Source organism: Homo sapiens, chromosome 2 (genome assembly GCF_000001405.40).
Source record: "Homo sapiens chromosome 2, GRCh38.p14 Primary Assembly".
NCBI classification, from domain to species: Eukaryota; Metazoa; Chordata; class Mammalia; order Primates; family Hominidae; genus Homo; species Homo sapiens.
In genome coordinates this window covers 31,745,115-32,867,130 of record NC_000002.12, presented here as the reverse complement: position 1 = coordinate 32,867,130, position 1,122,016 = coordinate 31,745,115, and the positions used below count along the sequence as shown (strand labels likewise).

Sequence of the window (1,122,016 nt, the reverse complement as noted above, 5' to 3'; positions counted from 1 at the left end):
GGAAAAAAAAAAAAAAAAAAAAAAAGAAAAAAAAAAAAAGAAGAAAAAAAAAAGAAAAAAAAAAAAAAAAAAGAAAAAAGAAAAAAGAAAAAAAAAAGAGAGAAAAAGAAAGAAGAAAAAAAAAAAGAAAAAAAAAAAAAAAAAAAAAAAGAAGAGAAAAAAAAAAAAAAAAAAAAAGAAAAAAAAAAAAGAAAAAAAAAAAAAAAAAAAAAAAAAAAAGAAAAAAAAAAAAAAAAAAAAAGAAAAGAAAAAAAAAAAAAAAAAAAAAGAAGAAAAAAAAAAAAAGAAAAAAAAAAAAAAAAAAAAAGAAAAAGAAGAAAAAAAAAAAAAAAAAAAAAAAAAAAAGAAAAGAAAAAGAAAAAAAAAAAAAAAAAAAAAAAAAAAGAAAAAAAAAAAAAAAGAAAAAGAAAAAAAAAAGGGAGAGGGAGAGGGAGAGGGAGAGGGAGAGGGAGAGGGAGAATGGAATATTTAGACATTTGTTTGTGTCATCTCTGATTTCTTTCAGCAGTGTTTTGTAGTTCTCCTTGTAGAGATCTTTCATTTCCTTGGTTAGATGTATTTCTAGGTATTTTATCTTTTTTGTGGGACTGTGTTCTTGATTTGGCTCTCAGCTTGAACATTATTTGTGTATAGAAAGTGCAGCTGATTTTTGTACATCGTTGTATCCTGAAACGTTATTGAAATCATTTATCAGGTCTAGGAGCCTTTTGGTGGAGTCTTTAGGGTTTTCTAGATATAGGATCATATTGTCAGTGAAGAAAGATAATTTATCTTCTTCTTTTCCTATTTGGATGCCTTTTTTTCCTTTCTCTTGCCTGATTACTCTGGCTAGGACTTCCTGCTATTTTTTCTTTGAAAGTATTTTATCTTTGAAAATAGTTTTTGAATAGAACTATTTTATAGGTCCACTAATATAAACCAATTTACTGGTCAAGAAATAAATCTTTTAGAAAAGTTAACATTCTAATTTTTCTGCCCTCCTTAACTGTCAAAGTATCTTGATTTAGAAAACATATGGTTACCCTAATAATGATAATAATAGCCAACATTTATCAAGCATTTGTTGTGAGCCCAGCACTTTGCAGGTATTAGCTCATCTGACTCACAAAACAAGCCTATGAGGGCAGTAACGTTAGTATCAACCAACTTAACTGATGAGAAAAGTGTACCTTTAGGTGGTTTGGCCACTTATCTAAGGTCATGTGGCTTCACAAGCCTCTAAACTCAGGCCTTGTCTGACTCTCAGACCAGGACATTTTAACTGATCCAGTAGATAAGTTCACCATCGATTCTGATTTAAAAAGGAAAATTGCCCAGTGATGTTTCTAGGAATGAGCCCAGATCTCTGATGTAACCATCAGAAACCTGCTGCCTCCAAACATGACTAATTTGTGGTGCTCACCATGGCTGATGAGCAATCTTCGCATCCTGGCACTGCTAATAAGGGGTCACAGAAAAGTCTGTTCAGCCTCCAACAGTTATTAATCACCAACTCTATTTGTGCAAGTCCCTGTGGGGTTACAAAGGGACAACAGATCTTGCTCCTGCTCCCCAGACTTTTCCTTGAGTGAGGAAGTAAGTGGTGACATGTGCCACTTAAGTCCCCCCAGGGTAATGTCACCTTCCTCCATCTTGCAGGGGCTCTCCTCTGGCTGAGAAACAGAGAGAGAGGCAGACAGAGGGAGAGATGTAGACAGTGACCTGCAGCATGAGGTCTTATACCTTTGTCACAGATACGACACTATGTGCTAATGAAGACATCTACCCTATAATACCCAGCATGAATGTTAGAGAAAGACAAAAAGTGTTTATCAACCCTTCTGGCAGAAAAATGCACCCCCTCCCCTTTTCTTAGAAACAGGGTCTTGCTCTGTCACCTAGGCTACTGTGCAGTTGTATGATCATAGCTGAGTACAGCCTCAAACTCCTGGGCTCAAATGATCCTCCTGCCTCAGTCTCCCAAGTAGCTGGGACTGTAGGTGTGTGCCCCAATGCCCAGCTACTTTTTAAATTTTTTGTAGAGACGAGGTTTCGCTATGTTGCCCAGGCTGGTTTCAAACTCCTGGTCAAATGATCCTTCCGTTGCAGCCTCCCAAAGTGCTGGAATTACAGGCATGAGCCACTGTGGCCGGCTGAAAATTCTTGGATGTTATCATTTCACTATTAGTATGTGCTGTGGACTGTATCTTATAAACAAATAAAGGCACATAGTTGCTTGAATAACTGGCTAAAGGAATTTGCTCCAGAGAGACTAACAAATCAGGAAAACTCATGAAAACTTATTCCATTCCAAAACTCATGATGTTGCACAGAAGAGATGTGCTTTACTCTAGCATGTAAGATCTTTCCCTTAGAAAAGGGATCATGACATCATGATGTTTATAGATTACACCAAATCAAATTTAAATATGAACCATAAGGATCATAATCAGTCCATAGGTATGATACATCTACTAAGTACTCAATTTGGTGCTTTCAAAATTCCCTTATTTACTCTATCACAAATTGGCCATGTATTGAGAGAAGGCACAAAATGGAACCTTCTGGTTGGAGGATTAGCCTCTCTTCTTTGGTATCCCCCAGTGGCCTTAGCTCAGAGCCTTCTGGTAGACGTCCAACTATTACTAAATAAACACAATTACTGCATATTTCTGATACCAACTCGTCCTTGGCAGTCTGAGAAGGGATTTCTTGAAAAGTCATTAAAAGTCTGATTTCAGAACTCATTTCTAGGCAGTCCTTATATAGGGGAGGATTGCACACGATGGGGTTCTTTTATAGAGCTGGCAAAGAGAAATTTAGGAAATTCCCATCAGCAGCTATAAAGAAGAGTGAGACCCATTGCTTTTTTTTCCCCCTCCTCTAAAATAGCTCTTCCTAAAGATGTAAATAGATCCCTTCTAATGCCCTAAAACAGAAAAAGAAACAGCTTTTTGTGGAGTTATCAAGCCATTCAGTTGCCTGGGTTTAACATGGCTAACATGTGGGGAGGATGAAAAATCTATGATCAATTGTCTCCCCATTTGAGTCCTCCTTCCTCAAAGCCATCATGGTAATAATGACTGCAGTAGCAGCTGTGACTCGCTCCCAGATTCCTGTTCAGTACTAAGACGCCCAGCCTCCAGCTGCCGGGAGCATTAGATGCCGAAGGCTCACAGTTCTGTGTCTTCAGGTCTTGCGCTCAGCTGAAGGGAGCTGACCTGCTCAAGATTTCGTCCCTCCCCAAGAGCAGCCCACAATACAACAGCTGGTTGGTGCCGGGGTACAGAGGCCTGGACAATTTTGGAGGGCCATCCCAGCTCCCTGGAGCATCTTCAGAGGCCTTGTATGGCAACTGCATCATAGTTCAACTTCTCCCTCTGTCAAATCCTGTGTACCTCCCAGCTCACAGGTGTTGATCCTGCAAGCACTTTCCAAACAAATGACCTGCATACACTTCTCCATCTCAGAGTCGGCTTCCTGGGCAAACTGACTTAAGACATTGAACATGAACAGGAAACCTGGGACGTCCCAGGATCTTCATATGCTTCATATCTAATCTGCTCAGCATCTCTACAAAGTGGGAGTCATTAACTGTGTTTTACAGATAAAACTGAAGCTCAGAGAGGTTGCATTCCTTGCCTAAAATCACACAGCCCCTGGGCTGTCAAGTCAATATTTGCAGAAGGCCTCTCTAGTTCTTCAGCCTTAAATTCCACACAATTTGCTACATGCATGGCACTACACTAGACTCCATTGATTCTAATCACATATACTTTATATAAAGTATAACTTTCACTCAAATAAGGAAAAACAGTATTTTAAAGACTAATGGGCCGGGGGTGGTAGCTCACACCTGTAATCCCAGCACTTTGGGAGGCAGAGGCAGATGGATCACTTGAGGCCAGGAGTTCCAGACCAACCTGGCCAGCATGGTGAAACCTTGTCTCTACTAAAAATACAAAAATTAGCCGGGCGTGGTTTTGCATGCCTGTAATTCCAGCTACTTGGGAGGCTGAGGCAGGAGAATCGCTTGAACCTGGGAGGCAGAGGTTGCAGTGAGCTGAGATCGTGCCATGCACTCCAGCCTGGGTGACAGAGTGAGACTCTGTCACACACACACACACATACACACACACACACACACACACACACAAACACACAAAAGACTAATGGAACACATCTACAAAGGGGTAGCACAAGAGAGTTTCTTTGTGGCAATAGAACAAATAAGGTCTATAGTTTAGTTAATAGTATTGTACTAATGCCAGTTTCCTGGTTTGGATAATGTGCTATGATCATGTAAGACATTATCACTGGGGAAAGTTCGGTGACAAACATAAAGGAAATTACTCACTGTACTATTTTCACACCTTCTTTTGAGTGTCAGATTTCAAAATAATATGTTAAAAAGTTTAAAACAAAAAAGGAATAATACATCAGAGATCCTGATGTCTTAAGAAAAATAATCTTCAAAAGGGATTTTAAAAGGTATTTCACAATAATTGCCAAAGAATAATATTAGTTACCAATAAATACTTAATATCAAGGCTTTTCTATGATTACTGAAGGTTAAGAGAGTCTTTTTCCCTGTAGACTAAAGATGTGAGATTTTGGTGACTCTGAAGTTTCCTTCCTACTTGCAGTTTCAAATAAAGACATGCTGGACAATAACCCTGCCCATCTCCTAAAAAAGCGGAAGAGAATACACCAGTTACCCTCCCCCTTTCACAACTGCTTCCCAACATGGGCTTCTTTGTTTTGTTTTGATTTGATTTGTTTTGTGATGGAGTCTTGCTCTGTTGCCAGGCTGGAGTGCAATGGCGCGATCTCAGCTCACTGCAACCTCCACCTCCCTGGTTCAAGCAATTCTCCCTGCCTCAGCCTACTGAGTAGCTGGGACTACAGGTACACGCCACCGCGCCCGGCTAATTTTTGTATTTTTAGTAGAGACAAGGTTTCACCATGTTGGCCAGGATGGTCTTGATCTCCTGACCTCATGATCCGCCTGCCTCGGCCTCCCAAAGTGCTGGGATTACAGGCGCGAGCCACTGCACCCGGCCCCAACATGGACTTCTAGGCAGAAGCAAGGATGTGAGTACAAGGGCTTGTAACGGGAGCCTGTCCCCACCATTCTCTCCTGTCAGCCTCCAAGGCACTAGCCTCTTCCCATGGGCTGGCTTTAACCTCCCACTACTGGAATTAAAATCCCTCCTGGACCCCCAAGCAAAGGGGCTGACCAAACAGCAGGTGTCATCCTCCCAAGGCTAAGGTCCAGGGGCTGCTCCCCTGGAAGTCAGCCCAGCTCCTCCCCAGGTTAATTCTTCTGTCAATCACAGTGGCACAGTATGTCTGAGGGGTGAAGTGCAGAATAGTAACTAGAGGGGAGGAAGATCGTGGATGGTATGGCATTGGTATTAGGAGGAGGACTGCCACAACCTGGAGAGGGGAAGGTATGTACAAAGAGTGGAACAAAACTGGGTAATGATTTCTTGGATATGATAACAGAAGCAGAGGCAACAAAAGCAAAAATAGACAAACAGATATCAAACTAAAAAATCCTCTGCACAGTGAAGGAAACAATTAAGACTGAAGAGACAACCCATGGATTTGGAGAAAATATTTGCAACCATACATCTGATAAGAGGCTAATATCCAAAAAGGAACTCAGGGGTTAGGCGCAGTGGCTCACACCTGTAATCCTAGAACTTTGGGAGGCTGAGGCAGGAAGATTGCTTGAAGCCAAGAGTGCAAGACCAACCTGGGCAATATAGCAAGACTGTCTATACAAAAAGTTTTAAAAAAAATCAGCTGCATGTGGTGGCATGTGTCTGTGGTCCCAGCTATTAGGAAGGCTGATGTGAGACGATTGCTTGAGCCCAGGAGGTCAAGGCTGCAGTGAGCTATGACCACACCACTGCACTCCAGCCTGGGTGACAGAGACCTTGGCTCTAAGAAAAATAAAACAAAACAAAACCCCCACAAAATGTATAAGGAACTCAAACAAGTAAATAGTAAGAAAATTTAAAAACCAACTTTAAAATGGCAAAGGATCAGAACGACATTTCTCAAAACAAGATATACAAATGGCCAACAGATAAACAACAAGAAAAATGCTCAACATCTCTAATCATCAGGGAAATGCAAATTAAAATCACAATATTTCCTTACACCTGTTTAAATGGCTATTATCAAAAAGAAAAAAGTAAGTGTTGGCCGGGATGTAGAGAAAAGGGAACCCTGGTACACTGTTGGTAGGAATATAAATTAGTATGGCCATTTTGGTTATTTATTCATCTATCCATCTATTTCTAGAGATGGGGGGGTCTCACTATGTTGCCCAGGCTAGATTCGAACCCCTGGCCTCAAGCAATCCTCTCACCTCAGCCTCCTAAGTAGCTGGGGTTACAGGCATGAGCTACCACATCCAGCTGGTGTAGCCATTTTGGAAAACAGTATGGAGTTTCCTTAAGAAGCTAAAAATAGAACTACCATATGATCCAGCAATCTCACTCTGGGTATATACCCAAAGGAGTTGAAATCAGTATGTCAAAGAGATATATAGATCCTCATGCTCATTTCAGCATCATTCACAATAGCAAAGATATGAAAACAACCTGTCTATCAACAGATAAATGGATAAAGAAAATTTATATATACACATGATAGAATACTATCTGGCCTTAAAAAGGAGGAAATTCTGTCATTCATGGTAACATAGATAAACCTGGAGACCATTATGCTAAGCAAAATGAGCCAGGCACAAAAAGATAAATGCCAAATGATCTCACTTATCTGTGGAGTCTAAACAAGTTGTTAGAAACAGAATGGCAGCTACCAGAGGCAGTGAGGCTGGGCAGGGTTGAGGAAAGGGGAGATGTTAGTCAAAGGATACAAAGTTTCAGTTAGGAAGAATAAGATCTGATCTTGCACAGTGAGGTGACCATAATCCATAATAATATATTGTATATTTCAAAATTGTTAAAAGAGTAGATTTTAAACATTCTCACCACAAAAGAATAAGCAGGTGAGGTGATGGCTGTGTTAATTAGGTTAATTTAATCTTTCTGCAATGTAGAAATGTACATATCAAAACCACATTGTATCCCATAAATATATACAATTATTATTTGTCTCCTTAATTAATTATTTTAAAGAGTGCAAGGTAAGATTCTGGCTCGGTCCCATTCATGAATATCTCCATGTATCTCACCAGAAAAGTTTTTAAGTACAGGACACTTTTAAACTCATGGTGGCATTTATATATTTTCTAAAATTTTAATTGGTATTTGAAAGTTCTACTTTGATCTTTGGCACCAAGTACTGACAATTATTTTTCTTGATGTGACAGGCTCTCTTTATTCATTTTTGAGGAAATCTCTGCTAGATATCCAAGTCTGAATAACTATAGTCTGTCACTTCTTCCTTCAAGTAAAAATGGTGTCCCACAGAAAAGGCAGCTAATTCAGCTTGTAACTCATTCACACAGGTGTTTTTACCTGAGACATCCATCCTACTTCAGTATACGGAAATGTTTCATGCATAATTCCTATTCCATTACACAGAATATTTAAAAATACATGTACATGCACTCAAGGGTCAAAATTTAACAATTTTTACTGCCTCATCAAAGACATTCTTAAACGAAACTGGCTTTTCTTTTTCCTTTCTTTACAATGAGTACATGATGATGAAAGTCCAATGACTAGTAGTACAGTTTGGTGCCATTTGATTTTTTTTTTTTTTTTTTTTTTTTTTTTTGAGACAGAGTCTTAATGCTGTCACCCAGGCTGGAGTGCAATGGCACAATCTTGGCTCACTGCAACCTCTGCCTCCCGGGTTCATGCGATTCTCCTGCCTCAGCCTCCTAAGTAGCTGGGATTATGGATGCCTGCCACCTCGCCCGGCTAAGTTTTGTATTTTTAGTAGAGACAGGGTCTTGCCATGTTGGCCAGGCTGGTCTCAAAGTCCTAATGAGAGGTGAAGCCAGCTGGACTTCCTGGGTCGAGTGGAGACTTGGAGAACTTTTCTGTCTAGCTAAAGGATTGTAAAAGCACCAATCAGCACTCTGTAAAAACATACCAATCAGCGCTCTGTTTCTAGCTAAAGGATTGTAAACCCACTAATTAGCACTCTGTAAAAACCCACCAATCAGCACTCTGTGTCTAGCTAAAGGACTGTAAATACACTAATCAGCACTCTGTAAAATGGACCAATTAGCAGGACGTGGGTGGGGCCAAATAAGGGAAAAAAAGCTGGCCACCCAAGCCAGCAGCAGCAACCCTCTCGGGTCCCCTTCCATGCTGTGGAAGCTTTGTTCTTTCGCTATTCACAATAAATCTTGCTACTGCTCACTCTTTGGGTCCACACCACCTTTAAGAGCTGTAACGCTCACTGCGAGGGTCCGCGGCTTCATTCTTGAAGTCAGCAAGACCAAGAACCCGCCAGAAGGAATAAATTCCGGACATCCTAACTTCAGGCGATCCACCCACCTTGGCCTCCCAAAGTGCTGGGATTACAGGCGTGAGCCACCGCACCCGGCCAGGTGCCACTTGATTTATGCAAATGCCGTTACATTCATTCAGCAATGGTTTTGCATCATCAGTGCAAATGTCAACACAGTGAACAAGGCAAATCACCTCTTAGGGTTGTGCTCACCCTCCCAGGGGTGGTAGTGGTAATGTTCTGCTTTGTGATTGGTTGAATTCACTTTGCAACAATTCAAAAAGCCATACACTTGTTCACTTCTCTGCAGTATATTTTTTACTTTTATTAATTTTTAAATTTTTATTTAAAATTTTATTTTAAAAGGGGTTTGTAGATCATACTTTGAGAACTGCTGTGGCACAACAATGAAAGCAGGGATGGGGATAGCATTTGCTTGGGAGAATGTGGGAAGGATGCCTGCAGGACTGGTCCATCCCTTTGAGCTGAGACAGGAAAGAGGAATGGAAATTTTCTGTGGGAATAAAAGGGAAGCTGATAAGCTGGGCAGAGGGAAGAGCATGTGCAAAGGCTTAGAGGCATGACAGACAACAGGGTGCAGAGGGAACCTCAGGGAAATCAACGTTCTTACTGCAAGCAGCTCAGTGACCACCACAGCCCAGCCTCACACCTTCACAGTTCACCATCCAGGAATAAAAGTCCACTTATCAGCACTTAATTCGTGCCTGGCACAGTTCTACGCACTCATTTAATCTTTGAAATCACCCTATGGAGTAGATGCTGTTATTATCTCCTTTTACAGAAGAGGAAATTAACACAGGAAACAGAGAGGTGTAATAACTCATACCAGATCCCACTACCTAGTAAGTGACACAGCCAGGATTGGACACAGATGGCCTGACTCCAATCTGCTATGATATACCCTTTCTCATGAGGAGGAGAGATACCTATCCAATTTCCCTTCCAATTTGGGAAATCCCAGTGGGCCCACCTAGGCCACATGCCAATCCCTGGGACCGATCCTGTCAGGGGACACATGCGCACCTCCACTGGGTACATATCCAACCATGGAGGACCACACCATGGACACTATACAACAAGAATGAAGGGTCTATAACAACACCCAGCAACATGGATGATGTGTGTCCCTAACATCATACATCCTGTACAACACAGTACATCCTGTGAGATTCCATTTACAACATAAAGCTCAAAATCAAGCAAAGCGATTCTGTGCCATTCTAAGCCAGGACTGTGCTCACCCTCTGGGGGGGTGGCGGTGGTAATTCTGTTTTGTGATTGGTCAAATTCACGTTGCAACAATTCAAAAAGCCATATACTTGTGCATTCTCCTGCAAGTATATTTTTTCACTTTTATTGACTTTTTAAATTTTATTAAGCCTGTGGTATAAAAAAATTAAAAGAGTGAATAAAAGAGTTATGAAGGGGTTGTATTTAGCCAGGGTGGCAAATGGGCTTCTCAGGGTGAATAAAGGATGTATGCCCCACATCCTAAGGCATAAGTGGAAGAATAATGAAAACCCAAGGATGACTGGGCATCATGTTTCAAACGGTTTTTAAAGAACATTTTTTCAAGTTTCACTCATTTGCATTACAAAGCAAAAGGAAATGACCAGAACACAGAAGTGCCAGCTTTTTCCAATTAGGCAGCTTGCTGGACTGCGTGGGCTCCACCACCCCCTGCCACCCTGGGGATAGGTGGGCACTGGGCAGAGGGGGCAGAACGTGCTGAGCCCAATGCCTCCCTGTACCTATCACATTCCTGGGGGCTTTGCTGTGTTTTATAGGTTATAGATGATTTCTCAACCTTTTTAACCTATGTTCCCTTCTTTAGCAGCTGTAAATATCTCACACTTTAATGTTATGTGAAATTTCAAAATTAATTAAATATTATGACAAAAAGCAAAGCCGGGCCCCAGGACAAAGTGCCGCTTTGTTTTCGAGCTGCCTGTGAGGCCCCTACCAAGGCCCCAGAGTGTGTGCTTGCCCTCCCCTCTCCTCCCCTGGCCCCCATGAGAAGCCTTGATTTATAAATTACAAGCCTTTTCATTTCCTCCAGGTTTTTGATGAGAGATTTGGGGATGCGGCCACCAGGTGGACGCCATGCTAAGCATTTACGAGCTCGTGGTCTGGCTTCCCAGAGGGATGGGGACTAAGAAGCAGACGTACCTACTTTGTTTCTAATAAAACCCACAACTACAACTCCTTACTTATTAACTAAGTATCATTTCATGGTAATAGCTACTATTTATTGGGTGCTTCCCCTGCGCCACACACAGTTTGAGATGCTTCCCACCCATTCCATAACTCAATTCTTACCACAACCCTATGAGGGAGAGAGTGTCATCATCTCTGCTTTATGGCCGAGGAAACCTATGCTCAAGAGTGATCGTGTGACCTGCCCAAGGTCTCACAAGGAGAAGGCGAGGATTCAGAATAGAGATCCCGGTTAGGCTGGCCCCAAAGTGCAGGTCCTTGAGAAGCAGGCCATGTAACTATTTGGCAGAGCCAGGATTTGAACCCTTGCTGTTTAAGTCCAGAGCCCCCACATGTTACACCACACCTCTAATTATTAGAATAATTGATGATTGCTTGGGCATGGGTTCTGCACGGGAGCCTTGAGCCTCACTGTCCAGGGCAGTGCCTGGTCCTCCAGGCTTACTGGGTCGAGCTGGAAATCTGACCTCAGAAGTGAGGTTAGAAGGGGCCAGGGCCACATTATGCAAATAAGCAGCCTGGCATGGCCATCCCAGGAGAGGAAAATAGGATGACCCCAAAATGGTCCAAGTAGATCATTAAGAGAAATATGGCCTAAGATGATGAAGAGGAACAAACGGTTATCCTATAAGTAGACAACTCAAAATACATTCACGGGCATGCACACCCCTTATCCAGCTCCAAGAGAAGCTCAAAGCCAGCCCTCTTGACTCACACAAAGGCCAGGGGCCTCTGCTCCAGGAGGGCTGATGTGAAGATACAGCTGGTCTCCCAGAAATAAAGGGCCCCATAGAGTAACAGGGAACAAGCTGGCAGGACTTTTTGGAGCTGTGAAGAGCAGCTCTAGATGCCATCAGCCTGCAAGTGCCCGCCCCAAACGTGACATTCCTGCTTTCCTGCTGCCATTTTGGTCATCAGCCTCCCACCATAGACTATTACCTCGAGGTAATCCCCAGCCTCTTCCAGGCTGCAAACTGACTCCAAACACTGAGTCAGGATGGGCTCGAGGATCCATCACTTCTGGATGAGTATTCTTCCTTCCTTGACTTCTGCAGGGTCCCGAAGCTGCTCCTATAGGCCCCCTAATACAGAAGGGAGGCTTCTGGGACTCTTTCCCCTTTTTGGCATCCTCCCACTCCCCCATACATGGGGAAGCAGATTGTCCTGAGGGGTTGCTTACAACTTCTACACCCAGAAAGGCTGTCCACACACACCCTCCTGGGGAGAGGACCGCAGTTTCCATGAGTCAAATTAGAATCTAAGAAACAAATGCAAGTTTAATCATGTGCCAGCTTCCTGCTACATTTAGAGTGAGATTTAAAGAAATAAGAACACTTAGACGCAATTGGGTCACTGTCTCACAGATCTTCCAACTGTTATAAATCACTGCCTAAAATTAGCAAATGTGAGTAGTTCTAGCTCCTTGCTACTCAAAGGGTGGTCCCTGGACCGGCAGCATGAGCTTCACCTGGAAGTTGTTGAAAATGTGTACACTCTCTCAGGCCCCACCCAGACCTACAGATGCAGAATCCACATTTTTACAAAATCCTCAAGTGGTTTGTGCATACATTAAGGTTTGAGGGGCACTGCTCTCACTCACCCAGCATCCCTTGTTCCCGGCCAGAGTGTTTTGCCAGACTGACACCAAAGGCTTTGTGAGATGCCAGAAGCCTCTGTGGCCACAGGTTTCCATCAACAGTCCTCTTCCTCCTGCACAGGGGGCCTGACCATTTCCTGCACACTGTGGAAGGTCTCGTCTGCCTTCTCAGTCCCCTGCATTCCTCTTGTCCTCCCTGTATCTCCCGTCTCTCCCAATTCTACTCAAGACCTCCGTATTAGCGTCTCCGATCATGCCCCACCCCCGACTCCCAACCTTAATAACTTTCAGGTTTACCCTTCCCCCACTGCTTGCTAAATGATGTCCAGGTTCGCTAACCTGAGATGTATTGATCAATTTGTCACTCCCTCTTCATCTCACTGTACTGTCCTCCCACGACCTGGACTCTATTACCCTTCTTGGCAGATTTTTGCTCACACATTTTGTCTGCCTTCAACACCTGACCACACATCTCTGCTATTGCAAAGCTTTTGGGTCCTTCAACACTGGCTGAAATGCTTCCTCTAAGTGGCCTTTCCGGCAGAAGGTAATGTCCTTCTCGGCAGTGCCCGTGTTTTCTTCCTTGTAACACTTGTCCCTTTCCAACTCCTATTAGAACGGTTGGTATATACACCTCCTGTCCCCTGCTACAGTGAACACATTAGAAGCAGGAATTACGGCTTATCCATCTTTGCTCCTAACAAAGATACTAATATACAGCAAGTCAAATCGCAAATTTGGGGCACGTCATGCAACCTCTCCCCTTGTTTTCCTATTTTGTGTATTTATAAGAGTTATTCTTCCTGTAAAAAGTCAGATTTTGCAGACTACCTTAATCCTGCCTCTGTCTTCAGAGATATAAACACAGTCACATGTGTCTTCTTTCTGCAAGAAGTGGCTGTTGTTTCCAAACAAGGGGCAGCTTTAAAAACTAGAAATGAGCTATCCGTGAAAACACTTTGCAAAGTCCTGTTTCATATCACAGAATGGACCCTGTGTTTTTATTCACCAGGAACTCTTCTCCCCTAGAGAAGGTGTAAGGTTACATTTTTGGAAGGGCATTTCTTGTCTTAAGACTCAGTTTGGCTCTGTTTATGGATTCTGTCATTCAGTTGTGATAAGCATTTTCTCAGAATCGTGATGCTACACCTCAAGTATTAAGAACATATTTAATGTATAGTTAATAAATTGCTTTTATGTAAAATATCAAAATTTATTTTATTTTTTGGAGACAGTCTCACTCTGTCGCCCAGGCTAGAGTGCAGTGGCGCTATCTCAGCTGTGATAGCTGAGGTTGATTATCACTGCAACCTCTGCCTCCTGGGTCCAAACGATTCTTGTGCCTCAGCCTCCTGAGTAGCTGGGATTACAGGCATGCGCCACCATGCCCAGCTAATTTTTTGTGTTTTAGTAGAAACGGGGTTTCACCATGTTACCTAGGCTGGTCTGGAACTCCTGGCAATCTGCCCGCCTTTGCCTCCCAAACTGCTAGGATTACAGGCGTGAGCCACCACACCCAGCCTCAAAATTTCCTTAAACAGAGCTATCTTGGAAAATCTAGACTATCTAATGGCTGAACAGACATTCATAAATGGTTGCTGAATAATGAGTGAATGAGAACAAGTCATTTCCCCTCAGTGCCGTGATGTGTTAATCCTCAGGTCTCCACTGTATGTAAGCTAAACAATGAATTTTGAGATGAGACAAGCATGTAGTTTAAGACAAATGGCCTGATGAAAGCAGGAATTAAGAAGAGCGGTTGCTGGCCCAAGGAGACCACGTGACGTGACTCTGAAGTAATGAGGCTGGTTTCCCCATGTGGCTGGTGAATCCGTTTTGTTGCTGTGTAGTCACACACATTCCCATCAGGCCTCAGTGGCAAATGTGCTGACAGAGGACTCTGTTTCCCAGGCTGATTAAAGCCTGGCCAACATCTAAGCTGCCACTGAAAACTCAGGCAATTAGGAAGCAGTGGAGTGTGTCCTTGGCAGGGAAGGAGAAGCACCTACCAGACTCAGCTGCAAAGGGAGTGGCTGATGGTGCAGGTGGGAGAAATGCAATCAGATTTCTCTCATTTTGGCCAAATTTGCCAAACCAAATTTGCAGCTTAAAATTGACGGTCTGGGGCTGGGCACATTGGCTGTAATCCCAGCACTTTGGGAAGCCAAGGTGGGCAGGTCACTTGAGGTCAGGAGTTTGAGACCAACCTGGCCAACATGGTGAAACCCTGTCTCAACTAAAAATACAAAAATTAGCTGGGTGTGGTGGCGGGCACCTCTAATCCCAGCTACTCAGGAGGCTGAGGCAGGAGAATTGCTTGAACCCAGGAGGTGGAGGTTGCAGTGAGCCAAGATCTTGCCACTGTACTCCAACCTGGGAGACAGCACAAGACTCTGTCTTAAAAAAAAAAAAGTCTTTTTTACCATGACCCCACTGAGGAAGCTTTTGTTTTGGGGCTGTGTAGCATAGAATTACCTGTGCAAGAAGGAAAGACAGCTGCTAGAACTACCTGACGCAGGGATCATTGGTGCTTAGGTCTGTTCCTGCAGAACTGGGCTGAGCCCCCTTCCTGGCTTTGGAAGATGACTAAGTGAGCTGGACCATTCTCTGTGCCTTGTAAAGATCTCAGAACATGGGGGTGCCTCATCTGCTTGAACAGTCCTGTGGAAAACTTAGAAAAACCACAGTTAGTTCACAAGCATTAGCAGACAAAAATCAGATTTTCAAAATCACTAAAGTCTTAATAAAATAATGAAGTGGAAAGTATTTGCTTTATCTTTTTTAAAGAGAAGTTACAATGCTTACTTCTCTTTTTAAACAATGTTGTAAGCTTTAGATATTATCTTAGCAGCAGTTCTCCTGGGAAGAGCCAATAAACAAAACGCCTGTGATATTTTGTCATTGGAAATTCAGCTAGAAAAACAAAACTCAAGCAGTTTTAGTGTTTGGTCACCGAACAGACTCTGGTTTTAATTATAAACACCAGCATTTTCGAAGATCTGTCTCTAGATGCCAAATGTATCCAGAGCTGAGGGTGGGCACCCTTGCAGAATTTACCATAAGAAGCCTGGACAAGTGAAACACCCAGCATGTCCTACCTATAACTGACTACTGTACTACCAAATGGAAGTTCTGGCTAATTAGTTTGGAATTGTTTCCCTTAAAGCCTTAATAGAATGAAAATCAGCTAAATTAACAGCTAGAGAAACAGTCACAACTAAATTACTTCCCACTGTTCCCAATTAAGTTGGAAACTTTGGGTGCAGTAACCACCAACATCACAAATTACGAATCTTTGCCAGAGATGAAGGCCTTCAGTTTTTCTTAGACCCATCAATAGCCTTTGCTAACAGAATTAGGTAACTGAATGTATGCAGAAAAATGGAGTAAAGTGAGCCATTTAAAAGCATTAATTGATTCAATGACACATTTCAGGCCAAAGGCTAGGTGCAGGTAAGACTTGAAATATGCGGCTCACATGGCAGACCTCCACATAAGAAGAAAGCAATGACTTGTTTATAATTTCCATTCCAAGCACACTTGAGGAATCATTGCCTTCTGAAATCAAAGAGAAAAACGATCAGACTGGCCAATCACGCTGAACCCTTTGGCTCTTCTGCCATTGTTGGTAGCTTTGGGTTACTGAGGTCAAACTAACTATGATGTCAATATTTACAAACCAGTTTCCAAAAACTGATTTGTAAATTAGGATTGCTCTCCAATCCCTAAGAGAGGCATCATCTTAAGGGAAAAGGACAGAACCTTTGCTCTAGTAAGTATATCTTGATGTCCATTAAAAGGCTATCAACAGACTGCAGTTAGTTTGTGATTTTGGTGGCTCTAGGAAGGCTCTAATGCCCCCAACCCCATTCCTTCCCAATTTTGGTACCTGTCCAAAATTGTGCTATTGTAGCTGCATGGCTTTGGACTTGGGCTGACATTCCTATTAAAGATGCCCCGAAGGAGAGAAACTTGGCTATTACTACCTATGAAGGACCTAAGCAGGCCTAGCACTATGGAAACTATAAAAGTGAGTGAGGTCAGTTTCTGAATCTGATTTTGCCATCCAGCCTGCCCCACGCATCTTTCAGTAAAGCTCCTTTATTCCCATCTTGAGTCCCAGGGCTTTGATGTATATCCTTCCTTTATCACATCATTGAAGATCTTTGGTTTTACAAAGATATAAGTGACTGATACAAGTTTGGTGTGTTAGTCCTCCAAAGAACTTTTGTATTTACCAAGATCCAAAGCCTGAACATGGAAAACCAAAGGAGTTTCAGGGAGCAGCCAGCGACATGCCCAAAACTGTTTGCTTTTTGTCTGTAAGTAGATTTTGTCCAGGTAGCCTTTGGGAGCTGGTCCCTAATGATGAGCCCCAGTGAACACCTGGTATTCTCACTCTTGTGTAGTTCTGTGTAGTCCCACAGGGCTGCCCTGTGGAGAACGTACTTTGTTTGATTTCAGTTCTTTTACACTTATTGAGGGTTGTCTTACGATCTAGTGAATGATTTATCCTGAAGAATGTTCCATGTATACTTGAGAATAATATATTCTGCTGTTGTTAAGTGTTCTATAGATGTATGTTATATCTAACAGATGATAGTGTAGTTCAAGTCTGCTATTTCCTCATTGGTTTTCTGTGTAGTTGTTCTGGCCCATGATTTGATGTAATCAATAGAAGATGTGAAGACCTGACTAAAACAAAAAGGCCAAGTAAGAGGGAACTCCTTCTGCCTGAGTGTTCCAGCTGGGATATTGGTCTTTTCCTGCCGTTGAGCTTGAACTGAAACACTGGCTCTTGGGTCTCAAGCCTGCTGATGTTCAAATTGTAACTTACGTAATTTGACTCTCCTGGATCTCAGGCCTTTGGGCTCAAACTGGAACTACAGCATTGTCTCTCCTGGGTCTCCAGCTTGCTGACTGCAGATCTTGAAACTTTTCAGCTTGCCTAATCATGTGAGCCAATTCCTTGCAACACACACACACACACACACACACCCTATTGGTCCTGTTTCTCTTAAGAATCCTAATTCAGAAGGTGTTAGAGGGACATTCGGGGATTTTTCTTGAGAACCCAACCCTAATTCAGGAGGTGTTAGAGTGACATTCTGGGATTTTTGAACCAAACATTGAGATGGCATGGCACACAACAGGAAGCTGCATATCATAACACAGCAGTGACTATTGCACTTTTAGGAGTCCCGAGTGACCATACCAGAAGTCTAGCTAGCCTGCTGACAGAGCACAAGGGGAAGAAGAAGCGCTGCCATTGCATGGAGAAGGAAAAGACCCAGATATGCTGGTGTTCTAGTTGAGCCTCTAGATGACTGCCTATAGCTAATGTCCCCTGGATCCAGATGTGCATGAAAGTCTACCCCTGGACCCTATAGGTTCATGAATGGTCCCCACCAACCACATGTATAGGTAGATAAGCCTGTGTTTTCCTTAAACAAGTCTTACTTGGCTTTCTTGTAACTTACAAGCAAGAGTCTTGCTCCTAATAGGATAAGTAAAGAACTGAAGTTATTTTGGAATTATTCTGTTTGAATATACTGTATTTTAATTCTGGCTTAATTCTAGGACTGAACTATGTAGATCATGGCTTTTAAAGCATTACAATGAGCATTTGCTTAATACATACATTGACTTTAATCCTGGTAGAAAAAATCCTACAAGGTAAATGTAGAATTTACCTGTCTTAGATGCTGAGATGAACATTTGCATGTAGGAGGTTTATTGGGAATGCTCTCTAAAACAACACTGTAAAAAACAAAAACAAAAACAGGATGGGGCAGAGAGAGAGGCTGAACACCTGTGCAGTCACAACAAAGGTCACAGCAGGTCCCACAGAAGCTCTAGAGCTGGGATAACTTCAGAATTGCCCTGACCTGAGATGAGACTGTTGAGCCTTTGAGTCCTTGAATCAGCTCAGGCACTCTGGGGACGTGTGTAACCTTGGGTGAGGTAGGTCCCTCAGCCACGGCAGCACCCAGGAAAGGCCTCAGTTTTAAGCCATCACCAGTCAATACCCTCAACAGCTGGGGCAATGAATATCATGATCAAGAAGGGGCATCTGGGCAGTGTGCCCCATCCTCCATAACAGTCCTTATTCATTTTACAGCCTGGATCTAAATCCTAGTCTTTCTGGCTCCAAAGTCCTGATCATCTCCACTGCATGTCCTTGTTACCACCACTGTCAGGCTGGTGACCCATTCTGGGAAAGCTAAGATCCTGTTGTTCTGTCCACCTTCAACTGCAAGTATGCTTCTATATTAGTCTGTTCTCACACTGCTAATAAAGACACATCTAAGACTGGGTAATTTATTAAGGAAAGAGCTTTAATAGACTCACAGTTCCACACAGCTGGGGAGGCCTCATCATGGCAGAAGGAAAAAAGAAGCAAAGGCACGGCTTACATGGCAGCGGGCAAGAAAGAGCATGTGCAGGGGAACTGCCTTCATAAAACCATCAGATCTCATGAGACTTATTCACTACCATGAGAACAGCACAGGAAAGATCTGCCCCCGTGATTCAGTTACCTCCCACCAAGTCCCTCCCATGACAGATGGGAATTATGGGAGCTACAATTCAAGATGAGATTTGGGTGGGGACACCGCCAAACCATATCAGCTTCCATCAGACTCACAGCTAGAGTTCATAGCTGGAAGGCAGATTCCACCAAGTAGAAAGATGTAGCTACTACTGACCAGTACTAGTACATGTCACAGTTCCCAGGTAGCCTATTAAGAAATGGCTTATGTTGAGTAGAAATTTACAAACAAAATGATGAGGGGAAAAAAAAAAACTCCACAACTTCATAGGAATCTTTCCAGCAATACCAAGCACAAATAAACAGAAAATGTTATTTCACTTTGCCAACTAGCTCAGACAGAATTTAAGGAGGAAAAGTTATTAGTTAAGCTTGAGAGGAAACTGGCAAGAAATGTATATGGCCTGAGGCATCCTTGTTCAAGAGCAGAACTGAATGTCCTTTCAATTCACTTGCTTATGCTGCAGGATGACCCCTCTCCTGACCCTACTCCACCCCTACTCTCAAGATCTATTTCTCTTCTTTTTTTCTCCCCCAGCTCCATGACCCACCTCATACATAGAATTTGGCATCTTGTGCAGTGCCATGCTGGACATTGTGGCTGTGTCTGCTCAGTCCTTCTTGCTGGGATCTGCTTCTCTGTCCGCTCCAGCCACATGGTTCTAGTGAGGGCCCTGGCCACCTGCCCTCAGAGGTGCACACTTGACCCAGCTTGTGATGGTTAATACTGAGTGTCAACTTGATTGGACTGAGGGATACAAAATATTAATCCTGGGTGTGTCTATGTGGGTGTTGCCAAAGGAGATTAACATTTGAGTCAGTGGGCTGGGGAAGGCAGATCCACCCTCAATCTGGTGGGCACAATCTAACCAGCTTCCAGAGAATATAAAGCAGACAGAAAAACATGAAAAGGAGAGATGGGCTGAGCCTCCCAGCCTACATCTTTCTCCCGTCCTGGATGCTTCCTGCCCTTGAACATCGGACTCCAAGTTCTTCACTTTTGGGACTCGGACTGGCTCTCCTTGCTCCTCAGCTTGTAGCCTATCATGGGACCTTGTGATTGGGTAAGTTAATACTTAATAACCCCCCCTTTAATTTGCTTGCTTAAACTCATATATATATATATATATATATATATATATATATATATATATACACATACACACACATACATATATATATTTATACATATATATATATATTTCCTATTAGTTCTGTCCCTCTAAGAGAATCCTGACTAATACACAGCTGTTCTCTGGAATGTTTTGGCATGCAACTAAGGAAAGAGATGCAGCTCCTCTTTGATAGTAAAGATTGAGACATAAAGGCAGTGTGTGAAAAATAAAAACAAAAATCTGATGCCAACACATAGAGAAAGGGAGAGGTGAGACAGAGTGCTAGTGGCATGCCACTCCCTGGTTCTAGATGTCCCCAGATCAACCACATCCCTACCCCCTTGGAGACTGGTTATGTGAGCCTCAAATATCTGCCCCTTTGCCAAAGCTAATCAGAGTTGGATTTCTGTCCTCAGAGTTCTATTACACTGTAGACACCTAAAAATAAGTGGAGCCCTTCATCCCCAGGCAAGAGGATTCTTAAACAAGGAAAGTGGGTATCATCCTTAAGATCCCCCAAGAAAACCCTACTCTTTCTTTCATAGCCTTTATTCAATATTTAAGTGTATTAGTCCATTTTCACACTGCTGATAAAGACATACCCGAGACTGGGCAATTTACAAAAGAAAGAGGTTTAATGGACTTATACTTCCTCATGGCTAGGGAGGACTCACAATCATGGTGGAAGGCAAGGAGGAGCAAGTCACATCTTACATGGATGGTAGCAGGCAAAGACAGAGAGCTTGTGTAAGGGAACTCCTCTTTATAAAACCATCAGATGTCATGAGACTTGTTCACTATCACGAGAACAGCATGGTAAATACTTCCCCCCATGATTCAGTTACCTCCCACGGGGTTCCTCCCACAACCCGTGGGGATTCAAGATGAGATTTGGGTGGGGACACAGACAAACCATATCATTCTGCCCCTGGTGCATCCCAAATCTCATGTCCTCACATTTCAAAACCAATCATGCCTTCCTAACAGTCCCCCAAAGTCTTAACTCATTTTAGCATTAACTCAAAAGTCTACAAAGTCTCATCTGAGGGAAGGCAAGTCCCTTCCACCTATCAGTCTGTAAAATCAAAAATGAGTTAGTTACTTCCTAAATACAATGGGGATACAGGCATTGGGTAAATACACCCATTCCAAATGGGAGAGATTGGCCAAAACAAAGAGGCTACAGTACCCATGCAAGTCTGAAATCCAGCAGGGCAGTCAAATCTTAAAACTCCAAAATGATCTCCTTTGACTCCATGTCTCAAACCCAGGTCATGCCAATGCAAGAGGTGGGTTCCCATGGTCTTGGGCAGCTCCACCCCTGTGGCTTTGCAGGGTACAGCCTCCCTCCTGGCTGCTTTCATGGGCTGGCGTTGAGTGACTGCAGCTTTTCCAGGCAAATGGTGCAAGCTATTGGTGGATATACCATTCTGGGGTCTGGAGGACGGTAGCCCTCTTACAGCCCCAGTGGGGACTCTGTATGGGGGCTCTGACCCCACATCTCCCTTCTGCACTGCCCTACCAGAGATTCTCCATGGGGGTCCCACCCCTGCAGCAAACTTCTGCCTGAGCATCCAGGGATTTCCATACATCTTCTGAAATCTAGGTGGAGGTTCCCAAACCCCAATTCTTGACTTCTGTGCACTCACAGGCTCAACACCACATGGAAGCTGCCAAGGGCTGGGGATTGCACTCTGAAGCCATGGGCTGAGCTCTATGTTGGCCCCTTTCAGCCATAGCTGGAGCAGCTGGGACATAGGGCACCAAGTCCTTAGGCTGCACACAGCAGGAGACACTGGGCCCAGCCTACAAACCCACTTTTTCCTCCTAGGCCTCCGGGCCTGTGATGGGAGGTGCTGCTGTGAAGACCTCTGACATGCCCTGGAGACATTTCCCCATTGTCTTGGGGATTAACATTCAGCTTCTCATTACTTATGCAAATTTCTGCAGCCAGCATGAATTTCTCCTCGGAAAAATGGGATTTTCTTTTCTATCACATTGTCAGGTTGCAAATTTTCTGAACTTTTATGCTCTGATTCCCTTTTAAAACTCAATGCCTTTAACAGCACCCAAGTCACCTCTTGAATGCTTTGCTGCTTAGAAATTTCTTCCGCCTAAGGTTGCAGTGAGCCAAGATCACACCACTGCACTCCAGCCTGGCAACAGAGCAAGACTTGGTATCAAAAAAAAAAAAAAAGAAAAAGAAAGAAAGAAAGAAAGAAAAAAAATAAGAAATTTCTTCTGCCAGATACTCTCAAGTTCAAAGTTTCACAAATCTCTAGGGCAGGGGCAAAATGCTACCAGTCGCTTTGCTAAAACATAACAAGAGTCACCTTTGCTCCAGTTCCCAACAAGTCCCTCCTCTCCATCTGAGACCACCTCAGCCTGGATTTCATTGTCATATCGTTATCAGCATTTTGGTCAAAGCCATTCGATAAGCCTCTAGGAGGTTCCAAACTTTCCCACATTTTCCTGTCTTCTTCTGAGCCCTCCAAACTGTTCCAACCTCTCCCCATTGCCCAGTTCCAAAGTCCATTTCCACATTTTTGGGTATCTTTTCAGCAGTGCCCCACTCTACTGTCAAAAATTTACTGTATTAGTCTGTTTTCATGCTGCTGATAAAGACATACCCAAGAATGGACAATTTACAAAAGAAAGAGGTTTAATGGACTTACAGTGCCACATGGCTGGGGAGGACTCACAATAATGGCAGAAGGCCAGGAGGAGCACATCATTTCTTACACGGATGGCAGCAGACTAAGAGAGAAAGCTTGTGCAGAGAAACTCCTCTTTATGAAACCATCCGATCTCATGAGACCTATTCACTATCACAAGAACAGCACGGGAAATATTTGCCCCCATGATTCAATTACCTCCCACCGGGTCCCTCCCACAACACATGGGAATTCAAGATGAGATTAGAATGGGGACACAGCCAAATTATATTATTAAGTAACCTGGAGATGATGTATTTCCTTACTTTTCTCTTAGCCAACATGTCTTTCAAGCCTCCTCTCTAGAATGGAACCCTGATTCTCCACCATGTGTTGTCACTGGGTAGGCTTAAAAAGTACCACTAATACCTGAGAGGCCCTTGTTTGCATGAGCCATGGAGATAACTCTGTCCCTCGGCATCACTCCCCTGAATTGAACTCTGAGTTTTCCCATAGAAGATTCTCTGATTCAATGCCTACACTGCCCATGATAGAAACTCAGGAGAGAGTGGCAATAAAATCATGGAATTAGCTGATAATAGAAAACAGATCAGCACTCTTCAGATAACCAGTCTCCTTCTTTTACTTAAACACAGAGATTTTATCATCCTGTGGCTTTTTCTTCCCAAGCTTAGGAATCACAATGCATTTCAGCATTCTGCTTGGGTTTTATTTTTATTTTTTCCATGGGTCACAAGAACTTTGAATGCATAGGCTTAATCTTCATCCTTTCTTTATGTATCATAGCTTTCCATCTTCTTGGGAACTCTTTGGATCCTTCATTCTATCTCAAAACCTAGAGCCCAAACCTCAAACTGATACATGGGTGAGGACTTGAGCTGTGACAAGTGGAGTGGGGAGGTATTTCTCAGCTCTTATATGCCAGGCCATGAATACATCCAAGTATCAAGTTTGGGTTTAAAATAACATGGTGACCTTTCTGTCTACTCTTCTAGGACTTTCTGAGTCAAAACACATGCCCAGGGCTTCTTGGTAGTCTCTCCGGACATGAGAGCTACTTTCTCTGTTCATAAAATGAGGGGAGAGGGTGGTCAAGAGGGACTTGCTCATACCCAACATGGTGCCTGTGTCTCTGATGCTCTGACAAGGTTATCTGTCCAGGACCAAAACTCCTGCCTTGTTCTGGAGGCCTGTGTAAGCTCCAGGGTTTCTCTGGGAGCTCTTCGAAGATTTTTGAAGTGATAAATTGGGAGCGTCTGAGGGGGTCCCTCATTCTTTGGGGGCTCACCAGAGTTAGAATAGTTAGAATAGACCTGTTAGGGCCAGCTGTGATCCCAGTGACCACATTCACTCATAATCTCCATTTGGTTGGGCATTTCTGTTATGTCTTTCAGTACCCTTTCTGTGACAGAGCTAGGCCCTTCCTTGCTTCAAGGAAGAAAGGTTTGGGGAGCATGAAGAAGATGCAGGTTTCCACAACCCCCTGATCTTCTGCACCCCTACTGGTTTCCTCCACCCATAGAGGTGAGGAGAATCACAGCTGCCAAGAAGTTGAAGATGGTTCTCAGGGAAGGCTATGGGCGGTGGGGTGGGGCAGGTGGGTGGCGGGGCGGGGCAGGTGGGGCAGGGCTTTAGCTTTGGCAGCAACCTGACAATTATAGGACTCAATCTTGGCAAATGCAGTCAGCAGAGAATCAGGGCTGGTTTCAGTGTGTTGAGTCCAGTAGGCTTCCAGGAGGTTAAAAATGTCTGAGGCATGTGTTTGACAACCATTAACAAACCTAAAACAACAAAACCCTTTAGAGACACAAGAGAAAGGAACAATGTGACCAGTGACATTCTCAACTTCCCAAACACTCCTGGTTCAGAAGAGCTGGGAGACATGCAGTCTATTTTAGGGGTTTTATCAGTGACATTAAAAAACCAGTAACACATTTGATATTTCACTTCAATTATTTATCTAAGGAGCCCCTGGGTACGTACAGATACGGAACCATTGGTTGCACAGTAGCCCAGAAGACAGTGTGGGATGCGAGGCCCTAGGAGCTGGGAATTCCTTCTTCCTTGTTCTGACCCCTGCAACTGCTGCCAGAAAGGTTTATGAGCCCTCATCATTTATTATGTGACTTTTCTATATTTGGAAACACTTTGGGGGAAAATTTTCCACACTTAGAAAGTCATTACCCGAGTCTCCAGTACATACATTTTTCCACGCCCTTCTTTACACACGGAAAGGTTTATCATTAAGAATGTTCATTTTAAATGCAGTTGAAGCAGAGAGACACAGAGATGATCCCCGCTCCCCAGAGGTTCTGGTCCGTAGCAAGTGGCACACTCTGCCCCTCCTACGGGTCATTCGTGGTGGCTTTTGGAAGGCTGGATGGAGGTGGGGTGTGGGCAGCTTTTTCAGAGATGGAGTAAGTGTCCTCTGTGCTTCTGTGAGGAGGAACTTGGCTCAGGCTCTGAAAGGCTTCTATCCTTTCCTGCCTCATGCTGGAAATGAGCAAGTCACATAAGCAAGTCACATAAGCAAGTCAAGAAGGGTGTATTAGTCCCGTTTCACACTGCTATAAAGAATTTATAAATTTATAAATTTATAAAGGGAAGAGTTTTAATTGACTCACAGTTCAGCATGGCTGGGGAGGCCTCAGGAAAGTTACAATCACGGCAGAAGGTGAAGGGGAAGCAAGGCACCTTCTTCAGAAGGCGGCAGGAATGAGAAGGAATTCAGGAGGAACTACCAAACACGTATAAAATCATCAGATCTCGTGAGAACTCACTATCACAAGAACAGCATGGGGAACTACCCCCATGATTCAATTACCTCCACCTGGTCTCTCCCTTGACATGTGAAGCTTATGAGAATTACAGGGATTATAATTCAAGATGAGATTTGGGTGGGGACACAAGGCCTAACCATATCAAGGGGCTAACATGGTGAAACCCCGTCTCTACTAAAAAATACAAAAAATTAGCCAGGCGTGGTGGCGGGCGCCTGTAGTCCCAGCTACTCGGGAGGCTGAGGCAGGAGAATGGCGTGAACCCAGGAGGCGGAGGTTGCAGTGAGCCGAGATTGTGCCACTGCACCCCAGCCTGGGTGACAGATTGAGACTCCATCTCAAAAAAAAAAAAGTACAATTATTTCCTCTCTTCTTGTGACAAAAGTAGAACCTGTTGATTTCAGGAATATACAGGTAAGAAAAGGCAAAGGCACGTAAAGTTCCATCATCTTAGGGAAAATCACTATTACCACCCAACTTTCATCTACGCATGTATAATAATGAAAGTAGTAACTTACTGAGGGCCCAGCATGGGTCAGGAGCTGGGCTGTGTGGTTTATATCCACCATTCCACCTAACCCACACAACCGGTCTGCTGGTCACTCGACTGGGTCCCAGCATGGTGTGTGGATGGAGTGAGGGCTCCAGAGCCAGGCTACCCGGTTCCAAGCCCCACTCTGCCACTCATGAGTGTGTGATCTCCAGCAAGCTGGTTAGCATCTGTGCCTCAGGTCCTCACCTGTCAAATGGGGGTAATAACAACACAGGTGTCACACGGATTTTCAGGAGGATTAAATGAGTAAATAGGTGTAAAACACTTACTGCTTGGTACTCGCAAGTGCTCAACTCAGCAGAGTCACCTATTGTTTCCTTTGTAGAAATATGGAAGCATGCTCAGAGAAGTCAGTGACGTGGTTGAGATCCCACAAGCATTAACTGACAAAGCCAGATTTGAAACTTAAATCTCTTCTGAGTCCAGATCCTTTATGATAGAATATACAAGAGAGGCAGAGAAAAAAATCAGCATTCCCCCACTCCTTAACATTATTCTTTAAGTTGCATACATCTTCTGCTCACTGTATAATACTCCAGCCCTAGATGTGCCCTTGGCCGAGTCTTAGCCAGTGGGTAGAGACCTAGAGGAGTTAGCAAAGGCTCAGCTTTGTTTAGTGCAGTGCCGTCAAGCACAGGAACCCCTGGGCCTCTCACTGACAGGCAGATTCATTTCTAACAAGTCCCCAAGTGAGTTGATGCTGCTGGTCTGAGAACCACACTGCAGAGAGGCTTTGGGGAATTCTGGCCAGTGGATCTGCTTTCGCTGGGACCTTCCTGCTGCTGCCTCTTTGGTTTACACAGTTGCCTTCCATCTCCCCTTGTGTCCCGAGTCTGGAACTCAGAGTCCATCGGTACCACGCATCACAGCCTCCGAACTCCGGAGGCAGGTTCCTCTGCTGGAGCCCGGGTGGACTCACCTGGGGCCCACCCACCTGGGGGTGCCAGGTCACATGTCCCAGTCAGCAGTGTCAGCTCTGGGGGTTCTGCACAAACACTGCTAGGGTTGCTGCTGATCCCAACTGTCTGAAACACTTCAGGGGACATGTGTTTAGGATTCAAAAGAAAAGAAAGATTCACACTGGAGTCAAGCCAGTGCTGGGGGTGGTCGGGAGCATAGGAGGGTGTGAGGCCACAGCTTGGTAAGGGATCATCCACCTCCCACCAGCAAGCCCATGGCGTCAAGTCCTTCCGTTCTAAAACCTCTGGGGTCCTCAGCAATACACACCACTATTCCCATCTAGTGACCTCTGGGAGCCCATCCCTCAGACAGGACATCCTTCAGAATGTAAGGGAGGTCACCTTTGACACCCTCTGTGGAAACTCCAGGTAGTGGCGACTGAATATGAGACAAACTAAGAATTCTGAGTGCGGTAATCAGAGTGGGCATCATGTGAGTGGAATAGCCCCAGCTGTCCAAACCCCTAACATGAAGGAAAATTCTGTCTTAAAAAGGTCTTTCACTGATTTTTCCATGACGACTAGCTTTTCACTCAGTTGTCTGTCCCAACAGATACCAGTAGGTCCTGACAAAACCTAAATTATGGGGAGAGAGACCCTGGGAATTAGGAATTTCTTCTTGCCTTCTTCCTCAGGACACTCTGTTTCTACAGCAGGTGATATCTGTGAGGGCTGGTTCGGTTTGCTGCTATTTTCGACATTTTAGAATGAGTTTCCCTCACTTCTGGGGATTTTCCATGGGGACATAAATCTCTAAGCCTCATTCTAGCAAAGCGTCCTCATTGCTACCTCAATTGGGACAAGTGAAATATTTGGAAATTCCCATGGCCTTGGCCAAGACCTTGAAGGGGCAGGTTTTAAAAAGTTCTAGATTCCCTTCTTTCCATGGCAGCCAAGGGCACATTTCCCTAGCACAGCCAGTCCCCCTGGAAACAGCAAGCCCCTGAATTGGAGGCCCCTGGAAGCCTGCCTATGTAGGCCCAAACGTAGCATGAGAATCCTCAATGTACGCAAATAAGCAGAACAGGAAACTCATTTATTAAGCTAAGCCTCCCAGTGTTGGGGGGAAACTTCCTGTTATCAGACATCTGAGAACGGGGTCAGGCCTAGTCCCTCCAGCCCCTGTGACCAGGACCCTGGCTCAGAACCAGAAATCTGCCTGCTGGGCCTGCCATAGCAGGAACAAGGCTGATAGGAGGCAAGCTTGGCCTTTCATGTCAGGTCTGTCCCTTCCTGGCCGTGTGACCTCTTGGAGCCAATGTTTCTTTAAAATGGGGACAAGGATACCTCACGGGGCATTGCGAGAGTAGGGCAACGTATTTAAAAGTGATTTGAAAGCTGTCAAGTGTTAGTCCATGGATAATATCTGGGTTTATTATGAAGATTACACTAAATAAGAAACATACATATACACAGTGGTGTTCTGGTAAATGTTTAACAACTGGCTTTCTAGAGGGGAAAATGCCCCGGTGTTTAGCATTTGTCCATTTCCATGCTGTAATATTCCCACCAGGGCTCATTTCAAAGTACTAGTGTGATGTCACTGAATGTCAAGTTGAGAAGAAAGGTACAGAGTTGACCCCTCCGGGCTGGTGTGAGCCAGCGGAAGCACACCACTGTTCATATATTTCACTTCCTCTTATATAAAGCACTTAGCACAGTGCCTGGAAAACAGGGGTGTTGACCTCCTCGTCCTTCTCTTTCTATTTTCATTAGCTCGAGGTTCACCAGCAGATAGGGAAATGGCAGCCCCACCCTGTCCTGCTGAATCTGAATCTCCGGATGGTGTGTGTTTTAAAAGCTCCCCGGGGTGATTCTGCTACGCAGCCCTGAACAGGAACCGCAGCACCACGCGGCGGGCTCCCTGGGAGCAGTGACAAGGTCCTGCTTGTGTTTGCATCCCCAGTCCCAAAACAGGGCCCGTCCCATTTGGTGCTTTCCTAAATGAAGTGATGGAAACTCATTATCTGGAGCTAAAATGAAAGGGGTCAGACCTGCGGAGAAGAGTGAGGAGAGCAGGCCCCACCGATGGCCACGCACTTGCTGGTTTCTCTCCACTCTTCCGCAAGTCACCCCCATTGGCCTGGGCTGTCCCCATCACCACCAGCCAGGCTGGTTCTGCTGCTGCCCCCTCAGTCCTCTCTGCACAGTTCATCCTGTGGGGCCTGTGCCCACTCACTCCACCTCTCTGAGTTATCGCCTTCTGATCCTTGCAGCCCAGGGCCCTTTCCTGCCCCCTTTCTCTTATTACTGCATCTGTGGAGCTCTTCAAGAGCCACCCAGGACAGATGTGTCAGACTCAGACAAGGATGGGGGCTGTGAGCGCCTGTGTGCCTCTCCCCGCAATTTCCTCCTGCCCCTGCTGCCTTTTCCTGGGAGCTCTCCCCCTAGTACAGTGTGTGTCCCTAAGAGCCCTCAGTATATGTTCTTTGAATAAAGAAAAACAAGCTACTGGGAAGGGATAACAGGAAGGGAGGAGAGGAAGGCATTATAGGTGAATTAATTACTCCAGGAAAGACCTGAAGTAATTGGTGCTTCCTTGACCTGAGTATAATAGCAAAGGAAATTTGATTTTTAAGCCAAAAGTGTTCACGACTCCATCCATCACGGCATATATATGTCCCACCCATTTTTATGTTCTCTCTCAATCCTGCACGCCAATATAAACACCAGCTTCTTGTCCTTCTCAAGGTAACCCAGAGAAAATGAGAAGATAAATCCAAGGAGTAGAAAAAAATTCCTAAGTCATCTGTGTTAGGTACAAACACAATGACACAATTTTCCCAACTACTAGGTATAACAATTGTACTTCGGAGGAGAAAGGAGGAGCTTACGTGCAAATGGACTAGCGTAGAAAAATCCAGCTTTACGTGGTCCTGATGGCAGCATGCCTGAGCTGAAACATACCCTCAGACCAAGTGTGTCTTTTCTGATTTAAAGAAAAAGAGGAAGAGAATTACATCTAAAATAGCCTTTTGGACAGTGTGCTCAGCGCATAAGCACTAATCTGCACACACCCCTGTGAGTATCTTTTTACCCCATCTTGAAGATAAGGTAAACACACAGAGCCTTAGTTAACATGCCAGGCGCACACAATCAGTGAATAGCAGAGACAAAACTAACACAGGTCTCCTGACGGCAGAGCCTGTGGCTCTTTCAGCCATGGACATAGGTTCCAGACGTGGCTAACTGCCATCGCTTTACAGCAAGTCCTCCAAAACAGATCCTACCATTAGAGTTGCCAGGAGCACAGAGGGAGGGAAGCACTTTTCCTTTTCCTTTCTTCTAATGCCCTCCTTCATGGAAGTGAAGCACAAGAAGAGAGAGAAGGGAGGGACAGTGTTTTCAGCAGGGAAAAGGTGACCAGGAACCAGACAGAAATTCTTCAATTCACAGCTGCTGAGTCTACAGGCTCAAGACACCCAGAGGAATGATGCTAGCTCTTAAAAAATAATAAAGCTTAGAGGAAATAAATGATTATTTAAATTAAAATTAGAAGTATTACCTATACTTGGAATTCACCCCGTTGCCTCTGGATTCTGTCTCTGTTAATCCGTTCCGATGAGTCTTGCCCGACTTCTGCCCCAACCAACCTCAGCTAAAGTCCTGGAAGGGAGGGAGTGGGCCTTATTCAACTTAGAACCCTTAGGACCTTGCAGAGAGTTGCTGGCAGAGAGTATATTAAAAAAAAAAAAAAAGTTAAATTAGATTTTCTTTCTGCTACCTTTATTCTCAGGGTAACTTTTCTGCATCTTTCAACTAACTCTCATCCCAGGTTCCCCCTTTCCTCTCAGCTAAGCGCCTTCAACTGGTGCCTCCCCATCTCCTGCTTATGTGCAGGTGATAACAGAGTTTCAGCACTCGCAGAAGTATATTAAAATAATATGTTATGCTCTGAGTCAGAATAGACATTCTTTAGGGCAGGAACAGTTTATTATTACGTTTTGTACCCTAAGCATCTAGCATAGTGCCTGACACATGGGAAAGGCTTATTCAACATCCATTAAATAGAATTAAATCTGGCAAAGACTGGTGAAAAAGTGGGTGTCTAATATCTGAAATCTTTAGTCACTGCACTCTTGAGCAAAAAGTCCCTTGAGGACAGGAGTCACCATGTCAAACTAGTTATTAAATACGGTTCTAAATGCAATAGAAGTGGCTTAGTTTCTAACAGCGGGATTTGTGTATTTTTAGGAGTTGAGTATCCGTTCGAAGCATCATCAATTGAAATCGCCCTGGAATCACCTGTGACTAAACAAGGGAAATGAGTATAGACTACAAAGTGTGATAAACTCACAGCCTTATTGAGAGAAAAGAACAAAACAAAACATACAGCATCCGCTCTCAGGTGAGCTCTACATGGGCAGAGATCCCGTAGAGAGGTAAGTAGGCAGCTTCCACACCTTCTGCCCAAATCACAGCATTACAGAAAGCCAGAGTGGAATGTTGGGCTCTGCCTGTTTCTTTACTGCAGAGCTTCTTAGAGACTTTAGTCATCTAATGCCCAGGGCGGCTCTTCATGGAGGGTGTCTTAGTCCATTTTGTGTTGCTATAAAGAAATAGCTGAGGCTGGGTGATTTATAATGAAAAGGAGTTTATTTGCCTCTGCAGTTCTGCAGGCTGTACAGGAAGCACGGCACTGGCATATGCATCTGGTGAGGACTTCAGGCTGCTTCTACTCATGATGGAAAGCAAAGGGGGACAGGCACGGTGGCTCACTCCTGTAATCCCAGCACTTTGGGAGGCCAAGGTGGGTGAATTACTTGAGCCCAGGAATTTGAGACCAGCCTGGGCAACAAAGTGAAACCCCGTCTGTTTAAAAAGAAAAAAAGAAAGTGAAGGGGAGCCTGTGTGTGAAGAGAACACGTGGTGAGAGAGGAAGCAGAAGAGAGAGGGGAGGTGCCAGGCTCTTTCTAAACACCAGCTCTCTTGAGAACTAACAGAGTGAGAACTCACTCACCCCTGAGGGAGGCCATTAATCTATTCAGGAGGGATCCACTGCCATGACCCAAACACCTCCCATTAGGTTCCACCTCCAACATTTGGATCAAATTTCACAATGAGATTTGCTGGGGACAATTATCCAAACCATAGCAAAGGGACAGAGCGCACTTGGTTTCTCACACTACTTTGGCCATAGAATCTCTGTTAACACAGAAATTCTGTTAACACCATCTAGGTAATGCTGCACCACATCACAATCTGCCCTTCATGAAATTCAATTCTGCAAACACTGTGTGACCATCTCTTCACTATGCCCAAGGAGATGTTCTAGGTTGTAGGAAGGGCCACCAAGAATGAGGGACAGTTTCTGCCCTCATGTAGCTTTTGGTCTCACATGGGAAATCAGAAGAGGCTGAATCAGAGAAGAGTCAGAGAGCAAATCAGGATGAGGGGAAGAGCATGCAAATACCCTAAACAAGGCCAAAAGTGGTGTTGCAGTGTAAGGGGAAGAGGCAGAGTACCCGGCTTAGAGGTGGATGTGGGACCTGTAAGAAATCTCACGAAGGGGTGGTCTTGAGGAGACAGGCTTTCCACAGCAGACATGAGGTAGAGTAAAGCAGGGAGAGCACCAGAAGGGCAGCAGGAGAAAAGACAGATGGGGAGGGCAGGCTGCAGTGTGGAAAGGGTGGTCAGGAACCACCCCTTGGGCATAAGGTACCAACAAGGAGTGGTGTGATGGGGAAGAATCTTGGGAGGGTGGTTTGGAGTCACATTATGAATGTCACAGCAAAGAGTATGTATTTCATGCAGAACTCCAGAAGGTCTTTAATCAGAGGAGTCACATTTTAGACCACAGAGGCTTCTTAATGCCTGCCCTTATATAATCTGTTAGTTTACAAATAATTCTCTAAGGAGATGACTTATTTTGACACAATGTGACATAGAGTGAAAGCATATCCAGTTTAATTATTTTGTCCATCTATTATCTTTGAGATGATAAAATGTATCCAGAAATATATTTTGTAATAATTAGTGACTAAGTGAAATCTACTGTATTAATTACCTACTGCTTTATAATGCAGTGCTAAGATACAGTTAGCAACTTAAAAACCACACACATTTATTATCTCATGGTTTCTGAGGGAGAGAAATCCAGGCACAGATGAGCCAGGACTAACCTCAGGGTCTATCACAGAGCTGCAGTCAAGATGTCAGCCTGGGCTAGGGTCTCATCTGAAGGCCCATCTGGGTTTGCCCCCAAGCTCAGGTGTTTGTTGGCAGGATTTGGTTCCTTTAGGGTTGCTGGGCCACCTGACTTCCTCAGCTCCTTGCTTCCTTCAGGGCTATGGGGACAGTTGGCCCAAGGCCATCCCTAGTTCCTGACCACATGGTCCTCTCCCGAATGGTGGCTTGCTTTATCAAAGGCAGCCAGGAAGTGTTTCTGCTCGCAAGATAGAAGTCACTGTCTTATGTAACCTACTCATAGAAATGACATCCTTTCAATGTTGTCAATATTTTATATAGACACAAGGCACTCCAGGGATGGGGATTCCACAAGGCTGAGAATACCAGGAGCCAGAGATCACTGGGAACCGTCTTTCAGGCTGCCTGCCACATTGACACTTCACAAAATTCCCAGGTCAGAGTAAACTTATGAAACACTCATAACATTTCAAAATAATTATATCCCAACCGTACCTATAGAACTTGGGATCAACATGGTGAAACCCCGTCTCTACTAAAAATACAAAATTAGTTGGGCGTGGTGGTGCATGCCTGTAATCCCAGCTACTTGGGAGACCGAGGCAGGAGAATCGCTTGAACCCAGGAGGCGGAGTTTGCAGTGAGCAAGATCGCGCCATTGCACTCCAGCCTGGGCAACAAGAGCAAAACTCTGTCTCCAAAAAAAAAAAAAAAAAAAAAAAAAAAAGAACGTGGGATCAGTGTGGGGAAGCAGTCAAAGATAAATAACCCTGTCAGTCACTGCTCCCCTTAGCAAGACAGGACTCCATTATAAGAACAATCATGGAGGAAGGAAAGTCACCCCACAGACCCCAGAGAACCCCTCTTCCCTGCCAGCCTTGTATCCATCCTTAGGACTAAGCTCAGCCAGTCTGCTTTCATTCAAGTCCTTAGACTCTTGCAGGCATTGGGAAAGGAAAGACACTCTTTTGTTCTGTGCAGATGAAATAAGATACTCTTCATTCAGTCTGGTTCATACCCCTTCCTGGGATTGCCTCTTTCACATAAAGAATGTACCAGCAACATTCCTTAAGATGAGAAACCAAATGTTGTCAGGGTTGATTTGTGATTCTCGGAGGAAGAAAGTAAAGACAGACAGGGGAGGGTTTATCTGGATGCATGTAACAGTTAGGGAAGGACAGTTGGATTGGCTGGGTCAGGAGACGGCTAATAAAATACAGTGTCTTTGATCTGTAGGTCACCAGTCTATTTAGGGTTGCCCTGAGACATTCCCTTGAAATATGCATTTTTGGAATTCTTCCAGAAAAACTTCAAACCTTAGCTTTATCTTTTTCTTTTTTGTAGTGTGCTGGATTTTGATTTATCATTCCCTATGAAGTTGTGGGTGAGATTTCACCTTTGTTTGTCCAAAACCATCCAGGCACACAAAAGTGTTCTCCCTATAACCGGTGGTATGTGGATCCTGCCAGGATATGACTATCGGTATTTCTACTACAACTTGGTGAGAAATCACCCCCCTAACCGGAGCTGTGAAGTGGAGGGTCTCAAGGCTGTGCTATTCAACTTGGCCATCAGATGTTAACAGGGGCCTTTTCCATCAGTCTACAGAGCCCAAAGGGAATGCCATAGGATATTAAACATGTCAGCACCATGCTTTTCAAGAAGAAATGTGAGAAGCTGGCTTTGGTCACCAAGATGACCACACTCAATCACTGCCTATGCTGGCCTGGGTTGCCTTAGGTTAGTACCCCCCTATTTATCCAGACAGCACAGGATCTTAACTGTATTAGACAAAAGAAATAAAGAATTTAGAGTGCAATGTCAAATTATCCACATTTTTGCCTTAGGGTAAAAGCACCTTATAGTTGTAAAATGTTGTTATATTTTGTTTAAGGAGGTGTTTGGTAGTGGGGGTGGGTGGGGAGTTAAAGTTACATGGAGTTAAGTTTGGGTTTGTGTTGCCAAGTTTCACCTCAAAATGCAGTATGATTTTTCAAAAGTCAATTTTATGAGTTGTGAGAAAAATTACTTGAGGAAAGAGCTCAGGTCTCCTCAAAAAGAAGGAAAAGACAAAGAGGTAGAAAAGTGCAAAAACGTGGAGAGGAGAAGGCAGACATTCAGGTTCACATTAAGAGTTGACTGCACTCTTCCTAATATCTTAATGCTTTTTACTGTGAAACACAACACACATTTGGGAAGAATGCACAAAACAAAAATGTATAACTTGATGATTTGCCAGAAGAACCATGTTAGCCATGAGCCCAGTTAATAACTATGATACTGCCAGCTCCCCGGAAGTCCTTTAGTACCATTCATCCACCACCCATTTATACCCACAAGAGTAGTCATTAGCCTGTCTTTGGTGGTGATCACTTCATTGCTTTCCTTTATAGTTTTTATACTAAGCATGCATCACTAAATAACACAGTTTAATTTAATCTGCTTTTTGAACTTATTATATATGTGGAAATATGCAGCATGCACTTTTTAAATTTTTAATGTTTTTAACATCTGGCTTCCTTTGCTGAACATAGTGTTGGAGAGATTCACTCATGTTATTGCCGTGGTATGGCTAGAACATTCACTTTCACTGATGCAGACCACATCATTGCATGAATATCCCACCATTTATGCATCTATTTTACTGTTGGTAGATATTTAGATTTTCTCAATTTGGGGACTATTATAGATAACGCTGCTATAAGCATTTTTGTATGAGAGTTTTGGTGCCTGCATTTGTGCTTGGGTATGTGTGTGCACCCCAGGAGTAAAACTGTTCAGCCATAGGGTATGCATATCTTCGAAGTTTGCAGATATTGCCCAGCTGTTTTCCGGAGTGTTTCTATCAAGTGGTGCTCCCATTAGCATTGTTAAGAGTTACTCCTACTCCACATCCTAACACTTGGTATGCAGAGTCATTTTAACGTTAGCCATTCTTTTGAGTATGTGGTCCTATCTCTTTATTTTAATTTGCATTTCTCTGATGACTGAGTGTATTTTTGTATTTTTCTTTGGATATTATCCTCTTTTGCAAAATACTTGTTTTTTCCCACTTGATTTTTTTCTTATTGATATATAGTTTTTACATTTTTAAACTTTTCTTTTAGGTTCAGGGGTGTATGTGCAGGTTTGTTATATAAGTAAACTTGTGTCGTGGAGGGGGGGTTTGTTGTTCAGATTATTTCATCACCCAGGTACTAAGCCTAGTTCCCAGTAGTTATTTTTTCTGCTCCTCTCCCTCCTCCCAGTCTCTATCCTCAAGTAGGCCCCAGTGTATGTTGTTCCCTTCGTGTCTATGAGTTCTCATCATTTAGCTCCCACTTATAAGTGAGAACACGCAGTATTTGGTTTTCTGTTCCTGCGTTAGTTTGCTAAGGATAGTGACCTTCAGCTCCATCCATGTTCCCACAAAAGATATGATCTCATTTTTTCTTGTGGCTGCACAGTATTCCATGCTGTATATGTACCACATTTTCTTTATCCAATCTGCCGTTGATGGGCATTTAGGTTGATTCCATGTCTTTGATATTTGAATAGTGCTGCAATGAACATTCATGTGCATGTGTCTTTATGGTAGAATGATTTATATTCCCCTAGGTATATACCTAGTAATGAGATTGCTGGGTTGAATGGATTTTCTGTCTTTAGGAAAATTACCATACTGCTTTCCACAATGATTGAACGAATTTATACTGCCACCAGCAGTATATTAAGTGTTCCCTTTTCTCTGCAGTCTCACCAGTATCTTATTTTTTGACTCTGTAATAACAGCTATTCTGGGTTTGAGATGGCATCTCATTGTATTGATTTGCACTTCTCTAATGATCAGTGATATTGAGCTTCTTTCCATATGCTTGTTGGCTGCATGCATGTCTTCTTTAGAAGAGTGTCTGTTCATGTCCTTTGTTCACTTTTTAGTGTTTTTTTTTCTTGTAAATTTGTTTAAGTTCCTTATAGCTGCTGGATATTAGACCTTTGTCAGATGCATAGTTTGCAAAAATTTTCTCTCTATCTGTAGGTTTTCTCTTTACTCTGTTGATAGTTTCTTTTGCTGTGCAGATGCTCTTAATTAGGTCCCATTTGTCCATTTTTGCTTTTGTTGCAATTGCTTTTGGTGTCTTTGTCATGAAATCTTTGCCTGTTCTTATGTCCAGGATGGTATAGCCTAGGTTGTCTTCCAGGGTTTTTATAGTTTTGGGGTTTACATTTAAATCTTTAATCCAACTTGAGTTGATTTTTTTTTAATATGGTATAAGGAAGGGGTCCAGTTTCAATCTTCTGCATATGGCTAACCAGTTATCCCAGCACCATTCATTGAATAAGGATTCCTTTCCCCATTGCTTTTGTCAGCTTTGTTGAAGATCAGATGGTTGTAGGTGTGCAGCCTTATTTCTGGGCTCTCTATTCTGTTCCATTGGTTTATGTGTTGTTTTTATACAAATACCATGCTGTTTTTGCTCCTGTAGCCATGTAGTATAGTTTGAAGTTGGGTAACATGATGTCTCCAGCTTTGTTCTTTTTGCTTAGGATTGCCTTGGCTATTTGGGCTCCTTTTTGGTTCCATATGAATTTTAAAATAGTTTTTTCTAGTTTTTGAAGAATGTCATTGGTAGTTTGATACAAATAGCATTGAATCTATAAATTGTTTTGGGCAGTATCGCCATTTTAATGATATTGATTCTTCCTATCCATGAACATGGGATGTTTTCCATTTGCTCATGTTATCTTTGGTTTCTCTGAGCAGTGTTTTGTACTCTCATTGCAGAGATCTTTCACCTCCCTCGTTAGCTGTATTCCTTGGTATTTTATTCTTTTTGGGGCAATTGTGAATGGGATGGTGTTTCTGATTTGGTTCTCAGCTTGGCTGGTTGTTGGTACATAGGAATGTTACTGATTTTTGTATATTAATTTTGTATCCTGAAACTTTGCTGAAGTTGTTTATCAGCTGAAGGAAGGACTATAAGGTTTTCTAGATACAGAATTTGGGATGCTCAACCTGTATGTTTTAGAATCATATTTTTAATTTCCACAAAAAAGTAGACTGGAATTTTTATTAAGACTATTGAATATATAGATCAATTTGAGGAAAAACAACATCTTTACTATACTGAGTTTACCAATTCATCAACATGGTATTTCCCACCATTTTTAAATTTAGGACTTTTTAAGAGTTATTTTATTTTCTAATTGACATATAATAACATGCAGATATTTATGGGCTATAGTGATGTTTCAACACATATAATGTATAGTCTGCCTGAAAATGTTTTTTCCTGCTGATATATGTGCCTTTATCAATCTTTAAAAATATTTATTGCAAAGTATCTGAATTTTTCATGCCATTATAAATGGTATAATTTAAAACTTTTTCCTTTTAAAAATCCTGTAGGCTATGCGTATGTGTAAATTGAGAGGTGATTTTAAAGTCTATGTGGATATTCTGATTTTGAGAATAATTTTCATCAATTCTGAAGAACTGTCAGCCATTAACTCTTCAAATACTTCTTCCCAATTCTCTTTCATATCCTTCTGAAATTCTGATTAGATATATTCTTCTGGAAATCTATCCTCTGTGTCTCTTACCTACTTTTATTTCTCTCCCTGTCTGATGTAGAATGTGCTGAATTATCTCTAGAGCTATCCTTCCCTTCACTAATTCTCTCCTTATCTGTCTAATCTGTTGTTTAACCTACTGGTTCTCAAAAGAGGGTAATTTTGTCCCCCAGGAGACACTTGGGGTGTCGTGATCTGCTGAGATGGATCACGAGTTCAGGAGATTGAGACCATCCTGGCCAAAATGGTGAAACCCCATCTCTACTAAAAATACAAAAATTAGCTGGGCGTGGTGGCGCATGCCTGTAGTCCAAGCTACCTGGGAGGCTGAGGCAGGAGAATCGCTTGAACCCAGGAGGCGGAGGTTACGGTGAGTGGGGATTGCGCCACTGCACTCTAGCCTGGGTAACAGAACAAGACTCCGTCTCAAATAAATAAATAAATAAATAAATATAAATAAATAAAAAATAAAAATTCACAGGACAGCTCCCAACAACAAAGAATTATCCAGCCCAAATGCCAACAGTGTCATGGTTTTACCTATCTTGAGAGAGACACAGAAAGAGATACACACACACACACACACACACACACACACACACAGACACAAAGAGGGAGAGAGAGAGTTGGATTTGTCTGGTTCCTTAGTTCCTTAAGTTGCTCCTCCTCCCTTGGAATAAATATGGAGTAGAGAGAGGCTCCTTTTCTTTTGCTTCCTACCTTGTGGAACAGAAATTTTCTCACTTTCAAGGAATATTAAGGAAAGAGGAATAGGTGTTCTTCCCAACAACTCCTGTATCTGACACCATTTTCCCGTCAGTACCACCCTTAAACCAAGGCAAGAAATCCCTATGCTTTGGGACTTTCTGTTTCTGTCCCTCCTCCAGACACTTTTTGCTTATGCCTAGAGCCTGTATTAGCCCCATCTTCTAGACCACGCTCAGGTAACTGGGACCCCAGGAGTTCCCTGCCCACAGGCCCAAAGCCTGCATCCAGAAGCTGCATGTGCCTCTCTTCTGTGCCCATAATCCTGAGGGTGGAGTGGCGTCTGGTCTGTGCACTCCCAGGTCTGAGTGGTAGCCATGCAGAGCTGTTTGTGGGTGCTGAAGACATGCCTGACACCTGCAGCTGGAGTGTGCACATGTGTACTTGGGACCCTGAAAAGCAGGATAGGGGAAGGGAGCTGACTCTCTCTGCACCCCTTTTTGGTTGAATTCTGAGATGTTTGAGAACTCCAAATTAAAATATGTCCTTCCAAGTCATTATAAAGGAATATCTGTCAAGATCAAAGCATAAAACAAATTTTATTTAACCATTTCTTTGCTTGATTTTTAACTTTGAAATATTTAGATATATAGTAAGCAGGCCTCTATATGTACTCTGGCCTGGAGCTCCACAAATGTTAATGAAGGGCCTGCTTCCATGTGTTTTACTGAAAAGCTTAATTAAGTAAAAACAAACAAAAAGCCAATATCTCTCAGATATATGTGTATTTATTTATATAATAGTCTGGAAGGATATACAAAAAAGTTAACAGGGTTAACTTCTACAGGGGTGGGATTTTGGATGATTTTTTTTCTTCTTGCTTATTTGTATTTTCTAATTTTTTGGAGATAAACATGGGACACTTCTGCAATTTATTAAAGGAGGAGGGTGAACATTAATCAGAGCATACCTATCTGAAGAAATCACCCTATGTCCTACTGATAATGATCAGGGGAATCAACTTCATATGTAAAGCACATTCTAGTGCTGTTCGTGTGTGTGTGTGTGTGTGTGTGTGTGTGTGTGTGAGAGAGAGAGAGAGAGAGTGAGAGAAGGAGCTGGAGCTGTTATGGCATAAGCATGTCTTCTGACCAGACAGCTGTAAAAATCCCAAGACAGCTTTTATCAACCCTGGCACCAGATATCCTCTAGGCCAAATTGATTCAGTAAATAGAGTGATGAAGGACAAGACTGAAAGATATTCTGCAGCATTGTTTCTCAAACCCCAGGGTTCTGACCCCCATGGGATTACAGAAACTGGAGCCAAGTTGCTGCATACTCCTATCCAGGGACTCCACCAGCCCCTGGGAACCGATAGACCATCCACAATGCCCCTTTCTCTTGATCATAACAATAACTAATTGTACACAGTTGCTCACATAGTACTTCACATACATCATCTGATAAATTCAGTCTGGTCTGTAGGGTGGGTATTTGCATTTTTATAGCTGAGGAAATTGGGGCTGAGAGGTTCAGGAGCTCAGGTGTGGTCACAGCTAGGAGGCGGTAAAGCTGAGACTTCATCCAGGTCTTCTAATTCTCTGACTTCATCCTAGTCAGCCACTTCCCCATTTCATCAGTTTTTTGTTTTGCTTTTGCCTGTTACTCCCCATCCTCTTTTTCTTTCCTTTTCTTAGCACCAACCTGAGAAATCCTAATGATGGGAACTTGGTTCTTTCTCGTTTACTTCATAAAAATCCATCATGTTTTCTTCTTTATCCCTTCCCTTATCACCACTTGCCACCCAGAAATGGGGAAAAGGTTGCTATAGAATGAAAATGCTAATAAACATTTTGGTATCACAGCCCAGCAGCACTGAATGTCATCAGGCTTCTGAGTGGGGCACAGAAAAGGTTGTCAGTGTTAATAATCAAATGGTTTCGAAGACACTCTTGCTTGCATCATGTTTCTATATCATTTATTTTTAAAGCACTTTATATGCATCTTCTCAACTGGTATTGTATATAACACCCCTGTACAATATGGATCACTAACAGGCTACAGATAATGGAACTGAGGCTCAGACATTAAGAAACTTCTTCGAGTCTCACAGTAATAGAGTCTTCAAGAAGCACATCTGTCTGTGAACAGCGCTGTGCAATAATTTCTGTGTGCCTATAGATACTGATGTGCATCTGAGCCCTCGATCTGGAAAAAGTTAGCAATGCATGGGTTAGATCCTTAACAACATTAACATGATTTACCCCCCCCTCCCCCTTTCTGGCAATAACATCACAAAAGATTAGAAAATGGCTGATACTTACCGTTCAGAAGACCACTTTAATAATATCAGTTTTCTGCCTCGTAGCCCTTGGCAGGACTCTCTTTTCACAGAACACAATGTTGGCACAGGGCCAAGAGATGGCGAAGTTGACTCAGAGGTCACTGCAGTTTATAAGTCAGAATAATAAAAAGGAAGGCAGATTTGACACCACTGGCAAGGGAAAGATTTTGGTGTTGTGCTAAGCAAACGGATTACAGCTAGCTCTGAGTAACATAGGAGGAGTAAAGAGCTATTGAAGGGGAAAAAGTCCACGTAAAAAGGCAAACCACTATAGTGAGAGCTTGCAAATGCTCTCAAAACTGACCATTGTTATTTATCCTAACATCAAAGAACAAAACAGAATCTGCTCAAGCGAACACTTCTATGAACCAAGGTGAAAGAGACAAGTGCTTTATGATAAAGTATCGAGAAAACATACACACACACAAACTGATTTTTGAATTGGCTTTGCTGAAAGCTACATATCTAGAGTAAAAAGCACCTCTTTCTTCACTAAGCTCCTGCAATTTAAAAAAATAAGAATAGAAAAATTCCAAGATAAGCTCGGCTTTTAACCCATTTATGCTTAGTGTTCCATTATCGGAACGCTAAGCGTGTGAGAGTTATTTATATTCTACTGCTCAAGGTCATCACCAAGCTCTGATTGCAAAAATTTTAAAAATTGCAACCTCCGGCATAAATGGGTTAAGTTCACTTGGTGAAAACCAAATACAGCTACAATTATTATTAGGCCTTGGTGTGTGAAGGACTCCAAGAGTTAAAAGCAAACCAGCACCACCTTTAGCCCATAAGGGATTACTCTTTTATTAGTATAGTCTTGGGATTAGTGGAAATGTCTGTCTAATGAATGCAGCTACTATATTTGAGCACATGCCTGAATAAGCTACTTGTTGATTGAAACGTATCTATTTATAAGCACTTCTGCATGTTGTGAAAAATCCATCTGTATTACCACAGCATGGCACCCACCATTTGAATAAAGGCTCTTTGCCATTTCACTATAGGGCCTTTTGAATGAATAGGCAGAAAGGAAGTGTGTTGCATCCACTTAACAGATTTTATTCCTCACTCTTGGCCAGTAAAGTAGAGTTACCTTATCTAAACAGCAATTTAGATTGATGTGGATGTTACAAAAACAGCAATGGAAAAAAAGAAATACTTTTCATCAGACTCACCCAGGGTTTTTAGCTAGTAAACCTACTATAATTTGGACAAACGTTCACAAAGCCTAAACTAACCAGACCTCTGCTTAGGTCATAATCTTTGAACTAAGTCTGGAAAGTAGGTGGATTTACTACACATACTTCTTGTCATTTCTTTTTTACATTTCTGCTTATGAATACCACACTAATGGCATGCCCAAGAGAAACAAGTACAGCATAAGAACAGTCTTGATAACACAGTCAAATAAGTCGATGCTTTCAATGGCTGTGTCCTCATCTGTGCTAAGGCTCCATCCTAGGTGGGTCCAAGCCTTCCACCCCTAAATGGGGACTTCAACGTCCACTCTGGGAATCTGAGCTCTGAGTCCCACCTGCTCCCACCTCTCAACACACGGCCACTGCTCTGCCTTCCAGTCTCAATACCATCGCTGCAAGCTTCTTGAGTTTGCATTTAGGTATTCCACTGAAGCCTATCTTCTCTCTTTTGCAGTTAGGGGCCCCATTTACTATGCTTATTATGCTACCTCTGGGGAAAAGCTGGTGAGGAATTTATTAAAACTTTTTATTCAAAAAGAGTAAATTACATATATATATATATATATATATATTTTTTTTTTTTTTTTTTTTTGAAATGGAGTTTTGCTCTTGTTGCCCAGACTGGAGTGTAGTGGCGCAATCTCGGCTCACTGAAACCTCCGCCTCCCGGGTTCAAGCGATTGTCCTGCCTCAGCCTCCTGAGTAGCTGGGATTACAGGCACCCACCGCCATGCTCGGCTAATTTTTTTGTATTTTTATTAGAGACAGGGTTTCACCATGTTGGCCACACTGGTCTTGAACTCCTGACCTCAGGTGATTCACCCGCCTCGGCCTCCCAAAGTGCTGGGATTACAGGCGTGAGCCACCGTGCCCGGCCAAGAGTAAATAATCTTAACAAACCACAGGCTATTATTAACAGAGACCTCACAGAATTTCTCTTGGAGAACTTTATAAATGATGCTGGGCAAACTGTCCAGATCCCATTATTAGAAAGAGAAGATTGAAATCAGTGGTCAACTGGAAGCTTCAGCGAAAGCAGAAACAATGCAGGCTTTAGTAGTCTTCAAATCCTGGCTCTTTCTCTTTCTAGAGTTTGTGACCCTTAGTTTTCTAGTGATATCACGAACAGACCTAGCAGGGCTCTTTTGATGGTCAAAGATGATGCCAGGTGAAATGCCTGGTACATAGTGAGAACTCAATAACTTGTAGCTATTATAATTATTATTCACACTCTGGGAAGGCAGTAAGATTAAAGAATCACATCTTTTCTATTTTTCTAATTGGAAAAGCAAAAGAATAATTCTGAAAGCAAAAGTGTTAATAATTGGAAACCAAAGTGAAACTTATAAAACATAAGGCATTTGGAAACACAAGCATTTAACCATAATATATCAACACAAAGCACCAAAGATCGTATAATAAATAATACAGCATTGTTTTAAGGTTTTTTGCTTTTTGTTTTTTGAAACAGGGTCTTGCTCTGTCACCCAGGCTGGAGTGTATACAGATTCTGTATCACTAACTCTGAGGCTAGGTGAAAATGTTTTTTAAGAGATAGGAACAACTTGATGAAAAGTACTATTATCATCACACTCATTTGTCAGATGAAAAAACCAAGTAGCTAAATTAAATATTAAATGTTAGGTAGCAGAGATGAGGCTTTTAGAAAACCCCAAGCTTTCCCTACTTTACCTCCCCACACATTTTCTTCAATTATCTTAAACACTCACCTAAGTAAGATTAAAAAATAATAATAATAATAGGTCTATGCCTTTAAAGAAAACATCTAGTAGCTCTCACTTTTGTGAGATCACTCCAAGATAAAAGAGTAATATATATATTACTTTGATTTTGTCCAGCACAGCATTGGAGAACATGACTGCAAGGAGATAGCTCTTCTGTGACTTGGTTTGTGACTTCTCACAATCACTGATGCCTTTCTACCTTGAACCCAAGGAAAGCAAACTGAAGACCAAAAACTTCTACAACTTTGATGCTCTACTTCAGTCTTCTACTTGACTGCTGAAATGATTGTCCTTTTCAGTATTTATTTTCTGTCCACTTTCTATTAGGGTTCACAGCTTGATACTAATAAAAATTAATCTTAAAATCTTGTTCCATCCACCCATTCAAGCATCCACCCATCCATTCACCCATCTATTCCTCAATGACTTCTATAAAAGGTTTATGTAGACCCTTAATGTTAACTCATTTTATTGGTCTTTCTCACAGGTATTGTCTCTGCTATAAGAGAAACTGCTTTGGGGCATATGCCAACTTCTTTTTAAGGCAATATGCTAATAGAAAAGAAGCAGTGGTTAAGAAATGAGAGCATTTAGCACTGGTAAGCATTCATAATCAAAATTCACTAATAAAAGGGTTTTTTAAAGATGGTTTTTAAATGTTCAGGATACTTAATGGATTATGAATTTTTAAGTTTCCAAAGGCAATTGAAACTCACAAAGAGGCTACGAGTAGAAATTATTTACATCTTATATATAAGAACATGGAAAAAAAAAAAAGGGCCAAGTGATTTATACATGGGACCCAAAATGTAGCAACCCAAGCCAGGACTTAGAATTCCTCACTATGACTTTTGTACTAAGATTATTAAGCTCAGCTGCTGCCTTCAATATTTGGCTCCATAGACATTGAAAGCATTTTACTTTCGCATTTCTGTAATATGGCACCATTAATAGCTGTCTTCACCCATAATACCCTAATTAAACAACTATCTTTGGGGCCGGTTGTATACATAATGAAGGGGTAACAGCCTAGTTCCTAGTAACTAAGCAAAAATTTAGGTTATGCCATTTTTTTCTTGCATTTTCTTGATTTAGAAGTTAAACCATGCTCACATTTCCAATTTCGCCAAGTCTGTATCTTTCTGAAACAAGCACAAAATCTCAAGAAACATAAATGTTTCTAGCTCCAAGTCCACTCTTTTATCACTTTTGAACAATAAAGCAGTCAATCTAATGATTTCACAAACTTGTAGTACGTGATTTTCACCTGTTTAGACAAAAGGTTTTCCAAAGTATGATCCAATTAATGTTAGGTTGAAAGAGAATAAACACTATATTAAAAACAAAATTAATTTAATTGCTCTTTGTGCCAAAATACCTCAAGAATAAAAATACTGAACTCAACTATAATTAGACCTAACGAAATAGGGAGTTTTAAAAATTTAATATACTTCAGAAAGCATATAAAATTGAAAACATCACAAAACCAAGAATGTTAAGTCATAAAACAAATTTATTTTAAAAATCAATATCTTGCATTTCAGATATACAGATGTATCTTTTACCAGCAGGTGAAAGCACCTTTTCCAGAATCTGCTTCCAGCAGAATCAATACTGATTTCGAAACTGGTTGCTTAGGTCTTGGAGCTCTGTCACTAAGGTGTCCATAGCTGTTATGTCATCAGCTAATTCCCTGGACATTTCTCCAGTTGCCACATCTGTAAAAAGTTGCTGTAATATAAAAAACAAAGCAGAAGTATTAAAACAACACAAATTTCTTTAAAATAAAATAGATACAGAGTATAGAGTTAAAAAACCTTTTGCATAATAATACTATACAATTATAATAGCAATGGTAGCATTTTTTTCTGTTCACTAGCCAAGAAATGTACAAGCTAAAATAATTAAAGGGTGAATCAAAACAACATGCCTGAACTTATAAATTCAAATGAGCTCTGCTCTTCAACGCATTTGCCTAAATTCTCATTATTCATTTCAATGTTATAGGATGGTTTTTGAATGAACAGACATAATTCAACTAAACAAAATGACTTTATTTATTGTGTATGCAGGCAAAACAAATATATTCTATGTTCAAATTCATATAAATCATACCCTTTATGCTACTTACTTGAAAATTAATTTCGCTTAGGCCTCAGAGACCACAAAGATTATCCTAGCAAAAAAGTCCAGCAAAATAAAAATAACTGTGTCCTCTCCCTGAAAAAGGAATTGCCTTGGGAGGTTTATTGCAACATATTTCAATCATGCTACCACAGCTGAAAACATTTGGAAATGCCTCTCCAGGAACTGCCTGCTGAGCCAACATAGGCCCCCAAGAAAATCAACTTCAGGATTTTATGACCCCATGGTATGTGTATGTGTGCACACATGTGCACGTGTGTACATGCGACTGTGTATATGTTTTATTCAGAAATATCATTTATGTAGCTTGCCAAATATCTGTTTCACTGGATTTGACTACATGATTTGTACAGCATTTCATAACAAAATGAAGTAGGAACTGCTCCAATGTCATCAGCAGAGAAAACACCTTTTAGGAAAATAACCTAGCCTCACATAGTTTTTTTGGTTTTTGTGTGTGCGTTTTTAAACTAAGAATTACAGTGCTTGCAAATCATAATCAATCGGCATCACTTCCCTGTGGGGTAAGGAGGAAGCACGGAGAAACTGAGGCTTAGAAAAAAGTGAATAATTTGCTGAGAGTCCCAAAGACTGTAAGGGGTCAAATCTGTTCTGTGTCCAGGCTCTCCAGCACTCTCATGAACAGCCCCTTCATGCCACTCTTGGCAGCAAACCTGTACAAGGACAGGGTGCAAATGGGCAGGGGAGTCACTCTGTCCTGGGAGAGCATGGACTGGATGATTTGTTAGGTGAGTCTCTAGGTACTAGGAGCTTATTTCCATGAAGTCCCTGGCCTGGCAAGAAAAGACCTGAGATTCATTCAATTAAGCCTATTTAACATAGGCTGCAAGCAATTTAACATAGTTATCCTCATTCATTTTCAATCTTCATTTTCACTTTTTAAAGTATTCTAAAAAAGTGACTTTTTTGGAATGCAATTCAGTTTGACAAACCTAATTCATTAAATAGAAAAGGCATAAGATCTACGAAACCAGAGACTCCCAAATATATGTGAAATATGCTTCAGAGGAGGCACTGGGAGGTAATTTTTCCCATTTTTGGATAATCCAGTTGGCATCTAATGAGAATGAAAATCTAAACACAGATGATGTTCTGGGGCCGCATTTTCATTATGTGGGAATCTACCATAATATGGGAAGGTGTGCAGTACCTGCACAGACAATACTATTCAAGTCATGCAAGTATAGATTACATAAAGTAGTAATTTGTAAGAAAAAGCTTTGCACAGACAAAAGGAAGCCACAGTATACCCTGAAGAAGTAAACTACTGTGGTAGTAGTAGAAGTAAACTACTTTGATTAGATCACTGATCAAAAGTAGGAAACAAAGCTCCCACTTTGGGAAGGAAAGTCACAGGAAAAAACCCTGCTGCTCTGACTTTGAGGGGGCTCTTATAGATTTCCGAGAGACACAATTTTGAAGTTGTGCTGCCAAGCTAGGAGGAAATATAGTTCTCCTGGGTCATGCAGATAAATAGGAAAAGTGAAGTAAGTTAATTATTTAAAGAGGCAAAAATGATGCCTTGATCTGAAAAGATCAAACCATTAATAAGAACAAAAAAATACTCAGAAAGGCGGTTACAGAGTAAAAAGGTATTCAGAAATGGCCTCCCTGTGCCAGAGACTTACTCTCGGAAGTAAGTCAAAATTACTTTGCAACCCAAGATGCAATAGTGAAAGCAAGTAAAGGCTAGAAAAGTAAGTGCTAAATTGTGCTAGAAGTTATATTTGTCCAAATTTTGCTTCCAGAGGTATAATCCAAACCTGGCTGCAGAGTAAAATCACATAGGAAATTCAACAGATTTCCTGGGTCCATCCCAGACCTGAATCTACATCGGTCACAGATAGAGCCCAAGAATCAATCCAGTCTTCAATAAAGCTCCCTGAGTGATTCTTAGGCATCTCTGGCCCAGCACTGGTACACAAGTTAGTTTTTGTGAACTAATGGCGTATTTCAGTTGTCAAACCTCAATAGCCATCTACCTTAACAATTTTGCTCACATCCATATACGACCTACTTAATATTTTTATCTAAGTCAATTTTTTTACTTAAGAGTCTTTCTAAAAGGAAACATTACATTGCAACTTTAAATACAAAATAAGCAATAATATTCATGAAATTATAGGCTTGATGAGCTAGTCTGCTTTTTTTCTAATATGTACTGAAATGAATATATATTTAAACCAGAAGTTTACCAGTAGCATATATGCCACACTTTGGGGGAAAATGACAATAAATACAAGAGCATTGTTTTATTTTAATTTAAGGAAAGCATTAAGGGCTGAATTGTAAACATTAGTTTCAAAGACTTTTTTTTTTTTTGGGACATGGTATCTCACTCTGTCACCCAGGCTGAAGTGCAGTGGTGCAATTTCGGCTCACTGCAACCTCTGCCTCCCGGGTTCAAGAGATTCTCCTGCCTCAGCCTCCTGAGTGGCTGGGATTACAGACACCCGCAACCATGCCCAGCTAATTTCTGTATTTTTTAGTAGAGATGGGGTTTCACCATGTTGGCCAGGCTGGTCTCAAACTCCCAACCTCAAATGATCTGCCTGCCTTGGCCTCCCAAAGTGCTGGGATTACAGGCATGAGCCACTGCACCCAGACAATTTCAAAGACTCTTAAGTCATACACATTTAGAGTGGTCTATCCATTAGGCCAATAGTATCCTCACAACACAACCAACCATGAGGGGGCTGCTATATTAAATAAAACATGCGCCTAAAATTATCACTGATGTAAAAGAAGATTTAACAGCAATAAGCTGATACTAATGACCTTTTTCTATATGACAATTCCAATTAATTCACATGTCACTCTCACCTTTGCTTTAGATAACAAGCCCCGTAAATTGAGTCGAACAGAAGAAAGCATTTGTACAGCTTCTTGGGAACTGGATTTGTTTTTACTGCATTTTATGGCCACTGGAAGATAAGTATGGAGAGAAACATCCATTAAAAAGTGTTAATAATAATTCACAGGTACAAAAGCCAATTATTTAATTAGAATTTTTATAGTAACATACTTTAGAAACACTTCTACCTGGAAAGTTTTTATTGTTGAAAAAGAATAATAATTATGTACATAGCTTTTCCCTTTATCCTTCTTCTTCTTCTTCTTCTTTTTTTTTTTTAAGATACAGGGTCTCACCCTGTCGCTCAGTCTGGAGGTGTGGCATACAGCCTTGAACTACTGGCCTCAAGCTAGTCTCCTGCTGCAGCCTCCCAAAGCACTGAGATTACAGGTGTCAGCCATTGCACCTGGCCTTTCTCTATCCTTCTTTAAGAATGGTAATTTACTGCTCCAGGGAATTTTGGGAAAAACAGGTGATTTTTGGTGAGTTACGGATCACTGGGAAGAGACCCTAAACACATATACACGCATGCATTCGAGCACACACACGCACACATGTGCATAGACAAATAAAATTAGGCAAGGAGACAAAATATTATTGAAAACAAAGTACCCACACAGACAAAAACAGATGCAGCACATCTTTGTGTGGCTTTCCATGCTACCAAGTCCCCAATGGGGACTTCACAACTGCTGATGACACAAGCCCAAGGAAGTGACATGCCAGATCTGTACAGCTCAATTCTTACTGCATTTTCATAATCAGGGTTTGAAGCACCATTCAGGAAGCACTGACAGCAACCCATGTGTCTTCATGTAGAGAACGCGACCACAACCAGGTTCTTAAGTTCCTGAGCAAGGCTTGGCATCAGCAGGGAATGGGCAAGAGTGAATCACAACTCTGCTCCCAGCATTCTGGGGAACTCATTTTCCCAAAACCTGAAACTACGAAGAAGGCATCGTTCTTCCTGGTAGAAGGCCTGGCTATTAATGCTTTATGAGAACGAGTGAAGAGCTTTGTACAAACATAATGCCCAATATTTCCCCACTGGCTTGTTCTTGGTTTTGTTCCCTAAATTATGCTCACTAAATTCAAACAGACCAATAATCAGATACTCCTTTAAAATGACACTAAACAGCGCAAGGATTAAAGTCTACTTTATACTCTAGATTGTAGACCAAGGATAGAAAATCAATTTTTTTTTTTTTTTGAGACAAGGTCTCGCTCTGTCACCGAGGCTGGAGTGCAGTGACACAATCATGGCTCACTGCAGCCTCAACCTGCAGGATTCAAGTGATTCTCCTACCTCAGCCTCTCAAGTAGCTGGGACCACAGGTGCATGTCACCACAACCAGCTAATGTTTTAATTTTTTAATTTTTTGGTAGAGATGGGGTCTCACTATGTTGCTCAGGCTGATATTGAACTCCTGGGCTCAAGTGATCCACCCACCTCAGCCTCCCAATTACAGGCATGAGACACCATACCCAGCCCAATAGATTTCTTTTTGCACGCAAAGACTAATCAATCGGTAGAGGCTGCCTGTGCCTGGCAAAACAGAGTTCTGTCATTAATTAATATCTTCCAAGGCCAGCAAGAACTAGGTTTGACATTCCTATCTTAGAGTAATAATGAGGAATAATAATTAGACTTTGACATTTCTCATTAAAGGGTGAGAGGATGCATAATAATTAGCAATGTTAAGCCCATTTTCAAAAGGCAGAGTTAGCCCAGAGATAGCGGGGATTATTAATCTGTTTCTCTTAGTAGAGGAAAGTTGTAACCACCATGGCAGCGGTATTTGAGCTGTTTAGTACCCAGCAGTTTAGATCAGAAACTGCTGTATTTCTTTTTTAATCCCTTATTTTCATTCTGACAAAAACAAAAGTAAAGCAAAAAGACAGATATACTCTATTAGTTTTCCTACTCAATCCCATTTCCAAAAGGCATTATAGACTGAGATAGAGACAGACAGCTAGAGGGAGAGAAATAACTTGCTGTTTCAAATCATCAGAAAATCTGCCAGCACTTTGGGAGGCTGAGGCGGGCGGATCACAAGGTAAGGAGATTGAGACCATTCTGGCTAACACGGTGAAACCCTGTCTCTATTAAAAATACAAAAAATTAGCCGGGCGTGGTGGTGGGCGCCTGTAGTCCCAGCTGGCTTGGGAGGCTGAGGCAGGAGAATGGCGTGAACCTGGGAGGCGAAGCTTGCAGTGAGCCGAGATCGCGCCACTGCACTCCAGCCTGGGCGACAGAGCAAGACTCCGTCTCAAAAAAAAAAAAAAAAAAAAAAAAAAAAAAATCTGAAGCAGCAGTGCCTCCTCTATGTAAACTGCAGTTAAAATGCATTAACTCTTATTTTAAAAACTCCTGGATGGCAAAGAGCTGAAACACTTTAGCCCACCCTTTCCCAGAAAATCAAATAGCAGAAACTATAAATGTATACCTTCCAGACAATACAAATGAGCACACAATGATGACATTGTTATAGGGAGGCCTCAAATACTATGTCAAGGTCGCAATATCTTATCAAGCTTTCTGAAGTGCATGGCTACCTTAATGATAGCAACCCAAGGAGTAAACCATGTGGAGATTTTTAAAAATGTTATTCAGTCATGCATCACTTAATGATGGGGATACGGTGTAAGAAATGTGTGGTGAGGCAATTTTGTTGTTGTGAGAACATCATAGGGTGTACTTACACAAACCTAGATGGTATAGCCTACTATGCACCTAGCTACATGGTATATAGCCTACTACTCCTAGGCTACAACCCTGTACAGCATGTGACTGTACTGAACACTGCAGGCAATCAGAACACAATGGTAAGTATTTGTCTATCTAAACATTGGGAAGGTACAGTAAAAATATGGTTTTACAATATTATGGGGCCACTGTCATATATGTGGGTCCACTGGTGACCAAAATGTTGCTATGGGATGCTTGATTGTATTTCCTTTTTATAATTGGGTGGGGTGGAGGAACAATGTTTTGAAGAGACTCATACACAGAGAAATCCAGCTTATTCTTTCTGCACTAAGGTACAAAAGTAACAAGGAAATGATTAAGATTTATCTTTGTAAATCTAAAATATCATCAGAAACGAAAGCTGGGCATCCACTCAAATACGCTTAAAATGTTGTAGGAGCATGAACACATAATTCAATGATGTCAGAGGAGAACTTAAAAGAATGGACACTTGTTTTTCTCCAAGTATTGCCCTGATGAAGAAAATAATGCCAATAACAGTTTAAACCCAACTTTAAGATGCAAAATAAAGATTTTTCCTAGAGTATCTCTTTAACCTGCATATCTCTCTTTGACAGGTTTAATACCATTACTTGGTGAGTTCAGAAAATAGCGTGGCTTTGACTGTTACAGACGAGCAGTTCATAGAAATGCTTAGAGTTGGCAAGTTGAAGTAGATAAGATAAATTTTTCAAAGTAAATCCCATCCTGCTAATTATGTACCTAATACATCAGTGTGGGTTTCCCCAAATATCATACAATATCCACAAAGACCAAAAGCATAAGGACTGGATCCCAACTGAGCCCACCCATCATGAGGTCAGTAGAAGCCACATGAATTCTAACCACCCCCAAAACATCCTTCTACGGCTCTATTAGCAATTACCCCCAACTTTTCTACATTGACTTTCAGCTATATAGAGCTCAGCACTTCTACCTTCTCTGCCAAGTGCTTGGTGACCCAGGAAATTAGATATTTATATCCTTTAGGTCAAAGATATCAAAGGTCAAAAGTAGAATTATCAACTACCAAGCTAATTTCTAAATTTTCTGAATGTTCTGTGACTTCTTTATAAGCAAGCCAAACTTTATCCTTGTTCTTAATTTTTGTTTTTTTAGTTTTGAGTCCCTTATCATCTATAGCTCAAGTCCTCTACTTTGGAAGGAAGAGGGTGGTGGTGAGAGGGTAGGGTATTAATATCTAAACCATGTGTGAAATACTGCTAAGTGTTTGAATGTTTTCATTTATTCTTCATGGGTAGGTATTATCCCATTTTACTGATGAGGAAAGTAAGGCTCAGAGAAGTTAAATTATTTACCCAAGGTCAACTAGCAAGCATGTGATAGAGCTGGTCCTGGAGCTTAGGTCTCCCTGATCTTAAAGCTCTGCCCTTTGCATTCTTCCTTGTTTGCTCCCTATTTGTTGTAATTATTAGTGGCAGCAAGGAAGTTAGTTAGGCAGGGAAGTAGAAGGAGAACTTTAGGATTGGTGTAAGGTCTTTGTGATTCAGTTCTTAACATTGGGGGCATCATTATTTTATTGGAACTGCATCACACACCCATATTCAAATATAAATATAAAAATGCATTACCAAATTTAACTGGCATTTTTAAAAATTAATAACTAAAAGCAATGCTTATTTGGACTATATTTACCCAACAGGCATATAATTTTATATGTAAGGTTAAACCTTTCCTCAAACAATATCCTCTACCATTTCCCAAAGATAAGGCTTTTATTTTATATTTCTTTTGTATATGCTACAGCTCTGCATACTGCTATGTACCCCAGAGATCTATGTGTGAGTCAAGTTAAAATTAACAGATTTCCTTAATGCTATGTAATCAATACAGTGAAACTCAGTGTGGAATGAAGGTTATACAAAGTTGTAAAGATGTTTCACATCTCTAAAAAAGTTTCCAATTTCTGTTACTTACTCCAACAGAATATAAGCCTCTATCCTGTTTCTTCTTCTTATTTCAAAATGCCTATTACATAGTAGGTGGTCTATGAATGTTTGCTGAATTAAATACAACAATGTCAATATAATGAAATAATTTGATACTATTTATAATGGAACTTTACTTTTGACCAACACTCTTTTCTGTCAGTAGAAAATAAGTCAAAACATTCCATGGATATCAAATGTTACATCAAATACCATGTGCAAGTCCTAAGGCTCTTTGAACAACTTCCTTAAATGATGTAATATCTTTCTCCCAACAATTGGACTGGGTGTCACACTTGTATGCCTTTGAGAGGCACTGGAATGCCTGAGGAAGGAGAAAGAACAACATTCAGAATAACAAGTAGAATTCACATTTCAAACTCTGTTTCCTGGAAGTCATATGGAACTAATTCCAATGTGAAAAAGCAGCATCTGTGTTGTACAGCACAGCGTCTATTACTCTCACCAAAGAAGGGGTGGAAATGCACACCCAACGGCAACAAGCCGTGGCAAGAAATCAAATGGATGTACCTGGATTGAGACACTTCCCTGTAACCAGAAAGATATAAAGGCCAGGTTTGGAAATCTGTAAATATACAGATTTTCTCAGCATTTGTAGCCATCAGTTTAAAAAACCTGTTTAGAGAATGAGGCATGAACTTGGTTAAAACAATGAAACTGCTGGTAGATATATGTAATCTCACAGATGTTTAATGCACCCTCTTTCAAATCCTTGAGGGAGAAGTCACAGGTCAGAGAATTCTGGGTACTCTTAATTCCATATATGCAAGAAAGTCCATAATTCAAGGAGAAATGGAAGGACATGAAAGTAGGGTGTGCATGTGTGCAGGTGATACACGTTCTCTGGGCTGACAAGGCCACGGTGGAAGCCAGCTGTGTGGATTGAGGGAGGAGAGAATGGCTAAGAATCCCACAGATTAGCTGTGCCGTGGCTAATTCCAAACCCACGCAAGGAGTACATTTGATTTGTTGTGGGTGTTTTGAAAAGAAACATAAAACAATTATTCCAACTTTGGAAACTCTGCAGGCTCCTTTAAGTTCTAAGATAAGAGGCTAAAGGCATAACTTGAGTGGAACTGGTGTTCTATCGCACTTGTGAGAAAGGGCAGGGCAACCTTTGTAAAAGTATTATGTTTTGACTTAAAAGTTCTCTTCCAAGATCTTTATCTTGTTCATTTTTCTCTTTTCTTTTCCTAATCCCCATCTCAGATCTAAATACTCCTTCTCTCCTTGTACCCATCTACTGTAGTCTTTAGCAAGGTGCCTGCAGAAAGGGGTATGGAGTAAATAACAAAAGCCAACTCTGCTGCAGATTTAGTAGGGGTGGCCATTTCAAGAGGCCCTTTTGCAGGAAACAGGGAACAACTATGTAAGAAAACTTCATGGTAAATAAAAAGATGAATGTTACAAGTTTTAACCAGCCCACAATTCAAAGTACGTAGGTTAAAGACTGAATCAGAACTGAACTTAAGCATACTAATCTTATCTTTCAGATTGTTAAACTCTTCCTCCACCCATCAAAAAAGTAGATCTACTACAACATGTTCAAACGAAAGGCAAGGACTCAGGAGGAATGAAGGACTTGCCTTTTCATTTTCATCAGGCTTTTCACTCTGCCCATTTCCATATACGTGGGCATACAGCCTCCAGATTTCTCCATCATTTGTCACTCTTGAAGTCACTCTGCCAAATAACTCCTGCAGCTTTCCTTTGAGGCCAGTTGCAACATCTCCACTTCGATCAGTCATCCCATCAATCACTGCCCTGACTAGAATTTTAAGGACCTTAAAAATGCACAGAACAAACTGGTAAGTTAGAAACCAACAAACAATAACAAAAACAAAGAGCTATCTCACCATCATCAAAGACAATGACAATGAAAAACCTTATGAAACTTGTTAAGAGTATCACCTTTAAGCTTTTGAAAAGCAAAATAAAATTCAATCCTAAAGCACTCTCTAGGATCTCATGGTGACTACCTCTCTGATGTCCCTTCAAAAGCTTCCAGAGAGGGTTCTTCTTTCATTCAAAGGGCCCCATGTTTGGTGCTTGGCTCTTCTCACCTGGAACATTCTCTCTGAATGATTGGATCCACACCTATAGCTTCATATATATTGCTGAGTTGGCTTCACTAGTGTCTATGCAGCTCCAGCCAGATTCCCCTCTGGAGCTCCAGGACTGTGCACCTCAATACCTACCAGACAGGTTACACCAATATCCCTCTCCATCTATCCAAAGTGAAACATAGATCTCAAATTGATCTTCTTCCTGTAATCTCTAGGTGAGCCTATCCACACAGTTCCCAAAGCCAATAACCTGAGCATCAACCTAGATTATCTCCCACTTCTGCCACAACTACTAATTTGATTTTCAACATTCCTAATGTTGATTTGTTTGATTTTCAACCTTCCCAATGTTTTCAACATTCCTAATGTCCTATTTAGGACAACATTGAAAACAACGTTGTTGAAAACAATCCTAAATACAGCTTCTCCTACCTAAGTTCAGGCCTCATTAACTTCCATCTGGGCTGCTATAATAACCTTCTAACTCCGCTTAAAGAGGTCCTAGCCCCTCCTAATTACTAAATGATGAACCGTTAATGCATTTGCATTAGGCATGCGAAGTATCTAGCAAGTATCTCTTCTCTTTCCAACTACCTCAGGTTGGCTCACCATTTTTTTTTTTTTTTTGAGACAGAGTCTTACTCTGTTGCCCAGGCTGGAGTGCAGTGGTATGATCTCAGCACCACAACTTCCGCCTCCCGGGCTCAAGTGATTCTCCTGCCTCAGCCTCCCAAGTAGCTGGGACTACAGGTGAGCGCCACCATGCCTGGCTAATTTTTGTATTTTTAGTAGAGATGGGGTTTCACTATGTTGGCCAGGCTGGTCTTGAACTCCTGACCTCGTGACCCACCCGCCTTGGCCTCCCAAAGTGCTGGGATTACAGGCATGAGCCACTGCGCCCGGCCTAACTTCTTGGCTATCTTATTATCATCAGTCAGCCTTTACACATTCTATCCCAGATGCTTTGAATGCTGACAGATGGATTAAACTGCAGTCTGCACCAGGTTATATTATAAAAAGGCACATCTGTCATATCTACATTAGGCTGTGTATCTGAAGGCACAGAAAACACAACCGCAATCTTCCACTCCTTTGATGGTGGGACAGCAAAAGAACCAGCTTGAGGAAAGTACTGTAACACCATGCTAGTCAGTGCAGTCCATGGACCGACAGCACTGGCATCAGAGCTTGTTAGAAATGCAGAATCCTGGATAAAAATGCTGATCCATCTTGGACCAAGATTCTGCATTTCCAACAAGCTCCCAGGTGATGCTGATGTTGACGGTCTGCAGGGCACACTTCGAGAAGCAAGGCTCCAAGAGACAGCTGCCCACATCTTTAATTTTACCGTGAACTGCAGGGAGAGGATGGCATTTTATCATTCTGTATCACCAGTGTTTAATATAGTGCCTGGCATATTGCAATTGCACTGACTCAATAAATAATTGTGCCTGAAAGACTGAATGAATACAACTCTTTCAGAAAGCGTAGCTGAGAGAAATGCAACCAGTGTGAGATCTTGCTGTCTCCTCCTAGAACATTCTGATCCGTGCATGAGATGTGGCTGAGGAGTAGGGGCTCCTCTGGAACATGGATACTTTTAGGAATGTGAACTCAGATTCATGGTCTTAATTATATACAGTCATAAAAGAAGACAGAAAATTCAGTTGTGCTTTTTTCTTGTTTTGACAAGGTACATCATCTCTGTCTGTAAATTCACATTACAATCCCACATGTGTACCTTTGACTCTTAAAGTAATGAAATTCATATTACAATCCCACTGGTGTTTTAAATCTGAAAGTAACAATGCAGAAGAAACAGTCTGAATGTGTACTGCTTGTTTCAAGTGATCATTCTATAAGCATGTCAGGTATTAACATGTTTTGAAAAAGATGGTCTATTAAAATAGTTACTAACATGTACAAATGAAACACACTAATGAGTGATGCTTTGCTTCTTCTGGAATCCCACAGTTGGCTCAACATCCTATCCCTTCACTTTAGCCTACTGGGGAGACGATGTGGGGAGAGACAGCTTTTGGTGTTCTTGCCAATAAAAATGAAGAGCTGTAGTCCTGGCATTAAGGAGGGAAAAAGTTGGTAAAGTGCATTTGTGCCTCCTCTGTGTATGTGTGTGTGTTTGCAGGGGCATGAAGGGAACTGCAGAAGGGCAAGGAGGTGAAGCTTCTGTCTGTTGTGGGGGGTAGACAGGGGATAGAACTGTAGGTAGGGCAGATACTGAATGCCTCTGCCCAGTTCATATGCAGATACCACCAGAAGAGAGAGGAGGGAGGCAATAACCAATTTGTTTCACGCTCCCCATCTGCATGTTCAATGGCCAGTGAAATAGCTGGGCCTGGAGCTTAGAAAAGAGTTCCACATTGGAGGAATAGATAACGAGAGTCATTGAGGGTCATGGCAGATATTGCCTAAAGAGACTGTGTTGGGCAAGAATAAGGCTGAGGATAGAATCTTAAAGAACACAACATTTAAGAAGAGGGCAAGTAGGTTGGGCGTAGTGGCTCACGCCTGTAATCCCAGCACTCTGGGAGGCAGAGGTAGGCGGATCACATGAGGTCGGGAATTCAAGACCAGCCTGGCCAACATGGTGAAACCCTGTCTCTACTAAAAATACAAAAAAATTAGCAGGGTGTGGTGGTGGGTACCTGTAATCCCAGCTATTTGGGAGGCTGAGGCAGGAGAATCACTTGAACCCAGGAGGGGAGGTTGCAGTGAGCTGAGATTGCGCCACTGCATGCCATCCTGGATAACAAGAGCGAAACTCTGTCTCCAAAAAAAAAAAAAAAAAAAAAGAGGGCAAGTAGAGAACTCACTCATCGAACTGAAAAGGAGTGGCCAGAAAGGTAAGAAAGTGATGTCATGGAAACCAAGGAAGGAGAAAGTTACAAGGAAAGTCGATCTACAAAGGATCAGGAATGGAAGATTCACCTGGATTTGGCAATCATTAAGGGTGAGTGACCATAATCCAGAACCAAAGCCAGAACAAGGAAGGCAGGAGAGATCATGATTTCAGACAAGAGGCTTAAAAAGAAAGAAAAAACATAAAAACCAAGACGATTATTAACATCACAAAAAATGAAGAGAAACCCCCCATAATCATAGTATCCTATAATACTAATTTTCAATATCCTTTGCATAGGCATTTAGTGTATTTGTTTAACCAAAATTGTTAAAATAGATATATTAGGATGATGAGAAAGAGAAGTAGTGGAAGTGCCGGTATGACAGTTCTCATTTATTATAAAAAGATAAGAAGAAGTCAACAAATAATGCCTCATTTTGTTTAATTAAAAAATAACAGCAATATAGTAACTATTAATATGAAATATGGAAATGTGCAAGTAGCAGAAGAGACGCTAAAGGGTTTCTCCTTTTTTGGGAGAAGGATTTTGAAGAGTAAGGAGGGGTAAAGAAGGAAATTGGTATACTTTGTAATGAGCCTTTTACTATTATTTGGCTTGTAAAACTATATATCTGTTATTTTAATATACATTTAAAAACAGAGAAAAAGCAGACATAAATACATCTAAAGATTGGCAAAGAAGAAGAAAAAAATGATGACACACATGAATATTCATTTATTAGACTTGCCTTTAATGTCCCATAGTGGTGATTACCTTGAGGGTATTTGGGGGTAGTGGTGACTAAAAGAAGGAAGGGAGGGTTTGGGGAATATGGGGAGTGCTGGTAATGCTCTGACTCACCTGGTTACACAGGTGTTTTCACGAAGAAAAAATTCTTATGTTTACTTATGATTTGCATACTTTTCTGTATGTACACTACATTTCAATAAAAATTAATTTAAAATTATTCCCTGTACTTAAGAAAACCTCATAAAGTGAAGTAAAAATATGTAGTGTTATTTAAGTACATTAATAAATGAAGCTAATATTCAATCTTAAAAAGTGGTTCTAGAGTGATATCAACTTTTTTTTTTTCTTTGAGACAAAGTCTCGCTGTCGGTCAAGCTGGAGTGCAGTGGCGCGATCTTGGCTCACTGCAACCTCTGCCTCTTGGTTCAAGCGATTCTCCTGCCTCAGCCTCCCGAGTAGCTGGGACTACAGGCGCGTGCCACCATGCCCGGCTAATTTTTTCTGTATTTTTAGTAGAGATGGGGTTTCACCGTGTTAGCCAGGATGGTCTCGATCTCCTGACCTCGTGATCTGCCCGCCTCAGCCTCTGATAGCAATTATTTTTAAAAACCATTACAGTAATTGTATAACTTACTGGCTAATATTATCATTTTTATTCCCACTAAGTCAGAAAATTCAAATTCTGGTTATCCAGACTGACTGCAAAAGCAGTAACTTTTAATGTAACATATATATAACCTTTCTTTAGAAAATAGATATTTGAGATTAAAAGGAGTAAAGAGTGTTACGATAGTATTTCTTTGATTAAATGAATCACCCATGAGTACAATTTCCTCTTGGGTAGTCTACAAATTTACCAGCACTATACCCCTTTGCCTCATCAAAAGTGAAAAAAAATTTAAATAGGTGAATGTTTTTACCCACTGTTACATGTAAATTGTTATAAGTAATTAACCTATCAGCAACAAGTCAAAACTATAAATTACTACATATGTAATAAGTGGCTCAAGAGTAGAAAATTGAAGTTTAAGATTTTAGAGGTGGAATGACTCTTGGGGAAACAGGACCCAAGATATAGCCACAGGGATGGGTTGTCACTGAAATAAAGACTAAGGCCTCTGTTATGTCCAAAGTACTGGAGATATTATCTACCTAAACACCAAGTATCAAGATCAGCTAGATCTAGAATGGAGAGGAGGATACATAGTTGCTGAAGTAGGTCATGAACATGGGGAAGGGACTAGGAGCCTGGTAAATAGCAGTAATGAGCACAGGCTTTCTGTCCACTACATTACAGAACTGTTCCATCAAAGGGGCCAATATACAGGTAAGAGGTTTGAAAAGTGTGAAGCAATATAAACATATAAACTATTACAATTATCATTGATCCTCAACTACCTTACTCTGTTGGAAGTGGACAGTAACACCACATTGCTGGCTCACTCACTGTACTGCCCTGCCTGTTAGCTTACTTCCATGTTTCCTCATGGTTCAAAACAGAACTCAAACAGAATTCACCACCATGGTGTCAGCTCTTGATACCTCCCTACTACTTCTGCTGTGAGCACTCGCTTTGTGCCAAACCCTGTGCTAAGCACGTGACCTACCCGATTTCATTAAATTCTCACAATAACCCTAGGAAGCAGGTACTTTATTACCCCTACTTTACAAATAAAAAACCTGAGGCTTAAAGAGGTAAAACAAACTTTCTCATGGTTACACAGCAAGTGAGTCATGAAGCTGGATTCTGATCACCAGTGACCTGTGACTCCTGAGCTTAGATAAGGATGAGGAGATGAAAACAATGAGGCAGATAACACCTCTTACATATATAGCCCTTCCTATGTGCCACATGCTCTGTGAGCACATGTAACCCACCCAGCAACCCTATGAGGATGATGCTATTTTTATGTGCATTGTGCAGATGAACAAACTGGAGCACAGAGGAGCTGAAGAACCTCTCCCAGGTCATACCGAGGGAAAGCAGGCTTCAGGCTTGAATCTGAATTCAGTCTGAGTCCTGGATCCTGTTATCAAGCATTTGCTACATCAATTTACAAAGCACAGCTCCCCTCTCCTCTTTCTTCCTTTCTATTAAGTTCTTTTACATTGGAAAGGTTTCTCTTTTATGAAATATGTATGCTAGTAACTTTTATCATTTCTTTGCTAAATCTCGAATCAACCAGAACCAGAATGGGTTTTGTTTTTGTAATTTTTTTTTAAAATTAGAATTTCCCCCATGTCAGAGCTAATACAAAATTTAAAAAAGAAAATTCTTATTGGGTTCATCGGCCAATCACAAACACTACTAACATTAGAATAAATTTCTTTCTAATCTTTTTATTATATGTAAGTTTTATATTATAATACTATATAAACTGTTTTATCTCCTTTTTCACTGTAACATTATGCTTATTGGGTCCATCGGCCAATCACAAACATTACTAACAGAGTAAATTTCTTTCTAATCTTTTTATTATGTGTAAGTTTTATAATATAATATTATGTAAACTGTTTTATCTTCCTTTTTCACTGTAACATTAGGCTATAGAATTTTTTTCATGTTTTCCACATACCCTTTAAGTATAGTATTTTGATAGATTCAAGATATTCCACTGGACTGATAGACCATAATCTATTTAGCAATTCCCCTGCGCTTAGATCACTAGGCTGTTTCCATGTGCTGCCACCATTATCAGTAGTAGTATAAATAAAACACTTTAGTGCATATCTTTGTGCCTAAAGACTTTTTTATTACTGAACCTTTCCTTAGGTTAGAATTCCAGGAATGGAATTATGGAGTTAAGAGAATAAATATTTTAAGACTCGAGATAAATGAGGTATTCTCTAAAAGAGCTAAATCAAATTAGGTGCCAATGAATAGTACTGTGTATGAAAATGTCATTTAATTGCATATTACCAGCACTGAGTATATAAAATTTTTTAATCTTTGATATTTTATTCTACAAAAGGTATATACAGCTATTATTCTGAACTATGTTTCTTTCATTATTAGTTAAGTTAAACTTTTCCATTTCCTTAAACATTTCCAAATGTTTATTGACTAAATATATTTCCTTTCTAAGAAATTTGCATTTTTTTCTTTTTTTTTTTTTTAATTGAGATGGAGTCTCGCTCTGTCGCCCAGGCTGGAGTGCAGTGGCACAATCTCGGCTCACTGCAACCTCCAATGCCAGAGTTCAAGCGATTCTCATGCCTCAGCCTCCCGAGTAGCTGGGACTACAGATGCATGCCACCACACCTGGCTAATTCTTTGTATTTTTAGTAGAGATGGGTTTTCGCCATGTTGGCCAGGCTGGTCATTCCTGACCTCAGGTGATCCACCAATCTTAGCCTCCCAAAGTGCTGGGATTACAGGCATGAGCCACCGTGCCCGGCCTACATTTTTTTCTTATTTTGTACTGAGCTCATTTTTCCCCAACGTGAAGTTTTATTGTTAATCTTCATTATAAAGGAACACAAGTTGCCAACTCCTTCTGAATCCTAACCTTGCACAACATCAACCTTGCTTGAAAAAAGAGAAAGTTAATGATCTGAAAAAGTACAGTAAAACATGTGAGAAACCCTGGGGAGACAGAAGTGGGTTGGATCCTAATATGGTGGAGAACACAGCTCAGGTGGAAAAGTGCTAGGTGCTAAGGTTCACAGATGGGCTGAGAAAAGTGTTTATCTGTCCCTTTTTCTTCCACATCCTACTATCCATGACATTTACCATCAGCATGGAGAGACTGAAACAGCAGTGCCAGCCCAGTGCAAGGCAGGGACCATATGTGCACATCAAGGCAGAAGACCAGGCTAGGGTGGAGAGCAGACAGCAAGGGCTTGGGCAGCCTGGCCGGCGCCTAAGAGTGCCCTTCTACTTTGCCCTCCACTCACTGAGGTTAGATAACTACTCAGGAAGATGGGCATTGGAAAAGAGCAATGTCTAGTGAAGGTAAGGGAGGTTTCCTGAGGAACCAGGCCACTTGGTGATGGTGGGAGGTGGCAGTGGCAAAGTGTATCCAATGGGTGAGCTCCCCCTGTGGCCCAGCCTCACCAGGAAGGTCACACGTTAGGTCCTGGGCTTTAGCCCCTCCCATCAAGTACATATTACCAGTTGAACAGACAATACCCCAGGGAAATACGAGCCAACAGGAAAAAAATTAAGACATCCAAAAGTACAACCATGATAAAATAAACAAATTGAATAGACTATGTGAAAAAGAGTTAAAGGGTCATGTGCAGAAAATCTTGTAACTTGTTTTTATAATATGTATTCTCAGGAGGGTGAGAAGAAAACCAAGGGAATAGATGAGCCCCCTTGGGTAGCAATATATATGGGGAAGAAAAATAATTGAGGACTGAACTTGAGGTTGTTCTCACAGAGAAGGGAAGATGAGGATGAGTCTGCAAAGAAGATTAGGATGCAGCAGCTGGTGTGATAAGAAGTGTGGAATTCTGGAAGCCAACGGAGAAGAAAGGAGAAAGCAATGGTGTTTAATATTGCTGGAAACCTGAGGACCAGCAACTGTCCACTGGATGTGGCAAGTCGGAACTTGACAACAGCACTCTAAGTGGACTAGGGGAGATAAAACTGCAATGGTGTAAGTTCCAAAGAGGATGAGGAGAGGAAGCAGAAATAATGTGGAGAGACTCCTGTCTTGACGGATTGACTACAAAAAGAGCACCAGAGAAATGGGGGTGATAATAGGAGAAAAGGAAGTTTTAAAAATTATTTATACACAGTTTAAAACATTGGTAACTTTTAAAAACTAGGTAACTTAAAAACTTTTAAAAACTAGGTAACTTTTAAAAAGTTAAAAAAATTGGTAACTTTAAAAAACTAAATAAATGCATTTAGTGATATTTTCCCCTTTGTACTGTAACAAGTTATAAAGGTAAATTTTAATCCATGATGTTTATAAGCAAAGGCCCACTTGCCTTTTCATCTGGAAACTAAATCTAACAGTCTACTCCAAAGATAATTCTTTAATCTCTGTTTTTTTTTTCCTTGGGGTTCTGGACACCCTTGCGGATCTAATGAGAGTTTTCCATCCGCTTTCTAGAATATGCATATATCCATATACACAAATTCTTTCAGGGTATGTCAGGGAATGTCATAATCTGCTGAAGACTAATAACAGAAACTTCTCACAAATCCTAATTTGTCCCACATGACCTGGGATTCCAGTCTTATCTCCCAATATTGTATATGACTAAGTTTTTGTCTCTTTTGAAAAGTTTTATTAGTTTTCCATCAACTCCCTTCCTAGTCTCATCAGCTCTTTCGTCACTTCCAGATGTTCAAATCTCTGGTGGTGTTCACTAAAGGCAAGACTTTCATAGGAGTGGTTGAGGTCTTTCTGGTCTTCCCTTGGTGTAACTCTGTGCCTGTCACCTCTGCTACCACTAACAGCTCCCAGTGAGGTATTGGATCTACTCCCCTCTTCATGAACACCGCTGTTCTCAATGCTACTGCTACAACTGTTTTCTTCCTGAAACAGAGCACAAAAGCTGTGGTGCGCTGAATAACATTCCCCCAAAATTCACGTGCACCCAGAACCTCAGAATCTGACCTGAAATAGGGTCTTTGCAATGTAACTAGTTAAGATGAGGTGTCATTCTGGACTAGGGTTGGCCTAATTCCAATGACTTCTTCCTCAGAAGAAGGGAACACACAGAAGAGAGGAGATGAAAATGGAGGCAGTGATTGGAGTTAGGGTGCCACAGCCGAGGAACGCCAGGAGCCACAAGAAGCTGGAAAAGGTGCAGAAAGACTCTTCCCTAGCATCTGCAGAGGAACATGGCCAAGTCAACACCTTGATTTCGAACTTGACTTCTGGTCTCTAGAACTCAGTGGGGAGAACAAACTTCTTTTGCTTTAAGGCAGCAAGTTTGTGGTAATTTGTTATTGTAGCCCTAGAAAACTAACATTGCATTTTTAAGCAGAAAGACTAAGACAGTTAAAACACTGAGAAAAACTCTTCCGAGGGCACTCTCCTGGCTTCTGGAAATCATTTTCTGGTTTTAGTTCAGAAAGCAATAAACATATGAATGTCACTGTCACAGCCTACCCTTACTATGGCTAGTGACCTACAGTACCCCACTCACTGGCCAGAAGTCCTTATTTTTGCACGTGAGTAAGTTTTAAATATCAAATCTCTTGATCTTTTCCTTAGAAGTATGGCTTTTTGTCATGGTAAAAAATGTTTTTTTCATCACCAAGCGAATAAAAATATTTGCCATACTTTCTTTTAGTGTTTCTATGGTGTCACATTTTCAATGATGACAATGATGATGAGAGGAGCTACATTTAAACAGTACTTGTGACCAGGCACGGTGGCTCACGTCTGTAATCCCAGCACTTTGGGAGGCCGAGGCAGGTGGATCACTTGAGGTCAGGAGTTTGAGATCATCCTGGCCAACACGGTGAAACCCCATTTCTACTAAAAAAATACAAAAATTAGCTGGGCATAGTGGCGCATGCCTGTAATCCTGGCTACCTGGGAGGCTGAGGCAGGAGAATTGCTTGAACCCAGGTGGCGAAGGTTGCAGAGAGCCGAGATTGTGCCACTGCACTCCAGCCTGGGCGACAGAGCGAGACTCTGTCTCAAAAAAATAATGATAAAAATAAAATAAAAATAAAGGATCAGGTGCAGTGGCTCACGCCTGTAATCCCAGCACTTTGGGAGGCCAAGGCGGGCAGATCATGGGGTCAGGAGTTTGAGACCAGCCTGGCCAACATGGTGAAACCCCATCTCTACTAAAAATAGAAAAAATTAGCCAGGCATGGTGGCATGCCTGGCCAGCTACTCAAGAGGCTGAGGCAGGAGAATCACTTGAACCTGGGAGGCGGAGGTTGCAGTGAGCTGAGATCATGCCATTGCACTCCAGCCTGGGTGACAGGGCGAGACTCCGTCTCAAAAAACACAAAAACAAAAAACAGCACTTGTATGTATCTGCCAGGTACTGTTCCCCGCCCTTTACATATATTAACTCATTTACTCCTCTTAATAGTCTATTAACTTATTTAATCCTCACAAGAATCCTACTAGGCAGGTATCGCTATCATCCCTATTTCATGAAACTGAGGCACAAAGTGGTTAAGTAACCTGCCCAAGGCGACGCAGCCAGTGACTGGCAGAAATGGGCTGCCTAACTCCAGAGTACGTGCTCTTCCCTACAACACATCCTGCTTCTCAAGAAATTCCAATTTAAATATTTTATTTAACTGAATTTATTTTGGTTTCAAGCTTTTGGTCCTAAACATTTGGCTAGCTATTTCAATACATATTAAATATCCTATTTTTATCCCACAGATTTAAAATGCCATCATTATTACGTATTAAATTCTCATTCCTACTTGAATCTGTTTCTGAATTCTCTATTCTGTTCCATTTCATTCCTGCAGCAGATGTTAACTCTTTATATAATAAGGATATTATTAGCTTTTTATCTTTCTTATTTGTTACAAATATCTTGTCACATATTTTTAAATGTGATCATAAAAATTCATTCCAGCTCTCTTTTACTGCTTCAGAGTTCAAGCACTTTTATCAGTATCTACTTCCATTCCCTATTCCTAATTTTTCTATGAGATTAAAAATATTTAGCATAGATTTAGTCTATCTGGAGTTTGTTTGGTGTATCATAAACTAATCTGGTAAACTTTTTAGACCTGGATGCTTAGAGAGATTTTTTTCCTCTACTCTTTCTCATTTTAGTAAAATACACATAACATACAATTTAGAATCTTAACCATTTTTAAATGTACAATTCATCAGTATTAAATACATTCATAATGTTGTACAACCATCACCAGCATCCATCTCCAGAACTATTTTCACCTTGTAAAACTGAAACTCTACCCCATTAAACCATAACTCTTCATTCCTCCTCTCTTCAGCCCCAACGACCATTCTACTTTCTGTGTCTATGATTTTGACTACTCTAAGTACTTCATGTAAGTGGAATCATACAGTATTTGTTTTTTTGTGACTGGTTTACTTCACTTAACATAAACCTCCTCCAGGTTCATCCATTTTGTAGCATGTGTCACAATTTCCTTCCTTTTTAAGACTAATATTCCATTGTATGTACATACCACATTTTGTGTATCCATTCATCCATAGATGGAAATTTGGGTTGCTTCCAGGTTTTAGCTATGTGAATAATGCTGCTATGAATGTAAGTATACACATTTCTCTTTGAGATCCTGCTTTAAATTCTTTGGGGTATATACCCAGAAGTAAAAGTGCTGGACCATATGGTAATTCCATTTTCGATTTTTAAAGGAACTACCATACTGTTTTCCACAGCAGCTGTACTGTTTTACATTCCCACCAACAGCGCACAAGGATTCCAATTTCTCCATGTCCTTGTCAACACTTATTATTATTATTATTATTATTATTTTTTTTTTTGAGCTGGAGTCTCGCTCTGTTGCCCAGGCTGGAGTGCAGTGGTGCAATCTTGGCTCACGGTAAGCTCCACCTCCCGGGTTCATGCCATTCTCCTGCCTCAGCCTCCCGAGTAGCTAGGACCACAGGCGCCCACCACCACGCCTGGCTAATTTTTGTTGTATTTTTAGTAGAGACAGGGCTTCACCGTGTTAGCCAGGATGGTCTCGATCTCCTGACCTCGTGATCCGCCCGCCTCGGCCTCCCAAAGTTCTGGGATTACAGGCGTGAGCCACCGCGCCCAGCCATTTTCTTTCTTTCTTTTTTTTGAGATGGAGTCGCGCTCTGTCGCCCAGGCTGGAGTGCAGTGGCGCCATCTTGGCTCACTGCAAGCTCCACCTCCTGGGTCCACTCCATTCTCCTGCCTCAGTCTCCCAAATAGCTGGGACTACAGGCGCCCGCCACCATTCATTTTTTTGTATTTTTAGTAGAGATGGGGTTTTACTGTGTTAGCCAGGATGGTCTCAATCTCCTGACCTCATGATCTGCCCGCCTTGGCCTCCCAAAGTGCTGGGATTACAGGTGTGAGCCACCGCGCCTGGCCTATTTTCTATTTTTTTTTTTTTAATTTTTTTTCTAGTAGCCATCCTAGTGGGTGTAAGGTGGTATCTCATTTGATTTGCATTTCCTTAATGATTAGTGGTGCTGCACATCTTTTCATGTGCTTATTGTTCATTTGTTTATCTTCTCTGGAGAAATGTCTATTCAACTCCTTTGCACATTTTTTAATTGGGCTGTTTGGGGGGTTTTGTTGTCATTGAATTTTAGAAGTCCTCTATATATTCTGGATATTATTCCCTTATCAGATATATTACTTGCAAATATTTTCTTCCATTCTGTGAGTTGGCTTTTTACTCCGTTGATACTGTTTTTGGTGCACAAAATTTTTAAATTTTCACAAAGTCCAATTTGTCTGTTTTTTCTTTTTATTGCCTGTGCTTTTGGTGTCATATCCAAGAAATCATTGCCAAATCTACCGTTATAAAGTTCTTGCCCTATGTTTACTTTTAAGAGTTTTACAGTTGTAGCTATTAAATTTAAGTATTTGATTCATTTTGAGTTAGCATGTGTATACAGTGTTAGGTAAGGGTCCAACTTTATTCTTTTGCATGTGGATATGCAGTTTTCCCAGGACAATTTGTTGAAATTTCCCCATTGAATAGTCTTGGCACCCTTGTCAAAAATCATTTGAGTCAGGCACAGAAGCTCACGCTTGTAATTTCAGCACTTTGGGAAGCAGAGGCGGGCAGGCTGCTTGAGCCCAGGGGATGGAGATCAACCTTGGCAACATAGCAAAACGCTGTCTCCACAGGAAAAAAAAAATTGTTAGATGTGGTGGCATGCTCCTGTGGTCCTAGTTACTTAGGAAGCTGAGGCAGGAGGGCTGCTTGAGCCCCGGAGTTCAAAGCTGCAGTGGCAGTAAGCTATGATCATGCCACTGCACTCCAGCCTGTTCGACAGTGTGAGACACTGTCTCTTTTTTTTTTTTTTTTTTGAGACAGAGTTTCACTCTGTCTCCCAGGATGGAATGCAGTGGCACAATCTCGGCTCACTGCAACCTCTGCCTCCCAGGTTCAAGCGATTCTCCTGCCTCAGCCTCCTCAATAGCTGGGACTACAGGCGTGCACCACCATGCCCAGCTAATTTTTGTATTTTTTTGTAGAGATGGGGTTTCACCATGTTGGCCAGGCTGGTCTCGAAGTCCTGACCTCAGGTGATCTGCCCACCTCATCCTCCCAAAGTGCTGGGATTACAGGCATGAGCCACCGTGCCCAGCCGAGACACTGTCTCTTAAAAAAAGAAAAAAAAATCCTTTGACCATATACACAGATTTCTGAGCTTTTAGTTCAATTCTATTGGTCTGTATGTCTGTCTTTATGCCAGTTCCACACTGTTTTGACTACTACAGTTTTGTGGTAAGTTTTGAAATCAGGAAGCATGAGTCCCCTAGCTTTGTTGTTCTTTTTAAAAGTTGTTTGGGCCATCCAGGGTCTCTTGAGATTCCATTTGAATTTTAGGATAGGTTTTTCTATTTCTGAGAAAAACCAATCCATTCAGATTTCCTATTTCTTCATGATTTAGTCTTGGTAGGCTTTGAGTTTCTAGGAATTTGTCTGTTTCATCTAGGTTATCCACTTTGTTGGCATACACTTGTTCACAATATTCTCTTATAATCTTTTTATTTCTGTAGAATCAGTAGTAATGTCCCCATTTTCATTTCTGATTTCAGTAATTTGAGTATCCTCTTTATTTTTTCACTGCAGTCTCTGCGCTGAATTCCAGACATCACTTTGGGTAGTACTGACAACTTAACAATGTTAAGTTTTTCAATCCATGAACATGAGATGTGTTTCCATTTATTTGTATCTTCTTTAATCTCTTTCATCATGTTTTCTAGTTTTTGTGGTCCAAGATTTTTACTTCCTTAGTTAACTTAATTCCAAAGTATTTTTTATGCTATTGTAAATGGAATTGTTTTCATAACTTCCTTTTGGGATTGTTCACTGTTAGTGTACAGAAATGCAGCTGATTTTTGTGTGCTGACTTTGCATCCTGCTACTATGCTGAATTCATTTATTAGTTCTAACAGCTTTTTCGTGGACTCTTTAGCATTTTCTACATACAAGATCACATCATCTGCAAACAGATAATTTTATTTCTTACCAATTTGGATGTCTTTTACTTCTTTTTCTTGTATAATTGCTCTGCCTTGAACTTTCAGTGCTGTGATGAACAGAAGTGAAAGCAAGCATCCTTGAATTGTTTCTGATCTTAGAAAAGAAGCTTTCAGGCTGGGAGCAGTGGCTCACACCTATAATCCCAGCAGTTTGGAAGGTCAAGGTGGGTGGATCACCTAAGGTCAGAAGCTCAAGACCAGCCTGGCCAACACAGTGAAACCCCATCTCTACTAAAATAATAATAATAATAATAATAATAATAATACAAAAATTAGCCGGGCATGGTGACATGTGCCTGTAGTCCCAGCTACTTGGGAGGCTAACACAGGAGAATTACTTGAGCCTGGGAGGTGGAAGTTGCAGTGAGCAGAGATCATGCCACTGCACTCCAGCCTGGGCAACAGAGCAACACTTTGTCAATAAATAAATAAATAAATAAATAAATAAATAAATAAATAAGAAAAGAAGCTTTCAGTCTTTCACCATTAAGTATGATGTTTGCTGTGGGTTTTTCATACCTGGCTTTTATTATGTCGAGGCTGCTTCCTTCCATTCCTACTTTGTTCAGTGCTTTTTAAATCAGGAATGTGTGCTGAATTTTTTCAAATGCTTTTTCAACATTAATTGAGATAATCAGGTGAGATTTTTTTTTCCCCTCATTCTGTTAATGTAGTATATTATATTGATCTATTTCATATGTTAAACCATCCTCAAATTCCAGGAATAGAGCCCACTTGGTTATGGTGTATAATCCTTTTAATATGCTAGTGAATCAATTTGCTAGTATTTTGTTAAGGGTTTTTGCATCAATATTCATAAGAGATTTTGGTCTGTGTTTTGTTTGTTTTTTTTTTTTTTCTTGTAATGTCTTTGTCTGGCTTTGGTATCAGGGTAATGCTGGCCTCATAGCATGAGCCAAGAGGTGTTCCTTCCTCCTCAATTTTTTGGAAAAGTTTAAGAAAGATTGTTGTGACTTCTTTAAATGTTTGATACAATTTACCAGTGAATCCATCAGGTCCACGGCTTTTCTTTGTTGGGAGATTTTTGATTCCTGATTCTATCTACTTACTAGTTATACATCTATTCAGATTTCTTGTTTCTTTATGATTTAGTCTTGGTAGGTTTTGTGTTTCTAGGAATTTATCTATTTCATCTAGGTTATCTACTTTGTTGACATATACTTGTTCACAATATTCTCTTATAATCTTTTTATTTCTGTAGAATCAGTAGTAATGTCCCCCATTTTCATTTCTGATTTCAGTAATCTGAATCTTCTCTTTTTTTCCTTAGTCCATCTATCTAAAGGTTTGTCCATTTTATTAATCTTTTCAAAGACCTAATTTTTAGTTTCATTGATTTTTCTTTATTATTTTTCTACTTTCTATTTCATTTATCTCTATTCTAATCTTTATTCTTATTTTCTTCCTTCTGCTAGCCTTGGGTTTAGTTTGCTCTTTAAGTTGTAAAGTTAAGTTATTGACTTGAAATATTTCTTGTGTTTTAAAGTAAGCATTTAGAGTTATAAATTTCTTCCTTAGCAATGCTTTCGCTGTGTCCTACAAGTTTTGGTATGCTGTATTTTCATTTTCATTCATCTCTAAGTATTTTCTAATTTCTCTTGTGATTTCTTTTTTGATCCATTGATTAAGAGTGTGTTGTTTACTTTCCATAATTTTGTGAATTTTCTAGTTTTACATCTGTTATTGATTTGTAATTTCATCCTGGGGTAGTCAGAGAAGATACGTTCTATGACATCTATCTTTTTGAATCTACTGAGACTTAATTTGCGATCTATCATATTGTCTCTCCTAGATAATGTCCCATGTGCACTTGGGAAGAATACGTATGCTGTTGTTGGGTAGAATGTTTTATATATGTCTATTATAAAATTCATTAACATACAAAATCTCTGCTTGTCTAACAGAGCCATACTCACCCCTTTTGGTTGTTGATGTCACAAAATTACATCTTCATAAATGGTGTGCCCCAAAACATACACTAATATATTTAATGCATTAGTCTCTTAAATTACATAGAAAGCAAAATATGGAGCTACAAAACAAAGTTACAATACTACTAGCTTTTAGACTAATAACTGTTTTTTTAATGTATTAGTCTCTTAAATCATATGGAAAACAAAGAGTACAGTTAAAAAAAACATTGTAACAGGCCGGGTATGGTGGCTCACACCTGTAATCCCAGCACTTTGGGAGGCCGAGGTGGATGGCTCACCTGAGGTCAGGAGTTCAAGACCAGCCTGGCCAACATGGTGAAACCCCGTCTCTACTAAAAATACAAAAATTAGCCGGGCGTGGTGGCAGGCACCTATAATCCCAGTTACTCAGGAGGCTGAGGCAGGAGAATCACTTGAACCCAGGAAGGAGAGGTTGCAGTGAGCCGAGATGGCACCATTGTATTCCAGCCTGGGTGACAGAGCGAGACTCCATCTCAAACAACAACAACAACAAACATTGTTACAATAATATTAGCTTTTATAATTGTTCTTATATTTATCTTTATTGAGATTTTTATTTCTTTATCCAGCGTTGAGTTATTGTCTAGTGTCCTTTCTTTTCACCCTGCAGGACCCCCTTGAGCATTTCATGCAGGGCAGTTCTAGTGGTAATGAACTTCCTTAACTTTTGTTTATCTGGGAATGCCTTAATTTCTCTCTCACTTTTGAAAGGCAGTTTTGCCAGATAAAGGATTCTTGATTGACAGTTTTTTTCTTTTAGCACTTTGAATATATCAGTCCACTGCCTGCTGGCCTCCAAAGTTTATTATGAGAAATCTGCTGATAATCTTATTAAGGATTCTTTGTATGTGACAGATTTCATTTTAGTCAGTATAAACAGCTCTATAGCCCTCATATCCCACCCAAACCAATACTATCCCACTGAGTTCATATAATGGCCTTTAAATCCCTTACCCACATCTTGATTTCATTTAGGTAATAGTAGAACTTATGTTTCATTCTCTGTCCCAACCCTATTTCTCACCTCCATCAGGAACCACACTTAGGGAATGCAACAAGCAGAGAATGACTGGGAAACTAACACTGGCCTGTGAAGAGAGTTGAAGGCCTCTCACATAGAGGAGCGGCAATTCCAACATAAATGTAGAAGAATCTCCACAAAGAGAAATGTATTAACTATTCGTTTCCCAACACTAACCTTGACTTCCTTGGGCTAGTCTCATCAAAGTCTTGGCCTAAAGTGCAAGGCACTGGCCCTTTGAATCCTGGAGGTCCTCAAAGCAGGAAGGAATAGGACTGCCTTAACCCATTACAAAAACTACCAGGAGGGCTCCAGGCCAAGAATGAAGCAATTTCCCACCTCCCCTGCTTGGCTAGCTCCCTGCTCCACTTGGAGCTCTCTAAGTACTTGTTCTGTTTCCTGGTCTGATAACCCTGACCCTTGGCTTCCCCAAACCTCAGTTATCAGAGAGAGATAGGCAGTTTAGCATTGTCTTTTTCAGTCCTTCAAAAAAAAACCAAAAAACAAAACAAAAAACAGTTCTTAGACTGTGGAAAGGGCTTTAGGTTAAATACGCCAGATGTCAAGCCTTAGCTTTACTGCTCGCTAGCTATAAGAAATCAACCTTATTAATTCACTTTGCTGAGCCTCAGGTACCTCAACAGTTAAATGGAGAGAATACCTATTTTCCAAAGCTATAATTTTTATAACATATATCCATTCTCTCCTCTTCTCTTTACTTTCGGGTAATGCACAGCCAGCAAGTGTCCCAGAACTTCAATTTCATTGGCAACTTGCCCCACTGCACATCAACACCATCTTCTCCTGTCCCCAAAGAAAGCATCAAATAAAAATACACACAAAGGACAACCTCAATATGCAAGAATACATACTGTATGATTCTATCTATATGGTATTCAAGAAAAAGCAAAACTAAACTGTGGAGATGGAAATCAGAAAGTAGTTGCCTCATGGGGGAAAGAGGTGGTGTTTCAACTGACTGGAAATGCATGTAAGAGAACTTTCTGTAGTAATGAAAATGTTCCATAACTGTTTGGGGTGGTGATTACATAAGAATACATGTAGTTAAAATTATCTGCAAATTATTTTTTTATTTTGTTATTTTATTTCATATTTTTTTGAGATGGGGTTTTGCTCTGTTGCCCAGGCTGGAGTGTGGTGGCACGATCATAGCTCACTGAAACCTCAAACTCCTGGGCTTAAGCAATCCTCCTGCTGTAGCCTCACAAGTAGCTGGGGCTGTAGGCACATCCCACCATGCCTGGCTTATTATCTGCACATTATGTCTGAATTTTTAAAAACCTTTGTTAGGTATAGTTCACAAGCACATTAATATGATGGGAAAATGTGCTTTTGACATAAATCTTCCCCCACAGACTTCAAGGCGTGACAAAGAAAAAAATAAGACATGCCTACCTGTGATTTCTGTCTTTGGTTCCTACTAGCCAAATGACTGCTCAAGTTATATAAGCTCTCTGGGTTTCATATTAATCAACTATAAAATGAGGAGTATTTACTATCCACCTCACATACTGTATGCCCAATAAAAGATAACCTGTGTTAAGTGGCAGAAACATAGTAAGCACTCAATATATATTAATCCCCTTTCCTTCCTCTTCCACATATAAACAACAAATGAATGTCAATAATGCAATACTTAAATTATTTTCCCAAAATGTTGCCCAAGGTATCCAGAAAAACAAAAAAGGAAGAAAAGGAAAAATATCCCAACAAATCAACATCAGAATTTACCTTGGGGAAAGAAGTATGGCTATATATGAGGATTCGTCTGCAAGGATATTCATGACATTATTTATAATAGTCAAAAACTGGAAAACTGAACAGGAACTAATTATGTAGGAACATGAAAATCAGTTTTATGATAGATGAATAAAAATATGTATAATCTAGAAATAAATACAAATAAGTGCTATTATAGAAAAGCATTCCTGGGTTTTACCAAACTATACATTAGTCAAAATTAGGACAAAGGTGTTTTTCAACATAGTACTGGAAGTCCTAGACAGAGCAATTAGGCAAGAAAAAAGAAATAAGAGATATTCTAATAGGTAAGGACTGAGCAAAACTGTCTCTATTTGCTGACAATATGATCTTAGCGAAAACCATAAAGAGTCCATGTAAAAACTATTAGAACTGATGAAATAAATTCAGATACAAAATCAACATACAAACATCAGTAGCACATCTATAATACTAATAACAAACTATACAGAAAGGAATGATGGTCACTAGCGTCAGGGTGGGGTGGAGGTGGGGTGGGGAGGAAATGGGGAATTGTTGGGGAAAGGATACAAAGTTTCAGACAGAGGATTAAGTTTGAGATCTTCTGCACAGCATAGTGACTACAGTCAATGATAATGTATATTTCAAAATACCTCAGTAAAATGTCAAATATGTCACCATAAAAAGATAGGTAAACAAGGTGGTGGGTATGTTAATCAGCCTGATCTAATCATTCCACATTGTATACACATATGAAAACATCACATGGTACTCCATAGATGTATACAATTAGAGTTTGCCAATTAAAATATTATTAATAAAATTATAAAATGGATAAACAAGAAAGAAAATGATAAAGGTAGTATATCTACTCATTCTTCAATTACAAATAGTGAGGAAAAAACAGAAAAATTTGAGGCTAATTTACCCTATGTCTGTATTAAAATAAGCATGAATTTATACACACACACAAAAAAAAAATTTAATGGCAATAATCCACATCCATAAAATAGAAAAAAACAGGTACAGGATTAGAACATGTTACATTGGAATCAGAACACAATTTTGCTATATTGAAAATTCCCCATGATTACAGGAGTAAAAAGCTAAGACTATGACCACTAAAATATGTTTGAAAAAATCTACTTAAGATAAAAGTTAAATCACGTTATCTGAATTCATACTAGGAAAATATAGCTATTTTTTTTAGATTTTTTTTTTCTTTTCTGAAAAATGCTCAAATGCATCTCTATGCATTTTGGGTCCTTTTATTCTTTCTTAGGGAAGGCTCCTGAAAGACTTCTCTTTTTTTTTTTTTTTTTTTTTTTTTGGAGACAGGGTCTTGCTCTGTCATCCAGGCTGGGGTACAGTGGTGTGATCATGGCTCACTGCAGCTTCAACCTCTCCAGCCTCAGGGAACCCTCCCACCTCAGCCTCCCGAGTAGCCACAGGTACATATTACCAAGCCCAGCTGAATTTTTTTTGTATTTTTTTTGTAGAGAAAGGGTTTTGCAATGTTGTGCAGGCTGGTCTCAAACCCCTGGGCTCAAGTAATTTTCCCGCCTTGGCCTCCCAAAATGCTGGGATTACAGGTAGAAGCCACTGCACCCAGCCGGCTGAAAGATTTCTAAGCAAATGTTCTTAAAATTCCAATGATTTTGATTTGGCATCCAACAGGGCAAATCACAACTGAAAGTTTTATCAGAATCAACTATCTACATACTCAGGTTATTGTTACCAAAATTATATCCTTTGGTATCTATAATACCACTGTTACTACCAATAGATAATTCTAAATATCACCTCTCTCCCTACACATTTACAGATACTCAAATACAGAAGTATCATCTAAACATTAGCAAGAATGTTTTTTCATCCTGAGAGAGAATGAGACTCCTAATCTGGGGGTGGTAGGGGTGGTAAGAAAAGAGAAATTTAAGTAACATTCTTCAATACCTTTTCAGCTATTGTAACCACTTCTGCTTCACTTTTTCTTGCCTTTCTTTTAGAATACACGAGTTAGCAAGATTTGCCATACTTAATTCATCTAAGTTAACTAAAATCGGCATTATCTTGATGACTTTATAACTCTATGATGTACAAGTAACAGCTTTTCCAAACAATCTTTGAATAGTTATTTTGTCTGATATTTTTAATTTCCTTAAAACAAGCAGGTGGAGAGATCCATCCATCCATCCAGAGTTAGACATAGCTTATGACAGTATAATCCTATCCCCCACAGCTGAGGTGAGAATTAAATGAGCTAATACATGTGAAGTGCTTAGGATAGTTTCAGACACACGGCAAGCCCTCAGTAAATATTAATTATTGTTATTTTACCACATACCACTTTGACCTGCTCTATGTGCCTTGGGAAGCGAAGGAGAATAAGAGCAAATAGAAAAGCCACTTCCTTTCATGTGTACATGTAATAAGTCTGTCTCTTACTGGATGAGAGAGGCCTAGACCTATTTGGGTACCTTATATAAAACAACTTCTATTGGTGCCAAGCATGAAAGGATGACCAGGATTTTCTCAAGATCCAAAAAGCCAACCTGGTGAGCCAGTTGTTACTAATCCTTAGCAGATATGAAGGAGATTACTGGGGTTAAAGTATAGATTTAGAGGGGAAATCCCACTCACAACAGAAAGACAAGCAGATTAGTTAGAAAATGGAGGCACAGGACAGAAGATTAACAGGATCAGACTGACCAAGGAAGCCAATTCTAAGACAATTAAGAAAGAGATGACACAGCCAAGTTATCAGCAGTAATACCAAGAGGATAGAAAAGCAGACTGACAGCTTGAAGAAGTCCCCTGTCTAGCTTATCAGGAAGGAGGGGAGCTTCACACTCCTTTCTGACTTGGTGTGTAAACTAATTCAGCCTGGCCCTAGAGGACTTCTAAGGTCCCTTTTTGCTCTGACAGTGTGTGATTCTAAAGAATGCTGGAATTGAGCCAGCAGCGATGTCTAAATGAGGAGTGTTGGATTTGAATGTTTCATGTACATTTTTTTTAATATGAAAGAAAACAACAGAATTTCTTTCAACTGTAAGATGGAATATACTACAAATATAAATAATTTACATTCTCCTTGAGATTTTAGGAACAGGTTTCAGAAATCTTTCCTAGTAAAGAAAGATCTTAAAAATCACAATTGCAGTAAACAAGAGATATGCACTATTTTCAGCAGTCACAATATACTGAGATCTGTTCAGAGTCTCATCAGTGCCCTTTGCCAAGGTGCTAAGTGTAGAAAAGGAAGAACTATCTCAATGGAAAATTTCAGCAGTGTTAACAGGACAACTATTGACTGTCAGGGGACTGTGCAAACAGATTCACTAGAGCCCCTACCCTTTCTAGGGATGTAAAACTCTGCTATCTCTCCATTCACTTGGCTATCATTCCATTCAGTTTTGTTTATTTATTTATTTATTTATTTAGAGACAGAGTTTTGCTCTGTCACCCAGGCTGGAGTGCAGTGGCATGATCTCAGAGTATCACTTTACACTGAAGACAGCATATTGTCTTCAACTACAATTAAACCAAAATGGTCTTTTTTATTTAATATTTTGGATGACACAACAGCTTTGAATCTCCCATACTTTCTGGAGGGATAACTTTATTCCACCAAACACAGCACCATCTCATGAAACATTGCAAAGAAAATGTTAGCCATCCTCTATATATTGTTCATACCATCTGAAGGTATGCAGTAAATGCTTGTTAAATGAATGAACAAGTGAGTATAGGATTTATTCCAGCTACCAAAAGTCAGAGAACACACAGAGATACCCAAAGTACTAAGTAACACAGTGTTTTATTTAGTTTCTGCAAAGTGACTATATATGTAACCCACATATCAGATTTTCATAACTGAGTCAGAGTAATATTCAGTTTATGACTGTACAAACAAATTTGACATTAGAATAGCAGAATTCTATATATCATGAAGAATATTTGACTAGAAAAAAATACCCTTTTCATATGTTACATGTGTTTAACAAAATTTTCCTGTGCATATTCAAGGAAATAATTTATACCATATGATCAAGGATTAGTATCAAACACAAACTGAAATAACGGAATAGGAATATCCTACCTGAACATCTTTGTATTTGTCACGTAAGTCCAAGAGCCGGTGATAAGCTTTAATGGCTTCTGAAAATTCCCCAACGTCAGTGCTGGTGAGGATGTAGTTTTCCCAAATCTGCCAGTGTTCATAGTTACACTTGAGAGCTTCTTGTAAAGTTCTAAAAGCTTTTACTCTATTGAAGGTCAAATTTTAAAGAGAGCAATAATGAACTCTTTTTTTATTAGAATAAAGCATAGCTAAATGTATAAAATACTAATGTGGACTGTCCGTCCTTATTCGTTCATATAAACAAACAGAATTAGAGACCCAGACAACACAAAACCAACTCAAACTTCCCTACAAAATTCAGTGACAGACCCTATGGCATATGTAGCATACATACAGAGATATTCCTTTCCTAATCTATTTACTGGTAACAAGGACATTATTTTAAAACTAGGTATCAATCCCAGTATCACCTCAGGAGAAGGCACACTCAAGTTCCAAATCTGGAGTCAGAGTGGCCAAGCAAGCACAATTGCAAACCTGTAAGACAAAAGGTGCAGACAGTAGTGGAGGGACCAGAGGCAAGGAGGTCAAAACAAAACAACACACTCCTCATGAATCTGCAACCAAAATGCTGCAAACCAAAATTCTACACCCTGTGAGAAAAAAACCTTCAGTCAACAAAACTAGTCAACAGGACATAAATTTACTAACGACAAAATTTTAAGGTGGCCAGGCATGGTGGCTCACATCTATAATCCCAGCACTTTTTGAGTGGCTGAGGTGGGTGGATCACCTGAGGTCAGGAGTTCGAGACCAGCCTGGCCAACAGAGGCTAACCCCATCTCTAATAAAAAATACAAAAACAAACAAACAAAAAAAGCAGCTGGGCATGGTGGCATGTGCCTGTAATCCCAGCTACTCAGGAGGCTGAGACACAAGAATCACTTGAACCTGGGAAGCCGTGGGTGCAGTGAGCCAAGATCACACCCCTGCACTCCAGCCTGGGCAACAGAGCAAGACTCCATGTTAAAAAAAAAAAATTGATTTTAAGGGGGAGAGGGAGGAGTGACAAAAAGTTTTTCTTAATTGTTTAACAATTTGTCAAGCCTTTAAATAAACTTGTTTAGAATACTGAAAGAGACAAAGAAATAATTTACATTGAAAAGGAACAGAAAATTGTGAAACAAAAACAGGGAGAAATGAAATAAGAACAAGGAGATGTGAATAAAATAACTGGAAATTTCAGTATTGAAAGAGGCAATAAAACAACAACAGGCCAGGCACAGTGGCTCACAACTCTAATCCCAGCACTTTGGGAGGCTGAGGATGGTGGATCACAAGGTCAGAAGATCAAGGCCATCCTGACCAACATGATGAAACCCTGTCTCTACTAAAAATACAAAAATTAGCTGGACATAGTGGCACATGCCTGTAGTCCCAGCTACTTGGGAGGCTGAGGCAGGAGAGTCGCTTGAACCCGGGAGGTGGAGGTTGCAGTGCGCTGAGATCGCGCCACTGCACTCCAGCCTGGGCAACAGAGCGAGACTCTGTCTCAAAAAACAAAAAACAAAAACAAAACCCTCAATAGCTAACAAAAACTAGAATGCACATAGTCAAGGAGAAACTGATGCATTGGAAGATAATAGTAAGGAGTTCACACAGAATTCGAATTATAAAATAAAAGCTGGAAAGAGAGGAAAGAATGAGAGGTAAGACTCAAACATACATCTGATAGAGATTCTACAGTAAACAAATGCAGAGCATGGCAGGATTCTTTATATCCAAAGATAAAAGCAGAGAATTTTCCAGAAATGAACAAATTTCAAAAAAAATTTTGATCATAAATTCTATGATCAAAAGTATATTTCACATACTGAGCATTATAAGTAAAGATAAATGAACATCTAGAAATATTGTGTGAAATTTAGGAAAGATATTCCTAAAATCTACAAAGAAGTGAAGACAGATGTTTATTTCATCAGCAGTAAGATGACAGAAGACAACAGAATACTACTTTTAAAGTGCTGAGTGAAAATAACTGTCAGCCAAAATTTTATCATCAGCTAAACTTACCACTCAAGAGTAAATGCAAAATGAAACATTTTTAGATATACAAAGGTTAAGAGCATTTACCATCTATTGACTCTAAGAGAACTATCTCAGGGATTCCTTCTTGCAAAAATACAAGGGAACTCAAAAAGAAAGGAAACATGTCTTCAATTTCAGTCATAAATTGTTCCATGGAATATTTTTTTCTTTTTTTCCTTTCTCTACTCTACCACATCACCACCTCCATCTAATAACAACTGCCTCCAACAGTTTTGGACCAAGACTCCCCAGCTCTCCCATCCACAGGGGTTGGGGGTGAACTCAACAAGTAAAAATCCACACCATGAGGATTATCCTTTTTCCTATATGTCCTCCCTTATGATCCCCCTAATCATAATTTCCTAGCCTCAAAATTGTTCCATGAATCCTTTTTTCCTTTTTGGTAAATACAGCTTCTTTGTAAGGTGCTTCACTTCAGGATTCACTTATCAAAACCCCTCTATAGTAGAGATATTGCACCATTAAAATTACATCCGAATATAGACATTTTTACATGGGACTGATAGGAACATGATATCGAGGGGAATCAGTTGAAACAGCAAAGAGAGCACTTTAGTGAAGAATCTTGTGACCACAAAAGGATAAAAGAAAGTTTAATGGGCCGTTTTAAGGCATGAATAGGATCTTCTGAGAGAAGCATTAATAATTGCCTCAGAAGTAACAATCCCATTAGCTTTGTCTAGAACCTTAGCAAAGAAAGAAAAGAGTAAACAGGAAAGAATAAAGAAATGATTTATCTCAGACCTTACAACTCCACCTTTGCATGAAAACCTATTTGTGGAGCTGCAAGAGGTAAGAAAGTCGAGAAACAATATGCAAGAACCCCTAAGAGAGAAAGCAGAATTCCTAACATGATTGGGCTGGAAGACAAGGTATCAAGAGCTTCACTATGTACAAACTTATCCGGGTTGCCAGAAAAACTCACTGAGATCATTCTACAACTATGACAGGGACTTCCGAGCCTGTTGCTTTAAACCAAAAAGGTCTCCAGAGAGTTTTAGCACTATCAGTTGCAATCAAGAACATAATATGATCTTCTAAAGAGAATGGTAGAACAGATAGACTTTATTTATGTCATCCAAGAGCAGAGGCAGCATTTCATGATCTCTACGTAATATGGATTTAATGATGTCTTCAGAAATTATCTTGTGATTCCACCAAGAAAAATTAAATTAAGTTTGAAAGTAAGGCCAAATAAAAATGAAAATATATCCATCCTTTAATTTATTAGAGTTCTGGCAACAGCAGTCCTTGTCTCCTCCCTTTCCTTCGCTTTTCATAGCCAGTCAATAAGCCCGTTTAGTTGGTTTTCTCCTTTATAAAGAGTTTGGCATCTGCCCCTTCTTTTTCCACTCTAGTTATCTCATGCCTGAATTGTTACAACAGCTGTGTCCTAACTGGTTTCCCAGCCTGCAGTTTCCTCTAGTCTGCCTCATATACTGCCACCAGATAAATCTTCCCCAAAAGCTTCTTTCTTCATGAGATTACCACACTGAAATCTCTGGCTTCCTATTCTCAACAGGACAGTCTCAATCATTGGTCAAATAATCAGAAGATGCAGCAATTTTACTTCAACCTACCTTTCTAACCTTATCTCTCACCGTATATTTCACATCATAGCTGGACTATTTTGCTTCTTATCTCCTAAAATACTACATTCATTCCTGTCATTCTGCATTTGGTCACATCATTTCTCTTGCCTAAGAGGCTCCCCTCTGTCCCTTCTATCCATCCTTCAAATTTCTGCTTGAGTCCAACATTCTCTCAGAAGCATTTCTGATCCAGGATGACATGATTTCTCTCTTCTTTGATCCTCACAAGACTAAATGAGTGGCTGGCACATAATAAGTGTGCTACAAGTATCATGTATGATTATTTTAGCCCTCTTTATATTCTCATTTGGTATTTGCCACAGATAGCTTATATACTAATCAATTTTTTAAATAAGATGGCGTAGTATTTTATTTTTTAAACCTACATTCCCTGAAGACATTGGTTCATATTTATTTATATTTCTCAATAATGTCTAGTACAAAGCAAGCAATGAATAAAAATAACTGTCAACTGAGTTGACCAACTAAACATATGTTTGCTTTTATCATGTAATAAAATGTAGAATGTAAAACTTCAGTAATAAATAAAGATTTCAAGTAACATTTCTTATTTTATTACATATGAAATGTTTTTAAGAAATAAACTGTATATTTAGAATTCAAGTTAATTTAGTTTGAATTAAGTTTTTCTACTTAAGTTATTCTATTTCATATACATGGGCGAGAAAGGTAAAACAAGGAGAAACATTGAAACAATGTTCAGTTGTAGAAAATCTCATTCATTTATTTGGGAAGCAAATTTCTTCATATTTGTCTGATGTACTTACTTTTGTTTTAATCGGATATAGGAAGTTGACAAATTGTTCCAAGCTTCAGCATTCTGAAATGATAGAGAACACAGTTAATTAACTCTTCTCATTTAGGTAAAATTATTGCTTAAACCAAAAGTACAACACACTCTCCTAGTCCAATATATGCTCTTTAAAACCACAATTTTCAATAAGAGTGTGTTTAAAGGTATATGGCAAAATTAAATCAAACTGAACTTTTATAATTTAGAAAAAGGTTAAAACAATCAACTATGCAATGTAACTATTATTGTACCAATTAGCAATTCAGTTAAGATTTTATTTTCAAATTTAGACTTACAAAATAACTAATACAACATACTCTATATAGTACATAGATTTATTACAAAAAAGGCAATGCAGTATACTGTTTTTTCCTATCTTAAAAATTTTTGCCATTATACTGTCATCCTTCTTCACCGGATAGGGGGGTTAAGAAAAAATCTGTTCTCCAGTGTTACTACTAAGTATTTCATCCATCAAAGATATTTCTCTACCTATTCCTCTACCCAATGACAAAAATAAAGCAAAAATGAATGTTTTTTTAAATCAGCTTAATCAGGTTAAATTTATACAAATGTTGATTCAAACAAGAATGATATAAATTATCTATTTCTCTTTGTTCCACTTTTCATCTAATATAGTATATATCATTCTCAAGTCCCACACATATGACTCAAAAATTAAGTGGCAGTGGACTTCCACTTCCAGACTTGGCAAAATTAGTAACTTTTTGAAGTCTGGCAAAGAATAACTACCAGAAAGCTGTGAGCTGAATGGAGATTTTGGAGGTCACACTGTGCTAGAAGTTATTCAAATTCTAAACTAGCAAAACTGGAGAGTTCTTATTGATTGCCCATGGCATTAAATTCAATCCCAGAGAGGTTATACCTTAAGAAAAGGTTATTAGAGGGCTGGGTGCAGTGGTTCACATCTGTAATCCCAGCACTTTAGGAGGCCAAGATGGGAGGATCACTTGAGGCCAGGAGTTTGAGACTAGCCTGGTCAAGAGAGCAAGGCTCCATCTCCATTGATTTTTTTTTTTAAAGAGTTATGAGAAAATAAGGACAACTCCAGACCCACTTTAACAAGCTTAAAAACAAGCTGATTTAGGAATAATTTAACTGAATGCCAGAATAAAACTCAATCTTCCTTAAAAGAACAGAATAAAACCAAGAAGCACAACAGCACAGCATCCACGAGGTGTAGAATACAATTTTTTTAAAAAATGGCGGACATGGGAAGAAGCAGGAAAATTTCCTTCATAACCAAAGGGAAAAAATATCAGTTAATAAGAAACAGTACCAGAAATGAAAGAGACGTTGAAATAAGCACAGGATTTCAAAGCAGTTATTATAAACATGTTCAAAGATTTAAAGGAAAACATGAACATAATGAGAGAATGTTTGGGGGAATGTTAGTAGAGACATTAAAGCTGTTAAAATATCCAAATGAAAGCAGCCTGACTGCTGGAACTGCTTGTCGTAACCTGAAACCAGTTTTATCTGCAGCTTCTGAGATAATTTGCTGAAACTCTGGGACTAATTTTGCACTCTGCCATCCCTCATCAATGGAAGCTTGCCAGCTCCCCAAACCCTTACTGTAAGTGCCAATGAATTTCTCAAAGAGCAATATGTAACATTTCTCCTTTTAATAAAACTTCTAACCTTCTCCTTGTTCTTCAGACATTCAAAGACTACCTGGCATGCATATACGCCCCAAATTGCAATTCTTTCTTCTCAAATAAAACATTAAATTTAGATCTTTTATATAGAACATTTTAAGGAGTCCACAAAAAAAAAAAAAACACCTACTAGAAGTAATAAATGAGCTCAGCAAGGTTGCAAGATATAATTAATATATAAAAATCAACTGTGTTTCTATATGCTAACAATAGACAATCCAAAAATAAAATTTAGACCTGGCACAGTGGCTCACATCTGTAATCCCATCACTTTGGGAGGCTGAGGCAGGTAGATCACCTGAGGTCAGGAGTTTGAGACTAGTCTGGCCAACATGGAGAAACCTCATCTCTACTAAAAATACAAAAATTTGTCAGGCGTGGTGCTGCACACCTGTAATCCCAGCTAATCGGGAGGCTGAGGCAGAAGAATTGCTTGAACCTGGGAGGCGGAGGTTGCCGTAGGCCGAGATTGCACCACTGCACCTCAGCCTGAGCAACAGAGCAAGATTCTGTCTCAAAAAAATAAAAAATAAAATTAAGAAAATAATTCCATTTATAATAGTATGAAAAAGGATAAAACACTTTGGAATAACTTAACAAAAGAGGTGTAAAACTTACACTCTGAAAACTATAAGATATTAAAAGAAATGAAAGAAACCTAGAAAAATGTAAAGACATTCCATGTTCATGGATCAAAAGACTTAATATTATTAAGATGGCAGTACTCCCCTTATTCACCTGCAGATTCAATATAAGGTCTTTTGGGGAAATTTACAAAGCTAAAAATCCCATAGGAAAATTCAAGGAATGCTGAATAGCCAAAACTATCTTGTAAAGGAAGAACAAAGTTGGAGTACTCACAGCATTTTCAAAACTTACTACAAAGTTTCTGTAAACAAGACAGTGGAATATGCACAGACCTATAGTCAATGAAATGTGACATACAGTCAATGAAATGTGATTGATGGACCATAAATACATCCTTACATTACAGTCAATTAATTTTTGACCACTTACATTTACAGTAAACTGATTTTTGACCAGAGTGACAAGACTATTAATAGGAAAAGAATAGTCTTTTCAACAAAGTTTTGAGACAACTGGATATCTACATGTAAAAGAATGAAGTTGGACCCCTTCCTTATATCATAAATAAAATTAACTTAAAATGGTCCCTAGACCTTAATGAAAGAGTTAAAACTATAAAACTCCTAGCAGAAAAGATAGGAGTACATCTTTGTGACTTTGGATTTGGCAATGGATTCTTAGATATTGTACCAAAAGTATGAGCAACAAAAGAAAAAACAGGTAAGTTGGACCTCATCAAGATTAGGCTTTTGTGCTTTAAAGTGCACAATCAATAGAGAGAAAAAAAAAAAACTTAACAGAATGGGAGAAAATATTTGCAAATCATTTGTCTGACAAGGGACTTGTAGCTAGAATATAGAAAGAACTCTTACAACTCAATGATAAAAGGATACATGACCCAATTTTAAAAATGGGTAAGGATGTGAATAGACATTTCCAAAGAGGATATACGAATGGCCAAGAAGCATGTGAAAAGATGCTCAACATCATTAGCCATCCAAAACATGCAAATTGAACCACAATGAGATGCCACCCACTAGAACAGATATAATAAAAAAGACAGCTAGTAACAAGTGTTGTCAAGGATGTTGAGAAACTGGAACCCTCATACATTGCTAGTGGGACTAATGGTACTTTGTTTTTTATTTGTTTGTTTTTTTTTTGAGACAGAATCTTGCTCTGTCACCCAGGCTGGAGTAAGGTGGCGCAATCTCTGCTCACTGCGACCTCCGCCTCCCAGGTTCAAGTGATTCTCCCGCCTCAGCCTCCTGAGTAGCTGGGACCACGGCATGCGTCATCACGCCCAGCTAATTTTTATATTTTTAGGAGACATGGGGTTTTACCATGTTGGCCAGGCTGGTCTTGAACTCCTGGCCACAAGTGATCCACCGGCCTTGGCCTCCCAAAGTGTTGGGATTACAGGCGTGAGCCACCACACCCGGCCTAAAATGGTACTTTGGAAAACAGTCTGGCAGATCCTCAAAATTCTGAATATAGAGCTACCATACGATCCAGCAACTCTACTACTGGGTATATAACCAAGAGAAATGGAAACATATGTTGGTCTCAAGCTTATAAACAAATGTTTATAGTAGTGATATTTATAATAGCCAAAAAGTGGAAACAATCCAAATGTCTACCAACTCATGAATGGATAAATAACATGTGATATACCCACACAATGGAATATTATTTGGTCATAAAAAGGAACAAAGTACTGAAGCATGCTATAACCATGCATGAATCTTGAAAACATTAAGAAAGAAGCCAGTCACAAGAGCCCACAAAAAGTATGAATCCATTTATATGAAATGTTCATAATAGGTGAATCTATAGAGACAAAATGCACATTAGTGTTTGCCTAGGGCTGAAGGGGAGGATGTTTGGAGAGAAATAGGGAGTGACAACTAATGGGTACAGGGGTTTCTCTTTAGGGTAATAAAGATGATCTAAAGCTAATTGTAGTGGACGGTTGCACAATTCTAACTATACTAAAAATCATTGAATTGTATATATTAAATAGGTGAATTATATGGTATGTGAATTATTATCTCATAAAACTATCAAATATAAAAAGACTCCACCCTAAAATAACTTTCTAGTAATGCAATTAACATAGGCAGGACATACTAATGAATGACAAAATATATATGATACTTTGCTATACATTCAGTGAAGTATATTTTTAACAAGAAAATTGTTTTATCAAAATTATTTCCTAAATGAAACCATGAAATATTAACTTATTTCCAGATTTATAAATCCTATACCTTGAGGTACGACCTTCCCTCAAATGTACACTTTCCTCCAACACAAAAGGAATTGCTGTTCTGAACCATACAGTACAATTTCAACAACTTAGAGAGTAAAGAGCCACGTAAGGACAGAAGATCAAACAAACTTACATCGGGTTCTAGAGTCACACAGCGCTGAAATGCCTTTGCTGAACCTTGATAGTCTTCCAAGGCCAAATAGGCACAACCGAGAGAAAACCACACCCCGAGCTGCAAAGACCAAAAGTCAAAGTCATTCAAACACACAGAAACATTTACAGAATGTAATCTGAAAATTATTAAGATGCTATCAACAAACACACTCCTAGAAAGAATGCAGAGCTATATAATAAATATTTGCCTTACATTTAGTTTAAATGTAGAATATTTAGCAATGGAGGTAAATTTTTCCATATAATTTTCAATGTAAACACTGAAAAAGTGCAATATTATTGCATATGTTTCACGGAAAAAGTCCATACTTAGTGTAAACCAAACTCCTTACTGGGCATGTTGGCTGTGGGTTCAATCAGCTGCAGAGTGAAAATATTGGAGAAAAAAAAACTGGATGGTTGCATCTCTACTGAACATGTACAAACATTTTTTTCTTGTCATTATTCCCTAAACAATACAAATTATATAGCATTTGCACTGTGTTAGGTACCACAAGTAATCAAGAGATGATTGAAAGTATATAGGAGGATGTACATAAGTCATAAGAAAATACTACAGCATTTTATACAATGGACTTGAGCATCATGGATTTTGGTATTGGGGTTGGGGGCGGTGACGCCTGGAAGCAATCCCCCATGCATTCTGAGGGACCACCATATACAAAGTATCAGCAGATTCACAACTGATGAATGTATTACAAACTCAAAAAAAGAAATTTCTGTTTTCATCTTCAAACTAGACCACAAGAACTTCTGCAGCTTAACCAAGAGCCAAACTGCCCTAGCATATATCTGCTTTAGGCATGCCTGAAATTAATTTAGAAAAAGGAGGTTCAGAATCTGGATTACCAAATAGTTACTCAAAATGTAAAGTATGACCTAAGCCAATTAGATGTGTAAACACTGAGATTTAGAAAACAGATAAAATAGGAAGTAGCTATTCAGATTACAAAAAAAAATCTGTACATCATAATATTTCCTTAAAATTCAATAGCCTCTGTCAAAAGGGAGATAAAACTAACAAAAATTCGGCTGGGTGTGGTGGCTCACACCTGTAATCCCGGCACTTTGGGAGGCCGAGGTGGGCGGATCACTTGAGGTCAGGAGTTCAAAACCAGCCTGACCAACATGGTGAAGCCCCCGTCTCAACTAAAAATACAAAAATTAGCCGGACATGACGGTGTGCACCTGTAATCCCAGCTACTCGGGAAGCTGAGGCAGGAGAATCGCTTGAACCTAGGAGGTGGAGGCTGCAGTGACCTGAGATTGCACCACTGCACTCCAGCCTGGGCAACACAGTGAGACTCCATCTCAAACAAAACAAAACAAAAACAAAAACACAAAAAACTAACAAAAATTCAATGGAATTAGTCAGAAATGCAGCTATTATGAGTTGTTTTCCTTCCAACAGTCAGCAAAGGCAACTTTATAAGCAGATCGAAGTCTCCTTTCTTACTGACTTCCAGAAAGGCACTGAGCCAGCTGTCAGATTTACTTGGACAGTTTAGGTTAGGAAAGAAAATGAGGTACTCTGTTCTCTATCCACAGCCTTCCATAGAGGCAGAGTAGGAGGCTGCCTCTACATCACTCCTCCTTCAGCCATTCCCACAAAACTTGTTCCATGTGGCTAGCAGAGGCCTGAAAGTTCTTTAAGCAGATAAAGATTTTTAGCCAGTAATTAGAGATAAAGCTTAGAAAGCAAGCAGACTTGGGCCATTTAACGCTTTGCCATGAATTCACAGGAGGCTATAAATAACTGTTATCAGGAGCCTTTATGGAGAACAGATTTTGTTAGAGGGACAGGTAATGACTGAAAAGAGGATGGATATATGTCTACTGGGAGGGGGCAGAAGCAGAGGTACTAGGTTGAAACTAAAAGTTAGAAGTTCACTTTTTTGAATCATGGAACTTTCAACAACCTAAAAATGAGCTCACCACTTTGCTTTCATCTGTTTTTTAATAAAATTAAATGAAAAGAGCTTCAATGCACCAAACCACACTTGCTGAACATGATACATTCTGAGAGAACCTAAAGTCTGATGCTAACATGTAAAACAAGCTCTCTAAACTCCAACCAAGTAAAAAGTTTCAAAATCTGTGTATTATATTTCATCAATGTTAAAGTGTACTTTTTTCCCCACCATTTAACATTTCTGAAATAGAGATGCATCTGAAAAACCAATAGCTTATCAGTTTTATTGGCAACATTTTTTTTTCTATACAAAGTGGTACTTAAAGGTACTTCTTACAACCGATGGCATCTTAGATACAAAGAATTATGATACCAAGTTTACTTGGAATAAGGGATTCTTATTTTGAGACTAAATCAAGAACAATGAGAACTGACCTCAAGGTCCTCAAAATGCATGTGCTCTGCTTGTTTTCTGCATCAGCAAAGAACAGATACTATTTCCCATGTGTTGTTATAAGAACCACATGTGTGGCCGGGCAAAGTGGCTCACACCTGTAATCCCAGCACTTTGGGAGGCCGAGGCAGGTGGATCACGAGGTCAGGAGATCGAGACCATCCTGGCTAACACGGTGAAACCCCATCTCTACTAAAAATACAAAAAAATTAGCCGGGCGTGGTGGTGGGCGCCTGTAGTCCCAGGTACTCGGGAGGCTGAGGCAGGAGAATGGCGTGAACCCAGGAGGTGGAGCTTGCAGTGAGCTGAGATGGCGCCACTGCACTCCAGCCCGGGTGACAGAGCGAGACTCCGTCTCAAAAACAAACAAACAAACAAAAACACATGTAAATTCAAAATCTAAATAAAAACTTCATTTTTAAATCCATCTAAGAAGATTTACAAGGGTTGCAAATGTCCAAAATTAGCAATTACCTTCTAGCTCTAAAACAGACTGGTGATGAGGTTATCTTTTATTTTTAATTTTTAAAACTACTGAATGGTTTGTAACCAATGTCTTTAAAACCAAAACAAATTTAATGAAAATCAGACAGATGACTTAATTTAACATTAAGTATTATGGTTCTCTTTTCCTTTTACTCTTGGTTATTTTTGCAGTGTTTTAATACTTTGCATTGGAAGGAAAAATCCTAGGATCGTTAACTGCTAGGTTTTATCTACTGACAACAAGAAGGGAAATGAGCTTTGCACACAGTGGTGTTCTTTGAAATCATCCAATGGCTTTTCTTTTTTGAGGTCTTCAGAATTTGGGGGACTACAGACAATATTTGGTGCCTCTTTTACTTTTTTCTTTTTAAACTATTACTTAAACTGCTATTACCAATAGTGACTGGCATCTCAGTTCAGAATAGTCATACTCTTAAGAACAGAACATCATAAAAGAAAAACAAAATCAAAAGAAGCTTCAAAAAAAACCTCTCTCGATTCCTCAGAACATAGTTGTATATGTTTGGGTACAAAAATCTCTATCTTCTCGTCCAGTGCTATCACATAAAAGTATCATGCTAGTAGCCTCATTATATTTTCTACATTTCAAAAAGTCAAAGGAAGGTGGTCCATGCCTGTAATCCCTGCACTTTGGGAGGCTGAGGTGGGCAGATCACTTGAGGTCAGGAGTTCAAGACCAGCCTGGCCAAAATGGTAAAACCCTGTCTCTACTAAAGATACAAAAGAAATGAGCAGGCATGCGTCTGTAATCCCAGCTACTCGGGAGACTGAGGTGGGAGAATCACTTGAACCGGGAGGTGGAGGTTGCAGTGAGCCACAATCACGCCACTGCACTCTGGCCTGGGCTAAAAAATGAGACTCTGTCTCAAAAAAAAAAAAAAAAGTAAAAGGAAGGGTGAAATTTATTTTAATAACATTTTATTTAACTCTACATATCCAATATGCGATTCCTTCAATATATTATTACTATACAAAGTTATTGAGACATTTTATATCCACTTTTTCACACCAAGTCTTTGATGTGAATTCAAAGATGTGAATTCAACACAAATTTGTGAAATTTGATGTGAATTCAACACAGCATGGATCAATTTCAACTAGTCACATTTCAAGTGTCCATTGTCACACATGGCTAGTGGCTACCATTATTAACACAGTTACACTATTTCTCTAAAACACTGACATAGGCCCTGGAATACCTTGCATCCTTCCCTTCTTTCTCCAATAAAAAACTAGCTCCTTTGGCTGAGATCCTCCCTTGAGCTTCTTTCATATATTATAGTTACTCCTGTTCCTCTCTTTACAATAACAACCAAAATAATTAGCTCTTAATGAGCATCTGCTATGTGTGCCAAGCACTGACACCATGAGCTTTCCACACATTACTCATGCGTTCCTCACACCCACCCTGCAAGGTGGTCAATCTCACTCTCCTAAGAGAGGCGACAAAGAGTCAGAGTCAGTCACAGACAGAGGAGAGGTTCGACACAGTCAGTGTGACTCCAAAGACCACGTCCTCTCTGCCTCCGACAACACCATTCTGCCTATACACAAGCCATGATTTATGGCAATACCATCCTTGTCACCAATAAAGAGAGAGGGGGAAACAGGGCAGTTAACATGTGCTGGGAAAACCCAAAAGATAATTCTTTAAGAACCAGGAGCATATCTCTTCCCCCACAAACGCTCTCTTGATTGGGCTAGTCAGGTGGACAAAAGAAAACATAGAAAAATGGGTGGCCACAGGATGGGGCAAGAATGGAGGGAGATAATCACCTGATAGAGAGGCCCTGGTTGAGATTTCTGCAGAGCTTATTTCCAGGGCAAATCGTGAAGGCAAGCTGGCTGTATGCAGCCAATAACCTTTCAAAGCTGACTGTCTAGCGTTTCTGTCTCAGGGAGCCAATAGAGAAACACAAAAGCAGGCCAACTGTTTATTTTGAATGTGATAATACCTGTACTTAACCAATGGCTTTAAATTATTTTAAAAATAATTCACAAAGAACTCAAAAGGTTGAGAGCATGGTTTCTTTGAATTTCCCTCACAAAGTCCCCTAGAGTGTGATAGAGGAGAAAGACGACTGGGATTCAAGTGGCTCTGAGTAACTGTTACGACCCTGGCTATGTCACTTAACCTATGAGTCTCAGTTCCCCAAGTGTGAAATAAGCAGGGGTGGACTAGGCTAAAATTCCTGAGTTCTCCAGATGCCCCAGATTCTGAAAACCCAGAGGGGACTGGGTTCGAAGGTACACAATTGCCATCTAGTGGCAAAATAAGGACATTGACAATAGAATGGAATATAGAAGCACTTCAACTTATAGGGTTATGTTCTGATAAATCCATCATAAATTGAAAATATTGTTAAGTCAAAAATACATTAAATTCACTTGATCTGCTGAACCTAATAGCTTCACCTAGCATACCTTAAACATGCTCAGAACACTTACATTAGACTACAGATAGAGAAAATCATGTAGCACAAAGCCGATTTTATTTTTTAAAAAGTGTGGAGTGTCTCATGGAATTTATTGACTACTATACTGAAAGTTATCAACAGAATAGATGTATGGTTACTCTAAGCATAGTTTCTACTGAAAATGTATCATTTTTGCACCATCATAAAGTCAAAAAGTTATTAAGTGGAACTATTGTAAGTCAGGGATCGTCCGGTATTTAGAATTAGCAGGTTTGAAGAACTGGAAGGGAATCAATTCAATTAGAGACCTTAGAAATCAGTTCAAAAGAGATCTAGAGGAAAATGATGCTTACAAAGGAAATAACTGGCTTAAAGCCACACAATGGTTCCTCAACCCAAGTGTGAAATATGTGTGCTGAAGACAGTGACTGTAATACTTATTAAACCTTAATAATTAAAATAAAAATTAAAGTTTGCTACCCTGAGGGCTAGCAAAAACTAAGCACCACTAGACAACTGGCATAGATAACTTTTATAATTAAAAAGTTAATTTTTACAAGGGTATTTAAGACACATCTGCAATGGGTACCACTTATGAACCTACTACTCAAACTCCCTTCCTCTTGAAAGTTTCCACATCATTGATAATCAGTATTCAAACTTTTGGCTAATTTCCCTCATATGATCAACTGTTTTGAATTTTTCTGTCACATATAATAAAGGTTAATGTAGAATAATCTAATCCTAAAGCCATACCACACTCTCCACTCTTTCTGTACCCCTGCCTGATTTCTGTGACCCCAAACACAGATGAGTTGTTGAATGTGGTATCATTAAACAGGAAATGACCGAAGTGAAATCCAAGAGTGACATCAATGGTGTCTGATAGTAGCTTTTCCTAAAGTGATGCTTGATGCTCATTTTTTTCCTCATGTGCACTGCCAACTCCTTCATAGCCAAGTTTCTCATTTACTAAATTCTAAGTTCTCCTTCCATGAGGAAATATAAATCTTAACCTACCAGCTTCCTGATCTCTCCAAAGGAATAATTTCTTCTATTTCAGTGTCTTCCCTTAAACTAAAGGATCAACTAAATTTTATACATACTTTTTCTTTTACTAGAGGTTATTAATTACTGAATGCCCTTCTCTTAATTCTTGTGCTAGATTTGGTTACCACTGGTCTTTATATTTGCTGAGTCTTTTCAAATAATTCACAATGCAAAGTAACACAGGTGTTTATATGTCATCTGCATGTGAGATTCTCCTGTTAGATATATCTCCCTAATTTTAGGCTACAGATAATGGGGCAACAATGGTTTTTCTACAGTGCAACAGGCAGAAAAGAAAAGAACGACTACGTAACATCTATTATTGCGAACTTACTATGGGCCAGGAAATATGTTAGACACCTAACATATACTGGCTCTAATTTTCTCAGCAGCAAATCCAGGTAGAGATTATAAACTCCATTATTTAAAAGCTCAGAAAGATGAAGAGATTTGCCTTTGTTATCTTCCTCGGGATTACCAGAATTCAGAATCAGGTCTATGGTAGCAAAGCTTTCGGCCTCCCCACTATGCATCAGTCACACCTACAGCCCAGATGTTATCACAGTACTCACATTTCTTGGCAGTTATGCAAGTTACACCTTAAGACTTTCATTCTGTACTGCTTACCAATATTAGAAGGGAAAAATAAAAAGGAAAGAATGTCTTTTTTCCGTACATATTATTCACATATGTTCATCCTATCCTCCCTATTGGAATGTGAGTTCCAACATCCTCAAGTCTTCCCACCACAAATAACATAAGTTCAAAACAGAAACGATATAAATCCATTTCAAATAAAAATATTTTATCCTTTCAAAAGCTAAAATGAAAGAAAAAGTTAAATCAAGGAAGAGCAGCATGTACAAACCGCTAAGATGATTAAAATGTCAGAGTACTGTATCATAGAAGTCTGGTCTTATGTATAGCAATGGCCTTGGAAAGGTCGGCTCAGTTAAATCCCTGGTCTCAAAGAGAGTCACTCCCTAACATGTGCTGGATGGTTCCCAAACATCAATCTTACATTCTCACTTTGCTTCTGATGAAAGCCCCGATGGCTCTTCATTAAAGGATGAAAAAAGTTCAAACCTGACAGACTGGTATTCAGGGCTTTTTATAACTTGACCTCAACCAAATCTGCCATTACGTCCTAGCATACTATGATATCCTCGAGGGCAAAACTGTGAAGAGGTTAAGAGCAAGAGCTCTGGAATCAGAAAGCTCAGGTTGAAATCCCAGCCCCATCCCTCATAAACTGTAAAATCTAGTACAAATTACTTAACCCTCTATTTCTTCATTTATGAAAGTAGGGTAAAAACAATAAGTAACTCAGTGACTGCAGAGAATTAAAAATATATGGAAAATGCTTCTAGAACAGTACCTGGCACTGAGTAAATACTCAGCATTAGTTGCTATTCTCATTATTATAACTGAATAAAATATAAACCACCAAAACTGATAGTTACCAAGAAACTGCTCTCTGCAGGGTTGGTTTTTACATCCGCTAGTCTCCTTCCTTGAAACATATTTTCCCAATTTTTTCCACCTATCCAAATCCCAACCATTCCTGGTAGTTCACACCAATATTCACTTCCATCAGGCTTTTTCTGACCATTCACATCCTTATTTACAAGGCCACCCAAAAGCATTGCCAGGCACCCAAAGCATGTTGCCTATTCACTCAATTCCTTGGCTACACACAATGCTATTCATGCCTCCTCTCTCCATTTAACCTATATAAACCCCTGGAGGGCAGGAGTCTGTGTCTTAACACAATTCTCCTGTATCCCCCTCAATACCTCAATGGTTTACAAAGAGTTCATACTTACATAAGAGCTTAGAATATAGATGCTTAATGAATAGAAATAGCTATTATAATGTTAATGTTCTCATTTTCCAGTCTCATTTTTAATACTATTCCTTATTTCCAAAGCTAATATCTTCATCTCTTCTCCTCATTCCACTCTCCCCTAGAATGATATTCCCTATTTATCTCCCCTCTCTCCTTACAATATTCAATCTCTCCTTTATCCACAGGAGTCTTTCATTTCTGCCTTCCTCCATGTAAAGGTCTCCAGTATCTTGAAATGTTTTACCTGACTTTTCTGCCCCTCTGAGTACAACACTCTACATTTGTCTCTCATCTCTCTGACGTGCTCCTAAAAGGAACAGTCTATAGATTCTATCTCCATTTCTTCATCTATCACTCACCCTTTACTCTCCTGAATCTGTTTTTGAATGTCATCAGTGAGCTCCAAATCCAATGACCTCTTCATAGCCCTCTGCACTTTATCACTACATGTGACATAACTCGCTGACATTTGCTCTTGTTTTAGGTGCCATGAACCCCTTGCTGGGGTTTCCTTCTATCCCTCTGACCAAGACTCTGATGTACTTTGAGTCCTGTTTCACTGGTGCCATTTATCCTATCTTCTTCCAACTTCAGGAGATGCCCAAAGCTCAGGACATTGCCTGTTATTCTCTTCCAACACAGTTTTCTGTGAAGAACTCACTTTCATGGTTTCAAGTAACTTCCACAGAAAAGCCCCATCTGCATGCTCAGGCCTCACTGTTGGGCTTCACTAGGGCTTTTATCTCCAATGGACTAGCAACAATCTCTGCTACAATACAGCACCATCTCCTCATATTCAACATCCAAAACCACATCACCTTGCTGGCAAAAGATATTTTCCCTTCCTCCTAAATCCCTATGGCTATCAATAGAGACATTTTCCTTTTTAATCAGAAAATTGAGAAAACTGGCCTCCTCTCTGATTCCAACGTCTCCCTCAATACTGCCAGCCCAATGTGTAAGTCCCAGAAAATTTCCTCTGTAATGAGGCTTCAGTCATTCTATGTTTTCCATGCTTACCACTCAAGCCACTGATAACTCACCCATGATATTCATTCCTTATTTAAACTTCCCATAATACCACTTTTGTCATATCACTTTTTAATTCAAAACCACAATAGGCTCCCACATCTACAGGGTTAGGTAATCTTGATACAGGGCATTTAAGGCCCTTTGGAAACTAGTTCTGTCCATTATCATTTCCTGGCAGAAACTCTCTGTTCTCTGTTGATAGGTTGACATAGCACAATTCATAACCACATCCATATCTGATATACAAGTACTTGATAATGCTTAGTTAGGCAACCACATAATGTAATGTACAAACTGCAACACTTTTGAAAGTGAACCAGAGCACTAAAGAAAATAATTTAAATTACACGGTTTAAATAAACATATTTATCAACCAACAAACTGTTGATCAATAAATTGGTTTTACTCCATCTGGGGACTTATAAGATGATTCTATTCAAAAATTATTTTCAAAAACAAAATTATTGAAAAATAAAACTACATTAAAGTAAAAAAATTTTAATGCTGATTATGTGAACATTAAAAAATAATAAAGGAGAATTAATCAAGCTGTACAATTATAATTTTGTACATTTCCATAATCTATTACAGAATTAAAATTAATTATTCTGAGTAGACATTCATATGCTTTAATCAGTGTTTTAGTCATATTTTATGCTAATACCATGTCATTGATATTTTACTAATGAATATATTCTTTCAATATGATCTTAGTATTTTTTATTTTTTCCTAAGATTACCTGCTACTTCAAAGTTGTTCTTTATTGTTAATTGTCAGATTCATTGTTTACACATTTAAAATTGTTGACTCTTTTATTGACTCTTTTCTAGGGGACACAATAATTTTAATTGAAAATATTATTTTGAAGTATACTGATGTACCTGGTAAGCTCAGAGCAACTTCTGCTAAATAGAACATATTTTTAATTCTAGCTTTGTTAATATTAAAACTTATAATGGCCGGGCGCGGTGGCTCACGCCTGTAATCCCAGCACTTTGGGAGGCCGAGGCGGGTGGATCATGAGGTCAGGAGATCGAGACCATCCTGGCTAACAAGGTGAAACCCCGTCTCTACTAAAAATACAAAAAATTAGCCGGGCGCGGTGGCGGGCGCCTGTAGTCCCAGCTACTCGGGAGGCTGAGGCAGGAGAATGGCGTGAACCTGGGAAGCGGAGCTTGCAGTGAGCCGAGATTGCGCCACTGCAGTCCGCAGTCCTTGGCCTGGGAGACAGAGCGAGACTCTGTCTCAAAAAAAAAAAAAAAAACAAAAAAAAACTTATAAATATTCACTTAGTATCTTTTGGCTTCCATTTAGGGTACTTTTCTTCAACAAATATTTTTAACAAGACAAAATATATCAAATATGCTGTCTCTATTTATGATTTTTGTAATGTTTCACCAGATTTAGATGCTGCTAAATTACAGGCCTCTATTACAGTCTGCTCTAGTAAAGGATATAAATTTATTCAATTAAAATCAGAAACTCAATCAAAAGTTTCTTACAAATTATTACTGATGTTTTAAGTGCAATGGTATTACGGTTTTAAAAAATTCCCTATTTCTTAGACAAATATACTCAAAATGTTTTTAAGGAAATGATTTGATGTATGGGATTTGCTTTAAAATAGTATGAAGCCAGGCATGGTGGCTGACGCCTATAATCCCAACACTTTGGAAGGTCAAGCGGGGCAGATCGCTTGAGGCCAGGAGTTCAAAACAAGCCTGAGTAACATAATGAAACTTTGTCTCTACAAAAAATACAAAAATTAGCCGGTCGTGGTGGTGCATGCCTATAGTCCCAGCTTCTCAGGTGGCTGACGCAGCAGGATTGCTTGAACCCGGGAGATGAAGGTTCCAGTGAGCAGAGATCGCACCACTGCACTCCAGCCTGAGTGACAGAGTGAGACCCTGTTGCAAAAATAAATAAATAAATAATAAAGCAATATGAGGTGAAGTAGGGAAATACAAATAACACAAGATCAGCCATTTTTCCAACACTGTGTGCTTACTTCGTGTCTCTGTCACATTTTGGTAACTCTCACAATATTTCAAATCTTTTCATTATTATTACATTTGTTATGGTGATCTGCAAACAGTAATCTTTGATGCTACTATTGCAATTGTTTGGGGGCACCACAAACTGCACACATATAGGACAGTGAACTTAACTGATAAATGCTGTGTATGTTCTGACTGCTCCACTGACCAGCTACTCTCCTATCTTCTCCCTCTCCTCAGGCCTCCCGCTTCCCTAAGACACAACAATATTGAAATTAGACAATTAATAACCCTACAGTGCCTCTCAGCGTTCAAGTAAAAGGAAGAGTCACACATACCCTACTTTAAATCAAAAGCTAGAAATGATGAGGGACTGTGGATCACAGAAGAACTAGAAGCGAGGCCTCTGAATGTCCTTACCAAAAAGAAATGATAAATGTATCAGGTGATCATCATGCTAAATACCCTGATTTGATCATAATACAACATATACCTGTATTGAAACAGAAAATTGTACTCCATAAATATGTATAATTACAATGTATCAAATGAAAAGAAAGCTAGAAATGATTAAGTTTAGTGAGAAAGGCATGTCGAAAACTGAGACAGGCCGAAAGCTGGGCCTCCTGTACCAAACTGTTAACCAAGTTATGAATGCAAAGGAAAAGCTCTTGAAGGAAATTAAAAGTGCTCCTCCAGGGAATACACAAGTGATAAGAAAGCGAAATGGCCTTATTGCTGATACGGGGAAAGTCTGAGTGGTCTAGATAGATCAAACCAGCCATAACATTCTCTTCAGTCAAAGCCTAATTCAGAGCTAGGCCCTAACTCTCTTCAATTCTGTGAAGGCTGAGAAAGGTGGAGAAGCTGCAGAAGAAAGTTTGAATCTAGTAGAGATGGTTCATGAGGTTTAAGGAAAGAAGCCATCCCCATAACATAAAAGTGCACAATGAAACAGCAAGTAGTGATGGAGAAACTGCAGCAAGTTATCCAGAAGATCTGACTAAGACCATTGATGAAGGTGGCTGCACTAAACAGATTTTCTAGGAAGACAAAACAACCTTCTTTTAGAAGAAGATGTCATCTAGGACTTTCATAGCTAGAGAGAAGTCAATGCCTGACTTCAAAGGACAGGCTGACTCTCCTATTAGGGGCTAATACACCTGGTGACTTTAGGCTGAAGCCAATGCTCATTCACCACCCGAAAATCCCACAGCCCTAAAGAATTAGGCTAAACCTACTCTGCCTGAGGACTGTAAGTGGAACAATGAAGCCCAGAAGACAATACTTCTGTTTACAGCACGGTTTACTGAATATTTCAAGGCCATTGTGGAGACTTACTCCTTAAAAAAAAAAAAAAAAAGATTCCTTTCAAAATATTACTGATCATTGACATAGCACCTCGTCACACAAGAGCTCTGATGAAGATGTACAAGGAGATTAATGTTTTCATGCTTGCTAACACAACAACCACTCCGCAGCCATGGAACAAGGAGTAATCTAGACTTTCAAGTTTTATTATTTGAGAAATACATTTCACAAGGGTATATAGCCACCATACATAGTGATTCCTCTGATGGATCTGGGCAAAGCAAATTGAAAATCTTCTGGAAAGGATTCACCATTCTAATGTTCACCAATAAGAACATTCCTGATTCATGGGAGGAAGTCAAAACATCAACATTAATAGGAGTTTGGAAGAAGCTGATTCCAACTTTCATGGATGACTTTTAAGCGTTCGAGATTTCAGTGGAGGCAGTCACTACACGTGTGGCAGAAATACAGAACTATAATTAGAAGGGAGCCTGAAGATGTGGTTGAATTGCCATAATCTCATGATAAAACTTGAAGAAATGAGAAGTTGCCTCTTATGCATGAATAAAGAAAGTGGTTTCTTGAGATGGAATTTGTTCCTCGTGAAGATGTTGTAAACATTGTTGAAATGACAAGGATTTAGAATATTACATAAACTTGATTGATAAAGTAGCAGCAGGGTTAGAGAAGACTGACTCCAATTTTGAAAGAAGTTCTGCTGTGGCTAAAGAGCTATCAAACACCATTGTATGCTACAGAGAAATCTGGCATGAAAGGAAGAGTCCATCTATGCAGCAAACTTCACTGTTGCCTTATTTTAAGGAATTGCCACAGCTACTCCAGCCTTTAGTAACCATCACACTGATCAGTCAGCAACCATTAACACTGAGACAAGACCTTCCACCAGCAAAAAGATGATAACTCACTGAAGGCTCAGATAATCATTAGCATTTTTTTTTGGTAATAAAGTAGGTTTAAATTAAGGTATTTATGATTTTTGTTTGTTTTTTTTTAGACATAATAGTATTGCACACTTGATAGACTACAGCATAAACTCAACCTTTATGTGCCTGGGAAACCAAAAAATTCGCATGACTTGCTTTATTACAATATTTGCTTTACTGCGGTGGCCTGGAACTGAATCTACAGTATCTCTGTGGTATGCTTGTACATATACTGTTCACAGTATCATATAATCTCACAAAGGTGAGTGACTGGTTGACTGAGGAGGAGGTTAAGGAAAATAAATTTTTAAAAAGGTAGAAGAGACTGACAAAAGTAAAGGAAAACTGTATGTGTGTTAAGTGGGAGATGGAAAAACTGACAGGACATAATATTTCTCTTTTTCAGTGCTAAACGTACTGGCTTGATAGCTGAGTAATTTCTTTGGTTTTTACATTTTTGCATAAAAGTAGAGTGTTAACAGGAATAATAACTACCTAAGAATAGGAATAAGAATGTATATTTTAATTCTAGCCTCTGCCTGGGAAATTGTGCCTGGGAGATTTGGTCAGATTTCCCTCCCATTTTCTTCAGCTTTCACTATCCCGCAAACCTCAGAAATCTAAGGTTGAATTTAAGTAGTTTCAGAAGTCACTTGCAAAAATGAAACAAGTGGGTATAAGTGAACAATAGCTAGCAATCTCCAAAGCGTAAATATAAGTGGTACGTCTTTTGGTTCTCTAATGAATGCACCATAGACAATGTATTTAGTTTTGCATCTCATCCCTGTTATTAGACCAAACCCCTCTATTTCGTATAGGAGCTCTCATTTTTTAAACTTGAGCTCTCACTCAATTTATAGAAGTTCTTTGTTTTTATTTAAGCTCTCACTTTAAAATGCGCTTAAATCTAAAAGATGGACAATAGCCTTTTTCCCCCTAACCCTTTCCAGATACAACTGCTCTTATACCAATTTGACTTTAGAAAGTTATTAAGAGGTGCAGAAGCCATTCAAATACCACTTTGGTTTGCCTAAATTTTGTTATTTAACCTAATTCTTTGGATATGTCTAAAAAAGAGGATAGAATTTTTTTAAATTCCATGTTTCTATTTTCCCTTTATTGCAGGTCTTAAAGGAGACAACATAGCATATAGGCGTTCTCCCTCCAGACAGTTCAAACTTGGTTCACAGTTAAAATGAGTCTACAGTGTTCAAGTTTGCATCTTGTAGTAGTTCTGTACAATTACAGCATTCAATACCTGCATATTTTGGCATGGTTTACCGCCCGCCTGAATTGGATCCATATGAGAAGCTCCAAAATATTTTCACATAACATCTGTTTATACTGTGACTCTGCTTTGAGCAATTGTCATTTCTTTGTCTACGTAAATAATTAATTCTAAATTATATAATGAGACCAGCAAGCCCTGTCAAGTTCTCCCCTGTGACTTCCCTCACTTCATCCCTTCCTTCCTATTGCCCCTCCCACACTGAGAATTGCCATGGCTAAAAACTAGGCTATTGGGCTGAGCGCGGTGGCTCACGCCTGTAATCCCAGCACTTTGGGAGACCGAGGCGGGCGGATCACAAGGTCAGGAGTTCAAGACCAGCCTGACCAACATGGCGAAACCCCGTTTCTACTAAAAATACAAAAATTAGCTGGGCATGGTGGCATGTGCCTGTAATCCCAGCTACTTGGAAGGCTGAGGCAGGAGAATCGCCTGAACCTGGGAAGCAGAGATTGCAGTGAGCTGAGAAGCTGAGATCGCGCCACTGCACTCCAGCCTGGGTGACAGAGCGAGACTCCATCTCAAAAAACAAAACAAAAAAAAAAACCCAAAAAACTAAACTATTGCTACAGTCTCTTAACTCAGCCTCCATCTAGAATCTCCTACAGCCAGTGTTACCAAAACAATATTCCTGAATTACCTCTTTACACACCACATTCCTTCATTTAAAACAAAGCTCCAAAGAAATCAACCCTTTAATGGCTATCTGTCAAATAAAAACCCAACGGTTTAGCCTCACATTGAAGACGTTTCACAGCCTGGCTCCAGTCTAGGTTTCGCACTATAACTGCCCTACTTCCTTCTACCCTAAAAAACTAACCTCTTCACCAAACCTCTGTTCCCCCAACACACACACACACACACACACACACACACACACACACACACACACACACACTTCTCTCTGTGTTTCTAGAGCTTTGCTCATACTCTTCACCTGCCTAGAATGCCCCCACCACTGCACTTCCTTTGCCTATTCTAGTCCTACCTGTCTTTCAAAGCCGACTCCAACATCCTCTCTTCATTGTCTACCAAAAGTAGAAATGTTCTCTTTGGCCTCTATATAACTGGTGCTTTACATATAAATTGCTAGGTTTTTCTTTGTTGCATCATATTGTTAGCTAGTTCTGTCTGTGTTTGCTTCACTAGATTGCCATGGTGCAAATGGGACTATCTGCTGACCTGCTGCTATGTCTTCATTCTTTGGCTCAGTGCTACGTGCAGGGCAGACAATTAGTATATATTTGACTGAAAAAAAGTAGTTGAAGATACTATTTATTCACCCATTTGACAAATATTTATTGAATATCTGATAAGTACAAGGCACTTTAATAGGCCTTACATTCTAGTGAAGACAAAACAGAACTTTTTTAAAAAAGTAAGCTATACATAAGTGCTACGGAAAAAAATAAAGCAGGGAAGGAAAATTAGGAGTATAAGGTAGGGGTATGATTTTAAATAGAATGATCATGGAAGGCCCCTCTGAGAAAGTGACCTTCGAGCAGACTTGAATGAAATATCTGGAAGAAGGACATTCCAGGCAGAGAAAGAGCAAGAGGAAGACCCTGAGGCAGGAATGTGCCTGGCATATTCAGAGAACAAGGAGGGCAATGTGGGGTGAGAAAAGGGGAGAATTGGAGGAAGGAGGAAGAAGTGCCGGGAGCTAGATACTGGGGAAAGTCTTGAGAGCCATTAAGAGACTGGGTATTACCATAACTGACCTGAGTTTGAAAGATAAATGTGGATGTCCTTTGAGAATAGGCAGAGGGGCAAGGAGAAAGGCAGGAAGACCAATAAGGAGGTAACATAATTAATCAGGTGCAAGACAATGGGGATTTGGACCAGGATGACAGGAGGTGGTAAGAAGCAGTCTGATTCTGGACATATTTTGAAGGCAGATCTGCTAGGACTTGCTGATCGATTAGATGTGGGGTATACGGGTAAGAGGAATTAAGCATGACTCCAAGGTTGGATGGGGTTGCTATTTATAGGGATGAGGATAAGGATAAGCTTGGGAGGAAGAGGGATTAGGGATGGGGAGAACACTTCAGATACTGTAAATGTTAGGTTGGAGTGAGGAATGGGGAGATCGCGTAAGCAGTTAAGTACTGGCGTCGAGTTCAGGGGAGAAAACAGGAGTGAAAATAAAATCTGGGAAGTTGTCAGTGTATAGTTGGAACTTAAAGCTCCAGCACTAGATGAAATCAAGGAAGTAAGTGCAGACAAAGACAAGGTCCAAGGACTAAGCCTTTAAGGCACCCCTAGGAACCAGCAAGGGAGCCTGAGAAGGAGCTGCCAGCGAGGCAGAAGGAAAAGGATAATGCTGATGTGTTGAGAACAGACTGTGCGCTGCAGAGAACAATTCATGTCTGTGAGGCACCTGGCACTGATTTAACTGCGATTGTGGCAGGCTAAGCGAGGGAACTCACTTCCCCCACTCATAAGGCAACTGCAGCTAGGGTAAACTTTAGGCAGAAGCTTCCAAGATATGCAAGGATATGATACAGTTTTTCAGAAAAGTAAAATTTTAAAAACAATATTGAGTGAGTTCTCCCTTCTATCAAAAACCAAAAACCAACCCCTCCCCGCCGCCAAAAAAAATAGAGTGATAATCAAGTTAGAGGAGGGTTTCTCAACCATGGCACTAGTGGCATGACAGGCCAGATAATCTTTATTGTGGGGGCTGTGCTGTGTATTACGGGATGTTTAGCAGCATCCCTGGCCTCCACCCACTCGATGTCAGTAGCACATCCCCACACGTCCCCACTGTCAAAACCAAAAATGACTACGTGAGTTGCCAAACGTCCTCTGGGGGACAAAATCATCCCCAGTGACTTAGAGCAAACTGTCAACAAAAACCAATTCCTTAGTATACTCTAAGCATCCTTGCTGTCAAATACACCCATTAGTTTCTGCTGATATTCTGTACTTACACCTGTCCTACTCTCTTCTCCAGGCTTTTTACCTGATTTGGAAAGTTCTAATTATATTCACCATTCAGAGTTCGGAAAGTAAGCAATTAGCTCAATCCAGCATAAGAAAATGCACTTCTGATTTTTTTTCAATGTAAAACGCATTCCCTCAGTTATCCAGTTCAAAAATGACAATTTCTGCACACCCATGTTCACAGCAGCACTACTCACAATAGTCAAGAGGTGGAAGTAAGCCAAGTATCCATCAACAGATGAATGGGTAAACAAAAGGAAGTATGTACATAAAATGGAATATTATTCAGCCTTAAAAAGGCAGGAGGTTCTGACACATGCTACAACATGAAGGAACCTTCAGGACATTATGCTAAGTGAAATAAGTCAGTCACAAAAGGACAAATATTGTATGATTCCACTTTTACAAGTTACCTAGTAAAAATCATAAGACAGTTACCCAGTTAAAATCATAAGACAGAAAGTAAATGGTGGTTGCAGGTGCCAGGATGGGGAACGAAGGGGAAACAGGGAGTTGTTTAATGAGTATAGAGTTTTGGTTTTACAGGATGAAAAAGTTCTGGAGATTGGTTGCCCAACAATGGGAATGTACCTAACACTATTGAACTGTACTTTCATTTAATTTTATTTATTTATTTTTTTCAGAGATGAGGTCTCACTATGTTGCCCAGGCTGGTTTCAAACTCCTGAGCTCAATTAATCCCTTGGCCTCCCAAAGTGCTGGGATTATAGATGTAAGCCACCATGCCTGGCACTGAACTGTACTTTTAAAAATGGTTAAGATGGTAATTTTTCTATGTTTTTTACCACAATTAAAGAAAAAAAGACAGTGTAGGCTCTGGAATCAGACCATCTGGATTCGAATACTAGCAAAATGCTTAATGAATTACCTGGCTCATAGTAAGTGCTTGGTGAACATTAGTCACTAATTATAAGTTAGTATTTTAACTGGTGATTACAGCAAATCAGTGTGCATGTTTTTCAACAGCAATGATTGACAGTTATATGTGCCTTTGATTGGTGAAATGGGAAGGCAGTTATAAATAAAGTTTGGTAGAAAAAATGACCATTTCTAATAATAAAACATTCTGATAACTGAATATCATTAAGTACAAAATAAGGTTAATCTCTTTTCCCTCAAAATTAGGTCCACTCCTATGGATTTATCATGTCACTTAGTTTAAAGATCCAGACCCTTTCGCATTATTTTTTTCAAACCTTTAAAAACTTTTAAACATTTAAATGTATTTGTGTGTATATAAATACACGTTTTTCTTAAAATGATCAAGAATCCATTCTATATGCTATCCTATTTATATAAAGGTTTTTCTTTCATTACTGATTTCAGCAAATACTTGCAAAGTCCTATGCTGTCTGCAATTTTGGCTCTTGTTCATTTTCTTCCTAACATATCCGCTCAAAATTGGACCTAATTTTAATAGTTGTATGTCAGTTAAGGACAGATAAGGGAAAAAAATAACAAAATGAAACAGAAAGTTAAAGTAATAGAAAGTGAATTAAAAAAAACCTATCCACTTTTTGCAACAAGCAAGTTTGCAACAAGCAAAAAGTCTATTAGAGACTAAGTTCTTAGCTGTCAAAAACAAACTCACCAGTTATCAGGTTAGAAAATGGGTACTCATTCTGTAAGATCAAATCCAAAGAACAGCACAAGCGCTGAGAGCAGCAGGGGGTTATGAGTTGTCTAACCTGCATGGGATTAATCTTAACCGAGCGTTCGAAGCACTCTACACACTCTTGAAACTCCTTGTTCCGAAGATGAAGGAGGGCTTTGGAGCGCTGAGCACGAGCACTGCGGTACCGGGACAACTCCCAGGCCTTGTCATAGCAAGAATGGTCTCCGAGGACATCTCCAAGCAAGCAGTATAAACTAGGCGTTTCTTTTTTCTCCAGCTCTTGTCTAAGGATTTCTTCTGCCTAGAAACAACAGAAATAATGAAATTGCTTAAGAGTGATTAACTGCTATTTTTTTTTTTAGCACATATACATCTTTAATCTCACACAATCCAAATTTTTATTTTCAACGTTTGAGATTTCTTATTTGACCTATCAAGGACACAGGTTGAGTAAGAGGACCGATACAAAATAAATACAGGCATACCTCAGAGATATTGCGGGTTTGGTCCCAGACCACTGCAATAAAGTGAATACTGCAATAAAGCAAGTCACAAAGTTTTTGATTTCCAGCACACATAAAAGTTGTTTTTCGCCAGACGTGGTGGCTCACGCCTGGAATCCCAGCACTTTGGGAAGCTGAGGTGGGTGGATTGCCTGAGGTCAGGAGTTCAAGACCAGCCTGGCCAATATGGTGAAACCCTGTCTCTACTAAAAATACAAAAATTAGCCGGGCGTGGTGGCAGGTGCCTGCCTGTAATCCCAACTTCTTGGGTGGGAGGCTGAGGCAGGAGAAATCGCTTGAACCCAGGAGGTGGAGGTTGCAGTGAGCCAAGACTGAGTCATTGCACTCCAGCCTGGACAACAAGAGTGAAACTCTGACTCAAAAAAACAAAAAAAAAAGTTGTTTTTACACTATACTGTAGTCTATTAAGTATGCAATAGCATTTTGTCTAAAAAAAAATGTGCACAGCTTAATTGCTACAAAATGCTAACACAGAGATATGAAGTAAGCACATGTGGTTGGAAAAATGGTGCTGACGGACTTGTTTGACACAGGGTTGTCACAAACCTTCCATCTGTAAAAGGCGCCGTATCTGTGAGGTGCTATAAAGTGAAGTGTAATAAAAAGAGGTATGTCTCTAAGGTGCAAGTAAAAGAAAGGAACAAGGAATAAAAGGGGAACACTGCTTCACTGGCCCTCTGGGGTCCTCAAGGAAAGGCACCGAAGAGAGGTTTACTTAATGATATCAGGTGGCCTCACTACCTGCTCCAGGTGTCGCCACTGTGACCATTTTTTAGAGCAGTACCTTTCATTCACCTCTACCCAAAGGCAATGAAAAGCATGTTTTTCCTTTTTCAAAACGGTATGGTTGGGGAGCCTGGGATCACTGTGGAATTTATAAAGGAGGGGTTTTTAGCAATGTCTATTAAATTGTATCTAAATTTACATACAACTTAATAGGCACTGCTTAAAACCTACCTCTTTATCAAACTACATCCTACTTCACAGATAAAACTTGCTCATACTAGACCTACCTGATTCCAGACAGCCCATTCACTTTAGAAATTAAAAATCATCCTCAATACATTGCACAGACTTCGGCATTATTCTCATATGTCCACAGTTTGGAGCTACCTCATCACTCAGGCTAATTGTGTACTTGTTGCCACCACTCCTCAACTTCCTCCCACCACCATGTCCACCATCCCATTTCTGATAAACTTCAACATAGACCAAGAAGCACAGTAGTAGCTCTACTTTGCATCCTCACACACACGCCTTCACGTAAACAGCAGTGGTGCTGCCAAGGACGCTAGGATAGCCATTGCCAAAATGGATGTACATATCCAGGAAAGCCATCCTTTAGCAGCTAAAATGAGACTTTAAAGCCCCTAACATACATCAGTTGGCAATCCGAAAGTCTGTATATTTGATTTTCTTTAGGTTGGGCATATCTATACTCCTTAAGCAGTCTAATTTTTGTGAACTCTTTTAAAAGAAGACTATACTTCTAAAAGTGTCTTTGGATGTTGGCTCCTCTGCATTCTGATATAGTTCAGGTTGTGTATGCTTTTAGACCTAATCTGAAAGTGAAACTGGAATTTATAAAACAGTTTCTAAGAAAAAATACTTTTAAGTCCCAGTCAAAATAAACATAAAGTTTTAGAATATAATCCATGTAATTCCTCTCTTCAAACATCAATACAATAGCTATTAAAGTACCTAACTATAACTCTAGTCACCTATAAAGAGATGTATTCAACCACAAACTGTAGCCGCAGCAGAATTTTTGCTGAAATCATCTCACTGCGTGATTGAAGGCATTTCTCTTGACAGCCCGATACTGACGGTATGGTACCCACGTCACCCCAGAAATTCTGGAGGCCAATTCACCTAATAAATTCCTTTCTGCTTTAGCCAGTTACAGCGTACTGTAGTGGTCTGTAATTAAACAATGACCATTATAGTAATTGGGTATAGAAATGATTTCAGGCAATGTACTCCTGGGGCAAATGGAAATGTGTGATTGGTATCTGATCTGGTTGGGTTTGAAGACAGAAAGGCTGCAGTGATCATAAGAGGGTTAAACACTGGTAGTCCATGATATCCCATGATGAAAGAATTACTTAAGTTATCATGTGTAGTAACAGAACTAAGACAGTTACCTAATGCACGGCTTTGCATATTGAGTGATAGATTATGAGGGAATACAACAACTGTGAGGTAAGTTGGCTGTTTCCAAGTTCACTAGACAGCTCAAAGAAAGCAAACAACACTCAGTGTTTTAAATCCCCCAGGTCAGAGAACCAGGGAATTTCTATGATTATCTAAAAGAATTTATTTTTCCCTGTAGCTACCAACCAGGTAAAAGCCAAAATCAAAGGTAGGTAGATACTGCTCCTATAGGATAGCTGAATTAGAATGTAGAATGGCTCCGGCTCCCTCTCCCTCTCCCTCTCCGTCTCCCCACGGTCTCCCTCTCCCTCTCTTTCCACCGTCTCCCTCTCCCTCTCTTTCCAAGGTCTCCCTCTGATGCCGAGCCGAAGCTGGACTGTACTGCTGCCATCTCGGCTCACTGCAACCTCCCTGCCTGATTCTCCTGCCTCAGCCTGCCGAGTGTCTGCGATTGCAGGCACGCGCTGCCACGCCTGTCTGGTTTTCGTATTTTTTTGGTGGAGACGGGGTTTCGCTGTGTTGGCCGGGCTGGTCTCCAGCTCCTAACCGCGAGTGATCCGCCAGCCTTGGCCTCCCGAGGTGCCGGGATTGCAGAAGGAGTCTCATTCACTCAGTGCTCAATGGTGCCCAGGCTGGAGTGCAGTGGCGTGATCTTGGCTCGCTACAACCTCCACCTCCCAGCCGCCTGCCTTGGCCTCCCAAAGTGCCGAGATTGCAGCCTCTGCCCGGCCGCCACCCCGTCTGGGAAGTGAGGAGCGTCTCTGCCTGGCTGCCCAGTCTGGAAAGTGAGGAGCATCTCTGCCCGCCCGCCATCCCATCTAGGAAGTGAGGAGCGTCTCTGCCCGGCCGCCCCGTCTGAGAAGTGTGGAGACCCTCCACCCGGCAGCCGCCCCATCTGAGAAGTGAGGAGCCCCTCTGCCCGGCAGCCGCCCCGTCTGAGAAGTGAGGAGCCCCTCCACCCAGCAGCCGCCCCGTCTGGGAAGTGAGGAGCATCCCCGCCCGGCAGCCACCCCGTCCGGGAGGGAGGTGGGGGGGGTCAGCCCCCCCGCCTGGCCAGCCGCCCCGTCCGGGAGGGAGGTGGGGGGGGTCAGCCCCCCCGCCCAGCCAGCCGCCCCGTCCGGGAGGGAGGTGGGGGAGGTCAGCCCCCGCCCGGCCAGCCACCCCGTCCGGGAGGTGAGAGACGCCTCTGCCCGGCCGCCCCTACTGGGAAGTGAGGAGCCCCTCTGCCCGGCCACGACCCCGTCTGGGAGGTGTACCCAACAGCTCATTGAGAATGGGCCATGATGACAATGGCGGTTTTGTGGAATAGAAAAGGGGGAAAGGTGGGGAAAAGATTGAGAAATCGGATGGTTGCTGTGTCTGTGTGGAAAGAAGTAGACATGGGAGACTTTTCATTTTGTTCTGTACTAAGAAAAATTCTTCTGCCTTGGGATACTGTTGATCTATGACCTTACCCCCAACCCTGTGCTCTCTGAAACATGTGCTGTGTCCACTCAGGGTTAAATGGATTAAGGGCGGTGCAAGATGTGCTTTGTTAAACAGAAGCTTGAAGGCAGCATGCTCGTTAAGAGTCATCGCCACTCCCTAATCTCAAGTACCCAGGGACACAAACACTGCGGAAGGCCGAAGGGTCCTCTGCCTAAGAAAACCAGAGACCTTTGTTCACTTGTTTATCTGCTGACCTTCCCTCCGCTATTGTCCTATGACCCTGGCAAATCCCCCTCTGCGAGAAACACCCAAGAATGATCAATTAAAAAAAAAAAAAAAGAATGTAGAATGAATTGTTTTATTAGTTCTTTAATTTTTTATTTATTTTTATTTTTTATTTTATTTTTATTTTTGAGATGGAGTCTTGCTTCTGTCGCCCAGGCTGGAGTGCAGTGGCATGATCTGCTCACTGCAACCTCCACCTCCCAGGTTCAAGCGATTCTCCAGCCTCAGCCTCCCGAGTAGCTGGGATTACAGGCATGTACCACCATGCCCAGCTAATTTTTGTGTTTTTTAGTAGAGAGGGAGTTTCACCATGTTGGCCAGGCTGGTCTCGAACTCCTGACCACAAGTGATCTGCCCACCTCGGCCTCTCAGAGTGTCAGAGTGCTGGGATTACAGGTGTGAGCCACTGTGCCCGGCCCAGTTTCACTAGTTCTATGTGAATGTTAGGGCATTTGGGCTCCACACGGTGGCTCAAGCCTGTAATCCCAACACTTTGGGAGACCAGTGTGGGCGGATCACTTGAGGCCAGGAGTTTGAGACAAGCCTGGCCACCATAGTGAAACCCCATGTCTACTAAAGGTATAAAAATATGGGCGCGGTGGCACATGCCTGTAATCCCAGCTACTCAGGAGGCTGAGGCAGGAGAATCACTTGAGCCTGGGAGGCAGAGTGGGAGGCAGAGGTTGCAGTGACCTGTGATCAAGCCACTGCACTCCAGCCTGGGTGACAGAGAGAGACTCTGTCTCCAAAAAAAAAAAAAAAAAAAAAAAAAGGCATTTGATTGGATTAACCGAGTATGCTTTAGTCTCCCATTTATTTTCTCTATTGGCTTTCAGTTATATATCATTTTATATTCTTTAGCGATTGCTCTGGGTGGGCTTGGGACTATGGTAAAAGTGACACTATGCGACTTTCAAAGCTGGAGCATAACAGGCCAGTCAGCCTCTGTGTGGTTCTCTTGCAATCCTCGCTTGGAGTCCTGAGCTGCCAGGTAAGTAGTCCTACTCCCTGTAGTCATCATGCTGTGAAGAAGCCCAAGCTAATTCATGTGGAGAAATCCCACTGACAGGCCCTGAGATTAGATGAAGAGAGTTGCCTAGCCAGTCCCCAAGTGTCCGAGACCCAGCACCATCTGATTGCAACTACGTGAGTAATGCCAGACCACTGCTCAGTCAAACCCTTCCTAAATTCCTGTTCTACAGAAACCATGAGAGGGAAACAAATGATTGCTGTTGTTTTAAGCCACTAAGTTTTGAGTGGGTTTGTTACACAGCAATAGGAACTGCAACCATTGTTTAAAGAAAGAGGGTAAGTCTAGTAACAGTTACTTCATCCTGGCCAGGAGCAGAAGAGGGCACTGATTATGAAAGAGCAGGATCCAAGAATTTAAATGGAGACATTTGGGAGGATTTAAATAACAGAAGTTCTCCAAATCTACTAAGTTTCCTGTACCAGCAGAGTATATCTGATAAGACTAGCGCTACTTTGCTTAAAGACACCATAATGACTGTACCCTTCCATCCCTCACTGCCTTCAGACATAAAAATAAACCAACATGCAAAAAGAACGGCTGATTTTGTTAATTTACAGGGGAAAACCTTGGGACCACATGGTAAAAGAGATTCTAACCATGCTAGACCAGAGAGAAAAAGGATCATAATTTAAATCGGGCTGAATTAAGATATTCATCAGAAATTTTTGATTCGCAGTGCTAACTCAAGCAGCTGGGGATGGTTCTAAATTATTTGCTCAACTGCTTGACTAAAATCTGGACTCAAATGTGGCCAAAACTAAACAAAGTTAAAATGCCAGAAATTCCTTTGTGTAATGTACAGGAAGGCATCCAATAACTTAGAACAAAAAGGCTGTTGTTAATTTATCACTTGCAACCTGCTCATCTACCCCTAACTATGTCCCCAACAGGGCCCAGATGATATTCCTTTTACATTTTAAATGGGAGAACCAGCATTTTTGAAAAGTGCTATGGTAGATGTTCCGTGTAAGCTGGGGAAAAGCTTAGAGGTCCTTTTGTTGAAATGGGCTTCCTGATTTTAACGGGGGTGGTTAGAACCCAGGGTGGGAGAGACTTGCTGATAGCACTGAACCTGGAAGCATTATGAGCATAGTTATTTGCAATCAGCATGGCCACAGTGATAATCAGATATTTAGGTCAGACTAGCATGGATCTTAAGTAGTGACTGACTGATCCTGAAACTTCAGTTCCAAACTAGATGGGCAGCTGATGAAGTTCAAACTTGATATGTATAACATTAAAGAAAAAAATTTCTAGGTTTGGAGACCAGATGCCTGACCTGAGTCTCCATGATAAGACATTGTCTCTCACCCAGTTCCTATCTTTGAATCACTTCAAAGACTCACAGCCTTTTAGATAAAAATAAACAAGAAGCCAATACCATTCAGGAAGGACTCTGAAATAACATAACAAGGATATATCATAGCTCTTCCCTAGTATTTTCCAAAGAAGTAAACATAAATATTTGCCACATAATTGTATCCTGGGGAAATAGAAATACCCCATCTTCTTAGGGTTACCTCTTTAATGTTAACCCTTTGGGACTCAAAACATCATCACGATGAGTGGTTGGGTTAATGAAAGTCTGTCCATCCCATGGTAGGCCCAGTAATCTGGGCCTGAATCTATCTAGTGGTGATTTCTCTAGTTTCCTTCTCTTCCCTTCACTGTGAGTGTACAGTGAATTAGATATATTGAGCAACCAGCAGATCCTCTACTAAGTGCTACTACAGTAAAAAGGGCCAAGCAAAAGCCCCTGAAGCGTACATACTCTTCTCATTAAAAGAGTAAACTCAAAGCAACACTGCATATCTAGTAAACCAGAGGTTGGTGTCATTATCAAAAACTTGTGTATATGTGTGTGCATGTGTGTGTGTGTGTGTGTGTGTGTGTGTGTGTGTGTGTGTGTGGTTTAACCTACCCATTTAAACTGAGCAGAACAAAAATGGGTCCTGGAAAATGTCATGGATTATGATAAACTTAACATAGTGGTGGCTCTGATTACAGCTACTGTTCTGGACATGATCTCTTTGCTGGAATAAATCATTACATGGGAAGCAGGGTACTGATACAGCAAATGTGCTATTCTCTACACAATAACCAGACAACACCAGATATAGCAGCCTTTTACCAGCACAGAGAGAAGTATGCTTGTCCTATCTTGCCTCAGAACCACATGGACTTTATGATATAATTTAATCTGCAATGACTTTGATTGTCTCACCATCCCATGGCCTTGATGACATCATGCTAACAAAACACAAACTAAGATTTAAAAAACTTCTGTGCCAATGTCAACTGAAAACCAATTAAAAATTATCATATAGCTGGTATTAATACTTGTTATTAGGGAAATGTTGAATTTACAAAAATCCATTTGATGTATCACCCCTAAGGAATTCATCTATTAAACAAATCAAGGTTTGTTAAATTAAATATTTAACTTTATATGTTGTAAGAATGCTTCAATATCTAAACCCCCGTTTGAAGAAATTTTAAAGTTTCCCCATGTCAGAAACTCTTCTTTATGAAACACAATCTATGGAATAATCTGTACCTGCTAGTACGTTGCTACTTTCCAAATAAGTAAATTCCCAAGTTAAACAACTAAACCCTTGCATAGTCATATGTACTGGATTATGCTATGTCAACTTGCTTAAACTGGAAACTGTTTCCTAAAATCCCTTTTCCTTCTGATTTCATGTTAGAGTTCATCATAGGAGAACCTATCAAGGATTTCAAAGGCAGAAGTGAAGCAACAGCCTTTACTCTTGGAAAGTTGTCATGGTCTAATATGGTAACAAACAAGATGTGGAGATGCTCTGCAGATCCCAGAACCCATGCTCTGTGTGTATACCTTGTCCTTCCAACTGCTGGCTCTGCTGACCTATAGCATCCCCAGGCCCCTGAGACATTTGCTGTGTGGACTCACAGGGTTAATAGCTATATAGATATAATGGTTGTCCACAGATCCCTCCACAAGCCCCTGCTTCATGGTCCCATTTCAATGTCTGAAAGTATTTGGCTTCTTGGATTTACCTTAAGTTCTGACTTACCCACTTGTGCCAATGTTTCAAGTGGACTAGTCAATGATTCTTGCCTTGATCTTCTGATTCCCTCTTCCATACCTTCATTTCCCCAGCTCTTCTCACATTTGTGTTAAGATTCAACTCCTTTAGTAAACCACTTATTCTCTAAAATACTCAAAGTGGCTCTGCTTCCATAAAACAGGCCTAAGTGATAAAATCTTTTTTTTTTCCCATTTCTACCTTTTGAACTTATGTATCCTTCCATTTGGTAGTAACATATAGGTTAGCTTTTATCCAGTTGATTCTTAAATGCATGATCTCATGTAATCCCTACAATAATTCCAAGTAGTATATATTAACATGCCCATTTTTGAGAGAAAGAAATAAAAGCTTAGATTTCTTAGTCAATTGGCCACCCAAAACCCAAGAAACACTAAGTTAAAAAGCAGGAACTTGATTCTAGCTTCAACACTATTCCACAGGCAGACAGTAGCAAATGTAATGGTATAAGAACATCTGAAAATTCCCTCCACTACAAAATAACCAGAAAACTGGCCAAAAGTGTCAGAACCAACTTTTTCAGAACTCTGAAAATTAACCAAAGACTTGCAATAATACAGGAAGCATTTATTCAAGAGAAATGCTAAATCTTGGTAAGAAGAGCAAGCTTCATGGCATTTTAACTTGTACCATTCCAATCCCCTCTTCTCCAGTTCTGTAGTAGTCTTGAATACCAAGAGCCTGCAATCTTCGTGAAAACTAGTGGCCTGGCAGCCACTGGAGGGGGCAGAATGGGTTTGAAACACCTTTAAAGCTGCATTTCTGGAAAACTGTCATCATATGCCCAGTCTAGTGATTCCCTGGAAAAGCTCACTTGCAAGACTATCTTTATTTGACCTAATTCTAAGCTTGTTCAGTGAAAAGTCTTTCAAAAAACAACTAGAAATGACTGATTAATTTTGCAGCTGCCTGAGGTGGTAAATAACAGTTGGGGCAAACAAATGCAAAGAAACAAGAAAGTATGTTTATACAGGGAAAAGGCAATCAACAGAAACTATCCCTGAGGATGCCCAGATATTAGACTTACTAAACAAAGACTTAAAATCAACTATCTTAAGTAATCCCTGGTACAGGCATTAAGAATATAACTCAGGCCAGGCATGGTGGCTCACGCCTGTAATCCCAGCACTTTGGGAAGCTGAGGCGGGCAGATCTCCTGAGGTCAGGAGTTCGAGACCAGTCTGGCCAACATGGTGAAACCCCGTCTCTACTAAAAATACAAAAATTAGCCGGGCATGGTGGCGTAAACCTGTAATCCCAGCTACCCAGGATGCTGAGGCAGGAGAATCACTGAAACCTGGGAGGCAGAGGCTGCAGTGAGCCGAGATCACGCCACTGCACTCCAGCCTGGGCAACACGGCAAGACTCCATCTCAAAAAAAAAAAAAAAAGAATTGTTAGAACAAAGGCACATTTTTATGATAAAATGTTTACTCCATCAAGAAAGATATAACAATCACAAATATATGTGCAGCTAAAATAACTCCAAATTGCATGAAGCAAAAACTGAAAGAACTAAAGAGAAAAATAAACAACTGAACAATAATATTTGGAGATGTCAATACCTAACTTTTAAAAATGGACAGAATAACTACACAAAAGATGTAAGTAGACATGAATAATGCTATAAACCAACTAGACCTAACAGACATTTAAAGAACACTCCAGCCAACAGCAGAATACACATTCTTCTCAAGTGCACATAAACATTCTCCAGGATATACTATACGACAGGCCACAAAACAAGTCTCAACAAATGTGAAAGACTGAAGTCATAGAAAGTATGTTCTCCAACCACAATTGGGATAAAATTCAAAATCAATAACAAAAGGAATTTTGTGGAAATTAAACAATATACTCTTAAATAATCAATGAAATGAAGAAATTACAACAAAATTAAAAACACTTTGAGATTAACAAAACCAAAACCAAAATATGCTGAAACTTACGGGATGTAGCAAAAGCCTGATTCAATGGAAATTTATACCTATAAATGCCTATATTGAAAAAAAAGTTCTCAAATCAATAATCTAACCTTCCACCAAAAGTAACTAGAAAAAGAACAGCAAACTATACCCAAAGCAAGGAGAAGAAAGGAAATAAAAATTAGGGTATAAATTTAAAAAACAGAGGATCAAAAAATAATAGAGAAAATCAAAAAACCAAAAGTTAAATCTTTAAAATCAAATTACTAAAATTAGAAAGAAAAGGAGACATTACTACCAATCTTACAGAAATAAAAAGGATTACAGGGAAATACTATACTCCCCAGGTATCCTACGCTGAAAACAGGATCCAAGGCTCAGACATCAAATCATATTCTCAAAGAATCTGCTTGGTTAAAAACACCATTCTACAAATATTTATTCTACTTCAAACTATACTATAGTATAGATTGTGATGATTTACCAGAGTTTAATACCTAGTATTCTGCAACCATTGCAAAGAAGACAAAATAAATATAAACAGTTCCCAACTTAACGATGGTCTGACATACAATTTTTTAAATTTACAATGGTACCATAGCAATACACATTTGGTAGAAACTGTACATCAAGTACCCATATAATCATTCTGCTTTTCACTTTAAACTGTATAAGATACAGAACACTTTATTACAAAATAGGTTTTGTGTTACATTATTTTGCTCAACTTTAAGCTAATGTATTTTGAGCACATTTAAGGTAGAATAGGCTAAACTATGATGTTCAGTAAGTTAGGGGTATTAAATGCATTTTAGATTTACAATTATTTTCAACTTACGATGGGTTTGTTGGGAGGTAACCCCATTGTAAGTCAAGAAGCATCTGTATACAAATGAAAAATGAAATCATAATCAGGAAAATCTTCACATTTGGAAATGCTAGGGTACTCAGGATTTCATATATTTCCTCCACCAACTCCCACCCACCGCAACTCTTTTAAGAATGAGGAACATAATAGATGGTGTGTAACTTGTTGCTACCCAACATCAGTTCTGGATATTCTATTAACTGCAAGATGGGTCTGAAGGGCCAGAGTGTGTAACTTTCCAGAGAAGGTGAGAAACACTAGAGCAGTCACCCTGCTTGGTCTGAACTGACCTCTTCTTTCCTCAAATTCTATCCCACATTTTTGTGTTAGATAAGTTAATTCTTTCTCCCTGAGATCTTATACCTCTTCTTTCTGCCAACAAAATTATCTTTCCCAAGGGCAATGCTGGCAGTATTTCCTTTCTTCAGCTAGTCATATTGCATTCCTCAGTCTTCTTCACTCTTTCCAAAATGTTCTGTTTTCTCTGTCTTCCTCCACTTATCCACTCAATTTACATAATTTATTACCAAATAATGAGCTACAAAAGATGTGCCCAGTGAACATAAATAAAGTACCAGGGCCTACATAACATCACTTCTGCAATATCAAAATGTGAATGGCCATAAATCTTCACAGAATGCAAAAGCTTTAGAATTTCTGGCTATTGGTTACTATTTCCCCATGGGAATATACAGATGTGCATTCTTTTTTTTTTTTTTTTTTTGAGATGGAGTTTCACTCTTATTGCCAAGGCTGGAGTGCAATGGTACAATCTCAGCTCACTGCAACCTCTGCCTCCCAGGTTCAAGCAATTCTCCTGCCTCAGCCTCACAGGTAGCTGGGATTACAGGCATGTGCTGCCACGCCCGGCTAATTTTTTGTATTTTTAGTAGAGTTGGGGTTTCACCATGTTGGCCAGGCTGGTTTCAAACTCCTGACCTCAGGTAATCCACCCGTCTCGGCCTCTCAAAGTGTTGGGATTACCGGCGTGAGCCACTGTGCCTGGCCAGATGTGCATTCTTATAGGATGCAAGAAACTTTATATCTAAATGTCTATTAAAAATAATAAAAATACATTCCCCAAACAAAAAAAACATATTTAAATGGGCAACTGGTTGCAATGAACCTGCAGCGCTTGCAAGAATCTTTTCAGATGCAAACCCCAAAGATCATTACCCCCGCTCCACATACATACAAATCTAAGCTGTTTCAACAATCTATAGTAATTCCACACAACTAATTATTAATTTTAATACTTTTTTTTGGCAATGACTATCTCAGCACAAAACTAAGTTGGCCAAGACTCAAGCAGAACTTGTAATTATAACCGGAGTAACATGCTGTTTACTTGACCAGGGAAACCTGCACTATTTAGAGCAAAGGTCATACCCTAAATTGCCCAGAGATGCTTGCCAATTTTTGAGATGAATATAGTGGGCTGGTAGATGAGCATCCAAAGGAAAGAGCCACTGCTTAGCTCCAGCCAGTTAGGACACCAACATGAGACTCTGGCTGCTCAGTGTTTCCACATCTTTAAACTCTTTAAGAGAGGCCAAGAAGTCTAGATTTTTTAAGATGAAGTATCCTTAAAATATTTATTTATTATTATTTTTTTTTCAAAATACTGAGTTAGGCAAAAAAAAACTGTCTCTCTGGCCTATATTCACCCATAAGCTGCCAGTTTGCAACTTCAGATTTAGGTCATTAAACTCCCACCCCACAGTGGACATCACAGTTGCTTTTTTCCTGCTCAGCATCCCTTCCCTGATCTTCTGAAAATTAAACTCCTCTTCCCTGAGGAAAACCCACTTCATGTGTGGTCCAGGTAGTTCCTATCAGATGAGATGGCAGAAGGCACATGACTCAAGCCCTTCAGTCTTCCACTGAATCGTTCTTTAGAGATGTGGAATTGACTGTATTTTTCCACTGAGATTACTAAACTTGGGCTTCCTGTGGCCATCATGTCTGCCTCAGGGAGAGAGCTAAAAAGTCCTGATGATATCATCTGAGCCCCTGGAAGAGCTCTCATGCGAAGTCTACTAGAATTTTCAGTAGCAAGAACCAATAAAATATCCTTTTTTGCCTAAGCTAGTATGTGTTAATTATTTTACAACCAAAATAGTTTTAACATATTACTAAAAAATTGTGTTGCATAATCTAGTCTATAGACTTCCAACTACAAGAAGATCTGTGAGGATATATGTGCTTTTTTTTTTTTTTTTTTTTTTTTTTTGAGACAGAGTTCACTCTGTTGCCCAGGCTGGCAGGCTGGAGTGCAGTGGCGTGATCTTGGCCCACTGCAAACTCCACCTCCCGGGCTCAAAGGATTCTCCTGCCTCAGCCTCCTGAGTAGCTGGGATTACAGGTGCCCATCACCATGCCCAGCTAAGTTTTGTATTTTTAGTAGAGATGGGGTTTCACCAGGCTGGCGGGCTGGTCTCAAACTCCTGACGTTGTGATCCGCCTGTCTAGGTCTCCCAAAGTGCTGGGATTACAGGCGGGAGCCACCACGCCCGGCCATGGATGTATGTGCTTTTAATCAGATATTTCAAATGTCAAATCTACTTACTAAATGAATGACCATGAACAAGCTAAACTAACATTTTGAGAGTTTCTTCTTCATTTTTGGCTTACCTACCTCAGAGAGGTTGAAAGAAGCAGTAAGCCCTAAACTGTTTATCTTCTTCCTCAACTCCTTCCATTAGAAAACCAGACTGGAAAGCAAGACACTTGAGGTTGCCCTACCTCTAGGAAGAGGGGACTTGAAAGAGCTTCTAGGAACATTAATATTTTCCATAAATAATCACACTGGTCAACTGTGTAGTTTCTCCAAAAACAGAAAAATTGCTGTTGTCAACATTAAATAGATGATTACAGAACTTAGCCAAGAAGAATCAAGAAAGTGAGGTCAAAGAGAAAAAAATTACTAATAGTAGAAGATCAAAACTAAATTTTTCCACATAAGGCTAATTTCCACCAAACATTGGATTTTTTATTAAAAGTGTGGAAAATCACAGGAGTCCTAAAAATCTCAGAAAGGAATCTATGCAAGATACAAACCAAGGAGATCACTGCTTTAGAGCAGGACAGCAGAGAAAGAATTATGTAGCTGTAAATATGAGAGCCACATAGAATTTGGAATCTGTACATACTTTTATCTTAGCACTGTCATACTAAAATATTTGCTCATGTGTATCTATCATATCGGACTATAACTGTGTTTGTAGTAAGTTTGTCTATTAGTCATCTTTGGAATATTCTTACCCAGCAAACAGTAGGTAGTCTATAAACATTGGATGAACTCAACTGGAACTAATACTAAAGTCACAAAGGGCTAATGGTATTTTCTAAGGTCCTTCAGATACTAAACAGAAACATAAAAGATCCTTCACATTTGGGAACGACAGGAGAACTCCTTTAGGTGACACACTCTAGCTGAAATCAATACTGAGTATCACTACATGACTAAATTAGGAGAGATCTAACAAAAATTTACCCTAGTGAATAGAGAGGTCATATAGCAGAATCTGAATTTCACATGCCCTTCTAACCAAATGATGAGAACTAGGAAGCAACTCTTCTTAGGACTATAAACACAGAGAAGCAAAACTGATGGCCTGAAGGGGGATTTTGGGTATTTGAGGGGTTCCCCATCCTGATGGTGTATTTTGCGATAGAACAGTCCAGTGTTGAGAACTGAGAATTTCAGGTATGTGCAAGAAAAGGAACTAATATATTGAAAACCTGCTATATTGGGGCTCATTTATATTTATGATGATATGGTTTTTCTGCAAGTTGTTATATGGGAAATTTGAGATTTGTGGGAGAGAAGATCCTACCCTAAGCACCACTAGGATTCCAGGAAGCACTCTGTCAGGGATGAAGCCTTGGGTTTGGGGTAAAGAATATGGGTGAAAAATTAAGTTGAGCCTCCAGTGAAAAGGTAGACAAAATATTTCAGGAAAGTTATTCATACTTGAGTGAGAAGGAATGAAACTACCCTTTTTGGCTGTGATCTGTGCCTTAACTTTGTGAATTAGCGGAAATTTTGTGAATTAATGGAAAGAATTAAAATTCTAATGTGTGATAAGAGTGGTTCTTATCTGACCTTGCAACTGGTCAGTATATTAGGAAGGGAAATTGGCAGACCAACAACTATAGGAAGCCCTCCACGTAAAAAATGAAGGGGAAAAAAATAAGCTCTAGACCCAGAGATGGCACCAACTATGAAGAGTATCTTTGAGGACCACATGAAGAGCAAAATTAGACTTAATAAATACAGGTTTGCTCCAAGAGAATGGAGAAAAAGCAGGCTAAGAATTTAAGGTTCCCCAATTAGCCAGATTTGGCATCTTGACAATAGCTTTAGGATTAAAAAAAATTTTTAAAAAGTGTGTGCGCACACACACACAAGGGACTCACAAAACATTGGCCATAGTCTAATTCTAGCCTTCTACCTTGAAGCAGAGAGCAAAAAATGGATTCTGATTCTATTGTAGAGGCTGTTTCTCAATGACAGGGAGACTGACCACTGAAAGGTGCTCTACGTCCTCAATACAGTACATAAAGATGACAGGGGCACAGCTGACAGAACTCCAAAGCACGTTTCCCTCTCACCAAGAACAACCCTTTTAGCAGAATGGCAATTTACTCCTAGTCTAAATTCTTATTCTATGAGCAGCAGCTGAGAGGTGACAAGTGCAAAACACTTTGCCCCACCCATCAGACACTCCCAGCTACACTTCTGTGTAGTGGTGTCTACTCCTACTTACTCTCTCATGGAGCCAAATGTTCACTAATTGTTTTTCACAGTTATATGTGTGACAACACCATGCTCTGGCTTGATTTTTTTAAAGGTTACTTGCCAACATAAATACTCCAGGTCCAAGATGAAACAGAGTAATTAAAAACAGGCTTTATTATTCAATTAGTTGATCATCTCTTATTTGCATTACCAATTTATAGAGTATTTTCCATTATTTTGCCTATTTTTCTCAATCAAGTGAGCACAACAGGTTTTAACTTACAAAGCTAATATCCAATTTTTAAGGGATTAACAATAACCATGATGGGAGGCAGTTGTGGGGAAATGGGTGCTGGCTTTAAAGGAAATAAAGGTCTGAGCTCATATTCCAAAACTGCCACTTAGTAATGCTAATCAGTAAAGTGATGAAAACAATCCATATTTTGTGGGTTGTTATGAATAGCATATGACAATTATAAAATAATTATATAAAGAATGCAGTACATATAAGGCCCTCAAAAGATAGCATTACATAATAATATGCTCACAGTTTCCTTAGCATTTACTGAGCAAGAATCAAAATTCTTTAAGGTTTGTTCCTATTTCTACTCCTAAAGTTAGAAGGTTCAAATGGGAGTGGGGGAATCTCATAATTTGTTTTTGGAGAGAGAAGAGTAAGGCAGTGGTTGGAGGGGTATCTTCTGCCACATGCAGTCATCCATAAGGAGTGTCCTACATGGAGATTGCTTCAATGAGATAACTATTGAGTGATCACTTACTAGTTACTCATGCAGCAAATATGATTGACTTCTTGCTACATGCCAAAACTTTGCCAGGTTCTGGGGCAACAGCTGTTTTTTTGTTGTTGTTGTTGTTTTGTTTTTTGTTTTTTTTATTGGATTCTCGCTCTGTCACCCAGGCTGGAGGGCAGTGGTGTGATCTCAGCTCACTGCAACCACCACCTCCCAGGTTCAAGTGATTCTCCTGCCTCAGCCTCCCAAGTAGCTGGGACTACAGGCACATGCCACCACGTCCGGTTAATTTTTTTTTTTTTTTGTATTTTTAGTAGAGATGGGGTTTCACCATATTAGCCAGGATGGCCTCCATCTCTTGACCTCGTGATCTGCCCGCCTCAGCCTACCAATGTGCTGGGATTACAGGCGTGAGCCACCACACCTGGCCAACAGCTGTTGACACAGGTCTGGTTCTTAAGCAGCTTACATTTAGTAGATCAGATGAGCCAACAAATGGGGTACCAGAGTAGTTTGGGTGCCATAGGAGTACACAGGTGGATGGTACCACCAAATGTGGGAGGAAAGTATCTGGGAAGGCTCTCTGTAGAAAGCAATCTCCTAAAGAATAAGTAGCAGTTAGCTGAAAGAAGACAAACGTTCTAGACAGACAACAATTACAAAGGTCTGAAGTGAGACGGCGCTACAAAATCAAGAACTTACAAGTACTTTAATTCAAGCTATTAAAGTACTGCTGGAACTTCAGGTGCAACCTGGATGACAGAGTAGGTATGAAGGGGAGTAAAAGAAGGAGAAAATGCAGTTGGCAATGGAAACAGGAGACAGATCATAAAGTGAGGCTGGGTGCGGTGGCTCATGCCTGTAATCCCAGCACTTTGGGAGGCTGAGGCAGGCGGATCACCTGAGGTCAGGAATTCAAGACCAGCCTGGCCAATATGGTGAACCCTCATCTCTACTAAAAATACAAAAATCAGCCAGGCAAGGTGCTGCACGCCTGTAATCCCAGCTACTCGGGAGGCTGAGGCAAGAGAATCGCTTGAACCCAGGAGGTGGAGGTTGCAGTGAGCTAAGATCGTGCCACTGCACTCCAGCCTGGGCGACAAGAGCGAAACTCCATCTCTAAATAAGTAAGTAAGTAAATAAATAAATAAATAAAGTTGTCTGTAAGCCACTCATTCGAAACAGCTCAGACTTAACCCTGGAAACAGAGAGAAGTTACTTGGGGTGAGAATGGCAGATTTGTCTTTAGGAAGACTATTCTGGCTATAGTTTGAGGAAAGAACTTCTGGGAAAATCTTTTAAACTGTATAAAGAATCTCTATGATAGAAAAAAAAAAAGCCCCCAAAACAGGAAATCCAAACCAATTGCTAAAAAAGTCTTAGCTGTTTTAGAAATACAACATTAACTTACAATTTAAAGGAAAACTTTTTAAGAGTCCATGATTACAATGATCTGCAAATGTAGCATAATAAAAGATAGGACCATGTAATCTCAGGGAAGCCTTGCTTCCTTGAAACAAGAGAAAACAAGAGAGGTCCCAACCCTTATCTATCCCTAACCCCTCACCCTCAGTCTTTGTCTCTCATTTAGGAACCAAATTTGCTCAACAAAATAAGAATACATCTATCAGCTAGGGGAAATTGCTGTAAGTGGGTCGGATAACCTTTAAATACTAAATGCTAACAGATGAGAACCAGTTCTGATACCAAGGTCGAGCAAAATTAATCTTAGCTATTTTGCCTATGGTCATTAAATAACAAGAATGTATGCCGGTAGTTTCTAAGCTAGAATTTCTGAGACCCTACAACACCGGGATGTAAACATGAGCACCAGAACACAATAATTAGAATTAAACATTTCTCCAAATTTGCCTTTTAAAAATAAATTATGCCAATTAAGCATTAAATGCAAGGATTAAAATTTCACAGACTTCTAGTTAAATCAAAATGTGGTGACAGCTACTGGCACATGACCAAATACCAAAAGAGTATCAGCTGTTTTAGAAATAAAACATTTGCTTCTAAATTGCAGCAAAACTTTTTAGGGTCTATGGTTTAAAAAATCTGCAAATATAGCATAAGAAAAACAGGTAAAGGAGGTCTTTTATGGGTTAAATAAAATACTAAAATCAACTTTTAAGATCAAGATTTTGGGGGCTGTTTGGCTAAAACTCACAAAAAACTTAAGACAAAGTAAATGACTATACATTTCTAAAATTTTAAATATGCACATTTTCTAGAGGATTTAGAAACAGAAGCATTTGTCATTATTACACACAATTCTTACAAGGTCATGTGCACATTTAAAAAAATAATAATCATCACAACTACTTAGGGGGACAGTCAAATCCCTTCTCTGAAGGGGATGGATTCATTATGTTTTTTCTCCTGCAATTAAGGAAAGTCTCATCTTTCCATACTTTCTAAAAATAATTAAATTAATATTCTAAAATATGCTTTGAGCATTTGTGATTTACCAACTTGCTTATTTCAAATATTATTATTTCAAAAACTACCATATTTTTATATAAAGTTATTACTTATTTCTTGGCCAGTGTAAAAAGACTAGCACAGTAAAGAATGATGCAATGGGAACTACATCAGACTGGAAGTCAAGATATTCATTCATCCATTCATTCCTTTGTTAAACAAACATCTGAGTACTACTTTAGTGTCAGACAACGGGCACTAAAAAGATATTTAAGTCGCTGAAGAAATACATGACTATATTTCATCAAATTTGAGATGCTATCAGTTGTAAGACAAACTCTGTTAAAGAAAGAAAAAATGCTTTTAATTATAATCTAATGCCTCTTGTTTGCTTTGATTTTTTTCAGTCTATTCAGAAAAATTTGGCAGTTCTTCCTGCCTTCAATACGTTGCTTGACATTTTAAATGACAACCTTTCTTCATACATCTCAGTACAAAACAAAGCTTCATCTACTTTTGGGTATCCTTCTTTCTTGACTCTCATAAAGCACTTGGTTGCTGCTTTTAAAGAAAAGTAAATGGAATTGTGATGATTTATCTGATGGCAAATGTTTATTTCAGTAATACTAAATTTTCATTTCTCTAATTTGGTTCTGTCTTTTTCTCTGTATTCAATAACTTTTTGTTTCAGTGCCAAATCATAATGAAATCCTTTTGAAGATATTTTAAATGGCAATTAAACACAACATACGTAGTGCTGACACCTTGTCCACAACTCAACTGAAATGGTGGCCTAAATGTAGCTATCATTAGCTTTCACATGCACAGGTATGGACAACCTGACAGGACAGCCACCTGAATTAGAGCAAATGGAAGATGCCATCAATTGTTAAATACATTCCAATTTTAGAGATATTAAAATATGAAGAAAAAACATCTCGTAGAATCACAGCAAGTAATGGCAGCAAGCACTCATGTCACATTATGAGGTAAGCACTAGAGTACGTACTTTACATATATTATCTTACAAAAACCTATAAGGCAAATAGATTAAGTGCTTCCAGATGAGGGAACTAAGACAAGGAAGATTAAAGCAACTTGTCCAACATCACAAAGCTAGCATGAAGCAGGCTGGCATTTGACTACCGGCAGCCAGAGACCAGAGGCTATATGCTTTTAGCCACCATGCCATACTACCTCGCAAGTAAAGAGTCAATAACCAGCTTGTGATCTGAAGCAAATCATAAGGGAAACCTTTCCTCATTTACAAAAGGAGGGAGCTAGAATGGATGTTTATGGGGTTCTTTTCCAGGATAAAAATATTATAACTCTATCAATATTTTTTTGAGATAGGGTCTCACTGTGTCGTCTAGGCTGCAGTGCGGTGGCATGATCACAACTCACTGTAGCCTTAACCTCCCAGGCCCAAGTGATCATCCTCCCTCAGTCTCCCAAGTAACTAGAATTACAGGCATGCACCACTACACCCAGCTAATTTTTTATTTTTTAATTTTGTTTTTTTGTAGAGATGGGGTCTTACTTGGTTGCCCAGGCTGGTCTTGAACTCCTGGGCTCAAGCGATCTTCCCACCTCAGCTTCTCGAGGTGTTAGGATTACAAGTGTGAACCACCATGCCCAGTCGATAATCTTCCACAGTAAAACTTTGTTCTTATTCTGGTTTCTCCTTAAGTCAATACAATTCAAAGACCTTCACTGCCATTAACTGATTAGTGAAAGAAATGCAACTTTCACTATTAATCTAAAATAGACATACTTAGGAAGGTATTTAAGAAAAACACATGCTTGAACCACTATTGCTCTTTTTTAGGGTGATGGCAAAAGGTTGACTGTAGGTATAAATGATCCAATTTGTGGGCTTTACTCTGCTTGCTTATGTACTCAACTTAAGTCTTTTAAATTTTTAATCCAAAATTTAACATATGATTTCAATGTGTCAGTTTTTAAAGTGACTAACAATGCAGAGCCCCTTATTCTTCTTAAAATTCTGTTCATGTATGAGGGGAAAAAAACAACAGACAAATAACAGATGCAAATATTGCAACATTTTCCCTCCTGGCCCAATTTAAGGGTAGAATTAAATGTGCATTACACACTTGACAACTCTTCTGCCTCAAGAGGTGTCGTCACACCCTTTGGATTTTCTTTTAAAGACCAACCCAGCTGCTCTCACCCTCTCTCCTAGGGAACCTCCATTGAGGCCCACAGCATCTGATCATCAGGCAACCCAGTGATCATTAAAATGATTCCAAATATTTCGCTTTGAAGTCATCCTAAGGGAGAAGGTGAGTAAAGGAAAGAAATCAAAATCCCACGTCTTCAAAGCTCTTGTTAGTCTTTCTTAAAAATTTTGTAAAAATCTGCCCCAGTGGAAATCAGAGAAAACATTTAAAAGTTTTCTGGAAAAAAAGTGAAAAAAGGAATATAAGTGAATATTGGCAAAAGTGGGTTTGAAAAACAAAACAAGTGAGAAGATGCTCCCAGAGGGAAGGCTCTCACCAGTACATCAAATTGGACTATTACATACCTTTCCGTGCTGCCCGGCTCTTTCATAACAAATGACAACATCTTCCCACATTTCTAGCTTTTCAAATATCTGAAGGGCTGAACTGGTACATCCCAACTCAAAGAGCAAACTTGCAAGTTGGCGCTAGAAAAATCAAGTAAAAATAATTAATACTTCTTGGTGTAAAAAGAGATTCCTGTTTCACTTGCAGGTGTACCTAATCTGCCTTTTTAGGGGTCTGCTTATTGTAATAAATGTATAAATTCTACAATCTGTACTATTTAGAAGTTTGTAATAATTCAATACATACCTTTACTTTAGAAAACAAGCCTCTTTATAGGGTATAAGGAATTAAAGAACAATTTTTTTGTTGAAAATGCTAAATATATACAAATTTTCTCTAAGAACTTAAAAAGCAAAAATAAATATTTCTTTTTTACCTAGACACTCTGTATATAACAATCTCTAACTTATGAGGCTGAGATCCAATAAATTAATTTTTAAAACTCTGAGCAGTCAATAGAGATGACATAAAATCTATGCATTAGCCCTGCTGAATTTTATTCAGAAGGGCATATCTAGCTCTTTCTCACTCAAAGCTACTTAGATTTATTTCAAGCACATTCTAACAAACTTTGCTACCTAATTTCCCAGTCCCTGGCAGATAAAAAAAAGAGCAAACTGAGTTAAGGTCAGTGAAAGTTAAACATATTTAAAAATAAATATATTGTGGTTTATAAGTGTTAACACCTGCACAAAGGGAAAAAAAATTTAAAGATTTAAAAAAGTAGGTAAGGTCAGAATAAAGTGTAGTTTCATATTAGAGAGAGCTGTGTTGTTCTCTCTTAAGTATACTTTTACTACTCTGAAAATTCAACACATATTTAAGAGTTAAGTCCAGAAAAATCTAGGACTGATAATATCAGAAATATGCCTAAAAATTATAAGCTACAGATTATCAAAATAAATAATGAGAATGATCCAATACATCAGTAACCCATGGAATACAGGAGAATCTGGCTATTTTAGAGAATATAATTGGACATTTTCAAAAACTGCCCATGGCATGTGAGAGCTGGAATAAATCTTGGTGCTTATGCAGTGAGCAGTACAATATCTTCATTTAACAGATGAAGAAAGTTGATGACATCCAAGATGATATGGCTAGTTAGTAGCAAAGTAGAGACTAATTCTCTTTTTATAATAAACTGTTCTGTTATTTCTCAATCTTTAAAATAATACACAAAGATAGTCCCCATGATGCAAGAAAAAGTAATTAACGTCTTAATGAAAAATGATCCTTATCTAACTGCCTGAAGATCCTGAAATCTACAGCTTCCTAGGCAGATAAGCATTTGGCCTAAATTCAGTTTGAACAGTATTTGTTTCCTAATGTTTCTGTTCAGAAAAAGATAAAAAGCAACACCCTCAATAGACACATTTTGTCATAACAGCTCAGTCTGAAATGTTTATCCATCAAACCACATAATATAAAGCACCTAACCAATTTCACAGATCAGAGTCAAAAACACACTAAAAAATTCCAGCTGTTAACACATTCTTGATGAAGAAGCTATTCCTTTTGAGATATCATAAAGCTTTTTTACTTGCATATGTTTTATTGAGATTCCTTCAATATGTAAACTGAACTCCAATGCACAATAAACCTCCTAGTTCACCCTGTGTTTAAGAATATAACCTACTTTAAGAAGTCTTATAATGGGGATTTTAAACGATTGGATGGTGGGTTGGCATTTATGTTTCTAACTCACTACCTATGTGTATGATCCATGAAAGAGAGGACAGAAAACTGGTTAAAATAACAATAGTAGATAAATCATCTGTAATCCCCTGGCTGGCTCCATCTGACTCCACTTAACCTCTCTGTGACTTAGCTTCCTCACGTGTAAAACAGATATTTTTAAAAATTGTTGCAATAAAATAAGAGAATATGTGTGGAATGCAGAATAAAATATATGCATCATATTAAGTATGCAGTAAAAGTTGGTTGTTATTAGCTGGTATAATTTCAACCCAATGAAAAGCTAAGGAAAAGAGATAGATTAAAAGTGAGGAAACTAGAAACCTAGTTCATGTAGATTGGGTGATCAACACCAGAAAACTAATTGCACCGAGCCTCAATTTCTCCTCTGTAACATTAAGAAACTGGGTCAGGTGTCTTAAGTTATTTTCAGTGCTAAAATTTTACAAAATAGGGAACTACACCTATAATACAGGAGAACCATGTAGACAAGGGGCCAGAATCCCCACCCCACCATGTGCCATTAGGAGCTACAGTAGGTATTCTCATAGCCTCAGAAAGAGGAGAGTAGTCATGTGTATCTCACAACTTAAAGTATACCAAATAAATGCTTTCTTTTGCTTTTTGTAAACAACTTGTTTAAAAGGTTCCTTCTTTGGCAGAAAGTCCTTAAAATAATTTTAATATAAGAAATTATTTCAAAGCCAGGCATGGTAGTGCACATCTGTAGTCCCAGCTGCTCAGGAGGCTGGAGGCAAGAGTGATTGCTTAAGCCCAGGGGTTCAAGGCTGTAATGCACAATGATCACACCCGTGAATCGCCACAGCACTCCAACCTGTACAGTAAAGCAAGACCTCATCCCTTAAAAAAAAAGAAGTTACTTTCAAAATGCAAGCATTTATGATTCTATTATTTTATTTCTAGGATTCTATTTCATAAGATTTTAAATTATTTTAAAAATGTTTTATGAGTCTAATATCACTTTAATCAAAATAGCAATTTGAAGTAGTTAGCAATTCCCAGGCAGATACATTTATTATCTTTAGCAAAATATTTGAAAATTCAAACATAAATTAAAATCATCAATTTATAATGCATTTACCTTTCTAATGCCAAGTAATTTCCATACCCAATGACAAACAACAGAAATACCTGAATGGCCCAGTGAGGTGGTACTTGACAGCAATAGAAAATCTTCAGGCGTTCCAATACAGATGTAGTTTTATCTTCAAATTGGTCTGCAAGAGCCTTAAAGGACATATATCACAATCAGAATCTATATGTATAACTTATAATATAAATAAGTCCTTATTGTAATAGTTATACAAATGCACATATAAACAACAAAGAACTTAAGTCATTTTGATAAGGTGATAGGATGTGTGAATTTTTTCTCGAATTTCTTTAAATGTTCAAAAAACTTTAAACCTAATCCACATTTACATAAACATGTACATTAAAAACTTACCAGAAAAAGTTTTAATTTCCTATAATAGTTCTTTCAAAGAGCTAGCCTTATTGATAAGCCTTTTTACTTCTTCTATGAAGAACTGTTCTTTAGCTTATCTATTTCACAACATAATGCCACTTTGACCATGGCACTTTATAATATAAATCAGAGAAAAATTACATGAAGAACTCTATGTAGGATTATTTGCTCAGGAATAAAATGAAAGGAAAAAGTAGCCTATTTGATCACAGAGAGCAAGTTCTCTCACTCTTCAGCAACAGAGCAATAAGGCTGGACATTCACTCATGTGAGACCATCTATACAGTGCAGTGGGCAGCTGCAACCCACATACATGAAAGAATCCCTCTGATGTACTGAAATTTCTACAATGGTACTGAATAACTAAACTCTCAGAAGCTACATCAAGAAGCAGACCAACAAGACCAAAATAGCTGACTTTGAGACAAGGTACCAGGGCCAACTGCAAACTCAAAGCTGGAGCTATCCAGTGGTCAAATGATTCGTCATAGAAGAGCTCATGTATTCAGCATCAAAGCGAATGAAGACACATTGTGGGATTGCTAGAGAAGCATGTGGACAGCAGCCCCATTATCATGATCATTTTCTCCTGCCTCTTCATTTGCCATTCAGTTTACATTAAGTGTACATATTTTTCTGGTATTATACACTTATACCTACTCTCAACTGAGAATTATCATGATCTTTTTTCTACAATGCAGTACTCAAATTTTCTTTTTTTGCCAGTTGACTAGTTTTCACAGGCCTCTCTTATGAGGATTAGACGGTAGTGAAAAGTCAATGTTAATTTCCTGATGTTATTATGCATACTGGGTTATGTAGGAGAATGTCGTTCTCATATTTGAGGATGATGAAGCACCATGTTGGCAACTTACTCTCCAAAACTTCGGGATGCAAAAGACAGTTGCACTGTTCTTGCAACTTTTTGGTAACTTGGAAACTGTTTAAAATTTTTACAAAATTAATTTTTTAAATGGAAAATTTCAAAAAATAGTAAAAAAGGGAGCAAGTCCAAGCCTCAGGAGAAAAAAAAAGGACGGGAATCTACCATGTCCTGGTAAAAATCTAAGACAGGGAGACCAGTTTCTGAGCAGGGAGGCTTCTCCTAAATTGAAAGTTCTCTATTTTACACTGGCTGGGAGATACATTTATTAGCCTAAGAATATCTTGTGGTATGAGCTCAAGTGTGAGAAAACACACATTACACAACACTTCGTTGACAATCCAAGATGTTATTCAGTCAAGTCAGTCAGAGCAAACTGAGACATAACCAGACTCCTAAACCATCTTGGTCAAAATATGTTTAAAGCTTTCTGGCCTCACTTCATAGAAACTTAATAGCAAAAAGATTGCATGCTGCTGCCCAAAGCTGTTTAGTTGTGGGAGGGAGGGTAGAGAAGAATAACTTCTGGCTGCATACATATGGTTACAATACATAAATAAAGAGATCACTGAGTTACTTCATAAAAGGAGAACAAATTACTTCATAGAGAAGGGATACTTTTTTATCAATTCAGTTTTTTTTGGAAAGAAAAAATAACTAATGCTCTCCATTAATAATAAAAACAAAAGCAACATTGTAAAATTTACTATTACTAACACCTAATAACATGCAAAAAATTAATTTTCAAAAAACTCATGGTTGTTGGCTATAGTTACTAAAACTAGCTAAAGCATATTAGGTACTCAGTAAATATTTCCTCATTTACTAATAAACACATTTATTATGTATTTCAGATACTCTCAGATACTTTTGGAGTTTTTAAGTGTCTCTTACAACTCTCGGATACTCTCCAAAATGGCAAAGACCACTAAAGACAGTGCAGAGAACCAACACTCATTTGACCTGAATGCCATGAATAAGCCCCCATACAAAAACCTGATTAAGCCATATGCATGATAAAGATCAAAAACAGAACTCTAGGTTGGGTGCCACCCCAAGCACTTTGGGAGGCCAAAGTAGGAAGATCACTTGAGCCCTGGAGTTCAAGACCAGCCTGGGCAACATGGTAAGACCACATCTCCACAAAAAAATCGTTAAAAAATAGCCAGGGTTGGTGGCACGTGCCCATGGGCCCAGCTATTTACGAGGCTGAAGCAGGAGGATCACTTGAGCCCAAGGAGGTCAAGGCTGCAGTGAGCTAGGTTTGTGCCACTGCACTCCTGCCTGGGTGACAGAGCAAGCCCTGTCTCAGAAGGAAAAAAAGGGGCCAGGCACAGTGGCTCACGCCTGTAATCCCAGCATTTTGGGAGGCTGAGGCAGGCGGATCAGGAATTCAAAACCAGCCTGGCCAACATGGTGAAACCCCGTGTCTACTAAAAATACAAAAATTAGCCGGGCATGGTGGTGCATGCCTGTAATCCCAGCTGAGGCTGAGGCATGAGAATCACTTGAGCCCAGGAGGCGGAGGTTGCAGTGAGCCGTGATTGCACCAATGCACTGCAACCTAGGCAACAGAGTGAGACTCTGTCTCAAAAAACAAAGAAACAAAGGAACAAAAACACAAAAAAAACCCCACACATACACACGCAACGGAACTCTAGCCTATTTTCACTCCTGCACAGAAAATATTTCTTCCTGCCTTATGCATGACAACCATCTACATAAAATTTAACTATCAACGAAAACTAAGAACATTAAATTAATATACAAAAGTTAAGGCTTGGCCGGGTGCAATGGCTCATGCCTGTAATCCCAGCACTTTGGGAGGCCGAGGTGGGAGGATCACTTAAGGTGAGGAGCTCTAGAACAACCTGGCCAACATGGTGAAACCCCATCTCTACTAAAAATACAAAAATCAGCCGGGTGTGGTGGCGCAGGCCTGTAATCCCAGCTACTTGGGAGGCTGAGGCAGGAGAATTTCTTGAACCCAGGAGGCGGAGGTTGCAGTGAGTCAAGATCACGCCACTGCACTCCAGCCTGGGTGACAGAGTGAGACTGTCTCAAGAAAAAAAAAAAAAAAAATAAGAAAGTCTTGATAGGTGTACTGTTTATTTGCCTACTTCCTCTACTGGATCCAAAGTACTCTTTTTTTTTTTAATTTGCTAATTTACTAAAAAGACAGGGACATTGTTATAGTGCATGTCTAGGTTTTTCAGACCAGGATTATTTCTAGCAACGCAATCTGAAATAATTCCATCATATTCAACCAAACCTGAGTCCTTTACAGGCACAATAAATGGAAGAAAATCAGTGACGGCAAGTGAAGCCACTTGGATTATGTCCTTGTTCTATCCCCAGCAAGCAAGTAGTTTAACTACAATGGCATTTTTCTATGAGATGATTTTTTGAACAATACTTGTGTTTTCAATGGTCTAGGAGTATGGCTTTATCAAAAGAGTATTTTGTTTTACTTCAAGCATTTCAGAAGGTTTGTTGATTAATTTTAAGCCGAACACAAGTATTAGGTACATTCATTAGAAGCAAACCATGTGCCCAAATAGCCTGGAAGAAGACAATGGAAGAATGTCAGGTACTGTGAGAATGGGACTGAATGCACGTGAAGCCTCACTACTATTGAGGTATTTATGTGCATGAATGCGAATATAAACAATGTGCTCCATGAGATAGAAGTACCTCGCAAGCTTTCACACACGCCCAGAAATTTAGGTAAATGGTCTCCAAAGCAGTGTGTCCTACCCTTGCACTTACCCATTTTCTCTTTCCAGTTTCTAAATTTCATTAATTTTAGGGCTTAGTCATAAGTAAAAAGTGGTATGAGGAGGTGGTCTTTAAGGAAAGATGATAATGTCAAAAATGGAGACAGGGGGAGAAGAAGCAAATATACCCTAAACCAATCATTAAGGGCAGTTTGAAGCAAGACAGTCTACTCTAGGTGGATGACTGAAGAGATGTGAATAAACGTAAAAGGTAACAAGCAGAGAGAGAGGAGGCCCCTGGGGCGCGGTCCAGAAGTAGGGGCTGGATATACCAGAGGTGACTTCATGTTGCATGGACTACTGTGATATGAGACTGTTTTCAAGTTTTAAGACTCCCTTTTAATGCCATTTACTCCCTAACTCCGCCTAAAGACATTTATACTTTCAGTGTCCTTTGAGAATATGTATTTGTGCATAAAGACCCCCTAACCCCATGCAATAACAATTCCCAAATCTTCCAGGAGCCACAGTGTCACAGGTCAAGGGATATCTCTATGGAATGGGGAATAAAACCCAAGAAAGCAATGATGTCCCCTCTCCTTTCAATGCTCTGTTTTCAACAGAGAAGGAATTTCCCAGAAAAAAACTAGAGAAGATCAAAACTACATTTTAAAATTAGCACATGGAGAATGATTTAGTAAAAAAGGACAATTCTGAAAAATGTCTGGTATGATTTAGACTTATTTATATGTTCTCATCTAAAAGTATGGCACACGTTTTCAAAAGAATAGAGATAGTCCCAAAGGACCTACCCTTTTCCTGAAAGCTATCCATTCTCACTAGCATGACATCTACGTGTTCATTGGCTTTTTGAAGGGTCAGGTAGAAATTAGCTGATAATCTAAAAGTTATGACTGATCATATGCCATATCACTTTATGCTGGCTTTGCTGTGCAATCTTTGTACGTGTGTGTGTGTGTGTGTGTGTGTATAGGAAGATGGAATTTATTATAAAAATATGTATATAATCCAATAGTTGAGCCAAACAGCTTTCTCTAACAGGAGTCTGCAGTCAATTCAGCTGTAATTTACAAATAGACTAGTCAAGCTCATTGCCATCTCAAACCTCCAAGCCCAAGAAAATTGCCAATGGGAACAGGGAGAATAACAATTAAAACTGTTAACACACCTAGTAAGTATCAACACCATCATTAAACTTATTGTGAACCCAGTCTTTCCTCATACATAGAACACTGTTGCTGTGAGAGATAAAAATGACTTGCCCAAAGTCATAAGGCGATGAAATAGGTGAGCCTGTCAGACTCCAAAGACCACAGTTGGCAACTTTATTAAAACCTTCTGTAAAACTATGTGATCAATGTCAGATGTGTCAAAATTGAAAGCAGCTTCTCATTGGAAAAATACTGAGAACTCTATTTAACTGTCTTATTTACACATAAATCCAAAAATATGGGAGACAGGGTGTGGCCTGATCAAGGAGATGCTCAGTTATTGCTTCTGCCCCAGAAACGACAGACTTTAGGGTATGGGTTGGTAGGAACTGGGTCTACTAATGGGAGATGGGAGAACCTAGATCCTCTTTTTGTGATTACAGGCTGAAAAGATGAACTTTAAGAGGCAGTCCTGGCCGGGCGCGGTGGTTCACGCCTGTAATCCCAGCACTTTGGGAGGCCGAGGCCGGCGGATCACAAGATCAGGAGATCGAGACCATCCTGGCTAACAGGGTGAAGCCCTGTCTCTACTAAAAATACAAAAAAATTAGCCGGGCGTGGTGGTGGGCACCTGCAGTCCCAGGTACTCGGGAGGCTGAGGCAGGAGAATGGTGTGAACCCGGGAGGTGGAGCTTGCAGTGAGCAGAGATCACGCCACTGCACTCCAGCCTGGGCGACAGCGAGACTCTGTCTCCAAAAAAAAAAAAAAAAAAAAAAGAGGCAGTCCTCTCAGGAGGCCCAGATGGCTATCATGCAGCCGTCCCCTTAATCAGTCACACTTTGGGTGAGCAGTTCAACCTTCTGTTTCCAAGACCCCTTTAAACTCTTATAAATTATTAAGGGACTCGAAGCTTTTCTTTCTGTAAGTTATAATCCATCAATATTTATCATATTAGAAATAAAAACAGGAAAATTTAAATGTTCATTAATTCATTTAAAAAGAAAAATCTATGACATTAACAAAAATAGCATGCTTTATAAAAAACAACTACCTTTTCCAAAACAAAACAAAACAAAAAGTCTTGAAAAGAGTGGCATCATCTTAACAATTCTGCAAATCTCTTTAATGTATGGCATAATAGATGATAGCTAGATCCTCAGATCTGCTTCTGCAGTCAATCTGTTGCAATATAATATTTTGTTTGAAGTTTATGGAGGAAATCTGTCCTCACACAGATAGGTAATTGAACAGGGAAAGAGTATGTTAGTAGCTTTTTCAGTTAATTGTGGATATTATTATTTGATACTACACCAAAATTCAACAGATGCTGGTTTCTTAAAGGTTATTTGTAATGTGGAATTTGAAATCCTATCAATGAACCTTTCTTTGTTACATTAAATACTCTGTTATAATAAAATCCACTGGTCTAAAAACAAACAAGAAAGTACTCACTGGTCAGTCTCGACTTTGAATACTGATTGTGTAACATCATGCACTAGTTTTTTGGAAAATGAGCTGATCTTCCCAATGTGGACACATTTCACAAAAAAATTTAAAACTACATGCATTAATATCACCACAATCTCATCAGAAAAATCTTGTCTCAATATTTAAAATATTAGGAAGCTATGAAGTTCATAGTTGCAGATAGAGGTTTTCCGAAACTCTCATTTTTTTCTTGGAAGTTCAAAATTTTATCATTGGTAACTGATATGGTTTGGCTGCATCCCCACCCAAATCTCATCTTGAATTCCCACATGTTGTGGGAGGGACCCGGTGGGAGGTAATTGAATCACGGGGGCAAGTTTTTCCTGTGCTGTTCTCGTGACTGTGAATAAATCTCACAGGATCTTATGGTTTTATAAAGTGGAGTTCCCCTGCAAAAGCTCTCTTTCTTTGACTGCTGCCATCCATGTAAGATGTGACTTGCTGCTCCTTGCCTTCCACCATGATTGTGAGGCCTCCCCAGCCACGTGAAACTGTAAGTCCATTAAACCCCGTTTTCCTATGTAAATTACCCAGTCTTGGGCATGTCTTTATCAGCAGCATGAAAATGGACTAACACAGTAAATTGGTACCAGTAGAGTAGGTTGCTGCTGGAAAGATACACAAAAATGTGGAAGCAACTTTGGAACTGGGCAACAGGCAGAAGTTGGAACAGTTTGGAGGGCTTAGAAGAAGACAGGAAAATGTGGGAAAGTTTGGAACTCCTTACAGACTTGTTGAATGGCTTTGACCAAAATGCTGATAATGATATGGACAATGAAACTCAGGCTGAGGTGGTCTCAGATGGAGATGAGGAACTTGTTGGGAACTAGAGCAAAGGTGACTCTTGTTATGTTTTAGCACAGAGACTAGAGGCATTTTGCCCCTGCCCTAGAGATGTGTGGAACTTTGAACTTGAGAGAGATGATTTAGGGTATCTGGTGGAAGAAACTTCTAAGCAGCAAAGCATTCAAGAGGTGACTTGGATGCTGTTAAAGGCATTCCGTTTTATAAGGGAAGCAGAGCATAAAAGTTCGGAAAATTTGCAGCCTGCCAATGCGATAGAAAAGAAAATCCCATTTTCTGAGGAGAAATTCAAGCCAGCTGCAGAAATTTGCATAAGTAACCAGGAGCCGAATGTTAATCCCCAAGACAATGGGGAAAATGTCTCCAGGGCGAAAGGGGTCTTCACAGCAGCCCCTCCAATAACAGGTCCGGAGGCCCAGGAGGAAAGAGTGGTTTTGTGGGCCGGGCCCAGGGTCCCTGTTCTGTGTGCAGCCTAGGGACTTGGTGCCCTGTGTCCCAGCCATTCCAGCTGTGGCTGAAAGAGGCCAATGTAGAGCTTGAACCATGGCTTCAGAGGGTGCAAGCCTCAAGCCTCAAGCCTTGGCAGCTTCTGTTGGTGTTGAGCCTGTCAGGGCACAGAAGTCAAGAACTCAGGTTTGAGAACCTCTGCCTAGATTTCAGAGGATGTGTGGAAATGTCTATGTGTCCAGGCAGAAGTTTGCTGCAGGGGCAGGCTGTCATGAAGAACCTCAGCTAGGGCAGTGCAGAAGGGAAATGTGGGGTCGGAGCCACCACACAGAGTCCCTACTGAGGCACTGCCTAGTGGAGCTGTGAGAAGAGGGCCACCATCCTCCAGACCCCAGAATGGTAAATCCGCTGACATCTTGCACCGTGTGCCTGGAAAAGCTGTAGACTCTCAATGCCAGCCCATGAAAGCAGACAGGAGGGAAGCTGTACGCTGCAAAGCCACAGGGGTGGAGCTGTCCAAGACCATGGGAACCCACCTCTTCCATTAGGATGACCTGGATGTGTGACAAGGAGTCAAAGGAGATCATTTTGGAGCTTTCAGATTTGATTGCCCCGCTGGATTTCGGACTTGCATGGGGCCCATAGCCTCTTTGTTTTGGTCAATTTCTCCCATTTGGAATGGCTGTATTTACCCAATGCCTGCACCCCAATTGCATCTAGGATGTAACTAACTTGTTTTTGATTTTACAGGCTCATAGGCAGAAGGGACTTGCCTTGTCTTGGATGAGACTTCGGAATGTGGACTTTTGAGTTAATGCTGAAATGAGTTAAGACTTTGGGGGACTGTTGGGATGGCATGATTGATTTTGAAATGTGAGGACATGAGATTTGAAGGGGCCAGAGGTGAAATAATACGGTTTGTCTGTGTCCCCACTCAAATCTCATCCTGAATTCCCACATGTTGTGGGAGGGACCCAGTGGGAGGTAACTGAATCATGTGGGGCAACTCTTTCCCGTGCTGTTCTCGTGATAGTGAATAAGTTTCACAAGATCTGGTGGTTTTATAAAGAGAAGTTTCCCTGCGCAAGCTCTCTCTTTGTCTGCTGCCATCCACGTAAGATGTGACTTGCTCCTCCTTGCCTTCCACCATGATTGTGAGGCCTCCTTGGCCACATGGAACTCTAAGTCCATTATACCCTTTTTCCTGTATAAATTACCCAGTCTTGGCTATGTCTGTATCAGCAGCATGAAAATGGACTAATACAGTAACAAATATTGTCAATTATTTTCCTTGAAGTGATGCACTTACTTCATTTATTTTTTGGGGAATTTCCACCAAATACCCAAGTCTGAATAATCAGTTCATCTGTCAATAGTCCTTTCAAGCAAAAATAATGTTCCATGGGAAAAAGTTTCTTCCTGAGACAACCATTGTACTTTAGCAAGTGGCACAAGTTTTTTGTAAGTACTTTCCATTTTATCACATAGAATTTTAAAAAGGCATGTTCTTGAGGGTAAAGATGACAAAATAATATTTACTGCTTCATCAAAGACATTTCTAAACACAACTGTCTTAAAAAAAAAAACTGTGTGGTGGTGAGGCATTCAGTGACTACTAGCACAGTCTGGTAGCCATAGTCTGGTGCCCCACCTTGATTTTGACAAAGGGGCCAGGAGTTTGACTCCCCTGCCCTTCCACTGCTTCTGGACCAATATGCAAATATCAACACAGTGAAAAGGCAAACAATATCTCACTGCCCTTATTATGAAGATGGTTTTGACCTATGGACACTCTGAAATGGCCTAAGGACTCCCAGGGATCCACAAGCCCTACTTGATAACTGCTGCCTTAGGATTAGTAAAAGTACAAGCTCTTATGCCTTCCCTACAGCCCATCTACCTCCAATTTTCTCCCAAAACTTCTCCAGGGGACCCTGCTTAGTGTCTTAAGACATTAGTGTCTTAATGAAAGCACAAGTCACCCTGTTTACAATCTGCAAATTTTATGAGGGCAAAGAATAACAAATATTTATTGATTATTAAAACCTGAGTGAATGTTTTAAACTCTTAGTATTATCCTTTCTATAAAAAAAAAAAAAAAAAGCTTATGTATGCCAGCTGGTGGCTCATGCCTTTAATCGTAACACTTTGGGAGGCCAAGGCAGAAGGATCACTTGAGGCCAGGAGGTTGAGGATGCAGTGAGCTATGATTATGCCACTGCACTCCAGCCTGAGTGATAGAGCAAGACAAAGGAAGAAAGAAAGAGAGAAAGAGAGTAAGACAGAGGGAGGGAGAGAAGGAAGGAAGGAAGGAAGGAAGGAAGGAAGGAAGGAAGGAAGGAAGGAGGGAGGGAGGGAGGGAGGGAGGGAGGGAGGGAGGAAGGAGCTGAGTCTAACAATAATTAGCTACTACTTTCATGAGTAAGTGTCAGCCAAATGCAAGGCACCTATTCTAAGTGAGCTCAATTTCAATTGGCCCCAGAGAGTTGGCCCTCAATAACACCTTAAAGGTTCCTGCTAGCATTCATCCCGTTAAATCATAGCACTGTACCCCAGAGCTTGGTGTATACCCGTTTGGCCTCTGTTCTATGTGTACCTGGGGAGAGAGAAAAACATCTGGAGATGCTAAAGAACAACAGGCCACCTCTACTTAAGGCAGCCTTTCCCAAACATGCCCATAATCAACACTCTAACCCTGAATCTCTGCGGGCTAGGCTGAAGATCTATATTTTAACCACCCCCACCAAGAGCTGGTACATATGTTCAGCAAATTTGGAAAATGCTGCGTAAGGATGTTAAGATGTACGCAGTGTTATCTCAGGGAAAACTAAAGCATGAATTCAATCACCGTAATCTGACCTTGTCCAAAGAACTTAAGTTTGTTCCTCCTTGGGAATCTGACTAAAGTTATTATTTAGTGCCTTTGAAAGTGTGCTTTAAGCGAATATATTTTACTTCATCCCATTAATACATTCCTTTATTATTACCTACTTTTCACTTTTCTGTAACTTTCTAGGGCTTTTTTTAGTATCACTAGTAAAGGTTCCTTTATATTGTGTGTTACTTGTCCACTTACCTATAAGCTACTCGTTGCATATTTTTTACCCCTCTATTCTCAGGAAGCTCATATCCTGGATTCAGCCCATCAGTGTCGCTCTTGGCAGCCCCCTTTCTTGGCCTTATCAGAAGCCAATTTCATTCATCCATTTGCATGTTCTTTTCCCACACAGAACCATGTCCTGAGATTGTGTGCCCTCCATTTCCCTCCCCTTCAACCTGAATTGTAGGCCTTAAGACACTGAGTTCTGCAACCTAAACCTTTCTCACAAAAGTCTCGATTAACTTCTTCCTGCCTGTGGTCATTCCACTCCTTTCCTCCAGATGATGCCAGTCTTCTACTGATATCACGTTTCCTTTGTAAGCCAGTTCTCATAGCTTCCTTAGAAAGTAGGGCATGGTGGATAAAAGCATGGACTTCTAAATCAGGTGGACCTGGGGTGAACTCTAGTTCAGCTATGAGACCTTGGGTAAGTAATTTAAACTTTCTGTGCCTCAGTTTCTTCATCAGTAAAAATGTACATAATGACTCCTCCCTAGGATTAGTTACCACCTGGCATATGAGTGTTCAGTAAAGTAACAATACACAGTTAATTAAATGGCAGTAACTACACACAGCTCTGTATAAACAGTAGCAACTATAATTATTCCAACAAATAAAACCACAGCTACAATCACATGAGCAACTCCTAACACTACTTTTCAATAACTTTCAAATGCACACAGTTATTAATGCAGATGAAATACAGAGCTAGAATGAAAGACACATGTTCATATCTCAGATATGTGAAAATCTTGATGGCATGACCCAGCACACTATACATGTGCTGTACTATACATGAGGCACTGTAATTATCTCAATGTTGTTCAGGTTTCCCAGGTAGTAATGACTGCTTTTAATCAGTTATGAAGGAACGGCAGTTTTCTTATTCTTGTACCTAAACTTCCCCTCCTATAAAGTGAAGATGATAATAAGAGTCAACGTTTATTGAAGATTGACTATGTACCAAGCACTATTCCAGGCATTTCACAAGTATCACCATTGGTATGAGGTAGGCTTGACAGCCATCCCCACCCTACCAATAAGGAAAGTGAAGCACTGCTAGGCACGGTGACTTATACCTAGAATCCCAGTGCTTTGGGAAGTTGGGGCCAGGAGTTCAAAACCAACCTGGGCAATATAGCAACATCTCACCTCTAAAAAAATGAAAAAATTAGCCAGGCATGGTTGTGTGTGCCTATAGTCCCAACTACTTGGGAGGCAAAGGCAGGAGGATGGCTTGAGCCTCAGAGCTTAATCATTCCACTGTACTCCAGTGAGTTATAATCATTCCACTGTACTCCAGCCTGGGTGACACAGCAAGACTCTGCCTCTAAAAGAAAAAAAAAAAAAAAAAGAGAGAGAGAGAAAGAAAAGTGAAGCCCAGATAAGGTGAGGAAGCTTAACAATCTTGGCCATAGCAGCTTGTGATTTATCTTCCTCTTGGATTGTGAAGTCTATGGATAACGAAATCTGGTGCTACTGTGACAACAACCTTCCTGATACTGTAGAAGGTGGAGAAAAGCAAAGATATGAGAATGAGGATGGGAAAAGCAAGAAAAAGAAAGGCCTGATGATCTCTTTGAACCCCTGAATCCAGCTATCTCCGAGACTGGGATATCCCTAGAACTCTCAGTTATAATAGCCAATTTATTTCCTTTTCTATGGCCAGTTTGAATTGGGTTTCTGTCCCTTACAACTAAATGACTCCTCATTGCGACCTGTTCTTAAAAATTCTTAAATTTTACTGAGACAGAAGGTCAAGAGTCATGAAAAGCTCTAAATTCTATTTGTCCATTACAAGAACCTTACATTTAGGGGGATTTAAAATAAGCATGAAAATAAGCATAAAATCAAATGTAATTTTTCAAATTTTGAAGCCATACCCACTCATTAGGCAAACCAAATACAGCCATGGTCAGCTTAAATGACTAGATCATGTGCTACACTCCACTTCCCAGTCCTTCTTTAATGACTCCATAATGGCAGCTGGAGATTCTCTACTCACACAAATAGTTACACATCAAGGGCAATACCAAGTCTGCCAAGTATAATGCATGTGAACTTACTTCTGTGAAGAAGATATGCGAAAATACAATAGAGCACACGAATATTCTGAGACGCTAACACATGAGAGAGTAGTCTTTAATAGAGAATAAATGACCGGTTCATAATATAAAGGAAAGCTTTGTCTTCTGGTATGCTAAAAAATACAGAGTGAACATATTTCCGGTAAATTAAGGAGTTAATTTGAACTTCAGGCTCTTATTACTTCTTAGGAGCACATAGGGTACTGAATTATGCATTAATTCACTATTTTTTAGGAAACCCAATAAGAAAAACTGTCATGGCTTCATCTCTTTTCCCTTCCCTTAAAAAAATACAACCAACCAAACTGAATTACTACCCTATGTTGACCTCAGTGTAATCACAGTGACTATTCTGTTCCTGTTAGCTTTGGCATTGGGGCTTGTTACTACACTAAAAATTTGGACTGGAATGATATCAGAAAGGCTGGCCTCTACAGCTCTCAGATTATTGAAGTGCCAGATGAAAACACAGTCTTTAACTTAGCTAACTCTCAATTAGTCCTGCTAATAAGTAAGTAATTCAAAATTCTATTTTTCTAATTCATCATTTAGCAAACATCCATTGAGTGTTCATTTTGAGAATGTAAAAATAAGTAAAATATAGAAACTGACCCCTCAAGAAGCTCACATTCTAGCTGTTATGAAGGAAAGTTTTCCAAATAGAGCATAATAGAATTAATAAATGCTAAAACATAGCTATGATAACACAGAGTCCAAAAATAAACCATACACATACAGTCAGCTGATTTTTCAATGAAGGTGCCAATAAGAATGGGGAGAGGCCAGTCAGCAGTAAGGAGAGAAAGTAAGCAGTGTTGAAGCAGTCTACCTAAGAAGTGAAGATCCTGAAGTAACATAATTCACGTATTATGTTACTATTATTAGCTATAGGATAAAACTAGACTTCTGAAAGCCTTCTCTCATAAAATTTAGAATGGAGCTAAGACAGGTCAGAAGCCTGGGCTGCTGAGGGAGACTTACCCTCATGATCAATATTTGGCTGGGGGATGGGAGGTGGCAGGTGGGCATAAACCATCCTTTCCCCCTGTGAGAATACCAAGGGGAGCTTCCGGTACTGTGCCTCCACAGGAAGGCATCCTCTGTCCCTGGATGTCTTCATGGGAAACTCTGGGGTACTGGGAAACCCAGATCTGCATCTGAGATCATGCTGTATTGTCTCCAGCTTAGAGTAACTAAATATTACCTCCTGCAGCTGTGTCTGTTAGCTTCTTTCTTGCAATCATAATCTCACCCCTTTGAGAACCACACACTTCCTTAATTATTCTCAAGTTAAGATGATCTTCATAAGCTAGCTCTCTGCCCCAAACTACTGCATTCCTGCCCAATGTTCTTCTTTATGACCACATGCAGAAGGCAATTCTGATGAGCTGCTTTGACCTGAGATCTTGCTCTGGTCTAACGCCATAAAAGGAGGCCCTGTGTTAATATATTTGATGCAGAGCTAATATAAGTTTCCCATATAGTCAACCTCAATACCTGTTATCTGGGTTGTTGCATCTCTTTCTGACCCTGCTATTCCATCCTTTAAACATTTTGACCTTTTTTCTTGATGACTAGGTGCCTCTCCTAATCACTGCAAAGCCTTTTGTATCTTTTACAGCCTCCCTGAGTGCACCATCTAAGGATACCTCATACATTGTTTAGTTCACTGCTCTATGCACAGCTTCATCTGTTGGATGTCACTCTGGTGAGGGTGACCCTGTATTCCAGACTATGACTTCCATAGCTCAGAACCACTGGCCAATGCTTCAGACACCATACTGAGAGGAGGTTCTCCTCACTGGGTCTCTATCCTCTGTTTGTGGTTCTTCACTTGGGATCTTGATCCTGCTACCAGCTCCTCTGGATGCCTCCTCTGCCCCCTAGGCTTGGTCAAGCACACTGCCTTCTTGCACCACTTAGGAGATACTATCTCAGACCTCACATGTCTGTTCAGAAGGAAAGGAATGAAAGAATGAAGCAACAGGAGGTGTGAGGCTTATTTTAAAAGAGAAGCATCTTTGTTATAACAGCAAGAGTGCCCAGTTGCCTCAGATTCCCAGTTCAGAGCCTTAGGGGAAGATTTAGAGGGAAGACCCATGCCAACCCTACAGAAGCCTGCTAGTTAGCCACACTCTGGTCACAGTGCAGAGTCTGCAGTCAGCCCTGCCTTCAGTGGAAAAGCCTCTAAGACAATGAGACCCACACTGCTACAGAGGGGACTTGTGCTAACTATCAACACAATCAGCTTTGGCAATCATCAGCCATTTAAGAAAAAGCAGTACCCATGAAAAAGAAAGGCCAAGAGGAACATATAAGACAGGTCATACCTGAGGACAGATAATTCACAGGAATAATTTTTAAAATTCTAATTAATAATGCACAAATAAATTTAAATGAGATACTGTATCTATAAAACACAAAAGACTATTAAGAAAAAGGACAATCAGAAAAATACAGATTTACTGGAAATTAAAAATAATTGTCAAAATAAAAAATTTTATGAATGGACTAAATATTATTAATTGGTCAAAATGGTCAAAATTAGTAATACAGGAGAAAAGATGGAAGAAATCTCCTATAACATCAATCAAAAAGACAAACAGCTTAGAAGAGGCACAGAAGATAGATCTGGGAGGTCTCCACATAGTTCTACTAAAATTCCAAATTCAGAACTGAATTGGATAAAGAAGTCTTTTAAAGAATGAAGAAAAAAGTATAATTAATTAAAGTATAATTAAATTGTTTCATCTATAGAGTCATAATTGCTTATATTTAAATAACCCAATATATAATCCAGCAAGAGAAATAATAATTATGGCAACTAACATTTATTAAGCCCTTCCAGCCTGAGATGCTGATCTAAATATTAATTCATACAATGCTCATAAAAACTCTACTTATTCCATTATTTATGTGAGGCAACTGAGGCATAGAGAGGTTCAGTAGCTTGTCCAAGGTATAAGCAGGTATAATATATGGTAGCGCTGGGATCGGAAACCAGGCTGCATGACTCCAGAGCCCATGGTCAAATTTAGATACATCCAGAATTCCAAAAATAAAGAGAAAATTCTAAAAAATTTCAAAACAAGAAGAACAGAAAGAACTTAAAACAAGACAAAAATCAGACTGCCATACTTATTAGCAAACTTGGATGACAGACGATATTGAGGTAATGACTTCATTTAAAGTCCTGAAGAAAAATGATTTTGCAACTAGAATTCTATACACCCAAACTACTGAATTATGATGGAAAAATACTTTTCACAAAGACACAAATTTAACTACATTTGTTCTTCATGTGAAAAAGTTACACAATGAGGCAATACAAAAAAAAAGGAAACAAGAAAGATAATAACTAACAGGAAAGAAGCAGTGGTAGCTGACCATGACCTACAGCAAAGAGCAAAAAAGAAATCAGTGGAGAATCCCCTGGACCTTGATTCTTGTGACAGCTTCCTTCAAGTGGCAAACACTTAGACACGGAGCACTGCATTTCCTTCTCCATGGGTCCAATCACACCATTTGGTGTATAATCAATAATCAGTACACTCACAGCATCATCATTACAATGCTGTAAGATTGGGTTGAAGTTTTAAAAAAATCAACATATAGGCCAGACACAGTGGCTCATGCCTGTAATCCCAGCACTTTGGGAGGCTGAGGTGGGAGTATCACTTGAGGTCAGAAGTTTGAGATCAGACTGGGCAATGTAGTAGGACCCTGTCTCAAAAAAAATATTACAAATTAGTTGGGCGTGGGGGGCTGAAACAGGAGGATCACTTGAGCCCAAGAGTTCAAGATTGTAGTGAGCTGTGATCATGCCACTGCACTCCAGCCTGGGTGACAGAGTAAGACTGTCTCAAAAAAAAAAAAAAATTAAAAAAAAATCTGAGCCAGGTGTAGTGGCTCACACTTGTAATCCCAAAACTTTGGGAGGTTAAGGCTGGAGGACTGCTTGAGCCTAGAAGTCTGAGGCCAGCTTGGGCAACATGGCAAGACTCTGCCTCTACAAAAAACTTAAAAATTAGCCTGGCATGGTGATGGGTATCTATGGTCCTAGCTACTGAGGAGGCTGAGGTGGGAGGATCACTTGAGTCCAAGAGGTCAAGGCTGCACAGTGAGCCATGTTTGTACCACTGCACTCCAGCCTGGAAAACAGAGCAAGACCCTGTCTCTGAAAGAAAAAAAAAACATATAGAACAAACATACATGATAAAAATTACCCAATAGAATATAGAGTAACAATCCCCAACAATTGAAAAATAACATAAAAATGGAAGAGGAGATGAAAAGTGTGCTGATTTCTTCCTTAGTCATAGTGTGGAATCAACAGATTCTATCTAAAAAGTTGACAAATCAAGAGACAGAAGTATTAAAGAAATGTAATATTTAAAGTTATAATGGAAACCACTAGAATAACAACTAAAAAAGAAATAGCTAAAAATGAACTCAGAATTGGGGAAGAATTTATATCTTTCATTTAAAATCCTCCTGAGTGAACTAATTTTTTTATTATATGCAGTACTAAAATTTGTAATATGCAGTTTAAAAATAAAATATTAATTAAAGGACACTTTAAAAAATAAAGGATTGGTTAAATAAGTTGTAGCACTTCTATTTAAAAGAGTGACATATGGCTGCTGGAATGAATGAGCTAGATTCACAAGTACTGGCATGCAGAGCTGATCAAGCTGTTATGTTTAGAGGGAAAAAGGTTTAAAGCAATGAAGACTGGATGATCCCACTTATGTCAAAGTATATTTATGCTTACGCATAGAAAGAGGTTTAGAAGGTAAAAACTGTTGAGACTGAAAGGCAAGCAAGAGGAAAAGAAAGCTGTTGTTTTTTACTTTCCACTTCTATATTGCTTATATTTTTATAATGAGCAGTATCATTCATATAATTAAAACAATTAAGAACAGTGACACACTTCACTACTACTGACCGTGGACCTGGTCCAGGTGTTACATCTAATTCCTGCAGAGTGTGGTAATTCCATCAGTATTAAAAAAAAAAAACAAACATAAAGGACCTCTTTCTCAAATTATTCAAACACAAGTACGAGCCTCAGTGTAACAAATCCTGACAGTACATTACTGTGACTAATATTCCTCCAATCAAGGGTTTCATTATGACATGCCCTTAATCATTACTAGAATTAATGAGATAGGTCATGAGTGCCATATAAAGAAAGGACTACCAACTTTAAAGAGAAATGTTTCGGCCCACACAGGAGCAATAATCTCCACAACGGTAACAAACATGGTATTTTGGGTCTTCCTCCCTCCATAATTAACTATGATAAAAATCCCCACTCCTTCAAAGCATGCATGCAACTACACAGTATCGAGAACAGATGTTCTAATGCTGGAGGAATCACATTATCATACTTCAAACTGTACCACAAGGCCACAGAAACAAAAATAGCATGGTACTGGTACAAAAAACAGACACACAGACCAATGGAACAGAATAGAGAGCCCAGGAACAGAGCCACACACCTACAACATGTGATCTTTGAGAAAGTTGACAAAAACAAACAATGGGGAAAGGACTCCTTATTCAACAAATGGTGCTGGGATAACTGGCTAACCACATGCAGAAGACTGAAACTGGACCCCTTTCTTACCCCATATGCAAAAATCAACTCAAGATGGATTAAAGACTTAAATGTAAAACCAAAAACTATAAAATCCCTGGAAGATAACCTAGAAAGTACTATTCTGAATGTAGGGACTGGCAAAGATTCCATGATGAAGATGCCAAAAGCAATTTCAACAAAAACAAAAATTGACAAATGGAACCAAATTAAACAAAAGAGCTTTTGCACAACAAAACAATCAACAGAGTAAAGAGACAACCTACAAAATGAGAGAAAATATTTGCAAATGCATCCAACAAAGGTCTGATATCCATAATCTATAAGGAACTTAAACAAAAAACAAAAAACAACCCCATTAAAAAGTGGGCAAAGGACATGAACAGTCACTTTTCAAAAGAAGACATATGCACAGCCAACAAGCATATGAAAAAAATGCTTAACATCACTAATCACTGGAGAAATATAAATCAAAACTACAATGAGATACCATCTCACAATAGTCAGAATGGGTATTAAAAAGTCACAAAATAACATGCTAAAGAGGTTGTGGAAAAAAGGGAACACTTACATACCGTTGATGGGAATGTAAATTAGTTCAGCCATTGTGGAAAGCAGCTTGGCAATTTCTCAAAGAACTTAAAACAGAACTACCATCAGACTCAGCAATCTCATTACTGTTTATATACCCAAAGGATTATAAATCAGTCTACCATAAAGACACATGTGTGTGTATGTTCATTACAGCACTATTCACAATAGCAAAGGCATGGACTCAACCTAAATTCCCATCAACAGTAGACTAAATAAAGAAAATGGGGTAGGCCTGGCCAGGTGCAGTGGCTCACGCCTGTAATCCCAGCACTTTGGGAGGCCGAGGTAAGCAGATCACAAGGTCAGGAGATCGAGACCATCCTGGCTAACATGGTGAAACCCTGCCTCTACTAAAAATACAAAAAATTAGCCAGGCATGGTGGCAGGCTCCTGTAGTGCCAGATACTCGGGAGACTGAGGCAGGAGAATGGTGTGAACCCGGGAGGTGGAGCTTTCAGTGAGCCGAGATGGTACCACTGCACTCCAGCCTGGGCGACAGAGCGAGACTCCATCTCAAAAAAAAAAAAAGGCGGGGGGGCGGGGGTGCGCTGCATATACACCATGGAATACTACGCAACCCTAAAAAAGAACAAGATTATGTTCTTTGCAGCAACAAAGATGGAGCCAGAGGCCATTAACTTAAGCAAACTAATGCAAGGACAGAAAACCAAATAGTGCATACTCTCACTTATAATTGGGAGCTAAATGTTGGATACACATGGATACAAAGAAGGGAACAACAGACATTGAGGCCTACTTGAGGGTGGAGAGCGGAAGGAGCTAAGAATTGAAAAATTACTTATCAGGTACTATGCTTATTACCTGAGTGACGAAATAATCTGTACACCAAAACCCTGAGACACACAATTTACCTACTTAACAACTTGCACATGTACCCCTGAGCCTAAGTTAAAAGTCAAAAAAAAGAACAAATATTCTAGGAAAAAAGTCATTTAAAAATTGTGAAATCTGACTTAATTAACACAGTTAAGAAAGTCAAATTGCAGTATAAACAGACTTCAGGGACAGAAAACTGCAATAATCTCAAATTTCCAATTCAATGCAATGTCCTCCTGGAAATCCAAGGAAGAAGAAAAATATTCCTGTTGGACAAATATCTTCAGAGGCACAACGGCTTGGACAGGGACAGAACTTCACGACTTAAATTAACAGGTGTAAGAGGTAACCAAGTAATTAAAATTCATTATCAAGATTATTTCAGTAATAAACATAAAACAATCTAACATTGATCTCCAAAGACTGAACTAAGTTTATCTAACACCATGTGAAAGGAGTTTGATATGAAAGAAGACAATGACAAATTTGGTTTGCACAATTTTTTTTTCAAAAATGTTTTGTTTTGGACATAAATAAGGTGGTCCCTTTGAATATATGTAGTTTCCATTAATTTGCTTCACATTTGGATTATAAAATGTTTTAGCCCCTTTGTGTTGCTGTAATAGAATATTAGGATTGGGTCACCTATAACGAGCAGAGATTTTATTTCTTATAGTTCTGGAGACGGGGAAGTCTAAGATGGAAGGGCCAGCATCTGGAAAAGACCTCTTGCTGCATCATCCCATGGCAGAGGCACAAGAGGGAGAGTGAGAGCAAGAGAGAGAGAGGGAAGGAAGCCAAACTCATTCTTTTATCAGGAACCTAACCCCTGAAATACTGGCATTAATCCATTAATGACCTAATCACCTCTTAAAGGTGCCATCTCTCAATACTTTTGCATTGGGGATTAAGTTTCCACCACATCAACTTTGGGAGATGCACATAAACCACAGCATATAAAAGAAAAGGATGTGATCTTCTGATAAAATGTTGAATATAAGAATTTAAGGCTGGGTGCAGTGTCTCATGCCTGTAATCCCAACACTGTGGGAGGCGAAGGAAGGTGAATAGCTTAAGCCCAGGAGTTCAAGACCAGCCCGGGTAATGTGGTGAAACCTTGTCTCTATAAAAAATACAAAAATTGACAGACGTGGTGACGCACACCTGTAGTTGGGAGGCTAAGGCAGGAGAAACAGGTGAGCCCAGGAGGTGGAGATCGCAGTCCCGAGATCATGCCATTGCACTCCAGCCTGGGTGACAAAGTGAGACTCTGCCTCATTTAAAAAAAGAAAAAAAAGAAAAAAAAAGAATTTAGATCAGATGCGGAAGGAAAGGCAGAATGACGATAGAGAACACTATTTTATACTCCACTGGTAGAAAAGCAGGGTGTAAATGATTACTGAAGAATATAATCTTATTTTATTTCAAGCAGCTTCTGAATCATAGCCATTAAAATAGTTTCCATAAACATTATTTTCTTCATTGTCACTAACATCACCACTGCCTTGAACATGCAATAAAAAATTGCAGCCTGAAATAATTTCAGAAGACAGGGTGTTTTTAATAGATTGTCCTCGACTTGGAGTTTCTTCTTCTTCTGTGGATCTTATAATCATGATTTATTTACCTTTAGTTGTGATTAAACATTTTCTTTTCAAGTTTGGCACGTCTCACTTAGAGATCTCTTCCAAATCTGCCATTCCTTAGGACTTGCCGTTGAAGCCTTCAGTGTAACTGCCGGCAACCATGTAAGTCTGTGTAGTCCAGACTGTCACTAACTAGCCAGACAAACTGGGGCAAGGTTACCTGACTTCATCACACCTGCATTTCCTCAACACATAATAGAACAAGATTAAACTTTTTCCTAAGGGGGTCCTTTCTAGCTTATTTTCCTTAAGTCTTTTTTTTTTCTTTTTGAGACAGAGTCTCACTCTGTCACCAGGCTGGAGTGCAGTGGCACAATCTCGGCTCACTGCAAACTCCACATCATGGGTTCAAGCAATTCTCCTGCCTCAGCTTCCTGAGTAGCTGGGATTACAGGTGCCTGCCACCACGCCCAGTTAATTTTTGTATTTTTAGTAGAGACAAGGTTTCACCATTTTGGCCAGGCTAGTCTTGAACTCCTGACCTCAGGTGATCCACACACCTCAGCCTCCCAAAGTGCTGGGATTACAGGCATGAGCCACCGCCCCCAGCCTTTTCCTCAAGTTTTAAGTTTACCATTTTATCACTTTACACTGCTGTGGAAGGGAACAGATTTTCATAGAAACTAAAACAATTAAAAAAACACAACACTGTCTTAATATATACATGTAATTTTAAAATCATTTTCCTCTTATTCCTCAGGGATGCAGTAACTTCAACAAACAAAGTAATATCAAGTTCTGAATCAGGGGAATTGGCAGAAGTTCAGATTATGAGCTAAATGCCTCAACATTGACAGAAACTTAGACAAATTGTGCATTCATCCTGTCACATGATCTGACTAATTTCCAAGATTTCTGCGTTGGGGAAGTAAAGAGAATTTTCTACAGTACTACCCTGCGGAGGCAGAAGTAACTGTCTAATTCTGTTCTACAGGTAGTGGACTACGCAACTCTCTTGATAATGCAGCATTTGAATGGCAAAATGAACGAACCCCAAATATAGTAAGGCCAATGCAAAGGTAAAATGCCAGAGCACAGTGATTTGGCTCTTCTCTTCTTCTTCTTCTTCTTTTTTTTTTTTTTTTTTTTTTTGAGACAGAGTCTTGGTCTGTCACCCAGGCTGGAGTGCAGTGGCACAATCTCAGCTCACTGCAACCTCTGCCTCCTGGGTTCAAGCCATTCTTCTGCCTCAGCCTCTCGAGTAGCAGAGATTACAGGCACCCACCACCATGCCTAGCTAATTGTTTTGTATTTTTAGTAGAGATGGGGGTCTCACCATGTTGGCCAGGCTGGTTTCGAACTCCCAACCTCAAGTGATCCAAATGCCTTGGCCTCCCAAAGTGCTAGGATTACAGATGTGAGCAACTGCTCCCAGCCTTCTTTTAAATCTATGTTTCCCACTCAAAACACATTCTTGTTATTTGATATCTAAAAACATAATCTTCACAAATGCAGGTTTAGAACTGAAAAGGTATATACAGGCTGGGCGTGGTGGCTCACGTCTGTAATCCCAGCACTTTGGGAGGCTGAGGCAGGCAGATCACTTGAGGTCAGGAGTTCAACACCAGCCTGGCCAACATGGTGACACCCGTCTCTACTAAAAATACCAAAATTAGCCAGGTGTGGTGGCATATGCCTGTAATCCAAGCTACTCAGGAGGCTGAGGTAGGAGAATTGGTTGAACCTGGGAGGGCAGAGGTTGCAGCAAGCTGAGATCACGCCACTGCACTCTAGCCTGGGTAACAGAGCAAGACTCCATCTCAGAAAAAAAAAAAAAAAAAGCTATATACTTATAAACACCTAAAAGATTCACTTTTTTAGTTTAATTTGCTGCTATAAAAGAAAAATGAATGCTGACCTAGTTATTTTATTTGCCAAAGTTACTGAAAGAGATGGCTAAAAGGCAAATTATTTCTAGGTCAGTATGTCCTTCATCAATAAGTGATGTAGTCTAGCACTATTTCTATTAAGAAGGCCAAAACTAGCCTGACCAACATGGCGAAACCCCAACCCTACTAAAAATACAAAAAATTAAGTCGGTGGTGCATGCCTATAGTCCCAGCTACTCGGGAGGCTGAGATGGGAGAATCACTTGAACTCAAGACACAGAGGTTTCAGTGAGCCGAGATCATGCCACCGCACTCCAGAGTGGGTGAGAGAGCGAGACCTCCTATCTCAAATACAAACAAACAAAAAAAGAAGGCTGAAGCTTTAACAACAACAGACACTTAAACTTTTTCCATAATGTAAAAAAAGTATTATGTGTATTTCCTTAAATAAACTATATTTTAGCCATTTCAACATTTTACAGTTTTAGTGTAAACTGAATTTTTAATAAACTTTAAAACAATGGTATAATCCACCATAATTGAAGATGCTAATCAACTACATCTTCACCTTCCCTCTTTGCTCTACACGGTGGGGCCCAGCTGTGGGAGTGGGGACAACAGACTGCCTCGGACTATCAGCTTTTTCAGCATCACCTCAGCTACAGAGCACCTAGCCTGAGGTCATGCCCCTGAGGCCGCCCATATCCAGTGATAGGGAAGAGAAGGCAGAGGACAGGTCCAGCCATTTCAGCCCAAGGAGACAGCCAAGTGGGGAATACTGTAGGCTCTACTGAGCCAACACCTCGGATTGACATTTTCTTCTGCTTCTTTCTATTTCTTTTCAACAGGTGTTGTACCCTAGTAACATGAATTTTGTGTTTAGATTTGGGTCCCATCCCCAAAATATCTCATTACGTATATGCAAATATTTCAAAGTCTGAAAACAATCCAAAATCCAAAACATTTCTGGTCCCAAGCATTTCAGATAAGGGAGACTGAACCTGTATCAACAGTTTTATCACCAGTGATATTAACCATAATCACAAGGTTATGGTAGTGTTTGCTAGTTTTTTCCACTGTAAAACTGACATCTTTCCCTTTCCATACTCTGTATTTTGGAAGTGAGTCATTAAGTCCAGCTCACAGTTAAGGGGTATTAATCTCTACCTCTTGGAGGGGCATATATTTACATAAATTATTTAGAATTCTACTGTAAGGAAGATTTGTCCCCTCTCCTCCATTTATCCAAAATTTATCATTCATCAATGTTTATCATTCATTTATAACAATATGGACTCATGTATATTTATCTTATACTTTGAGTTACAATCAAATACAGTTGACTCTTGAACAATGTGGGGTTTGGGATGCCAACCCCCCTATGCAGTCACAAATCAGCATATGACTTTTGACTCCCTAAAAACTTAACTAATAGTCTACTCTTGACTGGAAGCATTACTGATAACATAAATAGCCAATTAACACATATTTTGTATGTTATATGTATTATATACCCAACAGGGGTATCCAAGGGAGCAGATAGAGTCATGGGTTCTTAGTTTCTATTTCTGGTTAAGCCAGGAGAAAGCCCCTTCCTCATCCCCCTTTTCCACTTATCATTAGAGACAGAAACTAAAAAAACATGGTTTCAGGCTGCTAAAAGCCTAAAACAACAAAACACAACAACAACAACAACAACAAAGTAAGGTGGGTTGGACAAGCTTAATATACTGCATTCTTACAATAAAGTAAGCTAGAAAAATAAAAAAAGAGGCCGGGCGCAGTGGCTCACACCTGTAATCCCAGCACTTTGGGAGGCTGAGGCAGGTGGATCATGAGGTCAGGAGTTCAAGACCAGCCTGACCAATATGGTAAATGTGTCTCTACTAAAAATACAAAAATTAGCTGGTTGTGGTGGCACACGCCTGTAGTCCCAGCTACTCAGAAGGTTGAGGCAAGAGAATCGCTTGAACCCAGGAGGCGGAGAATGTAGTGAGCCAAGATTGTGCCACTGTACTCCAGCCTGGGCAACAGAATGAGACTCCATCTCATTAAAAAAAAAAAAAAAAAAAAAACAAGGTAGAGAAAAGAAAACGCTATTAAGAAAAAAAAGAGAAAATATATTTACTATTCATTAACTGGAAGTAGATCACCATAAAGGTCTTCCTCCTTAATGTCTTAACATCGAGTAGGCTGAGGAGGAGAAGCAAAAGGAGGAATTGGTCTTGCTGTCTCATGGATGGCAGAGGCAAAAGAAAACCCATATATAAGCGAACCTGTATAGTTCAAAGCAGTGTTGTTCAAGGGTCAACTGTACTATTTAATTTGCTGCTCAAATTGTTCTAGCTTTGACCACTGGGTTCTCTTTAGATTAGCTACTGTGTCCTTTTGACATACCTCATTTCTTTTTTTTTTTGTTGTTAAGTACTACCTTACTTCCTGGCACTACAAGATGTTCCAGGCTCATCATTTTCCCTGCCCCAGCTGCCCCAATCCTAAAACCAGCCATCTATCCAAGGAGCTCTGCTACCCTTTGTTGAAGAATGATACTTAAAAAATAAAATCTGGCACTAGATGTGCTTGTTGCTACTGAGCTGTAAATGCTTCTAGGCCCTCTCAGTGGACAGAGCTATGGAATATATAAAACCTAAGGAATAATATTTGTATTTCTAAGAAACATCAATAGAGCGACCTAAACTTAGTGAGGTGGCCATCAGAAATATTTTTAGTTCTAGAAATTAATAAAATATACTTCATTAGTTTTTTTTTAAACTTTGGAATAAGGGAATATTAATTAGGATATAGACTAAACTGCTATAACAAAAAGATCAAAAAGTAGACTTGAGCAAGACAGAATTCTGTTTCTCGTTCATTTACAAATTCAACAGTGCTATAGTTTGAATGTGTCCTCTAAAAGCTCATGTGTTGGCAACTTGGTGCCCGATGCAACAGTGGTGGGAGGTGGGGGCTCTACCCTCATGAATGGATTAATGCTGTTACCATGGGAGTGGGTTAATTACCATGGAAGTGGCTTTGTTATAAAAGGGAGCTCTCTCTCTTACATATACTTCCTTTTGCCTTCTACCCTTCTGCCAGGGGATGACCCTCATCACATCCTGACACCATGCTCTTGGGCTTCCCAAGTCCCCAGAACTGTAAGAAACAAATTTCTTTTCTTTATAAATTACCCAGTCTGTGGTACCCTGTTATCACAGCAGAAAATAGACTAAAACAATGAATGGCTCAGAACTGCTAAAAGGGCTCAGCCACCTTCAAAACATTTCTGGTCTAAGCTGGCAGCCCAGTTCTCCTGATTTCCCAGCCAATGGGAAGGGACAAAGTGCCAGGACAGCACACATTCCCTTTTAAGGGTATGACCCAGAAGTGGTACATATCACTTCATCCACATCCTACTGTTCACAACTTAGTCACCTGGCCTCTCCAACCTGCAAAAGAGGACAGGAAGTCATGTGCCTGGATAAAATTCAGGAGGTTCTATTACTAAAATAAAGAAGGGGGCCAGGCGCAGTGGCTCACGCCTGTAATCCAACACTTTGAGAGGTCGAGGCAGGTGGATCACCTGAGGTCAGGAGTTCAAGACCAGCCTGGCCAACATGGTGAAACCCTGTCTCTACTAAAAATACAAAATTAGCTGGGCATGGTGGTGCGTGCCTGTAATTCCAGCTACTCAGGAGGCTGAGGCATGAGAATCGCTTGAACCTGGGAGGCAGAGGTTGCAGTGAGCCAAGATTGCACCACTGCACTCCAGCCTGGGCGACAAGAGTAACACTCTGTCTCAAAAACAAAAAGGCGAGGGAGCAGGGAGAATGGATATTGAGGTTCTAAAATTAGCATTCTCTGACAGAGAAAACCCACTTCTGTTTTTATCATAACATTCTGTCTGTGGATTTATTTTTAATACAGCAACAAATAATATGATTAATACTTATTCAAATGGGCTAAAATTTTGTCACAATAATAAATTAAGAATAAGATAGGCCAGGCGCAGTGACTCATGCCTGTAATCTCAACATTTTGGGAGGCTGAGGTGGGCAGATAACTTGAGGTCAGGAGTTCGAGACCAGCCTGGCCAACACGGTGAAACCCCGTCTCTACTAAAAATACAAAAATTAGCAAGGCATGGTGGCACATGCCTGTAATCCCAGCTACTCAGGAGGCTGAGGCAGGAGAATCGTTTGAACCCAGGGAGCAGAGGTTGCAGTGAGCCGAGATCATGTCATAGCACTCCAGTCTGGGTGACAAAGCAAGACTGTCTCAAAAAAAAAAAAAAAAAAAAAAAAAGAGTAAGGTAAATAAGGAATGATAATGTAAGATTACACCCCATAAAATAAAACAGGAATCCATAAGTCCATAATCAAGTAAATAAATACATGGAAAAATAAATGAGAAGAGAAAGCTCTTCCTTACAGTAGAATACCAATTTAAAAAATTATTAAATAATCATGGAATTAGAAAATTACCACTTGGCAATACATAATGCTAACTTATGCAGAGAAGATACATCAATAAATAGTAGGTGGCTCCCGCCTATAATCCAAGCACTTTGGGAGGCCAAGGCAGGAGGATTGCTGGAGGTCAGGAGTTCTAGACCAGCCTGGACAACATAGTGAGACCTCGTATGACAAATTAAAAAACTATCCAGGCACAGTTGCATGCACCTGTAGCCCTAACTAGTGGTAAGGCTGAGGGCTGAGACAGGAGGAATACTGGAGCACAGGAGGCAAAGGCTGCAGAGAGCAATGATCACACCACTGCACTCCAACCAAGGCAACAGAGCAAGACCCTGTCTCTAAGAAGAAATAAATGAATAAATACATACATTTTTTTAAAATGCTAAAACCTCCTCGTTAGTATAGTGGCAAGTAAAAAATAAATAAATAAAAATGTAAAAAGAAAAGAATAAATGCTAAAACCTATGGGTGAAAGTTAGATGACAAACCAGATGGTCTCAAAGTAACTCCCTGTGTTAATCTGTTTTGTGTTGCTGTAAAGGAATACCTGAGGCTTGGTAATTTATAAAGAAAAGATGTTTATTTGGCTCATGGTTCTGCAGGCTGTACAAGCATGTACCTCAGCTACTGATGAAGCCTCAGGAAGCTTATAGTCATGGCAGAAGGGAAGGGAAGCAAGTGGATCACATGGCAAGAAAGGAAACAAAAGAGAAGCCAGGCTCTCTCAGACAAGCTCTCACATGAACTAACAGAGGGACAAGTCACTTATTACTGTGGGGAGGGCACTAGGATATTCATGAGGGGTCTGCTCCCTCCCGTGACCCCAACACCCCCCACCAGGCCCCATCTCCAACAATGGGAATCACATTTCAACAAGAGATACGGAGGGAACAAATACTCAAACCATATCACTTCCTGAAAATGTTTATTAATTACAATGGGAAAAGAGTAGAGTAACTTTACTTGGGGAGAAATCTCACAAACACAAGCTTACTGAATGATCAAATAACATCCCCAGTGACAGGATAAGTGAACATCATGTGCCACCTGAGGGAAGAAGAGTACTACATCATTTCTACAATATGACAGCCAAAATTCTATGACCTGAATCAAATCATGAGGAAACATCAGACAAACTCAAACTGAAGGGCAGTCTCCAAAATAACTAGCCCATAATCTTCAAAAGCATCAAACCCATCAAGGTCAAAAAAGGACTAGGAATTGTTCTGGAATAAAGGAGCCTGAGAGGACATGACAGTGAAATGCCAGGCTTGGATCCCTGTGCTACAAAGGATGTTATGAGGACAAGTTGATAAAGCCTAAACGAGATCTCACGGTGAAGGCTATATGGGAATTCTTCGTACTGTTCTTATGACTTTTACATAGGTTTGAAATTTTTATAAAATAAAAATAAATTTTTGGCCGGGCACAGCAGCTCATGCCTGTAATCCTAGCACTTTGGGAGGCAGAGGCGGGCAGATCACTGGAGGCCAGGAGTTCAAGAGCAGCCTAACCAACATGGTGAAACCTCCATCTCTACTAAAAATACAAAAATTAGCCGGGCATGGTGGTGTATGCCTGTAATCCCAGCTACTCAGAAGGCTGAGGCATAAGAATTGCTTGAACCCCAGAGGTAGAGGTTGCAGCGAGCCCAGATTGTGCCACTGCACTCCAACCTGGGCAACAGAGTAAGACCCTGTGTCAAAAAAAAGTAAAAAAAAAAATCACTTTCATTAATTACTATAGTCCGAATGTGTCCTCCAAAATATATATGTTGAAACTTAATGGCCAATATGAAAGTATTAGGCAGTAGGATGTTTAGGAAATTATTAAGTCCTGAGGGCAGAGCCCTCATAAGCAGGACTTTGGCCCTTATAAAATGGTGTAAAAGGATGGGTTCACTCTCTTCCACTCTTCTGTCGTATGAGAACACCTAGACAGTGCCATCCATGAACAATGAGGCTTTACCAGACACCGAATCTGCCAGCACCTTGATCTTAGACTTTCCAGCCTTTACAACTATGAGAACATGAATTTCAGTACTTTATAAATTACCTAGTCTCAGGTATATTGTTGTAGCAGCACAAACAGACTAAGACATTGACGTTACGAAATCCTACATCTATTGTAAGATTTTCCATTTTTCTTGGTAATAAATTTGCATCATGGATAGTTTAAGAGAAAATGTGTAAAAGAGACTAAATGCTATTGACTCACTGGATAGGAATAAACATTAGCATTAAATGAAGAACGGTACCTGAATATGGATTAATCTTACATGTGGTTAGTTCATTAGTGAATATTTTTTGCATCAGGATGAATTTTACTTCTTTATACAACCCATACCTATGGGGCTGCATATCTTTATTTATTAATTCTTCTATTGTCTCTTTTAATGCTCACCATAAACCTGTAAGTGCCATTATTATTATTATTATTTGAGATGGAGTCTTGCTCTTGTCGCCCAGACTGGAGTGCAATGGCACGATCTCGGCTCACTGCGACCTTTGCCTCCAGGGTTCAAGCGATTCTCCTGCCTCAGCCTCCCGAGTGGCTGGGATTACAGGCACCCACCACCACGCCTGGCTAATTTTTGTATTTTCAGTAGAGACGGGGTTTCACCATGTTGGCCAGGCTGGTCTCAAACTCCTCACCTCATGATCCACCTGCCTTGGCCTCCCAAAGTGGTGGGATCACAGGCGTGAGCCACCGCGCCCAGCCTAAGTGCTGTTATTATTATTAACCTCTTTTACAGATGATGAAAATGAGGTTTGGAGAGGTTAAATACCGAGTTCACAGAGCTGCTAAGTCACAGAGCTGGGCTTTGGAACCAAGAAGTTAAATTATAGAACTTATTCTCTAAACAGTAACAAATTATTTGAGTGAAATGTAAGCCATTTCATTCCTTCATTCATAGCAAACATGTATGCTTACTGATAGCAATAGAGAGTTGGAAGAAGCACACAAATTGCCACATTAATTCTTACCTGTGTCTGCCTCATTGCCCGTTCCACTCGGCGAGTACTTCCTTTCTCAAGTTTTGTCCGGAGGATCAAGGCTGATGTCTGAATGGCCCAGAACTTTGGTTGTGAAAGCAAACACTGATAGAAGCGGGAAGAAAAAAATCATAGAAAAGAGATAAGCTAGGTGATCTCATTCTGAATAGGACAAAATTAATTCTTCCAAAATATCAGGGTACAGTTAAACACAGATTTGAAAATCTTCCCAGTTAACAAAAAGTTCTCTTTTTCTCAATTTGTATTACAGAAATCATTCTAAAACATATGAGAATGCTTTCTGGCATTTGTTAGGGTAGGGAGTTTCCAATTTTAATGAAAATGCATTCCTAGAAGGGGCATCTTAACAAAGACTGGCCTATATCAAAACTGAATATGCACACACTGAAACCTAACCCCAGAGAAAGCTGTGACCACCATTACCCAGAGAACATAGTAGAAATCATCCAATATGATCACAAGTGTAGTGGGAAGCAAAATGAAAGTACTGGATAAGTGAAAACAGGGACAAAATGTACTATGATAAACACTGACTCCTTAGTATAATGAGCACAATGTAAACTCTCTTTGATGACAACTTGGAATCTGATATTGTCTCGGTGATCATTTACAACAATTACTTTCAGTAAAGATTACCACAAATAAAGGAGAAAGACCTGTTTATTTATCTGAAAGTTGATGCCACCCTTGGTCCTTCTCTTGTTTCAAAAAGTCAGGTTTGGAAAACATCTTAGAGTACAATTAATCACTGAAAATCTAGCTACTCATTAGAAGTACCTGGGAAGCTTGGTATTCTAAAAGTATATCAGATCTCTGAGAGCAGGATGTGGGTGTCAGTTTTGGTAGCTGGTTTTTTTTGTTTTTGTTTTTTTTTTTTTTTGAGACAGGATCTCACTCTGTCACTGAGGCTGGAGTGCAGTGGCATGATCATGGCAAGCTACAGCTTCGGCTTCCTGAGCTCATGCAATCCTCCCACCTCAGCTACCCGAGTAGCTTGGACGGCAGGCCTGTACCACCATGCCCGGCTAATTTATTTTATTTTATTTTTTGTAGAGACAGGATCTCGCTATGTTGCCCAGGCTGGCATCAGTGTTTTTTAAAATACCCCCCAGGTAATTCTCAAGCGTAGCCAACTTTAAGAACTATTAGGCTAAGATAAAGTAAGTATTTGTCTTTTATCAAACTCATTCATAACTCCAAACTCTCATTAAAGGTTAGCAAGAAGTCCTTCAGCCTATGACTCCTTACAGTTCATTTCACTCATTTTTATTACCTGCCTGACTCCTATAGGCACTTGAATTTTTAACCTCTAATCTAGACCAACTAACTCTAATATAGACCAACCCCCTTACAATAAGAGGAAAATGAAGCACCAACAGGTTAAATTACCTGCTCAATCTCACACCTCTATTAATAGCAAAAGCTGGTACTAACACTTAGTATCCTAAGTCCCAGAACACCTTTATATTATTTTATAACATTTTCTCTAAATAAACTTGTGCTCATTTAAATAGCTAAATTAAGATATGACTACTTCCTGGACATGGATGATACTACCAAAGAAACATTAGAAAGTAGAGTAATGTAAAAAGAGGACTTGGAGATGGTGAAGGAAGAGGAGTACATCAAGAATACATGAATAAGAGAGAAGAATCAAAAGAACAGAACCTTAGTGAAATTTGTTCATTAACTCACTTGAGCACCTACTCCCTACATGGCAGTGTATACTGGGCCCTAAGGACAGAATAGCAAACAAAACAGACAGGATCCCTGCCCCCATAAAATATATATTCTAATCTTATTCTTCTATAATTAACTTTGCAAATTAAAATATTTTCATCCCCTTGAAATAGTTTACAAGATTTAATGCATAACCTTATCTCGTTGGCCTCCATTAACTTAAATCTACAAAAAGAATGAATTTACCAACATAATAGGTGCATATGGACCTATAAAAATATGAAAGAGAAGACATTAAAAAAACTAATTCTTTAAAATGTACAACACTACTTGTCAGATTTTATTATAAAATGTGATCTCAAGACTTTTCAGGCAGGGCGTGATGGCTCACGCCTGTAATCCCAGCACTTTGGGAGGCTGACGCGGGTGGATCACCTAAGGTCAGGAGTTCGAGACCAACCTGGCCAACGTGATGAAACCCAGTCTTTAATAAAAATACAAAAAAATTAGCCGGGCATGATGGCGAGTGCCTGTGATACCAGCTACTCAGGAGGCTGAGGCAGAAGAATCGCTTGAACCTGGGAGGTGGAGGTTGCAGTGAGCCGAGATTGCACCACTGCACTTCGATCTAGGCAACAAGCGCAAAACTATGTCAAAAAAAAAATTTTTTTTTCAAAGGAAAAGACTTTTCTCATTAGGTAAATCTGCAAAACTGATTCCACTACCCATAACGGGTCACATCACTGCCTTCATTTTCTTTTCATCTTATTAAAGGGATTATCATCTATAATCCCATGACAACAAAATGGAAGAGTACTGAGGAAAAGGCTCTGTAAAACAGTGGGAAAAGTCTGCAGAGTGAAAGATTGAGAGGCATCCCAGCCCCACCAAGTGACCTGGGGAAGTTACTTGACCTCCCTGGGTGTCTCACTTTCCTCCTCTCTAAAATTGGAGGAGCATTCCCATCTCTCACAGAGTTGGGAGCATTAAGTAAGTAAGAATAAGTAAAGCTTAATGGAGCCTATGAGAGTTCCCACTGAAAAGCACATCTGGCCCCTCCAGGAGCTCTCCTCCTCCAGCGTTTACACTCACCCTTAACAGAAAATCCCTCTCCGGAGTGGGCATGGGCAACGGTGCTCACCTTCCAACCACACTGATCATTCTGCTAGCAACAATGGTGCAGTGCACAGACCAGCTCAGCCCATGGGCTTGTCAGAGTTAAAACTCACCTTTAAAAAGGTTGTCCCAAACGCTTGCACAGCAAAGGGATGAAATATCTTCCTTAGATAACAAAGACACACTGTTTTCTACACTGGTATGAGAACAAGAGGCTTGCCTAAGATTTTTATTTGAAGGTCAACCAAAACATTCTCACTAAATACTGAAAATAAGATACAATCTGACAGACATTTGAAAAGCTTTAAAGAAGGAACTAACTGGATAATAGCATCACTGAAGAATGTGATGATGTCTATTTGGCTGGGAGATATAAAGACTTGAGAAAGTCTTTCTGAAAGGGAGCAATTGCACATAGGCTATATTCAATATATTTTATAAAACACTGCTGCCCATGATGAGGTAAGAATTGACCATAATATGGGACATTGGATAAGTAAGAAGAAAACTAAACAGGAAATATGTTGGTTTATGAAGCTCTATTGACTTATTAGAAAATGGCATTTTAAAAAAATTTCAGCAACCAAATGCAATGGAGAGAACACCAATCTAACCTACCTAAGCAGCAGGCCAACCCCAGCTGGTGAGAGCTCAAGCCATAATCTACATAAACACCTGGATAGAGTTAATTCAGAGTCTTCACCACGCCCCCCAGTAGGGGGTTACTGCTCTTAATTCCATTCCATTTAGAACTTGAGAAGTGATCACCCCAATGCCTACAAGGCTGGCTCTGTCTCATTTAGGTCTTGGCCTTAATGCCACTTTGTGAGGGAGCCTTCTCAACCACCTCATCTAAGTGACTCCATCTCTATCCAGTGATTCTTTATAACTGCATCTAGTTTGGTTCCTCCAGGGCAGAAGTCCCAGCTATTTGATTCCTAGTGCCTTACATACTGTTGGGTGCACTGCAAGAAAGGGATAAAAAGAGGGACAAAGAAAGAGACTTTTCTTCTGTCTTCTTTTACAAAGGGACAAGGGCATACAAAGGTGGTTCTTCGGAAACAGAAATGAAAACTAACAGTGACTGGTGCTCATGAAAATCCACCTAATAGATTCTTTTTTGGGGCATTCTCTAGATAGAATTGGGAACATATGCTCCCAAGGACATAATATTGTAAATAATAACTAGTTATCCTGACATAATACTTTTATTACTGTGACCTAGGCAATCTGGGGTTTATATAGGCTTTTGTAATGCAGCTCAGAAACTTAAACACTACTTAAAATATTTTTTCTTTAAGACAACACGTTCCTTGGCCGGGCGCAGTGGCTCACGCCTGTAATCCCAGCACTTTGGGAGGCCGAGGCGGGCGGATCATGAGGTCAGGAGATCGAGACCATCCTGGCTAACATGGTGAAACCCCATCTCTACTAAAAATACAAAAAAATTAGCCAGGCGTGGTGGGGGGCGCCTGTAGTCCCAGCTACTCAGGAGGCTGAGGCAGGAGAATGGCGTGAACCCGGGAGGCGGAGCTTGCAGTGAGCTGAGATCGCGCCACTGCACTCCAGGCTGCGTGACAGAGCGAGACTCCATCTCAAAAAAAAAAAAAAAGACAACATGTTCCAAATGCTAAAAAATAATAATAATAATAATAATAACTTTATGGCTGGGTGAGATGGCTTAACTGTAATCCCAGCACTTCGGGAGGCTGAAGTGGGAGAATCACTTGAGACCAGGAGTTTGAAATCAGTCTGGGCAGCATAGCAAGCCCCTGTCTCTACAAAAAAATTTATCAAATTTGCTGGGTGTGGTGGCATGTGCAGGTAGTTCCAACTACTCAGGAGGCTGAAGTGGAAGGATCACTTGAGTCTGGTCAAGGCTGCAGTGAGCCATGATCACACTACTGCACTCCAGTCTGGGCTGAACAGAGTGAGACCCTGTATCAAAAATAATAATCATAATATTCCATTTGCTTCATGGCAAGTAATAATATAATAAGGTACCAACATAATGTGCTACCATGCTTTGTAAAAATCTACAAATTAAGATTAATTATTACTGGCCAGGCACAGTGGCCACTTTTGGGGCTGAGGCAGGCAGATCACTTGAGGTCAGGAATTCAAGACCAGCCTGGCCAACACAGTGAAACCCCATCTCTATTAAAAATAACAAAAATTAACTGGGCGTGCTAGTGCACACCTACAATTCCAGCCACTCAGGAGGCTGAGGTATGAGAATCGTTTGAACCCAGGAGGGAGAGGTTGCAGTGTGCCAACATCATTCCACTGCACTCCAGCCTGAGTGACAGAGTGAAACTGTCTCCAAAAAAAAAAAAATTCTTTCTTTCCTAAACTAGCTTGAATTCCTCTACCGTCCCAGCCATTATCTATGTGCCCCTGAATAAGCAGGTTAAGCTCTGTGTGACTAAAGATGTCTTATCCATAAAGAGAAAAATGTAGACTAAAAGTTGACCAACCACCTCCAAAATTCTGCAGTAATGAAGGGAAAATAAGTTCATCTTTGTTGAATTTTGGTTATTTTCTATTTTAACATTAAGCTAAATGCAATTATTACAAACTTCACATTTACTGAAATATCTTATAAACACATTTCTTTACTGTTCAGTAAAAGTGTAAGAAAGAAGTACTTAAGAACAGCTAAACTGCTCAGATGCCAAAAATTGGTAAAGATAAAAGAAGATGTTGAAAACCCCAAATTGTGACTCATCAGATTTGGAATGGTGTCTTACATATTGAGAGGTTAAATAAGCACAGAGTTTCAGCCTTGATAATAAGAGGCAATGAGTAACTGAATACATGGACCTAAATATAAGCTGATATAATTTGCTATTACCATAGAATTCTAGCTACCCACTATTTCTTTTTGTTTGTTTTTTTTTTTTGAGACAGGGTCTCACTCTATTGCCCAAGCTAGAGTGCAGTGGTGCAGTCTCGGCTTACTGCAACCCTCACCTCCCAGGCTCAAGTGATTCTCCTGCCTCAGCCTCCTGGGTAACTGGGGCTACAGGCACTTGCCACCACACCTGGCTAATTATTTTAATTTTCTGTAGAGACAGGGTTTCACCCAGGCGGGTCTCGAACTCCTGGGCTCAAGCAATGAGCCCACCTTGGCCTCCCAAAGTGCTAGGATTACAGGTGTGAGCCACCACGCCCATCGGCTACTCACTAATTCTCTGAGTGGAAAACAAAATACATCAAGGAATAACAGGAACTGTAAAACTTTTAGTGACTGCTCTATATTCTGTAGAAGATACTTTATCCTATCTTTGTATGAAAAAAGTAAATCTAGGCATTAGAAAAAATTATCTCCAAATTAAATATAGTATTCCACATGATTTAGCAATTCCATTTCTGGGTCATGCCTGAAAGAATTGAAGTCAGATATTTGCATACCAATATTCATGGCAGCATTATACACATAGCCAAAAGGCAAAAACAACTCAAATGTTTGTGAAGGAATGGATCATAAAATGTGGTATAGGCTGGGCGTGGTGGCTCATGCCTGTAATCCTAGTACTTTCGGAGGCCGAGGCAGGTGGAACACTTAAGGTCAGTAGTTTGAAACCAGCCTGGGCAACATGGTAAAACCCAGTCTCTACTAAAAACACACAAAAAAATTAGCTGGGCGTGATGGTGGGCACCTGGAATCCCAGCTACCCGGGAGGCTGAGGTAGGAGAAGTGCTTGAACCCAGGAGGTGGAGGTTGCAGTGAGCCGAGATTGCACCACTGCACTCCAGTCTGGGCGACAGAGTGAGACTCTGTCTCAAAAAATAAAAAATAAATAAAATAAAATAAAATAAAATAAACAAAAATGTGGTATAGAAACAACAGAGTATCAATCCGCTTTAAAAAGGAATAGCATTCTGATATACACAACACAGATGAACTTTGAGGACACCATGCTGAGTGAAGTCAGTCACAAAAGAACAATTATTTTTTTTTTTTTTTTGAGGTAGAGTCTCGCTCTGTCACCCAGGCTGGAGTGCCAGTGGTGCAATCTTGGCTCACTGCAACCTCCACCTCCCAGGTTCAAGCAATGCTCCTGCCTCAGTCTCCCAAGTAGCTGGGATTACAGGTACATGCCACCACGACCGGCTAATTTTCGTATTTTTATTTGTTTATTTATTTTTACTTTCATAATATTTTATTTTATTTTATTTTATTTTTTGAGATGGAGTTTTACTCTTGTTGCCCAGGCTAGAGTGCGACGGCGCCATCTCGGTTCACTGCAACCTCCACCTCCTGGGTTCAAGGGTTCAAGCGATGGTCCTGCCTCAGCCTACAGAGTAGCTGGGACTACAGGCACCCGCCACCACACCCAGCTTTTTTTTTTTTTTTTTTTTTTTTTTTTTTTGAGATAGAGCCTTGCTCTGTCACCCAGGCTGGAGTGTGGTGGCGCGATCTCAGCTCACTGCAACCTCCGCCTCCAGGGTTTAAGTGATTCTTCTGTCTCAGCCTCCCGAGTAGCTGGGACTGCAGGCACGCACCACCACGCATGGCTACTTTTTGTATTTTTAGTAGAGATGGGGTTTCACCATATTGGCCAGGCTGGTCTTGAACTCCTGACCTCGTGATCTGCCCGCCTCGGTCTCCCAAAGCACTGAGATTACAGGCGTGAGCCACCGTGCCTGGCCTAATTTTTTATATTTTTAGTAGAGATGGCATTTCACCATGTTGGCCAGGCTGGTTTTGAACTCCTGACCTCAGGTGATCCACCCGCCTTGGCCTCCCAAAGTGTTGAGATTACAGGCATAAGTCACCACACCTGGCCTACAAAAGAAAAAATATTTTATGATTCCCCTTAAACAAGGTACCTAGAGTAGTCAAACTCATAGGGCTAGAAAGTAGAATGGTAGTTGCAAGGGCTAAAGGGAGGGGAGAAAGGGAGTTATTGTTTAATGGATACAGAGTTTGGAAAGCTGAAAAAGTTCTGCATATTGATAATACTGATGGTTGCACAACACTGTGAATGTACTTAATGCCACTGAACTGTACCCTTAAAAATGGTTAAGATGGTACATTTTGTGTTATGTATATAAAAAAATATGTATTTTACAAAACCACTACTGTCAAAATCCTTAAAAAGACAGAGCAGGCTGGCCGTAGTGGCTCACACCTGTAATCCCAGCACTTTGGGAGGCCAAGACAGGAGGATTGCTTGAGCCCAGGAGTTTGAGATCAGCCTAAGCAACACAGCAAGACCCTGTCTCTAGAAAAAATAAAAATAAAAAAAAAAACCTGGTGTGGCAGTGCACACCTCTGGTACCAGCTACGTGACAGGCTGAGGCAGGAAGATCGCTTGAGCCTGGGAGGTCCAGGCTGCAGTGAGCTGTGTTCATACCAGTGCACTTCAGCTTGGGCAACAGAGCAAAACCTTGTGGAAAAAAAAAAAAAAAAAGAAATAGGAATCTTACATTCAAATTTTGTGTTGCTAAAAACATAAACAGAACATATAAAGACAGAAATATAATTATGCCCAAAGTAATATTTCATTACTTTTTTAAAGTCACTAATAATTTCTTATTTTTTTTAATAGAGATGGATCTTACAATGTTACCCAGGTTGGTCTCAAACTGCTGGCCTCAAGTGATCCTCCTGTCTTGGCCTCCCAAAGTGCCGGGATTACAGGCATGAGCCACTAGGCCTGGCTACTAATAATATTTTGCATGAAGCATCCAGTATGCATATATACCACGCTCCCAAATTTCAGAATTTTTTTCCCAAAAGCTGGGTTATTTTAGCACATGAAAAGGCTCTGATATGTTTCTGTATAGTTAATTATAGTAAACACTTTAATTTCAATTATTTATTTCTCCCAAAGGACACATTTTTATGAAGATATAAAATACTACATGTTGTTAATTCTTATAATTCATATTTTTATTCCAATAATTCATACTCATTTCTTAGAAATGCTAAGAAAATTTCTGAACAGTTCACTCTAAAACTGGTCCTAAATAACAGAGATTACCAAAAGGCTGACGACTAGAGAGTTAGCCTCTTGTTCTGAGAAAAATGCAGTAACTACTCAACTGCAAAAGCCTCTACAACGGTGGTTCTAACCAGAATTTTATTTGTTCTCGATACAAGTTTGCTGTTTTTGCTGTTTTGTTGTTCATTTTATTTATTAGTTTTATTTAATAAACATTTATATAACACATTCTATGTGCTGTTCAGGCACTAGTCTAAGTGCTTTACAACAGTAATGGTATCTTTTCATAAAAAGAAGTGCTAACTATGGTCCAGCGTACCATTTTTTGTTTTGTTAGCGCTTTACTGTCCTGTGTGACTGTCCTAAGGTCTCAAAGATGTTCTCCTACATTCATCCTCTAAGAGCTTTATAGTTTTGCTTTTCACTTTTATATATTTGATCTATCTGGAATTATGTTTTATATACAGTATGATGTAGGGGTAAGATGCCCATTTTTCCTAGAGGTATATAAATTACCTAGTAATATTTATTGAAAAGTCTATCCTTTCTCACTGTTTTACAACTCCACCTTTGCCATAAATCACATGAACTGTATATGTATGGATCTGTTTCTAGACTACTGGTTGATTTATATTTCCTTGTGTCAAAATGTCTTAATTCTGTGTTTTTAAAGAGCATAAAAATAACTTCAAGAGCTTGTTAAAACACAGAGTTCTTGGCTCCAACCTCAAAGGTTCTGACTGAACAGGGTTTAGGGTGGAGCCGGAGAAATTCCATTTCTAACAAGCTCCCAGGTGACGCTGATGCTGCTGGTCCAGGGACCCCAATTTGATGAGCACTGTCTTAAAATAGGTCTTGCTATCTGACAACAGAAGTCCTCCCCTCCAGCTCTGTTCTTCAAGACTGCCTGAGCTATATCCTTAGTCCTCTGCATTTCCATATGAATTTCAAAGTCAGTTTTAGCTTCACGAAAAAACAACAGAAACAATAAAAACAACAAATTTAAAGTTCTGGGACTTTCTTAAGGATTGTATTAATTATGTAGGTTAATTTGGAAAGACTTGAAATTTTAAAACATGAAGTCACGAACAAGACGTATCACTCCGTTTATTTACATCTTCATTAATTTATCTTAATTATGTTTTATAGATTTTTTTTTTTTTTTGAGACAGAGTCTCACTCTGTTACCCAGGCTGGAGTACAGTAGTGCGATCTCAGCCCATTGCAACCTCCGCTTCCTGGGTTCACACGATTCTCCTGCCTCAGCCTCCCAAGTAGCTGGGATTACAGGCGTTCACCACGACGCCTGGCTAACTTTTTTTTGTATTTTTTGCAGAGACAAGATTTTACCATGTTGGCCAGGCTGGTCTTGAATTCCTGACCTCAAGTGATCTGCTCACCTTGGCCTCCCAAAGTGCTGGGATTACAGGTGTAAACCACCGTGCCCCACCAGATTTTTAGTATAGAGATCTCATAAATCTTTTGATAGGTTTATTCCTAGGAATTTGATGTTTCTTGACACTATTACAAATGCTTTTCTCTTTTTAATTTTTAAAAACTATGGTAAAATACATATAACATAAAATATACCATTTTAACAATTTTTAAACACACAGTTCAGTAATGTTAAGTACATTCACATTGTTGTACAACCAGTCTCCAGAACTACTTTCATCTTGCAGCTGAAACTCTATACCCATTAAACAACTCCCAATCCCCCTTCCCCCAGCCCCCGGCAACCCGTTCTGCTTTTTGGTTCTATGAATTTTGGCTACTCCAGGTACTTCATGTGGAATTACATAGTTGTAAATGCTGTCTTATTTTTAACCATGGATTCTATTAACTGTGGTAATTTGATGAAATATCAGCTCACTAAGTTATAAGTATTTGGTTAAAAATCAAAATGGGTTTGAAAAAGAGCCCTCAGAAAGTTGGTGGATTCAAAAATCCCCGCTTTCATGGCTGGGTGTGGTGGCTCACGCCTATAATCCCAGCACTTTGGGAGGCCGAGATGGGCAGAACACTTGAGCCCAGGAGTTCAAGACCAGCCTGAGCAATATGGGGAGACCTGTCTCTACAAAAAAAAAAAAAAAAAAAAAAAAAACCTAAAAAATTAAAAAAGAATATCCCCACATTCAGAATTAGCACACTGCTGAAAAACCTCATGCCATTTGCAACCATGTACTTATCCATGAGATGGAATTTCCACTTTTACACATCAAAACAAAGGCCAGAAACCACTTACAAATAACATTTGTGTGCCTGTCTTAAGAAAAGTTCTCTCATTTCTTACCTCTCATTGACCAAAATCTATAAAAGGTGACTCATTGAGCCAGTAAACTTTTACAAGTATGTAATCTTTCATGTACTTTTAATATTTTTATGACTGTTGTGAATGTGAAATAAACTCTAGTAATATTTATTTATAGTTATAATATTTTATAAATTAAAGAATCAATTCTCTTCAGCAATTGTTGATAAGGTGTATAAGAGGATATTTTGAGAACAAAAGAGAAGTATTCATCAAAGATTAAGAGATGCAGGCCAGGCGCGGTGGCTCATGCCTGTAATCCCCCCACTTTGGGAGGCTGAGGTGGACTGATCACCTGAGGTCAGGAGTTCAAGACCAGCCTGGGCAACATGATGAAACCCCGTCTCTACTAAAAATACAAAAATTAGCTGGGTGCAGTGGCGTGTGCCTGTAATCCCAGCTACTTGGAAGACTGAGGCAGGAGAATCACTTGAACCTGGGAGGTGGAGGTTGCAGTGAGCCGAGATTGCGCCATTGCACTCCAGCCTGGGCAGAGAAAGACTGTCTCAAAAAAAAAAAAAAAAGTAAATATTCATATGATGACAAGCTATATATGTACCTAAGAAGGACTTACTATTTTATTCAGCTAGCAATTTCCCACTGTATGGGCATTTCCCTCATGCCCCAGAAAAGTAGCAAAGAAAATTCTGTACCATCATCAAAGAGGATCTAGAGTGTCATTTCTATTAAAAACAAATTTCCTTCTCATTCTTGTCACTGCACGTTTCAAATAATCTTCTTCCAAAGGTCACTAGGATCCCTTTAAATGACACACAACCAGGCTACTCCTTTAAACACTGAAGGCGCTTTCAGATAGCTGCTTTTTCCATACATAAATCAAAGCCAGCTCAGAGCTCTCCTGTGCGTGATTGTTTGGCTACACTAAAGCCAAATCGAACGATGCCCACCCAGGTCACACTGATCTTCCAAAGCAAGGAACAAAGAAATACTACAAAAAGCAGAACTATCCCCGCTTTTTAATTATCTACTTAAAAGAGCATTCATTTTTGAAATCAGTACCAAATGACAGTAAGTTTAAAATTCCAAGTTTAATCTATAAATAATTCCCAGTAGAAGTGGAAGAGCAGTCCAAATCCCCTATCCTTGCTAGGTAGGTCATTTAAAAACTTTTTCAAATCTACTTTTCCCTAAGTCTCACTATTACCCTCAACAAAAGGACCCAAATACAACTTACATTCTCCCGTCTCCTTGCCTTTGCTTATGCTATATCACTCCATCTAAACCCTATCTGTTGTTCAAGTTCCAACTCAAGTCCTCCCTTAGTGAACAAAGCCTTCTTTGACTGCTCAGTCCTAAATATTGTCTTCCTTTCTTAGCAACTAGAGGATATCTTTATCTGTGCTATCCATTTGTAGTTTAAAGGGCCTAGTATTGCTAAGTACAGTTTCATAAATTTCTCTGACCTGGGCTAAATTAAAAATTCCATGAAGGCAAGTCCCATGCTTTATGCCTTTATTTTTTCCACAACATCTAGTAGCATGCTTGGCAAATTTTGAGACTCTGGATCTTCTGCCATTAAGCTTTTAAAACTTTCTCTGCTATGCAAATTTTCATATAGGCAGCAAAGACACCAGTGATCAATCTGTTGGTCACTTGGCTTCTTCAAAAAAGAAAAACCTCTGCATTCAGGAGATTTTAAGCAAAATGTTCTATAACAAAACCATGTTTTTTTCTTCATCATTGTTAAAGCAAGCAATGTTACTTGAGGACCTGTTGTACACTGTCTTGATTCAAGTCAGTTTCCAAAAACCTACTCATGATGACCTTAAGCAAGGGCTTACTGTATATCCTTCACCCAGTTCCCCAAATGTTAATATTTTGCCACATGACCAATAGTTTACCTTCCATACCAGATATAGATTCTACTTAAAATAGTATTTACAGACTTAAAATAAATTCTACTAATTACCTATTTTTATATTGATTAACACAAGTTGCTAGAAATCATATATTAATACTTCACTTTATTTCAATTACCTATGCTATTCTATATACAAGTCTCATGTGCTAAGAAATGTTAAGATTTTACATTCATCCTAGCTATCTTTCTATTTGTTATTTCTGTTGACTCTCAATCACAAAAGGGGAAAAATTTCAATTCAACAAATATTTTTTCAATATCAATAATCTGTGTTAAATGCAAAGGGTCAAAAGTACCCCCAACTTGAGCTCTAAACAGTATATTCCCCCCATTAACTTTGGGATTTCTTTTACATGCAGGTTTCCAAAAATATATGGGGAAAACTAGCTTGATTTTGCTTCAGAAAAGCAGTAAACTTCATAACGAATGTGAACACTAAGCAATTTCCTATTGGGAATTTGTTCTACATTTTTTCCACTTAATAATTAGGTAAATTGAATAGTTTGTGTTGTACTTCTGAAACTGGTGGCATAGAATAATCAATATTGAAACCCAAGTCTATATTGATAATCTTAAAATAGTATAGCTCTAAATAAATCTGGTCATGTGAATTCTTCCCTTTAGTGAAGTATATGACAGATGAATAAAACCCATATTCAGTATTGTGACCTGTTTTGACAAATGCATACACCTATATAACCACTATTAAATCAAATTATAGAAATTGTTCATCATCCTAAAATATTCCCTTGCAACATTTTGTAATCAATCTGTGATCTACTTTCTGTCATTACAATGTAGTTTTGCTGTTCTAGAATTTCCATTAAATGGAATCATACAGCCTGGCTTCTTTAACTCACAATAATGTGTCTGAGATTCATCCATGCTGTTGCATTTATCAGTGTTTCATAACTTTTTATTGTTGAGTATTATTTCATGAGAGGGATACATGGCAGTTTATCACTCATTTGTTTTGATGGACATTTGGGTTGTTTCCAGTTTTAAGCTATTATGCATAAAACAGCCACAAGTATTTGTGTACAACTCTTTGTGAGGACATATACTTTCATTTCTCATGGCTAAATACCTGGAGAAGCAATTGATGATTAATTTTATAAGAAAATGCCAACCTGTGTTCCAAAGCAGTTGTGACATTTTGCATTACCACCAGCATTGTATGAGAGTTCTAACTACCCCACAAAGTGTTATGTAAGTCTTTTCAGTAATGTACAGTGGTATCTTGTTGTGGTTTTAATTTGCATTTCTCTGATGACTAATGTTATTACACATCTTTCAAGCTCCTTTTGGCCATGCATATATCTTTGTTCAAGTGTCTGTTCAAATATTTTATCCATATTTAATTGGTTGGTTTCTACTATTGAGTTGAAAGGGGTCTTTATGCTAAGTAAAAGTCTTTTGTGAGATACATGCCGTGTAAATATTTTCTCCTAGTCTATGGCTGGTGTTTTCATTTTCTTAATGTTGTCTTCAAAAAGCAGAAGGTTTTAATGTTAATAAAGTCCAATTTATCACTCTTTTTCTTTTATGGTTCATGCGCTTAGTGTCCTAGCTAAAATTTCTTCACTACCCAATGTTATAACAATTTTACTTGAAGAAAACATAGGAGGAAAATTTTGTAACATTGAGATCAATGATTTAACTTCATGAATGACCTTCACATATAAATTTCTTCTCTGTTTTGTTCTGTGGTCCATGGATAAAATATGCAGTTTAATTGTTTGGTTTACAAACATCTGGAGTTTTTCTACATACGCAGTAGTTATTTATGTCATTTAATTCAATTACAGAAAAAGCTAAGTACTATATGTAATCTATGGAAAAAACTATGTACTATATGTAATCAATTTCTTAATTTATTCATTTATTCTTCATTTATGCAGATTTGTTTTATGTCCCAGTATATGGTCTTGCTGCACTTACCATAAGCATTTGAAAACACCATGTATTCCAAGTGTATTCCATAAACATCAATTCAGTCAAAATGGCTGATGTTGCCATTTATCTATGTATTTACTTGCTGTTTGCCAAGTTGTTCTAACAATTGCTGACAGAGGGGTGTTAAAATATTCAACTATGATTGTGACATTGTCTGTTTTTCAATTTAGTTCTATCCATTTTTGTTTCATGTACTGTGGAGCCATTATTAGATACATACACATTTATAATTACTATGTCTTCCTGATAAATATTCCCTTTATTATTATAAAGTTGTCCTCTCTGTCTCTGGAAATATTCTTTGTAATGAAGCCCATTTTACTTTATAATAATTTAGCAAATCTAGCCTTGTTATACTTACTGTTTTCATGGGATAATATTTTCCATTCATTTATTATCAACCCATCTGAGTCTTTACATTCAAAGTACATCTCTTCTAGGAAGCATATAGTTGTCTCTCGCTTTTTAATTCCATTATCAATCTTTGACTTTTATTTGGAGTATTTATCCATTAGCATTCAATATAATTATTCATAAGGCTTGGTTTAAATATACCATTTTACCCTTTTTTGTTGTTGTTCCATTATGCTGCTTTTCCTGCCTTCTTTTTAGATAATCTGAATATATTTTAGGTTGCCACCTTGACTTCTTACTGGATTTTTAGCCAGATGCCTTTGCATTTTTAAGTGGTTGCTCTAGAATAATAATATCTTTAATTTTTCACAACCTACAATAGTGGAAAATTAATAGAGTAATCCTTCACATAAAATGTAGAAACTTTGCAACCACATAGGATCACTTGTTCACCCTTGAATGCCTTCTAAATATGTTAGAAAATACCAAGAAATGGCCAGGTGCAGTGGCTCATGCCTGTAATCTCAGACTTTGGGAGGCTGAGGTAGGCGGATCACCTGAGGTCAGGAGTTCGAAACTAGCCTGGCCAACACAGTGAAACCCCATCTCTACTAAAAATACGAAAACTAGCTGGGTGTAGTGGTGCATGCCTGTAATCCCAGGTACTCGGGAGGCTGAGGCACAGGAATTGCTTGAACCCAGGAGGTAGAGGTTGCAGTGAGCCAAGATTGTGCCATTGCACTCCAGCCTGGGTGACAGAGTGAGACTCCATCTCACACACACACAAAAGAAACCTAAAAATAAAATCACCCAATGTATTCCCTTCTTCCAAGCAAAAAAGTCATCTCCAGAATCTTTCTGCCTTTGATCATTCCCCAGTATCACCAGGTAGTTGGATTTTTTGTTTTCGCACCTTGCCCACAGTTGATAATTTTTTTCTGCAGAAGGGTAGTTCCAATCAGAACCACTACAGAAGCAGCCGGGCGTGGTGGCTCATGCCTGTAACTCCAGCACTTTGGGAGGCTGAGGCGGGCGGATCACTTGAGCCTGGGAGTTCGAGACCACCCTGAGCAATATGGTAAAACTCTGTCTCTACCCAAACACAAAAAAATCAGCTAGGCGTGGTGGTTCACGCCTGTAGTCCCAGCTACTCAGAAGGCTGAGGCAGGACAAATGCTTGAGCCCAGGAGACAGACGTAAGCTAAGATCGTGCCTTTGCGCTCCAGCCTGGGTAACAGAGTAAGACTACGTCTCAGAAAAAAAGAAACCACTACAGAAGCAGAAGTCCTCCAAATGATTTTAGAATCAGCATGTCAATTTCTGCAAATAAAAAAAAAATGCCTATGGGGATTCTGATTGCTACGGATTTAATTTGAAGCTCAATTTTACAAGAATTGTGAATTCAACATACTGAGCCTTCCGATCCACAGATATGGTAAATCCATTTATTTAGATAATCTTTAATTTCTCTCAACAGTCTTCGTCATTTTCAGCATAGAGGTCTTGCATTTTAGTTGTAATTATTTGTAAATATTTGATTTATTTAAGGCTATTGCAAATGATTTTAAAATTCTTTTCCCAAGTATTGCTAGCAAATATAATTGACTTTTTTATATTGACCTTGTATTCTAAGAACTTGCTTGTTAGTTCTAGTAGCTTTCATGTTCATTCTTAAGAGTTTTTCTATGACATAAACATGTCACCTCTGCATAAAGGTAGTTTATATCCTAATTTCCAATCTATATACCTTTTATTTCTTCATATCTTCTTCTTATCTATTGCACTACTAGGATTCTAGTTCAACTAGAAGACAAGTGAAGAAAGCAGACAATCTTCCCTTTTTTCTGAGCTTAAGGGGGAAAGACTACTTTTCACCAATAATGATTTTAGCTAGATGCACTTAATCAGGTTGATATTCTCTTCTATTCCTAGTTTACTAAGAGTTTTTATAATGAAAGGTGTTGAATTTTGTCAAAGGCTTTTTTGTTTCTATTAAGATAATCATTTGGTTTTTCTCCTTTGCTCTATTAATAAGGTGAACTGCATTGTTTCATATTAAACCAATTTTGTATTCCTGGGATAAACACTATTTGGTCATGATATATTATCCTTTTTATACATTACTGTTTCATATATTTTATCCAATTTTATAGTTGTTGACAATGGAAATTAAAGTCCAGTAACAGTGGGCCAGAAGGGAAATTCTAATAAGCATTAACCTCAAGACATGGTTAACTGTAGAAGACAAAAAAAAAGCGGTCAGTCCCCAGGTCATTTCTAATTTGCAAGATAACTTAACGAACAGGCAGGCTGGGCGCAGTGGCTCATGCCTGCAATCCCAGCACTTCGGGAGGCCAAGAAGTGCAGATCACCTGAGGTCAGGAGTTCAAGAACAGCCTGGCCAACATGGTGAAACCCCATCTGTACTAAAAACACAAAAATTAGCTGGGCATGGTGGTGCGTGCCTGTAATCCCAGCTACTCAGGAGGCTGAGGCAGGAGAATCACTTGAACCGGGAGGCAGGGGTTGCAGCGAGCCAAGATTGCGCCATTGCACTCCACCCTGGGGGACAGAGCAAGACTCCATCTAATAATAAAATTAAAAAAAAAAAAAAAAAAAAAAGGAAAAGGCAAAGCAGAGCAATTAGTTTCAACGAGAAGGTGAAGGTATTTGCAGTTGTTGTTTCCTCTTATTTAATGTCTTTTTTTTTTTTTTGGTTGCTGTCAAGACATTCTGTTTATGTTTTCTTTTCACCAGGCTGACTATGACATGTGTAAGTACAGTTTTGTTCGTTTTATTTTGCTTAAGTCTCACTGTGCTTGTTCCTCTATACTGTGAGGTAATTCTGAAGTAATCAACTCTAGTAATAAAACTATCAAAAGTACAAGCACTAATAGTTATATTGCCTATCTTAATAAATTACAATTAAGAAATGAGTAATTCCCTAGAAGAAAAATGGGTAATCATTTTCATCTATAAAACGGATTAGCAAACTATGTTATGATCATAGATAAGTATTTATTAAATAGCTTTAAAGTCAATAGCAGAAAAAGAAAATACATAAAATATAATGTGTAACTTCCAAAGATCTTTTTCCTTCTTTCATTTACAGAGACCTAGGGGCTTCAGGCAGAGTCAAAAGGCAAGCTGCCAGTATCAATTCACACTCACTTAAACAAACTTTTTTTTTTTTGAAACTTGTTTTTTTAAATTTATTATTATTATACTTTAAGTTTTAGACACATGCACACGTATGTTTATTGCGGCATTATTCACAATAGCAAAGACTTGGAACCAACCCAAATGTCCAACAATGATAGACTGGATTAAGAAAATGTGGCACATATACACCATGGCATACTATGCAGCCATAAAAAATGATGAGTTCATGTCCTTTGTAGGGACATGGATGAAATTGGAAATCATCATTCTCAGTAAACTATCGCAAGAACAAAAAACCAAACAAACTTTTTTCCCCCCGAGTCAGAGTCTCACTCTGTCGTGCAGCCTGGGGTGCAGTGGCGTGACCTCAACTCACTGCAACTTCCGCCTCCCGGGTTCAAGCAATTATCCTGCATCAGCCTCCTGAGTAGCTGGGATTATAGGCGAGCACCACCACGCCCAGCTAATTTTTGTATTTTTTTTTAGCAGAGACAGGGTTTCACCATGTTGGCCAGGCGGGTCACAAACTACTGACCTTGTGATCTGCCCACCTTGGCCTCCCAAAGTGCTGGGATTACAGGCATGAGCTACCCCACCCAGCCTAAACAAACTTTTGCCAAGGAAAACTGAAAAACCTGTATGAATTAACTAAACTGTTCCCATTTTCAACAATAAAAGGAAATTAAAAACATTACTAAATGTCATGACGTGGCTCATCTGAAGGGAAATAATGTAGATAACACAGCTAATTTTAAGTTATCAAGCTGATACAACATAAATGGCTCTCTAAAACAATATGGGTTATTTTTACTCTGACTCAGCTTTCCTGCAACATGCAGATATAATATCTCAGAAATAGCATCACATAACAGCAACCTTAAACAAGTAAAGCTATTCCTCTTAGGACAAGTTTCTGACTTTGCTAAATTAAAACATTTTCCCAGCATATTTCATATATATTTCAACCTGCTGCACCAAAATGAAAACACTGGCAAAAATTTCTCCAAAAAAGAGATTTCACCATCATTCTAGTAAACTTTGGGACAGTTAATCAAAACGGAACAAAATTCAGGACCAAGAGCCATTCATTTATTTATTCAATAAATATTTACCAAACACCAAATAACCACTGTCCCTGTCTCTCCAAGTGCTTACAGACTTCTGGTAGGAGTATTAAGACTTCTATTGGCCGGGCGCGGTGGCTCACCCCTGTAAATCCAGCACTTTGGGAGGCTGGGTGGGTGCATCACCTGAGGTCAGGAGTTCGAGACTAGCCTGGCCAACATAGTGAAACCCCATCTCTACTAAAAATACAAAAATTGGCCTGGTGCAGTGGCTCATGCCTGTAATCCCAGCACTTTGGGAGGCCGAGGCAGGTAGATCACGAGGTCAGGAGATCGAGACCATCCTAGCTAACACAGTGAAACCCCATCTTTACTGAAAAACACAAAAAAATTAGCCAGGTGTGGTGGTGGGCACCTGTAGTCCCAGCTACTCAGGAGGCTGAGGCAGGAGAATGGCATGAACCCGGGAGGCGGAGCTTGCAGTGAGCCGAGATCGCGCCACTGCACTTCAGTCTGGGGTGACACAGCAAGACTCTGTCTCAAAAAAAAAAAAAAAAAAAAAAACAACAATAAAAATTATCCGGGTGTGGTGGCCCATGCCTGTAGTCCCAGCTACTCGGGAAGCTGAGGCAGGAGAATCGCTTGAACCCAGGAGGTGGAGGCTGCAATGAGTTGAGATCGCGCCATTGCATTCCAGCCTGGGCGACAAGAGCAAAACTCCATTTCAAAAAAAAAAAAAAAAAGACTTCTATTATATTTGCTCTTCTATCAACAGAGGAAGACATCTTGTAGCCTCAATAGTTCACAACCCTAGTCCCAGGCCACCAAGCTGCTGCTAGAGCAGGGAAATGGATGCGCAGCAAGAAAAACCCATGCTGTTTCTTTCCTCTCTGTTCCCTTCTCTTCCACATCTATGGCCAATTCCAAGCAGATCTTATCCATTTAGCCTGCTTGAAAATAAGAATGCTTTACTACAAACTAGCATCACTGAATGCTATGAGTGTACCAGCCTCCACCTACTCTGGAGTACTTTCATAGATGTTCTGCAATATGATCCTCAAGTAAAGTCTTCTGTGTTGGGATAGGGGCATTTTCTCTTTCCCCCATTTTACGGAAGAGAAAGATGAAACAGATGGTTATTCCTAGTATCATGCAGTACTACCTAAATTATGGAACCAAGTAAGTGACACAGCTCTTGAATAGACATCAACCCTATTCCAGGGTGTAGGATATATATTTCATTCATTTTCTTATTCTGCATGCATTTATTCACAACAACTATGAGTAAAGCATTGAAGCACTGTCACAACCCTTGTAGAGAGCCTAGAAAAGAACAGAGCCCAGTCTCTAAAACTGAGTTTATAGTCTTGTAAGGAAAAGACATACACACACACACACACACACACACACACACACACACACACACACACATATATATACATATATATAAATAATTATAATATAAGCCAAAATATGAACCTTGCAAAAAGAGAGGCACAAATAAAAGTTCAAGAGCTCAGAAGAAGTGGGGTAGCACCTAGAAGTAGTCCCTCTTGTCTCAGATACAAATGCTCCTCAACATATGATGGAGTTACATCCTGATAAATCCATCATGAGTTGTAAATGTCCTAAGTCAAAATGCATTTAATAACACCTGTCCTACCAAACATCATAGCTTAACTTAGCCTGCCTTAAATACGTTAGCCTACAGTTGGGAAACATCATCTAACACTGAGCCTATTTTATAAAAAAAAAAAAAAAAGCTGAATATCTCATATAATTTACTGAATACTGTACAGAAAGTGAAAAACAGAATGGTCGTATAGGTATTCAAAGTATGGTTTCTACTTGAATATCATTTGCACACCATTGCAAATTCAAAAAATCGCCAAACTTTCATAAGTTGGGGGCTGTTTGTACTCTTTTGGAGTTACATAGGATTTAAATAAAGTTTCTTTCTTCATTGAAACCAGGGACCACTTTTAATTCATCATCTTATCCACTTCGGTATCATGCACAAAGAAGGGACAGGAGGAAGAACTGATAGATGAAGAGCTGACAAGGGCTGACAAGTTTTTCTGGTTTATTTTGTATGTTTCATTTGAGATTAAAAAAATGTCGGGGAGACAGTGCAAAGCCCAAAGTATGTGTGGGGCTCTTAAAAGTCCTCCTCACATAGAAGTTTCTTGCCCTACTTCTCCAATTAAAGATTTACTCGGGATTAACTCATCTCTTTAGAAGAGTTAGGCCAAGCACTGTGAGTCATTGTAATCAAACAGCTTTCCTCCAAAAAGAGGTCGGTCTTCAGGATGGTTCTGATTGTAAGAGGGTGGGAGGAAAGCAGAAAAATCACACAGCATAAAGGCCTGAGCGGAGAAGCACAAAACCTGAATTTATGACCTTCACTGCAAGCTAGGAATGATGAGTTACCCACCATCAGAAGTTACTAATTACTTCACAGGTACCTCACAGTGCAAGGGAAGGAGAATAGGTTAAAGAAAGGAAAAGTTTTAAAGAAAGGGAACCCCCGCCACACACACAAGAAATGCTAAAAAATTAACTGTTTGAATGTAAAAAGAGTGTGCTAGTGTCTTCAGGATAACTGTGGTAATATATATGCTGCAATAAACTGCTTATGGACCAATCCCAAGAAACTGTTACTACTGGCCAGCAGAAACATTTCCTGTCATATGCCACATCGCTGTTTACTTCCATCATCAGAGAAAGCCAAGCATCCAGGTCACCATTCATCACCTAGACACTTGTCCCCATCCAGTCCCTACCCTGACTCAAGCTCACAGCCATTCCAGACCTTCCCTAGCCTTCCCCCATCCCTCATTTCACACAGATCTATGTTCAGTGTCACCCTCCCACTGAGACCTTCCCTGACCACCTTGTCTAAAACAGCTGCGCCCATCCCATTCTTAGTCTCTTAACCTGCTTTATATTTCTCCTCAGCACTTCTGTGAAATAGCTGGTTCTCTCTTTGTCTACTCTGTATTTGACATAAACTCCAGAACAAAAAAGGCTTTATTTACTGCTAAATCCCCAATGACTAGTACAATACCCGTATATATTATTTAGTAGATATATATTAGCTGAATGAATAAATGAAAAGTACATAATATGTTTTTTATATGCCCTTTAAAATTTGTTAACACTTCGTCAATTCCTTTATAGCACATATAATAAATAATGAGGAACATTTCCACAGTTACCTAAAACACACATAATATGATGATACACACCAAAGATTTCTGAGAATACTGAAGTGGGAAAATAAAACACACAACCAGAGGACTCAAACGACTTAACACCTAACCAGTTCAAACAGGGTATGTAGGAAATAGTAACGTGAAAAATTTATATTACAGTACAAAATAAGCTAGCTTTTTTTGTTTTGTTGTGTTTTGTTTTGTTTTGTGTTTGAGGCGGAGTCTTGCTCTCTGTCACCCAGGCTGAAGTGCAGTGTGGCTCACTGCAACCTCCGCCTTCCGGGTTGAGGTGGTTCTCCTTCTCAGCTTCTAGAGTAGCTGGGGTTACAGACATGTACCACCAAGCCCAGGTAATTTTTGTATTTTTGGTAGAGACAGGGTTTCATCATGTCGGCCAGGCTGGTCCGAACCCCTGATCTCAAGTGATCCACCTGCCTCGGCCTCTCAAAGTGCTGGGATTACAGGCATGAGCCACCTCGCCCAACCACAATCTAGCTTTTCTTTCTAGCCAGTAAAAGTATTTTATTTTGCCTTATCTGAAAAATAACAAAGGAAGAAAACAACAGAATTCTAAATGGATTCCCAACTAAGATAATGAAAATGCCTTTGAAAAAATGATATATCTTAAGCAACTTGTATTCATTAAAGAACATATGTATCTTCCTTTCTCCATAAAGCCAAAATATACTGACTGACCCCTTCGTCTGTGACTTTTCTCTTCTTAAAAGCCCTTCTTGATCTAAAATCCTCAAATATCTATTACTCCAGCTTTCCTTTTCACTGCTATTCTTCTCCAACTGTGATCTTTATCTATTAACTTTATTTCCTTACACCATATTCCCTCTGAATTCTCTGTAATGAGGGAACTGTCCAGAGAGTCCACTGAAACTGTCCTAGAAGTAACCAATGCACTCCTAATTGTCCAATCCAGTGGTCTCTTCTCTGTCCACATTTATCTCCGGACTGCTCTAGACTGTTGAACACTGATGAGCACACCATGCTCTTGACATCTTTTTAACCCATGGTCTCCTGGTCCTGCTCCTAGCTTTCTTTTTCACCATGACCATGTAGGCATAGCACTCAATTTAAGAGTTGCAGACTCTTAAATCAGCAGCAAGATACATGTGACTTAGAAACTACAGTGGTAAGATTTTTCTCCACCTTATTTCCTTAGGTGGCAGTGTTTCAACATAAACAATCCAAGGCAAGACCATACCAGAGGAAGTAATTTACCAGGAAAAAAATGAAATGGAAGAGAAAAAGACATTACTCACTGATGTAAATGCCAGAAGCTCCACTTCAGTTAATGTGTGCACTGGGTTATTCTTTTGAAAATTAGTGCTTTAAATTAAGAAAAAAAGGTAAATTAATTATAAGATGCATGTTGTAGCTAATGAAATATAATTTTTAAAAAGCAAAGTAAACTGCTATATTTTATATATTTGAAAGCAGATATTTAAATATTATGGGGGCCGGGCACAGTGGCTCACACCTGTGATCCCAACACTTTGGGAGGCCGAGGCGGGCAGATCACAAGGTCAGGAGATCAAGACCATCCTGGCTAACAAGGTGAAACCCTGTCTCTACTAAAAATACAAAAAATTAGCCTGCCGTGGTGGCAAGTACCTGTAGTCCCAGCTACTCGGGAGGCTGAGGCAGGAGAATGGCGTGAACCCGGGAGGCGGAGCTTGCAGTGAGCCGAGATCGCGACACTGCACTCCAGCCTGGGCAACAGAGCGAGACTCTGTTTCAAAAAAACAAAACAAAACAAAAAATTAAAAAATAAATAAATAAATAAATACTATGGCATTATATACAAATGTAGAGTTTGTCAAAGATATAAGGTATAAAGTATAAAGGTATAAAAATAAAATGCTGACAAATAAAATGCGATTGGTGTACTAAATGTCAACATAATTTATCTTTTTTTTTTTTTTTTTTTTGAGACAGGGCTCACTGTGTCACCCAGGCTGCAGTGCAGTGGCACACACTTGGCTCATTGCAACCTCCACCTCCTGAGTTCAAGGGATCCTCCCAGCTCAGCCTCCTGAGTAACTGGGACTACAGGCGTACGCCACCATTCCCAGCTAATTTTTCTATTTTTGTAGAAATGGAGTTTCACTGTGTTGTCCAGGCTGGTCTTGAACTCCTGGGCTCAAGTGATTGCCCACCGCAGATTCCCAATGTGTTTGGATTACAGGCATGGGCCACTGTGCAGCCAACATAATTTACCCTCCTAGGAAAAAAGAAATTCAATATGTGCCACTCAGCAAAGAAAATGAAAAGAATTATTATGACACCAAGTCTTATTTATTAAACTCATGCCAAAAAAATAAAAATGTTTTTATAACAGCTGTCAAGGAGGCAGAACAATGGGCATTCTTAGATCTTGCTGATCCAGGATCAATTACATTATTGGTAGGATCATTTTAGAAAACAATTTGGGCCGGGCACGGTGGCTCATGCCTGTAATCCCAGCACTTTGGGAGGCTGAGGCAGGCGAATGAATCATGAGGTCAAGAGATCGAGACCATCCTGGCCAACATGGTAAAACCACATCTCTACTAAAAATACAAAAAATTAACTGGGGGTGGTGGCGCACGCCTGTAGTCCCAGCTACTTGGGAGGCTGAGGCAGGAGGATTGCTTGAACTTGTGAGGCGGAGGTTGCAGTGAGCCAAGATTGCGCCATTGCACTCCAGCCTGAGTGACAGAGCAAGACTCCATCTCAAAAAAAAAGAAGAAAACAGTTTGGCACTATTCTTTGTGAACATTCACATATCCTCGACTCAGTACTTCCATCCTAGATAGAGAGACCAGAGGAATTCTTGAACAGATATATCAAGAATGAGATACATAAATATCCATAGCAATATTGTGTATAATAGGAAAAATCTGGAAACAATCCATGCCCAAAAGGAAAACGACAAATTGTTGTATATTCATCCAACAGAATGCTATACTGCAAAGTAAATTGCAGCTACATATAACAACATGCATCACAGGAATACAATAATGAGAGAAAACAAGCAAATCACAGAGGACTATATATTTATTATAAGATACCACTTTTATAAAGCTCAAAAACAAGCAAATTTAAGCAACTGACTTACAAGCATACAAAACATGAAATTAAAATTTTTTTTAAAAGGCAAGAAAATGACAAACATTAGATTCAGCATAACAGTTAACTTTTCACCAGAGTTCTTTTTATTATTAGACTATTCCAAATGGAATATTAAATATTCTTAATATATGAAACATTCCACATATAATAATAATATATATGGAATATATATAAGTGGATATATATATGGAATGTAATTCCAAATATTCCATATATTAATTTAACAAATTTTAAAGGGCATATAAATGTATATAAATATTTCATATATTAAGAATGAAAAGAGGCTAGGCGCAGTGGCTAATGCGTATAATGCCAGCACTTATGGAGGCCAAGGCAGGTGGATCACGAGGTTAGGAGTTCAAGACCAGCCTGGCCAAGATGGTGAAACCCCGTCTCTACTAAAACTACAAAAATTAGCTGGGCATGGTGCCAAGTGCCTATAATCCCAGCTACTCAGGAGACTGAGGCAGAGAACTGCTTGAACCCAGGACGCAGAGGTTGCAGTGAGCCAAGATCGTGCCACTGCACTCCAGCCTGGGCAACAGAGCAAGAATCCATCTCCAAAAAAAAAAAAAAACAGAATGAAAAGAAAACACTGTCTTATAAAATATAACATATCCCTATAATTTTCAATACTGTTTAAGGATTTTATAATGACCATAAATTGTTTATATAATAATTTTTAAATGAACCGATTTTTATTGTTGGAAAAGAAAAAAAATCAATGAAGGGAAGAGGAAAGAACTATGAAATGATTTTATTAAAAACACCTACAAGACAAACACACATGAATGCATACAAGCATTCATACCTCAGGTAGAATGAGGTATAAGAGAGGTGGGGCAAGTTCCAGCATTTGGTCGTCAGGTAAAAATCCAACTCAAGCAGGAGGCCAGTGAACAGCAAGAGTCTAGGGAAGGAGCCTGAAGCTATCCCCACTGTTGTACCAATCTACAATGTATAAGAATTCACCTTCTCAGGCTAGGCACAGTGGCTCACAGCTGTAATCCCAGCACTTTGGGAGGCTGAGGCGGGTAGATCACCTGAGATCAGGAGTTCGAGACCAGCTTGGCCAACATGGTGAAACCCTGTCTCTACTAAAAATACAAAAATTAGATGAGCATGGTGGTGGGCGCCTGTAATCCCAGCTACTCAGGAGGCTGAGGCAAGAAAATCGCTTGAACCTGGGAGTCGGAGGTTGCAGTGAGTCAAGATTGCACCATTGTACTCTAGCCTGGCCAACAAGAGTGAAACTCCGTCTCAAAAAAACAAAACAAAAAAAAAAGAATTCACCTTCTCTAAGTCTCCTTTCCAAACCAACCCAGCCTAACACAATGTCTAAGTCACCTCTTCATGGGGGTTAGCGACCACAGGGATCAGACAGAGATCAGCCAATATAAGAAAATCACTATTTAAAAACCCCACAGTAACTTAGTACATGCAAATCATAAATTCATTACTATTCTAACCACAGGTTTATAAACTGCATCAGATGCACTAAGATTCAGAAAATAAGCAAGTGGTTTCTACCAAACAATGAAGAGTTAAACTGCCGGTGAAATCAATTCTGTGCTTTTATCTGCTCTATATATTGAAATTCCACTGAGATCTTCCTTTGGGAAAAACAAGTATCCAGAAAAGATGAGCATTTTCTGGATTTTTAGTCCTCTCTTAAATGTAAAGTTTACCTCAATATAGCTATAGTTCAGCTGACATAATGCCTGGGAATACATTTATTTGGCATAGTTTAATTTCCTGATGAGATGACAATTATGAACTTGCCAAAATAACATTTTCTTAAGTAACATAAAGAAGAACTCAGAATTTGGGGTCAGTAAAACTTAGATTCACATCCTAATTGCCACTCTGTAATTCTGAAGAAGTCATTTAGCTATTTGAGCCTTGTTTTCCCACCTGAAGAATTGAGAAAAATAACAACGCTTGGTGTTGTTAGACTATTAATGAGGGTTAATGTGAAAGTACATGGTATAATGCCTACCACATACTATTGTTGATAAATGGTTGCTATTCATATTATTAACATACTAAATGTTGTTATGGATTGAACAAGTATTTTTTATGCAGTAAACATAAATTCTGTCACTGGAGGGCCAAGTGCGGTGGCTCACGCCTGTAATCCCAGCACTTTGGGAGGCCGAGGTGGGCGGATTACGAGGTCAGGAGATCAAGACCATCCTGGCTAACACAGTGAAACCCCATATCTACCAAATACATAAAACAAAATTAGCCAGCTGTGGTGGTGGGCGCCTGTAGTCCCAGCTACTCAGGAGGCTGACGCAGAAGAATGGCATGAACCCAGAAGGTGGAGCTTGCAGTGAGCCGAGATCGCGCCACTGCACTCCAGCCTGGGGTGACACAGCGAGACTCTGTCTCAAAAAAAAAAAAAAATTCTGTCACTGGAATAAATAATGTTACAGGAAAATTGCTTTGGCTTTAGAAACAGAACTCTGTATGTGTGATCCATTTTAAAATAAAAAGGAACTGTAGAACTGAATTCAACTTTTATATAAAAGAAAACTTACTATTGCATATATGAAGTAAAATGCTATAAGGTGAACACCAAAGGGTGAGTTCTACTGAATTAAAAGAATAAGATTTTGACTGGGCACGGTGGCTCACCCTCATAATCCCAGCACTTTGGGAGGCTGAGGCGGGCGGATCACCTGAGGTCAGGAGTTCAAGACCAGCCTGGTCAACATGGCAAAACCCCGTCTCTACTAAAAATACAAAAATTAGCCAGGTGTGGTGGCACATGCCTGTAATCCTAGCTACTTGGGAGGCTGAAGCAGGAGAATTGCTTGAACCTGGGAGGCGGAGGTTGCAGTGAGCCGAGATCGCGCCACTGCACTCCAGCCTGGGCGACAGTGCAAGACTCTGTCTCAAAAAAAAAAAAAAGAACAAGATTTTTTCAAATGTTCCCTTTCTTAAGTTGTCCATTACTAATTTAACTGGTATCAATATTATAGCTTTGTGAGGGATTCTATTTTGAATATTAATAAATCTCTTGATGACAAATGGGATATTCATTTAGTCTAAAATTACCTTTCAAAGAATTTGTATTTTTTTGAGACAGAGTTTCACTCTGTCACCCAGGTGGAGTGCAGTGGCGTGATCTCAGCTCACTGCAATCTCTCGGTTCAAGCGATTCTGTCTCAGGCTTCCAAGTAGCTGGGATTACAGGCGCCTGCCACCACACCCAGCTAATTTTTGTATTTTTAGTAGAGACAGGATTTCACCATGTTGGCCAGCCTGGTCTCAAACTCCTGACCTTGGGTGATCCATCCGCTTCGGCTTCCCAAAGTGCTGGCATTACAGGCATAAGACACCGCACCTGGTCAATAAAATGTTAATTACAAAATAAATGAATAACTTTGGAGAAGCCTAGCAAACACCACTTTAATCATGTGATTGAAGTTAACATCACCAGTAGTGGGGCAAACCCAAATCATATTCTACCTGCTAGGATGCAATGAGAATAACAAAACTTCATTTCTCTGACATCCCAGCTAAAAACGCATAAGGTGGCCGGGTGTGGTGGCTCATGCCTGTAATCCCAGCACTCTGGGAGGCCGAGGCGGGCGGATCAGCTGAGGTCAGGAGTTCGAGACCAGCCTGGAAAGCACGGCGAAACCCCATCTCTACTAAAAATACAAAAAAATTAGCCGGGCATGGTGGTGTGCGCCTGTAATCCCAGCTACTCAGGAGGCTGAGGCAAGAGAATCGCTTGAGCCCGTGGGGCGGAGGTTGCAATGAGCCAAGATTGTGCCATTGCACTCCAGCCTAGGCAACAATAGCAAAACTCCATCTTAGGAAAAAAAAAAAAATGCATAAGGTGAATCCAACTATTAAAAAAAAAAAATCAGACAAACTCAAATTGAAGGAAAGTCTAAAAGTAATGGACTTGTAAATTTCAAGTGTCAAGATCATGCAAGTCAAGCAAAAATGAGGAACTATTCCAGACTGACAAAGACTAAAGAGACAAGAAAACTAAATGTAATACATATATTCTAGACTGGATCTTTTCTAAAAGAGAGTATCTGAACAACTAGCAAAATTTGAATGGGGTCTGAGAATTAAATGATAGCAAAGTACCAACATTAATTTTCTGATTTTGATAGCTGTATTGTGACTATGTACAAAAATAACATTATTTGTTGGAAATATACACTAAATTATTCAGGAATGATACAGCATCATCTTGGAAACTTATTCTTAGAAGTTATATGTATTGTCCTGCCCTTAAACATTTTTCACAAATTTGAAATTATTTCTAATCAGAAAAAAAAGTTAAAACTATTTCCACCATAGATAAGGTTCCACAGTATTAAAAAATAATCCTATCCTTTGAAATGTAAATATCCTCAAATCTCAAAATAGTCATTCTCATTTGTCTTTAATATTTTATTAATAATCTATTCCTAGCTAAAGCTAACCAAAGAAATTGTGCTTATAAAGGAAACAGAAGAATAGATATATCAACTCATTGGAGATTTGTAATATCTAACCCTTTAATTGGTTCTCCAAGTATTTCCTCTGATCTTCATAAGCACTACAAAATTCCCTATTCATCCAGAACTCTTGGAACCTCCTTGAATAAAGATTCTCCACACATAAGAGAATCAATATGCAAAGTGTTCAAAGCAGCCAAGTCAGTCATTAACTCACCAGATTCCAAGAATAATAGCGATCTCTTCAGCACACAGATCCGGCATCTGGAACTGTTCACAATCTGCTAACTTTATGTCATTCAGAATGGTGTCATCATTGAGCTCAAGATTCTAGTAGAATACAAAAGAAAATACTTAGACCAAAAATTAAATTTTATTCATTCACCAGAATGGCATGTAATAGATTGCTAGAAAGGATAAAGTTAACTTACCTGTTTGACATATGGTCAATAGGCTATTTCTTGTGAAACACATATTTGGAAACAATTTACCTTCCAGAAATGAAAGATGTGCCATCTATACCTCAAGAATGCACTAACAATGACAATAATAGGGAATAACAGCTATCACTGATTGAGCCAAGTATGCAAAAGCCCCTCTGCAGATAATTTTATATACATTTTTCAAATTCTTCCTCACAACAATCATAGACAATAGGCATTTCTATCCTTATTTACTGATGAAAAAACAAAGAATCAGATACTTGAAGCTCATCCAAGATCACACTCAAAGTATGTGATAGCATCAGGATTCAAAACTGGATCTTTCTATTCTGCCTCTAAATTCTAATCAAAAACATCAACTTCCCAACTCTGTGTCTCAGCAATATAGTGTGATCAGTTGAGAAATTTCTCACAAATAGCTTGTTATCAATGATGGAAATGCCAAACTGTGACAAGCTCATTCTAAAATTTATATGGAAATGCAAATGATCGACAATAACCAAAACAATTTTTAAAAGAATAAAATATGAGGAAGTACTTGATTTCAAGAATTACTATAAAGCCCAGACAGTATAGTACTGGCATAAAGACAGACATATAAAGTGAATGGAATAGAATACAGTTCAAAATTTTAGACCCATGCATATATGATGGATTGATTTTCAATATAGCTACCTAGGTGTTTCAACAGGTAAAGCCTTTCAATAAATGAAATTAGAGAACTTTGGGAGGCCAAGGTGGGAGGAAGCTTGAGGCCAGGAGTTTGAGATCAGCCTGAGTAACACAGCAAGACCCTGTCTCTCCAAAAAATAAGTAAGTGAATGAATGATGTCAGAACAACTGGATATCCATTTGGAAAAAAAAATGACCCTTCACGTTTATCTCAATCATACACAAAAATTAAATCAAAATTAATCACAGACCTTAATATACAAGCTAAAGCTAAAAAAACTTCTAGAAGAAAACATTAAAAAAAACTTTGTAACCCTGAGATGGAAAGGCAGTCAGTCCTTAATTAGGATACAAAAAGTATGAATTATAAGAGAAAAACTTCATAAATTAGACTTCATCAAATTAAAAACTTCTGTTCTCTGAAAACATTGTTAAGACAAAAAGTCAAGCTCCAGATCCAAATATACTGACAAAACATATATCTGAAAAGGGACTTGCATCCAGAATATGGAGAACTCTTAGAACTCAATAAGAAGACAAACAACTCAAATTAAAAATGGGCAAGAGAGGCCAGGCATGGTGGCTCACGCCTGTAATACCAGCACTTTAGGAGGCCAAGGTGGGTGGATCACTTGAGGTCAGGAGTTCGAGACCAGCCTGGCAAACATGGCAAAAACCCCGTCTCTACCAAAAATACAAAAATTAGCCAGGCATGGTGGCGTATACCTGTACTCCCAGCTACTCGGGAGGCTGAGGCAGGAGAATCACTTGAACCCGGGAGGTGGAGGTTGCAGTAAGCTGAGATCATGCCACTGCACTCCAGCCTGGGCAATAGAGCGAGATTCCATTTCAAAAATAAAAAAAGAAGAGAAAAAAAAAAACTTACGTTCACACAAAGACTTACATACATATTTTCTAGGCAGGTTTATTAGTAATACCTGCTAGAAATAACTTAAATGTCCACCAACAGTTCATATTGGTATTTCAACATGGATGAATCTTGAAACCATTAAGCCAGACCAAAAGATTATACACTGTATGATTCCATTTATTGGAAATTCTAGAAAAGACAGATCTAATCTATGACAGCAACTGACTGACTGCAAAGAACTATGGCGGCACTCTTTGGAGAAACTTTTTTTCATTGTGGTGGTGGTGACACGCGTCTAATTGTTAAATCTCAACAAAGTGTAATTTAAAATCGGTATATTTTATATAAATTATTCCTCAATAATCTTGGGTTAAATTTTTTTCTAATTCAACAACAACAAAAAAAGAGGACTTTAGGAGCCAAATGAAGCTAGACAGAAGCCAGGTGCGGTGGCTCATGCCTGTAATCCCAGCACTTTGAGAGGCTGAGGCGGGCGGATCACCCGACGTCAGAAGTTCGAGACCAGCCTGGCCAGCATGGTGAAGCCTCGTCTCTACTAAAAATACAACAACTATCCGGGCGTGGTGGCATGTGGCTGTAGTCTCAGCTACTCGGAGGCTAAGGCAGGCTACAGAATGAGACACCATCTCAAAAAAAATAAAAAATAAAAAAATTAAAATACATATTTTCACATTGTAACATTTCTTTCTTTTCTTTTTTTTTTTTTTTTTTGAGAAAGTCTCACTTAGTCACCTAGGCTGGAGTGCAGTAGCATGATCTCGGCTCACTGCAACCTCCACCTCCTGGGTTCAGGCGATTCTCCTGCCTCAGCCTCCCAAGTAGCTGGAATTACAGGCACACACCACCACGCCCGGATAATCTTTTCTATTTTTAGCAGAGATGGGGTTTCGGCATGTTGGCCAGGTTGGTCTCGAACTCCTGACCTCAAGTGATCCTCCCACCTCGGCCTCCCAAAGTGCTGGGACTACAGGCGTGAGCCACCACACCGGGCCATGTTGTAACATTTCCAATCAGGATATGTTTTGTAATCACTATAAATGGTATAGTAGTGTTCCTTTCCTTTTCCTGAAAAATGGTTATTAAACAGATGGTGTATATTACAATCTAATAATGTGTTTAACACAAGGTAATATGATATATAACCAACTTAACAATTCTCTTCCACCCATTAGAATAAAGCTATGTTTCTATCTAATCCATACCTACAGCATACAACTTGTACTCTCCATCTTCAAGTAGTAATTAACAAAGACCATAAGATTATCTGAATGTATTTTATTTCACATACAAAAGATTAAATTCTGGCCGGTGCAGTGGCTCATGCCTATAATCCCAACAGTTTTGGGAGGCTGAGGAAAGTGGATGGCTTGAGCCCAGAAGTTCGAGACCAGCCTGGGCAACACGGTGAAACCCCATCTCTACCAAAAATACAAAAATTAGCCAGTCTCATAACCTGGTCTCTAAATAGATAAACAGGTAAAATTTATTTTTTATTTATTGATTTATTTTTTTTTTTGAGATGGAGTCTCACTCTGTCGCCCAGCCTGGAGTGCAGTGGCACGATCTCAGCTCACTGCAAGCTCCGCCTCCCGGGTTCACGCCATTCTCCTGCCACAGACTCCGGAGTAGCTGGGACTACAGGCGCCTGCCACCACTCCCAGCTAATTCTTTGTATTTTTAGTAGAGACGGGGTTTCACTGTGTTAGCCAGGATGGTCTCCATCTCCTGACCTCATGATCCGTCCACCTCGGCCTCCCAAAGTGCTGGGATTACAGGCGTGAGCCACCACGCCCAGCCAAAATTTTTAAAATAAAATAATTCTGAAAAAATTTCTGATAGCCACATGTAATATATTAAAAATGTTAACCACATTAACCCTGTAACATGTATTACATGGTGAATCCCAGCACTTTGGGAGGTTGAGGCAAGAAGATTGCTTGAGCCCAGGAGTTTGAAACAAACCTGGGCAATATAGTGAGAACTCATCTCCATTTAAAAATGGAAGGAAGGAAGGAAGGAAGGAAGGAAGGAAGGGAGGGAGGGAGGGAGGGAGGGAGGAAGGGAAGAAAGAAGAAAAGGAGAAAAGAAAAGAAAGAACAAGCAAAAAAACGATTAAAATTCTGTATTAAATGGTACATCATTTTCATACATTTCTCATAATACTCATCATATCCTATTTATCACCAGGAGATAATTTTCTTTTCTTTTTTTTTTTTTTCAAAGGGAGTTTTGCTCTTGTTGCCCAGGCTGGAGTTCAATGATGCAATTGCACTCATTGCTCATTGTAGCCTCCACCTCCTGGGTTCAAGCAATTCTCCTGCCTCAACCTCCCAAGTAGCTGGGATTACAGGCACACACCACCACAACTGGCTAATTTTGTTTTTTTGTTTATTTTCTTTTTTTTGAGACGGAGTCTTGCTCTGTCACCCAGGCTGGAGTGCAGTGGCATGATCTCGGCTCACTGCAAGCTCCGTCTCCCAGATTCACGCCATTCTCCTGCCTCAGCCTCCTGAGTAGCTGGGACTACAGGCACCCGCCACCACGCCCGGTTAATTTTTTTTTTTTGTATTTTTAATAGAGACGGGGTTTCACCATGTTAGCCAGGATGGTCTCAATCTCCTGACCTCGTGCACCCACCTTGGCCTCCCAAAGTGCTGGGATTACAGGCGTGAGCCACTGCACCTGGCCTAATTTTGTATTTTTAATAGAGACAGGGTTTCACCATTTTGGTCAGACTGGGCTCGAACTCCTGACCTCAAGTGATCCACCCACTTCAGCCTCCCAAAGTGCTGGGATTACAGGCATGAGCCACCATGCCAGGTCAATCACTGGGAGATACTTTTCTATAGAACAACTCCACATTAAAAAACAACAAACACAGCCAGGTGTGGTGGCTCACGCCTGTAATCCCAGCACTTTGGGAGGCCGAGACGGGTGGATCACCTGAGGTTGCGAGTTCGAGACCAGCCTGACCAACATGGAGAAACCCTGTCTCTACCAAAAATACAAAATTAGCCGGGCGTGGTGGTGCATGCCTGTAATCCCAGCTACTCGGGAGGCTGAGGCAGGAGAATCGCTTAAACCCAGGAGGCGGAGGATGCATTGAGCCGAGATTACGCCACTACACTCCAGCCTGGGCAATAGAGTGAGACTCCATCTCAAAAAAAAAAAAAAAAAAAAGTAGTTGGGGGTTTCTGGGATCAGAAAACACATGCATAAATACTAAACGGCTTCATGGAAGCAGCTGGAGTGGACTATAATTAGGTAAACTGACCAAGAGTCATAATTCAAACTAAAGAAGAGAATTCACTAGACATGTCAAATAAACATACTAAGGCAACCACCCCCCCAATAATGACAGAGAAACAAAAGGCCGATCACAAAACTAGTGAAAAGGAATTCTGATAATGTTTATATATTTAGAAAAAGCCTAAGAGATTCCAAGAGAAGACAAACATAAGGAAACAAATATGATAGCAGATAGAGAAACTGGTCTACACCCAGTCTGCCTTTCGTATTTCTTCAAGAGGGGTAATACATAACTAACTGCATCATTAATTCATAGTTATTGAATCCTAGAAGAAAAACAGTATTTATCTCTATATACAGGTTAGGAAAAAAAAAACACCAGTTTTTTCTATCACAGGTTAGGAAAAAAAAACACCAGTTAAACACCAGTTCTCCCTGACTCAGCAACCTTTAAAAGGCAAAAGAAAGAATAAAATGAAGTCTGTCCCCAACCCATTCAGTGTTTCTATGGTACTCAGCTATTGAAATTCTTAGACTCAGGTGTTAATTGAATTTAATAACTTAATGTCCTACTTGCCTTGGTTAAATGTTCCTGAGGAGTGGGTGCTGGAGTGAATTCACAATTTGAAAGGACATCCCCTTCCCTTCTTACATCTAGAATCAGTTGTGCCACATAATTTTCCTGGAACCGTGTTCTTTTTCCCAAAGCACCTGAAAAAACAATAAAATTATATCTACTGACTTACCCATGAGATCTACTGTACAGTCATGAAGAGTAATATTTTCAGAGTGCTTTAGAGTTTACAAGGTATTTTCTCCATTTCACATAAGAAAGTCCTGAGGCCCAGCCTCAGGTTTTAAATGACTTATAAAATTAGAAAGCCAACAAGCTCTGGTACCAGGACTCAAACCCAGGATTTCTGCCACTACAGTCCACATACTAATTTTTGCATCAAACTACCACCCTTTAAAAAAAAAAAAAAAAAGTAACACATTGAGTGTTGTAGGTAGAAGAACTATTATTATCTCTTTTTCACAGATGACAGAAACAAAAGTTCTAAAGAATACAGTCATTTGTTCATGATCACAGGGCTTCTCAGCATCAGAACCAGAGCTTAAAGCCAGGATCTTTTGGTTCTATATCAACAGTTTATTACACTATCTGACTTCATGTAAGACCAAAATTTTTTCATTATGTCTCTGAAATAACTTACTGCAGAATAGCTGTTTTCAAACCACTTTAAGAAAAGCAAAAGTTCCAACATCCACTCTCTGGACAAGGTCAGATTACAAAGATCCTTGATTACAAAGACCAGTCTAGAAAGTCTGGATTTTATCCTGTTATGAGTCTGGCTCTAAGTCATACATTAACCTTTTAAATATGTTATGCTGAAGATAGCCACTGAAATTGTTTGATACAGCTTACTTTTTTATTTTATTTTATTTTATTTTTTATGAGATGGAGTCCTGCTCTGTTGCCAGGCTATAGTGCAGTGGTGCGATCTCAGCTCACTGCAACCTCCGACTCCCTGGTTCAAGCAAATCTCCTGCCTCAGCCTCCAGAGTAGCTGGGATTACAGGCATGCACCACCACACCCAGCTAATTTTTGTATTTTTAGTGAGGCGGGTTTTGCCATGTTGGCCAGGATGGTCTCGATCTCCTGACCTCATGATCTGCCCGCCTCAGCCTCCCAAAGTGCTGGGATTACAGGCATGAGTCACAGCACCTGTCACAGTTTATTTTTTATAGGAAGGCTATAGATGAGTGGAAAAAAAGAATAACCTGATTCTCATATTTGTGAACATCACATTTGTATTTCTAAGTTCTTCAACTCTAACTTAGAAAACAAAATATGAAGAACTAGCTAGTAAATATACCAACAATTAAGTATTATGGCATCAATAGTCCCAAAAAAGCCTCCTAGAATCAAAATATTTAAAAACATAACTTCTGAAACTAACCTCACAAGATACATTACATACATTTTCATATACAGACAACTTACACATGGCCATTGTTCCAACTTATACTTGGCCAGTGTTCCAAGTTATAAGCTGGATATTAAACAATTTTGCCCACACACACAATGTAACAAAAGGTAGCTAAGATCCAAGACAAGCCCACAAAATCATATTTATTCATAATATATTGGAAGGATTTTACTGATAGAACTAGCTCTCTAAGAAGCACAGAATGTGGGCTGGGCGTGGTGGCTCACACCTGTAGTCCCAGCACTTCGGGAGGCCAAGGCGGGCGGATCACTTGAGGTCAGGAATTCAAAACCAGCCTGGCCAACATGGTGAAACCACATCCCTACTAAAAATACAAAAAAAAAATAAAAAAAATTAGCCAGGCGTGGTGGTGGGCACCCGTAATCCTAGCTACTAGGGAGGCTCAGGCAGGAGAATTGCTTGAACCCAGGAGGCCAAGGTTGCAGTGAGCCAAGATCACGCCACTGCACTCCAGCCTGGGCGACAGAGCGAGACTCGGTCTCAAAAAAAAAAAAAAAGCAAGATGGAAAGAATAGGTGGGTATTTACAAGAAAGGGCAATGCAGAGAGGCCAAACTTGGTCAGGAAACACCCCTATGGGCCCATCCCCCAAAGGCTCAAAAGTGTGTTTGTGTACTGCCTGGCTGCTATCTATTACTAACACGGCTAAACAGATCAGCGCAATAAATGGAAAACTCTAGAAATAAGGAAAATATATCATTTCAAATTTGTTATAAACTATAAATTTGTAAATAAAACCTTTAAAGTCTACTTTTGTAAAGCAAATAGGATATAGAAAATCTAATACCAACATACAATACAAACTGCCAATGTATATAGTTTTATCATAAAAATAAAATCAATTATCCACAAAAAATAAGTCTTACCTGTCAAATCAATTTGTAATTGGCTGATGTCCTTAGCAATATCCAACTGATCTTTTGCTTTTCTGTACTCATAATAATATAAAAACACATATGCACATTCCAGATGGAATTGAATAGCCAAATATCGACCTGAATCATCTACAAACAGATTCTGTAGTTTCATCACTGCAAGACAAAAGATAAAACATTAAAAGTTATGATGAGAAGAAAAATATATTAATGTGTAAAATAGAGTCTATAATACATAAAGTATATAGTACATAGTCTCTGTTGTTAAATAATTTTAAACATAAGACCTGAGGAATACAGTAACACTAATAGTTACCAGCCAGCATTATCTGAGCACTTATATGCTCCAGACATGAGCTAAGGACATTATGTACACTATCTCCTTTATTCCACACAATCCTGGGAGATATGATTCATAACCTTGCTCTTTCTCAGCGGGTTTGTCTTAACAATGCCAAAAAAAAAAAATAGTGGGGGGACGGGCGCAGTGGCTCACGCCTGTAATCCCTGTACCTTGCGAGGCCGAGGTGGGCGGATCACAAGGTCAGGAGTTCGAGACCAGCCTGACCAACATGGTGAAACCCCATCTCTACTAAAGATACAAAAATTAGCCGGGCATAGTGGCATGCGCCTGTAGTCCCAGCTACTCAGGAGGCTGAGGCAGGAGAATCGCTTCAACCCAAGAGGCAGAGATTGTAGTGAGCTGAGATCGCACCACTGCACTCCAGCCTGAGCGACAGAGCAAGAACCCGTCTCCAAATAAATAAATAAATAAATACATACATACATACATACATACATACATACATACATACATACATAAATAGGGGGTGGCTGTCAAGATGGCCAATAGGAACAGCTCCCGTCTCCAGCTCCCAGCGAAATCAAGGCAGAAGGCAGGTGATTTCTGCATTTCCAACTGAGGTACCAGGCTCATCTCACTGGGACTGGTTAGACAGTGGGTGCAGCCCATGGAGGGCGGGCCAAAGCAGGGCGAGGCGATCACCCGGGAAGCACAAGGGGTCGTGGAACTCTCTCTCCTAGCCAAGGGAAGTCCTGAGGGACTGTGCCATGAGAAATGGTGCATTCTGACCCAGATACTAAGCTTTTCCCGTCTTCTCAACCTGCAGGCCAGGAGATTCCCTCGGGTGCCTACACCACCAGGGCCCTGGGTTTCAAGCACAAAACTGGGCAGCCGTTTGGGCAGACACAAAGCTAGCTGCAGAAGTTTTTTCATACCCCAATGGCTCCTGGAATACCAGCAAGATAGAACCATTCACTCCCCTGGAAAGGGGCCTGAAGCCAGGGAACCAAGTGGTCTAGCTCAGCTGATCCCACCCCCATGAAGCCCAGCAAGCTATGATCCACTGGCTTGAAATTCTCACTGCCAGCACAGCAGTCTGGTCAACCTGGGACACTCGAGCTTGGTGGGGACAGGGGCGTCCACCATTAGTGAGGCTTCAGTAGGTGGTTTTCCCCACACAGTGTAAACAAAGAATCTCTGGACACAGCTAAAGCAGTGTTCAGAGAGAAATTTATAACACTAAATGCTCATAGGAGAAAGCAGGAAAGGTCTAAAATCGACACCCTAACATCACAATTGAAAGAACTAGAGAAGCAAGAGCAAACAAATTCAAAGGCTAGCAGAAGGCAAGAAATATCTAAAATCACAGCAGAACTGAAGGAGATAGAGACACAAAAAACCCTTCCAAAAAAAAATAAACAAATGAATCCAAGAGCTGGTTTTTTGAAAAGGTTAACAAAGTAGATAGACCGCTAGCCAGACTAATAAAGAAGAAAAGAGAGAAGAATCAAATAGGTGCACTAAAAAATGATAAAGGGGATATCACCACTGATCCCACAGAAATACAAACTACCATCAGAGAATACTATAAAAACCTCTATGCAAATAAACTAGAAAATCTAGAAGAAATGGATACATTCCTGGATGCATACACCCTCCCAAGACTAAACCAGGAAGAAGTCAAATCCCTGAATAGACCAATAGCAAGTTCTGAAATTGAGGCAGTAATTTATAGCCTACCAACCAAAAAAAGCCCAGGACCAGACAGATTCACAGCCGAATTCTACCAGAGGTACAAAGAGGAGCTGGTACCATTCCTTCTGAAACTATTCCAATCAATAGAAAAAGAGGGACTCCTCCCTAACTCATTTTATGAGGCCAGCATCATCCTGATACCAAAACCTGGCAGAGACACAACAAAAAAAAGAAAATTTCAGGCCAATATCCCTGATGAACATTGATGCAAAAATCCTCAATAAAATACTGGCAAACTGAATCCAGCAGCACATCAAAAAGCTTATCCACCACAATGAAGTTGGCTTCATCCCCAGGATGCAAGGCTGGTTCAACATATGCAAATTAATAAACATAATCCATCACATAAACAGAACCGTGACAAAAACCATAAGATTATCTCAATAGATGCAGAAAAGGCCTTCAGTAAACTTAAACAGCCCTTCATGCTAAAAACTCTCAATAAACTAGGTATTGATGGAACGGATCTCAAAATAGTAAGAGATATTTATGACAAACCCACAGCCAATATCATACTGAATGGGCAAAAGCTGGAAGCATTTCCTCTGAACACTGGCACAAGACAAGGATGCCCTCCCTCACCATTCCTATTCAACATAGTGTTGGAAGTACTGGCCAGGGCAATCAGTCAAGAGAAAGAAATAAAGGGTATTCAAATAGGAAGAGAGGAAGTCAAATTGTCTCTGTTTGCACATGACATTATCGTATATTTAGAAAACCCCATCGTCTCAGCCCAAAATCTCCTTAAGCTGATAAGCAACTTCAGCAAAGTCTCAGGATACAAAATCAATCTACAAAAATCACATATTCCTATACACCAATAACAGACAAATGGAGAGCCAAATCATGAGTGAACTCCCATTCAAAATTGCTACAAAGAGAATAAAATACCTAGGAACACAACCTACAAGGGATGTAAAGGACCTCTTCAAGGAGAACTACAAACCACTGCTCAAGGAAATAAGAGAGGGCACAAACAAATGGAAAAACATTCCATGCTCATGGATAGGAAGAATCAATATGGTGAAAATGGCCATATTGCCCAAAGTAATTTATAGATTCAATGCTATCCCCATCAAGCTACCATTGACTTTCTTCACAGAATTAGACAAAAACTACTTTAAACTTCATATGGAACCAAAAAGAGCCCGTATAGCCAAGACAATCCTAAGCAAAAAGAACAAAGCTGGAGGCATCACACTACCTGACTTCAAACTATACTGCAAGGCTACAGTAACCAAAACAGCATTGTACTGGTATCAAAACAGATATATAGACCAATGAAACAGAGTAGAGGCCTCAGAAATAACGCCAAACATCTACAATCATTTGATCTTTGACAAACATGACAAAAACAAGCAACAGGGAAAGGATTCCCTATTTAATAAATGGTGTTGGGAAAACTGGCTAGCCATATGCAGAAAACTGAAACTGGACCCCTTCCTTACACCTTATACAAAAATTAACTCAAGATGGATTAAAGACTTAAACGTAAGACCTAAAACCATAAAAATCCTAGAAGAAAACCTAGGCAATACCATTCAGGACATAGGCATGGGCAAAGACTTCATGTCTAAAACACCAAAAGCAATGGCAACGAAAGCCAAAATTGACAAATGAGATCTAATTAAACTAAAGAGCTTCTGTATAGCAAAAGAAACTATCATCAGAGTGAACAGGCAACCTACAGAATGGGAGAAAAGTTTTGCAATCTACCCATCTAACAAAGGGCTAATATCCAGAATCTACAAAGAACTTAAACAAATTTACAAGAAAAACACAACTCCATCAAAAAGTGTCCCCTAGTCCCCCACCCCCCATGATGTTCCCCTCCCTGTGTCCATGTGTTCTCATTGTTCAACTCCCACTTATGAGTGAGAACATGCAGTGTTCGGTTTTCTGTTCCTGTGTTAGTTTGCTGAGAATGATGGTTTCCAGCTTCATCCATGTCCCTGCAAAGGACATGAACTCATCCTTTTTTATAGCCGCATGGTATTCCATGGTGTATATGTGCCACATTTTCTTTATCCAGTCTATCATTGATGGGCATTTGGGTTGAAAGATATGAGCAGACATTTCTCAACAAAAGACATTTATGAAGCCAATAAACATATGAAAAAAAGCTCATCATCACTGGTCATTAGAGAAATGCAAATCCAAACCACAATGAGATACCATCTCATGCCAGTTAGAATGGCGATCATTAAAAAGTCAGGAAACAACAGATGCTGGAGAAGATGTGGAGAAGTAGGAACACTTTTACTCTGTCGGTGGGAATGTAAATTAGTTCAACCATTGTGGAACACAGTGTGGCGATTCTTCAAGGATCTAGAACCAGAATTACCATTTGACCCAGCAATCCCATTACTGGGTATACACCCAAAGGATTATAAATCATTCTGCTATAAAAACACATGCACACATATGTTTACTGCAGCACTGTTCACAATAGCAAAGACTTGGAGTCAACCCAAATGCCCATCAATGATAGACTGGATAAAGAAAATGTGGCACATATACACCATGGAATACCATACGGCTATAAAAAAGGATGAGTTCATGTCCTTTGCAGGGACATGGATGAAGCTGAAAACCATCATTCTCAGCAAACTAACACGGGAACAGAAAACCAAACACTGCATGTTGTCACTCATAAGTAGGAGCTGAACAATGAGAACACATGGACACAGGGAGGAGAACATCATGTGGGGTGGAGGACTAGGATAGCATTAGGAGATATACCTAATGTAGATGATAGGTTGATGGATGCAGCAAACCACCATGGCACGTGCATACCTACTTAACAAACCTGCACGTTCTGCACATGTATCCCAGAACTTAAAGTATAATAAAATAAAAATTAAAAACATGGCAACATAAGGTGTTGATACAAAGTACCATGAATCTGCAACAGTTAAACATATTTTTATGGCGTGAAAATGTACACATCAAAGAAACTGGTTAGAACCAAATATTAAATTGGTAAGATAAAGAAAAAATAGAGTTGTACTTCAATGAGATCCTTAAAAAAAAAAAAAAAAAAAGAGGTAACACCAAAAATCTGATGAAGACGATATCAGTTTACAAGTTTTCTTCAGAGAGAATGTAGAATTTCTCCCTTAAAAGAAAAGGAGGGGCTGGGCATCGTGGCTCACGCTATAATCCAAGTGCTTAGGAAGACCTAGGTGGAAAGATTGCTTGAAGCCAGGAGTTCAAGACAAGCCTGAGCAACATAGAGTGGACTCATCTCAACAAAAAAATAAAAATATTAGTCAGGCATGGTGGAGCATGCCTGTAATTCCAGGTACTCAGGAGGCTGAGACGGGAGGATCATTTGAACCCAAAAGTTCAAGGCTGCAGTGAGTTATGATCATGCCACTGCATTCCAGTCTAGGTGACAGACTGAGACCCTGTCTCTAAAAATAAAAGAAAAGGGGAAACAGATATACATCCATATATCTAATACAATATGAACATCAAATAAGGAATAAGTGAATATTGGCTTGGCAGTCAGATTCTAATTTATTTCACTAAATATCTAAGATGAAAAGAATGGAGGATAATAACCTAGTAAAACAGCATCTGAAATAAAATGACTGTCAAAATTAACTACATATAAAGACAGGCTAGTTGACATACAAGTAACAAGTAACAAGGGTGTCTAACAGGCACCCTTATCCAATTGATCCCCCAAACAGAATTCCCTTCTATAATATCACTGACAAACTATCTCTCACAAATGTTTCCAATATGTGTTAGCCAGCATTTCACAAAACAGCCTACCAGAATGAATACATAATGAATGAATGGAACACAAAGGCTGATGACAGTTTTCCCATCATTCAAGCTAAAAGAGAAGTTATTTTTACTGAATATCTAACTCTGCCTAGGAATGGGTATTTTACATGTTGCGTTATTTAATTCTCACAATGATGTATTGGAGGCTGACATTATCTCCACTTAATTCATTATAAAATTGAGCTCAGGCTGGGCACAGAGCCTCATACCTATAATTCCAGCACTTGGGGAGGCTGAGGTGAGATGATCACTTGAAGCCAGGAATTCAAGACCAGTCTGGGCAACATAGCAAGACCACATCTCCACAATAAATTAGCCAAGCATGGTAATACGCTCCTGTAGTCCCAGATACTGGAGAGGACGAAGTGGGAGGATCTCTTGAGCACAGGAGGTTGAGGTTGCAGTGAGATATTATTACACCACTGCACTCCAGCCTAAGCAACAGAGCAGTCTCTAAAAAAAAATTTTAAATAGGGCCGGGTGCAGTGGCTCATGTCTATAATCCCAGCACTTTGGGAGGCCAAGGTGGTGGATCACCTGAGGTCAGGAGATCGAGACCAGTCTGGCCAACATGGTGAAACCCTGTCTCTACCAAAAATACAAAATTAGCTGGGCGTGCTGGCACGCGCCTGTAATGCCAGCTTCTTGGGAGGCTGAGGCTGGAGAATCACTTGAACCCCGAAGGTGGAGGCTGCAGTGAGCTGAGATAGTGCCATTGCACTCCAGCCTGAGCAAAAAAAGAGTGAAACTCCATCTCAAAAAAAAATTTTTTTTTTAATTTACATTTTAAAAAGAAAAGAAAATTGAGCTCAGCTTACTGACTGGTCACCTCATTAAGTGGCAATGCCAGGATGTGAATCCAAGCTTGTAGGGGAAAGGGGTATGAAAAAGTTTTTAGGGGAAGGATAAAGGTGCAGAGCTGATGCTACAAAAGCCCAATCTACTGTATCACCTATAATCTGGCAGAAACACCTACAGCTAAGAAACAGATACCCCTTTGTCTTTACGTGAACTGAAATTTAAATGGGTCTGAAAAAGAAAGTGTTTCGGTGAAACTCCGTCTCTACTAAAAATACAAAAATTAGCCAGGCATGGTGGCAGGCGCCTGTAGTCCTAGCTGCTCGGGAGGCTGAGGCAGGAGAATGGCGTGAACCCAGGAGGCGGAGCTTGCAGTGAGCCAAGATCATGCCACTGCACTCCAGCTTGGGCGACAGAGAGAGACTCCGTCTCAAAAAAAAAAAAAAAAAAGAAAGACAGTGTTTTTCTACGGTCCATTTAAGAGATTCTCTGGACTCAAAGAGAGTAAGTCAAGATGTACATGTCTCACCTCAGAAGGCACATAGGCATCCTAACGTGAACTTCACTGAGGTGGGCAGACCACGAGGTCAGGAGATCGAGACCATCCTGGCTAACACAGTGAAACCCCGTCTCTACTGAAAATACAAAAAATTAGCCGGGCACGGTGGTGGGCACCTGTAGTCCCAGCTTCTCAGGAGGTTGAAGCAGGAGAATGGCATGAACCTGGGAGGCAGGGCTGGCAGTGAGCCGAAATCGTGCCACTGTACTCCAGCCTGGGCAACAGAGCAAGATTCCGTCTCAAAAAAAAAAAAAAAAAAGAATTGTGCTAGATCTTACTGCAAGGTTTAAGTCCTATTCTTCCCTAAAAATGGGGTAGGGTAGGAAGAGCTAGGTAGCTAAGAAGAGAAGACACACAATCATTATTGAATGATTCAATATGCAGTTAGTTTGATTATAAATTGTGTGCCATTGACCAAAAGTAGCAGAGGGGGAAACCCATAAAGACTGGATAATTGAACAAACCTTATCAGAAGGGTGGGGCCTTAAAAGATGGGTAGAATTTGGCTACAACCTCACACATCAAGTTTGTAAGGTTTACCAAGGAGGGGTCCATGTGTGTCTCATCCACTGGTATAGGCCCAGCACCTATCACAGCTCAAATAATATCCTCGGAGTGAGCAAATATTCTAAAAACCCTTTCGTGGTGATCACCAAGGAGATGAAAATCCAGCATCCTCGTGATCTAGCTCCTTCCCACCTGTAAACCTCATCAGCTGAGACACACACCCTTCACACTCTGCTCCAGGCATTCCAAACTACTGGAATTCCCAAATTCACAAAGATGTTCCAAGTCTCTGTGCCTCTCTTGCACATAGTACATGTCCTTTCCAAGTTCTCTACCTAAAAAATTCCCACCATTCTTTAAGATTCAGTGCAAGTATCAGCCACTTCGTGAAGGTTTCTCTGACCTCCCGGTTCAGAACAATCACATTCTCTCCCTCATTCCTTACTCTGCATTACCTGTTTGTCCTACCTGTATTTTAGTCCTTATCTCACTAAGTTCACTGATATCCACAGCACATAGCGCAGTGTCTGGAACACAGCAAGCACTCAAGAGTTTATTAAATTAAATATCAAACTCAGCAGGAGATAGAAGGCCAAAGATAAAACTGGGACTAATTAAAAATTTCCTCATTAAAAAAAAAAGACATTATGAAATTGGCATTTAGAAAACTCAAGCCAGTACTCAATAGCAGTGTTGTTCAATGCAACTTTCCCTGATGTTGTTGAGCAGTCTACAGCTGCTTGTCCAGATGGTAGCCGTTAGCTACATGTGGCTTCTGAGCACCTGAAATGTGGCTAGTGAAACTGAGGAACTGAATTTGCAATTTCATCTATTTTACTTTATTTGAATTTAAGTAGCCATACATGGCTAGTGGCTACCATATTGAATAGTACAGCTCTAGTTAGCAGAAATACTGCATGAAAGTGACAGAATATAAGATTTTGTAATTAATTTTAAAAGTACTGGGTGACAGATCGAGACTCTGTCTCTCAAAAAAAAAAAAAAGGACTTTGTAGCAATTATTAATCCTAACAATGAAATGAGCTCCTTCTCAAAGTAATCTCTGAAACTGTCCAACAAAAAAGGGGATAATTTTTTAGATGCAAACTTCCAAGAGTCCACCATTGGTATGAGTGAGAAGCTGGACTACAAAACGTCACATTATTTTATACCTGGAAAGAATTCAAAGAATATTTTATAAGGAAGTGAACCTTGGTTTGGAAGTCAAGTGAACTGCTTGAGTTCATACAGGGAATCAGGAACTAAAAGCTAGATTTTAAAATGCTATGTCAGGCTGGGCATGGTGGCTTATGCCTTTAATTCCGCACTTTGGGAGGCCGAGGTGAGAAGATCCCTTGATGCCAGGAGTTCAAGACCAGCCTAAGCAATATAATGAGACTTCTGAATTTTAAATTTCTCTACAGAAAAATTTAAAAAATAGCCAGGCGGGCCAGGCACAGTGGCTCACTCCTGTAATACCAGCACTTTGGGAGGCCAAGGCAAGCAGATCATGAGATCAGACTTCAAGACCAGCTTGGCCAACATGGTGAAACCTCATCTCTGCTAAAAATACAAAAAAAAATTGGCCAGACATGGTGGCGGGCACCCATAGTCCCAGCTGCTTGAGAGGCTGAGGTAGGAGAATCACTTGAACGCAGGAGGCAGAGGTTGAGTTGAGCCGAGGTCACGCCATTGCACTCCAGCCTGGGTGACAGAGTGAAACTCTGTCTCAAAAAAAAAAAGGCCAGACGCAGTGGCTCATGCCTGTAATCCAAGCACTTTGGGGGGCTGAGGAGGATGGATCATTTGAGGTCAGGAGTTGGACACCAGCCTAGCCAACATGGTGAAACCCCATCTCTACTAAAAATATAAAAATTAGCCAGGCATGGTGGTGGGCACCTGTGATCTCAGCTACTTGGGAGGCTGAGGAAGGAGAATCTCATGAACCCGGGAGACAGAGGTTGCAGTGAGCCAAGATCACGCCATTACACTCCAGCCTGGGCAACAGAGCGAGACTCCATCTCAAAAAAAAAAAAAAAATTAGCCATGTATGGTGGCAAGCGCCTATACTCCCACCCATTCAGAAGGCTAAGGTAGGAGGATCACTTGAGCCCAGGATTTCAAAGTTGCAGTGAGTCTAGATCGCATCACTGCACTCCAGCACGGATGACAGAGCAAGACCCTGCCTCAAAAAAATAATAACAACATGAAATGCTATACCCTGTTAATCATCTTAATTGTGATGATTTCACAGGTGTATGCATATACAAAATGTCACAAATTGTACACCTTAAATATGAGATCTTATTATAGGTTAATTAAACTTGAAAAAAAAGCTGTTTTTTAAAAGGCACACTATATCCACTACTATACCATCTTTGGCTCTACCTCATAGTTGTTAGGAATAAGCTAGTTAATATAATTAAAGACTTCAAAGACTGCTTGATGTGGTGTATACACTATAGAAATGTTAGCTGCATTATCATTAGTTACTAGAATTCTGCCTTACTGACCAGCTTGCAAAAAGCAAGGGAAAGTGTCAGCAGGACTTGGAGTCAGAAACGCCACATCATTGTGCTGGTTCTTGGGCAACTTCTGTAAGTCTCAATTCTTCGTAAAATGATTTAACTAGACAAGATTATCTCTAAAGGGCCTTTCCAAACTAAAGATTTCAGATTAGGATAAAAGCTGTAGATATGGAAAAGACAGATCAATATGGGACCCTTGGGGAAGAACTGGTAAGATTTAAGAACTGGCTAGAAACGCAGAATGGTGGAAAGCAATGAGTCAACAATGGAAGCAAAGTTTTGAGCTTTGAAGATAGATAACTCAAGGTTTACATTAGGCATATATTATTATTTTAATAAATCAGGAGGTTCTCCCTGGAAATGAATATTTGTGACCTTCTGGATCAAAATGTCACCCACACTTAAAATGTATGCTAAAACCAAAATCTCTTCTCACGAGATTATTTAAATGCTATGCTAAAATGAAATCCTTAATGGACAATTATAATTACAGACAATGACATTTAGTACATTCAATAACATTTATTCCAAAGTATCAAATTTATGAAAAGAAATCAACGTACGCACGTATGCATCAGTCACCAAAAGACTGTTTTTTTTTTGTTTTTTTTTTTTTGAGATGGAGTCTCACTCTGTCATCCAGGCTGTAGTGCAGTGGTGTAATCTCGGCTCACTGTAACCTCTACCTCCCAGGTTCAAGAGATTCTCCTACCTCAACCTCCTGAGTAGCTGGGATTACAGGCACACACCACAATGTCCGGCTAATTTTTATGTTTTTAGTAGAGACAGGGTTTCACCATGTTGGCCAGGCTGGTCTTGAACTCTTGACCTCAGGTGATCCACTGCGTCAGCCTCCCAAAGTGCTGGGATTACAGGCATGAGCCACCGTGGAGACTGTTTTTTTGAACACTCTTTCAACGTGGAAACAACCTAATCCCAGAGTCACAGAGCTGCCTGAAATGTCACAGCAGGACTTGATGACAAAGTATTTTAACCCAGTTTCTCTTAGCGACTTCATGAGGTCTTCTTCAAACAGCTAAAGTGCAATATTACATCTCATGCACTATACATAACATGTTTTCAGCACTGGATGCCATGATCAATTGTTGTATGCCCTGAATAGTCTTTAGAGAAGCATGCTTTCATTTAGTGTGACATCCAAAAGAATGCTTTAGATTGTACTGAGGAATAGATTCTGACCTACTCCTATTATAGATGTAATCAGCCCAGCAAAGTTATGTTGACATTTTGATAGACTCCATTCCACTGTATTATACTGGTGTAACACGCCTGGACAAAAACCTAAATATCATAGTTGTTCATAAAATCCTTTGCCTATGTTTCATAGAACGAAAAAAAAAATCCTGCCAACTTTCTGATGATCCTTCAAGGGCAACATTTCAAATATAATACCCTTCTCTGGACGCTGAATCGTATTTCAGTTATTACATTTGGATCAAATCCCAGAACAAAACATTTTAAAAATGAAATCATGCATGAAAAGTTATAATTCAGCACTATCTACGAATCTATTTAGACCTAGCCAAAATGGACCATTTTATGACTAGATAAACTGAAAAGTGCCGTTGATTAGCCTAGAACAGCAACATAAAAAATTCTTAGTTGCAAGGTAAAGCAAATGACATGCTGAAATATAATATAGAAAAGAACTGAGACCTCTTTGGGAATGAGTCACTTAGAGTCACATTTTCCAGCTATCTTAGTTTCTGGTTTGGAACTTAATTTTAACTCATAAAATAGAATCCTCTCCAAAATATACCATATGGTTCCTACCTTTTATTTTATTTTATTTTTATTTATTTATTTATATATTTTTTTGAGATGGAGTCTTGCCCTGTCGCCCAGGCCAGAGTGCAATGACGCGATCTCAGCTCACTGCAACCTCCGCCTCCTGGGTTCACACCATTCTCCTGCCTCAGCCTCCTGAGTAGCTGAGATTACAGGTGCCCACCACCATGCCCAGCTAATTTTTGTATTTTAGTACAGACAGGGTTTCACCATGTTGGCCAGACTGGTCTCGAACTCCTGACCTCGTGATCTACCTGCCTCGACCTCCCAAAGTGCTGGGATTACAGGCATGAGCCAACGCGCCTGGCCCGGCTCCTACCTTTTAAAAAGATACATAAGCATACAAGGATATTGGTATGAGAGGGTCAGGTTCCAGAACCAATCCCCCTTGGATACCAAGGGATGACTTACAATGTTTATGCTCACATCTAACAGGCCCCCTGCTAGACCCCCAGGCTTATGTTACCTAAAAATGTTGAAAGAATATAAACTAAGTCCTGGAACAAACAACATAAATGAATCAATTATTATACTGATTGAATAATACTTTCATTATTATCTCTATTTGAATTATGTATAGATGGTCATTTTATCTAAGATTAGCATATGTTTATGTATTTCTGTCCTAGAATAAAATAAAAACTGAGAAATTAGTTTCAACCACTCACCTGGCTTAGGAATATTTATGACTAAACAAGCTATAGTCCTCTCCACTGTATTCTGGCCTAGCTTGTTACTGTAAAAACTCTTGAAGGACGCCGGGCGCAGTGGCTCGAGCCTGTAATCCCAACACTCTGGGAGGCCAAGGCGGGCTGATACCTGAGGTCGGGAGTTCAAGACAAGCCTGACCAACATGGAGAAACCCCATGTCTACTAAAAATACAAAATTAGCCAGGCGTGGTGGCACATGCCTGTAATCCCAGCTACTCAGGAGGCTGAGGCAGGAGAATTGTTTGAACCCGGGAGGCGGAGGTTGCAGTGAGCCGAGATTGCGCCATTGCACTCCAGCCTGGATGACAGAGTGAAACTCTGTCTCAAAAATAACTCTTGAAGGAAACAGACCCCCAAAAGGTACAAGAGCCCCTTATATTATACATGCACACACATGAGAGTTATGTTATACCTTCATGAATGTGCTACCTCCATCAAGTACAGATCACTTTTCTCCACATAGAATGATGCTAACTACCACTCCTCATGTCCCTTGGACACACACATACATATTCATTCCATACTGTTGGATCTGAAAGGAGTCTGGGCTTTGGAACCAGACACAGCTAAAATCAAATCCCGTCTCTGTAACTCAAAAACTCATGGTCAAGTCCAAGTTCATTTACGTTCACATATTCCTTCACCACAAGAGAATCTGTTTTTGTTTTTGTTTTGTGTGGCAACTTTTGCCAAAAAAAAAATCCCCAAAACCAGGAAGACTGGAAACCAAGTATTAAGGCACCTAAGATTCTCCTCTTTTCCAAAGTCTTTCCCTAGGATACAGGAGGAATATCTGCAACAAAGGCAGCAGGAGGCACTTACATGGATGTTTGGCTTATAATTATTTGGCAAATTTTTCATTTAGGTTTTAGGTATTTTTCTGCATGTATATTATATGTTACAAAAAATACTAATAAAATGAAATGCAAAATAGCCTCCCTACCCATTGTTAACTTCAGTGAAACTTATTTTCTATCAACTGTTTTCTTACGCTTTTCTTGATGTACTCAATAGGATATAGGATAATTTCTTATTCTTTGTGTAATTTAACATAATTTACTCCAGCTCAAGTTAGTTAAGGACTTTTTTTAAAAAAAGAACTAAGGAGAGTACATCTGTTTCCAATGAGGCTTCTTAAAGAACAGAGAAAATATTAAAATATCTTTAAACAATTTGAGATAAAATCATGGTGACCTACATAGAGCAAATCACCCTAAGTAGGTTAAGTAAGTGAAAGTAGTTATCTTTTTTAAACTAAAAAGACTAAAAGGAACTCTATAATCTGACAACATAACAACTTGTGATATTCTACACCAAAAAAAAAAAAAAAAAAAAAGAAACAACTCAAAACGAAAAGGCACTACTACCGGACAAAAAATAAACTAAAAAGGAGTATCTCAGCCAAGTAATTAGAACTGAGCTACATGCCCATATCAAACAAAAATCTGCTACATACCTTGATCAATACAGTTTTCGGCAAGAGTAAAAAGCAGAGGTGAGCGTTCCTCAAGCAAATGCTGATGAATATTCACACATCTCAAAGTCCACCATGGCAAGCTCTAGGAAAAAACACCACGTAAGCTGAAATAAAAGGATACTTTAGAAAACTCTTTTTACATTAACTGAGATTTTTAGAATTTTTTTACATTCATAAAATTAAATTTATTCCTCAATAAGATTACCCATCCACTACTCTCTTCAGTAATAATACCAAAACCCACATCTGTGTCTTCCATAAGAATAACACCTCACCTCCATCCTCTCAAACCTGTATTTTTTTTTTAGCCACTTGGACTTCCTTATGCCATTTTGAACTTACCAACTCCTCCTTTAAAATATATGTTGTGGCCGGGTGCGATGGCTCACACCTGTAATCCCAACACTTTGGGAGGCCGAGGCGGGCAGATCACAAGGTCAGGAGTTCAAGACCAGCCTGGCCAACATGGTGAAACCCTGCCTCTATTAAAAATATAAAAATTAGCTGGGCGTGGTGGCAGGCGCCTGTAGTCCCAGCTACTCGGGAGACTTGAGGCAGGAGAATTGCTTAAACCTGGGAGGCAGAGGTTGCAGTGAGCCGAGGATGCACCATTGCACTCTAGCCTGGGCAACACAGCGAGACCCTGTCTCAAAAAAAAAAAAAAAAATGTTGTATTCATCCTGCTCTGTGGCACTCTATCACCACTTTAATCCGAGTACCAACTCCTTCAGAGGCCCCACAAGAACCCCCTGTGGGGGTGATTTTTCCATCACCTGAACTTCCAGCACATTATCTGTAATTCCCTTGCAAACACATTCCACTGTATTTTATGTATGTCATCTCAGGTTCCAATGTTGTTCACCGTCTACTACCCAACAAGGTAAGAAATCATGTCTTATTCATCTCTATATCCTCCTCAAAGCAATGTATTTTACATAATCTACACAGTAAGAAATACCTTGGATTCAGATGTTCCCCCAATCTGAGAAGATTGCTTCCACACCTGTATGAAACCTCTTCCTTACAGTCTTCTCCTGCTAGTGTGGCACATACTGATCTTTCACTTCTTTGAACTTCTACACTGTTCCTAGAAGTTGGCATCATATTGGACAGCACCTGTTTTTCAAGTTTATAACTCTATTTGAGCCATACATTTCTGAGGGCAGAAACTGCTTTTTTTTATTTTTTATTTTATTTTTTTGAGGCAAGGTCTGACTCTGTCGCCCAGGCTGGAGTGCAGTGGCATGATCACAGCTCACTGCAGCCTGGACCTCCTCAGGCTCACGTGATCCTCCCACTTCAGCTTCCTGAGTTGCTAGGACTACTGGCCATGTCACCATGCCCAGCTAATTTTTGTATTTTTTGGTAGAGATGGGGTTTTGCCATGTTGCCCAGGTTGGTCTCCAACTCCTGGGCTCAAGTGATCCACCCACCTTGGCCTCCCAAAGTGCTGGGATTACAGATGTGAGGCACTGCACCCAGTAGGAAACTGGATTTTAGACATTGTCTTGACTAATGCACAAGCTGAGCATATAGTAGCTTTTTCTTTTATTCGCTGATGCTTTTTCTTACTTGATCAACATATATTTACTTAAAAAAAATAAAAACAAGGAACAACAAGCCAATATAAAAGTATGGCCAGGTATGGTACCTCACACCTATAATCCCAGCTACTCAGGAGGCTGAAATGAGAAGATCACTCGAGGCTAGGAGTTTGAGACCAGGTGGGCAACACTGTAAGACTAAGTCTGTTTTAAAAAAAAAAAAAAAAAAAAAGGGGGGGTGCCAGGTGCAGTGGTTCACACCTGTAGTCCTAGCACTATGGGAGGCCGAGGTGGGGCTGATCACCTGAGGTCAGGAGTTCAAGAGCAGCCTGGCTAACATGATGAAACCCGGTTCCTACTAAAAATACGAAAAATTAGCCAGGTGTGGTGGCATGCGCCTGTAATCCCAGCTACTCGGGAGGTTGAAGCAGGAGAATCACTTGAACCCAGGAGGCGGAGGTTGCAGTGAGCCAAGATTGCACCACTGCACTCCAGCTTGGGCAACAAGAGTGAAACTCCGTCTCAAAAAAAAAAGTATATACGGTGAAGAGTGAAAATCTCTCTTCCACAGCCCCAATATCATCCTCCTCCAGCGGAAAAAATCAGTGACAAAGGTTTACATTCCTCCAGAGCTTCCTCTATGTATGTGCATGTGTGTATATGTACATGTGTACAAGTTATGATAAGTAATTTTGATAAGCTCATTATAAATTATTTGTAACTATATTACTTTACATTATATTACATGAAAGTCTAACAATTAGTTTTCCTTTTAGTTACCTGCAAATATGAGATGACAATTACCAAAAAGCTTTTTTTTGAGATGGGGTCTCAGTACACTGTCCAGGTTGGAGTGCAGTGGCTATTTACAGGAGTCATCATAGCACACTGCAGCTTTGAACTCCTGGACTCAAGCCATCCTCCTGCCTCAGATTTCTAAGTACCTGGGACGACAGGTATATGCCACAGCACCTGGCTCCAAAGAACTTTTTTGCTTGAACTTAATTTCTTCATTTGACTAAGACGTTCCCTTCTAAACTGCTACACACCATAGCCTGGTTCGCTTCTAAAGTGTTATACACCACAACTACTACAACCGTGATGCAACCACAAATGAATTTTGACTCCATGACAAAATCCTTTCAAATTAATACTGTTTCCTCAGTCCATGTAAGGAAATATAAAATTATCTAATAGCAAAGAAATTTCAGACAGTTTTTAACTGAATTCCCTGAGGTGTTGCGTCATTTTCATTCTTTTCCTATCACTATAGCATGAAGTCAGTTTACATCTCAATTATCTGTCCCTTATCTGCTGTCAGCAATAAGTGAGTCAGGTCTGGCAGCTTATTCTTTTACTTTTCTAGACATGGGAATTTAGATACATCCAGTCAAAAAGATTTCACTTTTAAGAAAACACATAATACAAGGCCAGGCACGGTGGCTCACACTTGCAATCCCAGCACTTTGGGTAGCAGGAAGCTCACTTGAGGCCATAAATTCAAGACCAGCCTGGGCAACACAGAGAGACCCCATTTCTACAAAAATTGTTTTTTAGGTAGCTGAGTGTGGTGGTGCGTATCTGTAAACCTAGCTACTCAGGAGTTTAAGGTTATAGTCAGCTGTGATCACACCACTGTACTCCAGGTTGGGCAACAGAGAAGAGACTCTGACTCTAAAAAAAAAAAAACAAAAAACAAACAAAAAAAAACATATAATATGCTGAACTCTCAAAAATCAGATCTATAAATTAACTCTCAAACCAAAAATCTTTATATGGGGGAGGGAAGAATAAAACAAATATAGAGGCCGGGCGCGGTGGCTCATGCCTGTAATCTCAGCACTTTGGGAGGCTGAGGCAGGCGGATCACAAGGTCAGGAGATCAAGACCTTCCTGGCCAACACAATGAAATCCCATCTCTACTAATAATACAAAAAATTAGCTGGGCGTACTGGTGGGAGCCTGTAGTCCCAGCTACTTGGGGGGCTGAGGCAGGAGAATGGCATGAACCCGGAAGGTGGAGCTTGCAGTGAGCAGAGATCGCGCCACTGCACTCCAGCCTGGGAGACAGACAGAGTGAGAGTCGGTCTCCAAAAAAAAAAAAAAAAAAACCAAATATAGAAAGCATAGCCTATTTTTCTACTAGTCAGTGTAACAGACCTTTTCAGTTTGTCAAGAATTGCTTAATATAAAAATAGAGGGCTGGCACAGTAGCTTATGCCTGTTAATCCCAGCACTTTGGGAAGCCAAGGTAGGAAGATCACTTGAAGCCACGAGTTTCAGACAAGCCTGGGCAATGCAGTGAGATCCCATCTCTACAAAAATAAAACTTAAAAAATTGAGCCAGGCATGGTGGCTCACACCTGTAATCCCAGCACTGTGGGAGGCCAAGGCAGGTGGATCACGAGGTCAGGAGATCGAGACCATCTGGGCTAACATGGTGAAACCCCGTCTCTACTAAAAATGCAAAAAATTAGCTGCACATGGTGGTGGGCGCCTGTAGTCCCAGCTCCTCGGGAGGCTGAGGCAGGAGAATCGCGTGAACCCAGGAGGCAGAGGTTGCAGGGAGCCAAGATTGCACCACTGCACTCCAGCCTGGGCGACAGAGCGAGACTCCATCTCAAAAAAAAAAATTAAAATTGAAAATTGAGGCCGGGCACTGTGGCTCACACCTGTAATCCCAGCACTTTGGGAGGCTGAGGCAAGCAGATCATTGAGGTCAGGAGTTCGAGACCAGCCTGACCAACATGGTGAAAATCCATCTCTCCGAAAAATACAAAAAAAATTAGCCGGGCCTGGTGGTGCATACCTGTAGTCCCAGCTACTTGGGAGGCTGAGGCAGGAGAATCACTTGAACCCGGGAGGCGGAGGTTGCACTGAGCTGAGATCACGCCACTGCACTCCAGCCTGGGCGACAGAGTAAAACTCTGTCTCAAAAAAATAAAAAAAGAAAGAAAAAATTGGGGGGAGGCGGGAGGGATAGCATTAGGAGATATATCTAATGCTAAATGACGAGTTAATGGGTACAGCACACCAACATGGCACATGTATACATATATAACAAACCTGCACATTGTGCACATGTACCCTAAAACTTAAAGCATAATAATAATACAATTTTAAAAAAAGAAACAAAGAAAGAAAAAATTGAGGCATTAATAAAAAAGTGAACTTGAGGTCTTGCTTTAGATAATTTCTAGATTTTATCTCCTGATTATAACACTTATTACAGAATGGTCTGACTGAGAAGTCACAATAGTTTAGAACCTCCCAGACAGCAGGGAGCAGTAGTATACTCACAAGACACCAAATAAATATTTGCCAGTTTATCCCATTTTATAAATGGAAACTGATATTCAGAGAAATTAACTAGCATAAGGTCACATAGCTGTTGATTTCAAAACCAAGACTCATTTTACTCAACCACTTACATAGTACCAATTCTAGTCTATATACTTCACAGATTAGGGGTTGTGGGAAAATCTGCTTCTTCTATAATTTCACAAAAATAATATCATCATAAATAACTTGATACATTTCTTGGAGTCAGGTTACTCAAAAATTAATTTAAAAGGTTAAAATTAACTTGGATAAGTATGTAATGTTTCTTTATTATTTTATCTTAATTCATCAAATCAGCCATTTTTAATAACACCATTAAGAGAAAGATATAAGCCAGGTGCCTATAGTCCTAGCTGCTCAGGAGGCTGGAGCAGGAGGATCACTTGAGCCCACAAGTTGAAGGCCATCCTGGACAACACAGCAAGACAACATCTCCAAAAAAAAAAAAAAAAAAGCAGAAAGGAAGGAAGAAAAGAAGAAAGGAAGGAACGAAGGAAAGGAGGGAGGGAGGGAGGGAGGGAAAAAAGAATGATATAGTAAAGACCCACAGGAAAAATCTATAATAGAAAGAATAATGCTTCAGTTGAATGGCAAGAGAAGCCAGGCAGGATGGTGTGCTCCTGAAGTTCCAGCTACTCAGGAGGCTGAGGTGGGAGGATCACTTGAGGCCAGGAGTTCAAGATCAGCCTGGGCAACACAGTGAGACCCTGTCTCCCATCTCAAAAAAAAGAAAAAGAAAAAGGCAAAATTTCAGCACAAAATGAGGTATACATAGTAATATACTACAGGAAAACAGGTTTTTAAGCAGAAGTCAAAAGTTGTTTACAGCTGCCAAGAAATTAAGGTAACTTGCCTCTGCAACCCTACAAGAATGACATCTACAACTAGTATTCCACATATTTATTAATTCTCCTAAGTTGTTGACAGTATATATATTATTTTTCAAATGATGCTTAACATACTTTTTTTTTTTTTGGAGACAGAGTCTCACTCTGTCGCCTCGGCTGGAGTGCGGTGCGCGATCTTGGCTCACTGCAACCTCCACCTTCCATGTTCAAGCAATATTCCTGCCTCAGCCTCTTGAGTAGCTAGGATTACAGGCATGCACCACCATGCCTGGCTAATTTTTTTTTTTTTTTTTTTTTTGAAACAGAGTCTCGCTGTGTTGCTCAGGCTGGTGTGCAGTGGAACGATCTCGATTCACTGCAAACTCTGCCTCCTGGGTTCAAGCAATTCTCCTGCCTCAGCCTTCCAAGTAGCTGAGATTACAGGCACCCGCCATTACACCCGGCTAACTTTTGTATTTTTAATAGAAACGGGGTTTCACTGTGTTGGCCAGTTTGGTCTCAAACTCCTGACCTCAGGTGATCCACCTGCCTCGACCTCCCAAAAGTGCTAGGATTACAGGCGTGAACCACCATGCCCAGAGATGCCTGGCTAATTTTTGTATTTTTACTAGAGACAGGGTGTCGCCATGTTGGCCAGACTGGTGTCGAACTCCTGACCTCAGGTGATCCGCCAGCCTTGGCCTCCCAAAGTGCTGGTATTACAGGCGAGAGCCACTGCGCCTGGACAATGCTTAATATTCTTGATGAAGAAAACTTTTGAGCAACTTAAAAACCGTCTCACTCATTCATTAGTGACCATAAGTTCTCACTAGAAAGAAAATAATGCCATTAGGCAGCCTCATGGCTTGGTGATACTTTACCTAGAGTAAAGTAGCTGGGCACAGTGGCTCACGCCTGTAATCCTAGCACTTTGGAAGGCCAAGGTGGGTGGATCACTTGAGGTCAGGAGTTTGAGACCAGTTGGCCAACATAGTAAAATCCCATTTCTACTAAAAGTACAAAAAAATTAGCAAGGCATGGTGGCACGTGCCTGTAATCCAAGCTACTAGGGAGGCTGAGGCAGGAGAATCACTTGAACCCAGGAGGCAGAGGTTGTAGTGAGCCGAGATCACACCACTGCACTTCAGCCTGGGCAACAGAGTGAGACTCTGTCTCAAAAAATAAATAAGTAAATAAATAAAACAATAGAGCAAAGTAATCGTCAGTCTTTAAGACCATTTAACTCAGATCAACTTACTTAGGGGAAAAATTTTTTACTCAAGCTACTGTCACTAAGAGCTCAAAAGACGAAGCCTCATATATGCTAAGACATGTTGAAATCCGTGTATTAAAAAACCTTCAATTAGCCAGGCATGGTGGTGCACACCTGTAGTCCCAGCTACTTGGGAGGCTGAGGTGGGAAAATCACTTGAACCTGGGAGGCGTAGATTGCAGTGAGCCAAGATCACACCACTGTACTCCAGCCTGGGCGACAGAGCAAGACGCTGTCTCAAAAACAAAAACCTTTCTAGGCTGGGAATGGTGGCTTATGCCTATAATCTCGGCACTTAGGGGAGATGGAGGCAGGTGAATCACTTGAGCCCACAAGTTCAAGACCAGCCTGAGCAACAAGGTGAAACCCTGTCTCTACAAAAAATGCAAAAATTAGCCGGGTGTGGTGGCGCATGCCTGTAGTACAAGTTACTTGGGAGGCTGAGGTGGGAGGATGGCTTCAGCCCAGGAGGTGGAGGTTGCAGTGAGCTGAGATCATGCCACTGCACTCCAGCCTGGGCAACGGGGCCAGAGCCTGTCTTAAAAAAAAAACAAAACAAACAAACAAACAAAAAACAACCTCTAGTACAATGGCTTCCAAATCCTCTGGCTCTCATGAGAGTTGCAAATAGAGGCACCACTTCCCTTCTAACCTCTTCTTTTAAAACAAATTTAGGCCAGGTGCGGTGGCTCATGCCTGTGATCCCAGCACTTTGGGAGGCCAAGGCAGGCAGGTTACCTGAGGCTAGGAGTTTGAAACCAACACGGCCAACATGGCGAAACCATGTCTCTACTAAAAATACAAAAAATTAGCCAAACGTGGTGGTGGGCGCCTGTAATCCCAGCTACTCAGGAGGCTGAGGCATGAGAATCGCTTGAACCTGTGAGGTGGAGGTTGCAATGAGCCGAGATCACACTACTATACTCCAGTCTGTGTGACAAAGTGAGACTCCATCTCAAAAAAAAAAAAAAAAAAAAAATTTAGTGTATAAACTTAAATGCTTAGGAAAGTAAGCCCTTACACAGCACAGACCAAGTCTACATTGACCTATAGAAATATTGTGATGCTTGGGCCGGGCACAGTGGCTCACACCTGTAATCCCAGCACTTTGGGAGGCTGAGGTAGGCAGATCACCTAAGGTCAGGAGTTCGAGACCAGCCTGACCAATGTGGAGAAATCCCATCTCTACTAAAAATACAAAAGATGAGCCATGCATCGTGGCAGCCGCCTGTAGTCCCAGCTACTTGGGAGGCTGAGGCAGGAGAATGGTGTGAACCCAGGAGGTGGAGCTTGCAGTGAGTCAAGATCACGCCACTGCACTCCAGCCTGGGCTACAGAGCGAGACTCTGTCTCAAAAAAATAAATAAATAAAAATACAAAATTAGCCAGACATGGTGACGCATGCCTGTAATCCCAGCTACTTGGGAGGCTGAGGCAGAAGAATTGCTTGAACCCAGGAGGTGGAGGTTGTGGTGAGCCGAGATCGCGCCATTGCACTCCAGCCTGGGCAACAAGAGTGAAACTCCATCTCGAAAAAAAAAAGAAAGAACTATTGCATTTCTTAAAAATTTTCAGCCAAAACTGGGAGATTTCACATAAAATTTAGATGTACTATTTCTGACACTATGGGGTCTGCAGCACACCAGGTTGCAACAATCAGATGGAGCAGGGGTCAGCCAGGCACAGCCTGTGCGCAAATCCAGCCCACTACTGGTTTCCGTATAGTCCAAGAACTGAAAATCGTTTTTACATTTTTATATCACTGGGAAAAATCAAGAATAATATTTTGTGAATGTGAGAAGTATAGAAAATGTAAGTTTCAGTGTCCACAAATAAAGCTTTATTGGAAGACAGTCATGTCCATTTAATGAAACATTGTCTACAGCTGCTCTAACACTACAATGCAGCAGAGTTGAATAGCGCAACACAGACTGCACACTGCGTGGCTGACAACCTCCACTAAACCTCCAAAGACTGTCTTTTCTTTCTGCATATTAGCATTCTGTGTGTATATTTGTCCTCACTAGTTTATATGAAGAAACCATATAATAGATATTTAACAAATGCTTTACTAAATCCAACCCAAATAATGACATAACATAGAATGTGAGCCAGAAAACAGAAATTAAGACCCATTAAATTTTGGTCACTGCTCATTATCCTACATGAAATTCATAAAAGACTGTGAGGTATATCTTTTTTTGTTTTGTTTTTGTTGTTGTTGTTGTTGTTTTGTTTTGTTTTTGAGACACAGTCTTGTTCTCTTGCCCAGGCTGGAGTGCAATGGCGCAATCACGGCTCACTGCAACCTCCACCTCCCAGGTTCAAGCAATTCTCCTGCCTCAGCCTCCCAAGTAGCTGGGATTACAGGTGCACGCCACTGCGCCCAGCTAATTTTGTATTTTTAGTAGAGATGGGGTTTCACCATGTTAGCCAGGCTGGTCTCGAACTCCTGACCTCAGGTGACCCGTCCACCTCAGCCTCTCAAAGTGCTGGGATTACAGACGTGAGCCACCATGCCCAGCCCAAGGTATATTTTTAAATCGATATTTAAGATTTCTGCAAATGAACATTTATATCTACACAGTACACACATAAATCCTATTAAGGAGGTGCAACATAATCTCATTCTAAACTAGATCAATCTCATGAGGGAAGAAAAGTTTTTGCTTATTTTCATCAGATTTTTAAATTACATACCTAGAAGACTTAGAAAACAAAATAGACCAAGACATTGTCAGCAACACATCTACAGCCTGGTGTTAATAAGCACAAAAGTCATACCAGGGTATGAATCTCATGGATCCTTTCCTTACCTGAATAGCTGTCAGTTTATGTCTTACATTCACTAGGATAATGCGTGCTAATAACAGTAGTATAGGCTTCGAGGTCAGGCTGTAGATTGATTCACCATCTAGAGTGAGCAGGCTCAGAACAAATGCATCCAGTCCTTTAACCTGAAAAAAGGATTATAAACTAAGATGATATAATTTAACAAAATATTAATCTTTATATGTCTTGTAATAATACAAAGATTTTCCAGTCAACTCAGCTTTGAAACAAAAGCATTAATATATTACACAGCAATTGGCACTGGACAGAATTATAACACTGCAAATGCCCTTAGACATCTATAAATCCAGCCTGCCCTGATGGATGGCCACCCATCTGATCAAACTTGATTTTTTGGGTTTTTGGTGTTTTGTTTTTGTTTTTGTTTTTGTTTTGAGATGGGAGTCTCACTCTGTTGCCCAGGCTGGAGTGCAGTGGCGTGATCTTGGCTCACTGCAACTTCCATCTCCCGGGCTCAAGTGATCCTCCTGCCTGGGCGAATAGCTGGGACTCCAGGCACGCACCACCACATCCAGCTAAGTTTTTGTATTTTAAGTAGAGATGGGGTTTCACCATGTTGGCCAGGTTGGTCTCGAATTCCTGACCTTAAGTGATCCCCTGCCTTGGTCTCCCAAAGTGCTGGGATTACAGGTGAAAGCTTCTGCGCCTGGCATGTTCAAACTTTAGAGAAACAAGGAACTCAAAAAAAATGCTAGCATTGAAGAGATATCATCACTTCATAAATTCACTTACAACAAAATATTATCTCAATGAAAAGCATCCCTATATTAAAGTATTTATAGTAAATAGTGTATTTGATATTTATATTAAACACCTACATTTCACTTAAGCTTCAATACCTGGAAAATGTCATTATGAAGTAAGTCTCTACTCCATAATTTCTATCAAGCCAAACAATCAACAAGGTCTCATGCATCAAATGCAGAATGGGCATATGACCACACACCAGAGTGAGCAGAAGGCTGAAAAAAAAAAGGATGCCTTTGAAAAATGCACTCTCCTGTTGTACAGAGATTTTTTTACAATGGACAAGGTTGTTAAAATTTGGATGGCAGAATTTTAACAGCTCCATACAATAGCGAGCAAGAATCTTCACCCATCAGGAACATGGGTTCCAATGTCACATGCACAGGACAGTGTCCTTTCTCTGCTTCTCATTAGTTTGTGAGCACATGTAAATTTTTCCCACAATTGTTTTCCTGATGAAGCCTCAGTTTCATCAATTATGAAATGAAATAACTGGGCCGGGCACGGTGGCTCACATCTGTAATCCCAGCACTTTGGGAGGCCAAGGCGGGCGGATCACGAGGTCAGGAGATCAAGACCATCCTGGCTAACACGGTGAAACCCTGTCTCTATTAAAACTACAAAAAATTAGCCGGGCGTGGTGGTGGGTGCCTGTAGTCCCAGCTACTTGGGAGGCTGAGGCAGGAGAATGTTGTGAACCCAGGAGGTGGAGCTTGCAGTGAGCCCAGATTGTGCCACTGCACTCCAGCCTGGGTGACAGAGCAAGACTCCGTATCAAAAAAAAAATGAAATAACTGAACCTATACCTCAGAGGGTTCTTGTAAGGATTAAACTAAACAATCCAAGTAATGCCACTCCCTGGCTCAATACTGAGTATTTTGAATACTAAATATTTGAATACTGAATATTTTGAATATTGTTTAAAGTATTCAATAGAAGAAAGAAGGAGGGCCGGGCACAGTGGCTCATGCCTGTAATCCCAGCACTCTGGAAGGCCACGCGGGTGGATCACCTGAGGTCAGGAGTTCGAGAACAGCCTGGCCAACATGGTGAAACCCCATCTCTACTAAAAATACAAAAATTAGCCGGGCATAGTGGCACATGCCTGTAATCCCAGCTACTCAGGAGGCTGAAGCAGGAGAATCGCTTGAACCTGGGAGGCGGAGGTTACAGTGAGCCGTGATCATGCTACTGCACTCCAGCCGGGGCGACAGAGCGAGACTGCCTTAGAAAAAAATAAAAAACAATAAATAAAAGAGAAAGAAGGAAATAACTGTGAGTTCATCCTCTGTCCTATTTTCATCATCATTCAAGAGTGTAATAGAGGAATAAAGATTTAATATGAATTACCTCCACAACCACAAAGCCTACTGTTATCTCTGCTAAGCATACAAGGAATTATTTAAAAAAAAAACTTCAATAATTAATGAAATATTATCAAGTTTTTACAACTGCCTCAATTTTAGAGGTGAGGAAACAGATCCATAAAAATTAAGTGAAGCCCATGTTTCCAATTCCCAAATCAATTCCCAAACCAGCCCACGCTGGTAGAAAGAACATTGGTTTGGGAACTGGAAACAGATCTCTCTACCTCTTCCTGCCCCTCAGGAAGGGCTAGGGCTATGCTAAGCATTTGGAGAGCCTCAAGGACATGGCCAGGATGACTTTTAGCCTTCTGACTGGCACTACACCATGGTGGCGTGTGTAACTGAAATACAGACACAAAAAGAGAAGACCTTCATCATGAGTTCAGTCTTGGACATGATGAGGAAATGAGGTATTCTGTGAGAACCCCAACTGGAGGTACTGAATGTACAGTGAATATACTGACTTGAGAACTCAGAAGAACCTGCCTAAAGTGCCCAAACTAGACCTGCAGCCTCATCGGATCATGTTGTAAATTCAAGTAGATATAACAAGCTGATTTCCTAAAGCCCAAGCCAAACTGGTAAAGCACAAGAAGATAATAAGGAATGTCTTTAAGAAAGAGAATCCTGGCCAGGCCCGGTGGCTCACACCTGGAATCTCAGCACTTTGGGAGGCTGAGGCAGGCAGATCATAAGGTCAAGAGCTTGAGAGCAGCCTGGCCAATAAGGTGAAACCCCGTCTCTATTAAAAAATACAAAAATTAGCCAGGCACGGTGGCGGGCGCCTGTAGTCCCAGCTACTCAGGAGGCTGAGGCAGGAGAATCACTTGAACCCGGGAGGCGGAGGTTGCAGTGAGCTGAGATTGCGCCACTGCACTCCAGCCTGGGCAACACAGTGAGACTCCGTCTGAAAAAAAAAAAGAAAGAAAAAGAAAAAGAATCCTTCTCCTAATCACTCTGAGACAAGAAATATGTCTGCCTGTTCTACCACAAATTTCAGGTCATTATCTTCTACATGAATCCCTAAATATAAAGAACAAACAAGTAATTTAACATAGCAACAAATAAAAATTATACAGGGAGACAGCACATGGTATACTATCTGGAGAGCATTACCTGTGACACTCAAGCTAGGTTGTGAGTACAAAGGAGATTTATTATTTAAATTGTATACATTTCATATGCTCTTTTAAGTGTTGGCAGTAGTTCCAATAAAAAAGTTAAAATCAAAGACTTAGTCAAAGTTTCCTACAACTCCAAATGACCTCCATCAAGTGATTTTTCACTGCTAAAAGAGGCAAGTTCAAAGCATCCTTTTCCCACAAACACTATGCTGTCCTCTCCTCTAAATTCCTGCTCATATGACTGCACCTAGAATGGATATTTTCCTCTTCTCTATCCATTTTCTAACCATCCTTCAGGTTCTAGCTCAAGGTCCACTTCCAACTAAAAGGTCTTCTTTGACAAAATCCAGCTTCCACAAATCTCTTTGTTAATGGCAATATTTCTTATGGTCTGAACTTCTCATGAAACTCATTTCCATATTGTTTTGATTTGCTACCTGAATTTACAGGTGCTTCTACACTAGTATAGAAGAGTACTGGATTTGGAACCAGAAAATGTGGATTCCAATGCCCCAGCTACAGATCTCTGACAAGATTCTTTTACCACTCTGAGCTTCAGTCTTTTCACCTATAGATTACCTCAAATCTGTAAGGACCAAATTGGCACAAGAAATGTGAATTAAGGCCAGGCGCAGTGGCTCACACCATAATCCTAACACTTTGGGAGGCCGAGGCGGGTGGATCACCTGAGGTCAGGAGTTTGAGACCACCCTGGCCAACATGGTGAAACCCCGTCTCTACTAAAAATACAAAAATTAGCCGGGCGTGGTGGTGAGCACCTGTAGTCCCAGCTGCTTGGGAGGCTGAGGTGGGAGAATCATTTGAACCCGGGAGGCAGAGACTGCAGTGAGCCGAGATCGCACCACTGCACTCCAGCCTGGGCGACAGAGTGAGACTCCGTCTCAAAACAAAAAAAAAGAAATGCGAATTAAGTACCATTCAAACCACACATCAGTGTTCAGGAGATATTTATGGCTTTGGCTGTTTGGTGGATTTCTAATCTATACTATAGGGCCATAGAAGCCAGAAACTGATTCATACATAATAAGAGAGGGAATGAGATGTTTCCTAAGTACATTTCTAGATAACTGAAGCTTATCTCTTTAACTGCTACAATCATTTAGGGTTTGGGGTTTTTTTACTCCCATTTTGGATGAAAACCTCTGTAGAATATAAATTATAAATTCCCTTCATAGACATAAGACACAAAACATCTTTTAACCTTTCAGTTATAATTAGGATCAGCATTATGGATTAAAATTACTCTAATGAAGTATATATAGTGACTCACTAAGCTGATATGCAAAGAGTTAATTATTGTGGTTTTCACTTTATGCTTGTTTTTGCACTTCTTCTCTTTCTACCCCCCCATCAAATTATTAACACATATCTCTAATAACTCTATTCCACATTTACTTGCTACACCCAATTCTTTTTCTTTTTTCTTTTTTTGAAATGGAGTCTCACTCTGTCACCCAGGCTGGAGTGCAGTGGCGTGATCTTGGCTCACTGCAACCTCCGCCTCCCGGGTTCAAGCAATTGTCCTGCCTCAGCCTCCTGAGTAGCTGGGATTACAAGCGTGCACCACCACACCCGGCTAATTTTTGTATTTTTAGTAAGACGGAGTTTCACCATGTTGATCAGGCTGGTCTTGAACTCCTGACCTCGTGAACCGCCCGCCTTGGCCTTCCAAAGTGCTGGGATTACAGGCATGAGCCACTGTGCCCGGCCTACTTGCTACACCTAATTCTGAGAAACCAGGTAACACTAGGTCTGTTTTGCTGCACGAGTTCTGGATACAATTTGGTGATTTTGAACATAGCTATCAATCACTCAGCTTTTTCCAGGCTGAGTGGTGGATAGCTACGTTCAAAATCACCAAAGTGGCTGGATAAATCAAAGTTCTTACTTTGATTTAAACCATACTTCTTTTGTAGATCATCTCATACTAGCCAGACCCTCTATATAGGAGCTCAAGATTCCTGAGGAACTCAAACTGCAAGCTCTATTGGCGACACACTGGCACAGATCGATAATATTATCTTCACAATGGATAATAATCACCATGAAGCAATGCTGTGCCAGAAACTTTAATAAAGTATTTGTAATTTAAAGCCACCCCTGGGAGCAAACCACTCCTGGGAGCCATTCTTAAGTACAGTATCAAAACTTACCTGCAAGCCGGGAATGGTGGCTCACGCCTGTAAACCCAGCACTTTGGGAGGCTGAGGTGGGAGGATCACTTAAGGTCAGGAGTTTGGGACCAGCCTGGCCAACATGGAGAAACCCCACATCTAGTAAAAATACAAAAATTAGCCAAGTGTGGTAGCACACGCCTGTAATCCCAGCTACTAGGGAGGCTGAAGCAGAAGAATTGCTTGAACCCATGGGGCAGAGGTTGCAGTGAGCTGAGATCGCGCCATTGTACTCCAGCCTGGGTGACAGAGCAAGACTCTGTCTCAAAAAAAATTAATTAATTAATTAGTTAAAAACTTACCTGAAATAAAATTAAACAGATTTCCAGATTTGCTGCTTTGCCATTAAAGATCTTTATGTACAGCGCTCACACCTATAATCCTAGCACTTTGGGAGGCTGAGGCAGGCAGACCACTTGAGCCCAGGAGTTTCAGACCAGCCTGGGCAACATGGCAAAACTCCATCTCTACAAAAAAATTAGCTGGACATGTTGGCATGCAACTGTAGTCCCAACTACTTGGGAGGCTGAGGTGGGAAGATCGCCTGAGCCTGAGTAGGTTGAGGGTGCAGTGAGCTGTAATCCAGCCACTGTACAACAGCCTGGATGACTGAGTGAGATACCATCTCAAAAAAAAAAAATCTTTATGTAACTGAGGTGATACAACCAACTAAACAACTGGTGCAGCTGTCTGTACTTTCATTAAAAAACACAGCTAACACAGCTCCATAAAATGGAGTGTGTATGAAGAGGAGTTTGACAAAGGAACTTCTGGAAATCTGTGAAAATCTGATCAATGAACAAGCATTCTTAGTACTTTTGTGCAAACCATAAAGTCATGTTTCTTTCCTACTATGAGTTCCAGTTTATAAAGACCTGCTTATAAAAAATAAATAACATAATAATAATTACATACAACATTTTCAAGAAGCATACCTCACTGAATTGCTGGAACAAAACAGATGACAAAAAGTCCTGAGGGTGTAAGTCAACAGGGGGCCCCGTCCAGTTGCTCTGAACAAAAAGTTGCAAACTGCTCACACCAAGTAGAAATATCAACTGTTGTCTGCATATAAGAATGGTTAAAGAAATAAATATGAACTACTATCACTGTATAATCTCAAACACACTATTCCATTTCAGTTTTATTAAGAAAATAATATCTATCAACATTTATTGAGACTATCCTAGAGTATTACCAAAAAAAAAAATTTCTAAAACTTAAAACAATTTAGGTTAGCTAGGCACAGTGGTTCATGCCTGTAATTCCAGCACTTTGGAAGGCCACGGTAGGAGGATCATTTGAACCCAGGAGTTCAAAACCAGCCTGAGAAACATAGTGAGACCCTGTCTCTACAAAAAAATTAAAAGTTAGCCGGCATGGTGGTACATCCCAGCTACTCAAGAGGCTGATGCATGAGGATTGCTTGCAGCCCAGGAGTTTGAGGCTGTAGTAAGCTTTGATCATAGCACTGTACTCCAGCCTAGATGATAAAGCGAGACCCTGTCTCTCTTAAAAAAAAAAGAAATTAGGTCTACAATATCCAATATTATAGCCACGAGCCAAACATGGTTTAAATTTGCATTAGTTAAAATTAATAAAATTTATAATTCAGTTCCTTAGTCATACTTTCCATATTTCAAGTGCTCAATAGTTAAGTGTGGCTAGTGGCTACCATGTGGGCAATGAAGATAGAGAGCACTTCTATCTCCACGGAAAATTATCTTGAACGGTGTTGATTTAGGTTCTGATCAGACATCTATAAGTTTTTCTTGCACTCCCTTTAACAGCTCTGATGTTGCAAGATGTATAGAAAACTGACTTTATACAAAAGAAAAGTGATGATATAAAGTTGTTGCTAATTGTTTACCAATCCCATACCACCAAATGCTAGAACAACAACAACAACAAAACATATAGATATTTTAGTGAAAACTCTATTTTTCAGTCTTGCTGTGATGTGAGACAGGGATAGGCAAACTTTTTCTAAATATGAAATATTTTAGGCTTTGCATATCATGTTTGTTTTTTTCCAACCCTTTAAAAATGTAAAACCCATTAATTCTTAGCCACTTAGTTAGCCTGCCAGCCATAATGTGCCAAACCCTAAATTAGGATCTAAATAGGTACAGATCCAACTCTAGCAAATAACAGCCAGGGAATCCTGGAGTTTCATTCTGAAGAGAAAGTATTAGTAATCACTTTTTTCCCCACAGCCCCTAGGCCCTTCCTTAAAAGGAAGAGTCTTTCAGAAAAAGAAAAAAAAAAATCAAACATACAAGCCTATGGTAGCAAAAATATAAAACTCTGGATGCAATGCAAATAAGCAGCATTAGAGAAAAAAGATAACAAAAGAGCTGGTATGCAATCAGAAGTTTGGAAATTTGGAGAAAACAGCCTTAATAAACTGTCCTAATCAAAAAACAAAATCCATAAGGTGAACTGAAAATACACTTTAACTTTCAAATGTCTGAAAATGAGTCAACTGAAATGTCTCTTTTTAGCTTTATGTGACAAGATAGAAATCTGGTATATCAGTGAATAATGCATTTGTGTGAATGTGTTGTTTTAATGGGTGCCACAAGGCTAGTTGCTATGAGAGTGCACACATATAAGAAAGCAATGAGAATCCAGCCGGGCGGAGTGACTCATGCCTATAATCCCCACACTTAGTGAGGCAGAGGTGAGGATTGCTTGAGCCCAGGAGTTCGAGACCAGCCTGAGCAACATATCAAGACACCATCTCTACAAAAAGGAACTAAAAAAAAAAAAAAAAAAGAATGATACCAAAGGAACATAACTACCAGTAAACTAAAAAAAATTAAATGGAGGCTGGGCGAAGTGGCTCACGTCTGTAATCCCAGCACTTTGGGAGGCCGAGGTGGGCAGATCACCTGAGGTCAGCAGTTCAAGACCAGCCTGGCCAACATGGTGAAACCCCATCTCTACTAAACATACAAAAAAAATGAGCCAGGTGTGGCACAGGCCTGTAATCCCAGCTACATGGGAACCTGAGGGAAGAGAATCACTTGAACTTGGGAGGCGGAGGTTGCAGTGAGCCGAGATCACGCCTCTGCACTCCAGCCTGGGCAACAGAGTGATACTCCATCAAAAAAAAAAAAGAAAAAAGAAAATGAATAATATTAATTTTCAAAATAAAATTAAAAGCCTGTAGTAGCATTCTTTTGCAAACTCCTTATGAATATGGGTTATGCTTTATTCATCCTCAGAACCTCCACATCTACTACAATAGTTTATTTGTTGAAGGACTAAATGAAGCTATTTCCTAGAAATAATGGTAAAATAAAATTGCATGCATTTATAAGATAATTAAAGCTTGACATGGTTGCCACAGATAGTAGACGAAAGATAGAGGTATCAAATTTATAACAATGAAATATAAGCCACTGAAAAGCTTAGGTTTCCCTGCTGTGTAACTATCTGCTATACTTAACCCTATAAAATTACACAAACTTTAATGGAAGAAGGTAAACCAAGGGCTTCCTTACAAAAACATTAAGTTCTCTGAGCTCTATAAAGATAATAATCTAAAACATAATAAATAGTTACAAATTAGCACTCAGCTATGCAGAAATAACAAGATTGAAAGTATGTTTTTTGTTTTTTGGTTTTTTTTTGAGACAGAGTCTCGCTCTGTCGCCCAGGCTAGAGTGCAATGGCGGGATATTGGCTCACTACAACCTCCACCTCCCAGGTTCAAGCGATTCTTCGGCCTCAGCCTCCCTAGCAGCTGGGATTACAGGCGCATGCCACCATGCCCAGCTAATTTTTGTATTTTTGTATAGACGGGGTTTCACCATGTTTGCCAGGCTGGTCTTAAACTCCTGACCTCATGTGATCCGCCCGCCTCGGCCTCCGAAAGCACTGGGACTACAGGCGTGAAGCACTGCACCCAGCCTGAAAGTATGTTTTTAAGTTAAAGGAAATAAGGTCTGAAGTTTTGCCGGTGGGTAAAGCCGACCAGACCTAAGCATTTGCAGTTAACACCAAAATATGTGCCAGTCTCATATATGAAACCATTTTATCCTGCACCACTTTACTTCTTCATTCTGGATGGACTTCTGGATGAGTTTTTACATAGATTACTTGGTACACCATGAGTCTTGAGTAAAATATAAGGCAAGGTTTCTCAACTGCTAAAATCAGGGCCTTACCCTGTCAAGGTGCTATTAAATGTATTTGCTCTGTTCCTCTATGAAAATTTCAAATAAAATTCTACCTTTCCGTTGTGTCCAAATCTGTTGAGTAATCCAGGAATGTTACTACCTGCTTCTCCAGGTAGCTATCAATCTTTTCTTCAGCGGTTGTTGTTGAATTAAAAATATTTTGAGTCATTGAATTTAAGAATATGGCTTCATAGTTCCCTTCCAGTAGCAATTGTAGGAAAGATCCACTCTCTGTAATATAAAAAATTAGTGCGGTAATCCAAAAAAAATTATTTTTCATACCGTAAAGGATAACACTATTAGGTAAATCTACCATTTTAGTGTGCAAAAACAATCTATAGACTTAGAATGATTACTGTATGTCAGTCACAAGGCACTCAGTAAATTTCCATCATTCTACAAACATTCTCTCTCCTAGAATTAGCAGCTCACTCATACTGACTATGAGCCCCAAAGTGGAAGTCAGCCCCAGAAATAATATTCCTCATTAATAGGTATTTAGTCTTTTGCTGGGAAATTCACAAAGATTCCTACTGACAATACAAAAGTTTCCTTAGTCAAGGTTCTAAAACTTTTCACAATCTGGTTCTTTCTACCTCCATTATTTTCTCTTCTTGAAAAGTCACTCCAAGAGCGCTGGTTTACTCATTGTTTCCCTAATGTCCCATGCGTATTCCTGCCTCCACACTTTGCACTTGTGATATCGCCTGTTGAACTCTTCTCCACTTGTTAGTCTTACCCTTTAATCCAAAATCAGCTCAAGTCTAACTTCTTCTAGGAAAGTTTTCCAGGCCACCAAAGTTCAAACTTCCTGTCACTGGAAGCACCTACTGTGTCACACAAGTGCCCACACACACACACATACACACAGAGTACTTACACACTACACTGTTCATTATTACTCTTTTGGGTCCAGCCTAAATCCCACAACCAGATGTGCCAGTGCATGTGCCTTTTAACTCTTTATCTCTCTGGTAAATATTCATTGCTCACAAGAATTAATCTTTGCCTCCTAGGCTGGGCGCGGTGGCTCATGCCTGTAATCCCAGCACTTTGGGAGGCCGAGGTGGGTGGATCACGACGTCAGGAGATCGAGACCATCCTGGCTAACACGGTGAAACCCCGTCTCTACTAAAAATACAAAAAAAAAAATTAGCTGGTCGTGGTGGCAGGCGCCTTTAGTCCCAGCTACTCGGGAGGCTGAGGCAGGAGAATGGCGTGAACCCGGGAGGTGGAGCTTGCAGTGAGCCGAGATCGCGCCACTGCACTCCAGCCTAGGCGACAGAGCGAGACTCTGTCTCAAAAAAATAAAAAAAATAAATCATTGCCGCCTAGGCCGTGCATGGTGGCTCATGGCTGTAATCCCAGCACTTTGGGAGGCCGAGGCGGGTGGATCACCTGAGGTCAGGAGTTCCAGACCAGCCTGACCAACATGATGAAAGCCGTCTCTACTAAAAACACAAAATTAGCCGGGCATGGTGGTGCATGCCTGTAGTCCCAGCTACTTTGGAGGCTGAAGCAGGAGAATCGCTTGAACCGGGGAAGCGGAGGTTGCAGTGAGCCGAGATGGCACCAGTGCACTCCAGCCAGAGCAACAAGAGGGAGACTCCATCCCCCCAAAAAAACAACTTTGCTGCCTCATTTTAGCTCCTCTGCTTACCAACAGTGTGACCTTAAATAAATTACTTAACCAGACCCGGGCGCGGTGGCTCAGGCCTGTAATCCCAGCACTTTGGGAGGCTGAGGCAGGCGAATCATCTGAGGTCAGGAGTTCCAGACCAGCTAGGCCAACATGGTGAAACCTCGACTCTACTAAAAATACAAAATTAGCCGGGCGTGGTGGCGCATGCCTGTAATCCCAGCTACCCTGGAGGCTGAGGCAGGAGAATCACTTGAACCCGGGAGGCGGAGGTTGCAGCGAGCCGAGATCGCGCCATTGCACTCCAGCCTGGGCAAAAAGCAAAACTCCGTCTCAATAAATAAATAAATAAATAAATAAATAAATAAATAAATAGATAAAATAAAATTACTTAACCCAACTGTATTTACAGATCTTCACCGCAAAATGGGATTAAAAATTGAATCTACCTTAAGTATCTACTATAAGCATTAAATGACTGAGTACATGTTAAGGGCTTAGAAAAATAACTGACATTGCCATTGTCATTATTACTGAACCTGGGCGGTAAGAAGTTTTGCGCAAAGAAAGTGAGGACCACGCCCACCATGTCAAAGACTAAACGACCCAAAGCCTCAAGGAATCAGCTAGACTGTGTTAGGGAAAAATGAAGGGAGGGATGAGAATCAGTCGCTGCCATCCCTTTTCCTCACAGTTCCCACGATAGCCTAAGGCCCGGTAGGTGCGCCTCTCACCTGAACCGACGACCCCCTCCTGTTTCCATTGCTGCCGCTCAGCCTCAGTGGGGAATCCCCTCAGAATTGCCAGCTCCGGGGTCCACATCACCCCAGACACCGCTGCAGCCAAAACAGGCTCCCACGAGGGCCACACGGGAGTCAACAAAAGAAAGTGAAAACAGGAGAGTCCAAAGGCGCTGAAATCTAGTGGCGACAGTTACCGTAAATACACCTGCGGCCCTAGAATTCCATGTGCGGATACTACCTCAAGGAGGCGGCCATAACAGCAGCGCGGGGCACCCTGGGAAAAACACGCACGCTCTCTGGTCTGGCTTCCGCCTAGGAGAAGAACCCGAGCTTGAGTAAGGAGCCTGTTGGGTGGTTATGCCCCACCCCGGGGCGGGCAATAGGGGGAGTTGAGGGCGCGGTCGCGCTCAGCCCCGCCCCCAGTGGGACCGCTTCCAAGAACTGTGAACGTGGAAGTGAGTGTGCCTCCCACCGAGGGCTAGGGTTCAAATGCAACTCAAAACGGACGTCTTGGCCAAAGCAGTTTGATTAGAAGGGCTAGAGTTGTGATTCTTAAAGCATTTTGGGTTAGAACGCTCTCGACAACCCGATGAAAACCACAGTCCTTCGCGCAGAGTGCAGGTGGGCCCTTGCTCTCAGCCTAAGGGTACCCTCTCAGGGAATCACAGACCCTCTGACGTGGAGTCGGTGAAGCCCAGGTTGGAACCCCGTCAGCATAGCATGGGTCTTTCGGCGAATGAGCGTGTAAGGAAAGGATCTGGTTTTGACACTGCTCTACATGAATCATGGCCGGGTGGGAAATCTGCCCCTGCCGCTGGTGCAGGGAAGTTTTTGGAACACTGTCGGAACGCTGTAGAAGAGTGATCCCAGGGGTGATCACAAAGAAATTGCAAGGAGACAAACCAGCCTCCGCTGGTACCTTATTTGCACTTCTTTGAATCTTCCTAGCAGCACTCCAAAGAAACAGTTAGAGGGCGGGCGCGGTAGCTCACGCCTGTAATCTCAGCACTTTGGGAGGATGAAGCGGATGGATCACCTGAGGTCAGGAGTTCGAGACCAGCCTGGCCAATATGGTGAAACCCGTCTCTACTAAAAATACAAAAATTAGCCGGACGTAGTGGGGCACCCCTGTAAACCCAGCTACTCGGGACGGTGAGGCGGGGGAATTGCTTGAACCCGGGAGGCGGAGGTTTCAGTGAGCTGAGATGGTGCCACTGCACTCCAGCCTGGGCAATAGGAAAGAGGGAGGGAGGGAGGGAAGAAGGAAGGAAGGGAGGGAGGGAGGGAAGGAGGGAAGGAAAACAGGACTATGGCTTTGTCCCATTGGCTTGACACCTGTACTGAGATATGTCATGTAAGAGCCAGGAGAAAACTGCAGGGTAACTCTGACCACAAGAGCAAAAGCTCTCTGAAAAGAGGCTGACCCGGTACCCAGCTCCAAGGAAGAAGCTAAATAAATGTTAATTCACTTTCTTACTCAGTAAAGAGCCACTCCAGAATGTGAAGGGAGAGGAACTCAGCTCAGCTCATTTCAGCCATTGCCATCAGATACCAAAGGAAGCCGGACCTGACTGTGATTGGAGAAGAGCGGATGCCCTAAAATGTCCTCCCACTGAGAAGTAATTAAAAACTGTTTTTCAGGCCGGGCGCAGTGGCTCACGCCTGTAATCTCAGCACTTTGGGAGGCCGAGGCGGGCGGATCATGAGGTCAGGAGATGGAGACCATCCTGCCTAACAAGGTGAAACCCCATCTCTACTAAAAATATTTTTTTAAAAAATTAGCCGGGCGTAGTGGCGGGCGCCTGTAGTCCCAGCTGCTCAGGAGGCTGCCGCAGGAGAATGGCCTGAACCCAGGAGGCGGAGGTCGCAGTGAGCCAAGATCGCGCCACTGCACTCCAGCCTGGGCAGCAGAGCGAGACTCCGTCTCAAAAAAATAAACAAACAAAAAAAACCCCACTATTTTTCTAGAAAATGATACTTGACCAGGTTGTCTGTTCATTTCCTTAAGTATAAAAGCCAGCACTGTCTAAACTAATTTGATAATTGTTAAAGATGAACGTCTGTAAAAACACACTGGCCGCTCTGCCAAAGTTCCTCACCTGTATGTAGCACCCCGTTAATCCACATAGTAAACTTGCAACTTTCAGTTAAATTCAAGGTTGGTTTGTTTTAAATGTGGTATGCTAGATGATGATGGTGACTGAAGTCTGCCTAATCTCCCTTCAAGCAAAGTGAATTCCAGTAATAAAGTAGGTGGGGAATATGGTCTCGATTAAAAATATGTACATAGTGAGTGGAAATTGAGCAGGCAATGAAATATCTACTGTAGGATTCAGTATAGAATGCCTTGGCTGACGAGTCTATTGGGATCCTGTATGTCACTATCTAAAAGTCTTTTTTTCTTGGGCTGGTCAGATTTCTCCAAAAGACTCTTTAAATCTCCTACCTGGAAGGTGAGGCTCTGGCTGCCACAGTTCCAGGGCCCAGTGGAGATAGAAAGCCAGAAGTCTCCATATTCAAGACTAAGAATGAGGTAAGTGAGAGATACTTTTAACAGAATTTAGGACTATCCTTGGCTTATTTTATGCCTCTAATCCATGTTGTTTCCTTTCTCGTCTCTTATGTCAAGTAGTTCCCAACCTATTACAAAATCTCATCTTCTCTAAACTAGTGATTCTAGCTAAATGTTTATAGTAATGTTTGGTCTACAGTAAAAAATAAATACAATTATAACACCTCTATTTTGAAATACTGTGTGACAAGGAAACAAGGTTTTGCATCGTTTCTTCCAAAAGGAGAAAAAATAGGAAGGAGGATGGCTGGAGATGTAAATTCAACAAGTATTACAAGAGGCTAGGAGATTGGAGAAAATAATGGTGCCATGGGAGCATCAGAGGGGTCAAGGAGGACCAGATCAGAGTTTGGTTGCACTGACTAGAAGGAAGCACAGGGCAAGGACTGGCTCACTCTCTGAAGGAAAGCGGTGGTTGCAGGGCCATTGTTCCGAGGCACACAGGGTTTGGAAAGAGCAGGGGACCAACGGTGTCAGAAGAAGGAAGAATTGTTATGTCAGGAGAAGCCTTCTGGAGAATATTGGTCTTGGGAGACCAGATTTTAAGCTTCATACAACAATTTTATAAAAAGCATTATTCAGGTATAATTGGCATAAAGTGCACATATTTTAACTGTACAATTTGTTAGGTTTTAATTTAGGTATGTACCCATGAACCATCACCACAATCAAGACGGTGAACACATCCATCACTCCTCAAAGTTTCCTTGTTCCTCTTTATAATCCGGCCCTCTTGCCATCCCCATCCTCTACACTCCAAGCAACCACTGATCTGCTGTCACTATTGATGAGTTTGCATTTTCTAGATTTATATAATGGAATCATACAGTATATACTTTTTTTCTGGCTTCTTTCACTTAGCATAATTATTTTGATATTCTTATATAGTACGTATCAATGTTCATTTAAAAAATATAACTGAAGAGTATGTATTGTATGAATACATCACAATGTTTATTTATTCATCTGTGGAGGGATGTTGAAGTTGTTTCCGGTTTTTGGCTACTTCAAATAAAGCTGCCACAAACATTTGCAAACACTGTTAAAAATTATTATTAAATGTGAGCTCTGTTAATGAATATGAAAGGAGATGGAAGGGTCATGAAATGCTATTCGCAATCCTGACTTCCTTATGCTTGAGCTAATGACAAATCCAGCCTCCCTTTCACCACTTAAAAAGATAGGAGACAGAATTAGTTCAAACACATGGCTGGGTGTGGTGGCTCACTTCTGTAATCCCAGCACTTTGTGAGGCCAAGGCGGGCGGATCACCTGAGGTCAGAAGTTTGAGACCAGCCTGGCCAAGATGGTGAAACGCCGTCTCTAATAAAAAAATTAGCTGCACGTGATGACACACGCCTGTAATCCCAGCTACTAGGGAGGCTGAGGTGGGAGGATTGCTTGAACCCGGGAGGTGGAGGTTGCAATGAGCCGAGATTGCACCACTGCACTCCAGCATGGGCGACAAAGCAAGACCCAGCTGGGTGTGGTGGTGCACACCTATAATCCCAGCTACTCGGGAGGGAGGCTCAGGCATGAGAATCGCTTGAAGCCGGGAGGCAGGGGTTGCAGTGAGCTGAAATCATGCCACTGCACTCCAGCCTGGGCGACAGAGCCGAGGCTCTGTCTCAGAAAAAAAAAAGTTTTACATCTTAAGTCTCATAGGTGCTAACAGATACTAACAGAAGAGGGGAACTATTGTTTGAGTATACTGAGGACTGGGCGCGGTGGCTCACACCTGTAATCCTAGCACTTCAGGTGGCCGGGACGGGCGGATCACGAGGTCAGGAGATGGAGACCATCCTGGTTAACATGGTGAAACCCCACCTCTATTAAAAATACAAAAAAGTAGCCAGGCGTGGTGGTGGGTGCCTGTAGTCCCAGCTACTTGGGAGGCTGAGGCAGAAGAATGGCGTGAACCCGGGAGGTGGAGCTTGCAGTGAGCCGAGATCCCACCACTGCACTCCAGCCTGGGCAACAGAGCAAGACTGTCAAAAAAAAAAAAAGAAAGAAAGAAAAGAAAAATAGAAGATGGGGTGAGGTGGGGGTCACCTGCTAGAAGCAAGGGCAGGCTGATTGAAGGGAGGGGTAGTTGGTATGCTTCCGTATCTCCATAGTGTGATGCTTTTTCCCTAGCAGTTGGCAAATTGAGACCAACTGATAGAGATTAAGTTATCAAGTACTAAACATAGGGTCTAGGACATAGATACCAAAAAATGTTAGCAATTCTTAGCTAAGTATTAGGGGTTCCTCGTTTGAGGCAGACGAGGGTATAGTTTTCTCATTGCGAAATCAGAAGCCAGATGATTGAAGAGTATAGGCTTTTCCTAGAGCTGCATGAAGTCTTCTCAGGGATCTGTCCTTCCTTGGCTCACAATCTAAGGTGATCGCTTCGGCTCAGAGACTGAAATTGGTGATAACTGGAAGACTCCCAAAATACAATTGAAATGATGAATATTATTTATTTATTTCATTAGACTGACAGCTTCCTGGGGGTAGGGTCAGACTCTTACATGACATTTTATCCCAAGAATCCAGCACATTGCAGAGCAGGTACAAGTGCTCAGAACAAGTTAAGGCACTATCTTTCCTTGGTAAAGAGGCATTTACAAATGACACCTAAGGGTAGGTGAGCTTCAGGCCTTTCTAAGCTCTCCCTTGCTAAACTCCTTTGGGAGATTAACTTTGCCCTTTGGGTCAAAGGAAGTATTTGCCTTGCTTCAGGAAGTAACTGCTACCTTTGGGGTATGGAGACAACCAGGGGGAAGATTTTTTTTTTTTTTAAACCAAAACTAACATATGAGTGATTTGGGCTTGAAAAAATATTTTTTCTCATTTGTGAATTTATATCAAAAAATTCTGACAAAGTCTTATAAAAAGAGAAGAAAAAAAAAAACCCAACAGGACAAATATTTGAAAATTGGCCAGGCTTGGGAAATCTCATACTTATCTGGCAAGAAGGGCAATAACAAAAATAGCAGCTCCCAGAAAGGCGGCACAGAGGAGCTCTAGCTGGTTCCTCTAAAGATGAGAAAAGCTCCAGAGCTGGAAGGCACTCTATGGCTGCATTTGCTGACTTTGCAGACAGCAAGGTGAAAAAGGGAAGGAATAAACCAAAGAACAAAACCTATAGAAAGGCTGGGGGAAAGCAACAGCAAGGAACAGAAGTGGTAGGAATAAGAACGAGGGAAATGCCTGTCTACCTTTTGACCCAGAGGAGTACAGGGAGGTGGGGAGGGGCAGTATCCTGGGGACCCCAGCAGGCAGAAGTGTCTAACCTGAGGCCGTAGGTCTCCCAGCGGCCCAGGGCAGCCTGCAGCTGACATAATTGGACTGGGTATTCCCTCCCTGGAGAAGTGAGACGTGAATAAAACTGAAAACAATTAAAATGGTGGTGGGCTGCAGTCTCTTCCTGCACAGGAAAACAGCTAGTGCAACCTGAAGAGGGACACACATGAAGGAAGCAATGGAAAGCAGACTTTTGGTGGAGCTCATGGGAGCACTACGAGATCACATCCAGGAACTAAGGGAGAAAGAAGGCCAGAGAATGCCTCTTCTATACAGGAAATGTATAGGCTCACAGGGTTCACGTCAGCCCCTTTAGAGCTTGAAGCATCAGGAGGCTAGAAGCTGAGAGAAAGGAGGCTTGGATGGCTGCTAGAAACTGGGCAGAGTTTGAAGAGGAAAGAGAAAGCAGGATGGAGCTTCCTTTCAACATGGCTTGTATCTTCCATCCACATGTGGACTCTGGCTTGTCACCACCATACCTGCCTCTGCAGGGTGCGAGATGGGAAGCAGCTCAAGCCTGTTGCAATTCAGTTGCAGCGAAGCCTGTAACAATACCAAAAATCAATCTCAGTTAGAAAATATATAGCCTTTTTTTTGCCTTTGCATAGGGAATAACTTCAAAGGAATAAAATGCAATTAAAATCAGAAAGGAACAGATCAATAGATGACTTCACGATTTAAATTTTTTTTTTTTGAGACGGAGTCTCGCTCTGTCACCAGGCTGGAGTGCAGTGGTGCGATCTGGGCTCACTGCAACCTCTGCCTCCTGGGTTCAAGCAAATCTCCTGCCTCAGCCTCCCAAGTAGCTGGGACTACAGGCGCCTGCCACCACGCCCAGCTAATTTTTGTGTTTTTAGTAGAGATGGGGTTTCACCATGTTGGCCAGGATGGTATCGATCTCTTGACCTCATGATCCACCCACCTCAGCCTCCCAAAGTGCTGGGATTACAGGAGTGAGCCATTGCACCCGGCCGGCCCCACAATTTAAAACTTCTATGAGAAAAATTAAACAAAAATTAAAAGGCCATCTGGACAAATACACAGAAGTTTGACAAAAACTAATATTCTACTATAAGTAGCTGATACATACTAAAAGACTCTAAGAAAATACACAAAATAGGGAAAAGGTATAAACTGGTAACTGACAAAAGTAGAAATTCAAATGGGTAATATAAACAATGTTCAATGCACATTAAAACATGTTTGATGATAATAAAATATCAGATCAAAAAATTATATAATCTCCAATGCTGGCCAACGCATGACAACACTAAAAGATTTTCCAAGTGTGAATCAGTACCTCTCAGGAAAGCGGTCATTATATATCAAAACCTTTGACCTAGGAATTCTACTTCTAGGATTTATCATAAGAAAATAAAGATAAGACCATGCTCATCACAGCATTAGTTATAATCAGAAAAGCAGAGACAAAAGCAATTCCAAACTGTCCAACAGTAAGAGATGGGTTAAAAACATCCATTAATTTTCTTTTTAAGACACGGTCTTGCTGTTGCCCACAGTGGAGTGCAGTCACGTGATCTAGGCTCACTACAGCCTCCATGTCCTGGGCTCAAGCAATCCTCCCACCTCAGCCTCCCGAGTAGCTGGGACCACAGGCATGTGCCACCATGCCCAGCTAATTTTGCTATTTTTTGTAGAGACGGGGTTTTGCCATGTTGCCCAGGCTGGTCTCAAACTCCTGAGTTCAAGCAATCATTCCGCCTCAGCCTCCCAAAGTGCTGGGATTACAGGTGTGGGCCATCATGCCCAGCCTACAGTACATTTTACATTTGTCTGACTTTGGAGATTTTTGTCTTAATGCTAGGAAAGTATTTAAGCAGTTTTACTTTTTGTTTTTTTACTGTTCATTAAGATAAAAACTTTATATAGTTAAAAGTTTCACAAATAGACCAATTCACTTTACTGATTTTCACATCTCTTCAAGTTCTCCGCATGTGCTCTTGGACCCAGGTCATTTATGTCTGTTAGGCTTTGCTCCATCCTTCCCCAAGGACTTCTCCCCTGGCTCCCTAGCCTGAAAACATGCTAAAGTTATTCTCCTAACAAATATATGTATTTCCCAAAGTCCTGTCAATTGTCTCTTAATCTCCACAGTTTATGTGCCCTAGTTTATGACCTATTGCTTGGATGTGAGCAGGCTTTTAACTGATCTCCTCGCTTCTCAACAGGTTGCAGAATGATCTTCCTGAAATAGACTAATCAGGTTACTTCCTTAGAGCTACTTGTGAGCTCTCCTTTACCTACAGGAAGTCAAAGTTCCTTAACAGGGCAAGCAAAGGCCTGGGATGAACTGACCCCTCCTCTCTTTCCAAAACCACTGCCTCCCATCCCTTTTGACTATCCTCACTTTGCCTGTTAAAAATCCAGTAACATCCAATATGGTGCCATCAACCTGAGCTCTCCTTTTGCTCTCCTGTGTCTGGATTATCTTGTTTCTGCCTGGCTAACTTCTTTATCCTCATCCTTCAAGAATTAGTCTGCACTTAGAAAGCTTTTCCAGACCATTATCACCTCAGTGCCCACCCAACGTTTTGCCTGAGATAAGGATTCTCCTCTGTGCTCCCAATATTACCCTGTAAATAACTCTACCAGAGACCTTACCAGATGGCACTGACATGTTTTCATGTCTGTCATTCACTCCTCAAGTGCAGGAACTTGGAACTAGTAAAAAATGAGTGCTCAAATGTTTGTTGACATAAAGTCTGGATCTCAAATGGAATGTTTTAATGTAATTGGTTCCAATTTAGGTGTTTAGACTTTGGTTTTTAAAAAATATGAACTGGACCTTATAGTACTGGTATTGTTACTTTCATTTTACATGGAAGACAAACAATACATTTGATACAGCTTTTATCATCCAGCACTCACAGTCCAAAAACAAACAAAAACAACAAAAAATAGCCTAAAGGATTAATGACTGTCCTTTATTATTGCTGATAATTTTATACTTAGATTTTAGCTGGCATGTCTGTGGGTGACATAATTTTTTTCTTCTTGTAAACTACCACTATTTTGTCATTTTCGGTGTAGCTCACTACCCACCAGACCTAACACTATGTGTTTTAGAATCTTTGATTTCCTGTCCAAATACTATTCGTTTCTCCTTTTTCCATGCTGAAGGAGCTTTATACTTTGTACATAAGAGAGTATCATTTCCCCAAGATCCCCTTTTTCATCAGAGAGCAACTCGCCTTTCAGAATACGGCTTCTCCTGGTCAGCTCCAGATTCAGGCGTCAGCTCCAGTTCCTGCCTCAGCCTCCTGAGTAGCTGGGATTACAGGCACCTACCACCATGCCTGGCTAATTTTTGTATTTTTATAGAGACATGATTTCATCGCATTGGCCAGGCTTGTCTCGAACTCCTGACATCAGGAGACCCGCCTGCCTTGGCCTCCCAAAGTGCTGGGATTACAGGCGTGAGCCACCGCGCACAGCCGCCACTTTTATTTTATAAAAATACTGTCAAAGAATCACCTTAGCCTTTCCCCTGCGGCAACTGGTCTTGGAAAAACATGCTTTGTTTTCCCATGCTTAAGTCTTGAAAGTGTTCAATTCTTTATAGAAATAGCATTTCACACCATGGCAAAGGGGTTTAGAAACAAGACATACTAATTCACCTAAGTCTTTATTTATTTGGCTCTAGGAAGAATTTGCATGAAAATGAGCCTGTATGGCAGGTACAGAATGTACTGTAACAGCACCAGAGAGGTACATCCTCTCTCCTCTACAGAGCCTCAATGTTTAATACATACATGTGACTTTAGTCATAAAACCACATAGTCCAGGAAAAAAGGAGCCCTTTAGAAAAAAAAAATCAGTTTAGAATGACTTTCAAATTGACCATTCCTTTTCAAATACTTAAATTCAAATAACAGATACATTCAGAGGCCCAAATGTTGGCATAGAATAAAATCATGTTCATTTATTTTTTTCTGCATCTTAGAATTAGAAGGCATAAAATTAAATATGTTGAATGTAATAAATTCATCCATACAAGTGCAAGTCTCCAGATATAATGCATTTTATGGCAGATTTATTATTTTAAAAATGTACCAGTAAATCAAAAAAGAGGGAGTATGTCCATTTAACTTTTATTGAAGTGTATGTAGGAGGTCTTCAGAAATCAAATGTGAGCATGAAGATATGGCCAAACATAAAATCTATCAAATTCAGTGAAAAGTTGCTGACTTTAAATAGTAGTTGTAAGAATGACCAATATATATTCTTTGTTAACAACCCCTCACTCTATAGTAAAAAAAAAATAAAATAAAATAAACATTCAGTAAACATTCTTTCCTAAGGTAGTTTCCCTTATATAGCAGTGATTTATCCATTTCTTTGTATACACAAATTTGTTGAACATACCAATCAGTGGTTCTCACAATTGAAAAATAAAAGCACAAAAAAGTTTACACTCCTGTACAGGTAAATAAAAGATCACCTTGAATTAAACTGGATCTCCTTAAGGGCATAGTATAGTTTCAGTTTCATTACCTATTACATAATTAGTTTCTTACATACAAATATTGACATATTTGGCTTGTGCTTCGAAGCCTTTGTGTCTATGAAGTCCACATCAATGCAGCTCATAACTGGAAGTCACTGGGGAGTTCTTTGCTGCTGCTGGGTTTAACCTGATCATGCATTAGAGTCTCCTCAGCACCTGTTGTGGCTCTGCACACCTCTGGGGCATCGTCAGTGTCAGGATCCAAGCCTTCAGGGCAGGGAAGTTTCAGCAACTCTTCGCGGAGCTGAGCAGTGTGACGCTATGCAGGAGAAAAGGACTAATGTTAGAACTGCAAACCCTCTAGCACAACATCATTTGAGGCAGGAACTGAATTTCAACAAAGCCCAAAGCATTAAGCCTACAAATATTTACTGAGCCCCTCCTTATGCAAGCTACTGTTACAGGCACTTGATATAGTAGGTAAGCAAAACTGACAAGAATCCTTAACCTCAAAGTAACCGATGTTGCTGAAAAGACCTCAGTAACCCACCAGTAGATCCTACCCATGCTGCCAAGCTGTCACAGAAACAGCATTACTGACAATTTAAAGGACATTATTAGATACATATACTCTTTTTTTTTTGAGACGGAGTCTCGCTCTGTTGCCCAGGCTGGAGTGCACTGGCGCGATCTCAGCTCATTGCAACCTCCGCCTCCCGGGTTCAAGTGATTCTTCTGCCTCAGCCTTCTGAGTAGCTGGGAGTACAGGTGGGCGCCACCACAACCAGCTAATTTTTTGTATTTTTAGTAGAGATGGGGTTTCACTATGTTGGCCAGGCTGGTCTTGATCTCTTGACTGTCATCCACCTGCCTCGGCCTCCCAAAGTGCTGGGATTACAGGCGTGAGCCAATGCACCCGGCCTACATACATATATTCTCTTATTTTGTTTTAAGATAGCTCTGCTTTGTCATCCAGGCTGGAGAGCAGCGGCACAATCACAGCTCATGCAGCCTCAACCTCCTGGGCTTAAGCAATCCTCCCACCTCAGCCTCCCAAGTAGTTGGGACTACAGGAATGAAGCACCATGCCTAGCTAATTTTTTACACAGATGGGGTTTCGCCATTTTGCCCAAGCTGGTCTCAAACTCCTGGTCCAAGCGATCCACCTGCCTTGGCCTCCCAAAGAGCTGGGATTGCAGGTGTGAGCCACTGTGCCCAGCCTATACACTCTTTCAAATTAAACACCGTAATCCCTTGATTTGTCATACATGCTGACTCTGGCTAAACGTTTTTGAGAGAAAGACAAATCCGTAAATTAAAATAAATCCACTGATACTTTAGCGAATGAAAAAAATATTTATCAGGTAGTAGGCCATATGTAAAATGTCTGCAAATGTTCACACTAATTTTCCCACTTAATGCTCAGAATAAACCTTAGAAATAATTGTATCATTAGAATTTTTTTTTTTTTTTTTTTTTTTTTGAGAACAAGGTCTCACTGTGTCACCCAGGCTAGAGTGCAGAGGCACAATCTCGGCTCACTGCAAACTCCACCTCCCAGACGCAAGCAATTCTCATGCCTCAGCCTCCCGAGCAACTGCTATTACAGGCATGCACCACCATGCCCAGTTAATTTTTTTGTGTTTTTGGTAGAGACGGGGTTTTGCCTTCTTGGCCAGGCTGGTCTCGAACTCCTAATCTCAAGCAATCCACCTGCCTTGGACTCCCAAAGTGCTGGGATTACAGGTGTGAATCTGTACCCAGATTCACCCAGCCTATAGAACTGCACCCAGCCTATCATTAGAACTTTTTAAAAAATTAAGTTAAAAAGAAGATCATAGAATTTTAAAAAATTAAGTTAAAAAGATCATAGAAGAACAAAGAACTGCACCCAGCCTATCATTAGAACTTTTTACAAAATTGAGTTAAAAAGAAGATCTATAGAGATTAAATAAACTTTGCTTTGCTCTATATTGCAGTTTACGTAAGGATATAGGCATGTTAATTGGGAGTGGCTGGTTGTCTAACACATGCAAAGATTTGGTTCATAATTTTCTGGTGAGAGAGAAATGACCTTAAATAATCACACCAAAGGCTTTTAAAATTGTGTCGGCCGGGTCTGATGCCTCACGCCTGTAATCCCAGCACTTTCGGAGGCCATGGCGGGCAGATCACGAGGTCAAAAGATCGAGACCATCCTGGCCAACATGGTGAAACCCCGTCTCTACAAAAAATACAAAAATTAGCTGGGTGTGGTGGTGTGTGCCTGTAGTCCCAGGTACTTGGGAGGCTGAGGCAGGAGCATCGCTTGAACCAGGGAGGCAGAGGTTCCAGTGAGCTGAGATCGCACAGCACTGCACTCCAGCCTGGCAGCAGAGCGAGACTCCATCTCAAAAATAAAATAAAATAAAATAAATAAAAACTAAATAGTGTCAACAGCTGACTTTGAAAATTAAACAACATTTATTTACAGAACAATTTTTATGTATGAGGCACTGTGTTAAATACCAACAACATAAAGGCAATGAGTAGAATGAGGATAAAATCTTTAAGCTTATGGAGTCTAAAATTCTGGCTGAAATTATAAGACACATAAATAGGAAAAAACAACTCTACCTTGCAGCTATTTGCAAAGTTTCAAAGCACATTTACATGCCGGTAAGTGAGAATTTCCCTAGCCTTGATTTTCCTTCCACTGTGGACAACAGGTGAAATCACTAACCAGGGAAGGAGAAAGAAAAATCTGGCAATCATGAGAACTGAGTTAAGGTTGGGGATTGATCTAGTTTGGATATTTGTCCCTGCCCAAATCTCATGTTGAAATGTAATCCCTGTGTTGGAGGTGAGAGAAATGGGGATCATGGGGACAGTTTCCTCATGGATTGGTGCTGTCCTGAGATAGTGAGTGAATTATCACGAGATCGGGTTGTTGTAAAGTGTGGCACCTCCCACACCCCTACGCCTTCGTGATTCCGCTTCATCTTCCACCATGAGTATAAGGTCCTTGAGGCCTCTACAGAAGCAGAGTAAATGCCAGTTCCATGCTTCCTGTACAGCCTACAGAACCATGGGCCCATTGAATGTCTTTTTGTTATAAATTACCCAGTCTCAAGGATTTCTTTATAGCAAAGAAAGAACAGCCTAATACAGGGATACTATGATTTTATTGTGGAGTCAAGCTAAACAACTACATACTTTTCATTTATTTTTTAAGACAGAATTTTACACTCGTTGCCCAGGCTGGAGAGCAATGGCGCAATCTCAGCTCACTGCAACCTCCACCTCCCGGGTTCAGGCGATTTTCCTGCCTCAGCCTCCCCAGCAGCTGGGACTACAGGCATGAGCCACCACACTTGACTAATTTTTGTATTTTCTTTTAATAGAGTTGGGGTTTCACCATGTTGGCCAGGCTGGTCTTGAACTCCTGACCACAAGTGATCTGCCCGCCTTGGCCTCCCAAAGTGTTGGGATTATAGGCGTGAGTCACTGCGCCTGGCCAATTGTGTATTTTTCTTGTGTAGCACTCAACAGCAAATGTACAGTTAAAATGATATAAATTTGGATTAATTCAGAGATGGAAAATTCCAGGTGACAGTGACACAGAAGAAATAAAGGAATGCGGATATAAGCAAGACACTGAATGAAAAGAAGCTGGACTTGAGCCAGTTTTGTGTAAGTGAAAAACATATCTAAATACATATTTGGGGAAGATCAGCCTGGTAATGCACTAAAGAAGGAACTGAAAGGGGGAGAACCTGGTACAAGGAAGCTGGACAAACAGACAAAGCTGTGGGAACTCAACAGAAATCATGGGTTGGGGAGAGGACAGTCCCCTCATGAAGTAATACTGACAGGACCTAGTACTGACCAGGGGTGCTGGATGAAGGATGAGATACATAATACTTGAAGATTCTAAGACAGAGAAAAATGGTTTAAAATCAAGTAAAATTAAGTAAATAGAAAGCTAGAAAACTTGATTTGAGGAAAATCTCCTTTAAGGAGATGATGACAGGGTATCTATGTAAAAAATGTCAGTAATACAACTCAAGAGAAAGCTAACAGCTGACAACAGTTTGAAGTGTCACTTTTAGAGAGTAAATGGCCAAAGTCAGGGTTACAGACACAATGAAGGAAAAACAGAAAGACAGAAAAAAAATAGTTCTGAAGGCCAAAAAGTAAGCCTTCAGGTAAACAATTGCTCAGGAAAAAAGAAAAAGGAAAACACACTGAAAGAATTAAGAAGAGTATAAGCAGAAAAGCCAAGATAGTCTACAGATGAAAAGTATAGTACAAAAGACAAACATTAGACAAATGTTATGAGTGTTTTAACAGGTAGACGCAGAGGGTTAGAAATGCTTATACTGAAATGATCTAATAGTCTATCAGTCAGGCGGGGCGCGGTGGCTCACTTGAGGTCAGGAGTTCAAGACCAGCCTGGAGTTCGAGACCAGCCTGGCCAACATGGTGAAACCCCGTCTCTACTAAAAATGCAAAAATTAGCTGGGCATGATGGCAGGTGACTGTAATCCCAGATACTCAGGAGGCTGAGGCAGGAGAATAGCTTGAACCCAGGAGGTTAAGGCTGCAGTGAGCTGAGATCAAGCCACTGCACTCCAGGCTGAGCAACAGAGCAAGATTACATCTAAAATAAATAAATAAATAAAATAAATAATGAAAATAAAAATACAAAAGTTAGCCAGGTCTGGTGGCAGATGCCTGTAATCCCAGCTACTCAGGAGGCTGAGGCAGATAAATCACTTGAACAAGGGAGGCGGAAGATGCAGTGAGCCAAGATCATGCCTGAGTGGCAGAGAGAGACAGTGTCTCAGAAACAAACAAACAAACAAACAAACAAACCAGTCAAGGCAGGGTTCCATGAAGTGAAATTTAAGCTGAAATATGAATGGAGGTGAGCAAGCAGAAGAGCTGAAAAGTAGAGGAAAATGGAAACCATGTGTAAAGGCCTGGAGGAGGGAGAGCAGATGAAGTGAATGGAGAAGTGAGCCAGGGTCACTGGCGTTGAGAACTGGAGAGATGGTAACTTTGGTAAAATAGAAGTCAAACTGCATAAGGTTGATTAGTGAGACAAAGGTTAAAAAATGGAGGCAAGAAGTGTCAACTGCTATAGTCTGACGGTGAAAGAAGACAATCTGTTTCATAATAATAGGGGCAAAATAGAACTAGCTTAGGGAAATTTTCTGCAAGTGTTTTTCTCTCTTTTTCAAAACATTTTTATAGTGAAAAAATTCAAACATATGCAGAAGTGGGCAGAAGAGTACAATGAAGTCCCATGAATCTATCACACAGCTTCAACCATTATCAACTCATGGCCCATCTTCTTTCATCTATATTCCCACACTTTCCCCTTGTCATTTTATTTTGAAGTAATTCCCAGACATCATACACTTTGTCATTCACAAATATTTCTGTACATGTCCTGAAAAGATAGGGATCTTTTTAAAAATCACACCTAAAAAACTAACAAATCCTTATCATCAACTAGTTGTTTGAAGTGAAGACAGCTTTAAAGTTAGAAGATAACAAGCCAGTAGAAATGGAAAAACCTGAAGATAGAAAAGGGAGGATATTGGTGGAGGATGAAATGAGTAAAGACATTCAGATGCAGGAAAAAAGGAAGGCTGTTACAAAGAAAGATCTCCGTGGGTAGACAGAAAATCTTCCAAACCAATCACATTTCACATTTCCATTCTATGAACGTCCAAACTGAAAACAACTGCTTTCTCCCCTAACACAGCCACTGCCACCATCAGCTGAGGGAGAATCTGCAACTCAAATCTCCCTCATCACTCCAAGTAATAAAATTCTGGAAGGCAGGAGGCCTAGGGAAAGACTAAGGGAATAAAAGAAGTCCTTCAAGTCTGGCACGGTTGCTCATGCCTATAATTCCAGTGATTTGGGTGGCTGAGGTGGGAGGATCACTTGAGCCTAGCCTAGGAAACAGGGTGAGACCCCATCTCTACAAAATTGAAAATAAAAAAATTTAACTGGGCACTGTGGCAGCTACCTGTAGTCCTAGCTACATGGGAAGCTGAGGTGGGAGGACTGCTTGAGCCCAGGAGTTCAAGGTTACAGAGAGTCATGATGCCACCACTGCACTCTAGGCTGGGACAACAGAATGAAATCCAGTCTCAAAAGAAAAAAAGAAAAAGGAAAAGGCATTCATGGAGCACATCTTGTCATCATTATCTTCAAGGAACTTTACAAAACTCTGTTGTCTCAGTCCTTGGACCCACTTTTTATTTTAGGAACTGTCAATCTACTACCAAAAAAAAATGTATCTTTTCTATAGACTTCTGAGTAACAATTTATTCCTCTGAACTGAAAATACATATTATGTTTCTTTAATTCCCTCCCTCCCATTATCTTCTGGTAGGCATGGTTCTGTCAATAATTACACAACTCTTAAAGCAACAAGGCTCCTGTTAGAGAGGCTTACTCACCTTGAGAGCTGCTGCATGGTGAGACATAGTCCTGCCTACCCGCTTATCACTGCTGTACTGCTGGATATCCGCAATCCACTCCTCACATTGGGCCATTATCTCAACTCTTTTCAAGTAAAAATGTTTGTGTATTACCTTGAGAAAAAGTAAACAGGAGAACAAGCAGTGTTTACAGTCAAATTTAAAAGACACAGTAAATGACATTACAAAGAAGTAAAATGTATTATAAATACATTTAAATAATTTATTCTATAAATACATTTAAATTAATATTTAGAATATTATTATAAATACATTTAATGAAATAAATATACAGACACTGCAATGTTTTTCTATCCATAAAACTCAATTTGGGAGGCTGAGGCAAGAGAATGGCGTGAACCCGGGAGGTGGAGCTTGCAGTGAGCCAAGGTCGCGCCACTGCACTCCAGCCTGGGCGACAGAGCAAGCCTCCATCTCAAACAAAAAAAAAAAGGCAATTTAATCAACTCTACAATATTAGCAGGGAAAAATCAAGCTCATGATTTGATATGACGTGTTGAAATATATGAAATTTATGGCCCGGTGTGGTGGCTCACGCCTGTAATCCCAGCATTCTGGGAGATCAAGGCAGGCGAATCACAAGGTCAGAACTAAAAATACAAAAATTAGCCAGGCATGGTGGCAGGCACCTGTAGTGCCAGCTACTTGGGAGGCTGAGGCAGGACAATTGCTTGAACCCAGGAGGCAGAGGTTGCAGTGAACTGAGATCCCGCCACTGCACTCCAGCCTGGGCGACAGAGCAAGACTCCATCAAAAAGAAAAGAAAAGAAGAGAGGAGGGGAGGAGAGAAAAGAGAAAACAAATTTATAGCAGAAAAGAGTGTACAATTGTGGTCAGACACTTGGAAAATTAATCCTGTCCAGAGACCACAAGACACATATGATACAATATACTCAGAAGGCAAATGCTAAATAAGTAACCAGGCGAAAAGATTTAAAAAGTATTGACAACAGAGAAATTTCTGCCTTTAAAAGATAACTCAAAGAACACCTAGATAAGTATATTCTAAATGCCAAAGGCATTCACACAGAAATCCCCAGAAATGGCACTATTCTTACTTGCTTAATTTTATCTTCTGTTTAATTTATAGATGGGATTTTATTTTAGGAAGTTAAATTTCCTTATTATTACTGTGATTTACATTTGCGATTTTTAAATTCTATCTTTCAATTCTATCTTTGAAAAACTGAGTAAAATTTCTACCAACATATAGTAGTAAGAGTCTATTTCTGACAAATTTAAATTAGAAAACAATTATCAATTTGGAAACATTGCTCTGTATTCTGGTTGAGCATTGCCCAGGGAGCATGTCTGCCCTAAAGAACAGACAATCAAACCTATAAAGGGAAAATCACTAGAAAGCTCTGGGAATGAATGTCAAACACCAATACGATCCCACCACATTTAATAGTTATTGGGTTTGAAGCCTCTGGGATACAGAAGTAAGTATGACACAGCTTTAAATGAAGAACAGTGGTAACAACAGAATCAGATGGGACGGGAGTGTACCAAAAAAATATATTTTAAAGAACAACAATAAACAAAAGCAAAAAGCCCAGGGCATTCAAAGAGTAGCGAGTGGCATTTGATTAGGAAAACTGGGAAAGCATACATGGCCAAGGAGTGGCCCCTTTAACGCAAGCTAGGTTCTAAAGAATGAGAAAGTTGATTGTCTCAAATTATACATATTTGCTTTTTGTAAAAGTCATCCCCTTCTCTGAGTTCCCTGTGTTTATCCTTCCTGAAAAAAATGATATGCATAAAACAAATTACTTTTTTTTTTTTTTTTTTGAGACAGAGTCTCACCGTGCTGCCCAGGCTGGAGTGCCGTGGCGCGATCTTTGCAAAAGTAAAGTATCCAACTTTGTCATTCAAAGGACACTGGAATATAAATTTACTCAGTAACAGCAAAAGCCAAAGAAAAAGAAATATTCATCAGTGCTATCTGATGAAGGAGGTGGCTTCATAGTATTCATGTAGAACATCTGCATAGTTATATTAAAGATCAATTTTATATCAGGTAAATATACCATTTTTTCCTCTAAAATGTTAACTTTCCAGCACAATTTAAGAAATTAATGATCAAGTGAAACAATTTTAAGAAAGAAAAATGTTTCTGGACACAATCACAGCAAGTTGTGATGCTAACGTCATTTGATATGGCAGGTGAAAAGTATAATTCTATTTAGGTATACTATGGAGAGACAACTAATCACAGGCAAAAAGCTACACACACACACACACACACACACACAGAGCCACACTTCAGGATGACGTGAAAAAAACCACTTCAGTGTATTAATACAGGTTTTGGAAACTCATATCATCCAATTTTTTTCCTAAAGAAAAGGAAACGTGGCCAGGCGCAGTGGCTCACGCCTGTAATTCCAACAGTCTGGAAGGCCGAGGCGGGCGGATCACCTGAGGTCAGGCATTCGAGACCAGCCTGGCCAACATGGTGAAAACTGGCCTCTACTAAAAAATACAAAAAAAATTAGCCAGTTGCGGTGGTATGCGCACACAGTCCCAGCTACTCGGGAGGCTGAGGCATGAGAATCACTTGAACCGGGGAGGCGGAGGGTGCAGTAAGCCGAGATTCCGCCACTGTATTCCAGCACAGGCAACAGAGCCAAGTCCTATCTCAAAAAAATAAAAAAAAGAAATGGCATTCTCCTTATATATACACATTAGAATAAGGGCAAAATTTCTATTTGCAAGACAACTTTAGAAACCATCTTCAATAAAAAACAGTTCAATGAGAAATATATCAGAAACATATTTAGAGAGTTTGCTAGTAGAAGGGTAACTAATAAAAATAAAGAATAGGCCGGGGCGGTGGCTCACGCTTGTAATCCCAGCACTTTGGGAGGCCAAGGCAGGTGGATCACCTGAGGTCAGGAGTTCAAGATCAGCCTGGCCAACATGGTGAAACCCCGTCTCTACTAAAAATACAAAAAAATTAGCCAGGCGTGGTGCCACATGCCCGTAATCCCAGCTACTTGGGAGGCTGAGGCAGGAGAATAGCTTGAACTTGGGAGGTGGAGGTTGCAGTGAGCCAAGATCATGCCATTGCACTCCAGCCTGGGCAACGAGAACGAAACGGGATGGGACAGGAGGAAAGGAAAGGAGAGCAGAGGGAGAGGAGAGGAAAAGGAAAGGAAAGGAAAAAAACTTCTCAAAAATTTAGTCAGATGTCTTTTAGAATATAGATAGTTTTATACTTCATCTGTACTATCTACTACCATTTTTTTTTTTTCTGAGACTCTGTCACCTAGGCTGGAGTGCAGTCATGTGAACACAGCTTACTGCAGCCTCAAACTCGTGGGCTCAGGCAAACCTCCTGCCTTAGCCCACTGAGTATCTAAGACTACAGGTGCCACCATGCCCAGCTAAATTTTTAAACTTTTTGCAGAGATGGGGTCTTGCTATATTGTCCAGACTTATTAATGATCTTTGGGATTAACTCTAAAACCTGCAGTTTCATATACTAGATACATATAAAGGCAAATAGAATACTAACAAACTATATTTTAAAATGTCTTTTTTTTTTTTTTTTTTTTTTTTTGGAGATGGAGTCTTGCTCTGCTGTCACCCAGGCTGGAGTGCAGTGGTGCAGTCTCAGCTCTCTGCAACTTCCGCCTCCCAGGTTCAACCTCACGTTCCAAGTAGCTGAGATTACAGGCGCCTGCCACCATGCCTGGCTAATTTATCTTTTTCTTTTTTTAAGTAGAAATGCGGTTTCGCCATATTGGCCAGGCTGGTCTCAGACTCCTGACCTGAAGTGATCCACCTGCCTTGACCTCCCAAAGTGCTGAGATTACAGGCATGAGCCACCATGCCCAGCCTATATTGTAAAATGTCTTTAACAAAGTATTTCACTAATTTTATTGAACATACCTCTTTAAAACATGGTGAAGGGTTTCTGATTTGTTCTAGCATTGCCCACTTAACTGTTGCTTGTCGAATGTTTCCATCATATTCTCGAGAACTCTGTGTGCCACTGGGAGTGCCTCTAGACCGTTCATATCCCGGTTCATTAAAATAAGGCTCAGCTACTAATATAAGGGACTGGACAGACACCAACACCTAAAGAATAAAGGAAAAGAACAGCTATGATGGGACATTTTTACTGTGGGTTAACTGATATCCTGCTTTATCCACAAAGACTCTTCTTTAATATGTGTTTCCACAAATTTCTATCACAATAAAATCAATGTTTATGATTATAACATTGAAATATTTCATTATAAAGGCAAAATAAAATTAGGCACAATAGAGCCATAAGTAATACTTACACATCTGTTTTTACTCTTGAATTCTTGAATAATAATAGATATGAAGATAGATGATAATAATAATAATAGATATGAAGAATCTATTTCCAAAAAATGCTAAAAAAATTTCGTTTTTTTAGTTTAGTTTATTTTTTTTTTAGTTGTTTTATGAGTTTAAACAACTCATAGCAACATTCTGCTCAAACTGTTCTTAAGGAGCATAAAACTAGCCATGTACTATTTTTTTTTTTTTTTTAATAAGACTGAGTTTCACTCTTGTCACCCAGGCTGGAGTGCAATGGCATGATCTTGGCTCCCTGCAACCTCCGCCTCCCAGATTCAAGCGATTCTCCTGTCTCAGCCTCCCGAGAATCTGGGATTACAGATGCCTGCCACCACGCCAGACTAATTTCTGTATTTTTTAGTAGAGATGGGGTTTCATCATGTTGGCCAGGCTGGTTTTGAACTCCTGACTTCAGGTGATCTGCCTGCCTCGGCCTCCCAAAGTGCTGGGATTACAGGCGTCAGCCACTGTGCCTGGCCTAGCCATGCACTCTTAACAATACTCACTTATAAAAAAACTATGCCTGAGACCATTTTAAATTTTTATTCCAAGGACAATTAACTGCTACAGTATCACAAAAACCTTATTAGAAATTCTTATTTATTTCTTTGAGATGGAGTCTTGCTCTGTTGCCCAGGCTGCAGTGCAATGGTACAATCTTGGTTCATTGCAACCTCCGTCTCCTGGGTCCAAGTGATTCTCCTTCCTCAGCCTCTCAAGTAGCTAGGACTATAGGCGTGCATCACCAAGCAGGGCTAATTTTTTTTTTTAATTTTTAGTAGAGACGGGGTTTTGCCATGTTGGCCAGGCTGGTCTCGAACTTCTGACCTCAGGTGATCTGCCCACCTTGGCCTCCCAAAGTGCTGAGATTACAGGTCTGAGCCATCATACCCGGCCAGAAATTCTGATTGACAAGATGGTCTTATGGTCTAAGACCACTTCCAAACCACCACTTATTTACTAGAAGGCTTGTCCCAGATGTAACATATATTAAGAGAGGTGATTTCTAGCGAATACAGTACTTCCAGTTAATGTATCTATAGAAGTCAATAAAGTAACATCTTTGAAGGCAGGAAAACATCAGATATTATCTACGCAATTCATAAATGAAAAAGAACAGCAATTACACTTTTGTTGGGCACAACGATTAAACAGTCCCATGGATATGCATCTTATAAGTCAAAGTTAAAGAGAACTTTAAAAATGAGTACTCGAAAGTAACGTATTTGACCCAAAATAGAAAGTGACCATACTGATGCCAAGCTCAACTATGGGAAAAACTTTAATTCATATTATTTCTGAGATAAAGATCTCATATTTTTAATTTTTATTTATTTATTTTTTTGAGACAGTGTCTTGCTCTGTTGCCCAGGCTGGAGTGCAGTGGTGCGATCTCAGCTCACTGCAACCTCTGCCTCCCGGGTTCAAGCAATTCTTCTGCCTCAGCCTCCCAAGTAGCTGGGGTTACAGGTGCCCGTGACCCCATCCCGCTAATTTTTGTATTTTTAGTAGAGATGGGGTATCTCCATATTGGCCAGTCTGTTCTTGAACTCCAGGCCTCAAGTGATCTGCCTGCCTCCCAAAGTGCTGAAATTACAGGCAAGAGTCACCTCGCCCGGCCAGACATCTCACATTTACTGACACTTCTGAGGTAAGTTTCAAAGGCATAGTTATTAGTTACTGTCCTCTTCCCTCTTAAATAATTGTCCTCTTCTGTTAATATAAGTAGGGTATAATTGCATTTTTGTACAAAAGCACAGAAAGAAATTAAATATTCATTACAAATTTATAAAAAAGGACTCTTTTATTTATTTAACCTCATCTCCTTTGAGACACAATATGGTTTTATAGATCTCAGTCAGTTATAACAATTTAAAAATTACTTTAGATTCACGGCGTATTTTGTTTAAAACAGCAAAGCAAAGCCCACTAAAGGAAGCATAAAATATTTTGCAGACGCTGGGGCCTATTTGATGGTGAAACGTGGGAGGAGGGAAAAGATCAGAAAAAAATAACTACTGGCTGGGCACGTTGGCTAACGCCTGTAATCCTAACACTTTGGGAGGCTGAGGCAGACAGATCACTTGAGATCAGGGGCTCGAGGCCATCCTGGTCAACATGGTGAAACCCTGTCTCTACTAAAAATACAAAAATTAGCCGGGTGTGGTGGTGCATGTCTGTGATCTCAGCTACTCAGGAGGCTAAGGTGGAAACACAGCTTGAACCCGAGACGCAGAGGTTGTAGTAAGCCAAGGTTGTGCCCAGCCTGGGCCACAGAGTGAGACCCTGTCTCAAAAAAAAAAAAAAGAAAAGAAAAGAAAAAGAAAAAAGAAAAAAGAAAAAAATAACTATTGCATACTACGCTTAGTACCAGAGTGACAAAATAATCTGTATAGCAAACCCTTGTGACGTGAGTTTACCTATATAACAAACCTGCAGTGGAACCCCTGAACCTAACATAAAAGTTAAACAAAAAAGAATGAGTGTTTTGTGTACCAGAAAAAAGGAACAAAAAATTACATCTGAGAAATAAATGTGGCTATAATTTATTGTCTGCTGAGAGAAAAATATAAAGTTTGTATTTGATAAGAATAACAACAAAAGATTATCAGAGATCAATACTTCCTGCAATTAAATTCAAAAAATACTTTATGACATGGGTTATCTTACCACTGGGTGGCCCAGCAGACATTACCTTTTTGGAAGAGTATAAATGCCACTTTATTTTTCAATAGTGAACTTAGCTATTTAATAGCTATAATACATATTTTAGGGAATTTCTGGACCACTGGATTGTCTGAACTGGACACAGTCATTTTAATGCACACTACATTTTACTGTAGGCCGGAAATAAGCAGAGAAACAGTAAACCCTTGGCATGAAGGATTTCCTCTTTTAAAAAAATCTGATTTTCAGTATTATAAAATAAAACTTTAGGCCTGAGAAACAGTGTACAATATTTGAAGTCATAGGGATCACAGTAAAGTTATCTGTACATTTAGAACCTATATTTTCATCATCTGTAAAAGGGGCATAAGATCTACTTGTGTTACAGGATGAATGAGAGAATTACATAACTTTATAATATAGAACAAAATCAATTCTACACTAAAAATAATTTCTATAAATATATTAGAGGCATGCAAAAAAGCAGCCAGCATGAACTGTCTGATCAACAGAACGTCACTTAAAAAGCTATTTGGATCAAACCAAAAAGTAGTATTTATTTTACTTATACCAAGCTAAAGTGTTTTCTTAGAATCTGAGTTAAAAATCAATTGGTAATTAACATAAAAACATACAGTATATATGATATATATATACATATATTTATATTGATGTAATAATAAATATTTATTTTTAATCCATAATGTAGGCTCATGATTTGAGTCAATTTGTTGATATTTTCAGAGTAAAGACTTTTATTCACAGGCCAAATTTACTGTCCCTTTCGTTTTTATTTATTGATTTTTATTTTTTAGATAGAGTCTCCCTCTGTCACCCAGGCTAGAGTGTAGTGCCGTGATCTCGGCTCACTGCAATCTCCTCCTCCGGGGTTCCAGCGATTCTCCTACCTCAGAGGCGCCTCCTAGTAGCTGGGATTATAGGCACGCACCACCTCGTCCGGCTAATTGTATTTTGTATTTTTAGTAGAGATGCGGGTCTTACCACGTTGGCCAAGCTGGTCTCGAACTCCTGACCTCAAATGATCCACCCATCTCAGCCTCCCAAAGTGCTGTGCCAACACACCTGTGCCCCCTCTCCTTTTCAGCTTCATGTTAGCATCTGCACAACTGTAAGAGGCTCTCATAATCTGTTCAGGAACAGAAATCAAGAAACACAGGTAACGGTGGGCACTGCGCCTGGCCTGGAATTTTTTTTGATGGGAGTTTTGGCTAAACTCAATTTTTGTTTTATGCCCCAACTTGAGATTTTAGATTACACATAAGATGAGACTCCATTATGCTAACTTCTCACCTATAAGCTATTTAATATGCATTTCCTAGTAATCTATCTTTTTTTAGGTTTACTATATTTATTCTTGGTCACTAAAAATTTTTTAAAATACTACACAGTTCTTTATTTCTTAAGTGAAAATGTCAGAGAAATTTTGTTTACTTGCAAAAAGCTTGAGGTCTGAGGATTCCACTTCTCTTCTGGTCTTCCATGCCACGTGTTTAAGATGCTTAAACAAACCTGACGAACGAAAAAAGCATAAACAGAATTGAAAAAAGAGTGCTTAAAAACAAACTGTCATAACGAGAAGTAAAAACAAAATGCTATCCTGTCAAAATATCTCAGTTTTATATGTCCCCTAGATAAAACCCTAAGGGTTGTCTGTTAAAACAAATTGGCATCTTCAGATGTGATTCAAATTTGTGAGGCATTATAACTTTTTCATAATGCAAAACAGACCAGCACCTATTATATGTCAACACAAATAACATTTTAATGAAAACTAAATTATTTAAAAAGCAAAACATTTTTAATTAGCACATAGTTGTACATATTTATGGGGTATAGTGTGGTATTTCAATATGTGTATACAATGTGTAATGATCAAAATAGGGTAATTATTGTATCCACCGCCTCAAACCTTTGAGTGTTGGTAACATTCAACATCCTCTCTTCTAGCTGTTTGACAAAATACAATTTTTATTTACTACAGTCACCCTACTGTGCTATACAACAACAGAACCTATTCCTCCTATCTAGTTGTAATTGTGTATCCATTAACCAACCTCTCCCTATTCCCTCCTCTCTACCTTTCCCTCCCAGCTTTAGTACCACTATTCTACTCTCTACGTTGATTGAGATCAATTTTTTTAGCTTCTACGTGAGTGAGAACATGCAATATTTATCTTCCAATGTTTGATGTATTTCACTTAACATAATGTCCCACCAGGCTCATCTATGTTGCTATGAAAGAAAGGATCTCATCCTTCTCATGGCTGAATAGTATTCCACTGTGTATAACCAAGTTTTCTTTATCCATTCACCTGTTGATGGCCGCTAAGTTGATTCTGTATCTTGGCTATTCTGTATGGTGCTGCAATAAACAGCAGTGCAAATATCTCTTCGAGATTCTGATTTATTTCCCTTGGATATATATTCAATAGTGGGACTGATAGATCATATGCTAGTTCTATTTTTACTAAAATAACTATTTTTAATAAAAGTGGTACTATTTTATATTTTTGTGTATTTCTTTCTAAATTCTGAAAATGCAAAATAGCTTAACAGAAGAGACCTTGATTTAATTATCTGCCTCTACATTCAACTAGTTGCAATATACTCCTTTGATTCAAGTATATGGATCAAATCTAGCCTCACGCAAACAGACCCCCTAAAAGAGTATTCAGGCTTCCCAGGGTTCCTCAAAATATACTTAAAGATAACATTAGATACTTACTCACTTAGCAGGAAGAGAACTGGGGACACTTAATCTGCACCTGTAACTACTCTTGTAATAAAAACAAAACTGGGCCAATCACATGTGTTCTTCTGGCATATATTCTATCAACATAAAATATACTCATCAGATTTTGTACACTTTTAATAATTTAATAATTTTATATAATGGCCAACAGATTTGGATAATAGGTGGTTCTTTTTTTTTTTAGACAGAATTTCGCTCCTGTAGCCCAGGCTGGAGTGCAATGGCACAATCTGGGCTCACCGCAACCTCCGCCTCCCGGGTTCAAGCACTTCTCCTGCCTCAGCCTCCCAAGTAGCTGGGATTACAGGCATGTGCCACCACGCCCAGCTAATTTTGTATTTTTAGTAGAGACGGGGTTTCTCCATGTTGGTCAGGCTGGTCTAAAACTCCCGACCTCAGGTGATCCACCCGCCTCAGCCTCCCAAAGTGCTGGGATTATAGGCATGAGCCACCACGCCCGGCGTAGGTGGTTCTCGTAAATGCAGAAAGGTCTGTCTCCTTACTACTCTTTCAATGCTCTGTGAAAGCAAGAACGCAAAATACGTTAATTCATTCAACAGGTAGTTGATTAATAATTTAATGAGTTGTATCTGTGAAGTCTTGTGTATTATTCAAAGTGCTGTCATACATATACCATTTGACCTTTAGTGCAAGCTTGTGCAACCCGCAGGCCACATGCGGCCCAGGATGGCTTTGAATGCAGCCCAAAACAAAATCGTAAAGTTTTTAAAAATATTATGAGATTTTTTTGCTATTTTTCTTTAAAGTTCATTAGCTATATTGTTTGTGTTAGCGAATTTTTGTGTGGCCCAAGACAATTATTCTTCTTCCAAAGTGGCCCAGGGAAGCCAAAACATTGGACAGCCCTGCTTTAGAGCATTCTTGGGACTAACAATGGCAGATATGTAGCCTCATACCTATCTGTAGATATAGGACCTAAGATTAAATGCTAACAGTGTGTAAACTTTAAAAATAAGTCCACAATTGTGTGTATCAAGGAACACATCGGTAAGTATGATGGTAAAAGACCATTAATTTAAGATTCCCAAGCCCTTACCCTCTTCTCTATGCAACGAAGCCTTGAGAATTATTTTCTTAAATACATCTTAATATTTTACACTTACACTCTATTCAAGTTCCAGTGTCTCAAGTAAAGTCAATGTTGCTATTTCCTCTTCCCTACTCAGCTACAGAAAACCTGTTCTTTGTTCTTCCAAAGAAAGTTCTGCCTCTGGTCAAATCTTTTGCAACAAACCCAAAAAACTAATTCTAGTTTTATGATTTGAGCTAATGATAATTTGCAACCACATATCTGCCACATATCTGAGGCAGGCTGTACCTTTTGAAATTCTTCTCTTCTAGATTTTAAAACATTGAATACTCAGCACAGAATTTACCATTGAAATTCTATCAAAGTATCCAAAATACCTCTGAAAAACAGATTACTCTTTTAAATCTAATTTTAAAAGGTTTATGGTCATATGAGATGATTTTTATTATGTCTTTTGGTCAGCTTTTTTGTAAATGGAAATGCATCTTCCTACTTTTAATATAAGAAAATGTAAAAACACTTGAATATAAGGTACACCTTAAAATAAGTTCCTAATAGCATGTATCATAGAACTTTACGTTAAGTCCCCGAGTAACTTCTTAAGACTGTAAGTGCTTCTTAATTAACACTTAACTGTTTCTGCTCTTTTCAGTTCCTTCTATTGCTTAAGCTAATCTGGACGTAGGGAAGAGAAGTACAAAGAAACCCATGCCCTCTTAGCAGATAACTAAAACAAAATTTTTCTTCAAATTACAAAGAACCTTTGTATACAATCATTGGCATTTGAAACAAAAAATTGCAATTAATTTACCTTGCCATCATTATAAAGGTTTGGATTGAATCGCACGCTATGACCACCAGTTGTCTCTAGATTCACAAGAGGGGGTGAACTGGGATAATCTTGAGGAAAATACACATCAAACTCAAAGCAGCCATTTGCATAAGGGGTGTCCGCTGGACCAGTTATTAGAACCTGGATATATATAAACATACAAAAGTCTATGTTAACATTCCTAAACACTGATATTTAGAAAAATACAATCCAACATGAAATAAGAACAACCTTCGTTTTTGGAGATGGAGTCCCACTCTGTCGCCCAGGCTGGAGTGCAGTGGCGCAATCTCGGCTCACTGCAACCTCCGCTTCCTGAGTTCAAGCAATTCTCCTGCCTCAGCCTCCTGAATAGCTGGGAACACACGTGCCTGCCAACATGCCCGGTTAATTTTTGTATTTTTAGTAGAGACCAGTTCCCCATGTTGTCCAGGCTGGTCTCAAACTCCTAGCCTCAAGTGATCCGCTTGCATAGGCCTCCCTAAGCACTGGGATTACGGGCTTGAGCCACTGTGCCTGGCCAAAATAAGAACAGCTTTTTTTTTTTTTTTTTAAGACAGTCTCACTTGGTGGCCCAGGCTGGAGTCCAATGGTGTGATCTCGGCTCATTGCAACCTCCACTTCCTGGGTTCAAGAAATTCTCCTGCCTCAGCCTCCCGAGTAGCTGAGATTACAGGCATGCACCACCATGCCTGGCTAATTTTTGTATTTTTAGTAGAGATGAGGTTTCACCACATCAGCCAGGCTGTTCTTGAACTCCTGATCTCAACTGATCTGCCTACCTTGGCCTCCCAAAATGCCAGGATTACAGGCATGAGCCAGCATACCAGGCCTTTTTTTTTTTTTTTTTTTTTTTTTGAGATGGAGTTTCACTCCACCGCCCAGGCTGCAGTGCAGTGGCGAGATCTCAGCTCACTGCAACCTCCACCTTCCAGGTTCAAGCAATTCCCCAGACACAGCCTGCCAAGTACTGGGATTATAGGTGCCTGCCACCACAGCCAGCCAATTTTTGTATTTTTAGTAGAGACGGGGTTTCACCATGTTGGCCAGGCTGGTCTGGAACTCTTGACCTCAAGTGATCTGCCTACCTCAGCCTCCCAAAGTGCTGGGATTACAGGCATGAGCCTATCCAAAAAATCAAAAGAAGCAAGCAAACAAATAAAACTTTCTACAAGTCAATGGGCCAATAGTTTTAGCTGCGTATCTATGGAAGACAGAATGTTTAACCCATGAATTAAATCATAAATATAAAGAAAGTTTTCTTTTTCGGGTTAAATGTTTAACATTTTCTTGATGCAGCAGACTCTTGGAATTTAAGGCCAGATTATCACGTGTTAAACATAAAAGTAGAGATTATATATTATTGTATTACCTATAATTCACAGATGTTAGGAATTTAAAAAAAACATAAATTTCCTAGAAAAGACAGAAAATGACTAAGTTTTGAAGAGTGACACTAAAAAACATGAGAGAAGTATCTTGGATGACAAAATGGAAATCCTGTAACATTTTTTAACTGATCAGCATTAAATCCTTTGATATTGTGACCAGCTTCACACAATCTTTGCTCAAGGATGATGGCTCTTTTGATATTTTCTAAATGTTTTTTTCAACAGCAGCGTGATCCACACACTCTGAACTAACATTAGAAAAGGGCTCTTTGTGGAGGCTGCAGTGAGCTGTGATCACATCACTGTACTCCAGCTTGGGCAAAAGTGAGATCCTGTCGCCAAAAAAAAAAGGGGGGGAGGGGTGGGGAGGCTCCTTTCACTGCCGTCTAAAAATGGTCACCAAAATTTCTAGTGTTTTGTATAATTTATTTGTATAGTATTTCCAGTTTTGTATAAAAATTTGAGTAATTAGATGAGCCAAGGAGATAAGGGAGAGTGCTTTATTATCATTATTTTTTACCTTCATGATATCAAGTCGCTCCTCATCACAGCGTACAAACACACTAGAGGATGAAGACAGAGGCAGTGAGGTTGAAAGCGTCACAGCTTCCTGGGCAAGGCGGCGAGCTCTGGCAGCACTGTTCGCATCATTAGCATTTTTCACCTGAGACATGTAGTGGTAATTTACTTTAAATCCCAATTTCCCATCTTCATCTTCAGAAACCATTTCAAACGTATCTAAAAGGAGAAGAAAAAATAAAACCCAGAACTGCAAAAAATTGTTATAATGACAAAAATCACAAACAATCACTAGTCCTTCTCCCACTCAACTGGAGAGAACTTCCAACCATGGAAGAATAGCAAAAGTGTAAATGTTTACATAACACCTATATATTAGCACTGCCAGATGGATTAGCACTGCCAGATGGATGGACTCTTGTCTTTCACATGCTATAGGGATACATTTTCTTTAACTTTTATAAAAAACAATCTAACAGATGCAAGAAATGGGCCCATTACTATGCCCAGTGGGAAAATTTTATATCATATAGAGGACAGGGTCTATTAACTCAAAGATTTCATTAAATAAATGATTCAATCAAAGACAATGGCTACTTGATAAAACATGCACAGCCTGTTTTAATCAATCATTTCTCTTCTGTTAATTCATCCTACAGAATTAATCCTGGATATGCACAAATATTTACAGGTAATGAAAGCCACTGAGATGTTGCATATGATATTTAAATACTGGAAACAAACTAAAGTTCCACTTACTGGTTAAACAAATGGCAGCCAATCATATTATGGAATTTTAGGCAGTTAGTAAGTATCAAGTTGTAAAAGAATGATACTAGAAAATGTTTGATACATATGGTTGAAAATGCAGTTTCTTATGAAAGCATCAACTGAAAACTTGCATGTTTTCAGACTTATTTTGAAAGCCAATGGGGAGCAAACTTGATTATGTTTAAAGTCACATACTTGGAGAGTTTATGATTTTATGTAGTATGAGAGAACTCTTCTAGCTAGCTAACATTAATGAAGGGGTCTGGACATATGATTCTAAATTTCTGACAGGTAGTAACTTTAAACCAGAATCTCTCACACATAAGGATCCATAAACACATTCATATACATGAAATGACTTTCTGGATTGAAAGAACTAGTTAAAGAATTTGTAGATATGAAATATGACTAAACGCCTTCAAGTACAAGAACACTGCCATGTATTTTTAAAAGCCATTAGCTGACATATTTTTGATGACCCAGGAAGCGGAACGAAATCTAAAGCCCAATAAAATATTTATGTCCAACAGAAACACACATACACAAACATATGTCTGGAAACTCTTTTCTGACACTCTTCCCCTCCCCTTGAGTGTTGGCTGGACTTAGTGAGTGATGCTGTACACTTTCTAAGACAAGGTCATAACAGGCACTATGGCTTTTTCTGAATTCCTGACCCATGTAAAGAGTGAGATAATAAAGGTCATGATTTTTTTTTTTTTTTTTTTTTGAGATGGAGACTTGCTCTGTCGCCCAGACTGGAGTGTCTCAGCTCACTGCAACCTCCACCTCCCGGGTTCAAATGATTCTCCTGCCTCAGCTTCCTGAGTAGCTGGGGTTACAGGCGCCTGCCACCATGCCCAGCTAATTTTTGTATTTTTAATAGAGATGGAGTTACACCATGTTGGCCATGCTGGTCTCAAACTCCCGACCTCGTGACCGCCCACCTCGGCCTCCTAAAGTGCTGGATTACAGGCGTGAGCCACCATGCCCGGCCAGGTCAGTTTTTTAAAGCAAATAAGTTACAGGGGTAATTTATGTGACAATATATAATATAGAACTATTTGATAAAATAAGCCATAAAAAACCTTGGTAATTGCTAATTAAATTCATATAAATGAAATAAAGTATTTGGTTTTAGTACTTTAATACACAAAGGAATTTTCAATAAAATAATAAATTCAATAAAATATTTATTATTTAAAAACCAAGTTAATATTATTACTTAGAGTGAAGTTAACAGACTAGATTGCCAAGCTGAGTCAGGCAAAAGGCTGTAATATCATTAGACACTGACCAAAACTCTTAACAAAAGTATAAATCACTTTCATATATATTATCTCTTGTGCTCTTTATGGCAAACCTGAAAGTAAGTAGAGCAAAAGCTAAATGATTTATAATGAGGTTTCAAAGACAATATGACAAAAATCTGTTTTCTGAATCCTACTTTAGCATTTAAAAAAATACAGTCCAAGATTTTTAGGTTGTTTCTCAAGGATGAAAAAGCAGCATAGACAATAATAGTTAATAATGGTCATCAAAATTTGGTATGTGTTTTCTCATAAATCAGAACCATATAAAGGGTACTGATATAATCTTTTTGCCAGTTCTTACTTGTCAAGAGTTTTGGAATGGGAAAAGCTAGAACTGAACTATGTATAACTACATTTTCTAAAGGTGAATTGCAAGGAAATCTAAAATGGCAAGAGTAACAGACTTAGTTCAAAGTTCTGGGTCTTGGCTTCCTTCAGGCCAGGATGTACAGAAATGAAGAGGTAAATAAGGAAAAACATTTTCTGCCTGTTTTGTAGACACTTGGCTTGGATTTATTTTTTCTAGGCTCTTACAGTCCTTCTATTGAAGTCACAGTTTATAACTAAAAATACAGACATAAATTCAAGAGGCAAAGATGATAAAAAATGTTGATATGTATGAAGTAAAATTCATGTTACAAGCAATTTTAAAAATCTTTAATTTGCTAAAACACATTTCAATAGCACTGTTAAAAAAAAATGGAAAGTGAGATCTTAAGCAAATCAAAAATTTCATCTTACCAAACTGTAATTTCTTCATAACAGCCACATATTTTTCTTCAAGTGACTTTAATACTGACAAAGGTTTGGGTTTCATAGCCGCCTTCTTGGAGTATTCACCCAGTTTTTTTTCTGTTATTTAATATTTCAAGATAAATAACATATACATTTTAAGTATATATTTTAAAAAATAAAACTAAAAAGAATTCACCTCTAGAGTTCAAATTGTGAATTCCAAAAAATTGTCAACTTCTTCACAATTATCTTATTACAACCGCTCTGAGAATAAAAAATTTCTATTTCATAAACATAACAATAACATAAACATAACAATAAAGCAAAAACATAATCATCTTTATGAAAAGAGGAAGTGAAACAATAGATAATTCAGATCACTTTCTTCAGCTAACATAGGAAAATATCTATCCATCCGTCCATCCATCCATCCATCCATCCATCCATCTATCTGGAAACAGAGTATTACTCTGTCTCCCAGGCTTGGAGTACAGTGGTGCAATTACAGCTAATTGCAACCTCAACTTCCCAGGCTCAGGTAATTCTCCCACTTCAGCCTTCCAGGTAGCCGGGACCACAGGCACACGCCATTATGCCCACCTAATGTTTCCTGTATTTCGTAGAGACGGGGTTTCACCATGTTGCCCAAGCTGATCTTGAACTCCTGAGCTCAAGTGATCTATCCATTTAGTCCTCCCAAAGTGCTGGGGGGGTTAAAGGCGTGAGTCACTGCGCCAGCCAGAGATATCAATTTAAACTAAATTCTCACCCATAGTCTTAATGTACTATTTTCTATCTAATATAAAGGCATTTTTTCAATTTCATGAATTTCAGGGGGAAGAAATATTTATAATGTATGTTCTCAGCCTACTAAATTTAGCAATCATATATAGTAGAAATGTTTAAAAATTAGACTATACATGATTGAAATCAGATAAAGAACAAAATCTAACAGAGAACAAAATTTTTAGGTAAATGAACTTGCTTTAAAATCATTAACATAAAGCAAAAACACAAAGGCAGGTTTCAGTAAGTAAATGAAACATCTTTACATCAAATGAAAAGTGGCATAATAGGAAAAGTTTTGTACCCTGATTTGCTTGCCGCAAACTGGTGGTGGCTGCATAAACTATCTCAGCAGTCTTTTGGATGTCTGGTACCAAAAGAGTAAGTCCTTCTGGTTCTTGATCAGACGCATCTGGTTTTACTCCTGTTTTAACATTTTCCCTTTTAGATCTGAATTTTTTTAATATGGAAAGAAAAGCAAGGAAAATTAAGATTTTAGGACTAAAACACCTCCATAAATCAATATACAAATGAGTGTGTGCATTTCATTTGTCACACACATGATCTATATTAACTTGCTTTTGAAGCCACTGGCTAGTAAAGTTATGGGTAGGTTTTCCCTTCTAATATAAAATCAGAGAAGAGACAGACATTATATAAATGTCATACTGTAAAAGATCCAGATACCTGATGTCCTCAGAGACACACTTTTAAAAACACACATAATTATAAATATTCAGAGACAGAAATCACTTCTACACCTAAAATATTTGAGAATTAAAGGACCACAAGCAGTTTTTAAATTTTAATACTATTTGTATTTCACTCAGAATTAAATTTCCAAGAAAAAAAAACATATTTTAGAGTAAAATGTAGGTTCATTACTGGGTGTCTTAATACAATGTGTTTCTATACATTGGATCTTTTAATGAGACACTAAGTTTTAGGGCATATTCATTTTAAAGATATTATTCTGTTATTTCCTATCAGGATCTAAAATGTACCCAATTTCATTTCACATTGTTATCACAATAGGATGTATTACAGCAAGGTTTAAGTATATAGGACATTACATTTTTATTTAAATTTTCTAGATAAATGTACTAGTAGTTTAATACAAGAGTCACTGAAAACACAACTAAACATTATTTCCTTTTCTCTATTCCAACTCTCAGCACATTATTGACATCACAAACATCTTTACACTACTGCTTAGAATTTCAAAAATCTACATCTTTATAATTCTTTAAATAGATCATTTGAAACAAACTAAAATCGTATATAAATAAAAGTGTTTAAAATATTTATGCTAAGGTATGATCTAAACTATACATCACTTATTTTTTTAGTTGTATACCTACCTAAAAAGGGACTTGGTCATTACATTAAAATACTATCTCGCAAAGTGGTCATGGAGCCTTAGAGAACTATAAAAAGAGTAACAGACAGTAGAAGAATCCTTAACAAATAGGCTGGGCATGGTGGCTCATGCCTGTAATCCCAGCACTTTGGGAGGCTGAGGCGGGTGGAACACCTGAGGTTGGGAGTTCGAGACCACCCTGAACAACATGGAGAAACCCCATCTCTACTAAAAATGCAAAATTAGCTGGACATGGTGGCGCATGCCTGTAATCCCAGCTACTGGGGAGGCTGAGGCAGGAGAATCACTTGAACCTGGGAGGCGGAGGTTGCAGTGAGCCGAGATCACGTCATTACACTCCAGCCTGGGCAACAAGAGTGAAACCCCATCTCCCAGAAAAAAAAAAAAAGAATCCTTAACAAATAATACTATGTCATCTACATACAAATGAACCTTTCCTTGTCACAAAAACAAAAATCTGCTCAGAAGCTATTCAATCCTTAACTCAAGGTAGATAAACAGTAAACTCAGAAGCCACTCAAGTGGGTAGGAAGAATAAATGAAAATAGTATCATGCATGTGTTTTGAATTTGGTTCCTACAATGTGTAAACAAAAACTAGTTTCTACAGATATCTTTAACTAGAAGGTAAAAACTTATGTCACCTGACTTAACTGAAGAGGTATAATATGTCACTGAATGGCTGCCTTTTTTCCTGTGCTCTCTTCTTATCTTCCCTGAGTTATAAGAAGTCAGAGAACACATGGCCACTTTCCTTTACCACTCAGGAAATGACTTGGCAGATGTTATACTGTACACCATTTCAGTCATCAACTGTCGTCTATGTACATGTATCTGAATATATGTTTTTGCATATATAAGGAGAGTATAGTGTACGTCTGAAGACTGAAATATCAGAGAATTTTACTGCTCGAGTCAACTACTATACTGTGTCTTTTACAGCTATGAAATTAAGGTGAGACTGTAGTTTAACAGTGAGTCACTTCTTAATAAAGACATGATTCTGGTAGAGTAACTCAAACAGATTACCAACTTCTGCATTTGTCAATAGCTAATAACAATCAGTGTCAAACACTGAGAATGAAGAGAAGTGCATAAGCTGCTTGACAGTACCCACTTTGAATTTACAAAGACTCTTACTCCCCAGTTGTAAATGATTCTCTATTACCAGGTCTTGACAAATTATTAAGTAACAGGGCCACTGAATAAGAAAACAACAGTAACTTGTTTCAGAAAGCAGTTATGATTACAGCCATAATAAAATATAGTTTCCTAAGCCTATAATCAATGAGTTAACCCACTGTACTCTCAATAAAGATTTCACTTAAAGAAACATATCTTGCAGAGAAGGAAGATATGAAAGTGAAGCTCTTTTTCCAGAAAGGTTATTTTCTCTTTGATGAAACAAGAATCTTTAGCATGGAGCATGAACTGCATCAATCCAGTTTAGGTCTTTATTGTATTTACCACCCCAGTGTGTAGATTACCCTTGGAACTACTGATTCTAAATCTCAAGCTCTATTCATGCCAATTTCCTAAATCCACTTTTAAAAAGAAGATTAGTAAGAGATTATTAAAATAGTACACAAGGTTAGGATGATAAATTTTATTTTTTTACCATAATTAAGAAAAAGTAAAAGAAAAATAATTGTGCAAGAATCCTCAGAAGTTTAAAAAAATTCTTTACATCAAATGTGTGAAAGAAATGATATATATTTCATATTGAAGACAATGGTTGAATCATAAAGCAGATATATATTAGACCTTTGACCAGGTTCTAATGAGAAATCTTTACTTGAATAGTCTGACAAAAACACACCGAAAAAAAGAAAATCTCTAAATGGTGAGAATACTTTGAATATATGAAGAACACACACTACCTGCCTATCAATGATTCTAACTAGTCATTGTCTGACATTAAACTATAGCCAGTAGTCTCTTTTCTATAAAAGTTGCAGGTTACTGTCAACCCATATGTAGGCCCAGCTCATGAAAAAAGGCCATACCTTAGCTCACATCCTGAAGTCTGTGTGAAAAGCTATTTGAGTTCAAGGCACCTAGCTGGAAGTAGGTCTTTGAGACTGACAATGGATCCAACATGGTAAAAGCAATCAGCGACGGCCGCTACCATGGTATCCGCTGCTTTGTGCATACGTTGAATCTGGTTGTGATCACTGCCCTGAAGAAATACGAGGAAGCAACTGAAGTTTCCACTATTGCACAGAATTATCTGCAAACATTTTCCACTATGCTGTGAATTCCAACTAAATAGCTAATTAGTTAAACAAATTTTGGCTCTGTGACACATATCTGAAGTAGGATGTGAGCAAAATGGGCAAATCTTTCTCCTGAAAACAAAACAAAAAAGCAAACCCATACCTCAACATTCAATTATATTGAACTGCCTCTACCAGTATCTACCGCCCAAATAAAGTTGAGTATTAGTAAGACTAAATACACCATGTCAGAATTATGGTATTTTATAATCCAAAAACTGAAAACAGCTTAATACAGCTATTTCCTTGATAAAACAAGACCCCTTTAACCCTTTGCACTCCTAAATCTAAGCTAAACATACTGCAAAGTTGCAATAAACATTTAAAAAAGGAGAGCCATTTGAAGAAGTTATCTGGAGACTACATGCTGAAATGTAGATTCACAACTATTAAGAATTAGCACTGCAGAAGAAGATTCTAAAACTATAAGAGAATGAAACTTCTACATTTACCAAAAAGCACTGATCACACTGTGCTCCTCAGTTCTAAAGCTCTTTGACAGTAATTATAGTTTAGATTAGAGGTAAACTGAAAGAGTAAATAAAAATATTACTGTGGGAAACTGCTTCTAGTATCTCCAGGATGCACAAAAATAATTCTTGAAATGCACCAGTAAACGGGCGAAGATCTCCGTACTATAAATGTTTTCTGTGATTAATTTAAAGCTTAGTTTTTAACTCTATGATCCCCTTTTGTTTTTACTTAATCTCTAAGTGGAAGTACCAGTTTAATTTTGAATGATTTAAATGAATGTTGAAAGAAAAATATTTTGGTAGCATAAGTGAGCATGAAAGAAGGGAATACTTAAAATAGTTATAAGAAGCCTTTAAAAATAAAACCTTGATTTCTATACTAGACACAAATATACTAATTTTTAGGCCAAATTAAACATCACCAGACATACGGAAGGTACTGCATGCTACTGTTAAATAGAGTTGCCACAAATAATATGTTTCAGCAGTTTACCAGGGGACAACCCAACTGAGCCAGTCAAAGAAGAGATGTTAAAATAAATATTTGCCTATCTGTGTGAAAAAAGACTGACAAACAACTGAACTTGTTTACCACCATCAAAAACAGGAATGTTTAAAGAAATATATGGGTATAACAAATGCTATCTGGCTAAGAAATCAGGACTTTTTCATTTTTAGGTATAAGAAGCAGAGGTAAAAGAGTGTTTTTCAACAGAAATCAAAGTAGGAGGGCTGGAACTGAAATTTTTTTTAACTAAAGTGCTAGAAGATCCAGCTTATGGGGGTTAAAATAAAAGAGTCTGGTAGAAAATATGCCTTGAAAGATGTAAATCAAGTGATCTCCCATTGCTTAGGTATATAAAAAGGAAGTGGGGTACTTGTACAAGTGACTTCAGTTATTTAAAACTATGATGAACAACTTTCCATTAGGAAGAAACTTTGAGATAGCTAGGAAAAACGGCAATAAAAGATGCTTGCTTCAATGCTGTTCAAAGAGAAGTTAAATATCCAGAACACTTTACACTGAACATAGAGTCATTTGTGTCATGCCCTGGCAGCAAATAAGATTTTTTTATTCACAATAAGTTTCTCTCTCAAATTTTTGGTGAAACCATCAAATACCAACTACACTAAATACGATTTTTGCTTATTGGAGTACAGCAGAAAAAGTCTGCACAAAAGATCAGATATAAAAAAAAGGCTTTGTTCCTGCTTGAAGGAAGCTATGAAATACCATATTTATTCAAAAGTAAAACTACTATGGCTATATTTTAATTTCATCTTAAGATAATACCAGCTGGAATGACCAGCAGGAGATAAATTTCACCAGAACTAACTTGTAAATGCTAAAGGGTCCCATCTTCACAGAGTGACTATTTTGTGGGTAACAGAATGAATTTTCACAATAGATAATAATATTTAAATTCAAGTAAAAACAATATGTATGTACAGATTTAAAGTATTATGTTATCCACGCCAGAAATCCCTTTATTAGTGGAGGTAACTGAGAGTTACTTTCAAGTTCTGTCTTTTCTAACAGTCTAAAATAAAATGTTGAACAATACTCATAAATGGGGAGTGTTTTTGCTTACTCTTTAAATATCAAGTACTGCTGCATAAATCCTTTAACCATCTCTTCTTGACAAAGGAGCTAAAGATATTAGAAATATAGGGTACATTAAACCACAATAAAATGCAGGAAATGGAAAATAATACTGTGTGTGTGGGAGCAGGGGGCTTCTTTTGGTAATGCCATTTTATCACCAAGACATTGCCCTAATCTACGAAAGTGGATACCAAATCATCTTGAAAAGACAGTAGAAAAGTACATCCATCAATAATTAAGAAAATTTCAGAAAAATCTTATTTATTTATTTATTGAGACGGAGTTTCACTCTTGTTGTCCAGGCTGGAGTGCAATGGCAGATCTTGGCTCACTGCAACCTCCGCCTTCCAGGTTCCAGCAATTCTCCCACCTCAAGCCTCCTGAGTAGCTGAGATTACAGGCACCTACCACCACGCCTGGCTAGATTTTTGTATCTTTAGTAGAGATGGGGTTTCACCATGTTGGCCAGGCTGGTCTTGAACTCCTGACCTCATGTGATCCACCTGCCTCCCAAAGTGCTGGGATTACAGGCGTGAGCCACCACACCCAGCCTTATTAATTCTTATTCAGTTAATACTGCAAGAAAAACATCGACAGCTAAAGCTGACCTACTCTTCATAAAAGTGATTATAAAGTTGCTACCTGCTCATACTAGAGAGATAACCAAACACAATGAGTCTCAGTTTAGTTTGGTAATCTAGTAATTAGACGTGACTAGAATACTATGGATATTTAGTGAAATATGCTGCCCTTTAATCTCCTATCATAGGATATTACAAATTCTTCAGGGGAGTGAAAACACATGAGTAAAAGGAAAACAGTAAGAAAATTCTGTAAAATGCACATTATTCTATGTATTTTTTAAATTATCAAAAACAGGTTATTTTCTTCTCTTTTTATTTTTCTGAGATAGATTCTCGCTCTGTCGCACAGGATGGAGTGCAGTGGCGTGATCTCGGCTCACTGCAACCTTCACCTCCCAGGTTCAAGCGATTCTCATGCCTCAGCCTCCTGAGTAGCTAGGATTACAGGTGCACACCACCACGCCTGGCTAATTTTTGTATTATTAGTAGAGACAGGGTTTTGCCTTGTTGCCCAGGCTAGTCTCAAGTGATCCACCTGCCTTGGCCTGCCAAAGCACTGGAATTACAGGCATGAACCGCCACACTTAGCCCAAAAGCAGATTTTTTTCAACTAAAAATATTTTACTTCATTGCCATCATTTAAAAATAATTTTTTTTTTGAGACGGAGTCTCGTTCTGTTGCCCAGGTTGGAGGGCAGTGGCGAAATCTCGGCTTACTGTAACCTCCACCTCCCGGGTTCAAATGATTCTCCTGCCTCAGCCTCCCGAGTAGCTGGGACTACAGGCGCGCACCATCATTCCCAGCTAATTTTTGTATTTTTAGTAAAGACAATGTTTCACCATGTTGGCTAGGCTGGTCTTGATCTCCTGACCTCATGATCTGTGTGCCACAGCCTCCCAAAGTGCTGGGATTACAGGCGTAAGCCACAATGTCCGGCCCCTTAAAAATAATTCTTAAATATCCTAAATATTAGAACCAGCTCAGAAGCTCCATGCTCTGATTTTTAATTAATCATTTACACACAAACCTAATTATTATTTGGGAGTGAAGTTTAATTTAGCAGATAAATGTTTTGAGACATTAGGAGGTATGAGTTCTTATCATAGCTATGTCACTAACCATCAGAGAACTGAGAACAAATAACAGTCTGTATGAACTTTGTTTTTCTCATTTATAAAAAGGTGGAATTTGAACTACCCGAATGCTAAAATCTATAGATAATATGAACAAGTTACTAAATGTAATGTGCCCAGAAAGACCTGCTACGAAGTAAATTTTACTTAGCAACAGACTTCAAATTCAGTAATTAAGACTGGTTGAGATTTTGGCCGGGTGTAGTGGCTCACATTTGTAATCCCAGGACTTCAGGAGGCTGAGGCAGGTGGATTGCTTGAGCTCAGGAGTTCAAGACCAGCCTGGGCAGCAAGGGGAAACCCCATCTCTACTATAAACACAAAAATTCGCCGGGAGTGGTGGTGTACGCCTGTAGTCCCAGCTACTTGGGTCAAGGTGGGAGGATCGCTCTGGGTGGTGGAGGTTGCAGTGAGCCGATATAGTGCCACATAGCCTGGGTGACAGAGTTTAACCCTGTCTCAAAAAAAAAAAAAAAAAAAAAAAAAAAGGACTGCTTGAGATTTTGTCTGAGATAATACAGTGAAAACTGTCGTGAAACATAAAGCTCATATAATGCCATTTGATAAAGAATAAAGTGATCATTTTATACTAATATGTTATGCTTCTGAGGCAGAAACACTAAGTCAATTTATAATTTTTTTTTAAGTTGTTTTTTTTTTTAAATCACTTAAGTAACAGAGTAAGTTGTATTTAGGCATTTAATCAGTGTTTTCCAACAACCAATTAAGGCTTAAATTTAGCCATTATACAAGCGTGAATCCTAATGATCAATGAACTATTTGGGTAGTGGGTAGTAGTGGTATATAAAAATAGAAGTAGCTAGACTATGGGTCAATCAAACTATCTTTCTTCATCAATACTGTTTTCCATGATGAACATCAACAGTATCAGAAGGCTTAGAAGCTAAATCTCAGCTTTATTACCTATTACTAAGTTTGTAATGTAACATTCTAAGCAACAGATTCATTTTCTATCAAATAAGAATAGTACATACTTTCTTGCCCACTACATAGAGCAGAAAAATCAATATATACCTAAGCAATTCAGAAACTATAAATCCTACATAAAAGTTAGGACTGTATTATTAACTCCTTATATTCTTATATAACTATACGCAACTATGTATTTATTACAATGCATGCTTGATTTAGGGCAGATTGGCTTATTTTCAAGAAACAAGAAGAGAAAAAAATGAAAGCACAGAGGCTGGAAAAGAAATACTGTACTAATCGGCTGGGCACGGTGGCTCACACCTGTAATCCCAGCACTTTGGGAGGCCAAGGTGGGTGGATCACCTGAGGTCAGGAGTTCACGAATAGCCTGGCCAACATGGCAAAATCCTGTCTCTACAAAATATACAAAAATTAGCCGGGTGTGGTGGCACGCGCCTGTAGTCCCAGCTACTCAGGAGGCTGAGGCAGAAGAATCACTTGAACCTGGGAGGCGGAGGTTGCAGTGAGCCAAGATCACGCCACAGCACTCTAGACTGGGTGACAGAGTGAGACTTTGTCTCAAAAAAAAAAAAACAAAAGAACCAAATATTGTACTAATCAAAATTTAATTGGTAGAACAAAAGGAATGCATGAAATAATTTTGTTTTGTATCTGCCTAAGTCGTCAATCAGAACATTTCTAAAATTGATTTTCACCAAATTTTGAGTCCTCACAATCGGTATGGAATGAGGCTTGGAGTCTGTGCATCAATAAACATCTTTTCACAGGTTGTCTTTGGCCCGTGTGCAACATTGCTTGCACCTGATATATACCCTTTGCTACTTTTCAAGTCTCTTTTTCTGTCTTGGTCCTTAGGAAACTATTTCCTCCCACTCTTTATAGGCCTAAACCCCAAAAATATTACATACAAAAATGACTAAATTATAAAACTAAAGAAGTAAGCCAGAATCTAAGGCTTTGGGGATAGAATTAATGATAATCTGGTATATTTTTTTCTGCCAGAAAGAAAGGGGTTTCAATCACAAAGCGATTGAATATTGCCAGCCTAAGGGCATCTAAAAAAATAAAACGTTTATGGTTACAGGAATTTTCAAACACTAGCCCAGGGAATGGATCTCACCTAGAGTGCAAGTCCTTGATGGGTGAATACTAAGTTTTTTTCTTCTGCCTAATATGATAGTAGGCAAGTAGAGGAAATAAGCCTCTTAAACAATTCCTCTGAAATAAAATAAAGAACTACTTAACATTATACAGGCAAATAAATTAAAAAGAACCAATATTTAGGGTTTAATCAACCATTTTCATTCAAACTATTATTAAAAATAATTTTAATTGAACAAGAAAAACATACAATGCCAGCATCCTGATATGCTCCACTTTTTATTGTTTAGGTTTTAAAAAACTTTTATTTATTTATTTATTTTTGAGACGGAGTATCATTCTGTAGCCCAGGCTGGAGTGCAATGGCACTATCTTGGCTCACTACAACCTCCGCCTCCCCGGTTGAAGCGATTCTCTTGCCTCAGCCTCCCAAGCAGCTGGGATTACACCCACTGTGCGCCACCACACGCAGCTAATTTTTGTATTTTCAGTAGAGATGGGGTTTCACCATGTTGGCCAGGCTGGTCTTGAACTAATGACCTCAGTTAATTTGTCTGCCTTGGCCTCCCGAAGGGCTGGGATTAAAGGTGAGAGCCACTGCACCCAGCCAAAAAAATTTTTTTAAATTTAAATATTATTTTAAAGAAGAGAGATGGGGGTCTCGTTATATTACCCAGGCTTGTCTTAAACTCCTGGGCTCAAGTAATCCTCTCACCTCAACCTCCCAACATGCTGGGATTACAGGTGTAAGCCACCGCACCCAGCCTATTCTTTAGGTTTTAAGTGACAGATGATATTAGAAGAATGGTCTAAGTGAAATTTACAGGCCGGGCAAGGTGGCTCATGCCTGTAATGCCAGCACTTTGGGAGGCCAAGATGGGCAGATCGCCTGAGGTCAGGAGTTCGTGAACAGCCTGGCCAACATGGCGAACCTCCGTCTCTACAAAAATACAAAAAAATTAGCCGGGCGTGGTGGCGGGAGCCTGTAGTTCCAGTTACTTGGGAGGCTGAGGTAGAAAAATCACTTGAACCCAGGAGGTGGAGGCTGCAGTGAGCCAAGATTATGTCACTGCACTCCAGCCTGGGCGACAGAGTGAGAGACTGTCTCAGGGGGAAAAAAAATTACAATACGTTTTAGCATTATAGGTATAGGTAAAGTACACATTCAAAATGCTATTAAACTAATGTACCAAATGTCACATATATTCCTTAAAAAAACACCTTTAATTTCTGAAGAAAATCCTGAGAATACTTAACTCTAACCTTGTCTTCTAGTTCAAAAAATGCAAAGTGTTGAATGTAAAATCTCTATTTTGACATAAAATACTGGCCTAATCTTTTGTTCCTCCAGAAGGAATGCTATCTCAGAAATGGCCTTAATTCAAATTCTGGTTATTAGTAAACCAGCCAACATCAATATTCATCAGTTTATCTGTGTTAACTTTTACACTTAACACCATGCAGTTATTACAAATCACGACTCTTGAAAGGGGGTATTAGGAAAGATAGTAAATTACAGAAACACAGAGCCCTGAACCAAAAAATATTAAAACATCATCTTTATGAAGCTCTTAAAACAATCTGTACAGTGAATACCCAACAACTGCCTAAAGAATTGTCAACTTTCAAAACACAGACTAAATCACCATTAAACACCCCTAGCTGCCACCTTACAGTGTCAATAGGTTACTCTAACAGGTAAGTCAGAAAAGATGAAATTAACTAAAAAGTACACTCATTCCTTGAGCAGTGCGCTAGTTTACACTAAATATCAATCCCATCAGAGTACTGTAATTATCATGCACCAAACTGTAAGAGATTAATCACTTAGTATTAAGGTGTAATTGAGGACAACTTAAAACACGGCTTAAAGTCTACTGTTTCAAAAATAAAAATTCAGAGGCTACTTTTCAGATATATGTATGTATGTATATTAGAGATATTATATATAATTATGTACCTGATACATTACTATATATAATAGTGAAAACTCTATAATAAGAGAACTACAAGACATAAAAGAAAATCCCACAGTGTTAATCCTGAGTTCCTTCTTTAAGCAGTCATTCTAGTTTTTTTGTTTGTTTGTTTGTTTGTTTTTGAGACAGAGTCTTGCTCTATCCCACAGGCTAGAGTGCACTAGTGGGATCTTGGCTCACCGCAACCTCTGCCTCCTGGGTTCAAGTGATTCTCCTGCCTCGGTAGCTGGGATTACGGGTGCGTGCCACCACACGCAGCTAATTGTTTTGTATTTTTAACAGAGACGGGTTTCGCCATGTTGACCAGGCTAGTCTTGAACTCTTGACCTCAGGTGATCCACCTGCCTCGGCCTCTCAAAGTGCTGGGATTAGAGGCGTGAGCCACCACGCCCAGCTAAGCAGTCATTCTTACCAAAACCTTTGGATGAACAGAAAGTTCAGTGATATGGCTGCAATATTGGTTCTACCTACTCTACTCCACAGCACACCACCTAAAAGGAGTACAGTGTACAAGGCAACTCAACTAATATATCAGGGTTTTACTTACCATGTTGCCCAGGCTGGTCTTGAACTCCTGGGCTCAAGCAATCATCCTCCCACCTTGGCCTCCCAAAGTGCTGGGATTATACACAAGAGCCACCATATCCAGCCCAGCTTCCTTTTAAAAATTCAATGATACATCCAAGAGCTGGCTGTTTTTACATCTAAATTATAGATCAGGCCGGGCGCGGTGGCTCACACCTGTAATCCCAACACTTTGGGAGGCGGAGGGGGGCAGATCACTTGAGGTCAGGAGTTCAAGACCAGCTTGGCCAACACGGTGAAACCCCCTCTCTACTAAAAATACAAAAATTAGCCAGGTGTGGTGGTAAGGGCCTCTAATCCCAGCTACTGGGGAGGCTGAGGAGAATTGCTTGAACCCAGGAGGCGGAACTTGCAGTGAGCCAAGATCGCACCACTGCTCTCCATCCTGGGTGACAGAGTAAGACTCCGTCTCAAAATAAATAAATACATAAAATAAAATATAGATCACTTTTCTTTTCCATTGTTGCACAATTTTACATGTATGAATATTCTGTAGTATAAACAATCCTCCTTTTGATGGACATGCATTTATTTTTCCAGTGTTTCATTTAACAAACAAAATCTGAATGATTATTCCCGATTGTACTGCTTTGCACACATGGTCTAATATATTTCAAGGATTAATAAGTAAACACTATTTTATTCACAGTAAATGGTTCACTCATGTTTACACTGTCTCCTATTTATGGCAAATGATAATGGTCCATCCGCTATGGGGGTAATTTGAAGTTTCCTCTTTAAAAGCCTAAGAAAAACTTGTTTAATTTTTTAAGTTGATCTGAAGAAAAATTCTAAGTAGAAAAAAAAGGCAAAGAAAAATTTAAGTAAACAGTAGCATAGGTGGTATAACATCTAAAAGTTCTTCCTCACAAATGCCAAGGTTCTGCATTCTAACAAAGAATTTCTACCAAGAAAATTTCCTTCAGTTTTCAATCAAGAAAACTGACTTATTTAATAAAATTAATAATATCTCACCATCATATGAGTTCTCTTTTAGATTTGGGTAGATAGGACACAAAATTTAATGTTGTATAAGTGTTCCATGTCTACAACTTTAGCTGGGTGACAGCTTTAAGCAAACAGTAGAGGAACAGGAAGACATGAACATGTATGGAGTCTCACCCTGCCATTCCAGGACCTTAATACAAAAGATTTAAGATGCTTTTTGACTTAACGACTTAGCTTCTATCAATCGACGGATCATAGCTTTCTGCCTGAGTCCGTCAAATAACCAAGTAATAGGATTAGTGTTGGAAAATTTCTGCCTAACATTGTAGACGTCGGATTCGTATATGAGAACAAAGGAAGCCATGTTCCCAGATCCATTTATGCTATGGCACTTGTACTCTATTGAAGGAGATCCCTAGAGATAAATCTGCAGTTGCCAATATGAACACAGATTGCTTTTTAAGACAAATATCTGGAGCATGGAATATATTTCTACCTGGAAACTAACTATCTATTAAGTCCATAATATGAGAGCAAGAGTGCTGATGAGTACCAAAATCTCAGTCCCCCAAAACAGTAGGACAGGGAGAAGACATATACAGCTCTATCTGCTGAGACAAAACAGATGAAAGTCTCTTCCATGGTAGTTTGGTCTTGTTCCAACTTCCCCTCCAACCATTCAACTACACCTGAAGACCATCTTTCTATAATGCAAACCTGATGAGAGCTGCTGAAAACCTTTCAGTGGCTCAACATTACTTTTAAGGTAAGTAACTCTGTGATATATTCCTGTTTATCTTCTAGCCCCTGATTTCCTCTCCAGGCTCATCTCCCACCACTACCTTCCAGCTACACTATGCTCAGGCACACCAAACTTTTCAAGGTCCCCTGAATATGTGATGCTTTCCTTCACTGCTAACATTGTTTTCATACCCTTGGGACACCAATCCCTTGCCCCTCTTCATTTGTACTCTATTCTTGGTTAATTCCTATGTATCCTTTAGGCCTCCAAATCTGGATTGATTTTCCTGTAGTGTCTTGAATTCTACTAATATGTCAGATACTATGTTGTTACAACTGCCAGGTTGGCCCAGCGCAGTGGCTCACACCTGTATGTACTCCCAGAACTTTGGGAGGCTGAGGCGGGCGGATTACCTGAGGTCAGGAGTTTGTGACCAGCCTGGCCAACATGGTGAAACCCCGTCTCTACTAAAAATACAAAAATTAGCTGGGCGTGGTGACACACGCCTGTAATCCCAGCTACTCGGGAGGCTGAAGCAAGAGAATTGCTTGAAACCAGGAGACGGAGGTTGCAGTGAGCCGAGATCAAGCCACTGCACTCCAGCCTGGCCGAGAGAGCGAGACTCTGTCCAAAAAAAAAAAAAAAAACCTGCCTGGTTATTATTTCCCCCATTTATATGTCAGCCCCTTAGAAAGAAGACCAATTTTCTAGTTATGTGCCCACAGACATTAAAAAAAAAATCTGTTAAGTGAATGCATCAGTAATGATTTTGTGACCAGGCCAGATCTCACCTATCAGTGTTAATCATGAATTTCTTATAATCATGAATATGTTACAAATTAGATAAATGTAAGGTAAATGATAAGCCTTTCCAGCTTTCTTTTTTATTTTCTTTATTTTTGTTCTTACACATGCAGAGTGGGTCTCACTCTGTCGCCCAGGATAGAATGCAGTGGTAAAATCATAGCTCACTGTAACCTCAAAATCCTAGTCTCAAGCGATCCTCCCACCTCAACCTCCTGAGCAGCTAGGACTACAGGTGCAGCCCACGATATTGACTAATTTATTTTTATGTTTTGTAGAGACAGGGTCTCCCTATGTTGCCAAGGCTGGTCTTGAACTCCCGGCTTCAAGTGATCGTCCCACCTAAGCCTCCCAAAGTGCTGGCACTGGGATCCAGATTCTTAATGATGTCTTTTTATCTCCTCTTGTAAGGGTTTTGGGCTTGGGGGCGCACAAACCTATGGAATCTCCTCCATTCTCTGAATTATCAGATCAAAATTAATTGGGTTTAGGCAGTGGCCTCAGGATAGATTTCAAGATAGACAGGATATTCTCAGCAGTCACAGTTAACATCCTCTTTACACTTGACCTTTTTCTTTAATTTCTCTCATCCCCAAAAGGAAGGTAAAAATTCTATTACAAATACAACATACACATCATTTCAATGAAAATCATTATATGCAACCACAATCACTACCTAGAGATCTGCAGAATACACAATGAATCTATTTTCTTTATCTAATATATATATATTAGGTATACATATATATATTAGGTATACATATATATATTAGGTATATATATATTAGGTATATATATATATTAAGTGTATATATATATTAGGTATATAAAAATAAGTAGTAAACTACGATTTCTCTTACTTAAAAAAAGAACCATACCAAATACATGTACTTTATTCACCCTTGGATTTCACAGTAATAGAGACAGAAATATTGTAAAATGTTTCTGAGTGTGTGATACATAGTATGTATGTATGTATGTATGTATGTATGTATTTTTTGAGACAGAGTTTCCCTCTGTTGCCCAGACTGGAGTGTAATGGAGTGTGATGGTGTGATCACTGCAACCCCCACCTCCCAGGCTCAAGTGATTCTCGTGCCTCAGCCTCCCAAGTTCCTGGGATTACAGGTATGTGCCACCACACCCAGCTGAATTTTTGTATTTTTAGTAGAGATGGGTTTTGCTATGTTGGACAGGCTGGTCTAGAACTCCTGGCCTCAAGTGATCAGCCCAAGTCAGCCTATCAAAGTGCTGGGATTACAGCCGTGAGCCACTGCACCCGGCCGTGATACACAGCATTTTTAAAGTTACAGCTCCAAACCCTCAAAAAACACTAAAATAGACCCTGAAAGTGATACATTAACAGAACACATTTTCCTGAATCATTCTCTTCTCAGAGTATTCTAGGATTTTTGTGAAATACAGTTGGGAATGAGGCAGACAGGTGGGGTGGGGAGCTTTGAGTCAGTGTTAAAATTAAACTAAGGCCACTTTCTGTGGGTATACACTGTAAGGGAAAAATGGATTATTTTGTGAACTCTGTTAGAAAAAAAAATACATCTTAAGTTGTGACAACTGGAAAAGAATAGATTTTACTCTCTCTGTGAAGCTGAAAATGAATTCTCTATATGGTAAACCTTGAAAGTAGAGATGTAGTAACATTATTAGTCTTTACCGGTGCCGTCTTATAACAGAGGCTGCACAGATTAGCAGAGACCATGAGGGTTTCAACGAAAAAGTATATTCAAGTCTTAATGCAAAATATAATAATGTTTATCAGTAAAAAGAATTACTAAAAATATGTACTGCACACGGTCACTGTAAAGATAAAATAATCTAATGAAATGAGCTTTACGAACACTCATTATATCTTCACATGCATATTTTGTTGGTACATAGTTTATAAGTCTGAAGAATGTTCTCTGGCTGAAGAATAAAAGAATTTAAATGGAATAATTTCATCCGGTTAATCAAATAGAAAAATAAAGAGCTCCAGTTAATTGAAACTCAGTTATCCTCTATCTGAAATTAAATTTTCATGGTGAATTAACTGGTGTATTTTTATAAAGAAGATTCCTTTCTCAAAAAATTATACAGTGTTATGTGAACAGGAAATAGATTAAGCTAAGAAAAGCAAATAGACCAAAGAGGCACTATAGGTGTCCAAATTTCCTGCAATAAGAATATTCTATAATTACCTTAGAATTCAATACTCTATAACTCCATTTTTGCAGGATCTAATAGAAATTATAGCATAAGGAAATACACAGTTTAAAGAAGGATATTATTATTTACTGGTTTTATTTTCACTTTGTAACACTATAAATGTGTGATACTGTTTTTAATCAAGGCTAAACCTAAAACAACATTCCAAATCATTATGCAATTTTTCATCTAAAAGACAAAATATACCTGGGTAAAAAACACTCAAGGTTTTATAAATTTTCAATTTTAGTTATAAGCTAACAGAGTCATCTCAAAACACAGAAATGTAAGGTACAGAAATACAGGGCAAGATTCCCCTAAAAAGACATGATGGCAGTTTCAAAGCTCAGTATATATTATACATATTGATATACTGAAAACTATGTTTATTCTACAAGAATAAGCAACACAGATGGCCAGGGAAGGGAATAAGATGTTTTAGTAGACACTTCTCAAGGAGGCATTAGCTCAATGAGACAATCAGATGTTCAGTTCAATTATGATACCACACTATTGTTATATTATTACACTAGCTTCCTTGGTTACCAGTGAGAAAGATTCTGGGGGGGGCCACAAGATAGGAGGGGACCAAATACAACACTATTCTCTTCTCTACAAAAGAAAAAATATCACACTATCAAAGAAAATATACCTTTACATTTTCCATTACTAGTAACAGAGTTGTATGAGTCTACAACTTTTTATCTCTACCAACTGGCTCTTCATTTCATCTTTTCTATAATTTATGATTCTGACTGCCTGGCAATGAGCCATCACCACCATATAATTCACCCATGTAATCAAAAACCATTTGTATGCCAAAAGCTATTAAAATAAATGAATAAAGTGATAATGACAACACATTAAGCCAACAAAGTCAGAATTCCTTCACAAGGTGATTTCTCCCTCATAGGCAAAGACTAACAAGAATTATTCTTCCAGTGACCAATTCTCTATGATCTTTTGATCTACACTATTTCTTAAGTCATAGGTTCTTAAAAAATAAGTGAGAAAAAGCAAAGTAAATACAGTAAATACGGTAAATGACATTAATTTACTCAAAAGGTAACTGAAAAAGGAGTAAACTTCCATTAACAGTATAAATGCTTCAAAATTCAGAATTAGGCCATCTTTGAGGAATAAACTGACAACCACTGAACAGATTCTGCCATGAGAAAGGAAAAGGTCACTGAACAGATCCTGCCAAGGGAAAGGAAAAGGTCTCCTAGGTTATTTAAAAAAGAGTTTTGACAGAACTCATCCTCTGAATCTACTAAGGTGTAAACAAACTAAAAATAACAATTCAGTTTTCCTTAAAGATAAGCATTAAGACTTATTTTAATTCCATCAAATACTGAATCCTTTGACTTCTAAAATAAAACAGAAGTAATCCATAAACCTAAGAATTATACTTCTAAGATTCTATCTGCAGAGATTTCTGCAAGCACCAAAAGATGTATGTATGAGGTTATTATGAACTGAAAATAACCTAAAATCTACTAATAAATAGTTAAATAAAATATAGCACCTAAATACAAAGGTGAATTTGAAGTATTTAGAACAATGTCAGTGGTATTTATTGACACTGAAAGATGTCTCTGACATCAACATTATGTGAGAAACTAGCATCTATTTGTCTAACAGGTACAATGGGACACCATTTGGGAAAAACTTCATACCTATAGCTATGAGATCACACAGGGAGATACTGAATAAGCAATTGTGAATAAATGTTTCTAAGTGTATAATTTGGGTGGATACTTTTTCTTTGTATGTTTATTTATTGCTTGTGTGTGAGGGTGTGCATGTTTCTTTCTTTTTTTTTTTTTGAGACGGAGTCTCGCTCTGTCACCCAGGCTGGAGTGCAGTGGCGTGATCTCGGCTCACTGCAACCTCTGCCTCCCGGGTTCACGCCATTCTCCTGCCTCAGCCTCCCGAGCAGCTGGGACTACAGGTGCCCGCCACCATGCCTGGCTAATTTTTTGGTATTTTTAGTAGAGACGGGGTTTCACCATGTTAGCCAGGATGGTCTTGATCTCCTGACCTCGTGATCCATCCACCTCGGCCTCCCACAGTGCTGGGATTACAGGTGTGAGCCACCGCACCCAGCCGAGGGTGTATATGCTTTTAAAAAGCACATATCACTGAAAAACAAAAACACCCATGGAGTTATTTTAAAAACATTGTTAGAGGCAAACTCAAGAGAAATGAACATTGTATATAGTACCTTAAACGGTTGGTATAGGTATCAACACAGGTCTTCATTTTGGCTAACAATGTACCAACAGAAGTTTGACATTCTGACTGTTCTTCTTCCTCTTCACCGTTCTCTGTAGAAAGGGGCAACAATAGGGGCACCATGGCAGCACAAGAAGCAATGGCCCGAAGCAATTCCAGCAGTGCCCGATAGAGTGGCACATGTCTTGCCATGTCCAGAACTATAAGGAGAAGAAGAAAAAGCACAAAATGAGCAAATGTACAATATAAAAGTAGGTCCACAGGAATGTAGCTTTTACCTGGATCTTACCAAGGTCCACAGCTGACCCGGCTGGGCACGCTGGTTCAGGCCTGTAATCTCAGTACTTTGTGAGGCCGAGGCAGGCAGATCACCCGAGGTCGGGAGTTCGAGACCAGCCTGACCAACATGTAGAAACCCTGTCTCTACTAAGAATACAAAAATTAGCCAGGTGGGATGGCGCATGCCTGTAATCTCAGCTACTCGGAGGCTGAGGCAGGAGAACTGTTTGAACCTGGGAGGCGGAGACTATAGTGAGCCAAGATCATGCCATTGCACTCCAGCCTGGGCCACAAGAGTGAAACTCCGTCTCAAAAAAATTACAGCTGACCCTTGAACAACACAGGTTTGAACTGCACTAGTCCACTTATATACAGATTTTCTGCCAGCCTGAGACAGCAAGACCAACCTCATCACTTCTTCCTCATTAGGCTACTCAACATGAAGACTCTGAGTATGAAGACTTTTATGATGATCCACTTCCATTTAATGAACAGTAAATATATTTTCTATGATTTTTTTCTTAATATTTTCTTTTCCTTACCTTACAGTATATAATACATACAACATCCAAAATGTGTTAATTGATTATCAGTAAGGCTTCCAGTCAACAGTAGGCTATTAGGAGCTAAGTTCTGGAAGAGTCAGGAGTTATACTTGGGGCCGGACACTGTGATTCGCGCCCATAATCCCAGACCTTTGGGAGGCCAAGGTGGGAGGATCACTTGAGCCTGGGAGTTTGAGACCGGCCTGGGCAACATGGTAAAACTTCCATCTCTACAAAAAGATAACAAAAAATTAGCTGGGCGTGGTGGCGCACACCTGTAGTCCCTGCAACTGGGGAGGACAAGATCATGCCACTGCACTCCAGCCTGGGTGATAGGGCAAAATCCCGCCTCAAAAAAAAAAAAAAAAAAAGAAAAAGTTATACTTGGATTCTCAAATATGTGGGGGTTGGTACCCTTAATACCTGCATTATTCAAGGGTCAACTTAATAGGTTAGCTGCTAAATGAAAGAATGCAGCAGATATTTAAGAAGCACCAATATACAAACTATAATAATAGGCACTTTTGGAAAACAAAAAAAAGTAAAGTATCAAGTTTAGGGGAGAACAAGAAATGTAACTAAATATCTAGTTATATTACATATAGAAATGATTAAATACACCAGATAATATATTATGGCTGGAAACATATTTATCAGTATGAAGTGGAAACTTTTTTAAACTAAATTGAATGATGAAGTTATTTTATCTTTTGTGAAAACGAATGACAGAATTGCAATTTATCCAGAGTCTATTTCAATAAATCAACTTTCTTTTTAGTAAAAAAGAAAATATTGCCTATGTTAACTTCCAATTACTAGCTATAAATCAAATGAATTTTGTATTAAAATTATTTGTATCTAAGAGTGAATTCCTTACTCGAGGAACACACGTTGCTTCTAAGGCTTTTATAAGTTGTTTTGTTGGGTTTTGTGTTGTATACCAACTGGAATTTACTTTTGTGAATAACGTGAGATAAGGATCTAACATCTCTCTTCCAATGACAGTTACTGAACAGCCATTCCATAAACATTTACTGGCAGGGCGCGGTGACTCACACCTGCAATTTCACCACTTTGAGAGGCTGAGGCTGATGGATCACCGGGGGTCAGGAGTTCGAGACCAGCCTGGCCAACATGGTGAAACCCCGTCTCTACTAAATACGAAAATTAGCTAGGCATGGCGGCACAGGTCTGTAATCCCAGCTACTCAGGAGACTGAGGCAGGAGAATCGCTTGAACTCAAGAGGCGGAGGCTGCAGTGAGCTGAGACCACATACTGCACTCCGGCCTGGGTGACAGAGCAAGACAGTCTCAAAAACAAACAAACAAAAAACATTTACTGAAAACCTGTTGCTGGACAGGCTGGGAATAAGCAGTAAAGAAAACAAACAAAAATCTCTACCATCAAGTATCTAACATTCTAGGCGAAGGACATGAGTTACATTCTTTTCAGAAGCTAGTAAGTATTCTGAATGCTATATAGAAAACTAAAGCAGGGGAGGAGAATTGTGGGAGTCCAACTAGAGGTAGGAATTGCCTCAGTGCCCACAGAGCTATATGGGGATTAAGTTGTAACAGGATGTGGCATCACCTAGCATCCTGTACTTTGTATGGTAACTGATGTGAAAGAGATCTCTACAACTGATGTAAAATAGAGACTATCAGAGCTTAATGACAGTGAGGCTACTTGGAGTGACGTTCAAAGTGATGGAAGAGAAGGTCATTTTACACCTTCCAGTGATGATGCAGAGGACAGGGTAGTATGACTGCCATTCTTTCCTTGTTTCCCCTTGTTTCCACATATACTTGAGTATGAAAGCCCATTTTCCAACCCATGAACAATGTCACAACATCCTACTTACTATAATTTTATAGTATTATAAGATACTATGTTATTCAGGAAAATCAAAATTATATCCAAAAGTTACTAACTGATAGGCATAAAACACAATGTCAGTACTTGTGAGGATGTGGAAAAGCTAGACTCACATATAGGTAAAAGCGCAAACAGGTATAGCCAACTGGCATTATCTATTAAAATTTTAAATGCCTATATTCTATGACTCAATAATAGCACTTGTTACTGTCTACCCTACAAAGAAATGTTCAATACAATACTGTTTTCAATAGGGAAAGCTGGAAATGATCTACCAGTAATACCATAATCAAACAATAACATTCACAGTAATACAATAATAGTGGGAGACTTCAACACCCAACTCACAGCACTAGAAAGATAATTGAGACAGAAAATTAACAAAGAAAACATTGGACTTAAATTGGACTTTGGACTAAATGGACTTAACAGACGTAGGACAGTCTACTCAACAATGACAGTATATACATTCCTTTCACCAACACATGAAACATTCTCCTAGACAGACCACGTTAGTCCATAAAAGGAGTCTTAACAAAATTTTTGAAAATCGAAATCATATCAAGTATCTTCTCAAGACCACAGTGGAATAAAGCTAGAAAACAATACCAACAGGAACATTGGAAGCAGTACAAATACATGGAAATTAAACAGCATGATACTGAATGATCACTGGGTCAACAAAGAAATTAAGGCAAATTTAAAAATTTTTTGAAATGAATGAAAATGAAACGCAACATCAGAAAAACTGTGGGATATAGCAAATGCAGTGCAAAGAGAGAGAAGTGTATAGCCTTAAAAGCCTGCATCAGAAAGTGGGTAACAAATCAACAATCTTACATGTACCTCAAGGAACTAGAAAAGTAAGAACAATCCACACCCAAAGTTAGAATAACACAGAACTAAATGAAATACAGCCCCCCACAACAAAAATATACAAAGCATCAGCAAACTGAAAAGCTGGTTTTCGAAAAGATAAACAAAACTGATAAACTATTAGCTAGACTAACCAAGAAGAGAGAAGATCCAAATAAACAGAATCAGAAATGAAAAAGGAATACAACTGATACTACAGAAATACAAAAGATCAGGGACTATTATGATCAACTCTACACTCAACCTAGAAAACCTAGAGGAAACAAGTAAATTCCTGGAAACATACAACCTCCTGAGATTGAACAAGAAACAAACTGAATTTCTAAACAAACTAATAACAAGCAGTGAGATTCAATCATAATAAAACATCTCCCAACAAAAAAAAAAAAAAAAAAAAAAAAGCCCAGGACCACATGAATTCACAGCCAAATTCTACCAAATATAAAAACAACATACTGATACAAGTCCTCCCAAAACTAAAAAAATTAAGGAGGAGTTTATTCTCTCTAACTCATTTTATGAGGCCGGTAATATGCTGATACCAAAACCAGGCAAAGATATAATAAAAGCAGAAAACTAAAGACCAATATCCCTAATAAAGTCAGACACAAAAATCCAAAACAAAAAACAAGTAAATCAAATCCAACAGCACATCAAAAAGATAATACAATAATGGCATGGTGGTTCACACCTGTAATCCCAACATTTTGGGAGGCTGAGGCAGGAGGATCACTTGAGACCAAGAGATCGAGACAAGCAAGGTCAAAAGAGCAAGAAAACCTGTCTCCACAAAAATAAAATAAAATAAAATAAAATAAGCCAGATGTGATGGCAAAAACCTGTATTCCCAGCTACTTGGGAGGCTAAGGTGGGAGGACTGCTTGAGACCAGGAGTTTGAGGCTAAAGTGGGCTACGATGACACCATTGCACCCTAGCCTGGGCAACAGAGCAAGACCTCAACCCTTAAAAATAAACAAATAGGCCGAGCGTGATGGCTCACACCTGTAACTCCAGCACTTTGGGAGGCCAAGGTGGGTGGAAAACCTGAGGTCAGGAGTTCGAGACCAGCCTGGCCAACATGGTGAAACCCATCTCTACTAAAAATACAAAAATTAGCCGGGTGTTGTGGTGCAAGTCTGTGGTCCCACCTACTTGGGGGTGCTGAGGCAGGAGAATCGCTTGAACCCAGAAAGTGGAGGTTGCAGTGAGCCAGGATAATACCATTGCACTCCAGCCTGGGTGACAGAGCGAGACTCCATCTCAAAACAAACAAACAAACAAACAAACAAATAAATGGCCACGCACTGTAGCTCACACCCGTAATCCCAGCACTTTGGGAGGCCAAGGTGAGTGAATTGCTTGAGGCAAGGAGTTCGAGACCAGCCTGACCAACATGGTGAAACCCTGTGTCTACCCAAAATAAAAAAATTAGCCAGTCTCACAAGCTGATCTCAAAATAAATAAATAAATAACTTTTAAAAAATAAACAACAAAAAAAAGATAATACATCATGATCAAGTATGATTTATCCCAGGGATACAAGGATGGTTCAACACACACAAATCCATAAATGTGACACATCATAACAACATAATAAAGGACAAAAACTCTATAGTCATTTCAATAAATGTTGAAAAAGCATGTGATAAAATTGATATAAATCCCCAATAAACTGGGCATAGAAGGAACACACAGCATAATAAAGGCCATATATGAAAAACCCACAGCTAACACTATACTTAATGGGAAAAAGCTGAAAGCATTCCCTCTAAGAACTGGAACAAGTCAAGAGTTCTCATTTTCACCACTCTTATTCAACATCGTACTGGACATCTTGCCAGAGTAATCAGGCAAGGGAAAAAAAAAAGGCATTCAAACTCAAAAAGCAGGAAGTCAACATTTTCCCTGTTTGCTGAGGATATGATCTAGAAAACCCTAAAGACTCCATGAGAAACTCTTGGATTTGATACATGAATTCAATAAAGATTCAGGATATAAGATTAATATATGAAAACCAGTAATGTTTCTATACACCAATAATCATCTAGCCAAGGATTAAATCAAGAAAGCAATCTCATTTACAATAGCTACAGAAAAAAAAAAAAATGAACAAGTGTGGTGGCTCATGCCTGAAATCACAGCACTTTGGGAGGTCCAGGCTGGAAGACAGCTCGGGTCCAAGGGCTTAAGACCAGCCTGAACAACATAGTAAGACCTTATCTCTACAAAAACCAAAAAGGAAATTAGTCAGGTGTGGTGGTTCATTCCTGTAGTCCCAGCTACTTGGGAAGCTGAGGCAGGAGAATCACTTGAGCCTACCAGGTCGAGGCTACAGTGAGCTCTGATAGCACTACTGTACTCTAGCCTGGGCGACGGAGCAAGACCCTGTCAAATAAAATTAAAAATAAGATAAAATAATAAAATCTAAAACAAAATACCTAGGAATATATTTAACCAAGGAAGTAAAAGGTCTCTATAAGAATAACTACAGGCCAAGTGCGGTGGCTCACGCCTATAATCTCGGCACTTTGGGAGGCTGAGGTGGGGAGATCACTAGGGGCCAGAAGTTCAAGGCCAGTCTGGTCAACACGGCGAAACCCCATCTCTACTAAAATACAAAAATTACCTGGGCCTCGTTGTGGGTGTCTGTAAACCCAGCTACTCGGGAGGCTGAGACACAAGAATCACTTGAACCTGGGAGGCAGAGGTTGCAGTGAGCCCAGATCGCACCACTGCACTTGCACTCCAGCCTGAGCAACGGAGGGAGACTCCATCTCAAAAAAAAAAAAAAAAAGAGAGAGACATGGGAGACTCCTCCAAAAAGTGGGGTTTGAAAAATATCTACTGGGTACAATGTTTACTCTTCCAGTGATGGGTACACTAAAACCCCAGACTTCACACTATGTGCAAGAAATGTGTGCTTTTTTTTTTTTTGAGACTGAGTTTCGCTCCTGTTGCCCAGACTGGAGTGCTATGACATAATCTCGGCTCACTGCAACCTCTGTCTCCAGGGTTCAAGCAATTCTCCTGCTTCAGCCTCCCAAGTGGCTGGGATTACAGGTGCATGCCACCATGCCGGACTAATTTTTGTATTTTTGGTCAAGATGGTGTTTCACCATGTTGGCTTGGCTGGTCTCGAACTACAGATCTCAAGTGACTGCCCGCCTCGAACTCTCGAAGTGCTGAAATTACAGGCGTGAGCCACTGCGCCCAGCCAAAAAAGGTGAACTTCTAAAAAATAACTTTACATTAATATTTATATTATTTTCCTTTTTTTTTTTTTTTTTGCGCCAAGGTCTCACTCTGTTGCCCAGGCTGGAGTGCAATGGTGTAACCATTGCACTTTGTAGCCTTGGCCTCCTGGGCTCAAGGATCCTCCTGCCTCACATTCCAGAGCAGCTGGGATTACAGGCACATGCCACCATGTCCAGTTAATTTTTTCTATTTTTTCGTAGAGTTGGGGTTTCACCATGTTGCCCAGGCTGGTCTCGAACTCCTAAGCTCAGGCAATCTACCTGCCTTGGCCTCCTAACGTGTTACGATTACAGTGATTAATATTTCAAATAGATTATCCTGAAAAAAAAAAAAAAAGATAAAACTTACCTTTTAAGGCTATAGTTTCTTTTGACTATTTCTCTCCTTCTCCATTCTTGTTTGTTTGTTTTTTGAGACGGAGTCTCGCTCTGTTGCCCAGTCTGGAGTGCAGTGGCACAATCTTGACTCACTGCAAGCTCCACCTCCCAGGTTCATGCCATTCTCCTGCCTCAGCCTCCCAAGTAGCTGGGAGTACAGGTGCCCGCCACCATGCCTGGCTAATTTTTTAATTATTATTTTTATTTTTAGTAGAGAAGGGTTTTCACTGTGTTAGCCAGGATGGTCTCGATTTCCTGACCTCGTGATCCACCCACCTCAACCTCCCAAAGTGTTGGGATTACAGGCGTGAGCCACCACACCCGGCCTCCTTCCCCACTCTTTTACCTGGTACATCATTTTGGTATACATCCATCTAATCCATTTTCTATATGATGATGTTTCTCTGTGTGTACTATTATGTGGATTAGGTATTATCATCCCCACTGTGTGTATGAGAAACTAATATTTACTAAGTTGCACAAGCAGCTAAATAGGAAGTAAGAAGACCAACAGTGAAAACTTGGTACATTTAGCTTTAGTGCTTTTCCCATTATCCCATGATACTTCCTGAACTGTCCAGTATGGCAGCTACTGGCCACACGCTATCTAAATTTTAACTAAAATGTAAGAAAACTAAGAATTCAGTTCTTCAGTTGCACTAACCACATTTCAAGTGTCCCATAGCCACACAAGTCCTTAATGAATGGCACAGATACAGAGTGTTTTCATCACAACAAAAAATTCTTTTGGAAAGTAGCATCTTCAAGAGACAAATTCCTGACATTCTGTTTTATAAATACAAGCCAGGAAAGGTATGTGGATATGGGGATTCCCCAAAAGAAAAACATTTTTTTAAAAAAGCATAAGAAGTGGGTAGACCAGGTGTGGTGGCTCACGCCTGTAATCCCAGCAGTGTGGGAGGCCGAGGCAGGTGGATCACCTGAGATCAGGAGTTCAAGACCAGCCTAGCCAACATGGCAAAACCCAGTCTCTACTAAAAATACAAAAACAGCCAGGTGTGGTGGTGTGCGCCTGTAATCCCAGCTAATCGGGAGGCTGAGGCAGGTGAATCGCTTGAACCCTGGAGGCAGAGGTTGCAGTGAGCCAAGATCATGCCACTGTACTCTAGCCTGGGTAACAGAGACTCTGTTTCAAAACAAACAAACAAAAAAAGAAGTGGGAAAAGAGTAATGTCTTCATTCTCAGAAAACTGATTCTCTATTTGGAAAATACGGTAAATCCACAGAAATACTATTAGAATACTAAAGTATGTGGATGCAAAATTCACATAAATGAATACTGTTAATTTTATATAACAATCAACTGTAAAATAGAGAAACTGCACAATAGGAAATACAACAAAAATACACAAAAAAACTTATGATGAAAATATCTATGCTGCAGGACAGAGATGATAGTCTCAATAAACAGGTATATCATATTTACAATGGGCATATACAACAGAATAAAAATGTCAATTAAAAAAATATGTGAGCTGGATGCAGTGGCTCATGCCTATAATCCCAGGATTTGGAAGGCTGGGGCAGAAGCATCGCTAGAGCCCAGGAGCTCAAGACCAGCCTAGGCAATACAGAAAGACCCAATCTCTACACAAAATTTTAAAAATTAGCCAGGTGTGGTAGTGCCCGCCAGTAGTCTCAGCTACTCATGAGGCTGAAGTGGCAGGATCACTTGAGTCCAGGAGGTCGAGGCTGCAGTGAGCCATAATCACACCACTGTACTCCAAGCCTGGGCAAGATCCTGTCTGTATAAAATTTAAAAAATTAGCCGGGCATGGGAAGCTGCAGTTAGTCATGATTACACCACTGCACTCTAGCCTGGGACATAGAGTGAGACCTTATCTCAAAAAAGAACCTATTTATGTTTATTAATATGCAACTGTTTTAATTACTAAATGCCCATTATGTAGCCATAAAAAATTAGAATATGCTTTATGCTGTACTGGAGCAAATTCGCAAGTACTATAATGTCATTTTGGGGTGGGGATAGGACAGTAAGGTATAAAAATGGGTTATATGGTAAACATAACCCATAAATGTTAATAAAAAATAAATGATTATTTGGGTAAACATAAAACAAAACACAAATAACAAAAACATAAAAAGAGGGAGACTATGTGATATGGTTTGGCTGTGTCTCCACCCAAAACTCATCATGCATTGTAGTTCTCATAACCCCCATGTGTCATGGGAGGAACCCAGTGGGAGGTAACTGAATCATGGGGGTGGTTACCTCCATGCTGTCCTCATAATAGTGAGTTCTCACGAGATATGATGGTTTTATAAGGGGCTCTCACTGCGTTGCTCTGCACTTTTCCTTGCTGCTGCCATGTGAAGAAGGACATGTTTGCTTCCCCTTCTGCCATGATTGTAAGTCTCCTGAGGCCTCCCCAGCCCTGCAGAACTATAAGTCAATTAAACCTCTTTCCTTTATAATTCACCCAGTCTCAGGCAGTTCTTTATAGCAGTGTGACAATGAACTAATATGTATTTATATTTACTTGTTATACATAGATTTCCTATAAAGAAATATAAGAAATTAGTAGCACTGGTTAGTACTATCTGTAACTATTAGTACTATTAGTTAGATTAGTACTATAGGGATAACTATAGTTTATCCCTAATGAGCTGTTATTGGTAGGACAGAGGCAGGAAAACAGCTATTTATTAGATACCACCTTAAAGCTTTTGAATTTTAAAATGTGGAGAACAGAATACTTAAGAAAAACCTGATGTAATTTAATTAATAAAATATGTCTTATAGGGGAGAAGTACATGATATTGTATATTTAGGTATGTGTTGAATTTTATAAAAACTAGATACTCCATAGTGTCTAACTTCCTCTTTCTACCCAATATCAAGATAGATGGTTTCTACTTTCAAGAACTTGATGGATACAAAATATTCCACTGTAAGGTTCTAAAACATTTAATTAGTAGGAAAGCTTGAATATTTTACTTGGTTTATGAGAACTCAATTTTTCTTGCTAGCATGAGAGGGAAGATCCCTGCAGATCAGATCCCCAGTGAAACTGGTACATACTCTTTAAAAGAACACAACTATCTAAAATCTCTGGAAGTGGTCCTAACAGTATGCAGCAAATGAAGAAACGTTTATTCAAGAAAATGTACTAAAACTCAGTAAGAAAAGCAAGAGTCTGTGGTATGTGAATCAAGATGCTGCTCCTTTCTTCCCCACCCTCAGCTCAATGAGAAAGAAAAACCACTCTAGCTGGCTACAGCCAAGAACACAGGCCTCCCTCTCCCAGAGGTCCAAGTTGGAAAGCTATGCCTTAGTACAGAGCTGAAAGCCTGCCTTCCTAGCGGGGTGAGGGGCAGGATGTCAGCATTTCCCATCCTACCACAGCAACCTCCTGCTGCTAAGTTAGAAGGTACACATGGCTAAGAAGTTGACATTCAATCCCCTCTTCTAGCCAGCCCCCACTCATGGGGCAGAGAATTTGAAAAGATATTTCTCTGGAAAGGATAGGTGAATAGTCAATGAACACATGAAAATATGCTTAACATACTTAGTCATCAAAGAAATGCAAATTAAAACCACAATGAGATACCATCTCACACCCAGTAAGATTATTGTAATTTTAAAAGTCAGGTAATCCATGTAACTCAACAATTCCATCCTAGGTATATTACCAAAGGAATTCAAAGCAGAAACACCAATAGATATTTGTATGCTAATGCTCACTGCAACATTTTTGCAACTGCCAAAATGCAAAAACAAATAGACATCAACTGATGGAAAAGCAAAATGTAGTACACAGCCATAAAATGGAATGTTGTTCAGCCCGAAGAAGTTATCAACTACTGATACATTCAACATCAATAAACCCTGAAAACATTTTGCTGCATGGAAAAAGCCAATTTAAAAAGACCACATATTATATGATCCAATTTACATAAAATATTCAGAAAAGGCAACTCTATATAAGGATAGAAAGTAGATTATCAGCCGCTTAGTGCTAGAGAAGATGAGGGGATGGAAGATGATAACTAAAGGGTACAGGGTTTGTTTGTTTTTTGTTTTTTGAGACAGAGTTTCACTCTTGTTGCCCAGGCTGGAGTGCAATGGCACAGTCTCAGCTCACTGCAACCTCCGCCTCCCGGGTTCAAGCGATTCTCCTGTCTTAGCCTCCCAAGTAGCTGGGATTACAGGCGCCCACCACCACACTCGGCTCATTTTTTTATTTTTAGTAGAGACAAGGTTCACCATGTTGGCCAGGCTGGTCTCGAACTCCTGACCTCAAGTGATCCGCCCACCTGGGCCTCCCAAAGTGCTGGGATTACAGGCATGAGCAAATGTGCCTGGCCAAGGGTACAGGGTTCTTTATGAGGTGAAAAAAAAAAATTATCAAATTCACTTTGGTAACAGTTGTACACATTTGTGACTATAATAAAAATCAATGAATTGTATACTTTAAATGGGTGAACTGAAGGGTACCGAATTATCAACCATTAAAGCTGTCACTAAAATTTTTTTCTCTTAAGTACTTATTCATATACATTTGCTCCTTTTTATACTGAAATATTTATTTTCTTCAATTGCTTTAAAACACTAATACGAGGAAAAGCACCCAGTAAACATTGCATATATTTTATAAATGTTTTTATTTTTCAAATATAGGAAAACATAAGACTTGAATGTACAATCATGTAGCCTCTTTTCAACTTGAGACTGGCACAATAATGAAGCCTTAGAAAAAACCTTCCCTATTCCACAGTTTTCTCCTGCCCCCCCATTTTAGCTACATCTGCTGGAATGGAATCCACAGTTTTGAATGATTTCCCTGTCTACATCGAAATATTTGAAAAATCAGAATTTATACTGATAAAAATATAGCCAGGTACCCAAAGATTACCATTTGCACTGCTTTATAAACTCATTTAGCAAAGTAGTGCACATAGTATTTCACCGTTCTCAACCCTCTTCATGTAACATACAAAGAGAAACAGAACAGAGGACACATTGTTCCAACCAAAACCCCAGCAAGTTATTTTGTGGCTATCAATCAAATGATTAAGTTTCTATGGAAAGGCAAAATACGTAGCATAGCCAGCACAACATTGAAGAACAAAGTCAGAGGACTGACACTATATGACTTGACCACCTGACTATAATGCTGCGACAATTAAGACAATGTGGTACTCACGAAAGAATAAACAAATAGATCAGTGAAACAAAACTGGGAATAAAAATCTGTATGTGAATGTTTATAGCAGATCTATTCATAAATGCCAAAAAAAGGAAGCAATCAAGATGTTCTTCAAAAGGTGAATGAATAAACACTTACATGTTCATACAATGGAATATTTTTCAGCGATAAAAAAGGAAGCAGCCACCAAGCCATGAAAACACATGGACAAAACTTAAATGTATATTATTAAATGAAAGAAGCCAATCTAAAAGGCTAGATCTTATGATTACAACTATATGACATTCTGAAAAAGGCACAACTATGGAGACAGTACAAAGAACAGTGGTTACCAGAGGTCTGGGGATTAGGAAGGGATGCAGGATTAATAGAATTTCTTAGGGCAGTAAACTCTTCTGTGTGATCCTGTCATGGTGGAATACATAAAATTGCGCATTTGTCAAAACCCACACAACTGTAGAACATAAAGAGCGAACTCGAATTTCAACTATAAATTTAGTTAAAAATAACATACCACTATTAGTTCATCAATTATATGTACTACACTAATGCAAAATATGAATAAGTAAACTGTGAGTAGGAACTGCATATATGGGAACTCTGTACTATCTGCTCAATTTTCTGTGAACCTAAAAATACTCAACAGCAATTTAGATAAAATTATAAAAGAATACAAGTAATACAAGATATGTTTATGTTTTAAAAATTAAATTATTATGAAGGTATTAAGAACAACCAAAACCACAAAATGAGAATCTTCTTCTCCATACATGAATAATGAAGACAGTCTAGCATGCTAAAGTTCAATAAGGAAGAGAAGGGGAAAAAGAGATCCCACAAATTTGCAAGCACAAATATAACTGATAATTCCAATTGTTAAAATCTAGAAATAATAATAATTTTATTTTTTTTTAAGTTGGAGTCTCACTCTGTCACTCAGGCTGGAGTGCAATGGCATGATCTCGGCTCACTGCAACCTTCACCTCCCGGGTTCAACCAATTCTCCTGCCTCAGCCTCCCGAGTAGCTGCGATTACAGGGGCCCACCACCACGCCTGGCTAGTTTTTGTATTTTTAGTAAAGACGGGGTTTCACCATGTTGGCCAGGCTGGTCTCGAACTCCTGACCTCGTGATCCGCCCGCCTCAGCCTCCCAAAGCGCTGGGATTATAGGCGTGAGCACTGCCCCCAGCAAAATCTAGAAATAAATAAATAAATATATATATATATATACATGATTAAAGCATTATTTCTTCATATAAACATAAAAGATAATCCCAGAAACTTTAAAAAAAACTTTAGGTTCAAAAAAAACCTTGAATATAATTTACAACTAAAAAAAAATCAAAATAAAATGAAATCGAACGATTTCAAATTTCATAATTAATGAATACTAATTAGAAAGTATATCACTCATGAGCGGGCACAGTGGCTCATGCCTGTAATCCCAGATATTTGGGAGGCCGAGGTGGGCAGATCATTTGAGGTCAGAAGTTGCAGACCTGCCTGGTTAACATGGTGAAACCCAGCCTCTACTAAAAATACAAAAATTAACCAGGCGTGCTGACACGCCTGTAGACCCAGCTACTCAGGTCGCTGAGGCAGGAGAATCACTTGAGCTTGGGAAGTGGAGGTTGCAGTGAGCCAAGATCGTGCCACTGTCCTCCAGCCTGGGCAACAGAGCTAGACTCCATCTCAAAAAAAGAAAAAAGAAAAAAAAAAAAAAGTATGTTACTTGGAGGTCAATTTTTTTTTTTTTGAGATGTAGTCTCACTCCGTCACCCAGGCTGCAGTGCAATGGCATGGTCTCGGCTCACTGCAACCTCTGTCTCCCGGGTACAAGTTACTCTCCAGCCTCAGCCTCCCAAGTAGCTGGGACTACAGGCACGTGCCACCACGCCCGGCTAATTTTTGTATTTTTAGTAGAGATGGGGTTTCACTATGTTGGCCAGGCTGGTCTCGACCTCCTGACCTCGTGATCCACCCGCCTCGGCCTCCCAAAGTGCTGGGATTACAGGTGTGAGCCACCGCCCCCGGCCTACTTGCAGGTCAATTTATAAAGCACGAGATGTTGCATAAAAAAAAAAAAGTCGGGCACAGTGGCTTATGTATGCAATCCCAGTGACTCAGGAGGCTGAGACAAGAGGATTGCTTAAGGCCAGGAGTTTTGAAACTAGCCTGGGCAACATAATGAGAACCTATTTCTACAAAAAATTTTAAAACTTAGCTGGGCATGGTGGCAGGTGCCTGTAGTCCCAGCTAATCAGGAGGATGTTTGAGCCTAAGAATTGAAGGCTGCAGTGCCCTATGAGCACACCACTGCACTCCAGCCCGGGTGGCAGAGAAGACTATGACTGAAGAAGAAAAAAGAAAAAATATATAGTTACATTATATTCACATGTAAACAAAAGGGCATAGAGAAAACAACACAGCTCCTCTGAAATAAATGAAACATGCTATTCCCTCTTATTTAACTGGTATATATTTTACTCTATTGAGTTAGCATTAGGAGAGGCCAACTGGGAATCTTACATTATGGAAATAGAAGAAGATATTCTCTTCATATCAAGGAGTATGAAGGCAAAAGCTAGCAAAACAAGGTAATAATAAGCACTGGCACACGAGACTGGGAATAGTCCAAAAAATGTGAGAGATAAAATTGTGTGTTTATTTTACAAAAATCTTTAAAATTTTAAAAAGAACTTTAAATTTCATTACTGTACTTTAAAAAATATCTCAAGATATCAAATTTCTTCATTTTAAACTAAAAATATCAAGTTTTTTGTATTTCTGTATTTTTCTTGACAACCATTAGTTACGTAAGTATGCTTTTCTTTAAGTCAAATTCTATATTAATGCATATGACAATCTATGCCTATGTCTGGAACCTGACATGTGTTATTTATATCGGATTTATTATTATTGTTGTCATTATTTTTTTGAGATGAAGTCTCACCCTGTTGCCCAGGCTGGAGTGCAGTGGCGTGATCTCGGCTCACTGCAACCTCCGCCTCCCGGGTTCAGGCAATTCTCCTGCCTCAGCCTTCCAAGCAGCTGGGATAACAGGCACCCGCCACTACACCTGGCTAATTTTTTTGTATTTTCAGTAGAGACAGGGTTTCACCATGTTGGCCAGGCAAACCCTTGAACTCAGGTGATCCACCGGCCTTGGCCTCCCAAAGTGCTGGGATTACAGGTGTGAGCCACTGTGCCGGCCTTATTTTTTTTTTTTTTTTAAAGATTTTGAAGACCCCCCCAACCAAGAGGAGAACTTGGAAAACTAATGTAGAGCTGATTTATGCTCTCCTTTTAAGACATGTGCTTTTATTGTAAATTAATGTGTACCGGTGGTCAGCAAGCAACAAGAATGGATAAAGATAATAAACCCTTAATAAAAACCTGCCTGTTAAAGCACAAAACAACATAAAAACTACTTCAATCTTGAATTCTTTCATTCTATTTTTGCCATGAAGAGCTTCATCAGAAAACCCTTAGATGTCTTCAAATTTAGCTCCTTTACACATACTTCATTGTTATTACAGGATTCAATGTGCGCCTGCCTGACAAAGAACAGAGGCACAACACGCTGTTATGCAACACCATGTCTCCAAGTGCAGCTTGCAGCTCCTTTACTCAGCAAGCACCAAATGCATGTTTAATCAGTGTTACAGCTTACAACCAGGCAAGTGAAGTCACTATCCTTCCAATCCTCAAAAGGGCCTGTTTGCTGATTTATGCATAGCTTGAAGACTATCTTGGAATTGTCATCAACAGCTACAGATGCGGGTGTGTGACATTACAAAACTTATGCCAATAAACAATTTTTTTCATTTTTATAGTAGTAACTGGTAGTAGGGAGAGGAATAAAATCACTTTCTGCATTTGGAACTAAAACATTTCAATGGGGAAAAGTATCTTCAAACAGCTGAAAAGAAAAAGAACAGTGTAAAGGTTCATCAGACAGAAAATTCAAAAGAAATAACCATAAACATTAGCATTTTGGAGGAAATATGTGATTCAGCATATAAAAAACCTAAAAAAACTAAAAAATAGAGCCTATTTACAGTGTGACTTACTTGCAGAGGCTAGCAATTTACATCAAATAGTTACAGTGAAATTTACCACAGATTACTAACAGCGAAGATACATCCCTTCAGGATATACTGAAAACATTTGCCATCTTTGATATGAAGCTTGTTCAGCTTTTGTTCACAAGCCCTCCGTGAAGAGAAAAGGTTCATTCATCACTATTGTGGACTAAAGCAACATATCTGATAACACTTTACTCCTGATGCAATGTAGGGTAAGCAGCACTTCTCTTTTAATTATTTTAAAACTCTGACATTTAGTAACTCCATTATTTTAAGCTTAAATATGTGATGTGTTTAATCTGTGGAAATAAATCTTTTATTAAGAGATAAACTCTGCTATTAATTGCTTTTTCAAAATATTAGTAAAATGGAATTAATTTCAATACTAGATTATAAAATTAATGACACAATGATCCTCTAATCTTCAAAGGAAAAAATTATTTAAATCCCTATTCTGCTCAACTGCTCCCCAAAAGAGTTGCTTTAAAAAGGAGTTGATGTTCTAAACTTACCGAATTGTATACACTAAGTATGTGTAGTTTTTTGTATATAAATTGCAGTTCACATTAAATACATCAGCCTAGTTAGATACGTAAAAATTTTTAAGTATCTAAGTAAATACAGAATACGTAAATGGCAGAATCTAACTTCTACATTTTCATTATATTTTCGGCTCTTCAGCCCAAATGTTAAAAACAACAGATTTTAAATTCTATTAAAATACACTCATTTACTATCATTTTCCAACACGTTAACAGACTAAAGTAGGACTGCACACTGAAAAACTACGCAAGAAATGCAACATGTATAATAAATACATTTACTAGCTCTCTGCTAGTAAATACATTTTCTAGTATTTACTAGCTAGTATTTCTTTTCTAGCAATTTTCTAGTATTTACTAGTATTTTCTAGCAATTTTCTAGTATGTACTAGTATTTGTAATAAATACATTTTCTAGCAATTTGCTTCACAATCATTCTCTTTTTCTCTAGATGAAGACATTTTCTGGGAAAACTGGTACTTCTGTCATCACTACAGCAGAAGATGTTAAGAAGCAAGAAGAGAAGAAAAAGAAGAATCTATCTTGACTATGTTAGGTATAGCTGGAACAGTACTTAACCTCTTAGTGATTGTTTTGGTCTACATCCATACCACACTCTGAAGGTCTCGTTCAAGGGACTGCATTCAGGGCAAAACCTGGCTCTAACAAGAAAGATTTAGAAACTATCCTTTAAAAGCACACCTCCAGAATATTAAGACATACATCCCAGGGTAACTCCCTTGCTCTAAGAGCAATTACTATATGATGCTTCCAGTTTGAGGAATAAAATTATAACAAAGCAAACAGGTAAATTTTAACTTTACACAGAGGAAAAAAACAGGACAAAGCAATGAATATGGACACTGAAGATGGACTACTCCAAAACATACAAGATTTAGTAACGTATACAAGACACAACAGCAAAAATGCTACAACCATTTTTCTAAGAGTACATATAAAATACACATTAATTAAAATAAAACTGCATTTAGGTTTGTGTTTTCCTTAAGCCTCTAGTAATCTACTGAATACAGGAAAGGGAAATTTAGTCAGTATAGGAAAGAAGACTATGAAAATGTTTAGAAAAATGAAGTTTTAGTTAGCATTAATGAACACTGAATATTTTAAAAACTGTCTTTGGAAATTATATTTTAGTAACTCCAAAGAAATGAGCCTTAGCGTGACTTTTGGTAGTTAAGCAGTTGTAAAGATAAGGCCACATAGAAAAATAAAGACTACATAGAAAAGAAACTTTCTTGTTTCAATAAAATATTGACATTATTTCTCTGATAAATGTGGGTAATACAAAATAAAACTACCATTGTTAACATTTTAATATATTCTCTAAGTAAACTGGAGTAACTCTTTCTTTCTTTTTGTTTTTTGAGATGGAGTCTTGCTCTGTCACTTAGGTTGGAATGCAGTGGCTCGTTCTTGACTCACTGCAACCTCTGCCTCCCGGCTTCAAGCAATTCTTGTGCCTCAACCTCCCAAGTAGCTGGGACTACAGGTGCCCGTCCACCACACCCGGCTAATTTTTGTATTTTTAGTTTTGCTATGTTGGCCAGGCCGGGCTCGAACTCCTGACCTCAGGTGATCCACCCACCTCGGCCTCTCAAAGAGCTGGGATTACAGGCTTGAGCCACCGAGCCTGGCCTGTAGGACTTTTTTAAAGCATTTCATGATTTACCATAAAAACATCTAGTTTGCAAAACAATTATATAGCGGAAATACAACTGGCATAAACAAATCTGGAAACAAACACAGCTCACTCTTAACTGGGATGTTTCATAGAAGAAATGGAGAGTTATGGCTAATCTGGTAGGTAGTTATGTGGAAATCTGATTAAGCTTTTCTTAATAGCTGGACTACAGTGTGAAAGGTGACAATATAAGGATTAGGTACGTGAGCAGCTCATAGGAGAGAAAGGACTACGCTGGGTAGTCAAGAATGGTATCCCTGAAGTGTCTGAGATGTGAACTAATACTTTAACTTTACAAATCTGTACAAATCAAAGCAATTCAAAACCCATCTAAATTTTAATTTAAGCAACCTGTCCTCCCCTTATAAAACTTACCAGTCATAATTATTTAACACAGAGTCATATATTCTATACCAAAGTCATTTCCACATTGGATGCCCTTGACAAAAATGAAAACTCTAAATAAAAGGAATTAACATTTGTTGATAAGCACTTACGTTATAGATACTCTGAGTCGCTATCAACATGCCTTGCTAGTGACCATATATAGAAATAAATACATTAAACATAGGCAAGTGTTTTAATTTTTATTGGTACTGCTCAGCTAACTGTCACAAAAACTAGAGCCATATTAAAATACTATTAAAATATACTTTGGGCTAAAAATAAAGTGGCAGGTTACTCTACCTTTTTTTTTTTTTTTTTTTGAGATAGGGTCTACTCTGACACCCAGGCTGGAGTGTAGTGGTATGATCACGGCTCACTGCAGCCTCGCCCTCCTGGGATCCCACTTCCCGAGTAGTTGGGACTACAGGCGAGTGTTGATTTTTTGTTCTTTTGTAGAGACAGGGTCTAAGTTGCCCAGGCTGGTGATCCTCACGCTTCAGCCTCCCAAAGTGCTGGGATTGCAGATGTGAGCCACCACACCTGGCCTGCTACTCTAATTAGTAGAATAATCTGATAGATTATTTTATTTTTATTTTTTTATTTTTTTGAGATGGAGTCTTGCTCTGTCGCCCAGGCTGGAGTGTTGTGGCTCACTGCAACCTCGGCCTCTGGGGTTTCAAGCGATTCTCCTGCCTCAGCCTCCTGAGTAGCTGGGATTACAGGCATGCGCCACCACACCCGGCTATTTTTGTATTTTTAGTAGAGACGGGGTTTCACCGTGTTGGTCAGGCTGGGCTCGATGTCCCGACCTCATGATCTGCCCGGGTCGGCCTCCCAAAGTGCTGGGATTATAGGCTTGAGCCACTTCACCCGGCCTATTTTAGTTTTTAATAGAGATGAAGTCTCACTGTGTTGCCAAGGCTGATCTCAAACTCGTGGGCATAAGCAATCCTCTCATCTTGGCCTCCCAAAGGGATTACAGGCATGAACCACCACCACAGCTCCCAGACTCTTTATTAAAACAGTACAAAGAAATGGCATAATTTGACAGTTTCATATGAACTATTACCATGAAAACTATAAATAAGGATATACAGTTAAGTATCATGTTACGACAGCTCGACAATTTTTCATTATTTGTTTCTCAGGCAGTGTATATCAACAAAATAAAGTATTTTTATAAATAATAAAAATTATGTATTTTCTATTGGTATCAAACCTTATCTTTTCCTGTAAGAGCACTAATACAATTTCTATGTCCTTTTTAATTTGGAGAGCCCTGAGACCTAGCAAGATGGCTAGGTTTCCAACTGCACATTTACTTTGATGTAACTACTAAGTAATTCAAATTTAATAAATATGGTCATATTTAAATTAAGATATTTGTCGTGACAACAGAATTAACCTTATTCTCAAACAGTATACTTATGAAATTAAATACCTACTCTTAAAGAAACATATCCAAAGGTAACATAAAGTAAAAAAAAAAGAGCTTTAAACATACAAAATACACTGTGAGAAAAATCAGATGGTATATCAAAATGCAGTAATGGGTTTTGACACATTATAGTTTGTTATAAAACTGTCAAACCAATATTAGGGAAATTAAAAATTTTAATCCTAGTATATAACATCATTTAACTAAGATAACCAGCCAATTCAGTAGATACTTTATAATTTTCCCAATGAAGTCCTGTGCCTGCTCTCTCATGTCTACCTTACTCTAACACATCACTTACTCATTTTTATTTTTCATAATGACAAAATCCATTTATATCTTGCTTTTCAACTTGAAAATAAGTGAGTTTAATAATCACCACGTTACTAACCAGTTAAACTTGAGCAACTGAATACATTTCTCTAGATTTCATTTGTTCTTTTCTAATCTGTGAATTGTCAGATTAACCCAGATAACAGCAATTTCCCTTGATAATCTGAAAGAATATTCATCCCCATATAATAAGACCACTATTAAAAAGGTAAAGATTTATTTCAATAAGAATTTGTAGCATACCCCACTAAGTTAATGGCAAATAATTTAATGTGTGCTGAGACTTAATATGCTCTCTTCTCAAAAAAGGAACATACTATTTTCTAAAATAGGTGAGGGTCTCTAAAGTAACATTCTGCCTGTTAACATTAACATGTGAATATTACCAAATACTTCTTAAAATGAAACAGGATCTCCATCTAGTGGCCAGAGGGGTAACTCCATACTATACAAGGGCTAGAGAAAAAATGATTGTGGCCTACAAAACGCAACTTTCAGAATACCATTTCTTATGAAAAGTGGAAGTGAAAATGTTGAGAAAGAAATTAAAATGAACAAATAATATATTTTCCTATCTAGAACACTAACAGATGTCTTTATTTTAGTAAGCAATAAGAAACAAATTATTAAAGCATCAAACTTACTATTTTGAGTAACTGGAACCATAATGTTAACCTTTGATAAATCTGATTAATTTAGCCTAAATATGAAGATTTATGTTTCTGCTGTAATGCCACCAAACGCTTTTTTTTAAAGTCTCCATTCATTTACAGGCTGGGTTGTGGCTCATGCCTGTCTGTAATCCCACCACTTTGGGAGGCCGAGGTGAGCGGATCACTTGAGGTCAGGAGTTCGAGACCGGCCTGGCCAACGTGGTGAAACCCTGTCTTTACTCAAAATACAAAAAAAATTAGCAGGGTGGGTGGCGGGTGCCTGCAGTCCCAGCTACTCGGGTGGCTGAGGCATGAGAACTGCTTGAACCCGAGAGGCGGAGGTTGCTGTGAGCCAAGATCATATCACTGCACTCCAGCCTGGGCGACAGAATGAGACTCTGTCTCAAAAATAAAATAAAAAAATAAGTCTCCATTCATTTACGTATCTAAATTTTCCTCTCCACCCATTTTAAGATCTACAAAAAGAGGTCAAAAGAGTAGGAAAACTACTGTTAGTCACAAAAATCTTTTGCTAGAAACAGTAAATTCAAAAAGATGAAATATCAGGAATTTATCTTTTTTTTTTTTTTTTTTTTTTTTTTTTTTTTTTTTTGAGACAGAGTTTCACTCTTGTCACCCAGGCTGGAGTGCAGTGGTGCCATCTCGGCTCACCGCAACCTCCCCCTCCTGGGTTCAAGCGATTCTCCTGCCTCAGCCTCCCAAGTAGCTGGGATTACAGGCATGTGCCACCACATCTGGCTAATTTTGTTTTTTGTTTGTTTTTTTTTTTTAGTAGAGATAAAATGATGTAACTTATAGTCAGTAGGTTAAACGGTAGCATGCCTCCTAAATGATATTAAATATGGATTGTTTTCAGGAAAACACAGCTTAATATAAGCATATAAGTACATATATAATTAAGTAAACATAAATATAAATATATAAATATATAATTAGTTATCAGTTTTGGTTAGAATAGTAATAATTTTTTAAGTGGCTACTATTTATTTATTTGAGACAGGGTTTCCCTCTGTCACCCATGCTGGAATGCAGTGGCACGATCTTGGCTTACTGCAACCTCCACCTCTCATGCAAGTAAAAAGTTCTTACGCAATTATTTAATGACTAAATACAATATACTTAATGATTAAATCACTAAACATAATCAGTGCCTACCTCTGGAGAATAGGATCGGTGTCTCAGTTACAGAATTGTGACAAGTTAGTAATGGAAAAAAGGTTGTCCTTTCCTCTAAGGAGCTTATATGCTCCCTCTATTCTGGTAATAATTTTACAACTAACAATATTCTCTTTTTACCTTTGATGCAAAGATGTTCAGAACTAAAACTGAAGATCAATTTTATGTGCAATTATTGTTGATCCTTATGGTCAGCTTAGTATTATCATTTAATATGTTCAGGCCAGTTTTTAAACTTCTATTGAAATAAAACAGACTTAGCTAACCAGCTACATAGTAAACTCATTAATATGAGAACTTGAAGGTTTTATTAAAATGAGGAGCAGACTCTGGTATTCATCTCAATCTTTAACAGTCATTAAACATTAAAGTTTAAAGATTACAAAGTATCTAACGTATACCTGTAGCCAAAAAATAAGGGCAAAAAGGGTGTGGGACAGTAATAAGAAACCACAATTGACATTTAAAATTAATGGCAGACCAATCTCTGCACTGAAAGGAAGGCATAAACTAGTGTGTTCCTATATTTTCTTGTCTTGCTCACCAATCATTTAAAAACATGTTATAGAAAGAAAATGTGCATTATTTTACTAAAGTTCTCAGAAAAGGCTATTATGTTAGGCCTGCGTTTTTTTATATCATCTGCTAGCAATATAAGCAAATCATCCCTTGAATACAATGTCTCAGGCAAAATTATGAGGACTACTCTCACACTTACAAACCAATCTGTAGAATATTCTATAAAATAAATGGTTACATTCTGTAAAAATATCAGTATTATGAAAGATAAAGATAGGCTAGGAACTCTTCCAGATTACAGAAGAAAAGGACATGACAACTAAATGTAGTAAAAAATGGTGGAGTGGATCCTATCACATTACCTCAACTCCCACATTGCCAAAAATAATACTATATACGCAAATGAAAAAATTGGAAAATAAACTTTAGACTAATTTTCCAAAATAGAAATTTTACTAAGTCTAAGGAAGACTCTGGCTAGATAATTTGTTCAGGTTTTTAAATGCCACTTAAGGCAGGGTGTGTTGGCTCAGGTCTCTAATTCCAGCACTTTTGGAGGCCAAGGTGGGCAGATCACATGGGGCCAGGATTTGAGACCAGCCTGGCTAACATGGTGAAACCCCATCTCTACCAAAAATACAAAAATTAGCCGGGCATGCTGCTGTATGTCTGTAATCCCACCTACTCAGGAGGCTGAGGCAGGAGAATTGCTTGAACCTGAGAGGTGGAGGTTGCAGTAAGCCAAGATCGTGCCACTGCATTCCAGCATGGGTGACAGAGGGAAACCCTGTCTCAAATAAATAAATAGTAGCCACTTAAAAAATTATTACTATTCTAACCAAAACTGATAACTAATTATATATTTATATATTTATATTTATGTTTACTTAATTATATATGTACTTATATACTTATATTAAGCTGTGTTTTCCTGAAAACAATCCATATTTAATATCATTTAGGAGGCATGCTACCGTTTAACCTACTGACTATAAGTTACATCATTTTATCTTAATATAAGGTATTATCTCAAAATAAGTATTTGTTACCACATCCAAATATATCAATTAGAATTAACCACTGGACAAGTTACCAAATTCAAGAACATCTAAAGCCTGATGAAAGAAATTTCTTTTTTCCAGGAAAATAATACATCATAAAAGAAAGGTCAAACTTCGATCTGTCACATTAAATTTCTAAAACAGTTCCAAGGTATAATATCTAAGTCTCTGCAATTCCATACATTTACCAAAAATCAGTTTAACATACACACCTTCCCAGGAAGTGCACTTACATGAACAACAATTACTGTAAATATTATGTAAATAATCCTGGATTTCCTTTTTGACAATGAACCATAAAGATAAAAGCTCAGTGTTATAAGAGAGTCAATTTCAGACCAAAACAGAAATTTAAAATTTTTGGTAGGTCATATCTTCACAGTATAAGGATTAAGAAAATAATAGTTTAATAATAGAGAAGTGAGATAAAAAGAAACCTATCGCACCCTATTCAATTGTTCTATATAATCTAAAATTAAAATGTATAGTCTCAAACATTTTAATAAAAAAAAATTATGCATTTGACATCTACTTTTTAAAAAAGACCAGTCTGATGTATCAAACAGGTCAATCTAAACAAACAAAAAAATCAATCTAATACTTCCATGAAGGAGTCTGAGACAGACTGGGAAATAGCGTATTTTTAAAGGACAACAATCTTCCTGATACTGGGGAATACGGGCAATAATCCCTTGAAATACTAATATTTTTACCAGACATCCAACTGTGTCACTTAGCTGCTACCAACCACAAAATAGACTACCAAGATTCATTTCCATTGTTTCCCTTATCTATTCTTCCTTAATAAATTAATGAAATATACATGTAAATTTTCATAAGAAGATAAAGACAGAGATAAGAATATGAGTAAAACAGAGTTGAAACAATAAATAATAAAGGTTTTGGCTGAAAGAAATAGATGTTAACTGCTTGTTTCTCTTGGAAATATCTATACATTTCTGAACATGTAACTTTCTATTCTTAGGAAAAGAACACATTTCTTAGATAATTCCATAACCAAGGAAATAATAAACTATATTATTCAATCAATAATCAGTTGTATACTGGCAAAACAAGTAGCTACAGTACTTTTATTATTGAATTTTAAGAAATTAATCATCATCTTATCAAGTACCTATGGACTTGATTCATGTATCTGCCTTTCTTCAAAAATAACTGTTGTCTGCGATAGTGTTTGACAAAAATATTTAAAATCCATAGAAATTTGACCATATTCAGATCAGAATGATGTCATGAAGTTGTTAGCCTTTGTCCTATCATTTTCAGTTACAGATGATTAAAAGGAAAAAAAGTTTACTTTCACCTTTCACAGATAAAGACAAAGGAATAATGAAACTTTTATTATTCTGTGTTCTATGGTAAGTGATGACAAAGTATCAAATTAAGGGCACCAAAAACCAACTAAATATTTCCAGAATACTTTTTAGGAAATAAATCCATCAACTATTTCAACTGAAACTTACTATTAGACAATGATAAAATAAGCAAACAAAATTATTCATCCACAGACACATTTACAGGGATTATTTACCTGAATCATTTCGTAGATAAGATGACATGGCTGGGATGAGGCAGGACTGACTGAGAAGCTCGAGAAGTACAGAAGGAAGGGCATTACTGTTCTGCCCTCTAGTCTCATGAGATGACTGAGCTTCTCCATTTACCGCACTACTGACGGGATTTATGTAACTGGCAAGAACCTAAAAATTGTTGAAATTAATTTGGATTTCAGTTTCACATACTTCAAAAGTTTTTATTGTAGGTTAGAAATTCAATCTGAATACTAAGAGTACATATTTTCTACTTAATCAGTATCTTATACTATGTTTTAAAATAATTATTTGTTTAAATTTTCAAAAGAGAAGGATCTGTTTTGTCTGAGAGTGTTGCTTACAAAGGATGGTACACTACATATGACTAGACATATAAAAGCAATACAACTACGAACATAAAAAATGTAGTAGCAACTCTGTATTATTTACATATTTTATTGAATAGACTCAATTCACAGTTTGAAGGTAACAAAATCTTAGAACTTTATACTAGAAGGAGCATTCTAGAGTTGCAGAAGACACATTCAAAGCACTGACGAACTTCAATTAGCTGATGCAGGAAGCAAAGCTAACCTTTTCATTATTTCCCCTATACATTTCTGTGGTATAAAGACTTTCTATTCTTGTCCAACTTGCCTGAATCTAGAAAAGTTATTTATTTATCTATTCATTTTTTTGAGACCGAGTTTCACTCTTATCGCCCAGGCTGGAGTGCAATGGTGCAATCTTGGCTCGCTGCGACCTCTGCCTCCCGGGTTTAAGTGATTCTCCTGCCTCAGCCTCCTGAGTAGCTGGGATTACAGGCATGTGCCACCAAGCCCAGCTAATCTTTCTATTTATTAGTAGAGGCAGGTTTCACCATGTTTGCCAGGCTGGTCTCAAACTCCTGACCTCAGGTGATCCACCCACCTCAGCCTCTCAAAGTGCTGGGATAACAGGCATGAGCCACCACGCCCGGCTGAAAAGTTATTTTAAAAAATGTAAGCAACCGTGAACCTGGGAGGTGAAGGTTGCAGTGAGCTGAGATCACGCCACTGCACTCCAGCCTGGGCCACAGAGTGAGCTCCGTCTCAAAAAAAAAAAAAAAAAAAAAAGTAAGCAACCAAAATGCATATAAATAAATAACACTTAAAAAAAAAAAAAAGGCCAGATACAACACATTAAACAAGAAAATGCCTGTAGGAAGATGCATCTTCCAGCTACTGGATAATTTCATCCCTGCCACTTTCCTCTCAGTGAAGAAGCTAGTTGAGAGGGAAGAAATACAGAGTCACAAGTAAGCAAGAACAATCTTTATCCAGTGGTATCTTAGAATGCACTGGGAAGAAGGACCACAAGTGGGCATAAACATAGCTGAGGAAAGTTGGATTAGTTATCAATATTTTAAAATAATAAATACAAAAAAAAAGCCATTATCATGAACAATATCAAGTTTACAAATATACCTGCAGAAGGCAGGTAACATGTTCCTCTTCCAGCCTTTGCTTAGTTAAGGCTTGTTCCACATCCCACCCAGAAGCTGTAGAGCCTGTTCCAAAGCCAGTCCCTTTGGCCCAATATAACTGTTGTTCTTCTGTTGATGTAGGGTTATGAGAGCTTGACACCTGTGGCTTAAAATAACAAAAAATGAAAATCCATTACAATTTGTTTTTGCTTATCTTCAAAAATATTTATCACTGGGAAAGTAAAATGATGAAGCTACTATGGAAAACAGTTTGGTGGCTGCTCAAAAAAATTGAACACAGATTTTCTGTATGACCCAGCAATTCTACTTCTAGTATTAAAACAGATAAAAACTGGTGCTGAAATAGACACACACGTTTACAGCAGCACCATTTAAAACAAAAGATGAAAATAGCCTAGATGCCAACCGATGAATGGATCAACAAACAGGATATTTATTGAGCCATAAGAAGAAATGAAGTACTGATATACGCTACACGAATAAACCTAGAAAACATTATACTAAATGAAAGAAGACAGACGCAAGGAACAACACATTACATGATTCAATTTATATGCAATATCCAAAATAGGTAAATGCATGGAGACAGAATGCAGACTGGTAATTGCCAGGGGCTGGGGGAAGGGGTAAATGGAGAGAAACTGCTTATATTTAAGAATGAATGAATCAATAAACACATAAATAAATACAAATTTTCAAATATTTATCAAGAAAAGAAGGGATAAACCACCTTAGAGCCTAAAAAGTCAATGACTCAAAATTGAATTGAGAAAACAGTGAAAAGAATACAGATATGAGCAGATCTTTTTAGGATAAATATAGCAAAAGGATATCTCAGCTATTCCTGACCCTTTGCATGTTTATATACATTTTATAATTGGCTTGTAAACTTCCTCCAAAATGAATCTGGAATTGTATCAAACTTAAGGATTGATCTGGGAAGAAATAATATTATTGCACTATCATATCTAACCCACTGAAGATATACATGAGCACAGACAGATTCACCTGCCTCAGCCTCCCAAGTAGCTAGGAATATAGGTGTGAGCCACCAGGCCCGGCTAATTTTTGTAATTTTAATAGAGATAGAGTTTCACTATGCTGGCCAGGGTGGTGTCGAAATTCTGACCTTAAGTGATCTGCCTGCCTCTATGTCCCAAAGTGCTGGGATTACAAACATGAGCTACCATGCCCAGTCAAAAATTTCATAAAGAGGTATTATACATATTTTTCAGATTTACTCTTAGATATTTTCTATTTTTGGTACTATTCTAAAATATATCTTTATAAAGCTCATTTTATGTCTGTTGCTAGTATGTAGAAATTAACTAATTTTTATAGACTGACCCCATGATGTATTATTAATAAACTCACTTATGCCATTAATTATTTTGGTATTTTTTTTTTTCTTTTTGAGACACAGTTTCACTCTTGTCGCCCAGTCTGGAGTGCAATGGCACAATCTTGGCTCACTGCAACTTCCGCCTCCTGGGTTCAAGTGATTCTCTTGCCTCAGCCTCCCGAGTAGCTGGGATTACAGGCACACGCCACCATGTCCGGCAAATTTTTGCATTTTTAGTAGAGACAGGGTTTCAGCATGTTAGCCAGGCTAGTCTCGAACTCCTGACCTCAGGCTATCCACCCACCTCAACCTCCCAAAGTGCTGGGATTACAGGCATGAGCCACCTCACCTAGCCTATTCTGGTATGTTCTACAATACAATTAAATCATATTGAAATAATGAGGAATTTTTTTCTTTCTTTCTTGAATTTCCTGTCTTATTGCACTGGCTAGATCCCCACCCACAACCCCCATTCTATAGTATTATTCTTAAAAGTTCAAAAAGGAAAGGAAGAAGGATCACAGTATAAATTCAGTGTATCTTGGTAAATGGGAAAGCTTATTAAGCGCTTAAATCTTTTCTGCTTTTCAAGTAGATAGGTTTCTTTTTGGTTTACTGAAGAAGACTAATAGAGAAAACAATTAATTTACAATTTCTGTTTTAAATATCCTTTTAGATGTGAAAATGGAACACCCAAGTCTCTGAAAGATTAATTCAGAAAAAAACTTTATTCTGTACTCCCTAATTAAATCTAGTTTTTTTAATAACTGAAATAATTAAAAGTGAACCTACCTCAGTTTGATTCACGCTAGAGTTTGGAACTCGTGGGGAATGGTGGCTCAAAGCAGAGAGACAGACAAGAATGAGGTGTAAGGCTCCAATTTCCAATGCCATCCGCCTTAGAAGTACACCATCATCAGTTGTCAAAGGTGTAGTGCTAAACAAGCTACGAAGGACGTGGAAAGGAAGGGTTGGAAGCACATTGGCTGATGGAGATTGAAGAATATGACCTAGATTGAAGAAAGAAGAGGACTCAAGATTAAAAACAGTTAAAAACACATAAGAAGTTACATACAGGGTCATAAATTAATAATGACACTGTAATACAAAAGTATACCACTAAATTATTTAGAAAACCAAATACCACAAATACAACAGTAATATCTTAAAATTTAATAACGAATAAGTATCAGGAAAAACTCTGTCAGACACGGTATACATAAACCTCAAAAAAATGGAAACATATGTATGATCATAGCTATAGATTATGTCAAAATTATTACGAACTAGAATTTAAACTAAAACCTGAACAATAGAAAAGAAGCATTAGTAGTATCTTACAACAGTAAGAAAGTAACTGCTTTTCTTGGGAGTAGCTTTAACCAAGAACAGATAATGAACAAGTAAAACTATTTTTTTCCCAACAGTGTTCTACTGTGTTCTAGCCAGGAAGGGGTATTAAATGCAAAGAAAGCAATGCTACATGGATGGTACACGAGACAATTATTAGAGAGAGAGATATCATAACTATCCTTTTTAATAAAAATTCATTGTATATGCACTAAAAATAGTGTGAAATTACAGAAAGCCATTTTTTTTTCCTTTTCTGTTTAGGGTTACACCTACTTTAACACTCTGTGGTAACAGTGTTGAAATACCATGGTTCTTATTACACATTCTATGTCTTTATCAAAATATCGTATGTATAACATAAATATGTACAACTACTATGTATCAATAAAAAATATGGTTCTTACCCCTCTATCTACTTAAAAAAAAATCAGATCAAGTAATTAGAAATTCCTGACCTACTAAAATAAATACAGTTGACACCTGAATAACACAGGTTTAAACTACATGGGCCCACTTATATGCCAACATTTATGAGGGATTTTTGTTGTTAGGAAAATATAAAGGAAAAAATATTTACTTTGAATATTTGATAGCTTCAGAGTTTTGAGATCTACACATAAATTCATATAGTTTTATTAGATTAAATATACTTTGTAGTACAGAACTTAACATTTTATTCTTTCTAAATGGCATGTGAAAGAAATCGACCCTAATCAAAACCATGTGATTTTAAAATAACATAAGGAATATTAATTTTCTAATAAATATTAATAGAATAAATAGTAAGTGAAAATGCAAAAAAAAAAAAGAAGAAGAAAGAAAAAAGAAAATGCAGACGTCACCCAAATGAAAATCTACTTGTGAGGCTATCCTGTAATTCTTCAGTTTTTCTATTAAATAACAATGCCAACCCAATGGAAACAATCATCACAGCTTTCTCTTATTATTCTATGTTATCATTAATACATATTATGGCATCATTTTCCTAATTCTGTTCTCTTTAATCTAAGTATTGCTACCAGATTCATTTTCTGAAAAAAACTATATTCAACACATCACTAATCTTAACACATTTTAATAAACCTTTATTGCTATTCAAAATAAAATCTAAAGTTTTTAGTACGTTTTTTCCATGATCTGTTACCAATATTAGCTTTTAAAATGCTCACAATGCTCCCTTTTGTGCAAATTTTCATCTGCTAACTTATCCCCTCTCATACATTTTAACCTCAAAACACTGCTCTTTCCATTTATTTTCTGAGATAACTCATCCCAACCTAAATCTAATCTGTCCTTCAAGGCCCCACTAAAAACTACCATGCCACTTCATTCACATTGCTGAGTAGTAAAGAAATAATCTCACATGTGTGTTTCTCCATAATACTGCACTCAAGAGTACTGAAGGGATTTTATAACTTGCTAAGTATACATGTTTATGTACATCCCTTGTTTCTATTACTGGAGAACATTAGCTACTTGGGGGTAGCTCTAAATAACTGCTTCATGTTTACATCCCCCCAGTGATGCCCAACAGTTTTGTCAGCACAAGGAAAATAATTTTTGAATGAACACAGAGATGAAAATGAAGATTCTTTAGGATTTATTATGTATAACTAATACTGGAAGTGAGCTACCACTTACAAATCATCTAACAGCTTAACTATGAAGGAAATAAATGATGAATAATAGGCAATGATCTGGATACCTTTACACAACCTATTCACATATGTGTTGATAAATTTAATACTAAACACTTACTTCCTTCTCCATCATCTGTCACTCCCAATACCAATCGAAGAAGGCACTGGGCATGTTTTCTCTCTTTCAGTAGCACTTCCGCATAGCCCGGAAGACGAAGAAATAATCCAAAAGCAGCCAAAGAATGGGCAGGTATGGGAGACATGGTCTGTACTGCTGACTTGATAGGTGGAGGTTCAGCCGCAACAGTTTCTGGTGCTTCATAAACTAACTCCCCTGACTGTTCAATGGTCACCCATTCAAACTGATCGCTATCCTTCGGCTTTTCCTGAGTGGTAGATGTTACAACTGGAGCACTCACCTAAAGAAAAAGAAAAGTGTTGGCTTGGCCATTCACATTTTCAACATCAGATTCAAAGTAAAGACTTAACTTTAAATGATCTCTTTAAAATATAGGATTATAAGGATTAATAAAGCTGCTTGCTTTAAAAAACAAGCTTCCAGCCGGGCGCAGTGGCTCACGCCTGTTATCCCAGCACTTTGGGAGGCTGAGGCAGGTGGATTACTTGAGGTCAGGAACTCGAGACCAGCCTGGCCAACACGGTGAAACACCGTCTCTACTAAAAATACAGAAATTAGCCAGGTGTGGTGGTGCACACCTGTAGTCCCAGCTACTCAGGAGGCTGAGGCAGGAGAAACACTTGAACCCAGGAGGTGGAAGGCACAGTGAGCCAAGATCACACCACCGCACTCCAGCCTGGGCAACAAAACTATCTCAAAAAAATAAATAAAAATAAAAACAAGCTTCCAAACATCAAGACGCACATGACAGCAGAAGTATGGCAGTGTCTGCCAAGTGTCTCTACATTAGTTATTAATTCCACCTTTATAATTAGTTAAGTATCTATATGCAGATTCTTGAGACTATTTAAACATCTTATTTCTCACCAAACTTTTGATCAGTCTTAGCATTTTTATAATTGTGCCTGAAACAATTATTACTAAAGTGGTTAAGAAAAGGAGAACTTTCTAATTCTGTCATTCTTTCTACATTTATTAGTTGGCACCAAGCTATAAGGAAAAATATTCTCTTCTTATCCATTAATTTTTATCAGTATAGATTCTAACTTTATTACACTGTTACTATCATTATTAATTTTGATGCCTGAGGGGAATAAGATTTTGTCTCTGAGACGCCATTAAAGCAGGATCCTACTTCCTTATAACTTGTCCCCCATCGTTCTTTGAGCACTTCCTTGCTTTCTAGCACAGCAAAACATTCTAGGCTCATGTTCTACCTACTCTTCCTCAGTACTAGAATTTCTCCAAGGAGCCCTGATTTCCTTTAGTAGAAAATTTTTAAAATGACAATATGGGAGATATATATGCATATATCACTAGGGGGAGTCTGCTTCTGGGTCCTATCAGCAAACATACCTAGAAAATACATGTATGTATACATGTGTAAATATATATATATATATAGACATAATTTCTAGCATGTATTCTTCAAAACTGTCAAGGCCATGAAGGCCATGAAAGATAAATAAAGATAGCAGAATTGTTACATATGCAAGACTACAAGACAACAAAATGCAATATATGATCCTGAACTACCAGTATCCTCAAACCACGCAAAAGAAAATTGATTTTTCTTTGGCCCTAAAGAACATTAGAAGGACAGGCAAAAGCTGAATAAGATTTGCAGTTTATAGTACAGAGTCAGTGTGAACTTCTGATTTGTATAACTGTATATGGTTATCCAAGAGAAGTTTTCTGAACTTAGGAATAAAGGAGCATCATGTCTATAATTTAATCTTAATAATTCAAAGAAAAACTCCAATTCTGAGCATGGTTGCCCTACAAACTTCTCATTGCATTTAGAAATACTCTACTTATCTTGCTTGACCATGAATAATGCACTTCACTAAATACTAATTTGAAGTTCCACACTCAAACATATAATTAAATGAATAGTGAGCTAATCACAGAGTTATCTCACTATTCACTTCAAACATCAGGATGATTCCTAAGCTTCCTGTATGACTTTAGTAGACTGATAGGTAACTCTGTGGGGTGATTTTTAAATGAATGGTGAGGTAACTCTGTGATTAGTTCACTATTTCTTCCTTCTTTTACATATATATGTAGAAGTCTTAAGCTGATCTACAGCTTAGATCAGTCTTAAGTTGATCTACGGCTACACTACATGCATCTGTACACTGAATAAAACAGGTGCAATTTTGATGCCAGCTTATTTTCACTACTGAAGCTTAGGCCAGAATGACAATATGAAATAGCCTAATTGTAAGAACATAGGAATTTGAGGCACTTTTCACTTCTAAACCATTTTGAAACCCTTTATAGGCAAATTTTTAAAGATCCTCTATATTTATTATTTTATGCTGCACAGAAGATAGTTTCATATAAAAGTACCTATATAATAGAACATTGTTACAGAAGCAGAACTTTACCTCATCATAATTGTTTTCTTAAAGGACTATTCTCATATGATGCCACAAAACAAAACAAATACAATGAAAGCAAAAAGACAGCAAAATCAAAGAGCTCTCAATTTATAGCATTCAAATTCTTTAACAAGTGAAAGACCCTCAACTTCACGAAAATCAGAAGAGCAAATTAAAACCACTATCATATATTTCCCATCACCCATTATACAGATACAAATTTTTAAGTCTTATATTAGATATGTATACAATTCTTCACAACTTTTTTCATTATAGCTAACAACTGGAAATAAAAATGCTAGTCAACATTAAGACTAATACACACAATAAGGTATAGTTAAATATACAGCAAGTATGCTAGAGCTATACAAATGAGACCACCACAGGCTTAGGCATCAACAAAGATTAATTTCAAAATACAGGTTCAGCAAAAGCACCAAACAGTAGAATATAAACTGATATTTACATAAATGTCACAAGTATAACGATTCAAACAGAACTGTTTTAGGGTATTAATATTAAGTGGATTTAATTTTTTAAAGTATTATATTCACTTGTATTATTTCACATTTTGAAAGTCAAAACTGAAAAGTATATGAAAACATGCTTTTTGCTCAATTAACAACAAAGAAATTTTATTTCTGATATACTAGGATAAAACAGCTCAATTTCCCAAAGAAAAGACTCTAATAAGGACGTGCTCACTTTGAATAATGTCTAAAACACAAATAAATTATTTTAAATTAGATGAACAGGATATGATTTATATCACAGGCTTTTAGGAATTACGATATTCCAACCATGTGATGTCTTTAATTCTGATACTCATTATATGTCACAGCAAACTGAGAAGACATGATACTTTCTAAAGTAGTCAAATGCTCCAATTTAAGAACAAAAAATGAGTTTCAGTTTAAATTGGAGAAACATGGGATTAATGTGATTTCAAAATCATAACCATGGTACTTAAAAATGAAAACAGACTAAAAATTCTGTATGTTTGATTACAATTCTGCATAAGTGTATACATACAAACGTATACATGCACTTCTTCTACTGATTCTGGTTGTGTTTTTCAAGGAATTTATCCATTATATCTAAGTATCAAATATGTTGGCATAAAGTTGGTTATAATAGTACCTTATTTTATTCTATAGAAATTATAATAATGTGCTTGCTATCATTTGTGGATGTCCAATTTGTGTGGTTTTCCCTTTTTCTTGAAAATTTTTCATAGTTTATCAATTTTACTAGAAGTCTCAAAAGACAAAATGTACGACTTTCTTGTTTCTCTTTGATTTTTTTGTTTTATATTTAATTGATTCTGGCTCTTACTGTAGTAATTCCTTGCTTCTGATTTTTGGTTAATTGTACTCCTGTTTTTCTAGTTTCTTGAGGTGGCAGTGTACACCACTGATAAATCTCCTCTTTTAATTATATGCATTTAAAGCTATAAAATCTCTCTATAGACTGCTGTAGCTATATCCCATGTCATGTTGGCATTATCGTTTTGAAATATCTTGTAGTATCTATTGTGATTTCTTCTTTCATCCATGTGTTACTAAAAACTATACTGCTTAGGTTACACATATTTGAGGTTTTCTAGATCTTACCGCTATTGGTTTCCAATTTAATTCTGATGTGGTCACAGAACATACTGGGTTTGATTTTAATGTTTTTAAATTTACTGAGACTTTTTGTATAGGCCAGCATACTGTCTATCTTTCTTTGGAAAGAAGTACATCCTGTAGTTGGTAAATGCTTTGTTCCATAAATATTGGTTACGTCCATCTAGAAGTTTTGGGCGTTTCCCCCAACAACTCCTACTTCCTCACTTTGTTTCATTTACTGAGAGATAAATGTTATAATCTATTACTGAAATGTAGATTTATCTAATTCTTCCTTCAGTTCTATAAATTTCTGATTCATGTACTTTGAAGCTATTAAATACACACAAATTTAGGATTGTTATGACTTATTCTGAATTAATACTTTCATAGTGATTTAATGATCCTCTTTATTTCTTATCAGGTGGTCTATAATTCAACTTTGTGATACATTAAAAAATAGGGGTAGCAGCTTTTTTCTTTCAAGCACATCTCTTTTAGGCAGCATATACTTGGGCTTTGCTTTTTCCTCTATTCTGACAAACGTTTGCTTTTCAAATGGGGTATTTAATACACTTTCATTCATTCATTCATTCATTCATTCATTTGTTCAATCATAGAGATGGAGTCTCACTCTGTCACCCAGGCTGCAGTGCAGGGGCACGATCTCAGGTTCAAGGGATTCTCCTGCCTCAGCCTCTCAAGTAGCTGGGATTTCAGAGGTGTGCTACCACTGCTGGCTAATTATCATATTTTTTAGTAGAGGCAGGGTTTCACCATGTTGGCCAGGCTGGTCTTGAACTCCTGAGCTCAGGTGATCTGCCTGCCTCGGCCTCCCAAAGTGCTGGGATTACTGGCATGAGCCACCATGCCCAGCCATACACTGTACATTGTTGATGAGATCTTCTATCAACTCTTGATTTGAAAATCTTCCTTGCAGTGTGTTTAGTTTTGTTTAGCAGATACGTAAATTATTGGGAGATCACCCTGAACTTAGAGGCTTTTGTAATTTATTAGAAGAGTCTATTTTGATTTTTCCCTTATTTCTCAAGTGAATCTTTATTAGGCTGTAGCCTTTATTCCTAATGTATGGGCCATTTGGAATTCCAATGGAAAAGCCAACATTTTTATCTCTGAGCAGGACTAAAACTGTAAATTGTATCCTCTCGGTGACAGACAGCAGCTGAAATCTCTGCACAGCTTTTTCAGCATTCTAGTTCATGCCTGCTCTCAAAATGCCTATGTTTAATAATTCTGGAGCAAGCTATGGATGTGCAGAATTTGGAGCTCCTCAGCTTCAGCTTCCTCCTTTCTGAATTCCTATTTTCCAGCCAGTAGGGAAGAATCAAACTCCAGCCAATATGACTGTGGCTTAAGTCTGAGTTCTACCTGTCCCACCCCACAAAGACTGAGGAATACCCCCAGAAAAAAGCAGTATAGACGCTAATATTACTGAATTGATTCTATTAATATTGTGTTAAAATCCTCTTTAATTTCTGCCTGCTTCTAGTTGCTCTTAAAGCCTTTAAATAATTGTTTTTTTTGTTTGCTTTTTTTTTTTTGAGACGGAGTCTCGCTGTCGCCCAGGCTGGAGTGCAGTGGTGCGATCTTGGCTCACTGCAGGCTCCGCCCTCTGGGGTTCAGGCCATTCTCCTGCCTCAGCCTCCAGAGTAGCTGGGACTACAGGCACCTGCCACCCCGCCCGGCTAATTTTTTGTATTTTTAGTAGAGACGGGATTTCACCACGTTAGCCAGGATGGTCTCGATCTCCTGACCTCGTGATCCGCCCGCCTCGGCCTCCCAAAGTGCTGGGATTGCAGGCTTGAGCCACTGCGCCCGGCCTAAATAATTGTTTTAAAATATATTTTGCCTAGAGCTTTTAACTATATAGAGACAACAGAGTTAATCCCATACTTTTTATTCTGCCATCACTGATTTTTGAGAGGCGATGGGCGAGGTGGGTGAAGAATTGTAGAAAATTTTCTCCAATGAGTATAAAATTCTAGGATGACAGATTTTTTTGCTTATTTTGTTGCTTGTTGTCTTCTAGCATTTTGAAATTGTAGTGAGTTTCTTAATCCTGAGTTCTAGTTTGATTGCACTGTGGTCTGAGAGACAGTTTGTTATTATTTCTCTTCTTTTACATTTGCTGAGGAGTGCTTTACTTCCAACTATGTGGTCAATTTTGGAATAGGTGTGGTGTGGTGTTGAAAAGAATGTATATTCTGTTGATGTCTATTAGGTCCACTTGGTGCAGAGCTGAGTTCAATTCCTGGATATCCTTGTTAACTTTCTGTCTCGTTGATCTGTCTAATGTTGACAATGGGGTGTTACAGATTGTATATCTAGAAAACCCCATCGTCTCAGCCCAAAATCTCCTTAAGCTGATAGGCAACTTCAGCAGTCTCAGGATACAAAATCAATGTGTAAAAATCACACGCATTCTTATACACCAGTAACAGACAAACAGAGAGCCAAATCATGAGTGAACTCCCATTCACAATTGCTTCAAAGAGAATAAAATACCTAGGAGTCCAACTTACAAGGGATGTGAAGGACCCCTTCAAGGAGAACTACAAATCACTGCTCGATGAAATAAAAGAGGATACAAACAAATGGAAGAACATTCCATGCTCATGGGTAGGAAGAATGAATATCATGAAAATGGCTATACTACCCAAGGTAATTTATAGATTCAATGTCATCCCCATCAAGCTCATATGGAACCAAAAAAGAGCCCGCATTGCCAAGTCAATCCTAAGTCAAAAGAACAAAGCTGGAGACATCACGCTACCTGACTTCAAACTATACTACAAGGCTACAGTAACCAAAACAGCATGGTACTGGTACCAAAACAGACATACAGACCAATGGAACAGAACAGAGCCCTCAGAAATAATGCCACATATCTACAACCATCTGATCTTTGACAAACCTGAGAAAAACAAGAAATGGGGAAAGGATTCCCTATTTAATAAATGGTGCTGGGAAACTGGCTAGCCATATGTAGAAAGCTGAAACTGGATGCCTTCTTTACACCTTATACAAAAATTAATTCAAGATGCATCAAAGACTTAAATGTTAGACCTAAAACCATAAAAACCCTAGAAGAAAACCTAGGCAATACCATTCAGGACATAGGCATGGGCAAGGACGTCATGTCTAAAACACCAAAAGCAATGGCAACAAAAGCCAAAATTGACAAATGGGATCTAATTAAGCTAAAGAGCTTCTGCACAGCAAAACAAACTACCATCAGAGTGAACAGGCAACATACAGAATAGGACAAAATTTTTGCAATCTACTCATCTGACAAAGGGCTAATATCCAGACTCTACAATGAACTCAAACAAATTTACAAGAAAAAAACAAACAACCCCATCAAAAAGTGGGCGAAGGATATGAACAAATGCTTCTCAAAAGAAGACATTTATGCAGCCAAAAGACACATGAAAAAATGCTCATCATCACTGGCCATCAGAGAAATGCAAATCAAAACCACAATGAGATACCATCTCACACCACTTAGAATGCCGAACATTAAAAAGTCAGGAAACAACAGGTGCTGGAGAGGATGTGGAGAAATAGGAACACTTTTACACCGTTGGTGGGACTGTAAACTAGTTCAACCATTGTGGAAGTCAGTGTAGCAATTCCTCAGGGATCTAGAACTAGAAATACCATTCGACCCAGCCATCCCATTACTGGGTATATACCCAAAGGATTATAAATCATGCTGCTATAAAGACACATGCACACGTATGTTTATTGCAGCACTATTCACAATAGCAAAGACTTGGAACCAAGCCAAATGTCCAACAGTGATAGACTGGATTAAGAAAATGTGGGACATATACACCATGGAATACTATGCAGCCATAAAAAATGATGAGTTCATGTCCTTTGTAGGGACATGGATGAAGCTGGAAACCATCTTTCTCAGCAAACTATCGCAAGGACGAAAAAACCAAACACTGCATGTTCTCACTCATAGGTGGGAATTGAACAATGAGAACACATGGACACAGGGAAGGGGAACATCACACACCGGGGCCTGTTGTGGGGTGGGAGGAGGGGAGACGGATAGCATTAGGAGACATACCTAATGTTAAATGATGAGTTAATGGGTGCAGCATACCAACATTGCACATGTATACATGTGTAACAAACCTGCACGTTGTGCACATGTACCCTAAAAGTATAATTTAAAAAATAAAATAAAATAAAGTTGTAATTCCCTGGCTCATATGGTTTCTGTTGAAAGGCCAGTTGTTAGTGTTATTGCTGCTGTTTTGAAAATATAGGTCATTTTCTTTATAGCTGGTTTTTATATTCTCTCATTGTCTTAGCTTTTTTTTTTTTTTTTTTTTTTTTTTGCTTTTTTGGGGGTATGAGGTCTTGTTATGTTGCCCAGGTGGTCTGGAACCCGTGGGCTCAAGTAATCCTCCCGCTTCAGTCTCCTGAGTAGCTGGGATTTCAGAGATGCACTGCAGTGGCCAGCTGTCTTTGTTTTTAACCACTTTTACCATGACAGTTCCAGGCATGCATATCCTGCATGAGTTAACAGTTTCTTACATGTTGAATTGAGATTTAAGTTTTACATCTATTTGGGAAATTTTTCTTCTTCTCAATACTGTTTCTGTCCATGTTTCAACTCACTCTTCTTCTCGGACTATAAATTCATGTAAGTTAGAATTTTTCACTTCAGTCCATACAGCTCTTATGTTCTTCTCATTCCTTACACTTTCTATGCTTCCATTTGAACCATTTTTTTTTTTTTTTTTTTTTTTTTTTTTGAGACAGAGTCTTGCTCTGTCACCCAGGCTGGAGTGCAGTGGTGCGATCTTGGTTAACTGCAGCCTCTGCCTCCTGGGTTCAAGCAATTCTCCTTCCTCAGCCTCCCGAGTAGCTGGGATTACAAGCGTCCACCACCACGCCCAGCTAATTTTTGTACTTTTAGTAGAGATGGGGTTTCACCATGTTGGCCAGGCTGATCTCAAACTCCTGACCTCAGGTGATCCGCCTGCCTCGGCCTCCCAAAGTGCTGGGATTACAGGCATTAGCTGCCGCGCCAAGCCGAATGATTTCTTTTGATACATCTTCCAGTTCACTACTGTTGCAATCTGCAGTGTCTCTTTTTTTTTTTTTTTTTGAGATGGAATTTCACTCTTGTCACCCAAGCTTGAGTGCAATGAAGCCATCTCGGCTCACTGCAACCTCCACCTCCCGGGTTCAAGCAATTCTCTTGCCTCAGCCTCCTGAACGGCTGGGATAACAGGCACCCACTACCACACCGGGCTAATTTTTGTATTTTTAGTAGAGACGGGGTTTCACCATGTTGGCCAGGCTGATCTCGAACTGCTGACCTCAGGTGACCCTCCTGCCTTGGCCTCCCAAAGTGCTGGGATTACAAGTGTGATTACAGGATTACAGGCTAGGATTACACCATGCCCAGACAGTGTCTCTTATTAAACACACCTAACAGTATCCTTAATTTGATATATTAGAAATTCTCAACCCATCCCATATAGCTAGTAGTATCCTGACACCAAAACCAGACAAAGGCATTACAACTACAGACCAAACTCTGTATTAGTTTTCTACTGCTGCTATAACACATTGCCACAAACTCAGTGGCTCAGAACAGCACAATTTATTATTTTAAAATTCCAGAGGTCAGAAATCCAAAACAGGTCTTATGGGACTAAAATCAAAGGATGCATTGCTTCTGGAGGCTCTTAGGAAATAACAGTTCCTCACCTTTTCCAGCTTCCAGAGGCTACTTACGTTCCATGGCTCTTGGATGCTTCCATCATCACATCATATCCTCTATTCCTCGCTTATGCTTAGACGGCTGAGGAGATCCATGAGTTACATGCCTAATCTCTTCAAAGAGCCCTCTATGTGACTGAATACTCTGACTTTTGATGTTTCTAAGGCACTAGCAAAAGGTTGTCCAGCCTCACTCTTGGCTTATACTTTGGAGCATGCTTTTCTGATAGCAAATATCTAAATTTTAGCACCTTCTGTGATCTGGATAGGTAATTTCACAAATTGACAAGCACTGATTGCTTGTTTTTCAACAGTTCTTCTCTCAATTTATATCTTTCCTCGCACATTTCACTATAAGCAGCAAGAAAAAGACAGGTTGTACTTTCACCACTTTGTGTGGAAATCTCAGCTAAACATCCAAGTTCATTACATGTTCATTACATGTAAGTTCATTACATCCAAGTTCATTACAGCAGAAGTGCTGCTTTCTATATTTAGGACACAAATGAGTTAATAGTTCTGCTTCTATATGACAAAGATCCCTTTTCCTTCAGGTTCCGGTAACATGTTCCTCATTTCCTTCTAAACCACCTTGTCAGCACTTTAAACACCTGTATGTCTACCAAGTCTGCTTATGACAATTCAGATATTCTCTAAGACACTGTAGGTTTTCTCCCCTATGATCCTTACTTCCTTCTGGGCCCTCACTGGCAGAAGCTTTATCATCCACATTTTATCTAACAATCTATTCAAGGTAATCTAGATTTTTTTTTTAAATCATGCTACTCAAAATTATTCCATACTCTGCCAAGTACCCAATTCTAAAGTCACTTTCACATTCTTAGGTATGTATTACCAGGACCCCATTTCCAGTTACTAATCAATATAGTGAACCACACTGAATACTAAATTAGAAAAAATCATTTATGTTGAGCAATAATAATGCTGAAAATGTTGGGGTCTTTTCTGCTTCAAACTTTTGAGTAATTATGTCATTGTCTAGTAAGAAAATTTTGCTCATTCTGTGTCAATCACCTTATAACATAGTTATATCATCTTATATTTTTGAATACTAGGGAAGCAATAACATGAATAAGTATTATTGTGTGTTGCATTTTGTCCTCCCAAGATATGTTCAAGTCCTAACCCCTAGCACCTATGAAGATGACCTTATTTGGAAATGGGGCCTTTGCAGATGTAATCAAGTTAAGATGAGGAGATAATGGTTTGCAGGACCCTACATTAAATGACTGGTGTCCTTATAAGGAGAAAGAGATACAAGGACACACAGGAAAGATGGCCATATGACGACGTAGGCAGAAATTAAAGTGATTCAGCTACAAACCAATGAACAGCAAGAACTACTGGCAACCAATAGAAGCCAGGAAGAAGCAAGGAAGGAGTCTTCCCTACAGCCTGAATTCAGAGGGAGCATGGCCCTGCTGATATCTTGATTTCAGACTTACAGCCTCCTCAACTATTGAGAATAAATTTCAGTTGTTTTAAGCCAGCCCGTTTGTGGTATTTTGGTACAGCAGCTCAGGAAACTATAATAGAGTCTAGAGCTACTATACCAAAATAACCACACACACACACACACACACACACACACACACACACGACATGAAATCAAAGAGAATAATTCCCCTACTTCATTCAACAAACACAAAGTTTTGTTTTTACAACTCTCCATGCACCATACTTCCTACTGATTGATACAAGAGCATGGAAAGCACAGACATTGACAGCTTCGTAAATGAACACGGGAATAGGTCATGTTTTTAAACCACCAAAAATGGAAATGGCACCTGAAACAGGAATAAAAGGTAAACAAAAAGACATATATTGGTGGCAGTATACACTGCTATTTTACTTCTCCTATTTCCAATAATATCTCTAATAAATATCACACTTAAAGCAGCATAGAAAAGAGAATGCTAGTGTTACAACCATGAAATCAAGATAAATGCAACAGTGTAGTAAGTCTGGCAAGTGTGCTTGATCTTCAACATTTCTTCCATACCTACTGAAGGTCATGAAGCTCTGTACAGACTGACCATTGAAAGAGTTATATAATGTTCAAAAAATATAAAGCAAAGGGTATTTCTACAAAGTTAATCCAAGTACATTAAAAAACAAACATTAAAAAGAATGAAGGGCTTAGCTATGGAATGATATACTCGATTAGGAAATCTTATCTTACCTGTTGAATTACTTCTGGATATAGCATGGGTAGTCTTTCAGCAATAAGAGCCAGTCCACCCATTCCTGCAAAAACTTGTAATGGTGACTGAATTGGACAGGTTTCAAGCAAAGATTCATCCAGTATCCCATCCATGCATTCATCACCTGGAGTGAGAGCCTCATCTTCTGGACAGCTAGCAAGTAAGTCTCCATGATCTAGACAATAAATTACAAATAACTGAATAGGTAAGAAAGGGTATATTTTTATAATATTCTTTCATTTACAAAAGCAGGTATTACTGCTTTCTTGCTACTCAAAAAAGAGCACAAAACATCATTTATTTAGATATAGCTGTATTATGGCTAGACGGTACAATGACCTTTAAATGACTTCTGATACTGCCTTCTTTAGTCTTGTTATTGGAAGAATGGTTCATGGACTAGTAGTATTGGCATCACCTGCAAGCTAGTTTGAAATGAAGAATCTCCATTTTAACAGTATGATGCTGGTCATTTGTAAGCATACTGAAGTTTGAGAAGCACTGTCCTTTAGGGCATACTTTAACGTATATCCTATGTTAAAATAAATAAGTTCTCAAAGTTCTCATAGCAAATAATATGCTCTAAAGTATCCTATTAAGAAAAATTAATGACAAAGACTTCCCTTACTTAAAACAAAAAATTATACCATATTAGTTTAACTCTGAATTACTCACCAAAGAAAACCAAAAGGTCACGTAACCAGACCCTTTAAACATTAAAACAAAAGAGAGAAATAATCGTGCTGAAAAACTGGGCAAAGACAATGTACCAAAATTTGCTGAAGAATACAAAAGACCAATAACTAAAGACTGAATTTTAGTCATGAGAAAGATGGAAAGTTTAAGTAAGTTCATATCATACTCACACTATGAAAACTACTTATATAGCATTTATAGGAGTAAAAATTGGAAACAACCACAATGTTTCGATGATTGGGGAACAAATAAATTTTCTTACATTTTTATGAAAAAATAGCCAATTCAAAAATGGATATTCAAAAATATTTAATGGAATATAAGGGCCGGGTGCGGTGGCTCATGCCTATATCCCAGCACTTTGTGAGGCCGAAGCGGGCAGATAAGTTGAGGTCAGGAGTTACAGAGTAGCTTGGCCAACATGGTGAAACCTTCTCTCTACAAAAAATACAAAAATTAGCCAGGCATGGTGGTGGGTGCCAGTAATCCCAGCTTCTCGGGAGGCTGAGGCAGGAAAATCACTTGAACTCGGGAGGCGGAGGTTGCAGTGAACTAAGATCGTGCCTCTGCACTCCGACCTGGGAGACAGAAAAAGACTCTGTCTCAAAAAAAATTAATGGAATATATAAGTAAAAAACAAAAATATGTGATCCCAATTATATGAGAAAACATGTTTATATGCAAGAAATGCCACTCAATATAAATTATAACAAAGTTGTAAGTTGAGTTTCTCACTTTTATTATAAAATGACAATTCACATAGCTCTCACAGAAATATCAGAAATTAAAGTACATGCGCTCATAAAACAAATGATGTTATAAGAAATAATGCAACTTAGTTTCCAAATGAAATAATGGCCATTTTTTATATTTACAAAAATTCAGTCATAAAAAAATTATATCTTATGTTGATATAATAAAAACACAAGTCAATTAAGTCATTAGCTATAGAAATCTCTGCCTCTTTGTATGACAGTCTGTAATTTTTAAAGTAGTATTATGCACATACCTTTTTCAGGGTGTAGTCTTTTATAAGAATCTGTTTTTGATAGACTGGGGTCTGTTATAACTCTTGATCCCAATTTAACAGTCAGATCTATTGAGCGGTAACCCTGAGGAAGTTTTCGGTCATATAGGAGAGTTAAAAGCTGGGCAAGTGTCATTTCAGCTGGCAATGGCTGGCCTAAAATGATATAACTAAGTTAAATCTGGAAACCGAGAAAGAAACATTTACTTGGTTTAATTATTATCTGCTTTTACTAAATTACAGGCAAGAGTTTGATTCTGAAACCAATTTCAAAACAATTAAAAAATTCAACAGCCATTGGAAAGTTTACAAAAAGTGAGTTTATTTCTGACATATAATAATGAACAATAATGTCTGTGAAAGTGTTAAAAAGTCATGGGCAAAACGTAAACAAAGGAACAGACATTTCCATAAATCTGATGTGGGACATTTTTTTCTATAAAAGGACAGCTAATAAATACTTTAACCTGGGGGGGCCATATAGTCTCTGTTACAACTGCTAATCTACATTGTAGCAGAGAAGCAGCTATGGACAATACACTAGTAAATGGGCATAGCTGCATTCCAACAAAACTTTATTGCAGGCAGAAGGCAAGACTCACATCACCTAGGTAATGGGCCATGAGATATGTCACAAGGACCTCTCTGGACCAAGGTATCCAACCCACCAGTCGATAGTTTGTTCGCCTCCACCATGAATCAACAATGTAAAGCTAAGAAGAAAAATTCCTTTGAACTGAGTTGGCAATTTCATTTTAATACAGCATGAAAATGGTGATAAAATAGAGGATGGGTATCCCTCATCCAAAATGCTTGAGACTAGAACTGTTTCAGATTTCTTTTTTTTTCTTTTTTTTGCATTTTCTAATATTTGCATGTACACAATGAGTTATCTTAGGGAGGGGATCCAAGTGGAAACACAAAATTTATTTTTGTGTGTATACACACATACACACATCCCTTATATACATAGCCTTAAGGTAATTTTATACCGTATTTTTGATAATTTTGTGCCTGTAATAAAGTTTGTGTACCCTGAACCATCAGAAAGCAAAGGTGTCACTATCTCAGCCACCCATGTCAACAAGAGTCATCATTCCTGACTCTTAATCTACATGCTAACAATAGGCAATTGTTTTCTTACATTTATTCATACATTAAGTACTTAACAGTAAAAATATGACATACCATTAACACTGAAAAAATAATGTGTCAGGACAACTAAGCAGCATAGTAGCATCACCAGGATACCTGTTTCAGCTATTAAACAAAACCAACCACAGAGCCGGGGGTAGTGGCTCATGCCTGCAATCCCAGCACTTTGGGAGGCCAAGGCAAGTGGATCACCTAAGGCCAGAAGATCAAGACCAGCCTGGTCAACATGGTGAAACCCCGTCTCTATCAAATATACAAAAATTAGCCAGGCGTGGTGGTGGTCGCCTGTAATCCCAGCTACTCGGGAGGCTGAGGCAGGAGAACTGCTTGAACCCAGGAGGCGGAGGTTGCAGTGAGCCGAGATCACGCCATTGCACTCCAGCCTGGGCAACAAGAGTGAAACTACGTCTCAAAAAAAAAAAAAGGAAAAAGCAGCTACAAACAACAGCAGGCTTTCAGTCTTCACCTATGATGCTGTGTTTTTATTCAAAGGTTACTATAAACTGTGTTTTTTAGTTAAGAAGAAACATCAGAAGCAGCTGAGGGACCAGGAAGTGGATCCTACGGGGGATGAAGAGACATTCTGCTGGAAGGCTTTTAAAAATGGTTCTTGTGGAGTCATCTGCCTCATTAACATGGTTTTTAGCTCAGAAGTCTCTCTTCAATTTTAAAAACTGACATGGTTTTTCATTCTGTTGTTAATGCACGCTGCCGTAATCCTTCAATATGCCCACCATACATTTTCACCATGTCTTCTTCTATAAGCACCTTTTCTGTGGTGTTATCTTGACCTTCTTCATCACTATCATAACCCTGATTCAAAACCATTTCGACTATTTTACCACCAGTCAATGAATGAATAACTGAAGCATTATTATCAAAGTTCAAAACTTCTTTGACATCTACTTCTTCCAGCTTACTGCTGAACTCTGAAGGTATATTTTTTACATATGTAAGGAGGTCAGACATCATTTTTTTTCACTTGACATACAGAATCCTTCAAAGTCACACACACACAGTTCATCATTATCACTAAACACAGTTGCAGGCCAGAGGTTGTGCCAGACATGCACAACTGTGTCTTTGTCACTGTGTTCCAAGTATTGGCAACAACATATATGGCATTCTTTATACTAAACTCCTTTTGAAAATTTTCTGCACCCATGCCTCTGTTCACTGCTGCCAGCATGCTGTTCAAGAAAGTGGATTTATATTTTCTGTTCATTGATCTAAAGATACCCTGGTCACATGGCTGAATTAATGAAGTCACATCTGAGGGAAAGTACATGGCATAAACATTAGTTTTGAGAATTTTAGCTGGAGGATGAATTGGGTGATATCAAGGAATAACAAACTCCTACATCATCCAGTCTAGCTTATGGGCAGTACATACAAGCCACTGGTACAAAGTGTTTATGAAACCAATCAGAAAAGATGTCTGTGGTGATCCATACTTTTGTGTCAGAGTAACCATGGACTGGTAAGAAATTCACTCCTTGAAAACAACAAGTGTGAAAGGTTTTGCCTATCAGAGCATGTTTGTACTTATGTATGCCAGTTGCATTAGCACATCCCAGGACAGTTATTCTGTCCTTGGTATCCTTAATTCCTGGAGGGGCTGTCCCATCAACTGTAGCCCAGTGTCTTTTTGAGACAATAACACCAGAACAGGGATATATTTCATCAGCATTATAAACTGTTCTGGCAGATTTTCATCAGCCATGACTTTGGCAAATTTATCAATGAACTTCTCCATTGCTTCCTGATCATCAGATGCTTTATCACCACAAATCTTTAAAAATGTAATGTCGTATCTTCTCTTAAACTTCTGCAACCAGTGTGTTGAATATTCACAGCTCCTTTCAACATTCAGTTCATCATGATAGATCGTTACTTGTTTCATGATCAGCATACCATTAAGAGGCACGTGTTCACTGCCAACACTGATGGATTCACTGTTTCAATACACAATCAATATCTTCATTTTTAGCTTCATGGAGTGCTTTTTCTATTTTTCATTAACCTCTATTCACCACTTGCAGCACAGAACATCAATGGTTTATCTTTCTGTTTGTTCAGGTCATGTATGGTGGTCACTCCAACACCATACTCTCTTGAAAGACATTTCACACTTACATTGCTGTCCAGTTTCTCCAACAGCTTGTTTTTCTGTGCTACAGATAAACATAAATACTTCCTCTTTTTATCATTGTTACCCATAAGGGTATCTGGGGCCTTTTTTAAATTTCCAACACCACAGAGCAAAAAAACACAGTAATGCACACACATCTTGGCATCATGTGGGGCATCGTGGGAAACCTGCTGTTGGCACGTCTGGCATGCACATTTGCAGTTTTGTTACCCACTGTGGATATGTAGGGAGGAATCGGGCATGCTCAAAAAATATCTGAAGGGGGCTGGAAGATCTTTTTCCTCTTGTGGACACTGAAAAAACTGTGTTGTGTGCCTGTGTTTAGACTGTAACCGTCATATGAGGTCGGATGTGGAATTTTCCACTTGTGTCATGCCAGCACTCAAAAAGTATCAGATACTGAATTTTTGGATTAGGGATGCTCAACCTGTTATCACCTTGAACAACAGACAGGATGGTGCTCAATAAATGTGTTTTATCTGGGAAGAACATATGGCTTAACTACCAGTGGTCTAAGAGTTCTACTGCTTGAACTAGTCCTACAAATTTGCCCCACGGTGTTTCCTAAATAACTTGTCATGAACTCTCTAAATGTCTATTTCATCAATCATTTCATGGCACACTGACAGAAAAACTTAGAAAACCAGTAAAGTAGAAATAAATAACTTGATAGTGTTAAAAAGGATACGTAATAGATTACTCCTCCTTTGCTCTCACTTCTCTTCGGAGGAACTGTATGGAAGAAGTCTCACTAACTCACTGATCTCATCAATGGCACCTGATTAAAATGATTTTGGTGACTGTGCCTCTGATTTACATAGTTTTAAGGCTACTAAAATTTCTTTGACGTTTATTCATTGAGGAATATTACCTGCCAAGAGTTTGTGAAACAGGTGAAACACTGGGACAGTAATTATTTTGTTGGCAGCCTCTGCTCCTGAAGTACTTCCTATTTTATCAGGTATTGTCCTCCCCCTCCTGGATGGTGGGCGAGGTGGTGTAGCTGACACAGCACGTTTAGATTGAGACTTCAGCCCTAAAAGAAAAGGATCAGTAAGATTCTACATAGTCAACACACTAATATGAAGGAAAACAGTGTTCCTAAAATATTTTAATAAGGCATGCATTCCTAGCTAATGTCAGAAAACAGAAATGTTCCTTCTAATCCAATATCTAATCTCCCAATTCTATTCGTCCTTCATGACAACAAATAAATAATTTTGGCATTGCATCTGTAACTATTTTCCTAAAAAGTAAAAACTGTAGCTAGCTGCTATAATCTCTGAAATACAGATGACAACCTATTTAGTGGAAAGTGAAAAAAAATAAAAATAAAAAGATAAAAATCTAGTATTAAAACATCATTACGAGTCAGCTTTTTATATTAGTACAATGTATTACATAAATTTCCTGTAACTAAAATTCTAATATTTTATAGAAACCCAAACAAAATCAAGATTATAAAAAATAGAAAGCATACCAGAGGCAACAACAACACTGTAATTGTCTTGAAATCCATTTTCCGCTTTAACTTTTTCTTTCTCTTCATGGTTTTTCTTTTCTTTGTCATCTTTTTGTTCACTAATTAATTTAGCTGTGATACTTGGAGTATCTGTAAGAAGATATTATCTAAAATACACTGCTTTTCCAAATCATTAAGAAGAGAAGTAATATATGTTTCAGAGGGAGATTATGCAAGATAATATTATCCTTAATACTAAGGCAATATAAAGGAATTTAGGAGAAATGGCATGAGGTAAAGGCCTGATACCCAATCTTTACTGACATTGATGAGGAAGACTCACCACTGTACTTAAGCCAGAATATTTAAGTTCTAATCTCTGTAAAGTATTATATACAGTATTTTAATGGTACCACCTCCAGAAACAATGAAAAACCAGTAGCATGAAAACTTGCTTTATTTTAGCCATAGTTCAATGTGCTTGGCAACTGCATCTAATTCAGTCCTCGCAACATAGAAATGAATGTTATTTTCAAAATGAAGAAACAGCCTTAGAAAGGCTACTGATATAATCTGTATATGGCAAATATGGGACTCAAGCTCAAGATTCAGTCTATAGCATTAAACTAGACTTCTGCTTATATTACAAATGAAAGTATAAAAGAACAAATTTCTGTAACAGATTTCCTGTTCTGTTAATTTTTATTTAGGACAAAAACAGGAATCTTAGACAACAAAGTAATATGTTTTAAAATTTAATGTGTTTTACTTTAAAAAATGAGTATTAAGGGCTCTCATAGATAGTTATTACTCTGAATATTCCTTTCATTACTGTGGCATACAGCACACCACTAAAAATTATAAAATAAATGGGTGATCATATAATGTGATTTAGTTATTAAGAAATTTAAAGGCTGAATGAATTGATTTGAAATTTTAATTTTTTTCACTATATAACTGTTATCAAGTCTCCAATTCTCTTTTTTTTTTTTTTAAGATAAGGTCTCGCTGTGTTGCCCAGGCTGGAGTGCAGTGGTGTAATCGCGGTTCACTGCAGCCTCAACATCCCAGGCTCAAGTGATCATCTCACCTCAGCCTCACAAGTAACTGAGACCACAGGCACATGCCATGAATTTCTGTATTTTTAGGAGAGACGAGGTTTCGCCATGTTGTGCAGACTGTTGTCAAAATCCTGGGCTCAAGCCATCTGCCTGCCTCAGCCTACTAAAGTGCTAGGATTCCAGGCATGAGCCACTGCATCTAGCTCAATTCTCTTTTTACTTCCCTAATTTAGCACAATTATGACCCGGTCTTTTATGTTAAAAAGGTTGAGACAATAAAACAATAAACAACATCTTTTGTAATAACTCTCATTTTACAGTTTTTAGTATATGAAAGTGATTTCAATTTATACAACTTCTTAATACTAATTGCTAATTGCCTATAGACAGTTTTGTGAAGTAAAAAATTTTATACACATAACAAATGCATGGTGCAACAATACATTTTACTTTCTAACAAAAACAACCAAGCAACTAAAAATGGCAAACATACTGACACAGGTCAGAGTGAAACATTTAAATAATAAGAAATTCACAAAATTAATTCATAGCATAATCAGGTAAGAAAAGCACACAAAGAATATTAGGTAATAATTTACTTAGTGCAATTAGAAGTTTAGCCAATTTTCATTTATTACCCTTATTTCAAAAGTAAATATAAAGAATAAATGCCATTCAAACACTAAAAAAAAATTTCTCAACTTCCTTTTAAAAATGCTCTGGTTTCTAATATTAATTTACTTTTTTATTTTTTAATACAAATTTCTGTTTTATTTTTTTCTCTGTACTTGAACGTATGCAAAAAGCTGCTCTGTTTTAGAATTCCACTTCTGGAATTATAAGGATCAGGTTCATCTCCCACGTGAAATAACCTTAACTAGAAATATATATTAACAATACTTTTCAGACACTGAGTATCAGGCAGGGCAGGGCAGTGATGCCTGGGTAAGTGGAAACCAATGAGGTGACCCCTAGGATTGTGTGAGCTGTCTGGAAAAGAATTCCTAGGCCACAGCTCAGCACAACCTAGTTGTCACCCTAGACTGAGGATGTAAGAGCCGGAAATCCAGGAAGAAAATATTTGCATCTATGCAGATTTGCATCTAGAGATCTGGAGATCCCTGGATCTCCAGAGATCTATACAGGGTCTTCAAGACTTCAACATGTACTGACGAACCTATGTGAGCAAACCACTGAAGGCCAGGAAAGGTACTATCGAAAAGTAGCAGGGCAAGCAACCCCAGGGTTTCAGGGAATAAAATGCTTTGTGCTCTTAGACATCTAGTGAATTCCTAACAGAGTACTCATAAGGACAGAGCCTTAATAGTGGGGTCAAATGGGATTTAGAACTGCATTTTCAAACCTGGTACCTTAATTCTATTCTAATGAGGTACATATTTAAAGGTAAAATTCATTAAAATTAAAAATTCAATCTAAAAATTTAGTTTCTTAGTCTCATTTCATGTGCTTAACAGTTACCAAACTAGACAACATTGGTTTATAAAAATTACCAATAATTACAGTAAGTCTTGCCTTAGATTAAAAGCTGCTCTGATCCTACTTACAAAGATTAAAAGCAAGTCTAAAAGCAACAAACTGTTTTCAAATAATATCATTATATTTCATGAAAAAATAAAATATATATATTAGAATACAAAATATTCAGCACCCCAAAAAGTAAAATTTACATTGTCTGGCATCCAAGAAAATTCTCCAGGCAAATAAAGAAGCGAGAACATACAATCCATAAGGAAGAGAAAAATAGTACAAACAGACTACTATGTTCAAGAAAGCTGAAGAAAACCTATACACTTTAAGTAAGGACAAGGAGATATAAAACGTCTAACAGATCAGACACAGGAAATTATCCAAAATTTAAAAATAGAGAAAAAAAATGATGGGGGGGAAAAGAGGAAACACAGATTTGGGGTGTCAAACAACTTCATACAGCCTAATAAGTAACTGTAATTATAAAAAAAGGGGAGGCAATTATTGAAGAAATAATTGCCAAAATATTTCGAAATTTAGTGAAATCTAAAACACACAGATTCAAGAAACTCGACAAACTCTAATCATAAGAAATGTGAAGAAAAAATTGTAAGGCACACAATCATCATACTGCTTAAAACCAGTGACAGAAATTTGTAAAAGCAAACAGACTGACACATAAAGGTTATTATTTGAAAGTAATATTGTCGGCCTGATGTGGTGGCTCATGCCTGTAATCTCAGCACTTTGGGAGGCCGAGGAAGGCAGATCACTTGAGGTCAGGAGTTCGACATCAGCATGGCCAATATGACAAAACCCCATCTCTACTAAAAAAAAAAAAAAAATACAAAAATTAGCCGAGTGTGGTGGCGCGTGCCTATAATCCCAGCTACTCTGCAGACTGAGGCAGGAGAATTGCTTGAACCTGGGAGGCAGAGGTTGCAGTGAGCCGAGATCGCGCCACTGCACAGCCTGGGGGACAGAGTGAGACTCCGTCTCAAAACAAAAAACAAAAAACAAAAAAAACAGAGAGAGAGAAAAAATAATAGGTCACTTCCTTTTTGGCCAGTTTTAATATTCTCTTGTTGTCTTTGCTTTTTTTTTTTTTTTTTTTTTTTTTTTTGAGATGAGGTCTTGCTATGTTGCCCAGGTGGTCTGGAACTCATGGGCTCAAGTAATGCAGAGAAAGACTCCATCTCAAACAAAAAAAAAGAAAGTATACTGTCAAAAGCTACAGATAGCAGGTAAATTTACTGAGGCAATACTTCTGAATTACTTATTCTTATACATGTTGATCTAATATAAACGTACAAGTAAATATATCAGAAAATATGGCTAAAGAGTATAAATCCACTTTAAAGAACCAAAAAAAATCGCTAAGTAGGTTACATTCAGCACATATAACTTTTGAGGTCGTGTACTTCCAAAGCGATTAGCTTTTATTTTTATGCAATACAGAAAACTATTTTGTAAAATATTTTGAATGCTAGAATGTTTTAGAATAGCATTCTTCCACAGTAAAGACTAATTAAAATGTTCAATTTTCAGTTATTTTGTATTAGAATGTCTACTTTTGCACTTCAAGTTAAACATATGAAATATCAATATCAATAACTGAGCTTCAGTGCTCCTCCCCACTTTCTTCATTTATTTAATTTTGTTTGTATGTGTTTTGAGAGAGTCTCGCTCTGTCGTCCAGGCTGGAGTGCAGTGGCGCAATCTCGGCTCACCGTAACCTCCACCTCTAGGGTTCAAGTGATTTTCCTACCTCAGTCCCCCAGATAGGTGGGACTACAGGTGCACGCTATCATACCCAACTAATTTTTGTATTTTTAGTAGACATGTGTTTCCCCATCTTGGCAGGGCTGGTCTGAAACTCCTGACCTGAGGTGATCCACCTGCCTTGGCCTCGCAAAGTGCTGGGATTACAGGTGTGAGCCAACAAGCCTGGCCCATTTATTTACTTTTTAATTTTCATTTTTCTTCATCATGTAGAATGGACAATTTCAGGAAACTGATAGAAAATACTGTCTAACATCAAATTTTCAAAAAAGTTTCTCTGTAACAGATAAGGCAGTCATTTTCAAATAAATTTTTTTTAATATTTATAACAGTATGCTAACAACCTATTGTATAAGTTGTAAAACGGTAGGAAAGAATTACGATTTTATGCACATGCATATTAGACACAGCGATTGTGAAGCAGAAAACAATCTTTCCTACCTATAATGATTATATCCATTCACATGGTTTCACTTACCATCTATGTGTGGTAACAACTCCCAAATCTCTTTAACTCTCTCTTTTACTCTGGGCTTTAGATTTGTATTTTTAACTGATAGACATTTCCAACTTTTTTCTTAGATACTCCTATTCTTGCTTCAGTTCACAGCTTCCATTAAAAACTTAGGTCCCTTCTTATGTATACAGATAGAAATATATCTACTTATATTCATGTTATAATGCAAACAGACATTTCTAGTTTATTTTAGAAGTTGACAACAGACATAAGATCACAACTATCTTGTGAGGTGGAATGTGTGTCTTGCTCATGTTTATAATCTTAGGACAAATTATAGTGATTGCACTTTGCAGATGCTCAGCAAGTTCACTCACTGATTAACCAGAATTTCACAGTGGCAATACACTCCAACTATCTAAAGTTGATATGGGCCAGGCGCGGTAGCTCACACCTGTAATCCCAGCAATTTGGGAGGCCGAGGTGGGCGGATCACTTGAGGTCAGGAGTTCGAGACCAGCCTGGCCAACATGGTGAAAATCAGTCTCTACTAAACAAATGAAAAAATTAGCTGGGCATGGTGGCACATGCCTGTAATGCCAGCTACTCAGGAGGCTGAGGCAGGAGAATTGCTTGAACATGGGAGGCACAGGTTGTGGTGAGCCAAGATCGTTCCACTGCACTTCAGCCTGGGTGACAGAGTGAGACCCCCCTCTCAAAATTAAATAAATAAATAAAATAAAAAGTTGATATGCCTTTGCCATCAAAAACTGCTTTTTAAAAAACTATCCCATATGTTGTTTAAAGGTATCATCCTATAAAATACAGGCAAGAACCTAGGGGAAAATGTTCTGTCTGCTTTCTTCACTGACTACGATAAACAATGAGGTGACCAGTCAATTCTACCTACTCCATTTATGTCTTGATCACTGATCACCACCTTCAATTTAGTAAATGTGTATTAATTAGAATCTTGCTATTCAACCAAATATCCTGCAATTAATCTAGTATAAAATGACCAGATGGTTTATTGTGAGAACATGCCATCAATTATTTGTCTGTATTTCTAGCTGCCCATTTCTCACTGTGACACAATAAACCAAAAAATTAGGGGTGCCTAAAAGTATTTTACATTTTGTCCACTTGACTGGCTTCTTATGCTTCAAACTATAAAGATGTCTTGAACTTTCCTAGTCATCAATGGTTGCAAAGTGGATGCAGAAAATAAAGTTATAAAAACAATAAACCTCCATATACATCAAACATAAAGTTAAACAAAAACTAATACTTAAATCTGACTTGCCTGACACTCTGTCAAGAACATCTGATAATGTTGTTGAGACTGGCAAATGAAGAGTACGGAATTTGTGGCCTGCTCCATACATTGGATGCTGGATGACGTGGCTAGTAGCATTAATTCTACCTTTGTACAGCTGAAAATCAAGAAATCAAAGAAATCAGGAAGTAACTTTTTGGAATACATATTGTTATAAAATAATCTCAAAAGCATCTAAGAATAAAATACTCAATAAATCCTACAAGATATAATTAATTTAGATATGGCATAGTTGCCATGATTTGTTGGTCAACTTTTGCATTATCACTCTGTACCTTTTTTCATTTTTTTCCACAAATCAAACTATACTTCTCAGGCTAAGGTAAAATTATGTTATTCCTAGGCATGAGGGAGAGCGCTATCCTGAAATTGTCAAGTTCTGTCATTAGGTATAAAGGCTGTGCTAGTTTCACTTTGCTATACTCGAAGTTAGAACATAGGAGGTAACTGCAGGCTCTGATACAAAATTGTAAAATACATGTATACACAGCCAATGATTAAGTGTTAAATACTCACTGGACATGGAGACTGAAGAAACATTGTCACTTTCTCATCTTCCAGCATCAACTGTAAAAATAATCTTCGTATAAACCCTGAAATGTTCCCAGATGTTGGAAGGTTCCCTCTTTGAGGAGATGTCTGAAATAGTTCACAAAGAACCTGGCAAGACAAAATATTTAAAAAGTTAAATGCAAGATTTATATGCAGCTTTTTATTTTGAAAGATAAAAAGGAAACAGAAAATATGAATAAGTTTATTTTAACATATCAAATCAGTAGCTAAAGAACAAATGTCTCTGGGGGTCTAGTAGTTAAGTTTTTTTTTTTTAAGGAGGAAAGAAATGATTTTATCTTAAAATATATGAATACCAAAGGAGATAAAAGTGTAAGAAACGTGTCCAGGGTTAGAAAAAATTAGTACTAAACGGTTTGCACATAATGAATACCTAGCATAACGAACTCCCGTTAACTTTAGTCAATATTGGTGTGGTTATCTTAAAATAAAAATTATGAGAAAAAGCATATTAAAAATATATAACAAGGCCAAGGTCATGCTGATAATCTCAGAACTTTGGGAAACTAAGAGAAGAGATCATTTGAGCCCAGGAATTCCAGACCAGCCTAGGCAACGTGGTGAAACCTGTCTCTACCCACTCCCCCAACCAAAAAAAAATAAGCTGGGCATGGTGGCATGTGCCAGTAGTCCCAGCTACTTGGGAGGCTGAGGCAGGACTTCTTGAGCCCGAAAGTTTCAGTGAGCCACGGCTCACTGATTGTGCAACTGCACTACAGGCCTGGGCAACAGAGAGAGATCCTGCCCCACCTCACCCCCAAAATGTATATAAAGCCTTACTAAGAAACCAAGAGAGAAATCAATGGGACACAAAGAGTTCATGCTACCCAGAAGCACAAACCAAATTTTCAAATACCTAGAATCATGCCCTCGGGTGAAGTTGGTAATTTAAGCATTTCCTTTTAATGCATATTTAGCAGAGATATTTTCCCAGTAATTAATTACTACAGGCAGTTAAATATCTTTCTCTTCTTCCTCTGTTTTGTTTAGGTTTTTGTTGAGACAGGGTCTCGCTCTGTCGCCCAGGATGGAGGGCAGTGGTGTGATCTCAGCTCACTACAGCCTCAACCTCCTAGGCTCAAGTGATCCTCCCACCTCAAGCCTCCTGAGTAGCTGAGACCAAAGGCACGTATCACCATGCCCGGCTAATTTTGGTTATGATTTCTTTTTTTGGTAGACAGGAGGTTTTGCCATGTTGTCAAAACTGGCCTCAAACTTCTAAGCTCAAGTGTTCCACCCGCCTTGGCTTCCCAAAGAGCTGGGATTATAGGTATAAGCCACAGCACCCGACCTGCCCTTCTTCTTAATAAAACTAACTCCTTCAATATTTTATAAAAATTATATTATCTATTTTTCTAGGTACTACTAAAGTTTGACTTGAATGAGCACTATTAAATAACAAGGAGAAAAGTTATTTACTAGTGTCTACCATATCTCATATAGGCTCTATGCTAGGTATGTTACACAAATTAAAATATTTAACTGTCTCAAAAAATCCTTGAGGCAGGTATTGCTAGCCCCATGTTATAAGATTAACCAATATGCCCAAGGTCACGTGAGGTAACCAAAAGCAAAATTTGGCAAAAAGCCAACTAGAATTACTCTTGAAATAATTCTACCTTTCAGGATTTAATTTATTATGATAAATAATAAATTATGATTATCATAATATATGACAATCCACCACACCCAGCTTATTATGATAATCATAATATATGATAAATTATCTTCCACTTTTTTTTTTTTTGAGATGGAGTCTCACTCTGTCACCCAGACTGGAGTGCAGTATGATAAATTATCTTCCACATTTTTTTTTTTTTTTTTTGAGACAGAGTCTCGCTTTGTCGCCCAGGCTGGAGTGCAGTAGTAAGATTTCAGCTCACTGCAACCTCCACCTCTCTGATTCAAGCAATTCCCCTGCCTCAGCCTCCCGAGTAGCTGGGATTCCAGGCACATGCCACCACACTCGGCTAATTTTTTTGTATTTTTAGGAGAGATGGGGTTTCACCATGTTGGCCAGACTGGTCTTGAACTCCTGACCTCAGGCAATCTGCCCGCCTCAGCCTCCCAAAGTGCTGGGATTACAGGCATGAGCCACCACAACCAGCCTATCTTCCACATTTTGTATGTGATTTATGTGGAGTCTCCTATCTGAAACCTAATCTAATGCCCATGTAAAGAGAAGCAAACTATCAGTATGGCAATCTCGTTACACAAAAACACAATGCCTCAAGGCACATACAGTACTCAGTGATCAGTGTCCATACTGTTCCAGCAGCTGAAATGTTTTTTTGGGCTTTTTCTTTTTGTTTGTAGAAATTTTTGAAAATAAGGGTTGTATGATCTAGCTAGCATCCCAATGCATCTGCTAGTCATCTCATCATAAAGAATAAGTGATTCCAGTGACAGCATATTTTGAGGGGGAGAAAGGAGATATCAGTACTTTATAGCTTAAATTCAGATCCTTAAAGGCACTCAACCCTCACTAAATTTATTATTACCTGGCCTTTATACATGGCCCTTTCTTATGTAATAAAACAACTAAAATGTAAGTTATTTTTTTGTCTTACCTGTGCCATCAGCTTTTGATTATTAGGATGGCATGAAATGCACTGTAGAAAGAACGCAACAGTTGCATTCTCAATTGCTGTGCGCTGTTGAGTAGTCAGTCCTGTTGTAGCAGCTGAAGAAAGAGAAGCTGATCTTGCACTGGTCTGTTGTGCACCTAAATTATGGCTTCCAGAAGTGGACCCAGAGTGACACAATAAAAACAGAAGTGCTGTCCATAGTGGATTGACTTCAGAACCACCAAGCCAATCTTTCATAATATGGCTATTGCCAACTTCTGTCAAAAACCTAAGAATAGGAGCAACTAGGTCGGCTGTGATAGGCATCTTATTACATTGTTGTGGGACATGATGGCGCCTGAGTTTGTCCTGGGAAATATCTATTGACTGGGCAATGCTTTCTGAGCTAGAAATGTGGCTAAAGCAGAAACTAGCCAGACTCCTCACAAGAAGAGAAGGCAAACCTGAGTCTAGTAATTGTTTAATAGCTTCAGGAGATTGAGAAGAGGAAGCAAGGGTAGCCAAATGTGATTCAGTTAATGCGAGAGGTGCTTGTGCATTTTTAGAGTCATCTGTTAAAGATGAACTAAGATCCTGCTTTTTGCTATCATCTGTCATGGACAGTCTATGATGACATTGCACTGGAGGAGGGGTAATTCCCATCCAGCCCATGAGCAAAGAAAAATAGTTTGGGTGTACGTGACACATTGAGCAAAGTAGACTGTCAACAGCTTTCTTCAAAACCATATTGCAGGGAAGAGACATGGACCAATTAAAAAGTAACCTAAAAAATAAAAGATATCATATTAATGATACAAGTATATTTTTAGAAGAAACTATTTCAAATATTTCTGTTATAGTTCAAAGTATACTCTGACATTATATACTTTATTTGACATTGAATAATAAAACATTGTAAGATTTAAGACTGCATATATATATATATAGACACACATATATATATTTAAAATTGAAGAATGTAGGTACAATGCAAGTTGAGTTAGACTTGTCAATGAGTACAGAAAATCAAGTAAATTATTTTAAAATGGTTCTATCATTCTGTGTGACCTGAAAAGGTCATGTAGAGAAACAAACAAACAAAAAAATCATGCCAAACAAATGTTTACGTTAAATTCCACATGACAAATGGCTTAAATTCATGTTTGCAAATAAAAAACTACCAGTGAGGCTCAGTAATTAAGTCATGGATTATGCCAATCGCTAAGGCCAAATATGATGACCTACCAGAGAACAATAGGCCTACTTTTTATGTGTTACAGGAACTCTTCAAAAATGTATTCTGCTGCAGACTTAATAGTTAGCTATCAGTAAGTTCAGCAAAGACTTAGCTAAATATGGTGAAGAAATGTGGGTAAATAAAAACTACTTGTCAAAAGGACAATCTAGAAAAGTCTCAAATTTTCTAGCTTTACATTTTTGTTCTTTTTTGAGATGACGTCTTGCTCTGTTGCCCTGGCTGCAGTGCCAGTGGTGCCATCATCATAGGTCAGTGTGGGCTCTAACTCCTGGGTTCAAGTGATCCTCCCACCTCAGCGTCCCAAGTAGTTAGGGATAGAGGAACATGCCACCATGCCTGGCTAATTTTTAATTTTTTTGTAGAGATTTGGTCTCTCTATTTTAGCCAGTCTGGCATTAAACGCCTCGTTTCAAGTGATCCTCCCATCTCAGCTCCCCAAAGTTATTTTTTTTGAGACAGAGTCTCGCTCTGTTGCCCAGGCTGGGGTACAGTGGCGTGAGGCAGCATGGCGAACTTCTGCAGACTCAAACAATTCTTGCGCCTCAGCCTCCCAAGTAGCTGGAACGACAGGTGCATACCACCGTGTCCGGCTGACTTTTTTTTTTTGAGACAGAGTCTTGCTCTTGTCGCCCAGGCTTGAGTTCAATGGTGCAATCTTAGCACACTGCAACCTCCACCTCCCAGGTTCAAGTGATCCTCCTGCCTCAGCCTCCCAAGTAACTGGGATTACAGACACGCGCCACCACGCCGGGCTAGTTTTTCTATTTTTAGTAGAGACGGGGTTTCACCATGTTGGCCAGGCTGGTCTCGAACTCCTGACCTCGTGATCTGCCCACCTCGGCCTCCCAAAGTGCTGGGATTACAGGCATGAGCCACTGTGCCCAGCTTTCTGACTTCTGCATTTTTGTACAGACAACGTTTTGCATGTTGCCCAAGCTGGTCTTGAACTCCTGACTCAAGCGATCTTCCCACCTCGGCCTCCAAAGTGCTGGGATTACAGGTGTGAGCCACCATGCCCACCCCCAAAGTTGTCTAGCTGTACTATCCTGCCAGAGTTGTACATTAAAGATAATCTGGTGGGAAAATTTGCAACTGAGAATAAACACTATGAACCACAGCAACATCTACATTAAGCATAATTTTAGGTTAAAAAAAAGAAGGCAGTACTGCTAACATATCTTCTTAAAACACAAAGATAAATTAATATTTGACAATTCATTTCAAAAGTATACTTGATTATATTTGCTACTTTCAAAATATTATGTTTCTCCTAATAAACATGTAAAATATTTTGTTTTATCAAGTGAACACTAACTGATCTAGTACTGGGGGATAAAAAAGATTTCACAAATCATACTTACTCAAAGAGCTCTTGGTCCAGGAGTGCTGGTAAGTCATATTCTACAAGCAGCTCATAACTATGCCACAGAATGGCTGCTACACAGTGCAAATGAGAAGGAGATGGCATCAGAAGACCATACTCTACTGTTGAGGAGTTAGGACACATGTAGTTCATCCTGCCACTTCTCTTCATAGCAGCCACTCTTGCAGAATCACTAACCCATTTTAACAAGGCCTGAATTCTTAAACGAAGAAAACGAATTCATATAACCAACTATATAGTGCAATTGGCATTTCATATAGATAAATACCATCTCTGCATGGTGAGTAGGGTATTTATGAGAATAATGCACTAATTGTTTTTGATTATTTTAATCTAAAATAGGAAAAAAAGGAAATCTCTCGGCAACAAAGACATACTAGTTCCAGTTCCAATTTTCCAATAACCTTACCAATTTCAACCATCAAAAGGTTTGAGATAACATACTAGAACAGTGATCTGGGACTAATTCTTCATTGTGCAAAGTCTCATGAAATACAGCACGTTTCACATCCCTGGACCCTAGCATTAAATACTAGTAATAGCCACCCACACTCATTCATTCTGACAACAGAATACACTCTCAACACTTACATATTTTTTTTAAGTATAATTTTTATAAGATGGAAATTAAGCTTAATTTATTTTCTCTGCATAGTACTTTTAAAAATACAGGTATCTGTCATTTAGAACTAACATTAATAACAAGATTATAGGTCAACTAACCCCACTAATCCCAATCTCCTGGAGTTGGGAACCAGTAAAACACACCCAATTTTGAACCACAACCTGGGAGCGAAAGACTTTTAGATTTCTCAAGTTCTTAAAACACTGTGTTTACATTTTGTTTATTTTCCTTCAATTTCTATTTCAGAATATAAGATTCTTGGCTTCACACTAAAAGAAACAGGGATAGGAAGGTATATAATACTAATTCTGAAAGATAAGACTTTCAATTTCACATGATGGGGAATAAAGAGAATTCAGAAGACAAGGAAGACATTTTTCTCAGTCTAACAACCTTGTCATTAATGTCAGTTTTATATAACAAACATTCATGTTTTAAAAAGTACTATGCAGAGAAAATGAATTAAGCTTAATTTTCTTCTTATTAAAAAGCCACAACAATATTTAAAAATTAAATAATCCTAACAGATTTCAAGCAACCTGTTCTGGAAAAATATTTAACACTGATATTTTAAATATATTTTAACCACTACTAACGATTATGATTCAAATTTGGCACAAATTGTTATTCACTTCATCAAAAACAATTGCAATCTATGTTTAAATGTAATCCATAATTTTAATAATTTATAAAGATATTAATAAAACATCAAATGACTTCATTTTAAACATAATTAATCAAAATATTAAAAAGTAACATAAATCAGGAAGAAATCTCTCTGTTTTTCTAATATGGATGCTACACATAAAAACAGAGAATGCCAAATATTTGCTCAAAAATTTATCAACAAAAATATGTTTCAAAACTACTTCAAGTTGGCCGGGTGCGGTGGCTCATGCCTGTAATCCCAGCACTTGGGAGGCCTGAGGTGGGCGGATCATGAGGTCAGGAGATTGAGACCATCCTGACTAACACGGTAAAGCCCCGTCTCTACTAAAAATACAAAAAAAAAAAAAAAAAAAAAAAAAAATTAGTCAGTTATAGTGGTGGTCGCCTGTAGACCCAGCTACTCAGGAGGCTGAGGCAGAAGAATGGCATGAACCCAGAAGGTGGAGCTTGCAGTGAGCCAAGATTGCACCACTGCGCTCCAGCCTGGGCAACAGAGCAAGACTCCATCTCAAAACAAAACAAACAAAAATTCAAGTTGGTATCAATTTGGAAGTAGAAGACATCAAGGTAGAATGACATTAGGACAACTCATTAAAATTACCTAAATGTAAAAAAAAAAAAAAAAAAAAAAAAAAAGAAAAGAAAAGAAAAAAATCACTAAATATTTAGCCAATGTGTTCAAATGTCATTTACATGTTATGATATTGTTTCATTCTGTAAACAGCAGGAAAGGGTGCAGAAAGTCATGAAAAGATTTCGATGAATACGATAATCAATAATAAATAAACAGAACCATTATAAAAACAGTTGAAGTACCAACTACAGACACAATATCCCTACATTCATATACACATATAAAGTACTACCTAAGACAGTATGACTCTGATACCATCACTTTACAAGGTTCCTTTCACACGTAGCCAACTTAAAAATATATGTTTTATTCCATTCCTCAAAAGCAGTATTAACAAAGAATTCTATTTAAGTTCAAATTTGCTTAAAGTATGTCCAAACACATACAAATGTATGTCTAATGTTCATGAATACTTGCAGAAGTTACATCGTGTGAGGCATATGGTAAACATACAATATATCACAGTATTGTCTTTTATGAGATCATCTAAGGAAAAACTGTCAGAAACATTTACTATAGCATGATTATGTGCATGTGTGTGCTTAATTAAATGAAAAATAAAATCGTACCTGTCTTTTGTACCAGGATCCTGAGTTGTTCCAAGCTGGTAAAGAATATCTATCGTAGAGTCAGAAGAGAGTCCATTTAGTCTTCCAAAAAGTAAAGGACTATTCAAATCTTGCAACAAAGAATCCAAAGAAAAAGTTTGCTAAATAAGCAAGTTAACCATGGGAAGATTTACTTAATTGAATTAAGTTATTCATTAAAAATGAGGCTTCCATAAATTCCAACAACACAGAACAAACTCTAAAAATAATGAAACTAGGCTGGGTGCAGTGGTTCACACGTGTAATCCCAGCACTCTGGGAGGCCAAGGTGGGTGGATCACCTGAGGTCAGGAGTTCAAAACCAGCCTGATCAATATGGAGAAACCCCATCTCTACTAAAAATACAAAAATTAGCCGGGTGTGGTGGCAGATGCCTGTAATCCCAGCTACTAGGGAGGTGGAGGTTGTAGTGAGCCAAGATTGCGCCACTGCACTCCAGCCTGGGCAACAGAGTGAGACTCCATCAGAGAAGAGAGGAGAGATAAACATAAACTAAAAGAAAAAATAATTCCCAAAACAGAGTTAAGCACGAAGATCGCACAGTTCAACTGCTGTTACTTTACAGATATGTAAACATTTAAATATCAAAGTTAATTATCACCTGTAGGATCACTGCCTGATGCTGCACAATTTCTCAGGAGAATGTCTATGAGCTTCAGGCCAATTCTAGTAGACTGCAGTCCTATCTTTACAAGCACAACCTCGATGTTGGGTGAATGCATTCCACAGTAAGGTGACATCAATAAGGCCGCACAAGTCTGCAGCAGATTAGCAGTAGGTGCAGCTGCACTTGCCATCATTCCTTCTAGATCACTTATGTGAGTAAGGCAATGATGTAATAACCGTAACCATCCAATACTGAAAATACAAAATGACTTGTATGATCAATATAAGTCGCTCAAATCACTTCGGGGTAGAACATAACTTTTTAAAGATCAGCATGTTGTGTTTCATAAACAGCATTAACCAATCTAAGACATGTTTTTTTAGAATGCTGCAAATTAAGTAAACAGACAGTAAGTTTCCCCTATAAGATAAATCATGGCCAGGCACGGTGGCTAACACCTGTAATCTCAGCACTTTGGGAGGCCGAGGCAGGTGGATGACAAGGTCAGGAGTTCGAGACCATCCTGGCCAACTTGGTGAAACCCCTTATCTACTAAAAATACAAAGATTAGTTGGGCATGGTGGTGGGCGCCTGTAATCCCAGCTACTTGGGAAGGTGGGGCAGGAGAATCATTTGAACTCGGGAGGCAGAAGTTGCAGTGAGTCTAGACTGCACCACTGCACTCCATCCTGGGCGACAGGGTGAGACTCTGTCTCAAAACAAACAGAAAGATAAATCACATACAAAAGTACTTGTATTCATAGCACTTAGACACCATGGGTTTGCTTTTTTAGGCAATCATCCAGAAACTTTCTTTTACATGCAATTATATATACTGATAAACTGATTACTATCATAGACTTCTAAAACTGTGTAGTCTTAGCACCTTGAAAATAGAAATCCTAAATTCTTTTTTTTTTTTAAAGACAGAGTTCACTCTCACCCAGGCTGGAGTGCAGTGGTGGAATCGTGGCTCACTGCAACCTCCACCTCCTGGGTCCAAGCGATTCTCCTGCCTCAGCCTCCCAAGCAGCACACCGCCATGCCCGGCTAATTTTTTGTATTTTTAGTAGTGATGGGGTTTCGCCCTGTTAGCTAGGATGGTTTCGATCTCCTGACCTCGTGATCCGCCCGCCTTGGCCTCCCCAAGTGCTGGGATTACAGGTGTGAGCCACTGAGCCAGGCCTTAAATTCATTTTTATCAGGCAGAACTTTCAATAAAATCCATCTATAAAACATCCAGCTGTCAAAATTTATCAGAAAAATGTTGATTAAAAAATATATTTGGGTCCTTGTTAGTTTGGTTCAGACATAATCCTTCTGTTAACTAACATTTAGGAATTACCATATAAGACTAGGTCGCTGTTTCTAAGGTCAGTTGGTATGGTTCAGATGTCATAGGCTGGTCATAGGCATTTGCAAATTCCCGAAACAGAGTATGATACAAAAAATTACAAGCCAGAAAATTACAATGTACACCTACATGTAGCATACAGATCATCTCAAAGACTAAACATATATACACCTTAATTTTAATCAGTGTCAGCATTCTGTTTCCACAAAACTGTCTCTATTACACCTAATAAAATTGTATTATACAGATACCTATGGAACAAAGACCTTCCTAAGACCTAAAAAAGAAAAAACCCACAAAATAATTAAGTCCCCTATCTCCCAACCATGCCAAAAAAAAAAAAAAAAAAAAAAAAAAAGGACAAACAAAACATACCTTGTTTTGGATACCTGATCTTCAGATGGAAGGAATGGATTATTAACTGTTGCAGAAGAGGTGGTACCAAAAGCAGTGAGCCCCAATAATTTAATTTGTGAAAGGCCTAATGTGCTGGCATCCCGTGGACGATGTAGTCTAAGGCAGACAGCAGAAGCTACTTCGGCTTTTACAAGCTGAATTTTTATGTAGGTGAGGCCACTTGTGACAACAGGAGTGGACAAAGGTAGCATATTTACCCCATCTGCACTTACTTCAACAGACACTGAGGAAGGGCAGGCTATAAAAAGAGAAAACTGAATCATCACAAAAGACAAAGTATACTAGATTGAACAGTTTATTAAAATCCCAGTAAAATAGCAGCTTTCACAGTTGTATTCATCATGAACTTGTAAAAGGAAAACTTATACAACAAAATATAGTTTGACAATGACTTTCACCATAATTAATGTTGGAGCTATTTTTCAACACAAAATATTTGATCTACAATAAAAATTATACTTAAACAGTCTAATATTCACCTAAAAAAAGAGGAACCAAAGATGTGTGATGCACATGTACCTGATGCTCCCTATGAATAAAACCAGCCAAATAGGTAATTATGTCATCATTTCTATTTTACTCAAAATTATCACAAATAATACAAAACTACCTTTGATTAATATGCTATGGTTTACTATTTTAAATAATTTGGGGAAAAATGTAATAAAACTTGTTTATCTACCAATTATTCTATTACTACTAGATTGTGATTTTTTTAAACATTGAGTTTAACCTCACAGCTGAGTTTAGAAATTTTTTTTTGTTTGTTTTGTTTTGTTTTCCTGAGATAGAGTCTTGCTCTGTTGCCCAGGCTGGAGTGAGTGCAGTGGCACGATCTTAGCTCACTGCAACCTCCAACTCCCAGGTTCAAGTGATTCTCCTGCCGTAGCCTCCAGAGTAGTTGGAACTACAGGTAGGTGCCACTACATCTAGGTAATTTTTGTACTTTTGGTAGAGACAGGGTTTTGCCATGTTAGCCAGGCTGGTCTTGAACTCCTGTCCTCAAGTGATTCACCTGCCGCAGCCTCCCAAAGTGCTGGGATTACAGGTGTGACCCACTGCGCCCAGCCTCCTTTTCAAATTAAACCAAATATCCACAGGATTTTTTTTAAAAAATCAATTCTTGCTGAAATTTAAGGAGTCCCCAATGAACTACCAGAAAATTATTTATTTCTAGCTTAACATGGAACCCCATCTAATAAATATGTCAACTAAAACTTTTGAAATTTGGTTTTATTTTTAATTTCAGTGGTAAAAAAAGAAGGAATTACATGCCAGCTTTACACTGATTACTAGACAGTCAAGTTAATTTTTAAATTTCTACTTCAAAACCTTTTGAGGAAAGTATTATCTACATTTTACACAAGCAGACATAGCAAAAAGAGATTAAGTAATCCACGCTCCCACAAGAAATGTCACACCTTAGATTCAAGTCCATGTTTGATTCTAAAGACTGTTATTTCCACTGTATCACAACATATTTTCAACTTCTGCTCTAATCCAATAATAAAACCAAATTTTGTAATCAAGTACACTTAAGTAGGGAACACCTAAACCAATTAATTTTTCACAGGGGTTCCCCCTTCATAATATGCTTCCTGTTTCAATTCCCATATGAAAAATCCAGCTGAACTTCAAAAGCCACCACTTATGACCAAACTCCTTTGCTTTCCAAATAAAAGCAATCTCTTTCCAATTTTAGAGGTAGCCTAAGTCTTACATTGACTTATATTTGCCTTTTAATATAGTTATTTTTGACCTCCTAAAACACCGTGTACTAGCATATTTTCCTTCTACCTTTATATTATCTGTTTTTTATCTAAGGAGTGTGGATGCCACAAGTAATTAAGCTATATCAGTCTAATCTTGCAAACACATAGAAAAAAATTGTTTTCTCCAAAGATGCCAGGAATCTACAACATTTCCCACAGCTCCTCATGCAATTATTGAGTGATATTTGATAGCAATGAGAATCAATCAATAAATGTAAGCATGTGTATTAATTTAAACAATTCTGGCAAAATTATAACTATATTGAAAGCATTTGTGAACCATATAAAACACAAAATGGGCTGGGTGCAGTAGTCACACCTGTAATCTCAGCACTTTAGGAGGCCAAGGCAGGTAGATCCCATGAGCCCAGGAGTTTGAAAGTAGCCTAGGCATCATAACAAAACCCCGTCTCTACAAAAAAATACAAAAATTTAGCCAGGCATGGTGGTACATGCCTGTGGTCCCAGCTATACATGAGGCTGAGATGAGAGGATCATTTGAGCCTCAGGGGTCAAGGCTACAGTGATATATCAAAACTGCACTCCAGCCTGGGCAACAGAGTGAGACCCTGCCTCAAAAAAAAAAGCAAATGAGTATTTCATATTCTTTATAAATACTTGAAAGAGTTCACGCTCTTAAGTGATAGTATTTTGTAAAAATTATTTTGAATTATTTGCCTTACAAAGTTCAATAAAATGTATTCAATGAACATGCAACAAACGAATGATACAATATTACAAGGATACTGACATATTACAATAAACACAGTATGAATCTTAAAATCACACTGAAGTAGTCAAAATATAATATTATTCAAAAAGGTAGTTATCTTGTAAAGAAGTTGGAGGGCAGGCACACAAATCTATGCTAATTTCACATTACAAGGCTAGGACTGAGGTCTGGGCTGAAAAAACTAACATGGTAAAAAATGGGTGTGTAGTGAACTCATTTCAGCTTAATACTGAAGCTTAGTAAATTTGAGAGAAAAGAGAAAGCGAAATAATATATAACTGGAACATATTTGTTTAGACTTCATTACATAATCTTTTTGTCTGAGGTTAACAGTCATTTCTCCTAAAATGACTTGGTAGTATTAATTATTTCAATAAAAACTGTTCAGAAGTTACACTCTCTGGTAATCACACCTAAGTGTATTTCCGCTTACTAAACATTTTTATTTTCAAATATTTCTAAATTAAAGCTTGTTCTCATGATGCTTCTTTATAAAATATTACTCACTTGCAAGAGATGCAAGATGAGGCTGGATATGTATCTCCTTAAGCAGCACTGCTGCAGGAAGGTGAATGGTAAGGTCACACCAAGCCTCCTCTGGAAGAAAGATGTAGGACCAAGCAGCAGAGCGAGCTCTTCTGTGAGGAGGTGTGGCCTGCAATAGCACTTCAGCTGGTTGGGCAGTAGGACTGCTAGATGTGATTGTACCTAGAGAAGATATTTTACATAAATTATAAGAACTTGCAAAAGAAACATAATAAAGCTTTAAAATCTATACAAATACAATTAAACTAGAAAAATTAATTGAAAACATGAACAATTGATGCTGGTAATGCACTTAGTATCCTAAGCATGACCGTAAAGGTATTCACAAAACATGAGGAAATCCTGTCAACTGGCAAGGTGACAAGTTCATTATTAACTGCTGTCTACTTTGTACTCATATGATACACGAAAACTAAAGACACAGCAATAAACGTAGCTCAATAATTTTCAAACTTTTTTTAAATTTTTTTTATTATTTATTTATTTATTTATTTATTTTTCAGATGGAGTCTCGCTCTGTCGCCCAGGCTGGAGTGCAGTGGTGAGATCTCAGCTCACTGCAAGCTCCGCCTCCCAGATTCAGGCCATTCTCCTGCCTCAGCCTCCCGAGTAGCTGGGACTACAGGCGCCTGCAACCACGCCCAGCTAATTTTTTGTATTTTTAGTAGAGACGGGGTTTCACCGTGTTAGCCGGGACAGTCTCGATCTCCTGACCTCATGATCCACCCGCCTCGGCCACCCAAAGTGCTGGGATTACAGGCATGAGCCACCGCGCCCAGCCTCAAACTCTTTAAGTAAAAAACAATGTCCAATATATCCTTCACCTTTAAAAAAATCATCTTTATTCTAAGATGTCAATGTCTATGATTTAGAAATATGAAAAGAAAAATTTAAAAGAAACTATGTAAACTAGATAAAAAAGTAAATACCTAAATTCAAAACTTTTAAAAAAGATAGTACTACTTTAAGGCCAGGCACAGTGGCTCATGCCTGTAATCCTAACACTTTGGGAGGCCAAGGTGGGGGATCACTTGGGGCCAGGAGTTCAAGACCAGCCTGGACAACATGGTGAAACCCCATCTCTACTAAACACACACACACACACACACACACACACACACACACACACACAAACACCCCCCCACCCCCCGCCCCAGTGTGGTGAAACACGCCTGCAATCCCAGCTACTCAGGAGGCTGAGGCATGAGAATTGCCTGAACCCGGGAGACACTGTGCCACTGCACTCCAGCCTAGGTGAGAGTGAGACTCTCTCAAAACAAAACACAGCACCACTTTAAGAAGGAAAATGAGATTTAAAATTGATTAACATTTAAAGAGAAAACTTACGGAAGAATCTCTGTTTAGTTTCTTAAATTGTGCTTCTATTTAGACTCACAAATAAAAACAAACTTTACTGCTAAAGAACTGTTAAAACATTCCCTCTCGGCCAGGCATGGTGGCTCATGCCTGTAATCCCAGCACTTTGGGAGGCCGAGGCAGGTGGATCACTGGAGGTCAGGCATTCAAGACCAGCCTGGCCAACATGGTGAAACCCTGTCTCCACTAAAAATACAAAAATTAGCCAGGCGTGGTGGCAGGTGCCTGTAATCCCAGCTACTCGGGAGGCTGAGGCAGGAATCGCTTGAACCCAGGAGGCAGAGGTTGCAGTGAGCTGAGATCACGCCATTGCACTCCTGCTTGGGCAATAAGAGCAAAACTCCGTCTCAAAACAAACAAACAAACAAACAAACAAACAAAGCATTCCCTCTCATAAGTAGAATGTCGAGATATCCACTACCTCTAAAATAAACTGTTTGTAATTAAAATAGTGATATATAACATCATCAACTGACTTCAACTAATTTTGTTTCATACCAGCTAATAAACTAGATAATTTCACATAAGTAAGATTTAGTAACACTTTTCTTACCGAGGGGTGCAAAGTTATGAATCCCTTCAGCATTGTCAGGCTCAGAAGCTAGTATTCTTGTTTTCAATGTGCTGTCAACAGCTTTATTTGGACCAGAGTCAAGAAATTTCATAATAGTTGATACCATACTTCTTGCAGTGTTCACAATAGCCCTTGTACTAGTAACCATATTATTGCATATGAGCTGAACACCACCTAAATTTATAAAGAATATGAAATGAAATCGATCTCAGGACAGATGGTTCAACATCAAAAGTAAACTTCCACAAAAGACTACAAAAATGAAAATGTAACATACTATCACATAACTACACTTAAATGATAGTTATTGAAATATTATCTTACCCATATCATGAAATGCTTTCAAGGCATCACTAGTATCCAATACTCTCAAAATGAACCACAATAATGGCTCAGATAACTGGCAAGTAGCAAGAGAGCCCTAAAAAATGAAATATGCATATTATGACTTTATATATTCCTGTGAATAAGAACTAAACTCAATGCATGTAATATTCCTTCCTAGTTAATTTTTGTAAACTGACAGCCTTAAATACGCTAAATACAAAATGTCTGCCAAAATACATAAGAAATCTTACCTGAATAAAAAAACCATCTCCCTGAACTCAGAGAATTTTTTAAAGCATGTGTCTTCATCCATTATTATCTTTTCTCTTAATATGCATTTAGACACCAATTTCATTTAAAATTTGAACCATTTAAAGTACCTTTGTATTTTCTAATAGAGAAATATACACATTCAACAAATGTTTACAAAAATGATAATTATACACTGCTATATAAAAGACATAAGAAACTGTTCTAATATCTGCATTTCAAAATGGGAAATGGACAAGAAAGTAAAATAATCTGGTTCCTACAATTTCATTTGTAAAAATGAAATACAAAAAGGAAAAATTTTGTAACCTATTTTCTTTAATTAGCCTAATCTCTTTTAATGGAAAAAAAAGAAGCTGAATACACAACATAAATTTCAAAAGATTTCACATTACTTCTTCTTACATAACATCTATGGAGAACACCTCAGTATTACACTATGCTACTTTTAGGAAAAAGAGAAGAACTTCTTGAGACTATATTAAAAAATCTAAAACTCAGGAACACATTAAATGTTTTACTCTTATATCACTGTGGTCATCTCTGAAAATACCACTTCAAAGAAACTTTATTCTCCAACTTTTATTAATAATCCACAGCCCTCTTGTACTGATGCTTTTCATTGTCCGATATATAATAAATATACTTATTTATCTTTGTCCTGTAATTTTCCACTTACATCGCAATAAATTTATTTGAATCACTGCAACTGTTGTTGGCTTGAACTTACTTGTCTGCCCATATATCCACAGGCCATGTATGTTAAAATTGGCTGCAGCATCATGTGGACTGTAGAAGCTTTTTTACTAAGGGTTGTCAGTATGGTAAATAATCCATCCCCAACTGATATGGCATCCAACCCACCATGAAAGTTTTCATGTTTAGTGAGATGTAATCCACTTGCTCCTAAGAAAAATAAAAGATACCACATTAAAAGTATATATATCCAGCCAGGCGCAGTGGCTCATGCCTGTAATCTCAACACTTTGGGAGGCCGAGGCAGGTGGATCACCTGACTTCAGGAGTTCAAAACCAGCCTGGCCAACATGGTGAAACAAATAATAATTAAAATATAGAAGCTGAAAAGTCACTTTTTCCAAAACTGCTGAAGAATGAATATATAATAGCTGTCTAAACCCTCTACACATAACCCGAATGGACTCTTAGAGATTAAAATATCAATGACAATATTCAGTAGAGCACGGTTTATGGCTATCTTCTTACATGACAATACCTCTATATCACCAACAATAAAAATAAGTTGTTCTGTTATATGACTGAGAACATCACTCTACATACATCAAGAAGAGAGGACATGAATAGAAAAATATGTGATACCAGCATGTAACTATTCTTTTTAATCTAATCAAACAGAAGATGTGGCTGTTTCTCACACACTGACAAAGAAAAAAATACCAACAGGCAAAAATATATTAGAAAAGGATTTTGCCACAGTATACAAATGTTCATTTATTTTAAAAATTTAATGTAATGTATTAACATTCCAAGAGGTAAAAGAGTTAAGCAACAGCATATAAATTTAACACTGGTTTGTGTCATAGAAAATGTTACAGTATGAGTAAAATTTTACATTTTATTTTTAAAGCAAATGTGAACAAATAATACTTGTCTTCAACACAAAATGATGTGAAATAAGAGTTCAAGACCAGCCTGGCTAACATGGTGAAATCCCGTCTGTACAAAAAAAAAAATTGGCAGGGCGCAGTGGCTCACACCTGTAATCCTAGCACTTTCGGAGGCTGAGGTGGGCAGATCACCTGAGGTCAGGAGTTCAAGACCAGCTTGCCCAACATGGCATAACCCCATCTCTACTAAATACAAAAAATCAGCCAGGCCTGGTGGCACATGCCTGTAATCCCAGCTACTTGGGAGGCTGAGGCATGAGAATTGCTTGAACCTAGGAGGCGGAGGTTGCAATGAACCGAGATCACACCATTGCACTTCAGCCTGGGCAACAGAGCAAGACTTCATCTCAAAAAAAAAAAAAAAAACAAAAACAAAAACAAAAAACTAGCAGGGGCATGGTGGCACACACGCCTGTAATCCCAGCTACTCGGTAGGCTGAGGCAGGAGTATCACTCGAATCTGGGAGGCGGGGGTTACAGTGAGCCGAGATCGCGCCATTGTACTCCAGCGTGGGAGCAAGACTCTGGCTCGGGGTAAAAAAAAAAAAAAAATTAGCTGGGTGTGGTGGCAGGCACCTATGGTCCCAGCTACTTGGGTGGCTGAGGCACGAGAATTGCTTGAACCTGGGAGGCATCTCAATAAAAAGAAAACAAACCAAACTGACATGACATTTGTCAATATTTCACTTTCATTCATTAATTGAAGCCCCTAAACAGAAGTCCTCACCAATAAAAATCAGTCATGAAAAGCTTAAAGCAGTTTTACACTATAAAGTAAAAAGAAAATGAATCCATATATTGCTTAAAAAAAAACCAGTTATAGTATCAGAGACAATGGTAAGATTAATATTCTCAATACATACCAATTATCATTGCCATGGCACTGCTATTACACAGGCCCAGAGCAGACAAAATCTGGCTCATAATTTGTTGGTTGGCTAAGACTAAGTCAGCAACATATGCAGGCGATCCTTGAACACTGGTACTGCTTCCATTGCCATCTTTGCCTCCTGAGACTTTTTCTTCATCTGAAACACTATCTGTTGTATTTGTGGTCACAGACACTCTTGCACTGTATTCCCTATTGCCTGAAAGAGGCAGCTGCACTAAAATGTTAACAAGTTTTAACAAATCAAACATGAGTTGATCTCTTGTCATTTCGCCACAAACTGCTTTTGCATCACCCGGACGAATAAGATTGGCAAAGAGTCCCCCAAAGCATGCTCGAGCACCCACGGAGCTATCTGATCCACTTCTTGACATTACTTTGTCTGAGCAAGTGATATAGTGGTGCACTAAAAATGTAACCGATTCTATCACGGCAGAAATAGTACTAACTGAAACGACTTCAAAATTCTGCTCCAGAGTGAATTCTAAGAGCTTCACTTGGGCATCGAGAGGTCCTTGGCCTGTCTGGAAAGCACCCCTGCAGAGAGAGAGAGAGAGAGACAGAAAAAGAGAGAGAGAGAGAGATACAACAAGAGAAAGGATTAAAAATTAAACGATTTTAAGTAGTTCTGAAAGTAGTAACTTATCACAATACAAGAAAGTTAAACAAATTCTTGATATTCACTATTTCATTAGGTAGCTAATAGTTTTCATCTCTTTTGGAATTCTTGTTCTTGCCTCCATTTTAGACAAACTCAAAAACAACCTCCCTTCCAAATACAAAACTAAGGGACAAGTATATCCGGAAGTGATTTTGAAGCTACAGACAAAAATACTTCAAAATCACAAGGCACTTCTTATAATGAAATGAGTTCTAATTTTTTCCATTCTCAAATAACGCTATTGTAAACATTTCCTACTGATAATGATACATAAAAATTAAGATTCAATCAAATCATTCTCAAGTATCAAAATTGAATGCTCTTCAAATTCTGTTTATGCCTAAGATATAGAATGCTGAAAAGTCTAACAGCAAGTCAGTCTAACAGCAAGAAAAAGGCAAATTAGGCCAGGTGCAGTGGCTCATGCCTGTAATCCCATCACTTTGGGAGCCCCAGGTGGGCAGATCACTTGTGGCGCCAGGAAGTTCAAGACCGGCCTGGCCAACATGGTGAAACCTCATTGTTACTAAAAATACAAAAATTAGCCAGGCATGATGGCATGTGACTGTTAATTCCAGCTACTCAGGAGACTAAGGCAAAAGAATACTTTTGAGTTTGAGACCAACCTGGCCAACATGGCGAAACCCCATCTCTACTGAAAATACAAAAATTAGCCAGGCATGGTGATGGGCCTGTAATCCCAGCTACTCAGGAGGCTGAAGCATGAGAATTGCATGAACCCAGGAGGAGGAGGTTGCAGTGAGTTGAGATCACACAACTGCACTCTAGCCTGGGTGACAGAGCGAAAGTCTATTTCAAAAAACAAACAAAGACTGTCTAAAGCAAAAAAATAAAAAATAAAAAAAAGGTTGCACAGTATTGTGTTTATAGCATATATAAACAGTAAAAACATGACAACTATGTCACAAAAGACGGAAGAAAGGAACTGAAACTACACTGTTAAGTTCTGACATTATACATGAACGGAATAATATTTTAAAGTGGAATGTGATTAAATAAAGGTATATCTTGTAAAACTAGGACAACTAATATTAAAAATTTTCGGTTATAGGCCGGGCACAGTGGCTCATGCCTGTAATGCCAGTGACACGGGTGGATTGCTTGAGCTCAGGAGTTCGAGACTACCCTGGCCAACCTGGTGAAACTACGCCTACAAAATATACAAAAATTAGCCGTGTGTAGTAGCATAGCAGAAGCCTGTAATCCCAGCTATTCGGCAAGTTAAGGCACGAAAATCACGTGAACCCAGAAGGCGGAGGTTGCAGAGAGCCAAGATCGCACCACTACGCTCCAACCTGTGCGACAGAGCAAACAAACACTGTCTCAAAAATAAATAAGAAATTCAGTTATAAATAAGGATGGAAATGAAATTATTTTAAAAGTTGCTTAATTCAAAAGTCAACAGAAAAAGATTTCTTAAAAGGAATCAAAAATAGATGAAATAAATAGAAAAATAGCAAAATGATCAATTTTAATCCAGCATGTCAATAATTACATTAAATGTATGTAGTCTATATAGTCTATATAGACCAATTCTGACTTTGTCAAATGCTTGTATTAGAAAAGAAAGGTCTAAAATCAATTATCTAAGCCATAAAGATCAAATTAAATTCAAAGAAAGTAGAAAAGAAGAAATAATCTATAAGCTGCCTTTTTTTGAAATAATATTGATGAACTTCTAGCCAGAATGACCCCAAAAAAAGATAAAAATTACCAACATCAGAAATGAAGGAAACTTATAGATCCTATAAACATTAATACATATACATATTTCCACTAACAAATACAACAATGTAAAGGAACAACTTCCTTCACAAAATTACCAAAGCTCAATCAAGAAGAGAAAACCTGAATAGTCCAAGACCTAGAAAATAAGTTGAAAATTTTTGGGGCAAAGAAAACTCTAGCCACAGGATGCTTCAATGGCAAATGCTACCAAATACTTAAGTAAGTGACAATACACATATTACACAACCTCTTTCAGAATAAATTCAGAGAATAAATTCAGCAAGTTATAAAATGGACTGATATGTTATGACCAAGGGTGTCTACCTTGAGAATGCACATTAACTGACACTTAGCAAAAAAAATCAAACTTGGTGTAGTGGCATATGCCGATTGGGCCAGCTAAGAACAGAATGAGACTGAAAGCCTGCTTGAACTCAGGAGTTCAAAGCCAGCCTGGGCAACATAGTGAGATCTCAACTCTTTAGAAAACACCAATATAATTCAACGTATGAACAGATGAAAGAAGAAACAATCTATGTTCATTTCAACAGATGCAGGGAAACATCTAACAAAATCCAGAGACATTCATAATTTTTTTAAGGTCTTAGCAAGTTAGAAACAAACTGGAACTTCCTCAACTTACTATCACATATCTAAAAAAGAGCTCCAGCTAGTAACATATCTAATTATGAAAGACAATGTTTCATAAGATCTTAAGATTGAGAAAAAGAAGGAAGAGTAACTTTTACCATATGTACTCAACAGCATACTTGAAGTCCGAACGAGTACAACTGGATGGGGGGAGGGGAACCCATGAGACATATGCATAAGAAAGGAGGAAATTAAACTAACCGTATTCTCTGACAATATGGCCAAACAAGCAATACATCTGCCCAAACTGATCTACAGAATGATGCAATCTCACTCAAAATGATTTTTTTCTGGAAAATCAATAAGCTGATTGTAAAATTTATAAGGAAAAAGGAATGGAATTAAAACAGCCAAAATAACTCTAAAAATAAAGAACAAAGGTGGAGAGCCTACACTACTAAATTTCAAAAAATACTGTAAGGGAACTAAGACAGTGAGGTAATGCATAAAAAACAGACAAAAACATAAATTCTATATAATACACTGTATGAACAAATGAGGCTGGGTGTGGTGGCTCACGCTTGTAAACCCAGCAATTTGGGAAATGGAGGCAGGTGGATCTCTTGAGGCCAGGAGTTTGAGACCAGCCTGGCCAACATGGCAAAACCCCATCTCTACTGAAAATACAAAAATTAGCCAGGCATGGTGATGGGCCTGTAATCCCAGCTACTCAGGAGGCTGAAGCATGAGAATTGCACGAACCCAGGAGGTGGAGGTTGCAGTGAGTCTGAATCACGCCACAGCACTCCATCCTGGGCGACAGAGCAAAGTTGTCTCAAAAAAAAAAAAGTGTATGAATTAGATCAAAACAAGTATCATTGATTGATATTTGAAAAACTACAAAGGGAATCCAATGAAAAAAGGAAAGTATTTTCAAAAAATGGTCTACGAAGGCGGGGTGCGGTGGCTCATGCCTGTAATCCCAGCACTTTGGCAGGCTGATCACGAGGTCAGGAGATCAAGACCATCCTGGCTAACACGGTGAAACCCCGTCTCTACTAAAACTACAAAAACAAAATTAGCAGGGCGTGATGGCAGGCACCTGTAGTCCCAGCTACTCAGGAGGCTGAGGCGGGAGAATGGCGTGAACCCAGGAGGCGGCGCTTGCAGTGAGCCGAGATCGTACCACTGCACTCCAGCCTGGGTGACAGAGAGAGACTCCGTCTCAAAAAAAGAAACAAAGATATAGGAACAGTTGGACATCCACAGGCAAAAAAAAAAAAAAAAAAAAACTTCATCCTGAAAGCAAAAAATAACAAGCCTAAATATAAAACATAAAATTGTAAAATTTCTAGAAGAAAACATAATATTCTGTGTGACTTTGTGTGAGGAGGGTATTTAAGACTTTGTGTGAGGAGGGTAACAACAACAAAAAATACATAAAAGTTGACAATTTAGATTACATCTAGAATTTTAAAACTTCTGCTTTTTGAAGGCTACTTAATAAAGTGAAAACAGAGTCCAAAGACCAATAGATAGTATTTGCAAAACACTCATCTGATAAAACTGAATGCCTTCTTTATACCGAGTATTTCTTTCAGTGTATATTATTATATCATTAATCTAACTAAAGAGCTGCTGGATCTTTCACAGAATACCAGAGCCTTTATTAAAAACAAACATAAACTAACATTCTTCTTGGGCCACAGCTTTGTGGACCCTCTTAAATAAACTAGGCCACAAAAATGTACAGGGTATATGTGTGGTGAAGTGAGGTGGAGAAAATTCCTAAACAGTTTCTGTGGCGTATAAACCTCAAAATATCTCTGCTTAAATATTAGATGTGACTAAACTACAAACAAGATTAATAATCCTTTAGAAAATGTTAGAGCAAATATATTAAAAGTTTAGTATGAAAATCTTCACTGTTGTGAACTCTGTGGATCGGATTATGCTAAAGCCTGCAGAGTTAAAATTAAAAAGCCTAGTTAAAAGAAAAATAAAACAAATGATGACTAATCTTTATTCCTCACGGGATTTTAATTATGTCATTCAAAATTTCACAAAATCCTCACAAAGTATGTATAAATACTGTTTATTTGAATAAAATTAGATAAAAAAGTGGCAATAGTCACTACTGACTTATTCCTGATCATTAATTTATTTGAGAAAGAGTGTTGTTCTGTCACCCAGGTTGTAGTGCAGTGGCACAATCAGGACTCACTGCAGCCTCCACCTCCTGGGCTCACTGGTTCAATCAATCTCCTGCATCAGGCTCCACAGTAGCTGGGATTACAGGTGTATACCCACACCCTAGCTAATTTCTTTTTCTTTTTCTTTTTTTTTAGAGAAGGGGTCCCGCCATGTGACCCAGGCTACTCTCAAACTCCTGGGCTTAAGCGATCTTCCCGCCTCAGCCTCCCAGGGTGCCGGGATTACAGGCGTGAGCCACTGAGCCCAGCCCTATTCCTTATATTAATGGGGATTTTTTTGAAATACTCAGTTTTATTGTAACTTCAAAAACAAAATAACACTTTATAATTCATTAAAACTTTTCGGCCAGGCACAGTGGCTCACACCTGTAATCCCAGCACTTTGGGAGGCTGAGGCGGGCGGATCACGAGGTCAGGAGATCGAGACCACCCTGGCCAACATAGTGAAACCCCGTCTCTACTAAAAATACAAAAATTAGCTGGGTGTGGTGGTGCGTGCCTGTAATCCCAGCTACTGGGGAGGCTGAGGCATGAGAATCGCTTCAACCCAGGAGGCGGAGGTTGCAGTGAGCCAAGACTGCACCAGTGCACTCCAGCCTGGCGACAGAGCGAGACTCTGTGTCAAAAAAAAAAAAAAGTTTTCATCAGAAAGTAATGTTGGATTTTAAGAAATATAGAATAAAAAAAGACATTAATAAGAGATATATGATATTGAAGCATTCATGCATTATAATAATCAACCCATTATGGTCAAAATTTATTCTTATAACATGGAGTCTGATTTTGTTAATAAATTTATTTAGAATTTCTACACAAGATTAGTATACAATTTTCTTTTATAAGCTCTATTTTTCAGGTTTTCTTACATACAAAATCACTGGTAGCTTTAGAGTTTAAACAGCTTCAAAATAAATTTCACCTTTTAAAAAGCTTATAATAACTAATCTATAAAACCATTAAAAGCAAGTCAACTGTATTCCTTTCATATTAAAGAGAGTAGAGGTATAAGGACTTGAGAAAACCATAATGAAATGAAATGGAAACAATCAGGAAACACACCAATATATCCTTCCCCCTTAATTACTACCGTCCTCCTGCTTATTTGTTCACAGATAAATTCCCAACAAATGTTAAAGAAAAGTATATTTGGAGAATTACATGTTACTTCTATATCAGGAACAAATTAGTACACAAAAATTTACCTTTCAGTTGAAAGTATATGAATTAGCTTGAGCAAAAATTCACTGAATATCTGAGGACATGTTGAAGAAAGATGCACTTGTAATCGAGTAAGAAATTCTTGCATAGCTTGTGTAGCTGTAGGACCAACCTAAAGAGAAATGTATATTCACTGAAAACTGCTTACTGGTAACATGTAAAAAATCATTCATTTAAAAATTATCAAGTAGAAAGTCAAAAGCTATACACTGTAACTTTTCGTACGAGGAAAACAAAAGTATTAACAATGATAGCAGGAAATGAATTTTTTAGGTCTTGATGTATTTATTTTGAATTGCAAATAAAAATACTGTTAATACTTTTTCATTATAGTTTATACACCACAACTATATTAGGTTTATTGAACTCAATACTAAAAAAAGTTCACCTGAATTACACAATAAATACTTTTATAATGCTTTTTAGAGTATAAATAACTTCAACATAGATTTTCACAAATAACCTTCTTAATTACCCCATTTCAAAATCAAATAACTCAGGAGCAGAGAGGTAAAATGATCCATAAAAGGTCATGTTTCTAACAACTAGCAAAGCAAGCATTAAGCTAAGTGAAAAACAAAACAAAAACTAAATAAAAATAAATTTATACCAAGTCAAAAAAAAAAAAAACTGCTTTCCCAAACTTCTAATTCATCAATGAAAGAAATGATAGTGAACACTACATTAAGTAACCTGAGGTAGAAGTGTGCTCTAACACTTCTACATATTATTTTATTTGATCCTAATTTGATTTGATGAACAACTCATAAAACCTTGGAGTAGTTCTGGAAAAATAAAATACAATATAATCCTCCAAACTATTTTAGAGTTAAATAAAGTTAATTTCTGATACTGAGCATACAAATTATAGCTTTCGTATCAGAACTTCCTATATAAAACCAAGGTATCAGTAGGAAAGCTTGATCTTCAGTAACTTAAAAAGTTTTAAAAAGTTATTTCCTCCTTTCTTTTATTCAAAAACAGAAAGAAAATATTATTTTTTGCAATGCCTTGTTCACTGATACCTAGCTATACAGATAACTAGTTATGTAATTTGGGGCAATATAGCTGATGCATGTTTTCTTACATGTAAAACAATTAAGTCAGAATTGGTGATCCCGAGGAGTCTTCCTGTTTGAAATTCAATCAATCTTTAAGTACAATAATCACTTGATAACATGTCTCTGCCCCTACCAAAACCCTGTCCCAATCTAACTGTAAGTTAGTTTCTTCTCTCTTACTTGTTCCTTGTCTCATTTATTTTATTAAGATCTGTAAAATTAAAATATATTAAGTATTAGAGTATTAACTAAAGCTCTATGAAGGCAGATATTTGATCTTGGTAAATACTGTATGTCTAGTACCTAGAACAAGCACACAGAAGCCTCCTAAACACTGAATAAGTGAATTAATAGAGAAACTGGGCTGTTGAGGACAACTAAATTAGAATTTATCTGACGGCAAATCCAAGAAGTTTAAAATGATAAACTTGCAAGATAATCTTGAATAATCTTGATTTTAAAAGATGTTATAAATGCTAAATATATTTTTACTTTAAAAGAAATATAATGAAGTACAAATATTTACACAGAAGCAGTACAACATAACAAGAAATTAAATTGATATAAAGGAAAATTTACAGTGAAACAGAAAATGTTTATAAGTCCTGAGCAATATTGTTATCTTTTGCTAAGCAAAATCATTAACATCATAAAATGATTAAGGTGAATTGATAATCTTGATAGTAGAAGTAATCAAATATGACATATTAAAATTTATTGATTCCAAAATTTTTGAAATGCTTCTCTACCTTTGCAGTATTTACTCAGAATGTTTCCAATTATCCAAAATTAATGCCAAAAATATGTATCTATATGAAAACCTAGTATCACTGTTCTAAGAGGTTAACTTACCACCTGCTATTATTTAGTGTCAGTATAGCTATTATTACAAATAACAAAACCTTTTTTATTATATTGATACATAAAAGGCTATTATTTAATACTTTAGCAATAAAAAAGTTACATAGCTTTACATTACGAATACTGTTTATTGAATAGTCTGGGCATATGCCAGGCTAAACATCATATTACCTGTGGACTGTGTTGATTTGTTCCATGTGGACTGGTGCCAGAAAGAAATTTCACTAATACATGAATTAGGTTTGGATCTGAAACCAACAAATGAGCAGTACTCTCCTGAGTTCCAATGGCACTGCTGGAACCAGCTATAAAACATTTTTTAAAAACCTCTTAAGAAATGGACCATGAAATAATGGAAATGCAGTATCTGAAAGCATCTTTTAGTTCCAAGGAAAATTCATACATTCCTAGTAATTACAGTTTATTAAAGGGGTTTCAGTTTCTACTATATTGACTAAGCAGGACTTCCCTCTCTATCTACCATCTATCTCTTCTGCCCCCTTCTGATTCTGAAAACACCTCGAGCTTAATGTACATCTTATTTAGTACAGTCAAACAGAAAAGATATAACTAGGTCCTGACTCTTATTTGGAAAGCCTATTCTAACTAACTCCCCCTTCCAGAAACAGTCAGAGATCTACTTTTCAGGTAAACTTTAATCAAGTTTTCTAAAATAAGTTGTAGCAAAATTATTCCTTTTTGCATGTTAGTTGTATACAGGTTAACTGTGAACTAACGTACAGGTAACACAACAGTTTTCTGAGATGAATAAAATATCCTTTGCATGAAATCCACCTTCAGTATCACAGTGATGCTTTTGATCTCATTTTTGGAAAATACATTCCAAATGAAAAAAGATAATAGCATTTTAAAGCTAAGCAATGATTTAAATTATTAAACAAAACCCAGGAATCTAGTTATGCATGTTTATGAATATAATAATGAATAAATCATTTTTAAGTACAAAGGTATCTTAAAAGAATAACATAAAAACTTAGATGAAATGTAAAAACCTGCCTTTGTACTCTAAAAGCAATCAATTTTCTTTTAATCAGTTTTTAAAAGGTAAAAAATATGATTTGAACATCCAACGAGACATATGAGACTATATTATCAAAGTAAACAAGCACAAAGGATATATAAGAACTAATTCAGAAGAGACATGTTAGAAGAAAAAACTCAGTCACTTTTATTGGAGACAGAGTCTCACTCTGTCACCTAGGCTGGTGTGCAGTGGCGTGATCTAAGCTCACTGCAAACTTCGCCTTCCAGGTTCAAGTGATTTTCGTGCGTCACCCTCCCAAGTAGCTGGGACTACAGGCGCCCACTAACTTTTGTATTTTTAGTAGAGATAAGGTTTCACCATGTTGGCCAGGCTGCTCTCGAGCTCCTGACCTCAAGTGATCCACCCGTGCTGGCCTCCCAAAGTGCTGGGTTTACAGGCGTGAGCCACCACATCTGGCCAACTCAACCACTTTGACAAGTATACCACTCCTTGGAAAACTCTGTTTTAAGAATCCAATAGTAGAACACTAAAGTATATGTCAGAGATTTAAATGAATAAATTTATGAACTTACAATTAAGCTGCATGTTTGTCATGAGTGTTAGGCTATGAAGCACAAGGCACCATGTCCGGAGCAAAGTATTGGGATACCAAGCTAACACTGTGAGAAAGCTAGTTATTGATGCTATGCAGAAAAGAGAAAGGGAAAATATTTTTCAGAAAAACAATGTTTATGAAGAACTAAGTCAAAAGAATAAATTTAAAAACAAGACACTATTTCTTTAAATCCGCTCCTTAACCAGTGTCTTCAAAACATGCAAATAAAAGGAATTCTCCATTAAATACAACTAACGCATTAAGAATCAGTAACATTTTAGGATAAGGTTTAAAGCTCAGCCCACAACACCTGAAATGACATGTTATCACTCTCAGTATGTTGTACTTTCCAAACCATAGGCATTTCTACTTCAATACAATTTACTAAAAATCCTCACACTCTACAAAACTGGCAACTGAAAACAGTAACAGATACTGGAAAAACTGGTATTATAGGCATGCGTCAACACAGCCGGCTAATTTTTGTATTTTTTTCACCATGTTGGCCAGGCTGGTCTAAAATTCCTGCCCTCAAGGGATCTGCCCACCTCGGCCTCTCAAAGTGCTGGTTTTACAGGTGTGAGCCACTGTGCCCAGCCAGGAATAACTATTTTTTACTCTTTTATTTTTTATATATATTTAATATTTCTCATAATAAAATTAAAAACAGATGAAAACAAATTTTATTATAATAATAATATAGTTGAAGAGATGGAAACCTATAAATTAAAGAAGGGCTGGCTGGTGCTGAGACAGTGCAGATGTAAGTAGAATCTGTGCGTGACTCAGTGGAGCTGGCACTCACATTGGAAAATACACCATGTAAGACCCAAGCAAGCTACAGGATGCCTCACTATAGAGAGAAAGCATCAGGAACAGATTCTCATTTTTATTTTTCTTTAAATATAACTAAAATAGATTCCTGTAGCTAGAGCTGAACGCTAATTCTTTTCCTGTTGTATTATTTTACTACCACCATTCCCATACTCATATTTTGCCAAGAAACACACACAACTTCCACAGGAAACTGACCACCTTCTCCAGCTGACTAACTCCTCCAGGGGCTAACTCATAGTTTTAAAAAATGAAAAAAAAAAATAATAAAAAACTGACCTGCTTTTACAGATCAGACAAAACTTCAAGAAAATATAAAGGAGTAACAGAACATTGTAAATTTTAGTTGCATACAGGCATACCACAGACCAGAGAGTAGGAGTCTTCTATTCTCAACAAGGTCTCCCTGTATCTTTCCTGCTAATCGGTAAGTTAGTGCATCTTTTTAAAAAGGTATTCTGTTTTTTCCCCACTAGAATGTTATAACCCCTAATGACAAAGATTAGGTATATTTTAACCTAATAATTACGTTTTAAGCTTGCTATTTAGACTATAATGTTTTTCTCCTAATAAATCTTACCTTGATTTAATGAAATAACAGGTATCCTATTAGCATTATATAAAAATATGTCTGCTCCATTTTCTTTGTTTCCAGTTGAACTAGAATTCAGGCTCAGTGTGAGCCACAATTGGAGAAGTGACTCCAACTGAAAAAGAATGAAAATCAACAGGAGAAAAATGTACCTATTATAATATGAAATACAATTTAAACAAAAATCTTATGTTTAAATTCTTGTCACGAGTAAATAACCTTTTCTATTAAACACTTCTTCACACTTAAAAGCATCTTCTAGTTAATTAAATTAGTTGATCAGCAAACACATCTTAAAATTCTTGAAGAAACAAAATTTACCTGAATTAAATGTTAGAAATTACCTCATAAAAAGATTCTTCTAAATTAAAACAGGTGATTCAAGTCATTTTTTTTTTTTTATTTGAGACAAGGTCTGCTATATCTTGAACTCCTGGGCTCAAGCCATCCTCCCGCCTCAGCCTCCCGAGTAGCTGGGACTGTAGGCATGTGCTACTGCACCTGGTTAATTTTTTTTACTTTATTAGAGACAGGATCTAGTGTTATGTTGCCCAAGCTGGTCTCGAACTCCTGGCCTTAAGCAATCTTCCTGCCTCAGCCTCCTGAGTAGCTAGGACTACAAACTCAAGCCACCATGCCCTGTGATTCAATCTCTAATCACAGCTGTGTGTATGTGTAGTAGGAATTAAAGTACTGAAGCTAAAAATCTTAAAAATTATCAATGTTCCATCATTGAGAAACTGTGATTACTTTGGTAATCAAAGTATTTCTAATATTTTTCCAACTGAATATAATAAAGAAATCATCCCTGACAGGATTAGAATGAACTTCCCAATTAGTTTCATCTTTTACCAGGCTAACAATAATATGTAAAAATACACCATTTCTCCTGAAGTCATACCTGAACATGATGGACTTGAAGCATGGAAAAAAGTTTGTTGAAACAAACATTTAACATTGGGACAGATGATAACTGTATAATAAGCTGGCTGGTTTGGTTTGCTGCTTGTAAACCCCCTAGAAGTGAATCATCTGTTCCAGTGGGAGACTGTGATACTGAAAATTAAACACAAGTATAATTTTATACATAAAGTATCAGGATATGTGTTAACTGGTTATTCATATGTATAAATAGGTTAAATTGTTTTTAAAAATTAAAACTGCATTCTTTAGAATGGTTCAAAACAATATTTAGTATTTGAAAAACGTGTTTTTATAACATTACTTGAAAGTAAAAAAGACAATGACCAAAGAGAGAAGTTCCCAAATTCATAGGACTCAAACCAACAAAAAAAGGCAAAGAACTTTTCTAGCAATTTTTATTTGCATTTTTTTCCAATTAATAAAGGAGGGAAAGTAAAGGGAAAGAAATAAGACTCCTGACTAATTATTGATAAGGTAGTTTTAGAATAATCTAGATTCTAGTTCATTCATCTTTAACCTTGACTATAGATTAGAATCATCTGGGGAGCTTTCAGAAGTTCTGATGCCCAGGTTACACACAAAACTAATTAAATGAGAATATATTCATGGGAACCAGAGAAATACAAGGATACTAAGAGCTTTATCATATATTTAGAGCCTTATTTTATTATTATACTAAAAAGAGAGACAGCTGTGTGCAGGATAATCAAAAGATAAAGAGGAGACACCAATTTCAAACAGATTTTCTTTTTTATTCTTTTTTTTTTCAAATATCCTTTCAGAATTACGAAAAGATATTCTAATAAGTGCTTTTAAATAAGAAATGTCTAACAAAGAAAAGGGTTACTTTGGGCAGTACCGAGTTATCTCTAATCATGCAGACACTGGACCCTACAAAAGGGATCCCCATATTGCCTGGGAGATAAGATACAAGAATATTTGTGTACCAATACTGAGATTATAGAACACTAGACCATTCCTTCTGTTTTTCTTTTTTCCCTTCTTTTGATACCCTCTAAAGCAAGAAACAAATGAAGATTGCAGACTGAAAGAATTCAATTTAACATAAGGAAGATGTAAAAACTCAAATTTCTCTATTGAAATGGGTTGTGAACTCTCCATAAGAGAAGCATCTGTAATTTTATTCGGTTCTACCTACTATCTCTACCCCTTCTTCACTCTGACCTAGAGAAGGTGAAGCAATATGCAGGCCTAAGAAAACAAAAACCAGCACCCTCTTCTAAGCACAGCTCCCCAATCTGTCCTTGAAAAACACCGTGCTATTTCAACTGTACTCCTCCGAGGTCTACCCAGTTCCAGACTTGTGTAGACCTCATCAAGGAAAACAAACCGTAATGTGATGGCCAGCTCTGGCAGGCTACCTGTTTCTTGTAACACAGCCATACCCATTCATTTACATATTGTCTATGGCTGTTTTCCTGCAACCAAGTCAGAGTTGAGTAGTTTCAATACACACCATATGGCAAGGAAAGCCTAAAATATTTACTATTAGTCCTTTACGAAAAAGTTGGCCTTTCTTTTCTGTAGGTTATTAGGTAGTAAATCCTCTCAATTCTGGCTTTCAACTAACAGGCCTATTTGGCTGTCATCCTACACTATATTCTCTATCCTAGTCTTTAAGGATGATAAAGATGTTACTACAAAAAATCTACTTCATCATAAATTTGGAATAGTGCAATGAACTCACAGGCAGGTATGAAGGCTTCTGTAGGAATTTTATTAACCTTACAACAATACAGTAAACAAAACACAATGGAGGTTTCTGCACTGAACTGACAGCACTACATGGAAGTATTTTGCATGATACTCTCTGCATTTGTTAATCCTTTGTCTTAGTTTTCAACTTGCTACTAACTCGGAGCCAGGAAAGTGCTACATACTAAGTCCCCTCAGACTCACATCATGGAATTTAAAAATCTGTCCTTGATGAATCCACCTGAAAATGATGAAGAGCTGAATCATTCACTGCAATACTCTAAAAATGGTCATTTTACTTACATGTAGGAGATGTATTTGTTAATGCCTGTAAAATGGAATCTGCCTCCAGAGTAGACATCATTTTCAACATCAGTTCTGCTTGCTGTTCAAGTCCAACTTCTAGGCGAGCATCCAGGGCTACAAAAAGCAATTGAAAGAAAAAGAAAACATTGACAATTATTACTCATGTCCTACCTCCTACAATAAAATGATGACATCTGAACCCAAGAGAGGATGAAGAGTGTGTTCTTACAGAACAGCCACCTAACATGCAGTATCGGAGCCACAGCAGGGGAAGAATATCTGTGGAAAGGAGGGTAGAGACAGGCGATTGGTTATATAGAGACAGAAATATTAAATAAGTGAAGTAACAATAATGGAAACAAAGACATTAAGGATAATGAGAACCAGGTTTCTCACTGTCAGAATAAAGTGCTATAAATACAGACAAGAAGAAAGCTAAAATGAACCCTATGGAGTTAGATTAAATCCAGATACACTGATGTGAATTCATCATATTCAGAATAGATAGACAGATACAGAAATATAGATGCCAAGTGTGTGTGTTCACACGCACACACAAACACATACTCCCTAGCTCTGTCCACCACGAGGAAATGAAAACAGTCCCAAAATAGCAACACATATATCCATGACGAAATCATGGTTTGTTAACCACATTTCTCCTTTAAAAGGTTTTGAAATACCATGCTCCTTTAAGAAGTGACTAATTCCCGGGGTGGGGCAGATTAAAGTAAAGGATGAGCCTGGGCTATCATGTTTTGCCAGAGAACAAGGAAGTGCTAAAATGATGAGAAAATCTCAAGGGGGATCCTATTGGTCAAATTTGAGACAATCTGAACATCAAAAAACAGATGACAACATTGTGAATATCTTCATTAACAGTGAACTATACACACACAAAAAATGGTCAAAATAATAAATTTGCCAGGTGTGGTACAGCATGCTGTAATCTCAGCTACTTGAAAGGCTGGGGTTGAAGGACTGGGCTCACCCAGGAGTTCAAGACCAGCCTGGGCAACATAGTGAGACCCTATCTCAACAAATAAAAAAGAAAAATTTTATGTTATTTACATTTTTCCACAATTTAAAAAAATGGTAAGGTATAATTCACTGAATAAAAAAAGGCAACCATGAGTCCGTTCAAAACTGAACGAATAAACTATTACAGTAATTTTTTCTTTCTTTCTTTCTTTTTTTTTTTTTTTTGAGTTGGAGTTTTGCTCTATCGTCCAGGCTGGACTGCAGCAGCACGATCTTGGCTCACTGCAACCTCTGCCCCAGGGTTATAGCAATTCTCCTACCTCAGCCTCAGTTCCCAAGGATTACAGGTACCCGCCACCATGTCTGGCTAATTTTTTTATATTTGTAGTAGAGATGGGGTTTCACCATGTTGGCCAGGCTGGTCTCGAACTCTTGACCTCAGGTGATCCACCTGCCTCGGCCTCCCAAGTGCTGGGATTACAGGCGTGACCACCGCACCTGGCCAGTAATTTTTTCAAAAAGAAACTTTGTGAGGAACAGGATAGTTATAGTTTCCGAGTACCATTCTGCTCCCCAGCCCCCAAAAAACTTTTTACAGCAGCCGGGCACAATGGCTCACACCTTTAATCCCAGCAATTTGGAAGGCTGAGGAGGGCGGACTGCTTGAGCTCAGGAGTTTGAGAACAGCCTGGTCAAAATGGTGAACTGCTTCTTGATTCTAGGAGGCAGTGACTGCAGGGAACTGAAAATCATGCCACTACACTCCAGCCTGAGTGACAGAGCAAGACCATGTGTGTACCCCCAAAAAACCCAATGAGAACAAAACATTTTTACAGAGGGGAAAAGAATAACTTTACAAGGGAGAAGCCCAGAAGACAACTCATTCATCAAGTGGTTAAACTTAACATCACCAATAATGAGAGAGATCAAAATCATGGGCCACCCTAATTGAATGAAATGTTGGGGGGGAGCATTATTTGTGGAATATTCCTTCGAAGATGCATTAACTCAATATTCTATTCACAAGGAAATAGCATACAAACACAAACTGAGGACCATTCTACAAAATAACTGGCCTGCCATCTTCAAAAGTATCAATGTCATGAAGGTCAACTATGAGGAACTACTGCAGACTGAATGAGACTAAAGAGACGTGACGATTAAATGCAATGCATTATTTTCCCTGGGCTCTTGTGCATAAGGAACATTATTTTGACAACCGCTATAATTTGAATGGGCTCTCAGTATTTGACAGCAGTAACGTTAATTTCCTGATTTTGAGGGAATATACTTCTTGATATGTATATATGGAAGAATGTCCTGATTTGTAAAACAAAACAAAACAAAAATGACATCAAATTACCAACGTACTCTCAAATGGTTCTAGAGAATAAACATTCTCCGCATTTAACTTGAAACATTCTGGTAAATGTGTGTTTCAAATTTTTAAAAAATATTTTATAACAGAAGGAGCAGCGTTGAAAAGGGAAAAAATGTATTTTATTAAAAAATTAAACACATCTCATATATTCTACATGACTAAAAAAGTGTAAAAATAAAGCCAGGCATGGTGGCTCACTCCTGTAATCCAAGCACTTTTGGAGGCCGAGGCAGGCAGATCATTTGAGGTCACAAGTTCGAGACCAGCCTGGCCAACATGGTGAAACCTGTCTCTACTAAAAATACAAAAAATAGCTGGGCTTGGTGGCATGCACCTATACTCCCAGCTACTCAAGAGGCTGAGGCAAGAGAAGCCCCTCGACCTGGGAGGCAGCGGTTGCGGTGAGATGGGATCACATCACTGCACCCCAGCCTGGGCAACAGAACAAGACTCCATCTCAAAAAAAAAAAAAAACTGCAAAAATAATACTTATTTAATGTAGTTTCATTCTCTTTATAAATAAAATACAAGTTTACTATTAAAGTCAACAATTAAAATACAGCACAGTTCATTAAAATCATTGCCAATCCCATACAACACTTGCTAGGTGTTATTCTGACAGAGAACCAAAAAGATAGAAGTTCCTCTAAAGTGACTACAAAGAAACAGCTCTGAATGGTACTCACGGCACAGCTGTGATACTAAACCCACTGGCATACACCCAGGCTCAACTTCTCAAGGGACAAAGTATACATAAATGACAGACTTGTTTTAAGAATAGCATATGTCTTAAAATATAAACATACACTTACCCTGAGAGACTGAAACGCTAACTGTCTGTGATCCGTTCTTCTCCGTGTTTGCTGGTGGCTTTGCTACAGGAATTCCCAGACCTCCAATGTAAGGGTTGTAATTGTAGGTCCCATAATCAGCACCCCAATAATCATACCATGTACTGCTTATTGGCTTAAAAGAATGGAAAAAAAACTGTGGTTTATTTTTGCCTCTTGGCTGAATGACACGTTATTTACATTATCTAAACCCAAACAGAACTACAAAATAAATATTCTATCCACCCTTTAAATTTCCCAAATCCCCTTATAATTTTAATGATTTATAAGAATGGTCCAGTAATTTTCTCCTCACTTTCTGCCAAAATCTAAAAATACCTTATATGTTTAGAAACTGAAAGTAGCATCCCTAATAAAATCTCTTATGGACCAAAGAACTGTACCACCATAAATTATTACAGGTGATTCTCCTTTAAAAAAAAGTAGGCTAACATACAAGTAGACTCTGCAATGAACACAGCTCGGATGAAGTTTAGATGGCTGTCTGAAATGTTGGTGATCTATAACTATACTTCTGTATACTTAAATGTAGTTCTCATTATTGTATGATAATTATGAGTAGCTACATTAATAAAAATGTAAGTTTTCTTTATACTATTCCATTGATTGTTTTTAAACTACAATAGTAGTACCTATAGCAATTTCATTTTGAAAATGCTGAATAATGAGTTGCATTAGTGGTAATGTATGTATATTTTCCTCTTTTAAGTAATTACTAAGCCAAAAGTATGAGACTGAAAACTTCCCTTTCAAAGAATTTTTTTTTTTCTTTTTTTTTGAGACAGAGTCTCGTTCTGTCACCCAGGCTGGAGTGCAGTGGCATGATCTTGGCTCACTCCAAGCTCCACCTCATGGGTTCATGCCATTCTCCTGCCTCAGCCTCCCAAGCAGCTGGGACTACAGGTGCCCGCCACCACGTCCAGCTAATTTTTTCTATTTTTAGTAGAGACGGGATTTCACTATGTTGGCCAGGATGGTCTTGATCTCTTGACCTTGTGATCTGCCCACCTTGGCCTCCCAAAGTGCTGGGATAACAGGCATGAGCCACTGCGCCCGGCCTCCTTTCAAAGACTATTCTCATGTATCATACCTTAAAAACCTTGGCTGCAAGAGGGTCCTTTTCCAAATCAATATCTAAAGGATCAATGTCAACTTCCATTAGATCCTGAAGTAACTCAAGGTCAATTTCTTTATCTTTTTCCAAAGAGGACAGAGGAGGTGCACCTTCAAATAATTAAAAGTGATCTTATTGGTGGAGTGTATCACATAAAATTTAGATGACATAATGCTTTTAGTTAAAAAAAGTTATTTTACTTGCATGTTACATATGCCTAAAAAAAAAAACTCTATGTATGCAAACATTTCGCTCCATAATACACGATAAAAACAAAGATTCATTGATATTTGCTTTCCTAGAGAAAAGACCACAGTATTAGCTCTTATTGAAGTAAGTTGCATAAACTTTGCTATTAAAAATAATTACCAACATTACTAAATAATATACATTCTATTACATCTAACATGTAATTCATTATTACAGGTAATGTTACCCAGTATTAAAGAGAAAAGCAAACAGGACTGAAGTTGTAAGAATGCCATTTACCGGCCAGGCATGGTGGCTCCCACCTGTAATCCCAGCACTTTGGGAGGCCGAGGCAGGTAGATCACAAGGTCAGGAGTTTGAGAACAGCCTGACCAACATGGCAGAACCCTGTCTCTACAAAAAATACAAAAATTAGCTGGGTGTGGTGGTGGCCGCCTGTAATCCCAGCTATTCCAGGGGCTGAAGCAGGAGAATCGCTTGAACCCAGGAGGCAGAGGGTGCAGTGAGCTGAGATCACGCCATTGTGCTCCAGCCTGGGTGACAAGAGCAAGACTCCGTCTCAAAAAAAAAAAAAAAAAAAAAAAAAAAAAAAAAAAAAGCCATTTACCTTATTTTTCTGTTATGAATTAGAAATTATTGTCTCTCAGATGTCTCCAAATTTTTAAGTAGCTTTCTTATAACCCTTATAAGTACCCCTCTATAACTCTTACTTTTCCATCATTCCTATCCTCTTATTCAACATAACTTTATAGAATGCCTAGTAAATGCCAGCCTGTATGAGGGTTTGAGTATAAGTACATGAAGATTAATAAAACTCTCCAATCCAATAAATTAAGAGAAATTCAGAGGTGGGGGTGCACTATAATTAAAACTGACTACAACATGATATGTGCTAGCAGAGATATTTGAGAGCGCAAGGGAAGTACAGATGGCAAAGTCCCTAACTCTGCTGGGAATGACAGAAAAAGCCTCTTAGAGAAAGGCACGCTTTATGTGAACCTTCGATAACGAAGTGTTCATCGTGCACACAGGAAATCTACTCCAGATAAAGAGAATATCAAGTAAAAAATAGAAAATCATGAGCAAACATAAGATTAAGGAATGACAAATGGTTGAAAATGACTGCAGCATCTGACATATACAGATTAGTACCCAAAACAGACTTTTGAAAAGTAAGGGGTATGGAGATGATAAAGGATTATACATGCTAATTTATAAAGATACTTTTTAAAAAGGAAAAAAAAAGAAAAAGTAAGAAAAAAATACACCAAAAAAATCACATGCTGGATCTTAAAGAATAAGAGCTTTTAAAACTGCTGTCTTCATCACTTTGTATTTTTACATGTTTTCTACATTGCATTTTCTTCATCGTTGCCAAATCACACTATATCAACATAATTAGGATATTATGAAATTATAGCATTTTGTTGTAATGAGAACCAAGATAAAATGTATTTACCAGGAAAATAATGGATCTAGTTTATAAGGCCAAAGAACTAATAGAAAAATATAAAAATCAACTTTATTTTTCTCTAACATTCTTTATTTTGAAACATGTTTCCATTTAATAGAATAAAGAAGAAACATAATGTAAAACTTTACCTGTTATGTCATGTGTCAAAGGTTCATCTATAGTTTCCAGCAACTGAACTGAGGACTGTTGAAGGGAGTCATCAGAGTCACCAGCTGTCGCACCTACATCATCACCCACTGTTCCTTCCTCCATGGCTTCTGCGGCTACTGGAGCCAGTAATTCTCCTGTATGTAAGGGGATAGTCCTGTTTTAATAATTTATACAGATTTCGAAAATGTATTACAGCACATTTTTTTCCTCCAGTTTAGTCACTGACAGAATAAATGCTCTACTAACTATAAAAGAATCTGAGGCAAATGAGTTCCCACCCCCGTAAGGAATGCTAGGACTCACTCCATTACTTTCAAATGCTAGAGACAAGTATCCAGTAAACACATAACATGTACAAAGAGTTATTTTAATTACTGTACATACATTAACACGCTTATTCATAAAAACAACCTTATACAAAGATTATCCTTATTATCCTTATGTTATATATGAAGAAAATGAGGCAAAGTGATTTCCCCACCCAGTAAGCAGCATACCACTGATGTTAATAATAAAGCAGGCTAGCTCCAATATTCATGCACTTTAACAACCCAAAGCCTTTCTAAAGCCTTGCATTTATCGCGACTATCAATATACTTAAATACAAAAGTAATTTTCAATGGTTGCTACTGCTATAACATCACACCGATTAAACAGACCTTTATGCTTTTAGGGGGTTAAAGATCCCTCTAGGGGTTAAAGATCCCTTTGAAGATTCTTAGTTGAGCAATGACAAGGTAATTTTGACATACTCTATGAAGAAAAATCCTAACACACCTGCTAAAATATCTTGTAGCATGCAAGTTAAGGAATACTGAGCCCAAGCACCACCCCAAGATATATCTCCTCTATTGAAGTCAGTTCCAACCAAAAGTAACAGCAGTCTTTCCAGCTGGGGTTCGTTCACAATCTCACACAGATGAATAGTTGGCCTCGTGGCATTTGCAATGCGTGCAAGAACCTGTAATACATTTTATAAAATCATACACTTAAATAGCAATTACATGTTTTTTCAAACACTAACAGAAGTCTACCAATACTTTAGCACTGAACAATAGGTTTCAACAATGATGTATGAGTCTGGTATCAAAAAAAATTGCTTGAGATGGAATGCAAAAAAGAATGTAATTTCATGAATCAAATATTAAAATCTGGTTTAAGATCTAATTGTATAGTTAAGAATTAAATTTCTACGAACAGTGAATATGCCACAGAAAAGCAATCATGACATTAAAAGTCCTTCTTCTTTTTTTATTTTTTTGAGACAGTCTCGGTCTGTCGCCAGGCTGGTGTGAAGTGGCGCGATTTCAGCTCACTGCAACCTCATCGCCCCCAGGTTCAAGCAATTCTCCTGCCTCAGCCTCCCGAGTAACTGGGACTACAGGTGCATGCCACCACACCCAGCTAATTTTTGTATTTTTAGTAAGGACGGGTTTTCACCATGTTGGCCATGATGGTCTCAATCTCTTCAACTTGTGATCCGCCCCTCCGCCTCCCGAAGTGTTGGGATTACAGGTGTGAAGCACCACACCCAGTCAAAAGTCCTTCTTTAATATAATTTGACACTTACTTGTGTATTTCCTATTTTAATTAATATAAGAAAGGCAGGTTGGAGATAAACATATCCACATTACTTACATTTCAAACCCTCAAGTTTTAAATAAATTAAAATATAAATCAGATTTCCTTAAGGAAAAATTTGAAAAGAATTTTTTTCATCTTTTAAGACACAATAAAAAAACTAACTGCAAAAAAGCAAAACCAAAAGAGGCATCATTTCTCTTAATGAAAATTGACTAAAAACATCATCCTTTGCTAGTTTTTAATTAACCTATAAGTCACTTTTTTTTTTTTTTTTTTGTAGAGACGGGGTTTTGCCACATTGCCCACACTAGTCTGGAACTCCTAGACTCAGATAATCCACCCACCTCAGTCTCCCAAAGTGCTGGGATTACAGGCATGAGCCACTGCGCCCGGCCAACCCTGTAAGTCTACACTTATAGTTTACATACCTTACAAACAAACAATAAGAGATCTGCATGACATGTAAAGTCCATGGAGAGAAGAAACAGAACAAGTTTCTGGACTACTGAGATACAACGCTCATGGGCCAGAGTAAATGGAAGTGGTTCTATCTCAGGACTTTCTTTTGCTGTTGTAACTTCTGTGTCTAAATTAGAACGGGACCATTCTGCTGTCCGACGTAAACGAATTAAATCCTTAAAGTGCTGCACACAAAAATGTATAGTGTTTAAATCAATGTTTACTTAATGAAAATTTTTTCAGTATAGATTTATGTAATGAAAATATCCACTCCATATTACAACTTCTAAAGAGCAAAATTTTTAGATACACTGTAAGTTTCAAAAGTAAGAATATTAAAAGCTAAACTGACCAATATACCTTACTTCCTATTTGGAGTAAAGTATCAGATATGTAACAGAGTTTCAGAAAAGTGAAATTCTACAGACATTCAATGTAGATAATATATTAAGTTATTAAGTCAAATCTAACAACATAAATATTACCGTAACATCCTAAACATAATTTGTAAAAGCTTGAAGGTAAAGAAAACTAATATAACATCAAGTACAAAATATTAATTCGAGTTACTTCAAAATCTGGCGGAATAATCATAATTTCATGTTATAGAAAGACTACAAACTTGTTTGATACATACACGGTATCCCTCAAAATTTTAAAAAGTAAACACCAAGGTTTTAAAACTTACAAATCAGTTGAACTTCACTTTCACTTACAAAAGACATACTACATTTGAGCCTTGTGAGCACCACTGGACCCAAAGAAGTTTCAATTCTAAACTCAGCCACCAAAATATTCCAATAACAATACTAAGGGTAAAGAGAATGCCACATTTTTCACTTTACATATACATTTTATTTGTGAGGCTGATACAATAATATTTGCAATCATCTTGTATAATTTTGTATTGTAAAATGGAAATAAACTGCTCTATCAATGCCACATTAGCAAAACTATACATTCCACTATCCTTTATCTTCAATTTACTGGAACTCAATCCACAATGAAGGTAATACATTACAATAATACTTAAATACCACATTTATCATACATTTCCTTCAGTTAAACTACCCCACCAAAAAAAAGTCCAGAGTAGGTTGGCTTCTCTGTTAAGCAGAGTAATGTATATTTAAGTTTCTCGATCGTAATTAAAGATCATAACTCCTTGACTTTTCTGAGATAACTATATTGAAAAGTATAGATCATACCTTTGAAGTGGCCTGCTTTAGTTTTGCTTGTTCTACCAGGAGTTTATATGATGATCCTTTGTTACTTTGTATTTTTTCTTTTTCCATCTGTTCTACCAATGCCTTCTGCTTTGCTTTTAGTAGGTTAAGTTGCTTTATAAAACAAATAAACAACTTAATCTTTAACAACGTTAAAAACAAAAAAATTATTATACTCCTCACAGAATTCATACATCAAACTAATGGAATGCACATTATCTTGAAAGATGTAGTATAATTTTAACTGTGATGATAATTTTTTAAAAAATCATTTCAAATCCTGACTTTGAGATCTCTCCCTGTTTTCATTAAAATCTCCCTTACCCATGGGAGTAAGAAATAACTGGAAGACTTTCTTATATAAGCCACTAACATAATCGAGCGATATATATTTTTTAATAGAGAGAAAAAAATTTACTTTTAATTAAATAAATGAGAAAAATATTTTATTGCTTAATATTTCTTAGCTTTGTTTTTATGGAAATCTCAAGAGTAGTACACATTTTGGTATGTCTATATTTTTTATTAAAATTTGGATTGAGATCATTGTAGTTTTTTGCTACAATGTAGCTTAAGAAATAATTAAGCTATATATAAATAAATTAAGAAATAATACAGAAATCTCTTGTACACTTTACCCAATTTTCTCTAATGATATTTTGCAAAAACTATAGGATAATATCACAAGGTATTGACATTGACAGAATTTGCCAACCTTATTTTTCCATTTTTAGTTGCACTCATTTGTGTTTGTCTGTGTACGTATTTAGTTGGATACACTTCTACATGTGTTAGTTCATGTATCCACAACAGTCAATACCAAAAAATGCCACCACAAGGTTCCCTCATATCCTTTTATAAGTATATCCACACTTCCCTCCTATCCTATCTCCCCCATCCCTAAACAACAGCAATCAGCAGTCGACAACAATGAACAAACAGACCAAAGAAGAGAAAAAACTCTCTGTTCATAAAGACCTTACAATCTGGTGACTGTGTTCTCCATACAGCATGTACACAGAAAGTTACTTTAAATATAAAGTACTAGAAAGGTATAGCCACAATTATAAATGAATAATAATTGAGTTAGCAGCTTATTAAGTCTTCCTTCTCAGAGAACACTTTCTAAATTACTACTATTGACACTTTTTTTTTTTTTTTTTTTTTAAGATAGTCTTGCTGTGTCACCCAGGCTGGACTAGTGGTGTGATATCAGCTCACTGCAACCTCTGCCTCCCAGATTTAAGGATTCTCCTGCCTCATCCTCCTGAGTAACTGGGACTACAGGCACACGCCACCACATTGGCCAGGCCGGTCTTGAACTCCTGGTGCCAACTGATCCACCCGCCTCAACCTCCCAAAGTGAGCCCTGCCTGACACCTGTTTTTGGTATCAGGAAAAAAAACATCACTAACGTTATTTTTAAAAATCCACTTGGCTGTTATCTCCATAGATGAAAAAAACTCTATCCTAAATTAAAACTAGCATGTACACATAATTTTTAAAACGTTAACTGAGAATTTCTACAAATCAGTATTTTCAGAAAATAATTTCCAAAGTTCTACCATTAACGTATGCAAGAAATATAATCAAGAAAAAAATCATTTTTAATTTTTTCTGAAACAGCCAGTTTTAATTATTGTACAAATACAACTAGTTTTCACTAAGCCATTTGGCAGTAAGTTAGTAACCTGATGACTAATCGCCCTGATTACTTTCGTTTATAATTCCTAGAAATAAAAACCTTCTACAAATCACAGTTACAACCATCAAAATGAGAGAAGTAATACTGACACCTGACCACCAATTATCCCTCAAGGCACCTTTTAAGTTTTGCCAACTGTCCCAATACTGTCATTCATAATGAAGAATCAAATAATGATATTTTACAGACAAATATTCACTCAGAGACACACTAGGTTTTGTTTTGTATCCTAATTAAATGCACTGAGTATAAACATTAAAAGATACAAATTACTACTACCTAAAATTGGTTAAAGGTCTCAAAAAGAAAAGGTAATTGAGGAAAATGCTTCTCATTTTTCCTGCAAAGGATTGAACTAGCTCATAGCTGAAAAACTTAGAAGTGAAAAATAAAAAACGTATTGCCAAGTCTACCTTTAAAAAAAAGCCCCATAAATCAAAAAATTTTTTAAATATAAAAAACAAAACAAAAAATTTGAAAAGCCCAAAGCTTTCACAACATGCCAGAGCTAAGGATTTTCATATAGAATCTTCTTACATCTTAAAGCAATAATAAAAATATTGTGTGGCCGGACACAGTGGCTCAGACCTATAATCCCAACACTTTGGGAGGCCAAAGTAGAAGAATCGCCAGAGCCAGGAGTTTGAGAGCAGCCTGGGCAACAAAGCGAGACCCCATCTCTACAAGAAACAATTTACAAATTAGCCTGGCACTGTGGCACACAGCTGTAATCCCAGCTACTCGGAAAGCTAAGGCGGGAGGACTGCTTGAGCCCAGGAATTTGGAGACTGCAGTGAACTATGATTGTTCCACTGCACTCCAACCTAGGTAATAGAATGAGACCCTGTCTCAAAAAAAAAAAAAAAAAAATACACACACACACACACACACACACACACACACACACACACACACGAAAAAGGAGAAAAAAGACATGGAAAAAGAAACCAAAATTAAAATCTGGAAGCTAGATAGAGGGGCAGAAGATGAATACCCTGAAGCCATGTTAAAGAGTTTGACCTTCATCCAAAGGTCAAACAAAAGCCACAGAGAATTACATGAAGGAAAATGGATTGAATTAAAGCAGAACAAAGGAAGAGAGGTTTTTGGACTAGGCAAAAGATAATGACAACCTCATTTAGAATAGTAGTAATAGAGATGTATAACAGTAAATGTTAAAGGAACATCAACAAAGTCTGTAAACTATACATTGTCGTCATTTTAACAATTAAGGAAATTGAAGTCTCCAAAGTGTTAGATGATTTTCCTAAGCTAAGAGCCCATTAAATGTTATACCTCACATCTGATGGCACATCTGTCTCATGCAAACTCCAAAACAATATTCTCAAACATTAAAAATTTTTAAATATATTGACAATTACCTGTTTATGATGAACAAGCTGCTTTCTGATTTTTCTGGAATATAATCTATCAAGGCTACTGCTGCCTTTAGAAGATCTATTTAAGCTCTGAGTGTGTAGATTATTGTTAATAAAACTCCACTGATTACCTACAGGCGAAGGAAAACTTGTATTAATAATTCTGTTAAATGTGATTTTAAAGTACCTTTCCTACCCAGAAAACAAAAAACACAGTTATACATGTGTCAATCATGAAAAGCAGTTTTAATAAGAAAAACATTGTAAAGAAATTGCTAGAAGATCTGATTCTATAAAGACTGGATAACTGTCAATTATCTAATGTAGACCCTAAATCATTTTAAAACCAGAGTTCCCTCTGTCTCCAATCTTTCATTTAGATAATAGCTATTTTCCTCCGCAATTAAGATTAATCTCTATACAACTTTGATGATGTCATTCAATTTCAACAACAAATACTACTATTGCCTATTTCAAACACAGACGCTTTTAATCAGGAACCAAAAAAGGATACTCAATAATTTAACTAATAACTACCAAAATAAGGTTAAATAGTTCAGAACGCATAACTGTCTAACTATACTTACTCTCCTTTTTTGGAATATTTCCAGACTATTCTGTTTCATTCAATTTGGGCCCAATAACACACTTTACACCCATTTCCAATCCCAAAACATCTTTTCCTAATCCTAAAAACATTTTTCTCTCTTTCCTACCTACTTATCAAATCTTAGTTCAAGTTCTTCAAACCCTAAAACTCTTCCACCAATGTTTCCATAGTAGCCACATGTATAAACACAATCCCAATACTGTTATATTCCAAGATTACATTACAGTTTATTTTATATTTTTCTTTTTTTCAAGACTGTTTCTCAGCCAGGTGCAGTAGCTCACATCTGTAATCCCAGCACTCTGGGAGGCCGAGGCGGGTGGGTCACTTGAGGTCAGGAGTTCAAGACCAGCCTGGCCAATATGGTGAAACCTCGTCCCTACTAAAAATACAAAACAATTAGCCGGGCGTGGTGGTACACGCCTATAATCCCAGCTACTTGGGAGGCTGAGACAGGAGAATCCTGTGAACCCAGGAGGTGGTGGTTGCAGTGAGCTGAGATCGTGCCACTGCACTTCAACCTGGGCCACAGAACGAGACAAGACTTTCTCAATATGAATGTAGTTTTATTTATGTTAATTGTATTTCTTACCTCTATATCCTACAACTGAGTAAACTAATCATAGATATACATTATTTTTTAAAAATCAATATAAAGCAAATTCCTTATACATATGAATTCCCCATCATCTTCCTAAACATAATATGCACTATAAACAACTGATTCCACTATAACATCTCAAGGGAACTCTTAAAAATACTGAGTTCCTGACAATGTACAGAATTCCAAATTTTATGGATTTCAATGGCTTACATACTACATGTAAGCCATATGTAAGCATATGTAGGCTTACATATCTCAATGGCTTACATACTGGATTTAGGTATCTCAAATCCTTTATTTAAAAACCCTTATTTTCAGAACAAGAATCTCTGAGGAAAAATAAAAATAAAGAAAAATAAAAAGCCTTGTTAACTGGGAAGAGGGTAATAAAATAATGTTGCAGGTTGATTTCCTTTAATTTTTAAATTTTTCTGTGCTTTGAACCTATAAAGAAAGCTTACAACTCAAAATCTGAGAATTTCTGTATTTAAAAATACAGGCCATTTGTAGTTAATTAGTAGATACCAATAATGCTAAATGAAATGACACATCATACTAAGAAAAAATAAAAACTCTGATTTCCCTTTCATAACTCACTTACATGCATGCTATTATAAAGTCTTTAAACAAGCCTGAGGGAAGACACCTTGCAAAAGTCATAGCTGCATTTAGAAACTAAAAGTCATGTCCAGACAAAGGAGCTTGTCTATAAAGTCCACCAAGTATAAATGTTATCTTTAAACAGAATTGTAGTGAAGTTCATTTGTATTTTCCTTAAATTACATACAGCTGGTAGCTCCAGGCCAATAGCCAGTTCTGGAACAACTGCGAAGTCACTCAAAATCCCCACCAACATATTATTATAAACTTCTGATACCTGTCAGAAACCTCTCCCTGTCTTTACCATTCAAAGGTTTCTTTGCAGCTGCTGCTTCATCTTCAACAGTTGCCACATAATCCAGCAACCTGGACACCAGCATAACAACCCAACTGATCATGGGAATATCTAGTACTCCTGGAGAGAGATGACAGCAAAGGAAAAACATCCAGATGACTTTAGGATTCCTAATTAGATCTGATAATATAAGTGAAACAAAACATTCTATAAATCCAAAACATATCTTATCATTACTAACACTAATATTTATATGTAATAAGTCTAAAAAATAGACACCAACAGCCAGAAACTGAGTAGAACATCAAATCTAATGAAAGACAAAGACTTCAAGGTATAAGAACAGATTAAGTGCAGGCTGAATCCAAAATGGACTATATAAACTAGAAAGCAAGGTATAAGATACTATTCTTAGATTCACAGGAACTGAAATAAAACATCTAACTCTCAACTTATAATTCATATAGCACTAAACTAGGTTCTAATGTTTTTATTCCTATAAAAAAGTGTGTTCAAACAAAACTCATTATTGTTGATGGGAACAACAACTGTGCCTTACAGCTCAAACTTATGTAAGGGAGTTTGACTTTAGTTATAATAGTACAGGAAAAACATACTATACTAAGTTCAAATAATGAAAAGGAATAAATTTTAAAAGTATTAACTATATGGCAGTCAATCACATGAGGGTTGCTCATTCTTAAAAGCTTACATCATAAAAATATTAAATGTGCTGCAAATAATTATTAAAGTATTTCAGAGAAGATATTTTATAAAAGAAATATTTGCAGGAATATTGTTTTTACTAAAGAACACTGCTTTCTCTTAATACCTTCTGTCCTCCTATGCATGGGTAACTGTGGCTGAAGAGGTGACAATAAATTATCCAAGAGATTAAGTAAGCTTTCTAATACTCCACTATTACTAAGTGATCTTTGACCAATGCAGGAAAGTAACATGAAGACCCTAAAAACAAAACAAACAAAAAAGAAAAGAATAAGAATCAATTCGATTGTTCAATTTTTAAAATAATTTACATAGAAATTTAACAGAGTAATGATAGAATATTTGCTTTCTTAAAACATACCATATTTCAGACTGGGAAAGCAAGATTTGTATCTGGAGGTATGAAGCTAAAATTAGTTTTTTTTCTAACTACTGGTTACATTTTCTAATGTTATTAACAAGAAATCAAGCACTTAGTGAATGAGAGAATTTTATTAGCCACAAACAAACACATTTAGCATATAAAGCAACATAATCTAATAGAAATACTTATAAACACAGATCTATGAAGTCCACAAGTTCAATTAGAAAACTAAAGAGTAGACTCTAATTATCACTTATTATCTTCTTCGATACACAGTGCTGGTGCCCTTCACTGGTCATTTCACAAACTCTGAGATCTGCTTCATATTCACAACTTAGTATCCACATTTCAAAGATTTCAAAAGCTAACCAGTAACTGTGAAAAGTACACATCATTAATAACAAATACCTCCAACATTTTCTGACCTACCTATCCTGTGGAAAGATGAGAAGCTGTTCCGAATTGTACAATTCCTGAAGGACATTAGAAAGAAATTGACCCCACCACCTTTCACCACCACACAGTTGAACAAGAAGAAGACCAGTATGTAACCGTATCTTTGGGGTTCCACTGATGCACAAGTGTTTAAAGAGCTCTTCACAGGCCTGGGCATGAAATGTGCTCTGCAAAACTGCAGGAACAGAGTGTCCTATTACAAGAAAGAAAACAGTAAACTTTCCTATTTAAATGTATTGTATAATATTAAAATACGCATGCCTAAATACACTTTCCTCTTTTCTAGTAATCAGTAGATAATTATATTCTATTTATTCTGCAATGTATTTACTCCTTGTATGTAGAAATCTGTTACATACTTGGAGACGAAAATATTTAGCACTTAAGTAAATTACATTTCTTGCCTATGGAGCTGGATGTGTCAGATGGCTGTGTCAGTGAATGTGTGAGCTCGTGTAATGATCAAAAATACCTCCTGGCTAGAAAATGATAGCTCTATATTAGGTTAGCAATTTATGAAAAGTTTCACTGTTCAACTTCAATGCAATACTTAATACTTTGCCAGTAGCACAATGATGTGCATGTCAATACCAGAAACCCAAAAAAAACACACACAACTTCATTTAAGAAATGTTTAAAATAACAGGGAGAAATAGATTAACCTAAAGAGACATTTCATAAATACTGACATTTTTTAAAATACCAAAATTTACAATAGAAAATATTGACACAGATCCTAAAACATGCAGCGAAATCACATCAAGTATATTCCCAGCCTTTAAAATATGTAAGCCAAATACAAACCATTAGAAGCATGAAGCAGGCTGAGCAAAGTGTCCAGTAAATATCTGATGATAGTACGTAACTGCTCTGTGGAAGATGTCTGAATTAAATCTTCTGGATTTGATGTTTCACTCAACATCTTCCGGCTTGCACCTAGCGCCACTTTGAGCCTCTGCACTGCATTATGAGCCAAATTTAGTTGAAGCTGTAGCTGAATACAATCTTGATAAGCAGAAAAAACCCTACTGTCTTCCTCAACTGCCTTATCTGGTTTTCGTAAAAAGTACTGTGCATTGTTAGCACTGTTTAGAGGAGGAAGATCAATACTTTGCAAAAGGGTTTCCAGACGATGACAAGCCAAGTTATACCTAAAGTAAAAAAAGATTGAACAAAATAATTCTTGTAATGTCCTCTTTATGTACATGTACAAATACTAAGAATTAAATCTCTTAAACCTGTTAACATACAACCATTAAAAAGAATTACCCACTTGATAGGTACTAATAAATGGAGCCCATTAATTAATCACAATATTTTCACGCATTAAGTGTTATTGTAACGTGCTAATCTCCTACTTCCTCTTGCTCTCTTATCTGTACACCTATGAAAAGACATTTCTTGACAGAATTATAAGCAAGACATTATATAAAATACAAAGTTTCAATAACATTAAAATTTGCACTCTGTACTAACCTGCACTGTATATCCTCCTGCAAAGCAACCATCATTGCTAAATGCTGGTCAATTTCTGGCTGGTTTGCAGATTCTCCCTCTCCCTTTAGAGGATCATGCATTAACTTCAGTTCACTTTCCCAAGGCAAGATGTAGGTATGACCATAGTAAAATCCTAATGGGATTTTGGCTCTGGCATTTGTACTCCCGTAACGTCCAATAACAGTGATCTGAAATGAAAAATTATAAATATACATATATACACATCTGCCACAATAAAAATCTGAGCAATGTATTTAAAAAGATAGTTATATTTTTTAATTATATATTCATTTTTCATAACTTGTCAGAAACATAGAAAGCGTATCAATTTACTTTCTTAAAGTTCTTTACCTTCATGAATCTGCACACGGGAGGTGGTATTAAGTCATGAAGAATTAGTGAATGAGTGCTTATATCAGTTGCCACTACCAACCGCCTTCCATCCACCTCTTCTCCTAATGTCCAAATGTCAATTGACAAAGAGGCCAAGTCTCCACAAGTGGGAATCAATACATCAGTCAACAATATAGGCCTCCCAAAATCCAAGGTCACAAATCTTCTTGCTCCTATGAGAGAAAGAAGAAACAGTTGACCAAAAATATATCAATTAACCAAATGATACACTCAAAAATAATTTGGAGCACTCATCTTAAAATATGAAAGCAACTCACTAAACTATAAATAAGAGGAAAAGTAAATATGTAAAAATGGCCTTGTCAATTGATTCAAAAATTTTCTGAAATCCCAGTCTGTGTTAGTTTTGAACCCCAAGACGTAAGTAGAAAATTAAGAGTAGCTGGGCACAGTGGCAAGTGCCTCTAGTCCCAGCTACTGGGGGACCTGAGACAGGAGAATTGCTTGAGCCGAGGAGCTCCAGGCTGCAATACACTAGACTGCTACTGCACCTGTGAATAGCCACTATACTCCACACTGGGCAATACAGCGAAACCCCTCTTTTTTTTTTTTTTTTTTGAGACGGAGTCTCGATCTGTCGCCCAGGCTGGAGTGCAGTGGCGCGATCTCTGCTCACTGCAAGCTCCGCCTCCTGGGTTCACGCCTTTCTCCTGCCTCAGCATCCCAAGTAGCTGGCACTACAGGCGCCCGCTGCCATGCCCGGCTAATTTTTTGTAGTTTTAGTAGAGACAGGGTTTCACCAAGCTAGCCAGGATGGTCTTAATCTCCTGACCTCGTGATCCACCCGCCTCGGCCTCCCAAAGCGCTGGGATTACAGGCATGAGCCACCGCACCTAGCCACCCGTCTCTTTAAAAAACAAAAACCAAAACCAAAACAAAACAAAAAAACAACAGTAAGACTGCTACTGTTACAGTTAAGGCAATCAACCACTATACAAACAAGCTTCTTTAAAACATCAGAGTTTTAAAAAATTAAATCAGCAAATGCAGTATATTAGTTAATTTTGTAAAGGATCAATCTGCTCTTCTTTCAGCCATTGGCAACTTTTTTTCTTAATTTCACAACTAGATGCATTTAAATACCAAATAGTATTATTTGATTTAGTTTCCTTAAGCCCTGCTTAACTTCCTGTGAAGTTGCATATTGCATTCATTGGGGTTTAGATCCAAAGTGAAAGCAGGACTACAATCATATATAATCAAAATACCACTGAAAAAGGCCTTGGGAAGGTCCTCTAATGGATCTCAAACAATGCTTTTTCCCAGTATAGACATATCCCAGTCTCTTCAGCTCAATGCCAGATGAGATAGGTAAAGAAAAAGCAGATTTACATCCCTCATTTCACCCACATTACAAGAATAAGTTCAATTAAAAAACAGAAGGCAGATCATTAATAATGTCATAATTCTTTTTCTTCCTTATTGTTTTGGGGTGGGTCAGCTAGTAATCTTACCAGCTACATTTTATAGTGAAGGAAAACAACTAAATTAAACTTCTAGGAATAGTGCTATTCTCGACAGAGCTAGTTTAAAAGAAAACAAGGCAGTTACTAATACTTCCCTAACAAGAAAAATTATTAAAAAAAAAGAAAGAACATAGTTATCCTCCTCAGGAGGCTTATGTACTACAGTCATTGCTATGTATAAAAAAACAAACTACAGTGTAAACAACTGCTCATCTCCCATAAGACTTCAGAATAACAAATTTCCACTCTAAATGTCATCAACACTAATGTTGTTACCAATGAATGATTAGTTGGGCAGAAAATACTGTAAGACTTTTATTTTAGCTTTCAAACTCCCTCTTACAAAGAGGAAACAACCACATTGCAAGAACGCAAATACTATTTAATTCTTCATATAATGATACATGCTACAGTGTATACTATAACCATGTTATTTCCCTGAGGATTTTGTTGAATTCTACTGCTGCTAAAGCACAAAAATGTTGGTGGTAGTTAAAACCAACTGTTTTAAGAGAAAAGTTGCCTAGAGTTTATTCACAAATATGTTGTGATTGAAAGCATCTATCCCAATGTCAGTTCTGTAGCATATAAGCAGAAGACAAACTCAGGTAACATTCAAACTATTCAGAGCCTAGGATATGTTATTATTCTTATCCAGTTATTACAGTAAGCAGTAGTTCTGTTTGCTCTTCTCAAGAAAGAGTTCTACTATAAGAAGGCTAGTTTTAGGAATATTTTGAGTGTAATTTCTAGTATAATGGTGATTTGACCAACTACAATAAATTATTTATGTCAATAATGTATCAGCAGGCAAGATTCATATATAGATCAAATCCATTACTCAACAGCACTCTTTATGCAATTTGGTGAGCACAAAGCTTGAACATGTAAGTGCTTATTCTTGATAAAATGTACTTAACCCAAGAGGAAACGCGATTTGCAAAAAAAAAAAAAAAAAAAATCGAACTGAAGAATAATGAGTCTTTAAAAGGCCGGCAGACTAAGCAAAAAAAAAAAAAAAAAAATTTAAGAAAGTAAAAGATTACCTGAATGCATTCGCTCTATAATAATGGACTGGTGAGGCGGAGGTTGAAGAAAATGTGAAGCATGAGAAATTGCAAGGGCTAGACCAGAACCAAGTGGATTCTAGAGCAGGGAAAAAAAAAAAATCTAACTTTATATTGATATTACTATAGTTCTATAAAAACTACTAACCATAATAGCAAATTAATAAGTTTCTTCTCTTAATGTATGTACTGTAATATTTTATAAAAGAAAATAACTTGATACATCTAGTTGGTATTAAAAATTTTGCCTTCTAAAGTTAGAGTATATTTCAAGATATTTTTAAATGTCTAAGCCAACACCTATTTAAAACATAATTTACCATTCTGGACTTGTTGGAATTTTTGTTATGTGCAGCAAGATTGACTGCTGGGGGATCAATGACTGAGCCTGGGAAAAGCTGTGCAAGTTCGGCATTAATCACAACGGAAACTGCTTCATTGGGTGGAGTGAGTGGTGGAGTCATAAAAAGAGGTGTTGTTTTTGGAGTGGGTGGAATAACATCAGATGGATGAATGAAGAATCCAGGGGCAGCCACTGGGTTGGAAGGCACAGAGTTGTGAACAGGACCTACTGCTGATGCTGCTGCAGCTGCTGCAGCTGTTGTCTGATGTAACTTGGCTTCCAGCTTTGCTTTCTGCAAAAGAAGTAAAAGCAACATATATAGACTAATCCTGCCTACCTAAATTGTGGCAGAATACCACATGGACATATATTATGAAGATAAACATGATTAAATTGATCATACTTAAAGATGAAATTAAATCAAAACTGGACTCGATATAAATGGATCATTGCTTTGCTATATACACTTTAAATGTTTAACACAAAATTTCCTGTGCATTTGGGAACTAGGACTCTTTCAAGGTAGTGGTGAAAAGGAAGCAGAACAATTAATGTAAATAAGGAATATCTGCTCAAAACAAAATATTATAAGGAGTTGAATTCTCATGTTGACTAATGTAATACAATTTGTCACCTGGAATTGCCAAAGATTTCATTTAAACCAGCGGTCCTCAACCTTTTTGACACCAGGGACCAGTTTCATGGAAGACACTTTTGCCACGGATGCGGGGAGATGTGGCAGAGGCGCAGGGGACTGGTTTCGGGATGAAACTGTTCCACCTCAGATCATCAGGCATTAGACTCTCATAAGGAACATGCAACCTAGATCCCTCACATGCACAGTTCACAATAATGTTCATGCTCCTATGAGAATCAAATGCCCCTGCTGATCTAAAAGGAGATGGAGCTCAGGTGGTGCTTGCTTGCCCACCGCTCACATCTTGCTGTGCAGCCCAGTTCCTGAAAGGCTATTTATTGGTACTGGTCCATGGCCCAGGGACTGGAGACCCCTAATTTAGGCCACAATAAAATTTATGAAGCATCTGTCATTATTAGTGAATTTTAAGTCACATTAAATTTAACTGTTCTATAAAATTTTGTTTTAGGAACTATACTCCATATAAATAGTAACTAGTAACTGTACATATTCTTTGATCGAGTGTGTAGAGAATGGATTTACTTCAAGATTGCACAAAAAATATCAATCATATTCCCTCAAATATGTATCAAATAAGATGTATTCATACAATTTTAACCAATTTAAATATCACAAAGACTTTACCTCAATTTTTGTTGAAACTGATTAGCTCAGATCAGTCAACCTACGTTTCTTTATGAAAATAATGGTCATTTTTAAAGTACTTTTTCAGCTTTTGAAGTTTAGAGACAGCATGAACAAAGAGCCAAATAGTCTCCAACCTGTTGCTGAAGCTTCAAAAGCTGCTGCTGTTTCTCTTGCAGCACCTGTAGCTGTTGCTCGGCTGAAGCCATTGCATGAGAGAGAGACTGCAAAGCTACCTGGGCTGCTGAACTCAGGGCTGTCGAGGCTTCCCCAACTGTCCCAGATGATAGTCCACCTACTGCAGGAGTAACCCCGAAGGAACTCACTGGCATAAGACAAGGGGTAAAAACAAAAACAAAAAACACCAGGATGAAGAAAAGGTTAAAGACAAAACATGTTCAAATATTTTGGCACTATTATGATGCTAAAACTATAGTTAATTTTCATTCTAAAAAAGAAATCTGGAAAGTATAAATAAGGAAACAATGGTAAAATAAAGTATATTGATAATACTATCATTCAAGATCTAGGAAATACAGGAATGACTTTTTTTTTTTTTTTTTTGAGACAGGGTCTCACTCCGTCACTCAGGCTGGAGTGCAGCGGCGTGATCTTGGTTCACTGCAACCTCCACGTCTGGGTTCAAGAGATTCTTGTGCCTCAGCCTCCTGAGTAGCTGGGATTAGAGGCATGCACCACCATGCCTGGCTAATTTTTGTATGTTTAGTAGAGATGCGGTCTCGCCATATTGGCCAGGCTGGTCTGGAACTCCTGGCCTCAAGTGATCCACTAGCCTTGGCCTCCCAAAGGCTGGGATTACAGGTGTGAGCCACCACGCCCAGCCCAGCAATGATGAGTTTGCAAATATCTTTGTTATAGTAAAGTGATCATTAAAAATGAAAGTAATCTTATTACACAATTTGAGGGTAAGAAATAAATTTGCTTTACTAAGTTTTCTTATTGCAACAACACACCCCACTTCACCTACCAAAAGGACCCCAGAACACCAAAATGGAGAGAGGCATATCCCACACACAGTAAAACTAGCACACACTTCTTACCCATGAACATTATCAGTAATAAAGGCTCTGTGAAACCCTACAACAGATTTCTTTGATTTTCCATTTCATTGTTATTCAAACAACATTATAAATAATTCTTTCTGCATTGTTTTCCAATATTTATGAGAAATATATTGGAAAAGCTGGGATAAAAACTTCATTTCACAACTTAATCCAATATGTCAGCACAAAACAAAAGGTAGTTGCCAAGTTTAATAACAGCATAAATATTTCTAACAGGCCTTTACTACAAAGTTACATTGAGGGAAAAGATAACTGCTATAAGAATAGCAAATATTTAGTATGCATTACCATGTGGCATTGTTTTAAAGAATAACTACAATTCACTTTATGGGCAACTTTATGGCCCAGGCATCATGATCCCCCCCACCTTTTTTTTTTTATTTTTATTTTTTTGCTGATTAAGTAAAGAAGGCTCAGAGAAATTAACCTGTAAACTCACAGTAGAACTAGGATCAGAACCAAAGCGTATGTGAAGCCAAAGCCAATGAAGGGCATAGTGTTAAGCATGGAAGCTACATCAGCTTATTTAATCTCGGCAAGAAAAAAGTATTAAGTACTAACTAGGCAAAGTTTTTGTTGCTACTATTATACGTATGAGGTACAAAAATAATCCCATTTTCTACAAAATGAAACTAAAGCTGAGGGAAGTAATTTGCTCATAGGTAGTGGATAAAGGGGAAAATCCAGGCAATCTAACAGCCCATCTTTTTAAAAGCAAACAAGGGCTATATTGTGCCAGAATTCTAATAAAATTAAAAAATAAGCTAAAATAAACAATATACCAATAACAAAAACTGCACATATCCTCTTATAATTAAATTTCCTTATGTTAAAAAAAAAAAAACACCACTCATTACAGTGCAGTCATACTGTGCCCTTCATTTAGTGGACACAAATTCAACATTGTAAGCTTGGTCAATGAGCAATTGGCTAGGCATGGTGGCTCACGCCTGTAATCCTAACACTTTGGGAGGCTGAGGTAGGTGGATCACTTGAGGTAAGTAGTTCAAGACCAGCTTGGTCAACATGGTGAGACCTTGTCTCTACTAAACACACACACACACACACACACACACACACACACACACACTAGCCAGGCATGGTGGCACAAGCCTCCAATCCCAGCTACTCAGGAGGCTGAGGCATGAGAAACACTTGAACTCAGGAGGTGTAGGTTGCAGTGAGCTGAGATACTGCCACTGCACTCCAGTCTGGGTGATGGAGTTAGAAAAAAGGGAAGGGGAGGGGAGAGGGGAGGGGAGAGGGGAGGGGAGAGGGGAGGGGAGGGGAGGGGAGGGGAGGGGAGGAGAGGAGAGGAGAGGAGAGGAGAGGAGAGGAGAGGAGAGGAGAGGAGAGGAGAGGAGAACAGAAGAGAAGAGAAGAGAAGAGAAGAGAAGAGAAGAGAAGAGAAGAGAAGAGAAGAGAAGAGAAGAGAGCAGAGCAGAGCAGAGCAATTGCATCTCATAAAACATGCGTAGTCCCAAAATAAAATCATCTGCTCCTTCAAGTGTTCCACAGCAAATCGACAGCTATTAATCCCAACAGTCAAGGGGAAACTGTTAGACTTGCTAAATCATTCATACCATGCTTGTATTTTGGGGTAATATATATGGTTTTTAATACTGTGAACATTTACATTTAATTGATTTTAAAATCTAACGCCCAAATAACACAGGGAAAACTAAGTGAATCACTACAAGCAAACAGAAGACGTAAACAATCCAAGGAAAAATAAGCCATCCTGATACTATAGAACTAATCAGAAATCTTTTGCACAATCCGAGTTTTCAATATCTTTTTCTATTTTTATACTACAAAGGGCCTCAAAAACTCTAGTTATAAAAAAATATAGGGCTGGGCCAGGCATGGTGCCTGATGCCTGCAATCCCAGCACTTTGGGAGACCAAGACAGGTGGATCACCTGAGGTCCGGAATTCGAGACCAGCCTGACCAACATGGCAAAACCCCGTCTCTACTAAAAATACAAAAATTAGCTGGGTGTGGTGGTGGGCACCTGTAATCCCAGGTACTGGGGAGGCTGAGGCAGAAGAATCACTTGAACCCGGGAGGCGGAGATTGCAGTGAGCCAAGATTGTGCCATCACTCCAGCCTGGCAACAGAGCGAGACTCCATGTCAAAAAAAAAAAAAAAAAAAAAAAAATATATATATATATATATATATATATATCATATACGAGATATATCATATGAGATATATATATATCATATATGATATATATCACATATGAGATATATATATCTATATCAGATATATCATATATATAATATAATACATATATGAACAAGACCAAGATGAGTACTACTATTACCATTTCTATTCAACAACATATAGGAAGACCTAGGAAGCACAAAATAACACAAGGAAAAAACGACGATAAAATGATGAGAAAGAAAAAAGTAAAACTATTAATAGACAACATGATTGCAACATATTAAAAATTCTCTAAGAAACTGCAAACTATAAACTACTTTTAAAATTAATAATATAGCACTGTCACCAGATGTGACAGTAATATATACAAATCAATTATAGTTTTATACACAAATACCAAATGAATGGAATGATTAAGAGGAAGATCGCTTATAACAACATAACAATTAAATATATAACTAAGAATCTAAAAAAAAAAATGTAAAACTATGTTGAAAACCACAAAGCATAACCAAGAGAAATCAAAGACCTAAATATATTATAGAATATATACCACCAGTGTGTATTCTGGATTTAAGGGGACAGAAAAACACACACACAAGTGTTAATGCATTTAAAAAGTCAATATTAGGATGCCAATTCTCCTAAACTGATTTACATAAAGGCCCTAAATTTTAAAAACAAGTATTTTGTGTAGAAATTGACAAATGAAATCTAAAATTCAAACAGAAATACAAAAGACCTAGAATAGCAACAACAATCTTTAATAAAAAGAATATTTGTAGGTTGTACTCATAGGTACATACCCAAGAGAACTGAAAACACACATTGACCAAAAAACAAAAACAAAAAACAAAACAAAACAAAACCTACACAAACATGTTCACAGCAGCATTAGACATAACAGCCAAAAAGAAGAAATCGCCTAAATCTTTACCCGTAGATGAATGCCTAAACAAAATGGAATATTCAGCCAGAAAAAGGAGTAATGTACTGATACAGGCTAAATGGATGAAACTCCAATCTACTGGTTGCCAAGTGACTGGAAGGGTTTGGGGGGAATGGGAGAAAACGCTAATGGATGAAGAGTTTCTTCCTGTAGTGATGGAAATGTTCTAGAATTAGATAGTGGTGATAACTGCATAACACTGTGAGTTTTATTTTAAAAAAAAATTAGAAAATCAATTTTTAAAACCTACCTAAAAAGAACGTTGGTAGATTTTTACTATCAGATATAAACACTAAGACTATTGTTACGCTAAGACAATAGAGGCTGGGCACGGTGGCTCACGCTTGTAATCCCAGCACTTTGGGAGGCCGAGGCAGGCAAATCACTTGAGATCAGGGATTCAAGACCAGCTGAGCCAACATGGCAAAACCTCATTTATGCTAAACATAAAAAAATTCACTGATGGTGGTGCATGTCTATAATCCCAACTATCAAGAGGTTGAGGTGGAAGAATCACTTGAGCCCAGGAGGTGAGGCTACAGTGAGCCAAGATTGAGCCACTGCACTTCAGCCTGGGATACAGAGTGTCTCACTCTGTATCAGAAAAAAAAAAAAAAAAAAAAAAAAAGGCAATAGAGTATTAACAAAAGGCCAAATAAATGACCAATGAAACAGAAACAGACCCATATATATATATGAGATACTTACTACAGAGGCAACACTGCAGTAAAGTGGGAGCAGAGTAGTTTTCCCATAAATGATTAGATAGCAGAAGATAGAACAAGTATAAAAAAAAGATGGATTAGAAGAAAATATCCATAATTAACTAAGGAGAGATAAAACAATTGAAAATTCTATCAGTTATGATGATGAGATACAACATATATAAAAATGGAGACTCAAAAAGACAGGAGACAAAATAGAGCAGAAGCAATATTTAAAGAGTTAACTGGCTATTTCCCTAAAGCTGTGAAAGGTATCAGCTAAAACTTCAGGAGGCTATCAACTAAAGATTCAAGAAGTCCTATCAATCTGAAGCAGAATAAACACAAATGAAACCACATGTAGAAACATCACAGAAAAATTCTGAAAGCAAAAAAAGGGCAGAAGGGCAATCTCAGAAAGTTTGAGAAATGACCTTTAAAAAGCAATAATAAGACTGACAGATGACTTCGAACAAATACAAACTAAGCTAAGAGACAAGGAAAGATTACCTTTAAATCACCAGTAAAAATAACTAGTAACTTAGAATCCCTATAGAATTCTATATTATATTGTTTAATCATGTATTGAAAATCAGATGACACTGCAAAACTGATTGTTTACAACAACACTGGTTTCATAATAAATTATAATTAATTTAGGTAATTATCAGATATTAGATCTGTTTTGAAGTATTTTGGCAAAGAAAAAAGAATAGACAAATGTGAAAAAATAACAATGATATTGGAATCTGGATAATGGCTATGCTGTTTGTTCATTTGATTATTCATAAAACTTTGAACTTTTTCCCAAAAAACCTAATTGAATGTGTCATCAGTAGATAAGTACAAAAAGAGATCTTAAGAGTATTTTTCAGACCTAAGAAACATCATACCAGATAAAAGCTCAAAGACAAAGGAATAAAAATCAATGAAAATGGAATTATGAGGTAAATCCAAGTGAATACTGAATATAAAAAATTATAATAATGTATCATGGGAATTCATATATACTTCTGGAATCTAGACTATATAATCTGGATTATGAGCATTAATAATGTATTATGGGAAAAAACATATACTTCTGGAATCAGAGTACATACTGTGATCTCAATGATACAATTACTAAAAGAACGGTTCAAGAAAAAAATGGAAAAATTGACCAGTAAAAAATATAATCAGCCCTAAAAACAGAAAAGGAGGAAAAAGAAGCATGTAACCAACCATCAGGACAATGAGAAATAGAATAGTACATATAAAAAATCATGGCAGACTTAAACAGGAATATATCACTAATCACATTAAATGTAACTGAATTAAATTCTCCCATTGAAAGACAAAAATGTCAGGCTGGATTTTTAATAAATGCAACTACATGCCACTTATAAAAAGTATATCTAAAACATAAGGAAACACTGAAAAGTTGAAAGTAAAAAGATGGAAAAATATATACCATACAAATAGCAGCCAAAGAAGGCTGGTGTTAGCTAAGTAAACATCAGACGAGGTAAATCCTCGGAGAAATAGCAAACTTAAAGATAAAAAGATAACTAATGCCAGGTGCAGTGGTGTGTGCCTGCAATCCCAGGTACTTGGGAGACAGGGGCAGGAGGGACATTCGAGCCCAAGACCAGCCTGGGCAACATAGCAAGACCCCATCTCAAAAAATAATAATAAAAGATAATTCATAATGATCGAAGAATTCCCAAGAAAGACACAACCATTCTAAATTTATATGATGGTCTCAAAGTGTATAAAACTTGATGACAAAAAATAAACAAATCTACCATTTTTTAACATACTGGCCTCATTAACTAAAAAACAAACAGGTAAAATAACCAATAAAGATAGAGAATTTGAAGAACACAACTAGCAAACTTGACCAAAAGGATATATAGAGTACACTTCACCAACAAGTGCAGAGTTAACATTATTAAGTATGGATGGAATATTTATAGAATTTGACCCTCTACAATTCTCAACAAATTTGCAAGATCAATACTCTGAGTATTTGACTCCACAGTATTTAAAGAGGAACCAGTAGCAAAAAGGTTACTTACTTACTGAAGCTGAATATATGAATACCCTATGAAGCAGTGAATCAACTTCCACATTCATATTCAAGACAAAAATATATCCATCAGTACTATTAGCTCCACAATGAAACAACTCAAATGTCTATCAGCAGTATACAAACCAATAGTGGATACATAAATTTTGTTGCATTCGGACAAAAGAATCCTAAACAGCAATGAAAAAGAACCAACTGTCTATATGCAATGATATAGATTAATGCCATAATCATAGGATTGAAAAGAAGGCAAACCAAATATACATACATGTGCAATTCTATGTTATACAGACCTTACTCAACCACTGTTCAAGAATGCATCATTAAGTGGTTATTCAAAGAAATAAACAAAAACCAAAAAGTAACTACTCCAAAAGGATGATGTTTAGCTTCTGGAGAAAATGAGGAAGAAATAAATGGAAGTGGTCACGAAGACACCTTTTGGGGTGCTGGAAATGTTCTTTCTTTACTTATTGGTCATCACACAGACAATGTGTATCATGATAAACTGCCGAGCTATGCAATTATTTTCTGCACTTTTCCGCATAGATATTATATTAATATTAACATGTTTCAAAAAAGTAAACAGGATTGAGAGACTACAATCATCTTTCAGCTCCTTATAATCACTAGTCAGCACTTTGCCTCAACATTTAATAAAAATCTCTCTTTAGGCAGTTTCATTTTGGGTGAAATAAAGAGGTGATGGCATATATATACACAGACTAGCCCTGTAAAGACAAGAAACTCGTTCCATTGCTTGCTTTGCAGGGGGAGAAATGGGTGGGGAGTGTGGAGAAAAACTTTTTCAAACCTAACCTTTTATCTTTTAAAAATTATGTGCCTTTTGCAAACACATGAATTTTTGTAAAATAAAATAAAAATCCAGGATACTTAATTTCTTTTTCTTTTTGAGACGGAGTCTCACTCTGTCACCCAGGCTAGAGTGCAGCGGCACAATCTCAGCTGACTGCAACCTCCACCTCCCAGGTTCAAGCAATTCTCGTACCTCAGCCTCCCAAGAAGCTGGGACTACAGGCAGGTGCCTGCCACCACACCCAGCAATACTTTTTGTATTTTTAGTAGAGACGAGGTTTCGCCATGTTGACCAGGCTTGTCTCAAACCAGGCTACTTAATTTTTTTTTTTTTTTTTTTTTTTGGAGACAGAGTCTTGCTGTTTGCCCAGGCTGGAATGCAGTAGCGCGATCTCAGCTCACTGCAAGCTCCACCTCTCACGTTCACGCCATTCTCCTGCCTCAGCCTCCTGAGTAGCTGGGACTACAGGCACCACCACCATGCCCAGCTAATTTTTTTTGTATTTTTTAGTAGAGACGGGGTTTCACTGTGTTAGCCAGGATGGTCTCGATCTCTTGACCTCATGATCCGCCCACCTTGGCCTCCCAAAGTGCTGGGATTACAGGCATGAGCCACCGCGCCAGGCCCAGGATAATTAATTTCAATACAGTTCCACGAAAGGTCCTGATTTATAATAAAATAATTTTCTGAAAGTTCAAATTTTTTGTCATGGCATGTTTCTATTCTAGTGTAAATGTAAAAGTTTCTACAAAATGACTATATAGTCCAAGAAAACAAATACAAATTAATTCTGACCTTTCTAGAATCACCATATAAAGGAAATATTAGGTTTTTAATCTAAAAAGCTCATATTCACTACATAAACTGTGAATTTCACTTAGTAGCTACCTCCACAATTGGATATATAAGGCAATTCCTAACAAAAAGACACTCAAATAAAGAACTGATAAATTCCTTTTAAAACCTCCTGCTATTCTGGAACCAGCTAAGATTATATTTTTCACGACTTCTCTAGCAAACCGTTTTTGCTTTTTGTTAAACTGTTGAGGAGACTAAGATGGTACCCAATGACACAAAACCATCAACAGAAGAATCACGTTAAGACAACAGTCAAACCCTTCAGTGACTAATACAGATATAAAATCATAAACCAATCTTAACTGAAAGACTTCTATTATTTATGCTGCAATAGAAGTAACTGTAAATAAATACCGATCTTCCTACGTGAGAAGGAAAAAAAAAATCACAGAAAACAAGAAAGAAAATAAACAAGTTTCCACTGATTGATGGTCAAAAACTTAATTTTTAAGTGAAGGTATTTAACACACCAAGAACATCACATATTCAACAAACCCAAATAGTTCCTCACATATTCAAGGTTGTTTTAAACTAGTTCGAGAAACAGTATTCCCTCTTTACTCATCTCAACCTTCTCAAAAACATCATTCAGTAGTAGAAACACGTAGTCTATTTTTACTCTTCCATTTCCAACATATTTGATATTTTTCAAATTAAAAAATTTCTGAAAGTGCATACACATAAAAACAGAATGATTTAAGACACTGTTCTAAGTGGGTACAGGGGGAAAAATAACCCTGTGAATTGACTTAGGAAAGAATATAAAACGATTTATATTTCCCCCAAATGCCCCTCCCACAAATAAATTTCCACTTAACAGCAATGAAAATTACATAATTAGAAATAATGTTTAAATATATAAATATCACTTTATTACTGCATAAAGTATATAATAAAAGAAGGTATATACCAGTAAACGTACTTGCATCATCCCTTTCTATTCTGGTTCCATCACTAGTTGACACACAAGTAAAGTGCAGAGGTTCAACTTCCAAAAGTCCAGTGAGAGATGTGAAACTACCCTCAGCAGCTGTGCAACTACTGACCTTTCCATTTCCTAATGGCAAAAGACAAGTTTTATAACACGTGAAGATAATTTTTAAAAAGCAATAGTCACAACAATAATTATAGCTGCAACTTCAATTTTAATTAGAACATATAAATACACAACTCTTACACAGTGCTTGAATCATGGGCATGGTATTAAGAAAACTGACAAAACAGCAGGCACGAGTTTCCCTGCTACAAAAGCAGATTTGGATAAAAGCAACTTAGTAGCTCCTCACATTAACAGAAACATGAGTGGTAGTTTCCTGTAACATGAAACTTACATTTAGTAACAAGTGATTTCAATCTCAAATGGGGTGAAAAATTTCAATCTCAAATGGGGTGAAAAAAGTAGTAAATCAGCTAGTCACATTAGCTATCACCTAATCTGTTGGCTATATGTAAAATCAGAATACATTCTAAGATGTCAACTGCATAAATATAAGACACAAAACAAAGGATGAACATTTCAAAATATTAACAAGGTTTATCTACACATTGTTTCTTGTATTTTGTTCATATTATCAGTTTTATAGAATGAGGCACACTACTTCATGGTCATAAAAATAGTTTAAGCTAGCATAAGTAGTTTTTAAAAGAAAAAACCATGTAGCCACAACTATATGACCAATAAAACCACAGCAAGAAGTCTAGAGGGAAGAACACAAATGAATTCACAGGGACTGCGTATGCAGCTTGGGAAGGCAAGGATTATATTCACTACTTTGCAATTTTTTTTTTTTTTTGGAATTAGCACTCATTTAAACAGAATTATTTAAATCACAAAGCAAAACAGAATTCACAGATGAAAAGAATGGGGAGGTATAAAAACTGTCATTAACAGCTGAAGGACTATCAAACACAAGAATAAACTGTCATAACCTTGTTTTCCAATGTCTTATTGGGGGTCAGCATAGGGCCTGACACATGCTCCAAAAAATGCTTATTGCACACTTACTCAATACAAGAATTGGGAGACAGAAGAATAAAAGGTAAGTCCCAGTCCTCACGAAGACTATATTCTATGTTAGTGGTTATTAGGAATTAACGCAACTTTTTTTTAAGCTGCAAGGTTTTACTTAAGAGAAATTTAAAGGACTAGTAAGTCAAGGGGCAATCAGTCCTAAGTTATGGGATAATAAAATGCTTCTCTAACAAAATGAGGGGATTCATAGGAAGAATAAGAGAGTTTCATACATTTGCTCCCTTGAAGTGGCAGAAAAGCCATGCAGAAAGAACATGAGTGAAATCCCCATAGCAAAGAAACATGGCACATTTAAGGAACTGAAAGAACAATATGCCTAGAGGAACAGTTCTCAATTCTAAGATCCCTCTACATATCTTTAAAATATTAAGCACCCTGAAGAGCTTTTGTTTCCTTGTTTTACTGGTATTTACCATAGTAGAAATTTCAAGGTGTGAAATTTAAATATTAATTCATTTAATAATAAACCCATTAAATGTTAAAATAGCATAATTTGATGAAAAATAACTGTTTTCTGAAGAAAAAAATAATTTAATGAAAAAAGTGACAATGTTTTACCTATTTAAAAATCTCTTTAAAATGTGAAGTATCAGAGGATACTTGGATTCTCCTACCTGCCTCCGTATTCGACGTGTTATAAAATGTTGTTTTAGCAGAAGTGGGTGAAAACATCTGACCCAACACAAATATGTAGTTGGAAAAAGAATATTTTAAAATGCTTGCATATTCAAAAACTTGACAAGTGGTAATTTCTTAAAGGTTACAATGTGGTATCTGAAATCTTACCAATGAACTTCTCAAACTCTGTTACATTAAGATCAACTGATATATTTTATACTTTTAAAGAACTTTACCCATGCATACTGGTGAAACATCATGCATTGATCATTTGGAAAATATTGGTTCACCACTGTATACAAATATTCCAAATGTTGACACATTTCATTATCCAGTATTGGAAAATTACACTCTCTAATATCAGACTCCATGAGAAAAGTCTACATACTGGGAAGCTATCAAGCTCACTATGGGAGATGTTTCTCATTCACTTTTCAAAAAACAACTGTCAAATAACGCAGTGCAAATGGGCGTAGTTTGTCTGTCAGTCATTACTGCAAATAAAAATGGTATTCCAAGAAACAAGCAAGTAGTTCAGCTTGTAACTGAACTTCACATCTCCCTGAAACAAGCATGGTACTTTGGCATGCCACAGAAGTACTCTATGCATATGTATCATTCATCTCAGAATAAAAGATGTGTATTCATGGGTTAAAATTTTAATAAAATTAATAATTTTTACTGCAACGTCAAGGGCATTTTAAAATGAAACCGACATTTTTATTACAAGTGCACAGTGAATAACACCATGCTTTTTCACAATCGATAAAAATGTCAACGAAATCAAAAAGACAAATAACATCATTCTACTATCATCAAAATAGTTATGACCATATAGATCCCCTTAATGATCTCAGGAACCCTTTGGGGGTCTATAGAACACACTTTGAGAATCACAGGGCCAAAAAAGACTAAACGGGGCAATGACACAAGATAAAGTGGCAAGGAAAAGAGAGCCAAATCATTTAGGATTTTATATGCTGTATTAGAAACTTTGAACTTCAGAAGATGGGAAGACCTGAAAAGTACTCTAAGGAGAAAGGTAAAGTAACTGAAAGATCATACTCAATGCAATGTGGAGAATGCACTAAAGTGAGGCAAGAACAGATGTAGGCAGACCAGTGTGAAAGCTATGATTGTAGTATGGGTTCAAGATGACTGTAACTTGTGATCATGGGAGGTAACAGAGTGAGCAAACTTGACATACACTCAGCTCTCTGTATCTGTGGGTTTGGCATCCATGGATTCAACCAACTACAGACAGAAAATATTCAGGGGAAAAAAATGAATGGCTGAGTCTGTTACAGCCTTTTTTTCTTGTCATTATTCCCTAAACAATACAGTATAAGAAGTACTCATGTAGCATTAACATCGTATTAGGTATTATAAGTGATGTAGAAATGATTTAAGGCACACAGCAGGATGTGTGTAAGTTATACACAAACTGCACTACATCATTTTTCATAAGGGACTTGAGTATCTACAGATTTTGTTGTCTGCGAGGAGTCCTGGAACCAATTCCCCACGGATAGAGAGGAACAACTGCATACACTGGTGGAAAAATAGGTGCCATATGGTGATATCCTCAATGTGGGTGATAAGAAAGATATAAGTATCATGAATGACATTTACATTTCTGTCTTGTGCCACTGATGCCATTAACAACAACAACAAAAAATGCTGTAGAGAGACTAATAATGAGGAACAACACAATGAGACATTAAAGTGGAGACATATCATGATTTTTTTTTTTGAGGCGGAGTCTCACTCTTTCGCCCGGGCTGGAGTGCAGTGACGCTATCTCAGCTCACTGCAAGCTCTGCCTCCCGGGTTCACGCCATTCTCCTGCCTCAGCCTACAGGTGCCCATCACCGCATTTGGCTAATTTTTTGGCATTTTTAGTAGAGACGGGGTTTCACCGTGTTAGCCAGGATGGTCTCGATCTCCTGACCTCGTGATCTGCCCACCTCAGCCTCCCAAAGTGCTGGGATTACAGGCGTGAGCCACCGTGCCCGGCCGACATATCATGATTTCTAAATTCCTTGTTCTGAGTCTTCTTTACTCATTTGCAAACTTGATGACCTCAGAGCTTGGAATGAACCTTACAGTCCTTCCCTTACGCTTTCACCCTAACAGATTTCACTGCTTCTTTTGGTATACTGAAGGCATTGGTATCTCCAGTTCTAGTCTCTCCTACTAGTTCCAATCATAAATTACAATGGTCTAATTGATGCATCACTTGGATAGAGAAGACAGAAAATGGTGAGATGCGTGTAAGGCAATCAAGAGCCTAAGTCATCAAATAGTAATAACACATATATTCAAGGCAGCATAAGCAATTAAAAAGCAAGTGACAGACCAGTATGTGTAGTATGCTCTTTCATTAGAAACTATATTAACGAATACAGGTTGCAAACAAGTTTAAATAGCTAAACATCCAGTTAACAATAGTAACCTAAGAGGGTGGAAAGGTTGGGGTTGAGGCATTTTACATTTCATTTATATTTTTGTATTTGATCTTTTTAATTTTGCTTTTATTACACCTCATAAGTTACTTTTCAACAAAATTGAACTTCTCTCTCAAAATTTACTTATATCTGGTTATTACCTTAATCTGTTTGCAAATTTTCTAACATTTTTGTATCCTAACAACATCTGCAATAAGTACAATTAGACGGAAGAAAAAAATGAAATGGTCACTCTTTTATCTAACAAAAATAAACAGCAAATTTTAGCACTTAAAAAGATTATAAAAATAGTGTCATGCATACATCCGAAAAACACATTCTTTAGAAAGTATAAAAGGATATACGTAATGTATACAAAGCTTACCTCAAGAAAGTGACAGATGCAGAAAATTATCTTTTGTTTGTGCATCCTTATTACAGTAAGTATATATTACTAATTTTGTATTTTTGAAATAGGAAATCTTTTTTAACTTTATAGAGGCAGCAAAGATACATCAAATAAAACTGAAAAGGCTACAACAAATACATTTTAAATAGTCTCATAAGCATTAAAATCACACTGAAATGAAATGCATAACAAAAACAAAAAATTAAAGTCACAACCCTTTCAAATATGACTTTAATATACTGGGATTTTCTTCAGAGGGAAAGAGGAAGTTAAGAACTTCTAGGAAACATTTTAATAATTCATATGATAAGTTCTAAGGAATTTTAGTTTTCTAAAGACAAAACATCATGACTATAATCTATTAAGTCAAATGGCAACTTAAATCCAAGATACAACATTCAGAATTTCCTTTAATAAAAGAAATCACTACCTGAAAGGACATCTGATAAATCAATTTCATCTGACTGGACACCAATGCTGCTGTTATAAACATTTTTACAAGAAGAGCCACTCATCTCCAAATCAAAGAGGACTGGATCAAATGGTGAGCTATATAATCCATATCTGAAAAATAAAATAATGCACTAACAATTTTCCTTTCAGCCATCTAATTAACAAATTACCTTTACTTAGTTTTAAAAGCAGTCTGACTAACAGCGCAGAGGGCTCTCCCTCTCCCCTCTCCCCTCTCCCCTCTCCCCTCTCCACGGTCCCCTTCCACGGTCTCCCTCTGATGCCGAGCCGAAGCTGGACTGTACTGCTGCGATCTCGGCTCACTGCAACCTCCCTGCCTGATTCTCCTGCCTCAGCCTGCCGAGTGCCTGCCATTGCAGGCGCGCGTCGCCACGCCTGACTGGTTTTCGGTTTTTTTTGGTGGAGACGGGGTTTTGCTGTGTTGGCCGGGCTGGTCTCCAGCTCCTAACCGCGAGTGATCCGCCAGCCTCGGCCTCCCGAGGTGCCGGGATTGCAGACGGAGTCTCGTTCACTCAGTGCTCAATGGTGCCAAGGCTGGAGTGCAGTGGCGTGATCTCGGCTCGCTACAACCACCTCCCAGCCGCCTGCCTTGGCCTCCCAAAGAGCCGAGATTGCAGCCTCTGCCCGGCCGCCACCCCGTCTGGGAAGTGAGGAGCGTCTCTGCCTGGCCGCCCATCGTCTGGGATATGAGGAGCCCCTCTGCCTGGCTGCCCAGTCTGGAAAGTGAGGAGCGTTTTTGCCCGGCCGCCATCCCATCTAGGAAGCGAGGAGCGCCTATTCCCCGCCGCCATCCCATTTAGGAAGTGAGGAGCGTCTTTGCCCGGCCGCCCATCGTCTGAGAGGTGGGGAGCACCTCTGCCCCGCCGCCCTGTCTGGGATGTGAGGAGCGCCTCTGCCCGGCCGCCCCGTCTGAGAAGTGAGGAAACCCTCTGCCTGGCAACCGCCCCGTCTGAGAAGTGAGGAGCCCCTCCGTCCAGCAGCCACCCCGTCTGGGAAGTGAGGAGCGTCTCCGCCCGGCAGCGACCCCGTCCGGGAGGGAGGTGGGGGGATAGGGGGGCCCGCCCGGCGAGCGGCCCCGTCCGGGAGGTGAGGGGCTCCTATGCCCGGCCGCCCCTACTGGGAAGTGAAGAGCCCCTCTGCCCGGCCAGTCGCCCCGACCAGGAGGGAGGTGGGGGGGGTCAGCCCCCCGCCCGGCCAGCCGCCCAGTCCGGGAGGGGGGAGGGGGGGTCAGCCCCCTGCCCGGCCAGCCGCGCCGTCCGGGAGGGAGGTGGGGGGATCAGCCCCCCGCCTGGCCAGCCGCCCCGTCCGGGAGGTGAGGGGCGCCTCTGCCCGGCCGCCCCTACTGGGAAGTGAGGACCCCTCTGCCCGGCCAGCCGCCCCGTCCGGGAGGGAGGTGGGGGGATCAGCCCCCCGCCCGGCCAGCCGCCCAGTCCGGGAGGGAGGTGGGGGGTCAGCCCCCCGCCCGGCCAGCCGCCCCGTCCGGGAGGGAGGTGGGGGGATCAGCCCCCCGCCCGGCCAGCCGCCCCATCCGGGAGGTGAGGGGCGCTTCTGCCCGGCCGCCCCTACTGGGAAGTGAGGAGCCCCTCTGCCCGGCCACGACCCCGTCTGGGAGGTGTGCCCAGCGGCTCATTGGGGATGGGCCATGATGACAATGGCGGTTTTGTGGAATAGAAAGGCGGGAAGGGTGGGGAAAAAATTGAGAAATCGGATGGTTGCCGGGTCTGTGTGGATAGAGGTAGACATGGGAGACTTTTCATTTTGTTCTGTACTAAGAAAAATTCTCCTGCCTTGGGATCCTGTTGATCTGTGACCTTATCCCCAACCCTGTGCTCTCTGAAACATGTGCTGTGTCCACTCAGGGTTAAATGGATTAAGGGCGGTGCAAGATGTGCTTTGTTAAACAGATGCTTGAAGGCAGCATGCTCGTTAAGAGTCATCACCACTCCCTAATCTTAAGTACCCAGGGACACAAACACTGCGGAAGGCCGCAGGGTCCTCTGCCTAGGAAAACCAGAGACCTTTGTTCACTTGTTTATCTGCTGACCTTCCCTCCACTATTGTCCTATGACCCTGCCAAATCCCCTTCTGCGAGAAACACCCAAGAATGATCAATAAAAAAAAAAAAAAAAAAAAAAAAAAAAAAAAACAGCGCAGAGGGAGATGCTGACTAGATTTGACCCATCAAATTCAGTGAATCTCAACTATGTTCCCTGCAATCTATACTCTAAAAGACACTGTCCAGAGACTCAACAAATGTGATTCCAATAAGCTGGCAACTAAGGTACTAAGACTGCCACCTGCAGATTGAAGCGAGGGGTATCAGGCACCATTCTCTCCCGTGAATCATTACGACATAGCCTCAAGTACAAAGGCTTTGAGTAAAATGTCATCAAAATCAGAACATCTAACCTAGGAAATTATAAAATCACTGCTCTAAATAAAGGAACGCCTTACTTCAAACGTAGACAATCAGGCAAGAACTTAAATCTAACCTTTTGCTATTGCTTAATTCATCACGTTAGAAGTTTTGAAATACAAGTAGCAGGTAGAAGAATACTAGTTATGGGACAATAAGTGACTCACATAATTCCACCTATAAAGTGCACAGAGAAACAGACACATTACATTCTTCTTCCATTAGCAGGGCATACCACTTTTCATTATTAAATAAAATTAGCCCTCTGAATAACCATCATAAGGATTTATCAAACTGTTAAAGAGTAATTTCTGGCCGGGCACGGTGGCTCATGCCTGTAATCCCAGCACTTTGGGAGGCTGAGGCGGGCGGATCAACTGAGGTTGGGAGTTTGCGAACAGCCTGACCAACATGAAGAAACCCCGTCTCTACTAAACATACAAAATTAGCCAGGCCTGTGGTGCATGCCTGTAATCCCAGCTACTCGGGAGGCTGAGGCAGGAGAATCGCTTGAACCCGGGAGATGGAGGTTGTGGTGAGCTGAGATCACACCATTGCACTCCAGCCTGGGCAACAAGAACAAAACTCCATCTCGATAAAAAAAAAAAAGAGTAATTTCTGACAAAACAGAAGAAAGTAAAACCTCAGGCTATTATCGTATGGAAAAAGTAAGGTATAAACTAAACATTTTTGTAAGAAAAAGACTGTTATCAGCATATATATATTAAATAACAGTTCTCTGCAAAAGCGTGATCATACTCAGAGACGCCTATTATTAGTCATTAGATATACTAAAATACCTTGTCTGAAGTAAAGCCTCCATTGGTGTTAGCCTGTCCTGTAACTGTCTGGACACTGCAGTAAGCAAAGATGCACAAGCTGTACTGCATCCAGCCAGATCTTCATCTTTCACATAATTCAGTAAGACAAAATACCAATAGACAGAACCTGGAAACAATAAAAACAAAATAAATGTTTCTTTTTCCTCCTTTTCCTCTAACAATGAGAATTTAAGATTACCTATTTATCAGAATACTTCCTTTTGCTAGAAAGATACTCCCTTTTCTGGAAAGACAATCTTATAGGCAATTTACAAAGATAACTCCTTGGAGGGATCAAAGAGGACACTTAAAATATAAACAACACACTGAGGCACAGTCTTACACTAAGAATTTCAAATATTTCTGGAGAGTTTTATAAAGTCATTTAGGTGTATAATAATGTGTATTTATTTAGGTGTATAATAATGTGAGATGCCTCTGAGGGACACTTCGAAATAGCTGAAAAAGTGAGGAGACTGAAGGTCCTTCAAATCATCCTTACCAACATACTGTTTCTCTGTACTAAACTTTAAAAAATAGTGGATGGCAGTGAGCTTCAAACAGCCCATTTTAGTGAATGAATGGGGAATAAAATTATTCTATAATGCGTTAGGTACAGATCGACATTGCTTAAAAGATTATCATGACAGTGTATTTTTACTTTTATTAACTGCTACATACATGCCAAAACTTAAGCGTCCCAACTTTAAAACTATCCTTAAGAAGCTTTTAAACATTAGAGACTATCGTAATGAGCAACTGAGTCAAAATGTTCTATTCCATAGAGTTAATGGTTGTAGCCAAAATATGTTCAATGTAAATATAAACACGCTTTACCTAAATTAAGAAAATGATATAACTTTTCAACAACTCTAAACAAGCATTTTTTTTGTTTAACACAAAGATGAAATCTTTATGAAATATATAACTCACTGAGGTAACTTGTTGAATGGGTTGTTTTTTTAAACTCCTGGCCTCAAGCAATCCTCCCTCCATGGCCTCCCGAAGTGCTGGGATTACAAGTGTGAGCCACTGTGCCCAGCCTGAATGGTTTGTTTTTTAATAAAACAGATTGTGAAAAATGTCTATCAATAAATAAAATTTGGCTTAAAAGGCCAAGTTAGTAGCCCTTCATAGTAACACCATGTACTAGCAAAAACAGTAAGAATCTTTAAAAATCTTCATTACCTTATATATGTGCTATTTTAGAGAACTGCTTTATGAATTCCTACTTGATAACTACCTTCATTCTTTTTTGATACATAATAATTGCACATATATAGGGGGTATATGTGATGTTTTGAAATATGGATGCAATGCACAATGATCAAACCAGGGTATTTAGGATATCCATCACCTCTCTGCATTGGGAACACTTTAAATCTTTTAACTATTCTGAAATATACCACAAATTACAGTCACCCTACTGTGCTATCAAACACTAGAACTTATTTCTTCTAACCATATGTTCATACTAATTTATCAACCTCTCTTCAAATCCCACTCACCCTCCCAGACTCTGGTATCCATCATTCTACTCTCTACCTCCAATTACATTCATTCTTGAAAGGCATTTCCACAGAGTCCTCAGGTGCTTTAAAAAAAAAAAAAAAAAACCACTGGTCCCTTTTAGGAAATTCCAGTTTGCCATAGTCCCTACCAATCACACAAAACATATGCATGTGCAATGACACCTGGACCGTTTTACTTATTTATGTCACCTCCCTGGCACATGCTGGAATTCTGGTTTCTGGCATCTGATCTGTTACAGTCAGTAAACAACCAAACAACTCAATGATTGTAATGAAGTACAGAAAAATAGTTATGAATTGAGATGACTTGATATTAACGTAACTGCTCCATGAACCTTTTCCTTGGAGTACTATTGACGGAGTATATGACCACCCAGCTACAATCTATCGATCCCTTCAAAAAATACAGATAAGCCACAGAAAAGTGAACTTTAATAGAGAAAAAGTAGTTATGAAATAATCCTAAGTATACATATGAGATGTTCCATATGACTATAACTATTTGTGATTAAATTAATTTTACATACCACCAGTTGTTGCTGCAGGTAAAAATGACATATTATCAAGTAAAGCCTTCAACAGAACAGGTCCAAATGCTGGTTGACATGGGTCACATTTGCCATTACTGAAAAATTTTTAAAAAGAAAAATTGTAAAGACATTACTCAAGGTCTAAATTCAACCCTAAACCTGGTGTGGTACCTAAAAATCTTTAAAATGTATTCTATACCGATTAAAAGAAAAACCTGCCTTAAAGCTATATAAAATACCAAAAGATAGCGGGAACTGATTATACTAAGGAGGGTTGTAAATATTTTCTTATGCATTAAACCCTTATCTTTACAACAGTCAATACTGACCATTAGCTCTTAGACACTTCCTAGATACAGTAGCAAGTAGGAACCTTTAAACATTAAGAACCCGTATATGCAGTTTCAATTTCTAAAGTTTCAGTTACACATGGTCAAGTGCAGTCTAAACACAGGTGAGTACAGTACAATAAGACATGTTGAGAGACCACATTCATGTAACTTTTATCATAGTATATTATTATAACTGTTCTATTTTATTAGTAGTTATTGTTAATCTCTTACTATGCCTAGTTTATAAATTAAACTTTATTGCAGGTATGTATATATAGGAAAAAACAATACTATATATATGGCTCAGTACTAGCTACAGTTTCAGGTCTCCACTGGGGAGGGGAGGGGTCTTGGGACACATGCCCTGGGGATCAGGGCAGACTGTTCTAATTTGTTTCAGGGTTTAGAAAAAAAGGGTCTGCACAATGCTACAAAAAAAAGTCGGTAAGATTGTTACATAACAGAGAAAACACTTTAGGGCAAGAAAAGACAACCAAGGAAAGTAGGAGTGAAAAGGGTTTAAGAGTTCCCTTGCCAAATTCTCCAAACTGCTACTAACAGGCAGAGAAGCTCAGCAGACTTCTTTTCTTAAAAGTTAAATAGACTTATTTAACATGACACTTTCCCCTAAGAACCCAAAATTCTTGCTAAGATTATCAACAATCTTCATCAACTTTTGAAATTCTCTTAAATTATACATACATTAAACAAGGATCAAATCACACTATAAACAAGGTATCACCCACTAAATTGCAGGTGTACCTAGAAAGTATGCTTTCAACTTAAAAACATACCAACCTAATGCACAAGGCTAGAAATCGGGCACACTTATGGGCTATACTTCGTCCTGCCTCAAAGAAGCAAACACGTACGATGTCTGACAGAAATTTTCGTGTTTTTGAAAGTAGGTTCTCATTTCCTTCCTTTGAGCTGCAAAACAATAGCAGACATTTAGACTCATCCTGAACTTTCAATCATAACATCTAAAAGGCAATCAACAGTGGTAAGCAAAATTTTAATTATTAACCTTCCGGGTCCATTTGAATGAACTCCAGCTAACCAACAGAGAGTATCCAACACAAGGCTCTGGGCATGTTCTGTGATCTGGCCATCATCTGTTTTTCTGCAAAGAGTATTAAGAAGCTTCTCATGAAATTCTGAAAACTGTAACATGGCACATCGTTGCACTCTACAAAAAAAGAAAATATAAACACATTACCAAACAAAACAGAACAACTAAAGCTATCACAACCTGGCTGGAAAGGCAATGTTTAATTTTAATTCATGAACATCTCAAGTACATTTAAAAACAATCAATAGCTATATGTCAAGTATTTCATTTGTAGAAAATTTTTTAATAACATTTACAATAATGTGTTGTAATGTAACATGGAATGTGTATAATTTCTTTTTGTTTTGTTTTTTTTCTCCAGAGATTGGGTGTCCCTCTGTTGTCCAGGCTGGACTCAAACTCCTGGGTTCAAGTGATCCTCCTACCCCCACGTCTTGAGTAGCTAGGACTATAGATACATGCTCCCTTGCCTGACGAGTACGTGTCAAATTAATAACTATCATCCATTCCTGCTATACAACAAGCACTGTGCGGACACTAGAGATAAACCAATGAAGTATAAAGACAACTCATATTCTCATCAAAATTATAATTATTTAAGAAAAATGGACAAAAAAAATTTTCAGGTAAAAGATTTTTTATTTGTGTGTGTATGTGTGTGGTGTTATGCTCTGCACTTTCATTACTGTAAGAATAACAAGATAATGCAATGAAATTACCTTTCCTTAGAAATTGAGGTTTTCTTAAATCTTCGAATGGTGACTGAGACCTCTTGAAGTAAATCACAGCCCCGGAGGTTTTCAGATTTACGGGTGCCACTTGTATTTTCATTCTTAACATTAGATGATTTTTCCTAAACATTACAAATAATAATGAATTTTAAAAAATAAACTAAACTAAAAATCATTTACCATTGAAGTTATAAAATAAAGGAAAATAACTGAATTGTGGCCATCAAAATATAAATCTCAAGTTAAAATGATAGCTTGTACCCTCATATTCAGTAAATGACTAATTTTCTCCAGAATTATAATAGGGGAAAAAAAGACAGACACAGCCACTATTTTAAAGGCAATAACCCAATGATTACAGATGATAAAACCAAAGTCCTGGGTCTAATTCCGCTGGGTGCAGTGGCTCAGGCCTGTAATCCCAGAGCTTTGGGAGGCCGAGGCAGACAGATCACAGAACTCAGGAGTTCGAGAACAGCCTGACCAACACAGTGAAACCCTATCTCTACCAAAAAATACAAAAGTTAGCCAAGCATGGGTAAGTGCCTTTAATCCCACTACTTGGGAGGCTAAGTCAAGAGATTCACTTGAACTCAGTGGGTGGAGGCTGCAGTGAGCTGAGATCACATCACTGCACTCCAGCCTGGGCAACAGAGCAAGACTCTGACTCAATAATAATAATAATAATAATAATAATAAATAAATAAACACAATAAAATAAAATAACTACGTGAGATATGTCAGGCTCCCCAATCGCTAAGGTTCACTCACTTTCAGTATTTAAAAAAGGGAGGTAACAGAACCTGCTATGCCTACTTCAGAGTTATAATGAAGATTACATCAGATAAAGTACACAGAAGTCCTTGAAAAACTGGAAGACCTATATATATGTAAAATGCCTGGTATTACTGATCAGTATCAGTATGATTCCTTATAAATAATGATGATAAACAAAACCTCCTTCCTGACTTCCAGGAAATCCAAGATAAGTCAATTGTAAGGAGCTGCATGGTTCACAGCTACTTTCAGAAAATCAACCATGAGGATTAGAACCTGTCTTAAAATTACGCCCCAACTTCTCTTTCTGTATACTCCCAAATAGTCACCAAAAACAAGATTGTGAGTTGCCAACAGAGGGCATATGAAGAAACTCTCATACCAAAAGAAATAAATATTATGGTCTAAAATAATTATAAAGGGAAATATCTGCTAACAATTACTCCCTATTCAGTATACATTACAAAAGCTAGGTAATTTGCCTAAAGTTAATTCAGGCTGGGTGCAGTGGCTCACGCCTGTAACCCCAGCACTTTGAGAGGCCAAGGTGGGCAGATCACCTGAGGTTAGGAGTTGAGACCAGCCTGGCCAATATGGTGAAACCCCGTCTCTACTACAAAGACAAAAATTAGCTGGGCATGGTGGCACACGCCTGTGATCCCAGCTACTAGGGAAGTTGAGGTGGGAGGATGGCTTGAATCTGGGAGGCAGAGGTTGCAGTGAGCCGAGTTTGCGCCACTGCATTCCAGCCTGGGGGAAAGAGTGAGACCCCGTCTCAAAACTCTAAAATAAATAAAATGAAATAATAAAGTTAACTCAAACATTCTTCTTCCCAAATATATTTAAGTCACTCCAAAGACAAAATACAAACAAACCAAGCGTATAGTAAAACATCACTGAAAGGTCATACTACTTCTAATAGTGTGTTAAATCTGATCCACAATGTTTAAAACTGTATTGTTATTGTTCAAAATGACAGTTTCATACCTTGCCTGCTGCAACTTTAGCCAAAAGTGAAGCAAGTGAATAACCCTTGTTACTCTGGTGTTTTAGGGATGGAAGCCTTACTACAGGACGCATACCACCATTACAAATCTCTTCTGTTCCTCTTTCATTCACTGCCTTGACATGGATTAAAAACGAACGATATTTTCCTCCTGCCATACCTAGAGAAGTGGAGTAGAATGGGGAAAATAACTGAATCACCAATAAATTCCACTGTTTTTCATCTTCATAGAACAAGATCAACAACTAACTCCACAAAAAGTACAGTAGGCCAGAACTTTCAAATTATACTGTTTGAGCAGAAGAAAGTTGAACCACCTTCACACGCTGTCAGCAAAAAACAACCAACAAAGGAATGATATGAATAGCATAAAACCATTATCTTTGACTAATTGAGATAAACATTTGGCATGTTTTTTCCCCAATATTATTCATTTTAATGGTAAAAATGTCATCAACTACACACACACATACACACGCACACACACACACAAAACTGTCATTAAGCTATCATCTAGATAATAACAGAACGTATATCCATCCAGTCTTCTTATGCATACATGTACACACATCCATATATATGTGCACATATACACATAGCATTATAGTACTGACGGTTAAAAATGTGCATGCAGGCTTTGGAGTCACTACCTGGGTTTGAAAAATGGCTCTGCCATTTATTAGGCACATGACAAATTATCCTCTCTGTGGCTCAGTTTCTTCTAATGTAAAATAAGAGTAATATTTCCTACCTCAGAGTCAACTAAACCACTGTTAACTGTGCTTGGCACAAAGAAAGCACTCAAATAGGCCGGGCGCAGTGGCTCACGCCTGTAATCCCAGCACTTTGGGAGGGTGAGGCAGGCAGATCACAAGGTCAGGAGATCGAGACCATCCTGGCTAACACAGTGAAACCCCGTCTACTACAAATACAAAAAAAAATTAGTGGGGCGTGGTGGCGGGCGCCTGTAGTCCCAACTACTCAGGAGGCTGAGGCAGGAGAATGGCGTGAACCCAGGAGGCGGAGCTTGCCGTGAGCCAAGATGGCACCACTGCACTCCAGCCTGGGCGACAGAGCAAGACTCCGTCTCAAAAAAAAAAAAAAAAAAAGAACACTCAAATAATTATTATCACTAGTATGTGATATTAACCAAATTGGGATCATACTATACAATCTATATATAAAATACATTTCTTAATTATCATTAAATTACTACATCTGCCAGCAAACTATCAGTCTATTGTTGCATTACCAGGTATTAAATCTTTCATGATTATAAATGCTATCACTCTACTTAGCTACCTGCCTGCTGTGCTAGCACTACACTGTTACATTTTTCTTAACACTACTGTACTATTCTCTGTGTTGTGGTATCTGACATTCTGTTTCAAAATTTCTTTGGCCAATGTTACCCCTTTACTCGTCCAAAAAAACTTAGCACTTATCTTATTCAGTTTCAAAGATGCTGGGGAGAATTTTATGGAAAAAAATATCTTAGTATATTCTAAGAAAATTAATACTTTCCAAACACATGCCATGTAATTCTACACTCCATTTTGTCAAAATCAGTATTTTTGACCAGACGTGGTGGCTCACACCTGTAATCCTAGCACTTTGGGAGGCCAAGGTAGGAGGATCCCTTGAGCCCAGGAGTTGGAGACCAGCCTGGGCAACACAGGGAGACTGTGTCTCTAAAAAATAAAAAATTTTTAAAAACACCAATATTTCTATTTCCACCTAAAAATTTAAGATGCACACTCTCATTGAACAAAACCTATAATCTAAACAATTTGAGATTAGTTTTTGTTCACTACTGTATCCCAGCATGAAACCTAACACATAACATCTCGAAAACCTAATGACAATAAGAAAGCACAAAACTTGCATATATACAGGCTGAGTATCCCTAATCTGAAAATCCAAAATGCTCTAAAATGCAAAACTCTTTGAGAGCCGATATGATGCTAAAAGGAAATGCTCATTGGAACATTTCATATTTTGGATTTTTGGATTAGGAATACTGAACTAGTTAAGTATATCACAAATATTCCAAAACCAGAAAAGAATCTGAAATCTGAAACACTTCTGGTCCCAAGCATTTCAGATAAGGGATACTTGACCTGTACTATGTCTGCAATTAAATGGTTATGTGTGAATGTGGACAAACATTAGGAAGCAAATGTACACAAATGTAAATAGCTGATATATAGTTGGTCAGTTATTTTCTTGGGTTGGAGAAGGATCTCTACATCCCACCCCACCCCAAATTTCTTTAACAATTGAACTAGTCATTTTGTGTTGGTTTTTTTTATTTACCCCCAGAATACAAAAGCTGAAAACGTCCTACCACTGATATTTCTAAATTATCAACATGATAGCCCATTATCTCAAAACATTCATTATAATCTGCATTTGTTTATGACACTCAAATCATTGTATATGATACTGGCGAAGCTCTTCTAATAAAAATCCTCTTTTGGCCTGGAGCGGTGGCTTACGTCTGCAATCCTAACACTTTGGGGGACCGAGGCAGGCAGAGTGGCTGGGCTCAAGAGTTCCACATCACCCTGGGCGACATGATGAAACCCCGCCTCCACTAATACAATAAAAAATTAGCCAGGCATTGTGGCACACGCCTGTAGTCCCAGCTACTCAGAAGGCTAAGGCACGAGAACTGCTTGAGCCTGGGAGGCGGGTGTTGCAGCAAGCTGAGATAACAGAACTGCACTCCAACCTGGGTAACAGAGCAAAACTCTGTCTCAAAAAAAAAAAAAAAAAAAAGAAAAAACAAAAAAAACCTCTCTTGGCCAGGTGCGGTGCTGACGCCTGTAATCCCAACACTTTGGGAGGCCAAGGTGGGCAGATGATTTGAGGTCAGGAGTTCCAGACCAGCTTGGCCAACATGGTGAAACCCCATCTCTACTAAAACTACAAAAATTATCTGGGCGTAATCCCTGCTACTTGGGAGGCTGAGGCAAGAGAATCACTTGAACCTAGGAGGCGGAGGTTTCAGTGAGCAAAGATAGCGCCACTACACTCCAGCCTGGGTGACAGAATGAGACTGTCTCAAAAAAACAAAAACAAACAAACAAAATACCTCTTTTAAGGGAAGATACTGTAATAATATATAATAAAACTCTGAAGAGACGGGACTCTGATGTGATGGGAAGGGTAAAAATGGCAGAACATTATGTCTGCTTACTCAAAAGAGCTCTGTTATGTCACACTAAGTCATCCTGTAGTCATTTCTTCAACGTTTTTTCAAAAAGCACTGAGACCTCTTAAGACACAAAAAGTAGGATCAGATAACCATACAGTTAGTTACTTTATGACAGGAAATGACCTCAGCTACCAGAAAACTGATGAAATTTCGAACGAAAGTCCCAAAGAAAACAATCTTATTTTTTTTGAGATCAGTTTTTTTTCGTCTTTTTTACAACTGTGGTATTATTAATTCTGCTTTTGTAAAATGTATTACTTCACCTTTAACAAGTTTGGGGCTTGTTAACGTCAACATTCCAGCATGCCCTGATAGATCAAGGCCACTAGCAAGCCATACTGGCCCACATAGAATGTCTTCTTTATGATCCTCCAAAAATGGACATAATCTAAGACCTAAAAAGAAAAATACATATTTTTCTTTTAAATTCATTCATTTAAAATGTAATATTTAATAAGCAAATATCATCCCATTTACATATAATACCACCACACAAAATATCATACTTAGAATGTGTTAAAATAAGAATTGTCATGCTAAGGAACTATAATCAATTATTTGTTATGTTGCTTTCCATTCCCATATTATTTTACAGTTCACCTTTATTTTCAAAAAAATTATAAACCACGACTTGATTTCAAATCCCAAGGTATTAAAAACCAAGAATGCATTAGCGCAGCTGTGGTCACAAAAGATGAGCTGAAAGTTAAAGCATATTGCCAAAGCAGAATTATAGGTTATTTTTTAATTGTGTTCTTGAAACCAAGTTTTTGCAAGCCATAAGGAAATCTTGCCCGACATGTTGCATTCAGATCACTACTCCTTTTACTGTCATGGACAACAGCTCTATAATTTAACTCACACTGTGATTCCTCTACATCCATGTGCTGCATTTCTTCATTCAAATCAACCAGGGACGGTTTCCCATTTTGTTCCACTTCAATGTTAAGAGCTGGAGACAAAGGAAAGGTGATCTGCCTATCTACTGCTGTTTCTAGAGGATAAAAATATTAGTAAACTTAATTTTCTTTAATATCAATGATTTATGTGCCTGAAAAATCTAAAATTTCCTGTTAACTTGGGAACTTCTGTGATTTTCATCACAGATGCTATAAAATGATTGGAGGAAAATTTTGATTCAATTGTTTTATACATTCTTCTCTCTTTTAACGGTAATAAAATATTTGCCTAAAGAAACAATCTGCTGGCAACTAAACTAAAAGTTCTTACCCTAGGCTGCCTGGTACAAGCACTTGCAGAGCTTTGAAACTACCAAATCCTGAGTCCTCCACCCAATTAATTCAAAATCTGTCAAAAGACTGCACACATATGAACATATCCATATACACACAGACTCACATAAATATACAGACACACATATAGTCATCCATCCCTCAGTATCTGTGGGGGATTAGTTCCAGGACCCCCACAGATGTCAAAATCCACAGATGTTCCAGTCCCTTATATAAAATGGCATAATATTTGTATATAACCTTATTCATATCCTCCCGTATACTTTTAATCATCTTTAGTTTACTAATAAAACCTAATACAATGTGAATGCCATGCAAATACTATTTATTTATTTCAGACAGAGTCTCACTCTGTCACCTAGGCTGGAGTGCAGTGGTGCAGTCATAGCTCACTGTAACCTCCAAATCCTGGGCTCAAGTGATCCTCCTGCCTCAGCCTCATGAGTACTGCCACCTGAGTAGCACCACAGGTGTGCACCACTACACCCAGCTAATTTTTTTAAAAAAATTTTGTAGACATGTGCTTGCTATACTTCCCAGGCTGGTCTCAAATTCCTGGGCTAAAGTGATCCTCCTGCCTTGGCCTCTCAAAATGCTGGGATTATAGGCATGAGCCACCACATGTGGTCTAATACTATTTTTTATTTGTATATTTTCTTACTGTCGTAATTTTTTTTATTTTTTCCCCCCCAAAGTATTTTCAATCCACGATTGGTTGTTTCTGAGGTTGGTTGACTCCTGGGATGTGAAACCCACAGATAGAGAGTGCCAGGCGTATATGTAATTTTTCAAAAAGGAAAATTTTCAAGTTTCAATGTTTGAAACTGGGGTTAAGTTGCCATTTTACCGTGAAATTATCCCCAGCCTCTTAAACTAACTTATTAAGGAGAAAACACTCAGTAGTAACATCTAGTTTCTAACCATGCTAAATGTGTATAATCTACTTTAATAACTCAATGCAACAAATTCTGAACTTGTAAGAAAGATAAAAATGAGTGTATTTTTAGCATTACATGAAAGGCTGGCTTCACTAATAACCTTAAAAGTAACTTCCATAACAGTTCTATTCACAATTAAGTCTTCTCCTAGGAAAAGAAATACATAAAGCTAGTAATGCTAAAAGTCAAACTAATTTACAAAGGAACTAATCTCACTTCCAAAAAAGTATAATTATATGATTCAAGTTTATGCAATTCTGAACATTACTGGGTTACTGAAAAGTTCTGAAATGTTCTCTGAATTACTTTTTTAAATAAAATCACAAAAAGTAAAGCAGGCAAATGGCAACAAGGGACAGAAAGGGACACGAAACTTAGCCAAGGTGAAAATTAGTTTTCAGAAATCAACCACAAAATAAAATCTTCAAAGATAAATTTTGATACATTCTTACCATTGACTTTCCCTAATCCTGGAGCTTTATTTTTCAGCAGTGTCACTTGTATCTGTGGAATATTGGTGATGTTTGAGTTCAAAACGAATTTGAAGTCCACATGTCCAACCATACAAGCTTTAGGTAGTACTAATTCAAATACATGTTCATCCCAGCTGTTGCTGTCAAATAAGGGGAAAAATGCTAAATAAAGCAAAAATCTTTCTTCAGCCACAACCATATTATCATTAAGGTCACCTTTCCTACTTTTTGCTTTGCAGCTTCCAACAAAATCTAGTGTTTCTCAATGGGATCAAGAGAGAAAATAGCTCCCAATGGAGAAGGTTAAACAAAGGGCAATGAATAATCTTACTTTAGAAATCTACACCTGCCTTGAGACTTGCATATACCAATACATTCTTATTCCTCAAAGTGTGAACAATTTAATGTGAATTACGTGCAAATTCCTGGTACCCACCCTAGATCTATGAGTAGGGTCCCAGAATCTTCATTTCAAAACAACAATTTATTGTATTTCTTATATATATTCATTCTTGGGTTTTAAATGCTATATATATGCTGGAAAATGAAAATCTCCAAACTCCTCCACTAAATTTAAGGCTCATATCCAAATGTCTACTAGACATCTCAAACTCATTATGAAAAAACCCACTTCCAAATCTCAGTAAACAGAAACTTCATTTTTCAGTGAACTCAGGCCAAAACCTGAAAGCTATCCTTTATTCTCCCCTGTCACACAATATGTTCAATACATCAGCAAATTCTATTCCTTGTACCTCCAAATTATATCCAGAATCTAACGACTCTTTTCACTACCTCCATCACTATCACAATGGTCCAAGCTACCATCAGCATTCCTGAATCAGCACAACAGCAACCAAACTAAAACCAATCTATCACTGCCCTCCCCACCACAACCATCATTCTAAATACAGAAGTCAAAGTAATCTTTGTAAAATATAAATTATACCACATCACTCCTGTATTCAAACCTGCTAACACTTTCCCATCTCACGTAGCATGAAAGTTTTTTTTTTTTTTTTCCGAAATGGGGTCTCACTCTGTCACCCAGGCCAGAGTACAGTGGCACAATCACGGCTCACTACAGCCTCAACCGCCTGGGCTCAAGTGATTCTCCCACCTCAGTTTCCCAAGTATCTGGGACCACAGGCACATACCACCATGTCCAGCTAAATTTTTTTTTATTATTTATAGAGACGAGGTCTCCCTATATTGCCCAGGTGGGTCTTGAACACCTGGGCTCAAGTGATCCTCCTGCGTCAGTCTCCCAAAATGCTAGGATTACAGATGTGAGCCACCATGCCTGACCTTTTATAAAGGCATTCATGATCCAGCTCCCAGGTACCTCTACCTCTGTTTTTCTTCTTGAGATGGAGTCTCACTCTGTAGCCCAGGCTGGAGTGCAGTGGGGCGTAATCTTGGCTTACTGCAGCCTCCGCCTCCCAGGATCAAGCAATTCTCTGCCTCAGCCTCCTGAGTAGCTGGGATTACAGGTGTGCACCACCACACCCAGCTACTTTTTGTATTTTTAGTAGAGACAGCGTTTCACCATATTGGCCAGGCTGGTCTTAAACTCCTGGCCTCAACTGATTTACCTGCCTTGGCTTCCCAAAGTGCTGGGATTACAGGTTTGAGCGACCATGCCTGGCACCCAGCTACCTCTTTGGATCTCCCTCCCTACCACTCTCCCTTATATTCACAGCACTCCAACAACAATGGTCATATTTCTTTTCCTAGAACTCACAAAATATAGTCCTCAGGGTTCTGTATTGCTATTATCATGGAAGCCTTTCTTAGGTCCCTTATATTGAAAATACCATACACATTGTCTCTCTTTTTCTCTCACTCTCTCACTCTTACATGCAATTTCCTATCCAACTACTACTCTATTGCCATACTCTGTTTTAACATTCTTCATAGCTTTTATGCCCATATGGCATGGTATATGTATCTGTTTACTTTCTATTGCCATTAGGAGGCAAATTCCATGAGACCCACATTACTAGTGACTATAAGAGTGCCTGCTTTTATTAAATACAAAACAAGCATTTGAGTATTTGTTAAATAAATCTGTGGACTAAGTGACCAAACTAATTGCAGTAGTAAATTACTCTCATTATTTTATCCTAAAATTAAGAATAAGAATATAACAATTTCCAAAAGCAATATGACAAATAGAAGGAACAAAGTCATCAACATGCAAAAATTAGCTTATATATTTGTTAGAGACAACACAGAATTCCTAAGTATATTACTGTATATCTTTTAGACAGTTTAAAACACAAACAGGCCAGGCATGGTGGCTCATGCCCATAATCCCAGCACTTCGGGAGGCCGAGGTAGGTGGATCACCTGAGATCAGGAGTTCGGGACCAGCATGGCCAACAGAGTGAAACCCCATCTCTACCTAAAATACAAAAATTAGCCGGACGTGGTGATGCGCACCTGTAGTCCCAGCTACTTGAGAGGCTGAGGCAGGAGAATCACTTGAACCCAGGAGGCAGTGGTTGCAGTGAGCCGAGATTGCGCCACTGCACTCCAGCCTGGGTGACAGAGTGAGACTCTGTCTCAAAAAAAAAAAAAAAAAAAAAAAAAAAAAAAAGATAAACAGTAATATACCTAGGAATTCTACGTTGTCTCTGACAAATACACAAGATGGACTTAAAATTAATTATCTTGGGAATATCTTTTACCTGTCGGTCTGTAGTTTCCAAGTTCGAGTATGCTGAGCAGCATCACCATGGTGTTGCTGATGCAAATGTTGAGGATGCCTCCTTTGCTGCTGTTCTTGTTGAACTTCTACCCAGCATGGAGGAACAGTCGCTGAAAACCTTGGAGTCAAAGTCTCAAAGCGGGTTAGCTCCACTAGGGATGTCAAGATTTCAAGGGTGAATGGCTGGTCCACCAATAAATCAACTCCTTAACATTAGTGAGAGCAGTATTTGAAATAGGTGTGGAAAAAAAAAAAAAAAAAAAAAGAAGACAATGAAGTGAAGTTTTAATTCATGGGTAGGTTTTCTATTGCAACACTTGCCAAATATTCTGAAAGTTAATAAAGTGGGCTCAGGTATCTATATATAACTAAGATAACTAACTCTGGCTAAAAAATAGCAAAGAAGAAAATTCTAACTTAAATATTTAAAATTAGAGACAATACTCGCTATTGAAGAAACCCAAACCCAACCTGTTAGAAAAGGGCTTACTGAACTTTAGCCCTAATAAGGATGGCAAGAAAAGCAGTGGTACTAAAGTGCAAGCCAATGTACATCAGACCAATAATTAACTTTTAGACCCTATTTTTTAAAAAATAAAATGCTAGACATCAAGCAAGTACATAACATATGAATAAAACACTAAAACAGTCAAAAGCTATGTGGTAAAGAAATACTTACAAACTGAAAAATTAAATTGTTTTTTCTATTTCTGTGGCAGTTAAGAAAATCTTGCATACATGCTAGTATTATAAGAGTAATAACGTGCTTCATACTAATTAGGCTTCTTTACAAATGCTATACATGTATTCACATCAGTGAAATGTATAACATTAAAAAATGCTAAGCCATTGTTCCCATTTTAAAAAATTAATAAAATACTAAAATATAAAATCTGGTAGGTTTAGAGTATTTTCACAATAAAAAAATGACAGCAAGTTCTATAAAATTATTACAAGTTTAATTCAAATTACATCTTTTTCTCAAAGTCTAGACCCTTTTAAATCTGCTTAGTTTGTAAATATTAACAGCATGTCAATCTTCTTTCTTTCCATTATTTATTTCTTCATTACAAAATTCATCTTTCCTCTACTAAAAAGCATTTTTCTGTACTTTATAAAAAATCTTCTCCATTCAACCAATAACCTATAAAATATGAGAATATTCAGTATTTTAGCTTTTTATACCAAGTTGTATACTTAACCAAGACACCTTGGTTAACTCAAGTAACTGGAGATTGAGAAGCAGGCTACTATGATTTCATAAAAGTCTACAAGGCAAATAATGATTTTTTGGCAGGGAGTAGCATGCTAGCAAAACTTCTTTTGAAAAATTAGCTCTGGAGGGCAATGTGGGTCAAGGATGGGAGAAAAAAGGCAAAAACAACAAACAAATATAAACAAACCTATCGAGAGATTCAGGATGGGGCAACGTATGTGTGAATATACCACCTAAATATATCCTCAGTGACAGTATTTTTTTTTCACCTTTTCAATTCCAGTAGTAATATTAATAATATGAGCCAGTCTACTAATTTTATTCTTACTTAATGAATTCTCTTTTATATGATTTTTCCCTCCTCTAATTAGACTAAAAGCTCATTAATGGCTGAAATGTTTGTTTTAACCTCTTAGATGACTTCACAAATATTGAGTAACATACCATACAGGTTGAGAATCACTTCTTACTTTAATATGTTTACATCTTCCAACAACTAGAAAAATGATAAATACTACCTATTCTTTTTTTAAAATCATTTAAAAATTTAATATCATACCTGAAATGCCAGGACTTGAAGGATTTGATAAAGGTTTGGAACCTTCTGAAGATGGTTCTATTCCTTTAGAAAGAGATCCATCCACTAGTATATCAGCTTCATCAATATCATCACAGGTTCCTCCAATTTGGAGAAAATGAAGCTCACCACCTACAGTGTAGTAAATTTCATAGATACATGAAAAATAGGTAAACATTCAAATATTCAAATGTAATACTACTTAGGAAACAACTGAATGTCACTTCATAGGCAGATAAGGAAAGCTACCAATGTGATGTATTTCCAAGAGTTTAGAAATTTAATTGCCAAGGAATTACAAATTGAAACCAAATTTTTATGAAGAAAATGATAAATACATAAACATACATGAAAACAGGTATTTATCTAGTATTTACTTTTATGAGACAGTATTTTAAGTGCTTTAATTAATTCATTTACTTTTTACCAAAAACCCTTGTGGTAGAACTATTACTGTGGCCATTTTACAGATGAGGCACTAGCTATACTGGAATCCACAGCCAGATCTCTTAATCTCAACAATAACAAAACTTAACAAATACTCTTATTTTTTAAAGCATTCACAATGAAATGAAGGCAACTCAAATTTCTAGTTTAAAATCTCTGTCACAGGAAAAAAACTGACAGCAAATTTAGCTTTAATTAAGACAAAAAAATTAATGGGTAATAGTATATTCTAACATTCTAATTTGGAGATTCACTTCCAGCATAGCAGAAGAAGGAAGATGATAAATCCCCTTCCTGAAAGGCAACTATAAAGCTAGACAAAACTGTAATTTAACGAGGGTGAGGTAAGCAGTGAAAACCAGCACATTCACTGCTATCTCCAGATGGGACTTGATTGATGGAGAGCGTCCAGTTTAAACAGGTGATTTCAATGGGAAACAAACAAGGAGATCTGCTACTTGAGGTCACAATTCTGTGTGGGGCAAGCAAAGCACTGGAAACACCAGGGATTTAACACAGAATTACATGTAGTGAGAGAAGCACAGGGGGCCTGGTAAACTCTCCACAAATCCCACCTTGATCAGAGGCTGTGCACGTGTCCAGCAAAGACCAGAGGGAGCCGAAGCCATTATTACATCCTCAGTCAACTAAGCCTCTATGCCTATGCAAAAGAGACCTGAGAAAGCACAACAGAAAATAAAAGCCAGGGCACACTTGAGCACAGCCTTACTGGCTAAAGGTATTTGGACACCAAACCTATCAATCTTTGGCTGAATACTAAGCTCTGCTGCCCCAAAAGAAACAAAATAAGAAACAAGTCTTAAAAATTAAAACTAGGCAGAATAAATGACAGAAATCAGCAGCTGCACAATACAGAAGAGATTTTACAGATTCAGATTTCACAGATTCAACAGTTTGTTTGTTTTCACAAAACAAACAAAGCAACAACCACCTGGCAAAAGGTAGGGAGATACGAATCCAGATTGCTATAGTGTTGTTTTAAATGTCCAGTAAATAAATAAAACATTACAAGACATGCAAAGAAAGAGGGACCCACATTCAAGATGTAAAACACACACACACACACACACCTGAAAATGTCTTCTCGGACTTCAGATTTAGCAAAGAATTCAAGGATCTATTGTAAATATTTTTATAGAATAAGAGGAAACCAGGGGTATAGAGATTACAGGAAATAATGGTATAAACGACTCAACAAACAAAAATATTTTTAAAAAAATTAAAGGCCAGGAGCAGTGGCTCACGCCTGTTATCCCAGCACCTTGGGAGACGGAGGCGGGCGGATCACCTGAGGTCAGGAGTTCGATACCAGCCTGGCCAACATGGTGAAACCCCATCTCTACTAAAAATACAAAAATTAGACAGGCGTGGTGGCAGGCGCCTGTAATCCCCTGAGCTACTCAGGAGGCTGAGGAAGGAGAATCGCTTGAACCCGGGAGGCAGAGGTTGCAGTGAGCTGAGATAGCGCCACTGCACTCCAGCCTGGGCGACAAGAGCAAGACTTTGTCTCAAAAAAAAAATAAAATAAAATAAAAATTAAAAGAAGCTTGGAGACCTACAGGACAGATAAAATATTAAGAACATACATGTAATGGGAATTCCATGAAGAAGAGAATTCCACCTGAAAAAATAATGGGCAAAAACTTACCAAATCTGATAGAAAACCACAAATTCACTCAAGTTCAATGACCCTCAAATAGGATAAACACAAAGAAATAACACATATATATATAAGCTCTTGAGAGTCAAAGGCAAAGGGAACATCATGAAGACAGCAAGATAAAAATTATTCATCAGACATGAAAACAACAGCACAAATTAACAGATCACTATGAGAAACAATGGAGACCAGAGGCAATGGAATGACATTTAAAGTACAGAAAGAAACTGTCAACAGATTCTCTATGTAGCATTAATCCTCAAAAATGAATGTGAGATGAACACATTTCCAGAAAAACAAAGACTGAGAGAACTTTATGCTAGCAACCTGCCTTATGATAAGTAACAAAGAAAGCCCCAAAGAAAGCCCCTTTAAGAGGAAGGAAAGCAACATCAAATTCACTGAAAAAATAAAGAACAGAAATGGTAAGTAGGTGAATATAATAAATAAATGTTTTTCTCATTTCTTTGCCAACTTTTTAAAAAGATAATGGTTGTATAAAATAATTGTAACATGTTTTGTTGGGTTTTGTTTGTTTTTTGTTTTGAGACGGAGTCTCGCTCTGTTGCCCAGGCTGGAGTACAATGGTGTGATCTCAGCTCACTGCAACCTCCGCCTCCTGGGTTCAAGTGATTCTCCCTGCCTCAGCCTCCTGAGTAGTTGGGATTACAGGTGCCCACCACCACACCCGGCTAATTTTTGTATTTTTAGTAGAGACAGGGTTTTGCCATGTTGGCCAGGCTGGTCTTGAACTCCTGACCTTAGGTGATCTGCCCGCCTTGACCTCCCAAAGTGCTGGGATTACAGGCGTAAGCCACCACACCCGGCCATTCTGTTGGGTTTATAACATACTTAAATGTAATGTATGGGGTGGGGAGAGACAAGAGCAAAGTTCCTACATATTTTACTAGAATAAAGTATTATTCTGAAGTAGATTGTATTATTAATTAAACCACCAAAATATAACTCAAAAAAAAGTAGTATCAGAAAAAGAAACCAGAATCAACACGGGGACCAGTGATTTCATGCCAAATGGCAGAGTAGGAAGCTCTAGGGATCAGTCCCTCCACCAAAGCAACCACTCAACTAGAAAGTATGATTGGAATCAACTATTTCAGAACTATGGGACCTAACAGGATATCTACAATAAACAGAGGAGACTGATTTCTGGTAAGAGGGTGGCCTAAATGAACCAGCTACCCCTCCATACTCAGCCCTGACACAGCTGTGGGGGAAAGTGGCACATGTGCTGGAAGCAGCTGGCTGGTGCCAGGGCGGACAGGAGGGACCTTCTCTTCCCAATATATAGGGTTGTGCATTTTGGTTGGTCTAGCAGTTCCCTAAGGGACCAGAATAGACTCTTGCCTGGGTTTCACCCTTCTGAGACTGCAGCTGCTACTCCAAGCAGCAGCCACCAGAAGATTTAAGGGGACAAAGCCGAAACAGGATCTACAGGAAGATTTAAAGAGATAGAACTCTTTTTTGGAAGGATAAGAGTGGGGAGAGGGTTCTCTAGCCTTTGTACAAATAGTTTGAAAATGTCACAAATGGATGGCTGCAGCTGGAAACAAGCAAAATCTCCCAGAGTGAGAGAATAAGATTTCTAGAGGTACCACATTACAATACTCAGAAAGTTCTGACTACAACAAAAAATTACAAAGCACTCAAAGAAACAGCAAAGTATGGCCCATTTACAGGAGAAAAAAAAAAAAAAAGAATTACCAGAAAGCATACCTGAGAAAGCCCAGATATTGGAATTATTAGTCAAAAACGTTAAATGAATTCTCTTTATATAGCCAATTAGCTAAAGGGAACAATGGACAAAAACTAAAGAAAAACAGGAAAATGATGTATGAATGTAAGATTATCAACAAAAAGATAAACTGGACTTTTTCAAAATGCCAATGTTTTGTGCATCAAAGGACACTACCAAGAAAGTAAAAAGACAACCCACAGAATATGAGAAAGTAAGTATTTGCAAATCATATCTATTAAGATATGAATCCTGAATTTCTAAAAATGTTCCTACAACTCAATCAAAAAAAAAAAAATTCAAAAGTGGACAAGGACATGAATAGATATTTCTACGTCTATTATAGAAATACAAATCACCAATAAACACATGAAGAAATGCTCAACATCACTAATCATTAGGAAAGTGCAAACCAAAACCACAACAGATACCACTTCACAACCACTAGTTGTCAAAAAGACCAAAAATAACAAATGTTGGCCAGGATGTAGAAAAACTGGGACCCTTCCAAACTGCTTGTGGAAATGCAAAATGGTGCAGACTCTGTGGAAAATAACTTGGTGATTCTCAAAAGGTTAAACATAGGCCAGACGCGGTGGCTCACACCTGTAATCCCAGCACGTTGGGTGGGCGAGGTGGGAGGATCACCTGAGGTCAGGAGTTGGAGACCAGCATGGTCAACATGGCGAAATAGTGTCTCTACTAAAAATACAAAAAATAGCTGGGCGTGGTGGTGCGTGCCTAATCCCAGCTACTTGGGAGGCTGAGGCAGGAGACTCACTAGAGCCGGGGAGGCAAAGGTTGCAGTGAGCCGAGATCGCGTCAGTGCACTCCAGCCTGGGCAACAAGCGTGAAACTCCATCTCAAAAAAAAAAAAAGGGTTGAACATAGAATTACCATGTGACCCAACAATTCCACTCCTAGGTATATACCCAAAACAACTGAAAACGGGTACTCAAATATTTGTACACCAATGTTTATAGGGACATTATTCACAATAGCCAAAATGTGGAAACAACCCAAATGCTGAGTTACAATAGTCACCCCTTACAGTAGTCACAGTTCCAAGACCTCGCAGTGATGACTGAAACTGTGGATAGTATCAAACCCAATATGTATATATATTGTTTTTTCATATATATATATTCATATATATACACACACACATATGATAAATTTAATTTATAAATTAGGCACAGGAAGAGATGAACAACAACAAAATAGCACAATGATAGCAATATACTGTTCACAATTTCACAAACAGAAGATTTGTTCTTACCATAAATCTTAGAAATCTGCACATAAAATATTTTTCTTTCCAAGTCAAAAATTTCGCCTTTTCAACATAAAGAAAAAACTTCAAAACGGCTTCACTTTGGCATATCCCATAGCTAGCATTACCATTCTTGAACTTTAGGGCCATTATTAAGTAAAATGGTTACTTGAACACAAGCACTGCGATACCAGTGACAGACAATCTGATAACCAAGACAGCTACTAAGTGACTAACAGACAGGTAGTGTATACAGCATGGAGATGCTGGACAAAATGATGATTTGTGTCCTGGATGGGACAAGAAGAGATTTTTATCACACTACTCAGAATGGTGAGTAATTTAATAATTATCAATTGTTGATTTCTGAAATTTTCCATTTAATATTTCCAGACCAAAGCTGACCACAGATAACTGAAACCACAGATAAGGGGCAGGGATTGGGGGGGTGGATGGGCCCTACTGTAATGGAATATTATTTGGCATAAAAAGGAACCAAGATGTGATACATGGGTGAGCATTAAAAACATAAAAAATATGCTGAGTGAAAGAAACCAGACACAAAAGGACAAATACATGATTCCACTTATATGAGGTATCTACAATAAGCAAAGTCATACAGAAGTAGAATTGAGGTTACCAGCAGCGGAGGGTAGAATGAATGGGAAGTTACTGCTTAATGGTTACAGAGTTTTTGTTTAGGATGATGGGAAAGTTCTGGAAATCAGTACTGGTGGTTATACAACATTGTGAATGTATTACAGCCACTACATTACATGCTGTAAAACAGTTAAAATAGTAAACCTCATTATATATATTTAACACATTTTAAAAAGAAAAAAAAAATTATAACCCATGACCCAATAATTCTACTCTTAAGAACTGAGAGTCTCAGGCCGGGAACAGTGGGTCACGCCTGTAATCCCATCACTTTGGGAGGCCAAGGCGGGCGGAGCACTTAAGGTCAGGAGTTAGAGACCAGCCTGGCCAATATGGGGAAACCCCAACTGTTTTGTAAAAATACAAAAATTAGCCAGACGCCTGTAATCCCAGCTAACCTTGGGAGGCTGAGGCAGGAGAATCACTTGAACCCAGGAGGTGGAGGCTGCAGTGAGCTGAGATCGGCACCACTGCACTCCAGCCTTGGCAACAGAGCAAGACTCTGCCTCAAAAATAAAAAAATAGAGAGCCCCTTACATATGTGCACCAAGGAACTTACACAAGACGTTTATAGCAGAAAAAAACAGAAATAAACAAGATGTCCACTGACAGGAAAATGCATAAATTATTTGTGGGTTTTTTGCACATTGGAGTACTAAGTATAAGTGAAAATTAAATGATCTACAAGGCATGCAACAAAATGGGTAATCTTAAAACATAGTAAGAGAGGAAAATCAAGTCCCCCAAAACTAGTTAGAGTTTGGTATCATTCTTATAAAGGGCAAAAACAAGCAAAATCAATAAAATATGTTGAAATATTCACATCCAAAGCATAAAACCAGTTTTCTTTATAAAAGGAAAGACATAAAAATTATTGAGTAACAATTATCTGTAGGAAAAGGGCAGAGTTTGGGAGAGGGGAGGAGGGACACATTCATAGATGCAAGATATCCATACTGCTTTAGTTCTTGGTTTGACAGTAGGTCTCTGGGTGTCCCTAACAAATTATTCTTCACTAATGTTATGTAAATTTTCTTCTAAAAAAAAAATCAACAGAGGGATTAAAATGGCACACTAAAAATATTTATTCAACACAAAAGAATGCAGTGAAGGAGTAACAAAGGAATGTAAAGAACATTTTAAAAACTCAAAATGGCAGACATAAATGCAACCATAGCAATAATTACCTTAAGCGTAAAGTCATTCAAATTTAAAAGGTACAGGTTATCCAACTGTATAAAAAAGCAAGACCTAATTATATGCATCTAAGAGACCCACTTCAGATTCAAAATCACAAGTTAGTTGAAAGTAAAATTGTGGAAAAGATACATAATACAAACTGTAACCATAAGAAAACCAGAGTGATTTTATTAGTATGACACAAAATAGAGACAGAGGAATATTTCATAATGACAAAAGAACCAATACATCAGAACGATGTAACAATTATGAAACAGTCTAACAAAAGAGCCAAAAGTCAAGTGAAGCAAAAACAGACTTAAAAGTGAACAATTCAACAAAAACATAGTTAGGGATTTCAATACTTGCTCTCAAAATTGATAGAAGAAGGCTCAATATAAAATCAGGAAGACTTCAACAACTAAAAAACATACACGTATACAAGTGAAATTTATACGACACTCTACCCCATGGGTGCCCAACACAAATTCTTTTCAAGTGCACACAGAACATTCTCCAGGACAGACCAGATGCTGGGTCATGAAAAAGTCTCAATAAATTTCAAAATACTGACTTCATATAAATTATATTCTCTGACAGCAATGGAAATAAGTTTGAGATCCAGAACAGAAAGAAATCTAGAGAAACCTCAAGTATTTGGAGGCTAAACAAAACACTTTTAAATAATCTCTGGGCCAAACAAGAAATCACAAGGGAAATTAGAACATATTTTGATCCAAATGAAAAAAAGGAAAAACACAATGTATCAAAATTTAGGAGGTATCACTAAGACAGTGCTTCCAAAAATATTTATGGCTTTAAATTTCCTATATTAGAAAACATCTCAAACCAATAAGCTTCTACTTTAAGAAACTAAAGAAGGCCAGCGCGGTGGCTCATGCCTGTAATCCCAGCACTTTGGGAGGTCAAGGCGGGCAGATCACGAGGTCAAGAGATCAGTATCATCCTGGCCAACGTGGTGAGACCCTGTCTCTTCTAAAAATACAAAAATTAGCTGGGCGTGGTGGCTCGGGCCTGTAGTCCCAGCTACTCGGGAGGCTGAGGCAGGAGAATCACTTGAACCTGGGAGGCAGAGGTTGCAGTTAGCCAAGATCGAGCCACTGCAGTCCAGCCTGGCGACAGTGAAACTCTGTGTCAAAAAAAAAAAAAAAGAAAGAAAGAAAGAAAGAAAGAAACTAGAGAAGAGCAAAATAAACCCAAATCAAGCAGAGGGGAGGAAATAATAACAATAAAATGGAAATCCAGTAAATGGGAAAACAGAAAAATAACAAAGAAAAAAATGTCATTTAAATCAGAAGCTGGTTGTTCTGAAAAAAAAAAAAAAAATCAATAAAACAGATAAACCTCTAGACAGATGAAGCAGGAAAAAAAAAATACAAATCATCGATCAGTATCACAAATGAGAGTGGTGACATCCCTAAAGAGTCTACAAATATTAAAAGGAATGTAAGGAGCCAGGCATGGTAGCTCACACCTGTAATCCCAGCACTTTAGGAGGCCAATGCAGGTGAATCACTTGAGGTCAGGAGTTCAAGACCAGCCTAGCCAACAGAGTAAAACCTCATCTCTACTAAAAATACAAAAATTAACCAGGCATGGTGGTGTACCTGTAGTCCCAGCTACTCGGGAGGCTGAGGTGACAGAATCACTTGAACCCAGGAGGCAGAGGTTGCAGTGAGCCAAAACTGCACCACTGCACTCCAGCCTGGGTGACAAAGCAAGACTCTGTCTCAAAAAAAATAAAAAGTAAATAAAATGATTGTGGGGAATATTATGAAATTCTTTACGCTAAAACTTCATAACTTAAAAACTGACAAAAAGACTGTCAGAACTCACTAAAAAATAAAAAATAAAAAACCTTAGGAAGTCTCTATAAACATAATTGAATGTGTATATTCAAAATCTTCCCACTAAAAAAAATCTCTGGGCCCAAAGAGCTTCACTGGCGAATTCTACCAAATATATAAGGAAAAATAAGACCAATTATACACAAACTTTACCACAAAATTGAAGAGCGAATACTTCCCAACTCATTCTATCAGGCAAGCATTACACTGATATCAAAACCAGATAAAGATTACAAAAAGCAAAAACTAAAAAAGAAAGATTACAAGGAACATATAATATCCCTGATGAACGATATGCAAAAACTATGAACAAAATTTTAGCAAACTGTATCCAACAATATATAAGGTAATGCATTATGACCAAATGGGTTTTATCCCAGGAACGCAAAGTTGATTTGATATCCAAAAGTCAATCAATATATTTTACCATACTGAACTAAAAAGAACAACCAAATGATCTCCATGGATGTAAACAAGTATTTGACAAAATATGACGTTCATTCCTATTGGAAACTCTTAGCAAAGCAGGAACAGAAGACTAAAGGAATGTTTTCCACAAGAAACAAGTACCAAAACAAGGATGTGACCATACAGTCCAATAATCCCAGATAGTGAGATTATTAAAGACTTTCAAAGCAATTATGGCTCAACTTATTATCCTCCTTCTGAATATCAGTACAGGTATATAGGCTTTATGTTGTTGGGGTCATATTTATATTCAGTATTGTTATATTTCATGATATGTTCCCTATTAATTGCGGCCTTTTAAAAAACTTTATTTTTTAAGCATTTTTTGTCAAGTATCATAACTGCACCCTATCTTATACTCCACTGATACATCTTAGTCTTCTTTCTCATTTAAGTCTTTCCTGTTGATTTTAAATGTATTTGCACCAAGCAGAATACCAATTTATCTTTCACTTTAAACTCTCAATTTTTGAAATTCATACTTTTTTATTTTATGCCTTTTACAAAATTTTATATGTAGTGTGTATATATTCTATTCCTGAATTATCAAAGATAGCTTAACAAATCTACATTTAGTATATTATTAATCCTATATAAAATTAACTTAAAACATATATTAACTATAGATTTATTTTTATGAAAAGACTTGATTCTCCACAAGAAAAATAGTTTTATGTTATTTGAATATACTCAGAAGACAGGGTCACATCCATTTGATTCAGTCTGAGATGCTTTTTAAAAATCATACATGTACATACATTTTAAGGCATCAACTTTTCTTTCCGCTTTGTTATTATCTTTTCAAATGCACCTTCATCAGTCAATCCCTGAAGAATTAGGAGCTCATTTTGAAAGCAACTAACTTCTCAGGTTTTTCTTATCTTTCATCATCTGGATAAATTCCCTATCACATGAGATCATGTTCTAGGAATTCCGGACTGTACCAACTCCAAGAAAACCACCATCTATTTTAAATACTTTTTTGTTTGTTTGTTTTGTTTGAGATGGAATCTTGCTCGGTAGCCTAGGCTGGAGTGAAGTGACGCGATCTCAGCTCACTGCAACCTTCTCCTCCTGGGTTCAAGTGATTCTCCTGTCTCAGCCTCCCAAGTAGCTGGGATTACAGGTATGCACCACCACACCTGGCCAATACTTTTATTTAAATGCTAAAAAACTTAATAACTTAAATATTTAAGGTGTAAATACTATTTCTCTTCTGAGTTACCTAAAGCATAGCTCATCAAATAATTGAAAGCATTAAAAACCCTTATTGCATTTCTGGAAAATAGTAGTTTCTTATAAAGATGTGCACCGGGGTGCCATGTCACCTAGGTTCCAAGTCCAGCTCCATTTTAGATGACCTACAGCAAGTTAAATAATTGTCAATTTTTAAATCTTTCAGATTAAAAGAATGCAAAGAATTCAGTGTAAGATTCTTCATCTTTTGTTGTATTATGGCAGTATAATGCCATTTAAAGTGCTCTGATGGAAGACTCCCAGGTTTGAATGCTGGCTCTGACATTTATTAGCTCTATTACTTAATAAGTTACTTAACCTTTCTTTCCTTCAGTATCATTATGTACAAAACGGAGACAATAATAGTATATTAAAGTTGGTGTGATGACTAAACGAACACAGGTAAAGTTCTTACAACAATGAACTGGCACATATATGACCAATAAATTCAAATTATCTCTGATACCACACAGAATTTTAATGGTTGTTCTGAAATTCTCAACTGTAATTCCAAGTTTCATTAGTCTAAAGTTACTAGACTACACTGCTCATTTTCTAAATTAATCTAGTTGGATTTTTATGATATTTAAAGATTTTTTTCCATTATACTTTCACTAGAAATTACAGAAATTTCACTGGGTACAGTGGATCATGCCTATAATCCCAACACTTTGGGAGGCCAAGGCAGACGGATCGCTCGAGGTCAGCAGTTCGAGACCAGACTAGCCAACATAGTGAAACCTCGTCACTACTAAAAATACAAAAATTAGCCAAGTGTGGTGACGCGCACCTGTGGTCCCAGCTACTCAGGAGGCTAAGGCCGGAGAATCACTTGAACCTGGGAGGCAGAAGTTGCAGTGAGCCAAGATTGCGTAACTGCACCCCAGCCTGTTGACAGGGTGAGACTCTGTCTCAAAAACAAAAAATAAAAATAAAAAAATAATTTCACTACATATAGTTCAAAAAAGGCAATCTAACCACTACATTTCACCATTACGTTCCTTGGCTAAACTCTTGAAATCTATTTAAAGAGAGGAAAAACAGTCTAATTACTATCAGAACCACAGATGAGATGCATGCGTAACTCTGCTCAGATCCTAATTCCTCTGCCATGCCTTAGTTACAGTCACTTAGGCTTCAACTATCTCCTAGTCCTAAATTCCTGCTAGACAATCAATAGAACTATTCATTTTGCCTGATATTGTCAGTAATCCTTTTCAAAAACTGCTTTATCTCCCTAACTTAAAATGTATATAAGTAAAAAAAATAGGCCAGGCACAATGCCACACGCCTGTAATCCCAGCACTTTGGGAGGCCGGGGCAGGCAGATCACTTGAACTCAGGAGTTTGAGACCAGCCTGAGCAACATGGCGAAATCCCATTTCTACAAAAAAATACAACAATTAGCTGAACATGGTAGTGCGTAGTCCCAGCTATGCACTGTAGTCCCAGCTATTCAGGAGACCAAGGCGAGAGGACTACTTGCACCCAGGAGGTTGAGGCTGCAGTGAGCTGAGATCATGCCACTGCACTCCAGCCTGGGCAACACAGTGAGACCCTGAGAAAGAAAAGAAAAGGCCTGGCATGGTGGCTCATGCCTGTAATCCCAGAACTTTGGGAGGCTGAGGTGGGTGGATCACCTGAGGTCAGGAGTTCAAGACCAGCCTGGGTAACATGGTGAAACCCTGTCTCTACTAAACATACAAAAAATTAGCCGGGCATGGTGCCACGTGCCTGTAATCCCAGCTACTTGGGAGGCTGAGGCAGGAGAATTGCTTGAACCTGGGAGCGGATGTTGCAGTGAGCTGAGATTGGGCCACTGCACTTCAGCTTGGGCAACAAGAATGAAACTTCCTCTCAAAAATAAAAGGAAAAGAAAGGAGGGGAGAGGACGGGGAAAGAAAGGGGAGGGGGGAAAGAAAGGGGGAAAGGGGAAAGGAAAAGGAAAAGAAAGGAGAAAAAAAGAAAAAATAACTGCACACTATCTTAATCTATATAGTGCTTCAAAATTTGCAAAACTAATTCACTACTAGCCAAAGATCAGGAATAAATCAGACAAAAAAATGTATTTAGCAAAACTAAAAATTGTTTGCTAAGTATTTTTATTTCAGAAGGAAATAAGGACCAATAACTGTGCCAGAAACTTTACATAATTTCATTCTAATAAGCCTAGGAAATGGACTTTCTTATCCTAGTTTATAAATAAATAAAAACAGGTTTAATGAATTTAACATAACTTGCCCAAGGTCATAAATTTGAGCAGATGCAGAGTCAGGGACTCACTGAAATAAAAGCACGTGATTTTCTTGAGGTTAAAGCAGAAGATACTTGCTAAGTGACTTACTAACTTATTTACAGTTAGAATCCTTACCTAGGGCAGTAGAAAAAAGTTTTAAGAACAGTTTAAAAAGAAGGATTTACCACTTCATTACAAAAAAATTAATTCCTCCCCATCTATTTGAACCTAAAATTCATACTAGGTTTGCACATAAACAAATGCCATATATACATGGATTTTATAAGATTTATAGCATAATCAGACAACTTACCTTTGGTGCATGCACACAGCCTGTCTGTGCCAGAACAGTAAATCACAGAAACAAATGTGTCCTGTTCCTCAGTGCCCTCCTTTTTGGGAGGCTCCACTTTGGCCAAAATTTCAAAGTTTGAAAGATCTAGTATTTTTACATATCCTCCCTGAGTGGTTATTACCAGGTGTCCAAGAGTAGAAATGTCAGACGTTTTTTCTCTCTCAAAACCATTCTTTGAGGTTAACTGCATGTCCTCAATAGGTTCCTCACAGTCATCCTCTCGATTATCCAATATATCGGGTGGAAGCAAAATGAGCGAGGTAATTGTGTCCTGGGGATCTTTGATATGTTGTATTTTTATTGGCTCCTCTTCTAAAGTCACTATCCGAGTGGCATAATTCATTTTATAAAGCACTAAATATCCACCACTAACATTCCTCTGCTCAGGCTGAATTATTAAAGGAGTCTGTACATCTGCTGGTGATTCATGTTGGATTACACTAATATTTGCACCATTCACTACAGCAAGATTTGATTCCAGCTCACCTTTCCGTCTATTACATAGTGCAGAGTTTAATTTATTTAAATTATTCAAGGCCTCTACTTGATTTATTGCACTCAAGGATTCAACAGGGCATGTCCGCAGTCCTACCAACAAATGAATTCCGTCAGCACAAGGAGTTATTGAGTCTATACAAAGATTCTCCTCCTCTGCAAACTTTGGCAGCCTCAAGCACTGAACCAAAGTCCCAGGCTTGGGAAACACAGAGTTCCACTTCTCAGAATCCGGAGAGGTAAGGTTGGCTGCTGCATCTGCAAATTGCTGAATGTAAGTCACAGGAGGATCCTGCAATAACAACTGCTCCTGACTATCCAGCTCCATTTCAATAATCTGTGGAACAGTAAAACCATCATCATGCAAACTTTTACTCATAATATTGTTCATCTGTGAAAAGATCTTTCCTGCTTTCTCATCAGATTCCTTGATGCTATAAAGAAGCAAAACCGGTAAAGTCCTCCTTACCAGAGGAGAATTTAGTTCTGAATTAGTGCAGGATTCATTGTCAGTTGACCCTTGTTCTGATATACTTTCACCCTGAGTTCTGCTTAAACCATCCAGTGACCTGTGAGAATTACTACTAATGGGTGAGGTAGCAGGAGATTTATATGTTAATAAACCTCCAGCTAATAAACATGGAAAAGGAATGTTGTGTTGCTCCTGGTGCTTTTCCTTTGTCTTTTCACTCTTAGAGTTTGTTAAACAAGGATTTGCCCCAAGTTCTTCAAGATCCTTAACAGTATCTTCAAGCACATTTGCAACAATCTCCCACTGAAGTTTTTCTGGCTGTTGGAGAATGCTGAGTGCTGTTATATCAAGGCTTACTTCCATGGCTTCCTTCTGTGATGTATGCCCTTTAAAAAGGAACAATATTCATTAGATATGTTTCTACTCATCCAGTCAGCACATTATGAATACACAAGTAAAATTATTTATTTATTTATTTATTTATTTTTGAGACAAATTCTTGCTCTGTCACACAGGCTAGAGTGCAGTGGTGCAATTTCGGCTCACCACAACCTCTGAATCCCAGGTTCAAGTGATTCTAGTGCCTCAGCCTCCCAAGTAGCTGGGATTACAAGCTCACGCCACCACACCCAGCTAATTTTTCTATTTTTAGTAGAGCCTGGGTTTCACCATGTTGTCCAGGATGGTCTCAAACTCCTGACCTCAGGTGATCCACCCACCTCAGCCTCCCAAAGTGCTGGGATTACAGGCGTGAGCCACCACGCCTGGCCTAAAAAAATTTAAAGTGCAGTCAGCCCTCCATATTCACAGGTTCTACATCCACGGATTCAACTAACTGCAGATGGAAAACATTTTTTATTTACTTATTTATTTTCTGGAGATGGAGTTTTGCTCTTGTTGCCTAGGCTGGAGTGCAATGGTGTGATCTCAGCTCACCAAAACCTCCGCCTCCCAGGTTCAAGCAATTCTCCTGCCTCAGCCGCAAGAATAGCTGTGCCACCATACCCAGCTAATTTTGTATTTTCAGTAGAGACATGGTTTCTCCATGTTGGTCAGGCTGGTCTCAAACTCCCGACCTCAGGTAATCCACCCGCCTCGGCCTCTCAAAGTGCTGGGATTACAGGCATGAGCCACCGTGCCCAGCCGGAAAACTTTCTTTTTTTAAAAATGGATGGCTGCATCTCTACTAAACATGTACAACATGTACAAACTTTTTTGCCAATTAACAATAGAGCATAACAACTTTTTACTCAGTATTTACATTGTAGTAGATATTATAAGTAATCTAGAGTTCATTTAAAGTAACAGGAAAATGTAGATGTGCATAGGTTATAAGCAAAACTATACCATTTTATACAAGGGACTTGAGCACATCCAGGTTTTGGTATCTAGAGAGGGTCCTGGAACCAATCCCCCATAAATACCAGGCTGTTTTTTTTCTTTTTTTTTTTTTTCTTAAGACATAATCAAATCTAAGATGAGCTTACTCAGAAAAACCGTAAAGGTATTCAAGGGACTCAAAATTATTTTCAACTTAGGCCAGGCAGGTGGCTCACATCTGTCATCCTAGCACTTTGGGAGGTTGAGGTAGGCAGATTACCTGAGCTCAGGAGTTCGAGACCAGCCTGAGTAACATGGCAAAACCCCGCCTCTACTAAAAATACAAAAAATTAGAGGCTGGGCGCGATGGCTCATGCCTGTAATCCCAGCACTTTGGGAGGCTGAGGCGGGCAGATCACCTGAGGCCGGGAGTTTGAGACCAGCCTGACCAACATGGAGAAACCCCATTTCTACTAAAAATGCAAAATTAGCTGGGTGTGGTGGTGCATGCCTGTAATCCCAGCTACTCAGGAGGCTGGGGCTGGAAAATCGCTTGAAGCCAGAAGGCGGAGGTTGTGGTGAGCCAAGACCGCACCATTGCACCACAGCCTGGGCAACAAGAGTGAGACTATGTCTCAAAAAAAAAAAAAAAAAAAAATTAGCCGGGCATGGTGGCACATGCCTGTAGTCCCAGCTACTCAGGGAGGCTGAGGCACTAGAATAACCTGAACCTGGGAGACAGAAGTTGCAGTGAGCTGAGATCACGCAACTGTACTCTCTAGTCTGGGCAACAAGAGTGAGACTGTCTCCAAAAAAAAAAAAAAGTCTTTTCAATTCAAAATATATTCTCTTGGCAATTTGTGAGCAAAACCTTTTTTCAAAAAAGTAATGTGATTAAAGAGTTAAAAAATATTATTTATACATAACTTTAAATTAATATCAAAGTAACAGAATTTCTGCACTTCAATTCTAAACCAAAGAGAGAATACTACTTATGCATCTGTCATTTATGCGCTATGCAAAATATCCATTAAAAAAGATTGTAATCTCAGTTTCCTTTCTTTCACCACTCTGAAGGAGTTATAAGCACCATTTCTTCTCTCTCACCCCATCCTCTGCTGATTATCAGTGGAATGTCAGAAAATACAATTCTAACCTCAGTTTAGAAAAAAAAAAATAACTAGGAAGAAAAAGTTCCAAAACTGTATCATCTTTATGTGAAACATTCAGTGTCTTCTGTATTATCTGCTAATCTTTATTTCATTTAAAGCCACACAACTACATTACATTATATCATCTTATTCACCTTTATTCTTTTCTTTTTTTTTGTTTTTTTTGAGACAAAGTCTCACTATTGCCACCCAGGCGGGAGTGCAATGGCATAATCTCAGCTCATTGCAACCTCTGCCACCCAGGTTCAAGGGATTCTCCTGCCTCAGCCTCCTGAGTAGCTGGGATTACAGGCACCTGCCACCACGCCTGGCTAATTTTTGTATTTTTAGTAGAGATGGGTTTTCACCATGTTGGTCCGGCTAGTGTCGAACTCCTGACCTCGTGATCTGCCCACCTCGGCCTCCCAAAGTGCTCGGATTATAGACATGAGCCACCATGCCCTGCTGACCTTTTTTCTATTGTGCCTTCTTTAAACTATTCCCTTAAAAGTAGTACAGTCTCAGAACTCAGTTTCTATACTGAAACACAGGACTGAGTTTCTCAGTCTCAACCTTTAAACCTGTGATATTAATCACAAAGCCAGGCGTTGTGGTGCATGCCTGTAATCCCAGCTATTTGGGAGGCTGAGGTGGAAGGATCCTTTTAGATTAGGAGTTCCGTTCAAGACCAGCCTCAGCAACACAGTAAAACCCCGTTTCCAGAAAACAAAAAAAGGAAAGAAAGTCTTACAATAGATGTCAGTCAACTCCCAAATCAAGTATAATCTCTTGACGCTAAACTGAAAATTCTTTCCACTGATCTGTCTCTATCTCAATGGCAGAAACTTCTTTCAGTCAGGCAGCAACATCATTAGCAATAATACCATAAAGACCACTACAGGTTAGGCCAGACGCGGTGGCCCACACCTGTAATCCCAGTACTTTGGGAGGCCAAGGCAGGCCAGATCACTTGAGCCCTGGAGTTTGAGAACAGCCTCTCCAACATGGTGAAACCCCGTCTCTACCAAAAACACAAAAAGTAGCCAGGCATGGTGGTACATGCCTGTAGTCCCACTGCTCAGGAGGCTGTGGCAAGAGAAACTGCTTGAACCCAGGAGGCAGAGGTTGCACTGAGCTGAGATCACGCCACTGCACTCCAGCCTGGACAACAGAGTGAGATCCCGTCTCAAAAGAAAAAACCACTCTAGGCGATTTTCGAAAATACAAAAAATAGAAAATTTAAAAAAAAAAAATAAAAAAATAAAATATATATATATATATATAATTGCCTTAATGATTTAGATTGGAAAAACAGAGAAAAGGAAATAAATATAAAAGTGCTCAAGGCTGGGCGTGGAGGCTCACACCTGTAATCCCAGCACTTTGGCAGGGTGAGGCGGGTGGATCACCTGAGGTCAGGAGTTCGAGACCAGACTGGTCAACATGGTGAAACTCCCGTCTCTACTAAAAATACAAAATTAGCCAAGCGTGGTGGCATGTGCCTGTAATACCAGCTACTGGGGAGGGTGAAGCAGGAGAATCGTTTGAACCCGGGAGGCAGAGGTTGCAGTGAGCCAAGATCACGCCATTGCACTCCAGCCTGTGCAAAAAAGCAAAACTCCGTCTTAAAAGAAAAAAAATGAACTCAAGGTGACTCCATGAAGGTTTGAAAGTTGCCCAAATAGGCTGGGCGCGGTGGCTCACGCCTGTAATCCCAGCACTTTGGGAGGCCGAGGAGGGTGGATCACAAGGTCAGGAGATCAAGACCATCCTGGCTAACACAGCGAAACCCCGTCTCTACTAAAAATACAAAAATTTAGCCGGGCGTGCTGGCGGGCACCGGCAGTCCCAGCTACTCAGGAGGCTGAGGCAGCAGAATGGCGTGAACCCGGGAGGCGGAGCTTGCAGTGAGCCGAGATCGCGCCACTGCACTCCAGCCTGGGCGACAGAGCGAGACTCCATTTCAAAAAAAAAAAAAAGAAGTTGCCCAAGTAGAGCAATAAGCAACTGAGATTCATGAAGAACCACTTAGGGTAACTCAAAGCTCTGTTTACACCATTTTACACTATTTTATTCATGATCTCTTCTACATGCTCACTGGCATATCTAGAATTTCCCATAATCTGGGGATGATGTCATTTCACATAACATGACTACTACCCCCTAAAACGGAAATATTTTCTAGCTACAGCAGAAAAAAATTTTCAGTATAAACATGATTTAATTGTATTAATGAAGCTGTTCACTTATTTAAATACTCATTTGGCTATAGTCACATGCAGCCTTTTTTCTGTCATTCAATATTCATGTATATTTTCTCTACAATTCAGATTGGAAATTGAAGGCTGACTGAGGTGGTTTTGTTTTTTGTTTTGTTTTGTTTTAGACGGAGTCTCACTCTGTTGCCCAGGCTGGAGTGCAGTGGCGCGATCAACTGAGATATTTTTATAACATGTACTATACCACAATAAATCCTGAGGATGCCCAACTGGACTAAACTGACAAATTTACTTAAATGTTTTCTTTCTAATCTATGTAGGAAACTGCCAAGAAAAAACAATTTTGGTCTATGTATATACTATGACAAAATAAACCATAAATTACATATATTAACACAAATTTCAGTCAATATTCAAAGTAAATGGTATGTGAGGTGAGACTTTATTAAAAAGGAAAATATTACAAGTGGCATTATTACTTTGCTGCTTCTCAAATATTTATTCAACATGTGGGAAGCAGCATAAACTATACATTCTACTCAGAAGGGTGACAAAGCACACTGATGACTGACAAACGCCCTGCAGAACTTGTCAACTCTACCTATTTCAGAATTTCTAAAACCTACTAGGCCAAAAAATAAATTTTTACACAAATACCTACAAACAAGCACCAGCATAATATTCTTCAGACAATCATTTTAAAAACCCTTCTCTATTCTGCTTATTTGGGTAGTGTTAACCAAACTTCCTCAGGTAAGCAATTAGGTTTTATCTAGGCACTCTTTTAAAACTCAAATTTCAATTTGAGCCCTTCTTTAACTTCCTACCAAACATTCTTCTCAATCTTCACAAGAAGCCATGTATACTTAATTCTGATCTGTGGTTCAAATACCAAACTTTTCCCTATGCAGTCCTCTTAGATATCTTCAAACCTCATAACCTCCAACTAAAAAACAAATGTCTCTTTATCTGCACTCACATTTTTGAAATTAAGAAATATATTTCAATAGGCCGGGCACAGTGGCTCACACCTGTAATCCCAACACTTTGGGAGGCTGACGGAGGTGGATCACTTGAGGTCAGGAGTTCAAGACCAGCCTGGCCAACATGGTGAAGCCCTATCTCTACAAAAAATACAAAAATTAGGTGTGGTGGTGGGCGCCTGTAATCCCAGCTACTCGGGAGGCTGAGGCAGTAGAATTGCTTGAACCCAGGAGGCAGAGGTTGCAGTGAGCCAAGATCCGTGCCACTGCACTCCAGCCTGGGCAACAGAATGAGACTCCATCTCAAAACAAAAACAAAAACAAAAAAAAACAGAAAATAAATATATTTCATAATTCTTCAGATTGTATCATCCAATTTGATGAAAATCACTTAGAACTGTGATTTCCACCAAATTGGATATGCTCTGATAAGTCTGAAATGGTACCTTATCACTTTTTAGATACTTCAGGAAGAGAAGACACCAATCATTAATATCAAATATATATACATGACTACTCTATAAGCCTCCATAAAGTCACCAATGGTCTTCCAATATAACAAAATTAGTTTAGAAGATACATACTTTTACTGTGAATGAATAAGCTACTTACAAATCCTCAAATGAGGCAATTAAAAATTTTGAACTGGAAAGATATTTTCTCTTACCACAGCTACTGTTTAATACATAAAGACAATTTTTACACCCCTAAATGAAGTGCTATATGTAGTCGACAAAAATACATGATAATTTTCAAGACACTATTAGCTAAAGTAAACATGATTACAGTATCTTTAAAATGTGTGAAAAATCAAACAGGCATAGATGAAAAGAATAAAGGTAGAAAAAGGGTAAGAAAATTGGCCAAATACGAGTATTGTAACTGTAAAAACATGTACTGAGATCCTTAGACCCAGGGAAAATAACAAAACTATAGCACACAAAGGAAAGGTTCCAGTGACAATCAAAAAAAACTTAACATAGCAAACACTTTACAAAGGAAAAACTGAAGCCCACAGTTTAAGTAATTTAACAAGACCAAGGAGTTATTTTTTGAAAGAGTTCAAAAACTTGGCCGGGCGCAGTGGCTCACCTCTGTAATCCCAGCACTTTGGGAGGCTGAGGCAAGTGGATCACCTGAGGTCAGCAGCTCGAGACCAGCCTGGCCACAGAGGGACACTCCGTCTCAAAAAAACAAAAGAAAGAGCCAGGTCTGGCCGGGCACGGTGGCTCACGCCTGTAATCCTAGCACTTTAGGAGGCCAAGGTGGGCAGATCACCTGAGGTCAGGAGTTCAAGATGAGCCTGGCCAACATGGTGAAACCCCATCTCTACTAAAGATACAAAAATTAGTCAGGTGTGGTGGCAGGCACCTATAATCCCAGCTACTCACGAGGCTGAGGCAAGAGAATCCCTTGAACTCGGGAGGCGGATGTTGCAGTGAGCTGAGATCACACCACTGCACTCCAGCCTGGGCAACAGAGCAAGACTCTGTCTCAAAAAAAAAAGAAAGAAAGAAACAAAGAAAGAAAATGTAGTAGTAACCTCTTATGTTTTTGCAAAAGAACAAAATAGGAAAAGAGCATTAGCTTCCTCAGTCTATGTTTTTTTAAAAGAAAAAAAAACAATTTTTAACTTCTCTAGAACGAATTACACATTTGCACATTTTTAAGGGCATTTTCCTGCCTTATTTGGTGATTTTTTTTGTTCATTGCTAAGAACTGCTTCAAAAGACTGCTAAAGATTAACCCAAAATTGTCCAGTGTTCCATTTAGTGCCTTTCAAAAAAATCTGATGATAAAATTTAAAGAATATTTACTACCAAATGTTAACTATAATTTTTTTGAACTGTACTATACAAAACCATTCCTCTTCTAAAAAGATTTAAGTTATATATGTCCATAGTACACAGCATCTAACATTAAACAATAGCCACAATTTAATAATGGTCACTTTTTAAAAATACTGGGTACTTCCCAGGCACTACACTTTATATGAACTTATCTTATCTAAATCTTTTTTTTTTTTTTTTTTTTTTGAGACAGAGTTTCTCTCTTGTTGCCCAGGCTGGAGTGCAATGGCGCAATCTCAGCTCGCTGCAATCTCCGCCTCCCGGGTTCAAACGATTCTCCTGCCTCAGCCTCCTGAGTAACTGGGATAGGCATGCGCCACCACGCCTGGCTAATTGTTTTTTATTTTTAGTAGAAACGGGGTTTCACCATGTTGGCCAGGCTGGTCTCGAACTCCTGATCTCAGGTGATCCACCCGCTGTGGCCTCCCAAAGTGCTAGGATTACCGACGTAAGCCACCAAGCCTGGCCTAATTCTTAAAACTCTAAATAACAGACTTTAATACCACCATGCTATATATCAGGAAATGCAATCAGACTATATTAAGTAGAAGAGTTAGGATTTAAATTCTGACATAGTAAAACTATTTTGAAACATACTATTAGCTTTTCCTACAAAATAACATTAAAATACGAAGTATATTATTTTGCCCTAGTATCTTAAAAGCTAGTAAGGCAGCATTTACTTGATGTTTTAATGTCTATAATTTCACACATTAAAATGTAGTTCTTTATTCACCTACATGAATAAAGAGCTTTAAACACTACTTTTAGTTAACAGAATACATTATACAAATAAAAACATTTAATTACCTGACATATGTGACAAAACTTTAACGTAACTATCCACTGTAATTCCTTTGGCTCAAATAGGTACCATTTAAATTTTAAATATGGAACACTATGTACATACTACTAATTTGAGATCTCTGACACACAATATTTCAGTCTTCTGTGTATACTAGCAAAAATTTAGAGTTAGCATTAACTAAGAAATTCAGAATTAAGTGGTAGTTAGCTGTATGCACAACTGTGTAAAGAATTTTTTAAATACATTATCTAATACTTTTTACATACCTGTCACAGAATCTGATCTGGAATGCTCTTCACTGTCTGAATCCTCCAGTAAATCATCACTTAAATCAAAAAACAAAGTAAACAATTTGAATTTCAAAAAAAGTATACATCATATGAGAAAGCAAAGAAAAAAGAACAGTTGGTTTTGTGGGTTTTTTTGAGACAGGGTCTCAGTCTGTCATCCAGGCTGGAGTACAGTGGCAGGAACACAGCTCACTGCAGCCCTGACCTCCTCCTGGCCTCAACCAATCCTCCTGCCTCAGCCTCCCGTGTAGGTGGGACCACAGGCACACGCCACCATGCCCAGCTACTTTTTTCTTTTAATTTTTGCAGAGACGGGGTCTCACCATGTTGCCCAGGCTGGTCTTGAACCCTTGGGCTTAAGCAATCTTCCCACCTCTACCTCTCAAAGTCCTGGGATTATACGCATGAGCCACTATGCCTGGCCTGAAAGTACAGTGTTAAAATCACTACTACACATCTCAACCATATAATTAAAATAGGCTTAAATGATATATAAAGAGTAGTTTGATATCATAACTGATTAACAACACTGACAAAAATCTTCTTAAATCATTAAATAAATGCCTAACTGAAATAGGGTATGGAAACCTCCAAGAATCCATAATAACATTTGTAGGAATTTGAAGACTACTGTGTGACTAAGGACAGTTTGGGCAAACAAAAATATAAAAGACAGCAGCAACTAATAAAATCAAGCACCAGCTTGCAGTAGTAAAGCATTAAGAACTATTCTATTACTGAATTCAGGACAGCCTAAAACCAAACATAATAGTTGTATAAGCAAGTGTGTATGTTTGTGTACTCACATGTACATGCAATTTTATTTTTGTTCTGTATTTTGTTTTGGAGAGGCTAAGAACTCCTTTACATATAGGAAAACTATGACAACTCAGAAGATGGGGGTCATCAAGACAAGACAAAGTCTTGTCTCTATCTCCTGACCTTGTGATCCTCCCGCCTCGGTCTCCCAAAGTGCTGGGATTACAAACATAAGCCACCGCACCTGGCCTACGATGTTATTTTATACAGAATATGAAGTGGTATTCCGCACTGAAAATGCTTAAGGATATTACTGCACTCCAAGGCAATGTTTGAAATATTTTGCGGCGGCTGGGGGAAATTCACTTATATATTTTTGAAAAAGTTTCTCTGTTTTAGTTTTTTCAGGTGATAACAGTTGCCCATAAACCAATTTAATGCTGTAATTTACAAAAGCAAAAAATGCAAAAAAAGTTTAAAATCAGCTGCTAATTCATTAGCCTAATTGGCTGGTTTCAGAGAAACAGAGTAAGTGTAAAAATGAATCCCAAGAAGAAATATTAATAATTGGGAATTATCAAGAATGAAGAAGTCCAAACCAAGAAAACAGGTTTTAAGTATAGAATGGCTGCCCATTAAAGAAAAATAAATAACCAAGTATTAACCTGCTGTACTAAGATGAACAATAAAATTAAGTAGTAGTATGTTTTAAAGGAATTCAGGTGTCTTGATATTTCAAAGACAGTTGCCAGATAAAAGCCTTAAATTAGCAAAGAATGTTTTATTCTGAAAGTTCTCAAAAATATAATCAGGCAACAGGCACAGTGACTCACACCTGTAATCCCAGCACTTTGGGAGGACAAGGAGGGAGGACTGCTTGAGCCCAGGAATTCGAGACCAGCCTGGGCAACACAGTGAGACCCCATCTCCACAAAAAAATAAAAAATTAGCTGGGCATGGTGGTACATGCCTTTAGTCCCAGCTACTTAGAAGGCTGAGGTAGAAGGATGACTTGAGCCCAGGAGGTAAAGGGTGCAGTGAGCCGTGAGCCCGGGTGACAGAGCAAGACCTTGTTTCAAGAGAAAAAAAAAAATTATATATATATATTTGTAAAATCACATTCTTTTAAAATATTTTGTGACAAAAACATTTTATGGCTAAGGCCAGATGCAGTGGCTCACACCTATAATCCCAGCACTTTTGGAGGCTGAAGCAGGCACATCACGTGAGGCCCGGAGTTTGAGACCAGCCTGGCCAACATGGTGAAACCCGTCTCTACTAAAAATACAAAATTTACCCAGGCATGGTGGCACGGGTCAGTCCCAGCTACTCAGGAGACTGAGGCACAAGAATCACTTGAACCTGGGAGGCAGAGATTGCAGTGAACCAGGATCGCACCACTGCACTCCAGCATGGGCGACAGAGCAAGACTCTCTCAAAAAAAAAGAAAAAAAATTATATGAATAAAATAACTAAATTGTACACTTACATGAATTGTATGGTTTGAAAATTACACTTCAATAAAACTTTTTAAAAAATCACATGCGGCTGGGCGTGGTGCTCACGCCTGTAATCCCAGCACTCTGGGAGGCCAAGGCAGGTGGATCATCTGAGGTCCGGAGTTCGAGAACAGCCTGGCCAACATGGAGAAACCCTTTCTCTACTAAAAATACAAAAAATTAGCCAGGAGGGGTCGTGGGCACCTGTAGTCCCAGCTACTCAAGGAGGCTAAGGCAGAAAAATCATTTGAACCTGGGAGGCAGAGGTTGCTGTGAGCCAAGATTGCGCCACTGCACTCTAACCTGGGCGACAGGGTGAGACTCTGTCTCCAAAAAAAAAAAAAAAACACACACACATTTTAAAAAGAAACTAGAATACATATAAATGTTACCATAATCCCATAGTGTGATTATGACTACTCTATATTTCATCAATTTCCACTCCTGCATTTTCCCATTTTCCTGCAATAAGCATGCACTATTTATATAATAGGCACTGTATTTACTAAAGCCTTCTACATTTTGCAAAACCTTTTACAAAGCAATAAACATGCAAAATAAATATTATGGTTAAAGTAAAAATGTTTAGTTAAGATTATATGTGTTTCTGAAAAACAGACATACTAATATTGTAACAGTACCTTGGTTTACAGCAATCCCATAAACAATTTCATTTACATTCAAGGAATTTTTACCAACTTGACCTGATATACAAATGACAAGTGAATCATCTAGAAGAAATCTTAATTCATTAAAATTAAATGTATTAGCATATCTTCTTCCTTAATTCAGAAGACAAATATAGTCTTCTAAGAAAAAATTGTCAAAAACAATTCCTTAGTCCTTCAATGTAAATAAGAAATAAAAACAAATTTTACAAAAACTATTCTAAGCAAACTATATTGCTAATTACTTTAAACTTCTTGGATAAGCTTAGATTTTTCCAATTAATGTATTATTCTTCAAGCTAATGAAACCCACATAGTATATTTTATAACCAAACATATTGGATCTTGTGTCACATAAAGTGAGAGGTAGTGTGGCTCATTATATTCACTATCAATTCCAACAGGACTGCTCCTACTTCTTGGGGAGGGGAAGTGAAGAGAGGGGGCTTAAGGTTAGGGATGAAGTTTCACCTCTTCAGCTTCCTCCTACCACATCAACTTAATGTTTTTGTATGATTTGTTTGAGACTTTCTTCAGAGAAAATTGACCTTCGACCCTAGATTGTGAATTTCTTAAAAGCAAGTAGAGATTACCTCAACTCAAGCACATTACCCCATATAATGTTGAGAAGTATTTCCACTAATAATACAGAATACATGTTTATCTAAAATGCAGATTTTACCTAGGAGGGTGTGACTATATGTGTATGGGTGTATGTAATCCTAGAAGTATATTTTGATTCCATTTTTAATCCCCAAATTACAAAACTTCAAGACAAAGTTCAAATTAAAGTAAGTGCCTAGAAGGACATATAAATTTCATTATCTTCTATTACTTTTCCACTAACTTCTAAGAAATCACAGAAATTAAGCATGCTTAATATCTAGTCCTATTGGCAAAATATGGTCAGAAACTCAGACAACAGTTAAGCTGCTTTCCCATTAAGCTTTCACAGAGATTTATATTAATAGAACAACCACAAGGCTTTAATCAACATGTTATTACCAAGAGGAACTAGACAGAAGTAACACATATATTGTAAATTTTCCACTAATTCCATTAATGAAATAATTTCCATTAATAAAACTTTACATTATTCCTTAATGAAAGGACATCCCACCAAAGGGGTTGTGAAGTAAAATGATAAATCACTGACTACAGAGTAACACCCATCACATGTCAGTAACATAAGGAGCCCCTGGAAGTGAAATGGCAGATATTCTCAGTCTATCAAGACATCTGATCACAGTTAAATAGCTCCATTTCACATGGCTGCCTACACAATCTTCTTCCCCTCCACCTACAGAATCTTACTAGCCCAGTTCAGTCAAAACCACAGTGGTTCTTAGGAAACAAGTGGGTGAAAGAGGGTGATACTTTGACTCTCCCACCCCACCACAAAAATCAGGAATCTCTCAGAGAAGTTGAGTGAAGGAGAATCCAGAACAGCAATTTTACCAAAATATTTCTATAGCAATAATTATGGTATCTCAACTCACTGCTGACTACTGGTACACTGTTTTAAACAATTAGATCCTCTTGCCTCACCTCAGGTCATCCCATTATTATTATTCATTAGCACTGCCATAATTTGAGGTGCTAATGAAAAAACGGAAACTGAAATCATCTAGTTCGAATGCTCTATGAAAAGATTTAGCAGAAGGTGAAACTACAATAGAATTTCATTTCATTATTTAGACTTTCCAATGTTGACTTTTCATCATCTATTGTTCAATGTGGCAATTATTTCCAATTGACATAGATTGTGATAGAAAGTTAAGCATATTTTATAAACTACGGTGTTTCTGAATGAAGATTTTTCTTCAAGAATCACAGATTTCAGATTTCTAACCAAACATTTACTCTCTGATCTCTTAACTGCGTAACTTTTTTTTCCTCCTCTTTAATTATTAGAACTATGAGAATATAAAATTTAGGAAAACATGTAACATCTATTAAATACTACTAAAACAAACTCACATACCTATCTCCTTCCAATTTTGGTATATCTGAGCAACTAGAGGAGTCCTCCAGCCACGCCAAAGTTGGTCTCCTTGAATCAACTCCTGAGCTTGGGTCTCCTGATAGAATAAGCTGTTGTACAATTGCTGGATCATAGGCATTAATTTCAAACTTTAAGTGCACCTAAACAAATGAAAAGCCTAAGTTTACAACTGATCTTTTTTCAATTACTAATTTGTTACTTCAAAATTCAAACATACCTTCATAAGTTTGGAAACATCCCATATGCAGATCTTTCCTCGTTTAGTTGCAGCAGCTAGAAAATGAGGGCAGCTCCCCGACCCAAAGCAAGATATTCTGTCAGTTCCATCCGTACAAGGAAACTGTGCAGGACTTGTTGCAAGAGTGACTGACAATGGCACATTCTGTGTGTGCTCACCTTTCACAAATGGGCAGTTTGGGGAATGTCTTTCGTGTTCAGACCTTTGCATAGATTTAGAAAGGAAAAGTTTACTAAAAATAAAGCAATTCAGTTTGTACATTAAAACAGAACTCCAGGATCATCATCTTTTTTTAACTGAACTTAAAGTATTCATCATTAAAGACTTAATATAACCAAATCATTCAGTTTTATGAAGATCACTCTAACATGTTCAACCGTTTACAAATTCACACATTCAATATTCCAAACATTCAACAATAGCAGTTGTTACTCACTTTAACTGATTATAAAGTCAATCTCAGAAAAAACTGAAAAACCAATACAATGCTATATTACATACTACAAAATTGTTTAAACTCCTGTTATTTCCTCACACTGGTTTCCTACAGCTTTGAATGATTAACTACTATGTTTCAATTTAAAATTCTCCATATCTATCAGGGGCCACAACTATAAATGATATACAGCTGAAACTCGATAAATGCCACTCATAACACAAAAAGTTATTTTACTAAATATTTTACTAAATTATTTTACTAAAAAGTTTTTTAGTAAAGATCTGAAGGCAGCCGGGTGCGGTGGCTCATGCCTGTAATCCCAACACTTTGGGAGGCTGAGGCGGGTGGATCATGAGGTCAGGAGTTCGACGCCAGCCTGACCAACACGGTGAAACCCCGTCTCTACTAAAAATACGAAAATTAGCTGGGCATGGTGGTGGGCGCCCGTAATCCCAGCTACTCAGGAGGCTGAGGCAGAAGAATTGCTTGAACCCAGGAGGCGGAGGCTGCAGTGAGCCGAGATCGCGCCACTGCACTCCAGCCTGGGCAACGGAGTGAGACTCCACCTCAAAAAAAAAAAAAAAAAAAAGATCTGAAAGCAGAAAGATCTCTAGTATGAATAAAATAATATATATTAAGAACACAGAAATATACCTTATGTATTCACTATAGGATCAAATCAGACAAATAACTTTTAAATAAAATTTATTTCCTAAGAGCCTTAGGAATGTAAAGTTCATAAATTATACACTACTTCTTTCAAATAAATGCTTACTGAGCGAGAAGAAATGTTAAATTAAAAACATAACAAGTTTAAGAAATATAAAATACAGGCTGGGCACCGTGGCTCACACCTGTAATCCCAGCACTTCGGGGGGCCAAGGTGGTTGGATCCTTGAGGCCAGAAGATTGAGACCAGCCTAGGCAACATAGTGAGACCTCATTGCTACAAAAAATAAAAATAAAAATAATTAGCTGGGTGTGGTAGCATGTGCCTGTATTCCCAGCTACTCGGGAGACTCAGGTAGGAAGATCCCTCGAGCCTGGGTGTTCAAGGCTGCAGTGAGCTACGATCGTGCCACTGCACTCCAGCCTGAGCAACAGAGCAAGACCCTGTCTCTAAAAAATAAAAAATTTAAAAATTTAAATTAAAATATAAAAATAAAATACTAGGACCTCATATCAAGACTGGTATAATGACTTTAAGAATTATCTCAAATATTGTAAGCAGGATCAACTTAGCACCTATCTGCTCAACTTTATGATTCCTTTATATTTCTTTCTGGTTATTCCTTATTTTTATTTCTATTAGCTATAATTATAAGGCATTAGAAATGTCAGGATCCTGCTACCAAAACAAGAACCCATGAGCCAGGCGTGATGGTAAAGCATATAGTCCCAGTTAGTCAGGAGGCTGAGGCAGGAGGACTGCTTAAGCCCAAGAATATGAGGCTGCAGTAAGCTATGATCACACCTGTGTATAGCCATTGCACTTCAGCCTGGACAATATAGCAAGACCCCGTATCTAAAAAATAAAATAGGCTGGGCGTGGTGGCTCACGCCTGTAATCCCACCACTTTGGGAGGCTGAGATGGGTGCATCACTTGAGGTCAGGAGTTCCAGACCAGCCTGGCCAACATGGGGAAACCCCATCTCTACTAAAAATACATATATTAGCTAGGCATTGTGGCGCACACCTGTAGTCCCAGCTACTTGGGAAACTGAGGCACGAGACTCTCTTGAACCTGGGAGGCAAGGGTTGCAGTGAACCAAGATCGCGCCACTGCACTCCAGCCTGGGCAACAAAGTAAGACTGTGTCTCCAAAAAAATAAATAAATAAATAAATAAAATTTTAAAAATAAATGTTTCTTAAAGAACCATTGTTTTTAAACTCATTGTTTTATTTCCATGGCAAAGAAAGAACTTTACACATAAAACATGCTACTCCTTAAAATGTATGTATTTCTTTTTACAATGCACCTACAACTTACATATATAAATCCATCTATAAATCCTGGGCAATTTTTAATATGTAGATGTCTTTCCTAAATCCTTTTACAGTGCACTTCCAAGCAAATGACATTTGGGCCAGGTTCCCTCCCAGCTAAATCTAGCGTACCTTACCCCTTTCCGTCTCTCTCTCTTTCCTGAGTTTTAACTTTTTCAATAAAATTTTATTTATATAAGTTACACGCGGCTATATAAAATAAAGCTAAAGACCCACATCAATTTTAAAATCTAATCCCAATAATTTCCAATCCCACCTCCAGGAAACCACCATTATAAATTTAAGTGATACATTTCTAAAATATTTTTTAAGTTTACATACATAAATGTACATATAGAAAATACATGATGTGGAAGTATGTATGAAAAAAAATTTTAAAAATAAAATACAGGGTCTTAAATTGTTAAACAATTGGTGTCACTGTACATGACACATATACATTTTATCATGTATCCAATCATCTACCATTCTATTAACACGAAAGATTTCTTGATACAGTAACATATCTGAAAGTTACTGAGGGTGATTAACAGAGATCTTACTGTTCATTCCCCTTAACTGTTGGACCACAGTCTATTATATGAACATAGCACATTCTATTTGGCTATTCCCCTCCTGATTGGCATTTAAAAGGATTCCGATTTTTAACTGCAGTGACCATCCACTTTATGCCTCTGTGCCTACAAGAGCAATTAACTCCCTAGGGTACGTAAATAGAAGTGGAATTGCTAGTTACTAGGGTATGGTCCATTTTTTATGTTTTTAACTTCAACCTCCCTCCAAAGTAACTCTCTATCAACTCGCACAGTCAAAATATGAGTCCCATTCGCCCTTTCAAATTTTTCCTTTCCCCTTTACAATTCAGAAGGTGCCTAGGTTCCCCAGCCTCCATCAATCCTCTTCCCTCCTACCCATTTGGAAGACTTGCCCCAGGTCTTAAGAGACCAAATCAACTTCTTGAGTGTTTGAGGAATCCCAAATGCTGGTGCAAAGAAGAGGTAGACTCCCTGAATCCCTGGCCATGTCAAGAAAACATGGGTTTTCAGTATCCCAAGTTAGAAATTTTAATCAACTTTCCATAGAAAATATTTACAAAGAAAATAATATTTGATAATACTGTATAACTTTTCAGGTATAGGTTAAATAACTTTTTGAGGATTGGCATAGGGACCTAAAAAATATATACTAAAATGGTGTATATATGTGTGTGTGTGTGTGTGTGTACATATATATGTGTGTGTGTATATATATATACACATATATGTGTGTGTGTGTGTATATATATACATATATATATATACACACATATATACACACACACACACACACACACACACACACAGCCTTTACGGGGAAAGACAATTCCAAACAGAAACTCAACTTAAACTGAAAATTGCTCATGCAACAGGTCCCCCTCTTATCCACAGCTTCACTCTTTTTTTTTGAGATGGAGTTTCACTCTTGTTGCCCAAGCTTGAGTGCAATGGTACAATCTCGGCTCACTGCAACCTCCGCCTCCCCAGTTCAAGTGATTCTCCTGCCTCACCCTCCCGAGTAGCTGGAATTACAGGTGCACACCACCACGCCCAGATAATTTATTGTATCTTTAGCAGAGACGGGGTTTCACCATGTTAGCCAGGCTAGTCTTGAACTCTTGACCTCAGGTGATCCACCCGCCTCGGCCTCCCAAAGTGCTGGGATTATAGGCGTGAGCCACCATGCCTGGCCCACAGCTTCACTCTCTATGGTTTCAGTTACCCATGGTCAACCATGGTCCCAAAATAGATGAGTACAGTACAGTAAGATATTTGGAGAGAGAGAAACACAGACAGACTGACCACAGTCACAGAACTTTTATTACAGTATATTGTTAAAATTGTTCAATTTTAGGCCGGGCGCAGTGGCTCACGCCTGTAATCCCAACACTTCGGAAGGCTGAGGTGGGTGGATCACCTGAGCTCAGGAGTTCGAGACCAACCTGGCAAACATGGCGAAACCCCGTCTCTACTAAAAACACAAAAATCAGCCGGGTGTGGTGGCCCACGCACACCTGTACTCCCAGCTACTCGGGAGGCTGAGGCAGGAGAATCGCCTGAACCCGGGAGGTAGAGGTTGCAGTGAGCCGAGATCGCGCCACTGCACTCCAGTCTGGGCAACAGAGCAAGACTCCATCTGAAGGGAAAAAAAATGTTCAATTTTATTAGTTATTGTTATTAATCTCTTTCTGTGCTTAATTTATGAATTATACTTTATCATAGGTTATGGATGTATAGGGAAAAAAATATAGTATGTATATGGTTCAGTACTATCTGCTGTTTCAGGTATCCAATGGGTCCTGGAATGCATGCCCTGCAAATAAGGGGGACTACTGTATTCAACTCTCTGCCTGCAGATAGATACAACTTGAATTTTTCATACAGTATTTTCCAATCTGAACTCCATAGGTACACTGCAATACGTTTTAGCAAGTTTGCCCCATGCACATCAGCTGATTTAACATTCAGAGACTTCAAACTAATTTTCATACAAAATAAGCAACATATCCTAAAACCAAACCCTGGCTCTATCACTAGCCATATGCCCTTCAGCAAATTTTATTCTCTTCATTTTAAAATGGGATAGTAACTCCTATCTCATAGAGTGACTGTAAAGGTTAAACTGGAAAATATTCATAGTTCCCTCCTATAAAATGGAGATTACAATAGTACCTACTTCACAGGGAAACATGAGAATTAAATGATTTAAAAATACATAAAGTATTCAGAATGGTACCTAGTATACCATCTTATATAAATATTTGCTATAATAATATACTATTATTTCTATTAATAAGACCTCAGAATAGTTATTTGTAAAAATGAAGTTTCAATACATGATCTCTAATGTTTAACCAGGTTCTAAAATTTCATGCACTAAAATTCAGAGACATCAAAGACTCCCTAAAATTACTTCAAAATTAGAAATGTATACTATAAGGCTCTCTCCATGGATTCCCTACTGACAACATGCTCTCAACAGACCAAGATTCAACTGCTGAAGCTCACGCTGGAGTTCACTTTACCATAGCTTTCCGGTTTTCGTTAGAGCGTGGTTCTACTGTTTGGTACTTCCCTTGTGTACAATTTTTAGAAAGTCAAACTTACAGACACTGTATGCCAAGTGGTGTGCCAGAGTATAGACAGGGCTAGCTCATTCTCAGGACAATGACAAAAATATAGGTGGCAAAAAGGCAAAAAATTATATCATAAGCAGAAAAGTAAAATTTAGAAGCATTATTTACACGACTGACTTAGCCTATTATGCCCAGAAACATCAAGACTCACCAAGGTTCATCAGTAGGTTCCCAACAAACGAGGCATACACTACAAGTAAAACACATGGCTCTATCATCTCCAGATGAGGCAGGCTGCAAAATTATAAAGAAAAGAGACAGAAAAGGTAAATCATTATTAAAATAGCTTTATAATAAAAGTTATTTTTAAAAGTTCATAATTTTAAGTAAAATTCTATACTGAAAATAAGAAAATTAGCCTATAATATTAGGTCCAACAATACACTGAAACCTCCAAATATTTATTAATTGCCTGCATTATTTGAAAATTCAGAAAATGACCACTAAATCAAAGAGAGGTACACATATATGCAATCCCTGATCTAGTACTTTTCTCATTGCTATACTAAAGCATCTGAAATATTAAGTATAAGAGAAAGAGTCTGGCTGGTTTACACTATTTGTTTCTGTTGTTGTCGTTGTTGCTGTTTTTGAGACTGAGTCTCGCTCTGTCACCCAGGCTGGAGTGCAGTGGCGCAATCTCGGCTCACTGCAAGCTCCACCTCCCCGGGTTCAAGCGATTATCCTGCCTCAGCCTCCCGAGTGGCTGGGACTACAGGCGCCTGCCACCACGCCCAGCTAATTTTTTTTGTATTTTTAGTAGAGATGGGGTTTCACCGTGTTAGCCAGGATGGTCTCAATCTCCTGATCCTGTGATCCACCCCTCTCAGCCTCCCAGAGTGCTGGAATTACAGGCGTGAGCCCTGCACCCAGCCTCTTGTTGTTTTTTTAAAGAGACAGAGTCTCTTTAAAACTTTCTCTTTTAAAGAGACAGAGTCTCAGACTGGAGTGCAATGGCACAATCATAGCTGACTATAGCCCTGAACTCGTGGGCACAAGTGATCCTCCAACCTCAGCCCCCCAGCTGGAACTACAGAAGTGTTTCATGACACCCAGCTAATTCTGTTATTTTTTTTGTAGAGACATGGTCTCCTTACAGCATCCAGGCTGGTCTCAAATTCCTGGGCTTAAGCGATCCTCCTGCCTTGGCCTCCCTAAGTGCTGGGATTACAAGTGTGAGCCACTGCACCAGCCAATGGGTTTATTATTAAATACTCAATCACATACAACTGAACAAGAAGGGCAAGTAAAAAGGGAAAGCAAAGTAGTCAATCTAATTCACATAATATGGAATCTAATTCATACAACATAGGACAAAATGCTATATATATTTCAATTCAAGGGCCAGGCACAATTTATATATATATGTATATATTTTCAAAACCTGAACTGAAATATACCTGAAAACTAATATTAATATTTGTGAACATTTACGTTATAGATGCAAATTTACTATACATTTTAGAAGATTAAAATAATCAGCCCCTAACATTTCCTAGAATCAGAGTATTCTAGGAAACCTATTATTTGACCTCTCTGCAAAGACAGAATATAATGAACAATAACTCAACAGAAAGAAAAAAAAAAAATCAAGGCATCACTTAACAGAGACTCTTAGAAAATTACACCAAATTAAAAGAAAGACAAGTTGCTAGAAAAATGGTCCATGTTCAATCCTTAATTTAGAGAAATTATTTCACTGATTCTAATATTAGCCAGTCTCCAAACTTACCTATCTGTAACAGGAAATCTGACAAACTTTGAATAAAATATTCATATATATATATATATATATATAGTTTTCTGGTTTAATTTTAGTAAAGATGTTCAGAATACTTGAAGATAACGAAGGAATAATCAATCTTCAGATTCTAAATGACAGTTACTTTAACGTACTTCAAAATGTACTTGAATTCTTAAATTAGGCCAGGCGCAGTGGCTTACACCTGTAATCACAATACTTTAGAAGGTTAAGGCAGGCAAACTGCCTGAGCCCAGAAGTTTGAAACCAGCCTGGGCAACACAGTGAAATCTCATCTCTACAAAAAATAAACAGAATTAGCTGGGAATGGTGGCACATGCCTGTAATCCCAGCTACTTGAGGGGCTAAGGTGGGAGAATTGTTTGGAAGCTGAGGCTGCAGTGAGCTGTGGCACAGTGAGCTGTGATCATGCCACTGCACTCCAACTTGGGTTGACAGAGCAAGACCCTGTCCCAAATAAATAAATAAATAAAGTTAAATAACCATGCTTTATTTAAACTGACATATAAGTATTAGATTTCTTAGATTCTTTTAGCAGTGGTAACAGTGGTAAGCCACTCTATACCACTCAGTTTAAGTTTCCTATTAAATAACATATTACATCTAGCTAAAATCATTTTTCTTAACTTCCCTCTAATTCAGCAAAGCTTTTTATAATGTCCCATTCTTATGCCTCTGTATCGTGTTAATCCTTACACTTTATACTCTCCTCTTTTCCTACACAAAACTATGACTGTTTTTCTTGACTAATTCTTCCTCTACCTATGCAACTTAATCAGTTCTTTAATGCACAGATATTCAAGTTGCAATGCACTACCTGTAATGCTGCTTCTGTAGTTATCTAGTATATGGGTAATTTGTATCCCAACTAAAATGAGAATTTCGAAACTGTAAAACTGCTTTTATTGCATTACCCTAAGCATCTACTACTGTGTTATGAATGCAGATGTCAAACACTGGAAATAAACATGCATCAAAAGAGAATACTTGTCAGAAACCAAATCTGAAGAATACTATTTGTTGATTTTATAAAAAAAATTATGGCCTAGCACAGTGTCTCACACTTATAATCCCAACACTTTGGGGAGGATGAGGTGCGTAGATCACTTGAGCAGGAGTTCGAGACCAGTCTGGGCAACACCAGAAACCCTGTGTCTACCAAAAAAAAAAAAAATTAGGTTGGTGCAAAAGTTAGCCAGGCCCAGTGGCACACACCTGTAGTCTCAGCTACTCAGGGAGGCTGAGGTGGGCGGATCACCTGTGCCTGGGAAGGTTGAGACTGAAGTGAGTGGTGATAGGGCCACTGTACTCCAGCGTGGGCAACAGAGTGAGACCCTGTCTCAAAGACAAAAAATAAAAATAATTGTTTTTTAAAAAAGTTGTATCTAATCTTAAAGAAAATACTCAGTTGTTAATTGCTTAAACAATTTTTTTCCTGGCCTGGCATGCCTGTAATCCCAGCACTTTGGGAGGCCGAGGCAGGCAGATCACCTGAGGTCAGGAGTTTGAGACCAGCCTTGGCAACATGGTGAAACCCCATCTCTACTAAAAATACAAAAATTAGCCAGGTGTGATGGTGCACACCTGTATTCCCAGCTACTCAAGGAGGCTGAGGCACAGGAATCACTTGAACCTGAGAGGCGGAGGTTGCAGTTGAGCCAACATTGTGGCGCTGCACTCCAGCCTGGGCCAAAAAAACAAGCATCCATGCATACAAGCAAGCATACAAGGTGCACAAAATAAGTTTCTGAAAAAGTTAAAAAAATGTGATAATTTTGCTGAGGGCTACAAAGGCCTACTGAGAAAAGTATTTTTTTATATTCTTTTTTTACCTGATGATAAAATCCAGCTTGAGCCATGGGATCTGGTTGTGCCCACCTATAGCCTACATGAGGCCATGAGGTAAATGTCTCCCGTCTGTTAGCTTCACTATACATCAGTGATCTAAAAGTAAACATACTTTATGTAATTGAAGTTAGGCATCAAATCACAGTGAAACTTCTATTTAACAATGCAAAAAATAATTTTACTGGGTTATCAGCAAAAACTGCAAATGGTCTGATGAACAAGTTCAATTTTTTACTTTAAACTAAAAACGGTAATTTTTGGGAATTTCCCTTAAACAGAAAGGGAAGGAGAAAACCTGATTGGTGGCTGCAGTTGATAAACAACTCCAGGGGTAGATTACATATGTTTTCATATTAAAATATATCAGCTCACTAAGAGTCAAACTATAACAGAAAGTACCAGAGTAATTTTTTAAAGGACGATAGTAAACTTTTTGAGAAGTCCAAAAGATTTTTAGTAAGAAAGGATTGATAAGCAAAGCTTATTCATCCTAACATAAAATTACAACTGATAACAGAAAGAAAAAGTGGTAAAGGTCATGACAAAGAAAACAGGAAAATACTCTTCTAAATTCTTCCCTTAAATTAGCACATGATTTTCTATAAAATTGCTAGTAACTTTAGGTTTACTCGTAGTTGTATTCAGGTTTTTAAACAAATAGCTGTTTGGTTAGAAATGCATTCTCAGTTTCACATTATATGTGTCTTTAGGATCAGTCTTAGAACAGAAGACCTATCTCATTTCGTTATATTACCCAATAAAACAGCAGTAGCATCCAATAGACCCTAACTCAAACCTTCCACAGACCTAAGTTCATCAAAGCCTTCAGAGGCTCCTAGATTGATTTTTAATGAAAAAAACACCACAGTCTGTATCAAAATTAATATTTTAGGACATTTTTAACACCTCTAAAAATACTGAATATCCCATCTAATGGCTGCATTTCCTAAAATATAACATTTACCACAGCTTGCACTGATTTCTTTAGAAACACTGCAACTGTTTGCAAAGAAAATAGCTCTGCAGAGCTGACTCTTTTATAATCTCAAAATAGGCATAGATCTCAGACAAGAAGCACTTGTTCTAATTACGTATTTTTCTTTTTTCCCATCTCAGGCATATCCCAAAGAATATTTTAATGACAGCCATAGCACATATCACCAGATAATCTGATTAAAAATGATAGTCTGCATGTTGCCCAAGAGATTACTACTACAGAATATAAAAATTCTGCCCAATTGTTAATACGACTAATAAAAGTTATATATGTAACAACAAAATCACTTAACTAACAAAAAGAGGGTAAGTGATTACGCAGAAATCAGTTTACCAAAAGATAAATTAATAAATATTGCTACTGAACTAGAAGAGCCATACTAAAAATAATAGAAGTTTAAAATGAATTTATTCAGTAGTGCCTTTGATAACATCTGCACATACTATTTATAAATGTACTTCAGAAAGATGCTTAGGAAATTACAAGTCACATCCAATGAAAATGTAAAAATATAAATACTACAGCTGGGCACAGTGGCTCACACCTGTAATCCCAGCACTCTAGGAGGCCAAGACGGGTAGATCACCTTGAGGTCAGGAGTTCGAGACCAGCCTGGCCAACATGGTGAAACCCTGTCTTTACTAAAAATACAAAAAATGAGCCAGGCATGCCGGGTGCAGTGGCTCACGCCTGTAATCCCAGCACTTTGGGCGGCCAAGGTGGGTGGATCATAAGGTCAGGAGCTCGAGACCATCCTGGCTAACACGGTGAAACCCCACCTGTACTAAAAATACAAAAAATTAGCTGGGCATGGTGGCGGGCACCTGTAGTCACAGCTACTCGGGAGGCTGAGGCAGGAGAATGGCATGAACATGGGAGGCGGAGCTCGCAGTGAGCCAAGATCATGCCACTGAACTCCAGCCTGGGCAACAGAGCGAGACTCCATCTCAAAACAAAAATATAAAAAAAAGAAAATTTGGCTGGGTGCCATGGCTCATGCCTGTAATCCCAGCACTTTGGGAGGCCAAGGCAGGTAGATCACCTGAGGTAGGGAGTTCGACACCAGCCTGACCAACACAGAGAAACACTGTCTCTACTAAAAATACAAAATTAGCCCCGGTATGGTGGCACATGTCTGTAATCCCAGCTACCAAGGAGGCTGAGGCAGGAGAATTGCTTGAATCTGGGAGGCAGAGGTTGCGGTGAGCCGAGATCGTGCCATTGCACTCCAGCCTGGGCAACGAGCGAAACTCTATCTCAAAAAAAAAAAAAAATCAGCCATGCATGGTGGTGGACGGTTATAATTCCAGCTACTCAGGAGGCTGAGGCAGGAGAATCTCTTGAATCTGGGAGGCAGAGGTTGCAGTGAGCCAAGATTGTGCCACTACACTCCAGCCTAGGCGACAAGAGTGAAACTCCGTCTCAAAAATAAATAAATAAATACTACATGAAAAGGCAAACAAAAATCTAATCAAAATTGCTGCGTATTATATTTCAGTACAGCATTTCTAAACCTTGGTACTTTTTGTAAGAACCTCAATCGTCATTTCAAATAGCAAATCATTTAAGTATTTAAATGAATGTGTCACTGGTTTTTTAATTAATTAAACAAAATAGGCATTCAAAAAAACCTCTACCAAAGAAAATGATGGTTTAGGTATGATTTTTGTAATACTGTTTAAATCCAGGGCGAGCAGCATAAAAAATTGTTAACTCAAAATTATTCCTATTATTTTTTAAACTGGTCTTTTTTTTTTTTTCATTATAAAATGATAGCACTTTCCTTATACTCACATTAGGGCATGGTAAGTTAGGCAAAATTTATCTCAAAGGTCACAAAATGTCATCAATGGAAAAATAGTTATTAATCATTAAATAATTATAGTAATTTTAATTTGACTAAAATATTTACTAAGCAAGTACTAAACTGGAATTTCCAAAATGTGGCTTTATAATCCCTTCAAATACCTTTAGTGTACTAAAATATAGTGTTTAAAAATAGCAATTCAAGTAGCAGTTTACTTTAAATCTGGTTTTCAGATTCTAATTCATATTGATTTTTTTTTAATTTCAAAATTAGGCTAGAAATTGTGAAATTTTTAAAAATCATAACCAGATTTTCTAGTTATTCCTTGTTTAATGCAAAAACTAATCAATTCTATCTCACTGTCACCTTTGTTAGCAAGGTTCATACCTGTCTACAGAACGGCCTGGCCCCACTCCGAGTTCTGGACGTGCACTAGGTAAGAGGTAAGACAATCTGTCCATCACTGAGGACGCCACAGGTAAGGCAGCAACATTTTGATTTATTTTCTTGAGTTCATTTACAATGGCACTGGCAATGGACTTCAACACATGATGAGGAAGATGAAATGTAACTGTGGCCCACTGAAAGAAAATGGGAGTATAAGCAAAGGAAAATGTACTCAACAGTTTTAACCAAAATCATAACTTAACCATTATCAAATAAAGAACACTCATCAGTTTCAAGTCAGTTTTCTTCATTAGTTTATCATTTAAAACAGAAACTTGCAGTTATAAAAAAAAATAAAATATTTTACAAAAGCCAAGATATGGAACCAATCTAAGTATCCATCAATGGGTGACTGGGTAAAGAAAATGTGCAGTAAAGGCCAGGTGCAGTGGCTTACGCCTGTAATCCCAACACTTTGGGAAGCTTAGGAGGAATTAATTTTAGTGATCTGGTGACTGCAGTTACTAATCATGTATTGTATATTTCTTTTTTTTTTTTTTTTTGAGACGGAGTCTTACTCTGTCGCCAGGCTGGAATGCAGTGGTGCAATCTCGGCTCACTGCAACCTCTGCCTCCTGGGTTCAAGTGATTCTCCTGCCTCAGCCTCCTTGAGTAGCTGGGATTACAGGCATGCGCCACCATCCCTGGCTAATTTTTTTGTATTTTTAGTACAGACGGGGTTTCATCAGGTTGGTCAGGCTGATCTCCTGACCTGATGATCTGTCCGCCTCTGCCTCCCAAAGTGCTGGGATTACAGGCATGAGCCACTGCGCCTGGCCCACGTATTGTATATTTCAAAATTGCTAAAAGAATAGATTTTAAACATTCTCATCACAAAGAAATGGTAAGTAGGTGAGTTGATAGATATGTTAATTAGCTTAATTTAATCTTTCTATAATGTATACATATATTACAACATCACATTATACCTCATAAATATATACAATTATTTATCAATGAAAATTTTTTAATTTTTTAAATGAAACCTCAACTAACTATTCTGGAAAAGACAATTCAGAACCAGACAGTAACACATGTTCTTATATATATCACCAAAAATTAAGGACAACTAAAATCATCTGTCATTTTTCCTATTCATCCAGTACAATGTTAAGCACAGAGTAGGCACTCAAATACCTCCATCCATAAGAATATATTTAGACAATTACCATTACTGGGGTATATGAGGATTTAGTTCAGCTTAGCAGATGCATTGTTTTTGTTGCTGTTGTCACCATAATCCAGCAATAGCAACTAAAAACACAGGCCTTATAGTCACACATCTGGATTCTGGGCCCAGCTTCGCCATCAGCAATATTCGATAAATGTTAGCCATGATTATTTAATATTACAACAATTACTGAAGTTAGACCACAAAAATGCTAAGTACTATTCTCCCAGAGAAATAAGTCTATAATGTAATTGCATCTTTATATCCTGTCCCCAGTTCACCCATGAATGGTTTCTACTCTTGTCTAGTATACTCAAGGCAGCCTAGTAAATTATTATTTATCTATACAATACTGGAAAAACTTGTAGACAAAAACATGACTTGAATTGCTAAAAAAAAAAAAAAAAAAAAGAGGGAGAATGAAAACTTCTAGACCTAATTAATCTGTTCACAGATCAGAGCTTTTTATTGAAAGGGAGGATGACTCCCCTTGAGAAAGGATCCTATGATACCCCAACTATAGTTGGTACTGTAAATCATACTCCAAACCTTCCCTCAGAAAGACCTATGGGCATTCACTACAGTGACTGTGCATGGGGGAAAAGATCTTTCAGGCATTACAAAAACATGGCACTGAACTGACCTAAAACATCACTGTGGTCCAAGAAAGAGGGCACGTAGGATGGTCAAGCGATTAATAAAGTTTCAGCCCAAAGCTGTCTCAGAGAGTTCTATGGGTCTGTAAATCCTTATTGTGTAATAGTTACTTCCCCAGTTCCTGAATGCATAATATAAAACAGGCAACTGAAAACAATCCCCAGATTAGCTCTCTGCTCTTCTCTGTGGGCCAGTAATATAGAAAACATGAAGTATAAGCCCCTAGAACTTTCCTTCTCTACAAAGATATTAAACTAAAGCAATGCTACATTCCTGAAGAAATTTTTTAGATTAATGCCACTGTAAAAGATTTGAGGTTGGGCACAGTGCCTTCATACCTATAATCCTAGCACTTTGTGAGACTGAGGATGGAGGTTCGTTTGAGCCTAAACGTCTGAGACCATCCTGGTCAACATAGCAAGATCTCATCTCTACTAAAAAATAACAGCCAGGCGTGATGGCATGCACTTGTCATCCCAGCTACTCAGAAGCCTTGAGGTGGGAAAATCACTTGAGCCCAGGACGGCAAGGCTACAGTAAGCCAAAATCACACCACTGTACTCCAGCCTGAGTGACAGAGCAAGACCCTGTATTGGAAAAAAAAAAAAAAAGAGAGAGAGACTTAAAAGATACAGAGGTAATCAAATGACCTCGTCCCCTTTACTGGACTGTTGTAAATGAATCTTGAAGAATGACTGTGGATGGTAAACTATCAGGTGGCGACTTCCATTGCAGCTGCTTTTCCAAATGAGGTATCTTTATTAAAGCAAATCAACAAATCCCCTGATATCTGGTAGGTAGTTACAGTTCTATCCAATATTTTTCTATCTTTACTTTTAAGGACTATACAAAAAGTCCACTTTTACCTGGCAGGAACAATAATAAATCTTTGCAATCTTTCCCTAAGACCACATCTCACATTCTAGAAATCCTGATCATCCTAACATCCTGCAGATCAACATAATGGTCCACTACATCATGACAGCACGCTGATTGGTCCAGATGAAAAGGAAACAGCAAGGAAATTAAATGCCTGAGTAAGGTGCAAACCAGAGAATAAGAGTCCCCAGAAAAACTCAAGATTCTGCAACCATGGTTAAGTTTCAGAGGTCCAGAGGTCTGGTCATGTCAGGATATTCCCTCCAGACTGAAAGACAAGTTGCTCCAACTTGTAACACCAACCACAGAAACAAAAGCCACAGTACTTAGTGGGCCTACTTGGATTTGGGAGCCAATATTTAGCATACTTGAATGTGTGCTCTAATCCAAGTATCAAGAAACATATAAGGTTGCCAATTTTGAGTAAGGTGCAAAACAAGAAACTCTGCAACAAGACCAGACTGTACTGCAAGATGCTCTGCCACTTTTACCTTAAGAGCACTTTCAATGACACTGACACTAGAAGTCCACAGCAAATAATGATGCTGTAAGGAGCCTGTGGCAACCTAATTGGGACAATCACACAGCAGAATGCTAGGGTCTTGGAGCAAAGCCACACCCTCTCATGCAAATAACCATTCTCCTTTTGAAAAACAGCTCCTAGTTCCTTACTAGTCCCAGATAGAGATTAATATCTATCTACGAAACTAATGTCTACAAATTCAGAGCTGTCCAAATGTTATCTGACACACCAACCATAATATTGAGCACCAGCAACAAGTATCCTTCATCAAGTGTTTTATAAAAGATCTGTCTTCACAAAGTCCAAAAGGCAAAAACTGAATAAACAAGTGGCTCAGAATTCAATACCTACTCCCACTATAATGTCTCCTCCTTGTTCTACATCAATAGCTTCATGGGGAACTCCTTATGATGAAATAATATGAGGGGAAAATACTCTTGGCCCTGATTTACAGATGGTTCTGCATGATATGCTGGTACTACCCCGAAGTGGATGGCTACAGAATCATAGCCCCAATCACAAGGAGAGTGGTGAAGGTAAATCTTCTCAATAGATAGAACTTCAGTCAGTATGTATGACTGTTCTTGTATGGATTTAGAGTTGGCTAGAAGTAAAGATCCTCACTAGTTAACAGAGTTGCTAATTTGTTAGCTAGATGGTCAGGCACTTGGAAGAAACAGAACTAGAAGACTAGCAGCAAGGAGGTCAAAAACAAAGGTCTATGAATAGAACTCTCAGAGGGTAAAAATACGTATGAAATATGTCAATGCAGACCAAAAGGCATCCATTTCAGAAGAAATGGGAGAAGTTATACACATTATATACATGACAGTAAGCCTCTCTCCACGGGCACTCCAGTGCTTGCTCAATGGACTTGTGTGCAAAATACCATGGCAACAGATATGGAGGCTATGCACAGGCCCAAAAATGTAAACTTCCCTGTACCAATACTAACCAGGCTACAGCTGTTGCTGATTGCCTAATCTGCCAAACAGTTACCAAAGTTGGGTGGCAAATATCACGTCATTTCCCAGGGGGAACAGCCAGCTATCTGACAGTAGGTTGATTATACGGGATTCCTAGTCATGGACTAGGCAGCAATTTGTCTTCAACATAACAAATATATATTCTAGGTATGCATTTACCTGTTCTGTCCATAGTTTTCTGCCGTAATATTATATAGTCCATTGCCTGTGGACTGACAGAATGTCATGGTATTGTAGAAAACTTTGCTTCTGATCAAGAAAAGTATTTCAAAGCAAAAAAAAAAAAAAATCTTTTTTCCACTGGTCTTACTGTGTATCATCCTGATGAAGCTGGCCTGGCAGAAAAGCTCAATGGCCTACTAAAGACTCATTTTCAACGCTAACCGAAAGAGACATGCTGAAAGGTTATGGAGTTCTACCTTACAAGATGAAGCATATGCTTTGAATCAACCAAAAATGTATGATACAGTTTCTCTGGGCATGCCCACTATTATATTTAATAAACTCATTCACAGATTTTTTTTAAAGCTTTCAGCTCTACAGGTCTTACTCCCAAGGGAGGAATGTTCCAGCAGGGGTACAACAACACTTCCATTGAAGTGGGTGTTGAGATTGCTACCCAGCAACTTTGAGGTCCTCTTGCCACTGAATAAATAGTCAAAGAAGTTCTACTAGTTTGTATGACTGGAACTGACAAGCGGAAACCTGGATTGATGCTAAGTAACAGGGGCAAGGAGAACTTATGCAGAACCCAAGAGATTCTCTAGGATGCCCCTTAGTACTTCCAAGTCCAATAGTAAAGATGAAGTAACAATTACAACTTAAAATACAGCACCAGCTGGGCTTGGTGGCTCAAACCTGTAATCCCAGCACTTTGGGAGGCCAAGACGGTTGGATCACCTGAGGTCAGGAGTTCAAGACCAGCCTGGCCAACACAGTGAAACCCCGTCTCTACTAAAATACAAAAAATTAGCCAGGTGTGGTGGCCCGTGCCTATAGTCCCAGCTACTGGGGAGACTGAGGCAGGAGAATGACTTGAACCCAGAAGGCGGAGGTTGCAGTGAGCTGAGATCACTGCACTCCAGCCTGGGTGACAAAGTGAGACTCCATCTCAAAAAATAAAATAAAATAAAGACACAGCACCAGTGAGGATTCAGATTCTTCAAGAATGAAGATGGGTCGTTCATGTACGTAAAGAATCCTGACCAGTTGAGATGCTGAATGATGACAGAGCTAATAAGGAACAGGTAATACAAAAAAAAGAAATTAGATATCTTCTTGACTATTATACATCCTCTTGACCAATATATCCTCTTGACCATTATAAACTGAGGACTAGGCTCACGCCTGGAATCCCACCACTTTGGGAGGCCAAGGTGGGCAGATCACACGGTCAGGAGTTCAAGACCAGCCTGACCAACATGGTGAAACCGTCTCTACTAAAAATACAAAAGTTAGCCAGGCGTGGTGGCACGCGCCTGTAATCGCAGCTACTCGGGAGGCTGAGGCAGGAGAACCACCTGAACCCAGGAGGTGGAACTTGCAGTGAGCCGAGATCACACCACTGCACTCCAGCCTGGGTGACAGAGACAGACTCCGTCTAAGAAAAAAAAATTAAATTAAAAAATTAAATAAACTGAGGACCAGGCCACGTGCGGTGGCTCACACCTGTAACCCCAGCATTTTGGGAGGCCAAGGTGGGTGGATCATGAGGTCAGGAGTTCGAGACCAGCCTGACCAACATAGTGAAACCCCATGTCTATTAAAAATGCAAAAAGTAGCCAGGCATGGTGGTGCACATCTGTAATCCCAGCTACTCAGGAGGCTGAGGCAGGAGAACTGCTTGAACCCAGGAGACGGACGTTGCAGTGAGCCAAGATCGCACCACTGCACTCCAGCCTGGGCAACAGCACAAGACCCCATCTCCAAAAATAAAAATAAATTTTTTAAAAAGCATAATAGTTTTGTTATATGAAAGTTCAAATATATAAAGTGTGAATGGAGATGCTGAGTAGCCAAAGGGGTAGACTGTGCAGTTAATTAAACTGTTGTCTCTGAGCTCCAAATCTACCCTTTAATTCTCTGCTCTATCAGGTTGGGGCTAGGACTCTGCATACTGTATTTCCTCTTTTCAACCAGTTTCCTGGCTTTTAGGTTCTCCCAGCAACAGCACAGGAAGGAAACTGGAAAGAAAGATGAAGAAAGACTTGCTCCTTCTTATTTACTGGCCATTGCCATCAGCACTGTTTCAGCAAAGGACATGATGCAGTAGTTGATTCTTCCAGTCTTCAGCATTTTGTTTTGGTTTGGTTGTTTTAGCATTCCGAGATCCAGTTTCATAGAGTTCCCTCAGAGGTACTACCATCAGTCAAGTAGCATCTCTCTTCAGAGATCTGAGTCCCAGTTTTGCAACGCCCTCGTCCAAGCTCCTGAGTTACCAACTGGGTAGCACTTCCTAGTCCCAGATCCACGGGGCCTATTCTCTAAGTTTCTAGGTTCTGATAACCCCTAATCTCTACTCTTTGTTCCTCCAGACCTAGGTGAAAACTGCTTCCTATAGTTATCTCTGTTATCTCAGGATCTCCTTTTCACTTTTTCAGTTTTCAAACACCAGTTAATTTCTTACAATAAATTATCTCTGTTGAAACTCATAGGACAGTTTCTGTTTTCCTAAATAAAATGCCCCATCAATAGAGTAAGGTATAATACAATCATGACAAATCTACAAAAAAAAATTCAATGCAACTACTAAGAAGAACATAGATGATCTCTGAGGATATGAGAAGATATCCAAGACAAATTCTTGAGTGAAAAAAAGCAAGGTGGCCAGGCACGGTGGCTCACACCTGTAATCCCAACACTTTGGGAGGCCGAGATGGGTGAATCACGAGGTTAAGAGCTCAAGACAAGCCTGGCCAACATAGTGAAACCCAATTTCTACTAAAAATACAAAAATTAGCCAGGCATGGTGGCGTGTGCCTATAATCCCAGCTACTCGGGAGGCTGAGGCAGGAGAATAGCTTGAATCCACGAGGCGGAGGTTGCAGTGAGATAAGATCACACCACTGCACTCCAGCCTAGGTTACAGAGTGAGACTCTGTCTCGAACCAAAAAAAAAAAAAAAAAAGAGCCAGGTGCAGTGGTTCACACCTGTAATCCCAGCACTCTAGGAGGCCAAGGCAGGCAGATCACCTGAGGTCGGGAGTTCGCCACCTGCCTGACCAACATGGCGAAACCCTGTCTCTACTAAAAAATACAAAATTTGCCAGGCGTGGTGGCGCACGCCTGTAATCCCAGCTACTCAGGAGACTGAGGCAGGAGAATCACTTGAACCCGGGAGGCAGAGGTTGCAGTGAGCCGAGATTGTGCCATTGCGCTGCAGCCTGGGAAACAAGAGCAAAACTCTGTCTCAAAAGAAAAAATAAAAGAAAAAAAGCAAGGTATATCATAACACAATATTAGTATATTTTAGTATAGTTACAACTGCACTTGAGAAAAATCTTTGCAAATGCCCAAGTTACTTATAGGAAAATGGCTTTTACCTTCTACCTTATATCCTTCAATAACAGGGAAGTTTGATATGCAGTATAACTTAGAAAAGGCCTTAAAAGAAAAATCTGGAGGAAATTAATAAAAATATACCCAAGGATTTAATTGAAAGCACTGTCTCTCATATACATCCCAGTATGCCAAAAAATTTCAGAGAAAGCACAAAATGGCTCAATTTCCAAAGACATAGTCCATTCTTATCCAAGCATCCAAGCTCACAACCTAACAAGGAAGCTTCTTTCATCAGCCTCTTGACCAATCCAGGTCCATCAGGCACTAAGAAAGATTTAAGGAAGCATCAGAAAACACAATAAGCAAAATAGTTCCCACAAACTGAAGTTAAGCTTCGATTAAGAAGTTTCAAAGTTTCAACTTTTTTCTTTTTTTTTGGGCAACAGAGTCTCACTCTTTCCCCCAGGCTGTAGTGCAGTGGCGCAATCTCTGCAATCTCAGCTAACTCCGCCTCCTGGGTTCAAGTGATTCTCATGTCTCAGCCTCCAAGTAGCTGGGATTACAGGCGCCTGCCACCACGCCTGGCTAATTTTAGTATTTTTAATAGAGATGGGGTTTCGCCATGTTGGCCAGGCTGGTCTCAAACTCCTGACCTCAGGTGATCTGCCCGCCTCAGCCTCCCTCAGCTGGGATTACAGGTGTGAGCCACCGTGCCCAGCCAGTTTCAACTTTAAGATGACTTATAAGCACATTCTGCTTTTTAAAAGAAAAATCTAGAATTAGAACATTTCCAAAAGGAGAGGAAAGGAAAGTGCAAAAGAATGGAGGTGTCCATTGTAATATAACCCCAAAAGAGGCAATCTATTAACTTCTTACCTTAGCAACTTTGTGGTTTGCTGCAGTCTCATGAGATGTATTTTTTAAACCATCTTTGAGCTGTGTGATGAACAAATCATAACCCTCTGTACTAGAAATATCTACCTTTTCTAAACATGCTGATAAGAGCTGCTGTGCCTAAATAAAAAATAAAAAATAAAAAAATCACAGAAAATTCAACACAAGAACAACAAAAAATTAAATTCAGATCCTCTTTCAGATATTTTAATATGCAATGATTATGACAGGTACTATACTAAACTTACCTTTTAACAAATCTACTTAATTAAACAATAATTTAAAGGGCTATTATAAAATTAAATGAGATAAAGCAATGTATTCAGTGTAGAAATACTACATGGTAAAGTTTAAACACAAAGTAGTTATTGTAAACCAAATCAAGATAGAAAAATGGACAAGCTGAAACCATAAGCAAAAATAATACAGGAAAAAATCTGAAGAGACAAACTTAAAGTCCTCCAATGAGCTTTAAATACTCAAGCTATATAAAGTCATAATAGAGGACACTAAGTCAGCAAGTAATATGAAAAAGCCCTTTGCATTGTTATCCACATATTCAATATGAACTACTGTAATAAAGATATATGCTAATATAAGGAAAAGAATATATCTACACTGAGCAAATCAAACCTAAGACTTTAGGGAAGACAGTGACAAACTAATCTGATGCAGTAAAGGAAGCCTGGAATGCTGGAAGATCTACAAACAATATTATCTGAACAACAGTTACAGCTGTGATTAAAGTACAAAGAGAAAAAAAACAGTAGATTTAACAGTAAACTAGGTGGAGGAAGGGATAGAAGCTAAACAGCATTTCACTGTAGTAGGAAAAACACTGACTTGAGAGTTAATAAGTGTTCAAGTATTTTATTGTAATTCTTTAATTGTTTGTTAAACCTAAACATAGTTTGATAGTGTTTTTTTGCTGCTGATTATATATCCTGATATCAGCTGGTTTATATTCCTTAAATTAGGGAAAAATGTTCAATTTTTTCAAATGGTTTTTCAAAGTTTCTACTTGTTCAAATCAAGTAGAACTAATTAATTCTCTATCCAAAGATTTTAGACATGCCTCCAGACCCAAATACTCTGATGAGAAAAAGACAGCTTCTCTGTTTTTGGAACTCAAACTTTCAGCAACATGCTTTCAATATTAACATATAATAGACTACTGTTATATGACACTAAATGTAAAATCTAAGTGAATATACTTTATTGGACATACTTTTTTGATAACTTTCATAACAAGTTAGCATGAACACAAATAATATCTCACTTTATTATAGAACACAACATAATCTTTTACATTCTATTTAAGGTGATGCAAAATCCAGTAATTATGAAAAATGTACTTTCAAACTGCAGGATATGAAGCCACACAAAAGAATTTAAGTTGGGCTAGACTTAAAAATTAAGTAAAGAAAATTTAACACTACAGAAAAGTATATATGGCTAAAACTTAAAACTCAAGTTATTGAAAGACATGATGCATAGCAAAAATTACTGGTTGTGTGGCTGGGTGCGGTGGCTCACGCCTATAATCCCAGCACTTTGGGAGGCTGAGGCGGGCGGATCAATTGAAGTCAGGAGCTCAAGACCAGTCTGGCCAACATGGTGAAACCCGTCTCTACTAAAAATACAAAAATTAGCTGGGTGTGGTGGTGCATGCCTGTAATCCCAGCTACTAGGGAGGCTGAGGCAAGAGAATCACTTGAACCCGGGAGATGAAGGTTGCAGTGAGCCAAGGTCAAGCCACTGCACTCCTGCCTGGGTGACAGAGCAAGACTCTGACTCAAAGAAAAAAAAAAAAATTACTGCTGTTTTACCAGAGTCTATTCCTCTCTCATTTTAAAATATTAAAAAAAAGAAAGAAAGAACCACCTCTTTCCCAGTCTCCCTCTCAGCTTGGTGTGGTCATGTGACTAAATTCTGTCTAATGGGGTAAATATGAGGCTATATGAGAGAGTATTTGAGTTGTGAAAGGCAGAAAGAGAACAAGAACAAATGAGTAGGAGAGGGGGCTGGGGGTTAAGGGACAGGGAAAGGGAAGGAGAGAAGAGAGAGATGCCAGAGTGCTCTCCTCTAGCCTCTTGCCCTCTCTTTCCCTGTGACTGGGAAATAATGACACCTAGAGCAGCTGTCTTAAACTCCCAAGCTAACCCAAGTGTTGAGGTTGGCAATGATGGCCATACACTTAGCCCTGGACTATTATTGGAAACAAGCTATCCTGTTTAAGCCATTGTTTTTTTGGGTCTCGGTTACAGCTGTTTAACCTGTGCTGATGCACCATTCACACCTAAAAACACCACTTCAACAAGAATTAATTATGCAGAGAAAAGGTGAGTATTAATATTTAAATGAAGTTGTGGTCAATAAGTAAATTGTTTTTATAGCAATATATATAATAACGTCCTTAAAGGATGACTTAATTTCATTTAACATCTAATATGTCTAAGATTACATTAAGTAGAGGACCACATTGATACTTATTTCAACTTACCTCTGTAACGGGTAATTCAAGCTGAACCACATCATCCTGCTTTGAAACTGGAGTTTGCAGAGCAGTGTCTAACAACAAGATTCCATTAAGGTCCTTCCTACACCCTACTGCATAATCATCCACAAATATAACTTTATCCACAGCAGAGATATACTGACATTTCACCTGTCCACCTGGTTTAGCTGTTAAAAGAACAAAAATTCAACACTTAAGATTTTCAGGCCAATGGTCTATTAAAAATAAATGTTTACATAGTGACTAAACACAATATATTATCCTGAATTGGATCTTAAACTGGAAAAAACTTCTCTAAAGAACATTATTGGGCCAACTGGATTAAATTCAAATATGTACCATAAATTAGATAAAAGTATCAATGTGAAATTACTAAAATTTGACAACCAAATTGCTATTATAAAAGAACATCATTGTTCTGAGAAATAAACACAGCAACAGTATAGGGAAAATGAGCATGATATATGCAACCAACTCTCAAGTAGAATAAAATATGATGTGTATACACACACACACACACACACACACACACACACACACATATATATTAAGGGAATAATAAGCAAATGTAGTAAAATGTTTAAAACTAGTAGAGCTGGGTAAAGGGTATATAGGGAAGTTCTTTGTAACATTCTATTCTTGCAATTTTTCTGTAAGTGCAAAATGAAAGTGTTCAAAAACAAAACTTTTAAAAATGAATTATTGGATGTCATTTTTTGCAAAACTCAATAAGCATAAAGACAGCATGGACAGTTATTAGATACAGCAGTGCCCCTCCTTATCTGCAGTTTCACTTTGTGCAGTTTCAGTTACCCAGTCAATAGAAGCCCAAAAACAGGTAAGTATGGTACAATAAGATATTTTCAATCAAAGGTCCAAAAGTACAGTACATAAGATATTCTGAGAGACCACATTCACATAACTCCTAATATATTGTAATTGTTCTATTTTATTATTAGTTGTTAATCTGTCACTATGCCTACATTTTAAATTAAACTTTATTACAGGTATGCATAAGAAGAAAACCCAGCTAACCCTCGAACCATACAAGTTTGAACAGCATGAGACCACTCATACATAAATTTTTTTCCAATTCATACATTGAAAAAAATTTCAGAGATTTGTGACAATTTAAAAAACATGTAGACAAAACACGTAGCCTAGAAATATCTAAAAAATTAAGAAAACAGTATGTCACTGATGCATAAAATATATGTAGATATTAGTCTATTTGATCATTTACTGACATAAAATATACACAAATCTACTATAAAGTTAAAATTATCAAAACTTACGCACACAAATAGTACATGGCACCAGTCAAGAAAAATGTAAACAAATGTAAAAAATACAGTATTAAATCATAACTAAATAAAATTAGCTGTAGTACATATTATAAAACTGTGATAATTTTGTTCCTATTGCAGTGAGTTCAAGTGTTATGAGTACCACCATGTGACCCTAATCATATCCAGGTGAGCAGTTCATCTCTCAATTGTTAATTGGTAATCGCAGTAAAAAGTGATCTCTCCTGATTCTCATGTATTTTCCTTTTTTTTTTTTTTTTTTGAGACCGAGTCTTGCCCTGTCCCCCAGGCTGGAGTGCAGTGGCATGATCTCGGCTCACTGCAAGCTCTGCCTCCCGGGTTCATGCCATTCTCCTGCCTCAGCCTCCCGAGTAGCTGGGACTACAGATGCCTGCCACCTCACCCGGCTAATTTTTTTGTATTTTTAGCAAAGATGGGGTTTCACCGTATTAGCCAGGATGGTCTCGATCTCCTGACCTCCTGATCTGCCCGCCTGGGCCTCCCAAAGAGCCGGGATTATAGGCGTGAGCCACTGCGCCCGGCCATCTCATGTATTTTCATCGGGTTTAGTGCAATACCATAAACCCTGAATAACACTATGAAACCCATAAAAGGTAACACTAGTGATGCTCGAAGTGTTCCCAAAAGGCAGGGACAAGTCATATGATTACAATAAAAAGCTGAATTGCAAAAAAAAAAAAAAAGAGAGAGAAAGAAAATACATTTACGGCACTATATTGCACTTATCAATACGGTAAATGTATGTCATCTGTTTACAAAATGAATCCTGTGCCTGAAATGGCACGCAACCACAGCTGGAGACCTCAGTCTATGGTACGTATCAAGCAATTTGGCTTTTTCGGCCTGGCATGGTGGCTCATGCCTGTAATCTCAGCACTTTGGGAGGCCGAGGTGGGCGGATCACAAGGTCTGGAGTTTTTTGGGGGTTTTTTTTGTTTGTTTGTTTTTTTAGAGACAGGGTCTCGTTACGTTGCCCAGGGCAACGCCTGGGGCTCAAGCCATCCTCCTGAGTGGCTAGGACTACAGGAGCACACCACTGTGCCTGGCATGTCAACATACTTATTGGTAAAAGACTGAATACTTTCCCATACAGATCAGGAACAAGACAAGGATGTATGCTCTTACCATTCCTATTCAATACTATACTAAAAGATCTAGTCACTGCACTAAAAAATCAGGATATAAAAGGCAAACAAATCAAAAAGAAATAAAACTGTCCCTTTTTACAGAAATGATTACCCGTGTAGATAAAAATCAATCATACTTTTCTATACGAGCACTGATTAATCTAAAACCAAAATTTATTTTTAAAATACCAGTTTACAATAGCTCTAAAACATACTTAGACATACATATACACAAAAGGTGTATATGTATGCTGAAAAGTATAAAAGGCTGATTACACAAATCAAAAGCCTAAATAATACCATGTTCATGGACTGAACAAGTCAATCTGGTAAAAACCTCAACACTCCCCAAATGGATCTACAGATTTAACGGAATTTCAATCAAAATCCCAGGTGGCGTCAGCATGGTGGCTCACACCCATAATACAACACTTAGGGAGGCCTACACGGAAGGATCGCTTGAGCCAGGAGTTTGAGACCAGCCTGAGACAGACCCCGTATCTATCTTAATTTAAAAATTAAAAAAATTGCCGGGCGCGGTGGCTCACGCCTGTAATCCCAGCACTTTGGGAGGCCGAGGCAGGTGGATCACAAGGTCAGGAGATCGAGACCATCCTGGCTAACACAGTGAAACCCCGTCTCTACTAAAAATACAAAAAATTAGCCGGGCGTGGTGGCGGGCGCCTGTAGTCCCAGCTACTCGGGAGGCTGAGGCAGGAGAATGGCGTGAACCTGGGAGGCGGAGCTTGCAGTGAGCCAAGATCACGCCACTGCACTCCAGCCTGGGCGACAGAGTGAGACTCCGTCACAAAAAAAAAAAAAAAATTAAAAAAATTTAGCCAGGTGTAGTGGCACACACCTGTGGTTCTAGCTACTCGGACACTGAGGTGGGAGGATCACTTGAGCCCAGGAGTTCAAGGCTACAGTGAGCTATGATTGCACCATATAAATAAACTGACTGAAATGTATTTGAAAAGGCAGTACCACAAGAAAGTGTGGTACTGGCAAAGGACAGACATATAGCTCAATGGAACAAAATAGAGTCAAGAGATATGACTATATAAACATGGCCATTGGATTTTTTTCAATTATGTAGTTTTTTTAATTGTGGTAAAATAAACATAAAATTTACCATTTTATCATTTAAGTGTACAGTTGAGTGGTATTGAGTATATTCATGCTGTTGTTTATCCATCAGGATAAAGGGAAACTCTGTACGCTTTAAACAGTAACTGACTTTTATCCCCTCTCCCCAAAGCCTGGCAACCACTTTGCTACTTTCTGTCTTCATGAATTCGACTACTCTAAATATCTCACATGAATGGAAGGAATCATACAGTATTTTTCCTTTTGTGACTGGCTTATTTCCCTTAGCATAATGTCCTGAAGGTTCCTCCACATTAGAGCCTATGTCAGAATTTCCTTCCTTTTATCCATTCAACTATCAATGGACAGACACTTAGGTTGCTTCTGCCTTTTGGCTATTTCGAAGAGTGCTGCTATGAACACTGGTGTACAAATATCTCCTTGATTCCCTGCTTTCAATTCTTTGAGGTACACACCCAGAAACAGAACAGCGATCATATGGTAATTCTATTTTTTCCTTAATTTTCTGAGGAAACTCCACCATCTCCCATAATGGCTGCACCATTTTATATTCCCACCAGCAGTGCACAAGAGTGCCAATTTCTCCACATCCTCACCAACACTTATTCTCCGTTGTTGTATTTTGTATATGGTGTTAAAGTCCAACTTTATACTTTTTGCACGTGAGTATCCAGTCTTCCCAGCAACATTTGTTGAAAAGATTGTCGCTTCCCCCAATGAATGGTCTTGGCCTCCTTGCTGAAAATCATTTGACCATATATGCAATAGTTTATTTCTCGGCTCTATATTCCTTCAGTCTATATGTCCATCTTTATGCTGGTACTTTGCTATATTGATTACTGTAGCTTCATACTAAATTTTGAAATCAAGTGTTAATCTTCCAACTCTGTTCTTTGTCAAGATTATGTTGAACTATTTAGGGTCCCTTGAGATTCTATATGAATTTTAGAACAGATTTTTTTTTTTTCCTGCAGAAATAGAAAAAAGTTACTGGGATTTTGATAGGAATTGCAATGAGTCTGCAAATTGCAATGAGTCTGCAAATTGTTTGGGGCAGTATAGATATCTTAACAATATAAAGATAGTATGAAGTTCTGGCAAGGATGCAGAACAACTGGAACTCTCATACATTTCTAAAGGAAATACAAATGGTACAGCCACACTGGTTTGACAGTTTCTTACAAAGTTAAACACAAACTTACCAAATGGCCCTGTAATCCCACTTCTGTGTATTTACCCTGGAGACATAAAAGCTTATGTTCACACAAAAATCTATACTCAGAAGTTTATAGTCGCTCTATTTATAATCATCAAACATTGAAAACACCCAAATGTTTTTTTTTCTTTCTCTTTGTCTTTTTTTGAGACAAGGTCTCACTATGTCACTCAGGCTGGAATATAGTGGCGAAATCACTGCTCACCACAGCTTTGACCTCCAGGGCTCAGGTAATCCTCCCATCTTAGCCTCCCAAGTAGCTGGGACTACAGGCGCACACCATGATGTCTGGCTAATTTTTAGTATTTTTTGTAGATACAAAGTTTTGCCATGTTGCCCAACCTGGTCTCAAGTGATGTGCCCACCTCAGCCTCCCTAAGTGCTGGGATTACAGAATAAGCCACCACACCCAGCCCCAAACATATTTCAAAGAGTGACTGGCAAAACAAATAATGATGCATCAATACGATGGAATACTATTCAGTAATAAAAAAGGAATGAAATATTAATACATGCAAAAACTTGACAGAATCTCAAGGGCATCATGCTAAGTGCAAGCAGCTAGCATCAACAGGTTACATACTGAATGATTACATTTCAGTAACAATGTAGAAAACACAAAACTCCATAGTATGGAGAACAGATCAGTGGTCCCAAAAGATTAGTGGTAAAGGGAAGATGTGACTACAAAGTGATACCACAGGGAATTTTTTCAGGTGTTGAAACTGGTCTGTATCCTGACTGTGATGGTGGGTTACATCAATCTATGCATGTGTGTACCTGTATGACAAGTACACAAAAAATAGACAACTTTACTTTATATTCTATAAAAAATAAAAATTTTTAAATGATATTGTAAAGGAAAAAACACACCCAAGCGCAATGCCTTCACACCTGTAATCCCAGCACTTCAAGAGGCCGAGGCGGGCGGATCACTTGAGGTCAGGAGTTCGAGACCAGCCTGGCCAACCTGGTGAAACCCTGTCTCTACTAAAAATACAAAAATAACTGGGCACGGTGGCAGGCACCTGTAATCCCAGCTACTCAGGAGGCTGAGGCAGAAGAATCACTGGAACCAGGGAGGTGGAGGTTGCAGTGAGCCGAGATCGCGCCATTGCACTCTAGCCTGGGTGACGGAGTGAGACTCTGTCTCAAAACACAAACAAACAAAAAAAGAATAAACATGTACACATGGAGCAATAGCCTATTAACTATGCTATTAACTAAGGAGGGGGTAGTTCATAACACATCACTATGATCCAAATTCTATAAAAATATATTAAACAATAGAAGAGGCCAGGCATGGTAGCTCATGCCTGTAATCCCAGCACTTTGGGAGGCCGAGGCGGGCGGATTGCCTGAGCTCAGGAGTTTGAGAGCAGCCTGGGTAACACAGTGAAACCCCTGTATTTTGTCTCTACTAAAATACAAAAAATTAGCCGGGCATGGCGGCATGAACCTGTAGTCCCAGCTGCTCGGAAGGCTGAGGCAGGAGACTCACTTAAACCCAGAAGGCAGAGGTTGCAGTGAGCTGAGATTGCACCGCTGCTCTCCAGCCTGGGCAACAGAGCGAGACTCTGTCTCCAAAAAAAAATAATACTAATAGAAGAAAGTAAAAAGAAATGCCAAAATGTTAACAATGCCCATCTCTAGGTAATGAAATTATACGTACTTACTTTTTCCTTAGTCTGTCTAACATCCTATAAGGTATGTCCCTTTTAAAACTGAAAATTTCCTTTTTTTTTTTTTTTTTTTTTTTTTGAGACAGGGTCTCACTCTGTTGCCCAGGCTGGAGTGGTGCAATGGCGCAATCTCAACTCACTGCAACCTCTGCCTCCCAGGCTCAAGCAATCCTCCCGCCTCAGCCTCCCAAGTAGCTGAGACTACAGGTGTGTGACAGCACGCCCGGCTAATTTCTGTATTTTTTGTAGAGACAGGGTTTTGCCATGTTGCCCAGGATGGCAAAATTGAAAATTTCAAAGGAAAGAAATTTTAATTAGTTACCAATTCTAATACTTTAAGAAATAATGTACAACCCTAAAAAACTTGCAAAAATGTTACAAGAAATACATTATCTTTTCAAACTGACAATACACTGTAAAACTCCATTTCCACTGACATCTCATCAGACTTCAACGCTATTTTAAAATAGCCTATTAAAAGGTACTATATGCAAAGATCATTCAAAGTCAATAAAGAAGATACAAGCCTGTATCAGAACATCTCCTGTAACCCAAAAATATATACACCTACTATGTACCCACAAGAATTTTTAAAATTTTTTAAAAAGAAGGTACAAAATTAATGTAAGGTTCTCACAAAGCTTTTGATATAATTAACCAAAAATGAAATCATTTAATAAGAGAAAAAATGTTAGTAACACTATAGTATTAAAAGCCAAAATGAGTATTCCTATGAAGCAGAACTCACTGCAAAACAAGTTTGGGAAAGGTCAGTGACTGCACCACAAAGAAAGGGGTAACACATGATAAAATACAACATAAAACACAATGCAGGGACAGTGTTGTTTCAGGCAAGAGAACCAACATCTACTTAAGCACAGAAGAGGTTCTCCAAAAGATACAAAATTACTGGAATTAAGAGTTCCAAGTTATGATTCTCTTCATTCACATTAACCAAAAGTGTCATCAGACCACTTACTTTGCTATAATCTTTAGTATCTGACATCATTTGTTTTGAAAATATAATCACCACGAAAAATTTATCATGGAGAGGGCTCAATCTCTAAAGACCTACTACTCCGTGTAAGATACTTGCTGTGGGGTTTCTTCATATACATTGTTCAATTTATCACAGTTATATCTCTCAACGTCTTGGGACACATAAGTTATATTATTCCTTTAGGATGCTGAACTTGGCACACCCGTGCGTGCTGTGTGTGTGTGTGTGTGTGTATACATACACACATATATATACATACATATATATACATACATATATGCATATATATACACACACATACATACATACATATATATATATATATATATATATATATATATATATATATTTTTTTTTTTTTTTTTTTTAAGAGACAGGGTCTCACTATGTTGCCCAGGCTAACCTGGAACTCCTGGTCTCAAGCAATCTTCTCACCTCAGTCTCCCAAGCAGCTAGGACTACAGGTGTGCAACCTGGCTAAACTGGCTATAGTTAAGTAAAATTTGAAGACTAACTTCCCCAACTGATGTTGGGCAAGAGAACCCTTAACCGTCTGTAAATCAATGGCGCCGGGCGAGATGGCTCATGCCCGTAATCCCAGCACTTTGGGAAGCTGAGGTGGGCGGATCACTTGAGGTCAGGAGTTCGAGACCAGCCTGGCCAATAAGGTGAAACCCTGTCTCTACCAAAAACACAAAAATTAGCCGGGCGTGGTGGTGTGTGCCTGTAGTCCCAGCTACTCGGGAGGCTGAAGCAGAAGAAACGCTTGAACCCGGGAGGCGGAGGGTGTAGTGAGCCGAGATCACACTACTGCACTCCAGCCTGAGCAACAGAGCCAGACTACATCTCAAAAAAAAAAAAAAAAATCAATTGCTACTGCTGCACAAAGGTGCCAATGTGAGAAGCAACTCAGCTACTAATCAATATAATAATCCTACGGTTTGGAACATGTGCCCTTGCGAATTTCTATTTAGAGCTCATATTTGAAATTACTGTTTTCTGTTTAATATAGATGCCAGATATCTCCTGAATGGTAGTCACACAGACATCTTCATCACTCCTTATAGAGCCTACATTTTAAGTCAGCCCAACTCGAATTCCATCCAAATATGAAAATCTATCTAGCTGTTTTTGTCTATTATATAACAGACAAACAGAAATGTCCCCTGGATATCTGTACTGATGCTATCTTGCATCATGCAGATCTTTACTCAAACACCACCTCAAAGAGGCCTTCCCAAGACTACCTAAAAGCACAAATTTAATATACCATCATCCTCATATCAGCTGTAATTTTCCTTATGGCATTAATTACTATAGTATATCAAGAGGTAATTAATGCCATAATGACACAGTGGCTCACACCTGTAATCCCAGCACTTTGGGAGGCCAAGGAGGACAGGTCACTTGAGGTCAGGTGTTCCAGACCAGCCTGGCCAACATGGTGAAACCTTGTCTCTATTAAAAGTACTAAAATTAGCTGGGCATGGTGGTACACACCTGTAATCCCAGCTGCTAAGGAGGCTGATGAAAGAGAATCACTTGAACCCAGGAGGAAGACGTTGAAGTGAGCTGAGATCACACCACTGCACTCCAGCCTGGGAGACAGAGTGAGACTCCGTTTCAAAAGGGGACAGGGGCGGGAAGCTCTCATTTATCCCAGACACACTAAACAAACTTCTCTAAAGTCTAGGGAGTTAGAGAGTTTGAACTCCTGTTTTATTTTTTATTTATTTATTTATTTATTTGGTGTGGGGGACAAAGTCTCGCTATGTCACCTAGGCTGGAGTGCAATGGTGTGATTTCAGCTCACTGCAACCTCTGCCGCCTGGGTTCAAGCGATTCTTCTGCCTCAGCCTCCTGAGTAGCTGGGATTACAGGGGCACACCACCACGCCTGGCTAATTTTTTCTACGTTTAGTAGAGACAAGGTTCCACCATGTTGGCTAGGCTGGTCTCGAATTCCTGACCTTGAGATCCATCCACCTCGGCCTCCCAAAGTGCTGGGATTACAGGCATGAGCCACCATGCCCAGCCAGGGAGTTTGAACTCCTAAACCTAACTGCACATTAGAACCAGCTGGCACACTTCTGAGAAGAAGAAGAAAAAAAAAACAGTATGCCTGGGCTGCACTCCAGGCCACTTAAGTCAGAATACTGGGGCCCAAGCGAGGTATTTTCTTAAAATTTCCCCTGATGATTCTAAATGAACAAAGGTTGAGAACCACTGCCCTGTGCCATCTCCCAGTCTTCTGTCTCTCCTACTTCATAAATCAAAGTAAAAGTACATAAACAAATTATGAAGATTTAAATTCCTGCTGCCCACAATAAATCTTGAAGAAGACATTCCCATCTTCCCCACTCAAAAATTCATTTCCTCTAAAAAGTAAACATAGTATTTACCTCCTCTAAGATGCATCCCTGATTTAACATACTCAAACCTGATGATAATTACTTTTGGGGGGAAGGTGGGGGCAGCAGGGAGACAGTCTCACTCTTCTCGCCCAGACTGGAGTGCAGTGCTGTGATCTAGACTGACTGCAACCTCTATCTCCCGGGTTCCAGCGATTCTCCTGCCTCAGCCTCCCGAGTAGCTGGAATTACAAGTGTACACCACCACACCCAGCTAATTTTTGTATTTTTAGTAGAGACGGGGTTTCACCAAGTTGGCCAGGCTGGTCTCAAACTCCTGAACTGATCTGCCTGTCCTGGCCCCACAAGTGCTGGGATTACACGCGACAGCCATCATGCCCAGCCTAATAATTACTTTTTTTAACAGCGCTGTCCCAGCCACAGACTGTTTTGTTGTTTTTCGTTTTTTTGTTTTTTTTTTGAGATGGTGTTTCACTGTTGTTGCCCTGGCCGGATTGCAATGGTGCAATCTCAGCTCAGTGCAAACCTCTGCCTCCCAGGTTCAAGTGATTCTCCTGCCTCAGCCTCCCGAATAGCTGGGATTACAGGCATGCACCATCACACCCAGCCAATTTTGTATTTTTAGTAGAGACAGGGTTTTACCATGTTGGTCAGGCTGGTCTCGAACTCCGTACCTCAGGTGACCCACCCACCTTGGTCTCCCAAAGTGCTGGGATTACAGGCATGAGCCACCATGCCCAGGCCACAGACTGTTTTATAAAGCAATTACTGTATTCTTTTTATTTGTATCTCTATTATCTCCTGTCTGTATTTCCTTCTTTTTGCAGTTTGTATCTCTATATGATATTCTCTTCTACACCCAAGTTTATCTTAACTTTTTTGTATCCCTTACATTTGAAGTGCTACAGTTCTACAGTATGCAAAAAATTTCTATGTTTAGAAAGGTATTAAAAGCCCCTTTCTCCCCTAGGCTGGAGTGCAGTGGCACAATCACAGCTCACTGCTGCCTGAAGTGCTGGACTCAAGTGATACTCCTGCTTCAGCCTCCCAAGTGGCTGGGCCTACAGGCATGCACCACCACACCCAGCTAATTTTTTTTTTTTTGTAGAGACGGGGTCTCACTATGTTGCCCAGGCTGGTCTCAAACTCCTGGCCTCAGACAATCCTCCCACCTAAGCCTCCCAAAGTGCTGGGATTACAGGCCATTAGCCCATTTTAAAGTTGGTATCTCAGAGAAGTATCTTGCCAAAGGCACCCTTTTCATGAAGCCATCAGCAATACAACACACATATCAGAGAGGTCACTCCTGCTTGCGTCCCCACTGTTCTTACATACTATATTACAGAAATCTATTATTTTTTTAAGTTCTATATATACTTATAGCCAACATTCCTAAGGACAGACTACTAAATGTTTAACAATGTAAGTATAGTTACAACTAGAGATTTTCAGTTTAAAAATAATATCATACATCCACATTTACCTCTGCTCCCTCCCAAGATCCCACTGAAAAGACAGTAAAGGAATAAAGAAGGTATTGAACAAATCCAAAAAGACAAAAAGAACAAGTGAAGAGAAAATAGCAACAAAATTTTTGAAGTTGGAGGGCAAATGGAAAAGCATTAACTAATCTGTTTCCTCTCCTCCCCAAAAATCTTAAAAGCTAAGCCAGCAGGGAAAGAAAGCCCAAAACATTCACGTTGTATTCTTTCTCACATACATAGGTAAAAGAGGTCTAATAATTAAAATTGCTGGCTGGGCATGGTGGCTCATGCCTGTAATCCCAGCACTTTGGGAGACCGAAGCAGGTGGATCACCTGTGGTCAGGAGTCCAAGTCCAGCCTGACCCCATCTCTAGTAAAAAGACGAAAATTACCTGGGCATGGTGGCACGTGCCTGTAATCCCAGCTACTTGGGAGGCTGAGACAGGAGAATCGCTTGAACCCAGGAGGCAGAGTTTACAGTGAGCCAAGACCACATCACTGCACTCCAGCCTGGGCAACAGAGCAAGAATTCATCTCAAAAAATAAATTAAATTAAATTAAATTAAATTAAAAAATAAAATAAATAAATAAAACTGCTTAAAAGCAGTTGTTTTTACAATATTTTCTCAATTAATTAATACTGCAACCAAGCTCCAATCATAATAGGGCCCTAATTTTTTTACCTTAAACTGGGAGTTCTTGTACTTTAAAATATGGGAATCATGGCCAAGGTAGTTCAAATTAACCTTGTTACCTACATAAGGCAGACAAACACTTGTTGAACTGAACTATATAATTTAAGACAACAAAACAAAAAGTAGGACCGGGCACGGTGGCTCACACTTGTAATCCCAGCACTTTGGGAGGCCGAGGCGAGTGGATCACAAGGTCAGGAGTTCGAGACCAGCCTGGCCAACATTGTGAAACCCTGTCTCTACTAAAAATAGAAAAAATTAGCTGGGCGTGCAGGCGCACGCCTGTAATCCCAACTATTCAGGAGGCTGAGGCAGGAGAATCGCTTGAACCTGAGAGGCGGAGGTTGCAGTGAGCTGAGATCGCGCCATTGCACTCCAGCCTGGGCGACAGGGCGACCTCTCAAAAAAAAAAAAAAAGTAACATTTATTGACTGTTTATGGTGAGTCAAGCAGTATTCTGTATGTATCAGTTTATTTAATCTTTACAATAACCCAGTGAGTTAAGTACTAATTATGAAGCACAGAGAGAGGTTAAGCAGTTTGCATAAGGTCACACCTGGAACTTAAATTGTCTGGCTCCAGAGCCAATATTCTATTCTTTCTTAATATCACTAAAGTCAGTCACCAGAAACAGAGCCAAAGTACATATTCATAGCCCAAAAAGAGATTCTGCTAAATTAAGTTTTTATAAAAACTCAAATGCATTCATAAGACATCTTCTAGGGCTATTGAGATCCGAATTCTATATCATGTTTATCTCTCAAAGAATAGTTGAGAGTAGGAATGCCGCATGTACCGAAGTTAGCCAGGAATTAGAACTGTTTTGAATCATTTACAGTTTCCATCACTGGGAGACTGCACATTTTAGCCAAAAAAAATTATTTCTTGAGGACTATGCAGGCACCATGACCTCTCAGAGCAGGCAGCTCTGGGCCTGAAGTTTGATCAAGAAGCTCTTACATCAGGAAAGAAAAAAAAAAAAAAAACACCCGATCTAAACCTCACTGAAGCTACAGTAAAGTACAAAGATCTTCCTCTTATTTATGACCACATACAAATTTCTCAAATCAAAGTCATTATCTGTATTACTGAGGGACTGACTCTAAAAACCCAGTGGAAAAAAAAAAGTCACTATCTATATAGGAAAAGAAAAAAGATACAAAGAAATGTAAAACTGGAGTGTTTGTCTAAGAACACTGAGCAGGGCTGGGCACGGTGGCTCACGCCTGCAATCCCAGCACTTTGGGAGGCCAGGGCGGGCGGATCACGAGGTCAGGAATTCCAGACCAGCCTGACCAACATGGTGAAACTCCATCTCTACTAAAAATAGAAAAAAAATTAGCCAGGCATGGTGGCGCACACCTGTAATCCCAGCTACTCAGGAGGCTGAGGCAGGAGAATCGCTTGAACCCGGGAGGCAGAGACTGCGCCATTGCACTCCAGCCTAGGCAACAGAGCAAGACTCCATCTCAATATGTAAATAAAATAAAATAAAATAAAAACACTGAGCAGGTTTTTTCTTCTTCACTGCAACACAGATCTGGAATTCACTTCGGAAACTGAAGAGACATGACTGTCTCCTACCCATATACTGCCATATCCATTGATTAATACCTGCACACATATACCTTCACTTACATATGTATATATACTACATAAACAAATCTGTATACACACAGAACTAGTAATACAACTATCTTAACTTCATTCTGACATTTAGCCACACCAATACACTAAAAGATATTTATCCAAACACAGATTACTGTATATTTGTTACAAACATTTATATTTCCATCTACATCTGCCTATCCTCTATGTATAAACATTTAGTGAACATTTTTTAAAGTAATCACGAGGAGTGTGGCAATATTGACCAAGCAGCCAAGAGACTCAAAGGAATTAGCATTTGCTGAGCATCCCCTATTTTACATTTGTCATGCACTGTTAGGCACTTTTAACATGTTTGACCACTTAGTCTTCCCCACCATCCTATTAAACATTAATCTTAATTTACAGATGAGGAAGCTGAGGTTCAGGAGGTTTAAGTAGTGAGTTCATAAAAGAACTAAAATTCAAAATTCAGGACTACCTAACATAAAGCGCATGCTCTCTCCACATAATCTCAAAAAAGCTTATAAAAAAGACAAACGGTATAAAATGTACTACACTGGGGAGGGGCATTATTTCAGGAAGTAAGAGAAATCATCACCCCCAGTAATTAAGTAAGAGAACACCTTAACAATATCTTACTCTCACAAAAAAGCAAAATCTAGATGGGTTCTGTAGGATGGTGGAAAGTGGTAAATCACAAAAAAACCTTAGGAAGTTCAAAGTTCAGTTTAAGTCCAAAAACTGAATATAAAAAAAGCTTTAAGTAAAAAAGAAAAAAAAAGCAAGGTTTTCTTGTTTTTGTTTGTTTGTTTGAGACAGAGTCTTGCTCTGTTGCCCAGGCTGGCACAATCACAACTCACTGAAGCCTCAACCTCCCAGGTTCAAGCAATCCTCCCACCTCAGCCTCCCGAGTATCTGGGACTACAGGTGTGCACCACCATGCCCAGCAAATTTTTTTATTTTTTTCTAGAGACAAGGTCTCACTATGTTGCCTAGGCTGGTCTCCAACTACTGGGCTCAAGCGATCCTCCTGCCTCAGCCTCCCAAGGTGCTGGGACCCCAGGCATGAGCCACAGCACCAGGCCAAAAGCAAGGTATTTACAGGGAATTAAAGTAGATAAGACAAACATTTTTGGGGCACTTGTCTGGTAAGTACACTGCTGCAAACACTTTACATGCATAATCACTTAATTCTCACAATTAGTACAATTATCCTCATTTTGCAAATAAGGAAACTGGAACAGAAATATTAAATAATTTAGTCAAGGTGTTTAAAAATTTAGACAGGTGTTTAAAAATTAAAATAATTCTGTGTAATGGGATGAATTTAAAAAAAAAAAAATTTTTAAGACACTGGGATCTTAACCCAAGCTATCTGTGTCCAGAACCAAGCTCCTTTCTAACTATTATGCTAAATTTCATGAACAAACAATAGCTAGGGTGAAGGACATATCTAGTAATATGAACAGTATGGTCAAGTGGTGTGTAGCTTTTTTATTTTTAAAACCCAAAGTCAGGCTGGGTGAGGTGGCTCATGCCTGCAATCCCAGCACTTTGGGAGGCCGAGGCAGGCAGATCATGAGGTCAAGAGATCGAGACCATCCTGGCTAACATGGTAAAACCCCATCTCTACTAAAAATACAAAAAAAAATTAGCCGGGTCTGGTGGGGGGCACCTGTAGTCCCAGCTAGTTGGGAGGCTGAGGGAGGAAAATGGTGTGAACCTGGTAGGCGGAGCTTGCAGTGAGCCGAGATCACACCACTGCACTCCAGCCTGGGCGACAGAGCGAGACTCTGTCTCAAAAAAAAAAAAAAACAAAGTCAGCAAATAAACATATAAAAAGAGACAAATAAGCATATGAAAAGATGCTCAACATCATGTCATTAGGAAATTACAATTTTAAAAAAGGAGATACCACTACACAACTACTAAAACGGCCAAAATATAAAACCCCCAAATGCTGGTGAGGAAGTAGAACATTCATTGCTGATGAGAATACAAAATGGTACACAGCCACTAAGAGTCTGTCAGTTTCTTACAAAAGTAAACATACTCTCACATGCAACCCAGCAATTGAGCTCCTTAGTATTTACCCAAATGATTTGAAAACTTATGTCTACACAAAAACCTGCACACAAATGTTTACAGCAGGTTTATTCATAATTGCCAAAACATGGAAGCCAGCAAGATGTCCTCCGGTATGTGAATGGATAAACTGTGCTACATCCAGACAATGGAATATTATTTAGCGCTAAAAAGGAATGAGCTATCAAGCCATGAAAAGACAAGGAAGAACTGTAAATGCATATAGATAAAGAAGGCAACCTGAAAAGTCTACAAACGGTATAAATACAACTATGACATTCTGAATAAGGCAAAACTATGAAGACAGTAAAAAGATCAGTGGTTGCCAGCAGGGAGAGGGGAGGGAACAGTTGGGGGGAAAAGGAAGGGAAGGATGAATAGGCAGAGCAGGGGATCTTTAGGGTAGTGAAACTATTCTTTATGATAGTACAATGGTGGATACATGTCACTATACATTGTCCAAACCCACAGCCTGTACAACACCAAGAGTAAATCCTAATGTAAACTATGCACTTTGGGAGATGATGATTGTTAGTGCTAAGATCACGGATGGTAACATACCACTCTGGTGCAGAATACTGATGGGTGGGAGGCTGTGTGAGCACAGAGATAGAGGGCATATGGGAACTGTCTGTACTTTCTGCTCAATTTTGTTGTTAACCTAAAACTGCTCTAAAAAAGAAACACATATTTAAACAAAAAAAAAGTCAAGGAATGTGTTTACTTAGCAATTAGTATATAAGGAAGTACTAATATACTCATTGTTATATATGCATCCAATCAAAAATACTCGAGTTTATACTGTATATATTAGGGCTGGGCGCGGTGGCCCAAACCTGTAATCCCAACACTTTGGGAGGCCAAGGTGGGCAGATCACTTGAGGTCAGGAGTTCGAGACCAGCCTGGCCAACATGGTGAAACCCTGTCTCTACTAAAAATAAAAAATAAAAATAAAAAAAATTAGCCAGGTCTGGTGGTGTGTACCTGTAATCCCAGCTATTCAGGAAGGTGAGGCAGGAGGACTGCCTGAGCCAAGGAGGCAGAGGCTACAGTGAGCCGAGATCGCATCACTGCACTCCAGCCTGGGCCACAGAGTGACACTCTGTCAAAGAAACAATAATAATAAATAAATATATACATACACACACACATACACACACACTGTATATTAGGCATCCTGGGGAAGGGATATATAAACAAATAAACAAAGTACCTCCCCACAAGGAGCTTGAAATATGAGACAGACCTCATATATTTACAAAAAGCTAAATAAAATGGAATTTAAACTTAAATAGTTCAAGACGGTTGAAAAAATACCACAAAATACTAACCTGCCAGATTACTAAAATGGACACTAATAGGACCATATGTGCTTAGGGCTTCAGTCATTTCTGGCTAAAGGGATCAGGAAGTTAAGATACGCTCTAGGTCTTGAAAATGACTAAGACTTAGCTAAATGACTGGAGCGAATTGGTGCATTCCAAGAAAGAACAAAACTACTGTAGTTAGGAAAAAGAATTAAATGGACCATTTCACAAAACTTATAAATAAGGAGACAAGACTAGAGAGACTAGTAAAAGCCAGATCACGCAGCTCAGAGCTTCAAAAATCTTCACTCTTAAATACTGACAGGGAGCAAATACTTACCCAGCCTGTGTATATACTGATAGCTCTTAATCCAGTTAAACTGTATTTATAAACATTTTATATCAGATACAGATAATATAAAGACATATACTAGTAGTCATAGTTAAAAATTCACTGTCTTTGCCACTCAATACATATACATACAAGTCCTGTTCCCATCCTTCAACTGCAAATCTACAGGCAACCCATAACCCTATAAACTGAACCCCAGGCGTCCATAAGACCTATTACTGTATCACCTAGTCTTTATCCCCTCAGACACAGATGTCTTTCCTCTGTGGTAGAAAAGAAAGTGGCCCATTGCCCATAAACGGGAAAGAGGGATTATGTTAGGACCATGATCGCTACTGGCATCTTCTCTCTACTCTATTTATAGGGCTGTCACCCTCTATTAATCATTAAAAGCAAACTTACTAAATACCTGCAGATTCTAAGTAAAACATAAAATGCAGCATTCCCTCCTCAATCATCTGAACTGGGGCAAATAGGACCCTATACAACCTCTGATAATTATTATTAATAACAAACTTCTGGCCAGGTGGGACAGCTCATGCCTGTAATACCAGCACTTTGGGAGGCTGAGGTGGGAGGATCATTTGAGGCCGGAAGTTCAAGACCAGCCTGGGCAACACAGCAAAACCCCATCTCTACAAATACGAATAAATTTTACAAATAATAATAAATTTCACTTCTCATATATGAAAATGTTTCAGAATGCATCCATTGTTAACTTCCAAATTTTTTCTGTAATCCTTCATTCCGTTCACTATAAACCCTTCTACATATTTTAATTCACATACTCAATCTTCATGCATGGGGACCTGCAATTGTATCCAATCCCGAACTCTTCTAATCAACAGATGCCCCAACAAAACCTGTTATCCCAAATCAATGCTACATTTTACTTATCTACCTACACCTTCATGTTATACATCTAAAACCCTCCTCTTTAGTAATCTACCACTAAAGTGAATATTGTCTTTCCTTCCATGTACAGGCACATAAATATATGTCCAATTTCCCCAACCAACAAATCCTGACACACATTATTATTCTCAAACATGGCCTCCAGACATAAAAAGCACACCATAAAATTCCTCTTTCTATCCAAAACACTTGAATACTTTTGTTAATGACTTTCTTTAGAAATCCTAGTACATATACCACTTATTCCAAGTTAAAAATCACAAAAATACTACATCCTCAAGATAGAAACATATACTAGAAAGTGTAGACATATATGAAAAGGATAAAATCAAATTAAAGATAACGTTTATGAAGAGGGAGGATTGGAGAAATGCAGTCCAGGAGAGATTCAGCTGAGATTTTAATCCTATTTGTAAAGTTTTATTTCTTAACCTGAGTTGGGGATGCATGGTGTTCACTGTAATTACTCTTCATACCTTTTCATACTTGAAATACTTTTAAATGACTTTTAAAAAGAAAGACATCCAATTACCAATGAGCATCTCCCTCTTACACACAGTGAGAAGCCATTATGTCCAAGTTGCAGTAACTGTTCACTGCTACATCTGGGCCACCCCATCATTTACCTAAGCCAAGAAAAGAAAAAATTACAAACCTACCTCCCAAAACTTTCTCTTAGATATGTTCCAAGTTTATATCCTGAAACTATACATAATCCAATTCTTTCACAACTCTCACATCAACAATAATTAACATGTCTAATTTCACGTTTGCATCCCTAAATTGCCATTTACTCTTACAAATGCCTTATTACTCACATAGTAAACTTTTCCTTGTTCGTCTACGTTAAAATACAAGTGAATTGGTTGACCACATAACTACTTCCACTTGGCTAAACGCAGACAGTTGTATACATTACATCTCTATGCAGGAGTCCGATTCACTCATACACTAACTTTTCAATCTAAACCTACAACATCCAAATTAAGCCACCCATCATTTAACCACAAATGAAATGTCATCTCCGCCAAATCTAACTCAGCCAGGGCCATTCCAAAACCACTCCAGTCCGTCCACTGAGCATACACCTCACGCATCTGAAAGTCCCGTCCCTGGACCAAGGTTTACGCCACCCAGAAGTGCTCTCCTCCAATGGTGAGACTCAGACACACCTTCAAATCCTAATTTTCGGCTCGCTGTGGGAAAACAAGTAGAGACAGCCTGAAGTTACAAACCCAAAGGAATCTATTTCATACACCACAGGTCCTGACTTTCTCGTCACTGGGGCGTAGAAGTTGGAAGCCCCGAGCAAGGGGACCAGGTCTAGTCGTCTTCGGCGTCCGCAGAGTCCTACAGTCGTCGACCAAGCAGTTCAGGCAGCTGGCCCGCCTACTTCCCTCCCCACCCCCACCACGACCCACCCCACCCCCACCCCACCCCCACCCCCACGCTGGGCGCACAGCCCGCGGTCTGTCCCCCGCACTGCGGGACCTGAGAACAGCAGACTGCCGGCTCCTCTCCCACAAGGGAGGGCTTGGTTGCCGGCTCAGACGCTCCCCGCCCCTCGCCTCCGGCCACCAGCCTCTCCGCCCGGGGTCAACCCTTCCAGCCTTTCGCTCTCATCTAACCGGACGCAGGACCGACAGCCTCTCCAGGGCCTACCCGGGCCTCGCTTCCTCCGGTGCCAAGCTCCAAGGTCTCCTCACCTCTCGCGGAGGACCAAGCCAGACCGGACGCTCCAGGCCCGAAAGGCAACTCCCCTCCCACCACTCCCTGACTCGCCGGTCTTTCCTCCCAACTGCAGCCGCTGAAAAAGCCAAGTCCTAAGGTCCCCCTCCATCAGCTTCCGGGCCTCCCTTCACGGCTGGGCCCGAACCCCCAGCCCTGCCCTCTCGCCATCTCGCTTCCCCGAGTCGCGAGGCCGAGCCCCGGGGCTGGACGGCTTCTTTCCCCGGCTTCGCGCCCGCCCGGCGTGCGGAAGACTCACCACTGAGCGCGGAGGCCTGCAGTGTGGCCCCCGAGGTGCCGTCGATGACTTTGATGGTCCCGCGGCTAGTGACGGCCAGGATGGCGTTGAGCGCAGGGTGGTAGGACAGGCTGTGCAGCCCGTCGGCGTCGCAGTGCATGCAGCCGTCCCGCAGCACCAGCCACTCTGAGACCCCGGCCGCCCCCGCCCCCGCCGCCGAGGAGCAGCCGGGGCCCGAGGCCGCCGCAGCCGCAGCCGCCATCTTCCGGCCTGCGCTCAGCACAATCACACTGGGAAGCGGCTCAGTGACAGTCCCGGGAGGTGCAGCACCACCACCAGTCACCATCCGGGGCCAGGGGGCAAGCCGAGCGCGTTAGCCGGAAGTGAAGTCAGGCGCCCGCACGCACGCGGAACGTCGATCGCCCGGCCGGAGGGGCCAAACTCGGAGGGAGGCTGACGGGAGAGGGGGAGAAGCAGGGAGGGAGGCGGGGCCCGGGGCGCGGGCTGGAGGCCGGCGGGTGGAGCATGCGCGGGAGGGCTCGCGCGTGCCACGCGCCGCGGGTCTGGCCAGTTCCGCGTCCGCAGCGTCCCAGTTTCTTCCTGTGAGCCTGGGGAGTGGCGGCTGCCGAGTCCGCCCCGCTCCTCGCGGGGGCAGGGGGAGGGGTTGGCCTCCGTGCATTTCCGCTAGGTGGGGACCCCCGCCCTTGCGACCTGTCCGGTACGCCCGGAGGCCTTTTGCAGCGGTTCCAGCTGCGCCTTGACCGTTCCCGGTACGCACGGTGCAGCTGTTCGGCCGTGGCCGGAAGCGGACCTCTGGGTCTCGGTCACGGCTCTGGTGTGAGAATAAACAATCAGAAGCCTCTCGTTTGGATTGGAAGGAACCGAGCGACCTTCCCAAACCTGTACCTTTTACCACGCCTGCCCTCCCCATTCCCAAGGCTTTCTGTTGAACAGAAGTACCAGATACGAGGTGCTGGAAGCGCATAGTTAAGCTTAGTTTCTCTATCCACATTCCAAACAACCCGAGTTACCGGAATTAATAGGAGTGTGGGTCTGTGTGAGTGTGTGGTGGGGTGTGTTGGAGGTCTAGAAAGGACTAATCAATTTACTAATCATCCCCCCTTGGAGAATTTTTTTAAAACTTTTTATTTTGAAATAGATTACAGTTGAAAATATACTACAGACCTCTGTGGTCTTTCTCTCCAAAAGCCATAACCCCTATCTAACTATGAGAAAACCATTTGACAAACCCAAACTGTAGGACATTATTTTTATAAAATACCTAAACACTACTCAAAGATAGTACAGAGAGATCCAATTTACTCTTTACCCAGTTTCCCCCAATGGTTGCATATTACATAATTCTAGTACAATCTCAAAAGGAGGGATTTGATAGTTGTATGATGTGTGTATAGTTCAATGTCATTTTATCACATGTAGACCTACGCACCATAGTCAAGATGCAGAGTTGTATGTTCTATATGTTTTGTGATCATTAGGTTATTTTGGAAAGAACTAGTTTTCCTTAAAAACCTAATCAAAGATCTGTTGTGAGGATTAAGAATCATTTGTAAAATGTGTAGAAGAGCATCTGACAAGTATATACTACGTGCTCAATAAAAATTATAAAAGTTAATTGCCCTCTCACATTCATGCGAACTTCCTTCAGGAAATCTTCATGGATTACCTGAACTACATCTTAAACTATTAGCCATCAGGCTACATCTGAAACACTTAGAGATTTGACTGTATTCCTCTCTTCTTGGGGGTCCCTAAAATACACTGAAGTTCCTGGGCCTGCCAGAGAGTGACATTCCTTACTCATCTGTGGTTCTTTTTTTTTTTTTTTTTTGGCTTTTTTGTTTGTTTTTGTTTGTTTATTGAGACGGAGTCTCACTCCGTCGCCCAGGCTGGAGTGCAGTGGCGTGATCTCAGCTCACTACAACTTCTGCCTCTTGGATTCAAGCAATTCTCGGCCTCAGCCTCCTGAATAGCTGGGATTACAGGCACCTGCCACCACGCCTGGCTAATTTTTTTTTTTTTTTTTTTTTGTATTTTTAGTAGAGATGGGGTTTCACCATCTTGGCCAGGTTGGTATTGAACTCCTGATCTCGTGATCCACCTGCCTCGGCCTCCCAAAGTGCTGGGATTACAGGTGTGAGCCCCCGCGCCCGGCCACTCAGGCCACTCACCTGTAAGTCTGGGAACAATCAGGCCAGTTTTTCAAACGAAGACTTTATTGGCTCCATAAAGTCAACCATAGCTCCTTAATGCCATCTGGTCATGTTTGAAAATATGACATTCCAGTCAAAACCTGGTTAATACAACCAGTGCCTCCAATTATGTCTTGTTACAGGAGAACACATTTTTATAGAAATTATGCAAATAACTATATTGCCATAAAAATAGGAATACTTGGCCGGGTGCGGTGACTCATACCTGTAATCCTAGCACTTTGACTAGCCTGGCCAACATAGTGAAAGCCCATCTCTACTAAAAATAGAAAAAAATGAGCCGGGCCTGGTGGCGGGCACCTGTAGTCCCAGCTACTAGGGAGGCAGAGGCAGGAGAATCACTTGAACCCTGAAGGCGGAGGTTGCAGTGAGCAGAGATCGTGCCACTGCACTCCAGCCTGGGCGACAGAGCGACAATCTGCCTCAGAAAAAAAAAAAAAAAAGAAAATGGGACAAGTTGAGTTTACCTACTTAGTAAGGGCTAAAGCTTTTTACCAATATTTGTGGAAAATTCTTTTTACTTTTTTTTTTATTTGCCCTGTTTCAAAACAGTCTCATTTTTTTCTCTCTTTTCAGCCTCAAGTGATTGATTTGGAGGGTCCTCTCAGTCCCTTCAGAGCCCCCAGTGGAGGGTAGGGAGCCTAAAGTGCAAGTGACTGTGGGGCTGGAGTGAGAAGGGAAAGGATCTGGCAGTGGTGGACAAAGTTGGCAAAGGTTATAATCAGTAGGGATTTCTGGTTTCAGAGAAGAAGGGTTTCAGGTGACAGAATTTCCCATGGGAGAAGCAAGATCCAATAGAGAGAATACAGAGGCTTCACAGAGAGCCAGAAAGAACATCCAGCCCAGAAGGTACCTTTCAAAAGAAGCCTGGGACTGTAACACAGTTTCAGAGAATATACTTTTCTTTCCTTTTTTTTTTGAGACGAAGTCCCGCTCAGTCGCCCAGGCTGGAGTGCAGTGGCGCGATCGCGGATCACTGCAGGCTCCGCCTCCCGGGTTCACGCTATTCTCCTGCCTCAGCCTCCCGAGTAGCTGGGATTATAGGCACCAGCCACTACGCCCGGCTAATTTTTTGTATTTTTAGTAGAAATGGGGTTTCACTGTGTTAGCCAGGATGGTCTCGATCTCCTGATCTCGTGATCCACCCGCCTCGGCCTCCCAAAGTGCTGGGATTACAGGCGTGAGCCACCGCGCCCGGCGTTTTTTTTCCTTATTTTAAGAGACAGCGTCTTACCGTGTCACCTAGGCCAGAGTCAGTGGCATGATCATAGCTCACTGCAGCCTCAAACTCCTGGGCTCAAGCGATCCTCCTGCCTCAGCCTCCTAAGTAGCTGGAATTACAGGTGCAAGCCACCAAACCCAGCCAGAGTATACTGATACCTTAAGAATCCACATCTGTTCTTACCAGCTTTGGCAGACATTTGTCTTGAGCAATGGTTCAGGAATCTGATTCACCAAGGAACAATGTAGGGGGTCAGTAGATAGAAAATTACTAAGAGGAAACCTCAGGGGTAAGTGAAACTCTGGCCAAATCAATCTAACAGGATTCTTGCTGAAGACAGGCCACAGTGATCAGACATCACCTGGGAGATGGTGGAGGATGAGGAGCCTGATCAGATATGGAGGAAGAGGGGTTCTTGCTAAACTGACTTAGCTCAGTTTTCTGCTAAAACTAGACTTTACAAGGAAGTGCACGGATGGACCTAGCAGAAGATTCAGAAGTCTGACTAAAGTTTGGCCAAAGAATCTTTGTCATAGTAAAGTCTGGATGAATATCTGATTTTCATAACTGTAGCATCATTGATCACCTCTATGAACTTGGGCTAGTCATACATTTTGAGACTGTTTCACCAAGTGTCAAACGGAGATGATAAAATTTCTTGCCCTAGTCATTTAGGTTTGTTCTAAGTACTTCTGAAAGTACTTGTAAATGGTAAAAATTGAAAAACAGGGCCAGACACGGTGGCTCACGCCTGTAATCACAGCACTTTGGGAGGTTGAGGCGGGCGGATTACTTAAGGTCAGATGTTTGAGACCAGCCTGGTCAAAATGGTGAAACTCTGTCTCTACTGAAAATACAAAATAGGCCGGGCACGGTGGCTCACGCCTGTAATCTCAGCACTTTGGGAGGCCAAGGCAGGCGGATCACGAGGTCAAGAGATCAAGACTATCCTGGCCAACATGGTGAAACCCTGTCTCTACCAAAACTACAAAAAATTAGCTGGGCATGGTGGCACGTGCCTGTAGTCCCAGCTACTCTGGAGGCTGAGGCAGGAGAATAGCTTGAACTTGAGGCAGAGGTTGCAGTGAGCCGACATTGTACCACTGCACTCCAGCCTGGCCACAGAGCAAGACTCTGTCTGAAAAAAAAAAGAAGAAAATACAAAATAATTAGCCAGAAATGGTGGCAGGCACCTGTAATCCCAGCTACTGGGGAGACTGAGGCAGAAGAAACGCTTGAACCCGGGAGGTGGAGGTTGCAAGGAGCCAAGATCGCGCCACTGCACTCCAGCCTGGGGGACAGAGCAGGACTCCAGCTCAAATAAATAAATAAATATTGAAACACAGAGAGGTGAAATGGCTTCTCCATCGTCTCACGGTTTCTGGGGCTGGGGTAGAAATAACCTGGATTTTGAGCTCCAGCAGTTTGATTCGAGAACTTGTACTTCCAACTTAACCCTCTTGTTCAAAACTTCAGGGCCTTGAGGTGAAAGACTGTAAATAATCAAATCTAAATATAAGTGGGGTGTCGTTTTAAAACAGTTTTTAAAATCTTTAGGATAGGCCGGGCGTGGTGGCTCACGTCTGTAATCCCAGAACTTTGGGAGACTAAGGCAGGCGGATCACCTGAGGTCAGGAGTTCAAGACCAGCCTGACCAATATGGTGAAATCCCATCTCTACTAAAAATACAAAAATTAGCTGGGTGTGGTGGCACATGCCTGTAATCCCAGCTCCTCGGGAGGCTGAGGCGGGAGAATCGCTTGAACCCAGGAGGCAGAGGTTGCAGTGAGCCATGATCGCCCCACTGCACGCAAGCCTGGGTGACAGAGGAGACTCTGTCTCCAAAATAAAAATAAATAAAATCTTTAGGATATAGTCGGGCACGGAGGCTCATGCCTGTAATCCCAGCACTTTGGGAGGCCGAGACAGGCAGATCACGAGGTCAGCAGCTTGAGACCATCCTGGCTAACACGGTGAAACCCCATCTCTACTAAAAATACAAAAAAATTAGCCGGGCGTGGTGGCAGGTGCCTGTAGTCCCAGCTACTCAGGAGGCTGAGGCAGGAGAATGGTGTGAACCTGGGAGGTGGAGCTTGCAGTGACCCGAGATTGCGCCACTGCACTCCAGCCTGGGCGACAGAGCAAAACTATGTCTCAAAAAAAAAAAAAAAATCTTTAGGATATAAGTAGAGGCCAGACACGGTGGCTCACACCCATAATTCAAGCACTCTGGGAGGCTGAGGCAGGTGAATCACCTGAGGTCAGGAGTTCAAGACCAGCCTGGCCAACACGGCAAAACCCCGTCTCTACTAAAAATACAAAACTTAGCTGGGTTCAGTGGTTTGTATTTTTAGTAGACACCCCGTCTCTACTAAAAACACAAAAATTAGCTGGGCACCTGTAATCCCAGCTACTTGGGAGAGTAAGGCATGAGAATCGTTTGAACCCAGGAGGCAGAGGTTGCAATGAGCCGAGATCGCCCCACTGCACTTCAGCCTGGGAAACAGAGCAAGACTCTGTCTCAAAAAATAGATATAAAATAATAATAATAATAATAATAATAATAATAATAGGATATAAGTAGAAACCATAAAAACTGCCATTTCAAAGTTTTAATCTCTCAGTATCTCATCTAGCCAATCTTTTTCTTTAATCTGAAAGATTCCCCCGAATAGCCGGGCTCGGTGGCTCACGCCTGTAATCCCAGCACTTTAAGAGGCCAAAGCGAGTGGAGGTGAGGAGTTCCAGACCATCCTGACCATCGTGAAAACCTGTCTCTATTAAAATACAAAAATTAGCCAGGCATGGTGGTGCATGCCTGTAATCCCAGCTACTCAGGAGGCTGAGGCAGGAGAATCACTTGAACCTGGGAGGCGAATGCTGCAGTGAACCAAGACAGTGCCATTGCACTCCAGCCTGGGCAATAGAGTGAGACTCCATCAAAAAAAAAAAAAAGATTCCCCTGAATAAGTCTCCAATGCAATTCAAGCCCCTCATTTTAATTTGTTTCTATTTTTTAAATTAATTTTTCTATTTATTTATTTATTTATTTATTTATTTATTTATTTATTTATTTATTTTGAGATGGAGTGTCACTTTGTTGCCCAGGCTGGAGTGCACTGGCATAATCTCAGCTCCCCTTCTGGGTTCAGGTGATTCTCCTGCCTCAGCCTCCAGAGTAGCAGGGATTATAAGCTCGTGCCACCATGCCTGCTGATTGTTTTGTTTTGTTTTGTTTCGTTTTGTTTTGTTTTGTTTCGAGACGGAGTCTCGCTCTGTTGCCAGGCTGGAGTGCAGCGGCACGATCTCAGCTCACTGCAACCTCCACCGTCCAGGTTCAAGCGATTCTCCTGCCTCAGCCTCCCTAGTAGCTGGGACTACAGGCGCACCACCACACCCAGCTAAGTTTTGTATTTTTTTTTAGTAGAGACGGAGTTTCACCATGTTGGCCAGGATGGTCTCCATCTCTTGACCTCATGATCCGCCTGCCTCAGCCTCCCAAAGTGCTGGGATTATAGGCGTGAGCCACCATGCCTGGCCTGATTTTTGTAATTTTAGTAGAGACGGGGTTTCACCACATTGGCCAGGCTGGTCTCGAACTCCAGACCTCAGGTGATCCACCCGCCTCGGCCTCCCATAGTGCTGTGATTACAGGCGTAAGCCACCGCACCCAGCCTATTTTTATTTTTATTTTTTGAAACAGGGTCTTAGCCAGGTGCTGTGGCTCACACCTGTAATCCCAGCACTTTGGGAAGCCAAGGCGGGTGGATCACCTGAACTCAGGAGTTTGAGACCAGCCTGGGCCTACAAACACTTTAATTCAAGGAATCTGAGCCTGGGTCCTGAATCTCTTAACTGTAGTCTTTAAGGTCTCAGCAAGTTTTCAAACAGAAATACATATTCGTGGCCGGGCGTGGTGGCTCACGCCTGTAATCCCAGCACTTTGGGAGGCCAGGGTGGGCGGATCACGAGGTCAGGAGATGGAGACCATCCTGGCTAACACGGTGAAACCCCGTCTCTACTAAAAAATACAAAAAATTAGCCAGGCGTGGTGGCGGGCACCTATACTCCCAGCTACTCAGGAGGCTGAGGCAGGAGAATGGCATGAACCCAGAAGGCGGAGCTTGCAGTGAGCAGAGATCATGCCACTGCACTCCAGCCTGGGTGATAGAGCCAGACTCTGTCTCAAATATAAATAGATAAATAAAATTTTAAAAAATTAAAAAAATAGAGTGTTTGTAAAGGCCAGGCGTGGTGACTCACACCTGTAACCCCAGCACTTTGGGAGGCCAAGGCAGGAGGATCACTTGAGGTCAGGAGTTTAAGACCAGCTTGGGCAACATAGCGAGACCCTGTCTCTACAATAAAAAATTATTTGGACATGGTGGTGCGTGCCTGTAGTCCCAGCTACTCAGGAGGCTGAGGTGGGAGGATCGTTTGAGCCTGGGAGGTTGAGGCTTCAGGGAAATGTGGTCATGCTACTGCACTTCAGCCTGGTGGCAGAGTGAGACCCTGCCTCAAAAAAATAAAAAATAAATGATTGTAAACATAGAATTGGGGAAGACTGGGTGAAATTCACCATCAGCTGTGTTGTTGATATCTTGTTGCACGTGGTTTTGACAGCAAATACCCTCAACATTGAGAAATGTACTGATTTTCATGACTAGTCTATTTTGAAGTGATGGCCTTTTAAGGGACCACAGCCAAACCATTTTGGGCAGAGGTGGTGAGCACCTTAAGGGAAGTAGAAATTCCTTCATATTGACACTCATTCCGCAAAGAGGAATTTGCTGAAATCAGAAACATGGACTCAGAAAGCAGGTCTGATTGAAGCAGAAAAGCGTTTGAAAAAAAAAAAATCCAACACTCATTTCTCCAGCCTGGGCGAGAGAGCAAGACGCCGTCTCAAAAAAAAAAAAAAAAAAAAAAAGGAAAAAGAAAAGAAAAGAAAGATGGCCAGGCACAGTGGCTCACGCCTGTAATCCCAGCACTCTGGGAAGCTGAGGTGGGCAGATCACAAGGTCAGGAGATCGAGACCATCCTGGCTAACACAGTGAAACCCCGTCTCTACTAAAAATATAAAAAATTAGCCAGGCGTGGTGGCAGGCACCTGTAGTCCCAGCTACTCGGGAGGCTGAGGCAGGAGAATGGCGTGATCCTGGGAGGCGGAGTTTGCAGTGAGCCGAGATTGCACCACTGCACTCCAGCATGGGTGACAGAGCGAGACTCCGTCTCAAAAAAAAAAAAAAGAAAAGAAAGAAAAAAAGAAAGGAAGGAAGGGGGGGAGGGTGGGAGGGAGGGCAGTCGGGCACAGTTGCTCACGCCTGTAATCTCAGCACTTTGGGAGGCCCAGGTAGGCGGATCACGAGGTCAGGAGTTCCAGACCAGCCTGGCCAACATGGTGAAACCCTGTCTCTCCTAAAAATACAAAAATTAGCTGGACATGGTGGCACATGCCTGTAATCCCAGCTACTCAGGAGGTTGAGGCAGGAGAATTGCTTGAACCCGGGAAGCAGAGGTTGCAGTGAGCTGAGATCACACACCACTGCACTCCAGCGTGGGCAACAGAGCAAGACTCTGTCTCAAAAAAAAAAAAAAAAAATTTAGAAACATAAAAGCCAGGCGCGGTGGCTCACGACTGTAATCCCAGCACTTTGGGAGGCCGAGGTGGGCGGATCACGAGGTCAGGAGATGGAGACCATCCTGGCAAATACAGTGAAACCCCGTCTCTACTAAAAATACAAAAAAAAAAAAAAAAAAAAAAACCACACATGAAAAGAGAACAAGCAGAGATTCTCACCTCCCATTCTCCACCCCTAGTGCAGTACTGGTGAGGGTCACGCAGTTAGAAGGAAGAGTAGGTGCTGAGGCCTAAAAAGAAAAACTGCTGATGGTGATTGGCAGAGTGGTAGGAAAGGGCTCTGAAGGCCTGTGTCTGGAGCAGTGAGAAAAAAGCATAACTGATTTTGGAGCTTAAAGAACAAGCACCACCCCTGAAGATTCCCTTGTAAATACCAGGGAAGACTCTGAAAGGGTGGCTGAGGTCATATCATGGGAGCCAGAATTTGGGCACATTGATACTACACTGTAAAACCCACAATATGCACACGCACACTATTGAGCCATATGGAAACATTGCACTAGGCTGGTAATGGTTGCTCACACCTGTGATCCCAACACTTTGAGAGGCCAAGGCAGGTGGATCACTTGAGCCTAGGAGTTAGAGATCAGCCTGGGCAACATGGTGAAACCCTATCTCTACTAAAAAATACAAAGGCTGGGCATGGTGGCTCACGCCTATAATCCCAGAACTTTGGGAGGCGGAGGCAGGTGATCACCTGAGGTCAGGAGTTTGAGACCAGCCTAACCAACATGGAGAAACCCCGTCTCTACTAAAAACACAAAATTAGCTGGGTATGGTGGTGCATGCCTGTAATCCCAGCTACTCGGGAGGCTGAGGTAGGAGAATCACTTGAACCTGGGAGGCAGAGGTTGCGGTGAGCCGAGATAGTGCTATAGTGCTATTGCATTCCAGCCTGGGCAACAAGAGCGAAAGTCCGTCTCAAAAAAAAAAAACAAAAACATATATATATATACACACAAAAAAACTTAGCTGGGTATAGTGGCATGTGCTGTGGCTACTCTAGAGCTACTCTAGAGGCTGAGGTGGGAGGATTACTTCAGCCCAGGAAGTTGAGGCTGCAGTGAGCCATGATCGCACCACTGCACTCCAGCCTGGAGATAGAGCAAGACCCTGTATCAAAAAAATTTTGAAAAGAGAAAAGAAACATTGCACTATACAAATGTTTGAGGTTAATAAGGGGATCTCTAAATCTAAAAAAAAATTAATGATAATTTTAAAATTTCTAAACTAAAAAGAAATTAAAACACATCACCCTAATACCCAAATTAATTAACCTCTTTGCTGAAGTTTACAGATGGACTTGCTTTGTCTCAAAGCAAAATATGATAAAATTCTAATGATTTATAACAGAAAGGTTGATCTCTTTGGGAATTCCTTCTCTCTGGCTTGATATTGACAGCCAGTACATGTATAATTAAAATTCACCCTAAGGACAAAGCCACCATGAGAATGAGGTACCACCTCACACCCATTAGAATGGGTACTATTGAAGAAAAAAAAAAAAACAGAAAATGGTAATGTGGGCTAAGTGTGGCGGCTCCCGCCTGTAATCCCAGCATTTTGGGAATCCAAGGCAGTGGATCACTTGAAGTCAGGAGTTCGAGACTAGCCTGGGCAACACGGTGAAACCCCATCTCTTCTAAAAATACAAAAATTAGCAGGGCGTGGTGGCGGGCACCTGTAATCTCAGCTACTCGGGAGACTGAGGCACGAGAATCGCTTGAACCTGGGAGGCAGAGGTTGCGGTGAGCCGAGATCGCACCACTGCACTCCAGCTTGGGTGACAGAGTAAGACTCTGTCTCAAAAAAAAAAAAAAAAAAAAAAAAACAAGAAAAAAAAAACACAAGAAAATACTAATGTGGAAAATTGGAACCCTTGTGCACAATTGGAGGGAATGTAAAATGGTATAGCTACTATGGAAAACAGCATAACAGTTCTTCCAAAACTTAAAAATAGAATTACTATATGATCTAATAATTCCATTTCTGAGTGTATATTGAAAAAAATGGAAAGTAGGAACTTGAGGAGATATCTGTACACCAATGTTCATGGGAGCATTATTCGTAACAGCTAACATGTGAAAGCAACCCAAGTATCCATCGATGGCTGATGGAACCAAATGTGGAATATTCATGGGATAGAATATTATTAACCTTAGAAAGGAAGGAAATTCTCACACATGCTACAACATGGATACACCATGAGGATATTAGGCTAAATGAAGTAAGGCAGACACAAAAGAACAAATTCTGTATGATTCAACTTATATGAGGTCCCTAGAGTACTCAAATTAACCAAGACACAATGTAGAATGTGGTTAGGGTGGGGGAAAATGGGGAATTATTGTTTAATAGGTATAAGAGTTTTGGTTTTGCAAAATGAAAAGAGTTCTGTGGATAGATGATGGCGACGATAGGAAAACAATGTGAATGTACTTAATGCCACTGAACTGTGCACTTAAAAATGATTAAGATGGTACCTCTACACACCACTTAAAATGGCTACAGTCCAAAAACCTGACAATTCCAAACACTCGAAAGGATGTGGAGCAACAACAGCAATGAACTCTCATACATTGCTGGTAAGAATGCAAAATGGTAAGATTACTTCGGAAAACAGTTTGGCAGTATTTTACAAAGCTAAACATAGTCTTACAAAATGATTCAGCAATCACACTCCTAGGTATTTTCTCAACTGAGTTGAAAACTTATGTCCACACAGAACCTGCACATGAATATTTATAGCAGCTTATTCATAATTGCCCAAAACTGGAAGCAACTAAGATGCCCTTTAATAGATGAATGGATAAACAAACTGTGGTACATTCAATGGAAGTGTTCAGTGATAAAAAATAAATGGGGGCCAGGCACGGTGGCTCACGCCTGTAATCCTAGCACTTTGGGAGGTCAAGGCAGGCAGATGGCCTGAGCCTAGGAGTTCGAGACCAGCCTGAGCAATATGGTGAAACCCCATCTCTGCAAAAAGAATACAAAAATTAGCCAGGTAGGGGGACACATGCCTGTAGTCCCAGCTACTTGGGAGGCTGAGGAGGGAGGATCACTGAGCCCGGGAGGTCAAGGCTAGAGTGAGCCATGATTATGCCACTGCACTCCAGACAGGGTGAAAGAGTGAGGCCCTGCCTCAAAAATAAAATCCCTAGCACTTTGGGAAGCCGAGGCAGGCAGGTCACCTGAGGTCAGGAGTTCGAGACCAGCCTGGCCAACATGGTGAAACCCCATCTTTACTAAAAATACAAAAAATTAGCCACGCATGGTGGCGGGCGCCTGTAATCCCAGCTACTTGGGAGGTTGAGGCAGGAGAATTGCTTGAACCCAGGAGGCAGAGGTTGCAGTGAGCCAAGGTCCCGCCACTGTACTCCAGCCTGGGTGACAGAGCGAGATTCTTTCTCAAAAAATAAAAAGAAAAGGAAAAGAAAAGAAAAGAAATGGGCTATCAAACTACAAAAGACATGGAGGAACCCTAAACGTATATTGCCTAATGAAAGAAGCTAATCTGTAGAGGCTATATACTGTATGATTCCAACTATATGGCATTTTAGAAAAGACAAAACTATGGAGACTGTAAAAAGATCAGTGGTTGCCAACTGTTTGGGGTTAGTGGAGAGGGGTGGAACACAGTATTTTTCAGGCTGGAACTATTCTGTGTGAAACTGTAATGGTGAATATATAACATTTATACATTTGTGGAAACCAGTAGAATTGTACAACACAAGAGGGAATCTTCATGTAAACTATCAGACTTTAGTTAGTTATTTGTATCAGTCTTGGTTCATTTATTATAAAAAATATACCACACTCATGCAAAATGTTAATAATAGGAGAAGCAGTGCAGAGGAAGGGGGATATGGAAATTCTACTATCTGATTTTCTGTAAATCTAAAACTGTTTTTAAAATGGAAGTCTATTATTTATTTTATTTTATTTTATTTTTTTTTGAGACAGGGTCTCACTCTGTCACCCAGGCTATAGTGCAGAGGCGCAATCTTGGCTCACTGCAACCTCCGCCTCCTGGGCTCAAACGATCCTCCCACCTCCTGAGTAGCTGAGACCACAGGTGCATGCCACCACACCCAGCTAATTTTTTGGGTTTTTGTAGACATGGGGTCTCAAAATGTTGCCCAGGCTGGTCTTGAATTCTTGGGCTCAAGCGATCCCCCTGCCTCAGCCTCCTAAAGTGCTGGAATTACAGGCGTGAACCGTCGCGCCTGGCCAGTCTGTTAAGTTTTTTAAAGGTTAAAATAATAAATTTTATGTTCTGTGTTTTTTACCCCAGTTTTGTGGGTGTTTTTTTCTTTTTGAGACGGAGTCTCACTCTGTCGCCCAGGCTGGAGTGCAGTGGCGCCGATCTCGGCTCACTGCAAGCTCCGCCTCCCAGGTTCACGCCATTCTCCTGCCTCAGCCTCCTCAGTAGCTGGCACTACAGGCGCCTACCATGACACCCGGCTAATTTTTTGTATTTTTAGTAAAGACGCGGTTTCACCGTGTTAGCCAGGATGGTCTCGATCTCCTGACCTCGTGATCCGCCCACCTCGGCCTCCCAAAGTGCTGGGATTATAGGCGTGAGCCACTGCGCCCAGCCCTTTTTATTTATTTATTTATTTTTTGAGATGGAGTCCAGCTCTGTCACCCAGGCTGGAGTGCAGTGGCACAATCTCGGCTCACTGCAACCTCCACTTCCCGGGTTCAAGCAATTATCCTGCCTCAGCCTCCCGAGTAGCTGGGATTACAGGTGCCCACCACCACGCCCAGCTAATGTTTGTATTTTTAGTAGAGACAGGGTTTCACTGTGTTGGCCAGGCTGGTCTCGAAGTCCTGACCTCATGATCCGCCCACCTCGGCCTCCCAAAGTGCTGGGATTACAAGCATGAGCCACCACACCCGGCCTCTTTTTTTTTTTTTTTTTTTTTTAAGATGGAGTCTTGCTCTGTTACCAGGCTGGAGTGCAGTGGCGTGATCTCGGCTCACTGCAACCTCTGCCTCCCCGGTTCAAGAGATTCCCCTGCCTCAGCCTCCTGAGTAGCTGGGACTACAGGCGCATGCCACCACGCCCCGCTAATTTTTTGTATTTTTTAGTAGAGATGGAATTTCATCGTGTTAGCCAGGATGGTCTCCATCTCCTGACCCCGTGATCCTCCTGCCTCGGCTTCCCAAAGTGTTGGGATTACAGACAGGAGCCACCACTCCCAGCCCTTACCTCAATATTTTAAAAAAATATTTTAAAATATTCACCCACAGGAGAAAACAGGTGCACAGTCCATATTTGTTTCTCATTACTGGGGAATAGAGTTCTCCAAATTTTTCCAGATACGGTTTTGTTTCACATTAGTGGTATCCTGGTGTCCTGGAAAGAGGCCAGAGCTAGGGCTGTCACAGGATATGTACGTGTGGGATGTGAATATGATGATTTATAGAAAGGAAATGCTGCCAGGGGAACAATAACATGTTAGTTCCAAAATTACCTCTAGTGCCAAAAATCAGACTTCATGAATTTAAGATAGATCTAAAAGGTACTGTTTTTAAAAATTATCCTCTGTAGTAATTTGCATAAATTTACTAGATTTGTGTAAGGTTTTTTGTACTTCAGAAATTGAAGTTAATCATCTTTAAATACGCCAGTGTTCCTTCTTTTACATGTTTTTACCGTATTTTCTCTCTCTTTTTTTTTTTTTTTTTTTTTTTTGAGACGGAGTCTCGCTCTGTCACTCAGGCTGGAGTGCAGTGTTGCGATCTCGGCTCGCTGCAAGCTCTGCCTCCCGGGCTCACGCCATTCTCCTGCCTCAGCCTCCGGAGTAGCTGGGACTACAGGCGCCCGCCACCACACCCGGAGAATTTTTTGTATTTTTAGTAGAGACGGGGTTTCACTGTGTTAGCCAGGATAGTCTCGATCTCCTGACCTCGTGATCCACCCGCCTCGGCCTTCCAAAGTGCTGGGATTACAGGGGTGAGCTACCGCGCCCGGCCTCATTTATTTAATTAATTAATGTATTTATTTATTTTTAATTTTTTTTGAGAGAGAGTTTCACTCTGTCACCCAGGCTGGAGTGCAATGGCACAATCTCAGCTCACTGCAGCCTCCATCTCCTGGGTTCAAGCAATTTTCCTGCCTTAGCCTCCTGAGTATACCTGGGATTATAGGCACCTGCCACCACGCCAAGCTAATTTTTATTATTTATTTATTTATTTATTTGTGAGACAGAGTCTCGCTCTGTCACCAGGCTGGAGTGCAGTGGCACGATCTCGGCTCACTGCAACCTCCACCTCCGGGTTCAAGCAATTCTCCTGCCTCAGCCTCCTGAGTAGCTGAGACTACATACAGGCATGCGCCACAACACCCAGCTAATTTTTGTATTTTTAGTAGAGATGGGTTTCATCATGTTGGCCTGGATGGTCTCTATCTCTTGACCTCGTGATCCACCCGCCTCAGCCTCCCAAAGTGCTGGGATTACAGGTGTGAGCCACCGCACCCAGCCTACTTTTTGTATTTTTAGTAGAGGGGGGCAGGTTTCACCATGTTGGCCAGGCCGGTCTTGAACCTCTTATCTCAAGTGATCCACTGGCCTCAGCCTCCCAAAGTTCTGGGATTACAGGCGTGAACCACCACACCCAGCCATATATATATATATGTGTTATGCCATAGTCTCTCTCTGTTGCTCAGGCTGGAGTCCAGTGGCATGATCTCGGCTCACCGCAACCTCATCCTCCTAAGGTCAAGCAATCTCCCACCTCCGCCTCCTGAGTAGCTGGGATTACAGGCATGCGCCACCATGCCTGCTAATTTTTGTATTTTTAGTAGAGATGAGGTTTCACCATGTTGGCCAGGCTGGTCTCAAGCTCCTGACCTCAGGTGATCCACCTGCCTCTGCATGGCCTCCCAAAAGTGCTGGGATTACAGGCATGAGTCATGGCACCCGACCATATTTTCTTATTTCTGGTTCTCTTCATGGTTTTCTTGCCCCTTTTATGGAAGGTGTATGAAATAGTGTAAAGATTAGTAGTAAAAAGAATTATCTCATAGGCATGATGCAGCATTTTGAAGGATGTACTGGGCTGGGCACGGTGGCTCACGCCTGTAATCCCAGCATTTTGGGAGGCTGCGGCAGGCGGATCATGAGGTCAGGAGTTTGAGACCAGCCTGGCCAATATGGTGAAACCCCGTCTCTACTAAAAATACAAAAATTGGCCGGGTGGCCTGGCGCGGTGGCTCACGCCTGTAATCCCAGCACTTTGGGAGGCCAAGGCGGGTGGATCACAAGGTCAGGAGATCGAGAGCATCCTGGCTAACACGGTGAAACCCAGTCTCTACTAAAAATACAAAAAAAAAAATTAGCCTGGCGTGGTGACAGGCGCCTGTAGTCCCAGCTATTCGGGAAGCTGAGGCAGGAGAATGGCGTGAACCCGGGAGGCGGAGCTTGCAGTGAGCCGAGATAGCGCCACTGCACTCCAGCCTGGGCAACAGAGCGAGACTTCATCTCAAAAAAAAAAAAAAAAAAAAGAATGAACTGATGTGTGCTAGAATTTACTTTGAAATGCATTAAAAAACAGAGACTGATGATGGATAGAGGGATGGATAGAAATGGATAGATAATGATAAAGCAAATATAGTAAAATGTTAACGATGGGATCTAAGAGGTGTGTATACAGATGTTTACTACAAAAAGTTTCTCAACTTTTCTGTGTGTTTGAAATAATAAAATCATGAAATATTTAAAATATACCATAATGAAAACATAAAATCAAACACTTAGAATCTCTCTCCTACTCCCTCAAAAGAATTACTTTTCAGTACAGTTTTGTCACTTTCTAGTGACAATGAGGAAGCTGCTAAAACTTCCGAACTGTGTTGCCACCTAGGCTAAATTGTAAAACTGGACAAAATCAACAGTTTCCAGAACTAGGGGTTAATCAAAAGTCAACATGGCAGATTTGCATCCAAGATGGAGTTACTTTAGCCTTGACACCATCATTATAATCTGAACCATTCTGTGCCTCAGTTTCCTCATCTGTAAAAGAGACCAATGATATAAAACTCTTAAAGCTACTGCAAGATTAAAGGAATTATGTGGTTTAACCTGGCACATAGACACTATGTAAGTGTGAATCATTATCCTTCAGTGAACAAACAACTTTTGAATACCAAGTGTCTGGCACAACAGTGCTGGGATACAAAGTTAACTAAAACATGGTCTCCACATTCAAGGAGATTAGAGTCACTTCTTTATTACTTAACTAGTTTCTTTCTGCTTTGAATAACGCCTCTTGCCTCCTACAATGACATACATTTTCTGTTCTTGTCAGGTTTTTATAATTTTTGATGATAAAAAATAAGTAATGTTAAATTTTTTTTTTTTTGAGATGGAGTCTTGCTCTATCGCCCAGGCTGGAGTGCAGTGGTGCAATCTTGGCTTACTAACCTCCGTCTCCCGGGTTCATGCCATTCTCCTGCCTCAGCCTCCCAAGTAGCCGGGACTACAGGCGCCCGCCACCACGCCTGGCTAATTTTTTATATTTTTAGTAGAGATGGGGTTTCACCATGTTAGCCAGGATGGTCTTGATCTCCTGACCTTGTAATCCGCCCGCCTCGGCCTCCCAGCGTTCTGGGATTACAGGCGTGAGCCACCACACCCAGCCAGTAATGTTTAAATTTTACTACAAATTTATTGCGTGTCCTTCTGTTCAGGGTCAGAGTGGCCCTTAATTTTGTGTATTTAGTTTTTTTAAATTTAATTAAAAAAATAGTGATGGGGGTTCACACACACACACACACACACACACACACACACACACACACAACAGTTTTCAAATGTCATTTTAGGTGTTGGAAGCTTCAGAGTCATTTTTGAGCCCCACCCTAGACCTATAAAATTACAGTTTCCTGGGAGGGGTAACATAGGAATTTTTATTTTTACACAAGCACCTTATGAAGTTTTCATACTAGTCAGGTTTGGAAACGCCTGGACTATAGTCTTTTTCCATTCTGCAGTGAGTACTTGTTTTTACAAGAACACGTGCTCTTAAATTTTTCAAGCACTAGGATCTTGTAAAAATATAGATTCTGGGAGTGGAATCCTCATATTTTGCCTTTGACAGGTTCCCAGCTCTGAGGCTGATGTTGCTGATGCCCAGACCATACTTTGAGAAGCAAAGAGCTGGAAGATAGGAAGCAAAAGCAAGGGACCCCACCATTCTTTCATGGGCTTTGTTCTTCCTGCCTGGCCAAACCACATTCATAGAAAGTAAAGTATGTTGAATATACACTTTCTTAATTTCACATGGAAGAATTCTAAGAAAAATTCTATTGCCTTTTTGGTGTGAGCAGTCATTATTTATGGAGAAAAGTTTCGACATGGTGTATAGTTGAAAGGCTTGGATACATGATTGGCTTACTTTTTTTTTTTTTGAGATGTAGTCTTGATCTGTCACCCAGACTGAAGTGCAGTGGCATGATCTCTGCTCACTGCAACCTACCTCCACCTCCCAGGTTCAAGCGATTCTCCTGCCTCAGCCTGTGAAGTAGCTGGAACTACAGGCACCTGCCACCATGCCCAGCTAATGTTTGTATTTTTAGTAGAGATGGGGTTTCACCATGTTGGCCAGGCTTATCTCGAACTCCCTACCTCAAGTGATCCATCTGCCTTGGTCTCCCAACGTGCTGGGATTACAAGCATGAGCCACTGTGCCCAGCTGATTCACTTACCTTTGATGCTTTCAGGCAATCAGAAGAAAAATCACCGGGCCACTTTGGAGTAAAAATAGACACCTTAATCAGAATCAGAAGCTATAGCTATGATAAGGGTAAACACAAGACTGCAGCCTGAGATTAAAAGACAAAATAATGGACTAAACAAACAAAAAACAGTGGTAACTAACTGAAAGTTCAATAAAATGCTTGGAAAGTTCATTTGCTTTCCTCCTTGCTTTCATATGCTACCTCATTTACATTTCTAATCACATTTTTGCAAACATTTATAGAGAATTTTTTATGACCCAGTCCCTGTGTTATGTACTTACTTTACTTTATTTTATTTATTTTTTTTTTTTGTAGAGACAGGGTCTTGCTTTGCTGCCCAGACTGGTCTCGAACTCCTGGCTACAAGTGATCCTCCTGCCTCGGCCTCCCAAAGTGCTAGGATGTCAGGCGTGAGTCACTACCCCTAGCCAGTTATGTATTTATTAAGCACCTACTATATAGTAGACACTGGGAATAGAGCAAAGGTGACAAGAAAAATAAAACAAAGAAATAAGCTCTCCTGAGGTTTACAATCAAGTGAGCAGACAGTTGTTAATCAAATCATCAGAAAAATAAACATGTGATTGCAAATGTGACAACTGTATGAGGAAAAACTTATAGTGCCGTGAAAAAGTTACAGGGACACTGCCTTAGAACAGAGTCACGCCAGGCTTTTCAACACAAGTGGAAGTCGAGCCAACATCTAAAACTTGAAAAGAAAATACCAGTTGAGGCCGGGTGCGGTGGCTCATGCCTGTAATCCCAGCACTTTGGGAGGCCAAGGCCGGCAGATCATTTGAGGTCAGGAGTTCGAGACCAGCCCGGCCAACATGGTGAAACCCCATCTCTACCAAAAATATTAAAAATTAGCCGAGTGTGGTGGCAGGTGCCTGTAATCCCAGCTACTTGGGAGGCTGAGGCAGGAGAATGGCTTGAACCCGGGAGTTGGACATTGCGGCAAGCCAGGATTATGCCACTCCAGCCTGGGCAACAGAGCAAGACTCTGTTTCAAAAAAAAAAAAAAAAAGGAAATACCAGTTGAAGAGGAAAGCATTTCGGGATATCTTGGAAAAGAGAATATCCTAGGCAGGGAATATTCTCTATGAAAGTCCTGGGCATTTGTTTGGCTTATTCCAGCTGGTGTAGCTGGAGTTCAGTAGGCAATGGGAAGAATGGCACAAGATGAGGTTCAGGAGGAGGGCAGGAGCCAGCTCATGTGGGAACTGAGAGGTGTGGGCCACTAGGGATTTTCAACTTTATATTAAGTGCAAAGGAAAGCCACTTAATAATAGAGTGACATCATCCGATTTGCCTTCAAAGAGCTTGCTCTGGCTGCTGGGCTAATAATAAATTTAAAGGCAGCAAGTAGGGCCAGGACTAGGGAGGGACGAGTAAGGTACTCACCTCAGATGCAAACTTTAAAGGGCTGTAAAAATATCCCATAATCCAGGTAAATTATATTTTAATGTGATATTTTATTTTTATTTTATTGTTTATTTATTTATTGTTTTGGAGATGGAGTCTTACTCTGTCGCCCAGGCTGGAGTGCAGTGGCATGATCTCGGCTCACTGCAACCTACGCTTTCTGGGTTCAAGAAATTCTCCTGCCTCAGCCTCCCGAGTAGCTGGGACTACAGGCACACGCTGCCACGCCCAGCTAATTTTTTTGTATTTTAGTAGAGACAGGGTTTCACTGTGTTACCCAGGCTGGTCTCGAACTCCTGAACTCAGGCAATCTGCCCGCCTCGGCCTCCTAAAGTACTAACATTACAGGCGTGAGCCACCCAGGCCCAGCCTACTTTTTATTTTTATTTTTGTTTTTATTTTTTATTTTTATTTATTTATTTTTTTGAGACAGAGTCTTGCTGTGTCGCCCAGGCTGGAGTGCAGTGGCACAATCTCAGCTCACTGCAAGCTCCGCTTCCCGGGTTCATGCCATTCTCCTGCCTCAGCCTCCCAAGTAGCTGGGACTACAGGTGCCTGCAACCATACCCGGCTAATTTTTTGTATTTTTAGTAGAGACAGGGTTTCACTGTGTTAGCCAGGATGGTCTCGATCTCCTGACCTCATGATCCACCCATCTCGGCCTCCCAAAGTGCTGGGATTACAGGTGTGAGCCACCACGCCTGGCATACTTTTTATTTTTATTTTATTTTTGAGACAGGGTCTCACTCTGTTGACCAGGCTGGAGTGCAATGGTGCAATCTCGGCTTATTGCAACCTCCGCCTCCCGGGTTCAAGCGATTCTCCTGCCTCAGCCTCCCACATAGCTGAGATTACAGGCGCCCACCACCGAGCCCGGCTAATTTTTGTATTTTTAGTAGAGATGGGGTTTCGCCATGTTGGACAGGCTGGTCTTGAACTCCTGACCTCAGGTGATCCGCCCACCTCAGTCTCCCAAAGTGCTGGGATTACAGGTGTGAGCCACCACACCCAGCCTATTTATTTTTTAAATAATAGAGACGGGGTTTCATCATTGGCCAGGCTGGTCTTGAACTCCTGACCTCAGGTGATCTGCCCACTTTGGCCTCCCAAAGTGCAGGCGTGAGCCGCTGCACCCTGCCATAGCACAGAGTTTGAGAAGACTAAAGGAGGAACATTGTCTCAGACATCCTTTACAATAACCCTAAGGTACTTCCTGTTTTATGCTTGATGCCCCTGAAATCCTAAGGGGTTAAGGAATTTAAACAAGGGGTTAAAAGAACAAGGAAAATCAGACATTAGTAAGTGTCTGATTTGAACTTTGAACTCCTATCTGACTTCATAGTGTGACTTGTAGCCACTACACTGAACTCCCCCTCAGAGGTGTAATTTTATTAATTTGGTATTAATGTTCAGAGGGAACATGGTGTAGTAAGAGGAAGGCTTAGGTCTAAGGACCCAGGTTCTAGTTCTGTCTTTTCTCGGTACCCCTCTAACAGCAGAGCAGTAGCTCTCAGTTGCAGAATCCCTGAAGGCCTCTAAGGGAACTTCCTTGTCATACAACAGATCTACTGAGTTGGAGTTGTTACCATATGCGAAGGCAGGTCCAGCATAAATCGATCTGATTCTTTTAAGCAAAGCTGTCGGTTGGATTTATTAAATGTAAAATCTCCAAATTTTTTAAATGTTGGCAAGGAATTCTCAACTGTTTAAAAAATAAACTTTATGCCAGGCACGGTGGCTCACGCCTATAATCCCAGCAATTTGGGAGACCGAGGCGGGCGGATCACGAGGTTAGGAGATCAAGACCATCCTGGTCAACATGGTGAAACCCTGTCTCTACTAAAAACACAAAAATTAACTGGGCGTGGTGGCGTGCGCCTGTAGTCCCAGCTACTCGGGAGGCTGAGGCAGGAGAATCGCTTGAACCCGGGAGGCGGAGGTTATAGTGAGCCAAGATGGCGCCACCGCACTTCAGCCTGGCGACAGAGCGAGACCTTGTCTCAAAAATAAAAAAATAAAAATAAATAAAAAGTTTGTGTGGACGAATGAATTACATCCTTGGGCCTAAGGTAAAAGAACTCAGGTTCTTATAACTCTGCTGTAAAAGAAGTGCCTATAGAATCTTTATTCTTTTTTATTATTATTATTTTTTGAGATAGAGTCGCTGTCGCCCGGGTTGGAGTACAGTGGCACGATCTCGGCTAACTGCAAGCTCCGCCTCCCGGGTTCACGCCATTCTCCTGCCTCAGCCCCACCCCCCCGCCCCGCCCCGCCCCGCCCCGCCCCGCCCCCGAGTAGCTGGGACTATAGGTACCCGCCACGGCACCCGGGTAATTTTTCTGTGTTTTTTTAGTAGAGATGGGGTTTCACTGTGTTAGCCAGGATGGTCTCGATCTCCTGACCTCATGATCCGCCCGCCTCGGCCTCCCAAAGTTCTGGGATTACAGGCGTGAGCCACCGCGCCCAGCCTAGAATCCTTATTCTAAAGAGAATATATTTTCTCTAAAAACACAACTTGGCGGGTCATGGTGGCTCGGGCCTGTCATCCCAGCACTTTGGGAAGCTGAAGCGAGAGTATCACTGGAGGCCAGGAGTTTGAAACCAGCCTAGGCAACATAGCAAGACGCCATCTCTCATTAAAATGAAATAAATAAAATAAAATAAAACAAAATAATAAAATAAAATAAACTTTAATAAACAAATTTAAAAATTTCAATGAGGGTATGAAATAAACCTAAAATGGAATATAAATGATAACAAGTGAACCTAACTGTAACATAGGCCAGGTGCAGTGGCTCATGCCTGTAAACCCAGCACTCTGGGAAGTTGAGGCAGGTGGATTGCTTGAGCCCAAGAGTCTAAGATCGGTGGGGGCACACAGTCAGACTTCACATCTACAGTTTTTTTTCTTTTCCCGAATGGGAGTCGCTCTGTCGCCAGGCTGGAGTGTAATGGTGCGATCTCGGCTTGCTGCAACCTCCGCCTCCCAGGTTCAAGCGATTCTCCTGCTTCAGCCTCCTGAGTAACTGGGATTACAGGCGCCCACCACCGCACCTAGCTAATTTTTGTATTTTTAGTAGAGACGGGGTTTCACCATGTTGGCCAGGCTGGTCTCAAACTCCTGACCTCATAATCCGCCCGCCTTGGCTTCCCAAAATGCTGGGATTACAGGTGTGAGTCACTGCGCCTGGCCCCAAAAATTTTTTTCAATTAGCTTGGCATGGTAGCATGTACTTGTGATCCTAACTATTCAGGAGACTGAGGCTGTAGTGAGTCATGATCATGCCACTGTACTCTAGCTTGGGCAACAGAGTGAGCCCTGTCTCAAATAAATAAATAAATAAATAAATAAATAAAAATAATATAACCACACTGAAGGGAATGAGGAAGAAAACAACTAACCTAAGTAACTTTGCAAAACAGTATTTTGACTGTGTGCTGTAAGGATAAAGAAGAAAAGGACTGTACCAAGTTCTGTACTCTAGTTAGTAAACTTTACATATTGACATCATATACTCCCTGATATGACATACTGAAAAGAACATTACTTAGTTAATAGTACTGTACAGATGTTAATTTCCTGATTTTGATATATGTACTGTAGTTATGTAATATGCTAATACCAGGGAAACTGGGTGATATGTATTCAAGAACTCTTTGTATTATTTTTGCAACTTTAGAGTAAGTCTAAAATTATTTCAAAATAAAAAATTCACACACACACACACACACACCTTAAACCCTCCCTTTGGTTGGCTGAGTTCCTCTAGAATGAACTGAGAGGCAAAGAGAGAGCCCAACTACTGTGTGTGTGTGTGTGTGTGTGTGTGTGTGTGTGTGTGTGTGTGTACAGCTCTGTTGCCCAGGCTGGAGTGCAATGGCACCATCTCGGCTTATCGTAACCTCCGTGTCCCGGGTTCAAGCGATTCTCCTGCCTCAGCCTCCTGAGTAGCTGGGATTACAGGCGTGGAACCACCATGCACAGCTAATTTTGTATTTTTAGTAGAGATGGGGTTTCTCCATGTTGGTCAGGCTGGTCTCGAACTCCTGACCTCAAGTGATCCACCCACCTCGGCCTCCCAAAGTGTTGGGATTACAGGCGTGAGCCACCACGCCCAGCCTCTTCTATTTATTTTTACACAATTGCAAGTATACCATACATAGTTACCTGCACGTTGCTTCTTTTGCTCAATGTTTCTACATCTTTCCTTATCAGTGTACGAAGTTCTTCATTCTTTTTTTTTTTTTTTTTTTGAGATGGAGTCTCTGTCACCCAGGCTGGAGTGCAGTGGCACAATCTCGGCTCACTGCAACCTCCGCCTCCCAGGTTCAAGCGATTCTCCTGCCTCAGTCTCCTGAGTAGTTGGGACTACAGGTGTGTGCCACTACGCCCGGCTAATTTTTGTATTTTTAGTAGAGATGGGGTTTCGCCATCTTGGCCAGGCTGGTCTCAAATTTGTGACCTCAAGTGATCTGCCTGCCTTGGCCTCCCAAAGTGCTGGGATTACAGGCATGAGCCACCGGGGCGCAGTCTGGTACTGACTGTTAAAAGCAACTCAAGACCACAATGATTCTAAATGTCATAGAAAAATGTTTGATTTTGAATTCAACAGCCTTGCACAGCATCTGGCCTCTAGCCTATACCTTCAGTGGTCTTTCCTGTTCCTACTCAGTGTATCTTTTTGCACTTTAAATTTGTATGTTATGTTAGTGGATAGTATTAATTGGCTCCCTCAACCTGCATTCTACCCTCCTACAGGATAGCTTCCTGTACTGCAGAAGTAGAAGACTAAAATCCACAGTTCTGGCTCCTTTGCAGGTACAGTTTGGGATGTGAATTGCTTCCACCAATTAGACATATTTGGTTGAGATTTGGAAGGCATAAGTGAGGTGGAAACTATTTTCCTGTTCCTTTGCTTATTTTTCTGCTGCAGGTGAGGTCGTGGAAATGTGAGGTTTTGTTTTTTATAGGACCTCCTTCAATGTTCCTTTTCCAGCTTCCTGAGGGTTGGGGTGCATTTGCTGTGGCAACAAGACTGAACCCTGGAATGCATCTAAGATATTGTGGTCTTGAACTCACTCAAAGTAGTGGCCTCAGAGGCAGCTCCCGTGGTGAGTCAGTTCAGTATTGTTCTTTTTTTATTTTTATTTTTTTTATTTTTTTTGAGATGGAGTCTCGCTCTGTCGCCCAGGCTGGAGTGCAGTGGCGCTATCTCGGCTCACTGCAACCTCCACCTGCTGGGTTCAAGCAATTCTCTGCCTCAGCCTCCCGAGCAGCTGGGATTACAGGTGCCTGCCACCATGCCCAGCTAATTTTTTGTATTTTTAGTTAAGACGGGGTTTCACCATCTTGGCCAGGCTGGTCTCAAACTCCTGACCTAAGGTGATCCACCCGCCTCAGCCTCCCAAAGTGCTGGGATTACAGGCGTGAGCCACCGCGCCCGGCCAGGTTCAGTACTGTTCTAGGTTTCACTCCTAAAGGCCCTGCCTAGAATCTATTCCTTTGGCCCTTTCAAAGATTTTCTAAGTGCATACATCTCTGCAATAAATTCCTTCATGCTTAAAATACTTCCAGTGGTTTCTGTTTCTTGCACCAAACTCTGACTGGTACAGTCAGTAGGATTTCAGAGAAAAATTATATATATATAGTGAAACATTCTACCTAGGCCTCATGTTCTAATTGAGGTTATTCTAATCGCCCTCCAGTGACCCTGGCCTGCCCTTCGCTCTGATCCCAACCTTGGCCCCAGGCTGATAAAGTATGCAGAGCTCTAATTCAGGAGCCTTCTGGCTTTACTGTTTGTCCTGACTTGACCTTTGTTCTAAGTTTCTCAGCATCTGGTTTAACCTTCCTTCAGGAACTGAGTTTCTATTCCAGTGACTCAATTTCTTTCTTTCCTTGAATCTTTTTTTCCCTCTATTTTATCTTCTTTTTTTTTTTCTTTTTTGAGACTGGGTCTCGCTCTGTCGCCCAGGCTGGAGTGCAGTGGCAGAGATTTTGGCTCACTTCAAGCCCCGCCTCCCGGGTTCACGCCATTCTCCTGCCTCAGCTTCCCGAGTAGCTGGGACCACAGGCGCCCGCCACAACGCCTGGCTAATTTTTTATATTTTTTTAGTAGCGACGGGGTTTCACCATGTTAGCCAGGATGGTCTCGATCTCTGGACCCCGTGATCCGCCCGCCTTGGCTTCCCAAAGTACTGGGATTATAGGTGTGAGCCACTATGCCTGTCTGTGCCTCAGTTTCTAAAGATTGGATTTTTGCCTAACACCTTGGAGGCTAACTTCCTATGTAGATGGTTAAAACATTACCAAGGGCCGGGCATGGTGGGTCACTCTGTTGCCCAGGCTGGAGTGCAGTGGTGCAATCTCAGCTCACTGCAACTTCTGTCTCCCAGTTCAAGCGATTCTCCTGCCCCTAGCCTCCTGAGTAGCTGGGACTACAGGCATGCGCTGCCACGCTTGGCTAGTTCTTGTATTTTTAGTAGACATGGGGTTTCACCATGTTGGCCAGGCTGGTCTCGAACTCCTGACCTCAATTAATCCGTCTGCCTTGGCCTCTGAAAGTGCTAGGATCACAGGAGTGAGCCACTGTGCCCAGCTATGCCTACCCTTTAAAGAAAAATACTGGTGCTTCTCTTCTAAGAAATCTAGGAAGTTGGAAGATAAGTTCACAAGGGGAGAACATTAAAGTAGAAGAAATTCACATGGGTGGACATCACATAATTTTTTTTCAGTAAAGAGAATCAAGGACATGTTCTAAAATAGAAAACAAGAAATCCTTGTAAAAACATATTGATGTGTTCAGGCAAAAATCAGGAAGGATGAAGACATGGGATTCAAGAAACACGGCAACCAACCAAGAATGCAGTGAAGAGGAATGTCAAGATGTGGCAGAGCTGGAAAGCAATCTGTGTGCATAGATTGTCAGTGGACTCCAAGGAGCATGTAATCAAGAATGAGAATGGAATGGATTTCATGTTGCAGATGGATAAAGGAGGCACATATTTCTTCTTTTCAGCAGGGAAAAAAAGGCGATTAACATTTATAGGAAAAGCCAAAAAATTCACAAGAATGCCACAGTCCAGATATGAAGCAAACTAAGATCTGGCTTCACGTTTTTGTTTTGTTTTGTTTTGAGACAAAGTCTCACTCTCGCCCAGGCTGGAGTGCAATGGCACAGTCTCAGCTCACTGCACCCTCTGCCTTCTGGGTTCAAGTGAGTCTCTTGCCTCAGCCTCCCGAGTAGCTGGGACTGCAGGTGTGCACTACCACGCCCAGCTAATTTTTGTATTTTTGGAAGAGACAGGGTTTCACCATGTTGGCCAGGCTGGTCTCAAACTCCTGACTTCAGGTGATCCGCCTGCCCTGGCCTCCCAAAGTGCTGGGATTATAGGCGTGAGCCACCACTCCCAACCCTGGATTCTTCTTTTTTTTTTTTTTTTTTGAGATGGAGTTTCACTCTTGTTGCCCAGGCTGGAGTGCAATGGCATGATCTCAGCTCACTGCAATCTCCGCGTCCCAGGTTCAAGCGATTCTCCTGCCTCAGCCTCCTGAGTAGCTGGGATTACAGGCATGGACCACCCAAGCCCAGCTAATTTTGTATTTTTAGTAGATATGGGGTTTCTCCATGTTGGTCAGGCTGGTCTCGGACTCCTGACCTCAGGTGATCCGCCCACCTCGGCCTCCCAAAGTGCTGGGATTACGGGTGTGAGCTACCGTGCCCGGCCTCCTGGATTCATTTTTTATTAACATTGATAGGATTTAAGGAAAGATATATTCTCTTTTAGGTGACAGCAGTGTCAAAAAGTGGACCCTGAAGGAGGAAATGTCCTGGTGTGCCTCCCGTGTCTGCCTTGAGTAATATTTACATAGTGATAGTAAAGCAAATGCTGCTTACTGCTGTTCAAAGTTTAGAATCAGTTATAGACAAAACACTGACTATTTATTTACAGTTACAGAACAGGGTGTAGCTGTCATTAACCTTGAAGTTATAAAACGAAAAGACAGAAAGCAAAAGTGAAGCTGACAGAGGTTGGGTGGAAGAAGAAGAGGAGAGAATGAAAGGAGGGAGTGATAATGGCTTTATCTTATATACTGGGTAGACAAGAGCTGCTGTAAAGTTGATGAGCAAGAAGCAGGAGTTTAAGTATCTTATTTTAAGTCATAAAAATTTTCAGTATTATACCTAAGGATAATATAACTATTAAAAATGGGGAGGCCGGGCATGGTGGCTTATGCCTGTAATCCCAGCACTTTGGGAGACAGAGGTGGGTGGATCACAAGGTCAGGAGTTTGAGACCAGCCTGGCAAACATAGTGAAACCCCATCTCTACTAAACATACAAAAAATTAGCTGGGTGTGGTGGTGGGCACCTGCAATCCCAGCTACTTGGGAGGGTGAGGTGGGAGAATCACTTGAACCTGGGAGGTGGAGGTTGCAGTGAGCTGAGATTTCACCATTGCACTCCAGCCCAGGTGACAGTGCCAGACTCCATCTCAAAATAAATAAATAAATAAATAAATAATAAAATAAACTGGGGAGGACAGAGAGTGGCCTAGGTAGTTAAATCCTTACCATCCAATGGTAGGAGTAAATACAGGACTAAAATTGATGCATGGAGAAATATTAACATAGGAGGCTGGGTGTGGTGGCTCACAGTTATAATCCCAGTGCTTTGGGAGGCTGAGCCAGGAGGATGACTCGAGGCCAGGAGTTTGAAACCAGACTGGGTAACATAGTAAGATTCCATTTTTACAAAAAAAAAAAATTGTAATTAGCCAGATGTGATGGCACGCATCTATAGTTCTGGCTACGGGGAAGGCTGAGGTGGGAGGCTCTCTTGAGCCCAGGAGTTCGAGGCTTCAGTGAGCCATGATCACACTACTGCAACAGAGTGAAGAGTTAGAGACCTTGTCTCCAAAACAAAACAAAACAAAACAAAACAAATTAACATAGAAATATTACTCAGAGTTATAAAGTGACTACCTGCAAATAAAAATAAAATGACTTGCCCCCAAGCAGCACTAGGGTGAGGAGTACGGAAGGAATGAAGAGGGGTCTGTGGCATTTCATTATGTCTTTCTAGACTGGCTAATTTTTTACTATGTGTGATTAAAACAGCTAATAAAAATTAGGACAAGTTAACTGAAAATAGATATAATAGGTCGGGCATGGTGGCTTATGCCTGTAATCCCAGCTACTTGGGAGGATGAGGCAGGAGGGTCACTTGAGCCAGGGAGGTGGAGGTTGCAGTGAGCCAAGACTGCACCACTGCACTCCAGCCTGGCCAACAGAGTGAGACTCAGTCTCAAAAAAAAAGAAAATAGATATAAGAGGCCGGGTGTAGTGGTGCATACCTGTAATCCCAGCTACTCTGGGAAGCTGAGGCATGGAATTGCTTGAACCCAGGAGGCAAGGTTGCAGTGAGCCAAGATGGCACCACTGCACTCCAGCCTGGGTGACAGAGCAGACTCCATCTCAAAAAAAAAAAAAAAAAAAGAAAGGAAAGGAAAATAGAGGCCGGACGCGGTGGCTCATGCCTGTAATCCAGCATTTTGGAAGGCCGAGGGGGGGTGGATCACCTGAGGTCAGGAGTTCGAGACCAGCCTGACCAATATGATGAAACCCTGTTTCTACTAAAAATACAAAAAGTACCTGGGTGTGGTGGCGCACACCTGTAATCCCAGCTACTTGGGAGGCTGAGGCAGGAGAATCACTTGAACCCGGGGGGTGGAGGTTGCAGTGAGCCGAGATCACGCCATTGCACTCCAGCCTGGGCAACAAGAGCGAAACTCTGTCTCAAAAAAGAAAATAGATATAATAGGCCAGGTGTGGTGGTGCATGCCTGTAATCCCAGCTACTCTGGCCTGTATTTTCTTATACAAAAATCTATCTCTAGGTTCTTCCCTTGCCATATTTTGAGACAAAGGTAGCAGGTAGGAGATTCTGGTACAGTTTTAGGGTACATATAAATGAAGGGAAAAACATAAAAATACTCATAAAATAAGAGTAGCATTAATTCTTTTTTTTTTTTTGAGACAGCATCTTGCTTTGTTGCCCAGGCTGAAGTGCAGTGGCGCAATCTCGGCTCACTGCAATCTCTACCTCCCGGGTTCAAGCGATTATCCTGCCTCAGCCTCCTGAGTAGCTGGGATACAGTCTTGTGCCACCATGCCCAACTAATTTTTGTATTTTTTAGTAGAGACAAGGTTTCGCCATGTTGGCAAGGCTGGTCTCAAACTGCTGGCCTCAAGTGATCCTCCTGCCTTGGCCTCCCAAAGTGCTGGGATTACAGGCGTGAGCCACCGTGCCCAGCCTAAGAGTAGCATCAATTCTTCATTCATTAATTAAATTAGTAAAAATTAAATAGATATTATGTACCAGGCACTAGGCTAGATGGTAATACTGTGTATAAAGACAGGCCTAAAAGCATTATTCCATCCCTAGTAGTACTTTCACTGCTTGAAATTTTAGAAGATATGTTCATTTAGTGTTCTTTGATGTAGGGAGCTGTCCTGAGCATTGTAGGATATTTAGTAGCATTCCTGGTTTCTACCACTAGATGCCAGTAACCTCTGCTCCCCCCTTACCCTCCCTCCCCAGTTGTGGCAATGTCTCCAGACATTTTGAAATATCCCAAGGGTAGGCTGGGCGCGGTGGCTCACACTTGTAATCCCAGCACTTTGGGAGGCCGAGGTGGGCGGATCTCGAGGTCAAGAGATCGAGATCATCCTGGCTAACACGGTGAATCCCCGTCTCTACTAAAAATACAAAAAAAAATTAGCCGGGCGTGGTGGCGGGCACCTGTAGTCCCAGCTACTCAGGAGGCTGGGGCAGGAGAATGGCATGAACCCAGGAGGCGGAGCTTGCAATGAGCCGTGATCGCGTCACTGCACTCTAGCCTGGGCAAGAGAGCGAGACTCCGTCTCAAAAAAAAAAAAAAAAAAAAAATCCCAAGGGTAAAAACTGTCCCTGGTTGAGAATCATTGTGATCACATTTTTAAAGAACTAAAGTGTATTTAATTTTAGAGATACTACTGCTATGCCAACCTTGCCTATTTCTTATGTGATGAATTTGTCTTATATGTCATTGAACATTTGAACTTGAGAAATATAAACCACAATGGAGTCTGATTCTCAGATAAGATAATTGGGATTTTAAGTTGAGTGGCATTTCCAAATAACTTATGAATTGCAGAATAAATACAATTGTGTATTTTTAGGTTATGGTGGTTTATCTTAAATCATACGTGGCTGATAAAAATATGATATCTAAGCTCTTGGCCAGGTGTGGTGGCTCACGCTTGTAATCCTAGCACTTTGGGAGGCGAAGGCAGGCGGATCACTTGAGGTCAGGAGTTCGAGACCAGCCTAGCCAACATGGTGAAACCGTGTCTTTACTAAAAATACAAAAATTAGCCGGGCATGGTGGTGCACAGCTATAATCCCAGCTACTCAGGAGGCTGAGGCACGACAATTGCTTGAACTCGGGAGGTGGAGGTTGCAGTGAGCCGAGATCACGCCATTGCACTCCAGTATGGGAGACAAGAGTGAGACTCTGTCTCAAAAAAAAAAAAAAAAAAAAAAGAAAAATAAAAAGAATTCTAAGCTCTTAGGATTTCTGTTGAGTTAACCAGATGGTATGCTTGTATCTACCCACAAAATCTTTCCATTCTTTTCAAATAAAAAGCTATTTTTCACTTTCCACTTTAAGGTCATATGCTTTTAGATTCTTTCAAAATAAAAAGATCCAGCCTACATTAGACACTAAACTATTACAAGTCCTGAGACTTGTGATAAATCTAAGGAAAATGTCACATACCTTAATTTCTTTACCCTCACCTAACCTAGGCTTCCAACCTACCACTTGTTGGAAGTTACCCGTATAGTAACAGCAAACACACATATACTCCTTATTATGTGCCAGGCAGCATTGTAAGCTCTTTTACATATATTTAAAAATTTCAAATGTTTTATTTTGGCTTAATTTCAGACAGAAAAGTTGCAAGAATAGTACAAAGAGCTCTTGGATACTTTTCACCCAGATTCACCAATTGTTACCATTTTACTACATTTGCTACCCCCTCCCACATCTCCTGTCGCTCACTCTCATGTGCTCTATCTATCTGTATATCCATCCATCCACCTCACTGTGGTCTTGTTCTTTACTCAATAGGATATATTTATTTGACTTCATTTTTTATTCTGATGTTCAAATGGTCCCAGATTTGGCCAATAAGGGGCTCTTCAAATAGGCTTCTGTGACCTATGCCATGGCACAAAGCGATGTTCCAGGCTCATCTTGTATTTTTTCTGCTCCAGTCTTAGAACTAAGCATGTATTCAAGGAGTCTCGGTTTTTTGTCAAAGGAATACTGAGCTAGAGCCAGTCCAAATCATGGTTATTTTTAAGGGAGAAGGGATTTAGAAGCCAAGATCTGGATGTTACGTGTTCTCATTGCTACTGGGCCCTATGAGGGGACAGAACTGAGAAATAAATGTATTTGTACATTTTTACACCTATATACATAGGTGCAGACACACATGCATGCGTACACATTCATTAACATTTAGTCTTCACTACAACCCTATGAAGTAATTACTTTTTTTTTTTTATGAGACGGGGTCTTGCTCTGTTGCCCAAGCTGGAGTGCAATGGCATGATCTCAGCTCACCACACCCTCTGCCTCCCGGGTTCAAGCCATTCTCCTGCCTCAGCCTCCTGAGTAGCTGGGACTACAGGCATGCACCACCATGCCTGGCTAATTTTTGTATTTTGTATTTATTTATTTATTTGAGACGGAGTTTTGCTCTTGTTGCCCAGGCTGGAGTGCAATGGCGTGATCTCGGCTCACTGCAACCTCTGCCTCCCAGGTTCAAGTGATTCTCCTGCCTCAGCCTCCCGAGTTGCTGGGATTACAGGTGTGTGCCACCACGCCCAGCTAATTTTTTGTATTTTTAGTAAAGACAGTGTTTCACCATGTTAGCCAGGCTGGTCTCGAACTCCTAACCTTAGATGATCCACCCGCCTCAGCCTCCCAAAGTGTAATTTTTGTATTTTTAGTAGAGAAGAGGTTTCACTATGTTGGCCGGGCTGATCTTGAACTCCTAACTTCGTGATCCACCTGCCTTGGCCTCCCAAAGTGCTGGGATTATGGGTGTGAGCCACAGCATCTGGCCTCAAGTAAATACTTTTATTGCTCTCATGTTCTCAGTTTTGAGACTCAGAAGAAGTTAATTTCTGACTGAAATTAAGCTAAAATAAACATTAAAAAATTTTAAATATACGTAAAAGAGCTTACAATGCTGCCCGGCAAATAACTTGGCAAAGGTCTCCTGGTTAAGTGGTAAGGCTGAGATTGGAAGATGGGCAGTCTAGCTCCAGGCTCCCCTCTTAGCATTAATATTTGAAGATAAAAGGGTTGAGAAGGAAGTTTATCCTACATGACCTAAGAATCCTATTGAGTTCTTTAGCTTAATGTCTTGTACCGTGGTCTACCTGGAGAGAAGAAGGGGCTGAGGGTGTACTGCTGGCCTGGATATAAAATCCAAGTAACAGACTTCACATAGAATTGATTTTCCCTTTGGAAGACTAAAGGTTTGCAACTGCACCAGACTTGCTGTACCTGGCTCTATTCCCTAAGGATGAGTTTAGTCCTACAAGGATTTTCAGTCTATTTTCAGGAAATAGGCTTCTAGTGGGTTTGCCCTGCAAACCACTGTATGTGCTCATTGTTCACCTCAGGCTAAGCTGAGGCTCCACCTCCTGCTGCTTATTCAAATTTCAACCTACTAATGAAAAGCAAGGGAATTAGTGTATTATTTTAAGTGGAACATAAACAGGATCATGGATTTTTAGATAAGGCCAAAGAAAATTTATTACTTTAAAATTAATTAAGAAGTACTTCACGGTAAAATATTGGGAAGTTTTTAATACCATCTATACGGAAAACAGTTGTCTTGCTCAAGACTACATTGCTCTGATACCAGTGTGAATTTATCTTTGGAAGGTTTTGTAATAGCAGAAAGAAGTAGCTGAACACAAATGAGACATAACTTTTTGTATTTTTAGTACAGATGGGGTTTCACCATGTTGGCCAGGCTGGTCTCAAACTCCTGACCTCAAGTGATCCGCCTGCCTCAGCCTCCCAAAGTGCTGAGATTACAGGTATGATCCACTGCATCTGGCCTGAGACATATATTCATATATTCTTTTTCCTTTCTTTTTTTTTGTTTTTTGAGACGGAGTTTCACTTTTGTTGCCCAGGCTGGAGTGCAATGGCACGATCTCGGCTGACCGCAACCTCTGCCTCCTGGGTTCAAGCGATTCTCCTGCCTCAGCCTCCCAAGCAGCTGGAATTACAAGCATGTGCCATGACACCTGGCTAATTTTTTTGTAGAGACAGGGTTTCACCATGTTGGCCAGGCTGGTCTCGAACTCCTGACCTCAGGTGATCTGCCCTCTTCGGCCTCTCAAAGTGCTGGGATTACAGGTGTGAACCACTGCACATGGCCTAAGACACATGTTCTTAACTTTGGGAATGGTATCATGAAAATGAAAAAATTCATGTGGCCGGGCATGGTGGTTCTTGCCTGTAATCCCAGTACTTTGCTTTTTTTTTTTTTTTTTTTGAGACGGAGTCTCGCTGTCGCCCAGGCTGGAGTGCAGTGATGAGATCTCAGCTCACTGCAGGCTCCGCCCTCTGGAGTTCACGCCATTCTCTTGCCTCAGCCTCCCGAGTAGCTGGGACTACAGGCGCCCGCCATCTCGCCCGGCTAATTTTTTTGTATTTTTAGTAGAGACGGGGTTTCACCGTGTTAGCCAGGATGGTCTGCATCTCCTGACCTCGTGATCCGCCTGCCTCGGCCTCCCAAAGTGCTGGGATTACAGGCATGAGCCACCGTGCCCGGCCAATCCCAGTACTTTGGAAGGCTGATGCAGGAGGCTCATTTGAGCCCAGGAGTTAGAAACCAGCCTAAGCAACATAGTGAGACCCTGTCTCTGCAAAAATAAAAATAAAAAATAAAAAAAATTAGCTGGGCATGGTGGTATGAGTCTATAGTCCCAGCTACGTAGGAGGCTGAGGCGGGATGACTGCTTGAGCCCATAGTGCGGTGAGCTATGATCATGCTGTCCTGCTGGACCCCTATTGACTCCAGTAGGGATGGCACAAGGGTCAAGAGGCTGAAAAAGAGACCTAGAGCCAGCAAGGGAGACATAGGGTTTAACCAGGGGGAACTTTCATACAGGGACAGTGCAGCGGCAGTGGGCTGGACAGGAGAATTGCTACTGCTTGTAAAAAGCATGCAGTTTATATAGCACCTTCGCTTAGCACCCTCCACCCCAGCAACCTCCACATAGCAACCCTAATTTCTTAGGTTGTTATTGCTGCCAGGCGCTTCTGCCATACAGGGTCATTCTCAGGGTATGCTTCAGTCAAGCTGTTGCTGTCAGGTGTGTCAGGTGTGTACACACGCCACTGTGCTCCAGCTTGGGCAAACCAGAATGAGACCCAGTCTCGAAAAAACATTTTTTAAAATAATAATTTTAAAAAAGATGCTCCAATTCATTGGTAATTGGGGACATTAAAACCATAATGAGATACCATTAGATTGGCAAAAGTTAAGAATTCTGAGAATTCCAAGCATTGTCATTGGATTGGTGAAGCAAAAGGAACTTTCTAGTAAGAGGGATGTTGGTGTATTCACTTTGGAGAGCAATTTAGCAACTTACATTGACATACATGCCTAGGACCCAGCAATTCTACTCCTTGGTAAATTTTCTTTCTTTTTTTGGGGGGGAGACAGAGTCTCACTCTGTCGCCCAGGCTGGAGTGCAGTGGTGTGATCTCGGCTCACTGCACCCTCCGCCTCCCCCGTTCAAGTGATTCTCCTGCCTCAGCCTCCCAAGTAGCTGGGACTACAGGTGTGTGCCACCATACCTGGCTAATGTTTGTATTTTTAGTAGAGATGAGGTTTCACCAGGTTGCCCAGGCTGGTCTCAAACTCCTGGCCTCAAGGGATCCATCCACCTCGGCCTCCCAAAGTGCTGGGATAACAGGTGTGAGCCATCACACCTGGCTAATTTTATAGATTTTTATGTTATTTTTAATGCTTAGGGTAATATAATTTTGACTATCCATGTTATCTCACTTTAAAATGAGCTCTATTTTTCTCTTAAACAGGTTTCTGAAAATCAACATGCACTAAAGTATACTTATAATAAGATTGTACCAAAGTCACTCATCTAAAAATGTCCATATTTTAAGACTATGCCCAGGGAAAAAAGGATAGAAAGTGTATTAGTGACAAAGTGAATCCAAGGAAAGAGAATCTATGGAATGTATAAAGAAAGAAAGAGATTTATTATACGGAATTGGCTTACTTGAATATAGAGGCTGACAAGTCCCAAGAACTTCAGTGTGAATCTGAAGACCAACAGGTCCAAAATCCAGGAAGAGCTAATGTTTCAGTTTAGTCTGAAGGTAGGAAAAAAATCAGCTCAAAGGCAGTCAGGCAGGAGGCAACCTGTCTTACTCATGGAGGTAAATTAGCTTTTTATTTGTTCTATTTACGCCTTCAACTGATTAGGGCCACCCACATTAGGGAGGCCAATCTACTCTGTCTACCAATTTGAATTTTGTTTGTGTGTTTGTTTGTTTGTTTTGAGACAGAGTCTTGCTCTGTTGCCCAGGCTGGAGTGCAGTGCCACGATCTCTGCTCACTACAAGCTCCGCCTCCCGGGTTCACGCCATTCTCCTGCCCCAGCCTCCCGAGTAGCTGGGACTACAGGTGCCTGCCACCACGCCCGGCTAATTTTTTTTGTATTTTTTAGTAGAGACGGGGTTTCTCCGTGTTAGTCAGGATGGTCTCGATTTCCCGACCTCGTGACCCGCCTCAGCCTCCCAGAGTGCTGGGATTACAAGCGTGAGCCACCGCGCCCGGCCACCAATTTGAATGTTAATCTCATCCAACAGTGCTCTCACAGACATATCTAGAATAATGTTTGACCATATATATGGGCAATCCGTGGCCCAGTTAAGTTTACACATAAAATTAACTATCACAAGGCCGGGCGCGGTGGCTCACGCCTATAATCCCAGTACTTTGGGAGGCCGAGGCGGGCGGATCACCAGGTCAGGAGATTGAGACCATCCTGGCTAACACGGTGAAACCCCATCACTACTAAAAATACAAAAAATTAGCCGGGCGTGGTGGCGGGCGCTTGTAGTCCCAGCTACTCGGGAGGCTGAGGCAGGAGAATGGCATGAACCCGGGAGGCGGAGCTTGCAGTGAGCCGAGATCATGCCACTGCACTGGTCAACAGAGGGAGACTCCGTCTTAAACAAACAAACAAACAAACAAACAAATTAACTATCACAGAAAGGAAATATATCAAAATGCTATCATACATTTTATTAGATAATAATAACTTCCTTTGGATTTGGCTCTATATTTTATTTCAAATACCATATTGTACTTCCTTAAATCATTATTGCTTTTTTCATGCTTTTAGTTTTATATGTTCAATCACTTTTAGCTTTTGTCAAATTCATTTATGAATAAAACATATTCTCTTGAAAACCTAAACAAAGAATTGACATTTTGCTAAAACAATTTTCATAAGGCCAAATTTCTAAAAATATTTTTGGCCATATGAGGTGGCTCATGCTTGTAATCCTAGCACTTTGGGAGGCTATTTAGTCACTATTTCAAATTCTTTATTGTTGAAACATTTATATACCCTCTTAATTTTCTCACTGATGATTGCAAATCTTTGTTTAAAGCATGAGTTTTAAATGAACATGATTGCTTTTTGGATGAAAAACGCATTTAACACTTTGAACACCACAATTTTTGATAACTGCTAGCACCTAACATTCACTTCACCACTTGCAATGTCATGTTTTTCTTTTCTTTTTTCTTCTTTTTTATTTTTTTATTTTTGAGATGGAGTTTCGCTCTTGTTGCCCAGGCTGGAGTGCAATAGCGCAATATCGGCTTACTGCAACCTCTGCTTCCTGGGTTCAAGCGATTCTCCTGCTTCAGCTTCCCAAGTAGCTGGGATTACAGGCACGCGCCACCACGCCTGGCTAATTTTGTATTTTTAGTAGAGACAGGGTTTCTCCATGTTGCTCAGGCTGGTCTCAGACTCCCGACCTCAGGTGATCTGCACCCCCTCTGCCTCCCAAAGTGCTGGGATTACAGGCGTGAGCCACTGCACCCAGCCACAGTGTCATGTTTTTCATTTCAGAGACGAAAATCATGTTTTATTTGTATTAATTCTTGCACAGTATCAAAAGAGATTTCAGGATGTTTCAAGACATGATCCAAGCTATGGTTCATTATCATGTTCTTCCATAGTATAAAAATATGAACATTTACAACATTTAAAATAACGCTAAACTTATCAACACTTTGCTGACACTTCATTCTGTGTGTTTCCAACTTATACCCTGTTTTTGAGACATGTTCTTACTATGTCACCCAAGCTGGAATGCAGTGGTGCAATCTTGGCTCACTGCAACCACCTCCGTCTCCCAGGTTCAAGCGATTCTCCTGCCTCAGCCTCCCGAGTAGCTAGCATAACAGGCATGTGCCACCACGCCTGGCTAATTTCTGTATTTTTTGTAGGGACGGGGTTTCACTATGTTGGCCAGGCTGGTCTTGACCTCAAGTGATCTGCCAGCCTCAGCCTCCCAAAGTGCTGGGATTACAGGTGTGAGCTACCGCATCCGACCTCCAACTTATAACTTTTAATTCAAGCACAATACCCATTCAGAAAGGTGTACATGTTATAAGTCTACAGCTTGATAAATTTTTCAGACTAACTGCACCCATGTAATTAGCTCTCAGATTAAGAAATAGAACATGCTAACATCCTAGAAGCCCAAATCTCTGTACTCTCCTTCAGTTACTTCCTTGCCACTCAAGGGTAACTAACATCCTGTTTTTGTACTTTACATTAATAGAATCATAAAGTATATTCTTTTGTATCTGTGTTCTGTTCAATATTATGTTTTTGAGATTCATCCATATTCTTTTTTTTTTTTTGAGATAGGGTCTCACTATGTGGCCCAGGCTGTAGTGCAGTGGTGTGATCACAGCTCACTGCAGCCTCGACCCCCTGGGCTCAGGTGATCCTCCCACCTCAGCCTCCCGAGTAATTGGGACCACAGGTGCATGCACCACCATGCCTGGCTAACTTTTTTGTATGTGTAGAGACGGGGTTTTGCCATGTTGCCCAGGCTGGTCTCAAACTCCTGGGCTAAGCAATCTGCCCACCTTAGCTTTCCCAAGTGCTGGGATTACAAGCGTGAGCCACCATGCCAGGGCGAGCAAGATTCATTCATATTCTTATGTGCAGCTATACATCTTTCACATATTGTATTATGTGAATACACCATAATTTGCTACGTTGGTTTCCAGTTTGGGGCATGAATGGTTGTAATTATGAATGCTACTGCTATGAACACTCACTGCTGTCAGTACAGTAGCCATTAGCTACATGTGGCTCTTTAAGTAAAATTAAATTGAAAATCAGCTCCTCAGTTGGATTAGCCACATTTCAAGTGCTCATGAGACTAGTGGCTTTACAAACAGCATAGAATGTAGAATATTTTCATTAATACAGAAAGTTCCATTACACAGCACTGTATACATGACTTGATAAACATGAGTTGCCAGGTTATAGGGTGTATATATACTCAGCATTGATAGAAAATAGTGTCAAGCAGTTTTGGGGTGTTTGTTTTCAAATATTTGTTATAAATTCCTCAATTTTAAAATATGAAAATGCTTTACTTTTTTTTTGAGATGGAGTCTTGCTCTGTCACCAGGCTGGAGTGCAGTGGTGCGATCTCGGCTCACTGCAATCTCCGCCTCCCAGGTTCAAGCAATTCTCTGCCTCAGCCTCCCGAGTAGCTGGGACTACAGGTGCACATCACCACACTCGGCTAATTTTTTGTATTTTAGTAGAGACGGGGTTTCGCCATGTTGGCCAGGATGGTCTCAATCTCCTGACCTCATGATCGGTGCACCTTGGCCTCCCAAAGTGCTGGGATTACAGGCATGAACCACTGTGCCCAGCCACTTTACTTACTTTTTACCTAAGAATTACAACGCACTAACAGTAAAACCAAATAAAAAACTAGACTAGGGCGGGCGTGGTGGCTCATGCCTGTAATCCCAGCACTTTGGGAGGTCGAGGTGGGCAGATTACGAGGTCAAGAGACAGAGACCACCTGGCCAACATGGTGAAACCCTGTCTCTACCAAAAATACAAAAATTAACTGGGCATGGTGGCACAAGCCTGTAGTCCCAGCTACTCGGGAGGCTGAGGCAGGAGAATCGCTTGAACCCGGGAGGCGGAGGTTGCAGTGAGCCGAGATCACATCACTGCACTCCAGCCTGGGCGACAGAGCGAGACTCCGTCTTGAAAAAAAAAAAAAAAAACTAGACTAAAAGTATTTAAAAGCAGTAGCAACTGTTACAGCAAGGAATGCTTCATAGGTAATACATAATGCAGCTACATTATTTACCAAGATGCAGGCCAAGCTAGCAGATGTTACAAATGTTTCTTAGGTGTCATTACAACAAAGAGGTTATCAATAGTTGTCACAAAAGACAAATTAATCCATATTAGAATTTACACAATTTATTAATTTTAGTGTTGTACTTACAATAATACTATTTACCATTGACACAGATGCATTTCAATAGTTTAACAATTGAGACAGTCATGCTGGTCTCTATCAGTGAAATATCATATCTGCTTATAATCCCAACCAATACTGGATATTATTAATCTTTTAAAGTTTTGGGAATCCGAGAGGCCAACGTTGTTAATTCACATTTAATCATGAATGAATTTGTGCATCTTTACATATATTAGTTGGTCTTTTTACCCTCCCCTTGAATTGCTGATTTATATCCCTAGCCCATTTTATTGATTTATAAATATTAATATTACATACATGATATGATTGTCCAAGTATTTCCTTTGCCCATTTAAATTTACTGATAAATGTTTTTATTAAGAAAATTAGTCCTTTGTCTACATAAGTCCTACAAATATTTTTCCCCAATTTGTAGTTCATCTTTTTCCTGTAGAATCATTTTAAATGACAGGTCTTCAAGTGTCTTCATCACTTTTCCTTTCGCTTCTGTGCTTTATACTTTTTTTTTTTTTTTGGTTTTTTTTTTTTTTTCCTTTTTGGGGAGAACGGGGTCTCGCTATATTGCCCAGGCAGGTCTTGAACGCCTGGGCTCAAGCTATGCTCCTGCCTCTTGCCTCCCTGAGAGCTGGGATTACAGGCATGAGCCACCGTGCCTGGCCATGGCTTCTGTGTTTCATTTAACGCTTTGAAAGCCCCATCTTCTCAAAGATTATATGAAAAGCTTATTCCAGTTTTTAAAATATTTGATACAAGGGTAATGTACTTTGGTATAAGGAGTGAGGTATAGATCCAGCTTTATATTTTTCTTTTTTTTTTTGAGACGGAGTCTTGCCTTGTCACCCAGGCTGGAGTGCAGTGGCGCGATCTCGGCTCACTGCAATCTCCGCCTCCCGGGTTCATGCCACTCTCCTGCCTCAGTAGCTGGGACTACAGGCGCCCGCCACCAAGCCCGGCTAATTTTTTATATGTTTAGTAGAGACGGGGTTTCACCACGTTAACCAGGATGGTCTCGATCTCCTGACCTCAGGATCCGCCCGCCTCGGCCTCCCAAAGTGCTGGGATTTCAGGCGTGAGCCACCGCGCGCAGCCCAGCTTTACATTTTTCAGACTGGCCTACCATGTCTTTGTCAGACATTGCCATTTACCTACCTAGCATCCATTCTTCCTAACAGATCCCTGACTTCACTCAGGGCTGGGATGTCCCAGCTTAAAATACTTTCCCCAACTCTCTTACAGCAAGGGATGGCTATGTGATTCAGTTCTGTCCCATGAGACATGGATGGAAGCCACTAAGTGGGGCTTCCAGAGATTTTAAATAAGGACACCTTTGACTGACATGCTCCATTTGGTCTCTTAAGCTTCATCTTCTTCCTGCTTGAAATGTAGATGTAATACTTAGAGGTGAAATAACTTTTCTGAGACAATGAGGATGAAAGCCACTCACCAAAGATGGCAGAATAGAGCAATAAATGGACCTTGAGTTCTTAATAACACTGTTAAACTGCCATATCAGTTATGGATTATGTAACCTTGGATTTATTACGTGAAAAAATAAACTCACAGTGAAGCTAGTAATCACAGGAATTTTTGTTTCTTGCAACCAAATATGTTCCTATCTGATACAGTATCCCCACTTATTTAATATTCCATCTTTTTATACCAATTTGACATGCTACCTTCATCACCTTCCCATGTATAATTAATTGGGTATAATTCTGGAAACCCTCCTGTTTCATTGACCTAAATGACTTAAATTTTTAATAGCTAATATAATAACAGCCAATGTTTGTTGAATGCCAAAACTATTCTGTTTATTACATTAATTATCTAGTTCATTTAACCCTCACAACAGCGCTTGGAGCCTTATTTTTTTATTTTTTTTTGAGACGAAGTTTTGCTCTTCTTGCCCAGGCTGGAGTGCAATGGTGACATCTCAGCTCACCACACTCTCCACCTCCCAGGTTCAAGCGATTCTCCTGTCTCAGCCTCCAGAGTAGCTGGGATTACAGGCACGCGACACCACGCCCAGCTAATTTTGTATTTTTAGTAGAGATGGGGTTTCTCCATGTTGGTCAGGCTGGTCTCAAACTCCCAACCTCAGGTGATCTGCCAGCCTCTGCCTCCCAAAGAGCTGGGATTACAGGCGTAAGCCACCGCACCTGGCCAAGGAATTCTAAAGCTGTTTTAAAAGACTGCATTTCAGTATGCATCCCTAAACACTATAGCTTAATTTTGCCTGTGTTTGAACTTCATATAAATGAAGTAATACAGTACAAATTCTTTGTCTTTTTCACTCAACATAATACTTGTGAAATTCTTCATGTTTTTGTATGCGGCTTTAGTTCATTTATTTTCATTGCTGCATAAGATTCCATTGTGTAATTATACCAACTTGTCTATTCTGTGTTGATGGACATGTTCCCGTTTTTGGCTATTTGAATAATGTTAACTGTGCACATTCTTGTACATATGTCTCTTATGGTACATGTACATGCATTTCGGTTGAATATATGTCAAGAGTATAATTGCATATCTTGGCCTTTAGTATTAAAAGCACGTTTCTGGCTGGGCGCAGTGGTTCATGCCTATAATCCCAGCACTTTGGGAGGCCAAGGCGGGCAGATCACCTGAGGTTAGCAGTTCGAGACCAACATGGTGAAATCCCGTCTCTACTAAAAATACAAAAATTAGCCGAGTGTGGCAGTGGGTGCCTGTAATCCCAGCTACTCGGGAGGCTGAGGCAGGAGAATCGCTTGAACCCAGAAGGCAGAGGTTGCAGTGAGCCAAGATCGCGCCACTGCACTCCAGCCTGGCAACAGAGCAAGACTTTGTCTAATAAAATAAAATAAAGCACATTTCTGATACCGTATTTCTACTCAAAAGCTCTGACAGGCTGGGCACAGTGTCTCACGCCTGTAATCCCAGCACTTTGGGAGGTTGAGGTGGGCAGATCACCGGAGGTTGGGAGTTCAAGACCCGCTTGGCCTACATGGAGAAACCGTCTTTACTAAAAACAAAAAAATTAGCCGGGTGTGGTGATGGGCACCTGTAATCCCAGCTACTTGGGAGGCTGAGGCAGGAGAATCACTTGAACCTGGGAGGCAGAGGTTGCAGTGAGCCGAGATTGCACCACTGCACTCCAGCCTCAGCGAGACAGCGAGACTCCATCTCAACAAAAAAGCTCTGACAAAGAAAGAATGGCCTAGAATGTCAGGTATGGTGCTGACATACCTGTTCAATTTCATTAACCACTAAACTTCAAACTGGTTTTCTTTTTATATTTTTAAATTTTTTTCCCCAAGCAAACTCACAAACTGCGATTCTATCTGAAAGAGTCTTCCCTACCTTCTTTGCCTAGTTAACTTTTATTTTTCCCTAAGATTTCAGCTTAAGCATCGTTGCTTCAAGGAAGGCTTCTTTTATATACTTGCTTACCACCACAGGCCTCTTTTTCTCATTTCTTGAAATAGTTTTACAATTTGTGAAATTAATTGGCTGAGTCCCCAGCAAAATAAGCTCATTAAAGTCAGGGTGTGTGTATATTGGGGGGGGCGGTCTTTTTTTTTGAGACAGAGTCTCGCTCTGTCACCCAGGCGGGAGTGCAGTGGCGCGATCTCTGCTTACTGCAAGCTCCGCCTCCCGGGTTCACACCATTCTCCTGCCGCAGCCTCCCAAGCAGCTGGGACTACAGGCGCCTGCTACCACGCCCGGCTAAATTTTGTATTTTTAGTAGAGACGGGGTTTCACCGTGTTAGCCAGGATGGTCTCGATCCCCTGACCTCGTGATCCACCCGCCTCGGTCTCCCAAAGTGCTGGGATTGCAGGCGTGAGCCACCGCGCCCGGCCTATTGGGGGTCTTTTTTGCATTATCACTGTATCCCTACACTCAGCACAGTACTAGGTTCATACAGGAAGGGGTTAATAAATATGTGATTAATATCTATTGTCCCTTCACATTCAGGGTGCCAAATTCAAAGGCTGTTTCTTCTCAATGTTTTATTATTCAGGCCACCACTAGCACAATCCTTTGAAAATAATTTTTTTTTTTTTTTTTTTTTTTTTTTTTTTTGAGACGGATTCTCGCTCTGTCGCCCAGGCTGGAGTGCAGTGGCGCGATCTCGGCTCACTGCAACCTCCGCCTCCCGGGTACACGCCATTCTCCTGCCTCAGCCTCCCGAGTAGCTGAGACTACAGGCGCCCGCTGCCACGCCCGGCTAATTTTTGGTATTTTTAGTAGAGTCAGGGTTTCACCGTGTTAGCCAGGATGGTCTCGATCTCCTGACCTCGTGGTCCGCCCACCTCGGCCTCCCAAAGTGCTGGGATTACAGGCGTGAGCCACCGCGCCTGGCCGAAAATAGATTTTTATAAGGTAAAAGATTTTATTAAGTACCATTTGGTAAAAAAAGATTGAATGAGGAATTTAGTACCTAGGCCCATCATCATAAACGTGAGTATTTTTACTGTTTTCCATGAAGAGACTATAATTATCACATGAAGTAATTCTCCATAAGGATTACAAAACATATGAGTTGTTTCATTATTAAATGGTGCTTACTATTAAAAAGATACTTTACATGGAGAACTAATTCCACCAAAGTGAGTAGGTATAAAATAGAGCAAAAATATTGAACTTAATCATTTATTCTTCAACAAGTGCTTATTATGCAAATAGCAGCAATCTGCTTTTACATTATCTTTTTCCCTTTATCACCAGATGAGAAATTTCTCCCCATTATCATTTTGTGTAATTTCACTTGTTCTTGTGTAAATACTTCTGTTTGGTTTTTAATAAAAATTGCTCAGTGGCAAATATTACAGAAAAACCAAGGTTTTTATTCTTGATAATTTACTGATAGTCTAGTGTTAACAAAATTATTACAGGTGGGAATGCTTCCTTTTTTCGTAAGTATTAACAACTTGTATATACACTAATTACAACTTCAAAATATTTTACACAAATATTCTTTTTCATATTAGTATCTAACTTAATTATCTCAGCAACAGCATTAGTATAGCATGGACTACTATAAACCAAACATCTTCAAAGTAAAAACTTGCAAATATCTTGCTGAAAATAGAAAAGTTGAAACCAAGATACTGCCAATATAAAAATGTAAAGCAGGGAAATGTTTTACCACTGCCATCTTCCCTATATTCTTTCTCTAATGTAACCTCCAAACTGTAACCTCAGCATATCAAAAGAATTTTCAAAGAGAAAACTAATCCTAAATTTCATGTTTAATAACATATGCCTTGTATAGGGAACATTCTCTTAACCATTTTTTAATCACTACAACCCAGAAAGACATGGTTTGGTCTAAAATTTTCACCAGTTTGTTATAAATAAAATGTATTCATAAGTAGAACTTTCTTCAGAATGTATTTTTTTTAAGAGACAAGGTCTTACTTACTATGTTGCCCAGGCTGGAGTGCAGTGGTTATTCACAGGCACGATCCCACAACCGATCAGCATGGGAGTTTTTATGTATTGTAGTGCAAAAATGTAGGAATGTCTAGCTTTTTTGATGTCAAAGTTGTAATTTAGGGATTTACTTGAAGAGTGTCAAGAGATTCTCAAACACACAAAATGCTGCTAGGAAATTACAGTTGAACCTTGAACACCACAAATTTGAATAGTGCGGGTCAACTTACATGCAATTTTTACTTTTTTTTTCTTTTCTGAGACAGGGTCTCACTCTGTCGCCCAGGCTGGCATGCAGTGGTGTGATCGCGGCTCACTGCAGCCTCAACCTCCCAGGCTCAAGCAATTCTCCTGCCTCACAGCCTCCTGAGTAGCTGGGACCACAGGCAGGTGCCACATGCCCAGCTAATTTTTCTTTTGTAGAGATGGGGTCTCACTACGTCGACCAGGCTGATTTTGAACTCCTGGCCACAAAACAGTCCTCCCGCCTCAGCCTTCCAAAGTGCTGGGATTACAGGTATGATACTGTACCCAGGCATACAAACAATTTTTTTTTCCCAAACAAACTAGGATTGAAAATACAGTACTGTCAGGATGCAAAACCCATATAAATGATAGGCCTACTTTTTGTATACTTGGATTCTGCAGGGAAGACTGTGAGACTTGAGTATGGGTGGAATTTGGTATGCAGTGGTTCTGGTACCAATCCCCTTCGTATATAGAGGAACAGCTGTACACAAATGAGGAATGAAGCACTTCTAATTCAGGGTATTTTCTAAATTAAAGTATTATTATGATTTTTTCAGAGGCAGGATCTCGCTATCTTGCCCAGGCTGGTCTACAACTCCTGGGTTCAAGCAATCCTCCTGCCATGGCCTCCCAAAGTTCTGGGATTACAGGCATGAGCCACCATGCCTGGCTGTAATTCAATTTTTAAAGGGAAATTTAAAAATAGTATAAGGCTCAAAGGTTCAATTAAAGAAACCATTTATGAAGGAGAATAATAAAATATTACTTTGTGTACATATGTCAGTGCAGAGAATTGGGTAAGGGTGATTTTTAGCTCTGTTAAGACTTGCTTCAGAATGCCATACCACAGTCTGAAAGAATCATATGAAAGTAAGATATTATTTTAAAAACAAAAGTGCCGGGCACGGTGGCTTAAGCCTGTAATCCCAGCACTTTGGGAGGCCAAGGTGGGTGGATCACCTGAGGTCAGGAGTTTAAGACCAGCCTGGCCAACATGGTGAAACCCTGTCTCCATTAAAAATTTAAAAAATTAGCTGGGCGTGGTGGCGGGCACCGGTAATCCTAGCTATTAGGGAGGCTGAGACATGAGAATTGCTTGAACCCAGGAATCAGAGGTTGCAGTGAGCTGAGATTGCGCCACACACTCCAGCCTGGGCGAGAGAGCAAGACTCCGTCTCCAAAAAAAAAAAAAAAAAAAAAAAAAGGGTCACAATTCCCTAAAGCCTAAAACTGGATAAAATGTGCACTAACAAAAATGAATATTTAGAAGTATTCAACTAGTTTTGTTCACTATGAAAAATAATTTTAAGTTGTAGAAGCATTATTTCATTCAACATTTTGTTACATCACAAAATTTTTAAATGACTAAATTTTAAACAATATTTAAACAAAAATATTTACTTCACATTTTAATTCAATGCAAATTTTCACTAATTTAGAAGTCTATGTTAATACAGATTGAGTATACCCTTTCCAAAATGCTTGGGACCAGAGTTTCTCAGGTTTCAGACTTTTTCAGATTTTGGAATATGTGCAGAAATACAGTGGTTGAGTTTTCCTAATCCAAAAATCTGAAATGCAAAATGCTCCAATGAACATTTCCTTTAAAGTGTCACATCGGCACTCAAAAATGTTCTTATCTGAAGCATTCTGAATTTTGGATTGGGGTGCTCAATGGCTGTATGAGTATTTGGGGAATTCCTGGAAATGGACACATTATTACATATAAAACTGTCTTACAGACCTTAGAAATAAGGTTTTACAATGGTTCATAAGCTTTACAAATCTTCCTAAACTACTTTTTAAAAAACAATGCTTAATTATATAGATTTTGATTTTTTTTTTTTTTTTTTTTGAGACGGAGTCTCACTCTGTCACCTAGGCTGGAGTGCAGTGGCACGATCTTGGCTCACTGCAACCTCTGCCTCCCGGGTTCAAGCGATTCTCCTGCCTCAGCCTCCCAAGTAGCTGGGACTACAGGCGCCCGCCACCATGCCCGGCTAATTTATTGTATTTTTAGTAGAGACGGGGTTTCACCATGGTCTTGATCTCCTGATCTCGTGATCCACCCGCCTCGGCCTCCCAAAGTGCTGGGATTACAGGCGTGAGCCACCGCGCCCGGCCCAGTTCTGTTTTTTTGTTTTGTTTTGTTTTGTATTTTGTGTTTTTCTTGAGATGGAGTTTCACTCCTGTTGCCCAGGCTGGAGTGCAATGGCGCGATCTCAGCTCACCGCAACCTCTGCCTCCTGGGTTCAAGCAATTCTCCTGTCTCAGCTTCCCCAGTAGCTGAGATTACAGGTATGCACCACCATGCCTGGCTAATTTTGTATTCTTAGTAGAGATGGGGTTTCTCCACATTGGTCAGGCTGGTCTCAAACTCCCAACCTCAGGTGATCCACCTGCCTCGGCCTCCCAAACTGCTGGGATTACAGGCGTAAGCCACCATGCCCAGCCTGTTTTAAAAATTCTAATGAACTGGCCTGGTGCGGTGGCTGACACCTGTAATCCCGGCACTTTGGGAGGCTGAGGCGGGCGGATCACGAGGTCAGGAGATCGAGACCATCCTGGTTAACACGGTGAAACCCCATCTCTACTAAAAATACAAAAAATTAGCCAGGCATGGTGGTGGGCGCCTGTAGTCCCAGCTACTCGTGAGGCTGAGGCAGAAGAATGGTGCAAACCCGGGAGGCAGAGCTTGCAGTGAGCCGAGATCGTGCCATTGCACTCCAGCTTGGGTGACAGAGTGACTCTGTCTCAAACAACAACAACAAAATTCTAATTAATAATTAGATTGGAAATCATTATTTAAAAAATTAGTTATGACTCAGAAAATATTATTATATAAAAATTCAAGGAGAGGACATTATTAGGGTCATCTTACCATTATTAGCCATAGCAGTACTGTGTCTTGCACACATCTACAAATCATGGTTTTTTTTTTTTTTTTTTTTTTTTTTGAGAGAGTCTTGCTCTGTTACCCAGGCTGGAGTGCAATGGCACAATCTTGGCTCACTGCAACCTCCACCTCCAAGGGTTCAAGCGATTCTCCCTGCCTCAGCCTCCTGAGTAGCTGGGATTATACAGGCGCCTGCCACCACGCCCGGCTAATTTTTGTATTTTTAGTAGAGACGGGGTTTCGCCATGTTGGCCAGGCTGGTCTCAAACTCCTGACTCAAGCTGCTCATCCACTTTGGCCTCCCAAAGTGCTGGGATTACAGGCGTGAGCCACTGTGCCTGGCCTACAAATCCTGTTTTTAAACTGACAATCTGTTCTAACTACTTTGCTCATTAGCACACGAAAATGATACTGGTTGAGTTCGAAACATTGTAATTTGTATTTATAGAAACCCTAAGTAAGATAGTTCCCAAGATTAAATGCTATTTTAAAATACTTTTTGGAACAAAAATACCTCATTTTATCTTATATCATTAGGAGTAAACATGATCCATATAAGTGATTTTTAAAATTCATACCTTAAAGCAATGATAGTTTTTAAAAATTAAACCATTTTTTAATAGAGGTGATCTTAAAATACCTTCATTTATTGCCTTGTAAAATTCTACCTCCTGGTCCTGACCCCCAAGCTTTCTGTGAAAGATTCCAGGGTCAACACTATGAATGTCAAATATTATAATCCATTATAACAAAGTATTAACCTCAGCAATTTCTTAAGTGTAACAAATGTTTATCTTACGGTTGCTGCTTCTGTAGGCATAGATATTTCCTGATTACTTCATATTATTCTAACTTCTAGAAGTCCTGTCCCTCTGGTGCTTCTCACCTGTTTTTAAAAAAATCAGTACATGTAATTTTCTACATTATTCTAGCTCAAAAGTGCTCCACACTTTTTCTGCAGCTTAAAATAAGTTTTTCTTTCTTTCCTTTTGGGATTAGGGGAAAGGAAGACGGCTGGGCTTGATAACACACTCATTTGTAGGTTTGCTTCAGAGGTGCTGGATATTTCCTGATGGGTAAGTTTGCTAAAGAAATACATACCAAGAGGTCGCCATGTTATCATACTGAGGACAGCAGGAAACTCTTCCAGGTGAGACCAGAAAGGATAATACAATAATTTGCTAATAGTTAACAGACATTTGATATTTTATGGACATAAATAAAATGATTTACCTACTTTACAAAGTAATATTAACTACAGGTGTATCTAAAAACCTATGAAATTATTTGCAACAAATATTTCACTGATAAAAATTTCTTAATATTTCCCTTAGCAAAAACTGTACATTTGTTAGAGAGTACCTGATACTTGTTAAAATATCAAGTAATACAGGACATGGTGCTGTAAAACAAAACACACAACTGGGAAGTATTTTATTTTTTCTACTTCATATAACATTGTTCAACACCACAAGATTTTAAAGGTCTCTTTCCCCAACTTTTATGATTTAGAAGTACCACTTAAAAATATTTACTGATGCTGTAAATATTACTGTTTTTGTACATAGTAAAGATTTTAATGAATGCCATATCCATTATACCTCTTGCTCCTTTGGTCAGAAAGATAAACAGAAACTTTAAATCAGATGTTTGGACATTCAAAAATGGTTTTGAAAAGTATACCCAAACAAACCAAATATATATCAGCAACTATTAAAAATCAGTTTTAGTAGTTATTAAGAATTCTTAACAAGGAAGTATCGAAGCATGTGTGAGATTTTAAAAACTATATACAATTTTAAAAACAAATTTAAATTTTTAAATAAAAAAGATTAATGGCCAAATTAAAAAGTTTGTGCATCAGATTTAATATCTTAATGTTTATCAGAAATATATTTTGTGAGTAAGAATTATTTCATAAATATATATGTATAAATATAAATATATATCTGCAGGATCTGTGATGCTGGAGAAAACATTTTGAAGAAAAAAATTGCACTTTTGATTATCAAGATATTGTCAAATTTACCCTTTAAGTGAAATATAATTACCAATCCAGGTGCTTTTGGCACAAGTTTTTAGGTGAATATCGACACAATCTTAAAAACACAATGCTTTTGTATTTTATTCACTGGAATATGGAGAATCAAACAGAATTTAAAATTCTGACCCAAAAATCCCAGATAACTGCAATTGCTTAATTAAATACAAAAAAAAATTGTTTTAAAAAGCGCTTAGACTTCCCTTTCCATCTGGAACATGTAAAATTTTGCAGCAACAGGTTTTCTCCAATTCCTTCAGCAAGAATTCCCAGCCTACACACAAATTTAACACCATCTTTTTCTATTCATGTATAACTTGGATCACACACCAGTATATAACGACAAAAAATAAATGTATAATAAAAAGATTGGATAAATCAGAAGAGGCTTTTTGGTCTTGAATTCTTCACCCACTAACAATGAAGCAGCACTGTAGGCAGCCCAAAACACACCAAACAGCTTTAAAAAAAGGAAAAAAGACAAAAGGCAGCATATTAGCAAGTCAATTAACTTTTTGGATATCATAGAGTAAAAATGGTGTTTACAATATTTTTAAAAAATCAACAACCAATTTTGGTAAATAGTAAAACTTGTTACAAATGTTAAAAACTTATTAAGAATGTCCATCTTTGCTCTACTCCTTGACTTCTGTAAATGTGGTCTTATCAAACCAGTCTAATCATAAGAATCACTTGGGGTGCCTATTAAAAAGACTTGGGGGACTCTCTAGTTCTGTTAAATTATAACTTATTGTTTCTTTTTCTTTGAGCTATAATTTCTAAGGGAAGGATCTAGTTATCAGTATTTTAAATAAGTTCCCTGGTGATTATGATTAGGCAACTTTTGAAAAAACTATTATTATACCAAATTACTGAGAGAAAACTAATTCCTGCAAAGTAGGAAATTTTCCTTTTCCTTCTAAATAAGAAAATCGATTAAGTAAAAATTTTATACAATATTTATTAAGTCTTAATATTTATTAAGTTTTTTCCCAGGAATAGGCAGAAATACAGGGTTGAATAAAAAGGAGATAAAAAGATCACATTTTGTCAAGAGTTTAAATAAAGTATACTATAGTTTTTGGATCACATACATACATACTTTTAAATTATTTCTACTGGAAACTTATGCAATACTTATTGATGTAGTCACCTAACACATTTTATAGCATAAAATTAAGGAAAAACTTCAAGGAAATTCAGGGAAACTCTAATAGGAACAGACCTGGCACAAGGCAGAGTTTCTAAACCTTGCAATATTGACGTTTTAGGCTGCGTACTTCTTGGCTGTGGGGAGCTATCCTGTGCATTGTAGGATGGTTAGCAGCATTCCTGCTCTCTACACACTATATACTAGTCACACTCCTCAAAAATGCCTCCAGATGTTGACAAATGTCCCCTGGGGGACAAAATCTACCTCAGTTGAGAATCACTGGTATACAGGTAAAAAATAAATATTGGCAAACTTATTAAAAATGTATTTGGTCTGGTCCATCTTTCCACTGGGTTTGTTGAACTTAAAAAAAAAAAAAGTAACCCTATGAAATAATTCAAACATACACAAAAGTACAGGGAAATATATAAAATAAAATTTGATCAAACTGCATTTGTATTTCATGATTAGATTTTTTTCATTATAAATGCTTACAGAGTGATAAGTATTACAGAGATTTAATGTTAAATAAAATCACTGCACTTAAACTATATACTCTAATGCTGGAGTTTACTGATTAGTTTCGCATCATATTTCTCAACAAAACTCAGACTGAAATAAGAAACGTGAAATAGCTCACTACTCACAGAAGATTAAATGATCAGGAAAAAAATTTTGGCAAAGAATAATCTGAAGTTTAAAAACAATTTTACTCTAAATTTTTAATGATATAAAAAAGAGTTTTCCATTTTATAATACATTTATATGTTGTATAAAGAATATTTAGGTCCAACTTTAAGATAACTATATGATTAAAGATGACCACAGAACAATAGTTTTAACCATTTTGGGAGTAGTCTCAGAAACAAGCTTAACCCAAGTGAAAAAACACACACCAGGAAATGATGGTAAGTGAGTGGTATGTTCACTAAGGCTGGAATAGGAATAATTAAATGTCTGCTGCAACGTTAAGACTTTAAACTAAGTTCTAATAATGCCAATTTCAAAAAAAGGCTTTAGGGTTATACTGAATAGGAAAACAAGGTATCTTTAGTCTCTGAAGTATTTAAACACAAAGATGATCTCAAAATATTACAATTTGGGTTTTTATTGAGACAAGGTCTCACTGTCACCTACACTGGAGTACAATGGTACGATCACTGCTCACTGCAGCCTCAACCTCTTGGGCTCAGGCGATCCTCCCATCTCAGCCTCCTGAGTAGCTAGGACTAACAGGTGCATGCCACCATGCCCGGCTAATTTTTGTATTTTTGGAGAAATGGTTGAGTCTCGAACTGGGCTCAACTGATCCACCTGCCTCGGCCTGCCAAACTGCTGGGATTTACAACAGTAAGCCACCATACCTGGCCTATTTTATAATATTTGTAATAACAACAGCTTGAGTGCCTACTCTGTGCCAAGCACTGTACTAGGCAGAGACAGGGTCTCACTCTGTCACCTAGGCTGGAGTGCAGTGGTGCAATCATGGCTCACTACAGCCACGGCCTCATGGGCCCAAGCAATCCTCCCACCTCAGCCTCCCAAGGAACTGGGACCACAGGTACCCGCCACCACACCTGGCTAAATTTTGTAGAGATGGAGTTTCGCCACGTTGCCCAGGCTGATTGATTTCAAACTCCTGAGCTCAAGTAATCCATTCGCCTCAGCCTCCCAAAGTGCTGGGATTATAGGCGGTAGCCACCATGCCTGATCAGCATTATATATAAACTCTTTGTAACGAACCCTAAAATATAGTTAAGTTTACCATTGTTAAGAACAAATTGAGGGTAAGAAAAGTTAAGATACCTCGGAAGACCAGACAGCAAGTAAGTGGCAGAACCAGGGTTTGAATTTAGAACTGATTAGTTCCAAAAACCACACATTTTCGATTCCCAATGCTTATTATCAGTATCAGCGTATAGTTTCCAAATTCTAAAAGGAATCATTATTTCTTTTATATTGAAATTAGTAATAATTTCAAGTGGCTCAGCTACTTAAAAACAAATACTTTCATGTGGAAGCTACATAACAGCAGTTCTGAAAGTCACAGTCTTTAAAAGTTCTGTTCTCCATAAAGAACAAACTTATATTCACTGTGTAATATACATATATGTGTCAAAGCAGTCATTTATTTCCCAAAGTTGTTCGACATTAATAAATTCCAATGTTTAAGTTACACTACTATTTATTAATACTTTTATCAGTAAATATTTAAATATATGTATATATGTTGATTTAACATAAATAACACAAAGAAGTCCTGATCTCTGCACTACGGAAAATCCAATTTATTAGAACCACATCTATCATATTTGATAGGAAAGTTACTATTCAAACAGGAGTAGCAGTTACTAAATAAATGTCCAGTGGAATTTTAAATAAATATCCCCCTCAAAATCTGTCAGATGAACTCATATTATAAATACAGAAAATAAATTTTAAATCCAACATTTAAAAAATGCTGACCAGCCGGGAGCAGTGGCTCACGCTTGTAATCCCAGCACTTTGGGAGGCTGAGGCGGGTGGATCACAAGGTCAGGAGTTCGAGACCAGCCTGGACAATACGGTGAAACCCTGTCTCTACTAAAAACACAAAAATTAGCTAGGTGTGGTGGTGCGCACCTGTAGTCCCAGCTACATGAGAGGCTGAAGCAGAAGAATGGCTTGAACCCAGGAGGCAGAGGTTACAGTGAGCTGAGATCACGCCACTGCACTCCAGCCTGGGCGACAGAGCAAGACTCTGTCTCAAAAAAAAAAAAAAAGAAAGAAAGAAAAAGAAAAATGCTGACCAGGCCGGGTGTGGTGGCTCATGCCTGTAATCCCAGCACTTTGGGAGGCCAAGGCAGGCAGATCACCTGAGGTCAGGAGTTCAAGACCAGTCTGGCCAACATGGTGAAACCCCATCTCTACTAAAAACAAAAAATTAGCCAGGCATGGTGGCACACACATGTAGTCCCAGCTACTAGGAAGGCTGAGGCAGGAGAATCACATGAACCTGGGAGGCACTCCAGCCTTGGTGACAGATCGAGACTCCAGAAAACAAAACAAAAATCTGACTATAATATCCTGAAACCTGATTTGCTCTTTGTTTTTTCCCCCAGACAAACAGTAATATCTGGTGATTAAAAAGGAAAAAAAATGAAAGAAATATAACTGGCAAAATCAGTAAGGAAGGTCACTTCCAAAATACTACCAACTGTTTGATAAAGAGTTTTATATCACAATATTCCTAGCTAGAGGCCTAGTATACTTTTGACATTGGAAAACAGTAAACTATGTAATACATAATCCTTAACTTACTTTTATAAGTGTAGACACCACTTCAAATGATCCAACCACCAAAAGTACAGGGGCTATTACAATGAGAGGAAGTAATGAATATCCTATAACTCCAAGGACTTGGCCATATGCAACCTGTGAATTTTGAAAATTTCAAATAAATATCATTGAAATCAAGATACTCATTTTAATCAAAATTGAACACCATATATTCCTTGCTGTATTCAAATAAATGTGAGCATTAAGAAGAAATCATAAACTATTATACTCATTATTTCAAAATATCATATAGTCTCCCATGTTCCTGGGCAGTCTCACCAACCAACATGGTTTCAATTAAAATAAATTTGCTGATAATACCCAAATCTATATTTCCAGCATTTACCTCTCTCTTGAGTTTCATACTACCTTCAGTATATCTCTACATTACATTTTGTCACTACTTCCCCTAAATTGTAGAATTATTTAAAGGGACTACAACCATCCCATTCAGATGAAAAATCCAAGGTCTAGAGAACCTAGATGTTACCAATGCCGACCAGAAGGAAAGGGAAGGTAGCCAGGAGAGACTGAAGAGAAAAATATTTTTTAGTGACTACTTTATGCCAAGTTCTGTGATAGGGCTTCACATGCTGTGGAGAGTAAATGAAATAACAATCCTATGAAATATAGGCATTATTGTCCCTATTGTGAAGAAATCGATTCTTAGAGAGAAACACTGCTTTGCTCCGGAAAGCAAAGCTAGTAAGGTGTCAGTGTTCAAATTAAAATGTAGGCCCCTAAACTCCTACATCAACATTCCTGAATTACCAAAACACGTAATGATACATATTTTCATATAAATATTATACTAGGTTTTGTCTAGGACATAAGAAATAATATATAAACAAATATACTTTAAGTGTCTATTAGAATTATTTTAAATTTCCATATGCAGAGTAAAAAGGTTTCACAGATGTTACTCTAAATTTATTCAAGAGTTTTATTAAGATGCTCGATTGAACATATATTCTAATATCATTCACTTCTGAAACTGAAAATAGAAGGGATAAAAGAAACTCTTTTTTTTTTTTTTTTTTTTTAAAGACGGAGTCCTCCTCTGTCGCCCACACTGGAGTGCAGTGGCGCGATCTCGGCTCACCGCAACCTCCGCCTCCCGGGTTCAAGAGATTCTTCTGCCTCGGCCTCCTGAGTAGCTGGGACTACAGGCGCGTGCCTCCATGCCCGGCTAATTTTTTTATCTTTTTTTTGAGACGGAGTTTCGCTCTTGTTGCCCAGGCTAAAGTGCAATGTTGCGATCATGGCTCACCACAACCTCCGCCTCCCGGGTTCAAGAGATTCTCCTGCCTCAGCTTCCCGAGTAGCTGGGATTGCAGGCATGTGCCACCACATCCAGCTAATTTTGCATTTTTAGTAGGGATGGGGTTTCTCCATGTTGGACAGGCTGGTCTCAAACTCCCAACCTCAGGTGATCCACCCGCCCCGGCCTCCCAAAGTGCTGGGATGACAGGCGTGAGCTACCGCGCCCAGCAATTTTTGTATTTTTAGTAGAGACGGGGTTTCACCACACTGGCCAGGCTAAAACAAAAAACAAAAAAACTACTCCTGGGCTCAAGTGATCCTCCTGCCTCAGCCTCCCAAGTAGCTGGGACTACAGGCATGCGCCAGCACACCCAGCTCAAAACTCCTTATTTATTTAATTTATTTAAGACAAGATTTCACCGTCGGCCAGGCTACAGTGCAGTGGCACGAACACAGCTCACCACAGCCATAACCCCTCAGGCTCAGGCAAGTCTCCTGCCTCAGTCCCTAGTAGCTGGGACCACAGGCACACACCACTATGCCTGGATAATTTTTAAAGAGATAGGGTCTCCCTACGTTGCCCAGGCTGGTATTGGAACTCCTGGGCGCAAGTGATCCTCCTGCGTCAGCCCCCCAAAGTGCTGGGACTACAGGTATGAGCCACGGCGCCCAGCCCCCTTGAGTTCTGGTGTGATATCAGAGAATATTCACCATCATCTGAAAAGGTTATTAAAATACTCTCCCTTTTCAATTATATACCTGTATAAAGCCTTATTTTCTTCAGATACTTTAGCCAAAACAATATATCTTAACAGATTGAATGGAAAAAGCATGTATTAGAATCCAATTTCCATTCAGCCAGATATTAAAGCTACTTACAAAAATGTAAAATAATGCTACTCTTCTAACTCTTTTGTTTTGGAAAATATGGTTATTTTTCTTTAAATGTATTGTTTATGTTAAAATGTAGTTGGTTTATTGTTACAAATCTCTTTGGCAACCTGAGATCAAAGTTTGAGAATTTCTGTAAGAATAAATTCTGGCTGGGCACAGTGGTTCACACCGGTAATCCTAGCACTTTGCGAGGCTGAGGCAGATCACTTGAGATCGGGAGTTTGAGACCAGCTTGACCAACATGGTGAAACTCCATCTCTACTAAAAATACAAAAATTAGTTGGGCAGGGTGGCAGGTGCTTGTAATCCTAGCTACTCGGGAGGCTAAGGCAGGAGAATCGCTTGAACCCAGGAGGTGGAGGTAGCAGTGAGCCGAGATTGTGCCACTGTACTCCAGCCTGGGTGACAGAGCGAGACTCCATCTCAAAAAAAAATAATAATAATAAATAAATAAATAAATTTTGTCTGGGCGCAGTAGCTCACTCCTGTAATCCCAGCACTTTGGGAGGCTAAACAGGCAGATCGCTTGAGGTTGGGAGTTCAAGACCAGCCTGGCCAACATGGTGAAACCCTGTCTCTACTAAAAATTCAAAAATTAGCCGGGCATAGTGGCACATATCTATAATCCCAGCTACTCGGAAGGCTGAGGCAGGACAATCGGGAACCTGGGAGGCGGAGGCTGCAATGAGCCGAGATTGCCCCACTGCACTGCAGCAGGATGACAAAGCAAGATTCCATTTCAAATAAATAAATAAAAAATAAATAAATTATATGCTTCCCTAAAAGGCTGCAATTACTTCATAAATGGGACGGGATATTTTCTTTTTCCTCATTTCTTGTACTATTTATTGAGTAAGCACAATACTAATATGTTGATCATCTTAAAGGAACTAGCATAAAGCAATTCTGGGACAAGAAAGTTTCTTGTATAGCTAATGATGATATCTGCAGTATCAAAAACTAAGCTCACCATAAATAAGGAAGATTATTTTCAAAATAAACTACTTACTTCTCCACCAAGAACTCTGGCCAGTAAGAAAATTGTTAGTGAACCAAATATCCAAATGGTTATAATCCATGAGACCACCTTAGGGGGAAAAATCATGCAATTAATATTTTTATACCAAATAAGATGATAATTTTCCAGGAACTCGATTCTCTGCCATAAATGACAGTTTAGCATGCCCAATTTCAGGTCATAGAGAGATTATGTGGGCTCTCAGGTATTACTCCAAAACTTAATAAGAATACAATGTGTAATACAATTTTACATCCAAATTAAAATCTTAGCAATTATCAATTGCCTAAAGAAACCTCAGTATTTCAAAATCTATGATAAAAGATTATTGCAAAAAAAAAGTGTTTACTATCAACCCCCTGTCTTACAGCATCCCAGAAGAAAAATTTATTTCTGAAGCAAGTTACCAATCTTCTCTGGAAGTCTTTAAAATTTAGATTACATATTTATTCAAGTAATGGAATATGGAAGCCATTTCAGACAATTTTAAACTCCTCAAACTTGGTGTAACAATACATACATATATTTGTATTTTGAAGCTGTCTGCTGGAATGGTCTAGAAATAATACCCCAGTAGCAACATAAGCACATTTATCACCCAGATACTGGTTTCTTTTATTATTTATTATTTTATTTATGTATTTATTTAATAGAGACGAGGTCTTGCTATGTTATTTGGTCATGTACTTATTTATTTAATAGAGACCAGGTCTCACTATGTTGCCCAGGCTGGTCTCGAACTCCTGAGCTCAAGTGATCCTCCTACCTCAGCCTCCCAAAGTGCTGGGATTACAGGAGTGAGCCACCATGACCAACCCCAGAAACTGGTTTCTAAGTATCATTTCCTAATTAAAGGAAGTAGGACTTCTTAAAGAAATGGTTGGCCAGGCACAGTGGCTCACGCCTGTCATTCCAGCACTTTGGGAGGCTGAGGCAGGCAGATAACCTGAGGTCGGGAGTTCAAGACCAGCCTGACCAACATGGAGAAACCCTGTAAAAAAAAATACAAAATTAGCCGGGCATGGTGGCACATGCCTGTAATCCCAGCTATTCCGGAGGCTGAGGCTGGAGAATCGCTTGAACCTGGGAGGCAGAGGTTGCGGTGAGCCAAGATTGCGCCATTGCACTCCAGCCTGAGCGACAAGAGTGAAACACCATTTCAAGAAAAAAAAAAACAAAAAAACGGTTGATTCCAAGGCTGGGGCAGGCAAAATACAAGATTAGCCCAGAACACTGTGTGAAGTAAGAAGGAAAGGAAGTACTCAAAAAAAGAATGGGATATGTTGAAACGAGACAGAATGCAAGCTGAAGGAGCTCCCAATGGTTAAAGCTTGAAAAATCTGAGCGATGAAATAAATTATGACAGTACTGGATTATAACTCAAATAAAATGATTGAGGGAAACAGAAAAATCATCATTCTGTAAACATTATAGTAATAATTACTGCATGCAAGATCTACCAATGGATGCTAAAATTAGTAGGCTAAAGTTAGATGAGAAACAGGATATTTGCATAGTTGCAAAGTACCTCCATAAGCTATTTATTAATTACAAAGAGAAAAATAGTAACTTTATACTGGAGAAATTGAACAGATACTACCCTATCACCTAACCAAGTGATCAAGGTTAACATCACCAGTTATAAGACGTATCAGTATCACATACTCCCTGTTAGTATACAGAGAGCAGGACAATGTCACTTCTGTGATATTCTTGCCAAAAATGCATAATCCAAATCAAATCATGAGAAAACATCAAGGAAATCCAAAATGAGTGACGTTCTATGATGGTATAGTAATCTTCTGGGGTTTTTTTTCCTTTTTTTTTTTTTTGAGACTGAGTCTTGCTCTGTCACCCAGGCTGGAGTGCAGTGGCGTGATCTCGGCTCAATGCAATCTCCACCTCCCGGGTTCAAGCAATTCTCTGCCTCAGCCTCCTGAGTAGCTGGGATTACAGGCACCTGCTACCACGCTCAGCTAATTTTTGTATTTTTAGGAGAGATGGGGTTTCACCATGTTGGCCAGGCTGGTCTTGAACTCCTGACCTCATCATGATCCACCCGCCTCGGTCTGTAGGCATGAGCCACTGCGCCCAGCCGTAATCTTCTGTTTTTAACCTTAGAACCCTTTGTTCAAATGAAAGATTATACAAAACAGATACAATTAGAGATGTTCTAGATGAAGAACCAGTGGTAGGTAGGAGACCAGAGTCCCCATTCACCTTCTTCAGTGGTCTTTGCAACACTTTAACATAACATCTGATATAAACTACTAATCTAGTGTAAATATTAATAGGACTAGTATAGTAATGCATCAAGTATCTTGTGATGGAGAGATTATTCTGGATTACCTTGCTGGGCCCTAAATGTAGTAACAATTGTCCTTAAAAGATGAAAACTGAGGCTGGGCACAGTGGTTCACACCTGTAATCCCAGCACTTTGGGAGGCCAAGGTAGGTGGATCACCTGAGATCAGGAGTTTGAGACCAGCCTGACTAACATGGTGAAACCCCCTCTCTACTAAAAATACAAAATTAGCTGGGGGTGGTGGGGCATGTCTGTAATCCCAGCTATGTAGGAGGCTGAGGCAGAAGAATCACTTGAACCCGGGAGGCAGAAAGTGCAGTGAGCTGAGATCGTGCCATTGCACTCTAGCCTGGGCAGCAAGAGTGAAACTCCGTCTAAAAAAAAAGATGGAAACTGAAGGAGATTTAAGTACATTAGAGGGGAAGGTAATGTGATCATGGAAACAGAGATCATAGTGACGCAGCCAGAAGCCAAGGAATGCTGGCAGCCTCTGGAAGTGAAAGAAACAAGCAACAGATTCTGCCCTGGAGCTTCCACAGGAACCAGCCCTGTAGACATTTTGATCTTAGTCCTTTAAGACTCATTTTGGACTCCTGACATCCAGAACCGTAAAATAATAAATCTGTATTATTTAAAACCACTAAGCTTGTAGCAGTTTATTAGAGCAGCCACCAGAAACTCATTCATTTCCAAATCCCTGTGGTAAACAGTAACTTTTTACTCCTTCAAAGCCTTAAATTTGGCATGAGAGAGTGATGTATATATGTTGTGTTTTGGTGATAAAGTATCTGAAAGTAGGACAAAGGGATTAAAATACCAGTAGTAATATAAAAACAAATACTGATGGAATCCTTCTCATCATTCTTTTAAAGTAACGGTCATTTTAAGAACAGAATTATGAGTCAATAAAAGGTAAGAAATATGGCCCTCCCCCTCCCCCTCCCCCTCTCCCTCTGATGCCGAGCCGAAGCTGGACTGTACTGCTGCCATCTCGGCTCACTGCAACCTCCCTGCCTGATTCTCCTGCCTCAGCCTGCCGAGTGCCTGCCATTGCAGGCGCACGCCGCCACGCCTGACTGGTTTTTGTATTTTTTTGGTGGAGACGGGGTTTCGCTGTGTTGGCCGGGCTGGTCTCCAGCTCCTAACCACGAGTGATCCGCCAGCCTCGGCCTCCGGAGGTGCCGGGATTGCAGACGGTGTCTGGTTCACTCAGTGCTCAATGGTGCCCAGGCTGGAGTGCAGTGGCGTGATCTCGGCTCGCTACAACCTCCACCTCCCAGCCGCCTGCCTTGGCCTCCCAAAGTGCCGAGAATGCAGCCTCTGCCCGGCCGCCACCCCGTCTGGGAAGTGAGGAGCGTCTCTGCCTGGCCGCCCATCGTCTGGGATGTGAGGAGCCCCTCTGCCTGGCTGCCCAGTCTGGAAAGTGAGGAGCGTCTCTGCCCGGCCGCCATCCCATCTAGGAAGTGAGGAGCCCCTCTTCCCGGCCGCCATCCCATCTAGGAAGCGAGGAGCGTCTCTGCCCGGCCGCCCATCGTCTGAGATGTGGGGAGCGCCTTTGCCCCGCCGCCCCGTCTGGGATGTGAGGAGCGCCTCTGCTCGGCCGCGACCACGTCTGGGAGGTGAGGAGCATCTCTGCCCAGCCGCCCTGTCTGAGAAGTGAGGAGCCCGTCCGCCCGGCAGCCGCCCCGTCTGAGAAGTGAGGAGCCCCTCCACCCGGCAGCCGCCCCGTCTGAGAAGTGAGGAGCCCCTCCGCCCAGCAGCCACCCCGTCTGGGAAGTGAGGAGTGTCTCTGCCTGGCAGCCACCCCGTCCGGGAGGGAGGTGGGGGTCAGCCCCTGCCAGGCCAGCCGACCCGTCTGGGAGGGAAGTGGGGGGGTCAGCGTCCCGCCTGGCCAGCCACCCTGTCCGGGAGGTGAGGGGCGCCTCTGCCCAGCCGCCCCTACTGGGAAGTGAGGAGCCCCTCTGCCCGGCCAGCCGCCCTGTCCGGGAGGGAGGTGGGGGGATCAGCCCCCTGCCCAGCCAGCCGCCCCGTCCGGGAGGGAGGTTGGGGGGGTCAGCCCCCCGCCCGGCCAGCCGCCCCGTCCGGGAGGGAGGTGGGGGGGGTCAGCCCCCCGCCCGGCCAGCCGCCCCGTCCGGGAGGGAGGTGGGGGGGTCAGCCCCCCGCCTGGCCAGCCGCCCCGTCCGGGAGGTGAGGGGCGCCTCTGCCCAGCCGCCCCTACTGGGAAGTGAGGAGCCCCTCTGCCCGGCCAGCCGCCCCGTCCGGGAGGTTGGGGGGTCAGCCCCCCGCCCGGCCAGCCGCCCCTTCCGGGAGGTGAGGGGTGCCTCTGCCCGGCCTCCCCTACTGGGAAGTGAGGAGCCCCTCTGCCTGGCCACCACCCCGTCTGGGAGGTGTACCCAACAGCTCATTGAGAACGGGCCACGATGACAATGGCGGTTTTGTGGAACAGAAAGGGGGGAAAGGTGGGGAAAAGATTGAGAAATCGGATGGTTGCCGTGTCTGTGTGGAAAGAAGTAGACATGGGAGACACTTCATTTTGTTCTGTACTAAGAAAAATTCTTCTGCCTTGGGATCCTGTTGATCTGGGACCTTACCCCCAAACCTGTGCTCTCTGAAACATGTGCTGTGTCCACTCAGGGTTAAATGGGTTAAGGGCGGTGCAAGATGTGCTTTGTTAAACAGATGCTTGAAGGCAGCATGCTCGTTAAGAGTCATCACCACTCCCTAATCTCAAGTACCCAGGGACACAAACACTGCAGAAGGCCGCAGGGTCCTCTGCCTAGGAAAACCAGAGACCTTTGTTCACTTGTTTCTTTGTTCACTTGTTTATCTGCTGACCTTCCCTCCACTATTGTCCTATGACCCTGCCAAATCCCCCTCTGCGAGAAACACCCAAGAATGATCAATAAAAATAAATAAATAAATAAATAAAAATAAAAAAATAAAAATAAAAATAAAAATAATCAAAAAAAAGGTAAGAAATATGAATATGAGTATTACATTTCAAACTGTTCATCTCTTGGGAAAATCAGAAGGTGCACCTTCTAGTGACTTCTGGTCAGCTGGAAGTGGTTCTATTCATTTACCCCAGTGTGCCATACAAATACTAATATTTTCTTTTTTTTTTTTTTTTTTTTTGAGATGGAGTCTCACTCTGTCGCCAGGCTGGAGTGCAGTGGCGTGATCTTGGCTCACTGCAACCTCGGCCTCCCGGGTTCAAGTGATTCTCCTGCCTCAGCTTCCCGAGTAGCTGGGATTACAGGCGTGCACCACCACACCCAGATACTTTTTTTGTAGTTTTAGTAGAGACAGGGCTTCCACCATGTTGGCCAGGATGGTCTCAATCTCCTGACCCCGTGATCCACCCACCTCGGCCTCCCAAAGTGCTGGGATTACAGGCGTGAGCCACCACACCCGCCCACAAATACTAATACTTTCTATGTGAATCATGATGTGGAAAAGTTTGAAAGCATTAATCTAAGGTACTCCTCACTTATTTAATTATGGAACGGTTTTAGGGATGAACAAGTGAGAAATAATGGGTAAAGCATTTCTCAAACATAATATGGTATATTACAGTTAATATCTTATTATATTTAATTTTTGAAACTCTCAAAATATTTAGAATTTGTATAAAATAAGATATACTTACCCTAAACTGTCCATATAATGATATCATGGAAAAGAAAAGAACAACAGCCAGAGGACCCCAAAAGTCAGGATTGTCTCTCACCACTTGTCTATTAAAACCAAGTGATGGCATTGGCATCAAAACACATCGGATTTTGTAGTAAATATCCTTTAGATCAATGTCCAATTCTTCCCTATAATTTTAAAATAAAAATTCTCAAAAGGCACACATTTCTGAATACTAAAACAATTCCAAAAAAAAATTAAGAAAACTTTAAATAAGACAGTTATAATCTCCATAGGTCAACAAAACATTTGCATTTGAAGTGCCACATTTCACTAATTCCAAGCTGTACATTTTTAACATTCCAATATCTCTAAATGTGGGACATATCTCTATCACTGGAGTCTTACAATCGTCAGCCTGGAGTGACGCCAAGTGTTTCTAATATTTACCTTTCCTTTTGCCAGTCTCCTGGAAGCCCTATCAATTTAAGAAAACTTTAAGTAAAATTTTCTGCTTGTGACTTTTTGGGCCTAATTCAGATTGCAAACCCATATGAGAACCAGTGTAGGTTTTATATTCTCTGGGGAAATTCTTTCTTTCAACATCTTATCCACTGTCAAACTGAAGCAAACTTCCTTGCTGTCTTTGTGTTGTGGGTTATTTCTCATTCATCCTTACACTAATAAGGAGATAGCCCTTTGATGTCCCAGCTTTATGCCGTCTTACGCACTTTTCTGTTTAATTAATATGTAAAATAACTTCATCTTATAATCAATAGTGTCTTAGATTTGATGGTATACGGTTTGTTTCTTTGTTTTTGAGACAAGAGTCTTGCTTTTTCACCCAGGCTGGAGTGCGGTGGGGCAATTTCGGCTCACTGCAACCTCCGTCTCCTGGGTTCAAGCGATTCTCATGCCTCAGCCACCCGAGCAGCTGGGACTACAGGCCCCTGACACCACGCCCGGCTAATTTTTTCTTTTTTTGTATTTTTAGTAGAGATGGGGTTTCGCCATGTTGGCCAGGCTCATCTTGAACTTCTAATCTCAAGTGATTCGCCCACCTCGGCCTCCCAAAGTGCCGGGATTACTGGCGTGGGCCACTATGCCTGGCCGATATATGGTGTATTAACATGAAGAAACACAGGATGTTTCAGCACTTACTCTACTGATAATTAATACAAAGAAGAATCTGGAAATGCCTCAATTTTACAAAGCTATAGGTTCTTCTTTTCAAAATTATTTATTTCTTTACTTTTTTCTCCAGATAACCACAAAATTTCAAGTACTATAAAGAAAGTGAAAGCCTCTTTATATGTAGCTCTCCTCCCAGTGGCAGCTCTAGAATTTCTATGTTGAAGAGATTTTGGAGTGGTAATCTTCTTGGAAATCTTAATTTGTCCGAACCTTAATTTCAACAGCTAGTACCTAAGAGCCCTGCTTTTTTAAATTGCATGATTACTTCAGATAGCTGACAGACCCAGGTAAGCTGGAGTAGACACACATGTGTGTGAGATACAGGATTACCATTCTTTTAATTTTTGTCTTTTAATTGGTTAAAAAATATTCTCTCATTATTATTTCAGTTTTTTAAATTACTAGTAAAATTGACAATCACTATAGCTTTTGACCAAAAAAGGTTAATGCTTTCTCTCTAAATAACAAGAAGAATATAATCATCCCACAGACTAGCTCAAAAAACAAAAAATATATATTATTATTTTTACATACAAGAGTGGCTTGTTATCTTCAGGATCATCATCTTCAACTTCCAGAAGCCAGCCATAACCTCTTTGTCTCAGAAATGTAGTAGCTGTAGATTCTTTGATAAAATCTCCACCAAGATTTAATTTGACATCTGGGGATGCTATTGAACCACTGAGATCTTAGGAGAAAAGAGGATAAAACTATATAAACTAAGGCACAACATGTGAATCTTAACCAAAGTGAGCAGATATTCAACTAAAATAATTATCATTTGAAGATCTCTAAGAACATCTGCTATTGCATATAATCTTCAAATTTTATAGTTGACAGACATCTAAAAACCATCATTTATTTTATAAGAATAAAATGAAAGATGAAAGAAGTGAAAAAACGTACAAAAGGTTTCACAGCTAATTAGCCAGACTGGTACCAGAATCTAGACTTAACAACAGTAATTCCTTAAAATTTCCATGGAAAATATATGCAAAATACATTACATGACATCATTTTGGATTCCTTCATTCTTACACATATCATGTGCCTCAGAACAAAGTAACTGAATAAATTCTTTTCAGAGGCATTACATATGTATATATACAAACTATTAGACAATTTATTTACTAAAGGAAATTCGTAGATAATTTTTCTCTACCTTTTCATGTATTTATTTATTCATATATTCTTTCATTTAAATCATCACATATCTATGCTAAGTGTTTCATATATTAATGCTTAATTCTTGATAAGTCTGATGAGTAAGAGTCCCCTGTTATTTCAGCCAAAACTTCCCTTTTCTTCACATAATTACATCATTCATCTTCAGTTTTGGCAAAAATAAATAAAGGCTATGTTTTCTTTTTGTTTTTATTTTTTAGGTCGGCTCTAACAAGAGGTGAAGAGATTCAGTTATCCACATTAAAAAATAAATTCCATGTAGAGTCTGCACAGTATCTCAGGGGTTACAGATAATCATGGTAGTACTAATGCCATCTTTGCTAGTTAAAAAATGGAAATAGTTAAGGATTTGCCTGAGGTCACATAGGGATTAAAAAGAAAAAGCACATTTGTAGGACCAGATAATATACATTAATAAACAACCATCAATACTGTCAGTGCAAGTCACATGATTATAGTATTATTTCAGAAAAATACTTTTGGAAACACCAAACCAGAACACTCTAACACAGATAGATACCTCTCTGGAGATCATGTCCAACCAATACCAAAGTTAGCTTCCTTAAAAAACAAAAAACCATTTTTCATATACAGTACAAAGAGCTTAATTTGCACAATACTCTATGAGTCACATCCTGGTCGGCTTATGACAACTCCTGCAATTAAGTTTGACAAATGTTTACATTCTGAAGCTAAGTCCCAGCTTAGCTACTAACTGATACAGCAAATCATTCATGTTTTCCGGGCCCTAGTTTCCTATTCAAAGTTCTTTCCAGGTTAAACATTATATAATTCTAAAAAGTTTTTATAAAGGCGCTCACTCAGAGATAAAATATAACCAGATTTGAATTCACCACTTAAAGTTCAAAAATAATCCCTGTACATGTTATCATATAATTGCATAGTGAAAATACTCTCTTATAAGTGCTTGCTACTTCTTTGTCTAAGTTGAAATGAGAGAGGTGGAATTTAAAAGTCTATTTCTAATAGATACAAAGAGTGTTATTTCTTCTTTTTTTTGTATCAGAGCCTCACTCTGTTGTCAGGCTGGAGTGCAGTGGTGTCATCTCGGCTCACCGCAACCTCTGTCTCCTAGGTTCAAGCCATTCTCCTGCCCCAGCCTCCTGAGTTGGGATTACAGGTGCACACAACCATGCCCGGCTAATTTTTATTTATTTATTTATTTATTGCTCTGTCTCCCAGGCTGGAGTGCAGTGGGGCAATCTCGGCTCACTGCAACCTCCACCTCCTGGGTTCAAGTAATTCTCCTGCCTCGGCCTCCTGAGTAGCTGAGATTACTGGCGTGTACCAGCATGCCTGGCTAATTTTTGTATTTTTAGTAGAGATGGGGTTTTGCCATGTTGGCCAGGCTGGTCTCGAACTCCTGACCTCAGATAATCTGCCCACCCTGGCCTTCCCCAAGTGCTGGGATTACAGGTGTGAGCCACCGCGCCAGGCCAAGAGTGTTTTTTCTTAACAAGAAGAAGATTTACATCCAGAAATCATTAGTACAGCAGTGACATTAGAGGTTTTGCAGTTATGAGGCTGGAAAGGACCTTAACAACTGTTTCCTGGTTTCTAGAAAGGACTGTACTTAAAGTCCTTAATCTAAACCAAAAAAGGATATATAAATTATAGTGCTAAGGAATGTTGTGCTCAAGAACTGTACATGTTTAGCAGTTTGTCATAGCGCAGATGCAAGAACCTCAAAAAGGCATCTTCAGCTTACAAATTTTCTAGTACTTTCTGTTCCATGTAAAGTAGAAAAAATATCAAGGACATATGTAGGAATGCCAACAATAGCAGTTTGACACCTCCCCCAGGACCCCCAAGACATAACTGTCAGTGAGAAAGAACAGGAAAGTCCAAAAAATTAGTAGTAGTTTAACATGTTATCAAGTTAACAAGTGGAGAATGATGTCAGAGAGCAAGAAAAACAATTAAAAATTACTCCAGGAGCATGGCTGATTTAATTTAAACCAGAGTAAGAACAAGCTAGCTTGGTTGTCAGCTCTTGGATAGACGTCCAGATAGTAAAACATGAATTTTAGGTTAATTCTTCCTTACTATACTATATATAAAATATTCTTGTCATTTCCTAAGTAAAAACAATGTAAAGGATAATAAATATAAAAGTGGATTTAAAAAGATACAATCTTTTAAAAAATCTATTGTAAAAGGAAATTTTAAAAATGTTTCTACAGCTGTTTTGGCTCAGAGTGAAGAGTATCAGTAAATTTCAAGTCTTACTGAAAGCCACCTTTGGAAAACCCACACAACAAAATTTAACAGGAATTTTTCTTCCCTTTCAACTCAAATGTATGACTGGGTATGGGGTCCTTTCTCTGAATCTTCTGCTCAGCCTGAGAATGTGAAAAATTCTCACAGTGCAGTGTGATAGTACACTGAAGATGAAATTTACTACTGATCTGCCCCTAGACAAGTTCCCGATTTCTGTGAAAGAAGAGTATCCTGCAATAAACAATGAACATTTTGTGGCACTTGACACATTCTTATATACGTAAAGAAGCTTTTCCTTATTTAATAAGCAACAAGAGCAAGGACAAAAATCATCTCGTTTCATCTCATCTCAGACTTGAAAATGAAGTCTATGTGTGCTTCAGTATGACCCAGAGTTGTGTATATGTGCCACAGAAACAAAAACAAGCATATGTTTTTGCACTAAAAGATATTAATAAATTTCATTATTTCATTTGAGTTATAAGGATACCATTTTATTTATTTTAGAGACAGACTCTCTTGTCCAGGCTGGAGTGCAGTGCCATGATCACAACTCACTGCAATCTCCACCTCCCAGGTTCAAGCGATTCAACTACCTCAGCCTCTCGAGTAGCTGGGATTACAGGCATGCACCACCATGCCCAGCTAAGTTTTGTATTTTTAGTAGAGATGGGGTTTCAACATGTTGGCCAGTCTGGTCCTGAACTCCTGGCCTCATGTAATACACCTGCCTTGGCCTCCCAAAGTGCTGGGATTAAAGACACGAGCCACTGTGCCTGGCCTAAGGATACCATTTTAATGTATACATAGGCCTATGAAAGAGATCAAGAAACTAATGCATGTGCATAATCTTGTAACTGCTAGACCTATACTGGAGCTTGATCACGTTACTCTGTAAGAAAATGTTTTTTTCAGCAGGGTGGGGTGGCTCAGGTCTGTAATCCCAGTCGAGGTGGGCAGATCACGAGGTCAAGAGATCGAGACAATCCTGGCCAACGTGGTAAAACCCTGTCTCTACTAAAAATGCAAAAATTAGCTGGGTGTGGTGGCGTGCGCCTGTAGTCCCAGCTACTCGGGAGGCTGAGGCAGGAGAATCACTTGAGCCCGGGAGGTGGAGGTTGCACTGAGCTGAGATCGCGCCACTGCACTCCAGCCTGCCAACAGAGCGCAACTCCATCTCAAAAAAAAAAATGTTTTTTTCAAAGTCTTGTATAAATTTTTGTCTTAGGTTATATTTTTAATCATGTTGTTCTGGTTTATGGTTTTAGTAGTTTTTCTATCAAATATTATAGGTAAATTTTCATACTGTAAATAATTAAATTCTGTAATTTATCTGATAAACAAAAAGATGAAATTTCTTTTGTCTTATGTCTTTAAATTTTTATTTTGAAAAATTATAGATTCATAGAAAGTTACAAAAATGGAAAAGAGAGGTCTTATGTACCCTTTACCCAGTTTTTCCCAATAGTACAAACTCACATAACTATCAAATTCAGGACACTGACACTGGTACAATCCACAGACCTTATTCAGATTTCACCAGTTTGACATGCACTCATTTGTGTGTGTGTATATGTGTTTATAGTTCTATGCAATTTAATCACATTTGTAGATTTGTGTAATGCCTTATGAGTTTTAAAACTCATGCAAATAAGTAGATTAATTAATGAAAAAAGTAAACCTTGTTTAACTCCCCTAAGAAAGGTTGGCTAAAATGTCATTTTCAGTTTTCAAAAAGGAAATAAAAGTTATTCTTGCACCCATTACATACTATATATCATACTTCACCAGCATATTGTATAGAAAACATTTGTGATAAGACTAGACCTATATGGATATTATTTTTCATAAGTAGGAATCATAGACTTCGAGACCAACCTGGCCAAGACAGTGAAACCCCATCTCTACCAAAAATACAAAAATTAGCCGGGTGCGGTGGCGAGCACCTGTAATCCCAGCTACTTGGGAGGCTGAGGCAGGAGAATTGCTTGAGCCTGGGAGGTGGAGGTTGCAATGAGCTGAGATCGCACCACTGCACTCTAGCCTGGGTGACACAGCAAGACTCCGTCTCCAAAAAAAAAAAAAAAAGGAAAAACTAAAGATTCCTCTGTCTACATTACTAACTTGTATTAGAGGTGACATCCTTTCTGGGAAGGGGGAATTTCAAACAAAGAATAGGCTGAAATGGTCACAATAACAGAGTGACAGAAAAGTATCACTCAAAAGAACACTGATAGTAATTATCTACAATTTACTGATCACTGTATTGTGAGCTGCAGGTATTATAATTTTTATATAGGGATAAAAAGACTGAAGAAGGCCAAGGTTGAAATGCAATATATTGAGTCCAGTCCTCTTCACTAGATTTATATAACCTATTGTCAACATTTCCTTGCATCTATCTCAAAGGCATCTAAAATTCAATATTCCAAAACTGATATATCTCAGGTCTTCCTCCATTTTTTTCATTAAATGATACTACTAATCTATCCAGCATTGTAAGCTAGAAGCTTATCCTTGACAGTTTGCTTTATTTGCATGCTTCCTCTCCATCCAAACCACCACTAAATTGTCAGTTTTACCTCTAAATATTTTTAAATGTCTGTCCACTTACCATTTCTACCACCAGTAGCAAGCTCATGCAAACCATCAACTCCTGTCTGCATGATTATAATGGTGTACAAACTGCCCTCCCCCCAGTCATTCTTGTCTCCTTCCAATCCATACTCTTCACTGTACCCCGGAGACTCTTTCTAAGATGCAAATATTTCACTCTTTTGTTTAGAATCCTTCATCTCCCTCCCCCAGTTGCTTTTCTAGCTCAAGTCCAATAATCTCTACATGCCCTATCTTATCCAGGCCCACTTACCTGCTCTCCTCTCAATCTGGACTCTATACCCTAGCCACACTAAGCCTCTCATTTCTCTGAATGAACCTGGATTCTGTTTGTCTCAGGGACCTTGTGCCAGGCTGTTTCCTCCAACTTCAGATAATTAAATGCCATCCATTCTTCAGTTCTCAGATATACTTGCTGTATTAGTCCATTCTTGCATTGCTCTAAAGAACTACCTGAGACTGAGTAATTTATAAACAAAAGAGGTTTGACTCACAGTTCCACAGGCTCTACAGGAAGCATGGCTGGGTATGCCTTAGGAAACTTACAATCACGGCAGATTGCAAAGGGGAAGCAGGCAGTTTTACATGGCCAGAGGAGGGAGAGACAGACAGTGGAGGTGCTACACCCTTTTAAAAAACCAGACCTTGTGAGAACTCACTATGACAAGAACAGCAAGAGGGAAGTCCACCCCCATGATCCAGTCACCTCCCACCAGGCCTCTCCTCCAACACTGAAGATTACAATTCAACATGAGATTTGGGCAGGGACACAAATCCAAACCATTACACTCGCTTAAGCAAATTTTCCTTGATCCTGCAGACTAGACTATGTAAGTTCCTTTCACAGTTCCCTCCACTTTTCCTTCACGATATTTATCACTATATATAATTATATATTTGTGTAATTACTTGGTTGTTTATAAAATCTATGAAAGGAGAGACTATTTGGGATTTTTGGTGGCATTTGTCTTGGTACATATATCCCCAGTACTTATAATAGTGCCTGATCCATAGTAGGCAATCAACAAATGTGCATGCTTATTGAATGAATTAATTGATGGAAGGGCAAACAATACCATAAAGCTTAAATTAAGAAGTGATATTAGGCCTGGCGTGGTGACTCATGCCTGTAATCAATCCCAGCACTTTGGGAGGCAGAGGTGGGCGGATCACTTGAGGTCAGGAGTTTGAGACCAGCCTGACCAACGTGGTAAAACCCCGTCTCTATTAAAAAAATACAAAAATTAGCCGAGCATGGTGGCAGGCACCTGTAATCCCAGCTACTTGGGAGGCTGAGGCAGGAGAATTGCTTGAACCTGGGAGGCAGAGGTTGCAATGAGCCAAGATTGCGCCATTGCACTCCAGCCCGGGCAACACAGCGAGACTCTTGTCTCAAAAAAAAAAAAAGACATGAGATAAATGAAAGCAAAAATAATTTATTCAACAAATAATTCTTTTGTGATATTTATACCATGGGTTCTATGATAGGTACTGGGGTATAGAAAATATTAGGAAGTTTCCGTTTCTGAGGGACAGTTAAAGCAAGTTTTACCAAGGAAAGAGCATTTGAGTTCAGTCTTAGGTTTTAACTTAAGGCGAGGAGGAGAAAGACATTCTAAGCATGATGATCAGAATCTGCATCCACATGGAGACAAAACACCAAAGCACATTTTAGAATAAAGGGTATGTGTGGAGAAATAGTAAGGATAGCTATCATTAAGAATGAGGGATTTGGACAGAATCTAGAAGGAAGGTTATACACTGAAAACATCTGTAAGTTGAAAATATTCATGGTTAAAAAACACTATAAAAAGGGGAGAAGCAAGAATTTATATGACGTGTAGAAACCAGGGAAAAGACCCGGAGTTGTACAGTAAAATGTTCATGTTGGAAAACAATAAAAAAAAAGTGTGGGGTCAGTTAACACTGAAACCCAAGCAGCAACATCATTACTCACATATGTTGAACACTTAACTCTGCCAGATATAGTAGTAAATGTTTTACATTTACAAAGTATTTGAGCACTTGGGTATTCCTTTTTTTTTTTTTTTTTTGAGACAGTCTCACTCTGTCGCCCAGGCGGGAGTGCAGTGGCGCGATCTTGGCTCACTGCAAGCCCCACCTCCCAGGTTCACGCCATTCTCCTGCCTCAGCCTCCAGAGTAGCTGGGACTACAGGCACCCGCCACCACCCCCGGCTAATTTTTTTGTATTTTTAGTAGAGACTGGGTTTCACCTTGTTAGCCAGGATGGTCTTGATCTCCTGACCTCGTGATCCGCCCACCTCGGCCTCCCAAAGTTCTGGGATTACAGGCGTGAGCCACCCACCTGGCCTGCACTTGGGTATTCTTATTCCCAATTTGTATATGAGGAAAATGAGGTTAAGAAAGGGTAAGTTGGCGGGGCACAGTGGCTCACACCTGTAATCCCAGCACTTTGGGAAGCTGAGGCGGGTGGATCACGAGGTCAGGAGTTCGAGAACAGCTTGGCCAATGTGGTGAAACCCCGTGTCTACTAACGATACAAAACATTAGCTGGGTGTGGTGGCGCGAGCCTGTAATCCCAGCTACTTGGGAGGCTGAGGCAGAAGAATCGCTTGAACCCGGGAGGCAGAGGTTGCAGTGAGCCAAGATGGTGCCATTGCACTCCAGCCTGGGCGACAGGGCGAGACTCCGTCTCAAAAACAAAACAAAACAAAAAAGGTAAGTAGCTTGCCCAAGATCACATGGAGAGTAATTGATAAAGCCAGGATGCAAATCCAGGACTCTTCCATACTTCAGATACACAATTTAGAAAAATGTAAGAAAGAGACAGTAGAAAGAAACTTGAGGAGATAGCAGAATAGCTCTTTGGTTTTGTTTTTTTGAGATGGGGTGTCACTACGTTCCCCTGGGTGGCCTCAGACTCCTGGGCTCAAGCAATCATCTTGCTTCAGCCTCCTGAGTAGCTGGGATCGCAGGTGCATGCTATCACACCTGGCTGTAGACTAGCTCTTAATTCCAGATCTAGCATGTGAAAATTGCTAAACCTCTCTAAGCCTCAGTTTCTTTTTTTCCTTTTTTTTTTTCAGCCAGGGTCTTGCTTTGTTGCCTAGGCTGGAGCACACTGGCACAATCACAGCTCACTGCAGCCTAGACCTCCCAGTCTCAAGTGAGACTCAGAGTAGCTGACCCCATGGTAGCTGGGACCACAGGTGTGCACTACCATGGTTGCCTTTTTTTTTTTTTTTTTTTTTGAGACAGAGTCTCACCCTGTCACCCAGGCTGAAGTGTGATGGCATGATCTTGGCTCACTGCAACCTCTGCCTTCTGGGTTCAAGTGATTCTCCTGCCTCAGCCTCCTAGGTAGCTGGGATTGGGATTGCAGGTGCGTGCCACCATGCCCGGCTAATTTTTTGTATGTTTTGTAGAGATGGGGTTTTGCCATGTTGCCCAGGCTGGTATCAAACTCTCGAGCTTAAGCCAACTGCCCACCTCAGCCTAAAGTGCTGGGATTACAGGTGTAAGCCACCACACCCAGCTCACCTCAGTTTCTTTATAGAATACAGGAATAATAAAGCTCACTGGGAGTCTTATAAAGAACAAATGAGGCTGGGTGTGGTGGCTCATGCCTGTAATCCCAGTACTTTGGGAGGCCAAGGTGGGTGGATCACTTGAGCCCAGGAGTTCAAGACCAGCCTGTGAAACATGGCGAAACCCTGTCTCTACAAAAAATACAAAAATTAACCAGGCATGGTGGCGTACACCTGTAGTCCCAGTTACTCAGGAGGCTGAGGCAGGAGAATCACTTGATCCCAGGAGGTGGAGATTGCAGTGAGCTGAGATCAAGCCACTGCACTCCACCCTAGGCAAGGGGAGTGAAACTCTGTCTCAAAAAAGGAAAAAAAAAAAAAGATCAAATGAGTAGTATACTTAAAATACTCTAAATTTAAACTGTACGATATAATATTGTGTGAGGATATTATGCATATACATATAGCTCCGTGGATATACAGACCTATATGTCTCCTGAGGAAATACAGAGAAGTTTGAATAAACTTCATGGATTTTTACTTATTTCAGGTTTCTTAGTATGTGGAATCAATGGGTTATCTACTTACATTATTCTGTCGGATTTCTTAGGCATATTTAAAAAAAGTAATTCCTCAGGGAAGGGAGAATGAAAAAAATAAACAAATACATGGAAACATGAGTTTGAACAAACATCATGTTCTGACACTTAAACAATTTTTTTAAACCTGGGAAATTAAAGTTGATATTCCTCCCTAAGCACCATGCTACCAAATGTAGATGAAACAAATTGAAATATTTTGGGGTGCTGTATCTCAGTTTAAAAGAAATTTACGGCTTGGCTGGTAGCTCACATCTGTAATCCCAGCAATTTGGGAGGCCAAGAATCTGAGACAAGCCTAGGCAACCTAGTGAGATCTACAAAATGTTCAAAAATTAGGCCGGGCGCGGTGGCTCACGCCTGTAATCCCAGCACTTTGGGAGGCCGAGGCAGGCAGATCACGAGGTCAGGAGATCGAGACCATCCTGGCTAACACAGTGAAACCCCGTCTCTACTAAAAATACAAAAAAAAAATTAGCCGCGCGTGGTGCCGGGCGCCTGTAGTCCTAGCTACTCGGGAGGCTGAGGCAGAGAATGGCGTGAACCCGGGAGGCGGAGCTTGCAGTGAGCTGAGACTGCGCCACTGCACTCCAGCCTGGGCGACAGAGCAAGACTCTGTCTCAAAAAAAAAAAAAATTAGCCTGGGCGGATCACAAGATCAGGAGATCAAGACCATCCTGGCTAACACAGTGAAACCCCGTCTCTACTAAAAAAATACAAAAAAATTAGCTGGGTGTGGTGGCTGGCACCTGTAGTTCCAGCTACTCGGGAGGCTGAGGCAGGAGAATAGCATGAACCTGGGAAGCGGAGCTTGCAGTGAGCCAAGACTGCACCACTGCACTCCAGCCTGGGTGACAAAGTGAGACTCCGCCTCAAAAAAAAAATATATATATATATATTAGCTGGGCACGGTGGCACAGACCTTAGGGTTTCATGGGTCCACTTGAAGAGAATAAGCCACCCAGAAAAACCAGCCACCAGACGGTCTCCAGCTACTCAGGAGACTGAAGCGGGAGGATCACTGGAGCCCAGGAATTTGAGGTTATAGTAAGCTATGATCAAACCACTGCACTCCAGCCTGGCAACCGAGTGAGACCACACCTCAAAAAAAAAAAAAAAGAACATAAGAGAAAAAAAAATAAATGTCTCAGCTATGTTCCCTTTGATAGACAAAAATTTTATTGTACATTTTAAATTATGACCAGTACTATTTTTAAAAAACAATGCCAAACAGCACAACAAGAAAAACAAAAGGGAAAACAAGCTATACTGATACACCATAAAATTTCTTAGGAAAATCTAGGTTCTTTCGGCCGGGCGCGGTGGCTCACGCCTGTAATCCCAGCACTTTGGGAGGCCGAGGCGGACGGATCACGAGGTCAGGAGATCGAGACCATCCTGGCTAACACTATGAAACCCCGTCTCTACTAAAAAAAAATACAAAAAAAAAAAAAATTAGCCGGGCGTGGTGGCGGGCGCCTGTAGTCCCAGCTACACGGGAGGCTGAGGCCAGAGAATGGCGTGAACCCGGGAGGCAGAGCTCGCAGTGAGCCGAGATGGCATCACTGCACTCCAGCCTGGGCGACAGAGCGAGACTCAGTCTCAAAAAAAAAAAAAAAAAAAAAGGAAAATCTAGGTTCTTTCTCAGACTGAAATTTCTGTAAACATAATTTATGATTTCATAGCAGCCAGTAAGTCTGGTCACTGGAAAATAACTGGTGCACGAAGTGTAATAAAAATTTGAAAATGGCCGGGGCGCGGTGGCTCACGCCGGTAATCCCAGCACTTTGGGAGGCCGAGGCGGGCGGATCACGAGGTCAGGAGATCGAGAGACCATCATGGCTAACACGGTGAAACCTCATCTCTACTAAAAATACAAAAAAAATTAGTCGGGGGTGGTGGCGGGTGCCTGTAGCCCCAGCTACTCGGGAGGCTGAGGCAGGAGAATGGCGTGAACCCGGGAGGCGGAGCTTGCAGTGAGCCGAGATCGCGCCACTGCACTCCAGCCTGGGCGACAGAGCTCAAGAAAAAAAAAAAAATTGAAAATGACTAGCAGAATAATATCCAGGTTATGAGTTGGATAGGGAACTGAGAATAGGAGGGAAACATTCTCCTGTGCTGTAGGAAAATATCTCCAGCACAATCGCTTCCTCAGAATAATACAAGGAAATCTGTAGAGGCTACTGGAAACACATTGTTGGTTTACACTAAACTTCCAATATACCTGCGTCAATTTCTCTGAATACTGAGGTGAAACATTACAAAATGCGAGGAAAACGGGGACTCGGGCAAGACATCAAATTCAATAAAAACCATTTAGTTTGTATTTGCAGTGCCGAATCTGATCCCAGACCCCCCCCAAAAAATTATCTGTTGATACATAACAGAAGAAAACAGCCCTCCTTCCTTTTTCTCATTCTTTGAGATCTCCCTTGGCCAATCTGTCCTTTTTCTGAGTAAGGGCGAGTAATTCCAGAACTAAAAGCTTAGGATTTTGTGGGTCCAATTGAAGAGACTAAGCCACCCAGAAAAACCAGCCACCAGACGGTATGGGGAAAACCAAGGGCTGACCGAGTAACTTGATGCTTTAAAAAGCAGCTCCCTACACCCCTCCCTCCGTCCTTCGGGGCCTCTCGGAAGGCCCGGCAGGCGTGGTGGGCTGCAGTCACCAGTCAGCTTCCTGCCTGTCCCCACCCGGCCACGACCACCTCGGCACCAGAAAGACCCTACGGCGTCGGGCCCTGGCTTCCTCCGGGTGATAGCCCTTCCAGGGGCTCAGCCTCACCTTCCGCGTCTGCTGAGGAGACAAAGGTGAAGTCCCCGTTAGTGGGGGCATAGGCCGGGGGCGGGCCCGGAGGCTGCATCTCGCGGCGACTCCCAACCGGCCGCGGTAGAAGAGGCTGCGGCTGGGCCCAGACCCCGAGGCGGCCGCGGCGGCGACCCGCACGCTCGCCCTACGGTGCGGCCTACGAGTCTCGACGTGCAAGCTGCGAGCGAGGCCAGAAACGGGCACAGCGGGCCGCTGAGCTGCCCCGAGACTACCCCACCAAAGTCTTCTTGGTGGCGACCACCCAAGCACCACGACGCCGGCACCCTGACAGGACCATAACAGTGACAGCGGCGCTGGGATTGGCTCTTTGTAATGTGCTCTCCCATTGGCTCCCGGAGGAAGATTCTGATTGGGTCTTCCTGTTGTTGATTCCGGAAGTTTACCCAGGACAGGAAGTTCACTTGTAATTCGTGGAAATCTCAGGCCTCTTTTTCCTCCTTGGGTGCTTTTGTTCCTTTAAGTGCGATCTTTCCTGGCGTTTTGTTTACCTATTACCTCCGTTTTTGTTAAGTGGGTGGGTTAAAGAATTTTAGAACTAGGTAGATTTTATGGGTCAGCCGCCGTACAGGATCTCAAGATTCCCTTGCCATTAGCCATTAATTAATAGTGTAGGATCTTGACTAAGTTATATGTAATGTCTGGATGGCAGTTTCCTCACCTGTAAGATGAAGAGGGATGGATCGGAGAATGAAGATAAAAGGCAGAGAAGCCGTAAATCGCCACCCAGAGACTAGGGCTGTAGATACATTCCTTTATGAGGGAGAAAACTGAGGCCAGAGAAAGTAAGGTAGAAACAGATTTAGGACAGTACCTAAATCTCCTAATTTCTAGTCAAGTGCTCTTTTCACTGGAAGGCCCTGTCTACTGATAAGCTTGCCGAAGTTAACAAACTCACCTGCTTTTAAATGTTTACATACGTAACTTTAATATTCAAGCTACATAAATGTGGCTTCCAACTTGAAGAAAGAGGGGTTGGGGTATATTAGGAGGCCAACTTGGAGAAATACACAATTGATCAGCAATAGAGCAATCGAGAGACATGTCTATTAGTGTGTTAAATGGTATTTCTGGAAAATTTTCTCACAGGAGGTAACATGTTGGTACTTAAAGGATGAGTAAATGTAGTGGTTTTGTTTGTTTTAGAGACAAGGTCGCTCCGTTACCCAGGCTGGAGTGCAGTGGTGCAGTAATAGCTCCTTGTAACCTCACACTCCTGGGCTCAGGCAGTCCTCCCAACTCAGCTATCTAAGTAGCTGGGACTACAAGCCCCCTGCCACCATGTTTGGCTAATATTTATTTATTTATTTATTTATTTTTGAGACGGAGTCTCATTCTGTCGACAGGATGGAGTGCAGTGGCGCGATCTCGGCTCACTGCAACCTCCGCCTCCAGGGTTCAAGCGATTCTCCTGCCTCAGCCTCCCGAGTAGCTGGGACTACAGGTGCCTGCCACCACGCCTGGGTAATTTTTTGTATTTTTAGCAGAGACGGGGTTTCACCATGTTAGTCAGGATGGTCTCGATCTCCTGACCTTGTGGTCTGCCTGCCTTGGCCTCCCAAAATGCTGAGATTACCGGCGTGAGCCACTGCACCCAGCCCGAATATAACCATTTTTTAAAACATGCCAATTTGATGGGTGATTGTGGGGAAAAGAAAGAGAGATCAGATTGTTACTGTGTCTGTGTAGGAAGAAGTAGACATAGGAGACTCCATTTTGTTCTGTACTAAGACAAATTCTTCTGCCTTGAGATGCTGTTAATCTATAACCTTAGCCCCAAACCCGAACTCTCTGAAACATGTGCTGTGTCAACTCACGGTTAAATGGATTAAGGGCTGTGCTAGATGTGCTTTGTTAAACAGATGCTGGAAGGCGGCATGCTCCTTAAGAGTCATCACCACTCCCTAATCTCAAGTACCCAGGGACACAAACACTGCGGAAGGCCGCAGGTACCTCTGCCTAGGAAAGCCAGGTGTTGTCCAAGGTTTCTCCCCATGTGATAGTCTGAAATATGGCCTCGTAGGAAGGGAAAGACCTGACCGTCCTCCAACCCGACACCCGTAAAGGGTCTGTGCTGAGGAGGATTAGTATAAGAGGAAGGCATGCCTCTTTGCAGTTGAGACAAGAGGAAGGCATCTGTCTCCTGCCCATCCCTGGGCAATGGAATGTCTTGGTATAAAACCCGATTGTATGTTCCATCTACTGAGATAGGGGAAAACTGCCTTAGGGCTGGAGGTGGGCCATGCGGGCAACAATACTGCTCTGTAAGGCATTGAGATATTTATGTGTATGCATATCTAAAGCACAGCACTTAATTCTTTACCTTGTCTATGATGCAGAGACCTTTGTTCACGTGTTTATCTGCTGACCTTCTCTCCACTATTATCCTATGACCCTGCCACATCCCCGTCTCTGAGAAACACCTAAGAATGATCAATAAATACTAAGGGAACTCAGAGGCTGGCAGGATCCTCCGTATGCTGAACGCTGGTCCCCTGGGCTCCCTTATTTCTTTCTCTATACTTTGTCTCTGTGTCTTTTTCTTTTCCAAGTCTCTCGTTCCACCTAACGAGAAACACCCACAGGTGTGGAGGGGCAACCCACCCCTTCAGGTGACACATATTTTATTGTTTTAAATTTCATGTTATTTGTTTTAACTAAATGATGATATTTCTAAGTACTAGAAAAATGGACAGAATCCTGAGTGGGTGGAAGAGACACGACGTGAATGAAAGGAGATGTCTTTAATTTTGAATTAATACTAGTGAAAGAAGAATATAATGTAACAAACTGTAGTTTGAAGGTAAATAAACCCCATTTGATTAACATTGTATTTACAGCCAGGAACCTGATGTTGTGCACACTTAGATGAAAGGGCAATAACTCAGAAAAACCGAATTGAAAGCTTCCAGGATTTATTTAAGCATATTGTTGAGTCAATACATAAGGACTTGTAGGCCATACCATTGGCCAATTCATTCTTTTATTTTTTTTGAGACAGTCTCACTCTGTTGCCCAGGCTGGAGTGCGGTGGCGCGATCTCGGCTCACTGCAACTGAGTTCAAGTGATTCTCATGCCTCAGCCTCCCGACTAGCTGGGATTACAAGCGCCTGCCACTGAGCTCGGCTAATTTTTTGTATTTTTAGGACAGACAGAGTTTCACTATCTTGGCCAGGCTGGCCTTGAACTCCTGACCTCATGATCCACCCACCTCGGCCTCCCACAGTGCTGGGATTACAGGCGTGAGCCACCGCGCTGGCAGCCAATTCATTCTTAATTTGTTGGTTCTGTATCTTGGTAAATAGTATCCTCCTTCACCTAGTCGTTAAAGCCAGAAATTTGAATTACATTGCAGGCTCCTCCCTTTCACTCACCTCTTAAATCCCCTTCGATCTTGCTTGTTCTGTCTCTGAAATAGAACTTGAGAGCACTTCTCTTCATCTTTATGGCTACTATTCTCATTGAAATTACTATTATCTCACCTAAACAGCTATCACTTCTTAACTGGTTTTACAGTGCAGCAGCTAAAGTGATTCTTTAAAACACAAGCATCATTATTCCTCTCTCAGTGTAGAAACTGTCAGTGGTTTTCCACTGCTTTTAGAGTGAAATCTAAACTCCTTTCTCCTGCCAGCCTCCCTAGCCTCATCTCATGCCACTCTTCTGCTTGTAATCAATCATCTTGGCCTTTTTACAGTTCTTAGAATTAGCTAAGCTCTTTCTCGCCTCAAGGCTTCTGTGCTTGCTCTTCTCTGACTAGAACATTGTTCCTTTGCGCTTTCAGGGCTGGTTCCATTCATCCATGAGACCTCAGCTTAAATGTCACCATCCTAGCTTCCTTGACCAGCATATTAATCTCTATTATAGTACCCTAGTTATTTATTTCCTAGCACTTATCACAAATATGCCATTATGCTATTTATCTGCTCACTTATTATTTATTTATTTATTTATTTTTGAGACAGAGTCTTGCTCTGTCGCCCAGGCTGGAGTGCAGTGCCAAAGTCTTGGCTCACTGCAACCTCCGCCTCCCAGGTTCAAGCGATTCTCCTGCTTCAGCCTGCCGAGTAGCTGGGACTACAGGCACGCACCACCACACCCGGCTAATTTCTGTATTTTTAGTAGAGATGGGGTTTCACATATTGATCAGGCTGGTCTTGAACTCCTGACCTCGTGATCCACCTGCCTCAGCCTCCCAAAGTGCTGGGATTACAGGCGTGAGCCACTGCGCCCGACCTCACTTATTTTTTAGAGGAGTGAAGAAACACAAGAATAAATGAACGCAAAACCACAATGAGATGCATGTCACCCATTAAGATGGCTGTAATTTTAAAAAGACAGAAATAACAAGTGTTGACAAGGATGTGAAGAAATTGGAACCTTTATACACTGCTCTTTGTGATACAAAATGTAGCTGCTGTTTTAGAACACTGTCCGGCAGTTCCTCAAATGCTTAAACATAGATGTACCATATGATCTAGCAATTGCACTCCTAGAGAAATGAAAACATATGGCCACACAAAAATTCGTGTGGACACAAGCACACTAATGTTCATAGCAGCAATATTCATAATAGACAAAAAGTGGAAACCACCCAAAGGTTTATCAGTTGATAAGTGAATAAATTGGTATATCCATACAATGGAATATTATTTGGCAATAAAAATGAACGAAGTACCGATACATACTAAAATTTGGATGAACCCTGAAAACATTATGCTAAGTGATAGAAGCCAATCAAAAAGGACCACATATTATTATTCCATTTATATGAAATGTCCAGAATAGGCAGGTCCATAAAGATAGACAGTAGATCAAGGCGACAGCTAAGGAGGACAGGTTTTCTTTGGGGGCTAACAAAAAATGTTCTAAAAAAAATTTTTTTTTTGAGACAGGGTCTCACTCTGTCATCCAGGCTGGAGTGCAGTGGCACAATCACAGCTCACTTCAGCCTCAGCCTCCACAGGCTGAAATGATCCTCCCACCTCAGGCTCCCAAGTGGCTGGGACTTACAGGCATGTGCCATTATGACCGGCTAATTTTTTTGTATTTTTTATAGAGATGGGGTTTTGCCACATTGCCCAGGCTGGTCTTGAACTCCTGGGCTAAAGCAATCCCCCAACTTCAGCCTCCCAAAATGTTGGGATTATAGGAGTGGGCCATTTTGCTGAGGCAGTGTTCTAAAATTGATCATGGTGATGGATGCACAACACTGTGAATATACTATAAGCCACTGAATTGTACACTTTAAATGGATGAGTTGTAAGGTATATGAATTATATCTCGACAAAGCTGTTAAAAAACAAATGAATGACCTTATGTAGAAAGTGAATAACATCCAATCTGCAGTATATTTTAACAACAGTTACCAAAAGTTTGAGCTTTGGTTTTAACATATTTCTGTTCAAATCTTATTTTTCCACTTTGCTATATTACTCTAGGCAAGTTAATTTCTTTAAGCCTAAGTTACTCCTCTGTAAAGTAGGGGTAATAATTATCTCATAGATGCGAGTTAAATGACATATTTAAAACACTTAGAGTGGTTGGCACATAGTAAACAATATGTGTCATGACAAAAACGCTCAGCAAATTAGGAACACAAGTTCCTCATTCTAATAAAGGGTGTATGTGATAAGCAGAATAATGGCCCCCCAGAGATGTCTGCATCCTAAAATCCAGAATCCATGTGTCTCAGTCTGTTTGGGCTGCTATAACAAAATACCATAGACTGGATGGCTTGTAAGCAACAAATTTATTTCTCACAGTTATGGAGGCTGGGACGTCTAAGACCAAGCTGCTGGCAAATTTGGTGGCTCATTTCCTGGTTCATAGTTGGCTACCTTGTCACTATATCCTCACGTGGTGGAAGGGATGAGGGGCTCTCTCAGGCCTTTTTTTTTTCTGTTTTTTTTTTCCAGTCAGGGTGCCTCGCTCTGTTGGTCAGACTGGAGTGCAGTGGCACAATCATAGCTCGCTATAACCTCAAACTCCTTGGCTCAAGCAATCCTCCTGCCTCAGCCTCTTGAGTAGCCTAATTTTTAATTTTTATGGGTACACAGTTGGTGTATATATTTATGGTGTACATGTTGGGCCTCTTTTATAAGTCCACTAATCCCATTTATAAAGACTTCTCGCCCATGACCTAGTCACCCCCCAAAGGCCTTACGTCGTAATATTTTGGGGGTGAGGATTTCAACATATGAATTTTGTGGGGACATAAACATGCAGACCATAGCACTATGAATATGTATGTTTGTTACATGGCAAAGGGGAATTAAGATTGCAGATGGCATCTTTGCCGCATTGGGATAACAAAGGTCTTAAATAGGACACAAAAGGCACAAATCACTTAAAAAAATGGTGAGGCCGTGCATGGTGGCTCACGTCTATAATCCCAGCACTTTGGGAGGCCGAGGTGAGTGAATCACTTGAGGTCAGGAGTTCGAGACCAGCCTGGCCAACATGGTGGAACCCCCATCTCTACTAAAAATACAAAAAATTAACTGGTGTGGTGACGGGCACCTGTAGTCCCAGCTACTTGAGAGGCTGAGCCAGGAGAATCACTTGAAGGAGGCAGAGGTTGCAGTGAGCCTGGGCAACAAAGCCAGACTCTGTCTCTCTCTCTCTCTCTCTCTCTCTCTCTCTCTCTCTCTCTATATATATATATATATATATATGTGTGTGTGTGTGAATAGAATTTCATCAAAAATTTAAAGTTCTGCTCTTTGAAAGACATTGTTAAGTCAATGAAAAGGCACATCACAAACTAGAAGAAAATAGTCACAATCCAGAAATCTGATAAATGATTTGTCTCCAGAATACTTCAAGAATCCTTATAACTCAGTGTCATGAAAACGTGAGCAAAAGATTTGAACAGATGCTTCACAAAGAAGATACTCATTTGGCCAATAAGCACATCAAAGGTGCACAGCATCATTAGTCACAAGGGAAATGTAAGTCATAACCACAATGAGATACCTCTTTGGACTCATTAGTGATTATTTGGTGTGGCAGGATTGTGGGGTTTTTTTTTTTGTGTGTCTTTTCTGTATTTTCAAAGTTTTTGAATTTAACATGTATTACCTTTGTAAATAAAAAGCATTCTAGGCCAGGCATGGTGGCTCACGCCTGTAATACTAGCACTTTGGGAGGCCAGGGTAGTAGGATTGCTTGTGTCCAGGAGTTTGAGACCAGCCTGGGCAACATGGCAAAACCCTGTCTATACAAAAATTAGAAAAAAAAAATTTGCTAGGTGTGGCAGTAAGTGCCTGTAGTCTCAGCTACTTGGGATGCTGAGGTGGAAAAATCACTTGAGCCCAGGAGGTCAAGGCTGCAGTGAGCGAAGATCACGCCACTGCACTCCAGCGTGGGTAACACAGTGAGACTCTATCTCACACAAAAAAAGTATTCAAAAAAGGTAAAAGCAGTTTAATTAGTTTCTAATGGTGTAGAACAGCAATCCCCAGCCTTTTTGGCACCAGGGTTTCATGGAAGACAATTTTTCCATGGATAGGGAGTGAGGGAGGGGGAATGGTTTTGGGATTAAACTGTTCCATCTCAGTTCATCAGGCGTTAAGAGTTTCATAAGGAGCATGCAACCTAGATCCCTTGCATGCACAGTTCACAGTAAAATTCACACTCCTCTGAGAATCTAATGCTGTCACTGATCTGACAGGAGATGGAGCTCAGGGGGTCATGCTTGCTCACAGCTGCTCACCTCTACTTTGCGGCCAAGTTCCTAGCAGGCCATGGACCTGTACCAGTTAGCACCCGGAGCTTGAGGACCCCCGGGTGTACAAGTACATCCAATGCTTGCTACATTTTCTTCACTGAGCTGTAAAGGTAATTATCTCATTCACTGTATACTTTTGCACAATTAGATTTTTTAACGCTAGAAAACAGTATGTTCACTTTTCAAACATAAATAGGCTAATCCAGGACCACCCTCTTAAAAGTGTGGTGAATGAATTATTATTTTATTTTATTTTATTTTATTTTATTCTTTTGAGACGGAGTCTCGCTCAGTTGCCCAGGCTGGAGTGCAGTGGCGTGATCTTGGCTCACTACAGCCTCTGCAACCTCTGCCTCCTGGGTTCAAGCTATTTTCATGCCTCAGCCTCCTGAGTAGCTGGGTTTCCAGACATGCACCCCCATGCCTGGCTAATTTTTCGATTTTTTTTTTTTTTTAGTAGAGATGGGTTTTGCCATGTTGGCTAGGCTGGTCTTGAACTCCTGGCCTCAGATGACCCACCGTCCTTGGCCTTCCAAAGTGCTGGGATTACAGACATGAGCCACCACTCCCAGCCAGATGAATAATTTTGCTTTGTTTTGTTTGAAACAGAATCTCACTCTGTCACCCAGGCTGGAGTGCAGTGTCACGATCTCAGCTCACTGCAACATCTACCTCCCGGGTTCAAGTGATTCTCATACCTCAGCCTCCTGAGTAGCTGGGATTACAGGCATGCACCACCATGCCTGGCTAATTGTTTTGTATTTTTCAGTAGAGATAGGGTTTCACCACGTTGCCCAGGCTGGTCTCAAACTCCTGGCCTCAGGTGATCCGCCCACCTCAGCCTCCCAAAGTGCTGGGATTACAGGCGTGAGCCACCACACCCAGCCAGGATGAATGATTTTAGATACTGTCTAGCAAGCCCTGCTCATTTTTTCCTATCAGGACTACTCTCAGTAGCCCTGAGTCCAGCGACCCACAAATCTAGAGCATCAGTGGATGGTGGGGGTACACCCTCCTGCCTAGCTTCTGGAGGCTTCTCTCTGTAGCACTGAGGAAGTCTGGAATTTTCAGTCCTCCACTAGAGCTGGGAGTAGCAGAGAGAGAGAGAGCCAGTGTGTCAGGCAGGGGTGAAGAACATGCATCCGAAGGCTGAGATGTAGACTGCCGACTTGGAACAAGAGGAGGAGGTAGCCATATCTTAGCAACCTGGTAAATGACTGCTACCTTGGGGATGTTAGTATCATAATCTGGGAAACTGCCCAAATACTGGAATACAAATGCAAGGAGTGCAAAAAGTATGACGAGACTGAGCGTGGTGGCTCATGCCTGTAATCCCAGCACTTTGGGAGGCTGAAGCGGGCAGATTGCTTTACACGAGGAGTTTGAGACCAGCCTGGCCAACAAGGCAAAAACCTGTCTCTACTAAAAATTACAAAAATTAGTCAGGCATGGTGGCACATGCCTGTAATCCCAGCTACTCGGGAGGCTGAGGCAGGAGAATCGCTTGAACCTGGGAGATGGAGATTGCAGTGAACTGAGATCATGCCACTGCACTCCAGCCTGGGTGACAGAGTTAGACTCTGTCTCAAAAAAAAAAAGCATGACTAATTCCCCTAAAGAAGTAACTTTATCATTAACTGACTCCTTGTACATGATTTTCATTTGTCATAGGCATCTGAAACATGTTCCCTCTTCCCTATGCCATGCCTCCGCAAATAACACAGTTATCAAACCTATTTGAAATTCTTTCTGCTTCTTGCCAAATATCTCTAGTTGTTTCAAATGTTAATTTTAGAACAGGATTTCAGACTCCTTGAGAGTCAATCTGTCCTCCAGCATTTAGTTTATTCTACCAAAGCCTCTTTTACATAGAGTATCTGAATTATTAGTCCAATTTTAAGGGGTGAGGATGGGGAATTATATATATTTGTATACTTATAAATATTTGTATTTATATACTTACATATAAATATATGTATTTATATAATATTGTATATAAATGTATTTATATAATATATGTAAATATATGTAACTTATATTTATAAATGATATATTTATATATGTATATGTAATATCATGTATAATATATACTTGTTATATATAAATTATAATAATATACATAATATAAATATAGATATGGCAGAGGATAATAGGCACAATGTACTTCTATTTCCTAAAGGAGGTAGTCAAGAAGATTTAACCCTCCTGGCCAGGCACTGTGGCTTACACCTGTAATCCCAGCACTTTGGGAGGCTGAGGTGGGCAGATCACCTGAGGTCAAGAGTTCGAGACCAGCCTGGCCAACATGGTGATATCCCATCTCGACAAAAATACAAAAATTAGCCGGGCGTGGTGTCAAACATCTGTAAGCACAGCTGCTCGGGAGGCTGAAGCAGGAGAATGGCGTGAACCCGGGAGGCAGCGGCTGCAGTGAGCCAAGATCACGCCATTGCACTCCAGCCTGGGCGACAAGAGTGAAACTGTGTCAAAAAAAAAAAAAAAAAAAGCCCGTGCATAGTGGTGCGCACCTGTAATCCCAGCTACTTGGGAGACTGAGGCAGGAGAATCGCTTGAACCCAGGAGGTGGAGGTTGCAGTGAGCTGAGATTGCAGCCACTGCTCTCCAGCCTGGGTGACAAAGTGAGAATCCGTCTCAAAAAAAAAAAAAAAAAAAAATTGACCCCTCTTTATTAAGGCATATTAGGAAGCTGCCTGCCTGATTTGGCCCAGTGACTTCCCTGCCACTAAATATGTAAGCAGAAGACTAACAGAATTCCAGAATAATTATTTTTGGAGTTATGAGTTACAGGCCTCTAGGAAGAAAAGTATCGTGACTTTTTCCTTCCCTCCGCATTAAACTGGGAGTTAAAAGCATGAGTAGCTACATATGCTTAAAGTCACAGAATAGTTAGTGCCATGTGGTACTTCACAGATGGCATCTCAGCTGATATTCACAACAACCCTGGGGCAACTTGGGGAACCATCATTGCACTGCTAAGAAGCTAAGGTGACTTGTATTAGTCACAGGAAGGAACCCAGACTTGAACTCAGGTCTACTTGGCTCCAGAGCTCTGGGCATTTCCACTTTACCACACTCCTAGGATAATAAGCGTTGGGAGAGACTGGGAGGAAGAACATAAGGGCAGGGGACGTAACTGTTGGAACGTAGGATGCCGAAGTTACTAGTTAATTACCTATTTGAAATGCCCTGAAAACACCTGACTGCAAATCCACTCACAAAGGAAACTGGTGAGGCAGCCCAGAAGATGTACTTGAATGAATATGGATATAATTTTGCTTATTTTACTATGAAATACTACTGTATTAGTCTACTGTGGTTGCTGTAACAAAATATCATAAACTGGGTGGTTTAAAACAACAGAAATTTATTCTTTCACAGTTCTGAGGACCAGTCCAACATCAGTATCATGGGGCTGAAATCAGGGTGTCAGCAGGGCCACACTCCTGGGAGCTTTAGGGGAGAATCCATTTATGCCTCTTCCAGCTGCAGGTGGCTGCTGGCATCTTTTGGCTCGTAGCCGTATTACTCGAATCTCTGCATTCATGGTCTTACTGACTTCTCCTGTCAGTTTCAAATCTCCCTCTGGCTCTCTGTAATAAGGGACCATTATTAAGGGCCCACCTGGATCATCCAGAATTCTCTCCCCATCTTCAGAGCCTTAAATGGAACATATCTGGAAAGACACAATATTTACAGTTCCCAGGGATTAGGATTTGGGATATTTGGGTAGCCACTATTCAGCCTACTACAACCATATTTCTACATTTTCCCTTTTTATTCTATATTACATCATTTATTAGTACAAAAGTAATAGGTGTTTGCTATGAAGAATTAGAATATACAGGTTGGGCATGGTGGCTCCCGCCTGTAATCCCATTACTTTAGGAGGACAACACAGGTGGATCACTGGAGACCAAGAGCTCAAGACCAGCTTGGCCAACATAGCAAAACCCTGTCTCTACTAAAAATACAAAAAATTAGCCATGGTGGTGGCCCACACCTGAAATCCCAGCTACTTGAGAGGCTGAGGCACAAGAATTGCTTGAGCCTGGGAGGCAGAGGTTGCAGTGAGCCAAGATTGAGCCACTGCACTCCACTCCAGCCTGGGCAACAGAACGAGACTCTGTCTCAAATAAATAAATAAATAAATAAATAAACAAATAAAATAAAAAATAAATAAGTTGATAAATAAAATTAGAATATACAGATAAGCCAAAGACAGAAATTTAAAATTGCTTATAATTGTATTCCCCAGCAATAAGCATCATTACTATTTTGGTGGCTGTCTTTGCAGTTTTTTCTCTTGAACATATGTTTATATATAGGTTTCATTACAATTTAAAAATCTAGCTGATAGTGTAGCCCTCAATCTCACTTCAGAGAAACCCACCTCACAAGTTGGGAAACACTGACACTGATGCCCCCTTAGAAAACCCAGGATGTAGACATTTATTTGCCGGGAAACTTTGGTATCCCTCTATGGCAGATAGGCTACTGTCAGAATGCTCTTTTTGAAATAAGAAGTTATGTAACACAAAGACATGTTCCTGGTAGTTTATGCAAAGACAGAGGAAAGAGTATGCAAGAATGTCATCCTCAAGGGAAGTGCAGAGAGATTTCTTCAGTCCTCAGCTGAGTATAAGCTGGCCTCCTGGAGTCTGTGAACACAAACGTCCAATGTGAGTGTGCCTGTGCAAGCCCCTGGCTGTTTATACTCCGGAGGGTGTCCCCGTGCGTCATCGGTGGAGTGGACCAAAACTGGTGATCTGTTTGCCCTGTGTGACCTTGCCCAGAACCCTGCTGACTGAGAGAACACATCTGCTGGAAGTCCTCTGGGATTCAAGGTACAGGGGTAAGCATGACCTTGAATGCAGTAGCAATGTGCTTTAGCCAACTAAGCTGGCTCATTTCATTTACCGCTCTATCTCCCATGGTTAAGCATTAAAAATACATGTTGTGGCTGGGCATGGTGGCTCACGCCTGTAATCCCAGCACTTTGGGAGGCTGAGGCTGGCAGATTGCCTGAGGTCAGGAGTTCGAGACCAGCCTGGCCAACATGGTGAAATTCTGTCTCTACTAAAAATACAAAAATTAGCCGGGCATGGTGGTGCACGCCTGTAGTCTTAGCTACTGGGAGGACTGAGGCGGGAGGAACGCTTGAACCCGGGAGGCAGAGGTTGCAGTGAGCTGAGATTGTGCCACTGCCCTCCAGCTTGGGTGACAGAACAAGACTCTGTCTCAAAAAAAAGAAAAAAGAAAGAAAAAGAAAAAAAATATATGTTGGATGTTCAGAAGACTTTGTTTCATTTTAAGGTATAGAATAAGTAACTCAACAGCAATGAATTCATATGTTGTGAACAAACAGGAAACAAATGAGTAATTCCTTTCTTGACGGAATTTCTAGCTCTTGCATCTTTTACTCTGAAGTTCTACTTCTTCCCCGGCTACTCCTGCCTACACCCATCTTCCCTTTCTGAACTGGTAGTACTTGTGTCCAAACCACTCTTACTGTGCTTTGAAAAAAAAAAAAGGAACTGCTCAGCAGTTCCCCTCTCTGTACACTGTCCTCTCACAGAACAAGAAGGTATCTGGTCTACAAGAACTCGAGGCCTCACTGAAACGGAAAGCAAATACAAAGAAACTTTATTTTAAAAACATGTCTTGGTCTCCCAAGAAGAGGGCAATTGGATTGCTCAGCCAGGTACTGTGGGTAGAGAGAATGGGATTTTTAAGGTCTGGGGCCCAAATATTAAAATCTGGGTTTACATTCATTTAAAGCTTGTGTCTGGGATGTACAAAAGCCTTAACATTGACGAGTGTGATTTGCATGCCTGGCTGGATTTGCCTGCCGAGAAACCTTTAGGGGTGGTTAATCGGGTCTGCTGGGGCTTCATCAGGTTCAAGGGGTACATGTACCCCTTGGACTACTGTGAGATGGAAAGGACTTTGGAAACACTTTTTGGCATTACAGAAAGGAAACTCACTCTTTTTTTTTTTTTTTTTTTGAGACAGAGTCTTGCTCTGTCACCCAGGCTGGACTGCAGTGGCGTGATCTCGGCTCACTGCAACCTCTGCCTCCTGGGTTCAAGCAATTCTCCTGCCTCAGCCTCCCAAGTAGCTGGGATTACAGGCACCCGGCACCGCGCCCCAGCTAATTTTTGTATTTTTAGTAGAGACAGGGTTTCACCATGTTGGCCAGACTGGTCTCAACTCCTGACCTCGTGATCTGCCCACCTCAGCCTCCCAAAGTGCTGGGATTACAGGTGTGAGCCAACGTGCCCGGCCAGGAAACTCACTCTTGTTGCTAAGACTGTTGTTAGAATCACAGATGATCAAAGCTGAAAGGAACGAGGTGGACTACTTAGTCCATCCAATCTCCCAAGTTACTGATGAGAAACCTGATATTTGGAGACAGAAGTGAAGGAAATCACCCTTTACGGGACACCTATTTCGTGATAGGGTCTTTATGTACATTATCTCAGTAGATCCTTGCAGCCTGGCTTTGAGAGGTGGAAAATGTGGTAGAGAGGAGTTAAATGTCCTGCCCTACATCACACTGCTAATTGTCTACAAAACTAGGATAGAACCTGGTCAGCACACTTCTTAACTGTTCACACACTTTTATAATATTAGTCGTATTAATGTGTTTAAAATACCATAGACTGGGTGGCTTAAACAACAGAAATTTATATTCCCACAGTTCTGGAGGCTGCAAGTCCAAGACCAAGGTGTCAGCAGGGTTGGCTTCTCCCCACGCCTCCCTCCTTGGCCTTTTCTCTCTGTATGCACATTCCTGGTATCTCCCTTTGTGTGTCCCGATTTCCTCTTCTCATAACAGCCTCATTTGAGCTTAATGACCTCTTTAAAGGCTCTGTCTGCAAATACAGTCACATTCTGAGGTTCAGGGCTTCAACATATGGATTTGGGGGAAGCCCAGTTCAGCACATAACACTAATATTAACATGTGAGATTGCTGAAGCCTATTAAAGACCTAAGAACATTCTAGTCTAGAGCCTTTTTACTAGAAAGGAAGACAGATAATACCCACTGACCATCTTTGTCACAACTACTTTCATGTTTAATCTTCACAATAGTCCAGGGAGGTGAATATTATGCATGATTTGGAAAGCAAGATTCGGAAAGGCTAAGTAACATGTCTAGGGATACTTACCTCATAAGGTGCAGAGTGAGGATTTGAATTCAGATCTGCAATGCCAAAGCCCACACACATTTTCCATTTCTGTGTGCTTCCTGTCTGCTCCTAATTATATGTACTCTTTCCCTTATTTTATCTGTGAGGTGTGGGAATGACCCCATAGACGTGGGTTATATGGGTCCAGAGAAACTTCAGTTCTCTGAGGAGCTCATGTAACCTTTTTTAAGAAAATGCCAATTTTAGAATTAGTACTAAATATTATTTTCCAGCTGGGCATGGTGGCTTATGCCTGTAATCCCAGCACTTTGGGAGGCCGAGGCAGGCAGATTGCCTATATATATATAATATATATTATTATATTATTTTCCAATGTACAAATGTGGGGGAAGGACTTCTTCCACCCAATTCAGTTATTCACTGGACAGCTTGCGGGGAGGGGTTGCAGGGCCATAGCTACATTCCAAGAGAGTACACTGGTCTCAGTCCTATTCTTTTTTTTTTTTGTCTGAGACAGAGTCTCTCTCTGTCACCCAGGCTGGAGTGCAATGGTGCTATCTTGGCTCACTGAAACCTCCACCTCCTGGGTTCAAGAAACTCTCCTGTCCCAGCTTCCCAAGTAGCTGGGATTACAGGTGTGCACCTCCACGCCTGGCTAATTTCTTGTACTTTTAGCAGAGATGGGGTTTCACCATGTTGGCCAGGCTGGTCTCAAACTCCTGACTTCAGGTGATCCACCCTCCTCAGTCTCCCCAAGCACTGGGATTACAAGCGTGAACCACCACGCCTGGTCCACAGCCCTATTCTTTATGCCAGTGGGTAACTGAGAAAAATTACATGATCTTCAGTATATGGATTGATTTTGTTCTTGAGAGCAATTAAAAACTTTATACATCTTAGCTCCTTCCTCTATCTTCTTCCTCTTTTTCTACTCTGACTTAAACTTTGACCCAGTCAGGGATGGTGTGATTCTTCCCAAACCCACCCCTTTTTGGGGAAGTAGAAAGGGAGAGAAGAATCTACAGTTGCCGCCATTCACTGAGTCCTTCCTGTGTGCCAGTCATTACCCCTTGATTGAGGACTCTTAGTGTGTCAGTGGTAGAGCTGTAGTTTGAACGCAATCCTGACACCAAAATGTGCCCTTGCTTAAGCTCCTGAGCTGCCCCAATTTCTTTTCTTTTCTTTCTTTCTTTTTTTCTTTTTTTTGACCCAGAGTCTCGCTCTGTCACCAGGCTGGAGTGCAGTGGCGCAATCTCGGCTCACTGCAACCTCCGCCTCCCTGGTTCAAGTGATTCTCCTGCCTCAGCCTCCCGAGTAGCTGGGAGTACAGGCGCCTGCCACCACGCCTGGCTAATTCTTGTATTTTTAGTAGAGACGGGGTTTCACCATGTTGGCCAGGATGGTCTCGATCTCTTGACCTCGTGATCCACCTGCCTCAGCCTCCCAAAGTGCTAGGATTACAGGCGTGAGCCACCGCGCCTGGCTGCTCCAATTTCAATGACAATTTTTTATATTGTTAATGAATCAGTTTTAACATAAAAGGGAAACTTTATTTTCTGAAAATAGATATGCTTTTGAAGCAGCATCATTGGGGTAAATACCTGATGTTCGTTGTCTCACGCCAAAGGAATCGAGGACACAGACACACAAGAAGTGAGTTTGAGAGTGGAGTTTTAGGCCGGGCATGGTGGCTCACGCCTGTAATCCCAGCACTTTGGGAGGCCGAGGCAGGCAGATCACAAGATCAGGAGGTTGAGACCATCCTGGCCAACATGGTGAAACCCCATCTCTACTAAAAATACAAAAATTAGCTGGGTGAGGAGGCATGCACCTGTAATCCCAGCTACTCGGGAGGCTGAGGCAGGAGAATCGCTTGAACCCAGATGGCAGAGGTTGCAGTGAGCTGAGGTCGCACCACTGCACTCCAGCCTGGCTACAGAGCGAGGCTCCATCTCAAAAAAAAACAAAAGGGGGGAGGCTTAATAGGCGAAAGAAAGAGAAAAGAGAATAGCTCTCTCTCCTGCAGAGAGAGAGGGGAACCTGAGTGAGTGGTTTTGTGGTGAAATACATGGTGTTGTTGTTGTTGTTGTTTTCAGATGGAGTCTCGCTCTGTCGCCCAGGCTGGAGTGCAGTGCTGCGATCTCGGCTCACTGCAAGCTCCGCCCCCCGGGTTCACGCCATTCTCCTGCCTCAGCCTCCCGATTAGCTGGGACTACAGGCGCCCACCACCACGCCTGGCTAAATTTTTGAATTTTTTAGTAGAGACAGGGTTTCACCTTGTTAGCCAGGATGGTCTCGATCTCCTGACTTTGTGATCCGCCTGCCTCAGCCTCCCAAAGTGCTGGGATTACAGGCGTGAGCCACTGCACCCAGCCAATGCATGGGGTTTTATAGATGAACTTGAGAAGGTGGTGTCTGATATACATAGGGACTGAGAGATTGGTCAGAACCGGTATAACGTTTGCATAGCGCACGAAGAAGCCGGCCATTCCACCCTTATGTTTTATTATGCAGATGGGGTCTCTATCTGGCCGGCACTATGTTGTCTGTTCCTACTGTACACATGGTTGAAAAAGAAAAGGGAAGATGGATCCGCCATGTTGAATATGCCTGGCCCCCAGGTGGCTTTTTTCTATGGGCACAGCTACTGGCATTTACCAATGCAAGCTTTTAGCTTATCTATACTTGCAGCTTGATTTTTCAGGCTGCTTTTTATTAGAAAAGATATGATTTGGGGGCTTTTTGAATGAAAGGAAACTTTATCTAGGACTTTCTTATCCTCACTTATCACTCTCACAACAGCAACATTCACAGCAAACTTGCCATGGCTGTGAGCATCTAGTTTAAGCTGAGGAGATCCTTATTCAAAGAGCTTGTGAAATTAGAAAGATCAGAGTCAAAGTAAGCTATTCTTAGAGAAGTTTTTGTGGGGAAGGACCCCCTTGTACAAAAGTATTCATTGTTCTGTATTTATGATAGCCCCAATCTGAAAACAACCCAATCCATCAACAGGAGAATAGATAAATAAACTCTAGTTTTTTTTTTTTCGTTGTTTTTTTTTTTTTTTTTTTTGTCGTTGCCCAGGCTGGAGTGTGGTGGCACGATCTTGGCTCACTGCAACCTCCGCTTCCTGGGTTCAAGTGATTCTCCTGCCTCAGCCTCCCAAGTAGCTGGAATTACAGGCATGAGCCACCATGCCCGGGTAATTTTTGTATTTTTAGTAGAGACAGGGTTTCGCCATGTTGGCCAGGCTGGTCTTGAACTCCTGACCTCAGGTGATCCGCCCACCTCGGCCTCCCAATATGCTGGGATTACAGGCGTGAGCCACCGTGCCCGGCCAATACACTCTAGTATTTTATACAGTACAATACTACTAAGCAATGAAATGTTACAAACTACTTATACTGCAAGCAACAGCATGAGTGACTTACACAGACATTGTGTGGAATGAAAGGAGTAGCACATACTGTATGATTCCGTTTATGTGAAGTTCTTCAACAGGCTAATTTACGGTTTAAAAAAATCAGAAGAGTGATTTTCTTTGAGGGTGTGGCAGAGATGGAATTTGACTGGGAAGGGGCATAGGATACTAAGGAGAGGGTAATGTTTTCTGTCTTGATAGGTGTTTGAGGTAGAAGCATTTTTCAGCTCATCAAAGGGTACAGTTAAGATCTCTGCTTTCACTGTAGGTGAATTTTTCCTAAGAAAGAATAATAAACCAATATTGAATTCTAGTTAATTATATGAACATAGAAGTGTACTAACGTCTGCAACTTACATTGAATATGCAAGAAAATAAGTAAAATAGATTGATAAATGAATAGAGGGATGGATTTTCTCTATGTTTGAAAATGTTCATAATAAAATGTTAGGGTAATGGCCAGACGCGGTGGCTCATTCTTGTGATCTCAGCATTTTGGGAGACTGAGGCAGACAGATCACTTTAGCCCAGGAGTTTGAGACCAGCCTGGGCAACACGGCAAAACTCTGTCTCTAAAAAAAAAAAAAAAAAAAAAAAAAAAATTAGCCAGGCATGGTGGCACACACCTGCGGTCCCAGTTACTCAGGAGGCTGAGGTGGGAAGATCACCTGAGCCCAGAAGGTTAAGGATGCCGTGAGCCATGATGGGGCCACTGCACTCCAACCTGGGTGACAGAGTGAGACCCTGTCTCAAAAAAAGAGTTTTAATGTTAGGATAACATGAGTTCCCATGCCAACCCCATCCACATGAGTTCCCAAGCCAACTCCATTCACATACCACAATCACACTCACATAGCTCCCATTTTGTTTCTCTCCACCCAGTGATTCTAGTTCTCTTCCCCACTTCCTGTCTGCCCTCTCATGCTGTCTTTAATTCAGACTTTGCATCTTCATCCTGATGCAGGGGGTCGTGTATGTGTGTATGAGGAGCCGGGGTAGATCATCTAACTTGGTTTGGGAATGCACACAGAGCAGTCTCAGAGGCTTCTGGGCCCCTGCTTTTCAGAGTGTGTGGAGGAGGAAGGGAGAAAGGAAGTTGCTTTTAAAGCAACTAGGAGGATGAAATGACAGGACCATACCAGGAAATTGAAATCCGTTTCTTATCTTAAAACATCACTTTAAACATACTCCTTATACCATAATCTCTCCCAGTTGCTCATAGGATAAAGAACAAATGCCTCATCTTGGCGTACAAGGCTTTCCATAGCTTTTCCCCTTTGTACCCTGGAAGCATAACTCCTTTTTTCTGTCTCCTCAATTACTCATATTGATAGGGAAGGGGGGAAGGGAAGTGCTGGGAAGAGAAGGGCGCGTCCCTGGCAAGGGCTCCACCCCCAGGCCTGTGCCCACGGACCTAGGTGAGGACAGGCACTCCTGCCTTGGCGCCCAAATGTTGCATTTCCCAAGGCCACCCTGGCCTGCCACACCGTCATCCTATGCTTATAAAAATCCCAGAGACCCTTGCAGGCAGACACACAAGCGGCTGGACGTCGAGAGGAACACATCGGCGGAAGAACATACAAGCAGCTGGACGTCCAGAGGACGTTGAAGGGAGAATGCTGGCGGAAGAGCACACAACAGACATCGGCACGCCAGCAGGCCATCCACCAGAGGAACGACTCGGAGTTTGGCCTGGAGGGTTGGAGAAGAGTTGGTGGCGGTCTTACTCCGGGGAAAAACCATCTCCCTTCTGGCTACCCCATCTGCTGAGAGCTTCTTCCACTCAATGAAACCTTGCGCTCATTCTCCAAGACCACGTGTGATCCAATTCCTCCGGTACACCAAGGCAAGAACCCCGGAATACAGAAAGCCCTCTGTCCTTGCAATAAGGCAGGGGTCCCATTGAGCTAATACAAGACGCCTACGGACAGCTGAACTAAAAGAGCACCCTGTAACACACACCCACTGGGGCTTCAGGAGCTGTAAACATTCACCACTAGACACTGCCGTGGGATTGGAACCCCACAGCCCGCCCATCTGTATGATCCCCTAGAGGTCTGAGCAGCGGGCACTGAAGAAGTGAGCCACACCCCCATCGCAAGCCCTGCGAAGGGGACAAGAGAACTTTTCCCCTTTCCATACTCCCTGATCTCATCCTCTCACCTGCAAGGCGTTTTACATCCTCATCTCCACCTCCACCCCAGCCCAACTACCTGGCCTCATCTTACTTATCCTTTTTTTTTTTTTTTTTTCTTTTTGAGGCAGAGTCTCGCTCTGTCTGCCAGGCTGGGATGCAGTGGCACGATCTCGGCTCACTGCAACCTCCGTCTCCCGGGCTCAAGTGACTCTCCTGCCTCAGCCTCCGGAACAGCTGGGACTACAGGCGTGTGCCACCACGCCCCGCTAATTTTTGTATTTTTAATAGAGACAGGATTCACCATGTTGGTCAGGCTGGTCTCGAACTCCTTACCTCACGTGATCCGCCTGCCTCGGCCTCCCAAAGTGTTGGGATTACAGGCGTGAGCCACCGCGCCCAGCCCTACTTATCCTTTAAGACCTGGTTCATGTGCTGTCTCCTCCATGAAAACTTCCTCCCTGGATGATTCCAGTCCATATACTCTTTCCTGGAAATACTGGAGAGAACGTACCCTCTGCACCATTCATGTTGACACTTATACCGTCTTTTGACATTTAATTCCATGTTGCCTTCTTGGCTCTGAACAGCAGAAATGAGAAGAAACTTTGAAGAGAAGGGCAAAGTTCCAGCTGAACATAGTTTAGAGCTCTAGGCAAGGAGTCCAGCCGCCTGGGTTCTCTTTAGGGCCTGGCCATGAATAGCCAGGGGCTTTGAGCGAGTTTTTTTCTGGTTTGGGTCACCATTTTCTCATCTATGAAAAGCGGGGCATTACCTAGATAATTGCATCAGCCCCTCCACCTGATAGTCTCTGGTTCTGTTTTGTTTGTTTTACAGAATGAAGAGTAGTTTTACAGAAAAAAGAGGACAATATTGGGATCACCTTTGACCTTTCCATTTGGAAATAATATTTTCTATTGTGTTATAGAAAGGTGGGAAGCTTTCATCCAGAACAAGTAAGTATATGAGAAATAACATCTGCCTGGTTATACAGTCTGCTACCAAATACTGGTGATTTTAAATGGAAAATCAGTTCATGGCTTCCTCTGACCAGTCATATGTGGAATTACCAATAAATATTCTTCTGTTGTTTTAGGAATTCAGTTACAAATATGGTAACCTGTGATAAAAGGCAGAACCACAGATAGGATAGGACTTACACAAAGAGTGACCAGGTGTATGTTTTAAACTGTTAGTTCTCATCACCTGTTCAGCCAGACAGCAGAGAGCTATACATGTCAAGCTCATTGTGAAGAAACATGGTATAGATCTAAGTGGCAACCAAAATGTAGCTCCTTCCACTTTAAATGGCTGGGTGTAGACCTGCACTATCTAGTATATTAATAGTAGCCACTAGCCCTCTGTAGCTATTTAAAGGTGAATTTAAATAAAATAAAATGTAAACTTCAGTTGCACAGTCACTGTAGCCAGATTTCAAGCACTCAGTAGTCACATGTGGCTAATGACTACCATATTGTATAATGCAGATATAGAACATGTTCATTATCACAGAAAGTTCTATTGAAAAGCATTGGTCTAGACAAAGAGATATTCTGAAAAGAATGAATAATTAATGAATAAATGAGCAGCATTTTTTCCACCTAATTACTTGATAAGGAAGGAGTATGATGGTCTACATACAAGGAGATATAACATAGTAAAATAATATCTTACTGTTTATATATATATTTTTTTTTGTAAATTTTTTTTTTTGTGTGAGATGGAGTCTCGCTCTGTAGCCCAGGCTGGAGTGCAGTGGTGTGATCTTGGCTCACTGCAACCTCCACCTCCTGGGTTCAAGCGATGCTTCTGCCTCAGCCTCCTGAGTAGCTGGGACCACAGGCGCGTGCCACCATGCCCAGCTAATTTTTTGTATTTTTAGTAGAGACGAGGTTTCACCATATTAGCCAGGATGATCTCGATCTCCTGACCTCGTGATCCACCCGCCTCGGCCTCCCAAAATGCTGGGATTACAGGTGTGAGCCACCACGCCTAGCCACTTTTCCAATTTTAAGACATTTTTGGGTATGAGAGTTATGTGACTTATTCAATATAATGAGTCTTTTAAATAATTAGAGTATTTTAAATAACGTGTCTTCATTTTATAGGTGAAGAAAGGTAGTCTCAGGAAGGCTAGGCTGTGAACTTGTGTGTGTGTGGGTCTCTAAGCCTTTCTGAGGCTGTATTTCTTATTTTTTTTTTTTTTTTTTGAGACGGAGTTTTGCTCTTGTTGCCCAGGCTGGAGTGCAATGGCGCCATCTGGGCTCACCGCAACCTCTGCTTCCCAGGTTCAAGTGATTCGCCTGCCTCAGCCTCCCGAGTAGCTGGGATTACAGGCATGTGCCACCACGACTGGCTAATTTTGTATTTTTAGTAGAGACAGGGTTTCTCCATGTTGGTCAGGCTAGTCTCGAACTCCCGACCTCAGATAATCCGCCCACCTCAGCCTTCCAAAGTGCTGGGATTACAGGTGTGAGCCACTGCGCCCGGGTGAGGCTGTATTTCTTTAGCTCTAAACTGAAGATCACAATGGGACACAGACTTAGAGGTTACTTCCATAGGGATGATGTGGAAGCTAGAGAACAGATGAGACCCCAGAAGGAGAGAGATGGGACTCTTGCAGGACATGTAGACAGGGAATATTCTAGCTGAGGTCAGCAGCAGAGCTCTGCAATGGTGAGAAAGGACGGCTGGGGTGGGGTCCTGGTGCTTGGAGTGATTGATGGTGCATTTCAGGCCAGAGAGGTTCTGGGGTCTTTGAGAGGAGTGCATTCCCTCTCTGATCAGTCAACACAGGTTTGAAAGCCAGGAGCGGCCAGGTGCGGTGGCTCATGCCTGTAATCCTAGCACTTTGGGAAGCTGAGACGGGCAGATCACCTGAGGTCGGGAGTTCGAGACCAGCCTGACCAACATAGAGAAATCTCATCTCTACTAAAAATACAAAATTAGCTGGGTGTGGTGGCGCATGCCTGTAATCCCAGCTGCTTGGGAGGCCGAGGCAGGGGAATTGCTTGAACCTGGCAGGCAGAGGTTGTGGTGAGCTGAGATCGCGCCATTGCACTCCAGCCTGGGCAGCAACAGTGAAACTTCGTCTGAAAAAAAAAAAAAAAAAAAAAACCAGGAGCAGCCTAGCCCAGGAAGAAATCTAGTGCAGACGGTGTCTGAGAGTTAAAAACCAGGAAGACATTTCTCCAAGCTGTCACAAACATAGCGTGGGTACAGTGCCTGGGTACGGTGTGGTCTACGTTTCAGAATTAGACCTTGCAGAGTCAGACACAAAAAGGACACAGCTACCCTCAAGACCTGGCGAGAGAGCTTACATTGGATAAAAACCAGTGTTTTGATGTGATACTCTTCAGAAAAGACCAAAGTCTGTGGAGATACAATGTGCTCTTTGTCTGGTGACACCTGAATAAAGGCTAAAAATAGTAGCTAACATATATTGAGTTATTACTTTGTATGAGATACTATACATGAATTATTGTAACAACTTCCTAAGTTAAATAATGCTCTTGACACCATTGTACAGATGAGGAATCCCCAGTGTGCTGGAGCTGGTTGTTACTGTGATGTGAAACCTGATTATTGAATTTTCAGGATTTTTGTTAGCCAGTTAACATACGCTGTTAGCTTGAAATAGGCCATGGTAGGAATATTTATACCTTGGGGATTGGTGAATGCTACAAATTAGGGCCTTTACTCCCAGAGGGCCAGGGCCAGTTTGTGAAACATTTAGCAGCACGTACTTTTTTTTTTTTTTTTTTTTGAGACAGAGTTTTGCTCTTGTTGCCCAGGCTGGAGTGCAATGGCACCATCTCGGCTCACCGCAACCTCCACCTCCCAGGTTCAAGCGATTCTCCTGCCTCAGCCTCCTGAGTAGCTGCCACTACAGGCATGCACCACCACACCTGGCTAATTTTGCATTTTTAGTAGAGACAAGGTTTCTCCATGTTGGTCAGGCTGGTCTCGAACTCCCGACCTCTGGTGATCCGCCCGCCTTGGCCTCCCAAAGTGCTGGGGTTACAGGTGTGAGCCACCGCACCCGGCCAGCAGCACGTAATTGAAATAGACTCAAAGAGGCTTAGTGACTTGCCAAGGTCACATAGATGGTAGCAAGTGGCAGATCCTAGGCCATTGCCATTATTCTAAAGCCAACGGTCTTACAACTACAACCTCACTGGGGACTGCTTTATATCAGAGGGACAAGATAACTCACCTTACTTCTTCACCAAAGCAAAACATCTTGCTCATCAATAACTCTGGGGTTAGAAATGCTTTGCAGAGGCCGGGCACGGTGGCTCACGCCTGTAATCCCAGCACTTTGGGAAGCCAAGGCAGGTGGATCACAAGGTCAGGAGTTCGAGACCAGTCTGACCAAAATGGTGAAACCCCGTCTCTACAAATAATAGAAAAATTAGCTGAGTGTGGTGGTGCGTGCCTGTAATCCCAGCTACTCAGGAGGCGGAGGCAGGAGAATTGCTTGAACCCAGGAGGCAGAGCTTGCAGTGAGCCGAGATCGCGTCACTGCACTCCAGCCTGGGTGACACAGCAAGACTCCGTCTCAGAAAAAAAATGCTTGGCAGAGCATTTCTTGAAGGCCTGGAATTCAGGCATTTGGCATCTCCATAACTCAGGAGATGCTCACAGGAAAAAAATGCATGGCCCTAATGCTCTGGAGACAGATGCTGATATGCATATTTAATTTTTTTTTTTTAGACGGAGTCTCGCTCTTTCGCCCAGGCCGGAGTGCAGTGGCGCTATCTCAGCTCACTGCAAGCTCCGCCTCCTGGGTTCACGCCATTCTCCTGCCTCAGCCTCCCAAGTAGCTGGGACTACAGGCGCCCGCCACCACGCCCGGCTAATTTTTTGTATTTTTAGTAGAGACAGGGTTTCACTGTGTTAGCCAGGATGGTCTCGATCTCCTGACCTCGTGATCTGCCCGCCTCGGCCTCCCAAAGTGCTGGGATTACAGGCGTGAGCCACCGTGCCCAGCCGGATATGCACATTTTATATAAGTAAATAAATATGTATATTTCTCCCCATCTCCTCAGTGAATTTCATAAAGGACAATAGCCGAGCCCTTATTCAAAGAATGGGAATGACTGTTATAAAGCAAATCACAGATGACCTATTTGTATGGAATGTTCTGAATCGCGAAGAAGTAAACATCATTTGCTGCGAGAAGGTGGAGCAGGATGCTGCTAGAGGGATCATTCACATGATTTTGAAAAAGGGTTCAGAGTCCTGTAACCTCTTTCTTAAATCCCTTAAGGAGTGGAACTATCCTCTATTTCAGGACTTGAATGGACAAAGTAAGTATCAGTTAGTTTTGCATCTGTTTCTGCAAGTAGAATAGACCACAACAAAGATCCATCTTCCCCATGGCAGAGCCTCTGCTTTTCCTTCTCTTCATATCACCTGGCAGTGGCCTTTGATACCTGCTAAGGAAAAGCTTAGATGATTTTAGGAAAAACTCATAGTAGATCAATTGATGGTGAAGCCAAACAAATAACCCCAAGGCCAGGAAATAAATGATTGAGTATTGTCTCACTGCAAGATAAAACTGGAGAATAAGTGCACTAGTTAAGCTTCCAGTGCAGCAGTGGTTCTCAGCATTCCCTGGTTGGATGAGATCTACCTATGGGAGAGAGGCCCAGCTGACTACCTACTCCATGTCCAGGCCTCCTGGTAAAGACAGCCTGACTGACACAGAACCATGATTCTATGTTTCATAAAATATTGTTTTTATTTTTTTAATTAGTAAATAAGGTCATGACAGATTTTACTCAGAGTGAAGGCCTACTATGATGACAATTATCCCTAACCATCTTTCTCTGCCAAATTCTTTACTTTCCTTAACCCAAAAACAAGCTCCTCCCTTTTCCAACCAGCTGCTATAAGATTTGGTTGTGGAAAGGAGGAAACAGAAAGCAAAAAGGGGAGTGGGGTAAAGGATGCTGGGGAAAGGGGGAGCAGACAGAACCCTTTGTGCCAGCTCAGAACTGGGAAAGGACATTACATTCACCAATGGCAGATTCTCAGCCTCACCCCCCCGTTCATCCTCCTGAACTCTAGGTTTTGAGGAGACACAGAATTGGGTCTTCTTTAACATCACCTCTTCTCTAATAGGTCTTTTTCATCAGACATCAGAAGGAGACTTGGACGATTTGGCTCAGGATTTAAAGGACTTGTACCATACCCCATCTTTTCTGAACTTTTATCCCCTTGGTGAAGATATTGACATTATTTTTAACTTGAAAAGCACCTTCACAGAACCTGTCCTGTGGAGGAAGGACCAACACCATCACCGCGTGGAGCAGCTGACCCTGAATGGCCTCCTGCAGGCTCTTCAGAGCCCCTGCATCATTGAAGGGGAATCTGGCAAAGGCAAGTCCACTCTGCTGCAGCGAATTGCCATGCTCTGGGGCTCCGGAAAGTGCAAGGCTCTGACCAAGTTCAAATTCGTCTTCTTCCTCCGTCTCAGCAGGGCCCAGGGTGGACTTTTTGAAACCCTCTGTGATCAACTCCTGGATATACCTGGCACAATCAGGAAGCAGACATTCATGGCCATGCTGCTGAAGCTGCGGCAGAGGGTTCTTTTCCTTCTTGATGGCTACAATGAATTCAAGCCCCAGAACTGCCCAGAAATCGAAGCCCTGATAAAGGAAAACCACCGCTTCAAGAACATGGTCATCGTCACCACTACCACTGAGTGCCTGAGGCACATACGGCAGTTTGGTGCCCTGACTGCTGAGGTGGGGGATATGACAGAAGACAGCGCCCAGGCTCTCATCCGAGAAGTGCTGATCAAGGAGCTTGCTGAAGGCTTGTTGCTCCAAATTCAGAAATCCAGGTGCTTGAGGAATCTCATGAAGACCCCTCTCTTTGTGGTCATCACTTGTGCAATCCAGATGGGTGAAAGTGAGTTCCACTCTCACACACAAACAACGCTGTTCCATACCTTCTATGATCTGTTGATACAGAAAAACAAACACAAACATAAAGGTGTGGCTGCAAGTGACTTCATTCGGAGCCTGGACCACTGTGGAGACCTAGCTCTGGAGGGTGTGTTCTCCCACAAGTTTGATTTCGAACTGCAGGATGTGTCCAGCGTGAATGAGGATGTCCTGCTGACAACTGGGCTCCTCTGTAAATATACAGCTCAAAGGTTCAAGCCAAAGTATAAATTCTTTCACAAGTCATTCCAGGAGTACACAGCAGGACGAAGACTCAGCAGTTTATTGACGTCTCATGAGCCAGAGGAGGTGACCAAGGGGAATGGTTACTTGCAGAAAATGGTTTCCATTTCGGACATTACATCCACTTATAGCAGCCTGCTCCGGTACACCTGTGGGTCATCTGTGGAAGCCACCAGGGCTGTTATGAAGCACCTCGCAGCAGTGTATCAACACGGCTGCCTTCTCGGACTTTCCATCGCCAAGAGGCCTCTCTGGAGACAGGAATCTTTGCAAAGTGTGAAAAACACCACTGAGCAAGAAATTCTGAAAGCCATAAACATCAATTCCTTTGTAGAGTGTGGCATCCATTTATATCAAGAGAGTACATCCAAATCAGCCCTGAGCCAAGAATTTGAAGCTTTCTTTCAAGGTAAAAGCTTATATATCAACTCAGGGAACATCCCCGATTACTTATTTGACTTCTTTGAACATTTGCCCAATTGTGCAAGTGCCCTGGACTTCATTAAACTGGACTTTTATGGGGGAGCTATGGCTTCATGGGAAAAGGCTGCAGAAGACACAGGTGGAATCCACATGGAAGAGGCCCCAGAAACCTACATTCCCAGCAGGGCTGTATCTTTGTTCTTCAACTGGAAGCAGGAATTCAGGACTCTGGAGGTCACACTCCGGGATTTCAGCAAGTTGAATAAGCAAGATATCAGATATCTGGGGAAAATATTCAGCTCTGCCACAAGCCTCAGGCTGCAAATAAAGAGATGTGCTGGTGTGGCTGGAAGCCTCAGTTTGGTCCTCAGCACCTGTAAGAACATTTATTCTCTCATGGTGGAAGCCAGTCCCCTCACCATAGAAGATGAGAGGCACATCACATCTGTAACAAACCTGAAAACCTTGAGTATTCATGACCTACAGAATCAACGGCTGCCGGGTATTGTAAATATCAGTGGTTTGTGCTTTGTTCACTTAAAAAAAAATAACAGTGTATAAATTTGGAAAAGGAGAGAGGAGACTTTATTTCTTCTAAAGGGTTACAGCCTGCAAGGTGGCCATCCCACAGGCTGAGAAACATGCCTCCAACCAAGACCAGAGACAGGCACCTCGAAGGAGGGGTTGGGGTAGACACTTTATGTTGAATGGGTTGGCTAAACATACATATTCAACAGATTACAGGAGGAGCTATGAATATTCATGAAGGTGGTCTTGATACATGCATATTGAATAAACATGCATGTAACATACAACCCATGTTCACTTTGGGGTGGAGATTTAGCATTAAATCAAGCTTATCCAACCTGCAGTCCGTGGGCTGCACATAGCCCAAGACGGCTTTGAATGTGGCCCAGCACAAATTCATTTTTGTGTAGCCCAAGACAATTCTTCCAATGTGGCCCAGGGAAACCAAAAGATTGTACACCCCTTTAAATGATTTAAATGTATTACAATTAGGCCTATACTTCAGAAGTTCTTTTCAGAGCACAAAGGTAAGCAGGTACGCAATCTCTGTAAACCAGCCAGAACCAGTCTGTGGTTGGTGGTCCTCTGATCAGGAGAAAGTTACTGAAATCACTCTCTTCTCCAATCAAAGCTGTAGTTATGGCAGATGGAACAGGGATTGTTAGCATTTGTGAGCTGGATGAGTTGCGAATTGTTTAATATTCACAACTATCAATATTGCTTATCTTGAGACCAATGCTTGTTTAGCTACCAAAGAAGAAAAATCTGTGGCAGTTACGACAGAGTTTATTCTTTTTAAATTTTTTTTTTTTTTCGAGGTTGGGTCTTGCTCTGTCACCCAGGTGGGAGTGCAGTGGTGCGATCACAGCTCATTGCAGCCTCAACCTCCTGGGCTCAGTTGATCCTCATTGTTTGATTTTTTATGGGGAGATGAGGTCTCACTATGTTTCCCAGGCTGGTCTTGAACTCCTGGGATCAAGCAGTTCTACTGCCTCCACCTTCCAAACTGTTGGGATTACAGGCGTGAGCCACCACGCCCAGCCTAGGACAGTTTATTCTTTAAGCGTAGAGCTGAATGACTTAGCCTTTGCCTGGCATGGTCTTATGTCCTCTTTATAACTTGGTAATTTATTGCCACAAAAAGTCTGTTCTGTTAGTCTTATGATCTCTATGTCAACAGTAATGCTGATGAGTTGTGTTCAAACCATACAAGAGAGGGAGTATAATGATGTGTGTTTGACCTCCCATCCTGTCATGGCCAGGAACTGAGTTTAAGGTTTTTTTCTGGGGTCTCCTTAGCCCAGAGGGGATGCATTCAGTTGGTGGGGGGCTTAGGATTTTTAGTTTACAGCTATAATCAAGACTGGCTGGAAATATTAGCCAGGAATACTGTGAAAATGTTAGATATATAGTTTTGCTTTATTATTTATTATTTATTTTTATAGATATAGGGGGTACAAGTGCAGTTTTGTTATATCGATATATTTCGTGGTGGTGAAATCTGAGCTTTTAGTGTAACCACCATTATCAGATTATTTCTCATCCCTTGCCTCCCTGTCACGCTCCCACCTTTCCAAGTCTCCATGTCTATTCTGCTTTCTATCTCCATGTGTACACATTATTTAGCTCCCACTTGTAAGTGAGTATATATGGTATTTGATTTTCTGTTTCTGAGTTATTTCACCTAAGATAATGGCCTCCGGTTCCATCAATGTTGCTGCAAAAGACATGATTTCATTTTTATTAGTTTTGTTTTAAATTTTCTAGTAGTTTCTACCAGGTGTCAGGACTTGAAAGGAAGGTAGAAGGGCTGTGGAGAGAGGTCTATGTTGGGGGAAAGCTGTTAGATTGGGAGCCATAGGGAAGATTCCCAGAGCTGTAGTCTGATTGGAAAGATATATATACACATACATACATAGATACATATATGTATGTGTTTAAATATATTAAAACTATTTTTATTAAAAATGTAAATATACTAAAAATATTTTTATTAAAAAATATATTGGAAGGCTGAGGCAGGTGGGTCACCTGAGGTTGGGAGTTCAAGACCAGCCTGACCAACATGGAGAAACCCCATCTCTACTAAAAATACAAAATTAGCCGGGCGTGGTGGCACATGCCTGTAGTCCCAGCTACTCGGGAGGCTGAGGCAGGAGAATCACTTGAACCTGGGAGGTGGAGGTTGCGGTGGGCCGAGATCACGCCATTGCACTCCAGCCTGGGCAACAAGAGTGAAACTCTGTCTAAAAAAAAAAAAAAAAATTAAAAAAAATAAATATATACGCAGGTTAAGCTTGTCTTCAGCAAATCCTTCTCCTGCGAGCACCCCCATCTCTACCCAATACCCAGTCCTTCCCTGCCAAGTGGCACCCTGCCCTACTTCAAGTCTTGGAGGAAATCCAACCTGTAAATTAATCACCTGCAGGAGCTAGGAGCTAATTGTGTTACAAGATTCTCATCTGGGAAATTGTAGAAGATACTCAGCTCCGTTCCCACCCTAACTGTTGTTTACTTGGTTGGGGCCAGGCCAGGTGACTCACACCTGTAATTCCAACACTTTGGGAGGCCAAGGCAGGAGGATTACTTGAGATCAGCCTGGACACAATAGGAAGACCCTGTCTCCAACAAAAATTAATCATCTGGGCGTGATGGTGCATGCCTGTAATCCCAGATACTCCAGAGGCTGAGGTGGGAGGATCACTTGAGCCCAGGAATTTTCAGGCTGCAGCAAGATATGATCATATCTGTGCCTGGGCAACACAGCAAGACCCTATCTCCAAAAAGAAAAGAAAAAGAAGAATGAATGACAGAAGATTTGGGGAATATTGTCTAACATGATGAAATTTCAGATTTTAGACTTCAGACACAGATATGCGAGGGCAATCTTTCTGGGTAACGGGGATACTTCCCCAAATTCCAAATAACACTAAAGGAGAATGTCTGCCCTACCTGTGTAGACCAGCCTGGTTGCCCCGAGCAGGAACTGCTATGTGGTGTGAAGCCATGGGAAGCAGGAATCTTGCTGTACTTAACTGTAGCAGTCTGGGGTTAGTTTTCAAACGCTAGCAATTTCCCACCCAGCTCTGCCTTGCTTGTCACCCTACAGAGAAATTTCCTATCATTTTAAGATTCTAGAATTTTTTGTACAGATAATCTTTGAAACCTCCTCCCTAATGAGGGAATCCCTTCTGTAAGATTCTGGGTGTCACGAAGACTGTATTAGACTACCTTCTGTGTCAGGAAGCTCACCATCTACTCATGACAACTATTCTTTTATACTGATCCTGTAAAGTGATCACCTATGTGCTGAATTTGGCCTATATGGTGTTTATAATTATTTTTTAATGTTTGCCATTTAAAAAAAGTATTTACTTTATTTAATTATTATTTTTTTGAGACAGGGTCTCACTCTGTCACCCAGGCTGGAGTGCAGTGGCACAATCTTGGCTCACTGCAACCTCCACCTCCCGGATTCAAGCAAGTCTCCGGCCTCAGAATCCCAAGTAGCTGGGATTACAGGCATGCACCACCACACCTGGCTAATTTTTGTATTTTTAGTACAGACGGGGTTTCACCATGTTGGCCAGGCTGGTTTCAAACTCCCAACCTCAGGTGATCCACCCGCCTCGGCCTCCCAAAGGGCTGGGATTACAGGTGTGAGCCACCACACCTGGCCCCAACCTGTTGATTTTTTAAAGGTATACATAACGATAGCCAACATTATTGAACACATACAGGTATTATTGAAGCAAATTTCGTGTATCAACTCATTTAGATGTCTTAACCCTATAAGGTAAATTTTTTCTATTTTTCATTTTTGTGGATACATAGTAGGTATATATATTTATGGGGTACATGAGATGCTTTGATCCAGGCATGCAATGTGTAATAATCACATCATGGAAAATGGAGTATCCATCCCTTCAACCATTTATGTTTTGTGTTAAGAACAATCCAGTTGTACTGTTAGTTATTTTAAATATACAGTTAACTTATTTTGACTTAGATACTATGTTGTGCTATCAAATACTAGATCTTATTTATCCCTTCTAAGTATTTTTTTGTATCCATTAACCATTTCCACCTCCTCCCTACTACCCTTCCCAGCCTCTGGTAACCATCCTTCTACTCTCCGTGAGTTCAATTGTTTTGATTTTTAGATCCTACAAATAAGTAAGAACACGTGATGTCTGTCTTTCTGTGCCTGGCTTATTTCACTTACCATAATGACCTCTATTCATCTGTTTTTTTTTTTTTTTTTTTTTTTGAGAAGGAGTCTCACTCTGTCGCCCAGGCTGGGGTGCAGTGGTGTGATCTCGGCTTACTGCAACCTCTGCCTCCCAGGTTCAAGTGATTCTCTTACCTCAGCCTCCTGAGTAGCTGGGATTACAGGCGCCCAATAACACGCCTGGCTAATTTTTGTATTTTTTAATAGAGACAGGGTTTCACCATGTTGACCAGGCTGGCCTTGAACTCCAGACCTCAAGTGATCCACCCACCTCGGCTACCCAAATTGCTGGGATTACAGGCATGAGCCACCGTGCCCGGTCTATAATCCCATTTTCTACATAATGCTCAGCCTCCTAAGTCGCTGGGACCACTGACATGTGCCACCACACCTCGCTACCTCACTAATTTTTTCTCTTCTCATTCTCCTCCTCTTCCTCCTCCTTCTCCTCCTCCTCCTCCTTCTTCCTCTCCCTTCCCCTCTCCTTCCCCCTCCCCCTCTCTCCCTCTCCTCCTCCTCCTCCTCCTTCTTTTTTGTAGAGAGGAGGTCTCTCTATGTTGCCAAGGCCAGTCTTGAACTCCTGGGCTCAAGTGATCCTCCCCATCAGTCTCGCAAACTGCTAGGATTATATGTATGAGCCACTGCACCCAGCCAGTTTTAGAAGGGTTTTTTTTGTGGGGTTTGCAGAAGGGGGTGTTGTAGATTCCTTGACATTTTTATCATAGACAATCATGTTATCTTCGAAAAGAATGATTTTAAATTCTTCCCTTCCAATCTGTATTCCTTTTATTTATTTTTTTTTTTTGCCTTATTTCACTAACTAGGACTTGTAGTACAATGTTGAATAGTGACATGAATTAACATCTTGCCTTGTTCCTGACCTTAGGGAGAAAGCATTCAGACTTTCACCTTTAAGTATAATGTTAAATGTAGTTTTCTTGTAGGTGTCTTTTATCAAGTTGCTGAGAATTTTTTTTTTTTGGTCATGAATAGGTGTTGGATTGTGCTAAAGATGTTTTCTGTATCCATTTATATGATCATGTCATTTTACATGGATGGATGTTGGATTGTTTTTATTAAATTATTTTTAGATTATTTTTGAGGCAGGGTCTTGTTCTGTCACCCAGGCTGGAGTGCAGTGGCGTGATCATAGCTCACTGTAGCCTTGACTTCCTGGGCTCAACAGATCCACCCACCTCAGCCTCCTGACTAGCTGGGACCATAAGTGTGAACTATCACATCTGGTTAATTTTTAAATTTTTTGTAGAGACGAGTTCTCGCTATGTTGCCCAGGCTGGTCTTGGACTCCTGTGCTCAAGAGATTTTCCCGCCTGGGCCTCCCGAAGTGCTGGGATTACAGGCGTGAGCCACCTAGCCTGGATGTTGGATTATGTCACATGTGTTTTCTGCATCAATTTATGGGATCACGTAGTTTTACTTTTAGACTGCCAATATAATGAATTATATGGATTGATTTCCACATATTGAGCATCCTGCATTCCCTATATGAAGCCCATTTGGAGGTGGTGTAATATTCTTTTTTTTTTTTTTTTTGAGATGGAATCTTGCTGTGTCACCAGGCTGAGTGCAATGATGCGATCTCGGCTCACTGCAACCGCCGCCTCCTGGGTTCAAGCAATTCTCCTGCCTCAGCCTCCCAAGTAGCTGGGACTACAGGCGCGCCACCACGCCCAGCTAATTTTTGTATTTTTAGTAGAGACAGGGTTTCACCATGTTGGCCAGGCTGGTCTCAAACTCCTGACCTTGTGATCCACCTGCCTCGGCCTCCCAAAGTGCTGGGATTACAAGTGTGAGCCACCACGCCTGCCGTAATATTCTTTTATGCATGACTGAATTCCATTTTCTATTTTGTTGAAGATTTTTGATTCTGTATTCATGAATGATATTGGTCTAAAGTTTAATTTTCTTTCTTTCTTTTCGAGATGGGGTCTCACTCTGTCACCAGGGCTGGAGTGCAGTGGTGCGATCTCAGCTCACTGCAACCTCTGCCTCCTGGGTTCAAGCGATTCTCCTGCCTCAGCCTCTGGACTAGCTGGGATTACAGGCGCCTGCCACTACACCCAGCTGATTTTTTGTATTTTTAGTAGAGACGGAGTTTCACCATGTTGGCCAGGCTGGTGTCAAACTCCTGACCTCGTGATTTGCCTGCCTCGCCCTCCCAAAGTGCTGGGATTACAGGTGTGAGCCACCTCGCCCAGCCTCAATTTTCTTTCTTTTCTTTTCCGTCCTTCCCTCCCTCCTTTCTTTCTCTATTCTCTCTCTCTCTCTCTTTCTTTCATTAAAGACATTGTCTCATTCTGTCACCAAGGCTGGAGTGCAGTGGTGTCATCACACTTCATTGCAATCTTGAACTCCTGGGCTCAAGCGATTCTCTTGCCTCAGCCTCCTGAGTAGCCAGGACTACTCACACCTGCCACCACACCTGGGTAATTTAAAAAATATTTTGTAGGGATAGGGTCTGGATATATTGCCCAGGCTGGTCTCAAACTCCTGGCCTCAAGTGATCCTCCTACCTCTGCCCCCCAAAGCACGGGGATTATAGGAGTGAGCCACTGTGCCTGGCCTAAAAGTTTTTCTTCTACGTCTTTTTCTGGTTTTCATATCAAGTTAATGATGGCTTCATAAAATGAGTTGGGAATTATTCTTTGTACTTCTATTTTCTGGAAGTGACTGTGTAGAATTGGTGTTATTTCTTCTTTAAATGTGTGGTAGATATGAAGACAGTTGATAGAAGGAAAAAAATGAAAATGTGTGGCAGAATTTGCAAGTGAACATATCTGTGCCTACAGATGTCTTTTCCGGGAAATTTTAGATAACAAATTCAATTTCTTTAATAGCTATAAGGTTATTCCGGTTACCTACTCCGTATCACATGAGTGTTGGTAGTTTGTGGTTTTCAAAAAATTGGTCAATTTCATATATGTTGTCAAATTTATGTGCATAGATTTGTTTATATTATTCTCTAATTGTCCTTTTAATATCTGCAGTGTGTGTAGTGATATCCCCTTTTTTGTTTCTGATATTGGTAATTTTTGTCTTCTTTTTCTTTGTCAGTCTTGGTAGAAATTTTTAAATTTTATTGATCTTTTCAAAGATCCAACTTTTAGCTTCATTGATTTTTTTCTATTGTTTACCTGTTTATAATTTTGATTTCTGGGCTGGGCATGGTGGCTCACGCCTGTAATCCTAGCACTTTGGGAGGCTGAGGCCAAAGGATCACTTGTGCTCAGGAGTCCGAGACCAGCCTGGGCAACATAGTGAGACCTTGCCTCTGTTTTTAATTTGTATAATAAAGGCATAATAACTTTGATTTGCACCCTTATCTTTATTATTTTCTTTCTTCTTTCATTTATTTTGCTCTCTTTTCTGTAATTTCTTAAGTAGTATGCCTAGGTTGTTGATTTGAGGCCTTTCCTCATTTCTAATATAAGTATGCAATACTGTAAATGTCCCTGTAAGCACTGTGTTAGCTGCAGATTTTTTTTTCTTTTCACCCCTTTGTGAGGAGAGAGCTGCAGATTTTGAAGTTTTGTTTTTATTTTTATATTTTTCAAAATATTATCAAAGTTTCCATGAGACTTCTTCTTTAATGCATGATTATTTAAAAATGTGTTGTTTAATTTCCAAGTGTTTAGAAATTTCCCTGTTATCGGCCAGGCGCAGTGGCTCACGCCTGTAATCCCAGCACTTCGGGAGGCCGAGGCAGGCGGATCACGAGGTCAGGAGATTGAGACCATCCTGGCTAACATGGTGAAACCCCGTCTCTACTAAAAATACAAAAAAAATTAGCCGGGCGTGGTGGCAGGTGCCTGTAGTCCCAGCTACTTGGGAGGCTGAGGCAGGAGAATGGTGTGAACCCGGGAGGTGGAGCTGGCAGTGAGCTGAGATTGCGCCACTGCACTCTAGCCTGGGCGACAGAGCAAGACTCTGTCTCAAAAAAAAAAAAAAAAAAAAAAAAAGGAAATTTTTTTCCCTGTTATCTGGGAAATTGGTATCTAGTCTATTATTTGCAGAACATGCTTACAGTGAAGTATAATGCCCATCTCTTATAAAAAGTATATTTTTATGTCTATTTCATGAGCATTTTTGGCTCATGATGATCATTAAAATCTTTTGATTGGTAACAAAAATGACAGTAATAGTAAATGACATAGTAAATAGCAAATATCTGCTGAAAGAGTCCAATCTTTTTTCTTTTGACAGGTGGTCTGACTGACAGCTTGGGTAACTTGAAGAACCTTACAAAGCTCATAATGGATAACATAAAGATGAATGAAGAAGATGCTATAAAACTAGGTCAGATTTCTGTTCTCATATTTGTATCAATGTAAGTTTGATAATAAGAGGAGTTAACTTCAGGCTCTGACATTGGCTGTGTCTGCACAAGGCAAGGATGTTTTTATGTACTTGTGGCTACATTGGTTTCCCCAGACATTTTCCCTACTGCCATTAAAATCCTTCAGCATCATTTTATTCAAATTGTACAACACCAGATGGTAACCCTTTTGGGAAGAGAGCCCCTGACGTGTTTTTAACTTCCGTCTCCCTGGCTCATTGGCTATGTTTTTATTTAATGCATAGAAACAATATTTTAAAGTTTATAGTATAGTTTCATAGTTGCATAGAAACAATATTTTAAAGTTTATACTATGGTTTCATAGTTAAAAAAATTCATAAATGAAATAGGACACAGGAAACAATGTGAATCAAGAAAACTTTGGGGGAAGCATGCTTTCATTCTACACTGCAGGTTGTGTTTCCCCAATCAAAAAAATGAAAAGGAAAAGGAAACTTCAGGAACACAAGCAGAACACATGGCTTACCACAGGGAACCAGGCCCTGCAGGCCAGGGAGGATTCCTGTTAAAGCTGCTTTCCTTGAATGTCCCTGTTTTCTCGTGTGTTGGATTTTTTTTTTTTTTTTTTTTGGCTCTTTTTTTCCCTACTTGAGTCCTCACTAAAATACTCCTCTCTTCCCTTCATCTTGTTCTTTCTTATTCTGCTTCCTGCCGAAAGACAACTCTAGCCTATAAGCCAAACATGGCTGAAGCCTGGGCATGGTGGATCACACCTGTAATTCCAGCACTCTGGGAGGCCGAGGCAGATGGATCACCTGAGTTCAGGAGTTCGAGACCAGCCTGGCCAACATGGTGAAACCCTGTCTCTACTAAAAATACAAAAATTAGCTGGGCATGGTGGTATGCACCTGTAATGCCAGCTACTTGGGAGGCTGAGGAAGGATAATCACTTGAACTCAGGAGGAGGAGGTTGTAGTGAGCCGAGATTGCTCCACTGCACTCCAGCCTCGGTGACAGAGATAGACTCCATCTTGAAACAAAAACAAAAACAAAAGCAAAACATGGCTGACTTCTTTTCCTTATATGTCCTACGTGAGAATAATCAAATTAATTCAGTGTTCAATAAACATTTATTGCATGTGTATAAATTACACAGAAAATCAGAGCTGGAAGGGGATTGAGAGCATCTAATTCAACTCATTCATTTCACAGAAAACTCCACTAGAACCTAAAATAGCTTATTGACTTGCTCAAGATCTTACCAACTGGTAGAAAGAGGTCAAAAAGTACCTCTCTAGGATAGCCTGCTTCTGCTATTAAGGAATCAAAATGTGAACTTGACTAAACCAGTCTAATTATATCAGTAATAATTTACTCTTTATTAAAGAGTTACTCTGCTATAGATTAGACACTAGCCTCGGCAGTTTTATATACCTCATTCCATTGAATCCCCACAACAGTCCTAGTACATAGATATAATGATCCCTAACGCTTCAGCTAAAAGATTGAATAACTTGCCCAAGTTTATAATTATTAAGTAGGGGATCCAGGAACTGACTGCAAAGCTCATGCTCACAACCTTTAACCGGTATATACTCCCATGACAACAATGAACATTTATGGAGCACTTACTATGTGCCAGGCACCACATTAAATATGTTAACGTACATTATCTGCAACCTTCCCGAAAGCTCTGCAAGACTGATATTATTAGAATCATATATTTTATTTCTTTTCTTTTCTTTTCTTTGAGATGGGAGTCTCGCTCTGTCGCCCAGGCTGGAGTGCAGTGGTGAGATGTTGGCTCACTGCAACCTCTGCCTCCTGGGTTCAAGCGATTCTAATGCCTCAACCTCCGAAGTAGCTGAGATTACAGGTGTGCACCATCACGCCCAGCTAATTTTTGTATTTTTAGTAGAGATGGGGTTCCGCCATGTTGGACAGGCTGGTCTTGAACTCCTGACCTCAGGTGATTCGCCTATCACTGCCTCCCATAGTGCTGGGATTACAGGTGTGAGCCACCATGCCTGGTCATTAAAATCATATATTTCTTTCCCGTAGGCTACAGTACCATCAAGATAAGACAGTATTTTAATGACACAAAGTGAGGCCTAACCAATCCTAAACTGCACATTAGCTTTAGACTTAAGAACGGGGGATATTTTAGAATGTTTCCAATTATACTGTTGATATAAGGTAAATCTTTCTTCTGGTTAAACATGCTGCAGTGGATGTGGTCTTCATTCTAAAGCTTCAGGCAGGCCCCATATCATGAGTCCAGGCAAGGCTTTTGAGGCTGTAGACAGTTGCACTAGAAGCACTCCAAGGAGCCAAGTCCTCATCTACCTCCCTGAACTCAGCCCCCCCGCTGTTTAAGATTTTTGAGAAGATTGAAAGGAGAGTGCTCTAGAAGACTTCATTCATGTAAAGAATTACGGTAAGAGTATACATTGATGCCCATTAAAAAGACTACAAATTTACTACAGTGTTTCTCATGCTACTAAGAGAATAACCTCCATATAAGTGATTTTTTGTGTGGTCCAAGAGACTGGAAAGTGAGAATTGAAAGAAAAAAAGCTCTCGTTGATTCTTTGTAACTTAAAGTCGCTGCAGGAAGAACATGGCAAGGTCTCTGCACAATTATTCTTTGCTTTCTTTTCAGTTCATTAATCTATGCTTAAATCGAATTAACTTGGTATCCTAATGCATTCCTTTCTATCATTTTTCAGCTGAAGGCCTGAAAAACCTGAAGAAGATGTGTTTATTTCATTTGACCCACTTGTCTGACATTGGAGAGGGAATGGATTACATAGTCAAGTCTCTGTCAAGTGAACCCTGTGACCTTGAAGAAATTCAATTAGTCTCCTGCTGCTTGTCTGCAAATGCAGTGAAAATCCTAGGTAACTGTTGCTTCCATTAACTGAATGAGGACAGTATAACAGAACATGTGATACTATTATACTAATTCACACTAAATGTCTCAAATGGAAATTTAATTTTAAGGAAAACTGGAAAATAAAAACTTCTCGATAATAAGCAGATTGTTTTTAATGATTTTTCTCCATATTAGAATTAAATCAACTATTGATGGATAATAGGGGAGAATTTCAGAATAATTGAAGATGTAATTTTTAGAGAAAGTGAAAAGGAAGAAAATAAGAAATAGGTGCTTGAAACTTGCCACACAACCGGTCATATAATTTACTGCCTAATAAACATTTAAATGAATGGATAAATGATTGAGAAGTGAGAGATAAAGATTTTCTTAAATGATCTCAGGCTTCTAATTCCTACCCATTGCCCTGTTAAGATGAAGTTAATGTGCATGATATGATAATTGAGCCTTCTGAGTTCCCAAAGGGATGCATATCAACTACGGGGAAACTAACTGCATATTTCTGGATAAACTATACATGTGTAATTCAGACATATTTTAAAATTTAGATTTTGGAAAACAGTGGTATAATCTTTTTAAAGTTAAACTATATAACTGCTGGGAGTCTCTAAAGATAACTAAGGAAGCCATTTGTATACTAATATAAAGTTACAGCTAGAGAAACCCACAGTTGAAAAAGGCTGGATAAGTACTGGGAATATGAGAACAATGAGCACATGCCTTTATTTCTCTACTTACTGATGGGGAGAGACAGGCTTAGAACTGCAAATAGCAAACGTACTCTTTTAAAGAGAAGTTCAGCAGGTTTTTTATTGTAGAGCACAAAACCCAGAAGATACTTTAAGAAAAGGGCTCATATGATTGATTAAAAATAATAATAGCCAATATTATAACAAGAGTACATATTCATGAAAAACTTGTCTGATTTTTTTAAAAAGGAGATTTTTCTAGCCCTGACAGAAAAAACTTCAGCTAGATTAAGCAAGAGTGATAATATGTGAAGAAAAGCACTAAGCAATTCTTAGCTAGACTGGTACTATTATATAATTAATGTTTGCATGCAAAATAGTTTTCCATTACCTCAACATATTTGTGTCTTTGTCATTCAAACACGTCTTTTGTACACAGCATAAAACTGGGTCTTGCTTTAAAAAAAGTTCTGAATATCTGATTATCTCTGCCTTTTAATTGGAGTGTTTAGTCCATTAAGATTTAATGTAATTGTTGATATGGATAAATTTGAATCTGCCATTTTGCTATTTGTTTTTTTTCTCATCCATTTTTTACTATGTTTTTATTATTAATATCTCAACTATTATGTCAATAAAATCATCTAAGTTGAGGTACACAAAACCAGCTCATTTCATTTTTGTTGTTGTTGTTGTTCCTGTTTCTCCTGCATGATTAACGGCATTTTATAATTGAAGCAACTTTACATTTTATCTGGTCCAACTACCTCATTCTATAGAGGAAGACATTGAGGCTTAGAGAGACCAAGTGATTTTTCCATGATGACATAACAACTACATCCCATGCTGCTTTAGGTTCTACGTGACCTGGAATTCATTAATCAGAACCTAGGACCAATGACTATTTGCCCATTTGGTCATAACCATGGGATTTGGGGGTTACACCTACACCAGAGCCTTTGGAAATAATTAAAATAACCAAGGCAAGTTATGGTTTGCACTACCATTAGCAGAGAAGATAAAACTCAGAATTATTCTAAGGATACTTCAAAATACATTTATATTTACCTGAAAATCTTTTTATTTTGGATTACTTTTTTTCCCCAGCTCAGAATCTTCACAATTTGGTCAAACTGAGCATTCTTGATTTATCAGAAAATTACCTGGAAAAAGATGGAAATGAAGCTCTTCATGAACTGAGTAAGAATGACAATTCAGCCAAAATTAGATACTTGAATATGTATACTGGGTAGTCGAAATACATAGCCTGGGTCCTGAGGTCTTTTATACCCATGTGTGCCTTACTAGATGCACCCTCCTTAGGAAAATCATTTAGGCCTTTCTTAAACTGCCCTTAAGGAACACAGGCCCATGTCTTTTAAGTCACCAGTTTACATATGCTCACTGCACTTTGAGGCGGTATCCCACCTGCTTTCCTCCTTTGAAGAGGCAACTGTCAAGAGTAGCCGATGTGCAAGACAAATTTGCTTAAGGAATTGGTGATATGATTTTTTAGGTGTGATAGTGATATGTGATTATGGTTAAAAGAAAAAAAAGGAAAGAACTGATTCATATTGTCCATGATTTGCTTTAGAATAATACAGGAGGAATTAGGTCAGGATTAAGCAAGATTGCCCATGATTTAATGTTTTTGAAGGTGTCTTATTAGTATATATAGTTTCATTATATTCTTCTGCATAATGTTTGTATATGCTTGAATACTTTCCAAAAAAAAACCAAAAATTAAGTAGATTCTCATTACAGATTGAGTAGGCTGCAGAGCCACCAAACATAAAGATCATTCCTCCCCTAACACCCCTTTGTTCTTCCTCAGTTTTGAGACCATCCAGTCCCTGAACTGCTCTTTGTTTCTTCCAGTCGACAGGATGAACGTGCTAGAACAGCTCACCGCACTGATGCTGCCCTGGGGCTGTGACGTGCAAGGCAGCCTGAGCAGCCTGTTGAAACATTTGGAGGAGGTCCCACAACTCGTCAAGCTTGGGTTGAAAAACTGGAGACTCACAGATACAGAGATTAGAATTTTAGGTAGGTACACACATACAGAGCCAAGATAACTGGATTTGGCCCTTAAAAAATTCTTAAGTTGGCTTTGCTTATTTTGCCCCCTTATTTTATTTTGCTTCCTCTTTTTTTTAAAATATAAATATGTCTAATGAATTCATTCACGTTAGAGTAAGAAGACTTAAAACACTGGCCTTCCTTCAGATTCTATTTCCTTTACCTACAGAATTAAATGAAAAGCATTCACAGTATCCAACAAGATGTATTATATTAGTCATAGCTCTTACTAGCCTTAACTTTCTGAAATTCAGCAATGCCCCTCCCTCCAATATCAGGAAATATTTTCAAGTTACTTACTGGGTATTCAAAACATATAAAGGCGAATGTAGCTGTATCTAAATAGAGCCACAAAATATCTTTAAATAGCTGTAATATTATCCAGAAACAAATAGATCTATATAAATGACTGAAGACACCACCAACCTCAGGCAGTTGATGAAAGAAGCCTTCATACTATCTGTATTAGTTTTCAATTCCTGTATAACATATGGCCTCAAAACATAATGGCTTAAAACAATAACCATTATCTCACAGTTTCTGTGGTTCAGGAATTTAGGAGTTTAGCAGGTTAGCTCTGGCTTGACCTCTCTCATGAGAGGGGCTGCTGGAGGATCTCCTTCCAAGGTAGCTTCTCACATGGTTGGCAAGTTAACACTGGCTGTTGGCTGGAGGCCTCACTTCCTCATCATTAGACCTCTTCACAGGCTGTGAGTGTCCTCACAACATGGCAGCCCACTCATTTCTGGTCACTTCTGACATATCCCACTGGTTGCACAAGTTATTCCAATCCAGCGTATGGAAACATTAATACAAGGAGGTCAGGCTCATCAGGTTCAACTTGGAAGCTATCATACTAAAGCCAAGGACTTGTGAAAACAGCCTCGATTGCCTTCATTTCTCTTACAGATTGTCTAAAATGTGTTTAGTTTACGTAACGTACAATTTATTAAACTGTTTTTGTTCTTTGTTTTTTGTTTTTTTTTTAGACAGAGTCTTGCTCTGTCGCCCAGGCTGGAGTGCAGTTGCGCAATCTTAGCTCACTGCACACTCCACCTCCCTAGTTCATGCCATTCTCCTGCCTCAGCCTCCCGAGGAGCTGGGACCACAGGCGCCAGCCACCACGCCTAATTTTTTTTTTTGTATTTTTAGTAGAGATGGAGTTTCACCGTGTTAGCCAGAATGGTCTTGAACTCTTGACCTCGTGATCCGCCTGCCCTGGCCTCCCAAAGTGCTGGGATTAAAGGCTTGAGCCACCGCACCCGGCCCTATTTAAACTGTTTTTAAGTGTAAAAGCTTTGTGGCATTAAGTACATTCATATTATTGTGCCACTATCACAACATCCATCTCCAGAGCTTCTTCATCTTCCCATATATACACACACATATATATGTCCCCAACACTGGAGAACCTAGATATATAAAGCAAATATTGTTAGAGCTAAAGAGAGAGATAGAACCCAATACAACAATAGCTGGAGACTCGACACCCCATTTACAGCATTGGACAGATCTCCCAGACAGAGAATCAACAAAGAAACATCAGACTTAATCTGCACTATACACCAAATGGACCTATATTTATAGAGCATTTCATCCAACAGCTGCAGAATACACATTCTTCTCCTCAGCACATGGATTATTCTCAAGGATAGACCACATGTTAGGCCACAAAATAAGTCTTAAAAAATCCCCCAAAATTGAAATCTGATTCAAGTATCTTCTCTGACCATAATAGAATAGAATAAAACTAGAAACCAATAACCAGAGGAACTTTGGAAACTATACAAACATATGGAAATTAAACAACATGCTCTGGAATGACAAGTGTGCCAATGAAGAAATTCAGAAGGAAACTGAAAAATTTCTTGAAATAGGCTGGGTGTGGTAGCTGATGACTATAATCCCAGCACTTTGAGAGGCCAAGGTGGGAGGACTGCTTGAGCCCAGAAGTTTGAAACCAGCCTGGGCAATATGGTAACATGTCGTCTCTACAATTAAAAAAAAAAAAAAAAAAATATATATATATATATATATATATATATATTTAAAATTTCTTAAGACAAATGAAAATGGAAACACAACATACTGAAACCTATGGGATACAGTGAAAGCAGTATGTCCCCTCCCCTCCTTCCCTCCCTCCCTTCCTTCTTCCTTTCCCTCCCTCCCTTCCTTCCTTCCTTCCTTCCTTCCTTCCTTCCTTCCTTCCTTCCTTCCTTCCTTCCTTCCTCCCTCCCCCACCCCTCTCTTTCTCTTTGAGACAGGGTCTCCCTGTTGCCCAGGCTGGAGTGCAGGGATGTGATCACAGCTCACTAACCTTGAACTTCTGGGCTCAAGGGATCCTCCTTCCTCAACTACCCAAGTAGCTGGGACTAGAGGCCACTATGCTCCGCTAATGGACCTTCCTCTTCAACGACCTTCCCTTCCACTCTCCTTCATCCATTCATTCTATGAGCATGCAATGACTAGATTATGACAAGCCACTTAAAATTGTTCTACCTGCAAAATAATAAATGCAGATATCCCATTCTCAAACCACAACCTCCTGTATTTCTATCTACTCCTAATCACCAGTTCTTTTACTTCACTGGGACTTCCAGTCCGTCGATCCCGCTACCTTCTACCTATTTTTCAGGCCCTTTCTATTTTGACTTGCCTTCCTACCTAGTTTCAACTCCATCTTCCATCCCTGCAAACATTCTTGTCTTTAATAGCTGAAATTCTCATGGCCCACAGTAGCATGAGTCAATTCAGGCAATGACTTTGAGTGATGGATGTGTGTGATAGATGCAATGGTGAAATGAAGAGTGTAATGAGAGATGGAGTCTCTAATTAAAGAAAGACTACCTAATGAGATGCAGGCAGAACATGAGATGTGGAATGAGAGGTATGAAATGAAATATAGTAGATGGGGTGTACTTTCCTGACAAAACCCCAGGCCTGGATTGTCCTTAAATTTCCCTTTTTAAAATTTTGTAACTACACTTAGGATACTGGGGAAAAACTGCAAAATTTGGGAGATAAATACAAGTTCATACTGACAAATTTCAACGAAAATATTTAGAAGTGAATGGTAAGAAAACGCTGTATATCAAAACTTGTAGCATGCAGCAAAAGGCAGCAAAAAAGAGTAACTTTACAGTGGAGAAAGCTGTTGACACTACCTTGGTCAGGTGAACAAGGTCAACATTAACAGTGGTGATTCATGTTGATAGTATGTACCTAGATATGACATGACGAAAATAGTACTTTACCTCTATGATATTCCTCCCCAAAGATCCATATCCCCCATCTAATGATGAGAAAAACATCAAACAATCCTAACTGAGGGACTTCTACACAAAACTGACCAGTATTCCTTGAAACTGTCAAGGAAATAAAAAACAAGGTGATTGTGAGAAATCGTCATAAGCATGAGGAACCTAAAGAGACATGACAATGAAATGTAATGTCCTATCCTGGATGAGTTCCTGCAACAGAAAAAAAGACATTTGGTCAAAACTAAGGCTGGGTGTGGTGGCTCACGCCTGTAATCCCAGCACTCTGGGAGGCCGAAGTGGGCAGATTGCTTGAGCCCAGGAGTCCGAGCCCAGTCTGAGCAACATGGCAAAACTCAATCTCCAAAAAATTAGCTGGGTGTGGCAGCGTACGCCTGTAGTCCCAGCTACCTGGGAGGCTGAGGTGGGAGGATGGCTTGAGCTCAGGAAGTTGAGGCTGCAGTGAGCTGTGATCATGCCACTGCATTGCAGCTTGGGTGACAGAGTGACACCCAGTCCCCCACCCCCCCCCCACAAAAAAAAATAGAAAAAGAAAGAAAGTGAAAATACAACCTACAGAATGTGAAAAAAAAATTGCAGATCACATTATCTAATAAAGGACTTCCATCTTGAATATATAAAAAAACTCTTATGGCCGGGCGTGGTGGCTGACACCTGTAATCCCAGCACTTTGGGAGGTTGAGGCAGGTGGATCACAAGGTCAGGAGTTCGAGACCAGCCTGGCCAATATGGTGAAATCCCATCTCTACTAAAAATACAAAAAAATTAGCCGGGCGTGGTGGCACATACCTGTAATCCCAGCTACTCTGGAGGCTGAGGCAGAAGAATTGCTTGAATCCTGGAGGCAGAGGTTGCAGTGAGCCGAGATTGCGCCACTGCACTCCAGCCTGGGTGACAGAGTGAGACTCCATGTCAAAAAACAAAACAAAAAAACTCTTACAACTCACTGATAAAAAATGCAAATAACCCAATTTGTAAAATGGGCAAGAATCTGAACAGACATTTCACCAAGGAAGATATGTAAATCGCAAAATAAATAGCAGAAAACATAATCAATATCATTAGCCATCAGGGTAATAATGTAAACCAAAACTACAATGAGATACCACCTGAGACCCACTAGGGATGGTTATTATTTTTTATTAAAAGACATACAATAACAAGTGTTGTTGGCAAGGATACGGAGAAATTCATATGCTGGTAGTTAGAATGTAAAATGATGCAGCTGCTGAGGAAAACATTCTGGCAAGTTGTTCAAAATGTTAAACATAGAGTTGTCATATGACCCAGCAACTCTCTTCCTAGGTACTCAAGATAAATGAAAACCAATATCCACATAAAAACTTGTATATTAATGTTTATAATAGCATGTTTAGTAGCTCAAAAGTGGAAACAACTCAAATGTCCATCAAATAATGAATGGATTAAAAAATGTAGTATGAAAAAAATTAGCTGTGTGTGGTGGCACATGCCTGTAATCCCAGCTACTTGGGAGGCTGAGGCAGGAGACTCTCTTGAACCGAGAAGGTGGAGGCTGCAGTGAGCCAAGATCGCGCCACTGAACTCCAGCCTGGGTGGGAGAGTGAGACTCTACCTCAAAAAAAAAAAAAAAAAATAGCGGGGGCTGGGCCCAGTGGCTCACGTTTGTAATCCCAGCAGTTTGAGAGGCCAAGGCGGGTGGGTCACCTGAGGTCAGGATGGCACCACTGCACTCCGGCCTGGGAGACAAAACAAACAAACAAACAAAAAACAGTGAATAAACACAATCTCTCTTAATATTTCCTGGCAATCTTACTGTGTTTCTGTATTCAACACTGTATGTAAACTATTTCACACTTTTTTCTTCTCAATCAGTACTCAGCGTCTCCTATTTCACAGAGGATGTGACTGTTATTTTTTTCTCTCCTTCTCCTTAGAGCTTATAGGTTTCTCTTCTCCTACCTAAGGGCAGTCTCTTTAGCAGTGCTTGAGATGCCAGCCTCACCCTCACTCCAGTTCAGGGACATCATTTTATTGACTGTGCCTCTTGTTACTGACTCCCTCCTGTCAGTTTTTAAAGTTGCTCAAATCTCTTCCATTTTAAATAAAACTCTCCCTGAGTCCTATCTTCCTCCTTTGGTTATCATTCTATCTCTCCTCTCCTTCAAGGTAAAAGCTCTAAAACAAATTTTATGTACCCTTATGACATCTCCATTTCCTGACCATCTGCTACTTTCTACTCATTGCATCTGACTCTCCACACCCCTCCATGTGGCTGAATTTCAATAGACACTTTCAGAAGTGTTTAATTTATTTGATTCCTCCGCAGGAGTTGACACTGAGCATTCCCTTCTTTTCAAAACATTCTCTTGACCTCCATGCCACCTTGGCTACTTCTCAGTCTTCTTTTCAATGGTGATTCCTCTACCCAGATATTAAATGTTTCTAGTTTTCCTTAAAGCTTGGTCTAGACTATCTGCTGTTCTTCCTCAGAGATTGCATTTGATCTCCAAGCTTTGCCATGTTTTGCTTGACTCCCAAAATTTTGTTTCTTACCCATCAGCAATCTGAGACTACAACATAAAAATCATTGCTAGCTCAGGTATCTATTTCACCTGTTTTTTTGTTTGTTTTGTTCCAGGCTGCAGTGCAGTGGTGCGATCTTGGCTCACTGCAACCTCCGCTTCCTGGGATTCTCTGTTCTCTATTCGCTTCTCTGAATCTCAAGTGATTCTCCTGCCTCAGCCTCCCCAGTAGCTGGGATTACCGGTCCATGCCGCCACTATAAGTATGTGCCATTATAAGTGTGTGCACTATGCCCAGCTAATTTTTGTATTTTTAGTAGAGACGAGGTTTCATCATGTTGGCCAGGCTGGTCTCAAACTCCCGACCTCAAGTGATCTGCCTGCTTCAGCCTCCCAAAGTGCTGGGCTTACAGGCATGAGCCACCATGCCTGACCAATTTCACCTGCTCTAACAAAACCCTTTGTTAAATGGTATCTTTCAACTTGGATGTTTGAAGCTGAACTCTGCTATCCAGCCTGTTCTCAAAGAGAGCTCATGCCTGTAATCCCAGCACTTCGTGAGGCCAAGGTGGGTGTATCACTTGAGGTCAGGAGTTCAAAACCAGCCTGGCCAACATGGTGAAACCCTGTCTCTACTAAAAATACAAAAATTAGCTGGGCGTAGTGCACATACTTATAATCCCAGCTATACGGGAAGCTGAGTTGGCAGGATCACTTACTTGAGCCAGTGGGGCAGATTGCAGTGAGCTGAGATTGCACCACTGCACTCCTGGGCAACAGAGCCAGAACCTGTCTCAAAAAAAGAAAAAAAAAAAGCCATCGCAGACCCTATTCATGTTCTAGAAGCTCTGTGTTAAATCCTGGGCCCAATCATTCTGCTGTATAGATCCCGCTATCATATTTTATTTTCCAAAAGCTCTTTCTTAGCATCTTATTGTTGCTGAGTAGATGCAGTCTACTGAAAAACTTAGGATCTCTGAAAAACTTAGGTCTTTGGAGTTTGATTTTTCTTGTTTTCTACAGTGCCTGATTTCTTTGGGAGTTGTTTTGGCTTTTAGTCTCAGTCTTCCTTGTGGGAGGCTGTTGTCAAATGTCTGATAATCCTGCACTGTCCTCTTCACATTTTAGAGGGAGACACAAGTTGATAGGGAGTTCTGTGTGTCTAAGGGAGGCGGTGAATTTTTGACAGGCTAACTCCACTAGGGGGTGATTGGGCAAGCAAAATGGCCCCTTCTTTGTAGGGCCTTTTCCCGGGGGGCAGTTCCATTTCTCCTAAGAATCCTCCAGTCTTCCTCCTGGAGCATATAAGCCCAATTGCAAGTGTTCTGGGAACAAAGTGGAGTGGGAAAGCCTATTGCTTTTGTGTGCTCCCAGGGTACCCTGACCTACCATAGCACCCACCACCCATCTAATTACTTTATAATGCATGTCTTCACACTATTTTGTAAGCCCATTTAGACAGGGACCATGTCTGTCGTTTACACATATCCCCAGCACCCAGCATAATCCGCAGCACATAGTAGCACTAAAGATGTTGCTGAATGAATAAACAGTGAGAACTCTGGTACTCGTTCAGGTGAACTACAGGACAACACAAATGAAGAGTTGTGTTTGGGATACAGGAACCCCCAAGAATCAGAACCCTTCTACCCAGGGCATCTGAGATTTTTCCTGGAATTCCAATCAAGCCATTTGCACTCTCCACAGCCCACATACAGCCTATGGCTCTAAATGTCATGGATTCTGTTTCTCTTGGATCTAGTCTGCTCCTCATAACATAAGCACTGCAGATTAAATGAACAAAAGGCATGCCCTTGGCTTATGACAAATGTTGTTTGTTCTTGGTTCCTGCACTAGCACACATTCCAATAATTATCTAAGAAACTCTCTTAAATTGATGATAAGATCCTTATACCTTAGTAGATAACCACTATAAATTGCTCACCCTGTGAGGGTGGAATGGGCTTTAAATTCTTCTTAAATTCCTTTTAGGTGGTGAAAATATGTTCTGCTAGCTGAGAAGGAGAAAAAAAGTTGATCTTTGGGGAAAGAGCCTTAAATAGACACACAACTGGCAACCAGCATTTGGACTGAGTGCATGCCATGCTGGGAAGCATATGGAGAAGGGGCAAAGGCAGAAAGGACATGAACATGAGATGGAAGAGAGAGCAGGGAGAAAGCCATCCTCCAAGGAACAGAGGAGGTGGAAGGCAGGGGAAAGTAAGGACCTAGGTACTATTTGGGCTGGGCATAGGCTACGCTGTGATAACAGAGACCCAACTATACCATGGCTTACAGAAGGCAGAACTTGATTCTCTATCATGTAACAGTCCAGAAATGAGCAGTCCAGGCAGGTGGGGTGGTTTTCCTCTGTGCAGTCTTTCAGGCCCAGACCCCTACTTTTTTTTTTTACTCCTCTATTCCTTAAGAGTGTTATTTTTGACTTTATGGCCATAGCTAGGTCACTGCCCTGTGATCATTTCAACCTAGTAGAAGAGGGGAAAAGCGGAAAAGTGACATGGAAGTTGCACACATCACTTCTGCCTATACTTCCTTGGCAAAAATTTAGCCACACCTAATAGCAAGGGAGGTTGGGATATGAGTGGCCATATGCCGAAATAAAACTCTATTAACTATGGAATAAGGAGAGACAGTTTTGGGAACAACTAGCAGTCTGTCTCACTTTTCTTCTCTTTTTTTTTTTGAAATGGAGTTTCACTCGTTACCCAGGCTGGAGTGCAATGGTGTGATCTCTGCTCACCGCAACCTCTGCCTCCTGGGTTCAAGTGATCCTCCTGCCTCAGCCTCCCGAATAGCTGGGATTACAGGCATGCACCACCACGCCTGGCTAATTCTGTATTTTTACTAGAGACGGGGTTTCTCCATGTTGGTCAGGCTGGTCTCAAACTCCTGACCTCAGGTGATCTGCCCGCCTTGGCCTCCCAAAGTGCTGGGATTATAGGCATGAGCCACCGCACCCGGCCTCTGTCTCACTTTTCAAATTAATAAAAGTGGCAAAGAAGGCCCAAAGATGGTGTCAGTGACACTGACCATGGGTAAGAGACATGAAGGCAGAACCCTGTGAATCATCTCCTTACCTGGCTTTGCCCACTTTAGCCGCTAGCATCTTGACCACGGTCAGGCAGGGCCAATCACTTTAGGTGTCTGTAAAGAAGAACCTGAAGACCTTTCGAAACTCAAGACCTTATGATGGTGATAAAAGCATTGGCTGACATTGACTAAGGACACACTCTAGAATGTACTTAGTTGCACTGAACAAACTACACAAGGCCATGCAGTGACATCAGACACCAAATTCACAGATCTCCTCTCACTACGGAGCTGGTAAACACCTTTACTGAAAGTGGGTAAGGGTATAGTTTCAGTGCATAACTAGGTTGACCTCACCCACGTAAGCTGGTCGGACAAGACTGTCCATTTCTGTCATTAAGCCCTCATTACTGGTAGCAGATACCTTTTAGTCTTTGCTTGCTAACCTTAAGGTTGTACAGCACCGAATCTTTCCTTCTTTAACTTGAACTCTTTAGTGGTCTTCTCACTGAGACAATGGAAAGGAACTTTTAAAACCTCTTTTCCTACTTGGAATCCAAACTGAATCATGGACCTTCATTTCCATAAGGGTCAGTTTCTGGAACATTATCTAATATTACACATCTCCCAAGAAACACAAGTTTAATATACAACAAATTAACCCTCCAAAGTTGGGTGAGGTACACTAAGACTAAGATGAGCTCGGATGAGCCGAGTAATGTGGATTGATAAACCAGGCATACATCTTCTGCATTTTGTGTGTGATACTCTGGAGTATAAACATGTAAGTAAGAGTTCCCATGTCCAGTCTGCCTGTCTGTCCACTCTGTACTTCAAGGTGAACTTAGTCATCCAGAAAGGGCCAGGTAGGTGGGTAGGGCTAACGCTTTGCACAATTTAATATGTGTAATTAACACAGAGCTAGTTTTGTGAAATCCTAATGTTGTATACTGGCCAATCTGTATGATGGTAAATAACCTGAAAGAAAGGTATTTTTTCTTATTGCAAGACTCACTTGGGTTCCAGTACCACCTAAACTGGTAACATGGGATAAAGAATGAACACTAAACTATTTGTGTATGTATACACACACACACACACACACACACACACACACACACATCCTTTGTATGTATGTGTGTGTGTGTGCATTCTTTGTGTATCAGAAAGACAGGATATCCACCTACCCTATGTAGGAAATACTTTAGGTGCCCTATTCTGTAAGGAATGGAGGAACTTCCTGAAGAGGCTCGGGAGGGTTATACATAAACAGGTAAACAAAAACACCCAAATCTTTAGATACTGAAGGAGGCTCACTTACTCAAGTTTACAGTTAGGAACATACCCATAGAAACAACAGTTAGGTGGTGTTTACTTTTTCAGAAGAGGAAACGACTTAATATTGCCAAAGATTGACTCCAGTTTTGAAAACAAGTACTGAATATTTAATTAAAGCAACCTTCCATTTCCTAGGAGTAAGGAAAAGGGGAAAAAAAAGTAATTCATTTACATATTGTTGCTACCTCACTACGAATCACTATTTATCAGATTCCCTTATACTCTAGGAAAATATAATAGACCATATTCACAATCACTGCCCTAGCTATAGAGAATTATATTAATAATTTCTTTCTGAGGCAAAGCACTGGTTCAAACATGGCCATTTCAGAGTGAAAAAAAAGTATGTAAAATAAATGTAGAACCTATTTCTCTTTTTTTTTAAAAAAAATTTTTCTTCCAACTAATATACTTATTTCTTTACCCAGGTGCATTTTTTGGAAAGAACCCTCTGAAAAACTTCCAGCAGTTGAATTTGGCGGGAAATCGTGTGAGCAGTGATGGATGGCTTGCCTTCATGGGTGTATTTGAGAATCTTAAGCAATTAGTGTTTTTTGACTTTAGTACTAAAGAATTTCTACCTGATCCAGCATTAGTCAGAAAACTTAGCCAAGTGTTATCCAAGTTAACTTTTCTGCAAGAAGCTAGGCTTGTTGGGTGGCAATTTGATGATGATGATCTCAGTGTTATTACAGGTGCTTTTAAACTAGTAACTGCTTAAATAAAGTGTACTCGAAGCCAGTAAGTGCTCTGGGACCTCATTATTTTAAGCCTGGTAGTTAAAAAAAATCTTGCAAAAGGATGCCAAAGAAGATAAGGACGTGGAAAGAAGTTTAATTTGATGATTAAAAACATGCAACAGTTTTGTGTCTTAGCTCTCCTACTAGGATTATCGGCGCCTTGAAGGAATTCTCATTCATCTTTGTGTTACCTTTGGTCTGGGTCACACCAACTGGTATACTGAATGCATATTAACTTAGTATAGTGCCTGGCATGTAAGAGATTCTCAACAATATTCTCAATAAATATTCGCTGAATATGAGATAAATTATTAATAGCTACTGAATAAAGAAAGATTATTTAAAACCAGAGAGGAAACTCCATATATGTTCTTTAATCCAAACAGTTTAATTCAAGCAATCTGGAATATAAAAAGCACTTTCTGATATTAGAAGGAGATCAGACTCCCAAAAAAGATCAGCATTCTTTAGTCAAGCAAAACTTGGAAGTTTACAAACAGCTAAATCAGAAGCTTGAAATTCAGGTCCTCTCCAGTACCTGCTACATTATATGTAATTCCAAACATGACTTCAGAGATTAAAGAAGAAAGGGAAGATGTTTCCCATTCTTTTGTACCCTATATAAACTAAGGGTACCCTGCCCTAATCTTTTTTCCAACACTTCCCCAAATAACCCTTCCTTACAAAGAAAGAAGTCTAAGAGAACTCTCTCATCTAAATATATTTAAGTAGAGGCAAGCCTGAAAAAAACACAAAAACCTAAATGGTGTTAGGCTGTGGTTCACCTATTCTCATGGCACCTCAAATTAATGGCTTGGGTGTTGGTGTAGGTAACGCTTGGCCTGTATGTTGAGGTAGTCACTAGATAAAATTCTGGGCACAACATCCGTTTAGCAATTGGGCATACATTCTACAGATTTAGCCATAACGTTTTGAAGCTGATTATTTTACAGATCAACTAATTAATTCCTCTCCCTAACTTTACAGATGAGAAAGCTCAGATGATTTGCCCATGGGTTATAAAACTACTTCCTTACACAGTGGCAGCATCAGAACTGGAATTCAGATCTCTTGCCTCCTAGGCAGTGTTTTTCCTATTATAATATGGTGACTTCGTAAAGCAGGGTTAATTACATTCCACAAAGCTTACATCCTAATCACAAACAATGGGACAAATATTTAAATTGAACTTCTTTCTCTGTCTAGCTTCAAGTGATTCTGTGGCAAGATTTACTAGTAAGGCTGCTGCCTATAGGCCTATGCTGGGCAAGTTCCTTATTTTCATATCCAGAAGTTAGTCAGAGCTTGGCAAATAAGACTTCTCTATATAATAATGCCTGGCCCAATGTCCCCTGTAACATCTTACATGCAGGACGTAGGGCCAATTCTTTCATAACCCACAGGCAACTGTGAGTGTCCTTTCTCAAATAGTGAAGGTAGGTATTAAAGCACCTTTGGTGGGACAGATGCACAGGTGTTGCCTCTGAATTGGTGTTGAGGAAGTAGGCATAAAACCTCACACAGAACTGTGTTTGGTACCTGAACACTTTAAAATCCTATGGGGATGGGGAAGACATGCATGGGGTGGCAGCACATACCTCTTAACCATAACTCAGGACACGGCAGTTCAGATTTCATGCATGACCCTAATTCATATTTAGTTGAGATCAATGGAGGAAGAAGAATCATCCTGTAATAGTAGACCAATAACAGATACAGTAATAGTTGGAAAACATAAGATAAAGGCCAAGGAACAGGTTGCCTTATTACATTTTACGAAGTATCATTTTCCCCAGTAGTCAAGGTAGTGTAGGCTGTATTTCTTTAGCAGGTCACATGCCTGAACAGGGGTTGCAGATGCCAAAGACAATGACCAACTCCTCACTAAGAAAAAGGTATTTAGGACATGGTCACTTATTACCACAGATGACAATTCTGCTTGACAGAGATGGCTTCTTGGATGTTTTTAATCCACAGTGAAGAAAAAGGATTTCAAAGTGCTGCTCCTATTTGAAAGTGAATGAGTTGACTGAAGAAACTGTTGCAAAAGAAAAACAAAAATCTTCTCTAGATAGCTGGCTGATGGCTGGGAAAGTCATAAATCTCCAGGAGCATTGGATTCCAGGAAAGTTAAGTCCATTCTCAAAATCCCATTTTAAAACTGTTATGGAATGCATAATAAAATAAAACAATAAAAAACCCTCCTAGGTCATGTGTGACTGCTGCTTGTTATACTTTTTGGAAGTAATACTAGCCATGTTAGAAAGTCCTTAAACTCTGCATTTGGAAAACAACTAAAAAATAACATAATCTATGTAATTCTCACATTTCATCACAGTTAACAATTTCCCATTTTTGACAAAGCAAAACAAAAAGAAACTGCCCACTGCAGACCTAACAATGCTGTATTCTATAATCTAAGGTCCATTATGCTTTGGTAAAATTATATATGCTCAAATTCTTTGTGCAACTTGAAAAGACATCAAATTCCATATTATGTATGGAACTCCATGTGTTTTGGTAATATATCTGATATATTTTGTTAATAAAATAAGAAATTAAAAAGCCAATGAATGAAAATGTGTCAGGAAAGATAAATTCATTATGTCAGTATTTGATTAAATGTAACATAGAAAATTGGGATTCTTTCACTGCATATCACCAAAAGTTGGGTAGTCACTTAATCAAAATAAAACACTGAGAACCATGGACTATTTACAAATGTACTAAAATTTTTAAAGGAGAGAAACTTTAACAAAAATCTTGATAATTAAAAATTCAAATTGTGCTAGATAGAATGTATTCCAAAATTTCTGCTAAAAATTTTTGCTTTTAGTTTGTAAGACATAATTCAGGAGAACCTCAAAGAAAAATTTAGCAATTAAGTTTGGAAAAGCTATAAAAGAGACTTTTACTTTTTGAACAGACATTTTTCCCTTTCCCAAAATGTGTATTATTCAAGAAGCATATTTATAAATTTCATTAAAGAAAATATCGGCCAGGTGCGGTGGCTCACACCTAATCCCAGCACTTTGGGAGGCTAAGGTGGGTGGATCATGAGGTCAGGAGTTCAAGACCAGCCTGGCCAACATGGTGAAATCCCCCGTCTTTACTAAAAATACAAAAATTAGCTGGGCGTGGTGGCAGGTGCCTGTAATCCCAGCTACTCGGGAGGCTGAGGCAGGAGAATCATTTGAACTCAGGAGGCAGAGGTTGCAGTGAGCTGAGATCATGCCACTGCATTCCAGCCTGGGCGACAGAGTGAGACTCCATCTCAAAAAACAAAACAAAACAAAAACTAAGGAAGCCTTAATAAAGTACAGCCTTAAGTTAATAATAATGTATTGGCCGGGCACAGTGGCAGAGCAAGACTCCGTCTCGGAAAAAAAAAGAAATATCGTATCTTAGTAATGTGACAGATCTACTCCATCAAGTGGCTCTTATAAAGGTAAGGTCACATCACACTGCAGTCAACTACAAAACCAAAGATACCAAAATCCAAATTTAAAGAAACACATTTTCTAAAGGAAGCCTATTTAAAGCCTTTAACATTTACGAGGATTTCACTGTCACAAATACATTTTACAAAAATATAGTTTCATAGGTTTCATGAAATGTGAACAAGACTACTATTATCTAACATTTAGAGTAAATGATTAAACAGTCAATGCAAAGTTGGATTACTAAATAAATTGGAAGCCAAGGAGTCAATATTCCTTATAAAAATAAGTTAGAGTCTATCATGGTCTTGGTTGTCCAATTCTATTATTAGTTCCATATCTACTTGGTATATTTGTAAAACCAGTCCTCAATCCTTGAGTTGCTCCAATTCCTGGAACTCCAAGTCCTTGATTAAGCATGCTGCTGTAAGGTGTGTGTCCATGATTGAGACCAAAACCATAAGGCCTTGTTTGTGTGTTTAGAAGAATAACTGGGTTCACATTTTTCCCAGGAGTGTTAAATGAAAATTCTGGAGGTGGACTACTAGGTTTAGCTGGAGTTGATGTAACTGGGTTCAAATCATCAGTACCCTTTAAAAGAGGCATTGGGATTACGTGATGATCTGAAAAGTTTAGGACATTGGCTGCAACAGGCCCAGACAATAAGGCAGGCCTAATCCAGTCATCCTTGAAAATTTGAACAGTTAGAGTAGACACTAGAGTGTACAGCCTGTTGGTCACATGAGCAAGAACCATTTGTTCATTGGCATCTCGTCGAATTCTTACATGCACTGATCCAGCCTAAAAGGGGCAAAATCATAACAAAGAGATTGCTTAGAATTATACTAACAAAAAATTCATTAGATAAAACATTTTATTTATGATTTGGTAAGTTCCTGGCATTTTCTTTGAAAGAAAAAGCTTAATGTTAATATTTCTTAAAGACTACTTGCTGGTGATTATCATTGTAATGAGTTAAATAATTTGTGAATCTTTAAAATACAAAAAAAGAAATATCCATGTAGGAACAAGATAGGAATATTATAATACAAGGAAGAATATAAATGAAACATACAAAAAATACAATGTAAGAGCCGAAAAGGTAGGTATTAATTCCAATTGAAGAGGACTTCAAAAGAAGATGGCATTTAATCTACGGTTGGTGATTAAACAGAATTTCAAAAAGTAGAGACGCATTCCACACTGAGGGAAAAGCAATGAAAATGTATGGCATACTTGGTAAGAATAAGCAATAATACCAATATATAAAGAAGTCCTGGCCGGGCGCAGTGGCTCACATCTGTAATCCCAGCACTTTGGGAGGCCGAGGTGGGTGGATTACCTGAGGTCAGGAGTTCGAGACCAGCCTGGCCAACATGGTGAAACCCAGTCTCCACTAAAAATACAAAAAATTAGCCAGGCATAGTGGCGTGTGCCTGTAATCCCAGCTACTTGGCAGACCGAGGCAGGAGAACAGCTTGAACCCAGGAGGCGGAGGTTGCAGTGAGCCAAGATCGCACCACTGCACTCCAGCCTGAGTGACAGAGTGATATCCTATCTTGAAAAAGAAAAAAAAGAAGTCCAAGTATTTCAGGGGGCAGAAGAAGGAGGAGGGAGAGAGAAGAGAGGGAGAGAAGGAAGAGAGGAAGGAAAGAAGAGAAGGAGAAACAGAGGAAAGGGCTGGGTGTGGTGACTCACGCCTGTAATCCCAGCACTTTGGGAGGCTGAGGTGGGCGGATCACCCCTGACGTCAGGAGTTCGAGACCAGCCTGACCAACATGGTGAAACCCCACCTCCACTAAAAATACAAAAATTAGCCGGGTGTGGTGACATGTGCCTATAATCCCAGCTACTCAGGGGGCTGAGGCAGAAGAATTGCTTGAACCTGGGAGGCGGAGGTTGCAGTGAGCCGAGATCACGCCATCGCACTCCCAGCATGGGAAGAGAAGAAGGGAAGAAGGAAGAAAGAAAAATGATAGGTAGGTAATAAGGTTAAAAAGAGGCTACCAGAGGACTCTAAAATGATAAAGAATTTCAATTTAACATCTGCAACCTAACAGAAATAAATAATCAGAGTTCAGAAAAATTGTAGGTATAGATGACTGGAAATCAGGTAGGAAAAAAACTTCAACAATCTAGATTATAAATGAGGAGAGCTGCCAAGTGCAGTGGCTCATGCCTATAATCCCAGCACTTTGGGAGGCCAAGGCAGGTGGATCACCTGAGGTCAGGAGTTTGAGACCAGCCTGGCCAACATGGCGAAATCACGTCTCTACTAAAAATACAAAAATTAGCTGGGCATGGTGGCATGCACCTGTAATCCCAACTACTCAGGAGGCTGAGGCAGGAAAATCACTTGAATCCAGGAGGCAGACGTTGCAGAGAGCAGAGATCATGCCACTGCACTCCAGCCTGGGAGACAGAACAAGACTCTGTCACAAAACAAAACAAAACAAAACAAAACAAAACAAAACAAAACAAAACAAAACAAAAGAGGAGAGCTGAGCCAGGCCAAAAATAGTGGGATCAGAGAGGGACAGACAGATATATCATATTCCAGAGGTAGTAATGGAAGGACTTGATACCCAGCTGGAAGTAAAGGATGAGGAAGATTGACTCATCAAAGATGATATCAAGGCTTCTAAGGGATAGAGAACACCAGGCATTACAATGAGAGTTAGAAGTATATTTGTTAACTTGAAAAAGTGTTTACCATAAATTATGGGTTTTTTTGGTTTTGTTTTTTTGTTTTCTTTGTAGAGATGAGGTCTCACCGTGTTGCCCAAGCTGGTCTCGAACTCCTAGGTTCAAGCGATCCTCCTGCCTCAGCCTCCCAAAGTGCTGGGATTACGGGCGTGAGCCACCATGCCCGGTCCATAAATTATGTTTTTAAAGTAGATAATCAGCAAATGATCCTATTTTGGTTAACACAAACACACACACACAGACTCCCCCAGCCTGAGCAACATGGTGAAACCCCATCTCTACAAAAAATAAAAAAAATTAGCTGGGCGTGGTGGCACACATCTGTAGTGCCAGCTACTCAGCTACGCAGGAGGCTGAGGTGGGAGAATTGATTGAACCTTAGAGGTCGAGGCTGCAGTGGCTGCACCACTGCACGCCAGCCTGGGTGACAAAGAGAGACCTTGTATCAAGAAAAAAAAAAAAAGAATTCAATCCCATTTACAATATCCACAAAAGAAATAAAATACCTAGAAATACATCTAACCAAAGAGGTGAAAGATCTCTACAAGGAGAACTATGAAACACTGCTCAAAGAAATCACAGATGATACAAACAAATGGAAAAACATTCCACGCTCATGGATTGGAAGATCAGTATCATTAAAATGGCCATATTGTCCAAAGCAATCTATAGATTCCATGCTATTACTATCAAACTACCAATGTCATTTTTCATAGAAGTAGAAAAAAATATTTTAAAATACATATGGAACCAAAAAAGAGCCCAAATAGCCAAAGAAATTCTAAGCAGAAAGAACAAAGCTGGAAGCATCACATTACCTGAATTCAAACTATAAGGCTACAGTAACCAAAACAGCATGGTACTGGTAAAAAGACAAACACATAGACCAATGGAACAGAATAAAGAACCCAGAAATAAAGCCACATACCTACAGCCATCTGATCTTTGACAAAGTCAACAAAAATAGGCAGTGGGGAAAGGACTACCTATTCAATAAATGGTACTAGGATAGCTAGCTAGCCATATGCAGAAGAATGAAGCTGGACCTTCACTTTCACCATATAAAAAGATTAACTCAAGATGGATTAAAGATTTAAATTTAAGACCTCAGCAGGGTGCTATGGCTCATGCCCTGTAATCCCAGCACTTTGGGTGGCCGAGGTAGGCAGATCACCTGAGGTCAGGAGTTCAAGACCAGCCTGACCAACATGGTGAAACCCTGTTTCTACAAAAATGGAAAAAAAAAAAAAAATTTGCCGGGCGTGGTGGCAAATGCCTGCAGTTTCAGCTACTTGGGAGGCTGAGAAGGAAAAATCACTTGAACCCAGGAGGCAGAGGTTGCAGTGAGCTGAGATCATGCCACTGCACTCCAGCCTGGGTGACAGAGCTAGACTTCGTCTAAAAAAAAAAACAGACCTCAAAACTGTAAGAATCTTGCGAGACAACCAAGAAACACCTACAGAATGGGAGAAAATATTTGCAAACTATGCATCAGACAAAGATCTGATATCAGAATCTATACAGAACTTAAAAACTGAACAAGCAAAAAACAACCCCATTAAAAAATGGGAAAAAAACATGAAGATACATCTCAAAAGAAGTCATACAAGTGGCCAAGAAGCATGAAAAAAATGCTCATCATCACTAATCAGCAGAGAAATGCAAATCAAAACCACAATGAGATACCATCCTACACTACTCAGAATGGCTACTATCATTATTATTATTTATTTATTTATTTATTTATTTATTTATTTATTTATTTATTTATTTTGAGAGAGTCTTGCTCTCTTGCCCAGGCTGGAGTGCAGTGGCGCAATGTCAGCTCACAGCAACCTCCACCTCCTGGGTTCAAACAATTCTCCTGCCTCAGCCTCCCAAGTAGCTGGGATTATAGGCCCACGCCACCATGCCCAGCTAATTTTAGTATTTTTAGTAGAGATAGGATTTCGCTATGTTGGCCAGGCTGGTCTTGAACTCCTGACCTCAGGTGATCTGCCTGCCTCGGCCTCCCAAAGTGCTGGGATTACAGGCATGAGCCACCGCGCCCAGCCAGAATGGTTATTATTAAAAAGTGAAAAAACAACAGATGCTGGTGAGGCTGCAGAGAAAAGGGAGTGTTTATACACTGTTGGTGGGGATGTAAATCAGTTCAGCCACTCTAAAAAGCAGTTTGAAGATTTCTCAAAGAACTTAAAACAGAACTACCATTTGACCCAGCAATCCCATAACTGGGTATATATCCAAAAGAAAATAATCTTTCTACCAAAAAGACACATGTACTTGGATGTTCACTGCAGCACTATTCACACAGCAAAGGCATGGCATCAACCTAGGTGCCCAATAACACCTAGGATTGATGGGCACCTAGGTTGGATTGCTTAAGGAAGAGTTTGAGACCAGCCTGGACCACATAGCAAGACTCTATCGTTATAAAAAATAAATTAGCCAGGCACACATATGCAGTCCCAGCTACGAGGAAGGCTGAGGCAGGAAGACTGCTTGAGCCTAGAGGGTTGAGGCTGCAGTGAGCCATGACTATACCCCTGCACTCTAGCCTGGGTGACAGAGCAAGACCCTGTCTCAATAAATAAAAAATAAAATAAGATATAAATAAAGAAAAATAAAAAACAGAAGAACAGAGACAAGTATCAAGGATGACAATATTTATCTCTAGATGGCAGAATTATTAAGGATATTTACTCTCTTTTTTATGACTTAGTTACAAGTTTTTATTTTCTTAACAATTGGGTACTATTTGCCTAATAAGAACTTAAAAAAAAAAAAAAAATATATATATATATATAATAGATGGCCAGGCATGGTAGCTCATGCCTGTAATCCCAGCACTTTGGGAGGCTGAGGTAGATGGATCACTTGAGCTCAGGAGTTTGAGACCAGACTGGACAACATGGCAAAACCCCATCTCTACAAAAAATACAAAAATTAGCCAGGCGTGGTGGTGCGCGCCTATAGTCACAGCTACTTGGGAGGCTGAGGTGTGAGGATGGCTTGAGCCCATGAGGCAGATGTTGCAGTGAGCCAAGATCATGTCGCTACACTCCAGGCTGGGCAACAGAGCCAGACCCAGTCTCAAAAAAAGAGAGTAAATAAAATTAAATAAAATGTCCAGCAGACACTCCATGTTGGTCTCTAAATAAACACAGATTTTCAAAAAAGAAAAAAATTCTTACAAAACATAAACTGCACATAAATTAGCCAAATTGTTTAGTAACACTGTATCTGAATCTATGACTTGAAATACAAAATACAGAAAAATAGTAAGAGAGCTACTGTCAATCATGAGACAGAGAAAATATCTATATTCCTTGAATTTGACTTCCAGTTTATTACTTTTAGCTAAGACAAGCCACGTCTTGAAATCAAGTCATCTTTGATTTTTCCCTTTTCTTTTGCCACTACCATTCACAGTTGTCACTACCTAAGTATTAAAGATGCCATATCCTCTTTCAGTCTGATATGGAAATCAAAGTAATTAAAATAAGGAAACTCTGTTTTCAGAGTATGAACTTGAAAAGTCTCCTATAATTACAGTGCATGCGTTAATCTATGGCTTTTGTGATATTAACTTTTAGCAGCTCAAAAGCTTGTTTTATTAAATTCCTGGGTCTTAACCAGGGACTTCATAGGTGTGGTTTCTAGATGCCAAGTTCTGAGTTGATGACTATATTCTTTGTGTTTATAAGCCATCCAATGTCATTAACGCAATTAAAAGAATGGTTAAGTGGTCACTTCGGCAGCACATATACTCAAATTGGAACGATACAGAGAAGATTAGTATGGCCTCTGTGCAAAGATGACATGCAAATTCATGAAGCGTTCCATATTTTAAAAAATTAATTAATTAAAAAAATAAAGGAAAGAATGGTTAAAAATGAACATAAGACTCAAGGTGTGTAGTTCTAAAAGGCATTCTAGAAGGCAATTTGGGAATTTGCATCAAAAGCCATAAAAATGTGAATATTTTCAGATTTACAAAAACTTCTAAAAATTAATCTTAAGAAATAATCATGGATATTTACAAAGATTATCCCATAAAAATGTTTATCCCAGGCTGGGCATGGTGCCTCATTCCTATAATCCCAGCACTTTGGGAGGCCGAGGCGGGCAGATCACAAGATCAGGAGTTCGAGACCAGCCTGGCCAACACAGTGAAACCCTATCTCTACTAAAAATACAAAAAATTAGCCAGACGTGGGGCATGGTGGGGCATCTGTAATCCCGGCTGTCTCTTCGCAGATTCTACAAAAAGAGAGATTCCAACCTCCTGAATCAATAAAAAGGTTTAACTCTGTGAGATGAATCTACACATCACAAAGCAGTTTCACAGATAGCTTCTTTCTAGTTTTTATCTACTTGGGAGGCTGAGGCAGGAGAGTTGCTTGAACTCAGGAGGCGGAGGTTGCAGTGAGCCAAGATCATGCCATTGCACTCCAGCCCAGGTGACAGTGTGAGACTCCGTCTCAAAACAAAAACAAAAAAAAAAAAAAGTTTATCCTAGACCTGTTAATATAGGAAAAATAGAAGAGAATCTAAATATTCACTAAGGGACTTATGAAATAAATTATGGCATATTTAGATAATGTAAAACTAAGAAAACTAAAAATTATGTTGGGATTCTTGCAAGATGGCAGCAGTGGTGGCAGTGTTTGAAATGCCTCAAATATTTCCATTAAAACAAAGAAAGTAACCTAGTACCCTTATGAAAACCCAAATAAAAGGTGTAAGACCTTCAAGGTAACACAATCTGTGCAGCAGGAAGCAACAGCACATCTGACTGACCTAAAAACCCCAAAGCGGCTAACAAGACTTAATGGAAATCTAGGACAGCCAATATGAGAAAAGCAGCTGCAACTGGGAGGAGTTTTGCACATTACAACAGTGGGCAAATACACTGGGTCTGCAATAAGGGCTGGAATAGTCTGAGCCCTATGAGTCTCGAAAGTAACCAGGCAAAGCTCCCCTCCAAAAAAAAAAAAAAAAAGCTCCATATCAAAAAGAAACATTGGCAAGAGAATCCAAACTGAGTAGTACAGTTGAGACAAAGGACAGAAGAAGTTCAGATAAAAATGTAAGGCAGGGCCAGGCACAGTGGCTCGTGCCTGTAATCCCAACACTTTGGGAGGCCAAGGCAGTAGGAGTGCTTAAGGCCAAGAGTTCAAGACCAGCCTAGGCAACACAGCAAGACTGTCTCTACAAAAAAAATTAAAAAGATCAGCTGGGCATGGTGGCGTGTACCTGTAATCCCAGCTACTGGGAAGGCTGAGGTAGGAGGATCATCTGAGCCCAGACATTTGAGACTGCAGTGAGCTATATCTGTACCACTCACTCCAGCCTAGGTGACAGGGCAGGACGCTGTCTCCTTAAAAAAAAAAAAAAAAAAAAAAAAAAATGCTGGACACAGTGGCTCACTCCTGTAATCTTAGCACTTTGGGAGGCCAAGAGCAGATCACCTGAGGTCAGAAGTTTGAGACCAGCCTGGCCAACATGGTGAAACCCTGTTTCTACCAAAAAATTCAAAAATTAGCTAGGCATGGTGGCATGCACCTGTAGTCCCAGCTACTGGGGAGGCTGAGGTGAAAGGATCGCTTGAACCTGGGAGGCGGAGGTTGCAGTGAGCCGAGATCAAGCCATTGCACTCAGTCTAGCCTGGCGACAGAGTGAGACCCTGTCTCAAAAAAAAAAAAAAAAAAAAAAAAAAAAGGTAAAAATGGCAGAGAGGAAGAAAGCCAGAACAAAAATCTTTCTTCGTTCACAAAATCATCAGAAGATGGAGCTCTAGACCCATGAATTTGTACACACTACCCTAAACCACTCCTAATTTTAATGTTCAGGAAAACTAATTTCACATAAAAATGAGCAACAGAAAAGAAGAGAGGGTCAAATCCCACACAAAGTTATGTAAGAAAAAGAGACTATAAAACAGATTATAAAAGATCACCAGACAGATAAAACTACATGTCAGATAAAAACTATAACCTACTTTTTAAAAACCAATCAAAAGATATAAAACAAGACCATAAATCAGAATTAGAAAACCTTAGAAATGAGATGACAATTGTAATACAAGAAAAAAAGATCACTTTAGAAATGAAGACTTACTCAGAACAAACACAAACATAAGGAAACATACAGGTATACTTTAAGAGACACAAAAGGTTAAAAAAAATCAAAAGGAAATTAAAAGATAAGAATTTGAAAGAAAATAACAGTAAGAAAGGCAAAGATCCAACATATTTAACATGCACATAACAGAAGTTTCCACAAAAGAAAACCAAAGAAAGAGAATAGAACAAATATTACAAAATACAATTAGATGTTTTAAAAAATTATTTTTGAAACAGCATTATCAAAAGCGTGCACTGTGGGCCGAGCGCAGTAGCTCATGCCTGTAATCCCAACACTTTGGGAGGCCAAGGAGGGAGGATCACTTGAGGTCAGGAGTCTGAGACTAGCTTGGTCAACATGGTAAAACCCCATCTCTACTAAAAAAAAACAAAAATTAGCTGGGCGTGGTGGTGCGTGCCTGTAATCCCAGCTACTCGGGAGGCTGAGGCAGGAGAATCGCTTGAACCCTGGAGGCAGAGGCTGCAGTGAGCCGAGATTGCACTACTGCACGCCCACCTGGGCGACAGAGCAAGACTCCGTCTCAAAAATAAAAATAAAAAAAAAAAGAAGAAAGGGTGCACTGCATACCTGAAATAACTCATGCAGAATGACCAATGCCAAGACATATTCTAGTAAAGGTACTGAACTTAAAAAAAAATCTTTTGGGCATCCAGGCAAAAAGACCAAGTGACATATAAAAGGAAAAAAATTAAGACTATCATTAGGCATTGTCTCAGAAATGCTTCATGCCAGAAATAAAAGGGATAATGTGTTTTTAAGAAACTTGAAACAAATGTGTACTGAAGAGTTTATATCCAATCAAACTAATTTTTAATTATAATGTCCACAAGCTGCTTTCAACATTCAAGAATTTAGAGAATATTGTTCCCAACGGCCCCTTCTAAAGAATTTAAAGAAGTGTAGTGTGGTGGGTCCCCCACTAGGTTATTCGATGATGTATGTCCGCTGCCCGAACTCTGAAGGCCAGGCAATGAGCCAAAGCCATGGTGTACAGTCGAGGAGCAAGCGACCCTGAGAACCAAAGATTTTAGAGAGCATCTGAGACCCTACCAAGGAAAACAGTCTCATTACACACATACAGCAGGCAAAGAGCGAGAAAATTAGCTTAAAAGCAGCTTAGAAATGGGAGGTGGGTAGATCTCTAAAGCTGTCCTGCTTCCCAGGAGTGCCCCATAGGTAACTCCTAACAAACTCACCTACTGGCCATGCTGGACCTGTCCAAGTCATTCTTTGGTCTCTTGACACTCTGGTCATTTGGCACCTTCCCAGTAAGGAGGGAGGGGATGTTACAGTCTCAAGTTTTTCTTGTAATAAGTTTTAGACATCCAAAATAATGAGAGAGGGAAAGAGTTGGGGAAGGTGGAGGTGAAGCAACCATTTTCCCACTACAAAAGCATAGCCTGAAACTAAAGACTGCAAAGTGGGTAATATCATTGAACTGCTAGACCAGCTTTGATCTGTTTATCTATAAAATTTGTGTTATATTAGAAAAATCAAACCCTATCTGTTTTTTTTAATGATACTGTAGAAGAGTATTTAATGACATAGAAAACTGTTCATGATAAATTAATTAAACAAAAAGAGCTAATTATAAAACAGCATGATCTCATTTTCTGTTGTTTTTTTTTTTTTTTTTTTTTTTGGAGACAGAGTCTCACTCTGTCACCCAGGCTAGAGTGCAATGGCGTGATCTCGGCTCACTGCAACCTCTGCCTCCCGGGTTCAAGAGATTCTCCTGCCTCAGCCTCCCGAGTAACTGGAATTACAGGCGTGTGCCACACCCCACGCCCAGCTAATTTTGTATTTTTAGCAGAGATGGGGTTTCACCATGTTAGCCAAGTTGGTCTCAAACTCTCAACCTCAGGTGATCTGCCCGCCTCGGCTTCCCAAAGTGCTGGTATTACAGGCGTGAGCTACCACGCCCAGCCCGTGATCTCATTTTCTAAGGAAAATAAATGTATAAACACCAAAATATCAACAGCAGTTTTCTTTAGATGATAAGATTATAGTGCTTTACATTTTCTGTATTTTCCTCATCATTCCTAACGTACGAGTAAAACCGTGTCATAATAAAGTCTCTCTGGTATTGAGGTTCAAACTGAATTAGAAAATACGAAATTTTATGCTGAAGCAAGTTGTGTTACTGTAGTTCTTCAAAATATTCAGCAAACTCTCCAAAATGAGAACTACAGTTAAAAAAGAAAGCAATTGCACTTTTAATTTTTTTTAACATTTTCTTATTTGGAAATTACACTGACTACAAATTTGTCTTATCTGGACACTCCTGTATTATTATCATTAACATGTTTGATGGAAAAAAAATAAAAACATTCCTCTATTGTTTGGGAGATTAAGGCGGGAGGACTGCTTGAGGCCAGGAGTTCAACACCAGCCTGGGCAACAGAGTGAGACCCTGTCTCTAAACACCAAAAAATCCCTCAATTAGGTAATTGAATTCATGTACATTTTAGACTCTGCTTAACATAACTAGGAATCAAAGGCTCTATAAAAATTTTAAGGAAATATTTTTTTTCAGTTTTAAAAATGGAAGACTATATTTTAAATTATAACTAAAGTCATATGTAAAAGAACATACCAATGAGCCAAAACCTAGGGTCCAAAAATGTTCATTTCGGACTTCTAAAACTCCATCTAAGGTAGATACCTACCAAAAACAGAAAGAGGTGATCAGAGTTGTCTGTACTTAACATATCCAATGCAGTTTAGTCACATTATGGACTTAGTTTAAACTTAAGAATGACAGCCAAATCCTGCACAAGGACACTCATTAGCTAAGAGAAGTCTCAGACCACTCAAGATACCATTCCTGTTTGTTCCATACTGACCCAAGACCTTGCTTTCCTCGTTTCTTGCTTGCCCCAATTCTTTTAGAATCAGGTCCCCACTGCTCAGTTTTAAACCCCTACCCCAACCAATTTCTTCAACAGTGTATGGTTCTTTTCATATCAATATGGAATATATTTATATCTAGCACTTTGTGGTATCAGATTTTTTACTTAATTTTTTTGTTTTCTCAATCACTTCTTTCTCTGAAATCCCTTATAACAAATCTCTGCACAACACAGGATGTTGTTTGGATGTGAGTCTAGAAGAAATTCCAAGGCCAGATATATAGTGTGTAGCCCACTGGTACAGTTGCACAGGACACATACTCAAGGCCAGGCTTCACTAGTTGAGAGTAGTAGCCAGTTATACTGGTAAAAGTGGCCTCTGTCACACTGACAATCAAAGGTTTAAAATAGTTTCAACATCAAAATAGTTCATTATTTTATTTCTTCATTAGTTAGTAGGTGGAAATTTGTAACAACTTAAAAGAAAGTCTAGGCTGGGCATGGTGGCTCATGTCTGCAATTCCAGTACTTTGGGAGGCTGAGGTAGGCAGATCACTTGAGGCCAGGAGTTCGAGTCCAGCCAGGCCAACATGGCGAAACCCTGTCTCTACTAAAAAAGTACAACAATTAGCCGGTGGGAAGCAGAGAACACGGCACTGCACTCCAGACTGGGTGGCAGAGTAAGACCCTGTACCCCCTGGAAAAAAAAAAAAAATCACAGCATTTGACCGGGCACAGTGGCTCATGCCTGTAATCCCAGCACTTTGGAAGGCCAAGATGGGAGGATGGCTTGAGAGCAGGAGTTCAAGACCAGCCTGGTCAACATAGCAAGACCCCATCTCTTTTTATATATATATTTTAAAAAAACAACAAAAGGCTGGGCACAGTGGCTCATGCCTGTAATCCCAGCATTTTGGGAGGTCACAAGGGGCGGATCATTTGAGGTCAGGAGTTCGAGACCAGCCTGGCCAACATGGTGAAACCTCGTCTCTACTAAAAATACAAAAATTAGCCAGGCATGGTGGTGGGAGCCTGTAATCCCAGCTACTCAGGAGGTTGAAGCAGGAGAATCGCTTGAACTCAGGAGGCGGAGGTTGCAGTGAACCAAGATCATGCCACTGCACCCCAGCCTGGGTGATAGAGCAAGACTCAGTCTCAAAAAAAACAAAAAACAGGCTGGGCACGGTGGCTCACACCTATAATCCCAGCACTTTGGGAGGCCGAGGCGGGTGGATCACGAGGTCAAGAGATTGAGACCATCTTGGCCAACATGGTGAAACCCCGTCTCTACTAAAAATACAAAAGTTAGGCCGGGCCTGGTGGCTCATGCCTGTAACCCCAGCACTTTGGGAGGTCGAGGTGGGTGGATCACGAGGTCAGGAGTTCAAGACCAGCCTGGTCGAGATGGTGAAACCCTGTCTCTACTAAAAATACAAAAATTAGCCAGGCATGTGGTGGGCGCCTATAATCCCAGCTGCTTGGGAGGCTGAGGCAGAAGAATCACTTGAACTCAGGAGGCGGAGGTTGCAGTGAGCCGAGATTGTGCCACTGCACTCCAGCCTGGGCGACAGAGCGAGACTCCATCTCAGAAAAAAAAAAAAAAAAAAAAAAAATACAGAAGTTAGTTGGGCGGGCCAGGCGCTGTGGACATGCCTGTAATCCCAGCACTTTGGGAGGCCGAGGCGGGTGGATCACAAGGTCAGGAGTTCAAGACCAGCCTGGCCAACACAGCGAAACCCTGTCTCCACTAAAAATACAAAAATTAGCTGGGTATGGTGGCTTGCATCTGTAGTCCCGGCTACTCAGGAGGCTGAGGCAGGAGAATCACTTGAACCTGGGAGACGGAGGTTGCAGTGAGCCAAGACGGCACCATTGCACTCCAGCCTGGGCGACAGAGCAAGACTCTGTCTCAAAAAAAAAAGAAAAAGTTAGCTGGGCATGGTGGCACGCGCCTGTAGTCTCACCTACTCAGGAGGCCGAGGAAGGAGAATTGCTTGAGCCTGGGAGGTGGAGGTTGCAGTGAGCTGAGATTGCGCCACTGCACTACAGCCTGGCAACAGAGCAAGACTGTCTCAAAAAAAAAATAACTAAATAACTAAATAAAATAAATAAAAATCATAGCATTTATAATAGGGTGGTCATTAGGCCATTACCTTCCACATTCACTTCAAGTGAATTTGATTTCCAAATTGAACAATTCCTCATATTTTTCCACGTTTGCCACTATATTATGGCTCCTAGTATGTTATTGTGAAGAACATGAACTTCCCTCAAATAAAATTCTAGGTAGAGTTGAATAAAGTATTAAAAGTATCCACCTTTTCAATTCCCTGATATAAAATAAAATGATTTTATTTACTATTCCATCTTACCTCTCTGATGAGTTTGTCCAACTGACCAATAACATGGGGTGGTGTTGTCTGGGGAAAAATACAATAAAATATGAATAATGGGGGAAGGAAAAAAGTTTGCCAACAATGGTCCTGAACCCCCTCCCCAAAAGGATTTTAAGCCAGCCTTTGCTTTGACAGCTGTCCTATCATGATTTAGAGAAGAGAGGTTTCAACTGGCCCCACTAGTGGAACAACATCATCAACTGGCCCACACCTGTTTTTTTATCTTGAAGATAAGATAAAAAGATAAATAACACTTAAACAACCAACCAACCAACAAAAAATCTTTGGGAAATGGTTACAAAGGTCGTATTTTGTATAGGGCATAGCACTATGCAACTATTATCTTATTTTTATTTTTTCTGGAGATGGAACTACTGCCCTAAGTCTTGGAAAAGGCATAGGGTAAGACAGAAGGAACCACAGTGCTTACACGCACATCCGGCCCTGGGAAACTGCCTTTTTTTTTTTTGGAATCTCGCTCTGTCGCCCAGGCTGGAATGCAGTGGCGCAATCTTGGCTCACTGCAAGCTCCGCCTCCCGGGTTCAAGCCACTCCCCTGCCTCAGCCTCCTGAGTAGCTGGGACTACAGGCACTCGCCACCATGCCCGGCTAATTTTTTGCATTTTTAGTAGAGATGGGGTTTCACCGTGTTAGCCAGGATGGTCTTGATCTCCTGACCTCGTCATCTAACCACCTCGGCCTCCCAAAGTGCTGGGATTACAGGCATGAGCCACCGCGCCCGGCCGGAAACTGCCTTTCTATTCATATTCAGGGTGTTCCTATCATTTCAGTAAGTAGCAATGTGTCATTTAAGATTTTAAGTTTGAAATTTTAAAGTCTCACTGATTCAGTGGCAGGAAATAATAAAATAGTCATAAGCAGATTACACAAAAGCCAAAGCACATTTACTGAGGGAAAATAAATATCTAAAAAAAATTTCAGGCCGGGTGCAGTGGCTCACGCCTGTAATCCCAGCACTTTAGGAGGTTCAAGGCGGGTGGCTCACCTGAGGTCAGGAATTTGAGACCATCCTGGTCAATGTAGTGAAACCCCAGCTCTACTAAAAATACAAAAATTAGCCAGGCGTGGTGGCACATGGCTGTAGTCCCAGCTACTCGGGATGCTGAGGTAGGAGAATCGCTTGAACCCAGGAAGCAAAGGTTGCAGTGACCTGAGTGTAGCGCCACTGCACTCCAGCCTGGTCAAGAGAGAGAGACTCTGTCTCAAAAAAAAAAAAAAAAAAAAAAGAAGTAACATTCTTTTCACTTGAAAAATAATAATAGCTTTAAATTTGTGATTTTGTCACAATATAAATATAGGAAGATTTGTGACTATTTTACTTGCTAATGGACTTTCATCAGGTTCTGACTATATGAATGTCAGAGATTATTGTTTGACTTCATTTCTAGCAGGGGCTTCCAGTAACTAAAAATTTCACAATCTGTACTGTTAAAGGGAGGGCATTAAAAAAAATGTTGTTTTGTTTTTTTGAGATGGAGTCTTGCTCTGTCACCCAGGCTGGATGCAGTGGTACAATGTCAGCTCACTGCAACCTCCGCCTCCCGGGTTCAGGCAATTCTCCTGCCTCAGTCTCCCGAGTAGCTGGGATTACAGGTGCACGCCACCACGCCCAGCTAATTTTTGTATTTTTTTAGTAGAGACAGGGTTTCACCATGTTGGCCAGGCTGGTCTCGAACTACTGACATTGTGATCTGCCCGCCTTGGCCTCCCAAAGTGCTGGGATTACAAGCGTGAGCCACCTCTCCTGGCCAAAAAACTTTTGTAATTAAAAATTATGACTGGGCACGATGGCTCTCGCGTATAGTCCCAACACTTTGGGAGGCCGCAGCAAGAGGATCATTTGAGCCCAGGAGTTTGAGATCAGCCTGGGCAACATAGTGAGAGCCCATCTCTACAAATATTTTTAAAAATTAGCTGGGTGTGGTGGTGTGTGCCTGTAGTTTGTTACTCAGGAGACTGAGGTGGGAGGGTCCTTTGAGCCTGGGAGGTCAAGGCGGCAGTGAGCCGAGATCCCACCACTGTACTCCAGTCTAGGTGACAGAGCAAGGACCTGTCTCTAAAAAAAAAAAAAAAAAAATTAAAATTAAAAAATAAAAATAAAAATTTCACAATCTTGTAGAACAACACATACAACTTTTTAATCTGGTAGAAGAACATGGCTAATATTAAGCACGTGCATTGGAAGAAGCACCTTACCTGGAGTAAGACTTTCCCACTGTACACACTCATGGGATACATAGTGCCAAATGTCATCAAGGCAATAGCTATAGCAGAGGCAGTGTCTACGGCAAAATAATTACTAAAAGGAAAAAACAATTCTAAATTTTAAATTTATATCTCACTGGGCATATTACAATTAAATCTCCTGAACATTAATTATCTAAAGCAACAGGACTGAGCAACAGGACACAATTTTATCACAATTGGCCACTACTTGCAAAGAAACATTTCAAAGAAAAATACTCCAGTTTTTAGAATTCTTTCCTTTCAAAGTTTAGTGGAAAAATAACTAATAATTATGTTAATTAGTAGGAAGAGGTATGATGAAAAAAAATGTGGACATTTCCCCGTCAGGCATTTTTTTGTCAAACTATCTGTCAACTAGAAAGAGCTGAAATATGTTTATTTGCTTGAGACAGACAAAAAACTTCAACTAGTAATTTTTTTTTAAAAAGAGACAATAAAAAGAGGTTTTTTAATTCAAAGGTATAACTGGTAAGTAGATCTGTTTACAATCATTCTTGTGAAATACTTTTTAAAAAAATATGACCAATTTATTTGCAAATAGCAGACACATACCTCAACTATGATGACCTAATTTTTGGTGCATAATATACATGATTAGGCAGAAATAGGCAACCTCATACTGGTAGATTAACTATCAAATAGTCAAAACTCCGTTTGTGGCTCCCACTTCTTGATCGATTTCTATTCCCTCTTCATCTTCTACCATCTTGTCAACTTCCTGAGCGACTCCCTTGTGGACTCTGTCTAACTGACCGGCTGCCAGATCGACCACCTGATCGGCCCGACTGGCCACTTGACCAACCACTCCTCTGTCTGGAATTAGAAGATGTGTTTCTATCATAATATTCTTCAATTTCAGGTAATTTGGCTGGCACTGAGAATATCCAGTCGGAATCATGCCACTCTGCCTGTAACCTTTCTGACTTAGTTGTAGGAACATCAAAGCAAACACGCACATTTCCTTTCAGGAGGCACATTCTGGTAATCTGAGACACTGCATTACTACTCAGCTTTCTGTTAAGTTCTTTCCAAGCACAGCTGACATCCTGTATTTCCTCTAGGCTTTCCAGAGTCATGGTCACAAATCCCTATCAGAGGTGATCAAAGATCGTGGTTCAAAGCCTGATGCACCAGAAATGTGGGCTAAAGCTGCAGCCAATGCATCCACTGCCCCTTTCTCTTCTGTCAGTATCTGAGCTGATGGTTGGAAAAAATCAACAGCAGCATAAGAAACAGAAGCCAGAGACCTTATGGCATCCGTGCTTTTAGATTTAACTAAATCCATTGTAGAAGGAATACCTACACATTTAAAAGTAATTCCTACTTTTTGTTCCACATATCTTAGTTGACCTCTTTCTCTTGGTTGATAAAAACATATACAAATCCCTGTCTGTCCAGCTCTACCTGTGCGTCCAGAACGATGGATATAGACTCAACATCCTGAGGAGGAGAACCATGAATCACCAGGTCAACTTCAGGAATGTCCAAACCACAGGCAGCCACGTTGGTTGCCACCAAAACTTTAAAACTACCTTCTCTGAAGTCTTTTAGTGTAAATTCTCTTTGTGACTGTGCAATGTCCCCATGTAAACACTGGGCATTCTGTTTTATGTGTGGATTCATGGCTATTTCAGTTACACTCCTCTGGGTCTCACAGAAAATAATAGCCGTCCCTTCAGACCCACTGTAGACTTGAAGGACATCTCCAGTAACTGCTGGCCTCTGAGACCAATGACACCGGATGGCCAAATGTTCCACAGAAGCTGCAGCCTTTTGAGTCATTTTTCCAAAAACATCAATCTGTTCGTATCTGGATTTCACTCATTTTTTTGCAACTTTGCATACCCACTGTGGGCGAGCTGCAGAAAAAAGTAAAGTCTGAGGACTGTCTTCAGAATCAGTTTTGTAGAATTCATGAATAATATCTTCAACTTGTTCAGCAAAACCTAACTCTAACATTTGATCCACTTCATCAAGCACAACATGGCACAGTTTAGAAAGATCCAATCAGAGCTGGGCACAGTGGTTCACGCCTGCAATCCCAGCACTTTGGGAGGCCGAGATGGGCAGATCACAAGGTCAGGAGATTGAGACCATCCTGGCTAACACGGTGAAATCCCGTCTCTACTAAAAATACAAAAAAAAATAGTCGGGGGTGGTGGCGGGTGCCTGTAGTCCCAGCTACTTGGGAGGCTGAGGCAGGAAAATGGTGTGAACCCGGGCGGCGGAGCTTGCAGTGAGCCGAGATCCAGCCTGGGCGACAGAGCGAGATTCTGTCTCAAAAAACAAACAAACAAACAAACAAACAAAAAACTGTTTCTTGATCTCTTTGGAGTCTTTCAATCAAAGGGATCGCAAAATAGAATGTCTTTCTTTCCTGTTCCCGTCTGTGCTTGAGCTATTAAATCTTTTCCTTCATATACAGGACCAAAGGTCTTAACTTGAACAGGAAAGAGAGATGTTACCCCTCAACCTTTCAGAAGCTTTATAGTCTCTTCAGAAATAGGAAGATTGGAGAAGGTTCCTTCTTTCTGTTCATGTGTTAAGGTCTCCTCTAGCTTCTTATCACTTGATTCATGAGTAGAACTATCTAAGGATGATACTTGCTTTTTTTTTTTCATATTCATCAATATCTCATTCAGTAGATCTTTTCTTCTTGACTTATGAGATTTAGAGAATTCATCTGAAAGTCTATTAAATCCTTCTTCAGTGTCTCCATTTAGCTTCTCTTTCATTTTAATTTTTTTGGTCTTGGGAGCATCCAGGTAATCTGTAACACCATTTTCTCTTGTTTCTGATTTCTCATCTGAGTCATAATGGTGGCTTGACTTCCTTCTGTCACTCCAGCACTGTGTAATGTATTTTCAGCTTATCTTGTTTAAATCTTCATAAAAACCATATAAGGGAAGTACAGGTCCATAATCCATTAGCCGAAACTGTGATATCCATAAAGCTCTTCTGCCTCTCCTTCTTCTGGCTCTCGGACTCCTCCAAGGGTGCTTCCAGTTCCATAATGTACCCCCAGAGGAGTTTCCCAGGCATTACTGGCCACTGCTGCCTCCCTCCGGGCACAGTGGCCACAACCACCTACATGCAGCAAAAACGTGAAAGGAAACAGGGGCAGGGCAGCCACTCAGCCGTGGCTGTGTGTCATTCAACTAGTAATTTTTGATACAGAAAGACTAATGGAATCTATCAGTAATTATATCAAGTTTCCAGTGAGCGATAATTATTTCTAATAAGACTTCAAATTCCCCAGGAATTTCACCAGGTAAGATTCTCCAGGAATTTTTTATGGTAACACTGTAGTCAACATCAACAATTCAAACTGGCTGAAGTTCTACCAACAATACAGACCAAAATGCCAATAATTACAAGCTGATTGTGCACTCTTTTCTACTTTTCCCCACATGCTAGAAATAGAAATGTGAATGAGACACAATCCTTGCCCTAGAAATAACAGGAGATACACATGTGAAAAACATAATGAAGCACTTTGGGCACTAAGGCAGAAATGTCTACAGAGTACCATGGCCGCACAAAAGATTGAGTGACAAGGCTCCTGGGGTGGAGATAATCCAGAAGGTGACATTTGGGCAGAGACTTCAAAGATAGGCAAGTGAAAGCAGCATGTGCAGGGGCATGAAAACCCTGACCCAGCAATAAAACCACAAATGGTCAGGAATAGATAGATGGATGGTTAGTAAGGTTGGTAGGGGCCTGATTACTCAGGACTCTGTGCTGACAACTTCAATTTTTGCAACTATGCAAAGGGGAGGGTTTTATTATTATTATTATTATTTTTTTCTTTATTGATCATTCTTGGGTGTTTCTCGCAGAGGGGGACTTGGCAGGGTCACAGGACAACAGTGGAGGGAAGGTCAACAGACAAACAAGTGAACAAAGGTCTCTGGTTTTCCTAGGCAGAGTGTTTGTGTCCCTGGGTACTTGAGATTAGGGAGTGGTGATGACTCTTAACGAGCATGCTGCCTTCAAGCATCTGTTTAACAAAGCACATCTTGCACCGCCCTTAATCCATTTAACCCTGAGTGGACACAGCACATGTTTCAGAGAGCACAGGGTTGGGGGTAAGGTCATAGATCAACAGGATCCCAAGGCAGAAGAATTTTTCTTAGTACAGAACAAAATGAAAAGTCTCCCATGTCTACTTCTTTCTACACAGACACAGCAACCATCCGATTTCTCAATCTTTTCCCCACCTTTCCCCCTTTTCTATTCCACAAAACCGCCATTGTCATCGTGGCCCGTTCTCAATGAGCTGTTGGGTACACCTCAAGGGGAGGGTTTTGAAACAGGAATATATTATCTCCAAACTAGCAATTTTGAATGATCACATTAGTGACAAAATAAAAGGTAACTAGCAATGGATAAGAATGAAAACTAGAAGACCAGAGGCTATTCTAATTAGGCCAAAGAAATGATGATAAAGGTCTTAATAGGGACAGCAGCAATGAGAATGGGAAAGAGGGGACAAATAAACATATATATATGTTTATATATATATATCAACACATATTTTATATTTGTGTGTGTGTGTGTGTGTATATATGTCTCATATATATATAACCTCCTCCACTTCCTGGGTTCAAGCGATTCTCCTGCTTCAGCCTCCCAGGTGGTTGGGATTACAGGTGTGCATCACCACGCCCAGCTAATTTTTGTATTTTTAGCAGAGACGGGGTTTTGCCATGTTGGCCAGGCTGGTCTTGAACTCCTGACCTCAGGCGACCCAGCCGCCTCGGCTTCCCAAAGTGCTGGGACTACAGGTGTAAGCCACCGCACCCAGCCAAATAAATAAATATTAATAAACAATTACACAAGGCTTGGAGACGAATTAGAAATGGCTTGGGGAGTGGTGAGAGAGGAGGAGGGAGGAAAAGTGGGTATTAATGATGCACTGGAGTTCCTCAAAAAACTAAAATATTGGGGGGATGTGGGGGATGGTTAATGGATATAAAAATATAGTTAGAATAAATAAAATCTACTATTTGATAGCAAAACAGGGTTACTACAGTCAACAATAATTTATTGTACATTTTAAAATAAACAAGAGCATAATTAGAACACAAAGAAAAAATACATCCTTGAGGTGATGGATACCCCATTTACCCTGATGTGATTATTATGCACTGTATGCCTGTATCAAAATATCTCATGTACCCCATAAATATATATACCTACTATGTGCCTACAAAAATAAAAAATTAAATAAATTAGATAAATACAGAATTATCATATCACATGACCCAGTAATTTCACTTCTGGGTATATACCCACACGAACTGAAAGGAAGGACTCAGATATTTGTACACTCGTGTTCACAGTGGTATTATTCACAATAGTCAAAGAAATGCAACCAATTCAAATATCCACTGATGGATAAATGGGTAAACAAAATGCATTGTTTACCCATTATGCATTGGAAAATGTGATTCAGCATTCCAATTAAAAAGGAAGGAAATTCTGACATGTTACAACATAGATGAACCTTGAGGACATTATGCTAAGTGAAATAAGCAGACACAAAAGAACAAATATTATATGATTTCATTTCTGTGAAGTACTTAGAGAAGTCAAATTCCTAGAGACAGAAACTAGAATGGTGGTTTCCAGGGGCTGTGAGGAGGAGGAAAAGGAAAGCTGCTTAATGAGCATGGAATTTAAGGAAGGCAGGAGGAAAAAGGTTCTGGAGATGGATGGTGGTAATGGCTGCATGCAATGTCACCAAATTGTACACTCAATGTAAATAAAAAACTCTATGTTGGGATTACAGTCATGAGCCACCGAGGCAGGTGGATCACCTAAGGTCAGGAGTTCAAGACCAGCCTGGCCAACATGGCAAAACCTCATCTCTATTAAAAATACAAAAATTAGCCAGGTGTGGTGGCAGGTGCCTCTAATCCCAGCTACTCAGGAGGCTGAGGCAGGAGAATTGCTTGAACTCGGGAGGTGGAGGTTGCAGTGAGCTGAGATCATGCCATTGCACTCCAGCCTGGGCACCAAGAGCGAAACTCCATCTCAGAAAAAAGCCAACTCTATATTATGTATATTTTAATGCAATTTAAAATAAGAATGCATTGGCATAAATGACAGTATTTTTCTTGTATCTCCCATTCACTGAGATGGGAGATAGAAGAAAAAACAGTTTCAGAGTTAAGGGAAAATAGGTTCAGTTAAAGTAGACACCTATAGAAGTCAGGAAGATACGCCTTTTGGAATTCAATAGAGATGTGGGCTAGAAATAAAAATCTAGGAATCCCACAGAAGTAGCAAACAAAAACAAATACTTGCATGTGATTTTTAAGGAAAATACATAAAACAGCAAGAACAATAAGGACAAATTCTAGTAAAGACTAATATTTAAAAGGTGGGTAGCCAAAGAATCATATGCCATAACATGTTAAGCTTAAAGCAGCTGTAAAGCCTATTTCCTAAAAGGCTTTATTTTTAAAAAATTGTTTCACGCCTACGTCCTCTTCTCCTCCCTCTCTCGGCAATAGCAGTGGTGGCTCAGATCTCTTTCTTACTGTTCTCTTTTCTGTTTCACTCATCAGGTCAGCAGTAGGGAATTTAAATTGTTTTCCAGTCTGCATTATACATTGTGGTAAGAAATACTTATTGAACCCAATCCCCTTAATTTTTCAGATGAAGACACCTAAGGAAAAGATGTGATCTAAGTTACACAGGACATAAGCGAAACTGCTAGAAGCTTGACCACTATCCATCCTGCTGATGCCCTTAAAAGTAAGTCCCCAGAAATCAAAACATACTTGACAACAATAAAAAATACTCACTTAATTTCAATGAGCATATATGTAATACAAAGAGCAAATGCTCCAGCAAGATCAATCAAAACAAATGGATTCATTCGGGGAAGGAAGATACTGCTAAGTCCCGGAATAATTCCACACAAGCTAAGAAAAAACAAACAGAAAGAGTATCCATTAGCAGAACTCACATAAAACTGGTGACAACCTTGTAAAAGATAACTTGTATTTTGGTACCACATAGTGTACTTCTTAAAGAAAGCAAAGAGGATTTGTGAACAAAGCCCTTTCATTTATAAAGTTCTCTTTTGTATCAATTAAAAAGTAAAGGGAGAATAACAATCTGACCTGTGTGATTCACGTAGTAACCTCAGCAACGAATAATTTAAGTTCCCATGATAGATGCATTTCTTGTGTATTCCTTTAAATTATGCATATCATGAAACTCCATAACATCTTACCTTCGACTAAGATCTGCAACATGCTCTTGAAGCCAGCTCGTACTAGCAGCTTTAAGAAGAAAATACTTAAATTATCTATATAGAAGAAAAAAAAACCACTACCTGAAATATTTGAGTTCTTTAATTTTAAAAAATAAATTTGGCAGTGACTGAATAACATTACAAAAGAACATGCTACTCCTCAAATCTATAAATGTTTCCTCTTTTATGCCCTTATGCCACTAATTCAAAAGCAGTTTCAACTATTATACAATATACAGTTGACCTGAAGGAATTTATGTCATTGTTACTATTAATTTAAGGTTTTAAAGGTTCTTTACACTTTTTCTTTTGAGATGGAGTTTTGCTCTTTCTGCCCAGGCTGGAGTGCAGTGGTGCCATCTCGGCTCACTGCAACCTCTGTCTCCCGCGTTCAAGCAATTCTCCTGCCTCAGCCTCCCATGTGGCTGGGATTACAGGCACGTGCCACCACACCTGGCTAATTTTTTATTTTTAGTAGAGACGGGGTTTCACCATGTTGGTCAGGCTGGTCTTGAACTCCTGACCTCAGGTGATCCACCTGCCTCGGCCTCCCAAAGTGCTGGGATTACAGGTGTGAGCCACCATGCCCAGCAGTTCTTTATACTTTTAAGCAGAGCTTCCTAACTAGTGTGCTGAGAACGGGCCATAGGTACAGGCTGAGGATCCCAAATCTGAAAACCAAAAATCCACAACTTTGAGCACCAACATGATACTCAAAGGAAATGCTCATAGGAGCGTTTCGAATTTTAAATTTTCAGGTTTGGGATGCTCAACCCATACATATAATGCAAACACTCCGAAATCTAAGACAATCTAAAATGTGAAACACTTCTGGCCCCAAGCATTTCAGATAAGGGATATTCAAACTACATACAAATTAATTCCCTCAACTCTCAAAAAAGCCAGGTGAGAACCTGGGTACCTACCTGGCTAGAATTAAATAGGTTATTCTATGTAAAGTATTTAGCAGTGCTTGGCATATAGAAAGTACTTAATATTATTTCCCACTCAAATTTCAAGTAATTTCACAAATCTTTTTTCTTTTTTTTTTGTTTTGAGATGGAGTTTCACTTTTGTCACCCAGGCAGGAGTGCAATGACGTGATCTCGGCTCACTGCAACCTCCGCCTACCGGGTTCAAGGGATTCTCCTGCCTCAGCCTCCCAAGTAGCTGGGATCACAGGCGCCTGCCACCATGCCCGGCTAATTTTTATAATTTTTTAGTAGAGACAGGGTTTTGCCATGTTGGCCAGGCCGGTCTCAAACTGCTGACCTTGTGATCCGCCTGACTTGGTCTCCCAAACTGCTGGGATTACAGGTGTGAGCCACCAGACCCAGCCTTCATTTTTTTTTAAAGCCAGAGTCTTGCTATGTTTCCCAGGCTGAACTCAAACTCCTGAACTCAAGCAATACAACCACCTCAGCCTCCTGAGTAGCTGGGACTAGAGGCACATGCTACCAAGCCCAGCTAATGTCACAAATCTTGATGTTTCTGGGAACCTCCATTTCCAGCTAATGAAAATATAAAGTAGGCTGGGAGCAGTGGCTCACGCCTGTCGTCCCAGCACTTTGGGAGGCTGATGTGAGAGGACTGCTTGAGCCCAGGAGTTTGAGACCAGCCTGGGTAACACAGGTAGACTTTGTCTCTATTAAAAAATAAATAAATAAATAAATATAATATAATATAATAAAAATATAAACTAGATAACTTTTCTGGAAATAAATTTGGCAATATACAACAAAGCCTTTGAAAAATACTGTATTTTTAATCCAGTAAATAATTCCTTCTCGGGGAATTTATCCTACAGAAAGAATAAAAAATGCAGACGAAGTTGATCTAAAGAGGCTGATTATAGAGTTATTTATAAAAGGAAAAGTTAGAAATGTATAAAATATTTTAAAATATTCATAACAATATTATGCAAACATTAAAAAATCATTTACATTCAAAGAGTATTTAATGAGAAGCAATACTGAAGACATAATGCTAATCAAAAAGCCAGACATGGCCGGACGCAGTGGCTCACACCTGTAATCCCGGCACTTTGGGAGGCCAAGGTGGACAGATCACCTGAGGTCAGGAGTGAGACCAGCCTGGCCAACATGGGGAAACCCCGTCTCTGCTAAAAATACAAAAATCAGCCAGGCATGGTGGCACATTCCTGTAACCCCTTGAACCAAGGAGGCAGAGGTTGCAGTGAGCCAAGATTGCGCCACTGCACTCCAGCCTGGGCAAGAGAGTGAGACTCCGTTTCAAAAAAAAAAAAAAAAAAGCCAGGCATAAAACTGTAATATATACAATTCTAAGTAAGCACATAAAATTATATGTACGTGTGCATACAAAAAAGTGGAAGGAATAACATAGAAATGTTAACATATTATCTGTGGGTCATAAGATTATCAGTAGTCTTATTTCCTTCTTGTATCTCCCTGATCTTTACAGGGAAACAGTGTTTCTAAATCTTTGCACCATCTTAAAAATTTCTAGAGTAAGTGTTATAGTATTTTATAAATTATGAATTTTTTTCAAGAAATTCTAGTGATCTTAATTATCATTATTTAATTTTCTAATTCATGCAGTACTTCTTTAACTCATACAAACACAATTTATCTTCATAACATTCATGAAGTTGTTTAAACTTGAATGGGCATTTCAGAAAACTTTCTTCTCTTGACTATCCTAGAGTGAGATCTAAAAAGATCCACACCTATCTGTGCTTCTCTATACTTCAAAGTGTGGGTCTGTGCACACATCCCACTTCTATTTTCACCTCACTTCTCCATCTCTTAGTGGCTAACTCTTTTGTGGGTTAGTGGGATTCCAAAACACTGAAATTATTGAAAAAAGAAAATAATTTAGACTGCAAAAGTGAAAAATCAGTCTGAAGTTGTAAATACTTCAAAATAAAAGAATATTTCCAAAGAAATAAAGTTTGGCTACTTGCAAACATATATGCCCATCCACCATTGCCAAAGAGAAGTTCCTGGGAACTTACTTTATTAACAGAATACAATTATTTTCAATTAGCATATCAACTAAGAATTCTAAGTATACTGATACTTCTAAAATGCTTACAATAGACTTTTCTTAGATAGATTACACATTTAGAATCTCACATTATTTGGTAAATGTAATTTTTCATCACCACATGATTTAATTTACAGGTCACTCCTGCCTGTTTTAAAATAATTTGTTATTTTAAAGCTTGAACTAATGAGATTTTGTTTTATAATTTTCCACTTAAAAAAGACTTGAGAACATTTGGGCTAGTTCTCTCTTGTCTTCAGAATATACTTCTTCATTGATCTGAGTGAACGAAACAAACAAAAGGCTTGTTTTTATGAGAGATTAGTTGGATTTTTAAATTAATAGTAAATAAAAAACATACCTTCTGAGACATAAGCAAAAGGTTTATTCCGAATAGAAAGCATCGTGAACAGGTTGAAACAAAGAGCCACAAAAGTACCAACTAATAATCTTCCCCTAAAAAGAACAACGATAACATTCACCTTTAATTTGTTCTTGGTATTATCAGTATGTAATTTCAATACGTAGAGGGACTAAGAGGTGGGAAGGTAAAGTGGTCTGCTTTAATGATTTGGTGTTTCCAGATACAGAATCTGAACTTAGTTACTAGCCCCATCACCCATGTCCCATCTACTGTTGCTCCATCTTACAAAGGATAAGTAAGGACTTTTAGCATTAACAGTATCTTGCTACAGGTAAACGCTGTTATAAATCTGTATAAATATCAATGGTATTTGTTTTACGATATACTGGACAAGTCAGACTTTGTGGAATTAAACTGATCAGAATAGATAAGGTCCATATAGTTGGCAGCTCTGTGGTTGAGAAATACAATTGTTTTTTCATATATATGATACATACAATTCTCTTTTCATATATATATGAAAATCACATAGTTGCAATATATATGAAACATATATACGTTTCTTTTTTTTGGAGACAGGGTCTCACTCTGTTGTCCAGGTTGGTCTTGAACTCCTGAACTCAAGCGATCCTCCTGCCTTAGCCTCCCAAAGTGCTGGGATTACACTGAATCCCTGAGCCTCGTCCAATTCTCTTTTCTACAGGTGCTATGCAAAGATTTTGAAGGTCAAATTTGAAATTACAGAAGACTAGGGGAAGCTGGGTTAGTGTTTCCTAGGCCTGGAAATAATGAGAAGCCTGAAGCCAAGATAGAAAGGCCTTCCTGTGTAGTATAAAAATATTTAGAACTTGGGAACTGTTAAGAGTAAAGAAACGGAGTCTTAGTATTAGGGAATTTTGTTTGTGAAATACCAGCAAAAACGTTATGTTGCCACAGTCTGAAATCTGACATTGGCCAACTGTTTAATAATACATCAATTAATAATTAAGAATCAATAGTAAATTATATATTGAAAATAAAATCTCACGTGTGTATCTCGGGCTGTTCCAAAAAGCGTTCTGCACTATAAGAAATAAAAATATATTAAATAAGTCCTATAAATTATAAAGTTAAAAAGCTTTATTAAATATATCATTCACCCACCTTAAAGTTCACAAAATCTTTTAATATTATAACTATTAACTATTAGCAGTGATGAGGCAAGGAGACTCATAAATTATCCTTTTTAGTTGTTTTCTTTTTTCACAAATTATCCTTAATATGTAATGTCTATCTTTCTCTGCCAAGCCTATTTCAATGGGTTTGTAATAAGCATCAAACATGCCTGACTGAATCTCTGTTTCATTCACAACCACTTCTGATTCAATTTAGTAGCATTAAGGAAGGAAGTAAAAAAAATGAAACAGAAGAAAAAGTCTGAAACATAAAGAAAGTGTACTATCAAAACTCCAGCCCTGCTCATCTAAGTTTTCATACCCTTGAAAGCAAATGTGTCTGACGGGTTTCTTTCATGTTCCCAAAGGTGTCATGGGGGGATTTAGAATAATATCCTATACAAATGTACCTTTCTTTTAATATAAAGAGAGCTCCCAACTGTGCCAAGACTGTGGAGGCAAATACAGCCAGGACTTCTAATCTTTCAAACCTGAAACCAAAACATTAATTAGATCATCACAATTCTTTCAATTCACAAACCAGTCTCTCTAGAACACATTTACATTCATTTATTTGCTCACTTAATATACATATGTGCTGTCTACTATGAGCCCAACACTGTTAGAGCAGATTAGGGTTTCTAGAATAATAATAAACAATGAAAATCACAGATTCCAAGGAGTACCTATTTGTACAATTCCTAGGACTCAGAAGAGAGAGCACCTTCAGCCCATGTCAGAGGCTTTCTCTTTCCAGAAAAACTTTAAAATGATTAAAAAAAAAAAAAAGACAATTACCAGGACCCAATTATAGTCCTTATTTTCTAGAAATAATCACAATCATAATAATAACACTTAATTGACCCACTGTGCGTTAGACACCAGAGTGCTTAACATATTACCTCATCTAAACCTCCCAACCCCTTATTAGAATTACTTTATCCACTTTTTTCTTTTTTTCAAGAGATGGGGGTCTCACTATGTTGCCCAGGCTGGACCCTGAACTCCCAGGCTCAAGTAATCCTCCCAGCTGCTCAGCCTCCCGAGTAGATGGGACTACAGGCATGTGCCACCACACTTGGCTCATTTTTTTTTCCCAAACAGATAAGAAGTTTAGGACACGAAGAAGAAAAGTAACTGTTTAGAGTCATATAGATAGCAAGTAGAAGGTTTTCAAACTCAAACACTCTGACACTAGAATTCAGATTTTAACCACTTATTATACTGCCTCTCATTTCTATACATAATTACAGTGAATTATGAATATATTTTATAATCCCTAGACTATAAGCCAGAGGCCAGGAACTGTTGTTTTAGTTTTTCCTGCAACACATGGTCTAATGGTATTCAATATTTATGGTAAGTATAAATGCTTAAAATTTTTCAAGAAAATAATCACGGAGGCACAGAAAAGACAAAAAAATTAAGACTGTACATCACATTGTTATTTGTAAAGGAAAAATGCTGGAATCAACAATAGAACATTATATATTGTTAAACAAAAAAAGTATTTATTGACATGGAAAAAGGTGAGTGAAAAAAGTAGGTTATGATAGAATACAAATTAAGTGTTGTTTTCCAGCTACTGAAAAAATAAAAAAGAACAGGAAAAAACAGTATGCAAATGCACCAATGTTATTTGTGGAAGGTGAGAAGCTGATATTAAAATGCATATGGAACTGCAAAATGTGAAGGAAGGCAAAGATAACCTTGAAGAAGAACGAAGCTGGAAGATTTATACTACCAGATATCAATAGGTATTTCAAAGCTGCAATAATTGACATAGTGCAGTACTAATCCAAGTACAAATACACCAAATTGTACAGAAAAGAGAATCTAGAAACAGACCTACACATATATAGTCCACTGATTTGTGAAAAATGTGGCACATAAAAGCAGTAAAGAGCCAGGCGCGGTGACTCACACATGCAATCCCAGCACTTTGTGAGGCCGAGGCAGGCACATCACTTGAGGCCAGTTCAAGACCAGCCTGGCTAACATGGCGAAACCCAGTCTCTACTAAAAATACAAAAAATTAGCTGGGCGTGGTGGTGCGGGCCTGTAATCCCAGCTGCCTGGGAGGCTGAGGCACGAGAATTGCTTGAACCTGGGAGATGGAGGTTGAAGTGAGCCGAATTGCGCCACTGCAGTCCAGAATATGCCTTTACTCCTGCTTCACACCATACCAAAAAAATCTATTCCAACTGGATTGTAGGATTAAATATGAAAAATCAAACAGTAAGGCTTCTAGGTGATAACAGAACAAAGTGTCTTTCTGACCTGGGGGTATGCCAAGATTTCTTAACAAGTACACAAAAGGACCAACCCAAAAAAATAAATTTAATTTAAAACTTTTTTTTTTTTTTTTGAGACGGAGTCTCACTCTGTCGCCCAGGCTGGAGAGCAATGACACGATATTGGCTCACTGCAACCTCTGCTTCCTGGGCTCAAGTGATTCTCCTGCCTCAGCCTCCCAAGTAGCTGGGATTACAGGCACCCACCACCATGTGTGGCTAATTTTAGTATTTTTAGTAGAGATGGGGTTTCACCATGTTGGTCAGGCTGGTTTCCAACTCCTGACCTCAAATGATCTGCCCACCTCACCCTCCCAAAGTGCTAGGATTACATGCGTGAGCCACCGCGCCCGGCCTAAAATTTAAAACTTTTATTCATCAGAAGATACCATTAAGAGAAAGAAGGGCAACTAAGAAGGAGAAGATACTTATATATAAAGAACTGTTACAGATTAATACAGAAAAACAGGAAATGGTTAAAAGATTTTTACAAGCATTTTAAAAAAGAGGTGATCTGAATGGTTAATCAACATAGGCAAAGGTGCTCAATTAGTCATAAGGAAAATAACTTAAAACCACAATGAAATACCACTGCATACCATAGAATGGCCTTTATGAAAAAAGACAATAACAGCTGGGCACGGTGGCTCCACACCTGTAATTTCAGCTACTCGGGGTGTGGGAGGATCGCTTGAAACCAGTTCAAACCAGCCTGGGCAATATGGTGAGACCCCTGACTCCAAAAATATTTTAAAAATTAGCCAGGCATGGTGGGATGTGCCTGTAGTCCTAGCAACTCAGGAGGCTGAGGCAGGAGAGCCACTTGAGCCCAGGTGTTGAAGGCTGCAATGAGCTATGATCATGCCACTGTACTCCAACATGGGCTACAGAGTTAGATTCTGCCTCAAAAAAAAAAAAAAAAAAAAAAAAAAAAAAGGCCGGGTGCGGTGGCTCATGCTTATAATCCCAGCACTTTGGGAGGCCAAGGTGGGTGGATTACTTGAGGTCAGGAGTTCAAGACCAGCCTGGCCAACATGGTGGAACCCCATTTCTACTAAAAATAAAAAAATAAAAAAAATTAGGCATGTTGGTGCATGCCTGTAGTCCCAGCTACTCAGGAGGCTGAGGCACAAGAATCGCTTAAATCCGGGAGGTGGAGGTTGCAGTGAGCCAAGGTCGCACCACTGCACTCCAGCCTGGGCGACCAAGCGAGATGCTGCCTCAAAAAAAAGAAAAAAAAAAAAAAAAAAAGACAGTATCAACTGTTGTCAAGGACAGGAAGCAAATGCAACTCTCAAACACTACCAGTGGGAGTATAAATTGGTAAAACTGCTCTGGAAAACGGTTTGGTATTATCTTATCTTTTAATAATGAACATGCAAATCCAAACTAATTCCACTCAAAGATACACATACCCAACATAAATGGGTACACATGTGCACTAAAAGATATATACAAGAATGTTCAGAAGTAGTTTTATTTATAATAGCTAAAAAGTGAAAGTCATCTAAATGTCCTTAACAATTAAGCAATTTGTGACATATTCATATAATGGAATATGAGAGCAATGAACAAGAATGAACAAGATAGTACATACTATATTCCATCTACAGGATTTTCAGAAACAGGCAAAACTAATATGCAATGTTAGAGGTCAGATTACCAGTTACTTCTGGTAGGGTCTGAATGGACACGAAGGGAGGTTTTGGGGGACTTGTAATGTTCTATATCATGATCCAGATAGTAACTATACAAATGTATTCATTTCTTAAAATTCATCAAATTGCACAAAGATATTACAGAAAACAAGACAGGGTCCCTACTTCTATGAAATTTGCTTTTTATTTTTTATTTTTTGAGACGGAGGATGGAGTACAGTGGCACAATCTTGGCTCACTGCAGTCTCCGCCTCCCGGTCTCAAGTGATTCTCCTGCCTCGATCTCATGAGTAGGTGGGACGACAGGCTCGCACCACCACACCTGGCGAATTTTTGTATTTTTAGTAGAGATGAGGTTTCACCATGTTGGTTAGGCTGGTCTCAAACTCCTGACCTCAGGTGATCCTCCCACCTCGGCCTCCCAAAGCGCTGGGATTATAGGCATAAGCCACCACACCCAGCTCTGAAATTTACCTTTTAAAGGGTAGGGACAGAAAAACAAATACCTTGTTTGGTAAGTTCTGTACAGAGAATTATAGTAGTCTGATGTGACAAGAGATTAACCAGATGACTATTTTTGATTGGGCCATTCAGTCACTTAATGGAAATTAGCATTTAGTGATATTAAGATATGAGTAACACGATGAAGCCAGCCTTGCAAAGATCAGGTGAAGAGCATATCAGGCAGATCTTATATAAAGGACCTAAAATGGGAATGAGTTAGTAGCGTTCAAACAACAAAAAGAAAGTCAGTATCCTATAGAGGCCATGAGAAGATTAAGTTGAAGAAAAGTAGGCAGGGTCCTGATCATATAAGGGCTTTGTAAATTAGAAAAAGGAGTTAGGATTTTATTCTAAGTATTACGGGAAACAACTAGATGGTTTTAAGGGGAGAGGGATAATATGATACAGGTTTAAAAAGAAAAACACTGGCTGTAAATGAAAGTAGCTTGGTCTGGGCTGGCAGTAGTGGAGACAGAAATGGGATTGGGGGGTAATTCTGGATGTGTTTGTAGGTTACCTTGACATAATTAATCTGCTAATAGATTAAATGTGGGTGATGAGAGACAGTAATCAACAGAAATTCCCAGAATTTTTTGTTTGAGCAACAGAGTGCTGATGGTATTTACTGAGACGGGGAAAACTACAAAGGAATAGGTTTTTGAGGAAGAAACCAAGAATTTTTTCCTAAGTTTAAGACACCAATTAGACATCCGTGTGAAGCTGTCAAGAAGGTAGTCTGAAATTCTAGATAGTTCTCAGGCCTAGAGAACTGGATTTTGAAGTCTCCAGATATATGTGATACTTCAGCTATGTGATCGATTGCAAATATATTTGAGTGTTTAACTTTATTGCTTAGCTGCTCCTTTCTTTCCTGTTCACTCTAAGCAAGTGAGCCAAAATGGGAGCTGTCATGTCCTTACACGACCTTGTCTTCTATCCACAGTAACTGATCTATAAAGACTGATGCCTGTTCCAAGCTGGCCCAAGCAACAGTTCTTTCTCATGATTTTCTGAACTAGGCAGCATTTATTTTCCAGAAATACTCTAGCTAGCTCTTTATTGCCTACCATAAATATTATTTTAACAGTAGTAATTTATTATTTCCTCTCTCGGATGAAGGTGAGAAGGTGTGAATTAAGGTCTTGATAGGAGCATCATTTCGGATTGGTGGAGAAAAGTGGTCTGAGAGACTGAACAGGACATGCAGAGAAAAGCAGGCCTGGGAGGCAAAAAAATGACAATGTCCTCAGTGGTCTAGTGCCTGCGCCAGTTACTGTCTTCCCACAGTAGTTTGGTTACATAAATTGTAAAAGTCCTCCCATTTTTTCCCCCGAACTCATTTTTCTTTTTCTTTCTTTTTTTTTTTTTTTTTTTGGAGACAGCGTCTAGCTCTGTCTCCCAGGCAGGAGTGCAGTGGCACCATCTCACTCACTGAAACCTCTGCCTCCCAGGTTCAAGCCATTTTCCCAATTCAGTCTCATGAGTAGCTGGGAATGCAGGCACGCCCCACCACACCCAGCATATTTTTGTATTTTTTTGTAGAGACGGGGTCTCGCTCTTTGCTCAGGATGGTCTCAAACTCCTAAACTCAAGTGATCGACCACCTGGGCCTCCCAAAATGCTGGGATTACAGGCATGAGCCACTGCATCTGACTCCCCAAACTAATTTTTTTTTTTTTGAGACAGAGTCTCGCTCTGTCACCCAGGCTGGTGTGCAGTGGCACAATCTCGACTCACTGCAACCTCTGCCTCCCAGGTTCAAGTGATTCTCCTGCCTCAGCCTCCCAAGTAGCTGGGATTACAGGTGCCTGCCACCATGCCCAGCTAATTTTTGTGTGTGTGTTTTTAGTAGAGATGGGGTTTTGCCATGTTGGCCAGCCTGGTCTCAAACTCCTGACCTCAGGTGATCCACCCACCTTGGCCTCCCGAAGTCCCGGGATTATAGGCGTAAGCCACCGCACCAGGCCCCAAACTAAGTTAGATTTCTGTCACTTGCAGTGGCAGATTTCCTTATATGGATATATCTATACCTTACAACTGATTATCATAGTGATAATGCAACTCTCTCAAGTTTCAGTGACACAGGCTGGGCCTGGCACTTTGAGGCCAGGAGCTGGACACCAGGTTGACCAACATGGCGACACTCCATCTCTACTAAAACTATAAAAATTAACTGGGTGTGGTGGTGCACACCTGTAATCCCAGATACCCTGGAGGTTGAGGCATAAGAATTGATCGAATCTGGTAGGTGGAGGTTGCAATGAGCCAAGATCACACCACTTCACTTCAGCCTGGGTGACACAGCAAAACTGTCACACACACACACACAAAAGAAAAAAAGTCTGGGTGTGGTGGATCACACCTGTAATCCCAGCACTTTGGGAGGCAGAGATAGGTGGATCATTTGAGGTCAGGAGTTCAAGACCAGCCTGGCCAACATGGTGAAACCCCATCTCTACTAAAAATACAAAAAAAAAAAAAAACTGAGCCAGGCGTGGTGGCACACACCTGTAATCCCAGGTACTCGGGAGGCTGAGGCAGAAGAATCGCTGGAACCCGGAAGGCAGAGCCTGCAGTGAGCCCAGATCATGCCACTGCACTCCAGCCTGGGTGACAGAGTGAGAATCCGTCTCAAAAAATAAATAAAATTAAAAATAATATTTTTTAAAAATTCATTTTGATTTATGATTGATTTATGAAAATCCTTATTTTGCATTAAAATTTTTGTTTACTTCTTCCCATTGTTTAAGTAAATAAAACCTAATTTTGTTCAAAAGAATATAGTCCCAATGAATGGTATGGTGGAAAAGAAGACTAAGTTTGGTCCAAAAGTTTCTTTACTAAAGTGAAATTCCTTGGTCGATATGCCTCTTCAGGTAAAAAAAAATTAATAAAGTAAAATTCTTTCAAGTTGTTTCCTAGCATCTAAAAGGAACTCATGTTTAAATACATTTTTAAACCTTTAATATAAAAGATTATTTCCTTTCAACTTTCAGTAAATTTTTTTTTTTTTTTGAGACAGGGTCTTACTCTTGCCATCTGTAATGCAGTGATGCAATTATAGCTCACTGCAGCCTCAAACTCCTGGCTTAAGCAATCCTCCCACCTCAGCTTCCCAAGCAGCTGGGACCACAGGTGTACACCACCATGTGCAGCTAATTAAAAACATTTTTTGCAGCGACAGATCTCACTATGTTGCCCAGGCTGGCTTCTAACTCAAGCAATCCTCCTGCCTCAACCTACCAAAGTGCTAGGGTTACAGGCATGAGCCACCACACCTGGCCTCAGTAATTATGGAAACAAATCTCAAATTATTTGTTGATCTATTGCTATCACAAATCCAGTTTCAGATGAAAATCCATCTTTACCACTGCCTATTATTAAACTATATCACATTTATTTAACATCTAGAAGATACACTAACATGAAAATCCTTTGTACTTGCTCTTGCTAAAATAAATCCCCAAAATATTAAAGAACTTAACGTGAACTTTTTAAAATATTTGCTTTATAAAATATAAAAAACTTAATGTGAACATTTTATTTTAATATGATTTATACCTTAAATATTTATGTTTCTTGGAAGATGCTTTTCTATTTTCTTTTGAGAAGGAGTCTTGCTCTGTTGCCCAGGCTGGAGTGCAATGGCATGATCTCGGCTCACTGCAACCTCCGTCTCCTGGGTTCCAGCGATTCTCCTGTCTCAGCCTCTCAAGTAGCTGGAATTACAGGTGCATGCCACCACGCCTGGCTAATTTTTGTATTTTTAGTAGAGATAGGGGTCTGCCATGTTGGCCAGGCTGGTCTCAAACTCCTGACCTAAGGTGCTCTGCCTGCCTCAGCCTCCCAAAGTGCTGGGATTACAGGCGTGAGCCACTGTGCCCAGCCTATCTATTTTCACTATCTGATCATCATTTCACTAAGTACGCAGCATTTATTTTCCAGAAATACTCTAGCTAGCTCTTTATCGTCTACTATAAATAATATTTTAGTAGTCATAAGTTAGCAGAAAATAAAATAATTTGAACTTACCCAAATGAATAGACAGGGCTAGGTTTCCTCAATGTTACCCAGTAACTTATTAAACATGTCATTAAACTAAGTAAAAAGAAAAATAAATTTAGTATTAGAACTAGAAGAGAACATGTGAAGATAAATTAAGTTTTCAGAATTCCTAAGTGGTTGAAAGTTATCTGTGTTTGCACAGACTAAATTAATAATAAATTATTCTAATAATTTATTAAGATAATTAATTCTAGTAGTTTACCATCTAATCACAGTGAGCATCTGAACATGTGGTATACTTGGAAGATTTTAACATGTGAAGGAACAGAATAAAGTTATAATACATCAAGTCAGTAAAGTAGAACCTAAATTCATACTTCCACTACACAATGTTATTCACCCTAAATGGTTTCTGTAACTGAAAATGCTAAAAAATGACACATATGATCAATTTTAACTTTGATACGCTTCATCTTTGTTAAAAGTTAACATAAATATTAATAATACCTTGACAACATTTTGAGTGAGATAAAATTATGTTCATTTTCCAACTATAGTAGATTCACTGTAAAACAAGTTACTACAATATGAAATTGAGGTAACAACTATCTGCGTTAGACCCAGTTAAATATGTTAGTTACCTGATTAATAAAAGGCATGCTTTTTTTTTTTTTTTTTGAGACAGAGTCTCGCTCTGTTGCCCAGGCTGGAGTGCAGTAGTGCCATCTCGGCTCACTGAAACCTCTTCCTTCCAGGTTCAAGTGATTGTCCTGCCTCAGCCTCCCAAGTAGCTGTAATTACAGGCATGCACCACCATGCCCGGCTAATTTTTATATATTTTTTTTTAGTAGAGACGAGGTTTCGTCATGTTGGCCAGGCTGGTCTTGAACTCCTGGTCTCAAGTGATCCACCTGCCTTGGCCACCCCAAAGTGCTGGGATTACAGGCGTGAGCCACCGCGCCTGGCCGAAAAGCCATCCTTATAATATACTCCTATCTCATGGATCTTGAAGACATCAAAGTATTTTGTAATCCTTAAATGGAAATATGAAAGGCTCCATGAAGCAGGGAGACAAGAGTCTGTCTCCCTAGCTCACAATTCCTCAATTCTCAGTTATTAACTATCCTTCATTTTTTTCTCCATCTATATTACAGCAGGAACTGATATATGTTCTTTTTTTAGATGGAGTCTCACTCTATCGCCCAGGCTGGAGTGCAATGGCGCGATCTCGGCTCACTGCAACCTCCGCCTCCCAGGTTCAAGTGATTCTCCTGCCTCAGCCTCCTGAGTAGCTGGGATTACAGGCATGCACCACCATGCCCGGCTAATTTTTGTATTTTTAGTAGAGATGGGCTTTCACCACGTTGGCCAGGCTGGTCAGGAACTCCTGACCTTGTGATCCACCCACCTCGGCCTCCCAAAGGGCTGGGATTACAGGTGTGAGGCACCGTGCCTGGCTGAGAACTGGTATGTTCTTAACATGACCCTACTCCCTGGCCACAGCTGACTCATCCACAGATAGGCACCTGACACATGTAACCTAAGCTGCGTCAAAATGCTGCTCTGGATTTGGAAGTAGGATTTGGAACTGCAACCAAGGCATTCCAGGCTTAATTTGGCTGCTTTCCTGAATGATGGAAATGCACATTTGAAAATTTGGAGTAGTATTTGTATTTCTATCCCTGGATTTGCGAGTAGGGAACGCTGACCTACAGGAAGAAAATAGCTCAACGGTGTCCATGTACAGGGAACAGAGATGAGAGATAAAGAGAAGTTTGATTCTTACAATGGGGCCCAGTTAAACCTCTGCCCTCAGATTCCATTAACACCCCTGAATCTGTAGAATTAAGTATCCTACACCTTTGCTCCCCCAATAGAGCTCCAGTGGAAGTCTGATGGCTGCAATCAAAAGAGCCCTGGCTAACTCCTTGAGAGTACTTCACACTCATCATGACAGGGTTCATATAGTGTGCTAATCTCACTTCCAATTCATGTAAGCAGCAAGAATATGGTATTTACATTGAAGTTCAGCAAATAATCTAGGTTGGTTTTGAATGGATGAATGATTTTTGAAATTGCATCGGATAAAGGCAGCCAAATGAGTTTCTGCAGTCAGAAATATACAATTAGGCTGGGCGTGGTGGCTCATGCCTGTAAACCTAGCACTTTGGGAGGTCAGGGCAGGTGGATCACTTGAGAGCCCAAGAGTACAAGACCAGCCTAGGCAACATGTCGAGACCCCATCACCACAAAAATACACAAAAATTAGCCAGGTGTGGTGGTGAACACCTGTAGTCCCAGCTACCCCAGAGGCTAGGGTAGGAGGATCGCCTAAGCCCAGGAGATTGCAGCTGCAGTGAGCCATGACTATGTCACTGTACTCAGCCTGGGTGACAGAGTAATACCCTGTCTCAAAAAAAAAAAAAAAAAAAGAAAAGAAAAACGAAATATACAATTGAAGCTTCAATCATTAATTTATTATTTATGGTTTTTTTTTTGAGACGGAGTCTCACTCTGTCGCCCAGGTTGGAGTGCAGTGGCACAATCCTGGCTCACTGCAACCTCCACCTCCCAGGCTCAAGCGATTCTCCCACCTCAGCTTTCCAAGCAGCTGGGATTACAAAAGTGCGCCACCATGCCCACCTCATTTTTTGGTATTTTAGTAGAGATGGGTTTTTACCATGTTGCCCAGGGTGGTTTCGAACTCCTGAGCTCAGGGAATCTGCCAGCCTCGGACTCCCAAAGTGCTGGGATTACAGGCGTGAGCCACCTCGCCCGGCCAAAGCTTCAATTATTAATTGTAAAATTTTTCTTTGTAAATAATACTCTATAGATAAGATTTGTTAATAATAAGAAATCTGAAAAATTCAGTGTCTAAATATTAACTTTTGAAAATTTTACCCTTAAAAATGGATAAAAATCTCTGAAAATTTTTCTATAATTCATCAATTTTAAGAAGTACATGTTTTTTCACATCTTAATAATCCTCAAATCAGGGTTAGTCTTACAACTTACAGTACATCACAGTTGAATTAGCAGCATTTTTCTTGGGGACACATAAAATAAGTATTTGTCTTAAAACTGTTGGCATCTAATATTTGATGAAATATGGTACACTGATCGAATTTACTTCCCATTACTACATAAATCTAAAAAATCAGTACCCATTTATTAACAAATCATTCAATATGTTTGATTTTATTTATATGTGTAAATCATTTTAATTTCCATAGTTTAGTAACACCACTTTGGTATTAATGTTCTCCAATAAAATATATTTCTACACCTCTTTGTAAAACAGTAGCATTTATTAACACTTAAAATTCTAAAATCAGATAACCACTTTCTTCTGTGTTTGGATATTAGTGAAGCTCTAAATGAATCTAAATCACACCTTTCATCTGAAACGTTATGTAGCGATAGCTAACTCATATGGCAGATTGTGAGCCTCTAAAGAAAGAAACTTCCTCAAATTAAATGAAAAGATTTTCCTTATGAACCTTAAGACATAAGGGAAACATTATTACTTTAGTTTTAAAATTTGACTATTTTTATTACCGTTAGTTTGTTATCAAATATGGTTGGTAACATTAGTAACTATTCCCCAAAGTAACTTTTTAAAGTACATGCATGGGCTGAGCGCGGTGGTTCACGCCTGTAATCCCAGCACTTTGGCAGGCTGAGGCGGGAGGTCCACCTGAGGTCAGGAGTTCAAGACCAGCCTGGCCAACATGGTGAAACCCCATCTCCACTAAAAATACAAAAATTAGCCGGGCATGGTGGTGGGTGCCTGTAATCCCAGCTACTCGGGCGGCTAAGACAGGAGAATCGCTTGAGACCGGGAGGTGGAGGCTGCATGCAGTGAGCCAAGATCGTGCCACTGTACTCTAGCTTGGGTGACAGGATGAGGCCCTGTCTCAAAAATAAATAAATAAAATCCTTTTTTTTTTTTTTTGAGACAGGGTATCAGTGTGTCACCAAGACCCAAGACTGGATTACAGTGGTGCAATCATAGCTCACTGCAGCCTTGACCTTTTGGGCTCAAGTGATCCTACTGCCTACTATTCAGTGAGTAGCTGGGATTACAGGTGTGTACCACCAAACTTGGCTAATTTTTAAAATTTTTTGTAGAGAAGAGGTTTCACTGTATTGCCCAGGCTGGTCTTGAACTCCTGGGCTCAAGCAGTCCTTTCACCTTGGCTTCTCAAAGTGCTGGGATTACAGGCATGAGCCACTGTGCCTGGTCTATAGGGTATCTCTCTGTCACTGAGGCTGGAGTACAGTGCTAAGATCATAGCTCTCTGCAGCCTCAAACTCCTGGGCTCAAATGTCCTCCTGCCTCAGCCTCCCAAAGCACTAGGATTACAGGCATGAGACACCACTCTTGGCGGTAACATATTTAAACTGCTTTTTATTTATTTTTAAATTGGCGTTTTATTTATATAAATAAAATTCAAAATTTACAACAGATATATAGTGGGAAGATTTTAAACTTGTCTCCCTGCCAGAGTCTTCCTCTTCAAAGACACCTATTATTATCAGTTTGTTTATCTTTCCTATGTATATTTACGCAAATACAAGCAAATGAATGAGTGTAGTGTGTGGATGTGTATACATGTACGTATTCTTATTCTTTCCCCCTTTTTAATACAAATTGCAGCATACTATATACACTGTTGTGTATCTTGCTTTTTCCCCTCATTAGGACCTCAAAACCATAAAATGCTTTGATTTTATTGTCTAAGGCTACATAATATTTAATTACACAGATAAGTGGGTTCCCTATACCCAGCAGGATCGGTTTCATCTGTTGCTAGAAATGCAAATTCTTGGGTCCTACCCTAGGCCTCCTGAATCAGTAACTCTGGAAATGAAGCAATATGTATTTTAACAAGACCTTCCAAGTAATTCTGCTGTATGGTCAAGTTTGAGAATTCTATGATATATACATACCAAAATATGGGGTATACATGCCCCATTATTTCATCATTCATATACTGATTGTTTCCAATCTTTTGTACTGAATAATCTCATATGCAACTCATTTTTAACCACAGGAATATATCTGCAGCATAAATTACTAGAAAAGGAACTGCTACGTTTAAGGTTATGGGCATTTATAAATTTAATTGATATTGCCAAATTGCCCTCGAGATGCTGCACCAATTTATATTCCCACCAGCAATGTATAAAAGTGCCTGTTTCCAGCCAGGACAGGTAGTTCATGCTTGTAATCCCAACGCTTTGGGAGGGAAAGGCAGGAGGATCACTTGAGCCCAGAAATTTGTGACTTGCCTGGGCAACATAAGAAGACCTCATTTCTACAAAATATCAAAAAATTAGGCAGGTGTGGTGGCACAAGCCTGTGGTACCACTCACTCAGGAGGCTGAGCTGGATCATTTGAGCTCAGGCGGTAAAGGCTGAGGCTGCAGTGAGCCGAGGTCAACCCACTGCACTCCAGCCTGAGAAAAAAGAATGCCTGTTTAGCCAAAACAATCTTGAAAAAGAACAAAGCTGGAATATCCACACTTTCCAATTTCAAAACTTACTACAGAGCTGCAGTAATCAAGACTGATGGTACTGGCATAAAGGACAGACATACAGATCAATGGGACAGACCTGAGAATCCAAAAATAAACATTCACAGTTACAGTGAACTGGTGTTTGTTGTTGTTGTTTTGTTTTTTGAGATGGAGTCTCACTCTGTTGTCCAGGCTGGAGTGCAATGGTGCGATTCCGGCTCACTTACTGCAATCTCTGTCCCACCAGGTTCAAGCGATTCTCCTGCCTCAGCCTCCTGAGTAGCTGGGACTACAGGTGTATGGCACCATGCCCGGCTCATTTTTGTATTTTAGTAGAGATGGAGTTTTGTCATATTAGTCAGGCTGGTCTCAAACTCTTGACCTCAGGTGGTCCACCTGCCTTGGCCTCCCAAAGTGCTGGGATTACAGGCATCAGCCACCACACTTGGCCCGTGAACTGGTTTTTGACAAGGGTACCAAGGCAATTCAATGGGGAAAGTAGTCTTTTCAACAAATGATGATAGGACAACTGGTTATCCACATGCAAAAGAATGAATCTGAACCCCCAATCTCACACCATTAAAAAAAAATAACTTGGCCGGGTGCGGTGGCTCACGTCTGTAATCCCAGCACTTTGGGAAGCCGAGGCGGGCGGATCACAAGGTCAGGAGATTGAGACCATCCTGGCTAACACGGTGAAACCCTGTCTCTACTAAAAATACCAAAAATTAGCCAAGCGTGGTGGCGGGTGCCTGTAGTCCCAGCTACTCAGGAGGCTGAGGCAGGAGAATGGCATGAACCTGGGAGGCGGAGATTGCAGTGAGCCAAGATCGCGCCACTGCACTCCAGCCTGGGCGACAGAGCGAGACTCCATCTCAAAAAAAAAAAAAAAAAAAAATTAACTCAAAATGGATCAAAGGGCACAGTGGCTCACGCCCATAATCTTAGCACTTTGGGAGGCGGAGGCAGGCAGATGACTTGAGTTTGGGAGTTCGAGACCAGCCTGTTCAATATGGGAAAACCCTGTCTCTACTAAAAATACAAAAACTAATTGGGCATGGTGGCTCATGCCTGTAATCCCAGCACTTTGGGAGGCTGAGGCTGCAGTGAGCCAAGATCATGCCAATGCATTCCACCCGGGGTGACAGAGTGAGACTCCATCTAAAAAAAACAAAAACAACAACAAAAAAAATCAAAGACCTAATTGTAAGAGCAAAAACTATAAAACTCTTAGAAGAAAACATACCTATTGCTCAGGCACGGTAGCTCACGCCTGTTATCCCAGCACTTTGGTAGGCCGAGGTGGGTGGACCACTTGAGGTCAGGAGTTTGAGACCAGCCCAGCCAAAATGGTGAAACCCCGTCTCTAATAAAAATACAAAAAATTAGCCGTGCCTGGTGGTACATGCCTGTAATCCCAGCTACTTGGGAGGCTGAGGCAAAAGAATCACTTGAGCCAAGATCACGCCACTGCACTCCAGCCTAGGTGACAGAGTAAGACCCTAACTCAAAAAAAAAAGAAAGAGTAACTATTGATATATGCTACAACAAAACAGAAAAGCATTGTGCTAAGAAGACAGTCATAAAGGACTGTATATTGTATGATTCCACTTATATGACATGTCCAGAGTAGGTAAATCTATCGCGAGAAAAAACTGATCAGTGGTTGCCTAGGGCTGGAGAAGAGAATGGAATGAGTGGGAGAACGGAATGACTGGAGAGTAATAGCTAAGGCGAGTGGTCTCTTTTTGAGACAAGGAAAATATTGTAGGTCAGGCGTGGTGGCTCACACCTGTAATCCCAACACTTTGGGAGGCCAAGGTGGGCAGATCACTTGAGGTCAGGAGTTCGAGACCAGCCTGGCCAACATGGCGACACCCCGTCTCCACTAAAAGTACAAAAATTTGCCAGGCGTGGTGGTGCATGTCTGTATTCCCAGCTACTTGGGAGGCTGAGGCAAGAGAATAGCTTGAAACTGGGAGGCGAAGGTTGCAGTGAGCTGAGATCATGCCACTGCTCTCCAGCCTGGGTGACAGAGTAAGATTCCGTCTCAAAGAAAAAAAAAAGAAAGAAAATATTGTAAAGTTAATTATGGTGATGAATGCACAACTCTATGTATGAAGAGACTAAAAGTCATTTTAAGGCATATGAATTATAGTATCTCAATAAAGCCTTTTTTTTTTTTGAGATGGAATCTCACTCTGTCGCCCAGGCTGGAGTGCAGTGCTGCGATCTCAGCTCACTGCAACCTCTGCCTCCCAGGTTCAAGCAATTGTCCTGCCTCAGCCTCCCGAGTAGCTGGGACTACAGATGCCCACCACCATGCCTGGCTAATTTTTGTTATTTTTAGTAGAGACGGGGTTTCACCATATTGGCCAGGCTGGTCTCGAACTCCTGACTTTGTGATCCACCCTCCTCAGCTTCCCAAAGTGCTGGGATTACAGGCGTGAGCCACTAAGCCTGGCCAAATAAAGCCATTTTTAAAAAAACAAAAGAGCACGTTTCCCTAATACACTCAGCGACACAGGTATACTCAAATTTCTTAAGCTTTCCCAACGTGACAGGCAAAACAGCATCTCAGAGTAATTTTAATTTGCATTTCTCTTACTGTTAGTGAAGATAAGCAACTTTTCATAAGTGTCATTTATATTTCCTTTTCTGTAAACTCTCTGTATGAATTATAATTTTTTTCTTCCTTTTCTTTTTCTTGGTCTTTGTCTTAAATTGTAGGGCCCTTCAAATGTTAGCAAAATTAGCCCTCTGAGGTATGAATTACAAATATCTTCTCAGGTTATTCTCTGTTTATGGTGACATTTGCTACCTAGAGTTTTTAACTTTAATATAATCAAATTTATAAATATTTTGTTTTTTGAGACTGAGTTTCGCTCGTTGCCCAGGCTGGAGTGTGGTGGCACAATCTCGGCTCACTGCAACCTCCGCCTCCTGGGTCCAAGCAAGTCTTATGCCTCACCCTCCCAAGTAGCTGGGACTACAGGCATACACCACCATGCCTGGCTATTTGTATTTTTAGTAGAGACGGGGTTTCACCATGTTGGCCAGGCTGGTCGTAAACTCCTGACCTCAAGTGATCCACCCGCCTCGGCCTCCCAAAGTGCTGGAATTGCAGGCATGAGCCGCCCCACCTGCTCTCTAATTACTGTTATGTCTCTAATTATTGTTGTTTGTGTGTTTGTTCTATGTTGATAATTTTACTTATTTAGTAGATTACTTTCCTTTAAGCAAAGAAAACTTCTTCATAATCTACTTTTTCTCTCCATAGATTTGCCTGTTTTGGACATTTCATATAAATGAAATCATAAAATATGTGGTCCTTTATGACTGTCTTCAAAGCATAATGTTTTTATTGTTTTCTTGTAAGATATCAGTAGTTGCTGTTTTTATTGCTGAATTGTATGGCTATACCACATTTCTACCAAGTTCCTTATTAGCTCCAAAACATTAAGATTTCCTAAAAACTTACCTAAAAAGATCAAAAATGGTCAGGTAAGTATAGGCAGTTAAAGCTGCAAAACAACAAAAAAATGATTAAAAGTATTACTGACCCCTCTAAAAAAATACAGCAAGTTACCAAAATTATTTCTACCAGGGGTATCCATTATCAAAAAAACTTTTGAGTCACGGGCCAACCTCATATATTGGCAGTTATCTAGTAAATCTGATAAATATATGTAGCCAAAGTTCGTTGGTAGAAAAGCTTACTTCCCAACCTGATTTCTCCATTAGGAAAAATGAAGCAATGAATGTTCAAAAGCCCTGTTACCATTTTTCTGCCTGCTTCTGTAATCTCAGCGCTATTTCAAATGTATTGTTTGAATAACTGAACAAAAGAACAATGCAATAAAAAACATAAAAAGATATAAGAAAAAAATTACAGAATTCCCTTTTTAAGGAAAAGCCAACAAACCTCAAAATCTAACTTACAAACTGCATAAATTAAAGTTTTAATCTATTATATTAAAAACAAATCTCCAGCCAGGCACGGTGGCTCACGCCTGTAATCCCAGCACTTTGGGAGGCTGAGGCGGGTGGATCATAAGGTCAGGAGATCGAGACCATCCTGGCCAACATGGTGAAACCCCATCTCTACCAAAACTACACAAATTAGCCAGGCGTGGTGGTACGTGCCTGTAATCCCAGCTACTTGGGAGGCTGAGGCAGGAGAATCGCTTGAACCAGGGAGGTGGAGGATGCAGTGGGCCAAGATCACACCACTGCACTACAGCCTGGCAACAGAGTGAGACTCCGTCTCAAAAAAAAAAAAAAAAAAAAAAAATCTCCAGATAGATTTAATGATTTTTCAAAAAATAACAGCTTATTTAAAATGAAAATGGCCAGGCATTGTGGCTTACGCCTGTAATCCCAGCACTCTGGGAGGCCAAGGTGGGTAGATCGTTTGAGCTCAGGATTTTGAGACCAGCCTGGGCAACATGGCGAAACCCCATTTCTGTTTTAAAATATATTTTAAAAGGAAAAAAACTTAAAAAAAAATTACAATCCTAACAAATGAACAAAAGTTTACAGTTTACAGGGAAGTTTTAAATATAGTCCCTTATTTAAATCATTTGAGTTATATACATTTCAGAATAATATATTCTATGTAAGATATACCTTTATTTCCAATGAGAAAAATAAAAGTAAAAATAACAACTCCATAAAAATACAAAGGTGACATACCTATACTATTAGTAGAACTGCACCACATAAGCAGGAAGCCAGTACATATCAAGTTTATTACACCAAAGAGCAGTATCTTCCAGGACTGTGAAAATAAAAATCACTCTTATGTGTACAGAAGTGATAAATTTCACGGGGTCTGTTCAAGTTGCTACAATTTATACTCTGATATTCAAAGGAATAAACATAACTTCCTTCAAAAAGTCTGTGTCACACTTTCTACATCTACCAAAATTGTCATCGGCTAAGTTATTACAGTATACAAGTTTAAAAGAATAGTTCCAGAAGGAGAGTTGTTCAAGAGAAAATAAATTCTGACATAGAAATTCTCAAATAGTTGAGAAAAATACACATACATATGCATATCGTTTTGTCTCTATAAGTACATATTATAGAGACAACGATGAAGCAAATGGGGCCAAATGTAAGCAACTGGTGAATCTGAATAAAGGGCATGATGATGTTCCTAAAAGTTAGTAATCTTGTCCAGGTGCAATGGCTCACTCCTGCAATCCCAGCACTTTGGGAGGCCAAGGTGGGTGGAGGTCAGGAGTTCAAGATCAGCCTAGCCAACATGGTGAAACCCCGTCTCTACTAAAACAAAAAATCAACCAGGTGTGGTGGCAGGCACCTCTATTTCCAGCTACTTGGGAGGCTGAGGCAGGAGAATCGCTTGAACCAGGGAAGCAGAGGTTGCAGTAAGATGAGATTGTGCCACTGCACTCCAGCCTGGGCGACAGAGCGAGACTCTGTCTCAAAAAAAAAAAAAAAAGTACTGACTTTGGCTGTTCAACATCAACCAAGTAAGGTGAGAAATAAGGAAAAATCTTCATTTTGGCAACACAGAGATTTTTGGTTACCTTGTAAAAGCTGTTTATGTGAATTAGTGGGCACAAGTACCTAACTGGTATGTGTTTAATAAAGATGAGGAGAAGAGAAGGTGAACACAATGTACTGATAATTCTTTCAAGTAGGTTTGCTACAAAAGGAAGCTGAGAAATGAAGCAGCCCTGAGAGTGGAACTTATAACATGTAATTACGATGCAAGAAAGAGGAGAATGATGCATGATGCAAGAAAAACAATGATGTAAGAAACAGAACAATTATAGGGACATCATCTTTCAGTAGGCAACAAGTGAAAGGATTGCCTTTATAGAGAAGAACTGAAAGCTTGTCCAGAGAAATAGGAGGGAAGGCGGAGTGATGGCTGATGTGCTAATGATAGGATGTAGAAGTTTTCTTCTGATTACTTCTTTTCCCTTGGTGAAACAGGAAGCAAGATCATCAGGTTAGGGTGAGGATGAAGAAGGTATTAGAAGCTTGAGGATAGAAACGAAAGAACATCGTATGAAACAGCCATCTAGGAAATTGGAAAATTGAATGAACAAAGGAAATATAAAATGAAAGAGCACTAATAGGCAGCACTTAATAGGCAGCACTAATGGTCTGTCTGATCATGAATTCAAAGTGAGACCAGTCGCATGGTTTTGTTTCTCTCAGGTTACATTCAGTTGCTTAGATGCAAGTAGAGTAGAAAGAAAGTGAACTTAATGAAGGTTAGGGATTTTCCAGGAATTAAGACAGAGGGAAGGGGAGCACAAAAGAGTTGAGAACATATAAAAGAAAATGATACTAGCTGGGAGTGGTGGTGTACCCCTGTAATCCCAGCTACTCAAGAGGCTGAGGAAGGAGGATCCCTTGAGCCCAGGAGTTCAAGACCAGCCTGGATAATTTAGCAAGATTCCATCTCAAAAAAAAAAGAACAAAAAGGAGGGAAATGATAATGATGGAGCATAGAATCTAAGTTGGATAAGGAAGCAAATGAGGATAACGGAGTTGAAAAATAGTGAAAATATGGCAGAGTTTCAATTGGAGTGCCCATTGGTACTGCTTATTATTGTTTCATTGAAGCTGGCTTTACTTAAAAGTCATCAAATATTTACTGAATGTTTATATTGTACTTCTATAAAAAGGTGAGCAAAATAGAGACAGTCACTTCCCTCAGAGAGTTTATCATTTAGACAACAATGAGAAGCATGAAACACAGTAACTAGAAGGTTTACATTGGTGGCCTAAAAGGATGGCAATTACATCTTTTTATTTACAGTCTCAAAACATATTTTTCTTGCCCTACATTAAAAATGAGAAAACATGGGCCAGGCACGGTGGTTCACGCCTGTAATCCCAGCACTTTGGGAGGCCGAGGTGGGCGGATCACCTGAGGTCGGGAGTTCGAGATCAGCCTGACCAACATGGTGAAACCCCATCTCTACTAAAAATACAAAAAATTAGCCGGGCGTGGTGGCCCATGCCTGTAATCCCAGCTACTTGGGAGGCTGAGGCAGGAGAATCGCTTGAACCCGGGAGGCAGAGGTTGCGGTGAGCCAAGATCATGCCATTGCACTCCAGCTTAGGCAACAAGAGTGTAACTTCATCTCAAAAAAAAAAAAATAAATAAAAGAGAAAACATGGCTTTAGACTGGATCCATTTAATTTTTTGAAAACTTAATAACAAAAAGCAACCACAAAACCATTTTTCTTTAAAACACTTCAGAATTAGAATCAAAACTTTAACAGAAGCTTCCTACCAAAGTAAAACAACTTAACACCAAACAACTGCAATTTTACACTAAAAAAATACTTTTCCAACATAGAAAAATGAAAACAGTGTGGCAGGATCAGGAGTGATTTCTATTGGCCTTAAAAATTATCTTTCTTCAATGTTATAATGTTGTTTGTGCAATAATTAAAATTGGGGTTAAGGAATAACTTACCCTTCGGTCAGCTGCTACAAGTCTAAATTCCCGTAACAACTTGCCAAAAAAGGATCTTTGTGGTTTTCGAAAGAGATGAATTGTCCCCTTTCAAACAAACATATACAAATCAGCATTTAGATATTTAATCATCTTCAGAGTTCCTATGATATGATATAGTGGTTCCTATGATATAAATAACCAATATTTATTAAGTACTCAATATACATCAAGCACTTATTCTAGACACTTTATGTGTATTTATGGATTTAATATTCACAATAAACCTATGTGGTGGAGACAACTTTTAGTAAGTCATCCAAAGTCACAGAGCTAGTAAATGGCTGAGCAGAAATTCAAACCCAGGCTTTTTAGCTCCAGACCACACTCTTTATTTTTAAATGGATAAGGCAACTTGAACTGAAAAAGAAATAGTTTGCCAAATAGCTCTACTGGAAATTTCTACTGAAAATTCACCTAATTAAAGCTATATATGTGGTTGTGCTTGGGGCTCATGCCTGTAATGCCAGCACTTTGGGAGGCCGAGGCAGAGGGATAACTTGAGGCCAGGAGTTTGAGACCAGCCTGGCCAACATGGCAAAACCCTGTCTCTACTAAAAATATAGAAATGAACTGGGTGTGGTGGTGCACACCTGTAATACCAGCTACTCAGGAGGCTGAGGCGTGAGAATCTCTTGAGCCTGGGAGGTGGAGTTTGCAGTGAGTCAAGATTGTGCCACTGCACTCTGGCCTCGGTGACAGAGTGAGACTCTGTCTCAAAAAGAAAGTAAGTTCAGGCAACTATTATAGTAAAACCCCTGAGATTCTCTCTTAGGCATTCAGTCAAAGTATCTGACATCCTGGCTAGTCTCCCTGGCCCCTGCTAGTGTATAGTTAGTTTGGGGATAGTAAAGATAGGGCTCACCAATGAGAGAGGAGACCAAGTGGCAACTAGAGGGGATTAACCACCCAAGTTTAGGAAATCACATGGGAAAGCCTTAGCAGAACAGAGAGTTCAAACACATATGAGAAATTAACTTATGAGAAAAGCAGTATCCAATATCACTGGGAGAAAATATAAGCCAGTCAATAAATGGTATTTTGATCAAGGTAATGTTTCACCCTTACCGTTACTCCTTACTCTGTTGTTATTTTTAAAAATAAAATACAGATTTATAGAGTACTTGACTGAAGAAAGTCTAGATGTATTATTTTATAATCTGGGAGTTGGGGGAAGCCTTTCTTAATAGGGCATAAAACCCAAGAAGCTCTAAAGGAAAAAAATTGATTGATTTTACTATATAATTTCATGGGCGAATGTAATACCCTTAAGGGGGAAAAAAACTTTAAGAAGGTCAAACTGAAAAAAAACTATAATTCACAACAGACAATAGGCCAATTTTCTCTATACACAATGAGCTTCCACAAACTATTTTTAAAAAGATGAATAACCCAGTTTTAAAAGTTACACATTTATAAAGCTGGCCAAATCAGTACCTGCTCATTATTCACATTTGCTTTTGCAACTTTGTATTGTTAATGTGAAATCATGATTTCTCTTGATACTTTAAAAATAAAAATGGTATGCCTCTCCCTATACACAGTCACATCCATCTCTTGAACCTCAGTTCCAGCTGCTTTTGAGGAGGACAGTCTGATTTTAAATATAGGCTACACGGCAAACAGGATATTCACTCTGTCGCAGCCCCATTCTGCGGTGAAGGAGTAGCTGGGACTACAGGTACCCACCACCACGCCCGGCTAATTTTTTTTTACCTTTAGTAGAGACGGGGTTTCACCGTGTTAGCCAGGATGGTCTTGATCTCCTGACCTCGTGATCCGCCCGCCTTGGCCTCCCAAAGTGCTGGGATTACAGGCGTGAGCCACCGCACCCAGCCAATAAATATATCTTTTTCTTGGCTGGCCATGGTGGCTCATGCCTGTAATTCCACCACTTTGGGTGACTGAGTCAGGAGGATCAGTTGAGCCCAGGAGTTCAAGACCAGCCTAGGAAATATACTGAGACCCTGTCTCTACAAAAAAATTGAAAAGAAAAAAATTAGCCAGGCATAGTGGTACATGCCTGTAGTCCCAGCTACTCAGGACACCAAGGTGGAAGGATCGCATGAGCCCGGGAAGTCAAGCAGTGAGCCAGGTTCACACTTTACTCAAGCCTGGGCAACAGAGCGAGACCCCATCTCGAAATAAATAAATAAATACATAAATAAATGTACATATGTATAAATATTATATATATGTGTATGTACATATGTATATATATTCTTTTCTTAAAGAATTATGTGTGAGTTATTTTGGTTCCAAAGATTTAAAAAATTCTCCTTAATACTGTTATTTTGGACATCTTCTGTTTAACCCTAGCCAACTTTAAGTTTCAGGTTAAGAGAATCAACAAGGTTTCTAAGAGGCAGAAAGCCACTTCTGATGCCATCCTGACAATGAAAATAAAACAAAAATCCTAATGTCATATCACTCTTCCCAAAATTATATTGGCTCGCCATTGCTATCAGAATAAACTACAAATTTTACAACCTGAATTTCCAGGTTTTCAATGACTTAGCCTGTTTCTTTCCAGTCTTATCTCTTACTCCAGATAGAAACCCTCAACTTCAGTTAAACTGGTCTACTCTTTTGTCTCATGACCACTCTTGCGTGAAAAGGCCAGATCTGTCTAACCCAAGCTCTTATTCATATAATGACAAACAAGTATTAGATTAAGAGTATTAGAGTGGGGCACAAAGTACTTAGTTTCATGTTTCACTTCTTAAATGAAGTCTTCCTAGATCATTCCAAACTATAGTGTTTTTTATGCCACTTATTTTGCATTAACCAAAGTAAAGCCTTCAACTTGTTACATTGCTTTGTAATTTTAGTAACTTCACTAATGACAAGGGCTATTTTCCTTTATATTTTGTTTTTATATACTTATATTTTTAATATTATATATTTATATTATTTATATTTTCTAAGAAGGCACTGTTTTCACACAGCATGTTAATAAACACAAAACCTTTTTCTCAATATTTTATTTTAAAATATTTATTTTAAAAAATAAACCTTAAATACTGTTTCCCTGCATGACTAATACTGATGTTTCAAGCATAAAGATATAGTGCCATAGGTTTTCAGTGCTTTATAAAACAGACGTTTTATTTGTATTTTTCTTTATATTTTCTAAGAAAGTACTGTTTTCACATAGCATGTTCTTAATAAACGCAAAACCTTTTCTCAATATCCTTTAAAATAAACCTTAAATACTGTTTCCCTGCATGACTAATACTAATGTTTCAAGCATAAAGATATAGTGCCATAAGTTTTCAGTGTCTTATAAAACAGATGTTTATTGAAAACTTCCTCTGGGCCAGGCACGCTACAAAGCTCTGGGAATTAGGGTGAAATACATAGGTCCTGCTCTCAATGAGCTTACAGTCTAGAAAGTGAGAAAGACAAATAAGTACACAACTTTAACATCGTCTGTAAGGATTACAGATGTTACTGGTAAAAAACACAAGAGATTCAAGTTTTACTTTCTTAAATTAGGGCTGTGAGTTAATGAAGGTGTATAATCTGAAAGACCTCTGAATTTTAAGTCTCTTATCCCTTTATCTTCAACTCCCTTCAAATCATCAGTATTATAGGCAAGTTAAGTTTCTATTGTATGTATTCGTTTTGTGCAGCTTTATGTAACAAAACTGGTGTGTGTGTGTGTGTGTTTGTGCATATAAAAGCACAAGGTACCACCAGAGCACAAAGGAGAAGCAACTAAGAGGATACTGGAACATGAGGGAAAGGTTCATGAAAAATAATTAAGGATATATAAGGGTTATTCTGATAAGGACAGCCGATAGAGAACAGAGAACAATTCTGGGGATGGAAGAGCATATGCAAATTAGGTACAAAGGCTCAATTAATACAGCATGATTTGCAAGCTATTCACTGTGGCTGAAATACGGATGTTGCATACATGTATGCATTAAAAAAAAAAAAAAAAAAAGAGTTTGTGGCCTGGCACGGTGGCTCACGCCTGTAATCCCAGCACTTTGGGAGGCAGAGGCGGGAGGATCACCTGAGGTCAGGAGTTCGCGATCAGCCTGACCAACATGGAGAAACCCCGTCTCTACTAAAAATACAAAATTAGCCAGGCGTGGTGGCGCATTCCTGTAATCCCAGCTGCTCGGGAAGGTGAGGCAGGAGAATCGCTTGAACCCGGGAGGCGGAAGTTGTGGTGAGCCGCGATCGCGCCATTGCACTCCAGCCTGGGCAACAAGAGTGGAACTCCGTCTCGAAAACAACAACAAAAAAAGAGGCTGTAAAAGTAAGAAGCTTGATAATGAGTGGCTTTGTATGCCATGCTAAACAGGACTTTATCTTGAGTGCTACAGAAAAAAAAAAAAGGAGAAAATTTGAGTAAGGGAGTGATGTGGTCAAATTTTAGAAATATAACTCTGGCTACAGGCTTCACAATGGTGAATGTTTTGAAGAAGAGCGTAACTGAAGGCTATTTGATCATTAGCCAAAAAGTGTAAACTTTTACCCATTTTCTGTGTGCAAAAGGATTACAGAAAATTTACAAAACATAAAGTGTGTGAATGAGGCATTTTCCCGACCATATCCACTTAAGTAAAAAACTTAGTACAGTGACAAAAGCTTAGGCACAGAAATGTGGTCTCTTTCTCATACGTAGGCTATCAATAAGTACTCCATAAATTTTTCTAATAAATGCATTTTCAAAAGGCACACGCCACTTGGACACTTCAAATCCCAACCAACTGCTTATCTTTAAAGTTCAGAGCTATATATTTGAGCTCTAAAGGCAAAGAATGACTAATTCTAACAAATTTGAGAGAAAACACCATATCCCAACAACCATAACGTCTACTGGGTCTTCCATTAGTTTCTACAAACCCAGAAATAAAGCAGCAATAAAATGTCCTACCAACACCTTGACTTTCTGTAGTTACTGCGCTTATGAAATTTGCTGCCGTAATCAGGCTACTTAATATTTAGTAAAGCCAAGTTGCAGAGTGAGACGTCTGCCCTAAAACCCTATTACTAACCTTTTTTTTTTTTTTCCGCTGGCGTTATCGCCACTGCTCTAAGAATCACTATTACAGTTGTTGCTGTGGACTTGTTTTCAGATCTTTTGTTGGTGGCCTAGTTGTTGACGCTGGCAAAAACTTTTATTACCTTAAAGAAATCTCGGCAGAGGGAAGTCAGAAACTCGCCAGGAGCTGAAAGCTCTGCCTGCAGCGGGGCCTAGATCGTGAGCGCCTGCGGAACAGGTGAGGGACCGAAAGGGACCAGAACTCTGAAGGGGAACATTTTGGGAGACAGCCGCTCCTGCCAAGGGGCCCGACTTCAACTCCAATGACCCCTCCTCTGGGTGGCTGAGGGATTTCAAGGTCGCTTCGGGACCAAATAAGATAAACCGAATCAGCTACAGCCGAAACCCTCACCCCAACAGCCAACTCACCATGATAAGGAGCTGCACAGCTCCCGCCGGAAGCCGTTCTGGGTGCTCGAGTTTTCCCAGAACGGAAGGGGTGGGGCACCAGTGGGCGATTGGCTGTGAGGAAAGCGTGGGAGGAAGTGCGTGCTCTGGCCTCCGGCTTCCGTCCCCTTCCCGGCTGTCCCTGCACTCCGTGGCGGAAGGCGGCTAGAGCGGCTCCCTCTGAGCTCTCCGAGAGATTGGTCGGGACCTGAAGCGTTGAGGTTAAGGGCAAGGCAAGGAGCAACGAGGAGTTTTTCGTTACGTTAGAAAAATTTCGTTGCGTGCTGAAGCGCTTTTACCTGTGTTGTATGATTTAACCTTATGAAAATGGACAGTATTCCAGTTTTACAAGTGAGGAAAGAAGATTAAGAAACTTGCCTCCGCCAGGCGTGGTGGTTCACTCCTGTAATCCCAGCACTTTCGGCGGCGAGGCAGGCGGATCACTTGAGGTCAGGAGTTCGAGACCAGCCTGGCCAACATGGTGAAACCCCGGCTCTACTAAAAATGCAAAAATTAGCCGGGCGTAGTGGCACGCGCCTGTAATCCCAGCTACTCTGGAGGCTGAGGCAGGAGAATCGCTTGAACCTAGGAGGCGGAGGTTGCAGTGAGCCGAGATCGCGCCACTACACTCCAGCCTGGGCGACAGCGCGAGACTCCGTCTCAAAAAAAAGAAACTTGCCTTGAGTCCTACATATAGTTTGCTGTAGTAGCAGAATTTGAACTCGGACCGACTAATGGTCTACTTAATAAAATGCTATTTGGATTCTCTATAAAATTAATAATATAGAAGTAATGTTAATTATAGAAAACTTGGAAAATATTAAATTCATTCGATAAAGATTGAATATGTAGCACGTGTGTTTGTCAGATACTGGTCTCGTGAAAATTATATTCTGGTAGGGAAGACAGAAAACAAGTAGGGATAAAGAAATTTTTAAAAGATATTCATAAGTAGTGTCGTGTAGAAAACTGGGTATAGGTTGAGTATCCTTCATCCCAAATGCTTAAGACCAGAACTGTTTCAGATTGTGGCTCTTTATCTTGGGGATGGGGCCAGAGGCTAAACTTGAAATTCATTTATGTTTCGTATACACCTTATGCACATAGCCTCAGGGTAATTTTATGCAATTTTAAAAATTGTGTGTGTATCAAACAAAATTTTGACTACAGCTTTTTACATGCGGTCAGGTGTGGAATTTTCCACTGTGGCATCGTGTTGATGATCAAAAAGTTTTGATTTTGGAGCATTTTAATTTCAGATGGTTGGATTAGGGTTGCTGAACATGTAATGGTATACAGAACAACTGAGTAGGTGTGGTGCTCACGTCTGTAATCCCAGCACTTTGGGAGGCCTAGGCGGGCGAATCACGAGGTCAGGAGTTTGAGACCAGCCTGGCCAACATGGTGAAACCCTGTCTGTACTAAAGATAAAAAAAATTAGCTGGGCGTAGTGGCGGGTGCCTGTAATCCCAGCTGCTAAGAAGGCTGAGGCAGGAGAATTGCTTGAACCCGGGAGGCAGAGGTTGCAGTGAGGCGAGATCGTGCCCCTGCTCTCCAGCCTGGGCAACAGTGCAACACTTCATCTCAAAAAAATAAATAAGAAGTAAAAAATAAATAAAATCGTAGGTATTATCATCTATCGACAATCTGTTCTCCACACTGCAGCCACAGTAATCTTTTTTAGTAGAGGAGAGGTCTTGCTATGTTGCGCAGGCTGGTCTGGAACTCCTGGGCTCAAGTGATCCTCCTGCCTCAGCCTCCCAAGATGCTAGCATTACAGGCATGAGCCAACACCCCTGTCCTATACCTAGGATTTAATGAACATTCAATATGTGGTAGGCAGTATTCTAAGAATTTGAGGCCAGGCACAGTGCCTCATGCCTGTAATCCCAGCACTTTGGGAGGCTGAGGCAGGCAGATCACTTGAGGTCAAGAGTTTGAGATCAGCCTGGCCAACATGGCAAAACCCCGTCTCTACTAAAAATATAAAACTTAGCCGGGTGTGGTGGCAGGCACCTGTAATCTCAGCTACTCGGGAGGCTGAGGCAGGAGAATTGCTTGAACCCAGGAGGCGGAGGTTGCACTGAGCTGAGATGAAGCCTGGGTGAGAGAGATTCCATCTCAAAAAAAAAAAAAAAAAGCCGGGTGCAGTGGCTCATGCCTGTAATCCCAGCACTTTGGGAGGCCAAAGCGGGTGGATCACGAGGTCAGGTTTTTGAGACTAGCCTGGCCAACATAGTGAAACCCCGTCTCTATTGAAAATAGCCAGGTGTGGTGGCAGGAGCCTGTAATCCCAGCTACTCAGGAGGCTGAGGCAGGAGAATCACTTGAACCTGGGAGGCAGAGGTTGCAGTGGGCCGAGATCGTGCCATTGCACTCCAGCCCAGGCGACAGTGCAAGACTCTGTCTCAAAAAAAAAAAAAAAAAAAAAAAGCACGATTATGTGTTAGCTCATTTAATCCTCATAACAGCCTTTGACATAGGTACTACTATTATCCCCTGCTTGGGAAAATCACACACCTAATCAGTGGCAGATTATAGACACGTGCCACCACGCCCGGCTAATTTTTGTATTTTTAGTAGAGTCAGGGTTTCACCATGTTGTGCAGGCTGGTCTCAAATGCCTGACCTCAGGTGATCTACCTGCCTTGGCCTCCCAAAGTGCTGGGATTACAGGCATGAGCCACTGCACCCGGCCTGGAGAGGTACCTTTAAACCATATAAATATCACATTCCTCATTATGCTTGTAATTTGTTTATGTTTGTATTCATATATTCACATGAGCTCATGGTTTATTTCTTCTGATGGGTTATAATTAATTACTACTATTACTTATTTTGATGCTCAAATTTGTCCAGTGGGAACCCTTTTAATCTGTGTGTCATTTCAATGATTCATCCTCATCAATCTTTGGGCACTTTTTCTCTCTGGCACAAGAAGTTCCACACTCATGTATTTTCTCTGCCCCAGCCCTGAATTTAGCCATTTTATCAAAGAGTCTTGGTTCCTTTAGTTGATGTTATGGACTGAATATTCGTGTCCCTCAAATTCATATGTTGAAGCCTTCACCAGCAATGTGATGGTCTTTGGTGATTCAGCCTTTGGGAAGTACCTAGGGTTAGATGAGATAATGAGGATGGGACTGTCATGATGGGATTAATGCCCTTTTAAAAAGGGACACCAGAGAGCTTGTGCTGTCTGCCATACAAGGACACGGTGAGAAGGTGGCCATCTGCAAGCCAGGAAGAAAGCCCTCACTAGAAACCAAACTGGCTGGTACTTTAATCTTGGACTTCCAAGCTTCTAGAACTGTGAGGATAAATTTCTGTTATTTAAGCTGCCCAGTCTATGGTATTTTGTAATGCAGCCCAAGCAGACTAAGACAGTGAAGAATTTGGAAGGCAAGATATGGGTACTTTATGTGCTCATTATTATTGGAGCATAACTGCTCCAAGGCCACCTTGGTGGACAGACTAGGGAATATACATATTTGGACACATACACACGTGTATATTTATATGCTTATATGTCCTCTATTTTTATTTGAGGCAGGATCTCGCTCTGTTGCCCAGGCTGGAGTGCAGTGGTGCGATCTCAGCCCACTGCAACCTCTGCCTCCCAGGTTCAAGTGATTCTCGTGCCTCAGCCTCCCAAGTAGCTGGGACTACAGGTGTGTACCACCACACCTGGCTAATTTTTGTATTTTTACTAGAGATGGGGTTTCGCAGTGTTGGCCAGGCTGGTCTCAAACTCCTGATCTCAAGCGATCTGCCCGCCTCGGCCTCCCAAAGTGCTGGGATTATATGCGTGAGCCACTGTGCCCAGCCGATATTTCATCTATTTTTATAGATTTTAAACCATGAATTCACTTTCTTAAACCCAATTCAAGCTGAACTCCAGGTTTCATTCTAGTTTCCCCCCTTTCTGTATTTATAATTACCTTCTCTGTGGTTAGTATATTCACTTTATTCCATCAAGTCTTTGGTGTGCAACCAATCTACCATCTCTGCTGACACCCTTACCCCATATGGACACCCCTTTCTGTGCTTGAGCTTATTCCTCATTCCAGGTTGCCCCTATCCACCATGTGAATAACTGCCTCAATCTGTCCCTGACACCTCATACCTAGCTGTCCATCATTGTAGACACTGTCTTCACCCTATTAGGTCTCTGACACCCAAATTTGGACTTCCATAGGTCCCCTCTACCCAATGTAAGCACATTGATCTGAACCACTGTGCAAACACGTGCCTGGGACTGCTATCCCCAGAAAGTCCTGCTGGCAAGGTTGGCCCTTGCCAGGCATCTGGGAACTTGAATTTGAGGGGAGATTCCCTCTATTCCCTAACAAGCTTACTATGTCTAACAGTGAGGCTTAACACTTTCACATGCTGTCACTTGTTGCTGGAGTGACATCCTGTGTGACTTCATTAGGAGAGAACCCTTAGAAGCTGGTGCTTGGTTTCCTCTGGACTTCACTTAATTCCTTTTTTCCCTTTGCTGAATTTGCTTCATATCCTTTTGCTCTAATAAATCATTGTTGGGAATAAGACTATATGCTGAGTCCTGTGAGTGCTCCTAACGAATCATCAAACTTGCACATAGTCTCGAGGGCTTAACCACCTAATGACTTTAAAACAATAGTTCTGGCAGGGTGTGGTGGCTCTGCCTGCCTGTAATCCCAGCATTTTGGGAGGCCGAGGCAGGAGGATCACTTGAGCCCAGGAGTTTGAGACTGCAGGGATTTTGAGACTGATTACGCCACTGCTGTCCAGCCTGGGGCAATAGAGACTCTGTCTCTAAAAAAAAACCTCAACCCCCTGAAAAAAAAAAAATCCACAACAGTTCAGGAAGGAGGAAGGTAAGCAATTTAGTGACATTATTAATTTCAGCTCTTCCATCCCACTGTTTTATCTTACACTTCTTTGCTCTGTTTTTCTTTCCTTGATTTCATTTGACTAATCACATAATTCTTAGTGACCCATTTTATCTTCTCTAATGGCTTTTTAGATCTACTGCACCCCAGTGATGGGGTGAGAGATTACAAAATGCATTCTTATCACAATCTACCTTACACTAATGCTATCTCACTTTGTGTACAATATAGTAATATTATCTCAATATAATTACATTTATTGCCCTCTCTGACCCTTCATGCTATTTCTGTCCTATATTTTACTTATACATATATTATAAACACTGCAATACTATTTTTGTTTGCTTTAAACAGCAATGATATTTAGAAAAATAAAAAAGAAAAATGTCTTTCTTATTTACCAACATGTTTATCATTTCAAAATTCTTAATTCCATCCTGGAGATACAGGTTCCCATTGGGAAATCCATTTACTGATAAGTCCATCCAAGGAAAATTTTAATTTCAGATACTACGTTTTTCACTCCAGATTTATATTTTCCTTCAGCCTGAAGAATTTCTTAAAGCATTCCGTATAAAGTCAGTCTGCCAGCAACAAATTCTGTTTTCATCTGGAAAAGATTTTGTCTTAAGTTTTTCAAGAGATAGGGACTCTGTCCCCCAGGCTGGAGTGCAGTAGCACGACCACAGCCCATGCCCAGCTAATTTTATTTTTTGATGGGGTTCTCACTAGGTTGCCCAGGCTGGTCACTCATGGCCTCAAGGGATTCTCCTGTCTCAGCCCCCCAAAGTGTTGGGATTACAGGCATAAGCCACTGAGCCTGGCCATTGCCTTAACATCTTGAAGGATATTTTAACTGGATACAGAGTTTTAAGTTAACCTTTGTTTCATCTTTGCACCTTAAAGATGTCATTCCATCATTTTCTTAATTCCATCATTTCTGATGAGGTTAGCCATCACTCTTGTTTATCTGAATGTAATGCTACTCCTTCCCACTCCCCACCTTGATTGCTTTTAAGATTTTTTTTTTTTTTTTTTTTGGCAATGTGATGTACCCAGATGTAGTCTTTGTTGTATTTATTCTGCTTGGGGATTCAGTGAACTTCTTAGATCTGTACGTTGATGTCTTTCAACACTTTGGGGAAAATTTCACGCATCATTGCTTCAAAGATTTCTCTTGCCCCATTCTCTTCCTTTCCTTCTTTACTTCAAATTACAGGAACTGATAATGTTCCAAAGGTCTCAAACCTCTGCTATTTCTTTTTTCTTTCTCTCTCTGCTTTGGTTTGATACTTACTTGTCTTTTTCAGTCTTTCCTGTTGTGCCTAGTTTACTGTTAAGTCCATCCATTTAAATTTTTAATTTCAGATACTGTAGTTTTCATTACAAGACTTTCCAGTGGGTTATTTTTTATTATTTTCTAATTATTATTATTATTATTTTTGAGACGGTTGCCCAGGCTGGAGTGCAGTGGCGCGATCTGGGCTCATTGCAAGTTCCGCCTCCTGGGGTCATGCCATTCTCCTGCTTCAGCCTCCCGAGTAGCTGGGACTACAGGTGCCCGCCACCATGCCAGGCTAATTTTTTGTATTTTTAGTAGAGACGGGGTTTCACCATGTTAGCCAGGATGGTCTCAATCTCCTGACCTTGTGATCTGCCTGTCTCGGCCTCCCAAAGTGCTGGGATTACAGGCGTGAGCCACCGCGCCCAGCCAATTATTATTATTATTTTTTGAGATGGAGTTTTGCTCTTCTTGCCCAGGCTGGAGTGCAATGGCATGATCTTGGTTCACTGCAACCTCTACCTCCCAGGTTCAAGCAATTCTCCTGCTTCAGCCTCCCAAGTAGCTAGGATTATGGGCATGCATCACCCATGCCCGGCTAGTTTTGTATTTTTAGTAGAGACCGGGTTTCACCATGTTGGTCAGGCTGGTCTTGAACTCCTGACCTTAGGTGATCCACCTGCCTTGGCCTCCCAAAGTGCTGTGATTACGGGCGTGAGGCACGGTGCCTGGCCTCTGTTGGGTTTTCAATTCTTATTTTTCTGCTGAAACTCCCTATCTATTCACCCATTATCTCTTCTTGTAAATTCTTTTAACATATTTTAACGCTATTTTAAAATCACTCTCATAGAGGTCACTTGTGCATCTGCTTCTGTATATTTTCTGTTGAGTATGGTATGGACCACTTTTTTTTTTCCATCAGGGAAGTTGAGTCAAAAGGATCACATAATTTTTCTTTGCATGCTTAGTAACTGTTTATTATGTACTGAGCTTTGGATATATGCTGTGATGACTGAATTGTTTTCTTCTCAAGAATGCTGTGTTTTGTTCTGGTTTTAAATTACTAATGGATAACCTTGATGCTGTGAGATTTGATTTTAAGCTTCATTACAGTAAGTTTATTTCCATTTTGTCCTTAGTGCTGAAGCACAGCCTTTAGTTCTAGGATGCTGTCATTCTTCCTTAAGGCGTGGCATTTTGGGGGTTCAATGGGAAACACCAAGTATTTACTCAGTCCTTCTTAGTGGAACTTGAATTTCAAACTCTCTGTCCTTGGGCAGCTGCAATCGCTGCTGAGTTTTTTAGACTTTAACTTGCTTTCTCCTGGGTTCCTTTAAATAATCACACTGCACCAGCACAATTTTGGAATCCACCAAGGATTTGAAAGGAATATGTAGGCAGATTTTAGAGCTTACTTTCTGAGGCACTCTCCTTCCCAAAATTTCTCTTCTAATTTTCAGGTGTTCTAGAAGTCCCAAATGATTCCTCAGCCTGTCAAAACTGTCACATTCTACCTGAATTCTATATCCAAGTGAACTGCACAAACTGGAAATTGCCCTATGGGTAAAAGCTGGTTAAGGTGAATCTCGTTTACTTTTTATTTTTTGAGACAGGTTCTCTGTAACCTGGGCTGGAGTGTGGTGGTGTGATCTTGGCTCACTGCAACCTCCTCCTCCCGGGCTTAAGCGATCCTCTAACCTCAGCCTCTTGAGTAACCGGGACTACAGGTGTAGGCCACCAAACCTGGCTAATTTTTAGTTTAGTTTTTTTTTTTTTTTTTTTTTTGGCAGAAACAGGGTCTCCCTATATTCCCCAGGCTGGTCTTGAATTCCTGAGTGTAAGCGATTCTCCCATACTGGCCTCCCAAACAGGCATGAGCCACCACACCCAGCCTGAATCTCTTCCATTATAGGACTTTGCAGTTTCTACCTTGTTTTGATTGCTCTGCAGAGCCACCCAATCATTGCTTTCTATATTTTGTTAAGCGTTTATAATTGTTACTAAGAGTCCAATACACACAACTCCTTCATTATCAGACTCCAACCCCTAAAATATCAAAAAGTTTTAAAGTAAAAAAGTAAAGACAAAATAAAGTTTATCATTTATTTCCAATACATTAGGATAAAAACCCACTTTATGCAACTGTACCCTTTAATTCATTTCTTCTGAAGAAAAGTACAAAAGACCAGACTAAAATTGAGACAAGCATTTAAAGGAAAATCCTTTGACTCAGAGTCCAAAACCGAACTGTAAATGGTTCATTTTACCAAAAGAATTAGTTTTTGTACAAAATATAAAGAATTCTACACTATAAACAAAGACGGCTGTATATGTAATTAAATTAGAATTCTAGTATCTGCTTTTCCTCTAATTCTTCTGGAGTACAAACATATTTGCAAGTCAGAAATCTAATATTCTCAATGGACAGACTGTCTTAGAATAAGCTTTTACCCTTAAGATATCTGGAAAGATAGTACTCATTCTTTCCCTTGGCTCAAAGTCCAATATATCAGTAAGTTTTAATTTAGTTTACAAAACTCTGCCATATTAACATGAAGAGCACACTAATGCTTAATGTTTAAGCATTATCTTTTAGGAAGTAATACAACACAGAGCTCAACACCGAATCTAAAAGGTCACAATCTAAGTCATTATTAATTCAGAAAACTTCAGCAACTTCTATCTTTATTGAAAAAGACCAAACCAATCCCTTATCTCCTACTATATCATTACTCTATTTTCATGGCCCTTCTATCAAAGAAACAGCTTAAAATAAAACTTGGTTAGAGTTAAGTCATAGAAAATAGTTCTCTAGCACTAGCTGAAGTTCAGACTTGATCAGGAAAGCAACTTCTATACAGTAATGATTTTCTGACTCAGTGTTTAAGATAGTATTAACCTGACTTTTATCTCTTTTAACATTTGAAATCTTTGTTATCTAAAAGTCTTTCCCAATAGAATTATAACCATGATAGTTTTAAAGGAGACAATATATTAAAAGTTGAGCTGGAACCACATAGTCCTTTAATATGATTAGCCAGTTATCCAAGTATCAATAACGTTAATCTTTTAAATGAAAACAATGAAATTTTATGAGCTTAACTGAAATGTCTTAATTTAGAACTTCTCAATTCTTTTCATCATATATATTTCATTACTACCTTTCGTTATCAGTATTTCATAATTGATGTTGTAATGTTTGAGACCTTAAAGGGATACTACCCATCACCTAACATATGCATAGCTCTGGCTTGAAAAAAATTTTTTTTCCCCTATTTATCTCAACTCTCATTTTTATTATTCAGGGAGTTCCAAAGTCATGATTGGAAGAGACATGATTTACCTTATGGCTACAAACAGCATATGATCCTAAGAAATCATGCATCTTCTGGCTGGGCGCAGTGGCTTATGCCTGTAATCCCAGCACTTTGGGAGGCCGAGGCAGGCGGATCACCTGAGGTCAGGAGTTCAAGACCAGCCTGACCAACATGGAGAAACCCCATCTCTACTAAAAATACAAAATTAGCTGGGGTAGTGGCGCATGCCTGTAATCCCAGCTACTCGGGAGGCTGAGGCAGGAGAATTGCTTGAACCTGGGAGGCGGAGGTTGTGGTGAGTCGAGATTGCGCCATTGCACTCCAGCCTGGGCAACAAGAGCGAAACTCTGTCTCAAAAAAAAAAAAAAACCCAGAAATCATGCATCTTCTATATTCAAACAAATCTTTAACAAGAGCAAGAGTAAAATTAAGAAGAATGTATGTCTTCATTATAAAGTTCTTACCTAGTAGGGGCAAGTTTTTTATTTTAATGTATTCTTTCAAAACCTAAGAAATCTTTCCTAAATGAAAAATTCTTGTTACTACTACAAATATTCTTTCCACTCATGACATTTTACATAGCATCATTTAAGCACCAGAGAAAAGTTCTGTAAACAAACTTTTAACCAGTAAACTAAGGGCAAATATCTATTTGCCTTTATTACAATATTTAAAAGGCCATGATATGAGTCTCTACTCCCTACAATGACATTTTTATAATGAAAATCCAGGCATATTTATACAAACAAATGGAATTACTGTACATTTTGGGAGAACAAAAGGCAGATCAACAGACTAGAACTAGAACTTTTGAGTTAATAAAGCAAGCAGAAGGAACTAGAAAAATGTATGCCATGTATAAAAATTCAGTTTTTTTAAAGTTTCATTGAAGGGATTAATAATTATTAAGAATAAAAGATGGTAGTTCCACTTGCTTATAATTATCCTGTAAAATTAAGAAAGTAATAAGCAATAAATTAGAAATGTCTTAGTTCCTAGTATTTCCCTTCTCTTGCACTGGAAACATTTTCACAGCAGTTAAAATTGGCTCTCTTAAATATCAGAATAATTCTTGCAGAAAATAAATTCCATCAGGAAGAAGTTAACAGTCTACAACAGATTTCTGACAAATACATTAGAAAAAAAAATACTGCAGGTCACATGAAGACTGATCTACATGTTATATGACAGAGTAACTCAAACCTTCAAACCTTCTCTATTTTACCATATTTGCTTTTTTGCTATTATATTGCTATCTAAACTGTTTGGTAGCAAGGTAATAGAAAAATAAAAGGTAAAAAGAACACAACAATTGTTTAATGTCTGTAGATTTATGAAGAAGAAACTCTCAAAATAAACTTTTTCCTATTACAGTTACTTAGGAAAAAAGTTTCATTTGGCACACTGAATTTATAAAACGAAAAAAGAAAATAAACTTAAGAGTGTTTGGCATTCCAATCACCTGTAGTTAAGACAACAGTAGAAAAGAAAAGTAGGAGAAATTACTATTTTAAGAAAAAACATCAGAAGACAAACAAACAAATGTTCTTGTGTCTTCTACCATTCACTGTTCCTGGAATACTTTCATCTGCAACACAATATACAAATTATTATTTACATTATGATTATATTGGTAAAGAAGACCAGAATCAGGTTTTGTTGTGCTCTAACTTAGTGTCCATTGGGATAACTGTGACCATCAAGGCAAGGCCTTAAACAACAAAAAATTACATTTGCATTGTATATTTTGTTTAAGTCTGTTTTCTGGTTCATCTTCAAGTTTGGTGCACAAATATGTAAGACTCTAAAAAGTCCTGTAAACTTAGGCTGTTTCTGTAGCCGATGACGTTCATTGAAGATCTTGTGTTTCCTCTTTTAAGTAAAATGTTCTGCAGGTTTACAAAGGTATTTCCTTAAACAGTGGTATCTCCAAAGTCCTTGTTCCAACGTATGTACGCTTCTAAAGTTTGAGGGCTGACGCTGCGTTTTATTTTTTTCAAGGATTCAGTGAAGTCAGATAATCGAATATTTCTCATCTAGATTTTTAAAAAGCACATGACAATACAAATGATCAACAGGTATATGGTGGTTAACGAAATGATGGATTAAAGTAATGATGCTGCTGTTTCTTAATGTTATAAAAAATATACGTGTATGTATTCTTAGAAAATTATGTCAGCCATTTAAATATATTTTCTATGTTGATCTGCTACACAAGAAACCTTAATAAATGCTATACTAATATATTTATTACTTGTGTTTAGTTTCATAGGTATTAACATTTGAAAGCATAATATTTTTCCAATATAAAAACAAAACACAATCATTTATAGAAAAGTTCAAAAATACAGACAAAGAGAAAAAAAGAATCACAATTTCACCACTCAGATATGCAACCTCCCCCTCCAAGGTTCAAGCAATTCTTCTGTCTCAGCCTCCCGAGTAGCTGGGATTACAGGCACATGCCTCCATGCCCAGCTAATTTTTGTATTTTTAGTAGAGACAGGGTTTCGCCATGATGGCCAGGTTGGTCCTGAACTCCTAACCTCAGGTGATCCGCCCACCTTGGCCTCCCAAAGTGCTGGGATTACAGACGTGAGCCACTTTGCCCAGCCTAAAGTATGCATTTTTATATTAATTTGGTCTTATTTTCTGATCTTTTAAATTGCCTTTGGAAATATAGATTAAAACAATGCTGAGTTAATGAATATCTATATTTACACCTAAGTATTTTTAAAAGGCAAAATGGATAGGTTCACAGAGTCCAGGCAATAGAAAAATTAATAAAAATTTTGGCCAAGCACGGTGGCTCACACCTGTAATCCCCGCACTTTGGGAGGCCAAGGCGGGTGGATCACCTGAGGTCAGCAGTTCGAGACCAGCCTGGCCAACATGGTGAAACCCCGTCTCCACTAAAAATACAAAAATTAGCCAGGCAGGTGCCTGTAATCCCAGCTACTCAGGAGGCTGAGGCAGGAGAATCGCTTGAACCTGGGAGGTGGAGGTTGTAAGTGAGCCGAGATCGTGCCATTGCACTCCAGCTTGGGCAATGAGTGAGACTCCCTCTCAAAAAAAAAAAAAAAAAAAAAAATTAAGGCAAAATGCAGTTTGGCATAAATGACCTGTGTTAAAAATCATTTCTAGCGTATACCTGTATTTTGGCCCAAAAATAAGAAGTTAAAGAACTTTAAACAAAACTCCAACAACTGGTATTTATCCGTATTTTAAAAACTACTCTTAAAAACCCAATCTAACTTCATATCATCTTTGATATCTCCATGAGATATCACCTACACTTGTAACTTGTAAACTAATCTGAAAAATTTTAGCCAAAAAGAAAAAAACATATAGTTAAAATATAGGCTGGCTGCAGTGGCTCGCACCTGTTAATCCCAGAACTTTGGGAGGCTGAAGCAAGTGGATCACTTGAGCCCAGGAGTTAGAGACCAGCCTGGGCAACATGGCAAAGCCTCATCTCTACAAAATGTACAAAATTTAGCTAGGCATGGTGGCGCACGCCTGTAGTCTCAGCTACTAGGGAAGCTGAGGTGGGAGGATCACTTGAGTCTGGGAGGTTGAGGCTGCAGTGAGCCATGAGCATGCCAATGTATTTCAGCCTGGGAGACAGAGTGATACCCTGTCTCAAAAAAAAAAACCCCAAAAACCCAGCAACCCCCCACCAAAGAAAACCCCATAAGCACTATATGAACCCTACTTGTTTCCTATTTAACTGTAACACACACACTGCCTCTTCCTAAAGGCCAAAGTGTAGAAGAATAATGAATGTAACATGGGTATTAAACATGATATTACTAAATAAAATTTATTTGTTATAGAAATTAATATTTTTGTTTTGAGACAGGGTCTCACTGTTACCCAGGCTGGAGTGCAGTGGCATGATCTCGGCTCACTGCAACCTCTGCCTCCCAGGCTTAAGAGATCCTCCCAAGTAGCTAGGACTATAGGTGTGCGCCACCACGCCCAGCTAACTTTTTGTAATTTTTGTAGAGATGAGGATTTCACCATGTTATCCAGGCTGGTCTCGAATTCCTGAGCTCAAGGGATCCAATGGCCTGAGCCTCCCAAAGTGCTGGGATTATAGGCATGAACAACCACGCCTGGCCAGAAATTAAGGTTTTAAAAGATGTTGATGTAATTGTACTTTAAGTCTATAGTTTGATATGTGTATATATATGAAACTTATATGATATTTTAACGTAAGAGACTAATGTATACAACAGGAAAAAGGCAGATGGTAGCTGGTTCAGTTAAGGGGGGAAATAAGTAGAAAAGTTGTCTTATCAAACCAAAATAATAAAGGACTTAAAGTTAAATTAGATACACAAGGTACTTAAAAAACAAAGTATATTGTACCCCAATTTATAACCAACAATTTTAGTACTAACCTTAAAAATACAGAAATTCCAAACCAATTATTTGAACTTCTACTATTATAAACTGTAAAAGATAAGTTGGGTTTTTCTTTTTTTTTTTTTTGGAGATGGAGTCTCGCTCCTGTCGCACAGACTGGAGTGCAGTGGTACGATCTCAGCTCACTGCAACCTCCACCTCCCCAGGTTCAAGCAATTCTCCTTCCTCAGCCTCCCGAGCAGCTGGGATTACAGGCATGTGCCACCACGCCCGGCTAATTTTTGTATTTTTAGTGGAGACGGGGTTTCGCCACGTTGGCCAGGCTGGTCTCGAACTCAAGACCTCAGGTGATCCAACTGCCTCGGCCTCCCAAAGTGGTAGGATTACAGGCGTGAGCCACTGTGTGCGACCAAGTTGGGTTTTCCTTACCTAAATTTATATATATTCACCGGTAACTGACAATACACTTTGGTATTAAAGTTGCATCAAATAATGGGTATATAAAATTCTAGTATACAGTTTTAGAGAGCAAACTACTTGTGTTTACGTCTCATCCCATAAATGGAAATGAGAGAATGGATTACCTTAATCTCTATAATAAAATGCCACTATCAGTTTTATATTTTTTAAAGTTATTTAATGGATCTTTACATAGTGTTTACTACGTGCCAGCTACTTTAAGTGCTTTATAAATATTAACTCATAAGTAAGCAATAACAGCTAAAGGTCATTATCAAATTATTAATACCAAAACCACTAGATTAAAAAGAAACAACTGAATGAAAGTATATAGTAGAGCCAGGCATGGTGGCTCACACCTGCAATCCCAGCACTTTGGGAGGCCGAGGTGGGCGGATCTCCTGAGGTTGGGAGTTCCAGATCAGCCTGACCAACATAGTGAAACCCCGTCTCTACAAAAACACAAAATTAGCCAGGCATAGTGGCGCATGCCTGTAATCCCAGCTACTCAGGAGGCTGAGGCAGGAGAATCACTTGAACCCAGGAGGCGGAGGTTGCAGTGAGCCGAGATTGCACCATTGCACTCCAGCCTGGGCAACAACAGCGAAACTCAGTCTCAAAAAAAAAAGTATACAGTAGAACCAAATATTGTAACAATATAACCTGAATATATATAATTAATGGGATGCTCACAAAAGGGACCAGTAATATTCTTCCTTGTAAATCACTCAGTAGTTTTATTAAGCTTTAATTTTTAGTTTTACCATCTAAATTTTTAATAAATAATGTTATGACTTTTAAAAAATGGTGGATAAAATTATATTTTTAGGTGTGGGATTAAAAATTTCAAGTCTGGCACGGTGTCACACCTGTAATCCCAGCATTTTGGGAGGTGCAAGTGGGAGGAATGCTTGAGGAATCTGAGACCAGCCTAGGCAACATAGTGAGACCCCATCTCTACAAAAAATTAAAAATTTAGCTGAGTGTGGTGGTACATGCCCGTAGTCCCAGCAACTCAAAAGGCTGAGGCAGGAGGATTGCCTGAGCCCAGGAGCTAGAGGGTGCAGTGAGCCATGATTGTACCACTGCACTCCAGCCTGGGCAACCAAGTGAGACACTGTCCCAAAAAATAAAATAAAAATAAATTAAATTAAATTAAATTAAATAAGTTAGAAAACTAAAAGCTTTCAGCCGGGCGTGGTGGCTCATGCCTGTAATCCCTAGCACTTTGGGAGGCCAAGGTGGGCGGATCCCAAGGTCAGGAGATCGAGACCATCCTGGCCAACATGGTGAAACTCTGTCTCTACTACAAATACAAAAAAAAAAAAAAAAAAAAAAAATTAGCTGGGCGTGGTGGCGTGCACCTGTAGTCCCAGCTACTCGGGAGGCTGAGGCAGGAGAATCACTTGAACCCAGTAGGCGGAGGTTGCAGTGAGCTGAGATCACACCACTGCACTCCACTCCAGCCTAGAAACAGAGCAAGACTCCATCTCACAAAAAAAAAAAAAGAAAGAAAGAAAACTAAAAGCTTTCTTAAAAAAAAAAATTCAAGTATGGTGCCTCATCCGACAGGCGAATAAAAGCCTGAAAAAAAAAAACAAACAAACTCCAAAATGTACTTGAATACACTTGTTATCTGTGTTAACAGTTCACTGTCCCCTCAACAGCTGCTGCAATTAGGGAAATAAAAAATAAGTTACAAATATACAGCTGTCCCTCAGTATCTCTCGGAAATTGGTTCCCCCATAGATAGCAAAATCCGCAAACGCTTAAAGTCCCTTATGTAAAATGGTGCAGTATTTGCATACAACCTACACAATCCTCCTGTATACTTTAAATCATCTCTAGATTACTTATAACACCTAATACAATGTAAATGCAATGTAAATAGTTTTTATACTATATTGTTTAGGGAATAATAACAAGAATAAAAGTCTGTACATGTTCAACACAGATGCTTTTTTCCCCCAAGTATTTTTGATCTGCAGTTGGTTGAATCCATGAATGCAGAATCCACGGATAGAAAAGGCTGACTGTAATTCAAGCCTGATTTCAAAATTTTGCTCACAGAGTTATGACCATTCTGCATACCCAATTTTATATTTTACATGCAACTTTTTTCAAATGAAATGCTTCAGCATCTCATAAGGAGGTCTTCCATATTAAGAAACGGTAATAAATTGGCCAGGCATGGTGGCTCACGCCTGTAATCCTTGCACTTAGGGAGGCCGAGGCTGGCGATCGCCTGAGGTCAGGAGTTCGAGACCCACCTGGCCAACATAGTGAAACCCCATCTCTACTAAAAATACAAAAAAAAAAAAAATTAGCTGGGCGTGGTGGCCCATGCCTGTAATCTCAGCTACGCAGGAGGCTGAGGCAGGAGAATCGCTTGAACCTGGGAGGTGGAGGCTGCAGTGAGCCAAGATGGTGCCACTGCACTGCAGCCTGGGTGACAGAGCCAGAGTCCTTCTCAAAAAAAAGAAATTAATTAAAAAAATAAAGGTTATTGAAAAACAAAATAGAACATTATTAAAGGATTAACGTATAGTTATAGGTTATTTTTATTGTATAAACCCCCACAAGTTTCATGTAATTTTTTTTTTTTTGAGACTGGGTCTCACTCTGTCGCCCAGGCTAGAGTGCAATGGGGCAATCTTGGCTCACTGCAACCTCTGCCTCCCAAGTTCAAGTGATTCTCCTGCCTCAGCTTCCCAAGTAGCCAGGACCACAGGCACGTGCCACCATGCCCAGCTATTTTTTTTTTTTTTTGAGATGGAGTCTTGCTCTGTCGCCCAGGCTGGAGTGCAGTGGCACGATCTCGGCTCACTGCAAGCTCCACTTCCCAGGTTCACGCCATTCTCCTGCCTCAGCCTCCCAAGTAGCTGGGACTACAGGTGCCCGCCACCACGCCCCGGTAATTTTTTTGTATTTTTTAGTGGAGACAGGGTTTCACCATGTTAGCCAGCATGGTCTCGATCTCCTGACCTCGTGATCCGCCCGCCTCGGCCTCCCAAAGTGCTGGGATTACAGGTGTGAGCCACCGCCCCCGGCCTAATTTTTTTGTATTTTTGATAGAGACAGGGTTTCACCATGTTGGCCAGGCTGGTCTTGAACTCCTGACCTCAAGTGATCTGCCCACCTCGGCCTCCCAAAGTGCTGGGATTACAGGCGTGAGCCACCGCACCCGGCCTGTAATTTTCTTCTGTTTGGTATTTATGTAATATGATTTGATAGAAAATGACTTTATGTATATATGTTTTGTCTATTACCAAAAAAAATTTTGACTATTTCATAGGTTTCCATATTTTGAAATGAAGCAAAGTTAATTTTTTCTAGCTTCTAATCAACTAGAAAAATCCATTAAAAAAAATTAGTCCCAAGCACTCTGAGAGACTGAGGCAGGAGGATTACTTGAGGCCAAGAGTCTGAGACCACCCTGGGCAACAGGGAGAGACACCATCTCTACAGAAAATTAAAAAATTAGTGGGGCGTTGTGGCACTTGCCTGTAGTCCCAGCTACTAAAAAGTTTGAGACAAGAGGACTGCTTGAGACCAAGAGGTCAAGGCTACAGTCAGCCACGATTGCACCACTGCACTCCAGCCTGAGAACAGAGCAAGACCCTGTGTCTCAAAAAAAAAAAAAAAAAAAGGCCGGGCGCAGTGGCTCACGCCTGTAATCCCAGCACTTTGGGAGGCTGAGGCAGGCAGATCACGAGATCAGGAGACAGAGACCATCCTGGCTAACACGGTGAAACCCCGTCTCTACTAAAAGTACAAAAAATTAGCCAGGCGTGGTGGTGGGCGCCTGTAGTCCCAGCTACTAGGGAGGCTGAGGCAGGAGAATGGCGTGAACCCGGGAGGCAGAGCTTGCAGTGAGCTGAGATCGCACCACTGCACTCCAGTCTGGGCGACAGAGTGAGACTCCGTCTCAAACAAACAAACAAACAAACAAACAAACAAAACAGCCAGATGCAGCGGCTCAAGCCTGTAATCCCAGCACTTTGGGAGGCCGAGTTGGGTGGATCACTTGAGGTCAGGAGTCTGAGGCCAGACTGGCCAACATGGTGAAATGCCCTCTCTACTAAAAATACAAAAATTAGCTGGGCTTGGTGGTACATGCCTGTAGCTACTTGGGAGGCTGAGGCAGGAGAATAGCTTGAATCCAGGAGGTGGAGGTTGCAGTGAGCCGATATCATGCCAGACTGTCTCAAAAAAAAAAAAAAAAAAAAAAAAACCACACACACACACATTCATATATGTATGTCTTATATATGTCTTACAATATAGAAGACAAAGAAAATATCATTGTAAAATACTATACCTCACTGGCAGACATATTCTTCACCTGTTCTGGTTTTAGTTCTGTAAAACATAAAAGTCAGGCACTTAAAAATACATACATTTTGCAGTTGAAATTGTTGAAGGGCAAAACCAAGTACAATGATCTACATGTATCTATTCAGTACAAATCATTATATTAAAAAAAAGAGACACATGTTAACTTTGAGAGCAAATACAATTTATAAATGCTGAGAAGAGAATATTCCTTCTTTGGAATAACTGGAAAGTGTTCAATTTCTTGCATACTGCCCAAAAACAATAGTTCACAAATTTGAAAGGGAACTTAAAAGAATGCAACTTGTTCTTTACAAAATGCATTAGTCTTTTTTTGTTTTTACTCTGCACTTTATGTATTTACTTTTTTTTTTTTTTTTTTTTTTTTTTTTTGAGACAGAGTCTTGCTCTGTTGCCCAGGCTGCAGTGCTCGGCTTACTGCAACCTCACCTCCCAGGTTCAAGCGATACTCCTGCCTCAGCCTCCTGAGTAGCTGGGATTACAGGTGCGCACAACCACGCCTGGCTAATTTTTGTATTTTCAGTAGAGATGCGGTTTCACCATATTGGCCAAGCTGGTCTCGAACTCCTGACCTCATGATCCACCCATCTTGGCCTCCCAAAGTGCTGGGATTACAGGCGTGAGCCACCGTGCCTGGCCTATTTATTTACTTTTTAAGACAGCACCTCACTATGTCACCCACCCAGGCTGGAGTGCAGTGAGTGGCATGACCATGGCTCACTGCTGCCTGCACCTTCCAGGCTCAAGTGATCCTCCTACTTCAGACTCCCGAGTAGCTGGGATTACAGGCTCATGCCAACGGGCCTGGTTAATTTATTATATTTTTTTGTAGAGACAGGATCTCCCTATGTTGCCCAGTCTAGTCTCAAACTATTAGGCCCACACGATCCTCCCACCTTGGCCTCCCAAAGTGCTGGGATTATAGGTGTGAGCCACTGCACCCGGCCATTTTCTGTACTTTAATGGATGCGAATCTTTTTTTAAACCCAAATTTTGTCTACCTTAGAATAGCCAAAACGTTCTAAGAAAATACAACTCATTTATGCATTAGCTACTGTTTCTAAATCCACTAACTGAACAAGATTTAAGCTCCAGCAGCAAGAAAATTTGTTCATCCAGAGTTTCAAAATATACTCTCAAGATTACATTTTTTATTTTGCAAAGTAGCAGTTCTTAATCAGCACCCTATTTCACTACGGGAGGTGTTACTGGTAATTTTTAACTAGTAAAACAAAAAGGTTTGTATAATGTAGGCTTTTAATGCAAATTACAGTAGACACTATGATAACATCTTTCTCGTACAACTACATTCAATTGTACTTTCTTGAATGAGAGAAAGGGATGGAGCTATTATGATTACTTTATCATCATAGCTAATAATCTGAGTGCATACCTGAGAGCATCAACCATCCACTACCGATGCTGGCTGTGGAAATGTAGCTGAAAATATCTGTGTGAGTTTATCCTAACCTAACCTAAAAAGAATTGGTCGTGGTATTTCAGAATCAACCAAGTAACCTGAATAAAAACATAGCAATAAATATTTTGCTGCAATCCCTCAAAAGATATAATTAAAAAAGTGAAAACTTCTCTTATAGAATTTCCTTTAGACACATTAATTTCAAATGATGTCAGAATACTGAAAAGAGCCAGAAAACAGATAAGAACATTTTCCTTACATTATTCTTTTTTGTTTAAAGTTTTCTTTTTGAGTTTTCTGCTGCTTACTTACTATCAAGAAATGAAACCTCTTGCCTAGAACAGGGGTCACAGTCTACTGGCTCATAGACTGTTTTTGTATGATCTGTGAGCTAAGAATGGTTTTAAGGCTGGGCATGGTGGCTCATGCCTGTAATCCCAGCACTTTGGGAGGCCAAGGCAGGCTGCTCACTTGAGCCCGGGAGTTCAAGACCAGCTTGGGCAACATGGTGAAACCCTGTCTCTACAAGAAATAAAATAAAATAATTATCTGGGCATGATGGTGCATGCCTGTAGTCCCAGCTACTGGGAAGGCTGGGTGGGAGAATCACCTGAGCCTGGGGGGTTCGAGGCTGCAGTGAACTATGATTGTGCCACTGCACTACAGCCTGGGCAACAGAGTGAGACCCTGTCTCCAAAAGAAAAAAAAAATCTCTTGGTAGATTTTTTTGGACTTCTTAAACTTCTAAGGTGGTATAATAAATAGTTCTAAATGTTTTAAGCTCTTGTATACCTACCTCGGATAGGACCCAGTGCTGCATCTTTTGCCAAAGCTGTTAGGTCACTTCCTGAGTATCCATCAGTCATTCTGAGGAAGGGAAGGAAGAAACAGCAAATTATTTCCCCTCCCGCTTTTTTTTGAGATGGAGTTTTGCTCTTGTTGCCCAGGCTGGAGTGCAATGGCATGATCTCAGCTCACTGTGATCTCCACCTCCTGGAGCGATTCTCCTACCTCAGCCTCTCAGGTAGCTGGGATTATAGGCATGCGCCACCGCACCTGGCTAATTTTTTTTTTGTATTTAGTATAGATGGCGTTTCGCCATGTTGGTCAGGCTGGTCTCGAACTCCTGACCTCAGGTGATCCACCCGCCACAGCCTCCCAAAGTAGTGAGATTACAGGCATGAGCCACCGCACCCAGCTGAAACAGCAAATTATTTTCATCTCTGCAGATTTAAAATCTCCATATAATAAGAGTAAAAACTAGTTTCCCTTTGTCAGCAAACCCATAGTTATGAGGGTTTGATTTTAAGGGAATAGAAAGGCCCATTTGCTGAAAACAAATGTAGTAATGCCTCAAATTTTAATCATTAGAACCATTCCTTTAGATTAAGGCATACTATCTCCAGAGGCTTCATTAAATTGTAAACATGTCACCTGGAAAGGTAACATCTACAAACTACTGGTGGCCAACTGACACATAAACACAATTACTTCTCTAATTAGCGTTTATCTTGGCAAAGAACACTCTCTTGATGGGATAAGGGACAATCAATGTACATTTTTTTAAATAAGGGGATAGACAGAAAGGTCTGGAGTAGAAGAGACTTCCAAGTAATTTGTTCTTTTGTCATAGGTATCTGGGAACTCAGAGTTCTTGTTAAAATTATTCAATACTCACATACTCATTGAATACTTTATATTACTTTATGACATTTTTCAGGGAATAAAATTCATGAGCGCATCTCCTATACTCAGTTTCTACTTCACACTGTTCATAAAGTTTAAGATTATTCAAATAGCTGAAATTAAAATTATTAAAATTATCAAATAATTAAAATTATTAAAAGAGCTGAAAAGTATTCAGCATATGCCAAGAACAAGTTTATATAAAAATATCTGTGTTAGTGTGCAATATGAAATGTTTAAAATTTTTTTTGAGACAGGGTCTCACTCTGTTGCTCAACCTCCACCTCCCGGGCTGAAGCGATCCTCCCACATCAACCTCCCAAGTAGCTGGGACTACAGGTATGTGCCACCATTCCTGACTCATTTTATTTTTTGTAGAGATGGGGTTTTACCATGTTGCCTAAGGTGTAAATGTTTAAATTACTTTAATACCACTTACAGGTTTTAATAAATTTATAAAAAGAATATACTATCATCATTAGATCACGTCTTGCAAAGGACATAGCCAGTGAAATTTAGATTCCACATATATATATAAGAACAAGAGGTAAGAAAAAGGCAAAGGAGGTAGAGGATGAGAGAAAGTCTTCTGATCAATGAATTACTCATTTCATACTTAAGATTACTTTAAATAACTAAAAAAAGAATTATTTACAAAAAATAAATAAAAGCTGTAAGATAAACCAAATCCAAATTACTCACCTAGCAAGTTGTGCTAGTTCTTTTTGGGTCAATGGACTTCCTTGTTTACATAACAGATTTTTAAGCAAAAGTAGTCTTGTCTGAAAAATATTAAAAAATGATCATTCAGTCTAATTTCAGAATTAATGATTCTTTTCTTTTTTTATATTGAGACAGGGTCTTGTGCTGTTACCCAGGCTGGAGTGCAGGGCACAATCATAGCTCACTATAGCCTCGATATCCTGGGTTCAAGCAATCCTCCCATCTCAGCCTCCCGAGTAACTGGGACCAAAGGCACGTGCCACCATGCCTGGTTAATTTCTAAAAAAGTTTTTGTAGAGACAGGGTCTCCCTATGTTGCCCAGGCTGGTCTTGAATTCCTGGCTCAAGCGATCCTCCCACCTCAGCCTCCCAAAGTGTTGGGATTATAGGCGTGAGACACCACACCTGGATAAAAACATAGCAATAATTCACCACACTTGAATAAAAACATAGCAATAAATATTTTGCTGCAAAAAACCAGTTTTATAGAGGTATGAATTCATCTACTATGAATTTCACCCATTGTAAGTATATAATTCAATGAGTTTTAATACATTTATAGATGTGCAATCATCACCACAATCCAGTTTTAGAACACTTTTTAGTTCACTCATACCTGTTTGCAGTTAATCCTCATTCCCAACTCTCACCCTGACAACCCACTGATCTGCTTTACGTTTCTAGAAATTTTCGATTTCTGGCCGGGCACGGTGACTCATGCCTGTAATCCCAGCACTTTGGGAGGCTGAGGAGGGCGGATCACACCATCCTGGCTAACACAGTGAAACCCGTCTCTACTAAAAACACAAAAAATTAGCCAGGCCTGGTGGCACATGCCTGCAGTCCCAGCTACTCAGGAGGCTGAGGCAGGAGAATCACTTGAACCCAGGAGGTGAAGGTTGCAGTGAGCCGAGATCACGCCACTGCACTCCAGCCTGAGCGACAGAGCAAGACTCCATCTCAAAAAAATAAATAAATAAAAAATAAATTTGCGTTTTCTGCATATAAACAGAATCCTATGATATGCGACATATATCATCTTGCTTCTTTCACTTATAATGTTTTGGAGTTTCATTCATAAAACTTAATATATGAAGTGAGTATGCAGCATGTATAATGGATAACAGTATCCATTAAATGAATATACCACATTTGTTTATTCACCAAAATAAACATTTTAGATCATTTGTAGTTCTGGCTATTATTAATATTGCTGCTATAAAAATTCTTGTACAAGTCTTTGTGTGGACATACATTTTTGTTTCTCTGGGGTAAATTCTTAGGAGTGAAATTGCTGGCTCTGACAGTAAGCTTATGTACATCTTTTTAAGAAACCACTAAACTGTTTTCCAAAGTAGCTGTACCATGGATTGGAAGACTTAATATTGTCAAGATGGTAGTTCTTGTTTCTGCTCTAAAACAAAAAAAATTCAAACACAGATACATACCTCCTCATTTGGTAAAGACACATATACCCGTTTGATGAAACGCCTAAAAAAAAAAATCCAGCACTTTTAGAAATATAATTTTGAATTTAAAGCTGAAACAGCAAATGACAGGAAAAGCTTTTAAAATATAATATTCAAGGCACTGGAATGCATTTTGGTAGTTATCAATGTAAAAATATTTTTGTTACTCTTTTAAAACTCTAGTTAATGTTTAAAATCCTTAATTCGGTATTGTTAGAATTAATCATTTATGTATGTATATGTTTTTAATAGCAGTAATGCTTTAAAACAAACAAAATATCTGATATAAGTAGATCTGTCTTCTTGAATCTGAAAAAAACTAAAATCAGCAAGGATAATAGAAACAGAAACATACACTTCATCAACAAACTAGGTAACATTTATGGAACTAAAATACATAAAGGTGAACTGCCTAGGGCAGTGAAAATTACACTGACAAAGGAAGACACACAAAGGATCTGCCGCTAAAGATCATGGACATGACTGTCAGAGTACAGTTTTCCTCCCAAAAAGAGATAGCACACCCTAAAGGGTAATAAGGCCAGTCCCTCCACATTTAAACAAGCATATGAAGCCTGGCTCTGCAGACCATATAAACCCTAATTGATAGCATAGGAATGGCAAGGAAGGTGAGAATGAACAAAGAAACTCTAAGACGAATTATCTTTATAAGAAGGCATCTAACAGTCTGGCGGGAAGACAATGTCTTGCAGTGACCAATATTTTTTAGTAGAAGAATAAATCAACCCTATCTCTTATTTACATACACATATACTTCATTATTAGGTAGGGCTTCACTGTAAGTGAGGGAGGCTGCATGCTAGTTTAGTGTATACATGGACTACTCAAGATACCTATCCCTTCCCCTACAATATCCTTCCAAAACTAGGTTTTCCAAGAAAACTCCTTTTATTCAAAGAAAAATAATAAGCAAAAAAGGAAAAACCAGGACAGGGCTCATTTAAAAAAAAAAAAAAAAAAACAACAACAACAAAACCTGCCCCCAAAAAAGAGCAAACAAAACACAATAAACATAAACTAGATAAAATGAAGAACATGCATGAGAAGATTTTGCCATAGAGCAAACTAAAATTATGACCAAGTATCTTTCCACGAAATAAAATAATTTAATTTTTTAAAAATTTAATTTTTTTTATCCTTAAGTTTTTTTTATAGATATGGGGTTTTGCCACGTTGGCGAGGCTGGTCTGGAATTCCCGGCCTCAAGTGATCTGGCCTCCCAAAGTGCTGGGATTACAGGTGTGACCCACCATGACGCCTGACCAAAAAATTTTTTCTTTTTTTTTTTGAGACAGAGCCTTGCTCTGTCCCCCAGGCTAGAGTACAGTGCCGCCGTCTTGGCTCACTGCAACCTCTGCCTCCTGGGTTCAAGCGATTATCAGCCTCCTGAGTAGCTGGGATTACAGGTGTGTGTGACCACACCCAGCTAATTTTTTGTATTTTTAGCAGAGACAGGGTTGTACTATGTTGGCCAGGCTGGTCTCAAACTCCTGGCCTCAAGTGGTCTGTCCTTGCCAAAAAATTGTTTTCTATGAAACAAGAGCCCAGTGAAATGTAAGAGCTTATGGAAATAACATACAGATGCTCAAAGAAATAAAACAGAAGATGAAAAGTAGAATAACAGATGTCAGGAAAGTAATGAATAAAAAACCACCAAGGAAAGAAGAGTTACAAAAGATATAGCAGAAAGGAGATTAGATACTAACCCAGTAAGAAATAAAGGCAACAGGCTTGGGAAAACAGAACAAAACAAAAAGACCTAAGAGTTTAAAAGGATGAAGAAGAAAATTACAGATAGGGAAAACAAAAGGACGCAACATAACACATAATTTATGTGCAAAAGAAAACAGAAAAATGAACTAGGGAAAAAAATTAAGATAAATTTCCCATTTTAACGATATTGATTCTTCCAATCCATGAGCATGGAGTGTTTTTCCATTTATTTGTGTCACCTCTGATTTATTTTAGCAGTGCTTTACACTTCTCCTCATACAGATTCTTTCACCTCCTTCATCAGCCGTATTCCTAGGTACTCCATTGTCTTTTTTTTTTTCTTTTTTTTTTTTTAATTTTGGAAACGGATTCTTGCTCTTTCACACCCAGGCTGCAGTGCAGTGGCACGATCTCGGCTCACTGCAACCTATGCCTCCTGGGTTCAAGCAATTCTCCTGCCTCAGCCTCCCGAGCAGATGGGATTACAGGCGCCCACCACCACGCCTGGCTAATTTTTTGTATTTTTAGTAGAGACGGGGTTTCACCATGTTGGTCAGGCTGGTCTCGAACTCCTGACCTCAGGTGATCCACCTGCCTCAGCCTCCCAAAGTGCTGGGATTACAGGCATGAGCCACTGTGCCCAGCCATTATTTCATTTTCTTTGTGGCTATTGTAAATGGGACTGTGTTCTTGATTTGACTCTTAGCCTGGACATTATTAGCGTATAGAAATGGTACTAATTTTTTGTACACTGATTTTGTATCCTGAATCTTGGGGTAAAATCATTTATCAGTTCTAGTAGCCTTTTGACGGAATTTTTAGGGTTTTCAAAGTATAGAATCATATTGCCAGTGAAGAGTGAGAGTATGATGACTTCTTTTCCTATTTGGATGCCTTTTGTTTCCTTCTCTTGCCTGATTTATCTGGTCGTAAAATGACTATACTGCCCAAAGCAATTTACAGATTCAATGGTATTTCTATCAAACTATCAATGTTGTTTTTCACAAAATTAGAAAAAAATATTCTAAAATTCATATGGAAGCAAAAAAAGAGTCCAAATAGACAAAGCAATCCTAAGCAAAAAGAACAAAGCTGTAAGTATCACGTTACCTGACTTTAAACCGAACTACACAGCAGCCCAAACAGCATAATTCTGGTATAAAAACAGACACACAAACCAAAGGAACAGGACAGAAAATTGAGAAATAAAGCCACACACCTATAACCATCTGATCTTTGATAAGACTGACAAAAACAAGCAATGAGGAAAAGGACTCCCTATTCAATAAATGGCATGGGGATTACTGGCTAGCCATATGTAGAAAAATGAAACTGGACCCTTACTTTTCACCATATACAAAAATTAACTCAAGGTGGATTAAAGATTTAAATGTAAGATCTCAAAGTATAAAAATGCTAGAAGAAAACTAGGAAATACACTTCTTGACATCAGCCTCAGAAAGAAATTTTGGCTAAGTCCCCAAACACAATTGCAACAAAAATAAAAATTGACAAGTGGGACCTAATTAAACTAAAGAGCTTCTGCACAGCAAAAAGAACCATCAACAGAGTAAACAGACAATCTACAGAACTGCATCTAACAATGGTCTGATATCCAGAATCTATAAGGAATTCAAACAATTGAACAAGCTAAAAACACACAACCCTATTAAAAAATGGGTAAAAAGGAAATGAATAGACACTTCTCAAAAGACATACGAGGGGACAACAAACATGAAAAAATGCTCATCATCACTAACCATCAGAAAAATGCAAATCAAAATCACAATGAGATATCTCACACCAGTCAGAATGGCTATTAATAAAATGGCAAAAAAAATCCCATATTGTCTACAGATTGGCGGGAAAAAGTAAAAAAATAACAGATGTTGGTGAGGTTGTGGAGCGTATGTACTGCTGGTAGGAATGTAAAGTTCAGTCATTGTAGAAAGCAGTTTGAAGATTTCTCAAAAAACATAAAACAAATCTACCTTTGACCCTGAAATCCCATTACTGGGTATATACCCAAAGGAAAATAGATCATTATACCAAAAAGACATGCATTTCATGTTTATTGCTGTACTATTCATGACAGCAGACATAGAATCAATCTAAGTGTCCATCAATGGTGGACTGGATAAAGAAAATGTGGTACGTACACACCATGGAATACTATGTACTACGCAGCCATAAAAAAGAATGAAATAATGTCCTTTGCAGCAACATGGATGGAGGTGGAGGCCTTAATACTACGCCAATTAATGTGGGAACAGTAAACCAAATAGCTCATGTTCTCATAAGTGGGGAGCTAAAAATTGAGTACACATGGACATAAACATGGGAACAATACACACTGCGGACTACTACATGGGGGAAGAAAGCAGTGAGGTGTGGGTTGAAAAACTACCTACTGCACCCTATGCTCACTACCTGGGTGCAATATACCCACGTAACCCATCCAGTAAAGAGAGAAAAAAATCAAGTTATTTTACAAATTTGAAAAAATCAATTTGGATTCAGACTTTTACACTACTACAGCCAATCTAGAAACAATGGAGCAATATTGTAAATTCCTTGGGAAAGGATGCCCAAGAATTTTATGCTGACCCAAACCGTCCTTCCAGTATGAAGGGAATAAACTGCTCAAACACACAAGAACAGAAAACACATTTTCCATGAACCCTGATTTGATTATTTTCTCATGAAGCCCAATAAAAGACGGTAAGAATCAATTTTCAAGTTTAAAGATAATTTAATGCAACCCAGAAGAACTGACCAATTTGCCTAAAACCGTAACTAAACCTTTACTAGACTAATTCTCCTGATATCAAGCTGTTGACCTCAAAATCCTTATGTAGTTGGTAACAAGAGGCTAGAGATAGTACTGGAAGAAAATAGTGAATTTAGTCTTAAAACTGAGAGTAAGGAAATAATATGTAAGATGGACACATGAGTAAATATTGTCTGTAATAAATGCATGTATTTCCATATAAATCTCCCTACCTGAGAACAGCCTCATCAAGCTCTTGTGGCCTATTAGTTGCACCCATTACAAGTACTCTGTCATCTCCAGCAGACTGTACCTACAAGCAAAAAATCTTTTTTCAATTCATTTAGAAAAGTAATAACAAATATAAAGATATTTGTATTTTTAACCTTGGCCATTTAATAGGAAAATATACTAAAATGCTGCCACATTAAAAATATCATAATCAACACTTACACCATCAAATTCTATTAGAAATTCAGTTTTTAGGCGTCTACTAGCATCGTGCTCCCCTTCTCTTCTTTCACACAAAAGGCTATCAACTTCATCTAGAGGAAATACAAGTATAAGACTTTAATTAAAGACCAAGCTATGTGAGTCATCTGAGATTAATCTAGTTTACTACTTATTAATATAGTGGGTCCTACTAAATTCATTAGATAGTCTTTAAGCTTGCCCTTCTTTAAAACTTCTTCCTTCTGAATAATGTTTCCAATCGTATCTTTCCTATTTGGAGAGGGAAATTTCACAAATAGTCAATAACTTAGTTGGAAAATATGTTCTTACCTATAAAAATTATAGAAGGTTGAAGTTCTCGAGCCACAGCAAAAAGAGCCCTCACCAATTTCTCTCCTTCTCCCACCTAAAACAAAGCATTATACTGTTATACACATAAAATGCAACATTATTCCAGTTTTTTAAATTTTATGTTGAAAATCTAGCACACAGGAATTTAATTTCCCTTCCTTAAAACAACCAAAGATTTGGTTTGAGAAAGGGGAGAGTACTACTAACCGTCCCTTACAATTTTAGACAACAGACTGTGATTTCATACAGCCTGGTTAAGTGCTTTAAAAATTCATCTGTTTTGCTTCACCCTGCATTCCTAAGACTTGAGAATGAAATAGCTCTTCAGTCAAGGATATAACTAGTGAGAAAAGGGGAAGACTAGGGGAGAGAAAAAGACATTGTACATATTCTTTAAGCCCTAGATTACACGGTATATTTATAGAAGCAAGTAAGTTGGAATGTGCTCTCCTAAACAAAACTTGCGCTATTAAGAACACCGTGAAAAGTCATTCTCACATAAATATCAAAATTTCTTTTTTTTTTTTCCTTTTTTTTTTTGAGACAGAGTTTTGCTCTATAGCCCAGTCTGGAGTGCAGTGGTGCAATCTCGGCTCACTGTGACTTTTGCCTCCTGGGTTCAAGTGATTCTCATCCCTCAACATCCCAGGTAGCTGGGATTACAGGCGCCCACCACCACGCCTGGCTAATTTTTGTATTTTTAGTAAAGATGGGGTTTTACCATATTGGTAAATTCATTAGATAGTCTTTAAGCCTGCCCTTCTTTAAAACTTCTTCCTTCTGAATAATGTTTCCAATCCTATCTTTCCTATTTGGAGAGGGAAATTTCACAAATAGTCAACTAACTTAGTTGGCCAGGCTGATCTCAAACTCCTGACCTCAAGTGATCCACCTAACTTGGCCTCCCGAGGTGCTGGAATTACAGGCATGAGCCACCGCGCCCAGCCAATAAATATCAAAATATTTCCAGATAGTCCAGAAGGTCAATGAACACCCCTTGAGACATTCCCAGGTGCTGACACCATACAAAGGCCATTTTATACACCAAAGTAATGAGTCATGAGGTCTGTGATAATCTACTGTAAAAATTTTTCTGTCCTCTAGGTGGCATTTATTCTTTTTACTGAAGATTTAACTTAAAAACAAAAGAAATGTCACCAGATTTAGAATAATCGAAACAAATATTCTAGGCCGGGCGCGGCGGCTCAGACCTGTAATCCCAGCACTTTGGGAGGCTGAGGCGGGCGGATCACGAGGTCAGGAGATCGAGACCATCCTGGCTAACACGGTGAAACCTCGTCTCTACTAAAAATACAAAAAATTAGCCAGGCGTGGTGGCAGGCGCCTGTAGTCCCAGCTACTCGGGAGGCTGAGGCAGGAGAATGGCGTGAACCCAGGAGGTGGAGCTTGCAGTGAGCCGAGATGGTACCACTGCACTCCAGCCCGGGCGACAGAGCAAGACTCCATCTCACACACACACACACACACACACACACACAAAATTATCAGAGCTGAAAGAAATCTCAAAAGATCATCTCCTATGACATTAACATTTTACAGATGAAACAGGCCTAAAGTTATACTTTCTTAAGGTCAGTTCAGGATGTAAAAGTTACGCTAGAGGCCGGGTGCGGTGGCTCATGCCTGTAATCCCAGCACTTTGGGAGGCCAAGGTGGGTGGATCACCTGAGGTCGGGAGTTCAAGACCAGCCTGGCCAACATGGTGAAACCCTGTGTCTACTAAAACTACAAAAATTAGCCGGGCGTGGTGGCGCATGCCTGTAATCCCAGCTACTCGGGAGGCTGACGTGGGAGAATTGCTTGAACCTGAGAGTTGGAGGTTGCAGTGAGCCGAGATCGCACAACTGCACTTCGGCCTGGGGCGAAAAAGTGAGACCTTGTCCCAAAAAAATAAAAAGCTAGGCTAGAATCCCTATCTCCTAACTTCCACAACAATACTTTCCATTATACCATGTGCATAATGTGGGTAAACATGCTTTAATAACAACTTGAAGACCAGGCACAGTGACTCATGCCTGTGATCCTAGCACTTTGGGAGGCCGAAATGGGAGGATCACTTGAGCCCAGAAGTTTGAGACCAGCCCTGGCAACACAGTGACACCTTGTCACTACAAAAAAAAATTTTTTTTTTTTGAGATGGAGTCTCGGCTCACTGCAATCTCTGCCTCCCAGGTTCAAGCAACTCTCCTGCCTCAGCCTCCTGAGTAAGTGGGATTACAGGCGCCTGCCACCACACCCCGCTAATTTTTTGTATTTTTAGTAGAGACAGGGTTTCACCATGTTAGCCAGGCTGGTCTCGAACTCCTGACCTTGTGATTCGCCTGCCTCGGCCTCCCAAAGTGCTGGGATTACAGGTGTGAGCCACCGCATTCGGCCCCCCAGAATTTTTTAAAATTAGCTGGGCATGGTGGCATGTGCCTATAGTCCCAGCTACTTGGGATGCTAAGGTGGGAGGATCACTTGAGCCCAGGAGGCTGAGGCTGCAGTGAGCCATGATCACGCCACTGTACTCCAGCCTGGGCGACAGAACAGACCCTGTCTTAAAAAATAAATCAATAAATAAATAGAGTAACGACTTGTAAAATTTCACATAGGAAGTAAAATGTGATCAGAAAAACAGGTACTATTTTATAGTTACTTTTAACTACTTTAGAATATTGAGAACATTTTAAGTACTATGATTTATTAAAATATTTAAAGAAACTTACAGAAGATTTTACTTAGCACAGATAATACAAGAGAAATATTACTGTCCACATGGAGACCATCTTCTAGTGGAGGTGACAGTTAATATTATTAACTTCTCTGATTTTTTTTTCCCTAGTATTTAAATCTAGCAGCATACTGATGTATTGAAGACCAAACTTTACATTTTGAAGACGGTGTGGAAAAAACACTGTAAACTGGTAAGAACTATGTGAATGTTCGTTTTTTTTTTTTTAATAATAGATAAGCAGGTTAACTGTTCGAACATATAAGAAAAATATAAAAATTAAATCTGTGTAAAAAAGCACAACTACAACTACTTGCAACAATCTGGATAAATCTCACAAATACAATGCTGATGAAAGAAGCCAAATACACATACACACAAAATCCTACATCATTAGATTTATATAAAGTTCAAAGGCATGCTAGCTTTGTCTATGATGTTAGTAGTCTAGTGGTTTTGAGGGAGAGGAGTGAGTGGATAAAGATGGTGGAGTGCCTGGAGGGATTTTAGGGCCACAGGTAACAATTTATTTCTTGACCTGGGTGGTGATTATGAAAGTATATTCGCTTTGTGGTAATCCACTGAGCTGTATACAGCTGTATACTTATGCTATAAATACTTTTCTACATGTTAGTTATTCAATAAACAAGGTTAAACAATAATACAACATGTTAAGATACATATGTAACTGATTTTTTGTGGAAAATAATCTAGATATTTTAATAACACAAATGTTGTCCATGACTATGATGCAGTTCCTCCCAAAAGCTTTCTCAGGATAGATCATGAGACACAACATCTACATAATATTACACAATGCTGCTGCTTTTTTTTTTTGAGATGGAGTTTCACTTTTGTTGCCCAGGCTGGAGTGGAATGGCGCAATCTCGGCTCACCGCAACCTCCGCCTCCTGGGCTCAAGTGATTCTCCTGCCTCAGCCTCCCGAGTAGCTGGGATTACAGGCATGTGCCACAATGCCCAGCTCATCTTTTGTATTTTTAGTAGAGATTTAGTATTTAGTATTTAGTAGAGATTTGTATTTAGTAGAGAAACATGGGGTTTCTCCATGTTAATCAGGCTGGTCTCAAACTCCTGACCTGCCCACCTCGGCCTCCCAAAGTGCTGGGATCACAGGTGTGAGCCACTGCGCCTGGCACAATGCTTCCTTTTTAAGTCTTCAAAGTCAGGTCACATCTGAGGTAAAATATTCAGTTCTTATCTAGGCATACTGACAAACTGGCATGAGACCATAGAAAGACAACTAAAATAGTAACTATTCTGGGGACTGGAGGGAAGCAGATATAACATTAAGTTCCTATATATTTGAAAGGCTGTCTCATAAAAAAAAAAAAAGATTGAGTTTTGTTAAATCAAGTATGTAAAAATTAGAAAAAGCAGATTTCAGTTAGACATAAGGAAAAAATTGTATTAGATAGAACTGACAAAATGATAGACTAGACATTTCAATTTTCTTTTTCTTTTCTTTTTTTGAGATGGGATCTCACTCTGCCACCCAGGCTGGAGTACAGTGGCATGATCTCTCGGCTCACAGCAAACTCCACCTCCCAAGCTCAAGAAATCCTCCCACTTCAGTCTCCCAAGTGGCTGGGACCACAGGCACACGCCACCACGCCCGACTAATTTTTTGTATTTCTGGTAGAGACAGGGTTTCGCCATGTTGCCCAGCCTGGTCTTGAACTCCTGAGCTCAAGTGATCCACCTGCCTTGGCCTCCCAAAGTGCTGGGATTACAGGCATGAGCCACCACACCTAGCCTCAACTTTCTTAAAAGTAAACTTACTTCAAGATATTCAGGCAGTATCAGAATTGGGGGTTAAGATCATGAATGCTATGTTGTTTCTGAAAACATGAAGATGAAACAGTACTCTTGAAAAAAGTATGGATAAAAGAGAATGGTTGCTGTAGGCCGGGTGTGGTGGCTTACGCCTATAATCCAGCACTTTGGGAGGTAGATGCGGGCGGATCACAAGGTCAGGAGATCGAGACCATCCTGGCCAACATGGTGAAACCCCGTCTCTACTAAAATACAAAAATTAGCCAAGTGTCGTGGCGGGTGCCTGTAGTCCCAGCTACTCAGCAGGCTAAGGCAGGGGGATCACTTGAACCCGGGAGGCAGAGGCTGCAGTGAGCCGAGATCACGCCACTGCACTCCAGAGCAAGACTCCATCTCAAAAAAAAAAAAAAAAAAAAAGAGAATGGTTGCTGTAATATTTTTAATGAAAGGCCACACTCACTGGAGCTCAAATCCTAGTTTCCCACTTCCTGGTTATGAGATCCTGAGCAGATCACTGAATTCTGTAATTCCCTAATTAATAAAATAGAGCTATGAGAATAATATCTATACCTCATTATGATTACTCCACAAATATTTATTCAATACCTACTCACAGCCAACTACTGAAAATTGAAGTGAAGAACACATGGTGATAGTCTCTGCCCGCATGGAGACCATCTTCTAGTGGAGGTGACAGTGATATCAGATACAATTAAAATAATCCTATCAATGAATATGAATTGCAACTCCAGTGAGTATGAAAATGAGGTGCAAGTGGTGCTAGGAGAATAATAACGGGGAATAGTTTGGAGGGTCAGGGAAGGTTGTAACATTTCAACTGGTATCTGAAGAATAAGTACAAATTAACCAGGAGAAGATAGTGTTCCTGAGAAAGGAAACTCCATGAAGAGGAATCCCATGACAGGAAAAAGCATAATAATATTTGAAGAACTGCCTAAGGAAGAGGGAGTCTTAGCAAACAGACTTCAAAAACTATGGGTCCAACACCAAGGCTATCTCTATCATAGTGATGGAGGCTACTTTAGTCCAATGCCATAACAACTATGGTCAACATGTCAAGTTTGCTTTAACTCACTGCTCATTATACAACCTTACAAATAAGTTTCCCATACATGTCTATAGGTACAGGGAGAGAACATGCTGTTCATAGCAGCTAGACAATTCTGATCTCATGTCTGTTCCGAAGACATAGATCTGCTCTTGGTGTACTGATAAAATCAAGTTTCTCTCGCTGCAAAACTGTAGACAGTAAAATTATCCTTTGAGCCTCTCATGGAAAGAGGCTATCTGGATATCATGTGGTGATCACCTCTGGATTCACCTCTGGATTTTTTTTTTTTTTTTTTTTTGAGACAGAGTCTCACTCAGTTGCCCAGGCTGGAGTGCAGTGGTGCCATCTCGGCTCACTGCAACCTCTGCCTCCTGGGTTCGAGCAATTCTCGTGTCTCAGCCTCCCGAATAGCTGGGATTACAGGCGCACACCACCAAGTCTGGCTAATTTTTGTATTTTTAGTCGAGACGGGGTTTTGCAATGTTGGCCAGGCTGGTTTTGAACTCCTGACCTCAGGTGATCTGCCAGCCTTGGCTTCCCAAAGTGCTGGGATTACAGGCGTGAGCCACCACACCTGGCCTCACCTCTGGATTTCGGTGCAACAAATGCTGACACTTCAAACTTTTACAGGTAACATGTTCTTTCATCAGAGATTCACATTTCAGTTTAAGTATGTTTGCCAAAACACTTTCAACCATAAAAGTTTGTTTTGTTTTGTTTTTGAGACGTGGTCTTGCTCTGACGCCCAGGTTGGAATGCATTGGCATGATCGTGGCTCACTGCAACCTCAACCTCCTTGACTCAAGTGATCCTCCCACCTCAGCCTCCTGATTTGCTGGGACCACGTATTCGCTGGCATGTCCAGCTAAATTTTTTATTTTTTGTAGAGATGGGGGTCTCACTATGTTGCCCAGGGTGGTATTGAACTCCTGGCCTCAAGCAATCCTCCTGCCTCAGTCTCCCAAAGTACTGGGATTACAGGAGTTAGCCACCATGCCCCCCCTTGTTTTGTTTCTTTGAGACAGGGTCTCACACTGTCACTCAGGCTGGAGTGCAGTGGCATGATCACAGTTCACTGCAGCCTCAACCTCTCAGGCTCAAGAGATCCTCTCGCCTCAGCTTCCTGAGTAGCTGGGACTACAGGTGCATGCCACCACACCTGGCTCTATTTTTTATTTTTGGAAGAGATGGGGTTTCACCATGTTGCCTAGGCTGGTCTCCAACTTCTGGGCTCAGGTGATCTTCCTGCCTCAGCCTCCCAAAATGCTAGGATTATAGGCATGGGCCACTGTGCCCGGCCAATCATAAAGGTTTTGATAAAGGCAAGCAGAGACTAAGGTATCATTGGGAGGGGGAGGGGGCAACCAAGAGAAAGGGAGAGAGGGAGAAAGACAAAGCAGTGTAAGGTTTGACAGAAACTACTTCACAGTTTTGCAATGCACCAGTTATATTTACACACTAGTTCTGCACACCAGACAAATTACTCTCTTTAAGCACTGTAGTTATGCTTGCCCTACCCCAAAACTAGACTGAACACTTCTTTGAATAATACTATAGGGTCAGCAGAGGGTGAATGGAAAAAGAAAACAAAATTATAAACAATCAAAAGAAAGCAGGGAAAATCTACTGGCCAGGTGTGGTGGCTCACACTTGTAATTCCAGCACTTTGAGAGTCCGAGGCAGGAGGATTGCTTAAGCCCAGGAATTTGAAAGTAGCCTGGCAACATAGCGAGACTGTGTCTCTATTATAAAAAAAAAAAAAAAATTAAAACAGGGAAAATCTTCTGTCATATTTTAGATCAGAATCAGAAGGCCAGAAATACTCAGTTTATGCCATCAGATCTGTGTTCCTATCTGGTGGCTCCTTGAGATAAAATCCACTTTACTTGAAGCTTAAGTGGAAAGTGATAGTATTTGTTAATGGGTTGAACTGTGTTCTCCAAAAACGTGTTGAAGTCCTATCCCTAGTACCTATGAATGTGACATTATTTGGACATAGAATTGTTGCTGATGACAAACTTAAATTGAGATCATTAGGGTGGGTCCTAATCCACAGGGGAAATTTGGACATGGTGACAGACACAGGGAGAATGCCACATAAAGATAAAGACAGAGATAGGAGGGATGCATCTACAAGCCAAGGAATACAAAAGATTGCCAGCAAGCCACCAGAAGCCAGGAGAGAGGCACACAACATACATTTTCCCTCACAGCCCTCAGGAGGAAGCAACCCTGCCAACATTTTGACTGATCTTAGACTTCTACCTTCCACAACTGTGAGACAATAAATTGCTGATGTTTAAGCCAGCCAGTTTACGGTATTTTATTACATGGCCCCAGTAAACTAATACAGTATTTGACAACACAAATGTACATAACTTTCTACTCTGAAGATAGATATTCATCATATGTAAATAATAGATACAATAGATAAGCTCCTAGAAAAATATTTTCATGAAATATTACCATTTACAGTTAACACAGTAACATTTAGACAGTAACTTAAAATACGACAATATTGGAAACAGAGCACTCACGTATTTTGAAGTTAAACTTGCAGCACTTATATTAAAGAAGGTTGCATTCGATTCTGCAGCTACTGCTTTAGCCTTTAAAAATCACAAGAGCAAATATTAAATTAGTTCAATATATTACATTTAAAAGATAACCATATTTACCGATTTAAGTACTAGAAAAGATTCTCTAAAAATGTAAGCTATGAGGCCAGGTGTGGTGGCTCATGCCTGTAATCCCAGCACTTTCGGAGGCCGAGGCAGGCGCATCACTTGAGGCCAAGAGTTTGAGACCAGCCTGGCCAACATGGTGAAATCCCATCTCTAATAAAAATACAAAAATTAGTCAGGCGTGGTGGCGCATGCCTGTAATCCCAGCTACTCAGGAAGCTGACGTGGCAGAATTGCTTGAACCCAGAAGGAAGAGATGGTAGTGAGCCGAGATCACATCACTGCACTCCAGCTTGGGTGATAGAGTAAGACTGTCTAAAAAAAAAAATTAATAAAAAATAAAAATAAAAATGTAAGGTATAATACAATCCCCAATACATGGCAATCAATGTGTTCCTTTCTCAGTAATAAGGACAGGTTATAGGAAGAGCTGTGCTTCTTTCTACTCTCCTCCTGAGAGAGAATGAGTAGAGAGAGATTTAAAAAAAAAGAGAGACAGTGTTATTCTCCTCTCTTCTTAGATATACAAAGATAACTGCTTTGAGAAAGACAAACATCTAAGGAAAAGTTACTCTTTCCCTCTTTGTTTCTTCCATCCAGGAGGACTATGCAGAGGAAAGAGGTATCCAGAGCCTGATAAAAACTTCTGGCAAAAGAATACTTAAAAAAAAAAAAAAGCTATAACATACTGATTACTTAAATAAAGTTATTATGATAGTAGAAGCAAAAATCAGGGGTTAGAAAGATACTCAATATAGTAAGGTAAGCTCTTCCAGGTAAAAATTTAATTTACAAAAAATAATGACAATCATACTGTCAAATTTAACCAACCAAAAACACACTACTGAAGATAACGTACATGGTTTTCCATCTACTTCTACATTGAAAAGTAGCTGAAAAACTTAAAAGTGTATCAGCCAGGTGCAGTGGCTCATGCCTGTAATCCCATCACTTTAGGAGGCCCAGGTAGGAGGACTGCTTGAGGTCAGGAGTTCGACACCAGCCTGGCCAACATGGCGAAATCCTGTCTCTGCCAAAAATAAAAAACCTAGACAGGTGTGGTGGCGTGTGCCTGTAATCCCAGCTACTTGGGAGGCTGAGGCATGAAAATCGCTTGAACCCAGGAGGCGGAGGTTGCGGTGAGCCCAGATCACTCAAAACAAAACAAAACAAACAAACAAAAAAAACAAAAGTGTACAATAGCAAAAAGCAAGTCGTAAATAATAGACTCAAGGACAAGATAAAGTTTCTTTTTTTCATATTATCCCAAATATCTCAACAGAAAACTCAAATTTGAAGAGAACCCTTACCAGCATTGTCTTCCCATTCCCAGGTGGACCAAAGAGTAACAGCCCTCTGGCAGGAGCTCTAAGCCCTGTGAACAACTAAAAAATATATACTTTAGTTTACAACTATGATTCTAGAGACATTTTAAGTACTCTTTGCCATCTAAAAAGCATCCTTTTTTCAGTAGCATCTTCCCAAACAGAGCTGCCCATAGCTTTAAAGGAAACACATAATCATAAATTAATGTAATAATTAAAAACAGCTGGGTGTGGTGGCTCACACCTGTAATCCCAGACTTTAGGGGGCAAAGACAGGAGGATTACATGAGCCCAAGAGTTCAAGACCAGCTTGGGCAACATAGGGGAACTCTGCTTCTACAAAAAATTAAAAAAAAAAAAAATTAGCTGGGTGTGCTGGATCACCTGAGCTCCCAGCTATTCAGGAGGCTGAGGTGGGAGGATCACTTGAGCTTGGGAGGCCAAGGGTGCAGTGAGCTTTGATTGTGCCACTGTACTCCAGCCTGGCTGACAAAGTGAGACCCTGTCTCAAAAAAAAAAAAAAAAAAAAAAAAAAAAAGAAATAAAACCAACTCCTCGGTGGTAAAAATGAAAGCAGACTGCTTAAACAAGACATATTGAACATAGGCATGTTTCTCTACTTAGAAATCCCACCAAAAAATACTAAATGAATAAAAAATATATGAATCTTCCAAACAAAAATAGAAAAGGAGATTAACACAATGAATTCCACAAAATGGAGAACTGATAAAGTGTGGTAAATCACTTAGCAGAGCTTAAAACCTAAATGCCTACTTGTGAAGGGATACCTAAATGCAAGAAGCACGCTGACGTGAACAAAAATCCCAGGAAGGTTCAGGAATTGGATGTTATCAGGCACCACAGAAAGCAGTAGTAAGGCAGGCAGTCAAAAACAGAGGAACTGGCCGGGCACGGTGGCTTACAGTGGCTCACGCCTGTAATCCCAGCACTTTGGGAGGCCAAGGCGGGCGGATCACGAGGTCAGGAGATCGAGACCATCCTGGCTAACACGATGAAACCCCGTCTCTACTAAAAATACAAAAAAATTAGCCGGGCGTGGTGGCGGGTGCCTGTCGTCCCAGCTACTCAGGAGGCTGAGGCAGGAAAATGGCGTGAACCCGGGAGGCGGAGCGTGTATTGAGCCAAGATTGCGCCACTGCACTCCAACCCGGGCGACAGAGCAAAACTCCGTCTCAAAAACAAACAAACAAACAAACACAGGAACTGATTGAAAGTTGGTATGAGGAACTCCCCACCAAAGGCAGTCAAGCAGGTACCAATCACCACCAAAGCAGAAGGCAGGAGTTTCGTTCTCTAAAGAAATAAGTCAGAGTCTCCAGATTCAGGGACACTAGGCATGGCAGGAATCAAGGGTAGAGCTCCAGACTGAAAACATCTCACCTACACTTTAATAACAGTGAAGGTGTATGTACTTTTAAGTTGAATCATATGAAATGGCTAATATCCAACTTAAAAAAAAAAACCTGCTGGGCGCAGTGGCTCACGCCTATAATCACAGCACTTTGGGAGGCCGAGGCGGGCAGATCCCCTGAGATCAGGAGTTCAAGACCAGCCTGACCAACATGGAGAAACCCTGTCTCTACTAAAACTGCAAAATTAGCTGGGCGTGGTGGCACATGCCTGTAATCTCAGCTACTCGGGAGGTTGAGGCATGAGAATCGCTTGAACCCTGGAGGCGGAGGTTTCAGTGAGCCGAGATCGTGCCATTGTATTCCAGCCTGGGCAACAAGAGTGAAACTCCATCTCAAAAAATTAAAAATTAAAAAAAAATAAAAATAAAAATAAACTTTTTTTTTAGTGATTTTAGGTTTACAGAAAATTGAGCAGAAAGTACAGAGTTCCCATATAACCTCTCATTCCTTTCCAATTTCCCCTACTCTGAATATCTTGTATTAGTGTAGTACACTTGTTAGAACTAATGAAAAAATATTCATATATTATTATTAACTGAAGTCCATATTTTACATTAGGGTTCACTCTTATGTTTTATATTCTGTGGGTTTTGACAAAGGTATAATGACATGTATCCACCATTGGATTATCATAAAGAACAGTTTCACTGCCTTAAAAATCCACTGTGCTCCACCTATTCATCTCTCCCTGTCTCCCTTGGCAACCACTGATCTATTTACTGTTTCCATAGTTTTGCCTTTTCCAAAACATCATATAGTCAGAATCCTATAGTGTAGCCTCTTCAGACTGGCTTCTTTCATTTAGCAATATGCATTTATGGTTCCTCCATATATTTTTGTGGCTTGATAGATCATTTCTTTTTATTGCTGAATAATACTCCATTACATGATATACCAAAGTCTGTTTATCCATTCCCCTACTTATGGATGCCTTGACTGCTTCCAAGTTTTGGCAACTATGAATAATGCTGCTAGAAATATTCATGTGCAGTTTTTTTTATTGGATGTACATTTTAAACTTATTTGGGTAAATACTAAGGAGTAAGACTGCTGGACCATATGGTAAGAGTTTTGTAAGAAACTGTCAAACTGTCTTTAGTTCTGTAAAAAACTGTCCAACTACCTTCCAAAATGGTTCTACCATTTTAGATTTCCATCAGCAATGAATTAAAGTTTCTGCTGCTCCACATCCCTGCCAGAATTTGGTGTTGTCAGTGTTTTAGATTTCAGCCATTCTAATAGGGATGGCAGGGTATCTTGTTGTTGTTTTAATGCGCAATTTCCCTAACGACATGATGTTGAGCATATATTCATATGCTTGTTGTCATCTATCTATCTTCCTTGGTGAGGTGTCTGTTCAGATATTTTGCCCATTTATTAACTGGGTTGTATATTTTCTTATTGTTGAGTTTTAAAAGTTCTTTGTATATTTTGGATACTGGTCCTTCATCAGATAATGAATTTTGTAAAGTCTCCCACTCTGCTGCATGTCTTTTCATTCTCCTAACAGCATCTTACACAGAGCAGAAGTTTATAATTTAAACAAAGTTCAACATACTGATTTTTTTTTTCAAGGATCATGTTTTGGTATTGTACCTAAGAAGTCACTGCCAAACCAAAAATTTTTCTCATGTTATCCTAGATTTTCTCCTATGTTATCCTCTAGAAGTTTCAGTTCGCATGTTACATTTAGGTCTATGATCCATTTATTTTTGTGAAAGTTGTCAGGTCTGTGTCTAGATTAACTTTTTTGCATGTGGATGTCCAGTTGTCCTATACCATTTGTTGAAAAGGCTATCTTTTCTCCACTGAATTGTCTTTGTCCCTTTGCCAAAGATCAGTTGACTTTATCTGTGTGGGTTGATTTCTAGGCTCTCTGTCCAATTCTACTGATTTATTTGTCTATTCTTTTGCCAATGACATGCTGTCTTGATTAATGTAGCTTTACAGTAAGTCTTGAAATTGGGTAGTTTCAGTCCTCTGACTTTTTTCTTCTTCAATACTGTGTTGGCTGTTCTAGGTCTTTTGCCTTTTCATATAAACTTTAGTTTGCCAGTATCCACAAAATAACTGGCTGGGGTTTGACTGGGACTGCACTGAATCGATATATGAACTTGGGAAGAACTGACATCTCAATAATATTTAGTCTCCCTGTCCATTTACATGGAATATCTCTCAGTTTACTTAGATCTTTGATTTCTTTCATGAGTGCTATAATTCTTCTCATATAGATCTTCTACAACAAACTTTGTTAGAACTACACATATTTCATTTTATTAGTGTTAATATGAAAGGTATTGTGTTTTTTTTTTTGAGACGGAGTCTTGCTCTGTCCCCCAGGCTGGAGTGCAATGGCGCGATCTTGGCTCACTGCAACCTCTGCCTCCTGGGTTCAAGCGATTCTCCTGCCTCAGCCTCCTGAGTAGCTGAGATTACAGGCACCCGCCACCATGCCCAGCTAATTTTTGTATTTTTAGTAGAGATGGGGTTTCACCATATTGGTCAGGCTGGTCTTGAACCCCTGACATCAGGTGATCTGCCCACCTCGGCCTCCCAAAGTGCTGGGATTACAGGTGTGAGCCACTGCACCCAGCAGTATTGTGTTTTAATTTCAAATTCCAGTTGTTCACTGCTGGTAGATAAAAAAGCAATTGACTTTGTATATTAACTTTGTATTCTACACCTTGTCATAATCACTTATTAGTTCTAGGAGCTCTTTTTGTTGGTTCTTTGGGATTTTCTACATATGCAATCATGTTATCTGCAAACAAAGATATTCATCTATTTTTTTTTTTTAAATATAGATGGGGTTTCACTACATTGCCCAGGCTGGTGTCGAACTCCTGGACTCAAGCAATCTTCCTGCCTTGGCCTCTGAAAGTGCTGGGATTATAGGTGGGAGCCACCATGCCTATCCCTCAACTGTTTTTGACCTATAAAAACAGTAATTTCAGCCCAGGTGTGGTGGCTCATACCTGTAATCCCAGCACTTTGGGAGGCCAAGGCAGGTGGATCACCTGAGGTCAGGAGTTCGAGACTAGACTGGTCAACATGGCAAAACCCCGTCTCTACTAAAAATACAAAAATTAGCCAGGCGTGGTGGTGCATGCCTATAATCCCAGCTACTTGGGAGGCTGAGGCATGAGAATTGCTTGAACCTGGGAGGCAGAGGTTGCAGTGAGCCAAGATCATGCTAAGGCACTCCAGCCTGGGCAACAGAGTGAGACTCTGTCTCAAAACAAAACAGAAAACAAAACAAAACCTAGTAATTTCACATGGCTCAACCTAACAGAAAACAAAGTCGTCTCCTCCCACCCATTTTCTGGAACACCAATAGTCAAGCTTGTATTCTCCAAACAAGAGACTAGAAAATTCTTTTCTAGAGAAGCCAAATAACCCCAGAAAAAAAAGACTGACAGCTATAGCCATTTGGAGAAACCCAAATAAACAGTAGGCTTGCTGCTTGATCATCCTGTGATTAATGGGCTCTCACTATCAACAATTTACTTACTTACAGCACAGAGTCCTAATCAACTTTTTTATTGTTCCACGTAATATAAGTGGACAACCAGAATAACCAGACATTTGAGAGAAGCTTCCAATATGAAAAAGCTTAAGGCAAAAAGAAAAGAGGAGGAATCTTGAAGAAACAGATAATAAAGTAAACAAAAGAAAACTTGACAAAACCTCTCAGAGACATAAAAGACACTGCATCTATGAAATCAGAATAGGGCTGGGCACGGTGGCTCATGCCTGTAATCCCAGCACTCTGGGAGGCCAAAGCAGGTGGATCACCTGAGGTCAGGAGTTTGAAACCAGCCTGGCCAACATGGTGAAACTCCGTCTCTACTAAAAATACAACAATTAGCCGGGCATGGTGGTGGTGGGCACCTGTAATCCCAGCTGCTTGGGAGGCTGAGGCAGGAGAATCACTCGAACCCAGGAGGCGAAGGGCGCAGTGAGCTGAGATCGCACCACTGCACTCCAGCCTGGGTGACAGAGCAAGACTGTGTCTTAAAAAAAAAAAAAAAAAAAAAAAGTGAGAAAGATGAAACAAAAAAACTTTTTTTAAATTAAAGAATTATAGAACCTTTCTCAGAATTGAAGGATGAATATCTAGAAAGGTCCAAGAGGGGCTGGGCGCAGTGGCTCATGCCTCTAATCCCAGCACTTTGGGAGGCTGAGGAGGGCGGATCACCTGAGGTCAGGAGTTCAAGACCAGCCTGAAACCCCGTCTCTACTAAAAATACAAAAATTAGCTGGGCGTGGTGGCAGATGCCTGTAATCCCAGCTACTCGGGAGGCTGAGGCAGGAGAATCGCTTGAACCCCAGAGGTGGAGGTTGCAGTGAGCTGAGGTTGCACCACTGCACTCTAGCCTGGGTGAGAAGAGTGAGACTCCTTCCCCCCTGCCCCCACCTAAAAAAAGAAAGAAATGTACAAGAGGGAAGAAGAAAAGAAAAAGTAAATGCATCAAGCATATCATTATAAAATATCAGAAGATAAGAATAAAGAGAAGATCCAAAAAGCTTTGGGAAATAGAAATAAGAAGTCCAATGCTATCCTGATTCCTGATCTTCTGTCTCTAATACAAAGCAGCACTGGAAGCTAGAAGACAATAGATAATGCCTTCAAAATACTCATGGAAAATAGTTTCCAACTTAAATCTTGACATCCAGTCAAATTATTAATGAGAAGACAGCAGAATAAAGATATTTTCAAAACTACAGCATCTCAAAATATTCCCTCACACAACCTTTTCTCAGTTACTGAAAGATGTAGCCATCAAAATGAGAAAATAAATCATGAAAGTGGAAAATATGGAATTTAAAAGACAGGAGATACATAATAAAGAAAGGAAAAAAGGAAAAGGAAATTATGATGGTAGTGAAGACAGATTAGAGAACAACCACTTTGACACAGGCATGGAAAGCATTTGGTCTCGAATGAAAAGAAGAAGGTGGTTCCAGGAAAAGGTATTCTGGGAAAAAAAAAAAAAAAAAAGACCTGAGTTAACAGGTTTTTAGATTGGTTTGGCCATGTGGAAATTAGACTGAAATGGAACAGAAGAATTATCAATCGATAAGATGAAAATGAAGCAAATGAAAAAATAACACAATTATTTAGGGGAAAAAAAGGCTGTACAAGGAAAAAATAGTACGCTACTTGGCTTGGTAATGAATAATATTTAAAAGCACTAAATATTCACTGTACTCCAGCCTGGGTGAGAAAAAGTGGGAGGACAGGAGTAGAAGGTGTGTGGTATGATGGAGCTAAGGGTTCATTTACTATGATATGCAAGTTAATAGATTCGAAAAGGTAACAAAAATTAAGAAATGGCTTTATAAGATTATTTAAAGAGGTAAGTTCTAACATTTTTGAAAGAAGAAAGGCTTATGTTTAAGCTTATATGAAAGATAACATCATATTTGGAAATTCATGGAAATTTCTGTAATCTCAGCTACTTGGGAGGCTGAGACAGGAGGATCACTTAAGCCTAAGGCCACGCTGGAGAACACAGCGAGACTGTCTCAATCAAAAAAAAAAAAAGAAAGAAAGAAATTCATGGAAATTTTAGTAGATAGAGAAGAGCTTTTTAAAACTGGAGAACAATCACATTCTTCTATAAATCTCAAAGAATCACATTTAAGCAGCAAGAGAACAAAATAAGAAATATAAAAGCTCGAAATGATAGACAAGCTGCACAGGATACAGAAGAGATCTATGAAATAAGGACAGAAGAATATACGCTTTCTTAGTAAAATATTTGAGAAAAATATTTAGACAGATCACTGTGATATACTTTAAAATGTAGTCTTACTTTTGGGCGAGAGGAGAGGGCATGTTCTATTTTCTGCTATTTAGTTTGAGTTTTTTGTCAAAGATTAATATTGGCTACTTTCAAAAATTATGTTTAATGTTAAACTACAATTAAAAACATGGTCCTATGGGATTGAAGGAAGATGGAGAAGTTTTTCAATATCTCCTTCCAGGGCTATGGCTTCATGAATGAGCAAGATTTAAAGCACTTATTTTAAGTAATTCTGAGAACAATCTACCTCAAGTGAGTATCTTTAGTATTATCTCCTTAAAACCAGTTTTAGATGACTAATTATGATTCTGTGTTTCTACAATGAAATAAAAATTCCAGTATACTCAAGAATGCCTGCCACTCACCTTCTTGATATAATCTAACAATGTCTCTATTGTGGTCTATGCAAGCTTCCTACTACAGGGAATTAGGAATAAAGCTGATTTTTTTACACAATAGAGGCGTGTTATGGGATAAGTCTTACCCATTCATAGGCTTAACAAGATTCATTTTGTGAGTCTATTGTGAAACGCTGAGCTAGGACAATAATATTCCCTTTCTTGGAAATCTGAACTACAAGGAAAAAAAGTTCCATTTGGCAGGTGTGGTGATGTATAGACAAGTTTGTACCAGGATATAAACCTTTAGACCTGGCTCTACCACAGATCTTGCTCTTCCTTAGGTCTCAGTTTGCTAAGTTTACTAAGGTTTCTGCCCCTCCTGAGGTCAGGTTATTCAACTTTATTTGAAATAACTTGCAACTGGCATTTTTACATTATTATAGCTTCTTAATTGCACATTATGTCACTACCATGAAAATATGCCTAAATTCAAATTCACATGTTACTTATTATTTTAGATATGTTCTCTATAGGCCTGGGTAAAGCAAAAGCTGAATGACTTTTCTTGCATAGCCTAAATATTTCCTTGGTATTACCTTCACAATTTTAGATATATTTTTCTACCGTAAAAAGCATGTCCCTTAATAAATAAATGTAAGAATTAGGTGGCAGCTATAGCACTAACCAGGCAGCTCTAATCTTAGAAAGGTATTTCCTAGGTCTACCACTTAACTAAAATCTTGAGCAAGTCATTTTAGCTCTTAGGACTAGTTTCTTTATCAATGAATCGATCAGAAGACTGCTAAGATCCTTTTCAGGTCTACAATTATGTAAATCCTCTTTAAGCAAGCTTTTTTTTCAATATTTAGTCTATAGCATTTACTAATCTTATATAACTCCAGCAAAATGTTAGCTCAATACGTAAGCTACGTTTCCCAAAGTGTGACCTGAGGTGGTACATGACATAAATCCAGTTCACATAATGACAAATGCTTTCTATTTTAATAATTATCTAATTATTTTACTGGGTATTAGCGAAAACCTAACTTGCATATCAGACCAGTGATTTTATGTACTTAGAATGAGTAATAAGTAAAATAGACTTGAAAAATATTCAGTAAGTTCTAGTACAGTTGGTACTCACTTACAAGTGATAAACACCATAAAGGCAGTATGTGAATGACTCAAGACTATGGAAAAATTGAGACAGCCATAAAACCTTTGCACATTTATTTAATAATGCACCCACCACAACGTGCCACACAACTTATTTCCACTACATGTTGCAGGTAGGTCCGTAAGATTTTAATGTTAATAGTGAAATAACTGTGACCCAGAAGTGAGTCTTCAGATTTATTTTTTGCAATATTATTGGAACAGCACTAAATATACCATCTGTGAACTGGAAAAATTCAAAACGGTGCTAAGTATGGAAAGCCAAATATTTATTATCAACTGCAAGATTGCCTATCTTCCTTAATAAGTCATAAAATATGGGATGGAAGATTAGGTTTCTACCCATCATTTAATGGCTCTATCTACTTTGATGACTTAATATCCTTAAAAGTCATTCTTTTAAAAATTGTTCTTCATGCCAGGCACAGTGGCCTCTGCCTGTAATCCCAGCACTTTGGGAAGCCAAGGTGGGCGGATCATCTGAAGCCAGGAGTTTGAGACCAGCCTGGCCAAAATGGTAAAACCCTATCTCTACTAAAAACACAAAAATTAGCCAGGTGTTGGGGTGCATGCCTATAGACCCAGCTACTCAGGAGGATGAGGCATGAGAATCACTTGAACCCCAAAGGCAGAGGTTGCAGTGAGCCAACATCAAGCCACTGCACTCCAGCCTGGGTAACAGGAGCAAAATTCCATCTCAAAAAAAAAAAAAAAAAGAATTATTCTACCTGAATTCCTCTTTTCTCCAGTACAATTTCTCTCTTTTTAAAAATAATTAAAAAAAAAACTTTCCCATAAAGTACTTGTTTATTATCACTGTCACGTTGGTATTTAGCCTTCGATGGAGTTTACCACACTCTTTGAGCGGCATTTCCAAGCAATCCAATTCTGGGAAAACTCATTGTGTCAGGGGCCACTACCTGCCTGATTTCCTTCTCTTAATATTATTTATTTATTTTTATGTATTTATCTTTTTAAATTTTTATTTATTTTTTTGAGACGGAGTCTCGCTCTGTCGCCAGGCTGGAGTGCAGTGGCGTGATCTCGGCTCACTGCAACCTCCGCCTCCCGGGTTCAAGCGATTCTCCTGCCTCAGCATCCCGAGTAGCTGGGGTTACACACCACCAAGCCCAGCTAATTTTTGTAATTTTAGTAAAGACAGGGTTTCACCATATTAGCCAGGATGGTCTCAATCTCTTGACCTCGTGATCTGCCCGCCTCAGCCTCCCAAAGTGCTGGGATTACAGGCGTGAACTACCGTACCCGGCCTGTTTTGTTTTTGAGATGACATCTCGCTCTGTCACCCAGGATGGAGTGCAGTGGTGCCATCTTGGCTCACTGCAACCTCTGCCTCCTGGTTCAAGCAATTCTCCTGCCACAGCCTCCCCAGTAGTTGGGACTACAAGCGTGCGCCCCCACACTAGGCTAATTTTTGTACCTTATCTTAATTTTAAATCTCTCTCACCTTGATATCAAAATTTGGCCAGATGTAGTGACTCACACTTGTAATCCTAACACTCTGGGAGGCCGAAATGGGTGGATAACTTGACATCAGGTATGAAAGACCAGCCTGGCCAATATAGCAAAACCCCATCTCTACTAAAATTACAAAAATTAGCTGGGCATAGTGGCACATGCCTGTAATCCCAGCTACTTGGGAGGCTGAGGCAGGAGAATCACTTGAATTCTGGGACGCAGAGGTTGCAGTGAGCTAAGATCATGCCACTGCACTCCAGCCTGGGCGACACAATGAGTGAGACTCCGTCTCCAAAACAAAACAAAATTATATCATACTACCCACTTTTCCTAAAAATATAAAAGGATTGGAAATTAGGAACTCATATCCATTTTCCTATTCTATAATAACTTCTCAACATCAATTGTTAATGTTTTATCTTTTTTAAAACATTAAATCTATTGTTACCTTATATGAATTAATTATTTTAGTATAGCTCAAATATTTCTTTACTACTACTACTACTATGGATTCAGTAACAGATGGTATTATAGAAAAATGATAATATAAAGTTCTTACCTCAGGCCTCAGAGAAGGAAGAATAACAATTTCTTGCAATGCTTGTTTTGCCAAGTCTTGACCAGCTATATCATCAAATTTAACAGCTGTTCCACTAAGAAACAAGACCTCAGTTAGTTCTACGATACAAACAGGGCCCAGTTATTACAAGATGAAGCCTAAGCCCTATGACATATAGTTATTTTTAATGTTAACTGTTAAACTATAGTTAAATCAGTAAAGCAATGGTTTTCTACATTTATAATTGAAAACTATCATAAAAATTAAGTATGTAAACCAGACAAGGTATTTATTATCTATTTCACTCCTGACATGTTTTATAAGTAAAATTAAAATATAAAAACTATAAAATAAAACATTTAGATGGCAAAACTTACTTGTCCACAATTTCATTCATTATAAGGTTAGCAAGGTTGCTGTCCACATTCCTAAAATTCTTCAAGTCTTTTTTCTTACGAGTAGCAGTTGTAGGGGTAGAAGGTTTATTTGTCCTATTTGTTTTCGGAGTACCCTTAAAGGATACAAAATTTTAATATGAAAATACAACCTAACATTTACACTTTTCATAAATAAGTTAACCTTAAAGTTCACAGAATTCAAGCTTTAAAAATAGGAAAAAGGGTATAAAAATCCATAAATTGTATATTTATTTACCTGAAGGTAAAACTGTATTCACTAGAGAACTATATTTGGCATTAAGTCAGTTATAGAGGATTTTATCCAGAGATTTAGTTTTTACAAAATAAAAACAAATTTTAACCCTTGTTAGAATCATGACAAAACTCTAGGTATGTTACTGGTATAAAACATTTACAAAGATTGAAATAATTTTAAAAATAAATTTAAAATGAAATATACAGCATTATATAAAACAGACTGGGTAAGCAAAACTTGGTATTAAATGTCTAATGAGGTCCAAAAAAAGTTTTATAGCAAGTTGCCCTGTGGATTTAAAAAAAAATTAACTTTGGGCACGGTGGCTCACGCCTGTAATCCCAGTACTTTGGGAGGCTGAGGCAGGCGGATCACCTGAGGTCGGGAGTTTGAGACCAGCCTGACCAACATGGAGAAACCCCGTCTCTACTAAAAATACAAAATTAGCTCGACGTGGTGGTGCATGCCTGTAATCCCAGCTACTTGGGAGGCTGAGGCAGGAGAATCGCTTGAACCTGGGAGGCGGAGGTTGCAATGAGCCGAGATCGCGCCATTGCACTCCAGCCTGGAAAACAAGAGTCTCAAAAAAAAAAAAAAAAAATTTAACTTTATGGAAACTTATCCATTCTCTAAAGTATTATAAAGTACTTATGATCAACTTAAGCAGGAATAGTATCTTAAAAATTTTTCTATTTGCAAAAAGACAGCAATTAAAGTTACTGTCCCAGAATACCTTATGAGTGGTAGGAGCAGGACCAGATCCCTGTTTCACTCCAGAAACCATGGATAAACCACTGTAACTAGGTGCTCTATGGTGGCCTGAAAGGCCTGCAGATCCAGTTTTCATAACTGTTTTTGAACGAGGCAGTGAATTACTAGTGTGTGTTAAGGGGTCTTTTCTTTTTGGAACAGCTCCACTTTCTGACAAGGAAAAAGTAAAACCATTGTGATTAGAAAATTGTAGCTGAACATAAAGACAAGCAAACATTTGTAAAACCAAGGTAATAATATATTTTTTTAATTCAAAAATATTTCAAAATAAGATTTCAATGAGAACATGTACCAGGATCTTCATAGGGGTGGTCACTAGGTAGATAGGAATATGGTTATTAGGTTTTTTCCCCCTAACGTATAATTCTAATTTTCTCTTTTTTTGAAACCTGTGGCCTGGGCTGGAGTGCAGTGGCATGATCACAGCTCATTGTGGCCTTAATCTTCCTGGGCTCAAGTGATCCATCCTCCCACCTCAAACTCCCAAGTAGCTGGGACATCAGTTGTGCACCACCAGACCGGACTAATTAAAAATTTTTTTTATAGAAACAGGGTCTCACTCACTATGTTGCCTAGGCTGGTCTCGAACTCCTGGGCTCAGGCAATCCTCCCACCTTGGCCTCCCAAAGTGCTGGGATTACAAGAGTGAGCCATTGTGCCTGTCCCTATTCTAATTTTCTTATTAAAAACAGTATTTGTGCCTGTAATCCCAGCTACCTGGGAGGCTGAGGCAGGAGAATTGCTTGAACCACGGAGTCAGAGGTTGAAGTGAGCCGAGATCGTGCCACTGCACTCCAGCCTGGCGACAGAGAGAGATTCCATCTCAAATAAAAAAAAAAACAAAAAAACAAAAAACAGTATTTTTAAGAAGAAACTACTTCATTTTGGGGAACAGAAAGACAATATAAAAAGGTTATGAAGCGCCGGGCGCGATGGCTCACACCTGTAATCCCAGCACTTTGGGAGATCGAGGTGGACGGATCACCTGATGTCAGTAGTTCAAGACCAGGCTGGCCAACATGGTGAAACCTCGTCTCTGCTAAAAATACAAAAAATCAGTCAGACGTGGTGGTGGGGGCCTATAATCCCAGCTACTTCGGAGGCTGAGGCAGGAGAATCACTTGAACTCAGGAGGCGGAGGTTGCAGTAAGCCGAGATTGCACTACTGCACTCCAGCCTGGGTGACAGAGTGAAACTCTGTCTCAAAAAAAAAAAAAAAAAAAAAAAGTTATGAAGCAAATAAAGCTCTCAAATAAGAAACAAAATATAGTAAAGGCATTAGGGATAGGATGTACAGAGGAAAAAAAAGTAGCACTCGACTACTTTGATTCCAAACTATTATAACTATAAACACTATGAAAGTCTGTTCCCACCAAGAGGGTCTTAAAAACTAATCAATTTTAGGCCGGGTGCAGTAGCTCACGCCTGTAATCCCAGCATTTTGGGAGGCTGAGGCGGGCAGATCACCTGAGGTATGGAGTTCAAGACCAGCCTGGCCAACATGGTGAAACCCCATCTCCACTAAAAATACAAAAATAGCTGGGCGTGGTGGCACATCCCTGTAGTTCCAGCTACCCGATTGCAGTGAGCCCTGATCACACCACTGCAATCCAGCCTGGGTGACTGAGAGGGACTCTGTCTCAAAAAAAAAATAATAATAATAATCAATTTTAATTGAAAGAGTATAAAGATGTGCTTTTACATATGCTAAGTATTATATGGGCTGTATATATGCAAATGAACATTTATAGAACACCTCTGATTAAGTTGAAAAGGTTATTTGTCCAGTGTTGCTGTACTATATATATTACAGGTTTGTAAATGTTTAAATCTCACCACTCCTAAATAATATTTTTACATACTACGCAACAAACATCAGTGTTTATTTACAATGTTTACTGTGAAGACAAATGTTAAGTCAGTCAGCAAATTAGAGTGGCCAAAAAAAAAGACAAAAGCCTCAATTTTACTTTTGTAATCAAATCTCTTAATACGGTTTAAGAAAACTAAAGACTCTAAACTAGTATAGGAAATCAGCTTATTTATTTAGACAACCAGTTTACTTTTACTACAAGTTAACTATTATAAAATCAGGAAGTATAAATAAAATTCAAGTTAAAAAAAAAAACAAAATCCACATTAGGCTGGGCGTGGTGGCTTACGCCTGTAATCCCAGAACTTTCGGAGGCCAAGGTGGGCGGATCACAAGGTCAGGAGTTTGAGACAAGCCTGACCAATGTGGTGAAACCCCGTCTCTACTAAAAACACAAAAATTAGCCAGGTGTGGTGGCGTGCGCCTGTAATCTCAGCTACTCAGGAGGCTGAGGCAGGAGAATTGCTTGAACCAAGGAGGCAGAGATTGCGGTGAGCCAAGATCACTCCATTGCACTCCAGCCTGGGCAACAGAGTGAGACTCCGTCTTAGGAAAAAAAAAAAAAAAAGCCACATTCAGGATACCTTAAAACGAGGTTCTAGAATAAATAAGACCTACTACTTGATAGAGCAACAGGGCATCAATAGTCAATAATAACTTAAGGCCAGACGCAGTGGTTCATGCCTGTAATCCTAGCGCTTTGGGAGGCCAAAGCAGGTGGTCCATCTGAGGTCAGGAGTTTAAGATCAGCCTGGCCAACATGGTGAAACCCCATCTCCACTCAAAATACAAAAATTAGCCAGGCATGGTGGTGTGTGCCTGTAATCCCAGCTACTCAGGAGGCTGAGGCAGGAGAATCACTTGAACCCGGGAGATGGAGGCTCCATCTAAAAAAAAAAAAACTACTACTACTACTACTACTACTACTACTACTACTACTACTAACTTAATTATACATTTTTAAATAAATAAAAATATGTATATATATTAAAAATATATAGTTCTGAGACTTTATATATAGACATTTCCACAAGGAACAAGTATGAGAATGACAGCAGACTCTCTATCAGAAGTAACAAATGTTTGTTGGAAATGAGGTATGTCCAAAATGTTGAGGTGAGAAAAGTGACCTGTCACATTAAAATGAGGGTATTTCAGACACTGGAAAGACTAAGAGTTTAACCACAGATATTCACTAAAAGAACTACTAAAGGAGGTCTTCTAGTTAAAAAGCAAATTAAACAGAGAAAAGAGTATATACCTATAATATAAAGTTAGAGAACAAAAAAAAAGATCAGAAAACCTGTGGGGAAGAAAAACTCAAAAGGGAAAAAATATCATTAATATATAATACGTGGCTTTGGGGTAAACAATATTTTGCTAAATCATAAAAATCTTAGCTATGGTTTTTTGATATTACTAAAAATAACTATATGTATATGTAACTATATATACTCTATATACTATACAGTATACTATATATATACTCTATACACTATACAGTATACTATATATATACTCTATACGCTATACAGTATACTATATATACGCTATACACACTATACAGTATACTGTATATATACGCTATACACACTATACAGTATACTGTATATATACGCTATACACACTATATAGTATACTGTATATATACGCTATACACACTATATAGTATACTGTATATATACGCTATACACACTATATAGTATACTGTATATATACTCTATACACACTATATAGTATACTGTATATATACTCTATACACACTATATAGTATACTGTATATATACTCTATACACACTATATAGTATACTGTATATATACTCTATACACACGATATAGTATACTGTATATATACTCTATACACACGATATAGTATACTGTATATATACTCTATACACACGATATAGTATACTGTATATATACTCTATACACACGATATAGTATACTGTATATATACTCTATACACACGATATAGTATACTGTATATATACTCTATACACACGATATAGTATACTGTATATATACTCTATACACACGATATAGTATACTGTATATATACTCTATATACTATATAGTATACTGTATATATACTCTATATACTATATAGTATACTATGTATACTATACTATATATAGTATACTATGTATACTATATATACTATACTATATATACTATACAGTGTACTATATGTATACTATATAGTATACTATGTACACTATATATACAGTATATATACACTATATATACTATATATACTATACTATATATACTATATATACTACATATACTATATATACACTATATAGTATATAGTGTATATACGATATATACACTATATATATACTATATATACACACTATATAGTATATATATACTATATATACACACTATATAGTATATATATACTATATATACTATATATATAGTTACATATACATATAGTTATTTTGATATAACTAAAAATAACTATAGGTATATATAACTATATATGTATAGGGACCAGGCGCGGTGGCTCACGCCTGTAATCCCAGCACTTTGGGAGGCCGAGGCGGGTGGATCACGAGGTCAGGAGTTTGAGAACAGCCTGGCCAACATGGTGAAACCCCATTTCTACTAAAGATACAAAAAATTAGCCTGGCGTGGTGCCACGTGCCTGTAATCCCAGGTACTCGGGAGACTGAAGCAGGAGAATTGCTTGAACCTGGGAAGCAGAGGTTGCGGTAAGCCAAGATAGCACCACTGCATTCCAGCCTGGGGGACAGGGCAAGACTCCATCTCCAAAAAAAAACAAAAAAAACAAAAAAAAAAAACAAAAAAAACTATATATGTATACACACATATACAAATACATATATAACTGTATACATATAGTTTATATATACATTTACAGCTATATATACATAGTTATTTTGATATAACTAATACATATATAACTATATATGTATATACATATACATATACATATGTAACTATATATGTATATGCATATACATATGTAACTATATATGTGTATGCATATACATATGTAACTATATATGTATATGCATATAGATATGTAACTATATATGTATATGCATATACATATGTAACTATATATGTATGTGTGTATACATATGTAACTATATATGTATGTGCATATACATATATAACTATATACAGATAGCTTATACATATATAGTTATATATACATATAGTTATTTTTAGTTATATCAAAACTAAACAATATATATATTAGTTATATTAATATATGAAGAGTGACAGAAGGGAATTAAGTCTTCTTTGACCATAAGGAGTCAATGATTATCAAAAACTGATAGAAAAAAAAAAGGAATCATTATAGAAGCATTGTATTTGGAAATATAGTAGAAAGTAAGAGAAAAAAATAGCAAAAAGAGTTAAAACACTGTATATGAAACCAAACTAGGGGTGAAGGTTGCTACGTGAGAGGAAAGAAACAGAAGGGGAATATTCTTTTCTTTATAAGCCTTACAGTATTTAAAAATTAAGGCCAGGCGTGGTGGCTCACACCTGTAATCCCAGCACTTTGAGAGGCCGAGGCGGGTGGATCACCTGAAGTCAGGAGTTCGAGACCAGCCTGGCCAACATGGTGAAACCCCATCTTTACTAAAAACACAAAAATAATCTGATCATGGTGGCACACACCTCTAATTCCAGCTACCGGGGAGGCTGAGACAGGAAAATCGCTTAAACCCAGGAGGCAGAGGTTGCAGTGAGCTGAAATCGTGCCACTGCACTCCAGCCTGGGCAACAGAGCAACTCAGTCTCAAAAACTAAATAAAAATTTACTGAGGTATAATCTGCAATGAATTACATCCATTTAAAGTATACCAACAGCCAGGCATGGTGGCTCAGGCCTGTAATGCCAGCACTGTGGGAGGCCAAGGCAGGTGGATCGAGGTCAGGAGATCGAGATCATCCTGGCCAACATGGTGAAACTCTGTTTCTACTAAGAATACAAAAATCAGCTGGGTATGGTGGCACGCATCTGTAGTCCCAGCTACTCAGGAGGCTGAGGCAGGAGAATGGGTTGAACCCGGGAGGCAGAGGTTGCAGTGAGCCCAGATCGCGCCACTGCACTCCACCCTGGGCGACAGAGTGAGACTCTGTCACAAAAAAAAAAAAAAAAAAAAAAAAAGCTATACCAGCCAGGCACAGTAGCTCACACCTATAATCCCAACACTCTGGGAGTCTGAGGCGGCAGAAATGATTGAGCCCAGGAGTTTGAGACCAGACTGGCCAACATGGGGAAACCCCATCTCTACAAAAAATACAAAAATTAGCTGGCACAGTGGTGCCCACCTGTAGTCCCAACTAATTTCAGCTGTACTCCAGCCTGGGAGAAAGAGTCAGACCCTATCTCAAAAAAAAATAAATATATAAATAAAGTATACAATTTGATGAGTTTGTAAAGATGTATATAACTGTGATACACCCATTAAAATCAAAGCACAAAATGTTTCCATCACAGAAAGTAAGAGAAAAAATAGCAAAAAGAGTTAAAGCATTGTATATGAAACCAAACTACGGGTGAAAGTTGCTACGTGAGAGTCATCAATTTAGTAATTTCTACAGACCTGCATTCAAAGTCACTGAATCTTTCTTTTGCTATCTCTAATCTGCTGTTGAGGCTGTTGTCTGTAAATTTTTAATTTCAGTAACTACACTTTTCAACTTTAGAATATTATTTTTATTGTCTAGTTTATATCATCTACTTAGATTTCCTGTTTAACTGATACCATATTTTCTTTCAATTCTTTAAACATATTATAATAGCTGCTTTGAAGTCTTTGTCTGCTAAATCCAATATCTGGGCCCACTCACAGTTTCTACTGATTGCTTTTTTTTCTTGAGTAAGGGTTATACTTTACTTTTTCTTTGCCTGTCTAGTAATTTTGAGTAGAAAATTGGACAATGTATAATAGATAACACATTGTAGTAATAAGCAGACTTTGGTATGACTATTTCCCAAGAGAGGTGAAAGAACTCATCCAAGTAAAACATCACAGAATGTTCCAGAAGTGAGTGACACTAATAAACTACTAATAGGTCTGAGTGATCTACTTGGACTCACTGTGTATTAAACATCAATGCTGTGTAAATTAGCTATAAAGCCAATATGCCCTTCCAACCAGAAAACAGAAAAGAAAAGATTATGGGTTGAGTATCCCTTATGCGAAATGCTTGGGACCAGAACTGCTTAGGGTTTTTACATTTTTTTGCATTTTGCAATGTTTACATTATACTTACTGGTTCAGCATCCTTAACCCAAAAATCCAAAATGCAAAATACTCCAGTATTTCCTTTGAGCATCATGTCAGCGCTCAAAAAGTTTTGGATATTTGGCTAGGCACAGTGGCTCATGACTGTAATCCCAACACTTTGGGAGGCCAGGGCAGGTGGATCACTTAAGGTCAGGAGTCTCAGACTAGCTTGACCAACATGGTGAAACCTCATCTCTACTAAAAATACAAAAAATTAGTTGGGTGTGGTGGCAGGTGCCTGTAGTCCCAGCTACTTGGGAGGATGAAGTGGGAGAATCGCTTGAACCCACAGGGATGGGGTTAGGGGAGGCTGCGGAGGTTGCAGTGAGCCAAGATTGCGCCACCGCACTCCAGCCTGAGTGACAGAGGAAGACTTCATCTCAAAAAAAAAAGAGTCGAATTTTAGAGCATTTTGGATTTCAGATTTCATATTAGGGATATTCAACTTGTACTAGGGATATGAAATAAGACAAAGTTCAATTTTTTCAAACAGGTTGCAGGAAGAGAACATTGCTTTGGAGGGTGGAGTGGGGAATGCAGCAGGAAAACATGATGGGGTCTAGCATGTGAAATGAAATAAAAGAGAATCAAGATAACAAGGAAAGGAAAGACAGACCAACTCTTCAGGGCTGGAGAATTTTTGCTATTTATCCTAGTAGAATTACTGGGATCTCAAATACATATTTTAGAAACTTAACTATTTATATGTGATGGACTCTTACATTTCTTTGTTTTTTTTTTTTCAGTAAGTGCCTTCTGAAAATGTCAGCCCTTCACAGCCACGCTAAAAGAAACAGGCAAAATACTTATATCGATACTTGAAACAGCATTTTAAATCAGACAGAGGAAGGAATGGGAAGAGGGAAACTGCCACTGACTATACTGTAAGACCAAACCAACATAAGAAGTCCTTAGGGGAGATGTGAAGCCACAAGGGAAAGAGTTGATGACCAACTGTTTCTTCTGTCTATAGAAATCCTTTTACTCTATCTCTTCTCCACTAAAACCTTAGAAGTTTTGTATTACATATGAATGAAGAAGGCAGGGTTCCAAGATGGCCAAATAGGAACAGCTCCAGTCTGCAGCTCCCAGTGTGAGCGACACAGAAGACAGCTGATTTCTGCATTTCCAACTGAGGAACTGGGTTCATCTCACTGGGGATTGTCAGACAGTGGGTGCAGCCCACATAGTGTGAGCTGAAGGGCGGGGTATTGCCTCACCTGGGAAGCGCAAGGGGTTGGGGAATTCCCTCTCCTAGCCAAGGGAAGCCGTGACATATGGTACCTGGAAAATAGGGAGACTCCCACCCTAATACTGGGCTTTTCCAATGGTCTTAGCAAACGGCACACCAGGAGATTATATCCCATGCCTGGCTCAGAGGGTCCCATGCCAACGGAACCTCGCTCACTGCTAGCACAGCAGTCTGAGATCGAACTGCAAGGCGGCAAAGAGGCTGGAGGCGGGGGCATCTGCCATTGCTGAGGCTTGAGTGGGTAAACAAAGCAGCTAGGAAGCTTGAACTGGGTGGAGTCCACCACAGCTCAAGGAGGCCTGACTGCCTCTGTAGACTCCACCTCTGGGGACATGGGATAGCTGAACAAAAGGCAGCAGTAACTTCTACAGACTTAAAGGTCCCTGTCTGACAGCTCTAAAGAGAGTAGTAGTTCTCCCAGCATGGAGTTTGAGATCGGCGAACGGACAGACTGCCTCCTCAAGTGGGTCCCTGATCCCCAAGTAGCCTAACTGGGAGACACCTCCCCATACGGGCTGACTGACGCCTCATATACCTGGGTACCCCTGTCAGACGAAGGTTCCAGAGGAAGGATCAGACAGCAACATTTGTCGTTCTGCAACATTTGCTGTTCTGCAGCCTCCGCTGGTGATACCCAGGCAAACAGGGTCTGGAGTGGACCTCCAGCAAACTCCAACAGACCTGCAGCTGAGGGTCCTGAGTGTTAGAAGGAAAATTAACAAACAGAAAGGACATCCACACCAAAACCCCATCTGTACGTCACCATCATCAAAGACCAAAGGTAGATAAAGCCACAAAGATGGGGAGAAACCAGAGCAGAAAAGCTGAAAATTCTAAAATTCAGAGCGCCTCTTCTCCTCCAAAGGAACACAGCTCCTCACCAGCAACGGAACAAAGCTAGACAGAGAAAGACTTTGACAAGCTGACAGAAGTAGGCCTCAGACGATGGGTAATAACAAAGTTCTCCGAGCTAAAGGAGGATGTTCGAAACCATTGCAAAGAAGCTAAAAACCTTGAAAAAAGATTAGACAAATGGCTAACTAGAATAAACAGCATGGAGAAGACCTTAAATGGCCTGATGGAGCTGAAAACCATGGCACGAAAACTACGTGATGCATGCATGAGCTTCAGTAGCCGATTCGATCAAGTGGAAGAAAGGGTATCAGTGATTGAAGATCAAATGAATGAAATGAAGCCAGAAGAGAAGTTTAGAGAAAAAAGAGTAAAAGGAAACGAACAGAACCTCCAAGAAATATAGGACTATGTGAAAAGACCAAATCTATGTCTGACGGGTGTACCTGAAAGTGACGGGGAGAATGGAACCAAGTTGGAAAACACTCTGCAGGATATTATCCAGGAGAAGTTCCCCAACCTAGCAAGGCAGGCCAACATTCAAATTCAGGAAATACAGAGAATGCCACAAAGATACTACTCAAGAAGAGCAACTCCAAGACACATAATTGTCAGATTCACCAAAGTTGAAATGTAGGAAAAAATGTTAAGGGCAGCCAGAGAGAAAGGTCGGGTTACCCACAAAGGGAAGCCCATCAGACTAACAGCTGATCTCTTGGCAGAAACTCTAAAAACCAGAAGAGAGTGGGGGCCAATATTCAACATTCTTAAAGGAAAGAATTTTCAACCCAGAGTTTCATATCCAGCCAAACTAAGCTTCATAAGTGAAGGAGAAATAAAATCCTTTAAAGACAAGCAAATGCTGACAGATTTTGTAACTACCAGGCCTGCCTTACAGGAGCTCCTGAAGGAAGCACTGAACATGGAAATGAACAACCGGTACAAGCCACTGCAAAAACATGCCAAATTGTAAAGACCATCGAGGCTAGGAAGAAACTGCATCAACTAACGAGCAAAATAACCAGCTAACATCATAATGACAGGATCAAATTCAAACATAACAATATTAACCTTAAATGGAAATGGGCTAAATGCTCCAATTAAAAGACACAGACTGGCAAATTGGATAACGAGTCAAGACCCATCAGTGTGCTGTATTCAGGAAACCCATCTCACGTGCAGAGACACACATAGGCTCAAAATAAAGGGATGGAGGAAGATCTACCAAGCAAATGGAAAACAAAAAAAGCAGGGTTTGCAATCCAACTCTCTGATAAAACAGACTTTAAACCAACAAAGATCAAAAGAGACAAAGAAGGCCATCATATAATGCTAAAGGGATCAATTCAACAAGAAGAGCTAACTATCCTAAATATATATGCACCCAATACAGGAGCACCCAGATTCATAAAGCAAGTCCCTAGAGACCTACAAAGAGACTTAGACTCCCACACAATAATACTGGGAGACTTCAACACCCCACTGTCAATATTAGACAGATCAACAAGACAGATCCAGGAACTGAACTCAGCTCTGCACCAAGTGGACCTAATAGACATCTACAGAACTCTAAACCCCAAATCAACAGAATATACATTCTTCTCAGCACCACACCACACCTATTCCAAAATTGACCACATAGTTGGAACTAAAGCACTCCTCAGCAAATGTAAAAGAACAGAAATTACAACAAACTGTCTCTCAGGCCACAGTGCAATCAAACTAGAACTCAGGATTAAGAAACTCACGCAAAACCACACAACTACATGGAAACTGAACAACCTGCTCCTGAATGACTACTGGGTATATAAGAAAATGAAGGCAGAAATAAAGATGTTCTTTGAAACCAACGAGAACAAAGACACAACATATCAGAATCTTTGGGACACATTTAAAGTAGTGTGTAGAGGGAAATTTATAGCACTAAATGCCCACAAGAGAAAACAGGAAAGATCTAAAATTGACACCCTAACATCACCATTAAAAGAACTAGAGAAGCAAGAGCAAACACCTTCAAAAGCTAGCAGAAGGCAAGAAATAACTAAGATCAGAGCAGAAATGAAGGAGATAGAGACACAAAAAACCTTTCAAAAAATCAATGAATCCAGGAGCTGGTTTTTTGAAAAGATCAACAAAACTGATAGACTGCTACCAAGACTAATAAAGAAGAAAAGAGAGAAGAATCAAATAGATGCAATAAGAAATGATAAAGGGGATATCACCACCGATTCCACAGAAATGCAAACTACCATCAGAGAATACTATAAACACCTCTACTCAAATAAACTAGAAAATCTAGAAGAAATGGATAAATCCCTGGACACATACAGCCTCCCAAGGCTAAACCAGGAAGAAGCTGAATCCCTGAATAGACCAATAACAGGCTCTGAAATTGAGGCAATAATTAATAGCCTACTAACCAAAAAAAGTCCAGGACCAGATGGATTCACAGCTGAATTCTACCAGAGGTACAAAGAGGAGCTGGTACCATTCCTTCTGAAATGATTCCAATCAATAGAAAAAGAGGGAATCCTCCCTAACTCATTTTATGAGGCCAGCATCATCCTGATACCAAAGCCTGGCAGAGACACAACAAAGAGAATTTTAGACCAATATCCCTGATGAACATCAACGCAAAAATCCTCAATAAAATACTGGCAAACCGAATCCAGCAGCACATCAAAAAGCTTATCCAACGCAATCAAGTTGGCTTCATCCCTGGGATGCAAGGCTGGTTCAACATATGCAAATCAATAAACGTAATCCATCATATAAACAGAACCAAAGACAAAAACCACATGATTATCTCAATAGATGCAGAAAAGGCCTTTGACAAAATTCAACAGCCCTTCATGCTAAAAACTCTCAATAAACTAGGTATTGATGGGATGTATCTCAAAATAATAAGAGCTATTTATGACAAACCCACAGCCAATATCATACTGAATGGGCAAAAACTGGAAGCATTCCCTTTGAAAGCTAGCACAAGACAGGGATGCCCTCTCTCACCACTCCTGTTCAACATAGTGTTGGAAGTTCTGGCCAGGGCAATCAGGCAGGAGAAAGAAATAAAGGGTATCCAATTAGGAAAAGAAAGTCAAATTGTCCCTGTTTGGAGATGACATGATTGTATATTTAGAAAACCCCATCATCTCAGCCCAAAATCTCCTTAAGCTGATAAGCAACTTCAGCAAAGTCTCAGGATACAAAATCAATGTGCAAAAATCACAAGCATTCCTATACACCAATAACAGACAAACAGCCAAATCATGAGTGAACTCCCATTCACAATTGCTTCAAAGAGAATAAAATACCTAGGAATCCAACTTACAAGGGATGTGAAGGACCTCTTCAAGGAGAACTACAAACCACTGCTCAATGAAATAAAAGAGGACACAGACAAATGGAAGAACATTCCATGCTTATGGATAGGAAGAATCAATATCATGAAAATGGCCACACTGCCCAAGGTAATTTATAGATTCAATGCCATCCCCATCAAGCTACAAATGACTTTCTTCACAGAATTGGAAAAAACTACTTTAAAGTTCATATGGAACCAAAAAAGAGCCTGCATTGCCAAGACAATCCTAAGCCAAAAGAACAAAGCTGGAGGCATCGTGCTACCTGACTTCAAACTATACTACGAAGGTACAGTAATCAAAACAGCATGGTACTGATACCAAAACAGAGATATAGACCAATGGAACAGAACAGAGCCCTCAGAAATAATACCACACATCTACAACCATGTGATCTTTGACAAACCTGACAAAAACAATAAATGGGGAAAGGATTTCCTATTTAATAAATGGTGCTGGGAAAACTGGCTAGCCAAACGTACAAAGCTGAAACTGGATCCCTTCCTTACACCTTATACAAAAATTAATTCAAGATGGATTAAAGACTTAAATGTTAGTTCTAAAACTATAAAAACCCTAGAAGAAAATCTAGGCAATACCATTCAGGACACTGGCATGGGCACTGGCATGGGCAAGGACTTCATGCCTAAAACACCAAAAGCAATGGCAACAAAAGCCAAAATTGACAAATGGGATCTAATTAAACTAAAGAGTTTCTGCACAGCAAAAGAAACTACCATCAGAGTGAACAGGCAACCTATAGAATGGGAGAAAATTTTTGCAATCTACCCATCTGACAAAGGGCTGATATCCAGAATCTACAAAGAACTTAAAAAAATTTACAAGAAAAAAATCAAACAACCCCATCAAAAAGTGGGCAAAGTATATGAACAGATGCTTCTCAAAAGAAGACATTTATGCAGCCAAAAGACACATGAAAAAATGCTCATCATCACTGGCCATCAGAGAAATGCAAATCAAAACCACAATGAGATACCGTCTCACACCAGTTAGAATGGCGATCATTAAAAACTCAGGAAACAACAGGTGCTGGAGAGGATGTGGAGAAACAGGAACACTTTTACACTGTTGATGGGAACGTAAACTAGTTCAACCATTGTGGAAGACAGTGTGGCGATTCCTCAAGGATCTAGAACTAGAAATACCATTTGACCCAGCCATCCCATTACTGGGTATATACCCAAAGGATTATAAATCATGCTGCTATAAAGACACATGCACATGTATGTTTACTGTGGCACTATTCACAATAGCAAAGACTTGGAATCAATGCAAATGTCCATCAATGATAGACTGGACTAAGAAAATATGGCACATATACACCATGGAATACTAAGCAGCCATCAAAAAGGATGAGTTCATGTCCTTTGTAGGGACATGGATGAAGCTGGAAACCATCATTCTGAGCAAACTATCGCAAGGACAGAAAACCAAACACCGTATGTTCTCACTCACAGATGGGAACTGAACAATGAGAACACTTGGACACAGGGTGGGGAACATCACACAATGGGGCCTGTCGTGGGGTGAGGGGAGAGGGGAGGGGTAGCATTAGGAGATATACCTAATGTAAATGACAAGTTAATGGGTGCGGCACACCAACATGGCACTTGTATACATATGTAACAAACCTGCATGTTGTGCACATGCACCCTAGAACGTAAAGTGTAATTAAAAATATATATATAATTATTATGCCAAAAGAAAAAGAAGGCAGTTGTTTTATAGCCTAACCTAAGGTTGTTCTGGTATAATTTGAAAAAAGTAATATTAAATATAATTTGAGCCCTGCACATGAAACTATTGCTAAAAAAAAAAAAAAAAAGTAACCAATAAAACTAGCTGGACCGTCAAAAACAAAGATATGAAAAAATGCTCAACATCGTTAATTATGAGGGAAATGCAAATCAAAACCACAACAAGGTATCTTACCCCAGTTAGGATGGCTATTATCAAAAAGACAAAAAAAGTACCAAATGCTGGTGAGGATGTGTAGAAAGTGAACTCTTATACGCTACTTTTGGGAATCTAAACTAGTACAGCTACTATGGAGAAGAGTATGGAGGTTCCTCAAAAACTACAAACAGAACTACCATATGACCCACCAATCCCACTATTGGGAATTTATCCAAAGGAAAGAAAATCATCATATCGAACAGACATCTACACCCCATGTTTACTGCAGCACTATTCACAACAGCCAAGATACAGAATCAACCTAGGTGTCCAAGAACAGACGAATGAATAAAGAAAATGTGGTATATATACACACAGAATATTATTTTTAAAAAGTTAATCTCATAGAAATAAAAAGTAGAACAGAGGATACTAGAGGCTGAAAAGGGTAGGGAAAGGATACAAAGGTATAGCTAGATAGAAAGAGTAAGCTCCATTGTTCTACATCACTGCAGGATGATTATAGGTAACAATATAATATATTATATCATTTCAAATGCTAGAAGGAAAATACTGAATGTTTCCAACACAAGGAATGATAAATGTTTGGGATGATGGAAATGATAATTACCTTGATCTAATCACCATATACTATATGTATCAAAACATCACTGTGTACCCCATGAACAGGTACATTATCTGTCAACTAAAAAAAAAGTTTTAATTAAACAAAAAGCTAGCTCAGATGTCAGAGAACCTAAGAAATGGAGAGTCCCCTACCCAAAGAAAACAAAACAGAAAGACATTTAATCTTCTGTAGAAGTTGATATCCAAAAGTTTATGAAGGATAGAGTTAATCCATAGCAAATAATACTGTAATGTTTCTCCTCACTATGTGAAGTTTCAAATTTCTTCTATCAAGTACTATAAGACATTCACATATACTATAAATGAAAATTGATATGCAATAAAAATTGATACATAAAAAATTAAAATGTGTCTTAGAAAACACTATTTCATGAAAAAAATCAGTATAGCTATCCATATAAAAACACAAAAGCCACAACAGAAAAAAAGATTATTTTAATCACTTACGGGAATGTATACCTTCATATTTTATAATCTGAAAAACCAGAGGTTGCAAAATATGCAAATAAAGCAAGTTTAGAATGACTATACCTGACTTGTTGCATGTTTATATACTATGATGATAAAGGTACTATATTTTCAACACAGCCCTGTGAAAACATGAACAATTAAACCTACCATTATAAAATCAAATCAACATTATCAGGTTAAGTAAGACTCTTACTTTGCATGCAAGCTTTATTATTTTATGTTAGTTAACCTAAACCCACCTGACTGGAGATGTCCATTGCGGCATGCCAAGTTAGTACTGTCATTATAGACGTCCGTTTGTGACTTGGAAAATGGCAAAACTGGTTGCATCTTCTCTATGCAACAGAGAAGGTAAAAAACAGAAAAAATAAACAAAAAGAAAAAAGATAATGAACAAATAAAATGTGCATGTGAAATGACAAATTACTCAAGGTGTTACCAGATTGTTACATGATAAAAAGTTTTTGCATTTATATAAAATTATCTTTTAAAATATAATTAGTAAAAATGAAGTCACGAAAATAACAGAAATTAACAAGTGAATGGCTATGTTAAAAATAGGCCTTATTCAGGTTAGGTAACCTGAGGTAGTTAGATATCACTATCATCACCAGAAAATATTTACTGAATATCTAATACGTCCAAAACAAATACCATGGAGATAATTATCGGTCTTGGTCTTGCTCTGTCACCCAGGCTGAAGTACAGTGGCACCATCATGGCTCACTGTGGCCTCAACTCCCTGAGCTCAAGTTATCCTTCTGCCTCAGTCTCCTGAGTAGTTGACACTACATACAGACACCACTATGCCCAGCTAATTTATTTTTTGTAGAGACGGGGTCTCAATATGTTCCACAGGCTGGGCTCAAGCTCCTGGCCTTAAGCGATCCTCCCGCCTTAGCCTCCCAAAGTGCAGGGATTACAGACATGAGCCACAGTTCCTGGCACTACGGAGATTAAAAAATGAATCAATTTCTACCATTTAGGTATTTATTAAATATAATTAGCAACTTATAATAAAACTGTAGATTTTTTAAAAGACTGCATGGTACAAAAGAAAGATCACTGAAAAAGCTTTACAGAGCAAGTGGGCTATGAACTGGCTAGAATTTGAAAAGATTAAAAGAAAGGACAGCCAGGCGCAGTGGCTCACGTCTGTAATCCCAGCACTTTGGGAGGCTGAGGCAGGCAGATCAGGAGGTCAGGAGATTGAGGCGATCCTGGCTAACACAGTGAAACCCTGTCTCTACTAAAACAAACAAACAAAAAAGTATCCGGGCGTGGTGGCACGCGCCTGTAGTCCCAACTACTCGGGAAGCTGAGGCAGGGGAATGGCTTAAACCGGGGAGGTGGAGGTTGCAGTGAGCTGAGATTGTGCCACTGCACTCCAGCCTGGGTGACAGAGCGAGACTCTGTCTCAAAAAAAAAAAAAGAAAAGAAAAAAAAAAAGGACATTTCAGGGAAGGAGAACAGCATTTAAAGTAGCACAGAATGAAACTATAAGGATTGTCTGGGAAATGCCCTATTTGGCCACATTAACATATGTCAGGCAGAAAATAAAAGCAATAAAGCAAAGTCAAATAAGCATACTGCAGTAACTGTATATATATACAATACCCTACCATTTGTGTAAACATACATGTGCACAGTTGCATACAAAAAGATTACCTCTAAAAAGGACCCAGAGAAACTGATAATAACAGCCGCCTCTAGGGAGGGGAAATGGGTAGCCAGGGCATAGAATGGGATGGATGCTTTTCACACTCAAACTTGTTAAAATTTTGTGACATACGTCTACATTACCTATTTTTTATATTAATCAATTAAAAGGGAGTATTTCAACCTTACCCCCACATCAAATAACAACAAAAACCCCTCCCAAGATCTGGGTCTCTTAAGTCTAGCAACTGAAGCCCAAGAAGGTAGCAGTTTGATCCCTGACACTCTAAACTACTGCTGCACTCTCTTCCCCAAGTGGAGTATTGTGCTGAATCATAATTGATTCTTTTCTTCTGTACCAGCAAGTCAATGAATACATAAAAAATGCAGCACCTATATATTAACTCTCTTAAACTTTCATTTCTAAAGTTTGACAAACAGGTACCATGCTTGGTTTACGGTACAACCACACATGCCTTTGGGACAGGTCAAATAGCAGCTACCCTTTTTGGCACAAAACACAAAGTACTGCATGGCTTTTGTATCCTAGAACTGGCTGATACAATATACCTTGGAGGTTTTTTTTTTTTTGAGCTAACAGGTTGGTCATCTGATTTTTCTCAATGATAAACTCTTTAAATGACCATGCTGAGACAGAAACCCTTTGTCTCAGTAAAAGCATAAATCAAAAAATACACTGATTTGTAAATGTAGACATCCGTACATAAATGTGAATTAATACTCCCCTCAATGAAATTTTAACAAAAAGTTAACAGAACCATTCATTATGTAATAAAAAGAAAGAAATTATATTCTTAGTTTTTATAGCTAGGAATAAAAAGCTATAGGATTTCTTTTCGTGTACACAGAATTCAGATTTATATGTGTAGAAACAGACACATACAGTGTAACAGTACATTGCTTCTGTGAACCTGCTCCAATTCATTTTTTTTTTCTTGGAGGAGGAGTCATAGACACATACAGTATAACAGTAAACAGCATCTGTGAAACTGCTCCAATATTTTTTCTTTTTTTTGGAGACGGAGTCTCACTCTGTCGCCCAGGCTGGAGCGCAGTGGTGCGACCTCAGCTCATTGCAACCTCTGCCTTATGGGTTCAAGAGAGTCTCCTGCCTCAGCCTCCCGAATAGCTGGGATTACAGGTGGGTGCCCCCATGCCCAGCTAATTTTTGTAATTTTAGTAGATACAAGGTTTTGCCATGTTGGCCAGACTTGTCTCAAACTCCTGACCTCAGGTGATCTGCCCGCCTCGGCCTCCCAAAGTACTGGGATTACAGGCGTGAGCCACCGCGCCCAGACCCAATTCACTTCTGTTAAAGGACTAATGTTTCTTTTTGGAATGACTAGGATTGTACAGATTAATCAATGATTTAAATTAAAGCAGTAACTTTGCTGCTTTACCTCCTCACATCCAACCCCCACAGTCATCTGAGTGATCTACTGGAGAGGAAAACCTTACCATATAACACTCTTCTACTTAAAACCCTTTAGTGGCTTCCCATTGCCCACAGATAAGAGCCCAAGCTCCTTCCTATGACAAACCAGGCCATCCATGATCTGCCTATACCTCTTACGCCTCGGCAATCCCAACTTCATGTCTCAACCTGTACCCTCCCCTACTCACCATGCTTTTCTTGCCTTTGAGTATTTGTTCATGTCATCACATTTTCCTGACATATCTTTTCTCAAATTCTTTTTCTTTTCATTTTCTTTGAGACAGGGTCTCACTCTGTCACCCAGACTAGAGTGCAGTGGTGTACTCATGGCTCACTGCAGTCTCGACCTCCTGAGCTCAAGCAATCCTCCTGCCTCAGCCTCCCAAGTAAGTAGCTAGGACTACAGGTGCACATCACCACTCCTGGCTATTTTTTTTTTTTTTAAATTTAGACATGGGGTCTCAGTACGCTGTCCAGGCTGGTTTCAAACTCCTGGACTCAAGCAATACCCCCGACTCAACCTCCCAAAGTGCTAGGATTACAGGTATGAGCCACTGTGCCCAGCCCTCACATTCTTTCATAACTTTTATTCATTTATCTAAGTGTATATTTTAGGTTTCACTTCTAGGAAGCTTTCTTTTCTTTCTTTAACCAGCTTTGTCACACAAGAAAGCTTTCTTAGCACCTTTTACACCCTTGCAAAATATTTCTAATACCCATCCTGCAGTGATGACTATTTATGTGTCTGTTTCTCCTACTGTATTATGAGATCCATAAAGAGAGGACCATTTTATCCAATCTATCAGCAAATCTAGTTGTTCGACCTTCAACTATAATCATAATCCAACCACTTGTTACCATTTCTCCTGATACTACCCTGGTGCAAGCCTCTATCACTTTTCTCCTAGATTACTGTAACAGTGTCCTAATTGCTCTCCCTGGTTCTACCCTTAGAGTCTATAATGCAACATAGCAACCAGAGTGATCCTTCTAAAATTTAAGTCAGAGTATTTCATTCCTTTCCTAAAAATCTTTTTTTCTGGCTTTGAGACGGAGTCTCGCTTTGTTGCCCAGGCTGGAGGGCAGTGGCGCAACCTCGGCTCACTGCAACCTCCGCCTCCCGGGTTCAAGTGATTCTTCTGCCTCAGCCTCCCGAGTATTTGGGATTACAAGCATGGCCACCACACGCAGCTAATTTTTCTATTTTTAGTAAAGACAAGGTTTCGCCATGTTGGCCAGGCTGGTCTCGAACTCCTGACCTCAGGTGATCCACCCACCTCAGCCTCCCAAAGAGCTGGGATTATAGGCATGAGCCACTGCACTGGGCTGCTTTCTTAAAAATCTTTGTAACTGCTCCCCATTTCACAGGCGGTAAAAGCTCAAGTCCTCATGGTGGCCTTTACAGCCCTGCGTGTTGTGACAATCCCTCTCCGCATGAGTTCTCTGACTTCATCTCTACTATAATCTCCTTGCTGGAACACATTGGCCTCTTTGCTGCTTCACAAACATACCAGGTACTTTCTCTTAAGGCGTTGTATTGGCTCTTACTTCTCTGTGGACCATTATTGTCCCAGGTATCATCATGGCTAACTCATGGCAACTTCTCAAAGAGGAGACCATCCTGTTTAAAACCAAAAACCCAAACTAGGGCCACCTGTAATCCCAGCTACTCAGGAGGATGAGGCAGGATAATCGCTTGAACCCGGGAGGCAGAGGTTGCAGTGAGCCGAGATCACGCCATTGCACTCTGGCCTGGGTGATAAGGCAAGACTCCGTCTCAAAAAAAAGAAAAAAGAGGTGACATCACAAATTCCTGTCTTTCAATAACTCAGAAGGTCTGGGAGTGGATATACCTAAGACAATAAAAATGACTTGTGTACAAACGTGTATTAATAGTAACATATTTGTTTATTATGTGCTGGTTAAAAATTGGAGCTTTTCAGAGATGTGGTGCCAGATAGGTATCTAATTAGGATGGAAAATGGAGAGAATGATCCTGGGAATTCCTAATACTGACTGGTTTGAGAGGATGTAGCCTCTCTGTTAAAAATGGGAAAAGACCATCCATATTATTTATTTTTGGTTTAGTGATAGTGAACCTTAGAGCAAAGCTTAACTGTAAAACCTGCAATAGATGAAAAGATTAATTTTGATGTCGGCAAATTGGCGTATCTGGCTGTTATATATATATATATATTTTTAAGATAGCTTCATTTAACATTCATTTATTAAGTCCCTACACTGTATCAGGTATAGTGCCAAGGGTTATAAACAACTTCATTAACTTGGCAAATATTTATTCGGTAACTAGCATGTGCTAGACACTGTTGTAGGCACTTGGGATATAGACAAGGATCCCTCCTCCATAGAGTTTATATTCCAACAGGGAGAAGACAGATAGTACACAATAAACATAAAAAATAAGTTACACAGTTTATTAGAAGGTGACAAATATATGGGAAAAAAATAAGTGAAACACAGTAAGGGAGATTAGGAGTGGACAAGAGGTGGTTTGGTTTGTTTGTTTTTGTTTTGAGACAAAGTCTCACTCTGTCATCCAGGCTAGAGTGCAGTGGTGTGGTCTCTGCTTACTGCAACCTCTGCCTCCCAGGCTCGAGCAATTCTCATGCCTCAACCTCCCAAGTAGGTGAGATTAGAGGTGCCCGCCACCATGCCCGGCTATTTTTTTTTTTTTTTTTTTTTTTGAGACGGAGTCTCGCTCTGTCACCCAGGCTGGAGTGCAGTGGCGGGATCTCGGCTCACTGCAAGCTCCGCCTCCCGGGTTCACGCCATTCTCCTTCCTCAGCCTCCCAAGTAGCTGGGACTACAGGCGCCCGCCACTACGCCCGGCTAATTTTTTTGTATTTTTAGTAGAGACGGGGTTTCACTATGTTGCCCAGGCACCCAGCTGGTCTCGAACTCCTGACCTCAAGTGATCTGCTCGCCTCAGTCTCCCAAAGTGCTAGGATTACAGGTGTGAGCCACAGTGCCCGGCGTTTTTTTTTTTTTGAGACGGAGTCTCTCTCTGTCACCCAGTCTGGAGTGCAGTGGTGCCATCTTGGCTCAATGCAACCTCCATTTTCTGGGTTCAAGCCATCCTCCTGACTCAGCCTCCTGAGTAGCTGGGATTACAGGTGCGTACCACCAGCCTGGCTAATTTTTTGTATTTTTAGTAGAGATTAGGTTTCACCATGTTACCAGACTGGTCGTGAACTCCTGACCTCAGGTGATCCGCCCACCTTGGCCTCCCAAAGTGCTGGGATTATAGGTGTGAGCCACCGCGCCCAGCCGATGTCACCTTTCCCATCTACCACTCCACACTTTTAAAGATATTTCATAAATAGGTAATAGCATTTTTGAGGGTGAAAACAGACACCAACTTTAAAATATCCAAAACGTTAAATCTTTAAATGCCTAGTTTCATATTACATTACATATCTTCTTTTTGTTCTCTCCTCTACTAACACAAATAAGAAAGTACAAAGTCACATTCAAAGATGAGTCTCTAATTGATATTAATACTTCTAATGTCCTATATCATAACATCAAACAAAACATAAAAACCAACTCTTATTAATTTTGAAAGATGTTACAAAATGCTCCACAATCAAATTTATTCTGTATGATATATACTTTATATATACACTGAAAAGCTTTAAAGATAAAACACGTAGAAAGTACCAATTAGAACCATCAATTATTTTATTGCAACAAACTTTAATACACTATTTAATTATATCTGACACAGTAATAACCTCCATTTAGAAAGGAAGAAGGCAAATCCTGTCAGCCACAGAAGCCAGGGAACACTACCTTGTTACTCATCTGAAAGCAGTAACGGCTGCATTTTTAACTATGTGCGGGCAAAAATCCCACAAACACAATGACCATATAGGAGTAAATGAATTAAAGAATGAATAAAATGTATATGTATGTGTTTATGAATATATCTTTCTACCTAAGCAAAGGAGGTGATGACAGTCAGGTAAACAGATAAATAAAAACCAACATTTTTAAAGCACTTACTACTATGGTTTAGGTTCCTTTAATAATTCAATGGTCAAAAATATGAGATATTATTATTAGCTAATAATATTAGCTTCAGCTGGGCGTGGTGGCTCATGCCTGTAATCCCAGCACTTTATTATTATTATTTATCTATTTATTTTATTTTATTTTTTTGAGACAGAGTCTCGCTCTTTTGCCCAGCCTGGAGTGCAGTGGCATGATCTCGGCTCACTGCAAGCTCCGCCTCCTGGGTTCATGCCATTCTCCTGCCTCAGCCTCCCAAGTAGCTGGGACTACAGGTGCCCGCCACCACACCTGGCTAGTTTTTTGTATTTTTTTACTAGAGACGGGGTTTCACCGTGTTAGCCAGGATGGTCTCAATCTCCTGACCTCGTGATCCACCCGCCTCGGCCTCCCAAAGTGCTGGGATTACAGGCGTTAGCCACCGTGCCCGGCCTATCCCAGCACTTTGGGAGGCTGAGGTGGATGGATCACTTGATGTCAGGAGTTTGAGACCAGCCTGGCCAACATGGTGAAACCCCGTCCCTACTAAAAATACAAAAATTAGGTGTGGTGGTAGGCCCCTGTAATCCTAGCTACTCGGGAGACTGAATCACGAGAATAGTTTGAACCCAGGAGGTGGAGGGTGCATTGAGCCGAGATTGCACCACTGCACTCCAGCCTGGGCAACAAAGCAAGACTCCATCTCGAATAATAATAATAATAATAATAATAATAATAATAATAATAATAATAATAATAGCTTCATATTACAAATTAGATAAAAAAGACCCAGACATGCAAAATAACTTACCCCAAGTCACAGGGCTACAAATAAATAAGGTTTACCTGCTTACCAAATATCTACTATTTCCATCCACCAACGTATGGTAGAGCCACTCATATGTAGTAGGTTTTGTTCTACTTTTTTTGAGTGGTAGATTTAACTTATTAATATATATTTAAAACCTACGCCATCAAACAGAAGACAAGTAAAAGTTTCTATTACAGTTGATGAATGCTGAAAGAATGACAGAATTAAAGTATCACTGGACATCAGTCATAGTTAACTGCTGCTAACCTCACAAGATGGAACAACTAATGATGAACACACAAACACAACCACCTAGGAAGTAGTCTAATCATTAAAAAATAAAAATCAACTTTCAATGTGATCAAGGCTCTATATCCAACTATCATTTAACGTGGGAGGAAAGAAGAACATGTTAAAACATACCACAAAAGATGCATGCAGCAAAAGTCAGACTGTAGGAAATATTACATGACAAAGACCTGGTTTCATCAACAAATAAATTGGAAGAAAATGAAAAACAGATGAACCTGTACATTAAAAGAGACATACGGATCTTTTTAAGATCCTGATACAAACAAATTATTAAAAAATAGTAAAAATTATTAAATTTTGAGAAAATTAGAAATTTGGAAATTGCATTTTGGGGGGGTCAGTTTTTTTGGATAATGTTAAAAGAAATTTGGAGTTATTTTTTAGGTGTGATAATGGTATTTCTGTGATTTTATTTTGACATCCTTATCTTTTAGAGGTATAATATGAAATATTTATAAATGGAAAATAAGTCAATAATTTGTTTCAAAATAATAAGAAGTTGGGGGACAGTGAAGTGGGATGTCAAGTGAAGATGGCAGGCTTTCTCAGGGCCAGACAGTAAATATGTTAGGTTTTGAGGGCAGTGTTGTCTCTGTATCAACTATTCAATTCTGTCACCGTAGCATGAAAGCCATAGACAATACCTAAAGGAAAGGAATGGCTGTGTGCCAATAAAACCTTATTTATAGTAATAGGCAGTGAGCTGGGTTGGCCCATCAGCTGCAGTTTGCTAGCCCTTGGTATAAATAAATCAAGACTGATAGTGAGGTGATAATTATCAAAGCTGAGAGAAGAATAATTAGAAGTTCATTATGCTCGGCTGGGCGCGTTGGCTCACGCCTGTAACTCCAGCACTTCGGGAGGCCGAGGCGGGTGGATCACGAGGTCAGGAGATGGACACCATTCTGGCTAACATGGTGAAACCCTGTCTCTACTAAAACTACAAAAAAATTAGCGGGGCGTGGTGGCGGGTGCCTGTAGTCCCAGCTACTCAGGAGGCTGAGGCAGGAGAATGGCGTGAACCTGGGAGGTAGAGCTTGCAGTGAGCCAAGATCACGCCACTGCACTCCAGCCTGGGTGACAGAGCAAGCGTCCATCTCAAAAAAAAAAAGAAGTCCATTATGCTCTTCTGTTTTTGTATATGTTATACGTTTTCTTTATGTTAAAAAGCCTGGACCACATTTTCAATCACTGATCTATTTCTTTCTACAAATTAAAGTTTCATTGAACACACATTTCCAATACATCCCACATCAAATTATACATTAATTGATACCTAGAAGTTGTAAGCGGTCCTTGGCCATAACCAAATTAGTCATCATTTTAGCTTGAAGGCGTCTAGCTCTTTCACACTGTTCACCTGAAAGAAAAAAATTAATTAAAATATCTACATTTCCCAACTAATATTGTTTCACGATAAATTATCACCCAAACTACTTTCATGGGGAGTCACAGTCTTTATACAGAAATTTTTTTTTAAAAAAAAGAAGAAAATGTATACCCAAAAGAAAGAAAACAGAAGAAATTTTAAAAATACTATCTTTAGGCCAGGTGTTGTGGCTCACTTCTGTAATCCCAGCACTCTGGGCAGACAAAGCAGAATCACTTGAGCCCAGGAGTTCAAGACCAGCCTGGGCAACATAAAGAGATCTGGTCTCTACTTAAAAAAAAAAAAAAAAAAATTAGCCGAGCATGGGAGGGTGAGTTGCAAGGATCACTTCAGCCCCAGGAAGTGGATGTTGCAGTGAGAGGTGACCACATCACAGCATTCCAGCCTGGGCAACAGGGTGAGACCCTGTCTCAAAGAATACATATAATACCTATAAAAAAAAATAGTTACAGTTTCTCATGATGATTTCCAACCTACTGTGGTATTTCATAGATTTCAGGTCTTATTTCATGGGGTCTAAAATATTTTTTCCCCACGTTTCAAAATCTTTGAAATTGGGATTCATTTTACAACCAATGCTAACTTACTAATGCTATCCACCATGCTGCAGTCACAACATAGCTTTTCATTGCCCATGCATGCACCAATTTGGTCACAGATATTAATATTGTTGTTATAACCATATCTAAATAAAACTAAAACAGCCTCTTCAATAAGATTAAAATTCAAATTCTAAGTGATGAAAAGAGCATATATCATACTTTAATTAAATTGTTTTTTACTCTTACTGGTATAATACAAGGCATTTTTAATTAAATGAAATACTGTTTTGCTTTTCTTTCTTTCTGAGACAGAGTTTCACTCTTGTTGCCCAGGCTGGAGTGCAATGGCGCGATCTTGGCTTACCACAACCTCCGCCTCCTGGGTCCAAGCAATTCTCCTGCCTCAGCCTCCCAAGTAGCTGCAATTACAGGTGCGCGACACCACGCCTGGCTAATTTTGAATTTTTAGTAGAGACAGGGTTTCTCCATGTTGATCAGGCTGGTCTCGAACTCCTGATCCCAGGTGATTCGCCCACCTCGGCCTCCCAAAGTGCTGGGATTACAGGCATGAGCCACTGTGCCTGGCCCAAATACATTTATTAAGATAAATACAATCTGGCTGGGTACAGTGGCTCATGCCTGTAATCCCACAACTTTGGAAAGCTGAGGCAGGAGGATCACTTGAGGCCAGAAGTTTAAGATCAGTCACAGAAACACAGTGAGACCCTGTCTCTACAAAAAAATTTTTTTTAATTAGCTAAGTGTGGCCCACAGTGGCTCATGCCTGTACTCCCACCACTTTGGGAGGCTGAGGTGGGCAGATCACTTGAGATCAGGAGTTCGAAACCAGCCTGGCCAACGTGGCAAAACCCCATCTTCACTAAAAATACAAAAATTAGCTGGGCACGGTGGCATGCACCTGTAATCCCAGCTACTCAGGAGTCTCAGGCAGGAGAATAAATAGCCTGAATCCGGGAGGCGGAGATTGCAGTGAGCCGAGATTGCACCATTGCACTACAGCCTGGGCAAAAGAGCGAGACTCTGTCTCAAAAACTAGTAATAATAATAATAATAATAATAATAATAATTAGCTAAGTATGGTAGTGTGCGCCTGTGGTCCCAGCTACATGGGAAGCAGAGGCAGGAGGATCACTTGAGCCCAGAAGTTTGAGGTTGCAGTGAGCTATGATCACATCACTGCACTCCAGCCTGGGTAACAGAGGAAAGACCCTGTCTCAAAAAAAAAAAAAAAAAAGAAAAGAAAAGAAAAGAAAGAAAGAAAAATAAATAAATAAATAAATAGATCTGAAATCTGGACAATCATGTGAATATATCATAATTTGGGATGGCTATAAACAAATACAATCTTACCTTGTCCTGTAACTATAACAGCTATTCCTTTTTCCAGTTCTTCAATACCTTTCTTATACCATTCCACAGCTTGCTCCTTCTGTCCTGCTTTAAAATAAAAAATTATTTGTATAGATCGTATGAAGAGTACACTAAATATTGCAAATCATGCTGTTGAGAGGTAATACATAAAAAACAGGGTTGTGAACAAGTCTGAGAAACATTACTATATAACTTCTTAGTATTTTTATCATTGTAATGTGTATATGTAACTCCATTATGGGGAATATGGTCATGATGTTTATCAACATTTTGGGGCCGTGAGTCCTATTTTGCTTATCAGCCCATGGTATTGATCCTTATAACCTAAAATGCTGTATTACAGAAAGACATTTTATTTAGGAATTTTTAAGTATATATACTTTTGAAAAATACAAATATGATTTCAATAACAATGAAACAAAAAGCATTGTTTAATCTCATATTCAAATCTGATATAATGTGTTCATTGCTGGGTACCTCCTCTCTAGAGGAAGTTTTTATTTAACAATTGATTGCATCATGAGAACTGCTGTATGAGATTACAAGTGTGGCATTTAATAACACATTTCTATTTTCTTTGAACCCAACAACTAGTTTAAAACATTAATTCCTGATACAAGTTAAGCTTTAAAAGGACCTAAAAACTCAGCATAATCAAAAAGTATGTAGAATAACTTCTGTAAAGTGATCGTTATACTCAAATCACATATTTGAAAATTAATTTTTTGTTTTATTTCTATTATTTTTGAACATTTGTCTGAATGAAAATTAACTTCTTAGACTTTTTTTCTTTTTTTTTTGAGACAGAGTCTTGCTCTGTCACCTAGGCTGGAGTGCAGTGGTGCAATCTCGGCTCATTGCAACCTCCCCCTCCCGGGTTCAAGCGATTCTGCTGTCTCAGCCTCTGGAGTAGCTGGGGTTACAGGTGTGCACCATCACACCCAGCTAATCTTTGTAATTTAAGTATAAAGACGGGGTTTTCACCATGTTGGCCAGGCTGATCTTGAACTCAGGTGATCCACCCGCCTTGGCCTCTCAAAGTGCTCAGATTACAGAGGTGAGCCACCGCGCCCGGCCTCATTTTTTTTTTTTTTTAAACAGAGTCTTGCTGTCACCCACACTAGAGTGCAGGGGCACAATCCTAGCTCACTGCACCCTCCAACTCCTGGGCTCAAGTGATCCATCCTCTTCCCTTGGCCTCCCGAGTAGCTAAGACTACAGGCATGTGCCACCACACTTAGCTAATTTTTGTGTATTTCTTTTGTAGAGATAGGGTCTTGCCATGTTGCCCAGGCTGGTCTTGAACTCCTAGGCTCAAGTAATCCTCCTGCCCTGGTCTCCCGAAGTGCTGGGATTACAAGCCTGAGTGACCACACCTGGCCTCATGTCCCCATTTAATCAAACAAAAATTTCCATACTATTCCTTATTATTATTTGAAATTTCAAAATCAATATAATACAATGACTCTTGATGAAACAGACGAAGTCTATTTATTTATTTATTTATTTATTTATTTAGATGGAGTCTCTCTCTGTAGCCCAGGCTGCAGTGCAGTGGCACGATCTTGGTTCACTGCAACCTCCGACTCCCTGGTTCAAGCGATTCTCCTGCCTCAGCCTCCCGAGTAGCTGGGGTTACAGGCACGTGCCACCACACCCAGCTAATTTTTGTATTTTTAGTAGAGACGGGGTTTCACCATGTTGTTCAGGATAGTCTCGATCTCCTGACCTTGTTGTGATCCTCCCACCTCGGCCTCCCAAAGTGCTGGGATTACAGGCGCTCACGAGCCACCGCACCTGGCCACATGAAGTCTTATTATAAACACCACACAAAGTGACTAAGAAATGCCGTCTCCTTATGACTATGTACTACCTCCCCGATTCTTCTGTTTCTTCACCCTGAAAATAACTAACCATATTCATCCCCTTAAACAGGTCAATTTCTTATGTTATAGAATTATCAGTATTATATACTACGGCTGGTTGACAGTAGGTGCTCAAAAAGTACTTGATAAGGACATGTAAAGAAAAGTTTATGAAGACTGGGCACAGTTTGCTCACGCCTATAATCCCAGCACTTTGGGAGGCCAAGGCAGGAGGACTGCTTGAGCCCAGGAGCTCAAGCCCAGCTTGGGCAACATGGTGAGATTTTATCTCTACCAAAAAATTTAAAAATTAACCATGATTGGGGATACACATCTGTGGTCCCATCTACTTGGGGGACTGAGGAGAGAGGTCACTTGAGCTGAAGAGGTAGAAGTTGCACTAAGATGTGATTGTACCAGATTGTACCATTGCACTCTAACCTGAGCAAAAGAGCAAGACCCTGACTCAAAAAAAAAAAAAAAAAAAGAAGAAGAAGAAAAAGAAATTATTAAGAGTTTGTTATAAATTAACTAAAATTATTTGGATGCTCACCTTCCTGTTTTCCATAAAGAAAACACCTGTTTACATGTATTTTTGTTTTTTAGTTTGAAAAAGGGAAAATTATAGAAAATAGTGTAATAGCACTTGTATTCTGAGTGGCAACAAAAGTGATAACAATGTCATATTTGGCTTAAAATTTTAAAAACAAAATGAGTACAATGTAACAGATACAAAAGAAGTTCCTTTTTTAGTGCCTCTTCCCATTCCCATGCTCCTTCCCTTTTTTTTTTTTTTTTTTTTTTTGAGACGGAGTCTCACTCTATTGCCCAGGCTGGAGTGCAGTAGGCATGATCTCGGCTCACTACAACCTCCATTTCCCAGGCTCAAGTGATTCTTGTGCCTCAGCCTCCCAAGTAGCTGGGATTACAGGTGTGCACCACCACACCTGCCTAATTTTTTGTATTTTTAGTAGAGACGGGGTTTCACCATGTTGGCCAGGCTGGACTCAAACTCCCGACCTCAGGTGATCCGCCCGCCTCAGCCTCCAAAAGTGCTAGGATTACAGGCATGAACCACCACAGCCAGCCTCAACCATTTTTTCTATTATTAAGATATTGAGGTTGTTTCCAGTTTTTCAACATTTCAAACAATGCTGTAACATTTTTCTACCTGTCCCCTAATGCATACCTGCAGTTTCTTTAAGATATATGCTTAAGAAATAAAAGTAGGCCAGGGGCGGTGGCTCATGCCTGTAATCCCAGCACTTTGGGAGGCCGAGACGGGTGGATCACGAGGTCAGGAGATCGAGACCATCCTGGCTAACACAGTGAAACCCTGTCTCTACTAAAAATACAAAAAACAAATTAGCCAGGCATGGTGGCGGGCGCCTGTAGTCCCAGCTACTCCGGAGGCTGAGGCAGGAGAATGGCGTGAACCCAGGAAGCAGAGCTTGCAGTGAGCCACTGCACGCCAGCCTGGGTGACAGAGCAAGACTCTGTCTCAAAAAAACAAACAAACAAACAAAAAAGAAATGAAACTATTGAGTCATAGTTTGTCACATTTTCTCTATTCACCAGAAATCAACAAACTGCTTTTTAAGATTGCTTATTCCAGCTGGGCACGGTGGGTCATGCCTGTAATCCCAGCACTTTTGGGAGGCTGAAGCGGGTGGATCACCTGAGGTCAGGAGTTGAAGACCAGCCTGGACAACATGGCGAAACTCCACCTCTACTAAAAATACAAAAATTAGCCGGGCATGGTGGCATGTGTCTGTAGTCCCAGCTACTCAGGAAGCTGAGGCAGGAGAATCACTTGAACCTGGGAGGCAGAGGTTGAGGTTGCGGTAAGCCAAGATCATGCCACTGCATCCAGCCTGGTCAACAGAGCATGACTTCATCTCAAAAAAAAAAAAAAATATATATATATATATATATATATATAGTATATATAAATATATATAGTATATATAAATATATATAGTATAAAAATATATATACTCTATATATAGCATAAAAATATATATATATATATATATAGTAGGCAGAGTCAAATATAAGTATTGCCAAAGAATTAAGACATAATTGGCAAGTAAGCGTATAAAAAGATGCTCCACATCATTAGTTGTTAGGGAAGTACAAATTAAAATCCAAAGATACAACAATGCACCCAATTTTGAATGGCAAAAAAACAAAAGAACATAAAAATACCAAAATATTACGAGACAAAGGGTAATGGACCTTTCATTATGTTTGCTGGTAGGAAACAAAATGGCACCCAGTTGGAAAAACAGTTTGGTAGTTTCTTATGACATTAAACATATATTTACCACATGAGTCAACAATCTCTTCTTCTACATATTTACCCAAGAAAAATGCAAACTTCTAAGACCTGTACATGAATTTACAGTACCTTTATTCATAAAATTTAAAAACAGGAGGATGGGCATGGTGGCTCACACCTGTAATCCCAGCATTTTGGGAGACCAAGGAGGGAAGAGTTCAAGACCAGCCTGGCCAACATGGTGAAATCCCATCTCTACTAAAAATACAAAAATTAGCTGGTTGTGGTGGCGGGCACCTGTAATCACAGCTACTTGGGAGGCTGAGGCAGGAGAATCACTTGAACCGGGGAGGCAGAGGTTGCAGTGAGCTGTGATTGCGCCACTGCACTCTAGCCTGGGCAACAGAGCAAGACTCCATCTCAAAAAAAAAATTAATTAATTAATTAAACAACAACAACAACAATAACAAAAACAGGAAACAACCCAAATCATTTAGTGAATGGAGTAACAAATTGTGGTATCTCCACACGTGGAATACTATTCAGCATTAAAAAGAAACAAACTACTGACATATGTAGGAAAAGGGATAAATCTCAAAAATATTATGCAAAGGGAGAGAAGCGAGACACAAAAGGCTACATACTACATGCTTCCATTTATATATGACATGCAGTGAAGATAAAACCATAGGGACAGATCTGATTTTTTTTTTTTGAGATGGAATTTCGCTCTTGTTGCCCAGGCTGGAGTACAATGGCACGATCTCAGCTCCCTGGAACCTCCGCCTCACAGGTTCAAGCAATTCTTCTGCCTCAGCCTCCCAAGTAGCTGGGATGAAAGGCACGTGCCACCACGCCCGGCTAATTTTGTATTTTTAGTAGAGACGGAGTTTCTCCATGTTGGTCAGGCTGGTCTCGAACTCCTGATCTCAGGGGATCCACCTGCCTCGGCCTCCCAAAGTGCTGGGATAACAGGCATTGAGCCACCGTGCCCAGCAGATCTGATTTTTAACAAACATGATATTCCAACATTTAATGTATAAGAATATCCATTTGGGCTTGGATTATAACATCAGCACTAAAATTTTGATTACTATAGTAAGATTAGAAGAGAACTAGAGCCAGGTGCGGTGGCTCATGGCTGTAATCCCAGCACTTTGGAAGGCTGAGGCAGGCGGATCACCTGGGGTCAGGAGTTCGAGACCAGCCTGGCCAACATGATGAAACCCAATCTCTACTAAAAATACAAACATTAGCTGGGCGTGGGGGTGGGTGCCTGTACTCCCAGCTATTTGGGAGGCTGAGGCAGGAGAATCGCTGCTTGAACCCAGGAGGGAGAGGTTGCAGTAAGGGAGGTCGCACCACTGAGAGAGACCCTGTCTCAAAAAAAAAAAAAAAAAAAAAAAGAGAGAGAACTAGAAAAAAAGTTTTAAAAACATCTGTTTGAAGGGATTAGTGAGTTTCCAAAACAATGAAAATTACCAAAATTTAGAAAGGAGGGACCATATCAAGCCCATTAGGATGGTTATTATTTTAAAAATTATCGAAATATAAAAAGGAGAGAAGCCAGCAGAGATGAGCCCAGCATTTGGAGCACTTTTCTTTCCTTTTTTTTTTTTTTTTTTTTTTTGACAGTGTCTCACTCTGTCGCCCAGGCTGGAGTGAAATGGTATGATCTCGGCTTACTGCAACCTCTGCCTCTCGGGTTCAAGCAATTTTCCTGCCTCAGCCTCCTGAGTAGCTGGGACTACAGGCACACGCTACCACGCCCAGCTAAGTTTTGTATTTTTAGTAGAGACGGGGTTTCACCATGTTGGCCAGGATGGTCTCGATCTCCTGACCTCGTCTACTTGAAGTGACTGTGAACTCTGAAAGTGGTGGAGAAAATAAGCAAAGCTTTCAGTGGACTCATGCAACTAAACAGACAAAAAATGAATTTCAGAGCATGCCCAGGAGAAGCTGTGGCAAAAGATTTTGGCTGGGACCCTGAATGAATGAACAGTTAAGAACTGAGCCACAGCCAGGCGTGGTGGCTCATGCCTATAATTCCAGCACTTTGGGAGGCTGAGGCAGGTGAATCACGAGGTCAGGAGATCAAGACCATTCTGGCTAATACAGTGAAGCCCCATCTCTACTGAAAACACACACAAAAAAACGCCAGGTGAGGTGGCTCACGCCTGTAATCCCAGCACTTTGGGAGGCTGAGGCGGGTGGATCATGAGATCAGGAGTTCGAGACCAGCCTGGCCAAGATGGTGAAACCCCATCTCTACTAAAAACAGAAAAATTAGCTAGGCGTGGTGGCGCACGCCTGTTGCCTCAGCTATTTGGGAGGCTGAGGCAGGAGAATCACTTGAACCCAGGAGGCGGAGGCTGCGGTGAGCCAAGATCGTGCCATTGCACTCCAGGCTGGGTGACAAGAGCGAAACTCTGTCTTGAAAAAAAAAAAAATTAGCCAGATGTGGTGGCACGTGCCTGTAGTCCTAGCTACTCTGGAGGCTGAGGCAGGAGAATCACTTGAAGCCAGGAGGCGGAGGTTGCAGCGAGCTGAGATCGTGCCATGGCACTGCAGCTTGGGCAACAGAGTGAGACTCCATCTCAAAAAAAAAAAAAAAAAAAAAAAAAAAAAGAACTGAGCCAGACCATACAAGAACTGAAACCCATATTCAAATTATTTCAATCCCTTAATGTAGGGGTTGGCAAACTACAGCCCATAACTTACACTGATTATCCTTTAGATACATTTATAGCAGAAAATCCAATCTTCCAATGGTCTCCAGTGCACAAAAGGCCTCCAAAATCCTTTAACATTAGCTCCCAACAGTCCCTAGTTTCTCATAGACATTTCTCTTTTAACTCTATGACCCCATATAACACTCAAATTCAACCAACCAGACTACATCAAATCAAGAAAGAATTTGGGTGGCAGAAACTTACAACCACTTGTAGTTTAAATTATTAGCCAATAGTGTAACTACATTATCTAATGCATGCCTTAGCAAACTATGGACTAAGATTAAATCTAGTAAGCTGCCTATTTTTGTACATAAAGTTTTACTGGGTCAATCTTACCATGTGACAGGGTTGAGTAGTTATGCTGCAGAGCTTAAAATGTTTACAAAATTGATAAACATAAAAACAACCCAATTAAAAAATGGGAAAAGAACATTAATAGACATTTTTCCAAAGAAGATACACAAATGGTACATAAGTACATGACAAAATGCTGAGCATCATAAGTCATTAGAAAAATACATGCAAATCAAAATCACAACGAGATACCACTTCATACCCTTTAGGATGACTATTATTTTAAAAAATGAAAAATAACAAATGTGGAGAAACTGGAACCCTTGTACACTGCTGGTGGGAATGCAAAATGGTGCAGCCCCTATGGAAAACAGGTTGGCAGTTCAAAAATTTAAACAGAAAGTTACCATATAATTCAGTAATTCTACTCCTAGGTATATATCCAAAAGTATTGAAAGCCGGGACTTAAACAGATATTTAGACCAATGTTCATAGCCACATTATTCACAATAGATGGAAACAATCCAAATATCCATTAATAAAAAACGTGGGCTGCACACAGTGGCTCATGCCGAGGCAAAAGTGGACTGACTGAGCCCAGGAGTTAGAGATGGTGAACCACATGGTGAAACCCTATCTCTACAAAAAGTACAAAAATTAGCCAGGCATGATGGTGCACACCTGTGGTCCCAGCTACTTGGGAGGCTGAGGTGGTAGGACTGCTTGAGTCCAGGAAGAGGAGGCTGCAGTGAGTTGATTGTGCTACTGCACTCTAGCCTGGGTGACAGAGCAAGACCCAATGTCAGAAAAAAAAAAAGCAGGGGTGGGGTGGCGGGTGTACATGAGTTGGAAAAAAACGAAAAAATACTTTTTTTTTTAGACTGGGTCTCGCTCTGTCACCCATGCTAGAGAGCAGTGGTATGATCTCACTGCAACCTCCGCCTCCTAGGCTTAAGCGATTCTCCCACCTCAGCCTCTTGAATAGCTGGGACCACAGGTGTGCACCACCACACCTGGTTAATTTTTTTCTAAAGACAGGGTCTCTCACTATATTGCCCAGGCTGGTCTTGAACTCCCGGGCTCAAGTGATACTCCCACTTAGCCTCCCAAAATGTTGCGATTACAGGCGTGAGCCACCGCACCCAGCCTAAAAACACAGTTCTAATCAGTGATATCCCCCTTTGCTTTACTATATTCCTCTATTAGCCACTTATGAGGTTTTGCAGATTGTAAAGACTAAGAGGTGGAGCATGGTGGTTCACACCTGTTCTCTCAACACTTCGGGAGGCTGAGGTGGGCGGGTCACTTGAGCCCAGGAATTCAAGATCAGCCTGGGCAACATGGTGAAACCCCATCTCTACCAAAATAAAAATAAAAATTAGCCGGGCGTGGTGACATGTACCTGTAGTCCCAGCTACTTGAGGGGCTGAATGGGAGCAGGAGATTGAGGCTGCAATAAGCCATGTTCTTACCACTTCACTCCAACCTGGGTGACAAAAACAAACAAACTGAAAAAACACAAGGAAGATCAAATATATTGAAATGAAAAAAATTCCAAAATATGGTAAGTGAAAAAGATTGCAAATTGTTTTGCATATTTTTTTCTCTGATGAATATTTATGTTTATGTAAGTACAAAAAGTTAAGAAACTTATTAGTAATCATTTCCCTTATGGTAAGGTTAAGGAAGATTTTCAAGTTCTATACTTGTGCACTATTTTACTTCATTTTTTAGAGACAGGGTCTCACTCTGTCACCCAAGCTGGAGTGCAATGCCATTATCATAGCTCACTGTAGCCTTGAAATTCTGGGCTCAAGCAATCCTTTCACTTCAGCCTTCTGAGTAGCTGGGACTAGAGACATGCACCACTACACTGGGCTAATATTTTTTAATTGTTGTAGAAATGGGGCCGGGCACAGTGGCTCACACCTGTAATCCCAGCACTTTGGGAGGCTAAGGAGGGTAGATCACTTGAGGCTAGGCGTTCGAGACCAGCCTGGCCAGCTTGGCCAGAAACTCCATCTCTACCAAAAAATACAAAAATTAGCCAGGCATGGTGGCACATGCCTGTAATCCCAAGCTACTTGGGAGGCTGAGGCACGACAATCACTTGAACCTGGGAGGCAAAGGTTGCAGTGAAAAAGAAATGGGGATCACGAGGTCAGGAGATCGAGACCATCCCGGCTAAAACGGTGAAACCCCGTCTCTACTAAAAATACAAAAAATTAGCCGGGCGTAGTGGCGGGCGCCTGTAGTCCCAGCTACTTGGGAGGCTGAGGCAGGAGAATGGCGTGAACCCGGGAGGCGGAGCTTGCAGTGAGCCGAGATCCCGCCACTGCACTCCAGCCTGGGCGACAGAGCGAGACTCCGTCTCAAAAAAACAAAACAAAACAAAACAAAACAAACAAAAAAAAAAAACAGAAATGGGGTCTTGCATACCCAGGCTAGTCTCGAACTCCTGGCTTCAAGTGATCCTCCTGCCTCAACTTCCAAAAGTGCTAGGATTACACGTGTGAGCCACTGCACCTGGACTGCATTATTTTTTAGTATGTTACTGTAGAAACAACAGAAATGCTGATATTCATCTTTAAATAGAGGTAAGAGATATGCGTAACAGATTAACTTGCAAATTATCTACTGTACGTTTTCTTTCAAATATTAGTGAGACCCAGATTGCCACAAGAAGGGTCAAAACATGGGTAGCTTGGGGTAGAGTGAGAGGATATGTGTTTGCAAGTATGTGAGTTAGAAGGCAAAGATTTAAGTCCTTGTTCCACCATTTAATAGCAATATGATTTTGGAAAAGTCAGTTAATCTGTCTGGGCGTCAAACTCCTTACCTGAAAAGCAAGTATTTCTTTTACCTAACTCTGACTTGTGGCAAAAATCATATAAAATAGGGTATATGATGATACTTTAAGTAATAAAGTGGTATGGAAACACTACTTTTAGTATCTTTATTATACTTAGTAAATTTGTTGATTAACTTAAATCCTCCTTCTCCTGAACTGTGTGCACAGTTGTATGTTCCTGACATTTGCTCATCTATGTTATATAAAGCCCACCAGTTTTACTTATCTATTTAATCCTTAAGTATTCTCACACAAACCATTCCAAGGAACAAATATATCCATTTTCCTACAATTTTCTGATGGCAACTTGCAAGTGACAAAATTAGCAGAGTAATAGATATCTAAAAATCTCAATTAAAGCCGGGCGCGGTGGCTCACGCCTATAATCCCAGCACTTTGGGAGGCCAAGGTGTGTGGATCATGAGGTCAAGAGTTCGAGATCAGCCTGGCCAAGATGGTGAAACCCCATCTCTACTAAAAATACAAAAATTAGCCAGGCATGGTGGCAGGCGCCTGTAATTCCAGCTACTTGGGAGGCTGAGGCAGGAGAATCGTTTGAACCTGGGAAACAGAGGTTGCAGTGAGCCGAGATTGTGCCACTGCACTCTAGCCTGGGCGACACAACGAGACTCTGTCTCAGAAAAAAAAACAAAAAACAAACACTCAATTAAGCCAGGTATGGTGGCACACACCTATAGTCCCAGCTGCTTGAGAGTCTGAAGTGGGAAGATCACTTAAGCCAAGGAGCTCGAGTCCAGCCTAGGCAACATATAATGAAATGGGAATAGTCCATTTCATTTAAGGACTACTGATTATGGCCCCTGTTCTCAAAGAAAAAAAAAAATCTCCTGGTAGACTTTCATGGTGTGTTAATCCCCAGCAAACTACATGGACCACAAAGCATTATAATCACTGATTAATTCAGGGATGAATTACTAATAGCCCCTGATTAATTCTCTCATAGTTCACCATTAGAGAAAAAGTGCTTTCTACTATAATTTGGTAAAAAAGACCCAGTGTGATGGCTCATGTCTGTAGTCCCAGCACTTTGGAAGACTGAGGTAGGAGGATTGCTTGAGGCCAGGCATTCAAGACCAGCCTGGGTAATACAGTAGGACCCTGTGTCTACAAGAAAAAAAAATTTAATAAAACATTTAGTAAAAAGATTGTATTTGCTTTCACTAGCAAACATTTATTTTCAAGGTAAAGAATTATTTTCCCTGTTAATTTGGAAAGTTTTAAACCCTATGTAAAGACATCATTCTAGTTTTTGACATTTTCTTTGACCCTTAAAAATGTCACCTTATTTATCTTCTTCAAAAAATTTCTGTGGCCAGGTGCAGCGACTCACGCCTATAATCCTAGCACTTTGGGAGGCCAAGGCAGGTGGATCACACGAGGCGAGGAGTTCAAGGCTAGCCTGGACAACATGACAAAACCCCATCTCTATTAAAAATACAAAAATTAGCCAGGCGTGGTGGCGCGTACCTGTAATCTCAGCTGTTCGAGAGGCTGAGGCAGGAGAATCACTTCAACCTGGGAGGCAGAGGTTGCAGTGAGCCGAGATCACACCACTGCACTTCAGCCTGGGCGACAGAGCGAGACTCTGTCTCAAAAAAAAAAAAAAAAAAAAAAGAGCATTTTGAATTTTTCATTAAAAAAAAAAAAAAAAGCCAGGAGTCTGGGAGCAGGGCTCACGCCTGTAATCCCAGCACTTTGGGAGGCCAAGGAGGGGGGATCACTTGAGCTCAGGAGTTCGAGACCAGCCTGGCCAACATAGTGAAACCCTGTCTCTACTAAAAACTACACAAAAAATTAGCTGGGCATGGTGCCATGTGCCTGTAGTCCCATCTACTTGTGAGGCTGAGGCAGGAGAATTGCTTGAATCTGGGAGGCAGAGCCTGCAGTGAGCTGAGATTGCACCACTGCAGTCCAGCCTGGGTGACAGAGTGAGGCTTTGTCTCAAAAAAAAAAAAAAAAAAAAGAAAAAAGCCATGACACTAAATGAGGAGTGAGGTTAGGGAGAGACTTCCATCTCTTTTTTTTTTTTTGTCATCACAATTAACACAAATATTTTTGTTTTAATTTTTTTTTTTTTTTTTTTTTGAGACAGAGTCTCGCTCTGTGGCCCAGGCTGGGGTGCAGTGGCGCGATCTCGGCTCACTGCAAGCTCTGTCTCCTGGGTTCTCGCCACTCTCCTGCCTCAGCCTCCCAAATAGCTGGGATTACAGGCGCCCACTACCACGCCCGGCTAATTTTGTTTTTGTATTTTTAGTAGAGATGGGGTTTCACCGTGTTAGCCAGGATGGTCTCAATCTCCTGACCTCGTAATCTGCCCACCTCAGCCTCCCAAAGTGCTGGGATTACAAGCGTGAGCCACCACGCCCGGCCTATATCACTGTTTAAATACCTCTCGTTCTTCCCCATATCTCGTTTATGCTGCTACTGCATCCTAAAAAGTGTAACAGAAACTAGTACGAAGAGTTAACAATGTTCTAACATAACCTCTAGCTGTAATCTTAAAAGTACTATTGATTTTATAATAATAGTTCTCATTTACTGAGTACCTATTATGTGCAAGCACTAAGCATTTAAAAAAACATCTCAGCATACATAGTTAAGTAACTTGCCCAAGATCCTATATGGTCAGGACTTAAATGTCAATTTCCATAAGAAGCCCCACAGTTCGAAAAGGGTAAAAGTTGACCCTCAAATCTAAGAAACAGGCCAGGTGCAGTGACTCATGCCTGTAATCTCAGCACTTTGGGAGGCTGAGGCAGATGGATTGCTTGAGGTCCGGAGTTCGAGACCAGCCTGCTCAACATGGTGAAACCCCGTCTCTACTAAAAATACAAAAATTAGCCGGGTGTGGTGACTTGCGCCTGTAATTCCAGCTAGTTGGGAGGCTGAGGCAGGAGAGTCGCTTGAATCCAGGAGGCAGAGGCTGCAGTGAGCTGAGATTGCCCCCACTGAACTCCAGCCTGGGTGACAGAGCCAGACTCTATTTTAAAAAAAAAACAACAAAAAAAAAAGCTGAGAAAGAGAAAAACAGCTTATTACATCCAGGAGCTGGCCTACTACTATCAGCTAAACCTTGGTATTTGACCTGGCACTTACAGAATATCAGCATGAAATAATGCCACTCTGTGACCACGGTGGAACAAGACCACTCTACAATTATGTCTAAACACAGGCAAAACATGAACACTGAACACTGTCTAAACCATGAAATACCAAATATTCCCCTTTTCCAGATAAGGAGTGACCTTTGCTTTTTAACTACTACAGCTTTAGACCTCACTCTAGTCTTTTCTTCTAGATAGGTTTTATGATATTTATTCATAGAATTATTCGCAGCTCCTGGTAGCATCCAAATCAGAGCAAAACCCTGCTTCTTTAAACCCTCCTTAAAATCACCAAATAAACGAGCCCAAATCCTATCTTCCTAACACCCTTTACTATGACATACCATGGTTATTACATATGTGTGTTCTCCCTGGCTACAGTGGGTAATAAACCCCACTTGCTCAACCATAGATAAGTTTGTTCCTGGAGATCGCTGACTGGAGGGCATTGACAAAGCCCACTTATGAAGTTAATTCTCTCCCTCTGCAGAAGAGCAGAAAAGTTATGTAAGTAAGTACAGCAAGTCTACAGAATATCTACATAGCTGTAAAACATTTAATAACCTCTAAGAAAATCACAGATTTTGACATTTTTCTTTCCTCATTAACCAGAATGAGCTGCTGAGATGTGACAGTGTTCAAAGATGTTTTATTGTATATGATGTGTAAGATCAGCGATTGTTAATAATTCACAAACGAGAGAAAAAAAGGCTACGTCAGCATATTAACAGCTTCACTGGCTTTGCAGGACTATTATAGGTCAAGAGTGAAGAAAACTGGCCAGGCATGGTGGCTCATGCCTGTAATCTCCGCACTTTATGGGGTGAGGTGGGAGGATTGCTTGAGCTCAGGAGTTCAAGACCAGCCTGGGCAATACGGCAAGACCCTGTCTCTATCTTGCTTTAAAAACATTTTTAAAAAAAAGAGTGAAGAAAACTAATATAGAAGAGTAGACAATCTATACTTTGCCAGACATCAAAAACCCAACTACTACTGGGTGGAACAGAGAGAGTAAGACAGCGGAAAAGAGGCAGGAAGTGTTAGGGAACATCCTTCTTCAATAATTCAATATCCAGCCAGGTGCAGTGGCTCACGCCTGTAATCCTAACACTTTGAGGGGCCAACACAGGCAGATCACTTGAGGCCAGGAGTTCGAGACCAACCTGGCCAACACAGCGAAACGCCATCACTACTAAAAAAATAAAATGATTCAATATCCATTTACTAACTATCCTTAATTGTCATCAGGACAACTAACAGTAATATGGGGAATCCAGTTTAATAGGGTTTAACTGTATTCAACATGAGGAAAAATACAACAACAAACCAGCTAAAAACAGAACAAGGGATAAAGTCCTTAACAGTGGCTGCTTTTTTGTGTCTTTGGTGCAGATGCCAGTAAATAATCTTGAGAAAAAATGTGAAATGTTTATTGCATATGTAATCAAAAGCAATGTTATCTTTTGGAAAAGTATGGTATCATCTGAATGTCCATTTATCAGATTTATTCCTTAGTTTAATCAGAGAAACTTCAAAGTAGAATCATTAGGCCCAAAGAAAGCAAGTCTGAAATTAATCCTTTCAAAGTGGTAGGTATAGGTTTTCAGCAGTGTAAGAAAATTACCAAATCTGACACTTCTGATTTCTACCCTCCATCCTCATCTTCTGAAAACAGATATGGACAGCTATTTTATACGTGAGTTTTAAATAAAGTACAATATTGAATTATATAGAATTATGAAATATGATAATTTTCATTAACTTTTTATAAACCGGTAAGCAAAAAATAAAACTCTAAGACCCCCAACTGACTCATGGACCCTCCCCTTGCCAAAGGCATTCCAAAGTTAACCTAAAAAACTAGTTCAGGCCATAATGAGAAGTGGGGGTTGGACATGACTCATATACCCTCTTCCCTTTGGAATTCAGGGACAACTGATCAGCATTAACATTAAAACAGAGATATTAAGATGTTTTGTAGCAATAAGACGCCAAATTCCCAGCCTGACTCTAGTACAGCATCACGTCAGATAGCAGGCCATGAAAGAAATTGAAGTATTTTGAGGCCGGGCACAGTGGCTCACGCCTGTAATCCCAGCACTTTGGGAGGCCGAGGCGGGTGAATCACGAGGTCAAGAGATCGAGACCATCCTGGCCAACATGGTGAAATCCCGTCTCTACTAAAAATACAAAAAAAATAGCTGGGCATGGTGGCCAGCGCCTGTAGTCCCAGCTACTCAGGAGGCTGAGGCAGGAGAACGGCGTGAACACAGGAGGCGGAGCTTGCAGTGAGCCGAGATCATGCCACTGCACTCCAGCCTGGGCAACAGAGCGAGACTCTGTCTCAAAAAATAAATAAATAAATAAAACAAATTGAAGTATTTTACCCTAAATTATATTTCTTTGACATATTCTGAAATGGCCCTGCAAAGCTTTCTCTTGTGGGGAAAATTTACGTTCTGTAGAGAATCCTTTCCCTTTCCAAGTCTTTTACCTGAACCAGGAGAAAATTAACTTAAGAGTCTGCCACCTTTTAAAGTCTCATAAGAAACATTTACAATGTATTCTCTCTGAAGCCTGCTACCTGGAGGCTTCATCTGTACAATAAAAACCTTGGTAGCTACAACCTATTATTTTAAACCAGACACTCCCTTCTATGGATTCCAGGACTTTAGATAAGCTCTTTTGACCAATTGCCAATCAGAAAATCTTTGAATCTGCCTACGACCTGGAAGCCTCCCCAACTTCTAGTTTTCCTGCCTTTCCAGATGGAACCAATGTACATCTTACATGTTTAACTGACGTCTTATGTCTCCCTAAAGTGTATAAAATCAAGCTATAGCCTGACCACCTTGGACAGATGTTCTTAGTATCTACTGGGGCTGTGTCATGGGCCACTGGTCACTCATATTTGGCTCAGAATAAATCTCTTCAAATATTTTACAGAGTTTGACTCTTTTCATTGACGAAGTTATTTTAAATACACACATGCACATATACACAGCTTAAAACTATGAACAGAAAAATATTTTACTTAGACAATTTCTGTCTTCAATGCCTGACCCTTTAGCCCTTTAAAACTATGAATAGAAAAAATTTTATTTAGACAATTTCTGTCTTCGATGCCTGATCCTTTAGCCCTAGAATATCCTGAGAAACTTGATCTCTCATTCATATAACATACTAGGCCTTTTCTGTTTAGTCCTATGTACTTGAGAAATCAAACGTCACCTAGAGAACCTCCACCATTGTGTTACCCAGGAGATTTCCGGCTTGTCTACCCACAGGAGCCATGCAGAACATGATATGTTCTAGTAAATCCAAAGAACCATTATTACAACCTTCTCTTTTCCTCCAAATATTCCAAGGAGCTCATTACCAGCATTACAACATAAAAACCTGCAGTATAAAGTAAAAAGTACAATATTTTGAGTCCATTCACTTAAATTCTATTTTTGTTTCTGCTATGAGTCTACTCTTTGAACTTCAGCTTCTCCTTATATAAAATGGCTATCACAGGTTTTCAGTCTTCCAAGAAAGTTCAACAATTAAAATATTTACCAACTTAGTCAACAGGGCAAGATCACCATCTCTACAAAAAATTAAAAAATCAGCCAAGCATGGTGGTATATGTCTGTAGACCCAGCTACTAGGGAGGCTGAGGTGGGTGGATCGATTGAGCCTGCGAGGCTGAAGCTTCAATGAGCTAAGATGGTGTCATTGCACTCCAGCCTGAACAACAGACCAAGGCCCTGTCTCAAAATGTGTATGTACATATATACGTATGTACACATATTTGTTAATCACATAACTAATGTTTTAACACATCTCACTGGAGAGGAAATAAATATTTCTCAAATATCTAAAATGCAGAGCTGTACAAATTAACTGGCCTCCAATTAATATTTGCTTTAATAAATAGACTTCACATATCCTCTCATTAAGTCAACAGAATTTGCTGTGCTATTCCTCTTTTGAAATAGTTTGGTTTCAGATAAATTAAGGCCTTTATGAAAATTCAGTGTCAAATTTGAGTATGGGTTGGGTGCAGTGGGTCATACCTGTAATCCCAGCACTTTGGGAGGCTGAGGCAGGCGGATCACTTCAGGTCAGGAGTTCGAGATCAGCCTGACCAACATGGTGAAACCCTGTCTCTCCTAAAAATACAAAAATATTAGCCAGGCATAGTGGTGCACGCCTGTAGTACCAGCTACTCGGGAGACTGAGGCAGGAGAATCGCTTGAACCCGGGAGGTGGAGGTTACAGTGAACCGAGATTGCGCCACTGCACTCCAGCGTGGGTGACAGAGCAAGACTCCATTACAAAAAAAAAAAAAAATTTTTTTTTTTTTTAGTATGCCATAAGAATAAAATTCAGAATAAACATAGTCACCATATAAAACACATTTACACGAGATTTCATTAAAATGAGATTTAATTTGGCATTTAACATTTCAAGGTACCAAATATTTCAATTAACACTACTACAGTTTGATGCCATTTCACTGAATCAAATAAATTGGTTTTCAGTTAAATTAGAAGATAAGTAGGCCAGGCGCAGTGGCTCACACCTGTAATCCCAACACTTTGGGAGGCCAAGGTGGGCGGATCACGAGGACAGGAGATCGAGACCGTACTGGCTAACACGGTGAAACCCCGTCTCTACTAAAAAATACAAAAAAAATTAGCCAGGTGTGATGGCAGGCGCCTGTAGTCCCAGCTACTTGGGAGGCTGAGGCAGGAAAATGGCGTGAACGTGGGAGGCGGGGCTTGCAGCGAGCTGAGATCTCGCCACTGCACTCCAGCCTGGGTGACAGAGCAAGACTCTGTCTCAAAAAAGAAAAAAAAAAAAAAAAGATAAGTCATGTTGCCAAGGGAATGGCAGTGCATGATATTACCAGCTCCTTGATAGTTAACCACAGAGTTAGGAAACCTTTGAAGAGACTGCCTATTCAACTCGTTTCTATTTGATCATATATATTTTGAAGCACTGAGAAAGAGGAAGAATTACATTCTCTTGGAACTAAGGTTTGTGTTGTCAAGGACAGCCAAGAGGCAGACTTCAAAAGTGCACTCTCTTTCAACCACTGGATTAAGACTAAAGTACAAAAATATTCAATCTCCTAAAGAAAAAATTTAAGATAGATAAGAACCATAACAATATAAACTCAGTTTTCTTTTTTTTTTTTTTTTGAGAGATGGAGTCTTGCTCTGTTGCCCAGGCTGGCGTGCAGTGGCGTGATCTTGGCCCACCGCAATCTCCACCTCTGGAGTTCAAGCAATTGTCCTGCGTCAGCGTCCCAAGTACCCGGGACTACAGGCGTGCACCACTATGCCCAGCTAATTTTTGTATTTTTAGTAGAGACGGGGTTTCACTAATATGTTGGCCAGGCTGGTCGCGAACTTCTGACTACAAGTGATCCGCCTGCCTCTGCCTCCCAAAGTGCTGGGATAACAGGCATGGGCCACTGCACCCGGCTTGAGCCACCATGCCCAGCCTTTTTTTTTTTTTTTGATGGAGTCTCACTCTTCTCACCCAGGCAGGAGTGCAATGGGTGAGATCTCAGCTCACTGCAACCTCCACCTCCTGGGTTCAAGCGATTCTCCTGCCTCACCCTCCCGAGTAGCTGGGATTACACACACCCGCCACCACATCCGGCTAAAGTTTTACTTCATTTTTAAAGGAAAATGAATCTTTAAGTAATCCGTTTCAGTCTGAACTAATTTAATTTGGCATATTACGGCATCAGTTGTTGAACTAAAATCAAACTAAAGACCTGTCAAGGCTGGGCACGGTGGCTCACACCTGTAATCCTAGCAGTTTGTGAGGCCAAGGCGAGTGGATCACTTGAGGCCAGGAGTTCGAGAACAGCCTGGCCAACATGGTGAAATGCTGTCTCTACTAAAAATACAAAAATTGGCTGGGTGTGGGGTGGCACATGCCTGTAATCCCAGTTACTGGGGAGGCTGAGGCAGGAGAATCGCTTGAACCTGGGAGGTGGAGGTTGCAGTGAGCTGAGATCGCGCCATTGCACTCCAGCCTGGGTGAAGAAGCGAGACTCTGCCTCAAAAAAAAAAAAAAGAGCTGTCAACAGCCCATTCTGATGTCCACATTAGAAATCAAAATATGTGCCGGGCGCGGTGGCTCACGCCTGTAATCCCAGCACTTTGGGAGGCCGAGGCGGGTGGATCACGAGGTCAGGAGATCGAGACCATCCTGGCTAACACAGTGAAACCCCGTCTCTACTAAAAATACAAAAAATTAGCTGGGCATGGTGGCGGGCGCCTGTAGTCCCAGCTACTCGGGAAGCTGAGGCAGGAGAATGGCGTGAACCCGGGAGGCGGAGCTAGCAGTGAGCCGAGATCGCGCCACTGCACTCTAGCCTGGGCGACAAAGCGAGGCTCTGTCTCAAAAAAAAAAAAAAAGAAAAGAGAAAAGAAATCAAAATATAAAGAAAAAGTTGTGAACAGAAACATTATCAGTAGGAAGAGTATGAAATATGCATTACGCAGGAGAATGGCGTAAACTTAAACATACCACTTTACAATAAAACCTAATTTATTTTTTTTTTATTGTTCAAAATATTGTTGAAATTTCTCCAGCCTGGCTAACATAACAAGATCCTATCTCTAGCAAAAAAAAAAAAAAGAGGATCACTTAAGCCTAGGAATGAGCCTTGAGGCTGCAGTGAGCTATGATCACATTCCACTCCAGCTTGGGTAAGAGAGTGAAACACTGTCTCTAAAATAAATTAAATAATTATTTTTATATATTTAATATATCCAACTGAAAAATAAAAATGTTTAGGAGGATTTAAGTATAATAGATATATTCATATATGTGATACTGAAAGATTTAAGTCACCAGCCTGAGACCTGAGGTCTGAATTCTATTTCTTCCACTTATTCCTCACATGGAACTGCTATTTCTTCAAATCTAAGAGCTCAGGGTCTTTTATTTTTCATGCCTAGGTTTTCCTTAATTTCTCCTTTTATCCTACCTCCCAACTCCCATCAACCAACAGTGTTAACTAAAATTTCCTTGTGGTCGGTCACCGCGGCTCACACCTGTAATCCCAGCACTTTGGGAGGCCAAGGAGGGCGGTTCACTTGAGGTCAGGAGCTCGAAACCAGCCTGGCCAACATGGTGGAACCCCATCTCTACTAAAAACACAAAAATTAGCTGGGCGTGGTGGCATACACCTGTAATCCCAGCTGCTCAGGAGGCTGAGGCAGGAGAATCGCTTGAATCCGGGAGGCAGAGGTTGCAGTGAGCCAAGATCATACCATTGCACTCCAGCCTGGGCAACTGAGCGAGACTCCGTCTCAAAAATAAACAAATAAAAAAAATTTCCTTGCATGTTCTGACTTTCTCTTCCTAAATAAAACAATTAAAACAGTTTTTTTTTTTTTGGTTTTTTTTTTTTTTTTTTTTGAGACAGTTTTACTCCTGTCACCCAGTTCGGAGTGCAGTTGCACGATCTCAGCTCATTGCAGCCTGAACAACCTGAGCTCAAGTGATCCTCCTACCTCAGCCCCCCAAGTAGCTGGGACTACAGGCATTTGCCACTGCGCCTAGCTAATCTTTGTATTTTTCACAAAGACAGGGTTTCACTATGTTGCCCAGGCTGGTCTCAAACTCCTGGGCTCAAGCAATCCACCCACCTCAGCCTCCCAAAGTGCTGGAATTACAGGCATGAGCCACCGTGCCCAGCCAAAAATGACCTACTTTTTTTTTTCAAGACGGAGTCTTGCTCTGCCGCCCAGGCTGGAGTGTAGTGGCACGATCTCGGCTCACTGCAACCTCCACCTTCCAGGTTCAAGCACTTCTCTTGCCTCAGCCTCCTGAGTAGCTGGGACTACAGGCATGTGTCACCATGCCCAGCTAATTTTTGTATTTTTAGTAGAGATGGGATTTCACCATGTTGGCCAGGATGGTCTCAAACTCTTGACCTCATGATCCACCCGCCCCGGCCTCCCAAAGTGTTGGGATTACACGCGTGAGCCACCATGACTGGCCCAAAAAATGATCTACGCTTAAACATGTTCCTCTATTCTAAAACTTTGCAACCGTTTTAATTCTCCCCAAGGGATCCTGGATGTTCTTAAGAGGTGATAAAGAATGGAGCTTGCTGGGTGGGCACAGTGGCTGACACCTGTAATCCAAGCACTTGGAAGGTCGAGGCAGGCGAATCACCTGAGGTCAGGAGTTCGTGACCAGTCTGGCCAACATGGTGAAACACCATCTCTACTAAAAATACAAAAAATTAGCCAGCCGTGATAGGGCGCACCTGTGGTTCCAGCTACTCGGGAGACTGAGGCAAGAGAATCGCCTGCGTCTGGGAGGCAGAGGTTGCAGTAAGCTGAGATCACGCCACTGCACTCCAGTCTGGGTGACACAGGGAGACTCCATCTCAAAAAAAAAAAAAAAAAAGAATGGAGCAGTTAACAAAAAATTTCCTTCTACAAACACATAGTATTCTTAAATGTTAACACCCTCCTTGACCTCTCTTAACCGTCACTCTTTCCTTACTGTCCAAAACAATGAATAACTGCCTCTTTCCTTATATCCCACTTCCCACTCCCAGGCCCCACAAAGGAAACAGGTTTCAACAAGATTGAAATTCTAGAACAGTTTTTGGAGTTGGCAGTAGAGACAGACACTATGAATGAAGTGCAGATTGTTTCTGTTTTCACTAATGGACAATGCAAGTGAGTATCTAATTGAGGTGTGGTAGAAAAGTGGGTGTTTTTGGCAGAGGGAGAAGCAAGATCTCAGCATACTGGAAGTAAGGATAAAAGGGGAGAATTGTAAAAGTTAGACTTCTCCTAATTTCACTTATTTTCCATAAAAGAAATTTCATTATTAGCACAGGTTTGGAATAACCTCCTTTATCTTTTGGGCCTCATTTTCTTCATCTCTAAAATGCTGATACCAATAATACCTTCATCTCACAAAGTTATTGTGAGGATTAAATAACACTTTTCATGGTCTGGGATGGTTGCTATTTTTTTTAAAAAGAAAAAAGATAACACATGCAAAGCTAATAGCACAATGCCTGGCACATATAATAAAAAATGTTAGCTTAAGGCCAGGCGCGGTGGCTCATGCCTGTATTACCAGCACTTTGGGAGGCCGAGGCGACCCGATCACGAGGTCAGGAGATGGAGACCATCCTGGCCAACATGGTGAAATCCCTACTCTACTAAAAATACAAAAATTAGCCAGGCGTGGTGGTGCGTGCCTGTAATCCCAGCTACTCGGGAGGCTGAGGCAGGAGAATCGCTGGAACCAGGGAGTCGGAGGTTGCAGTGAGCCGAGACTGCACCATTGCACTCCAGCTTGGGCGACAGGGCGAGATTCCGTCTCAAAAAAAAAAAAAAGTTAGCTTAAAAGAAACCCGAAAGATGTAGTATCCTTGCTTTCATTCAGAAACATACATAGTTGTTTTAGGTTTTACTGTAAAGTGGTATGTTTAAGTTTACGCAATCCATTCATCAAACATTTCAACTTGGAAATTAAAGGCTACTTTGGAATACTGTTTTAATTAAAATCAAAGCAACAGGGGGAAAAGTTTTATGCTAAATATAACTTCATTGAAAAAGTATTCAGGAATCGTTGTACTGATAAAATGATTATCTTGATTAAAATGATGCAAATTCAACTGCAGTCATATGCAGCTATTTCTTTCAAAATTGTCACCATTTGTTCTTTTTTTCTGACACTACAATACTCTGCTTTCATTAAAAGCCAGTAAGGCGGCACTGCTTCTTCAATATCAAAACCTTTTGGAAACCTTGGTTCAGAGGAAGCTGCACACTCTTCACAGTGCTAGAAAGGATCAGTGTGGTCACTCTAGGACAAATGTCACTGTCATCAACACGTCTGGGTGTCTCATAGTGACCTGGGTCATGCAGAAGTGTGGGGGAAGGCTGGTGTCTGAAACAAAGTCGACAGCTACAGTGCCCTGAAAGGGGAGAGGTTTTAAGAATACTAGAAGATGAGGCTCCGACCTACGGGAAAGCAGTCTCCCGGGGCATATCAATTCCGGGGGTGCACCGTCCCCTCCCGCAGAAAAGGGACGCAGGTGTTGCCCTCCCCCGGCGACCCCACCGCCTTCTTCCCGGCGCCGCCGCCCCCTCCCCCAGCCCCCTAGTTACCTTTCTCATCCTCATCGATGCGCAGGGCAATGGAGATGTACTCGAAGGCCTGTTTGTGGAAGACTCGGACGCGCTCGGCCTCGCCGCCCGGCACCGGCGCCGGGGCCGAGGCCGAGGCAGGTGCTGGCGCGGCCCCGGAGCTCCTCTTGGCTGCCATGAGGGCGCGGGAGAAGCGCTGGCAGAGCCACACGAAGAGGAGCCCCAGGTGGAAGGCGACCAAACGCAGCAGCGCGAAGCCTACAAACAGCGGGTAGGAGAAATAGTACAGGTTCCGCTTATGCGGCGACTCGGGCGGAGGGGCCGGCCCGGCGGCGGGAGGGGCGGGGGCCAGGCAAGGGGGCGGAGGCCTGGGAGGCACCGGGTTGCTGGCGCCGCCGGAGCCTTTCTTCTTCCCTCGTCCACCCGGAGAATTCATTCACAGCTCTCACTGCCGCCGCCGCCATAACCCGCCTCCCGCAGACCGACGGGAACCAAGCGACGGCGGCAGCCACTGCTACGGCGGGGGCCACAGACCCCCGTGTGCCCGCCGGTCTCAGGAGCTCCGCACTGCCGCACGCTGCCCGCCGGCCCCGCCCCTTTCTCCTTCCTCGGCCAGGAGCACAACCCCTTCTCCTCCTGCAGTCGGTGGCTCGGGCCCCTCCCTTCCTGTCGCTGTCCTCTCCGCCGCCTGGTGGCTCCCAGCGGCGGCCGCGCACGCGCACGTCTTCCCGTGTTTTTCTCCGGCGCGCGCGCGCACGGCGCGTCTTTGTTGACCGGGGCCCCTGTACGCGTGTGCGGCCCCCGCCTCTCGGCTTTCCCACTCAACTACAGTTCCCAATGTGCAGTTCGGCTCACGTCGGCAGCCCTGGAGAGCTCCTGCCAGGAAGCCTTCGTAATCGATCCACGGAAGGGGGAATTGCGGCTTGGGGTCGCTCTGCTGGTTCGCTAGGCTCCTCTCTCAGTGTCGTCGTTTTCTTAGATTTCTTTCATCTTTTTCTGCCAGGCGACCTAAGTCTTCTCCGAAGGATAATTGGCCCATCTCAGAAGCAATGGATATCAATCTGGGAATTAAATTAGCCGGGCGTGGGGGCGCGCGCCTGTAGTCCCAGCTGGTTGGAAGGCTAAGGCCGGAGAATCGCTTGAACTCGGGAGGCAGAGGCTGCAAGTGAGCTGAGATCGCGCCACTGCACTCCAGCCTGGGCGACAGAGCGAGACTCCGTCTCCAGAAAAAATAAAATAAAAATTTAAAATCTGGGAATTATTTGAGAGGAAAGCAATTGTGAAGATAAGAAACTTCAGGTCACTGCAAACAACAGCAACAAAAATGTTAGCTCAGTGTGATGAGATCAACTAACCCAGGGGTTTAACTAAATTAGTGCATATTTAGATGTCTAATATGAAAGATAATTTATTTGAATAAGGGAAATCTTAGGTTTTGCATAGTTACCATCCCATAGTTTACTGAAGAATCTACACTTTTTTTTTAATCTACTCAGCATCCCTTCCTTTGGGAAACTACCTGCTTGTCTCTGCTCCCTGTATTCTAATGAGCTGCAAGCACAGAACCCAGACCGCAAAGGCGGAAGCAAACACTAGGTCAGTCAGATTCTCCTGGGACCTGGAATCTTGGCTGGAGACCCACCGAATAGAAAGTAACTGGAAACGAGTGCTCTTAAGAGCGGGTTTATCAATGCATCACATTGAGCTCCCCCAGAGCTGCTGGGTTCCTGACTGGTCACTTGGTTATGTAATCTATCCAATACACTAATCAGTCTGTTTCTCTGTTTCTCTCTTCCTCTCTCCTTTCCCCCTTCCTTCCTTTCGTCTTTTCCTCTCTCTCCCTCTCTCTCTATCTCCACGTCTTTTTTCTCTTCTCTTTCTCTTTTTACTTGAGTTAGCCATAATTATTTCTTGTTTCCTAAAACTAAGGAAGCCAAACTGATAAAAAGACTCCGTTATTTACAATGTGAGGTTTCCAAATGCCCCATGAGAGCTTCCAGCTTCCAAGAATCTCCACATTCTGCCACAGCTTTATTTTTTTATTTTTTGGACAGGGTTTCACTCCATTGCCCAGGCTGGAGTGCAGTGGCGCAAACAACATGACTCACTGCAACCTCCACCTCCCTGGCTCAGGTGATCCTTCCACCTCAGCCTCCCGAGTAGCTGGGATCACAGGCACACGCCACTGGGCCCGACTAATTTTTGTATTCTTTATAGAGCCAGGGTTTCACCATGTTGCCCAGGCTGGTCTCCAACTCCTGGGCTCAAGCAATCCGCCTGCCTCAGCCTTCCAAAGTGTTGGGATTACAGGCATGAGCCACCCCATCGCGCCCCCAGCTAATTTTTTTACTTTTTTGTTGAGACAGGGTCTTGCTATGTTTCCCAGGTTGGTCTTGAATTCCTGGGCTCAAGCAACCTGCCCGCCTCGGCCTCCCAAAGTGCTGGGATTACAGGCATGAGCCACAGCACCAGCCAATTTTACTTAATTATTCCCCGCCAGTACTGCCCTACAAATGTCACAGGCTATTGCAAAAATGACCTACTCCCTGTTTCCCTCTTATTGCTCCCCCTTCTCTGTGCTTATGCTAGACCCTCATTCTGAAATGCCCTCTTTCGGCCGGGTGTGGTGGCTCACGCCTGTAATCCCAGAACTTTGGGAGCCGAGGCGAGCAGATCACCGGAGGTCAGGAGTTCAAGAGCAGCCTGGCTAACATGGCAAAACTCCCTCTATACTAAAAATACAAAAGTTAGACAGGTGCATTCCTGTGGTGGTGGTGCATTCCTGTAATCTCAACTAGTGCGAGGCTGAGGCAGGAGAATCACTTGAACCTGGGAGGCTGAGGCCGCGGTGAGCCAAGATCATGCCAATGCACTGCAGCCTGGGCGACAGAGCGAGACTCTGTCTCAAAAGCAAACAACAAAAAATTTTTTTTAATGAAATGCCCTCTTTTAAATCTGATTCAGGGCCTGGCACGGTGGCTCACACCTGTAATCCCAACACTTTGGGAGGCCAAGGCAGGCGGATCACCTGAGGTCGGGAGTTCGAGACCAGCCTGACCAACATGGAGAAACCCTTTCTCTATTAAAAATACAAAACTAGCCGGGCATGGTGGCGCATGCCTGTAATCCCAGCTACTCGGGAGGCTGAGGCAGGAGAATCACTTGAACCCAGGAAGTGGAGGTTGCAGTGAGCCAAGATAGTGCCATTGCACTCCAGCCTGGGCAACAAGAGCGAAACTCCATCTCAAAAAAAAAAATTACATTTATACATATATCATATAAACAAGAAGTGTGTTACTTAAATGCACAATTTAAAGAAAAATAATAAGCAGCATTCCATTTAAGAAAAATGAATGTAACCAACTCCTCGAAGCACTCTGTGAGCTCCTCCCTAATCTCAATGTCTTGTCTCTTCCTCTAGAGGAAGCCACTATCCTGAATTTTATATTAATCATTCTAGTGTCTCATTTTTAGTTTGCAGTGTATTTATGTATTTCTAAACAATGTCTTGTATGATTTTGCCTCACTTTGACTTTATGGAAATGTAATCATATTTCAAGTATCCCTTGTTTGCTTTCCCTCCTCAAAATTTTTAAAATTTCATTTATTTTATTTTAAGAAAATAGAGATGGAGTCTCACTGTTGCCCAGGTTGATCTCGAACCCCTGGGCTCAAGTAATCCTCCTGTCTTGGTCTCCCAAAGTGCTGGGATTACAGGCATAAACCGCTATGCCTGGCTACCTACTTAATAATTAAGTGTTGAAATTCCTCCCTGTTGATTTCTATAACTGTGGTACATTTTCACTGCTATATAGTATTCCATTATATGAATTTACCACAACCTATTTTACTGTTCAACTATTGATGGATATTTAGTTTGATGCCAGTTTTTTTTCTTAAATAACTATCTTCCCTGTTATCCCTCCAGTCTTTACCACTAAAGAAAGTAACTTACTTTCTAACTTAGCCAAGATAGGGCCCAATAGTAGAATGGTTAAATGGTCCTGGAGTCAGACTGGTTGCATTTAGATCTGTGTTCCATCACTTTCGGTGATCTTGGATGAGTTACTCAGCTTCCACATCTACAGTATAACACTAGAGTAGTAAGCAGTGCCTGGAATCAAGTTGATACTTGATTATTTTTTTATTTTTTGTTTTTTTTAATTTTTTTAAATTATCTATTTTTTGTTTTAAAAGTTCTTTTGTAGAGACAAGGTCTCTCTCACCGTGTTGCCCAAGCCAGTTTTGAACTCCAGCCCTCAAGCAATCCTCCCACTTCAGCCTTCCAAAGTGCTAGGATTACAGGCATGAGCCACCATGTTCAGTTTATTTCTATTTTTATTTTATTTTTTACTCACCATGATACTAACAAGGAGATTTGTTGGTTTTTTGTTTTTGTTTTTGTTTTTGAGACAAGGTCTCACTCTGTCACCCAAGCTGGAGTACAGTGGCGCCATCAGAGCTCACTGCAGCCTTGACCTCCCTGGCTCAAACCACCCTCTTGCCTCAGCCTCCTGAGTAACTGGGACTACAGGCATGCACCACCATGCTGGGGTAGTTTTTTTTAAAATTTATTTATTTTTTAAGATGGAGTCTCGCTCTGTCGCCAGACTGGAGTGCAGTGGTGCGATCTCGGCTCACTGCAACCTCCGACTCCCTGGTTCAAGCGATTCTCCTGCCTCAGCCTCCCGAGTAGCTGGGATTACAGGGATGTGCCACCATGCCCAGCTAATTTTGTATTTTTAATAGAGATGGGGTTTCTCCATGTTGTCCAGGAGGGTCTTGATCTCCTGACCTCGTGATCCGCCCGCCTCAGCCTACCAAAGTTCTGGGATTACAGGTGTGAGCCACTGCATCTGTCTGAATTTTTTGTTTTTTAGTTGAGATGAGGTCTCACTATGTTGCCCCAGATGGTCTTGAATTCCTGAGCTCAAGTGATCCACTCACCTTGACCTCCCAAAATGCTGGGATTACAGGCATGAGCCACTATGCTTGGCCATGAGGAAGATAGTTTTTGAATAAAGAATGGTTCTCCGACATTTCCTCTGCACTTTCACTATACTCTAGCTAATATAGACTGTTGGTCTGTACCTACTTTGCTCTTTTCCAGGACTACAATTACTCTCCTGTCATTTTTCATTCACTTAGAATGGCCTCGCCTCCTACTTCCACTGTCAAAGTCCTTCAAGACTTACCTCTAATGTTATATTTTTTTTTTTTTTTTTTTTTTTGAGACTGAGTCTCACTCTGTCACCCAGGCTGGAGTGCCATGGCACGATCTCAGCTCAATGCAACCTCTGCTTCCCATGTTCAAGTGGTTCTCCTGCCTCAGCCTCCTGAGTAGCTGCGACTACAGACGCGTGCCACCACGCCCGGCTAATTTCTTGTATTTTTAGTAGAGACGGGTTCATCGTGTTAGCCAGGATGGTCTCGAACTCCTGACCTTGTGATCCACCTTCCTTGGCCTCCCAAAGTGCTGGGATTACAGGTGTGAGCCACCGCGTCCAGCTCTGTTATATTCTTGATAAATTATTCCATTATCACCTCCAGCAGAAATGATCTTGTTTTTCAGTTGTTATGACAATATGGTTGTGTTACTCTGTGGCTCTTATACTATATTGCCCTGCAGGATGATTATTTAAACACTTCATCACCTCTTGATATAGATTGTAAACTTACTGAAGGCAGTGGTCACACTTTATACATTTTGCCTCACTTTTTGCATCCAGCCTGACACCTTGCTTATGGTACTCATTTAATAAATATGAGAAATTTGAAAAATGATTCAAACATAATGATTGTGTTAGATTTCTGATGCTATGTAATATACCACTCCAAAACTCACTGGCTTAAGATAGCAGACATTTATTTACACACAACTTTGTGACTCAGCAATTTGGGGTAAGTTCAGCTGGATGGTTCTTCTGATGGCCTTGCCTGTGGATCATTCCTGTGGATGTAGTCATCTGATGGCTTGACCGAATGGCTGTATGGCCTAGCTAGCCTCATTCATATGTTCAGAGGTTGATTGTGGCTATTAGCTGGGACATATGTCTCTAGCAGGATAGCCCTGACTTCTTTACATTGCATCTGGTTTCCAAGAGAGTGTGAGTGGAAGGTGTAAGTTCTCTCGAAACCTAAAATCCAAAGTTGCACAGTGTCATTTGTACTACATTCCATTGTCAAAGCAAGTCAGAAGGCCAACTCTAGTGCAATATATGGGAAAATAAGCTCCACATCTTGATAGAGAAGTAGCAAAGTCACATTGCAAAGGGGCATATATATGAGGATAGGAGGAATTGTTGTGGCCATCTTTGCAAGTAATTTAGCACAATGATTATGTGTAGAATTTCCTTCTACCTCATGTTCAGACGGCAGCTTAAGCATCTCATTTAAGACAGCATTTTCCAACCATTTTGCTGAATTATAAAAACTTAATTAACATGCTTAAGGCTGGATGCTGTGGCTAACGCCTGTAATCCCAGCACTTTGGGAGGCCGAGACAGGTGGATCACTTGAGGTCAGGAGTTCAAGACCAGCCTGGCCAACATGGTGAAACCCCACCTCTACCAAAAATACGAAAAATTAGCTGGGTGTGGTTGTGGTACGTGTCTGTGGTCCCAGCTACTTGGGAGGGTGAGACAGGAGAATCACTTGAACCTGGGAGGCAGAGGTTGGAGTGAGCCAAGATCACACCACTGAACTCCAGCTTGGGTGACAGAGTGAGACACTGTCTCAAAAAAACAAAAAACATGCTTAAGTTTAAGGAGAGAACAGCAGTGACAGTGATGATGATGACTACTACTACTTGCTAATATTTATCGAACCCATATTCTGAACTAAGCAGATGAACTTTTAGTGCCTTTTTAAAATATTGCTACTTCAGTTAAGCATTATCATCTCTTTTGTTTTCCCCCAAGACAGAGTCTCACTCTGTCACCCAGACTAGAGTGTAGAGTGCAATGGCAAGATCATGGCTCACTGCACCCTCAACCTCTCGGGCTCAAGCGATCCTTCCACCTCAGCCTCCTGAGTAGCCAGGAACACAGGTGCACACCACCATGTTTGGCTAATTTTTGTATTTTGTTTAGAGATGAGGTCTTAACCGTGTTGCCCAGGCTGATCTCAAACTCCTAAGCTCAAGCTCAAGTGATCTGCCTGCTTTGGCATCCCCAGTGCTGGGATTACATGTGTAAGCCACCTCATCTGGCCTCAGTTTTTTAAAATAAAGAATTTGGGGCTCTAAGAGTCTGTTATTTGCCCAACATCACATATTAGTTAATTACACTTACTGCCTCAGTAATTTAAGGTAAAAATCTGGGATCTCAAGAATAATATTTTTACATAGTCTGTTTCTATTTTAATTATGAAATAAGTATATTGTTAGCCCCTGAAGCGCAAGTGATGGGCTTTCATTCATGGGCATTATGTTGGGTTTCGGGCCTCCGGCCTCCCATTTACTGAGTCTCTGCTATCTGGTTGTACTTAATATTGACTGTGCTTTTCTGCACTTTTGCTCTTTTTTTGTATGGTAAAAATATGGGATTTAGAGTTAGTGGGACTGGGGTTGCTATTCTAGTTAATTCCTCTATAAAAATTACAAAATGAAAGAGTACATCTAAAACCTCCATCATGATGCCTGCAACATGACAGAGCTCAATACATTTTGTTTTTGTCTCTTATATCTGTAATGCCATTTCAGATTTCTGACTCTACTGGAATCTCATTTTTTAGTGCTCTAAACTCACATCTTCTGCTCCTTGGAATTATATCTCAGTCTCAAGACTGTTGTGAATTAACATCTTCCTAAATTTGTGTCAAAAAAAACAAAAAAAACAAAAAAAACAGTGCCTTCAGACACAGCGGTGCACACCTGAAGTCCCAGCTACTCAGGAGGATCACTTGAGCTCAGGAATTGGAATCCAGCCTGGGTAACATAATGAGACCCTGTCTCTAAAAAAAAAGAAGAAAAGTAAAGAAAGAAAAAAAATAATGCCTTGGTGTTACCCTGGTTCTGCAATGTGCCTAGATGAGATCCCAACCCTGCTAGCCATTCTACCTACAGTGTGAGAGCCTCCCAGTTTTCAGCTTGTAAGAACTTTCAGGACACTTAATCTTGAATGGAATCTGAGACAGTTTCACAAGGACAAAAAGAAGGAGCTAGGTACTGTGCTAACTAATCCAGGACATTCGGTCACTTTATCACTTTAACCCATATTTATTTACCACAGTGCCTACCATCAAATAGTTTTTTTTGGATATTTCGGCCCTACTTGCCTTCTAAGGAACTCTTCAGACCTTCAATTCGAGAGATTCTAGATTTCAAGTGTGGACCAATGACAGATATTAAGGACCTCTTTTCAACTAAAAAAATTAGTAAAAAAAAAAAAAAAAAAATGGCACATGTAGAGTCCAGTGAGGAAATGGCTGATTTTGAAAAAGGCAGAAAACCTAAAATAAGAAAAACAAATGAAAAGATATGGTTGGAGGGGAGGGATGAGAGAAGTAACAATTGGGGAATTATTATCCAATCTCTGTATTAAGAAGGAAAAACATAATTGTGAATGATTAGTCATCTCCCTGAATTGAGTCCACAATGTGGCACATATTATTCATTCATTTGTTCTATGAATAGATATTAAGAAACGGACAATATATCAGGCAATAAGTGGGGTGTCAGGATTAATAAGATGGAGTTTATAGTTTAATGCAGTGGCCAAAACTTCCAATAGCAACAGTGGTCAGGCATATAACATATATGGGTTCCATGTGTGGGTTGTGTGGCATGCAAAAATGCATGTATGATGTGAATGATGGAAACTATGAGAAGCTAAAGAGTTGCATCCTGTAATTGAACAGGACAGCTGTTACTCAGCTCCCACTGAGCTGATTTTTTTTTTTCTTTTTGAGACAATGTCTCTCTGTCGTCCAGGCTGGAGTGCAGTGGCACAATCATGGCTCACTGCCCCCTCAACCTCCAGGGCTCAAGTGGTCCTCCTGCCTCAGCCTCCTGAGTAGTTGGGACCACAAGTGCACACCACCATATCCCAGCTAATTTTTGTATGTTTTGTAGAGATGGGGTTTGACTGTGTTGGCCAGGCTGATCTCAAACTCCTGGACTCAACCAATCCACTTACCCTAGCCTCCCAAAGCACTGGGTTTATAGGCGTGAGCCACAGCACCCAGCTAGCTTCCACTGATTTTTGCCTTTCAGGAATGTGAAGCTTAACATTGTCAGATTTTTTTAATTTTTCAAGAGAAACCAGAATTCTAAATTTTTATGTGAAATCTATTGGCTAAGAGTTATTGGCTCAAAAATCATTGTTATTTTATTCTTTTTAGATACACGGTCTCCCTCTGTCAGCCAGGCTGAAGTGCAGTGTCAGAATTATAGCTCACTGGGGTCTCAAACTGCTGGGCTCAAGGGATCCTCCTGCCTCAGCTTTCATGCCCAGCTCAAAATTTTATTTATTTATTTATTTATTTATTTATTTATTTATTTTTGAGAAGGAGTCTTGCTCTGTCACCCAGGCTGGAACGCAGTGGCACAATCTTGGCTCACTGCAACCTCCGCCTCCTGGGTTCAAGCAATTCTCCTGCCTCAGCCTCCTAAGTAGCTGGGACTACAGGTGCCTGCCACAAAGCCTAGCTACTTTTTGTATTTTTATTTATTTATTTATATATTTTTGAGATGGCGTCTCGCTCTTATTGCCCAGGCTGGAGGTCAGTGGCACCATCTCGACTCACTGCAACCTCCACCTCCCAGGTTCAAGCGATTCTCCTGCCTCAGCCTCCCCAATAGCTGGGATTACAGGTGCCCGCCACCACACCCGGCTAATTTTTGTATTTTTAATAGAGACGGGGTTTCACCATGTTTGCCAGGCTGGTCTTGACCTCCTGACCTCAGGTGATCCACTCACCTTGGCCTCCCAAAGTGCTGGGATTATAGACGTGAGCCACCGTGCCCGGCCTAATTTTTGTGTTTTTAGTAGCGACATGGTTTTACCATGTTGGCCTGGCTGGTCTTGAACTCCTGACCTCAAGTAATCGGCCTGCCTTGGTCTCCCAAAGTGCTGGGATCACAGATATGGGCCACTGCACCTGGCCTCAAAATTTAAAAACAAACAAACCAGGCCAGGTGCGGCAGCTCATTCCTGTAGTCCCAGCTACTTGGAAGATTGAGGCAGGAGGATTGCTTGAACCCGAAAGGTGGAGGTTGCAGTGAGCTGAGATCATGCCATTGCATTCCAGCCTGGGCAACAGAGCAAGACTCCATCTAGAAAATAAAATAAAATAAAATAAAACAACAAAAAAACAAAACCAAAACTCCCAGTCACCAGTTTGAGATTTTCTAGTTTATGGAGGATTTGTTACTTCAGTGAAAATGTGAATGAGCTCATGGTTTTGAAATAGTAGGTGTAAGTATAAACTGTTACCTGACCTGCTCAATTTGATTAGCTATAATGCCAAGGAAACACAGCAGAGTCAGTTAGTATGAAACTTTAAATGAATACCCTAGAATGGCAATCTAGATTACCAGAGGGTGTATTCAGTTGGCCTTCTAAATAAAATATTTAGGTATATAAATATAATCTTATATATCTATATTTATAGTGGACTCCAGGACGCATGAAAATCTATAGTGGGCCGGGCGAGGTGGCTCACACCTGTAATCTCAGCACTTTGGGAGGCCGAGGTGGGTGGATCACCTGAGGTCGAGAGTTGGAGACCAGCCTGACCAACATGGAGAAACCCCATCTCTACTAAAAATACAAAATTAGCCGGGCATGGTGGCGCATGCCTGTAATCCCAGCTACTCGGGAGGCTGAGGCAGGAGAATCACTTGAACCCGGGAGGCGGAGGTTGCGGTGAGCCGGGGTTGTGCCATTGCACTCCAGCCTGGGCAACAAACGTGAAACTCCATCTCCAAAAAAAAAAAAAAAAATCTATACTGGACTCCAGCACGCATGAAAAGCAGAGTAAATGTTAGCACCAGGTAAATGCTGGGACACATAAAAGGAGTTGTCTGTTTTCAAAGGTAGTTGCTAGCAACTGCAGTGTTTTGGGAAAGACTCTTATTCTGAGACCCTCTGTCTTGTCAGATACCCGTTTCTCCACTTACTCTCTTCATTAATGTTTCCATTTGTATCATGTTCCCCAGCCCTCCCATACAGGATTTTTCCTTTGAGGCTTTGCTTAAAAATTTATTGTTGGTTCAATACTGTTCAAAAGATACCTACTACTTGGGAGGCTGAGGCAGAAGAATGGCTTGAACCCAGGAGGCAGAGGTTGCAGTGAGCCGAGATCGTGCCACTGTACTCCAGCCTGGCGACAGAGCGAGACTGTCTCTCAAAAAAAAAAAAAAAATTTAGACAGGATCTCTCTCACTCTGTCATCCAGGCTGGAGCGCAGTAGCACAATCACAACTCACTGCAGCGTCTACCTCCCGGGTTCAAGTGATCCTGTCACCTCAGCCTCCTGAGTAGCTGGGGCTACAGGCACTCACCACCACGCCTGGCTACCTTTTTTTTTTTTTTTTTTTTTGGTAGAGATGAGGTCTCATGACGTTACTGAGGCTGGTCTAGAGCTCCTAAGTTCAAGTGATCCTCCTGCCTCAGCCTCCCAAAATGCTGAGATTACGGGTGTGAGCCACTATGCTCAGCCTGAACTTCTTCAGACTTTAGGGTCATTCATCTTAACCTTTAATCACTTACTATCTTGTATTGTTATTTAAATGTATCACATGTATATGTCTGATGTAGCTGACCTAGAATACAAGTTTATGAGGGCAGGGACTGCAATTTATATTTACTCTAAACTTCCCAACTGTTTAAGATCCTCAACATCACCTCCACTTAGGTGATTCACTTCACTAGGAGTACTCACAGGACTCAATGTATTTATTTATTTTTTGAAACAGAGCTTCGCTCTGTCACCCAGGCTGGAGTGTAACGGCGCGATCTTGGCTCACTGCAACGTCCGCCTCCCAGGTTCAAGCCATCCTCCTGCCTTAGCCTCCCAAGTAGCTGGAACTACAGGCCCGCATCACCATGCCCGGCTAATTTTTGTATTTTCAGTAGAGACAGGGTTTCAGCATGTTGGTCAGGCTGGCCTCAAACTCCTGAAAAGCAAAATCAGCAAAAGGAAAGGTGCATGGGACAAAGTCTGGAGGAAACCAGGTGCAAACAAGGTTCCAAGAGTCCTCCCAGTAGTGTCAACAAAGGATATGCTTAATTCCTCCAGCAACAGGTTCAGAGGACGTGGGTAAAATGCGGTCTACCAGAAACACTCATCAGAAACTCAGTGCTTGGGCTTTTTGTTGGGACTAGTCATATCGGCACCCTCTGCCTAACACCTATCAAAATTCCAGACTCCTAGAAGGAAGGTGGGTGCTTAACATACACCATATTGTTTGTACAGCTTAGGTACAGTGAGCTACTCTTATTCAGGAAAAGTTTTGGCCGGGCGCCTTGGCTTATACCTGTAATCCCAGAATTTTGAGAGGCTGAGGTGGGTGGATCGCTTGATTCCAGGAGTTTGAGACCAGCCTGGGCAACATGGTAAAACCACATCTCTACAAAAGATAGAAAAATTAGCCAGGTGTTGTGGGGCATGCGTGTAGTCCCAGGTGCTGGAGAGGCTGAGGTGGGAGGATCGATTGAGCCCAGGAGGTGGAGGCTGCAGTGAGCCTAGATCATGCCAGTTCACTCCAACCTGGGCAAAGGAGTTAGACACTGTCTCAAAAAATAAATAAATAAATAAATAAATAAAAGGAGGAAAAGTTTTCTATCACTGTAGGAAACTATTACTGTTATTATTATTTTTGAGATGAGTCTCACTCTGTCACCCCAGCTGGAGTGCAGTGGCACGATCTTGACTCACTGCAATTTCCACCTTCCGGGTTCAAGCCATTCTCCTGCCTCAGCCTCCTGAGTGGCTGGGGTTACAGGAGCCTGCCACCACGCCCGGCTAATTTTTTTGTATTTTTAGTACAGATGGGGTTTCACCATCTTGGCCAGGCTGGTCTTGAACTCCTGACCTCATGATCCACCCGCCTCAGCCTCCCAAAGTGCTGGGAAACTATTATTTAAGTTCTCAGGCCGGGCGCGGTGGCTCATGCCTGTAATCCCAGCACTTTGGGAGGCTGAGGCAGGTGGGTCATGAGGTCAGGAGATTAAGACCATCCTGGCTAACACGGTGAAACCCCGTCTCTACTAAAAATACAAAAAAAAAAAAAAAAAAAAAAAAAAAAATAGCTGGGCGTGGTGGCGGGCGCCTGTAGTCCCGGCTACTCGTGAGGCTGAGGCAGGAGAATGGCGTGAACCCAGGAGGGGGAGCTTGCAGTGAGCTGCGATTGCGCCATTGCACTCCAGCCTGGGCAACAGAGCAAGACTCCATCTCAAAAAAAAAAAAAAAAGTTCTCAGACACTAGCAGCCAAGGTCCAATTTTGCAAGCAGGCCTTTCCAAGGATAGCAGTCTTAGACTTGCTGTGTTAACTCTTCTCTGCACACTCTCCATGAGATCTCAACAAATAATAGATGCTTACTAAATGCTTTAGTGAAAGAAGAAAGGCTGAACTCAGATTTTTTTTTTTTTTTTTTGAGACGGAGTCTCACTGTGTTGCCCAGGCTGGAGTGCAGTGGTGCGATCTTGGCTCACTGCAACCTCCGCCTTCCGGGTTCAAGCGATTATCCTGCCTCAGCCTCACGAGTAGCTGGGATTACAGGCGCCGGCCACCACACCCAGCTAATTTTTTGTATTTTCAGTAGAGCGGGGGCAGGGGGAGGGTGGTCGGGGAAGGGGGTTCACCATGTTAGTCAGGCAGGTCTCGAACTCCTGACCTCGTGATCTGCCCACCTCAGCCTCCCAAAGTGCTGGGATTACAGGCATGAGCCACCGCGCCCGGCACAGATTTTTTTTTTTTTTTTTTTTTTTTTTTTGAGACGGAGCCTTGCCCTGTCGCTCAGGCTGGAGTGCAGCGGCGCTATCTCGGCTCACTGCAAGCTCCGCTTCCCGGCTTCACGGCATTCTCCTGCCTCAGCCTCCGCAGTAGCTGGGACTACAGGCGCCCCCCACCACGCCCACCTAATTTTTTGTATTTTTAGTAGAGACGGGGTTTCACCGTGTTAGCCAGGACGGTCTCGATTTCCTGACCTCTTGATGTGCCTGCCTTGGCCTCCCAAAGTGCTGGGATTACAGGCATGAGCCACCGCGCCCGGCCCAGATATTTTTTTAATACTATTATACAATGAATTAGATCCATTACTCACATAAATATTCTTCTCATTGATTTATGTGTTACTTATAATTAAAAACTCTACCTATTTGGCTGGGCTCGGTGGCTTACGCCTGTAATCCCAGCACTTTGGGAGGCAGAGGCGGACGGATCACCTGAGGTCGGGAGTTTCTGACCAGCCTGACCAACATGGAGAAACTCCGTCTCCACTAAAAATACAGAATTAGCCTGGTGTAGTGGAATGCACCTGTAATCCCAGCTACTTGGGAGGCTGAGGCGAGAGAATTGCTTGAACCTGGAAGATGGAGGTTGCAATGGGCATAGATCGTGCCACTACACTCCAGCCTGAGCGACAAAGCGAGACTCCCTCTCAAATAAATAAATACATAAATATAAATAAAAACTATGGTATAACAAATGTATTTATATCTTTGCATATTCGCAAAGGTATAATAAATATATTTATATCTTTGCATATTCGCAAAGGTATAATAAATATATTTATATCTTTGCATATTTGCATAGGATAAAATTCTAGAAGTAGAATTATTGTGTCAAAGTGAAAATTTCTGGGAACAGATTGTGAAGAACGAGTAAAAATAATAGGCTGGGTGTGGTGGCTCATGCCTGTAATCCCAGCACTTTGGGAGGCTGAGGCAGGCGGATTGCCCGAGCTCAGGAGTTCAAGACCAGCCTGGGCAACATGGTGAAAACCCCGTCTCTACTAAAATACAAAATTAGCCGGGCGTGGTGGCGTGCGCCTGTAGTCCCAGCTACTCGGGAGGTTGAGGCAGGAGAATTGCTTGAACCCGGGAAGTGGAAGTTGCAGTTAGCCAAGATGGCGCCACTGCACTCCAGCCTGGGCAACAGAGCGAGACTCCTCCATCTCTAAAAATAATAATAATAAATTTCATTTTAGTTCATCCCATTTGTTGACTGATATATAATATTGTACATATCTGAGGGGTATATGTGATATTTTGATACTTTACTTGCGTACACTGTGTAATGATCAAATCTGGGCAATTGAGATATTATAGATATCAAGATATATTATAGATATTATAAATATCAAGTATTTATTTATTTTTATTTTATTTTTATTTGTTTATTTATTTTTTGAGAGTCTTGCCTTGTCACCCAGGCTGGCGTGCAGTGGTGCGATCTCGGCTCCTGGGCTCAAGCGATTCTCCTGCCTCAGCCTCCCGAGTAGCAAAGACTACAGGCTCATGCCACCATGGTCGGCTAATTTTTGTATTTTTAGTAGAGACGGGGTTTCACCATGTTGACCAGGCTGGTCTCAAGACTCCTGACCTCATGTGATCTGCCCGCCTCGGCCTCCCAAAGTGCTAGGATTACAGCATGAGCCACAATGCCCGGCATTTTTTTTTTTTTTTTTGAGACAGGGTCTCACTCTGTCACCCGGGTTGGAGTGCAGTGGCGTGAGGACAGCTCACTGCAGGCTTGACCTCCCAGGGCTCAAGTGACCCTCCCACCTCAGCCTCCCGAGTAGCTAGCACTACAGGACCGTGCCAGCATGCCCAGATAACTTTTTATATTTTTTGTATAGAAGGAGTCTCATTTTGTGGCCCGTGCTGGTCTCCGACTCCTGGGCCATGTTGCCCAGGCTGGTCTTGAGCTCCTGGCCTCAAGCGACCTGCCCACCTCGGCCTCTCAAAGTGCTGGGATTACAGGCAGGAGCCACTGGACTCAGTCTTATAGGGGAGCACATTTTAAACAACAGTCTTGTGTTAACATTGGATGGCAGAACATTAAAAAAAATTTTTTTGAGATAGAGTTTTTGCTCTGTTGCCCAGGCTAGAGTGCAGTGGTGCAATCTTGGCTCACTGCAACCTCTACCTCCTGGGTTCTAGCGATTCTCCTGCCTCAGCCTCCCGAGTAGCTGGGATTACAGGCGTGTGCCACCACGCCCAACTAATTTTTGTAGCTTAAGTAGAGACGGGGTTTCACCATGTTGGCCAGGCTCCTCTCGAACTGCTGACCTCCAGTGATCCGCCCACCTCAGCCTCCCAAAGTGCTGGGATTACAGGCATGAGCCACCATGCCCGGTCAGGTGGCATCACTATTAATCTCCATTTTACTGTCTGACTTTGTCTTTTTTTTTTTTTTTTTTTTTAAAGACATGGGATCTCACTATAGTGCTCAGGCTGGTCTCTAACTATTGGGCTTAAGCAATTCTCCCACCTTGGCCTCCCAAAGTGCTAGGGTTACAGAGGCATGAACCACTGTTCCTGGCCTCTGACTTTGTCTTTTAAAAGGGAAATGGTTTCAATTTAAATTAATATGGAATGGCTTTGGGCAACCTAAAATTAAGAGATATCAAAGTTATGTATTTTGCCTATCACTTAATAACCCATGACCTATTTATGAACATTAATTTAAGTGATAATAATTTGGATTGAAAAGGAAAGCATAAAATCAACACATTTAAAAACTGAAAATCACCGCCACTGTGGCATGCACCTATAGTCCCAGCTATTTGGGAAACTGAGGCAGGAGAATATCTTGAGGCCAGGAGTTGGAGGTTGCAGTGTTCTAAGATTGCTCCTGTGAATAGTCATTGCACTGCAGCCTGGACATCGTATGGAGAACCCATCTCTAAAAAGATAGAAAAAACATTTAAAAAATTAAGACTGAAAATTAGGACGTTTTAGGAAAAAATCTAAATATAGCCTCATACAAGAAGTGGCAGAAACAATTGGCAATTTAAGGATTTGAAATGTCAGTAAGGTTGCCTTTTCATTAATTCTTATTATCCTCTCTCTTTTTTTTTTTTTCCTTGAGATGTAGTCTTGCTCTGTTGCCCAGACTGGAATGCAGTGGCGCAATCTCGGCTCACTGCAACCTCCACCTCCCGGGTTCAAGTCATTCTCCTGCCTCAGCCTCCTTAGCAACTGGTATTACAGGTGTGTGCAGCCACACCCAGCCAATTTTTTTTTTGTATTTTTAGTAGAGACAGGGTTTCACCATGTTGGCCACGCTGGTCTGGAACTCCTGACCTCAAGTGATCCACCCACCTCGGCCTCCCAGAGAGATGGGATTACAGGTGTGAGCCACCGCGTCCAGTTTTATTATTCTTATCGTTGAGATCACTTGTGTATCATAAAAATCAAAGGAACACACTATATTCATGCCTTTCAAAAACCCATTTGGTATGTTCCTTGATATACCAAAATTTATTTATTTAATTTTTTTGAGATGGAGTCTTGCTCTGTCACCCAGGCTGGAGTGCAGTGGCACCATCTCACTCACTGCAAGCTCTGCCTCCCAGGTTCACGCCATTCTCCTGCCTCAGCCTCCTGAGTAGCTGGGACTACAGGTGCCCGCCACCACGCGTGGCTACTTTTTTTTTGTATTTTTAATAGAAACGGGTTTCACCATGTTAGCCAAGATGGTCTTGATCTCCTGATCTCGTGATCCGCCCACCTCCGCCTCCCAGAGTGCTGGGATTACAGGCATGAGCCACCGCGCCCGGCCATATATACCAAAATTTCTGAGATGGGTGGTAAGATTGCTTGGGCATGTTGTTTGGTAGTAGAGACAAGGGAGCTACAGGTAGAGTGGTTGCCTTCCAATATTAGCCACAAAGAGATATTTCTCTTATTTCTCTGGAAAGTGACTTACCTAACCTGGAACATATATTTCTAGGTCTTCTTGAGAGGTGGTTGGGTGTCCCTCCCCACACATTGTACTCAGAGGGCCCATTTACACTCAGTAAATTCTATGTATTTATTTGCAAATACATTTTTGTATGTGAGTGTTGGGGGGTGGGGTGGGGTAGGTGGGTGTGGGTGGGTGCTGGATCAAGTTCTTAATTTTTCTGAATAATTTCTTTCCTGCAAATTATTTTAAAACAACAAAGTAAAAAGCTAATGAAGGGCCGGGCATGGTGGCTTACAAAGTGCTGTAATCCCAGCACTTTGGGAGGCCGAGGTGGGTAAATCGCTTGAGGCCAGGAGTTTGAGATCAGTCCGGCCAACATGGGAAAACCCCCTCTCTACTAAAAATACAAAAATCAGCTGGGTGTGGTGGCATGCGCCTGTAGTCCCAGCTACTTGAGAGGCTGAGGAAGGAGAATCGATTGAACCTGGAAGGTGAAGGTTGCAGTGAGCCAAGTTTGCAAAACTGTATTCCAGCTTGGGCAACAGAGTGAGATCCTGTCTCAAAAATAAATAAATAAATGAATAAAATTAAAAAGCTAATGAAGTGGCTTGATAAGTAATGTAGATAAGACAAAATGAATTTCAATTACATTTGTGTAACTTCAGTTTACAAAGCAGTTTCATCTTTTTTTTTTTTTTCAAGACAGGGTCTTGCTGTGTTGCCCAGGCTAGAGTACAGTGGTGTGATCAGGACAGCCTAGACTCTTCCAAGCGATCCTCTCGCTTCCGCCCCTGAGTAGCTGGGACTACAATCGTGCACTACTATGTCCGCCCAATTTTTCATATTTTTAGTAGAGATGGGTTTTTCCCATGTTGCCCAGGCTGGTCTTGAACTCCTGAAGTCGAGCAATCCACCTGCCTCGGCCTCCCAAAGTGCTGGGATTACAGGCGTGAGCCACTGTGCTTGGCTCAGTTTCCTCTATCTTATTTCATTTGATCCTCCTTATGAAGTAAAAATTATCCCAATTTTACATGCAAAAAAACCCTGAAGCTTGGCTGGGCACAGTGGCTCATGTCTTTAATGCCAGCACTTTGGGAGGCCGAGGCAGGTGGATCACCTGAGGTCAGGAGTTTGAGATTAGCCTGATTAATATGGTGGAACCCTGTCTCTACTAAAAATACAAAAATAAGCCGGTTGCAGTGGTGTGTGCCTGTAGTCCCAGCTACTTGGGAAGCTGAGACAGGAGAATTGCTTGAACCCGGGAGGTGGAGATTGCAGTGAGCCGAGATCACGCCACTGCACTCCAGCCTGGGTGACTGAGTGAGACTCCGTTTCAAAAACAAACAACAACAACAACAAAAACCCTGAAGCTCAGAGGAGTTAAAAGATTTGCCTAATCCCACATGGCAAACAAGGAACCAGGTTTTATTATTTATTTATTTAAGACGGAGTCTCCCTCTGTCCCCCAGGCTCGAGTGCAGTGGCATGATCTTGGCTCACTGCAACCTCTGCCTCCCAGGTTCAAGTGATTCTCCTGCCTAAGTCTCCCGAGTAGCTGGGATTACAGGCGAACGCCACCTTGGCCATCTAATTTTTGTATTTTTGGTAGAGACAGGGTTTTGCTGTGTTGGCCAGGCTGGTCTCGAACTCCTGACCTCTGGTGGGCCACCCGCCTCAGCCTCCCAAAATGCTAGGATTACAGGCCTGAGCCACTGCACCGGGCCAGGAGATAGAGATACTTTGTAACTAATTTTCAGATATGTAAAGCAGAACAGCCTGGTTAATGAAACATTGCCATTTAAAGCACTAGTAATTCATCAGCACATGTTCATGACATAACATGGTACTGTATATCACAATAGATTGGGTGTAACATTTCAGTTCTTTTGATGAGTCTTTTTGATTTCATAGTGATTTTTTTTTTGACAGTCTCACTCTGTCGCCAGGCTGGAGTGCAGTGACGCAATCTTGGCTCACTGCAACCTCCGCCTCCTGGGTTCACGCCATTCTCCTGCCTCAGCCTCCTGAGTAGCTGGGACTACAGGCACCCGCCACCATGCCCGGCTAATTTTTTGTTAGCCAGGACGGTCTTGATCTCCTGACCTCGTGATCTGCCCGCCTCGGCCTCCCAAAGTGCTGGGATTACAGGCGTAAGACACCGCACCTGGCCGTTGCTTTTCTTATAGAGCCCTTTCTTACTGAGCAATGTGCCTCCTTGTATTATAAAATCTTTCTGATAATGCGTTAGAATTTTTTTTGTAATTTAGTAAAAGTGCTTTCCGTGTTACTTTATTCAAAGCTAGTAAGTACTTTCCTGAGTTCTGTAGTAACTAGGTGTAAAAATGATGTGTTGCAGCTTTGCAGTTCTCAAAATATTTTAGTTACTGTTATTAAACTATGAACTTTCTTAACATCACTCTGTTGCTGGATTACGGACACTGTCATTTGACTAATATTGACCCTCTTTACCTCACCCACGTGGATACACACCTCCTGTAGTTGTTTTGCCTAACAATGTCCCTTTGGGTCTGTAAGATTCTGTAAACTGTGCAGTCTTCATGATTTTCTGTACGACATATATATATATTTTTTATTGAGACAGGGTCTCACTCTGTTGCCCAGGCTGGAGTGCAATGGCGCAATCTTGGCTCACTGTAACCCCCGCCTCCTGGGCTCATGCAATCCTCCCACCTCAGTGTCCCGAGTAGCTGGGTCTAGAGGTCCACACCGGGCTAATTTTTGTATTTTTTTGTAGAGATGGGTTTTCACCATGTTTTCCAGATTGGTCTCAAACTCCTGGACTCAAACAATTTACCCGATTTAGTTCTGGGATTAGCAGGTGGGAGCCACTGTGCCTGGCTTGTTCTGTACAACTTAACTCACTGGCAAAAATACAACATTGGACCTTTCAACCACTTAGAACAATTTTTTTTTTTGAGACAGAGTCTTGCTCTGTCGCCCAGGCTGAAGTGCAGTGGCATGATCTCGGCTCACCGCAACCTCCGCCTCCCGGGCTCATGGGATTCTCCTGCCTCAGCCTCTGGAGTGGCTGAGATTATGGGTGTAAGCCACCACACCCAGCTAATTTTTTGTATTTTTAGTAGAGACAAGGTTTCACCATATTGGCCAGGCTGGTCTCTAACTCCTGACCTCAGGTGATCCGTTAGCCTCTGCCTCCCAAGTGCCTTATAAGCATGAGCCACCGCGCCCAGTCAGGAACAACATGTTTTAAATGGACAGTTGCAGAATTGTGGAGTGTTTTTATATTAATCTTTTGGTAATGCAATTAGCAGTATGTTTTGTATGTATGACTTAATAAATCCTTGAATCATTAAAAAAATAAAGAATAGCCGGACGCGGTGGCTCAAGCCTGTAATCCCAGCACTTTGGGAGGCCGAGGTGGGCAGATCACGAGGTCAGGAGATCAAGACCATCCTGGCTAACACAGTGAAACCCCATCTCTACTAAAAATACAAAAAAATTACCCGGGAGTGGTGGCAGGTGCCTGTAGTCCCAGCTACTCGGGAGGCTGAGGCAGGAGAATGGCATGAACCTAGGAGGCAGAGCTTGCAGCGAGCTGAGATCGCGCCACTGCACTCCAGCCTGGATGACAGAGTGAAACCCCGTCTCAAAAAAAAAAAAAAAAAAAAGAATAAAGTCTTTGCCTTTAAACAACTCAAAATCTAATTGTGTTTACACATAAGCAAAATATAAAGCAGAATGAGCTAAGTACTATAAATGGCTGTGTAAGAAGCTGATGAAAGAAGTCCTGAACAAAATTTGGTGGAAGTCCAAATAAGAGTTAAATGTTCTTCTCATTTTCTTTCTATTTTCTTCTGAGACAGGGTCTTGCTCCGTCGCCTAGGCTGGAGTGCAGTGGTGTGGTTATAGTTTACGTCTCAACCTCCCTGGGCTCATGTGATCCTCCAATCTTTGCCTCTGAGTAGCTGGGACTACAGGTATGCATCACCACACTCAGCCAATTTTTAATTTTTTTGTAGAGACGAGTTCTTACAATGTTGCCCAGGCTGTCTTCTCATTCTTTTAATTTACCCCTCTCCAGACAGTACACATTACTGCAAATTTCTGTTACAATCATGTTTCCAAGTCATCTTTAGAATAATTAATTTCACATTAAAACTCAGCATTCTGCAGTATCTTCAATTAATTTTATACTTCCTATTTCTTCCTTTAAAAAATAATTTCTTTAATCATTAAAAAAAATTGCAGACGGGGATCTTGCTGTGTTGGTCAGGTTCGTTGTGATCTCCTGGCCTTGGCCTCCCAAAGTACTAGGATTACAGGCGTAAGCCATCACACCCAGCTCTCTTTCTTTTTCTGAGACAGGGTCTTGGTCTGTCATCACAGCTTACTGCAGCCTCCACCTCCCAGGCTCAAGCAATCCTCCTGCCTCAGCTTCCAAGTAGCTGGAACTACAGGCATGTGCATCACGACCCGCTATCAATTAGTGAGTTTTAAATGCGAAAACTTCAGTGAAGCTTTTTGGTAAATCACATCAGTATCTCTTACCTGGATGGATGGAAACCTGGATGATAGCTGATTATTCTGTGCTGCTGCCTTCAGTAAACATTTTTATGTCTTTTCTCTTTTTGCTTTCGAAGTATCAGTGCATATATTAATATCAAATTTTGACTATGAACCAGCCCAACTTAATATGTATTCTGCACCTACAATGTATTTAGCATGTTGTGAAGTATAAAGATATCTAAGACATGGTCCCCTGCCCTGAAGGAGCTCTTCTAGTTTACTACTTTACCAAAACTGTCAGTACTTAGAAAATGTAAATTAAGGGCTGGGCGCAGTGGCTCATGCCTGTTATCTCAGCACTTTGGGAGGCTGAGGTGGGCGGATCACGAGGTCAGGAGTTTGAGACCAGCCTGACCAACATGGTGAAACCCTGTCTCTATTAAAAACACAAAAATATGCTGGGAGCGGTGGCTCACGCCTGTAATCCTAGCACTTTGGAAGGCCGGGGCAGGCGGATCACGAGGTCAAGAGATCGAGACCATCCTGGCCAACATGGTGAAACCCTGTCTCTACTAAAAATACAAAAATTAGCTGGGTGTGGTAGCGCGCGTCTATAGTCCCAGCTACTCGGGAGGCTGAGGCAGGAGAATCGCTTGAACCTGGGAGGCGGAAGTTGCAGTGAGCCAAAAAAAAAAAAAAAAAGAGGGTCACTGCACTCTAGCCTGGCGACAGAGTGAGACTCCATCTCAAAACAAAAACAAAAACAAAACAAAACACGCCCACACACACAAAATAGCTAGGCGTGGTGGTGCGTGCCTGTAATCCCAGCTACTCAGGAGCAGGCTGAAGCAGGAGAATCGCTTGAACCAGGGAATCGGAGGTTGTAGTGAGCCGAGATCATGCCTCTGCACTCCAGCCTGGCCACAGAGCGAGACTCTGTCTCAAAAAAAAAAAAAAAAAAGTCCCAATCATTCTCTACTTGTATGTATGCCCTTTTTATTTCACACTCTTGAAAAGCATTTAATCTTAATTTAATATATCTACTAGGCAATTTATACATCCTGCACATAGGCATACACGTTTGAATCAGCATTACATGAAAAATCTTCAAAGTTCCACATGACAGCTGTCACCAATCACAATACTATTTAAGTATACACTGCGAAACTTTAAAAACTTACTTATATGTCTAGCTCTTAACCAAATTTTATTTACTTTAGATCTGTATCCACGATTTTTTAGAGTAGCAATATTAAGTTGTAGTCTAACGCCAGCTGGAAGTAAAACTCAATGGTACACCATATTTCTGTATATGTAGTCACAATTTTTAATTTTAATCGCTTATATTCCACCATATTGTTATGCCATCATTTACTCCAAATGTTTTCAAGTTTTCATATTACAAAGTGCAATTACAAATAGAATTGTGTCAAAGGCAGGAAGTTTGCGTGTTATCACTTTTGTTTACATTAAAATAAATTGAATTTATTGGAATTTTAAAAAATCCAAGTAAAGAGATGTTGTTTGCTATTTACACACTGTGTAGGAGGCAAATTATCCTATGTACGTTTTACAACTACATTACTATCAGTAGGACCACGGTTTGGAAAGCCAGTTGCATACTGCTAATCTAATACAAATGTAAGGTGGCATTAACATCGCATATTCACAGATTTAAGGGCTTGAATAAAAGCTGATCAGGAAACCCCCAAAACTGCTTCTTCCCCCATCTTTGGCTTTACAGTAAAACACTGACATTCTTTCAGAGACTGTCAGACTGGGCTTATAATTTTCTAGTAAGAACCACTCAGTGAGGAAGTTCAGTTGGTCGAGGAAGAGCTTCAGCAGATGCTTTGAGGCAGCACCGAGGTTTGATCCGGCCGAGCCCCTTCTAACTGGGCTGGTCACTTGGTCTGCAGCTGGGGTGGCGCTCTTCGTGGGTGGGTAGGATGAAGGAAGATTGTAGCTCGTAGCTTCCGAGGCCAGACCTTGGCCAGGACTCACGCGGACTGCAGAGAGCCTCGGGGACTGACGATGGTTCTGCGCGCCTCCCAGCTTCTTGTCCGCCGGGAGGTTCTGCGCAGGCGCGGCAGTCGTGCGACAGCCGTCACTTACGGCCGGAGCTGTTTGTGCTGGGAGCTGGTGGCGCGGTGCAGGGCTCTTAAGAACGAACGGCTTGGGCGCGGGTAATCAGCTCCCTTTCCCCCACTTTCTCACTTATTCTAGGTACTTGGGACTGTCGTAGAGTTTCCAGACCCCATGTAGGCGCCCAGTCGTGGACTGTCCCACTCTGCTGCTCTACTGCTCGTGGTGCTCCCGCGCCCAGGTGGGGGTGAGGGGCGGGGTCGGGGGCTGGGCTGCACTCCATCCTGGAGTCTTCGTGTTGAAATCTCCCAGGTAACTCGCGGCTCTTCTTGTTTTCCAAGACTGGTATCCGGGGACTGTGACTTGCAGGGTCCGCCATGGAGCCAGAGCAGATGCTGGAGGGACAAACGCAGGTATCAGGAGGCCGTGGATTCAGGGTGGCGGTGTGCAGGGAGGCAGCGAGAAAGGGGGGACTTATATCTCTGTGACCGGTGTTTTGTTTTCTAGGTTGCAGAAAATCCTCACTCTGAGTACGGTCTCACAGACAACGTTGAGGTAACTCGCCAAGTTCCTATGCCTCATCTGTGTTGTCTCTTGCAAGCTGGAGAAAACTTGGGATCTGCTTTTACTAGGTGGCTATGCACAAGGGAAAACTTTGTTATCGTGAACTGAATAGTATCAAGTTATGGGTAGCTTGTTTTATTAGCAGTACTAATGCTTCTTGGTGTACAGACGTACAAATTACGTTTGAGTCAAAGGATTGAACTTTTATTGCGAAACACATATTCTTGAGGGATACTGTCTGAATCATTTTTCTTGGTGGCTTTTAATCGATCTTTTGGGATGTTGCTACGTAAAAACCGCATATTAAAATTAAGAAACCCTTCGCCGGGCGCGATGGCCCACGCCTATCATCCCAGCACTTTGGGAGGCCAAGGCTGGCGGACCACCTGAGGTCAGGAGTTCCAGACCAGCCTGACCAACATGGTGAAACCCCGTCTCTACTAAAAATACAAAAATTAGCCGGGCATGATGGTGGATGACTGTAATCCTATCTGTTCGGGTGGCTGAGGCCAGAGAATCTCTTGAATCTGGAAGACAGGTTGCAGTGAGCTGAGATCGCGCCACTGCACTACAGCCTGGGCGGCAGAGTGAGACTCCGTCTCAAAAAAAAAAAAAAAAAAAAGTAAAAAATAAAATTAGGAAACCTGTTGGTCTTTGTAGCAGAATAGTGAGCTGGTGGAGTCAACATTTAATAAATATTTATTTCTTTTTAGAGTTCAGTAACTCCTGGGCTGGAGTGAGAGTATTGCTGGAGCTGGGGAGGTTGAGGCTGCAGTGAGCTATGATCGCACCACTGCGCTCCAGCCTGGGTGTCAGCATGTGACCCTGTCCCTATTTCCCTCCCCCCGCCCCCCCCCCCCTCAAAATAAGGCCGGACGCGGTGGCTCACCCTTGTAATCCCAGCACTTTGAGGGCCAAGGCTAGCTGATCACCTGAGGTCAGGAGTTCCAGACCAGCCTGGCCAACATGGTGAAACCTCCTCTCTACTAATCCCAGCTACTCGGGAGGCTGAGGCAGGAGAATCGCGAATCGCTTGAACCCGAGAGGTGGAGGTTGCAGTGAGCCGAGATCATGCCACTGCACTCCATCCTGGGTGATAAAGCGAGACTTTGTCCAAAAAAAAAAAAAAAAAAAGAAAGAAAATGAGCAATACAAGTTAATTCTACTGCAAAAATGCCAACCTGCCTAGGTTGAAAATACAGCTCCCAACATACTTTCTGGTGATCTTGAACAAGTTACTGAACTTCTCTGGGCCTTATGGGGCTGAAGATAGAAGCAAATTACTTAAGAGTGTGTGTGGCTAATATTAATATTAATATTAACAGCTATTACTATTATTACTGTGCTTAGAAATGCTGTTACTCTCATTTATCCAAACTGAATCACACATGTCTTGTTTTTTTTAATAAAGCATACAGGCTGGGCGTGGTGGCTCATGCTTGTAATCCCAGCACTTTGGGAGGCCGAGGTGGGCAGATCACTTGAGGTGAGGAATTCAAGCCTGGCCAACATGGTGAAACTCCGTCTCTACTGAAAATACAAAAATTAGCCAGGCGTGGTGGCAAGTGCCTGTAATCCCAGCTACTCAGGAGGCTGAGGCAGGAGAATTGCTTGAACCCCGGAGGCAGAGGTTGCAGTGAGCCAAGATTGTGCCACTGCAGTCCAGCCTGGGTGACAGAGTGAGACTCTGTCTCAAAAAAAAAAAAAAGTTGTCTGGGCATGGTGGCTGTTAAATCGCTTGAGCTCAGGAGTTTGAAACCAGCCTACAAACCCTGTTTCTACAAAAAAATAGAAAAATTAGCTGGGTGTGACGGTACGTGCCTACAGTCCCCAGCTACTTGGGAGGCTGAAGCAGGAGGATCACTTGAGCCTGGGAGGCCGAAGCTGCAGTGAGCCCTAATTGCACCACTGCACACCATCCTGAGTGAGACAGGGAGACCTTGTCTCAAAAGCAAAAAAGATATGTACTTTAAAGATATGTAAACAATACAAAAAAAGGAGAATTTTACATTTATCCACATATTGACCATTTCTGGAGATCTTCATTGTTTTGTGTAGGTCTAGATTTCCATCTTTCCCAAAAGGTATCATTTTCCTCCTGCCCAAAGGGCTTCCTTGAACATTTCTTGTAGTTCACATCCGCTGGTAAGAAATTCAGCTTCTGAATGTCTGAAAAAGTCATTATTTTGCCCTTGTTTTTAGAAGATATTTTGCCAGTTGTAGATTTGCTTCACAGTCTTCTGGCGGACATTGTTTCTGAAAAGAAGCTTGCTATCGTTCCTATCTTTGCTCGTCAATAAATAACGTCTTCTCTCTTGCTACTTTTGAGATTTTCTTTATACCAGTGTTTTAAAGTTATTTGGTTGTGGCGTGTCTTGGTGTAGTTTTTTTTCTTTTTTTTGAAACAGAGTCTCGCTCTGTCTCCCAGGCTGGAGTGCAGTGGTGCAATCTCGGCTCACTGCAAGCTCTGCCTCCTGGGTTCACACCATTCTCCTGCCTCAGCCTCCCGAGTAGGTGGGACTACAGGCACCCGCCAACCATGCCCGGCTAATTTTTTTGTATTTTCAGTAGACACTGGGTTTCTTTTTTTTTTTTTTTTGAGACAGAGTCTTGCTCTGTCGCCCAGGCTGGAGTGCAGTGGCGTGATCTTGGCTCACTGCAAGCTCCGCCTTCCGGGTTCATGCCATTCTCCTGCCTCAGCCTCCTGAGTAGCTGGGACTACAGGCGCCGCCACCATGCCCGGCTAATTTTTTTGTATTTTTAGTAGAGACGGGGTTTCACCGTGTTAGCCAGGATGGTCTCGATCTCCTGACCTCGTGATCCGCCAACCTTGGCCTCCCAAAGTGCTGGGATTACAGGCGTGAGCCACCGCGCCCAGCCAGTTTTTTTCTTTTAATACTTCTGCTTAGGATTCATTGAGCTTCTTGGATCTGTGGTTTAGAATTTTCATCAAACTTGGAAGAATTTCAGCCATTATTTAAAAAAAATACTTTGCCATGGGACGTGACTCATGCCTGTAATCCCAGCCCGTTGGGAGGCCAAGGTGGGAGGATTCCTTGAATCTAGGAGTTTAAGACCAGCCTGGGCAACATAGTGAGACCCCATCTAAAAAAAAAAATTAGCTGGGTATGGTGGTGTGTGCCTATAGTACCAGCTACTCAGGAGACTGAGGTGGGAGGATTGCTTGAGCCTGGGAGGCCAAGGCTGGAGTGAACCAGGATCATGCCAGTGCACTGCAGGGTGGGTGACAGAGTGAGACCCTGTCTCAGAAAAAAAAAAGGAAAAAGATCAGTTTACTTATCCTTTTTTCTTTTTCTTTTTTTTTTTTTTTTTCTTCGAGACTGAGTCTTGCTCTGTCGCCAGGTTGGAGTGCAATGGCGTGATCTCGGCTTACTGTAACCTCTGCCTCCCGGGTTGAAGTGATTCTCATGTCTCAGCCTCCTAAGTATCTGGGATTATAGGCACCCGCTACCATGCCCAGCTAATTTTTGTATTTTTAGTAGAGGCGGGGTTTCACAGTGTTTGTCAGGCTGGTCTCAAACTGCTGACCTTAAGTAAGCTGCCTGCCTCAGCCTCCCAAAGTGCTGGGATTACAGATGTGAGCCACTGCACCTGGCCTACTTATGCTTTTTTCTATTGTGAACTTATAGAATATATTATAAATGTTTTTTTTTTTTTAATAAGATGAAATCTTGCTCTGTTGCCAGGCTGTTGTGCAGTGGCGCGATCTTGGCTCACTATAATCTCCGCTTCCTGGGTTCAAGTGATTCCCCTGCCTCAGCCTCCCAAGTAGCTGGGAGCCACCAAACCCAGCTAATTTTTTGTATTTTAGTAGAGATGAGGTTTCACCATGTTGGCCAGGATGGTCTTGATCTCCTGACCTCGTGATCCACCCGCCTCGGCCTCCCAAAGTGCTGGGATTACAAGTGTGAGCCACCGTGCCCGGCGAAATGTTTTTGTTTATTTATTTATTTAATTTTTGTTTTTAAGACCGAGTCTTGCTCTTTCACCCAGGCTGGGGTACAGTGGCATGATCGTAGCTCACTGTAGCCTCAAACTCCTGGTCTTAAGTGATCCTCCCACCTCAGCCTCCTGAGTAGTTGGGACTAGAGGTGTGCCACCATGCCTGGCAGGGATACATTATAATTTTTTTTTTTTTTTTAAATGGAGTCTCGCTCTGTCCCCCAGGCTGGAGTGTAGTGGCGTGCTCTCGGCTCACTGCAACCTCTGCCTCCCGGGTTCAAGCGATTTACCTTTTTTTATTTTTCTTTTTTGAGATGGAGTTTTGCTCTTGTCGCCCAGGCTGGAAGTGGCGCGATCTTGGGTCAATGCAACCTCCACCTCCTGGGTTCAAGTGACTCTCCTGCCTCAGCCTCCCGAGTAGCTGGAATCACAGGCATGTGCCACCATGCCTGCCGAATTTTTGTATTTTTAGTAGAGACGGGGTTTTACCATGTTGGCCAGGACGGTCTCAAACTCCTGACCTAAGGTGATCCACCTGCCTTGACCTCCCAAAGTGCTGGGATTACAGGTGTGAGTCACCGTGGCCAGCGTATTATGAGATTTTCTTCCCCTGTGTCACTGGAACACAAACTGTTTCCAGCCTGTGTGAGCTGCAAGGATTGTTCCTCCTGGTGTAATATAGTTTGGATATTTGTCCCTTCCAAATCTCATGTTGAAATGTGACCCCCAGTGTTGGAGGTGGGGCCTAGTGGGAGGTGTTTGGGTCATGGGGGCAAATCCCTCATGAATGGCCTGGTGCCATCTTTTGGTAATGAGTCAGTTCTTACTCTATTAGTTACCGTGAGATCTGATTGTTAAAAAGAGTCTGGCACCTACTCCTTTCTCTCTTGCTCCCTCTCTTGTTATGTGACACACCAGTTCCCCTTCCCTCTCTGTCACGATTCATTGCTCCCTGAAGCCCTCACAAGAAGCAGATGCTGGCGCCATGCTTGTGTAGCTTGCAGAACTGTGGCCAAATAAACCTCTTTTCTTTATAAATTACCCACCCTCAGGTATTTCTTTATAGCAATGCAAATGGACTAACACAAGATGGTTGTTTCCCTGGCCTTGGGTAGTTGACTTATATCCATCTATTGATAAGTATTCACCTGAAGACTGGAAGGCAATATGTTTAGTCTCTTTCTGTGCAGTTCTTGTCTCCATGCGCCTTTCTTCTCTTCAGTGCTCTGCCTTGCAAATTTTAGTTGTTTTGGTCTTCCAGAATTTTCAACTGTCTTCTCAACTCAGGGAGACTACTAGGCTCTGTTCAAGTTCTCTCTCCCTACACTTTATCCTGTAAGTTCTCCAAGCAGAAAGCAGTAAGCTGGGACAGTCATAGTACTCACCTAATTTCTCCCCTTTTTGTGATCACTGTTCTACACTGTCTTATCAGCTCATTGTTTGTTTGTGTTAGTTTGGCTATATCTATTTTTAGGTTAGTTCAAGATTTTGACAAGTGAAATTGAGCATCACAATTGGCATATAGTAGATAATTCATAAATGTTCACATGAAATAAATGGGAGGATTTGGTTAAGAAATTTATTACAGGAGTTATAGGAGTTTCTTAGGCATTGCTCTTTTTGTTTGTTTGTTTTGAGACGGAGTTTTGCTCTTGTTGCTGGGCTGGAGTGCTGTGGCGCGATCTCGGCTCACCGCAACCTCCGCCTCCCAGGTTCAAGTGATTCTCCTGCCTTAGCCTCCCGAGTAGCTGGGATTACAGGCATGTGCCACCACGCCTGGCTAGTTTTGTATTTTTAATAGAGTTGTGGTTTCTCCATGTTGGCCAGGCTGTTCTTGAACTCCTAACCTCAAGTGATCCGCCTGCCTTGGCCTCCCAAAGTGCTGGGATTACAGGCGTGAGCCACCATGCCCGGCCACATTGCTCTTTCTTATTGGCTTTCCTATTGTAGGCATTGTAATGTCATGTAACTAACAAGTTAAAATTTTTTTTCTTTTTTTGAGACAGAGACTTTCTCTGTCACCCAGGCTGGAGTGCAACGGTGCGATCTCGGCTCACTGCAACCTCCATCTCCCAGGTTCAATTAATTCTCCTGCCTCAGCCTCCCGAGTGCCTGGGATTACAGGTGCCTGCCACCATGCCTGGTTAATTTTTGTATTTTTAGAGGCGGGGTTTCACCATGTTGGGCAGGCTGGTCTGGAACTCCTGACCTCAGGTGATCCACCTGCCTCGGCCTCCCAAAGTACTGGGATTACAGGCATGAGCCACCGCGCCCTGCCAAAAATTAAAAAAAAAGTTATTATTATTTTTTTGAGATGGAGTCTCACTCTGTTGCCCAGGCTAGAGTGCAGTGGCGCAATCTTGGCTCACTGCAACCTCTGCCTCCAGGGTTCAAGCAATTCTCCTGCCTTAGCCTCCTGAATAGCTGGGATTACTGGCGCCTGCCACCATGCCCAGATAAGTTTTGTATTTTTAGTAGAGACGGGGTTTCACCATGTTGGTCAGGCTGGTCTCGAACTCCTGAACTCGTGGTCCAGCTGCCTCGGCCTCCTAAAGTGCTGGGATTATAGGCGTGAGCCACTGTGCCCGGCCTAAAATTATTCTTTTAAAAATGGTAACAGGGTCTCACTATGTTGCTCAAGCTGGTTTCAAACTCCTGTGCTCAAGCAGTCCTCCTGCCTTGGCTTCCCAAAGTACTGGGATTACAGATGTGAGCCACTGTGCCTGGCCCCGAGTAGTTTTTATTGTATACGTATACTGTGACTGGAAGTTAGGACTGTTTTTAGGAAATACACTGTGAGATTTTGAAGTTTGCCGCATTGTCTTTGTTGTGATCAGTGTGAAGTTTTGAACATAGTGGATTTTGATTTAGGGGATGAAAATTCATTCAAGATGATACTGTCAGTTTTCAGAAATAATGAAGTTGTATAGTGTTTTCTGCAATGGAAAGCTGAACTTTTACAAAGGCTCAGTTAGCATTTCTGAAATGATGGTGTGCTAATTATCTGTTGAAATTTAATAATGAAAAATAAAATTTTCAGTCCATGGACAAATAAATAGTATTTTATAGATTAAAAAACTTTGTATTTCATAGAAAATTATCTTTTAATTCCAAAATTAGATTGAAAAATTATAAGCAGAAGTTGTCTGACATAGTTATGGGAAGTGTCTTTGGAAACCATGCTATATATGTTACAGATAATGTGATTAAAGGTTTTTTCTCACTTTTACCAAAATAAAATTAAAAGTAGAAAAATTTTTCTTTGTCGACTCTTTTATATCTAGTTTGAGTATGATTGAAGCAAAAGTTCATTTAAATGAAAGTGCTCTTAGGAATACTGTTTTGTCCTTTTAGAGCTATTTCTTCTTTTTTTTTTGTCTCTTTCATTTTTTTATTTTTATTTTTTATTTTTTTGAGACAGAGTCTCGCTCTGTCACCCAGGCTGGAGTGCAGTGGCGCAATCTTGGCTCACTGCAACCTCTGCCTCCTGGAATCAAGTGATTCTCCTGCCTCAGCCTCCTGAGTAGGTGGGATTACAGGCGCGCACTACTACGTCCAGCTAATTTTTGTATTTTTAGTAGAGACAGGGTTCCACCATGTTGGTCAGGCTGGTCTCGAACTCCTGACTGCATGATCCGCCCTCTTGGGCCTCTCAAAGTGCTGGGATTACAGGTGTGAGCCACCGTGCCCGGCCTTTGTTTTTTCGTTTTGAGACGGAATCTTGCTGTGTTACCCAGGCTGGAGTGCAGTGGCATGACCTCAGCTCACTGCAACCACTGCCTCCCAGGTACAAGTGATTTTCGTGTTTCAGCTTCTTAAGTAGCTGGCATTACAGGTGTGCACCACCATGCCTGTCTAGTTTTTTTATTTTTTATTTTTCTTTTTTTTTTTGAGACGGAGTCTTTGTCACCCAGGCTGGAGTGCAGTGGTGTGATCTCGGCTCATTGCAACCTTCACCTCCCAGGTTCAAGCGATTCTTCTGCCTCAGCCTCCCGAGTAGCTGGGAGTACAGGTGTGCACTACCACGCCCGGCTAATTTTTGTATTATTAGTAGAGACGGGGTTTTGCCGTATTGGCCAGGCTGTCTTGAACTCCTGACCTCATGGTCGGCGTGCCTTGGCCTCCGAAAGTGCTGGGTTTACAGGAGTCAGCCACCGTGCCTGGCCGCAAAATTTTTTAATACATTAGTTTTAAAAATGTGAGTGCGATGGAGGCAATGAATTACTTTTTAATGCTCTGAATGTCAGTCGAATCTATTTGATAGCTCCAAAATTTGGGAATTGTGAAGAAGAAAATATAACTTGTTATTTTTTAAACTTCATTTATTTTTAATTGTAATTATTGTTTTTTAGTGTTACCTGCCGGAATGGGGAAAACTTCATTCATTTAAGTGTGACATTAATGATTTTTTCTGTTAATAATTTTCTTCATTTTGGGGTTATTATTTACATAATGTATTTTCTTAAACCTGTTCATTTTTAAAAATCATAGATTTATTTATTTATTTAGAGACAGGGCCTTGCTTTGTCGGTCAGGCTAGAGTACAGTGGCATGATCTCGTCTCACTGCAACCTCCGTCTCCTGGGCTCAAGTGATCCTCCCACCTCAGGCTCCTGAGTAGCTGGGGCTACAGGCACGCACTACCACGCCTGGATAATTTTTTTTTTTTTTTTTTTTGAGACTGAGTCTCGCTCTGTCGCCCAGGCTGGAGTGTGGTGGCGCGATCTCGGCTCACTGCAAGCTCCGCCTCCCAGGTTCACGCCATTCTCCTGCTTCAGCCTCCCGAGTAAGTGGGACTACAGGCGCCTGCCACCACGCCCGGGGAATTGTTTGTATTTTTAATAGAGATGGGGTTTCACTGTGTTAGCCAGGATGGTCTCGATATCCTGATCTCGTGATCTGCCCGCCTCGGCCTCCCAAAGTGCTGGGATTACAGGCGTGAGCCCCTGCGCCAGGCCTGATTTTTGTATTTTTGGTAAAGACTGGATTTTGCAGTTGTCCAGGCTGGATATATTTCTTTAAAAAAGAAACATAAAGGGAAAAACATTCTCATTGTGATAAATAGAGGGTAACCATAAAAATGACAACAGTGAATACAAGACAATGGTAATAAATTTTAGCTGTATTCTCTTGAGTGTATAAGCCTTGGACCCTGAAGCTTGCTCTCTCTGATGTGACCAGCTTTCTTACTATGATTTGGTGCTGTTTGGTGTTACATTCATTATTTTTTTTTTTTTTTTTTGGGAACACACTCTAAGAAGATACATGAAAAAGAGAAAAAGGATTTGTATTTACTCCTGCAAAGTCAGAAGGAAAGGGAGAAAGAGTAGGATCTTGAGACATGACATTAGAACAATGAGATAATAGGTGCTTTTGGAGAGAGAGAGCTTGAATGAGATTGAAAGATGGGTCTGAATTTATTTTGGGCAGAGAAGTTTGTGGTCTAGTACCATCTTTCTAGTCATTGATTTGCCTTTTCTATTAGTGTCATATTTCCATTAGTTTTGTTTAGCACTCAAAATAACCTGGTTATTTGAAATGTTCATGCACTGTTTTTTTGAATTCACTAGAGAATAGTAGAAAATGAGAAGATTAATGCAGAAAAGTCATCAAAGCAGAAGGTAGATCTCCAGTCTTTGCCAACTCGTGCCTACCTGGATCAGACAGTTGTGCCTATCTTATTACAGGGACTTGCTGTGCTTGCAAAGGAAAGGTAAGATAATTGTGTCCACAAATGGAGTTAGTAAAGAAAGCAAAATAGATTCCCCTATCTGAAATATCATAGTTATGTATAGCGACTTTTTACTGTGTGATTTATGGATGTTAAAGTTTTTAAGAAAGTATTCAGCCATAATCTCATAATTCAGACATTTAAATTTTTTCCCACCAGTCTTAGATCATATGCATATTTGTAAAGATTTGTAATCATGATATACATGTAATTTTGATTTTTCTTTTTATTTATTATGACATAACATTTTTCTGTATCTCTCCACAGTCTTCATGATTATAATTTATTATTATTATTGTTATTTTGAAACAGAATCTAGCTCTGTTGCCCAGGCTGGAGGACGGTGGTATGATCTCGTTCACTGCAACCTCTACCTCCTGGTTTCAAGTGATTCTTGTGTCTCAGCCTCCCGGGTAGCTGGGACTACAGGCGTGGGCCACTACGCCCGGCTAATTTTTGTATTTTTAGTAAAGAAGGGTTTTCACCATGTTGGCCAGGCTGGTCTTGAACTCCTAACCTCAAGTGATCTGCCCGCCTCAGCCTTCCAAAGTTCTGGGATTACAGGCATGAGCCACTGCGCCCGGCCTATTATTATTATTCTTATTTTTTTTTGAGACAGAGTCTTGCTATGTCTCCCTGGCTGGAGTGCAGTGGTGCAACCCTGGCTCACTGCAACCTCCACCTCACCGGGTTCAAGCGATTCTCCTACCTCAGTCTACCGAGTAGCTGGGATTACAGGCACCTGCCACCACGCCTGGCTGATTATTGTATTTTTAGTAGAAACAGGGTTTGGAGTCTCGCTCTGTCGCCAGGCTGGAGTGCAGTGGCATGATCTTGGCTCACTGCAACCTCCACCTCATGAGTTCAAGAGATTCTGCCTTAGCTTCCTGAGCAGCTCAGGCACCCACCACCATGCCCGGCTAGTTTTTGTATTTTTAGTAGTGATGGGGTTTCACCATGTTGGCCAGAATGATCTCGATCTCTTGACCTTGTGATCCGCCCATCTCGGCCTCCCAAAGTGCTGGGATTATAGGCGTGAGCCACTGAGCCTGGCCTTAAATTTTCTTAATAGCAAGAGTACAATTATTTCTCTTTCTTTAACATGTTTTCCCCAGTATTTCTCACCTAAATTCTTTTTTGTGTAAGCAAATCTAATAAGAAAATTGGTTTTGCAAGTTAGACTAGTCAACGTTTATTAGGTGCATATTCTTTTTTATTCAAGGAATAATAATAAACATTATAATAGCAAACTGACATAACTTGATAAAGAACTTGATGGAACCATGTCTCATCTCAGCCAGGTGTGGTGGGGTATGCCTTAGTCCGCACTGCTTGGGAGGCCAAGGTGGGAGGATCGCTTGGGCTTGGGCCCAGGAGTTTGAGGCTGCAGTGAGCTGTGATCGCACCACTGCACTCCAGCCTGGGTGACAGAGTGAGACCCTGCCTCAAAAAAAAAAAAAAAAGGAAATATATCATTTCTTATAGTAAAAGTGAGTTATTAACTTAGAATAGATAATTTGTTTATATAAAAACTATATGAATGAGCAGTAAATATTTGTTTTTGATGGCTATATTTGTAAATTACCATTTATTTATGACTGAGCTATATCTTGGCTCTACTATCAACAATTAAAATATGGGTATCTTGGGCCGGGCGTGGTGGCTCACGCCTGTAATCCCAACACTTTGGGAGGCCGAGGCGGGCAGATCATGAGGTCAGGAGTTCGAGACCATCCTGGCTAATGCAGTGAAACCCTGTCTCTAGTAACGATACAAAAAATTAGCTGGGCGTGGTGGCAGGTGCCTGTAGGCCCAGCTACTCGGGAGGCTGAGGCAGGAGAATGGCGTGAACCCGGGAGGCGGAGCTTGCAGTGAGCCGAGATTGCGCCACTGCACTCCAGCCTGGGCAACAGAGCGACTCCGTCTCAAAAAAAAAAAAAAAAAAAAATGGGTATCTTGGTTGATTTGAAGGTAGTGAGTTAACTCGATTGTTGATAGTCTTACAGATCAAGCTCCTTATTCTACTCTTTTTTTTTTTTTTTTTGAGACAGAGTTTTGTTCTTGTTACCCAGGGCTGGAATGCAGTGGCATGATCTCAGGTCACTGCAACCTCCACCTCCTGGGTTCAAGCAGTTCTCTTGCCTCAGCCTCCTGAGTAGCTGGGATTACAGGTGCCTGTCAGCACACAAAGCTAATTTTTGTATTTTTAGTAGAGATGGGGTTTCACCATGTTGGCCAGGCTGGTCTTGAACTCCTGACCTCAGGTGATCCACTGTGCCCAGCTGGTTTTTTTTTTTTTTTTTTTGAGACAGAGTCTCTGTTGCCCAGGCTCGAATGCAGTGGCACAGTCTCAGGTCACTGCAGTCTCTGACTCCCAGTTCAAATGATTTTCCTGCTTCAGCCTCCCGAATACCTGGGACCACAGGTGTGTGCCACCACACGTGGCTAATTTTTGTATTTTCAGTAGAGATGGGGTTTCACCATGTTGGCCAGGCTGGTCTCTAACTCCTGACCTCAGGTGGTCTGCCCTCATTGGCCTCCCAAAATGCTGGGATTATAGGTGTGAGCCATCGTGCCTGGCCCTTATTCCCCTATTCTACTCTTTTCGCCCTTCTCACTATTGCACTTGAGTAGTCTTAAAAAAAAAAAAAAGGGAAAAAAGGAAAAAAATATGGATATCTTTTCTATTTTTTTGTTTTTCCTCTAGGGAAGACTAATATATTAGAAATTTAAAATATTACTGTATTTATTTATTTATTTATTTTTTGAGACGGAGTTTTGCTGTGTTGCCCAGGCTGGATGCTATGTTGCTCAGAGTGGAGTGCAGTGGCACGATGTCAGCTCACTGCAACCTCCGCCTCCCTGGTTCAAGAAATTCTGCCTCAGCCTCTGGAGTAGCTGGAACTACAGGCGCCTGCCATCGTGCCTGGCTAATTTTTGTATTTTTAGTAGAGATGTGGTTTTACCATGTTGATTAGGCTGGTCTGGAACTCCTGATTTCAGGTGATCTGCCTGCCTCGGCCTCCTGAAGTGTTGGGATTACAGGCATGAGCCATTACACTCGGCCTCCAAATATTACTTTAAATGCTAGAAAAACTTTTGAAGAAATTTTTAAGTTCAAGCTCGTAAATACATTTAAAAAATTTTTTTTATTGTTAATTTTTTTGAGACAAGTTCTCGCTCTGTCATCCAGGCTGGAGTGCAGTGGCAAGATCACCACTCACCGCAGCTTCAGCCTTCTGGGCTTAAGCAATCCTCTCACCTCAGCCTTCTGAGTAGGTGGGACTACAGGCGTGTGCCACTATGCCAGGCTAATTTTTAAACTTTTTTGAAGAGTTGGGGTCTTACTATGTTGCCCAGGCTTGGAAGTGATCCTCCTTGGACTCCCAAAGTCCTGGGATTACAGGCATGAGCCACTGCAACTGGCCAGTAAATATATTTTTTGTTAAAACACAAATTTTTTTTTTTGACATGGAGTCTTGCTCTGTTGCCCCAGCTGGAATACAGTGGGGGCAATCATGGCTTACTGAAGCCTCGAACTCCCAGGCTCAAGTGATTTTTCCACCTAACCTCCTGAGTAGCTGTGACTACAGGTGTGCGCCACCACGCCTGGCTGATTTTTTGTATTTTCTGTAGAGACAGGGTTTTGTCACGTTGCCAGGTTGATTTTGAACCCTTGGGCTCAAGCTATCTGCCTGCCTTGGCCTCCCAAAGTGTGAGGATTATAAGCGTGAGCCACCGTGCCCGGCCCAAGTACGGTGTTGTTTTTTTTTTCCCCCCGGCCCAAGTACGGTTTTTTTTTTTTTTCTTTCCAAGACGGAGTCTTGTTCTGTTGCGGCAGGCTGGAGGGCAGTGGCTCGATCTTGGTTCACTGCAACCTCTGCCTTTGGGGTTAAAGTGATTCTCATGCCTCATCCTCCTGAGTAGCTGGGACTACAGGCATGCACTACCACGCCCGGCTAATTTTTTGTATTTTTAGTGGAGACAGGATTTCACCATGTTGGCCAGGCTGGTCTCAAACTCCTGACCTTGTGATCTGCCCGCCTTGGCCCTCTAAAGTGCCAGGATTACAGGCATGAGCCACCGTACCCGGTCAAATACAATTTTTTTTTTGAGACGGAATCTTGCTCTGTCGCCCAGGCTGGAGTACAGTGGCATGATCTCGGCTCACTGCAACCTCCACCTCCCGGGTTCAAGTGATTCTTCTGCCTCAGCTTTCTGAGTAGCTGGGATTACAGGTGCGCACTGCCATGACCGGCTAATTTTTGTATTTTTAGTAGAGATGGAGTTTCACCATGTTGGTCAGGACTGTCTTGAACTCCTGACCTCATGATCCACCCGCCTCGGCTTCCCAAATGCTGGGATTACAGGCATGAGCCACTGCGCCTGGCCCCAAATACATTTTTTAAGTAAAGAGTTCTGGTAAAGTAATTCATCATGTGAACCCTAAATACTAAGTGAAAAATCTTGTCTATTTGTAGACAGCTCTTAGGGCTGTTTAAAGTGCTCTGGGAATGTTTTGAGATCATTGTAAACATATTTTCAATATGCCTTTTCATAGCAGAGTTTAAAATAGATGTCTCCCCAATTTTTCAACTTTGGACTTGTATTCTCAGCAAGAATAATTTATATAGAAGTGTTAATATCAAATATCTGCTGTTAGTTTTATAAATGTGTTTATCTTCTTAGGTGTACTGTAGTTGTATTAAATAGAATTATTGACTTAAATTATTCGAAGAAAGAAAGAAGTAGCTTTTAGAAAAGAAACATAACCTACTTATCTGTATTAGTGTTGCTTCTTTGACTAATCACTTGAGTTCATCTACATGTCTTAGTGATGCTACATCCACTGTCCTATATTATTTTTGTTCTTTTATTGAAGGATATTACACAGAATATTACACATATCATAGGTATACAGCTTGATGAATTTTCACAAACTAAACATACCTGTGTAGCTTGCAGTCAGATCAAGAAACTGAATACTGCCAGCATCTCAGAAGCCATCCATGTGACCCCTTCAAGTCATTATTCTTTCTGGGGTAATGATCATCCCATTGTCAATACATTTTTTAAACATGTTTTAAAATTGAGTTCATAACCAGATTTAAGCCATACAAAAATTTCAGTCTCATTAAACTATTTTGTTGGCTAATTAATTTGCTTGCTTATCTCATTTATTTTATTTACTACAAATGTCCTTTGACTGTGAAATGAAAATTAAACTTAAAAAGATGAGTTTTCATTATGGAACAATATGTTTAAATTAACACACCTAGGAAATATATTTCTAAACTTTGGATTTCTTTTCCCTTACAGACCACCAAATCCCATTGAATTTCTAGCATCTTATCTTTTAAAAAACAAGGCACAGTTTGAAGATCGAAACTGACTTAATGGGAAGAACAGAAAAATTTAGTTGCTACTGTAGATTTACATGATTAAGAGGCAGCTTTAATTGCCATGATCATTCCCTCTTTTTGGATGTATAAGAACCTTCCGGACAACAGAACCTATTTCTGGAATTGCAGAAGATAACATATTTCCCTTATTTTGATTTAATCACCATAAACCATACCTATTTAATGAGTGTATTCTGTGCAATTTTTTTCTCAGATTGTCTTTAACTTTGTTTTTAAAATGACCTTCAAAATAAACTGTCAAAACACCATTATTTTAAAGTAGTTTTTGTTCTGTATGACAAATATTTTACATGATTGAATTGTTTTATGAATTTCTCTTTTTCTTCTGTCTTCAAATGCTGCAGAGTTTTACAACAGAGAGAAAATACAGCAGTCAAGTATAATTTAAAAAATTCAGCCAATTTTTCTCAGCATTGTTTCTGGACCTTTCTGAGGGTGGGATCTGGGCATCTTCAATGGCTTAACAAGTATCACAGGTGATTCTAATGTACATTAAAGTTGGAGTACTAATAAAAGCATTGCAAAGGGGATACAATATCTTCTAATGTTATCAACATTTATAGTAATAGCTGTAATTTATTGCATTCCTACTAAGTTTCAGGCATAGTACATTTTTACTTAAATGATCTCTGATATAAGCAGCTCTGCAAAGTAGATATTATTATTCCCATTTTGCAGATGAGGAAACAGACTTGGAGAGGTTAAGTGACATGCTCAAGACAACACTGCTGGTAAGTTTTTGGGAATTCAAATCCTGTTCTACCAATGTGTTGCTGAATTTCATTGCTTCTCTTTGCAATAAAAAGCAGCAGCCAGTCCTTTTTGGGGTCTATTCTCATTGTCCCCTGTGAAGAAATTGAGATAGCTCACTAGCTCAGAAAATAGAGAAACTGCCTTAAGAGAGCCAGGAAAAACATTCACTAGAGCAGTGGTTCTCAAATATGAGTGATTATCTCTCCCCACCCCCATTTCCCCAGAGAACATTTGTTGATGTCTAGACACATTTTGGTTGTCACAACTGGAATAAGGTGGGGTTCTTGAACTCCTGACCTTGTGATCCACCTGCCTTGGCCCCCCAAAGTGCTGGGATTACAGGCATGAGCCACCATGCCCAGCTAGGTGGGGTTCTACTGGCATCTAGTGGGTATAGATGCTGCTGAAACATCTTAACAATGAATAGGATAGCCTGTATGCCCATCTTCTCCCTCCCCAAGAATTATCTAGCTTAAAATGTCAGTGCCAAAGTTGAAAAACCCTGCATTAGAAGCCTATTAAAGTCGTGTGTCTCCATGCTAAACATGTTAAGGCCTTTGCAAAGTTAGAAATTTAATGTGATTGGCCGGGTGCGGTGGCTCACGCCTGTAATCCCAGCACTTTGGGAGGCCGAGGCAGGTGGATCACAAGGTCAGGAGTTCGAGACCAGCCTGGCCAATATGGTGAAACCCTGTCTCTACTAAAAATACAAAAATCAGCCAGGCATGGTGGCATGTGCCTGTCGTCCCAGCCACTCGGGAGGCTCAGGCAGAAGACTTGCTTAAACCTGGGAGGCAGAGGTTGCAGTGAGCCGAGATTGTGCCACTGCACTCCAGCCTGGGCGACAGAGTGAGACTGTCTCAAAAAGAAAAAAAATTAAAAAAAAAAATACATAAATACATAATGCTGATTAGGTATGCCTTATAATTTTCTTTAATACAGGAAATACTTATTTTAGTAGAACTGACACTTATGGGAGGTATTATGTTTTTGGTTTACATCTGCAAATCTACATATTTGAATAGGAAAAACCTGGACATACTGGGATCTTCTTATATAGTAGTTTTCATAAGTATTCTATCAAATTTATTTTGGTTATTTGGCTAACTCATAAGTTAATCCACCCAAGTCTTTTTAGTGATTTTTTAACATTTGAGTAGTAATTGGGTAATTTTTTTTTTTTTTTTTTTGAGACAAGGTCTCGCTCTGTCACTCAGGCTGGAGTGCAATGGCGTGATCTTGGCTCACTGCAACCTCTGGCTCCCAGGCTCAAGTGATTCTCCTGTGTCAGCCTCCTGAGTAGATGAGACTACAGGTGCATGCCACTGTCCCCAGCGAATTTTTGTATTTTTAGTAGAGACGGGGTTTCACTATGGTGGCCAGGCTGGTCTCGAATTCCTGACCTCAGGTGATCTGCCCACCTCAGCCTCCCAAAGTGCTAGGATTATGGGTGTGAGCCACCACGCCCATAATTGGGTAATCTTATTAAGGGATCAATAATCTTCTAGCAGTGGTTCTTTACCGACGATTCTCATCAGAGCTACTTGGGGGAACTTTTCAAATATAAGTATAAACAATATAAACATAAAAATCAATATAAAAATACAAATTTTGTACATAATATAAGTATTATTTATGTGTTAACGGGCCTCTAAAGCTGTCACCTGGTGAACATGACCCAATGGGACACAGCCTTTTTTGTTGTTGCTTTTTTTTTTTTTGAGATGGAGTCTTGCTCGGTTGCCCAGGCTGGAGTGCAGTGGCGCAATCTCAGCTCACTGCAACCTCCGCCTCCTGGGTTCAAGCGATTCTCCTGTCTCAGCACCCCCCAGTAGCTGGGATTACAGGTGTGTGCCACCATACCTGGCTAATTTTTGTAGTTTTAGTAGAGACAGGGTTTTACCATGTTGGCCAGGCTGGTCTTGAACTCCTGACCTCAGGTGATCCACCCGCCTCAGCCTCCCAAAGTGCTGGAATTATAGGTGTTAGCCACCGTGTCCGGCCTGACAAAAATCTTTAAGGCATTCTGATACCTGTGGTTAAGGATTGATTAGAAGATATTCTAGTTTTGGAAGTATAAATATTCAATACTCGACCTAGTGGTAAGGGCTGAGAATAGAAATGTCTTTTTATTAAGCTTTTTAGACGGAGTCTCGCTCTGTCGCCCAGGCTGGAGTGCAGTGGCTCACCGCAACCTCCGCCTCCCAGGTTCAAGCAATTCTCCTGCCTCAGCCTCCCTAGTAGTTAGGACTACAGGCGCACGCCACCACACCCGGCTAATTTTTTGTATTTTCTTACAGACGGGGTTTCACCGTGTTGCCCAGGCTGGTTGCGAACTCCTGAGCTCAGGCAATCTGTCCGCCTCGGCCTCCCAACGTGCTAGGATTACAGGCGTGAGCCACCGTGCCCGGCCAATTTTTTTTTTTTTTTTAAGAGGTGAGGTCTCACTATGTTGCCCAGATGGTCTGTCTCAAACCCCTGACCTCATGAGATCCTGCTGCCTTGGCCTCCCAAAGTGCTGGGATTACAGGTGTGAGCCACTGTGCCTGGCAAGGAATGTCTTTTCCTGCCAGTCCACATAATACTTACTTGAGTATTTATGTGCCAGGCAGCATGTTAAATATTTACGTGAGTTGTCATTTAATCCTTGAACCTGTGAGGTGGATTTAAGTTTAAAAAATTTATCCCTATTTAATTTTATTTAAAAAATCACTTTATCAGAGTATAATTGAACAAAAAGCTGTATATATTTAATATATACAACTTGATTACTTTGGAGATAACTATAGATCACTGAAACCATAACTACCATCAAGGCCATAAACATATTCCTCACCCCTCAAAATTTGGGGTAGGTTTAATTTTAATTTTAATACTTTATTTATTTAGAGATGAGGTCTTGCTCTGTCACCCAGGTTGGAGTGCAATGGCATGGTCATAGCTCACTGCAACCTTGAAGCCCTAAGCTCAAGTGAGCTTCTTGCCTTAGCCTTCCAAGTAGCTAGGACTATAGGTATACTGCTGAGCCTGGCTAATTTTTTTTTATTTGAAGCTTTTGCAGAGACGGGTTCTCACTGTGTTGACCAGGCTAGTCTTGAACTCGAACTCCTGGCCTCAAGCTATCTACCTGTCTATAATCCCACGGTGCTGGGATTATAGGTGTGAGAGCCACTGTGCCCAGCCTATTTGTTTTTGAGACGGAGTCTTGCTCTGTCACCCAGGCTGGAGCCCAATGGTAAGAGCATAGCTTACTCCTGGGCTCAAGTCATCTTCTTGCGTCAGCCTCCTGAGCAGGTGGGACTACAGGCACACACCACCACGCCCGGCTAGTTTAACACTTCATTTATAGATGAAACATTTGAATAATTTCCTTAAGGTTACAGAGGAATTAAGTTTTTGGCAGGGATTCAAACCCATCTTAACATTATATATATATATGTATATGTTTTTACATATACATATATATGTACAAATATATGTATATGTTTATGTTTATATATATACACACATATACATATATATATACACATATATATGTGTGTGTATATATATATATATATATATTTTTTTTTTTTTTTTGAGACGGAGTTTTGCTCTTTTTGCCCAGGCTGGAGTGTGATGGCTTGATCTCAGCTGACTGCAACCTCTGCCTCCTGGGTTCAAGCAAATCTCCTGCCTCAGCCTCCCTAGTAGCTGGGATTACAGGCGCACACCACCACACCCAACTAATTTTGTATTTTTAGTAGAGACGGGTTTTGCCATGTTGGCCAGGCTGGTCTCAAACTCCTGACCTCCAGTAATCCACCTGCCTCGGCCTCCCAAAGTGTTGGGATGGTGGCTCACAGGCGTGAGCCACCACCCCCTGCCAATACTATATATATATTTTTTTGAGACAGCGTCTGGCTGTGTTTTCCAGGCTGGAGTGCAGTGATATGATCTTGACTCACTGAAATCTGCCTCCTCGGCTCAAGCCGGTCTCTCATCTTAGCCTCCTAAGTAGCTAGGACTACAGGCATGCACCACCACGCCAGGCTAATTTTAGCTTAATACCCTATTACCTCTCAGGTGTGTCTAAATTTTTCTTTGATGGAAAAACTAGTCCCACTGATCTAGCTAGTAGATGAAAAAGTGAGTCACCAATTAGCTGGGTGCGGTGGGGCGTGCCTGTAGTCCCAGCTGCTCAGAAGGCTGAGGCTGGAGAATGGCTTGAACCCAGAAGCAGAGGTTGTAATGAGCTGAGATCGTGCCACTGCACTCCAGCCTGGGTGATAGAGCGAGACTCTGTCTCAAAATAAATAAATAGATAAATAAAAGTGAGTCACTGTAGGTAATCATAAATGATACATACTGTAGAAAGTTTTTTTGTTTGTTTTTGAGATAGAGTCTTGCTCCATCACCCAGGTTGGAGTGTAGTGGGATGATCTCAGCTCACTGCAGCCTTGACCTCCTAGGCTCAAGTGATCCTCCCACCTCAGCCTCCTGAGTAGCTGGGACTACAGGTGCTTGCCACCATGTCTGGCTAATTTGCTTTTTTTGTATTTTTCATAGAGACAGGATTTCACCATGTTGCCCAGGCTGGTCTTGAACTCCTGGGCTCAAGCAATCGCCCGCCTTTGCCTCCCAAAGTGCTGAGATTACAGGCATGAGCCACCATGCCTAGCTGTAAACATTTTTTTTTTTGAGATGGAGTCTCGCTCTCTCGCCCATGCTGGAGTGCAATGGCATGCTCTCTGCAACCTCCACCTCCCGGGTTCAAGTGATTCTCCTGCCTCAGCCTCCTGAATAGCTGGGACTACAGGTGAGTGTCACCATGCCCGGCTAATTTTTTATATTTTAAGCAGAGACGGTGTTTCACCATGTTAGCTAGGATGGTCTTTCTCTCCTGACCTCGTGATCCACCTGCCTAAGCCTCTCAAAGTGCTGGGATTACAGGCGTGAGCCACTGTGCCTGGCTGACATTTTTTTTTAAACTTAAAAATATTCTATATGAATTTGGTAATTTTTTGATTTTAGTCTTGTCTTTGGGTATGAGTTCTTTCATGGAATTCTGTATTGTCCTTCTTCCACAAAGCACACCTATGATGCATGGTCTAAAAATTTCAGTTTCAAATTTTTTGGAAGTATCTTAAGGTTTAGACCTTTAAGAATTAATTTGTAGAATGCTAGATTTGTTTTATCAGTCTTTACTCATCTTGTCTGCCTCTGACAGTTTTTTTTTAATTGAGTCTTTCTAAAACATTCAACCTAATTTTTCTACAAACGTGTCTTAGTCCTTCTGGCCTGCTATAACAAAATACTATAGATTGGGTGGCCTGTAAACAACAATTTATTTCTCACAATTCTGGAATCTGAGAAGTTCAAGATTAAAGTTGTGTAGTGAGGGCCTACTTTCTGGTTCACAGATGGCACCTCCTAGCTTTGTCTTCACATTGTGGACATGGACTAGCTAGATCTCTGAGGTCTCTTATAAGGCCACTAATCCATTCATAAAATGACTGAATTACCTCTGAAAGATCCCCCACTCATAATGCCATCGCCTTAGTGGTTAGGATTTCAACATATGAATTTGGGGGGAACACAGCATTCAGACCATAGCACACCTTTTGTGTTATGTATTTGTATTTCTTTGGCTTATGTAATGTTTAATTAAATTACGTAATGGCAGTACCTAATAGAACTGGTATAAATAAGTTGGAGAACATAATTGATCCTTGTTGGGCATACACACAAATATAGAAAGAGTGCCATAATGTGAGAGTTTCTTTTTTCTTTTTTTTTTTTTTTGAGATGGTGTTTTGGTCTTCTTGCCCAGGCTGGAGTGCAATGGCACTATCTCGACTCACTGCAACCTCCGCCTCCCAGGTAGAAGCTTCTTCTGCCTCAGCCTCCCAAGTAGCTGGGATTATAGATGCCTGCCACCATGCCCGGCTAATTTTTGTATTTTTAGTAAAGACTGGGTTTCACCATGTTGGCCAGGCTGGTCTCAAACTCCTAACCTCAGATGATCTGCCCGCCTTGGCCTCCCAAAGTGCTGGGATTATAGGCATAAGCCACCACCCCCAGCTGAGAGTTTCTTAAAGAGTGGAGCCCAGTAGCTTTAGGAGTTCAGTTTATTCATGGGCATTATTCAGTGTATTTTACTGAGGTAATGGAGAGCATCACTTAAACTCTCATAAACTGGTTAAATGGAAGTCAGTTTAGAAAGTTACTACTATATGGCCGGGCGCCGTGGCTCACGCCTGTAATCCCAGCACTTTGGGAAGCCGAGGTGGGTGGATCACCTGATGTCAGGAGTTTGAGACCAGCCTGGCCAACATGGTGAAACCCTGTCTCTACGAAAAATACAAAAATTAGCCGGGTGTGGTGGTCGACACCTGTAATCCCAGCTACTCGGGAGGCTGAGGCAGGAGAATCGCTTGAACCCGGGAGGCGGAGGCTGCAGTGAACCGAGATCGCGCCATTGCACTCCAGCCTGGGTGACAGAATGACACTCTGTCTCAAAAAAACAACAACAAAAAAGAAACTATTATATTTTGGTGTCATATATTATATATAACTGGAAATCATATAAACAGTTCCTAACCTTTGACCATTTAATGATGACGTCGTTTAGTAAATAAATACAAAGATTGAGTAAAACCTACTGTATCCCTTAAGAGTGAGTTCATGAATTACGTTGGTGGGTGGGTTAGTTGGGAGTATCAGTAGATTGAATCAGGAATAGATTCCTGGAGGAAATAGAAACCTTGAATTGAAAAAAAAAGGGAGGAGAGTGGGTTGGATAGAAGGAGATCAATCTACCTAGTTCTGATGCAGCTAAAGGAAGAATATTGAACTTTTATTTAAATGTCATTTAGGAGAAGGTACAGTGGGATTTTAAGATGGATAACTTCCTGTTAGAAGCGATAGAATCGTTTTAGGAAGAGCATACAAAACTGTAGCCAGGTATTTTCCTGGACTGGATTCCAAAATGGCATTACCAATTGGAGGCCTGATGACATATCATCAAACTGGAAAAATGAGGCACAAAAGATGAAACTGGTGAGTGGCTATAACAGAAAATCCACTTATTAAAAAATAAAATCTCTGGGTGTAAATTAGCAAAGAAGAAAAGTAATAAAATAGTGGAAAATAGGTCACTAGTGATAAAAGGGGTAGTTGGTAATGAGTAATTGTTTTTTAAAAAACCTTGCCAGCCTTTGGCCGGGCACGGTGGCTCACACTTGTAATCCCAGCACTTGCAAGGCCGAGGCAGGCAGATCACCAGAGGTCAGGAGTTCGAGACCAGCCTGGCCAATATGGTAAAAACCCCAGCTCTGCTAAAAATATAAAAATTAGCCAGGCATGGTGGTGTGTGCCTGTAATCCCAGCTACCCGGGAGGCTGAGGCAGGAGAATTGCTGGATCTGGATCCCTAGAGGCGGTGGAGGCTGCAGTGAGCCGAGATTGCGCCAGTGCACTCCCTGGGCAACAGAGCAAGACTCTGTCTCAAAACAAAATCAACCTTGGCAGTCTTTAACAAAGCTTTGTATTTTTTTTTTTTTTTTTTTTAGACAGGGTCTTGCTCTGTCAGCCTTGACTGCAGTGGCACAATCATAGGTCACTGCAGCTTTGAACTCCTGGGCTCAAGCAATCCTCCTGCCTCAGCCTCCCGAGTAGCTGGTACTACAGGGCGCGGTACTACAGGGGCGTGCTACTATGTCAGGCTAATTTGTTTTTAGTAGAGATGAGATCTTGCTGTGTTGCCCCAGGCTGGTCTTCACCTCTTGAACTGATCCTCCTGCCTTGGCCTCCCCAAATTTTGGGATTATAGGTGTGAGCCACTGTGCCTGGCTCCTTATATCTTTTGACTCTGTTGTTCCATTTCTGAGAGTCCTAAATATTAATAAATATGGAAAAAAGCTCTATGTAAAAAATTGTATTACAAAACATTGGAAATGAATAAATTTTTATCTTACAGGAATTATTAAATATCTAATGTACTTAGTCTAGTGTTCAGATACACAGTATTTAATAAATACTGTTTATTATGTTTGGTTTCTAAGGTAGACAGGGGCAAAGTTGACTGACACTAGGTTAGAACACTAGTTTTAGTTGAAATCAAAAGACCCTCTCTGTGTTAAACTCTTCTCTTGATTTGTTCAAAATGCTGTGTTACTATTGTAAAATATTTTTCTGATCTATAGGGCTTTCAGTGTTAGGGTGCTTCTAAAGCTGTTAGTTGTGGATAAGTAGAATCTAAAAATGGTCAGTTTAATATTGCTGTGTAGATTCAAAATCAAGCCTAAAGATGGAAAAATAGAGGTTTTTTTTTTTGTTTGGTATGTAGTATATGTATATGGCACAAAATACAAAAGATATGCAAAGATATACATTGGAAAGGTTAAATCCTTTTTCCATCCTTCCACCTCAGCCACCCAGTTACTTCTAGAAGTGATTACCTTCTAGAAGTATTCCATGCATATGCAAGTATATGAAAATACAATTATTCATTTCTATACAAATGGAAGCATACTTTATACATTCTGTAATTTGCTTTTTTCACTTTTTTGAAACTCTTTCCATACTAGTATATAGTGCCATTTCATTCTTCTTTTTTTTTTTAAAGATGGGGTCTCGGCCAGGCGTGGTGGCTCACACCTGTAATCTCAGCATTTTGGGAGGCCGAGGCGGGCAGATCACGAGGTCAGGAGATCGAAACCATCCTGGCTAACATGGTGAAACCCCATCTCTACTAAAAATACAAAAAATTAGCCGGGCGTGGTGGTGGGCGCCTGTAGTCCCAGCTACGCGGGAGGCTGAGGCAGGAGAATGGCATGAACCCGGGAGGCGGAGCTTGCAGTGAGCCGAGACCGCACCACTGCACTCCAGCCTGGGCAACAGAGCGAGACTCCGTCTCAAAAAAAAAAAAAAAAGATGGGATCTCACTGTGTTGCCCAGCCTGGAGTGCAGTGGTGTGATCATAGCTCATTGCAGTCTCAAACTCCTGGGCTAAAGCAATCTTTCCCACTTCAGCCTCCCAAGTACCTGAGGCCATAGGTGTGTGCCACTGTGCCTGGCAAAGTTTTAAAATTTATTTTTAGCTTTTTTTTGTCTTGCTATGTTGTCCAGGCTGGTCTCGAACTCCTGGCCTCAAGTGATCCTCCTGCCTCAGCCTTCCAAAGTGCTGGGATTACAGGCATGAGCCACTGTGCCCAGCCACTTCATTCTTTTTAATGGGTGCGTATGTATATCCTAGTTTAACAAGTTTCACATTGGTGGACATTGTGGTTGTTTCTAGTTGTTTGCTACTACTGAATGCTGCAGTAAATATTGGACATGCTGCCTTCCTTCCCTTCCCTTCCTCCCTCCCCTCCCTCCCTCTCTGTCTCTCTCTTTCTCTCTTTCTTTCTTTCTCAGAGTCTTGCTCTTGTCACCTAGGCTGGAGTGCAATGGCATGATCTCGGCTCACAGCAACCTCTGCCTCCCAGGTTCAAGCGATTCTCCTGCCTCAGCCTCCCGAGTTGCTGGGATTACAGGCACCTGCCACCACGCCTGGCTAATTTTTGTATTTTTAGTGGAGATGGGGTTTTGCCCTTTTGGCCAGGCTGGTCTCAAACTCTTGGCCACGTGATCCGCCCGCCTTGGCCTCCCAAAGTGCTGGGATTACAGGCAGGAGCCACCGCGCCCGGCCTGCCTTCTTATTTCTTGAAGTCTGAGCTTCATAAGGATTGTCTGTTAATAAAAGTTTCCTCCTTGCTCCCTACTATGAATAATGCTTATGCAGTGTCAAACCAAAATCACTAGTGGATATAATGGAAATTATTGATAATAACATGAAAATTGTACAGTATTGCCAGATAAGCTTCTCCTAAAATACAAAGTATTTTGCATTATATGAATTTTCCTTAATTTAGGGGAGGTGAATAAATGAATAGTTTCAACCTCTTTCAAGGGTATACTTGAGTAAGGTAGCTAGAATAAGGTGGACAGGGGGAATAATTGTGGCACGTATTGAGAGCATCCTAGAGATAACATAATTATCTGCTAACCTTTCAGTTCAATTGCATTGTGATCTTTATTCAGTTTGACCAGCAAGAAAATTTCAGTAGAGCATTTTAATAGGGAGAAAGCTGAATTTTAAATTAGATTACTAGTTTGGAATGAGACTTACGATTGTTGCTAGGAGTAGAGGATAATAATAAGAACAAATATTTATAAAGAACAGCTTATGAAGCATTTTAACATACCTTAATAATTCTCACAGCAAGCATATGAGTTAGCTATTACTCCTGTTTGCATTTGACAGATAACACTGAGGCTAGAAAAGGTTAAATTACTAGATGTCCATGGTCACACAGCTGATGAGTGACAGGGCCAGGACTCAAATCTGACTTTCTAATTTGAAGGGCCTGAAATACTAAGCTTTCTTTGTTTAATTGTATCCAATCCCCTCTCCACCACCCCACAACACCCCACACCTCTTTTCCATAGAAACAAAATCAGCAATAAATAACCATAAGAACCATCATCATATAAACACTTAGGGCAGTTTCCTTTTCTTGCAACTTACAACAAAACTTTACCATTTTATCAATGATCACTGAGTTTTGGTACTGTCAGAACAGTACCATGTAATCAGAGCTCAAGCCTTCTTTTTTCTGTTACCTCTAAAGTAGCTTTGGCCTGGGTGCGATGGCTCATGCCTGTAATCCCAGCACTTTGGGAGGCCGAGGCCGGTGGATCACCTGAGGTTAGGAGTTCAAGACCACCCTGGCCAACATGGTGAAACCCTGTCTCTACTAAAAATACAAAAATTAGCTGGGCATGGTGGATGGTGGTGGGCACCCATGATCCCAGCTACTCTGGAGGCTGAGGCAAGAGAATCACTTGAACTCGGGAGGCGGAGGTTGCAGCGAGCCCAGATCGAGCCACTGCACTCCAGCCTGGGTGACAGAGCAAGACTCTGTCTCAAAAAAAAAAAAAAAAAAAAAAAAAAAAAGAAAAAAGAGAGAGGTTTTGGATACATGGTATGTCCATTTTTTTTTTGTTGCATATTATGTTTTGTGCAAGTTGGTGGAGAGGGTAAAATTTGAGTAAACAAATATACAGTGGAGATTTTAGCCTAATTAGAAAAAGGTATGAGAGTCAGAAGTGTTCCAGTAATTGACTAGGCTTTAGGACAGGGATACTGCACAAAATCCTTGGGCCCTGAAGTTGGAGAAGGTGGGAGGAGGAGAGGAAACAGAATAGCACTTTTAAAAGTAAACTTGAATACTAGACAGCCAGTCATCTACTCTGGAATCTGTCAGGGGCTTGTTTAGTATGAAACTCAGATATAATTTTTTTTCTTTTCTTTTTTGAGACAGGGTCTTGCTACGTACGTTGCCCAGGTTGGAATGCAGTGGCGTGATCATGGCTCACTGTAGCCTCGACCTCCTGGGCTCAAGTGATCCTCCCGCCTCCGCCTACCAAGTAGCTAGGACCACAGGCGAAGCCACCACGCCCGGATAATTAAAAAATAAAAAATTCATAGAAACAGGGTCTCCTATGTTCCCCAGGCTGGTCTAGAACTCCTGGCCTCAGGCAGTCCTACTGCCTCAGGCCCCCAAAGTGCTGGGATTATAGGCAGGAGGTACCATGCCCATGCAGTTACAAACATTTTATAGTGTTTGCCCCAAAACTTTCATTGGATGTATGCAACTTTCTCTTCCTCTATTCCTACTTTTGCAATGGTGTACTTTGTAACAATAACACTTCCTCAGAGGTCCAAGATAGCCTCCTTTGCTGTGATTCTTATACAATTGTAAAAAAATTATTTGTTCCTGACATTTATGTGGAATACTGGGATTTATAAGATGACAAAGGTGAAAATAATATTTGTTGTAGGCTTACCCTGTCAGGCTGTTCACATTCAACAGCTCTTATAATCGTAGGTACACTCCTTGAGTGTCCCCATTTTACAGCTGAGGATAACGAGGCTAGTTATATCAAACACCTTAGTTAGGGAGATATGACATACACCTACATAAATACAACATGAAACAAGATAAATGGTTACAGTGTCAAAGCCACCATTAGGTGGTAAGAGTGACCCTGTGAAGCAAAAACTAGTATTTGCATGACCACAGGCACACTTTACCACGCGCCTGCTTCTACAGATGAACTTCCCGGCGTGCCACCCTAGGAATGAGACCTTGGGGGTGCAAATCGATGAGAGATGCCTGTATATGATGGATACCCGCGGGACTGTCCTCGTGGAAAGCCGCATCCGCGAGCCCTAGGTGCTCTCCATTTGAGGAAGTTGGCTGGGGGAGGGGGCTTGCCTTGCGGCTGCGTCCTGCTCCCCGCGCCCTGCCCCCACCTCCCAGCCTCTGCTGCCGCTAAACCCCGGAGAGCGGAGCGTGCACGTTGAGATTCCTCGGCGGGTAGGCAGCGGTGCTGGGCATGCTCAGTGGGCAGGACCCGTTAGAGTGGCGAGTAAGGAAGCGTTGGCTCTTCTCCGGGTCTGCCTTCCCCGGTTCAGGCCCCGGCCCTGGGCTTTTGTGTGCGCGTAGCTGCAGCCGCCACTGCCTCCTCGCGGGGCTGCCCGACCCCAGATGCCGTCAGGCCTGTCCGGTTTCCGCCGTTAACCTCGCCGCGCGGCCGGGAGGAGGAGCGGGGCGGGGCCGGCGGCGGGCGGCCGGGCTGGAGGGCCCTGCCGGGGGTGGGGGTGGGTGCGGGGAGCCCCGCGGGGGGTGGGGGGCGGGGGCGGGCGCGGAGTCACGGGGGTGGGGTCACTCGCGGTGGCTCGGGGAGGCCAGCTGGGAGGGGAGGGGGCCGTGGGGGCGGCTCGGCGGAACCAGCCCCGGCTGGGCAGCAGCGGGGACGCCGGGGGCCGGGGCCAGGGCTTTCCGGGCTTCGGTGAGGCCGCCGTGGGCCCCATCTTCCGGCGGTCGCCGGAGTTTGTGGTGATTGTTGCTGCCGCCGCCACCGCCCCGGCTGCCATCTCCTCCTCCTGGGCCGCCGCCTCCTCCTCTTCCTCCTCCTCCTGGGCCGGGCTGATCCCCTCCCCGCTGCCGCCTCCTCCTGGGCTGGGCCCGCGGTGTCTCGTCCCCTCGCGGAGCCGCTCCTGCCGCCGCCGCCGCCGCCTCCTCATTCATCCTCGTGCACCATAGGCGGCACAGGCACCAAGATGTCCAACCGAGTGGTCTGCCGAGAAGCCAGTCACGCCGGGAGCTGGTACACAGCCTCAGGTAGGGCCCCAGGCCGCCGGCCCGCCCGCCGCCGTCGCCGCCTGGCCCCACGCCCGGCCGGCCGAGGTCGGCGGCCCGGCCCCGCGGCGGCGGCGGGCGGGGAAGAGGGCGCGGACGGGCCGCCGGGCGCGGACCGCGTGGGGAGGGAGCGAGCCGAGGCCGGCCTCGCCGCCTCCCCCACCCGGGCGGCGGGCATCCCGCGCCGGCAGCCCGGGGCCGGCCGGCCTCACGCTCTCCGGAGTTGGGCGAGAGGGAGAGTTGCCGCCTCGGCAGCCTGCGCCCTCCCTCAGGACCAGGCTCGAGGAAGGAACGTGCTCCCGGACCCCAGCCGACTTGTCGCCGCCTCTGGCTTGCAGGAAGCGTGCGGCCGGCCGCTGCCACCCCCGGGAAGGACGGTGTGCCCGGCGCCGAGCCCCGCTTCTCCACGCCGCAGGGCAGCGACCCTCCGCCCTCTTGCCGAGCCAGGGACCCTTTCCTTTCCTCTCCCGTCTTCCCTGCCCTCCCCGCTGGCGGTCCGGGGAGTGCCCTCGCCCAGAGGGAGTTCTCTCGGTCTGCCCCCGAGCCCCCGCGCCCGCAGCCGGAGAGGAAGTCTTCTCGCCCCGTGCCTCTGGTGCTGGAGAAGGAGGCAGCGTTTCCCCGCACCTTTAAGGGGCTCCGCTGTCTTGCAGGGAGTGAAGGGTAGCACTTTTTTACGTTACCAGACTACAGACGAGGTCTCTGCATGGGGAGATCTGTCAGAGGAGGGCCTTTCAGGGATTTGTCACTTTGTATGTTGGGGCTGGGGTGGAAGTACTGCTAAGCTAGGGGCTTGGGGGTGGGGGGGCTCCCAGCTCTTCTGTCAGTGTTTGCATTGTTACTGTCATTCACGAAAGGGGCAGCTGGATATGGCATCAGCACTTTTCCCGAGCAGTCGCCCCAGTCACTGGTCGCCCTACACCAGGCAGGTGCTGGAACTACCTAACGAATTAAGTTTAAGCTTTGAGCGAGTTGAGTTTTCTGTCTCCACTGTCTAAAAGCATTTTAGACTTCTTTATGTGAAAGTGTAGGGACTTTCCCTTTAATAAAGTGCTTGTTAGAATGCCTGTTTTCTGGGATTATTTTCAGGAGTCACATTTCTGGTATGTTAACAAAGACAGTTCTACTGTGATTCCTCATAGTCTTCAGTCATTTGGTATTGGCTTGTCAATAACTAGACCTAACTTCTCGAGGTGAATCGGATCATGTTTCCTTTTGCAAAGAATTGGCTTGGAGAGTGACATGGCCTGTGAGAAAGCAAAGATTTGGAAGAAAATTCATTTCTCTGAGGTTGCTAAACTAGCTCATTAAATACATGTACCTTACTGAAATACATGACTCACTGAAGATTTTCTGTGTTAGGGAGACACAAAAGAATTGTGAGGATTGGATTTGCAGCTATAGCTAACAGGTAGCTATAGTTTTGCATTAAGCAAATATGACATTTTATGGTTAAAGTGGCTTCCATTCATGGTCCTAAAGTACTTCATAAACATTTAATCTTCCTCAGAGCCTGAGAATGCCAGTTAAATTATTCTTGTTCAGCTTATGGGGAAACATGTAGAGAAGTGGTTTTTTTTTTCCTCTCTAGACGGAGTCTTGCTCTGTCGCCCAGGCTGGAGTGCAATGGCTCGATCTTGACTCATTGCAACCTCCGCCTCCTGGGTTCAAGCGATTCTCCTGCTTCAGCCTCCTGAGTAGCTGAGATTACAGGCGCGCGCCACCACGCCCAGCTAATTTTTTGTATTTTTAGTAGAGACAGGTTTCACCATGTTGGCCATGCTGGTCTCTAACTCCCGACTTCGTGATCCTCCCGCCTGGGCCTCCCAAAGTCCTGGGATTACCGGCGTGAGCCACTGTGCCAGGCCAGAAGTTCAATGTTTTAAACTTTCGTTGTAGTTTGCATTGGAATGTGGGCAAGTGATTCTGGAGGAATTTCTATAGATTCTTGAACATTCTTTGGATAATCTTATATGACATAGCTTACACTTGGATTTGGAAAGACTTCTTTGGTATTCTAAGATGAATTCGTTAATCCAGCTCAAAACATTCTGTGATTATTGTTATTTATCAACAGTGAACTAAAGAGGACTATTCTCTGAAAAATTCTAAGTATATTCTTATTTCCCTAAATTCTGAGTGAAATCAATAATGCCATTTTTGGTAATGTGCATTGTCACAGAGAACCTTAAAATTAAGGCCAGATATGTGACAATTTTTGGGGGAGTCAGTGTGGGACTTTTTAAACTTGAGTAATAATTGAGGGTAGATTTAAAGCAATTCAATTGTAAAAGCTTATTTTGTATTTTAAAAATAAATGAAGTGCAACTACAGATAAGTAAACTTCGACTGGGTTTAGTAACACCTGTCTTTAATATTTGTCAGTGTACCTACATTGATAACATTGACCTTTGGAAAAATTGGACTTGTATTGTGTTATTTCTCTAGCATATTAGTCCTAAAAAAGTGTGAGTAATAGGAGATGGAGAGGTGTTTGTGGATTGTCATTCTGTGGTTCCTACAGCATTCAAGTTGCGTCCGTAGAATTAATGTGTTTAATTACCGACATAAATAAGGGTGAAAACACATTTGCTTTAGTTATATAGCTATTTCAGAAAAAAAGTGTGTGTACATATATAAATATTACATATATACACACACATATATCTTCTTTTTGTTTATCCCTTGTTATATGCTAGATCCATTTATAGAGAGTAACAAATTTTTTCTTGCCCTCAAGGAATTTTCAGTTTATTTGAAGTAAGTAAGAACTTTTAGGGCAGCAAATAAATATCAAGTAAGTTGAGATGTGCTTTTAGGACTACTGAGGAGGGTAGAATCATTTTGGGGTAGGATTTGAATTATGCTTTGAAGGAAGAGTATTTGAACAGGTTTGGAGCAGGGAGGAAGGAACATTGGATTGGGAAACCCCACACAGATACAGAGGCAGGTAAATGTAAATAGTTCAATTTAATAAGAATGGAAGGTACACAGGGGCATAGTTCATGAGCCTGGAGTAGTAGGCTGGTCCTAGAGTACAGATGCCTATGAATGCTAGGCATCATTGGGACTGGACTTACTCAGTTGAGAGTGAGGACCAATGGAGGTTTCTTAGTAGGGGACTAATATGATGCAAATAGCATTTTAGGAAATTTAATCTCATAGGATGATTCATTCTCACTTCTTTTTTTTTTTTTTTTTTTTTTTGAGATGGAATCTTGCTGTGTTGCCCAGGGTGGAGTGCAATGGCACGATCTTGGCTCACTGCAGCCTCCACCTCCTGGGTTCAAGAGATCCCTCTGCCTCAGCCTCCTGAGTAGCTGAGACTGCAGGCCCCCGCCACCATGCCTGGCTAATTTTTGTATTTTTAGTAGAGATGGGGTTTCACCATATTGGCCAGGCTGGTCTTGAACTCCTGACCTCGTGATCTGCCTGCCTCGGCCTCCCAAAGTGCTGGGATTACAGGCGTGAGCCACCACACCCAGCCCATTCTCACTTCTTTATGTGTGTGCAGCAGGTATCAGCAAACTAACTGTGGCCCATACTGCAAATGTAGCTGCAGCCCTTTTTTTTTTTTTTTGGTAAGGTCCAGTAGCTAAGAATGGTTGTTAATATTTAATGGGTTGTTTAAAAAACAAACAAAAACATGAAATGCTGTAGAGACTGTATTTGACACACAAAGTCTGAAATATTTACTCTTTGGCTCTTCATAGAAAAAATTTGCCAAACCCTAGCCAGTGTAGGTTAGTGGTTGTCAAAGTTTGATCTCTGGACCAGCAACATAATCTAAATGTAGTCTGTTTTCTCCAGATTTGCTACCGCTTTCATCCCATTATTTTAGGCCCTTATCATCTTCTGTCAGAATAATTACAACTGTCTCCGAATTGGACTTCCTTCTGCCAGTCCTATCCCTTTAAATCCATCTTCTGTACTGCTGCCTGAATAGTATGTTGGCCAAATCATTCCTTTGATCATTTCCTCACTGATCTATCTTGCCTCTTGGTTAAGGTCTAAGTCCCCTCATAACTTGCCATCTTCCTATCTCTATGACCGCTTTCCCCTACCCCAACCCAGTTTTGGTTTTACCCTCCTTAAGTGACATCTAATAGTTGTTCATTGTTTCTTTAAATACATCATGCTGTTTCTTATCACTGTGCTCTTGCACAAACTGGTCCCTCTGTTGAAATATTCTTTGTTGGGATAATTCCTACTCCTCTTTTGAAGACTCAAGTGTTAACACCTCCAAGAAACCTACCCTGGTGCTTTGCCTCCCCAATGTGGTTTTTGATGTTACCTGTATATGAGGTAAGCCAGGTACCATGTCTTACTCATTTTTTTGTACCCTAAGTACTCAGCATAGGTTTTGTACATAGTAGATGCTCAATAAGTATTTAACTGAATGTTAAAGTGCTTGGCATATAGTAGGCGTATAATTAGCAAGTGGGAAGTATTGGTAGCATATATGGACAGGGATACAAATGTTTACATTCTGAAGAGCGGTGGGGCTGATATGAGACTGCTGCCATTCAAGTCTCTGATCATGGTATAGATGAAGCATCTTGGTGGTAGGAAGGGATTACCAATCCTGTTCTGCCAGTTAGGGATCCAGGGAGTGTAAGATTTTTAAAGTATGACATACTTTAAACAAGTTCAGCTAGATGAATTAAGTACATTCACATAATGAGTATTCAACTCAAGAAACACATCAGTACTGGAATTCCCACCAAATGCCCCTCTCCCCATTCCATGTTCCTTGTATTTTAAGAACAGAAAAATTTTGTCTGTTTTCCAATTCTTTATCAGTGGAATTATATAGTATGTATTCTTTGAGCTTCTTTTTTTTTTTTTTTTTTGGTGACAGAGTCTCTCTGTCACCCAGGCTAGAGTGCCGTGGCTCGATCATAGCTCACTGCAGCCTCAACTTCCTGGGCTCAAGCAGTCTTCCTCCTTCAGCCTCCTTAAGTGTTGGGATTATAGGTGTGAGCCACTGCACCTGGCTCCTTTGAGCTTTTGCTCGGTGTTACATTTGTAAGATTAATACATGTTGTATTGTACTTTGTTCATTCTGTTGCGTGACAATTCCAGTTTATTCTGTTGATGGACATGTGGGTTTTTTAGTTTTGCTGCTGTGAACACTTTTATACCTTTTTTTGGTCAATGTATATGTGATTTTTGATGGATATATGCCTTAGGGTGGAGTGATTAGATCATGGTCTATGCAAATGGTAAGTTTTTTTTTTTTTTTGAAACGGGGTCTAACTGTGTTGCCCAGGCTGGAGTGCAGTGGTGCGATCTCAGCTCACTGCAACCTCTGCCTCCCGGGTTCAAGCAGTTCTCCTGCCTCAGCATCCCGAGTAGCTGGGATTACAGGTATGCACCACCACACCCGGATAATTTTTGTATTTTTAGTAGAGATGGGGTTTCACCATGTTGTCCAGGTTGGTCTTGAACTCCTGACCTCAGGTGATTTGTGCCCCTCCCTCAGCCTCCCAAAGTACTGGGATTACAGGTGTGAGCCACTGTGCCCGGCCCCATGTGATAAGTTTTAGTAGATTCTGCTAAAGTTTTGCAAATTGGTTTTACAAATTTACACTCCCACCAGCAGTGTGTAAGAGCTCCAGTTGCTTCTCATCTTTGCTAACACTTGGTATTGTCAGTCTTTTTATTTTTAGTTATTCTGGAAGGGTGTGTAGTGATATTGTAGTGTAGTTTTAATTCATATTTTCCTGATACTTAATGAAGTTGAGCATTTTTTCTTGTTAGGGACCCCATGTTTATTGGCCATTGGATTTCTGCTTTTGTGAAGTGTCTGTTAAATCTTTTGCCCTTTTTTTCTACTGGGCTGTTTATTTTTTTCATATTGACTTCTAGTTCTTATTCTGGCTACATTTCTTTGTTAGGTACATATTGCATCTATCTTCTGCCCTTTTAGAATCTTGGTGTGTCAGTGAATTAAAGCTTTTATTTATTTATTTACTTATTTATTTATTTGAGACAGGGTCTTGCTCTGTTGCCCAAGTTGGATGGCAATGGTGTGATCACAACTCACTGCAGCCTCTAACTCTTGGGCTCAAGCGATCCCCCTGCCTCAGCTTCCTGAGTAGGATTATAGGCATGTACTATCATGCCTGGCTAAGTTTTAAAATTTTTTGTAGAGATGGTGTCTCACTCTTGTTGAGGCTGGTCTCAAATTCCTGGTCTCAAGCTATTCTCCTGTCTCAGCTTCCTGAGTAGCTAACTACAGATGTGCGCCATCATCCTTGGCTAATTGTTAAAATTTTTTGTAGAGATGGTGTCTCACTTTGTTGCCCAGGCTGGTCTCAAACTCCTGGTCTCAAGCAGTCCTCCTGCCTTGGCCTCCCAAAGTGCTGGGATTACAGGCATAAGCTATCATGCCTGGCCAAATTCTTAGTTTTAAAGAAGTCCAGTTTATCAGTTGGTTAGTGCTTTTGTTGTTTCCCGTTTATGAAATCTCTACCTACCTGAATGTCATGAAGTTACCCTCCTGTGCTTTTTTCTAAGAGCTTTCTCTTTTTATCTTTCATGTTTAGATCTATACTTCATTTGGTTGATTTGAGCATATGTATGCTGTGTTTGTGAAGTAGCAGGACATTACATTAAATTTTTTTTGTTGAAGTAAACATATATTGAAAAAGTATACAAATCAAGTATATACCTTGGTGGATATGCACAGATTTCATATACCCTATGTAACAAGTCCCTGTGTTAAGAAATAGAACATTTCTTTGCTTTTTTTCCCTTGGCAAATAGTGGTTATATTATTGATGGTACATCTTATAATCACGGCTGTCATGGAATTGAGGAAATATCCAAAGTCTGATAATTTCAAAGAACATTCTTGAAGTATTTCTATGATATATATCTTAAATGCAGTTTTAGTTTTTGTTTTCATTAATTCTACTATGTTTCTAAACAATTGATAAAATTATATCAGGGTTCTATAGCTGGAAAACTACAGCTTAATTTTTTTGGCATGTACTGTAAGTTTAGGAGTATAAAATGTTTGCTGGAAGTTTGATTGGATTAAAAAAAGATAGAGTGTCAAAATAATACATCTTGGTGTGTGGGAAATTGAAAAACTGAATAATAAAAATATTTCTCTTTGGAAAGACTATATAATAAAATTTAGTTTCGAAGTGAATTATTTTATGTTACTAAATACTGTTTTCTGTATGCTGATTTTTCTTTGCATCCCATCCTATTATTTTACCTTGCAGAAAGGCAAGAAGGAAAGAACATATTTAACAGGCAAACTGTTGATATGATTGCCTGATTATTTCTAGTTTTCAGTTTCCTTGTCCTTTCACATGCAGTTTCCAAGTCAAAATCATCTCCTTCACTGTCTCCATGGTTCGTGTCAACTGCTTTTGAGTTTTTGTCCATTTGAAAGAAGATGAAAATGACAAAAACTTTCATTAAGTATATTTCATAGGTATATTACGTATGTATGTATATAATCCCTAATCTTCAAAAGGACCCTCCAAGGTAGGTATTATCTCCATTTATGGATGTGGAAACAATGACCTAAGTTGAGTAACTTGTTTAAGGTATAACAAGTAAGTTGAAGAACCAGTCTGACTCTAAAATTAGAGTTTGGTATTAGGGGCAGGAAGGTATGGGAAAATATGCTGCCCGAAACACTGAACTTACTTTATCCTACTTCATTTTCCCCAAACTGCAGTATGAATATTTAACTCATATATGTATATTATGTATATGTGTGTATTATTTAACTCATACATGTATATTATATATATATGTATATTGTGGCTTATATAAAGGATTTCCTCATACATATGTATGTATATATGTATATGTATATATGTATATATGTGTATGTATATATGTATATGTATATGTATATATGTACATGTATATATGTGTATGTATATATACACGTATATATGTATATGTATATATACACATATACGTATATACGTATATACATGTGTGTGTGTGTGTGTATATATATATATATATATTTTTTTTTTTTTTTTTTTTTTTTTGAGACAGAGTCTCGCTGTGTTGCCCAGGCTGGAGGGCACTGGCGAGATCTCAGCTCACTGCAAGCTCTGCCTCCTGGTTCAAGCGATTCCCCTGCCTCAGCCTCCCAAGTAGCTGGGTCTACAGGCATGTGCCACCACACTCGGCTAATTTTTTGTATTTTAGTAGAGACGGGGTTTCACCATGTTGGTCAGGATGGTCTTGATCTCCTGACCTTGTGATCCACCCTCCTTGGCCTCCCAAGGCGCTGGGATTGCAGGTGTGAGCCACCACGCCTGGCCATATATTTTTAATTGTTACAATAATCTTATGATTAGGTATAGGGTTGGTAATGCAGGCAAGTCTTTATTTCTACCCTCACCTTGCCATTTTATAGATGAGAAACGAAGACTTGGAGGAGGCTACGTCATCTGAGTCATATTACTTGTAAATAGTAGAGTTGGGTTTTGAACCCAGGACTTCTGGCTAAAGCTTACTGTTAAGAAGAAAAACTAAGACTTGGAGGAGGCTTGTATGAGTCGTAACTGGTAAACTGCAGAGCTAAGATTTGAACCCAGGACTTCTGGCTGAAGCCTACTGTTCTTTCCATTTATAGCTATGCCAGAGTGAGAAGTTGAACTATTTGGAATCAGTAAACATCTTTTTAATTGTCAAGTAATATCTTACATTAAAAAATAATAAACATAACTAAAAACGAATGCTTAGTATAATATAAATATAATACATATATAATTACAAAATAATTGGTATATTTTAATTAGGCTAGTCCTAACATTTGAATTGGACGTAATAAAATTTATGGCACTTCTGCCGGGTGCGATGGCTCAAGCCTGTAATCCCAGCACTTTGGGAGGCCGAGGCGGGCGGATCACGAGGTCAGGAGATCGAGACCATCCTGGCTAACACGGTGAAACCCCGTCTCTACTAAAAATACAAAAAAATTAGCCGGCCGTGATGGCGGGCTCCTGTAGTCCCAGCTACGCGGGAGGCTGAGGCAGGAGAATGGCATGAACCCGGGAGGCGGCGCTTGCAGTGAGCCGAGATTGCGCCACTGCACTCCCGCCTGGGTGAGAGAGCGAGACTCCTGTCTCAAAAAAAAAAAAAAAAAAAAAAATCAAAATTTATGGCACTTCTGAAGAGGCTTTATTTAATATTCAGCAATTCAATATTGAACGAATCAATTTCTGCTATGTGAAAGGCACTGCTGATGGGACTAGGTGTATAGCAGGGGATGAAACAGACTAAAATTCCTGGAGTTTACATTTTAATTGCGGGGACAGATGATGGATAAAGTAAGGAAAATTGGGTGCATGTTCTCAGGACCTCTTGAGGGCTATGTCATGGAAAAAAAAAAAATATGTGGTATGCTAGATAGAGGAAAGTGCTATGGAGAGTAACAAAGCACAGCTGGTGCATAGGGAATGTTTAAAGGCTCAGGGGTCCAGGCTGCAATATTAAATAGCATTGAAAGGGAAGACTTCGGCCAGGTGCGGTGGCTCACGCTTGTAATCCCTGCACTTTGGGAGGCCGAGGAGGGCGGATCACTTGAGGTCAGGAGTTTGAGACCAGCCTGGCCAACATGATGAAACCCTGTCTTTACTAAAAATACAAAAAATTGGCCGGGCACGGTGGCTCACGCCTGTAATCCCAGCACTTTGGGAGGCCGAGGCGGGCGGATCACGAGGTCAGGAGATCGAGACCATCCTGGCTAACACGGTGAAACCCCGTCTCTACTAAAAATACAAAAAATTAGCTGGGCGTGGTGGCAGGTTCCTGTAGTCCCAGCTACTTGGGAGGCTGCGGCGAGAAGAGTGGAGTGAACCCAGGAGGCGGAGCTTGCAGTGAGCTGAGATCGCACCACTGCACTCCAGTCTGGGCAACAAGAGTGAAACTCCGTCTCAAAAAAAAAAAAATAAGTAAAAAGGAAGACTTCACTGAGATGTCATTTGAGTAAAGACTTGAGCTGGGTGCTGTGGCTCAGGTCTGTGATCCCAGCACTTTGGGAGGCTGAGATGGGAGGATTGCTTGAACCCAGGAGTTGGAGACCAGCCTGGACAAAAAAGTGAGACCATCATCTCTACAAAAAATAAAAAAATTAGCTGGATGTAGTGATGTGCTGATGTGTGCTTGTGGTCCCAGCTACACAGGAGGCTGAGGCAGGAGGATTGCCTGAGTCCAGGAGGCTGCAGTGAACCATGTTTCACCACTACGCTCCAGCCTGGGCGACAGATTGAGGATTTGTCCAAAAAAAAAAAAAAAAAAAATGCCTGATGCAGGTGAAAGAACAAGCCTTGTATTGTACATTATCTGGGGATAGATGATTTTAGGCAGAGGGTACAGCAAATTCAAAGGTTCTGAGGCTAGAGCAGGCCTGGAATATTTGAGGAACACCCAGTAAGCAAGGTCATTGCAGCTGAAATGAAGTGAACTGGAACAGAGTAGTATCATATGAGTTAAGAGGTGGCTGGAGACTTTTTGAGACAGGGTCTTGCTCTGTTGCCCAGGCTAGAGTGCAGTGGTGCAATCATAGCTCATTGAAACCTTAACCTCCCGTGCTCAAGCGATCTTGCCACCTCAATCTCCTGAGTAGCTGGGACTACAGGCAGGCACCAGCGTGCCTGGCAAATTTTTGTATTTTTGGTAGAGATGGGGGGGCGGGTCTCACTATATTGCTCAGGCTGGTCTTAAACTTGTGGACTGAAGCAATCTTCCTATCTCAGCCTCCCAGAGTGCTGGGATTACAGGTATGAGCCACTGTGCCTAGTCTAGAAAGGACTTTTACTTGAGTCAGATGGTCATTGGAAGGTTTTGGGCAGTTGATGGCATGATCTAATGTAGATTTAATATAATTACTTGGCTGCTGTGATGAGAGTAGTTGAAGGTTGGGGAGTGGTGAAAGCAGTGGCAAGGGCAGAACCAGGGAGACCAGTTAGGAGGAAAGGAGTAATCCAACTGTGAGATGATAGTGGCTTGAAATGAGTAGTAACAGTGGAGATGGTGAGAAGTGATTGGTTGTTGAATATATTTTGAAGATAGAGCTGAGAGGATTTGCTGACATACTTGAAGTATGGAGTGCGAAAGAAAGAAAGGAGTCATGGTTATCTCTTAAGGTTTATCCCTGAGCATTAGCAGTGATGGAGTTGCTATTATACTGAGATAGGGAAGATCTAAGAGGAACAAGTTTGGCGGGGGAAGGTTAGGAGCTCAATTTTGTTATTTTAAGTTTGAGATGTTCACTGTACAGTCAAGTGTATGTATGAGTCTGGAGTTTAGGGAAGTGGTCTAGACTGGAGATTTAAAAGTGGAGATTAGCATCATATAGATGATTTTTTCTTTTTTTTTTTTTTGAGACGGAGTCTCACATTGTCTCCTGGGCTGGAGTGCAATGGCATGATCTCTACTCACTGCAATGTCCGCCTCCTGGGTTCAAGTGATTCTCCTGTCTCAGCCTCCCGAGTAGCTGGGATTACAGGCGCCCACCACCATGCCCAGCTGAATTTTTGTATTTTTGGTAGAGATGGGGTTTCTCTATGTTGGCCAGGTTGGTCTCGAACTCCTGACCTCATGATCTGCCCACCTTGTCCTCCCAAAGTGCTGGGATTATAGGCGTGAGCCACTGTGCCCAGCCATAAATGATTTTTAAAGCCAGGTATCTGGATGAAATTACCATGGGAATGAGAATAGTTAGACAAAAGAGGTTCAGTGACCAAGCCTTAGAACATTCCAACATGAAGAGGTTGGGGGGATGAGGGAGATCCTATAAGGAATACAGATTAAGCATCTCATGAGGAGGAGAATGAGATGTCCTGGGAACCAAGTAAAGAAAATACTTCAGGCCAGGCTTGGTGGCTCATGCCTGTAATCCCAGCACTTTGGGAGGCCGAGGTGGGAGGACTGCTTGAGCTCAGGAGTTCAAGACCAGCAACTTAGTGAGACCCCCGTCTCTACAAAAAATAACAAAAATTAGCCAGGTGTGGTTGGCACATGCCTATCTATAGTCCCATATACTGTGGAGGCTGAAGTGGGAGGATTGCTTGTGCCTGGGAGGTTGAGGCTGCAGTGAGCTGTGATTATGCCACTGCACTACTTCAGCTTGAGTGACCGAGTGAGATTCTGTCTCAAAAAAAAGCTTTAAGTTGAAGACATCTCAGCATAATTTATGTAGATTTGCCTGGGCATTTTTCTGTGAAACACATATGTGTAAGTCTGGTCTAAGCCATTCTCGTCTTAGCCATTTCCTGTGTTACTGGGAGAGCTTCCTACTGGTTGCCCAGTTTCCATTCTGTTCTTTACACAGAGGCAAAGAAATCTTTTTGAAAATGTAGATTCGATAATATCCTTTTCTTAATCTCCCCTCCCCCAATTACATAACCACATTCCAACTTCTTACCACAACTTACAAGGTCTTACATACTATGACCTCTGCTTAACTTTCTCATTTTATCTACCATTTTTCCTTTCACCACATTATTCCAGCCATTCTGGGCTCCTTGCTGTTCCCCAAGTATGTCAAGCTTATTCCTGCTTTAGGACTTTTTCAGATACTTCATAAGATTGACTAATTCTGACTGATGGTCAAGGAAAGGAAATTTGTATTGATTGCCTGATTTTGTTAGTCACAGGAGGAGAGAAAGGAAGAGATGTTGAAAATGGTTCAACATCTGTAAGGAATACAGATTAAGCATTAAGTTTGAGACCAGCCTGGCCAACATGGTGAAACCCCATCTCTACTAAAAATATAAAAATTAGCTGGGTGTGGTGGTTTGTTTCTCTGTATATAGTGTGTCTTTCTGAATATAGTGCGTATATTCTCTGAGTATTTGTTTCTCTGAATATAGTGTGTCTTTTCTTCAGGTTGCTTGACGATTTCTTATTACATTTTACTGCTGTTATCATGTACCTTTGAATAGTTTTGAGTTTATCCTGTTTGGGGCTTACTATGATTCTTGGATGTCTGAGTTATAGTTTTCAGAAAATTTGGAAGTTTTTTGTCTTTATTATTACCTCAAGTATTTTTTTCATTGAGGTCCCTGACCTCAATGTGTTCTGGGAGACAGTAGTCTCTGGAGATGCCTTTTGCAGAAAGGGTTTATGGTCAAATAAGTTTAGGAACTATTACATCTGTTTTTCTCCCTTGAGCCCTGACAGCTCACAGTAGACTTGTGGTGCATTACAAGATCTGTCTTGGCGAGTGTTCTATGTTCAGTCTTGGTGAGTGTTCCATGTTCTTTTGAAAGTAATATGCGTTCTCTGCTGGGCATAGTAGTTCATGCCTGTAATCCTAGCAATTCGGGAGTCTGAGGCAGGATGATTGCTTGAGCCCAGGAGTTCGAGGCTGCATTGAGCTATGATTACACGACCACACTCCAGCATGGGTGACAGAGCACGACCTTGACTCCTAAAGAGTATGTATGTTTTCTGTAGTTATGGGGTGGAATGCTCTATAAATGTTAATTAGATTAAGTTGGATTATTGTATTGGAATCTTCTGTATTCCTATTGATTTTCTTTTCACTATTTCTATGAATTCTTAAGAGCAGTGTTGAAATTTCCATCTATAGATGGGGATTTGTCTTATTTTTTCTTTTAGTTTCCTTTTTTTTTGAGATAGGGTGTCACTCTGTTGCCCAGGCTGGAGTGCAGTGGCACGATCTCAGCTCACTACAACCTCCGCCTGCCAGGTTCAAGTGATTCTCCTGCCTTAGCCTCCCTCAGCTGGGACTACGGGTGTGCACCACCACACCCAGCTAATTTTTGTTTTTAGTAGAGATGGGGTTTCACCATGTTGTCCAGGTTTGTCTCGAACTTCTGACCTCAAGTGATCCGCCCGCCTTGGCCTCTCAAAGTGCTGGGATTACAGGTGTGAGCCACCGTGCCATGCCTCTTTTAGTTTTCTTGATTCATTGTTTCTTTCTCTCTCTCTCTCTTTCTCTCTCTCTCCCCCTCTGTCTCTCTCTCTCCCTCTCCTCTCCCTCTCTCTCCCTTCCTCCCTCCGAAAGTGCTAGGATTATAGGCATGAGCCACCATGCCTGGCTGTTTTATGTATTTTTGATTTTATATTATTTGGTGTGCATATTGGGATATATGTTTTCTTGATGAATTCACTCTATCGTTACGCCCTTCTTTATTGAAAGGTAGTTTGGTAGGTATTAAGTTTTTGGTGTGTTGTAGCACTTTATAAATTTTGTATTGTATTTTGGCTTAGCATAGCTTCTGGAAGTCTATGATTTTTTTATATTTGTTTCTCTGAATATAGTGTGTCTTTTCTTCAGGTCGCTTGACAATTTCTTACTTATTACCATTTTCCTGCTGTTATCATGTACCTTTGAATAGTTTTGAATTTATCCCTTGGGGCTTACTGTGATTCTTAGATGCCTGGGTTATAGTTTTCAGAAAATTTGGAAATTTTTCATCTTTATTATTACCTCCTTGAGGATTTTTTTTTTCTCTTTTTGTATTTCTGACACTCCAGTCACATATATCTTGCATAGCTTAATATTCTCCCACAGTTCACTGAGAATGTTCCCCCCCTTTTTTTCTGTTTCCTTTTGTATAATTTATTTTGCTTTGTTCTCAAGTTCAGTGATCTTCTGCAGTATCTAATTTTGCTTTTAATTCCATGAATGAAACTTTTATATCAAATATTATAATTTTCATCTCTATATTCCATTTGATTGTCTTATTTTCTTTTTTTGAGATAGAATCTCACTCTATTGCCCAGGCTGGAGTGCAGTGGTGCAATCTTGGCTCACTGCAACCTCCACCTCCCAGGTTCAAGCGATGTGCCTGCCTCAGCCTCTCCCGAGTAGCTGGGATTACAGGTGCCCACCACCTCACCCGGCTAATTTTTGTATTTTTAGTAGAGATGAGGTTTCACCATATTGGCCAGGCTGGTCCTGAACTCCTGACCTCAAGTGATTCACCCGCCTCGGCCTCCCAAAGTGCTGGGATTACAGGTGTGAGCCACCGTCCCTGGCCAATTCTCTTATTTTCATATATTCATGTCATTTAGATTTTTGGGCATATTGAATATTTCTACAATAGCTGTTTTTTTAATCTATAATTTCTGGGTCTGGGTATAGTGAATTATTTTTCTTCCTGTTTATTGGTCATGTTTGCCTGCCTGCCTTCCTCCCTCCCTCCCTCTCTCCCTCCCTCCCTTCCTCCCTTCCTCTCTCCCTCTTTTCCTCCCTCCCTCCCTTGCTCTACCTCCACCCCCACCGCAAGGCACGAGTGCCTTGGCACAATCACAGCTCACTGCAGCCTCGACCTCCAGGGCTCAATTGATCCTCCTGCCTCAGCCTTCTGAGTAGCTGGGACTACAGGTGTGCACCACCATGCCCGGCTAATTTTTGTATTTTTGGTAGAGACAGGTTTTTGCCATGTTGTCCAGTCTGGTTTCCAACTCCTGGGCTCAAGTGATCCGCCTGCCTTGGCCTCCCAAAGGCTGGGATTATAGGCATGAGCCACTGTGCCTGGCCGTATGTCTATTATTATTATTATTATTATTTTTTTTTTAGACAAAGTCTGGCTCTGTCACCCAGGTTGGAGTGCAGTGGTGCAATCTCGGCTCACTGCAACCTCCACCTCCCAGGTTCAAGTGATGTCTTGTGCCTCAGCCTCCTGAGTAGCCGGGACTGCAGACACGCACCACCACGCCTGGCTAATTTTTGTATTTTTAGTAGAGATGGGGTTTCACCATGTTGGCCAGGTTGGTCTTGAACTCCCAACCTCAGGTGATCAGCCCACCTCCGTCTTCCAAAGTGCTGGGATTACAGGTGTGAGCCACCACGCCCGACCTCTCTATTAATTTTTATTGGATGCCAGACATTGTGACTTTTATCTCGAGTATGATATTTGTGGTATTCATTTAAGAAGTATTGAGGTGGCCGGGTGTGGTGGCTGATGCCTGTAATTCCAGTACTTTGGGAGGGCGAGGTGGGCAGATCACCTGAGGTTGGGAGTTCGAGACCAGCCTGGCCAACATGGTGAAACCCTGTCTTGACTAAAAATACAAAAATTAGCCAGGCGTGGTGGTGCACGCCTGTAATCCCAGCTGCTCGGGGGGCTGAGGCAGAAGAATCACTTGAACCTGGGAGGCAGAGGTTGCAGTGAGCCGAGATCATGTCACTGCACTCAAGCCTGGGCGACAGAGCAAGACTCTGTCTCAAAAAAAAAAAAAAAAAAAAAAAAAAAAAGAAAGTATTGATGATATTTCTGTATTTCTGGCAGACAGCAACAGCATTACTTATGGATCATTTTTATAGTTTTCTGACTTGTTTTACAATTTTTTAGGATAAAAAATAGGATAGTTTGGCCTTGGTGGAGTTCTATCATTAAAGCTTTACTCTTTTGGGGCCTGTTCTAAATCTGCCATATAATCAGTGAGGTATCTCCACTCAGACTGGTGATAGCTCCAATGATTTTGGCCCACTGAGTTCTAGAAATTGTTCTTTCCCCAGAAGAGTTTCTTTGGCTTTGTGGAGTTTTACCCTGTGCGTGGGCAGGTTGTGGTATTAAACCAAAAACCTGAGTGAACCCCTTTGCAGATTTCCAGAGTTCTTTGTTGTTTAGCTTCCTCTTCTCCAGAATTCTGATCCGGAAATTCTAGCCACCTAGCCTTCTCAAACTTCAGTATGGCAAATTTTAGTGATCCCACCCAGGTCTGTGCTCCTCTTCACTGGGCAGTAGTTTATAAGTTGTCTTCTGGCAGAATTCTGGGTCATTTAAAATCTCATTTTGTTTATTTCCTTTTCCACAGTCCTGTTGCCCATGTAGTCTAATGTCTGAAAAAATAATGCAATGCATATTTATATGTTTTGTCTAGTTTTTGTAGTTGTATATGGATGTAGGTTGTTTGGACCTGTTACTTCCTCATGAGTGGAAATATAATTCATGCCACTATAGTTTTAATGTGTATTTTTCTTAGTATGAGTGAGGTTGAGCATGTTTTCATATCTTTCTTTCTTTTTTTTGAGACAGGGTCTTACTGTGTTGCCCAGGCTGGAATGCGGTGGCACAGTCATAGCTCGCTGCAGTCTCAAATTCCTTGGCTCCAGTGATCCTCGTGCATCTGCCTCCTGAATAGCTGGGACTAGAGGCATGTGCCACTATTTGTAGAAAAATCGACCCTTTTTTTCCTGTGACATTAGTTGGAAGCATTTTTTTCCCAGTATCCCATTTGACTTTTGATTTTCTGATGATTTTTTTTCCATAGTTTTCAAATATGTATTTTAGTTAATTGTTTCTTCCAATTGCTTATATTTATTATCTTTAGTGTTTTTTGGACATATCTGGGTGTTCCCCATTTAATTCTCTATAAATGCTCCTTATTATTTTATTAATTCATTTTTTTTTTAAATTTGAGACGGAGTCTCACTCTGTCACCCAGGCTGGAGTGCAGTGGCACGATCTCGGCTCACTGCACCCTCCATCTCCTGGGTTCGAGTGATTCTCCTGCCTCAGTCTCCCGAGTAGCTGGGATTATAGGCTCCCGCCACCACACCCAGCTAGTTTTTGTATTTTTGGTAGAGATGGGGTTTTGCCATGTTGGCCAGGCTGGTCTCGAACTCCTGAACTCAGGTGATCCACCCACCTCGGCCTCCCAAAGTGCTGGGATTAGAGGTGTGAACCACTGTGCCCCGCCCATTAATTCACTTTTGACATTTCAGTCTTTTATCCATTTGGAATGTATTGTGATATGAGATTTGAGATATGAACCCACTTTTGTTTATTGCCATGACACCTCTTATCTCTGTAAAGGATCAGATAGTGAATATTTTAGGCTTTGTGGGCCATATGATCTGTGCCTTTGCAGCTAGTCAACTCTGCCCTTGTATTGTGAAAGCAGCTATAGTTAATATGTAAGTGAATAACTGGCTGTGCTTCAATAAAACTTGATCTATAAAAAAATGGTGGTGAAGCAGATTTGGCCTCCCAATTGTTTCCTCAGCCCTGACCTAGGCTTAAGAATTCTGTTGGAAATTATGGAGAGCGACTAATCCATGTGGAAAGAAATATGCCTTTTTATGTTGACTATTAGGAAAAGTGACAGAAATAATTTAAGAATTTTTGTTAAGCTGATATTCTTATAAAATTTGGAAACTTCTCACAATTTCAGAATATTCCTCTGAGATGCAAGCGAAGGTTGAGCTACTTGTGACTGAAGGCTCAAGCAAAAGACAACTTTTAAGTATAAGGGAGTTAATAAAATAACTGCTGATTTTACCTGGCTATTTTCTTATTAATTACTTAATAATATTTTGTTTTTTCTATAGATGATGGATTCATTTATAGGTTTAAAAAAACATTTCCCTCCTGTGTCTTAGAAATCAGATTGACCAGTGCTTACTCTTCTAGTATGAGCGTTTAGTTGCTGACAGCACTGTTTTGCCTCAGAGCCAATAAAAAGAGTAAGATTTTTTGTTTTTCTGAGATCAGAGCAACTTAGAAATTGGAAATGTTTGAATTATGGCTTAATATTGGCTTAGAATTATTTTACACTTAATTAAATTAAATTTTAAATTAAAAACTTTTGTATACATTCCTGTGTGTGTTGTGTTTTTTTTTTTTTTTTGAGTCGGAGTTTTGCTCTTGTTGCCCAGGCTGGGGTACAATGGGGCGATCTTGGCTCACTGCAACCTCCACCTCCCAGGTTCAAGCGATTCTCCTGCCTTAGTCTCCCAAGTAGCTGGGATTACAGGCATGTGCCACCACACCCAGCTAATTTTGTATTTTTAGTAGAGACGGGGTTTCTCCGTGTTGGTCATGCTGGTCTCGACCTCCAGACCTCAGATGATCCTCCCACCTCGGCTCCCAAAGTGCTGGGATTACAGGGGTGAGCCACCGCGCCCGGCCCATTCCTGTGTTTTAAAAGTCAAAAATATTGAGAAGTCTCATTCCTGCATTGTCCTTGTGTATTCCATGTTCCCCTTCCCTTATAGGTGGTTGCTTTTATCAATTTCTTATGTGTCTGTCTATCCAGTGATTGTTTATGCATATATAAACACACGTGACTATAAGTCATCATTTTCTCTTTTTCAGCAAGAGCTAGCTTGTATAGTTATTTTATATTTGGCCTTTTTGTAGTTAACAAATTTGATAGTTGAAGATCTTTTCATATTATAACATAGTCATTATTTTGCTTTTGATACCCCCCTTTTTTGGGTGGCTCCTTATTCTGGTTTTTCAGAGGAAGATATGACACATTCATTAAGGTGATTCAATATAGTGCATATCTAAATAATATATCATTTGTTCTCTTGCTAGTCTCAGCGAAATGTCATTTGCTCTTGTGTTAGTCTCTTGTCAGTCTCAGAATCTCTTTATAGCCTTCAAAATTATTGATAGCCCTAAAGAGTTTTTATTTATGTGGGTTATGTATATCACTAGATATCAAATCAGAAACTAAAACTGAGAAGCTATAAAAGTTACTTACTTTTGGCTAGGCGTGGTCGCTCATACCTGTAATCCTAGCACTTTGGGAGCTGAGTGGGCAGATCACTTGAGCTCACCAGTTCAAGACCAGCCTGGGCAACATGGCGAAATTTGTCTCTACCAAAAAAAAAAAAAAAAAAGAAAAAAAATTTAGATGGCTTGAGCCTGGTAGGCAGAGTTTGTAGTGAGCTGAGATCATGCCACTGCACTCGAGCCTGGGTGACAGAGCCAGACCTTGTCTCAAAAAAAGAAAAAACCAAAAACACCCCAGACACCAAAAACCAGCCAACCAACCAAAGTTATTTACTGTTAATTTATTTAAAAATAGCAATAATAAACCCATTACATGCTAACATAAATGACATTTTTAATGAAAATAACTATCTTTCGGAACAAGAAGAGTATGAGAAGAGTGGCATTTGTTATAGTTTTGCAAATATCTTTAATGTCTAGCTTAATAGAAAATAGCTGGATTCTCATATCTGCTACTGCATTCAGTGTTGTGATATGTTGTTTTGCTTGAAGCATATGGAGAAAATCTGGCCTCACCCAGATGTAAATTTGGAAGAGGGAGGAGTATTTTATTTAATTTTTTGAGACAAAGTCTTGCTCTGTCGTCCATGCTGGAGTGCAGTGGCATGCTCATGGCTCATTGCAACCTTGACCTCCTGGGCTCAAGCGATCCTTCCTACTCACTTTCCTAGTAGCTGGGACTATAGGTGTATACCACCATGCCCGGTTAATTTCTGTATTTTTTGTAGAGACAGGGTTTCACCATGTTGCCCAAGCTGGTCTTGATCTCCTGGGTACAAGTGATCTTGTCTACTTCGGCCTCCCAAATTGCTGGGATTACAGGTGTGAGCCACCACACCCGGCCAAAATTATTTAATAGACTTTCCAGATACTTATGGATAGCCATATTTAACGCTATACTGAAACTCTACATGCGGTAGTTCCTTTTTTAAAAAAAATCATTTTATTGAGATATAGTTGATAAGTTACATATATTTAATATATCTATGAAAGTCAACACAATCAAGATGTACCTTTTGAAGGTAATTTCTTAAAGATTAATTGCAGTGTAGAATTTGAAACCATCTCAGTAAAGTTTTCATATTGTGTTTTCATTAAGATCTATGAATCTAGTTGGTTTATCCTCCACTTTGGTTGTATCTTTTTTCCTTGCAGGAATTTTCAAACATCATGCATTAGTCAGTTGGAAAATATTTGTTTATTGAGTTACGCAGATCTTCTAAATGTTTACACATTTCATTATTTGTTGTCAAAGAATCACACCTGTTAATATCGTCACCATTCTCTTTAGAAAAGTGTTTTTGACTTGGGAAGTTGTTAAGCCCATAGTGGTAGAAACTATGTTTTGCAAAATTCGAATTTTTTCGAAGCTTAAATATTGTTGGTTACTTTCCCTGATGTGACAAGCCCACTAGTCATTTTCTTTCTTTCTTTCTTTTTTTTTTTTTTTGAGACAGAGTTTTGCTCTTGTTGCCCAGGCTGGAGTGCAATGGCGCGATCTTGGCTCACCGCAGCCTTTGGCTCGGCTCACCGCAACCTCTGCCTCCTGGGTTCAAGCGATTCCCCTGCCTCAGCCTCCTGAGTAGCTGGGATTCCAGGCACATACCACCATGCCTGGCTAATTTTGTATTTTTGGTAGAGACGGGGTTTCTCCATGTTGGTCAGGCTGGTCTCAAACTCCCGAACTCAGGTGATCTGCCTGCCTTGGCCTCTCAAAGTGCTGGGATTACAGGCGTGAGCCACCATGCCTGGCTGCCCACTATTCATTTTCAAGGAAATAACTTTCAGATACCCAAGAGTAAGTAACTAGTTGTTCTTTCAAGAGAAATGGTGGTCTATAAAAAAGCACAGTTCAGCTTGCAACTCTCATAAGATGCTTTTTCTTGAGACAGCCATCTTTCTACCCATTTAAGTGCACAGAATATTAAGAAGTTGTATACTTAAGGGCAAAGATTTAATGTGTAATATTTGCAGCTATATCAAGGACATTCTTAAGTGAAACTGGCTTTAAAAAATTTGGTGAGTGTTTGGTAATGAAGAATGTAGTGACTACTACTGTAGTTCGGTGCTACTGCTAATGAGACAACAGCAGTTTTATCCAATGTTACTTTTTAAATTTTTTTTATTTTTTTCGAGACAGAGTCTTGCTTTGTCGCCCAGGCTGGAGTGCAGTGCCCCATCTTGGCTCACTGCAACCTCTGCCTCCTGGGTTCAAGGGATTCTCCCGCCTCAGCCTCCTGAGTAGCTGGGATTACAGGCGTGTGCCACCACGCCCAGCTAATTTCTGTATTTTCAGTAGAGACGGGGTTTTACCATGTTGGCGAGGGTGGTCTCAAACTCCTGACCTCAAGTGATCCGCCTGCCTCAGCCTCCCGAAGTGCTGGGATTACAGGCGTGAGCTACCATGCCTGGCCCAATGTTACTTTTGAACCTTCAGGGAAAATCCCAATACAGTGAAAGAAACAAATAATATTTTAGTATTATTCTCAAAGTGGTTTTGGTCTGGAGGACCTTCTGAAAGGTCCTGCAGACTTCTGGTATGTAGAAATCCTTACTTCTTTCTTGGCAGTTGAAAAAGAAAAAAAGAAACCAAGAACTCTTACCAACTTAATCTTGGTTATCAATCTTAATCTCTCTGTACATACTGACTCCTCCAAGTCCTTCCTACTAACACTCTGCGCATACTCCTTCCATTAATTACAGTGGCTCATTTTGGCATGATTCTCAAGAATCATGAAGTAATTTATAAATTACAGGTGATTTTATTTTTCGTCCTTCACCTCAAAGTATGGTGAAGGATGATTGGAAACCTACTGAATTAGAATTACTGCTAGCTGGGACCCTATCTGCTTTTTTTACCATACACTAAGGTGGTTTTAATATATAGCAGTTAGAAAACTACAGCTTTGAGGCCTTAGGAAGAAAACTAGATTGCTCAGAATAGAGGATGATATCATCATTATCATTTTTGTATTTATTGCTCAAAGTGGAAGGTGACATCACCACTATAATCTTTGTATTTTCAACACCCAGAGCTATCTGGCACAGGGCAGGAGCTGGCCAAATGCTTCATGAATGATTGAATGACTAATATGACTAGATTATAATGTTATTTGTCTGACACCAGGTTTCCAAATTGAATGATGACAAATTTAGCCTTACATTGTGTATTAAATAATATTTACAAGTGTATGTTTTAGAATTTTGAAAAATGTAAATTGGTTAATATGACTGTACTAGTTAAAATCATTAATGATTTTTTAATTGTACGTAAGCTTCTTATTTCAGCCCACATGATATGGCCTATGCCTACCTATCCTTCCTAGTCTTTTGTCATTCTCCTTGTTTGTTGTGTTTTAGGATTAACAAAACATTTGTTGGTCCAGGCAAGGTGGCTCACACCTGTAATACCAGCAGTGTGGGGGGCTGAGGTGGGAGGATTGAGGCCAGGCCTTTGAGACCAGCCAGGACAACATAGCGAGACCCCTTTTCTAGAAAAAGTAAAAAATTAGCCAGGCATTATTGTACACACTTGTAGTCCCAGTTGCTGGGGAGGCTGAGGTGGGAGGATTACATGAGCCCAGTAAGTCAAGGCTGCAGTCAGCTTTGATCCTGTCAGTGCTCTCTAACCTGGGTGGCAGAGTGAGAACACATCTCAAACAAAAACAGAAAACTTCGGCCATTGTTTTCTCCCTAATTGTTGCAACATGCTACACTCTTTACTTTAGGGCCCTTGCATTTGCTGTTCTCTCTTCCGAGACATTGCTTTCCCCAGCTCTTTTCTTGACTTTTCTTATCCTTCAAATAACAATTTAGTTGTCGCGTACTTAAAGGTGCCTTTCCTGTTTTTTTGGAAGTAGTCTGTTTTCCTCTACTGCACATAGAATAGCAGTGAAGTAAATATTTCTGTTTGTTTCTTTTATAGTGTTTATCACAATTTGAAGTTACTTAAGTTGTTACTTACTGTCTGCCTGTCTCCTTTAGAATATATGCTCCATGAGAATGTAGACCTGCCTGTCTTGTTTACTGTTCTATCTTCATAATCAGAAACAGTCCTGGTACTTAATAGGTATTTTGCAAAACTTATTAATATGTTTATAAATAGGTGAATGAATGAGTGAAAAGGATATATGAAAGAAAATTATTTTGGTTACACAATAAATAATGAGTGAAGGTAACAGTTATATTATTATTATTATTTTTTTTTGAGACAGTGTCTCACACTTTCGCTCAGGCTGCAGTGCAGTGGCGCAACCTCGGCTCACTGCAAGCTCCGCCTTCCGGGTTCATGCCATTCTCCTGTCTCAGCCTCCCGACTGGCTGGGACTACAAGCCCCCGCCACCACGCCTGGTTAATTTTTTTGTTTGTATTCTGTCTCAGCCTCCCGACTGGCTGGGACTACAGGCCCCTGCCACCACGCCCGGCTAATTTTTTTGTTTGTATTTTTAGTAGAGACGGGGTTTCACCGTGTTAGCCAGGATGGTCTCGACCACCTGACCTCGTGATCTGCCTGCCTCGGCCTCCCAAAGTGCTGGGATTACAGACGTGAGCCACCGCGGCTGGCCAACAGTTATATTTAAATTTAAAAACAATAGGCAGTAGTGAGAAGGGAAGAAAGAATAGAACAGGGAGTTCCATCTGTAACTGACTGTGAATAATCTATTGAGATAACTCACAGACAAGCTATATAAGTATATATATTTATATACTTAATAGAGTTGGGATCTTGCCATGTTGATCAGGCTGGTCTTGAACTCCTGGCCTCAAGCAGTCCTCCCATCTTGGCCTCCCAAAGTGTTGGGATTACAGGTCTGAACCACTGTGCCTGGCTGCCAAGCCAGCTATATTTATTAGTAAAGATTTTGCATAAATAACTTTGTTCTGCTAGATTATTAAGTTAAACATTACATGCATATGAGGACTTCTGGTGTATAAAATTGCTTGTGGAATATGACATTTTCTATTAATAAATGAGTAAATGTGATTCTAAACAATTGTTAAAAGCCATGTAAAGGAGAGCAACACTAATTCTTGGTGGAAAATAAGTATGTAGGCTGGGTGTGGTGTCTCACGCCTGTAATCCCAGCACTTTGGGAGGCCCAGGTGGCTGGATCACTTGAGGTCAGGAGTTCACGACCAACTTGGCCAACATGGTGAAACCCTGTCTGTACTAAAAATACAAAAATTAGCTGGGCATGGTGGCGCTCGCCTGTAATCCCAGCTACTCTGGAGGCTGAGGCAGGAGAACCACTTGAACCCAGGAGGTGGAGGTTGCAATGAGCCAAGATTGCACCACTGCACTCCAGCCTGGTGACAGAGCGAGACTCCATCTCGATAAATAAATAAGTAAATGTGTAAATGAATAAGATTAAAATCCTTGCTGTTTATAATTTTCTAAGAATCATTTTGTTATTTATTTTAGGTAAACACTTTCAGCGTTTATAGATTTTATTTTAGGGACTTGGGAATACATATCTCTTATTTTCTTAAAAAACCAGTGGGGACCATGTTTTACTGTGTTGTAAAATAGTGACACTGTCAGGATTTAGTGAGGAATTTGGTGATATTTGCCTGCTCTTTAAATGACCTCAGATTTCTGTACTATTCATGTTTATTATTATTTTAATGACCTTTTAGTTTGGAAAGATTTTAGATTTACTGAAAAGTTATAAAGATAGTACAGAATTTCTGTATATTCCTCACCGATTTTCCCCTACTGTTAACATCTTACAGTAACATCTTACTCTTACATGGTACATTTATTAAAACTAAAAATAGTAGTTGGTCAGTACAATTAACTCCAGATTTTATTTGATTTCACCAGTTTTTACACTAATGTCCTTTCTTTCCTTTTTTGCTTTTTTTTTGGTTTGAGACGGAGTCTCGCTCTGTCGCCCAGGCTGGAGTGCAGCGGCACAATCTTGGCTCACCGCAAGCTCTGTCTCCCGGGTTCACACCATTCTCCTGCCTCAGCCTCCCGACTGGCTGGGACTACAGGTGCCCGCCACCACGCCTCGCTAATTTTTTTGTTTGTGTTTTTAGTAGAGACGGGGTTTCACCGTGTTAGCCAGGATGGCTCTTGACCTCGTTATCGCCCGCCTTGGCCTCCCAAAGTGCTGAGATTACAGGTGTGAGCCACTGCGCACAGCCCACTAATGTCCTTTCTCTGTTCTAGGATCTTATCCAGGTTACCACATCGTGTTTAGTGAGCCTGTCTTTAGTCTTCTCTGATCTGTGACAAATTGTTAATTTTTCTTTGTTTTTCATGACCAAGACAGTTTTGAGACACTGTCAGGCATTTTGTGAAATGTTCCTTCATTTGGATTTGTCTGATTTTTCCTCCCCACCCCTCTTAATTAGATTGGAGTTACGGGTTTTGGGGATGAATACCACAGAGGTATAATGACCTCATCATATATTGGGGTTACATTAAATTAATGTTGGTGAGGTTAACTTTGATCGTTTGGTTAAGGTAGTAAGTGTTTGCCAGGTTTGTCTGTTGTAAAGTTGCTATCTTCCTTTTGCCGTATTCTGTTCTTTGGATGTGAGTCGCTGAAGTCCAACCCACACTTTGGATGAGGAAATATTTGCATACATTACTTGAGTTCTTCTCTAAGGAAGATTTGTCTCTGCCCCTCCCCCACTCAACTTATTTATATCCGTATGGACTCATGTATATTTATTTTGTACTTTGGAAGGTAATCCAATCCCACACTATTTTGTTGCTCAGAATTTTTCAGCCTTAGCTATTGGGATTATTTTTAGGTTGGTACCTGAATCCTTTTGGCATGTTCCATTCTTTGGACTTTTAAGCACTCTCTTGCTTTCTTCAAGATGCTTCAAGCTCATCTTATATTTTCCTGCCCTGTGGGTAGAATGTTCTATTTCTCCAAGGAGCCTTGCTTTCTTTTATTGGGAAATGATATTTAGAAACAAAGATTTGGGGCCGGGCGCGGTGGCTCACGCCTGTAATCCCAGCACTTTGGGTGGCTGAGGCAGGCGGATCACCTGCGGTCAGGAGTTCAAGACCAGCCTGACCAACATGGAGAAACCGTGTCTCTACTAAAAATACAAAATTAGCCGGGTATGGTGGTGCATGCCTGTAATCCCAGCTACTCAGGAGGCTGAGGCAGGAGAACCGCTTGAACCCGGAAGGCGGATGTCGCAGTGAGCCGAGATTGTGCCACCCTCACTCTGGCCTGGGCAACAAGAGCGAAACTCTGTCTCAAAAACAAAAAAAACAAAAAACTAAGATTTGGGCATTGAATGTGTTAATGGCTACTGGGTATCACTGCTTCTAAGTCCTGTCAGGGGACAGAGACAGGAAATATATTTATTTATAGTAGCATATGTACACACATATCTCTTTCTGTATCTATCCATTTTTATGTATATTAAGATTTAAAAAAATTTTTTTTAGGCAGAGTCTTGCTCTGTTGCCCAGGCTGGAGTGCAATGGCACGATCTTGGCTCACTACAACCTCTGCCTCCTGGGTTCAAGCGATTCTCCTGCCTCAGCCTCTCGAGTAGCTGGGACTACAGGCGCCCATCACCACACCCAGCTAATTTTTGTGGGTTTGTATTTTTTTTTTTTCTTTTTTAGTAGAGATGGGGTTTCACCGTGCTGGCGAGGCTGGTCTTGAACTCCTGGCATCAAGTGATCCACCCACCTCGGCCTCCCAAAGTGCTGGGATTACAGGCGTGAGCCACTGCACCTGGCCTATGTATATTAAACTTAACATGAGTTTGTACTCATTTCTCCAACTCTAATCCAGTACCACAGGGCTTGTTTTACTGTTTTCCCTGTACTTATCTGTAACTTCTCTCCTCAACATTGAGAAACCTGGCTCCCACCCACCATCTACCATTCATTTTACCTATTTGTTCAATGCCAGTATACATGAAAAGCAGGTGTAGAACTGTTAACCTATACCTCTGTTTGAAACAAATTTACCAGCTAGAGTATAAGTTTTTATACAGCTTTTGTGCCTTTAGCGTTACAATTTCTAATCAAAGCATCATTTCCCAAAGTTAAGTAACTTTGGGAAGTTCCTGAACTTCATACGTATCTTTTTTTTTTTTTTTTTTTGAGACGGAGTCTTGCCCTGTTGCCCAGGCTGGAGTGCAGTGGCGCGATCTTGCTCACTGCAACCTCTGCCTCCTGGGTTCAAACGATTCTCCTGCCCCAGCCTCCCGAGTAGCTGGGATTACAGGCGTTCACCTCCATGCCCAGCTAATTTTTGCATTTTTAGTAGAGACGGGCTTTCACCACGTTGGTCAGGCTGGTCTCAAACTTCTGACCTCGTGATCTGCCCGCCTCGGCCTCCCAAAGTGCTGGGATTACAGGCATGAGCCACCGCGTCTGGCCTTTTTTTTTTTTCGAAGACAGAGTCTTCCTCTGTCACCAGGCTGCAGTGCAGTGGCATGATCTTGGCTCACTGTAACCTCCGCCTCCTGGGTTCAAGCGATTCTCCTGACTCAGCCTCCCGAGTAGCTGGGATTACAGGCACCCACCACCAAGCCCAGCTAATTTTTGTATTTTTAGTAGAGATGGGGTTTCACCATGTTGGCCAGGATGGTCTCAATCTCCTGACCTCATGATCCACCCACCTTGGTCTCTCAAAGTGTTGGGATTACAGGCATGAGCCACCGCGCCCGGCCAGTTGTATCTTGTATTTGTAATACTGTTAGATTCATTTGTCACCATCTACATTTCATCCTAGGATATCCTGACGTATTGGTAAATTTTTTTGTTTGGTTAACTTGCATACATTAAAGTTCATTATTTATGATTTCAGTTATATGGGTCTGACAAATGCATAAAAGTCTATTTCTTTGAAAAAAATGTGTGTATGTATAGATAATTTCTTTTAGGTGTCATTATGCCTGTTTGTAGCAGTCTGTTGCTTTCCCCCTGGTTGTTGGTTTTCAAACAAGATCCTGTGGTTGGGTGTTTGGAAAATAAATTTATTGGAATTGAGTGAAGTTAAGTCTTGAATTTTTGGGAACTTTCTTGGGAGTAAAATACATGAGTTTCCCTTGTATTAACTAAAATGTTGATTTTGTTAAGGCAAATAAATGCTTTTCTCCCTTGGTTCTTGTTTGTGGTTTCATTTGAAGTTTGAATATAGGATTAATAAATATCACAATGTTTTAGAAAAATTAGGCCAAATGTGGCAAGGAAGAACATTTGTTTGGTGATTATTTTTAACATTTGGATACATGGCTTTCATGCCACAAGTCAGATAATATATTGTTTAGGTTTTAAGGCAGAGAGATAGGTTTAAGTTACCTTAAGTAGTGGAGATTTATTATGGGAAGGTAAATGACATAAAAGTCCCAACTGCTGCATAACAAGGTGTCAGGAAGACAGAGAGTGGTTGAGGAAATGGGCAGTCATTGAGGAAACCAGGGAGCTCTAACTACTTTACTCTAACTACTCCTGCTGTGGTTCTCAACTAGAGGCTGTAGTAAGAACTGTCTGTGGGGCCCTCCTTCAGATCTGTTCAGTCAGTCAGTCTTCTTTAGTAATGGGGATTGTCTGTTTTCTTCTAAAACTCTGTATATGATTCTGATAAACACTTCTTCTCTACTATTTTGACATTAGGTTATTCAAGGTCAGTTTCTTCTGAATTGGTGTACGATTGACTATTTAAACTGTGTGAGGGAGATGGGAAAGAGTTGGACACTGATTAGTTTATCTAGTCACCACGTTTAATTTGTATAGAACTCTTGCTGCTGAGACTACCGTATTGGCTGCTGGCTCTTCCTGATTTAGTCATCTGTTGCTAGATGGAAGGGTCCTGTGATATTATGCCTTATATTACCATGCTTGGTACTACTTGCCTCTGCATTTGGCTGTGGTCAACAAGTAATGCAGAAGTGACTAGAAGTTACTATAGATATGGGTTTAGAGGTGGCTTTTCTGTGCAGGTAGAAGTTAAATTGAAATCCCAAACGCCGTGACGTTCTCAGTGGGAGAGTTTTCCTTTTAGAGGGAATGTATGGCTGAAATACAGTGAAAAATGTTGGAGAAGGAGGCTAAAACTGTATCCTATATCATCTTATATAGGATTGGTAAAATAGTTTGTGTTTTATTCTAATTATGATAGGAAGCCATGTGAAATGACAGAGTTCAAGTAATTTGACTCATGCATTTAAAAATGTTATAATGGAGCAATCATTGAATGAAGAACAATGACTTAAAAATAAAAAAAATCTAAAAATTATATATTTATTTTTATAGACAGGGTCTCATTCTGTCACCTAGTTGCTGCAGTGCAGTGGTGTGATCGTAGCTCATTGCAGCCTCCAACTCCTGGGTTCAAGCAGTCCTCCTGTCTTGGCCTTCCAAGTAGCTGGGAATGCAGGTGTTTGTCACCACGCCCAGCTAATTTTAAAATTTTCTGTAGAGTTGGGGGTCTTGCTTTATTGTCCAGGCTGGTCTCCAGCTCATGGCTTCAAGCAATCCGCCTGCCTCATCCCCTCAAAGTATTGGGATTACAGTTGTGAGTCACCATGCCTGGCAAAATATTTTAAAATTTCCTTGCTAATGTAACTTTGGCATCAATATAATTTAGTCATTAGTTTCCGTTCTTTTTAAATTTAAAAGTACTGTTTTTAGATAACTGAGTTAAGACAGTTTTTTTCTTTCTTTTTTTTTTTTTTAAATTAAGACAGTTTCTGATTTGGACTTGGATATAGTCTATCTATAGTTTGTCCATTATCTGTTATATTAATAAATGGCTAGTTTCTACATATCAGTCAATAATTATTTACTAATTACATAGTAACATTTCACAGGGAGTTGAAGTAGAAAATAAGTACAAACGAGCCCCTGCTACAGTTCAGAGGAGCCAACACTAGAAGTTAGCAATATCTATCTTTAAATTGTGATTTTTCTGACAATCATCAACTAAAGCAATGGCATGGCATTCCAGTACCATGGTGTTTTTAGCTTGCTTTTTGTTTTTTAAAATTCAGACTCACAGTTTTTTAATACTTTATTTTTTATTTTTAAAAAATTGGGATTAAAATTACATAACATTTGCCTTATTAACCATTTTTAAATGTATAGTTCAAGGCATTAAGTACATTGACATTGTGCTGTCACCACTGCTGTTTATCCATAGCAGATTCACAAATTTTGATGATTTTCTGAAAAACAGGAATTAAATATATTTTACTTAATATATGTAATTATTAATAAGTGTGAAACCTCATGTAAAGATCAGTTTAGTATTAGTTAACTTTTAGAGACAGCAAAGAAAAATAAAATGAACATTAGGGATAGCTCTTGCATTAAATGTTAGGATTCCTATATGTGATTATTGTTAATATTTTAATATCAAGTTATATAGTTAGGCATTGTGTCCCCACCCAAATCTTATCTTGAATTGTAATCCCCAGGCGTTGAGGGAGAGACCTGGTGGGAGGTGATTGGATCATGGGTCTGGTTTCCTCTCTGCTGTTCTCATCGTAGTGAGGGATTTCTCACGAGATCTGATGGTTTTATAAATGGCAGTCTCTTCTGGGCTTTTCTCTTCTCTCTCCTGATGCCATGTGAAGAAGGTCCTTGCTTCCCCCTCACCTTCTGCCACCTCCCCAGCCATGTGGACCTGTGAGTCAATTAAACCTGTTTTCTTTATAAATTACCCAGTCTTGAGTGGTATCTTTATAGCAGTGTGAAATACATCAAGACTTTTTTTTGGGGGGGGATGGATAATCATTTCATAGAATGGTAAAATCTGGGAAAATGTGATTCCATAGGCAAAGTATTGCCTTATGAAAAAAATTTTGAGACATACCTAATGTGTAAAGATGGCCATAATAGAAGTAAATTATTAGATGTTGCTTGGGAAAATATATTTCAAAAGAAAAAAGATACTGAATAACAAGGAGACAAATTAATGGTATCCAGTGTTTGGGGCTTTGCTCAAAATGAGAATATGCATTTTAGGCCAGGCACGGTGGCTTAAGCCTGCAGCCCCAGCACTTTGGAAGGCCAAGGTGAGAGGATCACTTGAGGCCGGGTATGGGCAACACAGCAAGACCCCATCTCTACCAAATATTAAAAAACTAGCCGGTCATGGTGGCGTGTGCCTGTAGTCCTAGCTACTCGGGAAGCCGAGGTGGGAGGATTGTGTAAGCTCAGTGAGCTATGATGATCATGCCACTGCACTCCAGCATGAGTTTCTGGATTCTCTTTAATAATTATAGCCAACATTTTTTGAACCTTTACTATATGCCAGGCATTTGCACTTGCATTTCTCTTTTATTTTATTTTTTTTGAGACAGAGTCTTGCTGTCTTGCTCAGGGTGGAGTGCAATGACCTGATCTCGGGCTCATTGCAACCTCCTCCTCCTGGGTTCAAGTGATTCTCCTGCCATAGCCTTCTGAGTAGCTGGGATTACAGGTGCCCACCACCACGCCCAGCTAATTTTTGTATTTTTAGTAGAGATGGAGTTTGACCATGTTGGCCAGGCTGATCTCGAACTCCTGACCTCAAATGATCCTCCCGCCTTGACTTACCACAGTGCTGGGATTACAGGTGTGAGCCACCGTGCCTGGCTGCATTTCTCTTTTAATACAGCGGTCATATGAAGAAACTGAACCTTGGGTTGTTCAAAGTCATGTAGTTGGTGCTGGTTTTTCAACCAGCTGACTCTGCAGTTGGAGCTCTTAATCACCATGTCATATTGTTTGTTTTAATAAAGCATAAGTTTTAATAAAGCAATATCCTAGATTATTAACCATGTATGTTTACTTGAATATAAAATATTAGAAAATAATTTAACTCATACTACATATTTTATTTTGTGAAGTTTCATAGTGTAAAATAAAAGTAAGGGTATGCTGGGCATGGTGGCTCATGCCTGTAATCCCATCATTTTGGGAGGCTGAATCATTTGAGGTCAAGAGTTTGAGACCAGCCTGGCCAACATGGTGAAATCCCACCTCTAACAAAAAATGCAGAAATTAGCCAGGCGTGGTGGTGGCGGTGGCAGTGGTGGCGCACACCTGTAGTCCCAGCTACTTGGGAGGCTGAGGCAGGAGAATCGCTTGTACCTAGGAGGCAGAGGTTGTGGTGAGCTGAGATCGTGCCACTGTACTCCAGCCTGGGTGACAGAGTGAGAACCTCTCTCAAAATAAATAAATAAATTAAATAAGTAAATAAATTAATTAAAAGCAAGATAATTTTAAGAAAATTCTCTAATGTGTAAAATTAAAGATGTTGTTTTCCTGCGGTCATCATTGTGACTTAAGGTTAAAGATTTTAGCCATGCATGTTGCTTAAACTATACAGTGCACATGATTGAATGTTACTCTTGTAAATAATATTTTTCAAGCATGAGAAGTCCTAAACCTTCAGTGGCTCCCCATTGACTGTCTGTCTACACAGAAAATGAGCAAACTGCTTAACCTAGGTTTTAAAGGGGTCAGCTATTCTAGCTTTCCCTTTCTCAACTATGCAGGTTTTTGTTTCATGAACTGAATTTGTCATATCCACTTCTATGCTTTTGTTCATGGCTTCTTTCTGTTTGAAATACCCTGCCGTCTTCTGCTTCTCTATTTCTGCTTTCTAGTTTATCCCTTTTTCTTCCCAACATTTTCCTTCTTCTGAACTCTAAATCCTTTATTAGGTGCTGTATATATCCTACCTTGTTTTATTTAGTTGTTTACCCAACTAGATAGGTCTTTTGATGGAAACGGCTGTTGCTGGTGCTTTTTTGTAGTTAGTGTCATATACACAAAGATCTCAATAATTGCTTGCTGGTAAAGAGGATAAGCCATATATGCAGTCTCAGTAATGTTGCTTAATTAACATTTTCATTTTGTTCATCCTGTCTCATAAATCTCGTTTATAATCTGAAAATATATACTCTTGCTTGAAATATTTTGGTGTTTAATTTCATCAGGAAATGAAAGACTCTCTAAAAGAAAAAAAGCTATATTTGTATTGATTAGCAAAAATAGCAAAAAAATTATGATCATAGTAATATGTGAATTTTTAGAAATGAATATTCTCTTGACAGTTGAGATATTTAATTATCCTTACTTTATATTGGTTCTGAAAATATATTCTTTCTTTTTTTTTTTTGAGACAGTCTTGCTCTGTCACCCAGACTGGAGTCCAGTGGTGTGATTTCAGCTCACTGCAACCTCTGCCTCCCAGGTTCAAGTGATTTTCATGCCTCAGCCTCCTGAGTAGCTGGGATTACAGGCATGTGCCACCATGCCTGGCTAATTTTTGTATTTTTTGTAGAGATGGAGTTTCACCCTGTTGGCCTGCCTGGTTTCGAACTCCTGGCTTCAAGTCATCTGCCCTCCTCAGCCTTCCAAAGTGCTGGGATTACAGGTGTGAGCCACCATGCCTGGCTGAAAATATATTCTTTATAGTTCTGAATTATACTTTCTAAGTTTGGAATGTACATGGAGAAAGCATTTAAGTTTAGCTTTTTTGTGCTGTTAGTGTTTTTCTACTTCCAACTCTATTTAAAAATTTTAAACTGTGAGAATTTGCTTCCCCATTTGATACTTTATCTTTTCCTCATCCATTGTTCAGTTGTGGAGTACTAATCTCAGGGGAAACATTTATTAAAAGTAATTGCAATTAAATTAGCTGGGTATGGTGGTGCACATCTGGAATCCCAGCTACTCGGGAGGCTGAGGCAGAAGAATCACTTGAATCTGGGAGAGGTTACGGTGAGCTGAGATTGTGCCACTGTATTCCAGCCTGGGTGACAGAGTCAGAATGTCTCAAAAAAGCAAAGAAAAGAAAAAGGAAATTTACTATATTAAGAGTCTTAGTTGGAATTAAAATTTCATATTCATAATTTATGGGCCACTTGAAGAGAAAGTGATTTGTATGTACAGTCCAACTCTGGACATTGTGGGTTCTTTTTTAATTGTCTCTATATTTTTAATATATGAGTGTATTTTTTAGTAATTTTTAGGAATGTGACTTGTTAGCACTAATGCTTATTTGGACATCATTTTCAGCATTTTTGATTTTTGCCACATTTAAATGTATCAGAGTTTAGACTCCTTTCTTAGCTCATCATTAAAGTGTTCTGCTTCTTAGGAAGAAATGAATCTAGGACACTACTGTCTTTTTTTCTAGGTACACACTAATGGATGTGGAAGCTAAGTGCTGTACTCTTGAGATCTGGGTGGCACCTCCCATGTGTCTAGGAGATAGAGAATGGGTTCAAGAGGAGTATGGGCTTTTACATAACTGGTCCCCAAAAGTCCCAAAATGTTTATATATTGCCTGCTGACTCCTCTGACCGTCACAAAGATCAGGAGATGAGAATTTTCTTCAAACTCTAGTTTTGTCTAAAGGAGCTTTGTCTCAGGAGAATGCATAATTTAGGTATCATCCTACTTACCAAACTGGTGTGCATGTGTATTTCTTTTTAAATAATTCTTTTACATTAGTTTTACTTTCCTTTTGCAGACTAAGTAGGAATAAACGTTATTTATTTATTTGTTTGTTTTTTTGAGATGGAGTTTTGTTCTTGTCACCCAGGCTGGAGTGCAGTGGCACGATCTTGGCTCACTGCAACCTCTGCCTCCCAGTTTCAAGCGATTCTCCTGCCTCAGCCTCCCGAGTAGCTGGGATTACAGGTGCCTGCCACCACGTCCAGCTGATTTTTTGTATTTTTAGTAGAGATGGGGTTTCATCATGTTGGCCAAGCTGGTCTCAAACTCCTGACCTCAGGTGATCCACTTGCCTCGGCCTCTCAAAGTGCAGGGATTACAGGCATGAGCCACTGCGCCCTGCCAATTTTTTTTTAAATTTTCATGGTATTCCTCTTATGGCTTAAGAAAATAATCAGCAGAGTACCCCTTAGAACTTTCATGATTTCACTACCAATTTTTTTTTGGTTTGTTTTTTGGTCTTTTTAGAGATGTATTTTCACTCTTGTTGCCCAGGCTGAAGTGCAATGGCGCAATCTTGGCTCACTGCAACCTCTGTGCCTCCCCGCAACCCTGGCCCCCCTGGGTTCAAGTGGTTCTCCTGCCTCAGCCTCCCAAGTAGCTGGGACTACAGGTGCATACAACCATGCCCGGCTAATTTTTGTGTTTTTAGTAGAGACAGGTTTTCACCATGTTGGCCAGGATGGTCTCCATCTGTTGACCTCGTGATCCACCTGCCTCAACCCCCCAGAATACTGGGATTACAGGCGTGAGTCACCGTGCCCGGCCGCAAATGTTTTAATTTTTACTTAGAAGCAAATTTGAGTCATTGGAAAAGTATATAACACCTTAAATATTCATTACATAAACCATCTTGTCAGGGATAAGTACCTTGGTTTTCTTAAATAAGTATATTTTGAATGTAAAACTGAAAATGTGATTTTCCAACCAGTATATTATAGTAATTGGCATTAAGTGTTGCACATTTAAATTATTAACTGCAAATGATGTCATAAATTGATTTAACTTTGTTGATTATCAGGCAAAAACATGGTGAATAAAGGAAGTGCCCCTATTTTTGTATTACAGAGGAAGTTAGCATGTTTTGTGAATATCCATGATATTAAACTGTTACAAAAGATTGGAGGGAGGGAGGGAGGGAGCGAGCGAGAAACAATTAGCAGTTTCTGCTTTAACTAATTTTTTATTTTTATCACACTTATGAACTCCTATAAAAAGATTTATCTAAATTGTCTTTTTTCTTTGTTGATTTTATTGAGGTGAAATTCATATAATACAAATTAGCAATTATAATGTGTGTATTTCATTGACATTTAATACATTCACAATGTTGTGCAACTACCACCTGTATCAAGTTTCAGAACATTTTTCTAACTCCAAAAGAAAACCCCTATTAAGCAGTCACTCTCCTTTTCCTCCTCTTATCCCCCATAAACCACAAATCTGCTTTCTGTTTCTATGGATTTACCTATTTTGGATATTTTACATAAATGATATGGTATTGTATGTGACTTCTTGTGTCTGGCTTCTTTCACTTAGCATGGCACTTTCAAGGTTCATTCACATAGTAGCATATATCAGTACTTCATTCTTTTTTATGACTGAATAATACTTTATTGTATGTATATAACACATTTTGTTTTTCCATTTATCTGCTGACGGACATTTCAAAAGACTGTTCCACCTTTTGGCTTTTGTGAATAGTGCTGCCATCAGTATTTGTGTACAAGTATCTCTGTTTAAATACCTGCTTTTAATTCTTTTTTTTTTTCTCTTCCCGAGACAGAGTCTTGCTCTGTCACTGAGTCTGGAGTGCAGTGGCATGATCTTGGCTCACTGCAACCTCCGTCTCCTGGGTTCAAGCAATTCTCCTGCCTCAGCCTCCCAAGTAGCTGGGATTACAGGCACCCGCCACCACACATGGCTAATTTTTGTATTTTTAGTAGAGACGGGGTTTCACCATGTTGGCCAGGCTGGTCTCGAACTCCTGACCTCAGGTAATCCACCCACCTCGGCCTCCCAAAGTGCTGGGATTACAGGCATGAGCCACTGTGCCCAGCCTGTTTTTAATTCTTTTAGATATATACCTAAGAGTGGAATTGGTGGGTCAGTGGCAATTCTGTGTTCAACATCTTTAGGAACTGACAAACTTTTCCACAGTGACTGCACCATTTTAGAGTCCTACCAGCAATATATGAGGATTCTAGTCTGTCTCTTAGCTGTCACTTGCCATTTTCCCTTTTTTAAAAATAGCCATCCTAGTAGGTATGAAGTGGTAGCTCATTGTGGTTTGATTTACATTTCCATGATGGCTAAAAAGGATGATCATCTTTTCATGTGCTTATTGGTCATTGTATTTCTTCCTTGGAGAAATGTCTATTTAAGTCCTATGCCCATTTTAAAATTGGGTTGTCTCTTTTGTTGTTGAGTTGTAAGAGTTCTGTATATATTCTGGGTATTAATCCTGTATGTGATTTGCAAGTATTTCCTCCCATTCTGTAGGTTGTCTTAGCTTTTTTTTTGAGATGGAGTCTCACTCTGTTGCCTAGGCTGGAGTGCAGTAGCACGATCTTGGCTCACTGCAACCTCCATCTCCTGGGCTCAAGCAATTCTCCTGTCTCAGCCTCCTGAGTAGCTGGGACTACAGGTGCACACTACTATGCCTGGCTAATTTTGGTATTTTTAGTAGAGAAGGGGTTTCACCATGTTGGCCAGGCTGGTCTAGAACTCCTGACCTCAAGTGATCCACCTGCCTCGGCCTCCCAAAGTGCTGGGATTATGGGGGTGAGCCACTGCATTCGGCCCATACTATTCTCTTATCCTTTTCTGTAAGGTAATTAGTAATGTCTTTATTAAATTGGCTTTTAAGTAGAGCTTTTAATTTTTTGTTGTTGTTATATCATTTCTTAATTTGGTATGTTTTTGACACAGCCAGCTTTGTTTCACTTGCTTCAGAAGGTGGGGAATTGAAAACGAATGAGTAATACAACATCCAAAAGTTACTTTGTACTGGATTTTCTGTATATGAGTTCAAAGAAAGGTTCATCAGACCACCAGACCATCTCTCTGCTACATCAGTTATAGAAACATTTGAGAGATTATTATAAAAAAAGGTATTTCACATATAATTTTGTGTAGTGCTGTTCCTAGTCTGCACCTTTCTGAATCTTGTAGTATAAGGCGCTTGATATAATTTTATATTATTGAATCTTCCACATGCTTGGTTTTAGTTATATTTCTTTTCTTTTCTTTTCTTTTTTTTTGAGACAGAGTCTCGCTCTGACGGCCAGGATGGAGTGCAGTGGCACGATCTTGGCTCACTGCAACCTCTGCCTCCTGGGCTCAAGCAATTTTCCTGCCTCAGCCTCCCGAGCAGCTGGGATTATAGGTGTGTGCCACCACGCCTGGCTAAGTTTTATATTTTTAGTAGAGATGGAGTTTCACTATGTTGGCCAGGCTGGTCTTGAACTCCTGACCTCAGGTAATCCTCCCACCTCGGCCTCCCAAAATGCTGGGATTACTGGCGTGAGCCACCTTGCCCGGCCTTAGTTGTATTTCTTTAAATTAGGTTTTTGTGCCTGTAGTTCCAGCTACTTTGCAAGGCTGAGGTGGAAGGTTTTTTTGAGCCTAGGAGTTCTAGTTCAGCCTGGGCAACACAGCAAGACTCTATCTCTAAAAATAATAATAAAAAATAAAGGGTTTAGGCTGGGCACGGGGACTCATGCCTATAATCCCAGCACTTTGGGAGGCCACAATAGGAGGATCTCTTGAGCCCAGGAGTGCAAGACCAGCCTGGGCTACAAAAAATTAAAAACAAATCATCTGGGCATGGTGATGCAAGCCTGTAGTCCTAGCTCGTTGGGAGGCTGAGTTGGGAGGATCACTTGAGCCCAGGAGGTCGAGACTGCAGTAAGCTATGATTGCACCACTGTACAACAGCTTGGGCAACAGAGCAAGACTCTTTTTCAAAAAAAAAGGTTTATGCTTACATTTTTCTGGGTGACTGTGCCTATGTTAGGTTTATGCCTAAGAAAGAGGGCCTACAATCTTTATAATTTAACAGCAAACATATCCTGCAGATGGTAAGAGATCCATATGAATGCATCAATGAGTAAATTAAAACATCTGAAAATGTAACAACAGCAAAATATTAAGGTGGCTTTTGGAGAGAGTTAAACTCTTTTGGTCTAATTTGTAGGTAATTATATGAAATATCTTTGTTTTATTTTGAGATGGAGTCTCGCTCTGTCACCCAGGCTGGAGTGCAGTGGTGTGATCTTGGCTCACTGCAACCTCCACCTTCTGGGTTCAAGTGATTTTCCTGTTTCAGCCTCCTACGTAGCTGGGATTTCAGGTGCCTGCCACCATGTCCAGCTAATTGGTCTATTTTTAGTAGAGACGGGGTTTCACCACGTTGGCCAGGCTGGTCTCAAACTCCTGACCTCAAGTGATCCCCCCACCTCGGCCTCCCAAAGTGCCGGGATTACAGGCGTGAGCCACCGTGCCGGCTGAATATCTTTGAACCTGCAATGTTGTTAAAGTGGTCAGTGGTATTAATAAAAAGTGTTTTGTGTATGCATTTGTGCTTTTTTTTTTTTGCTTCATCCTGGTGGGAATGATAGTGCATTTTGCGTGTCAATGAGAACTATACAGTTTGGTTAAAAAAAAGATGATAACAGATAGTAAACCTAAGACTCATCAGGAAGCCAGGTTGTATAACAGTGTCTAACATAGAATAGGTGTTTAATAAATGTTTGATTCAATAAAAAACCATGAAACTGCTTGAGTAGTTGGCTAAAATAAAAACGAGGCTGAGATCAACTAAATTAGAATTATGTCCTTTAAACAAGCTACATTTTCTAATACCATAATAAGATTACTGTAGCAAACGTAAAATTGTCGTGAGATCACAGGGGCAGAATTGTCCCTCTGGAGAGAGGGCTACTGAAAATTACGAAAGAGAGGCCAGGCGCGGTGGCTCATTCCTGTAATCTCAGCACTTTGGGAGGCCGAGGTGGCGGATTGCTTGAGGTCAGGAGTTCAGACCAGCCTGGCCAACATGGTGAAACCCCATCTCTACTAAAAATACAAAAATTAGCAAGGTATGATGGTGCATGCCTGTAATCCCAGCTACTCAGGAGGCTGAGACAGGAGACTTGCTTGAACCTGGGATGGGGAGGTTACAGTGAACTGAGATGGCGCCACTGCACTCCAGCCTGGGCAAGAGAGCAAGATTCTGTCCCCGTCCCCTGCCAAGAAAAAAGAGAAAAGTGAACTTGTGTTATATTTATTACAAAAGTAATTCAGGTAAGTTATAGAAAATTTAGAAAATACCGTGGCCAGGCACAGTGGCTCACGCCTATAATCCCAGCATTTTGGGGGGCCAAGGTGGGAGGATTGCTTGAGACCAGACTGGGCAATATAGTAAGATCCCTTGTCTTAAAAAAAAAAAAAAGTTAGTTGGGTGTAGTGATGCATCCCTGTAGTCCCAGGTGCTTGGGAGGCTGAGGTGGGAGGGTTGCTTGTTTCCAGGAGTTTGAGGTTACAGTGATTGTGCCATTGCACTCCAGCCTGGGCAACAGAGAGAGCCTGTCTTAAACACACACACACACACACACACACACACACACACACACACACACACACCCACACACACACCCCCAGAAAAGATTTAGAAAGTATAGATAAATATAAAGCTGAAATAAGTCACTTGTTATCCTAATATCTTTTTTAAACTTTTTTCTGTCTATAAAAATGAGATCATTATACACATATGTGTGATATATATGCGTATACACACACATATATGTATATATACGTGTATATATGTATATACACGTATATATATACACATGTGTATATATATACACGTAACATATATATGTATAATGTGTATATATACACACATATCACACATGTATATATGTGTATATATATTATGTATAAAGCAGGATATATATATATATATAGCTTTGTAGCCTGCTTAAATCACTTACCAGTAAGTCTAACATGAGACTTGGTGCTGAAATATTGGAGATTAGGAATCCTGCCAGAAAGTTTCCTGTGTATTTAATATAGTCTTACTTATCAAATGGCCAGTTGGATATAGTGACTAGATTTTCCTGTGTATGGAATAGACATTATTGGGAAAATTGGTTTGTCCATATCATTTATTTAAAATCACATTATTAGTATTAATAATATATATTATGCACATATGGTAGTCTACTTACCTACTTGTTTGGTATTTTAAACTTCTTAGTTTATCAACCATTTTTTTAACTTTTACTTTAAAATTAACAATTTTATTATAAATATGCTGTAAACTGCATCAGGACTTTTAAAGTATTTTCTAGTTTATGAGAAGAAAGAGTTAAAAATGGAATGGAAGTGTCCTCTTTAGAGAACATATTTACTATCTAAAATTCTGTGATGTCCATCTATGATGGACAACAATGACAAATTTGAATGAAAACAAACAAATAGACATTGAATTGTGAAACAAACGGAACACTTAATTTATATGTTAGGAATTTTCGGGAAAGCATGGAGATTGGAATGCAAGGATATGGACTGAAGAGTAGTTTTGTTGTCAGGGAAACAATTGAAAGAAAAGGAGACCTCCTTTGTAATTAATCTGACACTTCTTGGGGGACTTGTCCTTGTGCAATTTGGTCACTAACAGAACAGAGGCTGCACATTAATTAACTGGACTGTTTGCTACCAGGAGGTGTCCATAATACTAGAAATCTACTCATACTATTAGTAGTGGCAAATAGTTCAGGACTTAGGGAATTCTGGGTCGGGTTATCAGCATGACAGCTCCTGAACATAGTTCTACCATTCCATGGTGGAAGTGTTTGCAGTCAGCCCCACTTGGGTGTAGACATCTTTGGGTCCCTTGGTGTTAGTTGAAGCCAGAAGGAGCTCAGATCTGCAGATGCATCCTATTCCCGTATTTCCCCTACAAAGCATTTTCATCATTCCTTTTTTTATAGATGAGGAAACTGGCTCAGACAGATGTTCATTGGTTTGAGAACGCTCCCAGAAATTCTGCTTCAGTCTTTCTGGGTCAGCCTTTGGAGAGTCTTAATTTTTATTAAGCACAGCAGCTAATTCTATTCTATTTGGCTCTTGACCTACAGATTGAGACACACAGGACTCCTGACTTTTGGTTGGCCATTGTGAGTTTTTACTTCCATTTTTCTTTTTCTCCAGAAAAATGCTTACCCATCATTGCGAGTTTTGATTCTTATTATCTAAGTATGTTGGTCAGTCTCTCATTCTTCCAAGGCCTCAGATGACTCTCCAAGATAATATTTGAAGATAGAGGTTATAATAATTGCACAATAACTACTTTCTGTACTTTACATAAACAATTTTTAAAAAATGCATGTCTGTGTTTAGTGGGGAAAAAACCTCCCACTAAACACAAACACACATTTTCAAAAATCTATTAAGTTTTACTAAGAAATTATACTTTTATTAGGCCGGGCATGGTGGCTCATGCCCTGTTGTCCCAGCACTTTTGGAGGCCAAGCTGGATGGATCACTTGAGCCCAGGAGTTTGAGACCAGCTTGGACAATATCGTGAAACCTTGTCTCTACAAAAAATAATTAGCCAGGTGTGATGGTGCATGCCTGCAGTCCCCAGTTACTTGGAAGGCTGACATGGGAGGATTGCTTGAGCCCGGAGGTCAAGGCTGCAGTGAGTCATAATTATGCCACTGCACTCCAGGCCAGGTGACACAGCAAGACCCTGTCTCAAAGAAAAAATTATACTTTTATTAAAAATAGTTACTGACTATTGGCCGGGCGCGGTGGCTCACGCCTGTAATCCCAGCACTTTGGGAGGCTGAGGCAGGCGGATCACGAGGTCAGGAGATCGAGACATCCTGGCTAACATGGTGAAACCCCATCTCTACTAAAAAATACAAAAAAATTAGCCGGGCGTGGTGGTGGGCACCTGTAATCCCAGCTACTCAGGAGGCTGAGGCAGGAGAATGGTGTGAACCCGGGAGGCGGAGCTTGCAGTGAGCCGAGATGGCGCCGCTGCACTCCAGCCTGGGCAACAAAGCGAGACTCCGTCTCCAAAAAAAAAAAAAAAATAAAATACTGACTATTGACTGGTAAATGATTGGGACCTATTAATATTTCTCACACAGCAATTTTTATTTAATGAAATTATGTCAATAACTACAAAACAGTTTAGTATGGATTACTATTTCTGTCCTTTATAGAACAAAGTCCTGTATTATCCTATATTTATACAAAGCTTTTTTAAATTATAAAAATACTTGGTTATTATAGAAAAAGTTTGAACGTATAGAGATGACAAAGTATTCGTAATTTGACATCCCAGAATAATCACTGAAAGCATATTGGTGTACATCATTTACAAATGTGGCAGTGTTTACTCAGGTTGTTTTCAACATAAATACAATATTTTTCCAAAGATTTTATTTTATCTCCCTTTTTATTTTTTTCATTTTTTTTTTTTGAGACAGAGTCTTGCTCTGTTACCCAGGCTGGAGTGCAGTGGTGCGATCTGGGCTCACTGCAACCTCTGCTTCAGCGGAAGTTCAAGTGATTTTCCTGCCTCAGCCTTCCAAGTAGCTGGGACTACAGGTCGTGCCACCATGCCTGGCTAATTTTTGTATTTTTGGTAGAAAGGGGGTTTCCTCATGTTGGCCAGCATGGTCTTGAACTCCTGACCTCAGGTGATCCCCCTGCCTTGGCCTCCCAAAGGGCTAGGATTATAGGCGTGAGCCACCGCGCCTGGCCAGACCTAGTTTTAATGGCAAATAGTTATTAAAGACAGTTCATACTTACTATTCATCTTTCAGAAGAAAGGTGTCTGCTTCAAACTCTAATGACAGATCACCGAATAACCAGTAGTGGTAACTGACACTGGCTGGTAAGTGAGAACTTAGTAAAATTCTGTTCATCCTAAAATAAGTCTCTATTTAAACAGTGGAGGTATACAGAGCCATTTTTGTAATGTATTATGTGGGAATGAAGGGATGGTAGTTGGAAAGAGGCGCTAACTGCATTTAGACTTGTGAGAATTTTTGCTAGTTTTCTCACTTTTTGAATGAGGAGATTGGGCCAGTTGAGCTCTTGTTTGTTTAGTACTTTAGGAAAGGGTGGAAAGAGTTGGCTTTTAGCAAACATATGTTTAATATGTGTTATTCCATTTAATGCTTAACCACTCCATATAAAGTAAGTGTTTTATCCTCATTTTAAAAATTTTAATTTTATTTTATTATAAGTTCTAAGGTACATGTGTAGGATGTGCAGGTTTGTTGTAAACGTATGCCATGGTGGTTTGCTGCACCTGTCAACCCATCACCTCGGTATTAAGCCCGGCATGCATTAGCTATTTTTCCTAATGCTGTCCCTCCCACAACCCCCTGACAGGCCACAGTGTGTTTGTTCCCCTCCCTGTGTCCATGTGTTCTCATTGTTCAGCTCCTACTTATAAGTGAGAACATGCAGTGTTTGGTTTTCTGTTCTTGCATTAGTTTGCTGAGGATGATGGCTTCCAACTTCATCCATGTCCCTGCAAAGGACATGATCTCATTCCTTTTTATCCTCATTTTTATAGATAAGGAAACTGAAACTTAAAAGAGTTTTGTTTAGGTCACATACCCAGGTATTTCTGGCTTTATCTTCATTTCTTTCCCTTATATTTACTTTGTTCTCATTTATAATATTCTTTCCAACTCTAAAATTGTGGTTCTGTAACAGTGGAAAGAACACTGTAATGAACCCTCATTTACCCCATTTACAAGATTATTATCCTATGGCTGACTTGTTTCATCTGTACCCCTTTATAGTTGCCTCCCAGCATTAGTTTCTCCCACCACATTACTTTGACACAGAACTCACCATTCCCTCCCTCTCTTCCTCCCTCCGTCCCTCCTTCCCTCCTTCCCTTCTTCCCTTCCCTTCTCTTCCCTTCCTTCCCTCCCTTTTTTCCCTCCCTTTCTTCCCTTCCTTTCCTTTCTTTCTTTTTTTTGATGGAGTTTCGCCCTTGTTGCCCAGGCTGGAGTGCAATGGTGCGATCCTGGCTCACTATAACCTCTGCCTCTCCGGTTCAAGCGATTCTCCTGCCTCATCCTCCCAAGTAGCTGGGATTATAGGCATGCACCACCACTCCCGACTAATTTTGTATTTTTAGTAGAGACAGGGTTTCATTATGTTGGCCAGACTCGTCTCAAATTCCTGACTTCAAGTGATCCACCCGCCTCAACCTCCCAATGTGTTGGGATTACAGGGGTGAGCCGCTGCACCCAGCCTCACCATATCATTTCATCTGCAGACATTCCAGTATATAGCTCTAAAAGAAACTTGAACACCTGTGAAAAGAAGGGAATACAAATAAAAAAAGAAACTATTTTGTAAAAATTTAAAACATAACCACAATACTATTATCACTGTAAAAACAACAGTTCCTTCCTGTCTACTCAGTGATTTTTATTTAATTTTAATTTTAATTTTTATTATTTATTTATTTATTTGTTTTTTTGAGATGGAGTTTCGCTCCTGTTGCCCAAGCTGGAGTGCAATGGCGGAATCTCGGCTCACCGCAACCTCCGCCTCCCAGGTGCAAGTGATTCTCTTGCTTCAGCCTCTGGAGTAGCTGGGATTACAGCCATGCGCCACCACACCTGGCTAATTTTTTTTTGTGTTTTTAGTAGAGACGGGGTTTCTCCATGTTGGTCAGGCTGATCTCGAACTCCTGACCTCAGGTGATCCACCCGCCTCGGCCTCCCAAAGTTCTGGAATTACAGGCGTGAGCCACCGCACCCGGCCTACTCGGTGATTTTTATAATTTCTTTTTAAACTGCTTGAGATTCATGTAAGACCCCATACATTTTAATTAGTTGGTATGTCTGTTAAGTCTTTAATCTACACATTTCACCTCTATCTCACTTTCTCGTTTTCTTGCATTAAAAAAAAAACTGTGTTTGTGTGTGTGTTTGTGTACGTGTATGTGTATGTATAAAGAAACTGGGTTTTGACTTTCAGACATCCTCATACCGTGGAGGCTGCGATGGTGTTCAACGTTTTTCTGTCTCATGTATTTTATACAATTTGGTAATTTGATTTAGAGTATTCCTGTCTAATATAACGTAAGCCATAAATTTAAGCCATATATAATTTGAATTTTTCCATATATACTTTTTTAAAAAGTGAAAAGAAACGGGTAAAATTGGTTTGAATAATACTTTTATTTGACCCAGTATATCCACAATGTTATTATTTCAACATATAATCAATGAAATTAATGAAGTATATTGCATTCTTTTTTTGGTATGAATCTTAGAAATTTGGTGTGTATTTTATACTTATAGCACATCTCAGTATTAGCCACATTTCAAGTACCCAGTAGCAGTATGTGGCTAGTGACTCCTGTATTGAACAGCACAGATTTAGAGAACTGATCAGTCAGGCTTTTTGTTTTTATGTCAGGAAATAGAGAATGCCTGACTCTCTTGGTGTGGTGCTATTGGCAGCCATTCATGAACATTGTTTTTATCTATTGATTTATTAGGGCTTGCAAAGTGGTGATATTTTATCCTTCTACCTTCATTTATTATCTATAATACTTATCTAAAGGAATACTTCCCAACCTTGACTATTTGGTCACACCCCCGTCACCTGCCAAAAAACCCTACACAGTTCATATAGAAAAAGGATAAATAATGCTTGACCTTTTTCTTTTATTTACCAGTTTTCCAAATAATGAATTTGTTTCCTACCATTGTCCAAAAGTAACTGGGGAATATTTTGTTTTCACCTGTCATAGATATTTTAGCTTTCCTTGCTTCTTGGAGTATTAGTCAGTGTCCTTCAGAGAAACAGAACCAGTAGGGTATGTGTGTCTACACCTTTATAACTATATTTGTATCTATATCTATCTGTATCCCTATCTGTAGATCTGTTTATCTTCAATATAGAAAGAGATTTATTTGGAATTGACTCATGCCATTATGGAGGGCTGACAAGTGCCAAGATGTGCAGTCAGCAAGCTGGAGACCCAGGAGAGCTGACGGTGCGGTTTCACTTTGAGTCTGAAGCCCTAAGAAATGGGAGAGCTAATGGTGTAGTTAGAGACTGAGGATGGGTTGGTTGACTCAAGACTTAGGAAGAGCCAGTATTTCAGTTTGAAGGTGAAGGCAGAAGAAATCTGATGTTGTTGCTTGAAGGCTTAGTCAGGAGGAATTAGTTCTGTCTTACTTGGGGGAGGGTCAACCTTTTTGTTTTAGGCAGGCCTTCAACTGATGAGGTGGGGCCTACCCACATAGGGAGGATAATCTGCTTTACTTAGTCTGCTGATTGAAATGTTAATCTTATCTAGAAATACTCTCACAGATACATCCAGAAAAATGCTTGACCAAATGTCTGGGCACCCTCTGGTCCAGTTAAGTCAACACATAAAATTAACTGTCACATCCAGGCTCATTTTGTACATTTCCTGCCCTAAATATTGTTGTCAGTCAATGAATGCCCTTTGATGATACTTTTGATGATGAAAACACTTTGAGATTCATACTTTTCAAAGCTTTACTTTTAGTGTTTTTTCATTTGGAAAGGTGTAATTTCTTAAAAGTGATTACATTATCTTATACTTAATTTTTAGATGCCTTTTCTCACTTTTGGGAAGGAGGTTTTTGGTGTTTACTCTGTCAGTGTCATATTGATGTTTGTTTCTGATAAAGTACTTGAGAGAAGCATAGAATGAAAACTTACAGCACAGAGTCATACCTAGTAAAATGGATACACGTGGTTTATAGTTATCTCTCTCTCTCTTCTTTCTTTTCTTTTCTTCTTTTTTGGCAGAGTCTCACTCTGGTTACTCAGGCTGGAGTGCAGTGGCATGATCTTGGCTCACTGCAGCCTCGACTTCCCCAGGCTCAGGTGATTCTCCTACCTCAGCCTTCTGAATAGCTGGGATTACAGGTGCATGCCACCACACCCAGCCAAGTTTTTGTGTTTTTAGTAGAGATGGGGTTTCACCACTGTGTTGCCCAGGCTGGTCTCGACCTCCTGGACTCAATCCTCTCGCCTTGGCCTCCCAGAATGGTGGGATTACAGGTGTAAACCACCATTCCTGGCCATTCTTTGTATCAACCTGAACAATTTTACCTCTTAGTATAACAACTGAATTACAGACGCAATTGAGTTTATCCTCTTCATTTTTTTTTTTACAGAAAAGGAAACAGAGGGCCAGATCTAGTTATTGGGAATGACTTGGTCTTAGAGTCGTCAGCATGCTATAGTGGGAGTTCAGAGCCAGACTAAAATGGCTCAGATTCTTAGCATTGCCATTTACTAGTCATGTGACCTTGAGGAAACTTGATTTTTTTGGTTTATTTATAAACTACAGATAATAACTATGTCATAGGATTACTGTGACAGTTAACCAGGATAACTTTTTTTTTTTTTGAGTCAGGGTCTCACTTTGTCACCCAGGCTGCAGTATAGTAGCACGATCTTGGGTCACTGCACCCTCTGCCTCCCAGGCACAAATGATCCTCCCACCTCAGCTTCCTGAGTAGCTGGGGCTATAGGTGTGTGTAACCATGCCTAGCTAGTTTTTTTTTTGTTTTTTTTTAAATTTTTTATAGAGACAGAGTCTCACTGTGTTGCCCAGGCTGGTCTTGAAATCCGGAGCTCAAGCAATTCGCCTGCCTAGGCCTCCCAAAGTGCTGGGATTATAGGCGTGAGCCACCATGGCTGGCCCAAGATAACATATTTTAAAGAACCCAGTAGTGTGCCTGACACATTGTAGGTACACTGTAAATTCTGTTTTTTTCATGTCCTCCCAGATTGCAGTTTTTTCTGGCATATTGTTGCCTCTTTTTTTTTGATGGAGCCTTCCTTTATCACCCAGGCTAGAGTGCAATGGTGTGATCTCGCTCACTACAACCTCTGCCTCCCAGGTTCAAGCAGTTCTCCTGCCTCAGCCTCCTGAGTAGCTGAGATTATAGGCACTTGCCGCCACACCCAGCTAATTTTTGTATTTTCAGTAGAGAGGGGGATTCCCCATGTTGGCCAGGCTGGTCTCGAACTCCTGACCTCGAGTGATCTGTCCGCCTTGGCCTCCCAAAGTGCTGGGATTTACAGGCGTGAGTCACTGCACCTGGCCTCTTGCCTCCTTTTTGAATTTAACATCAAGTATATCTAAATTAGCTGAAAATAATATGCTTTGCTTACATTTGTTACTTTGTTTATAGTATTTGCTTAGCAAACTTTTTTCCTTAATAGACTAAAAAAATTTGGTCCTTTTCTGAATTTTTCTGGATGACAGTTACTGAAATTTAAATTGAGAAGATTTGGCCAGGCCTGGTGGCTCACACCTGTAATCCTAGCACTTTGGTAGGCTGAGGCGGGCGGATCACTTGAGGTCAGGAGCTCAAGAGCAGTCTGACCAACATGGGGAAACACTCTCTCTACTAAAAATACAAAAATTAGCCGGGTATGGTGGTGGGTGCCTGTAATCCCAGCTACTTGGGTGGCTGAGGCACAAGAATTGCTTGAACCCCGGAAGTGGAGGTTGCAGTGAGCCAAGATCACACCACTGCACTCCAGCCTGGGTAATAGAGTGAGACTCTAAATAAATAAATAAATAGAGAAGATTTTACTTTTCATATTGAAGTACTTTATCCAAAGTAACTTTTGTTATTATATCTTAATTTATTGTAATTATTGAATATTAGTTACAAATAGTTCTTAATCATATTTTGTGTGTTAGCAGGGTACAGTGTAATTATTTTCATGCTTGTGTTTTGCTACAGTAAACAGGATAGTTTAGAAAGGCTATAATTAATAGATGTTCAAAAGTTGCTTTGATGTCCTTAGATAAAAGCTATGCTTCCAACACCAAATGCTAGTATTTTTAATTATCATTCTCCTTTTTAATTTGAAATAATGGCTTGAGTACTGTAGTGCTAGCTCCAGGATTCTTAGCCTGTATTGTTTAATGTGAATGTGCAGAAAACATTTTAGAATTTTTTTTTTTTTTTTGAGAGAGGATCTTGCTCTATCACCCAGGCTGCAGTGCAGTGGCGTGATATCGACTCACTGCAACTTCTGCCTCCTAGGTCCAAGCAGTTCTCATGCCTCAGCCTCCCATGTAGCTGGGACTATAGGCATGCGCCGCCACACCCGGCTGATTTTTGTACTTTTAGCCAGGCTGGTCTTGAACTCCTGGCCTCAAGTGATCCGCCCTCCTGGGACTCCCAAAGTGCTGGGATTGTAGGCATGAACCACCACACCAGGCCAGAAATGATTAACATTTATCTTTCAAAAAATGCACTTTTAGATTCAGGTTGTTTGCTATTTGAGTGCAGTTGCAGAAGCATGTTGTCAGATACTTGAATACTGACTTTCCCGTGACATTAATAGATAGCTTTCTTTGTTGTGAGGTATAAAAAATACAATTGCTGATGCCCAAGGTTGTGTTTCATAAGGTAAATGAATTTTATTTGAGGTTCTGTAGACTTCAAATTGGGAGATCCTCGAGGTGATGAAATAGGAAGTTTAACTACCTTCATTTTTTTTTGGAGTAGTTTTCATTTGCTTTCTCCATTTTCTTGTACCTCATCTTGTCTGTAACTACTTGTAAATGCAACTTTTACCTGCAACCCCTGAAAAATAACTGCTCAAAGGCTCCCAATTTCTCATAATCACCAAAATCAATTGATTGGCTTTTTTTTTTTCAGTTCTCATTGTGCTTATTCATTAGAGAGAGTTGGATTCTGTTAATCTTCATGAAAGATCTCATCTCTTTGCTTTCCTTGTACTGTATCTTCTCTTTATCTCTTGAGCTGCACCTCTTTTCCCTTCCTTATTGGCCCAACTTCTTACTTCTCTGCCCAAGTACCTGTATCTCAGGACTCACTTTTTCTAACATTTCTATTGTCATCATCATCAGTCAGTCCACGTTCAGATGGCTCTTATGCATTCTTTTGTCTTTACCACCTTAATTAAATGATTCTGAAATCTCTTGATCCCTTTTCCTGCACTTAAGGCTCACACTCTTACTAATGGGAATATTCAGCTGGTTGCCTTGTTGTCTCCTATAACTTTTGGTGTGTCCAAAATCAAAGTCTTCATCTTAGAACAAACTTCATGGCTTTCCTTGATCTTGTTATTGGTACTGGTATTATTATTCATCTAGGCCCATTTTAATAATCATTGATTCTTTCTCTTATCCCCCTTCAATTTATTTAGGCACACAGTTCTAGTCTAACTTTGTTTAACACAGTTTGGGCTGGGCACGTGGCTCATGCCTGTAATCCCAGCACTTTGTGAGGCTGAGGCAGATGGATTGCTTGAGCCCAGGAGTTTTAGACCAGCTTGGTCAACATGGTGAAACCCCATCTTTACTAAAAATAAAAAATTAACCAGGCGTAGTGTCGCATACCTGTGGTCCCAGCTACTCAGGAGGCTGAGGTAGAAGGATGGCTTGAGCCAGGGAAGCGGAGGTTGCACTCAGCTGAGATCGTGCCATTGCATTCCGGCCAGGGTGATAGAGCCAGAGCTTGTCTCAAAACAAAATGAAACAAAACAAAACAAAACAAAACACCACACACAGTTTGGAGGATGGTGGCTTTTACAAAATTGAGGTTAGTTGATGGGTTATTAGTTCATTTGCTGATTCGGCCTAAGAGCAGGAAGAGGTTCTTATTTCTTAAATAGAAGTTTTGTGGGGACTGTGGTTGAAAAGAAGGTGCCATGGCATTGTAGAATCCTTTTAAAGTTGCTGGTGCTTGGGCATGACTGAGGCTCTGACCTTTTCTGTTATGATTTCCTGTTAGTTGGAGAGGTACCACTTCAATCCAGGCACCTTTTTTACATTAACACGTCTGCTTCAGCGTCAGGCAGTTCATTCCAAAGGGAATGAACTGGAAATCATATCAGAAAAGGTCAGAGCCTCAGTCATGCTCAAGCACCAACAACTTTAAAAGCAAAGTGTTTGGCAGAGTGGATACACACATACAACTCAACTTTTATGGACTGTGCCCTTCATTTCCAAACTTAGTTTTCCCCCTAATTTATCAATATCAGAACCCTCTGGAAAGTCTTTTATTGTGATGGGTGTTATATCTGATTACCTTTTTTTATTCCCCTGCACATCTGAAACCTGGCATGCCCATTTCCCATCACTCAGTCCACAGTAGACATGTTTCTTGGCCAGTTATAAGGGCAGAGGTTGCTGGGATTCTTTTTTGTGCATCTTATGGTTGCTAAATCAGAAACTTTTTAGATGGATGAGCTGGCACTTGCAGTACTAGTGCTTAGTGAAAGAAGGAAACAGACCTCAACATGCCACAACAAATACCCAAAACCAAAAATTGTATCCCATTATAGTTAATTACTTCAGAAGGCAATTTAACTTATCTAGATTATCTGTAAATGCTGACGAAGTCAGAGTGGAGAATAGCTCAAGCCCTTGCTAGACAAATAAAACTGTTGTAACTGTTAATTTTGTTCATTAGAGAAGAATTATGAAGAAAGATATTAATAAGGTGTTTCATGTCTTGACTGTTCTCTAGATGGTTCTTTTCTAGAGTATTTCCATGTTCTCTGCTTCTTTCTACCAGATATTTGGTGATGGATATCATACTTAGGAAAGTAAAGTAAAAGGAGGAAGTTCCTTTTTGCTAATAGGGAAACTTGGTCACATTGGCCCACATATATCTAATTACTGTAATCTATATGTTATTTGTTAAATAGCAATTCTTAAAAGTTTGGTTTTATGCATTTTAACCTAGATTGTTAATGTAGCTATTATCTTAGGTTCAACAATGATTTGTTTTTAGCCAGGTTTAGCATTCAGAGGCCTTTTTCCACATCAGTAGACATATCCCACAGCATCATTGTTTATGACTTCATAGTATTCTGTTATATGATTGCACCATATTTTTTATTACTTAATTTTTTGATAGATAATACATGTACGTAGTGTAAAATACAAACGATCTGAAAGAGTATACAGTGAAAAGCAAAGTGTCTCTCTTTGTTCCCTTTTCAGGATGCAGTAACTGTTACACATTTCTTTTTTTTTTTTTTTTTGAGACGGAGTTTCGCTTTCGTTGACCAGGCTGGAGTGCAATGGCACGATTTCATTTCACCGCAATCTCCACCTCCCTGGTTCAAGTGATTCTCCTGCTTCAGCCTCCCGAGTAGCTGGGACTACAGGCACATGCTACCACACCCAGTTAATTTTTGTATTTTTAGTGGAGATGGGGCTTCACCATGTTGGCCAGGATGGTCTCCATCTCCTGACCTTGTGATCTGCCTGCCTCGGCCTCCCAAAGTGCTGGGATTAGAGGCGTGAGCCACTGTGTCTGGCCTACACATTTCTTTTGTTCCTCCAGAGATATTCTACATAAATACAAACCAATACATAATCATGTATGATATATATGCACACACAAAAATGGCAACGTATTGTACCTTCTGTTGTGTATAATGCGTGTTCTTCCCCCTCAATTAAAAGATGTTCCATAGAGGTTCATAAAATTTTGCTTCATTGTTTTCCGGTTGCTTAATATTCTGGTTTATGAGTCTGCCATAATTTATTTAACTAGTTTATTTTTGACTATTCAATTTTCAGATTGTTTGTTCTGTCAGTTCACCCATGTGCAATCATTACAGCCTCTCTTACCACATTTTACATGGTGTCATCCTCTGGGCTTGATCTGCTTCTCCTGATCAAACTGTGAGTGAAAGCTCTTACAGAAGGAAATCAGTATCACACTGAATAGGGTGAGACAGTGCTTAATGTTTACAAATCTGTTTTGTGGTAGAAATATATGAAAAATAAAAATTCTAACTTTTCATTTTCTCTTAAGAAACTCCTTTTTTTTTTTTTCAAAGAAATTGCATAAGAAGTGCTACCTTGTGTGGGAAGTGTTATCCTAGTCCTGATTCTTTCCAGTCAGGCAGACTTACTTTATTTTTCCACAGATTATGTTTTTGTTTTAGGATTTGAGTACTGAATTATCCTGATTACTACTACTGACTAATTGTAAACTCCAAAAAATGAAGAAAAAAGAAATATGCTAGCTGAATTTGGAAGGAAATAATCATTTCTGTTTAGCTCTGTTTTAGGGAAGTACTGTCGACTCAACTTCAAGCATTTGTGTCACTTGAGGTGGTTGCTTTTTATGGTCCAGATTTATATTTCCCTCACTAGAGTACTGGACCCTTTTGTCAGACGGTAAACATGGTGTTTTTGAAGCCTTCATTTAAATTGGAAATAGGAGCATGGAGGAATATTGGGGCGTTTTGAAATAAACGTGGATGGCCGAGCATGGTGGCTCACGCCTGTACTACCAGCGCTTTGGGAGGCTGAGGCTAGTGGATCACCTGAGGTCAGGAGTTTGAGACAAGCCTGACCAACATGGTAAAACCCTGTCTTTACTGAAAATACAAAATTAGTTGGGCCTAGTGGTGCATGCCTATAATCTCAGCTACTGGGGAGGCTGAGGCAGGAGAATCACTTGAACCCTGGAGGTGGAGGTTGCAGTGAGCCGAGATCGCCCCATTGCACTCCAGCCTGGGCAAGAAGAGCAAAACTCTGTCACAAAAAAAGAAAAAAAAAGAAATAAACATGGATAGTTTTCAATTAGACTAGAACATTCTCATGAATTTTTGGACTAAAACAGAAGATTTTAAAAGATAATTTTGAGTTTAAGTATCACCTAGGGTCTAAGAGTCTGAGTTTTATTTTCTTCCCTTATCAGTGTTATTTGGAAAAGCTGGAGAGGAATTAATTGAAGTGAGTCTAAGAAACAAGGGGGTTACTTAAGGCTTCAAAGTAGCTTGGAGGTAAAATTAATGTGTTTATTTATTGCTAATTTATAGATTATATGATTTCTCAATTACACTGAAAAATCTCAGGTATAAACCTTCCAGGAGTCTGTTAGCTGCATTCACTGAGAATATAGCATGTGCAAATAAACTCCTTTAAGGCAGTGGGCCTCACGTTTGTTTGTTTGTTTTTTGTTTTTTTTTTTGAGACAGGGTCTCACTGCAGATTTGACCTCCTGGACTCAAGCGATCTTCCTGCCTCAGCCCTGGAGTAGTACTACAGGCATGCGCCACCACACCCGGCTAATTTTTGTATTTTTTTGTGGAGATGGGGTTTCACCATGTTGCCCAGGCTGGTCTTGAACTCCTGAGCTCAAGTGATCCTCCCTCTTTGGACTTTCAAAGTACTGGGATTACATGCATGAGCCACTGCGCCCAGTCTCACATTTTAACGTGCAATGGAGTTTCCTGCAGAGGTTGTTAAAAATTCCTGGTTGCCATTCCAGAGATTGTAGTGGCACATCTCTGGGATAAAACCTAGGGATCTTTCTTTTTTTTTTTTTTCAAAACAGAGTTTCGCTGTTATTGCCCAGGCTGGAGTGCAATGGCACGATCTTGGCTTACTGCAACCTCCGCCTCCTGGGTTCAAGCAATTCTCCTCTCTCAGCCTCCCTAGTAGTTGAGATTACAAGTATGCACCACTATGCCCAGCTAATTTTTTATCTTTTTAGTAGAGACGGAGTTTCACCATGTTGGTCAGGCTGATTTTGAACTCCTGACTTCAGATGATCCGCCTGCCTCGGCCTCCCAAAGTGCTGGGATTACATGAGTGAGCCACTGTGCCTGGCTGGGATCTTTCTTAAATAAACACATTACGTGATTCTGGTCTGTAGACTACTTTTTGACTATTATAGGAGTAAGAATTATGATTTTTTTAAAAAAATTAATTTTTACAAGAATAGAGACAAGGTCTTGGTATGTTAAACAGGGGTCTCACTATGTTGACCAAGCTGGTCACGAACTTCTGGCTTCAAGTGATCCTCCCACCTCGGCCTTCCAAAATGCTGGGATTACAGGCATGAGCCACAAAGCCTGGCCAAGAATTATGATTTCTAAAAGGATGAAAAATCATACCCCATTAGTTAAAAAGATTTAAAGGCAGGAGCGTGTAAACATTTTCAGGATTGTGGGTAATTTAAAATAACACCATAGTGCAGCACAGTAAGCTTGGTGTTGAAATTGGTTTGTCTTGTGTGAAGACAGATAGATACTAGTTGTTCCCTCTGTGTTAGTGATGGATAACTTGTGGCTGGCAAGAAGACTCAACAATCATGTGGCTATATGTGTCCCAAGTAGCAAATAAGTATCTTAGAAGTCAAAATACTTTTGTCTTAGAATTTAAGATGGCTTTGATTTTAAAAAATCAGAATATTTAATTTATTTTGAAATACCAAATATCATTGAGGAGTGGGACATTAGATTTTAATTTTAGCAAATGGGAGCATGGGTTAAATGAGTTAATTTTTCAAAATATTTGAAGGAGAGTAGCGAGATTATGGTGAAGTAGGCCTTGTCATGCATCATTTTGAATGGATGCAGTTTTGGATAACATTTTGAATATATGTATCAAAATCTTATAAAGGGGCTGGGCACGGTGGCTCACACCTGTAATCCCAGCACTTTGGGATGCCAAGGTGGGCGGATCATTTGAGGTCAGGAGTTCAAGACCAGCCTGAGCAACATGATGAAACCCCATCTCTACTAAAAATACAAAAAATGAGCTGGACATGGTGGTGCACATCTGTAATCTCAGCTACTCAGGAGACTGAGGCAGGATAGTTGCTTGAACCCGGGAGGCGGAGGTTGCAGTGAGCCAAGATCGTGCCTCTGCACTCCAGCCTGGGTGACAGAGCGAGACTCCGTCTCAAAAAAAGAAAAAAAAAAATCTTATGAAAGTTCGTACTGATTTACATAGTAAGTCCATTTCTGAGAATCTCAAAAGGAAATAATTGTGTTTTTTTTTTTTTTTTTTTGAGACGGAGTTTCACTCTATCACCCAGGCTGGAGTGCAATGGCATGATCTCAGCCCACTGCAACCTCTGCCTCCTGGGTTCCAGCGATTCTCCCGCCTCAGCCTCCTGAGTAGCTGGGATTACAGGTGTGCGACCACCATGCCCAGTGAATTTTGTAGTTTCAGTAGAGATGGGGTTTCACCATGTTGGCCAGGTTGGTCTTGAACTCCTGACCTCATGATCCGCCCACTTTGGCCTCCCAAAGTGCTGGGATTACAGGTGTGAGACACCGTGCCGGCCAGAAATAATCTTAAATATGGAAAAAGCTTTATAAGTATAGATACATAATACAGAATTGTTTATAATAACACAAAAATTGGAAACAACCCAGTGATTTTATATTAATGTTTAAGGAAACAGTGATCCATTCACACAAGGAAATATTATTTAATCATACAGTGTCTTTGAAGAGTTTATAATACAGGGAAATGCTTATATTAGAATGTTATGTAAATAAAAGTAGGCTCCAGAATTATATATCATCTTAAAGACTAGAAGGAAATTTGGAAAATATTAATTTTGGCGATTTTTTAGTAATTATGGGATTGTGGTTCTCCTCATACATATTCCTCAAATTTTCTGTACTGAGCATGCTTTTTTTCTAATGAAAAAATAGCAAGCAAAAATAAATATTTTGATCTTAAAAATAGTTTAGATAAGATGCTATAATCAGATATTATCAAAGTATTTAGTGGCATTTGACAGAGCTAGGAAACTGATTTATAAACAGTGAATAGGGGTGGGAAGAGAGAATCCAAATTAATGGACTGTTACAGGAATCAGTGCTAAACCCATTTTCAGATGAGGTGTTTGTAAATGAACTGGAATAAGTATACTGTGATTCTCCAAATTTGTAGCTCTTTTGGGTACGAAATGCCAATGGAATTGGTTTTAGCTCTGAAAATTTTGAGACTATATATGAACGGACAGAAAAGTAGTAAGTGATTTCCAGTTGGCCAAATCTAAGAGGTGGTTGGTACACACTAAAGATTATTTATTGGGATTGTTAATTGCCCTCTGCTATTGTATTCTGAAATACAGTATAGCCAAAAATGTAAATAAATACTTAAAATATTTACATAAATTAGTAGATAGTAAGGAATCCAAGATATATGGATTTGGCCTAACCTTTGAGGTTTATATAAAGGCGAACAGTCGGTGTTTTTCACAGTGCGATTTTTATTTTAATTTTAACTTTTAAAATTTGTTTTGATTTGATACAGTACTGCTCTGGATAGGTTTTGGATCAGACTTGCTGTGACAGTTCTTGCACTCCCTAAGGTGCTGTACCAAGGGCATGCTATTTTCTGTGTGAGGAGCCCTATCAGATACATAAAAACAAACAACATCCTTTGAGATATATCTAAAAATAGGATATGAATTTTGTAAAAAGCATAGCAATAAATTCCAAGTGTGTGATCATAGTAGAGCATTAGTAATGAGAGAAAGGATTTGGAGGAAGCTGCTGAAATGTTATTTGTTTTTAAAATCAAATGGGGCTGGGCGTGGTGGCTCACACCTGTAAATCCCAGCACTTTGGGATGCTGAGGTGGTTGGGTCATGAAGTCAAAAGTTCAAGACCAGCCTGGCCAAGATGGTGAAACCTCATCTCTACTAAAGTACAAAAATTAGCCGGGTGCGGTGGCAGGCACCTATAATCCCAGCTACTCGGGAGGCTGAGGCAGGAGAATAGCTTGAACCTGGGAGGTGGAGGTTGCAGTGAGCCGAGATCGTGCCACTGCACTTCAGCCTGGGTGACAGAGTGAGAGTCCGTCTCAATAAAAAATAAAAAGATAAAAAAAAAAAAAAACCATTAAGTGAGATTTTGTAGTTGGTAAGGCTTCTCGGAAACACTTTTCATTGTAGTGAGAAGCAGTGGTTCCCAAATGCTGATTTTTGATGAATTTTTCACTGTTCTGCATTGAAATTAAGAATATCAGAACATCATAGTGAGTGGGGTTTTCATAGTGGTAGTATATTTCATGAATTTTAATATGTATGTTTTCCCACACTTTTTCATTTCTGAAATTGAGATGTGTTTTCCAGTCAGTAGCAACTTAAAATTATCATTTGGAAAATAGTTGTCACTGCCTGTTCATATGTGAATTTGGTAGTTAATCCTACTGATATGACTGACTACACAACATCACCCCTTTGATGTTTCAGTCAACATACTAGTTAAATACCAATTACAGAAGGTGTACCATCCCTGGGTTGTTTTCTGAAACCGTCTGTTACATCATTCAGTGATACCTTTTGGTAAGATCAGGAAAGGGACTGCATTGAGACTTGGGCGATATATGTCAGCAGCTTGGAAGACAGTCCCAAAGCAACAGAGAAACACTTTAAAAAAATGTTGAATCATGAATTCTCTTAATGGTATGAAGGACGATACTATGGAAAAACAAGGATTGCTGATGACTCTAAGTAAAAAGCAATTTGATGATCAGATTGTGAATGTTGAGGAAAATTTTAAGAATACCTTATTTATTTTGCTTTTGTATTTTTTATAAGCACAAGGATTATATATTTGTCTGAATAAGTATTTTTTTGTTTTTTAAATTTTTTACTTCCATTGTTTTATTTTTCTTTTCTTTTTTTTTTTTTGAGATGGAGTCTCACTGTGTCACCCAGGCTGGAGTACAGTGTCGTTATCTCAGCTCACTGCAACCTCCGCTTCCCAGGTTCAAGCGATTCTCGTGCCTCAGCCTCCCAAATCTGGGATTACAGGTGTGCGCCACCATGCCTGGCTAGTTTTTTCTTGTGTTTTTAGTAGAGATGGGGTTTCACCATGTTGGCCAGGCTGGTCTCAAATTCCTGACCTCAAGTGATCTGCTTGCCTGGGCATCCTAAAGTGCTGGGATTACAGGTGTGAGCCACTGTGCCCAGCCAAAGAAATACCTTTTAATTGCTTGTTCATTAATAGGTTTTTTTTTGTTTTTTTTTTTTGACGGAGTCTTGCTCTGCTGCCCAGGCTGGAGTTCAGTGCTGTGATCTCTGCTCACTGCAACCTCTGCCTTCCAGGTTCAAGAGATTCTCCTGCCTCAGCCTCCTGAGTAGCTGGAATTACAGGCACCTGTCATCATGCTCAGCTGCTTTTTGTATTTTTGGTAGAGACAGGGTTTTGCCATGTTGGCCAGGCTGGTCTCAAACTCCTGACCTCAGGTGATCCATCTGCCGTGGCTTCCCAAAGTGTTGGGATTACAGGCGTGAGCCACTGCGCCCGGCAATAATATATGTCTGAACAAGTTTAAAAGAACTCTGCCAATAAGTGTAAAATGACATAATTCTAAGCAATAGAAACCATATGTCATAGTTTGAGAGAGGTTTTTTTCCTTCTTAGTGATACTTAAAATAATGGTGCACCCAAATATTGATGGTATCTTTTTAATTTTTAATTTTTATTTTTTGCGGGTACATAGCAGGTATATATATTTATGGGAGGTACATGAGATGTTTTGATACAGGCATGCAATATGAAATAAGCACATTATGGTTCTGCTAATAGTTGCAAGGGAATGGGGTATCCATCCCCTCAATCATTTATCCTTTGAGTTACAAAGAATCCAATCATACTCTAAATTATTTTAAAATGAGCGATTAAGTTACTGACTGTAGCTAACCTATTGTGCTATCAAACAGTAGGTCCTGTTCCTTCTTTCTGGTTTTTTTTTTTTTTTTTTTTGTACCCATTAACCATCTCCACCTCCTATCCAACCCTCCAATACTCTTCCCAGCCTCTGGTAACCATCCTTCTACTATGTCCATGAGTTCCATTGTTTTTTTTTAGATCCCACAAATAAATGAGAACATGCATTGTTTGTCTTTCTGGTGCCTGGCTTATTTCACTTAACATAATGATCTCCAATTCTATCCATGTTATTGCAGATGACTGGATCTCATTCTTTTTTATGGCTTATGTGTATGTACCACTGTTTCTTTATCCATTCATCTGTTGATGGACACTTAGGATGCATCCAATCTTAGCTATTGTAAACTGTGCTGCAACAACCATAGGAGTGCAGGTATCCCTTCAATATAGTGATTTCCTTTCTTTTGGGTAAATACCCAGCAGGAAAATTGCTGGATCCTATGGTAGCTCAATTTTCAATTTTTTGAGGAGCCTCCAAACTGTTCTCCATAGTGGTTGTACTAATTTAGATTCCCACCAACAGTGTATAAGGGCTCCCTTTTTTCCATCTCTTTGCCAGCATTTGTTAACTGCCTGTCTTTTGGGTACAAGCCATTTTAACTGGGGTGAGATGATATCTCATTGTAGTTTTGATTTGCATTCTGTGATCATCGGTGATGTTGAGCACCTTTTCATATGCCTGTTTGCCATTGTATATCTTCTTTTGAGAAATGTCTATTAAGATTTTTGCCCATTTTTGATACAATTATTAGGGTTTTTCCTGTGGAGTTGTTTGAGCTCCTTGTGTATTCTGGTTATTGATGGCATTTTGAAGTTGATGAAATGTGGTTAATTTATTCAGTTTAAAGGATTTAGATTATCTCAAAATCCTGCCTCAGCCTTCCAAGTAGCTGGGACTACAGGTGTGCACCACTACGCCTGGCTAAATTTTGTATTTTTAGTAGAGACGGGGTTTCGGCACGTTGGCCAAGCTGATCTCAATCTGCTGACCTCAAATGATCTACCCGCTTTGGCCTCCCAAAATGCTGGTATTACAAGTGTGAGCCACTGTGCCCTCTTTTGTAATTTTATTGGCCTGTGAAAATCAGAGATCCAGGAACCGCTGTTTAAAACACTCTGGCTTATTCATCTTATTATTTATAGATTTCTCACGATAGATCAGTTTATTTCTTAGTTTGATTTGAACATATTTCACAGAATGATTAATAATGAAATACTGGGTGCCAACGGCCTACTTTTATTTGGCTTTTTATGTGTTGCTTCTTGTTACCTTATACCCAACCATGTGGGATTGAGTTTATTGTGCTAATAGGCAGGTATTACCTATAAAAAAAATGGAAAAAGTTGTGGCAGTTGGTCATTCTTTAAATTACATATGTAGAATAGTTTCAGCAACACTAGAAGGCTCCCTTGTGGAGAAATGTTTCTCTTACCAGCTTGTCCTGGTATCTAAAATAGATCTTTTCTTTATCTACACCTTCATTTTATCTCTAGAGGAAACTTTGTATACATATGGATTTGCGAATTCCATGACAACTGTTGATCTAGACAGGTTGCTGGAGTATAGCCTATAGGCCAGCAACATTGCTATCACCTGAGAAGCATGTTAGAAATGCAGAATCTCAGTCCTACTGTATAACTGTAGGATCAGAATCAGCATTTCAACAAGATTCTCAGGTGATTCATACTCACTAAATTTGAAAAGAGAACACATGACTTTTGTCTAGAGTAAGGAGGAGCAGGCTAAACAGCGATAGAGAAGTATAGAAAACCAATTTGGCTTAGTTCATTAGCTTATTTTAGAATGATTCTGTTAATAGTTGCAAGGGAATTCTTGAAAAGCAGGTGTGTGTGTGTGTGCGTATTTAGTGTCTGGTTTTGTCACCATGCAAATAAACTTACTTGGAAAATATTCTTTGAGTCAAGTGGGATTTAAATAGAAGTGTTACTGTATTTCCTACAGCTCATTGTTTATTATCTATTTCTTGAGGAGATACCTCAGCTTAATTCTTTGGGAACCTACTTTTACTGTTGTATCCAAAAAAGTAAATGCCTATTTATCCCTCTTAAGGGCAAGATCACACAAACATTAAGTAGTTTTGCTAGGATTTAGCAATGCTTTTTCTTTTTCCATTTATCAGTATTTCTTCAAACCCAGTGGTATTTGAAAATCAAAGCACGTATTTCTAAATCCTTCATGTATCAAGGATACCATATTGGCAAGTATTGGCTAGTCTCTGTGAAAGAACTCAGATTCACCTTTTTACTTGACACTTTATAGATAATTAAGCAATCATACGTAATAAATAGGTATGCTTAATTATCTTATTCAAAGATAAGTGAGAAACTTGGAGTTTGGCTCTTACCTTAGCGTCCTTGGGAAGAAATTGGTCTTTTTACAGAAGTAGCCATATGAAAGCTTGGTTTACTGCTTAAAAACAGTGAGGTTGTTGGCAGTGGGGTGGATGAATTCAGGTATATTTTCTTTGCTTTTATCTGTTTTTCACATTGGTTCTGTAAACTTCCTGTGTTGTGAACGTTTTTAGGGTTATACAGTCGTGTTACTTAATCACAGGGATGCACTCGAGAAATGGTGGTTAGGCCATTTCGTTGTTGTCTGAGCATCATAAGAGTGTATTTGCCAACCTAGATGGTATAGCCTACTATACACCAAGGCTAGATGGTATAGCCTGTTGTTCCTAGGCTACAGACCTATACAGCATGTTACTGTATGGAATACTACAGGCAGTTGTAACAAAATGATATTTGTGTATGTAAACATAGAAAAGGGAAAAGGTAGAGTAAAAATACAGTATTGCAGTTTTTCTTTTTTTTGCAATGGAGTCTCACTCTCTTCAGGGGCGTGATCTCTGCAACCTCTGCCTCCCGGGCTCAAGTGATTCCTGTGCCTCAGCCTCCCAAGTAGCTGGGACTGCAGGCGTGGCCCACCATGCCTGGTTAATTTTTTGTATTTTTAGTAGAGATGGGGTGTCACCATGTTGGCCAGGGTGGTCTTGATCTACTGAGCTCAGGTGATCCACCTGTGTTGGCCTCCCAAAGTGCTGGGATTACAGGCATGAGCCACCGCGCCTGGCCCGGTGTTGTCATCTTATTGGATCACTATGGAATATGCAGTTCATTGTTGACCGAAACGTCATTATGTGACACGTAACTTATTTTTCCTTAAGTTAATAATGAAATTACTTTGTATAAGTTTTTTGGTAACTGTTCTTAAATTCAAATTTTAAGATGAACACCATTGTTTAATCACTGAGTCAGACTTTTTTTTTGTACTTTGGGAATTTACAAATTTACTGTCCATTTTAAACTTGACCTGTTTATGTGTAGCATTATAAATATATACAGAAGGACAGTAGATGCTTAATTTCAGTGCATGTTATTGAAACACAAATACAAAATAAAAACAAGGAATATATACCATTTCATATCCAGATTGACAAAAATGAAAAATTCTGACAATATCAAATATTGGGAACGACGTAGGGGAATGTGAACCTTTAACTATTACTTGTGTTAGCAATGATGAAATGCAATTAAAACCAAAATCTGCTTCCCCCAGAAAACATCTCTTCAAAGGTAGAAGAAAAAGGAAACAATTTCAGTTTTTAATAAGTATTAAACCAGAATGACACGTGTATCACAAGCAATCTGCTAAAAGATTGCAAAGACCAAAAGAATGCTCACCCTTACATCTAGCCAAGTGGATGTAACCCATTACATACATGTTCTCAAGATAAATAGTAAATAGTGTTCAAGTAAGAGGACTTGATACCATCATTTGTCACACATAGTTTGTCCTAAATTCACTTGGTAATTGGAGCAACCTTGTGTGTGAACAAATTGGCTTTTTCTAAAGGAAAAATGAACTCATATCTTTATGACAGGATGTAATTTTACAACTTGGAACTAGATGGCCTGCCAAAGTTAGGCACCCTGTCCTCCCACAGAAACTGGGAGATAAGGGTGCCGTCTCTCTTGATGATCTCATTTGAAAGAGATGGTTATAAGGTTCTTGAGAAAGGCAGTTTTGGGCTGCTGGCTAGGGTTTTACAAAGATTTACATACATCTCTAAGCAGGCAGAGAAAGAATTTACCAGGTTTTGAAAGAAAATCCTCTAAGAAAAGGGGGTCGGGGAGTACAGGTAGAATTAGGCCTCTTATTTTAAATTTTAATTTGCCTGTATACTGATGGATAAGTTGATCCAGCTACCTTAGTGGGCAAGTTAGCAATGCTGTAGTCAAGTTGAAGAAGAGTACACCCTCTGATTCAGCACTTTTACTTTTAGAGAAACTGTTAACATATGTTCATAGGATACTTGTAGCATTATGTATTAATAGTGAAACATTGGCAACAACTAAAGTATTTGTAAGTAGGAAAGTGAATAGATAAATTTTGCTATATTCGTATAGTGCAGTACTATACAGCCCTGCAAATGAATGATTTAGGGCAACATATATCAACTTGAGTAATTTTCAAAACAATGTTGAATTACTAAAGCAAGTTGCAGAAGGTTGTGTACAGTATATTGATACAACATTTGAAAACATGCAGAACAATACCACTTATTGTTTATTGATACATATACAGTGAAAGTAGAATAGAATGATAAACACCAAAATCAGGAAGTGGTTACCTCTAAGGAGGGAGATGTACAAAGGGATCAGCAAGGTATTCATTTATTTCTTAACCAAGGAAAATCTTAAGTAAATAAGGTAGAATGTTAAGATTTAATTTATTTAGGCAGTGGGTATGTGTGTGTTTGTTATATTATTACCTAGATTCTTTTGTAATGTTTAAATATTTAATGATTAAAAGTTTTAAAAGAAAGAATGGATGGCAAGCAGTGGAAGGAAATGAGGACAACTCTTCAAGAAAATTTGTTGTAAAGGGGACCAAAGAAATGGAGGGGTAGTTGAAGGGAAATTAATCAGTGTTAGTATGACACATTTGCATGCTAATAATAATGATAAAGTAAAAAAGGGAAGAATTGGTATAGGAGACCTATAATAGTTATGGGAGCAGAATCCTTGAGAAAGAAAAAAATAATGGGATCCAGTACAGAAATACCGTTTGGCTCTTGATAGGAACAAGGACAATTTGTTGAAATACGAGGGAAAGCAGAATAAGTGGTGGGAAGATGAAGTAGTTATCTTCTCAATTTAGGGTGACCAACATCCAGGTTTGCTTGTGATTTAGCAGTTTCTCAGAATGCAGCACTTCCAGTGCTAAAACTGGGAAAGTCTTGGGCCAACTTCTGATTGTTTTTCCTTGACAAAATGAAAAGCATTGATCATTATCTTCTGGAAGTGATAAGGGGATGAAGGAAGTATTGAGGCTTAAGGTGAAAAGAGAAGGTATGAGTTAATTCTCTATCTTAAAGATAGGAGAGCAGATTCACTACGTTAATGTGATGGGATTTCTGAGCATTTTAGGGGTCTGCTGAAATTTATGGTTATTATTTTAAAGTTTATATGGTTGTATTTCTCTTTAGTCTCATTCAGCTATTCAGGTAAAAGTACTGAGTTAAGTGGAAAGTTGGTTTTAAACTATGTTTTGACTGTGATGGAGGGAGAGAGGAGCAGAGGAGTGAGGCCACAGCAAGGAAATGACTGTGATGATGGATTTTTGAGTCTCAGACTAGGTAAGAAGTAGAGACGAAGGACAGTGGAAAAATTTGTAGGGTCTGTTGGAGTTAACAGGTTTCTGGTAGTGAACTGGAAAAATTAGTATATTGAGTAAAGAAGCTGAGATGCTTGAAACTGAGATTTTTAAGGTAGCGTAGTTACTGGTTATCGATATTTCATTATGAGAATAGGGGACTGGAGTGGGATGGAAGAAAAGATCATTGGGTGTGGAAGTGATTACCTTCTGTGGATGTCATTTCAGTGATTAATCTGTAGAGCAGATTTTGGTGCTCTATAACATATTCAATTATTTCCTCTTCATACACTGAGAGTTTCTGCTTCCTGTTTTATTTTGTTTAAATATTGCCTCAACTTGTAAATCACATTGTGTTGCTCTGAAATGAAGACAGCTGTAAATAAGTAAATCGATAAAAGCAAATTTTGTTTAGTCAGAATTTGGCCTTATCATATGGCTTGTTAGAGACTGTGTAGTTGGTAAATTCAAACATTAACATCCCAACTGATGATCCTATTGCGCATTAAGCTAGTTTAGTCCCACATAAGTTCAGTGAGGGCTTTATGCCACATATGTTTATCTGTAGTACATTGCTTTGCTGACTCTAATTTTGTCTTTGTCTTTTTATAGGACCGCAGCTGAATGCACAGCTAGAAGGTTGGCTTTCACAAGTACAGTCTACAAAAAGACCTGCTAGAGCCATTATTGCCCCGTAAGTCTTTTTTGTTTTTGTTTTTGTTTTGTTTTTTGAGAAGGAGTCTCCCTGTGTCGCCCAGGCTGAAGTACAGTGGCATGGTCTCGGCTCACTGCAACCTCCGCCTCCCAGGTTCAAGCGACTCTCCTGCCTCAACCTCCTGAGCAGTTGGGACTACAGGCGTGTGCCACCACACCTGGCCAATTTTTGTATTTTTAGTAGAGACGGAGTTTTACCATGTTGGCCAGGCTGGTCTTAAACTGCCGACCTCAAATGATCCACCTGCCTCGGTCTCGCTCACGCCTGGCCTGCACTGTAAGTTTTAAGAGTCTACTTAAAATCTTTTTTGTATGTTTATTATTAGTAAATGAGTATCTACAGATTGAACTAAAAATTAAAAACTGAAGTCTATACTGAGCTGAAGAAATTGTATTCAGTAATTTTCACAATTCTTGTGGGTTTTCACTGTAACTTAAGGATAAAAGAATTGGCTACTTTGGCTGCGTGTGGTGGCTCACACCTGTAATTCCAGCACTTTGAGAGGCCAACGTGGGAGGATTGCTTGAGCCCAGGAGTTTGAGACCAGCCTGGGCAACATGGTGAGACTCCATCTCTACTAAAAATACAAAAATTAGCTGGGTGTGATGGTACGCTTGTAGTCCCAGCTAAGCTACTGGGGGTGGCAGTGGTGGGGTTCTGACGTCGGGGGTCGCTTAAGCTTGGGAGGTGGAGGTTGTAGTGAGCCAGATCATGCCACTGCACTCCAGCCTGGGTGACAGTGAGGCCCTATCTCAAAAAAAGAAAAAAAAAGAATTGGCTACTTTATTTCCTCAGATAGAGTAATTTCGAAATGTATTTTTGATAATAAAACTGACTTTTAAAGAAAAGTGTTTTTTACATCAGGTAAACTTGCCAATTTTGGTAGCCATTGCTATAAATGAATAAGTTCTATTTTAAATATTAAAGAGATCTAATTTAATCCCGATGATTTTTAATTTATAATGAAAAAGATATATTAAGCATAGTATGGTGCAACATGGAATAGCAACTTAATTTTTGAGGAGGAGTAGATTGTGTCTTTTTTTAATTGAGAAAATCTGATTATTTTGTCTTTGGATTTTAGAGTTTGCTTTTTAGAACTGCAAGCTAGCACATACACAGTTAATGATGTGTGTCTGTGTATGATATGAATTCAGTTAATTTTGATTTGGTTTCCAGTGCTAACCTTCACAACATATTGTTTGAAACACATGGTAACATTTTTTCTGAGAAGAGTGAAGGTTTACTCTGTGCCATTTGTCTCATAGCATGTTGTTGTTTGTGACTTCTATTGGGTTAAGGTTCATGCCCTGATAAATAGTAAATAGTGATGACAATATATAATAACCGTTTTTAATCAATATCAGAATTAAATGAGCAAATAGTAAATACACATAAAGAGCCTACTATTAATGGTAGGCATTTTATATACCAAATATTTTGTTAAATGCCTTATTTGTATATCTAACTTGATCTCATTTAATGGGTGCAGGAGCCTGACTCCTACTTACAAGCTATGTGACATGCAACTTTTTTATCTGTTGGGATTTCAGCTCCTCATTGGTAAAGCTGGAATAATAATAGTATTTCCTTAACGCTTTTAACAAAAGATTAAATGAACTAATCTTTATAAAACTTACAGCAAATGACTTACTACTATTTATTTAGTCATTTACATACCAGGCTAAAGGCCAAGTGCTCTTCTTTGTGCTGCATTTTGAGTAAATCAAAGTTGCCACTCTTGTGGTACTAGCATTTTGGTACTAGGGAAGACAGGCAGTAAACAAATAATTATATTCTATGTCAGGTGCTGATGGGTGCTAAGAAGAAAAATAAAGCAGATAGAGGATTGAGAGTGACAGTATGGGTAGGGTGTTACTGTTTTATATAGGATTAGTAAGAAAAGGACTCCCTGGTAAGGTAACATTTTAGTCTGAATGATGTGAGAGAGCAAGCTGTGCAGATAGCTGAGGGAAGAGGGTTTCAGGTTGAGGAACAGTGAGCACAAAGGCTCTGGAACAAGAGTATGCTTAGTGTGTTTGAGGAGAAGCAAGGAGGCCAGTGCAGCTGGAGTGGCAGTACAAGGGGAAGAGTGGTAGATGAGATAGGCAGCGGAGGGCTAGATCATGAAGAGGCTTTGTAGTCATAAGGACTTTGGTTTTTATTCTGAGTGATATGGCAAGTCATGACAAGTTTTGAGCAGTAGAATGACATGATCTGACTTAGGTTTGAAAAGAATTACTCTTGCTGCTGTATGGATATTATATTATGTGGGAACAGGGAGTCCAGTTTAGGAGGCTTATTTTACAATTATAATTATAGAAAAGAGATGACATAGTGGCTTGGATTGGGGGCTTGAGGCAGAGATGATGAGAAGTAGTGTATTCTGGATATGTTTTAAAGGTTGGACCAACAAGATAGAGAGAAGAAGAGTCAAGAATGACACTTGGCTAGGGGCAGTGACTCACGCCTGTAATCCCAGCCCTTTGGGAGGCCTAAGCAGGAGGATTGCTTGAGGCCAGGAGTTTGAGATCAGCATGGGCAACAAAACAAGACTCCATCTCTACAAAAATTAGCTGGATGTGATGGGATGCAACTGTAGTCCTAGCTACTTGGTAGATGGAGGGAGGAGGATCCCTTGAGCCCAGGGGGAGGCTACAGTGAGCTATGGTCTGTTTGCACCACTGTACTCCCGCTTGGGCAACAGTGAGATACCCTGTCTTTAAATATATTTTTAAGACATGGTTTTAAAATATCATGACTGAATGATTCTTATGTTTTGTCCTGTGAAACTAGAAGGATGGAATTACCTTTATACTGATAAGGGGAAGACAAGTGGAAGTATGGAGTAGATTTTGAAGTGTTCGTATAGAATCTAGGTTTTTGGTTTTGATCTTGTTAATGTTGAGGTGCTTATTAGATATCCAAATGGAGATTTAGAATGGGCAGCTGGCTATATGAATCTGGAGTACAAAGAAGAGGCACCAGACTTGAGATAGAAATAAAGGCTTTATTAGTATATATAATCACAGAGGGTATGGTTGCCTAGGGAATAAAATAAAGATAAACAGGAGAAGAGTTTCAAGGACTAGCCCCTTGGATAAGCCACCTTTTTAGAGGCTAGAATAAAGATGAACATTTGCAAAGGAGATAATGAAGGGAGAATAAGTGAGGAAGGAGGAAAATCAAGAGTGAGTGATGTCTCTGAGAGGCCAAAGGATGAAAAATGTGTCGGGGGAAAAAGTGATCAGCTGTATCAAATGCTGCCAGTGAGGACTGAGGATTGATAATTGGATTTGGCAATGTGGAAATCACTGGTGACCTTGAGAAGAAAAGTTTCTGTGGGGTGGTGGAAATGAAAGTATTATTGGAGTAGGTTTAGGAAAGAATGAGAGGTGAGGGCGATGAAGACGTAAGTATAGATAGTTTTTTGAGGAATTTTGCTGTAAAACAGAGAAATAGGATAGTATCTATATGGTAAGGAGGATTTTTATTTCATTTGTGAGATTTTAAAGTGTTTGTATATGAAGTGAGTCAGTAGGGGAAGAAAAATTGATGCAGGGATAAGAGGGGACATTTACCTAAGAGGGATCCTTGATTAGGTGAGAAACAATGGATTAATAATAATTTCTTTATAGTAACTCACGAGAGACATTCTCATTTCATCAATTTGCTGGTATTTGACTATTATGGTATGCTACCTTTCCAGTTAAAACTTGTTCTAAATTTGGGAGCTGAGTTGAATCAACATATAATTAAGTTGAGTTTAGTATTCATAAAAAAGTAGCCAGACTTGTTTCCTTTTTGTAATTAATTTTAAATTGGAATAATTGGGAGTGACCTGGGAAATGGAATGTTTTAGCCTAAATTACAAATATGTTGATTTCCAAGTTACCCCAGATTTTAAAATGGATATTTGAAAATAGTTTTGGCTTTGGTGTGTTTCTGTGACATGCTGACTTTGTATATAACGTATAATAAATGTTATAATAAACATATAAACATATAAAAACATAAATATAAACATACAATAAACATATATAAATGTGCATTCATAGGCAATTTCTATTTCGTTAACATAGGAAGACTTTATAAGTATAGCCAAGTTTTATCTTATATGGTTTCCAGAAGTAATTATTTTCCTTTCCAAGGCTATCTTTTTTTTTTTTTTGAGGTAGAAAACAAATCTTTCATTGTTACTGGGTGCAGTGGCTCATGCTTGTAATCCCAGCACTTTCGGAGCCTGAGGTGGGAAGATGCTTGAGCTCAGGAGTTTGAGACTAGCCTGTGCAACATGGCGAAACCCCCTCTACAAAAAATACAAAAATTAGCTGGGTGTGGTGGCATGAGCCTGCAGCCCCAGCTACTCCAGAAGCTGAGATGAGAGGATCACTTGAGCCCGGGAGGTTGGGGCTGCACTGAGCTGAGATTGCACCACTGCACCCCAGCCTGGGTAATGGGAGTGAGACCCTGTCTCAAAAAAAAAAAAAAAAATATTGTTCTATGGCATGAAAGGGTTATGCTATTTAATAATTAGAAAAATCACATTAATCAAAAACTTACTTTAAGTTTTATAAATGTTAGCTCTCTAGTACTTGCTTTTCTTAGTTTTTATTTTTTATTTTTTTATTTTGGGACGGAGTCTCACTCTGTCACCCAGGCTGGAGTGCAGTGGCGCGATCTCAGCTCACTGCAAGCTCCACCTGCCGGGTTCACGCCATTCTCCTGCCTCAGCCTCCCGAGTAGCTGGGACTACAGTCGCCCACCACCATGCCCAGCTAATTTTTTTTGCATTTTTAGTAGAGACGTGGTTTCACCGTGTTAGCCAGGATGGTCTCGATCTCCTGACCTCGTGATCCGCCTGCCTCGGCCTCCCAAAGTGCTGGGATTACAGGTGTGAGCCACTGCGCCTGGCCTTCTTAGTTTTTTTTTTTTACCTTTATAGGCATAAATCATATCATGGAAACCTTAAATAAACTCAGAACCTGGATATAGTTGTAACTAATTAGGCTGTGTGAAAATGGCAAGTTTTTGAAAGTGCTTAAAAATATTGTTCATTTTTATATTGATATAGATTAAATAGAATAAATACCATTAAAGAATAAATATTGACCTGTCAACTGTTGTTCTATCTTAATGAATTCTAATCTGTGTGACATAAGGCAGGCACGTTTGGAGGATTTAAAAGAAATTAATTTGATTAGAAATGTACTGTGGTTGAATTCAGAACTACCTTACCTTGATGTGTAGGAGACAGTATGTGTCGCAGAGATATATATTGAAATGATCTCATGAGCTAAAAGTCTGAAATGCCTTTCTACATGACTTCCAGATATCTTCATACCAATCTTCTTGCTTGTCTTGCACTATGCAGAAATATGTCAGCAACCCCTAGAATGAAGCTGTACAGATATGCATCGCTTAAGAAACTTATTAAATATAAAAATGTAATCAAATAATTGGTTAACATGAATTTTTTTTACTATAAAACAGGTACTTTGAATATTGAAGCCCCCCTTATACATTTAAAATACTTGATATTAGTTAACCTAGTAGGACTTTGACTTGATATTAGTTAACCTAGTAGGAGTAGTATGGGAGAAAGGATACTTCCACTTTTCATTGTGTACCCTTTATTGTTTGACTTTTTTACTGTGTGCATGTGTTACTTTTAATATAAAAATTAGTTTAAAAAATGTAAATGCTAAAAAGCGTGTATATAGAAGACAAGTTTGTATATAGTGAAGCATACCTGTACAGTGCTCTACCACTGGATATCATGAGACAATCTTCATACATTATTTAGTTCTTCAAGTTACTGAGGATGCACAGCTTATTTGTCTCTAATTATTGTTTGTACTAAGCCATAGGATATTCATGTCAAAGTCTCAAATCCTATATGACAGTACAAAAAATATCTAGATATGCAACATTCTGGTTAGTTCATTCTTATTTGACTTCAATAACTTTAATAACTTTCCTTAGCTCAGACTATTTAATATTTATGAGATTCTATTATGTAAAAATAAAATATTCTGAATAATAACTATCTAACTTGGACTTTTTTGGGCACAATTATCTACTGATATTTTTTATCAAAACAGGAATCTTGAGGGCCATTGAGCAATGCCTACAAAATAAAAGAATAAAAGACTAGGTACAGCAAAATTAAATTGAGAGAGGCAATGTGGAAGCTGCTGCATTTGCAAATTATATAGGGCCAGTTGTCAATCAAATTGATCCCATCTGTTCAGAGGAGTTTTCTAATTTAGTTTCTAGCTTTTTAGATCTTACCTTAGCTTAAGTAGATCTTGTGACTTTTCCTATTGTTGGAGGAGATCTTCCCATTTCCTCTGGTTCAGTCTTCTCATTTCATCTAGTTCAATCTTTTTATTTTGCATTTTGCTACTATTAAGTAGAACTAGGACTATTGGACCTGACTTTGTTGAATCTTAGTTAAGTATTCCTTTATTATTCCCTGTATCCTCTTTGATGAAAAGCCTTACATAGAATGTGTGGTAGACTCTTGGCATTGACAGTTTATACTGTTCACCTGTGACCCTGAAGGTCTCAGAATGAACAAGTGAAAATCCATGTCCTGTAGTAATTGGTCATTTTTCTATGGTAAGAATTTGAATTATACCCACATTGGAAGGTTGCTGTGTGGGAAACTGTCACATAACCAGTAAATGTTCATGAGCAATGAATGGCCTTTGCATCCTCACTTGATTGCAGTTCCACAGGGAAAAACAGAAATTCTGGTGTCAGGAACTAGACTTGCCGACGTAAAGGGTCTACTGTGTAGGAGCAAAGGGAGAAGCAAAAGCACTCCCTGTTAAAAGAAGGATCAATTTTTAGAGGCAAGGTTTTAGCTTGATAAAATGTTGTAGGTATTAAGTATAATTTTGTGTTTGCCTTCATGATATGTTAGGTTGGGAATCAGAGTGACTTGGAAAAGTTAGTGGGGATGGCTTTTTGCATTAAGGACTTTAAGAGCTTTTAAAAGACTAAGTGGGACAGGCCAGGCGCGGTGGCTCATGCCTGTAATCCCAGCACTTTGGGAGGCTGAGGCAGGCGGATCACAAGGTCAGGAGTTCAAGACCAACCTGGCCCATATGGTGAAACCCCGTCTCTACTAAAAATAGAAAAATTAGCCAGGTGTGGTGACGGATGCCTGTAGTCCCAGCTACTCGGGAGGCTGAGGCAGGAGAATCGCTTGAACCTGCTAGGTGGAGGTTGCAGTGAGCCGAGATGTGGCCACTGCACTCCAGCCTGGGTGACAGAGTGAGACTCTGTCTCAAAAATAAATAAATAAATAAAAATAAAAAATAAAATAAAATACTAAATGGGACACACTTTTACAGTGCATATTAGAATATCTGTAGAGCTTAAATTTTCATTGTTTTGGCTGTTATGCACAAAAGAAAAAACTTTAGCCGTTTCTTTAGTGAAGCCTCCTTTATTATGAATGATCTCTTGATAAAACGTTGTTTCCACATACATGTAGAATCGCAGGGTCTGTTAGCGAGAGAAAGATTAGGAAAAGAGCATCTGTAGTGTGATTTGATTGTCATTATTCTGATTTTCTTCATTACCATGTTTCTGGGCGAGGATAAAGGAAATTACAAGAAATTATCTTCTTTGATTATTATCTTCTTCCTCCTTTGATGAAGTAGAGTTCTTTGTGGTGGGGTAAAGAGGCACAGTGCACTGACAGATTTTTTTTTTCAATACTCTGCAGTGTAGCCTCGAAGTTAAGACCTTTTCAACTTAAGACTCTCCTTCTCTCCCTGTAACTGTCTTGTCTTTACTCCAAGCAGACTTGGAAGTCTTCAGCTCCTGAATGGACTGAAACCACGAAATCTGAGTTCCATTATTAATCATGTATTTACCTTAGCTAATTGTGTTTTCAAAACTTTCATCCTTTCGTGTAGTTTTATAGGGTATATGCTCTGTAAGAATTCTCGTTTTCAGGCTTATTGCTTTTCCTATGCCACAGACTCCTTCCTTTCTTCCTTCAAACATGTAAAGATCTCTTATAGTGGGTAACAGTATGTATTCTAGAGCCAGGCAGTCCTGGCTGAAGTCCTGACTTGGTCCTGGCTATCTCTGTGAACTTGAGCAAGTTTCTTAACCTCTCTGTTTTAGTTTCTTCATCTGTAAAATGACAATAATAATAATTCCTACCTCATATGGTTGGAGTGGGGATTACATGATTTAATACTTTGAAGTACATAGAAGATGCCTGATACATAGGAAGTAGTCAGTAAATGTTACTATTATTATCATTATCCTTTTCATCATCTCCCATGCTCAGTCACTGAGATTTGTTAATTTTTCTTTTTTAGACTCTATCACATTTGCTTCTCTTTGCCCACCAGCACTGATAGAGTTCCAGACCATGACATTAGTACCTCATGCTTGGGTAGAGTACTGCCACAATTTTCAAGAGAGCTTCTATTAACACCCTCCTGCCTCTAATTGCTAGTTTGTGCCAGTGCTTTTCAGTACTAGACTAATAACAGTTTGATATTGTCACACCCCTGCCCAAGAGCTCACAGCATTTTTCAGAATCTTGTTTTATCAAGCCCCTATTCCCTTACCTGACTCTGGCTTATCATTACTCTCTTCCTCTACTCAGGCCTGTCTTGTATTTTCTCATCTACCTTATGTACTTGGACATTTGCTCATGTTCTTCCTTTAGTCTTTAGGCCCTTCCTTAATGTCCTTACCTTTGTACTCTTATTATTTCTGTCCTAGCCATACATAAAGAATCCAATGATTCTTTCTTTTCTTGTTTTTTTTTTTTTTAATTTTGAAATAAAGTCTCGCTCAGTCACCCAGGTGGAGGGCAGTTATGGGAAGAATCCAGTGTTTCTAAGAGCCTTTCTGGATGTTAAGAACTGAGCTTGGTCAGGAACAGGATTGGTAGAAATGGGAGAGACTCAGACTAGAAAGACAGGTTGATTTAGAGATCAGAGTATGGATTGGGGATTAGAGCCTTTAAATTTAAGAATGACAAAGAGGAGCTAAAGTCTGAAAAGAAGATCTAAGGTGGAAGGAGCAGTTTAAGGTGTAAGGATTAGGAAGTGAAGGGATGGTATATGAGTGACAACTGAGAGCAAAATTTCTAGGGAGTGTTGAACATCTGAGATGTCGCTAAGGTTTGAGATAGAGCTGGGCAGATCCAGATGGACCAGCTGGTTTTAAGGTCCACATGGACAGGCAAGATGGCGTACTTATAAACTGGTAAGAGAACTAGTTAAGATCAAGAACCAGGTGTTAGCAGTCTGAAGCAGTGAGCAGTGACGTCTCAGGCACTCAGAGACTGGAGTTGTAACAGAATAAAATAGGTCTCCTGGTAAGGCTCTAGTATCAAAATTAGCACAGGATAACATCAAAACTGAGTGTGCTGAGCCAAAAGACTACTAAATTTCCTTCTGGCTAAGATCAGAACTGGGTTGTGAGAATATTGCTGTTTTGAGGCAACTTGATAGGCTCCTTTACCAGAGGTATAGGGCTAGAGTGACTACGATTAATTAAGGCCTTCACTGATTTCAGTGAACTTAGTGTATGTTCCATATTATTGAGCTCCCAATTAAACGCCACTACTATCTTGTATTGCTGTAGTAGACAGCTGTGAGTCTCATTTTCTCCATTCATATCTTAAGCTACTTCAGATTAGGACCATTTTTAAAAAAGAGCCTTGTTGTGATATGATTGGCATACCAATGTGTACATTTAAAGCACACAATTTGATGTTTGACCTATGTATGAGGATAAAACTATCACAATCAAGAAAACGAACATATTCATCACCCTCAAAAGTTTCCTTGTGTTCGCTTATAATTCTTCCTTTCTGTACCTGTACCTCTTTTTCCCCTCTCTTCCCCTTTCTATATATATATATATATATATATATATATATAAATTTTTTTTTTTTTTTTTTTTTTTTTTTTTTTTAAAGAGGTGGTATCTCGCTCTGTCATCCAGGCTGGTGTGTGGGCGTGATCATAGCTCACTGTAATATAGAACTTGGCTTAAGCAATCCTCCTGCCTCAGCCTCTTCAGTAGCTGGGACTACAGGCATGTGCCACCATGCCTCGCTATTTTCTAGAATTTTATTTAAATGGAACCATACAGAATAAGCTATTTTTGTTTGACTTTCTTCCATTCAGTATATTTATTTTTACCCCCTTAAAAAAAAGTATAGTTATTTTGAGTGTCAGTAGTTCACTTCTTTTTATTGCTGAAGAGTATTCCATTGTATGGATATATCTCTATTTTTTCATATACCTTTTGAGACCAGGAAACAGTCATTCTGTGCGTGATAAGAGAATTGACTGAATTCGGAGACCAGAGGATGAAAGGGAAAAATAGTATGGAGAGAAAACGAGAATAATTATCTTTGTCTTCGAAGGAAGTGAGTTGTTATAATAGTTGTAGGGTATTTGTTTTGGTCTGACTTGACTTCCTGTTGGTTTATCATTTTTCTGTAATAGTCTGCTAATGCTACTGAAGAGGAGTATAAAAAAACTCAGTTATAGGCCAAGTGCGGTGGCTTATGCCTGTAATTGCAGTGCTTTTTGAGGCCAAGGCAGGAGGATCACTTGACCCCAGGAGTTCAAGACCAGCCTCAGCAACAGAGAACTCAGGTCTGTTAAAAATAACAAATGAGCCAGATAATGGTGGCATGCGCCTATGGTCTCAGCTACTGAGGAAGCTGAGGCAGGAGGATTGCTTGAGCCTGGGAGGTTGAGGCTGAAGTGAGCCATGATTGCACCACTGTATTGCAGCCTAGGTGACAAAGTGAGACTCTGTCTCAAAAAAAAAAAACAACAACAAAAACCAACCTCAATAATCGTGTTACATAGCAACTTCAAGTAAACTTGAACACCTCTAAATTTGTCTTTCAGACAAAAAAAAATTACAAAGTATTTTTAAAGTTTAGAATTGGAACACAGTATAGATCATGTGTTTCCTAATTTCTTCTAGAAGTCACATCATTAACTACATTGTTATTTAACATATGCTCTCAATTCTGTTGTGTTTACCATAGGTACTGTATTTATTTCAAGGTTTTTCTTTCTAGAATATCTTGATTTTGAATCTGATGATTAAGTTTAAAAATATTTTGTTTTGTAGCCATGCAGGATATACGTACTGTGGGTCTTGTGCTGCCCATGCTTATAAACAAGTGGATCCGTCTATTACGTAAGTAATGTAGTTTTGTTTTAAGTCGGAGAAGCTTGAGAATTTATTGCTTTGTTATAGAAGTAATTTGCTTTTTATACTTATTGTTATTATGTACTCAATTTCATGAGGGATTTGACTTTTGATGAATTTTACTATACTTTGTATAGGTTACTGAAAACTTCAATACTTCTTTTTTGTTGTTGTTGGAGCATTTGATTTTTACCTTCCCTTTGGCATGTAAAATGTTTAGTTATGAAGGTTAAATATTTTGTTTTTTGATATTTCTTTGAAAACCCAGAGATGAGCATTCTTAAGAAAAATGCAAAGCCCTCTGATCTGTTTTAATCATTTCGTAATTTAAGATTCTTTATTGTACTTGTTAAAATTGTGGTTACTGAAAGGATAATTTCTCGTTGACAGGATAAGGTATTTGAAATATTTTAGAATCTGACAGTGAATTTAATATGGTGTTTGAGGCATATTAACTCTTAATAATTCAATGACAGCTCTGAAATTAGCTTAGAAAAAAAAAAACTTCCTGGGAACTTGAGACTCTTTTAATAGTATACTACTCTGTAAGAAACTTGTGAACTTACAAGAGGTTTTGCTGGAAATAGTCACTCATTTTATTTACACAGTTAATTTACTAGATATGAACCAATATCTGGCCCTTCTTTGCCAGATGTACAAGCTATGTGAATAGGTAAAGCGATCATCTTAGTTCTGTCAAATACTGATTGTTAGGTCTGAATTAGTAGAGATGTAGGATAGTTATTCAAAAGAAATAGCTCATAGCAGCCATGATTTAATAAAGAAAATCATGCACAGACCACTTGCCTTTGAGCAGTTCATTCAAAGTTTTAAAACAAAAAAGCTGTTCTTTCAAATTTTTATGTAGCGTTCTCTGTACATTGTATTATAATTCATTGAAAATTATTTTTAGCAAGTTTTTACTAAAAATAAAGCAATAATATTTCTAAATTGGTGAGGTTTTGGCTAGCCCTGTCTCATTTATGATGTTTTGAGGAGCATTGTTAACAATTATTCCTTGATACATGCTTAATATATAATCTTAAGTAATTTCATGAATAAGAGCAAATAGAAGTTAAATTGAAATGATTTTTTAGTCTGGGCCTGGTGGCTAACACCTGTAATCCCAGCACTTTGGGAGGCTGAGGCGGGCCGATTACCTGAGGTCAGGAGTTTGAGACCAGCCTGGCCAATATGGTGAAACCCCGTCTCTACTAAAATACAAAAAAAAAAAAAAAAAAAATTGCCAGGCGTGGTGGCACACGCCTGTAGTCTCAGCTACTTGGGAGGCTGAGGCAGGGGAATCACTTGAATCCGGGAGGTGGAGGTTGCAGTGAGCCAAGATCGCGCCACCGCACTCCAGCTTGGCAACAGAGCAAGACTGCGTTTCAAAAAAAATATATATATATTTTATAAGCTTCTTTCATTTGACTTGGGCCTATAAACCAGCTATAATAAAAGTTAGTTTATATAACAGCCTTTTCTTTTTGAAACCTTCCTCTATTTGGCAGAAGTTTTATTGATAAAACTCCTGTGCTGATGGGACACCCCAGAGTTAAATTAGGTTTAGGAATTTGTAGAGGGGTATAGATAGAGTTTATGTTCATAGAAGTGGAAAGCATGTGTTAAATAGGTTAATGGAAAGTGAGAAAGAAGGCAAAAGGAAAGAGGAAAAAATGGAAGAGCGCCAAGGACTAAGAAGAGGAAGATTTAAGAAGATGAGTAGAAAGAGAGGCAAATGATGGCTGATGTGATCGAATTATTTTATTCTAATTAATTAATTAAGTATTTTTGAGACACAGTCTGGCTCTGTCACCCATGCTGGAGTGCAGTGGTGCAGTCTTGGCTCACTGCAACTTCTGCCCCCAGGTTCAGTCAGTTCTCCTGCCTCATCCTCCCAGGTAGCTAGGACTACAGGTGCACGCCACCACACTGAGTTAATTTTTTGTATTTTTAGTGGAGACACGCTTTCGCCTGGCTTTGGCCAGGCTGGTTTCAAATTCCTGACTGCGGGTGATCCGCCCACCTCGGCCTCCCAAAGTGCTGGGATTACAGGCATGAGCCACTGTGCCCAGCCCGATCAAATTATTTTTTGTAATTAGTATATAATAACTGAATTCTGAATGAATAAATTTTAAGGTCTAAGTGTAAAATTAATAATTGACAGTCACAGTTGAATTCTCTTGAAAGAGGCACTCTCTGGGAATTATAGTGTCTTTAGAGTGCTTTGAGAAAGTAGAGGAAGAACATCCTTAGAGAAAGGTTAAATTCTATACTACCACTTTCTATTCTTACCTTCCACATTAATCCATTTTTGTTCTATATTTCAGCCAGGATCATCTTTTGAAAATGTAAATGATACCCTGTCACTTTCCAGAATTTAAAAGTGGGTGGGGGGTACAAATATGATTTTAAAAGGCATTACAAATAACAGGTAAAAATTATTCCAAAATTGATGATAGAATGCTGACTAGCAGCTTGGAAAAAGAATTGGTTTAGAACCTCTGCTAACACCATCCATCAAAGTAAATACTAGTTAGATAAGGGTATTAACATATCTGGAGAGGAATTTCAAGCCACAGCTAATTTGGAACACAATATGTCTTAATGTTTATGAGACATTGTTGGGAAGAGTATAAAACATGATAAATTATAATTAAATTACATGAAAAAATAACTCATGTCATAATGTAACCAGTGGAAGCGATGAACGGAATGGGAAAAATATTTGCAAAAAAAGACAAAGGATAATATCAAAAATAATAAAAATCATAGTACTTAGAGGCTAAATCATCAAAGAATATTAACTGAAATTACAAAAAGTAAATGTAATTAATAAAAATAAAAATGGAAATATGTTTTATTTTTCAAAAAAATGGAAATAAAAACAGTAGTGAGGTACCAATTTAAATGAACAGTTTGAAGAACAATACAGCTATGTAATTCCTGTAATCCAGAACTGGCTAGATTATGGCAAAATTAGTTTTTTATAAAAAAATGCATTTCAATGGACTATATCAGGTTAATACTTTAGGAAAGCAATTTGATAATATATATTAAGAGTCATAAAAATGTATATAGTTACTGGCTTAGAAATTCACGTTCGGAAGCTCTATCCTAATAAGTCCCAAAATGGAAAAAGTTAAATGTGTTAGGTTTTCTACAGCAGCATTGTTTTTTAAAGAGTCTAAGTTTCTGATAGTGCATTGACTAAATAAAAAAAGCGGGGTATAACATTGTGTAAAATTGGGAAAAAAGAGAATGTACTATATGAGGTTAAATAAATTATTATAACGAATGCTAATAGTTTGCATGTGTTTTCTTATATGAGAAATGGATATATTTTTATGGTAAAAAATATAAAATTTAAAAGCATTTGTGCAAAAATGATTACAAGTTGTGGGGACTAATGATTCTTAAACTGACAGAATGATTCTTTGATTTATAATAGGACTGGTCAGGGTCTAATAAGATTTTTCTTTTTCTTCTTCTTTTTTTTTTTTTTTTTGAGATGGAGTCTCTCTTTGTCACCCAGGCTGGAGTGTAGTGGCGCAATCTTGGCTCACTGCAACCTCCGCCTCCTGAGTTCAAGTGATTCTCCTGCCTCAGCCTCCCAAGTAGCTGGGATTACAAGCGTATGCCACCAGGCAGGCCTGGCTAATTTTTTTATTTTTAGTAGAGACAAGGTTTTACCATGTTGGCTAGGCTGGTCTCGAACACCTCACCACAACTGATCTGCCTGCCTTGGCCTCCCAAAGTGTTGGGATTACAGGCATGAGCCGCTGTTCCTGGCCAAGATTTTTCTTTTCACAGTAACTATTAGGGGGCTGATAACTTAATGGGGAGTGTGAGAGGCAGCTTTTGAGGTGATAATGAAGATTGTTTACAAACAAACTTGCCTGTTCTATGAAGAATTGGTAGCAAAGGTTTTCAGGTGTTGTTTTCCAAGAGAAATGGATGAATAAATTAAAGCATATTTATTTTAAAAGTTTATTAAGTGACTGCTATGATCCAGATATTGTGGTAGTGCTAGAGACACAGTGATTAATAAAACAGGCATGGTTTTAGCCCTGTGCTGCTAAATTGGTAGGTGAGATAGATATTAAGCATATGATAATGAATATAGATATCTTATTAAAAGCTAAAAATTTAATTAAAAAGCTGAAAGTGAAATACAGTGGTTCTCAAACATCTTGGTTTCAGGAACCCTTAACTTATTAAGGACACCAAATGTAGACCACATCTACCTTTGTGGAATGCATTCAAAATTAAAATGAGATACTTAAAAAATTATTTAAAAAAGTAAACAAATTAGAGGTTAATAAAAATAACATTTTTAAAAATGAGAAATAAATACATTTTCTAATAGAAGATAGTGGGAAAAGTGGCATTGCTTTACTTTTTTTTTTTTTTTTACAAAATATAAAAATGTCTTACAGTTTTACTAGTTATTAAATCTCCTTTTAATGTTTGGCTTAATAAAAGACAACTATGTTTTCATATCTGGTTATGCATTCACCCTGTTTTGATCATTTGTTTTAGTTGACGTATATGAAGAAACCTCACACAGATATGTAGTTAGAAAAGGAAGAGGAGTAGTGTAATTACCTTTGCAGATAATTGTGGATATTTTTCTTTAATACTACACCAAAACTCAACAAATGGTAGTTTCTTAAAGGTTAGTTATAATGCGAAATCTGAAGTTACTATCAATGAATTTTTGTACTTATTTTTTTGAGACAAAGTCTTGCTCTGTCACCAGGCTGGAATGCAGTGGCGCTATCTCAGCTCACTGCAACCTCCACCTCCTGGATTCAAGTGATTCTCCTGCCTCAGTCTCCCGAGTAGCTGGGACTACAGGCGAACGCCACCATGCCCAGCTAATTTTTGAATTTTTAGGGTTTCACCATGTTGGCCAGGATGGTCTCAATCTCTTGACCTTGTGATCGACCTGCCTCGGCCTCTCAAAGTGCGGGGATTACAGATGTGAGCCACCGCACCCAGCCGAATATTTGTACTTTGTATAAATTCATTGTCTGTTTTACAGTTTGAATGGCTCTTTTACCCTGGCATAATTTTGTAACGTGTGGAGCATTTGGAAAATTTTTATTGGATTATGCAGATATTTTCAATGCTGGTATTTCATTATATGATAGTAAAAAATCACTTTTTGTTTTGTTTTGTTTTGTTTATTTTTCTTTTTTTTTTGAGGCAGAGTTTCGTGCTTGTCGCCCAGCTGGAGTGCAGTGGCAGGATCTCAGCTCACTGCAACCTCCACCTCCTGGGTTCAAGGGATTCTCCTGCCTCGGTCTCCCGAGTAGGTAGGATTACAGGCACATGCCACCACGCCCTGCTAATTTTTGTATTTTTAGTAGAGACGGTTTCACCATGTTGGCCATACTGGTCTCAAACTGCTGACTTCAGGTGATCCACCCACCTCGGCCTCCCAAAGTGCTGGGATTACATGCGTGAGCCACTGTGCCTGGCAAAAAATAACATTTCTTAATGTCACCATGTATTTTATCAGAAAAAATCATTAATTCTTTGGAGGCTATCAAGCTTACAGTGATAAAAGTTTTATGAAAGTCCAATTTTCACTTGAAAACCTTAATTTTATCATTGACAACAAGTATATTATTTTCTTTAAAGTGCTAGATTCTGTTTTTTTTTTTTTTTTTCCCTTTTGAGACAGGATCTTGCTCTGTCACCCAGTCTGGAGTCAGTGGCATGATCATAGCTCACGCAGCGTTGAATTCCCAGGCTCAAGTGATCCTCCTATTCCAGCCTTCTGAGTAGCTAGGACTGCCAGCCTGTGCCAGCATGCCTGGCTATTTTTTAAAAATTTATTTTTGTAGAGATGTGGTCTCACTATGTTGCTCAGGCTGGTCTTGAACTCCTGGCCTCAAGCTGTCCTCCCACCTCAGCCTCCCAAAGTGCTGAGATTACAGGCATGAACCACCGTGCCTGACTTCCATTCACTTTGGGGAAATCTTCTGCCAGCTACCTAAATTGGAATAGCCGTAATTTATCTACAGTTGTCTTTTGAAGTAAAAATTTTGTTCCATGAGGAAAATGTCTGGTTCAGCTTACAACTCAAAACTACACAACTGCTTTTTCCTGAAACATACTTCCATATGCAGCAGAAATGTTTTATCACCACAGATTGAATGCATTTTGTCATATAGAATATTAAAAAGATACCTACTCGAGAGTCAAGATTTAATGAAATTAGGAACTCCCTTTTAAACTTAGTGTGAGTAAGGTTAAAAAATAGGACTGCTAGTGCATGTTGATGATACTGCTTTGATCTTTGTTCTAATGGGCCAGTGGTTTTACGCTCCCCTCACCTTTGCACCATAAGTGCAAATGAAAAAAGTAAATAACTTCCTTGCATTCTTATGAAAATAGTTTTAATTTTATGGACTGCTGCATAGGGTCTTGAGGAAAACCAGAATTCCAGAGTTCACAGTTTGAGAACTATTGTGGTAGACCTTAAGAGGGTGACTTGATTTAAATTGTGGGAAAGGTATTGGGGAAAGTATCTCCGGGAACAGATTTTTTTTTTTTTTTTTTTTTTTTGAGACGGAGTCTTGCTCTGTCCCCCAGGCTGGAGTGCAGTGGCACAATCTCAGCTCACTGCAACCTCTGCCTCCCGGGTTCAAACGATTCTCCTGCCTCAGCCTCCTGAGTAGCTGGGATTACAGGCGTGTGCCACCACGCCTGGCTAATTTTTTGTATTTTTAGTAGAGATGGGGTTTCACCATGTTAGCCAGATGGTCTCGATCTCCTGACCTCGTGATCCGCCTGCTTCAGCCTCCCAAAGTGCTGGCATTTCAGGCATGAGGCACTGCACCCAACCGAGGAACACATTTTTTAAGCCAGGGTAGCCAAGCAATGGGGAACAATAGCATGGGTGAAAAGTTTGAAGTAGGCAAAGTTGTTGGTGTTATCAAGGAACTGCAAGAAGACCAGTATACATCAGGTATTATGATCAAGGTGGGCAAGAGTAATAGCTAATTTGCTAGGGCATTTAAGAGTGTAGAGCCCATTTTAAGGATTCTAGATTTTATCCTGTGACCATGAAATGCCATAAAAGGCTTTAAGCAAGGAAAGTGATATGATCTATGTTTCCAGAAAATCACTTTGACTGTTTAAGGAAGTTTAACAATGATACATTTTAGTTCTTTTCCATATTGGTAGTTGACTATTATTAAAACTCTAAAAACTCAGAATTCAGGATGTCCTTAGGTAGTAGTAACTTGATTTTGATACATATTTTTCAGCAAGCCTTGCAGGACAGAAAAAGAGAGCAAAAAGGAATGCTTTTTGGGGCCAGATGACATTTTATTCTTTGGTTAAAATGTCTTCACTTCCTGTGAAACACGTTTACAAAATTACTTATGTTCCATTATTTGGACTAAGTAGCTGAATAAACAGTCATGAGGGTACACACTCAGGCAGCTTATACATTGGGTGCACAGACTATCATTGCAAATGTGAATTCTCTATTATAGCTATTATATATGAAGTACATTTATTTCTAAGAGAATGCCTACTGATCTTGCTCCTTCCCCCCATTTTTTCGTGTTAAAGGTTTTTTTTTTTTTTAACTTGTGTATCACCGATGATGTGCTAATATTGAAAAGTTACGCCTTTAAAGACAAAGCACCTTGCAGTCAAATAAAGGAAGAGAAAGTGGCATTGCTTCTAATGCCTCTATTATTTATTTCTCTTCAAAATATCCCTGTGGCCTTGGTGTTTACGGATCTAGCATTCTAACAAAGAAAATGCATGAACTTTAATGTACACTATTCATTTTTTTTGTTAGCATTTAGCTAACAAGGAGACCCATTTTGAGATTACGGCTGGTTTAAATGTCCCATTTTACTTTCCTTTCAATGACATTTAGCTTTTTCTGGTTTTGTTTTTAGATATATTGCTTTTAAGGGTTTTATATTGAGGGGACTTAAACCTTTTTTTCTTATTATTTCTTTTAATCAAATATGGAACTTGATTTGGCTATTGGTGAGTTTTCTACCAAACCAGAAAGAATCTGTAGAGTACAGAATTGGTTAATTCAGATTGGTGGGGCTCTTTTTCCTTCATCTAGATTGGGGCAGACAAAAAGGCAAACAAGGAAAGTAGTCAGGTATCAGAAGAGTTAATTAGGCTTCCAGCAGACCTCTGGTGTTTATTTCTGGAGCAGTGTATCTTTTGGCTATTGTTAGAACCTTATTACACTTACTTAGGAAATTTATGTATGCCTTGAATTTAGATTGTTATTTTAAAAATCACTTCATATTTTGACTGTGTGTTTCAGATTTTCCAGGAGTGCTCTGATGTTAAATATCCTTTCTCTCTGTCTTTTCATATTTTCCTCAATCAGAAAAATGCCCTTTCTCATTATTTGATTCTTGGTTCATATACTACCTGGCCCTAGTCAGGCTACCTAAACATTTCTGAGTTACCATTCTCTATAGCCCACGTAAGCCTTTAATTTAAAACAAAGTGTCATGTTATTTATGTGCTATTAAGATAGGTGACCAGAGTGCTATCTTTTAGTTTTTCTTCATTTAGAAATCTATAGATTTGACTTTTTTTTTGAAATGGTTCTCGAATTGATGATAGAGGTGATGACAAGAAGTGAGGATTAGCAGTGCTAATAATTACATATTGAAGGAAGAGAGGTAGAAAGATTCTGTCGTCTATAAGGAACTTAAATTAACGAGCAAGAAACAATCCAGTTGAAAAGAGGGCAAAGGACATGAACAGACACTTTTCAAAAGAAGATACATACGTGGCCAACAAGCATATGAAAAAATTCTCATAATCACTAATCACTAGAGAGATGCAAATCAAAACCACAATGAGATACCACCTGATAATAGAGTGGCGGTTATTGAAAAGTCAAAAATTAACAGATGCTGGCAAGGTTGTGGAGAAAAATAAATGTTTATACATTGTTGGTAGGAGTGTAAATTGATTCAATCATTGTGGAAAACAGTGTGGCGATTTCTCAAAGAACTTAAAACAGAAGTAACTCTGGGCCCCGCAGTCCCATTATTGGGTATGTACCTGAAGGAATGTAAATTGTTCTGCCATAAAGACATATGTACACATGTGTTCACTGCAGCACTGTTCACAATAGTAAAGACAAGGAATCAACATAAATGCCCATCAGTGGTAGACTAGATAAAGAAAATGTGGTACATATATACACTATGTAATATTACACAGCTCTTTAAAAGAATGAGATCATATCACTTGCAGCAACATTGAGCTAGAGGCCATTATCCTAAGCAAACTCCCGTAGGAACAGAAAACAAATACTGCATGTTCTCACAAGTAGAAGCTAAGTATTGAGTACATATGGACGTAAGGAAGGGAACAACAGACACCGAGACCTACTGGAGGGTAGAAGGTGGGAGGAGGATGAGGATAAAAAAACTACTTATGGAATACTAGGTTTATTACCTGGGTGTCCAAATAATCTGTACACCAAACCTTGGCAACACGTAATTTACCTATATTACAAACCCGTACAGGTACCCTTGAACTTAAAGTAAAAGTTAAAGAAAAGGATAATCTGTTTCTGACCAGAAATGGCCTGTGGATGAAGTCTTAATGTTTGCTGTATGTGCTGTCTTAAGGAGGTTTTGGGACTCTAAACTGAGAATCACTTACCCACAACTTTCTTTTTTTTTTTTTTTTCATAGCAGAACAACTTAATATCCACAGCTTTATCTCCTCCCTGCAATTTATGAAGTAACATATAACCAATAATTGGTTAATTTTCTTAGCTGTAATAGAATTTTATGAGAATAAATACATTGCTAAAGCACACATTCCCTGGCCTGCAAATTTTTGACAGAAAAGAACTAGCTCATCTCTCAGCTTTTGTTCATTAATTGAGCAATCAGTAATACTTTTCTAGCTACATAGCATATCATATATTTTCTTCTCATAGTTTTGGCTTTATGAGTCTGTAAGTTTTGTATGTGATGTGGGAAGGTTGGTTCATATGAATTTTGGAGAACAGAGAAAATTGATAGTTTTGGAATTCAGATTGTAGGGCAGGTTTGGGTATTTGACAGAATGAGAGGAAATTAACATTACTCTTGATGTCAAGATAAAGAGATTGTAAAGATTTAAGCTACACTTTAGCTCAGTTCTTTTCTTTAGACTACAGTGCAAATAACACATAATCTAGTTTCTTTGTTTTTGAGAATGACTTCTACTTGAATGGGAATAGAGAAAGCTTATTATATAGAATTCTTTTCAACAAGATGCCTTTTTCACCCTACCATGGAAGAAATATGGAAATAGCTTTATCAGAATGCTTTTTTATAATGGATATTTTGTATAGATATTTAGAATTTTATGCTATTATGCATTTTTATTAAAATCATGGTGGATCTTAGAAGGTTATTTTAGAATGTGTTAGAATTTTGAAATTTTAGTAGCTTAAATGCATAAAATCCATTTAATAAAATACAGCTTCTGAATACCTGTTGCATCCTTGTCATTGAGAGTATAGAGATTATTTTATGCATAGTGGGTTGGTTTACTGTATTAATTGATAACTGGTATTTCCAAGTATTGAATATGATTCTCTTAAAGGCCATCCAACAAAGACAGAAATAAGGAATTGAACTTAACTGAGGAGCAAGTCATTATTAGGTGTATTAGTTTGCTAGGGCTGTCATAACAAAATACCACAGATTAGGTGGTTTAAACAACACAAATTTATTTTTTAACAATTCTGGAAGCTTGAAATTCAATATCAAGTTTCTGTCAGGGTTGGGCCCCTTCTGACATGATCATATCTCTGTGCAGGCATACTTCTGGTGTCTCTTTTTCCTATAAGGACACCAGACTCATTGGATGAGGTCCCCACTCTAATGGCCTCATTTGAACTTAATCGCCTCTTTGAAGACCTTATCTCTAAATAGCACTACAGTCTGTGCTACTGGGGATTGGTTCTTCAACATGTGAATTTTGGAGGGGAACACAGTTCAGCCATTAACAGTTGGTAATTAAGAAGGAAAACAAGTGATTTGTAAGAATTACTTTTTTCTCTTTTATTTAATAAGGTTTGTGTAGAAGTGCAATTGTTACGTGTTTTTTTGTTGTGTATCTCCTAGCCGGAGAATTTTCATCCTTGGGCCTTCTCATCATGTGCCCCTCTCTCGATGTGCACTTTCCAGTGTGGATATATATAGGACACCTCTGTATGACCTTCGTATTGACCAAAAGAGTAAGTATATAGAAATATTATAGCTTTCAAATAGCTAATGTTCTTTTAACAGGACTTGTAAATTAATTTAAAAACTTATGAATATCATAAGTAATATCTCAATATTTAAAATAAAAATTGTTATAACTAATCTGCATAAAACAGCAAAAAAAGAAACTCTTCCATATCCCTAAAAGGCAACTAGTGTTTTTTAGCTAGCTACAGAAATCTGTCAGATCTGCCAGTGTGCAGATTGTAGTGGTTACATTAATATTCAGAAAAATGCCATGTACTCAGTGTACCAGGAGACAAAAAATTAGTACCCATACCAATTTCATAAAGATTCTGGGCGTGTTAATTTACTTCCATGTAACGCCACTTTTCTCACTGTAAATAGATAATGCTGATAATATCTTTATTTTCTTTCAAATGATTTTTATGGGAAAAAATGAGCCTTTAATTATGAAACTCTGAAAGAAAGGTGCTATATAAATGATAAATATATTTTATTTTTAAACATGCCTACAATTTTGGTTGATTTATTTTTTTCCATAGGCGTCCAGAGTCACGTTTTTATTTAGTAGTTCTTACACAATAGATGTATAAAGTAAAAATCTTTTGATTTTATAAAGGTATTTTTTCTTTTGGGGGGGGGAGTAATTTTAAAAATATAGAACAGTATAAAGAGTACTATAAGAAATTAACTGATGTACTTAACATCCACAATTTATTCAGAATTTCTCGCTCATCCTGAACCCAATTTACCTTCCCAGAAGTAACCACCTTCATGATCTGGGTATATGTCCTTTCAGTTAGTCAAATTATTCACACACACGCATGTACACACACACACACACACACACACACACGTGTATGTGTGTGTGCATGTGCATGTATACATATGCATATATATGTACACACACGCCCATATGTGTGTATATATATAAACACACACACACACACCCCGACACACACATATATATATTTTTGTTTTTAGAGATGGGGTCTCACTCCGTTGCCCAGGCTGGAGTGCAGTGGCATGATTATAGTTCACTGCAGCCTCAAACTCCTGGGCTCAAGTGATCCTCCTACCCCAGCCTCCCAAGTAGGTAGGACTACAGGCACACATCACCAAACCCAATTAATTAAAAATATTTTTTTTGGTAGAGGTAGGGTCTTGCTATGTTGCCCAGGCTGATCTTGAACTCCTGGTCTCAAGCAATTCTCCTGTCTTGGCCTCCCAAAGTGCTGGGATTATCAGTGTGAGCCACTGTACCTGGCCTCAAATTATATTTTTAAGTATGTTAGGGGTGCTATTGTTTCAAAGAATTTTGCAGAAATTTCTTGTATAGAATAAAAGAGTCAAGGCCTAGTGTGGTGGTTCATGGCTGAAATCCCAGCACTTTGAGAGGCTGAGATGGGCAGACTGCTTGAGCTCAGGAGTTTGAGACCAGTCTGAGCAATGTGGCAAAACCCCATCTGTACAAAAAAATACAAAAATCTGCTGGGCATGGTAGCACGTAGCTGTAGGTTGGGGGAGGGCATGGGGCAGCGAGGTAGGAGGATGGCTTGAGCTCCGGAGGTAGAGGTTTCAGTGAGCTGAAATCATTTTGCTGTCCCCAGCAAAATGCTGTCACCCAGCCTGGCCTGGGTGACAGGGTGAAGCCCTGTCTCCAAAAATAAATAAATAAATATAAAAATAAAATAATAAAAGAGTCCATTTGCAAGAAAAAATTCTTCTTTCTTATTTTTGGCATAAGTTTTCATAATTTGAGGCTTTAGGTATCACACAATATTAGCAATTTGTTAATGCGTCTTATTAATGAAATGAGTATTTCTAACCTTACTTCCTGAGAGGGTTTTAGGGAACACATTTTACTTTTAAAACCTTGTTGGGGCATTCAGAAAATTTTAATTTTGGGTAGCTTGCCAGTGAAGAAATAGAGAATTTTTTCAAGAAAAGAGGTCATACAACCATTTATTTCTTTCTTTGATACAGGTAAACCCATTTAAGGATCTAATTATAAAATTGGTTCTATTCTATGCTAAAAATATTCTTATACATATTTTTTACATGTTAACTTTTATCTTTTTCTTGTTCCACAATATTCAATTTTAAGCACAGTTCATCAGAAAGGCCTGAATTACTAGGTGTTTTAAAGTTGGGACGGTATTGTGGCGAATTTATATTTTGATCCATCCTACAAGCTTAATTTTGAATTTTCAGGAAAATAGCATTAGTGAGAATTTTCTCTTCTTGGTATGGCAGAAACCTCAGGTGTGAAATAATACCACACATTTTATTAAAAAACAAAACTCAGAAACTGTGCTTTTGACCTCATGAGTTAAATAGACTAGTGGTTTTTCCATATTTCAGTAGGAATTCTAATTATGTTCTTGCTAGCATGTACTGATTAAAGTCAAGGAAAAGCCTAGACCCGAAGGTGATTTTAGAAATAATGAAAGGAGCTGATGAAGAATTTAAATTATCATTTTTTATATAACTATGTAACATATACAAATGATGAGTAAGTCTTTACACGTATTACTGTTTTACCTGTTACATAAAAACTAGTTCTGTTTTTTTCTCTTTCTCCTTACTCTCCCTCCTTCCTTTCCTTTCTTTCTATTGTTTTGTTTTGTTTTAATAAAAATGAGAATATTATATGGTGTTTCTGTCTCTTGCCAAAAAGCATGTAGTTTTGTGTTACTGGGTGGAATCTCACAGGATAAGGATATACATTAATATATTTATTTTACTGTATTTTGAAATCTCTTTAGTTTACGGAGAACTGTGGAAGACAGGAATGTTTGAACGCATGTCTCTGCAGACAGATGAAGATGAACACAGTATTGAAATGCATTTGCCTTATACAGCTAAAGCCATGGAAAGGTATATTGATTGATATAAGAAATCCCCAGGAAATCATAGACATTAATTTCTTTGGTAATTTAAAACTAGTAAATCCTAGTAATTATCAGGGTAAGGAGATTAAGATGTGAGATAAAAAATTGAGACAAGAATGTCTTAAGGTGGATTGTTGGTTTTGAATAGTTTGCCTATGAAGGCTGAACATACGAATTGACATGATGGTTTTATTAGGTGGAAGTATTAAAAAACCCATGGGTATGTGAGTGTATGTGGGTATGTATATATCTTGCTTTGCTTGTATTTTATTCATTAGACATTTCTTTATCTCAGAATAATAATTACATTCTTTTATGGTACAATGCTATAATTAATCGTAAAATTTTAGGCTTGTATTTAATGTTGGAGGTCATTTATTTCAACCTTGTGCAAGGTACATGAATCTCTTTTATGGTATGCTCGACAGACTGTTACGTGGTACCTGCTAAAGGTCTTCCTGTGATGGGCTACTCACTGTACTGTGAGCCGAACGAGGACAGGGACAATATCTATTTTGTTCTCTACTGTATACCCCACCGCCTAGCACAGTGTCCAGCACATAGTAGTTATTATGTATTTTGATAAAATAAAAAAATTATTTCAAGGGTTTTCTTCTTTTAGTGAAACATTTGGATTAGGAGGTCTTCTCTTTTGTAGGTTTCTCTAATTTTTAAAACCATTTCCTATATATGGACTTAATATTTCATATTTAGTTTGGCAGTTCTAAGTATGGTAAGATGATTCCTTCTGGATTTGTTCATTATATTAGTAAAGTACATGATGCTCTGTACGCTCTCAGTAAATATTAATTAAATGTACTAATAAAGTCTAAGATAACATTATATTTTTTATGTTGATGTAGCTTACTGTTGGCAAATGTACTTGTGATCAGCCAAAGCCCAAGGCCTTTTCATAATATTCAGATGGATTATTTTCTGTTCTCAGACTTTTGTGTGGTTATTTCTTTTTTACCCTAAATATGTATGTCTTCTCAATTATTGCTGTTTAGTTTTTCTTGTTTAGTTCATTATCGCAGTCTTTTTGGATTGTTTTCCACTCTAATTCTGTATTCAAAGTATTATTTACTTTTCTCAATCTTTTGTCTGCTTCTGCTCACAATGATAACCATGAGGAATTATATAAATCTGAAGAATTTTCAAAAAATCAGTGTGATACTACATTATAAGCAATATAATTTTAGGGTTTTTAATACATCCTAATTCTTCAGAAATGTGAAACCATATATATTACTTCTTGAATTGTTGTTGTAATCAGAACTTTCTCTTCTTCAACCGGAAAAGACAATTGAATATTGTTATTCACTGAGATGTTTGCATATTTTGTCATGAGAAAATATAATTTAGACTTAATAAATACTAATACTTTGGGTGCAGTGGTGCTTGTCTGTAATTCCAGCACTTTGGGAGGCGGAGGTGGGCACATGGCTTGAGCCCAGAAGTTCAAGACTAGCCTGGGCAATGTGGCAAAACTCTGTCTCTACTAAAAATAGAAAAATTAGCGGTGTGTGGTGTCGGGTGCTTGTTGTCCCAGCTACTTGGGAGGCTGGGGTGGGATGATTGCTTGAGCCTGGGTGGTTGAGACTGCAGTGAGCCGAGATTATGGCACTGCACTCCAGCCTAGGTGACAGAGTGAGAACCTGTCTCAAACAAACAAACAAACCCAAAAAACAATAAGACCAATAAACTGACAACAATATCCTCAAGGAGGTTATAACAAAATAACATTTTTATTGTTATTTTAAAAGTAAAACATGTATATTGTGGAACATTTAGGAAAATAGAAACTTAAAAGCCAGCAAACCAAATTCCTATTTATAATTCCCCCTTTTAAATAGTATCAAATAAACTACTGCCACATTACATTAGGGTCCCTAATATTGACCCTTAGATAGTACTTAGTGTCTTTTCTTTGTAGCATTAGTTGGACTCATTACCTATGTCAGTTATTTATTACTAAGTAACAAAACCTCTTACTTAAAATTACCTATATTAGTTATCTTTTACTAAGTAAAAGTAACTTAGTAAAACTTAGATTTAAACTGTGACTTAAAATCACAGCTGTTTATTGCCTAAAATTTGGGGGCCAGGAATTGGGGCAGAGAACACCTTGCTCCGGTCCACAAGACACTGACTTAGGTGGCTCAAATGGGGCTACAGTATCTCAGATAGCATCACTCCTGTGTCTTGGGCCTTAGTGCTGGCTCTCTGTTGAGACCCCTCATTTCTTCTCCAGCTGACCTGTTTGTTCTTCAAGTAGGACTTTTTTTTTCTTTCTTTTTTTTGCTACTCTCTAGAAGAATAGCTTAGACTTCTTCTTCTTTTTTTTTCCCCCTTCTGTTTTTGGATCAAGAGAGTAAAACCAGAAGTTTCTAGGCCTATTATGTCCTAGGCTGGAAACTACATAGCACATTTCCAGTGAATTGTGTTTTCCAAAGCAAATAAGATCACTGTGTCAGCCAAGATTTAAGGAAAAAAGCAATATATTGCTCCTCTTGATGGGAGGAGTAGCATGTATATACAGGAATAAGAGAAACTGTTGACAGCCGTCTTTGCTGATAGTCTACTACAGTTCTTCCTCTGGTGGACAATTCATGTCTCTTTAACATGTCATATACACCCAGCCCTCCCAGGATGTTCAGAAATCTTACTTGCTATGACCCTAGGCTCAAAATCTATTATCTTGTGATCTCCATCAAGTTAGGATGTGAATGAGGCTCCTTGAGTGTGGTTTCTCTTTTTTTGGAGAAGTGGGTGTTGGGGGAAAGAGTCTCAGCTCTGTTGCCCAGGCTGGAGTGCAGTGGCATGATCATGGCTCACTGTAGCCTCTGCCTCCTGGTCTCAAGCAATCTTCCCACCTCAGCCTCCCAAAGCAATGGGATTATAGGCATGAACCACTGTGCCTGGCCTCTTTTTTTTTTTTTTTTTTTTTAAAAAGAGACAGGGTCTCATTCTGTCACCCAGGCTTGAGTGCAGTGGCACAATTATAACTCACTGTAGCCTTGAACTCCTAGGCTCAAGGGATCTTCCTACCTCAGCTTTCAGAGTAGTGGCACTACAGGTATGTACTACCATATCTGGCTAATTTTAAAAACTTTTTTTTTAAGAGACGGGAGCTTACTTTATTCCTCAGGCTGATCTTGACCTCCTGGTCTCAAGTGAGCTTCTTACTTCAGCCTCCCAAGTAATGTCTTAGTTACCTATTGCAGCATAACAAATCACCTCAATGTATGCATTTTTTTTAATTGAAAACAAATTTTTTAATTTTTGTGGGTGCATGGTGTATATATGGGGTACATGAGAAGTTTTGATACGGTCATGCAGTGTAAAATAATCACATCATGGAGAATGGGATATTAATCACTTCAAGCATTTATCTTTAGTGTTCCAGACAATCCAGTTATATTCTTTTAGTTACTTAAAAATGTACAATTGAGTTATTGACTATAGTCACCCTGTTGTGCTACCAAATACTAGTTCTTACTCATTTTGTTTTGTATCCATTAACCATCCCCACCTACCCTTTAGCCCTCCACTATTCTTCCCAGCCTCTGGTAATCATCCTTCTACTCTCCACGTCTGTGAATTCAGTTGCTTTGATTTTTAGGTCCCACAAATGTGTATTTTTTTCACTTACGATTCTATAGTTTGGAAATTTGGTAGGGTCAGTGGAGATAATTTGTCTCTGTTTCATCTGCTGCCAATTGAGGCAGTTTGACTTAGGCTAAAGACTCCAAGATGCCCTAGCTTCCTCTCTGGGGCCGTGGTGCTGGTTGTCTTCTTGAGGCACATCAGTTTTCATCTTGGTTCTCGTCTATCTCTGCCTGTTGACACTCACCCTTCAGGACTTCTCTCTTCACGTGGTGAATCCTCTCTAGCAGGATAGCAATTGAGCAAAAGTAGAAATTTCCAGCCCTCTTAATATCGAAGTCTAGAACTGGCACAGCATCACTTATGCCTCATTCTACTGGTCAAACCGCATCATAAGGCTAAATTCAAGGAGAGGGAACTAGGGATGCTATTTTTGATGGGAGGAGTGACATTGAGCATTGAGAGGTGGGAAGAATTTTTGGTGATTGGATTTGTAGAAACTGTGGTTAAATAGTTGACGGATTATTTGTATATAAGTCTGTGTCCCTTCCATGGTAGTTCCATAATGTTTTCTGCCTGGAGCAACTAGTCTTGACCGTATCTGCTATGCATAGCACAGTACCTGGTACACAAAAAGATTTCAGTAATTGATTGTTGAATGAATTAATAACTGTCTTGCCATTTTCAGTACTTTAATTATTTTTCCAAAAAGTGGATCAAATGTTCTTTTTTTAAAAAAAAATTACATGTTTTTTTAATTTTCAAAAAATAAAAAAAAAAAAAAACTCTTAATCATCTTTGGCTACAAATACTCTTGTTTTAAACTGCTTTTCTTGTCATGAACTCATTTCCCTGTCATTTTTTTACTCCACTTTATAGGCTATACCTGAGACTTTCTAGTAAAGATCCTTGTAATGCTTTAATCAGTTCTTGACCATTTAGCTTTTAAGCTTCCCCCCATTTTTCACTATTATAAACCACATTTTGTATTTTTTAAAAAATAGATGTCTAAGGTATTATTTAAATTTCTGCTTTTTTTTTTTTTTTTTTTTTTGAGACGGAGTCTCGCTCTGTCACCAGGCTGGATCATGGCTCACTGCATCCTCCGCCTCCTGGGTCAAGTGATTCTCCTGCCTCAGCCTCCCGAGTAGTTGGGATTACAGGCACCTGCCACCATGCCCAGCTAATTTTTGTATTTTTAGTAGACCTTGTTGGCCAGAATGGTCTCCATCTCTTGACCTCGTGATCCGCCCGCCTTGGCCTCCCAAGGTGCTGGGATTAGAGGCATGAGCCACCATGCCTGGCTGCATGTTTTTAATAGATTTAAAAATTGTATTCATTAGAGCTTTTTAAAAAAATAGTAGTCTAAAGGAGAAAACATAAAATGACTTACAATCTCATTGCTCAGTTAACTCTACTGACATAAAAAATATACGTGCATGGTTAGAAAATGTAAATAGAGTCAAGAAGTACAAAATGAATGGTGGAAGATTCTGGTTCTACTCAGCCAGTGTTTACTGCCAGTAAAGGTTTTTATGCATACACTAACATATATTTTTGCATATGTAAGTTTGTGTATATATGTAAAATTTATACATACACGTTTATGTTTGAGTTAAAATATATAAACAAGAGATCATATCTTATACACTTTGTTCTGTTTTTTTGCATATATTAAAAAGTTTTTTTCTTATGATTACTTTCTTTTGTATGTCACCATATATTATCTTTAATATTGAAATGCATAATAAATTTTACTATTATAATTGCTTTTTTTTTTTTTTTTTTTGAGACAGAGTTTCATTCTTGTCCCCCAGGCTGGAGTGCAATGGCATGATCTCAGCTCACTGCAACCTCCGCCTCCTGGGTTCAGGTGATTCTCCTGCCTCAGCCTCCTGAGTGGCTGGGATTACAGGCAAGTGCCACCATGCCCAGCTAATTTTTGTAATTCTTTTTTTTCTTGAGGCGGAGTCTTGCTCTGTTGCCCAGGCTAGAGTGCAGTGGCATGGCACAACCTTGGCCTGCTGCAACCCCCACCTCCCAGGTTCAAGCGATTCTCCTGCCTCAGCCTCCCAAGTAGCTGGGATTACAGGCGCCCACCACCACGCCAGCTAATTTTTTTGTATTTTTAGTAGAGACAGGGTTTCACCCTGTTGACCAGGCTGGTCTTGAACTCCTGACCTCAAGTGATCCACCCGCCCTCGGCCTCCCAAAGTGCTAGGGTTATAGGTGTGACCCACCGCTCCCAGCCTATAATTGCTTTTTATAATTGCTCTTGAGGGAGGTTCAATTCAGATTCAGTTAGGATATATAGAAATCATGTAGAAAAAATTAGTATCTTCCAAAATTAACAGCATTAGGCTGGGTGTGGTTGCTCATGAGGCCTGTAATCCCAGCACTTTGGGAGGCTAAGGCAGGAGGATTTCTTGAACCCAGGAGTTCGAGACCAGCCTGGGCAACAAAGTGAGTCCCCTTTCTCCAAAAAGTAAAAAAAAATAACTGGATGAGGTGGTGCACACCTGTGGTCCCAGCTACTTGGGAGGCTGAGGTGGGAGGATTACTTCAGCCTGGAAGGTCTAGTTATGTTCATCTGTTATGTTTATCCATATTGATGATATTTTTGAGTTCCCTAAGTGAGAATGCTACATTAGATGCTTTTATATGGCATTAAATACTACTCCTACCTAAGCGGTTTTTCCTGTTCTTAACATCTTGAATTAGTATGGTACATTTGTTACAACTGATGAACCAATATCGATACATTATTATATTAACTAAAGTCTATAGTTTAATTAGGATTCACTCTTTGTGTTGGATAGTCTTACGGTTTTTACCAAATGCCTATTATGTCTCTGTTGTTATAATACCATACAGAATGGTTTCAGTGCCCTAAAAATCAGTGCTTCACCTATTCATCGCCTTCTTCTCCCCTCTCCCTGAGTGCCTAGTAACCACTGATCAGTTTACTGTCTCAGTAGATTTGCCTTTTCTTGAATGTCCTACAGTTGGGAATCATGCAGTATATAGCCTTTCAAATTGGCTTTCATTTAACGACATACCTTCAAGATTCCTCCATGTCTTTTTAGAGCTTGGTAACTTCTCTTTATCACTGAATAGTATTTCATTTTTTGTTTCATTTTGTGGATGTACCATAGTTTGCTTATCCATTCCACCTCCTGAAGGATTGTTGCTATATTTAATTAATATCTACCTTACTTACTATCCTTTTCTAATCATTGCCAATCTTCTCCCCCTTTTTTTTTGTCTTCCACTTTTTTCCTGCCTTCTCTGGTTTTAATTGTGTGTTTTATATGACTATAATTTTTTCCTCTCATCATATCATTTATACATATATATGTTTATATTGTTTTTATTACTGTCTTTTAGTTTTTGCAGCATACATTTACAACTAATTTACAACTTTCTTTATTTTTTATTTTTTTGAGACGGGCTCTTACTCTTATTTAGGCTGGAGTGCAGGGGTGCACAATCTTGGCTTACTGCCACTTCCACCTCCTGGGCTGAAGGGATCCTCCCACCTCAGCCTCTCGAGTAGCTGGGACTACAGACATGCACCACCATGCCTGGCTAATTTTTAAATTTTTTGTAGAGACAGGGTCTCACTATCCTGCCCAGGCTGGTCTTGAACTCATGGGCTCAAGTGATCCTCCTGTCTTGTCCTCCCAAAGTACAGGATTACAGGCAGGAGCCACTGCACCCGGCTAACAACTTTCAAATAACACTATACTGCTTCATGGGTAGTAGAAGCATCATGTGAGGGTCTTTCTAATTTCTCCCTCCTGTCCCTTATGACATTACTGTCATTTGTTTCACTTATCCATAAGCTATAATCACCAAATACATTGCTGCTTTTATTAATTTGAACAAATTATTTGTTAGATCAATTAAGAATAAGAAAAAAATGAAATAAAATATTTTATTTTACCCTCATTTGTTCTTTCTCTAATGTACTTGCTTGCTTGCTTTATGTAGATATAGTTTTCTGACCTATATCCTTACTCTTCTCTGAGGGACTTCTTTTAACATTTCTTGCAAGGCAGATCTAATGTCTAAATTGACAAACTCCCTCAATTTTTGTTAGACTAACAAAAGCTTTATTTCTTCTTTAATTTTGAAAGAAATTTTTCCTGGATATAGAATTCTAAATTAGTGGGTTTTTTTCTTTCGCTATCAGCACTTTATTTTATCACTTCTTGCACGGTTTCTGAAGAGAAATCTTACATAATTCTTATCATTTTTATGTTTCTTATCATTTTTATCCATGTTTGTCTATTGATAAAGTGTTTTTGTCCTCTGGTTTCTTTCAAGATCTTTTGTTTGTCTTTGGTTTTTTGCAGTTTTAATATAATATACCTAAGTGTCAATTTCTTGGTATTTATCCTTCTTGGAGTTCTCTGAGCTTCCTGGATTTGTGGTTTGGTGTCTGTCATTAATTTTGGAAACTTCTCAGTAATTACTGTATTTCTTTCTCTCCTTCTGCTATTCCCATTTTATATGTGTTATACCTTTTATAAATTTTAGGATTTAAAAAAATTTCTTTGAAGAATGTCATTGGTATTTTGATAGGGGTTTCATTAAATATTTAAATTGTGTTGGGTAGTATGGACATTTAAACAATATTAATTCTTCCAATCCATGAACATGGGATATCTATCCAGTTTTTTATGTCCTCTTCAATTCCTTTCATCAGTGTTTCAAAATTTTCCTGGTATAGCTCTTACACTTCTTTGGTTAAATTTATTCCTAGGTATTTTGTTTTGTTTTTGGTAGTTATTGTAAATGGGATTGCTTTCTTGATTTCTTTTTCAGTTTGATTGCTGTTTGTATATAGAAATGCTACTGATTTTTCTGTGTTGATTTTGTATCCTGCAGCTTTACTGATTTTGTTTATCAGATCTTAGGGTTTTTGGTGGAGACTTCAGGTTTTTCTAAATATAAGACCATGTCACCTGCAAACAAGGATAATTTGACTTTTTCCTTTACATTTGGATGCCCTTTATTTCTTCTCTTGACTAATTGTTCTGGCTAGGTCTTCCAGTACTATGTTGAATTGAAGTGGTGAAAGTGGGCATCCTTATCTTGTTCCAGATCTTAGTGGAAAGGCTTTCAGTTTTTCCCTGTTCATTGTGATATTAGCTGTGGGTTTGTCATATGTGGTCTTTATCATGTTGAAGTATGTTCCTTCTACACCCAATTTGTTAAGAGGCTTGTTAGATGAGGTCCAAGTCCTGCATTTCTTTCAGTTACTTTCCCCTGTTATTACACAGGTGCCCTGTTGATGTAGTGGTAAGATGAGGAGAGGAGACACATTCTATAATTCTGTGATCAGTTGTAATTCTTTTGGTGAGCCTGTGCCACTGGTCTGTGACTTAAGAAGTTCTTCTCAGATTTTCTCCCACTTTAGGTCAGACAAGAAGGCTGGAGGGGGCTGGATTTGGGTATTACTTTTACTCCAAGTCTGTTAAACTCTTGTAAGGCCCAATTTTGTTAGGCTCTGGTAAAATAGTTTCTCTTGCAGTTAGGCATTTTTGTAAAGAGAACAGAATACTCAGTGAAGTGGGTATTTGTTGGGGCCCTTGGAAGTAAAACTTTCATAAAGCCTTCTACAGCTTGATTCCTTGGCTCTCAGGAGTTTGTATCTCTCAGGGTAGTCCACATTTAGTCTCCAGCAATTAGTTCATTACCCTTTAAGTATTCCTGCTAGCTCCAAGGGTGGTTTAGGATTCTCTGATTCTGTCCATACTTCCAGTTTTTGGGGCATTGGTTTGCTCTGTCACCTCAATTCTCAGATAGATCTGATAAGAGTTATTGGTTTTTAATTCACGTTTTTTTTTTCCTGTCAGGATAAGAGTAATACCTTCTAAAATCTTTACATGTTAGGTTAGAAACTGGAAATCTCTTTCATTGTTTTTTTTACTCTCACCATATGGGAGGAAGTCTGAAGTTTCCTGAAATCTTAACTAGCACCTGTTTATATCACTACCTGTTTTCATTCTTAAGGAAGATTCAGTGCATTCTGTAGACAGTCACTTTAAGCACTGTGTGGGTAGGACTGGAGTTAGGAAGAGAGGGTCAAGGGTCAAGAATGTTTAGGAAAAAAAGGTAGACATTTACAAATCTGAGCTTCTTTCATTTTTTTAAAGAAAACTCCTCTAAATGAATTATTGAATGACCCAAGTACCATGTAAAGGAATTATACCAGTTTATAGCTCTAATTTCACTATTTAAAATTTGCTATTTTGTGGTGGTTGTAAAAAGAATTTTTTTTACCATTTAACTTTACCACCTTCTGAAGAATACACAGAATAAGAGACTCTTTTCTGATGTCTCTCTTAACCACAGATTAAGAATAATGCATTTTATATGTGGGAGTAAATAAATAAGTTAATGAAACTCATTTTGGCTTCCAAATGGTAATTTTTCATCTTTTCTGTTTTGCTAGTTGTACTAGTTGTGTGTATGTGTGTGTGTGTGTGTGTGTGTGTGTGTGTGTGTTTAAGACACGGTCTTGCTCCTGCTGGAGTACAGTGATGTGATCTCGGTTCACCACAACTTCCACCTCCCGTGCTCAAGTGATCTTCCTACCTCAGCGTTCCAAATAGCTGGGAACACAGATGCACAACACCACACCTGGCTAATTTTTGTATTTTTTGTAGAGGGGGTTTCGCCATGTTGCCCAGGCTGATCTTGAACTCCTGGGCTCAAGTGATCTGCCTGCCTCAGCCTCCTGAAGTGCTGGGATTACAGGTGTGAGCCACTGTGCCCGGACTTACTAGTTATGTTTTATAAAAATTGGGTTGTTTTTAAGATAACATTTACTGTCAACATTTTAAGATTTTTAAAATTTTGGTTAAATTGAATTTTTCAAATATAGTAGATGTACCTAATTGTACTAATCTATGTTTAAGGATGGAGAATACAAAAATAAGGAAACACCCTATTTGTTTTCTCATCTTGTAGCCTTGTAGAAGAGATAAGAAATGAATATAAATGATTATAATATAATTCAAAATGTACTAAGTATAATTAAAGAGTTACAGGAGCAGAGAGTAGGGATTTGGGAGGAAAGAGGTAATAGTTGAGTTAGGGAAGCACAGAAAGGGCTTCATTAAGGGGGTGGCATTTGAATGGATTTTGAAGGTGCCTGCAGTTTTCATGGGATTAGGCATAAGGTTTTAATGAGAAAGGGAGTTATGTACACACAAAGTATTTAGTAGTAGGAAAGCCCAGAGCTTATTTTTAATAGCAGGAAACTATTTGGCTTAACTTGCAGGAGTTGTAAAAGGCTTGGCTAGTAACTGAGATCTGTTTGTAGATGTTTTTTGTCTGGGTTGCATAGTTAGAAAAAAATTTTTTTATACAGATATTTATAGCTAGATATTGGTCCTACCATTCCCTATTATCTTACACCTTGTCTACCTTTTCACACATACGTAACACCACCCTGGGGCTGGAGGCATTTGAGTAGCTGACTTATAGAGATACAGTATAAGAGGGGCAGAATTAGAGAACTGGAAAATAGATTGGAACCAGATTATGGAGGGAATTGAATGCCGTTGTAAAATACTTGTATTTTATTCTGTGACTGGTACAGAGCTAATAAAAGTTCTTAGCAAAGGAAGGAGTGATGATTGGGACTGAAGAAGAATAGCACTCCTAGGCTGGGTGCGATGGCTAACACCTGTAATCTCAGCACTTTGGGAGGCCAAGGTGGGCGGATCATGAGGTCAGGAGTTCAAGACCATCCTGGCCAACATGGTGAAACCCCATCTGTACTAAAGATACAAAAAATTAGCCAGGCTTGGTGGCGTGTGCCTGTAATCCAAGCTACTTGGGAGGTTGAGAAAGGAGAATCGCTTGAACTTGGGAGGCGGAGGTTGCAGTGAGCCAAGATTGCGCCATTGCACTCCAGCCTGGGCGACAGGGCGAGACTCTATCTCAAAAAAAACAAAAACAAAAACAAACAAACAAACAAAAAAAACAAAAACAAAAACAAAAGAATAGCACTCCTTGGCCGGGTGCGGTGGCTCACGCCGGTAATCCCAGCACTTTGGGAGGTTGAGGCGGGTGGATCACGAGGTCAGGAGTTCGAGACAAGTCTGGCCAACATAGTAAAACCCCATCTCTACTAAAGATACAAAAAAATTAGCCAGGTGTGGGTGTGTGCCTGTATCCCAGCTACTCGGGAGGCTGAGGCAGGAGAATTGTGTGAACCCAGGAGGCAGAGGTTGCAGTGCCCGAGATTGCGCCATTGCACTCCAGCCCAGGCGACAGTGTGAGTGAGACTCCGTCTCAAAAAAAAAAAATAAAGAAAAAAAGAATAGCTCTCCTTGATGGTGTGATGGCAATATGAAGGATGGATTGGAGTTGGAAGAAATAAATAGAAATAGTGTAGTAAAAAAATCATGGGGGCTTTGAACCAAGGCAGTGACAGGTGGGGTAACAAACTGAACAGATGTGGGAGATGTTTAAGGGTTAGAATCATGAGGATTCTACACAGAATTCTATGCAGATAGAAATGTTCCTATGTGAGACAGTTAAGATGAATTGAAGAGAATATGAAGTTCAAGGCCTTATAATATTGCCATTATCAGAAATGGTAAAGCCAGAAAAGAGTGTAAGTTTAAGAGAATGTAGGGTATGGAAATGTTGACTTGTTTTTAAAAACATGCAGGAATTTCTCTATGATTCTGACAGCAAACTTGGCCAGTTTATAAGATTGTGTTGCTTCATAGTAGCTTCAAATGGTTGAGTTTTAAAAATAGAGTTTAGAATGGCTCTCTAGTACCTGAAGTATGCCCTTTCTTAGAAAAACTTTCTTATCATCATGCCTATTTAAATGGAAATTTGGAAAGATTTAAAAATTAATTTTGGGAATCTCATTGCATTCATTTAACTGATCAAACAGTAAAGATTTATAATGACTTAAATGTTAATTTTAGTTCAGTCATTGACAGCTAGCTTACCCTTCTTCTTCCCCTATCCTCTACTTTTTTCCCCAGTTCTTTGCCTCTGATGTTTTCTGGATCTTTTTTTGTTTCTTTTTTGGAGATAGGATTTCACTCTGTTACCCAGGCTGGAGTCCAGTGGCATGCTTACAGCTCACCACAGCCTCCACCTCCCAGGCTCAAGCGATCCTCCCACCTCAGCCTCCCAAATAGCTGGGACTGCAGGTGTGCACCCCCACCCCTGGCCAATTTTTATATTTTTTGTAGAGATGGGGTTTCACCATGTTGCCCAGGCTTTTCTTGAACTCCTGGGCTCAAGGAATCTGCCCACCTTGGCCTCCCGAAGTGCTGGGATTACAGGCATGAGCCATTGCGCCCAGCCTGTTTTCTGGATCTCTGTAGTTTATTTTTTCTTACATGAATCACAGTATTCTGCTTAAATTCTATATGCATGTCTCTTTGGTCTGAAAGTGAATTTGATCAAGAGAAAAAGATGAGAGTTCTTCCTTATAGGACTCTTTAAAACTGCAGTGATGATTCTTTTATATCACTTTGCCTTTAACACCTGTTTGAAACTTTCATGACCACCCTCACATTTGGCGATTCTCTAGAGCAGGGGTCCTCAGCTGGTCCGTGGCCTGTTAGGAACTGGACTGTGCAACAGGATGCGAACGGTGGGCCAGCGAGCATTACCCACCTGAGTTCCGCCTCCTGTGAGATCAGTGGCAGCATTAGGTTGTCATAGGAGTGTGAACCCTATTGTGAACTGCACATGTGAGGGATCTAGGTTGCGTGCTCTAGAATCCAGTTACAGGTGTGTACTGTTCTCCCTTATGTGGAGGTGGGCTGCATAGAAAGTACATAGTATTTCTGCCCAAAGAAGGCTGCTTTAACATTTAAAATCCAGGATTTTTATTGGGGACTGGTCATGTAGGCATTCTGCCTGTGTAGCTAGCCACAGCTACCAAAATTCCAGGCTCTCAGAAGGAAAGTGTTTACTGTATGTAATCACATTGTTTACAAACAATCTCAGCAAGCTGGTATAGCAGAATTCAGTGTCCCAAGTGGGTAAAACAGCCTTATCAACATAAGTAATATTCTAAAAACCAAATTCACAGATGCTAACCAAGGACCAGTCTTACAAACAGGCCCTTCTAAAGATTGTAGCATCAGGCCTAGCTATGTTAACTCTCAGGTAAAGCTCCTATGCCTCTTTCCCAGTTACAGGCTACCATATTGCCATTCTGTATTTTTGACTCTCTGAAATGCCATCTTAACCTTTATTATAGCTTAGGTTTCACTGGATCTTAAGATTTTTACTTTCCTTTCTGATTGTGGCCTCAATGAAGGTCTTCAAATGTTAGAAATAGAGAAAAGTAGATGTGCTTTTATATAGGTAGTCTTTAAGGAATGGAATGGCTTCTCTCTGGACGTAGAATAAAAAGAAGCCAGAGATTCTCTTCCTCTGCCCAGTTTAATGACAGTCACAGAGCAGTGGCATTTTTCAAATGTTTTCTTTTTCTGTGACTTTTATATTTACAGTTATTTGTATATTTCTGCATATGTCTTACAGTTAAATTTTTTTATTTTTGGTTTTAGAGCATTTACTGAGGTTTTTAGAGCAAATGTAACTTTATGTTTCTCAGTTTCCTCTTTTTCTGTATGTTGATTCCCTTTGAGTATTACCATATCTCCTATCAGCAAGAGCATTTTTAAGACGTATAGAACATGAGTGAGCTCCAGAATAATAGCAAATCATTCTTTGTTGGTGGTAATGGAATAGTTTCAGTTTCTATGACCACGAAAAGCCTAAAGAGGAGGTAGCAAAAGACATTTGAGAAGATTAGAATATATTTTATCAGCGTAAAGATTTTTTATATTTACCCACATAACTTTTTGTCCCCCCCCACCCCCCTGTTTTTTTCTGTGAGTATTTTCAAACTGAAAGGGGAGAGGAGAATAAATCACAGTGGTATTACTATGACAACAACCTTGGCACCTTAGGGGTAAGGATCCTGTCCCTTCTGACTGGCTAACTGTAGTTGTTGTTACAGTTGGTTTAATTCTCCTCACATCTTAAGATACTGGGACTGCTTCTAGACTCATTAGGAAACTGGAAGAATTTGTATAGGAAGGAAAATTTGCATATTCGTCAATGTTATACAGAGGAGAAATGTTCAAATTAATGGCAGGGGAAGATTAAGCAAATAAGTATTTGTATATTTCATAAATATGTAAATATTTAATTTGTATATTTCATAAATTTGTTAATATTTAAACAAATTTAAAATTTTAAGATTTTAATTATTTATATACCACAAATTAATAAACCACTTTCAATTAAATTATAATGTTTTCTTATCGCGTGTATTTTTTTATTAGAATTCATCTTTTTATGTTAGAATTAGAATTTAGAATTTTCATAGTCTGTTTTAGTAAGAGCATTGGTAATACAGTGTTTCTGTTTTTGTTTTAAAGTGAGGGGCTCCAGGAGTTTGAGGCTGCAGTGAGCTGTGATGGCACCAATGCACTCCAGCCTGGGTGACAGAGCAAGATCCTGTGTCTAAACAAAAAAAAACAAAACAAACAAACAAACAAAATGTGAGGGGGAGGTTCTTGGATTTCAGCTCTTTTATCTTGGATTGATACATTTCCTGCAGCATGGTTTAAGCTATAAGACAAAAAAAGAAGGGCTAAAAGATTCCTCTGTGTTACTAAAGAATTAGCAAGAACCTGGTGAGGTATTATTAACTGTTTTTTCTGTTTTTTTCAGATGGCAAAATTGAGGCTTAGGATAGTAATCTGCTGTAGGTAGCAGCTTGTGAGTGGCAGGGATGGATTTTCTTTTTTTTCTTCTGCAACAGCTTTATTGAGGTATGATTTATACACTAAAATTCACTCATGTAAGAGTTCAATGATTTAACTTTTTTTTTTTTGAGGCAGAGTCTTGCTCTGTTGCCTACGCTGGAGTGCAGTGGCATGATCTCGGCTCAGCGCAACCTCCACCTCCCAGGTTCAAATGATTCTCGTGCCTCAGCCTCCTTAGTAGCTGGGATTACAGGTGCACATCACTATTTTTAGTAGAGGTGGGGTTTCACCATGTGAGCCAGGCTGGTCTCTAACTCCTGGCCTTAAGTGATCCGCCCTCCTCTGCCTCCCAAAGTGCTGGGATTACAGGTGTGAGCCAGCACACCTGGTCTAAAAAAATTTGTTTTTAAGATTAGGGGTCTTGCTATGTTGTCCAGGCTGGAGTTGAACTCCTGAACTCCTGGGCTCAAAGTATCCTCCCACCTCAGCTTCCCGAGTAGCTGGGACTTACAAGCATCTGCTACAGCACCAGGTCTCAACTCAATGTTTTTTTTTAGTAAATCTACAGAGTTGTGTAAATATTCTCACAATCTAGTTTTAGAACTTTTTTTTTTTTTGAGATGAAGTCTTGCTCTGTCACCCAGGCTGGAGTGCAGTGGTGTAATCTTGGCTCACTGCAACCTCTACCTTCCTGGTTCAAGCAATTCCCCTGCCTCCGCCTCCTGAGTAACTGGGATTACAGGTGCACGCCACCACGCCCAGCTAATTTTTTTGTATTTTTAGTAGAGACGGGGTTTCACCATGTTGGCCAGACTGGTCCCAAAGTCCTGACCTCAGGCAATCTGCCCGCCTCAGCCTCCCAAAGTGTTGAGATTACAGGCGTGAGCCACCATGCCTGGCCAGAACATGTTTTCATCACCCTAAAAAGAAACCTGGTGTTCATTTGAGGTCAATCCTTGTTCTTACTCTCAGTCTCAGACAACCACTGATTTGCTTTCTGTTTCTAGATTTGCATTTTGTGGAAATTTCATATAAATGGAATTGTACAAAATGTAGTCTATTTTTCACTTAGGATACTGTTTTTGAGATTCATCCCTGTTGTCGCATGTCTTGGTAGTTAATTCTTTTTTTTTTTTTTTTTTTTTTTTTTTGTGAGACAGAGTCTCACTCTTTCGCTCAGGCTGGAGTGCAGTGGCGTGATCTTGGCTCACTGCAACCTCCACCTCCCAGGTTCAAGCGATTCTTCTGCCTCCGCCTCCCAAGTAGCTGGGACGACAAGCGTGTGCCACCACACCCGGCTAATTTTTGTGTTTTTAGTAGAGACAGGGTTTCGCCATGTTGGTCAGGTTGGTCTCGAACTCCTGAGCTCAAAGTGATCTGCCCATCTTGGCTTCCCAGAGTGTTAGGGTTATAGGCATGAGCCACCACGCCCAGCTCATTCTTTTTTATTGCCAAATAATTATTCCATTATATGAATATACCACATTTTGTCCATTTACCGGTTGATAAACTATTGAACATTTCCAGTTTTTGGCTATTATGAATAATGGTATAAAAATTCTTGTACACATTTTTATGTCAAAGGAAACTGTTGGGTCATATGATAAGCCTATATTTTAATTCTTTCAGAAACTACCAAAGTGTTTTCCAAAGTGACTGTACCATTTTATATTTTAGGAATAGTGCATGAGGCTTGCAGTTTCTTTACATCCTGGCCAATATCTGTTATTGTCAGTATTTTTGATTATAGCCATTCTGATAGACATTTAGTGTAATCTCATTATGCTGTTAATTTGCATCTCCTTAATGACTAATGATGTTGAGCAACTTTTTTTTTTTTTAAATTATTGTACTTTAAGTTCTGGGATACAGTGCAGAACGTGCAGGTTTGTTACATAGTTATACACGTGCCATGGTGGTTTGCTGCACCCATCAGCCCATCATCTACATTAGATATCTCTTCTAATGCTATCCCTCCCCTAGTCCCCCACTCCCCAACAGGCCCCGGTGTGTGATGTTTCCCTCCCTGTGTCCATATGTTCTCACTGTTAAAGCCCCAGTTAATGAGTGAGAACATGCAGTGTTTGGTTTTCTGTTCCTGTGTTAGTTTGCTGACAATGATGGTTTCCGGCTTCATCCATGTCCCTGCAAAGGACATGAACTAATCCTTTTTTATGGCTGCATAGTATTCCATGGTATATAGGTGCCTCATTTTCTTAATCCAGTCTATCATTGATGGACATTTGGGTTGGTTCCAAGTCTTTGCTGCTGTGAACAGTGCTACAATAAACATATGTGTGCATGTGTCTTTATAATAGAATGATTTATAATCCTTTGGGTATATACCCAGTAATGGGATTGCTGGGTCAAATGGTATTTCTAGTTCTAGATCCTTGAGGAATCGCCACACTGTCTTCCGCAATGGTTGAACTAATTTACATTCCCATCAACAGTGTAAAAGCTTTCCTGTTTCTCCACATCCTCTCTAGCATCTGTTGTTTGCTGACTTTTTAATGATTGCCATTCTAACTGGTGTGAGATGGTATCACACTGTGGTTTTGATTTGCATTTCTCTAATGACCAGTGATGATGAGCTTCTTTTCATATATTTGTTGGCTACATAAATGTCTTCTTTTGAGAAGCGTCTGTTCATATCTTTAGCCTACTTTTTGATGGGGTTGTTTTTTTCTTGTAAATTTGTTTAAGTTCTTCGTAGATTCTAGATATTAGCCCTTTGTCAGATGGATAGATTGCAAAAGTTTCTCCCATTCTGTAGGTTGCCTGTTCACTCTGATGGTAGTTTCTTTTGCCGTGAAGAAGCTCTTTAGTTTAATTAGATCTCATTTGTCAATTTTGGCTTCTATTGCTATTGCTTTTGGTGTTTTAGTCATGAAGACTTTGCCCATGCATATGTCCTGAATGGTATAGCCTAGGTTTTCTTCTAGAGTTTTTATGGTTTTAGGTCTTACGTTTAAGTTTTTAATCCATTTAAGTTAATTTTTGTATAAGGTGTAAGGAAGGGGTCCAGTTTCAGTTTTCTGCATATAGCTAGCCAGTTTTCCCAACACCATTTATTAAATAGGGAATCATTTCCCCATTGCTTGTTTTTGTCAGGTTTTTCAAAGATCAGATGGTTGTAGGTGTGTGGCATTATTTCTGAGGCCTCTGTTCTGTTCCATTGGTCTATATATCTGTTTTGGTACCAGTACCATGCTGTTTTGGTTACTGTAGCCTTGTAGTATAGTTTGAAATCAGGTAGCATGATGCTTCCAGCTTTGTTCTTTTTACTTAGGATTGTCTTGGCTATATGGGCTCTTTTATGGTTCCATATGAAATTTAAAGTAGTTTTTTCTAATTCTGTGAAGAAAGTCAATGGTAGCTTGATGGGAATAGCATTGAATCTATAACTTACTTTGGGCGGTGGGCTGTTTTCACTATATTAATTCTTCCTATCCATGAGCGTGGGATGTTTTTCCATTTGTTTGTGTTCTCTCTTATTCCCTTGTCTCTGATAAAACAGACTTTAAACCAACAAATATGAGAAAAGACAAAGAAGGCCATTACATAATGGTAAAGGGATCAATGCAACAAGAAGAGCTAACTGTCCTAAATATATTTGCACCCAATACAGGAGCACCCAGATTCATAAAGCAAGTTCTTAGAGAACTACAAAGAGACTTAGACTCCCACACAATAATAGCCGGAGACTTACCGCCCCATTATCAATATTAGACAGATCAGTGAGACAGAAAATTAACAAGGATATTCAGGACTTGAACTCAGCTCTGGACCACGCAGACCTAATAGACATCTGGGGAACTCTCTACCCCAAATCAACAGAATATGCCTTCTTCTCAGCAGCACATTGCACTCATTCTAAAATTGACCACATAATTGGAAGTAAAACACTCCTCAGCAACTGCAAAACAACAGAAATCATAACAGTCTCTCAGATCACAGTGCAATCAAATTAGAACTCAGGATTAAGAAACTCACTCAAAACCGCACAACTACATGGAAACTGAACAACCCACTCCTGCATGACTACTGGGTAAATTACGAAATTAAGGCAGAAATAAAGAAGTTCTTTGAAACCAATGAGAACAAAGTCACAATGTACCAGAATCTCTGGGACACAGCTAAAGTAGTGTTTAGAGGGAAATTTATAGCACTAAATGCCCACAGGAGAAAGAGGGAGAGATCTAAAATCGACACCCTAACCTCACAATTAAAAGAACTAGAGAAGCAAGAGGAAACAAATTCAAAAGCTAGCAGAAGACAAGAAATAACTAAGATCAGAGTAGAACTGAAGGAGATAGAGACACGAAAAACCCTTCAAAAAAATCATTGAATCCAGGAGCTGGTTTTTTCAAAAGATTAACGAAACAGATAGACCACTAGCCAGACTAATAAAGAAGAAAAGAGAGAAGAATCAAAGAGACACAGTAAAAAATGATAAAGAGGATATCACCACTGATCCCACAGAAATACAAACTGCCACAGGGAATACTATAAACACCTCTATGCAAATAAACTAGAAAATTTAGAAGAAATGGATAAATTCCTGGACACATACACCCTCCCAAGACTAAACCAGGAAGAAGTCAAATCCCTGAAAAGACCAATAACCAGTTCTAAAATTGAGGGAGTAATTAATAGCCTACCAACCAAAAAGCCCAGGACCAGATGCATTCATAGCTGAATTCTACCAGAGGTACAAAGAGGAGCTGGTACCATTCCTTCTGAAACTTTTCCAAATAATGGAAAAAGAGGGGTTCCTCCCTAACTCGTTTTATGAGGACAGCATCATCCTGATACTAAAACCTGGCAGAGACACAACAAAAAAAGAAAATTTCAGGCCAATATCCCTGATGAATATCAGTGCAAAAATCTGCAATAAAATACTGGCAAACCAAATCCAGCAGCACATCAAAACGCATATCCATCAAGATCAATTTGGCTTCATCCCTGGAATGCAAGGCTGGTTCAACATATACAAATCGATAAATGTAATCCATCATATAAATAGAACCAATGACAAAAACCACATGATTGTCTCAATACATGCAGAAAAGGCCTTTGATAAAATTCAATACCGCTTCATGCTAAAATCTCTCAATAAACTAGATATTGATGGAATGTATCTCATAATAATAAGAGCTATTTATGACAGACCCACAGTCAGTATCATACTGCATGGGCAAAAGCTGGAAACATTCCCTTTGAAAACCAGCACAAGTGTGTCTCCTCTCACCACTCCTATTCAACATAGTATTGGAAATTCTGTCCAGTGCAATAAGGCAAGAGAAAGAAATAAACTGTATTCAAATAGGAAGAGAGGAAGTCAAATTGTCTCTGTTTGCAGATGACATGATTGTATATTTAGAAAATCCCATTGTCTCAGCCTAAAATCTCCTTAAGCTGATAAGCAACTTCAGTGAAGTCTCAGGATACAAAATCAGTGTGCAAAAATCACAAGCATTCCTATACACCAATAGTAGACAAACAGCCAAATCATGAGTGAACTCCCATTCACAATTGCTACAAAGAGAATAAAATACTTAGGAATCCAACTTACGAGGGATGTGAAGGACATCTTCAAGGAGAACTACAAACTGTTGAGCAATTTTTATGTGCTGATTATCCATTTGTATATCTTCTTTTGTGAAATATCTATTCATACATTTTTGCCCAATTTTTATTTTGGTAATTTGTTGTTTTATTGAGTTATAAGAGTATTTATGGAGACAAATTCCTTATTAGATATATGATTTACAAATATCTTCTCCTAATGTATGACTTGAGTTTTCATTTTCTTAATGAAGAGCAGAAGTTTTTCATTTTGTTAAATTCAGTTATCAACTTTTTTTCTTGTATAGATTCTGTTTCTGGTATCAAATTTAAGAAAACTTTGCCTCCTCCAAGGTCATAGAAATTTTTTCCTTTGTTTCGTTCTTGAACAAGAGTCAGCAAATTTTAGCCTGTGAACCCCATCTGGCCCACAGCCTACTTTTGTAAATAAAGTTTTATTTAAACATAGCCATACTTTTGTATTTACATATTGTCTATGCCTGCTTTTTCTCTACCTGAACTGTTGAGCAGTTGCTATACTGTACTGCCCAGAAAACTTGAAATACTTAATGGCCCCTTTCAAAAAATGTTTGCTAACCCCTGTTCTAGAAGTGTTACAGTTTTAGCTCTTATAGTTCTAGGATCCAATTTTAATTAAGTTTTGCATATGGTGTGAAGCAAAGAGACAAGTTCATTATTATTTTTATTTTTATTTTGGTGTATGGATATGCAGTTGTCCTAGTACTATTTGTTAAAAACTCTCCTATATGTTAGAAGTTATTTTCTTCTCGCTGCTTTCACGATTTTTTTCTTGCCAGGCACGGTGGCTCACGCCTGTAATCCCAGCACTTTGGGAGGCTGAGGCGGGCGGATCACGAGGTCAGGAGATCGAGACCATCCTGGCTAACACGGTGAAACCCCGTCTCTACTAAAAATACAAAAAATTAGCTGGGCGAGGTGGCGGGCGCCTGTAGTCCCAGCTACTCGGGAGGCTGAGGCAGGAGAGTGGTGTGAACCCCGGGGGGCGGAGCCTACAGTGAGCTGAGATCTCGCCACTGCACTCCAGCCTGGGCGACAGCGAGACTCCGTCTCAAAAAAAAAAAAAAAAAAAAAAAAAGATTTTTTTCTTGTGTTTTGTTTTCAGCTGTTTGATTATGAAGTATCTGGGTGAGGATCTCTTTGTGCTTATCATACTTTGGATTTGTTGAATTTCTTAGATCTGTAGGTTAATGTTTTTTCATGAGATTTGGAATGTTTTCAGCAGTTATTTCTTGTAATATTTTTACTGTTCCCTTTCTGAAGTTCCCATTATATACATGCTGGTATGCTTGATGTTGTTTACAAGTCTCCAATGCTCTGTTCTTTTTCTCTGTTCTGATTGGTTAATTTCTTTATCTGTAATTTCACAGACTGTTTCCTATATAATATCAAATCTGCTCTTCAGACCATCTGGTGAACTCATTTGAATTTTTTATTTCGGTTACTATTCAACTCTAAAATTTCCACTTGGTTCTTTTTAATAGTTTGCATTTATTTCTTTGTTGATATTCCCTATTTAGTTATATCATCATAACTTTGAGCATGGCTTCCTGTAGTTCTTTGAATATATAATAACTCCTTTGAAGTTTTTGTCTGCTAAATCCAATATCTGCTCTTACTCAGATACAACTTCTGCTGGCTGCTTATTTTTCCCGCCGAATATGGGTCATAGTTTGCTGTTTCTTTGCATGACTTATAATTTCTTTTGGAACTGGACATTTTGTGTAGTATGTTATAGTAACTTTGGATTCGGTTTTTACTCATTTTTTCCCTTGCAGGTTGTATTTATTTATTTATTAGGAACTTTCATGAACTTCAACTGCAGAATCTGTCTCTCCCACTATGTGTGGTCACTTATGTGTCTCCCCAGCTTTTAAAACTTCTTAATTTTTAATTTTAAGCTTGGCTTTGTAGGGTTCCCACCTGCAATTCCTTAATTTAGTGCTTAGCTAATTATTGGTTGAAGGCTGTACCTAAACACCTTGAGCCAGAAAGACTTTCACCCTCTGCTGGGAGATTGTATGGAGGCTGTGAAGGGAGGATCACTTGGGCTCAGAGTTTGAAGCTAGCCTGGGCAGCATAGTGAGACCCCATTTCTCATTAAAAGAAAGAATCAACTAAGTATAGTCTGTTTTCATGTTTGTTTCTTTTACTTTTTATTATGTTGTCTTAGACCTAAGACCCTGTGCACGTACCCAAATTTTCTGTTAGCCAGGCGTGTGTGGAGAGCTAGGTCTCTCAGGTTTCCAGCTTCCCCTGTGCATACGCTGCCAGTCTCTCAGCCTGCGTTTTGTGTGGAGCTTAGGACCTTATGGGAGTCCCCTGTACATGCGTGCAGCCTCCTAGTCAGCCAGTGTTGTGTGGAGGGCATAGGTCTCTCTTCAGGATGTGTGGAAAATTTATCAAGTCTCTCTATGGCTGTGCCATTTCTAGGATCTGTCTATTAAATTTCTAGTTAGTCCTCAGGTTTCTGGCTCACCCCAACAACAGCAATCTCGGACTAAGAAATCTGCAGGCTTTTCTGTTTCCTACTGAGTGTGGGTTTTCCACTCTCTGCTCCAAGTCAAAGTCATCCCCTTTTTGCAATGAAGGTGCTGTTCCTTGATGGAACTTATACCTCAGTGGAGCTAGGGTAGGGGATGGAGGCAGCTCCTGGTAAGATGCCAGGTTTCCATTGTTGTTACCAAGAAGTTCTGTAGTTTTTCATGAACATGCTCTTCTCATTGTTTTTGTTTGTTTGCTTGTTTGTTTTTGCCTTTAGTTGATTTCCATAACACAAAGATGGTTGTTTTTGACGCTTTTATCTAGTTTTATAATTGCTTTTTGGGGGTGAGATTTTGTATTCCTTCACTGGAAGTTCAACTTCAGAACTTGGATTTTAAATCCTAGTAGTATTACATTTCAAAGCTAAATGCTCTTTTCTCTAATTCATGAGTATTTGTCTGTGGAGATAGAGAACAAGTAATTTTTTAAAAGAGAGATGACAGAGGGGTGGATAAATGAGCCTCGATTCAAGTCCTAGGTTTCTACAGAGGATAGAATTTTATACCTCCTTACAGATAGATTTGTAAGCTCAAACTGAGGTTAATTGAAGGGATTAATGGCTCTTGTGGAGAGTAGACATGTGTTGTTTATTCAGAGTGAGCCAACTCTTGTGACGAAGTACCTTTCCTATAGTGTTCTTCACTTCATAACAATTTTATGAAGTAAGTATTGTAATTATGATCATTTTACAGATACGGAAATATATTTACAATTCGGGAACTTACCTATGCTCTGAACATTTGTATGTGGTGGGGATGGCACTTGAACCCATTTCTTCTGGTTTCTCCTTGTTCTTTATACTCTGTATAACTGTTTCCCAATCATATCATAATTACTCACAGACACTTTGATTATCTTAATGTATTTTTTTATGTAGGTAGTAGTTGAGGTTAGAATAATTAATTCTTTTCTTTCAATTGACAATCAGTCTTAACTAATTGAAGAGCCCCTATTCAGTCAGGGAGTTATTTAGCAAACTGGTAACAGTTAGAGAAAGAGATCCTGTGGCAGCTTCCTCTGCCAGCTTCCTTTTTTTCTCTTACTCCATAGATGCAGATTCTGCCCAAGAAGCCCCTGCATTGCAGAGGGACTGGAGATCTGTATGATCTGTTTATTTCGCAATTGACAGGGTAAGGGGGCCTTATGGGGGAGGTGCTTGGGTGCCCTAAATTTAGCTTTATGCAGCTGGGCTAACATTTATTTGGGGATTATTTAAACTTAGTATTTTTAAAAACTTTTGTGAATTTTGTTTGTCCTACATCAGTTAAGTGCCAGATTATCATATTAAAAAGCATTTATTATAATGGTGATTTTTTTAAAAAGGTCCTGTTGAGAACAAATCAGACAAACATGATTCATGCTTCTAAAATACCAAATCTGGGATCATTTAGAATATAAATAATATTGAATATATATAAGTAAAATTTCACAATAACATTTTTAAAAAAGGTTTTGAATGAACATCTGTTTCTATAGCTCATCATAGTTATTCTTTATTAATCTACTTTGTTTCTTTTCCATAAATCTGTCAATCTGTAGAGTGAAAAAGGGACTTGTGGATATGCCATAAACATTGTGGGTGGGTGTGGTGTCTTTTTCTGCTGCTAGAAATTAAAACTTACTTCCTTTAATTCTTTGTCTATTCTAGATGCCAATGAAATTTGAGTTGTATTTCAGACTGTCTTGTATCTGATCATTAGGATAAGTGTAAAAGTGCAGTTGATAAAACTTACGGGAGCCAAGATTAAGTTTTTAGGTCTCACTTGGCAGGTTTATAGAGCAAGTGCCAGAAATGATGGTTTTTATAATAGGATAGGATTAAAATAGGTGAGGAAGAGTTTAATGGTCTTTTATAATCACAGAAGGATTTGGCAGATGACTGTAGCCTTGATAAGTACTTGAAAAGAATTGAATTGGTGCTCTTCTGATGGGCTTGTTTTTATTTTTTGAGATGTTATTATACCTGGTAGTAAAATAGCTTTTTTTACCTAAAGAGGTAGTATATATTTCTGTAGTTTAAATGGATATTTTTAGTATTCTGTATGACTCATATTTTTAATCGTACCCTTGTACCCTTTAAACATTTAATTTATGGATTTTAAGAATTCATCAATAATAATTACATATGTTATCCTTACCACTATTAATACATATTCCACTTTCTAATGCCAACACATTTGGAAAACTTTCATTTAAGCATCTTAAATGACATTTTTTTTTTTTCTGTTTTCTTTAAGCCATAAGGATGAGTTTACCATTATTCCTGTACTGGTTGGAGCTCTGAGTGAGTCAAAAGAACAGGAATTCGGAAAACTCTTCAGTAAATATCTAGCGGATCCTAGTAATCTCTTTGTGGTTTCTTCTGATTTCTGCCATTGGGGTAAGTTCTAGATTTTAACATATCATGGTAGATGTTATATACTTCTGGTTAAAGGTATCTTTTCATTCTAAGCTCTGATTTTCAGTTTTTTATCACTTTCCTTGGAAAGTTTTACTTCTGGCAGCAGTGTTTAAAAGTGAATAAAAAATCTTTTGATCCTTTAAAAAGGATCAGATTACAATAGTGGATTATGGGTACATTTCCAAAGGCGACTGGTATAATTGGATTCACACTGTGAAGGCATCCTTGTTTAGACACTTATTTAGTGGGAGTTAAGATCTTTTAACCTCATTTCCAAGTAGGTGTGTATGGTAGATTCTCTGAAGTTAGTTTTGGTGGATAAATCCAATGTTCTTTAGAGTATAGAAGAGCACTGTGTGCTGTGCCAGTCCTTTTCCACATTTCCTTTTTTGTAATTAGTCTTTTTTTTTTTTCCCCTTTGGTGCTTAGTTTTTACTCACAATTGCCATCAGTTTAAAGCTACCCTCCAAAGATTATAAAATATTGGCTATTAAGCACTGTGGTCATCATTGGTAATGTTTTTATAAGGGTAAGGACTCTTGAGTGATTTTTTGATTATTGTAAGAGCAAGGACACGTCACAGTGAGTACGTTGTAAGAGAAGTGAGCTGTTTGTGGATGCCTCTTTTAGTAAACGTTGCTTCTACAGTCTTTGGATGCAGTTTGCTTTCCTTTATCCATTACTGTCCCAGAATATTTCTAAGTTTTGTTCGTTTTAGGACATCTCTTTGACCTATTAATTTATTGGTTTAAGATGCCAATATCTGTTCATTTATCACTTATTTCTTTGATTATAAGGAAACCTAAAATGTAAGACCATAATTTTTAAGATACAACGCTAGAATAGCCAGGAGAACATCCTTAGTGAAATATAGGGAGCCATGGCATTTTATGTGTCTTACCCACTGATTGCCAGAATTGATTCAACATTTATCTGGCCTGCTTGGGCTGGTGTCTTCTCTTGCTTCTATCTCTGAATGGCCTTTTCAAAGTTGAGATCTCAGTTCAAGAGAACTATCTTTTGTAATGGTACAGATTAGTTTTTTGCATAAGGTACTTAGCCTCAACTGGAGTGATTTTACTCTCAGGGGCATTTGATAATTCCTGAAGACAGTTTTGATCACCACAACTGGGATATGGTTTGGAGGGTGGCAATACTAATGGTATCTAATGAGTAGAGTCCAGGGTAGCTGCTAAATAAACATCCTGCAGTGGCACAGGATGGCTCCCACATCAGAGAATTACCAGGCCCAAAATGTCAGCAGTGCTGAGGTTGGGAAACCCAGATTTTTAGGATATGCAGGTAGTTGCACTTCCTTTCCAACCCCCCAGAGAAGCTCTCAGGGTTCTTCTTCTTTTTTTAAATCTGTTTTTAATATTCAGGGTTCTTTAATTACTGATTTTATTGGTTAGCTGGTTTGCTACCTTTGGCAGAAGTTACATTTTATGGATATAAGTATACTACTTAGATCTGAAGGCTAGGTAGATGCTTAAAAGGAGTGCCTTTCTGTGGAATTTTGAAATGTAATAAGTGACCTTGAAAACTTAAGTATCATTACTGCAAAACAGCATATTTTCCTTAATATTGTGAATTTGTGTTGGTAACAAAGCATGTCTGTATGTTTTGAAAATTAAAATTCTTGAAGCAAGTGTCCCACACCTCCTTCATTTTTAAGGCTCTTATTAATCACTTGATTTACATAATTAGTTCCCTTGATATTATTTTTTAGAACCTGGGCTTTCTCTCTAGGTTGGCAACCTGTGCAACTGTAACATAAATTCACATAAAACGTCAGTAAACATTTCAATATTGCTCTTTTCTGTGGAATCATCCTTTTTACCTCATTAATAAAGAATTCTAAAGTAACCAAAGCCTAGTCCACTGCTATATGTAACTACAGTGGCTGAGAGAGAAACATAAATTTGTTTTACCTTCTACCTAGATTCTTAGAAAATTATTGAGGTTGTTTTGTCTCCTGATTTCTTGGAAATTTTGGTATCTAAATTGTAAGATAGGATTTCCAGGTGATAGTTACAAAAAAGAGCTCAAAAATTTTAAAGACTCATAAATAATAGTTATAAGAATTATCCAGAGACTAAAACATTTTTTAGATTTATGTTTGGTGTTTAAGTAGTAGAACTTTTCAAGTGTTCATTTTTTAGTATCATCATCATTAATAATACTCATTAAATGTTTTCTTTGTACTTATGGAAAGCACCGTGCTACTACTTATTGAGAAATATGTTGGGGTTCTGGGGATAAGTGAAAGGTGTAACATAGATAATATTCCAAAATTGATAGTCTTTTCACTACCACAGTAATTCTTGTAAAGTGAGATACATTTTCTCTTTTGCATGCTGACTAAAGTATTATGAATTATTGACCAGTTATGGGTTAAGCTATCTAAAGAATTAAGTTTCATGTTTCTCACATTCATATTGTAGTGGCGATGGGTATCTTTCCTAAATTAGTAAGTGTGCCATATTATCATCTCAAAAATTCAGCTTTTTCTCATGAAGATAATACTTAATGGTTTTTCTTTCTTTTTAAAGAGATACTATACAGCTTGATTTTTATTATATAGAAGCAATCATAACACTGACTTCTAAATTTCACAGGAGGGATTCAGTTCCTCATGCATGCAGAGGTCTTAAATGGTTCATTGAGTTTCCTCTTAACACACTATAAATACCTGAATTTTTTGGGGAAAAAAATTATTGCAGTACACTTGAAAAATTACTCAGCTACACACAGTGGAAGTTTCTTTGTTTTGATTATTAGATTACTGGCAGTGACTACACTGTTCATTTCTAGTCATTGGTTCTCTCTATATTGTGCCTACCTTTTGCAGAAAGTGAAGTGAAAACCTTGGTGATAGAGATATTCCAGATTTTTATCTGTAAATTGGAAAGATTTTTCTTGTTGACCTTATTTGTTAGCCAGTGTTCTTTATAAACATGATTTATTTTCTTAAATTTATTTTACTTTAAAGATGTTCATCTTTCAGATGCCTTGTAGCTTTTATTTAGACTTGAAAAGAGACATTAGAGAAATAAAGGTAGACGTACTGAAGTACTCTCAAGTTTTCTTTCTAGTTGAGTTAAGCCAAGGGAGAGACAGGAACCTAGATTCCATTATCCCCCTTCTTTCAATCCCCTCATTTGAGTTCCCCAAAAAGAAACCCTGCATTTCAGTTCCTGCCTTTTATTGCATCACCAGTCTTGTACATATAGAAATGCCAGATTATATTTCTCAGGCAACACTTAAAATAGTTTCACCTCATTTCATCCTTTCTGTTACTAGCAGGAAGTAGATTAAGTGAAAAGACATTTGCCACTAGTCTGTGTGCTTTACCATGGTTAAATAAATTGTTCCAATACTTTTTGTGCTTATTAAGTTCTATATCCTATAGGATGGCTCCGTATGAGAGAATTTTGTCTGGACCTATTTTAATTTTTTCAGTTAGTAGAATTTTCATTCTGTTTTCTCAAGTTTCAGTTTTGGCCTTCTTCATATATGTGATTGATATTTGTGTTTTCCTGACCTTCCTGAAATTTATATTTCTAAATTTAGATTGTTGGCAGCTTTCATTAACGTAATTTTCACTTCTAAGAAGTTTCTAAATGAAATTGGATTTAGTGAAAATATATTTTTCAAAAGTGGAGTTATGAACCGGGTATGGTAGTTTGTGCCTATAGTCCTAGCTATGTGGGAGGCTGAGGCAGGAGGATTACTTGAATCTAGCCTGGAGAACAAGTGAGACCTCATCTCTAACAAAAAATAAACAAAAAGTAAAAGTGGACTTCATGCTTTATTTGATTTGCCTTTTATGGTGGTTTTACAAATCAGTTTAGATAAGTTTACTTGGTGAATATTTATGACATATATTTTTTTAAATATGAGAAGTTTACTGTAGTCTTTTCAGCAATTTTGAATTTTTATGCATACATTTATATTTGTTTTGGTTTACATAACTACCTTTTTATAAATACATACCACTTATTAAAAGTGGCATTCCCCTAAATATTTATGAAATTGATAACATTCAGATTTCTTCTTTACTGTATATTAATGTGATTATTCATGCATACTCTTCCTTTCTGTCAGTCTCTTGGGTATAAGGCTGTTGCTATTTTCTAAATAGTTAAATAGGTTTGAGTGTAAGTTAGCTAATTCTTAAAATGTACCTTAACCAAGCCATCATATTTGTCTTCTCAAATATTTGTACATGCAGATTTTACATATTTAGTTTTTGACTTTTTGCAGATTTGAGATAAGGCTAATACTTATACATTAGCACTTCAGATTGAAAGCATGATCGTATTTAGCTTTTAAAAGAGATTACCTTATTTGATGCTACTTACATAATATTTCCTTTATGAAATACATTTTTTCTTTGGTAGTGATTTCAATTATGAATGTCCCCAGGTTGGGTCCTTAGTATAGAATGGCCTAATAATTTATCTCACAAGGTTGTTGTGAGGTTTAACTTAAATATTTGAAAGTGGCTTAGCATATAAACGATGTGATTAAGTAAATGTGTGACAGTATAATTTTTATTTTATGTATCTGAAAATCTATCTTATTGACTGATCTTTTGGGGGCTTTATAGATCAACTTTCCAAGGTCATTATTTATTTTTGCAGTTCAGTGCATAGCTTAATGTTGAGGTATTTACTGTTCTTTTACCTTTTGTTTTAAGGTACTTAAAAAGTAGCATTGGTTCTTGTACCATTCATTGTTATGTTTGTCCTCATTAGTTGATTGTTGTGTGTTAAACAGACATCCCTGGAGCTTATTCTCCACACTCTGTGAATCCACTCATTAATCACCAGTCACCTTTGGAGATGGGAAAATTACTTACCTGTATTTCTTTTTCTCAGAAAGCGTGCTCTGGAATGGATTCACAAATGAGCTACCCTCCTTCCCTCAAAGAGTAAGGTTTCTGCTTTACAGGATTTTTTTCTTGGGTTATTTTTCCTCTCATCTTTTGAATTTGAAAAGAACTGAGGGAAGGCACCTGAAGAAACTACTGACATACTCACTAGGGGAGTTCCAAAGCTTGTGCTGCCCCTAGGGGCAGTGTCAATGGCTCTTAAAGCTAGAAAGCTCATACTTGGAGTTGAAACAGGGGCTCAAAGAATCCATTTTCCCAGTGTACCTTCTGAAAGGATAAGTTTCAGGTAAGTAATTTTCTCTTACTATGTGATACGCTTTATTCATACTTAAAAAGTACAAAAGTCCAGTTCTCCAGGTACATGGGCAATTGTATTTGTTTATAGTTTAGATTCATAACCTTTACTGAATGTCAGAAACACAAAAACTTATAAAAATAAAATATATTTGCTCTTGAGATACATATAATTTATTTTAAGTCAATAATACATTTTTAGTTAAAGGTGTATTTATGATCAGTTTATTGTACTTGTGCTATAATTTTCTTTATTATTAAATAAAATTTTGAGACACTTTTAAAATAATAAAAACCAAAAAGTGGTATTTTAAACTCAGTTTCTAAATGATGATTGACTAAAGTTGTGTGTGTGTATGCAGACATACGTAAATACACACATACATATAGGCTATGATGATGACAACTATTTACTTCAAATTAGATGCCTTCTGTATGTATATTGACCAGAATACATTGCTCAAGTGATTTTTAAATATTTGTATAATTTTTAAAAATTACCATGAGACGATTTGAGCTGTTGCAACTAAAATATTTATTCAGTGTAGTAGCTATATGTAGTGTGGATTTAGCTACTTAATCGAAACATTCTTTAGAGTCCTTCAAATATTTATAGTCAGTTTTTCAGTTACTAAATATGAGGTGGCTACTAAAGAGTAACAAAAAGTAGATGGCATTTACTGCCATTGGCTCTCTGTGCATTTTTGCATTCTCATTAAATCCCATGCCGATCCAGTATTTTAAAGTATTTCAAACATTTCCTCTTTTTTTCCTTCAGAAGCAGTTTTTAAAAAGTGAAAGTTACATAGAAAATGGTCCATATGAACAAGATAGCAATTTAAAGTATAGACTTTTCACTTACTGTTAAGTCTGGGTTGACCAACTTCAGCCATTTGGAACAGCAACTCTTTACTTGGAATTAAGCAGAAAAGACTTTTGAGTAGCAAACGACTATCATGTAGTATATGCGTTTTTCTCTGAACCTGGGAGTAGCAGTAGATTATGTCCCAGTTTCAGGGCTTACTGATAGTAGCCAAAACTAACAGCTATTTCCAGAAGCAGGGAAAAGAGAATGTATTAGTGTAAACCTAAAGCAGTTCAGGTTCAAAGAATTGAGGTGTATACTACCTTGATTTCCTCCAAGAATATTGTTCTTATAGTGAGAGTGAGTCAGAATATTCTTGTCTAAGGTGTTCATTTGTTTCAGAAAGATTTTGGACAGCTTTGTCAAAATAACTTTGAAATAGAAGTAAAAATTTAGTATCAAATGAATTGAATCGATAAATTATTATAACTGCACTTTAGATTTGGCACTGAGCAGCCTTCTCACAGCCACCTGGCAATGAGAAAAATAGTGTCAGGCTGGGTGTGGTGGCTCACGCCTGTAATCCCAGCACTTTGGGAGGCCAAGGCAGGTGGATCACTTTAGGTCAGGAGTTTGAGACCAGCCTGGCCAACATGGTGAAACCCCATCTTTACTAAAGATACAAAAAGTAGCTGGATGTGGTGGCACATGCCTGTAGTCCCAGCTACTCGGGAGGTTGAGGCAGGAGAATCACTTGAACCCGGGAGGCAGAGGTTGCAGTGAGCTGAGATTGCACCACTGCACTCTAGCCTGGGCAACAGGGTGAGACTCCATCTTAAAAAAAAGAAAAAAAGAAAAATAGTGTCAATTATATAGTTATTAGATAATTCTCATTGTTATGTATGAAGTATTAATATATACATTCTTTACAGAAAAATAAAGCTATACCTTACTCTAAATTTTAAAAGAAATGTTTAATGAATTATCAATATAGAGGCATTGAACAATAAATTATCATTGTTTTAAGAATTTTTTTTTTAGTTCAAAGACTATAGTTGATCTCATAGCTAAGGTAACATGCAGTAATCTTTATTGTTTTATTCAGGAAGCAGATATTGTTTCAGTCCCTGTTGCCCAATTCTAGGATATCATCAGTTAAGTTATAAGATGCAATATTGAGTGAATAATGGCTCTTGGGAGAGAATAAGGACTGCTACATTGAGTAATTATGTTACTGTATACGAAAAGTTAAAATGTGAACATTAAGGAAATATGACATATTTTAGAAAGGTGACCATCAAAGGTGATCAGTATCAACAAATGAATGAAGTGTTTCAGTTCTATGATGTGTGGTTTTTCAGAAAAGGACATCAAAGAGGGTTTTATAATTTTGCACTGCCCATCATTTACATAATTTTTTTAGTAAGATGAACAGAAAACTTAAAAATCTTAATTATCTAGCCGAAGAGTTCCATGTCTTCAGGTGTGAGGGTGGTAACTGGATATATCAACATTGCTCTGAACGTGAAGCACAAGACACATGATGTGTGTACATGATTTGTATGGTCTAATTCCTTTAGAAATGCATTTTGGTCAATCTTTAACATTAAGGAAATACAAAAGTAATGAGTTCTTAGAAAAAAGGCACTGCTAAAAGATTTAGGTGTATCTGAAATACGTTGCAGTCAGTTGAGTAATACTCCCCATAATTAGTTAAGAAAATTTTTAACTTGATTTTCATGTAACTAGTAGGAAACAGAATTTATTTTCTGAGACTTTTGTTTTCTGTTTTCTCTTTAAGCTTCTTTCATTTTACCTTCTCTATTCTTTGGAGAATAGCCAAAACATTGAATGTTCTATGCTTATAATCTTATTGAGATTTTATGTCAGGGTAGGAATATTTATTATATTTATATTATATTTACCCTTTTGTGTATTCTGTTCACGTTGCATAAGGCACTTGTATTGATCCTTTTCCAAGTTGTGCAAAAATGAGATAATTTTTAAAAAATTTACTTCATAAAAGTCACACAAGTCACAGTATTTGCGACCTCATGGTTTTTTTTTTTTTCCCCCGTAATAGAGATCAAAACTTTGTACAGCAAAAGCTAAGGCTTTTAGTGATTTGTTATACCAAGATAGTTTTCTTAAACCAAATATTCTTAAGTAATATTCTTTGGGTTTACTTTCCAATATAGACTGATAAAATGTTTAACAATGCTTCTAACTTTTAAGCTATTTTGTTTCCTTAATCTTGTATTTCTGGTGATTTTAAGGTTTCTACAATTTGAAACAGTTCTTAACATCATAAAACATTGGTGATATCATTTCTTTATTACCTTCCCAAATGTGCCTTTTATTTTTATGTACAAGGGCTCTTGGGAATGATTCTCTCAGAGGCTTAAGCTGTGCTTTGCCTTTCATGAGAACTGAAATTATTTGGTAAGCGCTTGCTTTCTTTTTAGCTTCTAATTTTTCCCTATTTTATTTTGTACATGATATTTGTTTCAAGGTCAAAGGTTCCGTTACAGTTACTATGATGAATCCCAGGGGGAGATTTATAGATCCATTGAACATCTAGATAAAATGGTAAGTCTTTCAGGTGTGGGATTTTAATGCTCTAAGGCTTTTTCTTTAATTTCAGATTAGTAATTCAAGACTTAACATGTTGAAATAATATATTTTTTCCCTATCTTTAAATGTACAAAATGCAATGTGTCATCATATAAATACTGACTATAAGAATAATCCCTATTCTAGTAGGAATTTCCGTCATCATAATTTTGTTTGATTAATGAGAATATTTAAGAATAATATATACGGATTTAAAATACTTTCTAGAGAAGTACTTTAGCTTTAGGAACAGTAAGATACTAATACCATTATTTACTGTTAAGCAGTAATAACCATAGCAGATGATGGGATACCTTGACTCTAATTCCTGTTTGTTTCACGACTACCTGAAATATTTTTTTTTGAGTCCTTCTTTTGACTCCTTCTGAACAGCATTGTTGTTTTTTAAAATTTATTAAATAACTTAGTATATTTTTAGTTTTGATAGCAGACCAAATTACTGTTCTTAAGTGATGATGAAGATTTTATGAATTAGCTAATAAAAATCTGTATTCTGTTGGAGGAATTATATGTAAACTTGAAGTAAATAACCTGAAAATTTTAGACTGAAAGTCTTTATTTTTTAAATTATTGCCCCTTTACCTCTGGAAATAAAAGACATCATAGCCTTATGATGACAGTGTGCAGGAATTCCAATATACACAAAATGTAGCTAACTTGAATCTTGTCTGCTATGCTGAAGGGATTTATACATATACTTTATTTTAAAATTTAAAATTTCAGGCATGTTTGTTTTGTTTTGTTAATTTATTTTTATTATTTCCTTGGACCAGCAGTTTGACCTGACAGAGGCATATTTATTTTGGAACTACTTTTTTTTTCCTTCAAATTTTTAGAAGCTCTCAAAATCTAAAATTCAGTGGAATTAATATTTTAAACATAATAAACTCACATCATTGATATATTTCTGTAAAATATCCTGTAAATCAGATTGTTATATATCTAATTTCATTTTTGTTTTGATTTGCATTTCCCATTGATCTTAAGCATGCATATTAAGATATTTCTTTTTTCCTTTTTTTAAGAGACAGGGACTCATTCCGTTACTGAGGCTGGAGTGCAGTGGCACATCATAGCTCCCTGCAACCTGGAATTCCTGGGCTTAAGCAATCTCCTGCCTTAGCCTCCTGAGTAGCTGGGACTATAGGCACATGCCACCATACCCAACTAATATTTATTTATTTATTTATTTATTTAGAGAGAAGGTCTCACTCTGTGGCCCAGGCTGGCGTGCAGTGGTGTGATCTTGGCTTACTGTAGCCTCTACTTCCCGGGCTCAAGCGATTCTCCCACCTCAGCCTCCTGAGTAGCTGGGACACAGGCGCCTACCACCAAGCCCATCTAATTTTTGTATTTTTTGTAAAGACAGGGTTTCACCATGTTGCCCAGGCTGGTCTCAGACTCCTGAGCAGAAGTGATCTGCCAGCCTCAGCCTCTCAAAAGTCCTGGGATTACAGGCATGTGACACCGCACCCAGCTTTTTTCTTTTCTTTTCTTTTTTTGTAGAGACAAGGTCTTGCTTTATTGCCCAGGCTAGTTTTGAACACTTGGCTTCAAGCAACCCTCCTGCCTCCCAGAGTGCTGGGATTACAGGTGTGAGCTGCCGCACTTGGCACATATTAAGACTTGAACTTTATGGCCTGGAGCCTTCAGGTATCTATTAAAAAGAGCTATAAAAAAAGCATAAGAAAACAAAATTATTTTTACAGATGCAAATAATTTGTTTTTTTCTCTTCATTTGTCCTTTTGCTCTTTTTACAAATTCTTAGTGTATTGTCTTGTTTTTGGGCCATTTGGATTTTTCTTTTTTTCCTTTTTCTGTTTTTTTTTTTTTTTTTTTTTTTTAAAGACAGGCTCTCACTCTATCACCTAGGCTGGAGTGTAGTAGCACCATCATGGCTCACTGCTGCCTCAACCTCCCAGGCTCAGGCAGTCCTCCTACCTCAGTCTCCTGAGTGGCCGGGAGCACAGATGCATACCACCACACCTGGCTAATTTTTTTTTGTAGTTTTTTGTAGAGACGAGGTTTCGCCATGTTGCCCAGACTGGTCTGGAACTCCTGAGATCAAGTGATCCACCCTCCTTGGCCTCCCAAAGTGATGAGGTTACAGGCATGAGCCACTGCACCTGGCCTGGATTTTTCTTAAAAGGAATTTCAATTCGTTGTTCTAAACACAGAATTTTTAAATATAATTATATTCTTACCTAGCTAAGGAGTACAGTAGATGTTGATCCTACTGTCTTTTTTTCTTGAAGTGCCATGGTAGTCATAATATTTTTTCTTTTCCTTCTTTTCTTTCTTTTTTTATTTTTTTGTGAGACAGTGTCTCCCTCTGTCACCCAGGCTGGAGTGCAGTGGCACAATCACAGTTCACTGCAGCCTCAGCCTGCTGGGCTTAAACAGTCCTCCCACTTCAGCCACCCAAGTAGCTGGGACTATAGACATTTACCACCACGCCCGGCTAATTATTTTTATTTTTATTTTTTAGAGATGGGGTTTCGCCATGTTGTCTAAGCTGATGATACTTATTTTAATTTTTTAAATAACACAAATAATTTTAGGATTTACTCATAAATAGTATTAAATATAGCAGAACAGCTCTAACTTGCTCTCTATGACCACTGACAGATTATTTTAATACTCTAGTTTTCATTTCCTTATCTGGAAGAAGATAGACTTGGACTAAATGGTCTCTAAATTGTCTTTAAATTCTGTCAGCTTGTAAGTCTTCAGTTTGTTCAAATCAGCTCTACCAATGTGTTAAGCCTTATGCATATGTTTTAGTACAAGATTATTTGGTTTAAAGTAGATCAAATATTTTAGTAAGGAATCTGGATTTGAATGTATAAATAGAATATATCATGTAGTATATTTTATTAAAGCCAAATGTAATGAATGTAAAGTTGGTTACTTAGTGTGTTTATCATGTTTAAACTTACCTTAGTTGCTACTTTAAATCCAATTATTGTCCAATACTTTTACCTTTAGAATTTTATTTGGATTTTAATGTATTACCTTCTTTTTGGCTTCCTGATGTTTTCATTTCAGTTGTTTAACTCTCCTTTGACTTCTAGTCTTTTTATTCTGAGGTTTAGTTCTCAGTTGCCTCAGAAAACTTTTTCTGGCTTTTTCCATATAGCAAATGATTAATGATTGTCAAAGCAAATGGTTAATGGGTATCTGCTATATGTCCGGTACTCTGTGCAGTATTGAGGACATAAAGAAGAGAAAACATAGTCCGTGACTTAATGGAGTCCAGTGGTTGAACATACTTACAAAGAAGCCATTACAATATAGAGAGCTGAGAGACATTTAGGAGGTAGAATGAAAAGGACTTTAGGGATTAATTAGGTGTGTCATGTTAAGGGAGTGGTGGGATGTGGGATGATTTCTGGCTTCCTTGTGTACATAGATGCTGATACTCACTAATACAGGGAATATAAGAGGGACAGATTTAAGGAAAAAGATGAGTTCAGTCTTATACATGGGTTTTGTGTTATGTTTAGAACTGCACTTTTTGATACTGTAGCCACCAGTCACATGTATTTATTGAGTATTTGAAGTGTGGTTATACAACTTGAAATATACTGTAAGTGTAAAATATACACTGGATTTTGAACATGTAGTATGAAAAGAACAAAAATATCTCAGAAATCTATCTTGATTATATTATAAAATGATACTGCCAGATTGTGTTTAATAAAATATCTTAAAATTAATTTTACCTGTTTATTTTTTAAATATGGCTATAATAAATTTTAAAATTACATATATGGCCTGCATTATATTTTTATTGGACAGTACTGGTTTAGAACATGAAGGTAGGTCTGGATGGAGATAAACATTTTGAAATTATTGGTGTATGAGGAGTGGATGGGAAGAAAGGATGTTAATGCCATTGTTTAGAGAGTCAATCTCCAGAGAGAGTATAAGGAGTAGGAACAAAGGGGGAGTTAGATCAGATGGACATACCAGCATTAAGTGGAAGAGGAGATAAAGCAGAGCCAGTAGAGTTCTGCTTAGAGAGAACTGAGAATGAGCAATATCACAGAGAGGATGAGCTTTATTTAGCAAAGAGGGAGGAAGAGTATCAAATGCTGCACAGAGGTGAATTAAGAACCTTGCAAGAGCAGTTTCAGTGGAATCAGCTTAGAATCTAAATTGGAATGAAGAGGCAAAAACCAAATGTGAAAAATTATTCTCTACTAGTTTGAGTATGACAGAAAGGAGCAATGTTTAAATGTTAACTGATTTGGTAGATGACGAGATCCAGGGAAACACAGTCACAGGAGGAGTTTTTAAAGATGGAAACTATGAGATTACTTCAGAATTTCCAGTAACATTAATCCCTAATTTGAGGTATTGGAGAGATTTGACTTAAGATTATATCAGCTATATGATTCTCGTTTCTCCTCGGTTTAACCTTTCTTGTGTTACATTTTATTCATTTAGGAAAGAATCTCTAAGGAGGAATGGCTGCATATATGTGAAATATAAATTATTAATGGTATGCATGTAAATTTTCCCGTCATTAAAATTGTCTTTTTTTGGTTAGGTAACCATACAGAAAATAATTTTGAAAGATACCTCAGTACTAAAAATTTTCAAAGTAAATAAAGTCTTCCTGGACATGGTCTTTAGCAAGTTTGTACTAAATTTTATGAAAGTAATGCTTTTTGCACCAAAAATATAAAAGAACTCCTGCCAGAAGCACGTGCTCAAACACCGTACATAATTTCCACTTGGATGTCTTATAAACAGCTCATACTAAACATATTCCAAACGGAATTCCTGATTTTCTTCCCACCAAGACCTGTTCTACTCATAGGCTTTCTTAATTCAAATGATGGTGGTCCTATCCTTCCACTTTCCTAACTGGTCTTCTTAGACCTACCCTGGTATTCTTCAGTCTCAGGTGGCTTAAAGTAGGAACCAAAGCAATTATTTTAAAATCTAAATCAGATCATGTTACTCTTCTGCCCCATATCTCCTGTAAAATTGCCCCCTTTCAGTCAGAATAAAAGCCAGTGTCTTTACAGTGGGTAGACAAAAAGGACCAACATGATTTGCAGCCCCCAAATGTTAAGAGCCCTCCATTTTCTTACTTTTACTCTTCCTTCACTCTACCGTGGACACACTAATCTCCTTACTGTGCCTTGATAATGTCATGTATCTGCCTAGCTTAGGGCGTTTGCCCGTTTTGCTTAGCTCTCACCTTCTCACTGGGGCCTTCTGACTACTCTATTTAATTTTGCATCCTACATCCTACCCTTGCAGCATTCCCAGTCCACCGTACCCTGTTCCACTTTTTCTTCTAAAAAACTAAATACTTAATTACATTTCTGTCAATCAGGATATTTGTTTTGTTCTCCGATGTATACAAAGTGCCTAGAATAGTGATTAGAATATAAGTAGGTGGTCAATACATATTTTTCAAATGAATAAATTAATGGATATAATCTTCCTGTACGCAGTTTAAAACCATGACTTTCCTAACTGTAACATGTAAAGGAAATAAAAGGAATTTATAATAAATATATATTTAAGAATGTAAATGCCCAGTCACAACTAAATTAGAAGGTACAATGAAGTATTTAAATATTTATGAATAGTATTATTAATGTAAAAACAGCTTCAAATACACACTTACACACGTATGTATTAGTGACTGAAATTACTAAGTGCCATTGCTAGTGACTTGATTTTCCAAAATGGTGAACAATTCTTAGTAAACTTGTAAACAAAACCAGTACAGTCTTCCCTCACTTTACATGATAGTTTTATTCCTGGGAAACTCATTGTATATTAAAATCAATGCAAAACTTATTTCTGTTTGTATATGAAGTGGAATTAATGTATAGATAATTAAGGCTGTAGATATTCTGTAGTCTTATGGATGGAGAACAGTCTTTGTGTATGAAACTGTCTTGTGTCAGCATCCCTGGAATCCCACTGAGTCCCAATAGCATCTTCAAATTATTGTGACAGCCAAAAAGCGTGCATCATTTTCCATTAGCCTCCTTGGATGAACAGCTGTTCATTGGCCTTACCCTGCTGTATTTTTATTCTAGGTATTTATTACTGCATGACTTACTCATTTGTTGATTTGTCTTGGGGTTATCTCCCTCACTGGATTACGTAAGCTTCATGAGAACAGGGACTTTGTCCATTTCCCATCCTAGTGCCTGTCAGTGGGCACACAATATATACAGTTGTTGAATGAGTGCTGGATAAATGGATGGGGAGGGTGGTGAGAAGTGAAACTTGAAGACTCCAGAACAGCTATCTTGAAGGATCTTACATAGGGAAGTGATAAAGTTGGTTTTGTATTTGAATAGATCATATGGCTGCAGTGTAGCAAATGGGTTGGAAGGAGGCTGGAAGAGATAACGTGTAGACCAGTTAGGTAGTCCAGATGAGAAACTATGGTAATTTAGACAGTGGGTAGGGTGATGGTGGTAGAAGAGAGGGACAGAAATGTATATATTCAGTACATTTAGGAGACAAATTGATGATGGGACTTGGAGGTGGATTGAGCTTGGGGGGTCAAGGAAATGTCAAGGATGACTCCTAAATTTTTGGCTATGCTGCTGGTTCGATGGTTGCATTATTTATTTAGGCCATAAGGACCAAAATGTTTTTGGTGGGGGTGGGGCAGGAAGATAATAAATTCTATTAGGGATATGTTATGTTTGCTGTTGCCTTTAAGACATCTAAGTAGAGATGTCAATTAGGTAGACATTTGGATTTTCATTTTGCCAATTATTTTTGAGTACATATACATCCTGAGGTGTTGGTGGAGATACAGCAGTAAGCAAACATGGTTCTTGCTGTCATAAAACTTCTAATTGGAGGAGATATGTGTTAATTTTAAAAGGTAAGGAAATATATTAATTAGTTTCAAGTAGGAATGTGTGCAGAAAATACCTAAAAAGGTAAATGATGGTAAATGATTGGAGGCTGTTTTGGATTGAGTGGTCTGAGAAAGACTACCTTGAGGATGAAAATTAAAGTGAGTTCTGAATGATAAGAAAGCAAATCAAGTAAAGATCAGCGGGAAGAGCATTTTAGACAGGAGAAGTTGCCAGTGCAAAGACCTTAAGATTGGAAAGAAGCTGGTGTGTTAGAAGAAAAGGAAAAAGCCTGTGTTGTGGGAGTATGGTGTGTAAGAGTAAGAAGAGTGGTGTGTATAAAAGAGGCAGGGAGCTGATAATATAGGGTAATAATTGAAGGTAAGAACTTTATATAAGTACAATAGGAAGTGAAATGATATAATTTGAATTATTTTTAAGGTCACTGTGGTAGTTGTGTGGCAAATGGATTACACAGGAGGGTCAGAGGTAGCAACAATGGGGCTGGGGGCGGTGGCTCATGCCTGTAATCCCAGCAGTTTGGGGGGCCGAGGCGAGCAGATCACTTGAGGTCAGGAGTTTGAGACCAGCCTAGCCAACATGACGAAACCCCCTTTCTCCTAAAAATACAAAAATTAGTCGGGCATGGTGGTGCATGCCTGTAGTCCCAGCTACTCGGGAGGCTGAGGCAGGAGAATCGCTTAAACCTGGTAGGTGGAGGTTACAGTGAGCCGAGATTGCACCACTGCACTCCAGCTCTGGGGACAGAGCTGAGACTCTGTCTCAAAAAGAAAAAAAATAAAGGAAGTAGCAACAATGGGCCATTGGCAGAAGTTCAAGGGAGAGATGATAGTAACTTGGACTGTGGTGATGTTGGTGGAGGTAGAATGAAGTGGATGGAGGTCAGATCTTTTCAGAAATAAGAGTCAAAAGGACTTTGCTAATGGGTTGACTATTTTGGTTTGGAACTCAGGAAGGCTTTCAATTGGACTAGAGATGTAAGTTTGGGAGGTCTCAGTAGATCATTAAAGCCAGGACAGAGATGAGATTGCCTACTATAGTAATCATTAACCTTATCATTACAACAGAACTCACTTGTGGTACTTTGTTGAAATTTGCTGAGACCCTGTCTCAAAAAAGAAAAAAGGGAATAAATTGTACAGTAGAACCACTTAGCCCAGGTTGACTTCTAAGTTTGCATCTGATTTACCTTACTTTAGATATCCCAAATTACTGGAACATAATTTTAAAAATTTTATTTAAATACCCTGGAATATGATTTCTGAATAAATATTGAGTATTTGCTTCATATTAATATGCTTGAATTTAATATTTGATTTTAACATTTGGACTTGGAGTTTATTTCTGTGGTCCATTTGTTGAGATATATTTATTTATATATAGAATTTTTAAATGGCTCATAAGTGTTCTATTTTATTAGTATATTGTTGATTCAACTTATAAGTCAATTCTGGGAGTTAGAATACATGGGTCAAAATAATAAGACCCGTGTATGGTTAGCTCTAGACATAAACTTAGGTGTGTTTATATTACCTATGTATATATATATGTACACTTGCTGTTAGGCAGACTTAAATATTGTATTGTCTTAATTGATTAATCAGATGGTGAATGTACTTTTGCATATTTATTTTCTAAGAGATTATTTTATATTATAAATAATTTAAATCATTTGAGAACCAATATCTTAGTTTTCATATGTGATCTTTTCAGACAAAATGTACTTGGATGGTTCTCTGTATAAGCATTATAAAAATGTTAATTTTGAATTCCAATAATATACATTTTGGAAGTTTGATAGAGTAAAAAGAAACTAAGTATAAAATTTTAGATTACATCTGTTCAAAATTAGCATGTTAATTAAGTTTTGGTCCTTTTTAACTGAAAACTATTACTAAATATAGTTATTACAAGGCTAGAAAATAAAACTAAGTTGCAAAAGAAAAATAGCTATTCTTATTGCAAAATGTTTATATTTCTAGCACTTGAATATCTTAGAAATTAATTATGTGAAAAAACACATAAAATATAGGAGAACAAACTACCGAATGTAGTTGGGAAAAACTATGTAACTGTAGCATAGGATATCTAAACTCTGAAAGTCTTGTAATTTTATTGGCTATAGACCAGTGTTTTTGGTAATTAGTGCTTTGCAATGTCAATAATTACTGTGACTAAAGCAGAACCTAGTTGGAGATACTGATCTTGTAAACTTTACTTACTTGAAATATTAGTCATAGTTATTCATATGAGATGGTCATAGGTTATCATTTTTATTATACTACTTTTTTTGGTGTAGACCAGTGTTTCATTATGGACATTGGCAAATTATGATTCGGCAAGGATAATCTGAAAATGTCATTGTATTCATCTGTTATAACTTCTTTTTCTTTTAAATTTATCAGTTACTTCACTTAATTTGAATGTGAACTACTTTTCTTCCTTCCTACTGTTTTAAAAGTGAAAATTGTTCCTTCGTCACCTCATACTTCTTTCTCTTGAACCTAAGCCAATAGCTTTTTAGTAAGTTTTATAACATCACTTATAAGATAGCCATTTATTAGTACATTACTTAGCACTGCTATTTTTAAGGTGAGTTTTTTCCATAAAACTTTCACTGTTACTATTTTATCTTGATACCTCTTAAAGAAACTAGAATATTTCCTTTTCCTACCCCATGTCACTAAATGTATACTTATCTGCAAATATAAATATATATCCTTTAAACTATAAACCCACAAATCTAATGATTTGATAATATGGTGTTAATTATGTGGTTGGAATTAAAAGATATGATTCTGGTTTTTATTTCGTAAGTGCCTCTAAAATGTTTTGCTACTCCTTTGCATTTGTTACTTTTGGGAGAGATTTCCTTCTGGGTGATAATTTTTAGATTGTCATTTTATTAAATATAGGTAAACTTTTTTAAAGAGGGAAGATAATTTGTTGTCTTATCAGGGTCCTGAATCTGAGCTTTGTCAGTTAATACTGCCTATTTAGTTTGGGGTTGCCACTTGGAATTTGACATCACAAATATTCACTGATTACTTGAAGAGTCAACACAATGATAGACTGGCTCACCCCCTAAATTTAGGGAGTTAGCTTTCAATTTGTGGATTTGTTTCTGAAACTTAAATTCCTCAGAAACCTGTATCCTTGATGGATGGGCTTTTGGTGTTTATAATGTCTGCCTTATATCTTAGCGCTGAATGGGTAGTATAGTGACCCATTTCACTCCTCCACATTAGGTTAAGTTTATGTGAACAATCAAATTTTCACTATACTAGGCCTTAGGAAGCTCTCATTGCCTGGACTTTAGACTTACTGATCATATCTTCTACTCTTTTAAGAAATAAAACAGTTAATTCAGCCTAATTGGGGAAGGATATTCTTTTTCATCTTCTTGGACTTTTGCCAACAGCATTGAACTAGCATTTCTATCTTTTTGGAATTTTCCTAATAGTAATCTCATAGCTGTTAACATAAAAACATAGGTATATCTAGAAGTGTATTTGCCAGTATCCTGTATTAGTTAATAATGTTCCATTTCTAAATTTTATCATTATTGCTTTTGTTTGCATACTTCATGAATTTTTCAATTAGAGAGGTTCACTTATGAGAAAAGCCTTAGTTTTCCCATCTTTCCTTATAAAGAGGCATACCTCTTAAACCATCACTTGTGTCAGCTGAGTATAATTGAATTAATTTTTGCACTACTAAGTTTATAGCCCACTTTAAAGAATTAAAATTTTTGTACATTTAATTTCTTAACTCCCATCATCTCAATTTTTTATTTTCTGTCTTGTAATTTAACCAGTATATCTTCATTTTTAACTCTTTACTTAGTAGTATTTTTTCTGCATTTAATCTCCTGTTTTTCTATATTAGGTTTTCTTGACCAGTTACTTTGAATTCTTGGTCTTCTGAAATGTGATTAGTTTTCTTCTGTTTAAATTCATATCAGTATATAAATGTGATGTTTGTTCTGAATGTGCTTTGAGATTTTAATATTAAAATGTACATTAGAATCTCAGTGTCACATTATTTATTAATGAGTGGATTTATAAGGTAAGCTGTCCTAGATAGACTTCATTCAGGAGTATTAAAAGTTCACCTACAACATGTATGCAAGTTGTAGCTATGTAAGTGTTCAAAGAATTGTTAGTATGAGTCTTGTTATACTTTAGTACATCAGAGTAGAGAGTGAGAAAGAGCCTACAATTAGAAATTTAGAATCAGGACTTTTGCCTGTTTTGTGCCTCTGTTCATTTATCTCTAGGGGAGTTATATCTTGATCATCCATTATTTATGGAAGAGATTTATAACTCCATCTCTGCATTACTACAATCCATTCTTGGGTTAGAAATGTACTGTAATGTTTTTGGCATCAGAATTATGATATAGTTTATATAGGTTTAACTTTGTGTGTGTGTGTGTGTGTGTGTGTGTGTTTTGAGACAGAGTCTTGCTCTGTCGCCCAGGCTGGAGTGCAGTGGCACAATCTCGGGTCACTGCAACCTCTGCTTCCCAGGTTCAAGCGATTCTCCTGTCTCAGCCTCCCATGTAGCTGGGATTATAGGCATGTGCCACCATGACTGGCTAATTTTTGTATTTTTAGTGGAAATAGGGTTTCACCATGTTGGCCAGGCTGGTCTCAAACTCCTGACCTCAGGTGACCCACCTGCCTCGGCCTCCCAAAGTGCTGGGATTATAGGCATGAGCCACTGTACCTGGCCCATCTTAGGTTTAACTTTTAAGTTTGTATTTCTCTGAGCTTATATACCAAGTGTCGGTGGAGAGTGTTGACCTGGAAGTCCTGTGATTGGCAGGGGACAACCAACTTAGCATTACAAACTGATTGTGGACCAATCTGAGAGTGGCTAATTGATGTGCAAGCAATTCAAAGTTGATTGCACATGTATATGTCTATGTTTCAGATATATATATATGTGTGTGTGTGTGTGTGTGTATATATGGAATATTGATAATGTTTGTGAAGGAGTCGAATATTCTGAAGGAAAGTTTTTTTATAGAATTAAATTTTGATGCTGCCACTGTAAAATTTCTATGTTACCCACTGATTGCTGTCATTTTCCAGATGACTTTTACTTTTAACAGATGTTTATCTGATTACTCTTGGTGCTTTTACACTATACCTGTTTTGTTAAAATGTGAAATAAAAACAAAAACAAAAACACAGAATAACCAGTTAAGTCCCTAGTTAAACCACCATTTGCATTTCTCCCACAGAGTATGAATCCAGTTTATTTAATATAAAGTGTTTTAACTGAATAAGAAAATAATATAATTGGTGTATGTATAATTAGCTAGAATCAATAATTTATTTCCCCGACTTGGTGAGTTAAAGTTGCTCTATATTAATGAGTTGTAAATACATTATTTGAATGTATTTGGAGATTGCAGAATTTAGTGTAAACTAATGTTCAAGTCATAGTGGTTGTTTTAACAATAGTCTAACAAATTTTATTATGTATTAAGATGTTGAAAACAAGGCATTCTGGCTTAAAGAATAAAGAGATAAAAAGCTTTCCTTTATTATTAATCTTGTTCATAAGAGACCTGTGTTGTAGGCCGGGTGCAGTGACTCATACCTGTAATCCCAGTACTTTGGGAAGCTGAGGTGGGCAGATCACTTGAGGTCAGGAGTTCAAGACCAGCCTGGCCAACATGGTGAAACCTGGTCTCTACTAAAAATACAAAAATTAGCTAGGTGTGGTGGTGTGTTGTCTGTAATCCCAGTTACTCAGGAGGCTGAGGCAGGAAAATTGCTTGAACCCAGGAGGCAGGGGTTGCAGTGAGCTGAGATCGCACCACTGCACTCCAGCCTGGGTGATGGAGCAAGACTCCATCTAAAAAAAGGAGATCTGTGTTGCTTAAGCCTGCCTTTATCATGAGCTTTAAATTAATTAAAATATGTTAACTTTTTTCTTAGTTCGTGTCATTTTTTTCCACAAACCTAGATTATTTAATGCTGGTGATTTAAAATACCTTACATGGTTGATATTTAAGTATATGTTATGGAAATAGTTCAATTAAAATTATCTCTTGATTTTTCATGCCAATAGGAGGCAGAATATAATGGATATGGAGAAAACAGCCACAAAATAAATTAAATTTTAGGTTTCATACACAAATTTTCACAGCAGATTTACTTTTGTGTATTCTTTCTATGGAAGAAAGATATAATATTATGAAATGTTTGAGGATTGTGAGCTAAATGACAACTGGTTAAAGTAGTATAGAAACATACCTGGAGTTTGGAGAAAATAAACTGGGGATTAAAAGTTTTCTGTTAATAGAGAGTTGACTATAATGGTGGTAATAGCTTTGATGAATGAGTTTGATGTTTCACAAGGTTTATTTAATCTGTTTTCTTTGTGTCTCCCTAATTGAAGAATTATGTTTAAGTAACAGTTTTAAAATATAATTAGGAAATAATAAATATTGTCTTCTTCTTTTATTTTTTTCTTCCTCTTCTTTTTTTTTTTTTTTAGGGTATGAGTATTATAGAACAATTAGACCCTGTATCTTTTAGCAATTACTTGAAGAAATACCATAATACTATATGTGGAAGACATCCCATTGGGGTGTTATTAAATGTGAGTATCCTTAGGAAGCCTTGACTTTTAACATTTGGTCATATGATATTCCAAAATATTATCATTGTGATACAATGGCATCATTGGTTTTATGTACCTATGGTCAAGTTTCTTTTTAGTATCTTTAATATAATTTGGAGTTCCATTGCTTTTGGTTACTTGAATAAAGTTATTTATCATTGGAATACAGTTCAATACTTTCTGTTAAATACAAAAAGTTATTTAGAATAGAGACCCACATTTTCTCTTGACTCTTAGTTCCAATATGCTCTTTATAAATACAAACCAAAGTGACCTCTTAAGAGATATGGTCTTATTAATTTTTTGGTTTTATTTACTGGTCTAGACTCTATAAAAAATAAGTGGAAGATTCTGCTCTTAAACTTTAAATGTTCATAATGTAATAAAGCAAGACAGATGATGTGTGTTTTTCTCATTAAAACAAAAATAATGTTTATTTCAGTTAAGGAATGGTAAGAGTCAGAAGTTTCGGTTAGCTGGATTTTAGAAAAAGAAATAGCATTTTTTTCTTCTAATTAGGAAAACTATTAATTTCTTGAATGAAAATATGACATTAATTAAGAAAGAAGAAAGTGTATACTCAGGAATGGGAGGAGAAAGTAACAATGGGCTTATTTGGAGAGGCAGGGAAATAATGGAGAAGATAATGTAGTCCAGAATAGACTAAGTTAGGACCTTAAGTCCAGTATTATTTTAATGTGATTTGAAAGGTAATATATTGTGGGTTTTTAAGAAGGGTTTTTCTTCTAAGCTGTATTGATTGACTCAAAGAAAAGCTTTTCAAGAACTTAAACTAATTTTTGAAAATTGAAGCTAGAATAAACTGTACTAATTTCCTAAAATCTGAATTGAATCAAATAAAATTTGTATTATAAAGTAAATGCTGAACCAATCGACAATTAAAGTAAAAATCCTAGCATATACCTTTTAGATTTGGATTTTAATTTGTATACATTTCAAATTTAGTCAAAGTCAGATAAAGACTCCGACGTCTTAAGACAGAAGTGGCCAGGGATTTGGTTTATACGGTAAAGAGAAATATATTTAAAAAGTTAAAAAGGGTTTAAAAAATGGCCTTATTACAGGGAGAGGGAGGGTAAATGATGACTGATACTTAATTATCAAAAAACAAGATTAGAAGTTATTTGAGAAAATGATAAGGAATTCTTTTTTTTCTATTTTAATATGATGCAACAAGAGAAATTCAAGAAACAAAAGAGCAAAAGAGATAATCTAGGCTTCAGCTGTGAAGTGGACAAAGTCAAACCGCAAACACATTGAGTGCCCAGTTTTTTATGTGATGTGTGTCCTAACCAAATTTTTCTTTTTTCTAGGCTATCACAGAGCTCCAGAAGAATGGAATGAATATGAGTTTTTCGTTTTTGAATTATGCCCAGTCGAGCCAGTGTAGAAACTGGCAAGACAGTTCAGTGAGTTATGCAGCTGGAGCACTCACGGTCCACTGAAGCTCTGAATCCTCAGGGATGCCACCTGCACATTCTCATACTCTGTCCGGGGTCCCAGCCTAGCCTTTACCACGATACTGGTCCTGGTTTGGGGGGATTCTGAAACCTCAAACTAATAGAACTTTCTTCTCTTTTTTTCTAGTAGGTGTAGTCCTTCCTTAATTTCAACTCATTAAAAAATGCTTTATAGTTTAGGGCAGTGGAAGGAAGGCTGGCATCAAAATATTTTGATCAAAAAAGATGACAATGTAAAGGCTCAGTTGTGGCAGACAGTTTTTTGAAAGTAACTTGTAAAGCATTTACCATATCCTAAATTTGCACTCTTTGCAGACTTGTGCACATATATTCCGCTTTCAGAATAGTTTTGCAAATTGTACACAAACAAACAAAAAGGTGGAAGCTTTTTAATAAAGAAATTGCATTTATAAATGATCTGTATTAGAATATAATAAATCTCCAGTTATAGTCAATTACTACCCATGTTGTACAACAGATACCTTCTATTTTAGTTGCTAATAAAGGGCTACACAACTCAAAATAGTCTGATTTAAACTTATTGCTCTGTGGTATATATGAAAATTGTTTTTTATTAATTCCATCTCAGAATTTTTGTTAAAAATGGTAAACCTCAGCTCTTATGTAAAAATATATTAGGATGTATTTTATATTTTATATATTTGTATGATTTTTTTAAATCAGAAATTAGAATCATATGATCTTAAAGTTAACTTTTTAAATTACATGCAGTTTGCCTTTTTGTCTGTGACATCCCTTTGTGTCATTACTATATTGTAACAGAATATATATTCAAGATTGGTAAAAGAACGTAGATGTAATCCTTGACTTCAAAGATCATGTTTGATAGTCTGCAAATGAGGAAACATTGAAGAGTGTTCTTAGTGTTTTTCAAATCATTGCAGACCTTACACTGCTGTGCTTTTTTAATGCTTTAAGCAGTTTGACTCTTTTACTTGAATTTTTAGCCAGAGATCATTAACATCATCAACAACAACAAGCCACTGGATTTTCTTATGGTTACACAATTTTTTTTGTCATGATTTTTGGTGCGGCTCTTCCAACTAAAATAATGGTATGATGTTGTATTTCTTTCTTTCTTTAGCATAGACCAATTCTAGTCACTTTCGCCAAAAAAAAAAAAAAAAAAAAAAAAAAGATATAATTTAGTTAATAATTCAGTTACCATGTATGTACTGCATTATACCTATTTTAACCTAACAGTGTCTACATTATATTAGAGAGTGTTTATATCTCCAGTGTTATGCCAGAGTAGCACAATTTTTAGATGCCTTGCACCAATTTTATTTAAAGATTTATGTTTCTTATTTATTAAATATCAACTTTCTATACTCGAGTGAAATAAAATAATGTTACCTTTTAGATTCAAAGTCGCCCACCTATGTATGTGTGGAAATTATATTCTTACACATTAGTGATTTATTTTCCGTAATTTAGATACACTTTTTAGTACTATTAATATTTATTTCTTGTTTAATATGAACTATAAAATTTTAAAATGGACAACAGTGAATTTTTAAAATAATGTTTTCTGAGTATAAGACTAATACATGATTATTTTAGAAAATTTGAAAATTACTGAAAAGTTATAAAGAGAAAAAATTATCTGCAATCTCACTACCCAGAGATAACCCTGTTAATATTTTTCTGTATTTCTTTTCAGTCTTTGTCTGTGCTATTTCTATGTATGAGTGTGTATACATGTGTTTGTGTGTGTGTGTAATAACAAACTTGAGATTATACTGACCATATAGTTATGTACCCTGTTTTTTATAACCTAACTTCATACATATTTACCCATGTCTATGAAAATGTGACTTTTAAAAATGGCTGCCTAATATTCTATTGTATGAATATGCCACAATTTAACTACTTCTCTCTTTGGATATTAGGTTGTTCTAATCTTTCACCATTATAAATAATAGTGGGATAGACATCCTTGTTTGTAAAATTTCATCTCTATATTAGACTCTTTAGGATATACTCATGTACATGGAATAAGTGGTTTAGACAGTGAGAACTTTTTAGGCTCTTTAAAATATTTCCAAGTTATAACCCTTTAGAAAGATTGTACTAAATTAACAATGTATGAGTACCCATCATTCTGCCCCTTCACCAGTATCATTATTTTTTTAATCTTTGACAGTTGGTTAACATAACAATCGGTTGTTTCTTTGACCATTCTAATAAGAGTTGCTTTATAATGGCCGGGCGCGGTGGCTCACGCCTGTAATCCCAGCACTTTGGGAGGCCGAGGCGGGCGGATCACGAGGTCAGGAGATCGAGACCATCCCGGCTAAAACGGTGAAACCCCGTCTCTACTAAAAATACAAAAAATTAGCCGGGCGTAGTGGCGGGCGCCTGTAGTCCCAGCTACTTGGGAGGCTGAGGCAGGAGAATGGCGTGAACCCGGGTGGCGGAGCCTGCAGTGAGCCGAGATCCCGCCACTGCACTCCAGCCTGGGCGACAGAGCGAGACTCCGTCTCAAAAAAAAAAAAAAAAAAAAAAAAAAAGAGTTGCTTTATAATTAATTATTTTTGTCTTTCTATAATTTTATAGTTGATTGATTTTTAAAAAGACAAGAGGGTTGCCTAAGTTGGGTGGACTATAGTACAAGTATGGTTCTTGCACTTTTAAAACTGTAGAAGCTGGACACGATGGTATGCACCTGTAGTCCCAGCTACTTTGACTGTGGAGGCAGGAGGATCACTTGACAGTTTGAGACCAGCCTGGGCAATGTAGTGAGCCCCCCAAAACCCTCTAAACAAACAAACAAATCTGCAGAATATTTCAGCATCACTCTACACTTTCCTAGAATATCAACATACCTGATAATGAAGTAGAAAGAGTTCCAAATTGATGATTGAGTGTTGGGTTCTAGTTCTATTTCTGCCACTAATTAGTTCTCTGAACTTAAGTGTTTCATGTCATATTGAAACTTTCTCATTTGTAAAATGTGGAGGGGATCTCTTAAGTGCTTTCTAGTTTCAAAGTACTTTGATACTGTGACTTTATTTTGTAGAGGTTCTGGTGTCATTTATTTTTAATAGCTACATGAATAATGTAGAGATACTATCTTTTGATTTCAACTTCACATACATGGAAATGAAAGTCTTGTTATTTAACACAAAAGGAAATTTAATTTGCATTATTTAATGCAGTTAATATTACCTAAAATGTTGAACTTAAGCTTTTCTACTTTAAGTGCCTTTAAAAGTTTTGTATTTGGAATCTAAAATATAAAGGAAATTCTTATGTAGCTCTATACAGTTGCTTCTTTATTATATAGTTTTGAGTGTTTTGTAGCAACTTTTTTTTTTTTAACCTTAGATTGCACAGAGCAGCATATTCATGGATTCTTCACTATTCCGCTAGTGAATCCTTGAGAAATGTATGTTAAAGATTAGCTCACTGAGCAGGTAAGTAAGTGCTCTGTCTTGGGTGGGCAACAAATCTTCATACAGAGTAGGATAAAGAACTATTCAGATATACCAGTATTTGTATTTAGATATTCCCATTTAGATGGCTGGTGTTCTGAGCTAGTAAATGGTTAATGTTACAGATCTTAAATATTGCTTTGGTAGCAAATAGTTTATTCCCTGAGTTTTCAGGTTGGTAAATGTTTCTGTAAAAGACCAGATAGTAAATATTTTGGGCTTCACAGGCCATATAGTCTGTCCTTACTATTTTCCTCTGCAATTGTAGCACAAAAGCCACCATAGACAATGTGTAATCAAATGAATGTGAATGTGTTCTAATAAAAGTTTATTTACACAAAGATGGTGAGCTGGATTTGGCCTGTGGGCCATAATTTGCTGTCTCCTGTCATAGATGGTGCCGTTTGTAGTTCAAAAGTTGGCAAATAATCTAAACTGCAAAAAGCGGTGGTAAGTTTTTGCCATCACAATCCTGTCTTATTTTGATGTAGTCAGATTGACTGGTTGGAGTGTTATTTAGGATCATAAAGGTAAGTGGGAAATGGGTATGGGAAACTAAGAAGTCTTGGAAATTAGTGTTGAATAACTTTGAAGCCCTTTTATTTGCTGGAATCCATTGGGAGGTTTACTTTGCTGCAATAAACTAATCAAAAAAGTGATCGGTGGAGCTTGTGATTGGTTGTTGCAAATTCTTTAAATTATTCTAAGTGCTTGGCTACCTAGATGATAGCAGAAGCTAGATCAGATGAACCTTTTTACCTGAGTATTTTAGGACACTAGACCAACATTTTTAAAAAGGACTGTGAAATGTAAAACTTAATTTTGCCGTGTAAGGACTTTTGAAAAGACAACTACTATCTTCCCTTACCATTTTATTTTAAAAGTGACTCCCAATATTTAGGAAGGACTTAAACTCAGAGTAATAGAGTAATTTAACTTGAATAACTTTAAGTTAATGAAAAAATTACTACACTGGTATTTTCTCATTTACTCTGCATCACTGAAAAATTTATCGAGTTAATTAGTCCATAGACTGGCATTTGGGAAGTGCTATAATACAGTTGTTGAAAGAACTAGTGTACTTACAAAGCTGATATTGACTAGTAGATTAATAAGCCACATGTACACTGTTACTGAGATTTAAGACGTTTTTATTGTGTTAAATTGTAAGTGCCATGTATTAAAGGGGACACTAAGAACTATAGTGTCTATAAGGAATGATAAAAGGCTTTGATAGTCTAGAGAGTGAGATGTGGTTGAAGAAATTGGTGAGTCTTATTTTTGAGAAGGTAAGTTTAAAGATAGGGAGTTTTCTTCAGATTGAGTGACCTTCATATATGAGAAAGAATAGTATTTGTTCTGTGTTGTTCTGGGTAGAAAAATTATAAGAAATGGGAGCTTCTGGTTTTACGTTGAATATTCTCTAATGAGAATTCTTTCCTTTCCTTTTCCTTCCTCCCTTTCCCCTCCCTTTTCTCTCCCTTCCCCTTCCCCTCCCCGTTCCCTATCCCTCCCCTTCCCCCTCCCCCTCCCCTCCCTCTCTTTCCCCGCCTCTCCCCCAGTCTCGCTCTGTTGCCCCAGGCTGGAGTGCAGTGGCATGATCTCTGCTCACTGCAACCTCTGCCTCCCAGGTTCAAGCAATTCTCCTGCCTCAGCCTCCTGAGTAGCTGGGATTACAGGCGCCCGCCACCATACCTGGCTAATTTTTGTATTTTTAGTAGAAACGGGGTTTCGCCATGTTAGCCAGGCTGGTCTTGAACTCCTGACCTCAGGTGATCTGCCTGCCTCGGCCTCCCAAAGTGCTAGTATTACAAGTGTGAGCCACTGCACCCAGCCTCTTTCTTTCTTTCCTCCTTTTTCCCTTTCTTTTCTTTCTTTCCTCCTTTTTCCCTCTTTTCTTTCTTTTCTTCCTTCCTCCCTCCCTCCCTCCCTCCCTCCCTCCCCACCTCCCCCCAATCCCATTTCTCTCTCTCTCTGTCTCTTTCTTTCAAGACAGGGTTTCACCATGTTACCCAGGTTGGTCTCAAACTCCTGGGCTCAAGAGATCCACTCGCCTTGTATAATGAGAATTTCTAATAATGAGAATTTTACTTTGTCCTCATAAAAGCATTAGAAGTATTCAGATAAAAGCTAGATTGGTGATTATCGAAGTAGAGTCCCTGGACTATCAACATCAGTATCACCTAGAGATGTGTAATTATGATCACCAAGCTAAAAAAAGCTAGTATACAAGTAAAATGGAACTTATTTGTATAAAACTGTTGAGAAGTTATTTTTAAATCAAAATTGATTTTGACCATTTAACACTAACTTTAAACACAGAGATTATAAATTGATGATTATTGCTTTATTGTTACTAGGGTAACACTGGTGTACCAGTTACTGGGGGAACCTTAGAATAATTAATTATTCTGTTTTAGTTAAAACATTTAAATATAGGGCAGAGTTCTACCATTTCCTAAAATAAAGTTGGTCTTTGAATGAATGACTCAATTAAACAGAGCTGCTTTTTCAATCTAAAACACAGCCATATCAGTTGGCAGAAAAGGAACTTGAAGGACTGGTTTTTTTATACCTATTAATGTCAAAATATTAGGATAACCTGGAGCAGCTGTCACATAAGACGTTTTCCTATCTACTTCCTGTTCTAGTATCCCACCACATACCAGTACATACAGCTGAGTGGCATGGCATACTGTCATCTATAGCTATGCTACACATTTTGACAAAGCTCTCTCAAGTAATGCTGATAACTGGAACCTCTACCTCTTTAAAGTCACTGTTGAGGATGGATTTGTTTGCCTATCCTGTCTTCAAGTATTCATTAGTACTATGTAAAGAACTTTGGAGTTTCAGATTTGTCATTTATTCTAGGGTTCTCTGATGATTCCAGAGTGGTTTGTATCCAGGATGTATCACATTTACTGTGTATGTGTGTGTACTCTGTGTGTGTGTGTGTGTGTGTGTGTGTGTGCGCGCGCGCGCGTGCGTGCGCACATGTATTTAATTCTAATGCAAAATTTTGGCAATCACTATAAAAATAATGAAAAGAATTTTAAAAGCCAGTTTGTCTGAGTTTGAAAGGTATGCTATAATGCAGTTGTTTTTTTATTATTAATTGTAAATTATGTTCAAATGAACATTTCTCACTGCAAAGTTCAGTTTGTAATTTTATTAGATGTAGTCATATTTTTTCCCTGTCATCCTAATAATGAAACCAAAGAGAATCTAAACACCGTTATTAAGCTATTGAAGGCCAAGAGAGGCAACTATAAGCAGGATTGAATTCATTGGGCATGCAGCGAAAGCACATTTTATTTAACTTTAAAAATTTTTTAATTTGACTACATCTAATAAAATTAAAAATTTTAATCTTTAAATTGGTCTTTGTAAACTTCTGAAAAAATTTTAATATTTTTGTCTGATATTCTGAATTAGTGAATGTGATGTTACATTTTAGTAGAAAGTAGTAAAACGATGAAAACAAAAATTAGATCATACTAAGTTTTGCGAGTTTTTAAACATTAAATCCTTAGACTTGAATTTGACTTAATAAAAGTATTGTTAACTATTTTATAAATGGAAGTTTTTTTCTGAGAATTTTTTTTTCATTTAAAATTTTTTATTTGGCCAGACACGGTGGCTCATGCCTGTAATCCCAGCACTTTGGGAGGCTGAGGTGGGAGGACTGCTTGAGTCCAGGAGTTTGAGACCAGCCTGAGCAATATAGTGAGACCGCGTCTCTACAAAAAAAAAAAAATTAAAATTAAAATTAAAAAATGAGCCAGGTGTGGCAGCATGCACCTGTACTCTCAGCTACTCAGGAGGTTGAGGTGAGAGGATCGCTTGAGCCCGAGAGGCGGAAGTTGCTGTGAACTGAGATTGCACCACCACAGACTCCAGTCTGGGTGACAGAGCGAGACTGTCTCAAGAAAAAAAAATTATTATCAATTTGAATTTAGCACAGAATAGATATTCAGTTGCTGTTTGTTCAGTTTCAATGAATTGAATTTTGAAGGAAGGAGAACAAAAGATAATCTTCATGTGAAGTGTTTTCTAAAGGTCAGGAAAGCATAAACCTTTTCACTGGAAGCATCTTTTAATTGGCTTTTTTCATTTTCAATGATTATGGAAATCATTGTCCTCAGTAACTTTAAGGTAGGGTAGAATTTAATATTCCTAGGCTGTATATTTGATGCTAAATGAAATAAATTGTAATGTAAGTTATCTGGTACAATTGAACCTGTTGGCCCATGATTCCTAGCTCATATTTGGCAATGTCCGATGGTGTTTACCATTACTTGAAGGTGTTGAAAAATTTTTTAAAGTTAAATAAAATGTGCTTTAGCTGCATGCCCAATGACATGTCCAGCCAACTCTCAAGTAAAAAGATACTTATGGAGTGTTAGAAATTCTGGACTAGAATCTGTTTACAACTTTGCTGGTGAGTTGCTACTGGTTTGCTAGAACGAGTCACTCTTCCTTTCTAGATTAGAGTTTATTTCTTTATTAATGTGAGTTAGAATTGAATAATATTACTTCTAAGGGTCTTTCCACCTTTGACTTTTTAGGACATGAATGAAAACACCTTATTTATTTAATGTATTGTACTTTAACATTTTTAAATCTGTTTCACAACATTTCCCCTGCTCTGTTAATCTCAAGGATTACAGGCCAGACATTGTTACCTTAATTTTACTGTTACAGTATGTGAGACACATACAAATTGCATAACTTCCTTTTGTTTATGTAGCTAGTTAGTATCAGATATAGGATAAACATTCAGTTCTTCTGATTTATTTATTTTGAGACAGTCTTACTCTGTTACCCATGCTGGAGTGCAGTGGTGTGATCTCGGCTCACTGCAGCCTCTGCCTCCCACGTTGAAGCTATTCTCATGCCTCAGCACACAGAGTAGCTGGGATTACAGATGTGCGCCACCATGCCCAGTTAATTTTTGTGCTTTTAGTAGAGATGGGGTTTTGTCATGTTGGCCAGGCTGGTCTTGAACTCCTGGCCTCAAGTGATCCACCCACTTCGCCTCCCTTAAGCTGGGATTACAGGCATGAGCCACCAACATGTATTTTAAATATGGTAGAGTATTTAAAATATGGTATAGTATTTAACTTTTTAAAAGAGTAGATCTAGTAGAAAGATTTATTTCTAATAACCATATAGTAAGAGTAGATCTAGTAGAAAGATTTATTTCTAATAACCATACAGTACTTAACCATAGGGTGGTTATGTAAGTGACTTAAGGACAAAACTGATTATCTATTTTCATTGAATTGATTTAAAACATGGAATTTAGTTCAACCAAAATTGTAGGTTATTTGGTAGTTGGACCCAACTTTCTCATTTCTTACCAGGACCTGCTTATTCACCATCAGGGAGCAGGATTAGGCTTGCCTAACATTGATTTTAAGGATGAGTTAAGTTTCTGGATACTTTTATCAAAGAGTATTCTGTGATCTTTGTTAAAGCAAAACTTTTTGTGATTTTATTAAAGATTAAGGAATATGGAATTTATAAATTGAACAAGCTCTACACTAAATTGATTACATTGTTGTAATTCAAAAAATGAGGAGGGTATGCAGTCAGTTCTGAGTTGGTTTCCTCTATGGAGTATTCTGTTTGAATTTTTTGTTGCTTTTGTCTGCGTTTCTTACTTGCAGCTTTGATAACATGTTTTTAAAATTGGAAATACTGGTTTTTATGTTTTCTAAGAATCGATGTGGGAAATGTGTATCAGTTTTCTTGTTTCTTTTCCTGTGTAAAAATTGTGATTTAGTGTCTCAAGTATATTTTTTATTTATTTGGTTTTTGAGGTGGAACATAGATGAAACTGAAGGAAGCTTATAGCTCTATTTATAGAGTCACTCTAAGATTAGCACACACAAGCATTTTCCCATAAGAACAACAGATCATTTAAAGAATATATTTAATTAGTTACCCTGGGTTCAGTGCGGTGGCTTACGCCTGTAATCTGAGCACTTTGGGAGGCCGAGGTGGGCAGATCACCTGAGGAGTTCAAGACCAGCCTGGCCAACATGACAAAACCCTGTCTCTACTAAAAATACAAAAATTAGCCAGGTGTTGTGGCATGCGCCTGTAATCCCAGCTACTCGGGAGGCTGAGGCAGGAAAATCACTTGAACCTGGGAGGCAGAGTTTGCAGTGAATCAAAATCATGCCACTGTACTCCAGCCTGGGCAACAGTGTGAGACTCTGTCTCAAAAAAATAATAATAATTAGTTATCCTGGTTATAAAGTAACATCTTTAAACATATCTTGCTCTCTATATTATATGTATCTATATATCTATGTATATAGATATATATTGGTGTAGATAGAGTCCCTTTAATTACCTTGTTGTACCTTCAGGTTCTGCTATGTTCTCTTGAATATATGGCAGGACATTTCTTGACCTTTGAGGTTGTATTTGTTAGAAATGGTCAAAGATCAGCTGTGTGATTAGATTGGATAATAAGGTTTAAGGGAGGAATATGTTAGTTATAAAGAATTAAGTTGCCTTTCTCCTGGGACATACGTGCTTTAAAATGTCCCTACCCCAAAGCGCCACAGTGGCACATTGGAATAAGCTTACAGTCTAAGTAACTGTTAATATCACTTATACTATCGAAAATTAATCTTGTTGCTTTTTAGACATGTTATATCCAAATAACTACCTAATTTATTACTAAATTCATAGTTACTTGACATCTCAAATATCTCAGTATGGTAAATTGAAAATCTGTGTAAAAACCAGAGACAGTTTAAAAAATGTGTTCAGAAAACCAGCTCAGAACACTAAATCTTTTTTTTTTTTTTTGAGATGGAGTCTCACTCTGTTGCCCAAGCTGGAGTGCAGTGGCACAATCTCTGCTCACTGCAACCTCTGCCTCCTGGGTTCAAGCGATTCACCTGCCTCAGCCTCCCGAGTAGCTGGGACTACAGGCATGTGCCACCATGCCTGGCTAATTTTTGTAGACATGGGGTTTTGCCACGTTGGCCAGGGAAGTCCTGGCCTAAAATGATCTGCCCCGCTCCGCCTCCCAAAGGCAGGGGATTACAGACAAGCATGAGCCACCACACCCAGCCTGAACACTAAATATTTTCTATAAGGAGTGTTAAGATAGAATTTCCTCTTAAAGTCTTAGCTGGAAGCTGAATCTATGTATTAAATGTGAACAGTCTTATGATAACTTGTAAAACAAGCCTGAAAAAGTCTATTCTTTTACAAATATTTCATCACCACAGGCCACTTATACAATACCTCTATACTAAGTATTGAAGTACAACCAGGTCTTTATTATGTTTAAAAAGTGCCTCCTTCCTTTTATTAATGTCAGTTGACAGTGATGTATCTGTGAATAACAAACAAGGTTAGTCTATTCCTAGAAGCTCTACTTGGTACAGTTGTCAGAGAAAATTAACTTGGATGAAACCATGGTGCATGTTTTAACAGTTATAATAGTTTATAAATTTATATTTAAAAAAGCAGACCTCCATAATTGCTATAGGTAAATTTCTAATTTCTGGTTTTCTTTGTTATTTTTGTGTTAGAAAAAATACCATACCTTGCGGTAATCTAGTCCCTGATATGTGTGTGTGTGTGTGTGTGTGTGTGTGTGTCTGTGTGTGTGTGTGTGTGCCATTTAAAAAACCTTCACATTTATTTATTTTTAATAACAGGCAATTTTTAACTAAATGTTTACATTATTGACTAAAGATAGTTAAACCAATTGTTAGTACTAAAAGAATTTATGCTGAAATGTAGGTTTGGGGACTCAGTGTCTACAGGATATCATGTTTCACTCAGGTATTTACAGTAGAGCTATTATTAGATTCAAAATTGCCCGATTCTAATTTATATTTTAAGTGTAACTTAGAGATTTTTGCATTATTTACAGCTTTATTTTCACAATTCATTTATGCTTATTTTTTAAATGGAGACATTAACTTTTAGGTGATAGAAATGTAGGTAAACGTGTGGTATTTAAGTCATTACTAGTTTATTACTAGAAAGGCACTTTGGTACAATATGTGATATCTGCTTTTATATGGTACAACCAGATGTTCTTTTGATTTTCCTTGGAATTTCACCTTTTTAAACCGAAGAAACATTTGTTCATACGTAATAGCTTGAGGTTTCTGTGCCCAACTCACGTGACAAAATGGCTTTAGAAAAATATTTTTTAGCAGTAATTTTATAGTAATTTCAATAATATATGGTAACAGAAAGCTTGTCAGTTAGAATCTTTAGCTTTTCTTGCCAGCTTCTACCCAATTCTTCCCCCTCAACCCCCGACGCTTGTTTTTAGTGGTAACATTGCTACCACCGTCTCTACAAAGTTAGGATAACTAATATTTGAAAGTGGAGTTGTTTTCAACAAACTTTAGTATTTCTGCCCAAGATGAACAAGTATAATGATGGGGATACTTTACTTCTCTCATAACAGAGCTTGCAGTGCTCAATATTAAAGAATAAAATTACAGACCTTTACCAAGTTGTGTACTCATTTGCAAATCAGCTGAGGAGCACTCTCAAGAAAGTAACAGATGGATTGTTTTAAAAAAAGAGAGACACTGAAATTTTTGATCATGGGAATTTTGTCATGTTCAATGAAAAGTAATGTTCTGTCAAATGAAAATAATGAGGTTCATAAATGGGAATATATAAGACAAAAATATGAATAGCCAAAATACGTTTAAAAAATCTAAACTATTGAACATAAATTAAATTGGTTATCCCTGGGAAAAGATACTGTATATTTTAATGATCTCTGTGTATTTGGGAACTATAGCAGTAAATGCAAAGATACATCTTGCCTGTCTCTCCCGGTTTTAAGTTAATTGACACAGATATTTCAATAGTAGTATTACTCGTTAAAATTCTGCAATACTTATTACCTGGTATCATTTAAAAAGATATTTTCTCTAAGATAAAAGATACTAATGAAGATAGAAGACACCAATCTGTTTCCATCCTCCTTTTCTCTCTTGCATTTTCCCTTCTGTGTATTAGAAACAATAACAAAGGCCTGCTTTTATAGTCTTGACAAATCGTTTCTTACCTGAAAGGAACTTGGGTTTTCTCTTTTTAAGCTAGCTCTTAGTCTGTAGCTTCTGATAGCAAGTAATCTCTTCATTCTCTAGTATCCTTTGCCATGACTTAAAAATGGAGACTATAGCTTAATTGATTGAATACTCTGACCTAGCAGTCCCATGTTTGAGTGCAGGGATGGTGTTGGGCATTTTATCCCCTGGTAGTGATATTCTAGAATGCTTTATGTTCCTACCCCCTAAAAAATCCTCCAAATCCTTCATATTCTCAAGTAGCACTTATAACTTTAGCATTATTGCCTAACACAACAGTTCTACCATTAATCATACTACATGTTCATCCTTCTAAATGTCATTATCAATTTAGGTAGCCTGTAAGAGTATTGAATTTAAGGAAAAGGGTGAAGGGAAGATAAAACCATTTATATAAAAGTGCTGGGTTTCATTGCTTGTGGTAAATAATGTTTTAATTTTTTGCCAAGTGAAAACAAATCTTTAAAAGGAAAGGAAAACAATTATTTTATGGAAATATTTTGTAAACATGTATGTAAAGACATTGTTTTCTTTGCCACCAACAAATTGTTAATAAAAAAGTTTTTTTTTAGTTTCTTCTTGAATGAGGTTCCTTTGTGTATAGTAGGGCAAATTATTCAGGCCTTAAAAAAAAAATCTTCAATCTGAGTTTATTTAATCAGATGTCAACAGAAAGGTTGCAGCTTCTTCCATTTTGTTGTTATTTTCAACCAATGTCTTTTCCCTCTTTTTAAGAAAAAAGTCATTGTTTTTTAAATACTATTTTTGGATGAATTATGTCTGTAGAATGGTTGACCAACAGCATTTGCTAAACTATTGAAAAACTAATGATTGGTTGGTCATCTCTATCTATGATGTACTTTCATTCATGAAAACCAATGAGTTCTCATGATAAATAACTCTTGGAAATAGAAACTCTGCTTACTAACATGTACTTGCTGAGGGTAATAATCCGGCATTATACATACAGTATGTGAGGGGAGGGGAATTGCTTATCCTAACAGTGTTTTCCCGCATTCTCACACATTGTACTCATCATTGTAAGTCTTTCTAGAGTATTGTTCTTGATTTTGGACCCCAACATAAAGAGGAGAAAAAGTTCAAGGTAAGTGACAGACATGAACATCAATTTGAGGAAATTGGATTTGGAGGAAAAGTTAAGTAAAAAACGTTGAATCTAAAAGAGTTGACTGTATCTTTATATTTGAGAAGGAACATGCTCTATGTGATGGTGAAGAGCTGTTTTCTGTTTTAGTCAATAGTTTTAGGCTGAGTGCGGTGGCTTACACCTGTAATACCCACAGTTTAGGAGGCTGAGGTGGGAGGATTGATTGAGGCCAGGAGTTCGAGACCAGTCTGGAAAACAAAGACCCCATCTCTACGAAAACATAGATAGATAGATAGATAGATAGATAGATAGATAGATAGATAGATAGATAGATAGATAGAGATAAAGATAGATGATGGAGATTAGATAGTTTTAAACAGACATTAATGAGTCTGGACCTTGGAAAAAACTTATGCAACTTTAGGAACATAACATCACACAGTCATGGGAAATTTTGGTGAAGAAAAGGGGAGATGACCGTTCATCCGGAATTGTTTAGCTAAATTCTTCCCCAGGAAACTCTTCAGAGATTATGTGATCTTTACAAATTTTTTTTAGCTCAAGGTAGGATTGTAGAATATATTATTAAAGGTAACACCACAAGCCCTTTTGTGTGGTATATGTTGTGGGTGTGGGAGGAAAGCGAGAGAGAATATGTCCCAGAATAAAAGTTTTAGAATCATTACCTTAAGTTCAAATGTATAAACAGAGTGGTCAACTTCATGGTTGATGCTTAGGCCATGTAACATACAATACAAATTATACAAATACTTAGAGATTATATATGTGAAAGTCCTAGACAGTTCAGTGAAAACTGATGTGATATAAAACTACAGCTTTTGAAAATGCAAAATTAAAAATTTTTTTTTTTGGGTAACTACTAGAATCCCTTAGGACCACTATGAAAATTTGGTACAACTGTGCTTAAATGTTTTGAGAACCTACTTTGTCAACCTCAGCATTTTCCTCAGGTTTTAGTTTGGAATTGGTTTCATGTTCTTGATTTTATTCTAATTGGTTTATGTCACATACTTCTTACAAATCTTAATACTAGTTACAATCTGATAACCTACTCTGGGAGAGTGTTTTAGTCCTGAAAATAATCATAAAAAGAATAGGTAAGTATCCTCACTTTACACACTTTAGAAAGTTTAAGTAACTGATTTGATGCCACTTCACCGATAAGTGGCTGAACCAGTATATAAATTTAGATCTTTAAGAGCTATATAGAAAACATGGTGCCCTCTGGTAAGATTTTTCTTTTTAAGTGAAGTTCATTTTCTTCATGGAATAAGATAGTGTAGTTCAGCAAATATTGAGTACCTGCCACATGACAAACTGTATGTTCTTTAAGAACCGTATGAAATTGCTGATATTTAACTGTTGTTTACTTATACAAACTGCAACTTAGTGTGATTCAATCTTATACTTTATGTTATTTAATTCTTACAATAATCCCATTTTTAGATAGATGTTTTCATGGCTTAGAAAACATTTCTGACCAAGAATAGTTTCTATACTTGTGGAGACACTCATAGCCAAAAACTTGGATGGTCTAGGTTCCCTCAGCCCCCCGAAATAAACCTTAGTCTGTTTAAGATGTGTAAAGAATATGCTCTAAGATGACCCCTGATGACTCCTGTGCCTCTTGATGTTTATGACGTTTTGTAATGCCTTCCCCTTGAGTAAATTTCTTCTAATCATCATTGTGGGTATGTCACTTCTTGCTAGCAGACTCTCTCCCTTGCTGGCTTTGATGAAGCAAATTACCATGTTGGGAAAGTCCACACAGCAAGGAACTGAGGGGAGCTTCTGCTCAGCAGCCAGCTAGGCTGATCCATTAAAAAAAGGGAAAGACATTAGGCTTCATTTTTACAACTAATGCTCAATGTCAAGAGACAATGACAAGAATGAGAAGACAAGTCACAAACTGGGAGAAACATTTCAGCGGGGAGTAAGCTTATTCAAGGGCATTTACCTATTAGGGAGGCAGAGTTGGGATTTGAGTCCAGCCTAACTTGCTCCAAAACCAACGTTCATTTCAGTCATTTCAGTTGTTCCCTGAACTTTTTGGAATTTGTGAATCTGGTAAATTTCCTGCTCAATATTTCCTCATTTTGCTGTCTAGGAAGATACCACTTTTTCTCTCCCATTTTCCATATGCCTCGCCTTTCCATATGTGTCAGAGAGCAGTAAATTATTCCTGAAACATCATTTGTCAACCCTTTCTGTTGCTTTCTCTACCCTCCTTTAATTGATATTCCTCTGAATTTCTGTAGCCTGTTTCCCATGCAGTTTTAGTACTCTGTTATTTTCTCTATTAGATTATAAATTTCCTCAACACAGAAGCTTAATGCTTTTATACTTCCTATAGTTGCTGGTCTTGCATTCAACATTTAGTAGAATCAATAATAACTGTGTTTTTTCCCTGAACATGGACTGAGCATAAAACAAGACTTACTCTTGATGCTTTTAGCCGGGTTTAGTGTGGTCTGGTACTGGATACTTTGAAATGGTGACCCCTGCAAATGCCTCCATACTCCTTTCCTTCCTGAGAACGTAAACATTTGGCCATTTAATTCAAGGCATTCACTTTAGCAAGTGTTTTGAGACATTATCTTTGGCTAGAGTCACACAAAAAGTCAAATAAAGAGAAAAAAGAAATTTAAAAAGTTTTGAGGCATTAGCTGGGCACATGGCTCATGCCTGTAATTCCAGCACTTTGGGAGGTGGAGGCAGGCGGATCACTTGAGGCCAGACCAGCCTGGCCAACATGGCGAAAGCCTGTCTGTACTACAAATACAAAAATGAGCTGGGCATGGTGCCGTGCGCCTGTAACCCCAGCTACTCTGGAGGCTGAAGAGGAGAATTACTTGAACCTGGGAAGCTGAGGTTGCAGTGAGCCGAGGTCACACCACTCCATCTTGGGCGACAGAGTGAGATTCCGTCTCGGGGCCGGCGGAGGGAGGAAGGTTTTGAGACTAAGAATAAACTGTTTCTTTCCCCACCAACCAGGCAAATGCTAGCTGATACTGTAAGCTTAGAAGTTTCTTTTATCCACACCTTGGCCATATTCTAACCCATAAATACATTAAAATAAAAATAAAAAACTTCCAGGAAGAAATCAAATATAACATTTTTATTTTAAATGGATAGAAAAAAAGTCACTTATAGTCTCATTCTCCAAAGATTATCACTGCAAATTTTTATTCTTTAATCTTTCTGGTACAGTAGGTCTAATACTTTTTGAGCATACGATGTGTGTGTTTCTATCTTTTTAAAGTAGAATTCCACCATGTATACAGTTTTGTTATTGCAGTTTCTAAACTCAGTTTTTATCTGGGTTTTCTTTCCTGATGTCAGCTTATTTTAGAAAAAATAGCCAATTCAAAGTTTTCTCAGTCAACTCAAGAAAGTGTTCTCAGTCAACTCAGAGACTGTCCCATTCATTCTTTCTTTCTACATGATAACTGTATACAAAAGTATTGACATAACAGCCAAGTGTTAGAAGTATGTCTGGTCCTTGTTTGCCCCTGCTGGATCTTGGATATGACATTTTCTCTATAAATACCTGCTCATATGTTTGCCTTTCCATCTGCTGAATTTGTATTGCTTTTTGTATCCACTGATGTGTTCCATCTTACCCCTAATTGGAACTTGGAGTAACTGCCAATTCTAAATCAACTTATTTGCTGCCTAACTATGCTGAGCTGAGTGAGCTTTTGTCTCTGGACCCTTTAGTCCATCTCTCTGGCACCATGCTGGGCATGGGGCTTCTTGCCATAATTTACTGCTCTCTGGGAAAAGAAACCCTGCAGGCGCACGCCACCATGCCCAGCTAATTTTTGTGTTTTTAATAGAGACAGGGTTTCACCATGTTGGCCAGGATGGTCTTGATCTCTTGATCTCATGATCCGCCTACCTCAGCCTCCGAAAGTGTTGGGATTACAGGCGTGAGCCACTGCGCCTGGCCTGCAATGTTCTTAATGCCATATGTGAAGTAGTGAAGTAGCATAATCTTATTTGAAGATTTACTGTATATTATTATTATCATTGTGTTTTTTTTTTTTGAGACAGAGTTTCACTCTTGTTGCCCAGGCTGGAGTGCAATGGCACGATCTCGGTTCACTGCAACCTCTGCCTCCCAGGTTCAAGCGATTCTCCTGCCTCAGCCTCCCAAGTAGCTGGGATTACAGGCGTGTGCCACCACGCCAGGCTAATTTTTTTGTATTTTTAGTAGAGATGGGGTTTCACCATGTTGGTCAGGCTGACCTCGTGATCTGCCCCCCTCGGCCTCTCAAAGTGCTGGGATTACAGGCGTGAGCCACCACGCCCGGCCAGGAATAATTTTAAAAAGACAGAACTTAATGACTCCAAAAATAGTAAGAAAAGGAAAGAACAAAGTTCATGAGATCAACTATGAAGCAGGTAAGATTTTAATCCAACCTTATTTATATTTCTGAAAATGGTCTAAACATCACAAAAGGTAGATATTATCAGATTGGATAAAAAAGGAATACCTAATTATATGCCAACATTAATCCAAAGAATGCTGGAGGGGGCTATATTAGTTCCATGAAATATAATTCAAGATCAACAAATATTACCAGGAATAATGGAGGACATTTCATGTTGGCAATCTCATTAACTCATCATGAGGAAATAAGAATTTTAACTCTTACATACCTAATAAAAGAGCTTCAAAACACATAAATTAAAATCTGATAGAATGGAAAAGAGAATTAGACAAATCTATAGTCACAGTGGGTGGGATATTTCAAAAAGTCTTATAATTGATGATTTGAAAGAAAATTAGGGTCTAGAAGACCTGAACACTTTAACAACTTAATCTAATTGACATAATTCGTTTAGCCAAACAATAGAACACACATTCATTTCAAGCTTACATGGAATGTTCATGAAGAAAGACCTAATATGCTGGGCCATAAAACAAGTCTCAAATTCAAGAAGGCCGAAATTATTTAAAGTATTTTATCTGATCACACCAAAATTAATGAAAATTAATAACAAAATTATCTGGATGAATGTCTGACATTCTGATGTTAAACAACTTTTTTCCCCCCAAGACGGTCTCCCTGTGTTGCCCAGGCCGGAGTGTAGTGATGCAGTCATGGGTCACTGCAGCCTTGATCTGCTGGGCTCAGGTCACCCTCCTGAGTAGCTGGGACTACAAGCATATGCCACTATGCCTGGCTAATTTCTGTACTTATTGTATAGATGGGGTCTCCCCATGTTTCCCAGGCTGGTCTCAACCTCCTGAGCTCAAGCGTTCTGCCTGCTCTGACCTCCCAAAGTGCTGGGATTACAGGTGTGAACCACTGTGCCAAGCCATAAAAATCATATTTTATTATTATTTTTTGAGATGGAGTCACCCAGGCTGGAGTGCTGTGTCACAATCTCAGCTCACTGCAACCTCTGCCCCCTGAGTTCAAGCAATTCTCTTGCCTCAGCCTCCCGAGTAGCTGGGACTATAGGTGTGTGCCACCACACCTGGCTAATCTTTGTATTTTTAGTAGAGACGGGCCATGTTGGCCAGGCTGGTCTCGAATTCCTGACCTCAGGTGATCCACCCACCTTGGCCTCCCAAAGTGCTGGGATTACAGGCATGCGCCACTGTGCCTGGCCAAAAAACAGTTTAAAATAATCCATGAGTCAAATAGGAAATATGAATGGAAAGAAAAAAATTCATGGGATGTAGCTAAAGCAATGCCTATGTTCATTTTAGGAAATAAAAATTTTTAATTATCTAAGTTTCTCTCAGAAATTAGAAAATGAGCAAATTATGCAGATGGAATGTAAAGATAATAGCAGAAATTAATGATGGAGAAAGCAAAATAAATAGAATCAAAGCTGATTTAGTTAAAGATTAGTGCAATTGAAAAATGTCTATCCAGTTACACCAGAAAATGAGGGAAGGCTTAAACAACTAATACCTGGAATGAATGAGGGGATATCACCACAAATTTTATAGGTATCAAAATAATAAGAAAATATACGTAGATGAGACCAATACATTTGGCAACTTAGATGAAATAGATAATTCTTTGAAAGACACAGGTGCCAGAGCTCACGCAAGATTATACAGAACTGGAAAACAGCCTTTTATCTCTTAAAAGAAATTGTTAAATACCTTCTTACCCAGAAAAATTCTTAGCCTGGAAGGGTTCTATGGCAAACTCTACCAAACATTAAGAGAGAATACCAAGTTTATACAAACTCTTTTATCAAATAGAACAGGATGGGACATTTCCCAACTTAATTTATGATTCCAGCATTACTCTGATAACAAAAACCCAGAAAAACCTATTACAAGAACTTGAAACTACAGACCAGTATTCTTCCTGAACTAGAAATAAGAGAGAATTTCCTTAGCCCAATAAAGGATGTCTACAGAAAACCTGTGGCTAATGTCATACTTAGTGGTTAAGACAGAAATAATGGAGAGTTGGCATATTACTGAATTGGAAGACAAAAAAATATTATTCTACCCACATTTATGATAGATTCAATGCATTCTCAATATCCTAACAGGTTCTTAAAAATAGAAATTGACAGGGTGGTTCCAATATTTATATAGAAATCAAAAAGAATAGTCAAAATATTTTTTAAAATTTATTAAAATTTTTATATTTTTTACTTTTTGTTTTTGGAAACAGGCGCCCACTCTGTCACCCAGGTTGGTACGCAGCGGTGCAATCATAGTTCACTGCAACCTTGAACTCTTGGGCTCAAGTGATCCTTCTGCCTCCCTGTAGAGATGGGGTAGAGCCTCCTGAGTAGCTAGGATTATAGGTGTGCACCACACCATCTGGATACTTAAATTTTTTTGTTTTTGTTTTTGGAGACATGGGTTCTCACTGTGTCATCCAGGCTGATCTTGAACTCCTGGCCTCAAGCCATCCTCCTGCCTCAGTCTCCCAAAGTGTTGAGATTACAGGCGTGAGCCACCACACCTGGCTGTCAAAACAATTTTAACTTCAAAGAATGGAGGTCTTATATTACTTGATTTTCAGACTACATTAGTCGACACTGTGGTATTACCACAAGGATAGACATGGGGTCAATCACAGACACTCACACTTATAATTCCAGCTCTTTGGCAGACCAAGGTAGGAGGATTGCTTGAGGTCAAGAGTTCGAGGCTGCAATGAGCTATGATGGCACTGCTGCACTCCAGCCTGGGTAACAGAGTGAGAACCTGTCTAAAGACAGAAACAAAAAATGATAGACACAGATTAGTGGAATATATTAATGAGTCTAGAAAAAGACCTATACATTTCTCTCTAATTGGTTTTCAATAAATGTACCAAGGCAATTTATTGGGGGTAACAGATGTCTTTTCAATAACTGTTGCTGGATCAAGTGGACATTCATGTGCAAAAGAAAAAAAAATAACTTGAGCTTTATGTATACATATATATAGCTTTATTTATTCATTTTTTAGATGGAGTCTTGCTGTGTCGTCCAGGCTGAGTGCAGTGGCATGATCTTAGCTCACTGCAACCTCTGCCTCTGGGTTCAAGCGATTCTCCTGCCTCAGCCTCTAGTGTAGCTGGGATTACAGGCATGCACCACCACACTTGGCTAACTTTTTATTTTTATTTTTTTAAGTAGAGATGGGGTTTCACCATGTTGACCAGGCTGGTCTCGAACATCTGACCTCAAGTGATCCTTCTACCTCAGCCTTCCGAAGTGCTGGGATGACAGGGGCGAGCCACCACACCCAGCCATATATAGCTTCATATATATGTTATACTTAATGTATAACGTACTATAAAAACAATTTATAAAAGTTTAAAAAACGATTAAAAAACTATAAAAACAATTTATTTTTGCTTTTCAGGGTCAGTGCCAGCGGTTGTTCAGCCTACATTTAGTACCACTATTCATCTATTATATTCCTGTCAGCTTGAGAGGTACAGTCAGGGAGTACCTCACATCCTGCAGATATTCAGCACAAATGTCTGAGCAATCTGGCTAGTTTTGTTCTACTGCTTTCTCAGCAAACCATAATAGGAGGTGCAGTGGTTTATCTCAACATCTTCTTGTGATGGCCACACTATATACTAAAGTTGAGCTCACATTATATACTAAAATTGATATAAATCTAAATGCTACAGTGAAAACTATAAAACACTTTAGAGAAAACTTCTGTCTTGGTTAGGCAAAGATTTCTTAGAACATAAAAAGCACTCACTATGAAAAACAAATTGGACTTCATCCAAAAACTTATCTTTAAAAGATATTTAAAAAATGAAAAACTGGGCTGGGCACGGTGGCTCACACCTGTAATCCCAGCACTTTGGGAGGCCGAGGCGAGTGGATCACTTGAGGTCAGGAGTTCAAGACCAGCCTGGCCAACATGGTGGAACCCTGTCTCTACCAAAAATACAAAATTAGCCAGGCACGGTGGTGCGCACCTGTAATCCTAGCTACTGGGGAGGCTGAGGCAGGAGAACTACTTGAACTTGGGAGGCAGAAGTTGTAGTGGGCCGAGATCATGGCAGTGAACTCCAGCCTGGGCAACAGTGAGACTCCGTCTCAAAAAAATAAAGGAAGAAAAAATGAGCCACAGACTTAGGAGAAAATATTTACAAAAGACACATCCAATAAAGGACTTGTGTGTGGAATAGAAAGCTAATTGTTGAGAAAGTAAGACAACAGTATAAAATAAATGGGTAAAAGAATTGAACAGACACTATCAGGAAGATATGACTGGTAATACCAAATGATGGTGAGAATGTGAAGCACCTGGAACTATCATAGATAGCCGATGGGAACATAAAATAGTAGAGCTATTTTGCATTTTAACACTTTCTTATTAAGTTACCCTTACTACACAACCCAACATTTCCACTTGCAGATATTTAACTAAGAGAAAATGATCACAGCAAGACCTGTATACAGATGTTCATAGCAGCTTATAATAGTCACAAACCGGAAGAAATTCAAACATCAACTGTTGAAAGCATCAACAAATTTTTCTACATCTTAACAATGGAATACTAATAATATAGAGGATAAAATATACACTCAACAACATGGATAAATCTCAAAACAATTTTGCTAAGTAAAAGAAGTCAGCCTCAAAATGCTACTTACTGTATAATTCTACTTACACAACGTTTTTGAAAAGGCAAAACTATAGTGATAGAAAGATTAGTAGTTACTAGGTGCCACAGGTAGAAAAAAAGTATTTGCTGGCAAGGTGGCGAGGAATTTTGGGGGTAATAGAAATACTCTATATCATTTTTGTGATGCTTACACAACTGTCCATCTTTGTCAGAAATCATCTATCCTCCCAACTTATGAATTTTATTCTATATAAATTATATGTCTATAAAGATGATTTTAAAAAACAATTTATTTTTGCTTTTCAGGGTCAGTGCCAGGGGTTGTTCAGCCTACGTTTAGTACCACTATTCATCTATTATATTCCTGTCAGCTTGAGAGATACAGTCAGGGAGCACCTAAAATCCCGCAGTGTTTCAGCACAAATACCCGGGCAAGCTGGCTAGTTTTGTTCTACTGCTTTCTCAGCAAACCATAATAGGAGGTGCAGCCGTTTATCTCAGCTTCTTGTGATGGTCAATACATACTGCACTGTCATAAGAACACTGGTATTGGTACCTTATGCTCAGTCACCTGAAGGCAGGTGATCAAATCCTTCAGGTCAGGACTTTCTTAAAATACTGTTTTTCCCTTGGAGCTCTGCCAGGGTAGTGAATAGATATGAGGAAGATGGATACAAGGATGATTAAAAGTGTCGTGTTTAAGAAGAATCGGTGCACACACCTGTAGGTGAAAAATAAATGCATAAGCTTTGTTTGAATGCAGCTCATATGAAAAGATTTGTGATTTTAAAAAATTATATGCTTAGCATCACAAGTATGATGTAGCTGTCAAAAGGGTAATAATAATACAGGCTGGCATTAGTAGACCTGGACTTTTGCCACATTTGGACTTCTTTCTTTTTATTTTTTTTCGTTATTATTATTTTTTTTAAAGATGAAGGATCTTCAGACTGGAGTGCAGCAGCAGGATGGTAGCTCACTGCAGCCTCAACCTCCTGGCTGAAGTGATCCTCCCACCTCAGCTTCCCGAGTAGCTGGGATTACCAGCACAAGCCACTGTGCCTGGCTTCTTTGTTAATTTCTGAGCAAGATGTTTGAAGAAACTTAACTAGTGGACTTTCTGAGTAGAAAGATCATGTTACATGAGGGCAGAGAGGAGGAACTGGAAATCTATAGCTTGGGAGCTAAACGACTATTTTTATTCATTTTTTTGGTGGATATACTTGATTAGACACTAAGAAATTGTGATACTTTAAAATATATGTTTTGTAAGGTTGTTACTAAACCTTGTTATAGGAGGTTGTAAAAGACATATTTTAAAGGTCTAAAAATAGAGGAATGGATAAATAAATGATACATTTGTGCAATAGAATATATTACCATAAAGGTCTAGAATATTAAATAATATGAAAATGCTGACAGCCATACTAATAAGTAGGAAACTATAGCACAAAACAGTATGAAGAATATGATTTCATTTTTGTTCCCCCAAATGGGCACTTATTTACATGTAAACAGCTAAAGGACAGGAAAATATATTTAACAAGATGTTAACAAGTATGGTGGAGTTATAGGTAATAAAAAAATTTTTTTTTGCTTATTTGTATTTCCTTCAATGAACATGTATTATTTGGTTATGACGGGAAAGTAAAATGTTTCTTAAAAACTAGTCTTTATTGTATCATAAATAGATGTCAGAAATATGCAGAATCAGACATTCAGTGTATTTTTTCACTGAAATTTGAATATAGTGAGAAGGTGCTGGTTTTTTGAAAACATCTGTGGCTTGTGTATAGCAAAGGGCAAATAAGTTCAGTGGATCTGAGTTTCTGTGTTTTCGCTTTTTTTTTATTATTATGCTTTAAGTTCTAAGATACATGTGCAGAACCTACAGGTTTGTTACATAGGTATACATGTGCCATGGTGGTTTGCTGCACCCATCAACCCATCATCTACATTAGGTATTTGTCCTAATGCTATCCCTCCCCTTGCCGCGCACCCCCAACAGGCCCTGGTGTGTGATGTTCCCCTCCCTGTGTCCATGTATTCTCATTGTTCAAGTCCCATTTATTAGTGAGAACATGGGTTTGGTTTTCTGTTCCTGTGTTAGTTTGCCGAGAATAATGGTTTCCAGCTTCATCCATGTACATGCAAAGGACATGAACTCATTCTTTTTTATAGCTGCATAATATTCCATGTTTTCGCTTCTTAAGCCATAAAGAGAAGTGTTCAAGGCTTGATGGATCTCTAAGGTCTTCCTTCCAGTTTTTAACTGAAAACCAGTTGTCAAGATTATAACCAATTAGTTCCACATTTGCTGCAACTTCTCACACACCAAGGTAAAATGGAATGCTGTTTTTAAAAATTACATGAAATATAGATTCCTAGGCCCCCTCTTCACTCAAAGGTGGGCCTGGGAATATGAACTTAACACCTTTTCCTCCCACCCTGCTCAGGTAGGAGTTATGATCAGGCAAGTTTGAGAAATGTTGGGTAAGAAAGGTGATCCAAAGGGAAGGCATGGTGGAACCTCTTAGCAATCACATTCTTTTGTTGTATAACATCAGCCACTGTATGTCCCAGTGTCCAATATGTGTTCCATCAATTCTACCTGTGATGTCAGTTCTCTTCTGCTACTGTTACTTTGAAGTCTCCTAGCATTTCTACCTGAAGAGTTGATTTATGAATTAATTCCACCTACATGTCACCTAAATTAATCTGGCTATATAACCCCCCTCAACCTTTGTCTATAATATATGGCTGCCCTGTGGGGCATCTGATGAAAAAGTGAAAAATGATAAGTTTCATCATTGAGATGTCAGAATTTGAGTCTGCTGCTGAGCCTGCAGAGATTGTTAGGCACATGCATGACTCACAAGGTTTAAATGACATGATTTAAAATGGGACTTTTCTTAATCCAGTCTATCATTGTTGGACATTTGGGTTGGTTCCAAGTCTTTGCTACTGCGAATAGTGCCGCAATAAACATACGTGTGCATGTGTCTTTACAGCAGCATGATTTATAGTCCTTTGGGTATATACCCAGTAATGGGATGGCTGGGTCAAATGGTATTTCTAGTTCTAGATCCCTGAGGAATCGCCACACTGACTTCCACAATGGTTGAACTAGTTTACAGTCCCACCAACAGTGTAAAAGTGTTCCTATTTCTCCACATCCTCTCCAGCACCTGTTGTTTCCTGACTTTTTAATGATTGCCACATATACACCATGGAATACTACGCAGCCATAAAAAATGATGAGTTCATGTCCTTTGTAGGGACATGGATGAAATTGGAAATCATCATTCTCAGTAAACTGTCGCAAGGACGAAAAACCAAACACCGCATGTTCTCACTCACAGATGGGAATTGAACAATGAGAACACATGGACACAGGAAGGGGAACATCACACTCTGGGGACTGTTGTGGGGTGGGGGGAGTGGGGAGGGATAGCATTAGGAGATATACCTAATGCTAAATGATGAGTTAATGGGTGCAGCACACCAGCATGGCACATGTATACATATGTAACTAACCTGCACATTGTGCACATGTACCCTAAAACTTAAAAGTATAATAATAATAAAAAAAATGAGACTTTTACTCTCTTTTTCTATGTCCCTCAAATTTAGATTCCTTAAGATGCATTAGGCATCTTTATGCAATGACTTTTTTCCTTTTTAATCTTTTAAAGCCATTTTAAAATATCTTTGTTCTAATTTTTTGTCACTTATTCGTAATTAGGCCAATGTTTCCGCCAGGCCTTGGGGAGCATACAAACTTGGCTGTATGGCTTGATAAAAAAATGGACTAGTCTTTCAAAAGACTTAAAAAGGTGACAAACAGCAGCCTCTGTTCCAGAGGGCAATGATGCACTTAGTTTTCCTAAATATTTACATCTTCTTGACCATATTATTTGAGTTATTAATGTGGAATATTTTAAAAATATGTACTTGAATTTTTTATTTCAAATACGATTTTTCAAAATGTGGTTCAGAATTACCTAGGGTGCTTACTAAACAGTAGGTTCCTAGGCCCAATACCATAGCCATTGCATCAGAATTCTCTGAGTATGGCCTGGGAATCCCAGCTCTTTGTAAGCTTCCTGTTTATAGGAAGCTTGAGAACTACTGAAGTGATTATAAAATGTACAGTTGGGAGTGTGATGAAATTAATGTTATAATACCTCATCAGATATTAAATATCTTTAGTATGGGCAGTTTTCAGACAAAGGAGTTTACTTCCTTGGAACAGACTGTACGTCCGTGATACCTGATTTTCTGTAAAAGGAGATCATATTTCTAAATATGGACTTGTCAAACTTTTGTAGAAATAATCCAGTATTAAATCAACTCTAAATATCTTCCTACTTCATATGAAAGGTCCATAAATCAAGCAAACACAGCATTAACCACATACATTTTCGTTTGAATTAATTTATTACAGAGATTCCCAGGAGAGGGACTGTAGGACGCCCTGCATCTAGCATAGAGAAGAGAGATTTTTGAGGCTGAAAGGGCAACACTACCTGAATCCAGTTTCAAGTGGGTCTTGAGAACAGTTTCAAACTGTAGTCCAGCCGTGACTCTTGGCTTCTCTCAACCAAAAGGGGTAAAAGTTTATTTTTGGACTTGGGATTCATAGTTGTGAAGAGTGTTGGTTGTAGAGTCAGATATTAACCTGGAGCCTAACTTGGAGGAGTTACCTAATTTCTCCAAGTCTGTCTCATAATCTGTAAAATTGAAACAATAATAACAGTTTTATTTTTGTATTGTGAAATGAGTTGTGTCTGCTGTGCTAAGCTAAGAAGTTGCTTATGGCAAATATTTGATCAATGTTAGCTTTTGTTTTCTGTAATATTAAGTTCACATTCATTGAGAATCCAATATATACTACCCAGTGGAAATGGGGAGTAAAAACTAGTCTAGAAGAACTAGTCAGCCGGGTGCGGTGGCTCACACCTGTAATCCCAACGCTTTGGGAGGCCGAGGCAGGCAGATCATGAGATCAGGACATTGAGACCATCCTGGCTAACATGGTGAAATCCCGTCTCTACTAAAAGTATAAAAAATTAGCCAGGCATGGTGGCGGGCACCTGTAGTGCCAGCTACTCGGGAGGCTGAGGCAGGAGAATCATTTGAACCCAGGAGGCAGAGGTTGCAGTGAGCTGAGATTGTGCCACTGCACTCCAGCCTGGGCGACAGAGCAAGACTCTATCTCAAAAAAAAAAAAAAAAAACTAGTCTAGAATAGTTTTGACAAGTTCTTTTTTTTTTTTTTTTTTTTTTTGAGACTGAGCCTTGCTGTGTCACCTAGCCTGGAGTGCAGTGGTGAGATCTTGACTCACTGCAACCTCCACTACTGGGGTTCAAGTGATTCTCATGCCTGGGATTACAGGCGTGCACCACCACACCTGGCTAATTTTTGTATTTTTAGAAGAGACGGGGTTTCACCGTGTTGGCCAGGCTGATCTGGAACTCCTGACCTCAAGTGATCCGTCTGCCCCGGCCTCCCAAAATGCTGGGATTACAGGCATGAGCCACTGTGCTTGGCCTTGACAGGTTCTTTTAAGGTTTAATTACAAGCTGACCCAAGAAAATTAAATAGGAATCCCTCAAAGCAGCTGAGTCATGCTTTGTCAAGTGAACTAAAAAGCATGAACTGCATTTGTTACCTCTTTTATGTATTATTTCTATCTTAACTGTTTTATTCCCACTGCAGTTGATAGATTTTAACATCAGATTATAAAACAGTGGCACCGTGAGGGCGTAGAAGAAGAATAAAGGGAAATGTCTCTCTTAAAAGAGCCCTTGGGGCCGGGCATGGTGGCTCACACCTGCAGTCCCAGCACTTTGGGAAGCTGAGGCGGGTGGATCGCTTGAGCTCAGGAGTTCAAGACCAGCCTGGCCAACATGGCAAAACCCCATCTCTACTAAAAATACAAAAATTATCTGGACGTGGTGGCGCGTGCCTGTGGTCCTAGCTACTCAGGAGGCTGAGGTGGGAGGATTGCTTGAGCCTAGGAGGTGGAGGTTGCAGTGAGCCCAGATCATACCACTGCACTCCAGCCTGGATGACAGAGGTGGTGTCTCAAAGAAAAAAACAAACAAAACCCTTTGATGGAGACAGTGGAGATACTATCAGGGGATCATTTTTTTTTTTTTTTTTTTCACACAGAGAATCTGAGAAGCCCACTTGGGGAGTGAACTCAACAACCATAGTTGTCTTGGCACTAGGCATTAAGCAACTGAACTCACACTTATATTCTAAGTAAAAGATGCAAAGAAAATAACTTTAGAAAACTAATACAGACTCTCAGTCTTTAATTAGTGTATTTAACACATTATTGAGTACCCACTATATGCCATGCGTTTTGTCTTCAAAAATGGGAAAGGCGGCCAGGCACAGTGGCTCACGCCTGTAATCCCAGCACTGTGGGAGGCCGAGGCGGATGGATCACGAGGTCAGGAGATCAAGACCATCCTGGCTAACGCAGTGAAACCCTGTTTACTAAAAATACAAAAAAAAAAAAAATAGCCAGGCGTGGTGGCAGGTGCCTGTAGTCCCAGCTACTTGGGAGGCTGAGGCAGGAGAACGGTGTGAACCCGGGAGGCGGAGCTTGCAGTGAGCTGAGATCGCGCCACTGCACTCCAGCCTGGGCGACAGAGCAAGACTCTGTCTCAAAAAAAAAAAAAAAAAAAAAAAAAAAAAGCACAAGCTGTGCTTTCTTGGAGCATTTAGTCTAGAAGCGCTAATAGATAATTTGAGGAAAGGTAGGCTCACCACATGAAGAACTACACTATAATATATATTGCTCACAGGATAACAGTTCTTTTTAAAATACCAAGACGTTACCGGAACAGACCTGGAAGACTCAGTGAGATTGCTCTCTGCCTTCAAAGGGAGAATGAGAGGGTAAAGGACTTGGATTGGATAACTCTAGGGCTAACATCCTGCCGTAGAAAGAGACAAAATCAAGAGGACACATGGTTTAAAGCTGCAGACATGAGATTTGTTAGGTTTTCTTTCTTTGGTTTTTTCTTTGTTTTTTTTTTCTGGACAGAGTCTTACCTGTCGTCCAGGCTGGAGTGCAGTGGCATGATCTTGGCTCACCGCAATCTCCACCTCCTGGGTTTAAGTGAGTCTCCTGCCTCAGCCTCCTGAGTAGCTGGGATTACAGGCGTCCACAGCTACACCCGGCTAATTTTTGTATTTTTAGTACAGATGGCATTTCACCATGTTGGCCAGGCTGGTCTTGAACTCCTGACCTCAAATGATCCACCTGCCTTGGCCTCCCAAAGTGCTGGGATTACAGGCGTGAGCCACTGCACCTGGGCAGATTTGTCATCTTTTCTACCTGAATGCTTACCTTCAGTCTTGAAGGAAGTGTGTGCAAATGTCCTCCAAGTGAATAGAAATAAACTAACCTATTTCATAACACAGTCCTACTTGATTCCTTTACAAATAGTGATTCAGAGCTTCGGCTCCAGAGTCAAGCTGATCTGGATTTGAATTCCATCTTTTGCAGTAATAAAATTTGACTTAACTTTTTAAGCTTCTTTTCCCTTGTTTGTGAAGTAGAGATGATGATAAAACATTGTTCATAGTTGAAGAAGGTAAATGAGATGATACATTTAAAGTGCTTAGCATGATACTTAACATGCTAACCTGTTAAGTTTTCAATAAATTTTTACTATTATTAAACTATAATAGCCATTCTTTAAAGAAAAAGGGGGCTGGGTGTGGTGGCTCATGCCTGTAATACCGACTTTTTGGGAGGCCGAGGTGGGTGGATCACCTGAGGTCAGGAGTTCAAGACTGGCCTGACCAACATGGAAAAACCTCATCTCTACCAAAAATACAAAGTTAGCTGGGCGTGGTGGCGCATGCCTGTAATCCCAGCTACTCAGGAGGCTGAGGCAGGAGAATTGCTTGAACCCGGGAGGTGGAGGTTGCGATGAGCCAAGATTGCACCATTGCACTCCAGCCTGGGCAACAAAAGTGAAACTCTGTCTCAAAAAAAAAAAAAAAAAAAAAAAAAAAAAAAAAAAGGGGGAGGGAGGAAAGGAAAAGAAAATCAGTGAATACACTAGGTGTCAGCGTTGTGCTTCAAATCGTGAAGTGCACAAAATGCCTACTCTGATTTTATTTAGAAGGTGTCCAAGTTGAACTGGCTTAGAATAGAAAGATACTTAAGCAGATCTGGGAAAGTCAGAATTCTAAAACTGCAAAAGGATATAACAATGTGCTGGCTTAGGACAGCATACACTGATGATCTTTTAAAGCTCGCAATCTATTAAAAATAAGAGCTGCCTACCCCACTGGTCTACAGCCATCTCCATAGACTCAGCATGGAAATTAAGACTAATCTCACCTTTGTCTAGGATGCCAGCATTTTTCTCATATCTATAATCTAAGTCTTGGAGTCATTTTCTAGGAAGAATTGTGTTTGAATCCTGTCTTTACTACTTATTAGCTGTGTAGATGATGATAATATTTGTTTTACCTACTCCATACGGTCATCAGAATGACTTCTGAAAAATGTGTATTTTGAAAAGCGGCTTACTAAAATGTAAAATATTATTATTCTGTACAGTTGGCAAACAACACAGGTAGAGAGAGGAAGATTTTTCCCAGAATTCTTGAGTTGCTCTGAAGCCTCAATTTTTTGAAAAGATAATTTGCTCTTAAATGAAACTTAGAATGAACTGATTGAGCTTGTTTAAATACTGGTTATGACCCAATCCCAAAATGGGATTAATCCACAGTGTAGTAACACAATCCTATGTATTTCTTTTTTCTTTCTTTTTTTTTTTTTTTTTTTTTTTTTGAGACAGAGTCTCTATAGCCTAGGATGGAGTGTAGTGGTGCGATCTTGGCTCACTGTAACCTCTGCCTCCCAGATTCAAGGAATTCTCGTGTCACAGCCTCCCAAGTAGCTAGGATTACAGTTGTATGCCACCATGCCCAGCTAATTTTTCTATTTTTTTTTTTAGTAGAGACAGGGTTTCATCATGTTGGCCAGGCTAGTCTTGAACTCCTGGCCTCAAGTGATCCACCCGCCTTGACCTCCCAAAGTGCTGAGATTACAGGCGTGAACCACTGTGCCCAGCCAATCCTATGTATTTCATAGTATACAGTGATAATCTTAGAGTGAATATGAAAAAAAGCCTCTAAACTTCCTTAACACAGACTATCAATCATTTAATAGCTGAATATTTGGTGTGAGTGGGATAATACTTGATATAGCATTCTTTGGGTATAGACCTTAAGTTTTTCATAGGTTTTCTCATGATTTTGCATGTGAACTAAACTGTTATATCTCTATCACATTCATTGAGAATCCATTATGTACTAGACATTTGAAAAGGAGAGTAAAAACTGGTTTAGAATAACTAGTCTGGAATAATTTCAACAGGTTCTTTGAGGGTTTAATTACAAAGGTTTGATTGCAGGCCGACTCAAGAAATTGAAAGGGGAGTTTTAACAATTTTAAAGTTTTACTTCAGTGACATAAGCAATAGTAAAGTTGACAATCCTTAATCCAAAAATTGAAATGCTCCAAAATCTGAAAAGTGTTTGAGCAAAGACGTGACACCACAAGTAGGAAATTCCACACCAGACCTCATGTGACAGGTCACAGTCAAAAAGCAGTCTAAACTTTGTTTCATGCACAAAATTATTAAGAATATTATATAAAATTACCTTCAGGTTATATGTATTAGGTATATATAAAACATGAATGAATTTTATGTTTAGTCTTGGATCCCATCCCCAGGATATCTCATTATGTCTATGCAAATATTCCATAATCTGAAAGAAATTCAAAATTTGAAACATGTCTGGTCCCAAACATTTCAGATAAAGGATATTCAACCTTTAGACGCAGCTCTATAAATGCCTACTGAGAGTATCAGAAAGATAGTGTTAACTTGCATGGTCTATTTTTGGGTTGCACTTATGAAAATCTCTTGGGCAAGGACAAAACCAGACCTTTATAGGCAACTAAGACTTACCTTCATACATGTAGAGATAGATATACATACATGTGTATAATAATAACTATTATAATATAATTGTATAATATAACTACTATAATAACTATAATAACTATTATTGCTAATGTTAGTGGCAGTAGTAGATATAAATGATGATGTAGACACCATAACATAAAAAGATGTCTATACCAGTAGAATCTATTCAGTGAGTTTATAGTGTAATCATGGGCTAAATCAGACTGATATAAATTCTATCATGTAGATTATAAAATTTACATAATAAAGTTTGCAATCTACCCATCTGACAAAGGGCTAATATCCGGTATCTACAAGGAGCTTAAACAAATTTACAAGAAGAAAACAACTCCATCAAAAAGTGGGTGAAGGATATGAACAGACACTTTTCAAAAGAAGACATTTATGTTGCCCACAAACATGAAAAAAAGCTCATCATCACTGGTCATTAGAGAAATGCAAATGAAAACCACAATGAGATACCATCTCATGCCAGTTAGAACGGCGATCATTAAAAACTCAGGAAACTAACAGATGCTGGAGAGGATGTGGAGAAATAGGAACGCTTTTACACTGTTGGTGGGAGTGTAAATTAGTTCAACCATTGTGGAAGACAGTGTGGAGATTCCTCAAGGATCTAGAACTAGAAATAGCATTTGACCCAGCAATCCCATTACTGGGTATATATCCGAAGGACTATATATCATGCTACTATAAAGACACATGCCCATATATGTTTATTGGAGCACTATCCACAATAGCAAAGACTTGGAACCAACCCAAATGCCCATCAATGATAGACTGGATAAAGAAAATGTGGCACTTATACACCATGGAATACTACACCGCCATAAAGAAGAATGAGTTCATGTCCTTTGCAGGGACATGGATGAAGGTGGAAACCATCATTCTCAGCAAACTAAAACAAGAACAGAAAACCAAACACCACATGTTCTTACTCACAAGTGGGACTTGAACAATGAGAACACATGGACACAGGGAGGGAAACATCACACACGGGGGTCTGTCAGGGCATGGGGGACAAGGGGAGGGATAGCATTAGGAGAAATACCTAATGTAGATGATGGGTTGATGGGTGCCACAAACCACCATGGCACATGTATACCTATGTAACAAACCTGCACGTTTTGCACATGTATCTTAGAACTTAAAGTATAATAAAAAAAAAAACTTCAAAAATAACTTCAAATGAATAATAAATGTGATAGCTGCACTATTATGGTGAACTTGAGGTTTAGAGAATGGTTTTTCCATGTCTGAGTTGCAGAGATATTACTAATACTATACAAGAATAATTTCTCCATCTTTTCTCTGAAGTGATAGACAACTGTCTTCCTATGAGACAGAAACTTGGAGCTTTCTTCCTTTTAGTTAATAACCAATTTATAGCTGTCTTTAAACTTTGCATCCTTCTTTTCTAAAAAGAAAATCTAAAAAGGAAATCTATCCTGGTTAGTATAGCAGTGTTTTTCAAGTGTTTTAAAAATATGGGTTATATATAAAATTAGTGGTTTGCAGTAAATTTTGAAAAGTGCAATAAAATAGAAAATAGAGTGCACCACACAAAGTAAAGTATTTTATGCATCAATACACACACATGTATATACATAAACATATTAGTCCATATGCAAAACATGAGAGACAGTGTATGAAGTGACTAAGGGCATGGGTTCTGGAGCCACAGGGCCTGTATTCAAATCCTGGTCTGGTTACTTGTCTTTGGACAAGTCACTAAGTGCTTCAAGTTACTCATTTGTAAAATCGAGATATTAATAACCTTACAGGATATTGTGAGGATTAAATGAGCTACCACATGTAAAGAGCTTATAATTTATAAGGCACTTTCTATACACATATACATACACCCTATTTATACGCACATGTGTAGTGAGGGATATGTGTGTGTGTGTGTGTGTGTGTGTGTGCACGCGTGCACTATGTTCTAATGTAAAATATGTTTCTTACTCTGAGTCGTGGTTTTAAAAGATATGAAAGCTACTGGTTTATCGGGTGGCTGGCATTGTGGGTGGATATGGAGTGATGAGACCCTGGTCCTGGTCAATATTCTGCCAATTCCTGTGTGACCTGGAACATGTTACTTAACCTCTCTGTCCTCATTGCCGCATTGTTCTCTCTCTCTCTCCCTCCCTCCCTCCCTCTCTCTCTCTCTCTCTCTCTCTCTCTCCTACTTCAGCCTCTTCAGTAGCTGGGACTATAGGTGTGTGACACCATGCCTGGCTAATTTTTTTATTTTTTTGCAGAGACAGGATCTCACTATGTTCCCCAGGCTCTCATTGTCTTTTTCTTAAAGGTAATTAGACACTAAATTATCCTAAATGTGCCAATAAACAATATAATTCTATGCTTCTGTTAATCTTTCTGGTTCTTCCCTCTCTCCCCTTTTGAGAAAAATGGGAAGTTCTTTATGGATTGTGGATTATGAGTTTTGACCTTGGCCAGGATGAATGAGTGAGGATTAGGTACCTGAGGAAAAAGACACCTAATAGGGACTCTCCATATAGAATAGGGACTAAATGACCTTATCATATTCTTCCTCTGAGGGGAAGTTGAATGTGGGAAGAGAGGCAACATTTGAGATGCATAGAGGAGACATCAGAATGAAAGAGAATGAGAGCCAGTGTGGTGGCATGTGCCTGTAGTTCCAGCCACTTGGGAGGCTGAAGCAGGAGATCACTTGAGCCCAGGAGTTCAAAGTTACAGTGAGCTATGGTTGCGTCACTCCAGTCCAGCTTGGGTGACAGAGCAAGTCCCCTGTCTTTAAAATAATAATAATACCAATAAAAGAATGGAAGATAGAGAAGTGTGGCTGTAGTATCCTTCAAACTGTAATAGAAAAAGGTGGCCTGTAGAATCAGTGCTGGTGACAAAGTTATGCTTAGCGGGGAGAAACATCGGAAACTGCCTTTGATGAGCTATTATGGCTATAGAAACACTGATCTTGAAGACATACCCTGTCTAGTTTAGAAGTGAGACAAAAAGATAGTTGAGGTCAGGGTGAGTCAGGAGAGAAGACGAGTCAATGAAGAGGCAAAGGGGCTTGAGAAACACAAGAAGATATAGGTTGAATACGAGAGACAACCAGTGAACCTTTCTTGTGAAAAGGGATGGTCGATAACATTTTTAGTAGCAGGAATGTCTAAACCTCATTTTTTGTTTTTGTTGGCTCTGCAACCCGCCTCTATGGCCCTAGACCTTCAGTCTTGAGTTGACAGTGTTCCTGAAAGTAAGGGGATTACAAAGGATCCATCAGCTTGATACAAAGTAGAAAATGCAATGAAGAACAGTTGCTAAGAATTTAGTGGAAGCAGAAACTCAGCTTTGAAAAGTAACCACCCCTGCCCGTCCTCCCACCTCCGATTCCAAGCACCCAGAGATATTCGTCCAGAGATATTCAGGGATGCCAAGTTACCTAACATATATGGCGTGTAGGTTTGAGACAATTTACTTAAATCTTGGAAGACAAGGTTCTATGGGTTGAATACATCCCCTCCAAAATTCAGGTGTTGCCAATGTGATAGAGAGGTGTGTCATTTAAGAAGTGATGAGGCCATGGGAACGCCTCCCTCAATGGGATTAAGGCTTCATGCAGCTTGCCCTTCCATCTTCAGCCATGTGGGAACTTGGCAAGAAGTCCTTCACCAGACCAAATGCCATGCCTATCTTGGACTTCCCAGCTTTCAAATTGTGAGAAATAAATTTCTTTTCTTTATGAATGACTCAGTCTTGAGTATTTTCTTATAGCAGCACAAAACCGACTATGACACAAGGTGAGTCAAGCAAGTGCAATACTTGGGGGTATTCAAGAGGCTGATACATGACATGATAGCACAGTTCTCTGTTACTTAGATTGGTATTTTTCAAAGAGCATCTTATTACTAGCTTTGTAAGTTACTCCTCACCAAACTCCTTGCCAAATTTTAATAATTTTAATATACATGGAATATTTAGATACATTGAATTCTCAAATAGGAAATTATATTTTCATATACCAGCAAATTGAAATTAAAACAGAAATATCATTTACAGAAGTATCAAAAATTATATTTAGGGATAAATCTGACCAAATTTGTGGAAGATCTATCTGTACACTGGAAACTACAAAATGTTGCTGAAAGAAGTTAAAGAAAGCTTCAATAAATGAAGATATATACCTTCTGCATGGGCTGGAAGACTCAATATTTTTAAGATATCAGTTCTCCTCAAATTGATTTATAGATTCAACATAATCCCAACCAAAATCTCAGCAGACTTAAAAAAAAATGGGAACTGGCAAGCTGGTATGGGAATGCCAAGGACCTAGAATAACTGCCACAACTTCAGAAGAAGAAGAAAAAAAAGAACAAAGTTGAAAGGCTATACTATTGGATTTTAACCATTATTATTAAAATATAATAATCAAAACAGGGTGGTATTGGCATGAAGATAGACAATTACACTAAAGAAGCGGAATAGATAACTCTGAAATAGACCCACACATGGACAATGACTTTTTTAGAGTGGTACAAAGGTAATGCAATGGGAACAGTGTAGATTTTTTCAACAAATGGTGCTGGAACAATTGGATATCCATATCTCTATCTATATGTATATAAAGGAACTTGGATTGATGCCATGCAACATATACAAAAACTAACTCAAAATAGGTCATATATGTCAATGTAAAACCTAAACTCTTAGAAGAAAACATGGGAGAAAACCTTTGTAACCTTCGGTTCAGCAAATATTTCTTAGATAAAACACCAAAATCGGCCAGGCATGGTGGCTTACACCTATAATCCCAGCAATTTGGGAGGCTGAGGCAGGTGGATCACTTGAGGTCAGGAGTTGGAGACTAGCCTGGCTAACATGATGAAACCCTGTCTCTACTAAAAATATAAAAATTAGCTGGGAGTGGTGGCTTGCACCTGTAGCTCCAGCTACGTGGGAGGCTGAGGCACAATAATTGCTTGAACTCGGGAGGCAGAGGTTGCAGTGAGCCAAGATTGTGCCACTGCACTCCAGCCTGGGCAAGAGCGAGATCCTGTCTCAAAAACAAACAACCCACCAAAATCACAACCAATAAAAGGATGAATTGATAAATTAGACTTCATCAAAATTTAAAATTTCTATTTTTCAAAGACACTATTAAGAGAATGAAAAGACAAGCCACATAGTGAGATAAAATCTTTGGCCAGAATATATTTGATAAAGGACTTGGACACTTGAAACTCAACAATAAGAAAACAAATAACCCAATTAAAATAATGGGCTAAAGATTTGAACAGACATTTCTCCAAAGAAGATATATAGATGACAAGTAATTGCATGAAAAGGTGCCCAATATCATTACTCATTAGGTAAATGCAAATTAAAAACTGCAGTGAGATACTACTACATACCTATAAAAATGATTAAAATTAAAACGATTCACCATACCAAGTGTTGGTGAGAATGTGGAGGAACTAAGTATCTCATATACTGCCAGTAGAAATGTAAAATGGTACAATCACTTTGTAAACCAGTTTGAGAGTTACTTAAAAAGTTAGATGTATGGTGGCAAGATGGTGAAATAGAAGCCTACACCACTTGCCCCCAACCACTGGAACACCAAATTTAACAACTATAGAGAAAAACACCATCACAAGAAGCAAATATCAGGTGAGAAATCAGAGTACCATACTTTAACTTCATATCACTGAAAGAGTCACTGATGAGGGCAGGAGAGACAGTCGTCTTGAATCGCCAATGCCATACCTCTCACATCCCCATCTCAACTCCTCAGCACAGAGAATCTGTGCATTTTGGGGAGGGAGAGTGCTGCAATTGGAGGACTTTACATTGAACTCAGTGCTACCTGTCACAGTGGAGAATAAAGCTATGCTGGGCTCAGCAAATGCCTGTGCATGGAGAGAGCATTGGGACCACCCTTAGCCAGAGGGGAATTGCCCATTCCAATGATCAGAACTTGAATTTCTAGGAGTGTGGGCTGAAGTGCCCTGGGGGTTCTAGGTAAACTTGAAAGGCAGTTTAGAACACAAAGACTGCAATTGCTAGGCAACTCCTAGTGCTAGCCCAGGCTTAGAGCCAGTGGACTTGGGTGGCATGTAACCTAGGGAGACATCAGCTGACGTGGCTAAGGGAGAACTTGTGCTCACGCAACAAAAGTGACTCCTTTCTTCTGCTTAAGGATAGGAAAGTGAAGAATTAAGAGGACGATGTCTTGCATCTTGGATATCAGCTCAGCCACTGTAGGATAGGCCACCGGGCAGAGTCCTGAGGCCCTCATTCCAGGCCCTACTTTCCAGATGACATTTTGAGACACACACTGGTGCAAAAGAACCTGCTGCCTCGAAGGGAAGGACCTAGTCCTGGCAGGATTAATCACCTGCTGACTAAGGAGCCCTTGGGCCCTGAATAGCCAGCAGTGATACCCAGGGACCACACTGTGGGCATTGGGCTCTGAGATGTGCTGACTTCAGGGGTGACTCAGCACATTCCCAGCTGTGGTGGCTATGGTGAAAGACTCCTGTTTGATAAAAGCTTTTATTAAAGACTGTATGTCTTTATAGGTGGACACCATTTCTGGACCTGCCCTGGGTCAGAGGAGAGCCTACTGCCCTGAAAGGTGAGTCCCAGGCTTGGGAGCATTCACCCCAAGCTGACAGAGGAGCCCTTGGGCTCAAAACAAACATCAGCTGTGGCCTGGCAGAACCCCCTGTGGACTGGTAGTAGTGATGGCCACAGGGACAGCTTCCTCTGTGGAAAGCGAAGGACTTTCTATTGTGGTTTGAGTGCCAGCTTAGCTGCAGTAGAATAGAATATTAGCTAAATTTCTAAGGTTTTTGACTCCAGTCCTTGGCTCACAAACAGCATCTGTGGACACACCTGGAGCCTGGGGGGGATCTTACCACCCTTAAGGAAAGAGCCTTGGATAAGGTCCAGTGCATTGCTGGCTTCAGGTCTGACCCAGCACAGTCCCAGTGGTGGTGGTCACAGGGGTACTTGCATCACCACACCTCCAGTTCCAGGTGCCTCAGCACAGAGAAACTCCATATGTTTGGGAGAAAATAGGGAAAAGAACAAGAGTTTCTGCTTGGTAATCCAGATAATTCTTTTGGATCTTATCTAAGACACCAAGGTATTACTTCTACAAGTCTGCAAAAACCACAGCATTATTGAGTTTGAGGCCCAAGTCCCTTTGAATACCTGGAAAACCTTCCCAAAATGGGACAGGCACAAACAAGCCCAGACTGTGACAACTACAATAAATACCTAACTCTTCAATGCCCAGACACTGAAGAACATCTACAAGCACCAATGCTTTCCAAGAAAACATGACCTCACCAAATGAACTAAATAAGACACCACAGCCCAATCCTGGAGAAACAGATATGTGACCTTTCAGACAGAGAATTCAAAATAGCTGTTTTGAGGAAGCACAATGAAATTCAAGAGAAAACAGAAAATGAATCCAGAATTCTATTAGCTAAATTTAACGAAGAGATTGAAGCAAAAAGAAGCAGAAATTGTAGAGCTGAAAAATACAACTGACATGCTGAAGAAGCCATCAGAGTCTCAATAGTAGAACTGATCAAACAGAACAGAGAATTAGCTTGAAAAGAGGTGATTTGAAAACGGAGTCAGAAGAGACAGAAAAAAGAATAAAAAACAATGAAGCATGCCTACAAGATCTAGAAAGTAGACTCAAAAGGGATACTCTAAGAGATATTGGCCTTAAAGAGGTGGTAGAGAAGGAGAAAGCAGTAGGAAGTTTATTCAAAGGGATAATATCAGAGAACTTCCCAAACCTAGAAAAGATATCAACATTCAAGTATAAGAAGGTTATAGAACAGCAAGCAGATATAACCCAAAGAAGACTACCTCAGGCATCAAATAATCAGACTCCTGAAGGTCAAGGATAAAGAAAGGATCCTAAAATCAGCAAGAGAAAGGAAACAAATAACATACAATTGAGCTCCAATACATCTGGCAGCAGACTTTTCAGTGGAAACCTTACAGGTCAGGAGAGAATGGTATGACACTTTTAAAGTGTTGAAGGAAAAAACCTTTTACCCTAGACTAGTATACCTGGTGAAAATATTCTTCAAACATGAATGAGAAATCAAGACTTTCCCAGAGAAACAAAAGCTGAGGGATTTCATCAACACCAGACCTGTTCTACAAGAAATGCTAAAAAGAGCTCTTCAATTTGAAAAAAAAAAAAAAAAATGAGCAAGAAGAAATCATCAGAAGCTACAAAACTCACTGGTAGTAGTAAACACACAGAAAAACACAGAATAGTATGAATAGTGTAACACTGTAATTGTAGTGTATAAAGTACTCTTTTTTTTTTTTTTTTTTTTTTTGAGACAAGAGTCTTGCTCTGTCACCCAGGCTGGAGTACAGTGGTGTGATCTCGGCTCACTGCAAGCTCTGCCTTCTGGGTTCACGCCATTCTCCTGCCTCAACCTCCCGAGTAGCTGGGACTACAGGTGCCCACCACCATACCCGGCTAAGTTTTTGTATTTTTCAGTAGAGACGGGGTGTCACCATGTTAGCCAGGATGGTCTTGATCTCCTTACCTTGTGATCTGCCTGCCTCGGCCTCCTAAAGTGCTGGGATTACAGGTGTGAGCCACCGCACCCAGCCATAAAGTACTCTTAAGTAGAAATGCTAAATGATGAACCAATCAAAAATAATAACTACAGCTTTTCAAGACACAGACAGTACAATAAGATATAATGAAAAGCAACAGAAGGTTAAAAAGCTGGGGGATGAAGTGAAAAGTGTAGAATTTTTATTAGTTTTCTTTTTGCATGTTTGTTTATGCAATTAGTGTTGTCTTCAGTTTAAAACAATGCGTTATAAGATAGTATTTGCAAGCCTCATGGTAACCTCAAATCAACACACAGTGGATACACAAAAAATAAAAAGCAAGAAATTAAATCATAGCACCAGAGAAAATCACCTTCACTAAAAAAGGACAAGAAGGAAGGAAAAAGGGAAGAGAAGACCACAAAACAAACAGAAAACAACAAAATGGCCAGAGTAAGTCCTTACTTATCTATAATAACATTGTAAATGAACTAAACTCTCCAATCAAAAGACAGAGAGTGGCTGAATGGATGAGAAAATAAGAACGAATGATCTGTTGCCTAAAAGAAACACACTTCACCTATAAAGATACACATAGACTGAAAATCAGGGATGGGAAAAGATATTCCATGCAAATCAAAGCCAAAAAAGACCAGGAGTAGCTATATTTATATCAGACAAAATTGATTTCAAGACAAAAACGATAAGAAGACATGAAGTCCTTGCCCATGACTATGTCCTGAATGGTATTGCCTAGGTTTTCTTCTAGGGTTTTTATGGTTTTAGGTCTAACATTTAAGTCTTTAGTCCATCTTGAATTAATTTTTGTATAAGGTGTAAGGAAGGGATCCAGTTTCAGGTTTCTACATATGGCTAGCCAGTTTTCCCAACACCATTTATTAAATAGGGAATCCTTTCCCTATTGCTTGTTTTTGTCAGGTTTGTCAAAGATCAGATAGTTGTAGATATGCGGCATTATTTCTGAGGGCTCTGTTCTGTTCCATTGGTCTATATCTCTGTTTTGGTACCAGTACCATGCTGTTTTAGTTACTGTAGCCTTGTAGTATAGCTTGAAGTCAGGTAGCATGATGCCTCCAGCTTTGTTCTTTTGGCTTAGGATTCACTTGGCAATGCAGGCTGTTTTTTGGTTCCATATGAACTTTAAAGTAGTTTTTTCCAATTCTGTGAAGAAAGTCATTGGTAGCTTGATGGGGATGGCATTGAATCTATAAATTACCTTGGGCAGTATGGCCATTTCACCATATTTATTCTTCCTACCCATGAGCATGGAATGTTCTTCCATTTGTTTGTATCCTCTTTTATTTCATGGAGCAGTGGTTTGTAGTTCTCCTTGAAGAAGTCCTTCACATCCTTTGTAAGTTGGATTCCTAGGTATTTTATTGTCTTGGAAGCAACTGTGAATGGGAGCTCACTCATGATTTGGCTCTCTGTTTGTCTGTTACTGGTGTATAAGAATGCTTGTGATTTTTGCACATTGATTTTGTATCCTGAGACTTTGCTGAAGTTGCCTATCAGCTTAAGGAGATTTTTGGCTGAGACGATGGGGTTTTCTAGATATACAATCATGTCATCTGCAAACAGAGACAATTTGACCAAAAGCAATGGCAACAAAAGCCAAAATTGACAAATGGGATCTAATTAAACTAAAGAGCTTCTGCACAGCAAAAGAAACTACCATCAGAGTGGACAGGCAACCTACAGAATGGGAGAAAATTTTTGCAATCTACTCATCTGACAAAGGGTTAATATCCAGAATTTACAATGAACTCAAACAAATTTACAAGAAAAAAACAACCCCATCAAAAAGTGGGCAAAGGATATGAACAGACACTTCTCAAAAGACGACATTTATGCAGCCAAAAGACACTTGAAAAAATGCTCATGATTACTGGCCATCAGAGAAATGCAAATCAAAACCACAATGAGATACCATCTCACACCAGTTAGAATGGCGATCATTAAAAAGTTAGGAAACAACAGGTGCTGGAGAGGATGTGGAGAAATAGGAACACTTTTACACTGTTGGTAGGACTGTAAACTAGTTCAACCATTGTGGAAGTCAGTGTGGCGATTCCTCAGGGATCTAGAACTAGAAATACCATTTGACCCGGCCATCCCATTACTGGGTATATACCCAAAGGATTATAAATCATGCTGCTATAAAGACACATGCACACGTATGTTTATTGCAGCACTATTCACAAGAGCAAAGACTTGGAACCAACCCACATGTCCAACAATGACAGACTGGATTAAGAAAATGTGGCACATATACACCATGGAATACTATGCAGCCATAAAAAATGATGAGTTCATGTCCTTTGTAGGGATATGGATGAAGCTGGAAACCATCATTCTCAGCAAACTATCGCAAGGACAAAAAACCAAACACCGCATGTTCTCACTCATAGGTGGGAATTGAACAATGAGAACACATGGACACAGGAAGGGAAACATCACACACCGAGGTCTGTTGTGAGGTGGGGGGAGTGGGGAGGGATAGCATTAGGAGATATATCTAATGTTAAATGACGAGTTAATGGGTGCAGCACACCAACATGGCACATGTATACATATGTAGCAAACCTGCACGTTGTGCACATGTACCCTCAAACTTAAAGTATAATAAAAAAAACTATAAGAAGAGACAAAGAAGGTCATTATATAATGATAAAGGGGTCAGTTCAGCAAGAGGGTATAATGATTATTAATCTATATGCATTCAATACTAGAGCACCCAAATATATAAAGCAAATATTAATTAATAGAGCTAAAGAGGGAGATCTCAATACAATAATATCCAGAGACTTCAACACCTCACTTTCAGCATTGGACAGATCTCCCAGATAGAAAATTAACAGAGAAAATTTGGACTTAATCTACACTATGGAACAAATGGATCTAATAGATATTTACGGAACATTTCATCCAATGGCTGCAGAATACACATTCTTCTCCTCAGCACATAAATCATTCTGAAGGACAGGCGATATGTTAGGTTACAAAACAAAACATTAAAAAAAATTGAAATAATATCAAGAATCTTCTCTGACCACAATGAAATAAAACTAAGAATAACGAGAGGAACTTTGTAAAACTATACAAGGACTTCAGCGGACATGGCTCCCAGCGTGCCAGCGGCAGAACCCGAGTATCCTAAAGGCATCCAGGCCGTGCTGCTGGGGCCTCCCGGGGACGGTAAAGGCACCCAGGCACCCATATTGGCTGAAAACTTCTGTGTCTGCCATTCGGCTACTGGGGACAGGCTGAGGGCCATGGTGGCTTCTGGCTCAGAGCTAGAAAAAAAGCTGAACGCAACTATGGATGCTGGGAAACTGGTGAGTGATGAAATGGTAGTGGAGCTCATTGAGAAGAATTTGGAGACCCCCCTTGTGCAAAAATGTTTTTCTTCTGGATGGCTTCCCTCGGACTGTGAGGCAGGCAGAAATGCTCGATGACCTCATGGAGAAGAGGAAAAAGAAGCTTGATTCTGTGATTGAATTCAGCATCCCAGACTCTCTGCTGATGATTTTAGAGTCAACTGTGAGACAGAGCTGGCCATGTGCCAGCCAGTAGAGAACGACATCCATGGGCTCTGCGAGGTCATTGATGACACCAATGTCACTCAGCTGCAGCTGGAGACAGAGATCCAGGCTTTCAAGGAGGAGCTGCTCTTATGAAGAAGAACCATGAAGAGGAAGTAAAAGGCCTACAAGCCCAGATTGCCAGCTCTGGGTTGACTGTGGTGGTAGATGCCCCCATATCTCAGGACTTCGCCAAGATCATGGCAGACATCTGGGCCCAATATGACGAGGTGGCTCAGAAGAACAGAGAGGAGCTGGACAATAACAGGTCTCAGCAGATTGAGGAGAGCACCACAGTGGTCACCACACAGTCCACCGAGGTTGGAGCTGCTAAGGCGATGCTCACAGAGCTGACACGTACAGTCCAGTTCTTGGAGATCAACCTAGACTCCATGAGAAATCTGAAGGCCAGTTTGGAGAACAGCCTGAGGGAGGTAGTGGCCCGCTATGCCCTGCAGATGGAGCAGCTCAATGGGATCCTGCTACACCTGGAGTCAGAGCTGGCACAAACCTGGGCAGAGGGACAGTGCCAGGCCCAGGAGTACCAGGCCCTGCTGAACATCAAGGTCAAGCTGGAGGCTGCGATCGCCACCTACCGCCGCCTGCTGGAAGATGGCAAGGACTTCAATCTTGGTGATACCCTGGACTGCAGCAACTCCATGCAAACCATCCAAAAGACCACCACCCGCCAGATAGACCCGCCAGATAGTGGATGGCAAAGTGGTGTCTGAGACCAATGACACCAAAATTCTGAGGCATTAAGCCAGCAGAAGCAGGGTATCCTTTGGGGAGCCCGAAGCCAATAAAAAGTTCAGAGGTTAAAAAAAATAAATAAAAAAAGTTGAAGCAGAAATAAATGAATTTGAAATGAGGAAAACAATACAAAAGACCAATGAAACAAAAAGTTGGTTTTTTTCAAAAGATAAACAAAATTGACAAACATTTAGCCAGAGTAAGGGAAAAATGGAGAGGACTCAAATACATAAAAACAGAGATGAAAAAGGAGACATTACAACTGATACCACAGAAATTCAAAGGATTATTAGTGGCTAATATGAGCAACTACATGCCCATATATTGGAAATTCTAGAGGAAATGGATAAATTCCTCGACACAGACAACCCACCAAAACTGAACCATGAAGAAATCTAAAATCTGAACAGACCAATAACAAGTAACAAGATTAAAGCTGTAATAAAAAGTCTCCCAGCAAAGAAAAGCCTGGAATCCAATGGCTTCACTGCTGAATTTTAGCAAATATTTGAAAAAGAACTAATATCAATCCTACTCAAACTATTTTGAAAAATAGAGGAGGAGGGAATACTTCCAAACTCATTCTATGAGGCAAGGATACACCAGGCAATACTATGCAGCCATAAAAAGGAATAAGATTATGTTATTTGCAGAACATGTATGGAGTTGAAAGACATTATCCTCATCAAACTAACGCAGGAACAAAAAACCAAACATCACACGTTCTCAGTTATAAGTGGGAGCTGAACAATGAGACCACATGGACACATAAGGGAAAACAACACACACTGGGGCCTGTTGGTTGGAGGGTGGGTATTGAGGGGAGGGAGAATCAGGAAGAATAGCTAATGGCCGCTGGGCTTACTACCTAGGTGATGGAATGATCTGTGCAGCAAACCACCATGGCACACATTTATCTGTGTAACAAACCTGCACATGTACCCTTAAAATAAAATTTGAAGAAAAAAAAAAGTCTCCTAGTAAAGAAAAGTGTGGGCCCAATGGCTTTAACACTGAATTCTACCAAACATTTAAAGAAGAACTAATACCAATTCTACTCGAACTGTTCCAAAAGACGGAAAAAAGGGATTACTCTCAAACTCATTCTATGAGGCCAGTATTATCCTGCTACCAAAACCAGACAAAGACACATCAAAAAAGGAAAACTACAGGCCAAGTTTTCTGATGAATACTGATGCAAAAATCCTCAACAAAATACTGGCAAACTGAATTCAACAATACATTAAAAAGATTAATCATCATGACCAAGTGGTATTTATCCCAGGGATGAAAGGATGGTTCAACACATGCAAATCAATCAATGTGATACGTCATATCCACAGAATGAAGGACAAAAACCATATGATCATTTCAACTGATGCTGAAAAAGCATTACAGTCCAACATCCCTTCATGATAAAAACTCTCAAAAAACTGGGTATAGAAGGAATATACCTCAATAAATAAATAAGACCCATGGCCAGCATCATACTGAATGGGGAAACACTGGGTTGGATTTCTCATGAATGATTTAGCACCATCCTGTTGGTGCTTTCCTCACAATAGTGAGTTCTCACGAGATCTGGCTGTTTGAAAGTGTATGGCACCTTGCTCTCCTTCTCTTGCTCCAGCTCTTCCCATGTCATGTGCATGCTGTTCCCTACCTTCTGCCACAGATTGTAAGTTTCATAAGACCCTCCTAGAAGTTGAGCAGATGCCAGCATCATGCTTCCTGTACAGCATGCAGAACCATAAGCTAATAAAACCTTTTTGCTTTATACATTACTCAGTCTCAGGTATTTCTTTATAGCAATGTGAAAATTGACTAATACAGAAAATTTGTACCTAGGAGTGGGTCATTGCTATAAAGACACCTGAAAATGTGGAAGCAGACTTGGAACTGGGTAACAGGCAGAAGTTGCAAGGCAGGCTGTGGAGCAACCACATGCTAGAAAGATTTGCATAATGAAAGAGAAGTCAAGTACTGATAGCCAAGACAATGGGGAAAAGGCCTCAAAAGCATTTCAGAGACCTTTGAGGCAGCCCCTCCCATCACAGGCCCTGAGGCCTAGGAGTAAAGAATGGTTTTGTGGGCCAGGCCCAAAGCCCCAGTACTCTGCGCAGCCTCAGGACACTGCTCCACCACCTCCCAGCCACTTCTGCTCCATCCATGGCTCAAAGGGGCTCAGGTACAGCTTGAGCTGCTGCTTCAGAGGATACAAGCCATAAGCCTTGGTGGCTTCCATGTAGTGTTAAGCCTGCAGGTGCACAGAGTGCAACAGTTGAGGCTTAGGAGCCTCCACCTAGATTTCAGAGGATGTATGGAAAAGCCTGTGTGTCTAGGCAGAAGCCTACCGCAGGGATGGAGCCCTCATGGAGAACCTCTACTAGGGCAGTGTGGAGGGGAATTGTGGGGTTGGAGACCCCTCACAGAGTCCCCACTAGGGCACTGCTTAGTGGAGCAATGAGAAGAGGGCTGCTGTCCCACAGACCTCATAGTGGTAGATCCCCTGACAGTGTGCCTGGAAAAGCCCACAGACACTTAATGCCAGCTCATGAGAGTAGCTGTGGGGGTTGAACCCTCCAAATTCACAGGGGCAGAACTGCCTAAGGCCTTGGGAACCCACTCCCTGAACCACTGTGACCTGGATGTGGGACATGGAGTCAAAGGAGATTATTTGGGAGCGTTAAGATTCAGTGACTGTCCTGCTGGGTTTTGAACTTGTGTGAGACCTGTAGTCTCTTTCTTTTGGTTGATTTCTCCCTTTTGGAGCATTCCTAATGCCATACTCCCATTGTACCTTGGGATTTGATTTTACAGGCTCATAGGTGGAAGGAGATGAATATAAGATGAGACTTTGGACTTGAAATTCAGAGTTAATGCTGGAATGAGCTAAGACTTTGGGAGGACTATTGGGAAGGCATGATTGTGTTTTGAAATGTGAGAAAGAGATGAGATTTGAGAGGGGTCAAGGGTGGAATGATACAGTCTAGATCTGTGTCCTTGTCCAAATTTCTTGGTGAATTGTAATCCCCCGTATTGGAGGTGGGGCCTAGTGAAAGTAATTGGATCATGGGGGCTGATTTCTCATAAATGGTTTAGCACCATCCTTCAGGTGCCATTCTGGTGATAGTGAGTGACTTTATGTGAAATCTGGCTGTTTAAAAGTGTGTGGCACCTTGCCGTATGTATCTTGCTCCTGCTCTGGCCATGTGATGTGCCTGCTCCCTATTCATCTTCTGCCATGATTGTAAGATTCCTGAGGTCTCCCCCATAGCCAAGCAGATTCCAGCATCATGCTTGCTTCCTGTACAGCCTGCTGATCATGATCAGAGTTTTTCTTTATAAATTGCCCAGTCTCAGGTGTGTCTTTTTTTTTTTTTTTTTTTTTTTTTTGAGATGGAGTCTCACTCTGTCACCCAGGCTGGAGTGCAGTGGCGTGATCTTGGCTTACTGCAAGCTCTGCCTCCCAGGTTCATGCCATTCTCCTGCTTCAGCCTCCCAAGTAGCTGGGACTACAGGCACATGCCACCACACCCGGCGAATTTTTTGTATTTTTAGTAGAGACGGGGTTTTACCGTGTTAGCCAGGATGGTCTCGATCTCCTGACCTCTTGATGTGCATGCCTTGGCCTCCCAAAGTGCTGGGATTACAGGCATGAGCCATCGCGCCTGACCTTTCTTTCTTTCTTTTTTTTTTTTTTTTGAGACTGAGTCTCGCTCTGTCACCAGGCTGGAGTGCAGTGGTGTGATCTTGGCTCACTGCAACCTCTGCTTCCTGGATTCAAGTGATTCTCCTGCATCAGCCTCCCGAGTAGCTGGGACTACAGGTGCACACCACCATGCCCCGCTAATTTTTGTATTTTTAGTAGAGACGGGGTTTCACCATGTTGGCCAGGATGGTCTTGATCTCCTGACCTCATGATCCACCCGCCTCAGCCTCCCGAAATGCTGGGATTACAGGCATGAGCCACTGCGCCCAGCCTCAGATGTGTCTTTATAGCCATGCAAGAATGGGCTAATACAGACAGTCTCTTCAATAAATGGTGCTGGGAAAACTGGACATCGATATGCAAAAGAATAAAACTTGACTGCTATCTCTTGCCTTGTAAAAAAATCCAATCAAAATGGATTAAAGACAAAAATCTAAGTCTTTAAAGCATGAAACTACTACAAGAAAACATTGGGGAAACTCTCCAGGACATTGGTCTGGGCAAAAATTGCTTGAGTAGTACCCCACAAATACAGGCAACCAAAGCAAAAATGAAGAAATGGGATCACATCAAGTTAAAAAGCTTCTGCACAGCAAAGGAGACAATCAACAAAGTGAAGAGACAACCCACAGAATGGGAGAAAATATCTGCAAACCACGCATCTGACAAAGGATTAATAACCAGAATATATAAGGAGCTCAAACAACTGTACAAAAAATCTAATAATTTGATTTAAAAAAAGGACAATATATTTAAATAGACCCATCTCAAAAGAAGACACACAAATGGCAAGAGGCATGTGAAAAGGTGCTCAATGTCATTGATCACCAGAGATTTGTGAATCAAAACTGCCATGAGATATCATCTTGCCCCAGTTAATACGACTTTTCCCCAATAGTCAGGCAATAACAAATGCTGGCAAGGATGTAGAGAAAAGGGAGCCCTCATACACTGTTGGTGGAGATGTAAATTAGTATAACCACTATGTAGATCAGTTTGGAGGTTCCACAAATAACCAGAAATAGAGCTACCATGTGATCCAACAATTCCACTGCTGGTTCCATACCCAAAAGAATGGGAGTCAGTCTATCAAAGAGATACCTGCACTCCCATGTTTGTTGCAGCACCGTTCACAATAGCCAAGATTTGGAAGTAACCTAAGTGTCCATCAAGAGATGAATTTCAGTAAAGAAAATGTGGTACTTATGCCCAATGGAGTATTATTCAGCAATAAAAAATAAGTTTCTCATCTGCAACAACATGGATGGAACTTGAGGTCATTATGTTAAGTGAAATAAACCAAACACAGAAAGACAAATATCACATGTTCTCACTTATTTGTGGGATTTAAAAATTGAAACTATTGAACTCGTGGAGATAGAGAATAGGATAGTTACCAGAGGCTTGGAGGGAAGCAAGTGGGCAAGGAGGGAGGTGGGGATGGTTAATGGGTATGAAAAAAATAAAAAGAATGAATAAGACCTACAATCTAATAGTCCTCCAATATATTTATTTACCCAATAGAAAAAGAAATATATGTTCACATATAGATTTGTACACTAATGTTCATATAGCTTCATTTGCAATAGTCCCAAACTATAAGCAACCCAAATTTCTATCAACAGGTGAGTGGGTAAACAAATTGTGGTGTACCATGCACGGCATATAATGCATGGTATACAATGCAATACTACTCAACAACAAAGAAGAATGCACCGTGGATACATTCAACAACAAGGACAAATCTAATTATGCTTTATGAGTTAAAGAAGCTAATCTAAAAAGAGTATATACTGTGTGATTTCATTCATGTGAAACTATAAAATGCAAACAAATCTATATTGACAAAAATTAAATCAATTTCTTTGGGTATGGGAGGGTCAACTAAGGGAGGGTCTGTGGTGAAGAGTGAGAAAGGGATTATGAAAAGGCATGAGGAAATTTTGGGCAGTGAGCATATGTTTACTATTTTCATTATAATTTCATGGGTGTATACATATGTCAAAATGTATCAAACTACATTTAAATATATGCAGTTAATTTTATATCAAACATAGCTCAATAAAACATTATTTTAAAGATGTGGTTTCAACAACTTTTGAGTAAGATGTTATTCAACTGGAAATGTTCACCTTGAGGTTGGAAAAGTGGGTCTGGAACTTGGGGGAGAAGCTGGGGGAAAATATTTTAGGAGTAAGCTGTCCCTCCCTTTCCCTCTCTCCCTGTCTTGCTCATTCTCTTTGCTTTTTTCCTTCCTTCATCTCTCTACCACAGCAATTTGTTCTGGTGATACTATTTACATAGAGTTGATAATGGAAGGCGTGTGAAAGGCTGATTGCATTAAATAGGTATAAAGAACAGTTATTGAGGAAAGAAATGTGGAAATATTTGGGGGATGTTGAAGAGTAAGAGAAATGAGAAATAATCAGAAGGATGGTCAGCACATAGGAAAATAATTAGTAGAAGGGAATGTCACGGAATCCAAAGAAGAAGAAAGTTTTAAAAATAGTGGGTGATTATTAGTGTCACATGTTATAGGGTTTCATTTAGCTTCTTTAATGAACTTAACTATAAAATCCAATTATTTAGAGCACTCCATTCCCCCCCACCATTGTAGTTAACTGAGATGTTATAACATATAACCGTACATATGTGTTTAAGCCTCTCCACGGAAATAATTCCCTCTGCTAATAGGCTTATTCATTTGCAAAGATATCAAAGTACAAAGAAAAATAATTCAGGGTTTTAAAAGAAGCTTTGATTGTTTATAAAATATAATATATATATATTAATATATAAAAAATATATGTATATATATTCTTTTTTAGATGGAGTTTCGCTCTTGATGCCCAGGCTGGAGTGCAATGGTGTGATCTTGGCTCAATGCAACCTCCACCTCCTGGGTTCAAGGGATTCTCCTGCCTCAGCCTCCCAAGTAGCTGAAATTACAGGCATGAACTACCACGCCTTGCTAATTTTGTATTTTTAGTACAGATGGGATTTCTCCATATTGGTCAGCGTGGTCTCGAACTCCCGACCTCAGGTGATCTGCCCACCTCGGCCTCCCAAACTGCTGGGATTACAGACAGAAGCCACCACGCCTGGCCTGATTGTTTATATGTTTTTACACACAGATAGCAAATCACAGACACTTCTAGAGGTATTTAGCAGAATCCTACCATGGATTCAAGTCAATATGCCTAGGTCAGCTTTGCTTTTCTAAAACCAAATTAATCTTAGCAAAACTTTTATGTTGAGTGCTGAGTTGCTTGCATCTAGCTTATGTCCTAAGTATTAGATCAAGCATTTTGTTGCGAGCATATCAGCATACCACCTCAGTTCTAGGGCTTTCTGACTTGTAAATTGTTTGTTTGCTTTTTCTTTCAACTACTTATATGTTTGTTTTAATGGGGGAAAACATTGGGCAACTCTGTTTGGCAAAAATATAGAGTCAGTCATCAAAAATTTTATAATGATTGGCTACCAATTAAAATAAAGTTGGTTACCGTTGCCAGGAATAATACAACAAACAATAGGAAAATATCTAGATGATGAATTTCAAATTCTAAGAAGATTAATTAACATGTTGATCTATCTAACTCATAGTATTTTGAAAGCACTTGTTGATTACTAAAAGATGAAGATGGATGGACAGCAATGTGTTTTTGCTCAGTGCTGTCTATTTCTGTGAATGATGATCTGTCTTCTCAGGGCTTAAGAACATCTCCAGTGGGTGACTGAGATTATTGCAAAAAACCTTTGGCAGTTAGTAAAACTAGAATACAACTAGGAATATTTTTAGAGTGTGTGTGTGATCTGGGTATAATCTCACAAATTAACGGAACTTCAATTATTATAAACTGAAATTAAGTAATTAACATGTATATGCTGTGTTGGGGGGCACTAAGGGAAAACAGATACTTGTCCTAGAAAAACATTTCTGAGAATAAACTTCCTGTGAGATAAGTTTGTGTTTCGGGTTTAAATTTTGAAGCACAAAGTTTTTTTTAATTGAAAAAAAAAAAAGAGAACATCTCCAGTGAAATAAGAATAAACCAACCAACCACAGGAACTAAGCTAGTTAATGTGCTTGTTTCTGGTGGAGCAATATGTTGTTAAAAAAAATTAAAACCATGGCTGAGCATGGTGGCTCATGCCTGTAATACCAGCACTTTTGGAGGCCAAGGCATGTGGATCACGAGGTCAAGAGATCGAGACCATCCTGGCCAACATGGTGAAACCTTGTCTCTACTAAAAATACAAAAATTAGCTGGGCGTGGTGGTGCGTGCCTGTAGTCCCAAGCTACCCAGGAGGCTGAGGCAGGAGAATTGCCTGAACCCAGGAAGCAGAGGTTGCAGTGAGCCGAGATTGTGCCACTGCACTCCAGCCTGGGTGACAGAGTGAGACTCTGTCTAAAAAAAAAAAAAATAAAATAAATAAAAAGCTCAAAACTAAACCTCCATTAAAGTAATATCCTTAGCAAATAGGATTCCTTTTACATGTAATAATTCAGTTCACTCAACAAAGCAAACACTATTGGCTTGAAACCTGCATTTTCTGTTTTCGTAACTCAGACTGCATGAAATTCTGAGAACCTTTAAAGAGGTGTAGTAATTCATCCCCTGCTGTTTGGCATAAAGTGGGTGAAAAATTGGAAATAATTTTTGTGGTGAAAACTAATGGAACAAGGTTAGAAATAATAAATTATATAGAAGCATATATTACCTCTTTAAATGGATGTCCTGGCTGCAGATCCTTTGAGATTCTTTCAGCTTTTCCTGCTGCCTACCTGAGAAGGCCTAATGATCATTTCTAAGGACTGCTCAGTTTTTGGATTCATATATGGATGCAGCAAGGAGAAATTAGTTCATTATTTCAGATAAGCACCAGGCACTTGTGGGAAAAGCCCAATAGGGTTAGAATTTCCACTTTCTTGAATTATTTACATTAATTATGGTAATAAAGAAATGATTATTGAAATCTGAAGACTTCAGAACAGATTTAACATTAAGGCTAATTAAAGTATTGATATGGACAGGAGGCAGGGAAATACTGGGTAGAAGAAGGTGGGGTCCCTGGAGAGGGCTTCATCCTCAGGCCTGGACCCATGGCCCTAAATGAAAACATGCATTCCTGTTTTCCTGCCCAAATGTTGCCTTTTCCAAAATGACCCTGGCCCACCAAGCCCCCCATTCTGTACTCATAAAAGGCCCAAGCTCCACTGGCAGAGGAGCAGAGTGGCATGGCAGAGGAGGAGAGAAGAGAAGAAGCATCTGAACGTTGAGAAGAAGCATCTGAACGTTGAGAGGAGTTCAGTTGGGGATGGTTGGGAGGCACCCTGGCTCCTGCGCCTGCTCACCTGTGTGCTCCCCCTCCCGCAAGGGGAAGGTGAAGACTATCTTCCTACTCCATCCACTTTCTAGCTCCCCATCCTGCTGAGAGCCACTTCCATTGCTCAATAAAATCTTCTGCATACACCATCCTTTGATCCGTTCGTATGACCTGATTCTTCCTGGATGCCAGACAAGAATTCGAGATGCATTGGGTGTGGGGACCCAAAAAGGCTGTCACACTGACTCTTCACTGAGCTGTTCAGCACTTAAGCCATCCGTGGATGGGAAAGCTAAAAGAGCATTGTTTGTAACACATGCTTTCTGGGGCTCCAGAGGTCGCGGGCAACTCCTAGATGCTGCTGTGGGCTGGCTGGTGGCCAAAGGCACTTGCCCTGGCTCTTGCACCTGCTCACCTGTGTGCTCCCCTTTCCACAAGGGGTTCGAGGGTGGTAGCTGAGTAAAATGAGCCACACCAGTGTTGCAAGTCCCAGGAAGGGGTCAAGGGATCTCTCCCATCTCAGCGTTTTATCCAAAGTCTTTAAAAAGAAGTGGGTTGGATTTTATATCTATGACTTAATAGTATTTAGGGGAGAATAAGAACCCCCTGAATATAACTGACCAAACAAAAACCCAAACTCACAAAAATGAAAACACTCTATATACCAAATACAGAATTCTATGTTAACTGGTTTTGTAAGATGTCAGAAAGACCTGTGTTCTAATTTCTGTTCTGATTCAGTTGTTTAACTTTGGACAGCTTGATAGTCTCTCAGAGCCTCTGCTCCTCACTAAAAGAGGGAGTATAATATTTTACCAATAGAGATGTGGTGAGGAGTGAGAGAAGTGATCTCTGGGAGAGTGCCTGGACCACATGATTCATAAATGATTATTTAGGGCCCTCTTCTTTACCTTGAAGAATAGCCAGGGTTGACAGTTTAGGGTGCAGACACACAATTTGTTTCAGTGCTTAAGCCAAGTCCCATCTCCTCTTTACTCCTTCTGCTCCTGTACCCTCTCCTGCAGTGTGAATGAGAGAAGTTCTCTTCTTTTGATATACAGGTTTGGATAGAAGTAGCCAGGAGAGTGACCTGTCTGTCTTCTTTCTTGCTGTCCTGTGTCCTTGGTCTTGTTTACAGAAGGCTGTAGCCTCAGTGCTCTGGCCAAGCCAGGCTCTAGTGTTGAGTCATCATGACTGAGATAACATGGGGTGAGTTGACAAGCTATGTGGGGTGCTCAGAGCTGGTGTTTTCAAATTCTTTTGAACTGCTTTAGAGAGGGCACCAGCCTTGGTTTAGGCAAACTTCCTCCCCATGACAGTCAGACTTCTCCTCTAACCTTCTAGATGTCCTACGCTCTGTCAGGGCAAGGAGTGTGGTCCGGATGTCTGATTCTAAGAGGAAGTGCTTCTGTTCTTGCTTTCAGTTCTGATTCTGTCTTTAAACTTCAGGTTTTCTTTTTCCAGGGGGATTTAAATTATGTTACAAGCTTGCTGTAGGCCAAATGCTTTATATCCATTAACCCACTTAATTCTTACAATGGCCCTGCAAGATCTCATTTTACAGATGAGAAAATTGAGACTTTAATAGCTATTAGGACTTGTGCAAAGCAACATAGTGATAGTACTATTGAAGCCCAGATATGTTTTACTTGAAAGCTATTAAATATTTTCTCTCTCAATTGTATTTACCTTCTTCCCCCTTAATGCCACAGCCCCACAGGAGAGGTATCCTGGCCTGGGGCAAGTACTAATTTAAAGGATTAATTTGCCCAGTAAATCCCGAGATGGGTTCTCTTTCTCTAATGGTCTCATCCCTAAGATGTCATTATAAAAACTTTGCCAGCTGGGAAAAGATGCAAAGGACTCCATAGCATCAATGAGTACAGCATGTGCTCATAAAACTGGTGCTTTAAAAACAGCTACATTTTACTGAGAGAATTAAATAACCAAAAATCAAGGCCAAGTCTTGCAATTAAACAACTGGAGCTGCATTAATTATCTATGAACGGTATTCTGACGAGGTCTTTGGTTCTAAGATTTTGAAGGAAGCAAGAAGAGTACAGTATTCAGTGTTCTATGAGACAGAAGATCCGGTCTTCTCAAGTTAGAAGGTCTTTTTGGGAAAAGTTATGATAACTGAATTATTTTATTGTTTTGCTATTTAAAAAGCTCTTTTAAGCCTACAGAGCAGAACAAGCTGGCTCATCTCTGAGCACCAGGGCTAGATCAAAAGTGCATCAACTTTTTTGAAACCAAAACCAAAACAAACATAAATGATATTTCTTCTAAAATTGAAAAATAAAAATTAATGGGGAATAGTCTGGAAGATGGGGTAAAAAGAAGGACAATTGGATTTTTTTTTTTTTTTTTGGAAACAGTTTTACTTTGTTGCCCAGGCTGGAGTGCAGTGGCACGATCTCGGCTCACTGCAACCTCTGCCTCCTGGGTTCAAGCAATTCTCATGCCTCAGGCTCCTGGGTAGCTGGGATTACAGGCGCCTGCCACCATGCCTGGCTGTTTTTTTCTTTTTTTTGCATTTTAGTAGAGATGGGGTTTCACCATGTTGGCCAGGTTCGTCTTGAACTCCTGAGCTCAGGCAATCTGCCCGTCTCAGCCTCCCAAAGTGCTAGGATTACAGGTGTGAGCCACTGCACCCAGCCAGATTTTTTAAGAATTGAACTTTCGTTCAGAATTTGAACTCAGTGTTAATTGAATCTGTTTGAACTTTCATTCAAATGTAAAGGTCTGGTCCCAGGACTAGAAGAGTTACTGTAACATTATACGAGAGACTCTCCTCTGTTATTCACATTTAAGTTTAGCAATTGGTGCAACGGTATTCTCTTGCTAGTCTGAATGGATGTAGAAGCGTGCATGGACAGACAGTGAGTATAAACTGTTAGCCTCACCCAGAAATAATCTTAGAACTCACTGCAACAGATACAAATCTTATCTAACAAAACATTTGGGGCTTAAGGTGGCTTTTTAATTTCAAGCAGTATTCAACATGGCATACTTTTATTGTCTTAGAATTTATTTATTCTTTTAGATGTTTAAAACATTGAACAGATGAGAACACTGAGGCCCAATATGACAACACAAACCCCTCTAGTTGGCTAACTTTAGCTGTGGGTTTAATCTGTGACTGTCAAGTAACTTGATTCTGTAGCAGCTGCAGAACAAACAACATAGGCTTTGGAGTCAGGTTCTATTTATATTTGTGGCCTTTGGAAATGCATTCGTAATTCTTAAAATTTATTGTACATACAAATAACATGGGGATCTTGTTGAATGCAGATTCTAATTCAGGAGGTCCAGGGTGAGGCCTGAGATTCTGTATTTCTAACAAGTTCTCAGATAATGCTGATGCTGGGGGGGTCTAGGACCACACTTTGAGTATCAGAAAATTATCTAAACCTTAATTTTCTCATCTGTAAAACAGGGACAGTGATGACTGCCTAGGAAGATTATTGGCAGCATTAAATGAGTCCATGAGGTGAAGCATCTGACATATAGGAGGATTGCCACAAATATAAATGTGCCTACTCTTCCCTTTCACCTATTTTGTTCCTACTTAGCTCAACAGTTTGTTCAACTCTTTATGCAAGTTTTCTCAGCCCGTTTTCACTAGGGCCATTTCCATATTTGTGTGGCATAATCAGGTTCATGGCAGAAAGGCATGTATGGTTCACTAAGAGCTCATCTTTGTCCTCTTTCCTGAAATCAGTGTTTTATGTTACATCCAATGTTATATGGAAAATCTAAGCCAAATGTGAATGTTCAAAATTGAGTTGATGTGCAAGTTGCTCAAAATAGCTTTAAACCTTTACTTAACCATTAACAAAAAATTATTATTTGGGATCACAAAACAAAACCTAATTGTATTCTTATAAGAAACACTTTTATTTATTTATTTATTTATTTATTTTTTATTTTTTGAGACAGTCTCGCTCTGTCGTCCAGGCTGGAGTACAGTGGCGCAGTCTTGGCTCACTGCAACCTCACCTCCTGGGATCAGGTGATTCTCCTGCCTCAGCCTCCCGAGTTGCTGGGACTACAGGCTTGTGCCACCAGGCCCAGTACAATACAAAAAAAAAAAGTACAATAACTTTTGTATTTTTAGTAGAGATGGGGTTTTGCCATGTTGGCCAGGCTGGTCTTGAACTTCTGGGCTCTAGTGATCTGCCTGCCTGGGCCTCCCAAAATGTTGGGATTACAGGCGTGAGCCACCACGCCCAACCTAATTTTTGTATTATTAGTAGAGATGGGGTTTTGCCTTGTTGGCCAGGCTGGTCTCAAACTCCTGGCCTCAAGTAATCTGCCTACCTTGGCCTCTCAATGTACTGGGATTATGGGCATAAGCCACCACGCCCCGCCAACAAACACTTTTAAAATAAATGGTTTCAAAATGGTTAGAAATAAAAGAATGTGCAAAAGCATACCAGGCAATTCAAACATAAGCCAAATGAGGATTCTAATCTTAATATCAGACCTGTTAGAAGTCAATTCACAAACTGTTCCTGAAAGTAAATGAAAAAAAAAACACTTCCTTGCCCATCCTCTGAGGCCAGTATTATCCTGATACCCAAGCCAAAGATATCACAAGAGAAGAAAACTACAGGTCAGTATCCATTAGGAATGTAGATGCAAACATAATCCTCAACAAAATACTAGCAAACAAAAGAGAATTCTACACCATAATCAACAGGGATTTATCCCACGAAAGCAAGATTGGCTTAACGTTTGAAAATCAATTAATGTCATATATCACATTAATAGAAAAAAAGGACAAAATCACATGATCATTTCAATAGATGCAGAAAGAGCATTCAATAAAATCCAGTACCTCTCAAGATAAAAATACTACAGATAGAAGGGAAATTCTTCCAATTTGTCAAAGGGCATCTATGAAAGACCTACAGTTAATGCTACATTTAATAGTGAGAGTGCTTACTTTCCCTCTAAGATCAGGAACAAAACAAAGATGTCCACTCTCATGACTTCTATTTAACTTTGTAGTAGAGGTTCTAGCCAAGGTTAATTAGGCAAAAAAAAAAAAAAAAGGAAAAGAAAAGACATTTGGACTGGAAAGGAAGAAGTAAAACTATCTCTAGTTTTACTTTACAAAAGTAATAACATTGCAAATGTCATGATCATGTCTATAGAAAATCTAAAATAATCCACTAAAGACCTATTAGGACCAATAAATAATTTCAGCAACATTGCAGGATGCAAGATCAATATAATAAATCAATTGCATTTCAATACATTAGCAACAAACAATCTGAAAATGAAATTCAAGAACAATTTCTTTTATATAGCATCAAAAAGGATAAAATACTTAGGAATAATTTTAACAAGAATTGTAAGACTTGTTTACTAAAAACTACAAAACTTTGTTGAAAGAAATGAAAGATCTGAATAAATGGAAAGACATTCTATGTTCATGTATTGGAAGACAATATATTAAAATATCAGTACTCCCTAAGTTGATCTATGGATTCAGTGCAACCTCTATCAAAATCCCAGAAATTGACAAGCTGATCTTTAAATTCATGTGGAAATGCAAGGAACGTAGAATAGCCAAAACAATCTTGAGAAGAATGATACAATTGGAGTACTCACACTTGCAATTTCAAAACTTACTACAAAGCTGTAGTAATTAAGACAGTACTGCTATAAAAATAGACATTGAGATCAATGAAATAGAATTTAGAATTGACCATAACTTTTTTTTTAACTTATGTGACACTGAGAATTTTGTTAGCAATGAATGTGACACTGAGAATTTTATTAGTAATGGCATTTTTTTTTATTTGACACTAGAAAACTTAAAGACAATAATATGCCCTATCCCACCCCTATATATACCAGGCTTTGTGGTGTGAAGTTAACACGTATTTTTTTATTATTATTATTTTAAGTTCTAGGGTACATGTGCACAACGTGCAGGTTTGTTACATATGTATACATCTGCCATGTTGGTGTGCTGCACCCATTAACTCGTCATTTACATTAGGTATATCTCCTAATGCTATCCCTCCCCCCTCCACCCACCCCCTGGCAGGCCCCAGTGTGTGATGTTCCCCACCCTGTGTCCAAGTGTTCTCATTGTTCAATTCCCACCTATGAGTGAGAACATGTGGTGTTTGGTTTTTTGTCCTTGCGATAGTTTGCTGAGAATGATGGTTTCTAGCTTCATCTATGTCCCCATAAAGGACATGAACTCATCCTTTTTTATGGCTGCATAGTATTGCATGGTGTATATGTGCCACATTTTCTTAATCCTGTCTATCATTGATGGACATTTGGGTTGGTTCTAAGTCTTTGCTATTGTGAATAGTGCTGCAGTGAACATACGTGTGCATGTGTCTTTATAACAGCATGATTTATAATCCTTTGGGTAGATGCCCAGTAATGGGATGGCTGGGTAGAATTGACCCTAACTTTTATGCTCAATTGACCTTTGAAAAAGAGGCCAAGACAATTCAACTGGGGGAAATAATAGTTCTTCAACTAATGGTGTTGGGGAAACTGGATATCCACAGGCAAAAGATTTAGATGCTAAAAAAAAATAAAGCCAGTAAATGCTAAAATAAAAAGTTGAGGAAAGTCCTTTGTAACTTTGGAGTGGAGAATGACTTTTTATTATGACTAGAAACCTAGAAGCCATAAAAGATTGATAAATTCAATTATTTTTGAAAATGCAAGCAAATTCCACGACAAGTAAGGCTTAGAGACAAATGATACTTGGGAAAAATTGTTGCAAGTCATATCAGAAAGGATTAATTTTCCTAAATATATAAAGAGCTCCTGAAAATTTCACTTCTAATAAACACTTAATACAAGTTTACTTGTACCCATGTGAAATGGCATAGGAACAAAGGATTGGAAATATATTATCAAATGGAATGTATTTTGGCAGCTACAAAAAAGAATGTCAAGACTCTACATAGATATGGAAATGTCACTAAGTTACATTGTTAATTGAGCAAAGAAAGAGTGCATAAATAACATTTTTCTATTTGTATAAAATGGGAGAAAAATAAGATTGTATATTTGCATTTGCTCTTTTATGCAGAAGGATACACAGGAAATTAATAGTAGTGGCTTACCTGCAACGGTGAGGACTGTATGGTACAAGTGGATAGATGGGAAATGGGGTAGAAGAAGGAGAATTTATTATTTATTATTTTTTGAAAGTGTTATGTATTTAAATATTACATTGAATTTTTAAAAAGAGCTCCGAACTACTTTGTATTCTACTTTGAAATTTTTCAGACTTAAACAAATAGTGCTTTTTCAGTCAAGCAACAGGGGTCATGGCTGCCCCCTGCATCTCCACTCCCTGACTGCATCTCTGCTGGCTCTGCTGACTCCTCACTCTCAGGCTGGTGCAACCCCGATCCCACCTTGACCTGCTTTTCTGGTCTCATTTCTTCTGTTCCTCCCTGCTCTTCAAAAGTGTATGCTGTAGCACCAACCCTACTAAAAACCTGTCCCAAACATACACACACACACGCGCGTGCGCACACACACTGGCACATGCACACACACGTGCGTGCACACACACAGGCACGTACACACACACAGGCACATGCACACACACGCACACAGGCACATGCACACATACACGCACACACACACAGGCACATGCACACACGCACACACAGGCACATGCACACACACGCACACACACACAGGCACATGCACACACACAGGCACATGCACACACACGCGCACACACAGGCACATGCACACACACGCACACACACAGGCACATGCACACACAGGCACATGCATACACACAGGCGCATGCACACACACACACACACACGCATTCCTCTCCCTTCCACTATGCCAACCTCTTTTGTGCTTTTGAGTCTTTGCTCACACAGAAAAGAAAGCCAGTGTGGAAGATCTCAAAGGTCAGTGTATCAATAACCCATTTCTTTAAAAAAAGTTTTTATTTTTCCCTTCGAGATAATTCAACCTTGCCCAAAGGCCTAGCTGTCATCTCTAGCAAGCCCCAGCTAGATGGCCCTGGTACTTTCTCCCACTCTCTTTTTCTTCTGGGTTGTATCCTAGGGCTGCCATGACAAGTACTACAAAATGAGTGGCTTAAAACAATAGAAATCTACTTTTTCATAGTCTAGAAGTCTGAAACCCAGGTGCCAACAAGTTTGGTTCCTTCTGGAGGCTCTGAGGGAGAAACCATTCCGTGTCTGGGATGGCAATAGTAGCTTAAAATGCTGACCTCTGTAGACATCCTTGAAGCTAGTGATGGCCATGTGTCCCAGGTCTGGCAATGAAAAAATATAGACAGAAGTTTGCTGAGTGCAAGACCTAGAAAATCTGTTATTTTCCTAAAAACAAGGGATAGGCTCAACTAACATATAAGTTTGCCCTTCACTCTTCCTACTCCCTCTTGATTGCACTGTGGATGTGATGTTTGTAAATACAGCAGTAATCTTGTGGGCATGTTGCAAAGAACAACAAGCCAGGGGTGGCTGAACAAAGACAGGTAGAAGAAGCCTCATTCTTTGATGGGTTAAAGGAGCTACCATTAGGGTTAAAGGAGCTACCAGTTGTGGCAGTCCACAACTGACTTGGTTTGTCTTTTTTTTTTTTTTTTTTTTTTTTTTTTTTTGAGACAGTGCTCTGTCTCCCAGGCATTGTGTCCAGAATTGATGGGTTCTTGGTCTCACTGACTTCAAGAATGAAGCTGCGGACCCTCGCAGTGAGTGTTACAGCTCTTAAGGTGGCGCGTCTGGAGTTTGTTCCTTCTGATGTTCAGGTGTGTTCGGAGTTTCTTCCTTCTCGTGGGTTCGTGGTCTCGCTGGCTCAGGAGTGAAACTGCAGACCTTGGCAGTGAGTGTTACAGCTCTTAAGGCGGTGCGTCTGGAGCTGTTCCTCGCGGTGGGCTCGTGGTCTCGCTGGCTTCAGGAGTGAAGCTGCAGACCTTCGCAGTGAGTGTTACAGCTCATAAAAGCAGTGTGGACCCAAAGAGTGAGCAGTAGCAAGATTTATTGCAAAGAGTGAAAGAACAAAGCTTCCACAACGTGGAAGCAGACCCGAGCTGGTTGCCACTTCTGGCTGGGGCAGCCTGCTTTTATTCTCTTATCTGGCCCCACCCACCTCCTGCTGATTGGTAGAGCCCAGTGGTCTGTTTTGACAGGGCGCTGATTGGTGCCTTTACAATCCCTGAGCTAGACAGAAAGGTTCTCCACGTCCCCACTAGATTAGCTAGATACAGAGTGTCAACACAAAGGTTCTCCAAGGCCCCACCAGAGTAGCTAGATACAGAGTGTGGGTTGGTGCATTCACAAACCCTGAGCTAGACACAGGGTGCTGATTGGTGTGTTTACAAACCTTGAGCTAGATACAGAGTGCCCATTGGTGCATTTACAATCCCTGAGCTAGACATAAATGTTCTCCACGTCCCCACCAGACTCAGGAGCCCAGCTGGCTTCACCCAGTGGATCCCGCCCGGGGCTGCAGGTGGAGCTGCCTGCCAGTCTGGCGCTGTGCGCCCGCACTCCTCAGCCCTTGGGTGGTCGATGGGACTGGGCACCGTGGAGCAGGGGGCGCCATGGAGCAGGTCCCGAGCCCTGCCCCGCGGGAAGGCAGCTAAGGCCTGGCGAGAAATCGAGCGCAGCGCCGGTGGGCTGGCACAGCTGGGGGACCCAGTACACCCTCCGCAGCCGCTGGCCCGGGTGCTAAGGCCGGCAGGGCCGGCAGGCTGCTCCGAGCGCGGGGCCCGCCAAGCCCACGCCCACCCGGAACTCCAGCTGGCCCGCAAGCGCTGCAGGCAGCCCCAGTTCCCGCTCGCGCCTCTCCCTCCACACCTCCCTGCAAGCTGAGGGAACCGGCTCCGGCCTTGGCCAGCACAGAAAGGGGCTCCCACAGTGCAGCGGTGGGCTGAAGGTCTCCTCAAATGTCGCCAAAGTGGAAGCCCAGGCAGAGGAGGCGCCCAGAGCGAGCGAGGGCTGTGAGGACTGCCAGCACGCTGTCAGCATGATCTTGGCTTACCGCAACCTTTGCCTCCCAGGTTCAAGCGATTCTCCCGCCTCAGCTGAGGCTACAGGCATGCGCCACTGTGCCCAGCTAATTTTTGTATTTTTAGTAGAGACAGGGTTTCACCATGTTGGCCAGGCTGGTCTCAAACTCCTGACCTCAGGTGATCCACCCGCCTCGGCCTCCCAAAGTGCTGGGATTACAGGTGTGAGCCACTGCATCTGGCCTTTTTTTTTTTTTTTTTTTTTTTTTAAATTGAGATGGAGTCTCACTCTGCCGCCCAGGTTGGAGTACAGTGGCGCCATCTTGGCTAACTGCCACCTCCGCCTCCCAGGTTCAACCAATTCTCCTGCCTCAGCCTCCCAAGTAGCTGGGATTATAGGCGCCCACCACCATGCCTGGATACTTTTTTTTTTCTATTTTTAGTAGAGACGGGGTTTCGCCATATTGGCCAGGCTGGTCTCCACCTCCGGTGATCCGCCTGCTTCTGCCTCCCAAAGTGCTGGGATTACAGGCCTGAGGCACCGCGCCTGGCCTGAAGAATCTTTTCAAATGCAACAGGGAGAGGGATAGTTGTATCAGAATGTTTTCAACTGTAAGTATTCAAGGTAGTTGGAAACAGTAAAGAAATGTATTACCTCACATAACAAGAAGTCCCAAGATAGAGTGGCTCCGGGGTCAGTTAATTCAGTGACTCAAAGATGTTATCAAGGGCCAGTTTTGTTTTAATCTTCCACTCTGCTATTTTCAGCATGTTGACTTGATCTCTCTCTCTCTTTTTTTTTCTGTTTGCTCCCTTTGTGGTTGTAAGAGGCTACTGAAGATCCAGGCCTCAGTGAGATATGACAATATCCAGTGGAAACAGAGTGAATGTCACTTTTCTTGCATTTTTTAAAACCAGTAACTAAAACCTTTCACAGAAGCCATGTCACACTTCATGTCTTTTTGTCCTAATCCAAGCATTGGCAAGAAGAATTAATTCATTTGTTCACTCTTCATATATTTATTGAATGTCTATTATGTGTCACTAGAGCTAGGAAACCTCAGATGGCAAAACAGGTAAAAATCATACAGCTTATATTCTATGGGAAGAGATAAAAAAGAACCAAATGACTAAAGTGGTGATAAATATTATTGGGATAAAAGTGCAATGGGAAAGGGAGATAAGTCATGCTGGTTAGGTAGCAGTAGGGAAGGGACCAGATAATTGGGTTTCACCAGTGAGAAAACATCGCCTGGGGCTGGAACTGAGGCTAAAGATCACCACACCTGAAGCAGATGGTCCCTTGGAAAAGGAAAGTGAATAAAAATGAGGTTCTCTTAGGAAGAAGAAAGTGAGAGACAGTTGTTAGATAGGCAATTACCAGTAAGGGCAAGCTGTGGAAGTTGTGGGACACAGTTCAAAATGAAAATGCAGAATTGTTATTCAAAAAGTAGGAAAAAGTATCACTAAAGGACAAAAATATAACTGTCTTTTTACTTTCTTTCAGTCTTTTTGTTGACCTCTTATGATGGTTTTAATTTGCTATTTAATATCTTTATAGGTAAAGAAAAATTGAAAATTTAAATTATTAGCATGTATTTTATTATTCATTTTGATATTGTATAATGCCTGTTTTACATGCAAACATAAGAGCATTTAACTAATATGTGGAATCACCAAAACTATAGTTCCTATTTTTGTGGCTCCTACATGGATACACATTTTATTCTTACTAGAACAGTGGAAATGATGCACAAAACAAACTCAGTTGTCTTATTTCATTTCCTTTTTTTGAAATTTTATTTTTGAGATGGAATCTGGCTCTGTTGCCCAGGCTGGAGTGCAGTGGCACAATCTCGCCTTGGCTCACTGTAGCCTCCACCTCCTGGGTTCAAGTGATTCTCCAGCCTCAGCCTCCTGAGCAGCTAAGATTACAGGTGCACGCAACCACACCTTGCTAATTTTTGTATTTTTATGGAGATGGAGTTTCACCATGTTGTCCAGGCTGGTCTCAAACTCCTGACCTTAAGTGATCTGCCCTCCTTGGCCTCCCAAAGAGCTGGGATTACAGGCATGAGCCACCGTGCCCGGCCTTATTTCATTTCTTTTCTTTCTTTCTTTCTTTTTTTAAAATTATACTTTAAGTTCTAGGGTACATGTGCACAACGTGCAGGTTTGTTACTTATGTATACATGTGCCATGTTGGTGTGGTGCACCCATTAACTCGTCATTTACGCTAGGTATATCTCCTAATGCTATCCCTCCCCGCTCCGCCTACCCCATGACAGGCCCCAGTGTGTGATGTTCCCATTCCTGTGTCCAAGTGTTCTCATTGTTCATTTCCCACCTATGAGTGAGAACATGCGGTGTTTGGTTTTTTGTCCTTGCGATAGTTTGCTGAGAATGATGGTTTCCAGCTTCATCCATGTCCCTACAAAGGACATGAACTCATCCTTTTTTATGGCTGCATAGTATTCCATGGTGTATATGTGCCACATTTTCTTAATCCAGTCTATCATTGATGGACATTTGGGTTGGTTCCAAGTCTTTGCTATTGTGAATAGTGCTGCAGTGAACATACGTGTGCATGTGTCTTTATAACAGCATGATTTATAATCCTTTGGGTATATACCCAGTAATGGGATTGCTGGGTCAAATGGTATTTCTAGTTCTAGATCCTTGAGGAATCGCCACACTGTCTTCCACAATGGTTGAACTAGTTTACAGTCCCACCAACAGTGTAAAAGTGTTCCTATTTCTCCACATCCTCTCCAGCACCTGTTGTTTCCTGACTTTTTAATGATTGCCATTCTAACTGGTGTGAGATGGTATCTCATTGTGGTTTTGATTTGCATTCCTCTGATGGCCAGTGATGATGAACATTTTTTCATGTGTCTTTTGGCTGCATAAATGTCTTCTTTTGAGAAGTGTCTGTTCATATCCTTTGCCTACTTTTTGATGGGGTTGTTTTTTTCTTGTAAATTTGTTTGAGTTCTTAGTAGATTCTGGATATTAACCCTTTGTCAGATTTTCTTCCATTCCATAGGTTGCCTGTTCACTCCAATAGTAATTTCTTTTGCTGTGTAGAAGCTCTTTAGTTTAATTATATCCCATTTGTCAATTTTGGCTTCTGTTGCCATTGCTTTTGGTGTTTTAGACAGAAAGTCCTTGCCCATGCCTATGTCCTGAATGGTATTCCCTAGGTTTTCTTCTAGGGTTTTTATTGTTTTAGGTCTGACATTTAAGTCTTTAGTCCATCTTGAATTAATTTTTGTATAAAGTGTAAGGAAGGGATCCAATTTCAGCTTTCTACATATGGCTAGCCAGTTTTCCCAACACCATTTATTAAATAGGGAATCCTTTCCCCATTTATTGTTTTTGTCAGGTTTGTCAAAGATCAGATGGTTGTAGATGTGTGGTATTATTTCTGAGGGCTCTGTTCTGCTCCATTGGTCTATATCTCTGTTTTGCTACCAGTACCATGCTGTTTTGGTTACTATAGCCTTGTAGTGTAGTTTGAAGTCAGGTAGTGTGATGCCTCCAGCTTTGTTCCTTTTGCTTAGGCTTGTCTTGGTAATGTGGGCTCTTTTCTGGTTCCATATGAACTTTAAAGTGGTTTTTTCCAATTCTGTGAAGAAAGTCATTGGTAGCTTGATAGGGATAGCATTGAATCTATACATTACCTTGGGCAGTATGGCCATTTTCACCATATTGATTCTTCCTATCCATGAGCATGGAATGTTCTTCCATTTGTTTGTATCCTCTTTTGTTTCGTTGAGCAGTGGTTTGTAATTCTCCTTGAAGAGGTCCTTCACATCCTTTGTAAGTTGGATTCCTAGGTATTTTATTCTCTTGGAAGCAATTGTGAATGGGAGTTCACTCATGATTTGGCTCTCTGTTTGTCTGTTATTGGTGTATAAGAATGCTTGTGATTTTTGCACATTGATTTTGTATCCTGAGACTTTGCTGAAGTTGCTTATCAGCTTAAGGAGATTTTGGGTTGAGACGATGGGGTTTTCTAAATATACAATCATGTAATCTGCAAAGAGGGACAATTTGACTTCCTCTTTTCTTAACTGAATACCGTTTATTTCTTTCTCCTGACTGATTGCCCTGGGCAGAACTTCCAACTCTATGTTGAATAGGAGTGGTGAGAGAGGGCATCCCTGTCTTGTGCCAGTTTTCAAAGGGAATGCTTCCAGTTTTTGCCCATTCAGTATGATATTGGCTGTCGGTTTGTCATATATAGCTCTTATTATTTTGAGATATGTCCCGTCAATACCGAATTTATTGAGAGTTTTTAGCATGAAGGGCTGTTGAATTTTGTTGAAGGCCTTCTCTGCATTTATTGAGATAATCATGTGGTTTTTGTCTTTGGTTCTGTTTATATGCTGGACTATGTTTATTGATTTGAGTATGTTGAACCAGCCTTGCATCCCAAGGATGAAGCCCACTTGATCATGGTGGATAAGCTTTTTGATGTGCTGCTGGATTCGGTTTGCCAGTATTTTATTGATGATTTTTGCATCGATATTCATCAGGGATATTCATCTAAAATTCTCTTTCTTTTTGTTGTGTCTCTGTCAGTCTTTTTTGATGCTGGCCTCATAAAATGAGTTAGGGAGGATTCCCTCTTTTTTCTATTGATTGGAATAGTTTCAGAAGGAATGGTAGCAGCTCCTCCTTTTACCTCTAGTAGAATTCGGCTGTGAATCCATCTGGTCCTGGACTTTTTTTGGTTGGTAAGCTATTAATTATTGCCTCAATTTCAGAGCCTGTTATTGGTCTATTCAGGGATTCAACTTCTTCCTGGTTTAGTCTTGGGAGGGTGTATGTGTCCAAGAATTTATCCATTTCTTTTAGATTTTCTAGTTTATTTATGTAGAGGTGTTTATAGTATTCTCTTATGGTAGTTTGTATTTCTGTGGGATCGGTGGTGATGTCCCCTTTATCATTTCTTATTGCGTCTATTTGGTTCTTCTCTCTTTTCTTCTTTATTAGTCTTGCTAGCGGTCTATCAATTTTGTTGATCTTTTCCGAAAACCAGCTCCTGGATTCATTGATTTTTTGAAGGGATTTTTGTGTCTCTATCTCCTTCAGTTCTGCTCTGCTCTTAGTTATTTCTCACCTTCTGCTAGCTTTTGAATGTGTTTGCTCTTGCTTCTCTAGTTCTTTTAATTGTGATGTTAAGGTGTCAATTTAAATATTTCGTGCTTTCTCTTGTGGGCATTTAGTGCTCTAAATTTCCCTCTACACACTGCTTTAAATGTGTCCCAGAGATTCTGGTATGTTGTGTCTTTGTTCTCACTGGTTTTAAAGAACATCTTTATTTCTGCCTTCATTTCGTTATATACCCAGTAGTCATTCAGGAGCAGGTTGCTCAGTTTCCATGTAGTTGAGTGGTTTTGAGTGAGTTTCTTAATCCTGAGTTCTAGTTTGATTGCACCGTGGCCTGAGAGACAGTTTGTTATAATTTCTGTTCTTTTACATTTGCTGAGGAGTGCTTTACTTCCAACTATGAGGTCAATTTTGGAATAAGTGCGATGTGGTGCTGAGAAGAATGTATATTCTTTTGATTTGGGATGGAGAGTTCTGTAGATGTCTATTAGGTCCGCCTGGTGCAGAGCTGAGTTCAATTCCTGGATATCCTTGTTGACTTTCTGTCTCGTTGAACTGTCTGATGTTGACAGTGGGGTTTTAAAGTCTCCCATTATTATTGTGTGGGAGTCTAAGTCTCTTTGTAGGTCTACAAGGACTTGCTTTATGTATCTGGGTGCTCCTGTACAGGTACATGTATATTTAGGATAGTTAGCTCTTCTTGTTGAATTGATCCCTTTACCATTATGTAATGGCCTTCTTTGTCTCTTTTGATCTTTGTTGGTTTAAAGTCTGTTTTATCAGAGACTAGGATTGCAACCTCTGCCTTTTTTTGTTCTCCATTTTCTTGGTAGATCTTCCTCCATCCCTTTATTTTGAGCCTATGTGTGTCTCTGCACATGAGATGGGTCTCCTGAATGAAGCACACCAATGGGTCTTGACTCTTTATCCAATTTGCCAGTCTGTGTCTTTTGATTGGAGCATTTAGCCCATTTACATTTAAGGTTAATATTGTTATATGTGAATTTGATCCTGTCATTATGATGTTAGCTGGTTATTTTGCTCGTTAGTTGATGCAGTTTCTTCCTAGCATCGATGGTCTTTACAATTGGCATGTTTTTGCAATGGGTGGTACTGGCTGTTCCTTTCCATGTTTAGTGCTTCCTTCAGTAGGGCAGGCCTGGTGGTGACAAAATCTGTCAGCATTTGCTTGTCTGTAAAGGATTTTATTTCTCCTTCACTTATGAAGCTTAGTTTGGCTGGATATGAAATTCTGGGTTGAAAATTCTTTTCTTTAAGAATGTTGAATATTGGCCCCCACTCTCTTCTGGCTTGTAGAGTTTCTGCCGAGAGATCAGCTGTTAGTCTGATGGGCTTCCCTTTGTGGGTAACCCGACCTTTCTCTCTGGCTGCCCTTAACATTTTTTCCTTCATTTCAACTTTGGTGAATCTGACAATTATGTGTCTTGGAGTTGCTCTTCTCAAGGATTATCTTTGTGGTGTTCTCTGTATTTTCTGAATTGGAATGTTGGCCTGCCTTGCTAGGTTGGGGAAGTTCTCCTGGATAATATCCTGCAGAGTGTTTTCCAACTTGGTTCCATTCTCCCTGTCACTTTCAGGTACACCAATCAGACGTAGATGTGGTCTTTTCACATAGTCCCATATTTGTTGGAGGCTTTGTTCATTTCTTTTTACTCTTTTTTCTGTAAACTTCTCTTCTTGCTCGTTTCATTCATTTGATCTTCAGTCACTGATACCCTTTCTTCCACTTGATCGAATTGGCTACCGAAGCTTGTGCATTCATCACGTAGTTCTCGTGCCATGGTTTTCAGCTCCATCAGGTCATTTAAGGACTTCTCTACCCTGGTTATTCTGGTTAGCCATTCATCTAATCTTTTTTCAAGGTTGTTAGCTTCTTTGCGTTGGGTTCATACTTCCTCCTTTAGCTCGGAGAAGTTTGATCATCTGAAGCCTTCTTCTCTCAACTTGTCAAAGCCATTCTCTGTCCAGCTTTGTTCCATTGCTGGCGAGGAGCTGTGTTCCTTTGGAGGGGGAGAGGTGCTCTGATTTTTATAATTTTCAGTTTTTTTGCTCTGTTTTTTCCCCATCTTTTTGGTTTTATCTAGCTTTGGTATTTGATAATGGTGACGTACAGATGGGGTTTTGGTGTGGATGTCCTTTCTGTTTGTTAGTTTTCCTTCTAACAGTCAGGACCCTCAGCTGCAGGTCTGTTGGAGTTTGCTGGAGGTCCACTCCAGACCTGTTTGCCTGGGTATCAGCAGCAGAGGCTGCAGAACAGTGAATATTGCTGAACAGCAAATGTTGCTGCCTGATCGTTCCTCTAGAAGCTTCGTCTCAGAGGGGCACCTGGCTGTGTGAGGTGTCAGTCTGCCCCTACTGGGGGGTGCCTCCCAGTTAGGCTACTCAGGGGTCAGGGACTCACTTGAGGAGGCAGTCTGTCCATTCTCAGATCTCAAACTCCGTGCTGCGAGAATGACTACTCTCTTCAAAGCTGTCAGACAGGGATATTTAAGTCTGCAGAGGTTTCTGCTGCCTTTTGTTTGGCTATGCCCTGCCCCGAGAGGTGGAGTCTACAGAGGCAGGCAGGCCTCCTTGAGCTGCAGTGGGCTCCACCTAGCTCGAGCTTCCCAGCTGCTTTGTTTACCTACTCAAGCCTCAGCAATGGCAGGCGCCCCTCCCCCAGCCTCGCTGCCACCTTGTAGTTCAATCTCAGACTGCTGTGCTAGCAAAGAGGGAGGCTCTGTGGGCGTGGGACCCTTCGAGCCAGGCACGGGATATAATCTCCTGGTGTGCCGTTTCCTAAGACTGTTGGAAAAGTGCAGTATTAGGGTGGGAATGATTCGATTTTCCAGGTGCCATCTGTCACAGCTTCCCTTGGCTAGGAAAGGGAATTCTCTGACCCTTTGCACTTCCTGGGAGAGGCGATGCCTCGCCCTGCTTCGGCTTACACTTGGTGGGCTGCACCCACTGTCCTGCACCCACTGTCCGACAAGCCCCAGTGAGATGAACCCGGTCCCTCAGTTGGAAATGCAGAAATCACCCGTCTTCTGCGTCACTCATGCTGGGAGTTGTAGACTGGAGCTCTTCCTATTCGGCCATCTTGCTTCTTTTTTTGAGACAGAGTCTTGCTCTGTCGCCCAGGCTGCGGCTCACTGCAACCTTTGCCTCCTGGGTTCAAGCGATTCTCCTGCCTCAGGCTCCTGAGTAGCTGGGGTAACAGGTGCGCACCACTGTGCCTGGCTAATTTTTGTATTTTTAGTAGAGATGGAGTTTCACCATGTTGGTCAGGCTGGTTTCGAACTCCTGACCTCGTGATCCGCCCACCTTGGCCTCCCTAAGTACTGGGATTACAGGCATGACCACCGCACCTGGCCTTATTTCATTTCTTAATAGGTGCACGTTCTACCCATAGTTTCTACTTGTTATTTATTGACAAGTAAGGAAGTTACAGAAAGGAAAAGAAATTATGGCCTTTCCTATCTTTCCCTTTCTTTCTATGTTATTCGTTTCCAGCATAAGTGGTTAGCTAATATAGGAAAGTAACATGAATAAGAAAGGAAATGGTAGGATCTCTTGATTGTTTGTGTTTCTTAGAATGTCTTTGTCTTCTTTCTGCATTTATTGCAGGATTTGGTTTGAATGTAAAGTTTGGGGGTTTCAGCACTCCTGTTACTCGGTCATAGATGTAACACACTTACCTTGTACTTCGTATGAGTCTCCACAAGCTCTTACATGCTGTGGGTCCAACTGAACACTGTGCTCATGGGGCATTGCTTTTTCCAAATTTTAGATTTCTGAGCAAAATAAATGCTACATTTTTAAAGCTATGAAATTTTGTGGCGGTTTGTTATGTAGTGATAGTAACTGGAATATATACCAAAATAGGTCTGTACCTTTGAAAATGTAATCTCCTCAGTCATGACTCTCAATAACGAAAGTGATGTTACATTAGAATCAAGTGGGTCACATTTTCAAAATATAGCAAAAGTCCATGACGGTATAGTCTATGATAACATGAATTTGGATATAACAAAATTGACTTCTGTCCTCCACCCCACCTTGTTCTCAAAATCCCCATCATATTTAACTTGGAGAAGAAAACCACCACCTGGAGTGCCAAACTGCAACGGGGACCTAGACAGATTCAGATTGTGCCACTGGAGCCCTGGAATTGGATTGCTGGATAGACTCACTGTGTTAATTTATTTAATCTTGGATCAAGGTAATACTAAATTTTATGTTATGGAATATTTTGTACCCAACTTACTATGTTACAGTGGGGTTTTATGTATGGCTGACCGAATCAATCTTTCCAAATTCATTTCCTCTTCCTAGATCCACAGGTAAACTACATTTTCCAGGGACTTTGAGTCAATGTGTGGCAGTATGACTAATTCTTGCCAATAGAATGTGAGCAGAAATGAGATGACATTTCCAGTTGAGACAGTTATGAATGTGCCTTCTCATTTTTTTCTCCCCTTGTTGTCAACTGGATGGCACATTGTTGAAAATGGGGGATGCCCAGCATGGAAGAAGACTGAACCATCACTTAGAGGAGAGCTGCTTACCCCTCACTGGGTTGTGGCATGAACAATAAATACACTTTTAAGATACTGAAATTTGGGAGTTTTAATTTTCACTAGAGCATAGCCTAGTCTATGTAAGGAATTTAAAGGGGATTGCTGCTGTAACCCTAAAATATGTGTTATTGGCTTAATAGTTGAATACTGGAGAGTGAGGAAACTGGTATTCGGGGCTGCAGAGATGGCAGATCTATGGTATAGACTGGTAAAGTATTTGGTAAAACTGCTTCCTGTAATATCTTGGGAGGTAGGCCATGGCCCTACTGAGCCAGCAGCTCTGGGGGAAATGATTATAAAGAGCCAAAATGTTATTGCATGTTGGTTTCTATTTGCTGCATTTTGGGAAAGTATTACAAGAAAGGGATGAGGTTAGGAGATAATTGGCGGGTGTAACCAGAAATAAAAGAAATAAAGAGACTGTAAAAATTTGGGGCATTGAAAGGTTGGAAAAATCCAACGGCTTCTAGGCTCCCAAATGTAGGTAATAAGACAGAGGCAAAGTCCTTGAACGACAGGCAAAGATTAGGTTAAGAACATAGCTATTCCATTCAAGGTTGATATCTTCAAGGTAACCTGTTTTTATTTATTTCAGAGAAAGAGATATGATGAGTGAAGGAGTAAAAAGAAAGGCAGGTTTGAGAAAGAACTTTGGGTTCTTATTAACGTAAGGCATGGGTTTATTGCAAACATATCATTCTTTGAGAAAATTATATTGCCACATAATCCAATCTTGGAGCGTTTCAGACTTAAACGAACCCTTAGGCTCCTAAAGGTCCACATGCAGGAGAAGTAGGCTATAAAATTTGTCCAGTCCCCAAGAAGGACAGGACATACACCTTCAGATGCTTGAAACAAGGAGAATAGGTTAGCTGGGCGTAGTGGTGCACACCTGTGGTCCCAGCTATCAGGAGTCTGAGGTGGGAGGATTGCTTGAGCCCAGGAGGTTGAGGCTGCAGGGAGCCGTGTTCATGCCACTGCACTCCAGCCTGGGTGACACAGCGAGAGACCCTGTCTCAAACAACAATAGCAACAACAATAACAACAACAAGCCAGGAGAATAGAAAAGAGAGAATCTCTCACAGTGCTGATCCAGGGACTAGAGAAAATGAGGAAATTCTTCCCAGGGGGCAAAAAACAGGGGCTTAATGGAATTTCTTCCACAGGGCAGAGATAGGTGTCTACCCAGATGATTCCACAACTGCTATGAACTAGTGATTGTTGTGTATCTTTCATTCTTTCCTTTTTCAAATGGAGTTTTAAAAATTGGCAAAAATTTTATACACTGTGGAATGGCAAAATCAAGCTAATTAGCATATTCATTACCTCACATACTTTTGTTTTTTGGTAATGAGAACACTGAACATCTACTCTCATCAATTTTCAAGTGCCTAACACATTGCTATTAACTGTAGTCCCCCATGTTGTGTAATAGAGCTCTTGAACTTTTTCATCCTGATACCTCCCCAATCCCTTTCTTCTCAGTCTCTAGTAATCCCCATTGACTTTCTGCTTCTGAGTTTGACTTTTTAAAAATGTATGTATGTAGGTATTTATTTTTATACAGTTTTAAAAGTAACCTTATAATGTTGTTCTCCTCATTTTCAAAGGAACACTTGAAAATTTTGTTTTTAGTATTTAATGTTTATGGGTACATAGTATATATTTATGGCATATGTGAGCTATTTGGATGCAGGCAAACAATGTGTAATAATTATTAGGGTAAATGGGATATCTGTCACCTCCAGCATTTATTCTTTGTGTTACAAATAATTCAATTATACTCTTTTTTTTCTTTTTGTTTGAGACAGGATCTCACTCTGTCACCCAGGGTGGAGTGCAATGGAATGATCTCGGCTCACTGCAACCTCCACTTCCCGGGTTCAGGCAATTCTTCCACCTCAGCCTCCCAAGTAGCTGAGACTACAGGTGTGCAACACCGTGCCCAGCTAATTTTTTATTTTTTAGTAGAGACAGGTTTTCACCATGTTGGCTCCCAAAGTGCTGGGATTACAGGCATGAGCCACCATGACTGGCCTCAATTATACTCTTTTAGTGATTTTTAAATGTACAATTAAATTATTGACTATAGCAACCTTGTGGTGCTTTCAAATACTAGATCTTATTCATTCTTTCTATTTTTGTTTGTACCTGTTAAACATCCCCCCATCCCCCAACCTCCCCCACTACCTTTTCCAGTCTCTGGTAACCTTCATTCTATTCTCAATCTCCATGAGTTCAATTGTTTTGATTTTTAGCTCCCACAAATGAGTGAAAACAAAGTTTGTCTTTCTGTGCATGGCTTATTTCACTTAATATAATGACCTCCACAGCTCTATTCACAAATGACAGGATCTCATTCTTTTTTATGGCGGAATAGTACTCCATTGTGTATATGCAACACATTTTCTTCTTCCATTCACCTATTGATGGACACAGGTTGTTTCCAAATCTTGACTGTTGTGAATCGTGCTACAATAAACATGGGAGTGCAGATATCTCTTTGATATACTGATTTCCTTTCTTTTGAGTATATACCTAACAGTGGAATTGCTGGATCATATGGTAGTTCTATTTTTAGCTTTTTGAGGAACCTCCAAACTGTTCTCCATTGTGGTTGTACTAATTTACTTTCCCATCAACAATGTACAAGGATCCCCTTTTCTTCACATTCTTGCTAGCATTTGTTATTGCCTGACTTTTGGATGAAAACCATTTTAACTGAGGTGAGATGATATCTCATTGCAATTTTTTAAAAAAATAGAGACGGGGTCTTGCCATGTTGTCCAGGTTTTTCACAAACTCCTGGGCTCAAGCAATCCACCTGCCTTTGCCTCCCAGTCTTGTCTGGGATTACAGATGTGAACCACTGTGCTGGCCCATTGCAGTTTTGATCTGAATTTCTCTGAGGATCAGTTATGCTGAGCACCTTTTCATATACTTGTTTGCCATTTATATGTATTCTTCTGAGAAATGTTTCTTCAAATATTTTGCCCATTTTAAATTGGATTATTAGATTTTTTCTTATAGAGTTGTTTGAGCTCCTTATATATTCTGGTTATTAATCCCTTGTCGGATTGTTAGTTTGCAAATATTTTCTCCGCCTGTGCATTGTTTCTTCACTCTACTGATTATTTTCTTTTCTGTGCAGAGGCTTTTTAACTTGATATAACCCCATTTGTCCATTTTTGCTTTGATTGCCTGTGCTTGTAGGATATTACTCAAGAAATTATTTGCCCACTACGATGTCCTGGAGAGTTTCTCTAATGTTTTCTTATAGAGGTTTCATAGTTTGAAGTCTTAGATTGAAGTCTTTCATCCATTTTGATTTGATTTTTTTGTTTGCTTGTTTTGAGACAGTCTTGTTCTGTCACCCAGGCTGGAGTGCAGTGGTGCATTCTTGGCTTACTGCAACCTCCACTTCCTAGGTTCAAATGATTCAGGTGCCTCAGCCTCTCAAATAGCTGGGATTATAGGTGCATGCCACCATGCCCAGCTAATTTTTGTATTTTTAGTGTGGACAGCGTTTTGCCATGTTGGCCAGGCTGGTCTTGAACTCCTGATCTCAAGTGATCCACCCACCTTGGCCTTGCAAAGTGCTAGGATTACAGGCTTGAGCCACCATGCCCGGCTGATTTTATTTTATTTTTTTAATAGCAAGTGATAGGAGTCTAGTTTCATTCTGCTGCATATGGATATCCACTTTTCCCGGCAACATTTATTGAAGAGACTGTCCTTTTCCCAGTGTATGTTCTTGACACCTTTGTTGAAAATGAGTTCACTGTAGATGTATGAATTTGTTTCTGCGTTCTCTATTGTGTTCTATTGGTCTGTGTGTCTGTTTTTATGCCAGTACCATTACTGTTTTGGTTACTATAGCTCTGTAGTCTAGTGTGAAGTAAGGTAATGTGATTACTCCAGTTTTGTTAGTTTTGCTCAGGGTGACTTTGGCTCTTCTGTGTCTTTTGTGGTTTCATATAAATTTTAGGATTTTTTTTTTATTTCTGTGAAGAATGCCATTGGTATTTTGATAGGAATTGTATTGAATCTGTTGATTACTTTGGGTAGTATGTATGGACATTTTAATGATATTGATTCTTCCAATCCATTAACATGGAATATCCTTCCATTTTTTTTGTGTCCTCTTCAATTTTTTTCATCAATGTTTTATAGGTTTCGTTGTAGAGATCTTTCACTTCTTTGGTTAAGTTAATTCCCAAGTATTTAATTTTATTTGTAGCTATAGTAAATGGGGTTATTTTCTTGATTTCCTTTTCAGGCTGTTTGCTGTTGGCGTATAGAAATGCTAATGATTTCCGTATGTTGATTTTGTATCCTGCAACTTTACTGAATTTGTTTATCTGTTCTAATAGTTTTTTGGTGGATGACTTCTTAACAATTTTACATATAAGTGAGATTGTGTAGTATTTGTTTTTCTGTACCATTGTTTTTTATGACTTTGACTATTGAAGATTAATGGTTAGATTTTAGTAGAATGTTCCTCAATTTGGAGTTGTCTGATGTTTTCTCATGATTATCTTGGAATTATAGAGTTTCAGGAAGAATAACACAGAGGTGAAGAGCCCTTCTCTTAACATCATACCAGAAGGTACACGATGGGTGATTTTATTGCAGTTATCCTGTCCCTGCACCACCATTATAAATTGGGTATGGTGAGAGAGAAGATAATTTGTGTTTTTAGATTTTAATTTGTGAGATCATGAGGATCTTCCCCAGATTTGATGGAAAAGCTAGCATATCACTGGATGCTGGATCTTGAGCTGGATGCAATGACTGGATGTCACTTTAGAATGTTTCTCTTGACGAGAGAGTGAGAATGTTCTATATAAGAATGGAAGTGTGAAACAGCTTCTGGTTACCAGAAGGGCAGACCATGGCAGAAATGGACTAGGTTTTCACCATATATATTTCCTCTTCTTGGACACACAGTGAAACAGTGTTTCTTAGCTTTCTTGTATCTATGTGGGGCCATAAGAATAGTTCTTTTCAATAGAATATGATTTGGAATGATTTTTCACTTCCGGTTTCAGATAGTTAAGAGGGAGTGCCTTCTATGCACTCTCCCTCTCACCCTCTCGCCCTCTCATGCCACATGGATGCTGAGGGCTTCCTTGAAACTATGAGTTGAAGGTGGTAGAGCCAGAGACTGCAAAGAGGCCTGTACTTTGAGGACAACTTGGCGAACAGTCCACGCCTATGATATGAGAAAGAAGTAAGCCTTTATTGTGTTAAGACACTGAGATTTGAGGTTTATTTATTTTAACAGCATAGCTCAACCTGTCCTGACTAATACAATATACATACCCATCCTGCAGTATTATATGCCTTAGGTGGTATGGGAACATATGTATTTTTAAAATCTAATCACGTGATTCTGCTTCTCTTTCATCCCTTATTCCCATCAACCCCCTTATTTCTACACATTGGTTCAGTTTAAGAAACATAATACATCAGATCTATTTCAAAGGTCAACTTAGAAGGGAAATGTTTCGATTGAGAGGAAGATGTTAGCTGAGAATGAAAGGCTGTTTTAGATGGCAAGTTCAAAGAAAGGAGACTACTATGAAAAGGTAAAACATCCTCCCTGCCTCCCTCCCTCCCTCCCTCCCTCCCTCCCTCCATTCCTCCCTTCCTTCCTTCCTTCCTTCCTTCCTTCCTTCCTTCCTTCCTTCCTTCCTTCCTTCCTTCCTCCCTCTACTTTGGATTTAATTTTCTCTTCTTTTTCTTGTTTCCTAACTTGGAAGCTTAGATTGTGGATTTTAGGTCTTTCTTCTTTTCTAATGTATGCATTCAATGCTATACATTTCCCTCTAAGCACTGTTTTCACTGCACCTCACTAATTTTGATATGTTGTATCTTTATTTAAAATATTTTAAAAATTCTCTTGAGATATCTTCTGTCACCCATGTATTAGTTGGAATTGTGTTGTTTAGTCTTCAAGTAACTTGGGATTCTCCAGCTATCTTTTTGTTATTGATTTCTAGATTATTCCATCGTGGTCTAAGAGAAGACATTGTATGATTTCTATTCTTTTAAATTTGTTAAAATATTTTTTGTGGCTCAGAATGGGATCTATCTTGGTGAATGTCCCATGTGAGCTTGACAAGAATGTGTAATCCACTGTTGTTGGATGGACTAGTCTATAGAAGTTAATTATATCCAGTTGATTGATAGGGCTGTTGAGTTCAACTACACACTTAATGATTTTCTGCCTGCTGCATCTGCCCATTCTGATAGAGGGGTGTTAAAGTCTTCAACTTTAATGTGGATTCACCTATTTTTCCTAGCAGTTCTATCAGTTTTTTCCTCCACATATGTTGATGTTCTAATTTGTGAACAAATTAAGGATTGTTAAGCCTTCTTGGAGAATTGACCCCCTTCTCATTATGTAATGTCCCTTTTAATCCCTGATAACTTTCCTTGCTCTGAAGTCTGCTCTGTCTGAAATTAATATAGCTGTTGCCACTTTATTTTGATTAGTGTTAGCATGGTATTTCTTTCTCTATTACTTTACTTTTAATCTGTATGTATCTTTATATTTAAAGAGAGTTTCATGTAGGCAACATATAGCTGGGTCTTGTTTTTTGATCCACTTTAACAATCTCTTTTTAAAAATTGGTGTAAACAGACCATTGATGTTTAAGGTGATTATTGATATAGTTGGATTAATATCTACCATATTTGTGACTGTTTTCTACTTGTCACATGTGTTCTCTGTTCCTGTATTGTCTTCCACACTTTTTTTTTGCCTTTGTGGTTTTAATTGAGCATTTTATAAGGTTCATTTTTTCTCCTTTTTTTAGCATGTCAATTATAGTTCTTTTTAAACTTTTAAAAGTGGTTGCCCTAGAGTTTGCAATATACATTTACAATTAGTCCAAATCTGCTTTTAAATAACATGATACTGCTTCATGCATAGTGCAAGTACCTTATAGCAATAAAATATTTCTGATTCTTTCCTCCTATCCCTTGTATCATTGCTGTCATTCATTCACTTATACGTACATACTTATATGTTCCTTGACTTATGACAGGGTTATGTCCTGATAAACCCATCATAGGTCATAAATATTGTGAGTAAAAAATACATTTAATACACTTCACCTACCAAACATTACAGTTTAGCCTAGCCTAAGTGGTTTTCTTTAGGAAACAGTGCTGCTAAAACACAACATGGGAGCAGAAGCAATTTAAAATGTTCAAGACATTAAATGCAGGACTGTGACTCTATGTTGCCATTTAATATGCTTTGTATTGTAGGATATAAAAACTAACCCCCATCTATGGAATGTTAAGCTGATACCCAAGACAGTCAAAAACACTCATAATTCAATATCCCACACTATTTCCTGGTTGTACCAAAAAATAAACAACCCAGCAAATGATTTCACCTCTTAAAAAAAAGCATTTATACTGATATTCACTGTGAAGACCTTGTGGAACTCTTCTACATTAAACTCACAATTGTGTGTGTGTGTGTATGTGTTTATTTTGTGAAGACACCAAATATATATTGTCTTATCCAACAATACTTCTTCAGTTCTCTGGTTCTCCAACACCAACTAGATGTCTGACGATTCAATTCAGTTCTGACACTGACTTCCCAGATTTAGCATCAGGCTCTCCTGGTTTAAGGAGTTGGTGCCACAATATTTCCTTTGCTTCAGGTGTCAGTCACAAGCATTGAGTCACCCGTATTTCTGACTTACTGGCTATAAATTGGGCATTTCCACACTTCCCTCCTCAATGTTAATGATTTGCTAGAATGGCTCACAGAACTCAGAAAACTACATTACTTGGCCATTGCTGATTAACTCAATCTCCAGTTCCTCTCTCCTTCCTGGAGGCTGGGCAAGGCTTAATCTTTCTGGTGATCAGCCCCCATCCTGAAGCTATGTATGGGCTACCAAGAGTTGTCTCATTAAAACAAAAGATGCTCCTATAACCCTTATTACTCAGGAAATTTCAAGGGTTTTGGGACCTCTGTGCCAGAAACTGGTGACAAAGACCAATTTTTTTTTTGGTTATACCATAGCCCCCTATGACTGGGTCCTTCTGGAGTTTTAAAACAACTTTTATTTTAGGTTCAGGGGTGCATGTGAAAGTTTGTTGTATAGGTAAACTCATGTCATGGGGGTTTGATGTACAGATTATTTTATCACCCAGGTAGTAAGCCTAGTACTCAATAGTTTTCTGCTCCTCTTCCTCGTACCACTCTCCACCCTCTGGTAGGCCCCAGTATTTGTTGTTCTGCTCTTTGTGTCCATGTGTTCTCATCATTTAACTCCCACTTCCAAGTGAGAACATGCAGTATTTGGTTTTCTGTTCCTGCATTAATCTCCTAAGGATAATGCCTCCAGCTCCATTCATGTTCCTGCAAAGAACATGATATTCTTTTTTATGGCTGCATAGAATTCCATGGTGTATATGTACCATATTTTCTTTATCCAGTGTACCATTGATGGGAATTTAGGTTGATTGTATGTCTTTGTTATTGTGAATAATAACAAAGTGAATAATAGTGCTGCAGTGAACATATGCATGCATGTGCCTTTAGGATAAAGTGATTTATATTCCTTTGGGAACATATCCTGTAATGGGATTGCTTGGTTGAATGGTAGTTCTGTTTTCAGCTGTTTGAGGAATTGCCACATGGCTTTCCACAATGGTTGAACCAATTTACATGCCTATCAACAGTGTATAAGTGTTCCCCTTTTCTCTGCAACCTTGCCAACATCTGCTATTCTTTGACTTTTTATTAATAGCCATTCTGACTGGTGTGAGGAGGTATCTTGCTGTGGTTTTGATTTGCATTTTTCTAGTGATCAGTGATATTGAGCTTTTTTTTCATATGCTTATGGGCTGCATATATGTCTTCTTTTGAAAAGTTTCTGTTCACATCCTTTGCCCAATTTTTTTATTTTTATTTTTTTAAAGACAGGGTCTGGCTCTGTTGCCCAGGCTGGAGTGCCGTAGTGTGATCTCAGCTCACTGCAATATCTGCTTCCTGAGCTCAGGTGATCCTCCTGCCTCAGCCTCTTGAGTAGCTGGGACTACAGTCACGTACCACCATGCCTGGTTAATTTTTGTGTTTTTAAAAGAGATGGGGTTTTGCCATGTTGCCCAGGCTGGTCTCGAATGCCCTGAGCTCAAGTGATCTGCCTGCCTTGGTCTTCCAAAGTGCTAGGATTACAGGCCTGAGCTACCACTCCCAGCCTCTTTGCCCACCTTTTAATGGGGTTGTCTTTTTCCTTGTAAATTTGTTTAAGTTTCTTATATGTGCTGAATATTAGCCCTTTGTCATATGCATAGTTTGCAGATATTTTCTCCTATTCTGTAGGTTGTCTGTTTACTCTCTTGATAGTTTCTTTTGCTGTGCAGAAGGTCTTAAGTTTAATTAGATCCCATTTGTCAATTTTCGCTTTTGTTGCGATTGCTTTTGGTGTCTTTGTCATGAAATCTTTGCCAGTTCCTATGTCCAGAATGGTATATCCTAGGTTATCTTCTAGGGTTTTTATAGTTTTGGGTTTTACATTTAAATCTTCAACCCATCTTGTGTTGATTTTTGTATATGGTGTAAGGAAGGGGTCCAGTTTCAATCTTCTGCATTTGACTAGCCAGTTATTCCAGCACCATTTATTGAATAGGGAGTCCTTTCCCTGTTGCTTATTTTTGTCAACTTTATTAAATATCTATTGGGGGAACCAGCCCCCAATATTTCAACATAGGTTCTTTTCTATTTTCCCTAAGTGTCAGCCAGTCTGAGAAATAAAGAGAAAGAGTACAAAGAGTAGAATTTTACAGCTGGGCTGCCAGGGGTGACATCACATATTGGCTGGTTCTGTGATGCCCACCTGAGCTGCAAAACCAGCAAGTTTTTATTAGGGATTCTAAAAGGGGAGGGGGTGTATGAACAGGGAGTAAGTAACAAAGATCACATGCTTCAAAGGGTAATAAAAGATCACAAGGCAAAGGCAAAATTAGAATTACTGATGAAGGTCTGTGTCCCACTGTGCATGCATTGTCTTGATAAACATCTTAACAGGAAACAGGGTTTGAGAGCAGACAACCGGTCTGACTAGAATTTACCAGGCTGGAATTTCCCAATCCTGGTAAGCCTGAGGGCACTGCAGGAGACCAGGGCATATTTCAGTCCTTATCTCAACCGCATAAGACAGACACTCCCAGAGCGGCTGTCTATAGACCTACACCCAGGAATGCATTCCTTCCCCAGGGCTATTCCTTGCTGGGAAAAGAATTCAGCGACATTTCTCCTACTTGCACATCCATCTATAGGTTTTCTGCGAGAAGAAAAATATGGCTGTATTCTGCCTGACCCCACAGGCAGTCACACCTTATGTTATCTTTCCTTGTTCTCTGAAAATCGCTGTTATTCTGTTCTTTTTCAGGGTGCACTGATTTCATATTGTTCAAACACACGTATTTTACAATCAATTTGTACAGTTAACATAATCATCACAGGTCCTGAGGTGATGTACATTCTCAGCTTACAAAGATAATGTGGTTAAGAAATTAAAGACATGCATAAGAAATTATAAGAGTATTGATTGGAGAAGTGATAAATGTCCATGAAATCTTCACAATTTATGTTCAGAGATTGCAATAAAGACAGGCATAAGAAATTATAAAAGTATTAATTTTGGGAACTGATAAATGTCCATGAAATCTTCACAATTTATATTCTTCTGCTGTGGTTCCAGCTGGTCCCTCTGTTCGGGGTTCCTGACTTCCCGCAACAAATATCAGACGATTGTAGGTGTGTGCCCTTATTTCCAGGCTCTTTATTCTCTTCCATTGGTCTATGTGTCTGTTTTTGTACCAGTACCATCTATTTTGTTTGCTTTACCCATGTAGTATAGTTTGAAGTCAGGTAGTGTGATGCCTCCTGCTTTGTTCTTTTTGCTTAGGATTGCTTTGCCTATTCGGGCTCTGTTTTGGTTCCATATGAATTTAAAAAATTTTTTTCTAGTTCTGTGAAGAATGTCATTGGTAATTGGAATAGCATTGAATGTGTAAATCACTTTGGGTAGTATGACCATTTTAACAATATTTATTCTTCCTATCCATGTGCATGGAATGTCTTCCGTTTGTTTGTGTCATCTCTGATTTCTTTGAGCAGGGTTTTGTAATTCTTATTGTAGCAATCTCTCACTGGTTAGCTGTATTCCTAGGTATTTTATTTTTGTGTGTGTGGCAATTGTGAATGGGATTGTGTTCCTGGGATTGACTCTAGGCTTGACTATTGTTGGTGTATAAGAATGCTAGTGATTTTTGTACATTGACTTTGTGTCCCAAAGCTTTGCTGAAGTTGCTTATCAGCTCAAGGAGCTTTTGGGCAGAGACTATGGAGTTTTCTAGATATAGAATCCTGTAATCTTCAAACAAGGATAGTATGGCTTCTTCTCTTTCTATTTGGATGCCTTTATTTCTTTCTCTTGCCTTATTTATCTGGCCAGGACTTCCAATACTATGTTGAATAGGAGTGGTGAGACAGATCATCCTTGTCTTGTGCCGATTTTCAAGGGGAATGCTACCAGCTTTTGCCCATTTTGTATGATGTTGGCTGTGGGTGTTTGTCATAAATGGCTCTTACTATGTTGAGGTATGTTTCTTCAATACCTAGTTTTTTGAGAGTTTTTAACATGAAGCAATGTTAAATTTTATCAAAACCCTTCTGTGCATCTAGTGAGATAATAATGTGGTTTTTGTCTTTAGTTCTGTTTATGTGATGAATCATATTTATTGATTTGTGTATGTTGAACCAACCCTGCATCCCAGGGATAAAGTTTTTTGATGATCATGGTGGATTAGTTTTTTGATGTGTTGCTGGATTCTGTTTGTTAGTATTTTGTTGAGAATTTTGCATCAATGTTCATCAAGGATATTGGGCTGAAGTTTTTGTTGTTTTTGTGTCTCTGCCAGGTTCTGGTACCCGGATGATGCTGGCCTCAAAGAATGAATTAGGGAGAGGTTCCTCCTCATTAATTTTTTGGAATAGTTTCAGTAGGAATGGTACCAGCTCTTCTTTGTACATACGGTAGAATTTGGCTGTGAATCTGTCAGGTCCTTGGCTTTTTTTGGTTAGTAAGCTATTTATTACTGATTCAATTTTGGAGCTTGTTTTTGGGCTGTTCAGGCAATCAGCTTCTTCCAAGTTCAGTCTTGGGAGGCTGTATGTATCCAGTAATTTATCCATCACTTCTAGATTTTCTAGTTCGTGTGCGTAGAGGTTTTTATGCTGTTCTTTGCTGGCTATTTGTATTTTTGTGGAGTGGTATTGTTCCCTTTGTTGTTTCTAATTGCATTTGTTTGGATCCTCTATCATTTCTTCTTATTCGTTTAGTTAGCAGTTTATCTATCTTATTAGTTTTTTTCTAAAAACCAACTCGTGGATTCATTGATCTTTTGAATGATCTTTCACATCTCAATCTCCTTCAGTTCAGCTCTGATTTTGATTATTTATTTTCTTCTGCTAGGTTTGATGTTGGTTGGCTCTTGCTTCTCTTGTTCTCTTAGTTGTGATGTTAGGTTGTTAACCTGAGATCTTTCTAACTTTGTGATGTGGGCATTTAGTGCTACAAATTTCCCTCTTAACACTGCTTTAGCTGTGTTCCAAAGATTCTGTTATGTTGTATCTTTGTTCTCATTAGTTTCAAAACATGTCTTGATTTCTGCCTTAATTTCATTAGCTACCCAATAGTCATTCAGGAGCAGGTTGTTTAATTTCCATGTAATTGTATGGTTTTGAGCAATTTTCTCAATCCTGATTTCCAATTTTATTGCACTGTGGTCTGAAAGAGTGGTTGGTATGATTTTGATTCTTTTGTATTTGCTGAGTAGTGTTTTATGTTTGATTGTGTGGTCAATTTTAGGTTATGTGCCATGTCACAATAGGAATAACTTATATTTTGTTGTTTTTGGGTGGAGAGTTTCTGTAGATGTCTATCAGGTCCATTGGTACAGTATTAAGTTCAGGTCCTGAATATCTTTGTTAATTTTCTGCCTTAATAATCTGTCTAATAATGTCAGTGGAGTTTTGAGGCCTCCGACTATTATTGTGTGGGAGTCAAAGTCCTCTTTGAAGGTCTCTAAGAACTTGCTTTATGAGTCTGGGTGCTCCTGTGTTAGGTACATATATATTTAAGATAGTTAGGTCTTTTTGTTGAATTGAACCCTTTGCCATTATATAATGCCCTTCTTTCCCTTTTTTTGATCTTTTTCGTTTAAACTCTACTTTGTCTGAATTTAGAATTGCAACCCTTGCTTTTTTCTATTTTCCATTTGCTTGGTAGATTGTTCTCCATCTCTCTGTTTTGAGCCTGTGAGTGTCATTGCTTGTGAGATAGGTCCCTTAAAGACAACATGCCATTAAGTCTTTCTTCTTTATCCAGCTTGCTACTTTTTGCCTTTTAAATGGGGCATTTAGCCCATTTATATTCAAGGTTGGTATTGATATGTGTGGAGTTGATCCTGTCATTGTGTTGTTAGCTGGTTATTATGCTGGCTTGTTTGTATGGTTGCTTTATAGTCTCACCGATCTGTATACTTCAGTGTGTTATTGTAGTGGCTGGTAATGGTCTTTCCTTTCCACAGTGCTTCTTTCAGGAGCTCTTGTAAGGCAGGTCTGGTGGTAACGAATTCCCTCAGCATTAGCTTATTTGAGAAAGATCTTATTTCTCCTTCACTTACGAAGCTTAGTTTGGCCAGATGTAAAATTATTGGTTGGAATTTCTTTTCTTTTCTTTTTTCTTTTTTTTCTTTTTTTTGAGATGGAATCTTGCCCTGTTGCCCAGGCTAGAGTGCAGTGGCACGATCTCAGCTCACTGCAACCTCTGCCCCCTGGGTTCAAGCCATTCTCCTGCCTCAGCCTCCCTAGTAGCTGGAACTACAGGTGCCCACCACCATGCGTGGCTAATTTTTGTAATTTTAGTAGAGGCGGGGTTTCACCATGTTGGCCAGGCTGGTCTTGAACTCCTGACCTCAAATGATCCACCCACCTTGGCCTCCCAAAGTTCTGAGATTATAGGCGTGAGCCACTGTGCCTGGCTGGAATTTCTTTTCTTTAAGAATGTTGACTTTAAGAAAGTCTTCTGGCTTGTAGGGTTTCTGCTGAGAAGTCTGCTGTTAGTCTGATGGGCTTCCCTTTGTAGATGACCATGCTTTTCTCTCTAGTTGCCTTTAACATTTTTTCTTTTATTTCAACCTTGGAGAATCTGATGATTATGCCTTGGGGATGATCTTCTTGTGAAATATTTTGTGTGGGTTCTCTGCATTTCCTGAATTTGAATATTGGCCTCTCTAGCTAGGTTAGGGAAGTTCTGATGCATGATATCCTGAAATTCTCCCCATCTCTTTCAGGGAGACCAGTGAGTCACTGATTCAGTCTCTTTACATAATTCCATATTTCCTTTCCCCATTGCTTGTTTTTGTCAGGTTTGTTGAAGATCAGATGGTTGTAGATGTACAGTTATATTTCTGAGTTCTCTATTCCGTTCCATTGGTCTATGTGTCTGTTTTTGTACCAGTACTATCATGTTTTGGTTACTGTAGCCTTGTAGTATAGTTTGAAGTCCAGTAGTGTGATCCCTCCACCTTTGTTCCTTTTGCTTAGGATTGTCTTGGCTATATGAGCTCTTTTTTGGTTCTATATGAATTTTAAAATAGTTTCTTCTAAGTCTTTTTTTTTTCTTTTATCCTATTTGATGACCTTGGGGGTTTGATTGTGGTATAAGGTGGATTCAGTTATCTGACTTCATTTTTAGAAGATTTTATGGAGTCAAGGCTCAGGATAGGACTCCTGGCCCACATGCTCTAACTCTGGGGGACTGATATGGAGCTCTCACTTTGTTCGCTGACTCCTTGAGGTTTGGAACTTGCTGTTCTAGAAGGGCCAAGGGTGCTTCCAGACTGCTGGTCACAACACTTTGGTGGGTGTTGCCAGCCAATGTACTTCATAGGGCAGTGGCATCAGGATCCTTCCTAGTTCACATGTGCCAGTAGCAGCTGCAGCTGCAGTGTGGTGGGGTGTATACTCCTTGGCTGCAGCAGGGTGCTAGTGTGTGCTAGGTTGTCAGCCTCCATGCAGGCATTTGCAGCAGCCACTGGCGTTGACAGCATGGTGGCTTGTGGGTATTGCTGGGGCAAGGGTGGGGCCACCAGCAAAATGTGTGTGTTTGTTCGTGCATGTGATAGTGTTAGCATGGGGGTGGGGTGCTAACTGGCACAGGACTGTGTGACTCCTCTGTGTGTTCTCCTGTGGGCAGTGGTGGCCGCTTAGGGTGGGGGTGGATCAGTTTTTCTCTGTGCCTAGTTTTGCACCATGGCAGTTTTAAAGCAGGGGTGGGGTGCTGGTGGAGGTGGGGCTGGCGGGCTGTATGCCTGCCAACTCTCTGATGACAGCGGTGGTGTGGCGGGGGTGCTGGTGGGGACTGGGATGGTGTGCACTCACAGTGGCAGCAGTGGCATGGCAGGGTGCACGTGCACATGCATGCTGGTTGGGGAGGAAAGGCCGGGCCTGCCTCTGCACACACATGCTGGCAAAGCGATGCAGGGGTGTGGCCGTGGGCCAGTGTGTGCAGGCAAGCAGCACACAGGAGGTCACCAACTGTTGCGTGTTCACTGGGACCCGCTCTGCTGGTCAGGGGCACTACACCATCCTCAGGAGCTATGATGTGAACCCCAGGAGGTACCTGGGGGCTGCATGGCAAGCAGGTACAGCCAGATTGGGGCTTCAGGAGAGGCCAGCAGATGAGGGGTGCTCAGGTTGGACTGGCCCTGTCTCATGGGCCAGATCACCCAGCAGGGTTCAGGTCCAACAGTTCCCCTAGGGCTAAAGTCTCCTATGGGAGCAAGTCAAGCCTAGGGGGATGGGCAACCCTGGCAATGCTCCACTGTAGACACTTGTGCTCCAAACCCTCTGGGTTCCACTTTATCTGGAGTTCTGCCCCTACCACTTCTCTGGGCAGCTCTCCCTGCCAATTCAAGTTTCTGTGGTGATCAAGGGGTCTCCCCCTGCCAGGATTCCAGAGCCCATGGTGAGAGTGGGTTGCCCTTTGCCTGTTCAACTCACCCCTTTCCCTGGAGTCACTGGGGGCCAGGAATGAGTCCAGTGCATGGTAGCCCCAAGCACGGTTCCCAGCTTCCTCCCCTTTCAGCCCAGCATCTGTCTCCTCTTCGTCCTCTCTCAATGCCTTCCCTCTGAAGATCTGCTAGGAGTGCACCAGTCTTCCTGATGCCCTGGACCCTCCATGGGAGATGTTCCTCCTGACTGTCTAGTTGGCCATCTTGCCCCCTGAATCCCTCCCTGGAGTTTTGAACTCTCAGAGCCTCCTGCAATTAATTCACGCTGAATCACAAGCAATTAGGCAATTACAGTTCAGGTTTTCCTACCCTGGCACTGGTTCCCTTGGAGGTTTCTGCTTTAGATTTCTGCTCTGGTAAGTTGTGATTCTCTGTATCCACTTGTCTGTCTCTCCAATTTTTGGAGCAGTGGTTTGCCCTGTGGCCTCACTTTTCTGATGGATCTATGAAGAATTGTTGATTTTTCAGTTTGTTCTAGTTTTTACTTGTTAGGGTTGAGTTACGACTTCTAAGATCCTTAACTGTCAGCCAAAATTGAAAGTGTTGGGGAGATGTTTTAAAATGATGATTCTTAAACAGTTAATAAATACAATTTTTAATTGGTGGTTAATAAACCAATATCTTGCTCATAATATAAGTGAATGAATGAATCAATATTTTTGCATCAGTTGTGATAATTTGTTGCAGATTTCATGTCTTTCACTACATTGTAGTATCCAGAGTGCCATTGCCATGTTTTGATCAGCTTTATGTTCCAATGTATTTAGAATTGTGCCTGGCATTTCGGACCCCGAAAAAATATTGATTGAACATATTGTGAGACTGAGAAAGGGGATTAAAAAATAGTTGCAAAGTAAGAAGAGAACAGTTCATTCAAGAGATTTTTATTGAGTGCCTACTATGTGCCAAGCACTTGTCTAGGTACTAGTGGTAAAGTAGTCACAAAACAAAGATTCCTATTCCCATAGAGCAAATATTCCAACAGGAGAAGGGAAAATAATTAAACTTAACAAATAGGTTAATTATATAGTATATTAGAAAGTGGTAAGTGCTAAGGTCAAGAGAAAAAAGTACAGTGGGAAAAGGGAAATTGGAATGCTGGAGTTGGTAAGATTGGGGTTGCTTAGATTAGGCCTTATTGAGAAGGTTATTGGTTATTCAAAGCCCAAGAAACAGCTTCTACAAAGGTCCTGAGGCAAGATCATGTCTCAAATGTTTGAGGAACAGCAAGGGGGCTCATGTGGCATTAGAGAGTTAATGAGAGGGAGAAGAAGATTAGATTATGTAGATAATTGTAAGAATAGTATGTTCTTTCCTCCCATATATGTTGAGTTTGCTTTGTTAAAAGGTCTATTTCTGGACTTTATATACTGTTACATTCATCTACTTGTCTATCTTTATGCCACTACCATACTACCTTACTTATTGTAGCTTTTCATTGAGTCTTGAAATCAGGTAGTGTTAGTTCCCAAATTTGTTCTTCTTTTTCAGTTGTTTTGGCTATTCTAGGACCTTTGTATTTCCAATACGAATTTTAGAATCACCTTGTCAATTTCTACAAAAATGCCTGCTGGGAATTTATGAGAATTGTTATCTTAACAATATTGAACTGTCTGACGCAGATATGAGTGTATTTCTCTGTTTATTTGGGTCTTCGTTAATATCTCTCAGCAATGTTATTTAGTTTTTAGTGCACTAGTCTTTCCCAAGTTTGGTCAGATTTATTCCTATGTATTTCATATTTTTTGATGGTATTGTTTTTTAAGTTTCAGTTTCCAATGGCTTTTTGCTATTATATAGAAACAATTGATTTTTGCATATTGCTGTTGAATACTACAACTTGTTTGTAGTTGTAAAACTCAAGCTTGCTAAATTCATCCATTGTATTAGCTTTTAAAAAATATATTGGGTTTTTTACATAGACGATCACATCATCTACAAATAGACAGTTTTACCTCTTTCTTTCCAACCTGTATGCCTTTAATTTTGTTTATCTTATCTGCTTGCAGTGTCTAGAAACTTCAGTATTATGTTGAATAAGAGTGGTGAGAACAGATGTCCTTATCTTGTTCCTGATCTTAGAGGGAAAGCACTCAATCTTTCACCATTGAGTATGACATTAACTAAGTTTTTTGGTAGTACCCTTTATCAATTGAGGACACTTTCTTCTTATCCTATGTTGCGGAGAGTTTTTATCAGAAATGAAATTTGGTTTTTGTCAATAGCTTTTTCTGTCGAAGATGATCATGTGATTTTTCTATTTTAGGTAGCTAATTGTATCAGTCAGGGTTTTCTAGAGGGACAGAATTAATAGGATAGACGTATATGTAAAGGGAAGTTTATCAAGGAGTACTGACTCACGCAATCACAAGGTGAAGTTCCACAATAGGCCATCTGCAAGCTGAGGAGCAAGGAAGCCAGTACAAATCCCAAAATCTCAAAAGTAGGGAAGCCAGCAGTACAGTCTTCATTCTGTGGCTGAAGGCCCGAGAGCCCCTGGCAAACCACTGGTGTAAGTCCAAGAGTCCAAAAGCTGAAGAACTTGGAGTCCAATGTTTGAGGGCAGGAAGCATCCAGCATGTGAGAAAGATGAGAGCCAGAAGACTCAGCTAGTCTGTTCTTCCATCTTCTCCTGCCTGCTTTATTCTAGCCGCACTGGCAGCTGATTAAATGGTGCCCACCTAGAATGAGGTTGGGTCTGCCTCTCCCAGTCCACTGATTCAAATGTTAATTTCCTTTGGCAACACCCTCACAGACACACCCAGGAACAATACTTTGCATCCTTCAATTCAATCAAATTGACACTCAGTATTAACCACAACACTAATATAGTGAATTATATTGATTGATTTTTGAATCAATTGCTTTCCTGGGAGAAACCCCACTTGGTCATAGTACATTACCCCTTTTATATATTATATATTGGAGTTTTAAAATTTTGCTTAGAATGTTTGCATATATGTTTAAAAGAGGTTGATCTACAGTTTTCTTGTAATGTCTGGTTTTAGTATTAGGGTAATGCTGGCCTCATAGAATGAGGTTAGAGAAGTATTTCTTCATTTACAATTTATTGGAAGAGTTTGTGTAGAATTGGTATTATTTCTACCTTAACTTTACTAGTGAAGATATCTGGGTCTAGAGATTTTTTTGTGGTGGGAAGGTATTTAAATACCAATTACATTTCTTTGATAGATATCAGGTAATTTATCAAATCTACCAAAGTTCTTCTTGAGTGAACTGTGATAAATTGACAAACAAGGAATTTGTCCATTTGACCTATGTTGTCTTGTTTTTGGACACAAAGTTGTTCACTTTGTATTCCATTGTTATCCTTTTAATTCTAGAGCATTTGCGATGATGCCACATCTTTCATTTTTATAATTAGCAATTGGCGTGTTCTCTCTTTTTTCCTGATTAGTATAACTAGAGGTTTATTAATTTTATTGAACCTGTCAAAGAGCCAACTTTTGGTTTCATTAATTTTCTCTATTGGTTCTATCTATTCCTTTGATTTCTGCTTTAATCTTTATTATTTCATTTCTTCTGATGATTTTCAGTTTAATTTGCTCTTCTTTCTCTAGTTTCATTGGTGGAAGCTGAGGTCATTGATATGAGAACTTCACTTTTTTTCCATTCCAGACATTTAATACTATAAAAATTTCCCGAAGTACTGTGTTAGCAGCATCTCACAAATTCTAATATGTTGAATTTTAGTTTTCACATTTGGTTCAAAATATCTTTGGTTTTCCTCTTTGATTTTTTGCTTTGACTAATGGATTATTTAGAAGTGTGTCTTTAGTGTTCAAATATTTAAGAATTTTCCAGATAACTTTTTTTTTTTTTTTTTTTTAGATGGGGCCTCACTCTGTCACCCAGGCTAGAGTGCAGTGGTGCGATCACAGCTCACTGCAGCCTCAACTACCCGGGCTCAAGTGATCCTCCTGCCTCAGCCCCACAAGTAGCTGGGACCACAGGTGCGTGCCACAATGCCTGGCTAATTTTAAAAAATTATTTGTACTGACAAAGTCTTGCTATGTTGCCCAGGATGGTCTCAAACTCCTGACCTCAAGTGATCCTCCCACCTCAGATTCTCAAAGTGCTGGGATTACAGGTGTGAGCCACTATGCCTGGCCCAGATAACTTTCAGTTATTGATTTCTCATTTAATTCTTTGTTGTCACAGAATGTATTCTGTATGACTTGAATGCATTTAAATTTGAGTCTTGTTTCATGGCCTTTCTTGGTTTATGTGTATAATTAAAGATAATATGTATTTTGCTGCTGTTGGTTGGGGTGTTCTATGAATGTCAATAAGTTCAATTTGGTTGATAGTGTTATACAAATCTACTATATCTTTACTGATTTTCCTTTTACTTGCTTTATCAATTATTGAGAGATGGGTATTGAAATATCTGACCATAATAGTGTATTTGTATATTTCTCTTTGCAGCTTTATCATTTTTTGCTTAATGTATTTTGAAGCTCTGCTATTAAGTATGCAAACATTTAGATTGCTATGCCTTCTTGATAAATTGACACTTTCATCATTATGAAATGTCCTTTTTTATTTCTGACAATATTTTTGCTCTGAAATCTATTGTGTCTGATACTAGTATAGCCCTCCTAATTATTTTTTCTGGTCTAGTGTTCTGTTTCCATTTGTGATGGCTAATTTTATGTGTCAATTTGGCTAGGCTATGGTGCCCAGTTATTTGATCAAACACTAGTCTAGATGGTGCTGTGAAGGTACTTTTTAGATATGATTAACATATACATCAGTTGACTTTAAGTAAAGCAGATTACCCTCCATAATATAGGTGAGCTTCATCCAATCAGCTGAAGATGTTAAAAGCAAAAACTGAAGTTTCCTAAAGAAGAAGGAATTCTGCCTCAAGACTGTATCATAGAAATCTTTCCTGAATTTTCAGCCTGCTGGCCTGCTCTATGGATTTTGAACTTGCCATCCCCCACAATCATGTGAGCCAATTCCTTAATATCAATCTCTCTATGTATATATGTATACATACAAATGTATATATTATATATATAATCATTTATATCTTATTTTTTGACACACCGTCTTTTTACTTTTAAGCTGTTAGTCTCTTTATATTTCAGTTGCATTACTTGTAGGCAGAAATAGTTGGGTCTTGTTTTTTAATCCAATCTGACAAGCTCTGCCTTTTAATTGGGGTGTTTAGAACGTTTACATTTAATGTGCATATTGGTATGGTTGAATTTGTTTGTAATTTTGCTATTTTTCTATTTGTCCCATCTATTCTTTATTTTTCTTTCCCTCTTTTCCTGCCTTCTTTTATATTAATTATTTTCTACAATTTCATTTGATATCTTTTTTGAAATTTTAGCTACAACTGTTAATTTTGCTATTTTAATACTTGCTTTACTGATTATAGTATAATATGTTCCTTCTTAATATCTTATACTGGTAGTGAGTTTCTCAGGAGTTTGTAGCTGCCCAGTCTTGAAGTATAAGCCTCAGGATACTACATATACTAACAAACTGGCAGAGTTTGTGAGTAAACAAGAGACATCAATGGAAGAAATGTGTAATTACAACTTTTTTGGGGAAGAAAAAGAATAAGGACTTTGAATATTGAGGAATTCAGGTACTAGGTGCAGAAGATGAAAAAATGAGAAAGACCCAGCTGCAAATGTAGGAAGTTACTAATACAGTGGAAGATGCTTAAATGAAAGCAAGTAATTATAAATCAATATGGCAAATATCATTATAAACCAAGTGTCTCTTATATAGTCCCATTGACAAAAATACTCAACTCTCCATGCTCTCTGACTCTATAATACCATTGGAAACATGCTCCTAAAGGTTTTCCAGAAATCCCAAGTGTGCTATTCCTTTCTAGGAGTCAGTGGGTAATGTAGTTTGCTCCTAGGATCACAAGTGATTGCATCAGGATTTGTCTCCTGGCCTTATCTGAGGCAAAAATATTTTTTCTTTTAGTAACTGGGGTACAGTATATCTAGGTATTTAGACACTATGCTAGGAAGAACATTTATGGGCAATTGAGGCAGCCATTTCCAGTATGTGTACAATAATCTGAAAAAACAGGTCTGCACAGGGACCTACCCTTGTCTTATAACATTGCCTAAGACCTCTAGTGGAAGTAGTAGTAGTAGTAGTAGTGATCATTCTTCTTGGTCATGACATTAAAATAAATGTTTTTACTGTGTCACCTAGTTTCTGGTGAATATCTTTAATCAATTTAACACTGAAAAATCAATTATAAATGTAGAATTTTGTTAAATAACTTTAAAAAATATGTTGAGGTGATCAAATGGCCTTCTTTGCATATATGTTTTGCTTAAAATTAGTGTATTGTTTTCTTTCTGTATTATCCTTATTCGATATTGGAATAAGAATTATCCTACCTTCTTTGAAAGAGATGGGACAATTTCTCCTTTAACATGCTCTGTAAATCTTTCTTGGCTTAGTGGTTTGTTTTAGTAGTAAATATTTTAGTACTTTACGTGATTTTATATGGTTATTATTTTACTAAGTTTTCAAAACATTTCAAAAATATTATCTATGCCTTTCTTTAAATGTCTTTGTTGAGATACAACTCGGGTATCATAAAATTCGCCTATATAAATAATACAATTTAATGGTTTTAGTATATTCAGAGTTGTACACTGTCATGGGTTGAATAGTGTCTCCCTAAAAGATCCATCTAGAATCTCAGAATATGACCTTATTTGGAGTAAGGGCCTTTGCAAATGTAACTAAGATAAGGATCTTAAGATGAGATCACCCTGGGCCAGGCTCTGCTTCTAGTTAGCCCACCTACAGCTTCCTCACATGGATAGCCTTTAATCAGGGGAGCTTCTGAGTCCTTGCCAGAGTGCAAGTGATGGTGGCAGACTCCCTTGCTCTAACAAGCCCTGAATAAATAGACCTTGCCTGTTTTCATTTGGTTGATCTTTATTTATTTCCACAGAAGTGTGTGTGTGTCTGAATGCCACTCCTGAATAGAAATGTACTAAAGTCATCGTTGATAATTATGTGGAATTTGTAGATTCTGTCTAAAGAGATAATGAGTGAAGGTTAAATAAAGAGATAAAATATAAGATATATTTTGTACAATTATAATTATTTTATCAGATATTTTCAGCTGCAAATTACTGGGAAAAAAACCTCAGTTTAAAAAATGAGTGGTTTTTTTCCTTCATAAGAGGGCCTGCTTCTTCCAGTGTGCTCTTTTTCAGATCAGTGAGGAAAACCTTCCTCCTTATATCTTCTTCTTCTTCTGTTTCAGTTGGTCAGAAGGGTGTAGACTGGGAAAAGAAACGGGACCATCCTGCTTGACTTAAACCAATAATGAGTTATGCCTCTGGCGCTGGAAGAAAAGGTCCAATTTACAGTAGCAGCAAATACGATAAAATACTCAGAAATAAATTTAACAAGAAATGTAGAAGCCTCATAAAAAGAAAAATTTTAAAAGCTGTGGAGGGAAACAAAAGAAGACTTGGACAAATGGAAAGGCATACTTTGTTCTTAGACATAAAGACTCAATTTCACAAAGATATAAATTTTGTATATAATCTATAAATTTAATGTAACTTCAAAGCAAATGCTAAAAGAATTCTTAACACTAGCAAAGAGATTCTAATGATTAGATGGGAAAAAAGACATGAAAGAATAACCAGAAAAAATTCTAAAATTCAAAAACTATCTTTTTCTGTAAGAGGGGTAGTCATCAGTACAGAGAATCAGTTGTCCCTTCACTGGACAGAATTTGCATGACTGTGGAAAATATCATTTGCCTTGCTCTTGGTTATCTATAATTTATGGAGTAAAACAGCTCAAAGACATGGAAAGGCTGAGATAACCTGGATAAGTGAGCTAGACAAACATCCACTATCTTTTTTTGTCCATTTCCAAGCATTCATGATTTTTTCTGACAGTATCCCCTGACCCCTGCCTTGTGATCATAATAATTATAAAAAAAGAGAGAAAAGATTATTTTGTGATTGAACTAAGCCTGACATTAGATTTGACTTGATTATTAATTATGCATGAAAGAAGAATGTTAATTTACTGCTTAGGTCTCTTTAAATTTGCTTTACCAAATCAAGAGCCATACAGTATTGAAGCATGATAAAATTAAGTTCTTTTTGGAAGTTCTTAAAAGGAATATTACATTGGGCTTTTCTTTTCCTTTTTCTTTGAAACGGCGTCTCGCCCAGGCTGGAGTGCAGTGGCACGATCTCGACTCACTGCAACATCTGCCTCCTGGGTTCAAGCGATTCTCCTGCCTCAACCTCCCAAGTAGCTGGGATTACAGGCATCCACCACCATGCCCAGCTAATTTTTGTATTTTAGTAGAGATGGGGTTTCGCCATGTTGGCCAGGCTGGTTTTGAACTCCTGACCTCAGGTGATCTGCCCACCTAGGCCTCGCAAAATGCTGGGATTACAGGGGTGAGCCACCATGCCCAGCCCTCACATTGGGCTTTTAAAAACTTCTTTTGTTTGTGATATTGAAGCTAGGAAAGCAAACCCAACAAACCCTACCAGATATCACCTGTAGTATCTACAAATGTGTGGGAATTTCTCTCTTCTTGAGGTACCCCCAATACCCTAAATCTTCTGGTCAGCCAGGAAGAGACCTTCTTCACAGCTGTAAGGCCAGGGTACCCTGTAAGCCAGGGAATAGCTAGTTTTCCTAAGAAAGTTTTGTAAGGCACTAAGTTTCTGAGTTTCTGAATATATTCTTAATATATTTCTGGGTTTTTAATATATTTTTGAGTTTTTGTGAGGGTAATTTATTTAAGTTTAGCACATTTAAAGCATTTGAAGTTCATTTTTCTTTTTCTTTCTTTCTTTTTTTTTTTTTTGAGACAGGGTTTTGCTCTGTTGCCCAGGCTGCAGTGCAGTGGTGTAATCTTGGCTCACTGCAACGTCTGCCTCCTGGGTTCAAGCAATTCCCATGCCTCAGCCACCGAGTAGCTGGGATTATAGGCGTGTACCACTATGCCTGGCTAAGTTTTACATTTTTAGTAGAGACGAGGTTTCACCATATTGGCCAGGGTGGTCTTGAACTCCTGACCTCATGTGATCTGTCTGCCTTGGCCTCCCAAAGTGCTGGGATGAAGTGCACTTTTCTGATTTTCTGATTCTTGGGAATATCCCATCTATATAAGCACTTATCTGTCTCTTACGTAAATCCATCCAAAAAACACCCCTTTAATTTAAGAGACTTCGTAATGTAATTTTTTGATACCCCTGGGAGATAGGAAAACATCCAGTTACAAAGAAAGGTACAATCTTTTGAGAGTTATGACACATAGATATACATATACATAGTGAGCTTAAAGCTTCAGTTCTATGTTAGCCACAGGTCAAGAGTTGATACAGAAATACCAAAACACCCTGAAGTAGACATCAAAAAGCTGTTCCCCTTCCTGGTGAGCTTGAAATTCTTGATTGGTTTGGCTCAAAAAAGACAAATAGATAAACAAAAAAGACGAATCAAATTATACATGTTCACTTCACTCAAGGGAAAAATAGATAAGGCCAGGTACAGTGGCAGGCACCTATAGTCCCAGGCTTGATGGTTGCTAGAGCCCAGGAGTTTGAGGTCAGCCTGGGCAACATAGTGAGACCCTCTGAAAAAAAAAAAAAAAGAAAACAGATATCTATAATCTATTAACCTAGTTTTGGAGACCACCAAATGGTCATACATTAAAATCAATTTCCTAATCTTTTCTGACACCAATGGGAAATAATTTATTAACCATAAATGAAACAGACATACATAAACACACAGACAGTAGAAAGGAAGATAAACCAGAGAAATGGAGAGTTAGCAAACTTAAACTTCTTTTGTCACTTGGCGTTTATCTCCAGGAGCTAAGAAAATATGTGCCTGGTCTCAAGCCACTTACTGGATACACTTTCCTGGCAATGTAGTTTACTTGCCTCTGTCAGGTGAATTCATTGGGCATTTTGGTAGAAGATCTCCAAAAAGATACTTTTTAAAAAAGGTAAAATTATGACTCCAATACACACGTAAAATGAACAAGTGTCTGAGATTTTACTTAACCCATTTATTAATGAAGGAGCCAGTAAGATATCACAAGCAGTTTCTTATTTTCAGTAATTAAAATATGATATATAAAGCCATTGTCATATAATGATATAAAGCCACTGTCATATAAAAAGCCATTGTCAAATGATATTATAAAGCCATTGTCTATGATATTATAAAGCCATTGTCATAGGCAAAAAATGGTAAGAAAAAATATTGTAGAGGTATGTCAGGCAGTTAATTACTAAAAACATTTATAATATAATGACGTTATGGTATTTGTTAACTTAAAAGTTTTTTTGCATTGTTACTTTTTATGAATACAAAATTTTGTATTCATAATTTTATATTATTTTATTTTAATAATCCTTCTCCCTAAATTGTATAAGCTTCAGTCTTCACAAAACCTCCTAACAAGAGGCAAGGCCGTCTGTGGAGGTGGAGGTGGAGGTAGAGGTGGGGGTGAAAGGGAGTATGGTGCGGGTTCCTGTTTCAGGATTTAGAGAGTGGAAAAAGTTTGGAGTAATGATTGTAGAACTAGGCTGGAGAGTCAACCAAGGAAAAGAGTAAAGTGGAGGAGAGCTGTCAGGGGGTCTAGCTGAGGTTGAGTAGTGCATCTTCTTTTTTTTTTTTTTTTTTTGAGATGGAGTCTCATTTTGTCACCCAGGCTGGAGTGCAATGACGTGATCTTGGCTCACTGCAACCTCTGCTTCCCGGGTTCAAGTGATTCTCCTGCCTCAGCCTCCCGAGTAGCTGGAATTACAGGCATGTGCCATCATGCCCAGCTAATTTTTGTATTTTTAGTAGAGATGGGGTTTCACCATGTTAGCCAGGCTGGTCTCGAACTCCTGACCTCAAGTGATCTGCCCACCTCGGCCTTCTAAAGTGCTGGGATTACAGGATTGAGCCACCTGGCCTGCATCTTCATTTCTGATGTGAAGAACATGGGGCAGGGACTCTCTCCTAAATAGCATGGTACCATTTAGATTTTGGGTGAGCAGTGAAGATCAGTGTCAGATTCAAGATTTTAAAAATGGATCTGACAGGTAAGGGAATAGCTAACATCTCTGGCAGAATCTCATTAACCCTTTGATGACTTGCTAACATGTGATGTCACTTTTCATTGGGCCTTTGCCTCCTCCACCACTGATTTATCTCTTGTTAACATGCCTGCCCTTATGGTGTTGAGATTCACACACATGTATGCATAGCCTCCTCCATGGGGTCAGATCTCTTTTCCCTCTTGGGATGGTGTGAAGGCAGACTTACGATCTTGCCTCAATTAGCGTTCTTAATGCAATCTCAGTAGTTGGGGAAGCTTCTCTTTACTTGGGCGGTATTTCATTAAATGTTTGGCCGCAGAGCTGAAGTGTGGATGCTGGTGAGTGGAGAGGAAACAGAGTGTGGCCTGGCCTTTGCTTTGGAGCAGGTCTTTCCCTAACGTCTAGGAAACTTAACACTGTGGATGGCCAAGTGGATAAGTAGTCTCTGAAATCAGTGGGGAGCTGCTGCTTCAACAGTGCAGCCAATGAATACTGATGGCTGAACTCACAATTCACCCTGTTACTAATGCATCACTCGATAAGGTAAACTGACTATTTAGGATGGCTGGGGTACAGGAGAAATTATATAAATGTTGATTAATTTGAGGCTTCCTTCCAATTCTCTTTGTAATATCTTGTTGTTTTCTTTACTAGCGAGTTCAGAACATAAGCTCCTCTTCAAAGTAAACACAGGCACATGAAAACTTGACAGAAAAGGAGTGGAGGATGTGAACTGGATAGATATGGGATAAAGTAATAAAAGGTAGTTAACATTTAGTCAGTGGTTAATGTGTGCCAGACATTGTAATAACTTACATATCCAATTACTATCTATCTATTGCCACTAAATTTTCACAATAGCATAAGGCAGATACTATTTTATCTCCATTTTATACAAGAGAAAACTGAGTCTTAGAGAAACTTAATTGCTTGTCAGTGTCACACAGTTAGTAAGTGTCAGAGCCAGGATGCAAACCTATGTCTGAACTCTGAATCCCATGCTTTTTATGAGATGCTGAGAGCTCAGTAGATAAAGGTGAGAGTGGGTGGTTATGGATAGAGAACAGTAGGAGGTTTGAGAAAGAATAAGTTGTCATCACAGGGGTAAGCAACAGGTATCTCTTCTGGTGACAGTTTGAAATTACATTGCAAGTAATTTGTGCTACTAATAATTTGTTGTTACTAATAATGGAATATTTGTGAGTGACTTACATAAAAATAAATTGGAGAAAATTTAATATCACTCTTACCTGGATTCTCATGTGTTTCTCTTTAAGTGAGAGGGAAGGAAGTTGAGTTACAGATGGTTAACTCCCACTTGTATGTCCCGTGCTGGTGAAGTAATACCAGGTGTACATCAACTGTTATGGGAATGAGGTGGAAACAAGGTAAGAATCACCAGACTGAGGATGTTATGCATGGAGGATGTTGCAACTCTCATGAATGTTGCTCTCAAATCTCTTCTCCTTTGGCTCCTAGGGTCTTTGAATAGAGGTGGGGGGAGCAAACCTCTGCTAAAGTAGACACAGAGATCAGAAGCAACGAAGTCAAAGCTGCTTCCCACCAAGCTGTGTGGTCCCAGGCAAGTCACAACTTTTTTCAGCCTTAGTTCCTCTATCTGTAAAATGCAGGGTGTATATGTGGTATACATTTTTGACAGGCTTATTGTGAGAATTAAATGAGATTGTTCATTTAGCTGTGATTACCATTTTGAGAGATTTGATAGCAAGCAAAACCTCTAGTCTTGGTGGGCCGAAGGCCCTCGAAGATGGCATCCTAACAGCAAATTGAAGCCTGTAACTCCTAAGACTTCCACTGTCCCTCCCACGTACACGCTCAGTGACCCCACCACCCCCTCTACTGACAAAGACCCTGCCTCTCAAGTGCTTGAACACACCAATCTCCAAACAAAAACTATTAGGAAAACTTTTAGAGGAGTGAAGACCCCTGATAGGAGTGGGCCCATTGTTGGTAACATGTTGTTGGGATGCTTGAGAATTAGTTCTGAAAGTCATTACTTTTCCCCTAAATGGAATTTTTCCTGGAAGGCCATAAAAATAGAAGAGATTAAAATTTTTACTAGGTTGATCAGGTTACGCACATCCTCTGGCTCAATACATCACAAACAAGAAAACAATGAAAAGCATTTATACAGAGTCTTTTTAGCCAGGGGTCACCTCAACATATCATAAAACATTAGTTCATGACAAGTGAGAGATTGGAATCAGCTGTGCCCATAAACTAGTGCTCATTTGCAGCCTGTACTTTCAGGGCAGGAGAAAACTTGAACGGCATGTGGGGTTGTATAAATAGGCCTTGTGAATCAGCAAGAACATACTCCCAGCCCAGCCTCTCCCTCCAGACTACTTGGCTGTTCCAGTGCCCTCCTACCAAGGAAAATTGGATTTTAGTTTGCTTATGACTGCTTTGAACATGTCAGGCCCCATCTGTTCCTGAAGGCATCCAAGATATGGGCATGACATTTTACCCAGAGCCTGAAACCGTTAAAATTCAGTCTTTGAAAAGATAAAGCTGAAAGAATGATGTTATCAATAAAAACAATGATTTCCTTTGGTGCAAGTTGAACAATTCGGTTGGTGACAGTATTTCAGATGTCATTTAAGTTTGTTAACTCTTATTCACAGTTCATCCCCCGTGACTGGTTGGGGAGCAGGGTGGAGAGGGATCTTGCTTCCATTGCACCTGACACTCCACTTTGCCCATATTTTATCACAGGATTTGCCATTGACTTGTCTCCCCTATCGAGGCTGTAAATCTACTAACTGATATATTAGGGTTCGATAAATGTTTGCCTTAATACACTTGACCTAAGTGGGCTCATTAATTCCCCTAGATTTAAAAATCATCCTTTCATTGATATAATTTCATCCCAAGTTAGGTTATCTCTCCTTGGCTATTATCTACTTTACATATTCATGAATCTCTTACAGAAATCTCAAAGTCAAAATATATCTCAAATTCTTCTATTTTGCTTCATTACCTTAGTCCGTGCCAGCATCATCTATCATCTGGACATTACAATAGGCTCCAAAATGATCTTGTTTGTATTCTTTTCCCCCACCAACCCAATCTCCCATTCTCTATATAATAGTCTTTTAGTTTTTGTCTGCATCCACACTCTCCTTCACTTCTTACCTCCCTGTATTAGTTTTAAGCAAATTTTTTATCCAGAACTATTATACTTAATATATGTGTGTATGTGTAGTAGATTATATAATATGCAATTATATACTATATGTACATATATACACATATATGTACAGACACAAATATACATACTCCTTTTTTGCTAAACATAACCACAATAGTGTTATCATATTTAAAAATGTAATGCTTTAAAATATCAAATATTTTTGAGTCAGTGTTCAAGTTCTCAATTACATTATAAATAGCATAGTTTTGACAGTTTTTAAAATATCAAGATTTGAATAAGATCAATGCATTGTGATTCATTATGTTTCATAAATCTATTTTAATATATAAGTCCCCCCAACCTTGTTTTTTTCCATTACTGTTTATTTGTTAAGGAACTGAATTGTTTCTCCTGAATGTCTCACACCCTGGAGTTTGCTTATCACATCTCTATAGTATATTTTAACACATCCCTTTGTCCTCAGTATTTCTTATAGATTTGTTGATGGCTTTAGGGGCTAGATTTAGAGAGACTCGATTCAGGTTTGATTTTTTCTGAGGGGGTGACTACTTCATAGGTGGCGTTGTATTCTCCTATGCTGATGTCTGGATATCCCTCACTTAGTGATATAGCAGATATTAATTAGATGCCTACATGCATTACTTCATAGGCTGTTATAAAACAATTTTTTTATATGAAAACAAGATTTTTTTAATGAAAACAAGATTTTTCATTCTTTCTTTGTTAATCAGATGGATTATTACACATCTAAAAAGAAAAATATCCTCTCATCTACTGTTCGGAGGGTAATGTTACTAAAATGAAAATAGAATTTTCTGGCTTTGGTAATAACCCTCCCTCTAAAGACAACTAAAAAACTGGGTAGAAAAAATAGTCTTAAAAGGAACAATAAGGAAAAACAATAGTGAAGAATTATGAAATTATGATCAGCTTGAGAAAGATAGGCAGCCTCAGTGGCTTCTGCCCGGGTGGTGTTCAAAGATTGGGACTAGGTTACCCTTTTGGCAGGTTAGTGTAGGAAGGAGATAAAAGTTGGAGTCAGGAGGTTAAGACCCTGAAGGGCTTCACCATTCAAAAATGTTTTTATGCTGGATACACGTTCCTATTCCAGGGAAAAGGATGAAAGGTAGAGTCACACACTACCTTGGCAGGGACAGGGATAAGAGTCCTGTGCCCTCTAATGGTGGGAAAATTGTTGAAACACTCCTTGCTCAGGACTCAGATCTCAAAGGGATATTGCTATGGACTAAACGTTTGTGTCCTTCTCCCAATTTATATGTTGAAATCTTGACTCCAAATCCACCACATTTGATGGTATTAGAAGGTGGATGTATTAGCTCATTCTTGCACTGCTATAAAGAAATACCTGAGACTGGGTAATTTATAAAGAAAAGAGGCTTAATTCGCTCATGGTTCTGCAGGCTGTACAGGAAGCATGATGCTGGCATCTGCTTGGCTTCTGGGGAGACCTCAGGAAACTTACAATTATGGCAAAAGGCAAAGGGGGAGCAGTCGTCTTACATGGTGGGAGCAGGAGCAAGAGAGCATGAGGGGAAGTGCTACACACTTTTAAATAAGCAGATCTCTATAAGAAGTTTGCTCTCTACCTGCTCTCTACCATGTGAGGACATAGTAGGAAGATGGCTGTCAGCAAACCAGGAAGAGTGCCTCACCAGACACTGGATCTACTAGCAACTTGACCTTGATTGTTTTAGCCTCAAGAGCTGTGAGAAATAAATATTTGTTGTTTAAGCCGCCTAGTCTATGGGTAATTTGTTATAGCAGCCCAAATCGACTAAGACAGATGTGCCCTGGGAATAAGGATATGACTATATTTTGGTAGGTCACCTTGGTGACTCAGAAAACCTTGGTTCCCACCAGGTACCTGACAGAAGGTAAAAAGTCTCTCTGAAGGAAAATAACACCGTCTAAGGCTTCAAATTGTTTCTATTAATAAGTTAAAAGTGGCCTGAAAACTATGAAAAACAATGAGATACACCAAGAGATAAAACAACATAAGCCAGAACCAGCAGAAAAAGTAGTTCAGAAGAGACATCAGATACTGAAATGAAGCTGGGCATGGTGGCTCATGCCTGTAATCCCAGCAGTTTGGGAGGCTGAGGCAGGTGGATCATTTGAGGTCAGGAGTTCAAGACTAGCCTGGGCAACATGGTGAAACCCTGTCTCTACTAAAAATACAAAATTAGCTGGGCATGGTGGTGCATGTGTGTAATCCTAGCTACTTGGGAGGCTGAGGCAGGAGAATCGCTTGAACCCAGGAGGCAGAGGTTGCAGTGAGCTGAGATCATGCCACGCACTCCAGCCTGGAGCCTGGGCAATAGAGTGAGACTCTGTCTCAAAAAAAAAACACCGAAATGATTCAATATGGATTGTAGAACCACTATGCTTACTACATTCATAGAGATAAAATCTGAGCTTAAAAATCTCAGCTGGGAGCTAGGTGCTATAGCATGACACTGAATGTTTTCCTCCTCATATCAGGAACTAGAAAAAGATATGTGCTCTTGTCACTTCTGTTTAACATTGTCCTGGAGGTTCTACTCAGGCAATTAGGATAAATAAAGAAATAAGCCAGATAAAACAAAACAAAAAAAGCCCTCATGATTCATTAGGATAATCATTAAGAGAGTGGAAAAGTGTGTGGAACTTCCAAACTAGTAGATAAAAAAACGTAGAATAATAAAAAGTAACCAACCCAAAAGAACGCATGAAAGGAGAGGAAAAGGAACATAGAAGAGGTGGCTTAATAAAACACATAATGAGATGACAGATCTAAACTCAAAAATATCAGTAATTTCACTAAATGTAAATGGATCAAATGCTCCAGTTAAGAAACAAGGTTTTTTAAAATTGAATTTAAGAAAAAACCAGTATAGGCTGTTTATAAGAGAAAGATTAAAAACAAAGTTTCAAAAAGGTTGAAAGTAAAATAATGGAAAAAGATACATCGTGGTTAGTTTTATCGTAACTTAAAAAAAGTTCATGTAGTTATATTATTATCACACAAGTAGACTTTAAGATAGAAAGTATTATTAGCACTAAAGTGCATCACTTCATAATCATAAAAGGTTCAAATCACTAGAAAGATTTTTTAAAACTGTAGTTTCTATACACTTTTAAAAATTTGTAATTTGTGTGATTTCTTTTCTTCTTCTTATTAATAATTTATTTATTTATTTTAAGAGGCAAGGTATCGCTTTGCTGCCCAGGCTGATCTTGAACTCCTGGCTTTGAGCAATCCTCCTGCCTTGGCCTCCCAAAGTGCTGGGACCACAGGTGTAAATCACACCTGGCCCCTTTCCTCGTTCTTAATAAACTTAGTTTTCTACCTAATTTTGTATTCACAATTCTATATTCTTTTGCTTATCTTCATCACAGATTTTTTATTCTTCCTAGTGCTTACCATGATTTTAAATTATTTTGTTGTAATTATTTGTTTCCTCTTTTAGGGGAGTGGGGGAGAACTTGATTTCATTTTAGAATGTAAGCCTTCGAAAGCACTGAAAATGTATTGCTTACCATTCTATCTCCAGAACTTATAAAAATGTTGGATGAATGAATGTGGAGGAGTGAATAAAGAAGAATGGAGAAAGGGGTACTATGGAACTAGCACAAATGTTCCCAGGGCAGGTATAAGCAAGGGTGATGAATCTGGGGCCAAAGTAAAAGGCACAGACTTAGGTAAAGGGTGACGCCAGGCAGGGAAATGAGAAAGCCCTCAGGATTCAGAGGGGAGATGACCCAATGCTTAGGGCAGATTCTGGGCAGCACAGAGGGAGCAAGAGAGGTGGGATGAGCCTCATGCAGGGGCCGGATGTGACTCTGCCTAAGGTGTCTGCTGTTTCCCATAAGTGGGTGTTTCCATTCCTGGCCTCTGAAGTGATGAGAATCATGTTCTGAAAACTCACTAAAATCAAAGCCCCTCTGTTTTCTTCAGCACTAGCTTTTGCCTGCAGTCATTATCTATAAAAGACAGCATGTGGACATGATAATTTTAAAGGAATTTTCCAGGTCTAACATTTTATTTTTTTTCCTGGCTTTCTTTTTTTTTTTTTCTCAGAACTTTATTCTCTGAATCATGTAAGCTGGAAATATGTCATTCTTGATGTTCCCTCTGTCCCCTCACTGTTCCAAAGTTTTAATGATAAATCTTTCTGTTTCCTCTTATTGATTCCTGTTTTAGTCTCCCTGGTTCAGAATTAATCACTTCTTACTTTCTAAGTGGTCTATCTGGTTCTAGTGCAGTCTCCTCACTTTCCTGGTGTTTGGTTTATCTTTCAAGTCACCATCTTGTTCATCATCCGAGTATTAAAACACATTTAAGGCTATCCCAATGTCTCAGGATAGAGTCTGAATTCTCTGATTGGTCTTTTTTTTAAAATCATAATTTTTGTGGGTATTTGTATATATTTATGTGGTACATGAGATATTTTGATCCAGGCATGCAATGCATAATAATCACAACGTGGAGAATGGGGTATGCATCCCCTCAAGCATTTATCTTTTGTGTTACAAACAATCCAATTATATTCTTTTTGTTATTTTAAAATACAATTAGGTTATTATTGACTATAGTCACCCTGTTGTGCTATCTAATAGTAGGTATTGTTCATTTTTTCTGTTTTTTTGTACCCATTAACCACGCCCACCTCTCCCCCAGGCCCCCACTACCCTTCCCAGCTTCTGGTAACCACCCTTCTACTCTCTGTCTCTAAGATTTCAATTGTTTTGATTTTTATATCCCACAAATAAGTCTCTGCTTGATCTTTAAGGGCTCCCAGATTTCTGTCTCAATCAACCATCCAACCTTATCTCCTACTACTTCCCTGAAAAAAACTTCTGCTCCCTCCAAACTGGTTTGGTTATTATTTTCCTCAATATATCATGTTCCTTTTGATTGCCATACTTTTGATGATTTCTTCTTTCCTCCTTGTAATGCCCTATTCATCATCTCCCATCAGGGATCTTAAATTAGTCCATTCTTGCACTGCTATAAAGAAATACCTGATACTGGGTAATTTAAAAAGAAAAAAGGTTAAATTGGCTCATGGTTCTACAGGCTGTACAGAATGCATGACAGCTTCTGGGGGACCTCAGGAAAGCTCCAATCATGGTGGAAGGCAAAGGGAAAGAAGGCATGTCTTACATGACTGGAACAGGAGAAAGAGAGATGGGGGAGGTATCACACACTTTTAAACAACTAGATCTTGTGAGAAGTCCCTCACTATCATGAGAATAGCATCCGTGATTCATCACCTCCCACAAGGCCCCACCTCCAATATTGGGAATTACCATTCAACATGAGATTTGGGTCAGGGCACAGATGCAAACTATATCATTCCACCCCTGGCCTCTCCCAAATCTCATGTCCTCTCACATTGCAAAATACAATCCTGCTTTTCCAACAGTCCTCCAAAGTCTTAACTCATTCTAGCATTAACTCAAAAGTCCAAAGTTTCATCTGAGACAAGGTTAGTCTCTTCTGCCTATGAGCCTGTAAAATAAAAAACAAGTTAGTTATTTCCAAGATACAAAAGAGGTACAGGCATTGGGTAAATACTCCTATTCCAAAAGGGATAAATTGGCCAAAACAAAGGGGCTACAGGCCCCATATAGTCCAAAGCCCAGCAGGGCAGTCATTAAATTTTTAAAAGACACAGACTGGCAAATTGGATAGAGTCAAGACCCATCGGTGTGCTATATTCAGGAGACCCATCTCACATGCAAAGACACAGGCTCAAAATAAAGGGATAGAAGAATATTTACCAAGTAAATGGAAAGCAAAAAAAAAAAAAAAAAAAAAAAGCAGGAATTGTAATCCTAGTCTCTGATAAAACAGACTTTAAACCAACAAAGATCAAAGAAGACAAAGAAGGGTATTACATAATGGTAAATGGATCGATGCAGCAAGAAGAGCTAACTATCCTAAATATATATGCACCCAATACAGGAGCACCCAGATTCCTAAAACAAGTTCTTAGAGACCTACAAAGAGACTTAGACTCCCACACAATAATAGTGGGAGACTTTAACACCCCACTGTCAATATAAGACAGATCAATGAGACAGAAAATTAACAAGGATATTCAGGACTTGAACTCAGCTCTGGACCAAGCAGACCTAATAGACATCTACAGAACTCTCCACCCCAAATCAACAGAATTTATATTCTTCTCAGCACCACATAGCATTTATCCTAAAATCGACCACATACATGGAAGTAAAACACTCCTCAACAAATGCAAAAGAATGGAAATCATAACAGTCTCTGAGACCACAGTGCAATCAAATTAGAACTCAGAATTAAGAAACTCACTCAAAACTGCACAACTACATGGAAATTGAGCAACCTGCTCCTGAAGGAATACTGGGTAAAAAACGAAATTAAGGCCGAAATAAGTATTTTGAAATCAATGAGAACAAAGAGGCAACATACCAGAATCTCTGGGACACAACTAAAGCAGTGTTAAGAGGGAAATTTGTAGCACTAAATGTCCACATCAGAAAACTGAAAAGATCTGAAATCAACACCCGAACATTGCAATTAAAAGAACTAGAGAAGCAATAGCAAACAAATTTTAGGAATCTGGGTGCTCCTGTATTGGGTGCATATATATTTAGGATAGTTAGCTCTTCTTGTTGCATCGATCCCTTTACCATTATGTAATACCCTTCTTTGTCTTCTTTGATCTTTGTTGGTTTAAAGTCTGTTTTATCAGAGACTAGGATTGCAATTCCTGCTTTTTTTTTTTTTTGCTTTCCATTTACTTGGTAAATATTCTTCTATCCCTTTTTTTTGAGCCTGTGTCTTTGCACGTGAGATGGGTCTCCTGAATACAGCACACTGATGGGTCTTGACTCTATCCAATTTGCCAGTCTGTATCTTTTAATTGGGGCATTTAGCCCATTTACATTTGAGGTTAATATTGTTAGGTGTGTGAATTTGATCCTGTCATCATGATGCTACATGGTTATTTTGCACATTAGTTGATGCAGCTTCTTCATAGTGTCATTGTTCTTTATATTTTGGTTTGTTTTTGCAGTGGCTGGTACCAGATTTTCCTTTCCATATTTAGTACTTCCTTCAGGAGCTCTTGTAAGGCAGGCCTAGTGGTGACAAAATCCCTCAACATTTGCTTGTCTGTAAAAGATTTTATTTCTCCTTTGCTTATGAAGCTTATTTTGGCTGGATATGAAATTCTGGGTTGAAAATTCTTTTCTTTAAGAATGTTGAATATTGGCCCCCACTCTCTTCTGGCTGGTAGGGTTTCTGCAGAGAGATCTGCTGTTAGTCTGATGGGCTTCCCTTTGTGGGTAACCTGACATTTCTCTCTGGCTGCCCTTAACATTTTTTCCTTCATTTCAACCTTGGAGAATCTGACAATTATGTGTCTTGGGGTTGCTCTTCTCGAGGAGTATCTTAGTGGGGTTTTCTGTATTTCCTGAATTGGAATGTTGGCCTGTCTTGCTACGTTGGGGAAATTCTCCTGGATAATATCCTGAAGTTTGTTTTCCAAATGGATTCCATTCTCCCCATCACTTTCAGGAACACCAATCAAACGTAGGTTTGATCTTTTCACATAGTCCTGTGTTTCTTGGAGGCTTTGTTCATTCCTTTTTATTCTTTTTTTTCTAACCTTGTCTTCATGCCTTATTTCAGTAAGTTGGTCTTCAATCTCTGATATCCTTTAGTCTGCTTGATCAATTCGGCTATTGATACTTGTGTATGCTTCATGGAGTTCTTATGCTATGTTTTTCAGCTTAATCAGGTCATTTATTTTCGTCTCTAAACTGGTTATTCTAGTTAGCAGGTCCTGTAACCTTTTATCAAGGTTCTTAGTTTGCGTTGGGTTAGAACATGTTCCTTTAGCTCAAAGGAGTTTGTTATTAACCACCTTCTGAAGTCTACTTCTGTCAATTTGTAAATCTCATTCTCTGTCCAGTTTTGTGCCCTTGCTGGAGAGGCATTGTGATCATTTGGAGGAGAAGAAGCACTCCGGTTTTTGGAATTTTCAGCATTTTTGTGCTGGTTTTTCCTCGTCGTCATGGATTTATCTACCTTTGATCTTTGAGGCTGATTACCTTTGGGTGGGGTTTTTGTATGGGGGTCTTTTTTTGTTGATGTTGATGTTGTTGCTTTCTGTTAGTTTTTTCTCTTTTTCTTCTAACAGTCAGTCCCCTCTTCTGTAGGCCTGCTGCAGTTTGCTCGAGGTCCACTCTAGACCCTGTTTGCTTGGGTATCACCAGTGGAGGTTGCAGAAGAGCAAAGATTGCTGTCTGGTCCTTCCTCTGGAAGCTTTATCCCAGAGGGTCACCGGCCTGATGCCAGCTGGAGCTGTCCTGTATGAGGTGTCAATCGACCCCTGTTGGGAGGTCTCTCCCAGTCAGGAGGCACAGGGGTCAGCAACCTGCTTGAGGAGGCAGTCTGTCCCTTAGCAGAGCTCGCTCACTGTGCTTGGAGAATCCTCCTTTTCAGGATCAGCTGCTCTCTTCAGAGCAGGCAGGCAGGAAAGTTTAAGTCTGCTGGAGCTGTGACCTCAGCCATCCCTTCCCCCAGGTGCTCTGTCCCAGGGAGGTGGGAGTTTTATCTGTAAGTCCCTGACTGGGCTGCTGCCTTTTTTTTTCAGAGATGCCCCACCCAGTGAGGAGCAATCTAGAGAGGCAGTTGTGCCACAGCTGCTTTGCTGCATTGTGGTGAATTCCGCCCAGTCCAACCCTCCTGGCCTCCTTAGCACTGTCAGGGGAGAACTGCCTACTAAAGCCTCAGTAATGGTGGATGCCCTTCGCCCAACCAAGCTCGATAGTCCCAGGTCAACTTCAGACAGCCGTGCTGGCAGTGAGAATTTCAAGCTAGTGGTTCTTAGCTTGCTATGTTCCATAGGTGTGGTACCCACTGAGTGAGACAACTTGGCTTCCTGGCTTGAGCCCCTTTCCAGGGGAGTGAACAGTTCTGTCTTGCTGGAGTTCCAGGCACCACTGGGGTATGAAAAAGGGCTCCTGCCGCTAGCCCAGTGTCATCCCAAACAGCTGCCTAGTTTTGTGCTTGAAACTTGGTGCCCTGGTGGTGTAGGCACACAAGGGAATTTCCTGATCTGCCGATTGCAAAAACTGTGGGAAAAGCGTAGTATTAAGGCCGGGTAGCACAGTCCCTCATGGCTTCCTTTGGCTGGGGGAAGGAGGTCCCTCGGCTCCTTGTACTTCCTGAGTGAGGCAACACCCCACCCTGTTTCTGCTCACCCTCCATGGGCTGCACCCACTGCCTAACCGGACCCAGTGAGATGAACTGGGAACCTCTGTTGGAAATGCAGAAATTGCCTGCCTTCTGCATTTGTCTTTCTGGGAGCTGCAGACCAGAGCTGTTCCTATTTGGCCATCTTGCCAGATTAACCCTATTTTTTTTTTTATACCCATTAACTATTTCCACCTCCCCCTCACTCATTCGCTAACCTCCTAATTCTGGTAACTATCCTTCTATTCTCTAGTTGCATGAATTCAATTGTTTTAATTTTTAGATCCCACAAATTAGTGAGAACATGCAATGTTTGTCTTTCTGTGCATGGCTTTTTTCACTTAACATAATGGCCTCCAGTTCCATTTAGGTTGTTGCAAATGACGAGGTCTCATTCATTTTTAATGGCTGAATAGTACTTCACTGTGTACAAGTACCACATTTTCTGTATCCACTCATCTCTTGATGGACACTTAGGTTGCTTCTAAATCTTGGATATTGTAAACAGTGCTGTAACAAACATGGGGGTGCAGATATTTCAATATACTGATTTCCTTTCTTTTGGGTATATACACAGCAGTGAAATTTCTCAATTGTATGGTAGCTTTATTTTTAGTTTTTTTTCTTTATTTTAAGAGGTACAGGTACAGTTTTGTTACATGGATATACTGCATAGTGGTGAAGTCTGGGATTTGAGTGAATAGTGTACGGTGTACCCACTAAGTAATTTCTTTTTTTTTTTTATTATACTTTAAGTTTTAGAGTACATGTGCACAACGTGCAGGTTTGTTACATACGTATACATGTGCCATGTTGGTGTGCTGCACCCATTAGCTCGTCATTTACATTAGGTATATCTCCTAATGCTATCCCTCCCATCTCCCCCCACCCCACAACAGGCCCCAGTGTGTGATGTTCCCCTTCCTGTGTCCAAGTGTTCTCATTGTTCAGTTCCCGCCTATGAGTGAGAATATGTGGTGTTTGGTTTTTTGTCCTTGCAATAGTTTGCTGAGAATGATGGTTTTCAGCTTCATCCATGTCCCTACAAAGGACATGAACTCATCCTTTTTTATGGCTGTATAGTATTCCACGGTGTATATGTGCCACATTTTCTTAATCCAGTCTATCATTGATGGACATTTGGGTTGGTTCCAAGTCTTTGCTATTGTGAATAGTGCTGCAGTAAACATACATGTGCATGTGTCTTTATAACAGCATGATTTATAATCCTTTGGGTGTATACCCAGTAATGGGATTGCTGGGTCAAATGGTATTTCTAGTTCTAGATCCCTGAGGAATCACCACACTGTCTTCCACAATGGTTGAACTAGTTTACAGTCCTACCAACAGTGTAAAAGTGTTCCTATTTCTCCACATCCTCTCCAGCACCTGTTGTTTCCTGACTTTTTCATGATCCCCATTCAAACTGGTGTGAGATGGTATCTCACTGTGGTTTTGATTTGCATTTCTCTGATGGCCAGTGATGTTGAGCATTTTTTCACGTGTCTGTTGTCTGCATAAATGTCTTCTTGTGAGAAGTGTCTGTTCATATCCTTCGCCCACTTTTTGATGGGGTTGTTTGTTTTTTTCTTGTAAATTTGAGTTCTTAGTAGATTCTGGATATTAGCCCTTTGTCAGATGAGTAGATTGCAGAAATGTTCTCCCATTCTGTAGGTTGCCTGTTCACTCTGATGGTAGTTTCTTTTGCTGTGCAGAAGCTCTTTAGTTTAATTAGATCCCATTTGTCAATTTTGGCTTTTGTTGCCATTGCTTTTGGTGTTTTAGACATGAAGTCCTTGCCCATGCCTATGTCCTGAATGGTAATGCCTAGGTTTTCTTCTAGGGTTTTTATGGTTTTAGGTCTAACATTTAAGTCTTTAATCCATCTTGAATTAATTTTTGTATAAGATGTGAGGAAGGGATCCAGTTTCAGCTTTCTACATATGGCTAGCCAGTTTTGCCAGCACCAGCACCATCTTATTAAATAGGGAATTCTTTCCCCATTTCTTGTTTTGTCAGGTTTGTCAAAGATCAGATAGCTGTAGATGTGTGGCATTATTTCTGAGGGCTCTGTTCTGTTCCATTGGTCTATATGTCTGTTTTGGTACCAGTACCATGCTGTTTTGGTTACCGTAGCCTTGTAGTATAGTTTGAAGTCAGGTAGCATGATGCCTCCAGCTTTGTTCTTTTGGCTTAGGATTGACTTGACAATGTGGGCTCTTTTTTGGTTCCATATGCACTTTAAAGTAGTTTTTTCCAATTCTGTGAAGAAAGTCATTGGTAGCTTGATGGGGATGGCATTGAATCTATAAATTACCTTGGGCACTATGGCCATTTTCATGATATTGATTCTTCCTATCCATGAGCATGGAATGTTCTTCCATTTGTTTGTATCCTCTTTTATTTTGTTGAGCAGTGGTTTGTAGTTCTCCTTGAAGAGGTTCTTCACACCCCTTGTAAGTTGGATTCCTAGGTATTTTATTCTCTTGGAAGCAATTGTGACTGGGAGTTCACTCATGATTTGGCTTTCTGTTTGTCTGTTACTGGTGTATAAGAATGCTTGTGATTTTTGCACATTGATTTTGTATCCTGAGACTTTGCTGAAGTTGCTTATCAGCTTAAGGAGATTTTGGGCTGAGATGATGGGGTTTTCTAAATATACAATCATGTCATCTGCAAACAGGTACAATTTGACTTCCTCTTTTCCTACTTGAATTCCCTTTATTTCTTTCTCTTGCCTGATTTCCCTGGCCAAAACTTCTAACACTATGTTGAATAGGAGTGGTGAGAGAGGGCATCCCTGTCTTGTGCCAGCTTTCAAAGGGAATGCTTCCAGTTTTTGCCCATTCAGTATGATATTGGCTGTGGGTTTGTCATAAATAGCTCTTATTATTTTGAGATATGTCCCATCAATACCTAGTTTATTGAGAGTTTTTAGCATGAAGGGTTGTTGAATTTTGTCAAAGGCCTTTTCTTCATCTATTGAGATAATCATGTGGTTTTTGTCTTTGGTTCTGTTTGTATGATGGATTACGTTTATTGATTTGCATATGTTGAACCAGCCTTGCATCCCAGGGATGAAGCCCACTTGATCATGGTGGATAAGCTTTTTGATGGTTGCTAGATTCGGTTTGCCAGTATTTTATTGAGGATTCTTGCATCGATGTTTATCAGGGATATTGGCCTAAAATTCTCTTTTTTTGTTGTGTCTCTGCCAGGCTTTGGTATCAGGATGATGCTGGCCTCATAAAATGAGTTAGGGAGGATTCCCTCTTTTTCTATTGATTGGAATAGTTTCCGAAGGAGTGGTACCAGCTCCTCTTTGTACCTCTGGTAGAATTCGGCTGTGAATCCATCTGGTCCTGGACTTTTTTTGGTTGGTAAGCTATTAATTATTACCTCAATTTCAGAGCCTGTTATTGGTCTATTCAGAGATTCAACTTCTTCCTGGTTTAGTCCTGGGAGGTTGTATGTGTCGAGGAATTTACCCATTTCTTCTAGATTTTCTAGTTTATTTGAGTAGAGGTGTTTATAGTATTCTCTGATGGTAGTTTGTATTTCTGTGGGATCGGTGGTGATATCCCCTTTATCATTTTTTATTGCATCTATTTGATTCTTCTCTCTTTTCTTCTTTAGACTGCAACAAAATTGCAGTCTATCAATTTTGTTGATCTTTTCCAAAAACCAGCTCCTGGATTCATTGATTTTTTGAAGGGTTTTTTGTGTCTCTATCTCCTTCAGTTCTGCTCTGATCTTAGTTATTTCTCACCTTCTGCTAGCTTTTGAATGTGTTTGCTCTAGCTTCTCCAGTTCTTTTAATTGTGATGTTAGGGTGTTGATTTTAGATCTTTCCTGCTTTCTCTTGTGGGCATTTAGTGCTATAAATTTCCCTCTACACACTGCTTTAATGTGTCCCAGAGATTCTGGTATGTTGTGTCTTTGTTCTCATTGGTTTCAAAGAACGTCTTATTTCTGCCTTCATTTCAACTTTGGCGAATCTGACAAATGTGTCTTGGAGTTGCTCTTCTCGAGGAGTATCTTTGTGGCGTTGTCTGTATTTCCTGAATTTGAATGTTGGCCTGCCTTGCTAGATTGGGGAAGTTCTCCTGGATAATATCCTGCAGAGTGTTTTCCAACTTGGTTCCATTCTCCCAGTCACTTTCAGGTACACCAATCCGACGTAGAGTTGGTCTTTTCTCATAGTCCCATATTTCTTGGAGGCTTTGTTTTTTTCTTTTTATTCTTTTTTCTCTAAACTTCTCTTCTCACTTCATTTCATTCATTTGATCTTCCATCACTGATACCCTTTCTTCCAGTTGATCATATCCGCTACTGAAGCTTGTGCACTCGTCATGTAGTTCTCGTGCCATGGTTTTCACCTCCATCAGGTCCTTTAAGGACTTCTCTGCATTGGTTATTCTAGTTAGCCATTTGTCTAATCTTTTTCAAGGTTTTTAACTTCTTTGCCATGGGTTCGAACTTCCTCCTTTAGTTCGGAGAAGTTTGATCATCTGAAGCCTTCTTCTGTCAACTCGTCAAAGTCATTCTCCGTCCAGCTTTGTTCTGTTGCTGGTGAGGAGCTGCGTTACTTTGGAGGAGGAGAGGCACTCTGATTTTTAGAATTTTCAGTTTTTCTGCTCTGTTTTTCCCCCATGTTTGTGGTTGTATCTACTTTGGTTTTTGATGATGGTGATGTACAGATGGGGTTTTGATGTGGATGTCCTTTTTGTTCGTTAGTTTTCCTTCTAACAATCAGGACCCTCAGCTGCAGGTCTGTTGGAGTTTGCTGGAGGTCCACTCCAGACCCTGTTTGCCTGGGTATCACCAGCGGAGCCTGCAGAACAGCGAACATTGGTGAACAGCAAACGTTGCTGCCTGATTGTTCCTCTGGAAGTTTTGTCTCAGAGGGGTTCCCGGCCGTGTGAGGTGTCAGTCTACCCCTACTTGGGGGTGCCTCCCAGTTAGGCTACTCGGGGGTCAGGACCCCACTTGAGGAGGCAGTCTGTCCATTCTCAAATCTCAAGCTGTGTGCTGGGAGAACCACTACTGTCTTCCAAGCTGTCAGACAGGGACATTTAAGTCTGCAGAGGTTTCTGCTGCCTTTTGTTTGGCTATGCCCTGCCCCCAAAGGTGGAGTCTGCAAAGGCAGGCAGGCCTCCCTGAGGTGCGGTGGGCTCCACCAAGTTCGAGTTTCCCAGCTGCTTTGTTTACCTACTCAGGCCTCGGCAATGGCGGGCGCCCCTCCCCCAGCCTTGCTGCCGCCTTGCAGTTTGATCTCAGCCTGCTGTGCTAGCAATGAGCGAGGCTCCGTGGGCGTAGGACAATCCGAGCCAGGCACGGGATATAATCTCCTGGTGTGCCGTTTGCTGAGACCATCAGAAAAGCTCAGTATTAGGGTGGGAGCGACCCAATTTTCCAGGTGCCATCTGTCACAGCTTCCCTTGGCTAGGAAAGGGAATTCCCTGACCCCTTGTGCTTCCTGGGCGAGGCGATGCCTTGCCCTGCTTCGGCTCATGCTCGGTGCGCTGCACCGACTATCCTGCACCCACTGTCCAACAATCCCCAGTGAGATGAACCAGGTACCACAGTTGGAATTGCAGAAATCATCCGTCTTCTGTGTCGCTCACCCTGAGAGCTGTAGACTGGAGCTATTCCTATTTGGCCATCTTGGAACCACCCCCCTATTTTTAGTTTTTTGAGGAACCTCCAAACTGTTCTCTGTAGTAGCTATACTAATTTACATTCCCACCAACAGTTTATGAGGGTTCCCGTTTCTCCTTATCCTCACCAGCATTTGTTATTGCCTGACTTTTGGACAAAAGCCATTTTAACTGGGGTGAGATATGTCTCATTGCAATAAAAAACCACAAAAATATGTGGCTTAAATCAATAAATATTTATTTCTTGCTCAAGCAAAGGCCATTCTGTGTCAGGGGAGCTCTCTGGAGCTCATATTTTCCAATGATGGTTCAGCATTTCACCTTCATGCCAACATTTGATTTATTATTCCAACAATGAAACAATGGGGTGGGGCATTGAGTATGAGCAATTAAAAGCTTATATGTGGAAGTAAAACATATGACTTCTACTCCAATTTTTTTGGTGAAAGTAAGCCACACCTAACCTCAAGGAACTCAAGAAAAGGCAATTCCCCAGTGGGCCTGAAAGAAAAAGAATTATGCGGCAGTGATATCCACCACAGATGTCAACTTTTTATTCTGCTAGGTAAGGACATCAGACACACACACACACACACACACACACACACACACACACACACACCCCACCCCATCCTATCCTTTAAAGCCACCATCATTTCCTTAAATAACTTACTTTTTAACATTATGCACAAAATTACCTATTAAAATTTCAGCACAATTTTTTATTTTCTGTGCTCTTCCCTGTATCTTAGGAAATCGAACTACATTTTTCAGAATCCCTTACAGTAGGATACCTCATCATATTCTTTCAATGAATGACATTCACATGTGATTTGGAAGTCAGAGGAAAAGCAAAAGCCATTATTGCTGCTAGGACTGTGGTAAGCAGAGGATGTGCTTTGGTAAACAGGAGATATGTTCTCACTGGCCTCCTATAAATCACCCATTTAGTGCTCTTGGCAGCTGAGATTGCTGGTGATAGCCTCTCAGAATTTCTGTACTTTCAGTCCCCTGGTCATTTCTACATTTTTGAAAGCCTCTAACTCTGAGATTTATTCTTTCTTGTTTGAAATATCTAGAGGAGCTTTTCTGACTGCTAAAGTATATGGCACTAAGAAACAGGTTATCAAATATGGAGTTAGATCTGGTTAGATTTGAAGCAACAATAATCTCACCTATTAGAGAAAAACAGATATTGGTATGTCATGGCATATAGTGGGAAAATAGCTACTTAAATTACTGCATGTAGTTGCTTATAATAAAGTTCCTGTTGAAGGCAAGGCTTTGGGGGATTAAGTGGCTGCTTAATCCATTATATCCATATAGAATATCTGCATATTCATTATATCCATAGAGAGTACTGAAATACTTTATCAGTCAGAAAAGCCCCTCAAGGTATTTCAAGCAAGAAGGAAAAAATATCAGAGGTAGAGACTTTCAAAAATCTACTCTATCCATATAGAGTATATGGATAATTCATATGCAGACCACATGGACACTAGGGTGGGACAGCTGCTTCTGACTTCATTGGAGAGGATTCAAAAAGAAAATGAAAAACTCAAGACGTAAATTTTTTGGCTCAAAACAGTCAGATTGGGAGGCTGAGGCAGGCGGATCATGAGGTCAGGAGATGGAGAGCATCCTGGCTAACACGGTGAAACCCCGTATCTACTAAAAATACAAATAAATTAGCCAGGCGTGGTGGCGGGCGCCTGTAGTCCCAGCTACTCAGGAGGCTGAGGGAGGAGAATGACGTGAACCCAGAAGGTGGAGCTTGCAGTGAGCCGAGATCACGCTACTGCACTCCAGCCTGGGCGACAGAGCGAGACTCCGTCTCAAAAAACAAAACAAAACAAAACAAAAACAATTAGCTGGGTGTGGTGGCGGGCTCCTATAGTCCCAGCTACTCAGGAGGCTGAGGGAGGAGAATGGCGTGAACCCGGGAGGCGGAGCTTGCAGTGAGCCGAGATCATGCCACTGCACTCCAGCCTGGGTGACAGAGCAAGACTCCGTCTCAAACAAACAAACAAAACAAAACAACACAAAACTGGAAAGCTTTTATGATTGTCATAAAAGAAACTTACGTTTAATTCTACAATCCACAGCATCAAATTTTGGGTCTAATTTTTTTGATAAAGATCAGACCCAAACTTTGATGTTGTGGGTTGCAGAATTAGAGGAAATTTGGATTCATGGCTCACTAGATTCTTTTGTAAAAGTTGGGGCATTGATTGGAAAGAATAAAATTCTGAACTGGAATAGAGACTTCTAGATAGATTCCAGTGATCTGAATTTTTTTAATAAGCTCCCTTGTTGGAAGTATCTGTAATGATCTCAGCCATGGTCATTTCAAAGGGATTGCAAGGGGATGCAAGTGCATCTCAAAACTCATCTCTCCACCTTTTATTGTCTCTAGACCCATAACCAGAGTTAGATTCCCAAAGGCCTCAGGAGGCAAGTAAAAAGGCTGACTTTGGAGGAGAATTACAAGGTTTGCCAATTTATATCAGTCAGCAAAAGGAACATAGCCTGCCAAAACCTTGATTTTTAGCCCTGTAGGACCTATTTTCAGGCTTCTGACCTCCAGAAATGTAATATAATAAATTTGTGTTGCTTTAAGCCACTGATTTTGTGGTAATTTGTTATAATAGCAATAGGAAACATACAATCATCTACTAAAGTTTTACGTAATATAGGTAGTCAAAGAAAAGTTCTATAGGTCTGGTGAACAGAGATTATGGCTTGAGTAGCCACAACATATCCCCTAATTCCAAGATCTAAACCAGCAATCAAAGAGGAACCCCTTGGATGAAGGGAAGGACACATCATTTTGAGGGAGCATCCTGCAGCATGTCCATGAATATGTACTGTAAATCTCTCCCCCAGTCTTTCCTAAGGCCTCTGTGAACTGGAAACTTCAAAATACCTAGACTTTACAAGAGTTTTATGCAGTGAGCTGACACTAATTACTGATAACCCAAATTGTACTGTAGTCTGTCAGAGTAGGTACTTACAGATGTCAGATGACACAGATAATTTTTGCCTGAGTTCATCTCACGCTGGGTGTACTAGTTTTCTATTGCTGTGTTACAGATTATCACAAACTCAGTGGATTAAAACAATACCCTTTTCTTTAAGCTCACCATTCTGTAAAGCAGAAGGCTGTGCAAGATTGGCTGGGTTCCCTGCTTATGGAACCAAGGCCATGGTTCCATGGCCATGGTCTTCCAAGGCCAAAGTCAGGGTGTCTACTGGGCTGGACTCTTATCTGGAGGCCCTAGGGAGGAATCCTCTTCTAAACTCATTTAGGTTTTGGGCAGAATTCAGTTCCTTGTGGTTGTAGGACTGGGGCCCTAATTTTCTTGCTGGCTATTGGCCATAGGGTCCTCCTCTGATCCTAAAGGCTTCCCACATTCCTTCCTGTGTGACTC

The 1,122,016-nt window shown here is 39.7% G+C and overlaps 8 protein-coding genes, 6 long non-coding RNA genes, 2 other non-coding genes and 4 pseudogenes across 130 annotated transcripts, besides 45 other annotated features; 11 read left to right on the top strand and 9 right to left on the bottom strand.

The window, feature by feature from the left end:
- Window positions 1,275-1,569: an enhancer, noted in NCBI's record as "tiled region #6729; K562 Activating non-DNase unmatched - State 7:EnhWF, and HepG2 Activating non-DNase unmatched - State 22:ReprW". NCBI's record gives its function as "activates a minimal TATA promoter and a strong SV40 promoter by Sharpr-MPRA in K562 cells, with weaker activation in HepG2 cells {active_cell/tissue: HepG2 | K562}" and the evidence as "EXISTENCE:reporter gene assay evidence [ECO:0000049][PMID:27701403]".
- On the bottom strand, window positions 24,534-41,690 carry LINC00486 (long intergenic non-protein coding RNA 486). 3 transcript variants are annotated; one of them, NR_183190.1, is made up of 7 exons: window positions 41,621-41,690; window positions 30,397-30,557; window positions 29,726-29,820; window positions 26,202-26,361; window positions 25,898-26,118; window positions 25,224-25,336; window positions 24,534-25,092 (listed from the first exon to the last, which is right to left on the bottom strand). It is a non-coding gene; the product is annotated as a long intergenic non-protein coding RNA 486 (long non-coding RNA). The 3 variants fall into 3 exon arrangements; NR_183192.1 differs by having other exon boundaries at window positions 30,397-30,497; NR_183193.1 differs by having other exon boundaries at window positions 24,534-26,118.
- Window positions 41,691-46,079: 4,389 nt separating this feature from the next.
- Window positions 46,080-239,081, bottom strand: TTC27 (tetratricopeptide repeat domain 27). 5 transcript variants are annotated; one of them, NM_017735.5, is made up of 20 exons: window positions 238,751-239,081; window positions 236,431-236,608; window positions 233,126-233,255; window positions 226,721-226,861; window positions 216,898-217,000; window positions 202,664-202,828; window positions 200,363-200,496; window positions 194,747-194,859; window positions 188,209-188,275; window positions 164,211-164,324; window positions 133,208-133,303; window positions 130,315-130,437; window positions 108,612-108,839; window positions 89,151-89,249; window positions 84,453-84,505; window positions 79,982-80,147; window positions 55,910-56,107; window positions 54,516-54,627; window positions 49,574-49,674; window positions 46,080-46,315 (listed from the first exon to the last, which is right to left on the bottom strand). In NM_017735.5, exons 1-20 carry the CDS (start codon window positions 238,836-238,838, stop codon window positions 46,193-46,195), a joined length of 2,532 nt encoding a protein of 843 aa, NP_060205.3. In that variant the 5' UTR covers window positions 238,839-239,081; the 3' UTR covers window positions 46,080-46,192. The 5 variants fall into 5 exon arrangements, with proteins under 5 accessions (NP_060205.3, NP_001180438.1, XP_011531260.1 ...); NM_001193509.2 differs by having other exon boundaries at window positions 238,998-239,081; XM_011532958.3 differs by lacking the exon at window positions 89,151-89,249.
- Window positions 85,875-86,169: a silencer, noted in NCBI's record as "tiled region #12694; HepG2 Repressive non-DNase unmatched - State 15:Elon". NCBI's record gives its function as "represses a minimal TATA promoter and a strong SV40 promoter by Sharpr-MPRA in HepG2 cells {active_cell/tissue: HepG2}" and the evidence as "EXISTENCE:reporter gene assay evidence [ECO:0000049][PMID:27701403]".
- Window positions 123,321-123,460: an enhancer, noted in NCBI's record as "active region_15561". NCBI's record gives its function as "activates an Ori minimal core promoter by ATAC-STARR-seq in GM12878 lymphoblastoid cells {active_cell/tissue: GM12878}" and the evidence as "EXISTENCE:reporter gene assay evidence [ECO:0000049][PMID:35858748]".
- Window positions 128,769-129,968: an enhancer, noted in NCBI's record as "BRD4-independent group 4 enhancer chr2:32962230-32963429 (GRCh37/hg19 assembly coordinates)". NCBI's record gives its function as "activates an origin of replication core promoter dependent on BRD2, P300/CBP, MED14 and CDK7 cofactors, and independent of BRD4, by STARR-seq in HCT116 cells {active_cell/tissue: HCT116}" and the evidence as "EXISTENCE:reporter gene assay evidence [ECO:0000049][PMID:35650434]".
- MIR4765 (microRNA 4765) lies at window positions 231,800-231,876 on the bottom strand. Its single transcript, NR_039922.1, has one exon. It is a non-coding gene; the product is annotated as a microRNA 4765 (primary transcript).
- Window positions 238,560-239,219: an enhancer, noted in NCBI's record as "H3K27ac hESC enhancer chr2:32852979-32853638 (GRCh37/hg19 assembly coordinates)". NCBI's record gives its function as "activates a minimal SCP1, AML or CMV promoter by ChIP-STARR-seq in primed H9 embryonic stem cells {active_cell/tissue: H9 hESC(primed)}" and the evidence as "EXISTENCE:reporter gene assay evidence [ECO:0000049][PMID:30033119]".
- Window positions 238,592-238,721: a silencer, noted in NCBI's record as "silent region_11343". NCBI's record gives its function as "represses an Ori minimal core promoter by ATAC-STARR-seq in GM12878 lymphoblastoid cells {active_cell/tissue: GM12878}" and the evidence as "EXISTENCE:reporter gene assay evidence [ECO:0000049][PMID:35858748]".
- Window positions 238,972-239,031: an enhancer, noted in NCBI's record as "active region_15560". NCBI's record gives its function as "activates an Ori minimal core promoter by ATAC-STARR-seq in GM12878 lymphoblastoid cells {active_cell/tissue: GM12878}" and the evidence as "EXISTENCE:reporter gene assay evidence [ECO:0000049][PMID:35858748]".
- Window positions 239,220-239,881: an enhancer, noted in NCBI's record as "H3K27ac hESC enhancer chr2:32852317-32852978 (GRCh37/hg19 assembly coordinates)". NCBI's record gives its function as "activates a minimal SCP1, AML or CMV promoter by ChIP-STARR-seq in naive and primed H9 embryonic stem cells {active_cell/tissue: H9 hESC(naive and primed)}" and the evidence as "EXISTENCE:reporter gene assay evidence [ECO:0000049][PMID:30033119]".
- Window positions 239,442-239,501: an enhancer, noted in NCBI's record as "active region_15559". NCBI's record gives its function as "activates an Ori minimal core promoter by ATAC-STARR-seq in GM12878 lymphoblastoid cells {active_cell/tissue: GM12878}" and the evidence as "EXISTENCE:reporter gene assay evidence [ECO:0000049][PMID:35858748]".
- Window positions 240,353-242,368, top strand: LOC124905985 (uncharacterized). Its single transcript, XR_007086273.1, has 3 exons — window positions 240,353-240,498; window positions 241,175-241,292; window positions 241,961-242,368. It is a non-coding gene; the product is annotated as an uncharacterized LOC124905985 (long non-coding RNA).
- Window positions 242,369-248,252: 5,884 nt separating this feature from the next.
- Window positions 248,253-510,108, bottom strand: BIRC6 (baculoviral IAP repeat containing 6). Of its 50 annotated transcripts, none has more exons than XM_006712055.4 (74): window positions 509,645-510,108; window positions 489,362-489,543; window positions 486,841-486,978; window positions 478,188-478,381; window positions 474,981-475,092; window positions 471,538-471,620; window positions 465,746-465,968; window positions 465,508-465,668; window positions 460,574-460,632; window positions 450,968-452,362; window positions 437,836-437,985; window positions 436,041-436,266; window positions 433,327-433,487; window positions 431,546-431,677; window positions 430,947-431,078; window positions 427,445-427,623; window positions 425,669-425,802; window positions 424,905-425,066; window positions 424,676-424,807; window positions 423,543-423,640; window positions 421,463-421,610; window positions 418,203-418,336; window positions 413,177-413,323; window positions 403,750-403,937; window positions 402,308-402,622; window positions 401,967-402,066; window positions 399,392-399,606; window positions 399,020-399,228; window positions 398,348-398,694; window positions 397,517-397,736; window positions 396,830-396,963; window positions 395,980-396,117; window positions 393,892-394,019; window positions 390,787-390,918; window positions 389,548-389,763; window positions 388,313-388,496; window positions 387,514-387,669; window positions 385,678-385,811; window positions 384,549-384,702; window positions 381,372-381,488; window positions 379,330-379,484; window positions 378,417-378,543; window positions 376,980-377,090; window positions 375,573-375,706; window positions 373,464-373,591; window positions 367,022-367,584; window positions 365,243-365,418; window positions 364,240-364,336; window positions 363,895-364,089; window positions 361,926-362,126; window positions 358,872-359,151; window positions 357,137-357,393; window positions 356,497-356,545; window positions 353,977-354,198; window positions 351,361-352,141; window positions 348,734-348,877; window positions 348,185-348,314; window positions 342,112-342,243; window positions 341,503-341,667; window positions 337,307-337,480; window positions 335,580-335,776; window positions 323,590-323,890; window positions 321,271-321,488; window positions 319,117-319,281; window positions 317,650-317,818; window positions 291,765-291,975; window positions 273,071-273,216; window positions 271,987-272,097; window positions 269,163-269,380; window positions 267,231-267,392; window positions 264,048-264,125; window positions 259,488-259,676; window positions 255,549-255,683; window positions 248,253-249,406 (listed from the first exon to the last, which is right to left on the bottom strand). In XM_006712055.4, the coding sequence occupies exons 1-74, from the start codon at window positions 509,967-509,969 to the stop codon at window positions 249,227-249,229; spliced, it is 14,595 nt and encodes a 4,864-aa protein (XP_006712118.1). In that variant the 5' UTR covers window positions 509,970-510,108; the 3' UTR covers window positions 248,253-249,226. The 50 variants fall into 50 exon arrangements, with proteins under 50 accessions (XP_006712118.1, XP_005264508.2, XP_047301123.1 ...); XM_005264451.5 differs by having other exon boundaries at window positions 356,497-356,605; window positions 396,007-396,117; XM_047445167.1 differs by having other exon boundaries at window positions 396,007-396,117.
- Window positions 292,313-309,611, top strand: BIRC6-AS2 (BIRC6 antisense RNA 2). The gene is made up of 2 exons (NR_125793.1): window positions 292,313-292,548; window positions 309,259-309,611. It is a non-coding gene; the product is annotated as a BIRC6 antisense RNA 2 (long non-coding RNA).
- On the bottom strand, window positions 334,885-334,978 carry MIR558 (microRNA 558). Its single transcript, NR_030285.1, has one exon. It is a non-coding gene; the product is annotated as a microRNA 558 (primary transcript).
- Window positions 419,289-419,866: an enhancer, noted in NCBI's record as "NANOG-H3K27ac-H3K4me1 hESC enhancer chr2:32672333-32672910 (GRCh37/hg19 assembly coordinates)". NCBI's record gives its function as "activates a minimal SCP1, AML or CMV promoter by ChIP-STARR-seq in naive H9 embryonic stem cells {active_cell/tissue: H9 hESC(naive)}" and the evidence as "EXISTENCE:reporter gene assay evidence [ECO:0000049][PMID:30033119]".
- Window positions 429,911-430,136: a silencer, noted in NCBI's record as "fragment chr2:32662063-32662288 (GRCh37/hg19 assembly coordinates)". NCBI's record gives its function as "represses an EF-1alpha promoter that drives an FKBP-Casp9 reporter gene in an ReSE screen in K562 erythroleukemia cells {active_cell/tissue: K562}" and the evidence as "EXISTENCE:reporter gene assay evidence [ECO:0000049][PMID:32094911]".
- Window positions 505,917-506,115: a silencer, noted in NCBI's record as "fragment chr2:32586084-32586282 (GRCh37/hg19 assembly coordinates)". NCBI's record gives its function as "represses an EF-1alpha promoter that drives an FKBP-Casp9 reporter gene in an ReSE screen in K562 erythroleukemia cells {active_cell/tissue: K562}" and the evidence as "EXISTENCE:reporter gene assay evidence [ECO:0000049][PMID:32094911]".
- Window positions 508,898-509,410: an enhancer, noted in NCBI's record as "NANOG-H3K27ac-H3K4me1 hESC enhancer chr2:32582789-32583301 (GRCh37/hg19 assembly coordinates)". NCBI's record gives its function as "activates a minimal SCP1, AML or CMV promoter by ChIP-STARR-seq in primed H9 embryonic stem cells {active_cell/tissue: H9 hESC(primed)}" and the evidence as "EXISTENCE:reporter gene assay evidence [ECO:0000049][PMID:30033119]".
- Window positions 509,662-509,891: a silencer, noted in NCBI's record as "silent region_11342". NCBI's record gives its function as "represses an Ori minimal core promoter by ATAC-STARR-seq in GM12878 lymphoblastoid cells {active_cell/tissue: GM12878}" and the evidence as "EXISTENCE:reporter gene assay evidence [ECO:0000049][PMID:35858748]".
- Window positions 509,925-510,437: an enhancer, noted in NCBI's record as "NANOG-H3K27ac-H3K4me1 hESC enhancer chr2:32581762-32582274 (GRCh37/hg19 assembly coordinates)". NCBI's record gives its function as "activates a minimal SCP1, AML or CMV promoter by ChIP-STARR-seq in primed H9 embryonic stem cells {active_cell/tissue: H9 hESC(primed)}" and the evidence as "EXISTENCE:reporter gene assay evidence [ECO:0000049][PMID:30033119]".
- Window positions 510,052-510,421: a silencer, noted in NCBI's record as "silent region_11341". NCBI's record gives its function as "represses an Ori minimal core promoter by ATAC-STARR-seq in GM12878 lymphoblastoid cells {active_cell/tissue: GM12878}" and the evidence as "EXISTENCE:reporter gene assay evidence [ECO:0000049][PMID:35858748]".
- YIPF4 (Yip1 domain family member 4) lies at window positions 550,537-589,227 on the bottom strand. Of its 3 annotated transcripts, none has more exons than NM_032312.4 (6): window positions 588,897-589,227; window positions 576,495-576,648; window positions 574,783-574,954; window positions 568,820-568,897; window positions 565,636-565,749; window positions 550,537-561,642 (listed from the first exon to the last, which is right to left on the bottom strand). In NM_032312.4, exons 1-6 carry the CDS (start codon window positions 588,973-588,975, stop codon window positions 561,505-561,507), a joined length of 735 nt encoding a protein of 244 aa, NP_115688.1. In that variant the 5' UTR covers window positions 588,976-589,227; the 3' UTR covers window positions 550,537-561,504. The 3 variants fall into 3 exon arrangements, with proteins under 3 accessions (NP_115688.1, XP_005264656.1, XP_024308941.1); XM_005264599.4 differs by having other exon boundaries at window positions 559,733-560,027; XM_024453173.2 differs by lacking the exon at window positions 568,820-568,897 and having other exon boundaries at window positions 559,733-560,027.
- Window positions 570,796-570,989: a silencer, noted in NCBI's record as "fragment chr2:32521211-32521404 (GRCh37/hg19 assembly coordinates)". NCBI's record gives its function as "represses an EF-1alpha promoter that drives an FKBP-Casp9 reporter gene in an ReSE screen in K562 erythroleukemia cells {active_cell/tissue: K562}" and the evidence as "EXISTENCE:reporter gene assay evidence [ECO:0000049][PMID:32094911]".
- Window positions 573,506-574,178: an enhancer, noted in NCBI's record as "NANOG-H3K27ac-H3K4me1 hESC enhancer chr2:32518022-32518694 (GRCh37/hg19 assembly coordinates)". NCBI's record gives its function as "activates a minimal SCP1, AML or CMV promoter by ChIP-STARR-seq in naive and primed H9 embryonic stem cells {active_cell/tissue: H9 hESC(naive and primed)}" and the evidence as "EXISTENCE:reporter gene assay evidence [ECO:0000049][PMID:30033119]".
- Window positions 589,020-589,129: a silencer, noted in NCBI's record as "silent region_11340". NCBI's record gives its function as "represses an Ori minimal core promoter by ATAC-STARR-seq in GM12878 lymphoblastoid cells {active_cell/tissue: GM12878}" and the evidence as "EXISTENCE:reporter gene assay evidence [ECO:0000049][PMID:35858748]".
- Window positions 589,367-590,112: an enhancer, noted in NCBI's record as "H3K27ac-H3K4me1 hESC enhancer chr2:32502088-32502833 (GRCh37/hg19 assembly coordinates)". NCBI's record gives its function as "activates a minimal SCP1, AML or CMV promoter by ChIP-STARR-seq in naive H9 embryonic stem cells {active_cell/tissue: H9 hESC(naive)}" and the evidence as "EXISTENCE:reporter gene assay evidence [ECO:0000049][PMID:30033119]".
- NLRC4 (NLR family CARD domain containing 4) lies at window positions 601,388-642,682 on the top strand. Of its 5 annotated transcripts, none has more exons than NM_021209.4 (9): window positions 601,388-601,544; window positions 610,238-610,356; window positions 614,452-614,712; window positions 615,530-617,524; window positions 626,006-626,098; window positions 628,829-628,999; window positions 630,792-630,884; window positions 631,563-631,730; window positions 642,366-642,682. In NM_021209.4, coding segments are annotated over exons 2-9 (3,075 nt in total). In that variant the 5' UTR covers window positions 601,388-601,544; window positions 610,238-610,355; the 3' UTR covers window positions 642,659-642,682. The 5 variants fall into 5 exon arrangements, with proteins under 5 accessions (NP_067032.3, NP_001289433.1, NP_001186068.1 ...); NM_001199139.1 differs by having other exon boundaries at window positions 601,511-601,536; NM_001199138.2 differs by lacking the exon at window positions 601,388-601,544 and adding an exon at window positions 602,245-602,393 and having other exon boundaries at window positions 642,366-642,678.
- SLC30A6 (solute carrier family 30 member 6) lies at window positions 642,752-701,267 on the bottom strand. Of its 18 annotated transcripts, XM_011532963.4 has the most exons (16): window positions 701,228-701,267; window positions 695,758-695,844; window positions 692,984-693,068; window positions 691,770-691,812; window positions 689,535-689,654; window positions 682,793-682,858; window positions 674,715-674,795; window positions 674,178-674,213; window positions 673,148-673,242; window positions 669,739-669,787; window positions 669,305-669,424; window positions 662,439-662,541; window positions 660,198-660,245; window positions 657,570-657,638; window positions 656,170-656,234; window positions 642,752-646,918 (listed from the first exon to the last, which is right to left on the bottom strand). In XM_011532963.4, exons 1-16 carry the CDS (start codon window positions 701,228-701,230, stop codon window positions 646,900-646,902), a joined length of 1,089 nt encoding a protein of 362 aa, XP_011531265.1. In that variant the 5' UTR covers window positions 701,231-701,267; the 3' UTR covers window positions 642,752-646,899. The 18 variants fall into 18 exon arrangements, with proteins under 18 accessions (XP_011531265.1, XP_047300900.1, NP_001180442.1 ...); XM_047444944.1 differs by lacking the exon at window positions 656,170-656,234 and having other exon boundaries at window positions 700,942-701,267; NM_001193513.3 differs by lacking the exon at window positions 656,170-656,234.
- RNU6-647P (RNA, U6 small nuclear 647, pseudogene) lies at window positions 652,569-652,675 on the top strand (annotated as a pseudogene).
- Window positions 662,913-665,601, bottom strand: DDX50P1 (DEAD-box helicase 50 pseudogene 1; annotated as a pseudogene).
- Window positions 677,069-677,118: an enhancer, noted in NCBI's record as "active region_15558". NCBI's record gives its function as "activates an Ori minimal core promoter by ATAC-STARR-seq in GM12878 lymphoblastoid cells {active_cell/tissue: GM12878}" and the evidence as "EXISTENCE:reporter gene assay evidence [ECO:0000049][PMID:35858748]".
- Window positions 677,844-678,044: a silencer, noted in NCBI's record as "peak3647 fragment used in MPRA reporter construct". NCBI's record gives its function as "represses an SCP1 promoter by STARR-seq MPRAs in K562 erythroleukemia cells {active_cell/tissue: K562}" and the evidence as "EXISTENCE:reporter gene assay evidence [ECO:0000049][PMID:32103011]".
- Window positions 699,431-699,947: an enhancer, noted in NCBI's record as "H3K4me1 hESC enhancer chr2:32392253-32392769 (GRCh37/hg19 assembly coordinates)". NCBI's record gives its function as "activates a minimal SCP1, AML or CMV promoter by ChIP-STARR-seq in naive H9 embryonic stem cells {active_cell/tissue: H9 hESC(naive)}" and the evidence as "EXISTENCE:reporter gene assay evidence [ECO:0000049][PMID:30033119]".
- Window positions 701,268-701,391: 124 nt separating the features above from the next.
- Window positions 701,392-702,090, top strand: SLC30A6-DT (SLC30A6 divergent transcript). Its single transcript, NR_185886.1, has one exon. It is a non-coding gene; the product is annotated as an SLC30A6 divergent transcript (long non-coding RNA).
- On the bottom strand, window positions 709,494-803,575 carry SPAST (spastin). Of its 5 annotated transcripts, none has more exons than NM_014946.4 (17): window positions 802,885-803,575; window positions 779,553-779,639; window positions 777,526-777,609; window positions 768,240-768,335; window positions 752,306-752,493; window positions 751,296-751,429; window positions 750,919-751,012; window positions 740,109-740,183; window positions 738,652-738,723; window positions 730,493-730,568; window positions 730,163-730,254; window positions 729,943-730,022; window positions 725,185-725,227; window positions 723,716-723,795; window positions 722,124-722,194; window positions 719,873-719,913; window positions 709,494-712,757 (listed from the first exon to the last, which is right to left on the bottom strand). In NM_014946.4, the coding sequence occupies exons 1-17, from the start codon at window positions 803,297-803,299 to the stop codon at window positions 712,635-712,637; spliced, it is 1,851 nt and encodes a 616-aa protein (NP_055761.2). In that variant the 5' UTR covers window positions 803,300-803,575; the 3' UTR covers window positions 709,494-712,634. The 5 variants fall into 5 exon arrangements, with proteins under 5 accessions (NP_055761.2, NP_001350752.1, NP_955468.1 ...); NM_001363823.2 differs by having other exon boundaries at window positions 779,553-779,636; NM_199436.2 differs by lacking the exon at window positions 768,240-768,335.
- Window positions 802,712-802,841: a silencer, noted in NCBI's record as "silent region_11339". NCBI's record gives its function as "represses an Ori minimal core promoter by ATAC-STARR-seq in GM12878 lymphoblastoid cells {active_cell/tissue: GM12878}" and the evidence as "EXISTENCE:reporter gene assay evidence [ECO:0000049][PMID:35858748]".
- Window positions 802,863-803,663: an enhancer, noted in NCBI's record as "H3K27ac hESC enhancer chr2:32288537-32289337 (GRCh37/hg19 assembly coordinates)". NCBI's record gives its function as "activates a minimal SCP1, AML or CMV promoter by ChIP-STARR-seq in naive H9 embryonic stem cells {active_cell/tissue: H9 hESC(naive)}" and the evidence as "EXISTENCE:reporter gene assay evidence [ECO:0000049][PMID:30033119]".
- Window positions 802,872-803,291: a silencer, noted in NCBI's record as "silent region_11338". NCBI's record gives its function as "represses an Ori minimal core promoter by ATAC-STARR-seq in GM12878 lymphoblastoid cells {active_cell/tissue: GM12878}" and the evidence as "EXISTENCE:reporter gene assay evidence [ECO:0000049][PMID:35858748]".
- Window positions 803,352-803,491: a silencer, noted in NCBI's record as "silent region_11337". NCBI's record gives its function as "represses an Ori minimal core promoter by ATAC-STARR-seq in GM12878 lymphoblastoid cells {active_cell/tissue: GM12878}" and the evidence as "EXISTENCE:reporter gene assay evidence [ECO:0000049][PMID:35858748]".
- Window positions 803,712-803,781: an enhancer, noted in NCBI's record as "active region_15557". NCBI's record gives its function as "activates an Ori minimal core promoter by ATAC-STARR-seq in GM12878 lymphoblastoid cells {active_cell/tissue: GM12878}" and the evidence as "EXISTENCE:reporter gene assay evidence [ECO:0000049][PMID:35858748]".
- Window positions 826,889-826,988: an enhancer, noted in NCBI's record as "active region_15556". NCBI's record gives its function as "activates an Ori minimal core promoter by ATAC-STARR-seq in GM12878 lymphoblastoid cells {active_cell/tissue: GM12878}" and the evidence as "EXISTENCE:reporter gene assay evidence [ECO:0000049][PMID:35858748]".
- Window positions 827,139-827,318: an enhancer, noted in NCBI's record as "active region_15555". NCBI's record gives its function as "activates an Ori minimal core promoter by ATAC-STARR-seq in GM12878 lymphoblastoid cells {active_cell/tissue: GM12878}" and the evidence as "EXISTENCE:reporter gene assay evidence [ECO:0000049][PMID:35858748]".
- Window positions 827,296-855,482, top strand: DPY30 (dpy-30 histone methyltransferase complex regulatory subunit). Of its 11 annotated transcripts, none has more exons than XM_047446037.1 (7): window positions 827,326-827,398; window positions 827,639-827,710; window positions 827,805-827,852; window positions 837,395-837,537; window positions 843,323-843,454; window positions 843,657-843,709; window positions 855,079-855,482. In XM_047446037.1, exons 2-6 carry the CDS (start codon window positions 827,675-827,677, stop codon window positions 843,658-843,660), a joined length of 363 nt encoding a protein of 120 aa, XP_047301993.1. In that variant the 5' UTR covers window positions 827,326-827,398; window positions 827,639-827,674; the 3' UTR covers window positions 843,661-843,709; window positions 855,079-855,482. The 11 variants fall into 11 exon arrangements, 9 of the variants coding, with proteins under 9 accessions (XP_047301993.1, XP_047301994.1, XP_016860600.1 ...); XM_047446038.1 differs by having other exon boundaries at window positions 855,075-855,482; XM_017005111.2 differs by having other exon boundaries at window positions 853,151-855,482.
- Window positions 856,029-856,188: a silencer, noted in NCBI's record as "fragment chr2:32236012-32236171 (GRCh37/hg19 assembly coordinates)". NCBI's record gives its function as "represses an EF-1alpha promoter that drives an FKBP-Casp9 reporter gene in an ReSE screen in HepG2 liver carcinoma cells {active_cell/tissue: HepG2}" and the evidence as "EXISTENCE:reporter gene assay evidence [ECO:0000049][PMID:32094911]".
- Window positions 856,123-999,308, top strand: MEMO1 (mediator of cell motility 1). Of its 22 annotated transcripts, NM_001371918.2 has the most exons (11): window positions 856,123-856,189; window positions 856,867-856,944; window positions 910,533-910,684; window positions 916,414-916,533; window positions 923,748-923,829; window positions 934,996-935,064; window positions 946,221-946,333; window positions 949,094-949,205; window positions 983,669-983,745; window positions 997,179-997,283; window positions 998,639-999,308. In NM_001371918.2, the coding sequence occupies exons 6-11, from the start codon at window positions 934,998-935,000 to the stop codon at window positions 998,768-998,770; spliced, it is 606 nt and encodes a 201-aa protein (NP_001358847.1). In that variant the 5' UTR covers window positions 856,123-856,189; window positions 856,867-856,944; window positions 910,533-910,684; window positions 916,414-916,533; window positions 923,748-923,829; window positions 934,996-934,997; the 3' UTR covers window positions 998,771-999,308. The 22 variants fall into 22 exon arrangements, 16 of the variants coding, with proteins under 16 accessions (NP_001358847.1, NP_001358843.1, NP_001288762.1 ...); NM_001371914.2 differs by lacking the exons at window positions 910,533-910,684; window positions 916,414-916,533 and adding an exon at window positions 974,997-975,139 and having other exon boundaries at window positions 856,123-856,137; NM_001301833.4 differs by lacking the exons at window positions 910,533-910,684; window positions 916,414-916,533 and adding an exon at window positions 974,997-975,139.
- Window positions 856,174-856,463: a silencer, noted in NCBI's record as "silent region_11336". NCBI's record gives its function as "represses an Ori minimal core promoter by ATAC-STARR-seq in GM12878 lymphoblastoid cells {active_cell/tissue: GM12878}" and the evidence as "EXISTENCE:reporter gene assay evidence [ECO:0000049][PMID:35858748]".
- Window positions 856,504-856,803: a silencer, noted in NCBI's record as "silent region_11335". NCBI's record gives its function as "represses an Ori minimal core promoter by ATAC-STARR-seq in GM12878 lymphoblastoid cells {active_cell/tissue: GM12878}" and the evidence as "EXISTENCE:reporter gene assay evidence [ECO:0000049][PMID:35858748]".
- Window positions 857,004-857,243: a silencer, noted in NCBI's record as "silent region_11334". NCBI's record gives its function as "represses an Ori minimal core promoter by ATAC-STARR-seq in GM12878 lymphoblastoid cells {active_cell/tissue: GM12878}" and the evidence as "EXISTENCE:reporter gene assay evidence [ECO:0000049][PMID:35858748]".
- Window positions 857,274-857,323: a silencer, noted in NCBI's record as "silent region_11333". NCBI's record gives its function as "represses an Ori minimal core promoter by ATAC-STARR-seq in GM12878 lymphoblastoid cells {active_cell/tissue: GM12878}" and the evidence as "EXISTENCE:reporter gene assay evidence [ECO:0000049][PMID:35858748]".
- Window positions 866,007-866,507: an enhancer, noted in NCBI's record as "H3K4me1 hESC enhancer chr2:32225693-32226193 (GRCh37/hg19 assembly coordinates)". NCBI's record gives its function as "activates a minimal SCP1, AML or CMV promoter by ChIP-STARR-seq in primed H9 embryonic stem cells {active_cell/tissue: H9 hESC(primed)}" and the evidence as "EXISTENCE:reporter gene assay evidence [ECO:0000049][PMID:30033119]".
- Window positions 881,922-882,421: an enhancer, noted in NCBI's record as "H3K4me1 hESC enhancer chr2:32209779-32210278 (GRCh37/hg19 assembly coordinates)". NCBI's record gives its function as "activates a minimal SCP1, AML or CMV promoter by ChIP-STARR-seq in primed H9 embryonic stem cells {active_cell/tissue: H9 hESC(primed)}" and the evidence as "EXISTENCE:reporter gene assay evidence [ECO:0000049][PMID:30033119]".
- Window positions 882,422-882,923: an enhancer, noted in NCBI's record as "H3K4me1 hESC enhancer chr2:32209277-32209778 (GRCh37/hg19 assembly coordinates)". NCBI's record gives its function as "activates a minimal SCP1, AML or CMV promoter by ChIP-STARR-seq in primed H9 embryonic stem cells {active_cell/tissue: H9 hESC(primed)}" and the evidence as "EXISTENCE:reporter gene assay evidence [ECO:0000049][PMID:30033119]".
- Window positions 885,912-886,011: an enhancer, noted in NCBI's record as "active region_15554". NCBI's record gives its function as "activates an Ori minimal core promoter by ATAC-STARR-seq in GM12878 lymphoblastoid cells {active_cell/tissue: GM12878}" and the evidence as "EXISTENCE:reporter gene assay evidence [ECO:0000049][PMID:35858748]".
- Window positions 887,824-888,024: a silencer, noted in NCBI's record as "peak3645 fragment used in MPRA reporter construct". NCBI's record gives its function as "represses an SCP1 promoter by STARR-seq MPRAs in K562 erythroleukemia cells {active_cell/tissue: K562}" and the evidence as "EXISTENCE:reporter gene assay evidence [ECO:0000049][PMID:32103011]".
- Window positions 894,457-894,536: a silencer, noted in NCBI's record as "silent region_11332". NCBI's record gives its function as "represses an Ori minimal core promoter by ATAC-STARR-seq in GM12878 lymphoblastoid cells {active_cell/tissue: GM12878}" and the evidence as "EXISTENCE:reporter gene assay evidence [ECO:0000049][PMID:35858748]".
- Window positions 979,626-980,533: an enhancer, noted in NCBI's record as "NANOG hESC enhancer chr2:32111667-32112574 (GRCh37/hg19 assembly coordinates)". NCBI's record gives its function as "activates a minimal SCP1, AML or CMV promoter by ChIP-STARR-seq in primed H9 embryonic stem cells {active_cell/tissue: H9 hESC(primed)}" and the evidence as "EXISTENCE:reporter gene assay evidence [ECO:0000049][PMID:30033119]".
- On the top strand, window positions 1,043,301-1,043,644 carry AK2P2 (adenylate kinase 2 pseudogene 2; annotated as a pseudogene).
- On the top strand, window positions 1,043,695-1,044,595 carry KRT18P52 (keratin 18 pseudogene 52; annotated as a pseudogene).
- Window positions 1,046,264-1,046,765: an enhancer, noted in NCBI's record as "NANOG hESC enhancer chr2:32045435-32045936 (GRCh37/hg19 assembly coordinates)". NCBI's record gives its function as "activates a minimal SCP1, AML or CMV promoter by ChIP-STARR-seq in naive H9 embryonic stem cells {active_cell/tissue: H9 hESC(naive)}" and the evidence as "EXISTENCE:reporter gene assay evidence [ECO:0000049][PMID:30033119]".
- Window positions 1,054,815-1,054,894: a silencer, noted in NCBI's record as "silent region_11331". NCBI's record gives its function as "represses an Ori minimal core promoter by ATAC-STARR-seq in GM12878 lymphoblastoid cells {active_cell/tissue: GM12878}" and the evidence as "EXISTENCE:reporter gene assay evidence [ECO:0000049][PMID:35858748]".
- Window positions 1,062,820-1,063,327: an enhancer, noted in NCBI's record as "H3K27ac-H3K4me1 hESC enhancer chr2:32028873-32029380 (GRCh37/hg19 assembly coordinates)". NCBI's record gives its function as "activates a minimal SCP1, AML or CMV promoter by ChIP-STARR-seq in primed H9 embryonic stem cells {active_cell/tissue: H9 hESC(primed)}" and the evidence as "EXISTENCE:reporter gene assay evidence [ECO:0000049][PMID:30033119]".
- Window positions 1,063,151-1,073,310, top strand: LINC01946 (long intergenic non-protein coding RNA 1946). Its single transcript, NR_146994.1, has 5 exons — window positions 1,063,151-1,063,173; window positions 1,064,016-1,064,184; window positions 1,072,788-1,072,912; window positions 1,073,026-1,073,033; window positions 1,073,216-1,073,310. It is a non-coding gene; the product is annotated as a long intergenic non-protein coding RNA 1946 (long non-coding RNA).
- Window positions 1,073,311-1,094,218: 20,908 nt separating this feature from the next.
- On the top strand, window positions 1,094,219-1,102,078 carry LOC107985863 (uncharacterized). 2 transcript variants are annotated; one of them, XR_001739390.1, is made up of 4 exons: window positions 1,094,219-1,094,368; window positions 1,101,155-1,101,263; window positions 1,101,778-1,101,888; window positions 1,101,980-1,102,078. It is a non-coding gene; the product is annotated as an uncharacterized LOC107985863 (long non-coding RNA). The 2 variants fall into 2 exon arrangements; XR_001739391.1 differs by lacking the exon at window positions 1,101,155-1,101,263.
- The last annotated feature ends 19,938 nt before the right edge of the window (window positions 1,102,079-1,122,016 follow it).

What these genes read in the sequence shown, in the direction of transcription:
- TTC27 (NM_017735.5), bottom strand. Translation starts at nt 238,838, where the DNA reads ATGTGGACCCCGGAGCTGGCAATTCTGAGGGGATTCCCCACTGAGGCT. An exon ending in ATAAACTGACAGCTATTCAG is followed by an intron (nt 217,001 to 226,720) that starts GTAAGGAAAGGA and finishes GTTTTTTCCTAG; the next exon opens with AGCTTGCCATGGTGGACTTT. An exon ending in CTCAGGAACATTTAACCAAG is followed by an intron (nt 194,860 to 200,362) that starts GCAAGTAGGACA and finishes GTATTCTACTAG; the next exon opens with AATCTTGAGCTCAATGATGA.
- DPY30 (XM_047446037.1), top strand. Translation starts at nt 827,675, where the DNA reads ATGGAGCCAGAGCAGATGCTGGAGGGACAAACGCAG. An exon ending in GTCTCACAGACAACGTTGAG is followed by an intron (nt 827,853 to 837,394) that starts GTAACTCGCCAA and finishes TGAATTCACTAG; the next exon opens with AGAATAGTAGAAAATGAGAA. An exon ending in GCTGTGCTTGCAAAGGAAAG is followed by an intron (nt 837,538 to 843,322) that starts GTAAGATAATTG and finishes CAAATGCTGCAG; the next exon opens with AGTTTTACAACAGAGAGAAA.
- SLC30A6 (NM_001193513.3), bottom strand. An exon ending in TTGTAGCAGCTGACCGAAGG is followed by an intron (nt 693,069 to 695,757) that starts GTAAGTTATTCC and finishes TTATTTTCACAG; the next exon opens with TCCTGGAAGATACTGCTCTT. An exon ending in GAACAGCCCGAGATACACAC is followed by an intron (nt 673,243 to 674,177) that starts GTGAGATTTTAT and finishes TGTTCTTTTTAG; the next exon opens with GGGAAGATTATTAGTTGGTA.
- YIPF4 (NM_032312.4), bottom strand. Translation starts at nt 588,975, where the DNA reads ATGCAGCCTCCGGGCCCGCCCCCGGCCTATGCCCCCACTAACGGGGAC. An exon ending in CTCCTCAGCAGACGCGGAAG is followed by an intron (nt 576,649 to 588,896) that starts GTGAGGCTGAGC and finishes TTTTCTCCTAAG; the next exon opens with ATCTCAGTGGTTCAATAGCA. An exon ending in CCAGAGTTCTTGGTGGAGAA is followed by an intron (nt 565,750 to 568,819) that starts GTAAGTAGTTTA and finishes CAAAATTCACAG; the next exon opens with GTTGCATATGGCCAAGTCCT.
- SPAST (NM_014946.4), bottom strand. Translation starts at nt 803,299, where the DNA reads ATGAATTCTCCGGGTGGACGAGGGAAGAAGAAAGGCTCCGGCGGCGCC. An exon ending in GGAATGGGAAGACAATGCTG is followed by an intron (nt 738,724 to 740,108) that starts GTAAGGGTTCTC and finishes TGATTTTTAAAG; the next exon opens with GCTAAAGCAGTAGCTGCAGA. An exon ending in CAAGTTTAACTTCAAAATAC is followed by an intron (nt 730,569 to 738,651) that starts GTGAGTGCTCTG and finishes GCTTTGTTTTAG; the next exon opens with GTGGGAGAAGGAGAGAAATT.
- BIRC6 (XM_005264450.5), bottom strand. Translation starts at nt 509,969, where the DNA reads ATGGTGACTGGTGGTGGTGCTGCACCTCCCGGGACTGTCACTGAGCCG. An exon ending in ACCTATACCAACCGTTTAAG is followed by an intron (nt 273,217 to 291,764) that starts GTACTATATACA and finishes AAAAAAATTCAG; the next exon opens with ATCTAAAAGGGAAAATGTTA. An exon ending in AGCGACTTGATATCATGAAG is followed by an intron (nt 267,393 to 269,162) that starts GTAAAAAATAAT and finishes ATATATATCCAG; the next exon opens with GTTCTAATAACTGGTCCAGC.
- NLRC4 (NM_021209.4), top strand. An exon ending in TGAAGCTCTTCATGAACTGA is followed by an intron (nt 630,885 to 631,562) that starts GTAAGAATGACA and finishes TGTTTCTTCCAG; the next exon opens with TCGACAGGATGAACGTGCTA. An exon ending in TACAGAGATTAGAATTTTAG is followed by an intron (nt 631,731 to 642,365) that starts GTAGGTACACAC and finishes TTCTTTACCCAG; the next exon opens with GTGCATTTTTTGGAAAGAAC.
- MEMO1 (NM_001385196.1), top strand. Translation starts at nt 856,157, where the DNA reads ATGCTCAGTGGGCAGGACCCGTTAGAGTGGCGAGTAAGGAAGCGTTGG. An exon ending in CCTTCGTATTGACCAAAAGA is followed by an intron (nt 946,334 to 949,093) that starts GTAAGTATATAG and finishes AAATCTCTTTAG; the next exon opens with TTTACGGAGAACTGTGGAAG. An exon ending in TTGAACATCTAGATAAAATG is followed by an intron (nt 983,746 to 997,178) that starts GTAAGTCTTTCA and finishes TTTTTTTTTTAG; the next exon opens with GGTATGAGTATTATAGAACA.